The 1,134,229-nt window shown below is 54.7% G+C and overlaps 5 protein-coding genes, 3 long non-coding RNA genes and 2 pseudogenes across 14 annotated transcripts in view; 5 read left to right on the top strand and 5 right to left on the bottom strand.

Annotated features, from left to right (window-relative positions):
• The window catches only part of DYNC2I1 (dynein 2 intermediate chain 1), a 61,921-nt gene extending 3,816 nt beyond the window's left edge, over positions 1-58,105 (bottom strand). Inside the window, exons 1-23 of the mRNA XM_047694232.1 lie at positions 57,852-58,105; positions 48,490-48,543; positions 43,810-43,900; positions 41,309-41,617; positions 37,634-37,710; positions 36,184-36,238; positions 33,697-33,762; positions 28,947-29,024; positions 27,959-28,175; positions 26,785-26,887; positions 24,597-24,726; positions 22,780-22,891; positions 21,956-22,044; positions 20,481-20,724; positions 18,121-18,293; positions 17,074-17,236; positions 13,348-13,461; positions 13,192-13,253; positions 12,667-12,718; positions 9,700-9,760; positions 6,635-6,734; positions 6,327-6,458; positions 4,636-4,859 (exon numbers count right to left, since the gene is read on the bottom strand). Coding sequence (XP_047550188.1) covers positions 4,636-4,859; positions 6,327-6,458; positions 6,635-6,734; positions 9,700-9,760; positions 12,667-12,718; positions 13,192-13,253; positions 13,348-13,461; positions 17,074-17,236; positions 18,121-18,293; positions 20,481-20,724; positions 21,956-22,044; positions 22,780-22,891; positions 24,597-24,726; positions 26,785-26,887; positions 27,959-28,175; positions 28,947-29,024; positions 33,697-33,762; positions 36,184-36,238; positions 37,634-37,710; positions 41,309-41,617; positions 43,810-43,900; positions 48,490-48,543; positions 57,852-58,090 — 2,945 coding nt within the window. The 5' untranslated portion in view covers positions 58,091-58,105. The remainder of the gene's footprint in view (positions 1-4,635; positions 4,860-6,326; positions 6,459-6,634; positions 6,735-9,699; positions 9,761-12,666; positions 12,719-13,191; positions 13,254-13,347; positions 13,462-17,073; positions 17,237-18,120; positions 18,294-20,480; positions 20,725-21,955; positions 22,045-22,779; positions 22,892-24,596; positions 24,727-26,784; positions 26,888-27,958; positions 28,176-28,946; positions 29,025-33,696; positions 33,763-36,183; positions 36,239-37,633; positions 37,711-41,308; positions 41,618-43,809; positions 43,901-48,489; positions 48,544-57,851) is intronic.
• A 994-nt stretch (positions 58,106-59,099) lies between these two features.
• Positions 59,100-67,082, bottom strand: LOC125080440 (uncharacterized). The gene is made up of 2 exons (XR_007121392.1): positions 64,766-67,082; positions 59,100-60,333 (listed from the first exon to the last, which is right to left on the bottom strand). It is a non-coding gene; the product is annotated as an uncharacterized LOC125080440 (long non-coding RNA).
• Positions 67,083-67,336: 254 nt separating this feature from the next.
• On the top strand, positions 67,337-148,167 carry ESYT2 (extended synaptotagmin 2). Of its 5 annotated transcripts, XM_047695626.1 has the most exons (24): positions 67,338-67,746; positions 94,819-94,860; positions 95,710-95,844; positions 99,030-99,106; positions 102,984-103,056; positions 103,303-103,392; positions 111,161-111,216; positions 116,559-116,679; positions 119,636-119,812; positions 120,773-120,855; positions 122,528-122,576; positions 123,674-123,763; positions 124,223-124,318; positions 126,160-126,261; positions 129,965-130,027; positions 133,233-133,307; positions 134,115-134,201; positions 138,199-138,348; positions 139,774-140,159; positions 141,263-141,361; positions 142,631-142,762; positions 144,364-144,469; positions 145,370-145,419; positions 145,514-148,167. In XM_047695626.1, the coding sequence occupies exons 1-24, from the start codon at positions 67,435-67,437 to the stop codon at positions 145,557-145,559; spliced, it is 2,697 nt and encodes an 898-aa protein (XP_047551582.1). In that variant the 5' UTR covers positions 67,338-67,434; the 3' UTR covers positions 145,560-148,167. The 5 variants fall into 5 exon arrangements, 4 of the variants coding, with proteins under 4 accessions (XP_047551582.1, XP_047551584.1, XP_047551583.1 ...); XR_007121588.1 differs by lacking the exon at positions 145,514-148,167 and having other exon boundaries at positions 67,337-67,746; positions 142,693-142,762; positions 145,370-145,406; XM_047695628.1 differs by lacking the exon at positions 126,160-126,261 and having other exon boundaries at positions 67,339-67,746.
• LOC125081134 (40S ribosomal protein S24-like) lies at positions 75,811-76,168 on the bottom strand (annotated as a pseudogene).
• Positions 88,320-92,148, top strand: LOC125081135 (uncharacterized). Its single transcript, XR_007121589.1, has 2 exons — positions 88,320-91,359; positions 91,578-92,148. It is a non-coding gene; the product is annotated as an uncharacterized LOC125081135 (long non-coding RNA).
• Positions 148,168-162,647: 14,480 nt separating the features above from the next.
• Positions 162,648-227,085, top strand: NCAPG2 (non-SMC condensin II complex subunit G2). Of its 3 annotated transcripts, none has more exons than XM_047694544.1 (28): positions 162,648-163,780; positions 163,966-164,137; positions 169,636-169,824; positions 170,178-170,292; positions 171,797-171,951; positions 174,388-174,522; positions 177,301-177,395; positions 178,657-178,726; positions 181,542-181,628; positions 184,886-184,981; positions 186,004-186,129; positions 191,587-191,766; positions 192,992-193,144; positions 197,277-197,499; positions 197,726-197,823; positions 202,273-202,446; positions 204,826-204,896; positions 205,895-206,048; positions 206,366-206,539; positions 207,685-207,801; positions 207,889-208,029; positions 208,460-208,559; positions 213,889-214,076; positions 215,547-215,687; positions 218,894-218,997; positions 219,823-219,923; positions 221,029-221,128; positions 226,697-227,085. In XM_047694544.1, exons 2-28 carry the CDS (start codon positions 164,060-164,062, stop codon positions 226,746-226,748), a joined length of 3,417 nt encoding a protein of 1,138 aa, XP_047550500.1. In that variant the 5' UTR covers positions 162,648-163,780; positions 163,966-164,059; the 3' UTR covers positions 226,749-227,085. The 3 variants fall into 3 exon arrangements, with proteins under 3 accessions (XP_047550500.1, XP_047550502.1, XP_047550501.1); XM_047694546.1 differs by lacking the exon at positions 162,648-163,780 and adding an exon at positions 163,818-163,845 and having other exon boundaries at positions 164,015-164,137; positions 215,547-215,690; positions 218,897-218,997; XM_047694545.1 differs by lacking the exon at positions 162,648-163,780 and having other exon boundaries at positions 163,877-164,137; positions 215,547-215,690; positions 218,897-218,997.
• Positions 227,086-249,488: 22,403 nt separating this feature from the next.
• PTPRN2 (protein tyrosine phosphatase receptor type N2) lies at positions 249,489-980,153 on the top strand. Its single transcript, XM_047695171.1, is given in 26 exon segments — positions 249,489-249,546; positions 320,297-320,347; positions 439,326-439,439; positions 489,194-489,296; positions 504,042-504,204; positions 530,270-530,630; positions 549,063-549,275; positions 550,484-550,524; positions 553,332-553,711; positions 572,142-572,228; positions 590,578-590,657; positions 735,671-735,735; positions 876,317-876,529; positions 898,031-898,225; positions 920,094-920,241; positions 933,344-933,417; positions 939,195-939,272; positions 949,191-949,310; positions 950,182-950,229; positions 950,231-950,281; positions 950,283-950,312; positions 950,315-950,352; positions 955,597-955,650; positions 957,739-957,803; positions 972,053-972,126; positions 978,303-980,153. Coding segments are annotated over 26 exon segments (2,961 nt in total). The 5' UTR covers positions 249,489-249,503; the 3' UTR covers positions 978,375-980,153.
• Positions 869,235-870,518, top strand: LOC125080938 (uncharacterized; annotated as a pseudogene).
• Positions 980,154-1,028,016: 47,863 nt separating the features above from the next.
• DNAJB6 (DnaJ heat shock protein family (Hsp40) member B6) lies at positions 1,028,017-1,089,034 on the bottom strand. The gene is given in 11 exon segments (XM_047694165.1): positions 1,028,017-1,029,222; positions 1,035,128-1,035,343; positions 1,049,804-1,049,874; positions 1,050,482-1,050,567; positions 1,050,569-1,050,624; positions 1,052,260-1,052,391; positions 1,062,835-1,062,945; positions 1,063,496-1,063,552; positions 1,066,967-1,067,076; positions 1,068,688-1,068,778; positions 1,088,910-1,089,034. Coding segments are annotated over 10 exon segments (987 nt in total). The 5' UTR covers positions 1,068,753-1,068,778; positions 1,088,910-1,089,034; the 3' UTR covers positions 1,028,017-1,029,139.
• On the bottom strand, positions 1,053,632-1,055,517 carry LOC125080400 (uncharacterized). Its single transcript, XR_007121358.1, has 2 exons — positions 1,055,054-1,055,517; positions 1,053,632-1,054,226 (listed from the first exon to the last, which is right to left on the bottom strand). It is a non-coding gene; the product is annotated as an uncharacterized LOC125080400 (long non-coding RNA).
• Positions 1,089,035-1,134,229: the final 45,195 nt, after the last annotated feature.

Genomic DNA, 1,134,229 nt, shown 5'->3' with positions numbered 1-1,134,229 from the left:
CCCATCTCTGAAAAATAAAGCAAAACACACACACACACGAAACAGAAAAAAAAACAACTATTTTTTTCCAGGGGAAAGAATATGGGAGGTGGTTGGGAACAGTAGTGGTTATATTAGTAGTATTTTAAAATAAACTTTGTATTTAAACTTGGTAAAAGAGGGTTGCCTGGGTGGCTCAGCCATTAGGCATCTGCTGTCAGCTCAGGTCATGGTCCCAGCGTCCTGGGATCGAGCCCCACATCAGGCTCCCTGCTCAATGGGAAGCCTGCTTCTCCCTCTCCCACTCCCCACTGGAGTTCCCTCTCTCGCTGTCAAATAATTTTTTTTAATCTTAAAAAAATAATAAAATAAAATAAAAATAAACTTGGTAAAAGCCCATCAGCTGCCTAGAGGGAATAAGGAATAAATTTCCGGGATGCCAGTGGCCCCCGAGTACCCAGCAAGGAACCCAGAGCCAGCCCAACAGCCCCGACCTTGCCTCCCCCATCCCTTCACTGACCAGTTTCTCTGACCGGGTCCTGCCTCGCACCTCTCCCCTCATAGGCTGCTGACAGATGCTCAGCAACGTGCGGCCCACGGCTGCTCCGGGCCACGGCTGCTCCGGGGCACCCAGCTCCCAGCTCCCACAGGCACCTGCAGTGCCAGCCTCTTGGGACCCTCGTGCCTCCCGTCTTCCTCTGGTTCACTCCCACTTATCCTTCGAGACCTGCCTCAGTGGCATCGCCTCCAGAGATCTCCCCCAGCCCGACTAGATCCCCTGATGCCTGGTTTGGTCAGGGGTCCCCAGCACCCTCAAAGTGCCTCTGGCACCCACTCATCCCACCCTTACTCACCAAGAAGGCTGAGACCATGCCTGCCTCATACCGACCTCAATGCCCCTGCCCCTCCAGTCTCCTCCTAATGACCAGGGCCACCAGCACCAGCCCCCACAGGGGCCACGATTCAGTGGGGTCCACGACAGACACAGGACGGGAGCACTGAGCCCCTCCAGGGGACGCCAGTAGTCGCAGGTGGCAGAGAAACCCCACAGTGGCCCCAGAGGATCTGAGTGCCACCCTCCCATAAGCACACTCGTCCAGCTCCCAGGCCCCTGTGACGCAAGCACAGCCACCGTGACAGGGACTGGACTGAGCCCCTGCAGGCCGGTCAATCTACACCCACCCATGTCCCACACGCTGGAGTGCCACGGCACCGCTCTCGGCAGGCAAACCATGACAAATCACAGTCGTAGAGGAAGGCACACCCTGAGAGACTCCAGGGAGCAGAGGACTGCTGGAAGGGGGGGTAGGGGGAGCTGGGCTCACAGGGGATGGGTGCGGCGGAGGGCACGGGACGTGATGACCGCTGGCTGTTACGCGCCACTGAGAAGCACTAATACTACACTGTGTGCTGACCCAGTACTCAGTACTGCCCGGTGCTTCAACGCTGCCGTTCCGTGACTACTGTAAAACACAGGCCAAGCTGAGTCACCACAAGCTTGGAAGCATGAGTAGCAGGTGACAAACGCGGAGGCTACTGCGGCATAGCGACTGTGATTCCCACGGGCGCCACATGGCGTGCTCCACGGGCCACCGCCAAGCTGGGGCTCCGTGAAAAGCACAAGGACAGAGGTCAAAGCCCCAGTGCATGTGGGACGGTACAGGTACTATGTCTTGGGGATTGAGAGCCCGACAGAACCCAAGCTGAGGGCGGAGAAAAGGCCCCGTCCGGGCTCCGTGGGCAGCTGCCCCCGCCTCCACGCTGGCCCAGAGCCACACCTGCTCCCCGCACACTCGCCCCCCGCCTGCTTCTGCTCCCAGACCAGGAGCCTGCAGGTTCGAAGTGTGGTCAGTTCCTCCTTCTACCTCAACTCGTGCCTTTTAGACTCTGTTAGTTTCTTGCTCTGTTGTTCTCGGCAGCCAGAGAAACACTGGGCCCTTTCTAGGAATACGACTCCTTCACCTAACACTGCCACTACCCAGACGGGAGGCGTCGGGGAAGGAACGGTCCACGTCCTTCTCTGCTCTGCCTCGGCAGCTCCCCTGCCCCATGGGGCTTCAGCTCGCCACCCCCTCCCCCGAGATCCGGACACCGGCACCGACGGCATGCGGCGGGAGGACTGTCCTTGGTAAGACCTTCCTTCCCTGCCCACTGAAAATCCACACCCGATCCCGCCCTTCTTCTCCGGTCACAGGCTGTGGGATGGCTCATTTATTTCGCTTACGACCCACCGGGCCTCGAGCTGGCAGCCGGTTCCCCGCCGCCCCGCTGCACGCAGTGTGCCCGGCGCACGGCAGGTGCTCCCACACACCTGTTTTATTTAGTAGCGGACAAGCTCTGGAGAGTAAACTGTGTGCATTCTGTGTTTCTATGTGAGGCACAGTCTGGATTTTGATGATATATTTTTTAATGATTGGAATAATGTAAGTGGGTCCATTTCTGGAGACTACTCTTCCCCCGGTCTGCTGTGTGCGTGTGCCAGGACCAGCTGCCTGGTGATCGCAGCTTTGTAACAGGGCTTGAAATCAGGCAACGTGAAGCCCCCAGCTTTGGTTTTCTTGTTCCACCTTCCCCTGGTGATTCGGGGTCTTTTCTGGTTCCATACAAATTGTAGGATGGCTTGTTCCAGCTCTGTGAAAAATGCCGTTGCTATTTCGATTGGGATGGCGTTGAAAGTATAGATGGCTCTGGGCAGGGTGGACATTTTAACAACGTTTATTCTTCCAATTCATGAGCCAGGAGTGTTTTTCCATCTCTTTGTGTCTTCTTCGATTTCCTTCATGAGTGTTCTGTAGTTCCTCGAGTACAGATCCTTTACATCTCTGGTTAGGTTTATTCCCAGGTATCTTATGATTTTTGGTGCTACTGTGAATGGAATCAATTCCCTAATTTCTCTTTCTACAGTTACATGTTAGTGTATAAGAAAGCAACTGACTTCTGTGTATTGATTTTGTATCCTGCCACATCGCTGAATTGCTGTGTGATGTGGTCCCTATACACGACAGAGTAGCGCGCGGCCGTCAGAAAGTATGAACACCCGCTACGTGCACTGACACGGACGGGACTGGAGGGGATGATGCTGAGTGACGTAAGTCAGACAGAAAGACAACTTTCATGTGGTTTCACTCCTACGTGGAACATAAGGAATAGCACAGAGAACATCAGGAGAAGGAAGGGAAAACTGAAGGGAGGAAATTGGAGGAGGAGATGAACCATGAGAGACTGTGGACTCCGGAGAACAAACTGGGGGTTTCAGAGGGGAGGGGGTGGGGGGATGGGTCAGCCCGGTGGTGGGTATTCAGGAGGGCATGGATTGCATGGAGCTCTCGGTGTTATACACAAACAATGAATCTTGGAACACGACATCAAACAGTAATGACGGACTGTATGGTGACTAACATAACACAATAATAATTTTTTAAAAAAGAATAATGTAAGTGAACCTAGTACTTGCAGTAAATACATGCAGGTCCTAATTTTTTCAGGTACTTTTTTTCTTAGAAAGAGAGAGAGGTAGTGAGAGAGCACAAGTAGGGAGCAGAGGGAGAAGCAGACTCCACGTTGAGCAGGGAGCCCGACGTGGGGCTCGATCCCAGAACCCTGGGATCATGATCTGAGCTGAAAGCAGATGCTTAACCCACTGAGCCACCCAGGTGTCCCTTTCCAGGTCTTACTGCTGTGTCCTCATGGTCTGTCAAACCACACCCTGGTTTTGAGCACTGCTTGTCCTTCTCTCTCCTCTACAAAGGGGTGTGGGATACAGCTGAGTGGCCCCCGACCTCCCCAGGTCGCTGGGAGACTTCATTTCACAGCAGGAGAATGTACTGACAAGAAATAGAAAATCTCAAGAAAGAAAACAAGTATAGAGACAAAGCAGGGTCAAAAGAGAGCCCTTTGCAGTGAAAACTTGATACATATTTCAACTTTCAATTAAACAAAACAACAAAAACGGGATGATTGAAAGCACATCCACACGCGCATGAATGGGTTTCACATTGCTCAGTGCCGAGGCACATGGGGCTGGTTTGAAGGGAACATCAGTTTAGTGCAGAGGAATGACACTGATGTGAAATGATGTGAATTACTGACTCCCACATGGCATCCCCTTTTAGAAACTAAAAGGAAGACTCTGCACATCACTCAAATACTGAATTTAAAAGACTAACAAAGGAATGTGACTAAGGACCTCACAAAAACCTTCTTTCATTCATAGGAAGATAATCATGGGAGGAGGGGCGCCCGGGTGGCTCCATAATGAAGCCTCTGCCTTCAGCTCAGGTCATGATCTCAGAGTCCTGGGATCGAGCCCCACATCGGGCTCCCTGCTCAGCGGGGAGCCTGCTTCTCCCTCCGCCTGCTGCTCCCCTGCCGCATGTGCTCTCTTTCTCGTTCTCACTCTATCTCAAATAAGTGAAAAATAAGAACGATAATCACAGGGAAGAGCACAGTGTGAACTCTTTAATCCACAGAGTATTCTGGACTAAATATGAAATAACATATTCCAAAGTGGTTTTCAAAATATTACTTAAATATGTAAACAAAAATGTTTAAATTTAAACATAAAGAACCACAGTTTAAAGTGTAGCAACCTTACCCATAAGCCCCCAAGGACGCTTCTAAAAAGTAGTGCCCATGAGGAGGCGCCATCAGACTCACCTGTCTGGGGAGACGAGCTGTTTGGCTACAGGACCCAGATCGCTTTCCAGCAGATCCCAGACATAAATACAGGACGTGTCATCCTGGGCCAGAAACACGGCAGGTCTGGTCAAGGACCAGTGGAGGCCTATGACCGCGTGGCCGTCGGTGCTGCCATCCCACTGAAGGAGAGGGCGCTCGGAGGTCAGCTGGTGCAACCTGATGCTTCCGTCTGAGCAGCCGGCCTGGGGACAGGGGTGGACACTGCTGGTCTCCGTTCTGTCTTCTTTTCACTCAGTCTCACCAGAGAGGGACATCTTCAGAGCATTAGCTCTGTCCTCACAAATTACAGAGCTGAGCATTCACCCTGGAGATCCTGATACACTTTGAACCCCCTTCCCCCTCCCCAAACAGCCAATAATTCAACAAATATATAAATAGGGGTTTATCTTTAACCAAGTTGAATACTGATTGCTAAGTCAACCATAGGCCGTTAAGATCGGCTCCACAGAAATCAATAACCCACTTTCTTAAAAAGATTATATAAACCTGAACCAATAATACGGTTATATATCCCCCTTGAATTGAGATTTTTATAAAACAAAACTTGGCTGGCTATCTATCTATCTATCTATCTATCTATCTATTTATTTATTTATTTTATTTGACAGAGAGAAAGAGCACAGGCAGGCAGAGTGGCAGGCCCAGGCAGAGAGAGAAGCAGACTCCCCGTGGAGCAGGGAGCCCAGCGCAGGGCTCCATCCCAGGACCCTGGGATCATGACCCAAGCCGAAGGCAGTCACCCAACTGAGCCACCCAGGCACCCTTGCCTGCTTTAGTAAAAGCCCCAATTTTTAGCTTAGAGAAGCCTAACTCCTTTCTAACTCGATATATGGGATCCTTCACATGGTTCCTCTGAAAGAGCAGAGGCCTGAGTTAGCACCAAAACGCTCTGTGCACTCTGGGGTAGAGCACAGAAGTGAACCTCACGGGTAAGAGAAGCCAGGTCTCTTCCCACCAGCGGGTGCAGGGAAGCAGGGTCGCCCTGGCATTAAGGATGTGGGCCAGCACAGGGTTAAGATAAGCAGACAGAGCTCAAAGTGGGGATCGATACTGCCCAGCAAGCACTTCCCACTGCCCAGATCTTAGTTTCTCAGGACTCTTCTTCTGACTGCAGCCATGACTCCTTGGAGAAAAGGCTGATGCTGGAGTTTACTGTACTGGAAAACAAAGAAGGGCCCGTGGATTGAGGCCAGAAAACCCCAGAGACAGCCTGAAGGATGCCCCCAGGACAGGCTGAGCAGCAGAGGCAGTAAGGCAGCCCCACAGAGGGTGTGACCCAATGAGGACAGTCAATGGCTATGTGTCCACTTGATGTCCTAAATATACAGACACACGCCTGCCCAGAAGCACGGACATCCACACACAGACTGGGAGAGAGAGGATGGAGCCATGGAAGGAAGAGTGGGATAGGACAGGCAGGTTCCTGTAACTTTCCTATAAGCCCAAAGTATGTGAAGATAAAGACTTTCAGATCCATTCCACGGTGGCGTGGGATGCTCCGCACTGGCTGCACACGGGACCCTCCCTCCAGGCCGCCCGCTGGCACCGAAGTGGGCTGGTAAGTGCTCCACTTTAAAGAAATCCCCGAGAACACTGCTGGTGTTTTGCTGCCCAAACAGAAATGGTGCTTTAACAACCAACTTTCTTACCAAGAATACTGGTTCTCCAAATGGTGAAAGATCAATCACATTCACTTTGACTGGTCTCATACCGGGTTGCTGGGGTTTGTACAATTTGGGAGACACTTTCAAATCTTGTCTGGTGCCATGACTTATGAGACCCTGGTAACAAGAAGACCAATGGGGATAAAAAGGATCAGGCATCAGGTTGGGTGAAGCAGTTATTCTTGAGACAACTACACAGCATCATCAAAAATAAGTTAATCTTTAATGAAGACATTTGCCAAGGAACCAGGAAAGGAGAATGAATTAAGAATTAGATTTAAACTCCTACTTACCACGTCTGTGCCAACAATGAAGCGGCTAGGGTCTGAAGGCAGAAACTTCACATTCAGGGTCTGCATGGCCCCCCAGAATTCAAAGCACGTATGGGAAAGGCTGGAAAGAAACAGCCAAGATGAGTGGATGAGCTGTTTGATGCCATCGGGCTGACAGGACGTCACACACCCACCCCTTGCCGGAGTCCCTGGACAACAGAGCTCTTCGCTGCTCGTTGCCCATTTCTTCTCCTGTTCCCCAAGCTCTGAGCAGGCCTCCAGCTCTGGTCTCCCGTTCACTAACTCTTTCTTCGGCCACGTCTAATCTATCTAACCATCCACAGACTGTAAATCTGAAAGATTAGACTGCCCCATTATCCCAAGTCCTTGTTGTGCTGAACCCATTCATTGTGCCGTGGTAGATGCTGCTTCAGGCTTGGAGTTTTTATCATTTTTCTTTCTGAACTGCTTCCCCTAAGAGTGCTGGGAGCGCATCTCATGGGAGCATCCCCCCTGCCTCTGTTGGAGTGCTGGCAATACTGACTCCATCTGGTGTGTGTCCTCTCTTGGGGCGACGTGTTCTGGGCCCCTTAGGGAGTAATATACACACCTAAGAAAGGACCACTGGGGCCAGGATTGGGGAGACTAGCTCTGGCCGTCCACCAATTTGTTAAAGACAATGTAGGGGGGAGCCTGGGGGGCTCAGTGGGTTAAAGCCTCTGCCTTCGGCTCAGATCATGATCTCAGGGTCCTGGGATCAAGCCCTGCATCAGGCTCTCTGCTCATCGGGGAGCCTGCTTCCTTCTCTCTCTGCCTGACTCTCTGCCTGCTTGTGATCTCTGTCAAATAAATAAAATCTTTGGAGAAAAAAAAAAAAAGACAACGTAGGGTCTCCGCTTCCTGAGGCCCAGACGGCACCATGAGATCTACCTAGGGGTTAGCTTGCAGGGAGGGGCCCACAAACCCTCAGACCGCACCACGAGGCCTCTCTGCACACCCCTCACTCTATAAAATCTGTGCACTACGGTGTGAACCCTCAGGGACGAGCTGCACGACTCGTGATCGCCTGCTCAGCCCTCCCCGTCCGCAGGTTACCCTGAACGAAGCACAGGGCTGACTGGACGGAGTCGCCCACTTGGCTCCCCAGCCTCAAACGCCTTCACCGCGGAAGGACCGGCCTTCTCCAGCCTCGAGGGCCGCCTAGAGGGCAACTGTCCTGGGGCCCACTGGTGGGCCGCCTCCTCAGCTTGAGGGTCCCCTGGGATTCCAAGTCTCCTGCCCCCGTGTCTCTCCTGGGTCGGGGTGGGGCTTCCTGAGTCTCTTCCTCACTGAAGCGGCCGTGAACTCAGGAACCCCGCACGGCGCTCTCACTTTGAGCCCTCAGCGTCCCGCAAGCCTGATGCCGCGCCAGTTGCATGGCCTGAGCCCTGCACGGCCACACGGACAGCCGAGCCTCCACACGACGGAGGCCTGCGTGCTAACTGCAAGCTCCGCTCCCGGTGGGCGCTGTCCTCGTCTTTGCTGGGAAAACTGCTTAGTTTATGGTTAGTTTTTCTGTTATACAGTGTATGTCACAAGTACAGGAAAGGGCCCACGGCTGCTCCTTCTGCCAGAAGCTGGGAATCTGGCCTCTCTCCCTCATACCCACATTCGGGACCACAAATGTCCCCGGTTAGCTAAGGACTCCCCAGTCAGAGATCCCTGCCATGGAGCTGGCGGCCTCCCGGTCATGGCCACACGCAGCACGGCCCGGCCCCCTCCCACCGGGCTCCCGGTCCTCACCTTATGTGCGGGACAGCTGGCTGCAGAGCCGGACACCCGGGGCAGGGCAGCTCCCCGAGCTCCACCCCCTGAGGCCAACCCCTCCATAAGCAAGACGGCCACCGCGCTTCACACCCCAGCCCTCTGTCCACCCTGCAACAGCTCCTGTCTCCCTTCCTCTGTCCAGTCTCACAGTGTTGCCAAGTCGACCCTCCTAAACCACAAATGAGACTTGCCACCCCTGCCTTAAAATCCTGTCCCGGCTCCGTCCCTCCTGCAAGAGGGCCGTCTGCACCCTCCAGCACAACAAACACTTGCGCCTGGCCAGCGACTCGCGCCCACCTCTCTCAACAGCAAACCTGCGGGCAGTATCCTAGGTGGGTCGGGGGCTCGTGCCCCTCCCTCTGACTGAGCACAACCCTCGTCCACCTCCCATCTCAGCTGTCACCCCCAACCCACGGGAAATCCAGGGAGGGCCAGGGGTCACCTGCGGCTGGTGCTACCATGTAGCAGCTGACTTTCAAACAGAAGAGAGTCCCTATAGTAATTATATTTAAACCAACTAAAGCTGATTTACAATCTCAAAACAGGTACAAATTCATTACTATCACCCAGAGGCACTCTAAGAGAATCATGCTACTATAAGGAACTTTTCAAGGGCAAATCGCATGCTGATAGCCTCCACTACAATAAGACCCAGAAAAGATATTTCAGGAACAAGTTTACATGGCGTATATAAATCCCACAGACAATACTTGTGTATTTAATAAAGTCTTCATGTCACATTAAGTCATAGGAGTAAAAGCGGAAATTGAAGCTTCTAAGTAACACTTTCAAATCGAAGTTTCTGAACCTGAAACCCACTTAACTTCAGTTATATTAAAACTGGTGGAAGTACAGTCAAAAAATTTTTTTAAAGATTTTATTCACCCATTTAACAGAGATCACAAGTAGGTGGAGAGAGAGGAAGGGAAGCAGGCTCCCGCTGAGCAGAAAGCCTGACGCGGGGTTCGATCCCAGGACCCTGGGATCATGACCTGAACTGAAGGCAGAGGCTTTAACCCACTGAGCCACCCAGGCGCCCCAAAACAGTCAAGTTTTTGTAGTGCCGATGTATAAGATAGAAATTATCAAGAAAGAGATGTTCACTGTACACCTGGTAACTGCATTTATCACACTGACTCATTAATACTAAACTAACTCGGCAAAACGCAGCATGAGAAGTTGGATTTTCCCTGCACACCTGACCACGCACGTTCCGTATGCACGACTCCCTGACGCTGGGAAAGGAGGGAAGGTTCTGACTCAGAGGGGCACCGACTTACCCGTCGCTCAGCCGAACCACAGCACTGTGCACCAGCTTTACCCTCCCTCCAGGGATCAAACCTGAAAACAGGGCAATCGTAAATAAACGCACCTCTTAATACGAGTTAAACCAAAATCCAATTACAGTTGCCTGAAATCATTTTTCATTGCCCAAAGAACTGTGTTACGAAATGACACCAAAACGTGGGCCCATAGTGTTCCCTCCTCAATGCAGGCAAGGTTCCCGCAAACTGCCTTATGAGAAAAGGACTGTGGAACCAGTCAAGAAGCCTTTAGGGTTTTTTTTAGATTTGATAAAATAAAAAAATGGTGGTACACTAAGCAAAACAAAAACAAAAAAAAGAAACCTTAAGTTTCCAAGAGGAATACTTTGCCGTAAATGCCCACTGGTGGTCTCGCGCGCATCAGAAACCGCAGGACCTCCCTCCTCACAAACGCGGAGGCACGCCCGGCGGTCGCTCGCTCGCTGGCCGCAGAGCGCACAGGCGCCCCCACTCCTCAGCGCTCGTACCCCCTTCCCTGGACCGACAGCTGTTCCCTCCCTGGACTCCCAAAGCATTTATGGCCACAACCCTGACCCCTCAGCCATTCACTGGCTTTGCCTCCTGTCTGTCCCCAATATCCTCCCTCTTTTTTTGTAATTACTGCAAAGGAGGGAATTAAACATGTATCTATACTGAAACCCAAATTCTGGGCAAGGTACTGCCTTAGAGCCTTGGGAGTGTGTCAAGCGTAGCCACGTAGACAAAGTCGACTTGCCACAGGAAGGGTGACTGTAACTATGTGACGGGCTCTGTCACAGTTACTGACGGGACCATGTTCGCTGTTGCTGTCACACACGTGAAACTGCCCTCCATTCTCCCCAGGCACTGTCCTCCTGCCGGCGGTCTCGGCCTAACTGTTACGACCTCCCCTGGGAAGTCTTCCTGCCCCAGGTGCTCAGCCTTTAATAAGCGCTCCTGACACAGCGGTCACAGCCACGATGGCCACGGCTGGTGTGCCGGCCTCCCCCAAGACAACGCCCCGGGGAGCACAGCCAGCATGCCGTTACCGCGCTCCCCTGGCAGCGGAAAGAGGGACAGCTTGTTGAGAGAGTCCTTTGCCCACGGCGAGTGGCCCGCTGCAGCGGTGACCTGCGTGGGTGCTCGCTCAGACACACACGCCTCGGGCCCTCCCGGGGCACTTCGAGGCCAGAGCCCCTCCAGCACCGACTACCGGTAGGAACGTCATCCCGTCTTTCCCCAGAAGCAAAGTTGAAACAGCCAGAGCTTGGGTACGAGGTTCTATAGATCAAAGGAGTTTCTAGATAACGACCTCTAACGATGGGACACACCCTGCCCGGCCCTGACCCCGGGCGACAACCTGCAACGGGACTTCACCTCCACAGGCGGACTGTGAGCTGCTGTGCACGGAGACTGAGCCCTCGCCCCCATCCAAAATTCCTAAAATATGCCCTGGTCACGCTTCAGGTGAGCGACACAGGCAGCCTCACGGTGCGCTCGAAGGCTGCAACCCCCGTGGGTCCGGGGCCCCAGCCAGGGTGAGGGCAGGTCAGCCCTGGCACGACTCTGAGTCCGTCCCCACCATCAGCCACGCAAGGAGGAGGGGGTGAGCCCCTCGCAGACATCGTCCTGCTCCAACGTCCGGGAGTCTCCGAGCCCCCCAGAGGCTCAACACAGACTCAGCATGACGACTTGGCAGGAAGCAGAGAGGATGCTGCAGGAAAACAGTGAGAAAACGGCTATTCTGCCTCAAAAATGTCTCTGAGTGAAATCCCTGAATGATTCAGCCTCGTTTTCGTTGCAGTTCGAGTGCACGCCGCCTCGGACGTGGGGCACCGAGCACCCCAGCTCTCGCGCTCTCACTTCCACACGGCGGGCGCGCGCGCTCCTCGCTGGCAGGGGCAGGGCCGATCCCCAGAAGCTGAGCCACTGACCGAACGACGTTAGGACAGTCAGGGAGCGCCAGACCCGAGGGACAGATGCACGACCCTGTTCCCAAGCCTCGGGGGGCCAGAGCACTGGATGGCGCAGTGGCAGCGGCGGCGGCTGAGTGCCCGAACTGACTCACAGCTGACACAGAGCAGGGAGGGGACCCCGGTCCCTCATCCAGGAGCCCCTCAGCCGCCACGGTCACCCAGTTCTCTGGCCAAGCTGGCAGGTGCCACTTGCTGCCAGAAACCAGGCCGCACTCCGGAAGCCACAAGCTCTGAGCAAGCCCCCGGGACCCAGTTTCTGACCGTTCACCCCCACTCCGACAAGGGCTGACCCAGCAGCATGCGGCGGGGAGGCGGGGCCATGGGGACCAGGCCTGAGCCAGCCTGAGCCAGGACGGAGCTCAGCACCGACCCTTCCCAGCTTCCCCCTCGTTATCACACTAAACTCACACCCAGGCTGGGGACTTACCACGCAAACCGAACAAGCTGCCTAGGAAGGAGCACGAAGAACCAGGACCACCCAGTGTGTGCCCAGAACACCCCTGCCCCGCCGTCGAGGAGGCCCCTTCGCGCCCCCCCCACCCCCGTCTGCTTAACGTCTCGTCGACCCCTCCCGGGGAGCCAGCCGAGCCCCTTCGTGGCGCCTCCCCAGCGCCGGAGCTTGAGCCCCAGCGACCTCTCGCCGGTCGCTACTGCCTGGGGAGCCCTGGGCGGCTCGGCGACAGTGAGGGGGCCCCACCGGGGGAGACAAACTCCTGAGTGTGCGGGGGGAGCACAGAGAATGACGCACAGAAGCGGGACGGGCCACCCTTCCCGAGGTGGAGACACCACCCGCCAGAAGGTCATCAGCGACTCGCTGGCGGCGCCTGCTCCGTGGCTGGTTACGGCTCCGCACCGGTCGGACCGCGGCCTCCAGATCGCCGGTGTCGTCTGCCACAGCCACTTGCTTCAGAGTGGTTGTCGGTATCTTTAATCTCTATTCACTCCAGAAGGCACTGACCAAATTTAATCTTTTTTACTGAATAGTTACCTAAGTCACTTACTGAGCCTGCAATGTCTGCCTTCGGTAATTCAACCACCACCTAAAAACAGAATATTGAAATGAGCGTTAATGCGTGTCAGGGCCGTACCAGGACACGATCTACGCAAAGTGCCTTCTCATTAGGCCAGCACTGTACGCTCGGTACTAAACCCATAACCGCTACAGAAAAAAGACCGATCGCTAACTTCAAAGCCAGCATTTCAAGTGTTAGGAATCCCTCTCCTTGACCTCTTCTCAAACCCCTTCATTCCGACTGGCCAGTGGCCAGAGCCTCAGTGCGACCTTCAAGAGCACCCCCGACCGCACCCCCAGCCCCACCCCTCACTCCCCCAGCAAGGCCTGCAGCAGCCTCCGGGTCAGCCCAGTCTCGCCCTTGCCGCTCCCGTCTTACCCAAGCACGCCCTCGTCTGACCCTTAGCGGCGCCGGGACTACCGCGGACCCGGCACGTCAGAGGGCCCAAGCTCCGAGTCAGCGCTGCCCCGTGTGTGAGCGCCTGGGCGCGTCCTACTTACCCACACATTGAGAACCCCACTTTCATCCAGGGAAGCGACGTGGAATGACAAACCTGACATCTCTAGTGGCAACAGAAACAGGAAAAGGCTTGTGAACAAGGAAACCACGTTGGATAACTTGTTAGAAGGACCTGACTGAGGTAAAAAGCCACATACCTTCTTGAGTAGAAAAGGGGGAAAGCACAAAACTCTGTTTCCTGTAGACAGGTGTGGAGACAGGTTCCACCGCTTGAACAGGACTGCAGTGGTTTACGGAGGTCAGGATGCCGTCTGGGGTTTAAAGCACACAGGACCACATGTGAAGGAATCACAGAAGCGCAACCAATGTCATGTGGGTTCCAGCCTCCCCAAACACCAAAAACCAATATGGGCCTCCAATAAAATGAGGCGTGATCACAGCTTCCAGCATTACCATGACACAGAGACCATGGACCTCAAAACACCTGTAAGGAGAGAGACGAGTTCTCATTCCCCAAGTGTACAAGGCACCGCGGGCAGGGGTGAGAGAGGACTCTTCACGCACAAGGGAGTTGAAGGTGGCACAGAAACCAGGCAAAAGCGCCCTCAGAGAGCAAACCCAGCTTCCAGGGCAAGGCCCGGGGGGCCGCTCACAGGGACAGACAGGCCAGAAAGTGAGGCGCGACAGAAGGGCAGGGCCCCGCAGCGCACGGAGCAGACACCTGCCTGTAAAGAACGACATTTCACAAACTAATAGAATAAAGCTCCTTTGACCTACAACAGCCGTCTACAAAAGGTCCAAGAGCAGGAAAAAAGAAAAACAAACTCCATACAAAACTGCTGTAAGAAGAAAATACAAAATGCAAATCAAAGCATTTGAGAGGACAGTCCTCCTGCCCCAAACGAGCACTTAGCAGAAGCCCAGAACCGCCTCACATCATTCAAAAAGCACTTGGAAATGGACTTCAAGCAAGCAACCAAACAAGCCAACATCTGAAATCAGAAACCCAGGACAGACAGGGAGAGCAGGGGCCGAACCCTGGGAAAACCGGTGAAGAGCAGACACGACTCCAGTTCACGGGGCCCGAGGCGCGAGCACTCCGGGCAGCCCACATACTGGGGCAGGGGGAGGAGGGCATACTGGGAGGAGAGCTGAGCACCACAGGGGTGGGGGGAGGGCAAGGATGGGGGAGAGCGGGTGCGTGCATTGCAGGGGGGCTGCGAACGGCTGAGCCAACCTGGGGGGCACACAATGGGGGGCCACACCGGGGGTGGCCTGCAGGGGGACGGCACTGGGGATCCACTGGGGGGGCCTGTAGGGGGATGACACTGGTTGGGGGCTGTGCAAGGGGACTGGGTCGGAAGCTCCCCAGCTCTCTCACCACTGGGAGCTTAGTGACACCTGACTGGTCCCAGTGGCAACATTCATTTGGCAAAAGAAAATGAAGGAGATGTTAGAATGGAGTCACTTATCCGTATGTGTGGTTCAAAAACACTGTTCTAGTGCTTTGAACATGCTCATGAATTCGAATGTTAATTAGTACCTCTGGAGCAGTCAGAAAATGCACATATTTAAACGCTATCTTTTGGGAGGTGCCTGTGACTCAGGTGGTAAAGTGTCTGCCTTCCGCTCAGGTTCCGATCTCAGGGTCCTGGGATCCACGCCCACGCCAGGCTCCCTGCCCAGCGGGGAGCCTGCTTCTCCCTCTCCCTCTGTGATCTCTTTCTCTCTCAAATAAATAAATAAAATCACTTAAAAAAAAAAAAAAAAGCTATCTTCCGTAATAGCATTAAACCCATAAGTTACCTATAAACTCTTACATTCTCAACAGTAGCAACACTGCCTCCATGGAGGCAAAGGTCGTTTGCTAGGGGAGAAAAAACCTTGTTTATGCATTGTGAAAATTAATAAAGGGAAACCTCACTCCAGTGGAATTGGGAGGCTAGCTGGGAGGCCCAGCCCTCAGTGCCGGTCACAAGAAGAACCGTCAGTTAGAGACGCCAACATCAGAACCCTCCACAAGAACAAAATCACCCGGGAAAGATGTCCACTGCATCCCGTGCAGCTCAGCTGGTGAGAAACCCCATCACCCGGAACCCCTGCTTCCCACCAGGGGACCTTCCTTCCTAATAACCCTCCCGACCTCATCCTTCTCCAAGAAAGAACGCCCTTGTCCTGTGTGTCTCGCACTTGCCTGTAGATCTGCCACAGCGCGCTGGTCTGGTTTGCAACCCTCCTCCATGCCCAAATAAACCCACTTTTGCTGGTAAAGTAACCAGCAGCTTTAAGGCTCACGGTATAACACGGGTCGCACATACAGCACACAGACACGCAGCATACGTGAGGTATCAGACTCTCGTGGAGGGAAACTGGGGACAGAAAGCTCAAAGGGCCACCTGGTTAAGAAATTCTCGAGAAGATGAGCCACAGCCTGGGAGAAAATACTGGCAAAAAACAGATTTGATAAAGGACTGTTATCCAAAATAAAAAAAAAAAAACCTCTTATAACTCAACAAGAAGGCAATAAATCACTTGTAGAAATGAGCTGAAGACCTGAGCAGACACCTCTGGGAAGAAGACACACAGCAGCTAAAGCAAGCCCATGGGACGCGCGGGCGGAGCCGTCCACTGACCACGGACTCTTGGTTTCGGCTTGGGTCGTGATCCCAGCCGTGAGGTCGAGCCCAGCGTCAGGCTCTGCACTCACCACCGAGTCTACTTGACGTTCTCTCTCCCTCTCCTTGTGCCCCTCTCCCCACACCTCATGCACGCTCTCTCCCAAATAGATAAATAAATCTTTGTTAAAAAGCTTCTGAAAAGGTTCTGCACATCCTATGTGATCGGGAAATGCAGACTAAAACCACAGTGAGACACAAGTACACACCTATCGAAGTGGCTAAAAGGCCAGTGGCCCCAAGCACTGCCGAGGGGCAGAGCAGCAGGAGCTCATGTTTGCTGCGGCTGAGACAGGCCCTCCGAAGCAGGCTCTCGTCTCAGCCGCCCACAGCCGCGCTTAACCATATGCTCACCGCCTGGCGGGCAGGTAGTGACACGGGGACACGGGGCACACGGGGCAGGCATGAGCTGCTGGTGCACGCAGCAGCACAAAGACCCGGAAAGGCAAAATGCTCAGGGAAAGAAGCCGGGCTCCAGGGTCCACGCGCTGGAGGAGCCCATTCACTGGACACGAGGGGAAAAGCAAACCGTAGACAGAAAACGGATTAGTGGCTGGTGGCACTAATGAGACACAGGAAACCAGGAGATCCTGGGCAGGGACAGAAGACAGACAGAGTGAAGACGATGGGGTCTGAGCGCTGGCCCTGCCTCGACATCAGTGTGACCAGAGACAAGCTCCTCCTCTCCCCGAGCAGGAGGGAAGGAGCCCAAGACAGGCATCAGACAACCCGTGTCTACACAGCACTGAGGATGCCCCGGGACACGAGGGCCCACCAGCAAGGTGGGGGCTGTGGCTGCAGCTGTGGTTGTGTGGGTGTGGCTGCTGCGCTGTGTGCGTTGGTGCCGTGACTGTGGTTCCAGCGGCACAGCGGGAAGCTCCTGGCAGCCTCAGGTGTGCAGGGTCCTTTCAGCTCCGGGAGGGGAGGCATTTTCTGTCTATTTCAAGCATCAGTGGGGTTAACTAAGCCACGGAACACACACGTTCCAATATGCCTTGTGCTAGCTTAAAACTAGAAGTTATTTCACTGAGGATTTGGAATCCAGAAATTTAACAAAAAAGAGCATTCTCATCATTGTTGGTCGTGAGCTGAGCCCTGCGGGTAGATTTTTGTTTTTGCTGTTCATCAAATGCTTCTTTTGCTCATAGGTCAGACCCTGTCCTCTGTGGTAATCTGAAGGAAGGATGTTCCTCAACACTGTCCTGACTTTTCCAGAGGATACCAGATGGGCAGGTGGGGGTCACTGACCAGTAGAAAATGTTGCTGTCCTGAATGTCCAGAAGCAATCGCCCAGCTTCACATAACGATGTATTCCGGAGTCTTCTCGTAGGTCCCACACGACCACCGAGCCGTGCACGGTCCCAGCAAACAGTAAAAAGGCTTTAAAAGGGCTAAAGCAGCAACATGTGACCTGGAATGACACACAGGAAGCTGGAGACTAAAAACATGAAGCCATGGTCAGGGGAGCGCCAATCCTCCCCACGTCCCACACTGTCCCCGGGAACCGCGGACCCAGAACTAAGCAGGCACAAGTCCGCACTGGCCCCAGGCGAAAAGCAGGGAGGACAAGCTCCCCTCAAGGACTGGCGGTCACAGACATGGCGCCTCACACACACCTGGGCACGCAGAGTGTGCACCACGACCCCTCCGTTCAACCCAAGTCACCGGGCCAAGAACGGCAACGCCACGCTTTGTCATTGTATTGACATCCTGTATCGCGAAACCTGTAAAAGTTACTCAACAACTTCGGTGAACATTGATGACTTTGAGATCAAAGAGCACATGAACAGGAAAATACAAGTACGTATTTTCCCAACACAAACGGAAGCAGACCTGAAAGGACAGTTCTCCCACTGTATCTGTTAACGAGGGGCTGGGAGGCACGCGAGAGAGGGCTCTGCCACCCTTCAGCCCACAAAGAAACTCCTGAAATATCCATGACTCAAATCCTACGAGCCAGAAAGGACACTTCTGGGGTCCAGAGCCATGCTGAGGGTGACCAACATCTTCATGAAGTCCGTAGCTACGCTGGTACCTACTAATATGCTGGTCATCACAAGCTGTGATGACCCCACATTTCTTCAGTCTGAGATGACCTTTGAACTAAGAATTTCTAGCATCAAAGCAGACACGTACCTGTGTCCCCTCATACCTGCACACAGCTGAGGACTGCCAGGAAGAGAAAGAAATGACCCCTGAGTCCCCGTGGGCCCGTGCTGCCCTCCACCGGACACCATGCCCCTCCCATGGCCAGGCCTTCCTGTCCGTAAACCTACGACTCTCCCGGGGCCGTACCTTCGACTCGCATATCAGCACCTTCTGGGGCCCCGAAGGCTGCCAGATATCCCACACGCACAGTACGTATCTGCCGTCCAGAGCGGGGGCGAACGGGGCTCCAGGAAGCCCGTGCACAGACACCACCGTCTGTCTCTGCCCCTGACAGGCACATAAGCACAACACTGTCCGATCTGGGGGTAAAAATGAGAGAAGAGTGTCGGCATGTTGGTGTTTGCCAGAATCCACGTTAAATGAACACACAAGAACATCCAGATAAGGGCGCCTGCGTGGCTCAGGCAGTGGAGTGTCTGCCTTCAGTTCGAGACGTGATCCCAGAGTCCTGGGATCGAGTCCCACATCCGGCTCCCGGCCCAGTGGGGAGTTCTCTCTCGAAGAAGAAGAAATAGATTTTTTTAAAGGAATATTCAAATAAAGTTCCCCAGAATGAACAAAGTCCTTCCATAGCTGCCTGGGCCTGAGGTCTGGGTTTTGGCAAGTGGCCACTGCTCTCCCTGAGAAAGGCCCAGGTGGCCTCGTGGTTTCCTGATGCTTGGCGTAGGCCCCTCGTCCACCAGCTCTTCCAGGGAACCAAGTTGCCTGGACACGATCTGGAGTCAGGCTGTACAGAGGACCCGTTCGTGCCTGGCTGAGCCCCTCAAAGCCTGTGGTTTTCACTCAGTGAGGCCTTGTCCCTCAGGACCCTAGAGCGCCGGCCCTGTCACTTCCTGTCCTCGGAACTCACCCCTCTGGCATATGGCACATTCACCCCTCCAGTCACCTGGAGGCCAGGGTTCCGGCCCCCTGACCCGAAGAGACAGCAGCCAGCGTCGGCCGCATCATTTGGTGGGCCGTGGTCTCAACAGCGAGGACGGCGCCGCACAGATCCGTGAGAGGCACGGGCTGGGGTGTACTGAGACCAAGTCCAAGGCTCACAGGTGAGACCCACTTCTCTGTCAGATAACCTACCATCTAATCTTTTTCCTTCCGTTACCTCAAAATTCATGTCACTGAAGGGGCACCGGGGTGGCTCTCTCGGCTGAGCAGCCGACTTGGTTTTGGCTCAGGTGGTGATCTCGGGGCCTTGAGCTGGTGCCCCACGCTGGGCTCTGCACCAGGCGTGGAGCCTGCTTCAGGTTCTCTCTCTTCCTCTGCCCTCCCCAGCCACCCCGCACGTTCTTTCTCTCTCTCTCTTTCTCAAAAAATACGTTCATGTTACAAAACACAAAACTAACAAGAGAAACCTGCACACCGTTCACTGGGGGAAGCCGTGCCCACCACACCCAGGGCCCCGTCCTACGAGAACATACGTGCATCCCGTGTCCCTCACAAAGGATCCTAGATGCGTGTGTCTAGCCCAAGCTCCCTCGGCTTTCGTGAACCACTGTCACTCGTCCTGACCCGGACGAAAGCACATCTTCAACTCCCATGCCTTGGGGTGCGGTGGGTGTAGGAGTGTGACGTGTGTTCTGAGCACTACAGAGACAATGGTCAACTATTTTTCTGACAGGGTAACGCTTACCTTTTTAAAAATGAAAAATTCTCACAGAACGTGAGCTTTTTTAAACTAATAACGCCGTTTTTGTACCCGGTTAATGCACAGGAACACATGAAAGTCTAAGTCTCTAGACAGCAGGGACGCCAGAAGAAACGCCTCGAGCGAGTGGCACCAACACCTGCTCCCCATGGGCCTGGGACGCCGGGCGAGCAGGCCACTGGGCACCCGGTGGGTCGTGGTAGCGGCAGAAGCTGGTCTTGCCGGCATCGCACTGTGCCTTTCCCGGCACAACCCCAATACTGCCCGACCGCGCTCTCCCTGCCGGCTCTCGGCTCCAGGTAAAGCCCTGAAGACATCCGCTCTCTCCCGAGAGGCCATCTGTGCCTTCCGTGTGCAGCACGAGACACGAGTTACTAAAGAGACTCACACGCTCCCGTGCCCTCCTTCGAGCACGGACCAGGACCAGGCTGCGGCCACGACCTCGGAAGCCGGGACGAGGCGGAGGTGACCAGCTCCGGAAACGGCAGCTTGAGCACGTGAACGCACTGGGCTTCGGGCAGTCTCAACGGTCACACGCGCACACGGCCGCTGGGCCTGCGGCGCTCAGGGACCGCTCGGAGACCGCCGAGATCTGGGGACGGGGGCCCATGGGAAGCACAGAGCAGCCGCGTACACCACAGTCAGGGACACCCTGTCACGCGGCTCCCAGGGCTGCCCTGTAAGGGGCCCAGGGAAACCACATAAGGGACTGGAAGAAACGGGATCTAACCCAAACCCACAGACCCTCAGCTTCCACTCCCTGAGATCACAGCGTGCCCGTCTGTCGCGTTGGACACGTGTTCACTTGACTCTAACACGGCTTCCTTTTTACAAGGAAACCGACCTTGCCCTTCAGAGGGCCACGGAGGCCGGGTCGGGAAGCCCCGCGACAGGGACACGGGAGGCAACAGTAAAGAGTGCTCTGTCCGCACCAACACACCCGCAGAGCAGCCCTTACTCTGAAGGAACGGCAGGCTGGCGTTCAGCTGTGAGGACCTGTCACTGACGGGCAGGGTGCCGTCCTGCGTCCCAGGGCTCCAGCCGGGCTCGGGTCCCACACGGTCCTCTTCAAGCAGAACCGCAATCACCTTGCAAAGACAGTGAGCGGTCCTTCGTGAGCAAACATACGCACTTTTGTAAGAACAAAACAGAACGCACAAGTCATTACCTGTGCATCTATCGCATTTCCAAAAACAACTGCTTAAATTCCAGACATCATAGAAATGAACAGAACAAAATTACGTTGTTCTTTCTGCACAATAACAGAAACTAAAAGGTAAAGTGACATTAACATAAACTCCACAGGAGAGTCCTTATTTAAATGCTTTTGCTAAAAATAACAGGAGAAGGAAAACAGTGGACCACCCCGGTCTTCTCAACTAAAGAGGGGGCACAAACGTGGCATGGACACACTACCACGGTCTTTCTCATGGGGCCACGGCGAGGCGAGAATGAGCCGTACGTCACTGGCATGGTTCTAACGGGGTCATGTTTAGGGTCAGGGGTACACATGGCAGAACCAGGAGAAACGGGAGGCTGGGCTGCAGAAGATAAAGGAGAGCTGGCAGGTCAAGGTCAGCCCAGACCCAACCTGGCCCGCTCTGGCCTCGTTCACTCCTACTCCACCCCAACCTCCTCCTCCTCACCCTGTACCCAAGGGCTCTCTCTTCGTAGATCCCCATTAATGGACCCTAAAAGAGAGGCCGATTAAATTTAAAATTACGTGAAAGTGTCATCTATCTCAGGATGCACGACCCTCTCCCTAACTCAGCATGGGGAGGAAGGGACCACCCTGTGTCCAGAACACGACGGAGAAACAGACTGGCTCCAAGCCCCCCGTCAGGGTCCGTGCTCAACCCGCGTGCCACTCCCACAAAGACACAGGAGGCAACGGAGGGCATGTGAGCGACTTGGCTCTTGATCGATTTAAAGAGTATCGCTACCGTTGAGCCTTCAGAGAGACTCACGCGGAAACACAGAGGGGCTGAGTGTCTGTTCAGAAATAGCTGGGGGTGGGAGTGGGGGAACAAGGGGCATGGATGAGACCATCGGCCGAGAGCTGACAACCAGCAGTGTACATGGGGTTCAACAGGCCGTTCCCATCATCTTTGGAGGTATTTTGTAAATTTCACAATCAGTTAAAAGTCATGAATTTACTAATTTTGAATACCTAAGTGAACGGCTACTTTCACAACTTAGCAAGTCTGGCTTTCCGTCTCTATTTATGTTAAAGGTAAGCAATCGGTATGACAGTACGCAATCCCCATACACACCCGCCTTGTGGTGACACATGTCCCACGGGGCCGGACGAGCGCGTACCTGGCAGGCCGCCCGGAGGAAGCTGGACAGCCGGGGTGTGTCGACCTTCAGTGCGGTGGCCACGTCACAGAGCTCTCCGCTCCCACTCCCTAAGGAGAGCAGGCTGCACTGAACCAGTGAAGTTGACCCTAAACTTCACGTTTTACACACCTTAGGGTTCAAAGAGTTGTTACAAACTTTTCCCTGGAAGGAAAAGTCAGAGAATTTTACATTGTTCTCTAGATCCACCACGATTTTTTCAAAAACAGCTGCACCTTGTTTTACAGAAAGTCTGTACACAGAACCCTACTTACATGCTTTAGGGAAATAGTTAAAGGTATCAATTTATTCACTTTGTGTCAGGGTTGGGTATCTTCTTTTCCTAGTGGGGGCTTCCCTGAGGAAAGGGAGCAATAGGGCCCCCACCACCCAGGCTAAGTCTCGTGACTAACAATCCACTAGGAACTAGGCGACCGGCACCGAGCACGGCCCCAGGCACTCCCTGGGCCTTCCGTTCCCATCGACGCAGGGTGTCTGGAAACAACCGCCTCGAGGAAGTTCTCTGTTAGTGAGAACAGGCCCATCGGAAAGTACCTGTGTGAATGTGGACTCCCTCTGCTTAAGAACCAACCCTGGTCAAGGCCCACTGGGCCCCTAACTCAGTGCTCATGTCGCTGAGTCCCAAAAGCTAGTCTGCTCTTGGGAAGAACAGAGTGTCTCCCTAGTCACACACTAACAACCACACCTGGAAAACAGCACAAGAAAGGACAGGAAAGGTCACAAACCCCACACCGGAAACGACATCGCGACACCGTAGGCGGCACTCAAGAGCAAAGGCCTCTCACCGCCTGACACTGTGGCGCCCTCGGCAGGGTGCTGGGTCCACACCCCTCGGGTCTCTATCTCCTCAGTCTGGACGTCTCTGTCCACAGCATCCTCGTTGTACTGGACGTAGACCTTGAAAACAAGAGAGACGCTGGAACTAGCGCTCGGTGTCACCTTCAGAGCACCTTCCCACCCCCATAAAAGGAAAAAACAGAAGTTTTAAAGTTAATAATGACTCTTCCTGTTTTTATCAAAGGTGTTGGTGGAGATCACAATCCTGCAGAGGCCACTGGGTCTTCCATGTTGATACATACAGGCCTAATTTTTGAAGGTGTTTTCAAATAATCACATTCAACTGTTAAGTCAAAATTGGACAGAAGCGGAAGGAGCTCCCCGAGCCGGAGTCCCCAGTCCCAGAACGGGAACGACAGAGTCAGCAGCTCAGGGGAGGACAGGGATGGAAGCAGCTACACATCAAAAGCCTGAGGCTCAGCACGCCGACCTCGAGGCTTCCAAGACCTTGGGGCTGAGGACCCAGAGCGCCCGCCTCCACCTCTGCCGCAGGGCAAGCCCCGGGCTCCACAGGGCGCACCTGCATCAAGGGTACGACCCGACCCGACCTGAGGAGCAAGGCCCCCAGGAGGTTGCAGCACAACCTCGCGGGGGCAAAAACTCCCCACCCAACCTGCGGGAGGAGGTTCCCATAGGACGGAAGCACCTCCGTGAGACATAGCTCCTGCCAGCCCAGAGACCCAAGAGCATCCAACCCCAAAACCACCTGCCCCCCCACACTTTCAGAGAGCACGTCCGCTTTACACACAGCTCGCTGCTCTCCTTCTGGCCGTCTGTTCAAACACAGCCCCAAGGAAGCGTTCTCTGGGGAGCCCAAAACCTCCGTTCACACAACACAGACACTCCCTCATTCCTGACAAAACAATTTAGCTTTGGCTTGACAATACTGCTGCCCCGCTCACCAACTTCCTGTCTTCTCAGAACACTTTCTGGCTTTGCAAAACCAAACACAACTTGTTTTATTTTGCAAAGGCACATGCTTCAGTAAAGATAAATGTGTCACCAACAGCTTTGAGGTGAGCAGGTCATCTGCTCAAGGACAAAGGGAGTCACCCTCGAAGCCGAGACTAAGGTGGCAGCTCGCCGAGGATCGCCCTGTGACCTTCTCCCTGTGGAAAGAGCCGTACAGATGGAGCGAACCCAAGTGCTTGCCGACCGCTGACAGCATCAGGGACAGAAAAAGAATATAAGAGACGATGCCCGACTTTACACCCTTGCTGGGAAGCTGGACAGTCACAGAACTAACGCCCAGAGTACAGAGCGTGTGGTGCGGATATGGCAAGTCTGGAAGAAGAAAAATAATTCAGCGTAAGCCACAAGGGAGGGCTTCACCTGAAGAACGGACGTGCACACTGGGGACTCGACAGGTGGAGGAGAGAAGGAAAGCAAGGTAACAGAGAGAGGCAGGCAGGGATGGCAGGTGGGGCACTCTGAGACCTGGGGGAGAAGGCAGGGCACGGGCAAGGGATCCAAACACAACACTCTGCTTGACTTTTAACAAAACATCTGCAAGTCTGGGAGCGTACCCCATTCCACACGGGCCATCCGTCCCCGCCCGGGAGCCCATGGAGCCCGGGGGAGCGTTTGCCCAATCTCCCCAGGTTCATGAGCACCACACGATGGAGGCGCTCCCTCTCCTCAGGACTGTACCCTTCCCTCACCATTCCCAAGCCCTCATGTTCCGGAACGGGATTCGGCACAGTACAAGAGTCCTTTATGGTACTGCACTTGCATCCTGCCACTTAGTTAACACATCTTTGCTCACCTGCTTGGTATTTTTTTTCCCGAAGTTTCTGATATACATGTCATATTCATTCACTGGAGGCAGATCCAAGAGAGAGAAAGTGAACGAAAAATCCAAGTCAAGGAGCCGAAGCAACCTTGTACTGCGCATCCTTGAAAACAAATGGAAGCAAGAGAAAGTCAAATTAATGATACACAAAGGGAATTACGGGGGGAGTATAAGGAAGCTTATGATCAGATCAGGTAATTGCCAAGGACCGAATTTTCCTGTGTGTGTGAGTCTGAGGTACTCAACGGTTGTTAATAACAAGTCATGCACCAGCAATGCAAACAGAGAATGAACCAAATTTTTGGTTCTAATTCCGTGCGCCAGACGTGAACACAAAATAAAGCTGGAATATGTGCTTGCCTAGAACTTCCATGGAAAGCAACGACTTCACTTCATGAACTGATGCCCTGATCAGAAGGGTTACGTCCTGTGAGGTCACCCGGGCTGTGGTCAGGTACACGCCGTCCTTTAGGCCACCCTTCCGAGATGCCCAGATAGGAGGTGGCCAAGCAGCACGTGACACAGCCCATTGTCCCTCCTGCCCGATGAGGCCGCCAGGGTGCTTCTTGTTTGTGGTTTCCCCTGGCCTCACACACTGCCCTTCTCCACTCCCCTGAGCTGGTCTCTCTTTCCTTCCGGGCCCCCTCCTGTGGCCTGCCCAGGACCAAGCCCTGAATTCACAGTTCATCACCCGCACTGGATACAAGCTCTGCCTGGCCAGAGCGTTTGCTTTCTCCCATTTACTACAATTTCCACACGCTGGTGCTCAGACTGCGTGTGGGGAATGGTCTCCACCACCGGGCAGCTTGCAAATGAGATCTGCTCCCTCCCTCCTTACATGCCCATTCTCGGACTTCCCCACTAACGGCCACCTTTCCATAACCTTACGCTTTGGCCACTGTCACACCTTCCCGAATTAGTACCTCCATAGTCCTCCATATTCAACATCATTTCTGACCCGAAGTAATTCAAGTAATACACGTACACTTATGTACCATAATACGGTAACATCCCAGGACCTGAAACCGTGGAATGACCTGTGCCCACCAAGGGCCCCCCACTGCCTGTCACAACCAGTACACAGAACTTGCAACTATCATCTTCTTGCTTTGTAGAACATAATTCCAGCTTACATTTACCTATGCCCACACAGTACACTGCGTGGTTCTGATTATCTCCGAGTTTCTAAAAATTACACTAAACCACATGTAGTTTCCAAGACTTGAATGAGTTTAAAGCAAAAACAAAACCTAGCCATAGTGGCAAAAACTGATTTTACTATTTTGCAGGCCCAAAATATAAGGATAACAAAAATGATATGAAAACTTATTCTTATTAATCATGATTTATTAGTTTATTAAGCAGAGTTTCCTAAGCACCCACTAAAGTCACGTACCGAGCTAGATGGAATGATGGCTTTTAAACATGGTTTCCTAAAAAAACATTTAATTTTTATGTTTACTCCTAAATCATACTTGAGTTTAATATGATAAACCCTTTACTTGAGACTATACACCTTGACTTTCATAAATTTCTAATTTTATAAATTTTTAAATTGTAAGCTTGGACTGCGACATCTGGGAGCCCTGGGTTCAAAGCGCAGCTCCACCATTCAGACGTTGACCCTTAGCCTCACTCTCCTCATCTGTAAAATGGAGCTGCGGGGACCGAGTGACGTGGTTGGTACACAGGAGCACAGTGCTTGGGACAAAGAGGGGAGCTCGCGCCACGTGTTACCAAGCGTTAGTACTCCGGACCCTGACAAACTCCTCAGCCTCCCCGTCTGAGACGGGGACCCGGGAACACTGAGGCCGCTGGCGTGCGGGCACTGGGTGGTGCCAGCTGCACCCTGAGGGGAAGTCCGGCGCCCACACACAGGAGGGCCTGGCTCAGGCAGGTCAGGGAGCGCGTGGCTGTGATCCCCTCAGCCAAGACAGGCCCTAACTCCCAGGGTGACTCCAGGATCTAGACGCTGGACACTGAGCGGAGGGAGAGCAGGCCGCACACGGACACTATTAACACAACAGCAGAACACGGAGAAGCGCAGCACAAATTTAAAAATGTACCTAACATCCGCAGTGAAAATGAAAAGAAAAGCTCCATTTTTTTAAAGCACGTTGAAGTATATTAAAATCCCTTCACAAAGTCCCAACACACCTACTTTTGCTTAAGGGCCCGAGTCCGACTCTTCTCACGGTGTGAGGCTGAGGCAAAATCAACGAAAATTCCACAGACGGGGGTTCTGGCAGGGGAACTGTTCGCACCTGCACAAAGAACGAACGCCGTGCGTGAGACTGAAGCATCTCTCGTGCAGGACCGCTCCCTGGCTCCCGAGACGCTGGTTTCGCTAAAGCTCAGAGAACCTTCGACGTGTCAGCACTAGCCAGCTCGGCTCTGCCTCCTCTGCAGCCGGCACAGAACACGAGGGGACTAGGGGCGCTTGGCCGGCTTGCTCAGAACAGGAGACTCTGGAGCCCCCGCTCATGAGTTTGAGCCCACATGGACTGTAAAAATTACTTCAATACATAAAACTTTTAAAAAATGAGGATAATAATCATTCTGCCTATGTTCCTTTGGATTGTTGTATCGTATTAATTATTAATCATAATTAGTTTATTAATTGCTAATTGTTTTACTAGATAATTTAAAGTAGTATATCACCCAGCAATATTTTTAACATTGTCGTATTTGATCTTTGGTGCTATGTTCAATGCTAGTTTTTTATCAGAATGTCATAGCTTTCCCTTTAAGCAACTTGAAAATATTTACTTCTCCTCTTTATCGTAGCACAGTGCCATTTCTAACTTCGTGGAGGAAACCCCCTGGAAAGAAGGGCTCCCTCGGGGGTGCTCGTGAGACATGTCTGGTCACCCACGTTCCTGACCTTATCTCCTCAAACCGGGCCTCAGCCCTGCGGCCACCACCCACATAGGCTCTCATTGGCTCTGAGCCTCTCTCCGACCTGGTCACTTTCCTGTGTGAAACTCAAAGGAGGTGGCATCCGAAAACAGAGGACGTGCTACAGACGGGCCGACTAACACCACGGGAAAGGTGAACAGGGCCACACCCAGGACTGGTGGCTCCTGCGTGAGCGCCCGCAGAACAACCTGTGCTCACAGCCGCTCACAGGCTGCAGGCCACCCCAGGGAGGCCACGCGCAGCTCTCCCCCTCAGACAGTCCCTGACGCACAGGACCAGTATCTTCTGAGTGCCCCACATGGCACCCTTGCGGGAGCACAGGACACTCACACGTCTGCCACCTAATTAGAATGATTCTGCCCCCAAGGACCGTGCGCGCATGGGTACCCGCTGTCCTGAGAGACGGACGTGTGTACCTGTCTTCAAGTCCCTCTCACCCTCCAGCGGACCCTGCTTCTGAGCCAGTCTGCAGGACAATTCGCTGACCCTTTCATTTTCTGCATTAATGGCTTTCTGAACTTCTTGTATCTCCTTTTTTCTGGCCAGAGGAAGCTCTTCGATCTTCTCTCTTGCTCCCAGCTCGTCAGAGCTGTCATCATCTCCATCACAAACCTCAAAGTCATCTTCATAGTCCTACGAACAATAATCCCAGCTTTGGAACTTGGAAGACAACCTGACTTTAAAGAACACACATGGAAAAACGCACCATCTAGAATTAAAATAGACAAAATGCTCATTACAGCTAAGGAAAATTTTTACAGTTAACAGACGTCAGTGCCACTGAGTTATAAATCTGCATAAAGTGCTGCATTTTTCTCTGAAAATGAGCCACACTGTACAGATTCACACACACTGACACCTGTCAGTAACGCTGACGCGATAACGCTCCTGTGCTGAGAACGCGACTGTGTGTGTGTGTGTGTGTGTGTGTGGGTGTGTGTCCTCCACACACACAGATGTTTGTTCCAATACGCACACTCACGTCTGGGTGCAGTGCACTTGATATGTGCAATTGTAAAATCATTTAATTACATCGGATTGGTAAGCATTGATAGAAGTATGGCACTTTTATTGGTAACAAGCCTAAATCACACAGATATAGAGTATTAAGGGTAACGAAAAGAGAGAAATAAGGCTATTAAGTTAATAAAGCAGATTTTAGGGCACCTAGGCGGCTCAGTTGGTTAAGCTTTGGCTCAGGTCATGATCCCGGAGTACCGGGATCAAGTCCCTCATCGGGCTCCCAGCTCCACGGGGAGTCTGCTTCTCCCTCTGACCTTCTCCCCTCTCATGCTCTCCCCCACTGTCTCTCTCTCAAATAAATAAAAATCTTAAAAAAAAAAAGCAAGCAGATTTTAGAACACATTATTTTTAAGCTGCAAAAAATTTTAACTTTATACAAACTTCAAAATCATCCTCAAAACAAGCTGTATATTCATCTCCTCCAGCACTTTCTGAATCAAAGTCTTCCTTTTCCACTTCCTAGAGGTAAAAACAAACACACAAAAAATTCAATCACAAATTTGAATGTTGCAAATACATTGGGAAAATGTTTTCTAAGATATGATGTTGCTAATTTTAAAATGTATTTACAAAACTAACATCACCCAACAACAAATTCTCTAAGAAACCCCTTGCTAATAGTAAATGTGACCATAAAGAGAAAAACGTTAAAGAACTTATCCTTTATGAGAAACCGCTAAACTCTGATGAGACCAGTAGCACGAGGTACTTAGTGTGGCCCCCTCCTTGCGGAGCAGCAGACAAGCTGCCCAAATCCTCAACCCTCCGAATCAGAGCACACCTGGCCCGGGGCTCCCTCACTCCGGGCTCCGAATTGGAGAGCACCTTGCCGGTCGCTTCCTCACTCCAGGCCAGAGAATAAACAGGGGAATCACTAAGTCCCACAGTGGGAGGGGTACTCTGTCGGGCTCTGGATGTGTAGGGAGACTGCACACATCACCCTAAAGCCATCTTGGTCCAGGTACCCAGAAAACCAAGTAGAAACACATTCTAAGTTTCCAGGATAAGACGGCAGCAGAAATGAAACAGATGTTTGGAAAACTCGTATCTTCCCTCCCAAAGCTGTTTCTCTTCTTATCCACATCTGCTCTTCCACGTCACAGGAGTCCCTCAGGCCCCGACCCTCCCCCGCCATCATCCTCAGCCCAGCACCCCCATCCCTGCCAGGTCCCCCTCCTTCTCAGGAAAGACACGTGATGGCACCACACCCGCTTTCACACCGGGTACTCCTCAGCCCAGCTGGATGGGCCCACACGCCAGACGTTCACCAGAAGGGCTCTGGTTCCTGTCCTGGAGGAGGAAACAAGCACAGCAGTAAAGGGGCACTTCTGGACACGGGCAGCACGGGCTCGGGGTGCAAAGGGTGAGGGTGACAGAGCCTGGCTTCAGAGGTAAGAAAGAAATGACCCCCAATTTTCAGTGGTGAAAACTGGATGGATGTCAGCACCTCACCCAAAACAGACACAGAGGAGGGAGAGGGAGCCTACGGGGAGGATGGGAAGTGTAGCCAGACCGTGGTGAGTGTGGACAGAAGACAGGGACGTGCAGGGGCAGAGCTCGGGCAGCACCCAGGGACACGGTCTGCCAGCGGGGAGCGCATCCATCACCGCTAGAGCCCAGGCCAGTGCTGTGCGGTCAAGTAGGGCCCAAACCGACGCTCGATGCCACAGACATCCAGCTGCTCCGTGTCTGACTTCAAAGACACACATTCTCGTTGCCCACACGACTGAGAGGGTTATTAAGGGCACTTCATCGCCTGGGGTTGTGGAGAGTTATCTTATGCAGAGACTTCATAGGAAAAACTGTCCCCGAAAAGTGGTCCTTTTGGCACACCATCACACAGGGTCACTGGACATTAGCGTGAACGACGCACACCCCTGTATTGCAGCAGTGGACATGGCTCCTGCTAATCGATAATCGATGAGAGAAACACACACATGCTGTGCAGGAGCTTCAAGCAAAACTTGTAGCCTTGCACTGCTGAACGCTATTCCCAGGCACCGGAGCCCTGACACACACCCACAGGGACTCCGTGACACACACTCACAGGGACTCTGCACCACTTCCAAGGCAATCCCGCCACTCGGCAAACACAGCACCCCAGGGCGTGCCAGGTGCTCTGCCAGGGGACCGCAGGGCCAACACGCCACCTCTCTGCAGAGCTCGAACATAGCTGACAACCAGGTTCCACCAGCAGCTGCTCAAGCACCCTGCCCTGGGGGCACTGAGAAGAGCACCCTGGCGCCATACGGACCAGTCTTGGAAAGAACTACTCAGTTATCCCTGACCTCCCCTAACCTCCCCTTATAAAAAGATGGCGCCAGGACACCTGGGTGCTGTAGTCCGTTAACGGCTGCCTTCGGCTCAGGGCATGATCCCAGGCTTCTGGGATGGAGTCCCACACTGGCCTCCTTGCTCAGCGGGGAGCCTGCTTCTCCCTCTGCCTGCCATTCCCCCTGCTTGTCCTCTCTCTCTCTCCCTCCCTCTCTGATAAATAAATACATGAAATCTTTATAAAAAAATAAAAAAGGGGCGCCTGGGTGGCTCAGTGGGTTAAGCCGCTGCCTTCGGCTCAGGTCATGATCCCAGGTCCTGGGTTCGAGCCCCACATCGGGCTCTCTGCTCAGCAGGGAGCCTGCTTCCTCCTCTCTCTCTGCCTGCTTCTCTGCCTGCTTGTGATTTCTCTCTGTCAAATAAATAAATAAAATCTTTAAAAAAAAATAAAAATAAAAATAAAAAAATAAATAAATTAATTAATTAATTAAGAAGATAGTGCCATTTCCTTGATCTCCCTGGTTTGGCATTTATTTCTGAAAATTATTTGTTACCCTGACTCTGTCTCACTGATAATGAATCACATCTTCTGAGAGGTCTCTAGTTGGTTTCTCCAATTCTCCTCAACCCTCTTGCATTTAAATACAGAGCAATGATGACAAGGCTGGCTCTTTACTTAGCTAGAACCTCTGCCCGGCCTGCTCTTTTCAAAACCTCCCCCACCCCGCCGAGGAAGGCTGCGGCGTCCGCGCACATGCAGTAAGCCATACTTCTCCCAGCCCTGGCACCGGGGCGCCTTCGACACAACCCGGACTCTCCAACAAGAGCAACAGAAATGCCAGCAGAAGTCTGCTCCTCCAGCTATATGTAGAAGAATGAAACTCGACCATTCTCTTACACCGTACACAAAGATAAACTCGAAATGGATAAAAGACCTCAACGTGAGACAGGAATCCATCAGAATCCTAGAGGAGAACAGAGGCAGTAACCTCTTCAATATCAGCCACAGCAACTTCTTTCAAGATATGTCTCCAAAGGCAAAGGAAACAAAAGCGAAGATGAACTTTTGGGACTTCATCAAAATCAAAAGCTTCTGCTCAGCAAAGGAAACAGTCAACAAAACAAAGAGGCAACCCACGGAATGGGAGAAGATATTTGCAAATGACAGTACAGACAAAAGGCTGATATCCAGGATCTATAAAGAACTTCTCAAACTCAACACACACAAAACAGATAATCATGTCAAAAAATGGGCAGAAGACATGAACAGACACTTCTCCAATGAAGACATACAAATGGCTATCAGACACATGAAAAAATGTTCATCATCACTAGCCATCAGGGAGGTTCAAATTAAAACCACATTGAGATACCACCTTCCACCAGTTAGAATGGCCAAAATTAGCAAGACAGGAAACAACATGTGTTGGAGAGGATGTGGAGAAAGGGGAACCCTCTTACACTGTTGGTGGGAATGCGAGTTGGTGCAGCCACTTTGGAGAACAGTGTGGAGATTCCTCAAGAAATTAAAAATGGAGCTTCCCTATGACCCTGCCATTGCACTACCGGGTATTTACCCCAAAGATACAGATGGAGTGAAAAGAAGGGCCATCTCTACCGCAATGTTCATAGCAGCAATGGCCACGGTCGCCAAACTGTGGAAGGAATCAAGATGCCCTTCAACGGACGAATGGATAAGGAAGATGTGGTCCATATACACTATGGAGTATGATGCCTCCATCAGAAAGGATGAATACCCAACTTTTGCATCAACATGGATGGGACTAGAGGAGATGATGCTGAGTAAACTAAGTCAAGCAGAGAGAGTCAATTATCATATGGTTTCACTTATTTGTGGAGCATAACAAATAGCATGGAGGACAAGGGGAGTTAGAGAGGAGAAGGGAGTTGGGGGAAATTGGAAGGGGAGGTGAACCATGAGAGACCATGGACTCTGAAAAACAATCTGAGGGTTCTGAAGGGGCCGGGGGGTGGGAGGTTGGGGAACCAGATGGTGGGTGTTATGGAAGGCAGGTATGGCATGGAGCACTGGGTGTGGTGCATAAACAATGAATTCTGTTACGCAGAAAAGAAAAAAAAAAAAAAAAAAAAAACAGAAAAAAAAAAGAGAAATCTGTTCCTCCCCTTCACACCCACGTTCTGCTGTCTAAAAGGAGTAATAATTACCCTAATAAAAAGGGACTATGATGGGCGCCTGGGTGGCTCAGTGGGTTAAGCCGCTGCCTTCGGCTCAGGTCATGATCTCAGGGTCCTGGGATCGAGTCCCGCATCGGGCTCTCTGCTCAGCAGGGAGCCTGCTTCCCTCTCTCTCTCTGCCTGCCTCTCTTTCTACTTGTGATCTCTCTCTGTCAAATAAATAAATAAAATCTTTAAAAAAAAAAAAAGGGACTATGAAAGCAAAGACGCACCATTTGCAACGACATGAGTGGAACTAGAGGGTATTATGCTGAGTGAAATACGTCCATCAGAGAAAGACGGTTACATACGATCTGACGGATATGAGGAATTTGAAGACATGATCATAGAGGAAGGGAGGGAAAAATGAAACAAGAGGAAACCAGAGAGGGAGACAAACCATAAGAGACTCTTAATCTCAGGAAACAAACTGAGAGTTGCTGGAGGGGAGTGGGGTGGGAGGGATGGGGGTACTGGGTGATGGACACTGGGGAGGGTATATGCTATGGTGAGTGCTGTGAATTGTGTAAGACTGATGAACCACAGTACCCCTGAAACAAATAATACGTTACATGTTAATTTAAAAAAACAGCAAACAATCACGAGTAAAAGCACATCTTTGGATGGGAGGACCAAATACGGAAGGACGGGCTCTCCTTACCGCCGTTTCTTCTCTCCCACACTTCGGGGCCAGCTTCCACACCAAGGCACCCTCTTCGCGGCTGTGCTGGAAGACAGTGCCGAGGTCAGCCAGCACAGAGAGAGTCTCCAGGACAGCCCCAGAGCCCACCCGGGCCCCCATGGAGGCTGCCCTCAGTAGTTGAGGACTGGGGTTCTGGCCCCAAGGTAAAAATACAAGATCACCCAGGGCAAGTAAGCTCTGTGCCTCGGGTTTCTCCCCTGAGAAGTGGGGATAAGAACAGGACAGTGGCTCCCTGCTCACCCACAAGGATGCGTGCCAAGACCCCCAGCGATGCCTACAATGTGGACGGTACTGAATCCTATGCATACCGTGTTTTCTCCTGTACATACCTACGACAGAGTTTAGTTTAAGAGATGAACAGCGAAAACTAAGAATAAAGTAGAACAATTATAACAATACACCATGATAAAAGTTCTGTGACTCTGTCTCCCTCTCAGTATATCTTACTGTCCTGCACCTGCCCTTCTCGTGGGGACGTGAGATGACGAAATGCCCTGTGAAGAGATGAAGGGAGGGCAGTGGCGCGGATGGATGACGCAGCGCAGGGAGCCTGACACGTCAGGGGAGGGCCATCTGCCCCAGACCACTGTTGACCGCGCATATCTGAAACCACAGATAAAGGGGCAGCAGCAGACCTACCTCCTAGTGACCGGGACAGATAAAGTGACCCTGTGCCGGCAAGGGAAACACCAATTTCCACCCCTGTGGTGGTCACCAGCACGAGGAAGGCCCAAGTCCTAGACATCACTACCCACAACTATTCGGTGCATAAGACTGCGGACAGAATGATGTGTTACCATGAAGAGAGTGTGGAGCTTTCCATGTATCCAGAGAATTATTCTGGCACATTGTAGGCTTTTCATGAGGCTCAAGAATTAAACCAAGATAAACTCGGTGTTGATGCTGTGAAACATATGACCTAATCATGGGCCAAAATGAGCTGTCAAATCCCTTCAAGAATCCCTCAGGAGGAAAAGAGATCACAGATTTTGCTCTTCTAGAAAAAAAAAAAGACTGTAAAATGTCTTATTGATAATTTTCACATTGATTACATGTTGAATAATACTATTCCAGAAATAGTGGATTATATAGCATGTTCTTAAAATGAATTTTGTTTCTTTTTGTGTTTTAATGCAACTACTAGAGAATTTATTTTTATAAATGTGGCTCACATTATACTCCGGTGAATAGTGCTGATCTACAGCTCCTTAGAAGAATTGGAAGATATAAGGAAAACACTATAAAATCTGTAAATTTTCATCCAACAACTCCAGTTTCAGAATTTATCCACAAAAAGTGTGAGGCAGAGCTAGGTCACTAGAACAATGACTTGGGAAAAACAGGGCGCTGCGTGGGGGGTGGGCATGCGTGAGCAATACAGAAAAAGGCATCCCTAACTCCCAAATACACACGTTCATGCACGAGGGTCAAAGCCTATACAGCAAAAAGGTTACCTGGGAAGAAGTCGTTGAAAGGCTTTAGCTGGATGGTGAGGGATCCAACCACCCCCAAAACTGAATGAATAAAACACACCCGCATCAAAATTACAAAAATTCCATGTGTTTCTGTGAATGCATATGGGATAAAGAGATACATAAAAATACGGCACAAGACATTAGCGATGATTATCTCAGGGTCACTCAGGTTTCAGACAACTACCAAGGAAAGTGACAGGAAAAATTTTCTTCAGATACAATACCCCACATCTGCTCACCACATTACCTACAACATGGAACAACCAACTAGGAAAACAGCTGGATGATAATTAGAACCCCGGCGCCCACCACCTCACAGTCACTACAATTTCACCATGAAGATGATTCTGATGGTAATTACGATGATGGGAAGAAAGTAAAGACCGGGCATCGCCCTCCACGCGCAGGGGACAGTCACGGGAGGGCAGGACCACGATGGTGTGCCCGTCCGCCCTCTGTGGGGACAGCATGGGGATTCCTGTCTCCAAGAGCTTGTCCCTTCCCCTACGGGGCCTAACGTGTGGCCAGCCGGGAAATGCTGTTACTCTGTGCCCTAGTGAAAGGAGTCGCATGAGGCCCCACTATCCTGGGACCCTCCATTTCTCCCTCTAATTCTGTATTTTGGGGCTCTTTTATCAAGGATGTGTTCGTTTACAACGGGGACATCTTCCTGTGAGCTCGTGATTCTGTCACTACAGGGCACCAGGCTCGTCTCAGAGTCGGTCCCACTGCCATGAGTGCAGCCGCTCTAGCTGCGACACAGGGGCCACGTGGAGCTCCCTCTAGTCCGTTTTCCTACTTTCGAGCTATTCGCGTCTTTTCTTCTAAACATGTCCGCTATGTCCTCCTGGAATTACCACCTGAATCACCCATCTGCCGGCAAAGCCTGCCGCAGGCTCTGCTCTCGGAGCCAATCACAAAGACTCGGGGCTACTCTTGCTGCATAATAAAGTCAACATTAATGTCTTACCTTCCCTCTTGAGTCTTTATCTTTTTCATTATTTCTTACTAAATTCTCTGCATACCTAGGAAATAAGATCAAATTAAAATTAACTTTCAACAAAGACTTGAAACATAAAGCATTTTACATCTCAGTGAAGGCTCTCCTATCTGATCTAAGCTGCTAAGACGGGCAAACCTCCAGAGCCCGTCTCACTACAGCTGTGGGCACTAGGGTCTCCCTACATTGCTTGTACTTCAGCAGCAAACCAAGAAACAGCCTCAGCAGAGAGAAGAAACTACGTGTTTTAACAAAGCTGTGCATGTGTATGACTCTCTATCTCTATGAGAGTTCTAGAACTCTGTAATTTTATTAGTCACTCCCAGAAAAAGCATGAGATCCTCCACCTGTAAGAATACGGACGAGCAGGAGAATATTCTTCTAAGTGAAATAGTCAGAAAGACAAACACCACATGATCTCACTCATATGTGGAATTTAAGAATTGAGATAAATGAGCAAAGGGGGAAAAAGGAGAGGCAAACCACGAAACAGACTCTTCCCTCTGGAGAACACACGGCGGGTCCCCGGAGGGGAGGGCGGTGGGGCACGGGGGAAGGGGGAATGAGGCTAGCACCGGGCGGTGTGCAGATGGGCTGAATCACTACACTGTACACCTGACACTAACATTATACCGCACGTTAACTACACTGGAATTTAAATAAAAGCTTTTAGAAAATCTAGAGCTTACGTACAAAATGAGAATGCACACACCAACTCTAGCCTGTAACCTTCACCAAACCCACACAAAAAAAGGTGCTGTTGTTAGACTGACCCACGAACAAACAGCTCTGGAGGGTCACCCAACAGGCCCCACAGACGCAAACGTGCCATCCCCGCAGGCTGCTGCCTGAGCCCTAGCTGTGGCCAGTCTCTGCACTCCGACTAACGAGCACTGGTGGGGGGCCCTGGCGGCGCAGAGGGGGGCCAGGAGCCCGCCCGCAGACACTCCGCCCTCCCCGGGCTCCACGGGCTATAGGCCAGGAGCCTACCTGCACACCCTCACCCCCCAAAGTAAGTGCTCCTCTCCAAGTTCACGGGAGCAAATATGGAAAAGGACAGAATAAAGGGCGCCTGGGGGGCTCCGTCATTAAGCGTCTGCCTTCAGCTCAGGTCATGATCCCAGAATCCTGGGATCGAGCCCCGCACCAGGCACCCTGCGTGGCAAGGAGCCGCTTCCCCCTCTGCTCCTCCCCGGCTGATGCTCTTTATGACAAATAAATAAAATCTGGAAAAAAAAAAAAAAAAAGGCAAAATGGGACTAGTAATTTATAACAAGGTCTTCTAGTGCGCCCAGACTGTAGTCTGGAGAGGCTGCATCAGGGTAAGTGAAGTGTATCTATCGTTCACCCTCATCTACTGACTCTACTCCGGCCCCGTAAGAAACACGTTCTGCGGAAGCACAGCGCGCCCGACAGTCACCAGAGAGCGCACGGTCCTTCCCGGCTGCTGGTGGGGTCTCGTCGCGAACTTGCGCCCCGACGCCGGTGCTCACTGCTCTAGGAAACAAAAATCCCATGACACTCATTAGGGCAGCATAGTGAAGTCACCGTAACTGTAAATTCTGTACAACAAGCGTGAACTCCGGACACAGGTATCTCCTGGAAGAACCGGTTTTACCTGCTATCTTCAATCACATAATTAACGTAAGGAAGAGGAGTAAAGGTATACGAAAAGACGATCATACATTACCTCAGTAAGGAAAAGACATTTTTACTTATCAATTTCACATTACCTTCAGATAAATCTGACTAGTTCCTTACACCGCTAAAATTATAAACTTTCAAATATAATGTGCCTATTTCATGGATCCATCCACCTATAAAAAAGAAAATGCAAACAACTGATCTATAAATTCTACTTCTATAATTCTCTTGAATTAAGTGAATTTGTGAAAATAAAATTAAAACCATTAGATTGCAAGCCAACAAATCCGGATAGGTGCTTTAAAGAGAGAGACACACATTGAAATGGCCTGGAGGGAGGGGTATGAGGCCGGAATGGGACAGGTGAAGACCCAGGGGACCAGGGCCAGGGCGTCCCTGGGGCAGAGAAAGCTCACAGCCCTGGCGACTGACCCATGAAGAGTACAGAGCAGAAGGAGGCGGGAATGAATCACCCACCAAGAAAGGCCGTCTGGAGTGCCGTACACAATGTAATGTATACCAAAAGCCTTGAAAACAGTTAAAGATATTCAAACACTTTCTTGCATCTATAAATACTTCCAGGAAATTATTCCTAGAAAACAATTCCTAGAACACAAACGTGTATTAAGGTTTTCAATCGGGTTCATCACCGAATAATTTATGAAATAAAAAATAATTAGTAACCTGAAGGTCCAACATTAGGTTGCCTGTTAAATAGTAAGGTTATGGCCACATGAAACAGTACCAGATTCCACTAATACCCATCGTAAAAGAGTATTTCCCAGAATAAAGTGGAAAAATAGCATGATTCCAATTTTGCCTTCATTTACATATAGGAAAAAGAATTTTAAGTACATACTTATTACAAAATGGATCATCTCTTGAGTCTGGGATCCTAGATAAATTTTGGGTTTTTTTATTCTTCCTGTAAAATTTTTTCCAAAATTAACTAGAGAAAAGCATAATTACATGTTTAACAGGAAAAGCAGTCTGGCATCAGTCCATTAAATAGACTGGAATGGGGAAAAAAATGGAATCAGTCATGCCAGGTAGAAAAAAATATGACTTAATGGCTGTCTAGGTATAAAGAAGAAGAAAAAGTAGCTATGAGCAGCTCAGTGCCTTGTTCCCAAGCCGTGTGGGCTGGCCAGCGGGGTGCTGGGCTGGAAACAGACGCCCACAGGGGCCTGGGCAGTCACTGCCCCAGAAGCAGAAAGGAGCAGGGTCCATGTTCAGCGGCAGTAAGAGAGGCATAGTCACGCCGGGTTCTTCTAAAACAACTGCTCCATCACCTTCAGAAGACACCTCGTTATAGTTATGATGCTTAATCATGACCTCTCCATCCCTAACGGGAGACCGGAGGAGGGGACACCTGGCTGGCTCAGGCAGTAGAGCACTCGACTCTTAATCTCAGGGTAGTGAGCTTAAGCCCCGCGCTGGGTACGAAGCCAACTTTAAAAACAAACAAACAAACAAACAAAAAAACAGAAAAAAGGAAAGAAATGAAACGAAACGAAACTGGAGGAGGTACACAATTAAAATAACGGATCAAAAATCATACAGAGGGGCGCCTGGGTGGCTCAGTGGGTTAAAGCCTCTGCCTTCGGCTCAGGTCATGGTCCCAGGGTCCTGGGATCGAGTCCCGAATCCGGCTCCCTGCTCAGCGGGGAATCTGCTTCTCCCTCTGCCCTTCTCCCCTCTCACTCTCTCTCAAATACATAAATAAAATCTTTAAAAAAAAACAAAACACATGTCTCACTAATCACTGCGACACACTGTGTGTGCGTTTGTTTCTTTATCAAATGGCTTCTCCGATGACATCCGAGCACAACAATAAAAACCTTTGGTCACAGCTGGTCCTCAGCATATGCAACAAGGGCGAGCACAGAGTGGAACAAATTATCAAAGAAACGAAGTTGGTCATCCATCAGGAGAGTCTCTGGAGCGACTAATTACTATGGCAGTCTTTACGGAAGGAGCACTGTTGACGGCGACGGTTTTATCCACAGGGGCCGTCTCGTACCTCCAGCCTTAACAAAACCCAAATGTGAATGCTGTGACAAGTCTCAGAGAGGAGTTCTGTGGGAAACCAAACAGGCCGTTTCTAGTTACTAAATTTGATACAGGGATGTGAAATAGGAAAGTTTACTGAAATGTTAGTGGGAGGATCTAGAAGGTGGAAGCCTGTCACTTTGCTGTATGTTTAAAAATGTTCATAATGAAATATTGGGGAAAACTCCCTAAAACAATTTTGACCTAGAGACAGAGATTTAAAACACAAGAGGAATGAACACGTGTCTGTGAGGGCCCACTCTCAACTCCTGCCTCCCTCAGCTCGTTGACACGCCAGCAGGTAAACGCTCAGTGGGCCTGATCTCAGGGAGGCCCAGGGGCTTGAGATGCACGTCTGTCCGCAGTCAACAAAACTGCTCCGGTCAGATAACCATATGCTCTGATCACGGGCAGAGGCGGCCGGTGCCAGGGCGGGGTGCAGTCCCGCCGTCAGGGAAGGCACAGACGTAATTTATCACACTCAGCCAAGAGCCAGGCAGCAACTGCAAAGACTTTTCAGGACATTCTTAACAAACACTCCTCAAAAACACGCACGCATACTTTCTTGGACGGGCACCAGTCAACCAGGGGTCCCAGTCTCTGCCCCGAAGGCCTGACCCTCCTGAGCCTCCGCGCACCTGCCTCTCACTTTGCGTCCACCTGAAAGGGAGCACCACCAAGAAACAGGAGAATGAAATCGCTTTGCTTCGGAGTCTGGAAAAACAGCGCAGCAGAAAGTATATACATGAAAACAAAAGATACAATCAGGACAGGAAAATATTAAGCAATTGCAGTTACTATCAATATACATGGGAGGAAAATTAGACCCTTCGCAATCAACAGTTTTATTTTTGTGTTCTGTTTTGTAAACTTACACTGCTAATTCTGATTCAAACATTTTGCTGTATTATCCATTTACTTTGCACTTAATATCATCAAAATTTCAATTTCATGACAGATTTCTGAGTATACGTTAAAAGTACATTCACAATATAATCAGAAAATCTGATTTCCTATTTCCTAGTAGACCAGCAATTTCTCCAAATTGATCACATCACACACACTTGCATCACATTTTTACCAAGGTGACCAGTTTATCCTCTGGCTACAGGGAGATAAAACTCTTCTCTGTGAGTGCCCGTCTCAGGACGACCACAGAGGCTAGGAAGCATCAGAAATGGTACCTTGGGGGCGCCTGGGTGGCTCAGTGGGTTAAGCCTCTGCCTTCGGCTCAGGTCATGATCCCAGGGTCCTGGGATCAAGCTCCGCATCGGGCTCTCTGCTCAGCGGGGAGCCTGCCTCTCCCTCTCCCTCTGCCTGTCACTCCCCCGGCCTGTGATCTGTCAAATAAATAAAATCTTAAAAAAAAAAAAAAAAGAAGAAGAGAAAGAAATGGTACCTTGGACTCCCTTTTCTTAAGCTCTTCTCTCGACAACCTCTCTTTTTTATCCATGTCACCTTGGCGCCTCTCTTCATCAAAATGAAAGCCTTCCTTGTGTCGCTTTTCCTTGTGTCTTTCTTCCCCTTCCTTGCCAGAGAAGGAATCGCTCTTTTCTTTTGGGTACTTTTCTCTTCTTTCCCTTGTGCTGCTTTTTTCTCTGTGTTTCCTCTCTCGATCTGGCTCTTTCTGCTTCCTGTGTCTCTTTTCACCTTCTTCTTTATACAGCCAGTACTTCAGAGGATTGTCTTTGCTGTCGCCGTACTGCAGCTGTGAACGGGGCAGATGGAAAATGCGTGAGCACACGAAACATGGGCTGCCGTCCTTCACACACGGGAGGACGAAGGTGGCGAAGCCGCACTGCCCTCACTCTTCCTTCCCGACTCTAGCAAGGAGCTTCTGGAAAGAAAAACCCAGTGCTGGTCACACAGCCCATAGGATAGTAGCGACACCATACTCCAGCCTTCACCCTGATATGGAAAACCACGTCCAAACCCCTCAGCATGGCAAGTATGCCCCCTCCTCCTCAGCCCCGTCCTTGTCATCCTTGCCACCTGCTCTCCAACTGTGAATGCACCTGGCACTCCATCAACCCCAGTCCCTCCTGTGTAATGTGTCACTTCTGGGAGCAGAGCGCCACACGCCCTGCCGACCTCTGTCCTTGGCAGTTCACGTGTCTGCTCCCCAATGAGGGAGACTCTTAAAACTGGACACTACTGTTGAGTCATCACAGGTTCCCCAAGACCACCGTGGGTGCTCAGTGGTAACTGCTGACTTCCGTCACACGGCGACACAGCTCTGCGCAGAACACACTGCCCGACACGTCTCATTTCTGGCCCAGACTCCCAGTTTCGGAAGCATCATCAGTATGTCTCAGCTGAACCCCAAGTGGAACTGCCCTTTCCTCCCACCCAGGGCCTCCTCTCCTCACACCCAACAGTGGGTCACTGCTCACTCTCCAGCCACAGGGCCCTTACCTCCTTCTCAAGCTCAGTCCCTGTGGTCCCTGCTCCCGCCACCCCTTCTACGGCCACCCAGCAGCCTCCTGACTTCTCTGCTTCACCTGATTCCCACCAACTCCACCCGTCTCTGCCAGCACAACCTTCCTAAAGAAACACATGCTGGCAAGCTCCACGCGCAAACTCCTCGGTGGGAAGGTTAGATTCCGACCACACATTTGTCACCAAAATCAATCCTATGGGATTAAAAGATTTAAGTGCTAAAAAAAATTATAAGGATCCAGAACAAAATACAGGCAACTACTTACGTAATCCTGTGTGGGGAAAAGGCTCTGTGAGCATTACATCAACAACCAACAATGAAAGACCCGACTACTTCATAACTGTAAACTTACTCATAAAAACAAAGATCCCACAAACAAAATTCGAAACAGAAACGGAAACAGAAATAACTAGCAGGGAGTTCATCTTTAAAGTACTCTTAGAGGGGCGCTTGGGTGGCTCAGTGGGTTAAGCCTCTGCCTTCAGCTCAGGTCATGATCCCAGGGTCCTGGGATCAAGCTCCGCATCGGGCTCTCTGCGCAGCGGGGAGCCTGCTTCCCCTTCTCTCTCTCTCTCTGTCTGCCTCTCTGCCTGCTTGTGATCTCTGTCAAATAAATAAATAAAATCTTTAAAAAAAAAAAAAAAGTACTCGTAGAATAAAATGTCCCATTAGGAAATAAGTAAACAGACATAGGGAATGACTAGCAGCGGGGCGGTGAGCCCTCGCATAAAACGCTCAGAAGTGCTTCTCTGTTCTGAATCAAATTAGCAAAGATTAAAAATTACGATCATGCCCAGTTGCTGCTTTGGACACGGGGAATTATACACTGATGATATAAATAATTACAGCTTCTCTGTAGAGCAGTAAGTCTACATTTACTTTCATCTAGCAAGTTCATTTCCAGAAATTAATCAGAGGAAAATAATTATGAATAAATGCAAAAACTTTACCTCATGGATGTCTTCATAATTTAAAAAAATTCAGAAGCAACCTAAGTGTCCAAAAAAACCCAGATCTATCAATACAACGATGACATACCAATACTATACTGTGCAGCCATTAATATTCTAGAGAAATAGGACTCAGAAAAATGTTCCAAGTGTATCCAGTTTAAGGTTTATAAAAGAGTAAAAATCCAACTTAAGAAAACAAAGAGATATATATGTACATACACACAAATGCATATGCAAACCTACTCTGTAAGGGTATACACTTAAATATTATCAATGATTATCTTGGGGTATAACTTGTTTTTATTTTCTTCTTACGGTTTGTTTGAATTTTCTAAATTTTTCAAAAGCACCATGTATTTCTCCTGGAAAGAGAACAACACACATGTGCAAGGAAAGGTCAGACCTTCCTCAGACCTTGAATCCTGTGTGACAACACTTTCCAAAAATGCTTCTACTAACAATGTGTGAACAGACTTGAGGGAGCCCTTCCTGGGGGCGTCCACATACCTTTCTTTCTCTGTATCGTCTTTCTCTCTCTTCGTCCCCCCTCTCAGGGTCTTCATCTCTCCTCTCCTTCTCTTCCGTCCTCACTTGCTTACTACAAAAACAGAGCATATTTTTAAATCCCCAAACATCAGCACATAGGAATGACCTTCTAACATCTCGCTGCCCTCTCTACCATAGTAGTGCATTAGTGTGCAGTAGACGATAACACATATGAAAACATATTCACCAATTAAAACACATCCTTCAACATCAAGCATGAAAAGTTCTAGAATCTAAACTTAAAATGGGCGAAAGAGGGAGATCACAATGGCAGCCGCCACTGAAGCAACCCGGGAAAGATCAGACTGAGCCCTGGGAAACTCGAGAGGGGCACCAGCCCACACACACGTGCCAGCTGAGCACCTGTCACTGACAGAGGTGCTCAGGGAGACAGAGCCCCGTCCACGATGAAGAACTGGCCCAGTCACCAAGTGTTCGGAGGCCAAGAAAGAAATGCCTGCCTTGGGGGACAACGGGGGAACTGCACCAGCCCCACAGCCTCCAAATGCCCACGGCTGAGGGCACCATGCAGGGAGAAGGCCCTTGTGAGGAGGAGGCAGTCTGTAGCCCACCTGCCGGCAAGCACCCCTACCTACAATTTGAGATCTCTCCCTGATAGTGGAATTAGAGATTCACTTTTGAACATGCACAGACCAAAAAAAAAAAGTCATAAGGCTTAAAATTAAGAGAATCAATAAATTAAAAGATGAGGACAAAATTAAATAGAAATCACTGAAACAAAGTTCATTCATTCAAAAAGTGCTTGTGGAGCACTAGTCAGTGGGAGCCAGGGATATGAGAGACCAAACAGCGGGGAGCGAAGGGCCAGGTCCCGGGAGCCTGCAGGAGAAAGACGGCGTCCAAGGGACTCCCAGGTTCTCTGACCTAAGGAAGGGAAGGGTGCAGCCGCCATCAACTGAAGTGAGTAAGGCTTTGGGGAAGCAGGATTTGCAGGGATTTCAGAAGCCCAGTTCAAGACCCGCGAAGTTTCCAACATCTATCAGACATCAAAGGACGAGAGGATATGCAAGCCCAGAATTCAGAGATGAAACCCAGCTGGGAACCAAAACTTAGGAATCAAGAACAGACGACCAGTGTTTCTAATCACGAGAAAGGCGCAGTCACTGACAGAGACAGAACAGCTACAGAAGTCCAAAGATCACGGCCACACTTCACAGAAGGGGAGGCTCAGACAAGACCAGGGAAGAGCCACATAAATGGCCAAAGAAGGGGGAAGGAATGTCACAATTATTCATATCAATAAAGTATTGAAAAGACAAGATCAGGGAGCAACCAAAAAAGATCTGAGAACAAAAATGATGTTATCAGAAATGCATACCAAGAACATCAAAAAAATCACCCTAAAAAGAGGCAACGGGAGGAAGATAGTTGCTGTTAAACATGCTGAGTGGTGACCCCATTAACTCATAATCCCTCCACCAAGGACACCTCACCCAACACAAACGCACACCCATGCTCCGGAGCGCACGGCTGCTGGGCTCTGTGCAGACCTGCGCAGCAGCCCTGGGAGCAGAAAGAAACAGTACGTAACAGGGAACATGAACGAGGGGACTTGGTTTCTGTCCTGTTCATAACTAGGTTCTCAAGCCTTTCTGACGAGTCTAAGAATTACTGTGTAATCTCTAAACATATTCCTTTTTGGTTACGTTAGCCAGTTAGAAGTTTTTAGAAGCGCATACACTATTTGTATAGTACAAAACTGACAATACTTACGTGGGGAGGGCAGTATGCACATTTATCTTAGAATTCCTGGGAATCAGATAAAAGCATTTAAATCTTGTTTGGAATAAAACTGACACTTTTGAGGAATTCTTATTAAAGAGCACTATTTCTGTTTATTTACAATGTGGGCTGAACTTTAGTTAGGTCATCTAAAATGTGTTTCGATAGTAAACCTCTAGCAAGTAATGAGAAAACTGTTACTCTTTTCACTCACTGAAATGAGTTTTGAAAATGCCAAAAAGAAAGTTGAAAAGTACACACACACACACAGACACCCGGAGGCCTGTACCTTCAAGGTCAAGCTAAGCCACTTAGGCAAACCATGAAAGAAACACAACGACGAGCAGCACCGCGAAAGAGGGCAAGGCCCCGAGCACAAAGCTCTTTCAGCGAGACAGACAGACAGGCTGCAGCCGGCGGCTAAGCACTGCCGCAGGAGGGACTCCAGAGCCACACAGTGGCTGCGGCTGCGGCTCCGCACGGGACACGCACCTGCTCCCATCCTGCGCTCCACTCTGTCCAGGGGCTGCCGGCCCAGCAGGTTATGGTGGGCAGCCGTCTGCCTGGGCTCCTCCCTTCTGGCTCTGCGGTCTCTGTCCTTGTCCCCCCTGTCTTTTCCTTTACCGTGAGACTTCTCTGTGTCCTGTTCTCGGGATTTCTCTTTATGCCTTTCCTTGTCCCGGTCTCTGGAGTCCTTTTTCCTTTCCCTTTGCTTTTCTCTGTCTCTGTCCCCATGAGGGTTGTCCCTGGCGGGGTGGCCGTCTCTCTCGCCAGGCCTCTCTCTGTACTTGGTGTCTCGGTCTGGGTCCCTGGGCTTGGGCTCTTTGTTTTCAGGGAGGTCCATTTCTGATTCCTTATGCAGCTTCTTTTCTCTGTGTTTCTTATCTTCCTTGGGAACACCTGATCGTGCAGCCTAAACCAGGAGAAAAAAAGCAGAATTTGGAATCTGGGTCACACTCAGCGAGGGGTCTCAACACTGGCTTCCACTGCTCTGCAGCCCAGCAAGTGGGGCCTGGAAGACGTCTCCGAATCGGTCAGGGGATCAGACTGAGCTCGCCTATGACTGGCGACGGGCGCCCGTTCATTAGAGACATTCACGTTTGCTGGCAAGTCACAGTGCTGGCAAGTCACAGCTGAAATACTACAGGGAACAGGAAGAAAAAGAACAGGATGTTGAAGCTTTGTCTTAAAGTCTCTGAGACACCACAGCTTGGGTCCAACTCAAAGAACAAGGACTGACCGCCCCCCTCTTATAAAATTCTCAGGTCTTGATCTCAACCCGTTAACCTTAGAAATAAAACTGCCAGTTACGTCACCAGCAGAAATGGGTTTCTTCGGGAACGGAGAATTGCATTCTGGGACAGTTAAGCTGTGGCAGAACCGTAGGGGATTCTGCGGAGCAAAGGAGAGGAGGCCCCTCCACAGAGGAGGGGGCGCTGGGAGGAGGGGCTGCTGTGAGCTCAAAGTCTGCTGGTGTGAACTGGGAGCCGGGAAGTGGAGGGGCTTCTTGTTGGCTGAGCTGTTGCCAGGCCAGGAGGGAACCGTCCCTCCTCCCGCCCGGAGAGTCAAACAGCATCCGCCGGGAGATGCCGCTCTTCCTGCCGGGTCTGCAGGGGATGGTGGAGGGGCGGAGCCCGAGCGCGGCCCCTGCCGGCCTCCCCACTCCGTTCCAGAGGGGGCTGGCTTGTACTCGTTTTCACAACCCAAAGCTCCCTCTAATAAACCACACACAGACACATACACACATACATGAACACAGGCACAAACACACACATGCAAACACGTCACGCAGAGAAGCCACGAGTGCCCATACCACACACATACATGTGCACACACCACACGTGTGCACTCAATGCACACCAGATGCACACACAGAGACACATGCACACATACATGAACACAGGCACAAACACACACGTGCAAACACGTCACGCAGAGAAGCCACATGAGTGCCCATACCACACACATACATGTGCACACACCACACGTGTGCACTCAATGCACACCAGATGCACACACAGAGACACATGCACACATACATGAACACAGGCACAAACACACACGTGCAAACACGTCACGCAGAGAAGCCACATGAGTGCCCATACCACACATACATGTGCACACACCACACGCGTGCACTCAATGCACACCAGATGCACACACAGAGACACATGCACACATACATGAACACAGGCACAAACACACATGTGCAAACACGTCACGCAGAGAAGCCACATGAGTGCCCATACCACACACATACATGTGCACACACCACACGTGTGCACTCAATGCACACCAGATGCACACAGAGACACATGCACACATACATGAACACAGGCACAAACACACATGCAAATGTACCACACAGAGAAGCCACGTGTGTGCAATACCGCACACACCACACGTGCCCTCAATGCACACCACACACAGACACATACACACATACATGAACACAGGCACAAACACACACGTGCAAACATACCACATGAGAAGCCACATGTGTGCACACACCACACATACATGTTTACTCAGTGTGCACCACAGACACACACACACATGCACATGTATTGCACAGAGAAACCACAAACGTGTGCACATATCATAGACATACAGGTGTGCACACACCACATGTGTACTCAGTGCACACCAAACACACACACACACACAAACACACACGGCCCAAGCCCTGACCCATAACAGAAACCTGATGCAGCTGCTGGGAAGTGGGGTTGAAGGGGGCAACCCTGTCCCACCAGAGTTCCAGACCTATTAACCATACGGCTTTATCTCTCGGTCAAAAACACTTCTGAAATGAGCCACACAGAAGCCAAGTTGAGAAGCAGGTGAAACCATCCAAGCTCCAAAAGGACCCCAACTCAAGTCTTTCAGAGACAGTACCAAAAGATGCTTTCTGAGGTCATCTGCTTTCCAAGTATCATCTTTTGTTCTTCTCTAAAAAGAAAAGTATAAAGTTAGAATTTTTAACGTTTAAAAAACTAATTTTGTACATCTAGTGAGCTGCTTTTTCACTAGGCCATTTAAGTCAATGGCAATGAGTCCTTCACATGCAATAAATTACTACCTACTAGAAGAAGAGATAATAGTAATACACATTTTTAAAAATTATTCCCTAGTCTAAAATTACCTATAAATAATTACAGAATGTGTTCCTCTGGCTACTTCGTAAGTGCAGGTAAAACACACCCCCCCACCTTCCCCATGTCACCCAATGCCTGTCAATGCCCAGTCCCACTGCCCAGCAGTATTTCTGTCTGCCAACAGAGCAGATGCCCCTGGAGTGTCCCTGCCCAGCAGGCCGCACCCCCTCCCACCCCCCAGGTACTAAGCCTGCACAACAGGACCCCTCCATAAACACCCAGACACAGGTCACCTGCCACGTGGAAGACACACTTAGATAATGAAGGAATTCACTACAGAAATTAATCAAGGATGTTTCCTACAGACAAAAAGGCAGATTTACCCAGATTATTTCATTTTCCCTTTGAGAAAATTTATTTTTTTACAGATTGGTTGATTTAACAAAAGGCGTCCTTGGTAAGATACGGTGTAAGATGGTCAGCAACAATTAGCATAGCTGTGACTTGGAGTTTCTGAACCTTAAAACTCTGTCTCAAGTTCACTGCTCTGTGTAGAGGTTTAACATGGCCCTTCTCCAAACAAATGGTCCAAACTCAACAGAGAGCTTGTGTGCCCCTGGGAGAGGACAAGGGCTAGAGACCCCGAGAGTGGAAGGGCACCAGCCAGGGCCTGTGGACCGGACCCCCTCCTGGCAGTGATTACATGACTCACGCTGCTCGGCAAAACCCCGGAGGGGCAGCTCCCCAACAGACCACAGACCTTCCTTCTGCCTCTTTTACCAGCCCAAGCTCGGGCACTTGAAAATCAGGCAAATGGCCTTACTCACCCCTAAAGATTTTCCTTCCTTGTTTTCTCTTTTAAATGTCTTATGTTATGAAAAAAAAAAATTAAAGGTCTATTTTATAAAATAACACACGGCTCCCTCATGCCCTATCCCAACCCCACGTATCACACGTATTTTCAGGAACTCTGCAGAGATAGGTGAGGACAGAGTGCGTCAGACCAGGAGTCTTTTGTCTTTTTTACCCTCTACTCAGCCAAGGCCTCTTAAAGACCAAATCCACCAGCATTTCAGTCCCTGCCCTGTGGAACGGAGACATCAGTTAAACTCTGGTCTCTCCAAGTACAGAATAAAAAAGGCAGCGCTTGCCCCTACAAGGGGAATAAACTCCACCCTGAAAACAAAACGAAAAGAAGGGAGCTGCCTACAGAGCAAACTCTTCAAGCTCCAGGACTGCTCAGTCCACACACAGGCAAGCCTGAGAGTTCAACTCCATGACGTCAATGTCCATGCCGGGTGACCCTGGGCTGTGGGTCCGCTGCATGTAAAATGAGCAGTGCCTGCAGAAAGAGCCCCGTGTACTGACCAGCATCTCACCCAAACCCCCCGTGAACTGGCTGACTGATGCCCGATTACCACGAGGCTCTCCGGAGCACTGTGCAGGGAGTGCCTCGGACAGACCTCATGGTGCGGTCCATCTGCCCCTGGTGTACAGCAGGACTTCTGCGGACTTCTTGGCACTTCTCTTCCACCTCATGCTGACACCCCAGGAAACCCCGCAGGAGGGAGTGGGAGCATGGGCACCTCACCTGCCATCCTTTCGGGAGGCAGGGGTTGCAGAGTATCTCCTCCTGGGTCCCTTCCTTTTCCTGCAGCACACCATTTACTGTTTGCTCTCGAGCCAGACTCAGAGGCAGGAAAGCCAGAGTCTCCCTCTTGGGGTCGCGCCCCAGGCCCATTACCTCCAGTCATCCCTCTACCCCACTTCCCTATTCCCAAAAAGCAGTTTCCCCAAAGCATACAGATGCCAGGACACTGCCCCAACTAAAGAGCTCAGCCACCGGGACCTGCCTCCAAACCCCTCAGGGGATATAATTTCCACCAGTCACACCATCCAACCCAGGGGCTGCCGGGACATCCTGGACTGGCAACACTGCGCAGCCACCCGATGTCTTCACAGCCCAGCACCTTCTCAGCTGAGCAAACACTCGCTTGCTTGCCAAACGTTCAAGCTAAATGTCCGTTGAACTGGTTAGCTGCATGTTAATAAAGGCTTAAAAGTCTTAGGTTGTCTTGTTTTCCACAAATTGTTTGAAATAAGTTCCCACAGCTCCTGACACCTGGAGGCTAAGCACCCTTGCCCTCAGCATACTGGTTGTTGGTCGCCGTGGCTGGGCTGCATGCCAAGACTGGCCTCATGGACAGGGCACCGACATTCCGTTCTCAGATGAGATGCAACCCATCATCGAGTCCTACTACTTTTTCTTGTAACATGTTTCCCAAAGTGAAAGAAATCCACTCTTCCTACCCAGTTCAACTGCCCCAAACCCAGCCCAGCCTTTCATACTGTGGCAGTCACGTGGTCTGTATCTACAGCACCACTGGTCCAACCCAGGGGATCTAGTTCATAGCACCCAGGGACACCGGAAGCCACAGAAGGGTGGCCTACCAAGCCCACAGAGCAACAGACTAACTAGTGCATTTACCTAAAGACGCAAAGAGGGGAGGCTGGCTCATACACAGCTTTCAGACTCAGACATAATTTACCTTTAGCTCTCTTTTTAAAAATTACTCCTTAGGGGCACCTGAGTAGCTCAGTGGGTTAAGGCCTCTGCCTTCGGCTCAGGTCATGATCCCAGGGTCCTGGGATCGAGCCCCGCATCGGGCTCTCTACTCAGCGGGGAGCCTGCTTCCTCCTCTCTCTCTGTCTGCCTCTCTGCCTGCTTGTGATCTCTGTCTGTCAATAAATAAAATCTTTTTTTAAAAAAATTACCCCTTAATGCTAGAAAATGTTTTATATTATTGAATTCGATCACTTAGAAACAAATTACTGGTGCTCGAGTAATAAAGTGAACTGGATTACTGACGGCTCCTCTGCTCTGCCCTATAGTCCCTGCTTCGTAGCACACTGACAGGCACACCGGCTGCCTGAGCCTGTGCAGGTCATTTCCACCATTCCAGATGTCAAAGTCCAGGTGGTGCGCGTGTCTCTGCAAACCAGGGTCCTACTGCGCAGACACCGCACCAGGCACAGAACACCTCAGCTCCGACGGCACAGTCTGACTTGCAAGGGGGAGGCTGACAGTAGACCGAGTCCGTTCTGGAGCTGAATGCGATTAGCAGTGTGGGGAGTTTGTCAAAGAGAAACTGCCGACAGCAGGGGCAGCTGAGCTCCGTTCCCATCTGCACAAGGCTGGCTGGGTGCTTCACACAGAGCAGCCGGGGAAGAGAGACAACCACGCGGGGTGGTCGGCATCAGTGCAGCCAGGCCAGCTGTGGCTGTGGGCTGGCAGCTACAGAAGTCAGGAGCCCACCTTCCCATAGAGACCTAGAGGCAGAGGCCTCATCCTTCCTGAGGATTCCATTTCCAAGATGGCTTTCAGGTCCTAGAGAGAAACACTCCTGGGCTGTAGAGACACAGAGACATCTCAGAGGGACAGAGGAAGGACGCAAAACTGTAAATGCACTAGAAAGGGGGGACAGGCCTGTCCAGGTGCTGGCCAAACACACCGCTATTACGACAGCCCTGGGCTTTGCCAGACAGGAACTCCAAGGCGGCTGGGTAATCACAGGGACATAGCCTTAGGCTGCCAGAAGCCCCTAAATGTTAGTCAGGTCTCTTCATACGGGTCTCTTCAACATGAAAGTGGGTTAGTGAGGACCAACTCTCTGAGAGCCCAGGGTATTTGCCCTAGAACATGCATCCTTTGCAGAAACAGAAGAAGTAACACCACCCTGACCTAAACTGTTAAGAGCAGTTACAGTGATTGGCTGAACACAGCGATTCCAATTTCATATCAACATTGAAAAAGAAAAACAAGAAATTTATTTTCTTCTAAGGAAAATCTAAACATATATATATATATATATATATATATACACACACACACACATATATGTGTTTATACCTTTCAAGCTATGATTAATAAGTTTCATGATAATAAACTCACACATTACCAACTGTTTGGTATGTAACAGAAAAATTTAGAAGCTTCTAAAATTTTCATTGAGCATAAAAATTAATAAAAGTCAAACACTGGAAGCAACGTAAACTAAAGCAATTTTAAAGAACTAACACTGAGGGGTGCCTGGGTGGCTCAGTGGGTTAGGCCTCTGCCTTTGGCTCAGGTCATGATCTCAGGGTCCTGGGATCGGGCCCTGTGTCAGGCTCCTTGCTCAGTGGGGAGCCTGCCCCCACCCCCGTCTGCCTGCTTCTCTGCCTACTTGTGATCTCTGTCTGTCAAATAAATAAATAAAATCTTAAATGAAAAAAAAAGAACACACGGGGCGCCTGGGTGGCTCAGTGGGTTAAAGCCGCTGCCTTCAGCTCAGGTCATGATCTCAGGGTCCTGGGATCGAGGCCCCGCATCGGGCTCTCTGCTCAGCGGGGAGCCTGCTTCCTCCTCTCTCTCTGCCTGCCTCTCTGCCTACTTGTGATCTCTGTCTGTCAAATAAATAAATAAAATCTTTAAAAAAAAAAAAAAAAGAACACTGAAAACTGTCACTACCTTTATCCAGCAGGTGTAAAGCCAGCAAACACACCATTAAGTTTAAGTTTTCTAAAAATAGCTACAAAATACAGAGCCTTGTCATGATCTTAGTAGAAATAAAGGACCCAAAACTGGTTATGTTAGTGATAGAAGTGATGTCAGCAAATAAATATACTGACACAAACCTAACGAAAAGTTTGGTACATGATAAGGGGACAGTAAACACCACCAAGTCCAGGACAATTTCATTCCAGTCACTGCATAGAGGCTTTACCCTCCCCTTGACTTTATGGAACAAAATACACTAATCCTGTAGCACTATAATAATTGCATAATAAGGTTCTCATGACAAATAGATTAACTTCCTAAAAAGTTAATGACCAACTTACAAATGAGAAGCTAATATGGGGACTCATTAGCTTCCAGGAAATAGCTGCTTTTGCTACTTTGAAATGTTTATTTTATAAATAGGTATTAGAAAACAACCCCCCAAATAATTTAAAGTAATGCAAAATGTAATCAACTAGGTGAACTATGTCAGCCAGAATCACAAAAAGACATAGGAGAGAATGCAGCTGGGAGGGATCTAATAGAGAAATACATGTGTGATATTAAATGGTTTGGGGAGTGGAAAGCCTCAGTAATCCCTGTGTTCTGTGCCTCTCTGGAACCCTACCTCAGTGGTTCAAAAACAAGGGCTTTGCAAACAATTCAAGGAGAAGACTGAGAGCAAGCCCCTACTATTCAAATAACTTACTTTAATAAACCAGGTGTTTCATTCATAAATATGAAAAGTCATTCAGTTGAGAAAACACCAATATAAGAAAGAGAAGAATCAAGAAAAACAAATGGAGAAAATGACCCTAAAAAAATGACCCAAGGAAATAAGGAAAAATCTTTATTTAAAAAAAAAAGGATAGTAATTCAAAGGGACTCATGCATCCCAATGTTTGTAGCAGCATTATCTATTCTAGTCAAATTATGGAAACAGCCCGAGCGTCCACTGATTGATGAATGGATAAAAAACATGTATATAGGGACGCCTGGGTGGCTCAGTTGGTTAAGCCGCTGCCTTCGGCTCAGGTCATGATCCCAGAGTCCTGGGATCGAGTCCCACATCGGGCTCCTTGTTCTGTGGGGAGCCTGCTTCTCCCTCTGCCTCTGCCTGCCGCTCTGTCTGCCTGTGCTCGCTCTCTCTCTCTCTCTCTGACGAATAAATAAATAAAATCTTTAAAAAAAAAAAAAAAGTATATATACACAACGAGATATTACTCAGCCATAAAGAAGAATGAAATCTCGCCATATCCAAGGACATGTATGGAACTAGAAAGTACTATGCCAAGTGAAATAAGTCAGTAAGAGGAAAACAAATACCATACGATTTCACTGGCAGCTAAGTTAAGAAACAAAAGAAAAGAGCATAAGGGAAAAGAGAGAAAAGTCAAGAAACACTCTTAATTATGGAGAACAAACTGATGGTTACGGGGGGGGAGAGGAATGGGTTAAACTTGCAATGGGGATTAAGGAGTGCACGTGTCTGATGAGCTCTGCATGACGTGTGAAATTGTCAGATCGCCATACAACACACCTGAAATAGATATAACACCGTATGTTAACTACACTGGAACAAACTTTTTAAAGTTTAATTTAAAAAACAAAAAAGCTTCCTGCTCTAACCTCAAGGAGAGACAGTGCCTTGAGAACTATCTCCCTCTTTGGGGCGCCTGAGTGGTGTGGTAGGTTAAGCGTCTGACTCATGGTTTCAGCTCAGGTTTGTGCTCTCAGGGTCACAGGATCAAGCCCCGAGTGGGACTCCATGCTCAGCAAGGAGTCTGCTTGAGATTCTCTCTCCCTCTCCCACTACCCACCCCCCCATCTTTTTAAAAATGGGGCACCTGGGTGCCTCGTTCAGCCAAGCTTCTGCCTTCAGCTCAGGTCATGAGCCCAGGGTTCCAGGATGGAGTCCCTCATCAGGCTCCCTGCTCAGTGGGGAGCCTGCTTCTTCCTCTCCCTCTGCCTGCTGCTCCCCCTGGTTTTGCTCTAATGAATAAATAAAAACTTAAAAAAAAAAAAGAGCTACCTACCTCTTTATTTGCAACAAGTAATAAAAGTTCTCTGCTTTCAAAATTAATTAACTAAATTAGAATTAACAATGAAATAGATGAAGCTAACAAAGCTGGAGAAATCAGAATATAGAAAAAGGAAGTAAAAAAGATGGAAAATATGAGTCATGAATTCAACATCTAACAGGAGACTGAAACAGAGGTCCAAAAAGAATGGGGAAAACAGAAAGAAGGAAATATAGAAGAGGAAAAAAAAAAGTCCTAAAAGTAAAGGTAGACTTGAGTTTTCATTTTGAAACGGATAATCAAATGTCAAAAATAATGAATTTTTTAAAAGACCCACAATAAACTGCCATATATGTCCTGAACACCAGAGACAAGGTTGTTAAATCTTTTGGAAAGAAAGAAAATGTTATTTATAAAAATATCTCACCAACCAAACTGGCTGCTACAAGATGAAAGCAGAATACCTTCAAAGTCCTAGAGAAATTATGGGGCACCTGGGTGGCTCAGTCAGTTAAGTGTCTGATTTCATCTCAGGTCATGATCTCAGAATCCTAAGACCAAGCCCCACAACAGGCTCCACACTCAGTGGGGAGTCTGTTTCTTGCTCTCCCTCTCCTTCTGCCCCTACCTCACTCTGAGCTCATGCTCTCTCTCTCTCTCTCAGATAAATGAATAAATCTTCAAAGTCCTGGAGAAATTAATTCTGATCCTAGAATTCTGTGCTAAGCCAAAGTCTCAAACAAGTGTATCAATATAATAAAGACGTTCTTAGAGTATAGCTTCCTTCCTATATAACCTTATTTAAAAAGGTACTTGAGGATTTACTCCAGAGAAAAAAGGGGGGATTTCAAGAATGCTGATGAGACTGGGTCCAAAAAAAACAGTAGATCCAACCCAGAAGTAAAGAAAAGAAATTCTCAGATGATTGCTCTGAGGTCTGCGGGGGAGGGAGGGGACCTAGTCCTGATTAGAACAGAAGTCCAGGGCACCTGGGTGGTTCAGTGGGTTAAAGCCTCTGCCTTTGGCTCAGGTCATGATCCCAGGGTCCTGGGATGGAGCCCCGCATCGGGCTCTCTGCTTGGCCAGGAGCCTGCTTCCCTTCCTCTCTCTCTGCCTGCCTCTCTGCCTACTTGTGATCTCTGTCTATCAAATAAATAAATAAAATTAAAAAAAAAAAAAAAAAAAAACAGAAAGTCCGCAAACTTGAAAGAATTTTTTAAAGTACACTTATTAAACAGATATGACTGATTAATAGGTTAAAATATCTTAAGTGATAAGGTTAAGAAAAAAGGCATTTGTTTTGCCAAAGAGAAGGTAAACACAAACTACAGGAAAATCAAAGGACCATTTAAGAAGGGCATGGTCCAACTATGAAGTCAACTACACAATTAATTGAAGGGAAGAAAACTTATTCCAGAAATAGTTCTTGAGCAGTACAAGTTGAGGGACACAGGACTGCATTTTCTCTATCGGTGGTTTCGCACTACTTAGCTCTGCCGTGAACGCTGCTTGTATAGCATGCACTGGTTTTTGACTTCAAAAATCCACCTATTTTTTTAAAAATCACAGAAAACCCAAGTTAAAAATGACTTATGAAAACAGAAGGGGGGCGCCTGGGTGGCTCAGTGGGTTAAGCCGCTGCCTTCGGCTGGGGTCATGATCTCAGCAGGGAGCCTGCTTCCCTCTCTCGCTCTGCCTACTTGTGATCTCTGTCAAATAAACAAATAATAAAATCTGAAAGAAAGAAAGAGAGAGAGAGAGAGAGAAAGAAAGAAAGAAAAGAAAGAAAGAAAGAAAGAAAAAGAAAAAGAAAAAAAGAAAAAAGAAAACCTAAGGGAAGGGAATGGAAGCGGGCAGTGCCGGGAAGCTGGGAGACCCGGAGCGCCGTGGAGGAGACTCACTCCCTAACCAACCCGCGGGAAGGTGAAAGGTGCGTCCTAGAGCCCCCACCGCACGCCCCAGAAACGAAGGACATTCTCTGACACGTTACAAGTAAACGAGGGAAGAAAACACGAGAAAAAGGGAAGGAAAGTCCGAAGAGCACGCACACCGCGGCCCTCGCCCTTCCGCGCGCACGAGTCCCCTGGGAAGCTACGGGAACGTCCGACGGTCGGGGGCGCCGTTCTCACGCTCTTCGGCGCTCGCCCGCGTCCCGGCCCCGGCCCTCCGCGAGGCCCGAGCAGCGGCTCCTGCTACGGCCCGACCGCAGCAGCAAGGACAGCGCAGGCCCGTGTCCCGACGCCCCGCGGGCCACCGCAGAGGCCCGGAGTCCGGCGCCTGTAGCCGGACCGCGCTCCCGCCGCCGGGTCGGGGAGGGCAGGCGCGTCGGCCCGCCCGCCCCCACCGTGCTAACGCCGCCCAGACGGGGCGGAGGGGGCGGCCCCCGCCCGGCCACACCGCCCCTCGGCTGAGACCCGTCCCCGCCGCAGCCCGGCTGACGCGACGCGCGCATCCTGCCGCCCGCCTCCCGGGACCCACTCCGAGACCGCCCGGCGCGCGACCCGACCACGGCGGGAGGGAGGTCTGGACGCCGACAGCCGTGCGCTCCGGGCCCACGGACGACCCCCAGACCAGCCCCGCGCGCGCCCCGCTCGCACCCACCTTCCCGGGCTCCATCGCGGATCGAAGGCCCGGACCGCCGGCCGGCGTCCCCGGCTCCTAGCAACTGGCAGGCGTGAGCAGCGGAGGGCCGAACGACCGCCGTCCCGGCATGCCGCGCGGCTGCCCCGAGCGCGCTCCTGGCCCTCCCAGCTCCGAGCAATTGGCAGGCATAAGGAGAAGAGCGCCGAGCCACAGGTGTCCCAAAGTGCCCCGCGGCCGTCCCCGGCGCGCCTGCGCATCCGTGGCTCCGAGCAACCAACAGGCCGAAGCAACGGAGGGCCGAGCGATTGCTGGACCGGCTAACCAATACCCCAACACACCCAACACGCTACGGCCAAGCACATTTAGTGGAGTGGAAAGGGAGGGGGCGCGGTTCGGGTCTCCTGCCCGCTCAGCGCTCGGTTGAGTTGGGGGGCGCAGGTCTCGGTGCGGTAATTTAGCTGGCCTGATTGGGAGGACCAGAGCTGAGCAAGCGTCGCTGGACACCCGGAGCTACAAGGAGGAAACTGAGGCATGCTCCTGAGCCAACTTCTACTTAAGCAGCTAAAACTCCAGTTCCTGGTGCCCGTATCCTCAGAGCCCACCGACCAGGGACTTGGAGGGCGCTATACTTAGGTCCTGAAGCAGCATCAGGAAGCAATCTCATGTCCCACCTCTTAAAAGCAAGAAAACTAAGCACCCCAAAACTCGACCTAGCAAATATACAGTAGATTAGGAAAAGAGCTTTCCATCTGTGTATGGCTTTGCACCTTAGAAATTGTTTCACTATGTATGTACTGGATAATACACACCCTGTAAAAGACTGGGAATAGGGGCGCCTGGGTGGCTCAGTGGGTTAAGCCTCTGCCTTGGGCTTGGGTCATGATCCCAGAGTCCTGGAATCCAGCCCAGCGTCGGGCTCTCTGCTCCGTAGGGAGCCTGCTTCCCTTCCTCTCTAATAAATAAATAAAATCTTTAAAAAAGAGAGAGCGAGAGGGACTGGGAATAACAGGTTTGAAAACGTTAATTGTTGAGGGGCTCTTCGGTGGCTCAGTGGGTTAAAGCGTCTGCCTTCGGATCAGGTGATCCCCAGGTTCTGGGATCCAGCCCCGCATCCCTCTCTGCTTGGCGGGAAGCCTGCTTTTCTCTCTCTACCTACTTGTGATCTCTGTCAAATAAAGTCTCTTTTAAAAAACGTAATTGTTGGAAGAATGACTTTTTATATAAGACAAAAGACAAGAGAACTGAAACACTAAGATATTCTGCGTCTCAGATTTATCAGAATTATTTTATTTGAAGCTTAATATAGAAGTCCATCTTAAGCATGCCAGACTGAACAGGGCTGGTCCTAACCCAGTGATGCACGTTATAATCATAACTAAATGTTTAGCTGTTTCCACAGATTCTTCTGCATGTTTGGTATGCAAATATTACTAAGGAAAGATTCCCCTTAATATTTCACGCACACAAAAAAGAGTAGACTCTCAAATCATGTATTAGGGAGTACATCTGTGAGCATGTTATTAGTAGTCTGTGCTTCGGATAACGTTTTCCTGGAAATACAAAATTTATTTTGCAGATGTCGTGTTTTTGAATCATATACTATTATGAACCAGTTTACAGTTTTATGGGATCTACTTTGTTTCAAAGGCCATTTACCTAGCTTCTTGCCTTAGAGAAATTAATAGCAGATCTAAAATGCCTTTTATATTTCATTGTACTCTGGTCCTGGGCATATCACTACTTTCTTTTCTCACTCATTAACCCTTTAGGAAGAACTCATTAACCTCACTCATTTACCCTTTAGAAAGAACATAACAGAAAAGGAAGGTAGGAAAGGTAGTTTCAGTGAGAGCTGTGATATTTGAGGAATTGCTCCAAGTGAGGCACCAAACTCAAACTTTCCATTGGGCCATTTGCTTCATTCTCGTGGCATCCCTGTGAGGTAGACATGCTGTTTTCCAGATGAGGAGACTGAAGGCCAGAAAGGTTAATTCACTTGCCTAAACTCACAAAGTCAAGCTGGTGGATGGGTTGATGCCGGAGTCCAGGCTTTTAAGCACTCTTTGTCAACCGAGAAAACAGCGGATTCTAGAAAAGCTTCGGACTCTGTTGACTATGAGGAAAAAGTCATGCACACCATGTGACAGACATGGGTCTCAAGTGCAACCAGATGCCTTTCAAAATAATCATGTGTTGACTCTGCCCCTTATTTCCACTGCAGCCCACTCCCTGCTTCCATCCTTCATCAGCAAATGGCATGACTTCAAGCTCCTCAGATGCACCCTATTCACGGGCTTGGTGAAGGCAGTCTCCTCTTGCTCCCTATCCCCAGCACAGCTGCTGAATAAATGCCTATGGAGAGAGCATTTCTCTCCTCAGACTTTTTAAAACAACTATTTTCTAAATAACTCATTTGATCGGCAGTTCCATTTTATCTTGTACTATTTCTTTTGTTGTGTTCATTTACTCAGTAGATGCCTTCCGAAGTTCATCTGATGACCTGGGAAATGACAAAGGGCTAGAGATAGAAAGCTACATAAACACTCTCTGGACCTCTAGTAGCTCATGATTGCTGGGACAGAGAAATAGGCAAACGCTGCTAAATAATGTGAACATGTAAGAGCAGTGAGTGAGGAGGTGACAGACAGCTGTCCAGAAAAAATAACTGAGTTTGGAAAGGACACATAATTTCCCAGAGAGGCTGGGAAAGAACATCTTGAGGGGAAAACAAATACGGGCCCAAGCACAGAGAGAGGAAGGCTTTGGTGGGTTCCAGAAAATATGATTGTTCCTTTAAGTGTGCTGTAGAAGAAAGCATATAGATATATAATCCAAGCCACATAGACCATTATTAATTATCTAATAGCCACACCTTAAAAAGTAAAAAGAAACAGATGAAATCAAATTTAATAATGTAGCCACATATAAAATGTTATTTTATCATATTACATTTAATATGTTGTTATTTTACATTTTTCTTACACGATCTTCAAAATCCAGTGTGTATTTTATACTTAGAGCACACCTCAGTTCAGACCAGCCACATTTCACGTGCTCAAAGCCCCATATGGCAAGTGACCTCTGGAGCAGAGCAGGTGTCCAGCACAGAGTACGTGAGTGAAAGTGGTGGGGGCATGGAGTGGCATGAGATGGTCAGAGAGGTGGATGGAAAGAGGACACGGCCAGTTGGTGAAGGGCCTCAAAATGGCATGATGTGAAGCTTTAAAGCGTTGTTGGGCAATTGTAAGTCATTAAAACCAGAAAAGAATGCTGTGTTTGCAGGCTGAGGGACAGGGGTTGGAGACAAGAGGGAGCTAGCAGTGAGGGCTTCGGGGGCTTTGCAGCCATTGTGCAGCCTGCTTCTCGGCCCTTCCCCCCCCCCCCACCAGAGACTTAGCTGCAGCACCTCTGCACAGACCCTCCTCTGCTCACATCTGGTCCCACTGCTTTGTTAAAGTTCTCCTACATCCTCTTTTCTAGAATTTAAACACGTGTGTCCATCTCTGGACCCACTGGACTGTCCTCACTGGACTGTCAACCAGCTTATAATTCCAGGTTATGATAAAAACATAAACATTTTTTACAGTAACAAGCAAATTTGTCACGAAAATCAAGAACCTTCCTTTCCCAGCCTCTTTGGTTTTCAAGGTCAGGTAATTTTGGTGTCACTCTAATGTCTGTGTACATGGATATGATAGAAAACCTGCCTGTGGGTTATACTAATGAACTAACGTGCTAGTGAGACGTTTGATCAGCCTCTCACTGGCTGTGTGAACCTAGGCACTTGGTTTTACTACCTTGTGCCTCAGTTAGCTCTTCAGTAAAATGAAAATTACAAGGTACCTATTCTGTAGAGCAGCTGTGAGGATTAGATGAGTAATTACGTAAAGTCCCCAGAACAGTGCCTATCACAAACTAAGCACACAGTGAGTTAACAAGTTTATTATTGTTATTATAGATTAGCACCTAAGTTATAATCTAAGTTATAAACATCTACGGCAGATGAAGATAGGTGGAAAAACAAAATTAGAGCCTTCCTTTATCAGTTTATGAATTATCTGCTACTGTATGAAACCACAATTGGAACACTTCCATCAGTGAAGAGATTGTGGTTGGCAGAACTCTGGCCCAAAGAGTCCTGGCCCCTGGCATCCACTCTCGTTTCATACTCTCTCCTTGAGTGTGAGCAAAACCTGTAAATGTGATGGGATCTACTCCCGTGGTCAGGTTACTGAGCAGTGGACTAAATTGGTCAAAAAGGAGATAATCCTGAGTGGGCCTGACTTTCAAAGGTGATACATCTGAGAGGCACTCCTGTCCTGGAAGATGATGCAGCAAACTGCCATGCCAGGAAGGGCAAAAGGAGGGGGCGCATGGAAGGATCAGAGTGTGACCCCTGAATGTCATCCAGCAGAAATTAGGGACTTAAGCCCTACAGCTGCAGTGAACTGAATTCTGCCAACACCTTGACTGAACTTGGGAGGGGATCTCAGATGAAGGTCTCCAGAAGAGACCACAGCTCAGGCAACAAGGCAACGCTTGGTTTCACCTAATGAGACCTGAGCAGAGGACTTAATGAACCCATGCAAATATCATATCCAATAACGATAAAAACTGGAATGAGGCTTATAATTTGAAAGATGGCTTCAGTTGGGTGCTCTAACATGTACCATCTAATTCAGACTTCCCCCCAAGAATATTAGGGCTCCCCCTCACATGCACAGAGTTGCCTTGGGGCTCCTGACGGCTGAACTATGTTCAGCAGATAAAAGTAGTCATGGAGATACGCATGAAGTATAGACAACAATAAGTCAAGGAAGGAAATCTCACAAAAGGCTTCGCAGAAGCAGAGATATACAAGTTGTTTTGGAAAGAGGAATAGGAGTTTTGCATAAGGATCAGGGAGAAGGGTAGTCCAGCACAGAGAACAGCAGGTGCAAAGGCACAGACAGGTAGCAGCAGGGTTTGGGAGGGATGAGCAGCAGTGCAGACCCTAGGTTGGGAAGTGAGGTGAGAAGTAGGATCAAATGTGGACAAGCTGTGTGTGTCATGCAAAGGAGCTGGAACTTCACATTAGAAGCAAACGATATGTAAGCAGGGAAGAGATTCAATCAGATCTGCATTTTGAATTGGCCATTTGATAGAAATGTGGACTTTTAAAAATGACTTTTGGATTAACTTCAAACTTGGAAAGTATGCAAGTACAAAGCACTCCCTGCCTCCATTGCCGAGATTCCCACCATGAACCTCCCAGCACACTTGCTCCACTCGTCTGTCATCCAGCATTCATCTGTCTACACATATGCTTACCCATTATTATTAGACTTGTTCTGAGTCATTTGACAAAGAACTTCAGATAGGATTACTCATCATTCCAAAATACTCCAGTGTTTGTTTTCCCAAAACAAGGACAGCCTCTGCCCCACAGCCTGCCAGTCAGGAAGTCAACATGGTTACATTACAGGTCTGCTGTCCAAACCACAGACCCCCTTTTTCCACCAATTGTCCCCAAAATACTTCTTTTCCCTCACAGCCCAGATCCCACAGAGGAACACACATTGGGTATAGTTGTGTCTCTTCAGTCTTGTGACCTGGAATATTTAATTCCTCAGTGAGAACAGAGGGAGACCCTACATTGCATCGCCCCAAGGCCATACTTGAGTCAAGCTTTCTCAAGCTCTCTGGCAGAACGCCCAAGGAATGCTGCTGTGCTCCTCTTTCCCTTTGTAATTGGTAAGTGTCTTGTAGGAAATATTCCAGTGTTATTCCTCATCAAACTTCCACCTGCTGCCCTTAGCCTTCCTTGATAACTCACTCTTGCACTACAGGGACTGCTAAAAGGTGAATTTTCCATCTGTGTGACTCCAACAGTCTATTTTCTGTACACTCCTCACTCGCTCATTCAGCTACATCAGAATGGACTCATGGGTTCCTGTTTTACTCCCTGGCCTATAATCTGCCAATGTCATCCTTGATTTTGGGGCTCAGATTGTCCCAGATTTAATCAGCAAGAGCCCTTCAAGTCATGTCAAGGACATGCTCCCCATGTCCTTTGATAGCACATGATTCTCTAAGCATTTTCTTACCTCCTGGCACAACAAAATATTCCAGGCTCATATTGTACTTTCACTGCTCCTGAAGTCAACTGTTTCTTCAGAGATCTCTGGTTCCTTTTATTGGAAAATGGTATCTAGACACCAAAATCTGGGAGTTACTTGTGCTTATTGGAATGGGGGTACCATTGCTTCTGGAAACTCTCAGCAGACAGAAATACAAAATACATAAAATGACACATAGACACACTAATACAGACGTAACTATTTTGGGTCTCTGTACATGTATGTCAAAACACATGAGTTCATACCTCCTCCAAGTCCAGTCCAACACGAGGGTTCTTTCTGGATTCTCCCTTTCCATGCTTGTAATATATTCTCCAACAGCAAGAAACCTGGCTTTCATTATCCTCAGTGTGCGTTTATTTGCTAATAGAACCAGGCTGACAAGTCGGCCTTCCACCTCAGGTAGGCCTGCCACTGCCTCCTCTATGGTGGGGAGGGATGGTCTCTGTGCAACTTTGAAAGAGCAGGATTAAAGGGTTACCAGTCAAGTCAAAGATTTCTGTAATTATCTGAGCAAGCAAGAAAGGAACAAGCCTTTTCTGATTCTCTCGGTTGCATAGCACAGAAACCTACTCAGGTGGCTCAGGTAAAAACGTGGTTGGGTCACCAAAAGAGTATCTCAGAAAAGATAGGAGTCTTGGTGAGTTTGGGCAAAAAGAGTCCTGGTTAGTAGTATGAAAGGAAGAGAAGCAAATTGTGCTCCCATGGTAGAGGTGATAGGGAAGAAGCTAGAACAAGAGGTAGAAGACGTGGACAAGATAAAGGTCTAGACTTGGGTGAGACGGGATGTGAAACAAAGCAGAAAGGATTCACCTTAAACAGAAGGCAGCTCTTTTCTCTGAAACTTGAAATGTTAAGGGCACAATCTGAAACTTTAGAGCTTTTTATTAGATCACTCACAATGATGTTCTTCTTCCCTCTGAAAACAGTGACTTTCGTTAAGTGTCGGCACATGAGGAAGGAGGTAACATGAAGAGCTTCCAGGAGACTGAGGAGTTTAAAAATACCAGCAAAAACCTAACTGAGCTGGGCCTGTTACTAGACTGTTCAGAATGAGATGTGTTCTGCCTTGCTGGTATAATTAAGCACAGGGAAGTGGCCCGAACTTTGAGGGCAGCTGAGACCAGGAGGTTGACTGGTGTCCAACATGGACACTTCTCTTCAGTGTATTTTACATCGCTAGGCCACTCAGGCCAAAAACCATTGCAGATGTGCAAGACTTTTTATGTCGTTCGCATTCATTCATAAATCCTTAAAGGATTTTATTCTAGGGCTCATTAGAGGAAAGACCACAGGACCGAAAGGTTCATGCCCATTCCTGTGTTAACAAGGTAATTAATTGTCTTGCATTTGTACCTTAGTCTTGAGTATGACTTGGCATTAGCACATTTAGCTGTTGCTGAGGAAAAGGCTTGAGACTGGCCATTTTATATATTTACAAGTAAATGTAATACGGGAAAGAGCAAGAAAAGGAAAACCTCTTCCCTTGCTTGAGGTTGAGTGTCCTTGCCCAAAACTGAGTGTTCTGGATCCTAGAGCAATGTTTCTGATATACGTTTAGAAATCTCCATGGCCACACACACAAACATGCAAACATAATTATAACAGATCTGAAGAGGAGAAGGGAGGTCTCGGCTATTCATTCAGGCACTGTGCCAGCCTGGAGATATGATGATAAACACTGCCAGTACGGCCATGGCCCTCACGGGACTTAGAGCCCGGCTGAACTATTAATGAGATGTGGGCACTGCGATCAGCACATGCAAATGCTTCCCCCACCGGGAGAACTCCTGGAGCACTGAGTCTGTGACCTGTTCCGCTGACCATGCCGGGATTGCACTTCCGTCTCCAGCCGGCAGTCTTCCTCGACTTGCCGGGGTTTCACTCCACGTGGCAAAGCTGTCTGTGGAGTGTCATGGTTTTGTCCTGAAGATACCAGGCTTCGTCCCTGCAGCCATCCTAGTTATCAAGTCATCACTCCAGGATCCCCGCCATGGGGGAGAGGAGCTCGTGCAACAGGAGGTACACCATCAAGTCAGAACTCCAGGGCCCCACCACAAGGCGGGGGAAGCTCAGGGGACACGAGGTACACTGTGAGGTCTTCACTCGTTGGGGCGGGGGGGAGAGCTCTGGGGACATGAGGTACACTGTGAGGTCGGCACTCCAGGGGGTGGAGCTCGGGGGACACGAGATACACCATAAGGTATCACTCCAGGGGAGGGACTTGGGGGACACGAGATTCACCGTGAGGTCGTCACTCCGGGGAGGGAGCTTGGGGGACATGAGGTACACCATGAGGTCGTCACTCCGGGGGAGGAGCTCGGGGGACACGAGGTACACCATGAGGTGTCACTCTGGGGTGGGGGGAGCTTGGGGGACACGAGGTGACAGCGCCAGTCAAGGGCCGCAACCGCGCGTGTGCTCCCAGCCCCCGCCCTTCGGAAGGATGCTCAAGGTTGCGGGCAACGAAGACCGGAGGAGGAAGGAGAGAGACTCGCTCCGCTGCCGGCCCTCGGAACGCAGCCAGTGCTCCACAGCGCTTCCCTGGGGCCGACCCTGACTGAGCGTCCGGACCGTGAGGTAATCACCGGCGGGGACCCCCAGAAACCGCAGGTCCTCACGCTCCCCGCGCACTAGGCGGACCGACCTGTCTCCCCCGAGCAGCCGAGAGACCTCCAGACACGGAGCGTCCCCCCTCCGCGGTCCGCCGCAGCCGCCTCACGGCGCCGCACCATCACACCCACGCGGCAGTGCGCTCGGATCCAACCGGAACTTCCCAAAAGCCGGCAAGCGGACACCCGCGCTGGAACACGCACCGCTAGCTCCCCGCCAGCGGCAGCGACCGCGCGGGAACCCGCAGCCGGAGCCCGCCCCGCGCGCTGACGTCACACGCGGCAGGCTTCACGCGTCAGCCCCGCCCGCCCCCGCCTCAGACGGCAGCCCGTCCGCGCCTGCGGAAGCGTGAGGACGTCAGGTACGTGCTCCAGTCTCGCGGCCGCGTTGTGCCGCCGCAGAGGCGCGCCCCGCCCCGCCTGCCCCACGTGACCACGCGCCCGACCGCCGGAGCGGCCCCACCCACTCCCACTTCCGTGGGCGCCCGCCCGCCCCCGCGCTGAGATAGCAGTGCGGCCCCGCCTACCCATCGTGAATACGTGGCTCCGTTCCAGGGCCGCGCTGGGCCGCCTGAGTGGCGCCCCACCCCGCGCGCTGACGTTCACGTCGACCCCGCGCTTGCTCTCGCCTCAGGTGGCGTGCGCTCGGCGGCGTCCCCCAGCCGTCCCCGCCCACCCCTCCTGGGCACCGCGGCTCAGGCCCGCGCCCGGCCGCCGCCCGGCCGCCGCCCCGCCCACCCTGCGTGCTGACGTCGCACGCCGCCCGCGGGCGGAAGCGCGGGCGGGCGGTAGCGCCGGCGCGGTCCCCTCAGAGGGGCGCTGGTGCGCGGGCAGAGCCTCCGCGTCCGGGTGCGGACCGAACGCTGCGCCATGAGCGGCGCGGGGGACCGCGGTGCCGAGGCCGGCGCTGCCCAGGCCGAGTCCGCGGGCGCGGCGCTGAGCGTGGACGTGGCGGGGCTGCTGGCGCAGCTGGCGCGCAGCTTCGCGCTGCTGTTGCCGGTGTACGCGCTCGGCTACCTGGGCCTGAGCTTCAGCTGGGTGCTGCTGGCGCTCGGGCTGCTCGTGTGGTGCCGGCGCAGCCGCGGCCTCAAGGCCACCCGCCTGTGCCGCGCCCTGGCGCTGCTGGAGGACGAGGAGCGCGCCGTGCGCCTGGGGGTGCGCGCCTGCGACCTGCCGGCCTGGGTGAGTGCGGCTCCGCGCGGGCCGGGGATCCGCCCCGCCGCTCGCGGCCCCCGCGTCTCCTGGCCGGGGTCCCCGCGGCAGCGCCCCAGCCGCCCCGCCCCGGGCCCGCGCGGAGCCGCTCAGGTGAGGGCGCGGGGCGGCGGCGGCAGCGCTGCTGCTGACTCGCGCCTCTGGAACGCTGGGCGGCGGCGGCTGGGCTCGCGGCGCCCCGGCCCGCCCGGTGCCGCCGCGCTGGCTGCGGGTCGCGGGGACGGCGGGGGGCGGGGAGCGCTGTCCGGGCGGGTGTGGCGCCGCTCCGCGGGGTCGCGGCGCGGGTTGTCCTCGAGCAAGCCGGGGCTCGGGGGCAGGCCTGGGCTGCAGGGCGCGTTGGGGGGGCCCGGGCTGGGGGTGCGCTGACAGCGGGGTCCGCACCCCCGAGTCGTCTGCGGGGTCAGGGCCGCCTCCTCGCGCGCGTCTCAGCCTCCCGTGAGCTCCGACGCGGAGTCGCCGTCCCGCGTGCGGCAGGTGCTCTGCGACGACTGGGGTTCCCGCAGGGCTTGCTGCGAGCTCGGGGGGAGACGGCCGCAGGGAGGCTCCGGGGTCCCTCTCTCGGGAGCACAGGGCCCGGAGAGCGGTCGCGGCTTCCCGTGACAAGACGCGTGCGGGGGAGGGCGGAGGGCGGGACGCGGGGCCCGGGTGGGCAGGGGCCTCACGCTCCTGTGTGCCGGCGGGTTCGCGTGTCGCCGTCTGCAGGCCGCGCGACGGCGGGGACAGCGCGGTGCGGAGAGGGCCGTCATCCCCGCGGCCGCGGTGCGGAACTTTGGCGTACTCGGTGCTTCGGGGGTTGCGACCTCGGGGTGACCGTGCGGGAGCAGGAGGTGCGTGTGCGCCGTCGCGGGCGGCTTCTCCGTGAAGCCCCTGGTGAAGCCCCGGGCCCCGCTCGGGGCCGAGGGGCAGACGTGCGCGCTGGCTTCAACTCAGGCCGGCAAGTGGGGAAAGCGGCGCCCGGTGCGCTCTGCGGGGCTCGGCCCTGCGGCTTCTCCGTACCCCGCACTGCCGTCGTCGCTCGCTCTCCGTCCGCGTGCACCGGGAAGACACCGGCGGGTGGACGAGCCGCCTGTGTCGCGGCGGCCTGAATGGGGGCCGCGGGAGGAGGGACGTGCTTGACGAGGGTCACGGAGGTGAGTGGGGACGGCGGCCGTCGCCGTCGGTGCCGGCGGGAAGCACGGAACCGGGCCCGGCGAGGTCTGCGCCGGTCCTCCCGTGTGGCCGCCAGGGTACGTGGATTCCGCGCTGCGAGTCGGTGAGACCCCCGACTCGCGCTCTGGCCGCTGGTGTCGCGTCAGCCCCGCGCTCGCGTGGTCGGTGGCCGCGACGGGGGCCGCCGGCTTCCGCCAGGCTGTCCGCGCTCTGACCGGGGAGCGCTCTTCCCGCGCCGTCGCGGGAGGCAGGAACCGAAGGCGCGTGGGCAGGGAACCCGGAGCACGAGAGACAAGACTGCGCTGGGGTCTCGAGCGGAGGAAGGGCGAGTGTCTGGACTCCCAGGGTTCGTCCCCGGCTTGTGCTCCCGTGAGATGGGGTTCGCGTCGCTGATCCGGACCGCCGGGTCGTGGTGTCCGCCGCGCTAGCACGTGGGTCCTGGAGGGACGGTGGCCTGAGAAGGTGCGTAGGGACCCCTCGGGCCGCGAAGGGGCCGCGGGCGCTGCCTGTGCTTACACCGGCGCCGCGGCTGCTGCGGTCCGCAGAGCGTGGACGCTGCCGGGCCCAGACTTCCGCGGTCGGAACCGAGGGCAGCTTGCTAGACCCAGGGCCGTGATGGCTGCTTTTCTTAGCTTAAATGGGTTAGAGTTAGGATGCGCGCGTTCATCAGCTTTCTTACTCGGTGGGTTCTAGAAACGCTGCTGTTTTAGGTTAGTGTTAGTTTGACTTTGCATTTCAGACCAGAGCCTGTAGAGGACGGAGTGGGCTGTAACTGCCCGCAGTGTGTGAGTCACAGTTACGGTAAGTCAGGGTCACAGTAAATGTATAGTGGAGGGGCGCCTGGGGGCTCAGCGGTGAAGCCTCTGCCTTCGGCTCAGGTCATGGTCTCAGCGTCCTGGGATCGAGCCCCGCATCGGGCTCTCTGCTCAGCGGGAGCCTGCTTCCCCCCCCCCTCTGCCTGCCTCTGCCTGCTTGTGGTCTCTGTCAAATAAGTAAAATCTTTAAAAAATAATGTATAGTGTAGCTTTTGATCCTGCGAAGAACCGATTCTGAAAAACCGACGTAATGCTGTGTTTTTGTTGGACCTAATGAATCTTTTCTGTAGGTTTTCGTAATCTCTGCTGCTACCAGTTCACAATGTTTAACATAAAATAATATCACAGATATTGTGAATATGCTGAAAACCATTGAATTGTACATTTTAAATGAGCAAACTGGTATGTGCATTACATCTCAATGGTGCTATTTGAAAGTATATATACTGAATTTCTTTTAAAAAGAAATGAAAAGGTTAGTTACAATATGTAGAAAACCGTATGTCCTTGCTTACGGAATTCCAGCTAAAACTCTTACAATTCTGTTTTTTTAATTTTATTAAGCTTTTTATTTTAATTCCAGTATAGTTAATATATAGTGTTATATTAGTATCAAGTGTACAAGATAGTGTAAAACTTCTACAACTTTTAAAAATTGTTTCAACTTAAATTCTAAGGCATTTACGTTTCAGAGAATATTTAATGCAAAGTGTGGGCTTATGAATGAAAACTGGCAAGGTAAATATTTTTACCTTGATCTTAATGTTACTATAAACATTGACACTATCATGGCTAAATAAGTTCTAATAAATGAGATAGAAATTATGCCTCAAAGATACAAATAGCTTACATGTGTGTTTTTCTGTGAGTTATTAGAAACTCTTTTGATTCAAAGTATTAACACATGTATGTTAAGAAATTTAGGGTATAGATTGGTTTATATTAGACTCATTTATCGTAGCATGATTTTTGGATGTATTGTGGTTTTTATGGGTTTTTAATCTTATTTAAATTCAATTAACATATAGTATATCATTAGTTTCAGATTGTTAATGGTCTTTGCATTTTATTAGGTTTTGTTAAGTCGTCTGTTTTGGTTTCCATGACACAATTCTGTCTCAGATGAATTTTCTTTCTCCATTTAAAGATCTGAGGATCTACTATATGCAGAAGTAGAAGAGGTCATCATGCCTTCATGTGTGTGCGGTCTTTCAGGTAGCTACAAGGCAAGATGTGATGGCCCCAGTGCCATGGTGGTCAGAACAGAGGATGGGAGGTGGTTAGTGGCAAGGGGATGCATATAGACCATTTATAGACATTGAAGAATAGAAGGACATGGCATTATGCTCTATGGGGGCAGTACGATAAATATGTGGGAGCGGGAAATCAGGCAGAGTCCTTAGTGGGAACATCAGAGCCCACCTGGACTGTCCCCGCAGGAGGGAGCTGTGTGGAATGGGATGAACTGAGGCTCAGGAGTGAGTACATGTGCTCCATGCAGCTTGGGCCCAGGTTCTCGGGCAGCTCTCCCAGTTTACAGGAACCCTGTGCTGAGCAGACTACTCTTAAGACTTACAGTATTGGGGCACCTGGGTGACTCAGGGGTTAAGCCTCTGCCTTCGACTCAGGTCATGATCTCAAGGTTCTGGGATTGAGTCCAGCATGGGGCTCTCTGCTCATCCGGGAGCCTGCCTCCCGTTCTCTCTGCCTGCCTCTGCCTACTTGTGATCTCTATCAAATAAATAAATAAAATCTTTTTTAAAAAATGACTCAGTTTTGGCAAGGGAGGAAGGGGAGATAGTGATGTATTCAGAATTAAGCTTCTGAAATCAGAAAGTGGAAGCGCCTGTGCAAGGGAGTAGAGTTCTCTTCTTCCTTCAGCTGTCAGAAAACACGCCAAGATTCTTGCGGGATGGTTACTCTTTGTACTGTGGAGGGAGCTGAAGTACCCGCCCACCTTCCCTCAAATAGACCATTCTTCACTCTTAATAACCTTATTGTGGTGAAGTACTGAGTCACCTTGTGTTCTTTTGGAGTTGGGTGGGGCACGGTTCTTACATAAACAATATCAGTGTTTTCTTTTGTATCCAGTCATTTTCCCATTAGACATCTTTTATTTGAGTTTTCTTGTGATCTTTCTCTTTATCACTGGCTTTTCTTCATTTATTTTTTTACCTGTTATGAAAGTCCTATTTTTTTAAGGAAATCATTTATTTTTTTAATTTTTCCTAGAATAGATCACATTTTAAGGAAGTAGCTCAACTTACATGTAGGGATTAGAAATGAGCTTTTATGGATTTATCCATTTAATCCCACATTTATTATCATTGCTATGTCTCAGGTCTCCTGCTAGGTACTAGAGACGACTGTGGATAAGATAAGGCCTTAAAAACTCAAGAATTTACCAGCTGGTAAGAGCACAAGAGATCTATGTGTAAATCCTAGTTTAATCATAGTATGCATTTGCAGTCGTCTTTTTTTTTTTTTTTTTTTTTTTTTTTTTTAATAAGACTCACTTTTTTAATCCAGGAAAAAAATGCATTAAGAACATCATTCATAGAGGGCGCCTGGGTGGCTCAGTGGTTTAAGCCGCTGCCTTCAGCTCAGGTCGTGATCTCAGGGTCCTGGGATCGAGTCGCACATCGGGCTCTCTGCTCAGCAAGGAGCCTGCTTCCCTCCCTCTCTCTACCTGCCTCTCTGTCTACTTGTGATATCTCTCTGTCAAATAAATAAATAAAAATCTTAAAAAAAAAAAAAAAAGAACATCATTCATAGAGATGCCTGGGTGGCTCAGTCAGTTAAGCCTCTGCCTTCGGCTCAAGTCCTGATCCCAGGGTCCTGGGATTGAGTCCCATATCGGGGTCCTTGCTCAGAGGAAACCCTGCTTCTCTCTGCCTCTGCCTGCCGCTCTGCCTGCTTGTGTTTTCTCTCTCTCTCTCTTTCTGACAAATAGATAAATAAGATCGCGGGGCGGGGAGGGGGACATCATTCATCATTGCAAACCACCCATAATAGTAGTTGGTGGAAAATTACAACCTTGAATGGAATTGTTACTGTGAATTTTTCTATTTGTGATAAGCCATACTAAAAATCATTTGTTCAGGAAAATGTGATTTAAAATTTAGTTTTCTTGATGCTTAACTATGTATGGAGAAAGGAAAGGCAGATCTTTCTTAGGTCTTTCTGTTGGTGAAGTGGTATATGTTCATTTTCTTAAAAAATATGCCATTTAGGGGCGCCTGGGTGGCTCAGTGGGTTAAAGCCTCTGCCTTCAGCTCAGGTCATCATCTCAGGGTTCTGGGATCGAGCCCCGCATTGGGCTCCCTGCTTGGCGGGGAGCCTGCTTCCCCCCTCCTCTCTCTCTGCCTGCCTCTCTGCCTGCTTGTGATCTGTATCTGTCAAATAAATAAATAAAATCTTTAAAAAAATATATGCCATTTAGAACGTTTTGTACATTGTACCTTGTCAGTTCATCCAGATCCTCTCTTACATAAATAACCTTGAGAAGGAAAGCATTCCCTCCACGAGGAGTCACAACTTTTAAGTATTAAGGTAACATCTAGTCTTTAAATCGATCTATTTGAAAACAAATAGGATTTGTTTTGATGAGGATTAAAACTTTATTCCAGGGTTTGTTGATCTAGCTATGCGTAGAAGTCCAGTTTTACGCTCTTCTGTCCTTGCCTGCTTTGTGAAAGGCAGTTTCAGGGTTACTCACGGTGAACATCTCTGGGACGCCCAGTTCAGCACCTGTCAGATTACAGCAGGGTATGCAGATGAAAGTACCAGCACAGAAGAACAGCTCCCCCGTGTCAGGAGCAGGGCTCTCCTGATGAGTACGTACAGGAATTGGTGACAGCCACACCAGTACCCTGACAGTTCACACCATGCTTTCCTTCCTACTATTTACAAAATTGTCATTGAAGTTCAGTTTGAAGTTCTTTTGTTTACGCACTTAGTGAAGTTCCTCTTATCCTTTATTTCCCAAAAACAGATAATCATTCTAGTGTGAGAAGAATGCAGCCTCATTGTGAGTCATTTCAAGCTTTGGAGAAGAGTAATGAGGAAAAAGTCACCTGCATCCTACTAAGTAGTTATGACCATGATTTTTTGATGATTTTCTGAATCTTTAATGTATGTGTGTGTGTGTGTGTGTGTGTGTGTGTGTGTGTTGTATCCTCCTTCATTAAGCATTATATTGTGGACATACGTCATTATTCAGAAATATGACTTTGGTTATTGTAATATTACGTATTTTATGGGGCTGCTGTGTTTTATTTAAATGATGTTTGATAGATTTCAAAAATAAGATTGTTAGATATTATGTGGTGAGAAAGATAAAACTAGAGTTTGAGATTTATTTAATATTCTACTCTTTTCAAGTTACAAAGATGATTTGTTTGAGCTATATATCTGATATGTTCCAGGATACATGAACTATTTTTGAACTCACGAGAGTAGCATGATAATTTTATAGGCGAAAGTCTCACTTTGGAGGGCAGTGTTTCTTTTTGTGTGGTGTTAATGTTCAAATGCACCGTTCACCCAGATCCCCTCTTACTTAAATAACCTTGAGAAGGAAAGCATTCCCTCTACGTGGAGTCACAACTTTTAAGTAGCTTTCCTTCCTGTGCTGTGTTGGGATATTAAAGTTTGTTAACAGGAGGAATATTCCAGTCTGAAGTTGTGGCTTCATGTAGACAGTGTCATAATGGTTACTTAGAGATTGCTGAGAAGACTGGCTGGATCGTCACTGACTTTGTGTTCCTAGCCATGTGACCAGTTACTGTCATCTGGCAGCCCTCAATCACTGCATGGTGTGTGGCACGAGCAGATGAATCGCCTACCCTCCTGCTACCGGTCTCACACGTGATGGCATTGCTGCTTTGGTGCACACTCAAGAAGCAGGCTCTGGACCTGGTAGCTGTGAGTTCCTGTTCGACTCCAGTCCCTTCCTAACTCTGTGCACTTGGGCAGGTCAGTCATACCCTTTAGACCCTCAGTTTCCTCATCATTAGGTGAGCATTAAAATGAGCCATGAAATGAACATGGTGTGGTTATGAGGCTGGAATGAGGAAAGGCCAAGGACATGCTGGGCCTGGGAGGGTGCAGCCAGTGGTGCCCTTGAGTTAGTGATCAGGGTGACTCATGCTCCCTTTCAGTTTCCTTGGTGTTGCTGCCTGTTTCCTGTTGCCTGAGTCACTTCTGTTACCCCTTTACCTCTCCTCCTCCACTTCAACTAAAAGGGGGGAGATGAGACCTGGGGTTTCTCTCTGTTTCTGTTTCACTGTGGTTTATTTTGTTGCTAAGAGTTTATCTACCTTAATGCTTTGTTATTGTTCACACTCAAAAGTACTAATAATTTCTCTCTCTCTTTTCTCTGTATATCCCTAAACTGATAGCCAGGGAACCTACGTTATAAACCTTCATCCTTGCTGCTGCTGCTCCCTTAAATGCTACCCTGGGGACGGGGTTAATTTTCCCTGTCCTGCTTGAAGCAGCTGGCCCGATGCAGTAGACAACCATAGTTAGTTACATTCCAACAATATCCTGTTGTAAAATTTTTCCATTCATTTTCATTTGAAAATGCGCTCCTATTTCTGGGTCCGTTGTAATAGTTTAACTTAACCTGTATTATCTGTGGAGGCATTTCCTTCTGTTTGCATCAAGGGGTGATATGTTTTAGGTTCCCCCCAAATAAGGTAGAACTGTAGATGAATCCAGTGATGTGGGAAGAGAACGTTGTCCAACTTGCTACATGCGGCAAATACTGCACTGGAGTACACGTTACGTACCGGTTTCCAGTTATGGTGCTCGCACTTGGAGATACCAGCTTCAGATTGGTACAGTTATTGATCTGAGCAATACTTTTACTTTCTGTTTTCTTACTGAACTCTGCTTACATATTTGTTAAAGCATTCAGTCAAATCTGCTTTGTCCTGTACTTGTGTGTAGGACTAGGAGTTTGAAACAAGAACTTTTTTTTTTAACATTCTTAGTTTATTAATCCTCTCATGAAAAATCGCACAATCACCATAGATAGAGCCACTGCAGCATCTTTACTCCTTCTTGTCCAGTCTCCAGCTCAGTTCTTTTTGCCAGCACCAACGTTGGCTTCGCAGTCCCCCTGACTTTCTTCATTCTGTTCTTGCGTTCTTTTCGCTGTTTTCTTGAGGTCTTTTCTTCTCATACAGACCATGTCTTGGAAGTCTATGTTTGGGTTCATTTTTCTTTGCATAATCCAAGGAATCATAAATCATGCCAAAGCCAGTTGTCTTGCCACCACCGAAATGGGTTCTGAACCCAAATACAAATATGACATCTGGTGTGGTCTTGTACATTTTGGCTACTTTTTCCCAAATTTCTGTCTTAGGTACTGTTGCCTTTCTGGGATGAAGGACATCAGTAACCATTTGTTTGTGCTGAAATCGTCAGTTGGTCATGAACTTCCTGGTACTGAGAGTTACTGTGTTGTTCACAGTGGCGGCCGAGCTTCAAGCAGCCGGAGACGAAAAGAGACCCACTATCCGCCAGCCAATCATATCAATGAAATAAGGACTTTTAATATCCATTTTATCGGCTAGCAGAATGCATTTAAATAGTTTACTCGGTAGACCTAGTGTATTTTTGGAACAGTGAACTATGTACCAGTTGCTTGATGTATTAGGACTTCCTACACCCAGTTTATAGATTGTTATGTAATGCCCGTGTTGCCATTACTGTACATATTTGAGGTGAACTGTCTCTTGGGTTCACTAATTTATTTCATTCATGCTATAAATAGTTAAATGCCTAGCAAGTGAATACATAAGATCTGTTTAATACTTTCTAAGTTAATGTCTGAGTATTGGGTTACTGAAAGCAAAAGTCCAAATGTAATTCAAATATAATTTCTAGTTACTTTTTCACAGGCATAAAGATCTTGAAATCTACCCAGTACCTAATACAAAGTGTTGATTTTACGTACATTGGTGGAAATAAAGGCATGAATGTTGCTATGCTCATGAAGTAGTTTAAAAGGAATGAGCAGGAGGGGAAAGGTTTCAGTTGATCTTTGCTTGCTGCCGGCCTGGGATCACTGTATAACAAAATACTGCAGACTTGGTGGTTTAAAACAACACAGATTTACTTTTCATAAGTCTGGAGGCCAGAAGTCTAAAATCAGTTCCTATGGGCTGAAAGGGGGGTCATCAGGTCTGTGCTCCCTCCGGAGGCCTTTCCCAGCTTCTAGAGTTCCATTCTGGAGTTCCTGGTCCCCTCTCCGTCTTCAAAGCCAGTAGCTGTTTCCATCATCATGTTCCTTTCTCTTTTGTATTTCTCATCTCTGTAGCCCCCTCCCATAGAGATGCTGTGATTGCATTATGGCCCACCTGGTGTATCCAGGATCATCTCCCTAACTCAAGATTCCTAATTTGTCTTATCTGAAAGTCCTTTTTTTGCAATGTAAGGTAACATTCACCAGATCTAGGGATTAGGACATAAATATCTTTTGGGGAGTCATTACTGAGCTGCCGTGTGTCTTGGAATACTTGGGAGCCAGGATGGCTGAACAGTGGTAATTATGGTTCAGCCATATTTCATCAGTTCTGAAAGATACTCCCAGCCCCCACCCCGCCCCTTTGTATCTGTGGACTCAAGGTTCATCTCCCAACCATGTGTCATTGTCGAGTTAGCAGGCTCTTCTCAGTGGCATAGCAAGTAATGGGCTTTTTCAAAATTGGTCTCATCTTGTGGCTGTTGCCCTTTCCCTCTTTGACCCTAATGTGTGGTGTTGAAGAGATGAAACAGAAACAAATGGGAGAGAGAGGGGCTGAGCCTTTGGAAGATGGGCGGCTTACAGGTGCTAGCGTTTTTGCATTGTAGGTGAGGAGACAGGCACATGAAGCAGGGCCTTGCCCTGTGTAAGTGTAGGAGTTTGGGCTTGATCTGTTAGATCAAGCATTAAGGAAGCATCGAAACATTTAAAAGAGTGGTATGTCTCACGTTTAAAAAGGGCACATAGTGGGTGATGTAGGAAAGTGTTGAGTTACTGTATTGTACTCCTGAAATTATAACACTGCGTGTTAATTAATTAGAATTAAAACCTTTTAAAAATAGTAAAAAACAAATAAAAATTAAAAGGGTGTGTATAACAAGATAAATTTTGGAGTGATATCCAGACAGACCAAGGGGACAAAGACTGTGGCCAGTCTGAGCAGAAGGAAGGAAGGAGTGTCTCAGTCTCCTGGAATCACACTGGGAAGGAAGGAAGAAAAGAGAGGAGATGGAAAAGTAGAAGATAACTCCAGGTTACTGGCCTGGGCTCCTGGGTACAGAAATGATGATGCCATATACCAAGTAGGGTATACAGGAGCCGCAGTTTGGAGGCGTAGAGGTAAGGATGGGAGTTGAAGAAGCCTAGGGAAGTTCCGAGAAGTATTATCCAAATAGCAGCCAGTAACACACATCAGTATGTGTTCAGTTCACAGGCGATGGGTGGCTGAAATCACGCTTGAAATGGGAAACGGAGGAAGGGTATGTAGATAGCATAACAAGAGCTGGTGGCCTATGGCAGACCCTTTGTGTTTCTGGAGGAAATTGGGATGGGAAAATAAGGAAAATGGTTAATGCAATTAGTGCTTACTGTGTGCTTACTTACTCTCTACATAGAACTCATTTAAACCCCACAGACATGTGACCCTCTTTTTACAGATGAACCTGACACCATGCTAACTCTTGAAATGTTCTGCGATTTGCCTTTAGTCCCAGAATCGGAAGTGCCAGGCAGAATTTGAACTGGGAAGTTGTCTAGCTGTTGTGCCATTGTTTCTCTGCTCTCCACCTTCTCTTGACGGTCGTGAAGAAGGAACTGTGCATTAGACATTGTTTTATTTAGTCATTTTGATAATTTCCACTTTTCAGAGGAGGCAGGTAAGGCCCTAGGGCTTCAGCAGTTACCCACAGTCACACAAGTACCGGAGGCGATGCTGGGTTGAGGTCCCGTGTCCCTGCCTGCCATGTTCTTTCCACTGCTTCTCATTCCCAGAGATCTGGGTCAGCCACGGCACCTGCAGGCTTGGAGGGGGTACACACTGACACAAACTCGTGGCCCATCCCCTCAGCCAGATAGCTCTTCAATTCATAAAGCGCTAGGAGTCTTAGTATGTTAGGGATAACAACTGGACAGTGGCATAGATTTCAAATGTTTTTGATCTATGTGAGTATTTGCTACAAGTAATAGAAATGTTCTTTCTTGGGCGCCTGGGTGGCTCAGTGGGTTAAGCCGCTGCCTTCGGCTCAGGTCATGATCCCAAGGTCCTGGGATCGAGCCCCACATCGGGCTCTCTGCTCAGCAGGGAGCCTGCTTCCCTCCCTCTCTCTCTGCCTGCCTCTGCCTACTTGTGATCTCTCTGTCAAATAAATAAAATCTTTAAAAAAAAAAAAAAACTTTCTTGGTTGTTTACTACTTACATTTCCAAGGTTTTGTATGGGATCATTTGCTGCCCGAAGAACTCACTTTAATATTTCTTTCAGTGCAGGGCGCCTGGGTGGCTCAGTGGGTTAGGCCGCTGCCTTCGGCTCAGGTCATGATCTCAGGGTCCTGGGATCGAGTCCCGCATCGGGCTCTCTGCTCAGCAAGAAGCCTGCTTCCCTCTCTCTCTCTCTCTGCCTGCCTCTCCGTCTACTTGTGATCTCTCTCTGTCAAATAAATAAATAAAAAAAATCTTTAAAAAAAAAAAAAAAAAAATATTTCTTTCAGTGCAAGTCAGCCAGCAATGAATTTTCTGTTTGTGTTTGTTTACAGAAAAAATGAGCAAATAATACAGAATTCTTATATTCCAACCTACATGACTTCTTATATTAACATACTGGATGGGTGTGGCATATGTGTTACAATTATTGAAACAGTGTTGATTCATTTAGCTAAAGTCCCCAGTTTACATTAGGAGTCTCTCTTTTTTTTTAAGATTTGTTATTTATTTATTTAGTATTTTGAGAGAGAGTGTGTGTGTGAGTGGGAAGGAGGAGAGAGAGGGACAAGCAGACTCCTGCTGAGTGCAGAGCCAGATGCCAGGCTCCGTCCAGGACCCAGATCACAACCCCGGCCGAAACCAAGAGTCACTCACTCAACCTACTCAGGCGCCCCAAGAGTCTCTCCTTATTTTGTGGGGTCGTATCACTGCCCTAAAAATCCTCTTATTCTCTCCCTCTCCCAAACCCCTGGGTTGTTACTGAGCTTTTTGTTGTCCATACTTTTCCCTTCTTCAGAAGGTCAAGTACTGAGAATTATGTAGGTTGTGACCTTGTCACGTTGGCTTCTTTAACTGTAGCGGTGTGTATCTAAGGTTCCTCATTCTTCCTGGCTTGATAGTTCATATCTTTGATTTTCATCGCAGTAAAATTCAAGTAACAAAATTAACTTTTTATTTATTTATTTTTTTAAAGATTTTATTTATTTATTTGACAGACAGAGATCACAAGCAGGCAGAGAGGCAGGCAGAGAGAGAGGAGGAAGCAGGCTCCCCACTGAGCAGAGAGCCCGATGCGGGGCTCGATCCCAGGACCCTGAGATCATGTCCCGAGCCAAAGGCAGCGGCTTAACCCACTGAGCCAACCAGGCGCCCCAAAATTAACTTTTTAAAAGTCATTTAGTTCCGAAGGCAGCGGCTTAACCCACTGAGCCCCCCAGGCGCCCCTGTGTACAAATTTTTATTTGAATGCCCGTTTTCAATTTGGGGGTTTATATACCTAGAAGTGGAACTGCTGGGTTTAAGTTTTTGAGGAATTGCCATATTATTCTCCACAATAACGGGACTGTTTTACATCCTCACCAACAATGTGAAAAAGTTCCAAATCCTCTACATGCCTTCCAACACTTTTTAATCTTTATTCAACTTTTAACCATCACCAGTGGGCACTAGCAAAGCTTTTTTTTTTAAGTAATCTCTGTGACCAACATGGGGCTCAGTACCAAGATTCCAAGATCAAGAGTCGCTTGCTCTGTTGACTAAGCCAGCCAGACCCCCTGAACACTTGTTATTTGTTGTCTTCTTGATTATAGCCATCCTGGTGGATGTGCAGTGGCATCTCAATGTGGGTTTATTTGCATTTACATAGTAACTAATATCACCTTCATATGATGATGTGTATTTCTTCCCAACCCTGCTTTTAGTTGAGTTTTGGTAGCTTTAATTTGGCTGTGGTGGGAATATTTGTGTCTCAGAGTTGGCAGTCTCAAAACTGGTTGTAAATGTGTACCAGCATCTCACTGCTCTGAATGACGTTCCCCTCCTGCACAGCGGATTCACCCTGTCCTCTACGGCAGAATGACAACAGATCATCTTAATCTAGTGAGGTTCCGAGTTAGCACTAGCGCAAGTTGCAGGGAAAAGCTCTGTCTAGTCTGGTCTCACCCACTTTCAGGCACAGCCCTCCAAATGTAGCTGAAGACATGCGGTGATGACTGCATCCCCCTTCAGTCAACCTCAGGGTCTGGGTTATGCTTTCTAGGTACAAGGAGCCTGCCAGAAGCTCTTTTTCTTGTTAGAGGCTAGTTCCTTGTCCTGAGTAGCTTAAGAATTTGGCAGATACCTCAAGGGTAACACTGTAAGAGTAGGTTCACTTTTTTCCCCCAGGGATCTTGGACCCTGGGGTCCTGTTGCTCAGCTGACCCCAACTCCCAGTGCTTTTCTCCCTGGTCTTGTGAGATTCCCATTACTTCTGTGGCTTCTTTGCTTCCTAGCTACTCTCTCAACCTTTTTTACACAACCCCTGGGAAGACAGCCTCAGAATGTCACCTCACCATTGTAGTCCTCTCCCTGGTATTTTAGCCTCTCTGGCTTTCATTCCTTGGCAGATTTCCAGTGTCTTCAAGTGTGTATACGCACATGTGAGAGTGTGAGCACGTGTGAATGTGCATGTTTCATCTGGCTTCTCTTGCTCTCCAAAGAATCGGTCTCTTGCAAGGTTCTCCTGTGCTTATAGCTTGAAGCCAATGTTATTTTTAGGAAAAAAAATAGATTAGTGAACTCCTAGTATAGTGCCCTGTGAAAGTTAGAAGAAAAAGTTTTTTGTTGACTGTTCGATTTGGTAGGGGGATGGGAAGATAGATTGAGGAGAAAGGGATTAGGTGTCAAGTTTTATTTGTATAATTTTATTTGAAAATGTTTCCCTGAGTAAATATTTTACATTTAAACATTTACATTTACGTTATGTACTTCCTCCGTCCAAGGTTTTATTTATTTTTTTTTTTAAAGATTTTATTTATTATTTATTTGACAGAGAGAGATCACAAGTAGACAGAGAGACAGGCAGGCAGAGAGAGAGAGAGAGAGAGAGGGAAGCAGGCTCCCTGTCGAGCAGAGAGCCCGATGCGGGACTCGATCCCAGGACCCTGAGATCATGACCTGAGCCGAAGGCAGCGGCTTAACCCACTGAGCCACCCAGGCGCCCCCCAAGGTTTTATTTAAATTCCAGTTAGGTAACATACAATGTAATACTAGTATCAGGTGCTCATCACCATCAGTGCCCTCTTGAATCCCTGTCACCTGTTGTTCTTTTTTGTTTTGTTTTGTTTTGTTTTTATTTGACAGACAGAGATCACAGGCAGGCGGCGGGGGGGGGGGGGAAACAGGCTCCCCGCCGAGCAGAGAGCCCGATGCGGGGCTCGATCCCAGGACCCTGGGACCACGACCTGAGCCGAAGGCAGAGGCCTCAACCCACTGAGCCACCCAGGTGCCCCTCCCTGTCACCTGTTTAACCCATGCCCCCACCCCCTCCCCTCTGGTATCATCAGTTTGTTCTCTATAGTTAAGAGTCTAGGGGCGCCTGGGGGGCTCAGTGAGTTAAAGCCTCTGCTTTCGGCTCAGGTCATGATCTCAGGGTCCTGGGATCAAGCCCCGAATCAGGCTCTCTGCTCAGCAGGGAGCCTGCTTTCCTTCCTCTCTCTCTGCCTGACTCTCTGCCTACTTGTGATCTCTGTCAGATAAATTAAAAAAAAAAAAAAGTCTGTTTCTTGGTTTTCCTCTCTTCATCCCCGCCATGTTCATTTGTTTTGTTTCTTAAGTTCCACATGAGTGAGATCATACAGCATTTGTCTTTCGCTGATTTACTTCACTTAGCATAATACTCTCTAGCCCCACCCACATCATTGCAAATGGCAAGGTTTTGTCCTTTTTATGGCTGAGTAATATTCCATACTTTATGTACACCTTTCTCCATTCAGTCGATGGACACTTGGACTCTCCATAACTGGGCTGTTGTTGATAATGCCACTATAAACATCGGGGTGCATGTATCCCTTTGAATTACTATTTTTGTATACTTTGGGTAAATACCCAGTAGTGCAATTGCTGGGTAGTTCTATTTTTAACTTTGAGGGACCTCCATACTGTTCTCCAGAGTGTCTGCACCAGCTTGCATTCCCACCAACATTGTAGGAGGGTTCCCCTTTCTCCACATCCTCGCCAACATCTGTTTTCTCCTGTGTTGTTGATTTTAGTTATTCTGACAGGTGTGAGGTGATAGTTCGTTGTTTTGATTTGTGCTTCCCTGATGATGTGATGTTGAGCATCTTTTCATGTGTCTGTTGGCCATCTGAATGTCTTCTTTGGAAAAATATCTATTCCTGTCTTCTGCCCATGTTTTAATTAATTATATGGTTTTGGGGTGTTTTATCAGATTTTTTATTCTCTCCACATTTCTCACACTAGCCCTAGGCAACCACTGATCCTTTTCCTGTCTCTGTAGACTTACCTGTCCTGGACAGCCCATGTAAATAGAGCCAGACAGTGTGTGCTTTTTGTGACTTCGACTACCTGTGTGATATAGAGGTAGATAGATGATAGAAAATGAGAGAGGGGATTAAGTCCTTGATAACGGGTGGATACCATAGCCACCTCCTAGGTTTGAGGGTGCATTGTAGTTATAAGACCCATTGCCAAAACCAGGTAAAGTGCACATAGGGCCTTTCAGTGCTTTTTGCAATGCATGTAATTATTTCAAAAGAAAAGATTAGAAATTCTTGAAGATGATCTTGGGATCTAGTTATTATTTCTGTATTTAGTTACACATAGTGAATAAACTAGTGATCTAATTGTCATCTCTGTATGTAGTGATGCACTTAGAGTAGATAAGTGAGTGGGCTTTCTGGGAAGAATTGGGGAGGGTCGAGGATTTGATCAAGAGATGTACAAAAAACTTTATGATTTTATTTCTTTATTGGAGAGAGAGAGAAGGAGAGAGAGGGAGTGCAAACAGGAAGGAGAAGGAGAAGCAGGCTCCCTGCTGAGCAAAGAGCCCAATTCAGGGCTTGATTCCAGGACCCTGGGATCATGACCAGAGCCAAAGGTAGACACTTAATAACTGAGCCACCCAGACACCCCAGGAGATATATCAAAGTTTTTGTGACTTTTTTTTCCCTGAGATTTCCTGTCCTTAAGTCTCTTATGGAAAAGAAAGAATGATAGAAGGAGCCATATCACTGTAACACCAGAACTGAGGGTTTGGGTTTTTTGGTTTTTGATTTTAGGTATTTCTAGATTCCATGATCACAGTTGATGACAAACAGACAAAGTGGGGGATTTATCAGAATCTTGGTTTCAAACATCCAGTAAAAATATTATATTTAGGAAAAAGTCCTAATGTTTTCAAGTGCCTGATTATCTGTTGTTCTTCATTGCCTACCAGTAAAGGAATAAAAAGAATAAACAGGTAGAGTGAGTGTGGCTTTGTAAACGTCTTTGACTTCATTCTCGTAACGCTTCGAATATATACGGCCTGTGAAAGAGAATAAAATTAAGCTCCTAGAAATATGTAAACCTATTTCTTGAAAATGACAAACTCACAGTACAATTTGAAACATGAAGTGACTTCTGAGCCCGTGTAGATGTGTGCTGTTCCTGTCAGTTCTGTACCACGGGGGATTATGACCCGACTTCGTGGTCTCTGATGGCTGTTGCTGCTGCCACCTTCAACAGTAGAACAAAGCTGGACGGATTCCGCATGGTGTATAGAGCACGTGTGTATAATTTAGCGCTGCAATTACATATCTATCTTCTGGTCCATTTCAGTCAAAACATAAGCATATAAATTAGAATAGTAGCATTTGATTTGAATTTAAGACCAGAAACAACCAGAATGTCTTTAATGTTTTAGCGAAAGAGATGAGAAGACATGTTTGCTATTCTTGGACTCATTTTAATTTGCAAGATTGATGTAATTTAAGCCAGAACCTCAACTCTAAATCAAGATTTGTCACATAACATGTATGACTTCCCTTTAGCGGTTGCAGAAAGCATGTCTAAATGACTATAGAATTCTGTTAAAATATGCATTAAGTCTTTGAAAAATATCCATGGATTTGCTTTTATATGTAAGACGTTAAATGAATCTCTTGACATCAGGGTTTTGATGGAGGGCTGTCTAATTGTTCTCCTGCGTAGAAGTTAGGAAGTAACCCTGCCTGGACTCTGGCACTGAGATCAACCCCGGCCTAAATTCTCCCATCATTCCACGCAGGCGCTGGGACTTCAGCCTCCCTCCCCCTCCCAAATAACCAGATCAACAAATGGCAGGTCTAGCATGGCAGATACACTGTGGGACGTTACGGAAGCTCTCATGGTAAAATGATTCAGACAGCTTGGTTCGTCACAAAAGATGTGCTGGGATAATCCTAGCTTTTTAGTTTTTATTTACTGTTTCCTGATGTGCAGAAATAGGTAGTGGTCATTCATATAACAGGAGTAGTGAATTATTGAAGATGGACACGCTTTAAACATCTGGGAGCAGTGTCTGTAAATCCTCCCCCCGCTGCTGCTGCTTGAACCAGAAGAGTCTCAAGACCATGGAGCTGAGGTCTGCCATGCGTGTGGCTTTCCGCTGGGGTTCCAGCCAGCCTTCTTTGGTCAGCAGCCAGTTCTTATTTCAAACTGTTAGAGTCTGAGACCACAGAAGAAAGCAGCAAATTTACCCTGTTAGTCTGTGGTGAGCATATAAAGAAGTGATCGTGGTCTCTACCTTTGGTCTAAGGTAAACACTGGACGAATATTAGTGCTTCTCAAATTCCCAGGTGAAACTTCTTGTTAATGTAAAAAGCACGTAGGAGAGAATTTTGAAAATGTTTCCCAGTAGGAAAAGACCTTTAAACAGGTGGGTTCAGCATTGTCATTGTATTTTAATGTCTTTGTACTGTAGTGTTCTTTCTGGTCTGTCAAATCGCTTCACGCGGATGTAAGTAGTCAAAGCCCATGAACTCCTTAGAAGGGTACAGCTGTGTGGATTTTGAAGAAAGTTAATTGCTTTATTTACTGCATGAATTAGTTGATTGCCTACTTTTATGTAGCCTAAAAATAGGTAGACCTAGTTATTTTGTGCAATTTCTTTTTACCCTCCAAGTGACTAACTTCACCACACTGTTAACATGTTATTAGAGGATTGACGGGTTCTGAGAGAAACACCCTTCTCTGATGTTTTTGACGGGTTCTGAGAGAAACACCCTTCTCTGATGTTTTTAATCTTGAATACTTCCTTTGTAAAAGTAGCTTTTAGGAAAAAGCATTCCAGTATCTTAGAAGAAATTATTGTAAGGCGCCGAAATAGCTCAGTTGGGAGAGCGTTAGACTGAAGAAATTATTGTATTAAGATTTCTTGACTCCCATTTTTTCTAATTTGCATACGTACTGAGCCTCTGGGGAAGGTGCGAGTAGGACAGATTGAAATTGGGCATTGTGAAGAAAGACAGGTGGTTTACAGTAACCCTTCTGGGAAATAAATAAAAAAGTTTAAATATAAAAAGATTGGAGGGCAGAAATTTATGTTGGTACCAATTTTCATCTACATCATTTTCTCGCTGGTATGTTCAACAGCCAATCTGTCAGAATGCCCAGAGCTCCTCACTGATATGTTTACCAAGAGGTAACATATACACTCCAAGATACTGATGACTTACAGGTAAAGTTTTTTTAAATCCTTTCATTTGGAAGTTTGTCCAATGTCAGTATTTAATACTTCCCCTAATGCCTTTTTCCCATCATAATTATGTAATATGAGGAAATGTGATTTTTTTTTCCTCCAGGTCCCACGCAGAAGTCCCCAGGTCCCCTCCACATTATCTCAGCAGGCCGTACATATGTGGTTATCTTTGTCAGGATTGGAAAGCACGGGCATGGAGAATTTTAGGTGTCCGCTTGGTCCAAGGTCAGGAGAGAGAGAACAGTGTCCGACACCCATGCACTGGTGTCCCACACTTCCACCTCAGTAGCGGTTCCAAATCCTGGGTTCTCCACAGTCCTTCTGTACACCAGAACCTTGGACTCCCTTTGGTTGATTTGTGAGTAAACCAAAATTTTTCTGGGTAATTTTAACTTGCAAGTCTTTTTCCATTTGCATTGATTTTAAAATTAATCAGTATGCAGACAAGATAATATTAAACATTTGAAGTTTTTTTTTTTAAAGATTTTATTTATTTATTTGACAGAGATCACAAGCAGGCAGAGAGGCAGGCAGAGAGAGGAGGGAAGAAGGCTGCCCGCTGAGCAGAGAGCCCAATGTGGGGCTCAATCCCAGGACCCTAGGATTATGACCTGAGCTGAAGGCAGAGGCTTAACCCACTGAGCCCCCCAGGCGCCCCAAACATGTGAAGATTTTTAGTTAGTGTCTCCCCAGCTTGTGAACTGTTTGAATGCAGCTCAGGTCTGTTTACATAAACCTGCTGTGTACTTCAGGCAAAGGTATGTGTTGATTGTTTAAAGGGTTCCTGAAAACAGTTTCTTTTGTGACATAATGAATAAAGTGTAGGCATCTCATGTTTTCTTAGAACCTGTATCCTATTCTTGCTTGCTTTGTTCTTATTTTTGAGAGGTGTTAATTATAGATAAGGAAATACAACTGTTTAGGTCTTTTCTTGGTTGACTTTGGTAGAACTCATTGCGTGGTGTAGGACAGTTGATGTTTTGGGCTTGCCAGAGTGTGGGAGACTCCCTGGTGCCCGCTGGCTGCCGAGGTAGGACCTGCTTGGACTTGAGCTGGTTGGGACCTCTCCCACGTTCCAAAGGCACACTCAGAACAGCGGTACCAGAGGGATTGATTCCTTTTTCTTTCCCCCAAAGTAGTGAAAGAATTCTTTCACTGGAACCAGTCATTGCTCCAAGTAAAAATTTCGTGAGTTTTTTGGTGGTGGGTGTATTTTTGCTGTTGGTTCTTATTTGTTTGTGTTTGAGGTAGTGCCTAAAGGGTGATGCAGAGGTGAGCAAAGCTCAGAACTCCCTTGGGTTGAGAAAGAATGTGATTAGGTGAACCTGATGAACTTAATTGGCCAGTTTTCTGTTGGAAGTTCAGTGACATTTGGTTTCCAGAATGATCGTTTTATTCATTTATCTTTTAAATTTTACTTAAAAATATTACATCAGTCATGCTTCAGGTGCCATAGATAATGTTTCTTCATATTTTCCCAGGCAGTGATGACCATATTCTAGATTTTTTTTAAAAGATACTGTGTCGTCTTCCTTATTTATTTGACAGAGTGTGAGCGAGGAGGCACGTAGGGGGAGGGGCAGGCAGAGGGAAGAGGAGGAGCAGACTCCCCACTGAGCAGGTCCCTGGGATCATGACGACCTGAGCTGAATGAGCCACCCAGGCGCCCCTCGTTTTTAGTTATTTTTTGTTGGCTTGTTTGTTTTTAAATAAAGGAAGGACTGCCCAGCCCAGTGTTGCTGCTGCGGTGGACTGTAAACGGGCTCCCCACACTCGGTGCACTTCTGTGGTGGCGGGTGCTCTCTGGGGCCCACACAAGTGCTGAGTGTTCACGTTGCCTTCAAGGGGGTGCTACTGGAAGAAGAAACACAGCTCTTTTATTTAACTTCAGTTTTAAGCATTAGCCCACATTATTTTTAATGTTCAGAAATGGGGAAAATGATTAGAAAAGTTTGGCTGTGCTCCAGCTTGCAGAACCCCTTGTATTTCAGCAGGTGTAACAGGGAGGGCGTTGGAACCCTCAAGTCTGGGTCTCCTCCCTCCAGCTTGCTCCCTCGTGTCCTTGAACAAATTAGTCTTGCCCTGTGAGTCTGCTTCATGACCTGTTAGATGGGGCCACTCGTTGTTCAAAGTGTTGTGAGGATTAAACAAGAGACTGTGTGTTCCTGGCATACAATTAATGTTCTGTCTTCGTGTATTTAGTTTAATTTTTTTTTAAACAAAATAACTTTAATAATAATATCAACATCATATTAGAATCCAAAATATGCCTTTGTTCTTTTTTAAAGATAAGATTAAAAAGAGATTTCTTGTGTAGTGTCGACTTTTAAATATAATGAAAATGTAAGTAACCATACAATGGTTCTTTTTAGTTGGTAGAGAAAATATAAATAATAAGTATGAAAACCTGTTTTTTTAATTGGACTTATAAAGAAGATTTAAGAGGTTTTGTGCTCTTTTTTTTAAGTTCAAAGATAAGATTTGAAACCAAATGATATGTGTTCGTGGACTCTTCTGTGATTTAGGAATGTGTTTTCTATTTCCTCTGTATATCCCAGTTTTTATGTTCGATGTTTTTGCTACTTTAAATTCTGTTTGGTGGAACATAAGCAAATGTTTATGAATATGTATTAGTGAGAAGCAGATTTTTTGACTTAGTAAACAGAATTAAAATTTAGTAACAGATTTCCTTCTTTGATTTTGATATATTTTTCTTTGGCACCTTGAAATAACCCCTTACACATCAGAACCCTTGGAACTGCTGAGTGCCGTGGCGTTCTGCTATGAGGACAAGGCTTGACCTTCAGTGCCAGCCGGTTCGCTGGTGTTGCTGGTTTATGGTGCAGGTGGTTTTTCCGCCTTCCTCTTTCCGGTTGTTCAGAATAGGTCGGGGGTACTGTGGAAGGTTTTCCTGGAGTGCTGATCTTCCATCGTTTTTTTAACCGAACACCCCAGCATTGTGACCCGTTGCCTGTAGAATAAAGTCAGCACTCCTTTGCATGGCATAGAAGACATTTCAGGCTAGTCTTGACCTGATTTTTCCGTTTCAGCACTCACCCCCGCCCCCCGGCTCCAAATCCAGCCGGCATAAATTGCATGTGCCGTTAGTATTGCTTGGAATAGTCTCTTCCTTGCATAGCAAACCCCAACTAATTTTTCCAGACCCATCTCACGCACTGTGTTCTTCCCAAGTTTCTTACGGACTCTTCCAGGCAGCATCAGATCTTCCCCAGGGCCCCAGGTCTTCCTTCATAGACCCGTGGTCACACCTTTCGCACCAGTCCCCTCCACCAGCTCTGAGCTTCCCAAGGACAGGCGCGTGTCTGAGTCTGTGTCTGGGGACAGAGCAGAAGTGACCGCTCACAAAATGGCTGCTTCAGTCTGTTCTTCCACAAGAACAATTTCCACACGTGCGGTAGATTAAGGAGTAGCGCGGTGACAGAAATACATTCACAAAACCAGAACTCACACCAGTCAAACTGTTTCTGTTCTGCTGCGTGACGGTGAGTAGAGAAGCCTTAGTATTACATAAATGTAAATTCTGTAGGCGATTTGTGGGACTAGTATGTGTTTTGTAGGACAGAAACAGTAGCTTTATAGGGTTACTCTGTCTTTATGACAGGATGAGTAGGAGTTTGCTAGCATACTGGCAGACGTAATTTGGAAAATACCAGGGAACTTGGAGAAACCAGATAAAGTTAGAGAAGGCACATGTTTCCATTTTGGAACATTTTTTGCAGAATTCACTTTATTATATTTAATCAGTTAGTTAGAAATGGGATTGCTGGGTCACAGGGTGAATATATGTGGAATTTTATCATTACTACTTAAATATCATAGCCCTTTTCCTGCATAGGTTAAGTAAAACCAGTCTTCAAATTGTGTTCTTCTTAGTCTTGGGTGAAATGCTGGGTTTGGTAATGGTGCTTTTTTGTGAATTGCTATTGTGCTTGCCAAACTTTGCTGTGAGCTGTTTCAGGACTTGTACTTTATTTGACCTCTAGAATCTAGATAAATAGATCACTATTAAATGCAAAATTTTCCACTTCTGACTTAACGCTTCATATAATCGGAGGCGTATAACCTGAGTTCTAAGCTTTACTCTCTCATGGGAGTCTGTCCTCCTGAGAATTTGACGGGTTCTGTGGATTGACTGTCTCCACAGCACTTTCTTTGTCCCTCAGTAGCAGAGTGGCCAACAGCAGGAGCAGACAAACCTGATTTTCCCTCCACACTCTGTCACTTAGTAGCTATTCTGTAAATTCGGGACATTAATGGTTCCTGTTCGTAGATTTGTTGTTGAGAATTAGCTCAGATAGAGGTTTAAGAAGGAAGAGCTGACCAGGGTTGGGGAGTGAAGGAGAGGCAGTGATCCTGGTGACTCTGAGATTTCGGGTTTGCTCGACTGGGTGGATAGTTTGAAATAATTCAGGTGCGGTGGGGGAGAGAAAATGAACGCAGGGTCCATATTTGTGACTTGGGAGATGGAAAGTTTCATGGCCTCACAGATAATTCCTTTCTGCTTTGAAGGCGAAGATGAGGAGGAAGAAATATGATTTACAAAGCTGTGTTGACATACGTGCACCTCTGCACCAAACGCCTGGGTACAGAGGGCGTGGGTCGCTGTTCGGGGGTGTGCACACTGTTGTCTCCCTTATTAAAAGTCAAGGTCTTGGGACACCTGGGTGGCTCAGTGGGTTCAGCCGCTGCCTTCAGCTCAGGTCATGATCCCAGGGTCCTGGGATCAAGTCCCGCATCGGGCTCCTTGCTCAGTGGGGAGCCTGCTTCCCTCTCTGCCTCTGCCTGCTTGTGTTCTCCTGTGCGCGCACTCGCTCGCTCTCTCTCTCTCTCTCTCTGATAAATCTTTAAAAAAAAAAAAAAGTCAAGGTCTTTTATCCACACAAAGAAAAAAATGAGCTCAGATAATGTATGTTGATAGCTTACCACAGAACCTGCCACACAGAAAGCTTGCATAATCCCGCCTGGCAGTTACCAGTTACTTTTTTATGTCGACAGAGGTACACATGGGTTTGGAGACTCACTCATCTTTCAGGAACCCAGCTGCAGGGAGATTTTGTTACCTGTTCCTCAGCCATCCAAGGATGGGGTCTTCAGCATCTGCCTTCCCTCACCTTCTGCTCCTCTGAATCTTTGGTATGAAAGGCTTTGAAAGGAACTCAGCCTTATCAATCACCTCATTATGTGATCTTAACCTTCTTGGTTTTGTGGACTTTGTGAAAATCTGATGATTTGTCTCTGAATTTGTATACATACAACTTTGTGTGTTTGGACTCCCAGAGAGTAACCTAATCTTTGAGAAGGCCTTAAATTTGAAGTGGGTTGAAAATCTAGATTTGTCAAAGCTTTTTCTCTGTGAGGCATCATACTTAGGATGCCTGGTTATGGCTTTTAAAATTTAGCAAAAATTCAGTTCTTCAAAGGAAGTAAAGAATCTGGAGGGAAAAAAAAGTGAAAACTGCTCTCGACACATTTTACCCCTCAGTAGTAGAAGGAAAACCTTTTGCACCTAAACTACAGAGAAGCACTTTCTCTGAAGTATGTGTGGTTAATCGATGACTCTCTACCAGTTAGTGAAAGGGAACAGACCGCTTACCCCTGCTCCCTGGAGAAATATGCACCCCATCTGGCCCAGGTGTGTTTGGCAAACCTGTCTGTCCTGTCTTCTGTCGGTCCCTGGGGAACGTGAGATAGCCATCTGTAGAGGTGCTGGTGCCTGCCAGAACCCCCAGAGCCTACGTGTTCTCAGGAGGGCAGGCATTCTGATGCCCGTGTGCCTCGTGTGAGGATTTGTGGTATCACAGCCGGTAAAGTCCTTGTTTCCTCAGATGACACTGCAGTTGTTTACTGGGGGTAAGGTTTAAATGAACATACACTGTCACTTCATAATATTTAGGAGCAAAGAAAAGATCTGAAAACAGGTTAAACTCATCTTGCTGTAATTTTATTAAAGGACACTTGACATTGAGAATATTTCTTTTTGAAGCAGACCAGCGGTTTAAGATTGCTAGAACTGAAGCCATGGGCCACCGGTGGGGGCCGTCCCATTACGAGGCTGTGTGTTGAGCGTTCTGTCCACTCTGAGTCGCATGTCTTTAGAGCATGTCTCTAGGGACAGTTCATTCCGTCACACAAGTGTATAGTGCACTGGGCGAGAGGGAGCCGCTGGGGAGCCTCAGCAGAGTGGTGTGTGACAGATGCAGGTTTCTGGAGAGAACCTGAGTGTGAGAGCCGTGTGACTGAGGAGAGACTGTCATGGTGGGAGGTTTGGGTAGTGGTCTGTGGTGGAGGTGAGCTGACTGTAAGGGAGAACTGGCAGAGAGGGGAGGTTAAGAAAAAGGTAACCAGTAAATCAAGACTGCATTTCTGTGCAAAGAAACCATAATTGTTTGGTTGGATTCCACAGGACCGTGGTAAAGACAAGATTTGGGGGGAGGTGAGTCAGAGAAAATGTGATTTGAGGCAGGTCTTTGATCTCCCGTTTGAGACCCGCATAGGAGTTTATGGCCCTGAGTGAGGTAACGAAGTGTGGCTCCTGTGTCCTCGCGTTCTAGAGCTAGATGCCGTGTGGCTGGGAAGCCGAGCAAGGCCTCCCAGGTAAGGGAGTGTCCGCAGTCATGGCATCACCAGAAAAGGCAAGCCTGCGAGAGAGTCACCGACCGCGTTGTTGACTCTGAAGTGACAGCAGAAACACACCTACTGTGAAGTTCTGACTTGTCTCCGAATAGGTGCTCGGCTTGTGCTTTTGGTCCTTCCTTGGCCACTGGGGCTGGTCAGATTCAGAGGGCACCGGCGGGGGGGAGACGGCCTCACGATCAGTTGCTCCCGGGAGCACAGCCGAGCACCTGCTTTCGAAGACCTGGTACCCTGGGGCGGCCTCCGCCGCGTTCCCTACGGGACGTGGGGTACTGGCTGCTTCACTGCAGCGGGAAGGAACAGCAGGACCCACCCCGCAGGGCCACTGCGCGTGCTTCGTTCCGCGTCCCCGTCCGGCCAGTGTCACGGGCCCCCAGATGTCTCGAGTTCTTGGCTGGAAGTCCAGTTCCAGTCGGACCCAGCAGGCCTCTCCACAGCAACAAGCCCTCTGAACTTAAGCAGTGCCTGCTAGCTGTTCTCGTCCCCAGTCTTTGGCTTCTTGAGTATTATCCTTCCCAGCTCTTATGCCTTTTCCTTAATTCTGGAAGGTTGCCGTCCCTTTGCTTTTGTCCAAGAATGCATCTGAGCTGGCTGACTTAGAAAACATTCCGGTTCCCTCCAGCCCACGCTCAGGGTTCAGGCATACTGCACCTGTGATGTGAAGGAGTGGGCTGGCCAGGTCACAGAGCAGCAGGCGGGACCCGATGCAGCCCCTCTCCTGGAGCAGTGGGGCTGACACAGGGTGCCGGGACAGGGGCCTCCGGCCGGGAACCAGCTGCTGCTGCCCATGTGTTCCTCAGGGCCAAGCTTGAGAGGTGGACTTGGTACTTAGCGAACCGTCTTCTCGAGAAGACGCCACCATGATACACCCCGACCAGCTCCTCTCAGCCGGAACGTGGGGCCAGGGGCTTGTCTTTCACTGGCTGCCTGCCGTTCCTGTGTTACTGAGAAAGTGAGGGTGGCAGTTGCAGAAATCAGAACAGTTCCCAGACCACATCTCAGTCTCCCTTAGGAAACCGCCTGTGACCCGTTCGTTGTACATCTAAACAAAGAATGTGCTTTTCAGAACATTAGTGTGGCTGGCCATTGAGGGCGTACCTAGCATTCCTCAGAGAACTCCCCACCCGAAACAGCTTTAGCCTTCCTCTCTCAAAAAGGAAGAGCTCACAGTGGAGTACTCTTGCCCAAATCCCCGATGCCAGCGAGCTTCCCTCCGGTCCTGAGAGATACAGAGAAGGGACTGTCTTGTTGGTTGTCGCTAGGCTTTCCTGCCTCAAAGTGTTGTTGGGACCTACAGAGCCAGAGGGCACACATTTCAGTCTCCTCAGAAGCCCTGGTGCAGAGCTTCAGAGCCAGCGTTGTCGGAAGCGTTTAGGGAAACAGTATGCGTATGATACGCGTATTAAACAGCCTGTGTGACATTTTGTGTACAGTTGCTGGGGGTCCGTCAGTCATGTGTATGTTTTTCTCTTAGGTTCATTTTCCAGACACTGAAAGAGCAGAATGGCTAAATAAGGTAAGAGTAGAATATACTAAATACCACATTATCAGTGGGAGTGAGAGAATGAGATGCCATCTTTCCATTTTGGGGAATTTGCATGTTGACAGTATGTGAACTCATTTGGACTTAGTGGCCTGGCTCCTGCTATCAAAAAAAGAGAGTCATAACTGATACGTTACTTTTTAGAAGGTGAAAACTGTGTCTTTAACATGAAAAAATTGATATTTTCATAGTTGTGTATTTGGCCCTGTGTCTACTTCACTCATTGGCTAATGCTCAAGTCTATTTTATAATTATAAGCAGAATTTTTTAAAATATTACGAAAAGGGAGATAATTCCCAAGAAACCTAGTAATAGATAAATAATCCTTTTTAAAGTAATTTATTTTTTGAAGATCATATACTTTGAAGTAGATGTTTCCCCCCATATATTATATATCCTTACAGATTCATGATTGCCTTACAGCACCAGAAGTTAGTCCATCATTAAAGAAGGCTCATTAATGTTTATTAAGATCTAGACAGTTTTAGGTTTTTAGAAACAAGCTGAAACCACAGAGTTTTCTGATTTTTTTCCCTAAGCAACTTTAAATGTGCTGACAGGCTTAAATGGAATGCTTAACCAGAATAATTTCTGCAACATATTAGTTAACCTGTAGTTTATTGTTGTAGCACATTTTTGAAATTCAGATCGTGTTCATTTTGCATAACAAATGAGACACCCCCCTTTAATTTTCAAAAATTCTGGTAAACCATAGAGGTGTAATTTTTCATGGTGACGTAAGAACATTATTACATGTTGGTACATAGTACATTACTATGTATTAGAGCATTTTGTTTGACGTGAGTTCTTTCTTCTTTACAGACTGTGAAACATATGTGGCCTTTCATTTGCCAGTTTATAGAGAAGTTGTTTCGAGAAACTATAGAGCCAGCTGTGCGGGGAGCAAACACCCACCTTAGCACTTTCAGTTTCACTAAAGTTGACGTGGGTCAACAGGTCAGTTTCTTCTTACGTATCATTTGTGCACATGGTAAAATTGGTGTGAAAACTTTAAAAAATATATGAAACGACTTCAAGTTACTTTCTAGAGAAAAAATTGCTGCTGGGTGAGGTCTAGCAGGCTGTCTCTGCAGCTGGTCCCAGTTCTACCTCCTGGGGATCGCCCTCCCCTTGTCTGTCCCCTTGTGTGTTACACTCATTCTTCCCCTGTGGTCTTCGGCCCATTCGGTTTCCTTGGTTGGTTTCTTTCAGTTCCCAGCCTGTCTTTCTACCCCTGCATCCTTGTCGGAATTTTCCTTTGTACAGTTTTTCACAGTCTGTCTAGTTGGGGTTTGATATGTGAATTCATACTGAAAGTTTAATGACTGACAACAAACTTAAAGGCGTTTACCCCTCAAGATGTGTGAATACAATAATTCAGGACTCCAGTGCCAGGCTTACAGAATTATATTAATTATGTAAATGAAGGGAAAGATAGATTTTGTTATTAGAATCATACACAAATAAATACATCTAATTCCAAACATTCCTTCTAGTGAAAGCCTCAAGACGGCATGTAAATTAGTCGATCTTGGATTCTTTTTCTAAGTCCCTGTTTACAGTGATTAGCAACAGTTCGGGGTAACATTGTTTTTAATTGAGGTATAACTGGCATATAACACTGTGTTACTTTCCAGGGTAACACTGTTTTGTCTGCCTCATGAAAATCCAGAATTCAGTAGTAATTAAATACACCTACACAGTTGACACACATTTTGTGCGCACGCACAGTAGGACAACGCAACACACCTTCCCCAGCTGCTGCAGTTCACATGTCCTTGCTCCAGACCAGCAGGTTTCCATAATGTGGCCAAGGGGTGTCTGACTCGGTCGCTGTGGGGTCTGCACCCCCAGGCTCATTCCCATCCTGTACTCCCAGAATGCTCCATCTTATCTACAGTTACGCAAAACCCGGGGTCTCCACTGCGCGCACATGTGTTGTACTTAGTCATTTTTCCTCTTGGCTGTGAGGTTTCCAGATATGTTAGAAGCCTGGGGTCTGATCATCCTGTTGTTCAAGCACATAAGGGCCTGCACGGGACGCCTGTGTCCACTTTACTTTCAGGTGTACTTGACCTTCTCTGACCTAAAATGATAACAACAAATAGGAAAACACAATACAAGGTAGAACGCTGTGTGAGCATGAAGCAGAGGTCAGACACTTTTTCTGTAAAAAGTCAGTGCTACATATTTCAGTCCTTGACAGCCCATAAAGTCTTTGAGGCTTATTCTTCTCTGCCCCGCCCCCATTTCTTTTATAATCATTTAAAAATGTAAAAACCTTTCATAGCCAAAGGCCAAGTTGAACCTGCAGGCCATGGTTTGTGGTCCCTTAATGTAAGATGATATGCTTGTGTTTGTGGAGATTAGAATTCTAACCCCAGCTGGATTTGTTTTAGGGGGAATTATGTTCACTTGGTATTACACGCTCTTTAAGTTTGATACTAAGATTATCCTTGGAGAACAGGAAGAATATTAAGAGTAGTGCTGACTCGGTAAAAGTGGCTTGACATCATGAACTGCACCGCTGTCTTACAAGTACAGGTGATCTCAGGCTAGCTGAGGAAGGAACAGGCTAGAAGGACGTGCAGAGCCCCAAGCATAGTTCTTTGTACACACCCGATGTGCTGTTTGAGTCTCTCAGTCAGCTGAGTTCTCTTGCCTTTAAGTGTTTGTCCTGTGTTGGATAAGGCTCAGTCACCTGGAGTGGGCTTGGCCTTGCTGCTTCTCCTAACATCAGATGTCATGTTCAGTGGAGGAAGAGAATATTGTCTAATGCAAACATTTAAACTAAAGGCCCTAAGCTACCTATATCCCATTTTCACTCATCAACATAGTGATTTGAACTGTATTCTCTGTGATTCGTAGTCTGTGCATGTCTAAGCCAGTATCATCAGAGAAAACGCCAGGAAGCTAGGATAGTAGGTAGTAGATAGTAGAAGATCATAGATAGTAGAAGATGGAGATGCTCAAAGACTTAGAGTTTTGTTTTGTTTTTAAGATTTTATTTATTTGTAAGAGAGAGCACAAGCAGGGGGAGCAGTAGGCAGAGGAAGAAGCAGGCTCCCTGCTGAGCAAGGAGCCCGAGGTAGGGCTGGGTTCCAAGACCCCAAGATCACGACTTGACCTAAAGGCAGACACTTAACCAACTGATCCACCCAGGCACGCCCCCCGCCGCCACAAAGACTTAGAGTTTAATCCTACGGCCAGTTGAGGGGCAAGATGTTGGGGCACCTAAACTGTCACAGTGAGCTGTCGTTCTCCAAAGGTCAGGAGTCCCTTCCGCTGAGTGTTTGATGCTCAAAGGTGAGGTGGAGAACTTTCCTAGAAGCAGTCTCAAAGTGATAAAATGGGAGGTTTTGAAATGGTGTTACAGCTGGGTCCTTGAAACATGACAGTTACTATGATCTGCCTTTTCCTTTTACAGTATGTCTCTATCACATATCAGGTTAAGTTAAGATTAGATTAGAATTATACCTACAGCCGGTAATTTTCAGTCTGAAAAGCCCCATTTTTGTGAAAATTTTAAGAAATGAAAAATCAGGGGCGCCTGGGTGGCTCAGTGGGTTAAGCCGCTGCCTTCGGCTCAGGTCATGATCCCAGGTCCTGGGTTCGAGCCCCGCATCGGGCTTTCTGCTTAGCAGGGAGCCTGCTTCCTCCTCTCTCTCTGCCTGCCTCTCTGCCTACTTGTGATTTCTCTCTGTCAAATAAATAAATAAAATCTTTAAAAAAAAAAAAAAAAGAAATGAAAAATCACAAGTCATAAAGGAAAAAAAAGGAAGTTAGTTGTGTTTCACACCATGTAACAACAAGTCAGAGGGAAAGCATCGAAGTAAATTGGAAGAAACCGGGCCGCGGGGTTGGGCCTTTAAGCACTCACTGCGCATCAGACACGCTCCTCCTGTCCTTTGATTTCATAGTAACCTCTTTAGATGGATGCCACTTAGTATCCACACTTCCCAGATAGGACACTGGAGAGTGGAGGCCTACGGACTCGCCCAAGGCAAAACAGCGACTGCACTGAAGCAGAAGTTCAGCTCCTGTGGCCTGGTGCTAGGCCTGTTCTCGTCTCTGTGCTGCATTGGAAGGGTGGGTTTTCTTTTTTAAATAAGCGTTTTAAAATAAGCTGCCTCTCATTTCAGCCCCTCAGGATCAATGGTGTCAAGGTGTACACTGAAAATGTGGACAAAAGGCAAATAATTTTAGACCTTCAGATTAGGTAAGTTTGTGTGTGTGTGTTTTATTTATGTCATATTAATGGCCTATAATGTCATTCAGCTGTACCCATAAAGTGGAAGATATAAGGACGATGCTTCTTACCTGATGTGTGGTAGAATTTGACTACATTGTTGAAGACCCAAATTTATTGATTTTCTGTGTCTTAATTCCTGATAGCCTAGATAATTGCCAGTCATAAGCATGTTAAATTAAAAACATCGAAGACCCTGCAAGAAGACTGCAGACCCATACCCATTATGAACACTGATGCCAAAATCCTTATCAAAGTAGTAGCGTACTGAATTCAGCAACATATTTAAAGAACTATACACCATGACCAAGTGCGATTTACTCCTAGAATGCAAGGATCCTTCAACATATACAAATGAATCCTCACCACGTTAACAGAACAGAATGGGGAAAAAACACATGATCATTTCAGTTGATGTAGAAAATGCATTTGAAAGAATTAATTATTTTTCCATGATAAAAACCGTCAACAAACTGCGAACAGAAGAAAACTACTTCAACATAATAAAAGGCATATGTGAGGGCGCCTGGCGGGCTCAGCCAGAAGAGTGTATGACTCTTGATCTCCAGGTCATGAGTTGAAGCCCCACGTTGGGTGTAGTGATTACTTAAATAAATTAAAAAAATAAAAAGGTATATGTGAGAAGCCCCCAGTAGACCTCATACTCAGTGGTGCGAGACTAAGCTTCTCTTCCAAGATTAGGAGCAGGCATGTCCATGTTGACCACTTCCATTTAACATAGCATTAGAAGTTCTAGCCCAAGCCGCTCTGTAGGGATAAAAAGACAAGGCATCCAGGTTGCAAGGAGGAGGTAGAATTGTCTCTATTCACATGTGGTATGATCTTAAATGTACAAAACCTTAAGGATTCCACAGAAAAACCTTGTAGAATTAATAAGTTCGGCAAAGCAGCAGAATATAAAGTCAGCACGTACAAGATCAGTTATGTTCTGTGCGCTAACTGTGCACATTCCAAAAATGAAATCAAGAACATCTCATTTACAATAGAATCAGAAAGAATAAAACTCTTAGGAATTAGCCAAGAAGGTGAAAGACGTGTACAAAGAAACTATAAAACACTGCTGAGGGACGCCTGGGTGGCTCAGTTGGTTAAGCAGCTGCCTTCAGCTCAGGTTATGATCCCAGTGTCCTGGGATCGAGTCCACATCGGGCTCCTTGCTTGGCGGGGAGCCTGCTTCCCCCTCTGCCTCTGCTGCCTCTCTGTCTGCCTGTGCTCGCTCTAGCTCCTCTCTCTCTGACAAATAAATAAAATCTTTAAAAAAAAACAAAACTGCTGAGAGAAATACAGGAGATGGAAGGCATCCCGTGTTCTTCATTTGGAAGACTTAATATTATTGTATGTCAGCACTCAAAGCAATCCGTGGAAGCAACACGGTCCGTGTAATCACATGTCCAGCGAGCACTTAATATCTGAAAGTGTAAGAAACCCCTAAAACTCAGCAAGAACATACAGCCCGGCTCAGAAATCGACAAAAGGTCCTGAATAGACATTTTTCCAAAGAAGTTGTGCAAATGTACAGCAAACACATGAGAGGATGCTCCCTATTGATAATCAGGGAGACGCAGATCACAACAGTGAGCCACCACCTGGCCGCAGTAGGATGGCCGCTGGCAGACAGTAGAAGGCAGCAGGTGTTGGCATGGACATGGAGAAACTGGACCCCTCGTGCACTGTTGATGAGAGTGTACAACGGTGCGGTTGCTGTTGTTCCTCAAAAAGTTAAAGCACTTCCGCTTCTGGGTCCGTAAAGCAAAAGAACTGAAAATACGGTTTCCAAGAGTTACCGCACCTGCGTTCGCAGCGGCTCACAGTAGCTGAAATGTGGAAGCAGCCCAGGCGTTCGGCAGCAAAGAGCGGGTAAGGAAAATGTGGTCTGGACATGCAGGAATTCTAGTCACCTTTAAAAAAAACAAACAGGAAATTCTGACCCATGCCACAACGTGGATAAACCAAAAGGATGTTACGCTGAGGGAGCTGAGCCTGTCACAATGCGACAAACACCGTCTGACCCCACTTACGCAAGGTCCTTCGAGTGCTCAGGCGCCTGGAGAAAGAAACTGGAATGCTGGGCTCCAGGGCCTGGGGGAGGGAGATGGCAAGTGGTTCCCTGGGGACAGAGTTTCAGTTTTGTAAGATGGACGAGTCCTGAAGATGATGGTGGCGCTGGTCACACAAGGTGAATGTGCTTGATGCTACTGAACTATACACACTTAGAGATAAGCCAGATGGTCCACTTTACGTTCTTTATATTTTACCACAAGAAAAAATAATTTTGGGAAAAAGATGAACTGACAATCTGCCCGGTACCACACCTGGCAGATAAAGGTGGTTTCGTTTCATTCTTGTCCTCACTCTTTGTGAGCCTGCTCATAGCTTCCTACATCCCTGTGAGGCCTCGTAACACAGCTGTGGAAGGGCAGCCGCTAACGTGCGTCCACTGACAGACCCAGTCCATAGTTTTGTTTCTTACCTTGACGAAGGATCACTGTGTTTTATAGTGTTGTCTTTGAGTTTCTGAAGGGTATGAACGTAGTCCTTGTACAGGGTTGGCACTGACTACCTTTACTTTCAAGAGAAGCATTGACTGCCTCCGAGGATCCGATGGGAAAATCTGCATCTCTGAATACCAGGCACGACTGTGAGCACTGTTGTCATCAGTGGGATAAAAGGAAGCCCAGCCCGACTGTGTCTTCAGCTCAGCTGTACCCTGGGACTGTCCACTAGTCTGATAACGAGCTTCCTGAAGATAGAAACTGTATTCTTATTCTGGCACTGAGGGAGGATTTCATACACGTTTATTAAATAAACCTGTGAGTGAATCAGTTAATGGATGCCACGGTGAAGGCGCAGTCTGGCTTTCATGGTTTTAGCAGTCAGAACAACATGCAGATCCTGCTGCTCGGATATTTATGTCTCTAAAGAAAGTCTGCATTCTCCTTTCTGTGTGTCCTAGGCTGCGACTTTAGGTTATTGGTGGTAGAGATGGGGAAGGCAGATATTAGGAAATACAATGATCAGGTCTTAGGGTGAAGAAGAGGAAAGTTTTGAGGTGGTTTTTTAATAGGTGATTTTGCAGCTAGACCCAGCATTATGCACAGTGAGAAGAACCTACAGGTGCTGGCTCGAATGCCAGGACATAAATTTTGGAAGAATTCTTCCCAGATGCCTTTCATTAGTGTTGTACTTGTGTGCTTTCCAGCCTCCGTCACACCGGCCCCAGATGTGCTCAGGCTGGAGCATGACGTGCTGCTTCCGAGGGTGGGAGTCGGATCACAGAGATCCCGCGCAGAACATAGATGATGTTTCGAGAGAGTAGACACAAGCCTGACGTTCAGCGTCGTACTAATTCTTGTTTCGTTTGTTTGTTTCGTACTAATGATTGAAGTGACTTAATCACAGAGTAAAATTGGTGCCCCGAAGAGACGCATCACTTCTAACCTTTGATGTCACAGAGCCCTGGAGCACTGCTGTTAGTTGTCTCATGACCAGGGAACATGGGTGCGAAATTAACTTCTGGCGAGACATAATCTAAGCTTTTTTTTTTAATGTTTTAAACAAACACAGTTGTTTGAGAAACAGATGAAAACTGTACTCCAGCAGGAGACCGATCCAGAAGTTGCAGGTTGGGAAGTGACCTGCGTAATTGGTGTGGCCATGTCAACTCTGCCAGCAGGGACATCTGTGATCTGGGCAGTAAACCCTCAGACATGGGCCTCACGTTACAGTGCAGGCTGGTTTTGGTTGTTTTGCTGTCATTTTACTCAGATTATATGCCTTGCAGGTCTGTGGTGATTAAGAGACAGTAATACAGAACTTTCTCTGCTAGTTTTGTAGGAAACTGTGAGATTGACTTGGAGATCAAGCGGTATTTTTGTAGAGCTGGTGTGCAAAGTATACAGGTAAGGTTTTAAAAGTTTCATAGTCTTCTAAAATTCTCTATGCTCCATTCAAAAAAAAAAGTCAAGTTTTTATTAACTCAGAATTTCTTTGAAGTTAAGTTTTCTATTTGTAGGTTATACTTGAGAGAAACATGAAGTCAGATGCTGAGAAGTCACTAAGATGATCATGTATCCTCCTTCTTGCATCAGTAAATGGCCTGTGGAATTGTCTTCTGTGACATGTTTTGGTTTCCCATTTGAATTTAGATTCATGGTACAATGCGGGTGATCCTGGAACCGTTGATTGGAGACATGCCCCTAGTGGGAGCCTTGTCTGTCTTCTTCCTTAGGAAACCAGTAAGTCAACATTAATTTCATGTTCTCATTAACTGACAAAGATGTAGAGAAGCGTCCTCCTCTCACAGTTCCCTTTTCTGATACATGGATCCTTTGAGTGTTTTTATACTTCTTTATGCTCTCAACGGAGGGCTTCATCTCTGATTTGTTCAAGTCACAAAACCAGTCAGTCTGGGAGCCCAAGCTGACAAAGTTGCTGTCGCAAATCGTGCAACCCCGCCAACAAAGGTTGCCATCATTGACAAGCAGAGCCTTTCTGTTGTGGTATGTTTAATGAACTACACAGTAGATGATTTTTAAGGCATTAAGGTTTTTGGTTTGGTTTGTTTTGGATTGAACTATGGGTTTTTTCGGGGGTTTTTTGTTTGTTTGTTTTGTTTGTTTGTTTTTTTCTTCAAGTACACTACACCAAATGTGGAGCCCAGTGTGGGGCTTGAACTCATGACTGACTGCCCCACCCAGACACGCCTACTGACATTGGATAAACCGTAGTAATCATCACTTCACGTTGTTGGCGTGTATACCCCACCCGCACATATGTGGAAGAGATACATGTATATCCCATGTCTTATCACAAGTAGCCAGTACTTACTAGTCATTATGAGCTCAAAATAAGACAGCAAAAATGTCGTTCCTGCCTAAGTGACCCCTCCCCTCCCTTTGACTCTTCCTGAGGCTCCTCCTCATCACCTGGGTGGTTCCTTCCCCACAGGGATCCTCCTCATGTGGACTCCTGCAGCCTCTGACCGGCTTCCTGCCTTGGCTCTGTCCTCCGTGCACTTGACCACTAGGGTCCTCTTCCCAAGGTGCGAACTGACCCACTCGGGAGCATCTCTCCCTGGCAGACAGCCCTCATGGTCTAGGTGGGGTCTCTCTCCAGCCTCGCTTCCTGGCACTGCCCCTGGTGAGCGTCCCCATTTCCAGCCACAGGGAGGAAGCATAAGCCAAGGACGGTACCGGCCCCGTCGTCTCGCCTCTCCTCCCTTTGTCGTTCCCTACTCCCAGAACACTGTTTCTGTCCCTTTGTGGAATCCCTTCCAAAGACGCAGGCAGTCCGCTCTCGCCCTTGTTCCCCTGCTGCCCTCCTGTCCTGTGCGCTGTGGCGCACGGCTCATGAGCTCGTTGAAAGCCACAACCATGCCCGTCTCCATACAGTTCAGTGAGTGTCCGATGGAGGAATTGACCGGTTTCTCGGTTACCTTCCCGTGATTCACCATTTTTATAACTTCTGTGCGTCCTTTTTGGGGTTGTCATTAACAGTACGTATCGTTTAAACAGGAATATTAATTTTTATAGTTTTGTAAAGAACTTAATACAAACTATTATTGTTGGGTTTTTTAAAAATACGTGTTTATTTTAGACCAAAGTACAAATGGCATTTTTTCTGTGTAAAAACACAAGAATTTAAGTGTCTCCACTTCCTTACCACCAAAAGTACCACTCTGATTTGCTTCTTATTGCTTAAATAACAGGCTTATTTTGAATGTGTTTTGACTACATAAAACACTAAAATTAAAGGAATTAAGGAATCTCTGTGTTAAAATTTAATTTATTAAAATTTTGAGAAATGAAGAGTTCCATAAAAGATATAAAATTCATGTTTCTTTTTCCACATACCAGTTGTTTAAAAGCCATTATATGGTTAAGAAACCTCCTTCATTAATGAGTATAAAAAACTAATCTTTAGTAGATGGCTAAGTATTTTTGATTTACAGGAATTTTTAACTACTAAAGACCTTTTTTCAGTTCAGAAAATAATGAAATCCAAATCTTTAAATCTCCCTCAGTACTTAGTAGTGCTCTTCCTTAGGTTGGATCTTCCGTAGGTGTATTTACTTTAAAAATATTGGGCGCCTGGGTGACTCAGTCGTTAGGCATCTCCCTTCAGCTCAGGTCATGGTCCCAGGGTCCTGGGATCGAGCCCCCGCATCACGCTCCCTGCTCAGTGGAAAGCCTGCTTCTACCTCTTCCCTGCGCCCTCCCCCAACTTGCGTTCCCTCCCTCGTGTCTCTGTCAGATAAATAAAATCTTTTTTTAAAAATTGTAGTGTAACTTCCAAACAAAATCTTAGTGTCAGAAATGGATGAGGCTGTGAAAAGTTCAGGATCATTCATTTCCTTATATGGTGAGAAAAGTTGCCAGACATACACTTTGGAGAGAAGGGAATTTTTTTTCCCCAGTTATTTTTGACTGGAAAATATGAGAACAGAACTAGCTTCTGGTTGCCAAGTAATTCTTCCTCACCCTAAGGAAAAATACAGCCACAAAGATTTGGGGGTTTTGGCTATCCAGATGACTTAGGAGAATACTGCCAGAGACTCTTTTGAAACCTTTGCACATTTTTATAATTGTTCGTTTGTTTTAGTTATTTTTGATAATGTGCTACTTGTTTAAAAAAACAATAACAACTAAGAATTTCTAAAGTGACAAACTTTCAGAGTTTGTATAGTGAAAGTGGTATGTGTAATGGTTAAGTGACAGACTTGGGTTTTCCAGCCTGGTCTTCCACGCCTGGTTTTTCTCTTCTGACCGTATGCCTTGAACAGCTTGTTTAATCCTCCTAAGCCCAGGTCTCCCCATCTGTAACACAGGGACCGCATGTCAGTGGGCGTCTCCCCATCTGTGACACGGGGACTACTGCCTCACAGCACTAAATGTCAATAGGTATAAAACAGTAGATTCCTAGTTCATGGTAAGTCCTCAGATTTTAAAGAAATTAAGTATTTTCCTGTACATAGGTTTAGCATTCTGGTGGGTCTTAATACCAGAAGTCAAGTTTTGGTAAACGCAAAAACTTGGGTGAAGGTTCTGGTAGGAGCCAGAAAAGCCAGTGTCTCCCTTTGGCCATGTCACAGGGAACTGGCCGTTCACTTACGCTAACCTGACCGTTACTGAAACTGCCTCTGGCATGCACTCAGAGGTGTTTCAGAATCCCCAGTTCTTTGTTGGGTTATTCCAAGATTAGCACAGATTAGCCTCAAGTAAATCCATCTTCCAGAACTTACTCTGGAGATGATCTTGGGTGTGCCCACAGTCTGTTTGTCCTAAGAGGGTCCTCCCAGCTAGCAGAGTCTTTGAACCACAGATTGCATTTTTACAGATGGAGAAAGACAAGTATCTTCCTTTTACAGTGACTGTGAGAAGAGCTTGAGTCCTGTTAGCTACAAGTCCAGCAACTGAGACACCTTAATCAAAGGAAGGGAAAAGGAAAGGCTTCAGCTAAATGAAAATAGCATGTATTGTTCTCTCATAAAACCACTGGAATGCAGAACTTGAAGCCTTTGTGACTGTTTCTCACCCATGTCTGATTGCTCCATTCTCTTTTCCCTGTGAGACCAGCTCCCTCTGGTCTTCTAGTCCACATGCCAGAAACAGGGCTGCCAGTGCACTCAAGAGGCAGTGCGCCTTCCTGCTTTCCCTTCCTTGTTCCTGCGGTGTCGGATCCAGGCGCCTAGACTAGCAGGAAGGAGGAAGGTTGCAGTGTTTGGATCAGGCTCCTGGGAGCCAATTCCTACAACCCTGTGTAGATGGCAGGAGCGAGGTGGAGAGGCTGGGCTGGGCAGACAGGTCCACCAGGGTCTACCGGACTGGAGAGGATCCCAGACTTAAACTACACCTCAGGTCAACCTGGGAGCTTTGAGGGTATTTATCCTTCCGGGTGCTCTCAGAGTGTCCTGGATCTGTGGTTTGATATCTTTCATTATTCTGGATAGTCTTGCCCTTCCCCGAGTAGTTGAAACAGGGGAGCTCCCTACTGCTCTGGCCCGTACTGGGTTTCAGAGCTAGTGCCTTTTTTTTTTTTTTTTTTTTTTTAAGATCTTATTTAGTTATTTGACAGAGACAGCGAGAGAAGGGACACAAGCAGGGGGAGTGGGAGAAGCAGGCTTCCTGCTGAGCAGGAAGCCCGATTCGGGGCTCGATCCTAGGACCGTGGGATCATGACCTGAACCGAAGGCAGATGCTTAACATCGGAGCTACCCAGGGTCCCCATGGCTAGCACCCTTTCTAGTGACCTTGTCTTCTCCTTGTGCTTGTGTCTTTGGTAGGTCTTAATACAAGAGTTAGTCTGCACACCTCCCTCCTGTAATACAGGATGTCTAACAGTCAGGGCTGGGATGGTGTCCTACTCTCCCCAGACAGAGGCTATTTTCTTCTCCTCTCCCCATCCGCAATGAGCCTTAACTATATGTCCCTTTTCCTAGTGGCTTCTCTTCCTTACTATGGAAGGTGGAGTTTGGGTCTTTCTAGCCGCAGCTTCTCCATCCCTGACCTCACCCCTGCAGAAGGGTTTTCCCTCGTCTCTATAGCACACCCACACTCTTGAGCCCACCTAGTGGGTTGCAGATGGCCTGTGTCTGGATTTCAAAGGGCTTTCTCTGTGTCACTGGCACCTGGCCTTTAGCAGTTAGGATTTAGCTGGAACCTCTCAGTTGCCCTGAGAGCTGCTCTGAGTAAGGGTTTCAGGCCGGTGGCCCTGTCACCTCAGCTCTTCCTCTGCATTTGTGATGCTCTTTCCAGTTTTCTGCATCCCAGGTGGAAGTTGGAAATCCTAAGAGTATCTTGATGGCTACCACCAGGGAAAATTGACTAAATGAAAAACTCTGGAGAAGGGTGGGAGCCAAACTAACTTTAGGTTAGTTTGTTGTTCTTTTGTTTTGTTTTGTTTTAATTTTATTTATTTATCTGATAGAGAAAGAGCAGAAGCAGGCAGAGTAGCGAGCAGAGGGAGAAGGAGAAGCAGGTTCTCTGCTGAGCAAGGAGCCCAACATGGGGCTTGATCCCAGGCCCCTGGGATCATGATCTGAGCCAAAGGCAGTCACCTAAGCAACTGAGCCACCCAGGTGCCTCTCCACTGGTCTGTATTTTTAGCAGACTTCCCAGGTGACTCATGGTCTGTACCGTACAGTTCGGCGCACCTGGAACTCCTGGCACGGAGTGAACGCTGAAATAAACAGCTGAGCACACGTTTCTCAGCACCCATCAGGCCGTGTGTTCAGGGACAAGCAGAGAGGAGCAGGTGTGTCCGTGGCTTTCATGAAATACACGGATGCATGGTGTTCCAGTGGAAGTGGACCACTGCGGATTCCATCTCTCCCGGGAGAGCTGCAGCAGCTGGAGAGGAGGTTGGGAAATGTCTGTCTCTTGAGTTTTTCCCAGAGATCTCAGTGGTCCCAGTGCAGTAGTTGGGGTGGTGACAGGACACTAATCTTAGTTGCTTTTCTCAAGCACTGCCTTGCTCCCAGCCCTCTTGTGGCTTCCCCTCTGTGTGCTCACTTTCTAACCCTCGCACACGTGCTCATTCTCACGTGTGCTGTCACACTCACAGTTGTTCTCAGGCACACTCATTCTCACGTGTATTGACGCTCCACGCTCATTTTCCCGCGTTCATTCTCACACATCCTCCTCTTACACATCGTTCTCTGGTTCATTCTCACACGTGCTCACTTTCGTACACTTGCCCTCACACATACTCTCTCACACACTGGCTCACACATAGGTCTCTGTCCCTGTTCTCACCCCTCCATGGCTCTGGACTCTCTCTGTCCCCGCCTCCCCTTGCTCAGGGACAGGCCAGCTCCTTCAGGGCTTCCAACAAGTCCCTTCCCTGGGAGCTTCTTTTTTGCATTTGCATCTCTTCTCAAACCCAGCTGAACCCTGTTCCTGCCTCCCTGGTGTTTGGTTTCTCTGAACTTGGGTAGTCTTTAACTGTGTCTCCTCACTTTGACCAGGGTCGTGAGAATAAGCGGATCATCCCTAGTTCAAGTCCTTTCCAGGGGACCCACCTTGATAGGTCCTCTCATTCACTCTGAGTGTTTCCCGAGCTTTCTGATTCAGTAAGACCCCCCAGGCTATCTTAACAGTGTTTGCCCCAGTCCTGGACTATCTGTTTCTTCATAGTCCCTTGGAAGATGTGTTCAGAGATCATGGTCAGCGTGCTGGCCGGCCCTGGTTGCCCCAGATTGCCGTTGCTTCTACACCTGTTGGGTTGGCGGGGCGGGGGGGGCACCAATAGGAGTTTGCACTGATATTTGCAATAAATTTATACTTCCTTTCTCTTTTTCTGAAAAATCTTAATCTTTTAGGACTTCCTTAAAAAAAAATTTTTTTTAGTTTTGGCCTATCCAAAAGAATCTTAACTTTCCAGTTTGTGTTTATTCATAACTATACACTTCCCAGGGGATTTGAGCAGTTTCATTCCTGCGACTGTGTGGGTGATTGAGATCATGCAGTGTCACGCAGCATTTCTTCTACAAATATAAAGCACAGATAATTTTATTATGTATAATATGCACTTTGATAAGAAAGCAGTTTTTCCAATCAAGCTTTTTTTTTTTTTTAACCTGTCTGCATCCACTAAATGGAATCTTATATTAGCCAACTATGTAGGAATTATTCTAAGTAAATACCCAAATACCCACTAGAAAATTGAGCAAATAAAATGCAGATGTTGACTGAGTAGATAGAACATGTTCCACAGATGCCAGGAAAATGTAAATTGAGACAGGGATAAAGTCCCATTTTTAACCTACCAGACTGATTTTTACTCTGTGTTTTGGTGGGGGGAAGTATAAAGAAAGGACATTTAATATATTTAGGGTGGGAATATATATAAATCAGTGCAGGAGATTATTTTGGGGGGCAATTGGGTAGCATCTGTGAACATAAAAAATAAACATATAAGAGGTGCCTGGCTGGCTCATTCAGTGGGGCATGCGACTCTTGATCTCATAGCTGTGGGTTCGAGCCCCATGTCAAGTGTAGAGATTACTTTAAAAAATTAAAAATCTTTAGGGGCACCTGGGTGGCTCAGTCAGTTTAACATGTTACTCTTGATTTCGGCTCAGGTCATGATATCAGGGTCGTGGGATCGGATTGAGCCCCACATTGGGCTCTGGGCTCAGCCCAGAGTCTGCTTCAGATTCATTCTCTCCCTCTCCCCCCTCATACACAGAGGCATGCACTCTCTCAAATAGATAAACTCTTTAAAAAATATAATAAAAAACTTTTTTTACTTTTAAATATTTTTTTTATTTGAGAGAGAGAGGAGCACCTGGGTAGCTCAAATGGTTAGGTGTCTGCCTTTGGCTGGGGTCATGATCCCAGGGTCTTGGGATCAAGCCCCATGTCGGACTCCCAGCTCAGTGGGGAGTCTGCTTCTCCCTCTGCCTCTCCCCCTGCTCATGCTGTCTCTCTGTATCTCTCTGAATCAGATGAATAAATTTTAAAAAAATACACAAAACTTCAAAATAAAAAGCACAAGCAGGGGCGGGGCACCTGGGGCAGAGGGAGAGGGACAAGCAGACCACCCACTGAGCAGGGACACTCCCACCAACCAACACAGGGTTCGATCCCAGGACTCTGAGATCATGACCTGAGCCAAAGTAAGATACTCACCTGACTGAGCCACCCAGGCACCCCCAAAGTAAGAATCTGTGAGAAATTTAAAAAAATAAATAAATAAACATACATCTTTGACCAAAACTTTCACTTTTGAATGCTGGTTTGCATTCAGTTAATCTAAGTGTCCATCAATAGGAAAGGTATATAAATTATTTTATTTTACCAGAGGAAATGGATACTATCAAAAACACCACAGAAAAAGAGTTCTCCATTTATGAACAAAGGACAATGAATTTGATATTTTCCAGTGAAAAGCAAGACAATATTATGAACTAATGCATTTTGCTTATAAAGAAACCTGTATGATTTGATTTAATAATTGGAAATAATTTGGAAACTTAATATTTTTGCCCTTTTTTTAAAACAGCTTATAGAAATTAACTGGACAGGACTGACTAATCTTCTCGATATCCCTGGATTAAAGTAAGTATGTTGTCATGTCCTATGGTTAGCTTGTTGATGGTGTAATGTGCATTTGTAGTGTCATGAAAACGACTCAGAATGGGTAAGGCCGGTGTCTACCAGGTAGAATCCCTGCCTCAGCAGGCTCTCACGTGTGCCTCAGGTGGGGAGACTGGCTGGGCTCCATTTTCTTAACTGCATCTGAGATCCTGGGACCACGTGAGCAGAAGTAGAGTGGGTGAGGGTATTAGGCGGGTCACTTACCCTTCATTTTACCTTTCATTCATCATGAAGCATTTTTCCAGCTTTGGTGTTTTCTTTCTAACTTTGTAATTTTTTTTTTTTAATAGGCTTTTTTTTAAGTAGTCTCCATGCCCAGTGTGGTGCTTGAACTCATGACCCTGAAATCAAGAGTCACATGCTCTACCGACTGAGCCAGCCAGTTGCCTCAAGCTTTGGTGTTTTAGAAAAGTAGCAGCCTTTTAATATTCTGCAAGTTAATTTTTAAGTTTGGTTTTTCTTATTTTCTCAGAAAAATAAAACTTTAAAAATGAATATATATTTCAGAACTAGCCCTTTGGAGGCACCTGGGTGGCTCAGTGGGTTAAGCCTCTGCCTTTGGCTCAGGCCATGATCCCAGGGTTCTGGGATGGAGCCCCGCATAGGCTCTCTACTCAGCGGGGAGCCTGCTTCCCCCTCTCTCTCTGCCTGCCTCTCTCCCTACTTGTGATCTATCTATCTATCTCTCTCTCTCTCTCTCTCTCTCTCTCTGTCAAATAAATAAATAAATAAATCTTTAGAAAAAGAAAATAACAGTGTTTAAAAAATTAAAAAAAAAAAAAAAACTAGCCCTTTGGGTTCTTTTCAGGTTGTGCTACTGACTCCCATATCTCCCATGCTCCACAGAGGGGCTGATATAGGTATTGGACTTAGGAATGTATAGGGTCACCCCAGGGTCTGGGTGCGAGAGCTGAGAAACCTGGGGTTTCTGCCTCACGTCACTGGGAGTCACTTCGCACTCTCGCATCTAAATCCTGAAGAGACAGGCCTGTAGTAAGCCTTTGACACCGTGAGTGGCACATCCCTCCTATAAGGAAAAGCGGAGTCTTCCTCAGGTCACAGCCATCTGTCTCCACTGATGGGAGGTGACTGTTGGCGACGGACCTCTTAGCTGCTGTCCAGCAGGGTATTCTGGAACCTGCCTTTGCTACATACACTTGTAGTTGAAGGTTGAAATACAGTTACACATGTTCCTAGTAGATAACTTCCCTAATCTGGATTTTTTTTTTTTTTTTTCTAAAATAGCTCAGAAATTAAATTGGTCTGTTTTTTTCTATTCCTGTGTGTGTGTGTGTATACCCCTACACTGGCCATTAGAAAGAACTTTATGTTGTTTGATTATCAGGGAAAATTAAGGACTTTAATAAGGTGAGGCATAGTCCTAACCAAATCTTTTTTAGGTACTGTGGTTTAATGATACTGAAAGTTCTGTTATCTTTAAAAGAGCTTTACACGGAAAGGACAGCTTACAGAATTGTTAAGTGTTCATTAGGACACTTGGTGGCAAGCAGCAGCCCAGTGTGAGTGGCCTAAAGTAGAAAAGTGAATACACAAACGGGGGTGTGGCTGTCTCAGTGGGAGGAGTGTGCGACTCTTGGTCTTGGATTCAAGACCCGCAACGAGTGGGGAGATTGCTTAGATAAATAAACTTTAAAAAAGTAAATGAGGGGAGCCTGGGGGGCTCAGTGGGTTAAGCCTCTGCCTTCGGCTCAGGTCGTGGTCTCAGGGTCCTGGGATCGAGCCCCCCATCGGGTTCTCTGCTCAGCAGGGAGCCTGCTTCCCTCTCTCTCTCTCTCTCTCTGCCTACTTGTGATCTCTGTCAAATAAAATTTATTCATTTATCCAACAAATAGGTATTGTGCCTGCTATGAGCCAGCCCATCACTGTTCTTAGTGCCATGGCATGGATGTGAATGGAGCTCCCATTCCTGTGGCTCGTTCCCAGAGCCATCTGGAGCACTGTCGGGGTGCAGTCAGGCACAGGCAGGCGTTGGTGTTCAGTTGATGGCCTGAGGGCTCGCACTCTCACTCTTGACCCTGCTTTTCCCTGTGTGGGTTTGTTGTCAGGCCCGCCCTTGCCGTGACGTAGCAGCTTCCAGTCTTCGTGCGTAGCAACTTCAGTCTGAAAAGAACCTCCTCCTCCTCCTCCTCCTCCTCCTCCTCCTCCTCCTCCTCCTCCTCCTTCTTCTTCTTCTTCTTGTTTTTTGAAAGAACCTTCTTCTGCTAGTTCCAGCCAGAGTTGCAGGGCTGACTTCTGTTGGTCCACCCATCCTTGGACCAGGCCTGTGATCTCATGATCACGCTTGGGTCTCCTGCCCACCCCTAGAGGAGGAACCGGGGGGACGAGGGCAGGGATGTGAGAGAACCGAAGAAAAAACTTCCACCAGTACGTCGGTCTGTGGGAGCAGATGCTGGTTAGCCAGCAGAACAACAGATTCCTGTTGCCATGTGGGGTGGAGAATGTGTGTGGGACAGCTGGGCGGCTCAGTTGGTTAGGCGGCCGACTCTTGGCTTCAGCTTGGGGCATGATCTTAGGGTCCTGGGATTGAGCCCTGCGTCAGGCTTCGTGCTCAGTGGGGAGCCTGCTGGAGGACTCTCTCCCCCTCTCCCCACCACAATCTCTAAAATAAATGAATCTTTTTTTTTTAAATGTGTTCTACTTTCCTCCTTTTATATAACGGGAGGACTAAAATAAACACAGGCTTGTCAAGCAGCTACCCTGTAAATAGCATTGCACTAGTTCCTCACAGGGTGAGGGGCGTCTGCTGCCTTTGGCAAGCCTCCTGCTGGGGGAATTGGTTGCCGATCATTCATTCAAAAGAGACATAAGGGGGGCGCCTGGGTGGCTCAGCCAGTAGAGCATACAACTCTTGATCTAGGGTTTTTGGTTCAAGCCCCATGTTGGGCATAGAGCCTATTAAAAAATAAAAATACAAAAGAAAGTAAAAGGGGAATATATGTACTTACATACATATGTCTGTATATGTGGAGATACGTGAATACTAGATTTTATCTAATGTCTAATGATGATGACAGGTTCTTTTATATAGTAATAGCTTTAAGCATTTTATATATAGAGTTCTGTACATATAGTATATAAGATATATTTAGTAGAGAATTCTATGTATCATTAAAAATACATAGTCATGTATATTAGAAATACGCACCAGTCGCAAACAAAGCTGTGTGTAAAAGGCATCTATAAAAACATCCCTTTTAGGGGCGCCTGGGTGGCTCAGTGGGTTAAGCCGCTGCCTTCGGCTCAGGTCATGATCCCAGGTCCTGGGTTCGAGCCCCGCATCGGGCTTTCTGCTCAGCGGGGAGCCTGCTTCCTCCTCTCTCTCTGCCTGCCTCTCTGCTTACTTGTGATTTCTCTCTGTCAAATAAATAAATAAAATCTTTAAAAAAAAAAAAACATCCCTTTTAAATAAAATTATATATTTGTATAGGATATATATAATTTATACAGAATTATGTAGAACTTATGTAACACTTTATGTGAGTTTCATGTAATAAACTATATAACATAAAACTTGAGCTGTGCTTTCCCACTCAAAGACTTCCTGTCAGATCACAGCTACGGCAGGGCTTACGTCATAAAAGTATTCGGTAACTGTGAGCCTACCAAGTCTTGCCTCAGGCATTACAAAGTGAACATGTACGGGCTGTACTCACTGGTAATAAACGAATCGGAAAGTATTACAAAGTAACAGTAATACCCAGATTACTGCACTTGACCCTCCGTTTTGGCTGTCCCTGCGTGTTTCAGTGAAGAACCCTAAACTGAGTGGCGAAAGTACAAGAAGGGTTGGGAATTACGGTAGAAACACAAGTAAGGTGATAAGCAGGCAGTGCCGAAGGACAAAAAGGACTGGACCCAAGAGCCATTTAGACCATGACAGCAACCAGGGTTGCCCCAGGGAACGATTAGGGGCAGCACTGCAGCTCTGGTAACTCAGGGGGAGGCTGAGGGTGTACACAGTATGTTCGAAAGTTGAGCAGCGATGAGGCACCAAGGTGGGCCTTCTGCTGCTTTCTTGGGTGTCGGACCTCTCCGTCTGCTTGGCTGGGTGGGTGGTGAGGTGGTCGGCCTACACAGCAGGTAAGGACTTCCTAAAAGCATATCGTCACCAAAGTGCTTTCTGTTCCAGCAGATTTTTTAGTATAAACAAAACCAGTATTTGTGGGTGAAGGGGAGTGGCAGAGTGAGAATATGCTTGCTCTTAAAACCGAAGCACCAGCTCACGTCACTCCTCATGAACATTATCTTCAGTGTCTGGCAGCTGGAACTCTCTCTGTCTCTAGAGTGTTAGTGTCCAAGTCACTGACATACTCATAAATAGGGCTGTATTATCTGTGGGGTTGTGGGTTTTTGGGTCTTTTTTTCATCTTGGACTGGAAAGTCCTAAGGTAAGACCCCTTCCCTTGTCGTCGCATTTGGGTACCCAGCTTAGAGTGAATGTTCAGCTCTACTGAATGGTGGTGACTTTTCACTGTCCTGGTGGGTATTTTTATACATACAATTACTTTACATATATCTGTTAACAATTTTAACATCTGAGAAATAACTGGCAAGAAGTAAGATTCTCTTAAAACTTCCCAGTTCCAGTTAAAACTGTTCTTCCACAGCAGTGAATTTTCATTTATGCCTTCAAAAACGTTGTCCCATACATGTTACTTAGTTCTCACATTTACCTCACAGAACAGGAAAAAATGTATTAAAAGTACATTTGTGTCTTTATCCTCCACAATTTTATTCATATTACTGAGTTCTCTGTGAGTACTATATAGAATTTCAGAATTATTACAGTATCGAGTACATAAATACAATGTGAAGAGAGAATGAACTAAAGTCTTCTACTCGACTGGAAGCTGTGCAAAAATAATGAGAGAAATTTAATGTAAGAAACACGGAATGGGTGGTGGGTGTTTGTATAGTATTCTTTGCACTTTTGTGACTGAAATATGCTAAAAGACGAACAAGTAACGTGTCTGGGTTGATACTAAGTCCGTGATGAAGTCACACGGGAGCGTATGAAACGTTATTTAGGAGACGTAGCCGGAGTATTACCGGTGTCTGCAGCTGCCCGCCGCAGCGCTCTCCATGTATCCCGCATAATAGCGCGGCCGTGTTGCAGCGCAGGCATCGAACTGCGGTTCCAAATACTGTCTGCGAGAAGACAGACACTTCCGACCCTGTAAGTGGGGTGCTGTGTCGTGTTTGTGGTAAGTTTGCTGTTAAAGCGGTAACGAGCGTTGATAGGCCTGACCGTTGGTTTGTTCTTTTTCCTGCCCACCTGATAGTGGTCTGTCGGATACAATCATCCTGGACATAATATCAAACTACCTGGTGCTTCCCAATCGGATCACCGTTCCTCTCGTCAGTGAAGTCCAGATAGCTCAGTTGCGGTTTCCTATACCAAAGGTAAGTGTGCCTGAGCACGTCAGCACTCGGATGCGGAGACGCGTCTCACGTCCTTGGATGTTGTGACTTCTCATGGTTCTCTTACCGGTGACCTCGCCACGTGGATCTCGATGTGGTCGTTTGTCCTGTCACACTCCTTAGGACGTTGGCCAGTGTGCGTCACAGAGGCTTCAGGGCCGTTCTTAAAGCTCACCCGTGAACGTCCAAGGTGCTTAGAGCAGATCGGACTGCCAGTCCTAACGGACCGCTGTGGCGGCAGAGTTCTCAGGAGGCATGTGCTGCTTGCACACTCAGAATGTAACCGCTTAGTCTAAGTGGCGGGCACTTTGTGTCCTGACTAGCACAGGTTTCCTCTCAGCAGTGAGTGTGGTTACCTCTCGAGTCACGTTGTAAGCTCCATGGCAGAAGCAGTACTGGTGTTGAACCTGCCGCGGACAGGATGGAAAGGGTAGAGCCTGGACCTCCGTCACAGCCCTGGGGTCTAACAACAGCTTTGCTTTGGGGCTATTTCTTGGCATTAGTGGACCTCAGTTTCTTCATCTGTATATGGGGGGTGATGCCTAGCACACAGAGTTAGGTCACAGATACTGGAGTCCCCTTCACTTGAGTAAACCATATAGTGTCAACCAAAGACTGAGAATCTGCTGGTCAAGGATGTAGAACTGCCTCCACTGGTCAGAGAAGAGGTGCTTGGACTGGATGGGCCCTCACGGTTAGGGAGAGCTATTAACCTTAAAACCCCCAGGGGTCCCTGGGTAGCTCAGTACATGAAGCGTCCGACTCTGGATTTCACCTTAGGTCATGATCCTCCGGCTCATGGGGTTGAAGCCCACTTACAGGCTCCTTACTGGGTGAGCAGCCTGCTTAAGATTCTCCCCCTCTGCCCCACCTACCTCCCTCTCTCTGTCTCTCTTCCCCCCACTCCTTCACTCCCTCCCCAGTAAAATAAAAACATAAAACTGCCAGTTACGTCACCAGCAGAAATGGGTTTCTTCGGGAACGGAGAATTGCATTCTGGGACAGTTAAGCTGTGGCAGAACCGTAGGGGATTCTGCGGAGCGAAGGAGAGGAGGCCCCTCCACAGAGGAGGGGGCGCTGGGAGGAGGGGCTGCTGTGAGCTCAAAGTCTGCTGGTGTGAACTGGGAGCCGGGAAGTGGAGGGGCTTCTTGTTGGCTGAGCTGTTGCCAGGCCAGGAGGGAACCGTCCCTCCTCCCGCCCGGAGAGTCAAACAGCATCCGCCGGGAGATGCCGCTCTTCCTGCCGGGTCTGCAGGGGATGGTGGAGGGGCGGAGCCCGAGCGCGGCCCCTGCAAGGCCTCCCCACTCCGTTCCAGAGGGGGCTGGCTTGTACTCGTTTTCACAGCTTTCCCCACCGGGTCCTGCTTCCCACTGAACCTGTGCTCCCTGGAGGTGGAGCAGCCACCCCTGTGGTGTGGCATCTGCAGATGAGTGGGACGCTGACATGCACGGGACAGCTGCTTTCACCAAACAGATGTTGAGTTGGTCCCGGTTCACTGGCGTGCTGGCGGGCTTGGTGCAGCAGAGGTGGACCGCTTTCCCTGGTGCTTGTTACTGTCTGGCTGAGCTCCGTCTCGGTGCACAAATCCAAGATGCCAAACTTTCTTAAGTTAAGTTAAGACTTTCTTAAGTCTTTTTAGAAGTACCAACACCCCAGCTGATTGGTGCCTGAACTAGTTGTGTTGTCGGCTTTCAGATTTAGTGGGACAGTGCATCTGAGAAAGGCATGTCTTTGTTCCTGAACTTAACGATTTTCATCTCTGAGAACACAAGAATTCTCTTCCATGTGGAAAACCTCGTGCACCTTTGCCATGTACGCTTCCTACTCTCTGAGCGTGGGGAGCACCTGAGCCTGCCCAGATCCAACCTGCTTAACCTCGTGTGCTTTAAAAGCCAGCACTGCTTAGATGTTGCCAGATTATCTAAACTTCAGACACATTTCCTGTAAGCAGGAAATGCTCTCAGTTTTTAAAAGTGTTTTTATCTGTAAAAATGCATATCTTCCTAGCCAGTTGGGTCAAGACTATTGCCCAGTGATTTTTAAAGGATTTGTAGAGAATGCTGCCCAGTGCTAACTTGACCGCCGTTGTTCTCCTTGAAAGAGTGTGAGTGAACTTTTTTTATCAGTTAAACAACATTTTAGGAGAAGGAAACTGTTTAAAGTCTCTGAGTAGAATGTATTAACGAAGTTTCGGTTTCCTGTCCATAAAGAAAATTTAATGACACTGCAGTTGACCACATGTGTTGGGCCGCCGGCCCCTGTACAATAGAACATCTGCGTATTAACTTTCGATTCCCCCAGAATTCAGTACTGACAGCCTACTGTTGACCAGATGCCACACCAGTGACATAAACCAGTAACATATATTTTATATGTTATATACTATATTTTGTATTCTATAAGTTAGAAGGGAAAAAATGTTACTGAGAAAATTATAAGGAAGAGAAAATACATTTATAGTACTGTTCTGTATTGAAAAAAATCTGTATGTAAGTGGATCCATGCAGTTCAAACCCGTTTTGTTCCAAGGTCGCCTGTATTTCATAGGATTATTCTAGAAATTGGAGTAATGAGTGCCTGTCAAGGGCTTGTTAGTGACACGTCTGAACCATTCTGTAATGGTGGTCTCAGGTACTGTCATACAGAACTGGAGCACACTGTCACTCTGGGCCTCACCCCTCACTCTCCTCCCTGGTGTGGTCTCCTGAGGAAGAGTGTGGTGCTTGGACGCTGTCGTCCTGCCCTGCCTTGGTTTTCCCTCTGCACTGCTGCCCACAGTCCATGTTTACTTCCTTTCTCGCTGCACAAGAAGAGGGTCTCCCCTCCCTCTTGAGGTTGTTGCGTGTCTGCCCTGTTCTTAGGACAGTGAGCACACCGCTGTGGTTCCACGTGTGTCAGAGGAGCCAGGGAACAGTCTGCGTGTGCTCCTCCTTTCTAGGGTGTTCTAAGGATACATTTTATTGAAGCTCAGGATCTTCAGGGGAAAGATACTTACCTTAAGGGACTCGTCAAGGGAAAATCAGACCCCTATGGAGTTATTCGGGTCGGCAACCAGATCTTCCAAAGCAAGGTCATCAAAGAGAGCCTGAGTCCGAAGTGGAACGAGGTGTACGAGGTAAGCTGTGTCCAGTGGTGTCCGTTGGCTTCTCCCCAGATTCTGTTCCACTCCCGCTAAGCTGGTTGGCTTAGAGGGCCGTGTGAGTCATTTTTCTTTCATTTCCCATCTTTAAAAGTATTGTACCTTCTGTCCGTACCTCACAACTTCCTGTCATGCCAACACATAAAGAACACATAAATGTTAAACTTTAATTACATGAACTATCACAGTAAATAATTGACAGAGTGATTTCTGTGGTTAACATATGTGAGTACTTACAGACATGAGATTAATTATGTGCTGTTTTATAACTTCTCGTTTAATGCATCTAGACATCTCTATGTCCGTCCACATGGACCTGATTTGTACTTGCTGTTCACTGAAGAGATGCCGCCATTTCTTTACCCAGAGAGACACTGGCTGTTCGTTTCAGCGTTAGAACCGCTGCTGTTAACTGTGATGTGAATGTGTCTTTCTTCACTTGATCCAGGTTTTCTCCAGACGAGCTCCTCAGAGTGGAATTGCTGCATCATAAATTATGCTGGAAGGAATGATACGTTTTTGCAGAACTGTTCTTCAGAACAGTCGTGCAGTTAAGCTGCACTGGCATCCCACCCTCCCATTCCAGCCTGTTGCCCGCTGGCTTCTCTCTCGGTGCTGGCGAATGGGTCACTTGTCTGTATCCCACCAGTAGCACTTGGAGCCCCTTCAGGACTGGAAAGATGTCCCAAGCCTGTCCTAGTTTGTGGGTGCTGGAGCAGTGGGACTTGACCCAGCGAGTCTAATCTCAGATAACTGGAAACAGTAGACTGTTACCGTGTGGGCAGATGTTTCAGAATGGTCTGCCGTGGCGAAGCGAGTGTGGTTTGACAGTGACACGATGTACGTGCATTCCGGCTCCTTGCCACAGGAGAGCAGGGAGCTGTTCACTCCAGCCGCGTTTGGAGCCGCGTGAGATAACCACTCGTTGTTTTTCAGGCTCTAGTCTATGAACATCCTGGACAGGAACTAGAGATTGAGCTCTTCGATGAAGACCCAGACAAGGATGACTTCCTAGGAAGGTAAACCTCTGGGGAAGGACAGCACTGGGTGCTCTTTCTTTGGAGTAGTGACGCTTAGAACTAATGTAGCTTCAAGAAATGGGCTGTGTATGTGTTACGTGTATTTTTAAGTGGCTCTTAGATACAACGTTTATTTCACCTTAGACTTGTTTAAAGTATGTTTTATTCCTATAAAGTTTCACATTTAAGTACAAGAAGGAAAACTTCTAGATCTGTGTCTGTCCCAGCAGCCACTAGCCACATGTAGCTATTTAAATTAATTGATTAAAACTAAACAGTTTTAAATTCACTTTGATAGTTGTACTTGCCCCCATTTAAGTGCTTGTAAGCTCCATGTGGAGTGTGGCCCCAGATGCCGGCGCCGCTGGCTGCTTTCACACCAGGTAGGCTTTGCTCTAGATTGGAAAAAGGAGTTTTTAAGCTTTTTTTGTTTGTTGCGTTATTTAGGGAGCAGGGGAGGATAGTAATTTACAGTGTGCCTACACATTGGAAAAGCAAATATTGACTTGTTCACTTAAATTGAACAACCACTACAGCCGAAAAACATGAGCTTTTAAAAAATACATCTAACCCTAATCTTTATTATTTAACTGAATTTATTGTGGCAAAAAAGATACAGGGATAGATGATGTTGGACAGATTTGGCCTCATCAAGAATCACTTGTGTATTGGGGCGCCTGGGGGGCTCAGTGGGTTAAAGCCTCTGCCTTCGGCTCAGGTCAGGATCCCGGGGTCCTGGGATCGAGCCCCGCATCGGGCTGTCTGCTCGGCAGGGAGCCTGCTTCCTCCTCTCTCTCTGCCTGCCTCTCTGCCTACTTGTGATCTTTGTCTGTCAAATAAATAAATAAAAGTCTTTAAAAAAAAAAAAGATAAGTGGATTCCCAATCCTCTTCAAAAAAAAAAAAAAAACAACTTGTGTATTAATGCTGTGACTTCAGAATCCATCATGAGATGGTTTATTAACAAGGAGCGACCGAAGAATTGTAAGCAGGGCAGTGATGGATCCGATTTGCGTTCCAGTAAAACCACTGTGTGGCTCAGAGTGGCAGGGACTGAGACTGGGGACTGTGGTGATAGACCAGGAAAGAGCTGTGAGGGCCTCACCTGGTGCAGGGGCAGCGGCGAGAGAAAACGGGAGTGCGGCCATCCATTCTCGTCATCTCTGGCTTCTGCGGGAGGGAATTCCATGCTTTGCAGTAGGGCAGGATTTTTAGGGGTCAGATAGCCAAACCAGAAATGTCTGTGGGGATAGTCCAGAGCTGTGGAGTGAGGACGGGACGGGCACAGGAATGACTGAGCTGTGGTGACGGGACGGCAGCGCTGAGGGAGACCATGTCAGACAAGAGGGCTGAATATTTTCAGAAGTTCTCAGCGCGTTATAAATAGCTGCATTGTGGGAAAACCACATTTTTTACAACTTTGATCCTGGCTTTGCCAAACAGAGCTCCTGACCTCCCAGAGACTCACTCCTTACTTCCTCACTGTTTCCTTACTTCCTTTCATAGTTTCGGGATAAGCCTGAGGAACGTTCTGGAAGAAATCTGTTTCTTGATAAACTGTAGCATTTTGATACATTTCCGGAGTACTTTTTTGTAGACTAATGTTTAAGGTTATTTCAGTTGTAAGAAGTGTGTTTCTATGTTCTAAAGTGGTTGTGTTGTTATTTCTATAGTCTTATGATTGATCTCATTGAAGTTGAAAAGGAGCGCCTTTTAGATGAAGTAAGTTTTCTTTGAGTATTATTCGATTTCATGAGCACTGACATACCTACTGGTCCCCCCACATGATGTTCCGAAAACTTAGGCCTTTTAGTAATAGCAAAGAGAAAAGAAATAAGTTTAACAGCCCGATCAGATGGTATGTATTATGTGCCCACCGCATGGTAGAAATTCCTAAGAGTATGAGCACAAACCCACTATTTCAGGCAGGCATGTGCTCTCCTTCAGGAGTCCAGGCACAGGCCTGTGAGAAGCTCCCGAAAAGTGGACTTTTTAAAGATAGACAAAGTTAATACCAGAGCCGGCACAGTGCGGTCGTTGAGAAATTGTCACGTGAAAGCTGCCTATGTGTGCAGTGAGAATTGACAGCAAGCAGACACCACTTCGAGCAGGATATTGCTATCGGAATAGAAAGTATTAAGAAAAGATTTTGAGGTGGCTTCTAAAAGGTGGGTGTAATTGGGATAAGTAGGGCAGAAGTAACCAAGGAAGTGTTGAGATCCCCTGCCTTCAAAGTAACACATTTTCCTTCTCACACACTCCTCAGGGCAATCTCTTAACACTGTTTGGGGATTATCTTCGATGAATCGAAGCTGAATTTTCAAGCTGAAACACCTGTATGCTATTTTCCTTAGTAGTACGTAGTGGTGAATAAAGGCAAGCATGTTAACGTTTTTGATAAGGAAATCCAGTATTTAAGATCAATGTTAAATCATCTCCTGGCCCGTAAGTTCTGTTAAAGTCCACATATAGAACCCTGGCAGTACTGGACAGTTCTGGAAGACATTTGAATCCTTGTGTGTAAGGTAGGGGTGAGGATGGTATTGACTCCACCGTGGTGGGGTCCACATGAGGGAAGCACTCAGCCAGCCCCTGGACAGCAGTAGGTGCTGGGCAAGTTCCAGCCCCTGCTCCTGTCATCCTCTGGGGCTGTCGGCTCATTCGAAGGGCGAAGCAAAATATGGCAGGACTCAGTCCTTCAGCATTAACCAGGAACTATCGGTGCCTCACAGTGAGCAACTTGTGACATTTGGGGAAACTACTTGACTGGAAAGGTTGGCTCAGGAGAACTTTTGTGAACATTCACATTCTTTCTTCAGTGGTTCACCCTGGACGAGGTCCCCAGAGGAAAGCTGCACTTGAAACTGGAGTGGCTCACGTTAATGCCAAATGCTTCAAACCTCGACAAGGTGCCGTGAAGTGTTTCCCGGGACAACAGCCGCCCCTCGTAACTAACCAAGATTAGTGTCCTCAGGTTGCGTAGCTACTTAGCTTAGAAAAATGACAGCAGTAATTTTCATTCTTGTGCAGTAAGTCATTGCAGTCACATCAGGGGTAAATTAAAGATAATGGAATTTTTTTAAAAGAAAGATTTACAGGCCTGTTTTTATGAGCTCTTCATATTTTGTGTTCAATACAGTACAGGGCTTTGGGGAGCCACCGATCACCTATGCTTTATTTAATTGATTCGTACCGATTCTTGTCATTAAAATACACCTACGGTCTTCATTCTCTCTGTGTCGCGAGGGGTGGATGGACTATTTCCCCACCTTCCTTCCTTTCGTGAGCACCACAGACCTAATCAGGTAGAAATAGTCTGAACTCTTGTGGAAATACACCTGCTGAGGCATTTTGTCCTTTCCTCACAGGTGCTAACAGACATCAGGGCTGACAAAGACCAAGCCAATGATGGTCTTTCCTCCTCGTTGCTGATCTTGTATTTGGATTCAGCAAGGAACCTTCCGGTAAGTAATGCCACGGGTGCTCCCTTAGGTGCTCCTTTCCTGGTAACAGATCTTGCTGCATTCAGCCACACTGTCACCTGTTACCGTTCCTCTGTTTTCACTTCACTCGCACCGGGAGAGCAGCACAGGGGAGGGCGGGACTGGTGTGTATTTGCTTCATGACTACAGTTTGTGTTTATACATCTTACGGGTTTATCCAGGATGTTCAGAATGACTTTTACTCTGGCATGTTTTATGAAGTCTCCATTACATAAGAAAAGAATGTGCCTGGTAGTTAGGGAAGGAGATACTCGGTAGAAAATCACTAATTATTAAAATAGAGTTACCTAAGATGGAAATTATCTCTATTTGGCGTGGAATAAAACGAAGCAGCTCTCCCTACAAGCCCAGAGTCCTTCCTGGCTGTAGCACGGCAGGACAGAAGGGCAGCCTGGGAGAGCAGCGCCGCTGAGCGGAGCCTCTGGTGCCCCTGCGCGGGGTGATCAGTCACATCGGCTCCGACAGCCCAGAGCACGGGCTTCTCCACAGGCTTGCTCTTGGAAAAAAATGGCAGGACAGCTTTTATAGGTAACGACTCTAACTGTGGGGAGGAAAAATCGTGCTATTTCCATTCACATGAAGCCTGATGTGACCTTCCACACCATACTTTAAACCCACTGTAATGTGATCCTTATAGACACACAGATTGTTTTGATCTCTTTTTTCTTTTTTTTTTTTTTTTTTTTTTTTTTAGTGCCAGTTCACTTACCCAAGAGATGGCCATTCTTTATTTCATTTGGGGGAAGAAAGACCAGAGATAGAGGCTGTTTCCCCCTCAGAATTACAGTAAATGCTCACCCATCCGGTGCATTTGTGCGTAGACTCCCTGTGTCCTCCCCTTGTTGGCATCTGCCTGTTGGAGGCCCACAAGGAAGCCAAGTGTTCCCTGCCCTTCATAGTTTGCATCTGAGTGTCTCACGTTGGACTGTGCCTAGCCACACCTCACCACAGCGAGACCCTTTCCTTTATCCCATGAAATACACACCCTAGTTTGCCTAGTGCCTTTCAAGGTTTTATAATGCTGCTTTATTTGCACTTAGCGCAGAAGCAAATAAAGGTACTTTGTGCATCTCTATCTTTTATTTAAAGCCTTTAACAAAAGGGAATTGATCATTTTTTTAATGCTGGGTAGATAAAGTTGAACACTGTCTTTAATTACATATAATTGTACTCTTTCTTTCAGTGAAGGTTTCTTGACTGACTTTAACTTCGTAAATTCTTATTTTTTCTTAAAGTGTTACCTTAACCTTTTGGCCAGTCTTCCAGTAAGAACTCTGTTACTTTTTCTGATACAATTTCAACTTGGGGAAAGTTGTTCTGTTACCTTCCTACAGAATTTCTCATACAGTAGAACTTTTTGTTTTCAATCACAGTAATGTTTGTTATATAACAAGCCTTATATCATCCCTGATGGAAGTGAATTTGTTGTATATTTTAGGATCAAAGAATAGCATTAGTGAATTGGCAAGAAGGAACCGGGCCTCTTTCGCACTGTGTATTTTGTCGTGTTAAACTGAGATTTAGATGACACCACAGAACCAAACAGAAGCAGAAGTGAATTTCTCACTCTATTAAGACGGCACTTCGTGCATGAAGTGTGCTCTGGCTGTCGGGGGCAAAGGGTCTTTGCAGAACCACTGCTGGTTGGGGTTCATTGGAGATGGGAGCGTTTGCCCGCCGGCCCCCGCGGCTCTGAGGGGCGCTGTGACTGCCTCTGCGCCCTGTGTATTCGTGCTGCCTGTGCGCCCATTGACTGCAACCCACCCTTCTCTGCTTTCTCCTCCTGTTTCCACTTTCCCAAGAGTATCTACGAGGGAAACTTTGGGTGTGGATACTTAAAAGAGAGGCGAGCGTCGGGACTAGTGTTTTGTGAAAATACTACCTCAGTCTATAGAGCACTATTTGTGAGTTCTCCGGTGTTCTTTCTTCTTCTGTTTTAATGGAGACTGCTAGAATGTGGGCTGAACTTCTAATGCCATCGACTGGGTGGCATGGTGTGGCATGCGTTTTTCTCTTTCTTGCATGATTTCAGTTACCGTGTGTGTGTTTCTTTTGTGCTCGTTTTGTAAAAGTCGCACTGCTGTAACCAACTTTGGTGACTACATCTGACGATGAGATGAACAGACCTGGTGAGTCATGAAGAAGCCTTACGTTCCGAAGCTGCTACCAGCCCGTAAAAAATAAAGACAAAAATTCTTCTGAGGAAAAGATGAAACCATAATGATTAAAACAGATTTTCTTGCAGTTCATCTCAATGTGAGATGTAAATACTTACTTGCAAGCTTTCAAAAAACTTCCTTAAATCTACTTTTTCCCCCTGACAAAACACAAGTGTTAGAACATGGCTTTCCCGGCAGTGCCAGCTGTGCCCATAGGGACAGTCAGTGAAGACAGTCCACCTGTAACCCGGAATCTTAGTTCACCTCACATGTGCACCAGAGCTCCTAAGGGAGGAAAAAACAGATTGACTTTGTGATTCAGCTTCTATTAAGGAACTTAAAGAATTTCCAGGCATGGATAATTGAGCATTTCTAACCCTTATTTGGGAAGTTGATTCTGATCTCATTATGTCTGTTTCCCAGGGTCTTGCTCTGGGGCCTTGATTCCCGGTACTGTTCTTAATGCTTTTAACGGGTAGTGATTTTTACCTGCTTTGAGGTCAGAGAAGGTCACCAGTGGCTTAATCGTTAGTCTAGAAAGTTACTCTTTCTAGACTGATTTAATTCAATAACTAGTGAGATCCTTAAAGTTCTTTGGCCTTTGAATCAAATAGTAGTGCTTTGCATTTTTGAAGAGTTTCCATTTCTATTTCCACGTACATTTTCAGATTATTCTTATTTGAAAAAGAAGATTGGGGCAAAACTTGAAAAATAGGTATTTTGTCCCATTTTATAGCTGAGGGAAATCAAGACCCTGAAGGGTTTGGTGAGCTGTTGAGGGTCACATAGTTAGGAAAGGGTAACCGTGGTCTCTATGAGTAACCATGGTGTTCCTGTTAAAGGCATTTTAAAAGTCAAAATGAGATCAAAATGGTTGCCTATTAGCAACCATTCTCTGTCACTTTTTCATAAAATGATCTTCTGTTTGCAATATTTCGTCGTGGTAGGCTATACTGTAAGCTGCTGTCTGTAGACAGCAGTGTGCTTCTGCTGCTTAAACCCTGTTAGTGTACAGTAGCTTCCTGAATTACTTTTTCTCATTCTGTAACTGCTTTTTAAAGGAAATATTTCTGATCTCATGTCAGGATTTTTTAATTGCTTTATAATATTTAGCTAAGACATTGCTGGGTTTTCAAAACCAGCTTTCTTCCCACATTATCAAAATCACATACTAGTACTGCTTAATGATTCAAATACAGGCATCAACAAAATGTTTTATACAATAAATGTGAACAGATTTGATTGCCTGTTTTCTTTTTTAGACCCATTGGCTTTCAGTGTGAAGTTAAATGTGTTTTCAGTTTTCCTCAAAGTCTGAGACCACTGGTATTTCTAATAAATGCCAGTCACCATGGACTCTTAGCTTCTACCTACTCAGAACACTGAATTTCCAACCCTGTGCATGCATGACCACCAGTGAGGCCATCTGCAAACCTTAGCATTGCAGGACTTTCTCCCATACTGGAAACAGCCCCTTGACAGTACAGACTGTCAACACTTTACCTTCCTTCTCTTGATCATCAGATTTTGGGCTGAATTTGAAACTGGAACACTGAAGGTGTTCTCTGGCTCCCAGTGGCTATCTTTACAACCTGAGGCTTGCACAATAGCATCCATGTGCTGAGTACCTTCCAAGGACTCTACCTGGATGCCTCATTTCAGTCTCAGGCCATCAGGACCACTTTTCAGGTAAGGAGACTGAGACTGTGAGGGACGGAGGTTAGAGACCCAAGACCGCAGCTAGTCAGTAGCAGAGCTGGAATTTGAACTCAACTGTCTAGTCCATCTTAGTTTAAAGTGAACTCGTTATCACTTCAAGTTTATAAGTTATAAATCTCTCCATGGAGTTTATCTGAGATGAGTGTTCACACTGTCATCTACTTTATAGATAAAAATGCTAACTATAGAATGTGAAAACCATTGGGTTTGATGCTGCTGGTGCCATCTCACTTTTAAAAAGCACAGGTGGCATCGCTTAAAAATCTTTAAAAACAAAGCAGAGGCACCTGGCTGGCTTAGTTGGGAGCACATTTGACCGTTGGTCTCAGGGCTGTGAGTTAAAGTCCCACACTGGGTGTGGAGACTACTGAAAAATAAAAGTCTTAAAACAGTACAGGTAGCTGTCACTGCTTCGAATTACGGCGGACAGCCTGCGGGTAGAAGGTGCTATACACATCCAGGGCTCGCGGTGGCTCCTCCTGGTGCACCGTGTGACCTGGCCTGTGTCTCCTTCAAGCCGGTGCAGCTTCCCACATCCACAGTGCTTGTCTGGCACCCTGACCCTCACCACGGCCTCTCTCTTCATTTTGCTTTCACTGATGCATGTTAGAGTAATATGTGCACTTAGCCTACATCACATCTATCCAAAGTGAGCTTCAGGAAGCCTTCTTATGACACCTGAAGATTGTCAGGCCTCACACCTCAGGGCGGTGGTTCCCAGCCTCACCTGTCCAGGTTCCTACTAGAGGCTGATCTGGTGGGTCCCATGTTTGTAAAGCTCCATGGGCTGCCTCAATGATTTGGCCTTTAGGTAACATTAATTCCTTTTGGCCGAACGTTTTCATCTTCTCACGTGGCCCACCCTGCCATGGCCACAGGAGGCAGGGAAGCTAGTTGTCCATCTTTATTCATTATGAAATCTGCTGTTTAATGAAAACATAATAAAAAGCAGTTTGTCATATAAAGGTAATTACAACTAACATGATAAAATCTTTACTCTTAAATGTTAGTCCTTGAAGGAGCTTGTGAAACAACTCAGTCTTGCCCTCTTGAAGGCAAGAAAGTAATGATTTTTTTTTTTAATCAATAAAAGTAGGACATAAAACCCATAATAATAGAACTTTAAAGCCAGGACAGACTCTTGAAATGATGTGACCACTTCTGCATTTGGTGCCTGAGAGAGTGGGAGTAAAGTGGAAAAGGCCCACCCCGGCTGTGGTTTTGCACAGAGAAGGTAAATTCCTGAAGAAAGTAAAGTAGCATCTGCTAGGCTAGTATATGATCTGATTTGAGAGCGAGTTGGGCATGTGCAGCCTATTCCTTTATAGTTTAGGAAAAACCTGTAGTGTATTTATGGTTGATATTTGAGGGGTTTATTCAAGTAAAAGATAGCAAATACTTAAGGTGTCACTCCTGGGTTTTTCAAATCCTAAAGACAAGAGGGCTGGGAGTATAAAAAGAACAGTAATCCTAAAGGATCGTAGTAATCCTAGAAGAAATGTGTTTGGATATTTATAGAGGTTTATTCTAAGGTAGAATCTTGGACATAAAGAATTTTATGTGCTAAAAATGGGTTTTACTGGTTTTTTGTGTCATTCTTGTTGGTGGTTTTCATTTAAAGATTTTTTTGTTCTTGTTCTCATAAATTTTTGTGTCATTAACCTTACATAAACTCCTCATTGCATGTTTTATTAACCCTTGGTATATTCATTTTCTTCTGACTTGAAAGAGTAACCCATTAGAATTTAACCCTGATGTCTTGAAGAAGTCTGCAGTTCAGAAAGCTTTAAAGGTAAACTAATAGCTTCCCTTTGAAAAGTTAATTGAAACATATTGAAAGAGATGATGCTTTTTCACTCTCATGAGTCTGTTGATAAATTGCCACCCTACTAATGTCGTCATTAGTTGTCTAGTTAGAGCTTTTTTTGTTACCCAAGAATTAGTAGTTAGAAGAATTTGTTAACTTTGAAGGTGACATTTATGAAGTACCAACGTGATAACATTAAGCTGTCTGTCCTGTTGGCCTTGGGCAGCCGTGTCTAAGATGGTTTTAAGTCATCTGCATTTTAATTGGATTTGAATTTGTGAACATGGTGAAATAGAAGATCTGTTTAAAAACTTATCCAGTTTCGAGATTATGATTTCTAGATATTCTTCCCTTGTCACTGTGACTATCCGTTTGGAAATCACCTCTTCCAATATGCTGAGTTAGGGCCGTTTCTGAGTCGGTGACCTCATGGCTTCTGGTGCTGCTGGGTTTGGGTGACAGATCTTTCGAGAAGCTTTAAATTTCATCAAATGAGGTATATTGAAAACTAAGCTCCACTCCCTAAAACAACATGAATGTGTATTTTCTGGCTAAATTGTGAACTTTTCAATGAGTTACAGTGTTCTATTATTTTTCCTCTGATTTCTTTGAACATTTAGGCTTAAATATTTGGGGGAGGGGGTGGATTAAATGTAATTATTTTAAGAAAACTCTATCCAAAGGAATCAGAAATGGTTTTAATCTGCTTCATGTAGGAAAATAAGTTCAACTTTACAAGTGAGGAGGACAAACCGTGTCTGCTTTCTGACATAATATTTATTTAGCCCTTAACCTACCCTGAGATGAAGTGTGGCCTAGCAGGGAATTACTCCTTTGCAGTACTAGTTAGCACAGAAGTTGAAGTAACTACTCCCAGAACACTGGAAGGAACTAGATCAGCAGTCTCTCCTCACCGTTTCTGTGGTATCTAAGGGTCCCTGACCAGCAAGACATCATGGCTAGAGGGAAGGCTCTAAGCCAGACTGTCTGGGTTTGAACTGCAGCCTGGCCCGGCCTGGCCCACTCCCCAGTGTGACCTAGAATGAGATGTTCAGTCCTCTGTTACTTACAGACTGGACATGACAGGATCTTTTTTGGAGTATCGACTTAAGAAGATCATGTGTGTACAAGAGCTCAGTGTAGCGATTAATTATTATGACATTTAATTTAAACCTAACGACAAGGCCTTTTTGGTATCATGTCCATTTTTTAGACATGAAAACCAAGGTTCAAATAGATGAAATTTGTAGGTCTCAGTAATCAGTTGCAAACAGCTGAAATTTAATTCAAGATAGTCTAACTTAAAAACTCCTATTATGGGGGTGCCTGGCTGGCTCAGTCAGTAGAGCATGTGACTTAATCACAGGGTCATGAGTTCAAGCCCCACGTTGGGCATGGAGCCTATTTAAAATAAAAAAACTAAATGTTAAAAAAAAAATTTAAACTCATTATTTTCATTGTACCTGTATATCTGACTTGTGCTCATGCATTTTGAATATCGCATCATGGTAGAAGACTTAGTGATTTTATCTTATTTCATGAAATCTCAAACATCATTTATTTAAAAATAGACCATTATTTTATGTACTAAGAAAGAAAGAAAAAAAAGTTCCAGTTAGGGCTTGATAGTGTTTGTGTTTATTGGAAGGAATTTTAGGCTTAGGATAAATACAGATTTTTATTACATCACACACATATCAAAAGGAAAATGGAAGCAAATAAATCAGCTAAATAAAGAACAACTATCTTACAATTGGGACCTGCCTAAAAACAGGTACATAAAGTTACCAACTGTAAGTTTCCCATTCTGTTTCCAAGAGATGTTAGAACGTTAAAAAAAAAAAAAAATGTGTCTCAGAATTGATAAGCTATACAGTAACACTAGGAATGAAAGGCTACTTTTCCGAGATGCAGTAAACCCAGAAGCAGCTTTTGTATCAACGCAGCTGCTGTATCAGCAGCCGCTGTAGCTGAAGATGACTTTATTTCCCTGAAATGTAACGGAATCTTGGCCCGTGGCACTGCGTGGCACTGAGAAGGGAGGACGCCCTTCCCTGAAGGCCAGACTATTAACCCAGCCACACCCAACTGCATGGGAAGTTCAGAAATAGAATTTTCACGTACATACAGAGGACTTGCGCTCAGCTGGAACTCTGGGCTTCCAGAGTGAAAGGAAGGATTTCGGGGAAAAGTTAGTATTCTCTGCCACAGTAGTCTATAGCCTTGGATATTTTTTTTTAACAATATTTATTTCATTTTGCAGAATTTATTCTCATCAAAAAGATGAACCAGAAAATAAATTATCACAGTATGTTTGGGCTAGTAATATTTTATTCCAATAATCATAAATTTGATGCCTGTTTCTGTCATTGCTATGGTGTTAAGGATTGACTCTGAAATTGTTTAACTAAAAAACACTTTTGTGACCTTCTAATTAATTCCCACTAACAGATATTTAACTGCATCTTCTTGTGGGGCTAAGTTATAAATAAACCTCATGTCCCATATATGTTGTGTTTTACTATGTTCTATCACCTGTCTGCTAAAGTATGCTTACCATTTTTTTTTTTTACTCCTGAATTTTTCTCATATTTATATCTGCTTAATTTAATGCAATTCTAGATTGATGTTTGTTCTTCCAGTCAGAATTACTTAGGAGCTGGTAAGCAAGATTTGTTATCTGATAGCTACATGTTTGCCCAGAAGATACTAAGTTAAAAACGTGAAGACTCTGATACTTTGTAGTATTTTTATTATTTCAGCCAGGGGACTGTTTTTTGAATTGTACACTCCTACCTTTGCCCTTCTTTGTGTTTTTCTGTTTCCATTCGCTGCACTTACTCATCTTCTTATACCAGTAAGATAAGTTTTAAGAGCTGGAATTAGTGTTAAAGATTTTTGGAAGATTCCATTTTTCCAAAGTAACTTGCTTTAAAAATAAAAGACCTTAGCATTTAAAAATCATAAACAAACAGGAATTTTCTTAATTTATCTCATGGTAGATACAGTTTTGCTTTGGGATATGCTCAGCAGTTATTTTCCAATTAAATTTTCCCCAGATATTCCTTGTAACTGAAGTATCAGAAATAAGTAGAAATGACTATTAATATGAGCCAATAATCTCATTTTTAGTAAGCCCCATTTCAAGACGTATGCTTGCTTATTTTGTCTGTTTTTTGTTTTTGGATAGTCAGGGAAGAAAATAAACAGCAATCCAAACCCTCTTGTCCAGATGTCAGTTGGACACAAGGCCCAGGAGAGCAAGGTAAGATTCTGACTAGTTTCCTGGGATGTCACTGTTGCTGCTCTTAGATGAGAACTGTCAGCTGGCTAATGACGTAGGCATGAGATCATTGATTTCCATATCGTTCTCTTGTTTTCTCAAATCAGTCAACTCATAGATAACCATACTTCTTTATCGGGTAACAAATATATTGTTCGTTTTTTAAAAATGACATTAAAAAATTATAGTAGCCTTTGCTTGATTTCATGGATGAATGACATGGGCTAAAGTTCTAAGTTTTCTTCGAATGCTCTGTAAATATTTTGTTGGAAAGATAACCAACAGTCCTTAAAATTCACAAACACAATTCTATTCAAGAATCAAGGGCAATGCTGTTGCTGTAATGTCTTCCACTTTCTTAATGTAAGAAAAGCATTTCAGGAATTATTTAAACTATAGGCCATTGTTCACTTTTAAAATGTTCACAGCAAATAAAGTCTTAAATAATAAAATAAAATGTTCACAGTTTCGGAAGCCTCCTGAGTTACCAGCATTACATAGAAGAAGAGGTAGAACAGAGCAGACGAGGTCTTGTCTTTGGGGTGGGCACACAGTTGGGATTCCCCAACAGTTAACTTCCCTGACCCACTCTAAAAGCTTTGGACAATCTCTGTCTTTGAACACTTTTCACAATTAATACATAATAGCACATGCTCAGTGAATAAGTGCCTTGGAATTTAATTAAAGTCATCCTGAGCTTCCAAACACAGTAAATGAATGAGCCCACAGTCTCAGTAGCCCTTTTCCACAGAAAGTATCACAGAGCTGATATTTGGTGATTTCTTTCAGATTCGGTATAAAACCAATGAACCTGTGTGGGAGGAAAACTTTACCTTCTTCATTCACAATCCCAAGCGCCAGGACCTCGAAGTCGAGGTATTTTATTTACATTTTTTAGTAGAATTGTAGAAATAAAACCAACGTACGAATCGCTGCACGGATTTGAAGAGTACAATTTATGGACCCATCATCGTAATCGGTATATTTTTGTCAGACTTAATACGTCACACTTTTTGATACATAATTTTTTTTTCAATTTTCAACTTTGGATGTTTGTTTCTAGTATCTAGAAATGCGACTGACTTTTGTATATTGATATATTATTGTACTTGGTTACTCTCAGCCATTTATGGCTATTTTAGGATCACCTTCTATATGGCAGTCACATTTTCTGTTAATGATGTCACTTCTACTTCTGTGTTTACAGTGTGGGTGCCTTTTACTTCCTTTTCTTGCCTTGTTACTCTGCCATGGCCCTCCCACTTCTGGACTGAGTAGACATCTCTGTCTCCTTCCCGATCTTGAGGGGAGAGGGCCTCGGGGTTTCACTGTTAAGTCTGTTACTTTTTCAGAAGTTTCCTTCTACTCCAGCTGCTCACTAGTTTGCTCAGCGTTTTCTTCATGAGTGGATGTTGAATTTTCTCAGAGGCTTTTCTGCGGCTGTTGAGGTGGTTCTATGGTTCTTCCTTTTATGTTTGTAAATGTGGTAAAATACAGTGTTGATTTTCAGATGTTAAACTTTGCAAACCTTTATTTGGGGATAAACTCCACTTGATCATGATGCAGTATCCTTTTTATGTATTCAGTTTAACTTACTAAAATTTTGTGATGAATTTTTTTATCTTAGTCCTGAAGGATACTAATCTATAAGTTTGTGTTCTTATGATGCTAGTTTTTGTATCAGGATAATGCTGTCCTCATAGAAAGTGTTGGGGAGTGTTCTTTCCTGGCATTTTTCTAGAATAGTTTATGTAGAATTGGGTTTTTTCCTTACATGTTTGGAGAATTCCACCAGTGAATCCATCTTGACCTGTAGTTTTATAAGAAGGAGCTTGAGTACAAACTAATTTCCATTATAGATATAGATCTATCTAGGTTATCTATTTTTTCTTGATAATTTTTTATATTTCTGCCTTTCAAGGAATTCATCCATTTCATCTAAATTGTTGAATATCTTGGCACAACATTATTCAGAATATCCCTTTAATGTCCTTTTAGTATCCTAGAAAGATGTTCCTTTTCTTGCTCCTGATTCTGGTAATTTTCTTGTTCCCTCTCTTTTCCGGGATCAGTTTGGCAAGTGGTTTATCAGTTTATTTTCTTAAAGGACCATCTTGCACTGTTTCTAGGTGAAAAGTCTGCTGCTGTTAAAGTTTAGAAAATTTAGGACCCGGACTTCACATTTCCCTGGGTTCTCTTGTGTTGTTAGTCCCATTCTGTCTTTTTCATCTCAGACACATTTTCCATCTTAGATTTTCCATCTTACAAAACATTTGGATCTTTTTTCCTTCCATGTCTTTCTTGTACATTCTCATGTTTAGTGTGAGAGTTTTTGATGCCTTGTTACTCATTCTGTCATCTGGTAATTGCTGGGTCTGCTTCTGTGAGTTATTTTCCTTCATTATGGCTCGTATATTCCTGCTGCTTTGGTTGCCTGCTCATTTTTCGTTGTGAATTTTACATTCTTGAGTGCTGAGTTTCTGTATTCCTTTAAATATTTTGGAGCTTTGTTCTCATTTGCAAGTAAGTAACTTGGACACTAAGCCTTTCAAGGTTTGATTTAGTTTTGTTAGGCCCAACAGCCTTTTAATCTTGTGATCATGTGGCCTCGCTAATCGGATGCCCTGGTGTTGAGATTTCTCATCTCTGTTTGGAATGGATACTGTCTGCAGCCCTCTGTGCTCTGGGAATTGTCCCCTGCTCCTCCTGGGACATCTTTCCTGGCTTCGGGTAGTTTCCTCGCTGATGTGCTGATTGGCTGAAGATGAGGGACCTTCAGAGGCCTCTGGCTCTCTTGGAACCTCCTGCTCCCTGATTTCTTCACCCTTCCTCCTTCCCGGCAACGGCTCACATCTCTCTGGTGTCCTCGTGCCGTAATCAGGGCCTGGACACTGTTTCGGCAGGGTCTAGTTGTCAGGCTCACATCACTTGGTGTCCATGCTCTCAGGGCACTGCTGTGTCCAGTGTTCCATGTTGTGCATCCCAGAACCCATCATCCCGCACGTTTTATCTGGTTCTTAAGCTAACATGGGACGCTAAGTTTAGGTCTGGCTACTCCGTCGTGGCCAGAAGTACAAGTCCTCCACGTGTTTGAATATACGTAACGTATAAAAGTATATACTTCGGAAGGTCCGAGCTTCCCGAGCATACACCTGTTACTCTCGGTGGTCGTGTGTTCTGCCTTCACTCGTATTAGCTTAGCCGCCCGGAAAGTGCCGAGTGGATCGCACAGCTCGTGTCGCATACCCATTGCTGAAGTGCTAAACATGCCAGTCTAGAGAATCCTGGCTCCCTCTTTGTTTTTGGTTATGTCCTATTTCCCAACGTTCAGTCTTTGAGAAGTTTAAGGGCCTCCATTTTCTGTTTGGCTTGTAGAACTCTGACTTTGTTCCTCAGCCCCTTGAGGTCGTGAGGTCTGAGAGGGGATGTGTTGCAGTGGGTTATCATAGCTCCTGGACCGTCTGTCATGCCCAGCCTGGTCCATTTTTCTGTGTTTGTTCTTTTATATTTCTGCTTTCTGTTTTATACAGAATGTGTATGTTTAGCTAATTATTTATTTTGTATTTGTCTAGCTAATTTTTTCTTCATAAATTGTACTATTTTTCAAATAATCTATACTTAAAGGATCTTTAATTTTTTTTTTTTATTATTTTATTTATTTAAGGGACACCTGGGTGGCTCAGTTGGTTAAGTGTCTTGCCTTCAGCTCAGGTCATGATCTCAGGGTCCTAGGATGGAGCCCCATGGCAGGCTCCCTGCTCAGTGGGGAGTCTGCTTGTTCCTCTGTCCCTCCCCCTGCTTGTGCGTGTGCACACCCACTCTCTCTCAAACAAATAAAATCTTTTAAAAAATGCTTTTATGATTACAGTTTAAAAAGAAATGAGCAATCAGGCTTTTAAATGTTCACGTTTAGTTAGCATCTTTGACCACTTACTTTCATGTAGCCCATGAAATCTCCAGAGTTCTTACTCCGTTTGGTTAAACTGTTTTGTATTACTGGGACACCTGGATGGTCCAGTAGGTAGAGCATGGAGATCTTGATCTCAGGATCATGAGTTCAGGCCCCACTTTGGGCATGGGGCCTACTTAAAAAAGAATATATTTTAAAAAACAAAGCTATTTTGTATTACAACACTCTAACAGGAATAACACCGGTTGCAGAAGTAATGCTAAAGGCTCTTATTCAGGAGACAGAAATTGCCTTGCCCTTAAAGTGTATACTGCGAATTTTCAGAACAATCAGGTAGATTTTAAATAGGAAATGTTTAAAAGGCACTTAGAAGGGGCACCTGGGTGGCTCCATCGGTTACATGTTTGCCTTCGGCTCAGGTCATGATCCCAGGTTCCCAAGATCGACTCCCACATCGGGGTCCCTGCTCAGTGGGGAGCCTGCTTCTCCTTCTCCATCTGCTACTCCCCCTACTTGTGCTTTTTCTCAATCAAATAAAATCTTTTTAAAAAATAAAAGGCACTTAGAAATGTTTTTCTCTGTAAACAAGTATCACCAATAGAAACTGGATAGACGTATCACTGTGAATGTGTGTTGTCACCGTTTTCACAGAATTTAAGACATTTCTTCCTAATCTTCGGATTTGTGTAGACTGCTGCCTCTTAACTCACAGTTCTTATGGATTCTGGAAACACAGTGCTCCATCTGTGCTCGTTAGAACTGTGATGAGGAGGGGACCTGCCCGTGGGGCTTGGACACAATGTAACCTCACTCATCACGGCATTCTGAGAGCATCCGTTGTGTGAGTCATTTACGAGAACCTAGAGATGGCAGAAGTGTTTTTTAAAGACTGGATTTTGGACACTTATATGCTTTCTGGTCTTTACCTTCACAGCTGAGTGTGTTCTGTCATGTGTCCCTCAGGTCAAAGATGAACAGCATCAGTGTTCTCTGGGGCATCTGAAGATCCCTCTCAGTCAGCTGCTCACCAGTGACGACATGACCATGAACCAGCGATTCCAGCTCAGTAATTCGGGGCCCAACAGCACTCTGAAGATGAAGATCGCCCTCAGGGTACTGTAGGCTTCTGCAGCACGTGGGAGAGCGCACAGGGTGACGAGCAGCACTGCTGACACTCCTGGGCCCTGCTCCAGAGAAGGGCAGAGGGCCTGGGGCACTCGTGTGCGGAGCGGAGACTGATGCTGACAGTTTCCAGATGCTCAAGGGAGAGAGAGTTGAGGCTTGGACTCCGACATCTGCCCAAGTTGGTGTTTCTGATTGCTTGAAGCAGGCCAAGTTAAATTTTCAAAAGTCATTCAAGAGGGAAAAATTAATAAAATTCTACAAGGGTGGTAGACATTACAAACAAAAAAGTTTTTGTCTAAAATAGACAGTGACCCTTAGGAGTGCCTAAGGAAATGTTGAAAATTAATAAAGTTGACAAACAGATGAAAAATGCTAAAACTCACTAATTTTTAAAATGTAAATTAAAAAGAACCCACTTTTTTAAAAAATTAAAGCAAACTTAGTGGAGGACACAGCATACATGGTCTCTTTGCACTCGGTCCCAACTCTGGGGATAGTTTCTGCAGGAAGGCCTGCAGTGTCTCCCGGCCATGAATGATAGAGCCCCTTGAACCAGGAACCCTTTCTCTGCAAATCTGACTTTCAGTAAGACAGAATGCAGAGAGACCTCGAACAGAAAGATGTTTGCCGCAGCTTTGTATACAGAGGCAGGGAAAGGCGGCGCCATCCCAGTGACCCCAGGTGCAGGGTTGTGAGCACAGGCTCTGCTCAGCAGAGTGCTGCACACCTGGACACTACAGACGAACGCCAGCAAAGCACAGGGTCCACGCCCTCACACGAGCTGAGGAGCGTGAGGCCTGCCCGCATCGAGGCTGCTGTGTGTAGTGGCCACTGGGCAGGGTATCCTTGCCGCTCATCCCTTCTTGGGGGTACTCGGCCCGTGCTCACCCAGCAGTGACGTCACCCGCACCTGTGTGGGAATGCATGCGGATGGAAGAGGCTGGAGAGAAACACCCAGAAGTGACATTACGTCACAGAAGTGATACTCTGATTCGTCAGACTTCACTTTTTCTGAGCTGTCACGTGGCATTACTCTACTAGTAGAGTGAGTGAACATACAGACTAGACTGTTCAGAACGTTTTGTGCCAGCTTTTAAAGACACATTTGCAAATGACTATATCTGAAGTCATTCGGGTATCAGGCTGCACTACTGTCACTGACTTTTTTTTTTTTTAAGATTGTGTTTTTTTATTTATTTATTTGACAGAAAGAGAGACACAGCGAGAGAGGGAACACAAGCAGGGGGAGTGGGAGACAGAAGCAGGCTCCCCGCTGAGCAGGGAGCCTGATGCGGGGCTCTGTCTCAGGACCCTGAGATCCTGACCTGAGCTGAAGGCAGAGACTCAATGTCTGAGCCACCCAGGCGCCCCTAGTGTCACTGACTTTAATTTTATGTTTATTTTCACTTCTAGGTACTCCACCTTGAAAAGCAAGAAAGGTCTCCAGACCACCAACACTCAGCTCAAGTAAAGCGACCCTCTGTTTCTAAAGAAGGGAGGAAGATATCCGTGAGATCTCAGAAGTCTGCATCACCAGGCTCTGGTGACAGCAGCACAGCCCCGTGCACTCCAGTCATGGGGAGCAGCAGTAAGCCTGGCATAGAAGAGAGAGCCCAGCCTGGGGAGGCCAGCCCCCAGGGGCCGCGAGACCTGGGCAGGAGCTCCTCTAGCCTCCAGACCGGTGCCACCTGCTCCCCCAGCCATGTCTCCGTTAAGGAGCCCACCCCAAGCATAGCCTCAGACATATCACTGCCCATCGCCACCCAGGAGCTTCGGCAGAGACTACGGCAGCTGGAGAAGTAATTAGACACCTCCTTTGTTCTTTCCTGCTGCAGAGGGAACATCAAGTTAGTTAGAAGAACTTGAGGTGGCTTTGGCCTTTGGCTCACTGAGTCCTTGACTTTGAAAATAAACCTCCTGTTTTCTTGGACCTAATATTTGGCTCATTTAAGGATCAGGAAGCAGTGGGTTAACAGGTTCCATGAATAGAAAAGGGTCTGAAGCTGTGGTGTGCCTGTCCTCAGACCAGGAAGACAGGATCTAGGGCTGATGTGTGCTCTAAGCACAGCAACTCTGTCTGTGCTATAAGAACAGGTCCTGTGTGCTTAGCGTTCTGACCTCTGGCCGTTGTCTAGTTGTCTAGTCTAGAATCTGGATTCATAGATGTGCCCCTGCGTTCTTGAGAGGAGGCATACGGCTTACAGATATCACAAGCTTCAGACGTTAGCCTTTTCCTCTCAGTGGAAGGAATAAACTTGCCCTTTGAAGCCTTTCTTCCTGTCTGTCATTCTCAGGGGTGTGTTGAGGAATTGGAAGTGGAGGCAGAGCTGAAATGAGTGCTCCTGGGGGGAGAGGAAGGATGCAGGTCTGTGACCCCCACAGCACACTTCTCTCCTTCGTCCTTTCTCACTTCCGCTGTTTTGGAAAAAAGAAACCAGTCCCTTCCTCTCTTACTTTAAAAGCAACACTAGAATTTTAAATAAGAAAGCACCTTCTCTCGGGAACCAAGTCTGGGGAGTAGCCGGCACGGTCTTGGGTGCGTTGCACCGGAACAGCCATCAGCGGTCTTGGGAGTCTGTGCCTCGGCCCTGGAGAGAAAGCCAAGGGGTCCTGTTTTGTCAGAGAGCCTGCTGGACAGAGCATGCAACGTGCGTGGGGCTTTGAGCAAGCGTCTGTCGTTTGGGGAGTGACAGAACCTCAGAGTCCCATTTTTACCGTGCGTCCTAACTGAACAAGCTAAGTTACGTGGAACCCTCACTTGAATTGTGAGTTCAGCTGGTTGATTGAGAATCCAAAGTTCAGACTTTGTTCCGTCCACGGGCAGTGTGGTTCCTTCCCATGCCAGTGACACACGGCCTTTCAGTTCTGAGGAGAGCGGTAACCTTCTGCTTTGCTTCCCCAGTGGGACGACCCTGGGCCAGTCACCTCTGGGGCAGATCCAGCTGACCATCCGGCACAGCTCCCAGCGGAACAAACTCGTGGTGGTCGTGCACTCCTGCAGGTGAGCTGGGCCCCCGGGCAGTTGTTAAACGGGGAGCAGAGCACTGAGTTCTGGCCTCACCAGAGTCACGAGATTGTACCATAACCCTAGTATTCAGTGTTGTGTCCTTGCTTTGGTCTCGACGTTTCATAGGTGAGTATCTTCTATCCAAAGCCATTTTGGTTGCTTTGTAATAGACTCTTCAGTTGCCATCCTGGATATTTAGTATTACATGTAACGAGGTAACGAAAGTATCTTTCTTCAAGTGTCTCTTTGGGATTAAATTTCCAGGAGTAAGTTTATATCAATTCGAAAGATCCAGAAAATTTTATGGGATCATGATGGCATTTGCCAATAGTCTCTCAGGACTTTTTCTGTGGCATACGAGTTCACACTGGCACCTGAGGGTACAGGTGTGCCTCCCCCCCACCCCTAATCGGGGACAGGGTATTGTACAGTACACTAATGTAGTAAGTGTAACCTGAGATGCCAGTGTTGCTATAATTTGTATTTGATTAGTGATGACAGTGTGCAGCCAACTAATTATTTCCTTTTTAGGTAACTTGCCCATCTCAGTAGAAGTTACAATACAAATGTATGACATAAATATTTGGATCTTACAAAAGACTTTTAGAAACATAGGAAGTTGAAATTAGTGACATTTAGAAAAACTGTGTAAATGTAGGGTTCAGCTTCACACCTGTTTCTTGAGCACCTTATGTACTCTTGCTGTGAGAGAATTACTGTCTCACCAAATAATCCCCTAACTAGATTTTCAAGTTGATCAGTAAGCAGATAATTTGAAGTGGTTGCATGTAATTAAGTGCTAGACTGTGTCTGGCTCAGACCAGTTGTCCTAAGAGAAGAGCAGCATGGGCTGCACAGAGGAGGTGAAAACTTCAGGTGATCGAAGGAAGGGCAGAGAGGAGTGAGCCGCTGAGCTGGCCCCGAGGAGGGGGTGGCCTAGCTGGGGTCTGCCGAAGGCTGCTTCCCCCGGCCAGAAGAGAGGCTTCTCCTTCCCTGGGAGAAGACACACAGTGTAAGTACGTTAAAGTACTTTAAAGTAGAGCGGGGTACCAGAATGTCCCCCAAATACTGGGCTCAAGAAATGGAGGCAGAAGTTGCCTACGCCAGTGAGTGAGCACAGGGTGAAGACAGAAGCACACTTTGCTTCTTTGTGCTTCTCAGTGGTTTAAGTAAATGGGAAATCAGAACAGTGAACTTGAGCATGACGCATACTGTCATTTTCCTGGATTCTAATATCTAGTGTTCTCTGGTTTGTGTCATAAGAAATCTCATTGCCTTCTCTGAAGATGGCTCTGACCCCTATGTCCGCATGTATTTGTTACCAGACAAGAGGAGATCAGGAAGGAGAAAAACACACGTGTCAAAGAAAACACTGAACCCCGTGTTTGACCAGAGGTATGATGCTTACTGGGGTGGGGTGGGGGGCAGCCTCTTGAATCATCAGATACGGAAGGCTTGATCAATACCTTTGAATGACTAGTGCATTCAGACCAACACCGTGTTGCAAAGTGTCTGTGAAGAACTCCACATTAGCGCCCACAGACTTGCCAGACTTATTGCATAAATAAACATGTTGAACTTCATCTAGAAGCACCATACCCAGTAAGTCCAAGTTGTGGACACTGTGGAAGAGAGACTCATGATTGAGGAGCTTAACTGTATTTTGTGGGGTTGTATCTTTTGGTTTTTGAGTTATAAATAAAAACTGAGAAAAATTTTTTCCTTCACATTTTTATTTAAATTCTAGTTAGTGAACATACAGTGTAATTACGGTTTCAGGAGTAGAATTGAGTGGTTCATCACTTACCTACAAGACCCAATGCTTGATTTTAAATTTTATTTTAAAAAACAATAGTAAACCTATAACATCGTAAAATCGTTTTCTGAAAAACAACTAGTTTCCAAAGCAATAAAAAATATGTGTATAAATAAATGTCATTATTGTTTAACATTTTTGCAGATCTCTTTAAAGATTTGTCTTAATAAATGTCCTACTGCTTCTGCTCTCAGTCTGATGTGCGCATCTCCAGAGAGGGTCTGGGGAGGGGCCTCTAGGGTCCTCAGGCCACCTTTACGTAAACCTCAGTCTGTGCAGACTGGGTGTCGCACGTTACAGCTCTGTAGCTAAAAATCCACCAGCATTTGGTGAAATAAAGTCAGATGGTGTCAAAGTATCTGTCACTTCTGTTTACAGTTATCTTTAAAGGCACTGGTCGTAACTTCACGCCAACAACTCTGTTTAACCACGGTCGTAAACGGGCAGGTGCGCCAAATCCTGGTGCGGGCGTGTTTTGACAGTGCTCTCGCTTAGCTCGCAGCATGTAAGGATTCTCCACCTGCAAGCCTGGGTTTCTGGCTGCTCCTGCCCCATGGAAAGGCCAGCTGCTTTCCAGCCACGGCCCTGCAGGGCCTCAGGCTCCCTGTCCTCTGCTTTACCAGAGACCCTGCCTCTCAACAGCAGGCGCCGGCCAGCTTTGAAGACGTGGTGCCCTGGAGGCATTTTAGTTCGTGGCACCGGACTTCAGCCATTAAAAAGTGCACTGCAGATCTGTTCCCTTCCATGCGCAGGTCACTTAGTTCGCTCACCCAGGGGTGGTAGTTCGTGCTCTGTAGTCTTTAGGCCCGGATGATGAACTTGTCTGGACCCCCTGATGTGTCCTATAAATGTCCCCAGTGCACCCCGCCCCCCCACCACATTGCTGTAACTATTATAAACACAGCACCCTCCTCACATGAGGGAGCCACAGGCAGTAGGGCCTTTTCCATACTTACGGAGCAAGAGTCCCCACGTATGTTTGGAAAATAATGGGAAAAATTTGTTTTTGAGTCTTTAGGAAATGCCAGATCCAAACACTGAACAGAGCTCAATTGTGTAATAAAAAGTCAGCATAACATTTGGAACTGTCTCATCAGCAGAAATGTCATTTTTTAGTTATAATAAAATACAATAAAGTTATTGGGGAAATTTAAGGAAGGTCCTCTTTTTTCCATGTCAGCTTTGATTTCAGTGTTTCGTTACCAGAAGTGCAGAGGAGGACACTGGATGTAGCAGTGAAGAACAGCGGCGGCTTCCTGTCCAAAGACAAAGGGCTTCTTGGCAAAGTAAGCTTGAAAAATAGCCTTGGTCAGTTCCTATATTTTATGAACATTAAACTCTTACCCAAGGGCGCCTGGGTGGCTCAGTGGGTTAAGCCGCTACCTTCGGCTCAGGTCATGATCTCAGGGTCCTGGGTTCGAGTCCCACGTCGGGCTCTCTGCTCAGCAGGAAGCCTGCTTCCCTCTCTCTCTCTCTCTCTCTGCCTGCCTCTCCGTCTACTTGTGATCTCTCTCTGTCAAATAAATAAATAAAATCTTTAAAAAAAAAAAAAAACTCTTACCCAAAATGCATTTTTTAGACCATACTTAAATAAGTGGAAAAGGGTGAACTTCCTTTGTAATTATGCTTCTTTATAAAATAGTAGACTGTGAAAGACGTGCTGTTTAAAACCTGAGTACATTCTGAAGGTTATTTTTACATATTCATATAGTTAGCGTATTGTATTACTCATCTAACAGATTAGTGGCTTTATTTTTCTGAATTTATTCTAGTCTTTGTCTAAATTCACATGTAACTCCTGCATAAGATTATACGATCTTTAATATTAGATGTACACAGAGGTCGGGTTAGGGAAGAGGGAGTTTTCAGTTAGCGGTCCCGGTGACGGGGATCCGTACCGGCCGTACTGCCCTTAGTGGCACATGCGCCAGGATTTCTGTGAATCGTCGGCACTGCGTCTTCTTAACAGAACTTCGAGACTGCTGGGTACAGGGTGGGGCTCTTGGATTCGACCCGCCGTATCATTCACAGGGGTCCTAGCGCCCAGAACACCGACCGGGAAAGACTCAAGATAGCAGAGAGTGGGTTCCGTGCTGAGGCTGGGGAGGCTGGGGAGGCTGGGAGGATTTGGGGGCACGTGCACAGGAGCTGCTCCGCCCGCTGTGACCAGTTTGTTCCTCCCACAGGTGTTGGTCGGTCTGGCATCCGAAGAACTAGCCCGGGGTTGGACCCAGTGGTGAGTGTCCCACCACAGACGAGCCCTGTGTCTTTCCTTCAGCACTGTCCCCAGCTGACCTCAGGTCTGTCCTCCTCTCCCTGTGCACACCTAGGTACGACCTCACAGAAGACGGCACGAGACCACAGGTGGTGACGTAGTCCATCTGGCTGAGGAGCCCGCCCTGGTGTCCCCACCTACCCTGTGTGCTCAGGGCACACCCTCCCGCACATGTACCGATACTGGTTTTATAATTTCAGTGTATTTAGTTATATAAATCTTCATAATTTTATAAACCATGTTGACATTTTAGGCATATTTGGCCAATATTATCGTTAGATTTTATATGTTTAATTTTCTCTAGTGTTTCACTTGTTATAATAGTGTGTAATAGGGTGGCAGTTAGTTACTGTGTCATGTAAAGGGGTTTGTCCGTTTTCTCTGCCAGGAACCAGATGTACGTACATGCTTTACTGTTGCCTTGTTTTGTACACACTGAGGTACACTATGCCATGTAAATAGACTATTTTTTATAATCTCTACATGCTGGTTTGAATTCTGAAGAAAATGGATTAAGGAAATATATTTTTTTTCTTCTAAAATGTATTAAATTCTTATGACAGATAATCACTTTGTCTTCGCAGGGTAAAGTTCTCAGTGACCAGTTTTATGGTGTTTCTTATTAAAAAGGCTGAAAGTTTAAATATTAGTATACTTCTGCCCATCATGAATGATGAAAGTATTCAAAATACTACCAGTTCCATAAAGCTATATTGTTGAGAGTTAGTGGAAGTGCATATAAGGAGAAGTGCAGCTGAGTAATACAGAGTATGAAGAGCACTGCCGTGATCCATGAATCATGGGCACTAATTTGAAATTTCTTAACGTAAAATGAAATATCTTAAGTTTATTTTTAATTGCTTGATACAAGTTATTCATGAAGTAGTACACAGGTACACAGTTACACTTCCTAAAATAGAACACACATTTTCAGTGTTTTCCCAGCCTGTGAAGACAGGCTCACGTGGTCCCCATGAAGTGTGTGGGGTGGGTCCTAAGTAGGCGGGAAGTCGGTTTGAAAACCGACAGCTCATCCATTCGGCCATCAGTGCCACGTAGGCCATTGGATTCCCTGCGCGAGGCTGCTGGCTGCTGGGCCGAGGGCTCCGGCTCTGCGGCTGCTGACTGTAAATAACCATTTCCTGAGTCTCCTCACTTTCTGCCATGACTGACCTCAGTACTGGGTTATTGTTATACAGCTTTTGTTTTGGGATATTTGTTTTCTTTCTGGGTTAGTATTATCATGTTCATATGCCCGAGGCTCTGCAGCCGTGTCGTTGGCTGAGCGCGTCTCTGAGAAGCGTCTAATGCAAAGGACTTCCTTCGCCATGAGAACATTCTAGAGTCGTGTATTCGGAGACCGAGGGAGTGGAACTCGGTGACCGGACCTGGAGAGCTCGTGGACTCACGGACTGCTCGTGTGACCAAAATACCAAAGTGCCTGTGGTGGGCGCTGGTGTGACTTCTGCACACTCCTGCCTTCCGGCGATTTCACGTTGGTTTTAACGGACACGTGGAACCATGGGTTTGTTCATAATGGAGTCTGTAGTTCACGACACTTCACGTCATCGTAAAGACTGCATAACCCCTAGCCCGGGGTTAGACCAGTTTCCTAGTTAGTGAAACCTCACTGTCAGCCGTGTCCAACATTCATGTACAGGAGGGAGTTTATTAATGTTTCGATGCACACACAAACTGGGTGCACACAAATTAGCTGTGGTGTTTTAGTAGCATTGTGCAGGCAGGGAACTACTTACTAAATCTGGTTGCCTGCCCATGGTATTAGATTTGTTTTCTTAATTCAGTCTATTGAAGGGCTTCTGGCATAATCTATAAAAAGAGAACTGCTCACTGAAATGCTTCATACCAATAATTTTTACCAATTGGGATTTTGCGGTCATGTGCTCACCTGTTTGGTACATATTTACCTTATGGAATGCTTTATTTAACAAATGAGACAAAATAAATACAATGAAAGGTAGAAAGCCAGTTAGCAGCATGACATGGGCCTTGTGACCCAGGGACCGGGGAGCCTGGAGACAGACCCTTCTGCAGGTTCAGAGGCCTCTGGCAGCGGACTTTGGTCTGTTCTGCTTGAAAGGAAGAAAGGAAAGGGACGATTCTAAAGACGTAAAACGCTTCCCGATGTGATTCCGTCCTGTGGCAACGTGAGCATTTACTGAGAAGCTCTTCTGTCCTGTGGGGAGGGGTGAGAATGACTGTTGAGGCCAGACTCGGCACTCCAGGATCCTGGTGATGAAGAACACTTGAGTCCTCAAAATGTTCATCACTGGTTCTTAATAATCAATTTGTCCAGGAAAAGGGAACGTTATCTTTTCTATATTGAGCCAAACCAATGGGAAGAAAATTAAATGGCTTTGAATTCTGTTAGTTTGTACATGTGGGTTGCTTATCCTGTGCCTTAAAATATGGAAGTGTGGCAGTGGTGTTTTCAGGTTTCAGATCACAGCTGTACTCACCGCAAAATACATTCTGCCCTAGGAGAGTTCGTGTCGCTGGTACGCTTCAGCAGGAGGTCAGCCCTTCAGGAACCATGCAGACCAGCGTGTGTGTGTTCATACTCTGGTCACTGCCCGCTGCAAGTGGGGAACAGAGGGGGGTTTTTAATTATTATAGAATGTTCTTTTTGATCAACTAATTTTACATGACAATGCATGTATTTATTCAATAAATGTTTATGCTACCTAACTTGTGGTTTGTTTTCCTTTTGTCTTTTGAAGTGAAGTTTTCAGTGTGGGATCAAATATTTTGAAAAGTAGATACAGTACATTATTTATACGTTCTGTGTTTGAACTCTTTTATTTCCAAAAGAACGTGAGGTCACCGATACTAGGCCTCTTGTTCCATCTTCATGACCAAGGTGGGGCTCAAACCCACAACGCTGAGATCGAGAGTCAGATGCTGCACCAGCCACGCCGGCCAGGCGCCCCTCTCTTGTTCCCATCTTTTTTTTTTTTTTTTTTTTAAGATTTTATTCATTTATTTGACAGAGACAGAGGAATCACAAGTAGGCAGAGAGGCAGGCAGAGAGAGAGGAGGAAGCAGGCTCCCCGCTGAGCAGAGAGCCCGATGTGGGGCTCGATCCCAGGACCCTGAGATCATGACCCGAGCCGAAGGCAGAGGCTTTAACCCACTGAGTCCCCCAGGTGCCCCATAGACTTAGGGTTTTAAAAACCGCTCTTACGAAGGACAGTCACAAGTAGGAAAAATAGTCTTTGAGGGTCTTCTCGGAGCCCTTGAGAAGTGATGACGCAGAGGCTGGCTGGACCAGGTGGGGAAGCACTAGGCCAGGCCCTGCCAGTGCCCGTGGCGGCTCCGGACACCCGGCCCTAACGTGCTGCCGGCCACTCCTCAGGCACCTTTCCCACAGACTGAGAATGTGGACGGGCATGGGTTTTAGGGCCAGTGCCTGTTTTAATATTTACTCTGCCTTCTGCTCGATTGCGGTGACTCACCATAGTTTCCCAGTTTGTATCTGCGGTGCAGACTGCTGCTGGGCTGAAGGCCCGGTAACCCAGTGCCTCCTCGTTAGCCCTCCGCACTGGGTGGCCTCGCGGTGTTTCTGCCCGTCTGCCAAGGAACTCGAGATGGAGACCTAGGCGGTCCCTCTGCTTCCACCTGCCTCGCCCCCTTCCTGTGCAGTTACAGGTCCCTTAGTTCTACCCCGGAATACGTCTACTGGGCTGCTGTCTCAAGGCCAAGCCGCCCGTCTGTCAGCTCCCTGTCGGTGCCTTGGCGCCCTGCCCCGGCCTTCTCTGAAACAGCCAAAGGGGTCTTGGAAACCACCGGTAACTCTCCTGCTGTCCGTGCTCTTAGAAGAGAAACCGAGAGCACACTACGCTGGGAGACCCTTCAAGCGAATTTCCTTCCTTCCTTCTACGGTGCCGCTCATCTGTTCCGGAAACTTCCCCACCCCTCCTTCCCACCTCAGAGCCCCAACCTGCTCTTCTGTGGACACTGGGCTGGCTACCCCCACTGCCCTTCGCTTCTCCACCGAGTGCCCTTCCTCAGCCGCCCCGGACCAGCACTCCCCGTCGCCTCCCAGCTGCACTGGAAGCTCCCAAGGGTAGAGACCACGCAGCTGTTCAGGTCTCCTAACGGCGGCTCCGCACTGCTCTGGGCACCCGGCGAGTGGGTTGGTGCTGGCTGAGTTAGTCTCCAGCTGGGCAGACCCTAACGTTAACTTGTCTCAAGTTTCTATCGGAAGAAAGACACCTATCAACCGTTCTCCGTGAAGTCTAAGAGAGAAAGGTACTAATGAACATAACGAATGCCATTGCAACGAAAAGCCAACGCTGTAATTATCTGAGAAACATGGAGCACAAACGTGGGAAAGGAGCCAGGAAGTCTGCCTTTATTTGGTGTTATTCTGGAAACCCTGGGCAATACGATATGAAAAGAAAAACGGTAAGTTTTGTATGAGAGACGTCGGTTTCAAGATGTGAGATTGTCTACCTATAAAACCTAAGAAAGTGGGGCTCCTGGGGGGCTCCGTCGGTGAAACGTCTGCCTTCGGCTCGGGTCATGATCCTGGGCTCCTGGGATCGAGTCCCACATTGGGCTCTGCTCAGCGGAGGCCTGCTTCCCCCTCTCCCTCTGCCCCTCCCCCTGCTTGTGTGTGTGCTCACTCTCTCTCTCCTCAAATAAAATCTTAAAAAAAAAACAACTCACGGGCTCCTGGGTGGCTCAGTGGGTTGGGCCGCTGCCTTCGACTCGGGTCGTGGTCTCAGGGTTCTGGGATCGAGCCCCGCATCGGGCTCTCTGCTCGGCGGGGAGCCTGCTTCCTCCTCTCTCTCTGTCTCTCTGCCTGCTTGTGATCTCTGTCTGTCAAATAAATAAATAAAAATCTTAAAAAAAAACCTCAGAAAGTAATCTGAAAACTTACTAACAAGTGTTTAACAAAGGGCCAGTTATAAAAACATACAAATCTCTGTGTCTCATATACTGTTACTAGCTATTAGAAAATATAATGGGGGGGCACCTGCCTCGCTTAGTTGGTAGAGTGTGCGACTCTTGATCTGGGGGTTGTGAGTTCGAGCCCCACGTTGGGTATGGAGATTAGGAAAGAGAAAATATACCGGGGAAGTCACTCAGTAGCCTTGCGACTCTGACAGCAGTGACAGCAGCCGAGCAGGAGAGCGTGCAGAATGGTTGTAGAGCTCCCCCGGAGGCCACGTCATCAGGGAACCGTCACCGTGTGACCGACCCGTCCAGCTCCGGGGAGAACCCTGTGCAACATGGCGCTGCTTGGGCAGTGAGACCAGCCGGGGCCAACGTGGCTGACCAAAACGACTTGAAGGGAAGTCTGGGAAACCAGATGCCCGTTGAGGCTGGCGTTCCTGAGCTTTAGGACGGGGGTCGCAGGGCAGAGCAGGCCAGGTGCTGATGACTGGCCGTCCGCGTGCAAGGAAACCTGTCCGGCCCTTGGCTGACCGGAACAGCCGGCCGGTCAGAGGCTTCAGAGGGAGCACAGGACACTGCCCGCGCACCTCCCAGGGCCCCGCTGCCCCCCACCCCGCTCCACCCCGGCCTGATGCTTCCAGGGCGCGTCCCTCGTCCGTCCAAGAGCAGGAGCCCCACCTTCCCCACACGCCTCGGCCGTGGCCTCCGCAGTCCCGTGTCTGTCACGCCTTCCTGTGAGGGCGGCTTCCAGCGGGCTCCTCTTGGCCGTGCGGCCTCCTTTCTCCTCCACGGTGCGCTGGGTTTGCCGCCGCCTGTGTTCGCTGGGGTATAAAACACACAGAAACGTGTACGGACCCTAGCTGTTCCGCCCAGAATGTTCCCAAACGTCCCCAAGTGCCGCGTGTGACCAGCACTCGAGCAAAGAGTGTGCCCCTTGTGCTGGCCTCGCACGGGGCCGCTCCCAGCCCGAAGCCCAGTGCGCTGACCGGCCTCGGCGACCCCGAGCTGGGCCAAGCCAAGTCCTTGCGCGGGTGCGTGCGGTGTCTGGCTTCTTCCACTCCAGGTTCTGTTGGCAAGGGATGGTCCGGGGAAGCCTTGGAGACCCGAGAACCACGCACACACGGGGCGCTAAACCGTGGTCAGCAAGGAGCCAGGCCACAGCCCGACACAGAGGTGTCCTGAGGGTCCAGGCCCGTAGCACGGAGGGAGGCACTCCTAGGACCAAAGAGCCCCCCTTCCGAGAGCCGGCGCGCTGCTCCCCAGAGCCTGCCCGGCTGTGCGGGAAGGGACTGTGTGAAGACAGGCGGACCAGCCGGGGGACGCCGCGGCCTTTCCAGCCCACACTCTCCTCCAACACGATGACGGGGTCGGGGGCAGGGCCACGCCTTGCTGGGGGCAGACCGCAGGCTGGCCTCAGTTTCCAGTCTTGTGAGGTCACGACACACAGCACACACTTTCCTAGAAGCCACAGCCGACTGGATAAAACAGGGAAGGTCAAGCCTCTCGTGTTTTGGATCGCTTCACTGCCTCGACCTGCCGAAGTTGGATTCATCTCCATAATGAAAGGCGAGCTGTTTTCAGCCGTTTTCTCACTAAAACGGTTCTAAAGCTGCAGCTCCCTGTTCCTTGTGTAACCTCATCTCCATTTGCTAGAGACTCGGTTCGCTCGTTGAATTCCCGTTTCCCTTTCTTACTAATATTTAATATCAGATCAGCTCTCCGTCTTGCCAAGAGGCCCTGTTACTTGCCCATGGTTTTGCAAGCCGCCTCCTCTCGCCGCTGAGAGCCCAAGCTCCCGCATCCGCAAAACAGACACCAGAAGTTTCTCGGCTCTTTCTTCACTGCAACGGTTCTTCCAGCACCTTGCGCAGAGAGAGTGGCGAAGGCCTCCGTCACGCGTCTCCCGCGTGTGAATGCTGGTGTCAAAACCCAGCTCCGCGCACAGGAGGGGACAAGCAGGAGGAAGCATTCCTGCCAGGCTTTCGGGTGCGGGCCGGAGCCCCCGCGGCTGCAGGAGCGGCGGGTTCAGCCCTGCTCCGACTGTGGGGTTTTCACCAGGTGAACGCACCCAAGAGACGGGTTTTTCGGCATACCCGTAGCCTAGTGGTCTTCGTTCCTACCTGTGTCGGGGAAGCTGAGGCAGGGGCGAGGAAGCCCAGACGTGGTGAGAACCGGCTGGTGCCTTCTACCGATTTCTGAGAAGAGCTGCAAAGTCCTGTAAGGGGACGTTTCCTTTCTGTGGGTATGTTGACCATCTCCATTTCGTCCCGGGCGTGAGTGACCCCTGAGCATGAGGATCTGGGCCTGGCAAAGCAGCTTCCAGGGCAGAACAGCTAGGAAGTCTGTTCATTCTTTCTGGCCAAGTGTACGACGTGGCTTTGGGGGATGTTTGTTACACACTCACATATTCCTCTTCTTTGAAAATATAAACCTATGAAGCATCTCGTTGACTTTCTCAAAATACAAACGGAAAGCCAAAGCCTGGGAGTGCTGTCCGTTCAGTGATGTTCAAACCACACACGTGCTACGTACAAGGTAGTGTGCAGGGTGGGTGGGGGCAGCATCTGTCTCCAGGGACCAAGTGTGTATGCATGTATGTGCGTGTGTGCACTAGTGTGTGTGCATATGCAAAGTGTGTGACACAGCTGTGCGTTGTGAACGCATGGGCATGTGTGTTGTGTATGCAAGTGTGTATAGTACTTGTGCATGTGAGTGCATACATGTATGCCAACACGTGTGTGCATGTGAGTGCATCCACATGTGTGTGGATGCATGAGTGTATGTGTGTGTGTTGCGTACGCACTTATGCACACAAGTGGCTGTACCTGTATGTGTGTGATTGTGAGTATGTGTGTATGCACGCACGTGTGGTGCCGACATGGATGTTTGTATGTGCTTGCTGTGTGCCTGTGTGTACATGTGTTTGCACACGCGTGTGGGTATGCGTGTGTGCGTATGTTCAGCTCTTCCAGGATCATCTTCTCAAGGTGAGTCTGAGCTCAGGTTCCACTGAGAGCAGAGTCTGAGGCAAGGATTACGTGCATGTGGTTTATTTGGGAATATGGTCCTAGGGAGGGGAGTGTTTTTCCTCTTTCATTCTCTGAAACAATTTGTTTCAATTTGTGATTTCAATCTGTTTCTTGAAAATCTGGTGGAACTTGTCTATGAAGTTTTCTGAGCCATTATCTTTTGAATAGGGAGATCTCAATTACCCATTTGTTTTATTAAAATTTTGTATTAATTTATGTGTCTTCAATTTCTCATCAATTTTGAAGGTTATCCATTTTATGCTTTCAAATTTATTGGAAAAATATTTCTTTCTCTTTTTTTAAGATTTTGTTTATTTATTTGACAGGGAGAAATCACAAGTAGAGAGGCAGGAAGGGAGAGAGGGGGAAGCAGGCTCCCCACCGAGCAGAGAGCTCAATGCGGGGCTCGATCCCAGGACCCTGAGATCATGACCTGAGTCGAAGGCAGAGGCTTAACCCACTGAGACACCCAGGCACCCCTGGAAAAATATTTCTTATGAATTTAGTATTCCTATTACGTTTATAGTTGCATCTTTGTTTAATTTCCTAATATTATTCCTAATTATTCCTAATATTATTCCTAATTATTTCTAATATTATTTTTATCCTGTATTTTCTTCTTGATTATGGAATCCTCCTAGAAGTTTATTTCATTGATTTTGTAAAAACTTTGACTTTTTATTTTATTTCATTTTTTAGTATTTTTTAAAAGATTTTATTTATTTACCTGACAGAGAAAGACACAGCAAGAGAGGGAACACAAGCAGAGGGAGTGGGAGAGGGAGAAGCAGGCTTCCCACAGAGCGGGGTCCCTGATGTGGGGTTCAATCCCAGGACTCTGGGATCATGACCTGAACCAAAGGCAGACCCTTAACAACTGAGCCACGCAGAAACCTCTGTTTTTTTTTAAAGATTTTATTTATTTATTTGACAGAGATCACAAGTAGGCAGGGAGGCAGGCAGAGAGAGAGGAGGAAGCAGGCTCCCCGCTGAGCAGAGAGCCCGATGCGGGGCTTGATCCCAGGACCCTGAGATCATGACCCGAGCTGAAGGCAGAGGCCTAACCTGAGCCACCCGGGTGCCCCTGTACTTACACTTTCTTTACTAGAAATGTTAACCCCCCTTTCTACGTGGGCTGATTACTTTCTGGAGGATCACCATCTCCTTAGTGGTCCAGCACACAGCACTATCTTAACCACCTGCCCCAGACTGTCTTTTCCCACAGGCCCTGTTACTTTTTAGTCTCAGATTTTGCAGAATACATGGTCTTTTTTCAAAACATACATACGCCATTATAGCTGAAACACCTGCACTTGTGTGAGCTTAGATTTTTATATTCTCTATATATTATAGAGATCACAAGTAGGCAGAGAGGCAGACAGAGAGAGGGGGAAGCAGGCTCCCCGCTGAGCAGAGAGCCCAATGTGGGGCTCGATCCCAGGACCCTGAGATCATGACCTGAGCTGAAGGCAGAGGGTTTAACCCACTGAGCCACCCAGGCGCCCCAGGCACCTCTATTTTTTAAGATTTTATGTATTTGAGACAGAGCGAGAGAGAGAGTGAGTGGGGGAGGAGAAGAGGGAGAGGGACAGACAGACTCTGTGCAGCGCGGGGAGCCCAATGCAGGCCTCTCGACTCATGCCCCCAGGAGGACCTGAGCCAAAATCAAGGGTTGGACATTTGACCCTCTGAATCACCCAGGCGCCTTTTAATTTTTATTTTATTTTAATTTTATCAATTGTTTCTCATTTTGTATTAAAATCTGCTGGTTTCCTTTTACTCTGCTGCTCTTCTTCTAGCTTCTAGAGTGAGCATCAAACTTATTTTCAGTATTTCTTTTTTTTTGTTTAAAGATTTTATTTATTCATTTGACACACAGAGAGAGATCACAAGCAGGCAGAGAGAGAGGAGGAAGCAGGCTTCCTGCTGAGCAGAGAGCCTGCCGCCTCGGGGGGGCTTGATTCCAGGACCCTGGGATCATGACCTGAGCTGAAGGCAGAGGCTTAACCCACTGAGCCCCCCAGGCACCCCCAATATTTCTTTTAAAAAACTAAAATTATTGGGGCACCAGGGTGTCTCAGTTGGTTAAGGGTCTGCCTTTAGCTTAGTCATAACCCCACGTTCCTGGGATGGAGCCCCACATTGGGCTTCTTGCTTAGTGGAGAGCCTGCTTCTCCCTCTCCCTCTGCCTCTTCCCCTGGCTTGAGCTCTCTCTCCCACTCTCTCTCTCACTCTTGCTCTCTGTATCTTCTCTCTTGGTCTCTCTCTCTCAAATACGTAAATAAAATCTTTAGAACAAATTAAACTTATTCATGACTACACATTTTATGCTACACTCTGTGTTGGCTTTGCCTCGCAGGTTTGGGTAAGTACTTCCACTGCCGCTCAGATCTCAGTATGTCCAAATTCCCCCTGGGCCTTACTCTTTACTCCATGGGTTACTCAGAACATTTTTCGGTGTCAAAGAATGTTTTCCCCTACATTTTCTATGTTGGTCACTGATTTAAATGCCCTGAGGTCAGAGAAGGTGGTCTACAGAATAGTGTTTCTCGTGGGGGAAACTGAGTGCCTCCTACTTCCTCCCCAGTCTGTGTCCTCTGAGCACCTGCTTCTCCACCCTCCAGAGCAGGTCTTTCTTAAAGCAGGCTTCATGCCCAGCGTGAACTCGCGACCCTGAGATCAAGACCCGAGCTGAGATCAAGAGTTGGACGGTTAACCAACTGAGCCACCGAGGCGCCAAGAACAGGTCTTAAAGGACACCTGAGACCCCGCTCCTCGGTGACATTGGAGATTTTTGCGACAAGGCTCCTACATCCAGGTGAGAAAGGACTTCACGCACTTGCCGGTCCTAAGGTTATGTCTTGGCCTGTGGCTCCCTACGAACGGGGCCACGGGCACTGGGTTCACGAGTTTTCAGCTTCTTTTCCTGGGCACACAGTCCCTCTGACCCTTGGTGGCCAGCAGCAAGCACGGATCTGGTTTCTGTTCTGGATGGTGTCCGAGCAGCCCTTCTGCATTCAGGACTCACTCACCTGCCCGTCCGCTGCCAGCAAACCACTGACCTCAGGACCTGCCCTCTGTGTTCCTGTTCCATCAGGGCACAGCCCGCGTTTTTGGTTTTCTCTGTTCAGTCTCACCTTTTATAGCCTTCGGAGCAGAGGAAGTGAGTGGAACCATGCGCTCCCTACACACCCTAACGTAAAGTGGCCTTTCCGGGTGTGTCTGCAGGTGAGACAGCAGGTGGGCTGATGCCTTGTGCCCGCTCCGGGGCCTCGGCCCACCAGGCAGCACTGTGGTCACTGCCACACACTTCAAACAGGCTTTAAAGGTTTGATGTCACACCGTTTCATGCGTCTTACAAATTTGGGGGTCGGTGGGACCTGCTAGCCATCTTAGCTCTACTTCCCGTGCCCGTGAGAAGAGCTCCAGCCCTCGAATCAGGGATGTGCCCGAGGTCTCAGGGCTGGAAATGAGGCCAACATGGCGAGAGTACAGGCCAGTCCCCGCGTGCTCACAGATGCCGATGCAGGACCACAAAATCACGCAGGATGTTTCTACCCGCGTGGCTACGTCGAAGTTCAGCAGCATAATTGCATTTAAATCATTCTTCTGAAGGGGCACGTCTGAGGCTTGGCTTCAGCTCAGGTCATGACCTCAGGATCCTGGGATCAAGCCCTGGTCAGGCTCTGCATTTGGGTGGGGAAGGGGCAGGGTCTGCCCCTCCCCCCACGAGCACACTCTCTTTCTCTGAAATAATGGACAAATAAATCTTCCTTTTTTTTTTTTAAAGATTTTATTTATTTATTTGACAGACTGAGATCACAAGTAGGCAGAGAGAGAGGCGGGGGGGAGCAGGCTCCCTGCTGAGCAGAGAGCCCGATGCGGGGCTCGATCCCAGGACCCTGAGATCATGACCTGAGCCGAAGGCAGAGGCTTTAACCACTGAGCCACCCAGGCGCCCCTAAATCATTCTTATTAAGACGAAACGTGCTGACGGCCCTTTCCTTCCGTTACTATTTTACTAAACCGTCCTACGATCATGGGAATCTTCGGACCATCCTTTGAATTTAATTATTCAGGAACAGCCAGTAAGATTACAGTTTCTTTTCTAGCTCACAAACGGACTTACAGGAAATTTTCCAAAAGAATCTAGGACAGAATATATGACATCAAATGATTTAACAAGCTAGCATTTATTTGGATAAAACCAGTCTAATCTCTGAGCCTCATACAAGTGCTCTAAAAATTCGTGCTCCTGGAAAGGTGAGGAAAGGCGAGTCTCATTGCACGTCTGGAAAGGCATTGACTCCTGACTGAGGGGCCAGGGCACGCATGTTTAATAGACGTTGCTGGGAGATCAGACAAGTGTACATGGCAACCCGGGGTCGCTCAGAAGGGTGCTCACGGCAGCACATTTCCTCCTGCGAACCGCACACCCTGCCTGTCTGCTTCCTCCTTTAGCCCCACAGGGACACTCGCTAGGGTCATAGCCCAGCCCAGGGGACACTGAAATAATGTCCTTGATTCTTGATGCATTCAGTGAGTGCCTTCTGTGCGCTGCATGCTGTGGGGGACTCTTGTGTGGGCGCCAGCCTCGGGAGGAGATGCCCAACATCGAACAGGACCACAGGCTCATCAGTCATTAGGAATCTAATTAAAGTGCTTGACGGGATCCAGGGTACTCTTGGCGAGGGGTGGGGGTGGGCAGGAGCTCTGTGTCTGGGGATCCAGCACCTGGAATGGACTTATACTGGAGCTGAGCTCCGCAGGCTGGGGGAAGTGTATGTTCTGAGGCAGGAGGAGAGGGTTCAGGTAGGTGGAGTGAGGCACGGAGGGAGCTCGGGACAAGTCAGAAGGGGCACAGCGGAGCCTGCGGACTGGACAGGACTGGGCACCACCCTGAGGCAAGGAGAGCTCCAAAAGCTAAGCAAAGTTTGGTGACGGTCAGGTTCTCCAGAGGAGCAAACCCTTTCAGGGACATCATTGAAAAGGAGAAGGAAGAGAGAAGATATTTATAGACATTTTATGGTTTTAGATTTAATGATGGTCTCTGATCCACTTTGAGTTAATTTTTCTGAATGGTGTGAGGAAGGGGTTCCTACATTTTTCCGTATGTGTACCCAGGAGACTCCAGCAGGTACACACAGCAGCTGAGGTGTGGGCAGACAAAGCACAGTGCACCAGCTCCCCTCCCTCACCGCCACTTCCCCCTCCACACACCCCCCACCCCGTGCTTCCCAAGGCCTCACTCAGTCTGGGCGGCAGGTGTCCTGTGCGGCCTGCTGGCCCGGGTCCCAGAGGGTAGAGGGCAAGTGTGGGCCTTGAGCTTCCAATTACTTCTGCTTTTCCTTTAATTGTTCGGACACATCCACGTCCACATTTCCCAAGCTCCACTTTTACTTTTAGAGATGCTACAATAAAAACCACAAAAAGGAAGAAAGTTTCTGCAGCAGCCTCTTGATTAGTCATGACCCCTCCCTCTTTCTCGGAACTGGTGACTCGGGCGCTGGGTGGCGTCCTGGTCCCCTCTGATCCCCAGCCCTGCGCTCTGCCCCACCCTGTCCTGCAGAATGCTCCCGTCCTCAGCACCCTGTTCAAGTCCCCCAGCTGCTGAGCTCCTCTTCTTTAATTTTCCCAGTTATAAATATTATGATGAAAAGACAATTTTGTGTTTTCTTGTTAGAGAATCTTTCTGGAAGGATAGTCAGGAAACTGGGAACAGTGTTTTCCTTTGAATTTCAGCAATGTGATTTATGTTATTTGCCCAACACGAAATACATTTTTTAAAAAACGTGAGTCTTGCAGTTGGTGCTTTCTCAAAGACACTATTCTAGCGCCTCTTGTTTTAGCTGTCCCGAACCCCTCTGCCTTAGTTCATACTGCCTGCCACGGGGTCCACTTTTAATTCTATCAACCTTTTCTCATTACCCCATGGGAAGGTTCTAAGAAGAGAGATCAGCTCAAACCTCATTCATTTATTTCTTCAGAAAACATTTTCTTCAAGCATCTAACATGTTGGGAGGGGGTCTGGCTGGGTCAGCAGAGCGTGAGATGCCTAGTCTTGGGGTCGTGAGTTCAATCCCCACGTTGGGCATGAGCTTACTTTTTGGAAAAGGAAGGGAGGGAGGGAGGGAGGGAAGGAAACGTGCCAGACTTACAGGGAGGCTGTGGGGCTGGGTAGGGCACAGTGTTGACACGGAGGCACAGGTAGGGCTGAAGAGGGATGTGCTCAGAGGCTGTGTCACAGGGCAGGGTTGAAGACACACACTGCATTTATACAGGATTTCGAGGAGGCCTGGGGGTCATTCTTGAGGGAAGCCTTGTTTGCACCTGGAGGGGCTGGCTTCACTGGTTGGGAGAGTTCCTGCCCGCGGGGCCGGGTTGAGGACGCTGAGATGCAGTCACTGCCTGTCCTGTCCCATGTCAAACAGATGGCTGGCGAGTGGCAGAGCCCAATGCCCAAACGGTGTGGGTCCAGAACCCACCCTGTTTTGTCAGAAGGAACAGAATGGTAATGGGGACAGAGTCAGGACAGGATAAGCGTTTGGAGGACGGGAAGGGCAGCTGGGTTTCAGCTCTGGAAGTGTGGGCGGGTAGCCGCGTCATGTGCCCAGAGCTGGGGGAGGGCCCGGGATGAGAAGGAGTCAGAGCACTCAGGAAGGAGTCCAGAGCGACGGAGGCCAAGTGGGGTCGTGTCATGCAGCGGCAGCAGTGGGCAGAGGAGTTGGGGCCCCAGGGTGACATGGGGAGGTGGGTCCATGAACTTTCCCAAGCTGTCATGGAGCTCCCTCGGCCTGCCTCTTGTAGCCACTACTTCCTAACAGATCCGTACCCTGCCCCCCATAGGCTATAATTTTATATTGCTTGCTGCAATGATAATGTTTTTGATTTACTGGGTTTAAAAGAGCACATGATTAAAATTCGCTTCACTATGTTTATTCTTTCTAGCATGGAAACTAGAGTTCCGTGTGGCTCACGTGGGGTTTCCGCCAGACAGCACTGGATCAGGACGGCAGCGATGCTCTGCCTCCAAGCGACTTCCAGCTGGCTTGGGAGCTGTCAGGAGAACAGGAGAGCAGAGTCCACTCTGGACCATCACGCACGAAGGCCTGTGGCTGCAGGGGCCGTGTCCTCAAGCAGGGACTACCGTTGTGTGGACAGCAGGGGTGGCTGCCACAACCTGAGGTTTCCGGAGCACAGTGGGAGGGTTTCCAGAGAGCAGGGGCCCTGGGGAAAGGGAAGAATGAGGGATGTGGCAGAGCCTGGTGGGGTCTAGAGTACAGAGATGAGCGGCGTACGCTGCCCGCATGAACACGGCACAGGCGCGCTGCCTAGACAGGGATGCGGGTTTCTGGGGGCTCCCCATCCCCCCCAGGAAGAAAGCCAGCATGTGATGAAACGGGCCCACAGCCTGGTGCCCTGGTTCCTGTGGGACTCCGCGGCAACAGCCTTTCCAGAGCCTGACTCCCACAGCGGGGAGAGGAGCCTGGACAGGGCTTTTGTTCTGAGGGGCCCATGGGCCCAGATCTCAGGAGAGCTGTGCACTACACACTCCTCCAGACGCTCCGACCACTCATCCTGGTTTGTCCGACTGGTCTGGCAGCGAGGCCTGACTTACCGTTTGGATTGTCTGGAAGACGCTTGCCATGGATTCACGGAGTAGAACCTACAGCACCCCAAGGTGTGGGAAAAGCACATGTAAATCCAGAGATAAAAGCTTCTACTATTTTTTCATTTTTAAAAAAATATTTATTTGACAGAGAGAGAGAAAGAGCACAAGCAAAGGAGGAGGGAGAGCAGGGTCCTCGCTGAGCTGGGAGCCAGGCCGCACGGCTCCATCCCAGGACTGAGAGATGATGACCTGAGCCAGAGGCTAACGCTTCACTGACCAAGCCATCAAGCTCCCCCAAACTTTTATTTTTATTAAAAAATGGCATCGACAAAAGTGCCTTAAATGAAAGAGTAAACAATGTAATCCGGTGCCTCTGGACAAAGGGTTTCGGTAAACTTCCGAGGAGCTGAGACAGCGAATGATTCCAAGCGACGGGATGAAAAATCTTGTGAAACTCGGGGGTTTCCAACTCGTGCTTTCAGCAAAGACGGAAGGAAAGTCAGTGCGGTTGCTGGTGGACACAGACTACAGGAAAAGAACGGATGGCGGGCTCCGGGTCCGCGCACAGGGCAGATCGGAGCTGTAGGAGAGTGGACAGTGGGGGACGGGGGAGGGAAGGGTCTTGGGTCCGGCGGACGGCGGTGGACAGGAGGGCAGCGGCCGACTGCGCGGCGCGGACCCCCGGAGCGGCTGCGGGACGGTAGCGGACGCGGACCCGCGTCGGCTACAGGTCAAGGAAGGGCGTGGACCCCCGGGACCCCCGGCGCCTCCACGGCGACCTTCGTTCCGGAGGCGGCCGCTGCGTCCTTCCGTAGGGACCGGCCGTCAACGCCGCGGAGGCGCGAGCGACGGCACCGGCGGACCCGCGCGGGGAGGCCGCAGGGCGCGTGTCTTCATTCCGCTCCCGCGAGCGCCGACCCCGAGGACAGGCGCGACCGCAGCACCGCGCGCCGGTCCACCCCCGATGGACGGGCCCGCGCGTCCCACGCCCACGACGAGCCCCACGACGCCCCACGAGCCCGTCTCGCGCGACACGGCGTGCGGAACCGGCGCGGCGGGGGCCGTGTGCGGGCCGGATCGGGGGACGGGGGGGACCCGACCGCTCACCGGCCGCCCCCCAGCCGGGTCGCACCGAGGCCTGCAGCGGCCCGCGGCTTCCAAGTCCGTCTCCGCAGTCACGCCGGCGTCGCCCCCGCGCCGGCCGCCGAAACCCCCGCACGACCGCACGGCGTCTCTGCGGGGCGTGGGAGAGGCGTGGCCGGCGGGGTCGCGGGGCGGGGCCGGGGCTCAGAGCGGGGCGGGGTCGCGGGGCGGGGCCGGGGCTCAAAGCGGGGCGGAGGCGCGGGGCGGGGCGTGCAGCGGGTCCTCCGGCGGACCCCGCCCAGGCGCGCTCGGCTCTCGCGAGAGCGGCGCGTGATGACGCCCGGGCGGCGGAGCGCGGCGCGTCGCGCGCGCGGGCGGGTTTGAATCTGGTCCGAGCGCGGGAAGCGGCGGGCTTGCGGGACGAGGTGAGCGCCGCGGTGCGGGTCGGCGGGGGCGCTCCGGGCGGGGGCGACGGTCGGGACGCGGCGGGGGCCGGGCGGGTGGGGCCCGCAGTCCCGCAGCGACGCCGGTGGCTCGGAGGCGGCCCCGGGGCCTGAGCGCGCCGACGCCCGCGGCTGAGTCCGGGGGGACCGCGGCCCCGACCCCGAGGGGATACTCCCCCTCCGCAGCCCCAGCGCTGGGCCACCCCCGCCGCCCGGGTCCCCGCCCCTCGCGGCGGTCGTTGTCCCGAGAACGGCCGCCTCCGGGGGCGCGGCCGCCCCGTCCACAGGAGCTGCCCAGCGCCGGGCGTCCCCGGCCGGCGCTCACGTCCCCGCGGCGCGGGACCCCGTGTGCTCCGCGGACCGGTCACTGCGAGGTGACACGACGCCCCAGCCGGAGCCCCGCGTCGGGCGGGACGCCGAGGGCCGGGGCGCCCGTAGTCCGCAGACGGACCGCGGGGCCACGGCTAGGGCGCGAGGCCGAGAGGCGGTGGCCCGGGGCCGAGCGCGGGGAGGCCGTGCTCGGACGGAGCCTGAAGGAGGGGGCCGGGGCGCGGGCGGCCCCGGGGGAGAGTTCCCGGACGCGCGTCGGAGGCGCGGGGTGCCGAGGGCTCCGGGCGCGGACAGCGGCCAGAATTAGTCATCGCGCTTGCGGCTGGCCCCTCCCTGCCGCCCGGCCGGCCGCGGGTCGTGCGTCCGCAGCTCCGCAGACAACCTGGGGCTGTGTGTTCCCGCCGGGCCGGGGAGGTTCCGCTCTGCTCCCTCTGACGGGGACGGAGCGGGGCGTCTTCGCGGGTCTTCGCGGGAGCGGCCTCGCCGCGCGTCCGCTCCGCCCTCTGGCCGCGCCTCCGTCGGGGGCTGGACGGCTCAGCCCCGCCGGCCCCGGGTGCTGAGTGGGAGGCCCAGGCCGGGCTGGGGGTTGCGCGCGGTCCCCGAGCTCCGGCTCCCGCAGGACTGGGTAGGAGCCGTGGCGGCGCGCGCCTCCCGCACCTGCGCCCGCTAACGAGCTCCCGGGTGAACCGCAGGCGAGGCCCCCGGGACTGTGGTGAGAGCGGAGTGGCCGCGGAGAAGGGCGGCCTGCGGGAGTCGGCCGCTGCGGTCAGCCTCTCTCCCTCTGTTGGCTTTTTGCTTTCAGCGCTTTCAGCTTTCTCCGGGCGCCGCCGAGACTTCCTCGCCCGCGCTGTGCTGGACCCGGCTTCCGTGGACCGACTGCGCGGACCCAGACCTGCCTGGAGGTGACCTCCCAGCCGTCTGCGTTTCTCTCGCGCCCACGGTCGTAACGTCGTGCTCTGTTGGGACGGTAAAGACAGAATTATTTTTAGATATTCTAGCTTACTCTCAGAATAGTGTTAAAAAACGCCTGTGGTTTTTTGTTTGTTTGTTGTAATTCCGGATGTTAGTCCCAAATTATATCTTGTAGGAAAAGGTATATTTGCAAGTTCCAGTTTGAGGAAGATTGTGTTTTCTGGGAGGGTTACAGAGTAAATGCCGCATGAAAACCACTTTCATCTGTCATGGAGAAACGAGAGACATTCGTCCGAGCTGTGTCCAAGGAGCTGATTGGAGAATTTTTGCAGTTTGTTCAACTTGATGTAAGTTTTATATTCAGTGCTTTGTTATGGTCTGACTGTTAATTCCATCCACAGATGAAATGTACTTGTCTGAGTGAATCTTCAGAGACCAAGGTTTGTTTAAAAAAAAAAACACAACACTGTCCTCAAATACACCTGCTGATGGGCAACGATTCACAAATTGTATTTCCTGCTTCACTTTACGGGAGTGTAAGAGTGCTAAGTGATGTCACACCGTGTGCTGCTCGTTACTTCCATAGTTACCGACCCCTTGTTTGTGCGTGGCCTAGTGAGGAGGACTGCTCTCTTGGTCCTCGGGTCGTTCCCAGTGCTGTGGTACATGCAGGTGTGAAAATCCACCAGAGTAAAAAGGCTAAGCTAGGGCAAGGGTATGGGAGGGGCCCAAATCCAGCCATGGACTGTGTTCCGTCCCTGCGGGAAGGGTGTGGAAGCTATGATACAAAGAGGAGACCAGTCAGCCAGTCAAAGATGGGTGTAGGGAAGGACCTCTCCAAGTAGAGGGGATGGCTTTGAAGACCGGAGAAGGCAGCTGCTGTTTGAACCTGAGGACATTCGGTGGGGTTAGGGTGTAGAAATGCCAGGTCAGAAAGAGGCGGGGGCTGAGATTCAGATGACGTCAGTCCTTCCTGCCTCTTGAGTGAACTGAGACTTAATCCCGAGAGCCGTGGGGCTTGTACGTGCACACGTTGAAGAGGGCAGCACGAGAACCCGGAGAGGCATGAGCTGGCCGTGCCCTGCATGATGGTGGCCGCATTATCAGATGGGCCTGGGAGATGTGGGTGCCTTTGTGAGCTGGCCGGTGGTGAGGTGGTGGTGCTGTTGACTGGACGCAGGCCAGGGACAGGGCTGAGGCAGGTTCCAGGGTCTGACTTGTGGTGCCTTTCGGTGAGATCACGGACGTGGGGGCAAGGCAGGCTCAGTGTGGGGTGTTCTGGATGACTGCCAGGGGACATGCACAAGGTGATGTATCTGAGGTCCAGGAAAGAGGCCTGGGGAGAGACAGATTTGGGTGTCCTCAGGGGCGCTGGGGAGCTCCAGTCATGGGAACGCAGGGGATCAACTGTAGTGCAGTGAGAGAAGCGTAGCCTAGGGCAGAACTCTGAGGAGCCCTGACCCTAAGGAGCCAGCTCTAAAGCACTGCGACTTTGGGGAAGGAGACGCACACCTCGCTTGTTCCGCTCGTGCACTGGAAATTAAGTTAGTAGTAATTAAGAGGTAGAGGGTATCCTAATAGGAAATTTGTTTTTAGAAACATTTATGAAGTCATTTTTCTTTTTAAGAGGAAATGAGCTTCTAGTGCGATTTTGCATTGTAAAGTGGTTCTCTGTAAACTTGAAAATGACCGGCATGAACGCACATCAGCCCATCGCAGGAGTGTCTGTCGCAGCGGACGGTCTAGACGCTGCCTGACGCCTGTTGTAGGAGTGTTGCTGATGCGCATTGTATTAGGTGTGCAACGCACACGTGGTTTGGAGTCTGTAAGCTTTGCCGTTGCACACTGGTGTCGCAGCGTCAGTACCACAGGCTGAGCTGATGATGGTGAAGTGGAGGGGATATTAATTTAAATTCAGAAGGCCAAAGTAGCAGCGTTTGGTTAGCACAGTCCGTGCAAGATCACACTGCTGTTGTGGTGACAGCGCCCTGTGAGGTGCTTGCCGCCGACTTCCCGGGTCATGTGCTCCAGAGCCTCGGACGGTTGCTCGGCAACGGACGTCTGGGGAGGATGCTGAGCTCGTCCTCATATTCTTGGGCATTCGTTTTAGTTCACGAGTGCCAAGCGTTATTAACACTTAGTAATTTAGTATCTCAATCACCGTGTAGTTCTTAATTAACATGAAAACAAGAAGATGTAGAATTGTGCAGCACTTGTTTTCTTTGAGTTGAAAGATATGAAATGCCATTCTGTAGGTCAGGGTAGTTAATAATGGCAGTTTTACGTGGTCAGCCAGATAACGAAGTCAGTTTAAGGCCTACTAAGTGGACCTGCCTACATACAGTCAGTTCTGCTGTAATGCAACATACACAATGCCGGAAATTGCCAAAAATCACTATACTCTGCAGAACAACAGTGAAAACCAGGATTATGTGACAAGGGGTTAAGGGCATGACACTCAAACACCTCATCAGTGACACATTTAAAAAAGATGGTGACCTAATAAGTAGTTTTATACAAGTTAACTCGCTAAGAAGTACATAAATACCATAGCAAACATGACATTTTTTTTTAAAGATTTTATTTATTTATTTGACAGAGAGAGATCACAAGTAGGCAGAGAGGCAGGCAGAGAGAGAGGAGGAAGCAGGCTCCCTGCTGAGCAGAGAGCCCCACTTGGGACTCGATCTCAGGACCCTGAGATCATGACCTGAGCCGAAGGCAGAGGCTTAACCCACTGAGCCCCCCAGGTGCCCTGTAAACATGACATTTATCTTGAAAAAGATCCTAAGTTTGCAGTTGGAAGTGGGTGCCTGGGCTCCCATGGGCTAGCCTGCCAATGCTTTGTGTGACAGGAAGAGAAGAAAAAGACCAGGCTGGGAGGACAGGGAACACTGAAGAGATAGTACTTACTGGTCAGAGGGTTGCATCAAGGTGGGTCTTGAAGGTGGGATGGACCCAGGTGTGGATGGTGTGGCCTGCAGCACATGTGGGGTCCCAGGAGCTGGCAGGTGTCTGGGGTGTGTGTTTTCTGCGCCTCCGAGGCTCCGCTCAGTGCATGCAGTTTTCTGCATTCACGTTCTGGTGAAATCCCACCTAAGTAAACCAGAAATTGCCTTTTGCTGAAATTGTTCTCTTATGTGTTGTTCGCATTAAAACAAATTTGCATTTCAAATTTGCTGTTGTAGAGCAGCACTGACTCTGTCCTCAGTGGTTCTCCGAGAATCAAGGATTCGTGTTGAGAGTCGGAGAATCAGGGCCCAGGATAAGTGCCTTTTAACGAGCTTGTCCTGAGTGCTGTCTGGATGCCAGGCTCTGCTCTGGGGCTTGGGGTACAGCATATACCAAGTTTCTGCCCAAAGAGAGCTTAGGTTCTAGAGGGGAGGGGGAGGCACACGGTAAGAGGATGGGAGTGTGATTTTGTCAGAGGTGGGACCGGGCCCTCTGGAGACTGAGGGAGGAGAATTCTGGACAAGAGGGATGGGGAGGGGAAGACCCCAAGGCAAGTGCACACCTGGACAGCTCAGGTGGGGCTTCCTGGGAGAGGAGGGCGGATGGTAGGAGTGAGGGTGGGGAGGTAGCCTCAGAGGGCCCTGGAGACGCTACCTGACCCCCCCTTTGCTACTGGAAGAACGGCAGAGGTGAAGGAGAGTTGCAGAAGAATTCTGAATCCCTGCACTCAGTTTTGCCCGTTACCATCTGCCGTGTTTTCTTTTTCATTCCCGGCCTTTCCCTGTCCTTCCCGAGTCGTTTGGAAGTCTCTTGCAGGCATTTGTCTGATCCCCACAGGTTTCGGTGTGTAGTTGCCTAAACAGAGATTTTCTCTTATGTCATCACAGTAGAAATTCTAAAAGTCAGGGAAGTTGACATTGGCACAAGGGCTCTACCGTCTGCACACTTGGTCATGTTTTTCCCTGGTCCAGGGCCCCGCTCAGTCCCGCACGTCGCATGGTGTTGTCTGACTTGTTACCTCCTCTAGCCCAGAGCGCTCTTGGCGCTGCCTCATGTATCATCACACGGACACGTGTGAAGGGTGTAGCGGCGGCCTGTGGCGTGCCCTTCAGCTTGCGCTTACCTGATGATTTGGTTACATTTGTTTTATGCACTTTGGCAGGAGCTGCCTAAGTGGTGTTTTGTCTTCCTCAGCGGAGGCAATGATGTCCGTTTGTCCCGTTGCTGGTGAGGTTAGTTTTAATCCGACACCTGAGGTTGGCGGTCGTCCGGGGTTCTCCCCTGTGCAGCTACTCGCTTCACTTCCGCAAGCAGCCCGTGGTCCTCACTGGGGACGCCCGTGGAGATCAGGGAAGCACCCTGCTCCTCACCCAACTTCTACCCACGAGTCTGCATGTCGACTGATGATTGTTGCCCGAATCAGTTATTAGTATAACGGCTCTGAAATTGTGATTTCCCAGCCGCATGTTCCTTCCGTGTTTACTCGTCGGTGTTCTGCAGCGTGGCGATGCGGTCTGTTACTGGTCAGTTACTTACCGTCAGTAGTTTCGCTGGTTCTTACTTTACTCGTCGGGTCACGAGACTGTTTTGTGCTCACATGAGCTGCCGGTGTTCCCTTTGTAATGGACCCTCTACCCTTTCGATGACGGTTTCCATTTGCTGTGTCAGAATAAGTGAGCTCACCCGCTCAGAGAGGAAATGCTTGGGTCAGGGGTTGTAAGGACAGTTGAGAGGGTCTGATGTAGTGTCGTTGGCTAATGGGAGAGAATGATGTCTGGGGACGACGAGTGAGAGGCGGGTGTTGAGGGCCCACTTTGGGCAGGAGATCAGACACTGCAAATACTCAGTTGGCTTTGCTGTGTTGGGGGCTGGAGCTATACCACGCCAGTTGTGTAGCTCCAGCACACTTTCGTGCCCTTGTGACAGGCCTGGACATGGTAGACGTCTGGACGGACTGATTGTAGAGAGGGCCTTTTTTTTTTTTTTTTTTTTTTAAAGATTTTATTTATTTATTTGACAGGCAGAGATCACAAGTAGGCAGAGAGGCAGGCAGAGAGAGAGAGGAGGAGGCAGGTTCCCTGCTGAGCAGAGAGCCCGATGTGGGGCTCCATGTGGGGCTCAATGTGGGGCTCTATCCTAGGACACCGGGACCATGACCTGAGCCGAAGGCAGAGGCTTTAACCCACTGAGCCACCCAGGCGCCCCTAGAGAGGGTCTTTTTAAGCGGGTGAAATTTTAAACTCCAAAGACCAGGTTACTATTGCTGACTTGGTAGAGGAGGGAGCTGCTACTCTCTGTTTTATTATTTTATCTTAATCTTACTTTTAAAATTTATTTATTTGAGAGAGAGCACACAAGCTGGCAGAGGGGTCAGAGGGAGAGGGAGAAACAGACTCCCCGCTGAGTAGGGAGCCCAGTGTGGGTTGGATCTCAGGGCCCCGGGATCACGACCTGAGCCAAAGGCGGACATATAACCAACGTAGCCACGCAGGCATCCTGGAATCTGCTTTCTGTCTTGTAATTCCTGTACTTTTCCCTGTAGGAAAAGTATTTCAAAACTACAACTCAGGGGCGCCTGGGTGGCTCAGTGGGTTAAGCCGCTGCCTTCAGCTCAGGTCATGATCTCAGAGTCCTGGGATCGAGCCCCACATTGGGCTCTCTGCTCAGCAGGGAGCCTGCTTCCTCTTCTCTCTCTGCCTGCCTCTCTGCCTGCTTGTGCTCTCTCTGCCACATAAATAAATAAATTCTTTAAAAAACAAAACAAAACAAAACAAAACTACAACTCGGCTCTTGAGTTGATAATTAACTTAGCGCTTAGACTTTTGATGCCATTAAAAAAGGGATAGAACTAATTTTTTTATCTAAAATATAACAATTGCTATTTACTTTGCAGAAAGATGCTTCTGACCCTTTCAGCCTAAATGAATTACTAGATGAATTATCAAGGAAACAGAAGGAAGAGCTATGGCAGAGGCTCAAGAATTTGTTAACAGATGTGTTGTTAGAAAGCCCAGTGGCTGGGTGGCAGACGGTGGAAGTCCAGGGTGAAGACGAGATGGAAACAGAGCATGATTCAAAAATGGTAGGAGTCGTCCTTCAGATATAAAACTTGTTACCTTTTCTCTGTTAAAAATTAGTTAATGTGTAGAATTGAATTTTAAGTTAAGAAGAAACTTAAAGTTAGAAGTTAAGAATATTAGAAATCTGTTTATTATAGTTTTACTTTTCCCAATCCTGCCATTATTAGTCTTCTGTTCATTGTTGCTGTTCTTTGTGCACAAATGACCTGTATTCAAATTTTAATTCACTTTTTAGAATAAGCTACAAGTGTGGGTTGATTTTTATAAATTTAGTAACATTCACATTTCTTTTAAAAATTGTATTTTAAGTTGATCTTAAATCACTTGAACTTTGATTTTTTTTTTTCATTTGTAGAAAAAAAACATAGAAATAATTCATGCAGTTACATCTGTGGTTCTTGCTTCTGTACCCGTAATAAATGAGAGTGAGAACTATGAAGACTTACTGGAATGTGCGGTTATGCTGAATGGTGAGTTGAGTTTGTGATGACGTGACAAGTTCAGAAGTGGGCATCTAGCGATTCTCTGTCAAAGGAAACAGTCGTCACGTAGAAGTGGAGGTAGTAAGGCATGACTGTGCATATAAGCTCTTTTACTTCAACTAGGAAAGGAGCAAAGAAGTAGTCTTTTAAGAACAGTCCTGATGAACTCACTTAATTTAAGCCATGTAGAACTGTTTCAGGTGCTGAAAATTGTGCATTACTGAATAACGACTGCTCGTTGTTTTCAGATTTTCCAGAATGTCTTATTTGACCTGCAGGACCCTGTAGCTCTTAAGTGATAAGAGCTTATTAAGGGAAAATGGTCTGACTATGAACTCCTCAACTGGTGATTACTGCCAGAAAGTTTCAGCTCAACCAAGCATTTGTGACATTGCATTTTTTTTTCTTGAAATGTGTTATGAACATGACCTGAGGAATAATTATTGACTCTTAGGGGAGCTTTACTATTAAAATTTATCTCATGGTGCTTTTCAGGTTTTAACTAAACTGTGAAACTGTAGTTATTAATTGAGGAGGGACGCTATGAATTAGTGAGAATCTCTGATTATAAAATGTTTACATAAAACTATTTTATAGGTAAAAAAGATGCAAAACAAGTTTTAATGAGCTTTAAGAAAAATCATCTCAGTGTCCTCACCTTCACCCTATGAACTAATTAGCTCCATGTGACAAACTCTCCTGTCAGACTCTTCATTCTTGGTGCCACTTGGATTTATGTATCTGTTTTATTCAGAATTCTTGTATTGAAATACAATGTCTTATTAAGAAGTTATGTCTTATTAAGAAGTATATAAATAGTTCCCAGTGCTTTGCGAACGTCACCGCAGTTTGTTCTCACAGTCTCCAAACACTGTTTTGTAAAATGCTTAGTGCCAGCCTCGTAGTCGTTCCTTACTTCCCATCGACTCAGGAACTTCACGTGCATGTAATGGCAGACGGAAGTCTGTGGATTACAGTTATGAGCATATTATCAGTATTTTCATTTCATTTCTTGAGCTTTTCTGTTAATAAAAGCACTGTAGTTTTTGTATTCATTATAATTACTGCTTTCACTCTTTTTCCCCGGCGAGCCGGGATTTGAGGCCAGCCTGGGAAGGACAGGTGCAGGGGATTAGTGCTGGCCACACCTGGCCTGGGTGGGGTTCAGTGAGTGGTACCTGTGGGTGTACTTACGTCTGGGTAGTTTGAATCCCTGCCTCTCTTAAGTGAAGGGTTGGGGCAGTGTGACCCCTCTGAGTCTTCCAGTCCTAAAATTCTGTATTCTACTGGGTCTGCTTTTATAATAGTAGTTAACGGTTTTTTTAAAGGTACATCGTTTATATTCTATAACTAATGTATATAAATTTCTGGCAAGTTAAACAAACTGGTGTTTGCTTAGCAAACCTTTATGAGTCGCAGTACTTTACACCATTAAATCTCAACTAATAGCGGTTTACTCTACTAATGGGACAATTACTGTACTCTGTTTTAGGTATTTTATATGCATTACCTGAATCTGAAAGAAAGCTGCAGAGTTCCATTCAGGATTTATGTGTCATATGGTGGGAGAAAGGCCTGCCTGCCAAGGAAGATATGGGAAAGACTGCTTTTATCATGCTATTAAGGAAGAGTCTAGAGACTAAAACAGTATGTTTACTCTTTAAAAAACATACCTTCCTTTGATAGTGCACCTGTTCACACCAGTTAGGAATTATGTTCGCTCACTAGTAGCCTAACTGCAGCTGCTTCCCCAGTTAGGGTCTTTTTTTTTTTTTTTTTTAAGATTTTATTTATTTTATTTGACAGAGATCACAAGTAGGCAAAGAGGCAGGCAGAGAGAGAGAGAAGAGGAAGCAGGCTCCCTGCTGAGCAGAGAGCCCGACATGGGGCTCGATCCCAGGACCCTGGGATCATGACCTGAGCCGAAGGCAGAGGCTTTAACCCACTGAGCCACCCAGGTGCCCCAGTTAGGGTCTTTTTAACCCAAGATGTTGAGGGGTGGACAGCGGGTGCTGGCTCCACATTGCGGTCTTTGTAATTTTTTTTTTTTTAAGATTTTATTTATTTGTCAGAGAGGGGTACAGTAGAGCAGACAGAGAAACAGACTCCCTGCCGTGCAGGGAGCCTGATGCGGAACCAAATCCCAGGACCCTGGGATCATGACCTGAGCCAAAGGCAGACACTTAACCGACTGAGCCCCCTAGCATCCCATCCACATTGCAGTCTGATGCAGGTTTTCTCCTGTCTTCCGGGCTGTGTGGTCCTTGTCCTCCCTCTTGTCACTTCCTGGTACAAGGAGCTGCTCCATCTTCCCTTGTGCGGAGTTCCAGACAGGAAGAAGAGGCAGGGAGGCAGCAGGTGCCAGACCTTCTCAGACGTTCTCAACCGGGTTGCATGGCCACATCTTTTTGCTGCAAATGCGGTTTTTAAAGGGATACATTACCACTGTTAGCAAAAGTGGGTATTAGTGGCCAGGAAGGGATGGGTTCACTGAGGCAGGTGAGTGGGAGTCGCTGTCTGTGTTAGTGTGGTCCTCTGAGAGGCAGACCCACCTCGGGCTGCACGGGAGTGGACATGCGCGGTCAAGGGTGAAAGGGGGCGGGAGTGTAGGGAAGGCCTCGGGCCCGCGTTCAGGGGCTACACGTGTAGGAGGTGGGCTTGCGTCAGATGGCAGTCTAGGTCTGATGAAGTTTTGGAGAGCAGATTTGAGGATTGGATTTAACTTGGTCCGTTTCTCAGCCTTTCATCTTTGGTGTCTAGTTAAGAATTTCAGAAAAAGGGGGAGCCTGGGGGGCTCAGTCATTAAGTGTCTGCCTTCGGCTCAGGTCGTGATCCCAGGGTCCTGGGATCGAGCCCCGCATCAGGCTCCCTGCTCAGCAGGAAGCCTGCTTTCCCTCTCCCACTCTCCCTGCTTGTGTTCCTTCTCTCACTGTGTCTCTCTTTCTGTCAAATAAACAAATAAAATCTTTAAAAAGAAAAAAAGAATTCCAAAAAAAGAACAGTTTTATCCTCTGATCAAGAGAACAACAGATACTTAGGTTCATCTTAGAAAATTGGGCAAATGAAGAAAAGGGAAAATGGTAAGATGGAAACTCTCTGTAATTCCACTACCTAAGGTGATCATTCCTAATTTAGGGATGTTTAGGAATTTCTCTTTGTCTTCTCCCCTCATACCCTTACTTCCTTATGACCGGTTCCTAGCGGTGACCTTCTTAGGCCAGTGGGTTTGCGCTTGGTGCGCATTTGGAGCTTCTGATACACGTTGCCAGAGCTTTCTAGCAGGCTTGGCCTTCAGCACGCCCCCACCGTCTGGGTCTGCCTCACCGTGGCCTCCAAGGAACTGGCGGTTTGATGACAAAGACTGCTGCTTCCTCACTTGCCTTGGGCTTGTCAGGATTTATCCTGAAGCCGTTGTTCGTTTACCTTTTTAAACTCTGTTTAAAACAAATCCATTTTCTCTTTTTGTTTAGCTTTTATTTTATTTTATTTATTTATTTTTTAAAAGATTTTATTTATTTACTTGACAGAGAGAGATCACAAGCAGGCAGAGAGGCAGGCAGAGAGAGAGGAAGGGAAGCAGTCTCCCTGCTGAGCAGAGAGCCTGATACGGGACTCGATCCCAGGACCCCGAGATCATGACCTGAGCCGAAGGCAGCGGCTTAACCCGCTGAGCCACCCAGGCACCCTTTGTTTAGCTTTTAAATCCAGACTTTATTCAATGTCTCTAGTGTTTTACTCCTGTGCCGTCGGTGTATGGGCACCCCAAGAAGCATGGGGCTATTTAAGTTTCACTCCTAGTGAAGACTACTGAGTGCGGGGTTCCTCGTGCACAGGTCACGCTTCCGTGCCCTGTAGCCTGATGGGCTGGTGGCTGCCGCGCTGGGCAGTGCAGGCTCGGACTCCACATGCGGAAACCAGACCGTGGTGCCTGTGGGTGCTTCTGGGTGCCTTTGCCGTGGTTTCTTTTGATGAATGATCCAGAGTTTAATTATTTACTATAGAAAGCATTCTGATCGTAAATTTGAAATGTGACCTTAATTATTTTTTAAAAAACTAACCTCTTCCTTTTTGTGTCCTTCCCAGGGTGCAGACATATGTCGGCTCTGGCGTATTCACCAGGCGTTATATTGCTTTGATTATGACTTAGAGGAAAGTAAAGACATTAAAGATATGCTACTTGAGTGTTTCATGAGTGTGAAATACATCAGGAAAGAAGAGGTAACTAGGTGTTTCTGTTTTGGTACTTTTGTGCGCTGCTTTTTAATGGACGTTTTTCCCGAGTTACTGTAGTCGCTCTTGTACACACAGCGCTTTAGTGAGGCGGCCTCGCTGTCAAGAGTTGTTACATTTATTGCTCATTTTTCCCCGTAGCAGTACTCACACATTTTACAAATAGTGAATTTGCAAACGTATTTCATCATTAAAGCAGATGGTAGGAGGTGGCTGTAAATCTGGGGGACCTGTGATTGCACTTTGAGAATGATTGGGTGGGGGGTGGGCTACCTGGGGCTGGACGTTAAGGAGGGCACGTGATGTAATGAGCACGGGGTGTCACAGGTGAGTGACGGATCACTGAACTCTACTCCAGAAACCAACATTACACTGTATGTTCACTAACGAAATTTAAAAAAAAATTCATTTCTTCAATGAAAGAAAAAGAAAGAATAATTGAAAATAAGGTTGAATAAGCATTTCCCAGTAGATCAGACCTGACCCTCTGCCCTAATTTGAGGCTAAGTGGCATTGACTCAGAACCATCGTCTCACAGTATTCTTGACTTCTTTTCCTGCGATCTAGTCAATCCAGAGAAGCTTCTGGGTACTGCTGCACTGTCCATTTGGGTGGTCATTCCCACATGTAGCTACGGAGCACATGGACTACGGCCAGTCGAGTTGTGGCCTTCAGCTAAATACATGGATTCAAAATTCACTGTGAAAAGAGCATGTAAAATGTTCACTAACAATTTTTATATACTTAATACATACTTCAATGATAATATTTTAGATATGTTGTCTTACATAAATATATTTTTAAAGTTAATCTTTTTTACTTCTGTGAACGTGGTTTTTAGAAAACAAAATAGTAGCTTGCATAGTTCTCTTAGACACGTCTGAATTGTTCTCGTGGGATTCTTACGCAGTCCTTTACTGAACATGGACTGTATTCCCATGCTAGGGATGCAGAGACAGTCATTGTTTGTATTACAGAGAAGAGCCTTTCTTTCTGATTGCTCGTGGTGTCACAGATACATATGAGGCCAAAGGAGGAAGTCGTCTCTCCTCCCCAAAGTAGGTGGGGAAAGATTTCTCAGAGGAGGAGGAGGAGTACTGGTTTGGAGGCTCATAAATGAAGTTTGTTCAGGGTCCTGTGGCTGGTCAGGGGCGAAAACGTGGTCATGCTTTGCCCACTCCCGTGCACCGTCTCCAGCCAACTAGTGTAAAGGGCCACATATGGGTACTGACCATGGTGACCAAAGCCTTCAGCTCCCAGGCCAGAAAGGCTGTTTTTAGATCTCTGTTTGTTCACTTACTGGGTGGTAGCTTTGATCAGACTACTTTGAACCTCATGTTTCCTTCTGTAAGATAGGAACCATGGTGCGTCTTTCTTAGGAGTCCCGAGGAGCACACGAGGTGACGTGTGTAGAATGTTGAGCACAGTGCCTGGCAGGGACTGCGCATGTGGGAGGTGCTCTCACTGCATCATCGTTGTTGGAAAAGAGGCCGCACCTGAGGTCTGTGCCCTCGGCGTCTCCAGGACTGTGGTTGAGTCTAAGGAGAGCAAAGTAGCCAAGAGGGAGTTCAGACAAGTCAGCTGTCTTTATAGTGACTTGTCCATAGTGCACGGTGACCTGCATATCACCGTGTAAGTGCAAGTTGTTGTAAAGATACAAATGTTTGTCTGTGTTAACATCCCCCCCCGTTGTGTTCGGATTGATGTCTTTTGAATTTGTGGTATTTAAACTTAGTTCCCTAATGAGTCCTTACTTTCGTTAGTGCCGTTTCCTATTATTCTGGTAAAGGACAAACACCTTGTGCTGTAACAGCAAGTTACTTGCAATAAATACTTGTTTTGAACTTGCCTGTTGCCAGCCTGGGTGCCCTGCTGTCTGTACCAGAGTGTGTTGCATTTCTGTGGATCGAAGAGACAGTCGTGCTGGACGGGTGAGCAGTGAGGAGATGATGGTGGTGTTGGTGAGGGACTTCTTGGTGGACGTGTTTTATGGGCTGTTCCGAGTGTCGGCAGGTAGTCCTGCTTCTGAGGGTCATGTGTCATCTGCTGGCGCGCGTGGACTAAGATGGGGAGTTTGTTTATTTGAACGTTCTAGTTTGGCAGACGCGGAGCCTCTTCACAAATCCTGTTTTCTCGTTTATGAAAGATGAAATCAAGGGACGTTCGGTTCTGTTCCACCCCAAAATGCTAAGTTGTAAGCATTCTTTGATTTTAGGTCATGTAGATAGAGCTGGAATGAAATGTTTGTGGACTGTTTAATTGAGCTTCTGGGCAGCATGGTAGGTGTCTGTGTATCCCTGCGGTCGAGCATGGGAGGAGATCAGGGGTGTCTGCTGCTGGGCCTCCACAGGGAGGGTCTCCTGGCCATTGCCCTGCTGCCCCTCTCTGTCACTCCAAGGCCAGATGGCCGTCCCGAGTTACAATTATGTCTGCTTCCTTCACTGGGAATAACAGACTTTCGTGTTACTGAACATCCAAAGAATTGTTTGTTTTTTAGTTATCAGGAACTTTTTATTTGGTTGCAATTTCAACATTATATCTTTTTTTTTTTTAAGATTTTATTTATTTATTTGACAGACAGAGATCACAAGTAGGCAAAGAGGCAGGCAGAGAGAGTGGGGGACGCAGGCTCCCCGCTGAGCAGAGAGCCTGATGAGGGGCTCAGTCCCAGGACCCTGGGATCATGACCTGAGCCGAAGGCAGAGGCTTAACCCACTGAGCCACCCAGGCGCCCCTCAACATTATATCTTTTTTTTTAATTTATAGGGAAGAAGATTTCTTAGTTCTCTCTTCAGTTGGAATATAAATTTTATTAAAATGATCCATGAGACCATTAAAAACCAGTTACAGGGATTACAAAAGTAAGTATTAAAGGCAGTTAATATTTTGTGCTGTCTTAATCTGATTATGAAATATTCTATTTGACCTGACTTTTTAAAAAATTATATTAATGTGTTGGAAGCTTTAAAAATTATCTCTTAAGATTATATTATTTGTTATGTCCTGTTTACTGTGTGCTGTTGTTTTTACTGTGTATTTATCACGCACTGTTATGTCGCTGGAGAGCGCTTTTCCCTGCTTTCGGACGGACATCATTCTTTCTCAGTAATGAAACTGAAATTGAGATCGTTAATTTGTGATCATTCTTTAAATAGTCAAATTATTCACCAGTCAAACCTTAGCCTCGGTCGCTGTAAATTCCACGTCACCAGCACTTCCGATACCGTGTGACTGTAACGTACACTTCCAGTTCCCTGTGGACAGAGCGCTGTCCGGTGGTGGGAAGAGCCCCTCAGGGCAGGAGTCCAGGGGTGCGCTCGCCGGCCTGAGCTCCCGGCCTCGGGAAGCCCCCGCAGCCAGTGAGTGCTGCTCATCAGGTGTAGCGCTCAAGCGCGTTTGCCGGGGATCCCTCTGCTCCAGAGGTGCGCTTGGTTGCGGAGTTTCTCCATCTGGAGGCCGGCTCGGCTGGGCGTCTGTGCAGAGCCGTGCAGAGCCGAGCGTGGTTCCCAGTCCCTGCGGCACAGCCACCCTGTTCGCCGGAGCGCTTCCTCCCGTTTCCTCACGGGCAGAGTATTTGGGTTGAAACAGTTGATTTCTAAACTGGTTGAAAAATCAACTCTGGTATTTTAGGGAATCAGTCATCTGGGAAGTCAAAAATTGACTCCCGAGTCAAAATTGTATTTATAAGATTAAACATGTTTTTTTACTGAAGAATTTGGCTCTCATTATGTTCTCAGAATTTCACAGAAAAGAGTAAAGTTCTGGGGAAACCTTGACTGAGAAGGGAGAAGATTGTTTGATACTTCAATTTCCCTTCTTAGAATTTCTTCCCTTTTCTCCTTCCTGCTACAGGTAGATAACCTGTCTCTGTAGGTACTTGACGGGCAATGAGTCTGTAATGGCATTTCTCCTTCTTTGCGGAAGGAGGGAGCCTGGACTGACATACATTAAGAGTGTGATGGTTTGGGGTCCCTGGCTGGCTCATTTGGAAGAGTGTGCCCTCCTGATCTTGGGATCAGGAGTCTGAGTCCCATCTTGGGTGTAGAGATTACTAAAAATATATAAACTTGAAAAAAAAAGTCTAATGGTTTGAACTTACATTAACTTTTTCTCCCCCCATAGATCTTTGATGGTACACATCGCAGAAGTTTATTTCAGAGCTTGGAAAAAGGCCTCAGGGAAAGTATTGGAGGTATTTTCTTTTCATTTTATTAAATGTTAATATTTATTTTTGTTGTATTCTATTTACTAAATAAGTCATCGTGGATAGTCACTTAAAATCTGTGTTGAAGGGGCGCCTGGCTCGGTGGAAAGAGCGTGCGACTCTTGGTCTCAGGGTTGTGAGTTTGGGCCCCGCGGTGGGTACAGGGATTACTTAAAGGAAAAAAGAAAACCTTAAAAAAAATTTAAAAATCTGTGTTGATGCTTTTTCTGAAAATAAAGCCAGATAATGAGACTCCATGGGACTGAGATTTCACTGTCATTCCCATGTATTTTCATGCACAGTCACAGACCCAGGATTCCTGCCACTCCTTGAGATGTCCCTTGTCATTTTGGTAGCTTTATTATCCGGCCGTGCCCTGGGAATGTGTCCAGTGTGCGCTGAGATGTACTGTATGAGAAACACACCAGATTATGAAGATACAGTGGAGAGAGAAGAGTGTAAAATATCTATGAATGTGTTTTTAAAATATTGCTTGCATGTTGAAATGATAATGTTTTGGCTATATTGGGCTGAACACAATGTATTACGAAAATAATTTTACCTATTTCTTATTTTTTTTAATGTTGCTACTAGAAAATTTAAAAATTGCATTTGTGGTTAGGATTCTGTTTCCGTTGGGCCGCGCTGCTCTGGAACCTCCAACTACCCCTTATGTTTTAGTTACATTGTTTTTGAAACTATAAAGACATTCCTCTTGAATATGGCTAATGTTGAACAGCCTGTAATATCTGCGTTATGAAGATGTGGCTGTGTAATTCACGGTCACAGTAAGACTCAAAGGCCCTTTTGGAAAAATATCAGAAGAAAGTGTTTTTGTCTAATGTCCTTTATGTTCTTCTCATACTACATTCTCAAACATATTTTCTTTCCAAGAGTAAAATTTTTACTCTAAGTCAAAGAGGAGTCGTTGCTCTTCGGGGAGCAGGTGCTGACCTGGGAGGTAGGAGAGGGCTTGACTGCTGTCTGGAGCTGCCTCTGTCCACTCTGCTCCTGTGCGGCTCAAGCTTGGTTTATCACTGACTTCCACTTCTAGAGATAAAACTTGATCGCTCGTATTCCTACTGACAATATCTACGATCGTTTTGCAGTGTGAAATATTGTAGAGGAAAGGGCAAAACCAGGACATTGCTGTACGTTTCTTCATTGTTTTATTACTGCATGATACTTGTTTATGGGAAGAATATTTGTCCCCCTTTTCTCCAATAGTGGTTTTATTTATTTATTTAAAGATTTTATTTATTTGCTTGACAGACAGAGATCACAAGCAGGCAGAGAGGCAGGCAGAGAGAGAGGGGGGGAACCAGGCTCCCCGCTGAGCAGAGAGCCCGATGCGGGGCTCGATCCCAGGACCCTGGGATCATGACCTGAGCCGAAGGCAGCGGCTTAACCCACTGAGCCACCCAGGTGCCCTCCAATAGTGGTTTTAAAAATAGATATTTGTAGGGGTGCCTGGCTGGCTCTGTCGGTGGTGTGTGCAACTTTTGATGTCTGGGATTGAACCCTTCTTAGGATATAGAAGTCACTAAAAATGAATAAAGCTCAATTTTTAAAAATAATGGGTGTTAGTCGTTAAAAACAACCGTTGGATTCTGTACCAAATTAGTGCTCTTTGTACTTCTCAGGCTCTCCCTCTCTTCTTCCCTCCCTCCAGATTTTTAAAGGAAGTTCCAAATGTGAAATTGCATATCTGTGTACTTCAGTCTGCATCTCTAAGGAATATGGTTATACAATGCCATTGACATACTTAACAAAATTAACAATTTCTGGGTATTTTTGAAAATATTTAAATTTCTCTGCTTTGTTTCAAAGGTGTCTTTTGTTGGTTGGTTTTGGCATCCGGGTCCCATAAGTCTCCCACGGCCTTTGCTTGTTATATCATTTAACTCTCAGAGCATTCCTCCCCTCGTGTTCTGTCTTTCAAACTTGTACCATTCATGGGTATGTTGAAGTAACTGCGTCAGTTGTCATGTAGAACGTCCGTATTCTGGGAGGTAACTCTAAAGGCTCGACTTCTGTGGCACAAACAGTCAACAGGTCGTGCCGCACACCCCACTTCGTCACGAGTCCATGGGGTTCCCCGTGGTGGTGATGCTGAGGTTCGTTATTATCTTCGGGTGAAGGGAGTATTTCAGAGATCATGAAGGAGGCTGGTGGTAGTAGCAGGCTTTCCTTGTGTCCTTCCCTGAAGCCATGGGACCCCAGGAGTGGGGCAGAGTGTAGGGTAACAGACCAGAAGGTCCACTGGGCTGCTCCCAGCGGTTGGCTCTGCCTCCTTGCCTAGCTCTGGAGGTATGTAGGTGTTGTGATCTAACCGAAGAGCGACCCACACCCACCCCCAGCCCTCTCCCTCCCCAAGGTGGCCCTCAAGGAGCTCGTTTCAGTCACCCGGAGTCCTGGCCCCCACCTTAATGTAGTTCAGCATCACCCTGGGGAGGCTCTTGGACAGATCCAGCCTCTGAGGTCTTCTAGGTCAGCATGACTTCCAGGAGAGGCCCTCAGGCCACGCTGAGTCCCTGAGCCGTCTGGCTTGAACGAGCCTCAAGGGGTAGGGGGAAGCTTCCCTGCTCTCTAGCACAGACTTGATGTTTCATCAAAGATAGAGGAAGCTAAAGGAGTATCAAAGGTAAAGGGGTTCTAAGAGGGATAGATTTAAAGCAGGAGAGCTCTGAGCAGCGGATTCTGGTGCTTTCCTCCTGGAATAGAGGATGAGCAGAGCCGACTCCAGCGGCTGCGCCGCCCGTCCCCTCATCCTTCGGAGCTAACACTGTGCTTGCCGTTGCAGACCATCGAGAACGGCTGCATCCAGGACTTCATGCACCACGGTGTCCACCTTCCGCGCCGGTCTCCGGTGCACTCCCGGGTGCGCGAGGTGAGCAAAGCGCTTGCCCCACCAGTCTTTCGTTTTTTAGATAATGTCTTATCTTCTCCGTTTTTAGATTATTGTTTATATTAATTTTTAAAATTAATTTAACCCCTCACAGGCATCAGCTTAAAAGGGCTTTCTCAGAATCTTGATATTTGGTGGCTGGCAGTTTTAACAAGAAGAAAAGTGTGTTGTTAAGAGAGTCAGAACTTTATTCAAATAATCTTTAAATTCTTTGATATAAAAATGTCCAGAATCATTACTAAGTGCCACTACCAGTTTTTCAAAAAAGAATATTGAGATTATTTTTATTGCTTGCTTTCATAATCAATTTCCATTTTGATATTCTATAAACCAAATGGAATAAATGTTTGGGTAGTTTCTTTTAAGATTAAGAATTTTGTTTTTAAAAGCTAATCTCAGTGATACCGGTCAGTAGAGCGTGACTCCTGATGGCAGGGAACTGAGACAGAGCCGCACATGTGGCATCGAATTTACTTAAATTAAAAATGTTTAAAAAGTTGCTCTCAAAATTTAGATATGAATTTTATGCTTGTGTTGTAAATGATCTGACTAAATAAGGCTTTATTATCCGTGTCATGAAGACGCTGTTAGGTGTTGGATAATCATAATGGCTTTGGCAGTAGGAATTGGAAAATGTGGTCTGTTCAGGATACAAGATCAGTGCCCTGAACCAGGGGTGATGCCTTGTGTGTTTGCTGCTGATTTTGGCAACTGTGTTTTAAGAAGCTGAGTGCACAAAGACTGTCTCTTTACTTTCTTATGTAGTAAAATTATTATCTGTAGGATGTAAATATACTAATTATTTTAGGCTTGAACAGATAAGAAAAAATTTCTTTACATTATTGATACTTAAGTTTGAGTCATCCAGAGAGGAAACTCAGAGATTAACACATCCAGGTGCTGCCTGTCCCCACCCGCAGCGCCACAAATCCTAGTGTGGCTTCATTGAGTTGTAGGTCAGCTTGGGTCACTTACTTGTTGTTCCCGATTCTTTTTAGTGGTAAAGAACGGCAGCATGTTCAACTGGATGAATTTGTGACATAATTGCTTCCTTCTTGGTACCAAATAAGTGAAGACTTCTTTTTCCCCCAAAACTTTTTTTTTCACATTTGGTTTTCTGCTCTGGTAGTAATTAAAATATTATAAAATATTGTAAGTATAGATTATCTCTGTTTGGTAAAACTATGAGAAATACAAAGAATTAAAAGAAAGAATATTAAATTTCAGTTTCTTTGCATTATATTCCTGGACTCTAATTCTTTTTTTTTTTTTTTTTAAAGATTTTATTTATTTATTTGACAGAGATCACAAGTAGACAGAGAGGAAGGCAGAGAGAGAGAGAGAGAGGGAAGCAGGCTTCTTGCCGAGCAGAGAGCCCGATGTGGGACTCGATCCCAGGACCCTGAGATCATGACCTGAGCCGAAGGCAGCGGCTTAACCCACTGAGCCACCCAGGCGCCCCTGGACTCTAATTCTTATCATTGCTTATAACACACTATGACTTCTTCCTCAAATCCCTTTTTTTGGTAAACATCAAATTTGTATGATAAATTACTGATATGTTGAAGGAAGCTTTATGAAACACTTCACATGTTAATTTGAAAGTTAAAATCCCCATACTGTCGACGAAAATCTACTAATATCAGGTACTTGTAATGCTCGCCCAACCCTGTGAATATAGTGAAGCCCACTGAGTTGTATACTTCAGAAAGCCGGCTTTATGGCACGGGATTTATAACTCGATAAAGCAGTTTGACAGTCTTTCTGTGAGGAAGCACCTCGGTGGCTCAGTCAGTTGAGTGTCTGACTTGGTCTTAACTCTTGATCTCAGGGTTGTGGGTTCAAGCCCCATGTTGGGTGTGGAGCCTACTTATAAATAAATAAGTAAATAAAAATGAAATCGTCCTGGGGTACTTGGGAGGCTCAGTCAGTTAAGCGTCTGCCTTCGGCTCAGGTCATGATTCCAGGAATCTGGAATGAAGCCCGCACTGGGCTCCCTGCACAGCAGGGAGCCTGCTTCTCCACCGTCTGCTGCTCCCCCTGCTTGGGCCCTCTTGCTCTCACTCAAATAAATAAAATCTTAAAAAAAAAACTTTCTGTAAAGTGAGTATACCATTGATGCTGAAACTTGATAATGTTGTACACACACACAGAAGAACTAGTCTAATATCACTTACCACCATCAATAAAAATTCCCAAATAAAGAATTCTCAGTCAGAAGAAATAATCCCCAGACTGTAGTTCTTTTAGGGTAACATTGGTTCAGGTTCACTTAAAGCATAACCTATTGTTGGATAACCTGTTTAATTTTTATTTTCCCCTTTTCATTAATGAAGTTTTAGTTCCAGGAGTGGTGAATTAAGGAAGTGAGGCGAAACGGACTCGTGCCGACGGCGAGAGTCGGAAGAGTTGCAGGCAGATTCCGGCTAGGGAAGGGGGCGGCGGGAGAAGGACAAAGGGCTGGAGGCTGAGCGCCCACCCAGCCTGTTCTCCAGTTACTCACAAGCTTGGGGGTTAAGCTGGTACCGTGAAGGGCCACTGAGCAGTGACACCCCATTGGAGACATATGCCTGCCTCACGTGCTCGTCGTAGGTTCTTGGAACCAAAGAGACTTAGAACCGCTCATTTTGGAGCCAAAAGGGGCCATAGAGACCATTCAGGGTGGCTCCTTTACACACACTCCTTTTCTCCTTCACCCTGAGCGTTAGAAGTCTCAGTGAACTTGTTTTGAGGTTATTTGTTGGTAGAAGAGTAGAAACTACAACCCAAACCTTTTATAACCCAAGGTCATCGATCTTTTTTATTTCTGCCATCGGCTTCTTTCATGTGATTTCTCTCACGTGTCTAGTACAGTCAGTACATCCATCATGGTATCTTCTCTTAGAAAGGATAGTCAACACTTGTGAAGCACGAGGGTCTCTGGTAGAGGACAACCTGCCTCTCTTCAAAGTAGGATCTTAAATGCTCTCTTTAAAAACATTACCTTTTTTCCTGTTTTTCTTTCTTTAAGATTTTATTTATTTGACAGAGAGAGACACAGCGAGAGAAGGAACACAAGCAGGGGGAGCAGCAGGCAGAGCGAGAGAGGGAAGCAGGCTCCCCGCTGAGCGGAGAGCCCGATGTGGGGGTCGATCCAGGTCCCTGGGATCATGACTTGAGCCGAAGGCAGAGGCTAAATGACTGAGACCCCCAGATGCCCCAAAACAACATTACCTTTCTTTTCTTCTCTTTGATCTTAGGTGCTGAGTTATTTTCATCATCAAAAGAAAGTTCGTCAGGGAGTGGAAGAGATGCTTTACAGGTTATACAAACCCATCCTCTGGAGAGGACTAAAGGTACAGCTATTCGACATCCGTCTGTGTTGAGAGCATGCTAACTATGGTTTGGGATTTATTGTGCTCTAATTCAGAATTGTGATAAGGCAGTATAAATAAGACTGGAAGCTGGGGGCTTTGTGAAGTTTGGGGATAAGTGTCTTTTTCTATTACTAAAAACATTTTTAGGCCTTTTAGACTGGGACTCTGAATTGCTTTCGGCTGACTCCACAGCCTAAATAGTGGGAAGGGGGTCTGTCATGCCACGCAAACCAGTGGAAACGTTGTGGGTCCGCATAGTTGAGGTGGACCATCCTGGCCCTCAGGACCTTCTACAGACGACTGACACACAGGATGACAACCTTCCAGGTTCACTCCATGCCGGAGTGAACATGAGTAATTTTCACCATGGTAATCTAGTGTTGGGAGAGAGAGAGTCACCGTTTCTTAGTGACAGAAGGTGGACTTTGAGGCGAGGAATTGGGTCTTTATTTTTTTTTTAAAGATTTATGTGTTTTAGAGAGAGAATATGTGGGGGAAGAGTCTGGGGAGAGAATCTCAAGCAGACGCCCCACTGACTAGGGAGCCCAGTGTGGGCTCATTCTCTTGACCCATGAGATCATGACTTCAGCTGAAAGCAAGAGTTGGAAGCTTAACCCACTGTGCCCTGCAGGTGCCCCCAAAACACATGGTTTGTACTCTCTCTCTCTCTTTTTTTTAAGTAGGCTCCATGTATGGAGCCCAGTGTGGGGCTTGAACTAAAGACCCCGAGATCCAGGCCTGAGCTGAGATCAAGAGTCACATGCTAACCAGCTGAGCCACTTGGGTGCCCCTGGGTCTTTGAATATCTGTCATTATTGAGCCAAGAGTTTGGTTTAGTTCATGGAAGGCCTAAGTTCGGTCAGTTAAAAGTTAAAAGATTGTGGTTGTCTTTAATTTGTAAGTCCGTATTGAGATACTTCAGAAGCATTATTTAGAAAATCTGCCTGGAAGCCTCTGAATGTTTGCTCCTTCGACCCTGAAATACTCTTTCCTTATTCTAGGCCCGAAACTCTGAAGTCCGGGCGAATGCTGCCCTGTTGTTCATTGAAGCATTTCCTGTTAGAGATCCAAATTTCAGTGCTGTCGAAATGGACAGTGAAATTCAGAAGCAGTTTGAAGAGCTCTATGTACGTATTGCGTGTGGCTGGTCCCCTGTGATGTCCCCTCCCTCTGGGCCTGGTGTGGGTGCTGGCTTCCCCCGTAACTACCTGTGTGCTGCCGTCGGATGGCAGGCTTTCCAGATCGTGACATTCTTCACAGAAATCCATGTCCCCCCCCCCCCCCCGCCGGCACCTCCGGTGACAGCGCGGACCCAATAGTGTTTTATTCTTTTTTTCTTTGTCACCTTTGAAACATCTCATTATTTATTACTCTATATGGTTTTAAACGTTTACGCATATTCTTATCTCCCCAGCACAGGTCGGCAGTGTGACCTGTGGTTACAGTAGGTCCCACGCAGGTTTGATTCCACTTCTTGATAGTTGTGTAACTTTGGGCAAGTCGCTCACTTTTCTGGGTCTCTCTCTGCGCTTCGGTCATGCTGGTGTTGCCCGTGGAGCAGTGTGGAGCAGTGTGGATAAACACACTGTGGTGTCTTCAGGCAAGCCTGCGAGCGCCCGTCGCAGTAACTTATCAAATGAGACGTGAGAACGTTAGGGTGCTGTGGGGGTTTCCCCCCTGGCTGGAAAGTGCTAGCCTCTGCTTGTTTTTCTGTGTTCCGTTACATTTTCAGTGCTTCCTAACATAAGCTAAAATATACTATTTATTGTTGTAATTAGTAGAATAAAATTTTAGGAAGTGATAACAAAAATGCCATGATAAAGTTGGTTATCCATGACATTTCTATAGCACTTCCTTTTGTTTGTTTGTTTGAAGTTTCAGGATTTTTTTTTTTTTTTTTTTTTTTTTTTTGAGAGAGAGCGCAGAGAAGCAGACTCCCTGCTGAGTGCGGAGCCCAGTGCGGGGCTCAGCTCCAGGACCCCGAGATCACGACCCAAGCCAAAGTCAGACACTTTACGGACTGAGCCACCCCGGTGCCCCTGTTTGTTTGTTTGTTGAATGAAAAATCTCACACATGTAGCAAGTTGAAATAATAGCGTAACTAGTATGTGTAGACTGAGCCCTGCGCACGTACATACGTGTGTGCACGTACATACTCATGCCTGCCTGTAGATGCACATGCACCTAGATGACAGTCATTCGTGTTTTACTATAAGTGCCTTAGCTGCATGCATATTTACTTAGAATTCCCCTTGAGAATCATTAATTTTGTGGGGCTAATGTTGGTGGGCAAATCAAAACTAGATTTTGATAGCTTTTAGCCAAAAAACGATGAAAAATGTTTCCTCTTTTTTCTTTTTCTCTCTCTTTTTTTAAATAAAGATTTTATTTATTTATTTGAGAGAGAGAGAGTGAGCGAGCATGAGCTGGGGGAGGGGCAGAGGGAGAAGGAGAAGCAGACCCCCTGCTGAGCAGGGAGCCTGACTTGGGGTTTGATCCCAGGACCCTTAGATCGAGACCTGATCCAAAGTCAGACACTTCACCGACTGAGCCACCCAAGTGCCCCAGTGTTTGCTCTTTTTAACCCAGGTGTCCAAATCAGTGACACTGACGTTTTCAAAGGTCTGCCTGGGGTGCGGTGACGGAGCGTGTGCCGCCTGTCCAGCCGGCACGTGGGTCTTACATTGGACCTGCCGTTTCTCAGACTCACAGGATGTGTGCGGAGGCCCTCCTGCCCCTGAGTGGAGCACACGAGCAGTCCTCTGTGGGTGTCCGGCTGGGGCTCCTGAGCCCTGGGAGTGTGGGGTCGCACATCTTGTTTTGTAGGCCACTCCCCACAGTTTCTTCTTTATTTTTTTTAAAGATTTTATTTATTTTCTTGACAGAGATCACAAGTAGGCAGAGAGAGGGAGAGAGAGAGAGGAGGAAGCAGGCTTCCCGTTGAGCAGAGAGCCCAATGTGGGGCTCGATTCCAGGACCCTGAGATCATGACCTGAGCCGAAGGCAGTGGCTTCACCCACTGGGCCACCCAGGCGCCCCCACAGTTTCTTCTTTAAACCTGGAAATAATATTCTGTTGGATTGTGATAAGGTCTCAATGAAAAGTTACATATAAAACATTTTTAGCTCAGTCCCTAACATTAAGATGACAGTGGTTACAGGTGAAGGGGGTTATGAGTGCACTTGTCTTCGTAAGTACTGACTAATGGGGCACCTGGGTGGCTCAGTCGGTTGAGTGTCTACCTTTGGCTCAGGTCATGATCCCAGGACCCTGGGATCGAGCCCCACATCAGGCTCCCTGCTCCACGGGAGGCCTGCTTCTCCCTCTCCCACTCCCCCTGCTTGTGTTCCTTTCTCGCTGTGTCTCTCTCTGTCAAATACATAAAATCTTAAGAAAGAAATAAGTGCTGAGTAATACGTAGAATTGTCAAATCACTATATTGTACACCTGAAGTAAATGCAATGCTATGTTAACTACACTGGAATTAAAATAAAAATATTGTGTAGAAAAAGTGACAGTGGTTATTACTGTCCATAGGAACATTAAAAATATGTAAAATGATGCGATTATGTAGCAGCATATTGGGAACATATTGGTGAATCCTGTGTCTCTTGTACTAGAAACCAGAATGAAGTTATGAAGATGAGTCTGATACTGATGTGGCAGACGAAAGGTGTGGAGGGAGCTGGTGGTCGCTTCGAGATGTAGATACTGTCAAATGCTTGGCAGCTTGGATGTTAGGATATTGGCTAATGAATGGTGTGACTTTCTTTCTTTCTATTCCATTAAAAATCACTGGTTTTGTAAATTGTGGAAATCTTACTATCAGGACATCACGGTTGCTAAAAGTATTGTACGAGTAAAAATGTTTCCGTGCTACGAAGGCTGATGTAATTTTAGCAAGGGTGTAATAGGTACATGTTAATAAGTTTAAGAAGCAGGACCTATTAAATGTTTTACTGTGAAAAGTAAAACGTACGTAGGAGTGGAGAATTCTCCTTAGAGGAAAGACCTAAAAGAGATGCCGAGTCTTTGTTAGAGTCTAAGGAATAGACCATGTTAGGACTGGTAAGTGGGTTGTGGTTCTGCACAGGGGACAGGGCTTCTCAGCACATGGGGTTCCCCTCGAGTTCTGTGGCTGAGGGACAGGCAGGCCAGTGGCCCCCAAGGTGACCAGATAGGGAAGGGACTCCCCTCCTGGTGGCTTTCTCTCCTTTCTTCTTTCCTCTGTGGAGATATTTGAGTTATTGCTGGCTTTTCTAAGCTCCTCTGTTCCCCTAAGGCCTTTTTTGAGAGCTCTTCCCTGGAAGGTGGTTTACGGTGGGAGCAAATGCTGGGAGCTCTCAGGAGCCCTTGCACCGTCTGTGTTTATGACACCAGGTTTGGGCAAGTCTGAGCTCTGGAAGAGCGTAGGAATGTCTGGGTCACAACCGTTTCTGCTCTTCCTTCCATGAAGTCTGTTTTTACTTTCCTTCTTGTAGAAATGCCTCATTGTAGGGGCATCTGGGTGGCTCAGTGGGTTGAGTCTCTGTCTTCATCGCAGGTCATGATCTCGGTCCTGGGATCGAGCCCCGTGTCAGGCTCTCTGCTCAGCAGGGAGTCTGCTTTGCTCTCTCCCTCCCCCTCTTAAATAAATGAACAAAATATTAAAAAACAATCCCTCATTTTCAGTGTTGCTATTTTTATGACCTTGTCATTTTGGTCAGATTTTGGGGAGAGGAAGTAAGTGCTTATCTTAACTTGAAGACTTTATTTCCCCCTCATTACAGAGTAAGAATTATTTGTGCTTTTAAACTTTTGTAATAGAAAAGTCTGCACTTGATCATAGAGAGTCTGGTGTACTGAATCCCTGTGAAACTGCATGCACGTGTCCGTGTTTACTGACCCGAGCCTTACCTATTTCTTCTGATTTCGAAGCAGATTTGAGGTGTCATCATTTTAACTCTAAATGCTTCATAGGAGTCGCTAAAACATGGGGCTTTTTTAAAAAGCATAATCATACCATCATTACAACTAAAGAAAGATGAAAAAGAATTCCTTAATGCTGTTAAATATTGGGCGTTTTCTTTTTTAACCACACAAAAAATTTTAATTCTTATTTTAAGTAAATTCTACACCACATGGGGTTTGAACTTATGACCCTGAGATCAAGCGTCACATGGTCCCCTGACTGAGCCAGCCAGGCATCCCTGTGTCATTGCTTTTGAGTGATACTTCAATGACACTTTTCCCCGTTTTGTTTGAGTCTGTGTCTAAGTAAGAACCGTGCAGTGTTCAGCCAGTATATTGATAAGACCCAGTACTGATAAGTCCAGTAGCCTCAGTCTCTCTCTCTCTCTCTGGCTTACTATTTTTGTTGTTGAAGAAGCCAAATTATTATTTTGTTTCTTGCAATTTTAAAAAATATTTATTTACTTAAGAGAGAGCATGAATGTGAGTGAGAGAGCAGGGGGCAGGGAGGCAGAGGGAGAAGCAGCTCCTCGCTGACCAGGGAGCCCGATGTGGGACTCGATCCCAGGACTCCAGGATCATGACCCGAGCCGAAGGCAGAGGCTCACCTGACTGAGCCCCCCAGGTGCCCCGCATTCTGGAACATGTCCCTGTGGTGGTGTTGTGACGCTCTTCTGCCTTTTGTCTTTCCTGGATATCAGTAGCTTAGAGTTGATCAGTTATTTTTGTGGGGATTTTTTTTTTTTTAAAGATTTTATGTATTTATTGAGAGAGAGTGAGAGAGAGCGTGAGCGAGGAGAAGGTCAGAGAGAGAAGCAGACTCCCCGTGGAGCTGGGAGCCCGATGCGGGACTCGATCCCAGGACTCCAGGATCATGACCTGAGCCGAAGGCAGTCATCCAACCAACTGAGCCACCCAGGCGCCCCAATTTTTGTGGGGATTTTGTTTGTTGTGTCAGATTCTTCATGGAGCTGTTGTGTACTTCCATCCAGAGATATACACTGTCTTTCTTTTTTTAAAAAATATTTTATTTATTTGACAGACAGAGATCACAAGCAGGCAGAGAGGCAGGCAGAGAGCGGGGGAGGCAGGCTCCCGGCTGAGCAGAGAGCCCAATGTGGGCTTGATCCCAGGACCCTGAGATCACGACCCAAGCTGAAGGCAGAGGCTTAACCCATTGAGCCCCCGAGGCGTCCCATCTTTTTGTATTGTTAGCAACCACTGATCACCATTTCCTGGTTTAATCCGTTAAGTAGATTTACCTTATTCTGGGCTTAGTGCATTACAGCATTTTTAGAAATTCAAAAAAGTGGTTTACGTAGGCTGTGTCTGTAGGATCGTTGTCTGCGTACCTCACTGAATGTGGGGATGGTATTTGAGACTCTGCTGTTGGCAAAGTCCTGTAGATGGAATTGACAGATATGGTCCCACACAAGTCTGGATTCTCCTCTTTAAGTGCTCAGCTATAGAGATGGTAAATAATAAGAGGTATGTGAGTCTGACTAGGACCAGTGTTTCTGTGACTTGAAATGTCTGCTACATTGTAAATGCATAGAGTACTAATGTGTAGAGCAAATACTGGTATAAAGGAGCTGATTTAAGATTTTTAAGTCTTTTCCCCCTCCAACTTACAGAGCCTGTTAGAAGATCCTTATCCAATGGTCCGTTCTACGGGGATCCTTGGTGTTTGTAAAATAACTTCCAAATACTGGGAAATGATGCCTCCTACCATTCTTATTGATCTCCTCAAGAAAGTAACTGGGGAACTGGCCTTTGACACGAGCTCAGCTGACGTGCGCTGTTCTGTCTTTAAGGTAGTACTTAAAATGACATAAGCAGTATTTCTTTATCATAGAGTAATTAGAAAATACAGAGAAAGAACAATTTTTAAATTACCCATGATTCTACTGTATAGGTATGCTACTATGGACATTTTTGTTGTACATCCAAAGTGACAGTTTTAAAAACCAAACTGAAAGTGTGGGCTACAAAAAAGGCCTACTTGAATAATAGTTTCTGGTGTATAGCCTGGGTGGGTGGTGCACAGTGTTTTGTTGTGTGTAGTACTTAACATTTTTTAAGTTATACAGTAAAATTGACTGTTTTGGTATACCATATGTACTTTTAACAAGAACCTACGGAACTGTCCTTTGTCCCATCATCCGGTGTCAGCGGGATCAGGGACACATCTGGTCTGGCTTCATCTTTAGCCAGTCCATTGTCTCCCACTATTGATTACTTCGAAACTGTATCAGCTTGTCTATAAATAATTCAGTATGATGGTTGAAATATAAGGTCTTGTCCTATTTAATGATAATAATATCGTAGTGTGGTGGCAGGTGGTGACGACACTTACCATCATGAACACAGCATGACGTGCAGAATTGTCGAGCCGCCATGCAGTGCATCTGAAGTGAGTGTCACATTGTGTGTCCACTGTAATTCCTATAAAAAAGAGGTCTCTTTAAAAAATCCTTTTTCCTAATAAATGGAAAGCAAAGGTGGAGTGTATCAGATCTTCCAGCTGGTGACTGGTCTGGGCACGGGCCGGTCACGCGACCGCCCGTCTGAGGTGCGTGTGGCTGTGTTCCCACAATAGGGAGGCTCTGTGCCCTCTGACTTTCATGCAGGATGGAGTCAAGAGATAAGAGAACTCATGGGCTACAAAATAAATGTGAAAGGATTGTTGGATCCGACACAAATTGGCTTTGGAGCTCTCTCCACCAGTAGTAGTTCTGTGTCTTTCATCTCTAAAAAAATCCCTTAAAATTTGGCTAAGAGAAAGCATTGCAGGATTATTTTGTAACTGCTTTAATTTTGTTTGGACAGAACAACGGATGAACTGATTACCAGTGTTGAAACTTTACTAATTCATTAAAAGTATGCTTTTTATGTGAACCTTTTAGAAAAGTGTTACTTTCTGTAGGTATATTTATTTGTTTCACTAATAGTTCACTAATAAGGATGAAATGGAATTATTTTAACTTTTTATTGTTTATGTTCTAAATTTGAATTGTTTATATTTCTCCTTTTTGGTAGTGTCTGCCAATAATTTTGGATAACAAATTAAGCCACCCGTTACTAGAGCAGCTTCTGCCAGCGCTGAAATACAGTCTCCACGACAACTCGGAGAAAGTGAGAGTGGCTTTTGTTGACATGCTGCTGAAAGTCAAGGCCGTGCGGGCTGCTAAGGTAGGATAGGCAGGACTTTATCACTGAAGAAGACAAAGTAATTTTAATTCAGGAGTCTTAGTAATGACACTTAAACCAGTCATTGTCTGGTCTGTTCTGCCAATTTATTGTATCATAAAATTTTATTTTGTGATTTTCATTGAAGTTCCTAGAAATCTCATCAATGTGTGTTTTCTTTTTGAAAGACAATGTAAGCAGCCCCCACCTTAAATTATGTTTTTATCATGTCCGTGAAAGCTTTTATTCAAATATTGTAATACTTGGCACTCAGTAACTACTTAAATATTACTGGGAGAATCCCTTCACCTTTTACAGAAGAAAGCAAGGAGATAATTGTGTTATGATGGACATTTTAACATGGTGTAAACTTTTGAAGTGAGGGTCTACTCTTTTAGCTTGAGTCCTATCAGTTTTTGGCAAAAAACGTTAGTTAGAAGGTTTTTAACTTCACTTGATAGCACTCTATCTTTTCTTCTTCCGTGCGGTATTTTTCTGAAATTTACTTTAAAACGCTGGTTTGCCCCAGCATAGAATTTGGGAGCTACCTGTCCTATCCATTAGTGTACACCACAGCCCTGTGGTGTGTTCATGCAATGGAAGAATGCTGTGTGGCCGTGAAAAGGAATGAGCTCATGCGGAAATTCCACGGGGATAAGAGTGAAAGCAGGTGTAGATGTGTGTATAGTGGGCCACCACTACATATGTATGTATTTGCTCAGATGGTGTAAAACATTCCTAGAAGGAAATGAGAAATTAGTAACAGTTGCCTTAGGTGAGGGGGATTGGATGTCTAGGGATGGGGGACTGGGGAATCCAGAATACCTATTATTTGTTTTTTTATGGTTTTTATGAATTTTGAACTGTGAGTTTTTATTACAAACTAAAAACCAAAGACTATTTTACGTGACCTCCGCAGCACACATGCCCCAAGTCACACCCAAGTGCCCATCCAGGGTCACTTTGTTGGAAGTCGTTGGACCGCGTGCGGTCTGTCTCTGGGCTCCACTGTGGCCCTTCCACGTGTTTGTGGGTCCTCAGGCCCCGGGCTGCGTTGCTGCAGGCCCCCGTGAGGTCCCGGAGCGCGCGTGCCCCAGCTTCGTTATTCCTGCAGCGCTGTTGGGCTGCTCTAGGTCTTCTGCGTCTCCTCATGTATTTTAGAATCTGCGTGTCCATTTTAACAAAAAAGCCGGCTGCAGTTGTTTCCCCATTTGCTATTAACAGCTTATTAAAACAGAGTAGTTCTGAATCTGAGATGGAACTTTTGGCTTAGTGTGGTGTTTGCCGTGCAGAGGACTGTTGTGATGAGAGAGGAGCGTTTTCTCTTTACTTGTGGGTCTACTCAAGACAATTGGAGGAGACCAGATAAGATGAGGACAGAAGTTCTTTGACCGGGAAGTTTGGATTGTAGGAGAGTAGCAAGAAAGAAAGCATGATGTCGAACTGGGGTGCTGCTTTCATCTTCAGTCTTACCTGTTCAAAAGCCAGGCCGAGAGTGATTTAGCTGTGAGATCTCGGGAAGGGTCGGGAGGCAGCTAACTGGAAGTGGGAGTGGCTGATCGTCCACGGTGTTGGAACGACTGGGGTCCCCTGCTGTGCCGTCACACGCCGCTCATGTTTGTGTTAGTAACGCACACACAACATTGGAGCCAAAGACCAGTTACCGATTTGCTGTGGTCTTGTCTGTCGGAGAAACCAACCTGCTGGTGATATGTTTGGGTAAAGTAAAACCTTGGGTAATTGAAACAAATAACAGAATCCCGTGCCAATCAGAATTGTTCTGCATTATTTAAGAAAAGTGAATCAAAGAAAAACAAGCTAATATGGGGAGTTTCTGGAAAGGAAGATGTGCAGGAAATGTTAGTTGTAAGAATCATTTGGTAATAGTGCCAGTGGCTAGTTCGCATTCGAGATGGTGTAGTCTCCATGAAGGCTCAGGAGTCAGCCTTTTCGCTGCGACTGGGGACAGACCGTGGAGAACCTCTCAGGCTGGCTCTGTGGCTGGGGCTGTTGTGCTGGGACCTGGGATGTTTCTTGGTTCTCTCCTGCAGCCAGGTTGGAGCTCTGAGGCCTTGAGTCTTGAAGAGACTTGCTTCCCTGAGGCCTCAAGTGGAGGCTTTCCCTTTTCTCTGGGATGTTTCCTTCTTTTGCTGTGCATGTTCTGAAGTTGGCGTTTACTAACGGCAGAACTGACCCCTGAGTCCTCGCATGGAGACGGTGTGATGCTCCTCTCGAGGGCGCTGTCGGCCGAGGGGCTCAGCGCTCTGGAGCCGTCTGCCTCCGTTCTGCGTCAGCGCAGGGCTGCACACCGTCGTCACCCATCTTCTGTGATGTTGCCGGCAGCACAGCGCAGCAGGTGAATGGCGAGCCCATTCGTTGGCCGTTTTGGTCTTGGGTTGAATCTGCTTTTGCAGTGGTTGTGAAATCTCACTGCAAAGCTAGGTGTGCTTGAGTGTTTGGGCAAGTGTTTTTTGCTGGCTTTCTTGTTAGCCACAGGTGTGATGTTCAGGATTACACCTTAGAGCACTCACATCCACAGCCACACAACCAGTAGCCCATCAGAGCGGACACGCGGGCAGGAAGGGAGCAGGGGAGGTGAGGGAAGAGGGATGTCGTTAGAGCCGCCGGATGGATCACACTCAACACTGCCTTCTTCTCCTGAACCTTGCAAGTACCGCCTCTCACCCTTGGGTAGAAGTCTCCAGTTGCCTACCTGCCAGCTCACTTAGCTTTGTACTTAGCTGACAGTGGGGTCTCCGCTCTGAAGCCACGGCCTCTGGTGGGGCAGGAGCGGAGAGCTGGGCCACCGTACCGTCCTGTGTGCCTGACTCACGGCTGGCAGCACGAGGGTGCCTTTGCCTCCCCAGTACCACTGTGAGTAGAAGTGTTTGGTGTCTTTGCTCCAGTAACTTTTTCCGAAATACCAAGAGGTGTTGTAAGTGGAAGTGTCCCGGGAGGTTTCTGGGAAGTGACCCGTTGCGTCAGATGCTCAGGGATTTCCTGCAAGGGGAGGTGTGAACATGTTCTTTGGGATTTTCAATAGAGGGTCATTATGACCTTGGCGGAAGCAATTTCAATGGGAGTGGAAGCCGTGCCGCTGTGAGCGGGGCTGTGAGTGGCTGAGGAGGTGAAGGTGGGGGCAGAGACAGGGAAGGTGAGCTTCAAGGCGACGGAAAACTCGAGCAGAGTTTTGTGGGGGAGGCTTTTGTTTTACGAGTTGGAGAGACTTGAAAATACTTAAGTGCTGATGACGAACTTGCCGCTGAAAATACTGGAAAGGGGACAGATTGTTAGAGCCAGGTCCTTGAGGAGAATGCATGTCGGTGGTATTTCCCTCATTGTGCAGAGGAGGGGACTGCCGCGTGTTGGTGTTTGCACAGGATCGCCAGCAGAGAAGGGACTAGGACAGGATTGGGACACTTCACCGCTGGAGTTGGTTTTCTTTCTACTACCATGTTTCTCTTGTCTGGAACGTCTTGCTTGGAAGCCTGGGCCCCTTCTGCAGGCGGTAGACAACTTTGAGGCTCTTGAGCAGAGGGACTCTGGGACAGCTGTGGTCGCACAGCAGCCGTAAGGTGGGCAGGAGGAGGCCAGCGTGGTCATCCAGGCAGGCTGGCCCCGGGGAGGGGAGGCAGCGATGCGCCCGAGGGGGCTGCCTGTTATGGGCCGTGGGCCACGTCAGGTGCTCCCGGGGTTCAGGAGTGATGTCTCTGTGTCTCCGACTTAGGGAATGGCGTATCCACATTAGCTTTCTGTGTCAAAACTGTTGTAAGTTTTTCTCTTCACTTTTCACATTAATGCACCAAAAGTTACGGTGTTTTAGGAAGTTTTTAAATTATGAGACTGGTAATTATAGTTATCATTTGAGAGTTTACACCAAGCATGATACTAATTCGTTGTAATTAACCCTCCCAACAGTGTTCTACTTTGTTTCCTTATAAGTCCGTGCTTTTTAAAATATGGATTTATTCTAATTTCTCTATGGAAGAGTCACGGTTTCTGGTCCAGTCATTTAAAATGAGTTTTCTTGAATATAAAGATTAGTTCCTTTTTGATTTTTCTCAGGAAATTTTGCTTAAAGTATTTCAAGATTACAGAGGCAGTTGACTGTTTCCTGTGTGTGTGCTGTACGCAGTTTTGGAAAATCTGCCCCATGGAGCACATTTTGGTGCGTCTGGAGTCCGATTCCCGGCCCGTGTCCCAGCGCCTGGCGCGCCTCATCTTCAACTCCTTCCTGCCCGTGAACCAGCCCGAGGAGGTGTGGTGTGAGCGCTGCGTCGCGCTGCTGCAGATGAACCACGCGGCCGCCAGGAGGTTCTACCAGCACGCCCACGAGCACACCGCCTGCACGAACATAGGTGCGGGCGCCCGCGGCTCAGCGCCCCTCACGTCGCCTCCCCAGCGCGTCATCAATGTCGCATGGCCTCCGCGCGGCTCGTGCTAATCAGCTTCACGCTTTTAGTGCATTTCCTAATGATTTCCTTTAAAATAATTCTTTTAATTGTTTAGGATTCTGATTTTACTGTTAAATATTTCTGTTGAAGAAACATGTATGTTAATTACTGATTTGTTTTAACGTTTTAGCGAAACTGATTCACGTGATTCGCCATTGCTTAAACGCCTGCATCCGGAGGGCTGTGCGCGAGGGCCACGAGGGCCATGAGGAGAGGGAGAAGGAGAACGTGAGTGTGGTCAGGCTTGGCCTGGCTGAGCTGCGCCTGCGGCCATGTTACCTCAAGGAAGAAAGGCCCCCGTGCCCCGTGGCTAGGGAGGGGCAGAGCACTGGCATTTCCGTAGACTGTTACATCGGCAATATTTTGATTTCCCATTTATTTCTTCAGTATTGATAGATAATTCAGTGGATTATCGTAGGGATCATAAATAATGTTTTTGAAAGAGTTGCTCTGTATCCTTTGTAGTTCATTGTGGAGTTTGGGTAGGATTTAATACGGAGGAGAATTTATTACTGGTAACACCTTGTCCCAAATTTTCTCTGCCTTAGGCTTCTCTGTATACTTCAGTTCTGCCTGGGATTGGATTCTGGATGTTACCATATTTTGTAATTAATGGGTGTTAGTGTTGAGGATTTACTCATAGTCACTGCTATGAGATTCTACTAGAAACATCTGAGGGTTGAATTTCTAGGAATGAGGTTTACTTAGAATTGTCTTTTCTCTCTCCCTACCTCCGTCCTTCCCTCCTTCCTTCCTTTTCTTCCTCTTCTTTTAGAAAGAGAGAGAGCACAGGCAGGAGGAGGGGCAGGGGGAGTGGCAGGGAGAGGCAGAAGCAGGGAGAAGCAGACTCCCTAAAGAGCATGGAGCCCGATGTGGGGCTCTATCCCAGCACCCCAGGATCGTGACCTGAGCGAAAGGCACTTAACCAACTGAGCCACCCAAGTACCCCTAGAATTGTCTCTTAAAAGGTAATTAAATTGGGGCCCCTGGTGGCTCAGTGCGGTTGAGCCTCTGACTTCTGATTCCGGGTCAGGTGATGACCTTGGTCGTGGGACGGAATGTGAGTCCGCTCTGCTCTCAGCTGGGAGGTCTGTTTGAGATTCTCTCTCTCCCTCTCCCATTGCCCCTTCCCTTGCCTGTGTGTGTGCGTGCACACACACTCTCTCTCAAATAGATAAATCTTTTAAAAAGTAAATTGAAAAATTTTTAAAAAGGAATTAAAGGGACTGGTTAGCTATTATTTCTTCAGAATCCAGAGTGACCACTTACAAGAAATTGGAGACTCAGACACATTACTTATAAGCAGTATCTTAAGCTTTTAAACAAGCTCTCACGCTCATGTACATCTAAACTAAAACTGGGGGGTAGTTTTGTAGATTAGGTGCCCAGCCTTTCAAAGAAGTTGCACGAAACAGTCTGTCCCTTTGCTAAGACCTAGTCCTGCGTGTAGGCCCCAAGGGGAGGTCCTTTCATCAACCTGACGCTGCCTCAGTCCCAGCCTGCATCCCACTGCCTCTGACACAGGCTTTTTCTCGGAGAGAGATTGCCTGGTTGGCTCACAGGTCTCATGCTGGCCTCACAACTCCTGCACACATCCCAGGGACACTTGTGCCCGTGGGCTCACAGCTGGAAGGCTACCACTCCACCAGCCTAGACCCTGTTAAAACAGGTCCTCGTCTCTAGCCCAGTCAGAGACACAGGTGTGGAATCAAGGAGAAAAATGCACAGAAAGAGTGGAACTGGGTTTCATCCTGACCGTGGACCCCAGCTAGTAGTTACAACCACTCACAGACCTCAGCCTAGATTTGGAAAGCCTTCCACCCAGGGCATTTGGAGTTGGTTCTGCTTTTATTTTGGGTGGAATTTAAGTTCCTCTCTTCAGGGTTTTCCCCTCAGTATGCAGATTGTACAGGCAGAGCTTTTCAGGAAGGTGACCGCCTTGCCTTACATCGTCAGAAACCTCCGATGGAGAGGCCGGCCTGGCAGCCTCACTCCATGCTTCTGGAGTGTCCGGTCTTGGTGTGGGAGACGGCGGGAGTGAAACACAGGAGCGAGCACAGCTTCTCTCAGGGTCACTGCTGTGAGCTCAGAGCGACGGTGAGAACAGTTTTGCAGAAGAGCAGAGACATGGTTTGTGATGTACTCGTTGAGAGGCTGTTACATTTTACATTACAAAATTTGTAAATTTTGGTGGAACCCTCCACCCCATTATTAAAAACTTAGGTGTTATTGAGAACGCTTGCATCTTATAACACTTTGGGTCGGTTTCTGTACCATTTGAAAACACAAGAGTTTAGAAATATGTGGGTCCATTATAGTCTATGCTAGATAAGAAATACACTGTCATGTGGATGTTCTCGTCCCAGGAATGTTTACGTGGCTAAAAGCCAAATTTTTAAAGTTGTTCTTTCCCTTTTTCTAATTGCTAACCACTAAAAATCAAAGACGTTCTCTGCTAAAATAAAAAGCTGGCTTCCAGCTTAGAAACTTAGCACGTTTTTGTAAGGAAGTAGTGGTAGCTTTTTCATGAGACTTTCGTGATAAGGCTGTTGTGCTAAACATTGGAATGGAAAAAAGTAAAATTAATTGCAGAATGGGATTTCGTCAGTCTGTTACTTGTTCTTTCAGTAGTGCCTAAGCCTTTAGTAGTTTTATTTCTTTTTAAATTTGTCCTTAGCTCATTCAGAATATTAAGTGCATAAATGAAAAATCTAGCCTTGGGGCGCCTGGGTGGCTCAGTGGGGTAAGCCTCTGCCTTCGGCTCAGGTCATGATCTCAGGGTCCTGGGATCGAGTCCCGCATCGGGCTCTCTGCTCGGTGGGGGGAGCCTGCTTCCTCCTCTCTCTCTCTGTCTGCCTCTCTGTCAAATAAATAAATAAAATCTTTAAAAGAAAAGAAAAATCTAGCTTTATGTAGAAAGTACCTTTGCTTTTTCTGTGTATTCCTTAAATTTCTTTTTTTTTTTTTTTTTTAAGTTTATTTATTTAGGTAAACTCTGCAGCCAATGTGGGGCTTGGACTCACAACCCTGAGATCACTACTCACATGCTTTACTGACAGCCATCTGGGAGCCCCAAGTTTGTTTTCTTTTAAACTATCTTTTTCCATTGTGTTTGAGTAGATAGCATAACAGTACCGGTGCCCGAAATGAATCTTCTTTTGCATTTCAATGTAATCGCTTTTCAGGAAATGGTAGTGGCTCTTTGCAGGTTCAGACTGTCTTTGGTACAGTCCTGTCGTAGGGTTGGCTAGCACACTCCCATCAGTGTGTGTGTGAGCTGGTTGTGTTCTGTGCAGAAGACTTGCCAGAGTGCGCTTGTGGCTTCGGTGGAGCACTCAGAACACTCCAACGAATATTGTTCACGGCCAGAAGCTCAGAAGATGTGAACGATGTGTCATTTTAGAGCAAACTAAGGAAGCCAGAGATTGAGTGGGAGTCGGTCACCATCAGCCCTCACCAGGCCTGCAGGTGGAGAGGCTGGGAGACAGCCTGGGGTGGTCTGATGGGCCGAGTTTGTAGCTGAGTTTCAGTAGCAATCACATCTAGGTAAATCCCTCTCTCCTCACCCCCGGTCTGTTCACATCAAAGTTTATGGCAAGAAGTACATCTTGCTGGCGAGGACGCGGAGAAAGGGGAGCCTCCTGCACTCTTGGTGGGAATGCGAGCTGGTGCAGCCACTCTGGAAAACAGCATGGAGGTTCCCCAAAAAGTTGAAAGTAGAGCTGCCCTATGACCCAGCAGTTGCACTACTGGGTATTTAGCCTAAAGATACAAACGTAGTGATCCGAAGGGGCACGTGCACCCGAATGTTCATAGCAGCAACGTCCACAACAGCCAAACTATGGAAAGAACCGGGATGTCCATCAACAGACGAATGGATAAAGAAGATGTGGTATATGGAATACTACGCAGCCATCAAAAAGAACCCCCTAAAATCTTGCCATTTGCAACGATGTGGATGGAACTAGAGGGTATATTACACTAAGCAAAATAAGTCTATCAGTGAAAGACAATTATCATACGATCTCCCTGACATGAGGAATTTGAGAGGCAGAGTGTGGGGTTTTGGGGGTAGGGAAGGAAAAAATGAAACAAGATGGGATCGGCAGGGAGACGAACATAAAACTCTTAATCTCATAAAACAAAACTGAGGGTTGCTGGGAGGTGTGGGGGGAGGGACAGGGTGGCTGGATTATGGACATTGGGGAGGGTATGTGCTATGGTGAGTGCTGTGAAGTGTGTAAGCCTGACGATTCACAGACCTGTACCCCTTGGACTAATAATACATTATATGTTAATAAAAATAATTAATTTTAAAAAGTGACATCTTAAAACAATTCAGAAGATAGAGTAGAAATATGCTCTTTACTCGCATAGTGTTTCCCTAGACAATAGTTTACACATTTTGATTTTTAGATGGTTTTTAATTCATATAAAGTGTTGATTGAAAGGATATAGGGTTCATTTAGCATTTATTTCTGGAGTGGGCTTTTAAAGGCATTTACCTCTACTAGAGATTTTCAAATAGAAGATAAAATCATTTTCATGAAATGAAGATAGACTTGATATGCTTTACGTTTCTGCTGCAGGTTTGGAATTCTAAAATGCACTTTTAAAGTTAGAGTTGTTACAGTAGTTGCTATGACTTGATTCACAATCAGATTATTCGTATCTTAGGTTCTGGACAAAACACTGTCTGTGAGTGACGTCACATCTATGGCGGGTTTGTTAGAGATCGTCGTGATTCTCTGGAAGAGTATTCACAGAAGTATGGAGAATAATAAGGAGGCCAGAGTCTACACCATTAACAAGTTCGCTTCCGTGCTCCCTGAGTACCTGAAAGTCTTCACGGTGAGATGCTCACCATCGCACGCCGCGTAAGATTGCTTTTGTGCAGAATTGGCCGAGGTGCCCCATATCTCACCCGGCAGGACCTGGTTGGTCCTCCGTAAGTGGGGGAGGGGTGCTAAGCCAGTGCTCACCTGGCAGGCCAGTAGCCTCCAGCCTTTCCAGAGGGCGGAGATCACGTCTTCCCGCCGCATATCCCCAGCACTCAGGGAGATGTGCGGGGAAGTGCTCGGTTTCTCTGTCTTCGGTGGTCTGTGACACCATTTGAGAATTTACTTTGATCAGCTGGGAATTGAGAAGGAAGAGTGGGCGAACACGATACCACAGCGGCTGGGTTTTGTGGACGCTCTGAGGCATTTGATGGCGCATCGCACGCACGTGGGTTTCCGAAGGGTGTGTGGTGTGTCTGCGGGCAGAACCATGCATGGAACTTCTTTTTTCTTTTTTTTTTTTTTTTTTAAAGATTTATTTATTTATTTGACGGAGAGAGAGAGATCACAAGCAGGCAGAGAGGCAGGCAGAGAGAGGGGGGGAGAAGCAGGCTCCCCGCTGAGCAGAGAGCCCGATGCGGGGCTCGATCCCAGGACCCTGAGATCACGACCCGAGCCGAAGGCAGAGGCTTAACCCACTGAGCCACCCAGGCACCCCCCATGCATGGAACTTCTAACTGGGTGAAGTTTCTTGACTTCTTACTTCGGAGGGAAGTTCATTTTTCCAAAGCAAGTAGAAAAAAGACTGAGCTAGGGATGAAAATGTACTCCCAATTATAGAGAAAGCGTGGTTTGAGTACAGATTGGTCCTAGGTTTCGTGAACCGTCCTTCTCGATGAATTTTATTTTTGGGCTCTTCCAAAACTGCTTGCATGGCCTTGATCCCTTAGCTGTTTGAGCCACATTTCCATGACTGTCAAGTCTCTGAGCTTCACTGTGTTCCTCAAATGTAACTGTGACCTGTTCAGGAAGGTAAATAATGTAACTTGCCAAAGTCATTAGTACATTGCAAAGCTCAGATAGTTACACTGGACTGAGAAGCCAGCGTTATCTCGAAATTCTCAGACAACAACACAGAAGCCCATGGAATACTGGGTGAGAAGAGAGATGAGCAGCGTGGCCTGCAGGTGTCTGGGGACCCAAGGAAGGCAGTTAATTAATTCAGTTAATTTCAAACGGTTCTGGCAAGAGAGCCACTCTGTACTCAGCTGCTCCGAGAACTTTGTGGTCTCCTCTATAAATGAATGAACATCTGTAATCCAGATAGGGCGGAATTGGTGGTAATTATCAGTCTACTTTTGTAGTATTTTTGTGTTGGGAGTTGGGGAGGGGGTGGGCCCACGCCGACTGAATGCGGAGGAAGTACAGATCAGATTTCGATGTTGTCCCTGGTTCTGTCTCATGTATGTTTTGGGGAAAATTGTTAATTTTTTTCTGTTAGGGTCGACCATCTCTTATTCTCCCAGTCAACCAGGGATATTTTCTACTAAGTGTGTTTGGTTGAGCCGGGTCTACTGTCCGTGTTGTGGTGTGGCTCTGGCCGCTTCGCGCCACTGAGGACGGGTGCTGCCCTGTGCCTCACACAGTCCTTCCAGCGGGGCCCTCCCCTCCTGCAGAGGGGGAGACGGACCTCTGTCCCGCCTCCTCGCTCCCTGCCGACTGGGCTGGTGAAACTGGGGGGTCTGGTCGGACCGAGAGTCGGCTTGGTGGCTCCCGAGCCTGTGCACTGTCCATAAACTCTTTGTCTTCCCAAAGATTTTCTTCTTATTTTATGGAAAAAGTTTTCTCTATTTCGTTCTCTTGACATTTATTTAGGATACCAAGTGTACAGAGTTAACTTTTTTCTCCTTTCATCAGTATTTTTTTTAAATTTAAAAAAACATTTTATTTATGTATTTATTTGTCAGGGCGAGAGCGAGCGCACAAGCGGGGGATGGCAGCAGAGGGAGAGACACGCAGGTTCCCTGCTCAGTAAGGAGCCCGACGTGGGACTCGATGCCAGGACCCTGGGACCACTGAGTCCCCCAGGCGCCCCTCAGTATTGTTTGTAAAACAGAAGTCAGTGCCTTGAAATCCAAGAATTTATTGTCCACTCTGCGCACTGATGCACCCTCCAGGATTTGGCTTGGCAGTTCGTACACAGTAGGGGCTTAATAAATATTTGCACCAATGACTACATCGCACAAAGTGGTAAAATGTCATTAAAAACTTTGAAACTTCTTCTCAAACGTGAGGCTTACCAGTAGGTTGAGGGTTCCCATTGAACACTGAAAGGAGTGCTCTAGTTCCCACCCAGCAGCTCTGAACATGGGTTATTAGGAAGTTGTGTGGACAGCCTTTCAAAATGTCGTTGCGTTTAAGTACCCTTTTCCCCCTCTTTTTGTGCTTTCAGGATGACCGCTGCAAGGTCCCTTTGTTCATGCTCATGTCCTTTATGCCAGCCTCTGCTGTGCCCGCATTCAGGTATCCTCTCTCTCTCAGAGGGCTCGTGAGTGGGAACCCTGCTGTGGTTGTGCTCAGTTATTAACGTGACGTTCAGCAGACTGTCACGCTTCCGCTTTAAGGTCTCAGTGCGGCAGGGACGCAGCAGGATGCGGTTCCCCTGGGCGCCGGCGTTGCTAAGGAATAGAGGAAGAGCCTATGTGAGCTAAAATTTGTCCCTTTAAAATGTGGGGTGTTTGTCAAGGCCAGCGTGAAGGGACTTCGGAGGCGTGCTGCCTGCGTGTGCCTGGCACGGGGCCTCCTGGGCTGAGACGTGCTGAGGGTGCAGGGTGCCCTTGGAGGGTGCAGAGCCGGTGTGAGCCCGGCATGGAGGGAGGGGTGTGAGGAGCTGGTGGTTTTCTGTTGTTCTACCTGCAGACAACACTGTGGGGACAACGGGTTGGTTAAGACATAATATTGAAATTAATTGTACCTATTTTTCTTTCCTTTTTTAAAGGTAACTACTAGAAAATTTTAAATGACCTAAGTTGCTTGTTTTTGTGCTCATGTTGTATTTTTCACTGCATGGTGTTGTTCTAGAGTGTTGGTTATTATCTCAGTAAAAAAGACTCGTTTTTATTCACATTTATGAAAAAAAGTAATGTTTTGAGGTTAAGCAAAAATTATTTCCAAAAAGCTAGGCATCTTTGCTCTAGAGTCCGATGGAGATGACAGAGAACAGAAAAGCAGGGGGTTTACGGACCTGGCGTGTCCTTGGTAACTTAGAGCTCGCGTCAGGCTGCCGTGACTTCATGTTCTCAGGCCGCGGGCAGACTCAGTGTTTTGTGTTGGAACTTACCCTGTGTGGTAATTGCGGGAAACTGTGTGTTCCTGCGGTGGAGAGTGTCCAAGAGTTCCTGCGATAAGAGGGCCTTATGTACCCTCAGTGTTTAGCTTCCTTATTTTTTTTTCAACTTTTTGAGGAATGGGAAGCTGTTACTGAAATGATAGATCTCATTTTATGTATTTGACATTTTCAGTTGTGGTGTGATTTCCACATTAAGGAACCAAGAGGAAGGAGAAGCAGACAAGCGCTATAGTACTTTGCTGGACTGTCTCTGCTCCTGGGGACACGTGGGACACATTCTGGAACTCATCTGTGACTGGCTGCCAGAAGAACAGCCCCAGAGCAAGGTGTATTTCTGCCACGTTTCTTTAAAATTGCTGAATGATGGTGTGTGTGTGTTAGAGATCGTATGCTTTCCTGAGAACATGTTGATGTTGTTTTTTTTTTAAGATTTTATTTATTCATTTGCGAGACCGAGAGAGAGTAAGTGGGGTGAAGGGCAGAGGGAGAAGCAGGCTCCTCGCTGAGCAGAGAGCTCGATGCAGGGCTCGACCCTGGGACAACGGGATCACAACCTGAGCCGAAGGCAGACGCTCAACGACTGAGCCACCTGGGCGCCCAGAGCATGTGTTTTAATTGTCAGTTTATGTCTCTGTTCTTTCAGAGTAAGTCAGCATCTAAACGGAAAGTGCAAATCCATGACACACGCCCGGTAAAACCGGAGCTGGCCCTGGTTTACCTAGAGTATTTGCTGACGCACCCGAAGAATCGGCAGTGCCTGCTCTCTGCTCCCCAGAAGAAGCTCAGCCACCTTCTGAGAGCGCTCGAACTGTCCAAGGTAACTTTGTAGAGCAGCACGGGACACCCTGCAAGTGAGTCTGTGTGAGTCACTTGTGCGAGAGACAAAGTAAGATTTAAGTTTCTCATACTTGGAGTATAAAGTTTTTCCTGCTGGAAAGGAGTTGAGAGCAATCTAACGCCCTTCCTGTTTGCAGACCAGGACAGGAAACGCAGGTGACTCACTGGCAGGGCGAGAGGGGCACCCTTTGCGGCTTCTGGGCCCGTGGGCAGCCCTCCTCAGAGCACACCCGGCTGTAGGATGACTTCTCCCCACGCTTCTCTCGCCTGGAGACGGGAACACTAGCTTCCCCTCACAGTCCTTGGCAGGCGTTTCTAGGAAACTTTGGAGGGTGTTTCCTGTGAATTTGGTATTTCCTTTTTCCTTCCTGGCTCTCTGGCTATCTCCAGGGCCAGCCCTCAGAGACCGCCTCTGTGACCGTCACTGGGGTGGGTCACGCCAGGGCCAGAGCTGCTGGCACTTCGCAGCTGGGTCAGATCGGGAAGGGGAGGGGGAGGTCTGAAGGAGGAGAAGGAGGTGCCAGCTGTCCAGGGGAGGAAGTGGGGCAGGCCTGGCGGCCAGGCCTGGATAAGAGGTGCTGGGATTTTGCCCCTGGACTAACTAACGTGGGGCACTGGCTGTGCTGCTGTCCCAGGTAGGGCTACCTGTGGGCTCTGGGAAAGATGGGCGGGTGCATTCCCCTTCAGACTTTCCTAGTAGGAAAGTCCCAGCCGGAGCAGGTCAGTTTGCTCCAGGGGCAAATGCTTTGTGTTCTTAATCCTGATAGTTCCTTGAGCAGTAACTGTGGGAGTTTTTATCTTATCCTTTAGAAGGGAGGACTGCTCCTGAACAAATACTACGCTATATGTTAGCTAACTAGAATTTAAATTAAAAATAAAATAAAATAAAAATTAAAATTAAAAACTAAAAATAGTAAATTACATGAATAGCATAGAATGGAGCATCTGTGGGGAGAGCAGGGGAGAACTGCATTTCTCGGATGGTTTTGTGGTGTCACTAAAGCCCCTCCACCGTCCCAGTGTTCCCTTCCAGCGGTCGCTGCAGCTTGTGCTCACGGTGTGGCGGCCACACGTGGGTGGTGACTGAGAAGCTGGAACACGGCCAGAGACTTTCATACTTTGCAGGCGGATCTGGAATCCATTTTACAGTTGCCGGGCGGGAAGCCTCCCAACTTCAGCGAAGCGGTGGCCCTGCGGGCCTTCAGCCTGCACTGCCGGCTCAGCATTCACCTGCAGCACCAGGTGAGTCTGGCCCTGGCTGCGCGACGAGCACGGAGCCCGTTGGCAAAGCCGGTCCTGTTACTGATTTGTCTTTTTGTTGCCGGACAGTTCTGCTCGGAAGGGAAGGTTTACCTGTCCATTTTGGAAGACACTGGGTTTTGGTTAGAAAACAAAGTTCTGTCTTTTATCCAAGATCAAGAAGAAGAATATCTCAAGCTTCACAGGGTCGTTTATCAGCAGATCATCCAGGTCAGAAGTCCTACAACATGGAAACCTTCTCTTCCCCAAGCGTGTGCTTCCACATTCTCTGTTTCAAAGCTGTGACTTTGGACGTGGTGTCGCTCTTCTGCAGTGTGGTGTCCATTCAACGTCCAGAGTCTGTCCTTTCCCAGCATGTACACCACGTAATTCTCACGGAGTTCTACAGCTTGCATGTAATAGGTTTTCATTAATGTTTGTGGAATGACATAAAATGGGTTTCCAGATTTCTTATGGAAATAAAAATGAGAACCAATGTATCTTTATGAAAATTCCCTTGTAAAACACCTTTATAAATCCTTGCTGTAGGAGCTAGCTAGTAGTCCAGCCAGATGTTAGAAGCTTTACCAGGCTGGGTTTATTCCCCTTTTGTGGCTCTGTTTCTTGGTAAGTCACACCAGTGCGTCTGTGTCTCTTGCAGACCTACCTGACAGTCTGTAAGGACGTCGTGATGGTTGGCCTTGGCGATGATAAGTTTCAGATACAGCTTCTACAGTGGAGCCTCCGAGTCATGCAAACAGGTACCCTGCATCTATTAAAGGACTCGTTTAGAGCAACGCACGATCAAACCAGTCCCTTTCACCCTCCCTCACGTTGCCGGTTGGGACTCTTGCTTTCAGGTGACAGATACGTAACACGGACTGCCTGACGCAGCTGGGCGGTTCACAGGTGGTTCTGGTGTCTGACGCGCCTGAACCCACAGTTTCTTTCACGGATTCTCCCACTGGTTTGCCTGGTTGTCAGGTGACTTTGCCGTGTGGTGGGCTCGTGCTGTGGCAGCCCTGGGCCTGTCTGCTCACCACATGGGAAGTGTAAGGAGGGACGTTTAAACTTCCCTCAGGACCGCTGGGAAGTTGCTTTTACCCCGAGGACAGGGTGACAGTGGAACCTGCAGTAACTAAAACCGTGGGGTCTGTGCTTGCTGCGTACTGGGTACTGTGTTAAGTGTGTTTAGTGAGTGAGCGTGAGGTCGGCCTCCTTCCAGGTGGTCTGGGGAGAGCTGGGCTGCGCGATTACCTGGAGTGGCCTGACCAGGGACCCCAGGGCCAGATTCTCACAGCCGTGACAGCGTGAGGAGTGGGGAAGTGACCCAGTCTTTCTCTGCTGCCTCTCATGGCAGGTGCTGCTGGCCTGTGACCCCTCCCCCTGCCCACCACCCACTGGGTGCAGAACTGTTTCTGAACTGCTCCCGCTGTGTACCCTGACGCTACATCTGGTTGCTTCCCCGATCTATATTAGAAACTTGAAAATTCAATATTTAAATTTCTTTAAGCCTATATATCTGCCGGAAGACATTGAAAATGACTTTATCATTTGTAGATTCAATGTGAAGATTTGGACATAGAGTCAGGGAGTCCCTAGATCAGTTTGCCATCGGTCCCTGGTGGCACTGAATGTTGTCTCACAGGCCGACTGGGGTCTGCCCGCGGGGTCAGAGGTCAGGGCTCAGGCCAGCCACCCTGCTCTGCCTTTCCAGTGTGTGCTTCTTGAAAGTAACCTGTGCTATCTGTTAGGTTGTGTAGGAGTTGTTTTAAATACCCACAGTAACGACTGAACGTTGACTCGAACAAATACTCTTTATTTCAGAATCTGGTTTTTCTTTGTTAAATTTTACTTTCTGGTGTGAAAACATTTTTAACTTAAGTTTAATGATTGAAACAAGGAAAAATGACTTGTATTTTTTAAAACTTCATTTATCATTTAGGAATTTTTTCTCCTAAGGACCGACTCTACATTGAGTATTTATGAAATTTACGTTTCCAAGGAGTTAACTGGAATTTTAGATCTCTGATGTCCCTAGTTTCATGACACAGAGGTATCTGTTCTCCAAAAATAAGGCCTTAAGCTGCTGACTTTACCTGAACCAAACTGAAATGATCTTTGCATTTATATATTCCAACAATTAGAGGCTCACAGGGGAGAATCAACTGTGGCCATCCTTTATAATCCTGTCACAAATAGGATTGTACTTAGCAAGTTAGCAAGGTATACCCAGAGTCTTTTGTTCACAGGGCTTTTTGCTCTACTTGAAAGAGTTCTAATAAAACTTTCTAATTATAAACGCAGTCACATTTGTGTTACTAATGTTATAATATGGCTTTCTCCGTGCTGAGGTGCTCATGCTACAGGAGTTCTCCGTGAGTAGAGCCGAGTCCCCACATGTAACCCAAATATAGGGGCACCTGGGGGCCTCAGTGGGTTAAAGCCTCTGCCTTCGGCTCAGGTCATGATCCCAGGGTCCTGGGATCAAGCCCCGAATCGGGCTCTCTGCTCAGCCGGGAGCCTGCTTCCCCCTCTCTCTGCCTGCCTCTCTGCCTGCTTGTGATCTCTGTCAAATAAATAAATAAAATATTTTTTTTAAAAATTACTTAAAAAAAAACCACCCCAAATATAAAAATCTAAGCTCACACAAGTGCAGGTTTCAGCTATAATGCTGTATGTATGTTTTGAAAAAAGACCATGTATTCTGCAAAATCTGAGACTAAAAAGTAACAGGGCCTGTGGGAAAAGACAGTCTGGGGCAGGTGGTTAAGATAGTGCTGTGTGCTGGACCACTAAGGAGATGGTGATCCTCCAGAAAGTAATCAGCCCACGTAGAAAGGGGGGTTAACATTTCTAGTAAAGAAAGTGTAAGTACAGGGGCACCCGGGTGGCTCAGGTTAGGCCTCTGCCTTCAGCTCGGGTCATGATCTCAGGGTCCTGGGATCGAGCCCCGCATCGGGCTCTCTGTTCGGCGGGGAGTCTGCGTCCCCCCTCTCTCTGTCTGCCTCTCTGCCTACTTGTGATCTCTGTCAAATAAATAAATAAAATCTTTAAAAATAAATTAAAAAAAAATAAAGAATGTGTACTGTTAAGCCTAGGGGTTTGTCTTAGTTGGAAGGTGGATGGGCCACAGGCATAGAGCCTGGGGGAGCTGGGCCAGAGGGACTTCCAGGGAGGAACACATGCCAGGCTGAGCCAGAGCCAGAGGAGGACGAGGTCCTCGGACGCCCTGCTGTGTCTGCTGTCATGGGTCGCGTAGTGAGCATCTGCTCCTTCGACGACGCCTGCAGTGGCAGACGGACGTCACTCCCAGCAGTCGCTTTGGACAAGTTTCCTCTGGAGAAGCAAGAACGCCCAAGGTCAGGGTCATCTGTTCTGTGGAGCTGTGAATTCTGACTCATCTTTAGTGACGCGCTGTATTTTACTTAACCACTGTCTACGTATTTGCTTATAAGACACATACTGCTTGAATATAACGAAATAGCTTTGACTTGCTTTTTATAGCTTTTCTGGTTTTTGTCAGAATTAAAGATACCATTTATTTTTTTTTTTTTAAGATTATTTATTTATTTATTTGACAGAGAGAGATCACAAGCAGGCAGAGAGGCAGGCAGAGAGAGAGAGAGAGAGGGGGAAGCAGGCTTCCTGCTGAGCAGAGAGCCCGATGCGGGGCTCGATCCCAGGACCCTGAGATCATGACCTGAGCCGAAGGCAGCGGCTTAACCCACTGAGCCACCCAGGCGCCCCTAAAGATACCATTTAAACGTGTGATTCCCCCATGTGACCTTGAGGATGGGTGAAAAAGGGGAGCTCTCTCGTTTGCTGGGCCTTTGCTCTTCAGAACATCGGCCTCCCCTCAGCTGTCCGTACTTGCTCTCAGAGCCCAGCTTTCTTTACTGTCCGTTCCACGGAAGTGACTCGCATGTGTGGAGAGTGTGTGTCCCTGTGCCTTTTAAATAAAAGAGACTCATTTGTTCAAAGTTTCTATTATGTTTGCAGTGATTTTAGAAACTGCTGGTTCTGGTAGTGCCATAGGCCTTTCGAGGGGTAAACGCAGCTGGCACATGACCAGTGATTCTGCTTACACTAGCAGGTAAATTTGGGTTTGGGCTTAGTTTCTTATCTCTGTCTCAAGCTGAGCTTACTTTATCTTATTAATTTGTTTTCTTTTTTTTTTTTTTTTAAAAGATTTTATTTATTTATTTGACAGAGATCACAGGTAGGCAGAGAGGCAGGCAGAGAGAGAGGGGGAAGCAGGCCCCCCGCCGAGCAGAGAGCCCGATGCGGGGCTCAATCCCAGGACCATGGGATCATGACCTGAGCTGAAGGCAGAGGCTTTAACCCACTGAGCCACCCAGGCGCCCCTTAATTTGTTTTCTTTTTTTTTTTTTTTTTTAAGATTTTACTTATTTATTTGACAGAGAGAGATCACAAGTAGACGGAGAGGCAGGCAGAGAGAGAGAGAGAGGAGGAAGCAGACTCCCCGCTGAGCAGAGAGCCCGATGCGGGACTCGATCCCAGGACCCTGAGATCATGACCTGAGCCGAAGGCAGCGGCTTAACCCACTGAGCCACCCAGGCGCCCCCCCTTAATTTGTTTTCTAAACGGAGGTTCCTTGTAGGCTATGCCCAGGTCCATTTCCTGTGGGAAGTCATAATTCCTATGTAAAGTCAAATAGGTCATACCTCTTTGTCACCTGGATAATAGTCTGTTAATGAGAAACATTATTTCCGTGCTTTCCCACATGGCAAGTTTTAAAAGTACAGGTGCACAGTTTATGTAGTTTATATACATGTTTATGTATGTAGTATGTAGTTTGTATGTTTATGTAGCATATACTTGTTATGTAGACAAGAAAGAGTCGTGCAGCATGACTCCTGCCCCGGGAGAGCATGTGGTGTAAATGGGGAGGTGCTCACGCACACAGACCTCAGAAAGGCCAGGCAGTGAGTGTCCGGCGTCGTGAGGTCCAGAGAGAAGTGAGAAACAGGATGCTCGAGAAGCTTCCCAGGGGGTGAGACCCCTGGCTCTGGGGTTTTGGTTTGTTTTTGTTTTGTTTTAAGAGTTATGTATTTATTTGAGCGGGGGAGAGGGAGGGGGCACAGAGAGGGAATCCCAAGCAGGCTTCACACCCCCAGCATGGAGCCTGACGTGGGACTTGATCTCACGACACTGAGATCATGACCTGAGCCTAAATTAAAAGTTGGATGCTACCCGACTGAGCCACCCAGGTGCCCCGCACATACTCACCCTCCCCAGGCCTATCTTACAACTCAACTTAAAATCCAGATAGGGTAAAAACTGAAATGAAAATTCAAGATCTCTAGAATAAACTGTAGGATTAGTCTCACATGTAGAAAATGCTTTACCAAATTATTATTACTGTTTTTTAAAAGATTTTATTTATTCATTTGAGACAGAAAGATACATAGAGCATGAGCAGGGGGAGAGGCAGGCAGAGGGAGAAGCAGACTCCTTGCCGAGCCAGGAGCCCAACATGAGGCTGGGTCCCAGGACCTGGAAATCATGACCTGAGCTGAAGGCAGATGCTTAACCATCGGAGCCCCTCAGGCGCCCCAACACTTCACCAAATTGATGCAGCCCCATAAAGGGAGTGATTTGGAAGAGAAAGACAGTGGCAAACTATAAAATGTTGGAAATTTAGCAGAGTTGGCCTGTGACATTTGTAAATCACATTTTGAAAGCTTTGGGGCCATCCTTCTCAGACTTGTGACAGTAGAGCTGGTGCTAATGTTGCCATCACACGAGAAAATGATTCATGTTCTCTGATCAGCATATTCAAGGGGCCACCCTGTTGGCGTGTGTAGTGAGCCCAGTTCTCAGTGACCAAGTTAAATACACCGTTACTGTTAAAGCTCCTTGTGTTACATTGAAAAGGAGCAAGTTTTTAAATCTTATTTATTTTAAAACTTACATGTGTTAAAATTTAGATTAATCTCATCAACCTGGAATTGGCTTGCCCGTAACAATTTCTTTCCAGTTACCGTAATATACATGTGTTGTGTGAAAAATGTAATAATTTCAGCTAAATTTTGTGGTTGGATAACTTTTTTCTATCCTTTCTAGTGAAGGGCTTCTTTTACGTGTCATTACTTCTGGGCATTCTGAAAGAGGTAACCGGAAGTTCCTTGATGCAGAGACCAGACTCAGACGAAGAGGTTGCAACGCTGTTTGATATGGTCCAGAAAGTATTTCAGAAACTGCTGGAATGTATGGCCCGGAGCTTCAGGAAGCAGCCAGAAGAAGGCCTGCGGGTACTCACGCCTTCCCGGGACGGGCTGTGGGTGCCGCAGACAGGGGCGCTGGGGGCGGCATCACCTCACACACAGGCTCAACTCGTGCTGGCTTGTGCCCTTGGGTGAGGTGCACCTCCCTGTGGGAGACAATTACCAAGTGCTGACCGTCTTGCTTGCTGACCTTCAGAGCATGGGCGGGCGGAGAGGTGGCGCTGTCTGCACCTGGGGCGGGAGGGCCGAGAGCCCCCCCTTGACACTTAGCCTTGGAGCGGGTTCTAAGCAGCCCAGGTCAGCCGGCCGCAGCAGGAGCCTTCCGCCCGGCAGGACCGGGAGCTCGTAACCAACGCGGCCGGCTGCTGGTGCCCAGTTGTCGTGCCGCAGACCTTCCAACTGGAGCACACTTCTGAGAGTGTGGGTTCTGATTATTTCTAGATGATAAGGGGAAGTAATCATTTCCACCCGAGGCTACCCTCTTGGCACATGTCAGCGTCCCCCTCGCTGGGAGTGAGAGTCGCAGAGCTGGAGGGGCTGCGGTTCCCCCGTTGGCAAAAGCTCTTATGAAGCGGGACCCGGAGCAGCCAGTTCGTGTGCGAAGAACCCGTGGGCCGCACGGGCTTCGCTGCGAGAATCACACTGTCATCAGAGGGGGCTGCTCTTTTTTTTTCTAGGTAGTGGTTTAAAGGATGCAAATTAGCTATTTCTTTTTTAAATAAAGCTTTAAAAAATGCTTAAGTGGGAGATGCTTATGAAACACTGAAGACTCGTTTTTTTCCTGTTCTTAGTTGATAGAAGGTGATCGAGGGCTGTTGGCTGTGCTTTCCCTAGCTCACCGGTTCATCTCAGAGTTCATCTGAAATGTCTGTTTTTGATGAGTTGGTTCCAGTGTGTGTTCTGTTTATATAATTCAGTTTGTGCCAGAATCTTCTGTTTTCTCACCAAATCTTTTACCACTGGCTGTGTGGCTTCTTTCTTTCTCTCTTTCTTTCTTTCCTTCTTTCTTTCTTTTTAAAGATTTTATTTATTTGACAGACAGAGATCACAAGTAGGCAGAGAGGCAGGCAGAGAGAGAGGAGGAAGCAGGCTCCCTGCTGAGCAGAGAGCCAGACTCGGGGCTCGATCCCAGGACCCTGGGATCATGACCTGAGCCGAAGGCAGCGGCTTAACCCTCTGAGCCACCCAGGCGCCCCTGTGTGAATTCTTTGAAAACACATGGCCTCTCGGTCTTTGACTATCAGTGGTATTTCTTCGTCTTTTCTTTATTTATAGTATCGAGACTGTGTGAAAGTAATTCCAGTGGGCTTCGGTCCTGTCTGTCCTTTTGTAGCTGTGGTGCCTGAGAGATTGGAGTCAGCAGTGGGAAGGGAAGGATTGGGCATTGATAAAGGGCAGATAAGACTGGAATTCCTGAAACCCTGGGGAGGACAGTAAGAATACGTCTCCCGTAACGTGTCTTTTTATAACCACTAAAAAGTGACTGTTTTCTTGTAGCTTCTGTATTCCGTCCAGAGTTCTCTCCACGAACTGCTAATGACGGTTCAGTCTTGGCACCTAGACACGCCCGTGCACCGGGGCGTGCTCTCCACTGTCATCGCTGCGTCTGTGGTGGAGATCGGTCACCAGCTACGGAAGGTGAAGTGTGTCCCTCCTGAAACCACCGTGTCTGCTTTTGACTGTCCAACTCATTCTTCTCCACTAGTAGCTCGTTGTCATGTTTTCCGAAGTATACCTAAGTTTAGTAGGTATCTGCTTCTCTAGCCACTACCCCTCAGAGTTCGTAGGTGGCTGTGACTCGAGTCCTGACCGCTGGCCAATTTCGTTAAGGGTGTTGCCATTTTGATTAAGGCCCAGCAGGTCCTTCCATCGTGAACTTTTTTTTCCTTCTTGCGTCATAGATATCTGCACGAGTTGATATTTTTCCTCTTCTGACGAGGTGAAAGCAGCCGAGGTCACCGGGGAACAGGGTGCGGGTGGGGCAGGCTGTGCACCTGGGGCTATTGGCGTCTGATGGCCTTGCTGGAGCTGCAGGCCTCATGTTTCTCTTGTGGGTCTAAGCATAAGGAATTTGACCTTCTGATACAGTTTAAACAGCGTATTCACTCCTACTCTGTAAAGGACATGCATAGTTTTTTGTTTTTTTTTTTAAATAATTTATTTATTTGACAGAGATCACAAGTAGGCAGAGAGGCATCAGTGGGGAGCAGGCTCCCTGCTGAGCGGAGAGCCCGATTCGGGGCTCGATCCCAGGACCCTGGTATCATGACCTGAGCCGAAGGCAGAGGCTTTAACCCACTGAGCCACCCAGGCGCCCCAATGCACAGTTTTTACAGTTAGCCTACCTGGGTAAGGAAGGACATGACCAGGGCGGTGAGTCAGGTCTGAACAGAAAGCTGTTTGTTTTTGCAGTGAGGTCCTTGAGACATGGAGGGAGGATGCAGTCCGGAGCAGTGACTCAGAGGATAGAAAGGTGCTGATTGGTTCTCCTGGGACGAAAACATGGAGTCTGACAGTCAGTGACATTGTGTCATATAGATTCTGTACTGTAAGACCAGGAGTATAGACACAGCCAACTAAACCCTAAAACACTAACAGAATTTAGGGCCCTCCTTAAAGCTTAAGCTTGGGTTAGGAAACTAGCAACTAGATTGTACATAGAATAAGACCTAGAATTTACTCCAGTGAGCTTTGTAGCTAACAACTATAAATAGATGAGTTAGCGGCCTGCGGCAAACCGGACTCACGGTCTGTTTCTGTGAAGGACCTTCTGTCCGGCTCGGGCGCACTGACCGCTCACACGCCCTCTGAGGCTGCGGACGTGAGTCGACCTCACAGAGGCTGTTTTGCCCACAGAGCTGATCTATTTTACTACTTTATAGAACACGTTTGCTGACCTCTCTTCTGTCTCCTTACTGATTTGTCTGCTTGTTCCATTAATGAGTGCTGAGCACCGTGGTGGGCTGTGTCTCTCCGTTGGTTTGCGTGCGTGGGACTTCCGTTGTTAGGTCGTGCACTCAGGACTGCTGTGTCTTTCTGCGGCATTGGCTGTCCGACCCGTCCAAGAGATGGCTTTTCCGTTCAACATGTTTTCCTAGTGTTCAAAGTGGTTTTTTTTTTTTAAAGATTTTTATTTATTTATTTGACAGACAGAGATCACAAGTAGACAGAGAGGCAGGCAGAGAGAGAGAGGAGGAAGCAGGCTCCCTGCTGAGCAGAGAGCCCGATGCGGGACTCGATCCCAGGACCCTGAGATCATGACCTGAGCCGAAGGCAGCGGCTTAACCCACTGAGCCACCCAGGCGCCCCAAAGTGTTTTTTATAATCACCACGTGGGCAGGTCTTTTTTGGTGGGGGAGAGTCTAGTCTTAGAGTCTCTGCCTTTTACCCGGGGTGTTTAACCTATTGGATTTTAATGAAATCGTTGCTATGTTTGGGTTTAATTTGACCATTTTGATGTTTGTTTTCTATTAGACCCCCTATTTTTTCTTCTCCTGCCATTTCTTGATGAATCAGGTGTTTGTACTGTCGCATTTTATCTTCTCCATTGCCTTCATATTGTCCCTGCGCGATCACTTAGTGGTTTTTCTGCAGACTTGACTGTGTGTATTTAGCTCATTAGTCTCCCTGAGAAATCACCATGTGCCTGTGCATCCGAAGAGCCTTCAGACAACACTCGTCTGATCTGCGCTCCCTGCTCCGTGCTGCTCTGTATTTTCATTGCTGCATATGCTGAAAATCTCAAGATGCATTTTTTAAAAGATTTTTTATTCATTTGAGAGAGAATAAGCAGGAGGGAGAGAGAGAGAATCTGAAGCAGTGTCCTTCTGAGCTCAGAGCTAACGTGGGGCTGGATCGACGACCGTGAGATCAGCACCTGAGCCGAAGCCAACAGTCAGACACTTAACTGAGCCACCCAGGTGCCCCAAGATACATTTTTATTTTAACCAGTCAATAATCATTTGTCTACAGCAGAAATGCTCTCACAGCATTCAAGAGGTAAAGCACTTTAATGAGAAACAGAGCTATTTTAGACATAATGATGACTGGACTTTAATATCCACATTAGTATTATGAACCCTCCAGAGGCGTGTGGAAAGGCCGTCTGGAAGTGCTGTGCAGTTATACCTGAGTTGAGTCCCCTGATGGCCAAGAAGTTGGCGAGACAGTGTGGGTGCATGAAGGTGGGATGGGGTGGGATCAGGACAGAAAGGCATAACCTGCCCCACCCCCGGGCCCCGCCCCTTCCAGAGCAGGGTTCTGAATTTAGATTTTCCAAGGAGCCATTTGCCTGTGGAGTTACTTGCCTCGAATGGCTGACTGTAGCACTGTAAGGTCAGTGATGAGGGTGTAAATCCAGGCAGAGCCCCTTACGTGAGTGCAGACCAATGTTACTGCACTGTGGGTGGCTCTCCAGAGGACACTGGCCATGCTGGGGAGGGGGCACTCCTGGGATCTGCTGGGTGGAGGCCAGGGGTGCTGCTCGCCACCCCACAGTGCCGAGGATGGCCCACGGCAAGGAGTTACTCAGTCCGGGACGTTGGTCCTGCTGAGATTGAGAAAGCCCAGTCCTAGAGGACCAGGAGCAGCTGGTTGGACGGGCATAAAAACACGCCATTTTTGGAAAGTGCTACTGCGGTAAAGGCGATCTGACAAAGGTTTGTTGAGTGTGTGTATCTTTTCACTTCTGTCTTCAATAATAATCATAATCGTTGTAGACATTTCAGCAACTAATAGGAACTATTCTTTTGAGTTTGTGGTTGAAAACCCGCGCAGTATAAAACAAGTTATTAGCCCTTTCTCAGTCTCAATTTAGAAAATACTGATTTGGAACTTCTTTTTAGGGCTCTAATACAGAAGAGCTCCCTCCCCCTGAGGTTCTTACAGACCTCCCACCGTTTTCAAGGTGTTTAGTAGGAATAATAATGAAGTCTCCGGATGTGACCAGGTAACCATGTTCTCTTGACTGTCCTGACCTTCTCCTTGTGGCTGGAAGCTTACGGTAGATTTTGCTGTGTTCAGCTCTCAAAATTTCTCAAAAGTGCTTTTTTTTTCCATGAGAAAAATGTTTCACAGAATTTGCTTTCATTAGCAATTAAAAATAGTTGCATTATTTTAAAATTTTGCATTATACTTCTACAAAGAGAAATTCTGACTTTCTGTCAAATACATCCATCTGAAAAGTCCCTGGTTATGCTTCTCATAACTAAAATCGAGCTAGAGGGAAACACTTAAAATGTCACTGTGCAGTGGGACACTTTTCACGAAGTCTACTCCCAGCACCTGCCAGTGTGGTTTTTTGGGGCACGCTGCCGTGCCGTCCCTTGTCACTGGCCGAAGCCCAGGGTTTGTTGTGGCACACGAGGACTGGTAGAGTAGAGAGGGAGAGGTTTTGCAGTTGTCTGACAACCTGAGGAACCTCGGTAGCAGATACAGATGATGAAGGCGTTAAAACCATCATATTTGGCAACCACGAGTTACCTTTCAGTGATATGAAACCTATTTTGTGTGCATTGTGGGTATGCAGAGTAGTAGTTCTCAATTGCCAGAATGTCCCCGTCCTTGTAGCAGCGGCGTCTGGTGCTGATACCTCACTGACGTTAGTATGTGATTTGGCGTGCTTACAGTGAAAGTGGGAAGAGCTTAATCTGCTTCCCATTACCCGAAAGCTAGAATTCACGGCGGTGGGTGATCTTGGCTACTTAGTCTTTCTGTAAAGTCCCAGGATGTGCCCTGTAGAATAATGCCGGATGTCGGTTGCTGTTTCTTACAGGTCATTTTTAGATGAACTGAAGGCGTGTGTTACATCTGATGATATCGAAGGCATTGTATGTCTCACAGCTGTTACGCATATTATTTTGGTTATTAACAAAGGTTGGTTAAACTTTCTCTTCTACGGTCTGGGACATTGCTGGGTGCAATCTCATGCAGAACTGTTGCGGGATGTTTGGGAACCCAGTTCCACACTGTGGCTCCCCCAGCTCTCGCAGCCTCTGTCCCGTTCTCTGAGCGCACGCCGTCTGCTGGGCTTCCTCTGCCCCGTGGACCCTGCACTGGCCTGGAAACCAGTCCTGTCCACCTGTCACCTTCCCCTACTGGACCCATTACGTGTCCCTCTCTGGGCCTCAGAACTGAATTTCTATTGATTTGTCATGTGTTACTTGTGCTTAAAAATCTGAATGTATTTTTGCTAATGATGGTATGTTTTTGGTGTTAATGCTTAATGTATCTGCTTTTCTACTTAAGGCTTATACTTGCGTGTTTTGAATATCCCAGCCAGTTGAAATAGTACTGGAAAAATAGTTGGAGATATCTATAAACTGCTCACCTCAGTACAAAATGCAGTCATGTCCCTGCATATTACTGTCAAGTTTCTATGTTTTTAACTCAGTTTTACAAATGCTGAAATTGTTTTCTAAGACGTAACGTATTATAGACCAAGAGTGCGCCCAGTGAGACAAGCTTTCTCCGTACGCCCTGACGCGTGGCGTGTCTGCAGGTTTAGGGTAATACTTTGTGACCGGAGTTAGGTCGGACATCAGAAAAGACTTGTCTGAGGGATTGTCCCCTGAGCGGAGGTGTGGAGAACAAGGGGTGAGGGTGAGAGGTTGGGAGCTGATGAGCTCCTGGCACTTACCGGGGACCTCAGCTTGCGCCACGTGGCGATGATGCCGAGACGTGGCTGTTGTTATCTGTGACGGAGGGACAGCTGAGGGCCAGGTCTCTGACACAGACTCAGCTGGGACCGTGTCCAGAGCCGTCCCTTAGGGCTCACGAGGTGCTTCCAAAAACGTCTGCTTGATCTTGTCCCACGCGGTCAGGGCCCGGTTACGGCAGCACAGGTCAGTGGGGAGGTCGACTGGCAGGTGAGGAGGATCGGCCTTCCTGAACTTGAACCCGTGCTGAGAGCAGAGTATGCTTGCTTGAGTGCCGCTGTCGTGGTGAAATCTTTCCTCTTCTTCACTCTGACTCCCCGCAGGCAAACAGAGGAGCTCCAAAGTGAAGGAAGTCGCGGCCAGCGTTCACAGAAAACTGAAGACGTTCATGGAGATCACCCTGGACGAGGACAGCACAGAGAGGTAAGCGCTGGACGTGCTCTGCTTGGGCTTCCCTGCTCCAAAGGTGCCCGTTAGAGCCCGTTCCCACCGCCGCCGCGCGCAGCCAGGCTGTGAGCACAGAGCCGTCTCTGGTGGAAAACGCCTCGAGCATATGTTTAATTTACTCCCTAATTTGTCTTCAGAAACAAAAACAAGATTGTCATCTGGGAAATTCTACACCAGAAAAGTAAAGGCGTAAAAATTTATTTATATGGTTTTAAAACTAGGCAGGTTGTTTTGAGTGGTTTGCTGTTTTTGAAACCATAGGCTTCAAACTTCTAAGACATAATTGCCTAGTCCCCAGGCGTGCAAACAAGGATGGGAGAGGTTCCTCCAGACGTCGGAAGAAACGCCGGTCGTGTCTGGCTTCCTGGCGGCCGGTCGCCCCCACTGGGACTGCTCTGAGGAGGGCGTTTGCCGGGCTCCAACCGAGCGCCTTCATAGTTGGGTTTTGCGTGTCATGGGCTGTGCCGCTTCCTGCAGACTCTGCTGTCCGCTGTTTGATTCTCAGGTCAAGAGCAAAACCTGTTTCTCTTGCTGTTTTGTGAACTTCGTAAGGCCGAGCGTTGCAGAGCTCTGAACTAGTGACAGTTTCGCCTGGGGAAGTACCGCTTTCCTTAGCTACTTTCTCCTTTGCAAGAAGGCCTTGAAAACCCCACGTTGCTAATTTATGAACAAAGACGGTTCTCTTTTGTCCCTGTTTACCTTTTCTTTCTTTTTCTCACTGCTTTAGCTGGGACTTCCAGTGCTGTGCTCACATCCTTGCCTTGTTCCTGATCTTAGTGGGAAAACTCTAGTTTCTCACCATTAACTATGACATGAGCTGCCTTTATCTTGTGGAGGTTCTTGGTCAAGTTGGAGGGGTCCCCTTCTAGTCCTCGTTTGCCGGGACTTTTTTCATGAATGGATGTTGGATTCAGTCGAAGGCTTTTCCTGCATCGACTAATGTGATCATACGCTGTTTCTTGTCCAGTCTGCGGGTGTGATGGGTCACACTGGTTTTGAGTGTCGAACCATCACATACCTGGAAGAAACCCAGCCGCTCATGGTAGACATTTCGTGCACTGTTAGCAATTGCAGGCAGCCCGAGGATGGCGCTGTTGGGTCCAGCTGTGTTCTTAATGTTCCCTGCCTGCTGGGTGTGTGCATTTCTGATAAGAGGGTCTGGCTGCATCCTTTGTGGCCTTGGTATCAGGTGCGTCTGAATTTAGGGTTCCTGTGTCTTCTGGGTGAGTTAACCCTTTTCTTTTTACAAAGGGTCTCTCTCTATTTCTTGTAAGTCTTTGCATCGATATTAAGACAACTGTTCCGGCCTCCTTCAGCAGGTGTTTCCTGGGTGTGCGTGGCATTCCGCTTAGAAGGCAGAAACCACACAGTGACCAGGACAGGAAAATCACAGTGTCAGAAAGTTCTCATCTGGGCGCTGTGGTAACGAGTGTCGGCCTGTGAGGGTTACAGCGGACTCCAGGAGAGCCGCCAGGCAGATTCGAGGAACAGCCCTGCCCCTCGGGAGAACGCACGCCCCAGGGCTGAGGCTGTTCCTTGGACAGAGCAGTCCTGAGGCCTTCTGACGGGCATTGCTGACTATCCGGTGTCCAGGGGGCAAGGGAGGTGCGGGGGGAGCCGCTGGAGCGCCCCCGCCAATTCTGCGAGCTTCTGCGTGCTGTTCTGGTCAGGGAGCTGCTGGCTGGACAGCCGTGCCGGGGGGCTCGGTGGGGACTGTGGCCTGAGGTGCTGCTTTTACTATCAGCGGCTCCCGGAGAAGGTTGGGCCGGTGGGAGCCTGCCCCACCAAGCCTGCGTTCTCTGCAGCGGTCAGAACCGGGAGGGGAAAGCCCCCACGGACCAGGGCATCGACTCGGGCACTGGAGTAGGTAGGGGTTTGCGTGACCTTGGCTGTGAGCAAAGGGAGGGCGCTCGGTCACACCGCCCAGCCTAGGAACGGTGGAGCGTTTACCAGGCGGCCTTAATGAAGCTGGCTTTGCAGCTGTGCGTGTGACGGAGAAACCTGGCGGACTCTTGGGCTGTATGAGCCCGTTCATGTCTAGATGCTTGTGGGGAAGAGGGCGGTGATCCTCTGAGTTGGAGGAAATGAGTGTTGGCAGCTCAGAAGGCACATGGCAGTGTACGTATCTCCACCAGGCACACCAGAGTTACCACCTGTACAAGTAATAAGGCATTTCACAAGCTGTAACAATCTCGGAAAGTCCAGGCATTTTTTAAATATTTTATTTATTTATTTGTTTGTTTAGAGAGGGTGAGCTGGGGGAGGGGCAGAGGTAGACGGAGAATCCTGAGCAGACTCCATGCCCAGCCAGGAGCCCAAGGTGGGGCTTGATCCCGTGACCCTGAGACCATGACCTGAGCTGCCGTCCATCAGGAGTCGGACGGAGCCAGCCAGGTGCCCCAGAAGTCCAAGCATTTTAACGGGATTTCTTTGTTCTTAGAAAGAACATTTGCAAGGATAAGTTTTGGGGCTGGAGAATGGCATGCACTAATGTGAAGTTTTAAGGGAACAGGGACGTTTGCTCCTTAGAAATTTCTTTTATTCCCATTTGCACAGAGCTTTAAGGTGAGTACTTGAATCGCGTTAGTTATATTGAGAGGGAAAGAAAGGCCTTAGGAGTTCAAAACCAGGGGCCCCTGGTGGCAAGGTAGGTTAAATGTTCGACTCTTGATTTTGGCTCAGGTCACAGTATCAGGGTTGTGGGATCAAGCCCCGTCCGTGTCGGGCTCCGTGCGGTATTAATAGCTGATACACAGACGGCACAAAGAGTTCTTTCGTTTAAGGAGGAAACATCTTAAGAGCCTAGGACTGGATCATGAAACTCACGCTCCCTAAACGTGCAAGAAACACATTGTAGAAAACCAGCATCTAAAACAAAATCAGCCTAATGGAAAGTAGACGAGATTTAAGACTAAATTAGAAAATATTACCGATTTGACGTTGGGGTAGAGACGTTAAGGCAAGTTAATATCTTTAAGACTCTGGGAACCTTTTAATCCAGTTAACATTTAGGCAGTGGGGCATTAATTCAGAAGCGAACGTTTTTTTAGCGAATACACTACTTTTCTGTCGAGCAGTGTTAGTATTCTGTTGGCTGGTCTGTTGGGTGCGAGATAAGAATGCTTCTCACCACTCTGTTCCCCACCTCCCTGGTCCAGCGCACTGTAGATTGGAGCGGTTTTCCCAGGAGGAACGGCATACATTTGCCGGCACCCTGGTGCATTGAAATGCCAAGTATGTTATATTTGTTACTTTCATAAATAGTACGAAAACAGCAATAAATTCATAGTGAGAATTTTAGCAGTATAAATAATTCTTATGGTTCAGGTTATATCATGAATTTTTCCCACTGAGTAAATGGATTCTAATCCTAAGCAAGTTACTTGCTGGTACTAATTATGCCTACGTGTAGACACCTTCGATGGTGTCCTGTGCAGCCCCCAGCATTAACCTTGCTATTAGACCTTGAAGGAAAGGACTTCTCCCTGACGGGATCACCTCTTTTTGGTTATCAAGCATGGACGAATAATACCATTTTATTCTGCTGCATGAAATTTTGATCGTCTTTTTTAAATGATTTTGGGACCGGATGATTTTATAGCTCATTTGGAAGCTTGCTTCTGTCATCAATGCCAGTGGCCCTTGGTGTAGATAAATTAAAACTAGATGTAAATAAAAACAGGCATTGTTTATCTTATTAATGTTTTCCCCGGAAAATTGATTTTGTCTGCCTCCCGTGCTCTGGGCATGTCGCACGGTCTTCAGCATATGGACACAGCCTGCTGGAGGCAGTGGGATGAAGACTCAGCTTCTGACTGTGATTTAAAGGCTTGGAGAGCTCAGGTGGGTGAGCACCTCACTTGGCTCAAAGCAAGCCACACTCAAGAACCCTGGCCCGGGGAGGTAATCGGGCTGAGGCCTGCCACCGTCTCTTCCAGCTCGCTGCTGGGCCTCCCACCACTCACCGCCCCCCCTCTGTCTGAGGGGCCTGTCGGGCACAGACACAAGAGCCATACATGCTGGGAGTCCCAGTTAGAGCAGAACAGCCATTGCTCGAGTAACAGTGGTGGGCCAGTCAATCAGTAATAAGTGTCTTCAAAGAAAAATCAGTTATGCCCCAAAAAGGTGATGTAGAATGAGAAACTCTAAATTAAAATGTCCGTGATGCACCGGAGAGATGTCAGTCTTGAGAGTCAGGTTCCAAGTGGTCTGAGAGGTCACGTTGGGGGAGGACCTCAGAGCCTGTGTGACGAGGGCTCACCGGGTACAGACAGATGGGAAATGGGCCCAAGAGAAGCAGTCGCCTAACACAAGAGGAGAAAACTTCCAGAACTGAAGAAATGCGCAATTCTAAAGATTCTTTTGTTTCTTTCACTAAATTCTGGATGGAATTAATTGCAAAGAAATCACACCTAAGTAAGTTTGTGGATAAAATTATGGAATTCCAGGATTAAAGAGAAAAATCTCCAGATCTTTCTGGCTCTGTCCTGGCCCTGCAGTGGCCGCTTTGTCACATGTGGAATCTGAGCCCCCAAAACCTGGCGAGTCCGGCCGAGCTGCAGGTCAGTGTTAGGTGCGCGCCGGGTCCGGAAGACCGCGTGGAAGGGAAGTGTGGAAGAGAGCCTGCGGAGCGTGCCAGGGCTCCCTTGATGCCGGCCACGGGCGGACGTGGTTTGGGGATACTGAGTAGAATAGAATGTATTGGGAAGAACTTCCCCTTATTCTTGTCATCCTGTCATCTCTTTTAATGAGGCTGGTAGAGAGTTTACTTCCACTCCCGTTTGTCCTGATGCGAGACGGGGCTGTTAGAGACCGCGTGGCGTGAGTCTCCATGAAGAGTAGGGCGCGGCCTGACCCTCGCTGGCCGTCACTGGGATGGAGACTGGTGTTTGCGTCTGGGGCTCGCAGGCTGGGAAAGAGGAAGGGAGCGCGCGCTTGTAGATGCTCGTGTGAGGATGGCCCCGGGAGGACTCCTCGCAAGTTTTGGGGGTGCGTCTGGAGCGGCTCAGCCCGAACCTGGCTCCGTGGGGCAGGGAGGAGCAAGGCTGTCCCGGGACAGGTGCGTAGAGGAGGACTGAGGGAGGCGGGTGAGTCCGGAAGTGACTGAAGCAAGTGTCATTGTAACAGTGTGTCTTGGGGTAAATAGTTTTCATTTATCTTAGGTTTTTGTGGAGAGAAATGAAGCCCATGATTGTGAAATGTACTCATCATGTTTATGAGTCTGACCTGTGTCCGAGTCCCGGTTCAGATGCTCACAAATGAGAGTCCTTCTGAGTTAATACGAGCGCACCCGTAGGAAGCCTGGCTGGCAGTTCTGCTTGTGTGGGGAGCGCCCTGGGGACTCCGCGGACCGCTGCTGGCCGTGAGGGCGGGACGACTGGCCGGCGCAAGTGCGGTCGCCCAGCGGTGGGGGGGTTACTGATGACGTCAGCGTTCCGAGTGTGTGTTCAGCTGCACAACAGGCCTAGGGTTATTTTGTGAAAATGGGCATCTGGGTGTTTTGGTCGCTGATTTCTGTTTTAATCGTCTTTCTTTACATTTCAGGTTTCTCTATGAATCATGTTCGAGGACTCTGGGGGCACTTCTGAATTCATAACCAGGCCAGCATCTTCGGTCATGTGAAAACAGGAAAAGGACTCAGTGAAAGTGAAATGAATGTGTATTTTCCTAGTGTTTTTAATGTTAATAACCGGTGTCATAGGGGTGGGGTTTATTTGGGGAGTTACAAGTAGGAAACTCAAAGGTTCTTAACCTTTTGCCTGGTTCCTGCATAAATACTATATTTAATGTAAAAGACTCTGGGTATCAGTGGTGCAAAGGAAAAAAAGACACTTTTCTAGCAAACGTGGTTGTTTTAAAAATGACTTTATATATATGTATGTATTTGTATAAAAATGTTGCTTAAACTCTGAGTAATAAAAGTGATGACGACATGTTTGTGTGAGTCTAACCCTCGAGAGACAAGGGTTGAGTTCTGCCGAGTGGAAGGTGCTAACGCAGAAGGAGGGGCCGTGCCAGGCGCAGGGAGGGGAGCCGCGTGCGGGCTCCCGTAGTGGCCTCCTCTCCCGGTCTTGCTGCTGCTTGACTGGGTGTCAAGATGGGTCTGGTGGCCCTAAGTATGAGTGGCAGACTGAGTCCTTCAGCTGGAAGGTGAGTCTCTGCGATTTCATCTTTTCTTTCTGAGAGCTGACCTGGTGCCAGTGGAGGGCCAGCCCTGGGCTTCCTCGCTGCGTCGTCCAAGACCCCAGCCTGTCTGCTGTAGGTGACCAGGTCTGTGTGTCCCTGTCAGCTACAGGCCCTGCGTCGTGGCAGAGCGGCCGCCTGTGACCGATGGGACACGCTCATTCTGACCTCTGACCCAGCAAAGCGGTACAGAAACACCAATTTCACTGTTTCTCTAAGAAGGCACAGAAATGGACTGCTTACCACAGGAGCAGTTAGGGTAAAGTGTTTCTGAGCTCTCTCCGAAATGGGAGGTGGGGGTTGTTATTTTAGCTAATTTTGGACGGGACCTTTTAGACATCTTTGCTAACATGTATTCCGTGTTGGCAAATGTAATTTATCTTTCTTTTTTTGTCCTTGCTGGTGTTTGTTTTAGTATTAAACGCACTGAGGGGTGTCTGGCAGCAGAGGCCAGGCAGCAAGAGGGAGCGGAAGTGGCAGTGCCACGTGTCAGCCGCCAACCAGAAGCCCTGTACCGCCCGTTTGCACACAGCGGGAAGGCTACGCACCACAGCCCGGGAGCGAAGCAGCCTTCAGGAGTGAGGCAGCAAACAACGGACCTGACCAAACGGTCAATGTGCCCCCCTCACCCATCAGACACCCAGGACTAGCTTGGTGGCATGAAAACCAGCCGCGGGGCGGGGCAGGGGCTCGCTCCCACTCCGTGAGGCCTGGGCTGCACCGCCCAGGGGCCCTTGTTATGGTCCCTCGTCGTGGCAGACTAGTCAGGCCTTCGCTGACTGCAGATCCACGAGGAAAGGTGACTGTTCTCTAAAAACTGCCCTGACACGACGTTTCCACTGCCAGCCGTTCCTAAGGTGAGAACGGTTTCTCGAGGTGACCCTCAGAACGGGAGAGCGCGCAACTAGGAAGACGGAGCTGTAGCACCTCGCTGGTTTCGAAATTATTCTACGTCAAATATAGTGATGCCACTCTTAGGACCACCGATGTCTAACTCTCCAGTCTCTGTCCTTTGAAAAGGAGCTGGTGACTGTGCGCGTGGCCCAGACCTGGACAGTGGGTCGTGCTGGGTGTCAGCGGGTGAAGGCCGCATTCCCTGTGCTCCTGGAGCAGAGCGCTGGAAGGGCTGGGCTGAGCACGCCGGCACAGGTGTCCACGGCACGGCGCCCAGCGGCTCGGTCGGTCGAGCGTACGTATCTTGATCTCAGCTCAGATCTCGATCTCAGGGCTGCGAGTTCTAGCCTCATGCTGGACTCTACTGGACATGGAGGATGTGTTCAAGAAAGTGTCCAGGAGCACATGCTTGCTGACGGCTCCGTGGCCATCCCGCTCAGGCCCACATTCTCATGGATGTGCTGACATCTTTCGTAGCTAACTCGTGACTGAACCACACTTTTTCTAAAATAAAGGACGTTTCCGGAGGGTTAATTTCAGCAGAGGTGTCTTATATGGCAGCCATTTCTTGGTGTTTTTTTTTCCAGGAAGGGGAAATTTCCTGATCCACATTTCTCTAGATTCCTGGCACCAGCATCCAGCAGGGGGTCCCGTGCCCCTCGGGGACATCTGTTCAGCCTCTGTCACTCATGGCACAAGCGGCTCCTCCCGCTGGTGACAGTGAACAGAACAAAGTGAATCAGCAGCCTGAGTGTGTTCGAGATGCTCATGGCGACCAGTCTCACAAGGGCTCTGATCTCCTGCCTCGCACACAGACAGACGGGGAACGCGTGTACCAAGGGCAGACGTGAGTCAGGCTGATAAACCAGCTCACACAGTAGAATGGGCTCTCGCACCGTGACCTTTCCATCCTCAGCTAAGGCAGTCTGTACCCCAGCTCCACGGTCGCCCCTACCGAGTATCAGAGACCCCAGGGCGTGCTGACCCCATGTGTGACGGCCGCCAGAAAGAGCCTCCTTAACTCTCCCCTCAGCCTCAGCCAGCCCTCCCACTCCTCGGACTCCTCCCACAGCGTGAGGAGTTTCCTCTAGTTCCCAGTTTGGCCCCGTCCTGAATCTGGCAGACAGGGTCTGGTCTCGTCTGGCTGCAGGTTGGTGATCGTGCACCAAACCCATTCAGCCGCACAGCAGCCCACGCTGACCACCTCCATATGGGCTTACACTCAGTAAGTGGTAGGTCTGGCTTTCCTTGTCAAAAGAAGAGTTTTCAGAAGTAATAGCTCCCATTCAGGTACATCTCCTCTGTCTTGCTGAAAGACCATTGTTGGTAAGTTTCTAGGGTAGACCGTTTTACAAAATAAAAGTGCATTTCTGGGATAAACACAGCATGTGGATTCATGCTCACTGAACGGCCCTGTGGTGGGGTCTGGGTAATGGCTCCCCAAATTATTTGTTATAATCCCACAACCTGTCAGTGTTACCTTGTATGGCAAAGTAGATTTTGCAGATGTGATGAAGTTTAGGGTCTTGAGTTGGGGGAGGCTATCTTGGTTTACCCAGCGGGCCCTGACCTCCTGGAGGTCCTCGTTGGGGGAGCCTGGGCAGACTTGTCCCATGCACAGACGGCACAGTGACCACAGAGGTGGAGACTGGAGGGATGTGGCCACAAGCCAAGGGTGGCAGGCAGCCGCCAGAGCTGGCAAAGGCACATGGAGCCTCCCACCAGGGCTTCAGAGGCATCGCGGCCCCACAAGACCTCGATGTGGGCCAGTGAGACCGTGCGCTGCCAGCCTCCGGGACTGTGAGAGAAGGTATTTACGTTGTTGCAAGCCCAGAGTTTGTCGAAATTTGTCAAAGCAGCCACAGGAAACTCACACACGGGTAGGAAATTCAGATGTTGGGCAACTTATCCCCAAAGGATCCCATGTCCATCCTGGTGCTCCGTGTTCTTGCCTTTTCTGTTCGGTAGGAGGGTCTCCTGGCCAACACGGGGAGGCGGTCCTGCACCCGAGCTGCCGTTTCCAGTGGGCAGACCTCCTGGAGGGAGTTTCTGGTCCTCCGCTAGGCCTGCCTAGATGCCGTCAGTGATCCGCAGGCCCAGGGGCACTCATGTCATTAAATAGCATAACCTGTGTCCGGTAGCAGGTGACAGAATGAGGAAGGTAAAATGCACACGACAGACAGGAAAGGAACATGAGGGGAAGAGGCCTGGGACCGCCATTCTTTAGGGGCTGCGGCTCTATGACATCCCCGTCTTGCCACCCATTCCACATTCTCCTGAAAGTTTGGTGAGGGTCTCCCGCTGGGGCAACCCCCGTATTCATTTCTGAGGGCCCACAGCAAGCCAAGATCTTTTCCTGCAGAGGAAAATAGTGACTCAAGTCCCTGCTGGGGCTACAAAACGCAGGAGCTCGCGCTACCGTTCTCCGGGGCAGCACACGGGCCCGTCTGCACGGAAACCCGCTGCTTGGTTTAAGGCAAATGGCACAGCAGTTTGCCCGGCTGTTGGAAAACCTTTCGATTGGGGTTTCGCAAAATTGGCAGGTTTTAGGTGTATCCAGAAAATGGTAAGATCGTGCACCTATTGACCTGGAGAGTCCTCGAGGACGGTTCTTAGTGGTGGGGTTGTGCCAGCTCCCCTGTGCCCACAGAGCTTAGCGCGCACACACAGGACCCTCCCACGCTGGGGTCACGCTTGCCTGCTTCCTTGGCTGGCCACGTGCTGTGTGCTAGCTGTCGTGTGAGCGGGGGTTGCTGAGTTCAAACCCAGGCCTGGCGTCCTCTCGCGTGTTTGCTGTGGTCACGAGGACGTTCTCCGAGATTCCAAGATGCTTCTGCCTTCCCACGCAGGCCGTGCTGGGGCGAAAGTCGTGTGATGAGGGCCACCACCTGGCGTCATTCAAACCTTTGACCCGAGTACAGATCTCGGGCCTTCTGGAGAAATTGCCATTACTTTTTAAAAAACTGAAAACTTACCCGTAAACCTCACCTGTCGTAAATTTACGGTTTGATGAGTTGTAAAAAGTATATTCAAGCACATAACCCGTGCGCCAGTCGAGACGAGGACATTCCCATCACCCCAGAGCGCTCCCTCCTGCTCTCACCCCCGAGAAGCAGCCTCTGCTCCGATCGCCGTCGCCCTGGGGGTGTGGCCGGCTCTCCAGCTTCATGAAATGCTCGTCTGTCGGGCGCCTCCCATGTTCGCGCGTGTCCCTGTGGTTCATGCTTCGCGGGTGGTGGTGTCAGTCTTACCAGTGTGCCACGTGGCGCATCCGTGGCGCTGGTGTGAACACCCCGCAGGGGCGCTCAGACCCGCTCTGCGCTCCCTCACGTCGGCACCTCCTCATTCCACGGCCGGGGGTACCCCGTAGCTCCCGCCACTGAGGCTAACACCACGGGGCGACGCTCAGTCCCAGGGGAATGGCACGGGGTGTGTTGGGGGGCCCCACGGGGGCAGGCCAGAGCCACATCCTGGCTTGTCAAGGGTGTGCGTCAGCCCACCACCAATGCCCTGCGGTCCCCGGTCCAGGACCGGTGACAGCCACGGTTCTGGGAAGGAGGAGGAAAAGTTCGGAACGCGAGCTCAAAGCTCTAGGCTCGGAGAGTCTGGTGATGCCCTGGGCCTGGGGGAGAGGCTTTGACGCCATTGCAAAGTTCCAAGTCACCTTTTTTCGCTATACTTAGAGGTATTTTGCTTAAATAAACCAAGTCAGAATGTGGTAAGTTTGGTTTGTCTAGTTTGGTTCTAGCTTCCCCGGGATCAGCTGGGAACCCCAAGGCCTGCGAGGACGTCCGGCTTCCACAGACCATCTCTGTGCATGTGGCCGCCGTGCGGCTGCTCTCTGGAGAAGACACTAGAGCGCGGTGTGGCCGAGCGAGGCCAAGTGCCTTTTGCTTTCTCTGGGAGAGCGTGGAACCCTCCAGTGTGTGCAGTTCCTCCTGGTCCCACGGTCCCAGCGGCAGAAGCTCACTCCCTCCCGCGAGGCGTACCCAGGGAGCCGGTCACGGGGTTGGGGAGTGTGTGGGGGACACCTGGGGACACCTGCAGTGCCTGTGGGCCATGTGGGGGGTTCCCAGGCGCCGGCTGGCCTCCAGGTGCTCCTCACCTGCCCCAGGCCGTGCAGCTTTTTGTAGTCTTCTATGGCGGCGAGAGGGAAATGTGTTTCTTCCGTGGCATTCCGCACCCCTGTGGACGCTGGAGGCTCACGCTCTCTCTGCCCCGACCCTGTAGGAGAAATGAAGGACCCAGAAGGACTCTCTTGCCCTGAGAGGTGCTGCCGTGGGGGAGGCGGGACACAAAACCATCTTCTCTTCCCCGGGCATCTGACCGCGGGTGAGAACAATCCTTGGTATTGCTCTTACCTTGTGCTCCGACGACACGCTGACGTCCCCCGGAGACCCCAGACTTCCATAAAGGCAGTCTCTCCTGTGGCTGATGCTCAAAGCCGGTTCCTCCAGGGTTAGACCCTGGAAAACTCTTCTGCTGTGTGGATGATGTCCTGCCCCATGGTTTTGAAGTTTTTTACTTTAACTCCAGAGTAGTTGGCATACGGTCGGTACACTGGTTTCCGGTGTGACCCAGTGAGTGACTCCACAGTTGTGCACTTTACCTTGTGCTCATTCTCATGAGCGCGTTTTAGTCCCATGCCTGTGTCACCCATCCCCCGCCCCACTCCGGTCACCATCCGTGTGCTCTGTAGTTAAGGGTCCGTTTCTGGTTTGTCCCTCTCTTTTCCCTTTGTTCCTTTGTTTCGTTTCTTAAATGCCACATACGAGGGAGCTCACACGGCGCTTGTCTCTCTGTCTGGCCTCGCTCAGCGCAACACTCTCCAGCTCCGTCCATGTGGCTGCAAATGGCAAGATTTCATCCTTTTTATGGCCGAGTAACATCCCACAGTGCGTGCGACCCCGTCGTCTCTATCCATCCTCTCCCGACGGGCACTTGAGCTGCTGCCATCATCTGATCACCGCAAACCGCAGCAGAAAGCACTGGGGGGCGGGGGGGGGGGGGGCGCGTCCTTCGGATCCCGCTTCCGCCGCGTTCCGGGGGAACAGCCCGTGGCGCCGTCACTGGCTCTTAGAGCAGCTCGACATTTCCCTTTCCGAGACCCTCCACGCTGTTTTCCACGGTGTCCGCCAGCTCGTCCCGCCAACGGCGCGCGACAGAGCCTTTCTCCCTCGTCCTCCCAACACCTGCTGTTCTCGTGGTTTTGATTTTAGCCGTTCCCACGGGTGTGAGGTGGTGCCTCGTTGTGGTTTTGATCTGCATTTCGCTGATGATGTGATGCTGAAGGTCTTTTCATGTGTCTCTTGGCCATCTGGATGTCTCCCTTGGAGATATGTCTGTTCCTACCTTCTGCCCATTTTTTACAAAGACTTATTTATTAGAGAGAGAGCATGTGCACAAACGGGGGGAGGGGCAGAGGGAGAGTCTTCAAGCAGACGCCCACCGAGGGGGAGCCCGACGTGGGGCTCAGTCCCAGGACCCTGGGATCGTGACCTGAGCCGAAGGTGGACGTGTAGCCAACTGAGCCCTTGGGGGTCCCGGACATAGCCCTTTATCAGACGTGTCATTTACATATATCTCCGCTAATTCTGCGGGTTGCCTTTTAGTTCTGTGGCCTGCACTCTGAAGAAGCTTTTCATCTCGAAGAAGCCCCAGTAGTTCATTTTTCTTTTGTTTCTCTCGCCTCAGGAGATATTTCTAGAAATATGTTGCTAGGACCAATGTCAGAAATCAGGGCTGGTGCTCTCTTCTAGGATGTTCGTGGTTTCAGGCCTCACATTCAGGTCTGTAATCCATTTTGAGTTTATTCTCGTGCAGGGTGAGAGAAGGTGGGCCAGTTTCATTCTTCTGCACGTGGCTGTCCAGTTTTCCCAACACCATTTTTGAAGAGACGGTCTTTTTCCCATTTATTTCTTGCCTCCTTTGTCAAAGACTAATTGACTGTGTAATGGGGGTTTATTTCCGGCTTTTCAATTCTGTTCCTTTGATCTATGTATCTGTTTTTGTGCCAGTACCATATTGTTTTTATCACTACAGCTTTGTATTTTTTTTTTTAAGATTCTACTCATTTATTTGATAGACAGAAGATCACAAGCAGGCAGAGAGGCAGGCAGAGAGGGAGGGGGAAGCAGGCTCCCCACTGAGCAAAGAGCCCGATGCGGGGCTTCATGTGGGGCTCGATCCCAGGACCTGGGATCATGACCTGAGCCAAAGGCAGACGCTTAACCCACGGAGCCCCCCAGGCACCCCTCACTACACTTGGAAACGTAACTTGAAGTCAGAATTATGATCCTCCCTTCAGATTTTTCTTTTTCAAGATTGCTTCAGCTATGCACGGTCTCCTGTGGTCCCTACACATCTTAGGTTGTTCCAGGGCTGTGAGAATGATGTCGGGGTTTGATGGTGGTTGCATGACATCTGTAGACTGTGCTGGGTGGTTGAGACACATTAACATTTGCTCCTCCAACCCATGAGCGTGGGATGTCTTTCCATCCGTGTCATCTTCAGTTTCTCTCGTCCGTGGTCTCTGGTTTTCAGGGTACAGGTCGTTTGCCTCCTTGTTCCAGTGTTTTCCTGGATATTTTTATTATTTTTGATGCAATTGTAGATGGGATTGTTTTTACATTAATCTTTCTTCTGTTGTATTATTAGTGGTTGGAAACGCAACAGATTGCTGTGCGTTGATTTTGTATCTTATGACTTTCAGAATTCACTTATTAGTCCTAGTAGGTTTTCTTGGTAGAATCTTTAGGGTTTCCTTTTTTCTTTTCTTTTTTATTTATTTATTTAAAAGATTTTATTTATTTATTTGACAGAGAGAGATCACAAGTAGACGGAGAGGCAGGCAGAGAGAGAGAGAGGGAAGCAGGATCTCTGCCGAGCAGAGAACCCGATGCGGGACTCGATCCCAGGACCCTGAGATCATGACCTGAGCCGAAGGCAGCGGCTCAACCCACTGAGCCACCCAGGCGCCCCCCCCTTTTTTTTTTTTTTAAAGATTTTATTTATTTATTTGTCAGAGAGAGAGAGTGCGCCAGCAGGGAGAGTGGCAGGCAGGGGGAGAAGCAGGCTTCCTGCTCTGCGGGTGAGGGACTCGATCCCATGACCCCGGCATCGTGACCTGAGCTGGAGGCAGATGCTTAATGACTGAGCCCCCAGATGCCCCTCTTTATGATTTTCTAGTATAGTATCATGTCATCTGCAAATAGTGTAAGTTTTGCTTCTTCCTTACTCATTTGGATGCCTTTTAATTCTTTTTGTCGTGTGATGGCTGTGGCCAGGGGCTCCAGTCCTGTGTTGAATAAAAGTGGGGAGAGTGGACCGCCTCGTCTTGCTCCTGACCGTAGGGGGAAAGTTCTCCGTTTTCCCCACTGAGGCTGACGTTGGCTCTGGGTTTGTCGCGGATGGCCTGCGTATGCTGCGGTGTGTTCCCTCTGGACCTGCTTCATTAAGGGTTTTGTTTGTTTGTTTGTTTTTAATCATGAATAGATGTTGTACTTTGTCAAATGCTTGTTCTGCATCTATTTTAATGATCATATGGGGACACTTGGGGGGCTCAGTCGATTGAGTGTCTGCCTTTGGCTCAGGTCATGATCCCGGGGTCCAGGGGTCGAGTCCTGCGTCGGGCCCCCTGCTCAGCGGGAAGCCCGGGTCTCCCTCTGCCTGCCACCCCCCGCTCGTGTGCTTTCTCTTTCTCTCTCTGACAAATAAATACAATCTTTTTTAAAAAAATGATCACGTGACTTTTGTCCTTTCTCTTGTTGCTGTAGCGTTACCACACTGATTGATTAACGAGCATCGAATCTTCCTTGCATCCGGAGAATAAACTCCAGTTGATTTTGGTGAATGATTTTTTTTTTTTAACGTATTGCTGGATTTGGTTCACTAGTATTTTGTTGAAGATTTTTGCATCTATGTTCATCAGAGATACTGGCCTAGAATTCTCTCTTTCTGTGGTGTCTTTATCTAGTTTTGTTACCAGGATAATGCTCATCTCATAGAATGAATTTTTAAAGTTTTCATTCCTCTTATAATTTTTGGAATAGTCTGAGAAGAATAGATATTAATTCTTTAAATGTTGGGTAGAATTCTGGGGCACCTGGGTGGCTCAGTCAGTTGGGCGTCTGACTTCAGCTTGGGTCATGACCCTGGGGTCCTTGATTGACCCCCATGTTAGGATTCCACTAGGTGGCAAGTCTGCTTATCCCTCTCCCTCTACTCCTCCCCCTGCTTGTGCTCTGTCTCTCTCTCAGACAAGGAATAAATAAAAAATCTGAAAAAATAAAAACAAATGTCTGATAGAATTTGCCCGTGAAACCATCAGGTCTTGGACCTGTACTTGTTGGGGATTTGCTCATTGAATGTCATTGCTGGTAATCCTGTCTGTCCCAATTTTTATTTCTTCCTGCTTCAATTTTGGTAGGTTGTGTTTCTAGGGATTTATCCATTTCTCCTAGGTTGTTCAGTATGTTGGCGTGTAATTTTCACGATAATCTTACTGCGGTTTGTTTCTCTTTGGTGTTGGTTGTTATTTATTTCTCCTTTTCCATTTGTGATTTTGTTCACTTGAATTCTCTCTCTTTCTCTTTTGAGTCTGGCTAGGGGTTTATTAATTTTCTTGATCTTTTCAAAGGACCAGCTCTTGGTTTCATTGATGTGTTCTATTGTTTTGTAGTTTTGTATTTTGTTTATTTCTGCTGTCATCTTCATTATTTCTTTCCTTCTGCTAGTTTTGGTTTTCGTTTATTCATTCTGTAGCTCCTTCAGCTGTAAAGTTAGGTCGTTTACTTGAAATTTTTTTTGCTTCTTCAGGTGGGCCTGCGCTGCTCTACATGTTCCGCTTAGAAGGGCCTGTGCTGCATCGTCGAGATTTTGGACCGTTGTGTTTTCATTTGTCTCCATGTATATTTTCATTTTCTACTTGATTTCTTGGTTGGCCCGCTCACCGTTTAGTAGGTATTATTTAACCTCCACAGACTTGTGGTCTTTCCAGATTTTGTCTTGTGGTTGATCTCACTTTCAGGGTGGTCTGGTCAGAAAAGATGCGTGGTAGGACTTTGGTCTTTTTGGATTTGTTGACACTTGTTTTGTGGCCTAATACGTGGTCTGTTCTGGAGGGGGTCCACGTGCACTTGGAAAGAATGTGTCTTCTGTGTTTTAGGCTGGAATGCTGTGAACGTCTCTGTTAGACCCATCCTGTCCTGCCCCACTTTTAGTTACCAACGTTTGGTTATTATCTTCATCCATTATTTCACTAGGAGTTGCCAAATGGTGATTTTCTAAATATGTCATTCCTTTGTACTGGTCACCTTGTTTTTCTGAAAAGAAGAATTTTACTCCAAAAATCATTTAGCTACCGTGAAACATTATTCATGCAGAGAAATCAGGCCAAATGCTTTGGTTTCTTTATTTTCCAATTTTTAGAAGAATGAGTTGGTGCCCTGGCAGCTCCTGAAGGTTATTAGCACACTCTTGGTATCATTACCAAGAGTACACTCCTGTAGGTCTGCTGAATTTGGCCGGCGGCGGCCTTTTACTAGCTTGTTTTTGTGCCTTTTGACAAGGTTCGGTCTTCTTTACAAGTTTCCACGCGGTGGCATCTCAGTTCTGGATTTCCGTGAGACACCCTTTGGGCCATTATGATGTGGCTTTGAGATTAAGTCTGGCTTTCCATTTTGGGTTAGCCTCTTATTATTTGTGAGGTTTGGGCAAGTTATGAAACTCTCTGAGCCTCACTTTATCTCTACAATCTGGACGATAACGTTCATCTCACATCAGTGAGGTATCAGACATGAAATGCTTCAGAAATATGTCCCCTTTTCTTCTTTCCGAGTACGTTTCTTGACAGTCCTCCTGTGCGCTGCAGAGTCTGTAGCTGGTAATGAGGCTAACCCCCTGAGATTTACACAGGGTGAGGCCACTACGGCGGTGCCCGGGAGGGCATCGTTAACATCTTCAAGTGTTGCATGAGGGCATGGCATTCACTGGGATTTCCTGTCTACCTCATCCCCACAGCTACATGGTCTTCAGATGTTCCCTGTTGGGAACTAGAGTCCGAATCCGACGGAAGGCTGTGTCAGTTTGGCTCTGCCAGTGAACATCATTTGAATTCTGATTTGGGACTAACCCATCAGCCCATGTGGTCTTCCCTCGTCCCCATCAGAGACTGCAGATTCATTAGTTGGGGCGTGTAGGATCGTCTACCGTCTTCGGGCTGAAACACACAGTGTAAATGAGGAGGTTCTCTCGTTGCAAGTGAACCAATGGAATCTTGCTTTGTGGGAACCCGAGTTCTGAAATCCAAATGGCACCACTCAGTGTCATTCTACTTGAAAGTGGGCTGAGGACACAAGGGGGCACATTTAAGACGTATTGGGTTGCAGACGCTTGGCTTCCAACCCGGCCTGGAGCCAAGCTAGCCGGAGAACTGACGGGACGCCCAGGCTGTCTGTGGCCCTGGTCTGAAGGACCTGGTTCTGGGCAGGCTGGATCTTCTCTTTGGCACAGTGGTCCCTGTGGCTCCGGAGGCCTGAATGCTGGCTGGTAACCTGGGGAAAGCAGGTGGTGGGAGAAGGTCTCCCGGAGGTGAGGCGGTGCCCAAGGCTGGCTTCATCTTTCGCTGCTTTACTAGGAGAATTTCGGCAAGGTCTTCTGTCACTTGTCCGTCTAGAACACTCTGGGGAAGCGCCATAGGCTATGGGTGTCTTCCAGAAATGGACCGATGAGCCAGCCTGTGGGGGAGAATGTGACTTTCTACAAAGCTTAACTTTCAGTCAAGTTGGCTAAAGACATGTATTTCCTTCTGACTCGAAGTGGAAGAAACAACACTGACTTAAACATGGAGCCCCTCGTGATGCCAACTGTCTCCAGTGCCACCGCCCTCCGCAGTACCCAATCAGTGTTCTGTGGGGCAGGCTGAGCCCTGCTCTGGAGAGGCCCAGATGCTGTCACAAGGACTGGCTTCCAGAGCTTTCTCAGCAAACTGTCAGATGGTGAACCAGGAAGGGCTGAAGTGGGGTGTTGGACTACACGAGATGCCAGGGGTTTTAACTCTGATCGTGCTGCTTGAACTGGCTGTAGGATCTTGGGAAGATGGTTCGAATCACCTCAGCTTGGTCCTGTACAATGGGGGTGACCCCAGAGGCCCCCGTCCTTGCCGGAGCTTTATAAAGTTGGACGTTTCTCTCATTATTAACACTTGTGACTGCTTCTGAGTAATAAAGAACCTGAGGCCACAGTTGCAAGCCTGTGAGCAGAGCACTGGAGAGCTATGCAGCAAACCTGGCAAAGCCCAGGGCTGCACAGGAGGCCGGGAGCCTGCAGAACCAGGGAAGACAGATGCAGGCCAGGGGTGGCCCAGGGCTTCAGGAACCAACATGCAGTCCCCAGGGGCCAGCTCTGAACACATCCGGCCTGTGGCGCTCCGACGACCCACAGTCCAGGACAGAGCACCTGCCTGGGTTTGTTCAAGCCGAGGATACACTGGTGGCACATCTCGACGGACACGTTGTTTGCTGGGAGAAGGCCACGAAGATGGACAGGGGAGCTGCCGGCCACAGGGCAGCGGTGCCTATGGACACCACCAGCTCCCCCCATGCAGGGTCAGCTGACCCCTTGGTCTCTGCGGACTGGCAAAAGGCCAATAACACAGCATCCAACAGGCTCAGCCTAATTCTTCCAAGTTTGGGGGTCTAGGAGCAATATGGGGGCTGTAACCTCCCTCTTCCTGCTCTGGGGCTGTCCCTCTTTGGGGCCGGAGAGCTGTGCTGCGGACATGAGAGGACGCAGGTGTCCTCGGGACAAGACCTCAGCAGGGGCAGGTGGCTTCTCGGTGACTGAAGACTGCGGGCGCTTCATCGGCAGCAGTGGGGGTGGCCATGGCTCACTGCTGGCCCACAGAGCCTCCTCTCGTGGGCTGGGCAGCTGCTCTCCCCCTGGGGGCCACCTGGACCAGCGACGACTCACACCCGAGCAGACACCCGGGCAGCGAGTCATGTCTAAATGACCACAACAAGCCAGTTCAAAGTGGCGGATCTGGCAGTTTTGACGGTTGAGTCAATAATTCCAATCCCATCACAGCCTACCACACTAGGATGACACTCAGCGAGGGCCACGCTGTTTGTCTAGTAATTTGAGGACACTCATGACCACATATCCATGTGCCTCTGTTCACACAGAATGTGCAAAAGCTGTCTGTGCTCACCCTGAATCTCGCCGCAAATCTCTCCTCCCTGAGAAAGCGATCCCTCATCACGCGGGCACCGGCGGGCGTGCCCGGCCTGGCCCACTGAACACCTGGCTTCCCCTGAAGGACGGGGACAGGCTGGGCAAGGGAGCTGCGAGCCCTGGGGACTGGTGACCGAGCCACGTCCTCTGGCGCTCGCCATCCCCGACTCCCCACAGCAGGCCACCTCGCTGGGGTACTTCCCCGTCCTAAGCAGGTGTCACAGCTCTGCTGCCGTGTCAACTCTGACATTTCCCAGAGCACGGGCCAGTGCGTCGGAACTATCAGGTTGGTCGATAGTTTGATCTATCACTGCTCGGCGACATTCAAGGCCATGGAGCTGGCACGTGCTGCGTCGGAACTGAGCCCTGTGTCCTCCCTGGGACTTCTACCCCACTCACCTCCTCAGCCTCGTGGGAAGTTCTTGGAGAAAGACGAGGATGGAGGGCTGTGTCTGACCTTGAAAGTCTCCTTGGATGAGCTTGACCTATGAAGGCAAACATGTTCTTACGTGAACTGTAAGACTGCATCGTGTACAGAGCCCACCTTAGCACGTGAGGGACGCATGCCATCGAGAAGTGTGACGACAACAACTTAGGTGATTTCATAGCAAAGCTATGTCCCACCGTCCCACCGTCTAAAGGACTCAGGGAAAAAGCACACGTTGGAATGTTAGATGCTGTACCCGCAGCAGATGGGTGCATACAGGTGCCGTGTACAGCCTCCAGACATACCCTCGCCCCCACACACAGGCTCATGCACACACAGCATACACAAGTGCACGTGTCCACACACGTGCAGTCACACCCAGGCAAACACAAGGACACATACGTGCATGCCTCCTTGTGTGTCTGGGTCATGCCCTGGGGATTCCTGTCTGCCTGGCCCGAGCTCCAGAAAGAGCCACGCACAGCCTTCTTAGAGATCAGAAAGCTGGGTTACCTCACACTGAGCCCTGGAACCTGGCCCTGCTCTTCCTAAACCATACTTTGCTGCCTTTCTCCGTCCCTTCTGTGTGTCCTCTTCTCTGCCTCTAGCGGCTCCTGTCATTGCAGCAGAGCTGAGATCTCACGGCGCAACAGCAGAGTCCAGCATGGTGATGCCATCCGCATCTTTGTGGGTTTTGTACTTCTTCCCAGTATTTCTTCTTTTTAAAATTAAAAAATTAAGGCATTTTATAAAGAGAACTTGGGTGCGTGCCAGTGTGGGGGAGGGCTGGAGGGATGGGGAGAGAGAATCTGGAGGGTCTCTCCACTGAGCGTGGAGCCCACCTTGGGGCTGGATCTTGTGGCCCCGAGGTCATGAGCTGAGCCCAAATCAGAAGTCAGACACTAAACTAAGCCACCCAGGCACCCCTCAGTATTTCAGGCATGGGAATTTCCGTTTCCCTTTTCTCAGGGCAGTTTTCCACTTCCCCTTTCTTGGGGCATTTTACCTCCAGTTTCCCTGTGACTCTGCCAGAGCCCTGAGGCTAGAGCCCTTGGGGTGAAGCAGGCCCAGGGCTCAGGACCCTGCAGCCAGGAGCCACAGAACAAGAACAACCCATGCCCTTCCTGGGATCCCTGTCTCACAACCCAAAACGAAACAGTCCTCCGGGATGCCGGTCAGGAGGGGTTCAAAACTCCTGCAGGTCCTTCCTGAGGGACTTTGCCCACAGGGAGTGTCCCAGTGACCTCACATCCTGTCCTCAGGCAGCCGGCTCCCTCGGCGGCCAGAGTGCAGTGACCCTCATCTACAACACAGAAATGGAGTTAGATGTCTGGTGACAGGTCCTTGGGCATCCCACAGGGACGTCCCTGACCAATTACCTGTGATGCCCTCCCGCTTCTGGGCCACCTTGTGGGCCTGTCATGAACAAGCTTTACCTTCTAGCCCATCTAGATCCTATTTCCTTGTTTTATCTCCAGCCTTCTCTTCCTGGTGCAGGGGTTGCTCCCCTGGGAGCATATCCCCAGTGCCCTGGGAGCACACCCTGGAGCACTCTCCCTCTGGGAGTGTCGGGCCTGCACTTTCACTGAGGTAGACCGCTCACACCTGGGAGCCCTGCGTGCAACCTGGGCTTAGCAGGGTGCTGTGACAGAGCTGAGGGACGAGTGTCTTCTAGCCTTTCCCAGAGAGTCGGTGGATGAGTGAACTCACTGGTGAATTCTACTGGAGGAGGCTCGTTTGCTCTGAGGTGGGAGCACCGTGCTAGCCCAGAGACTTCAAGTCCTAAGTGCTCAGCATACACCAAGAGCAAAGCCACCCCAGTCCGCTGAAAAGCCTGCTCACCATCATTGTCCCCAACAGGTTGGCACTCCTGCTCTGTGGGATCCGCAGGTTACAAAACACAGACTTGTGGGCAAACATGGAGCAGGAGGACGATGGCTGCTGGACAGTTCCCTGGGCCTTTGAGAGACATCAGACAGAGACCAGGAAGGAGGAACTGCTTTCCTGGGCACAGGGACAGAGAACGTTGAGCAGGATGGCACGAGGGAGGGACCCGGAGGGGAGGACAGGCGTCAGCAAGGAGGTGGACGCTGAGGCCTCAGGGCCAATATTTAGTCCCAACTGTAGATGGCCTGGGTTGAGCTGTAACCCTCTCACCATCTACCCCACCCCAAAGTCTGCACAGGACAGCCTTATGGCGATGATAACGCGCAAGGAGGGAGAGGACATGGGAAGGCTGGCTGATGAGGGCAGCAGAGAGAAACCTCCAAGGCGCGCCGCAGGAAGGAGAGCTGACCTAGGCCAGTGGACCCATAGGGGCGGGGATGAGGGTCCAGGCCACCGCCCAGTGCTGAAGGAAGCAGGTGCGGACTGGGGCATCGGGGCAGGGGCACACGGGAGGACGGTGATGAGGGAGGCGATCCGCGCGCAAACCACGCGAGACAGTACAGCCACACTCACCCCCACACATCACTCACAACACACAGCTCACACCCCACCTCTCACACGCACTCAGCACCGAGCACTCACGTTCTCTCTTCGCGCACACACAGCCCCTCCCAGGACCCCTGAAGCCGTGCGGGGTCTCTGGGAAGCAGAGGTCTCCCCGGGAGGTCCGCAAGGTCCCCAGCGCCCCTCAAGGACCCCGGGACGTGCCAGGGAGGGACCCCATGCCGACCCCGGGGCCGCGGCCCTGCTGTGGACCCTGATCTCGCCGAGCGGAGCCCAGAGCTCGGGAGGGACGGATCCCCTGGCCCGAGCCCCACCGCCTCCTCCTGAGGTTGGGGACCCCACACCCCAGCGCTTTTCCGTGGGCCCGCGGCACGACCTGCAGCGCGCGACAGCCCCTCCGGTCGCCCGAGAAGCGGCGTCCCACCCCGCGGCGCAGCCCCACATCCAGGCCCCGCGTGCTTGGGACGCCGCGGGGGACCGCGCGGGCGCGCACCTGCCCACGGTCCGAGCCGAGAAGGGCTGGGCCTTCCCATCCCGCCACGCGAGCGGCTTAACTGCGCGTCCCGCCGACCCCTCTGCCTCGCGTCCCGCAGGGGTGGAGGTGGAGGGAGCAGGGTGCGCGGGGAGGGCAGCCTGCGCGGCCGCGGCGCCGTGGGCGGGGCCGGCGGGCGCTCGGCGGGGCGGGGCAGGGGCGGGGCCTGGCGGGGGCGGGGCCGGCGGCGCTGTCCGGTGCTGAAGCGGCGGCGGCGCGGGCTGCGCGGGGAGGAGCGGTGCTCGCGAGTCGGTCCCGCCGCCCCCGCCGCGCCGCCATGGACTGAGCGCCGCACGCCCGCCCGCCCGCCCGCCCGCACGCCCGCCCGCCGACATGGGGCCGCTGCCCGCGCTCCTGCTGCTGCTGCTGCTGCTGCCGCCGCGCGCCGCGCCCGCGCCCCGCGCCCGGCCGCTTCCGGGGCTTCTCGGTGAGTGGGGGTGGGGGTGGGGGAGGGGGCGCGGGCGTCGGGGGGTGAGCTGCGAAGGCGGGGGAAGGGGCGTCTCGGCGACGGAGGGGGTCTGGGAGTGGGGGAGGAGGCGCCTGAGGTGGGGGCGAGGGTGGGGGCCGCTCGGTGAGTCAGGGGGCGGGGGGAGGGGGCTTGTCGGCGAGGCGGGGCGGGGTAGGGGCTTCTCGCGGGGGGTTCCGGGGAAAGGGGCTTGTCGGCGAGTGGGGGTGTCTGGGGAGGGGGCCTGGCGGGTGAGGAGGCGGGGGAGGGGGCTGCTTGGCGAGCGAGGGGCGGGGGGAGGAGGCTTCTTGGCGAATGAAGGGGTGGGGGAGGAGGCTTTCTGGTGAGTGAGGGGGCGGGGTGGGGGCTTCTTAGTGGAGGAGGGAACGGGGGGGGTCCCTCGGCGGGGGGGAGGGGGCTTCTCATGGGGGGGGGAAGAGGAGGGGCGGGGGCGGGGAGGAGGTTCCTGGGCGCGCGAGGGGGGTGGGGCGCCCGGGTGCGTGAGGGGGCGGGGGTCGGGGCGCGGTGGGAGGCGCTTGCTGGGGCGGCGGGGCCTTCGCGGGGTCTCTGCCCTGCCCCGGGCGCCGCCGCGACCTGGCCGCGGCGCCCTGCCTCAGTTTCCTCCCCGGCGCCCCTCCCCGCGAGGACTTCCGCCCGGGTCGGCCCCGGCGGCCTGGGGAGGGCGCGCCCCGCGAGTGCGTGTGGCCCCGGGGCAGGGTCCCAGGGGCGCTGGACCTGGTCGGCGGCGACTGGGGGGAAGCGGCGGCCGTGGTTCCCCCCTCGCTCCCGCGCCGCGGACTCCTGCCTGCGTGGCCCGCCCGTGGCCTCCGCCACCCCCGGCCTCGCCCGCAGACGGACGTTTTCCTTCCGCGGCTGAGGTGGAGGGACGCGGGGCCGAGCCCAGAACCCGCCCCCGAGCAGGCCGGCCGTTTGCGCGGGGCCGCGGGCAGGGCCGGGCTTTCTGTGGCGCTTCGCTCGGTGGCCGGAATTGCGGAGCAGATGCCTGGTGACCCGGGGTGGAAAGTGAGGGCCGAGGGCTGCCCAGGTCGTGGAGAGGGGCGGCGCGTGGCCCCCGGCCTCCTCCCAGCCCGGGCTGCCCCCCTGGGCTCCGTGGTCCCAAACAAAGAGACCGCGAGGAGAGCTGCGTCCCCCCAGATTTCTGGCTCGTGCAGACCAGTGGCCCCGAATTTCTTCCTCGCATGTGCCTGCGGCCTGCTGGGCAGCGCAGCCGGGTTAGGGGGAGAGCTGGTGAGAGGCCCGCTGGGGTGGAAGGGTGCGTCCCACCCCCACATTCCGGGGGCTGAGGGCCACGCACAGATCATCTTGGTCAGGAGAGCCTTCTCAGCGAGGTCTGGGGCCTGGCTCCCTGTGGGGTCTCTAGGGCCTCACCCCAGACTGCTGCTGAGAGCCGACTGTGCATCTGTCCTCGACGCCTCAGTGAGAGCCGTTGGCTCCCTCGGCCCCAGGCAACCCCCCAGGTCAGGGAGCCCCGGCTCAGTGGCAGTGTTCTAGGGAAGGCAGTTTCTACCGATGAGGTGGGACACTGGTCCTTGGCTACTCTTTTTCCGTCAGAATTCCCCGTTCATAGCATCCTGCTTTAACCATAGAGAAGGGAAGAAGGGAGAGGTGGCTGAGGGAGGGAGCGAAGGAAAACCCGGAATTGGAAAGATATGAAGAGGAGAAAGTCAGTACACTATCGTGGACAATATTGCCTGACAAAGCAATGGTATTTTGGCTACAGGCAAAGTGGAATCGTATTTTAAAAGGTGCCTTATTTCTCCTCTGCTTCTTGTGTGCTTCCGTGGAGTCTCCTGGGTACCATCTTTATGTGGGACATTGGGGGTCCAGACATCATTCACACTGTTTCAAGGACTCCGGGTGGGAGGGTTAACCTGCGCCATTCCCCATGTGATTGGAAGTTGTGTGGCAGTGTATACAGATAACGAAATGCAAGTGTGGTCTTCTCATTTTGGAGTAGCATGTAGCTTTGTCTACCTGTGTGAGGTCCCTCCATCTTGTCCACTCAGCCTTCTGTCCCCAACGTCCTCACCGAGAATGCTGCTGCCAGGTTCTCAAAATTCATATCCCCGGTCTTCAGAAAGCTTGGGGAGAACCACAGTCACCTCTGAAAGGTATATGCTACCATGTTTCTCTTTCTCCGCTGTCCAGATCTTGTTTGGTCATGGTCGCACTAAGTACCTTGTTCCAAATAATGATGCGACACACAGCAAAGATCCCCTGGAGACCTTAGTTGTGGCCCAGCCTTGTCACTTGTTCTCTTTTTATTTGTTTAGCTCAGGTTGGCACCTAAAGGACACACACAGCTCAAGGAAATCTGAGGTTTTGCTCCTTGCTAGCATCATAAAATTGTCGGGTAGAATGAGGAGTCTCCTTTTTCCCAGTTAAGACCCAAGACCAGGTCTTTCTGTACAGGCTGCCTTGACTTGAGCCACAGTTCTCTTCAGATTGAGACAGTGAAGGAGTTCTTAATGAAAACCAGGGTCAACAAAGGTACTAAAATCTGCACTTATTCTCTTTGTTCCGAGCCACATTCCATGATGCTACCGTATTTCCACAACAGCTCTTGGCAGGATCCCAGTGGCAGTGGGTGTCTCACCTTTTCCCTTTCTTCACCCGCACCCCTTCCCACTTCATCACTTGAGCTTCATGCCCTCGCTCCACCTTTGTGTCCATGTCTTTTTGGTGCGAAAAGCTTTTTTATGGCACATAGTTTTTCATTATCTTTGACACTATTATCAGAGCTGAACAGGGTGGGAATAATGGCACCCCCATCCATGAGATGATTCAGCTTTGCTTCTAGTCAAAATACCGTTGGTGCATCAGGCAGCCTTGGCCCAGGTAGTTGAGCGATTTGGTTCTCTTCCATATGGTTCCATCTTTGGGTGTCCCTTTGCTCCCTCCCTCTGCCTTTCTCTGTGATTTCAGGACCTCCTTTTGTTCAGGTGGCGCCACCGAGGTCTGGTGTGAATGAAAGATGTTTGTCTTTAAGCCATTTTTTAGTTATAGGGAAGCCAGCTTGTGAACCTGCTCGAACAGCCCCCACATTTAAGAGCAATCCTATAAAAGGACCTTCTCTTGCTAAAGAAATAAAAATCTCATTTTCCAAAGCACAGTCAACCTCTCATGAAAATGTTCCTTGGAGAATCCAGAGTCAAAGCTAGCCTCTGCCTCTAGCTTTGAGACGGGTGAGTGTCTCTCCTTCTCCCTCGTTTTCGTGTTCTGTTTTGCCTACACGTACCCTTCATTCGCCAGGGAGCCTGCTCGGAGCTGAGGAGAGCGCAGCCAGGGGCAGGAGCCGGTCTGCTTTGTCACCTCAATAGCCTGATTGTTTATTTTTTAATCAAAGCATCCTTTCCACCACAAAAGCACACATCCTTCTTCGCTTCTTAGTGTCCATAGCTCTTGGTTTTGTGGGATGTACGGTGGTGAGCAGCCTGCCTCTCCCCTACAGCACAAAGCCTGCTCCCTCCTTTCTTTCAGCCTGAGTCTCTGCCAGTCTCCTCCCTCCGCTCCGGCTCTCCCAGCGTCGGGTGCCGATGGCCCCGTGCAGAAGGACGGGGTGCGTGGAAGACCGTGGGCTTCTGTGGAAGGGCGGTGACGGGCGGCAGGCTCACCCACGGAACCGGATGCGTTGGGTGGAACTGTGATGCTGCTGTCTCCTGTGTCCAGAGACGGCGGTTAAATGTGTCAGACTCGGAAGGAACGTGTGGGGAATAAAAGAGGTTTTGAGACGGCTTCCTCTCAGGGCTAAGCTTCGCGTGCATCTCTGCGTCTCGCAGCTCTTCTTTTAAAAGCCGATCTGTTTTTGTACCTGGTTACCAAGATCGTCCTTGGTAGCGCCCACCACGTCGGTGTGGGAGGCGTGCTCAGTTTTCCGGAGTCGGCTTTCTGCTTTGCTCCGTGGCGGTGCTGGGTCCCACCGTGGCCCGTGTGCAGGCATTTCTGTGGGCCACGAAGTGTGCAGACTTGCAGAGTCCCTGGCTTTCCACGCAGAAGGGCGAGAGCAGAGTGGGACATCCGCAGTTAGGTGGAGACGTGGGGCCAGGTGGTCACCCGGGGTGACGTTCTGGTGAGCCCTAGAGCAGTTATTTTCCCTTTTACGTGATAATAATGGCTGCACTCTGAGTTTGTCTTGTTCTTGGCCCCCCGCCCAGGCAGGCAATATTACCCAATTTGTGAATGCAGTTACTCACCCCTTTTTATTTTTAAAAGTTAGGAACATGGGCGAAGAGGAGAAGTTTGAAAGAGGCCTGGCATTAGCTGAGCCGTCCTCATACATGCTGTTAGCCAGAAAGGTTTCTGTCACCGTGATCTCTTGGAGACTTACCTTAGAGCTTAAAAATTCCCTGTGAAATGGTGTTTGTAACTAAACGTAACTCAGTGTGACTCACACTAAAAATAAGCCTTTGGCGGGGCGCCTGGGTGGCTCAGTGGGTTAAAGCCTCTGCCTTCAGCTCAGGTCATGGTCTCGGGGTCCTGGGATCGAGCCCCGCGTTGGGATCTCTGCTCTGCGGGGAGCCTGCTTCGCCCTCTCTCTCTGCCTGCCTCTCTGCCTGCTTGTGATCTGTCAAGTAAATAAATAAAATCTTTAAAAAAAAATAAGCCTTTGGCTTTGGGTGGCATATATTTGAGGTATGCCTGGGTATGTGTAACTACTGCTGTCCTAAGAGTCGCTACGTGTGGAGAGGCAGAAAACAAAACAAAACAGAAAACCTTAAGAAATGGGCAGAAAGAATTTGAATCCAGATGTATCCCTGTAGACGCAGGCCCAGGGAGGCTCAGTTAACCAAGAGCCTGTCTTATCTCTACTGACAAGATGTTCCATTTCCTGAGGAAGCAAACAGCTGAATTCGCGGCAGATAATTCTCGGCTCCGCAGAAAAGCACCAGGTAGCTGTTTCCACATTACTCTAAACTGACCTTCGTGAATATGGGCCCAGCTGGACTTCGTTTTTAATCTTGGTTGGTAGGAGGACAGAAAACCCAAGAAGCAGAAAATAATCAGTGCACTTTTCTGCTGGCTGGAAACAGTTTGTTGAAGGAAGAGGAAGTTTTTTCTTTTAATTCTCGTTATCTCCAACACGTCTATCACGAGCACTATTTAAATATTTAGGGCAGGAAGTGGAAAGGGGTGCGGTTCTCGGTTCTCTGGAAACACTCCTGTTCACATGTTAAATGACTTTTTTGTTTGTTCCTTGGCTTCTGCAGCTGGTAAGCGGGTGACTCCCCTGTAGGTGTGAGGCCCTGAACTGTGGACTAGAGGTGCGGGTGTGTGAAACGTCAGGGTCAGTCTGTCTCTCGAATGGTCTCTGTGTGTGTGGTGTGAAGAAATAAGGAAGCTGGTCAGGGTCTCGTGACGTTCACTTGGTGCTGGCTCTCCAGTGCGGGGGCGCATGTTGACTGGGCTTTTTATTTCTTTCATTTTTATCTGTTCCCTCGGTCCTATGATTATGGTTCAAAAAATGCAAGGATACTCCCTCTCTACATGGTACTAGTATTGGTTCCCACGCGGGTGGTTGAATGGGCAGGAGGGGAATGTTTATAAAACAGATCGGGGTACTTTCTCTTTTCTAATTTAATTAAAAACTATCATACAGTGAAATGGAGTTTTGTTTTGGTGTATCATTCTAGGTGTGGATTCTGATGACAGCTCATAGAACGTTTCCTTCCCCCCAACACTGCCCTGTGCTCCCCCTTTGTACCGACAGCCTACTTTGAGCCCCTGGCAACCTCTGGAACCCTCTACGTGCAGTTACGTGTACTCCCTGGAAACTCGCCTACTCCTTGGTAGGCGAGCCCGTGCAGCTCCCATCTCACAGATGGAAAGACTGAGGCTTAGGAAGAGTACAGTAAGATACTTGGTGCTGGGATTGGGTCCTAGTTCTCTGACCTTCAGTTTTCATTTTCTTTCCAGCGGGCGACCCCAGAATGAGGCCCTGGGGGTGGCTCCTTAGGACGTAGGTCCCCCAGAAGGGATCTGCACTCTTAGACCTTGTCTCTGGAATTCCCAAGAACAGGGGTGTCTGCCTCTTATTATGACAGGGACAGAAGGGATTTTCACTTGTCTGATTGCCTTTCCTAAGGAGCTTCCGAACCACTAGGCTTGAAGGGCCTGTTTGGGAGAGAAATGGAAAATGCCCTTTGGTCTGGGGGGGCGGGGAGTGTTGGTTTTCTGCCCTGGTTTTTGCACGTCTGAGTCAATCATCTGGTTAGCCTCGCTGAGTGAATCTTCATGTTTGGAAATGGATAACGTGTTTTTGGACACTTTGAGCCTTTCCTCATGGCAGGAATGCAAGTGACACTGTAGGGTTCACGGCTTACTGTGCCCCTAACCACGGTCCAGAATGCCCGGTGCTTCCCCCCAGCCTCTTCGAATGCGGTGCTGCAGACCTCGAGGACTAGCTCTCGTGGCAGCCGTGCCAGGAACACTGCTCCAGAGTAAGGGAGGACGAAGGAGGGTCATTCTCCTAAGAAGATTTTAAGAGGAGATCCCATCTAGAGTTGACGTTTAGAACCGCAATCGAGCAAAGGGACGGCTCGTTCACTCTCTCATTGTTTTCCGAGGCATCTGGTAGAGGAGAGAATGAAACGTTCCCTCCCATGACAGGGGCACTCTGTGTTGCTGTGTGTTCTGAAGGTCCATTTTGGGCTCTGATGCAATGTTCTACATACAGTACAAAAGATATTTGGGAATGGGTTGTTTGGTGGAAGGAATTTTCAGGAGAAAAGCTGACCTGGCTTCCAAACGGAAAAGGACTTTAATTAATGAATTAATTAATTTAAAGGTTTTATTTATTTATTTGAGAGAGAGACAAAGAGAGCATGAACAAGCAGAGGGACACAGGGAGAGGGAGAATCAGATGCCCTGCTGAGCGGAGAGCCTGACCTTGGGCTCCATCCTGGACCCTAAGATCATGACTTGACCCTAAGGCAGACCCTTAACCGACTGAGCCCCCAGGCATCCCAGGAAAAGGACTTTATATTAATGGTGCAAGTCAGTTCTGATTCCAGCAGTGAAATATGGTCAACTTGTAAATGGACAGAGCAGCCAATAACACGGGCCATGGGAGGCGGATGCTTTTTCCATTTGGGCCTGTGGCTTTCATCCAGTTTAAAGCAGTCATTAACCTGTGGTAGGGCTCGAAGCCAACCAGGTGATTTGCACATCGTCTGAAATCGCTGGTGTTTTAATGGCAGCAGGCGAGGCAAACCTGCGAGAGCTCATTTCTCAGTGGGGGGCTGGGAATGGGAAATGGGGTGAGGAAGCAGCTTGGGCCACCACCTATCTGCCCGCCTTCGCACCTCAAGGCATGTTCTGTCCTGCAAAGGCACATCTGCTTTTACCAAAATATCACTCAGGACTTCTTGAATCTCTTTCTCTGCCTTTGCCCGAAACGAGGTCTCGGTTCCAGTCACTCGTCTTCCATCCCATGTCAGTGTTCTGTGAGCAGCACACAGGCGTGATTGTAAGCCCACATGGGGAATGGTGGCATCTGTCCCAAGGGATGGGTGTTTGTCCTTGTGACCGTCTTCCCAGGTTCTCAGCCTGCTTCACCAGCGTGTTCTGGTCCTTGATTCCATGAAATAATAAACATGAAAAGAAACAAATACTCCAAGTGATTTCTGAAAACATGGTGGGGAATGGGTAGGTATGGGTCCAGAACACAAGTTAAATGACAAAATGCAGTGTTTGCGTGTCGCACGTCAACACACTGAGACATCGCCTATCTTCCCCATCTGGTAATCTTCACAGTTCGCACTTACGTTAGAAGTCAAGGGGGAAAAATCAAAGGAAGTGAAAGGACTTCACTTGTAATTTCTCTGAATTCATACCATGAGCAAAGTACCAAATTCTTCTTGTTTTTGAGAGGATTATATGAGGTGGTGGAGAGTCCTTGGTACCAGCCGTCCTAGATGTTACTGTTCCTGGAAACTCCATTTTATTCCGGTTAATGTTGGAGTTTGGTGGCCAGACAGGGTGGGACCTTGTTGTTGTCGAAAATACTAGTTCCTTGGTGAGTCCAGGTCTCAGCTGACTGACTACTGAGGTTTTTAAAGCATCACCAGTACGTTTCATCTTTTGAAAAAGATTTATTTATTTATTTTAGAGAGAGAGAGTGTGTGTGCATGTGCACATGGGGCGAGGGGCGGGGAGAGGCAGAGGGAGAAGGAGAAAATCTGGAGCAGCCCCCCTGCCCCGGCCTCGGGGCTCGATCTCACACCACCTGCGTAGAAGTCGAGAGTGGGACGCTTAACCGACTGAGCCCCCGGGTGTCCCACTGTTGCATTTTAAATAGTAAGGTCACTTACGTTTTTTGATAAACATATTTAAAAATATAGTTACAGGACGGAAACCGAATTACGCCGTAGCGAGAATGACCGAGGTGTTGAGCACCGTCTGGAGTTTATTTCACATCAGCCCTTCAAAGACTTTAAAGCCCTTGAATAAGAGAAATTGGGCTTAAGTAACAGTTATATACATTTCTTACATTTTTGAGTGGAAAGTTTAAGAAAAATACATACTCTTTGCAGGTACACTAAACATTTTCTATAAAATATTATATAATGTTTGATGAATGCAAAAATCAGAACCCTTTTTAGTACATTTGGCGAGTCTAGGTCGCATTGTTCTTAGGTGTCTGCCGTCCTCTCTTGTCACTGAGGCATGACAGCTGTCCGATGCTGGAGTCCAGAGGACGGACAGACTCTTGTAAGAGCAGCGAGGGTCCCACAGAATGAGGGCTGCACTGAGAGTCCCACAGAGCCCTGCCCGTCTGCCTTCCACAGCCTAATGCGGGGACCGTACACCACAGTGAGGGCATGACACAGGCAGCCTCCCTGCACCCTGAGGCCTCTATTCGAGCAGAGTGAGGGCTGAGCGAGTCTCCAACCCCTGAGTCCTCCACGTTGTGTGCCGCTGCCCCGAGGACTTGGGGTGTGAGGACACGCATGTGTGGTGCCACCATGCTCTTTCAGCAAAGACTGCAGTGGCCACGACGAGCGTCGGGGTGGGGGGTGGTGACTGCCTCCAGGAGACCTGGCTCTGTGAGCATCTCTCTCGGAGGACACTGGGCTCAGACTTTCTGATCTGGGGCTCAGGGTGTGTGGGCCTCACAGACCAAGTCCCCCTCTGGAGGGGGGGCCCTGAGCTCTAGACCCTGCCTTGTTGGTGTCCAGCAGTCACCACAGTTTGTCCCTTTCTGCTTGTCTGTGGGCCCCTCGTGCGCTCTGGTCATGCGCTCTGTGGCCTGGGTCTGAGCTGCAGCTGGCGGGGGCTTCTTGTGGGCCCGGCGTCCATCCGGCCTGTGGGCATGGCAGGGAGAGACGGGCAGCCTGGCGGTTCGGGTGCGTCAGGTCGTGTGCTAGGTTCCTTAGGGAGGGGCAGTGGCTCTGTGCCTGGGCCCCGTCGTGTTGTCTGCCTCGCGGTGTCCTCTCTCTCCCCAGCAGCTGTCCGTCAGAGAAGACGGGACAGGCTCTCTCTTTGCTCTTCCGGAGGCTGTGGGGCTCCCTGGGTTCTGCAGGTGCCCGGACTGTTCGTGGGGTGGTGGGAGGGGAGGTGGGAGGGCAAATTTAAAGTCAAGCACTAGGGAGCTGAGCCCCGTGCGCCTCCCACCTCGGCCCGACCCTGTGTCTGTCGTGATGGTCGGCTTCTACGCCCGTGTGTCAGGGACGGTGCCCTTGTGTCTGGTCCCTGGTGGTGAACTACCGTCGTGTGTGGCCGCGTCCACAGCACCCGACTCCCCTGAGAAAACCTCGCGGAGATGCCCGTGGGGCGAGGTGGGCAGAGGTGCTGGTGGGTGCCGTGTGGGGTGGTGGGCGGGGGCGGGGCGTCCCCACGTGAAGCCCTTGCGCCGTGGTGGGGGCGCGCGTGGGGCTTGCCCGGCAAGGAGCCCCCCCGTTCTGAGCCCCCGTGACTGTCAGTATCTCTTTCTGTTCCTGCGGCCTGGAATGCGCCTGCACAAAGGCCCCGTGGCCGCGCCCAGCTGGGACAGAGACTCCGACGTCAGAAGCAAGCCTGGGCCGACGTGGGTTCTTGCGGAGCCAGGGCTGGGCGAAGGGCCTCTTCCGGCCGGAGCCTGGCCGCGTGCTCGGGCACCGTGGCGCTGTGCCCAGGCGGTGCCCCGCCTGCCGGTCGCTCCACGCGGGCCCGGAGCCGGTTTCCTTGGGAGCGGCCGCACCAGGCCGTGGGGCTCCCGTTCGCTTTCGTTTCGTCTGCGGCGAGACGCGAGTGCTGCGAGAGGCCGCGTTAGGTGCGGGCGCTCCAGACCCAGAGAGAACGCACAGGAATTTTTAATTGCTGGGAGCCTAAGCATTTTGACGGTTGAATAAAGAAACCTTTTCATTTTTTTTTTAAGATTTATTTATTTATTTTAGAGAGAGACCGCGGGCGCATGAGCGGGAGGAGCAGTGGGAGAGGAAGAGCCTCAGCTGATTTGCCTGAGTGTGGGGCCCGCCTCGTTCTCATGAGCCCGAGATCACGACCTCAGCCCTGACCGAGTCAGGCCCTCCCCCGACTGTGCCGCCCAGGCACGCCAAGAAACCTTTTTATTCATTTACTTAAAAAAAATTTTTTTTTAAGATTTTGTTTATTTGATAGAGATCACAAGCAGGCAGAGAGGCAGGCAGATAGAGAGGGGGAAGCTGAGCAGAGAGCCCGATGCAGGACTCGATCCCAGGACCCTGAGACCATGACCAGAGCGAAAAGCAGAGGCTTAACCCTCGGAGCCACCCAGGTGCCCCCCCCATGACAATTTCTGATAATCGCTTCTTCCTCACATACAGTGAGCCTTGGTTTTAATTTACTGTTGTCCCAGAGGATGGGCGCGTCCGTGCGGGTCAGGTAGCCTGACATGGTGGAAACTGCGGTGCTGGTTGCTGAAACCATCTTGTGGGACTCACACAAGGAAAGCCAGTGTCCAGGAGGGCCAAGGCAACGTCAGAACAGTCTGGGGATGAGGAATGATTAGAGAAAAGCTTTGGGGCGCCTGGGTGGCTCAGTGGGTTACGCCTCTGACTTCGGCTCGGGTCATGGTCTCAGGGTCCTGGGATCAAGCCCTGCGTCGGCCTCCCTGCTCCGTGGGGAGCCTGCTTCCTCCTTTCTCCCTGCCTGCTTCTCTGCCTGCTTGTGATCTGTCAAATAAATAAATAAATAAATCTTAAAAAAAAAAAAAGAAAAAAAAGAAAAGCATGAGCAGTTCCTGAGGGACAGGAAGACCGAATGTTGGCGGCGAAACGAGATTTTGCTTGGTCTTGTGTATTTTGTCTCTTGGGGAGTAAGATGTAGTTCTGAGAGAGCATCTTGATTTGATGCTATTCTGAGAAGATAAAAATGTGCAATCAAGCTGAAAATTTGGATATTTATATAGATATGCCTGTTCTTATTTTTCAAAGGTTTCGAGGGATTGAAATATAGATGTTAAACCCACTTTAGGACCATATCAGTTCATTAATGAAGAAGCCTATTAGTGATGCTAAAGAGTTGATATTTTTGGTCTAAATGCTGTTGAGGAATATATAGCATTTGTTTAATGATTAAATGTTTTTCATAGGAATTCTGGAAAAAACCCGATATCCAGGGTAAATTTAAAGTCAAGCACTATGGAAAAAAGAATGTTCCAGACTGTTAGAGGTGGTCTTACATAAAATAACGCGTCTCACGAAGATTGTAATTAAATGGGTACTAACTCAAATCAAAACCTGGTTTTGAAAGGTTCTACCGGGTCTGGATTTATTGTTATTGTGTTCCGAATGTAGTATTTCCTCCAGAATATCGAAAGATGCCGCTTTGCTGTGTGGGATACACGAGCAGTGGAGGGAAGAACGCAGTCTCGCAGGAAAGACAGACGGTTGTTGGAACCTGCGGCCTGGAGAAGCAGGGGGTCGGGCCCTTCCTGGAACCCAGTGGCTCCCGCTGTGGTCTCCATGGTCTTCTGGTTCACCCAGAGGGGGTGGGAGGTATGCTCCTGGGCCCTCCAGCGCGGACCCAGGGAAGCTGCTGAGACGCCCACAGCCCACAGAGCTGATGGCAGCCACGCCATGCCCGAAGACCGGATGTGGACGCAGACGGGATGCGGCTTCTGGCCCCGCGCTCCTGTGTGGCCCAGCGAGAGCTTGGCTAAAATGTGGCAGGACGAACCGTAGAACACATCTTGCCTCCTCCAAGCCCTTCTCCAGCTCAGGCAGTGACCACCAAGAAGATCTGACCCCGTCGCTCTACTGTTGGAAACCTCCCCAGACGCCACGGAGGAGGCCCACGTCCTCCACTTCACACCTGTCCCCCAGGCACAAGCTCTCCTCGCCGCCTCTCCCCAGGGGGGCCGCAGGGATGCCCTCCAACCCGGTCTGTGTGTGTCCACCACACGCTTATTTACAAGTTATGCATGTGCTTTGTTGAACTTATGCTTGTTATAAGTCAAGTTAAAAAACAAATTTAAAAGAATGAGGGATTAATAATCATTGAAGTAATTATTGACTAGTCATTAAGATGTAGTTGCAGGTACGAAAACTCCTCCGTAGGGGTGTCTGGGCAGCTTAGTCCGTTAAGCATCTGACTCTGTTTCCTGCTCCACGTGGAGTCCACGTGAAGGTCCTTTCCCTCTGCCCCTCCCCCTGCTCGTGCACACCCTCTCTCTCTCTCTCAAATGAATACATTTGGGGGCCTGGGTAGCTCAGTGGGTTAAGCCTCTGCCTTCGGCTCAGGTCATGATCTCAGGGTCCTGGGATCGAGTCCCACATTGGGCGCTCTGCTCAGTGGGAAGCCTGCTTCCCCCTCTCCCTCTGCCTGTCTCTGCCTACTTGTGATCTTGCTGTCAAATAAATAAATATTTAAAAATATCTTAAAAAAGAGAGTATGGCAAAATTAAAAAACTTCCCCATACTCACCAAAATTACTATTAATAATGTTTCAGATGCTTAGTTTTTCTGTATCTTTGATTTTAATGTCTTTAAGCTGGTTGTCTACTATCTCAGGTCACAAGACGCAGTTAGAACAATGTCCACTTTTGATGATAATATATGTAAATCCATATTTGGATGAGTCTAAAGGATGACTTATGGTCTTTTTAGCTACTCTTGTTGGGTCCGGTTAAATTGCTGTGCCTTTGACCTCCGAATGTGTCCGAAGGACAGTTCCCACTAAGAGAAGTGTTAGTACTCACCCCCATTTTCTGTGTTTGTGTGGTTGTTAACAAAGCATGATTCCTTTGCAAGAGTCCCTTCATATCTCTGGCTCATGCTGTGTTGGTTAGAGCGGGTCCTCCGGTCCACAAGTCACATCACCAGGCGCAGTGCTTTCCCGGTGAGCTGCAGGGCATCATGCGATCCGTGGGAGGGTCATTCATGCTTCCTCCACCAGAACCCAGTGGGCGGTTGGCCAGGCCTCCCGAGGCTGCAGAATCGGCCCATGTATCAGACAGGCTTCGTGGTGAGTGGATGTGGGGGCGTATCCCAACATACACACTCAGTGAGTTTTGCTGAATAAATAAAACAGTTACAGATTACAGAGCTGGAAGAGTTTCCCTGGTCTGGTTGCAGCAATGTATAAATATCAGGTGAGGAGGTTCGGGTCTACGATGTCGAGGTTGCGCGGCCTCCCAGAAGGAGGTTCCCGACAGGGAACCTGAGGAGGGCTGTGGGGCGGGCAGTGTCTCGGTCCGAAAGTCTTCAAGGGAAGAGTGGACATGAGAGTGCGGCGAGCCCTTCTTAGAGTTGGGGGCGGCTGCGTATTCTTCTGGTCCCTTCTGTTTGCTTTAGGGCCAGACTGTTTTCAAAAGTGAATCTGAAAATTGACTGTAATCACAAGTAACAGAGTCTCATCCTGGAAATTTCTTAACTGGATCTGCCCTCATGAGAAGTAAAAGCTGATTTTTTTTCTTCCTTTTTTTTTTTTTTTTTTTAAGATTTTACTTATTTATTTGACAGAGAGAAATCACAAGTAGGCAGAGAGGCAGGCAGAGAGAGAGGAGGAAGCAGGCTCCCCTCAGAGCAGAGAGCCCGATGCGGGGCTCGAACCCAGGACCTGGGATCATGACCTGAGCCGAAGGCAGCGGCTTAACCCACTGAGCCACCCAGGCGCCCCTTTTCTTCCTTTTTAAAAAAAGATTTTATTTATTTATTTGAGAGTGAGTGCATGAGTGGGAGGGGAGAGAGAGAGGGACAGGCAGGCTCCTGCTGAGCATGGAGCCCTGACATGGGCTCGATCCCAGGACCCAGAGATCAGGACCTGAGCTGAAGTCAGGTGCTGAACCCACTGAGCCACTCGGGCTCCTGAAAGCTGATGTTTTCTGCATTTCTAGAGCACAGATTCCCTGTCTCATCCCCTAGCCCATTTCTCTGGTTGTCAGCATAAAACGTTAATAAAGTACAAAGGAATGTTGAGGAGCAGTGGAGGTATCTGTACCAGGGACAGTGTTCGTTCCTATCGTGTGGTTTTATGGAAGGTGACGGCAGCAAGTGCATTTCTGCGCCATAAACCTCAGATTTTCTTGCTGCTGTTCATCGAGCATCAGTCTGACCTCTAGAACAACCCTTTAAAGTTCAGATTCTCCATCTAAGAATATTTCCAAATGAGTTAATGACAGTTCTTCAGCCTAGACAGTGTCGGGTGAGATTTACTTACTCGGTTGGAATAAAATGTACATCGTTCAGAAAATACAAAAATTCATATTTGCGAGCTTCCTGTAGCAGCTGTGGCCAGGGAGCGGAAAAACACACCATGCTCTCACTTTCACTTAGAAACTGCCATTTCGGTATCAGCTCCAGCTTTGCTGAAGGACAAATTCAAAGGCCATATCAGTGCCAAAGATCCCGGATAAATGTTTGTGTCCAGGAGTGGGGGACCGAGTCGTTTGATTAACCCCCTGAGAACACAAGAGAGCCTGGACAAAAAGCAGAAGTACAAGAAGGACCAGAGTGAAGAGGTGGGGGTTTGAGACCCAAGAGTGTCCGCCAGTTCTGGGGAGGGGCTGCCGGGGACCCTGGTGTGCTTCCCAGGCGAGTTGGGACGCAGTGGGCTGCACGCTGGGAGAAGTGCTTCAGCAGAGACAGGACAGCTCTCCCGTGGGAATAGAGACCCGGCCATGAATCATCTTAGTTTCTGCTTGGACAAGCTGTCAGGGTCTTTGGATCTTAAACCACCAGACAGAAGCAGGAGCCGGTCTTCTCTGGAAGAAGGTGGCATCATTAGGGTTTTGAGGAAGCTCCACAGTTCCCCCGCATTGATGCCAGGACCAAAAATGACATTTGGAGGGAAATTCAGATACTTATCCTTTGTGCAGTTCCTCATTTTCACTGTGAATAATGAGTGCTGGTTTCCCCCTGACCTATAAAGTTAGGCAGGCAGGGAAACCTCTGGTTAGCAGCATGGATTGAGTCCCTACTATGTACCAGGCACTGTCCTGGACACTGGATATGCAAACATGAACAAGACACTGTTGCTGCCTTCCAGAACCTTCCCTGCCTCCAAAACCTTCCCTGTGTTTCCTCCCTCCAGCACCTTCTGTGCCTCCAGAAAAATTTCAGTCTTCTAGCATCTCTCTGCCCTCCAGAACATTTTTGTCTTCCAGAACATTCTCTGCCTTCCCAAACCTTCCCTGACTTCCAGAACCTTCCTTGCTCAGCATTTTCTCACAGGGCGGAGGCATGAAGCGGCAGGAGAGGGGTTGGAAGTTGGACTGACCAGGTGTCCTGCTGCTCGCGTCTCTAGATGCTCGGCAGAACGAGGGAGGAACGCAGGGTCGGCGGTGGCGGTTACGACAGCGGCATAGGGTAGCTCTGCTGTTGGTGAGCGAGGACAGCGGTGCCCTGAGAGGCTTTGGAAAAGGTGAGGAGCCCTGTCCGCTGACTGTCTGTGCTGAGCGTGCGGATCCCACAGGGAGGGTGACAGATGGGTTTGCACTGCATGAGCCTTCACTGCTCCTCCGTCTCTGGGACACGGTGACCGACCGCATTTCTCCTTTCTGCCGTGAGCAGCCAGGCGGCGTCTTTGTGGGGAGCGAGGTTAGGTGCACGCGCACCGTCCGAGCCCCCAGGCTGTGTCTGGCTCTGACCCAGCTCGCCGTGAGGAAGGTCGCATCAGGTCCCCGAGCAGCAGGGAGCGGAGCACAGTGTGTCCGCAGTCGCCCTGCGCGTCGTCAGCCTTGATTTCCTCGTGGGCCACTCAGCGGCGCTCTGGCTCTGGGCGTTCAAGGCGCACTCCCTTGGAAAGCCGGATTTGGGCCCCGGAGGTCAGTGTAGCCCCTTTGGCCTGTGCGGCCGTGTGGACTGTTGGCACTGAGCTGCCTAGAGGCCCAAACCTGGTCACCCAGGGAGGCTGCGGCAGGCGTGGCGGCCCTGATGCTGCGGGGCGGCCACCTTCCCGGAAGTTCCGATTTATCCACTTTTAGATACTTCCTAAAATTCTGAGATTTTACTTATTTATTAGTTCGTGATTGTTTTGTTTTTCTTTTTTAAAGACTTTAATTTTCAGTAATTTCTATACCCAGTGGGGGGCTCGAACACAGCCCCGAGGTCAGGAGTCCCACGCTCTAGCGACTGAGCTGGCCAGGAGCCCCCGTCAGGACTGCTGATAGCAGGTGGTAGGTGTGGGGTTTTTTTAAGTATTTTAAGTTGGAAACCTAAAGATTTGGCAACTTTTTGGAGGTTCCCCTGAGATTAAAAACAATCAAACAAACATGGTTACTTGTCTATGAAATTAAAAAAAAAAATAGAAACCAGTACTTTATGGAATATTTCTTTTTTTCTCTGTTTTATTGAGATGTAGTTAACATATAGTACTGGATAAGCAAAGCTATTGTAGAGCGTAACGACTTAGCAAACATTGTGAAATGATGTTAAGTTCAGTTAACATCGGTAATCTCATCAGATACAAAAAAAAGGAAAAAGAAAAATGAATGCTTTTTCCTCTTGTTGAGAACTTTTAGGATTTACTGTCTTAGCGACTTTTCAGTATATCATGCAGGGGAGGCTTGGGTAGCTCAGTCAGTTCAGCATCTGCGTTTGGCTCATGTCATAATCCCAGGGTTCCGAGATCAAGTCCTACGGTGGGCTCCCTGCAGTGGGGAGTCTGCTTCTCCCTCTGCCGCTCCCCTGGTTCATGCTCTCTCTCTCTCTCTTTCTTCTCATAAATAAGTAAAATCTTTAAAAAAAAAAAAAGTTGGGGGCGGTGCCTGGGTGGCTCAGTGGGTTAAGCCTCTGCCTTCGGCTCAGGTCATGATCTCAGGGTCCTGGGATCGAGCCCCACATCGGGTTCTCTGCTCAGCAAGGAGCCTGCTTCCTCCTCTCTCTGCCTGACTCTATGCCTACTTGTGATCTCTGTCAAATAAATAAATAAAATCTTTAAAAAAATCTTAAATAAAAGATCTTTTTCTCCCGCTCCCACCCCTTGTGCCTTGTGTGCATGCTGGCGTGTGCTCTCTCTCAAAAAAAACCACACGTGGGGCGCCTGGGTGGCTCAGTGGGTTAAGCCGCTGCCTTCGGCTCAGGTCATGATCCCAGGGTCCTGGGATCGAGTCCCGCATCGGGCTCGCTGCTCAGCAGGGAGCCTGCTTCCCTTCCTCTCTCTCTGCCTGCCTCTCTGCCTACTTGTGATCTCTCTCTGTCAAATAAATAAATAAAATCTTTAAAGAAAAAAAAAAACCACATGTTACACGTCAGTTTTAACTGTAGTCCTCATGTTTCTGTGACGTGTGATGGGTGCTGACACCTGTTCCAGGGACATGTCTAGAGTGTTTGAGGTAAATGCCACAATTTTGCGCAACATACACCAGGTGTGTGGCCGACACCAGTGTTTGAAGAACTTGTTTGCCTGCGCATTTCCTCGGTGTGTTGGAAGAAGAAAACGCAGTTGAAAGTTGTTGGGTTTTCTCCCAAATCAACACCCCCAGATGGAATCATTTAATGCTTCCACCTTCTCTGGGAGTAAACAAAAAAGGGGGGGTTCATTATATTGTGAATGAGCAAATCATCTATTTTCTCTGGACCTCATTTCCCCCATCTATAAAATAAGGAGGCTGAACTAGATATATTAGTAAGTGTATGGTTTATAAATACTAGTTGCTAATAAATGAGTGTCCCCCTTTTCTGTGCATGCCTTAGTAGCGGGAATGGACATTGCTAGCAGCGGGCTGGTCATTTCTTCCTCTAGGATGACCTGCCCCTCTGTCCTGCATCTCTGGGGTCGGCACGGTGCCTGTGTCCTGGGCCAGGACGCTGTCCAGAGTCTTTCTCTCCCCCGAGAGCACCTGACACTGCCTTGTTCCCCCCATTTCACTGCTTTCGGCATCATGTCCTGCCTCTTGCCCGTGTCCTGGTCACAGCACCCCACCTCGGCTATGTCCGTGTCCGAGGCCTCCTTCCTCCGGCATTTTCCATGGGTTGATTAACTTAGATGTGGGTTGCTCCTTCGGTGGGGGCAGCTCACTCGTCACGTGGCAGGAACATGTGCGTTTGTCAGATAATGAGGGAGCCTGTGGGTCTGGGGAGAGCCCGCTGAGTCTCAGCCTTGACATTTCACATCGCCATAATGAAAAGCCTTCTGAAAATAATGCTGCCTGCGTAACGTCTAATGTATTCTGTTTGGAGGGTGGAGACTGCGATCGCAGGCACAGCCTGGTCTCCGCCAGCCTGTTTGTCATGGTGACAGGACGGCCTGTCGTGAGCCTGGGAGTTTTCTGGCCTAGAAAAGACTGGAATAAACACCATAAATATCCAGGGACACTCTCTGCAAGATACATTTCCTTCGTTCAGTTGGATGAAAGCCATTTAGCTTCCTTTAATTTTTTATCATTTCCGTGGTTTTAGCGTTTGCCATTGGACCTGCCACGGTGACAGGACTGTCAGGTAACCTGTGAAATCCAGAGCGGCTAAATGGAGGAGGACAGGTGTGACACCTCCTGTGGGGCTGTTCCCACCCCCCTTCCACCAGATGAAATGATGAAGAAGATGAAAATCCTCTTTTTTGGAGATGCTTAAAGGAAGGAAACGAGGGAGCTCAGGCAGGAGCCTGCTTTCCGAAGTCCGGGCTGCCTCACCTGGGACGTGGGCCGTCAGGTCCCTTGGGGTCACTGTCCGTGCTCAATCGCGTGCAAGGACGGTAGGGCTGGGGGTCGTGCTGCTGGCCTGGAAAGGGGTCCCCAGTAGCCCTCTGGCGGCTGCTCTCCAGGTGCTCCGGAGCTGAAAGGACCTTCTGATGTTTGTGGACGGAGCAAGTTGCTGATCCCCAGTGTCATCCAAACCCGTCGGAATCCAGGGAGAGGTTTTCTAAGGGTGTGGGGGGGCAGTGGCTGAGACGAAGGGGCTGACTGGAGAGGACAGAGCTGTGGTCAGTGAGTGTGTCCAGAGTCTGGTGACGTGGGAAACCCCTCAGGAGCTTCCTGCCACAGCCTCCTCACGTGTGAGGCGGACCGCTATTGTGGGGCTGGAGTCCGAGTGTTTTGGTTCATTATGTGAGGAGTGACATGACGGGGGGTGTCTGGGTCCTCCAGTAACCGCGTGTCTGCTCCCAGTGGGCTCCGGTGTCACCGGAGGCTGCGTTTCCCGTAGGCAAGTTTGGTGTCCGCTTGGGCATCCTCACCACCCTGGGATTCCAAGGGAAGACGCACTTGCGTGATCGTGGCCGCCGAGTGTGGGAGCAGGTGGGGCCCGGTGGCCTGCGCCGTCAGGGCGGGGGCGGCCCCCTCGGGATGGGTCTCAGCCGGGGCGGGGGCAGCCCCTCGGGATGGGTCTCGGCCGTCTGCGACACTCCCATCGCGTGTGGCTTATTGAAGGCTGCTTGCCAAGCTCCGTCCTGACAGGGAGCCGCCGCGGTTGTCCTGCGTCCTGCGGCTCTGCCGCAAATGCAGCTGGATCTGGTGCTCAGACGCAGACGCACCGGGCTCTCTCCGGTCGTGGGGATCTCACGGTTTTTTAAAGGAGAAACCTTGCGCTCGTTTATCCTGTCCGAGCCCCTCTCCCCACAACTGGGTGCTCCAAGCCGCCTTGGCATTCTCGGAGCTGTGCGTGACTTGCAGGCGGGTGGCCGGTGGTCCCCGTGGCTGCTCACGGGCGCGGGCCCGCTCAGGGCAAGCCCGCCCGCGAAGGGTGGCCTGTGGTGTGCACGTGCGCCGCGGCCTCGTCCTTGGTGGGCCCACGCTTCTCTCCGCCCTAGCAAGGCCTTCCCTGCCTCCACGCTACTGACTGGCTCATGCCCGGAGCCTTTCCTGGGTCTGAAATTCCTTGTTGGTGGAGCCAGGCTCTCCTCTAGGCCTTGCCTGTCCGTCTCCCGCCTGCCCTGTGGACCGACGCGGGTGCCCGGTGAAGTTCCAGCAGGATGAGCCCAGACAGCTGGGGGCTCAGTGAGAGACAGAGTCGAGCAGGTGCTCCCAGGGGCACGTGGGCACCGCTGGGATCGGCGGGGATGGGAGACGGGCAGACATCCACCCCCTGGCTCCCTGGGAGTTCATGGGTGGTCTCCAGGCCTCACGGAGCACAGGGGTGGGGGGTGAGGGCGTGGGGTGGCCCCACTCGCGTGTCCTCCTGGTGGCCATGAAGTCACCTCAGCCTCCTAGGTAGGCGACTGATCGCTCTTGTCACAGCGCGCTCCGCTGTCCGACTGGCAGTTCCGCTTCCCGGAGTCTGTCCCGCGGCCTGCGTGCCGTGCCATGCTGTGCCTGGACGCCAGCGCTGCCGCTGTGGTCGTTAGCGAGAAGCCCTGTCGTTCTGTACCGAGACTGGTGACGCGGGTCGTGCTCCTCCTGCAGGATGTCATGGTTGTTACAAACCCGCAGAGATGTGCTCGGTCACACTCACGGCGACGGGGCTCCCGTCCAGAGCTTGCTCTGTGCCCTGCACTTCTGTGTGCCCTTTGCTCACTTTGTCTCCTTGAACCCTCACGGGGCCTGTGACGGAGGAACCCCTGTGGCATGCGTTTCAGACACGCTCAGGCGCTGGCCTCGCAGCCCGAGCTCTTCCTCATCGTAACAGTACGCAGGCGGAGACCCTTGGCAGGTTTTAGAGATTTCTACTGGACCTGTAAGCGGAAAGGGCATTTATTCGAAAGCAGGAATCTTGTATGAGAGCCCCCCATCTCTTCAGTTAGTGAGGGGGTCAGACGAAGGTGGGGGGGATTGGGCCGCTGGAGCCCTGTCATCTCCGGCACCACAGCGCTCACCTGTCCCAGACCTCGGGGCTCGCGGAGGTGTGGCCTGAGCCCACGGGGATGCCCAGATGTCGGGATCAGGAGCGTCCCCGGCCTTCTTCCTCGCGCTGCCGCGAGCTGCCGGATGCTGTGTCGTTAGCTCTGCCTGGGGAAGCGCTTGCTGGAGTCAGGCCGTGTTCCCGGGGCTTCGGGGCCCTGGTGTTCTCTCGGCTCACACCGGCCAGGGTCAGCACGGCCTCACCCGGACCTCAGGTCACGGAGCATCACGGTCAGTTGCAAACTGCCGTGCGGTCAGACGTCACGTTGTTTTCGGCTCTTCCCGATCCCACTCGTGTCCGTTACGTTTTGGTCTTTCTTCTGTCAGACGTCAGGAAAGGCCGTAGGTGGGTTAGTCCGTGCTCGATGCTCAGTCATGGAGATTTCTGCTTTGTCCGCAAAGCCTTTCCATGCAGGGTCCTCCCCTCCCCGCCCCAGGGCTTTCGCTGGGAGTTCGAAGTCCCGCTCCGGTGACAGGCCTTCCCCTGGAGGCTGGGTCCCTTCCAGCCGGTGGGCGCCTTCCTGTCCGTGCAGGGCTGCATGGACTCTCTGTGCTCGCGGGTCTGGCTGGGGTGGGCCGTTCCTCTACAGCCAGGAGGACTCCTCTTTTCCCTGCTCTTGATGTGGGCAAGACGGAGCTTCCAGCCTCTGCTGTTGGCTGGGAAGGATCAGGGAGCGTCTTCGTGGAGGACCCGTACTCAGCCAAGAAGGCTGTTGACGTCTTTCACTTGATAATGAGTTAATCCACTTCTGTCCACATATGGGGTTTTGAGCCCGGAGACATTCGGTCTTGGCTGGGGCTCTAGGCAGTGCTCATCCCGTCCCTGATCCCGAATGGCCTGCCGCAAGCCTTCCAGCTCCACGGGACCCATGGGGTCGGTGGTAATGCAGAAGACGCACGTCGTGAATTATCAAGGCCCGTGGCCATGGTCTCGTGGTCTATGACTCGGCACATCTTCCGCCTCCAGAGCAAGTGTGCCGGGCGTCTGCCTGAGGGTCCGCGGTGCTGCGTCTAAGGGCTGAATGGACTAATAATCAGGAGCTCTAACGCGTCACTGACTTTATTCGTGGGACACAGAAGGGTCGTAGTGCAGACAGGCCCTGGGTGTCGCTGCACCCACTTGGATCTCATGTGCTGCTGTGGTCACTGTTGGTTTCACGGTCGCTTCTCAAGCAAAGGGACGGTGGATGGAGGGCTCTGCGCCCATCTCCCCAGCTCGGAAGACGCATTCGTACTGGGTTACAGAGTCTCTGAGGACACATGTCCATCGACCTGTTTAGTTATCCACCTGGCACCAGGGAGAGGGAGAGCCAAGGTCCATGGTCTCGCCATGTATCTAAACGGTGTTTGGTGTGTGAGCTCCCTTCAGGCTCCTCTCATGTGGCCATGCTTCCCCGCGCCCTGGGGTTCAGCCAAGCTGCAGCAGGAGGGCACCCATGATTTCAGGAGTGTCTGTCCGCCCCTTGAGAGTGTTTTGTCTTACGCGGCGATTCTCAAGCGGAGATGGGATCGAGTTGGACGAGCAACATGTTAAAATGCAGTTTCTGATTCAGGTTTGGACCCTCAAGCCTGCGTCTCTGGGGACACACTTAGAAAGTGAGATCTGGGGACGCCTGGGTGGCTCAGTTGGTTAAGCAGCTGCCTTCAGCTCAGGTCATGATCCCGGTGTCCTGGGATCGAGTCCCACATCGGGCTCCTTGCTCTGCGGGGAGCCTGCTTCTCCCTCTGCCTGCTATTCTGTCTGCCTGTGCTCGCTCTCTCTCCCTCTCTCTCTCTCTGATAAATAAATGGAATCTTAAAAAAAAAAAAAATTAAAAAAAAAAAAAAAAAAAAGAAAGTGAGATCTGAGTCCGTGTCAGAACCGAGAAACGAAGCAATTAAACCCTTGCTATTTGGGAATCAGGAATAAGTTTTGGCTTGCTTTAAAAGGAAAAATGAAATAACACTAAAACCTGCTGGTGTATGTGTAAGACCTCTGGGGCTTTTCTTTTATTTATTATTTTTTTAAAGATTTTATTTATTTATTTGACAGACAGAGATCACAAGTAGGCAGAGAGGCAGGCAGAGAGAGGGGGAAGCAGCCTCCCCGCTGAGCAGAGAGCCTGATTCGGGGCTCAATCCCAGGACCTTGAGATCATGACCTGAGCCTAATGCAGAGGCTTAACCCAATGAGCCATCCGGGTGCCCCGGGACTTTTCTTTAAAAAGTTTATCATACGGATTTTGGAGGCTGTCCACAGTCCGCAGAAACATGTTTCCCGTGTTACAGAAGAAGGCTCCCCGGCTGCCAGGGACCAGATTCCCAGGCGGGTCTTTCCGTCTTAGACATGAGGCATTTGCTTTTCTATGGCAATAGGTGTTGTGGGTTTGTATTTGGAAGATACCCTGAAATTTTAATCAGAATGGCTGGGGTTGTCACTTCGAGAACCATTCAGATACTCCGACTTCAAGGAACTACAGGAATAATTACATGCCGGATCTCCCAATCTTTCTGGATTTTGAGATTTATTGGCTTACCAAGTTTGCAAGGGTGGGGGAATTTAAAATTAGAACCCAGGCCTCCAGACTTCCAGACCCAGCCGAAAACAGAGCTTCTCTTTCTGGAATGCCTACTGTGTGCCCCATCGGTGAGCCTTCTTGACGTGGAGGAACCAAACACGAGTTAATGAATCAAAGCCCGGTCACAGCTGAGAGAGCACCAGGCGGCAAGATTTCTCCTGTAATGCAAGCCGACTTACTGTGGTGGTGGTTTGCCCCTTGGAAGGCAAACATGAGGACAGCTGACTTCTCGTAGGGACGTTGGTGTGGCGTTCCGGTCATGCTTTGGCGAGCCGGATAGATTCGGCTCTGCCTTCAGGGTCGACGCGGTTCGTGCCCATCGATTTCGTTCTCACAGGGTGACTGGTGGCTTCCCAGGAAGAGCTCTGTTCTCTGTGCTGCACAGGGTCGGTGTCCTCGCGTGAAAGCCGGGCCGGTGCCCGGCGATGCCTGCATCAAAGGTCTCTTGGAGGCTCGGATGAAACGCCCCTTCCCTAGCAGGCTGCGAGCAGGGCCAGCCGCGCTTTCTTGTTGAGCTGAGCTCCACTCTCTGGTGGTTCAGTTCCGCTTTCATCTAACAATTAGGGAAAAAAACCCACCTTTATTGTGTCCCCGACTAGGTCACAACATTTACTTGTTACTCTGAGTGTCTCACACGTCATTAGATACCGCACCGTGGAAAGCTCAACGTGTGCCCACTCCTGGGTCTGTGCCCTGAAGAGCTGAAGGCAGGGTGTCCAGTGCCCGCACTCACGGCAGCCTCATTCACACAGCTGAGGTGTGGATGCAGCCGTGCATCTGCGGTGGAGGGACTGATAATTCCTGCACACCGCAGAGTATCGCCCGCCGTAGAAGGGAAGGGGATTCTCACGTCTGCTGTGACGTCGATGAACCTTGAGGACATTCTACTCAGTGAGGTAAACCAGCTCCAGAAGGATAAATATGATATGATTCTACTTATTATGAGGTCCTTGGAGTTGTCGGATTCATGGAGATATAGTAGAGGGTTTGCACCGGGAGGTAAGCAAGGGGGATGGGGCGTTGGTGTTTAATGGGGCCAAGTTTCCTGTCTGCAAAATGAAAACGTGCTGGAGGTGTGTCATACAGCAACGTGCATGTCGTTGTCACGGCCGAACTAGCTCTACACTTAAAAATGGTTAAGATGGAAAGTTTTACGTTTTTTGCTCTTTAACACAATAAAGAATTAAAACATGTAAGTGGAAAGAAAGCAGAAGGAGAATTTAGTTTTATAACGTATCCCCATCTTTACTTCCAGGCCTGTGGAGTTCTGGGGACCCAGCATCATAGCTGGGAGTTAGTCGGCCTGTCCGGATTCTCTGTTGACGTTCCCAAGTGGGAGGAGAGCATGGGGATGTGGGCTGACCGGAACCTGGTGTGGGTGCTGAGGGAAGACGTGGTGGCGCGGGTCTGATGGAGCGTGTCGTGGGGGGCCAGTGTTCCCCTGGTTCCGTGCTGGGCCACATTCCTAAAATGATTTCCAGTAGGCGCGAAGCCCACAAGACTTTTCTCCTTTCCGTGCTATGTGCTGTACAGTTGTTTGCTTTCCTTCATATGCTAGAACAGTCATTCTTTTCACTGGAAATGAATGTTCAGTAAGAGAGTCGGTACGTAAGTGGAAATACCTACATCGTGGGGTCCTCTGTGGCCGTGTCGTGGCCTGAGTGGTGGGATTATGTAATTCTGGAGAGGGAACACATCAGGCCTCAGAAAAATACTTCTGATCCAATTCTGGGCTAAAAAAGTTGTATACAGTCACGGTTACATGTATCTGTACAGAGCGGGACCTGGGGGTGTGTTTTGTTTTTTCTTTTTATTTCTTATTTTTGTTATTTATTCAAATTCTTTATTTATTTTAAGTAAACTCTACCCCCAGCATAGGGTTCGAACTCATGACCCTGAAATTAAGAGCTGCAGTGCTCTACCAACGGGGCCAGCCAGGGGCTCCCACTCTTCATTATTTTAAGAAAACACTGTGTAATAAGAACAATAAAAATTAGCTTTTTTAAAAGAGTTTATTATCTATTTATTAGAGAGAGAGAGAGAGCGCGCGTGCGTACAAGGCAGGGAGCGGCAGGCAGAGGGGGATGCAGGCTCCCCGCTGCACAGGAAGCCCGACGTGGGGCTCGATCCCAGGCCCCCGGGGTCATGACCTAAGCAGATGCTTAGCTGACTGTGCCACCCAGGCGCCTCTAAAAATTAGTTTTTAATGTAGAATGTATAACATTTCTTTGTAAATGGGTTAGCGAAGGACAAAGAAACCGTGAGAGAAAAATCTTCTCTCAGAACTAGAGCTGCTCTCGTGGATGGTTTTGGGGAAACCGGACCCTCAGCCCTCAGGGACCTCCACCCTGCTGGGCCCGGGGGTGGTGTTGGGGCCCGGGGGGAGCTACCCTGGGCTGCTCCCATCTGTTGGCTGATCTCAGCACGAGCTTCCCCAGTGAAAACAGGGTGACGACTGTCGGGAGACGCCGGCTTGTCAGAAGGTGGGCGAGCAGTGCGGGAGGGGGTGTCCTCGTCCTTCTCCTGGGCCTGGTGACCCCGTCGTAGGGTTCCAGAATTGCTTTTTTCTCGTCTGGTCCCGATGGGTCAGAGGGTGGAGAACCGCTCTGGACCTGCCCGAGGGAGGAGAAGGGCCTGCTCCTGTCTGTGGGACGTGGACAGGGGCTCCCCCTGCCTCCAGGGCTTTTTTGGGAGGCTCTGCTTGGTCAGACCCTTGGTCAGACCCACCGACTTATTTCCGGTGCCTGAAACATCGGGGGAGATGGCCCTCAGGGCGCCCATGCTGAGCCTGGTCTCTGGGACCCCCTGGTTTGCCGCTCAGATGCGCCCTAGGGCAGTCCCCAGAACAAAGGCTGCGGCTGGAAGGCTGTGCCCTCGGGCTTCAGCATCTGCAGGTGAGGCGCCAGGCTGGGTGGTGTGTCTCGTTCAGGGGATCACACATGCCAGCCCCGAGTCCAGAAATGCGGCGTCAGTGGCGGGCTGAGGGTGGCCGTCCCGTGGGAGTTATTTCAGAGGGGTTGGCCAGGTGGACGGTCGTGAGGCTGAGGTGGCGGTGGGGTGGGGGTGAGGTGGGTGATTAGTCCCTCAGCCAGAGAACACACTGATGAGGTTCTCATCCATGGAACATGTGGGAAAAGCTGTCCAGCCCTGTTGTCTTCTTTGAGGTGATTTGCCTGATGGGACAGCTTGCGGGGTCCCGGAACGCTCGCACCGGTCCAAGGGGTGGGGGTTCCCCGGTGCTCTCGGACCGAGTCGCTTCCCACAGAGCCAGAAGAGAACGCGCGGAGGGAGAAGCAGGGCCAAAGGGTTCTGCTTTCCAGGGAAGGACACGGTTTCGCCCCATCCTAAGTTCTTTGGGAGATAATAAAAACAAGGAAAGGAAAACTGGAATTATCTTTGAAAGACTCATGTCTGTGGACCCACTCCTGCGCTCCAGTCTTGGCTGGGCGTTTGGACACCGACAGCAGCAGAGGCAGCCCCTACCCTCAAGAAGCCTGGTTCCCCTGCCCCTGCTGGATTTTATTGTTCTGCGTCTCGTCTGTCCTAAAGTCACCCCTCCCAGATTCAGGGGGTAGGCCTCTGCTCACCAGGCTTTCCTGTTGTCTCTGGTTTCAGTTGCTCTGGAGTGAAGAGTTATTACATTGACTTCTATCAAGCCCCCCCGCCCAAAGTTCTCTTTTACTCTATTCAACTTTTGTTGAGGCAGATTCTGATTTCTGTGTCCTGAGGGCTCAGTGTGGGGGCGGGCATGGTTCTCTGGCTGAGTCTGACTTTTCTTACTCTGCAGCATGATCGTGGATTACCTGGGATTTTATTTCCCTGCTAGAGGGGCTGTTTGTTAAACTAAGGGGCGGGTTTCTCTTCAGGCTCAGAAAGAGCCCATGTTCAGAGATGCTGTGTCCAGTGTCCATCGGGAGCTCCCAGCAGGAGCAGTGCCCACTTGGAGTACTCGGCACACCGGGGTCTGGCTGGCTGCAGCGCCGAGGGCCTTGGGGACAAGGAGGGCTCCAGAGGAAGGCCTGTGAGTGGGAGGTGGTCCTAGAATCCGCTGGCTTTCAGCCTTCTCAGTGGAGCTGGCGTGTTGGAGCTCCCAGAGTGAGGGCAGGCAGTGGCGGGAAGTCCCAGCCTTCTCCGTTGGTCAGGGAGACCTTCCCTCTGGACCCGAGAGGGAAGGACCGCAGAGCGTTAGGCTCTCAGTTCTGGCTTGAATCAGCCCCCCGTGCTGTCAGGTTAGAATTAAGAGAAAGGATTAAATCTCTCTCTCTCTCAAAGATTTATTTATTTACTTGAGAGAGAGAGTGTGTGTGCACACGAGTAGGAGAGGGAGAGACTCTGAAATCTGTCCTGTGCCGACACAGGACTCGAGCTCATGACCCTGAGCTCGCCGGGACCTGAGTTGGACCAAGCGTCAGGTGCTTACCCGGTTGTGCCATCCTGGGCCCCCCAAAGGGTTAAATCTCTTAAAACAAGCACAGAGTCCAACCAACCGAGCTATTTAGTTAAGGGCAAGTTGTAGAAATACTTTAAAATCCACACAATAATGGTAACTAATTGCAATCTTAAAAACTCTATGGGCATTTTCTTTTTTATTTTCACAATAAATTCATTTGCACAGATGCGGAAACACACCAGCACAGCTGGGACTCAGTCCAGGTCTGCCCAGGGCCGACGTCTGTGCTGATACCGCTCTCCCACCTCCCGCCACCCGTGCAGCCTCAGCAGTGGGGCTGAGGGGCCGGGGGGCCTCTCGGGGTCTGTGGTGCGGAGTGGCAGGAGCAGGGAGTGTGATGAGTCGGCCTCCTGGAGCTGAGGGACACGAGCAGGTGCTTTATTTATGTATTTATGTATTTATTTTAAAAATTGATTAGAGAGAGCGTGGGCATGCACGCACAAACAGCAGGGAATCTCAAGCAGATTCCACTGAGCATGGGGCCCGACATGGAGCTCGATCTCACAACCCTGAGATCAGGGCCCTGAGATCACAGCCCGAGCCAAAACCAAGAGTGAGAAGCTCAACCGATTGTCCCCCTCAGCACCCCGTCTTGCTCATTTCTAATCACAGCCTATGCCCGTGGTCTCATCAGACCCTTTGACAGACGGTGAGCTCCGAGGCCGTTTGGAGGAGTAGTAGCCGAAATTCTGGCCTGCACAGCCGGTGTCCTTGGTCGGAGGCTTGACCGTGGGGACCAGAGCTGGAAGTGGCTGTCTAGGCCCCATTCCCAGGGGCCTGGCCCTTGCTGGTCTTAGATTTGGATCAGTGCTGTCGTTGTAGCTGAGACCAGGCCCATATCTTGTGCCTCTGACTTTCCTTCCCTCGGAGTCTCACAGATTTGGTGGCCTTTCATGAATCTACCGCCCTTGCATTATTTACAGAGGAACTGGATCCACAGAGAGAAATCTCCTGGAGGAGGAGGGGCAAGTGTTCCGTTTTGTGTTTCTGCCTTCCTAGTGCACACGTGACTTAAAAATAGATTTTTCTAAAGGTTTTCTGTGTTTGACAGAGAGGGGGAGAGAGTGTGCACGAGCTAGGGGAGTGGCAGGTGGAGGGAGAAGCCCCTCCCTGGGGGCTCCATCCCAGGACCCTGAGATCATGACCTGAGCCAAAGGCAGAGGCTTAACCCACTGAGCCACCCAGGCGCCCCAGAAATAGATTTTATGCAGGGATGAGAACATCCACTCCATAGGCTCTTCAGCAGGGGCGAGGCCTGGGCAGGGATGTCCAGGATTGGTGCTGGCTGCTGCTGCCTAGATGCTGAGGAGACAGAGGTCACACTGAGGCAGACACGGGTTGGCACAGCACCCTCCTTTGCTCCGTGCCAGCTGGGCACAGGATCGGGCTGCCCTCTCGGGCTGCATGGGACAGGTCTTCAGTTGACGTCAGGGAGTTCACTTGCTGCCAAACTGTGGTGGGAGAAATCTCGTCGCTGTGACTAGTGAGTGGGAGGTTCATGTCCGCTTCGGTTCCAGAAACAAGATTCTGTCTTTCATTAAAAAAAGCCTGAATCATTCATGCGAACAGTATTTACCCAGTGTTCCCTTCTCTCCTGTGGTATCCCAGGCCCTGTTCGTGCCTGCCTGTCCTTGTGCGGGACGAAGAGAACATACAGGTCAGCCTTAGGCTCCATCCCCAGGCCTCTGTCCTGGGCACCAGCTTCCTGGTGCACCCGCATCGAGGTGGCTCTGTGGCAGAGGGCTGGTCCTTCTCTGAGGGAAGGAGGCTTTGCTGCCTTGAGGAGGATCAGGACAGAGGGTCCTGCAAGGCTTTTCCTGGAAGATGCTCTTAGTATAGACCCCAGGTGCTGGTGTTTGCCGAGTTTCGTTCGTGCCATGTACAGTCTCTACGCTTCCCCTCCTGGTTCCACCCCTTCACTCCTGTTGCCTCCTAGGTGGTGGCCAGGGCAGCGAGCACCTCCTCTTGGTCTGGGAGTCAGAGAGGCCCTCTGCCTGGGGGCATCTGGGTTCATGCTACCTCCTTGCTGGGCTTCTCTCCCTCTCCTGGGTACCCGGTGCTGTCCGTGGGTGGGGGTATGTTCTGGGTGGGCAAGGTCACGTCTAGGAGTCTTGGCTTTTCCAGGGGATTTTGCCGAGTCTTGTATAGTCCTTACGAAATGTCTACAGAATGCAGCGGGTGAAGCCGGGTGAGGCATGGGAGGCGGCTTCAGAAGCCACACGGGAAGTGTTGGCGTACAGCCGTGAACTCAACTTTCCTGGGAGTACACTTCATTAAAGGGTCCTCATATCCCCAACATGAACCAGCTGTCTGCCTGGCCTACTAGAAGACTGCAGGAGTGATTCTAAGGCGTGCTGATCTCCGAGAAGAGTAAACAATAATTAATCAAGCAATAGAAAGGAGGTTGACTTCTCTGCACAGAACTAAATATCATGGGATTGACTCCCATGCTAGTGTGTGGTGTATAAAAGGAAGAAGCCTTTGGGGACAGGGACTATGGGTCTGCAGATGGGAAAAGCAAGCATGAGGGTAGCACCATGAATTTCTGGGATCGCTTAGGTATGTGCCCTCCCACACTTGCTCTGGATTCTGTCACCTGTGAGGTGAGGGTACTGGAGACACCTGGTCTACCTTCCTGCCCAGCCAGTCACCCACTGCAGACACCACCCTGGGTCTGGTTGTGTCATTGTGTCATGATGGTGACTCCAACCCTAGAAGACATGTGTGAGCCCTCCTGCCTGCTGGTGGCTGGCATAGAGGGCAGCTGGGCCTCCGGGTAGGGCCAATGGCTGGGGTTTCTATCCAGGGTCAGTATCTGGGCAGTTGCTTTCCTCTCTAGTTGGCCTTCTAAGTCCCTTGGAGATAATGCATTTATTATTACTCAGGGGGTGGAGACTGGGTCTGTCCTGTGATCGCTGCTTGCAGAGAGTGACACATGGGAGGCAGCTGGAGTCACCTGCCAGGCATTTCTGTGTTGCTGGTAATGATTTATTCCAGGGTCAGAGTCTGTGCTCAGAGTTCCTGCTACAGGGACCTCCCATCTCTGGGCCAGTGGAAATCTCAGAAAGCCAGAAGTCTCACTCTGCGCTGAACTGAAGCCAGTCCTCCATACCTTTCACCCAAGAGGGTGAATTAGATGACCGTGACCCCTTTTTTCTTTCTCCCAGAGGGACACAGCCAGTGTCCAGGTCCTTCCTTCCTTGTCCGCATGCTTCTTTGCCAGCTGAAAGCCGTAGAACACGAGGCAGGTTGGGTGTCAGTCTCCAGCCGCGTTGCTGTCCACGGTTAGAGGGACTCTCCTCAGCTGGCGGTGAGCGGCTCTGGGTGTCGCACCCTTGAGGTCTGTGGGGTGTTAGGGTAGGACCTGGAATGGCTCCTGGAGGCTGTGGTTCACATGCCCCCTTTTAAGCTAACTTTACGAGTCTCCGTTTCCTCAGAAAGAAAGGGACTGCGGGGCCTATAAGGCAGGGAAGAGTAAAGAAGCTAACGGAGAGCAGGTCGCAGGTGGGACCTAGCCCGTGATCCGAAGGACCGCGGTCAGCAGGCCGGTCGTCCAGAGCTCAGCTGCCGGCTGCTCACGGTTGCACATTCTGGCCAAGGCCTGGAATGCGGACGCTTCAGTGACAGCGGAAACGCTCTCCTGACGGTGGTGACACGGTGCATCTTGATGTCTGATCTTCCTGGCAGACAAAGCAAAAAATAAAACCCTCACGTCAGCAGATTGCGTGGTTTGTGCAGGCCGAACCGAGGAAGCGCTGTGAAGACACGGGACACGCACTGCTGTTTGGGCAAAGTCCCTGCCCCTGGACGCAGGAATAACCTTTGAGTTTGTGAGGAAGAATTCACTGACTTGGCCTCAGGTCAGAACTGAGCCCTACATGGGACAAGAGCGTCCAGCCGCACAAAGAAGGGCGAATGTTCCCCACAGTGAAGGTGTGGATGGCAAGGTCCAGCCTCAAAGTCCTGCTCCTTTGTCCGGCGGGTCCCAGCTCACCTGGCTTGGGCGTCTGTGGGCATCTCGCCAAGTCTGGTCTGGAGCCCCTGCAGGAAGTTCCTGCTCAGTCACATCCTGTGACATCTGACGGTCTGAAAGGAAAAAGGAGCGTAACGAGATGCCAGCATCCCCAATGGTTCTGGAGCATCGGAGGATTCGCTGGTCGCTCCTCCCTCATGGGCCTCTCCTCCCCCGCTCAGGGGCCTCCCGTAGCTGCAGCTCTGCGTTCCCTGGCACGGAGGGTCAGTCAGCAGGTCCACGGATGGTATTTTGGATGGCCCCACAGGTGCCGGTCTGGGATGGAAGAGTCACCCTGTCCGTCCTGGGAAGGGTGTAGAGAAGAGAAAGAAATGACACCGTGAAGTTTTACTTGAACGTACGGTTTTTGTAGGGGATGAGAAATCGTACTGGAGTTTACACGTATTCCGACAAATTACTGGGGAGTAGATGAAGTGTTTGGTCAAAAACGGACCTAGAATTAGCCAGTGGCTGTGCCCCCCTCTTTGGACCAGCACTGGCTCCAGCTGAGTGTTGACTCAGTGGTGGTGGCATGAGCTTGGATGGGCTGATGATGGAACCACACGTGTCACCTGCTTGTCATGCCCCTGGAAGGCTCCTCTCGGTGGTGTACGTGTGATGTGATAGAAACCAGACGGAAGCAAAACGGCAGTTCCCCAGAAAGCCAGCCGACTTCATGTTTTTTTTACATGTGTTTACTTGTCTCACTGTTCTGTGGTGTTACTCAGCTGGACAGGGAGTTAAGTACTGAGATTTGGGAGGTTAAACTAACCCTGTTTAATTCTTTATTTTTAAAAAATTTTATTTATTTATTTGACAGAGCTTGCACAAGTAGGGGGAGGGGCAGAGGGAGAGGGAGAAGCAGGCTCCCCGCTGAGCAGGGAGCTCGGTGTGGGGCTCCATCCCAGGACCCTGAGATCCTGACCTGAGCCGAAGACAGATGCTTAACCCACTGAGCCACCCTGTTGCTCCCTGTTTAATTCTTTAAAAGGATGGTGGTAAGACAAATTTAAAAAAAGATTAAGTAAAAGCTTGAAATGGGGACCCATCACTGCCCAACAGAGCTGACCAGAGAATGAGAGAGCTCCTGGCTCCAGTGGTGGTTGGCAACGGCCCAGCGTTTGTGGAGATGGGCTTTCTGACCAGAGGCAAACCAGGCTTCATGGGAGGCGTGGGGGGCTCTGCGCATCTGGATGGGCTGCTGCGGCGGCAGCAGGGCGTTCCTCGTCTGGGCTGCTTATTCTGGGCAGGTTCTGGGGGAGTGGGGAGCTCCACGGTGAGATCTGTCAGCTCGCTCTGTACACGCCGGTTCATAGCAGACCCTCTGGTCTACCCCGGCCTGCGTTCCCGCCTGAGGACGACCGTGCGCCTGAGCCCCAGACCCTTCTGCGGGGTCTGGGAACTCAGAGCACCTCTGGGAAAGGCAAGCACTGAGTTGGGTAATCATGGGTTCTGGTATGCAGCGATGAGCGCCATGTGTCCGTGGAGGGCTGCTCTCCTCTCTCAGGGACATTCGGAGGCTGTCGGGGAGAGGTCCACATAAGTCAGCCCCGCCTGGGACGGTCGCACACTTGATTGTGCTTTTGGCGAAGGTAAGTTATTGGGGAGGAAGTAAAGTTGGCACTTAAAGTTAAGGATTGGGTGAAGGACATCAAAGACCTCCTGTGGGGGTATCCCAGTGCTTTCCTCTGATGAACTCGCCAAGGTCACCTGCAGATCCAACACACGAAGGCTTTGTCCTTCCCTCTAACGAGCACTAGGCACCCTGAGTGGGGCTTCGTGCGGCCTGTGAGCAGGGCTCTGAGTATTTGTATTAAATACTTCCTGGCACTCCCAGCATCTGCTCTCGGGCCTCATGCACAGATAAGTGTGGTTTGGACAGCGTAGCCCTTGACGTAGGCTCATGTTTACATCCGCATGTCTCACACCCTTAATCCCGTTTTTTCATTACATCTCAGGGTGTTTCCAAAGACCATAACAGGGAAATAACAAACCAAAAAATTGTACCGTATGTCGCGGGCCGGACCTTCTCAAGGGTCTTTTGTTATCAAACTGGTGATGAGAGACGTGATTGGAGCGGTGGCGGCTGAGTGGGCGGACGCTGAGCTGAGGACAGCCTTCCCCTCGCTCTTGCCGTCCATTTCTTCACACGCTTTCCCCAGTGGCCCCATGGACGTGGGGTGGGCGGCTTGTGCCTGGTGAGCACGGCCAACGAGGAAGCATCTGTCGGGGGCCTCAGCTAGAAAAGTGAGACTCTGGGTGTCCCTTTTCCTTGTTTGAAAAGTGCATGGATTGAACAGACCACTTTCTTTTTAATTTAAATTCAATTAATTAACATATAGTGTGTTATTGCTTTCAGAGGTAGAGGTGACTCATCCGTTGTACACAACACCCAGTGCTCATCATGTCACGTGCCCTCCTTCATGCCCGTCCCCCAGTGACCCCAGCCCCCACCTCCCTCCCCCCAGGAACCCTCAGTTTGTTTCCTATGGTTAAGAGTCTCTCACGGGTTGTCTCCTTTTCTGGTTTCGTCTTGTTTTATTTTTTCCTTCTCTTCCCCTCTGACCCTTTGTTGTTCTTCAGTTCCACATAAAGCAGAAGAACATTTTCTTCCTCCAAAGGAGCAGTTTGAAAATGTGGTTTTATGGTGTTTCCTCACACCTTTCCTCCAGCGCACAGGGCTCATTGTCTGGGGCAGGGGCGTGGAGGGGAGGACACCCCTTACCCACTGTGGGTCTCCCCTGGGCAGTGCCCTCCAGGCCTCAGGGATCAATAAGCCTTGATTTCCTTTTTCTTTCTTCCTTTCCTCCTTCCTTTTCTTTCCTTCCCTTCTCTTCCCTCCCCATGTATCCCCTCCCTCCCTCCCTACATCTCCCCTCCCTCCCTCCCTCCCTCCCTTCCTTCCTTCCTGTTAATATTATTTTTTAAGATTTTATTTATCTACTTGACAGAGAGAGAAGGAACACAAGCAGGGGGAGCAGCGGCAGAGGGAGAAGCAGGCTCCCCGCTGAGCAGAGAGCCCGATGTGGGGCTCGATCCCAGGACCCTGGGATCATGACCTGAGCCGCAGGCAGTCACTTAACCCACTGAGCCACCCAGGCGTCCCTAAGTTTTAATTTTCAACAATGGTCTGGCTCTTCTTTCTGTAGAGACTTCTGGAATCGCACAACAAAACCTTGATAAAAGGAACAGGAGCCCTTCCTCATGAATAGAACCGAAAAGCACAGATTTGATATCAGCATGTATTAAATTATATAAAGCTCAATTTTGAGGTTTTCCATCATTAACATTTGACCATCCGAGAACAAAATTATTAGAAGAAGAGAAACAAGGTAGCAGGATTTCCCCTGGCCGGAGGTCGTCGGGCCGAGCACGGCACCGGGGCGTGGCGGGGTGAGCGCCGGCCTTCCTGGTCAGCCGGACGAGAGCAGCCGCTGGCATGTTCCTGCCTGGGCTTTGGTTCACCCTCAGCCTCGGTGACACACAGCAGAACCGTAAGACCATGTGCCCCGCTGGTGTGTGGGGAGCTCTGTGACGTCCTTGGGTAAGAGTGAGACATCGGTAAGAAATACAAAGGGCACTGCTTTGGGAAATGAGGAAAAATCTAGAAAATGTATTGTTTTATTTTCAAGAATGTAAGTAAAGCCAGATCGACATCTTTTTGTGTTTTGGTCTCCTTTCTCCGGGGCCTTATCTGCAGTATGTGTGGATGTCAGTCTTCAGCACGCAGGGCGGTGGCCTCCAGGTGGACTCTGGGACCAGAGCGTGTCCGTGAGCCGGGCTGGGCCGGACTGTTCGCTTCGTGGCCACCGGCGGCCCTGGGCGGTGTCGGGCCCTGTGCGTGGCGTCCTGCATACAGCGCGGCTTGGCGGTCGGGGAGTTTCCCTGAGCTGGAGGCCCGCCCGCACTGGAGCGCTCTCCTGTGACGAGCACTGCGGCCTTCTTGGCTTCTCTGCTGTGGCACGCTCTGGCGAGTGTTTTGATTCTCTTCAGCTCACTTAGCTAAGCCTTAAAAGAGTCGACTACTGCTCGCGACTTGGTAGAATTATAGCCAGAATTGTCGAGAGCTGATGGATGGCAGCCGGACGGCTCCGGAGTCGGAGAACTTACTCCTGGGAGCCGAAGCAGGTTTCCCGTCGCAACGAGTCCCACGCAAGGCTCAGCTCGCCTGGGGGGCCCAGCGCCCGTCCCTGGAAGCGCCCTTGCACCCCGGCCAGAGCGGTCCCGGAGTGAGGCCGCGCCAGCCCCAGGGCTGCTGTGCCGGCGCGGGACTGCCGGGGTCCGGCGGGGTGACTCCGTTCGCTGCCGTTTGGGCTTTGGTACTAGACGACGAGGCGTGTCTGCGGGGCTTCTGGGCAGGTTGGCCCCAGCGGGTCCCGCCACGCGCCACAGTTCTCGGAGTAGAAGAGGCCGCTCAGGCCCCGCGCCCGCCGGAGAGCGTGGGGCGAGAAGAAGCCAAAGAGTGTCCCTGGGACGTGCTTGACCCGAAAGTTACTCTTTGTCTTCGGAAGGAGAGGCCGGGAAGCTGATTTGTGAAGGACCCCTAGGGCCACGTGCTGTGACGTTTTCTTCCCTGAGGTGTTCTATGGCCGCAGGTCCGCTGTCAGACCTGTGCGGGGACCGCAGCCCGCTGCCGGCTGTGCAGCCGCACGCAGACCCTTCCCCGCTCACAGCCTTCGCGGCCTCACCGCACAGCGAGGTTTCTGTCTTGCAGGGGGTCGTGAGGGTTAAATAAGGTCATTCGTGGGAAGCACTTCGGGACTGGGACGATAAAACTGGGTCAGGGTGTGTATTGTCACCAGAACTGAGGCTGTGACCCTAGAGGGAGGCACAGAACACGTGTTCAGTTCTTCCCGACTGCAGGGAAAACTCCTGAGGTGTTGAGGGGGATGAGGGGTCACCGGTGGTGGGTGTGGGAGTGCTCCCTGTGTCCACTGGGAGGCAGGAATGGCCACGTCCCCGCCCTGAAGTCCCAGGGTTCGTGGGCTGCTTTGGTCCCAGGTGAGGGGTGGTGAAGGCCCCCAGCGCCCCCAGCGCCCGGCTTGTCAACCCCGCCCCCCCCCGAGGGTGTGCGTGGCGGGGCATGGGGCGGAGGGGCGCTCTTCTCAGAAGTCCTGCCTCACTGCTCCCCTGTGGATGACGGAGGGTGTGTGCGGGGGTGGGGCGGTCAGTGCTGCCCACGAGGCCCAGCTTGTAACCCAGCAGGTGGGGAGCCGAGGTTGCCTGGAAGCTGGCCGTCAGTCCAAGCCCCGCCCAGCCCGTCTTCTGTTGAAAGGGGAGGCCAGTGGTTGGGGGACAGGAGGCCCCCCGCAGGGGGACGGCAGAGACGCTGCATGGAGAGGCAGGGGGCGGCTCTGGGCAGGGGAGGTGGTGCCTGAGGAGGAGAGGCGGGGGCGGCGGGCACCGGACAGGGGCTGGGGGAGAAGGTGCAGCCCAGGCCCCTGAACGTCGTCAGGCTGTGAGGGAGGCCAGTGGCCTTGGAGCCACGGCTGTGCCTGGGCGTGGTTCCAGCCGCAGACTGAGGTCTGGATGCTCTCCAAGCTGGCGAGGGCTCAGCAGTGAGAGTTCCCAGGTATCTGGGGCCGAGGAGGCAGACAGAGGTGGGCTCTGCGCAAACAGGTGGGAATTCTCCTGTGCAGAGACGGCGCCGTTCTCCCCGCGAGCTGTCCGTCTGCTCACCCTCGCCCTTCGCGGGAGGGCACACCTGGAGATGCCTTCTTTCCTCTGCTTGGAGGTGGATCACGGTCGGGGCGCAGGCTGTAGGGCTCAAGATGGGGCAGAGGCCATGGGGAGACCGTGGGCAGACCTTGGGGGGACAGGATCGGGTGCCTGGCCGGGCTCCGTGTTCCAGCTGCTTCCAGTTCTTTATCTGTTGGAATGAAGTGCTTCCTTTTGAAGGATCAATGCCAGGGCTGTTTAAAATGCAAGCAGCACCAGCCCTGGCAATCTGCACGGTGAATCTGTGTTCATTAAATGCACGTAACCGATACTACTATTATTTGCAGTGAAAGGTACTTAAAATGTGCATAAGATAAATAGTAAATCCACACCTTAGTGCGTTTGAATGTAAATCTTAAAAGATTCTCTGGCTCATTTGAATCCATAGTCATATTTTTAGATGAAATTTGGAGAACTGGTTTGTGGGGAAATGTGCCAGTTGTTCATGACCACTGTGGTTCTTTGCAGTTTCTAACTGTGGAAAATTATAGCGAACGTGCAGAGCCTTGTTTTCCCTGAAACATTTTTGAATCTGTAATTTAGTTGCGTCAAGAACTTTGAGAGAGAAAGCGGTGATTATCCCCAAGCTGTGTCTGAGGACACTGACCTGCAGGCCTGAGGTTCCTTCCCCTCCAGTAGGTGACCAGACCCAGGCTTGGGAGTAAGACATCAGGGGTCGGGCGCCTGGCCGATCAGTGGTGTGAGTTGGGTGAGTTGCTTCAAATCTGTTTGCTCATCTGTAAAATGGGAGTAAGATGCCGAGTTCACGTGATTGTTGTCTCCTTTGTGAGCGAAGCTGTTGAGCGCCGAGCGCAGGGCTCAGCACAAGGTCGGTGTTCAGCAAACGTCAGCAGGCCCAGCTTGTGCCTTTTCTCTCCGCGTCCTCCTTTCTGGACCATGCAGTGGACACAGGCATGTCGAGAAGGGTGCAGGACAGCAGCCGGCTAGGCGCGGCCTGCTGCGGAGGTAGGACGCCGGCCTCTGTCCTCCCTGCTTGGGGAACGGTGAGGCTCGTCTGCACTGCGGAGCCCATGATGCCGCACGTGGGTCGATCCCGTCTGCTAACAAAGCAGATACGGTGGGTTATGCCGGACACCTGGAAGATATCGGAATCACGAAACACGGAGCACTGTTCTCCTCCGGAACCTCGCGGTTGCACCCTGGTTAGTGATGTCAGCGCAGGAGCAGTCAGGCACGGGTCTGAGCCGGGCCGTGACTGGGTTTCCGCAGAGCGGCTTGCGCACAGCAGCGGCTGCGAGGGAAGCTGCGGAAATAAATGTTTGTGACTGTGCTCATCACTCACTTGGTAAACAAAAGAAGAGTCTTGAAAAGTTTCAGAACGAGATGCGATTCCCAGCCCCAGGTGTGTGCTTTGTGAGGCGTGAAAGGAAGCAGCTTCCACGAGCTCCCTGGAAACCTGCTGGTGGCTCTGGCGCTGCCCCGGCTGTCGTGCGCAGCCTCCATCCAAGTCCGCTTCTTCCCCATGGCAGGAGCGCGTGGAGTCGCCAGGGGTTTCACTCCTTCAGCCCGGGAAGCCAGAGTTTTGCTTCCAAAGCTGGGAGAAATAAATCTGGAGCAAAGCCACTATTTTCTCTTGCTAGCTCTAAAATGACGACTCTTCAGCATTTTGAGAAAGCGATTCTGCTGCTAAAATTGAAGCCACAAAGTGTGCGAGGTCAAGGTGAGACTCACAGGTGCTACAAGGAAAGGAACATTTGTAAATCAGAATGAAGGGACAGTCACGTATCAGCTAAATTAGAAACCAGCTGACAGTTCCGGCAGGGAGGCCAGTGATACAGTCATACAGTCCAATAATTCAGATTTCTATGAGACAAACAGTCTGGCAGAAGAGCCCAGAGCCGCTGGTTGCTTCATTGGTAGGTGGGACGTGGCCTCATGTCCTCCATCTGCCCCCAGGGGCACCGTCCGTCCTTCCTTGCTCTGCTCATGCTTGCAGCACTTCTCTGTGTCCTGTGGCCGCTGGCTTGCGTCTGTGCCCAGGTCTGCTGGCCATGGGAGCCCAGCAGGCACCAGGAGGAGGAAGGACGTTGGAGGGTTCTTCCTCTGGCTCCCTCCCAGTGGCGACATCCCCGGCGGGCCCTGTCCTCCGGCTCCCGTTCAGTGCCCCCGTGGGGTCTCGTGGTGTGCTCATTCCTCCATCTTCGAGGGCCCCAGAAAAGCCCGTTTACCACCAGCCGGGAAGTCCCTGTGGTCTGTGTGGTCCCTAGCACCCTCCACATCGCCTTGTAAGTGGTCCCTCTGCTCAATGCCTTCCCAATGGTCTTAACTTCATGGAGCCTCCGTCTTAGTACGTTTGGTCTTTGTAGCAAAAATACTGCAGACTTGGAAGCTTAAACAGCAGACATCCATTTCTCACTGGTCTGGGCACTGTGAGGTCCAGGATCAAGATGGCCACAGACTGGGGGTCTGGTGAGTGTCTTCCCGACTTGTAGAAGCTGCCGTGGGGCCCGGTGTGCTCACTGGGCAGAGGGGAGGCTGGGCTCTGGTCTTGTGATCTTACAAGGGCACTGATTCCATCATGGGCTTCCACCCCTCTTGGTCCAGTCCCCTCTCAGAGGCCCCACCTTCTGGGACCGTGACCTGGAGCGTGGGTGCCGGTTCAGCAGAGGACTTTTGGGAGGACATGACATGCCGTCCTCAGCACCGTCTGTCCCTGCCTGCATTCCTGATGGCCGCAGTGCGTGCTCGTCTCTTTCTAGTTTCAGTGTCCGCTGACCGTGGACCTGGAAGTCCATCACAAGGCGACTGCCCGGTGGTCTCCCATGCCCCTGGGGCAGCATAGAGACACGGCCAAGTAGACTCACTCATTTACTTTTTCTTATTTGCTCGTTTTCTTGAAAATGACACTGACATTGTGAATCCAATCGAAGCCTCCTCCGAACTCCTGTACTTCCTTCAGACATTTGGGTTTACATTTTCATGTTGTCAAGGTGATGATGATGATGACGGCCGATTTTAAGATTATAGTTGTAATTGACGAGATCAATTTAATTTGGGACCTTACCTCAACCACCACCACCACAAAACTCGTCTGGGGGCTGGGTGTGTAGATGTTTCAGAACGTCCTCACCGGGGCGTCTGCCTTGGCTCGGGTCATGATCCTGCGTCTCAGGATCGAGTCCCCATCAGGCTCCCTGCTCAGTGGGGAGTTGCTTCTCCCTCTCGTGCCCTCTCTTTCACTCTCAAATAAGTAAATCTTCAAAAAGAGAATGTCCTGACCTTTTGGGTGTGAGCTAAATCTAATTTTACTTGTTCCTCTTACCTGGTGTGGAGCTGCCCTTTGACATTATTCATGCATGAAGTATTTTTCCTGATTTAAAAATAACAGAGGCTCATGGTAGAAAATGTAGACATTCTCCAAAGAATGAAGAAGAGAAAACCAGTGCCAGGTATAGCTGCTATATTAAGGTTGACTGTATTTGTTTCCTGTCCTTTTTTTTTAATGCGTGGTTAAAAAAATGACGCGGTTGAGGACACACTCTACGTACAATTTGTGTCCTGCTTTTCCCCCTTTGCATTATGGAAGCAGTTTATCAAGTGGTGGAAAACTTTATCATCTCCGCGTTGGTGGTTGCCTAACGACTGTCTTCATCCATCTTGAGTAACTAAGCCCTGTGCCACAGAAAGAGCCGTCCCTGCCGTGACCTGACCCCCCCAGACGTCCTCATCACTCCTCTGGCTCTCTCGCTCTTCACGGTGTTTGGTGAATGGTTCAGCCGCAGGAGGCTTCTGAGGCAGCGAGCGCTGGGAGAAGGTAACGAGCCTGTGGGAAGCCAGTGCTGGCTCCAGGCTCCCGCGTTACTCGGCGCCACAGGCCCTCCCGACAACCCACCCGATCTGTTTTGCAGAAAGTGAAACAGGCTCAAGACTGAGGGCGTCACTTGCCCAGGGTCGCACAGCTGGAAGGGGTGGCGCGGGGTCTCGGGCTGACTGGCTGCACAGCCATGGTTTCCCACCGCACCTTTGCCGAGAGGATCAGAGACCGGCGCTGCTATTTTCTCGGACGTGCCGTGGAAGGAGGGCGAGGAGCGTCTGCTGTGGGGTAACTTGGAGCTGAAATGCGTCCTTAGGTTCCGTGAGTAAGAGCCACGGGGAAGACACACGTGGGAACCTGACCCTGCCGTGTAGTCACTTCGTTTGGGTGATCCCACAGGGACATCGGGGCCTGGCCGGTCTCTCCGAGGGGCTGTGTTCCTGCTTGCTAACGATGCTCATGCCGCCAGCCCTCGCGCGTGAGACCTGCAGTGTGTCCCTCCCTCCCTGACCGTGGAGTCGGAGACGAGGTGGTGTTGCTCTTGGCCCCTTGTGCGTGAGACCTGCGGTGTGTCTCTCCCTTCCTGACTGTGGAGTTGGAGACGCGGTGGTGTTGCTCTCGGCCCCGCAGCGCATCTTTGTTGGTACGTGTCTGCACTTGTGTGGCACATGAAGAACGTCTTGTCTTCAGAGAGCTTGGGGCACGTTGGACAGCGACCGTGACGTTGGAAGGCCACTCGTGGTGTTAAGCAGTGACTCAGCTTTGGCCGGGGTGGGGAGGGCCGACATGGCAGAGAGGCATGTCCTGGGAAGGGCTTGTGGGGGCCCGAGTGGCCCCTCTCCTACAGGTCAGCTGGGGACAGCTCTCAGGAGCGTGAGGGAGGCAGGCTGGGCAAGGCTGGGCAAGGCCGCCGTTCAAAAGCCCAGTGGTGAGTTCCGGCGCCCAGATGGGGGGCGGTGTGACCCCATGCCAGGCACTGGACACCTGAAGGTTGGGCAGGACCTCTCAAGGCATCCCTAGGCGGCTCATTCGTCCGCCAGGCTGTCAGCTGGACTGGAGAGGCCACCCAGGTTCCACACAGCTGGGGCTCCACAGAGCTGGGATGTAGGCAGAGGGAGGGCTAGCGTTCCCCTGTTGCTTATGTTTCTGGCGGGGGTACTCAGTGTCCGTATCCTGGGAGGGGATTCCTGAGAATCTTTGTAGAGAGCCCATGAGGGTGCCTCATGGAGCCTGGAGCGTGTCTTGTGGGGGAGAAGTGGCCCTGGAGGGGGGGCTTCCGGGTCAGCTGGCTGCTGTGCTCCCCGTCACATGCGTCCCTGTGAGCCCCATGCTGTCCATGTGTCAGCTCAGGGGGCCGGGACAGGGGCACTTCAGGGGGCATCCCTCGGGCCCTGCATGTCTTCTAGGAGCTCTCCTCGACGTGGGGTTCTAGTTTGGGGAGGAATGACGTTGTAGCTTTTAATGCCGTGTAAATGGGTTCTAAGACTGGAGTGAGCATGTTTCTGGGATCTGTGGAGGCACCTGGGCTCTTTGGCTTGTCTTTCCTGCTCCCGTAAGAGAACAATGGCCTGGCACGTGGGCTTCTCAGGCCCGGGTTTGTGAGGGTGAGTTCGAGCTTCTAGATGATTCTGGAAGGGGAGGAGCGGATGGCGCCGTTTGCCTCCGGCATTAGTTGCCAACACATGTGTGAGTAGGTGCATGTTCGTATGGAAACGAGCTAAGACGTGCTCCTGCGTAATCATCACCTTTTCCGGTCTGAGGCCGGCGGGGCGGCTCTGTGGTGGGGAGGAGGCTGGTGTTGATGGTTGGTTTCATGTGATACAAATTTCTTTAGTTACTTTTCCTAAGACTATATGTTAATGGCTCATCGGCTTTGCATTTTCCTGAATTCTCCGAGGGCAGCGTGCCTCACACCAGGACCGGTTTTCCCCACTGCTCTCCAGGAGGGAGTTGGTGACACGTAGGTTTCCACTCACCCGCAGCAGCCCGCTGCCTCGGCAGGGTTTACCGACCTCGTGCTCCGTCCCTTTGTGAGTGTAAGGGCCGGGCCTGGCTCCCGGCTTTGAACGTGGCTCCCAGACTCGGGTCGGGGGTGTGAGGGCTCTCTCCTGTCCCCACTACTGCTCCAGGGGCAGCTGCTGCCAGCAGGCGAGGTGACACTGGTGAGAGTCGTGGGTGACTCGGTAGGACTGACGTCAGGAGGAGCACTCCCCAGGGTGTCCCGAGACGGCCGTGGGACAAAGCGGAAGTCATGGCACGTGGCCCCGTGGCTGTTCCCCCGAGCTCCTCATGTGAGCGCAGCATTTGATTCTCTGCCGCCCGCGAGCTTCTGGAGAGCCACCGGACCGGCTGTGGCTGGGGACGTTAAATTCCGTGCAGACCTGAGCTTCACTGGTCACAGAACTGCTCAGCGTTTCTCGTTTCAAACAGTCTTGTTTCTGGTGTTTGTTGGTTGGTTGGTGGCCTTTTGGCACGAGCTGAAATCAGTGTTTTGCCCGTTGATCCGCTCACACGCTTATCGGTATGAGAGCCACTGTGATCGGGAGGGCTGACTGTTCACTGCCATTCTTTGGGCAAAAAAGAGAGAAATGAGTTCCATTTGCAACTATAAAGTTTCTTATTGTTTTTTCCTTTAAAACTTTGGAGCATTGGAGCCGTCGAGCAGCTACAGCTTCTTTGACTTGCGGGTCCAGTTTCGTTGGTCGAGGAGGTCGCGCTGCTTGAACGACAAGGGCTTGATGTGAACAGCCGAGCGCACGCACAAGCTGGCTGTTCTCTGTGCTTTCCCTGCCCTCCAGCAAACACTGTCCCATGTGTGCTCAGACACATACGCTCTAAGGGGACTTGGCCGCTTGGTCACCGCACGGCTGCCCTCAGACCTGAGCGGTTAAGAATGAACGTTGCCATTCAAAGGAACCACAGGACTCTGGATCTTGCTCCTTTTTCCCTGAGGAGGGGAACGATGGGGATCTGGGTGGTCGAGTCTGTCTCAGGAACGTGTGTCCTCCTCTCCCTGTGCTACCAGCTCTGTGTGCTGATGCCAGCCATGGCGCTTTCCTTTTCAGTCCGGGCGGTCAGCACCTACCTTGTTCACAGGCTGATCTGCTTCCTCCTGGGGCCGGCCCAGGCGTGCCAGACAGCAGCCCCCTGCAGACTTCTGCTACGGAAGTCACGGTGTGTCTGTCTGTCAGGAACTCACACGTTCCGAGAAGCTGTGGTCTCCTCAGGAACTCAGGGACGGTTATTTCCACAAGGGGCCTTCGGGGAAGCCTGATGCGAGTGGGAGGCTTGAGCGGAGACTGGGGTCCACGGGCAGCCATGAAAGGAGGGGATGTTGTTGGCACGGGCCCTGAGGAGCCTCGGCTTTCAAGCCGCAGAGATGTGGGTCCTACAAGCTTCATACTCCGGGCACTGGGATGGTGGGTTTGGGTAATGTAGCCCACGCTGTCTCCAGGAGGCCTTCTGCGAGCCGGCCCTGGCTGTTGGACAGTGGGGTGGCTGGAGGCTGGAGCTCTGGGTTGGGAGGGAGTGACCAGCAGAGGTGTTTGTGTGGGACTAGGAAGGAGAGGAAGGCCAGTCTGCCTCCCAAGTGGGGTGCTCTGGGCTAATCAGTACTCATTGTGCGTAAGAGGATCTTTAATTCCCCAGAATACATTTAATTATACTAAACAGTAATTAAACATAGCATCTATTAATATTCACATCCCCAAGAACTTATAGCTAAGGCTCCTCTCGGGGGGGAAGGAGACTAGAAAGTGTTGCTTCCTGGCCGCAGACAGCCCTGTGAGGACACCGCGGAGGAGTGGGAGGAGGACACCATTCCCGTCTCCGCAGAGGCCTACAGACAGCGGTGGGGCAGGAGGAAGGTGAGCTTGGCCTGGAGGGAGTTTAGTCTCTGTGTCCGAGAGGGGCCAGCAGGGCCAGCAGGCTGGGAGTCGGCCCGGCGCTGGGCTCCTTGAATGCGTCCTGCAGGACTGAGTCTCTCATCCCTGGTGCTGCTTCCGCTGCTGCCACTGTGTCCCTGGGCTGCCCTCTTCCTTGGCGGGGACTCTTGGGTTTGCAATTTGGGGCTGTGCTGGACATTCTGACATTTTACTTTAAAGTCCTTGCTCGTCGTGAGCCACGGTCCAGTGAGGGCCAGTGAGGGCTGTCCTTCAGGAGACCCAGGTGACAGGCATCGGGCTCCCTTTGCAGGGCAGCTGGGTCCTTGCCTCAGTCCTGCAAATGTCTGTTTCCAGCTTGCTCAGCCTCTCACCTTCTCTGGTACCTCCCTCTTGGCTTGCACCCTGCCTTTCTCTTCCCAGCTGGGGGCCAGTCCTCAGTCCCCTGTGGCCGTTGTTCTCCTTCCTGGCGGTGGAACTTGCTGGAAAGCTCTCTCTCCCTGTGACCTTGTCTTCTACCACTGTGTCGGTTTCCAAGGCTGGAGCAACACAGCCCCTCAGACTGAGTGGCTTAAACTGTGTCGTCTCCTAGTCTGGAGGCTGGAGGTCCGGGGTCAAGGTGTCGGCCAGCTCGCTCCCTTGGAGGCTCTGGGGGGTCTCTCCAGGCTCTCATCTGCCTTCTGGTGCTCGCCTTGATCTCGCCGGTCCTTGGCTCGTAGATGTGTCACATCAAGTCTCTGCCTTCCTTTCCGCATGGCGTTCTCCGTGTGTGTGTCCAAATTTCCCTTGTGTAAGAACACAGTCTCACTGGGGTGGTGACCCCTAGTGACCCCATTCACCCTAACAGATTACCCCTGGAGTGACCCAGTTTCCAAATCAGGTCATGCTCTGAGCCATAGCGGGTGGGGACTTCAACCTGTGAATTTTAGGGAACACAGTTCAGCCTGTGACACCCCAACTTTCCTCTTACTCCTCAGGGATGTGGTTTAATTTCTCACCTCTTCATGGACATTCGCATTGAAAGGCTGTGGCTACGTCTCTGTGGCCAGCCTCTTCGTGTCCCTGCCGCTGTGTCCCTGGCCCTCTGCCGCCGCCGCCCGCTCCCGCCTCCTGCTTCTAACTCTGGACACCCTGCCTGGTGGCTCTTGGAGTTGCCTGGTCTTGTCTCGCTCGTTCTCGCCTGCGGTGCCGCCTCCTGGCTCCCTCGATGCACACGTTGACCCTTCATTCTTGTCTCGCTCTCCTGAGGCCTCGTCCTCCAGCTTCTCAGACGCTGGAAAGTCCCAAATCTGAGTGTCGTCTTGTCCTCTCATCAAAGTCCTGGGATACTGGTGGTTTTCACCATCATCTCAAACACGGCACATTCGAGGGGAGCCTGTCATTCACTCCCACTCAGCAGCATCTCCGCTCTCTTTCTCCCTACCCACTGCTGACTTTCCGAGGAAGGTCTTGAGTGACATGCATGTCACAGACAGGGAACGTGCACATGTGCGTGGTAAACCGGGAGGGACACTGGATTCTGCAGACAGAGCTGACCTGCTGGGGGCTCTGTTGGACCTGAGCCCCTGGCCAGTTTGCCAGGCCTGCTCCCTCCCAGACACCACTCAGTCTGTGCAGTTCACGTCCACGATTGCATTACCCCTGGCTCGGCCCAGCTCGTCAACGTGCCGTTGGTGATGGGGACCGGCAGGAGAAATCTCCATCCGGATGCAGTGGGGTGCGCATGCCTCCCAGACAGCACGGGACTCTGCTGCGGACCGTCTTTCCTAAGCCGTTACCCATCAAGGTCTTCTTGACAATTGTCTGAAGATTGATTTGGGGATGTTACTGCTTCGGTATTTTGCTGGGTACAAAGAGGTTTCCGTGTTAGATTCAGAAGTGAGAGGAAAACCGTTTAGTAGAAGTGAGTCACCTGGCTAGAAGCAGGAGACCGGTTCTATATCTGCCTCAGCCCCCAACTGTAGGGTCTTGAGCAAGTCACCCAACCACAGAACTGGTCCGGGTGTGTTCTCAGGACCCTTTGGGCAAGACAGTTGGACTTTATTTATCGTTAGTATAGTGGTCATGGCATCAGGCATGTGTTTTTTTTTTTTTTTAAAGATTTTATTTATTTGACAGAGAGAGATCACAAGTAGACGGAGAGGCAGGCAGAGAGAGAGAGAGAGGGAAGCAGGCTTCCTGCTGAGCAGAGAGCCCGATGTGGGACTCGATCCCAGGACCTGAGCCGAGAACATGACCTGAGCCGAAGGCAGCGGCTTAACCCACTGAGCCACCCAGGTGCCCGCGGCATGTTTTTGTTTTTGTTTGGTCACAACCACAGTGGATTTAATTAGTTCCCGAGAATCTGTGCTCTCCAGGGTGAGGGCTTTGCCTGCCTTCTTCCCCGGTACGCTAGTACAGTGCTTGGGTCAGAGCGGATGTGCAGCAGCAACCTGCTTTAGGAACAAACGAGGCAAATTTTTGTATTCCCTCTTCGAAGGAAATAGGGGCAAATGTTAATCCGTTTCTCCTGAGGGCTGCGTGGTGGAGTCCAACGGGACTAGCACCACTGAGAGAGAAGCCTGTGGCTGCCCGCGCAGAGGGGCGCCCGTGCCTGTGGCTGCCCGCGCGGAGGGGCGCCCGTGGCGCGTGCGGCAAGAACTCTATGTGCGCGGCTCGCGCGTCACTGAAGCCGGCACCCGGACTTGAAGCCCAGCTCCTGCTTGGCAGCCCCGGCCCCTCTGGCCGTCCGCAGGAGGACAGAACCTGCGGCCTCCAGTTGGAAGGGGTGGAGCTGGCGGGGGTTCGTGCTCTGGCCCCAGAGAATCTTCCCCTGATGCTGATACTTCGCTCACACGGAGACCCCACGTGCTGGGCTGTGGAAGGCACACGTCGGTTCAGGGCAGGTTTCGTCTGGGGTCAAGAGAGTCAGAAACCCGTGGAATTTATAGCTGGCTGTGAAGTCAGGAGTTCCGTACCGTTGACAGGTGGGGAGTGAGGAGTCCGGATGGTGACTGACTCATTCGGTTCATGTAGCTGTAAGGAACCGCCAGGGTCAGAGCCGAGAGTCCGGGGGGCTGGGCACCGGCCACCCCCCACGGCTGTGGCATCTGTGGCTCCGAGTGGTGCCCACAGAGCGAGACCGTGGGATCGGGTCCCGGCTGGGACACCGGACTTCCGTTCTGGGAGGGACGAGAGGAGTGTGGTCCGATGCTCCCTCTCTGTCAAGCTCGGTGAAGTCTTTGATGTCATCGTGGACCATGTGGCAGCTTCTGGCTCCACTTTTCCAGGGAGAGTCTTGTCCATTCCTCCACAGCCTTCTCACACCGCCTCACCCGGCGGGGAGACGGGAGAGCCCGGCGGGACCTGGCTGGTTGGTGGCTGAGGAAGGGAACGGGAGTTTCTGACGATGGGCCATGCTCTGCTTTTCTTTTTGTTTCTGTTGGTTACACATTTTAAATTTTTTTTAAATGATTTTATTTATTTATTAGAGAGAGAGAGCATGAGAGGAGAGAGGTCAGCAGGAGAAGCAGGCTCCCCGCCAAGCAGGGACCCTGATGCGGGGCTCAATCCCAGGACCCCAGGATCATGACCTGAGCCGAAGGCAGTCGCTTAACCCACTGAGGCACCCAGGCGCCCCGGGTTACACATTTTTTAAAATAAGGAGCTATAGCTTTTTGAAAAAAAAAATACAAACCATCAATGCCGCTCTCAGTGTTCCCCCATCACCTGGATCGACGAGGGGCTGTGCTCGGTATGGGGTGGTAGGAAGTCGGGGCCGGAACCGCTGCTCCGGGCAGGGCCCTGACCCTTCGGCCAGTGCCAGTGGCTTCTGCCTGTGGGAGCCTCTGGCTGAAAGTCAGGAGACCTTCAGGGAGAGATGGCTCTGCAGTCACCCACCGGGAGCACGAGCACCGACTATTTTAAATTGTACCAGTAACGCAGATGGAGAGAAAGTCCACCTGATCTGACATAAACAATACGTTTTGTGAAGGAGTCGATTGTTAGGTTCTTTAAAGGTATTTCATGATGATTTAACCCACGCTTCTCCCTGGCTGCCCTCTATCTCACCCCGTTCCATGAAGGGCTGGCTGGGTCTGTCTAATGCCCAGACTACACTTTCCTTAAGGGGCTGGAGCCCTTTGACCTCTGTACATTGTGTCCCCTTGGTGGGACAGGGGAAGGGTCAGCTACACAGCTGGAAATGTGTTCCCTTCTTGGCTGCATTGTTTTGTAAGAAGTGTCCGTGTGGGGCTAGGGGCAGCCCAGGTCTGTTCCATGCAGCCTCGGGGAGGTTCGTCCCATTCCAGTGCCTTCCAAAGCACACATCCTGCCTGGGGCTTGTGCGTCCGACGGAGGGGCCGGGAAGCCAGCGCGGAGCTGGATGCAGTCTAATGGGAAGCAGAGTTGGAAGACAGGGCAATGGCAGGTGGTTTAGTCTGAGGGTCACTACTGCACTGTCCTTGTATGGAACCGGCAAGAGGAGGCCTGTAGGTGTCTTCTCCTCAGGCAAGTAACTTTCACACATGGCAGCTGGGACCAGGAGGAGGTCCTCACGTTTATGGGGAAACACATCGGTAGCCTTGGGGAAGGAGCCCCCTCTTCTCCTTTGGTGACACTGTGTGGCCACTGGATTCTTGACTGCTTTTAGAACTAAGTTTCAGAATCATGCAGACCAGTTGAGGGACTGGTCCATCTAAGACCCTCAAAGACACCAGCATAACACAAAGACAGTGCATAGCACAGTGCAGTGGTGAGCAAAAGCCAAGCTGGGAGCCGGCCCCAGGCCTGTCCATCTCGGTCTGGAGTCACCGTCCATGAGGCCAGCTCCTGAATCTCTCCTTGGGGTGACCAGAATCCACTGACGGTAACCAGCTTGAGAAGATGCAATCCTGTTTACATTTTATTTATTTATTTGAGGATTATTTATTAGCGCATGAATGAGGGGAGGTGCAGAGAGAGAGGGAGAAGCAGGCTCCCTGCTGAGCAGAGAGCCTAATGTGGGATTGGATTCCAGGACCCTGAGATCAGGACCTGAGCTGAAGGCAGAGGCTTAATTAGCTGAGCCCCCAGGTGCCCCGACTTCTGCATTTTATAAAGATGATTCTGGCCGCTGAGTGGGCAGTGAGCGGAGTTGGGAGTCAGAGCAACGAGGAGATGGGAGACGGTGGTGGAGAGGCAGAGAGAAGGGAGCGTTGAAGAGATACCCAGAGAAAGGAGGGGCTGGGACTTGGTGATCAGAGGCAGTTAAGTGGAGGGTTGTCCTGGACTCTGCTGTGTGCGGCTGTGTTCTGCAAAGCAGGTGTTGCCGCCTGCTCTGTTTTCTCCACAACTGTGGAGACGGCACAGCACGAATCAAGGAGACAGGCAGGTAGAATTAATGGACGTTACCCGAAAAGCTGGGTGAGTGTATGTATCGGCCCAAATAGGAGGTGCCGGCTGGGTTAGTCGGGTCCTGTTGGGTGACGTCTATGGGCCGTTTTGTCTAGGGCATGCTGCTGGTGGCCTTGTCCTCGTTGGTGCTGTGCGGGCCACCTTCGGGGGAGATGGCCAGTTCAGGGACCTGCTTTAAAGGGCGTCACCAAGGACAGTGAGGTACTGGGAAGTACGGAAGCCGTGCCTCTGGGAGAACCTGGCAGGGAATAGAGGGGAGGGTCCTGGGAGGGGAGCCAGACGGTGGGGAGAGGCGCTTTCACAAGCTCAGAGACCATCACGACTCAGAGGGAAGAGCTGTTGTTTCTGACAATAGAATTGCAGGAGGCCCCAAGATCAAAGGGGCAAACGTCCCAGGAATCAGAGCCTTTAAACTTTGAACCAGCTACCATCAAGCGAAGGTGTCCCTTTGTCACTGGAAGTCTTAAATACAGGCTGGAGGGCTGCTGGCCAGGCCCTTCTGGAGGGCACGTGTGTGGTACCCACCCCTCACCCTCTCGTTCACACATCTGTTCCCACACCATGTACTTCCTCCTGGCCCTTGCTGTGTGCCGTGCCCCGTGCTGGGGGCCTCCCGGCCCTTGGGAGTCTTCTCAAGCGACGGAGGAGCCGCCTCACCCCATCTTCACGGTGCGGTGTGATGCCTGAGTGGGCAGGAGCAGGTGGGAGAGCCGGGTCGTATGGACACGGGGTGGCTGCGTTTGGAAGCTAGGAGAGGGCTGGGGACATCTTGCACCCAGGACTGGGGTCCAGCAGAGCGGAGAGTGCTGCAGAGCCTGGGAATTCTTTGAGCCCAAGCTGGGGGGAGGCAGCTGCGCCCGCTGGAGAGCAGGGCAGGCTAGGGAAGAAGGTGGGAGTGGGTGGTGGCATCGGTGTCAAATGGAAGGGCCCTGTCGCGTTTCCAGAAGGGCCTGGTAGGGCTCCCGAGGGCTCTCTGCATGGGAGGCCATTCATTTCGTGTTGGAGAATGTTTCTGTGGCCCCAGAGAGAACAGCTGGCAGGGAAGTGGACAGGTTAAAGCCCGGGACTGGTTAGGAGGCCGTGCAGGCAAGAGCCAGTGAGCGTAGGGATGGACTTGAGGCCGAAGACAGGCTTTCAGAGGAGCCACAGATACGGGCAGAGCTGTGGCCATGGGCGGGGTGGGCAGCGTGGACTGCTGGGAACGCACTCGCTCCGTCCGGCTGGACTCTTGAACGAGTTGGAAATGCGTTTAGGGGTCATCACAGATGAGGGCTGTACAGGGGAGAGAGATAACATATGAGCAGGAGAATCAGCAGGACAGGTCTGGTCCGTGCCCAGTGGCGTGTGCATGAACAGAGGCAGGAGAAAAGGGTTTGAGGAGTGAGTGGGGGAGAGGGGAGGCGTCAGATGTGGCGCCGACTAGTCTGGAAAGCTGAGGATGGAAGACAGCCCGGGGCGGGCCTGCGGGCGGTGGGGGGGCCCGACAGCAGCAGAGTCGAGTGCGAAGTGGTTCTTTCTGGTGTCAGGCCGTCCCCCCACAAGCCCTGATTCCCCACCAGGGAGAGTGCCCGCAGGGGCTAATGCTTCCCTGCGAAGTTGGAATCGCCCTTCTCCCCGCACCCACTCACCCCTCCGAGAGGCTCTGCGGTTTCCACTTTTCCTGGGCAGCTCTGCTGCTCCTGTACCTCTCGTGCTGGCGCAAAGCCGCTCCGACAGATGCTGGAGTCCGGTGCGATCCGGCGCGATCCGGCGCGATCCAGTGTGATCCGGCGCGATCCAGCGCGATCCAGTGTGATCCGGCGCGATCCAGCGCGATCCAGCGCGATCCAGCGTGATCCAGCGCGCTGGGTCCTCTGCCCCAACGGAGACTCGCGGCCAAAGCGAGCAGGTCCGGAGGGGTCCCCAGACCACGCGCGCAGGAGCAGCCCAGGCGGGGGGAGGGGTAGTTTCTTGGGAGAAGCCGACCATGAGCAGTATGTTCGTGGGGTATTTTTCTGCTCCTCCCTCCTTTTTCTTTATTCTTAAGAAAGTGTATGTTTTGAGGGCGCCTGGGTGGCTCAGTGGGTTAAAGCCGCTGCCTTCGGCTCAGGTCATGGTCTCAGGGTGCTGGGATCGAGCCCCGCATCGGGCGCTCTGCTCATCGGGGAGCCTGCTTCCCCCTCCCTCTCTGCCTGCTTCTCTGTGATCTGTCAAATAAATAATAAAAATAAAATCTTTTAAATAAAAGTGTATTTTGAAGGTAAATTTTTAGAATGGTGTATCTTTTACACATTGAAAAAAAATTTTTTTTAAAGATTTTATCTATTTATTCGACAGAGATCACAAGCAGGCAGAGAGGCAGAGAGAGAGGGAAGCAGGCTCCCCGCTGAGCAGAGAGCCCGACGCGGGGCTCGATCCCAGGACCCTGAGACCATGACCCGAGCTGAAGGCAGAGGCTCAACCCACTGAGCCACCCAGGCGCCCCCACACTTTGAAATTCTACAGAAACTTTTAATTTTCTTTTTAAGTAAACAGATGGGGCAGATTTGTTGTCTTATGTTCTCTTCTCCTAAATATTTTGAAATTATTTTCATGATTTTACGTGAGGGAGAAGCAAATGCAAGGAAACGGCAGCTGCGCGCGGGGAACCGGCGCGTCCTCCCTTCCCTCCCGCGCCAGGCTCCGCGGGCGCAGACGCGGCTCCGGCTCCCGACCGGGCTGGGGGCGGCGGAGCCGGTCTGGCCCGCGGTGGGAACGCGTCCTGACCCTCAGGGAGGCCCGGAGCCCGCGCCGCCGAGCCCGCTCTCCGCCGTGGGCCGCACCCGCGGGGCTTGGGGTGGCGCAGGTGGCCGCTCCCGGTGGGCTCCGGCTGCGGCCCGCGGCCCCGCGTCCTCGGAGCGCGTCCTCCTCCCGGCCGGGGCCGCCAGCCTGCGGTGAGGACAGCGGTGAGGACAGCGAGCTCGGGGGCCGCGAGGGCACAGGGCGTCCACATGCTTCTGGCTGGGATTCCCGCGTCTGCGCTGCGGGTCGAGCTGTGGCGGCGCCGGGTGCGGGGCGCGGGGCGAGCCGACCTCTGGCCTTCCTGGGCCCGCGGCAGCGCCGGTGGCCGCCACGAGCGCGCCCTCCAGCTCGGGAGGGGTCAGCGCTGGTTCCTGAAGCTCTTTTATTAGGACTTTCGTAAATCCAGGAACGACGTGTAGAATTTTTCATATTTCAAATCCGGTAAACTTCTTTGAGGAAAATTTAAAACACAGATAAGCAAAGAAAGAAAATAAAATGCTAATATATCCCCACTGCCCAACCTAGATGGCCACTGGCAAATTTTGCTTTTTACACCTTAAATATTTATGGATAGCTTCTATAACATGCAGCATTTTTGATAGTTTCATGAATTCTGTTGTGTGTCCACACTATATATGTAAATATATTTATTTTTTAAACAACTTTTTTTTTGGTTGCAAATTTATCTGAATTCTAGTTAGTTAAAATACAATGTGGTATTAGTTTCAGGAGTAGAATTTGTTGATTCAGCACTTTCATATAATACCAGTTTTCGTGGTAACAAGTGCCCTCCTGAACACCATCACCCGTTCGGCCCATCCCCCCACCTCCCTCCATCAGACCTTTCTTTCTTTCTTTTTCTTTTTTTTTTTTTTTAAAGATTTTATTTATTTATTTATTTGACAGAGATCAGAAGTAGGCAGAGAGGCAGGCAGAGAGGGAGGGAGGAAGCAGGCTCCCAGCTGAACAGGGAACCTGATGCAGGGCTTGACCCCAGGACTCTGGGATCATGACCTGAGCCGAAGGCAGAGGCTTTAACCCGCTGAGCCACCCAGGTGCCCCGCCATGAGACCTTTCTAAGAATAGTTCAAGATTTACAAAAAAGAATGGTGAATACTGTGTAAGGAATTTCTGAATACCCCACACCTCGTTTCCCTTCTCATTAAGATCTTACTTTGGCACCATTTATTTGTAATAATTAACAAGCCAATATTGATACATACCGTGAGTTAAATTCTGTATTTCATTCACATTTCCTTAGTTCTGACTTAGTGTCCTTTCCTGCCCTGAGAGCCCGAGTAGGACACCATGTTCCGTCATGTTCCTTAGGGTCGTCTTCATCCTGACGCTTCTCAGATTTTCCTTGTTTTTCGTAACCTTACAGTGTGAAGAGCGCTGGTCAGGGACTTTGCAGAACGTCCCACAGTGTGCATTTGTCCGATTCTTTTCTCATGACTAGGCCAGGGTTTTGGGCTTTGGCGGGGAAAGACCGCAGAAGTAACTACCCTTCTCATCACATCGCATCAAGGTGATGTACTGCTAACCTGACTCGTCAGTGGGCGCTGACCTTGACCTCCTGGCCGAGGGGTGGTGGCCACAGCTCCCCTTGTGACGTCTCCTTTTCCCTCCTCCCCACACTGTAGCCTTGGGAAGGAGCTTCCTGCGCATGGTCTGCAGGGAAGAAGGGGGATTACGCTGCCTCTCCTCAAGCGGGAGGTTCTACATAGTTTGGAATTCTTCTGCCCAGATTTATCTCTTTTCTTGATTTACTCGATCATTTCTTTTATGCTCTGGGTTATCATCTAATACTGCCTTGTTGTTTTGCTCACATGTCCCAGCTGGGGTTATTGGGCGCTGTTACAGCTGTTTTGTGTGTCTCTGCTCCCACCACTTTGGGGCTTTCTTTTCCACACTTCTTCCCTTTCTACACGTCCCATAGGCTCTCCCGGTGTCCCGTCCTGGAGTCTGTGGTTTCTTCCAAGAGCCTTATTCCTTTTCTTGGCCGTGGTGTTGGAAGCCGAGCGCTTGGTGCTCACTGCTCTCCAGCGTCACTGGTTCAGAGCATCTTAGCTGACTGAGCGCTGAGGTCCGAGCGCTGAGGTCCGTGGGAACACGCACACGCTTCCAGCATTTCCGTCTGGGACTGGCAGTGCCCCTGTCAGGCTGGGGGTGAGCTTTCCCTGCAGCCCGTCACCACGGGACCATCCCTGTCTCCTCCCCTTGATTCTTCTTCTGCTCCCACAGCGAGGACCTTGGTTCCCACGGAGCACCCGGTTTCCATAATGGTTGGGTTTCAGGACGCGGGAGAAGCCAGCAGTGGCGGGATTGTCGGTGTGCCGGCCCTTGGGAAGCAGCTTCGCCCCCTGGAGCACGGGCTTCTCTGGGTTCAGAGTCGCGGAGGCAGCAGCCTGGTCCGAGCGCTCCGCTGGTGGGGTTTCTCGCGTTCCCGGTGCAGCTGGGTGGTTTCGTCGTCCCCCTCGCGGTCGGCCTCCCTGTTGATCTTGTCGCTCAGTTCGCACTCACTAGGTTCGTCTTTGTGCCGTGAACCTCGCCGGGTTTTAGCCGACTCCAGCACCGACTCCCGCACCGCAGGCACTGAGAAGTCCGCTGCCTGGAAGGACTCGCACTTCCCCTCCCTCCCCTCTCCTGGGACCCTTAGCAACCAGTGACCTTTTTGTATGTTTTTGCCCTTTCCGGTTTTCTGACCGGTTTCTTTTACTTCGGTCTTCATTTAAGAACTACTCATGTCCAGTGCCGCGGTGACAGCCCTGCTCTGCCCGGGACTCAAGGAATGCGCCGCCTGCCGTGTCTGTGCGGGTCCTTGGGGCCTGCGGACACCCATGCTGACCCAGACGCCGCGAGTGTTATCTGCGGGCTTTGTGGGGACAGTGCTTGCGTCTGACTTGCCTGTGCAAGGTTCTCTTTTTCTTACTTGAGGCCAGTGTTGAGGTATGTCCGAGGGGCGCTGACCCCGGGCCTGCTCGGATGGCGTCCTGTTCTGTGGCGGCAAGGTGGGCCCGGTTTAGAGGAACCGGAGGGACAGAGCCCTTCTGGGACTGGTGTGCTCTCGCTCACCTCCCACTTCTGCATAAACTGATCTCTGTGTGCTCGTGTCCCAGTACATGACCGCTGTCTGTCACTTGGCTGGGACCGCCAGGCCATGCTGCTCACGTGGGGCCTGTGCCAGGCTGCAGGATGGGGGTGGCCCTTGTGGGAGGCCATTGCCTCTCAGTTTGGTGGGACGGAGGGGAAGGGTGCGAGGCTGCTGGGGAGGGGGTCCTGCCGGACGACTCCGGAGAGGAGAGGATACAGAGTCCTCTGTACCAGATGAAAAACTGACCTGGCGTGTCCGCCGGCCCCGAGGCCTGGCCGACTGCTCACCCTCTCTACTTGAGAAAAATAAACGGAAAACGGCCCGTTAGTTGCAGTCGTGCCACTCAGGGGAGAGTCTTCGCAGACCACGTGCGGCCTCACGCACGGGACGGGAAGGTTCGTGGTGGGGGGCGCCGTGAGGCTGCCGCCGTGTCTTGGTTCTTCTCAATGTCTCCACGGATCTGCTCACAGGCGCGTCCTGTGTCTCGTTTCTCACTGAGTAATGGTCTTTGGAAAGAATCCTGTCCCGTTCCATCAGCGTGTGCTCGTGTCCTGACTGTGCTTTATTCTCACATCTGATTTTCTCCTTCTGCCCCTTCTCCTTCAGTTTTTGAGACCGTGTTTCTTTCTCTTTCATTCCGGGGTTCTAGTATTTGTCATCAAGTGGTAGAATTTCTGGTGCCTGCGAGATGTTTGACCTTCTCAGAACAAAACAAGAAGAACCTGGGTGGGCCCGTGCGAGTTCTAATGGACGGCAAGGACGGGAAGAACCGTTTTTAATGGAATCTTGCAAAAGATAATACAGGCTTTTCCTGAATTTGTGAGAATCGGAGAGAGAGAGAGAAGGAAGGAGGGAGGGAGCTTCGGGTAAATAAGGCTTTTACGGGGTGAGAGTTTGAGAATTTATTAGCTTACACACGCACACACTCTGCTGAGCACCTGCCGTGGGCTGAGGAAGTGAAACAAAATCCCCTCAGAGCACCCCGGGCGCCGTTGTTTGTCATCGGGCTGCAGGAAACCCTCGAGGAAAAGCTAAAAGCGCCGAGTTAGAAAACTGAAAATACGTCACGTGTTCCCTCAGAGAAGCAGGCCCAGATGTGTCCCCCAGCATGCACAAAACAAAGCAAGCTCATCAGCAAGTTCTTAAAATCTGGGAAATCGAGATATTGCCAGTAGGTTGTTGCCAATCCAAGTATTCTTCTGTGGGGACTTCTGGGAAATGAAATACTGTATTTCATCATGTTTGTCTGTAAAGGACCGTGAGTAAATGCTTGCGAGTGGAAGTCCAATTTAAGGTGCACATAATTGCCCAGAGCGCCCCCAGGCATGGAGCCAAGAGCGTGGCATGTCACCTGGGTTTCTCCCGGGCAAGCCTGTGGACGCCCCAACTGGCGTGCCACCTTTGGGTCTCAGCGGGGTGGGGCCCCAGGGCCTCAGGCCAGCCTGCCACCCCCAGACCAAGGAAGGGGCTCATCACAGTGTCTTTGCTGCCTGCTGGGTACAGGCTGGAGTGTCACCTCTTCCCGGAGGGTGTTGCCCACACGAACCATGATACAGATGTGAATGGACCTGTGGAGGCTGGAAAGGGGGAGGTAAGTCTGGAGTGTGGACGTCCCCGCGGGCGTGCGGTCGTGTTCCTGCCCCCTGTGGCTGCACCGGACGCTGGCCCTGCCTCGCGGTTTTAACTCTGGTGGATAGAAAGGGGAAACGGTGTTGGATGTGATGCTCCACATGAGCCGGAAGTGAATCGCAGAACCAACTCCCGGCCTTGTGGTTGTGCCTACGGCGGGGGGGGGGGGGTGTGTGGAAGCTCCCATGGGAGAGTCGGGACGCACGTGTGGCTCAGTCCTGTTTCCATGCCTGGAGGAGGAGTCCGTGTGCCCGCACCGCAGGATCGAGCCCCTTGGACAGGAAAGTCATGATGGCGGCAGGCTTTCCCCGAAGATCCCGGTAACCAGCCCTGAGCGAGCTCCCGGGAGGAAAAGCCGTCTTGGCCGTTTGCTTGGGGCTTCTGCAGTGGGAGGTGCTTGGGACCGCCTGGCTCTGACAGTCACTCGCTGTCCCATCCCCTGGCTCCCTGCTACCCCTCACACTTAATCCACGCCCACCCCAGCCCCAGTTCTGGCCTTTACGGTTCCCACCCTCGTCCCATCTCTCCTGGGGCTCTCGCTTTCCCCGTGTCCTCGGCTTCGCCTCCTCAGTGACCTGGTCCTTCACCCCCCACTGAACGGAGCCAGGCCCTCACTGCCTCCTCCTCTGGGCTCTCCTTTCCCTCCACCTCATGTGTTGTCCTGTTGCCCAGTCAGAACCCCACCGTCACCTTGACCCTAGCGTCTTCCTCCTTCCTTGTGGCCCAGACCGTCGTCTTCTCTGCGCCTCCTTCTGACCGGCCCCATGTCCCCACCACGCACCAGCTGAGTCTTCTCAGACGGCGAGGGGGCTCTTTCCCTCACCCTCCTCCAGAGCTTGGGAAAGGTGCTGCGGCCTGGCTTCCTGCTTCTGCCCATTGTGGGTGTCGACAGGAGGGTCCGGAGCCCCCCACATGCCCAACCTTTTCCCCATAGAGGGCTGTCTGCCATGTGGGGTCTCCCTGGAGCGCCCGTCCCTCCCCAGGGCTAGTCCACCCTCTTCTCCCTGCCTTTCCATGCCTCCTCCTTCCAGGTTACTTGGTGGTGTCCCTCAGCTAGATACACTAGCGTTTTCTGCTCTGCCCGCCCGTGAGAGTGGGAGTCCCCGTGTCGGTCAGTGAGCTGTATGGAGCCCCCGAGACTTAACGCAGTAGCCCTTCATTATTTTTTTGGGGTCTCAGCTGTTTTGTGTCTGCCTTGGGGTGTCTGCCCACGTGTCTCCCCTCTTCCTCCCGGCACCCGCCGGTCGGAGCAGGCATGTCCTTCCCGTGGCGATGGCAGGAAGAGGGGTTTCTGAGAGTACGCAGGCCTTCTGCGGCCTGGGCCCAGACTTGACATTCCCCCAGTCCACCCCGTTGTGGTGCCAAAGCAGGTCACCTCGTGGGGCCTGCGGGCTGTGCAAGGGGTGTCAGGAGGCGTGCCTGGAAGCTGGTCAGGAAGCAGGCCCTTCTCAGCGCCTGCTGCGGCTGTTGTCCTCATTGCCATCTCGGGACGTCCTGTCCTGCTTGTCACGTACAGGGTGAGCTCTTGCAGGGTGTCTGGCTTCCACGGAGCTCCAGAGTAGGAGAGGGGGGCAGCACGCGGGACGGAGCGCTGCCATCGGACCCAGTAACTGCGGCGGAGGGTCACAGAGCTGGGTCAGGGACCCAACGGCTGTGACTTTCTTCTGGTCGGTGTTGACCTCATAGTTCCTTTATTTCTTTTTCTTTTTTTAAATTTAAATTCAATTCTCCAGCTTATAGTGCATCATTAGTTTTAGATGTAGTGTTCAGTCACGTATCAGCTCTGCATAACGCCCAGTGCCCATCACTTCAGGTGCCCTCCTTCATGCCTGTCCCCAGTGACCCCAGTCCCCCGCAACCCTCAGTTTGTTTCTTAGAGTCCAGAGTCTCTCGTGGTTCGAATCCCTCTCTGATTTCTTCCCCTTCAGTTTTCCCCCCATCCCCTGGGATCGTCTGCTCCGTTTCTGACGTTCCACACATGAGTGAAACCGTATAACTGTCTTGCTCTGCCCAACTTCTCTCACTTGGTGTAAACCCCTCCAGTCCCATCCCTGTTGGTGTAAACGGTGGGTGTTCACCCTTTCTGACGGCTGAGTGGCATCCTGTTGTATATATGAACCACACCTTCTCTATCCATGCGTCTGTTGAGGGACATCTCCTAACAGCCTGTCTCTAACCCTGCTGGCCGTCTGCAGGCCCGGCCGGGCCCCTCGTCCCCATGTGTGGGGATGCACCTGTCGCACCCGAGGCAGCTTAGGACACATGGGACAGTTGGAGCTGCTGCTTATCGGATGCCACCGTGGGCCAGTGTCATCCAACTCCACCGTTATGTCCCCAAGGACCCTGGACCCTGCTGTAGTTGGTCCACATTTACAGGTGAAATCACTGAGGCCCGGAGGCTGGGGAGGGTTTCGGGGTCCCCGGGGGCACCCCCTGCTGTCCCCGCTTCTCCCTCCCTTTCCAGTCTGTTCTCTGGCTCTTCCTTTCCTCATCTCACTGCCCACCTTGGCAGCAACATCATCCAAGCAGAGGCAGGTGCAGGAAGACGTGCTCTCGGGTGGAGGGCACGTCTGCTCTTCTGGGCTCCACCTCCTGATGGTCGTCGCAGCCTCATGAGACCAGCACAGCCTCTGTGGCAAGCAGGATGACTGGGACATCCCCACGGTGTCCCCTGCAGATCGACAGACGTCACGTTAGCCAGAGAACGTTAGGAACGGTCAGCAGAGAGAATTCTGCTCGGTGCACAGGGCGAAGCCTTCAACCTGTCTCGGCAGTTCAGGATGTGCGTTAAGTTGGGTTAAGACCCTAGAACGTGGCCTTCATTCTGCCAGGACTGCCTTTTGAGCTTATTTTTTATTATTTACATTTTTTTTTAAGATTTTATTTATTTATTTGTCAGAGAGAGAGAGAGAGAGAGAGAGCACAGGCAGACAGAGTGGCAGGCAGAGGCAGAGGGAGAAGCAGGCTCCCCATAGAACAAGGAGCCCGATGTGGGACTCGATCCCAGGACGCTGGGATCATGACCTGAGCCGAAGGCAGCGGCTTAACCAACTGAGCCACCCAGGTGTCCCTATTATTTACATTTTTTGACTGCTGACGTTTCAGAGTCATGCCCCCGTGATCTGGGAGGGACAGAAGAGGAGGGCAGTGTCCCAGAGGGACGTGGGACTGACGGTGCTCCTGCATGCCTCCTTTTGTCAGATGTTTCAACCCCTGCTATGTCTCTGAGTTCTCCCAGCGTCCCTATGACGTAAGGAGGGGCGACACTTAACCCTTTCACAGATCCAGAAGCTGAGGTTCCAAGGCACACGCGTGTTGGTGAGAGGCAATTTGTAAACAGCTTCCTAAAATCTTAACACAGAACACCTGAGAAAATCTGGAGTCTTTTTTTTTAGATTTTATTTTTAAGTGACCTCTACCCCCAGCGTGCGGCTCAAACCCACAACCCTGAGGTCAGGAGGCACGTGCTCTACCCACGGAGCCGGGCCGGTGCCCCTGGAGCTCTCTTTGTAAGGATTTATCCTGGGACGGAGTCGGATATCTCTCTGAGGCCCGACACCCAGGATCGCTGATTGCAGCATGATTTCTAAGGGGGAAAGATTGGAAACCATGTAAGGTTACTTCAAGAGGGAATCGGTTAAATATCGATGGATGTTTGTAAAATTATTTTGTAGTGATTGAAATTTACGACAGTGAGAAACGCCAAGTCTGGAATTGTTTACAATGCAGGGAAAGTGACTGAAAACCAAAATGACTGAAAATAGGGAAGTTAGCTTTGGTTGAGAAGGTAGCAAGTATTATTTTCTTCTTGTGATTTTCTGCATTTTCTTAATTTTCTAGGCTTTCATGATGTGAGAAATCCCCAACCATAGTTTCACTTCAAGTGAACAGGTGCAGAGAGAACACAACTGGCCTCGTGCACCTTCTGTTTCTGAGCGAGAGCTCTGCCAGCGCATCAGGGTGGGTTTTGGGGTTCGGTGCCGTCATGTCTGTTTTCTTATCACCCTGGTGCCCAGTTCGCTCCTCTTCAGAGGAATGCAGGGAAGGGATGCTTCCGTTTAGGAAAAGGCTGACGTGGTGGAGGCAGCGAGCTCTGTCCTGCGGCCTGCCCCTCCTCTCCGGACTTCCTTTTCTCCCTCTTTTCGCCCCGCTCTCAGCCAGCCTTGCTGCTCTCCAGCACCCTGCAGGGAGGTAGCCGTGACTCAGATGCAGACGGGAAGAGCTGGTTGTAAAATTTGCACGGGCGGCACAGCTGGGACTCCAGAAACATGTAGGCTAGAAGTGGGGTCAAGTAGGAATGTGCACCTACAAGAGAACGAGGGCAGAGTCCAGATTTGGGGTTGGGAGGTCGGTGATGGCAGTGGTCTAGGATGGTCCAGGCTGAGGGAGGAGGCTCCACTGTGATCTGAGGAGAAAACAGCTTGTGTTCTCCTGTGAAGTCAGAGCCTGCGGTGTGATGGGGCTCTGGAAAGGCTCAGCACTTTTCAGTGGTGAAGCGCAGGTTTGGGGTGCGTGGTTGCCCCTTGAGCCCCGTGCTGTGGGTGAGGCCAGTCTCACGCTCCACTGACACTCTGAGCCAGAGCAGCGAGGACGGACTCTAGAGCGTGCTGGACCTGGCAGCTGCAGAGCCACCAAAGGCTGCTGTGTCCTGGGGCTGTGATGGTGGTAGCCCTTTCCTGGTGGGATCTTATTTTAGATCCTACCCATTTCTCCAAGCCCAGTTTCTAACCCCCTCTTGGGCCTGTGAGCAACTGCACTCCTCCTATCAAGCCGGGCAGCTGCGTTTTTCTGTAAATAGACCACGTTCTTCAGGCTCCTCCTCTCTGTCCCAACTCCGGAGCTCTGCGGTGGCAGGACAGAAGCCGCCGTACACAAGATGTACGCAGGTGGGTGGGCTGTGTTCCGAACTCTTCATTTACAAGGACGTGAGGCCATGGTTTGCGCACCAGAATCAGCTGGACTTGAGTCCTCTCGCTGGCCTGAAGGCAGCCTGATGGACTCCGGCTCCTGTGGTAGGAGGGGAGAGTCTGGACAAGGGAGAAGAATGTCTGTCATGCAGGTGGCCGTGCCCCTCCTCACTGTTTAATTCTGCCATGTGCCTCCCATCTAAGCGCAGGTCCGCAAGAGCCTGGTGGTGTTGAGAGCAGGGAGGTTAGACGGGCAGAGTGGTCTGAAACCGTATCGTGGGAAAGAGCTGCGTGCATTTGAGGCAAAGAACAAGTCTGAACGTTCAAAAGTCTGTCCTGTGGGAGACGGGGGCAGCGCTGGAGCAGGCGTTCACCGAGTGATCGTGGGCTCATCATTTTGTGGGGAAGTTTGTTGCCTCATTTCAAGAGGGAGAAGCTTTGCTCTGCGAAATGCCAAGTTCTGTAAGGCTCTGTGATGGGAGCTTCTAGGAGGCAAACTTCTGCTCAGTGGACTAAAACCTCAAAATATTCAGAGCTGCCCCAACACGAGTTGCCTCCTTGGTCATGAGTGATGTTTCTGGCTGCGCCGGTGCGTCCGCTGGTAGGTGGCCACAGATGGGGTCCCTTTGGGGGACAGGTGTAGCTTCTTCAGCCATGGAACCTTCTCCCTGGGCATCCGTCCAGAGCTCACAGCTGTGCCGTGTCCACAAACCAAGAGGGGCTGGTGTGCTCCTGCTGGAGGTAGAGGGGGAACCCAACAGTTTGAAGCAAATCTGATCTCTTCCAAGACTCCTGCCTCCTAGACCTGGGATGTGGGAGGACTTGAAAGAACAAAACCTTGACCTTCGATTGTTTGGGGTTAGCAGCAGGGACACCGTTTTACTTCTGACTAGCAGTGCTGGGAATGGGGTCCAGCATTCCCAAGAACTTGTTAGAACTGAAGAGTCTCAGGCCCTACCCTGCGTCTACTAAGTCATAAACCAGGAGTGGGCCCAGCAGCCGTGTTTAACAAGTCCTCTGGTGCTCGAGTCCAAGAACCCCTGAGGCAGGATGACTTCTACATCTTTACTGTGATTCTGTGGTCTAGTTTGCTCTGTCCCACTGGGTACCGTGTGGTGAAGGGTTGCTTTTCAAGTAGTTTGGCAAACATCACCTGTAGGACCTTCTTTTATTTATTATTATTTTTAATTAACGCACAATGTATTATTTGTTTCAGGGGTATGGGTCTCTGATTCATCAGTCTTACACATTTCACAGCACTGACCACAGCATATACCCTCCCGAGTGTCCATCCCCAGCCACCCCATCCCTGACCCCCCACCCTGCCCCCCAGCAACCCTCAGTTTGTTTCCTGAGACTAAGAGTCTCCTGTGGTTTGTCTCCCTCTCTGGGTTCATCTTGTTTCATTTTACCTTCCTTTCTTCTATGATCCTGTCTTCTCAACTTCCTCATATCAGGGAGATCATATGATAATTGTCTTTCTCTGAGTGACTTATTTTGCTCAACATAATACCCTCTAGTTCCATCCACGTTGTTGCAAATGACAAGATTTCATTTCTTTTGATGGGCGCATAGTATTCCATTGTGTATATTTACCACAACATCTTTATCCATTCATTTGTTGATGGACATCTGGACTCTTTCCATAGTTTGGCTATTGTGGACATTGCTGCTATGAACATTCGGGTGCACGTGCCCCTTCGGATCACTACGTTTGTATCTTTAGGGTAAATACCCAGTAGTGCGATTGCTGGGTCGTAGGGTAGTTCTATTTTCAACTTTTTTTTTTTTAAAGATTTTGTTTATTTGTCAGAGAGAGAGAGGGAGAGAGAGCGAGCACAGGCAGACAGAATGGCAGGCAGAGGCAGAGGGAGAAGCAGGCTCCCTGCAGAGCAAGGAGCCCGATGTGGGACTCGATCCCAGGACTCTGGGATCATGACCTGAGCCGAAGGCAGCTGCTTAACCAACTGAGCCACCCAGGTGTCCCCATTTTCAACTTTTTGAGGAACCTCCATGCTGTTTTCCAGAGTGGCTGCACCAGCTTGCGTTCCCACCAACAGTGTGGGAGGGCTCCCCTTTCTTAGAAGAGAGAACGACCTTTTGTAGCATTGAAGGTTCTGAGAAGTCCTGCCGAGGAAAATCCTGTTAAATTTCAACTCACATTTTTTTGAAATGTGTCTGACCTCCCACCTTTTCTGAATCATACTTGTCAACACACTAGGGCGTGTGTCCTACAGGATATTATTGCCAGTTGGGTTGCTAATTGCTGAGGTGACTTTTACTATGACACAATTTTAAATCCCTTTCCTTGGTTCTGTCATTTAATCTTCATCTACAGTGTATAGGGAGATGCATGAGCACACGGCACTGAAATGTAACAAATTAAAGACTACAAAAAAGGTTATGTTTGAATCACTTCAGACTTTTCCTAACAGCAGTCCGTCTTATTCTCTGACAAAATTCTTACGTGGGACTTCCAGGGAAGATGATGGAGTTGGAGGGCCCTAGGCTTGCCTTGTCCCCGCATACGACTAAATAACACCCACGCAGTGTAACCAACCCAGAAAATGACTGGCAGAACAGACTTTCGCTTTCCACAGAGAAGAGGCCACACTGAAGAGGGTAGGAAGGACGGCGTTGAGGTTGGGAGCCAGATGGACCCATGAGACCGTGGTAGAAGGGAGAGACCCTGTGGGCACCGAGAGGGGAGAACAGGCGCTCGACACCAGGCCCTCCAGGCATGGACGCCCACACGAGAAGGACAAATCCCCATAAGATTTGGCTTTGAAAATCAGGCTGGACAGTCCACAACTGGAACTTTGAAAACGAGCAGGCTCCACGCTGGGGGAGCAGGGCTAGAGGAAGCGGAGTTCCCGTCCCGAAGACCCCCACAGACAGCCCTGCTGAGATGCGACACAGAAGTGACAGTTTGCGAGACCCCGGGGCCTGTGGGAGGGAGATTTACTCATCAGTCTCAGAGCATTTGTGGAGCTGTGGGGGTCTTTCCCAAGACCAAAGAACCAAAGAACTGGTTTCCCTTCCCCAGCCCCCAGCCTGGATGACACGGACACCAGCGGGAACCAGTACAGCACCGACACTCTCCACTCAGCTGGCTGCCGGTGGGCCCCACTCCCACACGCTCCTGTCAGAGTGCCCCCTCCATCCTGGCCGGGGCAGGAGTTTTCTCAGGTGGTGGCAGACTTCCTCCCCATGGCAGACAGGTGCAGACCTCGCTGTACCCCATGCCCTGCCCCTCCATTCTCCCATGGGCCTGCCCCTGCAGGGCACTCTAGTCCACAGTGATCGGAAGCCTGGTAGCATGTGGGCAGCCACACTGGGGGCCAGCACTGCTCCAGAGTGAGTCCTGCCCCCCTCCGACGACCACACACACGGGTCTGACTGCGGCCTCAAGGCTGGGCTGGGGGCAGGCAGCTGGTCTGACTCTTCTCTGGGACCACACAGGGGAAGTGCCACAGTTTGGTGCTACGGCATCTCTGGCAACTGCCGGGTCGGACGCAGCCCAGGCCCAAGGCCAGCAGGGGAGGGAAGAACGAAGAGCAGAGATAAACGGAGTAGAAACCAAAAACAATAGACCAGATCAATGAAACCAGGAGCTGGTTCTCTGAAAACTATAAACCTCTAGCCAGACTCAGGTAAGTAAATAAATGAGCGAGGACTCAGAATCAGAAATGAGAGAGGAGGAGTAGCGACGGACATCGCAGCGCACGACGGCTTGTAGGAGAATATTGGAAGAACGACATGCCAACAAACCGCACAACCTAGAAGAAACAGGTGGATCCCCAGAATCATGTAATCTACCAAAACTGAAGCAGGAGAATAAAAAATTTGGACAGACCAATTACAGCAATGAAATTGAATCAGTAATTAAAAACTCCCCAAAAATAAAAGCCCAAGACCAGATGGCCTCACAGGCGAATTTCGTTGAACAATTAAAGAAGTGGTAATACCTGTTCTTCTTAAAGGATTCCAAAACTACAAGAGGAAGGAAAACTTCCAGAATCATTTTATGAAGCCAGCATTACCCTCATACCAAAACCAGATAACGACACCACAAAAAAGAAAACTATAGGCCAGTATGTCTGATAAACATAAATGCAAAAATCCTCAACAAAATATGAGCAAACCCAATCTAGCAGTACAGTAATAGCATCATTCACCACGACCCAGTGGGGTCTGGTTCTGGGTTGCAGGGGCGGTTCTAATGCTTGCCAAACAGTCAACATGATGCTTCCCGTCAGTAAGAAAAAGGATCAAAATCATATGATCATTTAAAATGTAAATGTAAAATCAGTGTAAAAAACCACTGGACAAAGTACAACATCTATTCCTGGTAAAATCCCTTAATGAAGCAGGTCCAGAGGGAACACACCGCAGCATACGCAGGCCATCCACGACAAACCCAGAGCCAACATCAGCCTCAGTGGGGAAAACGGAGAATTTTCCCCTTACGGTCAGGAACAAGACGAGGAGGTCCACTCTCCCCACTTTTATTCAACACAGGACTGGAGCCCCTGGCCTCAGCCATCAGACATCAGGAAGACACAAAAGGCATCTGGATCGGTGAGGAAGGAGTAAAACTCCAGCATTTGCAGATGACGTGACACTACGTATATAAAACCAAAGATTCCTCTGAGAAACCACTAGAACTCATAAGTGAATTCAGTAAGTCTTCAGAAACGAAATTGGTTGGTAGCTTTTCTAGACGCTGATAATTGAACAGCAGAAGGAGAAATTAAGGAGACCCAGCCACGGTGGAGCCTGGAGCCAACAGACTGAGGAGCGTTTGCTGCACGCTCGGCTCTTGGTTGCTCCTGGGCGGCTGCCGCGTGGCCCTCGTGCCCTGAGTAGCGCACACCAGTCTTGACTGGGGTCTCAGACCCCCATGTGCTCCCAGGGCCGAGAGGCTGTCTTCTTCCTCTAGTGGATGACCGGGGTCCTGCGTTGCGGTTTCTGCCCTGGGAGAGCAGGGGTTAGGGTTAGCACTGCTGCAGGTGGGGTTTCTGTCCCGTTGGTTGAACATGATGGGTAGAAGCCCTCCTGCTGGGAAAGCGCAAACCTCCAGATGCTTTGGGAGGGCAGCCAGTGCTGCCTTCCCCATGCCCTTCTGGTTCCCTCTCTTCCTCCCTCCCTTCTTCTCTTTCTCCTCTCTTTTGCCCCTTTGTCTTTGAAATCAGGATCACAGCTTTAACCTGGGATCTTGGGGGAAGGAAGTAAGGTATCGTGCCCTGCGGCACCAGCTGCTGAGATGAGGGGTTGTCTGAGCACTGGTTTGGGGGCTTGTCTGGTGTCTGAGCTCTGGTTTGGGGGCTCGTCCCTGCTCCTGGAAGTGCAGCCTGGAGGCATCCCAGCCCCTGGACTGAGGCTTTTTAAACACTCGCCTGCCATTCAGGTCTTATTCCAAAAGAAGTTCTTGATGTGGAAACGGTTTTCTGTCCCTGCTTAGATACCCTGTGTGAAGAAGCGCATTTTTGCTTTTGATCTGATAGAAGTGTTGGGGAGCACTGCAGTGGGGGTCGGGAATTCATGGTTGTGTGGGTCTGTGCCCGTGGGACGGTGTTGCTGAGAGCTGCGATGGCAAGACGGCATGCCAGGCCCCGCCAGCAGTTCATCCCCACAACTGCTGAGTGCGGGGAGCTGATCCCACTTGCAGATGAGAGGACTGAGCCAGAGGGGGGCTTGGGCAAGGCTGTGCACCTGCCAGGAGGCAGAGCCAGGCTGCTGCGTCGGCACTCTGGATGGACGCTAAGACGCCTCACTGTTCCACCATTTTCACCTGAGAAGAACAAGGAAGCGGGAGGAGAATCCTCTTACAGAGAAGAGCAGGGCTTTCAGATTTGGCTTCAGTTTTGAGGGCCTTCTGTTTTGTCAGTGTGTCACTTTTCGGAGGTCTTTGATGCTGATGTTGTTTATTCGTTCTTTTCATTTCCGTACAGTTAACTAAAGAGACTTTTCAAGCACCCATGTCTGTAAAAAAATTTTTTTAAATAAAGTTCTTTTGTTGTAGCAAGAGAAAATGAAGATGACTTTTTAAAAAATATCTCTTCAAAGCTCACATCTTCTGTTTCTTTGCTAATGCAGTGCCTAGAAGGGTATAATTTAATGTAATTCCCAGAACCTCAGGTTTTTATAGCCCTTCGTGTATATGCTGGGGGAGCCTGGTCAGCGGCTTTGCTGGCCGTCACTTCGGTAAACTCTGGCACTGGAGCCACGTTGATAAAGACTCGCCACTGGCTGTCGGGATCTGTTGCGGGAGCCGGACCTGGGGCCTACGGGGCTAAGGCACAGCTGCTCTTTCTAAGGCACGGACAAGCCGGGACACAGCCAGTCAGTACCACGGACAGCAGAGCATGTGCAGTCAGCGGGGACGTGGGCAGGGGCCACGTGTCTAGGTTGTCCCGCGAGGGCTCCCGTGGAAGTTAGCGGGGCATGGCGGGGAAGAAAGGCTCCTATTATCTAACTTTGCTGTGTGTGTGCGTATTTTCTAAGTGAACCCCAAGCCTCATGCGGGGCCTGAGCGTGTGAGACCGAGTCACGTGCTCCGCTGCCCGAGCCAGTCAGCCGGCCGCCTTATGTCTTCTGAGTTACGCAGCCTGTGTAGGTCCCTCGCAGGAGGGTGGCATTGGGGTAGGAAGCGCCTCCCAGAGGCAGCTGTGAGGACTGGAGCATCCTTCCTGACACCTGCTTCACACTCACGTGACTCTGGTTGTGGCTCTGCCCGCTGGGGTGTGGGTGGGGAGTCTGAGGACGGATGTTACTCCTGGTGCCTCGCTTGCTGCTGGCCCCAGTGATTAGCTGGTCACCGCGAGTGCGGGCCGTCACTGGCCGCGGGCCTCAAGGTAGACGCGTGCTTGGTGGAGATGGCAGGAGACAACCTGGGTGCATGTGTCCAGGTGACAGCTCTCTTGGACTTTGCCCCACGCTGGCTGATAGTCTGGTTCCCACCGTCACATGCCAGCTCAGGTCACCTGGGGCCTACAGGCCTCTGTCCCATGGGTCTAGCGTCTCATTTAGAACTTCCTTCTGCTCCTGTAGCTGGCAGGGGCAGGGGCTAGGCGGCCATCAGCTCACAGGGCCATGTGCTCTCCCTGCCCCGGCGAAGACAAGCCCAGCAGCTGGTTCTCCAGCATTGGAGGAGCTGCCCTCCTGAGCCAGAGACCCCGGAGGTCGCGGTGGCAGGTCTGACCCGGAGACCCCGGAGGTCACATTGCAGGAGGAAGAACATGCACCCGGCGGCCGCCCCCGAGACCTCTGCCCACTCGAGGGAAGGCTTCTGCTGCTGCTTAGCATGTGGGTCAGGTCTGCCAGGTTCCGGTCCAGGTCAGGGCACGGGGCCTCCCTGCACACTTGCAGGGCGTTTTGCCCCACGGGAGGCAAGGCTTCACGGAATGAGAGTGAACATGTTGATGACCGGTATCTTGTAGCCGTTAGCTGTTTTGATGTCACTTTTCCAGTGAAAGGAGTAGTTGAACCGAGAGAATGTGATTGCTGCGGTGTGGACCCTCACATTTGGGAGCTGGGGCCTCAGAGAGTTCTTACTCAGCTTCTTATCCCGACAAGCAGAGAAGGGATTCCTCGCACAGTATGTACCTGGTGTACTGAGTGCCTCCTGTGCCGCGGGGACTCTTAGGGGAGCTGGGACGTCCTGGCAGAGGAAGGACAGGCACGTGAAGGTGCGCGGAAACTGCGAAGGTTCACCTGGGGGGAGTTACGTGGAGCTGACCGGAGTTTGTGTCCAGCTGCAGGCCTGAGCTCTTACCGGGGAGCCCTGCGAACCAGGAGCTGTCCTTGCCGGCTGGGCACCTGCCAGCTGTGCAGACCCGCCGCTGAGGGCCACCCAGGGCCTGCAGGTCTGCACCTGCGCAGGGGTCCTGCTACGCTGAGCGGTCTGGTCCGCTCACTGCTTGGTTCCCGATACTCACGAATGGGCTCCGGCACGGGCCTTCAGTGTAAAGCCCCGCACACGGGCGCCTCCCGAAGCTTCCAGGCTGGTGCTGTTCAGATGTCGGAGCCAAGAGTCAGGTCCCAGGAGAAGAGAAGTGGTCTGGGTTAGTGGAGAACAAAGATTTTAGCAAATCAAGACCCAAATAAAAAACCAAGAAAATGATGTCTGCCTGCCCTGGGCTCCCCCTCGGTGCCGCCAACGGGGGCTTTCTGCCCCTCCTAGGAGGGCCTGTTTGCCATGGTTGGTTTCATTTTCTCCACTGTCTGGTCTGAGATATGCCTCGGGTCGGCTGTACCCGGAGTCTGCTCCTGGTTGCTGTCGGCAGGATGGGCTTGGGGCAGAAATGCTCGGCCCATGCCTTTAGTTTGTGCTCATGGCTGAAGCCGCCAGAGTCCAGGCATCTCCAGCTGCTGGCCCCCGTCTCTTCCTGCTGGGGTGGGAGCTGCTGTGTGAGGCTCCTGGGAGCTGAGGAAGGGCGTGGAGGCCAGGAATAGAGCCACACGCAGGCCAGGGCCCAGTGGTACTGCCTTAGCGGGAGTTATGTGGTGAAAGGAGTAGCAGTGGGAGGGCACTTGGCTGGTGTGGTCAGTTAAGCATCTGCCTCTTGGTTTCAGCTCAGGTAGCAGTGTGCAGGAGTGGGGGGCTCTCCTTCCCTCCAGGCGTGTGTGCCTGTGCAGTCGCTGGGTCTGTTCCAGGCCCACAGAGGAGAGAGAGCTGCGGGCAGAGGTGGGTAGAAGGGACGAGAGCTGTGGGCTGAGCGTCTGGACATGGCGCTCCACCATGTAAAGTCCTTGTGCTTGCCCGGCCGTGCGGCCTTCGTCTGCCTGGGTGAACTCCTGTGTGGACACACAACGCCCTTCTTCCTACGGCAGCTTGCAGTGGTGCAGAAAGTGTGTGTCAGGGGAGAGACCAGGCTTTGAGTCAAGCTGTGGGCATGTCGTTAGCCTCCTTGAGTGCAGGTTTCCTCTTCTGCAACCTGGGGGCAGGCCGTGGGGGGTCCTTAGACTGTGTCGTCGTTTACTTTTGGGGGTGCCCAGTGAGAAGAGGGGACAATGGAGGACGGGAACCCGCGTGTGGGAGGACATTGTTACGTGTGCAGAATTGCCTTTGGGAAAAGATAACCCACTCGTGATTAACATGCGTTTGGGTAGAATCCAAGAGCCAGTCGGACCCCGCCATCGTGGTATCTGGCTGCAAACTAAACCGTTTTTGGGTTAGTAGCGTTATCGCTCTCAATTTTAAGAAAATTTCCGGAGAGTCCGTGGGTTCTGAGAATCTCCCACTGGCTTGACAGGAAGGACAGTCCCTGCTCCTGCTCCCGAGGTCGGCCTGGGTGGGAAACCGTTTGATTACGGGAGAGAATTCATCTTGCTTCCATCTTTCTCTTCCGTTATTCCGTCTCGGAACCTCTCTGCGGTGCCGCGGGCGTGGGGACCGTCTCGCTGCTTCTGCGGACACCTGCGGCCGGGAGCCGACCCCGGGGGGCGAGGAGTCCCCTGCGGTGGGGGGACAGCGGTGCCAGCGATTGCTGGGCTGGGGCCCCTGACGTTCAGGCCACTCCCCCTCTGCGCAGCGTCCCAGCCTGGGGGACACCCCGGGGATGGGGGACTGCGGTGGGGCCGTTTCCGGTCAGCCGGGGGGCAGGGGTCCCGCGCACGCGGCCCGTTTTCATGGCAGAACCCCGGCCCTCGCTGAGTGGCTCGGGAGCGGTGGCGGCCGGAGCTGGTCTGGCTCCTGCGGGACCGCGGCTCCTTGTTCCGTTCGGGTAGGAAGAGACGAGCGACGCGTCGGGACGGTGACGGCGACTCGGTCCGAATTCTGAGGAGACAGGGAGGGAGGGTACGTGTGTCCGTGACCGAGCGCGTCCGGCCGTCCGGGTGAGCGCGCGCTCTGAGGCCGGAGGGAAGCGTGTGGCCGTGAGGGGCCGGGGCGCCCCGCTCCACAGCCGTCCCCCGGGTGCCCAGCCAGGCTCAGGGTGAGCACGTGCCAGTGCGGCCCTGGTTCTCCTGGACTGGGTGGATCACGCCGTCGGAACGGAGGCTTCTCGGCCGCGAGCTCAGGCCCCCGATGGGCCGCCTCACGGGCTTGCTCCGTGGAGGTCACCGCGCGGCTGTGGGGCGGCTGGCCTCGAGGCCGTTCGTGAGCTGCCGCGTGAGACCGCGGGGGGAGGGGCCGACTCTGGCGCTGGCCCGGGCTGCCGGCGGGGGTGGGCCCCGGAGAAGCGCGTCGGGCGCGGAGCCCAGGGCGGAGCCGAGCGTCGCCCCCGCGTCCCGTGGTTTCTGTGACGTCCGGTCGTGACGGGTGTCGGCGGGCGGCACTTCCGCAGTTTCGGAGCGAACAGCACGAATTCGTCCGATTGGCCGAGCGCGGCGGGCGAGGCGGGCAGCGCACGTGCGGCTCCGCCGGAAGCGCCTGCAAATGGCGGCTTCCCGGCGCGGGCGGGGCGGGGCGGGGCGGGGCCGGGCCCTCGCGGCGGGGCGGTGGCTCGGGGTCGGGGCTCGGGCTCAGCCGCGACGCACGCGTCGCTCCGCGCGTCTCCCGTCCGCTGTGATCCGGGCGCCGGGGAGCCTGAGCAGAGGCCGCGGCCGCCTCTCCGCGCGCGGCCTGTGGTCTGCGGCTTCCGGGCGACGCGCAGGGCTGTGAGCGCGACCGAGTCTTGGGCTCCGCTGTGGGCTGCGCCGTCCCTGCGTCCAGTGCTCTGCGGTCTCCGCGCGCCCCGGACCCTCACGGGCGTAATCCGCGGAGCAGGGAGCCCGCGGCCCTCCGAGCGTCGGGCCGGGGAGGGGAGGCCGAGTGCTTGGGCTCCTCGAGCAGCCCCGGGCGGTCCGCGTCTGGTCTCCCAGCGGAGACGGCCTCCCGCGCGGCCGGAGCAGAGCCCCGAGGGGACCCCGGGCCGCACAGGCCCATGGCCTTTCTCGGGTCACTGCTTGTGGCGACCGGCCGCGTTCCGGTCCCGCTCACTGCGGCGGGGCGGCTCTCGGAGGGTGTTCGGCGGTTTTCGGCGGGCGTCGCTCCGTTTCCACCCCGCGGGCCTGCCTCGGGTCTGGGGGCGAAGGAGGCGTGAGCGCGCGGCTCTGGGCGCGGACTGGGGGCGCGGGTCGGGGCCCGCAGCAGCCGGGCGCGGCCGGGTTCGCGGCGGAGTCGCGCGGGCGTGTGCTGCGGCCGGACGTGCGTCGCCCGGGTCTGTCGCGAGGCGCTGCTCCGGGAAGGCAGAGCCTTTGAGGCCCAGGGCGGTCCGCGGGAGCAGCTCCCCGGTTCGTGCCCTGGGCCTGCCTGTAGGGCCTCTCCTGGGTGACGTGGGTCCGTCCGGCTTGTCCCGCACCTGTCGTAAGGCAAGCAGCGCCGGTGTGCCTCAGGGACTCACGGTGACGCCGGCCGGGCTCTGCTCCCCGGGGTGTGCGACGACATTCGCCAGACTCTGCTTTCGTAGCCTCTGCTCGTCCTTCCCGCTCCGTGTCTTCTCCGTCCACGTCCGCTTTGGGGAACGCTTCCCGCTCTGACGATTCGAGCGCCGTCCCTAGTGCGCTCGCTGGTCATCGGGGGCTTTACGTGGCCCTGGGGAGGATTCCTTCCCGACGAGCCCCTCCGAGCCCGCCACGCTCCCCCTGCCCCCTGCCGCTCCTGAGCCCCCGCTGGGGCCGGAGGGGATAGTGATAGGTGCGTGTGGTGCCCAATCCCCACAGTCCTGTTCAAGATACGCCCGAAAGGGACAAGCGAGGCACATGTGGCGAGTCCTGCCGTGGGCGCCTGGGCAGTACCAGTCTGCCGGTCTCGTCCGGGGGTTCCGTGGGCGACTTTTGAGTGGGGTCTTGGTGGACGAATAGGAGTTGGTCTGTTGGAAAACAGGAGTGTGGGTGTTAACGCTTGGTCAGGAACGTGCTCTCCGTGTTGCCGTGGCCTCCTGTGTTAGTACATCAGGCTTTGGTGGCCAGTGGCCTTCCTCTGGGCGGGGGGCCTGTAGCATCAGGGAGCCTGGCAGGCAGACGTCACCTGAGTCTCCATCTCCCCCTTCCTTGCAGTGTTCTCCGCTGACTGGCTCACCCTGTGGGAGGTGCAGGTCTCTCTCCGTGTCCTTTGTCCTTTGTCAGAGGGCAGAATGTCCGCCTTCTCTGACCTACTGCTACCCTTCTGTGGAGAGTACTGCGTCTGGGCTCACACCCACTTCACATCCTGTCTGTGTCTCTTACGGAGGACGAGATCTGCTTCCCCGCGCCTTCCTCCTGTGCTCCTGGCCGCACGTGCGGGCGGTCTGTCCGCTTTGGGGCTCGCGTCGTGGGTGTTAGGCACGATGTGTGACGGAAGGACCCAGAGGTCCTTGGGTTAGTGATGGTGCTGACAGAGCCCCATGGGGCTGGGGAGGTGTCCACGTGGATGGCTCATCCCCACGCTCCCTCCGCTGCTCCGGAGGGTGTCCTTGGGCAGGTAGCCCTGCCCTGCTGCCGGAAGGGACAGGGCGAACTCGAGGGTCCTCCCGATGGGGAGCCAGTCCACACACACGTCTGTCCTCTCACGGACTCGAGCCAGGCTCGCAGGTTCAGCTGCTCTCGAAGATGCTGGGGGGTGGGGGCTGCCTCGTTTCTGGGACACCCAGGAGTCCGCAGGTGCAGCGGCCGTGGAGAGCTGCCCGTCCTTCGTGGCACTGAGTCCTTTCTCTCTTGTCTTCCTCCGCAGGCTGTCTGTTCGAGGATGGCCTCTGCAGACCGTCTGAGACCTGTGTCAACGGTAAGTGTGCGGCGCGGCTGACCCCGCGGTGGGGCTGGGCTTGCCGGGGCCGACACCATGTGCTGGGTGCGCCTCCCTCTCTCCAGCGCCCTGCGGAGGGTCGAGGGAGGAAACCCCCCGGGGCGGGAGTGAGAACTCAGTGGACGCTGGGCACAGGCGGGACACGTCGTTCATATGCACGGCTTTGGTCCGTGTCTCTGTCTCGTGGTACCCCGGGACGGACAGCTGCTCACGGCAGCTCTCTGACCCCGGGGCTGGACGCGCGGCCCTGACCCTGGCGGGACCTGCCGCCCCCCTCCGTGGGCTCTTGCTCCTTTGGCGGGCGACCGTTTGTCCTTCAGCCTGCCCAGGTCTTCTCTCGTGGGGCCGAGGAGGAGGCGCGTGGTGTCCAGTGGCGGCCGGCAGTGCTGAGGGTGCAGGGAGCAGCCCCACCGGGCAGGGCAGGACGGGGCGGGCGCAGCTGCCCGGCTCCCGAGGGATGCATCTCGGCAGAGACCCGGCGTCCTGTTGAGGGCAGCTGGTCGGGGGCAGCTGTGGCCCCTGGTAGTGGCCCTCAGGTAAGGAGGGCGGAGGGAGGGCGCAGTGCCAGCGTGGGGGGCTCGCCCGGCGTGGCTTCTCCTGAAGGAAAGGCCCCACACGGGGCACTGGGTCTGCAGGGGGCGCGGGTCGCTCCGGAAGACCGGCCTGCGGGGCAGGGACCCCCCTGTTTCCCCAGGTCCGCGGGCAGAGTTAGGGGCGATGCTGACACGGGTGTGTTGCTCCCCCAGTGCCCGGCGCCAGCAGGGGTGTCTGTGGCGGGGCTCCTTCCGCAGAGGCCCTCGGGGACGGAGAAGCGCCTTCTGCCCAAGGGTGCCGCGGCTCTGCGGGCACCACGGGGCTCGGACAGTCAGAACTCAGGTGCTGCGCGCGACCTGCCGAGAGAGCGGCCCGGCGTCCCGGACCGGGGGCTTCGGGGCTGAGAACAGTTGTGCCTGTGTCCCCGGTGGCTCAGGTGCCCTGGGGACAAACTGCCACAGCTCTGGGTCGCTCTGTTTTGTGGGTGCTCGTCTGTCTTATTTTGGCCGTGGCAGGGGTTTGGGGGAAGCGTTGTGTGCAGCCTGAGGAAACGCTGACTGGGGCCGGAGGGACGGTCTGTTAGGACGCCCGAGCTGGCAGGATGTGGAGCTCAGGCCGCCCTCCCAGCCCGGGGTGTCTGCTGGCTCCTCCACACGCGCAGGCCTGACCCTCGGCCTCCCCTCCCAGGCCGCTTGTGACCGTACCTTGTGTAGCTTCTCTCGGGAGGCGGCTTCTAAAAATAACCCTGTTTTAGAAACATGCCCCCTGCCCGCAGTGAAGTTGGATTATAGAGGAAACGTGTGTGTTTAATCAGCACAGTAACACCAGGGTCCTTCCCGCTTCTTTGTCCTTGACAAAAACCAGGCCTGGGAGTCCCGGCCACTCTGGAGGCTTCCTTCCCCCACCTCGGCTCGGCTCCCTGGCACGCAATCGCATCAGCGTTCTGCGCGGCGTAATAGTTCTTTGGAACAAGAAAGTCATTTAAATGTGAATGTAAGTGTTAGGCTTTGAGTTCTGGAGACAGACAATATTTGGTATTTTTCTATACAGTTAAGGTCTAGGAAGCGGCAAAGCGGGTGCCATCCAGTCTCCCAAAATCCTGTGCTGTGAGTAGCAGAGAGTGACAAGGACAGTGTGCCTTGTGGGTCTGGCTCACCACGACGTCATTCAGCCTGACAGCTGGCCGGGCAGGGAGGTGTGGCCCAGCAGCTTCGCGGGGACGCACAGGGCGAACCGCCATGTGGAGTCCAGAACATTCCGTGGTCAAACACAGGTTCCTTCTCTTTCCCTCCCACTCCCCTTCCTTTGCTTGGGGTACAGATGGAAATGTGCAAGCCTCTTAACTTCTCCGTGTTCTCAAACTGCCCAACAGAACTTTTAAATCACAGTTAAAATTAAAATGTTTCCATGGAACAAGATACTTATATAAAGAAAATCAAAAGATAAACGTATTTGCCAGCTCACACCTGTCAGGACAGCTACTGTAAAAAACGAAAACCGAAAACAGGAAGTGTTGGCGAGGATGTGGCGGGATCTGACCCCTCGCCCCGAGTTGGCGGAAGCGGAAGGCCGCACAGGCACCTAGGAAAGGAGGAGGAGGGTCCGCAGAACACGGAATTAGCACGTCATCAGCAACCTCGAAACAGCGCCCCGAGGCCTAGGAAGCTGAGACCCAAGCGGCTCTCGGCACCCGTGTCCGCAGCAGCTCGTGCACAGCAGCCAGGAGGGAGACGCGACACGAACGTGCACTGACAGGTGAGTCGCAGGAAGGTGCACACGCGGACCGCGGGGTACCGCCAGCCTCTGTGGGGAGGGATTTCCAACACCCGCCACGCTGTGCATGAACCTGGAGGGCATCGTGCTCAGGGAGGTTAAACCGTCACGAAACGGCAGGTGCTCAGAGGTGCCGTTCAGCGTCCGACTCCTGGATTCGACGCGGGCTGTGATCTCCATCGTGAGATCGAGCCCGGTGTGGGGCTCTGTGCCCAGCAGGGAGCCTGCCGCGGTCTTCCTTCCTCTCATGCTTGCTCTCTCTGCCTCTCTCTCCAATAAAGAAAAAATCGTAAAGAAAAGGGGGCGGGGCATATGCTCTGGGATTTGACCTCTCTGAGGTCCCAGGAGCCATCCGATCTGTAGAGAACAGTGGGCACCGGGGCTGGGGTGGGGGATGGAGTTCATGTCTACTGGGGACAGAGTTTCAGCTTGGGAAGATGGAAACTTCTGGAGATGACGGTGCTGGTGTGCGTGTGCTCAGTGCCGACAAACGGTACACCTAGGGATGCCTCAGACGCCGCAGTCACATCATGAACGTTGTGTGATTTAATGTCACAGTTGAAAAGAGAGACACCCAGACTGGGAGGACCCTTAGCAACATGGTGGGCCAGAGCTGCTTCTGCAGTACGGAGAGCTGCTGCGCCGGGTCAGAAAACGGCCCTGAATAGGAAATGGGGCAAAGATGTAAATAAATGGTCCACATGTTATATGAAAACGTGTTTGTCCTTACTACGACCCAGGGAAATTTAAACATAAACCACGCTCAGAAGATTGCCAAAAATTGAAAAGAAGAGTAACAACACATCCGGTGCTGGCGGGAACTCAGGGAGGCGGGCACAGACCCGCTCTGCAGGCAAGCATGTGAGCTGGTCACAGTCTTTGGGAATTTAATCTGACATCGTCTATTAAAGGACAAGTACAGTGGTGATTTGATTTGTTTTGGGGACTCACATATATAAAAGCAAAGGTCTGCAGCAGTATTTTTAGTGGCAAAAACTGTAACACCTGTAAATCCACGGACAGGGGAATGGCTTCAGAAATTATGGCGTATCCGTCGTATGGAAATTACGCAGGGACTTACAAATGAGTTAAATGTCTGTTTCCTGACCAGGAAAAATGTCCCTTATATGATACGTAGAAAAAGTAAGTTGCAGAGCAGTGGTTCTAATATGATCCTAGTTTCTGGGAAAGCCTGTATATATGACCCCACTCCCACGCCCAGCGGGTGACCAGAAGGGAGAATGTGACAAGCACCACTTGTGTCTTTGGGGGGAACTGGGGCAATTTGGAGAGGGAATATATGGGGGGGTTAACTTGTGTTCAAAGATCTTTGTTTGTTAAATGAGTCTTTTGTTACTCTGGTAGTAAAACTTACCTAGTAAAGACATATCAGAGTCTGCTGAACTTGGAAAGGCAGACCAACCAGGGTTAGGCCTGCTGACCCAGGAGCTGATCCGTACCAGCCAGGACCCCAGCCATGCTCTCAGCAGCCCCAGGGGTGGCCCTGAGGAGCCAGGAGACCCCTGTTCTGGTTTCGGATGGAAGCTTTGTGGTGGAAATGTCTTCGGTGTCTCACGGGGGTGGTCAGGCAGATAGCTGGTACCTAGAAGGTAGTCTGTCGGGTGGGGTAGTGTTGAGTGGGGAGCTGGACAAGAACCTGTGCACAGCGTGGCCCCAGAAGTCCAGGGATGACACTTGAGGGGGCCATGAAGGCAGGGACTGGAAGCTGGGGCTGGGGGAGGGACAAAACCCTGTCTCTCCTAGACAGCCTTCCCTCCAGGAAACAGCATTGGTCCATGGTGGATGAGCCCCGTGGGCCCAGCTGTGTGTGTGGGGGGCTAGGGCTGCACCTGGAGGGAGGGCCAGCTGGGGTCAGGTCTGAGGCCACGTCCTGCTGCCTCTTTCTTGCGTTGGCCCTTTCCGGGGAGCTGCTGGCCCTCAGTGGGCACAGGTTCTGAGCCCCCCGACGTGAAGGGACCTCCCTCCCTCCCCTCTTCTCTCTCTTTCCCTCCCCTCTTCTCTCCCCCTTCTTCCTTCTTTTCCTTCCTTCTTGTCCTTCTTTTCCTTCCAAAAGCCTTTTGTTGGACGTGCTCTGAGCAGTTTTTTACTTTCATTTTCATGTTCAGTGATCACGGCAGGGCTTGTCAACGGCAGGTCGCGATCTGCTGAGGTACCCTGTGCGCTGCGGGAAATTTGATAGAGCTCTTCTGTTGGGTCGCTCTGAAAGAAATAGAATGACAAGCAGCTGTAATTTGACACCTGGGGGACAATGAAAAAGTAGAGTTGGTCTGAAAAGAGATGGAGGAGTAGCAGTAAAACCTCAGCCGTACGAGTTGTGGCCACCTGGAGAGCCTGAGGAAGCCTCTGCGGTCTGGACAGGCCGAGGCCCCTCTGGCCCCTGGGAGGTGGGCTCTGCTGCTCCAGGAAGCCAGGCTTGGTGTTTGGGACCAGCTAAGGCTCATTTCAGGGAGCTTAGCAGTGGGTTCCCACAGAATGGACTTTACAAATCAGCTTTATGGTGACCATTTTCACTTCTTGTTTGGAAGGTGCTGCTGTTTGGACTGTGCTGTTCAGGGAGTGAAGCGGCTGTGGGATCGGTGATGGTCTGGTTCTGTCCTGATTTCTGGACGCCAGGGACACAGAGTTCATAATAGTTTTGTCGGGATAAACCACAAGTTCATGGTGTCATAAATTCTGGATAAAGATGTTGAGGCAACACCTTCATTTTAATTTTTTTAAAAGATTTTATTTATTTATTTGACAGACACAGCGAGAGAGGGAACACAAGCAGAGGGAGTGGTAGAGGGAGAAGCAGGCTTCCCTCTGAGCAGGGAGCCCGATGTGGGAATCTGTCACAGGACCCTGGGACCATGACCTGAGCCAAAGGCAGACACTTAACGAGTCAGCCACCCAGGTGCCCTGAGGCAACATCATTTCATCAGCAAGATGTAGAGGCGGAATCTGTGGGTTTGATCTTCCACCAATGACGTCGTTCCCTTGGGCAGTTCCTGAAGCATGCTTTTGGGAGCTAGTGTGAAATTGCATGCCAGCCCTTCCGTTCAAAGCTACGGCGAGGTCTCCTGTGAAGACCTCTGGACGCTGTGGAAATGATGACGAGTGGCCATTCGTTTTTTCTTTTATCCGGTCACTCAGCCAGTACTTGTCCACGGAAGGCCCGCCCTGAGCATGCTCTGGTAGGGGAATGCAAATGAGACTAATCTTGAGACGTCAAGAAATTAGTAAGAAATTTAGGATTTGACTACTCTACAGTCCTTCACTTTGGGGGCAGCCCCCATGTTTTCAGTGATCAATGTTGCATTGGACCGCTGGGAAGTGGTTGTTTCCTTGACCAATTCCTGAGTCTTGGGGGGAAAGTTGTGTGGATTTAAGTGTGTGTCCAGATGGTGGGGCATTTGTAATCTGTGCTGGTTTTTTTTAAGTGTCCTGGGAGTCCATGTGTCTAGGGTCAGGGCAGTAATTTCTTTCAGGAATCAGGGTTCTCCTACTGGCCTCACTTCTGAATGATGACCTGCTCCTTCCATGGAGAAGAGACCGAGGGAGGATGGTGTGTCTGGGCCCCGGGGCGGGGGGAGCCTCGCTCCGTGGCTTTCTCTGGGGAGTGACCAGTAGTATGGTCCCTCCCCAACTAGCTATTGCTTTTGCCACGAGCTGTGCTGTCCCAAGCGCTTCCTCTCGCCAAGTCCCAGGGGAAGGTTCCGTTCCTTGCAGTGGACCTGCAGACCTGCAGAAAAGTCCTATGTCGGCCAGTCACTGTGCTTTCCTCATGGCGTGGCTTAGCCTTGAGCCAGCTGTCCGGAGAGCAGATGGGCAGAGCGGCTCTGCACCGTTTCACCGCCTCTTGGTGTCTGCGTCCCTTCTCCACGCAGAGGATGTGAACTTGCACTTCTCAGCACCCATGGGCTCACGCTGGCCGCTGGGCTCCGGTTCGGACAGGCACGGTCTCCAGTGGCTCTCCTGAGGCTCGCCCCACACTTTTGTGCTTCTCCTGGACTTGGGTCCTCCTCCTCCTCCTTTCTGGCTTCGTTACTCACCTCCTCCAACGTCTCATCTTTAATGGAGATGTGCTCACAGTAGAAGCTTGGAGACGTGGAAAATAGCAGCGAAATCGAAGGTGCTACCCCCAAGAGTCTCTGTTAACAGGTTAGCAGTGTGGCCTTTGTCATCCCTTCTTTTTGCCCCGTTTTCGTGTTACACCACAGCGCTGGCTCCCGAATTTTAGTTGGCTGTCTCCCACCGGCATCCCCAGTGCCGCCTCCCCCACCGGCATCCCCGATGCTGTTAACGACCATCTGCAAACTTCTCTTTGATTTCTGCCTCATACTTGAAGTGTGGGAGTAGAGCGTAACCTTAAAAAGCACTTCCAATATTTTAAATATTTAAGGTATGTTCACTCACATTTAAATTAATGTAAATATCATAGCAGAAAAGAGCTTTGTGCTTGAAGTTTTCTTTTGGTATTTTGGTCTTTTCTTATCAGGTATTCTTAGAAATCAGATTAGTGGATCGTGGGGGTTTTGAGGCACAGGACATGCTGGCAAACCGATTTCTACAATTTGGGCTTAATTTGTGTCCCACGGCTTACGTGAAAACGAACATCTCACTTCCCAGCCTAAGCATGACCTTTAAAAAAATCTTTGCCATTTTTCTTTCCTTTATTTCTGGACGCAGCAGGCGGGGACTATGCCTTCGGGATCTGATTTTAGGACATAGCATCTGTTTTTGGTCGTTTCCCATGTAGGGTTATGGGCCATGGGCTCAAATCCACTGAAAGGAATTTGGAATCCTGTTTTCCTAGTGGTTCGGTTACTTGTATGACGGCACGGAAGCTTCTCCGTGACCTGCTCTGGACGGTCATGATCATCTCTTTCTCCTAAGATGGCACTTCGGGAGCACGGAGAGTTTTTGTCTCTGACGGCCAGAATTACTTGAGTTTGCTTTTGTAAGTTGTCCTTCTTGTTTCTCTCCAGTCTTGGGGTCCCTCGTGCATAGTAACCCCAGTTCCTGCTGGCCCTTGTCTACAGGGTCTTCTGTTTCTCTGGCTTCCGTTTGTGTGTCGTGTTCCCCTCCAGCTGGACTGCTGCCTCACTGTCCTCTCTGCCCCTCTTGCCGTGCAGCTCTGCCTCTCCTGGTCTGAGACCTTCGGCTGTCCCTGTTCCCACGGGGTTAGACTCCCGAGGCCAGAGTGAGCATTTGAGGTCACTTACAGGTGGCTCCAACCTCAGGGGTACTTTAAGGTGACCTCCCTTTGGTCAATTTCTCTGTGGTCTCCACACTGTTCCATTGCCATCCCCCCCACTCCCCCAGTTCTGCCCACGTCCCGTTCACTCATGCCCCGGCCTTGCTTCCATCAAGAACACGCATGGGCTCTCAGTACTCTTCAGCGTTCGCGTTGTAACTTCCCTTCCGGATTGAAGATTTTCGAGAAATCGTGAAGTACTACCTTCCTTCTGCTCGTCGTAATGTGCACATGGGAAGCACTTACTGATTCCCCGACAGTCTGCGTCCTGACGTGGAGGTGACAACCGACTGTGCGTCGTGAGACGGAGGTGACAACTGACCGGGAGATCCTCCCTGCGGTTCCCTGGGCCTTTCCCTCTGTCAGGGCTGCACATTCTCTTCAGGAAAGTACCCTGAGCGTGTGAGAGCATTGCTGGTGGAAGTGGGACCGTTGGTGGAATCGGTGCGCACCCCACTCTGCCGATCCCCCCTCTGCCCATCCCCCCTCCTCCCTGCCTCCTACATTAGCTTCCTACCCTCGCATGTCTCCTGCCGGTCACCTGCCTCGTTCCCTGTCGGCCTGGCCTCTCTCACTCTCTGTCTTCTGCCAAGGATTGGCACACGGCTGCGTTGTGAACCCTCACTCGCACTCCCTGCCTGTGGGTTGGGGCTGGGGGTGACCTGGCAGGACTCGGAATTGACTGCTTTTCTCAGAAGAGCATTTCTGTAACCTACGGGGGGACCCTCCCGACATCTTGTGACCAGACTGCAAGACTGGCGAGAGCGTGGCTTCTGATGGTTGTAGTTTGGGGAATCAGGGAGGGGGATGCCCGAGAAGTGTCATGATGGGGGTGGCTCACGTGCCGGTTATGGGAGCAGCCTGTGAAGAGACAGAAATGACTTTTCTTAACCTTGCAGGGTCAGCCTGTGGCTCCTGGCAGCCTTCCCATGGCCTGCTCCTGAGCGGGAGTCTTTTCTGTGTGTCTGTTGAGCTGTAAGGAGTGGAGGCAGAAGGAGGGAGAGTGGGGCTGCCTGTGCAAGCTCATGTTTTTTTCCTGGAGGGTTTTTATTTGATGTGTGACCCAAAGGCCAGTCTTTGTGCAAAGCAGTTTCTGGGCAGCCACTGTGGTCACATCGAGCCCTGGTTTCTGGAGGTCAAGGTGCTGCAGGTCTGGGCTCTGTGAGGGGTCAGACAGGCAGTGACACTAACTCTGTCCTCTCTTCCTGATGTAGTTTCAGGGGGTGTTTGTGGGGACATTTTGGACCCTTCTCCGCAGCTCACAGAGCCAGAGCTGTTAAATCTGCCTAGATTTTGAGAAATGTATAGAAAGGACACATTACTGAGATTGCAAAGACTTTTGTTTTATTTTTGTTTTTGTTTTATTTGCTTTAATAGAGAATTTGGCACATTTTAAAAAACAGTCAACAACTCAGATACTTCTGTGTGTTGGTTTGACGCTGAAAGGCTGTTTGGAGAGTAGAAAATTAGGACCAAACGTTTTAGGAGCCACCACACACATATTGTCCGTAAAGTGTAGAGCAGAATTATCTCTCATAGTATGTGGTGATGGTTTCCAGAACTTTCTAGTGCCCCAGTTCTCCAGAGACATGCCTGCCAGGTTGAATAACGCACTCCTGGGGGCTTGAGAAGGATGTCATGTTGTGAAGTTCATTTAAGAATAAAACTTATTAGAAATAATGATGTGTCCTCTGTCATTTTATGGTGACACATACCATTCCATGAATGTTACACTGGTGACACCAAAGTCTCCTCCGTCAGGAAGTCCTCCTGGTTGGGTTAGAATCTCCTCCTCCTCCCTTCTCAGAAGGCAGCCTGTGCTCCCTGGTGCTTACCCACCCCTCACGAGCTCCTGAGTTTGGGGAATATCTTTGTATTCTGGGGGCCGGGATGTCACCTGATGTGCAGAAACCATCAACAGAGGCTGACAGAATGAAGGAAATTGTTAGAGATCAAGAAAGGAACAAGAAGGTGTAATTTTGCACTAAGTGATAGTGTATGAGTTCTCACTGCGTGTAGTCACATCTGTTAAATGGATTTTTAAAATAAAAAGTTTTATTTGCCTTCGTATGCGTATAAAATCTGGAAATAAAGAGTAAATGACACAAGACGTTGCCCTGCAGGTAACACGTAGCTCATGCTGATGCTTCCACTCGAGCACATCGTCTTTCTTCTCTCACATGTGTGCGCAGCGTTGGACCTGCTCGGATAGCGCGTGTGAGCGCAGACTGCGCGCCCCTGAGGGCAGCACCAGGTGTGGGAGACAGACCCTGTCCGTTCCTCGAGCCGCTTGGGAAGTCTTTGGATAATAGAAAATGGAAGACGGCGGCAACGTCTTAGTGTATAAAAAGACGTGTTGGTCCGGGGGGTTGTCCCTTGCTTTTCTCTTCTAGGTTTGCCACGTGTTGCTTCGAAAATAAATCGTACGTTAGTGGATGGGCCTCGTCTTGTGAAAACTGAACGCTGACGACGTGCAGTGGCGAAGGCAAAGAACTTCCTCCGTGTCCTTCCCCCTGCCACTCTCCCCACCCCCGGCAGTGGTGGCTGCCCGTGCGGCGCGGCTCCAGACCCGTGTCCATGCCCAGTGCCCTACACTGTGCCAGGCGATTCCTCCTGAAAAAGACCAGCAACCAGCACACTCACTGGTCTCGTCCCCTTTGTCTCGGCAGTGGGCATTGTCCGGGCTGCCCTGTGGGCAGGATCATGCCCCTCGTCCCCACAGAGGGGCGGCGGGCATCTCGCACACAAGACCCACAGCCCAGGGATGCGGGACTGTACCACCTGGCAGGGCCGGGAGGCTGGTTGCCCTCCCAAATTCCAATTAATCAAACTTAAAAGGAATGGAAGTTAATTACCGAGTGAAACAGCGTGAAGCAAAGTTTAATTTGGCTTATTAACAGGAAAGAGATGCTGTTTTGAGCCTTCGCATTCGTGACTTGAGTTAAAATCGATTGCACACTTGTGGGCCTGCACGAACACACCCACGCACACCCACTTACCACGCCCCCGATGCATCCTGACTTACGGGGGTCGCATGGGGGTGTAGCTCAGATAACCATCGATGGGGACGTAAAGGGAGTATATGTCATTCCTGATCTATAGAGTAAAACAGACCCTGGGGCACAGTGAGGTCCGGAGCCCAGGTACGCTGCCTGGAACTGGCCCTCAAGTTAAGGAGATGAGCACTGGGGGACTGCATTTCTGCACGTGACGGTTCCAAGGACTCTGATCCCCAGACCTCTTTCCCATCAGATGCCTCCCGACCCTCACCTAGACCGTATCATGGTTATTGCTGCTGGAGCCACTCAGCAGGCCCCGCAGGGCACACTTGGAATGTCACCTGACCCATGGACTGGCTCCTCGGCCCCGTTCCCCAGGGCGCAGAAGTGGCCTGCTGTGGTTCTGTGGGGCCCTTGTCACTGCTGGGCTGGGATCCCTGAGAACGCTGCCATCCACAGGGTGCAGTTAGAGCGTCCCCCCTGGGGGCCTTGGCCTCCCCTGGCCTCTCTCCAGGGCTGTTCTCGGACAGGACACTTCCTTCAGCCAAGTGGCTTGTTTTCCTGGAGCCCGGGCAGCCTGCTTTCCTGGCCGTCCTCAGGGGTCATGGCCGTCCTCAGGGGTCATCCTGCCTGGGGGGGTTGCCTTCCGCCCCTGCCTTGCAAAGGCCCAGCCCCCCTCCCCCCGACAGAGGAAGCGGAATCGCCCCATTTCCCAGCTGCGTGGCTGACTTGGAGGACGTGGACATGTGCATTTGTTAAGACGTCCTTGAAATACTGGTTTTTCTTTTTGTCCCCAGCTTCTCGAGTGATGTGCCCACTTGTCGAATTAACTCCCAGGTGTCCAGTTTTGAAGTTGGGATGGGACAGTCGTCCAGTAGAAGAGACTCATTTGTAAACAGGTTTGCTGCTGCATATCCCAACCCAGAGCCACTGGGAGCGCTTCTCAAGGGGACGCGAACCCAGCGCTGCGGTGACGGGGCCACGGGCTTCCCACCGCTGCTCTGACGGTTTGATCTGCTTTCTGATGAGTGAGCAGGTTCCATGCACGGGACCCTTCCAGCGGGCCGAGGGTTTGCCGTGTTGAGTGTTCCGCTGTCAGCGGGTGGCTCTGTCGGTTCTGTGTGGACGGTGACTGTGGAGTGGCGCCCACTGCCCGCACCCACACTTCCCACACCTCTGGCTGGCCCTTCTGGCCCGAGTCGTGGCTGATTAGTCTGTGCTGACGTCACTTTGGTTTCACGGTCTGATCTCAGTGTCTAAGAACGCCACCAGCCGGCAGGACGGAGCTGCGCCGTCGTACGGGACCGTCCAGTGTTCCGGTGAGACAACGGAGCGGACTTGAGCATATCAGAGATGAGAATCGTCGGTGGTTAGGGTTAGGGTGCAGTACTTTTTGCTTTGCAAAGTTTTCCTTTTTCTTCCAAATGCTCCAAACTGTTTTTACGATACTCAGGCCAACCTGATTTGTAAAATTGGCATTTGAAGCAACAGCCGATTGTGTCCCACACGGTGGCGTCAGCTGTTAGAGGGTCGCTCAAAGCCAAGATGGCAGTTTCATCAGCACCTTTAAGCTGCTGCAGGTTTTCGGGGTGGACGGCTGTGCTCCCCGTGGGAACCCGTGTCTGGGGAAGGCACGGTGCAGCTTGCGACGGCGTCCCTGCCCGGAGCTAGGAAGCATAGCTTCCCCCCCCCCCACCCCGAGTCCGGTTGCCATGGTGATGAGTGGGGGTGGGCCCCAGAGTCCCGCCTTTTCCCGGAGGGAGCAGAGGGGACAGGGCGCGTGCCTCCGTGTGGGCCTGCGGGCCCCGTGTGCTCTCCCGTGGACCAGCGCAGGTCCAGGCTGCCGTGCCAGCTGTGGGGACGCCCGCACATGAAGCCACTTGTTCCAGGGACAGTTTATTCGGAGGGTGGACGTGATTGGTAGCAGGAGTGGCTTGTTTTGGCAGATTTCCATCGCTGTTCTGTCTCCCTTCCTGGGACTGCGAGTCTAGAACCGCCGCTGCAGCAGCAGAATCTGTTAAATCCCGGTTAGGTCTTCCTGGCAGCGCTGGAGGAGACAGAAGCAGACACTGGGGGTCGGAAGCTGTCGGGGTGCCTGGGGCTCAGCCAGTGAGTGTCCGACTCTTGGTTTTGGCTCAGGTCAGGTCTCGGGGTTGTGGGGTCGAGCTCCGTGCTCAGGGGAGTCTGCTTGAGATTCTCTCTCTCTCCCCTCCCGCTCCTGCTTCTGTCTTTTTCTCTCTCTCGAATAAATATATCTTCAAAAGAAAGCGCAGCCGGGAGCCTGCTTCCCTTCCTCTCCGCCTGCTTGTGATCTCTCTCTCTGTCAAATAAATAGATAAAATAAAAAATTTAAAAAAAAATCGTAAACCTTATGTTTTGCCGAGAGGGAGACTGTGAGGCCTCATTGCAGCGGCCGAGCCCGTGGCGGGTGCCCCGAGGGCACTGGGAGGCTGCGCGCGGCCCTCGGGAGGCTCGGCTTTCCGGCAGGGGAGCTGTTGTACCGCGCCCACCCCACGGCCCCTCCTGCGCCTGCCTCCTCCGCGCACGTTCTAGGTTCGCCGTGAGGGTCTTGTGAAGTCTTCACCGCGTTCTAGACGCCTCTGCGGGACCGTGTCACCCCGTAGCCTCTGCAGGCTCGCTTGTCACGAGTGTGTTTGCCTGGAAATGAGTCAGGCGTCTCGGGCATCCCTACACCCGGGAGAAGTCCTGGGGCCAAGGTACCTGCCAATTTAGGGAGCTTCTCGGTTCCTTTTACATTAAGAAAGAAAGAAAGGAAAACACTTGAGGGTCCCCTCCCCGCTTCCTTCATTTGATCTGGAATCCCTGTTGTTAGTGGGGTTTTCAGCTTGTTCTCAGGACTGGAAGGAATCTCGGAGACTGGAAAGTGGGAGACCCTGTCGCGTTCGCTGGCTGGCAGAGCCGGGGGCTTTGTGGGGGGGGCTGGGGAGCGACAGGGGGCTTGGGGCTGCACAGGCCTCCTCCACCGGCGAGGAGAAGGCCCGCCCCAGCGTCAGGCCTTCAGCAGTGTCTGTCGACGTGGGGAAGAGCTGTTCTGGGCTCCTGTCTGATTAAATTGCCCTGTGAGATGTGACAGGGGACAGTTTGCTTTCCTGTTCTTGCCTTTGTTTGGGAAACAGACAAACTCTCAGATTTTTGCTTAAAATAAAGCTGATCTCCGGAAAGAAGAGGAGAGAGCGAGGAGGGAAGCGCCGTGGTCTGAGGGGCTTGCAGCATGAGCAGCTCTTCTGGACAGACCGCTGCGCTCCTGGCAGTGGGCGGTCTGGTCGTGCTGAGGTCGGGGCAGCTCAGGGCCACGCGTTCAGTGCTGGAGCAGTGGGACGTGGTGAGGAGATTAGAACTAGCACGAGACGAATGGAGGCATTCAGAGAGGGATCCCCAAAAGCCATGGTCCAGACGAACACTGGTCTTCTCAGAACTGAAGACAAGTGGGGGGTTTAAGTCCTTCGGGGTTCATTCCAGCAGAGACGAACAAGGATGGGAGATGGGGATGCTCCGGTGCCGGTCCTGTGGCCAGTGGTGTTCCACCCTGAAGACGTCTCCGGGGCTGGGGCGGTACTTACCTGGGGAAGGAGTGGACTGTTCCTCGCCTCCCGTGACTTACGCCTTCTCTGCTGCCCCACCGAGACGCATCTCATCTCCTTCCGTATATTCCCCAGGACGCACACTCACGGTCGTGTGTCTCCACACATGCGGTGGGGCCGGGGTGCGGCCAGGGCAGGGATGGAGTCGGCTCTGTCTCAGTGACTGGCGTCACCCTTTACCGCGGGCTTCTCTTGCCTTTGTCTCCTGCTGCTTGTGCTGCTTTGTTCGCTCCTGCGGACTCGGTGCAGGAACCGGCTGTGTTTAGGGTGCCCCCGGGGTGTGGCTGTTGTAAGGAAGGCTGCTAGGAGTGCTCCATGTGGGCGTTTGGGGGACCCCGCTGACTCCCTCGTGCAGTGGACGGTGGGGTTTGTCTCAGGTTTCCATCTGGAAAGTTTCCTTCAGTACCTGGGAGTCTGGAAAGATGCAGAAATGCAAGAAATAAAAATACATACATAAAAAGTAGATTATGCCATAAGCCACAGAGAAACACGTAGTTGTCCTTCTAAGTGGTCTGGCCCCCTTGGTCAGTCTTCGTATTCGGACCAAACAGAATGCATTAGCTTTGTTTTCCCAGCTGTTGAGATAAAATACTGTAACCATATTTGACTATAACCTGTGTCCAAATTAGAACTGTTCCAGTTCTGCTTTCTTATTTTCCAGTAAGTCAGATCCCATTATGCTGTTGGAAAAATCACCATTCCCTGTATTTTCCTTTGGCTAGGTTTCTCTCTCACTTGCTGTGTGGCACGAACAAATGTCTTTGGCTACTCTGATGACCCGGCTAGGATTTTGTTTTTCTTATTTGTTTCAGGGAAGAGAAATTCCCTCTGGCCTTACTAAGACCACTGGGACCACCGCGAGTGATGGGTGGGGGCGGGCCAGTTGCCTTCTCGCATGTGCAGGGCCTGAGTCATCGATGTCGTCTGTTAATCCGATGGGCTCAGGCCAGTCTTCGGACTCAACCCACTGAGTCGTGTGTCTCCTTCTGGCCTAGGCGAGTCCGCACTGTGGGCTCATGGGTTGCCCCCCCCCGCCCATGTCAGAGCACTGCTGGGCTCCTCCTTATCACAAACAAACATGTATTAGCAGTTTGTATTTTATCTCTTTATTCTCCGAAAAGAAACACAAAATATGAGAGCCAGACTTTATACAATTTTTTTAATTTTATTTTTTATAAACATATAATATATTTTTATCCCCAGGGGTACAGGTCTGTGAATCGCCAGGTTTACACACTTCACAGCACTCACCATAGCACATACCCTCCCCAATGTCCATAACCCCACCCCCCCTCCCCCTATCAACCCTCAGTTTGTTTTGTGAGGTTAAGAGTCACTTATGGTTTGTCTCCCTCCCAATCCCATCTTGTTTCATTTACTCTTCCCCTACCCCCTTAACCCCCTATGTTGCATCTCCTCTCCCTCATATCAGGGAGATCACATGATAGTTGTCTTTCTCCGATTGGCTTATTTTGCTAAGCATGATACCCTCTAGTTCCATCCACGTCGTCGCAAGTGGCAAGATTTCATTTCTTTTGATGGCTGCATAGTGTTCCATTGTGTATATATACCACATCTTCTTTATCCATTCGTCTGTAGATGGACATCTAGGTTCTTTCCATAGTTTGGCTATTGTAGACATTGCTGCTATAAACATTCGGGTGCGCGTGCCCCTTCGGATCACTATGTTTGTATCTTTAGGGTAAATACCCAGCAGTGCAATTGCTGGGTCATAGGGTAGTTCTATTTTCAACATTTTGAGGAACCTCCATGCTGTTTTCCAGAGTGGCTGCACCAGCTTGCATTCCCACCAACAGTGTAGGAGGCTCCCCTTTCTCTGCATCCTCGCCAGCATCTGTCAGTTCCTGACTTGTTAATTTTAGCCATTCTGACTGGTGTGAGGTGATATCTCATGGTGGTTTTGATTTGTATTTCCCTGATGCCGAGTGATGTGGAGCACTTTTTCATGTGTCTGTTGGCCATCTGGATGTCTTCTTTGCAGAAATGTCTGTTCATGTCCTCTGCCCATTTCTTGATTGGATTATTTGTTCTTTGGGTGTTGAGTTTGCTAAGTTCTTTATAGATTTTGGACACTAGCCCTTTGTCTGATATGTCGTTTGCAAATATCTTCTCCCATTCTGTCAGTTGTCTTTTGGTTTTGTTCACTGTTTCCTTTGCTGTGCAAAAGCTTTTGATCTTGATAAAATCCCAATAGTTCATTTTTGTCCTTGCTTCCCTTGCCTTTGGCGATGTTTTAGGAAGATGTTGCTGCAGCTGAGGTCGAAGAGGTTGCTGCCTGTGTTCTCAAGGATTTTGATGGATTCCTTTCTCACATTGAGGTCCTTCATCCATTTTGAGTCTATTTTCGTGTGTGGTGTAAGGAAATGATCCAATTTCATTTTTCTGCATGTGGCTGTCCAATGTTCCCAACACCATTTATTGAAGAGGCTGTCTTTTTTCCATTGGACATTCTTTCTTGCTTTGTCGAAGATGAGTTGACCATAGAGTTGAGGGTGTATTTCTGGGCTCTCTATTCTGTTCCATTGATCTATGTGTCTGTTTTTGTGCCAGTACCATGCTGTCTTGATGATGACAGCTTTGTAATAGAGCTTGAAGTCCGGAATTGTGATGCCACCAACTTTGGCTTTCTTTTTCAATATTCCTTTGGCTATTTGAGGTCTTTTCTGGTTCTATATAAATTTTAGGATTATTTTTTCCATTCTTTGAAAAAAATGGATGGTACTTTGATAGGAATTGCATTAAATGTGTAGATTGCTTTAGGTAGCATAGACATTTCACAATATTTATTCTTCCAATCCAGGAGCATGGAACATTTTTCCATTTCTTTGTGTCTTCCTCAATTTCTTTCATGAGTACTTTATAGTTTTCTGGGTATAGATTCTTAGCCTCTTTGGTTAGGTTTATTCCTAGGTATCTTATAGTTTTGGGTGCAATTGTAAATGGGATGGACTCCTTAATTTCTCTTTCTTCTGTCTTGTTGTTGGTGTAGAGAAATGCAACTGATTTCTGTGCATTGATTTTATATCCTGACACTTTACTGAATTCCTGTACAAGTTCTAGCGGTTTTGGAGTGGAGTCTTTTGGGTTTTCCACATATAGTATCATATCATCTGCGAAGAGTGATAGTTTGACTTCTTCTTTGCCGATTTGGATGCCTTTAATTTCCTTTTGTTGTCTGATTGCTGAGGCTAGGACTTCTAGTACTATGTTGAATAGCAGTGGTGATAGCGGACATCCCTGCCATGTTCCTGACCTTAGCGGAAAAGCTTTCAGTTTTTCTCCATTGAGAATGATATTTGCGGTGGGTTTTTCAAAGATGACTTTGATAATATTGAGGTATGTGCCGTCTATCCCTACACTTTGAAGAGTTTTGATCAGGAAGGGATGCTGTACTTTGTCAAATGCTTTTTCAGCATCTATGGAGAGTATCATATGGTTCTTGTTCTTTCTTTTATTAATGTGTTGTATCACGTTGATTGATTTTTGGATGTTGAACCAACCTTGCTGCCCTGGAATAAATCCCACTTGGTTGTGGTGAATAACCCTTTTAATGTTGAATCCTATTGGCTAGTATTTTGGTGAGAATTTTTGCATCTGTGTTCATCAAGGATATTGGTCTGTAGTTCTCTTTTTTGATGGGATCCTTGTCTGGTTTTGGGATCAAGGTGATGCTGGCCTCATAAAATGAGTTTGGAAGTCTTCCTTCCATTTCTATTTTTTGGAACAGTTTCAGGAGAATAGGAATTAGTTCTTCTTTAAATGTTTGGTAGAATTCCCCCGGGAAGCCATCTGGCCCTGGGCTTTTGTTTGTTTGGAGATTTTTGATGACTGTTTCAATCTCCTTACTGGTTCTGGGTCTGTTCAGGCCTTCTATTTCTTCCTGGTTCAGTTGTGGTAGTTTATATGTCTCTAGGAATGCATCTATTTCTTCCAGATTGTCAAATTTGTTGGCATAGAGTTGCTCATAGTATGTTCTTATAACTCTATATTTCTTTGGTGTTAGTTGTGATCTCTCCTCTTTCATTCATGATTTTATTTATTTGGGTCCTTTCTCTTTTCTTTTTGATAAGTCTGGCCAGAGGTTTATCAATCTTATTAATTCTTTCAAAGAACCATCTCCTAGTTTCGTTGATTTGTTCTATTGCTTTTTTGGTTTCTATTTCATTGATTTCTGCTCTGATCTTTATGATTTCTCTTCTCCTGCTGGGTTTAGGATTTCTTTCTTGTTCTTTCTCCAGCTCCTTTAGGTGTAAGGTTAGGTTGTGTACCTGAGACCTTTCTTGTTTCTTGAGAAAGGCTTGTACTGCTATATATTTTCCTTTCAGGACTGCCTTTGTTGTGTCCCACAGATTTTGAACCGTTGTGTTTTCATTATCATTTGTTTCCATGAATTTTTTCAATTCTTCTTTAATTTCCTGGTTGACCCATTCATTCTTTAGAAGGATGCTGTTTAGTCTCCATGTATTTGGGTTCTTTCCAAATTTCCTCTTGTGATTGAGTTCTAGCTTCAGAGCATTGTGGTCGGAAAATATGCAGGGAATGATCCCAATCTTTTGATACCGGTTGAGACCTGATTTAGGACGGAGGATGTGATCTATTCTGGAGAATGTTCCATGTGCACTAGAGAAGAATGTGTATTCTGTTGCTTTGGGATGAAATGTTCTGAATATATCTGTGATGTCCATCTGGTCCAGTGTGTCATTTAAGGCCTTGATTTCCTTGTTGATCTTTTGCTTGGATGATCTGTCCATTTCCGTGAGGAGAGTGTTAAAGTCCCCTACTATTATTGTATTATTGTTGATGTGTTTCTTTGATTTTGTTATTAATTGGTTTATATAGTTGGCTGCTCCCACATTAGGGGCATAGATATGTAAAATTGTTAGATCTTCTTGTTGGACAGATCCTTTGAGTATGATATAGTGTCCTTCCTCATCTCTTATTATAGTCTTTGGCTTAAAATCTAATTGATCTGATATAAGGATTGCCACTCCTGCTTTCTTCTGATGTCCATTAGCATGTTAAATTGTTTTCTACCCTCTCACTTTAAATCTGGAGGTGTGTTCGGGTTTTAGATGAGTTTCTGGTAGGCAACATATAGATGGGTTTTGTTTTTTTATCCATTCTGATACCCTGTGTCTTTTGATTGGGGCATTTAGCCCAATAACATTCAGGGTAACTATTGAGAGATGTGAATTTAGTGCTATTGTATTGCCTATAAGGTGACTGTTATTGTATATTGTCTCTGTTCCTTTCTGATCTACTACTTTTAGGGTCTCTCTTTGCTTAGAGGACCCCTTTCAATATTTCCTGTAGAGCTGGTATGGTGTTTGCAAATTCTTTCAGTTTTTGTTTGTCCTAGAAGCTTTTAATCTCTCCTATTTTCAGTGATAGCCTAGCTGTGTATAATATTCTTGGCTGCATGTTTTTCTCGTTTAGTGCTCTGAATATATCATGCCAGCTCTTTCTGGCCTGCCAGGGCTCTGTGGATAAGTCTGCTGCCAATCTCATATTTTTACCATTGTATGTTACAGACTTCTTTTCCCAGGCTGCTTTCAGGATTTTCTCTTTGTCACTAAGACTTGTAAATTTTACTATTAGGTGATGGGGTGTGGACCTATTCTTACCGATTTTGAGGGGGGTTCTCTGAACCTCCTGGATTTTGATGCTTGTTCCCTTTGCCATATTGGGGAAATTCTCTCCAATAATTCTCTCCAATATACCTTCTGCTCCCCTCTCTCTTTCTTCTTCTTCTGGAATCCCAATTATTCTAATGTTGTTTCGTCTTATGGTGTCACTTATCTCTCGAATTCTGCCCTCGTGGTCCAGTAGCTGTTTGTCCCTCTTTTGCTCAGCTTCTTTATTCTCTGTCATTTGGTCTTCTATATTGCTAATTCTTTCTTCTGCCTCATTTATCCTAGCAGTGAGAGCCTCCATTTTTGATTGCACCTCATTAATAACTTTTTTGATTTCAACTTGGTTAGATTTTAGTTCTTTTATTTCTCGAGAAAGGGCTTTTATCTCTCTGGAGAGGGTTTCTCTAATATCTTCCATGCCTTTTTCGAGCCCGGCTAGAACCTTGAGAATCGTCATTCTGAACTCTAGATCTGACATATTACCAATGTCTGTATTGATTAGGTCCCTAGCCTTTGGTACTGCCTCTTGTTCTTTTTTTTTTTTTTTGTGGTGAATTTTTCCGCCTTGTCATTTTGTCCAGATAAGAGTATATGAAGGAGTAAGTAAAATACTAAAAGGGTGGCAACAACCCCAGGAAAATATGCTTTAACCGAATCAGAAGAGATCCCAAATCGTGAGGGCGGAGAAAGGGGATGAAAAGAGGTTCAGAAAGGAAAAAAAAAAATGAATCAATTAAAAGAAGAAAACGAGCAAAGAAAAAATATAAAAAGGAAAAAATATATATATATTAGATAAACTAGTTTAAAAATGTTAAAGAAGAAAAGGGTAAAAGTTAAAAAAATTTGGCAGAAGAAGAGAAAAAGAAATTGAAAAAGAAAAAAAAATTAAATTAACTGCAAGGCTAAAGAATCATGGGGAGAAGGCCATGAGTTCCGTGCTTTGCTTTGTCCTCCTCTGGAATTCCGCCGCTCTCCTTGGTATTGAACCTGCACTCCTTGGTAGGTGAACTTGGTCCTGGCTGGGTTTCTTGTTGCTCTTCTGGGGGAGGGGCCTGTTGTAGTGATTCTCAAGCGTCTTTGCCCCAGGTGGACGGACTTGCACCGCCCTTACCCGGGGCCCAGCTGAGTAATCCGCTTGGGTTTGCTTTCAGGAGCTTTTGCTCCCTGAGCGCTTTCCATAGAGTCCAGAGGGCGGGAGTGAAGATGGAGGCCTCCCGGTCTCCGGCCCGGAGGAGCCGAGAGCCCGGGGCCCCACTCCTCAGTGCGCCCTCAGAGAACAGCGCCCAATTACTCCCATCACCCTGCCTCCAGCCGCGCTCCGAGCTGACCGAGCCTGTGACCGGTTCAAGGGAACCCCGAGCTGAGAGCTCACTCCTCGGCTCTGTCTCTGTAGCCGGCTTCCCTGTTCTAATACCGGTAAGCCTTGTGACACTCAGACACCCCCGATCCTTCTGTGACCCTGCGGGAACTGAGGCCGTGCTGACCCTGCGTGGGCTTCACCCCGGTTAAGCCTCTGGAGTGATGTCCCTCAGTGGAACAGACTTTTAAAAGTCCTGATTTTGTGCTCCGTTGCTCTGCCGCTTGCTGGGAGCCGGCCCCTCCCCCCGCGGTCTATCTTCCCGTCGCTTTGGATTCACTTCTCCGCCAGTCCTACCTTTCAGAAAGTGGTTGATTTTCTGTTTCTAGAGTTGCTGTTCTTCTTCTCTTCGATCTCCCGTTGGATTTGTAGGTGTTTGCAATCTTTAGGTAAGCTATCGAGCTGATCTCCCGCTACCTGAAGTAGTCTCAGCTGCTACTTCTCTGCCATCTTGACTCCTCCAGACTTTATACACTTTTGAGTCTGTATATTGTGGGTTAGTGTTTTCATTTTCTTAATCCGAAAACCTGATGCCAGCGATTCATTATGGTCGCGTGTGTGCCTGTGTGCGTGTGAACGCATGCGTGTGTGTACCTATGTGTGTGCACCGTGCTCATGATCTCTGGTACAGACGTATTGGACCGGAAGTCAGGAAGCTGGGGCCAGCCTGGGACGCCAGCCCTTTTTCTCAGCCTTCTCTGTTCAAGCTGCTTCTCCACTGGAGGTGCCGATCTCTCGCCTGCGAGGTGAGTGGTTTGGCTGTGTGGGTGGCTGTCGAGGTCGGTCGGCCGTTAGAAACACCTGGGAGCTTTCAGATGGTGCTGGTGCTCAGGCATGGCCTGGCAGACTTGACCTAGGCTCTCTGGGGAGGGGGACCCTGGCGTCATCTTTCTTTGTTTTCTTCCTTCCTTCTTTTTGTAAGCTCCCTGAAGTGACTCCGTTATGCAGTCAGACTTGAGAAGCACTGGGCCACGTGATCTTTAAGAACCCTTCTGGCCCTAAAATTTCTGTGATCTCTGCACTAAAATGCCAGCTGTGCTTTGTGCAATGAAGCCACAGGTATGGAGGGGGAGTTCAGTCTCTCATTATCATTTCTGTGGTTTGTTAGCAGGAACATCATTGGCGTAAACAGTAGTTCTCTGTGGACACGCAAATCAGTGCAGATGCTATCTCACCGTTTCGCAAGCTGCTGATTACGGTGCGGAGCTGTCTCAGGTAAACGAACAACCCTGGTCCATTTCAGTGACGCATTCTGATTTTAGTCATTAAGGATATTAGCCCGAGACACAGGAAGACTGAGAAAGCTCATGATTGCTGCTGATGCCGGCTTGGTGTTTGACGACTCACTGAGGATTCTTCTGCGCCATTTGCCGTAAAATTCCAGTTGCGTCTTCGACCGGCTGCTTGATGTCTGCTGCTTGGTCAGCTAGGAGGAGAGGAGGGTCGTGGGGAAAGCAGGGATGCGAACACTTGGTCACAACATGATCTCATACAATACAACCGGAAGGCCCGATCTGGGGCCAGCAGGGTTCTTGCCGGCAGAATTACCTAAGTTCTGGAGGCCGGTGACTTAAACATATGCCAGGTGATGTGAGGAGATAAGCTCTGGGCTTGCCGCATGGGCGTCCTTTCCATCACTGTCTGGATGCGCCATGCGACGGGAAGACCACTGGGCCGCAAGGGAGAGGGTCCGACTGTGCATTTCCAGGCTGAGCAGCTGAGCACACGTGACCCGGGGCTCGCTATGCTCTACACTCTGGTGTTGGAGATCGGCCCGAGTCTGGCACCTGCCTGCCATGTAGCCAGCTCCTGAGCATGTTCTGGAGGCGGTTGGACATATATGTTCAGGGCACTATCTGGGGCAGAGACGTGTCAGGGACATGGTGATGAGTGTGTGCCTTGGGAGTGAGTGAAACGACACTGAGAACCGAGTCTGCTGGGGCCCCCAAGCACTGAGTCTTTGTTTGATTGTCTGCAGAGCACAGTCATGTCTTCTTTGTGTAAAAGCAAAGTGGGGTACTGCGTACCATGTGCCGGGCCCTGGACGCTCAGTGGAGGGAAGGTCAGACTGTTGTGACAATAGGCCTACAGTGAGGGTCCCTCTGACAGAGGGAGAAGCAGCACACGAAGGACTCGTCCGTGAGCGGGAGTGAGGGAAGCTACACGAACGAAGGACAAGAAGCGATACAGAGAGTAAGGACGGGGCGGCCAGAAATGGCATCCGTGAGAATCAAGACAGGCTCAGGGAAGAGGAGGAAATTGTGAGGGCTGTAGAGAGGCCACCGTTTCTCCTCATAAAAGGTTTTTGAGGTGGGCTCTTAGTGTCACCCCACGACAGGGGAGGAGGCCTGTGTTGACACTACTGTTTGGTGCTGGAGTCAGGATCTGTACCTGTCTGTAATCCGGGCTGTTTTATAGCCTTTCTGAGGGGCTGTGTTGTCTTATGCAAGTTATTTGGCCTCTCGGAACTTCAGCTTCCTTAGATCGAAAATGGGGAATGATACTCTTTATCTGAAGGTTAAGTGATAATGAGTGTTAGTGGTCGAACGAAGAACCTAGCACGCAGGTGATATTTAATAAATGGCATAGTAACTCTGATGCTGCTGGTCACAATGATGACAATGGTGATGGCCACGACGGTGACAGTGATGGTGATGATGATGATAAGGTTGGTGTTGTTGATGGTGATGATGGTAGTGGATGATGGTGACAGTGGTGATGGTGGTGACAAGGATGACAGTGAAGATGATGATGGCCATGATGGTGACAGTAATGGTGATGACGGTGATGGCCATGATGATGGTGAAACTTGATGGCTATGATGACAGTGATGATGCTGATGATGGTGATGACGAAGACGGTGATGGCACGTGGCCTCTTGGACTTCTTCTAGCTGTCTACTTGTAGAGTGAGGGGCATGGTCTGGCAGTGCCTGTTGTGAGGTCTTGAGACAGGTTCTGGTCAAGAGCACTGGCTGCCCTGTGTGCCCGTCTGCATCACTTGTGAGAGGCAAAAAAGAAACTCCTCCAAGCACCTTCAGGAACAGCCTAACAGTTTGCTTTGGGTATGGAGGAATACGTGCAGAGGGTGTGTGTGTGATTTAGGCCTGGGGGAAGGTGGTCCTGGTCAGGGCCTGCTCTGTGGAAAGGGGAGGAGCAAGGGGTGTGAACGAGGCAAGCAGGGAAGCACAGATGAATTACGTCCCTGAGGAGAAACGCACCCTTGGAACGCTGGAGCTGTTCTACCAGGTTTGAAAGATTTTCACTCGGATGTGCAGTGTTGTAGTAAGCCAGACCGCTCATGCCACTGAGGAGAGAGTTGGTTGTTTTCTTGAAAGTCCTAGATATGCTACTACTTTTTAGACTCAGTGACTCAGATTGGAGTAATCCATCCTGAAGGAACGTTTTCAAATATGGAGATGGGTGCTAATGTGTGAAGACGTGTAACAGCTTTCCTCAGAATGTGGAAAACCTGAAACCACTTACGTGACCAGGAGGAAAAGAGATTGGTCACACCCGCGTGGTGCCAGCAGCCTCCAAGGATGGTCACGAGGAACTTTTAGCGGCTCAGGAGATGTTCCCAGTGCAATGCCAATGTCTGGTAGAAAAGGCCAGGGGTCTGGACCGGGGCTACAGCATGAACTCAACTATGTCTAGAATTAAGTAATTATGCAGAGAAAAACATTAAAAGAAAATGCCTCTATAATGATTTTTTGTTCGTGCTTCTCAGTGTATTCCAATTTTATGCCATAAGATTTTATCATTCAGATTATCAGAAAAAAAGTTACCAAAAACTGGGAATTTGGAAATTTGTGGTTTCCTCTTTGCGTTTTTACAAGGTGATCTTCTGACCACAAGTGACGCTGCACGACCTGGGGGTACACTTCTTGTGCGAAATACTACTGTTTCTCGGCAGTGTGTCTGGCTGCGAGGAAGTCCCTGTGTGGCCTCCGCAGGGAGTGTCCTCCTGACCGGCTCTGTGGGGGGCGGTGGGCTTGCTCTCCCCCTTCTCTGCTGGCCTCCCCGGGGAGCCTGCCCTCTCTCTGACGGGCTCTGAGGTCCTCTGCCCTCAGGAGTGCCGCAGGCGCTGCTGCACTCTGTATCCATGACCAGCCTTCGGGACCGGAGCGGGGGCTGGGGAGGGCACTGCTCGCAGCAGCACCACGTGGGGAGGGAGCTGGAGTGGTGCCTTGATGTCCCAGGGACCTTCCAGGATCAGCATCCTCAGACCGCACGGCTCCTGTCTGTCCTGACGAGCTTTCGTGTGTAGACGGGTGGGTGTGTGGACATCTTCTCATGCTCTTCTGCGAGGGGAAGGGCCTGGATTGGTGACCGGGGATGAGTCTGACCTGGTTTGTTAGGGGAGGCCCCAAGCCCCTGGAGTTCAGTTGCCTCTGGGTTTTCTATGAAGGAGAAGTGGTGGGAGACCAGGACCACAGCAGGGACAGCCGCTGGGCAGCTGGTCTCCATTTATCGCAGGGGTCGTGGGGACCCCAGCCATAGGGTTTCTGTGGGTCCCGTGTGTGTGGACAGTGGGAGCAAGAGAAGGAGCAGTCTGTGGTCTTCGTGGGATTGTGTGGACCAGACGGGTGGGGCCAGCTCAGAACCAGGCTCCCAGGGCTGCGGGGCTCCGGGTTCCCTCCTGTGTGCTGTGTACCCGCGGGCACCCTGGCAAGCTGTCTCCCCTTGTCCAGTGTTTGCCCTAGAAGTTGGAGACGTTGGAAAGTGTGGTCTCCAGGGTCCTCATCACCTCACATGTGCAGGGAGTCCTGCCCTGGGCAGCCAGGCTGAGGCCCTGGTGTCACCAGGTGATGGCCTGGCTCTGTGGCCCCAGGGCTGGGAGTGTGCAGATGGACAGGCCTCCGGAGGCTTTGCTGGAAGGTTGGCCACCAAGGTTTGCTTCCTTCCATGTTTAGAGCTGAACGCAAGTGCCTAGGAGAGGATCAACCTTTCCTCCGAGCCCGTTCACCCCTTCCCAGCCACTTCTTTGAACTCCCGATTTCTACAACTAAAGACAAGATGTAAAATCCGTCTACGCAGACCTGCAGGAGAATTGGAATATTTCCGAAGGGAAGAAATTTAGCCATAGATGGGCAGCTTTGACCTTGAGAAGTCGGGATGTGAATAATATACTCTCCAGGATTCAAACTGTGATTCTGTTTTTCTCATGCTTTCCAGGAGGCCCCGGAGTGTCTGTCCAGACACTCCAGCTGCCCTACTGCGTGTGGGCCCCCTCACCCTCCGCCACCCGTTTCAGCATCTTTGTTTTTAGGGCCAGTGACGTTTGTCTGGGCTGACGTGGGGGGCTCTCCTGGAGGGGGGGGGGTCCGGCAGGATCACGTGACCGTGCTACGGTGACAGGGGTTCCTCCTGCTGGTGACTGCAGAGCTGCTGTGCTAGATGGAAGTGGGAAGCAGAATTAGGAAGAAATGACAGAGCCTAGACTTTCTGTGGTCAGGTAAGGATGACTTGACGAAGTAAAGATTCTGAGGAAGGACTCAGAAAACTCCTCACCAACCGGCTACGCTTCCTCTGGCTCGCATGGATATGATGACTGTTACCGAGTCCTCCAGAATACAGAATGTACTGCCTGTGTTTGGTTCTTGAGTCGAATAGTTCAACCACAAGATGACCTTTTATTCTTTTAATCTTTCATAATTTTTTTTACTTTTAAAAAGATTTTATTTATTTATTAGAGAGAGAGAGAGAGTGCTCGTGCAGGTGATGGGGGGAGGGGCAGAGGGTGTGAGAACTCAAGTGAACTTGCTGCTGGGTGTAGAACCTGAGGCTGGGCTACCGTCGCACGACCTTGAGATCATGACCTGAGCCGAAATCAAGTCAGACCCTTCACTCGCTAAGTCAACCAGCTGCCCCAAGATGACATTTTAAAAAATCAGTTGGGGAAATTTTTTTAAAAAGATTTTATTTATTCATTTGAGAGAGAGAGAATAAGTGAGAGCACAAGCAGGGGGAGAGGCAGAGGGCGAAGGAGAAGCAGACTCCCAGCTGTGCAGGGAGCTGGACATGGGGCTCGATCGCAGGACCTGAGATCGTGATCCAAGCTGAAGGCAGATGCTTAACCATCTGAGCCACCCAGGTGCCCCAAGTTCGGGAAAATTTAACAGTCATTGGGTAATAGAAATTTATGTATAAGGAATTGTTGTTTATTTTGCTGGATGTGATAATAGGTTTGTGATTTTATCCTTTAAAAGTCCTCATCTGGAGTGCCTGGGTGGCTCAGTCAGTTAAGTGTCTGCGTTTGGCTCAGGTCATGATCCCAGCGTCCTGGATTTTGAGCTCAACATCAGGCCCCTGTTCTGCATGGAGTCTGCTTCTCCCTCTCCCTCCTCCTCTCCCCCTGCTTGTATTCTCTCTCTCGCTGTCTCTCTCTGTCAAATAAATAAAATCTTAAAAAGAGCCCTCATCTGTCAGGGTTACGTACAGTACGGTGTGTAAGCTTCTCTTTAATGTAGTCTGACTCCGCCTGGAAGCAGGGTAGGAGCAGGAGGAAGATTAGTGCACTTGGTCAGGGGATGCGGGAACAGTCCCCTCTACTTTGCGTGTGTAGGAGAATTTTCACAGTAAAAACTTAAAATTTGCTGTGCACGCCACGGTGCTGGTTGGCTTAGCCATAGTGGAGTGTGTTTTGTTTTTCCAGAATGTTGTGGGTCTTTCCAAGCAGCTGCTGGGGGTGGCAGGGAGGGGGACCTAGAAGGGAATGGAGGTTAACAAGGCGTCTTCTGTGTTTTCCCAAAGTGGGCTCTGCACACAGCAGCTACTAGAGGGAGCGGGACTCATCACCCTCTGCAAACAGGGCTAGGTTGGGGTAACACGACGAAATAGTGGAAGGGTGAGTCACCATGTGGGAAGGCCTCATGTAATCTATCCATGCACAGAGTAGCTATGCTTTTTGGTTTTTAATTCATTGACCGTAATGGGGTCTGTTCATGCATTTTGTTAGGATGATCTGACATAGCCATACTTCTCCTGTGGCTAAAGATAAAGAGAATTGTCATCTCTGATGTTCGATTCCTTCATTTCCCCTGTTCATTTGCTACTCACCGAGGACTTTCTGAGGAAACAATCGTCCAGGTGTAAATAAGAAATAAGAAATAAGTACCGTGCCTGCTGTGCGTTGCTGGGGTAAGTGAGGGTGGCAGGGTGCCGCAGGGTGGCCTCTGGAGTGGGCTGCCCCAGTCTGCAGGCCAGAGGATGGCCATATTTAACAGTATTTGGTGGGGTGACTGGTTACACATTTACTGTAGAGATGAAGAGCTTTTCTCTGTACCAACAACCACAGAAAATGCAATGGGGGATGCTTAAACCCTCCGGAAGTAATCTGAAGAAGGTGCAGGTCCTGTATGGGACCCTCTCAAACTCTGCTAAGGGCCTTCTGCTTCTGAGTGTGGTGACCAGCTTGCAACAGACCAGTTTTACCCCGAAGCTAACACAAAAACTGGGTAAACAGCAGAAAATTACCTGTGGGATATCCCAGAGGGACAGAGAGCCAAGGCTGCAGGAAGGGGAACCAGTTCAGGGGACCCAGCATCGTTGCACTTGCCAATCAATCATCACTGCCGGCAGGGGGAGGGGGAGAGAGAAAGTAGCTGCTGGGGTTTCAGAGTGGTCATTCGGGGCCTTTCAAGGAGTGAAAACTCTGGGGCATAGCCTAGGCTTTTAGTCAGGGCCTCTGGAAGGCTGGGACTACCTACAGCAGGAGAAAGGATGGGTAGGAATAACCCCATGTCCAGCCTGGCTACAGCAGGCTCAGGAAATCTGCCCTGCACTGCCGACTGCCAGAAGTTGAAGAAAAATTCTTTATGGGGTAAGGTCTCAGCTTGAGCCTCTTCCATTATTCACACGCAGTATCAGCATGTGGTCAAAATTGCCGTGTCTGTTAAGTGACAGGACCAAGAAGGGACGGGTGGATAGAGACAGACGTGTAGGTGATCCAGATGTTAAAGTCATCAGGCTTTGACTCTGAAATAATGGTGATTAATATGTTCAGAACAAGAGCTGGTAAGTGGGGAATTTTTGAAGGAGCATAATACATAGAAAAGAACCACATGAAAATTCTAGTCCTGAGAAAGGTACCACCTGGATCTAGGAGTGCAGCCCGTGGGTTTGGTAGCAGATCAGACAGAGGGGAGGAAACGTGAAGTAGGTCAGAAGACCACATCCCGTGAGAGGAAAGGATGGAAAAATATAGAGAGAGACATATGGACATTGTAAGGAGGAGGACAAATGGACGTACTGTGGATTGAAGTCCACAAGGGAGGAGACAGAGACTGGGGAGAAGCAAGTTTGAAGGGGTGAAGGCTAATTGATTTCTAAGATGTGTGAGAGACATCAAGCAAAACTTCAAGCATTATGGACCCTAAGAAGAACACACACACACACGGGAATGTTACAGAAGAATTGTTGAAAATGAAAATTTAAAAATAAGGCCTGAAATCAGAAGCAGCACATAACCACCTAGTTGAGAAGACTGCGTGGGAGATTGCATCACTTCCCACACCTTCCTCTTCACCTGTACGCACGCCCATTGTCGTGTAGCCTTGTGCGATGATGCCATTCCTTGCCCACTCTCTTGTTCTGGGCTCAGCAGCTGGCTCGCCTGTGCCCGTCTGTTGAGGGCCTGACAGCAGGGACCTCTTCGGCTCATGGCGTGCCGCTGGACGTCATGGGGTTTGGGGGTGATTCTTCCTGCAGTTGAGACCTGACTTCGACGGGTAGGGGCAGCCAGAAGATAACAGAATGATGTCTTTCAAGAACTGAAAGAAAATAACTGTCAACCTAAAATACTATACCCAGAGAAACTATCTTTAAAAAGAAGGTGAAGTAAGTGGTAGAAAGTCTGCGTCCCTGGAGAAGGGGTGAAGAGCCACGTGGAGGAGGTAGACTCACGGACAATTCCAGAATCTCCTTTGAGAAGCACGGGGACAGCTGGATAATTGGCAAGATGGTGTTTCTGGGTCGGAAGGGTTAATATTGTATCATGTCAGTTCTCTCTGAATTATCTTTATGTTTAAGCAATTACAATAAAACATTAAAAAATTCTGTTGGAATTAAGCAAACTAGTTTTAAAGTTCATGTTGAGAGGTACATATGAGGCTGAACGGGAAAGTGATGAAACAGCGAAGTTGTTTGTTGGGTGTGGACTGTCCATCCCACTGTGCTGGGCTTTATGATGCTGGGGTACTCAGACCTGAGTGGTTGTGGTTGCAAATAGGCAGACAGATTGAGGGAAGAGAATAGAAAGTCTAGAAATAGACCTGAATGCATATGGGTATTTAGTATATGATAATGATGACATTTTAAATCAGCGGGGGAAATGATGTATTATTCAGTAATGATTTGGGGACAACTGGCCAGACATTTGGAAAATACAGAGCTGAGTCCCTCCCAAACTTCTTACCCCGAAATAAAATCCAGATGGTTCAAAGATTTAAAGTATAATGGGATTTTATAAGTACTAGAAGAGAACCTGGGGGAATTTTTAATAATTTTGGGAAGAAATAAATCTTTTAAGCAAGACAGAAAACCCATTATCCATGAAAATTTAAAATACACATACTTTTAATTCGCCAGCCCACTCCTGTGAAATTAATGATGAATGTGCGTGTGTGTGTGTGAAGAATCCAAAGTAAAATGATTCTCTGGAACATTCTAATAGGAGAACCATGAGTATCTTAAATACCTTCAGATTATGGTTCATCCCAAAGGTGGAACTGTGTATGTGCTGATTTAGAAAGACCTCAAGATATTTTGAATGAAAAACGGAGATGCAGAACACCCGGGATTCATATCAGAAAAAAATGAAATTGGACCCGATTTCTTCTAGAAAAGTCAAGTCCTATACTCTTAAGTGCAAAAGGAAAAACAATATAGATTTTTGGATGCAAATGCAATGATTTTGTGACCTCAGCAGATGAAGATTTTGAAATAGGACATTGAAAAAACACTGACCACAAAGGAAAGGATGGATAATTTCAAGTATGTTAAAATCAAGAACATCTCTTAATTAAAGAGACACTAAAAAGAGAGTTCAACAACAAGTAACAGAATGGGAGAAGACATTTTTAAAATTAATCAATTAATTGTTTTTGAGAGAGAGAGAGAGAGCAGAGGGAGGGGCAGAGGGGGAGGGAGAGAGAGAATCTGAAGCAGGCGCCTCTCTCAGCATGGAGCCCTACTGGGGCTCGATCTCACGACCCTGAGATCATGACCTGAGCTGAAATCAAGAGTTGGACCTTAACCCGCTGAGCCACCCTGATGCCCCAGGAGAAGACATTTTTAACACTTATCACCAACAGAACTCTCATTCTCAAAATATATAAAGAATCTGAACAAACCAGTAGAAAAGACAGAGACAAATCAGAAAACTTGGCATAATGTTTTCACAGGACCATCTAAGGAGAAAATCCTGATGATTGAGAAACATAGAAGACTGAGTTCTCCCTAATTACTAAATCGGAGAAATGAAATTAAAGCCGCATGAAATATGGTAGATCAGCTAGCTACTCCACTGGCAAAAGCTCAAGAGTTTACAAAGTTTGGATGTTGCTGCGAATTGGGAGCACGAGAACTCTGGTCCGGTGGTGGAATGAACAAGGAGTATGAAGCAGCAAGATGAGGTCCCCTGTGTGTGACCAGCACTTGTGGTCTTGTTGATCTTCTGCAGGACGCCAAGCATCAGTGGGCCGTGGTCTGCAGATTGGGCGAGTGGAGTAGGAGAAAAATTTGTATTTCATCATAAATTCTTCTTCTTCTTCTTTTTCTTTTTTTTTTTCTGTTTTTTCAATGGGAAAAGGAGTCCCCTTAGATTTCTACAATCCATGTTAAGACCATGTAATTTTGAATGTTTAAATGACGTGCAGCCTTCCCAGCGCGTGTCTCATGGGTACGGTGTTGTGTTTTGCCTTCCTGTACGGGGGCGAGGGAGTGGAGGGGACGTTCCTCCACGGTGAGGCAGGGTCTGCTTGGCGGGACGGTTCCGGGGCACCCTTCAATGTGCTGCTGGGACTGAGCACGGACAGGAAGCGTTCTGGAACCCCAGCTGAGCTTGCTCATGGCGTTTCTCTTAGCAAGTGTCCTTTCACAGGCAGTGCTCCACGAGTGTGATAAGACAGACACAGACCGGAGTGCCTGCTTGGGGTGCCCGTACGTTCCTGCTCCAGACCGCAGCCCCCTGCGTCCTGGGAGGGAGGAAGCTCCCGTCAGGTGTCTGTTTTCCAGGTTCATCTCGGTGTTGGCGCTGCTGAGCGTCTCCGTCTGCTCCCGGAGCTCTGCAGTGACCTCGAGGGGTCGCTTCTCCTTACTTTAAGCAAATGAAATGATTCATTAAATGAGTGAATTATTTCTGCATGTTCAGCAGACCATAATGAATATTTTTACAACTAGGAAGTAGTTTATACTTAAGTTTCCCTTTTAAGGAGGAAAAAATAAAATTCAAAGATAAGCTTGTGATTTCGTCGTGAGTTCACATGGGAGCTGTATTTTCTTCTGCAGGGGTCGGACGCGGTACGACTGAGAACGTGGGTTCTCTGAAACCAGCCTCTTGCTTCCTCTCTGCCTCTGCGCAGCCTTCGGTGATGTGAGAGGAGGACCGCTGCCAGTTCGCTAACGTGGCACGTGTCTGCTGCGCACCTATGGTCCTGGCATTTTGTAGGCACTCAAATTTTAACGTAAGCTGTGGGCTGGACTCTCTCTGTCACCGCAGCCCAGAGAAAGGAGCAGAGAAGAAGCACGGCACCCATCTGTCTCCTCCCTCCTCTCCCCACCCTCTGCAGTGCTCGGGCCGTGGCCGGAGGTCACCTGCATGCTCTTGAGTCTGGGCAGTGACCCAGGCAAGGGCTGGCGACCAGGGAGGTCCTCACAGCCAGAGTGACTGCTGTGCACACCACTGAGAGAAGCTGTCCCCAGCTAACTTTTCAACGTGTTTCACTCCTGCTGTCGCCTCTATCACCTCCCAGCCGTCCTCTAAGTCACACACAACTGAGTTTTCATTGTACAGAATTTTAAAGCTGGAGACCAGGGAATGGAAAGACCCATCATTTGGTTACGACGTTTTGGCCCCATGTCAGTGCTGCAGTAAGGCCTGTGGGTCCCATGGGTGAATAGAGGGCTAAGCCGTGGCCGGGACATGACGCGGACCGGCCCGCGGGGCAAGCTCTTTCTCACGCAGAGCCGTCCTCCCTGCTGCGGGACCAGGGACTTTGCCAAGTCAGACTTGCAGCTTTTCAAAGCGAGCCAAGTGAGGTTGGTCGGTTGGTGTGGATGAGGGGAGAGGGTGGCAGCGCTGGAAGGCTGCTGGAAGCTGGGCCTTTCTGGTTGCATGTCTGGAGAGGGACGTGTGAGGGACGCGTCACAGTGAGTACTTTCCCTGCGCTGCCGTCACCTCCGTCTGTCTCCACTAACACAGGGTTTCAGGCTGGCCAAGCTCTGCCATCTTCACTTTAATACCAAGTATAATACAGCCTTGAAAACCTAGTAATTTGGGAACCAAAGGAGGTTTTAGTGTTTCTGTTTGCTGGGAAAATCATAGAGGGTTGGTTGCCGGGTTGTAAAAATGAGTTGTTTGTTTATTTACTGAGGCACGGAGCCTAATGCAGGGCTTGAACTCATGGCCCTAAGATCAAGACTGAGCTGAGATCAACAGATGCTTACTTGACGGAGCCACCCACCTGTCCCCTAGTCACAGACTCACAGGACCACCGGAGAAAGCAGGTCTCGCTAATAGTTCCGAATCGCTCAGCCTGCCAGCCTGCGCGGAGTCTCTGTCGTCACTAGTCCGCATCCCCGCAGCACGCACAGGGCTGACTTAGAGACGACCGAGCAAGCAGGAGCGTGAATGCCCTGATCCTGTAAGCGGAGAACCGGCCGGTTCAGGTTCCTCTCGTTGGCTGTGTGGACTCAGGCCGAGCCTGCGTGTGTCTCTCTGCTCGTGGGGACCAGCCCCGTGTGCTCGTGGCCCTTTGTTCCTGCAGGGATGTGTGTGAGCCCAGGGACGGGGCAGAGTATGAAGGCGGTTTGTTCCCTGTACCCTGGGTGCTGGACTGTGCCGTGTGCCGTTTTCTCCGGAGCTCTGGTCTTTCAGGAGCCTACCCAGGATGCGGGTGGTTCTGCAGCTGCCGTCAGAATGCTGGGAGAGCCACAGCTCCTCACGCCACTGTTCTGGGGCGGGCGACAGGGAGGGCGGGAGGTCTCCCCAAGGTGCTGGTCCCGGGGTGGGCGACGGGGAGGGCGGAGTCAGGTCGCGGTGCTGTTCCCTTCTGGCCGCTCCAGCAACTTCACATGTGCGCCTTTTTCACCCAACTCGATTTTGGCATAACACGTTCATTTTAAGCTAACTGAGTGTATCACGAGTCGGCACCTAGTCCTGTCGTACACACTGAGCCCAGCTGGCTGCTCGCCACTCATCTGGAAGATTCCTGGGAATCTCCTGGGAAGTGAGTGTGTGAGTTTAGCACATGCACTGTACAGCGGGGCTGGGGGTGTCTCTTACTGGAAACATGCCCCCACCCCAGTGACCTGGCGAAAACGAGTGCACGCCTTTGTTTCCCTGCGTTGGTTAGTCGGGGGAAGAAAAGGGACAGAAATTGGTTTTATTTTTCCTCTAGTTCATGGCACCTTGACATGCAGGCAGATGGTGGAACACTGGGGGAAACCAGCCCTGAGTGGAGGGTGTGGGCTTCTGTGAGGCTGGGATCTTCTGCCGGAGTGCGGAGGCCAGTGGTCACCTTCTCCCAGGGCGTCTCCCTCGATGCTCCCCAGCACCTGGGAAACCCGTGTTAGCATGAGCTCAGACCTGCTTCTGGGCACCAGACCAGGGAAGGGGACTGAAGGTGAGAAAGGGTCACGTGGTGGGGGATGGGTTACCTGGGGAGGAGGGTTACCCTCGTGGGGGGAATGATCACCTGGGGGAGGGGTGGGTCATGGGGGGTGCAGGGTCACCTGAGGGGGATGGGTCACCCGGGGTGGGGACGGGAGGGTCATGCAGGGGGGCCACTCCGAGGAGAGGGCTGTAGGTGAGGAACTGGGAGGCAGGTCAGAACATACCTTCGTCTCTTTGTTTGGTCCCGCAGAAAAGACCCAGAAGCAGGGACCTTCCGAGACGTTCCGTTGGCAGGCACCCTGATTGTTGTGTGCGGTTGTTTGTCTTTCCATTTCAGCTTCTGCCTGGATCCGGACAGACACTGGTATTCTACCTAAGTAGCTCTTACCAGGCAGGGTCTTGGCCTGGAAATCCCACCTGCCTCAGAGGCTTGTCCCCTCCCTGGGGTGGGAGGGCAGCCGTCAGCACTCAGAAGACGACCACGTTCAAGGGCTCCGGGCTTGCCAGTGGGTGTCGGGTCAGGTTTCAGAGGAAAGGCAGATGTAGGCATCGGGTGGGTGCCTGTCCCCTGCAGGAAGGGCCTGGTCTAGTCGTTGACACACCGTCTGGGCTGGGGACAGGGAGGGCAGTGACCCAGCGTCCACGTGCTTCAGGCCCCTGGCAGTTGGCTTGTCCTGCAAGGCCAGGGCAGAGTGGACAGTGGCTGCCGCTGGGCCCACCCCCGTCCCAGGGTCCGGAGCCCGTGGGAGAAGGGTGGTGGCACTGCCATTCCCAGCAGACCCCACTCTTGGCTGGCAGTGACCATGCCGGGTGGGAGCGGAGTCTGTGTGCAGAGTGGGGCACTTTGAGAGTGATACGGTGAGGTGCTCTGGGACGTCCCCCACCCAGGGGCGGTTGTACCCTCCACTTCCCCGTCGGCAGCCCAGGCTGCCCTCTGCCCTGTCACCCGGGCGGTCACCCATGGTGGGCGGTGACCCGTGGGGCCTCACACCCGCAGGATGTTGTGCTGCAGTCCCAGAGTGATTCGGGACGAGTGGCGTCCTTCCTGCTGAGTTTTACTGTTAGGAAGGCACCTGGCGGGTGGGCTGCGGGGAGAGCACGGCTCGCCCAGGTGGGGGCCAGTGGCTACTGCTGCTCAGGGACGGCCGATTTGCCCAAGCGTGGCCCTTCTACACTCGTCACCTGCTTTCCTCCAGGGGCCTCCTGGCAGCTCAGGTACATGATGAATTTTTACAGGCTCCCACAGGGGGTTGACTCGTGGGCAGGGAGCAAGCCCACAGTTCCTAAAGATTTGTGGGAAAAATCTCGTTAATTCTCCCTCAGTTCATTTGCTCCTTTCCCAAGAAATGCAGTTGGTCAGTTTGCTACAAACCCATCCCCGGATTTATGGGTAACGCAGGCAAGACAAGGTGACGGTGAAGCCGTGGGCGCCCCATGTGGCGATTTCACTTTGCTGCCATCGGTGCAGATGTGGTGCTGGAGACAGGGCACCCGTGCTGCACCCATACCTATGTGTCCGGGCTGGCAAGGACCCGCTCATCCAGTGATCTGCGTCGTGCAGTGGGAGACAGTGGTTTGTTAGACGCTTGTTGAGGAGGGTTGAACGGAATGACTCTCTCTCCATCCTCAAAGGGCTCTGTCCTGCTTTAGTACTTACGTTATAGATTTCTGGGCCAATCCCTTTGACACTTTGTGTTTTTTTTTCTTCTTTTTCTTTTTTCTTTCTTTTTTTTTAAAGCAGGCTCCATGCCCAGTGTGGAGCCCAGTGTGGGGCTTGAACTCATGACTCTGAGATCAAGACCAGAGCTGAGATCAAGAGTTAGATGATTGACTGACTGAGCCCCCCAGGTGCCTGGGGACACTTTGTATTTTTAGAAATTTCTTTTAACTGACCAATGTGGGAAGTCTGTCTTCAGACACAGTCCTCTTCTTGTCTCCCCTAAAGTGAGAATAATGGAAGTAGATGAAATCTGTCTTAATTTTTTCAACAATGGAAATGTATTATTTTACTTTCAGATAAAAAAGGAAACACAGATTCGTTTCCTTCCATGCCTTTTCCATGTGCAGTTCTCTTTTTTTTTTTTTAGATTTTTTTTTTTTTTTGACAGACAGAGATCACAAGTAGGCAGAGAGGCAGGCAGAGAGAGAGGAGGAAGCAGGCTCCCCGCCGAGCAGAGAGCCCGATGTGGGGCTGGATCCCAGGACCCTGAGCCGAAGGCAGAGGCTTTAACCCACTGAGCCACCCAGGCGCCCCCCATGTGCAGTTCTCTTACAAGTAAAGCATTATACCCAATAAAGAAAGGAACATGCTGAATGGTGACTATCTGGGCAGTACAGAAGCGTATAAAGAATAAGATCAAAATCACCCACTTTCTCCTAAAACCCCAAAATAATCATTGTGAAGGACATTTGAGTGAATATCCTTCCAGATGCTTTTCTGGGAACAAAAATGGAATCCTCTAATTCTCCAGATTCTTCTCATCACTTGTAAAAATGCCAACTCCTTTACCCTGGTTTGCTGAGTAGTGTTCCACGGCTTCGTAAGGAAATACAGTTCTGTACTGAGCCAGTCCCCTAATGATGAAAACCAAGGTTTCAGGGTTTTTCCATTATACAGATACTAGCCCTTAATGACAGTCTTTTCTAAGTCCTTGTGTATTTGTGTGTGGAAAGGAAGCGTGGAAAATGTTGTAGGTTTCAGTGTTCTGTTTCAGCCCCTTTAAGTGGCGTGTAACGATGGTCTTCACTTATGCTTGGGGAAACCATCACTCTCAGGTTTTTAACTATGTCAGATGGTCAGAGACTGGTCTTCTGCTGAGTACGTGGCTGGTGCTGGGCTCGACCCTCATATACTTGTGTCAAGTCTGTGACCCTTCACAGACACCAAGGTCTCCAATTTGGGGTCTTTGTGGAAAGCGTCTCGCTCTTGGTGCAGGACCTGGAGGTGCTCGGTGCCTGACTATCAAGCCCTTGGAACATGTGTTTGAGGTGGTGTCTTCGCCTACAAGAAGACAGCTTTCTGGTGCGGTTCTCCAACTTTGTGGGCTATGGCCACCCAAGCTGTCTTGGTGGGTTTAATACACATTCTTTGTTCTTACAACTGAGTCTGGGGAGAGGGTCAGCGCAGAAGTGGTGACGTGTTTGAGTGTGGGCAGGAAGCTGGCAGGACCCAGTAGGATCCATGGCGTTCATGGAAATAGAACTCTTTCCTAAGTGATTTAGTACATTATGTGTAGGAACCACAGAATCTGAACTGCCTTTCCCATGGTCAATCCTCGTCCCTCCCAAGACTCAGTATTTCCACTTTGCAAAATGGGCTCCAAAAGATCTAGCTTCCCTGGGAGTGTTGTAAGATATACCACTTCAGATAAGCCCAGAGGGCTTTGCATATTGAGTAGTTCTGTGGTTAGTCTTTCAAAACACATCTTGCAATTAATATAAAATTATTTCTATATTTTATACTCTCTATATCTAACAGATATTTAATATTTAATATCTATATTAATACACACCAAGAATTGATATTTAAAAGAATGAGAGATGGCCTAGAATGAGGGTTGGCGAATTTTCCCGTAAAGGGGCAGGTGGTAAATATTTTTTACTTTGAAGGTCACATAAGGTCATTGTCTCTTTTTCCTCCTCTTTCCCCCTTCTTCAACCCTTTGAAAAGGCCCTATAAGAAGAGACCAAGGGCAGGTGTGGGTCTGAGGGCTGTAGTTTGCCGACCTGTGGTCCGAGTTCCTCCTACAGAGTTGCTGGCAATGGAAATTCTGCTGAGCCCTGTGTGTTGCAGCTGAACATCCAGCCTAACCAGCTTTTAAAGGGTGTTTTCACACAGTGTGAGTCATATTTGGCAATTTCCAAGAACATTTATGGTCATAAGGATTGAACTACAGACTTCCTCTCTCTTGGCTGTGATGGCCTAGTTTGCAGCAGAGCAGATTTCCTGCAAAGAACAACTAGAAAACCTGGATAGAAGACATGAGACGTATATTTGAAGGCATTGGGCAGCTGCTAAAGCAACCGGGAGTGGCCCAGATCCAACAGAGATGGGGCAGTGGAGAGCTGGCATCCGCAAGAGGCTCTTTCCCTCTGGGCATTTGCAGTTCTTGGAATAAGAGGCTGAGAAACGGGGGAGGAGTTGCCGGAGAAAGGCATGGAAAAGAGAGAGAAAGCAGCAGAACTCTTTGTCATCCCACACAAATGCACAGTCCTCCAGATCTTGAAGAGAAGTAGGCACAGGAAGAGGGTCCCACGCCTGTGGCTCTCCCCTGAGGCATTTGCCCCATTCTTGAGTTGCACAGCTAAAGGCTTATCTGAAGGATACGGAAAGGAAAGCAGAATTTTTTGTTTCATGATGCTAAAGAGACAGAACTGGAATTCCAGACTTTCTAAGAAAAAAGGGTCAGAGCCCACATCCCAAGTGTTCGCTGAGAGCCCTGACGAGTTACACTCCAGGTGTGTGGATAAACCAGAGATAGAATTGTCCTTACAACAATGGTGAGGGTTAGGCCTTGATTGAATTAAGTGACCTGGCCCTACTTGCTGCCGCTGCCGAACTGTGAGGAAGGTAAGACGATCAGGCACCCAGGGCCTCTGTAGTTTCGTAGCTGATGTCTGGCATTCAGTTGTTGAGGCTGAGTGGCCAAGACCAAGACACAAAGGCAGATAATGAAAAATGCTTATAATTATTGTACTTATCATAATTAAATTTTAAAATAACTGTGATTGCTATGTCAAAGGAAATAGATGACAAAATAGATTATTTTATGAGGGAAATGTATTCTTTCTTTAAATTTTTTAGAGAGAGAGAGAGAGAGAGAGAGAGCGAGAGCACATGTTTGAGTCGGGGGGGTGTAGAGTGGAGGGGCAGTGGGAGAGGGTGAGAGGGAATCTTAAGCAGGTTCCATGCCCAGTGCAGAGCGCAAGGTGGGGCTTGATCTCACAACCCTGAGGTCATGACCTGAGCTGAAATCAACAGTCACTTAACCCACTGAGCCATCCAGGTGTGCCCCCAGGGAAATGGATTCTATGAATAAAATAATCAGATGAAAATACTAGAGCTGAATTTAAAGACTTAGTGACGGAAGAGTAGACACGGCAGAAGAGCAGATGAGTGAAGTGGAAGTAGGTCAATAGGAAATGAGCAGGCAGAACAGCAGAGCAGGAAGCCTGGCCGTCTCAGAGGAGCACGCGGCTCGTGATCTCAGGCTTGTGAGTCTGAGCCCCACATTGGTGGAGAGATTATTCAAATGAATAAATAAAAACTTAAAAAAAGAATAATAGCACAAAGCTGATTAAAAACTCTAGAAAAGAGTATATGAATGTGGGACATGCCGTCATGTCGGGGAGTCCTGGAACAGGAGAGCAGACAGTACAGAGGCAGTATTTGAGGAGATAACATCTGAGATTTCTTTTTAAAACTGAAAAAAGTTTACCAAACCTTGGATATTAAAAGATCTGCTAAGTAGCTATTTTATAGCTGCATATTGGCAGTTTCATATGGTTCAACATCATAGAATGAATTCAAATCAACCCACGCCTCTGGGTATCATAGTAAAATTAGTAAAAACCGAAGTTGAAGAGAAAACCAGGAAAGTAACCAGAGAAAATACCTGTCAACCCAGAAATATAAGGCTCACTGAATTACTTTTCAAACGTAAAGATGAAGTAAAGGCATACCGAGACAAAACTCGAGATAGTCCAGCAAGAGGAGATTGTCACTGAAATATCAAGGGGAGTTCTTCTGACAAAGGAAAGAGCTCCTACTAGAAGCGGGAGGTGCAGGAGGACATGGAGAGCAGTGAGAGCGGCAAGCAGGGTGAACTCATCTGAGTACTGTGTGCGTGGGGGGACTTGCGTCCTTCAGTTCCAGCACCATGCTGGGTGCAGTGACCAGGCTAATGCTGTGATGAGCCAGGGATCCTGTTAGGAGTTCTAGGACAGCCACAAAGAGAACAGCTAGCAAGGGAGGAGCAACAAGGAGGTAATAAAAATAGTAAGGAAGAAGGCCTAAGGGAGAGAAATGATAAGATGGTAGGTGCAAACCCCAGTACACCAGTGACAGTGTTGAAAAGAAGTTGGTGGGGGGCGCCTGCATGCCTGTGTAGGCCGAGCACCTTGATCTTGGCTCAGGTCCTGATCTCGGGGTTGTGAGATCGAGCCCTGTGTGGGGCTTGGTGCTGGGCATGGAGTCTGCTTGGGAATCTCGCTCTCCCTCTCTCCTTTCCCCTTTGCCCCCTGCCACTCTGGGCTAAATATTTCAACTGAAAATTAAAGATTGACATTGAAAAACCAAACTGTATTATGTGCTCTTACAAGAAGCCATCTTAAATGTGGGATATAAAAGACATGAAGGGGCGCCTGGGTGGCTCAGTGGGTTAAGCCGCTGCCTTCGGCTCAGGTCATGATCTCGGAGTCCTGGGATCGAGCCCCGCATCGGGCTCTCTGCTCTCTCGGGGAGCCTGCTTCCTCCTCTCTCTCTGCCTGCTTCTCTGCTTGCTTGTGATCTCTCTGTCAAAAAAAAAAAAAAAAAAATCTTTAAAAGACATGAAAATAAGAGAATGGAAGAGGACACCATGAAAACACCTACAGAGCTGGCGTAAGTGTACGAATGTGTGGAGTTGATTTTAAGGTGGAAGCATGTTTAGGGATAGAGGGATTTTTTCAAAATTTTATTTATTTATTTGACAGACAGAGATCATAAGTAGGCAGAGAGGCAGGCTGAGAGAGGGGGGGAAGCAGGCCCTCCGCTGAGCAGGGAGCCCAACCTGGGGCTCGATCCCAGGACCCTGAGATCATGACCTGAGCCGAAGGCAGAGGCTTAAAACACTGAGCCACCCAGGTGCCCCCCAACATCATACATTTAATGCCTCTGATGTAATGGCAAAATACATAAAGCAAAAATTGAGAGAATCAAAGGAAAGATAGAAAACATGTGCAATCCCAGTTAGGCTTCAGCATCTCTCTCTAAATAATTGACAGAACAGACAAGAAAACCTCCCCCCAAAACCAGCCCACTAAATGCACAGGAGATCTGGAGGATGAGACGAGCAGACTTAACCTAATGGACACAGACAGAACTCACACCATCCAAACAGAATATGTGCTCTTTGCAACTGTAGTATTTACTGAATTTACTAAAATTGATCATATGTTGGCAAAAAGTGTCCTAAAGACTGAAATCACTCAAAATGTTTCTATGACTCGAGGAATTAAGCTAGAAACCCATAAAGTTAACAGAAAGTTCTTAGCTATTTGGAAATTAGCTACTCTTCTAAATACCCTATATATCAAGGAGGAAATCTCAGTAGAAGTTAGAACATATTTTGAACTGAACGATAATGAAAATACAATACTATAAACTTTTTGAGATGCAGCTAAAGCTACAGTTAGAAGAAAAGAATGATCTTTAGTGCTTTGTCAGAGAAGAAGAGAAATTGGAAATAATCTGCATATCCACTGCAAGAATTTAGAAAAAGATAGGAAATGGAACTTGAAGAAAATAATGAAGAACAAAGAATAATGTAACAGAAAACAAATGTGCAACAGAGAATGAGCAAAGCCCATTACTAGCTCCTTAAAAAGATTTTAATATAAATTCATGACAAGATTGATTAATAAAAAAGAGAAGGACCCCTTACTAATACCAGGGATGAAGTGTGGACATCACTATAGACCCTGTAGATGTTAACAAGACAATAAAGGAATATCGTGAATGATTTTGCCGTAAACTCAGATGCGATGGCAAACTTAGGAATACATACGGTTCTTACTGTGCGATTCAGCAGTTTCGCTCCTAGGTGTGTGTTCCCAATAGAAAAGCATGCTGAGGTGTACAAAGGGTGTGTGCACGAATGCTCCCGGCAGCTTCACCTCTGACGGCCCCAGACTGGAGCACCGTCTACTGTGTCTGTCGCGCGTGTGCAGAGGAACGTGCACGTGAACATGTTCACACGACAGAGTCCTACGGAAAATTACAAAACACCAACAGTGTCACCAGACCAGTGCAGGTGAATTTCACAAACACGACACTGAGAAAGGAGGCAGGTGGGAAAGCGTACACAGAGTGCGACTGCATTTCTGTGAAGTTGCAGGAATCGGGGAGCAGCGCTGTTGCAGTCCTTAGGGGCGCGAGGGGGCCATGTGGGGCGGCCATGCTTCTGGGTTGGGGTCTGTGTTTTGGTGGGTGTGCGCACTCAGAATTCTTCAGTCTGGCTCCCTCTCACGTGTGCGGAAGACATGTCGTATTTTACTAAAATGTCCATGAAAATGTTTCTCTAGCCGTGGTAACTTTCGTAGCGCTTTAAGCAGATGGCAGGGGCCATAACAAGTATTTCCACCACCAATCTCCCAGAAAACCTTTGCAGAAGGAGACTGTGAGCATGAAGGGGCCGTCCCCCTCCGGTCAGGGACGGGGCCTGAGCCAGATCTGGCATCCAGTGCCAACTCAGTATGGGCCGCGCACCCCTGCTCCCATCCGCAGTGGTCTGCGTGGCTGGATCCGTGTAGATGCTCGTTGGCCAAACCCAACTACGCTTTCTGTGCCCTGTCCCGTGTCATGGGTTGCGCCCCGTGCAGGCACGTCTACACATCACGGCTTTTAGTCTGCAGGATGCACACTGACCATCTACCCAGAGCGGTCTCTTCTCCTTCTTGTCGCACGAATGCCACACACAGTCTGGGGGATCTGGAAAACGCATCTTGGTCAAGTCCGGGAGAACACTCGAAGGCCCTGACCTCAGCAGCTGGGTCAGGAGAGGTCATGTGACCCATGCCGATCCAATCAGAGTGATTCGTAGGACTTAGAGACTTCTGGGCAAAGACCCCTTTTCCTCCTCAGGTGGGCGGGAAGGCAGGTGGGAGAGTGGGCCTCCATAGCCACCCATGGGATGGGGCCAGCAGGTGACTTCCCAGACACAGCGGGTGCGGAGCCGTCCTGAGGCAGCTGAGCCCATGTGGAGCCCTGCAGGGACGGATATGTCACGAGTGTTCTTGTGAGGTTGTGCAACTCATTCTCACGTAAGTGCACGTAAAACAGACTCTCACCATCGCGGCCCCGGGTCGTACAGATCCCTCCGCTCGGTAGCAAGGGCCAGGGGTCAGCTTTTGCTGTGTTCCTTCTGTGGTTCCCACTCAGTGTGATTCTCTTGTCTGCCAGCCTCCTTACAAAGCATTTTAGTTTAAGCAGATCCCACGTTGTGCAAGAAAGCTTTGTCACCTCGTGTTGTCTTCAGGAGTTGTCTAGGTCTGGAGAGTGTCCTTACGCTTTTGGCCTCTGCGGATCCTTCATATTCTACCCCCTGGCTCGTTTCCCTCTAATGATTGCTTTTCTTCGGCGATTTGGGCTTGACATTTCAGACCCCATTCGTTCACAGTCCACGCCATATTACGGGAATCTGCTCCTGCATCAATTTGAATTCAAATTGCATCTAAGTGAAAAGCCTGTGCATTTAGTAAAAAATCAGAAAACCAGCCTACTTCCATCATTCTCTACATTTGCAGGCTTTCAGTTCTGACTGGAGTGTTTTCCTCTCAGACAGGACTCTGCTGTTTGGAACGGCAGCTTGAGCACAGCTGAGCCCTGGGCAGCCTGGGAAGAGGTAGCCAGGACAGGACTGCAGGCGGGAACGGGGTGAGACCAGCGGGAGCCGATGCGCCTCCGAAGTCTGTGGAAGTGGAGGGTCAGGACCGAGGGCCAGAGCTGTTGGACGGCGACAGGAGGCGAAGCTCATTGCAGAGCTTGGTGGCGAGGAGGAGCCTGAGGCGCGAAGCCAGGAGGGCAGGTGAGTGCTGGCTCGAGTCAGCACTGGACCCCTGAGCAGCACCCGGGCTGCGGCAGGAACAGCCCTAACGCAGGACTGCGCTCACTGGCCTCCCCTGAGGCTTCTGGTCCCGGCCATCTTCATGGATCTGCTAGAATGAGCCGCTGGGTCTCATATAAATATGTTCTTCCTGGAGACACTGAGCGGCCCGTCCTGTTGAGAGACAAAACCGTGTTCCAGGGGGTCTTGGCGTTGGAAAGCCTGTCCTCAGGGCAGTCACTGCCCAGGGCACAGGGATAGCCAGTCACTGACTTGTCCTTGGCATGACCCATGTTACCCCCTGAAAAGCATCAGAAAGCGGATTCTTCAGTGGCACCAAGTGTATGACAGGACAGTGCGTTAATGACAGAAGGAGCCAGAGCCTGGGGTTGGAGCCTTGGGGAAGTCCAGGCTTTTTGGCCAGACAGTCCTGTCACCCAGAATGGTTCCACTGGATTGGGCTGGGGTTCTCCGCCCCCTCGCCTCTTTCCTGCGGCACAGATGTGCTGGCACTAGGCGGCAGAGCAAGGGTTTGGGCTGCGAGCGCGAGACATTCCTGTTTCACTGTGGTTCCTTTCATGGCTGTAAACTCCCACTGCTACGGAAGATGGTTGTTTTTATCCGAAAAGACTCCGAGAGAAGTGAGTGAAATGCTGACACAGACCGACTGAATCCCTTCCCTGTGGGTTCGGGCTTCCTGGCTCTCCAGACCTGCCACGGTCCACCTGGGTTCCTGACCGGAGGTGCCTCACCCTGGCAAGCTGCGAACAGTGATGGATGCTGTGCGCCATTAAAAGGATTTGGGGGTCATTTTTAAAGTTCTGTTTAAGTTCCAGCTGGGTAACATCTGGTGCAGTGTTAGTTCCGGGGTTTATGAAGCGGTCGCTATAGTTTTCTAAGGACCGGAGGTGATGTTAAGCGAGAAAGGGAGCTAAGTTATATAAGTAACATGATCTCAAGCAGGAAAGCGTTCTCGAAAGGGAAAATAAAGAAGGAAATAAGCCTGAATGCCAGCGCAGTTCCTCCGGTTGGCGGTTGGGACCGTCGTTTCCTTCTCTGTTGGCCGCGTGCCCGGACGCCCTCGGGGAACAGCCTTCGTGGCTCTCGGGAAAGGCCTCTCCGAGGGTCTCCCCGTCGCGCTCTTTCTGCGTGAGGAGAGCAGACGCGCGCTCTTCCGGGCTCTGAATCACACCGTCCCGGGATATGTTCAGCGCCTCATGCTTCCCTACTTGAAAAAGTACTCTTTAATTTTTGCCTGAAGTAAAATGTTTGGTTTGCACGTCAGTCCTGTGGGAGCCGGGTTCGCACGGGGCTCCTGCTCACAGGACCCCGTGGGGTTTTGGGTCCTCAGCCCCCTGTTTATCCCTTGATTGGAGGAGCCCCTGAAACTTGGAAACCGAGCAGAATGTGTTCAAACTAGGCAGTTTAGATACTGAGCCGTCAGCTCAGCCGTCAGCTCAGGAGTCGGATTTTAGCCCCTTTTCTGCTGGCAAACCAGACAGGACTTTCTCAGTGTGTAATTCCGGTCTCAGCTGCACCCCACAGGCCCTCTCCGGTCTCTACCTTCTCCATAGTACGCGCTTCCCCAGCAGCTTGTGCAGGACGGGAAGCTCCTGTCTTGTCCAGCCCAGCCAGCTTCCTTCTTCCAGGGTCCGTCTCGGCCCCCGCTGCCCTCCGTGTGGGTCTGCACTGTCCCTTCTTTACCGACACATCTGCTTGGGTGCCTAGTTAGGCCAGCCGACGCTCCCGAGTGGGGCTCTCTGATCCGCCGCCCCAGATCCGTGCCGATGGAGCGCGGTGCCCCCCTCGGGGCCCCCCGGTGTGCTTGATGGCCCTCTAGGTCAGCGTGGGTCTCCTGAGGCACTCTGTCGTAACAGCGGATCTCCGCATCTGTCTCTCTACCACTGTGTCCGTCAGGGTTTCCAGAGAAACGGAGTCAATGTGTACACGCGCATCTGTGTGTCTGTGGAGAAGTTTATTTTAAGGAATTGGCTCACGTGACTGTAGGCGCATGAGTCCCAAGTCTGCAGAGCAGGTCCGCGTCTGCAAACTCAGGCAGGAGTCCGAGCTGCGGTCATGGGGCCGACTTCTTCCAGACACCCAGCCTCTGCTCTCCAGACCTTCCTCTCACGGGATGGCGTCCCGCATGATGGAGGTCACGCCCGTCAAGTCGGTGGAGGTGGCTGGCAGTCACACTTAAAAGACAGCGTCACAGCTACATGCCTATGTCAGTGTTCGTCTAAATAGGTGGGTGTGACCGCTTCGCCAAGCCCACTTATGTGACTGACCAAGCAGGACCAGCTGGGGACCCCTCCAGCTGTATGTGCCTCAGACTCACTGAGGAGGACCCGGGAGGGTCAGGTCTGTAGTTCCTGTCTTCGTCTCCAGCAGTAAGGGCCCATCTCTCTGCCATTGCACGGAGCAAGGTGCCCTTGGGCGGTCAGAGCCGGTGTGCTCTTTTACAGACTTTCGCAGTGGGAAACTGTTGCTGGGCAGGGTTTCTGAAAATCAGGTCCCTCTTTGCTCCTTGAGTGAATTCCATCATAGCTCAGCAGCAATCAGTATGGCTTCTTGTTTTATCTGTGTGTCGCTTCCGCTCGGGCGGCAGCTTAATGAGGTCAAGTGGAGAATGGACTGCCCAGTGACCAGCCCAGTGAGACCACTCGGGCTGCTGCCCGGGCCTCTTTCCACGTGGGGACACGCTGTGTGAGGTGCTCCTGGGCCCCGTGTCCTCCTGCATCTCCTCCTGTGAAAACCACTCGGCATCTTGGGGTGGGAGACCCTGGGCCGGCATGGTCAGCCCAGAGTGGGCCCAGCAGGTGCTTCCCAGGGCGGGCGTGCCGCGTCAAAGCTCCCAGACTTTTCGTGTGCTCTCTACGCCCTCCGGTTTCATTTTCTTCATCTATAAAGTGCAAATAATGAGTTACTGCTTCAGAGGGGAGTGTGAAGATTGAGTGAAATGAAACTATTGAGCACAGACACGCAGCGCGTCCTAGCTGGTGTGTGACGGAGTTCCGGTGCGGTCTTGGTTCTCTGGGCCTAGCAGGGCTGTCACGTCTCTGCTCCCGGATCCCCTCCTGGTGCAGGAGGGAGCCAGACTCACCGCCAGGATCCCCTCCCGGAGGAGAGTCCGGGCCGAGCTGCGCGCTCGGGAAGAGTCAGTCTGGGACTCGCTGTCGCACTGCGGAGGTTGCCTCGGGGAGGGTCCAGGGAGAGTCCAGGGACTTCACCGCCCGCCGCTTGCATTCCAGAAGACTCTCGGCTCACACACCCCTGCGGCCCCTCGGGCAGGGTGGCCCCCAGTGTCACCTGCTCCAGGGGCTGCCGAGGCCTGGCGGGCAGCTGGCACGGAGGAGATGTGGTTTCGCACTCCCCGTCCTCACCAGCGGGTCTCCTGCTGCTCCTCCCGGCTGACTCCCTGCCCAGGCCGCTCCTTTGTTATCTTAAAAACTGTTACCCTGTGACTTCCCTCACTTGTGGAAGTCCAGAAACAAGACAGAGGATCACAGAGGAATGGGGGGAATAAAATCAGAAAATTCGAGAGGAAGGGGCGCCTGGGGGGCTCAGTTAGTTGAGCCTCTGCCTTTAGCTCAGGTCATGATCTCAGGGTCCTGGGATCGAGCCTGCATCAGGCTGTCTGCTTAGGGGGGAGTCGCTTCTCCCTCTCCCTCTGCGCCTTCCCCCAACTTGTGCTCTGTCTCTCAAATAAATAAATAAAATCTTAAAAAAAAAAAAAAAAGAGAAGTGTTGGGGCCAATTCCACATTAAAACTGTTAACCCCCTAGGGCCTGCCTGGGCCTGCTTAGCCATAGTGACTCCATGTTGCCAAGGTAGACATTTTGTTGTTTAATAAATGCCTCAGCAGTTACTGATATGAGTTCCAGGTAACTGTTCCTAAAACGCACACCTAAAACAAGGCCATTTTGTTTAATAAACGCCTCAACAGTTATTAATATCGGTGCCAGGTAACTGTTCCTAGAACGCACACCTAAACCAAGGCCAGACAGGTGGAGACATCCAGTCAGCCAAAGCCACATACGTGGAGGTCTGCAGTGTTGCCCTATAAAACTAGCCTGTAAGACCAAGGGACGGTCGCTGTCTTCGGAGGCGGCCCTGGCCGGTCAGCCTGACTTCTAATGCTTGGCATAGAATAAAGCTTTGCATAACTTTCACTTTGTCTCAGTCTCGTGCCTTTGGTAACGGACCCGACAGAAGAAAATCAGAGAGGCAGACAACCCTTGAGACTCCTGACAGCAGGGCACAATCTGAGGGCTGGCGGAGGGGAGGTGGGTGGGGGGTAGGGTAACTGGGTGATGGGCATGAAGGGGGGCACGTGATGTGCTGAGCACCGGGTGGCTCTATTTTTTTAAGATTTTATTTACTTGACAGAAAGGTGAGAGAGGGAACACAAGGAGGAGAAACAGCAGAGGCAGAGGGAGGAGCGGGCTTCTTGGCTGAGCAGGGAGCCCCACAGGGGACTCGATCCCAGAACCCTGGGATCATGACCTGAGCTGAAGGCAGATGCCTGACCGACTGAGCCCCCCGGGCGCCCCTGCGAGCACTGGGTGTTGTACGCAGTCATTGAATGGAATCATTCAACTCTAATCCTGAGACAGAAAAAGAAAAAAAAAGTGATGGTGTTTGAGGTAAGTTTCCATGCAGACGCTCTCCTCAGGTTTTCTTGCTTTGGGCAACCTCGCAGAGAACGAGGCCCCGTTGTGTTGGACTGGAATTCCCGTCCAGGAAGCTGGCCTGTGCCCCACCGGTGCCATCCCCCCTTGTCACTTTGTCTTTGGAGAGCAGCCTGGAGCGCACAGGGCCTGTTGGTCTTGTCTTCTGGCCCCCTCCGGTGCCCGTGACCTCCAGATACACCACACCGAGCGTGTTCAGGCCGGCCGGGCTCGGCCGAATCACCGGGAGGGGGTGTGCCAGGCGGTCACCAGGAAACCTGTGCTTATCACCTCAGGCCACACTCGGTGCCGCAGGTCACAGGGTTTCAAGCAGCATTTGCTGCTTCAGGTGGAGAAGCGGGTCTCTTCCTCATCTTTTTTCTCATTTCCTCCTTTTATTTGACTCTCTGTGAGACATGCAGGAGTCTGGGTTTGCATCTGAAAGGAGGATCTGGCAGGTTTCAGAATCTTCCAGCTCCCGTCCACGCCCAGATTGGTAATTGGAGACGTCGGACGGTGTTCCGGAGCCGCCGTCGAGGGGCTTTGCTGATGCCCCTCCGTGTGTGTGTTCGGTTCTCCCAGTCCAGAGCAGCCCGTCTCTCCCTCCCCGCCGTGTGGCTGCCGGCTTTGCAGATGGGAAGCCCACCTCGAGTCTGCGGTGCTGGGGGTGGCTCTCGGGTGCAGCGGAATTTCCTTGCGGGCCGGTGATGACACAGCTGGCCATCTCTGAGGCGGGGTTCCGCAGGCTGGTAAAATTAATGAATTCCAGCAAAATGGCATGTTTAAATGGCACTTTTTTCATAGGTCCCCTTAGAATGGTGGATTTTGCTGGGGTGTTTCGGTGCTGAATCTTGGTTTCCAGTGGGCACCCCGGCTGGTCTCTCAGAGCTCACCGGTCTCTAGTCTCAGCACCGGTGCCGCAGGACCTTCTCGCCCTGGTGGTGGAGGAGGACCTGACTGCGATGGTTAAGGCGGCTTCACGGCTGTGCTCCAGACCTCGAGGAGGGTAGTGACGCTGTTTTCTGAGCTGCTGCTGACGAGCACGTGGTGGGGGATGTGTGACCCCTGCTTCTGCCGGAGCCTCTAGATTTCGGTGCCATCCCGCTTGCATCCAACAGGACGTACGGCTCTCAGGGCAGCACAGAACATACTGGAGAGAAAAACCCAGCAATTGGCTGCACTATTCAGCTTCATTTTTTTTTCCACTCTCATGGAAACCATAAGATTGTTTTTGTGTTTCAGATCAAACATGTTTCTGAGCAAAGAGTACATTACCCAGCTGTCTTCAAAGCCATTACTTATCACTGTTCAAATTTAATCCCAGCCATCTGTTCATTTCTTTCTTTCCATTTCTGTTTCGGGCACGTCACAGGAAGGCTGCTTCTTGACATATCTCACTTGGAGGATCTACAAAAAGGAAAATATGTCAGAAGCGTTCGATAACATTTTGTCGGTGCATTCTGCATAAATAATTAAAAGTTATATTCCACTTCGGATTCAGTAACTCTGCCCTTACCTCAACCTAAAACAGATTAGAAGACTCCAAGAAGCAAAATGAATCTTCTATTAATATTTCTTCATGGGGGGGTCTCAGTACTGGGCCACAGGTAAAATTCTTCCTTTTAATTGTGGTTTAGTCGGAGTTTTTATCTGAAGACCGAGACTAAATTACAGTACGTGGTGTTTACACTACTGTATTACTAATTGCAGTGCACCTGATAAATGTGTATAACGGGCTTATTTTTATTCCAAGCCTGGATCAGAATGTGATCCCCACAGGGTTGAGGCTGTAGGACAGTTGTCACTCCAGAAACAAACTGGAATTCGCTGAATTTTGTCAGAGAGGGACCTTGGCGGAATGAGGCATGTGGTTGCTCTTTGAAAGCCCCAAGCTTTGGAAAGGTCAAGAAGATAACGGGTGGCATTGCTCCACTGACTCTCTTGGAACCCCGGGTGCTTTATTCCTGAGGACTGTGGCCCCGTGGGACTCGACACATCTGTGACGTGGCCGTGCTGGGACCATGGACATGTCTCTCTACAAAGAGTTGGGCTGAGGCTGCTTCGCTCCGTCCACAGACACCCTGGGGGACATGTTTCAGGAACGGGACTGCAAGTGAAGGGAGACGGGAGTCGGCAGCCGGGTGATTCTTCTGGAAGCCCATGTGGCTGAGAATGAAGATACTGTTTTCATGATTCACGTTAGCCCCTGTCTCTGGGAAGGGAAAAGAACTCAGAAATCATGCCTACGTGTGTAAACTGATTAGCCGTAATATTCAAGAAGCCTTCCCTTCTCCGAAACGTCTCCTGAGTTGAAAGCACGAGACAGCTCTGCACACATGCTGATCTCGTTTGCGTTTGATGAAGAGGGAGGAGCACATGCCCGCCCTCTGCCTAAAGCAGCCCTGGACGCCCCCACCCTCGAAAGACAAACCGAGATTTGTTTCTGAAAAGAGCCCCCAGGAGACCAAGGTGTGCAGGTCAAAGGGCACGTGTGGCAGGTGGGACCCATGACAGGAGGGTGATCTCCCCGCCAGTGGTCTGTCCCAAGCTTCTCTTTACTGCGGCCACCCCCCCCCCCCACCTCCGCTGTGCCCTGGGTCATGGTAAGGCCCAGGAGCTCCTTTTTGGCCTGCTTTGGAAAGAAAAACAGTGGCTGTTTGGGGAGAGAGACTGTTTTCTCCATTCCTTGCTCACTTACTGAAGTGCTTGTACGCACATTGGACAGAAACCGATTATAATACGGCGTATCCCTACTTCCCTTTGGAGACTTTTTCCTAATAAGTTTTAAAATGTTGATTCCAGTACAGTTAACACAGTGTCGTCCGAGCTTCCGCTGTAGGATGTGGTGACTCAGCGACTCTGCATGACTCGGTGCTCTGCTCCTCGTAAGGGTCCGCGTTGATCCCCGTCACCCATCCCCCCCGCCCCACTCCGGTCACCATCCGTGTGCTCCGTAGTTAAGGGTCCGTTTCTGGTTTGTCCCTCTCTTTTCCCTTTGTTCCTTTGTTTCGTTTCTTAAATGCCACATACGAGGGAGCTCACACGGCGCTTGTCTCTCTGTCTGGCCTCGCTCAGCGCAACACTCTCCAGCTCCGTCCATGTGGCTGCAAACGGCAAGATTTCATCCTTTTTATGGCCGAGTAACATCCCACAGTGCGTGCGACCCCGTGGTCTCTATCCATCCTCTCCCGACGGGCACTTGAGCTGCTGCCATCATCTGATCACCGCAAACCGCAGCAGAAAGCACTGGGGGGCGGGGGGGGGGGGGGCGCATCCTTCGGATCCCGCTTCCGCCGCGTTCCGGGGGAACAGCCCGTGGCGCCGTCACTGGCTCTTAGAGCAGCTCGACATTTCCCTTTCCGAGACCCTCCACGCTGTTTTCCACGGTGTCCGCCAGCTCGTCCCGCCAACGGCGCGCGACGGAGCCTTTCTCCCTCGTCCTCCCAACACCTGCTGTTCTCGTGGTTTTGATTTTAGCCATTCCCACGGGTGTGAGGTGGTGCCTCGTTGTGGTTTTGATCTGCATTTCGCTGATGATGTGATGCTGAAGGTCTTTTCATGTGTCTCTTGGCCATCTGGATGTCTTATTCTTTAGAGAAATGTCTGTTCATGTCTTCTGCCCATTTTTATTTTTTTTTAAATTTTTAATTTCTTTTCAGCGTAACAGTATTCATTGTTTTTGCACCACACCCAGTGCTCCATGCAATCCGTGCCCTCCCCAATACCCACCACCTGGTTCCCCCAACCTCTCACCCCCGCCCCTTCAAAACCCTCAGATTGTTTTTCAGAGTCCATAGTCTCTCATGGTTCCCTCCCCTTCCAGTTTCCCTCAACTCCCTTCTGCCCATTTTTAAATTGGATTATTTGTTTTTTGGGTGTTGAGTTGTATCGGATTTTTAAAAAAAGATTTTATTTATCCATTTTGACAGAGAGAGCACAAACAGGGGGAGTGGCAGGAGGAGAGGGAGAAGCAGGCTCCCCGCTGAGCAGAGGGCCAAACGCAGGGCTTGATCCAGGACGCTCGGATCATGACCTAAGCCGAAGGCAGTGGCCTAACCCACTGAGCCACCTGGGTGCCCCAAGCTGATTTTATATATTTTGATCAGATTTTATATATTTTGGATATTAACTCTTAGTCAGATATGTCATTTACAAATATTTTCTCTAATTCTGTAGGTTGCCTTTTAGTTCTGTGGACTATTTTCTACACTGTGCAGAAGGTTTTTTTCTTGATGACGTCCCAGTAGTTTATTTTTGCTTTTGTTTCCCTCGCCGCAGGAGACCTATCTAGGAAAACGTTGCTCCAGCTGATGTCAGAAATCAGGGCTAGTGCTCTCTTCTAGGACGTTCATGGTTTCAGGCCTCACATTCAGGTCTGTAATCCATTTTGAGTTTATTCTCGTGCAGGGTGAGAGAAGGTGGGCCAGTTTCATTCTTCTGCACGTGGCTGTCCAGTTTTCCCAATACCATTTTTGAAGAGATGGTCTTTTTCCCATTTATTTTCTTGCCTCATTTGTCAAAGACTAATTGACCGTGTGATTGTGGGTTTGTCCCTGGGCTCTCTACTCTGTTCCATTGATCTGTGTGTGGTTTGTGCCAGAACCATGCTGTCCTGGTGACCATGGCTCTGCAGTGTCCGCACCTGTAATACCTCCGGGTTTGTTTTGTTTTATTTTTTCAAGATTGCTTCAGCTATGCACGGTCTCTTGTGGTCCCTACACATCTTAGGATTGTTCCAGGTCTGTGAGAATGATGTCAGGGTTTGATGGTGGTTGCATGACATCTGTAGACTGTGCTGGGTGGTTGAGACACATTAACATTTGTTCTTCCAACCCATGAGCGTGGGATGTCTTTCCATCCGTGTCATCTTCAGTTTCTCTCGTCCGTGTTCTCTGGTTTTCAGGGTACAGGTCGTTTGCCTCCTTGTTCAAGTTTATTTCTGGATATTTTTATTATTTTTGATGCAATTATAGATGGGATTGTTTTCTTAATTTCTCTTTCTGTTACATTATTAGTGTATAGAAATGTAACAGATTTCTGTACGTTGATTTTGTATTTTTCAACCTTACTGAATTCATTTATCAGTTGTAGTGGATTTTTGGTGGAATCTTTAGGGTTTTCTAGGTATAGTATCATGTCATCTGCAAATATGAGAGTTTTACTTCTTCATTACCAATCTGGGTGCCTCTTAATTCTTTCTGTTGTCTGATTGCTGTGGCCAGGACTTTCGGTACTGTGTTGAGTAAGAGTGAGGAGAGTGGACATCCTTGTCTTGTTCCTGACTTTAGGGGAAAAGCTCTGTTTTCCCTCACTAAGTATGAATATTCACTGTGGGTTTTTCATAGATGACCTTTATTATGTTGAGGTGTGTTCCCTCTAGACCTATTTTGTTGAAGCTTTTATCATGAATGGTTTTGGTGCTTTGTCAAATGTTTTTTCTGCATTTATTTAAACGATCATGTGGTTCTCCTCCTTTCTCTTATTTTGACGGGTCATGCTGACTGATTTGATCATACCACCTTGCATCCTGGAAACAAAGCCCACTGGATCATGGTGAAAGACTTTAAAGTTCATAGTTGGATTTGGTTCGCTTCTATTTTGTTGAATATTTCGCACCTATGTTCGTCAGAGATCCTCGCCTGGAGTTTTCATTTTTTTGGTGTCTTAATCTGGTTTGGTGTCAGGGTCATGCTGGTCTCATAGAATGAATTTGGAAGTTTTCCTTCCTCTTGTGATTTTGGACTAGTTTGAGAAGAATAGGTATTACCTCTTCTTTAAGTGTTTGGTAGAATGTGCTGGTGAGGCCGTCTGGTCTGGGACGTTTGTTCGTGGGGAGTGTTTCCATTACTGATTCGATTTCACTGTTGCTTATCAGTCTGTCAGATTTTTTGTTTCTTCCTGCTTCAGGGTTGGTAGGTTGTGTTTCTGGGAATTTATCTGTTTCTTCTAGGTTGTGCGATTTGTTGGCGTATAATTTTTCATACTTGTTAGTTATTTGCATTTCTGTGGTGCTGGTCATGTTTTCTCCTTTTCCATCTGTGAGTTTATCTGAGTCCTTCATCTCTCTCTCCTCACTGTTGCTTTTGTTTGGTTTGTTGTTGTTGTTTTGAGTCTGGCTGGAGCTTCATCGATTTCCTGATCTTTCAGAGAACCAGCTCCTGCATTCATCGATCTGTTCTACTGGTTTTCTGGTTTCCATCCCATTTATTCTGCTCTGCTCTTTATTATTTTCTTCCTTCTGTTGGGTTTTGTTTTTTGTTTTTGTTTTGGGCTTTATTTTTTTTTCTAGCTCCTTCAGCTGTAAAGTTAGGTTGTTTACTTGAAATTTTTCTTGCTTCTTCAGGTGGGCCTGCGCTGCTCTACACGTTCCGCTTAGAAGGGCCTGTGCTGCATCGTCGAGATTTTGGACCGTTGTGTTTTCATTTGTCTCCATGTATATTTTCATTTTCTACTTGATTTCTTGGTTGGCCCGCTCACCGTTTAGTAGGTATTATTTAACCTCCACGGACTTGTGGTCTTTCCAGATTTTGTCTTGTGGTTGATCTCACTTTCAGGGTGGTCTGGTCAGAAAAGATGCGTGGTAGGACTTTGGTCTTTTTGGATTTGTTGACACTTGTTTTGTGGCCTAATACGTGGTCTGTTCTGGAGGGGGTCCACGTGCACTTGGAAAGAATGTGTCTTCTGTGTTTTAGGCTGGAATGCTGTGAACGTCTCTGTTAAGTCCATCCGGTCCAGTGTGCCATTCAAAGGTACTGTCTCCTTGTCAATTCTGTTTGGATGATCGTTCCATTTATCTAAGTGAGGCATTAGACTTCTCTGCTCTCACTGTATTACTATGGATTACTTCCTTTGTGTCTGTTATTAACTGTTTATACATTGGAGGGCTCCCTGTTGGGTGCATAAATATTTATAATTGCTGTATCTTCTGGTTGGACTGTCCCCTTCGTTGTGTTCTAGTCCCTTCTTTGTGGAGAGCTTTTGGATAAAATCATGTGCTTGAGAGCATAACAATTAGCAACGTACCGGGCTTCCAGAGAACATCTGTGAGTAAATAATGGGTAGGAAAAGTCTGTACCTGAGGTCGATTTTCTGTCTGTCTACACTGGTTGTAAAGGTTTCCTCTTTTGGGAGTAGGCTTTGAAACAGAGACACCCCTTGCTTCTAGACTGTAGATGGTAAAATAACGAAATGCTAAGCTTCCAAAGACTTCAAAACATTATTTGCAATCTTAGAAATCTCTTGTTGGTGAATATTGGCAAAGTAAAGTGATAGTAGGCTTGGTAATTATGCTGTTTACTTGGAGCGCTCGAGGCACATACATCATTCTAATTCTGCTTGGCCGCGCTGCTGACTGTCCTCCTGGCTCGAAGCGGAAGACGAAGATCTGTGCGAATCAGTATCAATTCTTCAGGAGTAACGAGGGAAAGAAAGAGCTGACGCTCATTTGACTTTCCACTTTAACAATGTTTCTGTGAAGCTGTGCATTTTTTCTGAGCCCTCAGGGCTCCCCAGTGCCCTTGATACAGACTTCCTGCATCTATGATGCCTAATTAAGGCAGAGAAGGGATGTGGGCTTGTTACAGTGTGCGTAATGTTTGCAAAACAGCCATTTCCTGAAAGGGGCTTCACGTGGAGAAAGCTTACCAGGCTTCCGCTGTCCTCCCAGTAGTATCTCCGAACAGTGGAGGCACATATAGACACTGTCGGTCGGTCATAGGAACCACACTGCCCAAGACACATGCTTTTACTTTGGACAGTCTGTCCCTCAAAATGCAGCTGTGCTGTGGGTGTGCCTAGATGCATGTTCACACAGATGTTGCACGGGATGGCGAGAGGAGCAGAGGCACTCACAAGGCCAGTGCCGGCCCTCTCCACTCTGCACAGAGACGTGGGACCTTAACAAGGACCAGCACGCTGACACTGGGCACAGTGACCGCTGCTGGCCTGTGGGGGAAATTACAGTGACTCCGTGACATTTACATTTTTCTGTAAAAACATAGACTCTCTCATTGCTAGTTATCCACGTACAGGGCAGTGAAACACGCTAACATTGGGTTAGTACCGTGTAACTTGCAACATCAAAAACACAGAGTGCACGTGTCCCAAATCCGGTTTGAACTGCACTCGCTTTCTTGCATTCTAACTTAAAGATCTGAAGACCGCGTCCTTCCGGGGACGTGGTAAACCGTCACGCACCTTTCTAAGTTTGGATCAGCCTCCAGAGATTACCCCTGCATATTCAGGGCTCTGCGCTACGTCTGTGGGGCCCTCGAGTGTCTCCGGCTGGCACCGCCTCCGTCCCTGCCTCCTTTCGCCCACAACCACACCCCTCACCTGTGCCGACGAGCTGCTGTCCTTCGTTCCTGTGGCTGCACATCTGGAGGCTCCCAGACAAGGCTGTGTCCACATCCAGCAGGCCAGCTGCCTCCTCTGCAGTCCCATCGGCATCTGATTCAGATCCCACGTCCTGCACCGCCGGTTCTCACTCCTTTTCTTCACGTTCCCCTTCCTTGGTCGGTTTCCTCTTTCCGAGTGTCCATTCCTGTGGTGTATCCCCCGAAGATGAGGGGCCGGCCCCTGAGGTGCCTTGCTGTCTGTGTGTGAGCAGCAGGAAGCCTGCACTGTGGCCCATCCCTGACGACCTTTGGAAGACCTATAGTGGCAGTTCTGTCCCATGGCTGGTGCAGGCGCGGTGATGTATTCATGGAGGACCTGGCAGCGAACTCTGTCCTATAGGCGGTCGCCATGGCCGCTGTACTGTGAGGACTGAAGTGCGGACCCCACTGCTGGGTGCTAGGGCCCAGCACGACGAGTGGCCAAGCGAGGCCTCCTGCTGTCCCATCCTGGACGTGGTCCCAAATCTGGCTGAGTGCCGCCAAGCTGTGTACGTGTGTAGACTGTCTCTGAGGTCAGTGGTCAGGTTGGGGAGACGTTCACGTGTAGGACTTACTGTTCAAGAAACCCCTGGCAAAGTCAACATGGGAGAGAAGAACGCTGGGACTTGGTGGACGGCAGTCGCTACCAGGGATGTCGGAGATGGAAATGACAGGGACGTTTGCGCTGGGGGTGGGACCCAGAGGACAGCAGGTGCAGGGAGTTCCCGCACTTAAGGCTGCAGCATCTTTGAGGTGACCGCCTAGCCCCTGTGAGTGATGTTCTCTCATTGAAGGTCCTTGTAGATGCCATTTCATAAGCTGCTCTGAAGTCTCGGTGACTTGCTAAGTCTAGGCTGAATCACCCGAATTAGTTTAATTTCCCTTTAGACCTTTCTCATTGATCAGGGAAGGAGCCTGGTTGAGGGTCTCTGATGCCGGGTCTCCTCATGTGAGGGGCGCTGGTGAGTCACCGGAGGGCCAGGGAGGAGGTCAGTGGGAGCTGGTGTGCAGTTTGTGTTGGCAAAACAGCTGTGGTGTCCTCTGTCTTTACCACTTGTAGAGTCGCTCGGGGACATTCTTACAAAGCCGATGCTGAGGCGGCCCCAGAGCAGTCACTCGAGCAGCTGTGCAGAGCTGGGACCCGGACGTTGGACTCTTCAGGGTCTCTGGGACTTCCGTGTGCAGCCCGGCTTGAGGGGCCAGAGGGCGGAGCCAAGTGACCCCCAGACCCTGTGGCAAAGCCTCTGGCCTTAGCCCGGCCACAGCGGGCAGGTTTCTTGGGGTGATCTGCTGGAGGCCTCGTTCTTTGGGTTCCCAGCTACTTACCAAGCAGCTGTGAGTGGCGCGAGTGGTCATTAGAGAGAAAAGTGGGTTTGGGGAGACGCGCTGGGAGGCACAGTTTAGGCCACGTGGTCCATCCGGAAAGCGAACCGAACTGCTCGGCTCCATTAAACAGAATTGTGCCAGGAGCGGCTCCACTCGTTTCAGTGCCCGTCTCCAGGCTGGCTGAGACGGTCGCTTTCTTGTCGCTCAAACGCTGGGGGCTGCGAATGGGCTGCTCCGAGACTGGTGGTCACCCTGGCAGTGGGACGGCTGTGGAAGGCTGGAGAGCGCCCTGGAGAGCTGCTTAGGGGGACGCCCCTCCTCCTCCTCCCGTCCTGCTTTCCACGGCCCTCCGGGGGTTAGTGGGAGCCCTGAAGGCCGAGCGGCGCTGGTGTGGACGGCGTGGGAGAGCAGTGCGGTGTGGACGAGCGTGCCGGCGCTAGGGCCTCCGGGTGACGGCGTTGCGGGTCCGAGGGAGCAGGCGGCGTCCTGACGGGTTGCTTCCTGCTGAGCCCGAGGACGCCTCGGTCCTTTGCTGTTGCCTCGCTCACGGACGCAGTTACTATAGTGAAATTTGGTGCAGGAGGACGTGATGAGATTCTGTTTTAAGGCTCTTTCTTCTCTCTGTGGTGAAGGCCTGAGGAGCCAATGTTCACGCCCTGCTCTGTCCCGGAGCCGTCCTGGGCTCGGCGCGTCAGCCCGTTCACTCCCGGATCCCCCGTCCCCCAACCCCGAGCCCTCCGGGTCAGCTGCCTGGTCTCCCGCTCGGGGCTCCTGCCGCGTGGCGGATCTGCTCCCTGCCTGGGGGCTGGTGGTGAGTCGTTCCGTTCGGGCCTCGCTTGGGTCTGTCGAGGACGTGGCCCCAGTTCCCCCATTGCGTGAGAGCACTGCGGCACTCCGTGTCCTGTCAGGTGTGCGGGAACCACGGCTCGCACCCCTGCTCGCACCTGGGTGGTGGTGGTGTTCGGGGGACCCTGACTGCACTGCGGGGAGCAGCCCGGCCAGGAAGGGGAGGCTGTGTCAGGAGCAGCCGGGCCTCACGGGCCTAGTGCACGGGCCGCGCCACGCAGGTGAACTCCAGGTTCTCAGGCCACCCCGTCACTTAGGGCTCAGGGACCAAGTAGCTAGGAGCTCCTCTCTGACCCACGGAGGTCCCCCGGCAGTGCTTCTCCGGGAGAAAACCCAGCAGCTTGTCGCTGTGGTGAGCAGGGAGCCGTCCAGCCGTGGCTCTTGCCTTGGCTGGGCTCTAGGCAGGCAGGTTGGAAAACGACGCAGGGTGGGGTGTTACCCCTCTGTTAGCTTCCCGTCCGCATCGGGCCACGGGAAGAGGAGGCAGCGAACCGGGAGCACCTGCACCGTGTTTGCTGGAAGGTGTTTTGCTTCGTGTTGGTGTGGACTTTGTTCAGATGCTAAGTGAGCTGTGGAGAGACTTACAGGCTCGCTAGCCCTTGGCTTCTCTTCCTTCGTCTCACACCCCTACAGCTTATTACAAACAAGGTACCGATGACTGTTTCAATCCTGAGCTAAACCTGAGTCCAAACTTGGCCTCCTGCTGTAGCTTATCTACTAGGTCTTTAACCGGCTCTTGCTCTGTTAGGTTGGAATAAGGAAACAGGTGTGTGCTCTGTGGACCGTGGAGAAGGACTAGCCTTTGAGGGAAAGGCCTGGGGGGGTTGCTGAGTGGGGCTCCCCCAGGTGCAGACACGCGGGAGCCCATGTCATGTGCACAGCACCGTCAGGGCATGGGGGCCGCAGGCTGCCTTACCTGGGTTACACGGACTCTATACCCAGACAGACCACAGGGTGCTTACCTGGCTGGGTGCCCCCCAGGACCTCTGCGCTGACCTCCAGGGCAGCAGGGGAGTCTGTCCTCTGTGGGATGGGGGTTGGGTAGGCCCTGACCTGGGTGGGGGGCAGCTGGAACTCCAAGGGGGTCCTGACTTCTGTGCATGAGGCTGGAACTTTGGGGTGGCCCTGACCTCTAGAAGAGAGCCCAGCTTGCAAGGGAGCCCTGGCTCCAGAGCGCTCCTGACCTCTGGGGTAGCTTCTTGCCTTGGGCTCCTGAGGTGGGCAGCATAGGCCTGGGTGGTGGTTTTTCGGACCGCCTTGACGGTAGAGGATTGACGGTTGGCTGAGTTTCCCAATGTGAAGTACAGAGTGCTTTCAGCAGGGAGAGTACATCCGTGTTGATCTTCTCTGACAGCAGCCCTCGTTACCGCCATGCGGGGGTCTGTGGGCAGGTGATCACCTGTTGGGAATCAGAAGGGGCTTTCCTCAGGCACGGTTGGCCCTTCGCCTGGAGTAGAATTGAGGGTGGTGGTGGGTCTTCAGGCAGCCTTGCTGCCCCGGTGGGAACAGTGAGTGCATTGGGTTGAAGCTGGCACACCGCTGGGGACATCTGGGAGCTCTCCCTGGTCCCCGCGCGCTCGGCAGTCCGGAGATCTGCTTGCGGCAGGCAGAGCACGCAGACCCCGTCTCTAAGGTGTCGAGCGACCGCCACGTCTTCCGCCACGTCTTCTCTGTGATCTTCCGGTGCTGTGGTCCTCTGAGAACACCCAGCATCCGCCAGCCTTGAGCAGTAAGCAGACTCTGTGTTTTTAAAGATAACGAGCTTCCTGGTACTGGATAGGACATTTTATTAACAGACAATACACTAATGAGTGCTGGTCTCTTGGCCTGAAAATAGCTGTTTTCAGATGCTAATCAGAGTTGATTACAAATGTGAGGTTCCTGCAGCTGCTAAGGCAGGACATTGCGTAGGTCCCTGCGATGACAAGTGTGAGCCGTGGCATTTGTAGTTGCGTTTGCAGACCCAGCGGCTGCAGACCGTCGTGGCTGTTGGTTCTTCCTCACAGCTCAGGTGAGCTTCCGGGACATCTTGGGGCACAGATCCAGCAGGAAGCTGCCCTGCCACTGGCCTCGTGGTTCCAGGCCCTCAGCCTGGTCCCTCTCAGAGACACCCGGAGCTGAGCGTGGATGGTGAGGGGTCTGGGAGCACGTTCCTGAGCTGCTTCCACCCAACTCTGGATGAGACAGGAAGGGGGAACTTTAAACCCAGCCTGGTCGGAGCCTTTGAGGGATGACCCGGCCGGTTCGAAGCGGTTTCTTGCAGGAGCCGAGGACTGGTCCCTCACTGGTGAGGTCTGACCCCGGGCCTGGTAGGCTGCTCGAGGGTGGCCCTGACCCTCTGAGCTGATCCGGGCAGGTGTGCCTTCTTATTCCTTCAGTGCTGTTGGGGAGAGTGATGACAAGGGGGGCCTAGAAGGACATGGAAACCTCTCTGGAAAGAGCTCATGTGGAAGAAGGAGCCACGAGAGACCCGTAGCCAAGAGAAGCAGGGCTCTGATTTCAGGCTTACCCTGGAATTTCAGGGTAAAAACCTTGGGCCTTCATACATCCTCATGCAGGTCTAGAAAAAAACACCCCCCACCACCAGCAGAAAAAGCTCAAAGAAATGTGGGACACAAGAATAAAGTCGAGTTTTATCGTGGGTACATGCTGAGTTAGTTTGCTGGCTTACCCCCAGATCTGCAAATTACTGTTTGCTCTATAATAAGATCATGCTGGATGCTGGGGAGATAACGGAGAAAAATGGGGTCCAGGGAGAGCCTGCAGCAGCGGGGAGGAAATTGCCCAAAGAGAAGGGGGTCCTGTTTGTTTTAGGACAGCCCAGGCTGTCAAGTCGCTGAGGCAGAACGCCATGAAAGAGGCTTCTCACAGGGTGAGTTCCATGTCTTCATGGGACAGTTGTCCCATACATCACATGGGGACCTAATGACCTTGGGTGGTCACACGCCTTCTCTTCTGTGCTCTGTGTGTCTCTTCTTAGAAGGACACTAGTCCTTGCATTTTGGACCTGCCCTAAACCCAGGATGATTTTGTCTCAGGATGCTTGGCTAATAACCCCTGCAAACACCCTATTTCCATGTAAGGCCACATTCTGAGGTTCTGATTGGACATAAATCTTGTGGGGACACTGTTCAACCCATTGCAGAACCCTGTTCCCAAAGGACTACAGAGCCACTGGCATTGTTCTCACTTCAGGTTTGAGGAAATGATGCTTGGAGAGGTTGGTCTTGCTCAAAGCCTTTGGCCTGTTTGGGATGCTCTGGGAGGCTCTGCCATTTGTTGGCCACCGTGCTCCCCAGAGCCCTAGAGCCATAGCCGGAGGGATCTATAGCCAGAAGGATCCTAGAGCCATAGCTGGAGGGATCCTAGAGCTGTAGCCAGAGGGATCCGTAGCTGGAGGGATCCTAGAGCCATTGCCAGAGGGGTCTGTAGCCAGAGGGATCTGTAGCTGGAGGGATCTGTAGCCTGGGGGATCTGTAGCCAGTACTGGAGGTCCGCATCTACTCCGCCACTCTCACTCTGTGGCAGTAGAGAGACTTGTTTGTGTACAGTTCTCTGGCAGGATGCTGATGGCATCTGGTGTCCTGGCCTCCAGGTCTCCTCCTCCTGCCCCTCCCACCCCAGGGGACAGCATACACGTTCTCATTATCGTGGGAGGTTGATGCTCTGATGGTGGGGAGAGGACGATGGAAAGAGGATGGTGGTCTTGGGTGGGAGTGCCTGCCCAGGACATGCCTGAAGGTGAGCGGCCGTGGGAGGAGGTGACTCGGAAGTAACCGTGTTTTTCTTAAATGGTGCCAGAGAGGGAAGGTGTTCAAAGACCCTGGTGGTCATCAGCCAATGCACTCAGGTTAATGTTTTCCACCACTGGAGGAAGTCCTGGGCGAAATTCAGACCCTGGACCGAGTCAGAGGACTGCTCAGATGAGCGTCTGGAGTGGGTGATGCCATGTAGGCAGGCTCCCCATCTTCTGCGGTTTTCAGGAAACGTTGGAGAGCAAGTACATGGCATCCACTCAAAGAGGCAACAGCTTTCTTTCTTCTTAAAACTGGATTTTTTGACAGGCGATGTCAACACATTTTTCTCAGCTCCTCACTTCAGTTCTTAAAATATTTCTCAGATCCTGCGGGAAATGTTGGGAAGGTCTGCACATCTGCAAGGGCCCCTCTTGGTCCCGAGCTCTGGGTTTGCAGGAGCCCTGGGCCTGCCGCTGGCCACACCCCCGGCCACACCCCCGCCCTTGGGCAGGTGAGGGAAAAAGCCAGCCAGGTTCCCGCTCTCCAGACCTCCAGGGGCGTTCTTGACCTTCAGAGGGTTACTTTGTGATGCTTCCTAAATTCCCTTGCGCAGCCCGGTCTCAGCAGCTTGCCCCCGTTTTCTCTGGGCACTTCCGTCAGCGTGGAGGCGGCAGCGGCGGCTGCGGGAGAACCTGCCTGCCTCTGGCTGGCGGCGGCGGCGGCGGTTTTCGCGTGACGTACTTAGTAACAACCATCGTTTTGCAGAAACAAGTAACGAATACCTACTCTCTCCCGGTTTCACTCCGAAACAGTGTAAGAGCTGCCTGTGGGATTCGAGCGAACAGTTTTCCCAGGAGAGAGGCCCGTGGGCTTGTTCCCTCGGGGACAGATCTTCTTCCTAAAATTCCATTTGAAACATTCTTCTGTGAACGGACCTACTGCAACGTAAGCTGCTTTAACAAGCTCTGGCCTAGGAGGAAGAAAATCGTGCTTTATCCTTTTGGTTTATTAAAACTAAAAATATGCTTAAATGTATTCTTATTAATTTTTTCATTATTTTATTAATATTTTCTGCTGCCTCTGGTGGTGTTTGGTTTCAATCCCAAAGAAACTGTAAAGACATGTTCTGATTACAGAACCAAGAGGCATTTCCTCTCTGACACGGAGACCACCAGATGTCAGTGTGACTTAATGAATAAAATCGCACCATGTTGGTGCCTTTGTCATTCTGTCTGCGCATGTCCCTTTCCTGTTGGACTTCGGAAACAAGGAAGAGCCTTACGGAGCCTGCACACGTGCCCTTCCAGGCTGCTGGTGGTAACCCTTGTGGGAGGCAACTTGCTTTCACGCTCTTGAAGGTTTGTTTGCAAATAAATGCATTGTGAATTCATTCTCCATCCTACTTAGCAACATGACATTTCAGGATCAAGGTTTTTGGAACCGTGAGCACAGGCTTCCAGGTCAGGGTCATGGTGGCACTGTGCCGGGGCTCTTGGGGCTCTTTGGTCTTATTGTGGGCCCAGGACCCCAGGGCTGAGCTCGTCTAACGTCTGAGTTCCGGGGGGGCTGGCCAGGGGGGTTTCCTTCTACTCCTCCTTCCGGGACCCCTTACTCTGCGGCGGGAGGGTACCTGCTGGGGAACGAACACCCAGCCGGTAGCTGAGGACTGACTGCGGGCCAGGACCCGCGCTGTCCGTTCTCTGCCTGCGGCATTTTCTCCACTGGACAGCTGAGGAGGCCACATGGTTTGCATAAAGGCACTTGTCTGCGTGCTTCTGAAGCTTTGCTGTCCGGGACGTTCGGTACCAGGTGAAGGCCGCCGGCCGGAAAAGCAAACAGGGAGGGGAGGAACGAGGTTTGAGTGCAGGAGGCACGTGTGCGGGACGCTGAGCTTAGGAAGCAGACGCTGTCGGTGCAGCAGCGACCTTTTAAAGGTGTGTGGACAGCGCAGCCCTGGGAGAGGGAACCCGTGTCCACAAGGTCCCCTGAGCGGTCTCACAGCTGGGGTGTCACGGAGCCGCCGTTGGGATCGCCGCTGGAGGTAGTGGCTGCTCAGGGGTGCCCCAGCTGTGTGCAGGCCTTCCTTCACGTGAAAAACGGGCCTCTTGGGTCCCCTGTGACGGGGGGGGGGGGGTGTCCTGTCATTTCTGCCCCTTGTACAGCATTTCTGCCTCGCAATTGGGAAGGTTCCAGGTTTCCTGAGCAGAGCCTCTGCAGTCAGGTGGGTCTGACTTTTTTTTGAAGACCGGAAAGAACACAAATTTGGTTGAGGTCAGAAAAATACATTCTGAGTACTTTCAGAAGCTAGCGGAGACTGTAGGACCATATAAACCCTATTTTGCTGCAGGGAGGGTTGTGTCGATAAAACACTGTTCATTGGAAAAACTCTTGAAAACCCGTGGTTTCTCCTGCCGGTTAGGGTAGGCCCACAGCTCCATTTGAGCATCAGGGAGGCAGAATGTGGGAGAAGCTGTGTCCTCCGGAGGCCGGTTCTGGAGAGCTTTTCAGACGTCCTAAATAAGGACACCTCGTCCCTCCAGGCCAAGCCCAGCTCGCAGCCTAAGGGGAGGATTCGGAGCAGGCTCTGTGGCCACGTCTAGCCTGAGCTCCCACGTCTGCCTCGTGGGGAAGGGGATGTGGGATGCATGTGACCCCGGCTGAGAGGGTCCACCGTGCCCTCTTCTGGGCAGAGAAAGGCCCCAGCACAGCTTCCTGGGGGTGGGAGTGGGATGCCGACGGCCTGCTGGAGACCGGCCTCCGTGGATGTGTCCGCGCAGCAATGGGCTGTCGAAGGCCCACACGGAAACGCGACTTAGGGAACGCAGCCAAGCAAGTGCCGGCACTGGGGTCCCCTGTGAGGGCCTGTCCTTGCGTGGGCGTGGAGATGTCTGCGTCCACACCTCAGGCCCACGTCCCATTCCAGAAACAACTGGCCAAGGTGCGTCGCATCCCTGCAGAGGCAGGAGGGGGCCCTCTTCCTCGTGAAACAAGGTGATGGGTTGTGACCTGTCCTCAGGCCTGCTGTTGGGCGGTCATCACAGTAATGGGCTGAGTTGCCTCCTCGTGTCGACTTCTGCCGGTGCCTCTGGTCACCGCACTCCTCATCGTGAACCTGCTTCACTGATTTGTCTGGCACTGCCTCGTGCCATCTCCTGTTTTCTCTTTCGTTGTGTTGTCATATATCTGCTGCTCTTCCTGCCCTGGCATCGGGACATCACGCTGTAGCGAGAGAATCCACGTTCAAAATCTTTGGGGAAAGTACACTCTAATTAAGTGGTTTTCGTAAAACTAATTTTTCTTATCATCACGGTGGTGTCTGTTGTGGAGGATTTAGGGGACTCACAGCATCTGCAAGGGTTAGTCACGGTGGGCTCTTCACCCCAGTGTTGCGTTCCCGTGTTCACGTGTGTCTCATCAGTTTTTCTCTTTGTGGGTGGATGCACGAACATTCACACACGTGAAGTCCCAGAGAACTCGTGACTTTTCACCTGCCTTTCAAATTGTATTAGATTGATTTGTTGAATTTTTATTTAATCTAAGAAGTAAGGCGAATGTGCACTTGCTCCCTTTCAGTCATTGTTGATTTTTCCCGAAGTGCGTTGTCCAGGAGTCGGACCTGCGGAGCTCTGGGGAACGCGAAAGCCCTGTCAGTCCTGTGACTTCTCTGGGTGTGACTCCTGAGCCGCTCACATCGCCACTGCTCTCGCCCCAGTTCACCCTTCTAAGTGCATCTCTCCAGGGTGAAAAAATTCTCACTCTCAGGAGTCTGAGTTTAATAGGGGCGTCCTCTGGCCACAGGTTCTCAAAACTGCTGTCCGGGAGAATGGAATCACTCTGCACGTGGCTGTCCATTCTCTTGGACAGCCAGGAAGGAGAAGTACTGTTCTTGGTCATACCCTAGAATTACTGTTCTTAAAATGTGTACACAAAAGGAAATTCCCCCACAGGCGTTTTGTGAATTTGGGTCTGTAGCACAAAAGGCTGCATTTGCTTTGCTTGGGAGGCCCTGTCCAAGGTTCTGATGCGTGAAGCTTTGCTGGGGCAGGTCTGTCTGTGTTTCGTGCCTGGATGTGCATTTGGCCCTGCTTTGCCTCCCACGTGCACATCATGAAGGTGTCACAGTGCTTTAATGGGAAAGGTTCTGAGCAGGGAGAGGTTTCTGAACAGAAACGGGCAGAAGGCCCATGCTGGCTGCCTTGGGAAGGGCTCACGTAGAACATTCTGGGACATGGCAAACATGTGGGGGGACAGAGTAGCAGGAAATCTTGAGGGCCCCGCATATTTGATGGAGATGCGTGAAATTGGGAGTGGTGTGAGGGGAACAAATGTGTAATAAGCAACTTCGCTCTTCACCTTTTCTGGGTCATGCGCCATTATGGGCTAAGTTGTGTCTCCCCCCAAAGTTTACATATTAAAATCTTTACCCCCAGTACCTCAGAACATGACCTTATCTGGAAATAGGGTCGGTGCAAATGTAGTCGGTTGAGATGAGGTCAGTAGGTGGACCCTAACCCAAATATGACTGACAGCCTTCTGGAAAGGGGAAGTTTGGACACAGGCAGACACGGGGGGTAGTGATGCGAGGATACCGGTGGAGACAGCTGGCGGTACAAGGAGGGAGGCCTCACCAGAAAGCGGCCCTGCTGACCCCTTGTGAAGTGGATGTGTAGGGTCCTCAGCCCTCGCACCTGGCACTGGCTTCGGCACCTAGCAGACGAACCCAGGCCCCATCTCCTGAGCTAAGAGTCAGCTCCTGGTCTCTTCTGGGAGGTCAGTGTACCTTCTGGCTTCTCCCCCAGATGCCTTTGGATCTCTGACCTCTGACTCACACCTTTCCTCATGCGCTCACTCTTTGCCTTCCTGCCCTGCACCAGAAAAGCTCAGCTCTCCGTTTGAGTGGGGGCAAAGTGCATATTTAGTTTTGGCTCCAAAACATCTTTTATTTGTTGTGTTTTTGGAAGGCTCTGCTGTTACCCTTAAGTGACAGGAACAGGAAAAACCAGTGAAGTTCTCTGGGGAGCAGAACTACTGTCCTGACCAGGTTGCCGCAGCCGTCCTGTTGTAGTGGGAGCTGATCTCAGAGCATTTTAAAGTAGACACACACACAGTCCTGCACTCTGGAAGGAAAGAGAAGTTGCAGATGAGGCTGCTGGGCCAGGCCTGGAGTCTCCCTGGCACCCTTTGACACTGAATATGAGTCCATGCGGGCCTTGGAAAGGTAGGAAGGGGGAAGTCTGGCTTTTCTTCCAAGTCACAAGCTCTGTCCTGTTACCAGAAAGAGGCAGCAACCGCTTGACCTTAACACACCCTCACATCTGGCTGGTGACGAACTGAATTCCCCGTTCTGGGACCCAGAGGGGAGAACCATGGATAATCCACTCACATGCTGGGTCTTGAGAAAACTCTCAAGTTCGTTTTTTTATTTGGTATGGGACTCTCAGTTCTGTCTTCTCTTCAGTTACTGCAAACCCTGAAATTCCACTGGACTCTGCAGCCATCAAGAGAAGATACTAGTGACACACGGTGACTGGATGGAAAGCGATATTTCCCCTTGCACACACTTTTACAAATGGAATGTGGACATGTCCTGTGTTTCATCTCTCCAGCAGCCCATGCATGATGTGTGTAACCTCTGAGTAATGTCCACATGTGTGCACATCTGCTTGTTGGCAGAGATGTGGGGTAGAAGGGGTGAGTTCCCCCTTTCCCCCTGCAATTACCGTTCTGCTTCAGACGGCACCTCCGCACTCGTGCTGCACATGCCGAATGCACTTGGAGGGTTGAGGTGGATTGAAATGAAAAAGGCACCTGCTGTGGTAGCCTCCTGGGGAGCCCGATTGGACGGAGACCAGAGCAAGGTAACTGGGTTGCAAGAGGAGCGTCTGGTTTTCTGCCTGTGCACCCTGGCTGTAGAGGTGTCAGACGGGAAAGGAGTTTGGAGGTGCACCTGCACTCTGAATCACACTCTTGATCATAACCTGGAATGCACAGGAGGGAGAACGGAGACTCTGACATGTCTGCTCCGTGCACAGTCTGAGACACAAGCAGCCACACTGCGGGCTGACCGTCGGGCTGGAGCTGGGCCATCAATCCACTGTGCACGGAGCCTTAGAAAGGAATGGTATCTTTTGTTTTGCACAGTTTTCAGCCAACCTGAATTCGGCCATGAGGTAGGAAGATGTGTCCTACGAAATGGCAGTAATGACAGGCAGGCACCTGAGGACCCGATTTGAGTTCTGTTGTGAAGGATAATTACTTATTATCCCAGGGAAGACCCTGTACTGTAACTGTATCTGCAATTACAAGATGTGAAAATTCCAACGAATTTTCCAACAGTCCTACTTGCAAAGTGTCATTGCAGAGACAGCAGTACCTGGGAAGTTCAGGCCCGTTGTTATTCTCTGTTGGCCCCCAGAGCCCTGCAGAGGGACTTCAGGCCAAGTCAAGGGAGATTATAGTTATTTACAAGAGTGACTGGGGATCACTTATGTCTGTCCACAAAAGACTAAATCACATACTGTCTAATTACATGCAAAAATTGTCTAGTGCTATTCAGTAGTAACTCAAGTCTGAGAATCCTTGGAGGAGTCTAAGTTTCAGTTGAGGGGATAAGTTTTATTAAAAAACAAAACAAAACAAAACAAAACAAAACAACCAAACCAGGAGGATTCTAGGAAGATGACAGAGCAGGAAGCACAAGGAAACTATCTCCCATCTGGACAGTAGTTGCACTGGTCAGAGTCTGTCTGAGTGACTATTTCAGAGCTCTGGAATCTGTTGAAGGCTAAAACTTCCAGGGGAAGGCTTGGCAAGTAAATTAGGATTAATCTTGGTCAGTTTCATCTAAATTTCAATTTAGCCCTGGAGCAGCTACCTGTCTCCCGCCTTCAGTCCCTGGCAGGCAGGGACTTCCAGGGATTTTCCAGACTGCGTTCTGGAAATATTTGCATATGGCTTGTGCAGGCCAGCCTGGATAAAAAGGGCCTGTCTTTCAAATCCTGGGGCTATGAGTTCTAATGCCTGATTACTCCTCTGATCACAGTCATACAGACAAATAGGTGGGTGGTCATTGATGTTGCATCTCCCCTCTGGCTTAAGTGACTTACATGGGATTTAAAGGGTCAGTACCCTACCTTTACTCCCTTCAGTTGTCACCTTTCACCTTTTGGGAGACAGGTATTAAAGACTAGGAAATTAAAAAACAACTAGTTATATGGGGAAAATATATTATACCTCAGGGTGATCCTTGGTGCAGAGACAGCCTACCACAATAAAGAAACCAAAAACTATAACCAAAAAAATTTACAAGACCCAGGAAATTATGGGAAAGGAGAATATGATTTTCAGAATTACCACATTATTAGATTCATATGTCCAGTGTACAACAACAACAAAAATCACAAGACATACAAAAAAACAGGAGAGTATGGGCCATTCAAAGGAAAAAAAAAGATAAGTCAACAGAAAGCATCCTTGAAAAAGACCCAGTGATAGATCTATTAGCTAAAGAATTTAAAGCAACTGTCTTAATTAAAAATGCTTAAAGAATTAAAGGAAGATGAAAAAAGTCAGGAAAATGATGTGTGAACAAAGTGAAACTTTCAATAAAGAGAAAACATGAAAAGAAATTCTGGAGCTGAAAAGTACAATAACTGCAACAAAAACTTTTACTATAGGGATTCAAAGGCAGATCTGAGCAGTCAGAAGAACAAATCAGTGAGCCTGAAGACAGGACAATGAAAATTATTGAATCTGAGGAACAGAAGGGAAAGCACTTGAGAAAGAGTGAACAGAGCCCAAGGGATGTGTAGGATACCATTAAGCAGACCAAAATACCCATTGTGGGAATCTCAGTAGAAGACAGAAAGGGGCAAAGAAAATATCTGAGGAAATAAATAATGGCTTAAAACTCCCTAAATTTGATGAAAGATACAAAAATAAATATAAAAGAAGGCCAATAAACTCCTAAGTAAGACAAACCTAAAGAAATCCACACCAAGAAACACTATAATCTAACTTTCATAAGCCAAACCCAAAGAGTGAATCTTGTAAGCAGCAAGAAAGACGCAAATTGTTGCATGCAAGGGATCCCCAGTAAGAACATTAGCAGATTTCTCATCAGAAACTTGAGGGCCCAGAAGATCCTAGGTCCCTGTATTCAAAGTGCTGAATGAAAACAACTGTCAACCAAGAATTCCATCTCCTGCAAAACTGTCCTTCAAAAGTGAGGGAGAGATCAGGACATTCCCAGATAAACAAAGGCTGAGGGGTTTGTAACCTGTAGCTGTGCTAAAGGGAACCCTACAAGGTGAAATGAGAGTAGACAGTAGACACTAGACAGTAACCCGAAGCTGTATGGAGAAGTAAAGATCTCAGAAAAGGTAACACATGGGCAATGTAAAAGCTAGTATTCTTGTAACAATGGTTTATAACCATATTTTTTGTTTTCTACTTTATATAGGAGACTAATACCTTTAAAACAAAAACCCCAGTTACTAGTTTAAAAGCTAGTATTAATAAAAAGCAGTCGTTAGTATTACTGTAACTTTGTTTGTAACTCCAAATCTTCTTTTCTACTTAATTTAGGCAACTAATGCATTTAAAAATATTAATTTATTTTTGGGGGCATGTAATAATAAAGATTTAATTTTGTGACATCAGCAACTGAAAGGGGGTGGGGACAGAGCTATAAAGGAATGGAGTTTTTATATGCTGCTGATACTAAGCTACTATAAATTTAATTAGAATGCTGTAATTTTAGGATGTTAAAAGTAATCTCCATGGTACCACAAAAAAGATAGCTATAGAATATGCACAAAAGGAAATGAAGAAGAAATTAAAGTATTCCACTATAAAAAATCAACTAAATTGAAAAGAAGACAGGAATGTGAGAAATGAGGAACAAAAAAGCTATAGGTTATATAGGAGACAAATAGCATAATGACAGAAGGAAGTTCCTCCTTATCGGCAATTGCTTTAAATGTAAATGTATTAAACTCTCCAATCAAAAGGCAGAGAATGGCAGAATGGATTAAACACATGCTCCCACTATATTATGTCTACAAGAGACTCCCTTGAATCCAAAGACACAAACAGGTTGAAAGAGAAGGGTGCAAAGTGATATTCCATGCATGTAGTAAACAAAAGAGAGCAAAGGTGCCTATGTTAGTTTCAGAAAAGTAGCCTTAAATAAAAAATTTACAAGAGACAAGGAAGAACATTGTATATTCATAAAAGTTTCAATAAAACAAGAAGATAAACAATTATAAACATGCACCTCATGACAGATCATCAAAATACATGAAGCAAAGCCTGACAGAATTGAAGGGAGAAACGATTCAACAATAATTGTTGGAGAGTTGAATACTGCACTCAAAATAATGGATAGAACAACCACACAGAAGGTTAAGTAAGGAAACAGGGGACTTAAACACACTATAAACCAACTAGCTCTAACAGACATTCACTGAACACTTAACAGCAGCATACACATTCTTCTTAAGTCTACATGGGACGTTTTCCAGGATAGGCCATATGTTTGACCACAGGTTAAGTCTCAATAGATTTTAAAAGGCAGGGATTAGACAGAGTATCTTCCCCAAGGAAGCCAATCAATAGCAAAATCTGGAAAATTCACAATATTGTGGGAATTAAACAATACATTTTTTAAACAACCAATAGATCAAAGAACTAATCACAGGGGAAATCAGAAAATACTTAGAGATGAATGAAAACAATACCACAACTTACTAAAACTTATGGGACACAGTGAAAGTAGTGTTAAAGGGGATATTTGTAGCTATAAATTGTGACATTAAAAAAAGGGAAAAATCTCAAATCAATAAGCTAACTTTATAACTTAGGGAACTAGATAAAGGAGAGCAAACTAAACTTAAAACTAGCAGAAAAGAAGGAAATTGCAAAGATTAGAGCAGAGGTAAGTGAAACAGAATGAAAAACAATAGAGAAGATCAGTGAAATCAAAAGTTTGTTCTTTAAAGAGAACAAAATTGACAGACCTCTTGCCAGACAGACCAAGGAAAAAGAGAGAAGACTCAAATTACCAGAGTCAGAAATGAAGATGAGTTTCTGATTCTACAGAAATGAAAAAGATCAAGACAATACTATGAAGAACTACATGCCAAGATACTGGGTAACCTAGATGAAATGGACAAATTCCTATAAACACAAAACATACCACGGTTAAATTTCAAAGAAATAGAAAATCTGAATAGACTTTTAAGTAGTAAGGAGTTTGAATCAGTAGTTAAAAATCTCCCACTAAAGAAAAGCCCTCAACCTGACAACTTCAGTGGTAAGTCTACTGAGAATTTAAAAAAACACTAATGCTAGTCCTTCTCAAACTTTCCCCCAAAAAATTGAAGAGGAGGGAATACTTCCTAACTTATTCTGTGAGGCCATGATAATCCTAATACCAGAGCCAAACCTACTACAGGGAAAGAACGCTATAAACCAGTATCCCTTATGAACCTTGATGCAAAAATGCTCGACACAATGCTGGCAAACTGAATTCTACGGCATGTACTGGGATCTGCTCCTGGAAGGCAAAGATGGTTCAACATCGGAAACTTGAGCAGTGTATTGCAGCTCATCAACAGAATGATGGGGAAAATTACAAGGTCATCTCAGTTGATGCAGAAAAAGCATTTGACAAAATTCAACACCATTTTATGATAACACTCAACAGAATACAGCTGACTCTTGAACAACACAGGTTTGAGCTGCCTGGGTCCACATATATGCAGGTATTTTGGACAAATACAGTATAATACTGTAACTGTATTTTCTCTTCCTTGTGATTTTCTTAATAACACTTTCTTTTCTCTAGTTTACTTCATTGTAAGAATACAGGGTAAAATATACAAACTGTGTGTTGATTGACTGTTGATGTTATCAGTAAGGTTTTGGGTTAACAGTAGGCTATTAGTGAAGTTTTGGGGTGAGTCAGTAGTTCTTCTTGGATTTTCAGCTGGGGAGTTGGTGCCCCAGCCCCCATGTTTTTCAAGAGTCATCTGCCTCTACACAATAATGTAAGTGGAAAAGTCCATAGCAAACATGGTACTCAATGGTGAAAAGCTGAAAGCTTTTCCTTTAAGATCAGGAGCAAGGCAGGGATGCCCATTTCTATCACTTCTGTCTGGTATCGCACTAAAGCAGTTAAGCAAAAAGGGAAATAAAGGGCATCCAAATTGAAAAAGAAGTTAAATTATCTGGTTTGCAGATGATATGATCTTATATGTAGCAGATCCCTCTCACACACAAAAAAGGCTGTTAGATCTAATAAATGAATTCAGCAAAGTAGTGGGATACAAAAAACATACAAAATTTAGTTTCATTTCTATACATAAGCAATGAACAATCTGAAAGGGAAGTTTAAAAAGCAATTCCATTTACAGTAGCATCGGAAAGAATAAAATACTTAGGAATTAGCTTAATCAAGGAGGTGAAGACTTGTGCAATGAAAACTACAAAACATTGCTGAAAGAAATTAAAGGAGACATAAATAAATGAACATGTACCTCACGTTCATGAATTGGAGACAATATTGTTAAAATGTCAGTTACCCAAAGTGATCTAGAGATTCAGTCTAATTCCTATCAATCCCAATGATATTTTTTGCAGATATAGAAAAATTTAGCCTAAAATTCATATGAAATCTCAAGGTACTCTGAGTAACTAAACAGTCCTGAAGAAGAGGACTGAGACTTGAGGACCCCTGCTCGCTGATTTCAAATATTTGCATTAATCGAGACAGTTGTAATATTGGCATAAAGATAGACATATCACAGAGACCAATGGAACAGAGTAGGGAACCCCAAAGTACACCCTCATATGTATGGTGAAATAATTTTGGACAAGGGTGCCAAGAACATTCAATGGGGGAAAGGACAGACTTTTCAACAAATGAAATCTGAAAATCCCCACATGCAGAAGAATGGAGCTGGGACCATTGCTGAACCCCATGTACTAAAATTTATGCCCCATGGATCTAAGACCTAAATGTAAGCCTAAAACCATGAAATTCTCAGAAGAAGAGACAGGAAAAAGCTGCACGACATTGCGTCTGGCAGTGACTTCTTGGATATGACATTAAAGGCATAGGTAACAAAGGAAAAAATAGACAAGTGACTTCATGAAAATTTTCTAGAAGTACGCATTAAAAGACACTGTCCACAGAGTAAAAAGGCAACGTATGGAATGGGAGAAAATATTTGAAAACCCTAGATGATAAGGGGTTAATACCCAGAATATATAAAAAGCTCCTACAACTCAACAACAACAAAACAACCCAATACCCAGAAGTGGGTAAAGGACTTGAATACACATTTCTGTAGAGAAGGTAGATGAATGGCCCAAACATGCAAAGATAACACTACCACTTATTAGCAAAGCAAGTGAGAACTGCACTAGGATACCATGTCACACCCATTATGGTGGCCACTCTCAGAGGAACAGGAAGCAGCAACCGTTGGCGAGAATGTGAAGATGCTGGGCCCCTCGTGCACATTGGGGGGGTGTACAGTGGTGCAGCTGCTGGGGAAGACAGTGTGGACCTTCCCCAGAAAGTTAGACCTGGAGCTGCCATGTGACCCAGCAAGGTCACCTCCGGGTACGTACTCCAGGGGACGAAAGCAGAGCCTTGGAGAGGTTCTCTGCATCTGTGTTCACAGCAGCGTCGTCCTCAGTAGCTAAACTGTGGAAGCAACCCACGTGTCCGCTGACAGATCAGCCACATGTGGTGTCCACACGGTAGAAGTCGTCTAGTCTTAGGAAGGAGGGGAATGCCGACACCTGCTCCAGCATGGGTAAACTTGAAGCGATCCTCCGTGAACTGGGCCAGGCAGCAGAAGACAAGCACTGTTGGATCGCTCTTCTATGAGGCGGCTCGAGAAATCAGAATCGTAAGGACAGACAGGAGAATGGCATTGCTGGGCCTAGGTTGGGGAGGATGGGGACTTAGTATTTAGTAGGTGTGGTGTCTCGGTGTAAGGGGCCGAGAGGAGTTGTGGGGCTGGCGGGGTGGTGGCGGTTGCCCAGCAGCGTGAACATGGTTAGTACCAGTGGACTGTACCCTTGAGGGTGGCCGAGGTGGCGAGTTTTCGGTTCTGGGAGTTACACTACAACCAAAGAAAGGGGAACAGCAGAATCGATGATGCCGTTGGGAGGTCCTGAGATACTCAGGGTTCAAGAATGGGTTTTGAGGGGCGCCTGGGTGGCTCAGTGGGTTAAAGCCTCTGCCTTCGGCTCAGGTCATGATCCCAGGGTCCTGGGATCGAGCCCCGCATCGGGCTCTCTGTTCAGCGGGAAGCCTGCTTCTCCCTCTCTCTCTCTGCCTGCCTCTCTGCCTACTTGTGATTTCTGTCAAATAAATAAATAAAATCTTTAAAAAAAAAAAAAAAAAAAAGAATGGGTTTTGATGACTTGCCAAGGCAACAAAGCCATTAGGGAGGCGCTGGTTTATCTGCTGGATCTGATAGAAGAGCCGTGGGTGCGGTGGTCTGCAGTGGTCTGGGTGGCTCGTCATTCACCAGCACAACCGTGTGACGAGGGAGGGGGACGGAGGGCACGGATGAGACAGTCTGATGGTCCCGATGACTGCACTGATCCGACCGACGTGCCTGAGGACATGTGGGGGGCCCTATTGGTCATCACCCTGCACATGGTACCCGCTCTGGTGAGAGGGGAGAGCTGTGTGCTCAGAGTGGGGCACGGTTTATCGGAAGGTCACGAGGAGCCTTTAGGGGAAGAGGGTCGTGCTTCACCTGCTCACGGGTAAACGGAATTACTACGCTGCATCTTTAGGGATAACCTGAGGCCTGCCGGGGGCCCCGGTGCACTACTCCTGGGGCAGAGGGGATGAGTTTGCACATAGGCACGTGCTCTCCGCCAGCACACAGGTGCGACCGGCCTGTGCACCAGGAGCAGGCAGCAGGAGAGCGCGAGAGCCAGAGGTGGTTTGGGACGGCTGTGTGGCCCACGGAGCGCTTGGCCTCAGCTAACCAAGGTTTCTCGGGACACCAAAGCCTTGCAGCAGGCAGGTCATCTGTGCTTGAAAACCCAGATCAGAAAGCACATCTGGGAAAGCCGGCCTGGTCCCAGGTGTCCAGCCGGGCCCGGCAGGGTCTCAGGAGCCTGCGTGATTGGCCTGGGTCTCGTGGCCCTGCTGAGTGTGTCCCCTGCCAGGTCCTGGGACGCCAGTGCCATGTAGAATGTTCTGCGTTTCCTGCCCTCACCTCTGCTGCCCTCAGAAGTCTGCCCCAGTTGGCAGGTCACCTGTGCCTTGCCAACCGGCTGCTGCTGAGCCGGGCTTGTGGCCTTCCAAGCCCACATCAGGGCTAGACAGGTGCAGGGGTGATGGGAAGGCCGGGCTCTGTGTTAAGCTCAAGGTGGAGACGTGGGGCGAGCAGCTCAGGGTAGCGTGAGCTGCCTGGGTGCTGGTCAGGTCTCCAGCCACCGTCTGGGGTGCTGTCCGCATGAGTGGAGGTCGAGGGAGCTCTGTATGCCCGTTGCTATGAGGATGGAGGGCCCTGCAGTGGGGAGGGCCCTGAGGTCAAGACGGGTGCTTACCCCAAGCCCCAGGGGTAGAGACAACTTACAGACCCATAAACGCAGGAGGCAGGGGGCTGTGGGGGGCTGGCTGATCACTGGTTTCTGTGCGATGTGTCTGCAGCCTGAGGCTTCCCGGGCTTCTGTCTGTAGACTGCACCCCATCCTGTTGCGAGTCTGCTGGCTCTGGGAGCCCTGCCACGGCCACCGGCAGTTTAGGTTCTAGTGCCTGTGGCGGGGACCGCGATGCCGAACGGGGCCTCATCCCAGGGCGAGTGCCCGGAACCTCCGTCCTGCTCTGCTCTGCCTCGGGTCCACCAGCTCCAAGTCTGCTTCGTGGGGCCTCCGTCCCACACGTGTTATGGGGTGGCCACTGTTTGGGAACACTGCAGAGGCACCTGAAGGAGATGGGGGTAGGGGTCAGGGGGAGGGCGATGTGCTGCATGGCGGGTTGGGGGCAGGGCCGCGGATGTGCGGGCTGCCCTGCTGCCCCCTGCACTGCCGGTTCCCCAGCTCCCTCCCGTGTCTGGGTGTGTCAGAGGGAGGGAAGCTGGTGTGGCGGGAAATAAGGACATTTCCCATTTTCCTTCTCGTCCCTCTTCCTCTCTCTTTTTTTTTTTTTTAAAGATTTTATTTATTTATTTGACAGACAGAGATCACAAGTAGGCAGAGAGGCAGGCAGAGAGAGAGGAGGAAGCAGGCTCCCTGCTGAGCAGAGAGCCCGATGCGGGGCTCGATCCCAGGACCCTGAGATCATGACCTGAGCCGAAGGCAGTGGCTTAACCCACTGAGCCACCCAGGCGCCCCAGCCCTCTTCCTCTCTTGGTGCTAGAAGGAGCGGAAGGGGCACAGGCTTTACGCCCCCAGCTGTGAGTGGACACCTGAGTCACCGGCACCTGCTTTAGCAGGGAGTTTACTTGGTCTCGTTTTAACATGGGAGGAATTCGCTGCTTTTCCCTGAGGTCAAAGGTGTATTTGTTCCTCTGCACTGAGCCCTCCTAAGAGGAGGGTTGTCCCCTTGGGCCCTGTGGGCTCCGTGTGGGGCCAGGCTCCTAGGGAGCCCGTGTCTGCTGTGGGTCAGATCATGCCTCCCCGCCAGCCAGGGCATGGCGCTGGCTCTTGGGCGGTCACTCTTCTGGTTGCCCCTTCCCATTCACACCCCCGCTGTCACCTGCTGTGTTTTGGAGATGCGTGGAAGGAGCTGCTTCTGCGCCCCACGCTCTCCTTCAGCAAGCACTTGTTGGCTGTGGCCCGACGGTTCTGGACACCTTTAGTCCAGCTACGGGGATCGTAAATGGGATGTGGGAACTGTAGGGCAACAGCTGATCTCCAGCGAAGCCTTCCTTTCCTGGAAGGGAATTGCAGGGACGCACCTGAGGCCGTAAGCCACTTAACCTCAGGAGATTCGCGATGTGACCCTGTGGATTTGGGGAAGGATTTAACTCATTCCGGCAAATATTAATGAGCCTCTGTCGTGTCAGATACTGGGGTTGCGCACGCTGTCTCCGTGGTGGTCATACTTCAGACTGTCATTCAGATTCTCACTCATTTACCCTCACTGTGGACGCGAGCTGCCCGGGACGGAGGGCACAGGTGCATCAGCACAGACCCGACAGCACGGGCACCACCTCTTCCGGGTGTCAGCGCTCTGCGTCATCGTGTCTGGTCTGTGGGACGCACCTTCCCACCCGGACAAATGCGCGCAGGAGCTTTTATTCAGGTTGGTGCCAATGCGTACTCCTCCTGGGTGCAAACACCCAAGCCGCCCGCCGGTGCCTGGGTCCCACAGGACGTCAGTGCCGCGGTGAATGCTCTCGGGCTGGGACTTCAGACTCGTGCGAGGTCCCGGGATCACTGCTTCCAGGTGAGTGTGGACATGTGGGGCTCCCCACCCCTTCTCTATTGGTCTTGTGTGCTGTGCCCTTCCATGCCCCCCTGGACACCAAGCAGATCCTTCTTCCCCAGTTATCTCTGACTCTGTGGAGCCTGCGCACCCTACGAGACGTGTTCCATCCCCGAGTTCCTGAGTCCTGGGTCCATCCTGGTGTTGGGGTTCCTGCTGGCTCCTGGACCGTGCACAGCCCCTCCACCCACACGTACCCTTCCCCACACAGAGTCCTTTCCTTAAACACAAGCATGGTGGCTGGAGGGATTGCCGCCATGTCTTGTGGCTCCTGGGGTGTGTCTCAGCTGCTGGAGACATGCTGCCCATGGTGGGAGACCGGAGGCTTGCAAGGACATTGGCTTCCAATCATTCTTCAGTTTGGTCTTAATTGAAACCAGAGACCAGAGACCAGAGGTTAATGCAGTTTTGTTGTTTTTATTGTATCTGCATTGACTTGACCCATGGAGCGTTATGTCGCGATGGCTCTGAGTCTCAGGAGTCCACTTGGTGATCATAGATGGTCCCACTGATTTTTATGGTGGTCGTTTTGTTGTGACATTGAGAAGTTTTCCTGTGAGGTTTTGAGGTGTTGTATATTTGATAAACACAGAGCAATACACCAAAATAAAAAACTAAAATCTGCACAAACTCAAAGTGTGGAAACAGTAGGAAGAGGTAAATGCTGTTTACAAGCGCCGGTTCTGTCCATGTAAAGTACGTACGGGTTCACGCTCTTGTTAGACACGTGAGGAGTTGGCCCGAAGGTGATCAAGATGTTGGCTTCAGAAGAAATACTGATCACTTTTTTTTTTCCTTTGGGCAAAATTCACGACATCTGGGGGGACTGTTTGTTAAGTAGAGTGTCTGAAGGTTAAATTTCAGCTACTGAGCAATGGACACATTTTTAGAATATTTTCCTATCTGGCCCCTCGGAGTATTTACATGAAAACACCTCTCTCATGAAAAAGGTATATGAAAGGCAGTACGGGTGCAATGCAGATGTGTTTTTATTTTTAATCCGATGTGTTCCAATCCACGTGGATTTTTAATATTTCAGATCATTTGAGACCTGAGTCTGGCAGGTGCTGATGCTCTAGCCTCATCCCTTTGGGGAATGCCCCTCCCCCCACCGGACCTTCCCCTCATTGTGACCCTTTGATACTGCCCTCTGGTGGGACTGAAAGTTCTGGAAGACTGGCTGCCTCACTTCCCACCCCTCCTGCCACAGGAGCCCCAACTGGTGTCCAAGGAAGGATAATTGGGGTATAAAGGGATGCCCAGTTGCCCTCGGTGGGATGATTCCGATGCGTGTGGTCATTTCGGTGCCCACGGTTTCTCCATGGAGTAACTGTGCTCCAGGTGCCCACGGTGATAGCCGGCCTGATGGCACACTCATTAGAAGCCTGACCTTTCTTGTCTCCCTTCCCCAGTGTGGTAATTTCTTATTCTGCTTCCAGGGAAATGGAAACAAGGACGAAAGTTTGCCCAGTGAAGTAGCTGAGTGTGATCTGACACTGTCAACAATTCCCCAGGCACACAGAGCTCCCAACTAGCTTCGTTTTGCCTCCATATGAAGTATTAGTAGGCGGCCCAGGATCATCAGACACTTACAAAAAGCCTATGACAAAAGATGGGTACCCCCAAACCCCCAAAAACTAACCCAAAAAAACCACACACACAAAGGACAACGTGAAGTGACCAGACTGTGGAAACCAAGCAAACAAGGCATTTATAAGTCTGGAGAAAACAAAAAGAGTATGAGAAAGGAATACTCATCTCTTTGTTAACAGATTTCACGTTCCACCTGGGCCCACTCCACTCCAGACGCCATGCTTTCCCGCCAGCAAGGGGGAGGGGCTAGGCAGTACACATCGGGCCAGAGAAGACAGGGAATTTCCCCGAAACAAAGGGAGTTTTGGCAGCTGCTTGGGAATATTCCTTAAAGTCTCTGTCTTGATTAGACCAACCCCGTTGGCTCCAGTCATAGTCCTTAACACACGAAATGAGTGAGGGAGAAGCCCCACATCTATTATGAGGAACAGAGAGACCAAAGTCAGAGTCCCCTTACTCTCCGCTTGCCCCATTCCTTCAGTCACAGCAAACAACACAACAGACAACAAAAAGACAAGACAAAGACAACTGCAGGCCCAGCGGTCCTGCCACCAGTGGGGATTCTCTAGGGGGACTCGAACACCCTGGCTGCCTTGGGGGACCACAAACCCCCTGGTGACTGCCTAGGGGGATTCTAACCCCCTGAAATGGCAGGGGACTCAACCCCCCCGTCGATCTACCAGTGGTGGGATGGGGCATCCCCGCATCCATTCCAGCCCTGGGGAGCATGGCTGCATCCAGCCTCTCCCTGGTGGGCTATACCCTGGAGCTCCGCAACCAGACAGACAGGATCCCAAGATCTTACCTCCAGAGGCTTTCCCAGAAATTCTGATGCTGGCTCAGTTCTCGTCGTTTGATCGCGGACGAGTCCCCAATGTTAGGGTCTGTAATCAAAGGAGCGAGACTGATACAAAGCGAAGGTCAAGCAAAGCTTTATTTCGTGCCAAGCATTGAGAATCAAACTGACTGGTCAGGGCCATCTCTTGCAAAGAGGCGACCCCTCCTAGCCTCACAGACTAACTTTTATAGAGGTAGTTTAGCTGGACTATACACAGGTGGCCAATGAGATTGCAACACACAGAGATTAAAAGATTTTACTCATTTATTTGACAGAGAGATCACAAGCAGGCAGAGAGAGAGGTGGAAGCAGGCTCCCTGCTGAGCAGAGAGCCCGATGCGGGGCTCGATCCCAGGACCCTGAGACCATGACCTGAGACAAAGGCAGAGGCTTAACCCACTGAGCCCCCCAGGCGCCCCGACCATTTGCAGTTTTGAAAGAAAATATATGCTGTAACCTTTATCTTAACATACTTTTGTTCTTTGTTCAAACAGGTGCTTTTTTGAAAATGCTCAAAATGCCTTCACTACTGACGGTGGGAGAACTAGCGTGGTAGGGACCAGAGTCTCTCCTGCATGAGGGGCCCTCAGCCCTATGGGCCCTGGTGACTTGCCACAAGTCCTGAAGCAGGACAGGGCTGTCCCTGGAGTGGGGCTCCTGGGCTGTCCCCAGGCTGTCCCTGGAGTGGGGCTCCTGGGCTGTCCCCAGGCTGTCCCTGGAGTGGGGCTCCTGGGCTGTCCCCAGGCTGTCCCTGGAGTGGGGCTCCTGGGCTGTCCCCAGGCTGTCCCTGGAGTGGGGCTCCTGGGCTGTCCCCAGGCTGTTCATGGAGTGGGGCTCCTGGGCTGTCCCCAGGCTGTCCCTGGAGTGGGGCTCCTGGGCTGTCCCCAGGCTGTTCATGGAGTGGGGCTCCTGGGCTGTCCCCAGGCTGTCCCTGGAGTGGGGCTCCTGGGCTGTCCCCAGGCTGTTAATGGAGTGGGGCTCCTGGGGCTGTTCCCAGGCTGTCCCTGGAGTGGGGCTCCTGGGCTGTCCCCAGGCTGTCCCTGGAGTGGGGCTCCTGGGCTGTCCCCAGGCTGTCCCTGGTGTGGGGCTCCTGGACTTCCCCCAGGCTGTCCCTGGAGTGGGGCTCCTGGGCTGTCCCCAGGCTGTCCCTGGAGTGGGGCTCCTGGGCTGTCCCCAGGCTGTCCCTGGAGTGGGGCTCCTGGGCTGTCCCCAGGCTGTCCCTGGTGTGGGGCTCCTGGACTTTCCCCAGGCTGTCCCTGGAGTGGGGCTCCTGGGCTGTCCCCAGGCTGTCCCTGGAGTGGGGCTCCTGGACTTTCCCCAGGCTGTCCCTAAAGCAGGGTTTCCAGGCTGTCCCCAGGTTGTCCCCAGGCTGTCTAGGGTCATCACTCAGGCTCCTATTCTGACTGAGAACTTGGGCACTTTGGTCCTGTGTGTGGAGGTCACAGCCAGCCTGAGCGTGACAGGGGTCTGGGAGGGAGTTGCCTGTCATGAGGCTCACCTTGGACTTGCAGGAACCACCTGGGTAGCTTGAGACTGTCCCTCCCAGGGCCTTCAGAAGAGGGTCTGCGGGTCTGGGAGGGCCAGGGATGGACACCTTCCCTCACGCTCGTCACCCCCCCGCCCCCCCGTGGAGGGCAAGAGAGGAGCTGCATTCTTTTCGGCCTGTAGCCCTGTGGCTGGGCCCTGTGGTCCCACACCCTCTGTCCCTCCCCGCTCCCAGGGAGAGGGACCCGTGGGAGTGAGGCTGCAGCGGCTGTACCTGGGGTTTGGGGCAAAGGCCTCTCCGTGGTGCCATCTTGTGGCGACTCTCTGGTATTGCGACCTTCGCCAGCGCCGCCTCCCACAGTGCTGGGAGAACTAGTTCTACCTTAGCTGTGGGACCCCGGGGTAGAAATAAATGAGGACAGGAGCTCCTTTGTGCTGGCTGTAGCGGGTGGGGTCGGGGTGCTTCATGGCAGCAAAGGGGAGGCGCCCGTGGGCCTGATGGGGGTGGCTGGCAAACCCGGAGCAGCCGCCTGGGTGACAGGTTAGGGCAGCACCAGATCCTGCCTTGGAAGAAGGATGTGACTTAGGAAGCCTCCGTCCACGAGCAGGTCTGGCTGCTCGGGGCGGGCGGCCTGCTGCCGCTCAGCACGGTCGGTCAGCGGGCCTGCGCACGGGCTGCCGTCCAGGACTGTGCCGGATGCCGCGGCTTCAGGAGGTCTTGGCGAGAGCGGCCCACAGCCTGCCCACCGCAGTGCCTGTGCGTTCTCCGCAGGCTGCGCTGCCCTTTCTGGGGAGTTAGAAGCTTGGACGCTTACTCTGCGTTCCCCGTAGGAAAAGTTGCTCTGTTCTCTCTGCTCGGCCTGGGTTGTGCTCCTCCCCACGCCGTGGTTGGGGGAGCACGTGGGGGGCCTGGCACGGTGGCTGCCGTGGGGTGGAGAGCCCGGCACAGCCTCTCTCACCTGCCTCGGGGTGGGGGTGACCGTCACACCTGGTGCCTTTGCCCTCAGGGCCTTCCTGCCACCCTGCGCGCAGGGTTCGGTTCTGTCTGGAACACTGGGCCTTGTCTTCAGGTCCCTCTGAGATGCTTCCTCCCTCAGAAACCTTCTCCCTCTTCTCCGGACTTGGGGTCTTGTGTTCCCAGCCTGAACTTGAGCGGCTCCACTCGTGCCCGGTGGGCTGGGAACCTAGCAGGTGGCCAGTCCCGGGAGCCACTGGAGGGGCTGACGGTGGGGAAGGGCTTCGGAGGGAGACAGATGGGGCAGAGCGCTCCCAGAGCTGTCGGAACCCCCGGTTTGGACTGGAGTTCAGCGGGGAGGGGGTGGGGTGGACTGTGAGCTGAGCCCACCCTGCCTCACGTGGCTGGAGAGTGGCCACAGCGTCCCGTCTCCGCACTGCTGTCAGGCCATGATTCCAGCTTCACAGGCTCCGGTGACGGTATCGTGGACACCATTGTGGTGGTCACAGGGTTTGGAGGAGTCACCCAGCCAGCCATGAGACGTTGCTTTGAGACACAAGAAACTGTATCTGATGAAAATTACACTTGGATTTTAGTTCCAAGGTCCAGATCCACCAGAGTCAGAAAAGCACAGCCTGCGTCAAACTCCTTATGGGCACCCAGACCAGGAGCTGGGGTGTTGTGGCCTCAGGGACGTACCTCAGTGCCCCGGATTTTGTGACCCGTGTCCTCTGTCCCGCTGGGACCCACTTCTGCCTCACTGTAGAGGAGGGGGGCTCCCCTGGGCAGCCCTGGGCAGTTCTGCTGGAGATGCTGTGCCAAGCTTTCTGAGAGTGTACGGGGGAGAGGACACCGGGTGCCCTGGGCCTTCCTCAGCTGATGGCCGCAGCATCTGGGGCTCCGGGATGTCTGCGGGAGTTTCAGACTCAGGTTGGGGGCGGAAAGAGCCTCAGGGTGAGGGAGGAGGGTGAGGGAGGTGCTGAGAGCTGTGGGGGGTTTCTGAGCCCTCTCTGTTCCTCCACCCAAACCAGTGGGCATAACCAGGGCTCCCCTTAGGGACACCATTGCCCTTCCTTCCCGGGGGCCTGTTGGGGGTGGGGAGACAGAAGTAGCATGGTCCGGTGGCTCCTGGTGCCTGGCGGGGCAGGGTTTCTGTGCCATTACAGAGGGAGGACTGAAGGCAGAGACAGGTCGAGTGTTTAGCCCAAGGCCACACACCTGGGAAGTCACAGAAAGCACTCTGTGTCCAGATCCTGATCACTCTTTCTGCCTTAATGGAAGAAAGTCACTCTCTAAATTCCACGCAAAGGGCCGCACTGGCTGGTGGGGCAGGGTGGAGGGAGAGAGACGTGTCCTGGGGTGTCTGAGGAGGCTTGGGAGCGTGGAGAGGAGGAGGGGGCAGAGGTCCCTTTCGCAGGGTCCCTGGGCTGGAGGAGAGACTCGGGAAGCCCATGGGGATGGAGGTTGGTAAGGGAAGCACCGGCAGGTTCTCTGGCTCAGCTCCCATCATGGCAGTTTTCAAAGCGTATTAGTCTGTGTTTCTGTAGCATCTCATGTGATGGGGTCCTACCGAGTTGAGTCACATCGACCGCAGGACAGGTGTGCCTCGGCTGCTGGGTGGGTGCTGGGGCCGTTCTCGTCCCCACATGGGTGCTTCCTGGGGCTCTAATGGGTGTGTGTCCCTGACCTGGCAGCAGGAAGCCCTCGTTGCATCAGGAGTGGTGTGGGTGCAGCTGACCCTCCCCCAGCAGTGCCGGACACGTGGAGGCCCCGCGCTTCCCTCCCCTCCTGCGGGCTGATGTGCTGACAGGGGAGTCGGCTTTGCTGCTGTTTTATTTAGCTGCAAATTCCAGGATGAGGCTGGCCTTGTTTTATGGAGCGTAGGTCCTCCTTCAACTTCCCGGGTCCACAGCCCTCGGTGGTGCTGGGATGGGCCCTGATGAGCTTGTGGCCCCCAGATGGCCCCCCCGGTGACCCCTCCAGTGTCTGCCTCCCTCTTCCCTCCCCGTGGGGTACCCCAGCCGCTTAGTCAAAGGTCAGCCCGGTCTGCACAGCCTCCCCTTCTAGGGTGTGGTCCCTGGCTGCCTGCCAGCCCGGTGTGGCATTGCCCCTGTGAGGCCTCCCCAGACCTTCCCCGAGCCCTGGCGGCATCCCCCCCGTTAGCCCCCGTGATGCCCGAACGGAGGGGCATCCTTCCTCCCCTGCCCTGTCCCGCGGGGCTGTGAAGGGTGGGAACCCTGCCCTGGGCCTCGCTCCTGAGTCTGCACCTGCCCCCCAGCCCATTCGTGGGGCTGGGCTCGGAGCGTATCGGCCTCAGCAGTGTGTGTCCCAGTGGGGAAGTGTCAGAAGGTCCCTTGTCCTATGGCGCGGTCGGCTGAGTATCCCCATTACAGTGATTTTAAACTCGAGGAAGAGCTAGGGGGGTTCTCTGGGGCTCCCTTCCCAGAGCCAGACCACCTTCCCACGGGGCCCCAACAGTCAGGGGCCCAGGAGAGTGAGGCCGGCCCAGAGATCAGAGCCGGGAGGGCTTTCCAGACCCAGATTTCAGGACTGGCTGAAGCATGGGTTTGAGGATCCGTCAGGAGCGAGAGCGTTTCTCCAGAAACTGGAAGTGCGGCCGCAGGAGGGATGGAGATGGAGCCGCGGGAGGGACCGGGTGGAGAGGGTCCTGCCAGGAGCTGTTCTCAGCAGCCAGCGGTTAGGGATAGCAGCCCATGGATTGGGACATTTGGAGTAAGTGTTGTTTCTGCCTCTTTTGCCTTAGACCTGGCACTTTCCCGTCTGAGTTCGGGAGCGTGACAGCTGCGCCGAAACTCACGAGAGGAGGGAACAGCTCGTCCGTAGTTAGAAGAGGTTCGAACGCACCCGCCGGGGGTTCCTCGAGAGGAGGGGTGGGCTGATGGCACAGACAGGTGAGGGGGACTGTGCCTCGCGCCCGGCACAGACAGGCAAAGGGGACCGTGTCTCGTGCCCAGCAGTTTTCCAGCTGTCTTTCCTCCTCTCCTTTCTCCCCTTAATTCAGCTGCGATGTTACCACGAGCACCTCAGATGTGGTCCTGGTGTCACATCTGGGGAGAACGTCTGTAACAGGACAGGTGTCAGGGGCAGGGGCGGTGGTGAGGCGGGATAGGCGAGGCCAGGGGCCTGTCCGCTGTCGTGTGTGTGGGCTGTCCTTGGGGAGAAGGGCAGGGCACCCGGCCTGTGGAAGCAGTGGTGTGCAGAGACCTGGGGGTGTCCTCTGGGACCTACAGGGGCCACTCCTCTCGGACGAGGGCTGCCGTGGGGCCTGGAGTGCCATGGAGCCCCAGCTCCCAGTTTTGGGTGATTTAAGTCAAATCACACAGGCTGTGGTGCGGGGCTCCTCCCACCCCACCTGTCCCGCTCCATGTGGCTCCCTCCACCCCCCGAGAGCTCAGTTTCCTTCGTGTCGTCTTGGAAAGCTCGTCTGCGGGGACTGGCTCCTCCCCAGCTCACCACCTGGGAACACCTTCTTGGAGACGTTCCCCGCAGCTCAGGGCTGTGGACGCTTGGGGTCTGCAGCGCTGACCTGCAGGCTCTGCCCGAGTCGGGCCGCCGGGGTGGGGGGCAGAGCGTGCTCACAGGCCTTGGCCTCCGGCCGGGCGGTGGGAGGAAGGCCCGGCCGGGACCAGGAGCAGCAGGGCTGAAGGAAAGTGGCTGAAAGCCGAGTGGCCTTGCAGAGTCTCGGTCCCTCGGGCGTCAGGCCCCTCGCACAGGGGTCGGGCACGTGAAGAACGCCTTCCCCGGAGACCTCCCAGTGGGAGAGGCAGGAGGCCTGCCTCTGAGGGAGAAACACCGGGCCCTCAGGAGGGGCCCCCTTGCCGGGTGTCCCAAACGCACCCAGTCCCTCCTCCTGTTGAGGATGTAACTGTAGGAATTCCAGTTTGCCGAAGATCACTGGTTCCTAGATGCTTTCCCTCCAGTGGCCCCTTCTTGTGAGAACTAAGAAGAGGTGGCGGGAGGGCAAGTGGGAAGGCCTGGTTCTCCCCGAGCCCACCCTCTCTCCATCTGGGAACTCTGAGGCCTGGTGCATCCAGACCACGGGCTGCACGCAAGTCATCGACGTGTCCGCCGCCGTCGCGGAGACGCGAATGCCCGGCTCTGGGAGCCAGAGCTAGAGCGGACTTGTGACTGCCTTCTCCCTACTCGCGTGTGTTTATTTACCGATCTCTCCCAGAGACTGTTGTTGTTGTTGTTGTTGTTGTTTTTTTTTAAGATTTCATTTATTTATTAGACAGAGATCACAAGCAGGCAGAGAGGCAGGCAGAGAGAGAGGAGGAAGCAGGCTCTCCGCTAAGCAGAGAGCCCGATGCGGGGCTCGATCCCAGGACCCTGAGATCATGACCTGAGCCGAAGGCAGCGGCTTAACCCACTGAGCCACCCAGGCGCCCCGAGACTGTTGTTTTTAATGTGCTGTAGAAAAGGGCTGGGTGGGCTCACTTTTGGCTACTGTTACCTGGAAAAGGACACTTTCTGAAACTGGAAAATTAAAGAAGGAATGATTTGGCATTCTCATCACCGACAATCACTGTTACCTTGACAGGAGCGACTCCGATGTTTTGCTGGCAAGGGTGTTCTGTGCTTGGCCGGGCAGAGTAGGATTTTCCCTTGGATCACCTGCTGGCCGTGGTCTGTGGTTGCCGCACAAAGAGGTGTTGCCATGGAAATAAAAATAGAAGTTGACTCTGTTTTGATGGTTTTGTGTTTATTTTAGTGTTTTTTCAAATCTCTGGAAGCTGAAATTTCATCAGAGTAGATTTTCATGGGTGCAACTAAAACAACTTCTCTGCGATGCCTCGCTTTAGCCGATGGGGCAAGGCCTGGTCCCTGGAGCTGCCCCCAGGACTTTATATTAAAGCGACTTTTGTTATTGTGGGACTTGGACAGCGTTGGCCTACGTGCAGGAAGTTCAGGTTCCTCTCCGTGACGTCAGAAGAGAACATATGGTCTAATCATCACCATTCAGCATTTAGGAGGCATTACGGGAGCAGGAACAGAAAACTCCGAATTGAGAAATCCCCATTCAGGAGCGTGAATCCGGAGTGGGGCCGCTCCAGTGAACCCCACGATGGTAAAGACGTGGAGGTGATACTTTTGAGAAGCCAGACCCACCGGAGCTGAGGTTTCAACCATCTGCCGTGCTGGGCTGGGGTTGGACTCCTGAACATGCCTTCTGAGTATTCGTCCGCCAGTGTCCGCACTTCGGTTCCTTTTACAATGAAGGCAGATTCAAGACTTAAATAACAATCGTTGTTGGTAGGTTAAAGTTCTTCAAACACACAGATGGGCCTTCCTTGTGTGTATAGAGCTTGTGGTGATTTTTGCTAAAAGGAAGGTTCGTCGTGTCCCACAAACAGGCCTCCGGCTGGCTCTCTCCTCCGAAGTGGGCTTTGCTCCCTGTGCTCCGTGCCCACTCAAGCTGTGCTTTCCGTGCGGCTTTTGTTCTTTGCTTTGCTTTGTGTCTCAGACATCTTGGTCAGGAGACCCTCTCCCTTCACTGTAGGGGATGCGCCCAGCTTTGACTCATCTTGGTAGGAAAACCCCTTGGCCTGGGGATCATTGCCTCCGTGGTCCTGAATGAATGGAAGTTGCGGCCCGTGGTCCCAGCAACTTGGGTCTTTGCTCCCACTGCTGTTTGTCTCATGGCTCCGAGAGACACGTGAGGGCTGGTCTCTAGTCTACCGTGGACCCTCGCAGCTGCATCTTCCTCTGCTCCGAGCGTTTGGGACAGTGCAGACTCTCGGCCAGACCTTTGTCCTCCACGGTGACTTTCAAATGCGGCTCGTGGGTGACGTCCGCAGACACACACATCAAGCAGCGTCAGCTGCGTATGGCAGAAGGCATGGCGGCGGGTGCGCCTAACTTGGTGTAGGTGGTGCGGACTGTCGGCGATAGAGGAGGGAGTCCTTGGAGTGGTTCCAGCAGAATTTAGCGTTCGCTGTGGTCTCTTACCTGTAAAACCGCTTATGTTCTTAATTTAAAATGTTCCTTACTCAGAAAATGTTCAGGGCCAGGGTTCTCAACAGAAGTGATGATGCAAACTGGGGGCTTTTCAGACCAAGGGTTCTGGCAGAGAGGACCCCTCGGCGCACTCAGCCTTCCGGACGACAGGAAGTCCTGCAGAGGACTTAGAAACACTCCTGACCGCTGCGCGTTGGCGTGTGGGCGTCTCGTAGGGGCTCACGCGGGACAGGAAAGAAGGTTGTCTTCGAGGGAGTGCCGTGCTGCCGCTGCCCGCCCGGTCCACATTGGTGACTTTGTAAATTCTCGTGCTCCTGGCATGGACGACGATGCCGTTCTCCCTTCACCATCTGTGGTCCTTCCTGTCCCTTCTGTTGTGACGCCGCCGTACAGCGTTGCCTTGACTCTTGAACTTCGAGCTGAATTTTTGACACTGGCTGCTTCGCTTTCAAAAGCCATTTCCGGGATTCCCCGAGGCTGTTTAGCTTTCGACGCCGCGTAATTAATCAGGCTCGAGGGTGTGCTGCAAGAGCTCTGCCTCGAACGGGCCACCCCAGGGCCGTCTTCAGAATTTCAAGTGCGCGGTGCTTTCTGGGCCAACGGCAGCGATACTATTTACGTCATCGCCGTGTCCTGAAGCAAATTCTGGCTCTGCAGATCGAATCAAAAAGATCCACTAACAGAAAAGAAATACCTTAATCCGTCTGGCACTTGGCCTGTGATCACTTCTTTTGAATGAGTTTCCACAGTAGTTCTTCAGAGCTGTTTAGTAAGAATTTGACGTTAGGTCTGTCTTTCAGCTGGATGTTCGGTCAGTGCGTGTGTCCTCCAGAGTGCCCTGATCTGGTCACAGGCATGTCACCGCTCTCCACTTAGCGGGTCGCGGTGAACACCGGTACACATGAGGACATTCACCAGAGTGTGCACCATTGGTTACCGTACTGGAAGAGGACAGAACGAGAGAGAAAAAAGTCGTTCTCTAGGTAGAAAAGAAGGTGTAAGCATTTCTTCTCTTCCGTCGTGATCTCCTGGGGAGGCAGGAAGGGAGTGGACTGGGTGCAGAAGACCGGCATTTGCAGAGACTCTGTGGTTCGATGGGGTCCCACCGACTTGATATTAACATTGGGTCCAGTGAGGAGGCTTGCCCAGGGCTCTGACTCCTGGGAGCAGGGGAGCTGGTTTTCACCCAGGGGTGTCTGATCATAGCAGGGCATTATCAGCCCTGGGGGACGGTCCCGAGCCCTTGCCCTCCTCCGTGTCCCCCACACGCCTGCTCTTAGCGGGGATTCTGGAGTCGCGAGGCTGTGTCCTGCTGTTTAAAAACGTTCCCCTCAGAGGGGCCAGAGATTGGGCTCAGCCCACTGTTCCCCCTCTGGGGGCTCCGTAGGGCATCTTGTGAGGGTCAGAGTCGGTGTCCCTCAAAGTCAGCACCTGTCCCCACGCGATCCATGTCCCCTGGTGACCCTGCTATGAATATGTTAATTTTGTTACCGAAACCTGTGTTGGAAGCCATTTTTCTATCTGTGCCATTCCTCATGACTCTTCCCCACCGTCGCAGTGGATTTGAGTCTAGACCGGCTTTCCCTTTCGAAACATTCGCTTCTCTCAGAGGCCGTAGTACACAAAGCTGTCGTTTCTCCTGGGTAAACCGCTCAGAAGGCCGTTGCTGTCACGTGGAGAGAGAGGTGGCTGTGGCGTGTCCCAGTGCAGCTCTGCCGTTCAGTGTCCCCAGTAGCCCGGGGGAGAGCACCGGCCGTCGTACCCACACACGTCGTACTGAGCTTTCTGCGCCACGCTGGTGGTCCTAGCAGTGTCCCGTGGTGGTGCTGGCTTTCTTGCGAGTAATGGCACTGACCCTCCTTTCTGGGGCTTACCGGTCTTCCCTGTCCCTTCTTTGGTGAAGGCCAAGGCATTTTAAATGTCACTATTTCCCTGTGTTGGATTTGAGAGCGCGTGCCTGTTTTTAACATGGATGATCCCAATTGCTGTTGGATTCGTGATACTTTTCTGAGGGAAAACTGTACTTTTTAGTGGATTTGGTGTCTGTGGGATTTAGGAACACAAGAGATCGTGTCCGATCCCTGATACTGTTGGGTCTGACTTCCTGCTGGTTTGTGCCTGGTTGCTGCCCACCTTCTGCTAGAATGTCTGCTGTGGGCGTGGAGACAGGGCCCACACTCACCTGCCTGCCTCCCAGATGCTCCGTACGTGTTGAGTGAAGGGACAAACGAGCAGAGTCCGTCCCAGGAGCAAGCCCCCTGCTGGAATGCTGGCCCCCGAGGGCGCCTGCCGGGAGCGAGGGGGTCCTGAGTTGCCACCGCATGGGCGTCGTGGAAGCTGGTGTGGGTCTGGTGGGTCAGGAGGACGAGGGAGCCCCGTGTCGCAACCCCTGGTGCCTCCCTGGTATCTGCTGCTTTTCTGACCTGTGTGCCCTGAGTGTTCCATAGCCTCACTGCCGGAAGGATCTCACCGCACTCACCAGCTTCAGCCTGGAGAGCGAGTTCTTACGCAGCAGCGGGGCTCTGCTGAGAGCCTGTTCCCGCCACGCCACTGAGGTTTCCTGTCCCGCCATTCTTGTGTGCGTCTGGGTGCTGGCAGGCATTGGCTGTTTGCACCCTCGTTTTTCAGCTGGAAGGGACGGACTCTTCTCCCTACCCTGTAGTTTATTGTTCGTTGTTTACATTTTTCCAGTTAAATTTTCCACGTAGTAGAATCCTACCACCTTCAAGCGGATAGTCCTGTGAATTTTTGCAAATACACGCACCACATTGTCCCCTCTACTATGAAGCCATAGAACACTTACATCACCTGGAAGACTCTTTGTCCCTCTTTCCTGTCAGCACAACAACCAGGCAACGGCTCCTCTGATCTGTTATACTAAACACTTAGTTGTGCCACTGCTACCACTGCTACCACATTGTGCAAGTGGCTTCTTCTGTGTGCACATTTCCAGCCCAGGGAGCTGTCTGTGTGGCCATGTGCCGCCCTGGCCTGTTCATGGCTGAGTGGCACTGCATTGCGATTTAGAAACCCATTTTCCTGTTGGACGTTTTCTTTTTTTCCATTTGGCTCTTGTGGATAAAGTTCCTCTGAAGGTTCTCACACAGTTCTCTTTGTGAACACGTTTCATTTCTCCCAGGCAAATATCCAGGAGCGGAATTGCTGGGTCACTGGGCAGGTGTATGTGTCTGTGTTAGGAATGGCAGACCGTTCCCTGGGGCGGGAGCTCTCTGGTTTTGACTCAGCTGCTCCTCCTCACCGGAAAGCTCTTCTGTTTTCGTAGTTTTAGCCATTCTGGCTGGTAGCAGTGGGAGCATGTTGTGGTGTTAATTTCCATTCCCAATGGTCTGTTGCAGGTGTGGCCCCTTTTGTCAGCAAAGGAGCTTGGGAATCAGGTAGATCAGCCTTTGAAACCCAGACACCTGGGGCCTTGAGTGAATAGCTCAGGTTCAGCCTCCATTTTCCCTTCTGTGAGGCAGGGACAGGGATGGGGCCAGCTCCAAGATGGAAGATGAGCTGTGGGAATGGCTGTGTGCATGAATGTGGGTATTGTCGTCCCTCCTTTTTCCTGGGGTGTAGCCAGTTGTGTACTGCTGGTTTGCTCAGTGTCCAGCTCTGCACCACGTTCTTGTTCTTCCTCATTTGCTCCATAATGACTGGATGCCACCCGGGGCAAGACAGAAGTTCAGCTTGCTTGGGAGGTGAGCCCCAGAACGGTGGGTATGTTCCTCCCCATGCTCTGGATTCTGCCGGACCTGGCCTTCGCCTAGTAGGCAGGGCCAGCCGAGTCTCTGCTCCTCGGGTGTCTGGTCTGGGACGTGACTGTGTCCGAATCCTGTTTCTTCCACTGCTCTCCCTTGCTGGGAGTTGGCTACACGCAGTTTGCTTCTCTATTTCCAAGATGGATGAATCATGTTAATTCTGGAGGAAACAATATCCAAACCAAAAAACAACCAAGTATCTGGGCCAGAAGAGAGAGACTTTGTTCGATGAGGGGCAGCTGGTGTATTTTTTACTCTGAAGAGATTAAGGAACTCTTAGTGAAGATGTGGCTGTTGCGGAAACAGTCTTGAAGCCTTCGGGTCAACTAAATATATTTTTCTTTAAATCAATATAACTTTACTTGCTGAAGATAAATGTATTTAAGAACGTGGCTGGTAATGCTGTGAAATTAATGTTATTTGTACTCAGTTGGAATAGAAATGCCTTCAACCTTTTAGCAAAAGCAAGAGCAAATTATAGCAAAAATTTCATTTCAGAAGTCATCTTCATCTAGAATAGGCTGGGCCCCGAGGTCAAGTCATCCATTTTGGGATTCTGTTTCCATAATGCAGTTGTGCAGTGCACATGCCTCACCACGGAAGCCACATTGCTTCCACATGAGCTTTCTAAATGGCTGTGTTAATAGTCTCCTACAGACAAAGCCACCTTTGGTTCCTATCAGCAGAAGTTTCTCCTGCGTGAAAATACTTGCTTTAAGATGCCACTGGGTCTGACTCTTGGAGGCTCTGCTTTTGTTGAATGCTGGGCCCTGACTGCCCACCTGTCCGTGGTCTTGGTCCAGCTCTTGCTTAGATTTCAGCGGGGCTGCCTGTACTGGCCGTGGGTGTCAGAGCCAACAGAAAGGTACTCAGACGCCATCACACTCAGGGACTTGGGGCAGCTCCACCACCTGACCACTGAGCACTGAAGGGGTTATTTTTGGACACGTTGGGTCATAATTCAGCTGTTCCTGCATCTACGTAGCCGGCAAGTCTCCCAGATCGGTTCCTGTCTCTTCACCTTTGTACACAGAGTTCTTGTCCTGAAATTATAGTTTCTCCAGGAACAATGGAGAGGAGGACTGGGGAACTGAGCACCGGGAACAACCCAGCCACTCAGTTTGGGTCGTGCGGCCTGTTGGGGAGGCTGAACCCTGTCTTCCTCCTCCTGGGGAAGCTGTGCCTCGTTGCTTCTCTGGGCTTTGCTCACTGGACAGGCTTCCCGGCTCCCACTGTTGCCATCGGTCTTGGGTCCGGAGCGAGGAAGGGGGAGTCAGGAGCTTTTCCAGGTGGTGCCTACCGCCTGACCTCTGCCATGGACAGAATTTTGCCGACATGATAATAATTACATGATAATATATCAGCCCAAGGCATGATACTGGCAGGAATAAGACATTTTTTTCAAGAGGGTTTGAGACAAAACAAGAGCTGTGACGTTTCTAATAAAAATCAAGATCTGCTCATTTAAAGTCCGCTCGTCAGTGGATGCCACCTGAGGAAGCTGCCATGGCAGTTGAGGGCCCACGGTCTGTCTCCACCGGAGACTGTGACGGTCTCTGGATATCAGGGAGGTCAGTGACGACCCGGCCTCTTGAATCAACATCCCCACTGGAAGCGTGTCCCGTTACAATGATGGATACATTGTGTTCCCCAGGCAAGGAGCAATCCTGACCGCATAACCTCCCAGGAAGGGTTCTATTTTAGCATATCCACGACCGCCGACATCTGGCAATCCTTGTTTGCCCCTCAGCGCCGTCCTCATGTCAGTCCCCCGGGGCACCTGTAGGAGGGAAAGTCAGACTGAGGCCTTCAGCTTCGGATGATGAGAAGACGGTCCTGAGTCAAGGTTCAGCCAGATGGCCGTTTGGCTTGTGCTAATTGCCATGGTTGAAATTTTAATCATTCTGGAGAAGTTGTTCATGGAACTGAGCATTTCCCAGATGGATTCCAGCTGTGGAAAGCTGCATTTCCGGTGGGCACCCGAGTATGCAGAGGGCTCCTGCGTGGAAGGGAGCCCGTTCCGATCCCCGTGAAAGTGCCGATGAGGCTCTTTTCCGTTCTCTGGAAAAATCCTTCGGAGACTTACCTCCTACTTCGTGGTGCCGTGGCCACGCAGACTGCGTTCCCCCATCCTCACGCAGGGACAGCTGTGATGCTGCAGTGGGCGCTGGGGCTGCCTGCCGAGGGCTCCACAGGACGAGCAGGCAAGCGTGCAGACCACAAGTTTGTGGTCCTAACCCGTCGGCTTCTCCTTGTCGACAGTGCTGCTGCTGGCTGCCCCTGAAGGCCCCAGCGGTCCTGCTTCTGGCCTTCGAGCACCTGTCCAGTCCCAGCCCCGTGGACGCGCAGGGAGCGTCTTCCAGTTTTCCGTTTTCCGAGTGTCTGGGGCTCGCCGGTCGCCACCTGTGCAGCCACGCCCGGGCCTGGACCGGAGCCCTGGCCTGCTTCTCGCGTCCTCGCCGTTCAGCTGCCGGCGGGTGCGGGAGGGGGTTTGCCTGCGGTGTCAGCTCGGGAGCACCAGGGCCGCCTTCCTTGTGAGAAGTCGGATCTTCGGTTCCCTGCGGCCCCGGGCAGGAGCTTGTCTCCCTCACGCCCAGCGAGCTGGCCTCTCGTGGTGGCCCACCGGGACTGTCCCTTTTCCCCGGAGCTTTTGGAGCTGCCCTTTCGTGCCCTGAGTGGAAGAAGACAACGTCCCAGCAGCGCTGTGCTCCCGGCCGGAGAAACCCCCACCAGACATCACTCGGGGCTGCTTCCACTCTTTGCTCTCCTGTGACACTTTTGGTCACTGTGCAGGTTTACTCCCACTTCCAAAGCCCCTGGGGACGGGGTCTGCGAAAGGGCGACCAGTGGCTGAGAGACGCAGCTGCACCAGCATGGCTGCAAACGACGGTTGGAAAGGGACAGTGTCCTTGAGAGCGGTCCCCCCAAACGTGGCAGAGGAAACCCTCCGGGGCGGCACGGCCTCCGTCCGTGACACCGTGTGGGCGGGCAGTGGAGGGGCGGCACGGCCTCCATCCGTAACCCCGTGTGGCGGGCAGTGGAGGGGCGGCACGGCCTCCGTCCGTGACACCGTGTGGGCGGGCAGTGGAGGGGCGGCACGGCCTCCGTCCGTGACACCGTGTGGCGGGCAGTGGAGGGGCGGCACGGCCTCCGTCCGTGACACCGTGTGGGCGGGCAGTGGAGGGGCGGCACGGCCTCCGTCCGTGACACCGTGTGGGCGGGCAGTGGAGGGGCGGCACGGCCTCCGTCCGTGACACCGTGTGGCGGGCAGTGGAGGGGCGGCACGGCCTCCGTCCGTGACACCGTGTGCGGGCAGTGGAGGGGCGGCACAGTCTCTGTCCGTGACACCGTGTGGCGGGCAGTGGAGGGGCGGCACGGCCTCCGTCCGTGACACCGTGTGGCGGGCAGTGGAGGGGCGGCACGGCCTCCGTCCGTGACACTGTGTGGCGGGCAGTGGAGACGCTGCCCTGGCGCCATGTGCGGAGAGACGAGGAGCGGGAGCTGGCTGCAGGCTCACTGTGGGTCTTCTCGTTGCTGCCACGTGGCCGCGAGTCTCGCGTGAGTCCCGCCGCCTCCCCCGGCAGTGAGGGCGCGTGTGCTGTGCCCCGGGCAAGGCCATGTGAGCTCCCGTGTGCGCTTTGCTCGTCAAGGACGTGCTCTGCGCGTGCCACCTGTGACAGCTGCCGGCCGTGTGCGCTCCGCCGAGGCTGGCTGCGGCTGCTGGAGCAGGCGAGCTCCTGCCGTTGGGTGATTGGAACCCCGGATGCCAGGGAGTAGAGGAACCGCATGCCTGACGTCAGAGACAGGGAAGGAAGGGAGGAGAGAGACGGGAAGTCGGACTCTTTCGGTTAGAAGGAGCTTAAGACGTCTCACGTTTCAGGAGAGCTGCCTCCATGTGCTGGTAGCCTGGTTGGCCTTGTGGCCCCTGACACGTTCCCAGTGATGGTCCCGGCAGCTGGACACTTCTTCTGGCCGCGCATCTCACACGGTGCCACCGAGGGCTGTTCTGCACAGACATGCTCTCCAGTGCCTTCTCTCTGCTGCTAACGGACCTCAGACCTACAATGTGTAGTCGGCGTTGCAGGAGGGAGGAAGGCGGCTCGTGGGAGGAGATCCCCCTGGAGTCCTGTTACTGTAGGTCAATGGCGTGAGTGTGTCTGACTCGTGCAGAGAAACACGGACTCTGCGATTCCTGTCCCTGTGTCCCGAACCTCAGCTGTGACTCCTCTCCTCTCCTCCGTAGATGTCAGACCCGTGAATCTTCAGACAGGAGCTCGTGGCCGTGGTGTGTGCCACTACATCTACCCACGTCATGTGGCCTGTGTGTGTGGAGAACACAGGCAGCCGGTGTTGGAGGCGGCCCGTGCATGTGGAAGGCACAGATTCCAGCCATCACAGCAAAGCTTCTGTGACCGGATGCCGGAGCAGAGAATTCTGCACGGTGAGCCTTACACACTGGCTTTAGGTGTGAAGTTTGATGTTTAGTGGAACCTCCACCGGCTTTAATATGAGCTTCTTCATCAGAGTCACACGTGAGTCTCTGCTGCTTTGCTTCCGTTCTCAGATCTTGGGCAATATTTAAAAATTGATTTACCACAACCTGGAAGAATGGATAAATTTCTAGAAACATACAACCTTCTAAGAGTGAACTGTGAAGAAATAGAAAATCTGAATGGACTGATTGTAAGTAATGACATTGAAGCATTGATTTAAAAACTCCCCAAAATAAAAGTCCAGGACCAGAGTGCTTCACAGGTGAATTCTACCAAACATTTAAAGAAAGGTTAGTACCTCCTTGTCTCAAAATTTTCTGAAAAGTTGAAGGGGAAGGAAGACTTCCAAACTCATTTTTTGAGGCCAGCATTGCTCTAATTATGAAAGTAGACAAAAGTAACACGAAAAAAGAGAAGTACAGGCCAATATCTCTGATGAACATAGATGTAAAAATCTTGAGCAAAATATCACCAAACTGAGTTCAACAATAAAAGAAATCACTTACACCATCAGTGGGATTTATTGCAAGAATGCAGGGATGGCTCAACGTCCACACATTAATCAAGATGATGTGCCACGCTGGTAAAATGAAGGATCAAAATCCTATGATCATCTCAACAGACACAGAAAAAGCATGGACAAAATTCAACATCCATTAAAGATAAAAACTCTTAACCAAGAGGGTTTAAAGGAGCATATTTAAATATAACAGAGTCCACAGCTAACATCAAACTTGATGGAAAGCTAGTGGGTTTCCTGTAAGATTGGAGACAAGACAGGGATGCCCATTCTCGCCGCTGTTATTCGACGTGGCGTGGGAAGGCCCAGCCACGGCAATTAGGAAAGAGAAGAAATCCAAGGCTTCCACGTTGGAAAAGGAGAAGTAAAACCGTCAGTCTTTGCAGACTGTGCGATTCTGTATATGCCCCACCAGAAAAAGGAAAAACAACTATTAGAATGAGTATGTGAATTCAGTAAAGTTGCAGGATACAAAATTAAGGCAGAGAAATCGGTTGTGTTTCTACACATGATAGTGAGCTATCAGAAAGAGGAATTAAGAAAACAGTTGCATTTATGATTGCACCAAGCATCACAAAACACCCAGGAATGAGTGTCAGTAAGGAAGTGAAAGTCCTGCGCTCTGAGAACCACGGGACGCTGATGAAAGAAGACCGAAATAACGGGAAGATACTCTGCTCTCACGGGTTGGAATAATTAACCTTAAATCTCAATCTTAAATCATGACAGTACAACCGAAATGAGTAACCACTACATAAAGAAATGCTCACCTTCATTAGTAGCCATCGCAAATCCCTAGCCAGTGCAAATTAAAATGAATTATCACCTCACACACACCCGTTCGGAAGAAGGAGGACATCTGAACCCAGAACGGTGGCAGGGAGGTGGGAAGGGAAGTGTGTCCGGCTACTACCAGGGGAAGCAGGTGCTCCCTCTCAGGCAGCCTCCCAGCCGTGCTCGGGGGCTTTCCGAATGTGCTGGTGGTGCTGCAGCCGTCCTCCAGCAGGACACGCCCCTGAGAGCTTGTGCTGGACGGGTACCGGCTCTTGGGGCTCTCGTAAGCCCAGGCTGTGCGTAGGACGTGTTCTCACAGCACCGTGGTAGCGAGAGAGAAGGGACAGTCCACAGCTCTTCTAATGCAGCATCAAGCCATGCGGCCCCCGAGTGTGACGAGACCCGCCCCTCCTCTCCGTCAGCCTTCTGAACAGTGCGCTCCCCGTACCCTGTCCACACCGCAGCGTGCCTGCAAACCGGGAGCACAGAGCAAAAACATTGCCTCACGCTTGCTAGTGTGCGTGATTTTCCTGCAGATTTAAAAGCGATTTTTCTTAAACAACTGGATACTTTGTACAAATCCAGACACTAAATATCTGTCTTTATGTTATTATTCGACTGTGGTAGCCATGTGCTCTGAAACATTATTTAAGAAGTTTAGAATAATTTGTTCAAACCACGAACCTCAGCCTGTTATTGTAGCTCGATGTGATGACCGCAGAAGGACAGGGAGCTTTCCCCACGGCTGTACATGTCCTTTGGGGACGGTTAACCACTGAACCCTGCCGTTGCCGCCTCATGCTGCCCCGTTACGTGAGCCACTGGCTCCCCAGACTTTGAGCACGTAAATGCCCTAAGTTCAACCATGTAGGACGCTCTGCGAACTCGAAGCGCCTTCAAGGAAGGTTCCAGTGTTGTAGAACTTTCTGGCAATGATGTGGACGTGGCTTTCAGAAGGATGTGTCTCATCCGCATGCCTTCCCACAGTGACTGTTTGGTTTTAAAGTGGACGAGCCTGTCGTGCTCACTACACAGCAGCTGCCCAGATCGTCGTCTGATGCACAAAACGCCCCGTTGCTCTGGTTGGCATCTCTGTAACGAAAGACAAAGTAAGAGCGTCGCTCCCTGTGTGCGTGCAGACGCCGAGGGCTTTTTCTCCGTATGCGTATGGAGCAGCATCACACCAGGAGCGTCTGCAGCAGGGGGTCCTTCCCCCCCGTCTGTTTTCCGGTTCCATGGAACACACTGGCGTTTAGGAAGGGCTGGGTGGCTGTCAGCTGCCTGGGCATCTGGGTGTCGCTGGCAGGTCCCTAGAGCTCAAGGCCACAGTGGGGTCCAGGAGAGGCCGCACATGCTGGGCTGTGGCGTTCAGTCCTCTCCTGTCTGCAGCTGGAACATGCTTTGATCTGGAGGTTGGTGGTGGTACAGAGGAAGGGGGACCCCTACACAGAGAGGAGGGAGGGGAACCAAACCCTTGTGATAGGGGAGGAGGAGCCCGAGCGTCCAGCAGTGACATGAGGACAGAGCTGGGATCACTGGGAGGAGGTCAGGGGTGGGCTCGGCACAGGGATAGGGATGTGTTCTGTGTTGTTACTGAGACACGGTGAGCACTGAACAGTGCCGGCTAGAGATGCCCAGGAGGGCCTGAGCCATGTCCCATGGCTTGAGGATGACTGGCAGCAAACACAGGGCGACCTCCCCCATCTGAGGTAGCCACCTCCTGAAGGCCCTTGTGGGTCGTCTGTGGGGCTTGTGGGGACACCGGGTCCAGGTTCTTGGTGCCTTCCCCTCCACATCTGCTTCTGGACTGGCCCGGAGGGCCGCCTGCTCTGACCATCCCTGGGAGGGATCGAGGTGGGGGGGGCGCTGTGTCTGTGCGAACAAAAGGCGAGCTCCAGATTGGACATGTCTCGTGAGAAGCTGCTCCTCCGTGTGGCTGCTTTGGTCCCAGAGTCTGAAATTCGACCCCAGACCTTGGAGAATCCTACTGGAGGCCTCCCTGGCATCCCGGGGATGAGTGGACACTTGGCACCCACGTTGTCCAGCTATATAGTCCATGGCCCCCGGGAGAGGGACGCTCGGGGAGGGCTGTGTCAGCGAGCCTCCCCCGTGCACGGGGCTGCCCTCGGAGGCCCTGCTTCTGAGAGGACGTACCCATCCGTTAGCGAAGTTACTTTATATTAAAGACTGTCAGAGAAAGGAAAGCAATTTCTCCAGGCTCCGTGGTTAATGAGAGCTGGTGGCACATCAGGCACTTTCCTTAGGCATCTGGGCTCCTGCATGGGCCGTCATTCTTAATCATATTTTAATTTTCAAATAAATTGCTTTCATTATCCTTCCATTTACGATGCTGTGTGTGCGTCACTGCTCGTTAATGTTTGTCAGCACTTTGCCGTGACTGGTTTTCACACAGCCATGGCGGCGGAGTGGTAATTAAGGGCGATCCGTGTTGATTTACAGGAATTATTATTTTTCGTAGTCTTTGAGAAAACAACCTTAGAGGGTTGCTGAATTGGACGTTTCGATGGACACCCTTGAAGGCCGTGTGAGGACTGGGACTGTCCTTGACCGTGATCTGGAGAAGGTTTCCGTGGTCCAGCTGGCCCCTTTGTCAGAGTTCATCTGGCGCTTCTGACGGGGCCGGAAGGCATCCTCTGCGTCTGGTGTGTTAGGCCAAAGATCTCTTTGCCAACAGGAAACCAAATCGGGTTGTTCTTGTAGACCCATTATTCACTCATTTCCCCCCAAGAGCTGATCTATCCGGATTGGAAGCCAAGATACTTTCAAAGTTAAGTGAAGAGCTCTTCAAACAGATGATGCTTCCAACAGACATTTTTGGGAATCGATAACGTATTTCAACCTGTTCATGGGTCACTGTGGATTGCTGGGGTTCTGCAGTGCAGAGAGAACCTTTCTATCACACCCCCTGAAGTGGGGAACATGTCTCTTCCTTTCAGTTTCTCATTCATTCACTAATTTCTTTGTTATTCTAAAGAATTCTGATCAAGTGTACGTAGTGCAGTTTACCCCCGTAACCACTTCTGAGCACATGGTTCAGGGCACGACGCACATTCGCGTCCTCACGAGGCCGTCACCGCCTCCATCTCCAGAGCTCCCTCGTCTTTCCCAGCTGAGTCCCTCTCCCCGAATCCTGGGCACATCCTCTGCTCTCTGTCCCTGTGGATCTGACGGCTCCGGGGACCCCGATGCTGGACTCAAGCGGCATTTGTCCTTCCGTGACAGGCTGATTCCACGGAGCACGGTGTCCTCGGGGTTCAGCCAAGCTGTGGCGGAGCAGGACTGCCCTCCTTTTCGAGGCCAAAGGACACTGTTGTACGTCTTCGCTACACGTCGTTTCTGCATCCGGCCGCTGTGAACACCGCGGCTGTGAGCATGGGTTGTAAGCATTTCTTCCCACTCCTGCTTTTGATTTGATGAGCTCCTATTAAGTCATTTCCACTGGCCAGTCATTGTGGTGAGTGGGACCCACCCTTCCCTACGGGGAAGGACAGTTGGATGGTTCCAGGATGCAGGGCTCACCAGGCCCAGGGAGGGCAGGTGGTGCTGAGGTCCGAGTGACAGGAGAGTGAGTCTTGTGAGAGGGACATGCAGACCCCACAGCGTTCCTGGCCGGCACAGACTGAGAGGGACGGCTCGGGGCCCCGGGTGTAGGTGGTCATTCCAGGGGCAGCTGAAAACCATGTAGACGCCAGAGAACGGTATCTTTCCCTCGTAGTTAAAATTTATTTTAAATGCAGAAATGTACTTTGTACAGAATGGAGCTTCCTATTAAGTAAGTTACTGTTTTGAATACTAAAACTGCTAACTTCACATCTCTGGACGATCTCTCTGGAATTTCCATTTTCCCAGCAAATAACCTTGCGACAGGGGAAGGAGAGCAGGCCTGCCTAGACGGCATCTAGGGGAAGGACAGGCCCTCAGAAGTGTTGGCCATGGAGCTGGTGGGGACCTGGAGGAGGTTCAGGGGCGTAGTGGGGTCTTCCGCACACCCACTGCCTTCTCTGCCCGCGGTGGGTTCACGTGGCGCCGGGGAGATGGGGGGAGCTCCAGGACCCGCACGTTAGTGGTCGGGGAGTTCTCCCGTGGCTCCTGGACTCAGTGGGCTGTGTTTCCTCGGTGCTGGCAGGCGCACAGGGGTCTCTGGGTCGCAGCGGCCGTTCCAAGCATGTGTGGCGGCTGCTGACCCCTGAGAGCACATCGGCTCTCAGGCCACGCTGGGTTTGTGGGGATGGGGCTGGCCCGCACGTGCATCGCCCTCTGACCAGCCCTGGCGGAAGACCAGGCTCCCTGTGGGCCTGACAGCAGGTCTCTGATGCAGGGCTCAGGCCAGGGGCTGCTCCGGTGGGCAGGCTGGTGGCCGCCTCGGCCGTGTTGAGGGAAGAGGCACCTCTACCTTCCCCCAGGACCCGTGGCTGCTTCTGGCATTTCACCAGCCCTCTCGGGCCCTGGTGCTTCTCTTCCTGCCAGCTTGAGAACAGAGCTGGGCATGAGGGGGCGGGAGGGTCTTGGGTTCATTGATGAGGGGTTGGGGCATTCTTCAGAGGCTCAAGCTGGGAGCAGGCCCTGCAGGTCACCGAGCCTCACGGCTCTGGGTGTGCCCGGCCTGCTGGGGACTCAGCCGTGTCCGCCCTGGGCTGGAGGGCGCAGGTTTGGATAATTCAGAAGGTGGGGCCTTCATTCCTAGGAGCCTGTGGGAGTGGAGGGGCTGGGGCAGGGGCAGAGAAGAAGGGGGAGGACGGGGCCCCCACCGTAAGGCGGGCTGATGAGCAGGTGTCCCTCCGCACCCGGCTCTCCTCTCTCCCGCCCCGCCTCTCGTCTCCCCGCCTCCGCCCGCTCTCCCCCGCGGTGGGACGTGGGCAGGAGCTCTCCAGTTGCCGGAATAAGAATGGGTGCGGAGACGAGTGATGGATGGCTGTTTTTGAGTAACTGTCACCACCCAGATAAGATGAGGGCTAACAGATTCCCTTTTTCCTCATCCCACATAATGTGCCATTTTCGTTCCGAGCCGCTTACGGCTCTCAGTGCCAGGCCTTTCTGTTCTTGTCTGAATAGTCAGTGGAACGTTCCGGGCTGATAAGAGGAGCGGCCACGGTTACTCGGCAACGGGCTGGAGCAGAGGCTGCTGATGGGGAGATTAGCTGCCACAGAAAACCGCCTTTTCCCTTCCCTGCGGCTTATCTTTGGACCCACAGGAGGCCGCACGGAACACGACAGCCCGCGGAGATTTGGGTGGGATCTGAGCTCTCGACGGTGAGGGCTACTGAGCACCCTTGGGCCAGCCTCGGTGGGGTGGGGGTGGGGGGTCTCCCGCCCCAGCCAGGGCCCTGCCTGGGTGAGCCTGGACCTCCTGGGGACGCTCGAGCGTGGCTAGGACCTGGAGGTCAGGGCCGGCCATCCCTCCCCTGACTGGAGCAAGGAGCCCGCTCAGCTCATTCACGGTGGCCGGGTTCCCCCTGTCGCCTCCAGGAGAAGAACAGGGCTGACGTCGTGGGAGCTGTGCTACCGTGTCCATCCATCCAGGATCCTGGGCAGGAAACCAGAACGGGCTCTCGCCGTCGCGGCAGAGTCACCCAAGTGGGAACACTGCCCAGTGGCAGCACGGGCCTGCAAACGGGGTTCACCTTGGTGGTTTGGGGTTTGCTTTGTCTGTCTTTCCCCTGAGTCTGGCTCTCAGTAAACACCCATTCGTGTCGATGAAATCCCTCACGGCCCCGCAGCTTGGGGACTGCGTCTCCCTACCGGCTGGACAAGGTGTTCAGATCATTCCCGTCTGTTCTTTTCAAACATAAGCAAACAAAACAACGCCAACCCCCGAAGATCAGAGAGGCTCAGTCCGGGCTCCGGAAGGCGCTCTGGGGGCTGTGGGAGTGAGCTCTGGAGCGAAGGGTCCAGACGGTCTGCGCTGCGGCTGCAGCCTGGTGCTGACGGCCGGCCCCGGGGAGGACAGCAGCTGCCTCTGCTCAGCTGCACGTGGACACGAGGGGACGGACGGGCACCGTGCAGGCAGCAGGGAGGGCCTTGCCCGGCGTGAGGTGAACACGGGCCGTTGGTCCGGATCCGGCCAGTCCTGCTTGTGCCCGGCGTGTTTTCTACAGAGAGAGCGTTGGAGCTAGAAGAAGGGATCTTAGAAAAGACCTCATTCAACTGCTGCCTTGCAGGGACCTGGGGCCAGGGTGTGAAGCAGCTCCCTGGAGGTGGCCCAGCAGACAGGTGACAAGGCCGGCCCCGGAGCCCCGTGTCCTTGGGCCCCACTCAGTGTCTCTGCTGTCACTCACGGTGCTTGGAGGACCTCCGGGGACAGCGGGGCTAGTAGGTGCGGCAAGCATGTCCTCTAGGTAGAACCTGTGGTTCAGCTCGTACTTCGCATGGGCAGGACGTCACTAGTGTCTTCAAGACCGTTTGCACAACCCAGCCTATGTGTTACCTTCCGACTCTTACCTTACGTTTCCTTTACTTGATTTTTCCTGCCGAAGGAAGACTGTGGCTGCTCAAGTGTCTGAGCAGGGCCAGGGCGAGGATGGGGGCTGCTGGCGGAGTCTTGGGGGAGTGGGGGACCAGGGGCAACCCCTGGCAGCCCCCGTCCCTCAGGTCCTTGGTTTTCTTGTCCCTAAGGCACAAGGGCCTGAATAAAATACACACCTCCGTTCTCTTCAGCTCTCAGCAAACCCCCTGTTTTTTCTAAAGTTGCACAGCAGGATGTTGACTTGCTCTCGGGGGCCGTGGGATGAGTGCCGGGAGGGTCGGTCCGTTTCAGGAGTAGAGCAGGGGACGGCAGAGCCGCGCTGGTCAGATAGGTCGGTGTCTCATTCCAGGATGTGTTCCTGCGTTCTCCTCCCGGCCGATGATGTTAAGGGGTGAGTTTTCTTGGCAGGAAGGGCTGAGTGTTACAAGGCTCCGTGTGATTCCTTTTTGTGGATTGACATTGTGCTTGGCGTTACCAACCCCATCCCGCCCCCACCCCCTCCCTGGATAGTTCTGAGGCCCAGAACTTTCTATTCCAGACCTTCTGGCCCTGCAGGGCCAGGCCTTCTCTTCCAGGGTCATAGGTCAACGAGATGGGAACAGGCTGCTGTGCGGATGGCAGCGTTGCATAGACCTAATCCCGCCCCGGTTTTCCGTAATCACCTGTGGGGGCGGAAGGTTCTGGGGCTGCCCAGGCGGCTCCGGAAGTCAGCACCGCGTCGCCAGCCGTGGGGTCCGGGGGAGACACGTTCTGCGACGCGGGTGCAGGGGAGCGGCCCCGGCGGGAAGCAGCACGCCTGCCCTTCCCCGCGGGACGTTCCGCCACGGTTCTGCCGCGGGCCGTCCGCGGGCCTCCCCGGGCCTGACTGTAAAGCGCCGGAAACGAAGGTGGTCGGGTCGTGCACGTCCCTCCCCGAGATACGCGTCGCTCTGGAAGCTGGTCCCCCGGTGACCTGGTGGTTCTCCGAGCGGTTTGCCGGACCGCATCCCGCCGTTCGCGCTGGCGACAGGCGAGGGCGGCCTGGTGGCCCGAGGGACTGGGAAGAGGCCGCAGGCAGGCCGCCCCGTGTGGAGCTGAGAAAAGTCCGCGTCTGCCGTCGGCCTCTTTGCGTCCCGGGCTGTCCCGGGAGCCGCCGCGCTCAGGCACCGGCAGGGACCCAGGACACTGGCTCCTTCGTGGACAGGGTCCTGGGCTTTGTCCCATGACCTTCGGCAGTGGACGGGAGTGGGTGAGGCACAGCCCGCCTGAGTCCTGAGAGCTGAGCCCCCCGGCCTGGGAGACGGCGTCTCCCGTGGGCGCCTCACGGCCGGCTGCTGGCTGCCCGGAGACACGGGCGAATGGAGAGGGCGCGCGAGGGGGACGAGCCCGGTGAGACCCTTGCGCGGAGCAGGCCTGGGACGTCTCGTCCGAGGAGGCCGGATCGCTGGCGTTTCACTCTCTCTGGCCTTCCTGGTGCCGCCGGTGTCTGCTCCGAGCGCGTCAGCGGCCCCGAAGCTGCGGGAGGAGGGAAACGCCGCAGCCTCTGCCCCACTCTGGGACGGTCCACCCGGGGCCTCTCCGGTCCTTACCTCGGCTTGTCCTGGAGCCAGGCCGGTCCGGTTTCCCACGTGTGGACGCGCTTCCAGTCCCGGGTGACCTTGCGACCAGCTCTCTGAGGAGCTTCTCGCCTCGGGTTGCAGGTGTGTAATTCGCGCTCAAACCCCAGGTGCAAAGCGTCGGCTCTTTGACAAGGTGACGGGTGACCGTTTTGATGAGGGAGGGACTTGCCGTGGGGTCCACAGGAAGCGGCCCTCCCTCGCTGTGACTGGGGCCATGGCTCCCTGCCGAGTTCCGAGTCCCTGTAGCCAAGTGGCGCCCCCCCAGGCCCTTGGGGACTTGAGGCATTCGGACGGTCTTGGGGCTGCCAGATGCCAGCCCTGCCCCGGCGGGAGGCTTCTCCCACGTGGGTGCGGGGGACCAGTTGGGAGACCAGGGGCCTCTCCACCATCTCCGCTGGGCAGCAGTCATCCAGCCCTCTGTCCTCGTCTCCTCCAGAAAGCCCTCCCTGATCGGCCCTGACTTTCTCCAGCAAACCAGGCCCGTCATGGCTTCAAGGCATGCAGGTCCTGGTGGCATCTCGAGGCTCACGTGTGTCTCATCAGATATGAGGGGCTGGTGTTTCCCTGAACTCAAAAGGCTGGGCCCCGCTTCTGGACAAAGTAGGCGCCACATGTGTGCTCGCCGGTCTGAGCTGATCTAAGTGTGAGCTCATCCTGGCGACTGGAAGTGCACGTGTGTCCGTGAAAACCTGTTGGCCGGGCCCACTTGTGGCTGGGCCCACGGCCGCTGTGGCTGACCCTGGACCGCACACGTCTCCTCGCCCGCTCCCGGTGGGGGTGGCCCCGGCCGCGGACACAGTGACATCTATTAAGCACACGCTCCGTCCTCTCCGAGAGGGGTCTGCTTTGTTCTACTCTTTTATTTTGATTGGCTTTTTGTTAAATTTTTAAATTGTGGGGAAATACTTGTAATTTAAATTTACGACGTTACCCCTTTTTAAAGGTATGATTCCGCGTCGTTAAGGACATTCACACCGTCATGCAGCCGTCATCCCCCTTCCTCTGCAGAACCCCTTCCCCCCACAAACTGACACTCGGTCCTCATTGAACACGAACCCCCTCCCCCTCCCCAGGTCCCTCCACTCTCCGCGTCTGTGAGTCTCACTCCGGGCCCCTCGTGGCCGTGCACTCACACAGCACCCGTCCTCTTGGGCCAGCCTGTCTCACTCCGTGCGACGCTCTCCACGCTCACGGGGAGCAGGTGCCAGGATTTCCTTCTTTCACAGCCCGAGGAACACCCCCTTCTGTGGATAGACCACGTTTGGTTTTTCTTTGTCTGTTGGTGGGACACTTGGGTTGTCTCCAGCTCTTCGCGGCTCTGAATCGTGCTGTGGTGGGAGGATCTCTTTGAGTCCCTGCTCTTACTTCTGAGCGTGAACTCGGTGGCAGAGCTGCCGGTTCGTGCCGTCTTTCTGGGTTTCTTCTGTTAGGAGCTGCCGTCCTTTCCCACAACAGTGTGCAAGAGACGCGGGTTCGTTAACTTTGTTTTTATTTTTATTTTTTTAAGATTCATTCATTTTGGAGGGAAAACGCACACGTGTGCGAGTTGGGGGAGGGGCGGAGGGAGAGGGTCCCACTGACTCTCTGCTGAGCAGGAGCCCATGACCCACGAGAACATCACCCGAGCCGAAACCAGGAGTCAGATGGTCAGCCGATGGGGCCACCCAGGCGCCCCGTGTTTTCTTTTTAAAGGAAAATCACGTCTGTCTGGGTATTTGGCCGAGATGGTTCGTTTTTTAAACTCTGGGGTCCCTTACAGCTCTTGGTTCTCACTTAGGGGACACTTGTGACGCGTGGCCGCCGTCCGGAGTTGATTTCACTGGGAAAGGTGAGGGCAGCGGAGCATGAAGAGTGTCCTCCCCTCGTGTCTTCTCAGTCTGGAGCAGAGCTGGGCATGTCCAGGCCGTGCATGGGTTGGCCCGGCTGTCTGAGCAAGCAGGGCCGGCCCCCGTGTGGGCTGTGGGTCACTGTTTCATCAGGTGTGATGTTTCATCACAGCAGCTCGGGGTCTCCTGCTCACACCCAGCCCCGCTGTGCGTGTGGGCTCCTGGTGCCAGAAGGAGCTCTGGGAGGACCGTGGGCACCAACCTCGGGCCCAGTGCAGGGGTGGGATGATCTTGGGAAGGGCCCTGGGCCCCCTGGCCACGGGTGACTTGTCGCGGTGCAGAAGTCCACTCAAAACTATTGCTGGTATCAGTTGGCTCAAGACCTCCGCGTGCTGATCCTTCTCCCTCCTCACACCGTCCGTGGTTTATCTTTTCCCGATGTGGGCTTCGGTGATCAAGATAACAAAGGTATCTGGTCTTGTTTCCCACCCTGGCCAGGTGCCGGCTGTCCTAGCTGCACCAGAGAGATGTCATGTTAGCAGTAACGAGTGTTCCAGCCTCCTATGTGTGACCTTAGCCAGTCCCTCAGCCTCTCTGGGCCCTAGTGTTCCCAATGGGGAGAGGAGACCGTGACCGTCCGGACCCCCGAGAATTGTCCCAGGCTTGACTGAGCCGAGAGTGTCCAAATGGTGCGGGCACGGGGTAGCTGTATGTAAACACGTCGGCTCTTGTTCTGCAAGCTGACAGACCGGAGGCCAAGGGGATTGTGTTAACTGGTTTTGGAACAAGACATCCCATCGCTGTGGCTTGACGAGGATGGCCACGTTTTCTGTGTCAAACATGGGGACACATGTTCGGAAAGGAAGGCTGATGCTCAGGGTGGTCGTGGCCAGAGGGTGAAGTGGACGGTTCTGGAAGGTCCTGGGCGGGGGTCCTGGGCATCTCCCATGCACACTGGTGGGTTGGAGACCTTGGGCAAGCCCCTGAACCTCTCTGTGCCTTGGTTTCTGGGTGGTGTAAACAGGAAGGGGTTCTCTCTGCTAACAGCTTCGTGGGAGTGTGACGTGGCTTAGAGTCAGTGTGTGGAGGAGACTTAGAGAAGTGGCCGGAGTGTGAGCCCTCAGTGAGCAAGGACGGACTTACTGCCGTCTGCACCTTTGTCCTGCACAGCAGCACCTGACACCCACTCTCCAGCCTGATGCCTGGCCTGCGGCTTAGGAGCCACATTTACCTTCCCAGACCTCCTCGTGCCCCTTGGGGGATGGGAGACGTCGATCCCCAGTATCCTACAAGGGGAGGCAGGACATCATCGACTCCTGAGCCCGAGGACCGAAGCGAACTCGCCGCTTCCGGACAGCTTGCTCCTGTGCTGGCCCCTGGCCACACTCCGCACAGAGGTGCCCCGGGGTCTCCCGAAGCGGGTCCTTCCTAGGTGGCCATAGTGTGCGAGGCCTTGTGGCTGCCCTGGGCAGCACAGTGGGGAAGGCAGCTTCTACCCGGAGAGGGGAGAGGGACCGGGGGAACAACAGGACTCTGGTGACGGGTCTTTGAGCTGGCCTGCAGGTTGGGCTCGGGCATCTGCCTGCAGATGAGGGGTCCCTCGGCTTGGTGGCGAACCCTGCAAGATTGTATGCAGATGGGCGCATGAGTGTGTGTACCTTGTGAGTGTGCAAGCATGTGAGCCTGTGTGTGTACACATGTATGAGCTTGTGTGCACCCGTGCAAGTGTGCGTGTCCCTTTCTCCTCCTGCCTCGCAGGGAGAACCACCAGCATCTCTCAGCTAGGGTCCAGCCAGCGCATGGGGCCACCCGGCTGGTCAGTGCTGTGTCTGGCCCGCCTGGCTTCTCAGGAGCCCTGGCCATCTGTCCCCGAGGAGGAGCCAGTGATGCAGGGAGGCGGCCACGAGGGGTCGCTGTTGCCCTCCAGCCTCGCGGCCGCTGAGCTACCAGGCTGGATGTGGATGGGGTGGGGATGACCGTTCTGTAAACCGCGTGTGCTTCCTGGACGGTGGCTGGCGCGAGCTCAGACACAGCAGGTGCAGCCACAGGGTCAAGTGTGGGGCCTGGGCCCCCAGACTCCTGTCTCTCAGCCCGTGTGCTGTTTCTGAGCTCGGAGTTAGATCCTGGGATGTCCCCGGAGGCCCTGTGGCCAGACCCGTTCTGCGGCCAGACCCGTTCTTACTTCCCAGGGTGCCCCATGCGCTCCTGGGAGCTGTTTCCGACGGACGCTGTTCCTTTTGTCCCACGGGGTGGCTGGCCGCTTCCCCAGGGGAATGACTGCATCTGGTGTCTACGGGATGCAGTATTTTGAGAACCTTCATCACGACCCAGGCCTTTGTTTCTGGGAAGCAAGGCCGGTCCCTGCATTAGGCCTCTTGTCTTTACTTCTGCAAGGAATTCTGCAGACGGGAGAGGGAGATCCCGCTTCTCTCCTGCCCAGTAACAGTGCTTTCCGGCAGCCGCGCGCCCAGCATGGAGCCCAACAGGGGCTTGATCGCACGATCCTGAGATAAGACCTGAGCGGAGACCCGGGGTGGAAGCCACCCCGGCGCCCCTGCCCGTAATTACTTGAAAACCGTCTCCGGTTCACCCTCATTTGCAAAGACTTTATGATAGTGACACCTTTTCTGCCCGTCCCTTCTTATTCCAAAATCCAGTCATCCTTCTAAAGGTTTCCAGAGAGTGAGTTGATACGTTTACACGTGCTTGTTATTTACATGGATAAACTACTTTTACACATTATAGAACAGGCACCTACGCTGCAATCATTTCTAAATGTGCCCTAAACTAATTATCCCGCCCCGAACATCTAAATAGTGTGATTACATTGTGTTTGTGAATTACCTAGTCTCATTATTTCTTCCCGAAGAAACAATGAAGAAATGTATGAAAAATAGAAACCAACAGGCTCCATGGGTTAAGCGTCTGCCTTTGGCTCGGGTTGTGATCCCAGGGGCCCGGGGTCGAGCCCAGCTTTGGGCTCCCTGCTCCGTGGGAGCCTGCTTCTCCCTCTCCCTGCTGTGCCCCTGCTTGTGCTCTCTCGTTGTCTGTCAAATACATAAATGAATTCTTAAAAAAAAAAAAAAAAACAAAGACATTAGAAAAAGAAGAGAGAATTAAGTATCATGGGTGCAAAGAACATGGTCAGTTCCTTGAAAAAAATATCACCAGAGCTTCACAAGAAGATGCGTCATGTGATGAGGGCTGCCCCATGACCCGGCAGAGAGGGCTGCTGGAAGGTAGAAGGTGGTCTGTCCTGGCCCCGCGGTCTGGGGGTCCCTCCCCTGGGTGGTCTTTTTGGGAGAGATGCTGATGACACTGCGAGGGTGTTGCTCAGTAGGTGAACAATTTGGCTCCATAGGCTTTTCCTTCCTTTTTTTTTTTTTTTAAACAACTGGGCCACCCAGGCCCCCCCCCCCCGCCCAAAGGATGTCCTTTAATGCAAGTCTGAGGTGAGTTGCGTGAGGTAGACTGAACAGAAATGGTTTCTCCTGGAGAGACCTAAACCAACCTGCTGAGGCCCGTGGCTGCCTGGTGGTCCGACCTGCTGGTTCGGGCCGTCCTCCGGGAGGCCTGGCACTCAGCAGTCCCCAAAACAACAGCGTCCCGCGAGGGAAGGCTGGTGTCTCCGAGCACAGAGTCCCTTTCCCAGAGCAGGGGTCCACTCGGACCTCTTCCTGCATGTGTGAGGCCGAGAGCGGCTGTGCGGGGTCGGGCCAGCGCCCCGAGCCCTGAGGAAGGAAGAGGCGGCACGGTGTGTGCTCAGAGAGTGCAGGGGTGCGCGCCCCTCCTTCTCCGGCCCTGCCACGAGCTCCCTGGGTTTGGTCTCGGTGATCCCTGGGCCTTCAGCTAGGTCGTTTGCTGGGAGTCGTAGGCTTCCAAACCGTGTGAGATTCCAGCAAATTAGGATGCCAGCTAACAGTGTTAGACATTTCTGTGGGCATCACAGCTTTTCTTCAGGCAAGTGGAAAAACGCCGGTTAGTCAGTCACAAGTATTTACTGAGCCACGGTGGGTGCCGAGTGGGTGTTGATGTGGGGGTCTAAGAGGCGGAGCTGACACCTGCCGTCCAGGAGCCCGTGGGGCCCTGAGGTGAGAAGACGATGTCTGTGCCAGAGGGACATGGAGAGGTGTGTACGTGTGCGTGTGTGCTCACGTGTATACCGTGCAGCCTGGGGTCACGCATGGCCCTACAGAGCAAGGGAGAAGGGGTCCAGGAGGAAGGCATTGCCGCTGGCCTCCAGCAGTCATGAGGGGACAGTGACGTTTATGAGTCAAAATGACTTCTGCCGCGGGAGTAATGCTTCAGGGATCACTGGTTACAGCAAACACACAGACAATAAACAGGCTCTTTCTCACATTCTTCCAGAAGTCCAGCAAAAAAATTATCCAGGCTTCTCTTTCTAATGGAAGAAACCAGCTGCCGGCTGTCGGTGACTGCCCAGTGGGACTCAGGTGGAGATTGGCTTTCTCAGGACCACAAACATCCCTCCTTTTTCTGTGTTTAAAGCCGTGTGCTCTCTGGTTTCCAGGAGCCATGGGGGCCCGGTCTTCTGCTCTGCAAGATAAAGAGGGGGCATTACCGTTCCAGAATTCGGGACCTGGGGACAGCCTTAGAATTCCACTGAGGTCAGCACACTTGGGAACGTTCGGTCCGTGCCGTGATGCTGGGGTCGCTGCCTGCGGACGCCTGGGAGGTGACCTCCCAAGGAAGGGCACGGTCTCACTCCCCTGGGGCCCTTGGGTCGTCCTTTCCCCACCTCTTCCAGCCGGCGGCAAGGCAGCTACGTCACTGCTTTGGAAAGCCACACGTTCTCTGGGCCATCTCTCTGAATATGCCCTCGAACCCCAGAACCTCTGTGTGCCATGGGACTCTTGGAGGGGCTCTCCTGCCGCTGGGCAGCAGGGACGTCTCCTAGGGGTTCTCCTCTGGAAAGGCTGCAGATCCGTTCTGCTCTCACTTCCATGGTGGCCGTCCTCGCCCAACCATCCTCCCTGGACAGGGAGCGCCTTTCAGCCCATGGCTCCTGGCAGAACGCAAAACAGCTGGTAGGGTCTGGCGGCCCCTGGGAAGAAGGCTGACTGCCCCCATGCCCTCAGGCTTTGCCTGACTTGCTTCACATCCTGGCGCTCAGTCCCTAGGCCCCGAGCTCTGGGGATGGGGTGCTTCCTGCCCTCCGCAGAGCCCGCTCCCCTGCCTGGGTGTCCTTCCAGCCCCGTGTAGGCAGCCCCGTTCCGTTCGTGTCAGAGCCCAAGCAGATGCCACTTCCCTGATGCATTTGTGGGGCAACACTGGTGCTTCTCCTTCACGCCACCCTTGGGATGTCCCTCTGCGCCCCGCATTGCAGCGCTGCGTGGTCAGTGAGCGTGTCCACCTGTGGCCCAGATGTGTGTCCTGTGGCTCTAACATCTGTCCAGCCGGCGGCACCTAAGGGCAGGGCCAAGCCTTTCCTGAGGTTGGGGTGCAGGGCAGAGCCCTGGGGGCAGGGATGGAGTCAGACGCACAGCGGGTGTGGCACTGGAAGTACCAGGCAGTGTGCTGTGAGCGTGCACACCCCGTCCTCCAGAGACACGGAGAAAGCTTGTGCCGCTGCTGTGGAGCAGGGGTCCGGAAGTCGGGCTTCTGGGAGGTGCTGGTGCCGCCTGTTTCCTGGACGGACGCTCCACGTTGGAAGAGAGGTACCCTTGGGCTCTCACATGAGTTTGGCGGTTAAACAGTGGTCGAGGCCGTCTGTGCGTGTCCACACACATGCAGACACGCACGTCACCTGTGCAGAGCACAAACACACGGAAGCACTGCACAACCACGTGGCACTTATGGAGAGACACGTGTGCACACACCAGACTCGTGGACACAAACACGCATTCATGAAAACGGCGCACACATGTGCACGTGCACACAGACGCGTGTCTGCACAGTCCTGTCCTGTAAAGAATCTGTGTCAATGTGGACCCAGAGAGCTCCGGGACTTTCTGGAGAAGACACAGCTGCAGAGAGAGGAGAGGGGCCGGTGGTTGCCCGGTGGGGTACTGGGATGGACGGGGGAGCACAGAGGGTTTTCAGGGCAGGGAAGCCACTCTGCACGTCACCCTGCCGGCGGACACGGGCCGGACCCCAAGCGGCTGCGGACTTCGGGCGACACGATGTACTGGCGTGGGCTCGACACTTGTGCGAAGGTGCCCCCTGCGGGTCTGCGGGCCGTGGGGCGGGTCTGCATGTGGGAGGGTAAGCTCCGTACCCTCCCTTCAGTTTTGCTGTGAATCTAAAACTGCTTTAAAAAATAAAGTGGATTTGGGCACCGGGGGGCTCAGTCGGCAGAGCATCCGACTCCTGATACCAGCTCAGGTCGTGATCTTAGGGTCATGAGTTCGAGCTCCACGTCAGGCTCCCTGTCCCTCTGCCCCTCCCTGCGCTCACACACGCACTCACTCACTCTCCCAAATTAATAAATCAATTAATTAAAAAGTTTATTTAAAAATAAAGGTTAAAAGAGCTGGGGAAAGCATGTGGCACCTCATCGGCCAGGCTGTAGTGTGGGGGTGGAGAGAATCAGTGGGTCGTTTAGTCTTGACTTTCAAATCATTAAAACCAAGTTATCAGCTAAAACTAATTTTAAAAGCACAAGAAAATACCATGTATTATGTTGTATACATGTGTTTTAAGTACATGTTTAAGAGAAGGATTTCAAGGAAATGCCATAAATAGTTTTCCGAAAGTGTATTCACGACATTGTGCAGCATAAACCAAATTTGAAGACTGACGCCGCTACGTTTCAGAAGGGAATGAGCTCCCTCGGGATGTTCCAAACTACATCGGCTGTTCTTCTCTGGTGAGGGCTCCAGCGGGAGTCGGGAACCTGGCTTCTCCTCCTCCTGTGGCCTTGGTCTCGAAGCTCGTCCGTAAAATGTGGGGTCAGACCGACTTAATGCTCCTTCTAGTCCCTATGTGGTGAGATTTTGCTTTCTAGATACTCCATTTGTACGGAGAATGAAAGTTTTAGGAACACTCTAAAGAGTTCTCTGTTTTTCTCTTGGCCCCTTCCCCCGCGCCCCCGCCACAAACACCCCGTCCACGGGCACGGAGTTCTTTGCACAAAATAAAGTAAACAGGGCTGCTTACTGTCCGTGTTTCTGGAGCACAGTGCCTGTTTCCCTGGGTGGCGGCAGGGGGACGGGACCCTCCCTCCAGGAGCACTGCCACTGGGAATCCCTCTGGACCACTGTGGTGGAGATGGCCTGCAGAGGGCTTGACTTCTCCCCGTGGCCATTGTCTGCAGCACTGAGCAGCTGTGCAGGTCGCCTGCCCGGATTCTGGGAGCTTTGCAGAGGCCCATACAAATTCACGGTGTGCTTTCGACACTTAAGATGATTTTCTGCTAATCACACGGCACCGTCCGTCTTAGGCCCATATGTAGTATCAGACCAGTAATTACTGAGTTAGCCTGGCATCGGGCAAATGTGTTTCTGCTAATTAAACTTGTTGCATTTGAATGGCTTTCTTCAGCGACACTTTGTGCGGCGAGACTGTCGTGAACAATGAAGAAGCGTTTCCCCTCCATCCGGGCCTGAAACTGCAGATGGCCGCCCAGGGGACGACGCACTGGCCCTTGAATTAGTCTTTTGTGCGCACGAAAGGCAGTAATTTGGGTGTTTGAACCCCCTACAGGAAGCTTATTTCAAAGTGAACAGTTTGCCAAATAAAGACTAATTGGGGCCTAAATTAATTAGAAGGTGTGGTTGAAAAGATGAGCAGAGCCCGTCATTTTAGACGAATGGAACAGAGCCAGATGACAGGCGCCCGCCACTGTCCCCCGCTCCAGGAGCCCCTCTCCTTGGCCACACTGCAGAAAGCTCCCCTCCCAGAAAACTGGCCGTGTCACCGTCTCCGGGGCTTCCCCCCTCCATTTGCCGGTCCCCTCACACGGCACCCCTGTGGCAGACGCGGCCACGGTCCTCGTGGCTTCTGCAAATTAGTATTTATATTTCCTGGGTGTTCTGTTTCTCATCTGGAAAACTGGCCCTGAACGATATTGATTTTTTTGTCACGGGACTGTCAGAAGCAAAGCTTCGCGTCAGAAAGGTGAAAGCCAGGGGCAGGAATTATGAGAAGTGAGAGGCGGGGAGTGAGGGAGGAAGGGATGCGGAGTAGAGTAGAAAGCGCAAACGACTCTGCCTTCATGTCCTCTTCTCCATACCTTTGCAATTGTGTTTTCCGTGATGCTCTTTAGTTTGAATAAACCATTACTTTCCAACTTCTCTGAATTCTGGTAGCGTTTGGATGACGTTCTACAGCCGTGTTCCAAAGCCTCAGTGTGCGGCGTAGTTAGAATATATCGCAAGGGTGTGTTTAATACCTTCTCCCTGAAAATGAACGTCACGTTCTCTCTCTTTTCTGCTCCCCTCTTCCTGCAGACGGGGTGTTTGGAAGGTGCCAGAAGGTTCCAGCGATGGACACACACCGCTACGAGGTATCGCCGGGAGCTCTGCAGCACCTGACGGCCACCTTGCAGAAGCTGTCGCGGACAGGTAGGCGGGCGCGGGCCCCACCGTGTCCCGGGCCTGGGTGCACTTGTGGTGGCCGCGAGGCACGGAGAGCTCCGGGGATGTCCGGGGGCCTCGCAGGTAGGGAGGATATAGCATAGGACGGCGTTTGCCGGGGTTGCCAGGGAGAGGAGCAGGCTGGGCACAGGCGGGCTGGCTTCTGGAAGGTTCTGGCGGGAGTCTCCTTCGTGCATTGGACATGGCTGTGGATTGCTGCTGCATGTGCGGGAGCACAGCCACATCTGGGCTTCAGGGAGTCCGGCAGGGGTGCGGCGTGGCCGGCGGGCCCAGGCAGCTGTGGGCCTGAGCACATGCAGCCCAGTGGCCGGTCAGCCTCCAGGCCGTCAGCTGGCCTCCAGATACTGTCATTGTGCAAGTTCCTGTCCCATGGTTTGGCCGCAGGAGTCGGCTGTAACCTGTTTACCTCACACGGTCGCTGAGATGGTAACTCTAAAAATTACCATAATTTAAACATTATACATGTGATTCATGTGTGTGTGTACTTTTTAAATGGAGGGGAAGCTGCCTGCGTGTTCATCTCGTTCGTCCTGCTGGAGTGGGGGTTACTTCCTGTGCTCCGAGCCTGGACTGAGGCCAACCCGCACACACGGTGCCCTGGTGTCGGGGGAGGGTCAGGGTGATGTTCCCAGAGTGAACCTGCAGGTCTCGGGGTCAGCACCTGAGTGGCCCCACTGGGGGCCCAGCCCGGAGGGGAGGGACCAGGAGAGCCCCTACATTCTTTCTCCATCAGATCCTACAGGGCTTATCCGTGGCTTCGTAAGGAGGGTCTGTGGCCCCATCAGTTTGGGAAATCGTTCTTGCTCTGTTCCTCCTTCGAAACGTTCATAGTGTTCACTGCTGCGTAGGACACCGGGAAGTTGTGCAGGAAGGAGTTATGCTAATTCAGGGGCATCTGGGGGGCTCAGTTGGCGAAGCATCTGCCTTCAGCTCAGGTCGTGGTCCCGGGGTCCTGGGGTCAAACCCCACATCGGGCTCCCTGCTTGGCAGGAAGCCTGCTCCCCCTCTGCCCCTCCCCCTGCTTGTGTTCCCTCTCTCTCTTTCTTTTTCTCAAATAAAATCTTTTTTTTTTTTTTTAAAGATTTTATTTATTCATTCGACAGACAGAGACCACAAGCAGGCAGAGGCAGGCAGAGAGAGAGAGGAGGAGGCAGGCTCCCCACTGAACAGAGAGCCCAATGCAGGGCTCGATCCCAGGACCCTGGGATGACCTGAGCCGAAGGCAGACGCTTTAACCTGCTGAGCCACCCAGGCGCCCCTCAAATAAAATCTTTTTAAAGACAGAATTAAGTTTACTCATTCACTTGCAGTCACTTGTGGTGGCACCCTTTTTCCCTGGGACACCGTGCCAGGGTTCAGTCAGGGAAGCGGCGGGACCATGTACATGGTCCTTTGCAGGGACTCGGCTGCGCACAGCTGTGGGAGATGACAGAGCATCTTGGCCAGGCTGCTGCTCTCGGTCTGGGGCCTGGGTCTGACGGGGGCCGTGGGGAGGGACTGTGGCTGTGAGGTAAGAGGCCAAGGACAGGGATGGACAGGAGTCCATGACTGTTCTCGTGGTCTTGACCTTGGTGATGAGGTGTCCTGCAGAAGGTGGCCCCTCACCAGGGAGCCGAACGCACAGTCCCGAGAGGCTGGGGAGGCTGGGCAGGCTGGGCGGGGCCCCGGGGAGCAGGGCAGCTGCCTCGGAGGCAGTGAGTGGGCAGAGGGACAACGACGTGTGCTCTGCCGCATGCCCGTGGCCCTCCAGCATCAGGCTCACAGCAGCCACGCCACGTGTAGCTCGCAGGACCAGGGTCAGGGGTGCGTTTTTCACTAAGGAGAAAACGGCCCAGAGCAGTTTCTTGAAAGGAGAGTCGTTATCTGCAGAGGATGTCACGTGTTTGCTCCAAGATCCTGAGGGTCTGCTCGCCCATGGGGGCATTTGGGAGGCTGCAGCCGGCATCCGTGGTCGCCACCGACAGCCCTTGGTGTGCAGACGTCCTACCCATATACGTGGCTGGTCGTGACGTCCTGCTCTTTGGGTCCAACAGGGCGAGCACGGCGGGTCCCGCTCTGACGGGCGGGGCACAGTGAGGCTCCGGGTGCCCCGGTATTGGGGTCAGTCGTGGTCCGTGTTTGGTAAGCACTGGAGGAGTCCTCATTCCTTGTTCCCTGGCGCACAGTTGGCCTAGCAGAGGCCACAGGTCTGCGTGCGGACGGCCAGGAGAGAGAGTAACTGCGTAAATGGGCTTCTGTGGCCTGCAGGGGACCTGCCGCCACCCTCCGCCTTTGTTCCTGGGGCTCTGCTGCGTGAGACGGAAACGGCCAAGTCTGGGGATGGTTTGCCGAGCTATGACTCTGTTTTGGTGATTCAAGCCAGTCCTCAATTCGGTAGATCTCGAACTTTCCTGCTTATGTGGGTCCCTGAGACTCCAGGAGACTTTCTGTGCAGCCCTGTGGGAGGGGCGCTCTGGGCATCTAATCACTAACCAAGTTCTCCGTACCCAGAAGCTTCTGATTTCCGCTTCCTGGTAACCATACCCACCTTTTTTGGCTCTGAAGTGCCGCGTCTTGGCCACTGCCGCCCCAGATGCCAGCCTCCCCGCTGCACTGGGCGAGCCCAGGCTGGCGGCCGCGCTCCCTCTGTGGTTTCTGACCTGCCGGGGGCTTCCCCGCTGAGCTCCTTCGGGATCCTGGGGCACTCTGGTGAGCTCAGGTCTCACAGTCGTGGGGAAAGACGTGTCGTCTGGACCCTCCTGAGGTCATTAGCGGGTCTCACGTGATGACCCACTCCCATGTCCCCGTCCCCTAAACCTTCGGACACTTGCCTCTGTGACAGAGCGAGAAGTTCTGGCGTTTCCACCTCATTTCGTGGAGACACCCTCTTCGGGAACCGGGTTATGTCAACCGCTGGTGGCACCATTCATGCTCTTCCCAGCCCTTAGATGTAAAGTGTGGCTGGGAGCATCAGTGCTCAGTGGCTGCATCTGTGTCCAGCCTTGGTCATTTCCTTTCATTCCGGCCTGACCTCGTCTCCTTAGAAGGGTTCCTGTGCATGTTCCCCAAGTTTCTGTCGATGTAAACTGGCCGGGTCCTGCTATTCCTCGAGGGCGTTGCACTTTCTTTTTCTGTGTCTCCCACCCCGGGGCCTGCTGGGACTTGAGTCCAGAAGCAACTCGAGATGCAGTGAGAGGTGGCAAAGCGGGGGTCCTAGGGGGTCAGCGGGGCCACGGAGGGCAACCTCCTGCATGGCCGTACATGCTTTTCAGATGGGGTTAATCTCTTCAGCAAGGAAGGTTGTGAAATGTAGGGGTTCGGTGTCCCCTCCCTTCCAGGCAACGTGTGAAGGGCCCCACAGAGCTTGGGACCTGGTGGGCAGCGCAGCTCAGTCACACGCGGGCTAGATGGTGGCTCTGGTGTGCCCGCTGGGTGTGGGACACACAGATGGCACTTGGAGGGGGTCCTACGTAAGGCAAACAAGGTTTTTAATTAATAGGTTTTGTTTTTTAGAGCAGTTTCAGATTCACAGAAAGGCTGAGCAAGCTGTACCGAGTCAGAGTCTACTCCGTCACTCCCTGTCTCTGCAGAGATGTCCCCGTCGCTGACCCTCGCGCTGACACGGTTGTTCCGTCAGTGAGTTGGTGTTGCCGTGTTACCCTTGAGTGGGGTCTGTCCCTTACGTCAACGTCCGCTTTTGTTTCTAACCCCGTGTGTCTGCACAGACGCACATGGATACGGGTCCCTCATGACAGGGTCACACGGAGGAGCTCCACTGCCCTGACAGGCCCCGGTGCCCCCCCTCTTCACCCCTCCCACAGGCCTCCAGCCCGGTCTTCTCACCATCCGTGGTCCTGCTCTCCCCGGAATGTCGTAAAGGGGGTCAGACAGCGTACGGCGGCCACTCTCCCTGATGCAGTCAAGGCCCCTCCACGTACCTTTCCGTGGCTTCGTAGCTCATTGCTTTTTAGGACCGAACACTCTTCCATGTCTGGAGCGACCCTCCGTGTACGCATTCGCCTACTGGATGGCGTCTTGCTGGCTCCCAAGATCCGGCAGTTGTGAGCAAAGCTGCAGCAAACATCTCTGTGACTGTTTCTGGGCGGATGTGATTTTAGCTCCTGTGGGTGAACACAAAGGGTACATCTGTGGTTCAGATGATAAGAGCAGCTTTAATTTCATAAGAAACCTCCAAACTGTCTTCCAGAGATGGGTGTGGAGGGGGAAGGGGTCACTACCCTCTTTGAGACTCTATTTCTTTCTCTAGAAGATGTGGACAGTCTTGGTCACCCAGTCCTGCCCTAGGTCCCCTGGCCCCGCCCTGTGACATCTGACTTGCCCTAGAACTTCAGCCCACCCTTTCCCCAGTTCTAAGTTGACCCCCTCTCTCTGGTCCTCTTGGGAGGGGCTCTTGGGAGCCCCCAGCATGTCCCACAGAAGCCAGGAGATGTCTGGTGCGTGTGGGATTCTGTCTTGGAGATGGTGGGTCGCTTCTGCTGCTGTTGGCTGTTTGCTGCTCAGTCACTGAGGGCATGCCAAAGTGACGAGTTAGCTGGCACTTATGACGGCAAATTGCATTTCTTTCTTTCTGTTGGTGGCTCGGAAGTCACGCCCCAGGAAGGCTGGAGGTGGTAGGAAGTGGGTTTTATCGTCTAGTTTGACAAGAAACTTCCTGGGGGAGAATTGTGCTTTTCTGAACCACACTGTTCTGAAGGTTTCTGGAAATGATTTTTGGCCGTCCCCTCAGGCCCCCCAATGGCTCCTGCCGGCTAGTTCCCCACTACTCAGCCTCCAGGCAGCCGAGGCTGGAGCGTCTCCTCTGCTTCCCGCCTCCGCTGGTCAGCGCGCTGGGGATGCGTGGGCCACCGGGCTTAGGGGTGGACTTGCCTCCAGACTTCCCACAGTCCGTGCAAGGGTCCAGTTCTTGGGGCTGGGCCTGTGGTCCTTACACAGTCATGTGCTGGTTCTCTGGGAAGTGATCTTCTGGCCGCAGAACGTGAAGTGTGGGTGTCGGTCTGGCTCCTCGCAAGGAGCTGGGCCCTGCTCGGAGCGGGACGGGGCAGGGGCCGTGGCCGTGCTTGCTCTCAGCCCTGCAGACAGACTCCTGAAGGGGCCTGCCACCCCTGCCCCACCCCTCACGCCGAGTCCTGGTCTTTCTTTCAGGGGACCTGGGGGAGAGAGAAACAGAGGAAGAGTTTTCAGGTGGCAAAACAATGACTATTTTTGACTTTGATGTTGCCCCGTGCTGAGTCCCCTTCTGGGCCGTGTACCCGGGCGTTCCTGCCTTCGTCTGGGCCCCATCCTGGCTGTGGCCGGACTCTGGAAGGACAAGGGCAGTGGCCCTGAGAGGCAGAGGTGGCCTGTTCTCTGGACTGACGTGCACGTCGCAGACCATCAGCTCTTCGTGCTGGCATCTGAGCCTTGAGATTTGCTTTTGCCGCTCCTGCGTTTCTGGTGCGTGTGCTCTTGGAGCGGGGAAGTCCCTGCAGCCAAATGGTGTGCAGAGCTGCCCCTCGCTGAGTCCCCAGGCGCCTGCCGGCTTTGGCCGAAGGGCAGGTCTGTGCACCCCAGATGATGGGACATAGGTGCCGTGGCTGCACAGCTCAGCCTTCTAGCTGGGCTCTGCCCTGGGCCTGCATTCCCACCACCGTCTGCCTCCTGACCCATTACCTCTCCTTCCTGGGGCCACTGGTTTCCTCAGATTGGGAAAACTCAGCCTGCAGCTTGGAAAACGCACACCCATGGGCCCACTCCAGTGGCTCTGACAAGGGCCGTGGAGCAGGGCCTGGGCGTCTGTGTCTTCAGTAAACGTGGGAGACAACCCGGGCCTGGAGGGGCTGGTCCCCTTTGGCCCTCCGCGGTGTCCCTGCCCTCCTCCCGTAAGTGTGTCCGAGGGCTCCTGCGGCTGGCCCTTGCCCGTGTGTGGGGAGTCTGGGTAGGAATTTGAAGGTGGGTCATTTTGATTCTGGACGGCCTTGCCCAGTGTTTGTCCTACGGCAAGCCTTAGGGTGAATGCATATGACTGCCACTCACGTCCACTCCCATCAACACACGTACACACCCCCATGCACACATCCGTGTACACACACGTGAGCACAAACATGGGCACACACGTGCTAGTGCACACACATACCCACACATCTATGTGCACACACACCACACAGCACACCAGGACGTGCACACTTGGCCACATACGCGTGCGCACAGGTACACACACATGCACATCCGCGTGGGCCCGCATCACTTTGGAGTCCCTCATCTGACGCTTGTTTCCAACAGCAGCATGTAATCCGGAACTCCTTCTCTGATTTTTGTCCAATCGGTGCTGTCTATTCTATTTCTTGATTTTTGTTTGGGTGTTTCAGGTTTTTCCCTCTGGTCACGAAAGGCTCGGTACTGAAGAACACCCTGGAAGGTTGGGGAGTTTGTGTCTTACCCTAAGGAAGCAGCCCCTAACCCTGCTGGTTCCCTGGGCTTGGTTGTCCTGGTAGGAGATGGTTTTTGGGAAGGGAGCTTGTTCCAAATTCCTTAAAATCATCCCACCAGATAGGCGCACTGGGAGTGGAGTAGGTTGTGTGCGTATCTGTGAACACTGCTGTGGCAGTGCGGCTGCTGGTCTCACTGTCGGCTGCTTCACGGCCGTTGGGGAGCCTTCCCCATGAAGAAGGAAAGGAAAATGGGGTTTAATTGTGCAATTTTCTCTTTTGATGTAAATATATACATGAAGGAGAAAAAATATGTTCAGTTCTGTTTACCATTCTCGTGTCCTACAAGAAGTCTTCTCATTGTTCTCTCATGTATTAAATTTTTTAAAAATACATTTCACTTCTTCTGACAAGCCATTAAAATTCAGCATTTAAATGTCACTCGTTGGCACGTAATTTGCTGTCATGAAAACAACTAGATTTATTTCCTGGCCAGAATCTCCTGTTGTATTGAGCTATATGTCAAAACCAAAAGGGAAAAAGGAAAATTAAAGAAAAAAATCTAACACAGTTTTACAATTCCTTAAAAGAGAAGGAAAATAAATCATCTAATAGTCTGGAATACAGAGACCGCCGGGGTGGTCTCCAGACGCGATGGCCGGGTGAGGGGCCAGCTGCTGGCTCAGCGTTCTGGCACATTATGGCACGTTCCGGCACGTTCCACATGGAGTCGCTTGGTGGAGCAGGGCGGGCTGAGCTTCGGCCTTCTTCCTTTTCCTGCTGGGTCGGTGTCTCGGCTCGCAGCCAGCCTCCGCCCAGCAAGCTGCCTTCTCCTGTCCGCGATCCCGCGCTGCGCCCGCGCTGCGCCCGGAGGCTGGCGTCGTTCCCCCTTTCTGAGGTCCCGCGGAGGCCCAGCCCCGAGGTGCAGGCAGACGCACGCTGTGAGCTGGAGAGGGCGGCGTGGCGCGCGGCGCGTGACTGGGTTGACACTCGTCTTTGCAGGGATTTCATTCCGTTCGGTCGGACACTCCACGTGGTGGGAGCCCGTGGAGCGGCCTCTGGGAGTGGGCGATGTTGGGGGTGTGGAGAGGCCGCGAGGGGCCCGGGGGCCAGGGGCCGCTGCAGCACGAGCGCGGAAGCAGAGAGAACTCGCAGGTCAGCACAAGTCAGTCAGGAAAGCGGAAGTTAAAACCGGAAGTTTGCGTCGCTAACGGCGGCAGAACGCGGGGCTCCGACCATCGCGCGCACTGGCTGGGACCTAGGGCGAGCTGGACGTCCTCGCAGCGGATGCAGCCGTGTTTGAAGCTGTTCTGGCGACAAAAGTAATTGAGGGGACGTCGAAGGTCGCAGCTCTGACTTCCAGTCCGTCCTCCGGCTTCTCTGGGCTCCGGGCGCCCAAGCTCCGTCCGTAGCAGCTGTCGCCGCCTCTGCGGCCGCGGAAACCAGCGGGAACGACCTCCGCGTGCGGCGGGCAGGGCGCGGGCCGCGTGCGCGTCAGTCACCAGGGCCGGCGGCGGGAGGCGCGTGCCAGCGTGTCAGCCTCGCGCGCGTGTCCAGCAAACACGGCGAGGTCCCGGCGCGCGCTCTGAGGCCGGGCGGGGGCGACCGGAGAGCCGCGCCGGCGGCCGCGGGGGAAGCTGCACAGTCCGCGAGGCGGGCGCGGCGCGCGGCGGGAGGACACTGTGTGCTCGGGCCGAGGCGGGGAGAGATGCGGGCAGGAGCGTCCCCGATGCCGCCGTTTGCGTCTCCACGAAGCGCGGCCGAGCGCGGGTGGGGATGGGGCGGGCTCGTTCCCGTGCGCGGGTGTGAACGACGAGAGGGCTGGCGGCCCGGCGGGACTCACGGAGGAGCGAGCGGCCACGCGGGTGGAGCCGAGCGAAGACGGCGACCGAGCCGGGGGGGCCACTCCCGGGGGGACCCGTAGCGCAGGCCCGCGGCTGGCCAGGGCCGGAGGCGCGGCCGCGTGGCGGGGAAGGAGGCCGCGGCGGGAGGAGCGCGGAAGGGCGCGCACGGGGGACTCCGGGCGGTGCGGGCCCCGCGGACGAGCCTCCTCACGGAACGATCACGCACCTGCGTTCCGGAGGTCGGCTCTGTGCGTGCGGGGCCGGTGGACGTCCCAGCCGGGAGTCCCGCTGGCCCCACGCTGGCCCCGAGACGCCGCGCCGGCCGGGGAAGCAGCCCCGGGCGGGTGAGGCGCCGCCCTCCTCAGCCCTGCGAACGCACGGTCCGCGGCGCCGGTCGCCTCCCACGCCGGCGCGGCCGCTGCGCCCACAGGCCGCCCGACGCCGCAAGGCCCGCGTGGCTCCGCGTTGACCGTCGTCTCCTCTGGTCAGAACCTTCCGGAAACACACTTTCTTGCGACCTGTTTGCCTGCGGCGCCGCGTGGCGCTCGAGCCCCCGCCTCCCGGGACGGTTCTGGCGTGACGTGAAACGAGTCCCGGGTTCAGTGAAAGGCTCTCCCGCGACCAGAATTTCCTCCCACGGGGCAGGAAGAGCGTCCGCGGGGCTGCGGCTGCGGTGTCCAGCCGCCGGCCTGGCGCCGTCCTCAGCGGCGGAGGCCGCGCTGCCCCCTGAGGCGTCCTTCGGGCTCCTTTGACCACGCGGCTCCCGGCACGGTTCGGAGCTGGTTTCCAGACGGTCCGCAGCAGGACACCCGGGGGAAGGGGAAGCGCGAGCGGCTGCTGCGGACCGTTGGTCAGTCTGCGAGGAAGACACAACAGCCCTGCGCTTAGCGGAGAACATGTGATCGGTTCTTAAAGCTTAATTTTTCCTCAGCCCTTCAGGGCTGTGGTACCAGAAACCGCCGAGTTCCTGCTCGATTCTGAGAGAACCCGTCCGCCTGCGCGCCGGAGCTCCCGTGGCGTCTGAGGGGCGCAGTGGCTGGGAAACACGCCTCCGGGGTGAAGAGCTCCCAATCTCTGGGATTTCCCGGGGCTTCGGCACGCGGCTCCCGGCCACGCGCAAGGGCCCTCCTGCCGTCCCCTGCCCACGCCTCCCGCTCAGGGTGTGTCAGGAAGCTGCCGGTCCTCTGAGGTTCCTGAGCGGGCCACCTGTGTCGTCGCGACACCAGAATATCTTCCAAGTAAGCGAGATTATCTCAGCTCCACCCGCGTGGCCCTCGGGCGTGGGCCGTCATCCTGCCCTTCCCGAATTGTCTCTGTTCCCCGAAATCTCTTCTCTGCGCCACGTTCCGTAATAACTCTCGTGCTCGCTCGAAAGCCCCGTGTTGTACCTCAAAGATTCTGCTTCAGCCTGGATTTCACACACAAAAGGTGCCTTTTTCCTCTTACTTCAGGTGAACAAGACGCTTTTCCCAAGACACTAGAAAAAGGTTCCTCTGGTTTTAGGATTATGGGCTTAGGATGGTGGGTGCGGATTTGTTTAGAAATATCGGAAAATGCATCCTAAAGCTTTCTTGGGGGGATGTCTCATTTCTTCTGTTCCACGCTCTGAACAAAGACGGAGCCTCTTCTTAGGGCCGTTGGCTTGTTAATGGCGGGGACCCTAGTCACAGGCTCAACCAGACCTTACTCGCGGCTTCCCGGCGAAGAAGCCTGACGCCTCCCTAATCAAAGGCCAGAACTGCTTCTTAGAACACAGCCCCCCCTAGCCTTAGCCACAGACGAAACCGTCACCCTAGACAGGTTTCTTACAAGAGGGGAGTTTGCCCGAGGCCACACAATCTGGGTGATGGGGGCTGGGCTTTGACCTGGGAGCACCCGTGTCCTGTTCTCCTCCTAGCAGGGATCAGGGCCGCCTGAGACTTCAGAGTCCCAAGAGAACTAGGGCTTATCTGCTTTTATATGTTATTGATTCAAAGCCTTTATGGAGAACCACCGTTGTCGGGGCCTCATCTGGGGACACGGCCCTGACAGACACGCTGCCGGATGCAGGTCATTTTGGTGTCCGTGTTCTTCAGGGCCATGTGGTGGAATGAAGGGCCAGCCCTGCCGTGTCAGGGCTCCGTGGGGCCCCTCACTCCCCGGGCCCCCTCCCCAGTCTGGATCTGCTCCTTCCTCTGTCCGACCAGGAGAATTGAAAGTCAAGCTTTCATGGTTGCCGGGAGGACCGTGGGCGGTGGGGCGCAGCGCGGGGCTGTTCTCACTGTTCCTGGTGCACGGGGCTCTGCCCGACCGCCAGGTTCGCGGTGGCCCGGTTCTCGGAAGAGCCTCAGGCACGTTCTCCAGTCTCCCGCCCGGACGCCGGCGCTCAGGTGCGCGAACCACTAGCGGTCCGCGTGCTTCCGAAGCAGACGCGTGTCCGCGAAAGACGGAGGAGCACGTGTCCTTCCGCTCACGTGTGCCGGGCGCAGGGCAGCCCTCGGGGGTCGGGCAGGGGGTCCCCACGGGGCGGCCCGGGCGGCGGCTGATCCCGGCTTGCGGCCTGCCCGCTTCCCCTCTCGCCCCCAGGAGAATCCTAGTTCTCTGCTTTGAACTCGGAAGTTAAACCTTCTCTGCACAGAACACGTCTTCCGTTGTTCAGCGCCTGGGGACGTCTGAGGCTTGACCAGATGGTCCTCGGAAAGAAAGGTCTGTGATTCTTCTCTTGCACAGGTAACGAACCGGCTCGGGGAGTCGAGCGGCTGGAGAAAACCACGGCCCGTCTGGGGTGTCCTTCCGGCTCTCCCTCCGCTGCTGTCCGCGCTCCTTTCATCTCCTGCTTCTCTTTCCATCTGCTCTGTTCTCGCCGAAAACCCTGCTCTTTCTCCCTTTATCTCGATACCGTAATGAAAGGCCTTCAAAGACCGAGTTTCAAAAAACATCCCCCAGGGAGGGCCAATTACATACGTGGAGATGGTTTGTGTGCAAAGACTGGAGCGTTCCGGGCGACGAGATTATCTTGAATTTCCAGGTGGAGGGCAGAAGCTGGGAGGCACCTGCCGCTCCCTCTTGCCCTCTCCTTCCTGTCTCGTGCCCAACCGCTTGTCAGCACGGGGAGGGGCCGTGGGGTCCCTGCTCCACATGGGGCAGGGACAGCGGTGCTCTTCAGCTGTCACTCTGCAAACCGTGGGGTAGTGCGGCCTCCCTGAGCTTGGGCGTCTGCGTGCGGGGCACTCAGCCTCGGGCTGGGTCCCTGCACCGGAAACGAACCCGAGCGGTTAGGGTTAAGGGTCTGTGGTGTCCGGCTATGGAACGGCACGTGCACGTCCGTGCAGAGAAAGGACCGGACAGCAGAGCCTTACACACGTCTAGCTGTCAGGAGCCACTGGGGAGCAGCCAGGTCACGCCCAGGTTTGCATAGGCGGGTGTACTCGGCGAGGTCCCTTGGACCTGGCCGTGCGGCTCGGGATGTGGGTGGCAATGGTTATTGGTCACATTGGTTATTTTTCGGGGCTGTGATTTGACCTTCAGAGCCTCTCTTCAAGAGAGGTCACCCTGGAGGAGGCAAGTGGTTCCTGCATTCAGTTTCCAGGTTTATTTGTGAGAAATGGCGTTCTGGAAGGACACTCCCGTGTCCTGCTGGAATTGTCAGCTGGGGAGGTCGGAGGGCAGTTCCCTCCCAAGGGCAGCACCGTCGGGGCAAGGCCTCGGAGTCTGGCATGCGTCTCTCTCCCGGGAACACCCATGATGCTGACCTTTCACTGTGCTGAACCTTTAGGGAAAGCGTGAGAGTGAAACCTGTTCCCCTCACGCGGGTGATTCTCCCTCCATGGGAACCTGTCCTGGGGCCTGCTCTGTGCTGCAGGTCAGGACTGGGAGGGGACAGAAGGGGGAGGGGAGGGAGGTGACCACTTCTTTCCGGCTCGCTCCGCGGCGCACAGCCATGGTGCTCCGGGAACGTGCGTGCCCCTTGTTAGGGCCCGAACGGGATGGGTGGTAGCCGTGGACGGTCCTTTCCCCTTTTCCTCTCAGCGAGGAGAGGACGTATGGGTACCAGGAAGGTCATGACTTTGGGAAGAGGATGGAGGAGGGAACATTTTTTTGTTTTTTTCCAATTCGGCTTCAGAGACAGGACATTGGGACAGTTGGGGCTGTTGGCATACTGCACGGGGACAGGGCTGTTTGCCAAGGTGCCTCTGGCTTTGGTGCTGGCCGTCTCCATCACGACAGGTGACCTCAGGGCAGTGGTTTGACCCGTCCAGGGGCCTGCTCTGTTGAGGTGGGACTCGGGACAGCCCATATCACATCCCTGTCATGCCCTCCCCTGCACTCCCCTTGCTGGCGTCCTGGGCGATATTTACCAGAACAACCCCCTCAGATAGCGGGTGCATGGCCTGCAGATCCCGGGTGCTCTTGGAGGACAGAGTGCAAGTCCAGCCCAGCTGTGTCTCTCAACCCAGGACACGGTCACTGTGAGGTGGCCCTGTGTAGGGATCGAGAGCTCTGGCTTCTCAGTGCTCCGGGCTCTCCCTGCACAGCTGAGGTCCCAGGAGCCCAGTGGGGCCCCGAGGTGGGGAGCGGGGCACTTTCTCAAAACAGAGCCCCTCCTCCTTGACACTTTGTCTTTAAAGTGAACAGATCAGATCACCTCGTGCAGAGGTGCACCTTCCCCGTCCCCCAGGGTCTGCAGGGGGTTTCGGTTTGGGACCCGAGAGTGTCTTCCTGGGTGCATGTGTACATCCACGAGGAGGAGGGGGCCAGCAGACGGGTCCGCATGGAGCTGGGCTTTGATACTCACTTGTGGGGACTCTGAAGGGTTGAGCTGGGCAGCAGGCAGGGGGAGGCCCCCAGTGCCAGTGCTCCACGCGGTCTCTGGTCTCACGGAAAGACTCTGTGGCCAAGGGCATCTCAACTCCCAGACCAAAACATTCCATGCACCAAGTCCCCGCAGCTCTGGGCGTGGCCTTGTGGGGGACTCTGGAAGCTTCCCTGTGGCCGGAGGGGCCACGGCGATAAGGAGGACAGGTCCTGAGATGACTGTGCCCTTGCGGCCAGCATGGAAGGGAGCTGCGCCTCAGGGAGGGTCTCCTGGGGCCCGTCAGGGAGGCATTCGAGGGAGCTGTGCCTTCGAGGAACCCGAGGGAAGGCAGAAAGCCCCGGATGGAGAGGGACGAGGGGAGTTGCCTTGGGGACAGGCCATCGGCACCCATTGGACTTCGCCAAGGCGGCAGCAGGTACAGGTGGGAGGGAGACAAGACCAGAAGGCGGTTCTGGGGTTAAAGGGAGGGACGCTGACAGGCAGAGTGGTACCTTCTGGAGACGCTGGACTTCACTGAAAACCCAGATTTACTCCTCTCTAGCAGCAGATGGACCTGCGTCCTGTGCCCTCTTCTGCACGGAAGGTCCTGTCTCTCAGGGCAGCGTGAGGCTGTCCCCCACCTGCCGAGCCCAGGGCTGTCTTCTCTCCTGGGTGGTCTAGCCTGGAGGCTGTGCACACGGCATGGCTGAGGCCCGGGACCAGCCCTGGCAAAGCGGCACCTTGCCTCTCACCAACGAACAAAAATTACTCACAATTACGCGCAATTAGCAATTTTAAATTATTAACGGTGCTGAAAGAATGTGTCTATTCAACAAGTAATTTCTCGTAATTTTTAGTAATTGAAAGTAATTTCTCGCCATTAAACCCTAATTTAGTGCATTTTCTGGGTGACGCCCTTATTCATGGTGCCTCTGATCGACTCTCCCTGCTTTTCCTGGGCACTTTGTTCAGTAAAATTTGCGGGGTGGGGCATCGGGGGAGCAAAAGAGCCCATGTTGGAAACACAGGGAGAATAAGGAGCTGATCCAGGCTGACCCCGCAGAGCTGGGATTCAGCCGAGGGGCGTGCGGCGCAGGCCTTCCCCGCAGAGCCTCCTGGGCTTGCTCGGAGTCACACGCAGGAGCTGGTCTTGTGACAAGGCCGGCGTCCAGGGAGGGCGTCCGGCCGTGTCCCTGCACTGGGTCGCTGGGTCGCAGTAAGCTGGCCAAGGCGGCAGGTGGCCCCCACTGGCCCTCAGGCCTGGAGCGGCCGTGGGAGGGGGCGGACGGCGGTGCTGTGAGGAGATCTGATTCTCCTTGGTGACTTCCCCCCTGAGCAGTCCGAAGCCCCTCCCCTGGGTGCAGGTGTGTGGGGGTGGGAGGACGGCGGGGACTCTGGCTGCTCCAGGAGTTAACCTAATCACGGCGGATTTGCATGTGAAAAGCAGCCTGGAGTCGTCTTTGTCTACCCAGGAGGGATCTCACCCCTGATGAAATCTGTCATCTCTGTTGTCAAGTAGCAAATAGATATTCTGACTAAGTTCTTCAGAAATGAAATGACTTGGTATTTCTGGGAATGTGCTTTATTCCCCTTGCAAATTAGTCATTTTGACGATGCAGGACTTTCTCCGAGGGCCTGGGTAGTCACTGTGGTCCCTGCCTTTCTGTGTGTGTTTCTGTGGGAACCGCGGATCCCGGCAGAGACAGGTGTCTGTGACGCAGAGACGGAGGGCTGGCCGCGGTTACACACATTTCTGGCTTTCTCAGGGCCGATCCGGCAGCCCCATTGTCTTCGTGGACGTGGACGGGGTCTGGGCCCTGCCCTCCCAGTGGTGCAGGCCGGTGTGGGTGGAGTCTGGGCCCCTGGTGGTTGGTGTCCCAAGGGATCCCACCCGTGCTCAGGGCATCTTGCGCCATTGTCCTTCTGTTGCCTGATCCGAGGGTCCCGCCTTGCCCCTCTGCCTGGGCTCTCCAAGGCTCAGGCCCACAGCTGCTTCGGTGTCGCCGACCCTGCCACCTGGGTTCCTGCCGGGAGCCTCTACCTTCTCCGACCTCGGATCCTGTTCCAGGCAAACGTGGTCATGCTTCCTCCTACCACACTAAGAACGTGATCCCCAACACGTGAGAATTTTTAACAAATGAATGTAACGCTGTGATACAGAGACAGATGGAGGAAAACCGATACTCCAGCATTTGTGGCATGTCCGTGCCCTGCCCAGGCTCAGCTGAGGGCCAGAGGAGCTGCCTGGAGTCAGATCTCAGGGAACCGCGAAACCAAACTCGGGACGGTTCCTCCGCAAGCCGCGGGGCCGGCACCATTTCCGAGTGGCGATAGGTGCTCAGTAGATGATTGGAAGAAGGGGGGACTGCCTTCCGGAGGTTGCCCTTCTGCCCTGAGTCTCCAAAAGAGGCCTGGGGCTCTGGAGTGCATACTGCTTTGGGTCTGTTTGTGTCCTTCTGGGCCCCTGCGACGCCCAGAGACAGGACAGCGCGATGCTTCTTTGCTTCCTTCCGCTCACTAGTCTGACGCCAGGAGCCCTTGCTCGGTTGACTTCTCCGGCTCCGGGCAGTGCTGGAGAGGCCACAAGGGCACAGGGAAGCTGGGCCTGGGTTTACAGAGCAGCTCCGCGTGGGGAGTGACACCAGCAAGCAGGCGCTCCCCTCACGGAGAAGCCGAGGTGCCAGCTCCCTTTCCCGCGTCGTGTGTTAAGGGCAGTTCTGCATGGCAGCCTGGGGCTCTGGCGAGCTCTGACCTTTTCAGCGTATGTTGATCTGGTCTTTCTGAGCGGATACAGCAGTTGTACCTGCCAACAGCTCTTCAGGCAAAATAGGAGGATGGGAGGGAAGCAAAGGGCAGTAGGTTCCCTTCTACAAATTTAACCAGAGAACGCAGAGGTCTTAAAGCGTGAAGGTCGCGGACCCCTCTGTGCTCCAAACATGAAAAAGAAGAAAGAAGAGGTAAGTGATCCTCGGAAGAGCTCACGATTCCGTGACTGGCTCCACGAAGGCCACGCGGGCCGTCGGATCTCTCATTTTCCTAGGTCACGTTTACTCACTGCCGCGGTGTGCCTGACTCACGTCCCCAGCTTCTCGCAACGGGCCAGTGCTGACAGCGGGCTGAGGGAACGTGACCTCCTGATCACAGGGCATCTGTTGGTCGGAACTGTGGCCTGGGACGGAGCACGTGAAGCCCTCGCGTTGGCTGGCTGTGGCAGGTGCGCAGGAAGCCGGGCGAGCTGAGCCAGCACCGCTGGGACGGAGGCGTCCTGGGAGTCCCCTGGCGCAGACAGACGGGCATGGCCGAGCCGTAGAGCTCTGATGTGTTAGACGCGGAAGTGCTGGGGTGACTTGGTCGCTGTAGGGCCCCCACAGCCTGCTGTGGAGGAAGTCCACAGTCTTGGGGAGGCCGATGCTGAAACAGATGTGTGGCTGTTGCAGGGTGACCCGGACCGAAGCCTGGCATTCGTGAGGGAGGTACAACGTTTGTGAATGCCAAAATTTATGAATTAATTCTAAAACAGCATGTAATCTGTTCCTTAAAATGGTCAAAATGTGGGGCGCCTGGGTGGCTCAGTGGGTTAAGCCTCTGCCTTCGGCTCAGGTCATGATCCCAGGGTCCTGGGGTCGAGCCCCGCATCGGGCTCTCTGCTCAGCAGGGAGCCTGCTTCTCCCTCTCCCTCTGCCTGCCTCTCTGCCTGCTTGTGATCTGTCAAATAAATAAATACAATCTTTTAAAAAAAAAAAGGGTCAAAATATGACTTAAGGAGTTGGAGCGTTTGGGATGATTTGTCGATCCTGTACGGACAGGACTACGGAAGTTAATAAAGATCACCGCTAAGACAGACTACACAGCTCTGGCCACATCGTTAAGTGGAACGGAGGGAGTGGTCGGCTGCAGTGAGCCGGTGAACGGGCTGTCCGGCTCGCTCCGCGTGTGAGGGGCGGAGAAGGGGGCGGATGTGCGCTGTGCCTGGCTCCGCCCGCAGCCCGGGGACCCAGGGCAGAAGGCAGGGGGTGAGGAGCAGACAGCAGAGGCGGGTCAGGAAGAGGCGCCCTCTCCAGTTGCTTCCCCGTCTGAACCCGCGGGGCTTCTCCTGGGGGGGCTTCCCGACGGGGTGGGGCCAGGGGATCTGTAGGTGATGCTGGTGGGGCGTGGGCTGCAGGGTCCCTCACGGTTCCTGCCCCTGCCGTCCTCCCGGCCGGCCCTCCTGCTTCCCCTCTGGCTGGCCCCGTCCCTCCCGCTCCTCATCCATGTGTCCCTCTGCAGGCACCGTAGGCCGAAGAGCCATTCTCATTCCGTGAAGAAAACCCCACGAAAGTGGGGCTCCCTGTCAAGGGCTCTTGGACCCACAGACCCCTCGATCCTGCACTCGGAGATTTTTACACTCTGTCGTGTTGGCTCGAGTCTAGACTCGGGTTACGCTGGTGGTGTTACCGTGTCCGCTGTGCGAGGGCCTGTGGCGTCCCGGCGGTGGGACCACATGCTGGTGGAGAGTGAGAAGGAACCCAGTGGGAGTGGGGAACCACATCTGGACCTTAGAAGGCACAAATCACGGGTTTTCTGAGCAAATAAATTTGTTCAGTGTCTTTGGTAAGCAAAGCCGAGAATCCGTGATTCTGACTCGAGGCATTTCTCTACTTGTGACCAAAGTCACTTACAAAATCAGTCCGTGAAGAACTGCACAGTGATCCAGGCTACTGAGCAGGGACCGGCCGTTCTCCTTCCTGACCTTGATGCCACAGGGTTTGCAAAACGTGGAGTTTGCTCTTGTGTGAAGATGGCCGTGGCCAGAGAAGTGGCCCCAGAGACCTGGGCAGGCTCATTCCCGAGGCAGTGACATCCTCAGGGCTCTGGCTGTCCTGACGACGTGCCCGTCCGGCAGGAGTGGCACCTCAGCCCTGACGCCACCTCTCTCCAGGCTCCTCCAGGCCCCCCCACCCCACTTGCCTCGGGTTCCTTTTTGCTCAGCCAGGACCCAGCAAATGGTGGAGTCGGTCGGATAATCCGTTCATAGGGACCAGCTGTAGAAAACCATGTGGACCGTGCCGGGTGTCACTTGGGAACCGCAGCACAGCTGCTGGAGGTCGCAGTGTCACGCTTCAGGCACGTGAAAAGGCGGATGTGGAGAGACCCGTCCCCAGAGCTCGAGTCGGGGGTGAGGAGGGGTGAGGAGGGGTAGCCATGGCGGATGTCGGTATTGGGTCCGACCTTCCACTGCAGTCTGTCTGGGGGGACAGTGAGAAGGGGCTTCTGGGGGCCGAGGCTGCGTCGAAGGTTCTCGTTCCCCTCCTGGCCTGCGTCTGGAAGCCGCAGGTGGGGCTGAGCGGAGCCCGTCGGACGGGAACCCACGAGAGCGTTTGAAAAGAACATTCTGTGCTTGGGCCGTGATGGTCCATTCGGTGGACGTCTGTGTCGTGACCCGTGAAGAACTTCCCATGACTCATGGGGCGCGTCATCAGAACGGACTTGCTGGTCCGTCAGTGAGTTCCCGCTGCCTGGGGAAGCTCGTGTGTCTGCAGAGGGGGCCGGGCGCCCGGCTTGGCCGTGCCGCAGGGCCCCCGGCCACCCCCCACAGACCGCCCCCCGAGATGGCCGCCAAGAGACCTGGAGAACTGCAGCCGCTCAGGTGTGGGGCCACGTCGATCCAGGCTTTTCAGGCTGCGTCTCCTCGTCACCGCCCGGCTCTGTCTGTGCCGACTGCGGCTGTCAGGAGCTGGGGGCCAGCCGTGCTGGATGCAGAGGACCAGGCTGAGGGCAGAAGCGTGGTCTGCGGCTCACAGTGCTCGTTCCCAGGCCCGGGCGCCGGTGGCTCAGAGCAGACTCTGCTCCACTCACGGCACAGACAGGACCACCTGCCTGCCGTCGTCTGTGAAGCTGAACTTCTGTCCCTCCACGATGTCTGTCCCCCGGGAGCTCTCCAGGACGCTGGGTGGTCTGGACACGTTGGCCCTGCTTCAGCCAATTATGGCCCGAACTTCCGGCGTCATTGCCCTCACCTGACTCCGTTTCCTCCGGCGTTCAGCCCGCCGAGTGGGGGTGCGCCTCCCTCAGGAGCACCCATGTCCCCGCAGGGGTGCAGCTGTGACCGCCAGCTCCGGGGAGTCCGGGGGTGGGGCTCTCCTCTCCACCTCTCGCCCTGGGCCCTCTGCCTCCAGCCTGCGGGGTCTGCCCCAGCAGCACACAGGGCCGGCTGCCGGCGCTTCCCATCACAGAGCCTCGCAAGAGCCCCTCCCACGAGCTGGCCGGCGCCTTCTGCGTTGGCTCCGGCTCGCCCTCTCTGTGTCCTGGGAGTTCGGGGCCTCACCCTGCACTCGTTCTCCTGGAGTGGGCTGCCCTGAGACCACTGATCTCGGTCCGGGGCCGGACCGGCCGGGCTGACGGGCCCATCAGAGCACACGCAGGCCCACAGGCCTCGGCGCTGCAGCTTGGGGTTTCTGAGTCACGTTAGAGCAGAGGAAGGGCCACAGCCTCGTCTCAGGGAGGCCCAGGTTCGCTCTCCAAACCTCCTGTTCTCTGAGCTTTCCTGCTTGAGACCTGCGAGTTCACTGTGTGTCTCTCCAAACAGTGCTTCATCTCGTCCAAGCTGAGAACCTCGAACGCACCACCCAGGGCGCCGGTGTCCAGACTGACTTCCTTCTTCTCTGATGTCCCGAGAAAGCGGACGCGGGGTTTCTCGCCTGCACGGCTGCTCTGTCAAGCCGCCGCTTTGTGGCGTTCTCAGCGCAGAACGTTCTCTCCTTCCGGCATCCGCCGCTCCCCTGCTCTCCCCCCCCGCATTCCACAGTGTTCTCCTCACAGGGCACCGTCATGCTGGACGCAGTGCTGTCAGGGCCATCGTAGAGGAGTGAGTTGACACGTTGGTTATGTTAAAGCCACAGCTCGTTTTTATCCGAAGATGCCGCTGAGCGAGAGACAAGTCACAGGCTGGGGCACACGTGGCTACGCACACGTCCCATAAAGGACACAGGTGCTCCCAGCTCAGGAGGAAGAGGCGGACAGCCTAACAGGGACGGGCAGAGGACGGGCATTCGGAGAGGACGTGCATCTGGCTGATGGGTGCGAGGAAGCGTCCGGTTAGTTACAGAGAAGCACGAGTCAGGTCCGCACGTGATGCTGCCCGGCGCCCCGTGAGCGCCCAGAGGGGGGCTGTGTCTTTGCTCCTCACCAGCCCCCTCCTGCCACTCACACTGTCACCAGGAAGGGCTCACGGAAAACAGCGTGAGCAGGCGCCACCATTAAGGTCCACGTGTAGGACGGCGGCCTCCTGGTCTTTCCCGGCTGCAAGGAGGATCAGGGCGAAAATTCCCACGTCCAGCCTGCGGGGCCGTTCCTGCCCCCTGCCGGGTGTGGGGCCTGAGGACTGACCGGCCTGCCTGCTCCGTGAGGGCCAGCTGCTCTTGGCGGCTCCCCTCATTGCCTGTGTCTCTGGGAACAGGCCTTCAGGGCGTTGTACCCAGAGAAGCACGGGGCGTGGGTGTGGGGGTGCGGATGGTCAGGGACGGTGATGATGCCCCTGAGCACTCCCCGATTCCACGGCTGAACGCTGGGAGGCCGCCACCATGACCTTCCTTGAGGACATCCTGGAGAGGCACAGCATGCACTTGGGAAGAGCGGCGCGTTTCAGGCCTGGCAACGCCGTCTGAAGTGGGGTCGCTGGGACTCTGCTCAGCCCCGTGCATCTGCAGGGGCGGCCCCACGCGCTTGGGCCAGTTTGCATCGCTGACCCCCGCAAGCCTCCCTACGCAGCTGTCCCGCTGGGGCCGTGGCTGCTGACCCACGGCCTGCTCCCGGGGGAGTCGAGAGTGCGGCACGGTGAAGGTGACACGGACCGCGGCATGTGCATCCCCGGAGGCCGCCGGTGGGCGAGCGTAAGACCTGTGTCACAGAGCGCCCGGCAAATGTGCACAGGACTGGCCAGTGGGGGCCGCAGTGGGGGCCGCCGGCTGGCTTCCTCGAGGCTCCCGGGGCAGAGCTGGGGCGGGGGCTGGTGTGGAGGCAGGAGGCACCGTTTCTAGCATCATAGGCACAGCCCATCGTGTAAAGAAACGCTCCAGGTCCTTGCAGTGAGGTGGCCCAAGGAGGACCGCTGCAGAGGCTGGGTTTTGTCTGTGGCCCGTGGTCTGTCCCTGGACCTGAGCCCGGGGGGCGGGTGTGCCCGACGCTCTTTAGAAGAGGGTTCTAAGTTGGATCTTCTCCGGTTCCACCAGCAGGAGAGAGGTGGAGCCCAGGGCTCAGACCTTGTCCAGAGATGGTCGTCAGGGCCCTCCACTCGAGCCCCGAGGTGCAGTCCCATGGCCATGGCTCACGGCTCAGCGGCTCGGCCGCCCTCCGCAGGAGGGGCCCCAGGGGTGTGGCTCCCACGTGTGCTCCGCCCAGAAGCCCTGCAGCTCAGTGCTGCCCCCTTTGCCTCGGGCAGCAAAGAGAAGGGGGTTCAGCAGCGTGTCCGGGATGCAGGGGAGCTGGCGTCTGGGTAGAGGCCTCGGTGCTCAGCGGGGGTTCCGCGGCTGCCCTGCGTGTGCCTCGTCAGCTCCCGCGTTAACAGACACTGTGGTAGTGCCACCGCTCTTCCCGCCGGCTGGCCTGTCGGTGGTTTTTCCCATTGGCGTATTTGAGTTCTGTCTGGAAGCGGTCGGTTCTCAAACCGACTGAACTCAGTCCTTGAGTATCGGAGCCCCCCCGCCATCCGAGGAAAACTGACCTGTGGGGGCTGCCCCCGCACCGAGGCCCCGCTGGCTGGGGCCCCTCCGGCTGGGGCCCCTCCTTCCAAACCTCTCCTTCCCGGGGTCGGGTTAGGCATGGCCAGATGCCACCTTGTGAGGGCGACTGTCCGGAGTCCTCGGGATGGGCCAGCCCTGTGCCCTGCCTCCTCCAGGCTGACCGTTGATCCAACGGAATGTTCTGGCTCTTCCCCCAGCTCACCTCCTGCTCCTGCTTCGGGGTCTGGCTTGCGCCGCTCCCCTCAGAAGTGTGGGGGATACTGGAGCGGCAGTGGGCCTGCTGCACAGGCCTCTGGGTCTGTTGCCACGGTGTCCAGGTCCCGGGAGAGCTGACCGGCCCCGGTGACCCCGGGGAGCCGCCCAGGCCTCCTGGTCATGCCCCATGACTCCCACAGATGGAGCCATGGCTGCTCCATGGACAGGAGGTCAGAAGAGGGCCCAGGACCTCGATGTCCTCATGGCAACTCCTTGCCGCTTGGAAAGGGCTGCAGGGTGGGAAGCCCGTTTTGCCGTGTGGCCTCTGACTTCCAGAGCGTCCCGTAAAACCAAAGATGAATTCAGTGTGGGGTGTTCCTGGATCCCAAGAAAGGCCCCGTTTAAAGGAAGTGTTTCATCTAGCTGCTTATTTTCTTTCTCTATTTTTTAACTTATTTTGGCGTCTGAAGGGTTGGGTGAGGCTAAGTGCTGCTGGGGCTCCCCCAGAGGACCCGGCTCTCGGAGCCGATGTAGAGAAGAGTGGACGGTCTGTGTCCGCGGGGACGGGGCCTTCATCTGGGCTGTCGGCATTGGCACTGCCCATGTCGGGCAGAGCTAACAGGAAGGGGAGTGGACGGTTCAGCCCCCGAGGGCATCTCACACCCTTGTTCCGCTCAGGACCCTGGGTCTGTGTGGTAGGACATGCAGACGTGCTGTGCTGAGTGCGCTGTGCCGCCTGGCCCGGTGTCCGAACTGCACACTCCGCCTGGCCCTCTGACTCGGGCTCTCTGCAGGGATTGGGGGCCCCAGGGTGGCGAGCTGTCTGCCTGTACCCTGGAGGCCAGCACCGCCGTACGTCTCCTGTGGGAGCAGCGAGCTGCACGCTCTCCGGCTCGGTGACCCCCATCCCAAACCCTCTCTGCGCCCTCATCAGTCTCAGCTCAGCGCGCTAGAAGTCAGGCAGGCTTCCCGCCAGCGACCACACGGGGTGCTTCGGGGAAGGAGGAGCCCCCACAGGCTCACACGCTGGGATTCTCTTCCAGGCAATCTCGTCTCAATTTCACGATGTCCCTGTCCTCGGTGCCCTCCCGGGAAGCCTCCTCTGTCTGCCAGAGCAATCTACACCTTCAGTGTCGTCCCAATCAAAATACCACTGACATTTTTCACAGAATAAGAACAAAGAATCCTAAAATTTGTATGGAACCAGAAAAGACCGTGAATTGCCATGGGAAGGTTGAAAAGGAGAACCAGGGCTGAGGACATCACAATGCCTAATGTCAAGCTATATTATGAAGCCATAGCCATCAAGACAGCATGGTACTGGCACAAAAATGGACACATAGATCAGTGGAACAGAATAGAGAGTCCAGATATGGGCCCTTAACTCCATGGTCAACTCATCTTCGACAAAGCAGGAAAGAGTGTCCAATGGAACAAAGACAGCCTCTTCAATAAATGGTGTTGGGAACATTGGACAGCCACATGCAGAAAAATAAAATTGGATCATTTCCTTACACCACACACGAAAATAGACTCAAAATGGATGAAGGACCTCAGTGTGAGACAGGAATCCATCAAAATCCTTGAGGAGAACACAGGCAGCAACCTCTTCGACCTCAGCCGCAGCAACTTCTGACTAGGAACATTGCCAAAGGCAAGGGAAGCAAGGGCAAAAGTGAACTATTGGGATTTCATCAAGATCAAAAGCTTCTGCACAGCAAAGGAAACAGTTAACAAAATCAAAAGACAACTGACAGAATGGGAGAAGATATTTGCAAATGACATATCAGATGAAGGGCTAGTGTCCAAAATCTTTAAAGAACTTATCAAACTCAACACCTGAAAACCAAATAATCCAATCAAGAAATGGGCAGAAGTCATGAACAGACACTTCTCCAAAGAAGACATGCAAATGGTGAACTTTATGCTTTTACGTGGTTTCACAAGCTCCACAGCTGAAAGCCAGCATGAGGATGGACAGAACCACTCAGCTGCTGGCCCACCCAACAGTGACGAAGAGTGGACTGTGGTGTGTTAGCCCTCAAGGTGGAGGTCTGTCACCGGGCACAAGGTCCGCGAGGCATCGTTGGAAGCAGGGCCACGCCCTCTCTCTGGCAGACACGAGCTTCTCTCTGGTGTGGAATCCCAGGCCAGGTGGGCTCTTCCTAAGGCTGATGGTTTCTATAACGAAACCCAAGGCTTCTCCCTGAGAGAGAATCTGTGTTTTGGGGAACGTTTAAAGGGCCGGTGTTACGGGGTAGTTGGCATCACCTGGTGACCTTGGCGGAACCCTTCTTGGGGTGCTGGTCCCTACGTGGGGCCCCAGCAGTGCTCACTGTGAAAGAGCCTGTGCCCAGAAGCTGCTTCAAGCTGTTCTTTTGCATTTGGAAACTATATTCCAGGAAAATTGCTTCAGTTCCAGGTCCTGCATCGATCAGGAGCGTTCCTTCCTAGAAGCAGGGCTGGCATATGTGTCTGCTTCTCAGGACCTAGAGGTTTGGGTTGGTAAGACGGTGCCTCCCAGGCAGAGGGGCCACTGCCTGCCCTCATGCACTGAGGGAGGGCGGCACGTGTCTATCCAGCCTGTCGAAAGGAGGAGCAGGTGACTTACAGTCCTGTCCAGAAAGCAGATGCCTTCGGGACCCCCCGCCCCATTTTACCCTTGGGTAAAGCGGGCTTTCCACGAGGCCCACGGTGTCTGTGTGCACAGTCCCGGGGGGGGGGGGGAAACGGGCTTCAGACACACGTTGTGTCGGGGCCTCCGGGGACAGCAGCGTCTGTGGCTGTGGTCTCGGACAGGCTGTGGAGACTGTGGCCGTTCTCCGACGAGAAGTCAGAGGCAGCCGCCAGTGGAAGGGGCTTTCATCCGAGGTGACCTCAGGGAGGGCTGTGTCCCGGGTTACCAGCAGCCCAGGGACTGCCGTGACACTGCCGATGGTGATGAAGGTGCTAGCAAGCGGGGGAGGGCACTGACTGCTCTGAACACTAAGTCCCCGGCCTGCGGCAGGCTTCTCTGGTGAGTGGAGCGAGTCCGCACGAGTGGACTGAGGCTGATCTGTGGGGGTTGGTTAGCAGCCCAGCTCACCTGTGTGCCGGGAAGTGCCCTCCCAGGTAGGGTTTTGGCAGAATCTCCTGGGTTCTGCTGAGGCCTGACGCGTGTGGCCGCACCTGCACCACACAGGACGCATTCATCCCCTGGGTCCTGGCGACAGAGCTGAGCCACGTGGGGATGAGATGTCTGGGGCTGTTTCTCGTGGCTGGAGTCGGTAACGACCTAGAATCCCCGTGTGGTGGGCGTCGCCGTGGCCGGGGCGTGAGGGCGCCTGTCTCAGGGCCTGGCTGTGCCGGCTTCTGCTCGTGTCCCTCCGTCATGTCCCGGCTGAGCCGGCAGGTGGCCGTGGCATGACCCTCTGGTGTCAGTTCGGACTCGGGGTCGTGGGAGCAGAGTGAACCCCTGATTCTCGGGATAAAGGAGCCTGGTGCCCCCCAGGAAGTACAGCCTCCCGGGGCGGAGCCGCTGCCGCTGCCGCGGGTCTTCTTGGCGGTGGCTCCCGGCAGAAGAGCCGGCTTTGTGGGGCCACGGGTGCTGCGCCACGGAGTCAGGCGACCCTCTTTGGATCTGAAATGGCGCTTGCTGCTGGCTCACGGCACACACAGGGCTCCGCACCCCGGTCTTGCCGATGGGGCGTTGCCCACGGAGCCTCCGACAAGATGCCTTCATTTCCCGCCTCCTAGTGTCTCCCACTGGAAAGCGAAACTAGACCCTGGGGAGGGTTTTCAAGTTCCTGTTTTGTGAGCCCCTGAGCCACTGGACACACCGTGCTGCCCACGTGTGGCTCCCGTGAGCTCTCCTGCTGTGGTTTTCTGGATTGCTCTGTGACATCTAGCATGGACGGTGATCTGTGAGTGACCAGTGGCCTCACTCGGGGCACGTTAGGAGAGTGATGGGGAACGGGGTGCCGTCCCGTCCTGTCTGCTGGCAAAGCTACTGAGTGAAGGCTGCCAGTCCTTCCGTTGGTCAGTGTGTGTTAGACTCTGTCCCAAGAGGGCAGGTCGTTTGTCGAGGGGAGAGTTTGGTCGCCTGTGGGTGACTGTTGAGGACAGTGGAGGCATCAGCATGGACCTGCCCTCCCGTGTCGTCTTTCCGTGGAGATCCTGAGCGCTGGCTTCTGACCTAGAAACTCTTCAGTCTGAGAAGAAACACCACTGACCCACGTGGGATCACGACGGCAGCCCCCGATGAAGGCTGAGAAGGGAGTGGGCATGGGTCTGATGTGCTGGGTCTGGGTGGCATTTTAATCTGACGACTTAGTCGTGAGGCTGGTAGGTCTGAGAGTTGCCTGCTTGCCGGAGGCCTCCCTTGCCGGAGACGGTGACGAAGTCGGCAGGGAAGGTGGTTAAGAGACAGGAAGGAAAGGGCATCCTGACCGTAGGGTCTGCCCCAGGTCAGTGGAGCCCACAACACGAGGGCACAGACACGAGCTGGGCTTTCCAGACGGAGAACCCGACACCCGGCTCCGTGCACATTCCCTCTGCTGCCCCCAGCCCAGCTCTGGCTTGGACCCCCAAGGCTGCGGCGCAAAGACAAGTTTGCCTTTGTTTCCAACACGTCAGCTCTTCTGTGGCTTTTTGATGGGAAAGACTCATGGGAAGTGATCCATGTGTCCCTGTGAGGGAGAAGGTGTCCCTTCTCCGAGGTCCCAGTGGGGTCTGCTCTTGAGTCTGCCCGCCCAGCCCTGGGTGACCCCTTCTTCCTCACGAGCTGGGCCTCGAGCAAGGCTGGCCAGGGCTCGCACAGACAGGCGTGGGAAGTCAGACCTGCGCCCCCATCCCCCCGAATCCGCTCGAGTGAGACCCACCATTGCTGTCCTTCTGTCGGTGGAACCTCGCATTGAGCAGGGTCAGTGGACAGAGCTCCTGTCTGTCCGCGCGTGTCACGGCAGGCCCTGTCCCACCTCAGACGTCCCCCTGGAACTTGGTCATCTGCAACACCTGTCCTTAGGCCTCTCTGCTGTCTGGAGCCACATGTCCCGGAAGTGTGTCGCTGGGATGGAAAAGCTGGCTCTCCAGGAGCAGCCTGAGGAGGGCAGTCCCTCCCTGTCCTGGGGGCGGGGGTAAAGGTCACACCTCTCCTTCCCCATGTGGGGTCACTGGCAGGCGATGCTGTCGTGAGGTGTGGCTCCTCGTGGCCGCCGACGGATGTGTTGGGACTGCGCGGGTGTGGGTGAATGTGTGGGGCACGGTGTTGGTCTCTGGCCACTAGGTCAGCGGACTTCCGCAGCGTTACTTTCAAAGTTACTTCCACCTTCTTTGAACCCTTTTTCTCAATGTCTCCTCTTTTCTGGAGGGTTTTTTTTTCCTTTTTTTTCCTTTAATTTTAGAGTGAGAGAGGTGAGGGGCTGAGGGAGAGGGAGACAGAGCATCTCCTGCGGACTCTGCACTGGGCAGGGAGCCCGACTGGGGCTCAATCTCACGACCCTGAGATCATGACCTGCGCCGACACCCAGAGTCCATCGCTCACCTGACACACCCTGAGGAACTCTTTTTTCGGAATATTTTTAACACCAGATGCCTCATCGCCCAGTGCAGGCCCAGATCCTGGTTTCCCCTTTGGCTCGCACGGCAGGTTCCCTCCAACGCCAGTGTTGGGGGCAGGTTTGGCAGGCCGGCCGTCCTGTGCGAGCCGGGCTGGGGGTCCACCAGGCACCCCAGAAACCAAGGAGGGCGGTCTCAGGTGACATTAGGTCTTATGTGGGGTTCTTTGTAAAATCAGCAGGTGTGACCATCCCGGGACCTGCCAAGAAGAGGACGAGGACGGTGTTCTCTCCTTTCCGTGAAATCCAGCCTGAAGGCTGCTCTGTGGTTCGTTCCTGGGGTGGGTCACAGACTAGCTAACTAGCTACGTAACTCACCGTTCCTTAGTCGAGGCCCTGCTCTGGCCCCTGGCTCAGCCCGAGCAGCTTCGGTACGCGGGGCTGGCTGTGGCGATCTGGAAAGTGAGACTGGTCGGGACAGATCTGCAGATCTGCTCAGTGTATGGGAAGCACAACTCACAGATTCACTTCAAATTGTCCCAGGATTGGTGCTCACTGCCTCTTTGAAGCACTTGTGAAAAAAATAATTCTTGTTCGGGTTTTTTTGGCAGTTAAGTCCTCTTCAAGGAAACGCGGCCTTCCGTGCCCGTGTCCGGTTCTCAGGTTCGTGAGGGGTAGGGATTTGGGATCAAACTGACACTTGTGTAGCCTGCTCGGGTTCAGGGATGCGTGACCAGTTTCTTTAGACAGTGTCCACGTGAAAAGTGGTTTTGCTTTTCCGGCATCTTGGTCTTTACCGTCGTTAGGGCATTGAGGCTGTGCGGGGTGGTCTGGAGTGGAGAGAGGGGAGAGGTCCTGTCCCAGATTCACAGGATGCGTCCCTCTCATCAGGGAGCCTGCTGCACTGGATCCGTCCAGTGCCATGCGGTCATGGGCGCACGGGAGCTGGCCTGCCACTGGCCATCTGCGGGGGGCGGGGGGTCAGGCTCCCAGGGGACTTGCTGTCCTTCCGGGAGTCTTGGGGATGTGCATCTTGCTGGCCCGCCGCCATCAGGCAGGCAGAGATGAGGGTGGGAACAGCAGGGAGCTCGGGCCGGACTCTTGGGTGGCCGTCGGCCGTTCACCGATAATTTCGTAGCAATGTGCTCAGGGTTGCGGGCGCAGAAGGGTCTCCGCTGCTGTCCCCGAGCGTGGACGGGGTGTTCGGCTCAGTGCCCAGGGGCACGGGGAGGACTCTGTCTCTCCTGCGCGTAAGTGGTGCATGGAGCCTGGCCTGCATGGCTGGGCCTGGAGCCGCTGTGGTGGTCCTTCCTCCGCGGCAGAGGTGAGGGGAGCCCGCAGACTCCCTCCCACCCAGGCCACCGGCCACCAAGTCCAGGGATGCCAGGGTTGCCATGGCAACGGGAGAGGCAGCTCCTCAAGCAACAACAGAGGGAACTTCACTTTCCACGAGCCTTTCATTTCTGGTGAGGAGGAGGCTGAGGGCTCGGCTTCTGGAAAGCTCTTTGCAGCCCTAATGATGTTGCTGTCACTCGTCCCTGGGGCAGGTCTTCTCTCCTTGCTCCGGGGGGTTCATCCTGTGACCCCGGGGTCCCGCGCTCCTGTGCTTACAGAGCGAATTCAGAGTCCGTGAGAGAGAGAGATATCCGCAACAGTGTCTACACCAAGGGCAGAGCAGTTACTGCCCCGTTCCCGGCTGGTGACCGCTGGGTCCCAGTGGGACATTTAGATGACTCCTCTGTCCCCAAGGACGCTTGATCTCTGCTCTCACGTGGAGAGCACATTGTTCCTGCCGTTCCTCTGAGTCCCAGAGTGACACTGCGCTGCCCGGGCCTCGTGTCCTGTCCCACGTGTGTGGCTGAGGTTCTACCGTGGCCTACACGGGATTCTCCAGCCTCGATTTCTGTACCATTTGCACCAAGATTTCAGTGGCTTCGGTATCAGTCCTTGTTTCAATCAAGTCAGAACGTGGTCACAACACTGCCAACAAGGTCACCTTCTTATTAGAAAAATTTCCCACGAGCCCTTCAAGAACAAGGGAATTGTTAACTTTTTCCTTTCCAGGTAGCATGTAACTGAAATTGTCTTTCATAACAACAGAGCTCACCGGGCACATTTATAACTGGCTGAAAAATGGTATAAAATAGTGGTGTCTTTTAAGAAAATATCAGGAGTCTGGCTCAAAAATTAAATGTGTTTTGCATCATATCAAGAAACAGACGAGGGTTGGGCACCTGAGTGGCTCAGTGGGTTAAAGCCTCTGCCTTCGGCTTGGGTCATGATCCCAGGGTCCTGGGATCGAGCCCCACATCGGGCTCTCTGCTCAGCGGGGAGCCTGCTTCCTCCTCTCTCTGCCTGCTTGTGATCTCTGTCTGTAAAATAAATAAATAAAATCTTTAAAAAAAAAAACAAAAGAAAAGAAACAGACGAGGGTGAAAACTGTAAGAATTCAGTTTGGAGTCATAATAATAAATTTCTCTTATTATTTATTTATTTATTTAAAAAATTCTTTATTTATGGGAGAGAGAGAGAGAATGAGTGAGGGGGGGAGAGACAGAGGGAGAAGCAGGCTCCCCGCTGAGCAGAGAGCCCGATGCGGGGCTCGATCCCAGGACCCTGAGATCATGACCTGAGCCGAAGGCAGAGGCTTAACCCACTGAGCCACCCAGGCGCCCCTGAACTTCTCTTTTAAAGATTATTTTTTCCATAAGATTCTTTCTTTGGTTTTCTCATTCTGCGCAGATGCATGTGTGTCTGTGTGTGTGTGCGCATGTGGGAGCTGCATGTGTACAGGGAAAGTGGAACCTTGACTCTAGGCTGAGAGCACATTGCGAGGGGCCGGGGGGAAGGCTGGTCCCCTCTTTCTGCTCGATCAAAGTTCTACATTGGTTTGGTTTGGACACATGCATTATGATTTCAACTTAGGGAAATAAAGACAAATAATAAATGTTCATTAGAAAATACAGAGAGATGGAAATCGGAGCATGCCCACGCTCACCTCTCCCAGCGGTAGAGACTGGGGTACCTCGCCCTGCCTGTGCCTCGATGCAGGGGTGCGGCCACCTGTGTGGCCGGCTGTGGCTCTATGTCCCCTTGGACAGCGCGAGCATTTTCCTCGTGACTGCAATGTTTCATGACTCCCTTAATGACTGTGAGGCCGTTTGAATGGACATCTGGTAATTCTTGTAATGGTGCATTGTCAGAGAAAAAAGTTTACTTTTATAAATCATATTTAATGCACACGTCAGGAGTAAGTGTAAGGAATGTGTGTGTGCACGCATATGCGTGTGTCTCTCTCACACACACACACCCGGGTGGGCGGGTCTTGGCCTGTCTTATCAACTCAGAGTAAAACTGCTTACAGCTGGGTAACGAGTGCTGCTGACGATCGCACGTTGATTAGCCGCTGACCCGCTGCTCTGTCAGGGCGTCCCAGAGGGCCCGCGACTGGCTGTGCCGTGGCCCATTCCAGCCCCAAGGAGGGATGGCTCTGGTCCTAAACCACAGCCCAACTGGCCAAAGAAAGCCCTCTTCCCATTTTCGGGTGTGGAGAAGTCACAAACTGGAGGCCTGCCAGCCGCCCCAAGTCACAGGCAGTGGTGTGCACGCACGTGTGTGTGCATGTATATGTGCGTGCGTGCGTTGTTTTGTCTTATTTTGTTCATTTGATTTCACACAGTGTTGTAAGATTTTGGATGTCATTGCAAACACTTGAAAAGCAGCATTCTAGTGGAAAGCCGTTCTGGGAAAGCTTCCTGAGCCTGTGCTCCTCCACAAGCAGGTGGCGTCCCGGGTCCGGCCCGCCCTCACCGCCGCTCGGTGACTTCCGCCTCTGAGGCACGTGCGTGTCGGCTCCCAGCTGTCGGGGAGCCCGTGGCCCTGCTCTTTTCTCAAAAGAGAGCTAGGAAAGTGAACTGTGTCTTCAACCTTTGTTCTTACTTAGCAAGACGGCTCGAGTCCCGAGACCACAGAAGGTGGGTGCACGTGTTGGGGGACGTGTAGTCAAGCTCACTTTTACGTGCAAACCGAGTGCCTCTGTCCTGGTGGAAGTCCGCGTCCTGCCCCGCACTCCCCTGTGCCTGTTGGCTTCGCAGGCACTGGAGTTGAGCTCTTGGTTCAGGATTTTATCTTAAAAGCATGTTAAGGCATCGTCCCTTTTCTCCCCTTGCAATGGAATCTCTAATTCCTTACCCTTTGAGATAATGTATTGTCAGTTTATTAAGTAAAACGTTATTATTTCCCTGATACTAGTAATTGTGGCGATAGAACTCTTTTTCTCGCCTTTACCCTGACCTCTGGGTCTGGGTGGGGCGTCTCGAGCAAGTGTCATTAAGAACACAAACGTCAGAGCCGGCCCCTTGGGCGACACCAGAGTTCTGCTGGTCCTGGCTGTGCGCCTTTGAGCAAGGTGCTTAGTGGGTGTGCGCCTCAGTTTTCCCGTCTGTGCAGCCCGTGTCCACCCACGTGAACTGCTGAGAGTGATGCCCGGGGGGCGTGAGGTGCTCAGACGTGTGTGAGCTGTCGGTGCCGGGCATCGTGTGTGGTTGGGATGCGTGTGTCCTGGGCGGTGGGCCAGTCTTCCACCTTTCGCCTTTGGGCTTCCCTTGCATTTCCCTAGAGGGGCTTCCAGGGGTCAAGAGCGCCATTCTCTACCTTCTCCTCCTGCCGCGGAGCCCTCCCCAGACATGCGGGGGCATCTCCCTCCGGACCAGCCACCTTGTGCTTCCTCCCGTCTCAGCCACGAAGGCCAGCATTTGCCTCGGAGCCACCGGTGTGTTCCACTGTCGCACTGCTGGTGTTTCTCTCCGTCTGTCACGTGCTCCCTGCAGAGCGAGGCAGGAACGCAATGTGGTGTCCGCACTGGTGACCTGCAGGGAGATGCCCTCTCTGTCCTCACACACCAGGTGCCGTTGCCCGACCCCTCCTTAATCCGTGCCGCGGGCCTTCCTGGCTCGGGCATGGCCCTGACACTCAGTCCCCCTGTTCCTTCTTGGAAGTGACCCCCGCTGTCCCTGGAAGCATATGCCTTTTGGAACAGCCGTGTTAGATCTGGGGTTTCCTGGCATTTTATTAGGACCCACCAGCACACGGGGTTGCCATGCCTGTTAGCTCTGTGGGGCTGAATTACTTACAAAACATGTAATTTCGGTTGCCACTTTCCATGTAAGTCCTTCAAAAAGGTCAAAGGAAAAAAGCAAATGCTTTAGAATGTGGGTTGTCCTACTTTGAAAAGTCTGGTGAACAGGGTGACCCAAGGTGACCCAGGACATGGTCACACGTTCAAATTCAGCTTCTGAAATCCAGTAACCCCTACTGGTGGGTCACGGTGCAGCCCCTCCCAAAGGAGATGCCGTTTTCTTTGAGGGTCCGAGTTGGAAACAACCTTAGCTGTCTTCCACATTTGTAGGTGGAGACCTGGATCCTGAAGGGTAAAGGACTTGCCCAAGGTCACACCGCGTGGTAACGGTAGCATCGTGGCTCCAAATATTGAAGCCATCTATCTCAGTCCTCTTGGGGTCTGTGACAAAATACCACCGATTTACTTCTCACATGGGGGAGGCTGTGTGTGTGGGTAACGGTCCTGCAGCCATGATGTCTGGTCAGGGCCCCCCTGACACGGCTGTGTGCTCAGGAGAGAGAGAGGGCTCTGTCTCCACCTTTTCTTGTAAGGGCACCTCTGCCACCGCAGGGCTCCGTCCTCATGGCTTCAACTGTACGTCATCACTCTGCAAGGCCCCACTTCCCGACCCTCCCCCTAGCTGGCATTTAGCTTGTGGGTCTGGGGACTGCACAATGTCACCCTCCAGCATGCCGCCTGCCGTGTGTCTGGGGCACCAGGGGACCCCCCGCCAGCTTCACAGTGGCATTCTCATGACGACAGTGCCTCATCCCCTTCCTTTAAGGGCTGACTTTAACTTACGTGAAGTGTGTGTGTTTTGGTGCACATACCCAGGAGCTTAGAGAAATGTGTATTTTAAATAAGTCTAATAAATCTGTCAGTCAACCAGCAAAGGCAGGCTAGCCTGGAGTGTCCGTTTTTAATGAGTCTTGGTGCCGTCTTGTGTCTTTCCTGGAGGGTGACGTTGTGCAGTGGTCACTGCTGCAGGTGGACAGGGCCTGTCGGAGAATCTGACCGCTGCCAGCCGTGCCCTGAGTGGCTCCTGGCGAAACGGGGGATCCGTAACGCAGAGCCGAGGCTTCTCATGGTCTGAGATGGTGGGGATCCGGGCGGGTACCGCGCGGAGGGCTATCGTGCTGCCCAGTGGGGGATGAGAAGGACAGAGCGCCGGGGACCCCTGTGCGCGGCGGCATGCCCCTGGCCTCCTGTTCCATCTTGTCGGTCCTCAGCAGCCAGCACGTGGCAGAGCGTTGTGTGGGACAGCTCTCGTGGTCTGAGTCCAGGCGGGCAGAGTTCCATTCGTGTCCGCCCAGATCGGTCCGGTCAGGAGTCTGACTCAGCCCCGTTGGCTGAGCAGGTGGGTTAGGCCCCGTCTTTCTGAGGAGGTTATGTTCTAGTTCGGGAGACCCCGATGTCTCTGCTGTGACTCACGTGCCCTCGGACAGCGTGAGGAAGCGGCCTCTGTTGTCCAGTCGGGAAGACCCAGCAGGCCCCGGGTTCCTGGTCAGATGAGTGTGGTTCAGTCCCATTTAACCAAGCTTGGGAGTGAGTACTCAGTACTCAGTACTCTGTGCTAAGGCAGGACAGTGTCCGGGAAGGTACTTCTGGCTCAGTATTGCTTAGTACTAAGTGCAGACAGCTGCATGGAGGTGCTTAGTACTCAGAAGTGCTTCTCGTGGAGAACTAAGTGAAGCCCGCTCTCTGTGAAGGGACCGGCTTGCGGGGTGTTTGTATTCTCCACATGGGCCTCCTGGGGCTCCTCAGCGGAGACCCCGAGGCCTCCATGGCGGGGTATGGCCGGGGTGGTGTCCTGGGCCTGCAGAATGACCCTGAAACACGGGAAATGATCTCTCTACTGAGCTTTTCTTCTCATGAAGCCAGAGAAAGGCCTACAATTCTTTGTTCTCTCACTACAGTGGCTTTAAACCAGACTGTGCAGGGAGTTGGACCTGTAAGGGAACCCTTTCTACAGAGATGAGCCAGAAAGCACGTTGAGATGGGCTGAGGTGAGCAGTGAGACTGTTTGCCCTTCGTGCTGTAATTTCAAGAAGGAGAAGACGATTTTTGCTGCTTCGAATCGGATCTGAAAGCCCAGAGCGTGGCTGATGTGCTCAGTTCTAATTAGAGGCCGGGTCCGGTTACAGCTGTCTGTGGTTTGCAGTCAGAACGTCCAGAACGTCCATCACCGGCCCCCTGGGCCAGCGTGTTTCGTTTCCTAGAAGGAGTTGAACTCTGCATTTCTTCCTCGCTCCCCGCCGTTGAGCTGAGTGTGTTGATGAGACTGTCACCTGCCGAATCTCCCTTCCCGATGTCTGGGTCTGTGATCGAGCCAGAGGGACCCTGGGCTGAGTGGGGGGTCAGTCTGTACACCGGTGGACAGAGGCCGGGGCTCTGCGCAGCAGCTGGAAATCTGTGTGTGAAACAGATGCTGAGCGAGGCGGGGAGAGAGAGGCAGGGCATCTGGACAGAGGCTCTGTGGGCAGCCCTGCCCTTCACCGGCTGCATCGTCACGGGCTGGGGGATCCCCTAGGCTGGTCAGGAACCAGGAGGATGTGATCTTGGTCAAATCAGATTCAATTAAGATTTGAAAACAATCAGCAGCAAAAGCAGCCCTGTTCGCGAGAACGTGGATGCCGTGTGGAGGCCTCTCGTGCCAAACCTGGGATGAGACACGTGAGGATTCAGCATTGCTAGAGCTCCGCGGCCCCCCCTTTCTCAGCTCAATGTGCGTTTCTAGGAACCTTGAAGCCATATGCATCATTCCCTTGACTTTAAAAAAAATGACCCCGTTGTTTCCTGACTCAGTAAGCTTTAGGGGGAGGAGCTTGGTAGGGTGACATGTCATCAGGAGAGCCGCGGGCTGTGGGAGGTTAATTTAAAGTCAGTTGCAAGATTAGGGTAGGAGATGAGAGACGGAGGCAGACCAAAGCCAAAGGGAGTAAACATTTCAGGACGCAAGTTCGTTATGGCTGAGTGTAGGCGGGTTGGTTTGTACTTTGAAGTCTGTATCGGGAAGTGGAAGATTTTAATTTAAAGGTAAAGTTTGGGGCACCTGGGGGACTCAGTGGGTTAAGCCTCTGCCTTCGGCTCAGGTCATGATCTCAGGGTCTTGGGGTCGAGCCCCACATCGGGCTCTCTGCGCAGCGGGGAGCCTGCTTCCTCCTCTCTCTGTCTCTCTGCCTACTTGTGGTCTCTGTCTGTCAAATGAATGAAAAAAATCTTTAAAAAAAGTAAATAAAGTGTGTCAACAAATCCTTACAGAAGGAATTATGACTAAAGCTGGGGCTGGGAGGAGAATCAACCCGGCATTGGAAGGATTTAGACAAGGTCACAGTTGGGGAGGCTTTGAAGGCTGTCCTGGGGTGCTTGCCGGTGCTTGGCCTGGAGGCCCGGATCCCCTGGGGTCTCTGGGCACGAAGGGCGCCTGCTCTGAGGCTGTGCCCTGCCAGCAGCATGGTGTGCTTGGGTCCTGATGTGTTTCCTGGGGTCTGGCCAGGCCTCTGCCAGGACGCACGGCCTCAGCCTGCCCCCCGCTCTCCCGTACGAGCAGCAGAGAGTAAAGAGAGATGTCCAGAGTCATGGACTCTTTTTCCTTGGGCCGTCGGTCGGCTGTGCCCCCGGCTGGGTGGGCGCTGGCAGAGCAAGGACACGGGGTGAGGAGTCGGAGGAGACTGGTGCCCGCCCTCGGTCGCGGCTGCTGCTCCCACACGGTGGCCCTCTGCCTCCGCTTGGAGTCTGTTCAGTCACATTGAATCCCTTTCCTTTTCCGGCTTTCTCTCTCTCCTTATCCTTGTTAAAGGACCGATCCGCTGGTTTTGTGTACTTTCCCCCGTCTCTTATGTTTCGCACCGTCTGACCGTGGCCTGTGGCTAGGAGAGGCCGGCCTCCGCCAGAGACAGACACGGCCTTCTTACGACAGGACGACACTGTTCGGGCCTCCAGAGGCGTGTGGCACCTGTCGGGCCTTGTGTTTGCAGCGGGTGACTTCTCTCTCGCCTCGAACCAGTAGGGATCACCGCACTTCCTTTTTGGGGCACCAGGGACTGTGGACGGCGGCCTCAGCGGCCCCAGGGCCCCCAGCTCTGGCCGCACCGCTCAGGCCCTGTCCCCACCGCCTCCAGGCCTGCAGCCCCCGCGGCTGCAGCACGGGGTGGCTGGCGGAGAAGTAGGGCCCGTTTTCCTCGCTCTGGGGCCTGGCGGGCTCCTCCTCCCTAGCTGCGTGCAGAGGTGGGGGAGGCAGCAGCTAGATACGCGACCGACTGCACGGGACGGCCCAGGGGGGGCTGTGGCCGTCACTAGGAGAAGCGTGTGAAATGACGCGGACACCGTCGACGTGTCCTCGAGCTCTGGAGATGGCGCTGGGAGATGGAACGAGTGTGTGGCGGGCGACGGCAGCAGCCTCTGAAAGACAGTCACGTCCCCGTGTTGACCCGGGGCTGAGCTCGTGGCAGAAGGCCCATCGCACGCCCTCCGACCCGTCCTGATGGTGAAGGGAGGCGTCAGCGATGTGTGGTGCAGGTGTGAGGGGCCGGGGTGCTGCTCCATGAGGGGCTCTCGGCTTCTGGCCTGAAGTACAGCCCTGGGTACTGAGAGGAGAGAAGAGTCCCCCAGCTCCTGAGAGTCTGGGAGAACAGGGCGCCCTGTGACCTTCCAGGACAGCAGACTCGCCCACGCTTCTCTGGTCGGGCATCTGGCAAGTCCAGGGGGACTGGGCCATGCGTTTTTCCATCAGGCGGTGTCTGCACCGTCCTGCTATCAGGCCACAACGCAGGAGGACCCCCTGCTTTGTGACAGAGCCTGGAGAAGGTCGTGAGTCCTGCGACACTGTGTCAGCACGGACGGTGGCTCAGCACACGTGAGCGGAGCCCACCCAGGCCAACCGAGGCCTTGAGGGCCAGCCCAGCCTGGGACGTCAGCCTGGCATCCCGTCCCTGCTCCCTCGAAGCCCCTAAGGGTCTCTGAGCTCATGCGCACCTGCTGCCACCTGTCCTTCCGGAGAGACCCGTCAGCAGAAGGTGCTGCTTCTGGTGTCACATCCGGACCCCGTCTTCGTCCTGCAGCCCATGGCCCTGGCTCCCGGGTTCTATCGCTCTTCAGACGACCTTCCTAAGACCTGCACGGGGGTCCCTCTTTCTGGACACGCCAGGCCAGCTGAGCCCACGCCTGTCACTAGACCGTGGGCACAGCTCCCTCCTTGCTCCCACCTGGCAGCGTAGTCCTGGGCAGGTTCTCCCTGAGGAGCTAAAGAAAGAGGTCTCGGGGTGGTGACGAAGACCTGGGGTGTAAAATAAAACAGGTTCTGGCCAGCAGGCCTTCCTAGGGCGCAGAAGCTGAGTGGGTCAGGTCAAGAGGGACAGGGCCTGGGGCAGACAGAAAGCACGCCGGGTGGGTGGTCGGGATGTGTGGGCTCCAGGGGCCGCGACCTTCTTACTGTAGCTGCGTGCTGCCTCGCCTAGAAGATGCCTGAGCCCCCTGCCCGTCTCCACGCTCCTGGGCCTGGGGTCACCAGACTCTCTGCTGCTCAGCCCCAAACCTGGGATCTGTCTGGGCTCTGGCTGCCGCTGTGTCTCCCTCCTCACCTCACCACTGGTCTCCGGACTGCGGGCTCCAGCTTCTCACAGCCCACCCCTGGTAGCAGCCAGCCTCTCTCACTGTCCCCTCTCGCCACCCCTGCTGACCTCCCTCCACTCCATGGGTCCTGGGGTGTTGCCACGGGCCCCGTGTTTCCAGCCTGAAATGTCAGTCCCTTCCCATGCACTAAGCCTGCCCCCGGCCCCCCTCTGCTCGAGTGCTTGGCCCGGCTCCCTTCCGCCCCGAAGCCCTACCCTGGCTGCTCCCTCCCCTGCACACTTCCAGCCTTTCCTGCTCTTCTTAATGAGTCCTGTCCGCTGTGCTTCCTGTCCACTGCATTTACCTGACGACCACGTTTCACCTGCCCACCACGCTCCCCTGTCCGCCGCCCTCCCGTCTGCTGCTGCCCATCTCTCTTCACCCATCACAGGTTTGCTTTCCTCACAGCATTTTCTCATTTAATTGTGAATTTGTACTTACCGTGTCCCCGTCTGTGGGAACGTACGTCCCTTAGCGGGAGCAGGAACACATCTTCCCTCCGTCACGTCTTCACGGGTCGGGACACTGAACAGTGTGTTCCTGACTCCCGCTTTATCATTTTGTTCCCAAATATTCAGCAAATCCCGATCATACAAAGTTCTGTGTTTGTATGCCTCTGGGAGCAAGTGGGCGGCCGTGTCCCTCGCAGGAGAACGTGGCGCGTGGCAAGCGTAGAGTCTCCCTTGCACACGTGTGTGCAGGACACTCGCGCACAAGACGGAGATGGGGTCAGATGCTCTGTGCTCCGGCCCCGTTTTTCCTTGTTAGTGAAGCTTCTGCTCCAGCACCGGCTGGAAATGCGGTCGGCATCTGCTCCGCAGCCGAAAGGCCTCACCACGTTCTGGTTGTTGGTGTTCTCTCTGCATCTTAAGCGAAGCGGCGGCCGGTGGGAGTGTTCCACGGGCATCCCCTCTGCCGTGACGAACGGGCTCCGTTGTGCTCCGTTAACGGTCAGGCTGGCGCAGGGTGGAGCGTCCGTAAACGGTAAGTCCTGCACTGGGCGGGTCGGTGGCGCCCTCCTGTCCGCTGCGGAGTCCGGGGGTCCGGCTGTGGCCGCACCAGTTGCGGTCTTGCTTTCTGCAAAGGGCACCTCAGAGCAGTGTGGACGCACTGGACATGGAGTCCATCAATTAATTAATTTTTATTTTATTTATTCACGAGCGATCACGAGTGGGGGGAGGGCCGAGCGAGAGGGACACACAGACCCCTGCCGAGCAGGGGCCTGAGCCGAGGCTCGATCCCAGGACAGCGTGACCTGAGCTGAAGGCAGACGCCCGACTTGCTGAGCCCCCAGACGGCCCCTCCCCGGACACTTTAAACAAACACATCAGCATGTGCAATGTATCCACGTAAGATGCTTCACTTTTCAAAGAATTTGCCCTGGAAAGCGGCCTCTTCCTGCGGAGAACACTCACAGTCCTTCCTTGGGCTCTTCCCCCCACGCACGGGCGTCCGAGCACTGCCGGTGCCGGGGTCTTTGGCCAGCAGGTCTGTGGGGGAGTAAAGATACTCGGTGCCAAGTGGGACCAAAGTTGGTCACGACCAAGTCAGCAAATTAAGTTGACGGTCACACTGCTTTCAGTCGGAAAATCCCTGGGAAAACGTACAAACTAGACTGATTTCTTGCACGGTTTGTAAACCGTCTCTTGAGAAGGTCTTCCAGAGAGACAGAGAGAACCATCCTGCAGTGACACCGTCTTTGAAAGTCTTGGATGTAGAGGTTCCTGTGTGACTTTCAAACAGTCTTCCTCCCTCCTAGTGATGCTTCCAGCTGTTCCTCGGGCTGTGAACACCCGGGTAGACCCGCCTCTGACCCAGCCTGGCACTGGTGCTCCCTGGTCTCACTCCAGGCTCACGGGCTGGACAGCACGGCGGCCTTCCTGCTCGTGAGGGGCAGCCCTGCTGACCGCCCTGGTCCCCACCTCACACCGTCCTGTTGAGAAGACGTTCTCTTTCTACCTGGGGTCCTCCTTGGTGCTGTCACCGGATCCCTCCTTGCCGGAGGTGAGAGAAGGCACTAGCTTACCGGTGTCGCTCTGTGATTTTAAGTCGTGTCTTCCCTGGACCCTGCAAACAGGTTAGGCTCGCATCTGCCCCATCTTGTCCTTCAACCTGCCCGCTCACGCTCTGCTGACGGACCCCACGGCTGTGGCCCTCGTGAAATAAAATGCCAGCTGATTTCATTTCTGATTCCGGGCACTCTGATTTCTCTCTGGATGTTACCCAGTTTGAAACAACTCCTCTCCCTCACCCCTGGGGACAGTCTCCTCCTGGCTGTCTCCACCCTGCACGGCTCTCATCCCCTGGCAGAGCCCTCGGGATCCTTCTCCCAAAACTGACAGAGGAAAGTCCATGCCTCTTTCCTTGGACGGATTCTCCCCTCTCCATCCCATTCCCTGCTGGCTGGTCTCCCAGACTCCCGTTTCTCTACACGCCACACGCAGTGGGAGGGATACTTGGGACGGCTGCTGTTGGGGCTGGCTTTCCGGCACTTGCTCAGGACAGGGACGCCTCCTGGAAGTTCTCAGCAGAACGTAGCAGAGCTACAAAAACCCTTCCAGAGCTGTCGTTCGCCCCGCTCTGCTCCTCTGCTCCTCGGCCTGGCACGGTCCCTCCAAACAGGCCGGCCACTGGTGGGAGTATTTTTGGCCATGAGAGTCCGAGGGTGTCATGGGAAGTCATAAGAAGTGGAGTGGCACAGAGGGAAGAGGATAAGGTGGGACAGGCTGCGTGTGGAGTGTGAACATACGGTTGGGGTGAGGGGTATTTTGTGTCCCTGCCAGATGCGTGCCTTCTCTGGACACGACGGGGCCCAGGGACCGCAGGCTGCTGTCTTGCTTTCTCCTGGTATCTTGAACTTCCTTGTCTTGGATTTGGTTTGTCGTTGGCTGACTCGTTGCTTAGAAGCAGGGTCTACAGCCCCTTTTCTACCATCTCCTCCTCCACCTGCTGTGTTTTCCAGCTCTGCTCCCGGCCCCATCTACCCACCTGCCGCCTTCTCTGTGTCCGTTGCCTCCATCCCCAGATTCATCCTGTTGGAAAACAGACACGGGCCCTGCCCCCCAGCCTGGTGTGCTCCCTACGTCCCCTCCTTTGGGATCGCCTATTTGCAGCGGGCTGGCCAGTACACCTGGCTGCCAACCTTGACCGTGACCCCTGTGCTACTACCCCCCAGGTATAGCTGATAATCCTGCTTCCGGTCCCGCTTCTGAAAACTCGTGAGCCGTCCCATTACCAGTGACTGCGTTGTGGCCTCGTATCCCCCGGGTGGGCTATGTGTACACCTGTCGCCTTCTATCGGCTGCCTTCAGCTCGTGTTCACAGAGCAGGAGGATTAAAACAGGAAGCACTGAGAACAGGGCCTGGTCTGGCCCATGGTTAAGGCTCGGTAGGTAGATATTAATTTTATAATTTTTGTTACGTTCATTGTTATTTTTGTCATATTTGCAAGACACAGTTGGATGTTTATGTTGAAAGCTTTTATGGCTCCGCAGTGAATGCAAAATACCAGCCCTTCTGAGCTGGGATCCAAGGGGTCCTGGGACCACACGCTGTCCCCTGATCCCTCTCCTGCCCCTTCACAGACTCACAGCCTTCCCGGGCCGTGCACTGTTCTTGGGGCACAGCATGTGACTGCACCACCTTCATGTCTTTCTCACTCTCTCCTGCCCTCTGTTAGACTTCTAGCTGTCCTTCCTGCCCAGGTTCAGAGACCACTTTTCTCTTCGAAGCTTTTCCTAGTTCTCCACCCCAAATGAACCTCTTACCTTCTCTATTCCTGTAACCGTTTGCTTATAAGTTTGTAATGTACTCATCACACCCTGACTTGGATCTTAGCTGATTATGTGCCCATCCGGGTCAGCACTAGACTGTGACTGGTAAAGGCCACGGGTCATGTCCATTCTCAGGTATCCCGTACCTGATTGAGAACAGCGGAGTAGGTGATGTATGAGGGAAGTCACGCGGCATGTGACCTCCTTGGACTGGCTCTTCTCACTCAGCGCAGTGTTCTGGGGACCCGCCCGGGTTGTGGCGGCGTTGGTAGCTCAGCCCTCGGTCTTGCTGCTGAGGACCACTGCACAGGGGGCCGGGCCGTAGTCTGTTGGACAGGTGCCCCCGGAAGGACCTCTGGCCTTGCTTCTAACATTTGTGTGCAAGTGTTTATGTGAACATTTCTCTGGGATAAATGGCAAACAGTCAGTTGTTGGTCTGTATGAAGCGTGTTTGTTTAGTTTTTAGGAAACTGCCCACGGTCTTCCAGAACGGCTGCGTCGTTTCATGGTCGCCTGCAAATGCAGAACTGAGCCAGACGCTCACGCGCTTGCCAGAACTCGGGGTTGCAGCGTTTCTCGCTTAGCCCTCCCAGGGGTGGTACGGCCTCTCCCTGCGGGTTTCGACTTGCGTTTCCCTGACGGCTGACCACACTGGACAACCTTTCATGAGCTTGTTTGTCATCTGTACATCCTGTTTGAGGGAATGTCCTTCTGTGTCTTTGAGCCTCTCTCTAACTGGACGTTTTTAATCTTTAGGTTTGAGAGTTCCACGTTCCAGGCACTGGTCCCTTCTTGGCTGCGTGGCCTTTCCTTGTCTTCCCTGAGAGTGTCGGCGAGGTCCAGTCAGCCATCCCTCTGCGGGTGTTTGGTGCTGAGTCAAAGATGTTTTGCGTAGCCCTAGGTCCCATATATTGTCTTTTGTTTTTGTTCCCAAAATGTTTGTTGTTTTACATTTTACATTTAGATCCACGATCTACTTGGTTGTTTTCGTGTGTAAATCATGACTGATGGTGAAGGCTCTGGTTGTGCTTCTGGCTGTCCAATAGCTCCTGCATGTTTGGTGAAAGGCAGGTTTTCAGGCATTAAGTTGCTTCTGCACCTTTGTCAAAACCCACCGGGCACATTTGTATGGGTCTATTTCTGGGGTCTCTTCTGTTTTATTGACCTGTTTGCTCTGCTGATACTACGCGGTCTTGATTACGGTGCTTATGTCCTAAGACTCGGAATTCGGTAGCCTGGTTTCTCCTGCTTTTTCCTCTTTCCCCGGTCGTTCCAGCTCCTGCGACTCTACCGTGCAAACGGCTTGTCTGTATCTGCAAAGCCTCTTGCCGGGATTTTGACAGGAATTGTGTGGGACCCGTACACCAGTCTTCACTGTTGTGTTCAGACCTCTGACTCATGAATGTGGCATGACTGTCATTCTTTCGGTCTTTGATTTCTCTCATCTACACTGTGTGGTTTTCAGCACACAGGCCCGGCGCATGTCACATTTGCACCTAAGCATTTAATGTCTTGAGGGGCTGTAGATAGTATTTCATTTTAATTTCAGTGTCAATGTGTTCATAGCTGGTTTATAGAAAAACAACTTATTAATTCTAGAAGCATGTTGAAGATTCATCAGGATTTTCCACATAGAAATCACCTCACCTGGAAATAGATAATTTTGTTTCTTCCTCTCTGATCTGCTTGCCTTTGTTCCTTTATCTTGTCCTATTGCACTGGATAGAGCTTTGAGCTCTGTTGAACAAGAGTGGTGAAGGGGAAGCATCCTTGCCTTTTCCAGATCGTAAATGGAAAGCCAGTTTCTCGCCATTAGCTACGATGTCAAGTGTAGGCCTTCGTGGATGTTCATTATCAAGTTGATGAGTTTCCCCTCAATTCCCATTCTTCTCAGATGTTTTCATCATGAATGGGTGCTGAACGTTTTCAAATACTTTTTCTGCATTGATAAGATCATGTGATTTTTTTCTAGCTTATTACTGTGTTGGATTACTTTGATTTATTTTGGAATTTTGAACCAGCTTTGCTTATCTGGAATAAACCCATGATATAATTGTTTTTACATATCACTGGCTATTATGTACTGATATCTTTCTTAAGAATTTTTATGTCTATATTCATGAAGGATATTGTCCTATAGGTTTCTCTCTCTTTGGTCTTTGTTTTTGGTATTAGGTTAATCTTAGCTACATAAAATTAATTGGGAATTATTTCCTCTTCCATATTCTGGAAGGGATTGCCTACAATTCATGTTCATTCTTCCTTAAATATTTGGTAAAATTCTCCAGTGACATCATCTGGGTCTGTACATCTCTTTTTGGGGAGGTATTAAATTATGAATTCAATTTCCTTAATAGTGATAGGGCTGTGAAATGATCTATTTTATATTGGGTGAGATGTGGCAGTTTGTGTTTTGGGGGGACTTGGTCCAATTCATGGAAGTTGCCACATTTATGTGTGTAGACCTGTTTTTTCTCTTATGAGGTCTTGCAGGGTCTGTACTGATATCATCTGTTTTGTTGCTGATACTGGTAATTTGTGACTGCTTTCTTTTTTCCTTTGTCAGTCTTGCTAGAAGTTTGTCAATTTTGCTGATCTTTTTGGGGAACTGGCTTTTGTTTTCACTGACTTCTGTTTTTCTTTTTTCTGATTTCAATGAAACTGATTTCCAGTCTTTATTATTGCCTTCCTTTCACTTTCTTTGAGTTTATTTTGCTCTCCTTTTTCTAGCTTCTTGATATGTACATTTATATGATTGATTTGAGACTTAATAAAAAATGTGAGCATTTAGTGCAAAAAATTTCACTCTTAGCACAACTTTAACTGTGTCTCACAAAATTTTCTTGTTGCATTTTCCTTTTCATTCAGTATTTTTCCCTTGGATTTCCTTTGACCCATGGATTATTGAGAAGCTTGTTTAGTTTCTAAGTGTTTGGAGGTTTTCTTATTATAGATATGTTATTAGTTTTTAGTTTGACTCCATTGTGACTGAAGAATTTACTTCAGATGATTCTGATTCTTTTAATTTTGCCGTGATTTGTTTCTTTGTCCAGGCTGTCATCTCAGTACATGTTTGTGGGTGCTTGAGAAGAGTGTGTGCTCTGCTCTTCTTGGGAGGAGTGTTCTATAAATGCTGATTAGAACTGCTGATTGATGACCGTTTTCTTCCCCAGCTTTGCTGATTTTCTTTTTATTTGTTCAGTTGCTAAAAAAGTGATGTTGAAGTCTCCGACTATAATGGTGGGTTTGTCTGTTTCTCCTTTCAGTTCTTCCAGTTTCTGCTTCACGTATTTGCATCTCTGTTGTTTGGTGCGTATATATTTAGGATTTCTAGATCTTCTTGGGGATTTGCTCTTTTATCATTATATAGTATCTCTCTGTCCCTGGTAATTTTGTTTGTTTTAATGAGTAATTTATCTGTTATTACTGTAGCCACCGCTACTTCCTTTGATTGATGCTTGTGTGATAATGTCTTTCTGTAGCATTATATGTGAACTGAGTCTCATATAAGCAACGTATAGTTGGATCATGCTCTTTTAATCCACTTAGTCAATGTCTTGTCACTGAGATATTTGGCCCTTTTACATTTAATGTAATTATTGATATGTTAATTTTACCATTTAACTATTTATTTTCTGATCTTTTTTTCTCTCTTTTCTTTTTTTTTGCATTCCTTTAGGGTTATATAAACAATTATTTAGAAATCCCTATTGATTTGTCTTACAGGGTTTTGAGTGTATCTCTTGATAGTCTTTTTTAGTGGATGGTCAAGATATCACATTATATATACAGAACTAATCACAGTATATGGTCGTTATTTTACCAGTTAGAGTAGGGTGTAGACAACTTACCTCCCTTTATGGCTCTTCCCCTCTCTTTATTCTGATTATCTTGAATGTTTCCGCTACACACATTTAGAAGTACAACAGACAGTGTCGTCATGTCTGCCTCAGCAGTCAAACATAATTGACAAGACTCCAGAGAAGGAAAACTAGTCACCTTTACTTTCCACATTCTTTTCTCCTTCCTGATCTTTCAAAGTTCCTTCTTCCATCTTTGCCTTCTGTTTAAATAAATTTGTTTAGGGCACGTTTGCTGTAAGCAGTAGTCTCGTTTTTCTGCTTTTGAGAATGTCCTAATTTCCCTGTCATTCTCGAAGGATTTTTTTTTATTAAACATTTTTATTTCTGTATTTGTCAGGGGGAATGCACAAGCAGGGGGAGTCGCAGGCAGAGGGAGAAACAGGCTCCTCACTGAGTAAAGAACCCAGTGTGGGACTTGATCCCAGGACCCTGGGATCATGACCTGAGCCAAAGGCAGATGCTTAACTGACTGAGCCCCCAGGAGTCCCCTTGAAGGATATTTTTGATGGGTATCTGGATTGGTAGATGTTCAGGATTCAGGGCTGGTTCAGGATGGTTCCTTTCTTCCAGCACTTGAAAAATGTTGTGTGATTTCCTTGTGGCCTCTTTGGTTTCTGTTGGAAAATCCTTTGTCATTGGGTTGTGATTCCCTCATAGGTAAGGTGTCATTTTTCTCTGGCTGCTGTCAAGATTTTTTCTTTGCATTTAGTTTTCAGAAGTTTAAGTGTGTGTCTTGGAGGAGATTGGGTTTACCCTGTTCAGGTGCTCAACTTTGTGAATCTTCAGGTTTCTATCTCTTGCCAGAGTTGAGTTTTCAGCCATCATGTTTCCAAATGCCCTTTCAGCCCTGCCTTCCTCGTCTCCCCTTCTGATGATATGGATGTTAGATCTTTTATCATAGTCCCACACTCCCTGAGGCTCTGTCCATGCTTCCCCTCCCCCCAGACTATTTTCTCTCTGATGTTGGAATTGGGTGATTTCTGTTTTTTTCCTGGTTTATGAGTTTTTCCATCCCTCATCTTCCCATTTAGTGCAGCTACTTGAGCTGCTTATTTTGGTTACGGTCTTTTTCATTTGTAGTATTTCCATTTTGCTCTTTCTCTATTTATTTGCTGAGACTTCCTACTCCTTTGCTAAGCCTTCTAGTTTTTCGTTTCTTTCAAGTATGCTCATAGATGTTCACTGAAACATTTTTATTCAGGCTGCCGTACAACCCTTGGCAGGCAATGCTGGCATCTTCCAGCCTTGGTGCTCATGGCTGCAGACTGAGATCGTCCCAGTTCTGGTGTGACAACTGATTTTCTGTTGAAACCTGAACATTTTAGCCTTCTATCCTGTGACTCTGGATCTCATTTAAGCCTTGTGATTCCCAGCTTTTTCAGACCTGTAGCAGCCACTCCGGCAGACTGGAGTTAGAACAAATTCTCGAGATGTGGTGGTGAGCAGGCAGGCTGGCAGCCAAGCGGTGGGGAAATGTGTGTACAGGGGCGTCTCTCTTGCGAACATGGAGGTGGAAATCCAGGCTCCCCACTAGATTTCTGCTGACATCTGAAGGAAGGGGTCTTGGCCGAACGCTGGGCAGAGTGGATGGGGGAGTTTGAACTCCCCATGTGTTCTCCATGCAGGGTCTGACATGGGGGGTGGGTGTGCCACCCACTCCCTACTTGACTGTTCTGCTGACCCTGGCAGGGTCAGAGGAGGTCAGGGGCCTCATTCTGGTTTCATAAGAGAGGATGCAGGGTCCCCCTTGGTCTTTGTTAGCATGGGCATGGGTGGGCTCTGCTTTTTTTGGTGGCATTTGACAGGAGGAAAGCTGTTACCATCTGAATGTGCTGAGTCAGTCCTTTCCTGGCCCTCTGGCTGGGGACAGGTGACCTCAGGGTTTCACCTGCCCTTGGTACTCCCAGGTCGCTGCCTCAGTTCCAGTGTGAGGTGCACAGGCCAGAGGACAGCCCCGGGAACCCCGGATGTGTGACTCCTCTGATCCCTGGGAGCAAAGCAGCCTGTGTCCTGTCCTCCCTTGACAGCCTCCCGTGCACATCATCTCCAGGGTTTTCCTTGTGCCTGGTGGGAAGGGCAGGGGAAAGTACCTCTTCTCCATCTTCCTGGAAGCAGGTCTTCTCTTCCCAGATCTTAGCTTCTCCAAGAGGCCTTCGAGAGGCGTTCAGAGAGGACACCTGATCCCAAGTGTATGCGTTGCTTTGGTTTCTATATCCAAGAGCCCAGTTTCTTCCTGTTCCCAGGAAAGCTTCGAAGCCAGTCTAGGGGCTCAGGGCCCCTCCCAGATGGCCTGTATATGGCACCTTTGTCAGTTGGCGAACTGTTGTGACTGCGTCCTCATGGACCCCAGAATCGACATAGCTCAGACTTTTCTGCTCTTTAGGTAAAAAATACCATTGATGTTTTATTATTTTAAATTTTATAGATGAAAGTTTTTTTTTTTACTAGGAACTTCCTTTTGTGCTCTTGATTTTTCTGTTTCCTTATAGGTATTAAGACCCCCCCCCTTCTGGAATGGCGTGTTTAAACTGTGCTTATTTCCGAAATCCGCAGAGCTAGGTACTCTACACTAACACTGCGACTGAGCTTTTGGCTGAAAAGGCTCCTGGGTCTTCAACCAGGGGTTGACAGTCACATGAGCACACACTTCATATGGGTGGTTTTTTTAGTTGCTTTTGGCAAATGGAAGATTTGTGCTTATTACGAAGTACAGTTAATCCTAAGTGAGGGTAACAGTGACTGTGGGGCGCATCTCCCTGCTGTGACCCATTCTCTAAATGTTATATTCAAGCAGAGTAGCGTAGAACAAATTGCCACAGGAGGCCAGCCTGTTTGGTGAGTTTTCCTGTCAGCTTCCCTTTGGGGTATTGCCTTTGGAGTTTTAGAAATGTTCCAACTGTTTGAATTTTGCCATTTGTAAGTGTGAAAAAAAAATTAGATTTGCATTTGAAGAAAGAATTCAAATGTGTTCACGAAGGCAGCTTATATCAGCTGAGCTCTTCTTTAAATTCCCCAGAACATGTGGTTCTCGCAGCAAGGTCTGGACCCCCTCTCCCACACGCACACGCGCACACAAACAGGCACGGAGCTGTTCTGATTTGAAGATTTTGGTAATGTGTTTTTGAACAGGGCATAAAAATATATCACTGTAATTACATGATATTTAGTGATTAGATAATTATGGATAATTGCATGGGGTAGTTCTAAGTGCTAAAGTGTTACCATAAGATCTAAAATGTACAAATTGCATAATAATTATTCTTGGGAGTTATTTGGTAATTCTGAGCATAATTATCATGTGATCTGCAGTGCATGTAATTAATGCATAATCGCATGGATTTTGCCTTCGTAACTACTTCGCTCTTGTTATAAAGCTCTTTGTCATAACATTTGAGGATAAATATAATGTAATTGGCTCCCAGATACAGCACATTAAGCCCTGTGATAATTGCCTTCACAGTAACAATACCCTTATTTCATTACAACTGTGTGGCTCTCTGGCAGGCTAGGGGCCCAGTGGTGGGGGAATGAGCGCTCGTCTGGGTCAGGTGACCAGAGCCTTTCCGCGAGAACATCTGCATCCCTCACGGGGACACCTCCCTCTTCCAAGTGAAATGTGCCCCGGGCGACAGCTCCTAGCGTCCGGTCACGGCACCCCGTGCCTTGTGCTTCTCATCTGGCAAAACGCCCCTCCTAGTTCTGGTCTTGTTTTCTCGGCAGACGGCGACTTGTGTAAAGAGAAGACCTCAGTGACGGCGCAGTGAGGGAGACGCGGGTGGCTGACGGCGCTGAGGGCAGACTTTGAAATAGCAGCAGTTTATCCTGAGACGGAAATAAGGGCTTTAGTTCAGCTTCTGGGTTGATAATGCGACTCTCCACTTCCCCCAGGCTTCACGTGGCAGGACGACTACACCCAGCGTGTGATGGCCCAGGAGCTCTCGGACCTTCCCCACGCCTACGCACGACATCTGGAAGCCTCCGACACAGCCAGGTAAGCAGACGGCTCTCTGGCCGCAGCCCGGACCCTCCGAGCTGTGTCTGTCTGGACCTGTTGTCCTTGTGGCGTAGATGGTCCGGAGGGTGGGAAAGTGCAGGAGGAGCGGGTGGTGCTGCCCTCTCCCTCGGGTCCTGGCCCAGGTGCACAAGACGCATTGGCATGACCCTCGAGCCGGGTGCTGTCCTCGCGACGGACGTCCCCGCGGCCCTTCCCTCCCTTTCCCACGAACGTTGGAAAGCCCTGCCTCTTCAGAGCTTTGGCTGGAAGCAGAGAAGTCAAGATTTCTCATTTCCCAATAAGAATTTATGTTCACTTTAGTGCAAAAGTCAGAATTTAGTCATGACGGTTTTCCTATTGCCAAAACATAGCAAGCTATACTGAGCTGCAACGCCTCATTTCATCCCCGCTGCGCACTCTGAGGGGTCCCTAGTGCCTGTCCTGGCCTTGGAGGGAAGGGAGTGGAGATGCGAGGAAGGTAGGAAACCTAGTCCCGAAGACAGACCACAGGGAGCCCTGGGGTTGTGTCGCACCTCAGCCATGGTGCTGGATTCTTCAAGGTCGCAGACTGGGGAAAGGCAATTCCGCAAAGGCTTCGGGAAGTTTGGAAGGTCTGGTTTCCCCCCGAGAGAGACGATTCTGAAACTTGGGCTAGAAAAACCTCAGTAACACAGAAACATGAGTATCTGCCTGAAGCTGGTGTTCCTCCACCGAGGGAAGCAGCTAAGCCACCGAGAGGCTCATTGCCAAGTGCGAGTGACCACACCTGAGGGACATGGACACACTGAGAGCACGTTCGCCGCGTCAGCCTCCCCGGCAGCCGCACCGAGATTTCCGGGGGCCGGGGACGCGCTGCCGCTCCGCGCGCCCGGCCTGTCTCCGTCCGGGGCCTCCTGCAGCACGGGACGTCCGTGCTAGTCGCGAGCGAGTGCGAGACGCTCTGTGAGGAGGAACGACCCAGACCAGAGTCCGGCTGCCTCGCATTTCAGCCTTTGCTCGCGCGATTGCGCTCCTGGAACTGGTCTTCCCGCCCGGGCGTTTCCCGGCTGCCCGCGACTCCCTCCCACTGAGGAAGATTTACCGTCACTGCCCGTGAGGCGCAGCAGCCCAGGCGAGCCGGAACGCCGGCGTGAGCAGAGAATGGCTCCTCGCGCGGCCCGCAGGGACACCGGAGCACGGTGGCCCCCAGGACCAGCCTTTGCAGGCGAGGGCAGGCCGTTGAACAGACCCCCAGACCACTACCTTCTTACCAGCATCAATACTGTCATTTCTAAAGCTTGCCAGTTTTATTATGAAAAATGATACCTTATCCTTGCTGTTTTTTTAATAAGTGAGATTAAAAGTTTAAAAATATTTCTATTTTAGATAAGAATTTTTTAGGCATGATCTTTGTTCACATGAAAAGTTTTTTTGTATTTTTCTGTTTTAGTTTAGAGCCTTTATATTTAAGGCAAGTAAGTTTTCATTTATCCTATTTTGTAGAGAGATTTTCCGGGTCCGTAGCATGGAAGACAGTTGCTGACGGAGACAGTTCTCATAGCCGTCTCTAGGCGGGAGTTTTAATTTATGTCTTTGACAGGGTTGAGTCTAATTAAACCAGCCATCCCAGCTCTGAAAGCAGAGCCCGTTTGGGGAAGACTTGCTCGGGTGTCCCCAGATTCCTGTCCATCCTACTTCTGGCTCTGCCCCTGAGGGACGGGTGTTCCTCGGACACATGAGTAGGTCCCTACTCACGAGTAGGTCGTAGGGTAGCTCAACCTCAGGCTGAGGCTGGCATTGTCCAGTGGGATTCACCCCGGCTTAGAGGGCAGGGCGGAGGGGGTTAGGATGGCAGTGGGACTTGGGCAGAGGGTCTGATCCCACAACCCCCTCTCTGCTTTGTCTGTTGCTCTGGCGACTCTCCACGGTTACCCCTGTCGCTCCTCTCAGTCCTGTGCACCTCTGTAAGTAGTGTCCTGTCATACACTCAGACCTTCAGACTTCCGGTGTTTCCTGTTGGCACTGCCTGATGGACCGTCTCGGCAGCCAGGACAGGGGCACTTAGCCCTGCTGTCGTCCTGGCTTCGTCCCTCCCTGCAGCTGTAGTCACGGTTAGACTGTCATCATGGTACAGATGGTGGTTTTCCCTCTTTTCACAAAATTTCTGTAAAAACTTCTTTAGCACTGAAATTATCTGTTTCCTGGTGTACATATTTTTTATACTCCTCCTTTGATATATGTCTTCTAACACTCATTGTCTTCCAAGGCTGTTGGCAAAACGTTTTTACTGTGGGAAATTGAGGCATTTGTATTTTTGCGAGAACGATTATCCTTTTCATAGGGATCTCCAAATTTATTATCTTGGTATGACATTTAGAATTGCATTATAATTTAAAAAACCATTCAATGTACATATGTTTGTCACCTTTGTCTTTTTTTATTCTTTCTTATTAATTTATTTTGCTTTTTTAAAAAATTATTTTTATTAACATATAATGTATTATTAGCCCCACGGGTACAGGTCTGTGAATTGTCAGGCTTACACACTTCACAGCACTCACCATAGCACATAACTTCCCAAATGTCCATAACCCCACCACCCTCTCCCTCCCCGCCCCCAGCAACCCTCAGTTTGTTTTGTGAGATTAAGAGTCTCTTATGGTTTGTCTCCCTCCCGATCCCATCTTGTTTCATTTATTCCTTTCCTACCCCCCAGAACCCCTACTTTGCCTCTCAACTTCCTCGTATCAGAGAGATCATATGATAATTGTCTTTCTCTGATTGACTTATTTCGCTCAGCATGATACCCTCTAGTTCCATCTACATCTTGCAAATGGCAAGATTTCATTTTTTGATGGATGCATAGTATTCCATTGTATATATTTACCACATCTTCTTTATCCATTCATCTGTTGTTGGACATCTAGGTTCTTTCCATAGTTTGGCTATTGTGGACATTGCTGCTATAAACATTTGGGTGCACATGCCCCTTTGGATCACTACATTTGTATCTTTAGGGTAAATACCCAGTAGTGTGATTGCTGGGTCGTAGGGTAGCTCCATTTTCAACTTTTTGGGGAACCTCCATGCTGTTTTCCAGAGTGGTTGCACCAGCTTGCATTTCCACCAACAGTGTAGGAGGTTCCCCTTTCTCCACATCCTCGCCAGCATCTGTCATTTCCTGACTTGTTAACTTTAGCCATTCTGACTGGTGTGAGGTGGTATCTCATTGTGGTTTTGATTTGTATTTCCCTGATGCTGAGTGATGTTGAGGACTTATTCATGTGTCTGTTGGCCATCTGGATGTCTTCTTTGAGACACGTCTTCTGCCCATTTCTTGATTGGATTATTTGTTGTTTGGGTGTTGAGTTTGATAAGTTCTTTATAGATTTTGGATACTAGCCCTTCATCTTATATGTCATTTGCGAATATCTTCTCCCATTGTGTTGGTTGTCATTTGGTTTTGTTGACTATTTCCTTTGCTGTGTAAAAGCTTTTGATGTCAATGAAGTCCCAATAGTTCATTTTTGTCCTTGCTTCCCTTGCCTTTGGCAATGTTTCTAGGAAGAAGTTGCTGCGGCTGAGGTCAAAGAGGTCGCTGCCTGTGTTCTCAAGAATTCTGGTGGATTCCTGTCTCACACTGAGGTCTTTCATCCATTTTGAGTCTATTCTTGTGTGTGGTATAAGGAAACGTTCCAGTTTTGTTCTTCTGCATGTGGCTGTCCCATGTTCCCAACACCGTTTGTTGAAGAGACTGTCTTTTTTCCATGAACATTCTTTCCTGCTTTGTTGAAGATTAGTTGACCATGGAGTTGAGGGTCCATTTCTGGGCTCTCTATTCTGTTCTATTGATCTGTGTGTCTGTTTTTCTGCCAGTACCATACTGTCTTGATGATTACAGCTTTGTAGTAGAGGTTGAAGTCTGGAATTGTGATGCCACCAACTTTGGCTATCTTTTTCAACCTTCCCCTGGCAATTTGGGGTCTTTTCTGCTTCCATATAAATTTTAGGATTATTTGTTCCATTTCTTTGAAAAAAATTCATGGTATTTTGATAGGGATTGCATTAAATGTGTAGATTGCTTTAGGTAGCATAGACATTTTCACAATATTTGTTCTTCCGATCTGTGAGCGTGGAACATTTTTCTGTTTCTTTGTGTCTTCCTCAATTTCTTTCATGAGTACTTTTTAGTTTTCTGAGAACAGATCCTTTGCCTCTTTGGTTAGGTTTATTCCTAGGTATCTTATGGTTGTAGATGCAATTGTAAATGGGATTGACTCCTTAATTTCTCTTTCTTCTGTCTTGTTGTTGGTGTATAGAAATGTAACTGATTTCTGTGCATTGATTTTATATCCTGACACTTTACTGAATTCCTGTACAAGTTCTAGCAGATTTCGAGTGGAGTCTTCGGGTTTTCCACATAAAGTATCATATCATCTGCGAAGAGTGAGAGTTTGACTTCTTTGCCAATTTGGATGCCTTTAATTTCTTTTTGTTGTCTGATTGCTGAGGCCAGGACTTCTAGTACTATGTTGAATAGCAGTGCTGATGGTGGACAGCCCTGCTGTGTTCCTGATCTCAGCAGAAAAGCTCTAGTTTTTCTCCATTGAGAATGATATTTGCGGTGGGTTTTTCACAGATGGCTTTGATGATATTGAGGTGTGTACCCTCTATCCCTACACTTTGAAGAGTTTTGATCAAGAAAGGATGCTGTACTTTGTCAAATGCTTTTTCAGCATCTATTGAGAGTATCATATGGTTCTTATTCTTTTATTAATGTATCACATTGATTGATTTGCAGATGTTGAACCAACCTTGCAGCCCAGGTTTTGGGATCAAGGTAATGCTGGCTTCATAAAATGAGTTTGGAAGTTTTCTTTCCATTTCTATTTTTTGGAACAGTTTCAGGAGAATAGGTGTTAATTCTTTAAATGTTTAGTAGAATTCCCTTGGGAAGCCGTCTGGCCCTGGGCTCTTGTATTTTGGAAATTTTTGATGACTGCTTCAATCTCCATACTGGTTATGGGTCTGTTCAGGTTTTCTGTTTCTTCCTGGTTCAGTTTTGGTAGTTTATGTGTCTCTAGGAATGCATCCATTTCTTCCAGATTGTCAAATTGGCTGGTGTATAGTTGCTCATAATATGTTCTTATAATTATTTGTATTTCTTTGGTGTTGGTCGTGACCTTTCCTCTTTTGTTCATTATTTTATTTATTTGGATCCTTTCTCTTTTCTTTTTGATAAGTCTGGCCAGGGGTTTATCAGTCTTATTAATTCTTTCAAGGAACCTGCTCCTGGTTTTGTTGATTTGTTCTACTGTTCTTTTGGTTTCTCTGTCATTGATTTCTGCTCTGATCTTTATGATTTCTCTTCTCCTGCTGGGTTTAGGTTTTATTGCTGTTCTTTCTCCATCTCCTTTAGGTGTAGGGTTAGGTTGTGTACTTGAGACCTTTCTTGTTTCTTGAGAAAGGTTAATATGGCTATATACTTTCCTCCCAGGACCGCCTTTGCTGTGTCCCACAGATTTTGAACCGTTGTATTTTCATTTTCATTTGTTTCCATGAATTTTTTCAATTCTTCTTTAATTTCCTGGTTGACCCATTCATTCTTTAGTAGGATAGGATGCTCTTTAGCCTCCATGTATTTGAGTTCTTTCCAACTTTCCTCTTGTGATTGAGTTCTAGCTTCAGAGCATTGTGGTCTGAAGATATTCAGGGAATGATCCCAGTCTTTTGGTACTGGTTGAGATCTGCTTTGTGACCCAGGATGTAATCTATTCTGGAGAATGTTCCATGTGCACTAGAGGAGAATGTGTATTCTGTTGCTTTGGGATGGAATGTTCTGAATATATCTGTGATGTCCATCTGGTCCAGTGTGTCATTTACAGCCTTTATTTTCTTGTTGATTTTTGCTTGGATGATCTGTCCATTTCAGTGAGGGGAGTGTTGAAGTCCCCTACTATTATTATATTATTGTCGATTTGTTTCTTTGATTTTGTCATTAATTGGTTTATATAGTTGGCTGCTCGCATGTTAGGGGCATAGATTCTTAAAATTGTTAGATTTTGTTGGACAGACCCTTTGAGTCTTGACCCTTGAGTCCTTCCTCATCTCTTATTATAGTCTTTGGCTTAAAATCTAATTTGTCTGATATAAGGATTGCCACCCCAGCTTTCTTTTGATGTCCATTAGCGTGGTAAATTGTTTTCCACCCAGTCACTTTAAATCTGGAGGTGTCTTTGGGTCTAAAATGAGTTTCTTGTAGACAGCATATGGATAGGGTTTGTTTTTTTATCCGTTCTGATACCCTGTGTCTTTTGATTGGGGCATTTAGCCCATTTACATTCAGGGTAACTATTGAAAGATATGAATTTAGTGCCGTTGTATTGCCTGTAAGGTGACTATTACTGTATATTGTCTCTGTTCCTCTCTGGTCTAGTACTTTTAGACTCTCTCTTTGCTTAGAGGACCCCTTTCAATATTTCCTCTAGAGCTGGTTTGGTGTTTGCAAATTCTTTTACTTTTTGTTTGTCCTGGAAGCTGTTTATCTCTCCTTCTATTTTCAATGATAGCCTAGCTGGATATAGTATTCTTGGCTACATATTTTTTTCATTTAGTGCTCTGAATATATCATGCCAGCTCTTTCTGGCCTGCCAGGTCTCTGTGGATAGGTCTGCTGCCAGTCTAATATTTCTACCATTGTATGTTACAGACTAATTCCCGAGCTGCTTTCAGGATTTTGTCTGTCACTAAGACTAGTAAGTTTTACTATTAGATGATGGGGTGTGGACCTATTTTTATTGATTTTGAGGAAGGTTCTCTGTGCCTCCTGGATTTTGACGCTTGTTCCCTTTGCCATACTAGGGAAATTCTCTATTATAATTTGCTTCAATATACCTTCTGCCCCCTTCTCTCTTTCTTCTTCTTCTGGAATCTGAATTCTTTCAATATTGTTTTGTCTTATGGTATCACTTATCTCTCAAATTCTTCCCTCATGGTCCAGAAATTGTCTGTCTTTTGCTCAGCTTCTTTATTCTCCATCATTTGGTCTTCTATGTCACTGATTCTCTCTTCTGTCTCATTTATCCTCGCAGTAAGAGCCTCCATTCTTGATTGCACCTCATTAATGCCTTTTTTGATTTCAGCTTGGTTAGATTTTAGTTCTTTTATTTCTCCAGGAAGGAATTTTATTTCTCCAGACAATGTTTCTCCACTATGTTCCATGCCTTTTTCAAGCCCAGCTAGCACCTTGAGAATTGTCGTTCTGAACTCTAGATCTGACGTATTACCAATGTCTATATTGATTAGGTCCCTGGCCATTGGTACTGCCTCTTGTTCTTTTTGTGTGTGTGTGTGGTGAGTTTTTCCGCCTTGTCATCTTATCCAGATAAGAATATATGAACAATAATAAAATACTAAAATGGTGCAAAGACCCTTTGGGTGTATTTTGGTCTCTTAGAAGAAACTACCTCCCAAAATTTTAAAGAAAGAAAAACATATATATAGAAAAATAAGGGTAAACGCGATGAAGGGATGGAATATGACTGTAAAAATGAAAATTAAGAAAAAATTCTAAAAAAGAAATTGATAAGATAAGTTGGTTGGAAAAAGAAAGAATAAAAAAAAAGAGGAGAGAATATGCTCAGGCTGGAATCTAGATCAAAGCTCTGTGCTAGATTTAGGGTATATTTTGATCTATTAGAAGAAATTATATCCCAGAAACTTTTAGAAAAAAAACCCTATATGAATACCAAAAAAAAGGTTAAATACAATGAAGGATAAAATAGGACTATAATAATGATGGTTTAAAAAGATTTTTTTTTAAAGATTTTATTTATTTATTTGAGAGAGAGACAGTGAGAGAGAGCATGAGCGAGGAGAAAGTCAGAGGGAAAAGCAGACTCCCCATGGAGCTGGGAGCCCGATGTGGGACTCGATCCCGGGACCCCAGGATCATGACCTGAGCCAAAGGCAGTCGTCCAACCAACTGAGCCACCCAGGCGTCCCTAAAAAGATTTTTTTAAGAAAGGTATTGTTAAGATAAAATAGTTAAAAAAAGTTAAAAGAGGAAAGAGGAAAAGTTAAAAAAATTAGAATAAGAGAAAATAAAATTAAAAAATTTAATTTAACTTTGCAAGACTAAAGGATCATGGGAAGAAAGCCATGAATTCCATGCATTGTTTTCCCCTGGCTCTGGAGTTCTGCAGTTCTCTTTGATCGGTGACTTGGTCTTGGCTGAATGTTCTTGATGATCTTCTGGGGGAGGGGCCTCCTGTGGTGATTTTCAAATGTCTTTGCCCGAGGTGGAACTGCACCACCCTTGCCAGGGGTCGGGCTAAGCAATCTGCTCTGGTTCGCTCTGGGGAGTTTTTGTTCCCTGAACGCTCTCCGTAGAAAGTGTTTGATTTTCGGTTCCTAGAGTTGCTGCTCTTCTCCCCAATCTCCTCCTGACTTTGTAGGTGTTCAGAGTGGTTTGATAACTCGCTGACCTCCTACGACCTGATGTCATCTCAGTCCACTCCTCCTCCATCATCTTGCCTCTCTCCACCTTTGTCATTTTCAATGTCTGTATTTATTTTTAAGTGAGGCACTACTCACTTTTATTTTTAAGCTTTAAGTGGAATTTAGTGATTCGTCAGTTGCACACAACCCCCAGGGCTCATTCCTCGCTCATTCCTCACGTGCCCTCCCTCATACCCATCACCCAGTTTCCCCATCCCCTGCCCAGCTTCCCTCCAGCGACCCTCAGTTTGTGTGCCCTATTTTTACCATGATTTTTTTAATTAGTTATCTTTGGACTTCTTATTTCTACTATCCTTATACCTGTTGTTTTTTAGTTTTTTTGGACCTATTGTTTTTGTTTTTGTTTTTTTAAAGATTTCATTATTTATTTGAGAGAGAGACAGAGAGCATGCAGGAGGAGGGGGGAGGGGCAGAGGCAGATTCAGGCCCCCCGCTGAGCAGGGAGTCCGATGCGGGACTTGATCCTAGGACCCTGAGATCATGACCTGAGCTGAAGGCAGACACTTCACGGACTGAGCCACCCAGCACTTTGGACCTATTGTTTTTTAGGTAAACCTACTTGAACATTTTGTTCACCTTTTTATTTTTTCATTTTTTATATATATTACATTTTGACTTGTTGAAATTTCTCAGACAGAAACTGTTTCTGTAAATTTTCCTTTTGTTGTGAATATATTTTGCTTTAAACCCTTGAAGGCTTAGACATGGGGCATGTAAGGTTTGCTGGTGACGGCTCTATCCACGGTCACTTCCAGAGGGTGCCTTGGTTGCCTTAATGCTTTTTGTCTTGGATTCTATTTTTCTAAAATTAGTATTGTAATTCCCGTTTTCTCTCTTAATTTGTTGCCTAATGAATCTGGTCGTCCTTTAAAATTCACCCCTTGGACTCTCTATTTTCTGTGCCGCTTTCCTGAGCCATGTCTACACAGCTTTCCTGAGTCATGTCTACACAGCTTTCCTGAGCAGGCTCGGGCCACTCAGTGAGGGTGTCTCTTGCCCCTGGAATGTGACTGTCCGACGTTCTGACACTTCTGCCTTCCGTCCCCCGGCACTGGTCCAGGTGCTGCTTCTGGCCCGGAGAATGCCAGCACCTAGCACGTGCCTTTCACGATGTTGACATTGTGGAGTCAGTGAAGGAAGGACAGAATGAATGACCTGCTGTTGCTTTGAATTATTACGTGGGCAGCCATACCAGCCGAGAACCCTTTCTCGGCTCCGTCAGTCCACAGGGAATGCATTCCGCATACTGGTCTCTAGAGCATTCTGTTCTTGATGGACTCGTGCGGACCCACACCTGGCCGGAGATACACTTGGCGTGCTTCACACAGGACAGCTGACCTGTACAGAAATTAACTGGCCCGGATGAGGTTAGGATTGTGCGGGATGCCCGCCCCACTCTGCTCCTGACCAGAGTGAGCACCGTGTGTGAGAGCAGCAGGGTGGCCCCGCACTGATCACAGATCCCAAACGTGAGGAACAGAGGGAAGCGGGAGGGGTCCCTGAGAGCCGAAGTCTGCCGTTTGCCGATACTCTGAGAGCAGGAGGCCAGCAGTGCATCCGGGACTCCCGCCAGTTCTCGGGACCGTGCCTGGGAGCATCGCATCAGGTGTCTTTGAAGGGTGTATGTGGAGAGTCAACTGTTGTCCAGGGCGGTTCCCGTTCCTGGGAGAGGAGTGAGACCCGGTTCACTGTGTGCTCTCTAAAGCTGGTCTTCCTAGTCGGGGTTGTTTTCTTGAGCAAACTGGGGCCTCTCATGTTGTCTGGAGCCAGAAAATCAGTCACGCGACTGGAAAAGGGAGCAGTGAAGTCCGACGCGTAAAACAGTTTTAGTGTTTTTGAGGTGGAAAATACGTACTTACCAGGTTTTGACCTACTTCAAGCAGAACGACAGGTGAAAGCCCATTTGCAAGTTAACTGGTCCAGGACCGCCCAGTGAAGTGAGAGCCACACCAGTCCCTCCAACACCTTTATATATATTTACAGCGTCGCAAACAGACCCGTCATACACCCACCGGGAAAGGAACGATGGTTTAGAGGCACTTTTTTTTTTTTTTTTTAATATTTTATTTGTTTATTTGACAGAGAGCTAGAGAGAGAGCACAAGTAAGCAGAGTGACAGGGAGAGGGGGAGAGAGAGAAGCAGGCTCTCCGCCGAGCAGGGAGCCCGATGTGGGACTCGATCCCAGGACCCTGGAATCATGACCCGAGCTGAAGGCAGCCACTTAACCAACTGAGCCACCCGGGCGCCCCTAGAGGCACTTTTATGAGCTTTGCAATTAGTCCTGAGAAAAGACTACCAGAGTCGTAAACCAACCTCAGTTAAGATACACCCCGACCCCACACAGCACGGGATTTCATCCGTTCAGTGATGGTCCGGGAAACTCTAGCCATGGTTTGAGATCAAGGAACCGTGAAGCCCTCGTCATTGGCCCACGTGTGAGGTCCGATTCGGTATAGCCTGAAAAACCAGGCAGCTTTATCCATGAGATGAATAAACACAAGAAGAAGATTTTCTGTAAGTCCCAGCTTTTATGAAATATGTACAAACACCACACCTAACAGTAGCAATCCGTTCTTGAAAACCAGACTTCCAACGTGCGGAAGTTAGTCGGGATCCTGGTCCCATTACTGTAAGTGGGAAATCTGTGATGAGTTACAGACCCACCTAACCCTCAGGAATGTCCTGAAGGGGTCAGAACCACGCTAGAGACCCCTGTGTAAGTCACAAACTACCGTGCTTGTAGGAAGAACTGAACGTACTGTTTCCTGGTCCCTAAAAGTGGAAATGGTTATTAGCAAATCGGGCATTTTATTTGCAGTAACACAACCTAACTCAGAGGACAAGAACATGGACACAGACCAAACACAAATGCAGACACACACACAGACATACCCAGAAACACGCATACACGTATGGACACGCATACACACAGACAAGTAGACACTTATGTAGACACACACATGGGACTGTGAGTGGGGAAACCACGTCCCCACTTTTCCTGCATGTATGGTTTTTCTAAGGCCTCCCGCTGTGCTTGGGGAACTGAGGGCCCTCCTGTCAGCACATCAAAACACCTCACTCCTAGAATTCTCATGAGACTTTACCATAGTTGGTATACTTGTAAGTAAAAGTGAAAATCGAATGATTGCTTAAAAACAAAGTCCCTCCAAATGCAAAGGTCAGGTCAGAAACGATGGGAAGAGATGAAAACAGCAGATGCGTCCATGACCCCCGTGTGCGCCGCTTTTCTAGACCTCGTTCTGACATCGGGTGAGCCGTGTGTGTTTCTAACAGGCTGGGGCATTTTTGTTCAACGTCAAGGGCACTTCTGGCAGATAATTAAAAAAATACAAATTTTGAAACTGAGTATTTACTTACATGAAGGTCAAATGCATTTAGTATGCGAAAAACCCACTTACACATATTGCTATGTAAATGTCAGATCTATAATCGTTTACAATCATTTATTATTCAGAGATCAGCCGCCACAGTGATCAACGCCCACTACGGAGAGCACCGTCTGAGGTGAGACAGAGTTGCTGTAGGAAACATGTCCCGTTCTCTCTGCACAAACAGTATTTGTGGCCATCGAAGAGGCCAAACAGAGATGGGGAGAATCATGTTTTATGTAACTTAAAAACTCATTTCCCTTAAAAAAAAAATAAAGGGAAATAAGACATTTTTCTTTCAAATTAGGCCATAATTTGATCACCCCACCACACCACAATGATCAGTTTCGGACCCTGAACTCACTTTCACGGGTAACAGCCCCAAACGTTAGCGTTTCACATCATTAACCTGTGAAGTGACACTTAGGAACTGTATTAACTCGGGATGTCCTGGGTATGTGGGCGAGTTCACTCACTCAGCCCACACATCTGCCTTCAGCAGCGGCTGGGAGTCCTGGGGTTGGTGCAGGGAAGAGGACGGAGAGGAGCGTGAGCCCTTCCTTCGGGCGGCTTACGTGCCAGCAAGGGGAGAGCCAGCAACAGAAGCGCCTGGTCAAGAAGGCAGTTCCCGGTAGGAGCGAGCGCTGTAGGGCCTGCGTTCTGGGGCGCTCTGGTGAGCGGTGATGAGAGCCTACCTCCGGCCGGATGCTGGGGAAGCGTCCCTGAGCACGAGGTGACCGAACGATCAGGAAGTGGGACGTGACTGGAGCTGTTACCTGGGAGTGATGGGACCTGGGGTCCTTTCCCCAGAGGCCCCCATGGTTCCGACCAGCAGTGGCGAGAGCCAGAGGCTCGGGCTCTTGGCCACCCAGGCTGCTCAGGCCTGACTGCACGTACCCCAGACGAGCCCTGATGCTGGGGTAGACGTGGATGGATGGGGGCGTATTTCTGCGTCAGCCTGAGGGAATGCATGGACGTGTGGCTACGGAAGAGAGAAAAGATGGGACAGCGGCGAAGCCTGTGGTCTACGGCCAGAGCTGCGTTGTCACCTGCCGAGATGGCTGGTCATTGGGCACAGCAGGGCCAGCCGTGGGCAGCACAACGAAGGAGAGAAAGGAGACGGGGAGAAGAACTTGGGAGGAGACGGTCTGGGGAGCTGCCAGCCGCTGTGGATTGCATGGGTGTCAGGACCAGGTCAGACCTTGGGACCCAAGGTCAGAGTGTGTGACAGAGGCTCTCTGCACATAGCATCTAGCTGTGTGGTTTCTTGCTCCATTTAGGATGCATCTTGGCCTTTGGGGACAGGTGACATGCACACAGCAGAGGTGTCCGTGGATGGGGATTCTCTGGTCACTGCGTCTGGGCTGAGAGAGGGGTGGCCCCAGAGGTCAGCTCTTCACAGTCAGGGCAATGGGGGGAGGGGAGCCGATCCAGACAGGAGGCTGCTGAGGGACAGTGTGAGTTCCCACGTCCGTGTCCTGGCACCTGTTCGGACCATGGCCCTGCCCGTCTGCAGGTGGCAGGCCACCAGCTGCCCCATCTGTGCCCCTCGTTAGGGCCAAACGTGTGGCTTCAGAGCCACGTCCATCTGGCCACCATATGAAAAACAAACAGCAGGCATCCTGTGTGTCCTCCAGCCTCTGGCCCGTCTGCCCAGCACAGCCCGTGCGCACACATGGCTTTTTGGTGGCGACAGTCCCACAACCGGAAACATCTAGCCCCGCCTTCGTCTCCTGCTGTGACCCAGCACAGACTCCGCTGCGTCCACGGCCCTGTGGGTCAGACGCTCTGCCGGGGCCCCAGTGAGCTGAAGCCCGGGTGCGGCAGGGCCCTTCTCACGGGCCAGGCTGGGTGTGTGTCCCCCTAGTGCGTTCTCCAGCTGGTGGCCCGGCCTCCCTCGGGGCTGGAGTCTTCCTACGCGACGTCGCTCTGACACCAACTTCCACCTCCTTGTCCTCTTTTAAGGATCTGTGATCATGCTGGGTCCTGGGGGGACACGGGGTCATCTCCCTGCCTTCGGTTTGGCTGACTGTGGACCTCCTGCCCCGCCGCGGCCCCCGTGCCCGGGAACCCAGCACATTCACAAGCCTTGGGGGTCGGGAGTGGCGTCTCAGGGTCACTGTAAACCACACGGGGGAGTTTTCCTGCTTCCTTGCTGTGCCGCCTCTGGGCAGCTGTGCCTGTGCGGTGTCTGGAGGTTTTGGGAGGTGGCGGGACGCGGGAGGGCCCGGTTTTCTTCCACCTCCTGGGCACTGGGCCTCCATTACGAGGAGACGTGCCCCTGCCCGGCTCAGTTCTGCAGCCTCCATCTGCGCCCCAGCTCAGGCCGGGCCTGCCCTCGCTCAGACCTCACACCTGCTCTCAGCTCTTTGTTTCGCTTTTGTCTTCTCTGCTGTCCCCTGACCCCTGTCCCAGCCAGTCCGCTTCCCTAGACCTCAGACCCCCTTCTGTGTAGACCCCCCGGCCCCCGGGCCGCTGCATAGGTCGCTCTCTGCTTCTCAGATGCTGGCGGACTTGTAGGAAGTCCACCTGTAGCTGGTCTCCCATCCCCGGGGCTCAGAGCGGCCAGGCTGGGAGCACGCTCCAAGCCTGACCCTCTCCGGGGTCATTCGTCAAGTCCCCACCTCGGCTCCAGGGTGCGTCAGAGCACCAGGCTCCGGGGGTGCATGCGAGATTCAAGCCCGTGGCTGACATGTGCTGGGGGCAGGACCTCACCGTCTGGCCACGAGGCCCGTGTCCTCGCTTGGCACTGAGGCTGTCCCGTGTGCATTCGTCTCGCGTGAAGCAGATGCCTGGACGGCTAAGCCACGGGGACGAACGTGTGACTGGCTCACGGTTCTCTTGGCTTTTCAGGAGCTTGGAGCGGAGCGCAGAGAAGGAGCGAAGGCCCAGTCTGCGGGAGGCCGGTGCCCTGGCCAGGGCTGTCCAGCGTTACTTGCCGTACCTAGAGGCCCTGTCGCAGGCCGCGGCTCCGAATGCTCATCCCAAGACCAGGCCAGACAGACCAGCAGCTCAGGTGACCGCTATCACTCGCCCTGTGGCCGGGCATGTCTCCTACCTGCCAAGGGCTGTTTTCTCTGTGTGCACACCAGGCCCGACCTCAAGTCCTGGGCATTCACTGGTTTCTCTCCTGTGCCGTGTGGGTCGGGGCACACGCAGAGAATGACCCTGGACCCTTTTACAGTCGCACACGCGTGCTCACGAGTCCAGCAGTGGTGGCCCATCCACCATCCGCACTGAGTCACTCAGTGGTCTGGGTTGCTTAGGGGCGAGGGTCTTTGGGGCATCTTCCCTGGGGCGGGAGCCTTAGAAAGCCCACCATCAAACACAGACATGACACCTGGAGGCAGCAGAGAGGGTGTGGAAGGGCCCACCCTCACCCCCGGGACCCAGGACAGCAGTGGGCACACAGCTGGGAAGGAGCACGAGGGGACCCCAAATTTGGCTGGAATTCGGTGGACACGGTTGGCCGGCCGTCCCGGTGGGTTGGGACGTGCTGGGGTCCTGCTGCTAGTCTCGCCTCTCGGGAAGCCTGTCTGCCGGGTGCACCTGCCCACACAGGCTTCCCACACGCAGTGTCCGGGGAGGAGGTCATTTACACCAGCGCCGGCAGGGCCGTCCAGCCATCGCAGGTTGTTTAAAAGAACGTTGTAGAGCAACAACTGCAAATCTCCGTGAGCCTCTGAGACGGAAGAGAGCGGCTGCTTGTTAGACGGGAGTTGCCAGGTTTCGGCTGCCCTGGAAGGAGCAGGCCTAGAGACCATCAGAGCCGGGGCCCTCGGCATCCCAAGAACGGTGTTTGGACGCAGCGTTGAAGTCCAGGGTGACCGTGGGTGTGTCAGCTACTTGGCCGCAGGGGACACGCGTCTTTCTTGGTCGTGTCCCCTGCATTGGCCGTAGGTTCCTCTCCACAACGGACTCACGGCTGACGGAGCTCCTCTTCCCTGGAGCCCTGCTGGGGCTTCGTCGGAGGATGGCCGTGGCTCCGGGAGATGTGGGGGAAGCAACGTGGGTCCCTTTTATATTTTCCTGTCGAGGAGCCGCTGAGATCCTTGAAGCCCGCTCTGGGCTGGGGGTCTGGTTGCGCCCTGCACGCTCCTCCGGAGGGCTCGCCGCTGGGGGGTCTCAGAGTGGCCTTCGCCCGGGCCTGGCCTCTGAGGAGGTACAGAGCCAGGCGTGTTCCCGGGTGCCGTGACCCTGCGCGGGAGGGGTGGTGAGGTTAGCGGGGGCGGGGAGCTCCCCACAAACACGTGTCTGCCCTGGGTCATGGAATGTGTCTGCCTGGCTCGTGGCGTCCACCTGACGGCACAGCTCTTCCTTCCGGCCTCACAGGACAGCCTGGCGGGAGGGAGTCCCGGCGCGCCGGGAGGGCCCACACCACACGCTGTGCTTGGCCCAAACCTGCTCCGGCCTGCACCCTTGGCCGGCTTCTTAGTGCGGACCCTGCCGGGGTGGAGCTGGGTCCACTTCACACTAGTTTCTCAGTGTGAAGATGTTTTACTCATTCGCTGATTCTGACCGAGCCCTTCCTACGAGCCAGACGCTCGGCAGGCCCCGCGGGGCAGGAGATGGGGTTGGCACGGACTCTCCTGGGGGAGCTGGCAGTGGGGAGAAGCGGTGGGCGCGATGCCGGATGCTCTGGAGCGGGTTCAGAGCCCGTCCCCTCGGTGCTGTGTGGCCTTGGGGCAGATGCTCAGTCTCTCCGGCCCAGGGCACTGGCCAAAAGGTGCACGCACGGCCCAATGGCCACGGTGAGGCTGCAGGGAGACAGTGCACGTCCAGCTTTCGGGGAAGGCCTCACTTAATAGTCGACGTTACTTCTCGTCATGAACAGTCTTCAGAAACGCAGGGAAAGTATGTCGGGAATCTGGAATCCAGTTGCTGGTTCTTGCTGGTGTCCCCGTCTCCTGAGCAGGACCGAAGTCGCGGCTGTGCTTGACGACATGGGTTCTGTCCGCGCTCCGGCACCGCATGGCCCCATAGCCCCGGTCCCACGGCTGTGCCTACTGCCCAGCACACCAGAACGCCAGCACCTCCCGCAGTCCTGAAGACGGGTGACTGAAGCTCACGCAAGCCTAATAGCATCGTGTCATCTGCCTCCTTTGTCTGCTGTGTCCTTATCACACAAAGCTTCGTGCTCAGCCTTGGCTTTGGCTGTGGGTTTTTGGGCGTCTGTAAGGGAGACGTTGCCTCGTGACCCTGCGTGTTGGACCCAGCGTTGGTTGTGGAGGGGGGAAGGGCAAGAGAGTCGTTAAAAGTTCTGCAGACTCGGAAGACCCAGAAGATGCCTGAGTGAAGGAACCAGCTGAAGTTTCTCGGTGGAGTGGCTCACCACGTTCCCCTAGCCTAAGTCTGGGGTCTTCTCTGTGTGCTGCACAAACTGAAGGGAGGTGGCGGGCTCCAGGGCCGCAGCTCGTCTCCGTCCCACAGGGCGCTTGCGAAGCCTCCTCAGCTGTCCCCGCTGGTGTGGGGAGCCCCAGCCTTCATTCTGAAGCCAGCACGTTTCCCCTTCAGCGTGGTCATCATGCACTTAGCCTTGCACTAAAACGGGGGAGTCAAGTTTAGATAGAGTCTGCGCCCTGGACGCGGAGGGCGCAGGGAAGGCACCCAGGTTCTCCGCCATATCGCCGTGCTGTCCGTGCCCTACTCCGAGGAAGCCGACAGCACGGCGTCAGGGTCAGAAATCAGCGGCAGCCGATGGTGGGGCCTCGTGAAGGGGGACCCCGGGGACTCCAGGGCCGGGAGTGCTGGGAGGGACGGTGGCCACACCATGGGACAGCTCCTGGGGGCTCTTGGGTTGGTCCCAGGGCATGACCTCCCGAGTGGTGAATGACTCTGCCGGACCAGCCTCCATGGGTCCGGTGAGGCCTGTGGTGGTGCTGGGGTGCGTGACTGTGTAGCTTCCTCACGCCAGCCAGTAGGATTTGCTGCCGTGTCTTTGCAGCCCTGGCTCCTGTGCGCCACAGTTCTGCCACTGACCGTCTGGACATCCATCCTGGATTGCTCTAAAGGTGGCCTTTCCATTCCAGAAGAAAGTGGGACTGGTGTCTTTCATGGACCCCAATTCCTTCGAGAGCCTGTGTCTGAAAGGTGGGGCCGCTGCCTCTGACTCCACCCTGGGGCCACTGGAGGCACAGGGAGAAGGGGCGTCTGTCCCTGCCTGCACTCCGTGTCCGTAGAGAGAGACGGGAGCGGGGCTGGCGCTGGTCTCACCGCGCATGCCGTCCATCGACACGGCCAGGGTTGGCTTCTGTAGTCCTTAAACATCTGGCAGGAGTGCCATCTACCAGAGTTTGTCTGGGCACTTTCCCTCACAGATGTCCCCGTGTAGTCATGGACTCTGCGATCATCCTGCCACGTGGCCGTTTTAGCGCTACATCACAAGGGTTATTCAGAAGATGAGCACACGGAGAAGGAGAGCGAATGAGCACGTGGTGGCGCTTCTGGCTTAGGCTTTTTCTTCTGTGTTGAGACGGATGCTTCTCAGTGTTAAAAAATGCATGAAAACCTAGAACTTGTTATTTTCTCTGTCCAGTGTCATCTCTCTGATGAACAACGACTGGACAGAGCAGAAGTCCGTGACCGGACGTTACCAACGCTGCCCAGCGGACTTCTTTGCTATAGAAGTACAGCCAGGCAGGGCCGGGAGCAGGGTTTTCTCCTCTCCGGCCTCTCGAGTGTTGAAAGTCTATGTTGGAAATTTAAGCTTAATACACCCATGATCTTTCAAGGTGCAACCAATTTCCAGTGAATTATTTGATAAATAATCTTTTTCTATGTATCTTCAAAAATCTAGCTCTAGCATAGGGTCCGAGAAACATTGTGAGTTATTACCTTCGAGGCTTTAATACGAATTACATCCTAACCGAAGCCCGAGGGGGTCAGAGGGCACTGCTGTCCTCACGTGCCCTGTGTTGTCGGGGCTGGGGGCAGCTGCGGCTTGTACTAACCTCAGCAGCACTGGCTGCGCATCATCCTGGCCGTCCCTACGGAGAACACAGTCCTTCTCAATTTACAGTATGCTGTTGGGAAGTTTAAAACCCAAATTCATCACTCGGAAATGCTGTGAATTAACTGTTCTATTTTGGAGACATTGTCTCGGCACGAGCATTCTCATGTTCTACAGGCTGTGTGCTATGTGCCGGGTGAGACAGGGAAACCCTAAGCCTGCGCTGGGACCTCACAAGTACTCCCCAGGGGGAAGACGTGCGCACACAGTCAAGGATAGAGCGGCTCTGTGGGGAAGTCTCCAAATAAGGGAGGCCTGTGAACCAGATGGCGAGTGGGCCCGTGAGGGCTCCTCAGGGTGGGTACTGGGAGCAGCAGGAGGTCAGCAGGTGGACTCAAGTGCAGAATGTCGGGAGACCGCCCCAGTCCCACCCGAGCAGCATGGACAGGCCAGGTGAGCTACCAGTCCTAGCTTTTAGAAATCCCTTGGATTGCTGATGATACAAAGAAACTCAAATGGATAGATTTCCAAAAACTAATGAGGTCATTCTAGGGGAGAAGAGGCCCCACTCCTTTCATACAGGCTGCGGCAGCAGGAGAGAAGCCAGCTGTAGGAGGGATGGGAAGAGTGCGACCCCAACCTTAAGAAACCATGGACAGTGCATGGGGGCTAGTGTGGGGACAGGGGCCCCAGCTGCAGCTGCACAGAGCACTGAGTGTGTGAGAAGGCAGTATGCCATGGGGGGGCAGGACGGGGGCGCCAGACCCTCTGAGCACTCCTCAGCAGCCCTCCGGAGGCTTGGGACGAGGCAGAGCAGTGGGAGAAGATCTACCCTGTGGGGAGCAGAGAGGTGGGGCCCACACACTGGTCTTGGCTGTAAATCAGAGACAGCTCCCGAGCTCCGAGGAGTGGCAGCTGTCTGCAGAGCATGAATCCATCCTCAGAGTCATGCTAGGGCTTAGATCCCAGCACTGCTGAAGAAAAGACTTGATCCCACCCTCATCTTTGCATAGCCCATGCCTCATGGAGAGGTGACATCATACATTCACATGCTTCTCACCTAAGTCCCCAGGGTCCAAGGGAGAAGCCCAGACCCCCTTCTCTTGCAGTGTGGGGGTGGTGATGCTGCAGGGGCAGGGCTGGGTGGGGGTCACCAGACTTCTTCTGCCCTTAGGGCAGTACAGCTGGCATTTGTTTTATAGACTCTTGTCTTTGGAATCGGGGGGAGGGGGGAGTGTTTCAATCTGTTCTGTGTTCTGGGAAAAAAGCACACAGCATAACTGTAGCCGGGAGTTACTGAGTCTGATTCTGCAACAAAACCAAAGCCCAGTTCCAGTAGAGCTCACATGAATTCAGCCCTACAATAGCAGACTGGCAGAGAAGGACTTGCTGTCGCCCAGGCACAAATATTACTTCCATCTCTACTATTCTTCATACAAAACCTGGTTTACCTTCAAGAACTGGGAGACACGTGAAGGACAAGAAGAGGTGACTCATGGTCGAGAGGAAGGAGGCAATAGAAGAGTAAGGGTGCCCAGATGTGACTCAGGTGGTGTGACTCATGGTCGAGAGGAAGGAGGCAATAGAAGAGTAAGGGTGCCCAGATGTGACTCAGGTGGTGTGACTCATGGTCGAGAGGAAGGAGGCAATAGAAGAGTAAGGGTGCCCAGATGTGACTCAGGTGGCGTGACTCATGGTCGAGAGGAAGGAGGCAATAGAAGAGTAAGGGTGCCCAGATGTGACTCAGGTGGCGTGACTCATGGTCGAGAGGAAGGAGGCAATAGAAGAGTAAGGGTGCCCAGATGTGACTCAGGTGGCGTGGACTCATGGTCGAGAGGAAGGAGGCAATAGAAGAGTAAGGGTGCCAGATGTGACTCAGGTGGCGTGACTCATGGTCGAGAGGAAGGAGGCAATAGAAGAGTAAGGGTGCCCAGATGTGACTCAGGTGGTGTGACTCATGGTCGAGAGGAAGGAGGCAATAGAAGAGTAAGGGTGCCCAGATGTGACTCAGGTGGTGTGACTCATGGTCGAGAGGAAGGAGGCAATAGAAGAGTAAGGGTGCCCAGATGTGACTCAGGTGGCGTGACTCATGGTCGAGAGGAAGGAGGCAATAGAAGAGTAAGGGTGCCCAGATGTGACTCAGGTGGCGTGACTCATGGTCGAGAGGAAGGAGGCAATAGAAGAGTAAGGGTGCCCAGATGTGACTCAGGTGGCGTGACTCATGGTCGAGAGGAAGGAGGCAATAGAAGAGTAAGGGTGCCCAGATGTGACTCAGGTGGCGTGACTCATGGTCGAGAGGAAGGAGGCAATAGAAGAGTAAGGGTGCCCAGATGTGACTCAGGTGGCGTGACTCATGGTCGAGAGGAAGGAGGCAATAGAAGAGTAAGGGTGCCCAGATGTGACTCAGGTGGCGTGACTCATGGTCGAGAGGAAGGAGGCAATAGAAGAGTAAGGGTGCCCAGATGTGACTCAGGTGGCGTGGACTCATGGTCGAGAGGAAGGAGGCAATAGAAGAGTAAGGGTGCCCAGATGTGACTCAGGTGGTGTGACTCATGGTCGAGAGGAAGGAGGCAATAGAAGAGTAAGGGTGCCCAGATGTGACTCAGGTGGCGTGACTCATGGTCGAGAGGAAGGAGGCAATAGAAGAGTAAGGGTGCCCAGATGTGACTCAGGTGGCGTGACTCATGGTCGAGAGGAAGGAGGCAATAGAAGAGTAAGGGTGCCCAGATGTGACTCAGGTGGCGTGACTCATGGTCGAGAGGAAGGAGGCAATAGAAGAGTAAGGGTGCCCAGATGTGACTCAGGTGGCGTGACTCATGGTCGAGAGGAAGGAGGCAATAGAAGAGTAAGGGTGCCCAGATGTGACTCAGGTGGCGTGACTCATGGTCGAGAGGAAGGAGGCAATAGAAGAGTAAGGGTGCCCAGATGTGACTCAGGTGGCGTGACTCATGGTCGAGAGGAAGGAGGCAATAGAAGAGTAAGGGTGCCCAGATGTGACTCAGGTGGCGTGACTCATGGTCGAGAGGAAGGAGGCAATAGAAGAGTAAGGGTGCCCAGATGTGACTCAGGTGGCGTGACTCATGGTCGAGAGGAAGGAGGCAATAGAAGAGTAAGGGTGCCCAGATGTGACTCAGGTGGCGTGACTCATGGTCGAGAGGAAGGAGGCAATAGAAGAGTAAGGGTGCCCAGATGTGACTCAGGTGGCGTGACTCATGGTCGAGAGGAAGGAGGCAATAGAAGAGTAAGGGTGCCCAGATGTGACTCAGGTGGCGTGACTCATGGTCGAGAGGAAGGAGGCAATAGAAGAGTAAGGGTGCCCAGATGTGACTCAGGTGGCGTGACTCATGGTCGAGAGGAAGGAGGCAATAGAAGAGTAAGGGTGCCCAGATGTGACTCAGGTGGTGTGACTCATGGTCGAGAGGAAGGAGGCAATAGAAGAGTAAGGGTGCCCAGATGTGACTCAGGTGGCTGTGACTCATGGTCGAGAGGAAGGAGGCAATAGAAGAGTAAGGGTGCCCAGATGTGACTCAGGTGGTGTGACTCATGGTCGAGAGGAAGGAGGCAATAGAAGAGTAAGGGTGCCCAGATGTGACTCAGGTGGTGTGACTCATGGTCGAGAGGAAGGAGGCAATAGAAGAGTAAGGGTGCCCAGATGTGACTCAGGTGGTGTGACTCATGGTCGAGAGGAAGGAGGCAATAGAAGAGTAAGGGTGCCCAGATGTGACTCAGGTGGTGTGACTCATGGTCGAGAGGAAGGAGGCAATAGAAGAGTAAGGGTGCCCAGATGTGACTCAGGTGGCGTGACTCATGGTCGAGAGGAAGGAGGCAATAGAAGAGTAAGGGTGCCCAGATGTGACTCAGGTGGCGTGACTCATGGTCGAGAGGAAGGAGGCAATAGAAGAGTAAGGGTGCCCAGATGTGACTCAGGTGGCGTGACTCATGGTCGAGAGGAAGGAGGCAATAGAAGAGTAAGGGTGCCCAGATGTGACTCAGGTGGCGTGACTCATGGTCGAGAGGAAGGAGGCAATAGAAGAGTAAGGGTGCCCAGATGTGACTCAGGTGGTGTGACTCATGGTCGAGAGGAAGGAGGCAATAGAAGAGTAAGGGTGCCCAGATGTGACTCAGGTGGCGTGACTCATGGTCGAGAGGAAGGAGGCAATAGAAGAGTAAGGGTGCCCAGATGTGACTCAGGTGGCGTGACTCATGGTCGAGAGGAAGGAGGCAATAGAAGAGTAAGGGTGCCCAGATGTGACTCAGGTGGCGTGACTCATGGTCGAGAGGAAGGAGGCAATAGAAGAGTAAGGGTGCCCAGATGTGACTCAGGTGGCTGTGACTCATGGTCGAGAGGAAGGAGGCAATAGAAGAGTAAGGGTGCCCAGATGTGACTCAGGTGGCGTGACTCATGGTCGAGAGGAAGGAGGCAATAGAAGAGTAAGGGTGCCCAGATGTGACTCAGGTGGCGTGACTCATGGTCGAGAGGAAGGAGGCAATAGAAGAGTAAGGGTGCCCAGATGTGACTCAGGTGGCGTGACTCATGGTCGAGAGGAAGGAGGCAATAGAAGAGTAAGGGTGCCCAGATGTGACTCAGGTGGCGTGACTCATGGTCGAGAGGAAGGAGGCAATAGAAGAGTAAGGGTGCCCAGATGTGACTCAGGTGGCGTGACTCATGGTCGAGAGGAAGGAGGCAATAGAAGAGTAAGGGTGCCCAGATGTGACTCAGGTGGCGTGACTCATGGTCGAGAGGAAGGAGGCAATAGAAGAGTAAGGGTGCCCAGATGTGACTCAGGTGGCGTGACTCATGGTCGAGAGGAAGGAGGCAATAGAAGAGTAAGGGTGCCCAGATGTGACTCAGGTGGCGTGACTCATGGTCGAGAGGAAGGAGGCAATAGAAGAGTAAGGGTGCCCAGATGTGACTCAGGTGGCGTGACTCATGGTCGAGAGGAAGGAGGCAATAGAAGAGTAAGGGTGCCCAGATGTGACTCAGGTGGCGTGACTCATGGTCGAGAGGAAGGAGGCAATAGAAGAGTAAGGGTGCCCAGATGTGACTCAGGTGGCGTGACTCATGGTCGAGAGGAAGGAGGCAATAGAAGAGTAAGGGTGCCCAGATGTGACTCAGGTGGCGTGACTCATGGTCGAGAGGAAGGAGGCAATAGAAGAGTAAGGGTGCCCAGATGTGACTCAGGTGGCGTGACTCATGGTCGAGAGGAAGGAGGCAATAGAAGAGTAAGGGTGCCCAGATGTGACTCAGGTGGCGTGACTCATGGTCGAGAGGAAGGAGGCAATAGAAGAGTAAGGGTGCCCAGATGTGACTCAGGTGGCGTGACTCATGGTCGAGAGGAAGGAGGCAATAGAAGAGTAAGGGTGCCCAGATGTGACTCAGGTGGCGTGACTCATGGTCGAGAGGAAGGAGGCAATAGAAGAGTAAGGGTGCCCAGATGTGACTCAGGTGGCGTGACTCATGGTCGAGAGGAAGGAGGCAATAGAAGAGTAAGGGTGCCCAGATGTGACTCAGGTGGCGTGACTCATGGTCGAGAGGAAGGAGGCAATAGAAGAGTAAGGGTGCCCAGATGTGACTCAGGTGGCGTGACTCATGGTCGAGAGGAAGGAGGCAATAGAAGAGTAAGGGTGCCCAGATGTGACTCAGGTGGCGTGACTCATGGTCGAGAGGAAGGAGGCAATAGAAGAGTAAGGGTGCCCAGATGTGACTCAGGTGGCGTGACTCATGGTCGAGAGGAAGGAGGCAATAGAAGAGTAAGGGTGCCCAGATGTGACTCAGGTGGCGTGACTCATGGTCGAGAGGAAGGAGGCAATAGAAGAGTAAGGGTGCCCAGATGTGACTCAGGTGGCGTGACTCATGGTCGAGAGGAAGGAGGCAATAGAAGAGTAAGGGTGCCCAGATGTGACTCAGGTGGCGTGACTCATGGTCGAGAGGAAGGAGGCAATAGAAGAGTAAGGGTGCCCAGATGTGACTCAGGTGGCGTGACTCATGGTCGAGAGGAAGGAGGCAATAGAAGAGTAAGGGTGCCCAGATGTGACTCAGGTGGCGTGACTCATGGTCGAGAGGAAGGAGGCAATAGAAGAGTAAGGGTGCCCAGATGTGACTCAGGTGGCGTGACTCATGGTCGAGAGGAAGGAGGCAATAGAAGAGTAAGGGTGCCCAGATGTGACTCAGGTGGCGTGACTCATGGTCGAGAGGAAGGAGGCAATAGAAGAGTAAGGGTGCCCAGATGTGACTCAGGTGGCGTGACTCATGGTCGAGAGGAAGGAGGCAATAGAAGAGTAAGGGTGCCCAGATGTGACTCAGGTGGCGTGACTCATGGTCGAGAGGAAGGAGGCAATAGAAGAGTAAGGGTGCCCAGATGTGACTCAGGTGGCGTGACTCATGGTCGAGAGGAAGGAGGCAATAGAAGAGTAAGGGTGCCCAGATGTGACTCAGGTGGCGTGACTCATGGTCGAGAGGAAGGAGGCAATAGAAGAGTAAGGGTGCCCAGATGTGACTCAGGTGGCGTGACTCATGGTCGAGAGGAAGGAGGCAATAGAAGAGTAAGGGTGCCCAGATGTGACTCAGGTGGCGTGACTCATGGTCGAGAGGAAGGAGGCAATAGAAGAGTAAGGGTGCCCAGATGTGACTCAGGTGGCGTGACTCATGGTCGAGAGGAAGGAGGCAATAGAAGAGTAAGGGTGCCCAGATGTGACTCAGGTGGCGTGACTCATGGTCGAGAGGAAGGAGGCAATAGAAGAGTAAGGGTGCCCAGATGTGACTCAGGTGGCGTGACTCATGGTCGAGAGGAAGGAGGCAATAGAAGAGTAAGGGTGCCCAGATGTGACTCAGGTGGCGTGACTCATGGTCGAGAGGAAGGAGGCAATAGAAGAGTAAGGGTGCCCAGATGTGACTCAGGTGGCGTGACTCATGGTCGAGAGGAAGGAGGCAATAGAAGAGTAAGGGTGCCCAGATGTGACTCAGGTGGCGTGACTCATGGTCGAGAGGAAGGAGGCAATAGAAGAGTAAGGGTGCCCAGATGTGACTCAGGTGGCGTGACTCATGGTCGAGAGGAAGGAGGCAATAGAAGAGTAAGGGTGCCCAGATGTGACTCAGGTGGCGTGACTCATGGTCGAGAGGAAGGAGGCAATAGAAGAGTAAGGGTGCCCAGATGTGACTCAGGTGGCGTGACTCATGGTCGAGAGGAAGGAGGCAATAGAAGAGTAAGGGTGCCCAGATGTGACTCAGGTGGCGTGACTCATGGTCGAGAGGAAGGAGGCAATAGAAGAGTAAGGGTGCCCAGATGTGACTCAGGTGGTGTGACTCATGGTCGAGAGGAAGGAGGCAATAGAAGAGTAAGGGTGCCCAGATGTGACTCAGGTGGTGTGACTCATGGTCGAGAGGAAGGAGGCAATAGAAGAGTAAGGGTGCCCAGATGTGACTCAGGTGGCGTGACTCATGGTCGAGAGGAAGGAGGCAATAGAAGAGTAAGGGTGCCCAGATGTGACTCAGGTGGCGTGACTCATGGTCGAGAGGAAGGAGGCAATAGAAGAGTAAGGGTGCCCAGATGTGACTCAGGTGGCGTGACTCATGGTCGAGAGGAAGGAGGCAATAGAAGAGTAAGGGTGCCCAGATGTGACTCAGGTGGTGTGACTCATGGTCGAGAGGAAGGAGGCAATAGAAGAGTAAGGGTGCCCAGATGTGACTCAGGTGGCGTGACTCATGGTCGAGAGGAAGGAGGCAATAGAAGAGTAAGGGTGCCCAGATGTGACTCAGGTGGCGTGACTCATGGTCGAGAGGAAGGAGGCAATAGAAGAGTAAGGGTGCCCAGATGTGACTCAGGTGGCGTGACTCATGGTCGAGAGGAAGGAGGCAATAGAAGAGTAAGGGTGCCCAGATGTGACTCAGGTGGTGTGACTCATGGTCGAGAGGAAGGAGGCAATAGAAGAGTAAGGGTGCCCAGATGTGACTCAGGTGGCGTGACTCATGGTCGAGAGGAAGGAGGCAATAGAAGAGTAAGGGTGCCCAGATGTGACTCAGGTGGCGTGACTCATGGTCGAGAGGAAGGAGGCAATAGAAGAGTAAGGGTGCCCAGATGTGACTCAGGTGGCGTGACTCATGGTCGAGAGGAAGGAGGCAATAGAAGAGTAAGGGTGCCCAGATGTGACTCAGGTGGTGTGACTCATGGTCGAGAGGAAGGAGGCAATAGAAGAGTAAGGGTGCCCAGATGTGACTCAGGTGGCGTGACTCATGGTCGAGAGGAAGGAGGCAATAGAAGAGTAAGGGTGCCCAGATGTGACTCAGGTGGCGTGACTCATGGTCGAGAGGAAGGAGGCAATAGAAGAGTAAGGGTGCCCAGATGTGACTCAGGTGGCGTGACTCATGGTCGAGAGGAAGGAGGCAATAGAAGAGTAAGGGTGCCCAGATGTGACTCAGGTGGCGTGACTCATGGTCGAGAGGAAGGAGGCAATAGAAGAGTAAGGGTGCCCAGATGTGACTCAGGTGGCGTGACTCATGGTCGAGAGGAAGGAGGCAATAGAAGAGTAAGGGTGCCCAGATGTGACTCAGGTGGCGTGACTCATGGTCGAGAGGAAGGAGGCAATAGAAGAGTAAGGGTGCCCAGATGTGACTCAGGTGGTGTGACTCATGGTCGAGAGGAAGGAGGCAATAGAAGAGTAAGGGTGCCCAGATGTGACTCAGGTGGTGTGACTCATGGTCGAGAGGAAGGAGGCAATAGAAGAGTAAGGGTGCCCAGATGTGACTCAGGTGGCGTGACTCATGGTCGAGAGGAAGGAGGCAATAGAAGAGTAAGGGTGCCCAGATGTGACTCAGGTGGTGTGACTCATGGTCGAGAGGAAGGAGGCAATAGAAGAGTAAGGGTGCCCAGATGTGACTCAGGTGGTGTGACTCATGGTCGAGAGGAAGGAGGCAATAGAAGAGTAAGGGTGCCCAGATGTGACTCAGGTGGTGTGACTCATGGTCGAGAGGAAGGAGGCAATAGAAGAGTAAGGGTGCCCAGATGTGACTCAGGTGGTGTGACTCATGGTCGAGAGGAAGGAGGCAATAGAAGAGTAAGGGTGCCCAGATGTGACTCAGGTGGTGTGACTCATGGTCGAGAGGAAGGAGGCAATAGAAGAGTAAGGGTGCCCAGATGTGACTCAGGTGGTGTGACTCATGGTCGAGAGGAAGGAGGCAATAGAAGAGTAAGGGTGCCCAGATGTGACTCAGGTGGCGTGACTCATGGTCGAGAGGAAGGAGGCAATAGAAGAGTAAGGGTGCCCAGATGTGACTCAGGTGGCGTGACTCATGGTCGAGAGGAAGGAGGCAATAGAAGAGTAAGGGTGCCCAGATGTGACTCAGGTGGCGTGACTCATGGTCGAGAGGAAGGAGGAAATAGAAGAGTAAGGGTGCCCAGATGTGACTCAGGTGGTGTGACTCATGGTCGAGAGGAAGGAGGCAATAGAAGAGTAAGGGTGCCCAGATGTGACTCAGGTGGCGTGACTCATGGTCGAGAGGAAGGAGGCAATAGAAGAGTAAGGGTGCCCAGATGTGACTCAGGTGGCGTGACTCATGGTCGAGAGGAAGGAGGCAATAGAAGAGTAAGGGTGCCCAGATGTGACTCAGGTGGCGTGACTCATGGTCGAGAGGAAGGAGGCAATAGAAGATTAAGGGTGCCCAGATGTGACTCAGGTGGCGTGACTCATGGTCGAGAGGAAGGAGGCAATAGAAGAGTAAGGGTGCCCAGATGTGACTCAGGTGGCGTGACTCATGGTCGAGAGGAAGGAGGCAATAGAAGAGTAAGGGTGCCCAGATGTGACTCAGGTGGTGTGACTCATGGTCGAGAGGAAGGAGGCAATAGAAGAGTAAGGGTGCCCAGATGTGACTCAGGTGGCGTGACTCATGGTCGAGAGGAAGGAGGCAATAGAAGAGTAAGGGTGCCCAGATGTGACTCAGGTGGCGTGACTCATGGTCGAGAGGAAGGAGGCAATAGAAGAGTAAGGGTGCCCAGATGTGACTCAGGTGGTGTGACTCATGGTCGAGAGGAAGGAGGCAATAGAAGAGTAAGGGTGCCCAGATGTGACTCAGGTGGCGTGACTCATGGTCGAGAGGAAGGAGGCAATAGAAGAGTAAGGGTGCTCAGATGTGACTCAGGTGGCGTGACTCATGGTCGAGAGGAAGGAGGCAATAGAAGAGTAAGGGTGCCCAGATGTGACTCAGGTGGCGTGACTCATGGTCGAGAGGAAGGAGGCAATAGAAGAGTAAGGGTGCCCAGATGTGACTCAGGTGGTGTGACTCATGGTCGAGAGGAAGGAGGCAATAGAAGAGTAAGGGTGCCCAGATGTGACTCAGGTGGCGTGACTCATGGTCGAGAGGAAGGAGGCAATAGAAGAGTAAGGGTGCCCAGATGTGACTCAGGTGGCGTGACTCATGGTCGAGAGGAAGGAGGCAATAGAAGAGTAAGGGTGCCCAGATGTGACTCAGGTGGCGTGACTCATGGTCGAGAGGAAGGAGGCAATAGAAGAGTAAGGGTGCCCAGATGTGACTCAGGTGGCGTGACTCATGGTCGAGAGGAAGGAGGCAATAGAAGAGTAAGGGTGCCCAGATGTGACTCAGGTGGCGTGACTCATGGTCGAGAGGAAGGAGGCAATAGAAGAGTAAGGGTGCCCAGATGTGACTCAGGTGGCGTGACTCATGGTCGAGAGGAAGGAGGCAATAGAAGAGTAAGGGTGCCCAGATGTGACTCAGGTGGTGTGACTCATGGTCGAGAGGAAGGAGGCAATAGAAGAGTAAGGGTGCCCAGATGTGACTCAGGTGGCGTGACTCATGGTCGAGAGGAAGGAGGCAATAGAAGAGTAAGGGTGCCCAGATGTGACTCAGGTGGCGTGACTCATGGTCGAGAGGAAGGAGGCAATAGAAGAGTAAGGGTGCCCAGATGTGACTCAGGTGGTGTGACTCATGGTCGAGAGGAAGGAGGCAATAGAAGAGTAAGGGTGCCCAGATGTGACTCAGGTGGCGTGACTCATGGTCGAGAGGAAGGAGGCAATAGAAGAGTAAGGGTGCCCAGATGTGACTCAGGTGGCGTGACTCATGGTCGAGAGGAAGGAGGCAATAGAAGAGTAAGGGTGCCCAGATGTGACTCAGGTGGCGTGACTCATGGTCGAGAGGAAGGAGGCAATAGAAGAGTAAGGGTGCCCAGATGTGACTCAGGTGGTGTGACTCATGGTCGAGAGGAAGGAGGCAATAGAAGAGTAAGGGTGCCCAGATGTGACTCAGGTGGCGTGACTCATGGTCGAGAGGAAGGAGGCAATAGAAGAGTAAGGGTGCCCAGATGTGACTCAGGTGGCGTGACTCATGGTCGAGAGGAAGGAGGCAATAGAAGAGTAAGGGTGCCCAGATGTGACTCAGGTGGCGTGACTCATGGTCGAGAGGAAGGAGGCAATAGAAGAGTAAGGGTGCCCAGATGTGACTCAGGTGGCGTGACTCATGGTCGAGAGGAAGGAGGCAATAGAAGAGTAAGGGTGCCCAGATGTGACTCAGGTGGCGTGACTCATGGTCGAGAGGAAGGAGGCAATAGAAGAGTAAGGGTGCCCAGATGTGACTCAGGTGGTGTGACTCATGGTCGAGAGGAAGGAGGCAATAGAAGAGTAAGGGTGCCCAGATGTGACTCAGGTGGTGTGACTCATGGTCGAGAGGAAGGAGGCAATAGAAGAGTAAGGGTGCCCAGATGTGACTCAGGTGGCGTAGTGATGAGGAAGGGACACTTTGATAAGGAAATATATTGAAGGATTGGGTGGGAAAGGTGAGAAACACACATGAACAAATAGAAAACTGGAGCAGAGAGACGGAGACAATAAAGGAACACCAAATGGAAATACTAGAATTGAAAGCGATAGGATCAGAAATAAAGCATCATTTGATGAGTTTAGTAACAGACCAGACACAGCAGAGGAAAGAATCTGTGAATCTCAAGTCCGGTCAATAGGAAGATCAAAACGAAGCCTAAAGAACATAAAAGAAGTACAAAAAACGAACAAAACGTCCAAGATACATGAGGCACTATTAGATGCTCCAAATTTGTGTAAATGTCATCCCAGAAGGGAATGTAAGAAAGAGATGGGGTAGAAGACGTATTTTGAAGAAATAATGCCTGGGATTTGCCCAGAATTGGTAAAAGACATCAACACATGGATACAAGAAGCTTAATGAACCACAAGGAGGATAAATAGAAAACAAAATCTAGGCATATTGTAATCAAACCAAGGAAAACCCAAGACAGAGAAAATCTTAGAGGTGTACTGAGGAGAAGAAAGACATCGTATCTTGGGGAATAATTGTGAGAAGGAGTCTTACTTCTCATTAGGAGACTAGAAGACAGTAGAACATAGAGTACTGAAAGAAAAGGAAAAAAGTCCATCAATTTAGAATTCTGTGTTGTTCAAAACTGTAGAAGAAACAGGGAAAAATCCGTGTCTGGAAGACCCCCCGCTACAGAAATCATAAACAAAGTGCTTTGGCTTAAAGAAAAATGACGCCATAGAGAAACCCATATCTAAAAAACAGAATGAAAATGACTGGGAGTGGTAAATTTGCAAGTAAATATAAAAGATACATACACATAAGAGGTCTAAGATTTTGACGAAGACTATTGCATATTTAAAAGAAAATCATAGAAATGTATTTCGGGGTTTGGGGCGTGTGGGTGGCTCAGTCGTTTAAGCATCTGCCTTTGGCACACGCAGGTTGTGACCCTGGGCTCCTGGGCTGGAGTCCGACGTCGGGCTCCCTGCTGGACGGGGAGTGTGCTTGTCCCTCTCCCTCTGCTGCTCCCAGCTGCTCATGTGCTCTCGCGTGCACGCACTCTCTCAAATGTGTAAATAAAATATTTTTTTTAAAAAGTATTGGGGAGGTTATAGCTTATGTGGAAGAAAAGTAAATGGCAACAGGAGCACAAAAGTGATTTTGAAGTTTTGTAGTATTACATGAGAGTGCACTATAATAAATATAAACATTTTAACTTACACAGCATCCATCTTAATAAGTAAGCAAAAATAGGTATAACTAAAAGTCAATTCAGGGATAAAATGAAATGCTGAAAATGCTTTATTTATCCATGTGAAGGAAAGAAAGGAGGAGGTAAGGGAGGAATAAAGACCTCGTGGGCTGAATATAAAACAGATATCAAGAGAGCAGACTTAAGTCCTCCCGTGCTGGTGATGGTGTCATGCAAATGGGCTGAGCCCTCCACGTGAAAAGCAGGGATATTGAAGTTTAATAAAAGCAGAGAACAATTAACTATATTCTACTAAAGCCAAATCACATGAAATTAGAAAGACCTATGTCAGTTGGAAGTGAAAGTGTGGAAAATATACACAAAGGAAACTCTGGATAGAGCTGCTGCGGCTCTGTTGTTGCTGAAGGGCACGTCAGGACCCACGGCGCTGCGACACACTCGCGTGTAAGAATGACCCAGTGATCAGTTCGTTATAGGACGCGAATCTGTTTCATGAACCTAACGTCAACACTTCAAATACCTAAAGAAAAACTATGAGAATACTAAGAGAATTACACAAGTCCGCAGTCATTTTTAGATATTTTAACTCTCCTTTCTCAAGAACTTCTTACACAAATAGATAAAATATCATTAAGGATATAAAAGATTTGAATAATACCATCAGAATCTTAATCTAATGGATATTAATAGAATGATAATATCCATAAAAACTGCTGAATACAGGGGCACCTGGGTGGCTCAGTGGGTTAAGCCTCTGCCTTCAGCTCAGGTCATGATCTCAGGGTCCTGGGATCGAGCCCCGCATCGGGCTCTCTGCTCAGCGGGGAGCCTGCTTCCTCCTCTCTCTCTCTCTCTCTCTGCCTACTTGTGGTCTCTGTCTGTTAAATAAATAAATAAAATCTTTAAAAAAGAAAAACTGCTGAATACACATTATTTTTAAGTGTACACAGAGTATTTCCCAATATAGATCATGCCCTGGGCCATAAAATAAGCCAATAAATATCAGATGATTGAAATAATATAGGAAAAGAAAACTTCAGATCATTATCCCTCAGAAATATAGAAGCAAAAATTCTAAATAAATTTTAGCAGATCAAATCCAATTATATAAAAAGAGATAATATGTGATGATACAGAGAAATTGTCTATATTTTTGAAAATAATTGAGTATAATTCACCACATTAACAAGACAATGGAAAACTACACAATAGTTGTAAAAGATGCAGAAAAAGTATTTGACAAAAGTCATCATCAATTCAGGATAGAAATCCACAACGAGCATCGCACTGAATGAAGACTGAATGTTTTCTGCTTGAAATCTGGAATTAGAGTAGGAGGGCTGCTCGTACCTCTTCTGTGCTGGAGCGTTTAGTCAGTGCAGTAAAGCAAGAGGAGGAAATAAATGACATCCAGATTACATGACCAGCTTTGTGGAAAATTCGGAGGAATCTACAAAAAAACTACTAAAACTAGTAAGTGAGCACGGAACTGCCACAGAATGCCAAGTAAATGTGCAGAAATCAGTTATATTTCTATACACTAACTGCAAACGGAAGACGTCATTTGCAGCAGCATCAAGACTATGAACCAAGAGAAAGATAACAGAACGTGTAATGCTTTCTACACTGAGAATAAAAAAAATCATGAGAGTAACCAGAGAAAGTCCAAATTAGTGGAGATACGATCACGTGTCACACGTCTTGGGTGTTGAGGTTCCTCAGACTGACGTACAAATGTGACGGCCAGTGAAGTCCAGGAGAGAAGAACTCGTAAGTTGGACTTCATAAAAATCAGCAAGTCTTTTCTGTGAAAGGTCCTGGTGAGAGAACGAAAAGACAAGTCACAGGCTGGGAAACAAAATTTGCAAATAATACACCTGAAAAAGTACTTTTCTCTGCGTTGTATAAAGAGCTCTCAAATCTCATTAAAATGGAGAAAGATGAGGTGATAAAGGATCGAGCACAGGGTCTGAAGACACTTCACCGAAGGAAGTAAATGGTGGCAAGTAAAGTCAGGTGCGGTGATCCGTGGGGCTCGTCGGGGAAATAAAACGCACCGGCAGGGGCTGCCGTCTTGCGCCTACAAGCACGGCTGAAACTTCAGAGACCGCCCACGTGTTGGCACAGGGTGGGGACCTGTCACCCGCTGCTGGTGGGAACACGCCCACCCGTGATCCAGCCGCACACTCCTGTCCGGGATCCTGCAGACCTTAGTCCGCTCGAAGACTGTCCACGAATATTCGCAGCAGCTGTCGTCGTCATTCCCACCAACTGGAAAAACTCAAGGCCTGTCGACAATTGACGAGACAAGGGGATGCTCCTCGGCGACAAAGCAGTGCCTTATTGATGTGTGCCATATCTCGATGCCTTTCCAAGTCGTCATGCTGACGGACAGACGGACAGTGCGTGCCGATAGGGTTTTATTTACACGAAGTATGAGAAAATACAAAGCAGTGCATGGGTGACGGAGGGAAATGAGTGCTTGCCTGAGGCTGTGGGATGGGAGTGTTGAGGAGGAGGACAGACAAGCGCACTTTTGGGGTGAGAGTTTCGTTCGTTGCTTTAACTCCGGTGATGCTGCTCATAGGTGCGTGGTTGTGTCAGTAAAAGCGTGTGCTCTTTGTTATGTGTCAAGTACATCTTAACAAAGACGAACAGGAAAGACAGCTGAGCAAGCCGACACAAAACGTGTGAGCAGTTTGAACAGGCGCTTTATAAGAAAAAGACTTATAAACAGCCAATTAGGCCCTTAGGGTGCCAAACATCATTATTCACTGGGGAGATGCGGCGTAGCTCCGCAAAGGACCACTACTTCCTGTCCACCAGATTGGCCAGAACAGAAATGAAGTGGCTGTGGTGCTGACTGCCGGGGAGGGTGTAAGGGAGTTGGTGGGACCTAAACGTAGAGCCGTGGTGTTGGCGGTTCCTTGCAGTCGACCCTTTGTCTGTCTGGCGACACGCTCGAGATGGCACAGTGCGTCCACAAGAAGACCTTACTGGGTGTCCACGGTGGCTGTCTCCTCACAGCTGCGGGCTGGAAACCAGCGGGGCGTCCTCCGTTTTTGAAGAGGTGCTGCCTTAGGGAATCCAGTCTGGGGGCTCAGGGTTCCTTCTGGCCCCTACTTAGAGGCGCTGCTGGGAGGAGTGGGTGTCCAGATGCCGCTGCGAGACCAGGGCCACGGCGTGGTGTCTGAGCCACAGCCGTGACGGTCGTTTGATTTAGATCTGCTTTCTCAGGCTGTTACTTCTACTGACCTGTGGGGGAAGCTGGGATCTCGTGGTAGATCTGTTCTCAGGGTTGTGTCTAATATGTAGGAAGGGATTAATCGTAGTTACTCTCAGTACCGTCCCCCGTTCCCTGCTCAGTAAAGTCCTCCCTGCAGAGGCAGGCCACCCCCTTCCAGAAAGCCCGAGGTTCCAGTCGGCTCGGAACGGAGCTCTGTGGGCAAACATTTACGTGTTCATCTGCTTACCCCGCAGGTGGAGGGTCTGAGGTGCGACAGTCATGGGGGCTGGGGGCAGTGTGTGACCTCACGCGGTGGGGTCTCACATGCAGCATGTCTCCCAAGCCTTGCCCCCTTCTCCTCCTGGCTCATGTTTCCGCCTTCCTCCCGCTGGGCCCCAGGCCCGATCCTGCCCTCTGACAGCTCACTTGCTGGGAGGAGAGAGGGCTGAACACACGCACAGGAAGCCACAGAGAAGCTTTGTGAGAAGTCCTTATTTCTTTTTTTTTTTTTAATTTAAATTCAATTAGCCAAGGGATCACACATCATTGGTTTTTAATATAATGTTCAGTGTAACACCCAGAGCTCATCACATCACGTCTTGTGTTGGATCTGCGTGGGCAGACGACAGCCTCTGTTTTTGATCTAACTTCTCATGTGTGAGAAGCTACGTGGGGATTCTTCGACAGTTGTCCACTTCTCCCTTTTGGACTCTTCCGCTCCGATCGGATAGGGAGAAAGAAAGCCACAGCCTTGTCCTTTCTGTGGCCTCATGCTCTACAAGGACGAGAAGTTCCCCGAGACCTTCAGTGGTCTACAGAGACGAACAGAGGCTGAGAAGGTGGAGTGAGGTGTCTGCTTTCCAACCAGGGACTCCGCCATCAGCTGAGTCAGAACCCTGAGTTCTTGTCCAGTGTCTTCATGTTTATTTTTCAACCCAAAAACGAGGTCAGCAAGTTTCCGCCTCCAACTCTGCCACTCTCCTCCAGACAGACTGCAGGGCAAGCCTGCTTCCTTCTGCAACGCAGCCTAAGGCCAGACGTGCGGGGCTGTGTCCCAAGGGCTGATCCTCACTTGCCAGTGGACACCGCAGTTGTGTCTATACCGTGGGATTGTTGAAAGGGTCAGAAAGAATCAAACACAGAAACCCAAAGAGGAGCCTGTCACCAGCACTCAGAAAGCAGTTCCCACTCTGAGGTGGGGGTCATGGTTGTTGGCCTGCAACTCCGAGCTTCGTGCTGATCCCAGGTGGGCGGAGGACGGACTCTGCGGCAGTGGTTCCGTTGAACCAGTTCCCTGCTGAGTCTGAGGCTGTGGGTGCTGGGGCTGGGAAGGACGAGATGCGAAGCAGGACAGCCGACGAAGCAGAAGTGGCAGGAGGACAGGTCATGTGGGTGTGTAGAGAGCAGGAGCCGGGCTGTTGGCTTCGCACCACCAGCCCTCTCTAGAACCATTCCCAGCGGTCGTAAGGCAGCGTCGCCGTGGACATCCGTAATGTAAAGTCCACAGCATGCATTACGGTCAACTTTCTGAAAAATTCATTGATCCCGAGTTTCGAACTTAACATTTCTTCAACCACGTAGATTTTGTGAACTCTGTGAAAAGCGTTTGGAGACTCATTTTTCTAACCAAAAGCTGCCTGCGCCGCAGAGAAAGGCAGACCAGTGTGAGGCTCCCCTAAAGGTGGATGTGTCTTTTGTGCTGGCAGCAGTGCTGTCGTAGGAACGACCCTTCCGGTGTGTTCCCTGCGCACGGGCGGGCTGGCTGTGCCGGGCCCGGCCACCTTTGGCAGGGTGGCCTTCTCTCTGTATGGGAGGGAGCGAAGGAAGGGTAGGCGGAGGGAGAGAGGGAGAGGAAGAGAGTTCACAACGCACCAGAGTCCTCCTCTGTGTCCTGAGCACAGAAAGGCACGGCAGAGTCACCCCTGCTGCACATGAGTGAGTTGCAGGTGGAGGCTTCCCAAGACCCCATACGGGGAGCCCAGTCTTGCCACGTCCAGCGGCACCATGGGGACACCTTGTCAGGAGGCCCGTGGACTGTGCGGCTGCTGCGCAGCGTCTCCGACAGCACGCGTGTCTGGAGCGCTGTGCTTGTCAGGGTTGCCTTCGGGCTGCGAGGCGAACGGGAGAAGATGTTCTGTGTTCAAGAGACGGCCCGGTGTGAGTCTCCTAATTTGCTTTGGGTCCTCAGCATCACAGGACACCTGAAGAGCTTCGGTGGCCTGTGTGTAGACCTAGGTGTCCCCGCTCAGTGCTCACGGGACCCCGAGGCCTCCGGGCCTGCCCTAACCGCATCTGGGACTAGGGCGGGCGGATTCTTACGAGAGGAAGGAAACCTGACTTCAGCTCCGGGGCCCAGGTTGGGGTGAGGCTGTCGGGAAGGGGAGAGTCCATGCCAGACTCGTGGTTGGGCAGACAGGCTGCGGCTCTAGGACGGTGTCAGCCGGCTGCCGGCAACGAGCTGACGGTCCCCTTCCCTCCATATCAGGGTCACTGAACACCTGTCCGTGTAAGACACACTTTCACGAAGAGTCCCACGGGCCGTGAGCTAACTCCCGTTTTCACTGGCGCTGTGCCGTAGCCCCATGTCGGAGACCTTCTTCCCGCAGAACGTCGGCCAGAGCGCGGCACGCCCGCCTCTAGCTCGCGTGATGCTGCTGGTGTGCTGGTGGCGGCCTGGTGCTGCCCCTGGGGGGGCGGTCAGGGCAGGGTCATGGTCACAGAGGTGGTGATCGTGCCCCCGTTTATCCAGCACCTCCTCTGAGCTGTGTGCTGTGTCTCGGAACCAACTTTTTCATTCTCCCCCAGCCTTATGCTTGTTAAGGAAAAAGGAGGCATTTTCCTAATTTTGAAGGCAGTGAAGAGGGAAGCTTGACGTCCTCCAGGTGCCCCGAAGCTGCGCTGGCAGGATCAGGCCCGCCTCCCACAGAGCCGTCTTCCCTGCTTTGTTCAAGAGTGTGGACGGTGGGGGCCAGTGGGTCCACTCCTTCACATGTGGCCGCCTCGTGGGGAAGGACCTCAGGGTTCAGCAACCTTTGGGGGCTGTTCCCAGACGCGCTGTACAAACTGTACCGTGTCAAGGATGTGCCAGCCAGAGTCCTCTGACGAACGGTGTGAAGAATTAACGTGCCACATGCGGCCATGCCGTGTGCGGGGAATTGGCCGATTTGGGTACTCTCAGGTGCTAACCGTGGTTGCCAGGTCGGTCCCAACAGTCGTTCAGCATTATTTTGGGGAACCTGACATCATTGGTTTGTTGAATTCAGGCTTAAAACCTTCAGAGTGGGGAGCGGCTTCTGCGCAGTTCATCTGGGGACGTCCCACCGCGTCGAGGACAGGGAGTGTCCGAGAAGGCCGAGTGAGTGACCGCGGTGGGAACGCCCGTGCCAGCCTGATCGCCGTTCCCGATGGACGGCTTAGAGGCTACACACCTCATCAGAGCGACGCTCACGGGGATTGTGAGGTCGGAGTTGGGATTCAGACCCAGGCAGCCTTGCCCCAGAATCCAGCCTCGTCCTCCAGCCCTGTCCTGCAAGACGTGACGCCACCAACAGGAAGCCACTGCTAGATCCGCGTGTTGCTGGTCTCCCAGCGGCCTGGCTCCGAGTTGCTGGCTGGCCCCTTCCCTGGGCCCCAGCGAGCTCCCCGGAGGCCCCATTGTGCTGGCTGTCATTTACAGAGGACCTGGTGTGACTTGTCAAAAACGATGTTTTCTATTATTTCTGCAGTTTGCCTACTGAAATGCTATTTTTCCCTCTTCACCTTGATTTGGTTCACAGGAGAAACAGACCCCAAAGAGACCGTTGATCGCCGTCTTCAGCGCAGGTGACACTCAGCGGGGATGTCCTGCGTGCTGTGTTCAGCCGGGTTTGTCCCAGAGCTCTCCGGTTCAGCCGCAACTAAAGCCCTTTGAGTAGAAGGTCTGTGAGGCTCAATTCGTAGCCAAGAGAGGAGAGATGCTGCCAGGCACATGACTGAGGCGCGGGGACGCTCGCCGCCGCCGCCTCAGCGCTGTGACCTGACCGGGTGTTCGGGGACGGTCTTTCCGAGCCGGAGTTCAGGCTGAGCTTAACCTTGACCCTTCGGCCCAGTTTGTGGGAAACCGCTGGGGGCTCTTTGCCTGGTAGCACTGTATTGTTCTGCCCCTTTGTCTAATGAATCTTACTTTTTTCTAAAGGAGAAGCCGTTGGTTTCTGCTAGTGCTTGGAGAGCATGACACAACTGGGATGACAGCTAAGATGACGCCGTTTTAGAAATAAAGGCAATCTTAGAGACAATGTCCCGTGTCCTCTTTTGACAGAAAATTGAGTCTCAAAACGTCAACAGATTTGCCCAAGTTCATATGTGAGAAGAATAACTAGAACCCATACTAACCCCAGTTTTCTCACTTCTAACTCGCCACACCAAAGTCTATCCTGGAAGGCTGCACCCCGGTATTTTTGAAAATAGCCAAGCTTGGGAGTCTGAGCCAGTCGTCTTCACTTCAGGGACGCTCACATCTTACCTAGATCCCAAGGTCTACTCCCCACTAACTCAACACTGACCCTGTGCCCCAAGCGAGGTGCATTTAGAAAACATGATGGGCAAGATTTGAAGAATTTACAGTCCACGCACCTGTTCCATACCATGAAGGCAGCTCTGGACGAGCCTCCAGGACAGCTGAAGTTTTCTGGGAACCTCCATGTTGGAAATTTCCGTGAAAGTTTGATGGTCCCACAGTCAGAAGTAGAACATTGAACTTCTCAACCTTTTTGTAACTGTTCCGGGTGGAGGACGGCTGGGCCTTGACTTGTCCAGAGGCAGCACAGTCTGATGAGAGCACACGCTCCTGGGAAACTGGACCGAGAGAGTGCGGAGGACATGCGGGAGGGGGCTCAGGGAGCTGGTGTGACCTAGAAGGGTTAGAAGAGTGACCCCGGCAGCTCTACTGTTGCAGAATGTTGCTGTTAAAGGAGTAGGAGAGAAAGGGATTTCAGCGGTCGGTAGAGAGAGCTGCAGTGAACTGACTGTGAGACGGGGCAGGAGGAGCTTCTGCTGGCCAGAGCGTCGCAGCCACAGAGCGTCCTCGCGCACCGATAAGGTCCAGTGCGGGTGACAGAACTGGAGAGACGGTTCTTCGCGTCGTTGACCGGCGGGGAAGTGCACGTCGCGGCCTCAGCGGGCTGCCGCCGGCCCGGTGGCTGGAGGGAAACAGCTGGCGAAGAGGAGGAAGAGAAACGGGTCCTCTCCCGGCGGGGGGCGCGTGAGCCGTGCGGCCACGTCAGACAGCGTCCCTGCAAGTCGCGAGCGCGGGTCCCCACCCTCGGCGCTGTCCCGGACGGCGTCCGAGGGAACTGGAAACGCGGCCCCAAGAAACTTGCCCACGACTGTTCCTCGCGGCGTAATGGCCCCAGAGGTCCGCCAACCGACGAACCCAATGTGGGCGTTCGTCAGGGCGAGGTGTTCGGCGGCGGGAGGGAGGCAGCCCCGGATGCCGTGGCCCTGCTCCTCCAGCACAGGGCGCTCTGGGCAGGAGGCACGAGGCCATGTGCTCAACGAGTCCCCCGATGGGACTCGTCCCGGACAGGCGACTCCGCGGAGACGGGAGTGGACCGGCGGCGGCCAGGGCTGGGGGAGGGGCTGAGTGCGAGGTTTGTTCCGGGGGGAGCCGGGTGTGCTGGAAGGATGGACGGCGGGGATGTTCACGTGGCTCTGGACGTGCGGGAACCGCGGGCCGGGTGTTGGGGCTGTGCGACTCCCGTCTGGAAAGCGGTAGCTTGTGGGAACCCGTGGGCGAGTGTGGTCTGTCGGTGCCGGGAAATTCGGGCGCGCCCGTGGCAGATGGCCGGCGCTGCGGTCCTTGAGCACTGGGAGCCGGTGCCCTTCCGAGTGGCTGACGTGGACGCTCACCTGCTGTGTTTGCTCCCGGCCCCTGCAGGGTGAGGACCCCCGCGCCCATGGCGTGCTGACCTTCACCGCGCAGACGGCTGCTCTGACCTACGCTCCTGGGCCCTGGGCCGAGCACCCCGGGAGCCGCCCTTTGGGGACCCGCGGCCTGCTGCAGCCTGACGAGCTCAGCCCCAAGGTGGATGGCGGCGCTGAAAGGCAGAGCCCGGTTGCCGCGCTGGTCACCGCTGTGGCTCGGAAGCCCCCCGCGCCCCACAGGGAGGATGACCCCGGGCCTCAAAACCGCCTGCGTGGACCTTGGAAAACAGCGAGGGTCCTTTCGGCCCCAGCAGTCCTCCGGAAATGGTCTCTGCCTCCAGGAGACCCTGAGGACCCCCCAGCCGTGGGTGATGGTAAGTCAGCACCCCCGACAACCCCCCGTGGTCTTGTTGCTTCTGTCTTTCTGGCTCCTGCCCAGGGCCAACCCCTTGTACTCTGCCCGTCCTGAGTGGTTGGTGGCCGGTAGCGCTGCCCCGGGTCAAGGCTGCAGCGGTGCGGCGTGAGGAATGGCCTCCAGCACCCTCCTGGCCCCCTGCTGCTGTGGGAGAGAAGCAGGTCATCGTCAGGCCCCGCAGCAAAGGGCCCTTCTGGGGGTGGCGATAGCCGAGGGTGTGTGGGCCCCGCCCGCAGCATCTGTCACGTTACGTCACTGATGAAGGCGCTGAACCAGGCTGGGGACGTTGGCAGACCTGGCCCCCAAACCGTGCTGGCCACGGAACATTTGGAAAATGGAACATGAAGGCTTTTGCTTTTGGTGTATGTCACCCCTCAGCACTTCAAACCCGGGGCCACCTCACGGAGTTACGGTGGTTGGCCTCTCCCCAAAATCCCAGTGACACTAACGCCACACAGTGCCGTGAGGGTGCCTGTGTGCCTCGAAGTGACTGGCTCTCACGCTGCTCCTTTGGAGTCTCCCGCGGGTCGCGGCCCTGCTGTGGCCGCCCCAGGGAGACGGGGTATGGACAGCCCCTCCTCTGCTGGGTGCAGGGGGCTCTGGGGCGTCTGTCTTCTAAAACATCAAATATCAAGGGAGACTCTGATAAAATGTGACTTCTTCTTTGAAGATATACAAATAATCAAATTGAGCAGATAGCGGGTTTCTACAAAAACGGACCAAGAATCACATTAACATCACCGTCTTTCTGTGAGTGACGCCTTAATTGGATTTGCTCTGACAGTCTTCTTTTCTCCGTGCTGCTGCTTTTCAGCTAAGTAGGTCTCTGCTCTCTCTCTCTCTCTCGGCCCACAAAGCCATTACGGCACCTTCTAAATGGAAGGAAGAGAAGTTATAATTAGCGGGAGGCCCGGTGCTTTCTTCTCTGTCCTGGCGCGGAGGGAGAGCTGTGAGAGAGCAGACTGTGCACTTGCCTACGGATTGTTTGCCCGTAAATACACCATTGTGCGGCGGCCCTCCCCACGGGCGGCTACCACGGCAGGAGTGCTGCGCCCTCCGCTGGGGGCCGTCGCTCCCGCTTCAGACCGTGCTGCGCTCTCAGAAACCCCTCTTGCTGGCCCATAATTACAGACTCCATCAGAGGCCTTTGTCTGCTGATGGGGCTTTCACATCGTCCTTCCACTTCCCGTCTCCCGTGGCTCCGTGTCCCCCACACCTGGGCTGTAAACACACCGCGGACAGCCGCGCCCACCACCCAGCCCCAGAGCAGGGGCCTCTGCTCTCTCTGCTGGCCCCTCTCCGTGGCGCTGAGCACCCATGAGCTTGTGCTGCGATCACGCGATGGCAGGTGTCCCCTCTCTGTAACACGGCTTCCCTGCCGCTGTTCTCCTCTCCCACAACTTAAAAAATCCCTCCTGTCAACATCTGTCAACGGCCTCTGCCCTAGTCACTGGACATAGGAAGCCCATACCGGAGGGACTTTACAGCCATCAGAGAGCCAGGTGTGTTCGCAGAACCTGACGCACTCGGGGGTCCGCTCCCGCTCGGAAGGGCTTCCTCCCTCCCCCTCCCTGGGGACCAGCCCTTTGTCCCGACACCCCAAGGTGCAGATCCCTGGGAACATCCTCTTGGAAGAAGCTCTTCCGTCTGCAACGACCCTTATCAGCCGTGCACTCTGTCTGGCGTTTTCTCCTGTGCTAACTGCCATGTTGGTGTCTTCTCACACATGCCGTCTTCCCAGCTGCACGTAACGCTTAAAAAGAAGCACGTGAGACGTCAGCCACAGAATAGACCGAGTGCCATAGGGGCCTTTGTGCACTGCGTCTCAGGCTTCCGCGGAAGGCGGCTCCGCGTCTCCCGCTGCTTCCTGCACCTGCTCCTCCCGTCCTCGAGGACGCCGTCCATCTAGTCTCAGAGCCATATGGCTGCAGCACGGGGACACCCACCCTCAACGGGCTCACCCGTGTGGGAATTAATGTAATGTCTCTATACCGCTGTCTGATCAGCGTGCACCTCTCCTAGTGGTCGCAGACTTTCCTTAGGATTTCTTTTCTTTTAAGCAGGATCCGAAGAAGAGCCCTTGAAGGGGCGGCCCTGTCTGCGTAAACTCGCATAAGCGCTTTTCCCCTTCTTCTTCCTTTTCTCACAACATTTTAGAAAATGAATTCACTTGTAACGGTTTTTATATTCTGGATTTTGCTGATTATGTCCCTAAGATAACATGTAATTTGTTCCTTTGCTTTGTACTTTCTGTAAACCTGGAGCTATAGGACCTAGGCCAAGACTGGACTGTGCAGCTCATGCTCAGGAAGAAGGTTTCCGTCCCTGAGACAGTCTGGTCACTCCACACTCTGGTCAGTGAGACAGAGTCTGGTCACCCCACAGTCAGATCACCGAAGACATAGTCTGGTCACCCCACAGTCAGATCACCGAAGACAGAGTCTGGTCACCCCACAGTCAGATCACCGAAGACAGAGTCTGGTCACCCCACAGTCAGGTCAACAGAGACAGAGTCGGGTCAACCCGACAGTCAGGTCACCGAGACAGAGTCGGGTCACCCCCACAGTCAGGTCACCAGAGACAGAGTCGAGTCACCCCACAGTCAGGTCACCAGAGACAGAGTCGAGTCACCCTACAGTCAGGTCACTGAGACAGAGTCGGGTCACCCCACAGGTCACCGAAGACAGAGTCGGGTCACCCCCACAGTCAGGTCACCAGAGACAGAGTCGAGTCACCCCACAGTCAGGTCACCAAGACAGAGTCGGGTCACCCCACAGTCAGGTCACCAAGACAGAGTCGGGTCACCCCACAGTTAGGTCACCAAGACAGAGTCGGGTCACCCCCACAGTCAAGTCACTGAGACAGTTTTTGGGTCACCTTCAGGGCTGAAGACAGAGTGGGGGCTCCTGGAATGCAAATGTATGACGTGTAGATGGGAGGGAACTTACTTTGTTCCTCTGGTGGCTCCTGGACTCTGAAGACGTGACAGTCTTTCAGCTGCAAAGTGTCGCTTTCTCTCTTCATTGTGTGCAGAAGTGCGTGCCCAGTTTCAAGGGCGCAGAGCAGCCAAGGTCACGGGGGGCAGGGGTGTCAGGCAGGGCAGGAGGGGTAAAGATTTCTCTTCTTACATTTTAATGAAAAGGAATGAGAGAAGACCAACTTGCCTCTAAATTTGCAGGCCGGGGCTTCCTGAAAATAACTTTGCAACTCTGCACTACTGGGGTTCAATTAGAGTCCGATAACCACCGACACCAGGTGGGTCATTTCCAGCCCTGCCCGAGAGCTGCCCGTGGCGTTGGCCTCGCCCCCTGCGGCCCCTGAGGAGGTGCAGCGCACCGTGAGCACCGAGTCTCTGGGCCGTCGTCCACATAAACCAGGCTCATCGTGGAGGCCACAGGACGCAAGTCAAGGCCCGGAGGTCTCAGGGTGGTGCGTGCTGGACCGCGGGGATCTTGTGGGTCTGGCGCGCCGCTACTGGGAAGGGGGACCCTGGGGTCCTACAGAGCGCCCGGGCCTCCCATGTGACTCGCTGCGGGGGCCGCCCTAGTGCAGGGTGGGCAAGTGCACCATGCGACGCCACGTTCAGGTCTCACGCACAACCGCAGGAGACCCAGCCGCACACAGCCCCCGAGACTGGTGAGGAAGTCGACCTAACGGGTCCGGCAGGCATGCGTTTGGCAAAAACTGGCAAAGAGCCTCTCTTCTTCGTTTCTCACTGATCGACAGCGACTCCCTTCAGCGCGCTCTGAGGCCGCGTGTGAGGGCGGCTCGCAGGGAGGCCGGTGCCCAGCAGCCCGTTGGTGGGGAGTCCAAGCCTTGCCGCCTGGCTCTCCGGCTCAGGGACAGTGGCTGCTGGCTGCCCACCAGGACCTCCTCCGGCAACGGTCGCTCCGTACTTTCTGGCTTGGTCTGTGTGCTGTGGGAATCGGTCCGTGGACGATTGTTCGCTTTTTACCAGTTACGGGAAAAGCAATGGTCACTGTGCAAAGCTCGAACATTAGGTGTGGAGAAGACCTAAGTCAGGTCGGGCTTCCGTCCTGAGGCGACGCACGTGCGTGTCCTCTTGGCGCTCGAGGCCTCGTCCGACCAGGCCTCTCACACTGTAGGGCCGCTTGTCCTTCAGTGCACTCACCAGGCCTCGTGCTTCTCCTCGCCGGAGACCCGACTGCGGCCAAGTCCTGGGAGCGCTGGCGTTCTACATAATAGAGTTCCATGTCCGCTTATCACATTTAAATTTTTAGAAGTTGTGGTAAGATACTCATGACCCAAAACTGACCACCTTCACCACTTTAAGAGCACGGTTCAGCGGCATTAGTTGACATCGTTGTACAACTGTCACCGCCATCTGACCCCAGGATGTTTTCCTCACCCCAAACTGCGACTCTGTCCCCATGACACACTGAGTCCCGGTGTCCCTGCCCTGCCCCGGCCTGCAGCCTCTCTTTTCTGTTTCTGTGGGATGGATGGCTCCAGGGACCTCTCAGGAGTGGAACTGCACAGCATGTGTTCTTTGTGACCACCGTTTCTCGCTCAGCGTGATGTCACCAGGTTTCTCTGTGCTGTAGCGGGCGTGAGCCTTGCCTCCGTTTTCAGGGCTGAGTGAAATGCTTCCGTACAGGTAACACCACACTTTGTCTGGGGACAGACGTTTGGGTGCTTCTAGCTTTCAGCTAGTGGGGATGCTGCCGCTATGATATATTTAAATTTCTAAGTTAACTTTTGCATTATCCAACTATGAAATGCGTGTTTTAGAAAGATCTGGATAGTCCAGTGTGTGCCAAGGGAAAGGCCAGAGCTGGTCCTTCGGTGACGGCTGCACATGTGGACATGAGCGGCCTCGCCGCCCGTGTGTCCTTCAGATCTCTTGGCCACAACCAGTGATCCACGCACCCGGACGTCCTGTTCTCACAGATGGACCCGGGGTGCAAAGATGCTGGTGCTTTCCCGTTGAGCTTTGGGGAGTCTGGGGGTCCCTCTGTGTCAGTGCATCTGCACCTGCATCCTTGCTGGAAGACCCAGTGTCGTCCTTGTCGCTGCCCCGACGTCCGGTTAATGAGCCTGGAGCTCGTCTCGTTGCACATGCTGTTAGCACTGTGCTGTGTCATCAGTGCGTCTCCGTCACATTCTTGTAGGGTGTGACAGTCTGTATCTATGCGGACCGTTGCACACTCGAGTCCATTCTCTGCCTGTGCAGCAGATCAGTGTGGACACTCGGGTGCTGGCCCTCCGAGGGGATGAAGATCCTCACATAACTTTGGGCTCCCCAAACCTTCACTACTGCTAAGAGCTTCTGTCGCCCAGAAGCCTCGCTGCCAGCACAAACAGCCGGTCACATGCGCTTCTGTGCTGTGCGTCACACACTCATTTTTACAATAAAGTTTTTCCATTTTACAGCAGAAAAAAGGAAATGTGGTTTAAGAACACTGTGAGTGAGAGAAGACATATGCACAGCACCTGTGCTAGAAACAGCCTGCAGGCAGCCGTCTGCCCCGTCCTCAGCTGTGCGGGTCGCGGCCGTGGGTCGGCTGCGTGCCGGTTCAGTCTCCACTGCTCGCTCAGTGTTGCTCTTCCCAAATGACCGTGACTGACATCCTCATGCGTGAATCTTTCCGGACCGTAGAACCTTGACTGTAGTTTTCCCCAGGCTCAGTGGTCACTGAGTTTTAACCACACCTAAAGTCACTCTTTTTCCTTTTTTTTTTTTTTTTAAATAAACTGATTTTTAGAATGGTTTTAAATTCACAGCAAAATTAAGAGGAATGTGTAGAGATTTCCCAAATACTTTCTGTCCTCACACATGCAACTCCTCCCCCATAAACAGCATCCCCACTGGCGTGTTACACTCGTTCCAGCTGAAGAGCCGGCCTTGGCACATCATTAGTGCCACAATTCAGGGTTTAGTTAGGGTTCATTCTTGGTGTTTTACGTTCTGTGGGTTTGCACAAACATACACGGACATGTGTCTATCACGATAGGGTCGTATGAAGTAGCTTCACTGCTCTGAAAGTCCTTCATGCTCCCCCATTCATCCCTCCCCCCCCCCCGACCCTCCAACCACCGATCTCCATGGTTTTGCCTTTTCCAGAATGTCTTAGAGTTGGAATCGCACAGTGTGTATTTTCATACTGGTCTCTTTCACTTAGCAGTATGCATTTAAGGTGCTTCCATGTCTTTTCATGGCTTGACAGCTCATTTCTTTTTTGCACTGAATAATGTTCCACACCTGGATGTATAAGAGTTTAATTTATCCTTTCATCTGCTGAAGGACATCTTTGTTGCCTCTGAGTTTTGGCAGTTATGAATTAAGCTGCTAGAATATAAACATCCACATTCAGGGGTTTGTGTGGACATACGTTTTCAGCTCCTTTGGGTAAATGCCGAAGAGTGTGGTTGCTACAATTAGGAGTTTGATGTTTGTGTTATACAGTCAGGCTTGTGATACATTTTGAGTTAATTTTTGTGAAGCATGAGGGTCTGTGTCTAGATTTACTTTTTTGCATGTGGATGTCCTGTTGTTCCAGCAACATTTGCTGAAAAGACCATCTTTGCTCTGTTCTATTGCCTTTCCACCTTTGCAAAAGGTCAGTCGACTATTCTTATGGTGGGTCCAGATCTATATGTCTGTCCATTTACCGGTACCATACTGTCTTGATTTCTGTAGCTTTGCAATAACTCTTGAAATTGAGTAGTGTCTGTCCCCCAAACTTTCTCTTCTCCTTCAATATTGGGTTGGCTCTTCTGGGTCTTTTTCTTCTCCATATAAACTTTAGAATCAGCTTGTCAATATCCACAGAATAAGTTGGTGGGATTTTTGTTGGGATTGTGTTCAGTTTTCGATCTCAAGTTGGGAAGGACTGATGTCTTAACAATATTGAGTTTTCCTATCCATGAACATGGACTATCTCTCCATTTATTTAGTTCTTTGATTTCTATTGTTAGCATTTTATACTTTTCTTCATATAGATATTGTAAATATTTTGACTAAAGTTATTCTTTAAAATCAAGTCTCGGTGATGACAAGTAAATCATATGGAAGCCACCTGAGGGGATGGTCCCTCATGCACAGTTTTCTAAACCGTTACCCAGAACTAATGGCAAATAACATGCAGTGTGTCCACCGGTAGAAGCTCCCAGTCTAATTCTTGCTCACTGATAACACTCAAGACCAAACCAGACAGGAAACAAAACCTCTAACTAGTGTGTTGGAACTCCTTTTTTATCATCTTGATTTCACACCTTGTGGAGTCTGGACTAGGAAGTAGGAGAACTTAATTCACATTATTGCTCTGCTAACTTTTGGCCTAAGTATTCCATACGCCAGCTTCCCCAGCACACTTTGTTGTTTTTCCTATTCAGATACCTTGCTATTTTATAGGTTGAGTGGTCGAAGTAATGAGTGTTCTTCACATACCCCTCCCCCCACCCTGTACTAAAATGGATTCTGTTGTACTGATATGGAATGTTTCCTGGGGTGGGAGTCTGAAGCACTTTCTTTACTAGCTGTGCCGTTTTCTATGTGACTCTTAGCAAGTTTACTCATGAATTCACTCATTTATAGAACACCTGCTGAGCACCAGCTAGTCAAGAGCCTTTCTTACTCTCTTCCCTCAATCAAGATAAGAGTGTTGTGATAAGTGTATTTGGGGCCTCTTCCTGTTTGAACTTCCCATGATTATGAAGTCCTGCCTTTGCCAACTGTGTTGTTTACTTTCCTATTTATGTTGTGGTGGGAGTCCCAGCCTGGAGATTCATATGGAGCCAAGAGTATACCCTGCAACCCCAATCTCAGGAGGGCACCGAACCAGGACTTTTCATCATCACAATGATAGATGTTAATATTGAAAAACCAGATTCAGGTGCTTCTGTCATACTGGAGAATATATGCCCACATTTGGGGGTCATTTTCACTTGAAAGGAAGCACTTACTGCTTTTTTTGTTTTTGAAAAAAATCCATTCACATTTGAGTGAAGGCCAGTGTTGCTCCTTTGGTTAAACAAACAAATGAACAAATAGGACCAAATCGACCATGTAGTCACTGGAGTAAAGAGGCTCCCTCTTAGAGCCTGCCCCATGAGGAGCTGTCGATAAATTATTCATCCTGGCTTTATGCCCTTCCCTGGGTTTTATGAGCACCTTCTAGAACACAAGGAAGAAGGCAGCCATGTTATCAAAGTACCTCTTCTTTCAGTGAAATTTAGTCTCACATTTGGTGTAAAGTGCCTAAAGCCTTTTATTGTAGCTCATCACATGCTGTGGGGTCAGCAAGTAGTCTACTCTTTCCCAAGGTGGAGGAAAGGCAGGAGCAGGGCAGGGGAATCTCTGGGTATCAGTCTGTGACTTAACACAGCAGGAAAATGGCTCCTCTTGTCTTGCCTTCTGATCCCACCCCGCCTGTCCAGCATCCTTGAAGTGGACACACCTGAATGGGTTGCTCAACTGTGCAGGGAGAGCCTCTGTATGTGACCAGGATCCTGACTCTGCATTGCCCCAGTCCCATGCCTTCCTCCTTGCCTCAGAGATGGCTGTCCTTGACTTCTACACCAGCAAAGAGTCACTGTTCAGATTTCAAAGGAACCTGCGTAGTCATCCACTCTGCCCCCACGTGACAAGTATGTTTAACAGCATCTTGGGCAGATGAACTTTCAGCCTTCCCTTAAGTACCTGTGACCTCATTGCTTCCCTGGGAGGTCCATTCCACAAGAAGCTTCATGTGTTTTCTAGAAAGTTCTTTACATAGAGTAGTAATGAGTTGAAATCTGCCTCTTTTAGATGGAGGGTGGGTAGGGCACCTAAAGATAACTTACTGCAACCATCGTTCCTGTCACTTTCCACCAGGAAGACCTCCTGGAAGAACACAGAACAAGTGCACTCTCCTTGCTGCCTGCCACCCTCACATACAATGTAATCTTCCTGCCTGCCACATTTCCAACCCAAAAACTCTGGGTTAGTGGAGACCACTGAATCTGGTAATTTGTGTCTTCCAAAGGCATAGAGTGGGTCTTGGGAAAGAGCTGAAGGGTCAGAGGCCTCTTTCCCTGTGAGATGTGAGGATGTCAGTGGCCCCCACACTGTGGAGCTGGGATCTTGAGTCCCCAGGGCTCTGTGGGCAGTGATTGGTTTGCACATGAGCATAAGCTGAGTTCTTAGCTGCAGCTAAGTATTAACCATGCACACCTGGTCCTCCACCAGATAGAACTTGGCTACTAAGAGGGAGTTCAAAAGCTCTTGCCATTCAGAGAGTATTTCTATGACTGGGATCCAAATGCTCCACTGGTTTAGCCTATTTGGCTGATGTAGAAAAAAATTCAGTTAATACTCTTGGCCATCTCTGGAAAGTTTTATGTTCTAGGCTGGCATTTGCCCTCCAGCACATGTCCAGGCCACCTCCCCTTGTCACAAGTTGGTCAGTTAACATTATGAGTGTGAGGATTCATATTAATGTGAATTTCAATGAAACATCCTTTAGAAAGCAGTTTGTCAACCCTGCCACCAACTGAAGTGAAAGAATTAATGCCAAACCTAACTTGACTTTTTTTGTTGTTGTTCTTTGTCTTAGTGTTACATGTACTAGAGAGACTGGGTGATGGTGATGTGAAGACGATGATGGTGATTGTGATGATGGTGGTGGTGGTGATGGTGGTGATGGTGATGGTGTGATGGTTATGGTGGTGGTGATGATGGTGGTAGTGTGATGGTTGTGGTGATGGTGATGGTGATTGTGACTATGGTGATGGTGATTGTGATGGTGGTGGTGGTGTTGGTGGTGATGGTGTGATGGTTGTGGTGGTGATGGTGTGATGGTTGTGGTGATGATGGTGATGGTGATTGTGATGGTGGTGGTGGTGGTGATGGTGTGATGGTTATGGTGGTGGTGATGGTGTGATGGTTGTGATGATGGTGATGGTGATTGTGATGATGGTGATGTTGATGGTTGTGGTGATGGTGATGGTGGTGGTGATGGTGTGATGGTTGTGGTGATGATGCTGGTGATGGTGATGTTGGTGGTGATGGTGATGGTGATGTTGGTGATGGTGATGATGGTGATGGTGATTGTGGTGATGGTGATGTTGGTGATGATGGTGATGTTGGTGATGATGGTGATGACGGTGATGTTGATGGTGGTGATGGTGATGGTGACTGTGACGATGGTGATTGTGATGCTGGTGATGCTGGTTATTGTGATGATGGTGTTGAGGTGATGATGATAGTGATGACGGTGATGATGTGTGTTTTGACATGACTAAATTGTATACTTTCATACGCTCATCATGATAAAGACATTTAAGAGCGAGAGCTGTTACACATGAACCACATTTTCCTTGTTAAAGCAGTTTCGTAGTGAGGTTATCTGTACAACACTGCTTGTCCTCTAAAGCTTAGAATGTTTTGTCTGGGGGACCCTAGTAAGACATATAATTTTGGTTGGTCGTTTGCAGCAGTCGCGCTTATGAGTTGATCTCCTACTCCAGGCCTTACATATTTGACGTCCTGACATTTGTGTAATTGCTCTGCTAGAGTCCACTTAGAGCACTGAAAGCTGCTTAAAATGTCATTATAAGCTGCCCGGGTCTCAGAATTACATGGTGCTGTTGATGGAACAAAAGAATGTTCCACTTTGATGCACGTGGTATTTGATTGTGCTCTGAGCTCTGGTCCCTCTTCAACCCACCAGGGCTAGCTGGGCTTTTTAAAAAGGATCTCTTGATTCATGTTCATCTACATGATTGACAGTGGGTGCCTTTGAGATAACTCGGTGTGGTTGACGGTGGTGGCCTGGGAGATGATTTCTGACATGTGTTAATTGTTCTCATTGTCAGCGGGGCAGTCACTTTGAATCTGCCATTGCGTGTGAAGGTTTGCTGTGGTGGTGGTGAAAATAATAATTTTTTTTTTTTTTTAGTTTTTTTTTTTCAAATGAAACCTGGAAAGTTTCTTTTTTGGATGAAAGGAGATAATTCTAGGAATTATATTTTATTATTCTGTTTTGAAGGTAGGTATTTCTTATTAGAGGCATTTTAAGAGACCCAAGGAAAGTCTCTCCTGTGCTCTGATCCTTATCTTAAAGAACTTGAGTTTTATCATGCGATGATCTGTTCCTATTCTTCTCCAGATAATGAGAACAGACTGAAGGAAGCTGAAGAAAAAAGACGTAACAATAAGAATTTATCTGAGTTCTTAAATGTTGGAACAGATTATTGGAAGAGGGACACAATTTTGCATTCACTGTATTGATTATTAGAAATACGGTAGAACATCTACACACTATTTTGTTTTCATAGTAAACCCTTCAAGTGGGAATTATTGGGTTCCCGCCTCCCCCATCTTCCATACCCTGGATTATTTATCTGTAACCCCTATCAGCACCAGACATTCTATGTGTTTTCAGTTGCTTATTTTCTTTCTCTTCCGATACGGATGAATGCTTCATGAAAGACAGGTCTTTGTTAACGGCACTATTGCTGCACCTGGAAAGTAACTATGCATAGAAAATGTGCAGGGAAGGAAGGAAAGAATGGAGGGGAGGTGGGAGGGAGGAAAGAGGGTATCTCCTGAACACTTCTGTTTAAATTCAAGGGCCTCTGGGAGGCATAAATCACTCACTGATTATCAATCACCTTAATGAGACCTGGAATGAGTCTCCCATACTGTGAGCAGCACAGAGAGGCTGCCTGAAGAGCAACCTGGGGGGCAGGGGTAATGTGGGGGCCAAAGGGAGGGGGCATTTGGACATGTGGGGACAGGACTAAACCCTGGACTCCTACACAGAAGACCGTATAAGGGAGTGAGGGATACAAACGTTGCCATACACAGGCAGGGACATGAGAATCTAGCCTGCCCCATAGCTTCATCCATAGCCAATTTGCTGCGAACCAGGACCTGAATAACCACCGCAATGATTCTTGTGGCCCCTTTGCCTGGCTGTTCCAGCAAAATAATCCCATCGGGTTGCATTCCTACATCTGGAGACAGTGGGAGGCTGGAGCCTGGGGCTCCAAGAGGAAACTCTCTGGCGGAGTAGGCAGTATGCCTTGACTCAAGGGCTTAACTTAGGCTGAAATGTCACAGGGGAGGAGGTAAGTGACATCCTCTGCCCACTGAGTAGGGTGTGGCAGGGATTCCAGCTTGTGAAGCCCGTTAGGATGGATGCCTCAGCTCTGCAAGACGGGCCTGGGCACAAATCCTTGGTTAGCCCAGGTGCTTAGGAATGCAGCGTTTCTGTCCAGTGATTTTTCTGGTGAAGTTTGCGTTCACTGGAAATTCATTTTTGATTCAACACTTGTTAAACGTTTCTCATAAATGTCTCAATACACTCCCCGCCTTGGTGAATGTCTGGGGGCATTGTGGCCCCCCAAAAGGACCATGCATTTAGGGTGCAGCTCCATGCTGTGACAGGCCTTGGCCAGCTGTAGCATGACTTCTACTTTTAGGTGCCTTTTCTCACGTTCTATGCCATCGTTGCCACGATGCAGGACACTGAAGTGGATGTGTTTATACTGCTAGACAGGAAAGACACGAGATGTATTTTATTGATTTTCTGTTTGAAATATATTGTTGAAATTTTTAACGAAAAAACTTTGCTCAGGGTAGTTCAGAACCCGGAATTACATGGTAAGATTTTTTAAAAGACATAATTTGGGTTTATCTTTCTAAACAACCAGTAAGGCCGTAAATTACTTAGGTCGCCTTCATTAGGAATTATAAACAATGAGGATGTTTAAAACGTCTTTAGCAAAAGTTAAGCTTTATATTTTTATGTTTTAAAAGTTTTATAAGTGACATTTGTCAGATCTAAGTTTGTCAATGTAATTGTTAATTTCTGAGGGTAAAATGTAGGGAGTAATTTACAAGTAGATTTTTTTTTAATGGTATGAGTGCCATTTATTTACAAGTAGATTCAAAGTTTGGAGGTTGGTTGACTTTCAGAACAACGTTTGCCTAAGATAGGGCAATAAGTGGCGGTTGGAAAAGCATGTCCGCTCCAATACTTGCCCGCTTCTGGAAGAAAATGAAGTGGCTTCTTGAGTCGCGCTGTCGTTGATGTTCTTGCGGGTCTCTACGGTTGGTCTGTCCCACGCGTTGAGTTTGCTTAATACTATCCAGTAGTCAAGTCTCTCTGGCTTCTAAAACATGTTGATATGTTTGTGTCAATCCTCTTATAGCTCTGCAGCCACCATGCCTTTAATTCTGTATCCTTGTACCAGTCAGTAAAGCGAACAGATGGATGGATGGGCGAATGGAGAGTGGATGGGTGGGTGGATGTGTGGATGAAGGGTGGGCGGGTGGTTGCGAAGATGGGTGCATATGTGGATGGATGGGTGAGTGGATGGGTGGATGGATGTGTGGATGAGTTAGAGGATTGGTGGATGGGTACATGGGTAGATGGGTGGATGGATGGATGGATGCTTGGATGATTGATGGGTAGGTGGGTGGATATGTGGATGGATGGGTGAGTGGATGGGTGGATGGATGTGTGGATGAGTTAGAGGATTAGTGGATGGGTACATGGGTAGATGGGTGTATGGGTGTATGGATGAATGCATGCTTGGATGATTGATGGGTAGGTGGGTGGATGGGAGGATGGGTGAGTGGATGGGTGGATAGATGTGTGGATGGGTAAGAGGATTGGTGGATGGGTACATGGGTAGATGGGTAGATGGATGGATGGATGCTTGGATGATTGATGGGTAGGTGGGTGGATGGGTGGATAGATGGGTAGGTGGATGTGTAGATGGCTAGAAGGATGTGTGGATGGATGGATGGATGATGGATGGATCAGTGGATGCATGGGTAGATGGATTGGTGGATGGGTAGGTGGGTGGGTGGATGGATGGTTGGATGGATGCTTGGATGATTGATGGGTGGCTGGATGGATGGGTGGGTGGATGGATGGATGGATAGTGGATGGGTAGGTGGGTGGGTGGAGTCTGAGGTCAGCCTTTAGTGACTGAGGTTAACATTTTTTTAAATGAGGCTTAATACTTCGGCAAGGAACCATCTCAGAAAGCAAATGTTGAGCAAACTGGGAGGCAGTAGTCACCTGGAACCACCAAGCGTGCTGATGGGCAGGCGCCATGTTCTCTGCTGGTCACTTACAGATTATGAGGAACTGTAGCCAGAGCTCACCATGGAAATTTAAGCCTGTGTATTTACGGTGGACTGTAAGGGATAAAAAACAATGGAGGGTAAATGATTCCTGACCATCACCTCACCCTCGTGACAATAATTACAGTTGTTAAGCCCTGTTTGTGTGCCCGCCACTGGATAAGTGATGCACATGCCTGTCTCCCTTGTCCCCATAACACAGGAGGGATTGAGCACCAGGGAGATTAAGGGGCTTGCCCAAGGCCACATCCGGGGAGTACTAGCAGGGAGACGAGTCCGTAACCATGTGGCCCAGCTGTGTGCCTGCAGCCCCGTCGGCTCTCAGCTTCCTGAAGCAGCATCTGGGAGGCGCTGTAGCGCACTTTCTCCTTCGTGACAGCAGTGCACGCCCCACTGGGGAGAAGTCCACGTTTCTTCATGGGAATTTGGCCTCACAGCTCAACTGACATAGTGACTGATGAGAATTTTAAATGTGTCTTTGGAAACCAAAGTCTCAGCCACAGTTATAGCCACTAAAGGAGAAACCCTCTCTGGATTCTAGAATTATGTGGCTTGAGAAAGTGGACGAGAAGCCACTGCCCACAGCCGTGGGGTTCGTGGCTGACGCCAGGCAGCTCCTGGGCTAACGGGTCTGCACAGAGAGGAGACACGGCAGGGCCCCGTCATCCATCTCCCTCAGTGGGCGAAGTCTCTGCTCACTGTCTCCTCCCTTCTGGGCCAGCCGCTGTGCCCCTCGGTCCCACAGCACCGTGTTCCCTGTGTCCTTCTGTCCCTGTGTCCCACGGAGGGTCAGGTCTGTGTGTGGTGAGTGAGTGGGTGTGTGTGACACGATTTCTATTGGGATTGGTCCTCATCGTCACTGTGGTGAGAGGGAAGGTTGCTGGGGCGGATTTGGTGAGTGTAGGTCCCTGTGGACCTTCTTCTTTGAGAAAGTTGGGAGCACTCACTCCACGTGAGCCGCTGCGAGAGCAGGTCAGCCCAGTTTTGTCGCCAGGCGGGAGGCTTGGCCTCTGGACGTTTCCTGCGCATCTTCTGGGTGCAGCGGCCGCTCCGAACCGAACGCCCCCACACCCGTGCAGTCTGTTTCCGGCGTTGAGTGAGAGCTCTGTGGCCGGCGGGCGGGCCATGGGAAGGGGTGGTGGCGTGAGACTTGCTGAGTCACGGGCCGAAGAGCAGAGGTGCCTGGTGGGGAGGCACCGGCAGGAATCAAACCCGGAACGTCGTGCTCACCGCGCTGCCTGCTGACCAGTTGAGGCTGGGGAGAGCCCCTGCCCATTCTGAAAGCTGCGGCGACGGTGCGTTTGTTCAGGACAGCCGTGAGGGCCGGGCCATGCGTTTACCCTCCATCCCGGGCGCAGCTTGGTCTTCCCCGTGGAACAGCGCGCACCTTACGTCCGCTGGTGTCCGGTGCGGATTGTGTGGGATCGCGCCGATCTCCAGCCTCCTGTCCCTTCTGCATTAGGCGAGCCTGTTTGCATTCTTAAGTGTGTTTTGTTTATGCGGAAGTGAAATCAGTGCTGGAAGTTACTTCTGAAGTCAAGCATTCAGTTGCTGACCGTCTGGGACTGTGCGAGGCTCTGGGACGCAGGGGAGCAGGACGGCTTCTGTCTGCGTTCCCTTTGACCGCAAGCAGTTTCTGTTAGGTCAATGAGGCCACAGATGTCAGAGCGTGAGGAACCCGTGGCTGATGCCGGAGCTGAGGCCAGGGAGGTGCAGAGATGTCCTGGCCTGAGTTCATTCCGCCCCGCTTCTGTGTGGGCCTCACAGGGAGCAGTTACAGTCCGGTCCCCGACTGCCAGGGTCGACGGCGTGCACGACACGCTCGTGCCCTCCCAATTTCAGGCACCCCTTCTGACTGTGGTGCCGCCTGCGCCTGCAGCCCCGTCTCAGAAACAATGACCGTGGAGACCGCAGCCCGTCGCCCCAGAAGGGATCCCAGGCGCCCAGGGAAGTCTGGAGTGGACATGGACAGAAAATGTCTTCGATGGCGGTGACGCTTGCCTGGCAAGAAGGAGACTGTGGGGGAACGTGGGGTGCCACACGGGATGTTCGGAAACAATCGCTTCCTTAGGGCCATGGGGCAGGAGTCCCCTGGAAAAGCGAGGTTGGTTGGACGTGAGCACGACTGTACGTTTTCTCCCACAGTAGGCTCGACCTGCTCATCTGGAAAAGTTGGTGAGTCTGGGGCTCAAGACCCTCCTCTCATGCCTTTGTCATGGACAAGCTCGCTGTGACCGGGCAAGGCTGTCTCCTCCATCAATCAGCACGACTCCGAGGCAGAACCCCGGGGGCGGCGGGGGCTGGCACAGCTTTCTGGGAGCGTCTGCATGTAGCTCGGACTTCACAGCCGCGGCCAGGTGGCCTGGATGTCAGCGCCTCAGGTGAGCGGCGGGTTTGGTGGGGCTGCCGTGCAGCCTGGCTGGCGTGGTCTGCCTTCTCCTGCTGGCTCCTGGCTCATCGCACAGAGCAGCCGTGACCCGCTCTCTCTGGACGGGCGTCAGCGCAAAGCCTCTGCCGGCCAGGCCCGCTGAGCCATGGGTGCTGAGAACTTCTCGTGTCTGTTGGCGGGCAAGAGCTCCCAAAGGTGGACGCATTAAAAAACCTGAAAAGCCTCAATTTCTTAATTTACAGGAAGCAGAAAAGAGCCTGCAGCCCACTCAGTTCAGAGCACGGCCTCCGTGAGGCCATGGAGAGAGTGAACTCTCCCTGTGCCTGCGACCTCGGGGAGCAAAGCCTCGACAATGACCGTCCTGCCTAAACCTGCACTTGGGAACTGGACGCATCAGCATGGGATACTCAAGAAGCAGCAGTTGGGGCTCCCCGGGGTCAGAGGCGGGACTCCATCAGACGGTGCTGTTGCCGAGGGAGACCTCGCCATCAGGAGGCACTGGATGCCGAGCACCCAGACGAGCGAGAGCGGATGTGTGGTACCCGTGACGACCACGCCGGCAGCGCCCTTCAGCCCAGGCAGGAACGCGGCAGCAAGCCTGCTCACAGTGGTCAGCACGGCCCCAGGAAAATGCACATACACCGTAGCGGCAGCCCATTCCGGTGACCCAGTGGTGCCGCGCGGTTGACCCTGATGTCCGTTAACGCACTTACTTCTCCCTGTCAGCAGTCACGGCCCTGTAGTGGCATTAAGAGGAGGACAAGGACCTTCGTCCCGGGACACCCACAGAGTTGCTCCTCGGGAGCTTTTCGGCGCTCCCACAGGCTGCGTTTCCCGCCGCCGTCACTCGGGGGTATCCGTCTGCAGTCTGTTGGCGGCCGGCGGGCTTAGCTCCTCGGGTGACCCGACATGTCTCTCCCTCACCCTCCAGCCTGTAGGGTCTTTCCACCAGACATAGACTTCTGAATGAAAGGTTTTTTCTTTTAACTCTTCAGATATGTCATTCGATGTGTGTTATCAAATCTACAATTACCAGCTGAGTCAAAGACCTCATTGTCACAAGGCACGCAGTGTCACTCGGGCCCTCTTCTGCCTGAGGTCCGCCGCGGCTGCGTCCTGCCATGTCACGCCTCATGCGTGTCCTCGCCCGTGGTTGTGGCGAGTGGCCTCACCTTCTCCTCTTCTCAAGAGGTGCCACTGCGTGGCTCTGTGTCCGCTATCCTTGGGGTCTGTTTGGTGTCTTGGCTTTCAAAGTTAATGCAATTTGGGGGAATTGCTAGAGGTTTTTTCCCCATTAGTGTTTTGGTCCCTCTCAGTCCCTCTCCTTCTCGCTTCCACTTGGAGTCTCTTGTACCTGAGGTGGTGCTGCAGGTTGCCCCGTTTCCACTCGGTCTTTCTCAATTCTTTTTTTAATTTTAAAATAAAAATTTAATTTATTTATTTGAGAGATAGAGCAAGAAGGTACGAGCAGGGGAGCGGCAGAGGCAGAGGGAGCAGACCCCACCGAGCAGGGAGCCCGACGCGAGGCTCCATCCCAGGACCCTGAGATCATGACCTGAGCCAAAGGCAGACGCCTCACCGACTGGGACACCAGGAGCCCCCTTTTACCTGTCATTGAGATGATAATAGTTTCTGTTACGTATCTTGAAATTCACTAACCCGTTGCTCTCCGTTGCCCAATCTGCGGCCCGTCCCGTGAGTTTGTAAATCGTTGAGTGCTGTGCTCCCCGTGTACCGAGCTTCCGCTGCTCCTTGTTCAATCCCAGGTCTCTGCTGAGCTTGCCGGAGGCCCGCTCTGCCCCTGTTTGGGGTCATTGTTTACCTCCTTGCCACCTCGTTCTGGTGGTGACTGCCTCTCCTTGGTGTCATCTGTGCTTGCCTTTGTGTGTGTCCCCCAGAAACACTCATCCAGAGCCTCCTGAAGGACCTGGGAAGGCAGCCGGTGCCGGTGGAGGGCCTGAGCCCCCTGGAGCTCGGCGAGATGGCCCACATGGTTGCTGCCGCCGTACGGGGAGCGGGTGCAGACGGGGAGTGGCGAGGAGCTGAGAAAGGAGCCGCAGGAAAGCCGAGAGAGGCCGGCGTCGGCAAGCAGGCTGGGGACAGCGGGACAGGTGAGCCTCCCAGCCCCGGGGCCATGTACACCTGTGGGTTCGCGGCGCGAGGAGGCTGCAGAGGCCCGGCTTGCCAGGCTGGTCAGCCTTCCTTCTGCGGGGGAGACGCCAACTTGGAGGAACCGTTTTTATCTGTTCGAACTTTGCCTCTAAAAGCTTTCTTAGCAGGCTCAGCCTAGCCGAGCAATTATGTTGGAAGGCAAATTGCTCTCAGTGCTGAGGTTCAGAGTTAGATAAAAAAAGAGTGATAGAAAGTGTTTTTGTTTGGATTGTGCCCGTGAATAGAGTCAAATATTTGAATAAGCAGTGAAAAGGCTTCATTTTGCTTGAGGCTCACTTCTGCCCTCCCAGGCTGCTCCAGGGAGAGCCGAGAGCCCCCCCGACTCTCCAGTGTGTGCGTGTGTGCGCACACACACAGACACACACACACATACAGACACACATGGACACACACACAGACACACAGCAGCTCCCCTGGTTGACTGGGCGTACCCGCACCTGCTTCTCAAGGTCACTGGAACCACACGGAAGCGTCTGATTCCATGCCTTGCACACAGCAGACACACAAAACACATGTGCCAGAAACACGCGTGAGGAGATGGTGTCTCATCCTCTGTGGGCTGGGACCCAGGCTGGCTCGGAAGCTGGCAGCAGGGCGCCCAGAGCCGACGGAACTGGCGCTCCTCGGGACAGGGTTCTGTGTTAGGCGGTCCTGAATAAGCAGTGGGTGCCTCTCGGCGAGGGGGGGGGCGGTTAGGGTCTGGAAGGGGCCTAGGCACTGGGCTTCATGAATTCACGAGTTCAGGGCTGTCGGCATTGCTGGTAGGATATTTAGGAAAGTCATTAACTCTGGGGACAGCTTACCTTGAGGTGGTTGGTGTAGACGCCTTCCTTTGCTTTTCTGTCGCTGGTAACTGCCGCTGGCACTGTGGGATTTTCTTGCTGTGGGAGACTCTGAGGATGACACACAGATCCTTGGGGCTGGGGACGCAGTTCATGACCGAATTCACGCCCATCTCTTAGCTGCTGAGCCCTCCCTGTCCACATTCCACGGAGCTTATGGAACACTGATACCGTACTCCGAACAGAAAAGGGTTACCTTCTAGGCGAAACTAGGCTGATGTCATCTTGCCAGACCCCCTGTGAAGGACGCTCCATGTCTGACGGGGTCCGGACGAGGGTTCTGATGATGCTTGTGTCTTCCACAGATGACGGCGGGCCGGACGGCGGAGGCGGAGCTGACGAGGAGGTACGGTGAGGCGTCTCTGCCTGTTCGGGTCACCTTAGCTCTAGGGCTGTGCTGGCGTCTTTCTGGTCATGGTTTGAGAATGTAGATAAAACACAAAGGTTCGTTGTTCTGTTTGTTAAACCTCTGCTAATCCCCAAATTGGGAGAAAGTATAAAGAGGGCATAAAAAATTGTGTATATTTTGATACATACTAATGTCTACTTTCAGATCATACGGTAACATTTACCCATCGTAGAAATATGGAAAATACGGTTAATACAAACTAACGAATAAATATTCCTTAGAATTTTCCTACCTGGGGCTGTGGACTGGATCCTTGAGGTCATCCCATGTGTGATTCCTGGGCCTCATTCAGCTCGGACCTCCACAGGCCCTGGGCCGTTGGTCCTGCCCTGTCTGATACGGGAGCCACTGGCCCCGGGTGTCCCTTTACATTGAAGCTCGTTAAGACGAAGTAGATAAAAATTCCGTCCCTCAGTTGTGCTGGCCCCAACGCCTGTGTTCCATTGTGAACCTTGGGCCGGGTGGTTCGGAGAATGTGTGGGTCGTGGCTGGAGGGTCTCTCAACCACGCTGGTGGGAAAGGCCATCTGAGAAGGGCTCAGTCATGGGTGACGGCCCTCACGGTGGTTTGCCGGCCTTTCCGGCTGAAGAACCTTCGCTCATTAGTGCAAGTCTTACAGATGCAAAAAATCAGTGGCTTTACGTGGTTCTACGGAACCCTTTTCTGTAGAGTGGAAAAAATCATTTTGGTTAGTACTTCTGTTTCCATTTTATTTTTGTGGCTTTTGATTCAATGCCTGTTAGCAAGTAGCAAAAGAAAACATCTGCAATTCTCTTAAATGTCCATCAGAAATGCGGTTGGTGGCGGGGGAGTCGTGGCTCTAAGAATGCATCTTGGCAGAGGAGAGATGTGGACAGCGGGGCCGAGTGCAGCTAGAGCCGGGCCGCGGGGTCTGGGCCGCTCACACCTCAGCCCCCGTGGGTCCTCTCAAGACCCCAGTGTTTGCAGGCTCCCACCTTTCCTTCCTGAACAAGCCGAATTTTGATTCATTTCTCTGTTACTGGGGGTACATCTTCAAGCAATTTTTTATTTTTCTTTTTAAAGATTTATTAGAGAGAGAGCACAGACGGAGAGGGGGAAGCAGGCTCCCCGCTACCAGGGAGCCCGACGCAGGACTTGATCCTAGGACCACAGGATCGTGACCTGAGCGGAAGGCAGATGCCCAACGCCTGAGCCCCCGCTGGCGCCCCTCAAGCAGTTTTTTCCCAACGGGTGTCTGAGTGTTGTGTTCTCTGAGCTCTGACTCGGAACATCTTCTGTTTCCTCCTCTCATGGAGCATAATTCGGCTGAGAACACCATTCTCTTTCTTCCGAAAGCTGGGGGACAGGGCTCCAGCCCTCCGTGGTCACTGAAATGCTGTGTACTGTCACCATTCAGGATCCAAACTTGAGCAGATGTTTTTTAAAAAATACTATTTTCTGTAACTATTTCAAAACACAAAGGAAAACTTCTGTACAATTTCTAGTCAACAGTGGGATAAGTATTTTCCTTTATAGTCCTTCCTTAGTTTCCTAAAAAGCTTGAGTTTGATACGTGTGAAGGAAATCCACTTTTCATCCTTCCGTCTGGTACAACACTGGAGCTTTCACGGGAAGCAGGAAATCCCTTGCCCGCCAGGAGGTGCCCTGGGGTGTGCCCTCCCTTCTTGGGCACCAGCAGAAGCGCCAGGAGGGACCACTGGCTTCCCTGGAAAGCCAGACTGGGGTCCCAGAAGGCCGTGTGGCCCAGTGGCGGCATCTCCGATGTCAGCGGGAACGACACTCAAATTCTGGACCGGCCAATCCCTGCCTCGCGGGCATCAGACACGTGATTAGCCTCTGTAAGCCCCAGAGTCCACTGACCGGATATGAAACTAGGGCCGCGCTCCCGAGTTGAGGTGGCGATGAGGGACAGCGTCCACCGAGACTGAGCACAGCACCTGGCACATACTCAGGGCTGAGCGTGTCAGATGACGTCCGTCTGTCGGGACGTCACTTGAGTGGCTCTTGTCCAGGAAATGGGGTCAGGATGGGCACGTCTCGGCTCTGAGGACCCAGAGTCCCCCAGGAGATTTGAGGCTGCAGGACATGTCCCCATGATGCTCACGCCTGACGTCTCCTCTTCCCTGTGAAAGTGGGGGCAGGCGACGCCCCTGCACCGGCATCGCGAGGACCCGGGAGTCCGCGTGGGTCAGGGTCCGGGACAGATCAGTAAACGCAGCGGCACGGCCGTTACCAGGCACCAACTGCTCCAGAGCGGGGGGCTCAGAACCCCACACGCGGTTGGTTTGGGCTTTTTTTTGTTCGTTTTTAAAGATGTTACTTATCTGAGAGAGAGCGCGCACACGCGAGCCGCAGAGGGACAGAGAGAGCGTCTCCAGCTGACTCCCCTGAGCACAGAACCCGACACAGCCCTCGTCTCACCACCCTGAGACCATGACCTGAGCCGAAATCAAGAGCCGGGCTCTCAGTGGACGGAGCGCCCCCAGTGCCGGCTTTTTTTTTTTTTTAAAAGACAGACCCCAAACTCGCACACGGATGTAAAATCGGGCTCTTTAGCAAGGTGTCTGTATGTGAGAGAGAGACCGACGGGCAGGTGTGTGGCTGCATGAGGCTGGTGTGTGAGGCCCTCATTCTCCCCTGGTCTGAACATATCCCGTCTGGAAGGGATCCTGCACGTGGCCACGCGGGCGCCACTCCGTCCCCGCCTGGTGCTGCCTGCCAGCTCTCTTGAACGTCATCTCACTGAGCCTTCTCTCCGCCAGGTCAGTCGTCTGGGCCTCAGACGTGGGGACCACCTGCAGCACCCCGGGTCCCCACTCTTTCCTGCGGCCCCCCTTCTCACGGAGCCCTTCAAAATGGAGATGAAGAAATCGGAGACCCCCAGGATGCCCCCGACGTGGGAGGAGGAGAGCGCTGGGGTGGAGGACGTGAGGAGTCAGACCTACTCCAAGGACCGGCTGGACAGGCCGAGTCCCGCAGAGCCCCGGGGGGGCGGCTTTGGCGAGCTCCAGGCCTGGGTGCCAGGGCCCTCGCAGGAAGATGCTGGCCTTGAAGCCAGAGCCCAGGGACACCCCAGTGAGAGCCTGTGGCTGGCGGCCCGGCCTTCGCAGGAGGAAGGAGGCTACATTGTGACGGGGAATGAGTGAGTAGAGGCTCCGTTTTTTCTCCTGGCATCCAGCGGGTGGGTGGAGGGCATATCCATTCTTGCTCATCTTCACCCGGACACACAGGAGGAGGTGGGCTTCCTGGTGCCGCAGGGGCAGGAGGGCAGCTGGGAGCCTCCTCGTCCATCACACGGTGCTGTGACCTGTGACCAAGGAGCCTGAGCCTCAGGGGGATTCTCCACGGAACAGAGCCCCTCCCGGCTCTTGGTTCCAGTCTTGTACCTGCGGCGCAGCCCGTGGGGCCCATGGACGTAGCAGCCCCAGGGCATGGGGGGCTGGGGTCTGCCCGGGGTTGCCTCCCTGCTGGCTGAGACTCCAGCCGTTTTAAGGTATTGGGACCTGAGTCATCCTTCAGAGGGAGACATGTTCATGGTAACAGGACGCTCGTCTTGCTCTGATCTGCACGAATCACGGGGCCTCATTCCACAGTGTGTGCCCAGCTGGTGATGGGATCGGCCCCAAGCTCAGGTGCTCACCCTAATGACTCTGGCTTTGGACACGATGCTGTAGAATTGTGCTTTCCTCATGGTCTATAAGCAGGGTTTCAGGGGGGAGAGCACAGCCGGCCATCCACGTGTGTGTGTGCACGTGCACAGGTGTGCATGTATGTGCAAGTGCACACACGTGCGGATGTGCATGTGCACGCACAGGTGTGGATAAGTATGCGCACAGGCATGTGTGTACCCATAGGTGTGTGCAGATGTGCATGTGTAAGTGCGTGTGTGCAGATTGTGTGTGTGCCTGCACATGTACCGGTATGTGCAGGCGTGTGCGTGTGCAGAGGTGCGAGCGTATGTGCAAGTGTGCGCAGCTGTGCAGGTGTGTGTGGACAGGCACACACCAGGTTCCGCTGTTGCCGGCATGTTAGTGCTCCCCGTCCGGGTGGTCCCTCACTGGTAGCTCGGAAGCTGCCTGGTGTCGGTGACGACACGCCGTGTGGGAGGGGCTGCGCCGTTTCTCACACCGGGAGTGCTCGCCTTCTTTCTGCACAGCCCCCCGAGCTCATGCTCGGCCAGCGGGCCGTCGTCGCTGGTGCGTGGCAGATGGCACCACGGCGGGGCAGGCGGTGTCGCCTTCTGAGCCCACACGCTGACCACCATCGGAGCCAGCTTGAGCATAAGAGTCTCACGCTGTTGGTGGTGTTTTCACTCGTGTTTTTAGAGAAGTGTCAGCGCTGACGCTTCAAGCTCGCACAGAAACACTGACTCCGTTTGCTCAAGTGCTTTTTACTGAGCCGCATCCTCCCGTGTTGGACCTCTTTGCCCGGGTGCGGAGCTCCCCAGACCCACCTGTGCTGTCAGGCTCCGGTTCTCAGGTTGGGGACTCCCGGGGTGAGTGTCTTCAGAGTCGCGCCCTACAGAGCAGCACGAACGGGGATGTGAACAGCACAGGTGCCCAGGGCACAGCTCTGCTCCCTTGGGGCGAAGGCGGGACCGGCCTCCGCTCCTCCGGGACGCGACTCTTCCCACAGCGTTCCTCTTCCGAGTTGTTGAAAGCCTTTGTGTGGATTTTCACTCCCTTGGGAAATATTGCTGCGTCGTGTGTGCATGTATGTCTCTGTGCCCGTGTCTGTATGTGTTGTATGCACGTGTCTCTGTGTGGCACATGTGCATGTGTGTGCACATGTGTATACATGCATGTACATGTGTGTGCACTGTGTATCTTGTGTGTGCACGTTCACGTGTGTGTCTGTGTGCGCGTGTGTGTTCATGTGTATACCTGTGTGTGTGCACATGTGTATCTGTGTGCGCATACTGTTTGCATGCATCTGGTGCGTGTGTGCACATGTGTGTGCATGTGCACGTGTGTGTTCATGTGTCTCTCTGTGTGAATGTGTGTATCATGTATGTGTGCTCGCTGCATGCATCTCCGTGTGCATGTATTTGCACATGTCTGTGTGCTCATGTGTATGTGCGTGCGCGTGTGTATATGTGTGCACACGTGTGCTCACATGTATGCCCGTGTGTCCGTGTGCATACACATGTACACGCACGTTTGCACATGTGTGTGTGCTGCGCAGCTGCGCTGGGAGCCTTCTTTCTTGCCACCAGGACATCAACGGTGCACAGCCCCGACACGCAAGGGCTCGTCCCCAGAGTGTGGGGAGGGTCCACTGTCGCTCTTCCTTCTGGGGTCCGGGGTCTCTGCAGCAGCATGAGGCAGGGGTGGGTGCCCCACAACAGGGCTGGGAAAAGGGTTCCCATTGTTTGAAAGGCTCTTCCAAGTGGCAGCTTTGCATCACCATGAACAACAGGGCATGGTGCCTTTAGAGCAGGATAGTCCATGGGACGTCTTCCGCATTGGGGTGACTCTTGGAGGGAGATGACCAGGTTGTGTGAGAGGCCTGTCCCATCGGGCATTTCCGCTGACTTTCCGGGAGAAAATGAGGCTCCTGTTGGGATCGGACTTCTCATTGCCTTCAGAGTTTATTTTCCTGTAGTGTTCTCCTGGGCCAGAACTTTGGGACTTGAATATTTGCTACAAGCCTGGGTCGGAGGAAAGGAATCTTTCCTGTGGCTCATTCCCCTTTTCTTCTGCTGCCTGAACGGGACGAAATACACACGATACAGATGGTGGGGCTTCGTGTTGGTGATTCCTACCTTTGTCGCCGTGCGACGGGCCTCCTTCCTCTGAGAGAGCGGTCGAGGTTTCCACCTGCTGTCAGATTCAGTGGGAACTTGGGGTTCTGTAGGGCAAGTCTTCACCGGATCTCAGCTTCAGCCTTAGCAGATCAGCTGTTGGCAAGGATCTGGTGCCATTCTTTAAAAAACCATCTGTGTCCCTGCTTGTTCCCTAAGAAGGGGAAGCAGTGGGACCTGTGCCCCGTGTGGTCTCCTCGCTGACACACGTACTCCCCGTGGGGCTCAGCATTGCACGCGTCTGTCTCGCGCTGACGGACGGGGCACTGCCTCGGACGGGGCACTGCCTCGGGCTCTGTTTACGTTCTCCCCCTTTCCACCCTGGACAGACCCTCCGAGGCCGGCAGCAGGTCAGGACGGCCGTCCCTGTCCCCCAAGGGCGATTTTAGAAGTGTTTTGGGTTCAGGAGAGATAGCCCAGGAAGGGGAATTTGAATCCAAGGGAGCCGTTTGCATTTTGGCAAAGGAGAAACTGCGTCTTAGTCTGACGAAGAAATGCAGAAGAGCCGGGGCTCTCCAGGCGCCTCTGACGGATGCCCTTGCGTTTGGGGTGTCTTCCTGGGGAAGGACGTGTGCATGACGAGAAGGGGGAGAAGAGCGGCTACCGGGCTGATGTGAGAGACGGGGAGGCCACTGTCCCCATGGCCGCGAGCAGCCATGCATAGGCCATTGAGAGCCCCACCATCCCACACGGGGGCCCTGGAAGCCCAGCTTCTGTGCCAAAGCTTTGGTCCCCTGTGCTCTCGGCCCTGGAGGGGCGAAGGTGGCCACGGCCCGGGCTGTCGGGGGCTGCACACCAGCGGCACCTGGGCGGCTCACTCCCCTCTCGGGCGGCCCCCGAGGGCAGCAGAAGAGCGGCCCCACGACAGAGCAGGTGGGAGGTGACGTTGGCCCGGGGGCTGTGAACGGAGCCATGGAAACCGGGATGGGAGTCGCAGGAGAAGCTTGCAGGGCTGGGGCACCGAGCCCTCGCCGGGGTCGGGGGGATGTGCAGCAAGGAGAGTGGGCCTCCCATGGCCTCCATGTTCTGAGACGGACCGGTTGGCCCTGAGTTTTCTCCAGTGTTTTCTTCCCGTAAAGCTCTTGCCTGAGACACGCCCACCAGCGATGTCACCGATGGGTCTCTGCTGACCGATGTATCTGCTGTGTCACGGCCTGAGTCACGGGCAGCTCGGTGTGGCTGCCGCTCCCAGGTACGGCCCTCATGGGCACTCAGCCCGACAGCTGTCAAGGGGAAGGCACCCGCACGGCAGGCGTGGTCCTGCCGTCTCCTCACTGGCGAGCCGTTAGGCTTTGGGGAATCCAAGTCTGGAAGAAGGTTCGGCCGTCCATCTTCTGAAGGTGCTCTGGCTCCTGGGGGTCGTGCGTGAGCAAAGGGAGGCCTCACGCGTGGACAGATGACCGTCCCTTCTGTCACACTCGTCTCTCCCAGTCAGGTCTCCGGAGCGAGAACCAGGTGCTTTCAGAGCCGTCATGGCGGGGAGACTGCTTTTCCCATCACGAACTTGAAAACGTACAAACCCACACACTCAGGAGTGACATGCTGTTCCTTGGGGGTCAGCATGCTGGGAGGGAAGCGTCACCGCTGAGCCACAGGGACAGTCCCGTCGTCCTCCCCCACCTGCGTGCAGACCCCTGGCTGCCCGCGGAGCCCCTCAGTGCTGCGCTGGGGCCGCGGGGCCCATGCTGGTCGCCAGGAAGACCGACGGGGATGCGGGACCAGAGCTGGGCCCGAGTCATTGTGGGTTTTCCCTTCCTTGTGGGAGCAAAGGAATCACAGTGACTCGCGGATGGTCTCTGGTCGTGGCATCTGCAGGTTTACTCTGTCCGACTCTCAGACCATATCTCGGGTGATGTGGTCGAACTTTCTGTCAGAAAGCGCAGCTGCCGTCTTCTAGGGGGTCTTACTGAATGCGACCAGTCGCCGCAACGTCACCACTCATCTCCTCCATTTGTGTCAAGAGACACCGTGCGGTGTGCAGCTTCTCTGTCATCCGAGAGTCAGGTGTGGGGCCGCAGCCAGTGAGGAAGGAGTCGCAGCTGCTCGTGTGGCCCAGAAGACGAAGGAAAACCACGTATTTCCAAATCTGAGGTCCTGCCCGCAGAGCTGGGAGCTGGGGGTGTGTCCGTGGCAGGAATGGTGAACCGCGGCCCCAGGCACCACCAAGCTCCAGCTGGTCTGCGGGCGCCCCTGCCTGGGACCTCGGCTTTTACTCACTGGGCCCTGCCGTGTGGTCCCGGAAGAAGGAAGGAGAATCCAGAACCGCCCAGGGTGGTCCCCGACGGGAGTCATGTGCCGCCAGTTTCACGTGCGCATTGTTTGCAGACGAGGGATGCGCGGCTCGGCGCACGGCCAGACTCCTGGAGCCGCGAGGTCCTGCTCCGTCCGGAGGGAGCACAAACTGTTAACCGAGTGGGTCTCCGAGCCCGTGAGCTTAGGCTCTCAGAGCATCATGACCCGAACGACTCTTTTCCTATAAACTTCCGTCCTGACTCCCCGCTCACTGCCTCCTCCTGAGAGCCACAAAATTCCATCCCCCGAGACTGGGCAGCTCCTGGCCCCCCGCCCTCCCTCCCGGAACTCTGCCCGGTGCTGCTCGAAGCCAGCGACCTTCCCCATCCAGCAGCTGCCGCGGTGGCCTCAGGACGCTCCGTTCTCCCCGGGCACTCCCAGGTGTCTTGTCCTCCACGATGCTGCCCGGCCTGCTCTCCAGGGCCGCCTCCCCGCCGCCCATCACCTTGGGCATGGGAAGGAGGCCTGAAGCTCTGCCAGCAGCTTCGCCATCTCTGGGGGCCCCAGGACCACGCTTCCTCCTCCAGGGCTCGTGCCTGGGGGCATACCAGACCAGACCACTTCCCCGCCTCCTCCAGCTGGGAGCCCTCCCGACCTGGCCAGTCCTCACAGCTGCCCCCATCCTGCTCGTGGCAGTCAACCGTGCGGGTAGCTGCCGGAACCTCTCTCACTGGAGGCCCTGCACCCCTCCACTGTTCCCTGGTCTGTTACGCATGGGGAACCCCAGCAGACTTCTCCGTCACCTAATTCTTCTCCTCTGCAGATCTGGTGATTTCATTGCCCTTGGGGTGGAGGCCCCAGCTATGGGCTCTGCGCACTCGCCCTCTCCCTGCCTCCGCAGGCTGGTGCCCTGCCCCACCTGGCTCCTTCCCATTCCTGCCATACGTGGGCCTGTCACGGCCTTGGGGGTGTTCATCCCACTGGGGAGTGCTGCCCCGCACGCACTGGGAACTCCTCCTCCTCCCTGTCCACGGGGAGCCCCCGATGCCCCAGGCTGAGTGCAGCCCTGCCCCTCCTTCCTAAGCTTCTCTCTGGCCACCGGGAAACCACTGAGGTCGCAGGTTCACCCCCCTCCCGCACGCAGATGGACGCTCCTCGCAGGAGGCCTGCTCTGGTCCTTGCCCCCCGCTTCCAGGGCTGCCAGAGGACGTCCAGGACCTGAGAGCAAGGGAGTCGGGTTCCGGGACCGTCACGAAATCAGCGAGTTGAAGGAGCGCCACGAAGCGGCTTTTGGTAAATTTTAAGAAACTGGATATAATTGAAGTGAATGTTGTTCCCAGACAGTTTGAGGGTCCAATTGTCGCAGTTTTCAGAAGTTCTGACAACACAGCTCCTCCCACATCAGTGTCGGCACCGTCGCCCCCAGAAGGAAGCACCGGTACGAAGTCCTCCTGGCGCCCAGGCCCCTGTGCTGGGACCTGTCCCCCATGTCCCCGAGGCCTTGGGCTCACAGCTGGCTTGTCCCCTGGTTCCTGGTCCAACGGGCTTCCCTGGCTGTTCTGTCTCATCTTCTCCGTGAGGCAGTGGCTGGTTTGGAGCAGGTACAAGGCAGTGGCCAGGCCCAACCTTGCCCCATCCACCCCCCCCCCCCCAGCCCTTGTCTGCTCCCACCTGTCCTGCTGCTTTCGGAAGCTGCGCTGTCTCAGGACCGGGTTGTGAAATGCAAGGGTCCTCCTTTCTCACAGCGCCCGAGCGGCACCAGGAGTCAAGCCTGTGTCAGCTCTGCCATCGCACACCAGGGCTGCGTTCGCGGATATCGTCTCGGGACCCACACAAGGCGCACCTGGCGCTGGCTGCCGGCTTTGATGCCTGACTCCGCAGGCCCCCTTCCGCCTCATCGGTTGGGTTTAGAGTGAGGGGTTGGATTGTGATGTCTGTTACTGGCTGGGATTCTAGGAAATTTCGACCTTGTCTGACCTCTATCTCTGGTGGTGGACAACGTGGAAAACACCATGGTAGAGCGGATGTGGGGGCCTCAAAGACCCTTCTGGGGCCTCCTTGACCAGCGGGCTTGGCCATGTCCAGCCAGTCGGCAGATGCCGGGAGAGATGACGCTACCAGGGAGGGGCTCTTCTGTGGGCTCAGACGGTGGTGAGCCCCCTTGCCTGCATCTGATGCTCTCTGTTGTGATAAAGGGTGAAATTGGTGGGAGCTGGGCAGGGAGGAAAAGGGGATGTTGGAACAGCCCTGCACATCGGACCGAGGCTGGCGCCTGGGCTTCTAACACCGTCTGCCCCATGCGCGCTTGTTGTGCAGGTCGGTTCCACAGCTCAGCCTGGATGCCTGAGATGCACGAGGGTCCCAGAAGGTTCTGACCATGGTGGGACTCGGTGAGCCACAGCGACCTCTGAGGGCAGCCAGGGGTCACCATCAGTGCCCGTCTCTACGTCTGTGTCTACGCCTGCATCTCCCCATGCACGCGTGCCTCTCCATGTACACTGTCTACGTCTGTGCCGGCTCTGTCTCCATCGGCATCCGTGCGTCTACACCGGCCTCGACGTGTCTGCCTGTGCCTCTACGGTGCATTGCTCGTCTGCCGGGGTCTGTGTCCGCCCGCTTCCATCGTAGCAGTGTTCACGTGTCTGTGCCGTGTCACCGTCTGGGTCAGTACTGGTGCGCCCGCATCTGCACCTCACCCACATCCGAACATGCGCTCGTCTCACCACACGCGTCCGTCTGCACGACATGCACACGTGTGCCTCCACATCCACACCTGTATCTGCCCCGATCTGCGCTCAGCCTTCACACCTGTCTGTTGGTTTCTGCCACGCGCTCTCCGTCTCCGTCTGTGCCCACGTGTCTGCGTCCTAACCTTCTGTGTCCCTCACGTCCGTACATCTCTGTCGTTGTGGCTGCCAGCTCGGTTTGGTGTCGGACTTCTGTAGTTGTTGGGGAAGCTTTGCTTTTCCTCTTTAGGAAAAAAGTCCAGAGCAGAACTCTCCAGGGACCTCCAGAGCCTGCCCATGGCAATTGATTTTTGAAGAGTGTCATCTGCTTTGTGAGTCGATCTCCAATTAAATCTGTGTGAGTTAAGCCGTTTAAATACCACTGATACATGCTACAAGGGAGGGAGTAAGAACAAAGGAGAAACGTGTGAGAAGAAGAGACTTGCTAGACTGTCAAAACAGAAGTAAACTGCGGATGACGAGTGAAGGCAGAAGGAAAGGGAAGAATGGGGAAAAGTCGTGCCCTGACAGCGCAGCTGTGGAATACTGGCTACTTGGGACGGTGATATGGAAAAAAAGAAGGTTTTACTGGAAGAGCTGGCCGCAGGCTACTGAATTCCAGCACAGCCTCCTGGATTCTGGTGACGCAGATGTCCCTTGTAAACTTCAGATCAACTTTGCGGCCGTTACTTCGAGCTCTGTAGGGGGCTGGTGGGTGTGAAGGAAATCACATTCCAAAGAGAACCGTGTTTGTGCGGGACCTGCCTCAGGAGGAGCACGGACATTTGAGGAGCTGAAATAAGGCCAGGGGAGGCTGGGGGCAGTCAGCGTGGGAGAGGCTGGTGAGGCCTCAGGGCCCAGCAAGGATCGGGGTCCTTGCCCCTAGCAGACATGGGACACCATTAGGGGACAAGCAGGCACAAGTGGTGTGGCTGGGGTCCCACTCTCTGAGATCCCTCTGCTGCTGAGTGGAGAAGGGATGATGGAAGGTGTGTACAGTGACTGGAGGGACACCGGTGAGCAGGTGTGCCGGTCACTGAGCCATTTTCTCAGCTCTGTTAGCCCCCTTGCTGTCTCTGCCCTGTGAGGCTGACCTGCAGAATGTCATCTGGGCTATGAACTGGCCTGGACAGTCGCTACAGTTCTGGACCCCCATGGGGCTTCCGCCAAGTTCCAGTGGGCTGCCCTGCCATTCCCACTCTGCGCACTCTATGGACTTTTTATCATGAGTGGGTGTTGAACTTCGTCATGTGCTTTTCCTGCCTCTGCTGGGGGGATCACAGTGGTTATCCTGCGCCGTGTGAATGCGGCGTGGAGCACGGATCGATCCACGGATGAGGAACCGGCCTTGCAGCGTTGGGATAAATCCCACTTGATCGTGGTGTGTGATCCTCTTAATGTCGTGTTGAATTTGTTTGGCTCGTATTTTATTTATGGATTTTGTGTCTGCGTTTCATCAGGGAAATTGTCCTGTAGCTTTCTTGTCTTGTGGCATCCGCGTCTGACTGGTGTCAGGACGACGCTGGCCTTGTAAGAGGAGCTGGGAAGTGTTCCCTCCACTTCTATGTCTTGGAAGAGTTTGAGAAGGGTTGGTACTGAGTCTTCTTAGGGTGGTTGGTAGAACTCATCTGCGGAGCCTTCTGCTCCTGGACTTTCTTTCCTGGGAGGCGTCTGTTCACTGGTCCCGTCTCTGTGCTTGTCCGCATCTTCAGACTTTCCCGTTCTTCACGGTTCAAGCTCGGTGAGTTGGGTGTTTCCAGGAACTTACTCTTCCTTCTCGGTAGTCGGTTTGACAGCGTGTAATTGTTCGTAGCTGTTTTTTATGACCTGTTGTATTTCTGTGACATCAGAAATACTTAATTTCTGATTTTATTTATTTGAGTTCTTCTTTTCCTTGGTAAGCCTAGCCAAAGGTTTATCTATTTTATTCATGTTTTCAAAAAACCCAAAAACTAGTTCTTAGCTTCATTTATCTTTTCTATTGTCTTTTCAGTCTTTCATCTATTTCTGTTCTGATCTTTATTATTTCCTTCCTTCTGCTGACTTTGGCCTTCATTTATGCCTCTTTTTCTAGTTTCTTGAGTTGTAAAGTCAGACTGGTCATTCAAGGTCTTTCCTTTTCCTCGATGCGCGCAGTCATCACCGTGAGCCTTCCTCTTAGAGCTCTGCTCTGCATCCTACACACTTTGGTGTGTTACGTTGCCAGTTTCACTTGTCTCAGGTATTTTTTATTTCTTCTTTGGCCCACTGGTTGTTCAGTATTATATCATTTAATTTCCATATATCTGTGAATGTTCCAGTTTTCTTCTTATAATTGATTTCTGGTTTCATACCTTTGTGATCAGAAAAGATGCGTGATATGATCTCGTCTTCTTAAATTGGTTAAGACTTGCATGTGGCCTGTCATGTGATCCATCCTGGAGAATGTTCCATGTGCACTTGAGAAAAACTATGTCCTACTGCTGCTGGGTGGGAAATCCTTCACGTACCTGTTCGTCCTCTTCCCTGCTGTTACTGTACCACCTCTCACCCTCCCTTCAGACACTTGTTTATGTATTCAGGGCCTGGGACGTTGGATGCATAAATATCTACAAATGTATCTTCTTGATGAACTGACTTCTTCATTATTGTATAATCATTTTTTTTCTCTTGTTAACAATCTTTGGCTTAAAGTCTACTTTGTCTAACGTAAGGTTTCTACCCCTGCTTTTCTCTGGTTTCCCTTTTTTTTTTTTTTTTTTTAAAGATTTTATTTATTTATTTGACAGAGAGATCACAAGCAGGCAGAGAGGCAGGCAGAGAGAGGAGGAAGCAAGCTCCCTGCCGAGCAGAGAGCCCGATGCGGGGCTCGATCTCAGGACTCTGAGATCATGACCTGAGCCGAAGGCAGCGGCTTAACCCACTGAGCCACCCAGGTGCCCCTGGTTTCCCTTTTTATGGACTCTCTTTCTCCACCACTTCATTTTAAGTCTGTTGGTGTCATTGGTGCTGAAGTGAGTCTCTTGGAGGTTGCATGGAGCTGGGCTTTGTTGGGGTTTTTCCTATCCATTCAGCCACCTGTGCCTTGTGATTGGAGATTTTAGTCCATTTACATTTAAAGTAATTACTGATAAGTATGGGCTTCATTTTGCCATTTAGTAAGTCATTTTCTGGCCATTTGGCGATTCCTTTGTTCCTTTCCTTTTCTTTCCTCCTCTGTGATTTGATGATTTTCCGTGGTGGTGTGCCTACCTTTCTTTCTCTTTTACTTCTGTGTATGCATTATAGGTTTTTGCTTTGTGGTTACCGTTAGGCTTATGTGGGGTACCGTATGTTACCATATGTTTGGAACAGCCTGTTTCAAGCTGATAAGTTTGAATGTGTACAAATGTTCTATATTTTTGTATTGTCTTCCTTATTTTATCTTTTTGATGTCAATATACTTTCCGTAAAATTAACTCTAAGACATTGTGTACTTAGATTTGTACTAAGTTGTTGGCAAATATTTTTTCCAAAAATTTAGAGAAATAAATACACTTATAGTGCGAAGTATAGTCTCATCTTGAAGTTGTTGGCATACAGCAGTTTTTCACCCATTGATTTCTTACCTGTGAAAAGTTGGTGGCTGTCAACAGCTTTAGTAGCCAGCGTAATTCAGGGTTGCTGGGAACTCCAGATGAGTTTGCATGGACTCCAGAAGCCTGTGGCCTCAGCAGTCGGAAGAATCAGTTTGGTTGCACAAAGTACCATGAGCTCACTCTCTCATTCTGCAGAAAACTGGGTTGTATTTCCCTGCAGGAGAGAAAGGCGATTCTGAATCAAAGTTGGGATTTGAATCGTGGCAGCTCCTCTCTCCTTTCCCCTCATCAGAAATGTCTTTTCTCTGCATTGGGGAGAATTCCTGGGGGTTAACGAAAGTATAACTTGTTCATAAGATTATTTAAATAGAATAAATATCATTATTTGTTAAAAAACAATATATGGGGACAGCTAGGATGATTGAAGAATCCCCTGAGAACCTCATTTTATTCATTGGTTTGAAATATCTCATCAAAAAAGTATGTATTAGATTTGATTGATACCGTTTTGCAATCCATAAATCACTGAGTGCCCTACCTTTGGTGAATTTTCGAATGAATAACAAAATATCCAAAATCAGAAAGTGAAGCTGGAGAATCACAAATGGTCAGCTCTTGAACCTGGTGTCCTAGACGTGGGTGTCTCGTTGGCAGGACCACGTAGGCCCCTGAGGAAGAGACAGGAACCCTGTTGCCAAAACAGGGCCTGGAGGAGTGGTGGGTGCAGACACACCTCAGCTTAGTTAGGGTAAAACACAGGGCAAGACATAGCTGTTACCTGGGCCTGCCCCACAGTCTGGAAGCCCACATTGCACGCTCACTGACGAGCAACGTTTAGGTTTTGGGACTTACTGAAGGCTTGTCCTGGGGCTTGAATTATTTTCTCTGATCTCAGTTTCCAGTCCTTTAAAATGAGGTTCACGACAGTACCTTCCTCCCAGGTCCGATGTGAGCATTCCGTGAGGCCGTCGTGTGTGGGCTCAGCTCATGCCGAGCGCAAGGGGGATCTTCAAGGGCTTCCATGGCCCCCAGCATTTCTCACGCGTGGGTTATTGCCATTCCTCTCTGGTCGGGGTGGCTCTCCACAGCTCCGTCGCCAGCTAACATAACTGGTTTTCTACCTTTTCATCTCTCGTCATTCCCATGAGGACTTCAGGGCACCGTGAAAGTCCGCACGGTTGTGTGCAGCCTTGAGGCCATCGTAGAAAGCGGGTCCTGTCGCTTGTCCTGTGGGCTTCCCGCCGAGAGAGTGTGTGAGTGCTTCGGACTTTCTCCAGTGGGTCCTGAGGGGCCCCTGACTTCACAGGGGTTCCACAGATGGAGTCACATGTTGTCGAGCCTCAGCGTGAAAACGCGTGAGAGCAGATGGCCCGGGGCTTTGGCGAAGCCTCTCAGCCACTAGGTGTCAAGGCAAGGCGGTGGGACCAAGCCACAGGCATGCTTGTGTCCCTCCCGCCACGGTAGCGCCAGGCGTCCAGGCAATCAAGGGGACAGCTGTCACAGACCCACAGATGCAATTGTGTGTGCCATATCCGTCCATTGATTTTTTTTTTTTTTTAAGATTTTATTTCTTTGACAGAGAGAGATCACAAGTAGGCAGAGAGGCAGGCAGGGAGAGAGGAGGAAGCAGGCTCCCCACCGAGCAGAGAGCCCAATGCGGGGCTTGATCCCAGGACCCTGGGACCATGACCTGAGCCGAAGGCAGAGGCTTTAACCCACTGAGCCACCCAGGCGCCCCCGTCCATTGATTTTTGAGATTAACTCCAGCTGCTCTCTAAGGAAGTTCAGACCATGAAATGACAGATGATGGCCCTGCATTGTAGAAATAACATAGAAATAGCTCATTTTGAGTACGATCGGCACCATCTTCCTGGTCTGACTGCTGACTGGACCTGCCACTGTCAGGAGGCACCTCTGTCTCATGCTGCCACCTGGACAGCCAGCTGTGGTGGCCGCGGGACAGGCTGGGGTGCTCGCCAGGAGGCTGGTGTGGTCAGGCCTCTCCTTGCGGGGGCAAGCGGGGTCATACACATATTCTGGGGATTTCATCGTTATCTTAAGGCCGTTATAAATAATGTCATTATGGATACAAGTGTTCATGGTGTGCGTTATGGGCTGAACGAATGCAGGGTCAATAGACACTCGAGAGGCTCAGGTGGGGCTGGGATTAACGAGAAAGCCTCTGAGGTCACCCTTTGGTCTAAAACAGGCTCACGCACAGAATCTTGGAATCCGGTAGCAGACGTGGTTGGGAAGCTGGTTATGCTCAGCGCAGGATGGTGGACTCTGCAGATACAAAGGGAAGGACGCGTTTGTGCCGTCACCGAGTCTGCCGTGGAGCCTGGAATAGGGTTGAAACCGGTGAAGTAGTTAAGAGACCTTCTGTAACAGGGGGTGGCCCGAGTGCTTCTGCCTCAAAGCACAGGGAGTTTTAGGAAAAGGAGGGAGCCTTACGGCCAGCAGGTGAGAATGGGTGAGGCCCGGCCTGTGGTCCGCACGATGGGAGGAAGTGCTTCGTGGCATCATGGTTGTGGGGTGTAGAAGGGGGGTGGCTGGGCCGACTGGAGCCAAGGGTCCCTGGGAGGAGGGGGCGTCACGGCGCAGGCAGGCCCCCATAGTGTCGGTCCAAGAGCGCATGTCATCGCCACAACCGTCACGGGTTCTCGGGCCAGTGCTCCTCTCAGTGCGCTTATCTGCGTGGGAATGTGCACCTGCTCTCTTCTCTCAAGCACACGCGGATGTGTGTGCTCCCGGAAGCTCTTGCGTCCGCGTGTATGCGTTTGCACGCTGGAGTCGGTGGTGTGTGTGCAGACCCGGGGAGCCCTCAGTGTCCCCAGAGCCTCCTCTCCCAGGCCACGTGCAGGCACCTCCCAGGACTCCAGCTCCCGAGTCTGTCCCGGAGCACAGGCTTGGGAAGGAAGCCATCAGTGTCGTGGCCCCACGGTTGCGGGGAGGTCCCTACGCATCTCCCACTGGCAGCGTCCTCAGCAGGACACAGACATATTTGCAGGCCAAGCAGGTCCTGAGTGACGACAGGCTCCGACCATCCAGCCTGGCCCGCCAACCCGCACGTGGGCGGCATGTCATGAAGGAGCAGGACGGCGAGCCGGTGGGGCCGTGGAGGCCACCGTCATGGCAGGTAGCATCAGACTGAGCTTCCTGTCTCCTGCTCCTCTCCAAATAACTGTCACCTGGTGGCCCATTTTCCTGGATTCAACCATCACTGCACTCTGGGCTGCGGGGCTGCAGCTGCCCTCGAAATGAAGCCCCTCTCTGGCCACGTGCGTGTACCCCTATCACCCCATCTAATTTCGGAGGTAGCGGGGCACAGGGCTGAGGCCTGGTGGTCTGACCGTGCTCAGATGTGGAAAGGGATCTTGCTTCACTTCCATCCAGAGGACTTGCAGGGACTCTCTGGGGTCACACAGAGACATTCAAGGCTGGGGTGGGAAAGGGGTAAGTGGCATGCGGGCAGTCACCTGTTGCTGGGGTCAGGACCCAGGTGCATTTCCAGAGTGTCTGCCCAGTGCCCTGGGACCCCCATGCAAGGACTGGCTCCCTCCGGGCGCCTCGAACTGTTCCGTCAGGCGTGTTTGCTTGCTCAACCCCGGTGGGCGCTGCTGGCTCCTCTCCCTTGGGGAAAGCAGCCCAGCGGCTCCTGCTTCCTCTCCGGGGGGGCTACCATCTGGTGGGTTAGACGTGCACGCTCTGTCCTGCTTCCTGGGGTTCTGCTGTTCTGAGTCCGTGGCTCTGTGAGTGGGTCATATTTACCCCATGAGTCCTCCGACAGGGAGGAGGTGGCTCCCTTGGTCCCACCTTGGAGACACCAGGTGTACCCGCCCGTCGTCTGCGCGGGCCGAGCCACTCTGGCTCTGGGCTCCCGCTGTGGTGTCCCCCCGGCTCCTGCAAGTGACCTGAGCACGACCTCACGCATCTCTGTTGGTGATTGGGGGGCGGCACCCCAAATGCAGCCCCTCAGGCCCTATTTGCTCACCAGGGCAGCCCCTGTGGGCCTTCCCTCCATGCCACCTCTCGGGCCCCTGCCCTCCCCGGCACCCACGGCAGGCTGCAGCGTAGGTGCGAAATAGGCCCCTTCTTGGGGAATGGGCGGTGGGCATGGGCAGTGGACATGGGTGGGAAAGGAAGGCAGCAGGTCCTCCTGGTTCAAGGGCAAGTGATTATTTCTTGATTGTGAACTCACACGGAAGACAACCTTGAGAAGCCAGTGAAAGGTGCACAGCCGGCCCTTCCCTTGAGAGAGGGGTGAAGAGGGGCATGTTCTTAGGGGCTTGGGGAGGAGCCCAGAGCAGTTGCCCCCTGCAGCCCCGGGCAGGAGAGGGGCTGCCGGCGGCTGGGCTCAGGCTGGTGTCATGCAGAGTTAGGGTGAGGTTAGGTTTCGAGGGCTCTTGTACTGCCTCCCTTGATTCACACGGTGACTCCCGCCAGCCAGGTGGGGCCCCTTCCATAACGTACATTCCAGTGATTTCCAGCGTTCGACGTTTTGAAATTTTCCCGTGTCTTCACACATTTGTGCCTCCAACCCTGCATCACACCTGCGCGTGTCCGAGTGCAGGGAGGTGTCGTGCCAGGACCGCAGCCCAGACCCCGTGCGCTGGGAGCCTGCCGCTGGGGATGCTGTTGGCGCTGGCGGGGGTGGCCGGGCTCCCACGTCCGGGTCTCACTGGGCTGTACTCATTGGCCTGGCCTGGGAGGTCAGTAGGGAGGCACCGAGTGGGTGCCGTGGCAGTCGGTGGGCACAGGCGACGGACTCTGCTGGCCCGAGGAGGCTGGGGTCTGGCCCGGGGGATGTGGGCTCCGTATGTCAGAGTGGCCCTGGCGCGCTGTAGGCCTCATCACACCTCATCATTCGCTTCTGCAGATGCTGTGGTGCACCCGCCCCGCACTGGGTCTGGGGGACCCTGGTTCCTGGAATATTGGGGGAGTCACGGTGAGCCGGGGCACCAGAGCTGTGCCACGAGGGCCTCACCAGCAGGCCTCCAAGCACTGCTGTGAGGCTGGGCCCATGTCACAGACCAGGGCTTGGTGTGGCTCTTGTTCTCTCTCCAGATCTGACTTGTAAGGAACACACTTTTCTGGCATCTCTGCCCTCCTGTTCCTGAGTCTGCACACCCCACCGTGGACTTTCCCCAGTGTGGCTCAAGGTCCCCACAGACTTTGTTTAGACGCCGGCCTCCTTGGGGCTCTGGGCCAGCCGAGGAAGCACGGGCTGCAGCCTGCAGTTCCGAGTGGACAGGCAGGGAGAGATGATGAAGACACAAAGGTTCCAGGTGGACCCCTTCCCCTGTCGGTGTCTGACCTCCTGGAGGCCATGGATGTGGGCTCCGCACGATGGCTGGAGGGTTTCTAAGTCAGGTTGGGCGACACAGTCAAAGGGTACACTTCCACACCACGTGCCCACGCTCACCTGAAAATGTCTTCTAATTTTCCAGTGTGATGTGGAAAGCCCCTGTGTTAGGAGGCTTGGAGGACTTGTCTGTCCTTCTTGGAGGGTCCCCGGCCCTGGGCATCCTGCTCTTTCCTGGGAAGTGGATGGAGGAGCAGGGGCTCTGATCACAGACCCGCATTGGGTCTTTCCTTTCTCACTTGAGGGCAGAACAGCACCCCGCAGGTTGGCAGATCTAGAACAAGCCCATGGGGTGTGGGGAGCAGGTCGGGCTGTGGGTGAATAGTCTCCTGCAGAAACCGGCGTCCCCAGGCAGAAATCCGGTCCTGTCCCATTGAGAGAAGGCGGTAGGGGTGACTAGGGGCCTGGCTCATTACCAGCCTCTCCTTGGAGGGCGGAAGTGTCCGTCCCACTATGGCTACACTTGCGTGGGACTCCCCGGGAGGGTTGCAGGGCAGGCCAGCAGCTCCTGACCCCAGCCCGCGTCTCCGTCTCTTCCTGGGGCCTCCAAGGGCCCTCGGCTCCTCCTTGAGGGCTCTGTCCCCAGGACTCCTGCTGTGGCCATCCCCTGCAGGCTGCCCCCCAGCTGCTCCCGGCTCAGGTGCTCCGTGTGGGCTCCGTCCTTTAGGATGTGTCCACAGGAGAAGTCCCGACTTTTCCTTCCCGTGGCTTCTCTCTCGCAGGCTCCCGGGTCACCTCCTGGGGCCATCACACACCCGTCACTTCTCCCAAGCCACAGACCCCTCCTGTCCCTTTCTTCCCAGGGCCTGGGTTGCTGGGGCCTGGCTGGCTCCTCGCACCCTGTACCCCAGTGGTTCTTGGAGCCGCAGTGACCCTGGACCCTTCCCAATTCACCCTGTGCGTGTCCTCCTCTGAGGACTCCGGGGACACTGGATTAGGATCTCATCTCCCTCATGATCTCATCATAGTATGATGGCCCACAGTGACCTCTCTGCCCATGAACTCACATTCTGAGGTTCTGGATTTGGGACTTGAAAACGTGGCGCTTGGGTGACACAGTTAAATCCACAGCCACACATGGCTTTGCTGCCCGGGTGCGGCTGGCGTGCAGGCCCAGGGAGGCAGGCCCGGTCTGTTTGCAGCTGCACCGAGCTCGTCTCTCACACGCCGGCTGAGAGAGCAAGAGGCCAGCTGGGAGGACTGTGGCGGCTGCGCCCAGGTTCTATATGACGACAAACCGGAATGTTCCTCGAAAGGCTAGGCATGATGTACACAGCTGTGTGCTGGGACTCGGGACTTGTCCCTGGAACTCGGGTTTGCACAGAGACTGCAGGGCCGTTCCCCCCGCGGGCCTGGGGCTCATCGCTCCTGAGTACCCCGTCCTCCCAGGGGTTGCTGCAGATCTGGGCTCCACGCTGACCTTCTGACGTGTCCCGCTCACCTCTCTCTCACCTGCACGTCACTCATTTTAGAAACAAACCCATTTAAAAACCCTTTCCCTTTGTGCATTTGACGCCCATCCTGAAACTCGATTTTCAGCATCTGCTTCCCCTCCGTCTCCCATCTTTTCTCCCTTCTTCCCGGCGGCCCTCCCCGCCCACCTCTTTATTCTGTTTTTTATTGAAGGCTGAGCTGAGCCGTCGCTGCATCATGGGCCCATTACGCTTCTAACAATTCCATTTGCACCGTATTGTTTGTCTCATTGCTGGGAGATTCAGGTGATTCATCATGCCCGAAGAAGCACCTGATCCCCACTGCCCCGGGAGCCTGGTCACTATGTGACAGGAATGCCACAGGCGCCGCGGGGGGGCGCGGGGGGACGCGCAGCTTCTCAAGTGTTGATGAGTTCCATTTGGTAACGCTGCCCCCACCCCCACTCTCCTCAACAGCCCCCTGAGTCCAGAGAAGGGGAAGGAGCTGGTGGAGAGCGTCGCGCGTCTCCTGGAGGTGCCGATGAGTGTCTTCGCGGAGATCGCGTGAGTGCCAGTGCGGGGTCTCGGGTTGGCGTCTCTGCTCACATCAGGTTCCATGTCATAAATTGGTCTGCGAGGAAAAGAACTGTGTGCCTGGGGTTCTCGTTAATTATATCAGAGAAACAGTTCAGGAGGGAAAGGGAAGGAAAATCCCGGGTGGGCTTGGGCCATTGTTTAAGTGCAGATGAAACGGGAGTGTAATTGTAAGAATTCTGATCTCCTGGAAGGACGGGGCCCGCTGGGGCCGCGGTGCTCAGCCCTGCGCACTCCAGAACATTCTGGTGCCGGGGCCCCACCTGCTGCAGATGAGCGTAAGCCCGGGGACTGCGCGGGTCCGTGAGAAGTCAGCACTTCCTAAGCGGCTCTGGGGTGCGGAGCCTGCCATGTGCTCACTACCCCACGTCTCCCGAGAACCGCCAGCCCTCTTGTCGCCCTTGGACAGGCTGTGGGCAGACTCGGTGGCTGCGGAGACCGGGGCGCAGGCTCCGGTCAAGTCTGCGGTGAGGGCTGCCGCCTCCGCGTTTCTGGAGGCTGCCCAGAACGGGGCCACGCTCCTGAGCAGGAGCAGGTGGACAGAGTGTGACTCGTAAGCGAGGGCAGAAGCGCACAGACTGGCACGTCCCAGCTGGTGGGGGTCGGTCCGGACGTGGAGGACAGGCCAGAACCTGTGTCGGGACCGACTGGTGCGTGTGTTGTGAGCCGCTCGGGAAGTCAGAGGCTCGGGCGAGCTCTGTGGGTGCCAGCAGCCAGCCCGGGCCCTTCTGTCCTGCAAATACAGTTTGAGCGTCCGCGAGACTTGCCACTCCATGGGGCTGTCTGAGCTCTGTTCCTGCTGCTGTTAGCTCATTTGGAAGTTCATCGCCCTTTATTTTGGGTAGGAAGGAGCCAGAAGTTGGGAGAAAGAGGCCAAGGCCAAGTCCTCGTCTCAACAGGAAGCCCAGGTTCGCCTCCCTGGGCTCCGTGCGCCTGACGACTGCCCAGTCCGCCTCTCCGGCTTGTGAGGGCTCTTGTGTTGTTGCTGCCCCGGCAAGCGTGCTCGCCTACAAGATGCGGCTTTTCTCTGCTCCTCGTTTTTTGAAAGATTTTATTTGTTCATTTAACAGAGAGAGAGCCAGGAAGCATGCGCAGGGGAGCAGCAGGCAGAGGGAGAGGGAGAAGCAGGTTCACTGCTGAGCAGAGAGCCCGATGCGGGGGTCGATCCCAGGACCCCGGGATCATGACCTGAGCTGAAGGCAGACATTTAACGACTGAACCACCCAGACCCCCCAAAACGCAGCTTTTCATTCCACAAACATTACAAATCTCTGAGCCGGGTACCAGTGTGGAGCCGGGGCGTTTCGGCAGGCACAGGAGCAGAGCGGGAAAGGTCCGGCAGCTTCGTTCACGTGGAAACAAAGGGCCCGAGGCTATGAGGTCTGGAGGGCCGGTTCCCGGCTGCCACCAGGCGGGAGGGATGACGTGCTGCGTGGAGCGGGCAGCACAGTTCAGGTGGGCCCTGAGGTCCTCGTGAGGAGTGCGGGATTCCTGTGGGCTGCCGGCCGCCGGGGACTACGTCTGGAGAGCGTTTCCAGCTATGAAGAATGAATTACAAGGGACACCGGTGGAGGCCCGAGTGACCTGGGACCGCTGAGGCTTCTAGGTGAGTGTTGGTGGTCCTGACACCGCACTGGGTAGGGCTGGAGAGGAGATCACGAGTGTGGGCAGGAGGCGCGAGACTGGGAGACACCAGCTTGTGGCTACACCTTTCCCTGCTCAGCCGAGCCACACGCCAGCCCCAAGGGCTTTCAGTCCTGCGTGTCATCTCAGACACCCTTGAGAACCGTTCTTTGTCTGAGGCCTTCCCTCCAGTGCAGGCCTCCAGTGCCGGTCTACGCAGGCATCTCTGCCCGTCCCTCTGCAACCCTGCAGAAGGGGGCATGGCTGCTGGGCTCGGGAACGCAGTGTGCCCTCAGGAGACCCACGGGGCCCTCTGCCCAGGGCGTAGTCTCTATGGGTGCCGTTGAACAGATCACACAGGAGAGCATGGCTGACCTGGAGGTGCTGACTGTTCCCTTCAGAGAAGCGGAGGGAAGTTTCCTGAGCTCCCCACATGTGGCTCGTCTGTGGTCTTTACCAGTGACCCCAAGGCCAGGGGTGCCAGCGGTCCCTGACACGCTCACATCAGGTACCCAGCGCAGGGCCTGCACCAACATGACCCATCAGCCACAGCAGGGCAGTCCTCACCCCTCTGCCCATAAGCAGGAGACGCTGAATCTGGCCCCTGAGACTCAGCAGCTGGTGCCGCAGACACATGGCTGCGGGGACAGTAGCTGAACAAGTCCCTGTCTCCTTCGATAGAAGTGAGAGCTCCGGGAGTGACTGGAAGTAATAACAAGACTTTGCATTTCCTGGAGGAGCTCCAGGAGTGGCCGGGCTGGACTGAGCCTTTGGAGAATGTCACCACAGCTCAGGCCCCTTATCGAGAGCATCAGACAACAGAGAAACCCCACGGACAGGCTTCGGGGTGAAGCTGGGCCTGGCCCCACTGGGGCCTGCATTTATTGCATTTTCATGATTTCCCTTTGAGCTCTGGTGAGTGTGCACCAGGCAGAAGGCAGAGGTCCCCGCCCGCGTGCTAGCTGGTCGGGAGTGGAGGTGTGTGCCTCATGGGCTGGGCCCCGGCTGCGGAGAGAGCGCGGTCTGGGAGGAGGGCCATCCTCAGGAAGGTGGGAGCTCGGGGGCTGAGAGCCTCAGCAGCAGCCGTGGCGCCTTCTGGCCGGAGGCAGCTCAGGCGGCTGTGACCCGGAGCCCGCCACTGAGGAGGGGAGCTGTGCTTGGGCCAGGCCGGAAGCCCCCCGGGGCAGGCCCCGCAGACCAGCCTGCTGAACGCAGTGGGACTGAGCCGTCCACACGGCAGGCGACCGCCGAGCACCTGTCCACGGCTTTTCTAGCAGCGAGAGTGTGTCGTTTCCTGCCGAAGGAAGGTGACGCCCAGAGAGAGCGTGACCTGAGTGCCCGAGGTCAACGCGCACATCTGGCTGGTCTTCTGCCCTGCGCCGCGGTTCCTGTGCTGCCCTCCGGTCACCTCCCTTTCTCCACAGCCTCAGCCAGGCTCACAGGCCCCTAACAGAGTCTCAGGGCAGCGGCAGGAGGGCCAGAGGCCAGCGTGAGGTGTGGCAAGCTTTGGGACTGAGGGACTTCTGGTGCGGGCTGGGGGGTGGGGGTCTCAGGACTGTAGGGGCTTTTGGTCGGGGGAGGGTCATCTTCTGGGGAGGGGTGTCCAGTGGGGGGACATCTGGTGGGGGAAGGGGTGTCCAGTGTAGGGGGTGTCTGGTGGGGGGGTGTCCGGTGGGGGGAGGGGTGTCCAGTGGGCAGACTAGTATCCAGTGGGTGTCCAGTGGGGAGGCATCTGGTGGGAGGTGTCCAGTGGGAGAGGAGCCTGGGGCAGGGGTGTCCTGTGGGGACGTCCGGCAGGAGCTGGCTGCCCTTGCTCCGTCGCTGGCCTCCCCCTGGGATCTGTGCTCACACACTTCAGCCCTTCCCACCACACCCCTGTAGTATCTGAGGACAACCGGGGCACAGGGGGCTTCGGGGAGCACTTTCTGGCTGAGCTGTGGCCATACCAAAGCTTTTGTGAATGTCTTTTGCCACAGTTTCTTCCCTGGTCAGAAAACTGGGTGCTTCCGATGTCCCATGGAGCCAAACGTGACACCACCACCGTGTCTTGAAGCCGGCGAGAGGCTGGTCCTTCCGTAGCTCTCCTGGGGGCCCAGCACTCCAGAGGGTCCTACCAGCTGCCGTGCCCGGATGGAGGTGTCCCCAGTCTCCCCTGCTCTGAATGTGGCTCCTGCTTCCAGTCTAGGGCTGGTCCTCCCAGGGCCATGGTTAGTGTCGGCCCTGCATGTTGGGGTCCTTGGTGACTGCACGTGTGCCCGAGCGTGTGCTGCGTGTGCCGTGGTGTACACATGTGCACTCGCTGTCGCTCCCAGGGCCCAGCATGATGCTGAGCTCGGGCACCGGCCGGACAGACAGACGTGGGCAGTGGAGGCGCAGCAGGGGCGGCTGGGGGGCAGCTCTTGGCACCTAGGAGCACGTTCTCAGGGTTGCGCACTGTTCGAGGAGAGGGGGAGGCGGCCGCACAGGCCGGAGCTGCCAGAGATTTTGTATTTAATATGTTTTGTTAATGGTTATGTAGCTGTCAAGTAAATTCCATTATTTCTTATTACATCATTAGAGACCATTAAAACGGCATTAGCATGCTGATGGAATTACGGCACCAGACACACCGCAGCCTGGTGAGGGCTTTGTAATCTAATCACGGCTGTTCACAGCAGCACTGACGGATGTGCGGCCGCTCCCTCCGGGGCCATCCGGCGCGGTGCTGTGGGGACCCGTGGTCCGGTGGGGGCTGGTGTCCACGCTGCTCCCGAGGGCTGCGGCAGAGGCTTCTGCTCAGCCCCGAGAAGGCTGGGCTCAGCGGAGTGCGCCGCGGGAGGACGGCCTCGTTCTGTGATCAATCTCACCGCCTTCTCCTGATGCAAGAGGCAGTTTAGTTTCCCATCTGTGTGATTTACGGATTTGATGAAAACACAGCGTTCTTGATTTTCGAAACGGCTGCTGAAGGTGCGGTGGTGGGAACTCGCAGCCCGGATACTTCCCATTAGGGTCTTTGTGCCGGGGGCCGGGGCAGTCGTGCCCAGCCCAGTCGGCCCCGTGAGTCCCAGGGACGTGACGCCCATGTCATCCCCCCTTCCCACGCCTCACCCCCCTCCCACCCCCGACCCTCCTTCCACAGTGGAAGAATCCGTGGGAGTTTCTGTTTCCTAGGGTGGAACTGTGGTTATTTGGCTCCTGTCTTGTGTCTCTGATTCACAAGGACAGGAAAGAGAAGGTTGAAGAGGGACACAGGGTCGGAACCTGGTCACGACAAGCTGTGGATGATCTGGGGAACGTGCCAGGACGTCACAGATCAGCGGTGACAGAGACTGTGCTGGGGACGTACAAGCATGACTCGGCCAGGAGCCTCCACAGTGAGACCCAGAGCCTGTGGGGGCCCCGGGAGATGGTGACTGTACCCCAGCTTGGTATGTCCTCGGCCTACAAGCTCTGGGGTTCACAGGCGGATGCCGTCCCCTTCTGCACCTGGGCCCGGGATGCCTCCGTGAAAGGACGGAGAAGGAAGGGGCCCCCGTCATCCCAGAGCAGGAGCACTGGCCGTGGCCTGGGTACACACTGCCAGGTTGCCAGGATCCCCTGGGGTGGCTGGAGACAGCGACACGGTGCCTTCAAGGAGACGTCGCCATGTGATGACGGCCCCAGCCCTGTGTTCAGACGGACGAGGAGCCCGCGGGGGGCGCACTGGGAGTGTGCTGGCGAGTGGCAGTTCCGCGTGAGTGGCAGACGGCCCTTTCTCATTCGGGCAAGTCCCTGTGTGGTGGGTGAAGAGATTCATCCTTCAAGTACCGGTTGGGCCCCTCCCTACTGAGAAACGGCGTCGGAGCTTAGGGGCAGAGTGAAAACACAGCCTTTCTCGGCCTCCATCTCCCTGCCTGTAAAACGTGGGTGGTCGGGAGTGCTGTGGGCTGTGCCGCGGGATCCTGCTCTGGGGAGGCCCCCCACATTGCATAACTGGCTCCAAGGCTGAGGGGCTCTCCCTGAAGCTCCGTCGCCTGCACGCCGTGTCCACATCCAGCCCGGCCAGCCTGTACCGCGAGGCCGTTACTTCTGTTGTTACTAATCTGCTCTAACACTGAACCACGGGTCGGTTCACGGTCAAGAGTGATGCACTCGGCTCCTCTGCCCAGGCTTGCATGGACCCTGTGAGTGCCGGGCGTTGGGGAGACGGTGGGATTGTGTGTTGGACTGGACGTCTCTGTATTTAGGGCTTCGTTGGAGAGTCTGTGGTTTCTGTAATGATTCTTTGATAGGGAAGAGCGGCGCCTTCCTCTCTTCCAGGAGACGACGCCCTCCTTGGCTGCAGAGCTCGGGCTTCTTTCCCTGTGACGTGTCTTAGTGCCTAGGACGGCATCAGGCACGTGGTCGGAGCCCAGTGTTTGCTCAGTGGTGGAGTGGGTGAGGGAGTGAGTGAATCGATCCACGTGGCTTGGGTTTGTGGTGCCTTTTCGAGGCCCTCAACGTTGGGCAGACTGCTGAAGCTCGCCTCGCCTCACCTGTGCGCGCTCCGCTGGGCGTCCCGGTGCCAGTGCCAGAGACCTTGGGGGGCTCAGTGCTAAGTGTGCAACTACTCAGCCCTCCGTGGGGTCCCTACGTGATACGCTATGAAAATAAAAAATGCTATGTAAACTAAGAAATACCTAAAAACGTGAATAAAGTTACATTTACACTGAAATAAAACTGAACGGGTGGTGAAGTACACGTTGTATTTCTTGCCCGTGAAGACCGCTTGTCTGTGCTCGGCTCCATCCTCATCTTCCCGGGAGAACCGAGCAGGACTCATTTTCACTCTCCAGCCGCTCTCTGCGTCAAAGGCTGCGCGCTCACGTCCGCGGGACTGTGGTGTAGACAAGCCGGGACACCTCACCCAGGAGCTGTCCCTACGAGAAAGCTGGGAGCCCCGGAGGGAGGCCGTCCCTCCTCACATGTGGGCACTACAATCTGTAAGGAAGGGCAGGGGACGAATAACGTGGCCACAACAGAGGGTGCCGTGGAAACCAGCCCCCATGTGTCCTGGTGGCACGCTGTGGGCTGCGACGCGCGGTGCTGTGATGTCCAGAGAAACCAAACGGAGTGAGCCTCCGCGTCAGGAGACTAAGGGCCAGGCTGGAGCGCAGCCAGCGGGCAGCTCGGCCGGGAGGCTCCTGTCCGCACTCCCAGCACCAAAAAGCCGTTGCCTGGTTCTCTGGGGCTCCAGGATGGAGCCTGTGTCCAGAATTCCAGGGGCTGCTGTTTCTCTGTTTGTCACCAGCAGCTCAGCCATTCACTGTTTGTTGTGTCCCAGAGTCCTTCAGCCCCGTGGGGGGCCGACTGCGACGGCACCCGCACCTCCGGTGGTCCCTCTGGGCAGCTCTGGTCCCTACGGTGGTCCCCATGGCCCCTCTGCCCCCTGGGCACCCCTGCTGGTGGGGCACAGGACTCCTGTGACCAAACACATCATCTTTCCAAATGGAAAACAGTAAGTTGTCCCGGGAGCTCTTCCCTAAGCAGATGCTTTATTTATTTTTTTTTTTAAAGATTTTTATTTATTTATTTGACAGAGAGAAATCACCAGTAGGCAGAGAGGCAGGCAGAGAGAGAGGAGGAAGCAGGCTCCCTGCTGAGCAGAGAGCCCGATGCGGGACTCGATCCCAGGACCTGGGATCATGACCTGAGCCAAAGGCAGCGGCTTAACCCACTGAGCCACCCAGGCGCCCCAAGCAGATGCTTTAAATGTGCAAAGTCAAGACATAAATATGGAATCATCAGTTTTTTCCAAATATTCCATGGAAGAGAGAGGAGGAAGGTGTCCCCTAATGAGAGAGAGGAATTCCCGAACGGCACATGACCACACAGTAACTGCAAACAAGAGACGATCCGTACAGTAAAGCAGTTGCCCAACCCTTTACGAAGGGAGAGCATCGGGGCGCCTGGGGGGTCAGGGGGTTGAGCCTCTGCCTTCAGCTCAGGTCATGATCTCAGGGTCCTGGGATCGAGCCCCACATCGGGCTCTCTGCTCAGCAGGAAGCCTGCTTCCTCCTCTCTCTCTCTCTGCCTGCCTCTCTGCCTACTTGTGATCTCTGTCAAATAAATAAATAAAATCTTAAAAAAAAAATCTTTAAAAAAAGAAAAAGAGGCGCTTCGTCTATGTTGTGTCTCGGTGAAGGCTTATGCTAACTCAGCAACTTGGTCAGCCTCTGTTTCCTCCCCCAGATACGAAACGACTCTTCTCTCGGTCCTTCTCCTCTGTCTCCTCAAATCAGGTACTGTGGAAAGTTTCGGCCTGCTGTTGGGGAGGCAGGAATATATGTGCTGCTGGAAAGTATGCCGTAGGAAGGCATGTGTCCGTAACTTTGCCATTTCACGGAGTTCGAGGATTTGGGGATTTGACACAGATGGGATGGGCATGCAGAGGTGCTGCTGTAGCGCCCAGACTAGACTCGCTTCCCTGCAGTCCTCTCGTGGCGGCTCGAGTGAGTCCAGTACCGAGCTGCACGCGCCCCAGACGGAGGGGCAGCTTAGGAAGACGGCCAGCAGGGAGCTGGGAGTCCTCAGAAACGGGTGGCGGGGTCGCCATTCTCGGGAAAGACGGCGTGCACACTCGGTCCGGGCCCCGTGGCTGGGCGGGGACGCCGGTGGAAGCAGCCTGCGGGTGGCCTGCTTATCGGTGGCCCTCTGCAAGCTGTCCTGGATCACCCCGGGATTCCTTTTCCAGTCGCGGTCTCCTTATCAAAGCTGGACCTCTGGGGCTGGTCCATCTGTGGAAGGAGGGCACTGCCGGAGGGGCAGCTGTGGCGTTCGGCTCTGCGCCAGCTCGCCGTCTGCGTCTGCTCTCCCGGGGCCGGCCGGGCGCGTGGGCGTCTGTCCAGTGCCTCAGCTGGGGGCCAGCTGGGCGGCCGGCTTCAGAAGCGAAGAGAGAAGTCTTGCTCTCACCCGGCCTCAGCGTGTTCAGATACAGCAAGTCTCCAGAACAGCAGATTTTGTTGGGCAACTTTGGGCCCTTTATTAGCATTTTAGCTTTTTTTAAAAAATAATGAGTAAGGTACAGAACGAGCAGTTCACCAAATGCATAGCCCATAGGTGAGAAAAGTTAATGTAGAAAGATGCTTAAGCCGTAGTTAGGATTTTGAGAAAAAGTCTTAGTGCTTGCATCGACACAGGCTCTTTCTTTTTTTTTTTTTTTTTTTTTTAAAGATTTTATTGATTTATTTGACAGACAGAGATCACAAGTAGGCAGAGAGGCAGGCAGAGAGAGAGGGGGAAGCAGGCTCCCCGCCGAGCAGAGAGCCCGATGCGGGACTTGATCCCAGGACCCTGAGATCATGACCTGAGCCGAAGGCTGCGGCTTAACCCACTGAGCCACCCAGGTGTCCCGACACAGGCTCTTTCTGTACGACCCCTGTCACCTATATATGTCGTCCGTTGTCCATGACGCATCGTCTCTCCGTCCCCCCTTTCCTCCACCCTGTCCTTCCGTGGTGCGATCCGGGATCAAACAGACAAAGCGCAGGTCACCGCGTTAAGCCAAGACAAGCCTGTGCTAGTAGAAAACATTTGATTAAATATTCTATCAGAAGTATTTTATTTTAACTTTCTAAACAACTCCCAGGAGCGTGAGTCATTTGAAAGTGCAGCGTTCACGTCTGCGTTAGTTGTAAAAGCACCAACACTAACTTTACAACTGTCTGTTGCTGCCACATATGCTTGCAGTCTTCTTTTTTTAAAAAAGATTTTATTAGAGAGAGAGAGAGAGACAGCGACAGAGAGAGCAGGAGGGCACAAGCCGGGGTTGGGGAGGCAGAGGGCGAGGGGGGAGCAGGCTCCCCGCAGAGCAGGGAGCCTGACGCTGGACTCGATCCAGGACTCTGGGATCATGCCCTGAGCCGAAGGCAGATGCCCAACGACTGAGCCACCCAGGCTCCCACTTTGTGATCTTATTATCCCCCAGAGTCGAGAGATCTAGTTCCTGAGGCTTGTGTCTGTTTAAGGACAATGGGCTGCTTTGCCGGGGTTTATACAGAAAATCACAGCCGTGTCTGCTGTTTTCTCTGCGGGCTGTCCAGGCTGGCCTGATAGACACATTCCTGTGTCTTGCGTGATCTCTTGGGAAGCAGGAGAGATGCCACCCAGATCATGTCGGCCAAGTGGTGTGCTCCGTGGATGGGACTTTTCCTGTTCTGTGTTTTGGGCCCCGTGCTAGATAATAAGAGAGACAGGATCTAATCAGGGAACCTCTTCCTCATCCTCCACGAGGTGCCGGGCTGAGTGGGCGGAGTTCCGTGTCTTGTAACCGGTGGGATTAGAGAGCCATACGGTGGCAGTTAGCAAGCAGAAGGTCACCTTGAGTCACGTGACAGTGTTGCCGCCTTGTCTGTCACTCCCCGATGTTGCGGAGGCGGAACGACTTTCTCGAGGGACGTGGGCAGAGATCTCGTCCCCAGCAGGTTAGGGACCGTGGGGCTGTGTTCCACCAACTGCAGGTGATGGGTGGGAAATTCCAGAAAACCAGCAGTATGTCAACATGAAATGTGAGAAGCTGCCTTTGTTCTTTGTTAGCCTGTCCTGGGACTGAAAAGGAAAGAGTAGTCATCAGTACAGTGAGTGATTGTCACATACGTCGTAAGCACATAAGCGCATGTTACTTTATAAATACACAAACATCACCTAGAATCAGGTGGAATTAATAGTAATTGCCAAGTAGAAACGTTTTACGGGGCTCAGGACCGCTTGGACTTGTCTTTAAGACGGAGACGACGCCGACAGGAACGATGGTGCTGAGACGCCCCGTTTATCCGTGTGCACACCTACAGTTTGCTGAAAGTGGTTGAAGGAAACTTAAAATCCGTGAATGCTGCAAGATCTCAGGGAAGTCTCTTTTTGTATTATTTGTGTCCTAATAGGGAATCGACCCCCAATGATGGTGTGTGGTTTCATTCTCCTAAGACGGTGTCCAGGAGGGGCCCCTGGAGCATTTCTCGTGGGACGGGCGTGCCCACGGGCTTCCCCAGGCTGAGACCCTGGGGACAGTCTCTGCTGGAGTACGAAGGGTTTGCCTCTGGGCAGGTGGGTTCCACCGAGTGTCCTTTCTTCCACCGCAGGTGAACTGGGCTGCCAGGAGGTCCGTGGTCCTCCAGGAACATTGAGTCAAGCGACATCGGGGCTCTTGGAGCAGAGCATCTCGCAGCAGGCAGGCTGTGGGGCTCTGGCCCGGTCTTCCCGGGACGACCCCTGCGTAGGCGATCGTGAGTTCGCCATCCTAGAGCCATGTAGGCAGGACAGAAGCCACTGGTCTTGCCCCTTGTATCCACTGCGTTGTTGCAGACCGAGGACAGAGCCTCCGTGACGAGGCAGTGTGGCATGCAGAAGCCGTGGGTGCCCACGAAGGCCCGGGAGTGTGGACCTCACAGCAGAGACCAGAGCAGCATCAGACCGCTCTGGAAAGACGGGGCAGAAGCCGTGGGGTCAGTGTAGAGCACACCCACCCCCTTCCCCGATCGCCATCATCATCCCCACTTTGCCGGCGTAAGAGCGTTGTGCGCTGAAAGCACACAGCTGGGAAGGACGGGCACGCGCTGCACAAGCCCCTGCAGCTCTGGGCCAGGCTCTCTCGACAGTTTTAGGTTGTAGAACGTGACAAAAGCAGTAAGGTCATCGATGTGCACGAACATGCGTCACACGGACTCTAGGAAACACGGTAGACCCTCACTCGTTGTGATTCTGTATTGCAAGTTTATTTGCACGCCCGAAATCAGTACGGCACCGCTGGGGTCGCTAGAAGACCGGCGCAGAGGGAGAAGAAGGTGCGTCTCACTCTCGTGTTCCCAGCTGAGCCTGAGCAACGCTCCAGCTGCGTCCTTCTCTCGGCCCACGCGCCAGCACGTGCTTGTCACCGTTCCCGGCTACGTTCTCCACGTCTTTGGGCTTTCGCTGTAGGAAACGGCCCCCACGCACACGCAGAGCGTCTGGTGTTCCCACGCACAAGAAGGCTGGGCTGTGCCTTTGCGGAAAATGTCATTGTCGGGAAGCTGCCGCTCCAGAAGCGGTGAGTTCAGTGTTCACGAGGCAGTATGGTCTGTCCACACGGTGCACACGTCAGACAAGCTGTACACGGACCGGGTGGTGAAGACGTGAGCGGAGGCTGGCAGAGCCCAGCCCTGCGCTTCCCCGGGAGCCAGGGTCCAGTGTCCTCAAATCCACAGGTGCGTTGACCTTACAAGACGTCAGTCGGCAAATAGCAAAAATGTACCGTAGCGTGTTTCCAACGATTACTGGTGGAATCTGGATGAGAACCTGAAAGCCAAAGAACAGAATTTTTCTGTTTCGTGGTGAAACACGGGTGTTCCCTTGTAAGCGAGGCTCCTCTGTGTCTGTTCCAGTAATTTCTTCCTAATCTAAACACTCGTTTTTTTGTATCAATAAAGTTGGAATGTTGGGCTCTGCACCAGAAACTCTCATTATTTATTAATGAGTCACTTTCTCAGGACAGAGAAAGGCTTCTCCCGCTGACCCGGTTGGTAGATGTGTCTGCTTCTCAGACTTCGCAAGGCTGCAGGCATCTGTCCTCGTTTTTTAGTTTCTGATGAACACAGAAACCCCTTTTCTGTGCCAGCACCATGTCTATGGGACGGTTCTCCCCACACATTTGAAGATGCAGAGCGAACGGGACAGTAAGGACAGCCCAGGCCACGTGGTCCAGGAGGAAGACGGTAGCGGCTCCAGGCATCACCCCCCCCCCGCCCCCTGTCACCCATTTGCGTCCCACACGGCCTGAGCTGTTAAGGCGTGGGGAGTGCCGCTGGCTGGGGGTGGACAGCGGGCATCCCCCCGCCCATGGCCGAAGTCCCAGCTGGGCCCAGGGCCAGCCTTGCACGCAAGCTTTCTGCGATGGCTGTGGCGGGCCCACAGGGCTCCCCTATATGCCCAGGGCCTGGGGGGAAGACTTCGCCCCTGAGGTAAGACTGAGACGCTGGTAAGTGAGATGAGACGGTCTCAGGAGGGTCATCTGGCCCCCTCCCCGTCCAGCTCTCCACACTGAGCCCCGACAGACCCCAGGGAAGGGTCTAGAGTGCCCCTTCCCAATGGAGGACACAGGACAGCACGATGGTCCACAGCCCTGCAGGGAGCCCCAGCACAGAACAGGCACAAGCGTGTCTGTGGCACTGATGTGTCACGGACAGAAGCTAGCAGGGAGCGAATGTCTGGGGCATTCCCTTAGGGGACCCAAAAGGAAGGTCGGCTGAGCCAGGCCGGGAGCTCGGGAGCCACAGCAGCTCATCATGGTGTGGACCTGTGCGTCCTTCCGAGGCCACGTCTGTGAGCTGCGTATGCTTAGATGCTCACAGGTGGGGTGCAGGGGCCGCTGCTCCTGCTGCCTCCAGGCTCTCCGGAGGACACCGCACCCGTTGGGTCTGTCCCGCTGGGAGGGGCCCGGGGTCCGCACCGCGCCGAGTGGCTCCTGCTGCTGACGGCAAGGTCCTACGAGGTGGCCGTTTGCTTCGGAGTTCATCCTGTTTGTTTCTTTTTTAAGATTTTATTTATCAGAGAGAGAGAGAGACCGCTAGCAAGGAGGGGGCAGAGGGAGAAGCAGGCTCCCCGCAGAGCAGGGAGCCCGATGCGGGACCCGATTCCACGACCCTGGGGATCACCATCCAAGCTGGAAGCAGACGCCCAACTGACAGAGCCACCCAGGTGCCCCCAGAGTTCATCCTCCCCAACACGCTCTAGGAGCTTGTACTGAAAACGCCACAGAACACCTTCCCCAGCGAACTGGACTCAGTCCTTGAGGTGGCAGCGGCAACATTTGGTACCTGTTCCCCCGAAGCCAGTCCCCGACTCACTGCAAGGCCCACATCCGTTCTGGGCTCCGGCCACTCTCCTCCTTTCTCTCCTGTCGTGGATCTCAGTCTTTGACTTTTACTTGAGCGTCTGCTGTGTGCAGGCCTATGCCATGGGGTGGCCCAGGACCAGACACTGAGCCGGCTTCAGGAGGCCGCTGCTCCCGGAACCTCTCCACCGGCGTGTCAGGGAGGCGGCTGCCCGCCCGCGGGATACGGGAAGCCTGAAAGCCCGGAGAGGAGCGTGCCAAGGGGCTCCCAGCAGGAGATGTGGGTCCAGACGCCTCCATGCCCTCGTGCCTGCCCGCAGCCGTGAAGCGGGTACAGCCAGACCTATCGACCTCACCTTGTCACTCTGTACAAAACTTGTGTCTGGAAGGGAGAAGCCAATGTCTGTTGGTCTGTCTGCCCACCGCAGTGATGGGCGTTTGTCCGAAGGGCCGGGTGGCAAGGCGTTCCTTCAGCCACCAGCCAGCAAGTCATTCCTGCACAGATCTGGGAAGGACCTCATCCCTGTACACAGAGCCGGAGAGACGGGACAGTTTGCTCTGTGTTGCCGTGTGGGGCTGAGAGCAAAGTGATGCGGTAGCGGCAGTGCCCAGCAGGGAGCTTCGTCTGCAAACTCCTAGTGGTTCGCCGGCTATGGACCGAGAGGGCACATTCTGCCCGGACGGCCTCCCCCGTGCTGGAGGAGGCTCCGCAGAGTGAGGGGAGCAGCCTGGGCACGTCCCAGTGTGGCGCTAAATGTACCCTCGTATCTAACACTGCTAACACTTTCCGACGCAGCAGCCCGTCCGTCCCTCGTCAACCTCTGGCTCCCCTGGGCCGCCAGCCTGCGTGTCCCTAAAAGGGAGGAAGCCTCTGACGGCCGGAGCCCCCAGGGCCTGGATGAAGTCATTTGTGTCCACCCACGACTGGCAAACAGCCCTGGGCCGGAAGCACTGGTGTTAGTGCAAGTAACCGCGAGAGGCTGGCGTGAGTTCCGAGGGTGACCAGGCAGGAAGGGGAGACGGGTTCTCGGGCTGGCATCCCCGAGGAACTGGCATTTTGAGGGGTTCCTGCGGGTTCCTCTGGGTGGTAACTTCGGCTCCGGGCGACCTGGTGCCCGCACAAACGTTTGTCTGAGAAATCCTGGTGTGGTTGGGGGCCTGACGCATTCCGATTGGAGGCCCAGGGCACACCGCAGCCCCCGGGGCCCAGCTGTGCTCGGTGGAGGAGCTTCTGGTTTTGGACGCCCCTGGTGGGAGCTCAGGGAGCTTCTGTGTGGTCCCGGGTGTGTAGCCAGGCACCCAGGGCCAGCAGGACACCCTGCGCCCCTGCCCACCTGCCCGTCCTTCCCTTCTTCGTGTCCCAGGATGCTGCCCAGAGCCCCTGGGCATTGGCTTCACACAGCAGCCGCGATGGGAAAGGAAGTTAGAGCCTCGGCCAGAACAGGTCTCCCCACCGTCAGCCGTGAACGGAGGCCGGCGAGGCTGAGGGGTTAGCAGAGGGGACGACATGTAGGGTCGCTGCTGCAAGGCCTGTGTGCGGACGTCCGTGTTGCACGTCAGGACAGGCATCCGGGAAGAGTAGGTCCGAGTCCCTGTCGTGGCACTGGCTCGGGTGGCTGATCCTCTCTGACTCTGCTCTGTGGGTCAGTTTTCCTTCCTTCACGAGACTCTTGTGAGCCCGAGAGGTGATGGGCTGGGTCCCTGGGCCAGGGCAGGGCAGGCCTGCCCTCCCTGCCTTGTACAGTCTCTGTGATGGCGAAGCTGACGCTCAGGAGTGCTTCCCGTGTCCCAGGCGTAGTCCCAGGTCCAATGTGTCCCCTGCTGGCCCAGCCAGGTCACGGGCGCGTTCCCAGGTCAGACGTGTCCCCTGCTAGCCGGGCTGGGTCACGGGTGCGTTCCCAGGTCCGGCGTGTCCCTGCTGGCCGAGCCGGGTCACAGGCGCGTTCCTGGGTCCAGCGTGTGTCCCTGCTGGCCGGGCCGGGTCACGGGTGTGTTCCCGGGTCAGACGTGTCCCCTGCTGGCCGGGCCGGGTCACACAGCATCTCTTGCTGGCTCCACGGGGCAGGGTGGTAGGTGAGCCGTGTCTTCTCCATGACCCGGTGAGCAAAACCCAGGAAGGCCTGCAGTGTCTTTAGGGAAAACCCTGGGCACCTGAGGGAGGTGCCATCTGCCTATGAGTTCTTGGATGTTTAGATTCAGTGAGAAACGTTACAGAACCACACAGAGACCCGAAGTCCTGGTGCCCCTTCGACGGCAGGTGAAGCCTGTTGTGTTAACGAGGACCTCCTCTCGGCGTAGAGGACAGCGGCACGCTGTGTCACAACTCCGTCCCAGTGGTGACGCTGCCACCCACCTCGTGTGTGCGGCGCTGGCCAATAGCCTACACGCCCTCCCGAGCCAGCTGCCCTCGGGAAGCCGCGGACGTCCTGCGGGACCATCAGTGCGCTGAGTTCCGTGCGCTCCTGGTCCTGCCCACGGTCCGCTTGGGGGAGGGTCCACTGTGGTCAGAGCGCAAGTGGTGGGGACAGCCCAAGAGGGACCCTGAGAGGCGGTAGAGCCGGGGGGACGGGTGGCAGGAAAACCAACCTGTGTGAGGTGGGGACAGCCATCGCTCTGGGGACAGAGCCTCCAGCAGGAGCAGAAGGGGGGCCGTCTGGCCGGTGGCGTCTCACACAGGCCTGCAGAGCCACCTGGGGCCCTTAGCCTTGGTGGGCAGGAGGGAGTGGGCAGGCCTGGAGGGCACCCCTGGGGACATGTCAGGCCAGGACGTGGCTCCAGCCACAGGCAGCAGGAACCCAGATGGAGGATGAACGTGGTGGCATTTTCAGGGAGTTTCAGCCAAACTTCAGGACCATGTGGACATTTTTTGTACAAAGAGATGGAATAGGAAGCCCCTGGGCCATGTGTGGCTGCTGCACAGAGCTGTGGGTGCAGGGCCAGGGGCTGCCTGGAGGAGGTGTCCTCGGGCCTGAGGTGGTGCTGAGGCTTCCGCAGAAAACATCCGACAACGATGGTGGGGCCCCGCGGCGGCCAAGGATCGACCCTGGCGGGGCCTCGTGCAGCAGCCAGACCACAGGGAGGTGAGCCAGCGCTCCGGGAGCCACCAACAAGAGTGGGGACCCCGGCTCCTGTCTGAGCGCCCCAGAGGTCACGAGGCCCAGAGCAGGCCCTGCGGAGATCATAGGGAGCCTCAGCTTGGCTCTGCGTGGACAACTGGGGAAGGCGGGAGCACGAGCGGGGATGTGGGGAGAGGCAGGGCAGTTTGCCCCGGCTGGGTTCTCCCAGGTGTTGGGGGTCCCCTCTGTCTTCATGTGGCTCTTGCTGACCATGGCCTTGCCCTTTGCTCGTCCCCAGGCTTACGTACCGCTGCTGGCACCTTTCTCACTCCCAGTGCCTTCACAAGCCGACGGTGGTAGACCAGGCGGGAGGGCTGGAGCTTGGGTTGGGGCCGGGTTAGGACCGCGGGCAGCTGGCGTCCTGCGGGGCAGGTAGGCAGCTTGAGAGAGAGCGGGTGGGTGTCCGCCCCTGGGGGGACTGTGGACAGCCCTGCTGTCCCGAGTTTCCTTGGCGCTGGAATGTAGCAGGTGCACACGCTAGGTGGCATCCCCCCCACCTAGGAGGGGTCCAGCAGGTGACACATCGTGGTTTTGCTCCCGGTGTTGAATCCATGCATAGCGAAAAGGTCCTGGGCCGAGGGAGGACAATGGGACGCAGAGCCTGCTGCAGATAGTGGCGGGAGCCCCCAGTGACCGCTGGGAGGGCATCTGTCCGGCCAGCGGCAGCCAGTACCTCTGGGACCCGAGAGGCACAGCAGCGTCTTGGGGGGGGGGCGAGGACACAGCCCTCCCTACAAGCTGCATGTTCTGTGCCCTCTGTGGTGCCAGCTCCAGACTGTGCACCTTGTTCGCAAGACGGAGAGCGGAGAAGCAAATGGGGGGTCGCTCTTTCCACGGGAAGTCCCGGCACTGGAGCCGGCAGCCCAAGCAGCTAGGAGATAAGCCCTCCCCTCTCCTGCCCTCCTCTGCCTCCTGTCCCTCTTCCCTGTCCCCCTGCTCCCTCTCCCTCCCCACTCCCTCTTCTCCCCTCCCACTTTCCTGTCCCTGTTCCTTCTCCCTTCTCCCCTCTCCCTCCCTCTTCTTCTCCCCCTTCCCCATCCCTGTCCACATAGTCTCCCCTCCCCATCCTGTCCCCCTTCCCTATGGCCCCGTTTCCTCTGCTTCCTCCCCTCCCCCTTCCCTCTTCCCCTTCTTTCCCTCCCCCTTCCTATTCTCCTCCAACTTCTTTAGATGAGTAAAATTATTTATTTTAGATAAATAATTTAGATTTGCTTCCCTCTCCTCTTTAGATGAATAAAATTATTTAAGGAGTGATGTATTTTTTCAAACTTATACTTAACATAGTATTTAAAAAGCTTTGAAAATTTTAATCATTCCTGTCTGGCAATTCCCTGCTAGTTATTTTTATACTAAATAGTTCTTAGTGACTTTGGTAAGTTTTTTAAACGGTTCCTGTCAAGAGAGGTTTTGAACTACCGTCTCTTCTCTTTCTGCCTTTGATTCCTGGTGCTCCCGTAGGAGCCAAATGCTCAACTCCGTGTCCGTGAGTTTCCTTTGCAAGGACCTCTGCTCGTCCTTGTTGGTGGGTTGGGGTCGATTGGACTTGTCACACGCACTGCAGCTCGGCTCCTTGTCACAGGCACTGTGGCTCGGCTCCGAGAGCACAGCGCGTCGGTGGGATGACCGACTGAGGGGCAGAGTCCGCCGTGGGCCGGAGGTCACCCCCACCACGGCAGCGGCCTCACACGCGTTCTGAGCGTGTGGGTGTTTTCCGCGTGGCTGCAGAGAAGCCACTCGGGATGCTGGGGTGGTTCTGAGCTCTCTCTCTCATCTCTTCCAGTGTTCTGGGACCGGCCGTGACCTTCAGAGTGAGCGCCAGTGTCCGGAACCTGACGGCGGCGGATGTGGTGCAGGCTACAGGTAAGGCCGTGCCGACAGAGCCCCGCGTGGACATGCACACCCGGGTGGAGGAGAGGCACAGTCTCCCCAGCACCCCAACATCTAACGGGCAGATGGGGCGGCCGGGGCGGCAGGCATGGCTGGGGCCTCGTGGTCGTCATGAGGCCCGCCCGCTGCTGGCGGAGGACGGGGATCTCACATGGCTCCCTCGGAGATAGAGGCTCGTGCCCGGCAAGCAAGGGTCTCGGGTCTGCAGCAGCCCCCGGCCCCCGAGTGGACAGAATGACCACCTGTTGCTCCTGGTGTCCCCGGCGTCCTGGGCAGTGTGTGCTTCTGTCTGTCAGAGACCAAGACCATGCCGGAGGGAGCTTTTAACAGAAACAGGGACTTCGTCACAGCTCTGCTTTTAGAACCCCGGTTACTCCCGCTGACCTGGCTGGAGACCCGGGAGCCATCTTCCTCCAGCATTGTTTGCCCCGGGGTGGGGGGGTGGCTCCAGTGCTCAGCCCATGGGATGAGCCGCTGGTCTCCCATTTTCGTTGTTGCTCAGTGTTACCCGTAGGATATCTTGGTGCCAATAGTAACTCTTCCTGGGAAAGTGATGATTCCAGAGGCCAGTAATTTGGGTTATGGGTGAATTCCTTGCAACGTTGTACCTCCAGCAAGCTGACCGGTTTCCGCTCTGAGGAGAGCCCCAGGCTTCATGTCCGTGCCCCGCATCATGGTGAGGCCAGAGTGCCTGGTGTAACTGGGCAGAGCTGGGCAGTGTCATTCCCCCAGCTTGGAGGCCCCAGCAGGGCCTACAGACTTGGTCACAAGCACTCTGCCTCCGGAAACAGGACGGGATGGTGTCGGGGGCTCGGACCGCCCTCCTCCCCTCCCGCGTCCACTCTCCCGTCCGAGCTGCTCAGCACAAGGGGTAATCGGCCGTATTTAAGCCCCAGTCAGGTACGGGGTTTTTCAGGCGGGAACTGTCACGGCTGTTCTCCAAGTGGCCATTCATCCCAGGGCTGGGAAGGAACATTTTCCAGGTGGGATCTGCTGAGACGGAGGGCAGCCGTGTCTTGGGGATGTCTGCACCGCACACTCACCGATCATAGCCTTTGTATCTTTCATTGCTTCCTCGGGAAAACGAGGTCAATCACCCAAAATCCAGCTTCTTGGGCATTTTAAACGTGTCCGTGTTGTTACCAAAGTGCTGTATGCCAGGGGGGGGGCCACCGTCAGATGGACGTTTGGGTGTCCCGGCCCCCACCTTCTGAAGACCTGGCTTTGCATCACGACAGCCTTGTGAGCTCAGAGCGGTGCGAGCCAAGGGTGCCGATGGGCGACACACGGGCACAGTTCCAGAAAATTAGTTCTTTTATGTTGTGAGTCCTTTCAGGCTGTTCTGGATGCACTTGAGGCTGCATAGGAAAAAGAGGACGAAAAATGACTTTGTGACCATTAGGGTTCAGTGGTCGCAAGGCGGCCCTGCTCCGCATACGGGGCCGCCAGGGCACTAGTGCCAGGAGGAGACATGAGGTCACCGAGCGTGTTCAGGGAAAGGAACTCTTTGTGGTTTCCTGTTTGCCAGGTTTCCTGTTTCCTCCTTCCCATGGAAGCCTTGTTGCAAGCTACCGAGTGGCCCGGTCGGGGAGGCCCTGTTCAGGGGTGGGGGGGGGCCGTGGGTGCCGGGCACCTGCTGGGGTCGCTGCCTGCAGACCCTGTCGCTGTGGTGCGCTCCCTCGGGGCCTCCTGGCACCACGCTCGAGGCCCTCGTGGGTTCCCGACTAGTGAAGGGGACACAGCCCACTGATGGGGCTTCAAGGGGCTTTGCTCGGTGACCTCACGCACGTGGTACAAAACCTCATGACCAGGCTTGCCGTGAACACTGTGTTGGTTCTAACCAGACGTCTGTTGTGCCCGTCCTGATGGCTGCGTGCCGCCCCTTCTCCTCTTTTGGAGCCACTTCCTCGTGTCCCGTGATTCTTTCCTGGACGTCCTGCTGAGTGCACGACCTCGGTGTGAACACAAGGCACCGGTGAACGTGGGAAGTCAGCGGGCACTGCACAACCGGGAGCTTCTGTGTCCCCGGGTGCAGAGCAGCTGCTGGCGGGACGGGTTACTGGTGAGCGCTCCCTGCCCGGGTTCACAGTTCCACCTGCACGCGCTGCAGGGCGCCAGGGCCGGGAGTCTGGTTCCTGTGCGTCTCGCTGGCCGTGGCCTCTGGTGGAATGGGGCAGAACAGAGCAATCCTTCCGACTTTACTTCCTTGGTACGTTATTCTTGAGTAGCATGTTTCTAATCAATTTTTGCATTTCTCCTTTCGGAGAACATACAGTAGCGCCATCTTTTAGAAAGCACGCTTGCCGTCCCCTCTGCAGCTGTCCACGCCCCAAACCCCAAACCGCCGGCTCCCGCAACTCACTGCAGGGTGCGCCCTTGTATGCGGCCCTGCCCCGGAGATCACCTGTTCTGGCACGGACCGCCCTCTCCTGGTGCCGGGCACTGGGTTTTCGGGGCCGGGTTTCTGCCAGGTGGCAGCTCGACTCGCTCGCTGACCGTGTCGCTGCTGGTTGGCTGTATTGGTGGTGGTTTCCTTCTGGCCTTCGGGTCAGCCCTGCTCACTCTTGTCCAAACAGAGCCTCTATGACTTGCCCTTTGGGCACCGTTCTTCCTGTCATCTTGCTGGGGAGGCAGCTCATGCCATTCCAAACAACATCTCCTTATTCAAGGTCGTGCTGACTTTCCCCGAGTCCTTGTGGCTGCAGCCTGGCTCCGTCCTCCTTTACCCGTCCGGTGTCTGTAGGAGTTGGCGCGTCTCCTTTCTGCCGTGTTGCTTCCTGGTTGTGGTTTACGCAGGGTCTGCACACAGGAGAGCGAGGCCGTCCCTTCTGGACACCGTCGTGGACGCCCACGCGGGGCTCATCCCTGGACCCCGAGGCCTCAGGGGCGGGTTTTGGGGGATGGAATGCAGACTGCAGAGTGAAAGGTCGGCACAGCTGTGCTCTGTACACATGACGTTTGACCCCAGAGCCCCCACGACAGGGCGTGCTGCCCGGCCTCCTGGAGTCTGCGTCAAGTGGGCGGCCGTGTTCATTTCGGGAAGCATAACGGAGTCCAGCCGGGCTCCACGAAACGAGCCCATCAGGGACACACATGCGGTCCAGCCGTCCAAGCTGCCGCTCTCGTGCGAGTGTTGGTGCTTCCGGCTTCCTCAGGTTCTCTGCCGGGCACCACACCGCGAAGGCTGTGGGCTGACGTCAGCGCCCGGGGACAGCAGCCTGCCCGTGGAGCCCAGCCGGTCTTTCAGAGACATGACCCTGCGCCAAGTCCCTCTCCAGATAAGGCCGTACGGAGTGGCTGGCCTTGGGTGGGTCTTAGGTGGGCTGGAAGGGAGGGGAGGCTGGTCACAGGAGGGCCAGCAAGGAGAAAGGCTGAGGCACAGAGCTCCCGGGGACAGAGGGTGGGAACGGGCTGGGTGCTGGGATCCAAAATCAGTCCCAAATCAGGCTTTGCATGTGGGATTGTGTCTTCGGTGTCTGCACGGAGCTCTCAGGCTTGGCCTTCCTCTGGCCGAGGGAAGCAGCTTGCCTTCCTGGGGTCCCCACAGCCACGCCTACGACAGGGATCCAAAACCTCCTGGTCTCGGCAGGGGGAAGGGAGACCCTGTTGCGGCACGAGTAGCACACTCCCACCGTGTCCCGTCCACCCTGGGCCACCCGCTGGGGGACACACCCCTGGGGCCAGCAAGCGTCCAGGGCCACATGTGGCCCAGAACCTGCTTGTGGTCACTGCTTTCTTACTCAGGGTGAGACAGGCTGGTGGACCCCTTGTGGAAAGAAGTTGTACTTTTTCAGGGAAAAATAAGTGGGGTACCCTGGATATGTTAGAAAGGGCCCACTTGGTAGGAAGTTTGTGTTTGTGTGTGGGGGCATGAGGCACCTGTAAGAAATGAACAGAGTTGGAGAGTCACGAGGTCCCACGCGCTTCCCTGAAATGCAGAGTCAGAGCGTCAGACGCAGGCCGGTGTCGCTCTTGGAGCCCTCACCGCCCAGATGGGGAGGCTCCGGCCAGAGCAGCCTGTGGGCTGTGCGGTGAGGGGGCACAGCTGGGTGCTCCCGGCGGGGCGGGGGCTTGCTGACTCACCCACGGCAGGAGGGAGGGCATGGGCTGGTCGGTCATTTCCAGCCAAGCTGGCCGCCGCCCACACACCAGCCTTGCTGAGGGTCCGGTGCATGGCCTGGGTGCTGGTTATGCTGCTGGCCCAGTGGCTTCGGACAAGTGCCAGGTGGAGGGGTCACCAGGCGTGGCCGGCCTGTAGGGCCCCAGTGGATGGGCAAGGGCCTGCCTGTGAGGTCAGTAGGGAGCGTGCAGGCAGCGGACGGCACAGGAGGGCAAGGCGGCTGCCTCAGCATCCACCAGGCCTGTGGAACACCAGAACAAGGCCTGCGGGAGAAGCTGCCCCGGGCAGGGGACAAAGGCATGGAAGCAAGGACAGGGGATACGGGTGTCCCGCATGGGACAGGGTGGCCGGTCAGAGGTCGGAGGCCGGAGACAATGGGTTCAGTGTGAAGTGGAGCTCGGGACGGTCGCTGGGGAACGGAGAAGGTAGCTTGTCCTCCAGTCCCACTGTTCTGTGTCCCACGTCCGTGATGGCTTGCAACAGGAGAGCTGAGCTTGACTGACGGGACTGAGATGACACTTCAAAAGCAAAGAGTAGAAAGAGGCCTCGGACCCCTTTGAACATCCTGAGAAACCTTCTGTCCTGTGCAGCCCGGAGACCACGAGATCATCCCCCCTTTAAGGCATCAGCGTGGTTAGCAGTGGAAGGTTCTGTCTCTAGGGCAGACTCAGCTCTGACACGCTTGGCTGTAATGCGCGTTTCTCACTTTCGGGGACGAGGGGAGCTCTGTCCGGTCAGAGCCACAATTCTCGTTCCTTCTGGGTGGAAAGCCAGGGTGGGTCGGGAGGTCTCGTCCGGAGCTGACCCAGCATCCCAGCGGCGGGATGCACGGGGGGGGGTACAAAGATGTGGTTCCTGCAACTGAAGAAAATGAGTCTGCTGTCGGCTAGCACACACTGCCTTTTGGGGGATATTCTGCATTTTGGAGACGTCAGGAACTTCGTGCAGTGAGGTTTGGGCACACACTCCTCTCCGCACTGCGGCAATGGTGACCTTCGCTTCTGTCTGTCCTCCTGCCATCTGCGCTGAGTGGGGTGTCTGTGCTGCTCAGCCGCGGCGGGTGTGGGTGGGGGCTCGCTGCGGGGCCAGGGCTGGCTCCCCTCCTGACTCCCACCAGCCCATGTGGAGTTGGGATGAGCCCGGAGTCTGGAGTCCTGCATGAGCTGGCACGAGTGCATGCGGTCCTCTCCCACGTAGACGCACCAGCACGCGTCACCCATCAGGGCCAAGGAGGCAAGGGGTCAAACCGTAGGACAGGACTCAGAAACCATAGGACAAACCATAGGACAGGACTCAGAAACGAGGCTGCTGGGGTCGGAGTGCAGTGGACGCAGGCGTGGGGTTTGGAGCTCAGGGGCCCAGGGTGGGGGGTGGGCGCCCTGGGCGACCCGGCGTGGATGTGCTGGTGCTCCTGGCCTGAGCCGAGCTCCTGGACAAGTTCCAGGCCAGGCCTGCTTTCCCCCAGGCCGTGGGCTCACGCGGGACCTGGGGTAGGAGGGCACCGCGCTGTCGGTGAGGAAGCCACACCCAGCGTCACCGAGTCCTGCGGCTCCTGTTGATCAGCGGATTCTCCTCGCTGGCTCCATGGTTGAGCCTAGAATCACTCACCCGCGGCCTGCCGGTACCGCCTCGGGCCGGGCACTGCTCCGGAGCCAAGATGCTGTCCGAGTCAGTGAGACAGCAGCCCGCGGGGGACGTACCGTGGTGCCGCAGAGTGTCACCAGGCCGAGTGTCGCAGGCGGCACTGTGGCCAGCACAGCACCGTACCTGACCTGGCGTTGGGGTACGGTGCGGCTGCTGCGTGGTAACGTGCCGTGTGCGCGGACAGAAACCGCCCACTGTCCGTGACCTACACCACTGCCCTCAGTAGCCCATGTTCTGAAGAGATGGCGGCTGAGTGGACGAGGGCCTGGTGGCTGCTGCCTCCCAGAGCTGCGGAGGGTGACGGGAAAGAAGGGTGCTGGCCCCGTCTCTCCACGCTGGACAGCCAGGTGAGTGCCTCGGCGTGTGGTGCGTGTCTGCTGGGTGCAGGGCGGTGCAGGCAGCGTGCGGAGCCGTGCTCGTCGGCCCAGCCGGGGAAGACTCTGGAGCCGTGTTTCTGTAGTTAGAACCCGTGCAGGCAGGGCTCATCGTGGCCTCACCCGAGCGTAATGAGTCGGCGCCACAGGGGGATGTCGTGTGTGGTAACTGGCTGGGTTACTGGTGTGTGGGTGCATGCACGGCGCTCGGGGCGCGTTGACTGGACACCAGAACCTGTGTCGTCCCATCATCACCGCTCCCCGTGCTGCAAGACTGAGGGAGGCCGCGTGGGACGGACGCCTCCACGGAGGGGCAGGTCTCCCTGCTGGGGTGGGCATCTGCTCCGCAGGGCATCCAGCCTCCCTCCAGACTGACACCATCAGTCACTCTGTGCTCCCTGGGACCTCAGGCGTCATGGGGGCTCCTGGTCCACGTCCTGCCGTCGCTCAGGCTTCCATGGGCTCAGCAGCTTCTGTTCAGCGGCTGGACGGGAACCAGAGCCCCACACCTTCGGCACCCGCTGGAAGGACCTAGACCACCATGCCTGCCAGGTGGGCCTCCCGTCTGCTCCTGCTGTGTGCAAGATGTACCTGGTCTGGGCTTTCCGAGGCTGGAGGGTCGGCTGTGCCATGCAGGCCATGGGTCCTGAGCTGTCCGTCTCGCTCTGCTGCTGACCGTGCTGCTGACCATGTTGCCCAGCCCGTCCTTGGTCCTTACACGGCAGGGGGAGTCGTCCAGTTTTATCAGCAGGCAGGCTGTACGTGCGCACAGGCGTCTGGTGTGGAACGCTGTGGTGGAATTAGTGCTTTCTCCCATCTCTACAACGGGACACAGACCCCTCCAGGTGGGATGGACATGGGGCCAGAGAAGCTGCCTGTTGCCGGGAGTGGGGTCCTGAGGCAAGGTGCCCTGGCCCAGGTGCGCTCGGTCACCACCAGGCTGTGGGGACTTGGAAAGTCCTACCTTCCAGGTCCGTGTCAGTGAGACAGGAGCGGCACCGGCTTCATAGGCTCTGGAAGGTCAGACGGGGCGGCCTTACCCGCTGATGGCTCCCGGCACGGCCGTTTGCTGCTGATGCTGTTTTCCCACCGTGGGTGTTGGAACCCAGCAGCCGCTCCCGGGACGTGACGGAGCTGTGTCATCGCGGCTGGTCACAACTGCCCACACATGAGCACTTGGCTGCAAGTCTGCCTCATGTGAGCTGTGTGCGGCCAGTCAGCTCTCCGAGCACAGCCCTCTCTTGATGGCTGATGTCCCACGGTGTCCCCTCACTGCCCACAGCTCTCTGTGTTTCCCCGAAGAAAACCCTCACCCAGATCAGCATCTGGGGGCGCCTGCGTCGTGGCCTTGACTCCGAGCGAGTGCATTAGCCACGGGCATGGCGTGACCGGACACACTGCACCGTGTGTCGGCCACAGAGCCGGCCGGACCGGCTGGGGGAGGGAGGTCACCGCCGCAGAGATGGCTGCGCGGGTCTGAGCGGTGTTAGCTCTGACAGTGTGACGGGGCACAGATGCCCGGGTCTGTCCTCAGCCCACAGCTTTAACAGGCTCCACTGGCAGGAGATGGGGTGCAGGGTGAGGGAAACAGAGGAAAGGGGGCGGCCTGAGCACCTGGAAGCTGCTTCGGGGGATTGGGAAAGAGATTTGTGTGGGTCAAGGTGCCCCTGGAACGCGACGTGCAGATCGGGGCTGCTGGGGGCTGGTCGCTGTCTGTTCAGGTGTGCCCCAGCTGGAAGCTCAGGTTGCAGACTGGGCGGCGTGACCTTTCGGGTGGTGTCTCTCTTCCGGCCGCGTGGGTTTCTCATGTCTTCGCGTGAAACTGTTAGCTCATGCCTACACAGGAGGTGTCTTGTTTGGAAAATGTGGCCACGGGGCTACAGGAAGCTTGTGAGGACGTTGTTCAAGATGGGCTCCCGGGTGAGGAGACGGGGAGGGGTCTGGGGTGTTCCTCTGACTGCATGCAGGGAGCAGCCTGTGGAAGCTGTCCTCAGGGCACAAGCCTCCCAGCTCAGCTCCATCAGCCACTCCGCTGGCCTGGGCGTCCCGCAGGCGGTCTCCGCCGTCGGTGAGAAGCCCCCTTCCTGTGTGTTCTTCACAAACCGCAGTCCCCAGGGCAACAGGGGACAGCTGAGCAGAGGTGGCTCCAGTTCAGGGTGGGCTGCCTGTCCATGCCTGGCCCCAGCACGCCTGCGCCCGATTCCCCGCGAGTCCCCGACGTGCCCGCACCTGAGGCTTCGCAGCAGCTGGGTGCACAACCTCCTCCTGGCCCCTCCGGGTCCAGTCTCTCCCTGCGCAGCCCTCAGTGCCTGTCTCTCAGCGGCTCCCGGTGGGGCGGCAGGAGGGCCTCTTGGTGCAGGTAGCCGTCCCCACCAGAACACAGGTGCACTCAGCTCGTGGATTGCCCCCGTGTTTGCTTCAGGAGGCTCAGCGGTGGATGCGTTTCCTGCACGGCGGGCGTGCGGCACACGGGCCCCTCCAGCTGCAGTGCCATCAGCACGTGGCTGCCGTGCAGGGTGCTCGGGCTGGCAGACTGTCACTGGCCGGCCCCCGGGCAGGTCCTGCAGATGCCAGGACTCGGACTCGGGAGAGGACCTCTCGCTGGAAGGGCAGAGGGTCCAAAAGGTGTGAGAGCCCAGAACTGCCGGGGCGGGGGAGATGGGCCCTGGCATTTGGGACAGCCTGAGTCTATTTGGCACTTGGGCGAGAAGCCCCTCTGCCCGAGACGCGTCCCCGACCGATGGTGCGGCCAGCACCCCGCACAGGTCGGCTCCGTGCCCTTAGGGCGTGTTCCCATCCATCAGCCACCTCGTCTTCCTGCCTGGGATGCTCGCCTCTGAGGGCTCTTTCTTGAAAATGAACCTGGGAGTTGACCCAGCAAGGCTGGCACCCACATTGGCCCTGGGACACCTCCCCACAGGAAGACAGGTGATGTGCAGCGGGGCACCTTTCCCACCTGCTGTGATGGGCATGGAGGTCATGGTTCATCAGCAGGTCAGCCATGGCTCAGCTGGGGGACGTGGGACCCCTCCACGACGGAGGTATCCAGTGGAGCCGAGGGCGGTGTGGCTTCCTTACCTCAGCCCGTGCGTCCGCGTTGGGTGTTGGGCTGTAGGGGACTGTCAGGTGTGAGCGGGGGAGAGCCCGTTCCAGGGCCCTTGGCTCTGGCTGCTCTCCCATGACTGTGGCGGCTGGGCGGGAGGACCGTGAAGGACCTGGCTGTGGGTCCAGTGCCTGGGTCCCTGTCCCTATGCTGCTCTCCTGCTCCGAGACTTTGGACGGTCGTTGGGTCTTGGCAATCCCTGGGCTCCTTCTTCGTCAGATACTGGGCCGGCAGTTACACGGCGAGGTCGCGACAGCAGCAAACGAGGTAGGGTCTGGTGGGAGACGGGATTCAAGCTGAAAGGATTGTTAGTTGCTGTTGTCTTTGTGTGGCTGACTGCATGGAGGCAGAGACGTTGTGCCCATGGGTGGTGACACAGTGTCATCCAGGGGCATTTCCTTTGGCCAGGAGCTGACAGCAGCGTCTCGTGGCGTTGGATGGTCACGGCATACTGTGTAAAGAAGGTGGCAGCGTGTGATGACCGGCTCAGACGCCCTGGTGGTGCACCAGAACACGCAACCACAGCTCTTCCCGCCACGGGTGGGGGACGCGTGGGCCACCGTGGCTCCCTGGACATCTACGTGAGGGCGGGAAGAAGGAAGGAAGCCTGGGCAGCTGACGGTCAGCGGGGGCCAGCAGTGGCTCGCGGCGTTCACATCGCGGGGGGGGCAGTGTGGGAGGGAGGGCCCACCTCGGCGCCCACACCGCCCCCTGCATGGACGTGCCCGCTACGGTGATGCCTGCTGCATGTAAATGCAGTGTGTGCTGGGTCAGTGCAGTCCTCCGAAGCCCAGGAGAGCAAGCAGGAAAGCACAGAGGACAGTCTTCAGCGGGTGCGTTGCTATGACCCCTCCTGGGCCCGGGGCGGTGGGTCAGGAAGCCTCCCCGACTTCACAAACACGCCGACGTCGCCAGGGAACCCGCATGCTGGCTCAGCTGACACTTGCTGGAGGAGACCGTCTAGGATGAAGCTGGGTTTGAGCCGGTTGGGCGGTGGTGACCAGAGCTGAGCCTTCACGGCCGAGAGTCCCCCATGTCCTGAGTTTCTCAACTTTTGGACCCTTTCCTCCCGAGCCCAGCCGTCGCCGCCAACAGACGCTTTCCTGCAGGGTCGGGGTTTCCCTTCTCTGGGCCAGAGAGCTGGCAGCAGAGACGCCCTGGGCTTCTATGGCCGCAGGGACCTGGGCTGAGGGCCGGACCCGCATGGACAGCACCAGAGCAGCCCGTGTGCCCCTGCCCCACCAGGACCATCGCCTCCCTGCTCTCTTGGTCCCCAGCATTGCAGGGGAAGGCAGGGGAGCCAGAGCCCAGAGCCACTTGCTGCGCAGAGGCCTTCTGTCCAGCAGAGCCCTGCCGGCATCACCCCTGCCCACACCCCTGCACGCCGGCTGCCTACCCTGTCCTGCCCTCACACCTAAGCCCTGTCTCTCCTCCCACTTCTGGGGAGAGCTTACAGCGCCGATGCTGGTGGCTCTTCGGGGCTCCAGCCCTTGCCCAGCGCCAGCCTGTCCCTGCCCCATGAGCCACGCCCTGCTTCACCCCTTCCCGGGGTGGCCAGCTGCGGCCCTCGGCCCCCCAGCCTCCTGGCCCTCAGTCACGTCATCTGCTCTGTGGTTGCCTCAGCTCTCGGCTGTGGCTTTTCCCAGAGAACATTTGCAGACCCCAATTCCAGGACAGGGGTTCTCAGGGTCCCAGCCTGTTACCTACTAGTTCTGCATGCTCTGGAGTGGGGCCCAGCGGGGGTCAGGCCCTCCCACCGGGCGGGGTTAACGTCTGCCATCCCCACCGCCGTGCACAGACGCCCCGGAGACAGACCCAGGTCTCACATGTCATTAGACCTGCTGCCCAGCCTGGCTCTTGGCCGCGGCACGGAACACCATCCGTATTTGGGTTTGATGGAGCAGTGACGTGGAGAGAAGAGAAACGTGCATTTGCACTGTGTTTCCCCGGCTTCGTGAGACTCCCCGAATGGAGGTCTTAACTGAAAAGCAAGTTGATGGCATTTTCGTCTGTGGAGATGAAACCTCATCCTGACCCTACCTGCCCCTATAACACCGCCCAGACTTCTGACCCTGCCACTGGCACCGGCAGCCGCCCACTTCTCTGTGGGCTGCGGGGAGAGGAGCTGCAGGACAGAGGGAAGTGTGGCCTGACTCCCTCTAATTTGTGATTCTGGTCTGGCAGATGGCTGCTCACCCCATAACGCTCGAGTGCGTGGAGGCCGAGAACGGGCTGGAAGTCGGCTGGGTCTCTGCTGCTTGCCTGCCAGCTCGGGACCCGAAAGCTCTCTGTTTCAGGGCTGTGGGTCCGTGGTCGCCAGGCTGCCCCAGGGGTCTGCTGGGTCCTGGAGCGACGCCCAGATGGGGCAGGACCTCCAGGAGGGCCGGTCACGGGAGGCTGGGACAGCTCAAGGGAACTGTTTCCAGGAGTAATCCTAACTTTGACATCTCTGTGAGAGAAAGTCATTCTTGGTATCGTGACAGCGTTTTGTGGACGTCCCACGATGCCCATTCACAACTGGTCTGCCTGCTCACTGAAGGGTCGGGAGCCATTCAGAGGTGCCTCCGAAGGCAGAAGCACCGTGTGCGGGTGCTAGATGAGCCTCAGAGGGATGCTGGCCCTGCGTCGGGGACGTCTCTGCACCCTGGAGCCAGAGACTCAGCCGCGTTCGGAGGAGACCCACAGCCCGCGGTGCCGGAGCGCAGCCCTCTGCCACTGAGTCCCTCTGCAGCGGACCTTCCCGACCACCGCCTGCTTGTGGACAGACGGACAGCTCTGTCCGGCGGTCCTTGGAGAAGATAAATGGAAGCACGAGTTGATGTCGGAAGGGGCTTTGAACGCAGAATGTCCTGCAGCCCCGCGGGGGAAATCGGGGCCTGCCTGGGGTTAGAGAGTGAGCGGGCTCCGTCCCAGACGGGGTTACCCTACCAGCCCGGCTGTGCGTGCCCCCTCGTCTCCCTTTTAAGGAACCTGTTCAAGAACCAAAGGCCCGTGTGATTTTCTTATTCTGAAAGAGTGCAGAGAGGGACAGGAACATTCTCATGCTCCAGAGTGATTTCCGTTCTAAATATGCCATTTATCATCTTTTAGTAGAAGTCGCATTTTTTAATCTATAATTAAATCTAGAATGTGTAGTTTTTTTTGAAGGCCCTCATGGATTTTTGACTTTATTCTAAAAACTGAACGAGTGAAAGGATTTCCAGCTTCCGTTTGGTGAATTGTCCCACTTACAATCCCCGCCTTGACACCGTGAACTCCCAAGCACCCATGACCTGGCCGGCGGGCTGTGTGGCTGCCATCGCGCTCCCTCCAGCCTGGCATAGCCCTGGCTGTCTCTCTGTCCTCACTGGCCCCACGGCCCGCAGCCTCTAGGCCCCTGCTGTGCTGAGCTGACACGTACCTCGCACCCAAGAGCCTTGGGTGCTGGAGGCCTGCAAGCCCAGGGCTGGTTCGTGTTGTCCTTCCTGCAGGTGGGCCCTCTGTAGACCGTTCTGGGGCTCCGCCATGACCTTCTATCCTTGGTTCTGTGATGGAGAAATGCTTGTGGGAAAACACATCTGCGGCTGACTAGGGTGATTCTCCTGGTCTTCCATCCAGAAGACCCCATCCTGGCTCTTGGGGCTGGAAGCAGGATAGAGGCTGGTGCCCTGTGGAACCGTGGACTCGGCCACTAGAGGGTAGGAATGGCTTACCTGCCGTGCGCTCCTTTTCACCCAGGCTGCCAGGAGGCTTGTCTCTACACTGTGGGCCCCTCAGGAGCATCTCTCCCCCAGGACGATATGTCAGGTGGTACCGTGTCCTTTGTCACATCCTGTCCTGTGCCTGTCATGTGGACCCTGTCATCCGTCACACCGTGTTGTATCCTGTCCCTGCTCCCCTTGCCTTCCAGTGCTTTCTTCTCTAGCCCCTGCTCTTGGTGAAGCGAAGTCTCTGTGTCACCACATGTGAGTTCCTGGGTGAGCTGCTCTGTGCCCCCATCTCCACTCTGTGACCCCGTGTTCCCAGAGATACCAGATAACCGGATGGGTCTGTGATACATTTAACGTGAAGCGTACAGAGAGCGGATGGAAGTTCCTTTCCGGCACCAGCTGGGGACAGTGTGATTGAGCCGGTGGTCCGTCTGGTCATCAGGAGCGTGGGCTTTTCTCTTCCAACCCCTACCAGCAGCAAATGTCCCAATGTCCCTCACAGATGAACTTCCAGAAGTGGCTGAAATCAAGAATTCCAGGTCATGTAGAAGAAGACAGGACATGAAAAAGAACAAGGGTTGTTCCTAGAAAGGTGGGGCCATTGGCACCTTTCAAATACAGTGTCTTTCTCTGTGTAGACAGTTCTGTCTGTGTAGACAGCTCTCTCTCTGTGGATGGTGCTCTCTCTGTGTGGATGGCTCTCTCTGTGTAGACAGAGAGCTCTCTGTGTGGACGGCTCTCTCTCAGATGCTTTACAGACAGAAGCACAGTGGGCATTCATCCTGGGACAGTCCTGGCAGTGCCAGTCACCATGAGTTGGTGCCTTCCTGCCCCCTGGTCCTCCGGAAAGTGCCTTCTCCTCCCTCTCCTGGAGCACAGAGGTGTAGGGCCACTCGGCCCGGACAGGAGCACACAAGGCCACGTTAAGACAGAAGCCCCCACTCCTGTCCTTCCAGGTCTGCTGGGCCTCGTGCCCTGTGATGGGGAGGGAGCAGGGGAGGGCTGAGGCCCCGAACCCCTGGCAGGTGCTGGGCCTCACCGTCCTGTGGGGTACAGGTACGTGGGGGAGCTTGGTCGGGAGCACCCGCTGCTTGTCCCCAGGAGTCTGGGGCGGACAGAGGACGGAGCCCATTCCTGTGGTCCCACCGCTCCCCCCAGCCCATGGCCTCGGCTTCTCAGCTTTCTTTCGGGAGCCTTGTCTGGTCATGGGGATGGCCAGGGCTCAGGTGCCCTGGCTCCAAGCTCTCACGTGTCTTCAGATTGGGTGTGAGGTGAGCCAGGTTAAACCAAACTTTCCTCGTGCATCTGGCTGTTTTCCACTGGACTGTGCAGAACTGACCCCGTGTTCTGCCATCCTGCGCTGTGAGGGGGCTCACGCTCTGCTTGGAGGCAGGGGCCTGCCTGTGGCTGGCGTGCACACATGCTTGCAATGCCACCGTCCCCGGAGACACTGCCCATTGGTGGCCCTGGGAATGCAGAGCACAGGGGCTGAGACCCGGGAGCTGCTCCCGAGGGCCCGGCATGTGTGCCCAGAGCTGCAGGTGCGGCACGTCGGACTGCGGTGAACAGTGGCCCGCAGGGAACCCGCACACACGGGGCACTCGTTCGCGGAGGGCGGCAGGTGGAGTGTGTTTTAGGTTTGTACCTAACCTGCCCCAGAAGACCTGCTGGGTCTTAGCCTGAGCAGCGGAGCTGAGTGTGCATGTGTGCAGATGTGTGTGCACGTGTGTGTGGTACATGGACAGGTGTGCAGGCGAGCTTGATGTGAGCTTGTGCATGAATGTATGTCACGTGTGTGTACAGGTGTGTGGCATGTATGCGATGTGTTTAGTGTGTCTCGTGTGTACAGGTGAACGCACGTAGCGTGTGTGTGCGGGTGGTGTGTGCAGTCACGTGTGTGTGTGCGTGTGCTGGGTGTATGTGCGTGCAGGTGTGTGTGGTGCGTGTCCGAGGATGCAGATCGGCCGTTAGCTAACTAGGTGCTAAGTGACATTGTGCTGAGCCTGGGAGCAGCCCGGGTGCCCCCGTCCCTGACAGGTCCCGACGGTGCCGGAGGAGACAGCGGCCTCCGTCTGCGCGTCACGTTGTGTCCTGGCCCCAAGGAGCTGGTGGCTGCGGCCCAGGCTGAGTCAGGCGGCGACTCTGATCCCTATTCTGGTTCTCCTAGAGTGTCTTTCGGGGACCCCACTTTCCCCACGCACAAGGTCTGGTCCGCACCCCTCCCTGGAAGGGTGAGGTCGCCGTGCCATTGCTCCCGGGCTGCTCTGGTGCCGGAAGCTGGTTCAGGGCCTAAATTTCCGCAACTGGACCTGGCGCTCAGGCTCCGCGGGCTCTGGCCTTCTCGCTGAAGCAGGGACGGTGTTCTGGTGTTTCCGAGCTCACGGCTGCTGCACGAAGGGCCGCAGCCCTGGCTCTTTGGAACTTGCTGTGGTCCAGAAGTTGGACGCTTCCCAGGGAGCAGACAGGCCCGCGCCATTAGCCGCTTGCACTCAGAGCGGCTCGGGTGACAGTGACGTCAGTGTCTCAGTGGGAGGACAGCCTCTTTTGGACCCGGGGCCGGGTCCTTCCAGCGCTACACCAGGCGGCCCTGGGTGTTTGTGGCTGGAGGTCATGGTGCTGGTGAGGAAGGAGCCCTTTGCCACGGTGCTGTCCACCACTCTTCTAACCACATGCAGTGGCTCCAACCATGGAAACCTTCCCTCCATGGCCTCCTCTGGGTCCGCAGCCAAAATGTTCTCTGGAAACCCCGCAGATGGGGCCTCTGAGCTCCCACCGTGGCGTGGCAGCCACGGCATGATCTGCCCTCCCCTTGAAACGGCTTCGGCCTGGAGGAGATGACTCCGTGGGCCTCCTCTCTGCAGAGGCTCATGTGTGTCAGCCCACTCCCACAGGACACGCGGCGGCCACAGTGTGTGTGGAGAGCCGCCCTTGGCTTCGTCCCGTGGTGACCCAGATCCACCCTTGTTTCTCAGCGTCTCAGTCGCCTGTGCGTGAGCCGTGGCAGAGGCGGGTGCACGTCTCTAAGCGGAGCCGGGGGCTGGTTCTGTCCTTTCACTTTGCGATGCGGCTGTAGTCGGGCCTGGCTAAGCAGCGGGCGCAGCGGCCTGTCCCGGCCCAAAAGCGAGCCCGTGTCAGCTCACGCTGCACGGACGTGGGCTTTGTCCCCCAGTGACGTCAGGAGCATCGGGCCACAGAGGCCATGAGGCGGTTTGGAAGCAGGAGGCTGGAGCACAGGTCCAGGCATCCCTCCGCCGCGAGGCTGACGCGGCCTCTCCCCATGCCATTCACACGGATGTGATGAGGATGCTTAGGCCGTGTCCAGCAGCTGGGCTCGTGGGAGTGACGACTGGGGTTACCGCCCATAGTGGGTAGAATGCTGTCCCCAGAGCCACGTCCAGGTCCCAACCCCAGGACCAGAGACGCAGCCGTACTTGGAAAGGAGGACCCTGTAGATATCATCACATCGAGGTGGGTCGTACGGGGTTGAGGTGGGTCCTGGTCACAGAGAGGGAGCTGCCATGTGAGGACAGAGACGCACAGGCTAAGCCTGCGTCACAAGGGGGCAGCGAAGGGGGAAGGCTGGCCGGCAGACTCCAGGAGCTAGCCGCGGCAGGAAGATCCCCCCGAGCTCCCAAGGGAGCGTAGCCCGGCGCACGTGCGTGGTGGGAGTGTGTGTGTCCGGAGCCGGCGGGCCGTGTGCTTGCTGAGACCATCCGCGGCAGCACCGGCTCCGGGATGAGCCCGGTCAGCCTGAAGCGGGGATGCTGAGCTGCCCAGCGCAGTGGGTTGTGGTCTCATCCCTATAACCGGCTCCTGGTTGGTTATTGAGAAAACCCTGACGTGCCGCGCCGTAGGTCTGCGAGACTGAAGCTTTCTGCCCAAAAAGGCTCATTGCTTAGTCATGGACGAGGCCAGCAGGGCCCACGGCAGCCGTAGGAGACCTCGGGGCGTGTCCTGCCCACAAGGAGCGGAACCACAGCCCCTCTGCGGGCCGCCAGAGAGACGTCCGTCTGCCCTGCCCAGCGCTGCTTTCACGTCAGCCGAGCTCAGTGTCGGGGTTTCCTGCCGTGGGTCACAGGGAGCGTTCACACGTGTGCTCACTTGGCAGGGAGGCCGTGTGGACAGATGTCTTCCTGAGCTGCCTGGTCGGAGTACCGAGCAGGCCGGGCCAAGTGTCCGTTCACAGGCAGCATGGCAGGGACGAGCCCCGGGCCCCACCTCCGCCCCGGGTCCCCTCAGCTCCGCCCCGGGTCCCCTCAGCTCCGCCCCGGGTCCCCTCTGCTCCTCCACGGTCACTGCCCTTGGCACCTGCCTTTCTTCTCCGGCCTCTGTTTTCGCCACTGCCTTCCCAGAACTCGAAAGAGCGGGGAAGGGGAAATCCTCTGGCTCTGGCTACACCGCGTCAAGCCTGGAGCCTGGCCGCCGTCACCGTGCGGGGCCAGGCAGGGAAACCCTCCCGCTCACCTCTGTCTTCCTCGTGCCCCAGGCACATGCACGGGCAGCAGGACAGCCCGGGTGCAGGAACAGTGATGCCACCGCAGACCTGGCCTGGTCCGTGCTGCTGTGTGGTCTCGGGCAAGTGACAGCCACTCTGGGCCACAGGGTGAGTGAGAAGCCGGCCCCTGGGACATGGGAGAAGTGAGTGAATGAGGAGTCGGGGGCTCAGTGCCAGGCCCGACGGCTGTGAGATGCAGAACCCGGCTACAGCTGTCACCCCAGCCGGGGCCACCTTACCCCCCCGGGCCCTGTCCGTCCCCTCAGCAGATGTTTACTGAGCCCCCACTTAGGGACAGACTTCGTATGAGCTGCAGGGAACCTGCCACCTGCCGGGCCTGCCCTTCTGGGCTCGGGATCTCGGGGATGTCCATGCGCACACGTGTAATGAGCAGAGGGGGGCAGGGCAGGCCTGGGACCCAGCGAGGGATGTGGGAGCACACCCTTGACAGCACGAAGGCCGTGCCCAGTGGGAGGGGTGCAGGCACCGTGCAGCTGCACTGTAGCCTGGGGGACATGGCGGGTGGGTCCGTGACTGTTTCTTGTTCTTCACCTGAGTGAGGAGCTGGAGCGGCAAACGGGGGGGAGGCGGGGGTTCCTGTACCCACAGGCACCTGCGGGAGAGATGGGCCCCGGCTAGAGCCAGCCGAGAGGTGGTGGGCACAGAGGGGGTCCCCGGGGAGGCAGCCATCCCATCGTGGCCACTGTGTCCATCTGTGGCTCTTGCGAGGTTTACGAACTGTAAGGGCGCTCCGTGTCAGGTACGTGTGCCTCCGTTGGCTGTTGAGCTGGCACTTAGCAGAGGCCTGTGACCCCAGTTTCTTTCCCAGCGGACACTGCTGTCCCCGGTTCTGTGCAAGTCAGGCAAGTGTCCTCTTCACTTGAGAGAACACTGACCTGTGAACAATTAGAGGGGAAGCTCCATGATGATCCAGGCGTGTTAACGAAGTGACAGCCGTCTGCTGAATTCTCGGTTCGGTCACGATTGGGCACACTGGAAGCCCCTTCAGATTAAAAATACAGCGGGCAGAGTACAAGCGGGTTAGCAGGGTCACCGCAGAATCAGGCGCGCAGGAGGCCCATGAGGCAGAACCTTCCCCAGGAGGAGGTAGTTGTGTGAGAACTGACTTGAGATTCAGCCAGTAAAGGGTTAGTTGGAAATGTCCCCTAGCTGACCCCAGAGGCCCTTAGAAGGTTTTAAACGCTGACCCAGCCCTAGGCACATGGCAGAAACTTGGTTCTGTTGAAAATGAGTACAAGAGTGACTTACAAAGTGGTTCTTTGAGCCCGTCGTGTGGCTGGATGGTGGACGGGATGAGCACATGCTTCCCAGGACCCCAGGGCGCAGGCAAGGTCCTCTGTCTGGCAGTGGGACGGGCATCACGTGGTCACACACAGAAGTGGTGGTAGGTTGGGTGTGACGTGTCTTACAGAGCGTCTGTTAAGGAGACCTCCCGGGGTCTGGGGGGCGTGACTGCCTTCTGGGCGGTGATGAGCAGGTTGAGGGAGCCGGCAAAGCCGTGTGGGGTGGGAAGGCATTCCCGCTGAGGCAGGCACGGCCAGAGTGTGGTGCAAAGGGGGTGCTGGAAATCTGGGCTGGCGGTGGCCATCCTCCATGGGCAGCCAGAGAACGGACAGTGTGGAGAAACCAGGGAGAGTGAGTGCTGGGCTGTGGGGCTCGGAGCATGAACGCAGGCAGGAGGGGACAGTGATGGGGTTTGGAGATCGACGGGGCAGAGAGGAGGACGGTGAGGACAAAGTCAGGAGCGAGCGGCTGCCAGACCCGACTCTGTCCACATGGAGACAAGGAAGCAACGATGGACCCATCGGATGGGACAGGATGGGGCCGTGGTGTCTGCCACAGAGCCTGGTCTAGGGCAGAGGGTGTGGACCCCGGTGCCGCCTGTGGACACACCCGACGGTCCGGGAGGTGTGGGGCCCACCCCAAGGCCGGGCCTGCTCGGAGGCCACAGAAAGCATCTGAAGCATTCGCTGGACGAACTGCATCGTGGGAGAGAATGTGTGTTTGCCCCGGACCGCCCTCCCTTGCAGGTCCGGTGGTGGTTCCTCCTCCCTCCCTTCCGTCATCCCCATCCCAGCGGAGGTGACCCCAGTCCCTCTCGGGGTACGGGTCCATGCTGGCTTCCTTTGTAGGAGCAATGCCCGCCCTGTCACGTGCCCAGGAAAGGTCCAGGGGGATGCCTGAGAGCAGCACCACGTCGTCCCTTGTGGCCACCTCCACTTCACATGTCCCCAGCAGCCGGATTCCGAAGGGAGGCGTACCGGCTTCCACGCCGGCCCTGGGGTATCCCCAGATCTTCCTCAGCCAAACACTACTCACGCGACCGGAAGCTTACACTCAGCTTTCTGGAACACACTGTTACGTTTACACGCTTTTCTCTTACCACATAATCCGAGTGTCTTGAGCGACTTAGGACAAGACACACTAAGAGAGTTTGTTTCCTGCCACGTCTTCCTGCTCGGTCCCCGCAGAGCTCTTGTGTGTGGCAGCCCGAGCCCGCCCCGTCCCGCACTCTCCGCACACATCCCACAGCCGAGCTTCTGTACCGCTGCGGCACCGAGAGGAGAGGCAGGGCCTCCCCGTCTCCTGAACTCGTCCAGTGGAGCCCCAGATGGAGCCGCGGTGGCCGCTCTGAGCCCCGGGGCACCTTTCAGTCAGTTCCTCATGGGGCATCTGCCCCCACCACGAGCTTTCCCAGACCGTCACTGGTGTGAAGCCGGTCTCACACCCTCGTGCTCTCTGAGGTTCCCCCACAAGCCACCACACCTCTCCCAGCCGCAAACCCCTTTATGAAAATCACTTCCACTGGCCTCGTTCGTGGTTGAGAGAGTAACGCGCTCCCGAGTCAGTAACAGCAAGAAGACAGAGCTGTGTTTGTGACGGGTGACGCGCCCCGGGGGTGCTCAGAGGCAGGCATGGGTGGGGCCAGATGGCACAAGGAGGCAGGGGTGAGAGTCAGGCAGACACAGGTGCGTCTCAGGCCCTCTCAGCCCACACCCGGTGTCCTTGCTGGAGCAGCCTGGGGACGCGTGGCCCCACGGGGACATGGTGGCTCGAGAGGGCGGCGTGGCTGGCCAACTGTGCTGCTGTGACAGGTTCCCTCCAGAAGGCCCCCACGTGTGGCCAAGAACGGAAGACATCCACCCCCAGGATGACGACCCAAGGCTGCCCCCAGGAAGCATTTCTGGCCGTGAATTTCTGAACCAAATGTCACCGAATTCGTTATTTAGAAAACTGTCCCCGAAATCGACCACAAAACCCAGGGTCGTTGCTTTTAGAGGACTTCAGGGAAGGCTTTCCGTCAACGCTCACGATCTCGTTTTCACCGTCGGAGTTCTGCTCCATCCTGAAAAGAATGCCAGAAGCCAACGAACAAATGAACGGACATCAAAGGAGATCACTTACGATAAGAAAATGTTATGCATAATAAACATTAGCACGTGTTTAACAAAAAAATTTCCTCCAGTTGAAGTCATTCCCATGTTAACTCAGTCCTGCTGTCTAAGATAATACAATCTCTTTGAAACAGTCTCGGCTTTAGTGCCCAGGGACCTTTCCTGGATCAGAGGCCGAATTTCCATCACCTGATGAGCTCATCGGATGTGAGAGCCCCGGCGCGGACGGGGAGGGAGGACAGGAGTCTCTCCTGTCAGGGAGACAAAGAGGCAAACATCTATATCCTCCCCCCCACGCAGGAGTTATACCAGCTCCTTCCCGGCCTCCGCGTCTACATGGTAATCCTCGCAAATTCAGACGCGAGCGCTTCTGTTCCGAGCTGGCTTTGCCTGCAAAGCTGCGTGCGGACGCCTGGCAGCCTAGTCTGTCTGTTTAAGTTCGGCGTGTTTTGACATGTAAATTTACATGAGGCATATTTAATCAGTCACAATGATATGCTAATTGGATTCATCTGTGAACTGAATGAAAAGCACATTTGGAGAGAAATGAAGTGCACTTATTACCAGCTGAGGCACTTTGTGACCAGCATGGCGCACCATCGAAATGCCAGAGGATGAAGGGGCCAGGTACGCAGTGGGGACACACGACGGCCCTCGTGCCAGGAGCTCTTCTAGCTGCACGCTCCGCGAGTGCGTAGCTACTGCAACGGGCCTGTCCTCGTTCTCTTTGGGCCCGACCCTGGAGATCCCTCGGGACGCCACACACCAGAGAAAGCAGTAAATCCATGATGAGAGTGTGAGCGTGCACGCATGAACACACACGAGTGTGAGCACAGACGTGTGTGAGGGTGTGAATGCATGTGAGTGTGAGGCACGTGTGTGAGCACACCTGAGTGTACAAGCATGTGCGTCTGCATGTGAGCCTGGTGTGTGCACGAGTGTGTGGCTGTGCAGTGTGAGTGTGAGCACAGCGTGGACGTGTGAAGGTGAGTGGAGGCGTATGCGAGTGTGGAGGCATGTGTGAGTGTGCGAGCGTGTGTGAGCACTCGTGTGTGTGTGTGAGTGTGTATAAGCCTGCAGAGGGCAGGAGTGAGCCAGGAGTGACTTGTGCGAGCTGCTGTGTGAGCACTCGCAGGTGTGAGTGTGTGTGTGCAGCGCCGAGGACGGGCTTCCTTCCGGCCGGCCCCAAGTCAGTCGCAGCTTAGGGCGTCCGTGGGAGTGGAACTCAGACCAGGCCGGCTGGCACCCTCCTGCGTGCCTTCCCGCGGGCGCAGATGCCCGGGCTCCAGGATCCACCGGGCTAAGCCTTCGGGTCAGCAGGTGCAGGGCCAGAGTCTGCAGGCTCCCTGCCCCCGCACACCCTCCCTGCACATGGCGGCTGCCCCTGTTCTCTGGTTGGCACACCTCGCCTTCGTGGTCTGGGGTCAGAAACCAGCAAAGGGAGGCAAAACGCAAGCTCGTCTGGGTCAGGGGCCCCCATGGCCCTACCAGCGTCTCGCGGTCCTTCAGCCCTTCTCATCACACACTTGCTCACTTGTGCTCTGTGCGTGGCACGGGCAGTGTCTTCCTGTGCTCTTGTGGTTGGGGACGGACTTTGGAAGTCCAGCGGCCACTCCGCGTGAGGCCGTGGGCGTGAGTGGCCGGTCCAGTGCAGCTGCACGGGGACAGGGCTGGCGCAGCCTCCGTGTCTCTGGTGTCTTCCTGTGTGAACGTGACGGGGCAGGGATGGATAGATTTTCCTCTTCAGTACACAGGCCTGTGGGGAGGCAGGGGAAAGGATCTGCAAGGCAGGGGTCGGGGAGGGGGTGGATCCGCCCCAGCCCAGCCCTCGGGGGAGGGTCCGGTCATAGGACGCCCCCTGGCATGGCAGTGCCGCCTGTGCCTGCAGAAGGCTGGGGACCGCACAGAGAGCCTGTGGCACGTGGCTCTCCGAGCCCTCAGGAGAGGGGAGTCAGGATTGTTGCCGGCACCCTCTGAGTTCTCCGTGAATTATCGGAGGACTTCCTGGAGGCAGCCGGCTTGAGCCCTGAGGTCACAGTCGCCATCAACTTGCTGCTGCCGGTTAGGCTGGAAGATGCTGAGCTCAGGAGATGGTAACGAAAATGGCGTCCCCAGGTGCTCATGACCCCTGACTTAGTAAATGGTGGATTCTGTGAATTACGGGTGTTTTTGGTCCTAAGAGAATGGAGAAATCAAAGACTCGTTGCTTTTAAAACAGCCCATGAAAGTCTGCGTCTATCGAACGGTTGTACTCTTTTCACCGTGATTCTGTCAACAGCGTTTTACGTGGAACCTGTCTTAGGCCGCGTAAGGAGTGGTTTGGCTTGGGCACATCTTTCCGGAATTCGCTCATTTTAGGAGCCGGGTGCCTACTGCTCTGCTCTTTCTTTATTTTTGGGCTGACGAGAGGGGATGGTTAACAATGGGTGACGTGAGCCCGGGCACCCCCCTCTTTAAGCCGGCACAATGGTGGCCAAGCCGTGATGACTGAGCACCCGGCGTCTACCAGGCGGCGTTCTTTGAGATGAGCCAAGTGTCAGCCTCCAGCTTGCGGTGGGAACCACGAAGTTCACCGGGCTCCCTGAGAAGCTTCAGAGTCCTCCGAGGGTCCGAGGGAGCGAGTCCTGGCTTCGGGCCTGCGGAGTCTAGAGGAGGGAGTAGGAGACAGGGCAGGGGAAGGCAGGATGGGAGCAGGATCCATCGAGAGTGGGCAGCGAGGGCAGCACAGGGATCCCCCACCACAGTGCCCGGAGACGGCAGGGACAGGCGGCCAGCAGATGGAGGGGCTCAGGGGAGGCAGGGGGGAGGGCAGAGCAGCTCCGTTCTCTGGAGGAGCAGAGTGATGTCGACAGGAGGCAGTGGGAGAAAAGGCTGCTGGAGGGGATGGTGAGATGCGGCAGGTCTGGAAGGCTGGACGAAGAGGTCAATGGTGCTTTGCCTTCTGAGACTGGAGCCGGTGACCGTCTATCCCTCTCGGTGCACCCTTCCTGCCCCAAGAACGGTAGGAAGGTGGCCCCTAGGCACAGTGCCTGCCGTGCGACACCGGCTTGGACACGTCGGCTGCCTATATCTGCACAAGCAGACGAACACCTCACTCACACGGTTCCCCAGAAATGGAGGAGCGACCACCCAGCCCAGTACAGAGCGAAGCACAGAGGTTTCTGTCCAGGGACCCAGCCTCAGAGGGCAGAGGCGAGGGTGCTGTTCTCGTCACTCCCTTGTGACTCATGTGCCTATGAATGAACGTTCGAGGCTGCAGAGCCCTGGCACACTGCCCCGCCACTACGAGAATGTGGGTCTGAGGAAACGAGGACGGGCGGGAGAGACCTGGGGACGTGCAGAGGGAGAGGCGCCGTCCTCCTGCAGGTCTGTGTGGCCTCAAGAGAAGACGGGTCCACAGCTGCAGCGCTCCCACGTTACGGGGTCGGACAGGCATGGCTGTCCAAACAGAAAAGTCAAAGAACAGAGCCCAACCGTGTGCGTGTGTGTGCACGTGTGTGTGCGTGCGTGTGTGTGCGTGCGTGCAGGCATATGCGTGTGTGTGTACATGCCCTGTACACACAGGGACCTGCATGCATATAGGATCATTAGTCTTTACACGTGTGTTTTTAGGAGGAAAATGCCCTCGTGAGAGAGGTCTGTGTGCTACTCTGGCTGCCGTCCACGTCTGCCCGTCCTCTCTGTCCCTGTTACTGCCCTGTCCTGCCACCCCGCCTCATACTCGATGAGTGTCTGCCCCACATGTGTCCCAACGCCAGGTCTCTGTGCACAGCCCCAGCCTAACTTTCTGAAGTGCCACTTGGGTCAGGAAACTCCAGGTCACCCCACTGCTGAGCCTTGGCCGTCGGTCTGTCCGTCCAGTCCCAGGCACCAGCTACATGCTCCCCGGCCACAGCAATGTGCTGTTGGGTCTGTAGTTCTGTCACGGCACCCACGCCACTGTGCCCATAGACGGGGCCCTGCCAGCCCTTCCCCGAGCCTGTGATGTCACCTCAGCCCTCTCTTGGAGTTGCTGCCATCTGTTTTGGACGTTGTCATGTGTGTCCCTCCTTTTCTTCCTTGATCAAAGCCCACCTGTGGGAGGGAAAGGAAACTAACCACCTGCCTTGGCTCATTTTGTCAGTAAATACGGTGTGTGCTTGCCTGCTCAGGTCTGACTCCTGCGGCCGTGACTGTGCCACAGCTAAGCCGTGTCTCAGGGATGGCGTCCCTCTCTGTCCCCTGGAGAGGGCACCCACGTGTGTGAGGTACACTCTGTGTGGGGTAGGCACCCAGCTGACACAGGGGAACAGGTGCATTCTCATGGGACGGTAACGCACCCAGAGGCTCCAGGCAGCAGGGCGAGAGCTGGCCTCCCCTGCGTGTCAGCAGCTCCCTTCCTTGTCACTGGTCTGCCTCCTGCCCCTCTGCTTTGATCTGGAAGGATTAAGGTTAAATTAAAACGAAGCATGTGACGGATTTAGACGGACCTCTTGGCAAGCGTGTGGGGCTGGCACAGAGCTAGGGGCACAGCCCGGGAGGGAGGAGGAGGGCTTGGCTCTCCAGTGGAAGCTGAGGGATTCCGGCTAAGAAGGGCGTTCCCACCGCCCCGAGATGGGGATCCAGGAAACGTGCTGTAGGAGACCAGGCGCATCTCCACACATCTTCCCTCCGCGCCGACCGAGGTTGCTCTGCAGCTCCTGGATGCCCTCCACCCTGGGTGTCGGCTGCGACACTGCTGGGAGAATGTGCCGCAGGAGGAGGTCACGGACCGGCACGAGGTCCCCAAGGGCAGCGCGCTGCGACAGGCAGTGCCAGGGCTCCGGGACCCGGCACTTCCTCCGGGGGGGTCGCCGGCCAGCCAGCAGCTGCTCGCGAAGCCTTTGCTCTCCTGAGTGCTCGGGCTCCAAACGATGCGACGGAAGATTTCACTGCGTAATCTCCGAAGCGTCTTCCCCTCAGTGGAGCCTGGGGCGCACCGGCCGGGCCTGCAAGCTGCCTGCGCCTCCTCCTGCTTCCCCTCGGTCGTGTGCCCTGCTCTGTGCGTCTTCTCACCCATGCGAGTCCCAGAAACGCGGCGCCGGCCAGCTGCCCGCGGCCTTGCCCTGGGAGCCACGAGCTTTACACGGGAGAGTGGAGATCTGCAAACCTCACGAATGTAAACATCTTTCCAGTTCTCATTTTTATGATAAAAAGAACTTCATTCTCCGGCCTTTGGGAGCCTCCTGGCATAGGGACGAGCTAAGCTTTCCTTTCTCACAACTGTCTCTGCCAGAAACAAATGTAGCGACACTGCATGTGGTGGACGTTCCCCCGAAGCCGCAGCCTCTTCCGGCCGAAGCAGCCCCAGGTCTCCTCTGTGCGTGGCCTTTGGGGTTTGAGGCGTAAGCCCCCGGTCAGTGTGGGACACACACACGCATACGCACACGGGTGAGCTCAGTGCCAGTTTGATGGGTAGAACCTAGTTTTGTACTTAAAGTACGGGAAGTTACTTACAGACACGTAAGAGCGGCGAGCAGTCCGGATCCCAGCTCTGTCCAGGCAGTTGCCTGTGTCCCGCTCCATGCGCTCGTGGCCACGGTTTGCAGCTCACGGTCATTCCGGCTCCGAAGCGTCTCAGAGTGGCTTCCAGGCGCCCTTCTGGGGAGCTGTTATCCCTGAGGTACGCCCCTCGGTGCTGCCTCGTGGTTAGGCTGAGCATCTCGGGGCTTGTGTGCCTGAGAGCACGTCTCATCCAAGCTGCCCCGACGCCCCTGCTGGGGGACTCGTGTGGTTGTCTCGGCGGTGGCCGCCGTCCTGGCGTCCCACCTTCCCTGCTGCTGTCCCCACACACGGGCTCGTGGCTGGATTTGGTGTGCCGGCAGTGTCACCGGGACTCGGGGTCCGGAGCCCCGGCTCTCCCCATGGTTCTGAGCCGTGTCTTTGCTCCTCCCGCCGCAGCTGCCCTGATCCCCTCACAGGGGCTCTTTCTTTTGGGGTGCAAGTAATTTAGAACGGGCTCCAGAGTAGTCCCTGTTTAGTGGGCACACCAAGGACGCGCATCGGAATGCTGCTTTTTGTTCTTAATGTCTGCGGAGGCGAGCCTGAAGGGAGAGAGGGGGCAGGAGTCAGACGGGGACAGAGTAGCTGAGAAGAATGCCCCGCTCTGTCCAGGCCTCCTGCCCCTCTGTCCCTCCCGTCATCCCGTTCTCAGCCCCCGTCCCCCTGCGTCCCGCGTTCGCTGCCCGTCCATCCCCTTTCAGTCGGCTGCAGGCTGCTGTGCACAGGGCAGAGTCAGGAAACCGTGTGGTCTGGTCGGGTCGGCCTCAGCTTCCTCATGCTGGGGCCGACGGGGTCACTTGGGCGGCGAACTCCTTTTTGAGGATGGTGGTGCCATGATGAGCTATAAAACGTGAGCTCGGGCTTCTCTGGCTGGTGCGTCGTTGCCCATGGCACTGCGACCGCGTTCTTGCTTCTGCTGAGTCCGTCCTGGGGCCTTTCGGAATCGTCCGCAGCTGCAGGAGGGCGGGCTTGCTCTGGAGCCCTGGGATTCAGGACAGAGTTTCGTGAGCGGGTCTGTAAACGTCACGTTTCGTTTCCTGGCCACCTGTCCCTGCTCAGAAACGGGTCTCCTCGCAGCGGACCTTCGAGGAGGGGGGCAGACCCTCTCCCGCTGGGTGCCTTCTGCTGTCGATACCCGACGGCTCCCGTGGGGAGTCTGCGTGGGGACACGGTTTTGCCCATGAGTGTTTTTGTTGAAAAAACTCAGCATCCCTTTCATGTCAGGCAACAGGAGTGAAGTCCTGCTGCTCACCCGTCGCCAGCCTAGCAGGTCCGCAAGGCTGGACACGGAATCAGAGCGGAGGAGTAGAGACGACAGTCCCATCCGCACGGGGTGTGGAATCCTTGTGTTTCTTCCTGCAGCTCTGAGGCGCGCTTTCCCCTCGCGCCATGTGTGATCTCACCAGCCCTCCCCCCGCCCCCCCCCCCCCCCGCTGTCCTGCGCTTTCCTCGACGGCTGCAGAATGGCCAGATGATTCCCACACCTTCCAGAAACGTCATGAGTGTGTGTGTGTGTTTGGAGTTCACAAAAGAGGACGCCGCAAGCCTTCCCTCTGGCAGGGCCACGCAGCATAACATGGGTCTTCCCAGGCGCTTCCTTAGCACCTGTTTTCCAGCATGCGTGGGCCGCAGAGGCGCATGCCAGCACTTGCTTCCCGGCGCGCGGACCGCGCGCATCCCCTACCACAACCCGAGGCGTCAGCGAGACACTGACCAGGGTTCCCGACCAGCCATGTCTTGTCAGGTGTGGCTGTGTGCTCGGACCGGCAGCGTCCCTGTTCTCCGCAGTTTTCACCGAGGAGCGAGGAAAACCGACAAGGAACAAGTCAACAGCACATATTTGACCGTGAAGGAATGTGATGAAGATATTGAGAGCAACGGGTGCAAATGGAAATATTATATCCATTACGCTCAGTATTAGTTACAGTACGTGATCTTTCATTTCTTTCTGAATTTGTCATTCCTGCGGGTGGAGGGGCCTGACCTCCGAGGGCCCAGCAGCCGCACAGAGAGTGCGGGCAGAGTCACGCCTCTGCTTTCCCCACGCTCGCCCGGCTCTTGGGGCCTGCTGCTCTGCTCTGGCGGGACTTCTCGCCGACTGGAGTACTTAACTGGAACCGCCCTCCGTCGTCCATGTGCTGCGCCCCCGAGCTAACCACGAGCCATCTGATCTGTTCCCCAGCCCCGACGTTTCTGGCTCCTGGCTTCTCTGTGCTGTAAGTTTGGAAATTCACTCATTCATTCGTCTGGATGTGCGGTCTACACGTGATTTAGGTGCTTTGGGGCGTGTACTCCCTGGTGTGTCCTGCTACCAGATGGAGAAATGTCCCAGCACAGCTCACAGGTGAAAGCGCGTGTCCTCCAGAATCTCTTGGCGTCTTTAATTACAACCTCTCTTAATACAGGATGTCTCTCTGTTGACATTGAGCTCCTTGAAGGCCTAATACAGGGAACACCTGTACACGGAGAACTCAGAACCACGAGATTAGTACGTGCTCTGCAAGGTACAAGCATTAATAAAGGAACTAGACATGGTGTGAAGGGAGTCTGTCTTTTCAAACACAGACTTAATCATTCGCAAGAGGCGAAGAAGTACAGGAAAGAGTCGCGTGACAGGTAGCTGTTAGCAGAGACTGACACAGACCTTACAAGAACCAAACCCACATACACTTAGTTCCTTTTTTCTGGACCTAAGTAAGTGTTCATGTGTTTCTTTGGCTGTAGATTTCCCAAGAGGAAAAATATTGAGTATTTGTAGTTTTCAATTATTTCTTTATGTCAACAGTCTTAAGAACTACTTGGGGAAAATTAAATTTTTATACAATGTATTCTTATTCTTACTTTTAACTTCCTCTAATAATGAGTGGGTCTTTTTCAAGTGCCTCAGCTTTCCTCCTATTCCTGCAACAGTCCCAGCAAGCTTTCTCCCCTGCCCCAGGGCCTTTGCACTGCTCTTCCCAAAGCCTGGAATGTTTCCCCTTAGATATTTGCATAGCTCTGTACATACATCTGATTCTCACCTACATTATTTTCCTTCTCACTGAAGAGTTTCTTTTAACATTACTTTCAAGGCAGACCAACTGTTGATAGAATCCCTCGATTCTTGTTATCTGTAAAAGAATTTCTCCTTTACTTGCGAAGAATAATTTCACTGGATACAGGACTGCTGGGTCAGTGTGTTGTAACATCTTAGGTATTTAATTTCATTCTCTTCTTGCTTGCGTGGTTTCCGGAACAAAGCCAATGTAAGCTGCCCTTGCTTCTTGGCAGGTTAGGTGTTTTGTCTTTGGCTTATTCAAGATTTTCTCTTTGTCTTTGATTCTCTGCAGTTTGAATATAATATGCCAAAGCGTGGATGGGGTTGATTAATAATGATCGACGCTCTCTGAGCTTCGGATCTGTGGTTTACTGTCTGTCATTAGTTTTGAAATTTCTAAGCCATTATTATTTGGAATCTTTCTTCTGTTCCTTTCTTTCTTGTTCTTCTGGTCGTCCCGTTATGCATGCGGTGAACCTCTTGTAATGTGTCCCACAGTTCATGGATATTCTGTCCCATCTTGTCATTTTTCTTCTCTTTGCGAGGCCGTTTTAGGGGTTTCTGTTGACGTATCTTCAAGCTCGCTGGCTCTTCTGTTGGCCCCGCATAGGTTTACCCGTGAGCGCGTCAAAGGTATTCATTGTTTCTATTACATGTTTGATTTCTAGCATGTTCTCAGATTTTCCATTCCTCTGCTTGCATTATTCACTGTTACTACACGTTGCCCACTTTTTCTGATGAAGCTCTTAGCCTATTAATCATGGATATTTAAGTTTTTGGTCTGATGATTCCAAACTCTCTACCATGTCAGAGTCTGATTCTGATGCTTGCTTTGTCTCTTCACACTGTCTTTGTGGTTTTGCCTTTTATCTTGCCTTGTAGTTTTGTTTAAAGCCAGCCGTGACCTACCAGACAAAAGGAACAAGCAAATGGGCCTTTGGTGTGGGGTTTATGTTTATCTGGCCATGACTGGGCTCTGTTGACTGTGTGCCATGGCTGTAGGTGGCAGAGGCCAGAATTTCCTCTAGGGACCTTGTTTTGTTCCCTCCATTTTCTTTAGGTTTCCCTAGAGACTTTAAAGATAAGGTCTGAGCTGTGCAGTTCTTATAGCTCTAATTCCCCAGACGGACACTGTCGTGGTGAGGGGTGGAGGGACGGGAAATTATAGTCCTGTGATCACGTCTTATAGTCTTTGAGTGGCCAGTGCCTGAGGCTGTGACCTTCACATGCACCTCTCAGCCCTCTTTCTTTCTCCCTGAGAGATACGGGTGGGACGGAGGGGCTGGAATGGGCTCTGTGGAAACAGACTGTTGATGGATGAATGGATAAAGAAAATTTGGCACACACATACACACACACACACAATGGAATATTGCTCAGCCATAAAAAGGGAACTCTGCCATTGACAACAACATACGTGAAGTTTGAAGGCATTATGCTAAGATAAATAAACCAGCATTTATAAGGTTATAAATGATAAAACATTATATTTGTATCTTTGAGATGTTACAAATGTTATGTATTAATATACACTATACATTTATAGGTAAACACTTTGTATTACATGTGTTGTAAGATTTTATCACTTAATATGTAGTATTATATTTGAGTACTAATCCTTTGTCAGTAAATTCTATTATGCTACGAAAATAAAGATACTGCTTATCTTTTATCTTTCTATATGGTATCTTTTGCACAGAATTTTCTAGAAGTCAGGCTTATCAAATTGATCGATACTCGCTTTATAGTTTGGGCTTTTTGGGTCTCTGTTGTAGTGTCTTTCTTTATAGTGATGTCACAAAAATAATTGCTAGTATCCTCTTCCAGAATTTTAGGCTTTAATCTATCTGGAATTTTTTTGCTGTTGTTGAGAGATAGAATTTTTTTTAATTTTTAATTTTTTATTAACATATAAGGTATTCTTAGCCCCAGGGGTACAGGTCTGTGAATCACCAGGTTTACACACTTCACAGCACTCACCATAGCACATACCCTCCCCAATGTCCATAACCCCACCACCCTCTCCCGACCCCCCTCCCCCCAGCAACCCTCAGTTTGTTTTGTGAGATTAAGAGTCTCTTATGATTTGTCTCCCTCCAGACCCCATTTTGTTTCATTTATTCTTTTCCTACCCCCCAGAACCCCCCACGTTGCATCTCCACTTCCTCATATCAGGGAGATCATATGATAGTTGTCTTTCTCCGATTGACTTATTTCGCCAAGCATAATACCCTCTAGTTCCATCCACATCATCGCAAATGGCAAGATTTCATTTCTTTTGATGGCTGCATAGTATTCCATTGTGTATATATACCACATCTTCTTTATCCATTCGTCTGTTGATGGACATCTAGGTTATTTCCATAGTTTGGCTATTGTGGACGATGCTGCTATAAACATTTGGGTGCACGTGCCCCTTTGGATCACTACGTTTGTATCTTTAGGGTAAATACCCAGTAGTGCGAATGCTGGGTCATAGGGTAGCTCTATTTTCAACATTTTGAGGAGCCTCCCTGCTGTTTTCCAGAGTGGCTGCCGCAGCTTGCATTCCCACCAACAGTGTAGGAGGCTCCCCTTTCTCCTCATCCTGCAAGATAGAATTTTATCTCTGTCCCCGTAGTCAACTGTCCTAGTACCTTTTACTAGGTGGTTTAAATATTCTCTCTTCCTCTGACCGGTGATGTCACATTTGTTCTGTGACATCATATATGTTGTATACCCCAGTCCCACATGCAGATACTATCTTCCTAGCTTCTGAGTTTTGCTGTTGATTGTATTTGTCCATCTTGCCAAGATCGTGCTTGTCAAGTTCCCGAGAAAGACTGATGAGATTCTTCAATCAGGGTTCTGTTTATCACATAGCTTAGTTTGGACAGAATTAGCACATATCCAATCTTGGGTCTTCCCATCCATGTAACATGGTGAATTTAGGCTTTTATTATCATTTATTGGGTTATTCCTTTCTCGTATTAGTTTTCCTTTTAAGTTCTTAAAATATTTTGTAAAGTTTTTTGAAGTCCTGTAATGTGAGTGGATTATTTTTAAATTAATTTCTAGTCATTTAAAAATGTTTAAAATTATTATCATATAGCAATTATAGAAAACAATGCTTTTCAAGATTTTAAAAATAGCTACCTTGTGATCCAGCAATTTCACTTCTGGGTATTTATTTAAAAAAAAAAAACCCCAAAAGAAAAATAAAATCACTATGTTGAAGAGATAGGTCACCTGTGTTCAGTGAAGTGTTATTTAAAATAGCCAATATGTGGAAACAGACTGTTGATGGATGAATGGATAAAGAAAATTTGGCGTGCGCGCGCACACACACACACACACACACAATGGAATATTACTCAACCATAAAAAGGGAACTCTGCCATTGGCAACAACAAACATGGAGTTTGAAGGCATTATGCTAAGTTAAATAAACCAGGCAGAGAAAGACAAATGCTGTATGATCTCACTAATATGCGGAATCTAAAAAACCAACCTCATAAAATGGGAAAATTGTGGTTGCCCGGGGCGGGTAGGGGGAGGTTGGGAATGGAGAGATGTTGGTCAAAGGATACAAACTTACAATTACAAAATGAGTAAGTTCTGGGGATCTAATATCCAGTGTGGAGACTATGTTAATAGTTACTAATGCTGTGTTGTGTGCTTGGAAGTTGCAAAGGGAGTAGATCTTACATGTTCTTCCAGCACAGAACAGCGACCAGGAGATGGGTTGGATGTGTTCACCATCTTAGCGTGGCCGCATCTCAGGTGTACGTTGTATCCAGTCCTCACAATGTGTGTCTTAAGTTTACAAAGTGTTACATTCCAGTCATATCTCCATAAAGGTAGAAAGGTAACAAACAGTTTAACAGCTTAATATTTTAAAAAAGAAAAAGGTAAAATTATTAATTTATGATCGGTTGCTGATGTAGAGACACTTGGTTTTCTGCTCTGACCTTGTGTCTTGCATCTTTGAGGAAACTTCGTGTTAGTTTTACTTGCTTGATGGTAGATCCTATATGTAGGAAAACGTATCCCCACCTTCAAATTGTTTTCTTCCCTTCAAATCCTGTATATCATTTTTTTAAATTTATTTTCAGCATAACAGTATTCATTGTTTTTGTGCCACACCCAGTGCTCCATGCAGTCCGTGCCCTCTCTAATACCCACCACCTGGTTCCCCCAACCTCCCACCCCCTGCCCCTTCAAAACCCTCAGATTGTTTTTCAGAGTCCATCGTCTCTCATGGTTCACCTCCCCTTCCAATTTCCCCCAACTCCCTTCTCCTAACTCCCCATGTCCTCCATGCTATTTGTTATGCTCCACAAATAAGTGAAACCATATGATAATTGACTCTCTCTGCTTGACTTATTTCACTCAGCATAATCTCTTCCAGTCCTGTCCATGTTGCTACAAAAGTTGGGGATTCATCCTTTCTGATGGAGGCATCATACTCCATAGTGTATATGGACCACATCTTCCTTATCCATTCGTCCGCTGAAGGGCATCTTGGTTCTTTCCACAGTTTGGCGACCGTGGCCATTGCTGCTATGAACATTGGGGCACAGATGGCCCTTCTTTTCACTCCATCTGTATCTTGGGGGTAAATACCCAGTAGTGCAATATACAGTGGAAAAAAGACAATCTCTTCAATAAATGGTGCTGGGAGAACTGGATAGCTCTATGTAGAATGAAACTCGACCATTCTCTTACACCGTACATAAAGATAAACTCAAAATGGATAAAAGACCTCAACGTGAGACAGGAATCCATCAGAATCCTAGAGGAGAACATAGGCAGTAACCTCTTCGATATCAGCCACAGCAACTTCTTTCAAGATATGCCTCCAGAGGCAAAGAAAACAAAAGCGAAAATGAACTTTTGGGACTTCATCAAAATCAAAAGCTTCTGCACAGCAAAGGAAACAGTCAACAAAACAAAGAGGCAACCCACAGGATGGGAGAAGATATTTGCAAATAACAGTACAGACAAAGGGTTGATATCCAGGATCTATAAAGAACTCCTCAAACTCAACACACACAAAACAGACAATCATATTAAAAAATGGGCAGAAGACATGAACAGACACTTCTCCAATGAAGACATACAAATGGCTATCAGACACATGAAAAAATGTTCATCATCACTAGCCATCAGGGAGATTCAAATTAAAACCACATTGAGATACCACCTTCCACCAGTTAGAGTGGCCAAAATTAGCAAGACAGGAAACAACCCGTGTTGGAGGGGATGTGGAGAAAGGGGAGCCCTCGTACACTGTTGGTGGGAATGCGAGTTGGTGCAGCCTCTTTGGAGAACAGTGTATCATTTTTTTTAAAAGTTAGCTAGGATTCTCTATATCCTGTTAAGTAGAAGGAGTGATAGCAGGCGTCAGTGTTTCTGTCAGACTCGAAGAGAAGATTCTCCAGTAATCCATCCTGACAAAGGATGATCTTTGCTGAAAGACTTGGGTAGATAACCTTTACTGGATTAAGGAAATTGTATTCCCTGTTTCTTAAAATTAAAAAAAAAATTTTTTTTGAATGGATGAAATGCTTATTCTTGAATCTCTGAAATGTAATTTGGGTTTTCCTCTCTTTAATCTCTCTCTTTCTAAAAAAAGAAAAGATTTTATTTATTTGACAGAGAGAGGGAGCAGCACAAGCAGGGGGAAGGGCAGAGGGAGAGGGAGAAGCAGGCTCCCTGCTGAGCAAGGAGTCTGACGTGGGGCTAAATCCTAGGACCCTGGGACCCTGACCTGAGCTGAAGGCAGATGCGTAACCAACTGAGCCACCTGGGTGCCCCCCCCTTCCTTTAAGCTCTTAATAAAGTGAATAACATATAGACTTTCTGATGCAGATTTTGCCTTTTTGGGACAGACCCTTTTTGGTCATGAAGTTTTTTTCCCTTTGGGAGACACCTGCCTGAGGCAGGGAGGGGCCGTTGCTCTGAGGCTATCTGACACTGTGCCCACTGGCCCTGGGGTCCTCCTTGGCACCAGGCTGTGAATGCTGGCATCCTGTTTCATGGCTATGAGTATAGTCATTTTCTTCCTTTCAATGCAATTTTGACATTTTTGGTGTTTTCCTCCTAAAAATTATGCATTTCATTTCTGTTCCCAATTACCTTTGTGTTGTTCCTGGCATTCTCTCAGTCTATAGATCCTTAACCGTATTTGCTGTTATGTCCCTTCTTGGTTCCTGATGTTTCTTATTTCTACCTGTTTCCATTCATGAGAATCTCGGTAGCTGTTTCCCTGTTTTACTCGTCTTTCCAAATAACTAGCTTTTATGTGTGTGTTCATCAGCATTCTTTATCATTTCTGATTTCATTACTTTTTGGTGTTACAGTCTTTTTCAGGTTATTACATCATCTTGATTTCTTATGGTGTTAATTCTTATTTGCTTATTCTTTTGAATTTCGCTAAAACTTCATTTTGGGTTGTTTCTTATGTTTATAATTTTTAACTGTAAGTTTATCTTTTTCTTACGGGAATCAGGTAGAAGTCCCAAGAAACCTCCTTATTGGGAATGTTCTTTACTGTGGTTTTAGAGTGAGTCCAGCTGGAGTGTTAAGTATGTATTATCACGTTAGGGTGTGACACTCCTGGCGGATGCAGACTCTGGCTTTCTCTTTCTCACGGGAGACACTTTTGCTTCGACCCAGACCCAGAAGCAGAGATGGTAGGGAGGGACAGGTTCTTCTGACCTGGCCCGCTTTCCTCTTGAGGCCGTGGTTGGGAGTCTGCCTCTGAGCAGACGTCAGCTCTGGGCACAGAGGCGCTCGGCCTGGGGCAGACACCGCCTGCTCCCCAGCATGTCTCTGTGCACGCCCATCTCCCTGGCTTGCTTTCCTCTGCTTTGGGCATGGGGGGACTTCCCTCCCTTCCTTTCCAGTTTAGTTGTGTGTCGGCATCTCTGTGGCGTTATATTCAGTGTGTTTATGCATTTGACATCCGTGTTGTTTTCCATGTTTGCTCCAATCTGGAGTCCCTCCTGACTCTAGTTTTATAGTTCAGAGGCCTGTTCATTACAGCGCTAGAGTATTTCAGAGTATGTGCCTTTGCCACATGGACGCTTACAAAGACAACAACACGTGTCAGATTTTCCAGTCTGATCTCCAGCTTTTGGTTCTCCTGAGCTCAGACGTGTTAGGCAGACTGCGTGCTCTGAGTCAGTCCAAAAGAAACAGTGATTAGTTTTAAGAAGAGTCACCAAATTGACCCCAGCTTTCCATTATGGCATTTTATTTAACACAGACCACAGAGAAGAGTTTTTTTTTTTTTTTTTTTAAGATTTTATTTATTTATTTGTCATAGAGAGAGAAGCGAGAGCAAGCACAGGCAGACAGAGTGGCAGGTAGAGGCAGAGGGAGAAGCAGGCTCCCTGCCAAGCAAGGAGCCCGATGTGGGACTCGATCCCAGGACGCTGGGATCATGACCTGAGCCGAAGGCAGCTGCTTAACCAACTGAGCCACCCAGGCGTCCCAGAGAAGAGTTTCATGTAGGATTTGGACCACGCGTCACTATGTAAGCTGGTTCCCAGGGAGATGAGCATCCACACGGCTGAGTACTGACCAGTCTTGTGTGGCCAAGCCGGCCTCTAGTGCCCAGGCCTCTGCTCTGACCCCAGACTCTGTTCAGCTTGTCATCGTTTGGGAGGGGTGAAGGACTGGGGTGAGGAATTCAAGCAGCTACCCTGCCCCCTAGTCCCTGGGCCCTGCCTCTTGACCTGGGGGTCCTGTCAGTTACTCTGTGCCCCAGACACCACACATAGGCAGTGGGCAGTCTGGCCGTAGCTGCCTGGGATGAGGCACAGGTGAAGGCACCAGTCCCCCAAGACCATCCTCACCAGACATCAGCTGCAAGCATGGGGTTCCCTGGGCCACCCAAACTCCCTGACAGACTATAGAAATGGGTTGCCGTGCCCCCCTTCAGGTCTGATAATTTGATGGACTGACTCACAGAACTCAGGAAAGCTCCGTCTATGATCGCAGTTTTGTTACCACACAAAAGGGTACAAGCCAGGACCCGCTGAAAGAAGAGACACATAGGAGGGTCCCTGGGTGGGTCTTGGCCTGACACTGCTTTGTTCTCTCCCTGTGGAGCCCAGACGTACTGTTTTCCCAGCGCGTTGACCTGAGAGGGTCTGCGGGGTCCTGCCCACCAGGGAGGCTCCCCTGACCTGCCGTCCGGAGGCTTTACTGGGGTTTCAGTATGTCGGCGTGATTGAAGTACCCACGGCCAGGGGTGAAAGCGGCATCCAGCCCCCTCCCCAGGGGTCGGGCCGCCACCACATGGCCTCCATCCCATGGTTTGTCCCTCTGGTGTGGCAGCTCCCACCCTGAGCCACGTCGTGAGGACTGACCGTGAGGCTTGGGGCCTGGTGCCAGGGGCCCACCAGGAGCAGCACGGACTCTGCTCGCACACGGGCATATCTGGGGCTTGGAGGCTCCCTCCCAGCAGCTGGGACAGAGCAGGACAGCTCACAAACCGCACAAGAGAACTCGACTGCTCGTTGTTCCGACTGTCCCCCTGGCTGGCATTTTCCGGCCTCTCCTGTCTCTCTCCTTCCTCTGTTCCCAGAGCGGAACGCAGGTCTCCAGGCCCCTGTGTGGCCTGCCAGGGCTGTGGGCTGCCTGGTGGCAGTGCCCGAAGCCAGTGAGTCCTGTTTTCAGCTGAGGAACTGCTCACTGTAGACTCTGCGCCGTTCACCTGACACGGCTTCGCCTCCCCTGGACTCTGTTTTTGTGGGAGACGTGCACCAGCCCCGGACTCTGTTTCTGTGGAGACGCGCACCTGCACAGGCACGGACACACGGGGCGGCTGATGGCGTAGATGGACGGTGCGTGCACGCGCTGGTTTGCTGCCCAACTTGCTCGATGCCGTCGCGTCCCCCGATAATGGAACTGGCAACTTTGTCACTGCTTTTTTATGGAAATAGCTATGGCTCCTCAAGTTAAATTTGGGGTGACCCCCGGCCCTGGAGACCCAGGGCTGTTGAGGGAAATGCAAAGCCATGAGCTTACCCCTGCCTGAGGGATGCGGCCGGCCTTGCTGCTCCATGGTCCGGGAAGCTGGTCCAACGTCCACATGACAGTCTCAGAAGAAATGTTTTGGGGAAGACTTTTAGCCCTCAGCACGTACGGGGCCATGTTCAAAAGATACAGCGTCGTATACTTTTGGTCAGCTGAGTCATAGACCTACATTTGATTATGAATGTGAATGAGTAAGTGTGTGAATGAGTAAGTGTGTGAATGAGTAGATTACAGAAGTTTGTTCACTTGCCCGGTGTTTCCTCCTTGGGAGTACAGAAAAGTTGCCCATTACGTGGCCTCATCACTTCATGTGTACGCAACATGGGATTTCCTGCCCAAGCCTGGGCCGTGTCCAGTGAGAGCCACTTTCCCACGAACGGGGTATAGTTGTGTGCTGTGACCATGCACAGGGAGCGGCACCAGGAGCCGTGGGTGACGTCCACCATGCTGTGTCCTGGGGTCCCTCTGGGTCCCCTGAGCCAAAGGAGGCCATGCTTCCTGGGGGGTCACCCCCACACTGTTCTGCCCTGAGCTACAAGAGCACAGCTGAGAGCAGCACCTCCTCCAGGAAGGATAGGGGATGCTCCTCTGGGAAGGACGAGGAACACATCCTCCAGGAAGGATGGGGGACACCCCCCCCCGGGAAGGATGGGAGATGGGGCCATCACTGAAGTGGTCCTGGAGGGACACACGGCTTTCTTCAGAGCGAGCCCCTCCTCTTCTTCCGGACAGAGTCGTGCTCACGCTTCCTGGTGGAGACAGGAGACTGACGGGACACCAGTGCCCCTTGCTCAGCCGGAGCTGGGCTAGGGAGCTGTTCCAGAGCCTGGCAGGAGCAGATAGGCCCCTTCGCATGGGGTCTGGATCTGGGGGTGGGCGGGAAGGCTCCGCACGGCCTGTTTCTTCAGAAACAGGAGATCTTCCTGCGCGTCCTCCTGCTGAAACAGCCAAAGGTCCCTCGAGAGTGAAAGCCCAGACGCTCAGAGCGTCCTCCTGAATCAAGACTGAGAAACGAAGGACACGGACAGACTTCAAAGGTTTCTGGGCCTTCGGAGCTTCCAGCTTCAAAGCACGTTCTCTCTTGTGTAGTTTTACTGCGACGATAATTAATACATCTTAAATACCACAGCATGAGCAGCTCACCTTCTGATTTCTGTCCCCCTTCCCTCCTGCGTGACCCCCGACTTCCGTCCCTGTCCCTCCTGTGTGACCCCTGACTTCTGTCCCCATCCCTCCTGAGTGACTTCAGCCACTTCCAGCTTTGTCACTTTATTTAGTGGCGCCTGACCTTTTCCTTTCCTCTTTCTTTTTTTTTTTTTTTAAACAAATGAACAGTAACATAGTAACATGCACTGAAGATTAAAATTCCCTTTGGGAAGTTTACGTGAGAATGCGATTCGTAGAAAATACCCTTTGCTTGCCCTTCATTTATTTACTTTTTCTCAAATCAGAAAAAGCATGAATTTCCCAGTTCCTGAACGCGTCACGCTTCTATTTCTCCATTTCAAGGATAAGCAGCGGCCAAGGGGCTCCCCGGTGCCCTGACGGCGCTCCGTCCCCGGGCAGTGGCGGTGGCACAAAGCACCGTCTTATCAAGGCCGTCGCCGCAGCTTCCCTGCTGGGGCTCGGCCGCTTGGCAAGAGCCACCCTCGCTTGAGAACGAAGGAGACCCCGTGGGCCACATGTGGGGACGAGGAGGTACGGGATGCTGGGAGAATCCGTTTACTCCCCGCGCACCGATGTCTACAGGACCAAGGGGGTCTGTCACCAGGCAGAGTCTTCTAGAATAGACACTCGGTTCTGTGAGTCCATTTTGGGACCCCTGGAAGCTGTGGAAGGCAGCAGCGCCCCCGTGCCCGAGCGGCAGTGACTCCACGGCCCCCATGCGGCCCGTTGAATCAGCGTGGTCCTCAGCGCTCGGCTCAGGCGCGGGCCCCTGAACGTGAGAGTGAACGTGCCTCCTCCTCATCCACCTCCCGGCTCGTGAGCGCAGGGGGGAAGAAAGACTTCCAGCTGGAGAACGCGGGAGGTCGTGGGGATGCCCCGGGGGGGCTCGTGGGCCCCCAGCGCTGCGGCTCCTGATGGCTCCTATCTGGACTGGGCGGCTCAGGGGCCCGAGAGCACGGGGGCCTCGTGTCGAGCTTGCAGAGCCCACAGGTGCGGGGTGAGGGTGTCAGCGGGGCCCGGCTGAGGAGGCCTCCTGCGCCTCTCAGTGCTGCCACCACTTGGGTTCTCGGGAGCCGTGTCCCCTCAGCCATCTCCCCTGTGGGCCCCTGTCCTCCGCCTTTATGTGGACACCACTCACATCAGATTAGACCCACCCCGATGACCTCGTTTCTCCCGGATCCCCGCTGCAAGGATCCTGTTTCCAAACGCGGTTGCACCGGCAGGAGCGGCGTGCCTTCTTGGAGGGACGCCGTTCGGCCCCGAGCGGATGGCTTCAGCTGGGCGGTTACGGAAGGCTCAGGAGTGCTGGTCTGTCCCGTTCCTGTGACCTGCCTATCTGGGGGGATTCGTTTCCGTATTGCTCTGCCTTTAAAAAGTCGCTGGCTTCCATCAGAAGGTAAAATTTCCCCGTGAAAGTTCCGCCTCTGAGCTAACCGTCGTGGGCTTTTCATGGTCTTTCTTCCAACTGGAACCCCAGCTGGGCATTGCTTCTTTTTGGGAAAATGTTTCTTCCCTTCTGAGACACTGCTTTATCCTCGTTCGTAGCTCTATGTGTCTGATAATACTCAAAATCAGTATGTTAATGCGGGTTTACATACATACATTCCCCTGATTTTCCTCAGATACTTCCACCTTTGTGGGGAGTGGGAGGAGGACTGCCTGGCCCGGTGATTTCTAACGGCTGGACGGACGCGGGGCACCAGGGCTCCAGCCCCTGGGATCTCTGCTCGCTCTCCGGGCCTCATCTGCTCTAGAGGGCGGCTGCAGAGAAGGGCACCTGCTCCCAGGCCTTCCCAAACGGCAGGCCCACATGCAGCCTCCTCTTCAGACCGGACCGTCTGGTGGCATTTTGTCCACGTACAAGGGACCCCGGTTCACTTCTGACCCTCACTACCTGGGGTTCACGCAGACCCTGTGGGTGAGGGGCTCCATCCCACAAGACCATCCCCCACCTCAGATGCAGCCACAAGTCTGCGCTCCCCTCCTTCTGCCCAGCTGGCTGTGATTCGGCGTTCTCGGGACCCTCTTCTCAGGGCCAGCGATGTGCTGGAGCAGCTCCCAGGCTCTGGGACACGGTTTCCTTACGAGATGACCTGTTTACTACAGAGGCTGCACCTCAGGAACCCCAGATGGAGGAGATGCACAGAGCCAGGGATGGGGGTGCCCTCAGAGCTCCTGTGCTCTCTCCAGGTGCACCAGCCTCCCGGCACCCCCACACGCTCGCTGACCTGGAAGCTCTCTGAACTGCCATTCCGGGGTTAGAGAGAGAGAGCAAGCGTGAGAAGGAGGAGCAAAGAGTCTCCCCCAGACTCCACACTGAGCATGGGGCCGGAGACGGAGACTCCACTGACTAAGCCACCCAAAGTCCCCCCTCTGGGGTCTTTATGGAGGTTCTGTTCTGATGGCATGATCATTGAGTCATTGGCCATTGGTAATTAATTCAGTCTCTGTCTCCCTAATCCCATCCCCAACCTGGAGTGGTGGGGGTTGCAACTAGAAGTTCAAGGCTTCTGATCAAGGTTTGGTCTTCCTGGTGACCAGCTCTATCCTAAAGCCATGCAGGGGTCTCCAAGGTCACCTTATTAGAACTGAGATGCCCTTGTCACCCCTACACTCTGGGAATCTGAGGGTTTCGGGAGCTCCGTGTGGTAAGAGGCACAAAGATCCAGTATCTTCCCGTGATGCCAAGTGGCCTTCAGAGCTTGGAGTGCTGGTGTTGAGAACGTGCATGCTTGCTTCGGGTTCCCACGGGAACCATCTTCAGGAGGCAAACCCCATGACTGGCGCAGAGAAGGACAGTAGGCAGCTGTGGTTTCCCTCCTGAGAAGTGGTGTGGGGCCGCGGGGGTAAGGCCGAGCGCGTGCAGTCCGGCTTCTCCATCCCCTCGCCGGAGTGTTCCTGATGTTCTTTTAAGGGCTGAGACACGCCAACGACTAGACTTAATGGCCCAGTGTTCCAGCCTGGATGTCAAGGTAGCTGTATTCTCCTTGTGGACTGGTTTTCCACAGATGAGCTTTGCCATGTCGGCCGGCCTGGGGCCCTCATGCCTTTTGGAGCCCCCAATCACCAAACGGGAGGGCGTGGCTTTCTTCCTCTGCTCCGTGTTCACACCCTTCTTGGGTTTTGGATCCTCCCTTGAGGTGCTCACTCTAAGCTGGGGTCTGCGGCTGCCCACTGCCCCTCGCTCCGCGCAGAGCTGGCCCCCTGCCGCCACGGACGATGCCCTTGGGCAGGACACCCGGTTCTGGGAGAGGAACAGGCCATCAGTCAGTGTGTCACAGGTTTGGGGCCTTCCTCCTAAAGCAGCAAATGTTTGAAACTATTTTTTCCTTCCAAAAGGCCAGTCTTTTCTTCCCCTAATAAACATCGGTCATTCTAATTCACTCCTCTTTTTCTTATTTTTAACTCTCACCCTATTCCTCACGGTCTCTTTTTGCTGTTGGGCTGTGCAGTTTCCCCTGTTTCCCCCGTTTCCTCGCCTGTTTTCCTCTCTCTCGTCTGACCGGCTTTTCCCAGCATCCGGGACAGGAAGGGGCTCAGGGGGTCCTAGGGCTGCTTCACCTTGAAGCTCTCTCTCTACTTCACTTCTAAGTTTTAAACTTCTTAAGTCTTCTTCCTTTTTCCTCCTTCTTTCTTTCTCGAACAAGTTTTTTACCTGTTTCTTTTCACGTGGGTTTTTCAAGATTCTCTCCTTCAAAATAGTGTACAACATAACCTGATCCCACAAATTTCAGGAAAAATCAAGTAATGACATGTTTTCATGGGGTTTTTAGCTAGAGAAGCATTGAGAGAGTTTTAATCTGACCAGGAGAGAAGACAGCTGGGTGGGGAGACCAGCTGGTACCCTAGGGACTCTAACACAGGGAGGAGTGAGCACTTGGTCCAGCTGGCTAGTGGGATGGCTCTCTAACACGGGGAGGAAGGAAGGATCTCTCATTCACACGGACTCTTTCATTCAGCCGTGTTTTTGTGACACACTAGTTATTTCTGAAGGTGTCTCTGCTAGAAGCTCAAATTGGATATGTTCTTTGTTTACACTTTTCAAATAGAAGTGAAGCCTCGAATCTTATGACTATAGGACAGTTAGAGCTTTTTAATGCTGCTTTGAATATAACCACTCAGAAATGCTGCAGATCTCTTGTGTCTGAGTGAAAACACAACACCATGGGAGGTTTTCATCCTGATCACGGCCATACCAACCTCCTCCTGACTTCATGGGTGCTGTCATGTCTGACTCTCTTGACAAGTTACATATGTGCCAGACATCCCTAGTAGTTAGGACATCCCTAGGCTGTTAGGACAACCTTAGCGGTTAGTTTTTAGTGGTTAGGACATCCGTATATGGTTAAGTTATCCCTGGGTGATTCGGATGTCCTAGCTTTGAGATATCCCTGGTGGTTAGGACATTCTAGATGGTTAGGACATCCCTAGGTGGTTAGGACATCCCTAGGGAGTTAGGACATCCCTGATAGTTAGAACATCCCGGGTAGTGAGGACATCCCTGGTAGTTAAGACATCCCAGACGGGGGGCTGCCTGGGTGGCTCAGTGGGTTAAAGCCTCTGCCTTCAACTCAGGTCATGATCTTAGCGTCCTGGGATCGAGTCCCACGTCAGGCTCTCTGCTAGGCAGGGAGCCGGTTTCCTCCTCTCTCTCTCTCTCTCTACTTGTGATCTCTCTCTGTCAAATAAATAAAATCTTAAAAAAAAAAAAAAGACATCATAGGGAGTGAGGACGTCCCAGGTGGTGAGGACGTCCCTGGTGGTTAGGATATCCCAGGCAGTTAGGACTCAGGGTAATTAGGACACCCCAGGTGGTTACCTTGGTATTGGATTTATTTTCTTTGTGATAATGAAATTCTGGCTCTTGTACTGTGGGCTGTAATCACTTATGATGATGTTCCTGTTGTTCACAGGAACAACATTATTTGCTTTATTGAAGAAATGCACCCCACAGCCTTGGCTTCAAAATGGTATTTTTTTTTTATAAGAAGTGTGGTTGACTAACACATCTAAGACGTTTTAGGGAAGCACCAGAACCACTGTGAAAATGTGGGGTTAACCAACGCGGAGGCCACGTGCACGATCATAGGCCATGCCGGGGTTCAAGTGGTGGTGAGGGGTTCTGTGTGTTCGGATCACAACTTTCTCGCTCAAGTTTCTGACCCCATTTCCTCATCTCTGACACCCAAAGTCTGACCAGGAGCGGCAGCTCACATCGAGTCCTGGCAACCCCAGATGTCATTGACTTGGGGCCGAAGTGGGACAGAGCCAGGCAGCCACAGAAAGCCCCACAGACTTTCTGCATCTGCTCCTTCCTACTCCTCTCAAGGGGTAATGAACACCTGGCCTTTCGTGTTTGATTTGTTGAAATAGTGCCAGGTGAGGTCATTACCGAGCTCCTGCTCGTCGTTTTCAGTGGGTCCAGCGGATGAGCTGGCGCCTACGGGTCCTTCTACTTCTGCAGGCCTCCTCTCCTGCCCATGAGGGTGTGGGTCTCTGGACTGGACTGGGAGCAGATCTGGGAGCGTCTTGTGGTAGCAGGGGAGCTACCGGGCAGTGGCCGACCCCAGTAATTGGCTGCCCCGCCCACCAGCTCCGTGTTCACCTGTGGCCTGGCTCCTTCGCCTCGGTGGGGCTGTTCCAGGACCTTGGACCTGGGTGAGTCTGGCTGAGGGAGAGATGGGGGGAGAAATCCCCGAGCACCCATGCATGGTGGTCTGCTGTCACCCACGTCGCCCCTCCTGAAAGCATCAACACCCAGGTGTGGGCCCCACAAGCTCAGTGCTCAAGACACAGATGACTATGGCAGGTGTCACAGGGTGGGAACCAGACAGAGCCAGCCAGAGAAATGCGGTAAGTTGAGGAGAAAGAAGATGAGCGGACTCGTTAACACGGTGGCAGCAGGGGTCCTGGGGGGCAGGGGGACTGCCTTTCTGGAAGGAGATGCAGAGGGCACTCAGGAGGGGCTCACAGCTGAGAGGGTGCTGGACTGGCGGGGGCCCAGGCTTTTCAGGCACTGGGGGCTGGGATGGCCAGCATGGTGCCTCCGATGGGGAGCCCACATGTGCCAAGGAGTCCGGCCATGCCAGCATCCTGCCCCGGGTCCCGGAAGTTTGGGCCTGACCCTGTGAGCGACTGGAGTGACCACTGAGTTCTGTGCAGGGAATTCCATGAACGTTCCGTTTCCAAAACCCTGTCTTCGGGGTGAACGGGAAAGCATGGAGTTGGAGGAGGAGAGCTGAGGGAGGAGCCCTAGTGGGGCACCAGTGACCCCAGGGGCTGTAGCTGCGAGCCTGGGCCAGCCGTACTCCGGAGCTGTGGCCAGTCGGACAGGGGGAGCATTTGCGGGTGAAAGTGGCCGGCCTCCACGGCCCGTTGGGACTGGGTGAGGGTCGAGTTCAGGTGTGGGAGTTGGTCAGGCGGCATAACTTGACCCATGCTCTTGGATGCGGGGGCTGGGTGGGGACCCAGAACTGCCTACCACGGTCATGGTTTGTGGAGCACCTTGCCCCTCACACGGGCCCCACGGAAGCCCAGCCCGTCTGTGTGGGAATCACCCCTGCTGTCGGCCGTGCGTTCCAGGGCTGCGAGCGCCGGGGCAGAGCCCGAGGGAGGCAGGCTTATCAGCAGAGGCGGTGGCCCTCTGCGCGACTTCCCGCGGTCACTCCCCGGCCGTGCTCGCGTCCGTCGTCCGCACACCTGCTACCATGAAGGGCTTCTCGGTTGACTCTTTCCTGGTCGCTCTGCTCTCGCTCGCTCGTGTGTTAAGAACTGGGAGCGTCAGGTCGCCTGTGTTTGTGAGCTTGCTAGCAAGAGAGCGATGGAAGGGTTTAGGGTCAGTACTGAGATGCGGGCGAGGCTTCACCTTTAGTCGGGGGTCGTGCGTGACACTGTCCCACTGCACCCCATCCTGTAACCGCTCACCCTCCTCAAGGTGCTTCCTGTCTTCATGGGTTACAGACGCTCTCACCAGACCGGCCGCTTCCCCTTGAAGCTGTGGACATGGGAATTCCATGATCCCTGGCATCTTACTCACAAGTTAGTATTTTGGGATACATCAACAGCAAGGACATGGATTCTGTAGTTCTTCCTGAAAGGACACTAATGTGTCCCCATGTGGCACCGTTCTGCACCTTGACCCACCGGCTGTCATCTCTCAGGGTGTGCTGGCTGGGCAGCTCTGCCTCTCCGGGGTGATGCGTCCTCTTCTGGGCTGCGGAAGCACCGGGCCTGCGTGACGCTGGGCTGCGCCGGGCTGGACATGTCTTTCCTTCTGCCAGGACGGCAGACTCCCCACCTGCACCTGTGGGGACACAGTCACGGCAGACTCTGTTCCCCTAACTGTGGGAGGTGGACACATAGCTTCCAAGCCCCTCAGCCGGCACCAGCTATGCGAGCAGCAGCCTGTGGTGCCCAGACCCCACCCAAGCCTCGTGTTCTTGCTCTGTTCCTGCTCTGTCTTTTGGGAGACCCTGTTGGTTATTGAGAATCTACCATGTATAACATTTGTTGAAGGACATGGTGGAAAGCCACTCAGGTAGACACTCGGAGGACTGTCGAGGCACTGACCCTTCAGTCCCTCGGGGCCTTCTCAGCCCTGGCCACCAGCAAGGGGCCCCTCCCCAGCACGGCCTCCCATTATCCATCTGTCACATTTGCCTTAGCCTCTGTGGGGCTCCCTGAGGCCAGGAGCCATGTCCTGGTTCTCCCACCATTCCAGGGCCCAGGATGGCGCGTCTGTCCTAGCCGCATGGAGATGCCGGTGCATGGCGGAGAGACGAAGGCTGCCAGCCACATGGGCTGTCTGTGTGCCGCTCGAATGCTCAGTCCAGGTCACATCATATACCTTCTTCAAGTGCCACTGGCCATCTTTTGGCAGCTGAGAAGAATATGCACGTGTCTCACTAGAGACACCACGTCCTTAAACCACAGGGAGGTGAGCAGGTGCTTCCACTGGGAGGACTGTCGGAGCAGCGGGCTCTCCTTCCACTGATCTGCTTCTTGGATGAGCTGACTCGTGGTTTGCCCAGACTGACCGGTCGGTGACGTCAGAGCTCCCCATCTAGGCTCCGTGGGCAGGAGTGCGTGAACGCCGTACTGCAACAGGAAGTCTGGAGTCCATCACCGCTCCGTTTTGCTGGGGGTCACTTGGGCATTTGGCAGAGGATGAAAACAGCCCTTTGACTGCGAAGAGCAGGCGAACCCCGCTGGGGCTGAGCAATCAGCCGTTCTGCACCTGCCAGATACAAAACCCCAGGGCCTTGCTGTGCATGAGTGTGCATGTGTGTGCACATGAGTGCGGGAGATCGGGAAGCCAAGCCTTCTTACTAACTTCGAGACAGGCTCATGTTAAAAACGCGTGTACCCCCTGATCACAGTGAGAGAAACTCAGTGCTCACTCCTGTAGCCTCAGAAACGCTCCGACCCACTGGGGCAAACCCCAGGCCAGTGGGCTGGACCTTGGCGAAGAGTCACTCTGCTCTCCCCAGTGTGGGAGGTTGAGGGGTAGACAGAATCTGTGCGTTGGAAAGGTTTTACATGAGTTATGTCAAAGTATAGAAGTTTTTTAAAAATTGTAAAGAAATGTTAGTTACCACCAATTTTGTTTTTACAAAATTCAAAAAAACACACACGTCCCCAAGGAGAAGGGTGGGAGGTGTCCCCAGGAACTGCAGCGCGTGCTGGGCCAAGAGTATGGCCGCGGAAGGAACCAGGGCTCGGTTTTCCGCAGGGATGAGCATCCTGAAAATCTGTCCCATCAGTCATGAGTTGCAAGAAGACAGCTGTGGCTTCAACAGCTGGGCCTCCACTCGCCACAGCGGCTCTATGCTTTCCCATCCTTTATTAGGGACGAGCATAGTGGAGAACGGAGCCCTTTGCACTGACGCCTGGTGAAGAGAGTGGGTCCCGGTTAGCGGGGGGCGCTCAGGGTTCAACTGGAGTCGGGTGCTCGGGGCTCTGGCTGTGGCTCCCGTGATCAGCTCTCCCACTGCCTGGCACTGCCCAGGCCGGGCTGGGAACGCGGCTCTCCGGTGTAGAGGCTCTCTCTCCCGCTGCCTGGCCTCTGGGACTAGACCAGATGGCGGCTTGTGCACGGCGGGCCTTCGCTCTCACGTTATGGAGGCTGGCAGTGGAGATCGGGGTGCAGCAGGGTCCGGCGGGGGTCACAGAAACAGCTGTTTGGCAGCTGGGAGCGCCCCAGGTCTCTCATAAGGGCACTGGCCCCCTAATGACAGCTGCCTCGCACGATCAAGTCACCCCAAGGCCTTGCCTCCTATGACCTCAGCCTTGAGGGTTAGGACAGCAGCATGTTCTGGGGGCCAACCTTCAGACCACCCCTCAGGTCCAGGGCCATGGGTCATCTCTTTCTTCCTGTTTGGGAACGTATCCCGAGCAGTGCCCACCGCAGTGCTCAGTAAGTCTGAGTTGTGACAGTCTTCACTGTCCCCATGCCGCCAGAGCCAGGTGCCACCTGGGGCCAGACACGCGGGCGCTAATCCTTGGACATGCACGCCGATGGGCTTGACTGGTCTCCGCTCACCACAGCCCCTCAGGGACAACAGAGCTGAGGGCTGAGGCTGTCGGGTTCACACCAGGCCCGGCTGAGGCTGTCCTCAGCCTTCTGTGCAGGGGGCGTGCCGTGGGGCTTCACGGGTTCAGGGCCATGGGGAGCGTGTCGTCGCACCACAGGGTGAGCATGAGGTAAAGGAGGGCCCGCGCTGTCACACCGTGTTGGCTGGTGACGGGCTACACCGTCGTGCTGCGTGTCTGCAGCCCCCGGACCAGTGAAAACCAAGACTGGTCCCCTGGGAGTTCCTCAGTCTGCCCTGAGTGACTGGAGCCAAGCGGGTGTGCGTTCTAGGCCCACAGCCCAGGGCGGGGGCAGAGGCCGCTGGCCTCCTCCGTGCTTCAGTCTGCCTCCCCAAGGACCGCGCGAGTCCCCTCACTTGGGTCTCATGACTGTCTCCAAAACAGAGGTTGGCAGATTCTGTCCCACGAACTAGCCACCTGTTTCCGCAAATGAAGCTTTACTGGAAATAGGGTTACCAGACGGATTGGTTTCCAGCGTTGCCGTAACAGATGCCAGACCGGGGGCCTCCATGGGAGGAATCCGTTTTTCTCCAGTCCGGGGGCCGCAGGTCCAAAGTCAAGGTGTTGGCAGGCTGGGCCTCTCGTGAGGCTTCTTCCCCTGGTATGTGTGTTCCCTGTGCTCTTGCGGGATCTTCCCTCTGTGGGCAAAGACCTTGCGTCTTTGTGTGTGTCCACACCTCGTCTTCTGCTAAGGACGGCAGCTGGACTGGATGGGGGCCCACCCTCCCCTTCCTCGCCTCCCCGGAGACCCGTGTCCAAGTATAGTCAAGGTCTGATGTGCTGGGACTGAGGGCTTCAGCATAGGAATTTGTTGGGGACACAATTCAGCCCGTAACATCAGACTTAGCAAATAAAAACACAGGACACCAATTAAACTGAATTTCAGTTCAGATAAACAGCTAGTTATGAATAGAATTACTTACCTTTAAAAATTATTTGTTACTCATATGAAACTGTGACTTATCTGGAAATGTCGCTCTGTCTTACAGCCTCAATTGGAATGTAGTCCATCCCTCACGCATCTTTTGCCTCTGCCTGTTTTCATGCTGCAGTGGCCAAGCTGAGGAGCAGAGGCTAACCCCAGTTCCTCTGAAATCCACATGAAAAATTAGCCAGCGCCCTGGCAAGCACAAATATGGGACTTATGCTGACTTCCAGGGACCAGGCAGCCAGCTCAGGACAGAACCATTACACATCAGATGTTCAGAATCGAGTGTGCATTGACTTAAAGCATCCAGAGGCCCAGCTCTGTAGGCTTTGGCGTGGGGGTAGGGAATCTCACTCTCTCCGTTTGGAGTATATGTCCCCTGTCCTCGTGCGCACGTCCATCTTCTAATGTCTGTCCTTGGTGTTGAGCAACATCATTAGTTGAGCTTCTCACTGTCGGGTCCCGGTTAGAAAGCATTTTGTCCACTGGCAACGATGGCAGTTTCTCTCCCCATCACATGCTGTTTCCACCAAAGGTGTCTGTTCAGGCTTGTTTTCTGTGACGATGACGGTGGTGTGGACTCTGGCCAGATCCATCCAACACCTGCTGCGTCCTGACAAAGTAAATACAGGCATTTAAAACCTGAGAAGCCAAAGGGTGTCCAGAAATTGGAGGAAATTTAGAGAAGCCAAGGAATAGTGAGAAGCTGGAGGATGTATTTGCCAGAAAAGTGTAAATGAGCTGAGCGCGTTCGCCTTGCAAAGGGGTGACTCTGGTGGGGACAGCCACCACCAAGAATTCTAAGTGTGGCGATCCCAAGGACAGAGAATTACTTTAGGGTTGCAGAGTGAATTTAATTACCATGAGAGAGAGGAGCTAAGTCCCCAGATGTCAGTGGAGGAAGTCTTCTGAGGGAAGCTGGGTCCAGCGGAGGGGAAGAGGAAGGCGAGACCAGCTACTGCCTCCACCGCGAGGTGCAGCAGGAAACGGGGTCAGGAGGAAGAAGGAGGGCGAGTGCCCTGTTGAGAGTAAGTCTACCCTCCAGCAGTCCTCAGGGCCTGCGGTGACTGTCTGGAGCTCCTTGGAGGCCGCCCTAGACTTGGAGAGAGTATCGTCACCCCCACCTGTCTCCATCCCTAGTCCCCGTCCAGAATCTCTCTCTGCCATAATCCTAAGGACACTGGCCCGGCAGGGTTTGGGAACCTTGTCAGGAACCTGAGAAGTCATGATGCCATGAGAGGTCATGGGGTGCACTCCATCCCCCGATGACGGACTGTGTGCCCAGAGCAGACCCCAGCGGCAGGGACATCCCCCAACCAGACCCACTAATTCTAGAAGAAGAAGAAGGGGAGTGGGAATGGCTGGGGCAGGTGTGAGGGGCACACGTCCCCACCTGATGCCTCGGCTCAACTGTTGGGAGGGTCGGGCAGCACAGTGACCCTCCTGCACAGAAGCCACCGGAGAGCCACGCACACCAGGCTCTGCCCCACAGACGTGGCCCCAGTGGTCTCTCTTAACCAAACGACAGGTGTCTCAAGCAGCCGGCGATCCTAGTGTGCGAGGCAGGAGACAGACTTACTGAGACATGATGGACAGACACACGTGTGACGCTGTCGTGTGCGGTCCCGTGACGTGCGCACGCTGTGAGGAGACCCCCGGAACCTAGTCTACTGCACACCCGTCGCCTCAGAGAGAACCCCCAGTTAGGGGTCCCTTGAGGACACCTGCCTGGCCGAGGGACAGGCCACTGCCTGGGGCTAGCCCTTCATGCCCCTGCGGGCTGGTCTCGTGATTGGTGTTCATACGGTTTAACATGAGCTTACACAGAACTGGGGCAGCTAATACAGAAATGAGAAAAAAACGCAAACTGTTATGGGGCATTTTTAAAACCAGACCTAACCCCAGATGTGACCACACCCCTTCCAGAATTCCTTCTGCTGGCTCAGACCTGGACGCCTTCACGATGGCGTTCTCGGGCAGCCCCGGTCTTTCTCCCAGTGCAGTAATGAGACCTAGACCCTGGGTGCCCCCGAGCCAGTCCCTGCCCACTCCACAGAGCCCTTGCCCATCCCCAATGTAGTCACGGGGGCGCTAAGTCTACTGGACCCGGAGGACGTGTCTTGCCTCCCTTGACTAGAGAAGGGCCTCTTTGTTTGACGTTCCTCCTTGGGAAAATCAGCTGTCCGTAACCAGCACGACCCTTTTCTTCTCGAACGAGCTACGCTTGTCAGAACGTGCCTGTGTTCATTTGCGAATGCATTCCTCTATGATTTTAAAGCTACGAATGCATTTCAAGAAGCACTGTCCTGCCCTTTAACATAGTGTTTGTTAACATTACTAATCTGATTTAAGAGAAAATTATCCTTTATATTGCTTCCCATATAGACACACTTATTTCCCTTGAAAACGGAAGGTTTTGCCAAATGCTGTTTTCCTTTCCTGCAAAGACGCGTGGGGCTGTTGAATGTGGAGTCGTGGAAGTGCCTAGGCAGAGCGCCGTGGGTGGTGACACCCGGTTATCATCTGTATGATTAGTCTCACCTTGTAGCTGTGTCTCCCAAAATGCAATTAACAGTTTCATATTCAGCATAGCCAGCTTTTATCCCTGCTGCCTGCTGCGCAACATTTGCATCATAAAAAAACTAATTGGTAAACACAGTCTTGCCAGCTTCTCTGCAATCCACCCAATTCTCTCCCTGTTAATTGGCTCAGCGCCGACACACACACGGGGTAGAATTTCAAAGGACGCCGCTGCAATGGGGAAGCCTCGGAGCACTTGTGTTTCACAGGACCGACTCCAAGTAGGCTGAGGAAAATATCTTAAATTAATGCCAAATGCAGGCGACAGCTCTGTCCAGGCGTTGCCACGGAAACCGTTTTGTCTGCTAATCTGAAGAGGGTGTGTGTGTTCACTGGGATTTGTCCCTGGTGACCTTCAGAGAGGAAGTGGGCAGCAGGCACCCTTCTGCCCTGGGTGGAGGCCGAGTGACAGCCCCCGGAGCTCCCTTTGGGGTCCCCAGCCCCCGGTTTTGCTCCTCTGCCCCCTGCCGCCGCCGCACGCATGGACGCAGCCCCCACACAGGACCCCAGGGGAGCAGTGCTGTGAGGTCACACATCCCGCGCAAGAAATCTGTGCTGGGGACATGGTGGGGATCTGCCTGTTCTCCACCCCCCCCCCCCCCCCCCCCCCCCGCAATGCCTTCCGGCCCAGCCTCCTCCTCTCCACCTTCTCCTCCTGCAAACACTCAGAGCAGTTGCAGGGGGCCTTACAGAGAAGCATCTTTCCTCTCTTTGAGAAAAATCACTGATCTCGGACCTGCTGGTTGTTGGCTTGAATAAAAAAGTCTCGGAAGTGGTTGTTATTCCTAGAGTGAAGGGGACTGCCTGCACACTCCATGCACAGTTCCTGGGGAGGCTCAGCGTCCAGAAAGGCTGTGTCCACGCCGCTCCGTCCAGCAGCCGTCCGTGAACCCAGGAGCATGGAGATCGAGCTTGTCCCGTGAGGCGATGGAGGTTTTATTGGGCAAAGACTATTTTTTTCCTTTTTCTCTGCCCTAGCCTCTCTTCTCTCCCTCCACATCTTTTTCCTCCTCCTGGATCATAGGCTCAGTACATTTTTGTCTTAATTATCAGGTTCTACTGAACAGATATTTTTACCTTCATGTTTAACGTGACAGGGACTGTCAGACACAGGTAATAGACAGACATCTTTGTGATTTGTTCTGAACTCCTATAAATAGACGTGTGCTTAAGTGCCACACACACACACAAGACACCTCACAAGTTGTCTGCTACTGGCAAAAAACCAGATCTTTTTAGTTAAAAATTAACAGAATGAACCACTGGTAAGTCAAGAGAAGGCGGCAGTGCTTTCTCTGAAGTCAGATTCCAGATGTGTCCGAGGGGAGTGAGGGAGGAGGTTGGACCAGGAAGCAGGTGTGTGTCTGTGCCCGCCCTCAGCAGGTAAGAGCAAAACAGAGTGTGAGATGGAGCACGATGGTACTCGAGCTCAGTATGGAGCGGACAGACCTCGGACTCGAGAGTGAACAGGTGCTTCTGGGTCCAGCTGCTCAAGGGCGTGCCCTGCCCCTCCTCCAGCCCTCGTGCTCAGGACACGAGCCCCTGCTCCCGTCAGGAGCCCACCTTGTGCCACAAATCATCTGAAGGTACCTTGGGCTCATATTATCAACAGGCTGGAAACGTGTTCATTTCGGATTTTAGGTTACAAACAAAATGAACAAAGCAAGCGACAGGCACGTGGACGGTGAAGCAATTAGCCCCAGCCCAGGACAGGACTGTGGCACCCGGAGAAACCCTACTCCCTGCTCAGGCTCCTTGGGCCTGTGGGCAGAGGACCGGTTCCCCCTGCTCTGGGCAAACCTCCCTTTGTAAAAACCTGCTTTTCTCTGTGGGATTTGCAAGATAAGAGGGAAGGAAAAAAGGAAACAAATGACAGAGGAAGGAAGAGACTCCAGAGTTTGTGTCCTCCTGTAAACTAGGGAATGAAAGTCAGTTTTGAATTAAAGGAGACTTTGCAGGAAAGATGACAGCCTTAAATCCTGGTTTGGGCACCAAGGAGAAGGTAGAAGTAGAGGACATGGTAGTTGATGAGGGGGTGGCCCACAGCCCGCCTCGTGGAAGGGATGGCGGCAACTTGCCTCCTTTGCTGAAGGGGTGAGTGGCTGAGGAGGGAAGGTGTAGGGCTGGGACTCTGAAGGAGCAATCCAGGAACGAGGGTCTTCCTTCAAGGAGCTGTTCATCGGATGAGAGCCTCAATGAGAAAACGGGCCCTAGGTATGAGGGCTAGCACTCATTGTTCCGCTTTATGGCTAAGTTTTTGCCACAGGTTCGCTGCTGTCTGGTAGAGAGGCTCTCTGGGGGGCGCGGCAGACCCCGCTCTCCTTGCCGAGCATCGTGCCTTTGATCAGGGACTGAGCCGTGAGCACCCCGGAGGGGTCTTCCGATTCCTGCAGGCGTGTGTGCGAGGGCGGACGTCGGTACGCCCGGCCCGGTCTCTGGGAGGGAGGCTGGGCACACAGACTGTTCTAGATCTCTGGTTGCTCGGATTGAGCGCTTGCTGCCGGATCCCCAGTGTTGAAATCCTAACTGCTGATGTGATGATATTAGGAGATGGAGCCCTTAGGAGGTGATCAGTTCCCAAGGCTGGATTAGTGTCCCAACGAAAGAGGAGGAGACACAAGGCCCTTCACTGTCCCCCAAGTGAGGGGACAATGAGAAGATGGCCATCTGCCCACCAGGAAGGTGGCCTTTACAAAGACCCGGCTTCCCACGTTCGCAGGAGTGGGACGAATCTGCTATGCACACTGTCGAGACTTTGGCCTCTGCCGCAGCTGGCGGCCAGGGAGGGAGCTAGCTGGGCCCGCACCGCACATAGGGACGGGGGCCCACTGGCCCCACTCCAAGGTCACTACACTTGAGGCACTTGAGAAAACTTCCTCTACTTTTGTGAATCTTGGTAATTCATCCCCGAACAGTTGTTACCCCGCTTTAAAATCTTCTACTATGGACTGCGAAACACTGTAGCTTTTCAGAACTGGAAACAGTGTTGCCTCCATCCGGCAAGCTTGCTGGAGTCGGCCGCCTGTCGCATGGCTGCAACATCAGCGTCACGTGGTCTGCGTGTGGAGGGAAATCTCTTCCCGCCGCCTCGCCGCGTGTCCTGTGACCACGTTTCCTGACTCACGGGTCCTCTCAGTTGTTTGTCGCCCACTTAGCAGAATCCTTAAACGTCTGCTCTGCAGAAAGTGCGCGTGAAGCTCTGTGAACAGTACGTGAATAAGTGAGCCGTGGGTCCTGCCCCTGTGTACCTACCATCTACCGCGGAAGGTTCTACAACAGTTGTCCAGTAATTGTGCAATAGGGGACCTTATGTAAGACAGATATAGGAATGACTTTCATTATAATCTTGAATTCATCCACAAGCAATAAAAAGCTTTTATTCTTTGTCCCAGATTTAGTCTGAAGTCCTTGGTAAATCATTTCACTTAACATTATATTCTCTGAGTTAATGGCAGGATTTCCTTTTTTTAAAAAATTTAATATTTTATTTATTTATTTGACAGTCAGAGATCACAAGTAGGCAGAGAGGCAGGCAGAGAGAGGGGGAAGCAGGCTCCCCACTGAGCAGAAAGCCGGATTCGGGGCTCGATCCCAGGACCCTGAGATCATGACCTGAGCTGAAGGCAGAGGCTTAACCCACTGAGCCACCCAGGCGCCCCAGGATTTCCTTTTTTAAGGCTAAGTAATACTCTGTGTGTACAAAGGGCACGTTTTCTTTATCTGTCAGTTCACAGACAGGCACTTCGCTCGTTTCCCACGTCGCCTGCCATGACCAGTGTTGCAGGGAACACGGGGACCAGGCACCCCCTTGAGCTACCGATTTTGTTTCCTTCCGGTACATACCCAGAAGTGGGATCGCCTCCGTCCCATTTCCCATCATGGCTGTACCAATTTACATTTCCATCAACAACGTGCAAGGTTCCTTTTCCTCCGCATCCTCATCACGATAAACCTGGGGAAAATACAATGATCCCTGCACATCCCTTCATTTTCTCCCAAGGCTCCGTGGAACTTCTCTGTGAGAAGCTCCCTGGTAGATGGAGGACAGTGGTCCGTGCCCACTGCTGGCCCCAGACTGGCCGGCGGTACTGTCCTCTCTCTGCAAGGTGAGGCCCATGAGCGACAAAGCAGACAGACTGCGAAGGGTGGTTCCTGCCGCCATTTTGCTTCGGTGCCCTGTCCTTTCATTGCTGTCTTTGCTGTGTCTCCGCACGAACCCAAGCACCGTTCTGCTCTTACCGAATTTGTGCGCTTTTCTATTGCTGAGCACAGTTCCTCTGGCTTCGATAACAATAGGATCCTTCCGAGTTTCTTTTAAACACGTGCTCCCTCTTCTGGTTGGTTGGGTGCTCCAGACTGGAGTGGAGCTGAGCAGGGAACATCTTTGACTTAGGACACTGGTGTTTTAAGAACTATTTGCAATAAAGGGTTGCAGAGCAGAGATGATGGAGAAGAGACTTCTACTAGAGACTGTGGCCAGGTTCTTTGCCGAACCCGCCTTCCTGTGCATCATGGAGAAGCAGAGGCCCACGTGGAAAATTGTTTACGTCAGAGGCACATTGTTTCTGAGTGATGACACGCACTGGGATTTTGTTTGGGGAAGACACCACAGGGACACCACAGCGATCCCTGTTTGGTCATTTTCAAGAGTGCCGTGACCGTCACACGCCATGGTCTCATCGGTGTTCGTAAATTGGTGTACCTCTTCAATTTTCTGTGTCTAGAAGTGATTTTTACTCAAAGCAGCAAGGTGTTTTTAAATTGGGGATACCCTTTCCCTTCCACAGCCAGCTCGGGGCCATCGGGAACGGGGTGACAGCCCTTGTCTGAGCAGCATCTTAGGCCTTCAACATGGCACCAAAGAACACCTCGCCGATATCTGAAATGAGGAATACCCTCGCATTCTTTCTGCCACACTTAAGGCAGCAGAGAAATAAGTGATTAAGCAATACTTTTTGAAAACAGACTTCAGTTTAAAGTGTATAAACCTCCCAGATGGGCGCCTGCGTAGGTGTGTTACGATATCCTAGAAACACATGATTTGGAATGACTTTTACCTAACTGATGCTACATAGAAGAGGCTCAGTGTCCCTAAAGCTTGGATTTTCACTGTCTGTGGTGCTCACAGTTCAAGTGATGCATGACGGTCGCTGTGAGACGGGGTCAGCCCCTGCACCGGTGGGACGCAGCTTCCTGGACTCAAGGGCTCGTCAATGCAGGCTCGGCCCTGCGAGCTGCTGCCCTTGGGACTCCTACTTGTTCGAGGACAGAAAAGGTGTCGTGCGTGCCGCTGACGGGGAAACACGCGGTGCCGTTAATTAGGCTGCAGAGTGTTGTTGTGTCTGCGGACCCGCGCGGGGCTCCCCTGAACACAGGGTCGGGCCGAACGGCCAGGTGGGACCGTGACACCATCTCCTGGTCTCACGGGGGAGGCGGGCTTCCTTCTCACGCCCTGCAGAGTCTTCGCCGTGTGGCCTGCCGGTGATACCACGTGTGCGAGGCACAAGGCGTGAGGTACATGCTGGGACCTCCCAGCGGCCACTGGGCTCAGAGACGAAGGGGCAAACAGGAGGTGCCTCATAGAGGCATGGGGTATGGGAAGTGGAGGGGCAGGGGAGGGCCTGGAGCCCACGGGCATCGAGCCATCTTAAAGGACAGGCAGGAGTTTGTGGGGTGGCCCAGAAGGGAGAGGGGGTCCCCTCGGCAGGACCAGCTGGGGCAGAAGACAACCAGACCAGGGCCTGGCACATCCTGGAAGTGGAGCCCATAAGTAAAGGACGTGAGAGTCGAGGACGCGTCGGCTGTGTGAGGAGGGTGCTGAGCTTGTCCCTCCAACCCAGAAATTCAGAACCAACGCTGGGTGCCGCCCCCTGCGGTCTTCATGTGCGGTTCGATGGGAGCTCTCTGGGGCCTCTTGGTCAGCATAGTCAGGGCCGTCCCTGGGCGGACGCTGGATGGGGACGGATAGGACTCCTGGGGTGCATGGGGGCCGTGCCTCGGAGAGTGCTGCGGTCCTGAGCAAAAGGGCTTCCTGCCGGAAGTTAATAGTCTCCCGACTTCCAGTGTGATGTGGAAAGACGGCTCCTCTAAGGCCTGGGGCGGGGGAGTGCGCATTGCTGACCGTTCGTGATCATGGCCTCGCCTCACCATTGGACACTTTTTTATTTTCGATATTTTTAATGTGCCATGACTTCAAGTCCACGTGCCAGTATCGCACATCATGCTGAACTGACCGTGTCTGCATTTGAAATAAATCGTGGCCTTCCCGTGGGTAACAGCATGTCATTGTCCCGAAGGATGGGGCCTGACCGGGCCCTGACTCGAGTGTGTGGTGGCCGTTCAGACGGTGGACTGTGCCCTGTCTCCCTGAGATGTTCACCTCTAGGTTAGGTCAATGCAAAATCAGTGATTAATGAAGGTGTTTTACGGTCCAGCCTGGAGGGAATGGTTCTAGTGTCTCCAGGGCCACACGGTATGTGAGTCCCTCTGGTAGGTTCACTTCACACTGAGAGAGAACGCCGTGGGTCCCCTGCCTCCGCGGGGTGCCTGGGGTGGGCTGGTGGAAGAGCCCCGTGGACGGCATGGGCAGGTCTGCAGGCCCCAGGGAGGCAGTCCATATGCTCAGCTTTGGGAGAAGGTTGGAAATGTCAGCCTGTGTGATACTCCAGGAACATCACAAACATGTACTGCTCACATTTATTTACTAGCGTGTGCTAACCCGAAAAGTCAGTGTACAGGGAGGGCTGCACGTGCGGGGAAGAGAACACAGAGAATGTCCGCAGGAGCGTCGTCTGGATTCTAGACTTTGTGAGCTGCCTGCCACATGCCTGGCTGTGTGAGAAGACATTTGAGAGCGCGGCTCTGGCTCTGAAGCTCTCGCAGCCCAAGGGGACACAGATGGTGCTGTGTGGAGAGCGGCGGGTTGTTTTCCTTCTTTTAAAATGATTTCCTTTGTTGTTATGTGCATCTTGTAAAATACATAAAAATTCGTGGAAGACAAAAAGAATTCCACACACCCCGGTGACCTGGACACACGGAGCCCTGGGAGCCGGGGTGTGTCCTCGGAGGGGTGACGGCACATGTACTCAATGGGACGGGGCCTCCGAGGTCGGGCTTCCCGCGTTCCCTTCAGAGAGAAACCGGAGCCGTCCAGAGCGTCCCCAGAGTGCGGCCGGCAGAAGTCATGGTCGGTGTCACCTAGACTCACTGCTGTGTTCACTTCCTAGATGTACTCGAGCCTCATGCGTGTGTGAGGTTCTGCCCACTCGCCCACACGCGCATCACACACGGGAGCAGCTCTTATCCCCGGCGTCCCTCCCAGGCTTCGCTCTCTCTGTCTGACGCTGGGATCTATCCTTCACCAGATGTGGGAGGCCCTTCTTGATTGGGGATATCAGCAGATTACAATAATCGTTTGTGTTCACTGACTTTCAGAAGCACCACACAGGGTGTCCAAGCCACCTGTCATCCTGCTCATTCCCAGCTGTGAGGCCATCCTCCCCCGCTGTCCTCTAGCCTTGGTGTGGCCTCCGGGGGCAGGCATGGGCACAGGTGCAGCTGGAGAAGAGACCTCAGCATAGGACATCTCCTGCCCTCCTGTGCCCTTCGTCCTTCTCCGGCCCCATTCTCCATCCCCCCACCAGGACCTGCCCCACCCCAGCATCCAGGGTCAGCACAGGTCACTCGACTCCCAGCAGATTCATCCTGTGATGGGCTGAATTGTGTGTCCCCGAATTCCTGTGTCCCAAGTTCTAACTCCCGGTAGCTCAGGAGTGGATATATGCAGAGATGGAACCTTTGAAGGGGGGACCAGGTTAAAGTGAGGTCATGTGGGTGGCCCCAAACCAGGCTGACTTGTGTCCTCCTTCTAAGAAGAGGAAATTTGGTTACAGACACCAGGGACCAAGTGAAGATGCAGCGAGAGGTCCGCCATCTACATGCCCAGGAGAGAGGCCTCAGGAGAAACGGCCCAGAACGGAGAGGAGTGTGTCCTGTAAGCCCCCCAGTGCGCAGTCCTCTCCTGGGGCCCGAGCCGCTCATGTGCTTCCCAAATGACTGCGTGTGAGCGGCCCAGGCGGGGAGCCGTCTGCATGCCACAGGTTTTCCTTGGACGTTCACCTGAGTATAAAATATCAGAATCGCTTGATGGCTTGAGTGCTCCCAGGCATGTGTCTTTGGGACTTACGACTTCAGTGTTTCCTCTTGGGCGGGCAGTGACCCCAGGGCAAAACATAGTCAAGCGACGTTTCTGCCCCGGAGCCTCCCTGGGCCCGAGGAGACGCGTCCAGCCTTCCTCCTCTTGCCAAGGAGACCGGACGGGGGACCGGCTCCCTCCACCCTCAACTCCGCACCAGAGCCGTGACTTCCCGGAGAGAGAGTCCGCGGACACACGACCGGGAAGGAGCGTCTGGAGAGGGAACGGGGAGGGTACCAGCTGCGTCAGACGGCATGTGTCGGGGAGGCCGTGAGGCCATGACAGCCGGAGGAAGCTGTGTGTCTAGAGGTCAGGGCCGCGTTCTGGGTGCTGGAGGGAGCCGGCCAGTCTGACGGCCACGGGGTCGGTGCTCAGGCCACACCAAGCACGGGAGGACAGAGATTCGTGCTTTTCTTGGAGCAGTTTGTGAAAAGTGACACATTCCTTGTCATTTCCATTCATCCTGCCTAAGTGACCTGCAGGATGGGGTTGCTGGAAACGGTTGCCTCGTGTAAACCATAACGTTGGTTCGTTTTCCTCTGGGCGTCCCACGGACGGTGAGGCGAGCCCAGCTGGTGGCGGGGGGTCAGAGGTGCCGTCGGGAGATGGGCGCAGTGCCACAGGATGGCGTCTCAGCTGAGGCACAGAGAGGGCCCGTGGGAGCTCCAAGCGGCGAGCAGCTACCGTCAGACCTCGGAGAGGAGCCAGGAGCAGGATGCCCGAGAACGTCTGCCTGGGCTGCTGTCCCTGCGTCACCAGCACGACCGTGCCTTCCGTCGAGTGCTTCAAGGAAGTTCAGATTCGAGTCCCACAGGACTTAGTCCCGAAGGGGTTCAGTCATGTCCTTGTAGACGGAGACGAGGGCCTGACTGTAGGGCCAGCCTGCTGCTGGGGCGGGTTCTCACGACACACGCCTGTACCCACAGCGTGCTGGACCACACGCGCCAAACACTGACCTTGTGCGGCTCAGCACACGCATCCCGCACGTGAGGACAGCTCGGTCGCCACTGCCACCCCCAAGCGGCTCCTTCCCATCGGTCAGTGTTTCCGGGTTGGCCCAGTGGCCATGCTCCGGGAGCTTCCGTCCCTTCCTTGCTCCCCGCCCCCACATCTTTGAGCTCTCCAAAGGCAGCTTGAAAACCAGAACGCCACTTCTAATCTCATTTTCTGCGTCTGACGTGGGTTTTATGAGCCCCCGCTCTTTTTTATTTCAGTCAGTGTTGGATTAGGGAATTCCAAACTAGCTTAGGCACAGTGCTTAGTGACCTTTCTCTTCTCTGCATTTTTTAGAAGAAACCAACAAAAGACAACAACAGTAACCTTTCTATGTTCATTACCATAAGCTGCGCTGACCTTAAGAACCAGTCCGGCAGCCTCAGGTTCCCGCACCTCATGGCGGCCCGGATGCCAGACGGTTTCCTCCCGTCGGAAATTCGGTGGCTTGTGGGGAGGAAGGGAAATCGCACGTGCTCTTTGTGTAACTGCAGGCGGTGCGTGCGCCCAGGGCGCGTCCTCCACTCCCAGGCGCTCCGGCCCAGCCACCGCGTGCCTCACCTGTGCTGCAGGAAGAATGGGAGGAAGCGTTCAGGGAGAAATTTGGGGGAGTGGAGGCTAGCACTTCCCAAACCGTCTCTGGAGATGAACTCGGAGTCACAGAGGGGAAATTTACATTCACTGGCTTGAAGGACATGGTTTGTGAAGCCTCTGGGGATCAGACATCGTCATGAATTTTCTGACGATGAAAACAAATTTGGGGAGAGCAGAATGCAAGGGGATATGTTTCTCACCCACAAGCTTGTAGTATCGTGTGATTTTGGAAATTAAACTGTCAGCAAAGTGATAAGATTTGCCCCTTTCTGTTGTCTACGAGAAATGTAACGTAAAGGGGCAGCCAACTCGGCGAAAACTTGGTCGATGTTTTTAATTACCTTTCCCCTGTGTTAATGGGGTGCTGTTCCCAGCAAGGAAATGCATGCCAGCCTTTACAGACATACAGAAGTTGACTAACTTTACACCTGCTGTCAAGAAAAATAGTCACCAGCCGCGGAGGCGAGGGCAGCTCACGGAAGGACAGAAACCTGGGTTCCGTTATGTGCTGCCCTCCGTGTGGCCCTCATGACGTGAGGACTCTGTCCCACAGCCGGACGGGGTGAGTGGACCTTTCCACCCACCTCCCCCAGAGACACCCGGAGCAGGCCTGCAAGCCCACCCAACCCTGCAGACTTCTCTGGCAGAACCATTAGTAACAGTCTCCTTTTTCGGTGATAAAATCCATTCTTCACCCCCAAATTGGACACCGGAAGCATCAGCAGAACAATTTCTTCTTTCCCACGGATCCAAGTCACAAGGCACTTCCGGCGAGATGCTGAAGAGCCTTTCCATGGAGACCCAGTTTGCTCCACTGCATCTAGATCTCCCGGAGCTCAGGGAAACGAGACATCAGCCCGGTCCTACGAGGCACTGACGAGTCTCCGCGAGGACCTGACAGCGGCGAACGATTTTGCAGTTTATAGAATTGTAAATGGCGGTGGTTGATTGAGTCGGCAAGAGTGATGAAATTAGTAGATGCTCTCGAAGCAATCAGACAAGCAAGCTATTCTTCAAAAAAAGCGAGCGTGGAGAAGTTTTATTCCCTTTATCAATGACCTTAGAAGTCCTGCGGGGGGAGGGAGGCTGATGAGCACAGATGACACGCGGCTCCCCCACCTGCCCTCAAGTGCGGCACAGACTGAGTGGAGCCTCTTTCCTCCCTGACTTCGTCTCCCAGGGCTGCTGACTGGGTCCCACAGACGGGACTGCTTAACCACAGACATCTGCTCCTCACGTCCTGGAGGCCAGGAGGCCGGGATCCAGGCATGGGCAGGGCCAGATCCTCCCAGGGCGGCTCTCCCCATGTCCTCACACGGTCGTGCCTCTGTCTGTCCCTCCTCTTCTTCTCAGGACACCAGTCACCCTGGATCAGGGCCCACCCTCATGACCTCACTCCACCTTATGACCTCTCCCAAGACCCCATCTCCAAACACTGCCCCCTGGAAGTAAGGGCTTCAACCTAGACTTGAGAGAGGACACAGTCCAGCCCACAGCACAGCCTACACTTACCCCGGCTGCCCTTCCCTGTGTCTCTCCTCCTCACCTGGGTTCTTCCCCTCAAGAGGGCCTGCATGGGCTGGTAAAGCCCCCAGAAGGGAGTGCAGCCATGGGCCACCAGACACCCTAGCCACGGCGAGACCCGCGCCCTTCCCGGGGTGTGCCAGGACCGGGGGGACCAACAGCTCACCTCTGAGCACCTCCTCAGGGAGGGTTGCAAAGGCCTGGGTCCTCGGCTGGTTTGGGACTATCTGCAAGGACCCTTCCGACTTGGGCTCCGTGGCTGGCTGAGGCCTCTGAGGGGCCCTGTCCCTGTTGGACTTCTCCAGATGCCTGTCTGGCTTCCCAGTCTCCGTCGCCCTGTGCCCGGGCATCCTCTGCGCTGCCCCAGCCCCGCCCTTGTGTCCCAGAGACACCTCCCCGAGCAAGCACTGGGCTCTCCCCTGCCCCCGTGGTCTTGTCCTTTGTGACTTAGTCTTCACTCACTAGCTTGGCCCTAAGCTCCTAGAAAGTGGACGGGGCGAGGAGGTTCCGGGGCTGCTGCCTCCTCCGGATTTGGGTGACTCAAATGGTGATTCACCCGTTCACATGTTTGTCACCGGCTCCGGGTCACTAGGCTTCGTGGGCACCAGCCCCTGTGCTAGGAGCTCAGGACACAGGGTGACCAAGTGATTGCCCTGGGCGGGTTCGTGCCCACCGTGTCCCCTCGCCACCACCATGCGGCAAGCTCTTCAAGGTGAGGACCCAATCACGCGACTCCTAACACGCTTACCCCCAGGCACTGCCCGCGTCTCCCATCTTTTCCCAGTTCGCCGTTCGCGGTAGCCACTGCTCGAGTGAGTGACCCGGGGACAAGGTCAGTGCTGCCTCTGTGACGGGAGGTCAGTCCAGGGTGCTGGCCGAGCGGGCCTTGTCCCAGGACTCGCGCCCCGGGCCGATGGGAGCTGCCCGGCCTGTAGAGCAGGGTCCCCATGACAGGAAGTCAGCGAGGACACGCGGCCCGCCCTGGCGCTGGACGAGCCCGCTGAGCCAGCGCTGGCCATGGGCGCTGCCACCATCCCCACGGCTCACTGTCTTGACTCGGGGAATGGCAGTAATGTTGTGTCTTAGAATGACACTCAAAGCCTTCATCTTCTCTCTCAACACCCAAGTCCCCATGTTTGGATGGTTTCGCTCGAGGTGGAAGGAAGGTTCTCTGAGGTCCCAGTCGGAGTGTCCCGATGCGCCCGGGGTCCTGTTCACCCCATGGCTACTCACCACGGACACTGCAGCTCTGGAGGCAGCACCTGTGGGGGGACCCCGAGGCTGTTCCCATGGGGCATGGGGTCCGCGTGGCCTCAGGTGACGGTCTGGCTGTCGGTGGCCGTGTGATGAGTGGTCCTGTCAGGGGGCAGCAGCCCTCTGGCCAGTGCCTGTCCTCACCAGGAGGAGCCTGGAGGCCAGGGTGGACTGTGACCCTGAGAGCCCCTGACAGGACCTTCGCAGGAACACGAGTGGTTTAGTGGACACAGCCAGACGTCACGGGGCCGCCAGGATACTGAAGCTCTAATGGTTTCCCGATCGTCTTCAATCTTCTCTTTAAACACGTCATCACATCGAACTGAACCAGACAGACTGGACAGGGGCCACCTGAAGTAAACGTGTCGGCCTTCCACCAGACGGGCCACGTTCTCAGGGCTTCGTGGCCACATGTGGAGAGACAGCTACGTGGGCTGGGCCAGCGCTGATGGGGAGACGTCTTGTCGCCGCAAGAGGCCCCACGGACAGTTCTCAGCGACACAGCGGTCGGGTGTGTGGCCACGTCCCAGACACAAGGCCCTGCCGCGGAGGAAGTCGGGCAATGACACACGTACGGCTCAGCGTTGTCAGGGCCATGAAACAGGAAGCATGCGGAAAAGACGGGGTCTACAGTCAGCGCTGAAGGAATGCTCACCGCGAAGGCCAGAGATGCTTCGCTGGGCAGTGAAGTCCCAGCAGGCCTCATCTCGTCGGGTTCTTGTCAGAGGACCTCATGTCCTCCCCCTTTCCAGTCCCAGCCCGACCTGGAGCCCCCACAAGCCCTCATGACCCCCCACAAGGCAGCGGCTTGGATGCCTCCCGCTTCCCCTGACTGGGCCCCTCAGGTTGGCCGTCTGAGTAGGTGTTTCCTGTCTGCCCAGGTTCATTTCTTGGGGTTCACTGTCCGCTGGCATAGGATAGACAGCACAGGCTTTCAGAAGGAAGGATGGACGGACGGATGGGGGGCTCAGGAGCAGATGACCTCCAGGATCCCCCACTAATGCTCATAATGAAAACAAAACACATCACCCCTCGGGTTTGCACACAAAGACGCAGTGAGTGCGCGTGTCCCGCTGGGAGAGGTGACCTGTGTCTCTAGCCGGACGCTTCGCAGATGGCCTTTCCCACACGGTCTGAACTGACTTTGCATCATCTTCACGTGGCAGAGGCACGTGCGGGGACGAGGGGATGGGAAAGAGTGGGGGTCATGGTGCTCTGGGAGGAAAGAGCAGAGGCATGTCCAGACCTCGAGGGTCTCTTGTCACGGTTTTCCCAGGACCAGCACAAAGCAGCGAGTAGGGTCCTGTTCGCCCTTTCCAGAGGGAGGCTGAGGGCCCACAGGAGCCCAGATGGGATCCTGGACAAGCCTGGGCCGGAGCTGCCCGGCTCCCAGAGGCAGAGGAGCCAAGGAGCTGATCCTGGGCCAGGAACACAGGGCCAGGCCTGGAAAGGAGGTCTTCCCTGTGCTGCGCGAGCCAATCGGGTCATCCTGGCTGCCCCACAGGGCGCTTGGGAGCTTGGGCATGGGCCCGGCATGGGGCCCGGCTGGCGGGTGCTGCCAGCTGGCTGGGCTGTGTGGATTCTCGTAGTGTGGCCGTGGGAGGAGCACCGGCAGAATGAGAAAACCATGTCTCCGTGGACAGAGTCAGCGTCACCGTGAGTTGACCCGTACCACAGCACTCGGGTCCCACCGTACATTATCCTTGGCTGTGCAGGCAAAGGATCGTCTGTACTTTGTGGAGGTAGTTTTGCCTAGCGTGACTACACACCAGAAAAGTGGGGTTTTGTTGGGTGGATTTTCTGGGTGTATCAGATGTGAGCATGTCCAGTCTGTCCTTGGGTCAGACAGTGATACCGCATGCCCAGCAGTGAGCCCCGAGCCTGGAGCCCGCGGGCTGCTGCGGCCTTCATGGTGCTGAGAAGCCTCTGTGAGCCGTGGGCACAGGCTTTCTGGGGGTCGGGAAGCCTGTGGGAGCTCTCATCCGGAAACTCGAGATGCTGCCCTGTGGGATTTGGGACCAGGGCTCCAGCTGTCGGGGTGTGTTTGTTAAGTGCTGATGGCATCGAGATGGGCAAGTTTATCTCCCAGATGTGGCTGGACTGCTGAGACTGCTGCCTGGGTGACAGGCAGGCCTTGGGGGGGTCTGTCGGGCATCAGGCGGAGTGGAGCGTGGAGTCGGCACGCCGCGTTCTTCGGCTGGGAGCGCGACTGTTCCTTTTCAGAACGAGGGTCCCGGGGTGGGCAGGGGGCAAAGCCGTTGGTCCAGACGCGTCTCGGAGGCAGGGCAGGCCCATGTGCCCTCTCGGGATGTCCCCGAGGCTCTGACGGCTGACGGCTCCCTCCAGGGAAGCGATGCTGGCTCTCCATGAGTGTGTTTCTGTTTTGTCAGTTTTAAGGCTAGGAATATCAGGAAGCTTCACTGTGCTGCGTATTGGAATAAATCAGAAAGGAGACGACGGTTGGTTGTAATTGTACCAATGAGGGAGCTCAGCCAGCTCAGGGCGGCGTCTGCCCTTAAGCCGTGTAATTATTTTTCCCTCCAGAAGGAAAGATCACTGGTGGCCTGTAGCAGAGTGTTGCTGTGTTGGAAATATTTAAAGAGGCTGAAAACAACATTGATATATTAGGTCTGTTCTACTGGTTTCAAAGAAATACCCAGCACACTCTTCAGTAATACCGCGAGCCCAGCAATGACTTATTCAGGCCGTGTGTCCTGCGTACCTGGTAGCATGCCCATGACCTCAGGGCGGTGAGATCGCGTCTGTGCCTCTGGAGCCTGTGGCATGTGCTCCCCGTGAAGTCCTGGCAAGGTGGCCAGGATGGGGGCCTGTCCTGCTGGCCGTGGGCACTGGGGGAGCTCTCCTCGGCTGAAACCCTTCCTGTTCACGGCCGCGCCCTGCAGTCCTGCTGTCTCCCCTTGGCCGCGGGAGCCCCTGCAACCTTCCTCGCAGCTGGGGGACTTGGAGTTCCTGGGTCTGGCAGGTGGTTCAGTGGAGTCTTCCTGCACGCGTCCAGGGAGCCTCCCCAGGTTTCCTGCTGAGCTTATCTTCCAAAGCTCCCTCGTCCTGCCCCGGCACGTCATGGAAATTACTTCTCTGACAGGGACGGCAAGGGGACGCCCACCGTGGGCCTGTCGGCTCCGACCCACGCACGGCTGGGCTGGCCGGACTTCTCTCCGTGGACGCTGGTGGCTGCTGAGACACGACCTTTCTGATTTCATCAAGTCCTCCCCGCCGGTGGAAAGAACTATTTTCCTCTGCACCCTTGAGCTTCATCTGCACACGGACGGGTACACCGATGCGGAGACCCGCTCTTCAGAGGAAACTGGATCTGTTCTGTGTGATGGAAAGTCTTGCGAGCAGCCCGTCGCGCAGGCGGAAAGCGGTCTGAGCTCTTGGGAGACGGAAGTGGCGGTGCCTGTCCCAGCCGAAGCCGCCGCCCGTCATGAGCTTCCCGAGGGCCGAGCATGCAGGATGAGTGGGACGGTGGCCCGGGCCCCAGGCGCCTGGAGAGGGGAGGGGGTCGCAAGGGTGCACCTGCCTACCTCCCCGCAAGGAGCCCTCCTGTCCGGTCCCTCCCCTGGGAAGGGGACTGCGAGGCTGACACAGAGGATGCTTCCGAGACGAGGAAGGGGAAGGATCTTTTTATTTCATGTTCGTTCCTAAGGTGAGGTGTTCGTGGAAATGAACCCCAGACTCCTGAGCCACCTGAAGAGACCGGGAACCTCACAGAGGCGGATGCCCTTGACCCGGGGCCAGGCTCGGGGACTCGCTTGTTCTCCTTCCTCGTGCCTTGGCTTCAGGACAGTCTGGGTGGGACACTCCACTGGAGGGTGAAAATGCACTCTCGTGCTTTGCCCCGGTGAGACCTCGCGGCTGCCCCGTCCCAGGGGCAGTGCATTGGGGCTCAGAACACTGGGTCCTTAATCACGCGTTCAGACAGCACAGGAAAGCTGAAGGACAAGCTAGTCACAGCCTCCCTCCTTGGAAAACAGCAGTTTGGCGGGGAAGGTTCCCGAGGAAACATTCAGATGGGGCTGGGCTGTGTGTACGTGCCCTCCCTCCCTCCGTCCCTCCAGGGCGGGTGGCTCGGCAGAGTCCTGCTGCCCGAGTCCGCGGTGCCCTGCGGGCGGCACTGACCCTCTGGGGAGATACCAGAGAACAGACAAGGCTCCGTTCAGCAGCAGCTCCTTTTCCCCATGGCTGGGAGGAGGTGACCGTGATGCTGCCCCCGCTCTCGGCCCACCACACCCCGCTCCCCGTGTGCATGCACTGCCCCGCCTCCTCTCCATCTTCGTCCCCCATGCAGAAGGTGTGCGGGAGGAGGGCAGACGTGATGCTCTCTGATCACTGTCCTTGCACGAGTGTCTCTGCCATGAGGAGAAGGAGGGTCAGCCCAGCTCCCGAGGGCTGGAGGGCCGCAGGCCGCAGAGCTGCCGTGCGGCCCCAACGAGCACCTCCCGAGGCCCCGTGGGGCTGGTGTCTGTGTCCCAGTCAGTCAGCAGCTCCTTTTCTGCTGGAAACCGTGCCGCCCGTGGCCGTGGACCCGCATCACCGTGGCTTACAGGAGGGCTCCCTCCTCCTGCAGCAGGGGTGCGGTTATCTGTCTGTGCGTCGCCCGCTTTCTCTCTGGTGTCTGTTGATGCGACGGCTAACAGCTGCGTGTCACAGAGAACCTCTCTTCACCGAGGGCAGGAGGATGCGGTTCACTGAGAAATAGAGATTAGCTCTCATTTTCTCTAAGAAAGTGGTTTTCACTGTCAAGGGACCCAAAGTAGGTCTGCATTTGACAACGGGGAAAGTTGTCTTTCGGGGCTTAGGAGGAATGAGGCAGGAGGGGTGGGTGGGTGGGAGTCCGGACCAGCTCTGCCAGCAGGAGCTCGGGATGCCGCAGCGCTGCAGGGGTAAGCCGAGATCACCTCAGGCCCCTTCCCCACCCACTGCCCTCCCGGACTTACCAGCCTCGGCTTCCCCATGTCTAGGAAATGAGGAAGGGTGGGAATGGCTGGGTGACCTGCTCCCTGCCAGCCCCAGGGGGTGCCCCCCACCGACCCCTCTCCAGCTCCCTCTGCGATCTGCCCCCCAGACAGTGCACGCACACAGCACACTGGCCAAGCTGAGCCACTGATCACAGTGTCCCGCTCCCCTTGGGCCAGCAGGGTTTGCTGGGGGAGAGCGGCTGAAGACCCTTACGGGAACAGAGCCTGGGACCGGGCTCCTGCAGCGGATCATGGCCCCTCTGACCACCTGTGCCTCTGGCTCGCGGAGCCACCCTTATTAAAACCACTTCCGAAAAGTGAGCTAAATTTGTCCAGCTGACGGCCGAATCCAGCTTTTAGAGGGTTCAGTGCGTTAGCAGGAAGCAGCGCCGTCGGTCTAGCCAGAATCCCCGCTCGGGGTGTGTGTGTGTGTGTGTTGACGGTAATGAAGGAAGTATTTGTAGGATGGAAGGAGGGAGGCCCTGGCTTCCCTCCACGGCTTCAGACACAAATCCAGGAACCAGACGTGGCCTGAAGGACTGCTGCACGCGACATGGGCACGCAGGGGAGACGCGGGCAGGGTGCTGTCTTCCTGTGCCCATTTTGGGGCCCAGGAAGTCAAGCCACTTTTTGTAAATAACTTTTTTGGGGAAAACTTAGCATGTGTACAACTCAGGAGTTTTGGACGGTGACGGTCTCGGGCCCAAATCAAGTTGGTTTCTTACCTATCTTGTCCTCACGTTCCCCTCCTGATGCACACCGTCTGGTGTCCTGGGGGCTGCGGACTGTGTCCTCAGTACCTTTTGCTGCGGTCCAACACGCTGTTGTCACCGATAGTGGCAGCAAGAGGTGCCCTGAATTAGTGCTTTCCCCACGTCTGCCTCGGGGCATTTGTCTGGCGTTTGTCCAGGAGCAACACGCAGGCCGTCCCCGTCGTCCTGGGGGACTTGCTCACAGCCGCAGTTGGAGGTCTGCTGTCGTCTGCCGGAGGGGTCGCTTACCCGGGCCTGGGTGCCAGGTGGGGGGGGGCCTGTACCTTCCCGGGGGGACGTGCTCGGTCTTGCTGTGCTTTGCAGGGTCTCCGCGGCTGCGGACACGGTAGAGGGAGACGTCTCCAGACGTCCTCCGTGTTGTGGGGGTGAGAACTCCCGCGGTCAGGCCCTCCGCGGGATGTGCAGACCTGTCACACCCACCACCAGGCAGTGGGCAGGTGGGCACCAAGCACACGTGCATCTGAGTGAGACGTGGCGCCCCGGAGGCCACGGCCCCATGGGTCGCTGCGGTCTCCACGGACAGCTGGGGTGTCCGTGGTCTTTCACTGACTGCCTGACCGGAGTAAGAGGCTGTGTGTGCCCACGTGTATGGCCCAAACCACTGGCCACTGTGCAAGACAAACTTCGCTGGTGAGCAGGTAGGGCCGTCCTGCCCTCAGGAGCTGGTAGCCTCCCTGGAGAGAGACAGTAAACCCTCCAAGCATAGACGAATGCGCTTTGAGCTGGGATGGGGGGCGAGCTGGGGGCCGGCAGGAGCGCTCGGAGGAAGTGGGGGCAGGGAGGCCCAAGGCGGCCCCGAGGTCAGTATCCCGTCCCTGCGTGCCCAGCGCAGCCGGGGCTGTGACGGGCAAGAACAGGGTCTGGGTGGTGGCAGCTCCAGGGAAGCATGGCCCAGGGCAGAAGGAGCTGCGTGCTGGCCGGGAGGGAGCATGGAAGGACCCTCACCAGGGTTCCAGTCCCCTCTGTAGTTCCTGCTCTGTGAACGCCATGTGGGCCTCAGTCCCCACGTCCCCACAGTCTGGGCCTCGTGGCTCCCGGCCCCAGGACTCGCGAGTGGCCGCAGCTCACCAGCCTCGTCGTGACACTTCTGACAGACTGAACGGTAGAGCGTGCAGGCTGCCCCCGCGGCCCCCTTCCTGTCCCTCCCTGCGGAGTGGCTTGCGCACGGAACCCGAGCCCTGGGACTTGCCGCGCCTGCGCCCCCTCCGCGAGGGGGTTTGAATTCTCCCTGGCGCCAGGCCGTGTGCCCTGTACCGCGAGAAGGGGCCTGGCTCACGGAGCTTCCCGGCGCAGTCGGCGCGAGGCCGTGCTCACCGCGCGGGGGGCTGGCCGGGTTTCCTTGCGCTGGGGACTCCGCGGCCCACGCGCGCGTCTCGGGGGTTGGCGTGTGGGACACCCACTTGCTGCATCGCAAGCAGAAGGAGACATTACAGAGACGGGCAGGAAAGGGCCTCAGAGGCCACAGTGATGGGCCCGAGGGGACCGGATGTGTCTTCCTGTCCGACCCAGGGCTCCGCCAGCAGGACGGCGCTTCTCGTCTGGCCACGGCTGCTACATGTCAGGAGCTCTGATTTCCTGCCCATTCTGAGTGACACGGTGTGATACGTCTAATGACAACTAGAACAAATTCTGGTAATGAGGTCACCTTGGGCCTGGATTACTGTCTGACTGCTGTTTTCCATAGAAATTATCTGTGGAAGCATCCCACGTGCTCAGAATAACGTCCTCCCCGGGAGCGTGGGTGCCCGCGGGCGGCCTCGTTGGGACTTGCGAGACACCAGTGGCGTGCGCTGGCCTCTGGTTAGACCCTGACTGGCCTCTGCGGGGGCAGCTTCTGCTCCACCGCCCGGAAAGCGACTGGTTGTGATTAAGTTATGTTGTTTCCTTCAGGTGCTTTTTATGCAGAACGTGTGTGAGTGTGTGGTATGGAAGTCGGTGGGGCCCAGAACATACTCACCCTTTTGAAGGGCGCTTCTGGGCACGTGCTGAGCCTCACCGTCCTAGAGAGGGTTCTTGTAGGAGAGCGTTTTCGGTGAGGGCTCCTGGAGCAAAGGGCGTTGTGGGGGCCTGGGCGGGTGGGCAGGACTTGGCAAAGGGAAGAGGCCTGTGGACGTCCCAGCAAGGAGCCAGGGTCAGGAGGGGCTGCAGCCCAGAAGGGGATCGGGGATCCTGGGCACGAGGGGCGTGAGACTGTGTCTCAGCAGAGAGAGGTCCAGGCCACCAAGCAGGGGACTGGGTGGCCGGCTGAGGTGCCGTCCCCGAGCCCCACATGTGCGCCTGGCGCACCTCGCACCCGCCTCACGGCACTGTTAGGAGATCATAAGGAAGAACACGGGCCTGTGGCCGGAGATGCGCCCGCAGGAACGCTGAGCTGGTGGGGTGCTTCCAGGGGCCCCGGGACCCCTGCTGAGGCGGACATCAGATGCACAGGAGCCGGCTGGGGGGTCAGAACCCGCAACGATGTACTCCTGAAAAGCCCGTCATCACAGTGCCGGTCCCTTAGGGGTGACAAGGGGAGTCCAGGCCCCGGGCTGGGGTGGAGCCGGTGGGGTGGAGGGTGGCCTTGCGGAAGGAGGACTCCGGGGCTGGGCTGCTCTGCTAACGAGCTCATCGCCGGGTAGACACTGTCTTGTGAGTGGCGAGGAGGGAAGGTCTGAGGTAAAGACACGGTGCCCGTGGTCCTCTGCACAGATGACCTCACGGTGCCTTCCTTTCCTTGTACTTGGGCCCACACGTGCATAGACGCAGCTGATTTCTAACCTCCTGGGGCCTCGCGTGAGGCAGGAGCAAGAACTTGGCACCTCACTAGTGCCCCCACGTCAAGCTGTGAGGGGCACCTTGCGCTGTGAACAGAGACAACACCAGAAACCCGTCTGTGCGGCGCACATCTGCACAGTTTGCACATGAGGCCGAGCCTGCACGTGCTGGGCTCATGGACGTCGTCCTGGCCAGCTGCTGTCTGGACCATACAGATGGCCAGGCACCGGCTGGAAATCACGGGAACAGTAGTCGGTACAGTGACCCGCTCGAGGTCTGCCTCGAGGCACACACGTGCGTGGGTACATGCGTGAACTCACACACACACACATACACACACACACGTGAACACCTTCCCTACGTGTCCAGGCTGGCTGTCCCCAAGCCTGCAGTCCTGGGACAGAGGCTCACACCAGGGTCTGTACGGACAGGAGCGGCCAGAGGCCCGTTGCTGTTTGAAGGTAACGGAACGGGAGAGCGGGCACGTCCTTTAGCAGAGTGGTTCCGAGCTTGAGCTGCGTCAGAAACTTCTGGAGGGTTTGTTTAAAGTTGGGACTGTGCTCCCTTTCCGTTAGTGCTCCGTCGGTCCTGGGTGGGGGCCCCATAGTTTGTATTTCCGACGGCTCCCGGATGACACCTGGTCTAGGGGCACCCCATGGAGAACCACTGTTTTCCAAGACCCCAAACTGCTTCATTTGGTGAGGAGCTGCGGTTACGTGACCTCGAGGCCTTCAAACCGCAGCTCGAGCCATCCTGAGGGTGGGTGAGTTAACACGGAGGCGGATCCCTCGGAACCCCAAGGACGGCTGTAGAGCAAGGCTCACTCTGTGCCGGTGCAGGTCTGACAAGGGAGGCGCCGACAGGGTTTCGCTGTGGCGAATCGTGACGTCATCTCTTCACTGTTTCTAAGTTGAAAACTGCATTACTTAAAAAAAAACAAGGAAATGGAACAGCTCTTTGGTTAAGTAAAGTAAAAGGGGAAAACTACATTTAAAACAGGAAAGTAATCATTGTTTTTAAAAAATCTCTTATTTCATCTGTGGCTGGATCACATTTTTGGTATGTTTTTAAAATTTATGGTCTTAGGGTGTCTGGGCAGCCCAGTTGGTTCAACATCTGCCTCTTGATTTCGGCTCAGGTCAAGATCTCGGGGTTGTGAGTTCAAGCCTGGAGCCGGACTCTGCACTGGGCAGGGAGCCTGTTTAAAAATAAAGAAATATGAGAGACTCTGGACTCTGAAAAACAACCTGAGGGGTTTGAAGCGGCGGGCGTGGGAGGTTGGGGGAACCAGGTGGTGGGTCGTGGGGAGGGCACGGACTGCATGGGGCAGTGGATGTGGTACAAAAACAATGAATACTGTTACGCTGAAAATAAATTTTAAAAATTAAATTAAAAATAAATAAAGAAATAAAAATAAAGAAATAAATAGATAAATAAGTAGATGAATATTTTTGACAATTTTAAAAGGGCACCTGGGTCACTCAGTCTGTTGAGCGTCTGAGGTCTTGATCTCAAAGTCATGAGCTGGAGCCACGCCTTGGGCTCTGCACTTTGCATGGAGTTTACTTAAAAAATAAGTAAATAAAAAATAAGTTTTATTAGTTGGTTTTATTCACGTGAGCTACACTGCGCTGGAATGGAGCTCTTGGCACCATCAGGTTTCCCCACCCTCCAGACATTCCTCTCAGGGGTCTCCCTTGATGCCACCGTCCCGCCTTTTCCTCTTCTGTATGAAGATCAGAGACACACACGTTCTTTTAAGCTTTGAGGTCACTCTTGGAGGAAGACCCTGTTTATCCTCTAAGCTTTGGTGTAGGGAAAGCTTTGTGCGCAATGCCAATCCGAACTCTCAGTGTCCGAACACAACTCTACAGGAAGGCATGGTGGGGCCTCCGTGCCTCGCTGGGGTGTGGGTGCTTGGAGCCAGAGCTGCCCCAGCCTGACACTTTGACCCCAACACCTCCTTCTGCCTCCCAGATTAGTTGCATTGTGTGGGGGGGTGTTCCTGCATTATTTGTATAAACTTAGAACCGACACTTCATGCAATTCCAGTCCCCTTTTGGAAGAAAATGTCATCCCTCAAATTTCAACCAAAACAAGGGAGGGCCTGGTGCGGAGGATGCAGAAGGGCTCTGTGGGAGTGTGGACATTGGCTGACTGCACACTGGCATCCCCGCTGGCGCAGGCGACTGTCACCCGTCCCGGGTCACTGGAGACACGGTGCCAGTATCCTCCTGTGGTGTGACGGAGCTGCTCCATCCTACAGGTCTCTCTCCCCTCCACAAAGATCCAAGGTTATCTCGTTTGGACTTTAAGTAAGAAAACTTGACAGCATTTCTAACATATCTGAAGACTATTCCTCCCTAGAAGTTAGCATAAAGAGAATGAATTGTTTAAGAACTTTCCTACCTAGAGGCAGAGATATTGGATAACTGTCAATGTCCAGCCGAACCCATTGGTTTAAGAGTTACAACTGCATAAATGAATCCCACAGTGTTTCATCTTTGCAGAAAAATCTCAGTGATGTGAGGATGCTCTCACCATTTCCAACACTGCTGAAATTTTACCAGGTTATCAAAATGCGGGGGTCACTGAACTTAAATAAAAGTGAGATTATATCACACAGGCTAAGGAGTGCCCAGTGGTGATCTTCACAGAGCTCCCTGAAAGCTGTTTTCCTCCATTAAGGAAACATCCCACATGAGTTATCTAATGCTATACAAGTTACCCCATACTTGTCAGCTTGGAACAGGTGCATTTGCCATCCCGCAGCGTTTGTGTGGGTCAGAAATCCAGAAGCTGTTCAGCTGGATGCTCCTAGCTCAGAGCTGCTCATCAGCTTATAGTCAAGCTGCGAGCAGAGGCTGACATCCCATCTGAAGTCTGGGAAGAAGGAGCCACTTCCAAGGGGGTGCCTCACACATCTGCGGGCCGAAGGCTCAGTTCTTCACCATGGAAGCCTCTCCAAAGGGGGCTCCATGACAGGACAGCTGGCTGCTCCCCGAGCAAGTGATCTAAGAGAGAAGGAGGTTAGTAGGAAGCCATAAGACCTTTTATGACCTTGTCTTTTCCATTTTATTCTATTCATTGGACATGAGTCATTAAGTCCAGCCCATATTCCAGGAGGAGAATTTGACTTCACCTCTTGATGGGAGCAGTTGTAAGCACTTTGTGGACATCATGAAACCACCCCACACACCAACGAAAAGGGAACTGAAAAGATATTATTACTTTGCGGTCAGTGGTCTGGGTTAAGACGCCGGCTTTTTTACATAGTAACATAGTAACTCTGGACAAGTCACTTCAGATTCCTCAGCTGTGAAATGTGGGTTTGAGAGTTCCCCTTTCATAGGATTTTTGATGAGTTAAATATGATGTAAGAACTTGGAGTAATGACTAGTACATATTGAACATTCAGCAAAACAGTGTTGCTGCTAGTGTTGTCATCATTTTCACTGTCCTCAACAAAATCATCACCACCACCATCACCACCATCATCATCATCACCACCACCATCATCAGCATCACCATTATCACCATCATCACCACCATTATCACCACCATCACCTCCACCAACACCATTATCACCATAACCACCAACAAAATTATCACCATCACCATCATCACCACTATCGTCACCTCCACCAACACCACCATCGCCATCACCACCAACACCATCATCACCATCATCACCACCATCACCATCATCATCCTCATTACCATCATCACCATCATCCGCATCACCATTATCACCGTCATCACCACTATCAGTATCACTATCGTCATCAAAATCATCACCATCACTACCATTATCACCATCATCATCACCTCCACCATCACCACCATCACCATCATCATCACTTCCACCATCACCATCACCACCATCACCATCATCACCTCCACCATCACCACCATCACCATCATCACCATCACCATCATCACCTCCACCATCACCACCATCACCATCATCACCCCCACCATCACCACCATCATCCACATCACCATTATCACCATCATTACCACCATCATCATCATCACCACCATCATCACCTCCACCATCACCATCATCATCATCACCACCATCATCACCATCATCATCACATTGTTGCTAATCTGTTGTTCTTGCTGCTGCAACCACAGCTATACAGAGTGGTTTTTTTTCAGATGTTTAAAGTTCTCAGGAGTGGTAAATTTTCCAGAGAAAACCATGGAAGTGAGGAGAATATTTTCTAAACTGAACCTTATAGTTAACTTGTGTGTCTACTAGGAAATTCCCAGTAGAAATTCTCACTACTAGGAGAAACACGTACCTGACCCTGCAAGTGTCCTGTGGGACTCAGGAGGGAGTGACCTGAAGCGAGCTTGGTCCGTGTTCCGACTGTACAAGCAGCTGGGTGCGCAAACGTAGGCAAGCCGGAGTGCTGCTCTGACTGTCAGACCCCACTGTACATGATAGGGGCAAGGTGTCCGGCCTTACAGAGCGGTCGTGGAGACCAGGGTATGTCATCGTGCAGAGCGGGCACGCCTGGTGTTCTATATGACGGCTGTGCTACTGGAGGTGAGGCAGCCATTGGTCCTTCAGGGCAGTTCCTAAACTAGGCTTCAAGAAGTCAGGAGGGACGTGCCTCACGCCCTGAGGGAGAAATGGGAGGAAAGGACAGAAGGGCCTGTTGTGAAGAAAGAAACAAAAAGCCTGTCGTCCCTGAGGCTCCCTGGGGGAGGCTGAAGGACTCTCTCCTGTTCGATAAAGCATCAATCCCTGAAAATGTATGAGGTGTGATCACTTTCATCCTGCAGAAGCTTGGCTCTGGCTTCTCCAGTTCCCCGGTTTTGTGGCTCAGAGGGGCTTGTTAAAGATGCTAGATTTAAGACCTTTCTATTATTTTCACAAATATGGTATCTTTAGGCAGGAGTGAGTAGTCCATCTTGCCTGAAACAGCACAAGGTGGTGCTCAAAACTTCTCAAGACGAGGAGACTCAAGTTCCCGCGAGCAGTTTGCTTAGTGGTCCGTGGTGTTTCTTTGCTTGGGAAACAGGTGAAGTCAAAATATTTCTATATTTGTTGTCTGTGAAGAGAGATTTGGTTCTTGAAGAGGAAGGTCAAGAAAGAATGTGATAAATACAAGTTTCTGTATCGGTTTAATTCCTGATAACTCCAGGAGCACCCATTCCCCTTGAGCTGTAGGAGCTGTGGGGAGGGAAGTCATCAAGCCCCGGCTTGGTGCGAGGCTAGGACGGGCACCGGCAAGCCCAGCGCCACTGGCAACCCTCGCAGGAGCCGTCCGCTCCGCCCAAGCGCGTCCCGGTGGCCCTTCTCGGCCTGATCTATGGTAGTCGTGGATCCACTCGACCCACCACTGACCTCTACTTTTGTAAAACTTGTTTGGAATTTAATGTTGTAGGTTGTTCACATCAGGCCTTGCTGCCACAGGGAGCCCCAGATCATAATCAGGGCTTACGGACGTCCCTGCTAAATCTTTACCACTTCCCGCCCTGAGGTACAGCCCCGACCCTGCACCACGATGAGCTCTGCACTTCCCTTGACCTCACCCCTGCGTCTGCTCGGGGACCAGGCCCTCAGCTCATGCCCACCCTGGGCTCTGACCCTGCAGAGCCCCCCCCTCAGCAGGCCCTTCCTAGCTTCCAGACCCCACACAACCTCCGGCCCTACACCCCTAGCACGTACACGATTCAGAGCCCCATCACGATGTGAAATTATCCTGTTCAACTTACTGGTCTGCTCCGTGAGCACAGGCACTCATCCCTGGGGCCCCCCCTGGGTCCAGGGCCCGAAGACCATCAGCTCTCCCAGGGTCTGGGGACGGGCTTAAAAGCTGAGCAGTTCAGGTATCAGCCCGTGGATTCATGAGGGGCATGGGCTCTTCATGTGGGTCATGTCGCCGCATCTACTCTATCTTCCGTATCTCCCAATGGGTTTTGATTGACACTACTGTGTTGTTGCTCTGTGCAAAATGGCACATGCCTTTGAAATCTGGTGAAATCTGTAACAATTCACAATGTATGTTACCTTCGTTAAAGACCTCTGATTTGCTTCCACGAGCATTTCCTGAACCTGGCTTTGATAATTCTGGGGATTTTAACAAAGATCTTTCTATGCTCTAATGGCTGTAAGATGCACCCCCCTGTTCACAGTTTAATCTAACAAGATAAAATGGGCTTAGATATAATTAAAAGCAAAATAGTACTTAGTTTTAATATCAACTAGATCTTGAACATTTTATCCTCAACTGTCTACTCTAAGGAGACGCGGCTCAGCACAGACCTGCTAAGTGTGTGAGAGCCTCGGAGAAGCCCGGTGGCCGGGGGCCCCCACGGTCCGGGAGGGGCGAGGTCAGTGCACCCTGGATGACGCAGGAGGCAGGTGGCAGGAGGCAGAGTGCCGGGAGCAGACCTGGATGGACGGACAGAGACTGTGTGCTGGGCCCTGCAGGATAATGTGGCCACCGGGGAGGCCATGGGCTGCAGTCGGTCAGCTGATGCTGAGGACGGACGCTCCAGGCAGGAAGGACAGAATGACAGAGATAGCAGCGTGGCCTGTGTTGGGACAAGAAATGGCCCATGTGCAGGGAGGCAGGGCGCACAGGAGAGGCCTGGGGCAGGTCAGGCAGCTCGTGGATGGACAGCCGTGGTGGGCAGGCGCGGGGCCCCTCGGTCAGGGAGGCGTCGGGCACCGAGCTCAGTCCGTGCGCTGCTTAAGCAGCCGAAGCAGAGCTGGTCCCCAACGGAGGGTTGATGTGACTGCTGTCCCCTTGGCGCCCTGCTGGGGCTCTGCCTCAGACCAGCGAGGACACGGGTGAGGAACCTCCGATCTGTAAGGACCCCATGCCCGGGGGGGTCGTGAAGATCTGGACCATCACCCGGCTCGGCCAGGGTTCCCTCCTCCCTTCCCGCCCGTCAGGCCATCGTGCCTCATCTGAGCCTGGAAGGGAGTCGGTGGAGGGGCCGTGCTTGCAGATTGTGTGTGGACAGCGGCGTAGGCAGAAGGGGAGGCCGGGCAGACCTCGGGGACAGATGCCAAGGTCAGGAACCAAGGGCGGGGGTGAGTGCGGAGGACGTGAGGAGGGCCAGACCGAAGGGCACAGGCAGGTCGAGGGCTGGGGAAGGCTGGGGCCGGGCGACGCCCAAGTGCACTGGTTCTCAGTAGCAGCAGCTCTGCCCCCTGGCTCGTCACCTGCCCCGCCAGGAGGTGCAGCTTCAGGAAGCTTTCAGACCACGGTTCTGTGCACCTGGACTTTCTCCACGGGTCCATCTGTCCTGCCTCGTTCCTCCCCAGGGGCCTACCACTCCTCGGGGAGTGAATGCCTACCAGGGAACAAAGGGACAAATGACGTCTGCACTGCTGGGACGCCGGTCTGGGGCCAGTGCACCGGCCTTCTGGAAACTCCCAGTCTCTGCTCTTGCCATTGCTCACCTGTCCTCCAGCAGCCAGAGGCCCCGGACTGCCTGGACCTCCATCGTCCACCTGCCAGCACCGCTGCTCCTAGCCTGGCTCCCAGCAGCCCGATCTCACCCCCCACCCCGGGCCATGTCCCACCCAGGTCTGAGATTTCCCTCAAGTAAGCTGAGGCTCTGAGGGCCAAGTGCAGGGACATCCCTCTTGCAGGGCAGTGTAAAGCCGCTTGCTGACCGCGAGCCCCTGCCCTTATCTCTGCTCATTAAGGGCCTCACTGTCACCACTTCCCTCTGTCCTCTCGGAGCAGATGCTTCAGACCCACGGTCGGCTGGCTGGGCCCTCGGAGCGCTTACTTCTCCAAACTGTCTTAGGGAATTACAAGCAGATCCGAGACCTGCTGTCTGACATGTGGGGCTGTTCTCTGAGAGTCGAGGAGGCCTCATGGGACCGCCTTCTCCATCAGAACCCTGGTCTGGGCTCCATGTCAGCCCGCGGAGCTGCCTGCCAGGATGAAGCATGCTTGTCAGGGACGTCTCACTGCACGGTGTCCGCCAGCAGTCGTCCCACAGACGCCCAAGTGAACCCTCCAGAAGCTGCCCCTAGCAGGATCACAACAGCCCAACCCCACTGTCTTCCTAAAATAGATTACTTTATCTTTGGTTTTTTCCTTTGTTATTTTACATTGCCATCAAGAAAACAAGCTACATACAGATTCCTTAGATCTGGCAACAACACTATGTCCTCTTACAAATTTGCACCCTGCCCATAGCCCGAGAGCTGGGCATTTGGCATCCGAGGTGAGCACCCCAAGTCACGGCCCGCATCGTCGCTGCTGCTCACCGCCACTCCTCGTAGGACACACCACACCCCGTAGCCGCGGAGTCTCCAACGTGGACCAGCTTGCGTGGCCCCGTGCAAGTCTTCTCTGATTGTTTTGTGGAGTCATTCTAGAGGATTGTGTGCATAAATATTGAAAATCGATTTCCCTCTAATTAGGAAAATGACGTAAGGAGTCTGGAGACATGTCCAGGTTTCACATTGAGTGAGTGTGTCCTCATGACATGACACTGTAACTCTCCCCACTCTTTCTCCCTCAAATACTGTTATTTTACATGTGGAAGGTTTCGTGGTTCTCTACATTTATCCTTTAAAACAGGGCTGTCCTCTCCGGACCTGCTCCCCTGTCCATGCCCCAAAAGCCACGTGGGCATGGGCACCCTCCCCCAGCTCCCCCAGCACTGGGCCTGGAGGCCTGGGGTCTGCAGGTCTGGGAGTCTGAGAGCCTGGGGGTCTGGGGCTCTGGGGGCCCAGGGGTCTGAGGCTTTGGAGGCCGAGGGGTTTGAGGGTCTGGGGCTCTGGGGGCCTGGGGGCCCGGGGGCCCTGTGTACCGTGACATTCTGCCCCTGATGCAGCTGCTCTGCTCTCAGCTTTGAAATCCGGTGTTTCTCCCCAGAGGGACCACAACCATCTTCTGTTGTTGGGGCGGAGTGAGCGTCCTCTTGTCCGGGCACTTGTCAGTCAGCAACTGGACGCGTCGCCTGTGTGCACCGGCCTCAGCCTCTGAGATGGGAGGCGTGATTTGCTGCATTCCATGTGTCTCCGCACGTGTCTGTCATCCCTTGAAAGATGCGCATTTGAACCAGCAGAGGAAAAAATAGTGTGACTGACGTGACTTTTGACATGATTTTTGTCAGGACTCTGGCATGCCATTTGCTGGAGAACCGGTTCTAATGAACCCCTTTTGCACGGCGAGCGGAGCCGTCTCGCGTCTGCTCCCTTTTCTCCCACCTCGATACCCAAATGTCAATCATCGGGAGGGAAATTACGCCACTGAATGAGGCAGCAGGCAATTCACCCTCTAGAAATGGAACATTTACCTTAAGTGGTAAAAAGGTGTTTTCTATTCCTTGATAGAAGTTTGCATGAAAATCTCTGCCTTTGTGTTTCTAATTCGTGTAGACCGAGCAGTCTCTCTACGGATTAGTCCTTCATTCACGGCAGTGTTTAAAACACATTTTAAAATTGCTTTTGTACATACGCAGCTAATAAGTTAAAGTACAGAAGGAGGTATTTCAGATTACACCGTCCCTGGGGAGCGTCCTTCCTCTCCGGTTCAAGTGGCAGCTGGCAGAGCCCCCGGCGGTAGCCTCTTCCCCGAGGCTTTCATTACTGCATTCCAATAAAGTGTTGTTTTTCCCTTTCCCACCTTTTTTCTTTATTGGCTTGGGATTTGTGTCTTAATCACAGTGTGCAAGAAATGTACTTACTCGTCAGACACGGCGACACTCTGACGCGGCACTCCAGTTAATTAATGCGGAAAGTTGCAGAAGAACGTGTGATTTTCCATTTACATCAAATGAGTTTGCTGTGATTAATGTTATCATAGGAAATACCAAAGGAATTAATAATGATTAGGCCATTACTTCCCAGTGACGCTGAAGACTCAGAGATCTTCGCTCATTACAAGAGCTTGAAGACAACGCAGATGTTGGTGTCTGTGCTAGGATGGGTGTCGGTCGTGGTGGCCTGGAGGGCTGTGGCTCCCGAGACTCGCCGAGGGACGTTCGCTTTCCAACCCACTTTTTGTCCAGAGGTTTTCAAATAATTGGGTCCGTGATGGGTTAAAAATTTTTTTCAGTCTTTTTTTTCGAGGGATTAATGCTTCAAGACTTCACTTATTCCTTCCCAAAAATAATCCAAATACAAGTCTGTATCATGTGCGAAGCCTTGAATCACGTATTTGGGGTGAGATGCCCAGATGAACCAATGGTAGCCCCTTCTCTTGAAGAACCAGGCAAGGAAGCACCAGCCAGGAAGACGGATGACCGTCGGGTCTCCTTGATGCTGGACTGGATATGCCCAGGGGCTCCGGTGGGCCCAGAGCCGGAGTGGGACCATGTCACAGGGCTTCACGGGGCCATGAACTTCGGCTGCTACCGCGAGTGAGGAGCTGGCTGGGTGGACGAGAGCCGTGGGCCCTGTGCACATGGACGCACCGGGGCAGGGTGACTTGGCGTGTGTCTGCAGCACGGGGATGGGTGTGACCAGGAAGAGCCCACCAGGGAGCACTGGGGCGGTAGGCACTCAAGGGCTGTGGGGGCAGCTGGGTGCTGTGCCCCTCCTTTGCTTGTGGCCGAAGCGCCAGTGGGGGTGCAGGGGTGCCGAAGCCACACGTGGCCCCTTTACAGCCAGCCCCACCGATACCGCGCCTTTGCCACGGTCCCCGAGGAAGCAGCACCTCGTGCTGTCACACTGCTGGCCTCATGACACCTTCCTGAACAGACTCTGGAAACCCGTCAGTCGAGAGAAAGCTCGCCGCAGGCACGGTGGGCCTGCAGACGTTCCCTTCCGGTGGGTTTCTGGCCCTGCGGGCTGGCTGAGGGCCTGCGAACACGGCTGACACCGCGGGAGACCATCAGCCTCCGCGGCCGGCTCAGGGCTGCGCAGACGTCCGAACGGCGTCACTCCTTTCTTGGGTGGGAGTTGAGCCCTTCATGTTTCCTGCCCCAGCGTCCGTCCCCTCTGGGCCATCATGGTTTCCTCGTCCCCGTGAGCAGAGGGCCTGGAGCCCAGCGGGTCTGCCCGGTGAAAGGGCTCAAGCGAGCGCTTGCCCGGCCTGAGGCCGCAGCCCCCGTCTTCCCCAGTGTGTGCACTTTGCTCTGGGAGGGGGCCTGGTACCTTGAAACTGCCTCAAACTGATCCCCACAGCCTGGCCCCACGTTCTCTAAGGAGCTGAGCTGGGCAGGCCATCGTTGCGTGGAAAATCATTCCTGTGCCGTCCTGGGTCCGGCCTGCCCCACCCTGCGTTTCACCTCCTGGCGCCTGCACCTCCGGGATGGGGTGGGAGCTCCTGCCAGCCTTGGGGCCCTGCCGTGGGCTCCTCCTCGGGTCCGCTTCCTTCCAGCCCCAAGGGCATCCCCCAGAGTCTTCTCCTGTCTCCCCAGGGAGCTCAGGGCTCTCCTCGCATCCATGAAGACTCTCCAGGTCTGTCCCTCTGGACCGCCCCCCAGCCACGAGCTCCAGACCGGTACGGACATGTCTGTTAGGTTACCTCCCTGCCTGCACCCCATGTGCCCATTTCCATCGATGACCGGAGCCCCAGGTCAGCCCTCCCTTCCCTCCACACCCACGATTCAGACCATGCGCTCAACCTCTCTCCAATCTGGTCCTGCTTCCACGTTGCCATGGTTACCGCCTGGTCCCCGGGGGCCTCCTCCGAGGGCCTGGTGAGCGCAGAGAGCCACATGCTGGCCTGTCAGCTCTCCCGCCTGCCCGTCCAGACCTTTCCGAGTGCAGCTCATTGCAGTGGACGGACCCAGAGAGAAAGGTGGGGATTCTGACATGGTGACCGAGAGGGTGTTTTTACGGGGAGCTTCTCGGGCACTGTGGACTCGCAACGGGGCCTGGACCGGAAGCTTAGCACATACAGACTGAAAAGGCAATCTTCCGTGACTCGTGGGCAGAGAGCGCTCTTGCTTTTTCTCTGGCTGCTTCCGTGGGCCATGCGAAGAGCCCGTCTCCATAGGGTGACCGCGCAGGGTTCGGAGTGTGGAGACCCCCTTCCTGCTCATCCGAGCTCCTGGGTTAGGAAATCAGCTCCCACATGTCCACGTCATGAGGTTCCACTGAGGTTTTCCTCTCGCTCTGCTTTTCCTTCTCCACATTCTCTGCGTGTGGAAGTAAAGTGGCATCAGGAAGTCGCCTTCAAAACCTGAGAACACTTTCTCACCTATGGCGGGGGTCGGCGGGCGTGCGGCCGGCCCCTCGGCTTTGCTGACCCTCGGAGGTGCAGAGGCTGAGAGCAGGTGTTTGGGGGCCAGAAGGGACCGACCCAGACTCCACCTGCGGGGAGGGCGGTAGGCGGGGGCTGGGGCCACGGAGGGGAGCCGGGGCTGCGGACACTGGACCAGCAGGTCTGCGGTGATCTGTTACGGTGGCCATGGCAGGCCACTAGCCATTCGAACGCAGGACGTTTTAGAACTCCGTCCTTTTAAACAGTGATGTTGAGGAGGAAGGGGGGGAAGGGGACAGGGAGGAGCTTCTCCTCCCCGGGACGGCAGTGAGCCACTGATAAGGGCTGTGGCAGGAGGAGCTCTCTCCAGAGTAATTCCTGAGGGTGTCTCGGACTGTGAGGCGAGACTTCCCGGAGCACAGCAGGTCGACGATGTGGCTGGCGTGGGAATGGCCGCCTTCCTGCGACCCGTGTGTGAACGGAGCCCCGTCTCTGGTCCCCGCGTGTGCGAAGCCGCAGGGCTGGTGTCCTCCCTCGCGGTTCGGTGCAGCCTGGCTGCCAGGGTTCGCCAAAGCGCTGGGCATACGGGAGGTGTCCGTGGTTCTGGGATCATTCGCGATTAGCGGATGGTTTGGGAAACACACTTTTTAACGTTTTGGTGACTGTGGGCTCCTGTTGCTGTTGTGTGCTTTTGAGAGAGAAAGAGAGCGCGAACGGGGCGTGGAGACGCAGAGGGAGAACCATAAGCAGGCTCCACACCCGGTGGATCCCAACGTGGGGCTCGATCCCATGACCCTGAGATTGTGACCTGAGTGGAAACGAGAGTCCGATGCTTCTCCGATGGAGCCGCCAGGTGCTCTGGGAAGGGGCGGGGGGGGGGGTCTTTGGTTTTTAAGGCAACAGGATCTTCAGAAAGTCGTAAAAAAGGCAGCGTAGTCTTTGGGCACTGGGATGCTGCGTGGGTGTGAGCAGAGATTGGCAGGAATCTGGGAAGGAGGCGATGGAGAGGCCGGGACTTCTGACTGTGCCTGGCCTGCCGGGTAAACGGGGGTGGGGAGCTGAATGTGTGTGAAAGTCGCCAGGGCCTTCTGTCAGCGCTGGCACCAGTCCCAGTGCCGTCACTTTGGGCGCGTCAACGGTGTGAGCATGGGGAAGCCACAGACACTGTCCCGCGCTGAGTTCCTTCCGGCCGCCGCTGTGAAGTGCTTGTCAGGGGCCAGGCTGCCCGGTCCAAGCCACGATCAGCACCGAGACCGACCGCTACCCTGTTTACTCTCAAGAAAGACATTTTGCTGCAATCGCCTTACACAGCCTTGCGTTGTTGTTCCGGAGACGCTAAGACCTGAAAAGCTGTGTGCCGTGGAGTTGATGAAAGGTGGGGACCCCCGTCTCCCACGTGAGGAAAAGTGAGTGTTTAGCATGAAGCAGGGACTCGCAGAGGACCAGCACTTTCCCGTCTCCCCTGCACAAATCCACGGTCTCACCCTTGCTAAAATCCCGTCCGTGGTCGCTCCCTGCGGGTGACGTTTCCCAGTAAGTGCAGGCTCGTCCCCCGCGGACGGGTTGCCCGGGATGGCGCTGGCTGATCTCGCGTCCACTCTCAAAGCTCCCCTCTTTGGAAGCTGCGCTGCATGTGAGCTGCCAGCAGAGAGGAGACGACGAGCTGAGCAGCGCTCACAGCTCCAGTGCGGCTGGGCGTCCGGCCGAGGGGGCTGGGCACCTGTGCCAGCCACGACTGCTAGCGGGGACTTGCCCCAGGAGCTCCTCGAGGACGAGGCAGAGGCTGGAGACCTGTGTGGCTGCAGGTCTGCCTTGGGCTGGGGCTGACGGCCACCACGTGTGTGGGAGGCGGTCGGCCCTGGACGCTGGTGCTGTGGGACATCCTCCACGGCTGGCGGTGCCCACAGCCTGTGTGGGGCTCCAGAATGGACCCATCCACCCACTTAACTGGCCATTAGAGTGGAAAGCTTCAAGTTTAATCAGTTTAGATCCAAACTGAATAATTCCTCTCAAGCTCAAATTGTCCTCAATTTTACTGTCTTGACTAATTCAAGCGATCCTTGTGTTTACTCTGATGGCAGAGCCACCAAGTAAGTGTTGGGGCCAAAACCATCTTCGTGTCTTAATAACCCCCAACCCAGAAGTGCCGTCTCTCGCTGCACTTAGGGACTGTCTGGGAGGACTTCGTAAATGCTGAGGTCCAGGCCTCACCCCCCACTAATGAATCAGACTCCAGGCAGGAGGCCCGGCTCTGTGCACACACGGGAAGGCCCGTCAGGTCTATCCTTACCGCTAGGAGTGTGCGGAGGGCCTGGGAGGTGGAGCACGGGTACCGGGAGTCCCTGGAGCCCTCCACAGTGTGTGGGGTGGACACGGTTGAGTCCCACGGGAGACAGTGGGCCACAGATCATCCCTCAACAGCCTTTACAGGTTGGGAATAAGACCTACCGGGAATCCTCTTTATCTGAGAAAATACATTGTTTGAACTTAACCAGGGCACATGACATGCAGGTAGGACTTAATGTAGACGTTACGCCGCATCAGTGCAGCTGTCCCTGCTGTCACACTGGGAAGGTAACCGGAGCCTCTTAGTGACTAGAAGTAACACTGACCTGGCCTCGGAGATGGGGACCGTGTGCTGGTGCTATGTGAAGGTAGTTCTGAGTGGCCGTGAGCTGTCGGGGGTTCCTGGGAGTGAGGGCACGGTCACAGGACTTCTGCCCCACGCTGGCGCTGTTTTCAGCCAAGACTGCATGGGTGTCGGCGGTAGGGGGGTGTCCTTCCTTCCCGTGGGGCGCAGAGAACACAAGTAATTAAATCCAAGCTAATGGGCTATTCGCAGCTGGGCCGATGTGTGCAGCGCCGGTCCCGTGTAATCTTCTCCGAGAGCTGAGCCTTAACCACGGCACGTATTCTGCTTACGGAGAAATAACAAAGCTGAATCAGTTCGTGACTTCGTTCTCGGTGAGGAGATCCGCAGATCACTGGAATGCCTGTGTCTGTCGTCAGTTCCCACACTCTCCAGCTCACGTTCCCAGATGACATATCCGTCCGCGTCTGTCCTGGTGCGCGCCCCCCCAGACCCCACCGTGGGGACAGTGGCACTAGGCTGCAGAGGGCGAGGCGGGGAGTTCTTGGTGTGCCCTGAGCTCCGCACTGTGCCACACGGTTGGTCCTCACTTCCTTTATCCTGGGGCCGTCCTACGACGCCCGATGGCAGGAAACCGTAGAAGGGACAACGTGCACCGGGTCGGAGCCACAGAGCTAACAGGGTTGCTCCCCACCGTTCAGGGGCCCAACACCCATTTGCCCAAGATTGTTCCGATAGTGGGACACGGGGCTGAGAGTGGGACTCGGTCTGTGTGAGTCCACAGTCCACACAGCATGCTGGGCCCAGACTGGATCCAGGCGAATTCGCCTGAAGCGGGGCCTGCAGGGTTCACCCCGTCTGCGCCGCTGGGCTGTGGCGGCTGTCAGTCCTGCTGTTTCACTGCGAACTTTCCCCACGACGTGCATCTGAGAGCAGGTGTCAGGAGCCTTCACTGCCCCAGAGGTCGGCGCCGAGACCCTTCCCGGGGGACTCTGGCTTCACTCCGCTGACACATGCTTCCTGAGCCCCGCTGCGGGCCGGCAGCGCCGGACCCCAGACATGCGGACATCCGTCCAGGCAGCTTAGTCTGGACACCCACGGAATCACCCACATACCAGATGGGGCCCCCACCGGGCAGTCAACCCACCTGGGCCTCAGGATTTCGTCAGTCTGCCCTCTGACCTCAGAGAACAGAACTGGGCGTTGAAAATAAACCTGCTGGTGACAGAGCTTAGAAATTCGGCCGCGACTCTGCACCCGAGCTTTGCTGCATTGAGGTCAACACCTCAGAGCTGGAAACTGGAGGGAACAGCTTCCCTGCTTGTACATAATTAGAACAATTAATACTCAGTACCGCGTAGCGTTAGCGTCAGTGCACAGTGACGCAGCCCGTCCCCACACCGCCCGGTCTCCCCACCTCCGGCCCCTCCCCTCTGGGGACCTACAGTGCGTTCTCAGACAGAAGAGTCTGTTTTCTGGTCTGTGTCTCCTTTTTTCTTGGTTTGTTTGTTTTCCTTCTCACATTCCATGTCTGAGTGAGATCATAGGGTCCCACTGACGTTCTCTGACTGACTTACCAAATGTGTACATTTAAATTCAGATCTCGTCCACGCACACCACGATGCTCAGTCACAACCGGGAAACGCACCAGTAGTTTGGGTTGTTTATGCTAATCCACAAACAAATCTTAAAGCATGTTGTTTCTGCCTGAAGTACCAAGGAAAATAGAAGACGTCATGATTTTTTTTTAAAGCAAATGATCCGCTCCTTTCTCCTTCATTTATTTAAACATTTAACAAAACCCTGCTGCGTGTCGGGTGTCCCCTGGGGCAGGCTGAAGGGTCTGGGCCCCCAGCACACAGTGTCCATGCCCACAGGACACCGGGGGCCTGTTTGTCGGGAGTAAGGCAAAAGGGCGCGACCACAAGGGGCGCCTGTGGATTCGGTCATTCCTCGGGACCCGGATTCCCCGGGTCCGTTTGTGTGTGGGCTGACCGGGCCTCACTGTGGTCCGCCATCCATAAACCTGGCAGAGGAGAGTGTGTGGGGTGCAGGTTAGCAACTGCTCTGAGTGGAACCCTCCGCCCCCGAGATTTGACCAGCCAGCGGGCTTAGCCAGAACCCCCGGCCCCCGTGTCTCTTCTCCCCAGTTTGCTGCACATTTCCTCCTGCCTCCGCCGTCAGCTGTAAACCCCGCTGTCTTGGCTGCATCAGGGTTGGGCCGGGCCTTCCTCCCCAGAGGCAGGGTCTTGCCCACTGTTGCAGCTGACCCAGATGAAGACTTCCCTACCATTTTCACAGATGCCTCAATAAAATCTTTCCTTCTCGGCAACCATGACCTCGGCCATCCACAGGACTTTTTCAACGTGGAAAACTGTGACTCTGTCCCATTCAGCTCTAGCCCCCATTCCCCTTCGTCGGGCCCCGGTCCCCACCATTCCCTGTCTCACTCTGTGGGTCTGACGACTCTAGCTCCTTCCGTCAGGGTATGATCAGTGCAGTCGTCCTCTGGTGTCTGGTCTCCCTCACTCAGAGTAACGTCCTCAAGCTTCATCCATGTCAGGTGTCAGGACCTCCTTCCTCTTCCGGGCTGAAGAGCGTTTCGATGTGTATCGCATTGTGTGTCGTGTACCGCATCTTGTTTATCCGTTCGTCTATGATGAGCGTGTGCTCCCGCCCCGTGGCTGCCGTGAACGATGCTGTCGTCACGTGCGCGTACAGCATCATTTTGAGCCCACGCTTTCAGCCCTCTCGAGGAAACTCTCGCAAGCATGGTTGCTGGACTGCAGGGCAGTGAGTTCAGCTTCGGAGGAACTGCCATCCCGCTTTCCACGGTAGCTGCACCGTTTGGCATTCTCACCAGCAAAGCACAGGGGGTCCAGTTACTGCACATCTTTGCCAACACTTGTTTTTTTCTGGGTTCTGTAGACTTTTTTTTTTAAGTCTGTCTATCCTGGGGGTTGTCTCATTGTGGTTATGATTTGCATTTCCCTAAAGATTGATGATGTTCAGTGTCTGCATGTGCTCCTGACGTCCGTGTGTCCTTCCTATAAGAACGTCTGTGCAAATCCTTTGCCCATTTTTGAACGAGTTGTTTGGTTTCTCTGGTTGCTGTTGTCGCCTCTAAGGGTCTTTACACGTTCTGTACATTAATCCTTTAGAGGACACGTGATTTGAAATTTTTTTCCCCATTCTGTGTGTCGCCTTTCACCGTCCTAATCATATTCCTCTATACACAAAAGTTTTAACTCTGATGAAGTCTGATTTGCTTATTTATTCTTTTCTTTCCTGTGGTTTTGGTGTCCTGTGCAAGGAATCACTGCCAAATCCCGTGTCACTAAGCTTTCCTCCTAAGTTCTCTTTGAAGAGTTACACTGTTACTTCCTACATTTGGGTCCCTGAGCCATTTGGAGGGTTTTGTGTGTGTGTGTGTGTGTGTGTGTGTGTGTGTGTGTGTGTGTTTTTAAGATTATTTATTTATTTATTTGACAGAGAGATCACAAGTAGGCAGAGAGGCAGGCAGAGAGAGAGGAGGAAGCAGGCTCCCCGCCGAGCAGAGAGCCCGATGTGGGGCTCGATCCCAGGACCCTGAGACCATGACCTGAGCCAAAGGCAGGGGCTTTAACCCACTGAGCCCCCCAGGCGCCCCACGGAGGTTATTTTTCATATGGTGTAAGATACAAGCCCACATCTATTCTTCCATTTGTGGACGTCCAGTGGCCCCAGCACCAGTTGCTCAGAAGATGTCCTTTCCCTACTGAGTGGTCTTAGCAACCTCGTCAGAAGTCATTCAACAGATATGTGAGGGTTTATTTCCAAGCTCTGTTATAGTCACTGTTCTGTTTGTCTGTCTTTATGCCAAAACCTCTCTGCTTTGGTTGATGTTACTTTGTAGTACGTTTTGAAATCAGTAAGTATGATTTGATTTTGTTTTTTCCAAGATTGTTTTGGCTTTTCAGGATCCTTTGAGCTTTTATGTGAATTTTAGGGTGGATTTTCCCTAAGTGAGGCACTGTGAAAAGTGAGGGAACTACAGAGCGTCACTGGGGATTTGCTAGGGACTGCACCGAATCTGTGGCTGCTGTGGGTGGCGTTGACATCTTAACACTATTGAGTGTGCCAAGCCATGAACATGGGATGTCTTTCTGTTTATTCTGGACTTCTTTAATTCTTTCAGCAATGTTGTAGTTTTCAGTGTACGAGAATTTCACTTCTTTGTCTGTTTATTTGCTTAAATATTTTATTCTTTGGATGCTATTGTAAATGAAGTTCTCTTAATTTCCTTTTCAAGTTGATCGTTGTTAGTGTACAGAAACGATTCATTTTGTGTGTTAATTTTGTATCCTACAAACTTGCTGAATTCATTCATTGGTTTTAATAGTCTTTTGTGGAATTTATGGGGTTTTTAGATAGAAGATCATGTCATCCACAAACAGATAATTTTACTTCTTCCTTTCCAACTTAGATGACTTTTCTTTCTTTTCTTGCTTAATTGCTCTGGTAAGTACTTGTGATATAATGTTGATAGAAGTGGCACACACAGGCATTCTTATCTTTTTCCTGACCTCGGAGGAAAAGTTCTCAGTGTTCCCCCGTTAAGTATGATGTCTGCTGTGGGTTTTTCTATGTGACCTTTATCATATGTGACCTTTACTATGTGGCAGTCTCCTTCTCTTCCTAGCTTGTTGAGTTTTTTAGATCATAAAAGGTGTTGAATTTGTTGAATGCATTTTCTGCATTAATTGAAACGATTATGTTGAGTTTTTTCACTCTTTTCATTTTGTCAAAGTGATGTAGTACATTGGTCAACTTTAATATGTTGGCCATCCTTGACTGCCAAGAAGAAATAGCTCTTGGTCATAGTGTATTGTTCTTTTAATAAACTGCTGAATTCTGTTTGCTGGCATTTTGTTGAGGGATTTCACATCAGTATTCATAAAGATTACAGACATATAGCTTTCCTTTCTTGTAGTATCTTTATCTGGCTTTGGCATCAAGACAGTGTTGGCCTCATGGAATGAGTTAGAAAGTGTTCCCTCCTCTTCAATTTTTTGGAAGAGTTTGGGAAGGATTGATATTCATTCTGCTTTAAATACTTGAAGAATTCACCTATGCAGCCATCTGATTCGGGGCTTTTGTTTGTTTGTTTATAAGTTTTTGATGACTGATTCTGTCTCCTTGCCAGTTCTAAGTCTGTTCAGATTTTCTGTCTCTTCGTGATTTGACCTGGGTAGGCTTTGTGTTTCCAGGAGTTTGTGCGTTTCATCTAGGCTCTCCAGTTTGTCGGCATGCGCTGGTTCATAGTGTTCTCCCATAACACAGAGTACTTCTCTCCATACTTCTGAAGGCATCAAATATAACTATTTTAAAGTATTACCTCATCAATCTGATTATTTTTCTTGTTTATCTGTGTGCATTATAAATATTTTCGTCTAGAGATTGTTTCACCGTAGTCTGATTCCTTTTACATCCCATAACTCTACTTCCCTAAACCTTTTATCTACTCACTGTCAGTCTTTAGCTTATGGGATTCATCCATGTGGATTAATGTTCAAGTCCCAGAGGCCAAATGTAAGCATTTCGTGAGCACGTGGTTAAGATGCACGGTTACGCCGTGGAGGGTGTGTGGGAATTGGTTTGGGGACACAGCAGATGCTGGGCAGTGCACATCAAAGGAGTTGGTGAGATCTAAATTTCCCTTGCATCATTCTGGTCTCCTGCACGAGTGTTCAATGGGCTCAAAAGTGCGAGCCCCCCTCGCGGCTTAGTAACTGCCCAGCTTCTCGCTCTCTGCAATGACAGTTCCAAACACACTTGTGTTCTCTGAGGGGCTGTTTGCTTCTCTCACGCTTGCATCAGGCAGGACATTCTCTGCTGCTCTTCATCCCGTCTCCCTCGGGAGACCACTGTGCGGAAACGGAACAAGCTCGAATGCAGGTCTTCACAGTGGGGTCAATCAGGTGTTCCAGCCACGTGCATTTTATTATTTTTTTTATTTTTTTATTTTTTTAAAGATTTTATTTATTTATTTGACAGACAGAGATCACAAGTAGACGGAGAGGCAGGCAGAGAGAGAGAGAGGGAAGCAGGCTTCTTGCTGAGCAGAGAGCCCGATGTGGGACTCGATCCCAGGACCCTGAGATCAGGACCTGAGCCGAAGGCAGCGGCTTAACCCACTGAGCCACCCAGGCGCCCCAAGCCACGTGCATTTTAAATTATCCCTTTGCTTTGTGACAATTGAAACATTCTTTGTGTGAATTCCTGACATGAATTAGTCACACAAATTAATTCCAACTCACAGGCTCAGGAGCCAAAATAAATCAGGCTCTGTATGTAAAAATGTATCTTCTGGGAAAGTAAGATTTTTCTTAAACACTGCAACAATGACCCCTGACCCTGGGCAGTCACCCTTTAATCCTCGTGGCTGCCAACCGGACGGGCACCGGGGGAGGAGGGGCGCCGCATCTGCACCAGCTGCCTTCCCAGCACTCGACTCAGAGCTTGGCCCCTCTCACTGCTTGGGTGTGTTACACACACGTGGGGGTGAGTGACCAGAAGCAGGTGCACAGCACACGGCTGGGCTCCCGAGGAGCTGCTGGAAAACCCTCTTACACTCTTGTTCCTTGAGCTTCGGCGCCTTGGTTCTGCTGGTGTCCGAGGAGAGCCCGCGTTTCTCTGGCCGGAACCAGCCCCTCACGGCCCCGGAGCCCGATGACACCAACTCAAGTAGAAGCCTCTTGGTGGACTCCGTACTGACTTGCCCCGTGAACCCAGGTGTGGACAGGAGCCCCCTGCTCCGTGCTGGTCCAGCCCATCTGTGGACATGTCGTCCGTCTCCTACTAGTCACCGTGTCGGTCAACATGGGTCTGCACCTTCTGATCCGACTCCTCCTGACGCCATGCCCCGGGCCCAGAACCTCCAGAATGCTCTGAGCTCCACACCCCGCCGTCCCTCCATTTTCCCATAGCACAGCGGTCTGTAGTGCGTCCTGTCAGCACATAGGTAGGAAAACAGGTTGTACGAACCCAGAAGGCATGAATTGGTGTCAGAGGCTCACAAGTGGCCCAGGATGACCAAGCGGCCAATGTCACGATCAGAGAACACATTTGTCAAAATTTGCATGTTTCTTTTATGGTCTCCTGGGTTTTTCTTGACCCTGAGGCTAAAACTCGTGCTGGTGTTTACCCTCGTGCAGAGGTGCTGTTTGGGATTCCGAGTGTGCGAGCCCCCGGCCAGCCCCCCACCTGGAGCTGCGGCACTGATCTTCCCCTCCCTTGACTTTCTTTCCACGTCACACAGAAGTGACTGGGTTCTCGGAAGCAGCGCTGGGATCCCGAGGCTGAGTCTTCGGAGGCAAGCACGGCCCTGCTGTGTGCGGCGCAGAAGCAGAGGTGGGCACAGGACTGAGCGTTGCTTTTCTCCAGGGACCCGAGATGGGCCCGTGGAGCTTTCCCGAGCTTTGTCTTTAGAGGCTGAATTGGCGTAAACATGCTGGCAGGGCCTCGGCGTCCGCTGGCTAGAGGTGGACGAGCTCCCGCCGGAAAGACGCAGCCTGCCTCACGCCTCGTGACGGGTGCCCGGCCGCAGGAACGCTCCGGAAAAGCAAACCACTCTGCCTCCGGCTCTTGTCCTTACAGCTGCTTTCTCGTACCAACCGTGTGTGATCTGGCATGGATTTAGGACATTTTTGACAAAAAGAGGTTGTTCTGTCAGCAGTGAAGCGATGTTCCTGGAGAGAAAGTTCTGGAGTTTACCAAGTCAACCTGCTTCTTCCGAGCCGCACAGAGAGAGGCGTTCACGTGTCTGCGGCTCTTGAGCACGAGGGGGCCGCGGTGAGTCAGTGTTTCTGGAAGAGACCACGGCGGGGCGGGGTCTTTTCACTGAGAAAAAAGACGTATTTACGTGACCCTGCCGCGTGCCATCTCTTCCCGCGGCGGAGCATGAAGGCGAACAGAGAAGCAGGGCTTGGTAAGGCCAAGGAGAAGGCCCGAAATTCCCCAACTTTTGTATTTCATTTTATTGTATTATATTATTTTTTAATTTAAATTCAATTAGCCAACGTGTAGTATATCATTAGTTCCAGATGTAGCGTTCCAAGATTTCATCAGCTCTGTATAACGCCCAGCGCCCATCACATCACGGGCCCTCCTTCGTGCCCACCCCCAAGCGACCCCTGCCCCCACCCGCCTCCCCTCCAGCAGCCCTCGGTTTGTTTCCTGGAGTCAAGAGTCTCTCACGGATTGTCTCCGTCAGTGATTTCTTCCCATTCGGTTTCCCCCCTTCCCCTATCGTCCTCTGCACTATTCCTTACGTCCCCCATGTGCGCGAGGCCGGATGATAATTCTCTTCCTCTCTTATTCCTCTCAGCATACCCCCTCCGGCTCCATCCGTGTCGAAGTAAATGGTGGGTACCTGTCCCCGGTGGGTATTCCAATTTTTATATTTTAAATCTGATACTGTGATGTATTATCCTTTTACTTTATTTTAAACGGTAGTTTTGCAGAAATAAATCAAGATAATGACTGAAAAACAGACGGGATCTTTAAACATATCATCCGACTTGGTTCCAAAGATGCCAGCAAGGACTTCAGTATTTCCCTGACCCCCCCCCCACACACACACACTCCCCATGGCCTTTGCTCCACCGTGTCCCCCCGGACGGTCACACACCTGCAGGGATGGGGTCCTGGGCAGGACTGAGGGCCACTCCCCGTCCTCAGGGCTCTTCGTTGCTTCCTGTTGACATCACTCCCCACCCCCATCTAAAGGTCCTTTAGGCAATTAAGAATAAAGGAACAATTTAGGATCTCTCAACCTGTTCACCATTGCTGGAACTTCCACTAATACGGCACTGAAAAAATAATAACTCTTTGAACTGTCTTTTAAGAGCGTTTTCTAGATGAAACAGTCACACACGCTGCGTCTTCAAAGGGTGCGTGCGTCCGGGGGTCGGAAGCAGAAGGACACTTACACTGTGATTTCTGCTCCAGACGTCTCCCGCGTTGCTTTCCTCTGCTGCTCTCGGTGATGTCACGGCCCCTTCCCTGCCTCTCTCCCACCTTTTCCCCTCACAGTACCTCTGTGGGGCTGACCCCACTTCTGAACACAGCTGCCCCCAGCTACCCCGGGTCCCCGGCTGAGTCGTGCGTTCCTGACGGGACACCCATGCTGGTGGGCCCTGGAGGCTGGGGGCTCCCTTCTGAAGCCTGCATGTGGCCCAGAAAACAGAACTGAGCGGACAGGCAGAGCAGTCCCAGAGGTAGAGAGACCCATGAGGACTGTCTCAGGCGGTGGGGGACAGTCCTGGCCGGAGCTGTGCAAACAGAAAGGTCCGTTGCCCCCAAAAGACCAGGGGCCCCCAGGGGCCTTCAAACAGAGCCGTGTTGCAGGAGAAAGGCAAGGTCAGGTGGGTAGGACGTGATTCTTTGTTCTGCTTCCACCTTGGGTCTGTGCCTGTGGAGACAAGGGGCGTCCTAAAGAGTTTACAGGGCAGAGGTGACCGCCAGTGTCAGATGGGGACCCCGGGTCATAAACCTGGCAGGTAGAAAGACCCAGAGCGGAGCCCAGACGCACAGAGCCGGGCAGGCCATCCGGGGCAGCCAAGCCATCAGCGAGGCTCTCGCGTGGGGTTGTCTGGATGTGCACAGCCCGCGCTCCTGCCAGCACACTCCCTCTCAGATTCCCTGTGGTCAGAACAGCGAGGGGATCCCGTCCCACTGCCCCATCCTCCCTCACCATCACGTGTGGGACGGGAAGCCAGCAGGGGCAGGTCACCCCCGCCACCACGCAGACTGCAGAGCCCGCTCACATGCCTCACATCAGGTCTGACTGCACCGCTGGCCCAGAAGACACAGCGACTCAGCCCAGAAAGAAAATGAGTGTTTGCAAAGCAGGCAGGACCGGGCTTTGGGATCCTCGTTCGCGAACGGGAAATCGTAGCTTCCTGCCCGCGGTTTGTTTCAGAGCTGGTCTCAGCACCTCTCCTTCCCTCCCTCAGTCTCTCCATCTCCGTTCGTCTCTCCCACACACACTCCAGGTCCCTCCTGCACCCGGTGCGTGGTCAGTCTCTCCATGTCTGTGTGCCGGCCGTCAGCCCCCAAGGGCCTGCGCTGGGGTCTGCTGTGGGTGCGGAGTAGGGACTGGGTGGCAGACTTCCCGGAGGAGGCTTCGTGGACGGGCTCTTGTGGGCGCCATGTGCAGCCGGCCCTGACACCCTGCCCAGGCTTCGGGTTTTGCATCACGGCGTGCCCCAGCCTCAGTGCCAGGCGAGCCGAGGCTGTCGGAGAAGGAGGCTCGCAGGCATGTGCCCGCCGGCTCTCGAGCTTTGAAGAAATGTGGCAGCAAATCACACGGCGACACCCACTCTGGAGAATGTCACATGGAGCATCCGGAGAAACGTCATGAGCCCCGCAGATCCTTGGGGTGAAAGCAGCGCTGGGAACGTGAGCCAGCCGGGACTCATCAGCGAGCTGGTTGTGAGGATGTGGCCAGGCTCTGTTTGGCACCTCGCGAAGAACTGTGGGTCCACCTGGGACGGGAGGACGAGCCTGTGAAGCAGAGAGAATCGGACGGGAATGATGGCAGGACAGGAGAGCTTGCAGCCGGTGAACCTGGAGTCTGGCCCCCTCAGGCGGGACGGACCGAGCTCAGCTGCGGGTCACGGATGGTGCCTCAAGCGTCCCATGTGCAGACTCGGGCCCCTGGGAGTTCGCTCTTCGACTGAACGAGAGTCATCGGACGATAGGGGGTTTCTGTCTTAATCCCGGGAGAGATGGTGTTGAAGTGTGTCCTTGTTGTCCGTCAAGAGAAGTAGGTCACGGGACCTTCGTCAATCCAGACCGGAGTCCGCATTCCGGGGGCGCCGCGCGGGGCCTCGCCGGGACAGTTGGCCCCACGGTGAGGGCTCCCCAGCTTGGCGCGGGGATAAGGTGTGCTGACCCCGGGATGGAGCCGGGGCTTCTGGGCGTTGATTTTGTAGAACCTCAGTCGCACTTAATGGTGCCGTTTCCTCTCTTTTTTTTTTTTTTAAAGATTTTATTTTTTTATTTGACAGAGAGAGATCACAAGTAGGCAGAGAGGCAGGCAGAGAGAGAGAGAGAGGAGGAAGCAGGCTCCCTGCGGAGCAGAGAGCCCGATGTGGGGCTTGATCCCAGGACCCTGGGATCACGACCCGAGCTGAAGGCAGAGGCTTTAACCCACTGAGCCACCCAGGCACCCCCCCGTTTCCTCTTTGTACCAGAGTGATTCTTTGCAAGGAGTGAAGTTCCTGTTTCCTGAATGTTTTCGTAAAATGGGTTTGCGGGAGTGGTTTCAGGCAAGAGGCTACCCTCCCCGAACTTCGAGTTTCGTCCCTGGGTTAGGGTTTAGAACACGGGGCTGGCCGGCCTGGGGAACGGGACCCCAGGAAGGTCCTCTGTTGTATGGCCCTTCTGGGACCCACACGCACTCTCGCAGCAGGCTCAGATGGTGGCCCCGGCACGAGGCACAGCTGTGCCGGGTGAGGGGGTCAGTGCATATCGGGCCTCCGGGTAACCTCCTCATGGAGAATGGGCAGAGAAGTGCAGAAACAGGGAACAGGTGCTTTTCTTTTTATATTTTATTTTACTGGTAATAAATGGGGAGGCCCCCCCATCGGCAGGAAATTGTAACGGGAACACAGAGGGGCCGCATCGGAGACGTTGGTGAACAGTTGCTGCCCCTGGACACGTTGCGGGTGCTCTCAGGTGTCTCCCTCCAGATTCTAGGCTGCACTGTCATCACAACATCGTCTCCGTCCTTTCTGGAGCCCAGTCTGGAAAACAGAGAGTTCTGAGTGGAAGCAGGCCCGGTTTGCCTTCTGTAAAGCGGTTTTAGGGGAACGGCAGCTCCACCAACGGGAAGGGTGCGCGCTAGCAGCGGTCGTCGTTATCAGAAATAAAATCACCAATAACAGGAACATGAGGCATCTGGGGGGCTCAGTTGTTAAGCATCTGCCTTTAGCTCAGGTCATGACCCCCGGGTCCTGGGATCGAGCCCCGCATCGGGCTCCCTGCTCCACGGGGAGCCTGCTTCTCCCTCTCCCTCTGCCCACCCTCCTGCTCTCTCACTCATACTCTCTGTCCCCGTCAAAATAATAAAACCTTAAAAAATTATTTTAAGTGAATAACCCAAGCAGACAGGAATCTTAGAGAAGTGGGAGGTCACAGACGCAGGCTCAATCCTGCCTCCGTGACCGACGTGAACGTGAGCGCATGGCAGAGAGACAGCCCACCGTGGAGCCCGGACCGGGCCGGCATGCAGGCGCGCTCCCGCAGGAATGTGCGGGGCCGGCGACCCTGGATCTGGAGGTCGCGGGCGGGGACGGTGGGACCCCTTCCCCACTGGACCTCACCTTGCTGGGGAAGGCCACAAGCTAATGCCGGCGACGCAGCGGGACGTACACATGGCGTAGCACTAAATACTTACTCTTTTCACTAAAATCTAAAAGCTTTGTAATCCAGACACTAGAGAACGAGGACTGGTTCTAGCTTGATTGTTTAAAACTTTCTTTCCAATTTAAATTCGGTGAGGAAGCTGAAGGCAGGTGGGGTCTTGCAGGGGTCTGACTCCCCAGGCCGTCTTGGTAACCCCAGGCTCCTGGAGCCCGGGAGGCCAGCCGTGGTGGGGAGGCATCTGGGAGCATCCCTGGTTCCAGGGTAACGGAATTCAGGGGGCTGAGGGCTGGGAGCGTCCGGGCCAGCGGACGGCAGACGTGAACAACACTACTTTGTGTTGAAGGGCTCTGAGGGACCATGGGCTCCGAGGAGGGTGGTCCACATTGCCCCTGAAGGTCTGTGGAGGGCCCGGAGAGGTGACCCTGGCCCTGGCCGGTCAGATGTGTGTGTCCCAGCCCGGTGTCTCACAGCCAGGCCACCGCAGCCCCTGGGGTTGCCCGGGACTGACTGCTGGGGAACAGTCTGGCGAGCTGTGTTTCCCCGATGCCGCCACGCACACAGCCGGGGCTGTGTTTTATTTTTTTTGTGGGCACAGCCAGGTGCTGGGTTCTATACCAGAAAGACGAGGTCGGCATCTCAGTGGAAGGGGTGGACAGCAGAGACTTCAAACAAAACAGTAAACAAGGGTAGGAGGTCTCGCTGATGGGCAGAGGCGGGGACGGTTACCGGACAGGGGCCAGGGGTCACGAAGGCTCGGGGATGTGGGGGGTGGGCACGGGGACTGCGGGAGCCTCTCAGAGGCACACTCCAGCCCAGCGCTGGAAGGAGACCCCCGTCCACGCTCCACGTGCGGAGGACCCTGACCTCCTCCTGTCCTAGTGCAGGACCCACAGGACTTGATGACTCGAAGAAAGACCGGAAGGTCTCCCAAACCATGAACCAAAATGTCTTCTTGTTTTCTTGGAACTCCCAGAAACGCTTTGAGCAGAGAACAAAACCTTGTGCTCCTAGCAGCAGATGAAAGGCTTGGGATACCAATGCCTCCTTGAAGCCTTGCCGCGACTGACAGCCGTAGTCCCCAGAGTGCCGTCCCTGGATGGGAGGGGCCGGGAGGCCGCCGGCGGAGAGCACGGGAGGGTGGGGACACGTGGGTTTGGGGGTGGCCCCCGCATGAGCCCCCACTCTGCTACTCCGGGGGGGTCCACCCGGGCCTGACGCCCTTCCTGACACCCTTCCTGACACACAGCTTAGGGCCTCCAGCAGGTGGCACAGCTCAGGAGCGCATCTGGGGAGGCCGACAGAGAGTGGGGCGGCCTTCCCGGCTGGCTTGCCTGCTCGGGCACCCCCGGCAAGCGCAGGTGGGCCTGAGCCCACCTTGTTATAGGACGTTGTCCCCCACCCTGTGGGAGGCTGACCCGGCCCTGGATCAGGCAGCTGAGTTTCGGGACGTGTGGGTTCATTTGTGTGGTTGGCCGGTCACTGCTCACCGTGACCGTGACCGTGTGTGTTGGTGACCTCAGGGAGGGATCCTGTTCAGGCGGCCAGTGACCAGGATTTCTTTGGCTGGGGTCACGCTGCTTCCAGTTCGCAGCATGGGCTGCGGCGTGGTCGTCTGTGTTCCCTTCCTGCCGCCTTCTGTCCCTGGTGCGTGGAGGTCATCCCTTCGTTGATGGTGTTTTAAGAAAATTCTGATTTCCCAGCAGCCCTGGAAATTCACTTCAGTGCAGTGTGTCCTCGGGCCCCCTTCTGCCTCTCTCCTGCCCCCTCCCAGGACACGGGGCCCCCCAGTGCCCTCAGAACGCCCACTGAAGGACCACCCCAGGCCTGTGCTGCTCAGACGGGGAGCCGTCTGTCCAGGCCCTTCCTCCCTCCCCACCCGTCCCTCCCACCTGTGTGTGCCGTGGACACACGTGGCACGCTGCAGCTACACCAAAAACCTTGAGCCTCTCCAGCCCCCGGTCTTCCTCTCTAAAACGGGGTGAGGCCACGGAGGAGAAGGGTTACCAGCTTCCTTTCCTCACCCGGGCAGTTTCCACACTGAAGGCGTTTCTCTGCCCTGTATGCCGGTGTGTAGATATGCGCGTGTTTCATATCAAACCTACACAGCCCCTCCATGTGGTCCTCGGCAGGACCCCGATGCTCCCATCTCCGGGGAAGAGGGACTGAGAGACATGGGAGGAGGCGTGTCTGTCCCCATGCCCCAGGAGTCCAGACGGTGGACACAGACACACCGACGTGGTGTCAGACGGACCCCAGCCCCCTGGCCCCAAAGGCTAGCTCTCCCTCCTGTTTTTGTACCTGAAGTGAGGATGCCTCGGACCAGTGCTCCTCATGTAGGCTCTAGTGGTCCTGTAATCACGCCACGATCTTGAGTTTTGAGACCGAGATCCTCTGAAAAGCATACACAGCACATCCGATGTGATGTGCACTTTTTCCTTGAGCTCTTGGTGTCACGTCCTCCCAGAAATGGGGGCTCCCCCGGCGGTCGCAGGGCCTCTCAGCCCGGCCGGGGTGCAACCCCACTAATGCCAGGGAGTCCGGGGCTTGAGGTGTTTCGTACACGGCTTTCTTCACGCGGCTGTGCTTGATGCCGGGCTGGCAGGCAGGGCCGCTCTCCCAGGCCGTGGCAGCTGACAGATGAGGAGCGTCAGGTCCCCAGCCACGCACGGCCCGGGGGCCTCCCTCTGACTTGTGAGGTAACATGGCTCGGCCCTCTGCTCAGGACAAGACTATGTCTGTGCCTCAGCCTCCCTTCCCTGACTCAGTCTGTCTCTCCCCACCTGTGTCTTTGCTCCCTGGGTCAGTGTCCCTCTCTCCTTCTGTCTCTCCATCCCGTGTGCCCTGGAGCTCAACCAGCTGCTGACACTTGAGTGGCGGAGCTGGGGCGGGTCCCTCTGGCCCCATGACCGAGCGTCCCGTGTCTGCTCTCAGACACAACAGAGCACCGATGGGAATGCAGGCCCGCTCCAGGAGACCCTGCAAAACCATGTCCTCAACCAGAGCTGGATTAGACACCATCCAGGACGGACCTGCCCATGTCCTCATCTGTGGCGTGGAGAAGTCCAGAATGATTTGTCGGTCACTACAACACACATAGACCCACACAGTGGCCATCACAGCTGATGGGCAGCCTGGGGATGTGGCCTCACCATCAGCCAAAGTTTCCCAGGACAGAGTCCAAGCCACATTCCTTACCATCATCAAAGCCCAGTGATGTGGCCACACTTCTCAGATCCCCCACAGCCTGTCCGGCCACACAGGCCCCCTCGATCTGGAAACATAGAAAGCCCAGATGTCGTCCTTATATGCACCTGGTAGATTCCTCCCCTGATGTCCAGGTGGCTCATGCCTCATCGTCTAAGCAAGGGCTCCCCTGGCCACCCTACCCAGGAGGGCAGCAGCTCTCCCCTACTCCATTTCCCACTCTGATAGTCTCCTTTATGTTCATCACCAATTTTTATTTTACTGTCTTCCTTCTTTGCTAAATGTCATCTCCGTGAGAAAATATTTTGTCTATTTCGTTCACTGCTGAAACCCCAGAGCCTCGAACCGTCCCCGGTACATGGTAGTGGTCAGTAAATCCGGAAAATAAAATGGCCAACAAATCTTGTTCAGAAAACCTATCAAATATGTCAAATATTCTACTTTCTTTGGGTGCTTTGTTTTTACAGTGATCAGGCCAATCATTTTCTTATATTTTATTATAATATTAAGACTTAAAAGTCTGTGAATGAATCTTAGATATTTGTAAGGCAATATTTTTTGGAAGAAAACCTGAGTGTTCTGAATATCCTCTTCTTTCCAACCTCTCTGTGGCTTCTAATAAAGCTGGTGTACTGACTCTGAGTGAAGACAGGCTTATTGAATGAACATAATTTGTAGGAAAAGTGCACGATTTTTCCAGTTTCCAGATAAGCACAATAGCCCTCCCCCCCCCATGTGCCTCCTTGTGTCAACGTGCATGGGAGTGTTTATGAGAAGGAAGGCCTGCCTGCCTTCCGGGTGCTTTCCAAATACTTGATCTTTTACAGTCCTGTTTACAACCAAAGATTGGTCAGTACAGCAGGAGAAATTCAGAATCTCCCACATCACAGAGAGAATGGAGAGAGGGTAGGCTGCCCAGCTCCATCTGTTCCTTCACTCACTGCTGAGGGTTTGAGAGGCTTAGCCTTGTGCTTGGCGCTCTGAGCATGGCACAGTCAACAGAAGCCAGCAGGGCTCATAAACTCATTAGACGTAGCATGAAAATGGGCATTCAGAAGTTCTCATGATTGTGGCTCTCTCTCCATGCCATGAGTGGCAGAACCACACATCGTGGGTGAGCTGGTACAGGGAAACAGGCAGAGAGGGGATGGGAGGTATGTTGCAATACAGCCCTACCTCAAGAAGCAAGAAAAGTCTCAAACACACAACCTGACCTCACACCTGAAGGAGCTAGAAAAGGAACAGCAAATAAAGCCTAAAGTCAGTAGAAGAAGGGAAATGATAAAGATTGGAGCAGAAATAAACACTCTAGAAACAGAGTAGAGTGGATTATTAAAACTAAGAGCTGGTCTTCAACAGAATTAATAAAATTGATAAAAACCCTAGGCAGACATATCAAAAGGTAAAGAGAAAGGACCCAAATAAATTAAATCATTAAAGAGAGAGGAGAGATCACAACCAACAGCCCAGAAACATAAACAATTATAATCCTCATACTATGAAAAATATATGCCAGCAAACTGGGAAACCTGGAGAAATGGACAAATTCCTAGAAACATACAAACTACCAAAACTGAAACAGGAAGAAATAGAAAATTTGAAGAGACCCATAATCAGCAATGAGATTGAATCAGTCATCAAAAATCTCCCAACAGACTAAAGTCCAGAGCCAGATGACTTCCCAGGGGAATTCTACCAGACATTGAAAGAAAAATTAATACCTATTCTTCTCAAACTGTTCCAAAAAATAGAAATGGAAGGAAAACTTCCAAACTCCTCTGCAAATCTAGCATGACCTTGACTCTAAAACCAAAGACCCCACTAAAAAGAATTATAGGCCAATATCCCTGATGAACATGGATGCAAAAATTCTCAATAAAATACTCACGAATCAAATTCAACAGTACGTGAAAAGAATAACTCACCACAATCAAGTGGGTTTTATCCCTCGGCTGCAGGGGTGGTTCAACATCTACAAGTCATTCAATGTGACCCACCACATTAGTAAAGGAAAGCATAAGAACCATATGATCCTGTCAGTAGATGCAGAAAAAGCATTTGGTAAGATACAGCATCCTTTCCTGATGAAAATCCTTCACAAAGTAGATAGAGGGAACATATCTCAACATCCTAAAGGCCATATGCAAAAGACCCACAGCTAATATCATCCTCAATTGGAAAAAGCTGAGAGCCTTTCCCCTCGGATCAGGAACAAGACAGGGACGTCCACTCTCATCCTTACTATTGAACATGATACTGGAAGTCCTCACCTCAGCAATCAGAACACAAAAACAAGAAATAAAAGGCATCCATATTGGCAAGGAATAAGTTGAACTTCCACTGTTTGCAGACAAGATGATGTACTATGTATCTATGTAGGAAACCTGATCCATGAGCATGGGATGCTTTTCTATCTTTTTGTGTCTTCTTCAGTTTCTTTCATGAGTGTTTGGTAGTTCCTCGAGTACAGATCCTTTACCTCTTCGGTTAGGGTTATTCCCAGGTGTATTGTGGTTCTTGGTGCTACAGTAAATGGAATTGATTCTCTAGTTTCCCTTTCTGTGTTTTCATTGTTAGTGTGTAAGAAAGCCACTGGTTTCTGTACATCAATTTTGTATCCTGCCACCTTACTGAATTGCTGTGTGAGTCCTAGTAGTTTGGGGTGGAATCTCTTGGGTTTTCCATATAAAGTATCATGTCATCTGCAAAGAGAGAGAGTTTGACCTCTTCTTTGCCAGTTTGATACCTTTTGTTTCCTTTATTGTCTGATTGCTGTTGCAATTGCACTACCGAATTTTTACCCCAGAGATACAGATGCAGTGAGCAGAACGGCCGTCTGTACCCCAATGTTCACAGCAGCTATGGCCACAGTCACCAAACTGTGGAAGGAGCTGAGATGTCTTTCAACAGATGAATGGGTAAAGAAGATGTGATCTGTATACACTATGGAGTACGATGCCTCCATCAGAAAGGGTGAATACCCAACTTTTGTATCAACATGGACGGGACTGGAGGAGATGATGCTGAGTGAAATAAGTCAAGCAGAGAGAGTCAGCTATCATAATGGTTTCACTTACTTGTGGAGCTTAAGGAATAACACGGAGGACATTAGGAGAAGAAAAGGAAAAGTGAAGGGAAATCAGAGGGGGAGACAACCATGAGAGACTGTGGACTCTGAGAAACAAACTGAGGGTTTTGGTGGGGGGATGGGTGAGCCCGGTGGTGGGTATTAAGGAGGGTATGTATTGCATGGAGCACTGGGTGTGGTACATAATCAATGAATCTTGGGACACTGGAAAAATAAAATTAAATTTTAAAGAAAGAAAAGAAAATCTGAAAGTCTCCACCAAAAAATTGCTGGAACTGACACATGAATTCAACAAATTCACAGGATATAAAATCAGTATACAGAAATCTATTGCAGTCTTATACACTGACAACAAAGCTGCAGAAAAAGAAATCTAAGAATTGAGCCCCTTTGCAATTCCACCAAAAATGATAAGATACCTGAGAATAAACCTAACCTCTTTGGTAAAAGATCTGTACTCTGAAAACTATAGAATGCTTATGAAAGAAATTGAAGAGGACACAAAGAAAAGCATTACATGCTCATGGTTTGGAAGAACAAATATTGTTAAAATGTCTATATGATCCAAAGTGACCTATACATTTAAAGCAACCCCTATCAAAATACCACCAGCATTTTTCACAGAGCAGGAATAAACAATCCTAAAATTTGTGTGGAACCACAAAAGACCCCAAATAGCCAAAGCAATTCTGAAAAATAAAAAACTGGAGGCATCATCATTCTGGATTTCAAGCTATATTACAAAGCTTTAGTTATCAAAAAGTATGGTACTGGCATAAAAGCAGACACATAGATCAGTGGAACAGAATAGAGGACCCAGAAATGGACCTTCAATTCTATGGCCAACTAATCTTCAACAAAGAAAGAAAGAATATCCAATACAAAAAAGATAGTCTCTTCAACAAATGGTGTTGGGAAAATTGGATAGCCACTGGCAGAAGGAGATCAGACCACTTTCTTATACCATACACAGAAATAAACTCAAAATAGATGAAAGACCTAAATGAGAGACAAGAATCCATCAAAATCCTAGAGGAAAACACAGGCAGCCACCTCTTTGACTTCGGTCATAGCTGCTTCTTCCTAGATATGTTGCCAGAGGCAATGGAAACAAAGCAAAAATGAACTACTGGGACTTCAACAAGGTAAAAAGCTGCACAGTCAAGGAAACAGTCAACAAAACTAAAGGCAACCTATGGAATGGGAGAAGATATTTTCAAATGACATCTGATAAAGGGCTAATATCCAAAATATGTAAAGAATTTATCAAACTCAACACCCCAAAACCAAATAATACAGTTAAGGAATGACAGAATACATGAATAGACTTTTCCAAAGACACACCCAGATGGCCAACAGACATGAGAAAGTACCCCACATCACTCGGCATCAGGGAAATACAACTCGAAACCACAGTGAGATACCACCTCACACCAGTTGGAATGGCTAAAATTAACAAGTCAGGAAATGACAGGCGTTGGCGAGGATGCAGAGAAAGGGGAACCCTCCTACACTGTTGGTGGGAATGCAAGCTGGTGCAGCCGCTCTGGAAAACAGCATGGCGGTTCCTCAAAAAGTTGAAGATAGAGCTGCCCTATGACCCAGCAATCGCACTACTGGGTATTTATCCAAAGGATATAAAAATATAGATTCAAAGGGATACATGCTTCCTGTTGGTTATAGCAGCATTGTCAACAATAGCCAAATTATGGAGCGGGCCCAAATGTCCATCGACTGATGAACAGAGAAAGAAGATGTGGTGTATACATACAGTGGAATATTACTTAGTCGTCAAAAATGAAATCTTGCCATTTGCAACAACATGGTTGGAGCGAGAGGTGCTAAATTAAGTGAAAGAAGTCAGTCAGAGAAAGACAAATACCATATGATCTCACTCATGTGTGGACTTTAAGAAAGGAAACAGATGAACATAGAGGAAGCGGGAAAGGGAAAAACAGAGAGGGAAACACACCATAAGAGACTCTTAACAACAAAGAACACACTGAGGGTTGCTGGGGGGAGGGGTGGGGATGGGCTACATGGGGGATGGGGGTCAAGGAGGGCACCTGTTAGGACGAGCACTGGGTGTCGTATGTAAGTGATGAATCACTGATTTCTACTCCTGACACCAATATTGCACTGTATGTTCACTAAAAATTAAGTTAAAAATTTAAAAAGTGGGTCCTAGCAGCAACGTGCAGTTAGATTGTACTTAAAACATCTTCTGCCAATTGGTGAGCTGAATCTCTTTCCAAATTTCAGGCAAGGAAGGCCACTTCCTCCATGCCACTGGAGTCTGTCTGTGTCACACCTGTCCTCTGTCCACTCATCATTCCCCTCTCTGTACTTGCTAAAGTTATCTTCGTAGTGGATACCACAGGACTTCGAATTAGCAACCCATGATTATAATGACATAGTTGGAATTAATACCAGTGTAGCTTCAGAGCCTGTAGAACTTGTGATCCTACACAGCTCTGTCCCCAACTTACGTTGTTACTGTCATGCATCACCTCTTTCTAAGCTCTGTGCCCTTTAAAAAAAAAAAAAACTTATTTATTTATTTGAGAGAGAGTGTGCAAGAGTGCAGGGTGAGGGGGAGGGAGAGGAAGAATCTCCAGCACGCTCTGCACTGAGCAGGGAGCCCAATGTGGGCCTTGATCCCGTGAACCTGAGATCACAGCTTGAGCCCACACCGAGAGTCAGATATCTGACCCAGCCACCCAGACCCCCCAGTTGCCCACCCTAACTTCGGTTCATAGTTGTTGTGCCCTGCATTTGTCTTTCATACCATGGCGCCCGAACCAAACACATGTTCCACCACTCTCCCTTCCCCTTGGCCACCATGCTCCTTGGAGCTCTGTGCTTCTGTCCTCGGCCGAGCTATAGACTACATGATTTTGCTTCAGTCGCCGTGACTCCCTGGAGTTTGTCCTGTAGAGCAAGTCTGCTAGCGACCAGCCCTTTCCATTTTTGTTTATCCTGGATGTCTTAACTTTACCCTCATTTTTGGAGGCTGGTTTTGCCAAACAGAATTCTTGGGTGAGGTTCTTTGTTCCAGCTCATGAGGTATGCCCTCCCACCACTTCTGGCCACGTGGCTTCTGGTGAGGAAGTGGCCATTGATCTGATTGGGCCCCTGTATGTGACAAGCCACTTGTCTCCTGCTGCCTCCAGGAGTCTTTAGTCTTTGGCTTCTGACAGTTTGGTTATAATGATTCAGCGTGGATCTCTTTGAATTTATCCTGTGTGACGTAGTTGAGCTCTTTGGATATGCACGTGTATGTCTGTCATCAAATCTGAGGCATTATTGGCCATCCTCTCTGTGGTCAGCCGGTAACCCGAAAGAGGTTTCCCCAAGTGCTTGGAGCCAGGAGGGGGCAAGAACTCTCCCAGCCTCTGCTGACTGGCTCTGGGCTCCTCACTCCTTTAGCACCAGCCCTCACCCTCACTTCCTATTGTTCAGAGCCCAAAGGTTGGCCTGAGGTGCAAGCCTAGGGTCCTCCCAGGTCTTTACTGAGGGCATATGGGACCTGGCTGTGTGTGTCACACTTCAAATTCCCTGGGGTGTGAAGCAGCCCTTCAGAACCGTTATCTTCCCCAACTCCTCCTCTCAGCCTCCTCCTTCCCCAGCTTCTGGGCCTCTCTGATGCTGGGTCTTCCACCGTCTCTGGCTCCAGGTAGAGCAGTGCTTTCAATAGACACCTCCCGGAAAGCCAGTCCCACCCAAAGGATGCAAAACAAAGCTCACTGTCTGCACTGGCCCCTCAGGAAAGCAGCTGACATGGCAAACACACAACCACTTTCCTTGAGAACCTGTGAGTGTCACCCCCAGCACCAGCGAGTGCACACAACTGTCCTCAGGGCCACTGCTGAGCTGTGGAGGGGGAGGGGGATGATGGGTGGGAAGCAAAACGCGGCAACACTTTCTACTGAAATGTGACGCTCGCTTCCTTCTTGGACCATTCCCTTGGTCGCTGTATGCTTTTTCCACGAGACCCCAGTATTCTGAAGAGTTGATTCTGTCCATTGTTGTCACCTAAATTGTGACTTCACTGGGGGAACAGGTCCTTGGAGCCACCCGTTCCACCATGTCCAAGGTGCTGTTGAGTTGATGGAGCCTTTCAGCCTACCTGGGAAGAGCTCCCTAACAGACCCCTCAGCCCTACCCACACCCCCAGCCCGCCTGGCCCACCTGCAGCTCTCCTGGGCAGGTCCTGGCTTCTCTCTGGCCCAGTGAGGACATCTGGCCTGTGTGCAAGGGTGGCCAGGGCTACTCAGGCGTTAGCTTCCTCACAGCGGCCCTCGAGAATGCAGGACGGTCTGAGGCAGGTTCTGCAGCCCCATGGGTGTGCATCAGGATGGCCTCATTGCCTGCCAGGTGCTCACTCAAGTACCCTCATCAGCATCGCTTCCTGGCCTCATGGCCCCCAGCCCCAGCCAGGGTGTTTCCGGGAACAAACCCTTGTGGCCATATCCTCATTTCGTGTGGGACTCCAACTAAAGCAGCGTCTGTCTCCGTTCCTCTGTGTTGAATCCTCTATTGGTGACATCCCCATGCACGTGGCTTACGAGGTCATCTTTCCCCAGCAGCCCTCAGGCCAGGAGGCCCCCATGCAAATGGCCTGGGGCAGCTGCATCAGGGGGCCTGTGCCTGATTCTCAAGGTTGCAAACCCTTGGTTGCTGTCTGTGGGCTTTGGCATCTGGCTTATGTGTTAATGATTAGAAGTGTCTCATTTGTATACAGATATGTCAGAATCCTTGCCTTGGGACAAAAATAGGCATGTGTGAAATGGTGTGGAAACGTAACTTGAAGTGTTCTTAGTCTTTGTAGCTTCACACACATAAGCAGTGTTTTCCCTGCTGATAGAAGAACTTTTTCCCTAAGGACTCGCTGGATCTTACTTGTTTTTTTCCCTGAGTGTCTTCCTGGGAGAACAAGCTGTAAAATGTCCCATGAGGCCCAAGCCAGCTGGAGAGACTTCAGCCGAGCGCTTGGTTACTTTACGAGAGCAGAAAAGTTTATTTTTCCACATCCCCCAAGTGAGTTTCGGAGGTTGGGCGTAGCTGCCCCTTCACCGTGTGACTCTGAGAAGTGGCTGACTTCCCTGCCTTTCCTGCTATCTTCTGTCCTCTCACTGGGAAGGAAGGTTTTCCCTCCGCCCTGGGGGCTCCATGGCCTGCCCTGTGTCCCAGGCCCAGCGACCGGGAGTGGGGAGCAGGGAGCAGAGCATAGAGTGGGTGCGGTGGGTGGGAAGGGGCACGGCAGCCACCTGCAAGCAGACCGCGTGCTTCACCCTGGTCACCGGTGCCCATGGACAGCGTGGCTCAGGACCTGGGCGCGGGGCTGCGCAGAGCAGGATGCTCCGCAGGGGGAGTCTGCGGCCCCCTCTCCCCGCCTGCTTCCCGCTCCTGCGGACGGACACTGCTCTTCACCAGCCCCCACCCTGGCCCCCGAGGTGGGAGCTGCTGGTGGAGGCTCCCGGAAGCCAGTTCCGGCTGGTTGCTCTCCTGGTGGCCGCGGCTCCGCTGATTTGACAGGAGTCGGCGTCTCAGTGATTCTTCTTCTTGACAGGAGCCTCTGAGAGCAGAAGGATGGTTGTGGAGCCAGAGAGCTCCAGCTGAGCCCAGATGTTGGGGCAGCGAGGATCCTAGAACATGAGTGACGGGGGAAGCCAGGGCACCTGCAGTTGTTTCTGTCCCCACGGAGACCAGCACCCAAGCTCTCGGCCAGCCCAAGGCCAGAGGCCAGGGTGGGGTGTGGGGAGCTCCCAGGTCTGTGGCAGCCGGAGGAAGCCGACTGGGAATCTCACTCCCGGCACATCTGCCGTCCCGGCCCCGGGCTGGCAGTCAGGCTGGGATGCACACCTGAAAGGGGGACGCAGAACCTTCTGGAATGCAGCGAGGCTCTACCTGTGTCCTGTGCTGCTCCGTGGGTGCTGCTGGCCTCTGAGGCTGCCTCCCACCGTCACACCCACCACCCATCTAGGGTCCTGAGGGTGGGCCTGGCGCTGCTGCGGCTCACAAAGGCTCTGGGGCCCAGAGATGCAGCAGGGAGAGCTCACTGGGCCTCGGTGCTCACTGGACACGCGGGCAGAACCGGCTGGACCCTCGGGGAGCAAAAGAGGCTTTTTGTCCTTTCTCATCACTGTTCCCTGTGACGCGCCCTGCTGGTTTGAGCTTAGCATGAAATCCCGGCAGAGCTTCCCCCTTCCCTGCTGGGCCTGCCCGATGGCGCCGCCTCCTCCAGAGCCCCTGCACAGCCCCTCCAGCCGCGGCCCATGGTTCTCACCTGAGTGTGAGTGTGCAAAGTGGGTGTGACAGCCAGGAAGCTGTGCTGCCAGCGGGGCCATCCGCACAGCCCCCCAGACCCCGGGTCCACTAATGGGGACCCCTCCACGCCAGTGGACAGCCTCCCGATGCTGACGGACAGCGAGACACCACCACCCGCTGCCAGTCATGAGCTTGGTCCCTCAGCCGACGGTGCCTGGGGGCTCAGGGCCCCAGTATCCAGGTGCTGCTGCTGGTCTCAGGGACAACGGGGTCCAGGGGGACGTCTGTGAGACAGCCGTACTGTCACCACCCCTGAATCATGGGTGGGAGAGCAGACGAGGCTGCGTCGAGGGGCCTCTCGGGGGGTGGCGTGCTGGGGAAGGAAGCCTGGAGTGTCTAGTTCTCCGATGACCGATGAGGAGACATGACACCAGCCGCCTTAGGAGACTCAGATGTTTTCTGTTTCTCTTCAACTTGTGACACAAATGTTTTCTAGAAACAAAAGTTCTTTGGCTCCGTAACTCTTTCAAGAGTGTTGGGGGGGGGTTGTGAGGCCACAGAGCGCGAGCATGCCCCCTCGGGGGTCCCACTGCCCATCGCTGGCCTGGCGCATGGCAAACCTTGTGGGCCACATGCGCAGGGGACAGAGACGCTGGTGGCCCCCGCAGGCGGCTCTGACTTTGGGGGTGCAGGGTGGACACTGAGGGCCACGTTAGGGTTGCAGTGACCCCGTGACTCCAGTGCAAAGAGAAAGGGAGTGCAGGGTCCTGGGTGTCCGAGAGGAAGCCCAGGGGACACCCGGCCAGTGGAGATGGGGGACAGAGGCTCATTCTCTCCCGCTTCTTTCTGAGGCTGGGGTGACGGGTCCCCTGTCAGAACAGGCAGCACAGCTTGGGGAGGAGCAGTGAGTTTGGGGTTGAGATGCTGAGCTGAGCTGCTTGGGGGGGACACTCTGGTGACCTTGTAGCTGCTGGGGTCAGGGGCTGGGAAACCGCAGCGGCCTCTCGTGGGCATGCAGGGTCCTCGTGGACATGGTGCCGTGTTGCTCAGTGTCTCCATTCGTGGGTGCTGCTGGATTTGCAGTCCCCAGTCCCCTGTCCCAATCCAGCCCAGACGGGCAGTTTCCTGGAGATACTGCCCTGAGGGGCCGCGTCTCAGGACACACGCCGCCCGGCTGACCAGCCAGCCTGTGGCCAGCCGTGGGCGAAGCCGGGGCTCATAGCCGGGTGGTGCAGCGGCCGCTGAGGCCCCACATGGCCTTGGTCTTGCCTTCCAGAGCCCCCCAGACAGCAGAGCTGGGGGCCCTGGGAGTGACGGTTGGCTGGCCGACAGGGAGAGCGCTGTGTCTGGAAGAGGCCACTGCATGTCATTGTGTGGCCCTATAGGATCTCTGTCACAACTGCCTTCTCTCTCGGTGGTTCTGTGTCCACTGGGCCTGCAAGGACCCCTGAGAGAGTGGGGTCCCCTCGTCGGTGTCCTAACTGCTGCACGCTTCCTAGCGATCGCACAGTCCACAGCAGGGGCATTCCTGAGTTACCTCATGATGGGGGGACAGCGGAGCCTTACTCTGTCGGAGCACATGCCGCGGGGTTCTGAGTCCCCGAGCCCTGGAGCCGGCGCTCCGGCCAAAGCTGTGGGCTTGCCTATAGTTCCACACCGTTTCTTAGGACGCTATTTTCCTCAGCCACTGGCGGGTGACCCAGAAGCCAGCATGCACTTGGATCTAACCCAAATGTGGTGAAGACCATCGGACCCTGTGTCTGAACGGCTGTTTGAAATGGTCTCGTGTGGCCCTTAACCCTACACCGAGGGAGCTCCCATCCCATCCGTGAGAACAGGGCAGGGTTCCTCCGAAGCCGTGGTGAAGCTATAGCATCCGGACTCCTGGAACCTGGACGCTGGCCTGACGCCCAGGGGCACACGGTACAAGCCCAGCATCCTGCTAGCGCTGGCTCCCAACAGCTGGGTCAGAACCAGGGTTAGACTGGAGGAAGCGGGCGGTGGCCCTCGCTGGGCAGCTAGGCCTTCCGCTCCTGTCTGCAGGGAGATGGCAGCAACTGTCACAGACTGTGTCCGTCTGAGAGCTGGGGACGCCACCTTGGGTGAGATCTAGGCGTACCTGTGCCCTCAAGGCCTGGACATGGCGCCAGGACCGAAAGACCCACGGATGACCAGGGTGGGTGCCAAGAGGGAACGGCCCACGGTGGCTGGTGGCTGGCCCGACTTCGGGGAGCCCACCACCCTCGAACCCAGCGGTGTCTGCAGTCCCTTCACAGCTCTCATCTGTCTTTGGGGCTCCCCAGTCAAGATGCAGCCGTGATGAGTGTCCTCAGGTGTGGCTTTGGGTTTGGACGGTGGGAGCAGCAGGCCGAGCCCTCCTGCCGCGGCCTCAGTATGGCGACTAGAAATGTTCCGGGCCCTCGCCAGTTCTGGTGGGGAATGGGGACAGGCCGGGACTGGTAAGCCTGGCCACTGTCCTTGGAAAGGAGACAACAGCTCACAGTGGGGTTTGCTGTAAGAGGGGAGGTTTTAAGGATTTTAAGCCATTTTGGATTTCAAAAATTCAGTTCCCACCTGGTCCGTTTTTTTAAGCCAACTCCTGCCAACGTTGCCCTCCCAGAGGCCTCCACCAGGCTCAGGAAAATGACCTTGTTTGCAGCAGATTCAAGGAAGGTCGTCAGGAAGGCAGAGAACTCACCAACCCCCAGCCAGGGGCTACCAGCCACCTCCCGGAAGACAGACCGGTTTGGGTGGTTCGTCTCCAGTGGGTTAGCCAAGACAGGGCTGGCCCTGACCCTGATGCCGAAAGCTGTGCACACACACACACACACGTACGCGTGCATGCAAACTTGTGTGCACACATACACACATGCATACACGTGTGCCTACACAGCTATATGTGTACACACACGCGTGCACGCCCACGTGCCTGTATAGATACACATGTATGGACGTACGTGCAGAAACATGGACACACATGTGTTTATATGCACGCACAATGCATACATCTGTGTACACACATTTCTACATGCACATGTACGCACATACATGCACACACATCTGCACACGCACCCGATGTGCACTCACACCTCACGTCAGAAGCCCACCACGGAGATTCCTTCTAGCAGAATTCCTTCTAGCACCCTCTGGGTGCCTTGGGAGCAGCGGTCATGGCTGGCCTGCTCTCTGGAGGCCCGCAGGCACTCCAGCAGCCCCACTGCAGACGGAGTCCAGTGACCGATGCTCTCAGTGTCACAGTAACACTGAGAGTCTCTGGCCTTCCTTAGTTGTTAAAACCAGGTATTTTAATGTTTGATAATCTGCTGAACATGACCCGGCTTCTCAACAGCACGAGGGTTTTCTCTGAAAGTAACAGACACAGACCTTCTAAATTTAATGTAAAACAAAGAAGGGAAAGAAAAAAAATCTGCCGCTGGGCTTTGAAGAGGAGGCTGTGGTGGAGTCCTCAAGCTCTGGGCGTCACTACGGGGAACGAGCAAGCCGGACAGAAGGTCCGCGAGCAGTGCCCACAGAAAATACATGAGGGATGCGGCCCTGGGGGTCGGCGCCTGGAACCTACAGGGTTCGTGACTCTGTTGTCCGTGCAGTGAGACCTCCTGTGCCTGGTTCGTGCGTTCATGCAGCAAATACTTACTCAGCGTCCGTGTGTCACTGGCCCACTGGATCAAAGCCACATGTCACCAATAGATGGCACGTGGCCACCTGCCCCGCCCGGGCGAGGCGCACCTGCCCAGACACCCCCCGTCGAAGGCAGGGTCGGCTGGTTACGGTCTACTTCATTGTGGCAAGAACACAACCCTCTTAACAGGCATGTGAGTGACAGGACGGCGCTGAGCACAGCAGCCCCCGGGGCGCTCAGCAGTGTCTGCGACTTCCCACCTTGCGTGACTGAGAATTTGTGTCTGCTGGTTGGTGGCTCACTACCCCACTGCCTGCTTCTAGGAGTCTGACGACTGTGCTGACTCACTCCCGTAGCAGTTGTCATTCTGGGCCTGACTGGCTTCCCTTCCGCAGTGTCCTCCGGCTTGATCAGTGTCATGCCTTGGGCCGCATTTCCTTCCTGTCCCGCTGCATGTAGGACATGGGCATAGGTGTGAGTACAGGACATATGTAGGACATGTGTGGGGGACATGCATGTGGGACATGGGTGTAGGCCACATGTAGGACATATGTGTAGGCCATGCATGTAAACCTGTGGGTAGGCACATGTGTAGGACATGCGTATAGGTACATGTAGGACATGTGTATGGGCACACGTATAGGACATGCATGTAGGCACACATTTAGGATACACATGTAGAACACACAGCACATGCGTATAAGCATGTCTGTAGGACATGCATGTAGGACATGTGTAGGACATGCATGTTGGCACACATTTAGGACGTGTGTAGGCACACATGTAGGACATGTGTTGGCGCAAATGTAGGACATGTGTAGGTGCACGTGTTTATGTGCATGTGTAGGACATGGATGTAGGACGTGTGTATAGGCGCATGTGTAGGACACACATGTAGGACACACATGTAGGACATGTGTGTAGGTGCATGTGTAGGACATGGATGTAGAGCGCGTGTGTGGGCATGTGTGTAGGTGCGTGTGTAGGACGTGTATGTGCGTGTGTAGGACATAAATGTAGGGCATGCGTGTGTAGGACATGCATGTAGGCATGTGTGTAGGTGCATGTGTAGGACGTTGTATGTGCATGTGTAGGACATGTGTGTTGGCACACGTAGTGTTTTCCCTGTGTGTTCATTGACAGGCACACTGGCAGACACACTGTTCGTCTCCACCTCTTGGCTCTGCAATGAACATGGGAGTGGACATTCCTCCCAGACCCTGATTTCAGTTCTTCTGGATAAATACCCAGAAGTGGAATGCCGTCCTAGGATAATTCTATTTTTAATTTGTTAAGGAGCTTCGACTGTTTTTCTCAGTGGCCACATCGTTTACGTCCCGACCAGCGGTGCACAAGGGTTTCAGTGTTTCCACATCTTTGCCCACACTTATCTTTCTTTTTGGGTAATTGCCATAATTAGAGGTTGAGGTGTACAGACTTTTTTTTTGTACAAAAATATAGAAATAAATTGCAGGTTATCCCTGGAAGAATGCGAGACTAAGGATGCAAGAGGTCGAATTCTGTGTCCCTTCCTACCGGTGAGCTATAGTGGACACCGGACGTTCCATGCAGGGTCTCTGGGCCTTGCTTCCGCCATTCTGTGATTATGGGTTTCGGTACGCTGGGTTCATGACCCTCCTTTCCCTGTAGATGCGGCTCTGCCCACAGAGATTCTAACCCTTGGTGAGCTCCACCCAACAGATGCACAACACTTAGACCAGTGCCAAGTGCCTGAGGCAGCTCTGGCCTAGAACTTTCTGTGATAACGGGAATGTTATAGATGTTTGCTGTCGAATATGACAACTACTGGCCATTTGTGATGTTGGTGATGTGACTGAAGAGCTACATTTTTTACGTTATTTGACTGTAGTTTGCTTAACATGAGTTCGTGAGGCTGCGGTAGTGAGCATTGTAGCTCTGGAAGGCTCCTGCTGGGCTCAGGCTGCCCTGGTGCCCGCGACCACCCTGACAGGGCAGTTCCTCACTGTGGGCCACAGCCACAGAGGTAAAAACTCTCTGTTTCATGACTGGAAATGAAATCATTCTGTTTAAGTGCTGAGCCCCCAAAAGGTTGTTCTTTTAATGGAAAAATTATCACGTTTGGCATGTCAGAGAGATATGTTTCTTTGATAGTAAACAGAACTTCTGGAAAGAGAGTTACCCGTATTTCCATCAATTTGACACAATTTGCACATTTCATCTTTAATGTATTGATAGGCTAGGTCTAACATGGAAAATGGTGGTATTCGGTGCGAGACAGGCCTGGGTTCAGATCCTGCCTTTGCGTGTGGTCGTGTGGCGCTGAGAAGACAGAAGTACTCCCCAGGGTTCCATGCGCCATCTGAAAGGGAGGGAGTAACATGGGAGCTCCGTGCCCAGCACGTGGTAGGGCGCGGGAGGTGGTCTGCACTGAGGATGGTCTGCCTGATGGTCCACTCCTATGACGGTTTGTGTCTACCTCCACCCCACCCCCCTCCTGTGTTGACGTGGCTGAGCAGTCATGTCAAGACTTGGGGCCACCATCCCCAGGCAGGACTGAGTATCCCTGGGAATGGCCTGGCTGACGCCGTCTGCTCAGCAATGCACACATGTCCTTCTCCTCAACCTGGCTCCCAGTTCAGCCCCGGCGTTTCCCTGCGTGTTCACTCTAGTTAACGTGGGGACCTCAGTCCGGGGGGTGCTCCAGCTTTCCCGAGACCGCCAGCTCTTCAAAGCAAAGGAGACTTTCACAAGGCGCAGTCAGCCACGCGCTCAGCATCCTCCCGTGATGGGCCCGCCCCATGCCCCACGGCCACCGCCTCCGTCCACGGCACTCTTCCTCACAGGCTGTGGCTCTTGTCTTTGAGCGGCTGGGGTCGCTTTATGAATGAAAACACATCAGAACATCCCCACCGTGCATTTTGCTTCATATCTGGAAGATTCCATATGTCACACTGTCTCCAAATTCTAGCTCGACGGTGCCAGAAGAAAGTAAAGCGCACCAGTCCGAGAGTGCACGTCAGAGAGGTGGGAAGCCCCGAGTCCCAGAGGCTGTAAATGGTGCCGCTGGGCTCCCATCGTCAGGTTGTAGAACAGGGCAAAGTAGAGTGGCCGACGCATGAGACTTGTCCCCTGAGACCTCAGCCCCTCATCTCCGGCCCCGAGAGCTAATGGGTGGCCGGTCTTTTTCAAGCCGGGACCTACCCCGAAACCCCAAAGGCCGTGTCTCATTGTCTTCCAGGAACGAACCCTTTGGACTGACGAGTCCAGCTCCTCTCTGGCTTTTTAAGCATTTTCTGCCAAGGGTGACAGATGGAGGCCTTGGTTACTGGAGTCGTCCTAGAGCATCGCACTCGGAGGCTGTAGCCCCCAGGGGCCGGTGGCCTTATTGTCTCATCAAATGCTGTTCGTCAGGCTCTGGACTAGGCAATGCAGACAGAGGGAGAGCACAGGCGATCCGCTCCAGAAATCAAAGACCAGTGTCTTCTCTCACCTTTTCCTTTCTTCATCGACACCCTCGGGTTCCCCAGTGCCCAGGAGACAGGAGACCCTGTGTCACCCTCCACAGTCTTCTTGGGCTCCACTCACTGGCTCGTGACTGGCCCAAGTTCACAATGTCACTTCTGTTAAGGGGCCTGCACAATGGCCTTCCCAGAACCAGGCTCTGCCCTGAGGTCACAAAAGTCCCAGGATGTCCTCCTGCAAGGTGCCTGGGTGAGTTCTGAAGAGTGACACTGAAGAATGACAACCCAGCAAGCGAGGTTGGCGCGGGTGAGGGAGGTGGGAGGACCACACAAGAGGCAGAGGTGGGTGGAGAGACCCCAGAGGGAACAGGAGCATGGGGCATGTGAGGAAAGCCACGAGGCAGGGCAGGGCGGCGCCCCTACAGGGTGAGGCGGGGTGTGTCGGGGGGGTATGTGCAGGGTCTCTGGGGACTTGTACACAGGGCTTCATGTGACCGGCTTTGCGTTGTAGACACTGCCTCCCCCTCCCCGGCCTCCGGCGTCCACGTGGGAGGAGAGGCAGATGGGTGACCAGGGAGCTGCTGGAGGGGCCCTCAGGAGTCTCTGCCGATGACTGGGTGTGCTGAGCTGGGGCAGCATGTGGCCAACAGGTTCCAGTTCGGGAAGTCGCGTGGACGGCGGTGATACCCACAGAGTGCACAGTCTCGCGTGCTGGGTCCTCAACAAGAGGAGCTAAGCCCAGGGACTCTCAGCATGTTTTTAAGTGACCTGAGGCAGAAGAGCTTTCCTCTGCCCATGGACTTGCACACAGGAGGGTAGTCGGGGCTGTGGTAAAGCCCCGCCTTGACGAGAAGCTTCTCTGTGGGAGAAGATGTGGGGGCTTTGGCGCTGGGGATTACGTCCGCATTCACTTTGTCTTGTTGCTCGTTGGCACTTACTTTAGGAACAGGCTCGCTTGTGGGTTACAAACCCCACGTCTCGGCCGTGTCGGCTCACATTGTAAGGGTAACTGAGCAGCTCTAATGGAAGAAAAATAGGTACTAATGGATATAGACCCTAGTAACTCCCAGTTGATCCTGATTTAGAAAGTAATTAGTAAGACGTAACTACGTTCCTATGATGTTCCAATCAAAGTGTCCACCCTGCAAAAAACAAATGAACAGAAAAACCCAAAATGTGTGAAGAAGCAGGAAAATGTGATCCAGATTGGAAAAAAGAGAAAGAAAAGGGAGTGGTCGTTAGACACAGACCCTGGACTTTAACACAGCTACTGTGAGTACGCCTGAGAACGTCGGAGGAAAATGCAATCACGTGATTGGGCACACAGCGACCTGAGCAGAAAACCAGACACACAGAAGACCACAGCAAGGGCTCAGGAAAGAAACGCACGTGTCAGGTGGAAAGTTCATGGCTTGGACTTGACGGCCAAGGAAAGGATTGGCAAACTGGGCATCAGACTGACACCGCCAGCCTGAGGATCCAAGGAAAATATCGGGAAATAAAGAGAGCCTAAGTGAGCTGAGGAGAGTCGAGCAGACTCACGTGCATGTCACGGGATCTCAGGGACCAGACAGAGAAGAACCAATAGGCAGCCTGCCCCCGGTGGGGAAGAGGAAGCCCAGCGAACCCCGAGCCAGATGACCACCGAGAGAGCAGTCTGAGACCATCCAAGTCAGGCTGCCACTTCCCTCCCAGCATGCGCGCCCAGGCCACGCAGCCAGGCCTCTGCTCTCGGACGGTTGGTGCCACTTGTCTTCTGCCTCTGGGGCTCCACGTCAGAAGCACTGTGGTGCTGGGACTCCCGGAACCAGAGTTCCAGACACCAGTGCAGACAGCTGTCACCCACCCACCGGCAGACAGGGCGCACGAGCTCCAGGGGCGCCGGCAGAGAACATCCTTTCCAGGGGTGAGAAGCGGGAGAAGAGCCCTTGAAATCTGGTGCGGGTGTTCATTGGTGTTGAGGGCACATGACCCCAGCACACCTGCCCTAAGGCGGCTACTCAGAGACCCCGTGACTGGGGCCAGGCCCGTAATGGGGGAAGGGGGATCAAATCGGGTGATTTCTCAAGCCCCTTCCTGCTCTCAGTGTTTATATTGAGGCGTCACTGTCTCCCGTGGTTCCGTGTGAGGCCATGGATCTAAAGCTCTTCTGTGGTCGCTGGCGCATGTGATCAAGGTGGGTTTCTCCTCCTCGGCTGGCTGGGGCTGCGGTAGCAGAGGGACCGTAAGTACACAGACGCACAGATGATGTAAATCAGACCCATTCGTTGGTGCCGGCACATCCTCGCGAGCTGGAAGGCATCCGTACCAGTGCACCCAGGGACAGTGCGCATCCCGGAGATCAGGACAAAACCCCAAAACAGTTTGCAGGGCAGTGGGGCTCTCGCTCTGGGAGAAGAGGCTGTAGAACCATGCCGAGCAAGAGCTCTGTGGACATCCCTGGTCAGAACGCTGCCAGTGCCTGCCTGCTCCTCCCCCTTTCCCTTTCCTCAGTATCATCCTGTGTTTTCCCAGCTGTTCCAGGCCGTGCCAGCAGCTGCCGGCTCCTCTCCGACAGCTCTCTGGTGCTGACCAGAAGCTCTGGCTTCGCCCAGGGAAGGTGCCAGAAAAGCAGGACCTCAGTGCCCCGCCCCAGGGGTCAGAATCTGCATTTTCACAAGGTCCCAGGCAGTTCCTGTACGCTTGACAGTTGGAGAAGCACCCCTCCCGGACCACAAGGCACCTCCTGGTTTCTGCCTCCCCCAGCCAGGCAGGGCTTGCCTCCAGCGGCAGGGACCTGAGGCAGATCGGCCGCGGGAGAGCGTGGAGCCCGGCTGGCTGGGACCCGTGGTGGGCTGCTCCGACAGTGTGGGCACAGCGCATGTGGGCACGCGGGCTCTGAAGGATTCTGGGCTCTGGAGGAGATTTAAGCTACTGCGGCGAGGGGCTCACCACAACTGCCTTCGCTCTATATTAACTCTCGCATCTGCCTTTTGGGACTCTGGCTGCAAGGCTTTGCCGCCTAAAAATGGAATGATATATGTTAATCACGCAGAGTGGGCGAGCTGGACAGTGAGCCGTGGAGTGGCGAGTTCCCGCTCGGCAGGACAGGCCTCGAGCCCACTGGGGCAGACGGCCTCCTGCCTAGCATCCCTGGAATAGGCCCGGGCGTCATCTTCTCTGTGAGCTCCTGGTTGGAAGCCTCCACTCAGGTAAGCAGGCAGCTGCCTGGGGTCCAGCTCTGCTCCGAGCCCAAGCCTGGGGCCTCTGCGGGGACGTGCGGGTTCCAGGAGTCGGGTCATGTCCAGGAGGAGGAGCTGCCCCTGCCAGAGCCAGGATTACTCCTGATGATGCTTCAGCCCAGAACTGCTCCTTCTAACTACCAAGGAAATGCAGGGTCAGGACTGTAGTCCACCCTCCAGGGAGAGCCCCCAAAGGAAGCCCCCGGGATCCTCCCAAACACCCCTGTTCTCTCCTTGTCCTGCAGTGGGGGGGTCCTGTGTGAGGCCCTGTAACCCCCACCCCCAGAGGCGGGAAACGCTCAAGACCGTGGTCACCGTTGGACCCTCCCGAGGTCCCTCCCCTTCCAGTGCAACCTTTGTGATGGGGTCCCCAGACTCGCCGGCCACCCGCCATAGCAGGTCGGGGGAGGGGCTGCTCAGGAGCTCCCGGAGCTGAAAGCCGTGTTCGGACGGTGTTCCGAAAAGGGGAGGGTTCACGGTAGCCCTTGGAATCCCCTCTCGCTGGTGTGTTTGGGTCAGCAGATCTGTCTCTCGGGCCCGTTGGCTGGAGTCGCCGCTCCGTGTTCCTGCTGCTCATCTGCTGGGTGAAGGATGGGCTGTGAGACCTCGGAAGTTTGATGCTCATTGACTTTGCCTCCAAAATGGGCAGGACCTTCAGAGGGCACTTTCTGGCCCGTTTTGGACCAGCTGGCACAGGTGGAAGGATGTGGATAATGTTCTCTGCCTTTTTTCCCACCAAGTGTGCTCAAGTCTCCCACACTCCACCTGTTGTAAAGGATCTTGGCTCTGCGTGGATGTCCTGTGGCCCGGGGAGGTCCAGCCCCAGGTTCGGAGGGTCCCTGAAATGCAACCTTGTCCCTGAAATGCAACCTTGTCCTGCCCAGATACACCCGGTCTGGGCAGCAGCGGGCCTAGTGGCCGGCGCCTCCCGCCACCACCTGGGCCGGCTTGCAAGTGGATTCCCAGGACTCACCTGGTGGGGCTCCTCTGCGTGAGACGCCGTCCCCGGGGGAGCTGCTCTACTGCTGGGCCCCTGACAGCGTTAGGGTCACACGAAAAGCCCAGAATGGTGTATTTATAGACCTGCATGGAAACACACACACACAGTTTAGGCTAAATTTCACGTTAGACCCTGGTCACTAATAAATGCGTTCGCCTAAGTAAACGGTCTCTGGAGTCTTTATTGGAAGGGAGGGGCTCGTTAGCTGCGGGGGGAGGCACCCACGGGGACGGCTGCTCCCAGAGCAGGCTTGGGATGCTGACTTCGTTCGGAAGCACACGTGCCTTTTGCTCTGGATTGGTGAATAGGTTTGTAAGCGGACGACCGCGGGGCTTAGCCGTGTTGTCTGTGACTCCGTGAAGCAGTCCTGACGCCCTGAAGACGTTTTCCCAACTCGTGTGACTTCAGCGCACTGCCAAGGACGTGACGCGGCCCCTCCTGAGGAGCTGCGGAGACCCTTGCCTCCTGTGGAAGGGGAAGAACGTAACCTCGGCACAAACGCGGCTCCCGCTCCCCCCGCAGAGAAAGCGTGCGCTGGACAGTGGTCAGAGCAAACGCGCTTGCGGCTTTGTCCTCAGCAATCTTGCCTAGACCGCTGCTTGGCGGGGACCCAGGCCTCTGTGCGGGGGTCCCGTCTCTACTTCCCGGGTAGCCCCGTGCCGCGGGGTCAGGGCCCGACCCCCCGCTGGGCTCTCGGAGCACGCGCCTGCGGGCAGACCTCCGCTTTCCTCCTTGCTGGGCCTCAGGGTCGAGGTGTGGGCCCCGTGAGGCAGCAGAGAGAGCAGCCTGAGCCGTGCCCTTCCGCGGCTCACTCCTCCTCTGCCTTGTCTCCTGGTTTTTAAAAACCAAAACCCAGAACACCAGTCGGCCGTGTGGGGAACAGTCATCGCTCTTCTAACTCCCACTGACCGTTCCTCCGTAGTAGTAATCTTTGTGCCGGAGGGTCCCCTTCCCTGAAGCTCGCCGGGCCTCCGAGCATCTACCCAGAGGCTTCTGAACCTCAGACAGGAACAACTGAATCGTAACCTTCGATTTTTGCTTTTTAAATAGGAACAAGTTTTCCTACTTTTTAAATAGGTTTTATTTTTAGAGTAGCTTTGGGTTTGCAGAAACATCAAGTAGAAAGTAGGGAGTCCTCGCGCCGGCCCACAGTCCCCCAGGGGTCGTGTGTTTCGTGGCTGTGGGACATTTGTTACCCTTGTGAGCCGATGGTGACACGTGATCACTGACAAACGTCCGTGGCCAACGTGAGGGTCGGTCTCGGTGTTGTTCTGTGGGTTTTAATAGCTGCTTCGGGACCTGCGTCCACCATTACAGTGATGCTGCCCTGCGGGTCCTCAAAGCTCTCCTGTCCTCCCCGCCCTCCCCCGACCTTGGGGGACCCTGAATGTTTCGGACTCCGTGGTCCAGCCCTTTCCGGGGTATGAGCTGGACTCCCACAGCATGACGTCTTTCACTTGGGAATGTGCATGGAAGGTTCCTCCACGTCTCTTCACGGCTCTTGACTCGCCCTCTTTTCACCCCGGATAATGTCCGATCGTCTGGATGGAGCACGGTTTGTTCATCCGCCTCCTGAAGGAGTCTCGTTGCTTACAAGTTTTGACAATTACGAATAAACCATATGTACAACGGAGTAGCGCGCGGCCATCAGAAAGGACGGACACCCAGCGTTAGCACTGACACAGACGGGACTGGAGGGGACGATGCTGAGTGACGTAAGTCAAGCAGAGAAAGTCAGTTATCACATGGTTTCACCTACTTTGGATCGTAAGGAATAGCACGGACGACATTAGATGGAGCAGAAACGTGAATCGGAGGAAATTTGAAGTGGGGGAGATGAACCATGAGAGACTGTGGACTCCGGGGAAAAAACTGGGGGTTTCAGAGGGGAGGGGGTGGGGGGATGGGTCGGCCCAGTGGTGGGTATTCAGGAGGACACGGACTGCATGGAGCTCTGGGTGTTATCCGCAAACAGAGAATCTCAGAACGCGCCGTCACACAGTAATGACGGACGGTGACTAACGTAACGCAGTAGTAATGCAGCTGCTCTAGGCACCCACGTGCAGGCGCTTGTGAGCGTGTCTGTTTGCAGCTCCTGTGAGTAAACACCAAGGAGGCTGCTGCTGGGACAGCCACGCAAGCGTGTCTGGGTTTGTCAGGAGCTCCGGTCTGGGCTCCATCCCCAGCAGCGACGTGTGACCATCCCTGCTTCTCCGTGTCCTCAGCAGCACTTGCGCTGGGTTTGGGCCATTCGGACCCGTGTGCGCTTGTGCTGGGGGCCGCATTCGGCATACTGACCCGAGAGTGTGCAGGTCTTGAGCTGCTGTGGGAGGGCACCGGCCGCCAGCATGGGGGAGGCAGCTGCTTCCTTTGGCATCTGAGCCTCAACTTTGGGACATGAACCCACGGGGTCATTTTGATTGAAGATGCCATGTCAGTACCCCCACCCCGAGGGAGCTCAGTCACCAGAGCTCTTACTACGCACAGATCCAGGACAGGGGTGCGGTGTGGGAAGGAGGGCGGTCGACCGCCCCAGCTCACCAGTGGCAGGAGACGGAGCGCAGGCTGGCGAGCACCTCCCATCTGCAAGGTAGCTGCGGGGAGATCACTCATCTTTGGGGCTCAGCTCCGAGTGATTACTTGGAAAAGGTCCAGGCAAAGCAGAGCAGGAACTAGGTTTTCCCGAAGCACCGTGACCCTGGCTGCGGGCAGGTTGTCACAGTAAGAGGCACGGATGCAGCTCAAAGAAACCGCTGCTTTTCTCATCCCGGTAGCGCTGTCTCCTTACATTTGCGCTTTGCTGATGACGCGCTGGGAGCGGGCCCGCTGTGCGCCTTTGTTGGTGACACGTCTGTTCAGATCAGGAGCCCATTTTTACTTGTACGTTTTGCATGATTTGTGTTTTGTGTACGTGCAGGTTCTCTGTCAGCTGTGTCCTCTGCAAACCCCTCCCCACTGCTAGTTTGCTTGTCCGTGTCTTCTGCACAGCACTTTTTAACTGCAGCAAAGTCCCACTTGTCAAGATTTTCTTTTACGGATCCCACTTTCAAACATTCCCCCCTCAAGTCTCAGAGCATCGCATTCCACTTGTGGGTTCACCCGTGGATGCGCTCTTGTGGAAACTGTGTGGTCCGCGTCCCGCTTTGTTGTCTGCATGGGGACGTCTAGTCGCTGCAGGACCATCCGCCGGAAGACCATCCTCCCCCCAGAACTCGTCTCGGCCCCTCTGTCCGAGCTATTCATGTGACTGACTCAACTTCTGACTCAGCAAGACGACGCGATGAAATGGGTATTTTGCTCGAGAGGTTTTGGAAGTTCCAAACCTTTCAGCTCCTGAATATTCAAAGGACAGAGGAAACGGGCAGGACCCCGAACCGCCCTCAGTCCACCATGGTCACAAACGCCCCTGGCATGGACCTTTCACACCCTGTAGCTCGCTCCCTTGTCCAGGGGCCTGCATGTGCCCACGGGGTCACAGACCCCTCCGAGCTCCGGATGAACTCGGCACCGTCATGGTCAGACTCCTGCTTTTCCTGAAGAAGACTGACTGTTTGTCCTTTTTCTTCATAGTTACCTACTCAGACTCTTTCTTCAGTCTTCGCTGGTTTGTGATTTGTGTTTTCTTTACTTATAGTCAAATTCCTCAAGAGTTCTGGACATTTATACATAAGTAATATTATTAGCTTGTAACTCTGAAATTTTCACCATCCTTTGGTTGTGTTTTCTTTTTCATTATTAATTTTTGGTAACTTTAGGGTTGGAGGTGTCATATTTTTCTCTGTATTTGACTTCTACTAAGAGTTCATGAGTTTTTTGTCTAAAATATTGTTCTTGGATTTATTCACCAATCCTAGTCTTTTATAGTTTATTAATGATATTTTTTCTTCTTATTTCTGTTCCTTCCCTTGAGTTCTGACACCTTAATTTGAACTCCGAGTTTTGTCCACTCGTTTCTTAAGTAACAGTGAACACTGCTACCCACACCTATCATGCTGCGAGCTTTGGTTACCTCCCACAGTTCAGATTAAAGCTTTCATACATTGTCTGCCGAGTACTTTGAAATCATAGTTTTGATTTTTTTCTTTAACCTAAGAGTCATTGAAAAATGTATTTTTCAGTACCCAACTGATTGGATGTTTATCTTCTGCAGTTACTAATTTTTAATTTTATTAGATCACTTACGTAAGTTTGACCACTTGGACCTCGCGAAGGTCTCCTCTGAGGCCCGACACCTGATCGATGTATTCTTGTTTCTTCACCGTGGAGTCTGAACAGTTGGACTGAGCTGTGTTCCTGTGTCTCCCACATGGGCTGGGAAGACCAGGGTCCAGTCCATCTGCCACTTGTTAGTTGTGTGACTTCAGGGAAGGTACGTCTGCCCTGAAGTAAGCTCAGTCTTCCTCACTTGTGCGCGTGTCTCCTGGGGCACTTCGTGTAAGGCAGTGAACGTGCTGGTCACCGTCCTCAGAATGAGAGCAGCCTTGCACACTGACTGCCATGGGGTTTTCCGTCTCTCAGACCATGGGAGGCACGTTGGTTCTTCTTTACTAATTTCAGCATTTTGTTTTATTTCTTGGCACACACACTGTACCTTCCTTCTGGATTATTTTAAACATTAATTATCCAATTACCTTACTTATTTCACTTAAAAATAACTTCATAATTCTATATTGTCTTGATGTTAACATCATGGCACTTCTTTTATTTCTGTTTATGTTTATCATATTTTCCCTACTTCTTAAATTTGTAGTATCTCTGACCTGATTTGTTTTAGATGTGTTTCTTGTAGATAATACTTTTGACTTAAGTGAGAGAGTTTGTCCTGGGAGTAAAATTTAACCTGTTTACATTTATTGTCATAACTACACATGTTTTTAATTCATCATCTTGTTTCCTGCTCTGCACGTTCTCTGTGTCCTTTCTGTTTCTTGTAGTGTCTGTCTTTAGCCGTGTAGATCATGGAACATGTACTCACTTTTGTAAGCCCTTCAGACGTTGCAAGTGTAGTTTGGATCCGTGTGTTCTAACTGCGAACTTCAAGAGGAAAGGAATTCTGTCATCCTAGACGGCACCTGAGGATATCTGCCTCCTCCACACTTTGTAATGTGGAGGTCGAGGTCAGCCTTGTGTTTGCCATGATCGAAGGGTGTCTTTACCAGAGTCTGTGCTAACAGGTTTGGGGAGAGGTCTAATGAAACTCAGAACCTAACACTACCACAGGGCATTTGCAAACAAGACTCTTTGGGGGCAGGTCCCAGACCTTGTGCCTGAAGAGTGTCAGAAAACATGTTGATGAGGGGATGTGGCTATTTATCCCAGTACCTTTTAATAATAATAATAATAAAACCTTCATCAGATCTCACTGAGATTTGCATTGGGAAAACCAATTACACAGTGAAATTGGTGGAAAATCTTATTATGATGAGCACCTAGCCTCAGCTCTACCTGCTTACTTTAACGTCTAGAGATAAATGAGAAGGAGATAAATTTCCATTTTTGCAAAGCACCATGGTCCCTCTCAACCCCGTCATTTTTATTGAACATAGAAGTTTGCCAGGACCCACGCACTGAAAATTGCTGAAGATAAACATTGTATTTTAAATTACTGAAGGCAACAGGCAGACTGGAAAAAATCATTTGAACAAATTGAAAACTGAAATGTTGATATCAGATATTAAATTAATGTAAGTGAGATTGAAACAATATCTAATTAAAATAATTTGAAAAATGACTTGGAAATTGAAGCTGACATTAGCTTTTACCAGCCTGTCATTATTATTACCGTGTGGCTAAGCTGTATTTTCACAGAAGCCCTGCCTGCTCCCGGGAGACTTTGCAAGAGACCGACAGAGGAAAGTCATTTATTTATTCTGTTATGGCTGGAACACAAGGGCTAAGGGAGCTTTCTTGGGGACCCAAGGCATGGTGTTGGACAAATCGACCTTCCAGTTTCTAGGGAGAAAATGTATTCCAGACCCTCTGCTCCAGTGGGGACATTTGGGGCTGGGAAGTGTTCGGTGCCTTTAGTCAATATGGAGCATTAAAAGGAAAAGAAAACCCCAACTCTGGAATGGCAAAGAGAAAGATACAGAAACGTCCTTGCTGTGGTGGCCCCCAGCAGGTGGACAGATAGGTGGTCACGGCTCCTGGGCCAGGTCAGCTCGGGGACGTGGGACGTGCGGGCAGGTGGACAGACGTGTGGTCGTGGCTACTCAGCCGGGCCCCTCGGGGACGTGGGACGTGCAGGCAGGTGGACAGATGTGTGGTTGTGGCTCCTCAGCTGGGCCCCTCAGGGATGTGGGACATGTGGGCAGGTGGACAGCTGTGGTCGTGGTTCCTGGGCTGGGTCAGCTCAGGAATGTGGGATGAGCGTGCCCAGGAGCAATGCGGCCAGCCGGCCGAACGTCTGTCCCACCGTGCCGTCGCACCTCCTGAACGCAGGTGTGACAGCACTGGTGACTTCCTTTCCTGCTGCTCCAATGTCTGCTTCCAGAACTGTCCTCATATCTCTGTTTCATGAATTAAAGATCATTATGGGAGAGGCGTGTCACATGGAACTGCGTGCTCGTTCATGACCCACGGTAGAGTGAGGCAGGAAGGGGCCTCGAGCTCAAGTCCGGGCTTGGCTTCCTACAGCCAGGTTGAGAACGTGACAGCCCCGGGCAGAGCCCACCCCTTGGAGGAGATGAGCCTGCTCGTGTGAGATGTGCACACTCCAGGGTGTGGGCTCCAGACCCAGCAACGTGCCTGGGAGCGTCGGAGACAAACGGGGTGCAAGGGAAGTGCAGACGGTGGGCGGGGACAGACCCACGTCCCCCTTCACGGCCCTCAGCAGACAGGGTGTTGTTATTCCCTTTTCCTGTTCACGGTCCGAGCAAGAGCTCCTACACAAATCACAAAGAACTTTGGTCTGACAGTTTCATACACATGTATTCACAGTTATGTTGAGTGTAATTTAAAATTGCCAGATTATCTAATGTTTTACACACTTCCGAGTTAGTTTCCCACAAGGTTTTGCTCAAACCTGCATTAAAGTAGTTATTGTTCCCTAAGCGGATGGTTGAGGATGGGGGGCCGTCAGGCAGTTGCTGGGGTGTCCCTGTTTCCATCCATGCACTGGAAGAACAGATACGGGACTGACTCCGGATCAGAAAACACCCCAGAATGCTGACCGTGAAGACATAGGTGCCATTTTAATCATGTCAGGTGCCCGGCAACACTCAGATTCTTGGAGATCCTAAACCAAGGGAACGATACCACCTTCTGCCGGGACCAGCTCAGAATGGTTAGGAAGCCACAGCAACCCCGCCTGCCCTCTGTCTGACCTGGAGGGCGTGAGGTTGCAGTGCTGCCACCAGGTCCGACCCCCGGCGTAGTCTGGGGGAAGCTCAAGCTTTTGTTCCAAGTGGCCTGGAGTCGGCTCCCAGGTTCCCAGGAGAAGGACATGCAAGGACTCCCACAGTTAAAATACCAAGAAGCAGGAGTCCAGGATCAGAGGTTTTGGAACATGCCAGGGAACAAGATGCTGTCAGCAAAGTAAACTGAAAGAAGGAACAAAATTGAATGTCAGAGGGTGTGACTAGTAGACACAGAACATAAACTGAATGTGTTTTCGTCATTGAAAGAAATACAAGAGGGAGATACAACGAGTCCTAAAAATAACCAAAAAATGTTTTATGGTTTTTGTTTTTTAAGGTTTTATTCATTGGCAGAGAGAGGCACAGTGAGAGAGGGCACACAGCAGGGAGAGCGGGAGAGGGAGAAGCAGGCTTCCTGCTGAGCAGGGAGCCCGATGCGGGGCTCGATCCCAGGACCCCAGGACCATGACCTGAGCCAAAGGTAGAGGCCTAACGACTGAGCCACCCAGGCACCTCCACAAAAAACGTTTTTAAAACAATAGATTTTTTAAAAAATGAAAGACATAATAGAAATTCTAAACTCTGGAGGTGAGTTTAGTGACAAGTAATGTTGAAGAGGGAACCAGAACCAATAAATGGAACCGAGAAATTATCGAAATGCAGTTGAGAGAGAAAGAAAAGGAAAATTCAGAAAGGTAAGTGCACATTTAATGTGAATTCCAGACGGGGAGGGGAGTCGGCGGAGGCCGTATTTGAGGCGCGTCGGTGCTGATGGAAGACACCCATCCCCAGATTCGAGAACTGTGTGGGAGTGAAAAGCCTTCGGCCTCTAGAGCCGTAGCAGTGAAACCACGGGAAAGCGAAGAGGACCCTCCCAGCTGCCGAGCAGTGGAGACGGCGTCCGGACAGAGGGGCTGCTTCTGAGAGCACATCCTCGCGCTGCTGAGGCAGAAAACGCTGTCGGCCAGAGCTGTGCCAGGAGAGGCTGTCTTCCAGCAATGACGGCTAAAAAGAAAGAAAAGAGGAAAGGGAAGAATCACTGAATGAAGAAGCTTCCAAAATAGTGAGAACTTGTCCCCGGCAGATCCTCATTTGATTTTAAAAGATTTTCCACAGACAAAAGGAAGTGATCCCATAAGGAAGACCTGAGATGCGGAAGGAATGAGGTGCGGAGAAGACAGGAAATGAGAGCCTCCAACTAAATGCAGTAAGTGGAGGAGAATAACAGTGTCCCGCCAGGCCGGAGACCGGACGGACTCAAACAGCCAGTCAAAACCAGTATTTTCACAGAGGTGACCACGACTGGGTGACTGTGTTCTGAGGTGAGAGTTCCTGTAATTTTGGGAAGAAAGCACAGAGCTTTATTAATTAATGGGACTTTGTGGGCGTGAATAGTAAAGTCTCTGGGAGCCACTAAGAATGAGAAATCCAGGATATAACTTCCAGGCATGAAGACATCATAGGATGCTAGAAATAAATTCATATTGGTCAGAAATCACACGAACTATCAGTGAATTAAAGTTCCAATTAAAACTGGAGATGTGTAGACAGGCAAACAGACAAGTAAGTTTACAAAAGATGTAGATAAAAGGACTAGATGCATTTGTAAGGTACATTTGTATATATTGCTAAGAAAAAGCAAATATTAACCAAAAACTATTGCTCTACTCTACTGAATGCAGATAAAACAGACTTCAAGAAGAAAGGAGGGTCGCTATGTTATGACAGGATTTTTGAAAATCACAAACCCATGCCCTGAGAAAATAGCCTAAATGTATCTGAACGAAACTGGATAGAACTACAAGGAGAAATAGTCAAACTCACACAGTAACTGAGAAATCAAGCCAAAAAGCCAGAAGGGCCCTGAAGATCTCAGCTACATGGCAGGGAGTGCGGAGCCGGGAGCAGGTGGAGAGCGGTGTTCCCGGCGAGTGGGGCTCCGGTGCCCCTTCACGCACCCAGAACATCTGTGAGAATCAGCATTCCACAAACCACACTCTCGGCAACACCATCACTGACAGAAATGACTAAAAGAAGAACCTCACTCATGAGTCTGGGAAATTCTTAATGTTTTCTAAAAAGCAGTCAGTGGGTCCAATAAATTCAGAATGGAACTGCACAGTCATGGGATATCGGACGGTAAGTCTGTACCTGCGATTTGCCCTGAGACAGGATAGTTAGGAGACATTTATTGCCTTGACTGTTCGTATTAGAAAAGAAACAAGACGTGAAGATAATTAAGTAAGTGTTAAATTCAAGAATTCAGAAGAAGAACAAACCCAAACACAGTAGAAGGCAGGACAAACCCACACATACATGCAGACGCAAACGGCAAACCCAACAGACCAAGGGGGAAGCAAAGCAAAAGTTTTCCTCTTGGAAAAAACAGAGTTGGAAACTGTGTGTCACCAACGATCGGGATAAAAGTGAGAAGAGACAGAAATAATGCTGGGAATGAGGGAGGCGTGTCCTCGGAACAGTAACGAGGGTGTCGCAAGCAGTGTTGGGAGGTACGTTTAGGAAGTTAGAGCACAGGGCCGGTGTGGAGCCTGGAAAACCACAGCGGTCCGAGGACGGAGGAAGAAATGGAACTAGCAGTTGAACGTCTTCCTGCAAAGAGCGTGCCGGCCCACACACCGTGCAGAAGCCGCTGTCCACACCCAAGCTAACCCAGCGCCGTGCGGTCGCCCCACGCGCTCCACGCCCCAGACGGCAGCCCAGGACCCGAGCCCCAGGAAGACACTGCCGGGAAGAGAAGTTAGAGACCGACTTCCCACGGGAGCCCAGACGCACAAACTGAGCCAAATGCAAGGGACGAAATCTAGCACTTTGTTTTTAAAATACATCCTGAACAATTCTAGTTCTGTCCTTATAGAGTTAATGTAACTGAGCACATTAGTAATTCAAGAAGAACAATCAGTTTTCTTGATAGATTTTGAATTAAAAAATGTAACATTTGTTCATAATAAAATTGCTTAAAAGTAGGACAGGGTCCTTAACTTGATTAAAAAAAACAACCACCACCATCTACAGAAATGTCTTCCTTCACAGTGAAACACTGAAAATACTCCTTTTCGTGGCAGACATACACCGAGGAGGCCGTGGGAGGGCCCGGCCGCCGTGTGGGAGAGAAAAAGGAAGAGGTTTCATCGGAAAGGGAGAAAAGCTCGTAACCATTTACAGGCAGCTCCATTATTTATTCGACACACAACGGAAAATCCAGATAAATTGCTAGTATTCGACGAGAGGCTGCTACGTATGAAATCATGGAAAAGTTAATTGCATTTCTATACTTTTAAAAAAAGCTTAGAAAATGCAGTTTTTAAAAAATGGTCATCATTTACCATTTTAAATAATAAGGTGCCAGGAATCAATATTTATTTAAATGTATGAGACTTTTGTGAAGAAAATTATAAAACGGTCAGAAGATGTGAAGGAAGATGGAAGTCTGTGGTGAGGTTCACAACGTCAGGGGGTGAGAAGGATGATGACTCTCCCAAACCCGCAGATTCAACAAAATTTTCACAAAAATCCCAGCAGATTTGTTTTTTTTTTTTTTAATTTCTATATTGATTTGGCAACTTGATGAGCTGATTCTAGTGTCCTTGCTAGGAGGTGTGGAGAGCGAGAGCGGCCAGGCGCCCGCGGAAGGAGCGAGGATCTGCCTCCGTCTGAGGTTGCAGAGGCCCCGGGGACAGCGGGCGGTGGGTGCCTGGGGACGAGGACGCAGGACCTGAGGGGGGACCCACCTTCCTGAGGATCTGATGGGGTTGGCCTTGCAAATCAGAGGGAAGGGTGGCCTTTTCAGCAAATTATCCTGGGAAGACTGGGTGTTCAGTCAGGGAAAAACTTTCCTCACGCACAAAATCCGTTCCTGGGCTGACGTGGGAAAGCAAAACGTAAATCTCTTAGAAGAACGTAGAGAATGACAACTTTACGATCTCAGAATAGAGGAGAGTTTTTGAATAAGGTACCCAAAGTGCACACCCTAAAGAAAATGATAAATTAGAGTGTATCAGAACTAGGATATTTATGGGGGCGCCTGGGTGGCTCTGTCAGGTGGGCGTCTGCCCTCGGCTCAGGTCGTGATCCCAGGGTCCCAGGGTTGAGCCCCACATGGGGCTCCCTGCTCAGCGGGGAGCCTGCTTCTCCCTCTGCCTCTGTCCCTCCCCCAGCTCATGCTCCCTCTCTCTCTCAAATAAATAAATAAAACCTTCAAAGAAACTACTGGGAAATTTATAAAGCCAAACCCCAAGCCGAGATAAACTAGCGAGAACCTATGCAACGGACAAAGTGTTAGCGTGCGGGGCATTTAGAGAAATCCCGCAAAGCGATAAGGAAAAGTCAAATAATCCAACAGAAAAATGGGCAGAAAGCACAAACACGAATTTTGTGTGGGAGGACGCATGAATGGTGCGTGACACCCAGGAAGACACTGACCAGAGGTCAAAGGAAAGCACCGTGAGGCAGGCACTGACCCCCAGGCTGCTGCATAAGTCTGGCACACGGAGGGTGTCTGGAGCCACGCAGACCTTTACAGCCTGAGCAAAGGAGTGGGAATGGGTGCCGTCACCGTGGGACGTGTGTGTTCCAGCGACTCCACCAAGAAAAGTCTGTCGTGTGCTGGAGACGTGGGCGAGAATGCTCCCGGTGGCCCCAGGTGGGAGCTGGTGTGAAAAGAGGAAGGAACCACGGGGTTGTCCATTGGATCGGGTGCTTCAGGGGTCATAGATGATGGTGTTCCGGACGCCCGCAGTGCAGCCCCGGAGCAGGGAGAACACACAGACCACATTGCGAAACCTCCCGGGACCCGGGACCGACAGCGACCAAAGCTGGTGGGAGGGAACCGATGTGTTGTCACCCACCCTTGTGGCATTCAAACCAGCAAAAGTGGGCAACAGACATGTGCGGAAAAGTCTCTAGAAAAGGAAGCTCTGAACCCAGAATTCCAGGGAGGGAGGTCTGATGGGCAAGATGGTCAGGGAGCACGAAGGCTGCGCTGGACTCTCAGGCTCTGGTTCTTCCCCAGGACGTTGCTGTCATGGGCCTCAGAACCAACGTGTGTTTTATAAGTATTCATTGGTCTCTAATATTTAATTAAACATAAATAGAAAACATTGATATTTTTGAATTACAGATCAACAAGTAACATTTCCAACTATCAAGAGAAGGTCATCAAGGGGCGACTGCGAGATCCGCAGCAGGGTCCGGGGGCCTGTTCAGCAAAACGATGTCTGCTGCTCATGCACAAGCGAATGTGCACCTCCTTTCTCTGCGGAAACACGTCTGAGCAAGGCTTGGGCTGTTTGTGCGGAAACGAGCATCGCTGCGTTGCTCCCGCTGTCTGTGGCGGCCTGTGTTCACGCGGGAGGGGCATAGTGGAAGAGTTGGCTCTGGTACAGGGCTGTCTGGGGCCGGGCATCAGCCTCGGGCTGTCTGGGGGTCAGGCATCGGCCTCGGGCACAGTGACACAGACCCTGGCTGTCCCTTTCCTCCTCCTGAAACAGGTGACTCCCAGCTCCCTTTGCCCAGCGCCTCTGGACACCGGGGAGGCCGAGAGAGGGCCCGTTTCCAGCCAAGGACAGGACAGGCAGTGCGCACTCCCCTTCTGTTTTTCCCCTTAGAATTAAGCCTCAAGTGGTTTCTCTGTCGTAGGTAATTGCCAGGACATCAGTTCTGTTCCACGGTCATTTTGGCTCTGCCTGACAGTTAGCAAAAATAAATATCCAAATATTGTGGCAACAAATTATGTTCAGATGACTTGACTCGAAACAGTTACAATCCAAGCATCTTCCCGTGTTTCACGTTATGGCTTCCAGACTCGTGCGTTACCTGCCGGGCCATCGCGAGGGTCAAAGCGAGTGTCCATGCCCACCGTCATCCAGGAGCGCTGGACGGTTAACGTGCTCGTTCGCTCTGACACCAACAGCCCAGTTCTGTGTGGCCGCAAGGAAGACGGGAGGGTGGTGGTCTAGGGGCGCACAAGGACGCATCCGCCTCTGGACTCGGGCTTGAGCCAGCACTCATGGGATGGCAGGCCTCACCCATCAGAGATCTCCAGGAGGGCATCTCGGGGCCCTTCTTAGATTGACGCTTTGGTTACAAAACTAGCACGGGCCAGTGCCAGCGATACAGCGGTGACGTTCGGTCACAGTCACGGGGCACCACCACCACCAGGGACGGCCCTGATTCAGGTCAGCAGTCACGTGAGCGTTGGCAGGTCATCCCTGGTGTCCTCCTATGTGCCCGGTGCTGTCCTGGGCACCGGAGCTATCCTGCCATGGCTCACATCCCAGTGGGCGAGGCAGGAAGAAGGGCTAAGTGGGCAGTCCAGGCGAGGCCGCTGCTCACACTGGACAGACCAAAACCCACCCAGGAGAATGGTGAGTCCTGTGGGGCCTGGGCCCCCGGAGCAAGCAGCTCTTCAAAGACCTAAAGCAGGCTCGTACCCCAGGGGTGTTCAAGGACAGAAGGAGCCACAGTTGCCTGGAGTCAGATTGGGAAAGCTTTGCACCTGCCACATGGACCCTGTGTTGTTGGGACCCCGAGGTAGGGCTTTGCAGAGAGGAGAGACAGAATGACCTGCCTCCCCCTCCAGGCACCACGAGTCTTCTGTGCTGGCTGTCGAGGGATGGATGCTGGAGGGCCCCAAGGCACCGCCACACGGAGGCCCTACGCCAGGGTTTAGTATTTAAATGTCTGCCTCAAGTTAACGAGCCGTTAAAAAATCTGATCTTCGTACTCTGAATACATATATTCATAATGAAAAAAGTTTGTTTAAATATGCATAGAGCTATACTTTTACTTCTGAAAGTCAGCCAAGTAATACAGGACGGCTGCACGGAATTCTCATCATGCGTGTTTGGGGTTTCTTGTGGCACTGGCAGAGTTTGGTGAGTGATAACGACATGTGATTCTTGATTATCGCACATTTATTTACAAATGTCTTTGCTCCCCTTTTTTAGAAAATCGCTAATTATATTGTTTAATAAGATTTCATAAAATCTGTGTGTTTAGACGGAAATGATCCAAGTGTAAGCACACAGAGTATAAAATGAGAGGGTGTTTTTATGAAAAATACAAAGCACATAGGAAACCAAACATTAAAATTACGAATGTATTTTAAAAAAGGACATTTTTCTTTAGCAACACCCAAAATGGATGATTAAAGGTATACGACAAATGTAGTAATAGATAACGAAGCTTCAAATCAGAAATATTCGGAAGGAGGAGTTTGTAACTCTGTGTTTTGAAAATGTAATCCAGTCGTTGTCGTCGTGGTGAAGATAAACTCCTTCTGGCTTCAGGGGAGACGCCGTGCTGCGCGACTCGTGAGGTTCCATGAAGACGGCAGTGAGCCTAGTGCCCCCCGACCCAGGGCGTCTTGTTTGTGAAGGAGAAGGACCCTCTTCTCGAGGATGGGGCTTGCTGTGGAGCGGATCCGAGAGCGCGAGGGCATTCTCTCGGGGGGGCGAGGCCCAGCCTCCCGCCTGCTGCTCAGGTCGGAGTGACGCGGGACGCCCAATGAGCCATGGACACATGATTAGCCCAAAGAATCCTTTCAAGGCCCCGTGTCAGGACACGGCCTGTTTGCAGAGCCTGGTGAGCAGGAAGGGCTCTCGAGAAAGGGTCCCTTCACGCCCACGAGAAGGTTTGCAGCTCCACCCACGGAGCCCTGCAGGGCCTGTGCCTGCTCCTCCCTCCATGGCCCGTCGTGACATCTGCCCTCCCCCAGCCCCATGGCCCCCTGGCCGTACGCTCAGACCCCTTCCCCCACCACGGTGACCGTGACCGGTTTGCATATGGCTACCTGTGGGGGCCATGGCCCACCTCCCCATATTGACGGGGTTTCTCGGACCACCTGTCAGCCTCCGGCCGGGGCTCCCGACCTGTCACAGAAAGCCGCAGCTCCGTCGCTGTGAGAGTCTTACGCTCCTAGGGGTAAGGGGGGCACCGTGAGTGCCCCCCACAGGGACGTCCTCACCAGCTGGCCCTTCCCCATGGTCTGCGCTGTCCCCAGCCTGTCGGCGACACCCCCAGTGCCAGACGCCACCAGGCACACAGCACGTTGAAGGCTCTGAGAAGGCCAGCAGGTGTGTGTACGTGTGTTTGGCTGTGTCCAGCTCGGTCTCCTACTTTCTCCCCAAATACCTGTTACCGCGTGGAGAGTGGCTTATAGAAGCGGGCGCTCAGTGGCACCCTGCGGCAGGAGAGGGGTCAGGCCCACAGCTGCTGCCCCAGCCTCTGGCTGCTTCTTAGAAAAGGCCTGCGTGAGGAAAGAAGGAATGAGCAGGGACGGTTCCCATTTCCTTCGAATTCCTGCCTAAGAACAGGCTCTGCCCCAGCAGTCCGGGCGCGGTGTTATTTCTAGGGCGGGACTGGGTGGCTCAGGGGCCCCTGTCCCCGTAACACTTCTCTGCCCCCACCAAGGAAAGGAGGGTATGGACAAGGCAGCAGGGCCAGGGGCCGTGGCACCTGCTGCACGGGACAGACCCACTCCCCTCCCTCCCTGGCATGGGCTCCCACCGGGCGGGTTCCAAGCAGGGAGTCACCCCAAAGGAAAGTGCACAGCGACTGCCCAGCTGTGCTGCTTTTGGGGGCTGACCCAGGTGAAGGGGCCCAGCAGGCCCACTCTGAGGTCCCCGAATGACCTGGAGGGTTCTCTCCCTCTCACGGACGCCCCCCTGGGTATAACTGTGCAGCAGAGTGTGGGTGAGGTGCAGATCTGAGTCCCAGGAATAGTGGTTCCAGCTCTGCCAGCAGCCGGGCTCCTCCCACAGGACGGTGGGGCTCCCCAAACCGGGGGGCCGCGTCCCCACCTGCCTCGCCTGCCCCTGCTCCCCGTTCCCTCCCCGTGTTCCTGCTAATGGAGCTCGGCCACTCGCTGTCGGGGCCCCATTTAGATCACCGAAGGGACTGTGCACAGCCTTCCAGTTAAAGTGACAGGGCCAGAGAGAGAGGCAAATTCACCCCCACAGAAGCCTTGTGCTTAATTACAGGGAATCCTGCATAAATTGTCCAGTGCCAGGAATGATTCTGATAAATGAAAACACTAATTAAATAGGCTATTGTAGAATTTTGGGAACATTGTAGGGTTCTGCTTCTCCAGGTCATTTGCATATCCTCATCTAGTGAATTTAATTTTAAAGGACTTCTTTTTTGTGATTGGAAACCCTTTTTGTCTCCAGTGAAGATAAAAATGGGCTTTATACACCGTTCTCAGTGTTATTAAAGCCGCTTCTCCCAGGGTCTCTGCCTCCTGGCCCCACCAGCTCCACATCCGCACTGGTCCGTCGAAATGTCCCGCAGCAGACGTTCGACAGAGCACCTGGTAGGAGCAAAGCTTTTCTTCTCTTTAAAATGCCTTTTAGCCCAAGCCTGGAAATCATGGCAGCGTCAGCGCAGCATTCCCAGGAGGTGGCCTCCACGCAGACAGTGGTGTGGTGTGAACGGTGTGGCAGCCAGACAGACGGCCCGCGGGCCTGGGGGAGCCGTACGGGGGCCGGGCGAGGCCGGGGATCTTCCTGGTGCCGTCTGCCCTGTGGAGGGGATTCGGAAAGGAAGTGTACGTGGCCGGGGCCCCCTGGAGCGAATCTGGGAGAACGTGTGCGCCCCAGGATGGCGTGGAGGAGGGCCCAGGGGCCCAAAGACTGGCTCTGCCCTCACGCTGGGCCCCCGTGAGCAAACAAAGCAAGGAAGGGCCGTCCCCATGCGGACTCACATGGGGCTGCGCAGGGCTCGGTTTCTCCATCGTTTCCACCAGTAACGACAACAAAACAGAGAGGACGTGACCCCAAGCCTGAGAAGGGACAGAAGAGCAGAGGCCACAGGCACCATGGCCTCAGCTGCCACAGGGGCTGCGGACGGGGCAGGAAACCCCCCACGAGGCTCCTCGAAGAGCTGCAGGTAGGGCTTCTGGGACGCGGCGCTGCCGTAGGTCTCCGGCGAGTTCTCACGGGCAGGACACACGGCTCCGGGCTCTCTCCCAAGCACCATGGCCCACGGTAGCATTGAGGGGGACCCTGGAGCTGGGGCGGCGTCAGCAAGACCCCGGCGGCTCACATGGAAAACGAGGAAATGTGGACAGAGGAGCATCTGGGGGCGGAGTCCCGTCTTCTTGAACGAGGGCAGCGGGTACAGGTCGCAAGTGTTGATACCGCTCTGAAGCATGGTCCAACCACGGACGGTGCCTCGGTCTGTCCTCGTTGTGTGTGCACAGCCATGCGTGTGGAAGACGGTTGGAGGCCTGCGTATGGGGGGTGGCCGGCAGCCTGCCTCTGGCTGAAGGAGCTGGAGAGCGGAGGGACGGGCCGGATGTCGCGAGTGAATTCACACAGGACAGACATGACATCCTGAGGTGACAGCGGCGGGCCGCCTGCCTCTCTGGTCCATCACGAGTACACGGCTGGTGAGGCACGCTCAGAGACCTCCCAGACTTTCCCAAGGTCCCCCTGTCACCGTGATCCCACTGGGCCACACCAGGAGCAGTGTGGGCACGTCCAGAGCCCCTCTCGGTGGACCTGGGACATGTGGGGCCGCATCCTGCCTCGTGGGAGGTCCCCAACAGTGTGTCCGCTCACCAGGGCTGCCCCGCTTGCCGGCCGCCACACTGCTGGCACGCCGCCCAGTCGCACGCAGAGAGCACGGGGAGGACAGACAGACAATTTGGAGGACAGATGCTAATCCTCTCTTCGACGACTCTTCAATCTGGCTAATCCTGAGAATGAGCTGGGGATGGGGGACGGAAGCAGGTTTTTAGGAAATGCAGACTTCTGGGTCCACCTGTGCGTTTTCTGATTTGAAGCTCCAGAGAGACCAGGAAACAGCGGTTTTCCCTCCGCTAAGGGACGTCAAGTCGCACTGGGAGGCACTGTGGATAGAGCAGAGGACCCCAGGGAAGCAGCAGAGGGCGGACGTCATGCAGAGAGGACGGGGCATCCGCGTGGCTCGCAGAGCAAACGAGGCTCAGGCTGGGGGTTCGCGGACATGGTGGCACCGATGCAGAAGCCAGACCCTGACCCGGTCACTAGCACCTCGCTCGTGTTCGCCCCGAAGCCAGCGGAAGCCGTGTCAGTCCACACAGTGTGACGGTTTCTGGGCAGGTGGTGAGCCCACACAGCGCGGCCGGAAGACGAGTATGATGCCGGTGGGCAGCCCCGGGAGGGGCTCTGTGCCTCTTCCGCCAGCTGGGTCAGCAGTGTGTTTCCGGCGCAGGGAAAGGGCCTGCCCAAGGGCCTGGGGCTCTGAGGCGCCTGGGCCTGTAGGATGGGTCAGCTTGGCTGCGCGTGTCCGCCAGAGACACAAGGGAGGGCTTCTGCTCTGTGGGAGGGTCCGGCCTTCCCCTGCAGACCGGGGAGTGAGCAGGCGTTTGGGCAGAAAACACCAGCTTTCGGCCTCTGGCTCGTGGGGGGGACACGGGCCTGCGGGTCCATCCCTGGCCATCTGCCTTGTGCAGGACGCTCCGGTGGCACAAGCCGGGATGGTTTCCTTAAGGAGGGTCTTGGCAACATCCTCACTGCAGGGCGGCTGGAGAGCCCTGGGCTCCCGCCCCCACAGGAGGTTTGCAGACTCTGGGACTCCGCTGTCTGCGCCGCCGTGGCCAGGCTGTCTGGAGTGTTTGTCCCTGCTCAGGGGCAGTAAACGGAGAACTTTCTAAACTCCACCTCCATGTGCTTCCTGTCCCTCAACCTATCCGAGAGTTCGCTATAATCCCCCCAAAAGTAGCTCGCCATGCGGCAAGACGTTTCCTCTGTTCGCAGAAGGACATTGGAATCGATCACGTGGTACTCTGTCCCTTGAAGACTGTCCTCCTCCAGTCAGTGTTTCTGTTTGGGCCGCCGCCTCGCCCTGCCCTCCCCCTGCTCCTGCACGGCCCCATGAGGCTCAGAACCAGATGGGGCTGTGCGGGCCTCTGCCTCCCAGTGTGGGGATAACCACCTGCCTGTAAAAGGAACATGCGTTTGTCCAAGGGGAAACTTCCTACAGGACAACGGAAGGCCCCCAGGAGGGGCAGGTGGGTGTAACAGCATCTCACCCCACCCCTGCACCAGAGAGAGCCCCACCACCAGGTTAACGGGGCGGACGCGACAAGGGGAAGTGATCGATCTCTTGTTGGCGTCGGCATTAGCCACGGTGGCCGGGCGCTCCTCACACTCACGCTCTGCAGTCAAGTCTGTTTCTCCTGGTTTTTCATTTCCAAAGTGACATGGGCTCTGTCCAAAAGACCATTTCTACAGATTCGTGAGCCCAGACCAATTGCTTTGTGACGCAAGGTCTTCCCGACAAGGTCGGGGCCGGGGGCTTGCGGTGCTGGCGTCGGGATCCTGAGTGTTCACTTCCACCCGCTGATTATTTCTAGAGCTCGTGCCTCCTTGTCTGGCAGGGCGGCTCGTCCTCTGCCCGTCTGCGTCATGGTAGGTCAGGAACAGGGAGGACAGGACGAGGACAGCCCCCAGCCAGGCGCGCCCTCCAGGGTCCCCTCGTGAGCTCGGGACGCCAGTTAGTGGAACGTGTTTCCCAGCGAGGACGCACCGGGTGACCAGCAGAGCACTCGAAAATGACCCTACGTCTGCAGAGACGTCTGTGTGCGATGTCTCGTGTGGTTTTCGCGACGGTTGTGTTGGGCTCCCGGGGTGACGGTTGTAGAAGCCGAAGGCCGCGGGAAGGCCGGGCCCGTGCATCGCCCCTGGTGGGCAGCGTGGGCTGGCACTCAGGGCCCAGCTGCAGGCTGCTCACGGCCCAGCGCTGAACCAGGCCGGCCACACGCTGACTCGACGGGGCGTCTCTCGGTGGAGGAGGCCGAGGGAGTCCGGAGAAGGGCCCCCTGACCCTGTGCTTCTCTTCCCCACAGTTGACGGCAAGGACGAGCTGGAACAGGCGTCTGGACTGAAGATCGTGCGGGCCGGGAGCGGGTCGGTGAGTACCGGGGCGGCTGCCTCCGAGGCATGTGCGGCTGGCAGGGGCGGGGCAGGCCCAAGGACGGGCCACGGGACGCGACGCTGGTGTGCGCTGCCTCTGCAGTCGGAGTCCCGCATGTCGCTGAGAACGGCTGTCCTGGTTCGGGAAACATTGCCGTGCAGGGGACACAAGCTTCCCTCCTCAGAGGTCACATAACTGCTGAGCGTGTGGCACGAGCCCCCCCGGGGCGCCCTGTCCTTGGGGCCTCACAGGACGCCGTTTGGGTTGGCGTGCCGGGCACGCGGGGACACTCTGTGACGCGACCTCGTGAGGTGGCGGCTGTGCCCACCCGCGGCTGTGTCGGTGTCGAGAGAGGCACGTGACCAGGCCCTCCATGCGCCACTAAAGCTGGTGGTCACCCCTGGTGCCTGCGTGGCCCATCTTGGGGCAGTTTCGCGAACCGCAGGCAGAATAGCGCACGTGACTGCACGGCGGGGGTACGTGGCCACGTGAGGCCATGTAGACCCCGACGCCCCGCGCTGTGGTGGAGTTTCAGCGTCCCGGCCCTCACCGTTCCAGATGATTAGCTGGTGCGGGACAGCTTTCTCGTGAGTCCTCCTCGCTCCCAGAGGGGCGCCCTCCGCAGAGCCCCTCAGGGCCGAGCCACTCTCTTGGGGACCCCCTGGCAGCTGGGAGGTCTGGGTCTTGAAGGAAGAGCGTGTCTAACTGCCTGTTCCCGCAGACGGGCTCCTGAGCTGCTCGAGCGGCCGGCAGGCAGGAACAGCCTCAAGGGGAAAGCGGCCCAAGTCGCACGCTCGTGTTCCGGGGACCGGCGGGCGGAGGGCAGGGGGCACTGGACGAAACCTGTCAGCAAAGGCTCGCCAGGACCGAGACCCTCTCCCTGCCTGCAGGCCATGGCCGGGAGCACAGAGCGCGCATCCAGTGAGGCCATCCCGCTCTCAGCCCCGCCGCAGCCGGCAGTGGTCTCAGCAGGGAGTGAGCGGGGGCGGCCGGAGACACGCCGAAGCCTGGGGAAGGAGCAGTGGCCGGTGGCAGGAAGGGCCCTGAAGGGATAGAGAGTTGGAATCGTAATGGAAGTTTCTGGATGTGCTGCCCGTCTCGGGGCAGTGAAGGCGTGAAACCTCTCGTTCCTTTCCCACCATATCCTTGTCGGGTGGGAACCCCTTTCGGTGCCCGTTGTTTCCCCAGGAGGTGACCAGGGAGAGCGTCTGCACTGTGGCCAGCCAAGAAAGCTCCGGGGCCATGAGTCCTCTCTCCATGAGGGCCCATGGGCTTCATGGGGGCCGGCTGTGCTGCCCCGGGGGGAGGGGGGATGGCCATGTGGGCCAGGCAGGCTCTGCTGTGGGGTCGGCCCACGGAGATCCCAGAGCTCCTCTTCCTGAGGGAAGCACAGCCTCGGGCAGTTTCAGGAAAGCGGGGACAGGCATGGACTGAGCCTACAGGCTGGCTGCTAGACAGCGTGAGAGCAAACACGGTCGTCAGTGAAGCCAGTGCTGTAGCCCGTGGAGGAGGGGCTTCTCCGGCTCCGAGGGTCCTCGCCCCCCTCCCCCTCCCCCCAGGCTCTTGGCCAAACTCCACTCCGTCGGTCGTCGGTCCCCACCTCCCCTGGGCGGCTCGCCTGTTTGATGGCTCCGCCTCCGTGACTTGCCCGTCTGTGAGGGAACCGAGGGCCTGGTCTTCCTGTCTGTCCTCCTGTCCGTCCTCATGGTGCTGCTTCAGCCCGGGAAGAGATGTCCTCCCCTCCCTGTATGTCACCTTCTGCGATCTCCCCTCTGTTGCCAGACCAGGTGCCCGTAGTCTCCACCTCGCTGGGTCGCCTGGAAGGCGGAGGGGCCTGGGCCTCTGTGGTGGTCCTCACAGCCATCTGGGGCACCGTCCGGATGTCTGCTCCCCGACGAGCCGCTCTCCCAGGTTCTGCGCCCCCCACCAGCGGTGCGCGTGGTCCTCGTGCGGACACACGAGCCCACGCTGCACCCGCCCCACACCTGGGTTGTGTGAGGACTCAGACTCTGAGAGCAGCCGTAATAGCCCCCTCATGTCACGTCTTCATGTCTCTGTTGGTTTTGGAATCTGGAGATGACCCATCCTTCCCTTTGGTCTTGGTGTTGTGTGGTGTTGTGTGGTGCTGTGTGGTGCTGTGTGGTGCTGTGGGGCTGTGCTGTGTCCAGGGTCCATGTGCTACAGCGAGTGGCTCCTGCCCCGCTCCGTTCACCGCACCACACGTCATCCTACAGATCTGCGCTGGGCCCTCCTGTGCCTCAGGCACTGTGTAAGGACCTGTCACAGCCGGGCCCGGCTAGGCAAACCTGCCTCGTGGAGCTCCCCTTTCCTTGGAAGCCAGGGTCCCCTGAGAGGTGAGGCTCACCATCCCCTCTGAAGACAAAGGCTGCCGTCACCTCCACTGGGCTTTGTCTGAGGGGAGCAAACCAGCTCCGTCCCACATGATGACTTCTCTCCTAGGTCTGGAGCGCCTCACACCACCGTCCCCTCGTCCTCCTCTCTGTCCCAGCCCCCTGCCCTCCCTGATTTGAGGCTTTTGAGCTCATCCACCTTGAAGTCCGCTTCTCTCTTGAGCGACCATGTGCTCACCCCCACCTCTGTGGGCCTCCAGCAGAATCACCGCCTCTTCCATTCATTCCGCCGTCCCATCGGTCTACACACAGGGGAACGCGCGTGTTGTCAGGAACCTCATGCTTTAGTGCAAATGTCTGTCTGCTTCTGCGTGCTCCCCCTCCCCCGTTTCTGGGTCGCAGGCGTGTCTCCCTGGCTTCCCTGCCCCTGCTTGCTGACGGACCGCAAACTCACCACCGCAGACCACAGACGAGCACTCAGCACCTCCAGACGGTCATGTCCAAAGATGCTCACTTGCCTGGACCTGCCCAGGACACGTCCTTTAAAATTCTCCTCCTTCCTCCTTCCACACCCGCCACCCTTGGTCTGTGGTCCTGATACTCACGGCCCAGGGCAGAGCCCTGCGCCCTCCTGCGCCTCAGCCACAGCCGGAGTGAACGTGTGGGACTTCCCGGCGTGGAGGGCACCCATCCAGCCCTTGCTGCTTCCTGGTCCTTGTCCTCTGGCTCGTTACTGTCAGCAAACACACTGGGTGTTTTCCGTATTGCTGACACCAGATAGGACCTCTGACCCAGAGCCCTTCGCCGCCAAACCCACCAACCTCCATGCGCTTTTCCCGGCCCGGCACCTCACCCCGCTCCCATCAGCCCCGTCAGGACGTGGAGGTTCTGTGCCGGTGCCGTCTGACCCGTGGCTGCCACAGCCAGAGCCCCTTTCTGCACTGAGGCTCCTTGTCCTCTGGCCGGCCCAGCCTGGTTTGTGGAATCCTGGTGGTGTGGAGGGCCCTGCTGTGACCCTGGGTCTCCAGCTGCCCCCCACTGGGCACAATCTTCTCATTCACCCTGTACCACCTCGTGAGGGATCATCCAGACCCTGGCTTTGTCCTTCTTCATAGGATGGTGACCCCGAATTTAGATCTCCAGACCGATGTGTTCACTGTGCCCCGCTCGCCCCACATTTCTGCACTTGGAGGTCTGCACAAAGTGGGCAGGACACCTGACTTCCCTGCCAGCCTGTCACTGTCCCCAAGCTCCCCGTTTTACTGACAGAAACCGTGTCCTTGTCGGCGTCACGCCATCTATGTGCTGGATTGGGCCAACACACGGGAATTTGACTCGCACTTGGGCGGTTTGTGAAGGTGACCACTCAGACGTGAAGGGATTGCCCTCTGCTCGTTCTGGATGTCCGTCCTTCTCATTCATGGGTGGGGGTCTGCCCCAGCGGGGGAGCTCTGGCGACCCAGGGGGTGGGGAGGGTATCATAGATTCAGGGGGGTGGGCCTGCGAGCCCACCGCCGCAGCACTGGCTCTTTTTTTCTGCCCACCTGAGGTGTTGCTCTCAGGTCCCCAATGGGAACCTGGCCATGGGGGCCCACGCACTGCACCCCGGGCACTTCTCTGTCTTGTCAGCAGCCCTGGGGTTTCCTTGGTGCTCCAGGGGCCTAGAGACCCACACGGTGGTGCTCCCTCACCTTGAAGTTGGCTGAGGTCCATCCAGTGGGTTCTCTAGCCCAGGACCCCCACGTCCTCCCAGACTTCTCCCAAACCCATCTGCGTCCAGAAGCTGCCCCTGATGGAGGTGCGGCGCTAGTCGATCGGGGGCTGGTCTCGGGAAGTGAAAATGGGAACAAAGGGGCAAGTGCAGGTACTTTCTAAAAGCCGACGGTGTCTGTTTCTCCGATGTTAACCCCTAGTGCGGGGTTCGGCCTGATCTGATGGTTCCCGTCTTCCGAGCTGCGTCCGCTGTGAGCCCCATCGCGGCTTCCCGACTCTGGTGCACGGCGGAGGCTGATTGCTAGAAGCTCGGCCGTCTCTCTCCCAGGCGCTGGGGACGCGTGCATGGGCAACAGACAGTAGAGCTAAAGCCCTTTAAGCCACATGGAAACATCTCAAAACAAGACGTAAAGGAAATGAACAGCTTAAAGTAGGCGCACACGTTCCTAAGAGACTGGGGGCGTTTTGACGTATTTCAGGATCTGATTTGTGACATCTTGAAATTGTTCGCATTTTCTTCGAATTAATAAAGTCATATTTCTTCCAAAAAATTATAACATCACAAGACAAACTCAGATATTTAGAAGGAAGATGATGCAGGTGATTGTCACCAGGAGGGCAGACTCGTGAGTCTGGCTCCCAGAAGTGCGTCTGCGACAAGGACTGTGTGGTCTCTAGATGTGCGATGGACGTGCAGCTGCGGGGTTAACCCGCCCAACATCTCAGGGGGAGCAGAGGTGGCCCGCGAGGCTCAGCCTCATTCCCGAGGCTCAGGAACCCAGCGAGGGCACGTGGGAGGCCCACGCTCCACCGCACGGCGGTCTTGCTTTGGACTGAGTGCCAAGGGTTGGCCACAGAGAGGCTCTCCTGGGGGGTCATGAGCCCCTGTCACCTAGAGAAGAGGGATGGCTGTTTGTCCAGATTCCAAAAAAGGAAATCTTTCCATGTAGTGCAGGGAGGGGACGTTTTCCTCACCCCCCTGAGGGTCCGGGGCTGTGTCTGACAGTTACTCTGACAAAGACAGACGAGCAGGAGAAAAGCATAGAGAGGTACAAGTTGCACCTGACATGGGAGCGTAAGGAAATGAAGACCCAAAGAAACTGTTAGGCCGCAGTATTTTATGCTGGATTCGACGCGGGCTGCACCGTCACGGGGAGCACGGGTGCTTCAGGAGCGTGCGGTAAGGGCAGCACGTGGGGAGACTGAGGGTCTCTGCTCCGCTTTACTCCATCTAGGAGCTACAGGCTCTCCCTTCCCTGGGTCCGGGGGTGGGGGAGGCCCTGTCTCATGAGGGTCTTGTGACCTGCCTCAGGGAGGATGGGGTCGTCAGAGAAACCTTGCTGTGCTGTCTCTGCCTCCTTCAGCTGGAAACACTTATGTCCCGGCACCATATTGGGGGGGGGTGTGCCCTGAGCCCCATCCTCAGTGCGGTGTGATGTTAGGCATGCTTTTCCTCTTTTAAATTATTTTATTTTATTTTATTTTATTTTGAGAGAGAGAAAGAGAAGGAGCAGGGTGGGGTGGGGAGGAACAGAGGGAGAGAGCTCTCGAGCAGACTCCGGTCGGAGCGCCGAGCCTGACGTGGGGCTCCATCTCAGGACCCTGAGGGCATAGCCTGAGCTGAAATCAAGAGTCAGATACTGAACCAGCTCAGCCCCCCAGGCGCCCCTCGCGGTTTTCATGTGTGTCTTCCGAGGGACCTGGGCTGTAAGCATCTTGCTTGAGTGAGGGTGGTGAGGTGACCCCACTCTCTGTGCCTCCCGTGTTTAGGTCGCTTCTCAGGCTCCTGGGCACAATTTTGTTCAAAGAAAGGGTTCTGTGGCCAAGACTGGGTTGGTCCCAAAAGTTCTAAAATGTCTGTGAATGGGCAGTCGGACTCCTACTCTAGATTTCGTGGGCATTCTCCGTGTGGCAGTCGGTACCATATGGCAGGACAGATGCTTGAGGTCTCACTGTGCCATTGCCTGTCTGTGGACAGAGACCACGTCCAGTCATTCCGGGGACCTCCGGGAGGCACGTGCTCAGAGGCCCTGTTCAGGGGTCTGGCTGGTCCCAGGAGATCACTTGACAGGGAGGGACCTTCACCCACAGAGTGGAGAGACCACGTGGCTGAACATCCCCACGTCAGAGGTGGGGGAGGAGCTCCATGGGGTCAGGGTGAGGGGAAGCTGTCACGTCCTCGGTGGCGCAGGGACCTGCCTTCGTCATGCCTGCTAAAGACTCACGGGATGGTAGACGGGACTCTTGGCTTGTGGGAGTGTGGCTGTGCCTCGGCCAGCGGGTGGCTGGGAACACCATGAACTCAGGCTCCACAGAGCGCCCCTCAGCCACTGTCAGCCCTGTGCAGCGTGGGGAGGGGCGGGTCACAGGCGGCGCTCTGACTGGTCTGGGGGCACCATCAGTTGTGGTGACAGAGGGCAAACGTGCTAAGACTCACACTCACCCTATAGAAGGCACATGATGTCTACACAGCAGGCACCTGTGGCTTGAAGGGCAGACTCTCTGCTGGGCAGTCACAGACCCGGGGCTTTCTCTCCGAGGACCTCTGCAAAAAATCAAAACCGAATGAAATATGAAACCATAGGAAGGAAACTAACTACATTGGAATAATCAGATGGAATTTGATGATTTCCTTAAATTCTCCTTACGTGGGGAGACCCTGTGCACGTGTACGTGGGTCCGTTGTTGGGCGGGGCTGGCAGGATTCCAAGCGAGTTCTCTCCTTTTCCAGAAGTTTCCTCAGTAGATGTTTGTTTACTTTGAAATCGTTGTGGATCCGCAGGGGCTCAGAAGGACAGCACAGGGAGGCCGTGTTCACACTTACAAACCTGTGAGGACACACTTACAAACAGCCATGTGTGGACACCCCAGGGCCCCAGCCGTCAGCTATGGAGAATGCCGAGAACTGCTCAAGTCGCCACGTGTCTGTGGACATTTTCCGTGGCACCCACAGGAAGGGCGTCGGGAGTCATTTAAAGTATGTCTGGTGTTGGGACCAAGGCACGTACTTGGAAACCCAGGGGCAGAGCAGGGGTGTGGGTGCGGTGGGGGTCGCTGGGGGCAGGTGCCGTCGGAGCAGGAGCTGTGCAGGGAAGTGGGCCAGGTGGCAGGGGACGGGCTGTCAGGGCAGATGGGGTCTCTCAGGTGGTGATTGAGATGCCGGTCTTGTGTTTTCAAGGGTCCACGACATTCCTCAGCTGGCGTGGCCTCCCATGGCTCCCCCAGGCTCCTCTCTGCCCACCCTTGGGTTGCCATAGGGACACCAACTGTCACGGGCCTCCTGGGAGCCCAGGGCCAACCTTGCAGCCTCTCTCAGAAGCACACGCAGGCCCCAATAGGCGCCAGCGTGGTCCCAGGGGATGCGAGGCATCCCTGTCCAGTGCCCATCCGCTGACCAGAGCCATGGCTGAGCGTCCGCTGGGGCTTGGGGGGGACGCTGGACAGACCTGGGCCCCCCACAGCTGTCCTTGGGTGCACAGGCCACCAGGGTCATTCCAGTCTGCGGTTCTGCACGGAGGAAATGGAACTTTTTCCTCCTAGAGGCAAAAAGTGCATTGGTCCTAGGAAAGCCTGTTTCCTTGTGAACGTTCCGAGTTTGTGTTTGAGATGGAAGCTCTGCATGAGGTCGCGTGAGGACACGGGCAGGACCTGCCCAAATCCGCTCTGTCCTCGGCTAAGGGGCCCTGTGACCAGCGGGTCCGAGTCTCAGCAGATGGGCCCTGCAGCTTCCGTGGCTCCCCCACGCGGGGCCCTCGCGGCCACTGCTCACGCGGTGCTCGTCTTCCGCGAAAGAGAAGAAAATCACACAGAAGTGCGTTCGATATAACTCATGGCACTTGACATATCGACAAATATGAGTTTATTATGGAACAACATCCTTTCCTTCTGGAATGCTATATGAGGTACCACGTCGTGTGGGCCACGAATGTCTCTTCAATACTTTCTGTGATTTAGAGACAAGAGCAGCGCGGAGCGAAGTGGCAGTTGCTATAGTGACAGATTCAATTTTTATTCAATATCAGAGTAAATAGTCACGTAAAATGAAATAAGTACCGTCTGCCTGTGGCTGCAGCCCGCACCTCTGCCAGGCCCTCCCCTCCCTTCCCTCACCCTCCCCTCCGCTCTCCTCCGTCCCCCTCCCTCCCACCCCTCCCCTTCCACATCCCCCCCAAAGCCCCTCCCCCACCGGCCCTTCCCCTCCCTCACCTTCTCGACTACCTTCAGCTGCGTCTCTGTGGAAGCCGGCTTGGCCTGGGTCTCCTTGCGGGCTGCTATCTGGGCTGGGACTGGACAGCATCCCTGTAAGACATGGGAGGTCCGTCTCAATAAAGCGTAAGATTGTCCCTGTACTGTCCTCCAAGGAACCCATTATTGTAGCCTCAGAAGTTAATTTTCATTTAAAAATGAAACTCTAGGCATAATCCTGAGAGCTCTCAGAAGGTCCTAGTTCAAACCCTTTTTAGGCTCAACGGGTAAGAGTTGGAACTGCTGAGCGTGAGGAAGCCCAGAGGGAGCCTCCACCAATGCAGACCCTGACCGGCTCCTCACAGCACAGCCGCCCTGGTTGCCAGCCCCGTGGCTCACAGACGACCAAACGGAGAGAGGTCACAGGCCAGGGCGGTGGTCAGGTCCCGGCCCAGGCAGTCCCTCTCCCAAGCCCATGTCTGAGTCTGTACGTGGCACCACACCAGCCTGAAACCAGAGGTGCTGGGTTCTGCCTTCTGGTGAAAGGGACCTCATGGTTCCTGCAGCATGTCCCCATATCCCTGCGTCCCCGTGTCCCCGCATGCCCCCGCAGGAGGGTTTCACGGCTTCTGGTCCCCACAGACAGACCAGACCGAGGCCTCACGGTGGCTGGGCGCCAGTCCCCTGCTTCTGCCGGGTCTCAGTTGGACATGGAAGGAGAGCCATGCGTTCGGGGGCTGGGGAGGCCGCGCCGCAAATGGGGGGCCTGGACACGGGAAGCGAGGCTCGCGGCTCAGGGGCCTGAAGTGCTGCTGCGGCTCTGGCTGCTCCCCTGCGGGGGCGAGAGTGGGTCCTTTCCAGGCTCCGTCCGCAGCCCGTGGACCAGCGGCGCCACCTGCACCTGCTGCTCTCCCTGCATGTCCACGTTCACATCCAACGTCCCCTTCACAGGGACACCCCTCGTACTGGATGAGGACCTCTGTAACTACCCCGTGTCCCCATAAGGTCCCACCCTCACATACTGTGGGGTTGGGACTCCAGTGTGCCATTTGGGGGGAGACAACTGGTCACCTCCCCTCTCCACTGCGTTCGAGAGCTTGGGTTTTAGCAAGCTGCTTCCCGGTCCAGGGTCCTGAGGCCAGGTGGGTGGAGAAGCCGCGCGGGCGGCGGCAGACTTCCCGTCCCCGAGGCAGCCTGGGAGAGAGGCACACTGCCCCCTTCTGCCTGTCTCTCCACGTGGCATCCGTCAGAGCGGACTGGAGCGATGTGACTTCGTGTCTGTACCCCATAACCGTGCACTCAGCAGGAACTCCACGTGTGTCTCAGTTGTCCCGGCGTCTCTGGAACCCTGCACGAGGCCTGGACTACGGCAGAAACTTAACACGCGTTGAAACAAATTGAATCCTGAAGCCTGGCTGCAGGGTAGACGCCCCAGCCGCTCCCTTCTCCACGGCATCAGACGGCCTCTCCCGCGGCGCTGAAACCTCTGTGGGAAGGACGGAGTCCGTAATTGTGTTGCGTGCACGGTGTCCGATGTCCCTGAGATCACAGAGGACTGTCTACACGGCAGCTTCTGTCCCGTTCGGCCTGGCTTCATCTCCATGACAACTAACTTGAACACCTCCTCTGGGCTTCATCCAGGCCTTGCTGTTTTTTTTAAAGGCTCTTTTCATCCGCGTGAAATAATTAGTAGTCAATAGAACACAAAATAGAGTCCAATGCTAAATTCAGATCACTTCTGTGAAAATAGGCGGTCGACACAGCGGTTGTCAAGTCCGGCAGAGGTAGACGTGACCTGAAGTTTTCTGTGTATCAACACGTGTGCCTGTCTGTCCTGCAGTGAGGAGGCGTCCGTCCCGCTGCCCTTTCCCTGGAAACAGGGCCTGTGTCTGCGATAAGAGCAGGAACCCGCGTCCAAGGACGGTGACTGCCGGTGGGCCACGTGGCTGGGGCTGGCTGGGGAGCTGACAGGTCCCTTTCCCTGGGCTGCTGGGCCTAGCATGGCGGCCATCCATACCTGCCTCCGTTCCAGGCCCCAGGATCCGTCACAAGGCCACACGGTCCTACGACGTCTTGCATCCTCACTATAAACCTCATAGATGAGCCCTGGCATCCCGTGAGCCCCAGATGGGGCTCTTCTGCAGCCAGTCGGCAGGCCTAGCCAACATGCCCTTGACCAGCGTGGGTCCCACAGCGGGCAGACAGGTCCTGCTACCCACCCATCTCTTGCCTGGACTGTGGCTGCCATTGACCTGGATGTTAGGGTTTGGAAGCCGCTGTCACAGAGTGCCGACACGGGGGGCTAAAGACCGAGGAACTGATCTTTCCCTGTTCCGGAGGCCAGAGCCCACAGTCCCAGTGCGGGCGGGGCTGTACTCCCTCGGCAGTCTCCAGGGGAAGGGTCCTTCCTGGCTCGACCAGCTCCCGCTTTGCCGGCCGTCCTTGGAGTCCCGTGGCTCAGGGACCCACCTTACCAGCCTTGCCTCTGAGCTCCCTTCTCCCCTGTGTGTCTGTTCTTACGAGGATGCCTATCATGCTGGACCAAGGCCCACCCCAGCCACCAGGCCCTCATCTTAACTTGATCACATCTCCGAAGACCCGATTTCCAAATAAAGCCTCACTCACAGGTAGTGAGGGTTGGAAATTTCACATATCTTTTTAGGGGACACAGATTTGATCCATAGTACCCTAAAATCACAGGTATCCTCTATCCTCTGGACTTGAGGTCCCAATATTATTAACTGACTTAAAACTAAATTTTTCTCCTTTTGGGGAGGAGAGTAGTTTGCTCATCTGATTGTATGAACAGAGTTAGCCTCTCTGGCCAGATCTGTTTCTCTGTTCATCATCTGGTTTGACCCCCCAGACCTCACAGACACATGCATGTACACACACACACGCACACACACACACACCCAGACCCACCCCGTCTGCTGGTGCTGAGAACCAAGGAGAGCCAGTGTCCGGACCTGGAGGCAGGTCCTTGTGGCTCATGCCTGTCCTGAGGGCCCCGGAGGGAAAAACACACAGACGTGTCTCCCTTATAGACCCTGCCGAGAATTTCGTATGTTCAGGTCAATATAAACAGAAAATCTAATGTTGTTATTTTTATTAAATTACCTAATTCTTGTTATATTGTCATATGAAGTTATTTTTTCTCATCCAAGATTCTTAAAAGTTAAAATTGCCTTCATTTCACCCCAAGGCACATGAACGCTCGCCGTACTTTATGCCATGAAACAGTTTTTGCCTGGAAGGTAGGTTGAGTGCACCTGCAAAGTCCATGAGCTACAAGTGCAAGCCCCCAATTTTCCAATTCTGAGCACGCTGCCCCTCCTAGGGACTGGGGCAAGCCACTGGGTAGACCCCGGAAGTGCGGACGAGGGTTGACAGGTAGAACCGGGCTTCGGTTTCCTCTGGGTCTGTCTGTGTTGCCAGCCGGACCTTCTTCCCCACCAGCCCGGAACCCCTCTGTGGGGGCACCGTGCAGGGCCTGCCGTGCATGAACCGTGGGCAAGTAACTGGGGCTGGAGGAGGGAGGGGGCATCCCGCTGCTCCCATAGGACCCCTCAGCACCCTGGATGCTGGACATGTGGACACCGGCCCTGGCCCGAGGGATGATGACACGCGTTCTCATCACGTACTAGGGAGCCCTCAGGAGACCCGGTGCACATGCGGCCCTCCCCGCCTGGAGCACCGAGCCGCTCAGGAGGAGGGGGACATAGAGGGCCCTGGGCGGCGGGACCCCGGCTGGCCTTCATCCGTTCGCACGCCAAGATTTCACCTCTCATTTCTCTGCAACGAGAGACCTGGCTCCCAGGCTGATTAGGCTTCTGCGCGCACAAACCCTTATATGGAATTACAGCTCTGTTTCTCTTAACGAGAGCGTGAAGCAGAAAGATGTTTCTTAGGAAGTAACTTTCCTCCTTTGACAAGCACTTGGACCTAAGGCTGCCCTAAATATATAAGTGTCTCCATCTGCCCCTAACACGAACCCGCGGTCTAACATGTCTGTCGGTGTCTGCTTCAACCATGTTGGCCCCAAAAGACCATGTTTAGATAAGCTAATGTCTAAGAAACAAAAGTGCTCTGAGAGGAGACCACTGAGCACTTAAAAGTGAAACATTGTACCAAGCCAAGGCGGGAGTCGCAGTAAATTAGGGCGAGCATCTTTAGGAACCTGAGGAGAGAGTTCGCGGTTTGGTCTGCCATCCCGGCCACAGCAACTAGAAGATGACCGCATGTTCCAAGCACATTAAGTCTGCACAGTGGCAGTGGGAAGACCCCGCTGTCCCAGTCAGTGGGGGAGGCTTGGCCGCGTGTGACTGACCAGCCAGGACGCCTTGCGGCAGTGCCCTCCGCCCCTGTGAGGGGTAGACACTCTCTCCTAGTGTGGGGGGTCCCTTGACATCGAAACAATGTAAACCGTGTTATAATTTTATTTCTTTGGCAAAAGGCCGTCTGTTTCTTTGTGGCTTATTTACCCTCGGAAGCCTTGTCCTTTCGGTGTGCAGCAGGTAGAGTAATGAATTTATTCTAGAAATGTCAGTGATGTTTTATGATGCTCCCTTCGGCGGCAACATAAAAGGGACTGATTGTGAAACCGCTAATTTACAGATCTTCTCTAAGTGAATGCAAACAAATTCTGGTCCTCAAAGCCCTGCTAATATACAATGTTCAATTTTTAATTTCCAGTCCATCTTAGATTATGGGGATGAAAAACAATATTTAATCCCTCGTTAACACATGAATAAGCGGAAGCTGTCGTTTTCAACCAGACAATAACGGGATTATCTCAAGAACTGTCAGTTTACGTGAAAACATTATGTTGCCCAAATTTTCATAAAAATTAGCAGTGGATAATATTCAAGATCAGAGCCATGGAAAGAGGAAAGTCTGCATTCATGGTAATAAATATTCATATTTGTCTGCTCAGGAGATGAAAATCTAATCAAGGGGCTATTGATGCGCTGGCTTTTTTTTTTTTTTAACCAAGACGTTTCATCTAAATTGGGTTTGATATGGAAATGAGTCTCACTGGAGTTGTCCAGGCCGTGAGCACACAGGATCACGGGGTGGGGTGCCCACAGAGTGGGGTGCCCACGGGGTCAGGTGCTGCTCTGATTGGCCTGTGCAGGCCACCACCACCACTGGCGCTGGATGTCAGCACCTCACTTAACTCAGGGTCCTGGGTGTTTAACGAGATGGAGTGTTTTGGACCCTCCCTCTCTTTTTTAAGAAAAACGTAACATAATTTCATGCCAGTTAACTCCTAGCTACTGCAGGGTTAAAATCATCTGTGTTTTTGCTTTTGTTGACAATTACCATAAATCAGAAGACACTCTGCGTGAAGCTTAATGAAAAATGTATGATTTTAAAAAGAAAAGATAGTAGCTGCGGGATGTTGGTGTGTGTGCATGCGTGTGCGTGTTCCTGATATTTTCCTGGAGGCTCCACTTTCCCCTACCCATCAACAAGCATTTGAAAACATTGAATTAAACAGGCATTCATTAGGAAACACGGTGTGCGTGGATCCCATCAAGAGATGCCGTTTCTAGCCCCATCATGGTGCCCTGTCTTTACCACGTCTGTGTTCCGGGCCACTAGGAAAGCCCCAGCACTCAGGGGGCTCCCTTAGGCCCCAGGCACTGCACCCATGTGGAGCAGAACCTTTTTTAGCCCCCACGGAAATTCCTAGAGAGCAAGAACAAGATGTGCTGTTTCCTCCCTAGCAAAGGGCCGAATCTAGCCGTCCAGCATGCCCGAGCGGATCATCACGTGTCTTTGCCGTGTATCACAATGTGTCCTACTTCCACAGACAGGATCTTCTTAGATCGCTGTAGTTATGCTAGAGAGCAGAATGCTTGTATCAATGTATATTTTACAACGATGAGCCTGGCATGTCTTTCCCATTCACTTTTACCCTCTCGCTCAAGTGGACCTGATTGGGATGGTCTGATGATCTTGGAGAGCACATAGGAAATGTGGCTTCTCAGGATAGCGCTTTCTGGGTAGAGATCTACACGGCTCCTTCCGTGCTGGGGCAGGAAGGCCAGAAAGGACTCAGAAGACCTTTCCTTCCACGCATGTTGCTCAATGTTTGTGTGTGCCCCTCCCATCGAGGTCTAGCCGTCCCAAGAGCTGTGTCTCATTTCCCTCCTGCCCTAACTTCTCCTGCCCTGCCAAGATCTCAGATTTGCTGTGGGGTCTGGAGACCTTTCATTCCTCTGTGAGTGTTGGGGTGGGAAGAGAGCGCACACTAAGGTCTCCTGGACTCGCCTGGGGTTTGTCCGTATCGCTTCCTGCGTGGATAGGGAATTCATGAGGCTTTTTCAGGAACAATCATTCCTCCTAGGAGTCTGGTTCGGTGTGTTCTCTGCTGGCTGCTGTCATCCTCCAGGGTCCTAGAGTAGGCTCCACACTTACCTGTATAGATGCTGCCCCTTGCGTACTGGGCCAGACTCTCCTCCCATGACGCTCCTGCACCCTAGGACCCAGAATGTGGGCAGCAGGAGAACCTGCTCCTTAGGGACCCCCCGTGCGCTCACCCACAGCCTCTCCTCGCGCTGATCCGCCCAGTGCCAGCCGCGCCCTCACCGCGCGTGAGCTGCACCCCTTGTCTCCTGCTGCCGGATCCTGTGCTGGTATGTGCTGTCCCGTGTCAGTCGCAGAAGGATTCGTTCATCCTCAGAGAAGCAGGACGGGCATATGTGCATGGGCAGAGACCGAGCGGATGGGGAGGCGCGTGACAAGCCGGCCCGCCGGTTCCAGATGCCAGCAAGTCCCTCTATCTGTCGTCTGCACACTGCCCGCCCGGGGCCCGAAGCCCCCCAGGAGCAGGTGACCGGCCGGGAGAAGATGCACATCCCGGGGCCGGCAGAGAGCAAATTCCGCCTCCTCCGCCTCTGCTCTGCTCAGACTCCTGGTTCGTTCAGCCGCTCCTGTAGGGACAGTCTAGCCCCGGAAGGGACATCTCACCAGCGACCCACACCCTCGGCCCCGTGGCTTTGACTGTCACCACCTCCTGAAAGCTGCTCTTCCCACAGCCGCTGTCGCTGGAGAGGCTCTGCGTCTGCACCGACGGAGAGCAGCGGTTTTCAGTGTCGGGCTTGGACAGGAATTCCTGTCGTGAGTCACGCCGTCCTTGTCGGTTAGGGTTCCAGCACTGTATGAGTGTGAGGGAACGTCCCTGTGAGGTCAGGGGTGAGGTGCTGGTCACCCGCAGATCCCTGTGACGTCCTTGTCCACCTCCTCCCAGCAGCAAACACCTGCTCACAAGGGCCACAAACGCCCTGGTGTCCGTGTCCCCGCGGCCCTGCTCCCGGCCACACAGGGCTGAGGGCACAGCTTGTCCTGAGCAGGAGGCTGAGGACCAGGCATGGGAAGCAGCAGGAGGATGAGGGATGGGAGGACTGGGGCCTCGTAGCCGTGAGTGGAGTGGACTCTCCAGAGGCCGTGGTCCAGTGAAGGGGATTTAAATAAATAAATAGTTACGTTAAAGAACGGGGACTTTCTGCCGTGTACTAATACCAAGTCTGCTTTTTCAAGGAAAGGGGTGATCAGCCACAGCAAAAAGCTGTTAGGTTTTAGATACACTCACGATGCTGCTTGTGGTGACGGCCTGTCCTGGGCCCACGACTTGTGAATTCCGTGTCCTCGGTGCTGAGAGCTGGTTTCCAGTGCCGGTGCTGCCCTCACCGTGGGCCCCACACAGCATGCTCAGAAGCCGCAGCGGACAGGGCTCACATGAGCGATTTCCCACGGGACTGTCTCTGGAGCTCACGTGGGCACTGGTCCACGCAGCCCGGCTCGTCCGTGTGAGGCTATGGAAGCAGCAGGACCCGGAGGCAGGGCGAGCGGGGGTGGGCGTGGACGTTAGTGATTCTCTCCAAAGGAAGGAGAAGGCACAGTGTGCCCATAGCGCTGCTGCACGGAGTTGAGTCTGGGGGCACTCCTTATGCCTTTGCCCCTCTAAGGAACATGGAGCACAGGTGGGCGTGAAGGACGGTTCCTCCGCTGTGTTGTGGATGTTAGTGGTCAGGACTCAGGGTCTGTTAGGTGGAACGTCGTCGGTGCTTCCCCAGAGAGAGAGCCAGAAGAACTCGCTTCCGTTTGCCATGGTTTAGACCCGGCCACACAGCCACCAGACCCTTCCAGAAAACCCTGGGAGTGGCGCCATCCCTTCTTGGTGGGTCCAGACAATACGGGCCTCCCTTGACCACCCTGGGATGGCTGAGATGACTGGGGCATCGTAACCACAAGGGGCCACACATATATCCTCCTGCCCCACATTGGGGGTCCCGCGTTAGCTGGCTGGACGTCCGCACGTTGGCAGGACTAACAGAGGGCACCATGGGAAGGACGTGCAGAGACAGAAGGAGCAGGCGAACCATCTCTGGGAAAGCCTGTAGGGGACGACCCATGTTCCAAAACTCCTGGCCGCCGCTCTCGACTTCAGGTTCCCATCACCCCCACCAGAAGGATGGTGTCCAGCCTCGAACAAGGTTATCCAAAACTGCCGACACAGATCTTCCCATGTTCTGCTCCAAATGCTCGAAACTGAAGGGAAGGAGCAGCAGCTCTCTCTGGCCCATGGAAGCCTACAAACTCTCTGGTTTTCTCTCATTTGAGGAACTAGAGATTCCCCAGGGGCTCCTGGGACAGCCCATCACCGGCCCCCCAAGGAACAAGCAATCAGCAAGCTCCCTCTCTCCCAGACCCTCACTTTGCAGGGACCCCGCTCTTGGCAGGAGGGTTTCCTGCAGGTTTCTTCTACTCATCTGTGTGTGTGTGTATGTGTGCATGTGAGCCAGCGTGCATGTGTGCACAAGCCTGTGTGCATGTGTGTGTAAGCATGTGGGCACGTGTGCCTGAGTATGAGTGTGTGAGCATGTGTGCACAAGTCTGTGAGCATGTGTGTGCAAGTGTGGGTGTGTGTAGGCACATGAGCATAAGCCTGTGAGCACGTGTACCTGAGTGTGTATGTGAGCCTTGAGTCCATGTGCATGAGTGTGTACATGATGTGAGTATATGTGTGCATTAGCCTGTGAGCACGTATGTGTGAATGAGTGTGCACGAGCGTGAGTATATGAGCATGTGCACGTGTGCCTGTGAGCCCGTGTGTGAGTGTGTATGCAAGTGAGTGTGCAAGCATGTGTGCACGAGCCTTGAGCACGTGTGTGTGTGTATGTGTGTGCATTCCATGAGAGTGTGTTACTTCTGCAAGTGTACCTGCGAGTGTACCCTGCTGGCCGGCTCAGACACCTCCACCTGCTACACCTTCTCACTGCCTCCCAGACCTCAGACACGTCTGTGGGTGAGTCAGGAAGCTTCCAGGCGAAAACGGGGTCTCCTGGAAGAAGAGAACTGTGACTGTGTCCGCGGCAAGAAGGACGCTGGGTGGAGGGCCAGGCGAGCAGAAGCGGAGAAAGGAGTGGGTGCTGGGAGTGCGCGTGGCAGGAGTAGAGAACACGGCGGCCCAGAAAGCAGAAGGTGGTGGTCAGTCTGAGGAGAAAGTCAAGTGCAGGACGTTGTCCACTGACCTAAAGCCCACATGTGGTGGAAAGGTACTTGGGGCTTTGGATTCGGGGTGAAGGCAGGTAACGTGTTCGTGGCAGTGGGAGTCATGAGTCTTGCTGGGGGCGAAGGTCAGCGACCTGTTGGCTGTGCTAAAGACCAGGGAGGAGCGAGGTAGCCAGAGACCGCTGGGGGCTGCTCGGGTACCTTCCAAGGGGCCAGTGCGGCCTGAACCTGCAGGCGCGGCCCTCACCCACCTGCCAGCTGTCAGATGGGGACGTGGTCTGAAGGCGAGGAATGGTTTCGAGGAGCGAATGCCTTAGTCCCCCATCGCCTCTCCTCTGGTGCCTCTAGAAAGGGACTCAGGCTGCTGAGGATCCTGGCATTTTATGAGGGGGGGGGGGGTGCCCGGAGTAGCCAAGACCGAGAGGAGCAAGAAACCTTTGATGGACTTGCTACCGTACCAGCCGCCCCCAGCTCAGCACTTCTGACAGCCCCATCTCCTGTCCGCTCGGTGCTCCTCTCCCACAGGCACCTGATGGATTTCTCCATCGATGTCATGCAGAGAGCTGAGCTCTCCCCTGATGTCCTGAACCAGGGTCTTCGTACGTCCAGAAGATGCCACACCCGAGGGAGCTCTGCAAAGGAGCCTGTTTTCTCCAGGTCCCCTTACTGGAGACAGAGCCTGCGAAAGCCCCGGGTGGTGCTCCCTTGTCTCCACTGGATCAAGCCTTGGGATTTTAAGGTGAAATGAGCAAAATAGGAGGGTATTTCCCTGTGCAGAGTAAGCCCCTAATGGATCAGGGTTGGTTGGTCTGTGTTTCCTTCTTGGTACATATGAGTCCATTCAACAAACACTTGTTCAACACTTGCCGTTAGGTAGAAATACAAGGAACTTACATTTTTAGGTCAGAAGTGGCCAAGCCTTGGCACTGCCATGTGGTTCAGCCTCCAGAACCATCCCTGGAATTGGGCCCCAGGGACATGACAGGCAGGCAGCTACCCTGAAGCAGCGCCAGCCCCGTCAGGGGAGGCAGACGGGGGACTCTGCGCTGGAGGTGAGTCGTCAGATGGGAGGACGGTGACTCTTCCCCCAGGGAGCCGAGGGCCTGGACGCACATAGAGGAGAGGCTGGGCCAGGAGGCTGGGCACGGGCACATGGACCCTCCTGACCCTGCAAGTGGATCAGGCAGGATCCTGGATCCTGATGGACATTTGGTGAGTGTGGCTGCCCTGTCCCCTACTGGGTGATCCGTCTACCGGAGGAAGACCTCTTACCCTTTGTTCCATGGGGTCTCTGATTTGGGAGGGCTGAGGAAAAGGCTAAGCATGTGTTCTTCCAGAAGTTCCCCATGGCTGTGCCCTGGGGCCCCACTTGAGAACCCCTGCTTGAAACATCTGGGTCTTGACTGGTGAGGCAGGGGGAACGGGTGCCTAATTCAGAGGTGACTTTGGGGCTGGGAAGCTGGGCTTCCTCCGAAGAGGACTTGTGGCCAGGGACATCTGTGTGGAGGCAGGGGTACCATGTGGCATGTGAGAGATCAGAGCCCACGATGACCCGTCCCCAGTGGGCAGCCTCAGCTGAGCACAATGGCCCACCCACCTGCAGGGCCTCCCAGAGAAGCAAAGCATTCCAAGAGGAGGCGGATGGCTCTGGGGCTGCCGTCCCCCACCAGGGCTCTCCCGAGGGCACAGAGCACCACTCAGGGGAGGTGGGAGGGTGTGCGGGTGAGTGCAGGTGGTCTGCACAGCCTCCCGGCAGGTTCTCAGCCTGGGGCCTTGGCCGACTCACCCCATTTTCTCCGCCGGCATTCTTCTGAGTTTATCCAACACTTAAAGCTGTTGTCTAGGTTTAGAATGTGTGTGTCTCCTGAGGGAAAATGTAAACTTTGTATTTACTTTGTTACGTATGTATGTTACATAAGTATGGCCCCGGAATTCTACCAGATGAACTAGTTCACAAGATTCTATATGTAAAAGAGACAAAGGAAGAGACGGGGGACCTGCTCCAGCAGAGCTCCGGGGCCCTTCTCAGATCTCCTGTGCGTCAAGGAGGAACAGCAGGAAGTAGGCACACACTTGGGGCCCCAGCAAAGTGAAACTGTGGGGAACACGCGTAGAAACAACGGACTATTTCAATACAAAACCATCTTGGCATCAAGAGGAAAACCAGACATTTGACTTTTTCACACTATTTTTTTTTAATTTTTTAAAAGATTTTATTTATTTATCTGACAGACAGAGATCACAAGTAGGCAGAGAGGCAGGCAGAGAGAGAGAGGGAAGCAGGCTCCCTGCTGAGCAGAGAGCCCGATGTGGGGCTCGATCCCAGGACCCTGGGATCATGAGCTGAGCTGAAGGCAGAGGCTTAGCCCACCGAGCCACCCAGGTGCCCCTTTACACTAATTTTAAAACTAAATACTTACATTTTGAATTGTGTATGATAGGGTGCTTAGGGGACGTGGGAAAGCCTGTAAGCTCTATTTTGGAGGCTTCTATGAATCCTATTTTGACCCTACATGGAGTCTGGTCTAAAAATGGCTGCTGCGGTGGCAACAATGGTGGACAAGTTTTGGAAGACCTGGCTTCACCATTAACTCCCTAGTCACTTTGAACTGGTTGTTGACTCCTACTAGTCTGCTTCATGTTTGAGGTGTAAAAATTGGGCAGATGATCCTGAACACCTCTGGGTAGAATATTCACCAGAATTTATGCTCAGTGAATAAGAAACTCTATTTGTCTCATATGTCTTTGCATGTCCACCAACCCACAATGTGTGCTCCACAACAATCTCCACCAATTTTTGTTGGATGAATGGATGGGTGATGTCTGATAGATGATGGATGGATGGATGGATGGATGGATGGATGGATGGATGGATAAGGGGATGGGTGGATGAAGGGATGGATGGATGGATGGATGGATGAAGGGATGGATGGATGGGTAGATAACGGATGGATGGATAATAGATGGGTGAGTAGATTGGTGGATGGATTGATGGATGGGTTGGTGGGTGATGGGTGGATGGATGATGGGTGGGTAGATACACGGAAGGATGGATAGATGGTGGAAGGACGGATGATGATAGATGATGGATGGGTGGGTGATGCATAATGGATGGGCTGTTGGATGGAAAGATGATGGGTGGGTGGACGGTGAGTGGATGGCTGGAAGGATGGATGACGCATGGTTGGGTGGACGAGGTGAATGAGGAAGCTGTTCATCTGGATGACTCAGAGTTCTTTATCTGGAGCTGACCTTGGTCTTGAAATGAAATCTTTTTCTATGTACCATATTTTTCTTCTTCTTAAAAGAATATTATAGCAGAGAGAATATAGATACTAGACGAGTGCAGCTCTGAAATTCATGGTACTGATTCCTTTCAGTGTGGCTCTACTCTGAGGGAAGGGGCTTCCCTAGAGCCGAGGACCCCATGGAGTGTGGAGCCTGGGTGCTTTGTCCTGCAAAGATGGGGTTCTGTCAGGGAAACATCACATCATGGAAACAAACAGGTGGGTTGTAACCCTGAAAAGGAACTTCTCTCTCAGCACACCCATCACCCACGATGTCCTGGAAAAGTCACAGGTCAGAGGAACTGACTTGTCCCACATTCCCCCATAACTTAGCCGTGAACGGGTCAGAGATCCAGTCCTAGAGCCCTCATCTGGTGGCATCTGGAGAGGAGCTCTTTCTGCTTGGATGCACTCAGATCACTGGAGTCTGGATCACTAAGTACCTCAGTAAGCAAACCTTGCCTGGTTTGGCCATTTTGGACGGTGGTTGGCAAGGCGCAGAGCATCTGTTGCCTTCTGAGGCTCAGGGTACTGGGTATGCACCCCACCTTTCCTGAACATCTGATGGTCACCCCAGAGACCCCAGTTAACTCAGAAAGGGCTCCTGGCTGTTATTCCCGTTAGTGACCCCTGCGTCCCTCGGCCTGCTTCTGCAGACTTTGTAGTGTATGCCCATAGGGCCTGGCCCCCAGCCATGCATCTGCTGCCCCCTCGGGGCCTCCAGCGCACCAGCCCCTGAGCGTAAAGAGAGAGGCTGCTGGGATGAGACTGGGAGAGCCAGCCTGCCGGGGAGCTAGTGCACAGGCTCTGCCAGCCTTTCCGTCTGCTTCCTGCTCTTGAGATCCTTCATGTTGACTTACGTGAGTCAGGTGCTTTCTTCTTACCCCAGGATCACGTCTCAATGTGAATATAAGTCACGGCTTTTCTGTATTTTTGCCCACGAGGACCCTCCGGTTGTGCCCACGTGTTCTGAGCAGGCCTGGAGGAGTGTCTCTGGGCACGGGGATGTGAGGAGCTGATCCCGACTCGGTGGGGATCCTGACTCGCTCACCTCGTGGTGCGGCCGCAGAGTGAGAGGAGCCTTTATGAACGTGCGGCTGCTCGAGACGGGGGAAGGACTCGAGGAGAGCAGGTCGCGTGTGTATGTCTGTGTGTCTGTGCAAGCGTGCTCTGTGTGTTAGTATGTTTGTGTTTACGCACAGGTGTGTTGTGTGCATGTGTGTGACTATGTGGGGGTGTGGTGTGTGCTTGTATATGTGTGTGTGTGGTGTGTGTGCTTATCAGCTGTGCACCTGGGTCTGCACATGTGTCCTCTGTACATGGCGTGACAGTTGGGGAGTGCGTGTGTGTGCACAGTGTAACGGCTGTTCTCTGACCTGTGGTCTGCGGGCACAGAGTGGCAGCAGGCGCGGGGAGGGATGGGAGTCTTGGCTCAGAAGCACACCTACAACTGGCGAGTGCCCTCTGGTTGTGACTCTGCCGTCCCTGAAGCTGTGCTTAGACAAGAGGAAGAGAAACAGCGCAGCAGGCAGTTAGCACCTGCTCTAGGGTGTCGATGCAGGGAACGGGGAAGGTGGAGGCACGAGGTCTGCGGTCCTGTTGTCCAGCTGGCACATGGCCCAGCAGGAGGCAGCCCAGAGGCACACAGCCCGCGGGGCAGGGGAGGACACCCTGCGCTCTGAGGTCCTGTCCTGTCCCGTCTCCCACGTCACTGCCGGATCCAGCAGGCCAGGCTGGTGATCCTGGGCTCGGGGGCAGGGTGCAGCTCCGTGGGGCGGTCCAGCAGGCTCTGAGCCCATGTGGGAGCCGGCGTGGCTGACGTCCGTCTTACCTGCCAGTAGAGCAGGGACGCTGGAAGGAGCGACAGGTCCCCTCCAGGGTTTACTGGGCCGTTCTGACGCACCTGCGCGTTACAGTCAAACCTCACTCAGTCTTCACTTTCAAGCCTCTGTGCGGTGGGGCCGGTTCCCCCAGACTGTGCTGGACCCAAAATACGTTTCTTCGTAGAAGCCGAAGCGTGCCTCAGTGCCGAGGGCCTCGAGAGCCCTGACTTGCCAGCCGCGGAGGAAGGAGGCCTCGGAGGGGAGGGGAGGCCACAGGTCGGCAAGAACCATGTTTAAACTATCAGAGTTTTAAACCATTTGTTTTCCTTTTGAAGAACTACTTCTTACTATAAAGTTCTGTGGGGCTCAAACCGGGTCCAGCTGAGCTCGGCCTCACCTGTCAGCTGGGACGTCAGACACGGGTAGGACCGGCCGGAATCATATCCTGCCTGGACGACACGGGATAAGACTGTCCGGAGGTGTGCTGGCCGCGCCCACATGTGTTCTCCAGAGCCCCCATTCCACAAAGCTCTTCTAGGGCCCAAGGGTTCTGTGCTGTTACCAGACTCACTTGTTAGGAAGGCATGAGGACTCGGCAGGACGCCTTGGGGCCCCGCCATGCGGGCGTCAGCCTCTCCTCGGCGTGGGGAGACCGGCCCTGAGGTCCCTGAGCTCCGAGCTCCTCCAGCGTCAGAACCTGCTGGTACCCGCTTCGGGAGGAAGCCCTGGCTCCCACGTTCTCCCTCCCACGGCTCCCTCGAATGAGCCGCGGTCGTGGATCCGTCTCCAACTTCTCGTTAACTTCTTTTTCGACAACTGTGGATGTACTAGCTGGTCAGTTCCCTGAAAAAGTAAAAATGAAAATGAGCCCAACCCGCCCATTGCTGATGGAGTGGATCAGGGGCGCGGGCAGATGACTTCTGCAGCCGCCCGGTGTAGACGGGCATGGGTACAGCCGGCTTGCGTCTTGTTTACGATGTGTGTGTTTATATAAATGCTCAACCCACAGAGTAATTGTCTCCTTCCACCACCTAATTATCTCAATGCGATTAGTGAGCGACATATTAAAGCAGAAGATTAGATATTAAAAAGCATCATTACAGCATAGAAATGAGATTTGCATAGAGCGATATCTAATTCCAAGCCAGAAAGGCACTCACATAGCACACAATTAGATATCGAGGACCCAGCCTTGAAACGTCTCTATAGGAAAACAAAGATAAAAATTCATTACTATGTCCAAAAGATATGAACTCTTCCATTTTTTAAAAAAAATGCAGTGTTGTGGCTCTCCAAGACTTGAGAGTTAGATGGTAACTGACGTGGGGTCCTTTTACAAAATAGCCCTGACCTCTGACAGAGAAGGAAGGCTGAGGGCTGGGACTTCTGCTCTGGGGCAGCATCGGTGTCATCTCTAGAGGCAGCCGTGGTCCATGGCCCTGGGCCCCTCGAGCCCAGCGATACAACCCAACTCTGTGCGACCCGCCTGGGTGTAGCCCAGCCGTGTACGGCCCGACTACGTACAGCCTCCTGCCGCTTCCCACTCTCACCCCACCAGGGACGGACGGGCACGCCGGGCCTTCTCCAAAGGCGGGCTGCTCGGCGAGTTGTTCAGACCTCCTTCCTCGCTGGCCTAGATATGTTCAATGTGATTAGTACAAATTATAGTGAGAATGTCAGAAGTTCTAGTCCTTTCGAGAAACACTCACCGGGCACGGGGCGGGGGGAGACCCTCTCGCTCGGCCGGCCGAGAGGGGACAGACAGACACCACAGTTCAGGACGCACAGGTGAGCCTCACGAGCTTCCGAGGCCCCCACGGCCACCGCAGCTGGCTTCTGGGGACGCAGACTGCCACGCGCCTCGGGGACAAACTGGCAGACCGGTCCCAGCCAGAAACACGAAGCCGGCAACCGTACGACCCTCGTGAGCTTGGCGGCTGTTAACGTGCTCGCGGAGCGGACGTCTTCCGCGCCATCACGTATTACGTGTTGAAACGCTGCTCGTTCCGTCTTGTTCTCCCCCTGGAAGGTTATTTCCGGGATGTTCTGCGACCCGTACGATGTGTGCAGTGGCGGACAGATGCAGTATCAATAAATCAGTGAATATTGGCACGTGCTCAAAAGGGACAGGCAGAAAGTGTTTCAGAACAGACTAGGGAGATGATTTCTCTTGATGAGGGCTGGGATTTTCTCCTTGTTCATCTTTAGATCACTGCTGCTTCTCAAAAACTACAGTCCTTTTTTGTCTCAAATGTCCCACTAGACAGCCGGAGGAGGCAGCGACAGACCTCCACTTTCCGTCCCTTCCGGCCCCTCCCTCGGGCACGCCCGTGGTCCCAGCGCCATGGGGTCCCCTCAGTTCAGCATTTGCAGGCGACAGCACAGTGACACCTCTTTGCACCCTGAGGGAGTGGGTGGCATTGCCACGGCCATCCCTGAGACGCATAGCTCTGGCACAGCTGCCTCTGAGGCGTGCAGCCCGTGGTGCCCACTGCAAGCCGGCCAACACCCCTAGCAGCTTTGCCAGGAGCCCATGGGCACGCCTGCACTGTGCGGCTCTGGGGCCCCCTTCCCACCAAGTCTAGCCCTGATGCCCACGTCGGCCACCCGGCTTCTTCCTCCAGAAGCCCACACGCTGCACCCTGTGCGTCCAGTCTCTGCGGTGGCAGCTGGTCTTAAAGACCCTGACTTTCCTGCTTGTACTAAAGTCTGGGGGCGGGGCGTTCCAGAGCGAGGTGTCACAGGGTTAGTTCCTCCCAAGGCCTCGCTCCCTGGGCTGTGGACGGCGTCTTCTCCCCGTATCCCTGTGTGGTCGTCCCCCTGTGCGTGTCGGTGTCCTGGCCTCCTCTTCTTATAAGGACACGAGACTCATGACATTAGGGTCACCTTGGTGAACTCACTGTTGCCTGCTTACCCCTCGACACAAGGTCACTGCTTGTCCTCAGGGTTGGGAGACATGGCTCAGCCCCTAACAAGCAAGGCAGGCGTGTCTGTGGCTGAGGACCCCGGCTGGGACGGCAGGAGCTCCCGTGCAGAGCCCAGTCCGGTGCTCTTCCTTCCGTCTGACCGTCCAGGTCCAGGCCCATTATTGTAGAGACTCGCCCCAGGGCCGACTCGACTGTGACAGACGACCACCTGGTCAGGAAGGGACTGGGGTGTGGCCTCAGAGGATCCCCCACCCGAGCCTTTAAACAAAGGTCACACACACAGACGACTGTGCCCTGAGGTGTTTGGGGATAGAGAGGAGGCCAAACAGCAAATTCCCCTTTCCGGGGTCCCAGCCCAGCCCCCTCCCCGCGTAGTGACCAGCTTCTGTCCGGAGAGGGCTCCTTGTCCGCAGGCGGCCTCCACGGGGCGCTGGCAGTCGGGGTGGGGGCTCCGAGGCCACCCGTTCCCCTCTGGGGCGGGAGCGTCCTGAAGAAGAAAGCCGCCTTCCTCTGGTACTGCCCTCAGCACTGGGTGGCTGGGTGGGCGGGAGCTGAGTCTCGTCTCCCTTGTCGTCTGCAAACGCACCCGCCCTCAGACTGGCCGGGAGCTGCTGACGGGTTCCGATGTCCGTGCTCACAGGTCAGTAGGGACAGCCTTCTGGGGTGGCGGGGGCCCATGCCCCATTCTCTGCCTCGTATCTGCTGTGGGCTCTGAGCCCAGCCTTCCCCTTGCAGTGATGAGAAACAGCTTCAGTCCAAGTAACGCTTTTCACAGTGAAAGGAAAAGAGGCCAGGGGAGCGTTCCCCCTTGCAAACCGGGCGATTAGCATCCACTACCCTGAGCCTCATGTGATCAATGGTGGATCTTCAGACATCAAATGTCACCTGTGTCACTAGTGGTTTTCAAGGAAATAGGAGAAGAAATTGGAACCATCCTTTTTGAACCCCTGAACCCCACCTGGGTAGAAATGTTTTTTTAAGATAAAGTTATTTAAACATTTAATTTAAGAGTAATTGTTTGGTGGGAAAGGAGGCTGAGTTCAGAAATTTAAGATTTTATTTATTTATTTGACAGATCACAAGTAGGCAGAGAGGCAGGCAGAGAGAGGAGGGGAGGAAGCAGGCTCCCCGCCGAGCAGAGAGCCCGATGCGGGGCTCGATCCTAGGACCCCGAGACCACAACCTGAGCTGAAGGCAGAGGTTCAACCCACTGAGCCCCCCAGGCGCCCCAGAAATTAAAGATTAAAATTTCCAGACCTTCCTCTGGGGCCCTGTCATCCGAGACTCGTGCCTGGAGCCCCTCAACGCAGTGGGCGTCGTCTTGCTCTGAAGTGAGGGCCCTGTCGCCCTGCTGCCACACCGTTTTCCACAGAGACTTACGGAGTCGCTTTCTGAAAGTTGGTGCTTTGGGCTGAAAGCGTAAGTAATCGGATAAAGAACTTGTTAACGCTTGAGGATTGTCTTAAAATAACTTCTATGTAAGTAATTAGCTCTGTTTGCTGTGACCCTGAGATATTTTTAGCATATTTCAAAAATTTAGACAAAACGATAGGCAGCACTCTAAGCAAAGGTGTGTCTAAAATCTGGAAACGTTAAGGTACGGTTTTCAGACGGAAAATCCAACACAGACGGCTCTGTCTGTTTACCAGCCGTCATGCGTCACATTCGACGTGTCGTTCTGATGACAAGCTCCTGCGGGTCTTTCGGGGGGTCCAGAGGGAGGCGGGTGTGTGCACCAGCTGCACAAGGAGGAAGCATTTGGCTCCGTTCCGAGCGCGGGGCGCCGGGGCTCTGTGCCGAAGGCGAGAAGCTCTGAGCAACGGGTGTCCTGCTGCTCGTGCCCATGGGAGCCGGGCGCCACCAGGGCTTCGGGAGAGAACGCGGTCCCTCCGGGGATGGTCTCTGCCCCACACGGCCTGGCCGCTTGCCGGGTGTGTCTGGTTGCAGCCACGGGGAGGAAAGCCGATGTGAAGGCACCTGCCGGAGGCGCCCCACGAACCGACCGGCCGCCTGCACCCACAGCACCAGACGGCGCCGCGCCACAGCCGGCCGCCCTGCCAGCAGGACCGGGTCGTGGCTTGTGGCCCAGCCGGGGGTTCGCCTTCCCCTACGGACAGTAAGGGCCACCGTCTCTAGCAAATCCGCGGCTGGGACAGGAGGACTGCCCTCCGTCGCTGAATCCGGGGGTTGGGGTTTCCGGGGCTTTCTCTCCGAGCAGGTTTTATTCATGAGCGGCGCTGGTGTGAGTTTTTGGATACGTGCTATGATGATTTTGAGAAGTTAGGGATAATTTAGACTCTCAGCTGATGTTCTTTGTATTATTTAAATAATGCATGTGCTTCTGAAGATTAGCTATCACCCCGTGGAGGGGCCCCAAAATGGCCTCATTAAGAGAATGATGAAAAGACTCCCTTTGGAGCCCTTTTCAGGGGCTGGTAATTACCAGCGACGTTCATTAGGCGAAAGGGAAGGGAGAGGCCTGCTGCTGTGTGGGGCCTGCAGGAGGCTGGGCCGGGCGAGGGGAGGAGCCTGCTGGGGAACGGCGTGGGCGTCGGCGTCCCCCGCTTTGCCTCCCCCCGGCCCGCCGCAGCCCTGCAGGAACCCCCTTGCTGGGGCAAGCCAAGGAACGCGAAGAAAACCCTGACCCAGAAGACACACTTCAGAGGGGCTGCTTTGTCCATGGGGCTCCCGTACGCCAGGTGGGCAGGCTTGGATCCCCGTCAGCCCTCGGTGGCGGCCACCTGCTGCGGGGGGAAGGCCCCCTGAGCCCTGGGCTTGACCTGCCCCACCGGATCCCCACGCCCCTGGCATCCCATGGCATCCAGACTGTGTTGTCCCTCCAGAAACTGGGGGCCAGGGTCTCCTCACGGCCCCTGCCGTGAAGTCCTGTGGAAGGAACGGAAGGAAGTCCATCCAGTGGCTTGGGCAGGGCACGTTCCAGATGCGGCACAATGACCGCATCCCTGCAGAGCACAGGTGAGGACACCCTCATGCTTCTCGCCCGTCACGCTCCCGTGCAGGACAAGACCCTTTGCTGGACGAGGCCCATGTGGAACGTGGCCCAGGGTGGCCACAGCCACTCTCCCCTCCGCGTCTTTCCGAACTCCCAGAGATACAGTTTGCAGAGAGAACACACCGTCTTTAGGAATATTCCCTCCCCCTTTCCACACTTGAAAGCACATTTGATCCAGCAACTTATTTAAGCCACGAGCATCTGAACAGAAGGTCCTGTGAGCTGAAGCAGGAAGTTCAATCTTGATCTGCAGGACAGTGCGGGGAAGCCTGGCCAGCCCAGGGGCCTCACCGGGAAGCCCCACAGCCCCCACGCTGTCCCGTCTCTGCCATGCCCTTGCTCCCTGCTGACAGAATCCTGATCTTCCTCCCGGTCCAGGGCGCACACCGAGAGGAAAGGAGGGCAGCTGTGCCGGCAGGGGCAGTGAGGGTGCGCCCGTCTGAGCGGCACCTGCGCCTGGTGTCTGGAAGGTGGGCCGGTGGGTACGACTTTGTAGGCCATTGGAGACGTCCGTGGCCGAAGGCTGGAAAATAGGAGTGAGGCGGGGTGGGAGGAAGAAAAATGAGGCGCCCCTCCAGGTCTGTTTTCAGTGAGAGAAGCCGGAAGCCGGCGTTCTCAGAGCTGCGGAAGCCACGTGGAGTGTGCTTCCTGCCGGCGCCAGACCCCGGGCTCACCCAGGCTGGCCATCCTCAGACTCGAGACGGACTCCAACAGCCGTGGAGCCATTCAGCAGCCTCTGGGCTTGGGGTGCAGGTCTGGCCTTCTGGACTACTTAGCTCTGTGACCTTGAGCAGGAGCTCCGAGTGGCTCTAGGTCTAGCGTGAGGGGGACGGCCTTCTGTGCTCTCCCAACCTCACCCACGCCCTGCTTCAGTCAGCCTGCTGGGAACGAGGTTTTGCCTCCGTTGACTCTGGAGAGTCACCCATCACCCCAAGACCACTGTCTATCCAAGGACGTGAAGTTGGGCTTTGCCACGCAGATTTCTGTAAACCAGCCACGCTGGCAACCAGCCCATCCGCTGACATCTCCTCAAGGAACCGCAGCTGGCTTAGGGTCTACCCTGGGGCACTGAGCCCCAGTGGCATCATGCCTGGCCTCTGGCTTCTGGCCTCTGTGCTGTGGACACAGGTAGGGGCAGGGTGCAGGGGGTGCCCCCAGGGCCGTGCAGGTCTGGGCGCGGCAGGGTGACACTCCGGAGAGAAAGTTCATTGCTGTCTGCACGGGGTGCCTGAGGGCTGTGACCAGCTTTGGGGCTCTCCTGGCTCTCAGGCCCGACTTTCTCCCTGTGACGGGCGGCCGCGGGTCCCATGCACAAGGGCCTGACATGCGTCCAGTGCCATGAAGGAAGCACCCTGTGAGCACATGCATGACACGGTGTGAAATCACGATGGCGGGGGACCGAGGCTGCTGTCTGCGCGGCTCACTGACCGGCCGGCTGGGATGCCTTCCCTGTTCTTGCCGTCACACGGGAGGAGCCCACCTCGCTCTGGTGTCCCTGCAAGGGGCGTCTCCCGCTTGCCAATGGGACAGTCGGCCTCCTCAGAGCACGTGTCAGCGGAGGCTGTCCGCATTGAGCCCCGTCCCCAGCCAGTAGCTCGGTGCCCCTCCGAGGCAGAGCCGGGCTGTTCTGGGGCAGGCGAGTGAAGACGACCTCACTCCACTCCTTTCCTTTCCCAGGACGCAAACTGAAGGTGCAGCCCTCCCACAGCCCCTGCCTCCTCTCTGTCTTCCGCACACACGGCAGCTCCCCTCTGAGTGTCCTCCTGTCGTCACCCAAGGACCAGGGGACAGCGGACTCAGTCTCACAGAGGTGGCCAGAACGTCCCTGGTCTGTGACACCCCCCACCGCCGATTTCGAAGAGTGTTTCTGAGACACCGAAGAGGCGCCTTTTAACCCGGATACGCTGTACCCGCCTTGCACCCTGGTTTCTGTGCCTCAGTTCTGAGGGGCACTTGACCAAGTCCCTCTGTTTCCTCTGACACATTCGCGACTGTTCTCACATCTAGGCTTTACTCTGTAAATTTTCAAGTATTAATTTTCAAGTATTTTGAGAATCCACAATCTAATCTGATTTTCTTCGGTTGCCTGTGGACCCCAAGTTGCGTGGTCCTTCCCTCTCCCACTGGCCCCAAACTCCCACCCCACCCGCAAGTTTCCATGGACATGGGGGCTCTGTCTGGCGTTCTGTCCATTTCCTGGGGCTCCTCGCCTCTCCTCACAAGGCCCTGCAGGGTCAGGACAGCCCTTGCGTCCCTTGTCCCTACTTCTTGTCTGTCTGGGGCAGGGCGCGGACCGTTGGGTGGATCAGAAGTTCAAGCGTCCAGGCTGCCCCTGGACCGCACATCAGATCACAGCGAGAACCCACAGGGTAAGAACAAACTGCAGGAACAGAGTGGCTAAAGGCTCGTGGAAACATGCGCCATCTTCACTGCCAGGATCCTGGGGGTAATCAGAACTCCCCGAGGACGCATGGGCCCAGCCAGCACCACCGCTCACCCCTGCACAACGGTGGGCACGGGGCTGGGAAGAGGAGCAGGACCGACCTCCAGGGTGCGGAGCCTCCTGCCACCAGGCCTGCCTCCCTCGCCCGCCCGTGCTCGCGCTCGGGAAGGATTTCCCTCTAGTAAGAGCTGCTCCGGGACCCCCAGGCCCCTGGTGGCTGGGCTCACACCGGCCCGTCCCTGCCCCCCAGCACCCGGGCCTCCGGGCCTCAGCCTCAAACCCACGGTCCACTCTGGGGTCTCTGCTGCACCTCCTGCTGGGGTGCCGAGCCCCGCGAGGGACCCCCCCAACCCCCGCGTGGTCACAGGCTGCCCTCTGTCGCCCCAGGCTCCTGTGGAGCGTCCCTCTGCGTGCCCTCCGCTCCCTGGCCAGCAGACCTTACTCCAGCCTCTCCTGCACACGGAGGCCCAGAGTCTCCTCCCCACGACCCTCTCCGTGGACCGCTCACCACATGGCCAGCTGGGAAGCCATGGGGATGGCGTCAGATCAGAAGAACCTCTGACACGGGGACCTGTTACAGCAGCTCTCTGGAAAGAAGGCGGCGACCGTCGCATCCCCCTCTTCATCAACAAATGAACCCCCCATCAGACCCCCGCCCACGGTCGGTCACGTCCAAGCGCAGGCTCCATTTCTCAGACTATGCCCACAAAACAAAGCGCTTGTTTATTGGCTTGTTGTGCTGCATTTGGGGGAAAAACCCCAAAGGCGTTAGGTCTGTGGCACTCACTGCTTCTCCCCAACACCTGCGCCTGACAGCCACTCCTGGCCTCACCCTCCCCCGAGGCCGGGAGGGAGGATGGCAGGCAAGGGGGAGCCCTCCATGTTCCGGGGGCAGCCCCAGACCGTCAGACTTCCAGGGGGAGGAAGTTGGGGACGCAAAGCAAGGAAGCGGGTGCGGGAGTTGGAGACCAGCCTGCAGACCCGCACCAGCCCCGCGGGACGAAGAATTCATTAATGCCCCGTCACCACCGCACTGTTTTCTTGTAATTATACACACCTCAGACGCTTGCTTTTGAAGACATTAATTGCATGATTAGTTTTATGATTTCTTCTGATTACCAATTAAGTTACCTTCTTTTTGTATTTCATACATACCATTAGGGTTTATAGTGCAGCTTTTTAATTTCTCACCTAGCAGGGGTCCTCACACATCGGAAGGCTACATTATCCACTCAATAAACAGAGAGTTTAATTTTCTGTATAAAGGGTTGGTGTAGACTCGGGGAGGTGATGTTTCAGATATTACGCTATCAAGAGTGACATTTAATTTTACAGGGAAAAATCTTGTTTTTCACTGTCGTGACGACGTTCTCAGAGCGTGAGTTTAGGGAAGGGCGCTGACCAGGCGCAGTGACCCCACATCTGCGGGCTTGGGTGCAGATGTCACGTCGCCTTCCCTGAAGAAGATGTTGGCACCCACTCTGCCATCATCTCCTCACGCCTGGCCTCTTCCCTGGCAGGAGTGGGAGCCCGCAGGTGTCCCTCTCCCCACGCCATTGGTGCCCGCTGCACCTGTCCGTGAGGCTCTGCCCCCAGGGACAGGGGGGCCGAGATCCTGTGGGGCCCTGTCCCTGCGTCCCCGCGGGCCGGGGCAGGAAGTAAAATGGCCAGCCTCCCGCCACGGCTCACGGAATGACGTCTGCCCCCGGCTGTACCTTCACACTCCAAACTCCCTTCTCTTCCCCCAGGAAAAATAAGAGCAAATGGGTCTGTAACCAGCAGATGGCCAGGTGGACGAGACGAATGCTTGTCGCACTGAAATGAGTCCGTCAACAGGAAATGACTCTGGGCGGGAGAAGGTGCGGCGTCGTCGCAGCATCGAGCCCGGGCTCTGTGCACAAAGGGGCCGGTGAATAATGCCGTTTATAACATCGGGTGTGGGCTGGAGACCTTCACGTTGATTTAAAATGTACGTGTGTTCCCAGCTCTCTGACAGCCGGGCCACCCCGAAGGGCTAAGCGCTGGGAGGTCTGAGACACTTCATTGGATGTGGCTGGAGAGAGACAAAGTTCCAGTTCTGAGGTTGACCCTTAAAGGACTGGCCGCACAAAGCACTGCCTTGTGGGGAAGGAGGGGGTGGGGGCGGGAAGTGTCTACCCGGCGCCCAGCGCGTCCCAGGGCACCGCTGAAGGTGTGCCCATGACAGGCAGGGAGAACAGCCCGGCACCCTCACAGCTGCCAATTTTTTCATAAACTGTAGGGAAAACGTTTCTTGAGCTTCCTTCATTTGCTCCCGCTTCCGTGTCAAACCCCACTTCCTTTCTCCTGTGAAAACCCGCTTCGTTTCTTGTCCACAGGCTGCTGAATAATGGACGAGCAGGGGTGCTCTCGGCCCCGGGGACACAAAGGTCCCCAAGCTAGGGGCCCAGTCCAGGGCCTCCCAGGAGCCCCCACACCCGCGGCCCCCGCGGTCATTACCATTCCTAGTGCAGCTCCCGGGCCACAGATACGTGTGTACTGGTAAAGGCTACAAATTGAGGATAAGTTTAGGAGAGCTTTGTCATTGCGGGGTGGAGCCCTTCCCCTGAGTTTCGGCTGAAGCCCAAGTACAAAATTGTAAGTTTAGAGAAAAAACAACCAACAAAAAACCAGCAACCACTGTCGCGCGGCCGTGGGGTCCATCGGTGTGGGGCGTCGGCCTGCACACGGCAGTTTCCGCTGCTCATGTCCCAGCCGGTTGCCGAGAGAGAAAGAAGAACACATACGGGACCTTGACTCCTGCTCCAGACCCTCCTCCTGTCTCATCTCGGGGATGTCAAAGTCCCGACCTGCTTGTCCCAGCCTTTCTGGGCGCTGGCGATGCACAGAGCCGTTCCTGCGGTGCCAGACCGGAAGGAGCCTGCGGCTAGCCGGCTCCCCTGCACTGCTCGGAGCGCACAGGGGCGCTGGCGGCCTGCTCACTCCGCTGGGCAATGAGATGGAGCAAAGGGGCCCTGGGGGTCGGCAGTGGCACCCGTTGCGGATATGGGCTCAGCAACAGCTCCCCGGGGGGAACCAGGCTGGGTCTGGCCGCCCACTGCTCTGCCAACATACGGCCCTGCTGTCACCTTCCCCGAGGGACAGAGGAGGCCGACCTGGAGCCCTCACCCATCAGGAAAGGGACCAATTGTAATTGTGAGGAGTGGTCTGAGCCCACAACCCCGCCTCACGGACTTGCCAGGGGCCACTGCTCTTTTGCTGGCCCAGGGCTGCTGGTGCACCTCGTGTCTGCCTGGAACAGTGTTGCTGCTTTGGGTGGAACAGCCCTCACGCTCAGACCTGCCCTCTGACGACCTGAGGACTGTCCCTCCCTGCTACCAGGCCAGACAGACACACGCCCACTATTGTCTGGACTGAAGTGAGTTCATGGCAAAGACACTGCACCATCTGTGCCCAGAGTCGGCCCAGCACTGACAAACATGCAGACGCTTATCCACGCACTCCCACGCACGCTCGAATTACATAATTAGAGAACAATTAGGTGCTGATCCGCCCATCATTGGCTTCTCGAGAGGCTGTAGTCAGCAGAGGCAACTTCACGAGGACGTTATAGTTTCAGCGACTGCGGCACGGAGGAGGGCGTGAGCAGACGTCGTGGCGGAGGAGGCATGTTTCAGGGAAGAGACGTGGCAAACACGCACGTGTTCTGTGTTAGGCAGGGGAGGGAGTATACAGCGTGCAGGACCAGCCCCCACATCAGAGCCTGGGGCAGCCAGGGACACAGACACGTCCCTGTGCTGCCGCGGAAGGTTGCTCACGAAGGGGAGCGTGCAGCCCGCTCCCCGGCTGTCTGTGCTGGTGGTGGCACGAGCTCTCGGGCCAGCTCAGGTGCAGGGACAGAGACAAGGATGCAGCCTCATCCGGGGGCCCTGGGGGTGACCGAGGCACCTGACGTGGGCTTTGTGCGGAGGAGAAGCTGACGGACCTCGTCCAACTGGCTCCCTGGCCCTGGGCTCCTGAGGCCCCCAGTGCATCACTCAGCCCCAGCTCTCCCGAGGGGCTCGGAGCCCAGAGGAAAGTGCAGGTGAGGAGGAGACCTTCCTCCGCACTGGGAACAGGCCGCCCTCCCCCAGGTCGTGTGGCCCCAGGCTCTGCAGCAGGCTGTCTGTGCACCAGATGACGGGCAGCCACGAGAGATGCATGGACCCGGCAGGCACACACCTGTGTGCACCTGGTGCTCCTTCAGCAGCACTGGGGGACATGGGGGCACCTTATCTACAGAACGCTTGGGTCAGGGACAAGCCCGGCTTGTGTTCTGCGTGGCTCCTTCCTCCTGAGGTGGTCTTCGAGGTTGGTGCGGGTCCTGCCAGCCTATGAGCCCCGTTCCAGTCTTGTCTGCGGCCAACCCCAGTCCCATCCCCTCCCCTCTGCTGAGACAGGTCACTCGCGTGCCTTTCCCTCTGCTGCTACACAGACTTCTGGTGGGAGGCGGCTGCGCGGCGCTCCCTTGTCTCTGCCAGGGGATGGGCGGATGGACGGGGGGAATAGGGGTCACAGAAAGGTTCGAAGGACCTCGGAGGGACCGGCCGAGGAGCAGGTGCAGGCGCGGTGTCAACTGTGTCCCACAGACGCCTTGCAGACGGTTCGGAAGTACAAGGCGCTCCACAGACACAATCAGCACAGGGCTGTGCTGCTGGTCTGCCCCTCTCTGCGCTGGTCAGAGGCTCACACAGTTTCCGGGAGGCTACTGACTTGTTGGTCCTAAAATTTCCACGTAAGAAGAAAACCAAAATATCAACTTATATCTGGAGGAAATCCCAAGAGTATTCGTTTAACATTCGCTAAATATTTGTTAAATATTCGTTAAATATTGTCAAAGACCGGCGACGCAAGAACACTTACGGCTTTGACACTGGACCCAAAATACAGGAGGCCACAGCGCTGTTCCCGGGCTCGTGGTCCGTTAACGCCTGCAACCCATGGATGGCATCCCTGCCCTCCTTGGGTACGTGTCTTTTCTCGTCCCTTAGAAGAACTTGGGCGCAAAGAAGGCTTTTCTGACTAGTTGTCCGTGATTCCCGCTGGGGCAGGGCTGGTAACTTCTCTCCCTGCCGCCATCGGCCTGGGCCCCCGACCCAGCTGGGCCCTCTTACTGCCTTTGCTGCTGGAGGGAAGGGAGTTGCAGAACTGTTCCCTGCTCAGTCTCTCAGGCCAGTGTTGGCACGAGACACAGGCTTCTGAAAACTGGGGCAGATCACATTTCCCTCTCCTCCCCCCATTATTCCTTTTTTAACGGCGATTTTTATGGGATCTCAGGACATCTGGGTTTAGGGAAGCTTGGATGCGTTCATCAGTCAGGATAAGACCGCCGTGTGGGTGTATCTGTCCGCTCAGCTGAACCAGTGAACTTTCTTGCCGTCCGCCTGCTCCTCAAATTTGTATTTAAAATAAAAACAAAGTATTCCGTCTCCCATTTACAAAAAGGCAGCCGTCCTGAACAGACCCACATGGATTAGCGTTCCTGCATCGGCAGAGCCCACTCGGCAAAGTGCGAAACATTCGCAGCCCGAGGTAATTTGCAAAATGCAGTCGCCTCTGATCGGTCTGAAGTAATCCTCCTGCTCATGAGACAGAACAGGCGTCACGGCGCCAGGCCTGACACCAATTACACCGCTAACGCGGGTGCACAGTGGTGCGGCTGCCAAGCCCGGGGCCAACCGGGCTCCGTGGCGGGCTCACTGTTCCCTTCCCGCCCCTTGGTGCTATCTGCGGGCAACCGGAGAAGAACGAACCCCGCGGTCGTGGGAGCAGTACCCATCCGTGGGGGTTAGAGGCCGCAGACACCGTGGGCGCACACAGCCCCACCGGCAGTCCTGCCGGGCCCTGGGCCACAGCCATCCCCGACTCATGCCCTTGCAGACAGGATCCGTCCTGTCGATAAGCCCAGCCCCATGGGGTCTGGACACCCCCCAGCCCCTCCGAGGTCAGAGGACTCCGCCGGGTCCAACCTTCCCATCCTACTGTACTTCCCACTCAATTTTAGCTCCGCAGACACTTCCCTGCGAACGTGTGGTGGGACGGGCTGCGGTTCCATTGCGGCGGGGTCCGTCACAGGCCTGGGGTTACATGGACGTCTGCTGTCTCCCAGGGGCTGCCGGGTGCTTTCCCTGGTCACTGCTCTCCGCAGGGCGGGAGGACCTGGTGGGGAACCCAGTGCCGGCGGCTTGAGGACAGCGTTGATGGCTTCCGGTCTGACTGGGTGCAGGCTGTCAGAAACAGCCGTGGGCCCTCCCCAGCCCCTTGGTCATGACTGCCGTTCCTTCTCCGCCCCACCCAGTGCCACTGGGGGAGGACTGAGGAGGGCACCCGAGCTGCCAACCCCTCCCAAGCTGTCTGGCTCTTCCCTGGACACGTCAGCCCCCACCAGCTAGATGCAGGGAAGAAATCCCAGCCAAGCCCAGAGAGAAAAGGCTTCAAACCTCATAGAAAGCCCAGACGCAGAGCGGTCACAGAGGGGGTGTGCAAATTCCACACTTTGGAACCAGGTGAAAGTCAGTAGAATAAACATCCATGTTTTTCATCTGGATTCACCAAATGTGCGCTTTCTACTCCACGTCCTCAGGCCCATCACCGTCTGTCTGTCTGGATGGAATGTTTGCAAGTCTGTTCCCGACCTTCTAAAACCCTGCCATGGGCTTACTCACAAGTGTGTCTTCTAGGAGCCAAGACTGTCCACGTCACCAGTCCAAGTACAGCACTTGTGCAGTGTGCCGTGTGACCCACGGTTCGGGCCGGGCCCCCACATTCTCATAATGCTGCTCGTGGCTGGCTTTTCACTTCTGTCCAGGTTCCAGTCAAGCAGCAAAGCATTTGGTGTCCCGTCTCCTGCTTCTCTTTGTCCTCAAGTGCTCATCCTCTCTTTTCGTTTGGCTTTAGTTTTGGCCCCCTCGTTCCACAGAGTGCGGCGACACAGGGCCAGCTGTCCTGCAGTGCTGGCGCTTCATCCGGGTTTGTCTGTTCCCCCGGTGATTACTTTCAGAGGAAAGATTTTGGCTGACAGGTGGGGTCTGTCATAGGCTTCCCACTGTGTCATGTCAGGAGGAGGGCAATGTCGTTCTTCCCAGTTTGGACGAGGCTAAGTGTCCGTTAGGGAAGGTCGTGGGCACCGCCTTACTCCTCTACAAAGACAGCTTCTTTCCTTGGTCGTTAACGAATGGTCTGTGGGGCTTTGAGACCGTGAGACTATCCTGTGAGCCCGTTCCCGTTCCCCATGCACCTGCTCCAGCAGCTGGGGAGGGGAGGGTGGGAGGGCTGCCTAGGAGGGAAGTCGGGTGGGGAGCCCCTGGCTCCCACCTGCACAGGCCCCTGAGGTGCGGGTACCAAGAAGCCAGCTTCCGTGGCATCCAGGGCACTGAAAACCAGGAGGGCATCACTGCCGGGGAGGGTGCCTGCTGGAGGCGTCGGGACACCGTGTCTCTGGAGAAGCTGGGGGATCGGGGTGCCCAGGAGAGCGGCAGGGAGAGGTGGTGGCTCCGTGGACTGGGGGCCCCGTCTGGCCCATCTCTCTAACCCCCAGATGGGCTCTGAGCCGGCACAAGGCTGGGGTCCGCGCAGAGCCTGTGCCTGGCACATGGAGCTGCAGGGCAGTGTGGGGACAGCCTTCTTCGTTGTGTCATAGGACACTGTCACGGACCGACTCAGGCAACTTCCTGCGTTGAGTTTCAGCGGGTCCTCCGTACGGTAGCTTCCCACCTTCCGCGTTCCTCTTGCTGGAACCTCTGGAATCAGAGCTCCCCTGGCGCGTCTCTTTAACCTGCCCCAGTGACAACACTGAGCCCAGATCTGCGAGCTCATCTGGTCACGTGTGTGGCCTTTTCCCCAGATCATGACCTGTTTAATGGGGGAAGCCTATGCATGTCATTTCCAAAGACATCCGCTCCCCAGGCAGCTTGGTGAACCTGCAGTCTGGTGGCCGGGAGCCGCGGCCCGGACCGGTGCTGGGGGCAGGGACCGTGAGGCTTGCGTTTGGCTCTAAGTGGCTCCTTGGAGAACACACTTCATTATAGACTCTTTAATACATTTCTAGGGAAACAAATTTAGTCGTCCTCGTTAAAAATGTATTACATATTTTAAATTAAACTTGGGCTCACGAGCGTGCCGTGCCTGGTCGCATCTAATGCCGGCATCGGCACACGCAGCATGACAGGAAGCACTCGGAACACACTTGAAATTAAAATCATGTTTAGTTTCAAGACGAGGATGTAATCAGTTTCCCTTAGAAAGTAATAAAAACTGGAACGGATCAAGAGACGTCGCTTGAAGACATAGTGACATCATCTTTTTACTGAATTCGTGACTTCAAGCAACATACTCCAGTGATCATTTCTCGTAATGGGCCCCACCGATGAGACCGGGACCTGTCAGTCCACGTCCCTTCCTTCCGAGGCTGCCTTCCAGCCCAAGCGGGGAGGTCGCGGCTGTGACCTGGACAGGCCCCTGTAACTTGACACCTGTTTGCGGGAAGTCGGTAGCTGGCCTTTGGTTTACGTCTGCCTGGCTTTACCTTCTCGTAAGCGGATCTTCGATTGAGCTCCTCGTGTTGGCAGAAGTGGGACCTCCGTCAAGGTCTCCGGGAGCTCCTCCCACACGCCGGCTCTGTGCCACCACGGTGCTAACCACACGGACGCCCGCAGTGGCGGGTGGGCCGGGAGCTCGTGGGCCGGCAGGAAGTGCCCACCCGCGCCCCCATCGGCACCCCGTCTGAGCAGAGACACCGTCTGAGCAGAGACACCGTCTGAGCAGAGACCCCGTCTGAGCAGAGACACCGTCTGAGCAGAGACACCATCTGAGCAGAGACCCCGTCTGAGCAGAGACACCGTCTGAGCAGAGACACCGTCTGAGCAGAGACCCCGTCTGAGCAGAGACACCGTCTGAGCAGAGACACCATCTGAGCAGAGACCCCGTCTGAGCAGAGACACCGTCGGAGCAGAGACACCGTCTGAGCAGAGACACCGTCAGAGCAGAGACACCGTCTGAGCAGAGACACCATCTGAGCAGAGACCCCGTCTGAGCAGAGACACCGTCTGAGCAGAGACCCCGTCTGAGCAGAGACCCCGTCTGAGCAGAGACACCGTCTGAGCAGAGACCCCGTCTGAGCAGAGACCCCATCTGAGCAGAGACCCCGTCTGAGCAGAGACACCATCTGAGCAGAGACCCCATCTGAGCAGAGACCCCGTCTGAGCAGAGACACCGTCTGAGCAGAGACACCGTCTGAGCAGAGACACCGTCTGAGCAGAGACCCCGTCTGAGCAGAGACCCCGTCTGAGCAGAGACCCCGTCTGAGCAGAGACACCGTCTGAGCAGAGACCCCGTCTGAGCAGAGACACCGTCTGAGCAGAGACACCGTCTGAGCAGAGACCCCGTCTGAGCAGAGACACCGTCTGAGCAGAGACCCCATCTGAGCAGAGACCCCATCTGAGCAGAGACCCCATCTGAGCAGAGACACCATCTGAGCAGAGACACCATCTGGGGCAAGGACGCGCTGGAAGCGGAACGCTATCCGGGAACGGTTCTAGGAAGCCTCAGTCCACCCGAGGTGACTGTGGGTCAGGAAACTCGCGCAGAGCGTATGCCCATGCTCACCAGGCACCCGGCCGTGGGGTACTGCCCTCACCACGGCTGGCCTGAGCCCCCACGAGCCTGAGCTCCTCCGGCCTGGACTCCACTCCGTCCCCACGTGGCCTGCATGAGGTGACCCACCTGGCGTGAGGGGTTCCTGTGAGAAGGGCGGGAGTGCCAGCTGGAGGGAGGCAGGTACAGATGGGCTGTGGGGTACGTGCTGTGCAGCCCGGTTGCCAGGAGAGACCGGCAGGCCCCCTGTGTCCGTGGAGCTCTCTCCGCCTGACTGCCGACCGCTTCCCCCCAGCCCCGGCCACGGGTCCGCTTTGTGGCTCCAGAAACCCGCTGAGACCCTGTGGGGGAGGCAGCTGGCCCCAACCTTGGCCTCTGCGTCTCTGCAATGAAGACTCTGCGGGGGACGCTCGTGGGGGTCCTGGTTTCAAGCTGTGCTGCACCGGCCTCAGTGGCACCCCATGCGCCTGCGGCAGTGCCCCCCTCACCCTCTGGGGGCTCTCACCCCAGGACTCCATGCTCACTGCCCCACCGGAGGCCTCCCAACGAGGCTGTGACGTCATGCCCCCTTCTTGGAGGCTGTGCATGTGCCCCAGGGCACCCAGGGGAGGGGTGCGTCCGCGGCCATCACGGGTTCACCCTGGCAGTTCTCGTCCCACAGAAGCAGAGGAGACTCGCGTTCCTTTGGCGAAAACCTCACTGGAGCTGGCATCCTCCTGGCCTGTCTGCCCCGAGTCCACGCGCACGCCGCGTCTCAGGGCCCGTGTGGGTGCCCACCGCACACACAGGAGCACCCAGAGCCCTGCTCCTTGTGCAAGATGCTGGGAGAGCAGGTGCCAAGTCTTCTTTCAATGCAGAATTTCAGGTCCTACCCCGTATCTGAACGAGGGAAAGATGATCCAAGGACGCGGGGCTTGTGTAATATGCGGAGGGTGAGCAGCGTGCTATGTTTACGCGAGCTTTCATTTCCCGGTGGGTCTTCACCTGCTGCTGTGGGAATGACGTGTGCACCGGCCTGCAGGGCCCTGGGGCTCCCACAGACTCGGGAGCAGTGACGAGACGGTGAGGCAGTGGAAGGCACAGGGCTGACAGGCACAGAGCCAGCGTGCTGGGCCCTCCTTGCCTGCTGGAGGGACTACCAGCCCGAGGGCCTCCTCTGGGCACCTCCTGGAGCCTGTCATCCGTGCTCCTGTCCCCTCGGTCCCTCCCACGCCTTCACCGTCCTTCTCTTGGGCCTTCTTTGCCTTTCCAGAAAAGTCCATGTGCAATGATCAGGCTTGACTGTGTTTTCGGGTTTGGTTTAAGGAAAATAAAGGACTTGCGCCTAGTAAGACCCTGTATAAAGTCCTTGATTTTGAGTTTCAAAGAGCTTTTTGTATGTAAAGCCCAGTGAAAACACACTTGGATTTCTGGTAGGCCAGGTGCTCTCACTGGAGGAGACACTGCGGCCGGGGCGGTGACTCTCCCAGCGAGGCACCATGACGACCCTTTGCCCCACAAGGTCGTGAGACCCGCACTGCAGGCAGGAGGGGGGAAGACAGGTCCCTTCGTGGTCATGAACGGGGTTAGGACGTCCAGAGGGCAGGTGGGCAGCTCGGGTAGATTCCAGAACACTCGGCTCTACACACCTGTGGCTGAGGCCCTGCAGCTCCAGACAAAGTCCCAGAACAGAACTTCTCAGCTCAGACCAGGAGAGACCCAGTGAGACCCCGGTTCTCAGAGCCCCGACAGTGTGGCCTGGCCAGCCCTGCCCAGGACGGGGGCCTCCCAAGGGAGACCGAGGGGACCAGACCTGCTGTGCAACTGGCCACACCTCTCCAGCAAGGGCGGGTGTGCGCAGGGCCAGTGGGCCACTCTGTTGTGAGCCACTTTCCGCGGCGTAGACCCTGCCCCCACACTCCGGCTCAGGCCATTGGCTCCAGCAGCCGGGCCACAGAGTGCGTATTTCAGTGCGGGGCCCGTGGGGTGCAGCAGGCCCTGGCACCGGGATGGCAAGCAACGGTGTCAGTCCCGTGGCGCTCCGAGCTGTGTGTGCACTGCTGCGTGTCCTGTGGCCGTCTCACTGCACACTCGCCGCCCACCCCCAGGCCACTCCTGCTCCGCCTTTCAGAGACAGCAGAGCTGCGTGCAGGGAGGGATGGTGAACACCCGGGGCGGGCACGGCGGGTGCACGGCGGCAGCGGGATTTCAGCGCCGGGAGCTCTGAGCCCCGCCCGCAGGAGCTTGGTCCCTCCGCCTGTGCGGAGCTGCTGGGAGCCGTGAACGCGCTCCCCGGTCTGCGGGTCTTCCCTGGCATCTTCCGGCCCCTGTAGGGTGTTCTGGAAAAGCTCCCTCCTCGTTCCTCTGCCCCTCTCGCTGCATGAGGGCGAGGTTCCCCGTGGCGCCTAGGGTCCGGGACGCAGCGTTCCCGGCCCTGGAGCTGCGCTCGTCTACACGGCAGGACGTGTCCAGGCCACGTGCGGGAAGGAGCTTGCAGGCCAACACCCCAGGTGTCCAGTCTCAGCCTCTCCAGGGATCTCTGTGCGTTCGGTGGAGCCGCGTTCCACAGCGGTGTAAACTGAGGCATGGGGACACCTCACCCCCCGCCCAAAGCAGCTCCCTCTGGGCACTGGCTTCACTGTGAGTGTGATCGGCTGCTCTGGGGCTGTCCGGCCTCGCCTGTGAGTCCTGCATGAGGCTCTTCCCATCACATGTACACACGGGTCTCAAGCCAGCAGTGGACCCCTGGAGGAACCTCGCTGGCAGCCGGGGTTGGGGTCTGTCTGCCCACCCATGAGGCATTTCTTTAAGCTTTTTCAGAAAAGAGAACAAAAACGGCTATTTAAAGAAGCTGCCCGCCCTGAGAAACCAGTGAGAAATCTGCAATCCCAACCAAGAGTGCTGTGGGAGGGCGGTTGGCTGGAAGGGCAGGGCCTGCAGGCCCCCAGGTCGCAGTTTCCGGAACGCCAGAGGTGGGCCCCTGGGAAAGGAGCCCCGGCCGTCCTCCTCTGGTGACGCCCCCGTTGCCCGGCCACCTGTGATCCAGGAGCATCGGCAGGACAGGCTGAGTTCCCAGGGCTGTGGCTTCCCGCACAGAGGGGACGCAAACCCCCACCGCTGCCCAGATCTGGGCCCGTTCTTGGCGCCGTGGGGGACTGGCCCGTCTTTGCCACCGGGCAGCCCTGAGTCCCGGCGTGTGTGGGTCCGTGTCCATCCCACGCATCCGTGGCGTCCCCCTGGGAGTCCGCCGGAAGAGCGCGTGAGGGGCTGTGGGAGGACCGTGAGGAGAGGGCGAGCCAGACAACCGCAGGACCCTCGAGCTCTACCGACGGGAGTGATCCTGTCAGTTCTGGAAGGATTTTACGGGTTTACTTGAGAGAGCGAAGGAGCATAGGCAGGGTGGAGGCGCGGAGGTCGGGGGACGCTGACTCCCCAAGACAGTGCCTGGAGAGAGACAGGGCCACGGAGAGGGGAAGCGGGAAGGGGCGGCCAGCCCGGCTCCTCACCCACGAAGCCCCCTACGAAGCCCAGAGGGGCCGCGACTTGGCCCCCGTCGCAGAGAGCCCCAAGCTGCCCGCCGGCGTCTGCCCCCGCGGCAAACTGAGCCCCGGGCGGCGAGGGGCCGGGCTGTCGCCTCGCACTCTGGACAGGGCAGCCCTCCGTTCGCAGGGGCGGTTTGGAAGCAGACTTGGCATTTTGACATGTTCGAGAGGATGATCCGTTTCCTGGCAGACAGATGTGATTCAGTCAGGATTAGTGTGACTGAGTATGACAGGAAATCCAAAGTAACAGTGGCTTCAACAACTGGAGATTTGTTTTCCTTTCTTGGGGGGAAGGAAGGCGGGAGCCTCGCCCGTGGCTGAGACTCAGGGACAGGCGGGAGCCGGGCGAGATGGGCCGGACTCACTGGCGCCACCCACAGGCCCAAGTCCGCGGCACGTCCGTCGAGACCATGGCGGGGACATGCGTGTTCGGGGCTCGTGGACCCGCTGAAGACAAGGGCGAGGCAGGAGGGTCTGCTGCTCCCTAACCCTGGTCCCTGGGGTGCGGCACTTCACGGCCTGGGTCTGCCCTGTGTCTGCGGCAGGGGTGCGGCCCGCGGTAGAGGCGCGTCTCTGGAGCAGCTACGCTGTGCAGGTCTCCGTGTCTGGACCAGCCGTGGAGGCGCCCTCAAGGGTCCGGGTTCCGGCAGGTCTGGTGAGCCGTCGTCGCTTCCCAGCCGGGTCAGCCCATGATTGACAGCACTTGCCTGGGTATCCCTTCCCCCACAAAGAGGGAATTGGGGGTTTTGCCTAAATAAAGCATCCAGACACACAGACATGAAATCAGAGAGGCAGAAACACCTCTGCGGGGCGAGGGGCAGGTGGACAGCTGGGAGATCGACATCCTGAACCCACACGTGGCACCTCTCTGCACGTGGGACCCCAGTGGCCCCCTCCCCTGCCGGCCACGTCTCGGCCTCTCTCACAAGTACGTGCTCAGCACAGGCCTCCCGCCCGCCCCAGCTTCCTGCACGCGGCCAGCTCCAGGCGGTCTGTCCTGGGGGCGTCTGAGCGTGGCGGGAACAGCGGGTGGGGGCAGAGCACACACAGGTACACGTGGGGGACTTAGAGCAGCACACCTAGTGCCTGTGGACTGGTCACAGGAACTCCAACCCAGCATCTCTGGACCCAGTGGCATTTCCTGTCACAGACGGACAGACAGAGCCCTGAGGTCACAGCTTCAGAGCTTTTACAGCAAAAATGTGCAAATTTGCTTACGATTTAGACGTTCTAGAAGGAGCTGATCCTGCTCTGGGACAGTGTAAGCCCGTTATATTTGTCAAGCAAACTTTCATTTCAGGGGCTGTACCCCTCAGAGCAGAAAGCGTTCTGACGGACAGCCGTCGCGGTGGCGGTCAGCCCGGGGCCCGCGGGACGCACTCCCGCTCTCTGGCCTCCCGCCCTGGCTCTGAGGGTCTCCGACTCCCACCTGCTGGCATTTGCAGGCGGGCGGGGATCGGACATCTGTGTAAACGCGGGCGCTGGTCACTTTCTCCAAGTCTCAGCGGCAAGACGACCTTCACCCGACAGGCGAGCGGCGGTGGGAAATCCTGTATGCAGACCTCTCCGTGGCCTCGGGGACGGTGGAGAACGACGCCTTCCGAGCCGGGAGCTGAGTGGCCTGAGCTGTGCAACGCGAAGATGTTTGCTTTGCTTGAAGAGCCTCGAGTTCTGTGCGCCGTGGGCATGAGGCTCGCTTACGTTTCCGCCTCAGGGGCTCGAGGAAGGCGGACGGACGGTCGCTGGGAGTCGCCCCGTTGTGGGGTCTCAGCGGCTCCGCTCAGGGTGCAGGAGGTGGGGAGGGGCTCTCCCTGCTGTGTTCCCCAGCGTCCGGGGCGCTCAGAGGAGAGAGAAGCCACACGCTCAGTGGTTCCTCCAGAGTGGGGCCGGCCGGGTCCCGAGCGTTAGCCGCACATCCCTACCTTTCTTCATCAGTGTCCTAGCCCTCCCCACCACCTGTTCCCTAGCCCCTCTCCCCTGCGTGCCCTGCCCGCACAGGCTTCCCTGCACCGGCCTCCCTGTGGAGCGGCTCCGGCCGCCCGTCCACAGAAAGCGCCCCTGGACGTCAGATCGCCCCCACACGGGCAGGGGCTTTCACGGAAGGCCGGGCCCTGGCACGCGTGGCACCCGCACGACCTCCACGTGCCCCCACCGGCTCAGAGAAGGTGGGGCACGCGGTGCCCCAGACAAGGCCATGAGGTGTGTGCTGGGTTTCGACCCCGTCTTCTGACTTCCCAGCCCAGTTTCAGCACCTCTGGCTCAGCCTCCGGCCTCCTGTGGAAGATTGTCCTGTGGAACGTTGCTTTGATGCTGGCTGAGATTTTCCTTTAAGGAATGAAGGGGTCTGTGCCCGACGTCCTCGACTGTCCCCTCCCAAGAGGCCCAGCCACCAGGGCCCCGGTGGAGAAGCCCACAGCCAGCCAAGAAGGCGCCGGCCTGCGCCCGGGAGAGGTCTGCTCCGCTCTTGCTGTGGCCACTGGCGTCACTGCCGTCTGAAGAGAAAGGAGCGTGAGCCTCTCCTAGGACTTCTGGAACCCCGCAGAGCCCTGGGAAGGTCATTTAGGCCGCCCAGGACCCTGTCCCTGAGTGGCACGGGGGTGGCCTTGTGTCCTGGGGCATTTTCCCTTCACCGTTTTTCTACGCAATTGAACTTTCTCATCTATAAAAGTGGGATCACCAGATTTTGTACACTGAGTGTTAAGGTCTGATACATTGTTCAGATTTCCCCGGCTGCCGAAGGGCTTTCTGTTCGCGACTGCCCAGCACGCTGTTACGTGGGCCTGAGCACAGCCTGCGTCCATCCCTCAGAGGGACCGTGCTGTCTCCCCTCCTCGGTCTCATGCCCTGCCCCCTCCCGGCGCTGAGGCCAGTGTGGCAGACAGGCCCCGAGGTCCCCTTCTCAGCAGCCCGCACGGTCACCACCTGCTCCGAGATGACTCAAGCTACAGCGGTGCCCGAGGGGCTCGTGCGTCCTGGCTTCAGACGACACATAACCACAGGCACGTGGCCGTGCCCCGTGGACACTGCTGCCCCTTCCCGTCAGGGCCCCTCAGCCACCCACCTGGCCCCTTTTAGGGTTACAGTCCGTTCAGAGGCAGGGGTCCCCCTGGCACCGCCCACGGGAGGGGCAGAGGGGGCAGGAACGTGTTACTTCCGAGCACGATGAGGGGCGGCTAGATTCTGGGGAGGACCGGGTCTCCACAGCGTTGGTTCCACACAGAAACTTCAACCACAGACGGCGTGAAAGTGAAAACCTTGCTTCCTTTTCCACGATCTCCGTCTGTTTCCACAGACCCCTGCTTCCTTCCCGGCGGAGGGCAGACGATTAAATTAAAGGCCTCCTTGCCATGAACTACCTGGGACCGGGTCTCCCCACTGGTCCCCGTTTGGAGACGCTCAAGCAAAGAGTGAAGCGGAGCGGCTCACAGGCCTTCCCCCACCCTCCTGCACCAAGTCTCCCAGCCAACGCGTCGTCCCCCGTTTGCTTGGGCAAGTTCTCTCTCCTCACAATTAAGGAAAACTCCAAAGAGCGTCATTCCGCCTCGCATGACCGCCGTGCGCGGGGTGCGTGGAGGGCGTCCTTCTTCCTCACCGAGGCTCGCGGAGTCTCTGGAACTCAGACTCTGGTCTCGCTGGCCATCCCGCCCTTGGCGGGGCTGTCCTCATCGGGTGACATGACCCAGTGGGGAGCGCAGTTCTCCCCTCTCCCAGGAGCCGAGGGGAGGGTCCCATGGGCCTTTCTCCACTCTGTGAGATGCATGGCTTGGGGGCTGAGGCTCAAGCTAACGGAGGCCCCGTCTGTCTGTAGTGGAAATAGCGGGAAGGCTCGGCGAGGAGGCTGAGAAGTGAGGGAAGGTAATTCACACCGTTGGCCCTAAAACCACGGCATGAGTCTGCGTCCCGTGGGCCTGGGCACCCAGGGTGGGCTGGATGGATGGAGGCATCTGCCCCCGACTCGGGACACCCCCAGAGTCCTTTCTGGAGCACCTGAGTTCTGTGTGGGTCCGGCCTGACCGGGGTGCTGCCCGCCCAAGGGCTCCCTTGGCCCCTGTGGGTTCTGAGGGACACTGTAGCCCTCAGGCCAGTGTTGAAAATACCCCCACGCTTGGGGAGGTAGAAAAGCAGACCCTGGGGACACGGCCTCTGCCGCGCGGGAAGAGTGGCCAGCTATGTGTTCCTGCTGGGTCACCAGGAGCCCTGTTTTCTGCTTGATCTGGTAACGTCCAGCAAAAGCTGAGCAGAGGCTCACGGCAGGCCACTGTTAGAGGTGTGGAGACGGGGACCTTCCAAGAAAGTTAAAAGAGATGGGGGACCGTTGGCAGGAGCTAAGGCTTGGACGCATTAGCTCGGGGTGTGGGTCAACACCTGAGGGGGACGTGGGTCGAGGGACGATCCCGCTGGTGCGCTGGGAGCAGCTCACTAGGGGGCCAGGGTAGCAGACCAAGGGGAGGAGGCCCATTGTCCAGGGGGGCACCAGAGGGGGTCTGAGACCTGGAGTCCTGGGATTTGCTGCTGGACTGTGATGCCAGGCAGGGAGGGCAGGAGAACAGCTTTGCTGATGACTCACCACCTTGGGTCAGGGGTGATTTTCTGGGCTCCTGATGGGCCAGGAACGTGGTCTGTGGTTTGCTGGTGAGCAGAGAACCTGCGAGCGCCAGTCTGTGCTCACAGGGTCCTGAATGCTGGGTAGCGGGTCTGACCTTCCTGCTACCGCGGTAGGCCCAGAGCCCTGCCCAGCTCCCTGGAGCTGGCACAGTGCTTTCTGGGCTCCCTGCCTTTACCAGCCTCCTCCAAACCCTGATGGCTGGACGCCCTCTGTGGAGGGAGAGCACTGAGGCGTTTGTCCTCCTGGGTGGGGCGTGCCAGCCCCCAGACGGCACAAGCCAGTTAGCCCAACAGCGGAAACCAGGATGTTTGGTGCGTTTCTGAACCGCCGAGAATGCTGGGTGGGGTAGGGACCGAGACTGTCCCCAGGTGGTGTCTGGAACACAGGGTCATAAGGAGGCCTCTGTCCCTGGCGTGTGAACCACCCTCTTCTCTCGCGTCCTCACATGGTCGTCCAGCCACGCCCGTGTGTGCTCTGACCTGTTCTCTGTGTGAGATCACAGCGACCTGCTGACCTCACTTTACCCTAATCAGCTCTGTCAAGGCCCTGTCTCCAAACAAGGTCACACCCTGAGGTGCCGGGACTCAGGGCTTTGACAGAGGAATTTGGGGGACAGAGTTCAGCCCGTAGCTCTCCCAGAAACCTGACTCGCTCCCTGGGGTGGGTGTTTCAGCGTGTGTTCACACTGTCCCCTCGGCCAGCAGCCCCTGATGCCACGCGGGGTTCTCTCCGCTGCAGCAGCTGGGGCTGCGAGGGCAAGGACCACGCGTTTGAAGCCTGCAGTGAGCCCGGGCTCGCGAGCCCCGTTTAAGTCGGTGCACGTGTAAGTCTCTGCTTCGAAGCCACGTGACTCGGGACACATCTATTAACCTTCCCTAACAGAGGGGCTGTATTTTATCCGTGTTTCAGAAAATGAGACTCATGGTCGTGATTTAGCAGGACTGACTGCAGTGACCAGTTAGGGACGAGCATGGCGCCTGAGAGACGTCACTGTCCCCTCAGCTTCCGCCGTCCTCAGTGCTCCCCAAGCCCATCCCCCCAAGCCTGCCGTTGCACACTTGAGCTTGTCTGGGAAAGGAGGAGAATGGGGGAGGCTGGCTTCCCTGGTGCAGGCCCCTGACACGGACGGGCCTCAGTGCCTCCCACCCACCGACAGGGCCCACCGGCCCCAGGCACCTCGGGCGGCGGTCAGCGCACCGGTGGCCAGAGAAGCTGGCGACTGTGCATCCAGCAGCCTCAGGCCCACAGGGGCGGTCGGTGCCTTAAATGGGGACTGAATCTGGACTTGACCTCCCACAAGTGGAGAAATGGGTATCGGAAGGGGCACCCAGGCCCCGTGATGGGGTTCTGTGCCACGACCTGCCCTCAGACACTGTCCTGACAGGCTGATGGCCAGAAGCCAGGATCACCCATCGTTTTCCTCTGTGGTCGAGGCCGTTTCTGAGCCCGTGAAGTGCTGGTTTGCAGTGGTGCTCCGTGAAGTCGGCAGGAATGAGCATTTCTCACTGAACACGTCCCCACACGATGCCTGGGCGGCCACTGTGCAGCCCTGGGGACTCGGGGCCCAGCCCCGGGCTGACCTGCCAAAGAACCACAGAGGATGGAAACCTCAATTTGACATGGAAACTTGGGGCAAATTATTTCAACAGTAAAGCACCTTGAGATGTATGAAAACAGTCCGAGAGCAGGTCACAGCCATCCACACCAATCCTAAAGAAAGAGATAAGGCTTCAGAGACACAGCTACCTGCCAGCAGGCCCCCGGGGCGGCCGCCGGGGCAGGGAGGCCGCAGGAGGGACGGGGCTGGGCAGTCTCCGCGGGAAGAGCCCCGTCAGCCAGGGCCCCGCGTCCGTCAGAGGCAGGCGTCCGGCTGCTGGCGCGTCTGCTGGGGCGACTTGAGGTCCTCCCGTGGGGGCTCGCGGGCACCGCGCACCACGGCCGGACTGGGGCTGAGCAAGGTCCCCAGGCAGGAGACTTTCAGTGTCAACAGTGGGTATTTACATGCGCGCACATGTGTGTACACTTATACACACATGCACACATCTGTACGCATGCACACACACACGTGCGTGTGCATGGACACACGCCGACAACTTTCCTTGCACGTGTGCACAAGTGTGGTTACACACGTCCGTGCACACACGGAGGCACAGCCAGCGTGAACGCACACGTGCACAGACGATAGCATCCCATGTTCTGCTTCCCGGCGTGCGTACGGTTTTCTGCTCCTCCTCAGGTGGGGACGTGAGCAGGTCTCTCCTGGGCCCTGGGATGGCATCAGGAATGGACGCAAGGCACATGGGCCTCACTGTCTGCCTGGGCCGGGCCCCAGAGCCTGTCTGTGTGGGGACGCGCTCCGTTACAGCTGAGCCCTCAAAACCCCGGGGAGCCCCCATGTCCTCACAGAAGGGCTGATCTGGGCAGAGCACACCAGGTGCACCGGGCCCTCCCACCCTCTTGAACAAAGCCAGGCCCCCCAGATCCTCTGTGTGCCGTCGCCCGGAGTGGGACAGCCCTGGGTGTCTCACTTGGCTCGTCTTTCCCTGTTGAGTTCTTCTGCCCTACTCTGCAAAATGCGGCCCTTTCCCTGCAGTCACACTGTGGAGCTGATCCAGGGCTGTGTCTTGCTGGCGTGCTCACCAAGTCCTGCTCCCGTGCACCAGGAGACTGTCCACTGGCACCGGGTGACTTGTAGTGCACCGACACGCCAAGGATCACGTGCCTGCTACGTGTCCCGTGCGTCTGATTCCTCCTCGTTGTCCATTTAAATTCTTCGTGTGTTTTAAAACCTTATTTCTACCTTTCCCATTTTCCTGAATTTTACTCTGGCCTAATTTGTAAGAAAAATGTGCTTTGAACTAAGCTTTTGCAGGGTAAGCTACCTTTCATTCCTGATGAGCCCACATCCGTTTCCTTTTCTTCCAACCTTGAGTTCCTGTTATTTTTTTTCCTTTTCTTCTTAAAGAAACAACAAGGTCTACAAAAGACCTTCCAGAGGCATATTATGGAAATCACTGTAGGGGAGGGGATTCATCATTTTATCACTAGAGAAAGAAAGATATTTTTTTCTTATTGGAATTTGTAATTTTCTGGTTTTAGTGGAAACCGTATCTGAGAGCATTGGTTTGGCTGTGGGCTGTTCCCTGTGGCTTTTGTGGCTGTTTCCAAGAGCTAGAGCAAGGGGTCTAGGTGGCTGGCACTTCAAACCCACTCCTCGCTGGGACACTTTGGCCTAAAGGAGCCTCTGGTCTCTGTGAGAGTCCAGGACGGTGGAAGCCAACGTGACCTCAGGGAGCGTGACTCACAGTAACATCTCTTGGTGGGATCGGCCAGGCCTCACCTTTGGGAAGAATAATGAGTCCTCACCTCTGGGCAGGTGCAGAGCTGGGTGTTGGGGGTGAGACTGTGGGCAGGGGTAAGAGAAATGTGACATCAGACCTGTCTGCCAAGCACACCACTGTAAGGAGTCAGAAAGTCTTCACGTTCTGACCGACTGGTGGGCTGTTGGTCTCTACCGTTGCCCTCGGGCCCCTGATGGGGTAAGAGGAGCATGAGGGCAGGTGTGTGTTTGTGTGTATGCGCGCGCGCACATGCGTGTGTGTCTGCGTGTGCGTGTGTGCACGCATGTGTACGTGTGTGTGCACACACACAGGCACGTGGGCCCCTGAGCACTCACCCACTGCAGCATGGCCACATCGAGGGCTCCTTAGCTAGGAACTCGGGATTCTCTCCAGGAGCCATGTTCAGCTTTGTGAAATTGTTTTGTGAATTGGGATGTTCAGTGTTCTTGGGCACACTGCCAAGCTGTAAGGTGGAAGCACCATCCATCTGGGCCAGTAGCCGCACGGAGAAGGCTCATGCCTGTGTCCCAGTAGATCCCAGTCTGAGCCGTCCCCCCGTCTCCGTCAATGCGATCTTACATCAGGATGCCCTCGCTTCTCACTCGTGCCCGCGCTTATACCAACGATTTCAGCAGTTTCTCTCAAGGGGCTTTAGGAAATGTTATTTTACTGTCTAAGGAAAATGTGAGTTGGCAAGAAAGAAATTACACCAAAAGGAAAAGTTGACATGTTTTTCTGTCCCGAGAAACCTGGCCAGAATCCCAGTTCTTCACACAACACCTCCTGGTTTCGGAACAGAGAGCAAGGCTATGGCAAGTGAAACAGCACGGCGCTCGGGGAACCGCAGACGCCCGGACCGATGGGACCCAGCAGGGAGCCGGGAAAAAATGCACGCGGGGATGGTCAGCTCCTCTTCTCTAAGGGAGCTGGGAAGGTTCGGTGGGGAAGGGTGGTGTCCTCAGTTAACGGTGGGAAACTGGACAGCCCCGTGCAGAGGAACGAAACTGGACCTTGTCTTACACCCTGCATGAAAACCAACCCGAAGTTGGTCAGAATCTAGAAATAAGACCTGAAACTAAAACTCCTAGAAGCAAACATGGGAAGAGCTTCGCAACACCTGTCTGGTGAGGGTTGCTGGGATGTGACACCCGACAGCCCGAGCCAGACGACACAGGGGGCGAGCAGTGACCTGCAGCCAGCAGAGACACTTCTGCACAGCCACGCAGGCGCTCTGCGGAGTGAAGGACGGCCTGCGGGGCAGGAGAAGGTTCTGGCAAACCACGCATCTGGTAAGGGATTAATGTCCAAAATACATATTGTCCAAAATACAACTCGGAAGAAAAAAGAAAAGGGAGAGAGGAACCTGATTGAAAATTGTCCGAGGACTTGGATGGATGCCGTCTTCAGAGACATACCCCAGTGGCCAGCGGGTAGCTGGCAAGATGCTCATCATCGCTGATCATCTTGAAACGCAAATCAAACCTTGCGTCTGTCCGGGCAGCTAGTCCCGAACAGACAAGAGAAGACAGGGGCAGGCGAGGACAGGGAGAAAGGGAATCCTGGGGGCTGTTGGTGGGGGTGCACACCGGCACGAAACCTGGCCATTTCTCAGAAAAGAGATAGAACCCCTGGGATGGAATCCCAGCCTTGGGTGTGTACCCGGAGAACTGAAGTCGGCATCTTGAAGAGCCGTCTGCTGTCCACGTGCACTGCGGCACGGCTCATGGAGCCCGCTGGAGACGACCTCGTTGTCCAGCTGCGGACGAATGGAGAACGAGGATGTGGTCTGTACACATGGTGGAACACCGTTCGGCCCCGAGGAGGGATGACATCCCACCACGTGGACAGCAAGGGCGAAGCTCGGGGACCCGGATGCCGCGTGCTACCTCTCACGTGAGAGGGATCCGGAGTCGTCGGGCTCACAAAAGCAGAGGGGATGGGGGTGGTCAGGGCCCACGGGGGATGGCTGGGGAGTCCTGATCCGTGGGCCCAAGACGAGTGAGCTCTAGACACCTGCCATACCACACTGAGCTAGAGGAACCGGCACGTACACGCACTGCTAGAGGCTAGGGCTCCTGGGTCGCACCTTTTCCCGCACGGAAAAACCCGGGGCACAGAAGTGGTCAGAGGAGACCACGCCGCAGCTCTGTGATGGGGGCCAAGCCCTGGGGGCCGCAAGGGGGTGTGCCCCTGCCGGCACTGGGCGCGGCCCAGCAAAGCCGCTGTGCTTCTTGCTGCCAAAGTCAGAAGAGAGTAAACCTGCATCATTTTTAGCTACAAGAAGATCACGCAAGCTCTGATAAGGCCACACTGTTCTGGAGGGACGGTCTGAAGCCTGAGGACCGAGTGCTCCCCTGTGTTTTCTCCCCCGCTGGGCCAGGGGTCTCCTTTCCACTCCAGATGACGCTGGACCGGCTCATCCTCAAGCCGGCTCCTAGGGATTGCCTCCAACATCGTTTGTATCCGCCCACCGAACGCTCCCGAGACTAAATCCTGGTTGGCATACCTTGAAGACGGCCCAAGATAATGTTTGTTTTCAAGTAGCCTAAAAAACATTTGTTTTTTCCTCCACCCTGTCACCCAGAGCTCCCAGCTCACTGGGGCACTGGGGTCAGCTACAGAAGGGCCACGGACTGGCGTTCAGGGAACTCCCGCAGACTCTGGGCTCGGGGGAGGGACTCGAGGCCGGAGATGAGTGTCCAGGTGGTCTCAAGAGCCTGAGGGACAGACCGGACCCCAGGCCAGCAGGGGGCCCGTGCGTATCGGCCGTCACAGGCTGTCTTCTGCAGGGGCGAGGAGTCGGAGCCGAGGGCCGGTCACATGGTGCAGGGTGAGAGGGCGACGGAGGTTTGGGGATCTCTGGGCGGGACTTCCGGGGCCAGGGCACGGTCCCTGGCACGTGGCGGTGGGCCTGGAGGGAGGTTGTACGCAGAGACAGGAGCGGGACCTGCGGGGACTCCCCTAGCTGGACGTGTGGGGCGGGAGCCCCAGTCAGAGTCAGAGGAGCCCGCGGCACTGTCTGCCTTGGAGGCCCGGGTCGGCAGACCCAGCCCGGTTCCCCCCATGTGGCGTTCCAGAGGGAAGAGCCTGCGTGTTTGCCACCGGAAACCACCCTCTGAGATGTGGGACAGGGCACATGGCGGGGCCTGAACCTGCAGGACTGGAAGTCACAGGCTCCCTGGACCCCGGCAACTGGGAGGAGAAGGTCGTGGGCGGCGCCCCCAGCCACGTGCACAGCGTGGCCGGCCATCTGCTCTGTGGTCGCACGCTCAGGAGAAGACCTGAGACCAGGATGGCGAGGAGGGGAGACGCGTCCCCGTGGACGAGCCGATGCAGCCGATGCAGCCGGAGCAGAGGTGATGGCGGGAGCGCTGGGGGCAGGTGACGTCCCAGCGCTTGGCCCCCCGAAGGCCTGCCGCTCACCGTGTCATCTGCAGGGACGTCAAGTCGAGAAGAGCCTGTCATAGTTTACCTCCCGACCCTTTCGTATCAGTGAGGAAGACGGAGGTGATTAATAAAGTGAACGTGACGTTCTGATGATAGGGTGTGCGCGCCCGTCCGCCCGTCTGCCCATCCGCCCGTCCGCCCGTCCGCCCGTCTGCCCGGCGTCAGCAAGAGAGGAGCGGGTTTCACGAGGGGCAGGGAGAGGCCGGTGTTTTCCAGCTGAAGTGACGCGCTCGGGTGCAGACACCGCAGAACGTGGCATGGGACGGGGGACAAGCAAGCTGGCTTGGTGGCCAGTCGTTCAGTCCTGGGGGCAAGGGTCGGGAAGGGCAGTGCTGGCAGCTCCCGGGAGTGACAGGCCGTGGGTTTGTCCCCGAGGTGGTTTGCGTTCTGAAGACGGGGAGATCGTTCTTAAAAACAATCTGAAGGGTTTGAAGAGGTGGGGGTGGGAGGTTGGGGGAACCAGGTGGTGGGTATTGGGGAGGGCACGGACTGCATGGAGCACTGGGTGTGGTACCAAAACAATGAATACCGTTACGCTGAAAATAAATTTTAAAAAAATGAAAAAAAAAAAAAAAAACAAGGCGGGAGGACAGCGCTGGGGTCACGGGACAGGTGAGCACACGGCTTCCCGGGCGTGGGCAGAGAGGCGGCCCTGAAGGCTGGGGGTCCCTGGAACGGTAGTCTCAGAACGAGACCGGCCGGATGCCAGTGACGGTGGAGATGAAGAAGAAGCAAAGAGAAGTGGAGACACGCGGTGCAGCCTGCAACGTGGAGGCCGGCCTGTGCGCCGGGGGCAGCCCTGGGTGTGCTCCTGGAGCTGGAGGGTTGGCGGGGAGTAGGGGGCGGTTGCTGGATGGAAACTGCCCACCGCCCACGCCCCCAGCCGAGGGTCCAGGCGTGGCTACGGGCAGCTCGCCTGTTCCTGGTAGGGCAACCGAGAGCCCATCATGGGGCACCCCCTTCCCACGCACAGATGGGCCCCTCTGGCAGGCCCTCGGTGGGGACGGGCCGGGAGGCAGACGGGCGTTGGAGGAGGTGAGGAAGGGAACCAGCCCCTCGATGCCCCTTGTGAACCAGCTCCGTGCACCGCTCTCCTGACAAGTCTCTGCTCCGTCTTCCAAGGACCCTCCCCTGTGACGCTAACCAGGGCCGGGGCTGCATCCCCGGAGGGCACGGCTCTGTGTCCCACTCCTCCAGTGAGTCAGGAAGTCAGAAGCCCATCCTGCTGCACCTGACCTCGGGCTGAAGGCCAAATTAGAACGGAAAGCAGGAAGAGTCTGCGGTCAGAGGGAGAAGAGGAGCAGAGACACCTGCTGTCACAGGCGTGGACGTGACCCTCGCCCAGGGGAATGGCACGACTCAGCTCCAGTCCTCGCCCCAGGAACACGGGTCCCAGAGGCCAGAGCGCGGCGAGCGGCACGGAGCCTGCGGCAGGCAGGGGGGACGCCGCACCTGCGGACAAGCCCGGGGCTCCTGTCTGGCAGGCGCGGGGTTCTCGGGACTGAGATGAACCACTGATGACATACCGGAACTGTTATCCCAGCCACACCCCATCATCTGAAGGCCCTGCATGGGGGTGAGGCCCACACTGGTCCCACTCGACTACCATGCCGGCCCCGAGACCGAGGTGCTTCTGCTTCATGACTGCGTCTGCAGGGAGATGTGCTCTGGGGCTGATTTTAGGTTCTGTGTATTTGCAACTCGGTGTCACGCGTCTAATTTCATACCAAAGATTTCCCTGATCCTGCATATCACACAGAAACTGGAGGATGGGACATGCTTTGTGGGCTTTTTCTTGTTTTGTTGTTATGAATCCGCAGTGGTCCAGCCACAGGCAGGGCTGAAGGTAGGATGTGGTGCTGCTTACAGCCCGAGCCCGCCGGCCAGGCAGCAGCCCCGTACGGGCCCCTCGCAGGTTGCGTCCTGTCGCTGACCTATGTTATTTATCGGGACTGTGGTCAGAACGTACCCCGATCACTTCCTGCTCTGCGGGATCGCTTCAGTCTCGTTGCTTCCCTGCTGCACCCGGGGTTCGCTGGTTTTGGGGTGTGACCTGTGATCAGCCCTTCTGCAGGCTGCTCGTGCCGTCACAGCAGGGGCCCTTCATCCCCATCCCGTGTCCCCTCCTCTCACCCCCACCCCTTGGGCGACCACCTGCGTATCTTCTAGAGTTCAGAGTCTGGTTTTGCCTCTTTTGTTTCCCCCTTTTTTATTCATTTGTTTTGTCTTAAAGTCCACATATGAGGGAGAGCACGTGGCGTCTGTTTTTCTCTGGCTTATGTCGTTTAGCACATTACTCTCTAGATCCGTCCAGGCTGCCAATGGCAAGATTTCGCTCTTGATGGCTGCGTAGTATTCCATTATATGCGCGCGCGTGTGTGTCCCACATCTTCTTTTTCCACTCATCTGTTGATGACGCTGGAGCTGCTTCCAGGCCGTGGCTACTGTTGATAACGCTGCTTTAGACATAGGAGAGCATGTATTTTTTTTGAATTAGTATCTTCATTTTCTTTGGGTAAATACCCAGTAGTGCGAATGCTGGGTCATAGGGTAGTTCTATTTTCAACTTTTTGAGGAACGTCCATGCTGTTCTCCAGAGTGTCTGCACCAGCTTGCATTCCCACCAACAGTGTAGGAGGTTCCCCTTTCTCCGCATCCTCGCCAACATCTGTCATTTCCTGTGTTGATTTTAGACATTCTGACCAGTGTGAGGTGGGATCTCGTTGAGGTTTTGATTTGTATTTCCCTGATGCCGAGTATGTCGAGCTCCTTTCCACGTGTCGTTTACCCTCTGGGCGTCTTCTCTGGAGAAATGTGTGTTCACATGTATAGCTTTTGAGAGCAAGAGTATCTCTGACTCTTCTGTGCCTTCCCAGGGCCAAGGGCGGTGACTTCCCCTCTGGGTGTGTGATGAACCACACAGCTGACTCCCCATGGGACCCCGTGCTCCCTGGTGGGGAAGCAGCGCCCTGTGTCACGGGCGTACGTGCGTCCCGGCTGTCGTTCTACGAGTGATGTTTCCGTGGGTGCAGTGTGCGAACCATCAGCGAAGACGGGAGCAGCATGCTCAGAGAGCACGTTGATAGCAAAGTCCGTGGGGAAGAGGAGAGCCATCGCACTTGCATACAGAAGATAGCCTAGTGACCCGGGCTTCGTCCTGAATCTGACAGGGATGTTGATGTCATTTAGATAGAAAATTGATGGTATTTGCCAGTCCCCTTGGGTTTTGCCGAAAGCTTTATTCCCAGGCCTGGAATGTCTGCATTTATCTGCTTTTTCACTGGGTCGTGCACTTTTCTGCCACTGGGCCAGGTAGGGGCACATGGTGGTGTGGCTCCTCCTGGGTCTGTCCCCCCCCACCGGCAGTCTGCCCTCGGCCCTGTCCTCAGGTTGACTACCCGTGGCAGCCCCTCCAGGGTGCAGCTGCTCTGCTCCCTTCAAAGCCATCATGCTTCCGGGGACTCCTCTACGCAACGCCGGAGGTTTCCAGAAGGCAAAGAGGCAAGAGACCTTCACCAAGAGGCTGGCCTCCACTCACAGCCCTGCCTCTTGGCATTATAAAATCATCAGGGACCCCACTGAGAGCCACAGGCCCTTTGCCCTTTGCCCTGGGCAGGTGAGTCACCCAGAGCCTCACCGGAGTCAGGTCTCGCTGAGATCACAGCAACAACTCCAGGGGCCTCTTATCTGTGACTGGGAGACGGTGATAGCTCTAGCTTCTCAACCTGGTCACCACCCGAGGCAGGACAGGCCTATCTGAGCCTTTCTCCCCAGCAGATCACCAGATCCCCCCATCTGGAAGCCTCACTGATTCCCAAGGGATCGGGGAGCCTGACACTGGCTGTCTGCCCATGTGCATACTGGTCAGAAGGAGGGGGCAAGTCAAGACTGGGGACTAGCTCCTGGCCATGGCAGGAGGCCCTGGAGGAGATCTGGGACCAGGAGGACAGGGATGGCTGCTTCCACCTAAGGAAAAACTCTGATCGGTCTCCAGCAACTTGTGCCTCCTGAAGCAGAGCCCTGGGCTTTGGGCAGCAGACACTGAGTTCAGAATCGAATGGTTCTGAGCCTTAATTTGGGAGAAGAGAGGCCATAGAGCCCTAGCATAGACGAAGGCTATAGTCTCTTATAGGAAAATGCACGAGCAGGATTCGGTATGCAGTATCAGACGTTGCAGAAACCTCCTCCCTACATCGTTTGGGTGTCTGTGACAGCCTTCCACACCCTGGATGGGGTCCGTCTGTCCCAGAGTGTGACGTGGATTCAGTTTTGTCCCTGATGCCTACTCACCACACAGTGAGACGGCCACTCCGGTTTACCCGCTGGCTTCCAGATGGTGGAGACACAGAGGCAGGCTCGGGGGCCCTGAGCAGAGCCCTGCACCATGTGGCACAGGCAGCCAGCCTCCGGGCAGCAGCTGGGGTGGATGTGAGCAGAGGCAGACTGGCCAGGCGTCCTGGTGTAGAGCCTGCGGGGAAGGAAACACCACAGGGCAGCCGAGCTGACACCTCTTCCAACCACACGGGAGGCCAACAGTGAGAAGGGAGGATCACCGGGCAGTCCTGTGGGGCCTCGGGCGCTCCATCGACAGCACTGGTCCTGGGATCCAGATGGGAGCCCTTTCCCTTTTCCTCTTTCTCTGCAGCCTGGAGTACCCTCATGTGCCCCTCTCACCTAGCAGACAGCCCTTGAAATCTCTGTGTCGGGCATTGTAGGGGAGGGGCACATGTAAGTCCCACTCTGGCTCATCAGTCTTGGGAGAATGGGAAGGTGGCAGGACAGGAAGGTCGGCCTCCCTGCCCCGGGCACCAGCCTGGATGAGGCTTGTGTGTGCATTGGCTCCTCCCTAAAAGGTGTGAGGGACACAGGTTCCCATGGATGGGCGAGCTAGGTGCTGCGTCCATGGGCCAGGGCTGGAGAGGCCACAGCCTCCTTCCCATCTCACTTCCTTGCCCAGCCTAGGAGCTCCTGTGGAAGGACTCCAGTGGCATTTCCCTTGAAAGACCCGCAGTGGAAATCCAGATCCTATAAGGGAGGTGTTGCTTTGTCGTTCCTAGTATCTTAAAAATCACGTGGAACCAGGTTCCCTGAATAAATGTGAGTCACCTTCCATGGCTGGCCAGAGGAACTCGTTCACGGGAGCCTGGATCAGGGCCAAGGGCAGCGACAGGAGCACCAAGAGAGGTGAAGAGTTCAGAGCAGCAGCTATCCCTGGGCTGTGGTGAGACCCACCTGGAGAGGGTAGGGACGGGCCAGCCTGGCCCCGGAGGTGGCAGCCTCACTGCTCTGGCCCAGGTGCTAGGCTGCCTGTGTGAGCCCAGACGCAGGTCTCGGGCCCCACAGCTCGTTCCGGACAGACATGCCGGCGTGGACAGACACACTGGTGTGGACAGACATGCCAGCGTGGACAGACACGTTAGCCGGGACCTCTTCTGCAGGAAGATGCAGTGGTGGAGGAGGGGAGAGTGTTTGTGACAGTATTTCAGGGAGGTTTCCCTCAGAAAAGGTCAAAGAGAAAGAAAGGTGACGTGACCCTTGCTGGGGAGGCAGACGCAGGTGCCACAACTGAGCCCCTGCATTTCCAGGTGGAGTGTCTGCAGGCTTCTCGGGCTGCTTTAGAGTAGATGACACGGTAAAGAACAGAAAACACATCGAGCATCGGTTTTTCCCTTTTATGCTTTTACTGTGTGTTCCTATAAGTCACAAAGACATGAGGCCCGACCTGCACAGAGCAGAGAGACAGCTGGGGCCCTGGCCCTGGCCCGCGGTGGCCGCCTTTTGTGCAGAGAGGGAGAGCCCGGTTTCACACATCGCTGAAGAAGTGATGCCTCAGAGAACGGGACAGGGCCCAGCGGGCTTCTCGGGTGGAGAGACCCCACAGCCACATGGCTGTACTTTGTCCGCAGAGCTACCCAGGAGGCTGGTGCTGGGCAGGGTGGCCTGGACCCCATGTAGGAGCAGTTGGGGTGGGAGTGGGTAGAGGAGGAGGGGACTCACGGTCAGGGAGGGCTGAGCTCCTGTGATTAGGAACGTTCTAGACCCCACCAGACTCTCCCCTGTCCCCCAACAGTGCCACAGGCTTGTGGCCCCATGGCCCCGCCTGCATCCTATGTGTCGGGAGGGCCCTGAGGCTCCAATGCGGGTGCTCTGCTCCTGAACCCCCAAAGGGAAGAGGATCGGAGCCTTCACCAGTGTTGCGATTGTCCTCCAGTGGGTGTTGCCAACCCCACTTTCAGAGGGAAACTGAGGCCCAGAGAGATTGGGGGAGTTGCTGCAGCTGGAGCAGCCCAGAGTGATGCTACCTGGGCTCGAGCCAACATGGTCCACCTCCCGCATCTGCCCCCCACCTGGCCTGTGGTCCTCAGGGGGCCTGGGGGACTGAGTTGTCCGCAGAACACTGGCCTCCAGAGCTCAGTGCAGGGCACAAATGAGAAGTTACCATGCCTCATTTGTACGTCTGGCCCAAGCACATGGCTCTGGAACAAATGACAGGTCGTTCCCCAATATGGGGAGGCCACTACCCACAGGGCTGGTGCTTTCTCAGAAGCTGCGCCATTGGCAGGTTCAGGTTCCGTGTGCACACACGTGTCACCAAAGGGGAGCAGGTGCCATTGCCTTGGTGTGGGAAGAAGAGCGCTGTCCCACATGGGCCAGCACCAGGACACAGACCCACAGTGGTGGTGTCTCTATGGGGCTCAGGGCTGCACTGAGGATCCTAAAGAGCCCACAGAAGCCATCCTTCCGCCTCCAAAAGAGACTGGGGTCTGTTGCCCGATCTGCTGGGAGGGGTGCTCCCAAGAGAGTGTAGCTGGGCTGACTTTCAGACCCTATCCGGCCCCAAATGTCTGTGACTCTGTGATTCCCACACATTTGAACGATCTCAAGAGTGAATCCCACCTCCAGAAACACAGGTGTTTGCTATTTTGCCCACTGAGCCCCCCCAAAATAACGGCACCACCATCATCCTTGACATGAAGTCAGTGTCCACAATCTCACCTAAAGTACCGACTGAACTTTCTAGAAACCCTGGAAGTTGTTATTCACTGGCGACATTCACTTCCAGTGAAAACAGTGTGTTTGCTGTTTCCAAATCCCAAAGACTCGCGGCTAGTTGCTGACCCAGCGCCCCGCCCTGCAGAGAGCCGGCCACACACAGCACTGCACCAGCCAGCTCACCACAGAAAGGGTCCACTGACTTGGGGGGAAACCCTACAAGATATGTAGAATATTTATGTCCTCACTGTTGATTAATCCTAAACTGAGGTTCCTAGCCTCAGTTTTGGGAAAGAGATGGGTTTTGAAAGTGCATCCATGGCTGTGTGAGTGCAGCCGAGAAACTGACCTGCCCCGTGGGAGCTTGGGGTTAGAACTGAGCATTCATTGATTTCTTGTGCAAATCACCAGCCCTGCTTGAAAATGGAAAGTCCATGCATAAGAAGTGCCAAGCATGTGCTGTCTCTGCAAAGCACTAGTTCCTCCATCCCCAGGACCCTGTGGCTCTCCTTGGTGGGAAGTCCCCTCTGTACTGGTGGAGAGCACCCTGCCATGGGGGCCATGGGGCCACGGGGGACACTGCACCCCCATACTGTGGGACAGAGAGGTCTCACTGCAGCGTGGCTGCCAGGACAGCATGCTTATCCACCCATTGAAACACCACTTGGCAGGAACTTAGGGTCCCCAAGGTCCTGCCCGAGCTAGCAGTGAGGGTGGGGCTGGACCCCCAGAGAGGGTGGTCTGCTCCTGGTCCAGAGGCAGCAGCATCCTCGCGCCTCACCCCTGTGCATCTCCACCTACATACAGTCCAGAGGAAGGGGGACAGCACTGATCCCTGGGTAGGTAAAGGTCACGAGGGGCCACACCCTAGATCTGGTCCCATGCAGGGTACCTCTGAGTCCCTTCCTCAGCTGGTGGCCCTGGGAGGTCTCAGTGCCATGCTCCAGGCCCTCCAATAAACAGGTGAGGAGCCTTCTCCAAGAGCCACTCCATCGCAGGGTGGGGGGGGAGGGAGGAAGAGGCCTCAAGGCCAGAGGGAGGGACCTCTGGTGGAGGGACCCTTGGATGCCAGGCCTCCTTTAAAAAGGCAGATCCCAGAGAAGGATGCCCAGCCGTAGAAAATGCCTGGAATAGTCATTGTGTCTTCTGCATGACAAAAGCAAGAATTGTTCAAGTTCTGAGCAAGGTTATACCTAAAACTTCTTCTGTTACCAAATTAATATAAAGGCCAAGAGGAAGCTCTTGGTTAAAAGGACAATTCTAGCAAAATAAATAAAGCCTGAGTGGCTGACTTTGTTTTGCCCATGTGAGCTGGGGGTAGGTGTTCGGAGAGTAGTCCTGAGCTGTGGGAACCCTGGGTCCCCACGGAGACCGGTTTCAGTGGGCAAAGCCAAGCGTGCCTCATAGAGCAGCACGAGGCAAGCTCACGCACTTGGTGCCACGCCCAGGCACTGTCCCCCAATAGATGTCCTCCCCGTCCCTCAGGACCCACATCCACACCACTCCTTGGGGGTCAGTATCTCCCTTCCCCAGACTAGGCAAGCAAGTGTGCTTTTTGCTCAAAAACTCTAGAAAAGCACAGACAGCAAGAGAAGACAGCATAGCACTCAGCACGGCCACACTCAGACAAGTCTCAGTGCTGAGGGTCCCCCCTACTGACGCCGCCCCAGCCCCACACCCGCCCTGGGAGTCTGGGCTCCCCACACCAATTCCAAGCGTAAAAGGCTCACACATGCGTGGTATTGGAATGTTATTTCTTGTTGGATGTTGTTTTGGTTTCAAACGGAAATTGGCAGTGGGCTGTTCCATGATTGGCTTCGGACAGTTCATAAGAAGCAATAGAATAGGGGCGTCTCCTCCGATCAGAACCTTGGACAGCTCTCCCTGAATAGGCGCAGGTCTCTGATCAGAACCTTGGACAGCTCTCCCTGCTGTCGCCACCAGACCTTTGCGTGTTCTCACGGGGTGGGGGGGGCTCGCTGGCTGGTCTGTCTGCGGTTGCAGGCTGGAGGCTGCTGTCCCTGTGCAGGCGTGTGCGCTTCTACCGTAATCTTCGTGAATTAGATGAAAAGGAGTGGAGCTTTTGCTCAGACTGTGCATTCTTATTGCCAGATCACCCTCCAACAGTACTGATTTATACACGTGATAGTGGTATGTGAAAAAAAGAGGTCACTGGGCTTCTTTACTTTGCCAAGGTGACAGGCAAAATATTGCTTCATTTTATTTTTTAATTATTTCAAAGTTACACATCTCTTTATATACTCACTTCTGTCCTCCTGTCTTCTCCTCTGACCTACCTAATCATAGTCTGTGCTCATTTTTCTTTTATTTTCTCCCCACTGATGTGTAGGAGTCATTCATACATCAGATATATTAATGTTTCAAGACTCCCAGATTTTTAAAAAACGGCTCAGGTGTTGTGATAATCTAGTCCCAAGATAAGCAAGTGTTTTGCATTTTCTTCTAATCATTTCATAGCTCACTATTTTTTGCGTTTAGATTTTGATATGCTTGTCTTATGTGATCTGTGCTAGGGTTCACATTATTTTCACTTTCCCAGCTTTATTTATCAGGTAGTTCACTCTTTACTCATCGGTGCAAAATGCCACCTTTGTCACTAAAGCCCTTTGTATGCTCAGGCCTGTTCCTGGACCGTCTGTTCTACTCCACGGATCCGTGTGTGTATTCTCACGTCCCGATGATGCCAGTTTCATACCTCACCATATATTTTAGTATCTGCAGCGGATTCCTCCTTCTGTTTTCCTCCAATTTCTTGGCCAATCCTAAATGCTCATTCTTCCAGGACCTGGACCCAAATAATCTTCAGAAATAAATTATCAGGTCACACATTCACTCTCTAGGATTCTTGCTAGAAATGTATTTTAGGGGCGCCTGAGAGGGCTCACTTGTCAAGCATTTGCCTTCAGCTCAGGTCATGATCCTGGGGTCCTGGGATGGAGTCCTGCATTGGGCTCTCTGCCCAGTGGGGAGTCTGCTTCTCCCTCTGCCTGCTGCTCTCCCTGCTGTATTTGCGCTCTCTCGCTCTCTCTCTCTGTCGAATGAATCAATAAAATACATTTTTTAAAAGTTCCTGTATAATGGGCTGGCTTTTCACAACTGGAAGTCTTTTGACCCAAAAGTGTGATTAATTTTCCCATCTACAAATGACTTGTTCTGTGTTTCGGCAAAGCCTGATGCCACTTTCTGTGGACACAATCACCTATCCTGGAAAGGGGATTCACTGTAAAGCACTGGCTCCTGTAGCTGTGGGAGCGGCAAGTCTGAAGTCTGTGGAGCGGGCCAGCAGACTAGACAGCCCCCGAGAGAGCGGACACTGCAGCTTGTGTCCAAAGGCTGCCTAGAGACAGAACCGCCTCTTCTTTGGGCCAGTCTGTTCTCCCTTCGGGCCTTCACTCGGTCCTATGAGGCTAACCCACAGTGTGGAGGGCAGCCTGCTCTACCCTAGGTTCACCTGATCTCAGGGTTAATCTCATCTCAAAAATACATTCGTGGCAACATCTCAGCTGGGGCTTACCATATGTCTGGGTATTAGTCATGTCTGCACATAAAATGCGCAGCCTTTCAGCCTCAGTCACCTTCCTTGCTGGGGACACAGCGCTGCTGCCCAGGAATGATGCTGCGGCATCAGCGAGCTCTTGAGCAGAAGGGTGTCAGTCCCGGTGGCCTTACCACCAGGGGTGTCTGGCTCCCAGCCGCAGCGAGATGGGCCCCGGGAGCCTGCCTGCTCAACAGACACCATCCTGCCCCCAGGCTCTCGGGCCCCTCCTGGGGAAAGGCTGCCACACCTGTCCCGTCTCTAACAATCTGGATGGAAGAACAGGCCACGGGGAACAGATGGATGGAACTCCTGGCCTTGCACCGACCTAGCACCAGGGGTTAGACAGCACGTACCCCTGGGGTTCGTGCAGCACCAGAGCGTGGGGCTACAGTGTTCCCTGAAGAAAGCCGTTTGCAAGATCCAGGCCCACCGTAGTTTCTCTCCAGGACATGGTGGAGAAGCTGGTTTGGCCTTCCTTACTCCCTGCAGTTTCCAGCTGCACAGTGGGAGGATAGCCCCGGGGTGGGCAGCAGCGCACACTTACACACAGTGCGGACCTCTGTCACCTGCACCCAGGGCTCCGAATGGCACAGGCTCTGACTGCTACACGCCTCCCTCCGGAGCTCACGGCTTGCTGTAGAGACAGGATCTGGTGTAGCATGGTCTAAACAGGGGGTCTGGAGGAGGGGTGGTCAGGGCAGGTCTTTGAGGGAGCTGTGCCTGAGCTGGCAGGTGAACACAGGACGGCAGAGGCAGGGGGCCGGGAGCCTCCTTGGGCTGGAGGTGGAGCAGGGGCCGTCCAAGTCCACTCAGGAATTTGGACCTTTTGCTTAAGCTCCTAAAAATGTCAGAAGGTGGAAGGTAGACATGGTATGGTCATACGTGTGCTCTGGAAATCTCCTCCCAGTGGCTGTGGGAAGATGGGAGGTGGCAGTTAGGTCATTGTGACTGGTGTGCAACATCGAGCAAGGGTGCGGCGGACTGAGAAGGGCCCGCTGCACTTGTGCCCCATGTGGGGCTTGATGGTGGAGGGTGTGCACGGTCCTTGCCGTCCAGCGTGAGGTGGGATGGTGCATCTCGTGGCTGTCCACTGGGACAGCCAGGATCACTGAGCCTCGGTCCATGAAGCCAGACTATACCCACCGTCAGTACGGGCAGCAAACCTCCTCGAACCTTGGTTCCTGACTTATCTTATTGGCTTCCGTGTTTTGAGTTCAGTATTTCGTTACAAACTGCGTCCTGCCATCCATGCCCTCGCGGTCTGGAGGACAGGAAGGGCCTGAAAAACAGAAAGGCCCTGGTCCAGCCTCCTTGGGCCAAGGTCAGCATCCCAGGCTCAGGGACATATAAGTTGTGTCTCCTTATCCTCTCAGCTCTTTCCGGTGACCCCTCTACCCCCACCAGCAGAGCCGAGGGTCCTGGCGGCCACGGGCCTGCTCCTGGGAAGCCCGTCCTCCACAGCTCAGCTCCCAGAGATGTCTGGAGGACCTGGCCAGGCCAGTTCCGTTCCAATATTTTTAAATAACTGACAGGAGGTCAGTCCTGGGACCTCCTGGCTTCATGGTGTCACTGAGGAGGATGACGGAGGATGGTGAACTTGCTCCCCGTCCGATGCAGGCATTACCTAGAAGTCGCCGATCTCCTAGTTCCTGCTAAGCTGCCAGGTTCCCCCCAGTACCCGGATCCAGTTTTCACAAGCCACGCATAGAAGGGCCTCACCGTGTGTGTGTGTGTGTGCGCGCGCGCACGTACATGTGGGGATGTGGGGGGGAGTGTGTTCATGAGTGTGTGTGCATGTGCACTGGTGTACCTGTGTGTGTGCAGGTACAGCATGTATACCTCTGTGTGTGCACGGGCGTGTGTACCTGTGTGTGCATGTACGCCAGCGTGTATCCAAGTGTGCATCTGCATGGGAGTGTGTATCCACTGAGCAGCCCTCTGAGGGGGAGACTCTGCAGTGGGCACCCTCTCCATGAGCAGTTACTTGGGGACCCGCGGCAAGCACCCCCAAGCCGTTTGGATGCTGGTTAGTGAGTGTCACTGCACGGTGCCCCCAGAGCTGGAGGCATGGGTCCAGGCCAGGTGCTGAAAGGGTTACCGTAGCTTTCTTCCTGAGAGAGGCTTGGATTTGAGACCGAGACAGAGAAGAGGGGGTCCGGGTGCCGTCCTCCAGGTCGAGCCTGCTGGGAGCCCAGGGAACTCCACAACTGTGTCCCCAGCCTCCCCTGAGTCAGGGACCCTCCAGTGAACAGGGAGCTGCCACCTGCACTCACTGAGCCCTGGAGGAGTGGCGGGGGGGGGTACCCCCGGGGCTGGGAGAGACAGAGCTCCTACCCCAGGCCTGAGCATGAATCCCGACCCTCCTCTCCCCTCCCCTGTGACAACTGCAGCCACAGGAGTGTGAGTAAATTGTTTCCCCGAGAGGAGGCTAGTGTGGGGCCCTGGACCCAGGAGCTGGCGGGGCAGGGGTTCCTCGTGTGGGGAAGACGGCAAGGAGAGGAGCCTTATTTCCAACTGTCTCCTCCTCCAGATCCTGGCTGCCATCTGCTGGCTTCCTCTGTGGGGTGCCCCCTGCAGCTGCCCACTCTGAGTGCATGCCCGGGGGTCCCTCTCAGCCGCGATGCTGAGGAATAGCCTGCTGCTGGCCAGGAGGCTAGACGAACCAGGATATCAGTGCGGAGAAGGGCACGTTGGATGTGCCCCTGACTCCATCCCCTTCTGCACCAGATCGCCCAGCGCCCACCCTGACGCCCTCTGTGACTCCTCTCAAGACAGGATGTGCCGACTTCCCTCCCTGTGCGTGCCCTATCATTCCTGAGCGAGACCCAGCCCTGGGGTGCCGCCGGCACAGGGGGGTTGTAAATAGTGCCAAGGTGGGTTCCCACACCTGCCGTCCACAGAGGAGGCCGATTCCGAGCAGTGGCTCCAGCTCCATGCTGTTTCAGGTTCGCCGCTGCGCGTAACCCAGCAAGAAACCCCGTGGTGGGCTGTCCCCGTGGCGGGCTGTCCCCGTGGCGGGATGTCCCCATGGCGGGATGTCCCCGTGTGTCCCCATGGCAGGATGTCCCCGTGGCAGGATGTCCCCGTGTGTCCCCATGGTAGGATGTCTCCATGGCAGGATGTCCCCGTGGCGGGCTGTCCCCATGGTGGGCTGTCCCCGTGTGTCCCCATGGCAGGATGTCCCCATGGCAGGCTTCGCGTGCATGGTCAGTAGAGACGCTCATGGGCCGCCTGGGCCGGCCCCGGTTGAGTGGATCCCGGTGAACAGAGACGGTGTGGGACTCGCATTTGGTGCTGCTCAGCAGCTCCTGTGTGTGCAGCGTGAGGACAGCGGTTGGGCTTAGGTCCCAGGACCTTGGGGATTTTTGACACAATCATTTCTCTTCTAAATGTGCTTCTGCTGCCTGAGTGCGTATTTCCAAATATCTTGAAGTGTGGGGGCTGATTTTGTGATGGAAACAGCGGGCTGTGGCCCTCACACACGGCCTCTGTCATGGCTCCCAGGAGTCAGGACGCCCCTGTTCCCAGGGGACTGGGACAGTCCCCAGCTCTGCTCGTGACATGACAAACCGCCCTGTGCCTCAACGGTGCGTCCCTGACCAGGGACACACGGCCCGCATCGGCCCTGGGACTGACCCCAGAGGCACCGTAAGTAATTCTCACTGTTAAACTTCGCCGTCCTCAAACTTTATGCCAAGTTAGACATTTGGCAGCTTTTCAAACGCATGTTAATTTCAGTAAGACCGACCTGGGCTGACCCGGGGGAGGAGTCGGCGAACAGGAGCCAGGAAGTGCGGCAGCTGGGACTGGAGTGTCGGAGGCGGAAGGCGTTCGCCCCGCGGATGATAACGCGCTCCCCCCGGCCTGCTGTGCCCGCGAGCGGGGAACGAGGTGTCCGCCGGATGCATCCCGAGCCCTCCGCAGGCCGACGGGAGACAGAAGAGGTGGAGGCGGAGAGTGCAGAGCCGCTGGGGCTCACAGAACCCCTCCCGCTCCCTGCCCCAAGGGGCCCCTGGACAGAGCCAGCAGAATCCAAATCAAATCACAAGGTCGAGGTCATGATCACGGACTCTGTGAAAACCGGAAGGCGGGGGAGGAAGGAGCAGCCCGTGTCCACACAGGCTGGGACACAGCAGACGTCCAGCAACACCACTACCACAACAGCAGCAGGACAGACTACGCCGTGGATGGACATGGGACCTCTGGAAGCGGAGGCCATGCCGCTACAGGAACTCAGTAGATAACGTTTGGAATCTGACGTGCTCGGAAAGTCTGCTTGACAAGCGTGTTGTTTGGAAACCCATGTCCAGGGGGAGCAGAGTGGGGCTGCAGGGTGAAGGCCCGAGGCCGTGTGAGACAGGCAGCGCCCCCTGCATGGTGCCCACTCCCACATGCCAGGCGGGGGTGTCTGCCAGGCCTGGAGGCTGTGTCTTGTCACCTTACCAGCCCCGGGTCCTGGACTCACAGCCAAGGGACAGGAGCCAGGCCTGACGAGTGGGTGGCACTAGATGGCTGTCCCCACTCCCCACCCTGGGACAGACCCAGTGGCCTCCCCGTGGCCAGCATCTCCGGGACTGGGGTCTCTGAACCTTCCCCCTGCCAGGCTGGCCCTTGCCCGTGCGCCCCCGTGTTCCAGAGGGGCTCCTCGGTCGGCTGGGTTCAGACCGTCCCTCAGTAGCTGTCGCCCAGCTTATAGGTGTGCGAGGGCTGCTCTGGTCCTGGGGAAGCTTCTGCGCCACCTTCTGCCAGCCGCCAGCTATGTGCAAGGGGCTGGGATGCGCTGGGGAGCCCAGGGACGGTGAATGAGGCGCGGGGGACTGCGGGGGGGCAGCTCGCAGGTGTGAATGGGCAGCCAGCAGGTTGGGGGTTCAGGGGCGCTTTTGTGGACAGAGAACTCTAAACGAGGCGGCACGCAGAGCAGCTGTTAACTTCTCACAGCAGACCTCTCGTCCCTGCCACTGTTCCACCACTTTTCTGATGTTTGTGCAACACTTGCTGGTGCCGTGTCAAGCTTCTACACACATACGGGCTTATTCCATGCCACGAGAACGTTCGAGAAGAGCTATGACGGCGGCTCGGTTGTAACAGGGAGGCGGAAACGTGAAGAGATCGTGTGGCTGGCCAAGATCGTGCCGTCTGTTCCGGCAGATGCGGGCTCGTCTGTCCATGCCAAGCCCTGGTGCTTCTAAGGACAGGCTTGCAGGTGCGCTTGCAGCTGGGGGCACGGGGTGCGGTCAGGGACACAAGCAGGTGCCACAGCACGGGCTCAGCTGTCAACCCCACAGTGTGTCCCCTCGGCTGCCCCACGACCCCCCCCACCCCAGCAAGCCTGTCTGTGGGGACAGAGCTCTCCAAGCCCCCCACCACCGACATGTGTGCACACCCGACTAGGACCACCTGCCCTGGAGAGTGCGCTGGACGCTGGAGGGGCCAGCAGGCTCTGGAGCCACACACGAAGGTCGTGCTTGCTGGGCACCGTGGGCGCATACACATGTGTGGTGACCCTACCCTCTGCCTATGAACACACACGCACACTCACACACACACAGGAGGGCCCTTCAGTGCGATCCTCCTCCCGATCAGCCAAGGTCAAGGCCGTCTCCCATCCCCCAGCCCGCCCCCCAGGTCAGATGGCATTTACTCGGTCTGCCCCTTCCAGGCACCCCTCCCCGAGCCCCGCCACCCGCCGACGTCTCTGCACAAGCCTGGCCGGCTGGTTCGGTGTCAGGAGATGAGCGTGTTCTCTGACAAAACGGTTGCCTCTCAATTTGACAGACTCTCAAAACTGTCCCGACCCTGTTACTGGTCGGGCCACTTTGCAACCCGAGCCCACAGCCGGGAGGTTTGTCGATGTCCGTCGGCCGCATTCTCTGTGCGCAGCCGAGACAGGCCTGGCAGGCTTGCTCTGACACCCCGAACCGTCCTCTGCACGGGGCCTGCCCAGCCCACGCACTTCGTCCCTGCGCTGGGACCCGGCGTGTGGCCCCAGACACTGGGGGCTCTGTGGGTCTGCGTCCGCACACGGAGGCCACTCCCGCGTGGTCAGGGGCCTCCGTTAGGTAAGCGCACCGCACCGTCCATGGGGTGAGGCAGGGCTTCTCCTGCTGTTCCGAGAGGCCAGAGGCGGACAGTACAATAATCAGAGCCCTTCTGAGGCCCGACTGTCCTCTCCCGGGCAGGACACGGAGACGCCCTGGAGGCGGGGTCGGCGCCTGGTCCCGTAGCTTTTCCGCTATCGGCCGCCTTTCCCACATCTGTTGAGAGAGCGTGTGAGACCGAGAGCCACTGCGGCGTGAAGCCGCGCGATGCGTGTGGTGCCTTCCGAAACTAGCAGCCCTGTGTCCTGCCCAGGAAGCAGAATTTAGGAACATTCCTTGCGAGAGAGACCACACACCCTCTCCAGCTTCTCTACACTCACGTGTCTCCCACTTCAGAGGCTTGGACCGCCCTGTGGGAAACACACCGTGTCGGCAGCACGCTCGCTCCGTGAGGGAGGAGAGAGCAGACACGCCGCAGCCCGGCCCCCGGCTCCTCTAGGACACGCGTCCTCTTGGCCTACCTGTTCACCCATGGATGAAAACGGGCGGTGCCCAGGCCGGGGGCCGCAGACGGGAGCAGGCCCCATCCAAAAGCAGCACCGACAGCACCACGAGGGGCGCACCTAGGAGCGCTTCCCCAATCCGGACGTGGGAAGAGAGGCAGAGGTACGGGCCGTGGGCACGCGTGGACAGGGGTGCGCTGTGGTCCCTCCCGGCATGTTGTCCGCAGCGTAGTGCGTGCTGGGATCTTACATGTGAACGTGGTTTTCCTCGCGGAACTCGTCACGGGTCGGAGCAGTTAGCTTCGGATCTGCTGGATACAGGACCTTCTGGGGTAGCGGCGCTCCCATCTAGGCCAGGCCAGCTCTGAGGAGCAGCCAGCTCTGGCCTGCGGGGGCTGCTTCCTCCGGGCCGTGCGTCAGGAGCCCACAGTCAGTGGGTCTGATGGGAATTTCCCGCCATAACACTCCACAGTGACACAACCACACTGATATGCCAACCCCACCGGGTGGGCGTCGCCTTCTGTCCTCGAAGAACCAGCGTCTTCCCCGCCTCGCCAGCCCCTCTGCTCCTGAAGGAAGGGAAACAAAGCCCTGTCTGCATCCCGTGTTTTCCTCTGATTCCTCTGTCTCACCTGGACGATCGTGTGCTAGGAAGAAGGCCCAAGGGTTAACAGGTGCCGTGAGGTCACTTCCAGGGTGGTCGTCCTCCCAGTTATTTCTCTGGGTACAGAAACCAGTGTTTCTTTCTCGGAGGGACATGACACGCAGACAGTCCCTCCTGTGCGTGCCTCTCTCTCTCCTGGATTGCTTCTGCTGTGTCTGTGACGATCACACAGGACACAGCCTGGGAGTCCGACCCTGAGCCGCTATGCGTGCCAGAGGGGCCTGCGCGCGGTCCCGGAGCCAAGTCACGTGATTGCGGTCTCTCCTCCGAGCGCCGGTCCCCTCCCTCTCCGGCTCCTGGTGCCGAGCTCACCCCTCAGCTCAGCTAGCTGGTACTCCTAGTCGTGAGTTTAATTCTCAAGGGAACCAACGAGTTCCATTCCGGTCCCGAGTTCAGAGCACCAGCCTCCCTCTGTAGCCGCTCACCAGCTGGTGCCTTCTGCCCCACTCAGGGCGGGAAAGGCGAGCAGACGGGGTGTCAGGACGGACCCACCCGCACAGCGGAGCTCCCCACGAAGGCTGGGACGGGTGCGCACGAGGTGCTCAGGGTGGCGTCAGTGGTCCCTACCCAGAACTCCAGGCCTGTCTGTGCCAAGCCGGGAGGAAACCAGACGCAGTTACTGGCATCTTCTCAGAGGCTGGTGTGTGGGTCCTTCACAGCCGTTTCCTGCAGCTGGAGAGGGTAGCGCCTAGGGACAGGAGGGCGACCGGAGCTGGCCAGGCGGCTGGCCGTCGGGGCGGAAAGACTATGGACTATTCTGAATGCCGGGGAGTTGGACGACTGACTTCATGAACATGGAGTGGGTGATGATTGAACTGCAGGGAGGAAAGCGGCCTGGGGGCGGGCGACGCCGTAGCCCCCTCCCCTGCCCCCACCACACGCACAACCTGGCCACTCCTCCCGGCACGCGGGCGCCGAGCTCTGGGACGGGAAACCAGGGCAGCCGGCACTTATCGGAGACGTGGGGTCACTGCTCAGGTCCGTGCAGGTCCATCTCACCGCCGAGCCTCAGACCACACCAGGCCTGACGGGACCATGTCTGCTGTGCCAAGGGGACGAGCCGGGCAGACTTCACGCTGATCAGCCCCTCGGGAGCAGATGCAGAGAGGGCTGCGCACCGGGTCAAGACACGTGGGCTGTTGTTCTGCTTTGATGACGTGACAGTAAGACCAACGCTTCCCGGTGTGCCACGGAAACCACGACGTGGACTTGGGGAGGAGGGACTTAATTTGGGGGGAAGCTGGGCTTGTGGGGTTGGGCCCAATGGGCAGGGTGGTGCCGTCGGGCGCCACTGGGTCCACTGGCCTCTGGCAGGGAGCGGAGGCAGCGCCGGCGAGTGTGGAATGAAGGCAGCCGGAGGAGCCCGGGGACACAGGTGGCGAGCTGGTGTGACGCGCAGGCCTGGCAGTTTCACCCCGAGGTGGCTGCACCCCGCTCAGGGCCTGGAAGAAGGGGGAGTCTTAGCAGGTTAGGTGAACATTTTGTTCCGCCTGGTGGGTGGGACACGCACTCCTCAGTCGTGATGGCGGGTGGGGCCAGGGTGGGGGTTTGGAGGCCGCAGGCCGGCCGTGTCTTTGACGTCCCAGGGCCCCCACGTCACCAGGGGCGGCTTCTCAGAGCACAGGGTGGGCTTTCCGGGGCTTCAGGCTCCGGTGAGACTCAGCACGGTCACAGCTTATTCTGTGCTCGGCTGCATCCCTGTGGGTTTCTGTGGAGCATCCTGACCCGAGACACTATCACTGTGACCTGTCACGGCCTGCAGGAGTCCACGGCACTATGAGGAGAAGGGCACGGGGGGCTCAGCACACCCAGCAGCCTCGGGCCTTGGGGTACGGGCATGGTGTCTGCGCTCTTGGCTGCCGCACCCTGGGGCCCCCGCTGGGACAGCCCACCCCCGGTTGTCCCTCTGACTGGACCCCTTGGGGGTCCGTCTGGAGCCATATCTGTCCACGGGCTGCCTCAGCGCCTCGCTGGTGGGGCCTGGGGACGACGGCCCTTCCCGAGAAGTTCATCTTGGGGGTGGACTCGTGCTCCTCGTGCTGCTTTAAGTGCTGGCCCTGGGGAATGTCCCCGGGGGACCAGGGGCCCCACGCACGAGAAGTAAGGTAGCTGGACAGAAAATGAAGGCTCTCCCACGCCTCTCCATGTGCCCTGTCGAGCGGTCAGAAGTCAGCGGCCGTGGGCACCAGGAGAGGCTCGTGGCCGTCCGTCAGGAATCCCGCTCTGCATGGGACAGTGACCCCCTCCACCGAGCACGGACCGGAAAGCTACTTTTAGACACACAGCGATCATTTTAACTAATATGAATTTCAACAGACCTGCCCCTCACTTAAAACCCAGCATCACTGCTGTTCTCCTGGGGCTTCTGTCTGAGGAAGGTTTCCGGAAACGGCATCTGATTCCGTCCCTCACCCCCGCCCCACCGTGCCCCGGCCCCACGTCCTCCTGGCTGAGTCTGCGGTTTGTCTCTCAGCTTCTGGGACTCCTGGAGTAGAGCTAAGAAGCAAAGCGTGGGTTGTGGGAGAAAGCAAGCTCACGCGACAGTCTGCTGCCGCCTCCTCACAGGCCTGGTGGGAACAAAGGAGACCCGGCTCAGAGGGGCGGCTTTGTGTGGGTCCCTCTGCCCCAGCGGGATGCGCACGTGGGCCAGTGAGTGGGCAAGGAGCAGGCCCCCCGCAAAACCGGTCCTTCTCCATCTGGGCCAACGAGAAACACGCCTTTGTGAGCACGCGTGACGGGCACGTGTGCTTTGTGTCCCACCGCCCCCGACGGAAGCCAGGCTCGAAGGCTCACCTGTCCCTTACGAATGTCAGCAGCTCTACTCTCCGTGCGGCGCTGGCACTCACACTCGACACATGTCCTGGCCGGGCTGGGTCCACGGTTTCACATTTGAGGCCTGCATCCCGGTCACCAAGAAAAGAAAGGTTTGCTTCTAAGTGGTATCTGCTGGACGGCCCAAGACCGCAGGGAGGCGTGGCCTGGGGACGGCTGACGGGCAGACGGTGCGCTGTCCAAGTCCATTCCCGGCAGGAAGCAGGAGTTGGGGTACCTGCGGGGAGACTGGGTCGCGGCCCTCGTGTTGTGTTTGTAGATGTCGGTCCGCAGACGAGCCGCGCTGGCGGCGTGGGCAGAAACATGGAGTCGCTCCTTTCAGCAGGACCTCGACGCCCGCGTGCGAGCGGGAGTGTTAGCTCGCCATCCGCACCAGGCAGACGGGCGGAGGCCCGGGGCTACCCGGGTCCTCCCGTCCCCGTCACCGGGACTCGCTGCTCCGCTGCCCTGGAGCTTCTGTTCTGTGGCTTTTCCTTCCTGCGGTGGCTCTTGTCTGAGCTTATTTTATTCTAGTTTGATCTGAATTGAGGCATTTTGTCCTGCGCCGTAAAGATTCGTCTAAAGGTAATTTAATGCTGTAAAAGCCAACTGTATCAATATTATCGAGTAGAACATTTTCCTTGGCCTCGTCGGATGAGCTGACTTCCCGGGGGACGGTTGATTCCGCACGTCTGCTGTGTCTCTACGACGCACCGTGGAATTAACGAGGTCGAGGGAACAGTGGCCAACGAGCATTCGTTTGTGTTTCGAGATATGGTGGTCGGCATCGCATCTGCGTCAGTTATCAAAGACCGTGGCCCATTGGTGAGCGGAGCTGTGTCCACACGGACGACGGGGGAACCCTGGGAGAGAGCCAGCGGGGGGTGGGGACGCCACCTGCAACTCTGACGCGGGCTCATGGAACGGGCCTGGTGGGGTCTGCCGACCTCCCGCCGCGTCGCTGGACTGGCCAGTTTGGGGGCGTGACTCCCGCGTCCAGGGGCACCCGCCCCACCTGTGGCTTGGACCGCATCTGGCAAGAGAGAAAAACATTGAGGAGAAAATGCTAGAAGACAGAGGAGGGAAGGGGGAAGCAGCGGGAGCGGCCGCAGGGGGCCGGCACGGGGGCGTCCCGCCTCCACGGTCAGTGTCGGGAAGGCCCGCGCTGCTCGCTGCCCGTGGCTGGCCTGTCGGGCCCTGGATTCCTTCCCTGAGACGCGGCGGGATTGCAAGGCCTCCCTGCTTCATCCCAGACGTGCTTGCGTCTTTGGGCTCTTCCCTGCGTCGTTACAGGGCCTGCCTTGAAACGGGGGATGAGCCTTCCAGCAGAACCCCAACCGCATCAGGGGTCCGGGGTCGGGGTGCCCCCTGCGAACGCGGGGAGGAGCCGTGGAGCAGGAGCTCCGCACAGGTGATGCTGTGTGGCGTTCTCGCTGGAACAGCTCCCCAGAACCCCAGAAGGAGATGCGCAGGTGGCCCCACACCGCTGTCCTCGCCCCTCTGAGGCGCTCCCTGAGCGTGTCGGGGGCCGTGGTCCACACTCTGCCTCCTCCCCCCTGCAGGGGGCTGCCCGGCCCGAGCGGGACACACACGCTGACGAGCCCTCACACCGAGGTCACGCGGCAGCGGCACCTTCCTTGTGCTCGCTTGTGCTCCCGGAAGCGCTCGGAGCCGGTGCAGGCGCGGGTGTCGTGTGCGCGGAGGGGTCTAGGAGGGAGCCGCCCACGCCGCTTACAAGTCACTCGTGTCTGTCGCGCCTGCTGGTGCTGGGGGTTCTTCGCCGAGCGGATCTAAGTTTCTGAAGGAGAAGCAGTCACTTGCGCTAAAGGCATCTTTGCTCAGCACGTCTGATGGGTGCAGGTGCCAAGAGCCTGGGGCCAGACGAGAGCCCTCCCGGGGGCAGGGGCGGCTGGACTGTGGCCTCTGCAACCTGGGGTCTCGGGTAAGTTCCTCCGTGGTTCCCCCTGGGGAGGGGCGGGGGCAGCTCCTTCCTCACTGTTCCCCAGACCCAGACCCAAGTCCTCTCCGAGTCAGTACGCTTTCTCGAGTCTCCCCAGAGGGACTTGTGTTCTCATTGTCTCTCTCTGTCTCTGTTTCTCTATCTCTGTCTCTGTCTCTCTCCTTTGGTCTCTGTCTCTCTCTCTGTCTCTCTATCTCTGTCTCCCTCTGTCTCTCTGTCTCTGTCTCCTTTCTGTCTCTGTCTCTCTCTCTCTCTGTCTCCTTCTGTCTCTATTTCTCTATCTTTCTCTCTCTGCCTCTGTTTATCTACTTTTTCTCTGTCTCTCTGTCTCTGTCCATCTCTTTGTTTCTCTGTCTCTGTCTCTCTGTCTCTATCTCTCTGTCTCTCTCTCTCTTTCTGTCTCTCTACTTCTAAGTGTCTGTGTCTCTCTGTCTCTATCTCTCTCTGTCTTTTTCTCTGTCTCTGTCTCTATGTCTGTCTCTCTCTGTCTCTGTCTCTATATCTCTTTCTCACTCTCTGTCTCTCTGTCTCTGTCTCTCTCTCTCTTTCTCTCTCTGTCTCTCTACCTCTTTCTCTTTCTTTTTTTTTTTCTTAAAGATTTATTTATTTATTTGACAGACAGAGATCACAAGTAGGCAGAGAGGCAGGCAGAGAGAGAGGAGGAAGCAGGCTCCCTGCTGAGCAGAGAGCCCGATGCGGGGCTCGATCTCAGGACTCTGGATCATGACCCGAGCCAAAGGCAGAGGCTTAACCCACTGAGCCCCCCAGGCGCCCCTCTTTCTCTATCTGTCTCTGTCTCTCTCTCTCTGTCTCTCTCTCTGTATCTCTGTCTCTGTCCCTCTATCTCTCTCTATATATGTCTCTGTCTCTATCTCTTTTTCTCTGTCTCTGTCTGTCTCTGTCTTTCTCTTTGTCTCTCTTTCTGTCTCCCTGTCTCTGTCTCTCTCTGTATCTCTGTCTCTATCTCTTTTTCTCTCTCTGTCTTTCTCTCTTTCTCTCTGTCTCTCTGTCTCTGCCCTGTCTAATATTAGCACTATAGGGCCTTATGCTATGTCTTCCCCGCTCGGCTGTGAGCTCTTCAAGGTCCTCATCTTGCTCGTCTGCAAGGCCCCCATCCCGCACATGGACATGGGACTCATAGGTGCTGCCATGCGGAGCTGGGATGCCCCGGGAGGGCTGGTCCTGCCGTGGGACTGTGTGTGGTGTTAGTGTGGAGGAGCGAGCAGGGGGAGCTAGAGGCCAGCCTCCCATAAGAAGTGTCACAGGTTGTCCCGGAGCTCGGAGCTGATGTCATCACTGTGTTGCTCACGGATGGGACATTTGCGCAGGGACCGTGGGGCTGGGGACTCACCGGCAGGATGGCCCGTCTACATGGCTGGCCAGCGGGGCCACCTCTGGGCTGGGCTTTCTGCTGGGGCAGTGGGAGTGTCCAGGAGCAGGTGTCCAAGGTCCACCCCAGGGCCTCTCGAGGCCCAGAACTTGCTGGCACAGTGCCGGGGTGACCCGGAGGCCACTCAGGGAGGACAGAGGTTCAGCTCAAGCAGGAACATCGGGATGAGACGCCTCTGCCTTCCCCCAGCGACGCGTCGCAGCTGGGCCAGGGGGTTCTCCCCATGCCCGTCCGCTCGGCAGGATGGCTCTGGGCCGACGTGCTGGAGGCCGGAGGACGGGTTCCAGAGAGCCCTCTCTCCCTCTGCCCCGCTACCCGAAGCACCCCTGACCCGGGGCTTTGCAACTTTGTAACAAAAGCGTCTCCCAGAGCAGAGTCCCACCTTCGGGTTCACAGTACCAGAAAGAAAATGAGAAGAAATTAGCTTCACGCATCGGCGGCTCCCCCGTTCCTCGGAAGCAGAGCCCGACCACGGCGGAGCAGCTCGGCGCCCGCAGGAGAGCGAGAGGAAAGCCGCTAAGACTTCAGCTCGGAACACGCTTAATTGAAAATCTGGTTTCTGTCCGTGTTGCTGTGAAGAATACTTAATTAGCATTATCAGAAGCCGTAATGGTTCGTTGTGATGACATTACGCATCTTGGGACGGATACGTGGAAGCCCCGGAAGCCTCCTGCTCTCTCTCCTGCCCGGAAGCCAAGCACGGCTCCGGCGCGTTTCTGGAATTATACTCGCCGGATCGGACGGAGAATCGAGGTGCCGGGGTTCCGCAGGCAAACCCCATATTGTGTAGGGCTGAAAGACCCTTTCCCCGAAATAACCACGCGCTCCGCCACGGTTCGCCGCGTGCCCCTCGCGGGTCCCCCGGTGCGGGGAGTGTCCGCGTGGGTCAGGCCGCCGCACCACGCCCCCGCCCCCGTCAGACCTGCTCCCCCCACCACCGCAGGTTCCCTGGCTCCAGCCCCACGGAGCCCGCCGGGCTCGCTGGGGACACGCACGGTCAGATCGCAGCTGCCTGACACCGTCGGTCTCACAGAGCCTGTGACTCGCACGGGACGGCTTCTCGCTTTCTCTGGGAGCTCAGACGACGCTTTCCGCTCAGTTTCTGCAGCTCCGTGGGACGGGCTTGACGCCCACGTGGCCCCCTGGACTTTTTCTTTCATATTTTTATCAATCTTTCCCCCAGACCTGATTTTTTATTTATCCGCTTTTCCCTTTTATTGTTTGTATTCTTGAAAGTGGTGTTTTAGAATGAGGAGAGATATAAAGAAATCTCAGTTCACAGATAAATGGACACGTAGGTCAGCATCCCGACTGCTGGCGTCTGTTGTAGGAGGAGTTGGGGACATCAGTGTTTTCTGACAAGGACATTTCATGAAGGCCGTGAGAAGAGCCTACCTGGTGTTTGTTCACTCCAGAAACAACTACGGTCCCCTCCACACCAGGCCCTAGGGATGACCCGCCTGGTCCGGGTGCAACCGTCTGCCGGGAAGGACGGTCTTCGGTATGGGACTGAGGCTGGACGAGAGGACGCTGAGACCCCATGACAGGGAGCTTGGTGTGAGGGTGTGGGGCTGCGTTCCAGAAGAGAAGACAGAGGCGATGGTGGAGGGACTCGAAGCTCTGCCCGGGAATCATGGAACATGCTGAGTGCTGGGCCCCGTGTGTCTTTGTAGGTCCAAGGGTGGTCTTTCTGGGCCGTGTTGGGAGTTGGGGGTCTTCATCCTACAAACAGCAGTGGGACCAGCACAACCCGGAATGTGCCGACAAGCCCCCTCGTTGGTCTCAGGAAGAACAAATCGTCCTGGGCGAGAAGGGTGGACGGAGGGAGGCCCGCTGCGGGTGTCTGTGCAGCCAGAGAGAGCAGCGGCTGGGGGTGAGGCAGGGGAGCCAGGGTGGCCTTGGCGCCCGGGACACAGACCGCCGGACCAGGTCCCCAGCCGGGCAGAGGCTGGCTGTGGGTGTGTCTACGCAGACCCCGGGGGGCTGAGTGCATGTCTTAGCCGTGCTTCTGTCCCATATCTGCTGGCGGTGTCCTGTGTGTCCTTCGTGGCCCCTCGTGGGGTCACGGGAGCCTGAACTTCTGCGTTCACTCCTGACATCGTGACTCTCCAACCTTCCCGTCTCCGCTGCTGCTTCATCATCCGTCACCCCAGGGGTCAACACGAAGCACTTCCTGGAGCCAGGACGGAGCTGGGTGGGGGTGGGGCCGTGCGAGCTTCAGGCCTCTGGGGACCCGGCGGGCGAGCGGCGCGGCTGGTTCTCCTATTGCTGACGGCTCATTAGCACGGCCCCCCCTCCAGATTAGCAGTAATTAAACTGTGAAATCAGACCAGTGCCTTCGCCCAGACGCCATAGCGGCTGTCAAGGGGAATCGCGGGGGATAGATCACTGGCCCGTGCACAGCATCTCCCTCTTGGCACAGGCAGGGCAGGCGGGAGACAGAATAATGAGGACATTCAGCCTCTCCTTTCGGTGGACACTGGGCAGGCGAGCTTGCGAGGCGTTGTCATGACGATGACGGGGCACAGGCAAACCCTCCCGCGAGCTGTGGTTAATGAAGACGGTCGTGAAAAATTATGCCAACATTACGGCCATTTCTGGTGTGCTGCCTGGCACACGTGACCTCACGCCCAGCGGCCCCACGCGGTGCTGACAGTCATTGTTCGTTGACGGATGGGGCAGAGATGCCAGGAGACGCCTGACTCGGGGTCGTGCACGTCCGGCAGCTGAGTGATCCCCTCCCGGGAGCCCTGGCGTGTTCCATGAACCCTCGGTAGGTGGCATCAGACTGTGGGTGCCAGGAAGCGTCTGCAGCCACGTTCCTCATTTCCCAGAGAAGAGACCGCGATGGAGGCAGACGGACCCTGCAGCAGGATGAGCACAAAGAGATGAATTTAACTATTTTTAAACGGTTAAGGAAACCAGTACTTAATGTTCCCAGATGACTCTTCTTGGGCGGTTTCAGGCTTTTAGTGGCTTTTCTCTTGAGAGGAGCAGAGAGGCAGCTGGGGCCGGGATGGGGGGCTGTCCTCCATGACACATTGGCCACCTTGGGGCCCCTGAGCCCGAGGGAGCACTGTTTGTGTGCATCGCCACACCCGGGAAGACAAGCACGGCGACACTGCCAGGCGCTCGCGCCACGGGGCCGGGAACAGCGGGTGTCCAGGCCAGAACGGCACTGTTGCTGTGCTGGGGTCGCTCGGGGGCGGTCTGCCCATGGGGCCGGGCTCGAGTGGATGCACCGAGAGACACAAGTCGACACAAACCAGCTGCTCGGAGGAGCAGATGACGATTTATTTACTGCGGGATGAGCACGCCGGGCTGTCCTCTTCACGTCCCCCAGGGGCTGGCAGGAAGTTCCAACGACTCAGAGAGGTCGTGCAGAGTCACAGATGCGGGCAGTAGCTGCGGACACGTAGGCACTCCCCCATTTACCTCGGCGCCGTCGCGGCAGCCGAGACACAGACGCAGCCCAGGTGTGTGAGAGAGGAGAGCGGTGTGGACGCACGGAGGAAGAGTACTCTGCCTCGCAAAGATGAGGCCTCGCCGTTCGCAACAACGCGGTTGGAGGGGAGGGGACTACGCTCAGCAGAGTGCATCAGAGAAAGACACCATGTGAGCTCCTCACGTGGAATTTAAGGAACAAAACAACGGGCAAAGGGGGAACGAGAGAGAGGGGCAGGGGGGGAACCAAGAAAGAGTCCTCAGCTACCGAGAGCTCTGCTGGGGACCAGACGGGACGAAGCAGGGGACTGGGCGTGTCGAGCACCGAGCGGAGCACGGACGGGCTGAGTCACGATGGTCCACACCTGATACTAACATACCGTGTGTGAACGAAGGGAATTTAAGTAAAATTTGTTTTAAGTGTAGGCGGTAGCCAAAAGCGTGACGTCTTCGGTCACTGGTCGCGTTAAATGAAGGCACGTGCATCGCCGCACTTTGAGGCCCTGTCTGCTTTTCCCATTGTGTTCCTGTTTTGCGAGGGCAGGACGGCCGCCACGGTGACGTGCTTTGGCTCCCAGCAGGGATGGCGGGCACGTCACACCCCCGTCTTTGAGTCCTGAACGCCGAGCTCCCTCGGGAAGTCCTCCCTCCTTTCCCAGTTACAGAACATCCAACAGCAACGGACACCTGGCTGGAAGCTGCTGCTGGGGCGTGGGGGTCACCCCCGCTCCTGGCAGGGCCGTGTCACCACCCCGCCCCTGCCCCGCCATCCTCCTGAATGGAAAGGGAGCGTGCCAGGATGATGAGCTGCTCAGCCCGCCTCGCCGGCCCAGACCTGGTTTGCACAATGCAGAACCAAGCGGAGCGCTGACATGTGATTGTGGAAGGGATGCTTGTCCTGACTTTGAGGAGCTGGCGGAGCCCGGCTCAGTCACTGGTGTGGGGGCCTCGGTCTTCCTTGGCAGCTAAACGGTACCGACCACGATTTGTCGCGCCCCTCCCGTGAGCTGCTGCTGTCTACGTCTCCGTCGTGACGGGCAGAAGTGCTCGAGCAGCGGCGTAAAGCGTGGGCACCGCGGCAAGGAAGCAGTGTGGACGGCCAGCCTCGGGCTCACAAAGAAGACAGTGGAGACAACGGGAGCCCTTCCTGCTCAGGCGTCGGTGCTCCCGTCCCGTGTGACTGTGACACTGTCCCCGGCTCACGGAGTTACCGTGGTGTTGCCGGAGCCGCATGGGGCAGAGCCGTGCTCCCGTCACCCTGCTCCACACATGAGGGAGGCCCTGTTGCTGAGTGGGGCCCCTCTTCTACTGGGGTGGGGGCAAGGATTCAAGTACCCTGCGCCAAGCCCTGGCCACTTACCAAGGGGAAAGCCGGAGAGCCAGCGCCCAGTGTCGCCTTCCAGTATTGCTGGGTTTCGGAAGACAGGGCCCCGCCGCGCATGGGGCTCCTTCCAGCGTGGGTAAATGCAGAAACGGCTCCTGGTACAGGGCCCCCGCGAGCCCATGAGCAAGGGCCTGCTTCGTGTGTCCCGTCGGCCGCAAGGGCTCCCCAGTGGCACGCCTGCGAAAGCTGGAAGGGAGGCTGGGGGCAGGGAGGGTCAGAGGCAGAATGTCATGAGTCACGGAGCTTCTGTGGGCTCAGCTTCCTGACCTCCCAGAACCGTGTCTCAGCCGAATCCGAGGGATCTCGTGGCGGGGGTTGGGGGGGCGCTGTGCCTGTGCTCCCTCCCACTGCGCAACAGGCATGTGGGGAACAGACAGACGTTTTGTAGGTGACGGCATGTCTCCCTGCAGTGGAAGCTCCCAGAAGAGCTGGGGTTTTGTCCCCCTGCCGTGTGTGCCGTGCGTGTGCCAGCAAGACCGGTGGTGGCTAATGTATGGGTTACAAGTGGCCACCACCTGTCTGGAGCCCATGACCTGTGATGAGTGGCCTCTCTCCTTCTTGGCCCCAGTGGGTGCTCTTTGAGGGTGCTGGGAATACTCGGATGTCCTCCGTTCCCCCACTGCCCATCCCGGGTCCAGAACAACTCGCCCTCACCCAGCGGCTCACCAGCAGCCCGGGAGCCTCCCAGGACCTGCGCACACCCTTCCGTGAGATCGGGCCACCTGAGCCCTTCCTGAGAGAAGCTCCAGCCCCGTGGCCCCTTGGGGAGCAGAGGACAGACGCTCCTGGGTGCCCACGTTCCTGCGGTGCCGAGGCCAGACCCCCTGCTGGCGACCTCACGGGATGCCTGAGCGGGGGATGCGGAGCCAGGTACCTTCCCCTCCACACTCTTGAGGCCCCGAGATGTGGGGACGTGAGAGCCGTATTTCCCCGAGGGGCCGTGGCTGCCCATTCCCGTGGCTGGGGTGCGGGCGAGGGGTCAGGTCAGGGAAGACGCGAAGCTCACACAGCTGGGTTCCGCAAACCCCTCGAAGGGAGGGGTCAACACAACCCCGTTTGTGGACCACAGTGAGGAAAAGCTTGCTGAGGGCCGGCCGCCTCGCTTTGTATGAAAGCTTCTGCACACGGGCTCTGTGGCGAGCGTGTGGACTGCTGATGTCAGCCCCCTCCCAGCGGGTCTGACCCGAAGCCCTGGGGCAGCCTCCGGGGGCCTGGGGCTCTAAACTTGGGGAAAGCCGTAACCTGGGGCACCAAAACCCGAGCTCCCAGCCCCGTCTGCCTCGTTGGCCAAAGGCGTCTCCCGTTCCTTCTTTCTTTATCGTGGTAAATTCTACCCATCGTGCTGGGTAAACCACAGTGATTTTAACCGTTTCTGAGTCCACAGCTCAGCCGCATCGGGTGTGTCCACATAGTTGTGCTGTCACTACTGTTGTCTCCAGAACTTTCCATCGTTCCCAGCTGAAGACGCTGACTCCCCGTCCCCCAGCTCAGGCTCCCCACTCTCCGCTCTGCCGGCCGCAGGGCCCTCGTCGATGTGGACACACAGCACCTGCCCCTCTGTTGCTGGCTCCTCTCACTCCCATAACATCTTCGAGGTTCACCCACCTGTAGCAGGCATCGGGGCTCCGTGCTCGTGGGACTCCGTGATACTCGCTGTGCCCCGGACCGTATTCTGTGTATCCACGCGCCGGTACGCGGGCATTTGCCTTGTTTCTCCCCCCGGCTGTCGTGCGCGAGGCTGCTGTGGGCACGGGCGCGCACACACCTGCCTGAGTCCCTGCCGTCCGCTCCTTGGGGTCGATCCCCCGAAGCGGAACTCCTGGGTCGCAGAGTGACTCTCGGCCGCGTCCGAGGCTCCTGCAGGCTGTTGCGCCGACCGGCCGCACCGGCTCGCTCTGCCGCGTGCTCAGGGGTCTGGTTTCCCCACGTCCTCTCCAACAGCTGTTTCCCGTTTCCGTTTCTCAGCTATAGTCTTCCTGGCGGGTGTCTGCTGCTTCGTGTCTCATGGCTACAGCTAAAGTCACACTGTGTCTGGGGACACGAAGGTCAGCAGAGCGTCCGGGAGCGTGTGGCAAGGTCATGGGTTAGGTTAAGCGGGTGTCGTGGTTTCTCTGAGGTTTGAGCCACAGGACTGTGCCACGTGTAGCCCGCCCTCCGTCAGCACGGCCGGGGGCTGAGAATGTCAGGGCCACGCCCACCGTGGGCCTTCGAGGTCCCGCAGCAGGTGCCCCCACGCCCGCAGCCTCGCGGGCGGCCTCCTTCCTCCCCCGGGAGGCCGGCAGGGTCGGGGCTGCTTGGCTCCATGGCAGTGCCCTCAGGAAAGGCCACTCCTGCCCTCGGCCCACCCTTGTGTCTGACTCCGGGTGGGAGGAAAGAGAACGTGCCCCAGCCCCTCCACCCTAGTGCAGCGTTAGTCCCCAGTGAGGGAGAAGCCAGCCAAGGAAGCCCGCGAGGACTTTAAGCCCATTTTAATCTGCGGGCAGAGAGCCGTCTTGGGCGGTCGCCGCGCCGACCTCCTGGGTGGGTGATGGGGGCCACTGTCCCAGCCCCAGCGCGGAGCTGAAATTTCAGGAGGAGCCTCGGCACCTGAGGGCATGAGCCCCCTCCCACCCAGCCTACTGAGGACCTGTGCTCTGGGGCGGTCCCGTGGCGGGCACTAGGACCTGACCACGGCCACCATCGCAGGGCCCAGCAGCCGCTGTCTCCCCTCCGGTGCCGGGAGCGTTCAGCTGCCACCCGTCTAGCTCAGCACACAGCAGGTGCTCTCTTTCGGAAAACAGGAGGGCAGCGGGAAAGGCAAAGGTTCGCCCCCTCAGGCCACAGAGTGCCACACAGAACAGAGTGAGGCCATGGGCTCCACAGTGTCACACCCCGTCCGCTCTGTGGTGTGAGAAGCGGCCATGGGATGGGGGGAGAGGCAGGCTCTGATGTCACAGGACACAGGCCTCCCAGGACTCTGTCCCTGCCGGGCGGGCGAGGGGCCCACTTCGACACGATGCTTGCCACATGCCTGCTCCAGGGCGGACCCTCCTTTGCAGGCCACCTTGTTGGCTCTGAACAGTTTCCCCAAGTTCCAGATGCCTTCTTAAACGGCACGTTGCCCAGGCAGCCGAGTGGGGACTGACCACTGACTGAAAGGGCAGCAGGGTGAGGCCAGCAGAGGGCTGAGGGGCCAGGAGAGCACAGGGCGGGAGGAGCCATAGTTGTTTTTCTCCTTCACAGCTTCATCCGAGTCCACCCCTGGCCAGACGCTGGTCAGCTAGAGAGCAGACTCGTGGTGTCCTTCATGCTGTGAGCACTCGGGAAGTTCAGGGTCACGTGTGTTGAGTGGAACGTATGGCCCCTGGGGACGCAGAAGGCACGCCAGTGTTGTCTCTCTCTAAAAGCATGAGTAATGTCCTTCCTCGTGGCCATGCTCCACATGGGGGACAAGCCCAGAAAGACCCCCTCTGCCCCGCGTCAGGAGAAGATGCCGGGCAAGTGGGGCTGACCGCTGTCTGCAGGGCGGTCATGGGAGTCGGGTGGACAGTATAGGGGCTCCTAGAACAGAAGGTGGCAGGCATCCCCATGGCCGCCGTGGTTTCTGGAGGCTAGACTCGTGCTTCCCCAGTCCACCAGTGCACAGACCCTAATGCCTGCCCAATGAGGCCGGTGGAGACTGTCCAGGCAGGGACTGCCCTCTGGTCTCCTAGAGAGTGAAGCTTCCTGCTGGGACCTCGACACACGTCACTCACACGGGGCTGACAGCTGCCTGACCGCGGTGCACAGGCCCTGAGGGGTGTGGGGGCCGGATCAGGACGGATGCTCCTTGGGCTCAAAGGACATTCTAAAGGACACCATGACCATGACCTTTGGCTGCCCAAAGTGGCTTGCCCGGGTGCCCATCTCGACACACACGTTAGACGGTTTTTTTAAGCCTCTGAGTCTCGTGCTGGGCATGTGCAGATCTGAGCGCGAACATCATGGGCTGATGAAACATGGCGTTGAGATCGAAGAGCCGGCCCGGCCTCACCCCCACGGGGAGCCTCACCGTCCCCACCTCCGGCCCCACCACCACCGGGAGCTGCATCGTCGCATCTTCTTTCTGAAGGAGGCGACTGGGAGCCGCTCACCGGTTGGAAGTCTGGCTTTCGGGACAGCAGTAGGAAGTGAGCTTTCCTCTTCCTGCGGGAGCTGCAGACACGGCAGGAGACCAGGAGACCATCTGCGACCAGGCCCCCCAGGGATGGTCGGTCCCATCTGGGGCAGGAGCCGGCACCTCCCTCACGTCCTCCAGGGGCCCCAGGGTGGGAGCCAGGCCCCCAGCATGTGGGACTCGACCAAGAACTAAGAGAGAAGTCAAAATGCAAGATGAGAACGAGTCAGTTGAAACCTCCTCAGGCCCCTCAGAGTGAAACCCTCAGCCTCCCTGGTTAGGGCACTGGCTCTCGAGGGGCTAGGGTCCCAGGACCTTGGGACGGGAGCCCCTCTGCACCAGGGCGATCAGTGTGGTGTGGGGATGCCATGTGGCCGCTCTTAGAGGCTTTGGGCTTTGCTGAAACAGCTTTTAACTTAAAAATAGTTATAAATAACCCGGCCAAATCACATATGCAGTCGTGCACGTTTCCGCGCAGGAGTGAAACTGGCGGACCTTCCTCTTGGCCGTTCGGCATCAAATACGCACGTGAAAACCAGCCGTCGGAAGATCCAGACTTGGGCTTCCCGAGAGCAAGTTCAGGTTTTGTCCAGACTTCCGAGTTTCCATTCAGATGGCAGACACTCGCCACGCGTGGTTCAGCCATTGCTGTGAGTCAGGGCAAAGGAACCGGCGTCCGGGTGACTTGAGACCCCGAGGACGTTAGCTCCTCCACGGGCCCATCTGCACACGGCCAGGCAGGGGGTCTGGCGCTGGACGGTGTGCTCAAAGGCAGGTCCAGGTTGAGGACTGACTCGCTCCCTTTCATCAAAGAAACATGTGTCCCCGTACTCGTGCTAAATTCAGTCTTTTGACAGTTTTCTCTAGGAAATCAATGCAGAACAATGTACCGACATGGACACAGGGACCCGCAAGGCCACAGGGGACAGTGAGGCTACGGGGCAGTGAGGCCGCGGCTCCTCCCTCGGGGGCCGTCAGGACCTGAGCAGAGAGCACCCGGTTTAGGTCAAACCTCACCTGCAAGGCTGCACCCCGGCCGTAGGAAGGGGCATGAGGGAGCCCCAAGTTGGTCTGGGGGCTTCGTGCCACCTGGTCTTTCAGACCGAAGGAGAAAGAGGAATACAGATGCTTGCCTTTTCCCCGAGGTGTCAAATGAGCCGATGTGACTCATGTAAAGAAAGTTCCAAGTATGAAGACAGAAAAAGGACGTCATTCCCTGAACCCTGCAGTGACCTGATGTCCGAGTGACGTGCTGCTGGCAGGGGCCCAGGGCCACGTTCGGGGCTGAGCCCTGGTAGCAGTGGGGGTCCCCTTGGGCAGCCAGACTTCTGGGCGCGAGAGGACACCGCGGTTTCCATGGGGATTCGCGGTCCCGGGACTTGAAAGCTCCTCTGGGCTGCGGGGAGCCGAGAAGCTGTTGTCTGTGCGTCCGATGGTGGGTCCCACATCCCTGCGGGTCAGCAGGGCGGGCGGCCAGAAGACAGAAGACAGAACACTGGACGCAAAGCTGGAGTGGGCCTGGCCCGTGTCTTCCTTTGCTGGACCCGATGATGTGGGGTGCACAGAGGCAGAGCCCCACACATCTGCCCATGACTTGGGGGTAGGGGCAGTGCTGAACAGGGGCATCCTGGGGGACCCAGAGAGCTGGGCCCACCGGCGGGAACACCTGGGCACTCTGGCCCTCCCAGATGAGGGCTGCCGGCCACGCTGCCTCCGCTGCCCCCTTCAGATGTGTACACTGTCCCAGGTGGCCCACCAGACCCAGGAGCACAAAGGGAGAGTGGTTCTGGGCCCTGTGGGCCATGCTCAGCTTGGCGGACCCGTGTGTGGCCCGGGGAAGACCCACTCGCCCTCCCTGCGCCTGACCTGTGGGGTGGGGGCGGTCTGGGGGACTCTTCTCAGGCTGCGTGAACGCAGAGCCAGTGTAGACAAAGGCTCTCAGACAGACAGAAAGCAGCAGACAGACGCAAACCGCTGGCTATGTTCCTCTCCGCGTTCCTACTCCGCTCCGTTAACGCATGTTCAACAGGGTCTTGGCCTGGAGCTTTTCGTCCGGCCGGCGGACCCGCTAAGGGACTGTGTTGCAGTCCCGTCTCAGAGCAGTCGCCCTCCTCCCTCGAGGGCATCCTGTCCCCCCAGGGCCTCTGCTGAGTTCCAGGGCCCGAGGGGAGGCCATGCCTCAGCCCTACCAGGTGCTCCCCGGACAGGAGCCCACTGGGCTCGCACCTCCCGGGGCATGGGCATCAGGCAGTGCCCAGCTCGCTTGGGGAACCCTGTTTTGTAGGCCGAGATGTTTTTATATCATGATATAGTAGTGGTGGGCGGGGTTCTTAGAAAAGCCTTTATTTAGAAAACAGCCTGACGCATGGGAGTGAGACCATCCACGTCCGTAGCTTCATCCTGGCTCAATGACACGGAAGACGCACGCCCCGAGGCCACCATGTCTCCTAACCCGTCAGCTGCCTTCCGTGCTGTGCGCCTGACACCTGCCCATCCTCCCCCGTTTCCAGGGTAACCCGGGACTGGTCCAGAGCTCAGCCCCACCCGCACTGGCCTGGCCCTTCCTGGGGCCATCGGTCACCTGGGGACACCGAGTACCTTTGCATCGGCTGCGGGGATTGTGTCCCCCTGAGCATCCTCCCTCCCGCACCCAGCCCTGCTGTGCCACAGGCCCCCCCGGGGGGGAGGCGCTGTCCCATTGGAAGGCTGCCTTAGCTGTGGGTGCATGAGGGTCCCCCCTGGAGGCCTTGGTGTCAGTCTTGCTCACACCCGCGTTGCCCTCTGGGTCTCCGTCTCCTCTGCTGGGTGTCCCCCATTTCCTGCCAGGAGTCTTGACCCTCCTGTCTGCTGGGCCCTTGCCCCACGTCCCTGACCTCTGAACCACAATGGATTTCTTCCTTTGACCCATCCACAAAGCCCAACTGTGTCCATGGGGAGACCCCCTCTTCCCGCTGGGTAGTTGACCTGCCCCTCAGTCCCCTGGCGTCGGCTCTAGAACAACGGGGGGGAAGCGAGTCTCACTCACGGCATCTCGTCCATCAGCAAGAGGGTGATCTTCTCGCGTGGTTGCTTCCCTGAGCCCGGCCAAGACTTGCTGTGCCTCCTGCAAAGGTAAGGCCTGTGGGTCGGTGTGCGGATGCCACCCTGACATCTGTCCCTCTGCCCACTGACCCCTTGCGGTGGCCATAGTAGGAGATCATGGTGACCGCTTCCCGCTCAGAACAGGACAGCGTGGGGACCCCTGCCAGAGCCCGATTTACCGACCACTTCCAGAGTCTTACTGTGGAAGCGCCTTGTGGCAATACCACTGTTCTGGAGAATTCCGCTCTAGAAGCACACACAGAACTGTTCCGTCCACAGACGCGTCTTCCTTCCCACTCTGTCGTGGCCCATTTTGTACGTGTGGGGTTTTGCTTCGCACTCTAGTGTGGTCGCACAAGTCCTGCCCACACCTGTCAGACCCGTGCGCTCCACCGCAGGCCTGGGGAGGGCTGCCCATGCGTCGAGAACGCTCTCGCTCTCCTGCCGGTCGGGCGGGCAGGCTTCGGCGTTTTCACGGCCCACCTGGGAAGCGGCCGCGGGGCGTGTGCCCCGAGGTTCAACAGGCCTCCCAGAGGGTCTCTAGGACGCACTCCGCGGTCCCAGCACCCAGCAGTCTGAGAATAACAGAACCGCCCGAGGTCAGCGCTTCCTGTTCCGACTTCTCTAGTTTCCTCCTCAGCTGGGACGTCCCCGGCTCCCAGGTCACTGTCTTGCCAACGCGTGTCACGTTTCAGTGTTTGTGTTTTCTGGGAAGAATCACTTCACAGTGAGACTCGGTTTTAGGCTGGGGGTCCATGCAGGGTCCTTCACAGACCCTGACTGTCCCGCGACTCACGTGGCTCACCCTGGTTTTCATCTTTGCTCAGTGTCACACCATGTGCGCCTCATGAGGCAGTTTTGGGTCCCGGAGGAGGCCGGGAAGCCTCGTGTCGGGGACCGGCCGACCTCCTGTGACCGGTGTTCCTTGAACTCCATCTGGGAAGCAGGACTGTCGCCGTCCTCACGCACTCGGAGGGGTCCTTGCTGCGTGGCCCAATTCTCCTGACCCCTCCCGTCACTCTGCCACTGGGGGGCGCGCGGATGTGGGGCTGGAGCGGCCAGGCTTTCCGAGGACGCAGTTAAGGCGTTGGCTGGAGGGCAGGTGGACAGCGGGGCCGCGGGCTTGGCCAGAGCGGACGCAAGGCACAGTGTTCTCAACGGAGATGTGCTGGCTTCCTGACGGGAGTGGTGACCGGTGACAGTGAGTCACAGATGTCAACAGTTACTGAGCAGAGAGCCGGGGGACACACGAGGCCGGAGATGCCCTGGGTGGACAGGGAATGTGGGGGTACAGGAGCAGCGAGCCAGAAGGCCGAGGAGGCCTGCGTGCTGGGCTGTCGGCCGAGGGTGGAGACGAGGCTTCCCGGGGGAGCAGGCTCGGGGCAGTGAGGCCTGGAACGAGGGTCCCCACCGATCTTGCCAGAGAAGGAGCAGTTGCTCGGTCCTGTCTGTACCGGGCTTTTGTCTAGAGCCATATACCGCCGGCATCAGGGGAACCTCCTGCCAGAAAAATAAACTGCTCCGTGATTAGTGGCTTGTATTTGTGCGTCCCTGTCCCTGGCCCACTCGAGGCATTTTCTGTCTGTGCGGGGCCACTTAGCGCCCACTCCCTCCTTTCTGGAGGGTCAGCCATGCCCTCCACGTGACAGGCTCGAGCTCTGAGGGCAACGCGTGTCTGTGCTGGCCTGGAAGGGGCGTCCCTGAGGTGGTGGCTGGCCCTGCCCCAGAGGGCCGCAGAGCCCACCCCTGCTATCTGTCCCCACTGTGGCCGGCCAGGGAAGCCGCCGGGGGACTGAGTGCGTTGTCACCCCTCTGCTGTGAGCCTGTGCCAGGAGCTGAGGACGCGGGAGTCCAGTCGAGCTCCTGGGGCGTCTGGGTGATGACCCAGCCCCGTCTGGCTGCCCTCAGTCCTGCAGACAGAATGCCTCTGGTGACCACGGTTCCTGGGCCAGTGGCTCTCGGCCTTCATGAACCTTCATCCTAAAGCATTGAAGAACCGGAGCCAGAAGTCGGGTGGGACGGAGGGCAGATTGGAGCAGACGGCGGGAGCACAGCTGAGGGGGCTGCCCTGCGGGGGGAAGGTCGGTCTGAACAGCTGGGAACTGAACGTGGGAGGTGGACGGGAAAGCAGACAGGGAAGCCCGGGGGTCCCCAGGGGACCTCTGGGCCTCAAAGGACCACACTAGTAGGCCACGGAGCTGGGTTCAGGGGAGCCTTCACCGTGCCCCGGCACCATGACACCAGCCCCGTGCTTGGGTGTGTCTGCCCTGGAAGCAGACCGTGGCTATGGAAAGTCCCTGGTCGAGGGCTGGGCAGGGGTGGGGGCGCGGACTGAGGGTGCGAGTCTGTGGACAAGCCTCCCAGAGCCTGGGAGCTGGAGTTGTCGGAAGGCATCTCAACAGGAAGGGAAACCCGCGAGACCAGGTGTCCCAGCAGGACTCTGAGCCGTACGCATCCCTGCACCGGCCTCCGCGGACCCGTGCGCGTGCGCCCGCATCCCCTCTCCTCCCAGAAGGACACAGGAAGAGTGTCCCATAGGAGCCCTCCTCTCCGTTCGGGGATGTTGGAGACAAAGGGCCAGAGGCTGCTATGCTGCACCCGCTCCGAGCGAGGGCGGGCTTCCCGGCCGGCCGCTGCTATGGGGCTCGGGGGAGCGAGGAGGGGTGAGCCTCCACACAGCACCGGGTTCTCACCTCTGCAGACGCCCTTCTGGGTGGTGGATGCAGCGCTCTCCTGCCGAGCCGGGCCGGGTGGCGGGCGTGCAGGGGTGCAGCAGGGAGCCACTGCGGAGGGCGGCCCCGTGAGGCCTCTGTGCTAAATTGTATCTGACGTTTAATTTAAATGCACGGCGCCTTCCTTCAGAGCCTCCGCTGCGGTGAGCTCGGGGGCCTCCCTGTATGGATTTTCCCCTCCGCCCGCTCTCCCGGGGGCAGCCCACCCTCTCCTTGACCCGCACACGCAGACGGGGACTTAGCAGTCTCTTCACGCTGGATGTCGCCCCTGCGCCCCCGTCCCCGGGCTTCCCTCTGCATGTCACGATGTCTCCGTCTGCAGTTTGTAGCCAAGAGAGAAATCAATTCCCCAGGACCGCGGCTGCACGGAAGCCCCAAGCCCATTAACGGGTGTTTGGAATGCCCGCTCCTCTCCACACCGCGTGACCAGTGAAGCCGGTGGCCCAGACACAGGTGGGGGCCCGCTGCCGGGGGTGGGGGCTTGCCGGGGAGCGATAGCTTCAGGGAGCCTCTGGTCAAGTAACCCTCTCCATCCAGATGTAAGACGTGGCCCCGAACATTCCACGGCCGACGGTGGGCCCCGTCCTGTCCAGCAGGACGAGAGGTGGCCTTGTGCCCGAGCCCCCAGGCTCCGCAGGCCCGGGTAGCAGCCACTTTCTGTGTCACAAGCGCATGGTGTCCCTGCGAGTCAGATCCTGTCTGGTCCCGTCGTCTCAGAGACACTCCAGAACTCAGGGTCTGGCTGATTCTAAACTGGGGACAGCCCCACCCTGTGCGCATCAGGGGGCCTCCAGGCAGCCCGCTGGACACCCGGCCTCAGAGCTGAGGGGAGGGGACAGACCAGAAGGAGCTGGACACTTGGAACAATTTTTGCTGCCAAAATCTGTTTTCAAAAGAAATGAAAACAGGGGCGCCTGGGTGGCTCAGTGGGTTAAGTGTCTGCCTCCAGCTCAGGTGATGATCCCAGAGACCTGGGATGGAGCCCCGCATCGGGCTCTCAGCTCAGCCAGGAGCCTGCTTCTCCCCCTGCTCCTCCCCTCTGCTTGTGTGCTCTGTCTCTCTGACAAATAAAATCATTACGTCAGATTAAATGGAGTGTTCTCCAGTGGACAGGGGAGGTAAAGGTCCATTGCCCCCAGCAGCCTCCCCTCTGCCCTGCCCCCTTGCTATGCCTGGTGGGGACTAGCCGTGAGGGAGCCAAGGGACCTCCTTCATGTGCAGGGGTCATTCGTTCAGACTTGGGAGCTGGCCTCCCAAAGCAGAGTCACCCACTTCCCTCCTCGTGACCCTAGAGGCCCCGTCTACAAGTAGGGAGGAGCCTGTGACTTTGGAGGCAGGAGCCCTTCTCCTTGTCCTGGAGCTCCATGCTTGGCAGGACCCGGGCCCACTTGGCGTCTGACTGAAAACACTGGGGCCACCCACCATGGGACGCCAGGGTCCCAGGCACCTCAGAGACGCCCCGAGTGGCTGCTTGGGCCGAGACGACGCAAGCAGCTGCAACAGAGGAACCCGGGGGGGCAGGGGGGCCGTGTCTCCCACGCCGTCCGGGAAGGCCGCATGCAGGGCAGGAGGAAGGAGGGTCCCCGCAGGCTGCTAGCCCGGTGCTGAGGAGGTCGGGGGCCCAGCCGGTTCTGCGTGGGGTCCAGTGGCTGCCAGCTCCCTGTGCGGTCCTGCGGCTTCTCCTGGCCGAGGCCCGCCACGCGGCTGGGAAGGCGGACGCATATAGCCGTGCGCAGAGCAGGGGTGACTGCAGAAAGGAGCGGAGGGTGCGTGTCCCTCCCTCAAGGGCCTCCCCCGAGCGCGACACTGACCCTTGGAACTCAGGACGAAGGGCGCCCCATGAAGCCTCTGGGTGCTCTCGGAGCCCGCCGGGACTACCGCACACATCCTCCCTCTCCCGGGGCCACGGTTCTGGGCGAGATCAGGTCAGATGAGAAGGCGTGCAGTAGGTACGGCAGATCTGAGGGCCTCTGCCTGGCTGCCAGCCCCCCTTCCTGCTGACCATCGCTCCACGAGGGCTGTCCACCCCCACACACATGTGCAGAGCCGGCGTCCAGGGCCCAGGGCTGCTGGGGTCACTGCGGGGATGCCCCACGAAGCAGGCGCGTGGACTGAGACAACCTGTAGTGTGAAGGGGCATAAGCAGAAGGGTCGGGGGCTGGAAGCCACGCATTCTGGCTCTGCATGGGGGCTGCCCCATCCCTGGGAGCCTGCACAGCCCCATGCCCCCATGTCTTCCCCTGCAAGGTGCTGGGGCTATGTCCCTAGGGTGCTGTCCTGTCTGGCTCTCGGAGCCCCCCAGGATGGGGGGGTCATGCTCTGGGATGAACCCGGAGGCCCCATGTGGAGGCGTGACCCCAATGGGGCTCACACCACACTCACACCAAAATGATGTCTCTGAAAGCTCGGGGGGCCGGAGGGGGGTGGGCAACACACTCGGGCCCCAGGCAGAGTCCCCAGCCGTCTGTCAGCCTGTAACCTGTTCATTTCTCTGTTCCGTTTGTCTTGCCTGCACTTAGCTGAGTGATGAGGACACAGGAAGAGCTCGTCCTGCCCGGGGCCTGACGCGGCATGAACCCGGCAGACGTGCTTCCTGCCGCGGGTCTGTGCCCCCGTCCTCCGACAGGTGCGCGTGTAAATGCGGAAGAGGCAGACTTGTGTTACTTCTCAGAACTGAGAAACAGACCCAATCTCGTGTCTTAAATGGAGACTATGGACGGCTACAATATTAAAAATCTACTTATGTCTTAAATAAGGAATTAACTTCCATTTTTTTTAATATTAAAATGGGATTCTGGGCATGTTTACAGAAGAGCCATTCATTACTTCTAGAATGGAGTCTCTGGCTCCCCCAGAATGGAGTACATGGTAGGCAGGTAGGGCTGGGGGTCTGTGGCTCAGATCTCAAGCCCCCTACGTTTAGTGGGAGTTCCAGTATCTTCCATTACTGGAGTGTCAAACCCTTTGACTTAGCTCAGTGTCTCGGGATGCTTCTGTGCCCTCCCTCCGTCAGCCAGGTGCTGCCCCATCCTCTGCCTCGGCACCTTCCGTATATTCCCCCTGGTGGGCTGCCTTGGGCTCAGTGGCCTGGGCTCCGTCTCCCCCATCAGACTTGCTGGTACAGGCCCGCCCAACACATAGTAGCTACTCAGTGAAGATGTGCTAAATTCAGAACTTTGCACAAAAACAGAAAACATAAAAATTACCAGACAGTATCAAATATTGGCTCTCCCAAGGGCCGTCAGGGTCTTTCCATGGGACAGTCATGTGGGACAGGTGCCTCGCTTGTCACTGAGCTGCCTCAGTGTCTCTGGAGAGACACACAGCATGGCCAGGCCACATCATTTCCGCTTTGGTAGGTGCAGGGGGACCAACTCGGCGCCTCTCCAGCGTCCTTGCTAGATCTTTGCCAAGAACCTAATTCATCAACCGGGAAGTATGTACTTCCTTTAAGCAGAAGAAAGGCAGATCCCGAAAATAGAATAGAGACCCCCTGCCGATGCCCTGGGATGGTGGGAGGTCCGGTTCCCCAGAGACAGCCCCTTGCCCAGCACATAGCACCCCAGGCCATCCCCATTTGCCCTGGGTCCTCCGGGCCCCCTGCGCTGGCTCTGTGGGGCCATGGAGCTCCCAGGCAGTGGACAAGGAGTGAACTTTCCAGAGCCCCAGAGGAAGGATGGTCTAGCGGCCAGTCTGTCGCTACATCATGAATGGCGACCGGCAGGTTTGTGTCTCGCTCACCGTAAGAACCTCTTGTCTCAGAAAACGTTAAATGGAATATGTGTAAATCATGTCTGTCTACTTGCAAGGAAAGGAGTTAAACTTGGTCACAATTTTTTAAAAGCGCGTGTGTGTGCAGTGTGGCTCTGCTGAAGTGATCGGAGTCCGTGGGGTAAGGGAGGCCGGTCGGCCTAATCAGCAAAAAAGGCAGACAGAAAATATGTATTTAAGCAAGTGTAAATATAAAAAAATCAGTTACAAAACTTCCAGATGTGCGAAGTGTGGCAGCCGGCGTATCCACTGACACAGAAGCCCAGAGTTCTGACCTTTCCTGCACGACTCATGACGGCGATGCTGGGGCTTCGGACACCAAATACCAGATGATCTCATTTGAAAGAACAAAGCGTGGGGGTCCGAGCATGAGCCGGCCCCCAGGGGTGCAGCATCGGAAGCTCCAGGGCAGACCCGGGAGCCGCCGCCGCTCAGCCCGGAAGCCTGCTGGCTCCCCCTTCCTGAACGAGGCCGCCGTCCGTGGAGAAGGTTTTCTGTGGTGGGGGCCCACTGGTGGGTACCCACCTCGCTGCTGGGGGCTGCATCGGACGGGTAGGTAGGGACTGGGTGTGCACGTGCGTGAGGGCTCGGACCTTGGGATCGCCACTCTGTGAGGCATCCTGCAGTTCTCTGCTCTCGACGCCCAAAGTGCAACCATTTTTGGTTTTCCCACAAAAACCAATATGGCGGCACTGGGGTGTGTTTGCACAGAGACTGAAACGAGCGTCTTCAGTCCTCAGTGTTTGATCCAGTAACCTTGTGGGGTCAGCACTTGGGAAGAAAGAGACCAGCGCCCCAGGGCTCAGGGCGTCGAGTCAGCCCCTGGGCTCATCTGGGCTGAGGTGTTCCTGTGTCCACCGCATTTCCAGAACTCGGGAAGGGTTACTATCCCCACACCCACAAAGGCCACCCTCGGTTTCCTGCTGGTGCTCCAGCTCTGTCACCAGAGACCCTGTCTCCACCCATCAGGAGGAGAACGGGATGGAACGCAGGAGGTAGCAGGGCAGCTGCCGTCTAGGAACACAGGGCTCACAGCCCAGCCCTCTCCAGGGGCGTGCGAGGCTCTGGAAGCCAGTGTCAGAAGGTGGGGGCCCCGGCACAGGCTGTGCCACTGGCGCAAACAGTGCACATTCTGTAACGTCCCTGGGCCGCCCGGGCCAGGCCCCCAGCTGCTGAGTCAGGTGTCTGCCTCGAGCTGCTATTATCTAGGCAAAGTGGAGACGTGGGACCCGAGACTGCTGCGTGCCCCGAGAGCTCGCGGTCATCGTCGGCCATGGGTGCGCTGTGTGGCCTGGGCAAGGCTCTTGTCCCTGGAACATGTCCCAGGTCACAGAGACGTGGTGGGATGCACGGACTATCTAATTAGGACAGACCTATGAAGAATGACCCAGTACGATGTTGAACTGTGCGTTCCAGCTGGGGCGGAGCGTTCCCTTCCCTCGGCTCCCCTTCCTGCTCCTGACGCCTCCCGTCACCTCCACGCTGCGGTCTTCCAGCGGGGCTGGGAGGCGGGCCGAACCGTCGCATTTTGACTTGTGAATCTCTTGAGGATCTGGTCCCCCACCCCTTCCTGGAACTAACAACGACATACACAAAACCACAGAACACAAGTCTAGACGATGACCCCCAGGGCTGACGTTGATGCCTAAAACACCGAATGCCACGTTATTTCATTTAAAACAGCAAAGCATGGGTCCCTGAGCATGAGCTGGGCTCCTGTGGGGTGCGGCGTCGGTTGCCCCAGAGGCCACATGCCCGTGACATCCACAAAATCCCACAGTGCTCCGCAGTCCCCGCAGGCATGCGGCCCTTCGTGGCTCTGCCGGCCGGCTTCCTGCCACACCTGCCCTGCCCCGCTCACCGGTGCCGTGTCTCATTTCTGACGCTAGAAACTCTAGAAGCCTGACGCGATGAGGATGAAGCCGCGGCTTTCCCGCGCCGGGTCGTGAGCGGTCCATGCAGACTGTGTGCTGTTCCCGCGGGCTCCTGGTTTGCTGGCCGTGACAGCCGTGCTAATTGATGCATAAACAATCAATAAATAGATTTTTTTAATGTGATGCAGTACTAGGAGGGCTTAGTATTGTTGGAAAGTGAAAGCTTTTATGGTGCAACCCAGAAGAACAGTGAGGCTCTTAGGGGCGTCAGAGACGCACGAGGCCGGGCCCAGGCCTCCAGCAGCCGGCTCCCCCAGACAGCACATGTGGGCAGGGTCCCAACGGAGGCCTGAGCCCCGGGGTGAGAAGCCTCCTCCGTCATCACCTGTGTGTCCACGTGAGCCACGTCCCCTGAGGCGGCTGGCCTCGCTGGGCCCTGAGCCGCAGGTGTCCCATGCCCCTCCCAGCCTCTCAGAGCCCCTGTCACCAGCCTCAGATGGCTCTGCCCGGAGCCAGGGTGTTTTTGTCCATCAGTACATGGTGTCCTTGGTGCCCAGGAGGTGCTGCCCCAGGCACCCCGAGGAGCCCGAGTGGGACTCGGAATGCATCTCTGCCCTGGACGTCGCGGCCGGTCCTCCAGCCAGGACACGGGAAACTCGAAATGCACCAAGAGACGAATGTGAATGCCCTGTTTCTGCCCTGCCCAAGCCTGCTACGGGACGAAACTCCTCTCTGGCCTGCTTTCAGTGGGGGCCGCGGAATCAGCACGGACGTGCTTGCCCGTGCTATCTTTGCTTCCGAGGAGCTAAGTGCTCCTTCCGAGGAGCTAAGTGGCCCCCCGGCCCCGGAGCCCCGCCAGGCCCGACGTTAGGCACAGCCCTGAGATGCAGCTGAGGCCCACAGTGCCCTCTCGTGCAGGCCCAGCCCCCCACGCCTGGCGAGGACGGGGGGACTCGCCTTGCTCGCACTTCCACAGGGCAGGATCTCGAGTTTCGTCGGGCCAGCTAGCGAAGGGGAAAGTGCACAAAGATAGCGTCGGGCCAGACTCGACGTGGGTCCTGAGGCTGCATGAAAGATGGTCAGTTAATGTCTACAGCGGTTCTGTGGGATCCCTGCTGCGGGAAGCAGGAGGTTGCCTGTGTCTGTCGTGGATGCCTGGTGTGGCAGCTCGCCAAGGGGCCCGCTGCCCCGGGAGCATGTCTGTGCCTCCACAAGGCCAGCCGCCATGGCCGCCAGCACACTACCCCCCTTCACAAATGCAGCCCTGCCTCCCCGGCGCAGAGAGGAGCTTTCGTTCGTGGAGGGAAGCCGCTACCCCTCGGCTCCAGAGCCCGCGTGTGTCCAGTATGCCACTGGCGAAATCGTACCCTCTCATGCTCTTGTCTCCGGAAGCGCAGAGACCTTCGCGAGCACAGACGACTGGCACAGCTGCACGAGGAACGGGGGCGGGTGGCTTCCGGAACCGAGCCTCTGACAGCCCCGAGGACGACTCGCTGTGCTCCCCCCGATGCTGCACACGGGTCCCCCAAATGCACAAGACCCGACACTCGCTCGCAATCCCCTGGGGCAGCCACAGATCAAAGCCACAGACCCCGATTTCCTCAGAATCCAGACAAGGGTGCAGCTGGGGTGGTCCTTCCTGCGGATGGCCACCCTCTCCCCGTGTCCTCCTGTGGTCGTTCCCCTGTGCCAGCGTCCCCGGCAGCCCCTCCTCTTCTTACAAGCACGCGGCCCCTGTCACACTGAGGGCCTGCCCGGTGACCTCACTGACCCTTAATTCTCTCCTTAAAGGCTCATTTTCAAATACTGTCACCTTAAGGCTTAGAGCTTCCACAAAAGGATTTGGGGGACACAGGTCAGTCCGCATCACCTCTTCTAAAACCGCAAGGCCGGGCGAGCACGGGAGGAAGCCTTCCCCTGGTGAGCGGCAGCCGCGGGGGGCCGGGGCTGGGACAGGGAAGGGCGGCGCCTGCCTGGCAGGGTCGTGGGACTCACCCTCCAACCAGAGATCCCAGTGACAGGGCAGCGAGGCTCTCAACAGTCGTGCTGAGACCACGGGACGTATCGTGGCCTCCTGGACGTGCCGCACCGGCTGCAGAATTCCAGACAGGGACTGTGGGGACCAGCATCTCTCGCCGTCCTTGGGGCCATCGCCCCACATCCTGCTCTGAAGCCTGGATGAGCTCAAAACCGTCTTGTCACGAGACTTGCTGAGACTTATTGGGTCATTATCAACACGGTCCCGGGTGCAGACGTCTCTCCAGAGTCCGTGTGGCCCCGCGTCTGTTGGGGGCTCAGCGGCAGAGGCTTCCAGTCCACACGTGAGCAGAGGATTCCTTCAACCGTGGGGAAGACGTCCAGAGCCACGCACGCAGCCCACGCCACTCGCCCGGAGCCGTGAGAACCGGCCCAGGAGCTGAATCATGTTCTGTCATCTCAAGCGTTTCGATGCCATTTGATCTCATCATGCTTTTCAAAAATATTTTTTAAAATAGGCTCTTCTTTATTTCCATGCCGTCTGCTCCTGTTAAAGAGCTCACTTTGTCTTGAACCCTGATCGTTCTGAGGGCAGATGCAAAACCTTTGCAAACCCAGCTGGTTTGCACTGCGCTTGCCTTGGGCTGCTGCTGTGACCCAGAGCACCCAGACGGCACGCAGACGGCCAGGACGGCATCTTCACGCTGGTCCAGTGACTCTGTGCTAGTCAAGGGGCAGCCCGCGCAGGTGGCCACGGCCAGGAACTGTGTTGACCCAGTTGACTTTCCAGGCCAATGGCAAGTTTGATGCATTTCTAGCCAAATTTAGCCAAGGTGGCTCGACTTGTCCTTCTGGCCCCCACAGCCGACTTGGCTGTGAGTGTTCACTGACTGGCAGTGCTGGGCCACGGGGAGTAGTGGCAGGCCACGGGGAGTAGTGGCCAGCAGGAGGCTTGATGTGGGTAAGAGGCAGGCCTGTGTCCACCAAAGCTGTCTTAAAGCAACACATACATGTGGTGTTGGCGGTGGGGTCAGCATCAGTGGGGGTTGAGGCGTCAGGCATGGCCCAGTCCCCATAGTGTGCCAAGGTGGACACCCCAAGGCACTAAGTCAGCACATCCGTCCAGGGCACTGTCAGTACCAGGACGGAAGCTTCCTTGGAGAGATGACTCTTTCGTGGGCCCATGCACGGCTTGTTTGGTGGCCCCAAATGTGCGTGTCTCCTAGATAGCCACATGGCTGGTTCCCATGCCAACATCGGTGTGGGAACCGTTGGTGCAGGGAGGGACACAGCTACGGGTCAAACCGCGTCCTCCCTGGGGTTTGCCTGTGGCCAGCTGACCTCCTGGCCCTGTGCTCTGCCTTCCCACGTGGTCGCCGGCAGCCCACACAGTTCTAGGTCACAACAGCGTCATGGTCTGTTTTCAACGCCAAGCGAAAATGGCTGTTCCCGGTGTAAGTACAGCCTTGCGACATTTTAGTAAGACGGGAGCAGAGTTAAGAATAGAAAAGTATGTGTTCGGGCGTCTTGGCTGAATCACTGTTTAGTCACTGGGATGTTGTTAAAATATTTGTACATCTCTGGGACTGGAAGATGTTGAAATGGTGCCTTTGTCTCCCTCCCTCTCTCCGCCGCAGACCCAACAGCTACCGTCTACTCTAAAGCGACACCAGTCTTCGTAAAGTAGGCAAGTTGCTGAAGCAGGTTAGAAATCGTTTTTAAAGATTAAGTTGTCTCTTCCTGGAAAAAAAAAAAAAAAGCAAACATTTATGGAGCATTCTCTGTCCACGACTGTGCTAAATGCCAGAGATACAGAGAAGAGTGACCTAGAGTCTCTGTCCCTGAGGAGACCCCGTTAATTAACGTACTCGTTCCTTCAGCCGAGTCTCACTGAGCACGTGTCGTGTGCGGACCCCGCGCTGGCGGCCGCGGAGCTCACGCTGCAGACAAGCCGCCGCCCGTCGGGGCGGTGCTGCGGGACGAGCGCTCTCCCGGGGTCCAGAAACGGCAGGGAGCGGCTGTGGGTGACCGACCCAGGCAGACTTCGAGGAGGAGCCGCCCTGTGGGCGGGGATCCAGGGCTCAGGGCGACGGACGAGTGCATGTTGCTGGCCGGAGCTCTGTAGGTATGAGCTGCCCCAGGGGCGACCCCAGCACAGAGTCGTCAACCATCCGCACACTCGGGGGACTGTGCCGCGCCGGAGCCCGCTTTGAGGGGAGCGTGAGTTTGGAGGCGTGCCCGACTGAGACAAGCTGGCCAGGGGCCGGGCCAGACGACACTCAGGTGGGCTCGAGGACGTCGAGCCATATCGGGGAGTTCAGACGTGTCCACCAGGGGGGTTTTGCTCAAAAAGTAACACGAACAGACTCGCATCTTGGGGAAAAACTTGGAAACGAGCTCAAGACGAGGGAGGCTGACTCAGGGAGGCCAGTGAGGCTGCGGTACTAACCGGCCTGGAGCACCGAAGCTGCCGGAGAGAGGACGCAGCAGGTGGAGCGCAACGGCGAGCCCGTCTTACCCCCGACAGCGAGCTTCGGCCCCTCGGGGGAGAGCTTGGCGCAGCGGGAAGGGGAGGCGTGGGTGCGGGAGAGGCACGTCGTGCCCGCTGACAGCCCGGGCTCCGCATCCAACGTGAGGAGACCAAACAGGAGGACAGCGCGGCCCGAACAACGCGGCTGACCAGCCGGGCCTCCTGGTCGTCTCGTGCAGCCAGGAGCCCCATGAACAGAAGACCCAGATCCTTCCCAAGGGAGCTAGTCTCGGGAATGATTCCCGGCGCGCAGGCACCCCACGCGGTGCTCCCAGAAGGACGGCTGGGCTTCCGAGCTCGGGTCCTTTGCGGTTGGATGGCTTCTGGGGGCGTGCCGGGGCGAGACCGATGGGTCGCAGGGCTTGGACGTGCTCACTTCATTTTGTGTTAAGCCAATGCCTTTGTATGTGGTGCGTCGAGAGCCGGGGCAGAGAGGGGGCTGGAAATCCAGACGTGTGGGGAGGGGGCTGCCCACGGGAGTGCAGAGCTCAGAGGAAGCCATGGGGGGTGCAGGGTGGGGGGGGGGCAGGATGGAGCCCACTGTCTTGGCAGGAAGCGGAGTGGGGATGGGGAACCAGGATGAGGTCGCTGTGAGGAAGGAGGGGCTCCAGGCAGGTGGGGGGTCTGGGGAAGCCCTGGGGGAGACAGGCTCCAGGAGGAGTACCAGCTGGCAGACAGCAAGTGGGGACCTGCAGAGATCAGCCCTCCCAGCGGTGCAGCCATGCCCAGGGCTCGGCCTCAGAGCAGGACTCAGACGGCCAACCCCGGCCCCCAGGCAGGCGAGCGCACTGTCTCCAAGCACCCCGTGGGTCCTCCCAGACCTCATTCCGCTTTGGGCAACCCCACGGCCCACTAAGAGAGGCGGCACGTCTAAGAGGCTGAGGGATTTCCTAGTCCTCGGGAAGAGCATCGCTGCAGAAGGCAGGAGAGCAGCCTGACGTGGTTCTAGGGGTGCTCTGGGTCCTCAGACCCCAGGAAGGGGCTCGGGGCATGCTGTGCCCCGGACCCACGCTCACGAGCTTGACCACTTCTGGCTCCCCATTCCCATTCTCCCAAACGGGGGGAATTCCCAGGCGCTTGTCATAGATCACAGGGACTCCCCTGCAGAGCATGGAGCCCCACGGGCTCTGCACACCCCACGCCATGGGGTCTGCACACTCTGGGGTGGGTACACAGGTCACCACGGGGTCCGCACAGACATTGTAGACCTAGAACCCACAGCAGCCAGACTCTGCCCTGCCGGGTGACGACGTGTGTGCCTGGGACGAAAAAGTAATTTCCTCAAATCTTGACCCTTGAGAAGGTGGACACGTCCCCTGGTGGCCTCCCATGCCTTTGCAAAACAGAAGTACACCCCACATTTAACACATGTGTTTGTTTTCTCCCAAAACAGACAGAGAGGGAGGGAGGGAGAGATGAGGTCTCCCTGGCCCGCCCCTCTGGGGACCAACAGAGGTCACTGAGGGTCGACTCTCTTCCACACTCGGATTTTCCGAATCAACCCTTCCAGCTCGGGCAGGAGTCGCCACAGTTTTAGTGGCAGAAACCTTTCCTCAAAACGAAGCTTTCCAGGACTTCAGGACAGAGTTAAAGGTGGGGGCCGGTCCCCCCCACCTTGGGCTCCTGCCCTCCCTCCAGCCGCCGCTCCAGAAATCAGTGTGTGGGGTTCCTGTCTCCCTCCTGAACACACTCGACCTAGATCAGTGCCTGAAATTTCTTCCTCCCAAACACGAGAAAACTCACAGGTGTGTTGTATTTAGTGACGTTTCTGACCCAAGAAGATGCGTGTGTCAAGGTGGCGGCCGGCCTTCCCACCGCTCCCGTGCTGCTCCGTCGTTTTCTGTGTGGTCGGTTACTACCTGGGTTCAAAGGGCCGCGCAGACACCTGGAACCCGTGCCTGCGTCTGGGGCCGCCTCTCTGGGGACTGACGGGGTCGCAGCTGTGCGTGGCGTCCCAGCCAGGCCGAGCCTGGGGGAAGAGTCGTGTAGGAGAGCCGGCCGGCTCCCTGGACCGTGTCTGAAGGCCCTCTCCGAGCAGGGCTGGGGACTCCCGAAAGTTTGTTCTGGGGCCTCGAGGTCTGCACGGGCTGGGGATTCGTTCCTGTTTGTCCTGATTTCATTAACCTCCTGTGAGAAGCAGGTGAAGGCAATTTATGCAAATCCTTTTCTCAATAGTCTAAGACTTTTACCTTTGGACAATAGGCGGCCAGCCCGAGGGAGAGCTGCAGACGGCAAGTTTTGAGGGCCCAATGTAAAACGTGAGCTCCCTTTTTTTCCCGACATCTTCAAAAGCTTTTCTGAGGATAAGATAAGAGTGTAATCCCTAGTTTGGGTACAAATGTTTTAAGACTTTGTGTTTCTAAAATCCAATTTGAATTAGCCTTGAACTTTAAAGCTGTTTTGTCTCCTGAACCAAAGATACCATGTGACGCCATAATAGAGAGCATTGTCCTTCCTCCCCCCAGCCCCTGACCCGACCCGCATAGGCCAGCAAAAGCGTCCTGAGGCCAATGTCACAGCGGCAGAAAGCGGCAACGCTTGTCTCTTTTCCACAAGGTTCTCTGAGCTTCTCTCCCCACGGACGTGAGGGTCTACAGCTTAACAGCTGGCCGCTTGGTCAGGCACCTCTGGACGACCTTGGCCTTGTCAGGGAGACTCTTGGGGGACACGTGGGCTGATCCCACCCGGGCCTCGGTGCAGGGGTGTGGGGCAGAGGGCCCATTCACCGGACACAGCCTCCTCCCCTGTCTGAGGCTCCGTCCCATCCATGGGGCCAGCTGGGTGGGGTGAGGGCCCCCCGATCCCCAGGGCAATGCCGGCCGCGGGAGGAGGAGGGATGGCGTGCTGGGAGCCGGCCACAGCCAGACACACGGTTGCTGTCCCACGGCCTGCGGATCTGACCCGGGTGCGGCTGAAGGGTGAGCGTGGGCTGGGTCAGCGGCGCCTCCCTGAGCCCTGCCGGCGCCCGTCGGCCCTTCACTGTCTGCTTTCCCACCTCAAACCCCCTCTCGGAGATGCGCTACCCAGGGAAGCCCCGCCTGGGTGTGTTCCCACTATTCGATCTTTTCTTTCTTTTTACCTTTATTGTGGTAAAGTTGTGCACGACCACTGCGGCCATTTCTCCTGTCAGGTTCAGGGCACGACGCACATTCGCGTCCTCACGAGGCCGTCACCCGCCTCCAGCTCCAGAGCTCCCTCGTCTTCCCAGCTGAGTCCCTCTCCCCGAATCCCGGGCACACCCTCTGCTCTCTGTCCCTGTGGATCTGACGGCTCCGGGACCCCGATGCTGGACTCACGCGGCACTTGTTCCTTCCGTGACGGGCTGATTCCACGGAGCACGGTGTCCTCGGGGGTTCAGCCAGCCGGTGGTGGGGCAGGACTGCCCTCCTTTTCGAGGCCAAAGGACACTGTTGTTACGTCTTCGCCACATGTCGTTTCTGCATCCGGCCGCTGTGAGCGCCGCGGCTGTGAGCCTGGGCGTCTGAGTACCCGTCCACGTAACCTGTTCTCAGACATTTTAAGTGTGCACTGGAGGTGGAGATGCTGGACACGTCATTCCCTGTTTAATTTTCGGGAGGATCCCCACGGTGGCTGCTCCTGCTTGCGTCTGGCCCCGGAGATGCGGTGAGGAGCCCAGTCCCTCCGCCCACTGCCCCAACGCGTGTTATTTCTGTTCTCATTCAGAGACTCCGGCCCTCGGGTGAGTGGTGTCTCTTGTGATCTGCACTCCCGCACGACCGTCCCCGCTGGGGGCGTCTTCTCCCCTGCCTCCTGCCGTCTTCCTTGAGAAACGTCTGTTTCATCCTCTGCCTGTTCCCGAGCTGGGCTGTCTGTGCTGGGAGTTCCTCACGTATTCCGGATGCGAATCCCATCGCAGGGCGTGACATAACCACGGTCACCGGCTCTGCGGCGCACGGTGGCGTCCTTCGATGCAGAGAAGCTTCTACGTTCGGCGGCATCCGATCTATTTTTTTCCTTTCACTTCTTGTACTTTTGGTGCCGTATTCAAGAAATCACGACCAGATCCAATGTTATAAAGATTTTCCCTGCTTGTGTTTTCGTCTGAGATTTCTATAGGTTTTCCTCCACCTTTAGGTATTTGATTTTTTTTTGAGTTGAGTTTTGTCTCTGGTGTGAGGTAGGGTCCAGCTTCGCTCTGTTTCATGCGGACATCGGCTTTCCCAGCACCGTCTGTAGAGAAGACCGTTCTCCCCCCTCAAAGGGTGTTTCAGAGTCCGTTTATTTTTTGTGTAGATAGGGAAAAAACAAGTAATTTTTAAGTAAAAAGAGTTTTACTTCAGACTGTGTATTTTTTAAAGCTATAAATTCATTTTATAAGAGCTGTAAAATATTGATAATCCTGTAAAGCCACGTATTGACTTCGCCCCATTGAACACTTGATGGTCCTTTCTATTTGTTTCAAATGAGGAATGGGGGAAAGCATAATTCGTGAGGCAGGAAACTCAATAATGTGTCTGTTTGGGAGCTGCAATGCGTACTACAATGGAAACTGAAACTCAGGCGTTACGGCTCCAGTAATAGACAAAAGATACTTTGGTGACCTGAGGCCTGAAATACTTACTTTTTCAAATAGGAAATTGTTTATTTTTTGTAATTGTGTTTTAAGTATGAATTATAAGATAAAATGAGAAGTTTTAGCTGCTACTTCAAGCAAACCTCTGCAAACACACACATTTCGGTCACAGGAAATCTGAGTCCTCCGTGGGATATCCTCGCGCCTGACTCCTCAGTTGTGAGCGCTGGTTTTGAAGCAGGAGAGTCCTCTGGACTCGCTGTGTGAAACCGGGGTGGGACGGAGGCGTGACTGCCGGCTGCTAGCGGTCGCCCAGCTCTCCGGCTGCTGCCGTTTTCGCGTGCCCTGCATGGGGTCAGTGCTGCTTAGGAGAGCGGATGTCGCCCCGTAACCCTGAGCGTAGGAACTGGAAGTCGAGAGCCTGTCGTGCATGACCTTAGCTCCGACACAAACCATCCAGGCCTGGGGGACCGGGGAGCAGGCAGCCCGGCACTCAAGGCAGGAGACACGGAGGCCCGAGCTTGTGGCAGCAGGAATGGAGGCCGGAAAAGCTGTCTGGGGACGAAAAGCTTCCGGATGTGGTGACCGCTGGACGTGGGAAGGAGGGCAAAGGTCAGGGACCTCTGAGGGCTGGTTGAGGAGTGGTGCCACCCCTGTGAGTGGCTGGGCCAGGGCGACCAGCGGCCGTGAGCTCTGTGGGGACACTGGGGGAGGCGTGTGGCCCGCGCGGCATGGGGAGCCTGAGGACCGGGACAGAGCGGGGAGCCGCTGTCTGCGTGCTGGGACCCCGGCGTCCTGGCGCAGCCCCGCGTCCCCAAAGCTTTCCCGCTTGACCGAGGGAGCCCTTCTCTACAGAGCGTTTCCGAACGTCCCTCGGTTCAACTTTGAACTTCCAGCAAATCTCCCCTCGTTAACCGGAGCTGGGTGGCCGTCTGAATTAGAGAAAGTCTGGTTTCCAGAGACCCTTGAGGCGCACTGTGTGTGCAGCCCGTGGGAAGCGTGTCTGGGAAGCGTGTCGTAGGCGCAGGAAAGGTTCGCGTGTGGAGCAGAGCCGTGACTCGGGGCTGTTTACCCAGCAGCCGGCCAGGGCCTGTCAAGCCCGAAAAGTCTGTCTGCCCCCGCCGGGCGGGTCACAGAGGGGTGCTCCCTCCCCCTGCCCTCCGCGGCTCCAGTCCCACCCCTGCCCCGTGAGCACAGGCCCTGGGGCGGAGCAGCCAGACTCCCGCTGCCCTGTCCGTGTGTCTCAGACTCCAGCTCCTCCACGTCTTCCCTGGCGCCGTCCGCCTTGCGCAGCCTGTCCCTGCCGGGCACAGGCGACCCCACACTCCCCTCCCTTGGGCACGTAGGCGCATGCGGCTGAAGCTAACACACACGTTTCCCGACCTGCCGTCCCTGCCTCGTGGCTTAGCGCCTGCACCCACCCACCCCACAGACCCCTGTCTTGTCCCGTGTGGACTGGCCTGTCCTCTTCCTGCTCACACTCACTCTCTACGCTCAGAGACCTGCACCGCAGCAGTGTCCCTTACCCCCCACTGACTTGTCCCCTTCCCCTTCTTGGTGCCACAGAGTCCCTACCATTCTCCAAGCCCCAGCGGGCCCCAGGCGGGCCCTCCTCGTGGGTGCCCTCCCCTGCCCCTCAGAGGGCTGCGTTCCTGGCCCACGGCTGGGACAGGACCCTGCCTGGGAAGGAAGGTGTCCAGAGGGAAGCCACAAAGTTCAGGTGATGAAGGGCAGGGTGGATCCTTGCTTCCCCGAGCCCCCGGCCTCCGCGGATGGCTGTGCTCTGTCCCTCTGCCCCTCAGCCCCGTCTGTGCTTCCAGAAGCAGGTGGGCGTGTGTGCTGCGGGAACAGGAGGGGGCGGCGTGGGGTGAGGGGACTGTGGTGGCAGAGGTTTCCTGGCTACTCCCTGGCCAGCCCCTGAGCATGAGCCCAGGGAGAGCAGCAGCCTCATGGTCACAGTCTTGGTCACGCGTGCACCCTGCTCCCCACACCCCCCGCCGGGGCTCCTTCCTGGAGCAGACAGGTCTCTCCTCACTCGGGGCCTCTACCTGAGACGCTTAAGAAATGCCTCCCAGCCACGGGCCGCACGCCAGCCTGCCCACGGTTCCAGGCCCAGGCGTGTCCCCAGCAAGACCCGAAGTCCGTGTCTCAGCTCTGCAGTGACGGTGGGTGACAAGGTTGGATTTCCTGCTTCTCCATCATCTGTAATTTCTACTACAAAAGGACAGAATACCCACCATTTTCTGATATCCTTAGTTTTGTCCCCACAAAAGGGACCTGAAGGGCATGGGACCCACTCCAGGAGCAGGTGGCCCATCTCGTGGGCCCTCAGTGCGTGCCCATGGGCATGTGGGGTTCCGGGCGGCGAGGACTTGGGCACGTGGTACCATAGGCAGGGTGGTGGGCGGGCGGCAAGGCCACGCAGCAGGGGCCATGCATGACTGTGTCCGGACAGGCTGCTGGTGGGAGAGGGCCACGCGGCTTCGGAATCCAGAGCACAGTCCTGGCCACGGCTCTCCCATGCCCCGGAATCCACGTTTCCGTCCAGGGCTGGGACAGCCGCTGCCCACCGGGATGTAGTAGGATGGCTCCGTCCCCACATGACAGCATCAGGCCGCGAGGCTTCAGGGAAGGGTCCCTGGTGCAGGGAAACACAGAGGCTACCTTGCCGAACGGGGCCCTCGGGAAGCAGCTGCCACGCGTGTAGCCCCACGTGAGCCTGGGACGTGGGTAGCATGTGGTCAAGACTGCGGGCAGCTTCTCTGGGGGCAACAGAGCTCACGCCGGCGTCCCGCGGTAGCTCCTCGCTCCAGGTGCAGAGAGTGCGGGGCCGGCCTGCAGTGCCAGCCGCGGGGTTCTCTGAAGACCACCCTGTCCCCTCACGGCCACTCTCAGAGATGCGCCAGGTCCCCGTCCCGCAGCCTTCGACCTCTGTGATCTGAGCAGCCAGAATACTCATAAGTCATTTGGGGCAGGCAGACAGTTCGGGACCCGTTTACCTGGAGGAGAGCAACAGCTGCAGTGGGGAGAACCCCAGGGTGGGCAGCAGGGGTGAGGCCGGGGCACTTGGCAAAGGGGCGGTGGGGGTGGGGTTCACATCCTGCCTCCAAAGCTGCTGTTTCAGGCCTGGAGCCTGTCAGGGTGGCGGCCCAGGGGTGGGGAGCCCTGAGCGGAACCCCCGCGTCTGCGGGCCCAGCTATGGGATGAGAAGCTGACGCGGCGCAGCGCAGGGGCGTGCCCAGCCCTGGTGGAGAGCGGTCACGCCGGAGCCCCCTGCTTCCTTGCAGACGTGCACCTCCGGCCGGGAGCGGGAGGGCCGGGAGGGGCCGGCCCGCGCAGGGTGGAGCCACAGGCAGCCCGGGGTGCAGGCGTCCCCCGGCCCAGCGTGCTCACCATTTTCCAAGCCCGCTGCCACCCACACGGGGCTCTGCCAGCAGAGTCGCTGCTCAAATTCACTTTCCTTGGCCAAAACTGAGTCAGTGTTCTAAAAAACATGTCCAGCAGAATATTTCCTGCTTTTTTTTGATGAGTCTTTCTTCACTTTTCTCCCGTGAGCTTTTCAAACCAGAGAAATCTCTTGGCAGGGGGCACGCTTCCCTCAGTATCTCATTCTCAGTTAGGAATTCCAGCACCATCCCGTGCGTGAATTCCCGCTGACTCTTCCTTCGGTTTTCAGCGACTGTGAGTGCACGGGCACGTCGCGAAATCACTTCGCAAGTAGGCGTGTCCTAGAGAGCTGTCCTGTGCCTGCACCAGGCTCCCGGGGCTGCCGCAGCCCGCCACCGCCGACCCGGCGGGTGAAGACACACACGCTCACATACACACACAAACATGCATGCACACGTGCGCACACACATGCACACGTACACACAAACACGCATGCACGCACAGAGACGTGTGCACACACATGCATTCACAAACATGCATGTGTGTGCACAAATGCACGTGTGCAAACATACGTTCACACATGCAAACACACAAACGTGTCCATAAACACACACGTGCACACACAGTTTCTCACGATCCGCTCGCTGGAAGTCTGAAATCAGGGTGTCCGCAAGGCCGTGTCTCCTTCAAGTTCTAGATGGTCCTTTGTGGTTTTTTGCTTTTGCGTCAAGACCATCTAAGATTTGCCCCCTTGGCGACTTCGGAGTCTCTAATAGCGTATTGCTAACGGCAGTCACCGGCTGTATGTGACTCCCCAGGACTTGCTCAACTTATAAGTGAGATTTTATACGCTCTGACCGACATCTCCCCATTCCCACCCTCTCCCGCCAGCCCCTGGCAACCGCCATTCTACTGCTTCTGTGACTATGACTTCTTTTTTTAGATTCCACATACAAGAGAGATCCCATAGTATTTGTCCTCCTCTCCGACTTACTTCAGGAGCGTAATGCTCTCAAGGTCGGTCCATGTCACTGCAAATGGCAAGGTTTCCTCCCTTTTGATGGCTAAGTGATAATCCACTGTACTGATACACATCCCGTCCTCCTGTCCACTCACCGTCGGAGGACACTGGTTGCTTCCACGTCTTTGCTTTGAGAATAAGGCAGCAATGGACGGGGGTGCAGGCCTGTCTTCCTGATTCCCGTTTCCGTCCCTATGGGTAACCGCCCAGGGGTGGGATTGCCTGGTAGCACGGGAGCTCTATCTTTGACATTCTGAGGGCTCTCCACACTGCTCTCCAGAGTGGCGGCACCAGGTCGCCTTCCCACCGGCAGTGCCCGAGGGGTCCCCTTTCGGCACATCCTTGCCAACGCCTGCTGTCTTCTGTCTTTTTGAGGACAACCATTCTGACGGGAGTGAGGCAGCATCTCTGTGTGGTTCCAATTGGCGTTTCCCTGAGACAATGGGTGACGTCAAGCCCCTTTTCATGTGTCTCCTTTGGGAAGACAGACACACTCCTTTCTTGTGTCTGTTGGGAAGGACCCTCCCTGTGTGTCCCGGCTGTGGGTGGGTGGCCGTCCCTGGCGCTCCTTGCCTCATAGCTGCAGCCCTGCGCTCCCTGCCTGGTCCTCACGCGGGGCTCCCCCGGCCCCCTCCGTCTTCACAGGGCTGTGTTCTTATGAGGACATGAGTCACGTCCTCGTGGATAGGGAGCCTATCCTGTGACCCGATCTTCACTGGTTACGTCGGCAACAAGCTTACTCCAGATGAGGTCACATCGTAAGGGGCTGGGGAGTCTCAGTCTGTTTGGGCACAGACTTGGGGCTTCAACAACAAATATTTACTTCTCACAATTCCAGAGGCTGGAAGTCCAAGACCAAGGCACCAAGAGATGTGGTGTCTGGTGAGAGCCCACTTTCTGGTTCCGAGGGGGTGTCTTCTGGCTGTGTCCCCAGCCGGTGGCAGGCGTCTCTCTTAGAAGGACACTGATTCCCTACATGAGCTCCTCCTCCTGACCCCATCGGCCTCCAAAGGACCCACCTCCCCGCGCCACCACCCGAGGGGTGAGGGTGTCCATCCATGAACCTTGGGGGGACACAAACTCAGAGCATCATACAGGACTTGGGCCTTCAACCTGCATCTTCGCTTGGAGGAGATACACCTCGACCCGTAACAACGACTCAGGGTGTGTCTGCTTTTGTCGGCGGAGAGAAATTCACGAGTGTATTCCGACAATTTAGCTCGATTTCCTAACGGACGAGGAGGGAGCTTCCAGCACTGGACCGAAGACGGTGCAAGGACGCACACGGGTGCCTCGCCTGCTTGACCCCGGAACTGTCTAGGAGTGGTCCCAGCAGCACCACGAGGCTGGAAAGAGATTGTTATATGAAGGACTATCTGTCCCCCCAGACGAGGGGGTATCTTTGCTCAAAGTTCCTAAGGAATGTGGTTGCTCATAGCATCTCCTACAACTTCCTGTCCGTCGGGGTCGCTGACAATGACAGCCCCACGCCCGCCTCCCTGGGTGGATGCCCGTGTCTCGTCTTTCCAGGCCCCACAGGGCTGGCACAGCGCCTCACGCTTCATCAATAAGGAATCGGTAAGATGCATCAGTTGATGGGCTCCCTTCTGGGGGACACCGGTGATGTGCCACTCCATCCAGTCAGACTGAGGAATGAGGGAAATAGGTGGAGGATTCCAGAAGGCAAGACACTGAAGAAGGTTTCCTGGGGAAACATGTACCTGACGGGCCTCCAGGGGGACGTGAGCCATCAGGCAGGAGTGAGGCACACAGATGGGCGTGACTGGGGGGGTCCCCTCTGTGGAGCTGGGGGGAGGAGCTACAGGGCCACGAGGCCCAGAGCCGTACCCCACGGGGCGGACGCCGGGACAAGAAGGTGGACAACTGGACACAGGCCTTCCCACTGGAGGACGCAGGAGCCACGCGTCGGACGGGCCCATCAGCGACCGCCAGCCAGACTCAAAGTGGCCAGAAAGCTTTGCTGCTGTTACCAGACAGTAGTCGAGAAGGATCCGGGGGTGGTTGAGGCCGACTCCGGGAGCTGTGGGAGAAATGGTTCCGTGCGTTCCGCATGCACCTGTGGGGCCACCTTGAAGAACCTTTTAGCTTCTCGGCCGGTCCGTGCATTCTGAGAAAGTGAGCGTGCAAAGAGTGCTTTCGCTAACCTCTTGTTTTATGGAGCGTACGTGAAAGCAGAGAAAATGAGTTGTTTCTACAATAGTCTCTATAAGTGATTATCAGTAGAATTAGCTGATCGTCCAAAAACTCTAAATTTATTTGCCAAGTTCATTCAGATTAGTCTGATTTTATTGCTCTCCCCAAATCCCACATCCACGGCAGATTTGTTCTTTGCTGCTCTCTCCGTCGCTCTGCATAAGGGGCTGGGAGAGGCTACAAAGGGACTTGATAAGCAGGGATGAAGGCGAAGTCGCCCACAGAGAAGTCAGGGCAGCGCGGCCCTGTGGGGCGGTGGGAGCGGCCTGTGGCCGCCGGCGTGGACAGAAATGAAGTGGCCGCGTGCGCCCCACAGTCACTTGGAGGAACAGTGACAAACGGCTTCATATTAACACCCTTAAGTCATGCAGTGGCAGCGAGCGATTAATTGTCTTCCCTAGTGAAAAGTCTGGCCGCCACGGTGGTGATGGATACTGGCCCTGCGCTCCGGAAGGGTCCGCGGCAGGGGTGAGGGGGTGCGGGGTGCGGTGGGAAGCACGTGGACACGTCCAAGCTCAGTGATGCTCGCCCGGCCCTTCTAAGGAAAGAGACCCCAGGCCTCGAGCAGCCGTGGCCAAGGGCTTTCCCACCGTCCAGGGAAGGCGCTGGCCCCACACGTGGGTCTGAGCTTGACCCCACGGTCCCGTGTCACCTGGGCCTAGAGCCAGTCAGTGGGTCCTCTGAGCCCAAGCGCCCCTGGGAGCCTGTGGCAGTCGACTGTGGCCCAGGCTGCTGGTGGTCTCCATGCCCACATTCAGGCCAAGCCCCGGACAGCCAACCCCCACGGCCACGGAGGCTGCCTGCACACTGGCTCAGAGCCAGGAGCAGGCCGTCTTCCTGCCCCGAGCCGTCTGGTGGTGCCAACGTGTGGCAGGCGTCAAACAGCCCGAGTGTTCTACGGACGCAGACGCAGGTGCGCGCATCTGTCTACATGTGTCCGTGCTGACGGCACTCTGGACCACAGCTCTGATTTCCGAGTGTTTCTCTGCAGGGGTCGTGCGTCCATGTGTCCCCAGCAGGAGACCTGGGGTGCCTCTCTGCCCCCAGCCCCTCCCAGGGTCACAGCTGCCACACGCTCACACCCCGCCCCCCGGCCGGAGTAGCCTTTGCCACAGCCGGAGGCCACAGGCCTGTTTACTCCGCACAGGCTCCTGGGGTTTTGATTTTCATCCCCAGTTTTGGGGGAAGTTTGTATCTCAGATTCGTTTAGGTTGGGGAGAAAGAAGAAGAAGAAGAAAAGAAAAGAAAAGAAAAGAAAATCTGAGCGTTTAACCCCCGAGTGCATAAAGACCGCTCTCCGGGCGCCGCTGAGCTTCCACTCCTGACTTCGGCACCCCGGGGTCCTTGGCCCTCCTGGAAGGCCCCACTCGTTTCCCGCCAGGACATGATCACGCCGCAGCTGGGACGGGAGGCCTGTGTCCAGCCCCCTTGGCACGAGTCAAGGAGAAAAGTTCTCCCAAGCGCTTGGGCCCCCGGTCCATAGAGGCCGCCTTCTCCCCAGCAGCCCAGGCTCTGGTGCTTCTGCGGGGAGTCTCCCATCAGCCTCTGCTGAGCGCAGGCGGCCTGGTCCCAGAGCGGCCGAGGTTCAGGGTGGTCAGGCCAGCAGATCCTTTCCAGACTCGTGCCCTGGGATGTCAGCAGAAAGGTCACGGGTTACAGTCAAACCCATGGCCCGCAGAGCTGAGAGTGCACAGGGCCCTGTGGGGGGGTGGGGAGGGGACCTGCAGCAGCCTTACCCCGGCTCCCCACCCAGCCCCCCACCCGCCCCACCTCCCTCCCCTCCCCAGGGCCTCATGCCTCCCTTGTCCGGGCTACCTGGGGTTTCCAAGGGACACCCCCCCCCCGCCACCAGGACCATTCTGTGTGACCCTGCACTGCTCACATGTCCCCGCGTAGCCCATGTCACCGGCCGTCACCCTGGCTTCTCCCACCTGTCAGGTTTCTCCCCCCGCTTCCCTGCATGTGAGGCTTGTCTTGAGAAAGATCATCTCAAGCAAAGTGAAACTTCATTCATTCGGGACGAAGGTGATACAAAAGACACCAGATAGTACTATTGGAGAGCTGGGCAGAGTATTTTGAGGAGAAATGCGCCGGGCTTGGTGATGTGTTTCCATGGGAAACTGGCTCCCAGGGCGCTCTCGCCGTTTCTGTCCGTGGGCGCTCCTCTCAGGGCTGACGCTGTTTTCTCGAGGTTGTAGGATATTGATTTTCCGAGGAAGAAAATAGCTTGAAGTTGTACTCAATAGCAATTATGGACCACAATTTCTAAATTCATGAGTCTTTCTATTTCCAAGCCTCACCGGCCGTCCTTCTCCTAGTCCCCAGGCAAGGGGACACGTGTCTCTCAGGACTGCCGGCTCAGTTCCCGGAGCCGCCTGTGGTCACAGCCCAGCCCCGTGGGACGGGGGGGCCACATGGCTGGCGTGGCCTATCCCCGGGCCAGCCTGGGGCTGGGAGGGAGTGCGATTCGAGTGTGCGTGACAGACAGCACTGTCCTGCTCGTGAAGATGGCCACCCCGAGTCCTGAGCATCTCAGTCAAAATCCATTGCGAACACAGGTTTTAAACATATCACTCTCCACGTTTATGTTTCATAGCCTTGTAATATCCTTTATGAAATGACTCAGAAATAAAGACAGGAGGTTGCTGGCTCCCCTGGGGACGGCCACCGTCCAGGCATCAGGCGCAAGGTCAGAGAAATGCTTTGATGCCTTCTTGTACTTACACACCCCAAAATGTGGAGTTTGATCTTCTTCTTTTCTCTAAGATGTAGGAGGCCACGACTGCCTCCTTCGTGAAGGGCAGTCACCCCCGGACGGGCAGGAGGGGCCCGTGGTGCCTGCAGGCCGGTGAGACCATGTCTGAGTCTGGCCGGGGCCTGCACCTCGGGGTCACCAGGAGAGCAGGGCCAGGCATGTGGTCGCAAAGGATCAGGGTGGTTCTGGGAACCCGCCCCGGCATGCGTGCTCCAATCCCTGCTCAAAGCAGCTCAGTGTTTCCGAAGTTGAGAAATTTTACATAAATAACCCAGAGGCCCGACTTTTACTTGAAACAAAATAGGAAGTTCTGAGCACCCACAGGCCACCTCCCCTCCTGGCGTATGTGGGGAGCGGGGGGGGGGGGCACCCAGCGGGCAGGCACCCAGCTTGCCCTGCCTCCTTCTGGGGCCACACCTCTGGGGCCAGCTGGGCCTCGGGAGCTGGGCGTTCACAGACCTGATCTCCACCCTGCTCTGCCCAGGAAGGATTTAAGGCCTCTCTTAAAAGAGTTAGGTGAGCCAAAGTAAGGATAAAATGGTAAAAGTAGAAGAAAACTGTGCCCTGGGGAGTCCTGAGCGTGCCGTCTGCCAGACCTGTGGCATCCTGCTGACGGAGATCGAGGCCGGGGGACTTGGGCGACCTGGCCCCTGTGGGATTGCCCGCAGCTCTAGGCTTTGCCGTCAAACAGCAGCCCAAAGCCAGAGGAACACCCGAACCGAGGAGGACAGACCGAGAGGGCCTGCCCAGGGCAATGTGGGCCCCAGGAAAGATAAGAGGAGGTAGAGGGATGGGATTAGTGGTCTCATGTCATCAAGTGGCCATCCTGGCAAAGGGAACGGCCTCCTGCTGGCTCCAGCGGGCAGAAGAAAATAAAAAAGCTTTATTTCAGGGCCATAAATACCTGCTCTCTAGTGTTTGGGGCTTTCCAGGAATAACCCAACTGCCTCGCTGGATGGGGTCTGCCAAGGGGCTGGGGTGCCATGGAGAGTGCAGAGACGGGCGCGTGGACAGATGATGATGTGCTTCAGAAAAGGCAAGATCCAGCAGCCCATGAGGCCGTGGGAGGGAACAGAGGCCTGGAGACCTGAAGCTCTGTGGGCAAGACAGCCCTGCAGCCCTGGCCGCACACGGTCTCCAGGTCCCAGTTTCCTGACCCCCCGCACTCAGCCTTGACGGCAGTGCTCCGGAGGCTGAGCGAGTGTCTGTGGGGACACCCTGGGCCCTGTGGGGTGTAAGCAGCACCCTCCCCTGCTGGACACCAGCAGCACCTCCCCTCCAGCTGCAAATGCCCCAGGGAGGGGGCACAGGCTGACTGCCACACACGCCCACACGTGCCCACGTGCACAGGAAACCTGCGTTGCCCCCACATAGCGGAGGGAGGACCCGACACTCCCACCTGCATTGAGCCCCAGCTTTGGATAGGTGGCCTAGGAAATGTGGCGTCAGATGGCCCGGGTTTGGGTCCCAACCCCTCTAAGTCTCTGTACCGCACACCTAGGCCCCCCCGCCCCCACACACCTGTAATTCACGTGCAAAGTGGAAGCAGGACGAGAGGTGGGAAGTGTGAACTCTGTTGCTGAAAACAGCGTTACCTTGTTCCAGACGACTGGACATTTCTCGTACCCACGAGAAATGATGGACAAACGGCTGACGATCGAGTCAAGTGGAATAAACGTACTCTTGGCTTCCTGCTTCAGGGGATGTGGGTTACCAGCGCTGACGAGTCCCAGAGAAGTGCTGGTCAGAGGGAGTTTAATCCAGTCAACCCGGGAGTGAGGCTGGAAGTGTGAGTCTTGTTTCTCGCCCCTGTTTGGCCGTTCGCCAACAGAACACTGGCCTCGTCCGCAGGAGACAGGTCGAAGGGCATCTCCTTTCCTCCGGGATCTTGGCTTCCCAGGGGGCTTGGGCGTGGGCTCACGGGTTCCTCCTGCAGCCTGACTGGGACTCCTCCCCGAGGTCTCCGCCAGGACACAGGCCCCCACCCGTGGCCTCAGGAGAGCGCTGTAAGTCTGTGCCGAGGTCTGGGACCCGGTGGTGGTGCGGGCCACCCCTGGCCGCCAGCAGAGCCTTCGGGGAGGCAGAGATCTTCGGCAGGCCATGGCCTCCTCGCCCCGGGCCCCAGAGCCGGCTCCCAGTAGAGGGCGAGTAAGGGACAGCTCGGACACAGGCTCACGGCCTGGGAACGCCGCTCCCTTCCCACACGCGGGTGTCGGTGCTGAAGCTGGGGCACCCGGTGGGATGTCGGGGGGCCTGTTTGCGGTGACCTGCCGCACTGGGCTTCCAGGTCCGTCCCTGAATTCTAGCTTTTGAGAACATCCCAGGCCAGTGACTGGCGGCAGCGTCCTGCCCTGGGGGGTGCCCGACGTCCCCGCACATCAGGGTGAACCCGAGCAGCAGGGGGCCTGGGCTCTCGGAGCAGGTGTGTCAGCCCTCGGCTCCCGGCGCACGTGGCTGCCGCACGGAGGAACCCACGTGAAGCTCTGTGTCCCTGCAGCTCCAGGCGGCTGACGAATTCAGCCACAGCACCCACTGCGGCCCCTTCCCAGTCTGCAGCTTCCTCGCGGGGCCCAGGCTTTCCTTACTTTGGGCGGGGGGGGGTGGGGGGTGCTGAAATGACGGTCAGAGGCCAAAGTCTTATTTGCGGTTTTCTTGGAAACAGAAGTAAGCCGCTCCTTGTGGACAGCGCGCCCGTATTCTGAACAGAAGATGGACGTAGCGGTGTCCTCTTACCGTAAGGCCCGAGCTCGCCACCTCCCTCAAGCCCAGACCGCGGGAGGGTCACATGTGGCCGGCAAGCCAGCCTGAGCAGCGCCAGATTGCGTGTCCCCGGGGCACGTGGCGCCCACCCACCAGGGGAGTGGGGGCCACAGTTGCTCTGACAGGCTCACATCTGCTGGGGAGGGACGGGATCGCAGCGTCCGGCCCCAGGTGGACTCTCACTGCCCTGGAAGGGTGTCGCTGGCAGGTGACAGTCTCCGCTCAGACAAGGTGGGATAGCCAGACTCCGGCAGAGCAAACTAAATGCAAGAAGGTTTCGAGCTCCTGAGATACTTTCATCGAGCCCTACCCGGTTTGTTCTTAAGTGTCGACTGTGGCCCGTCTTATGCCTGATAGGAAGGATAAAGAAATCGTGTCTGTGGGTGATTATATTGCATTCTTTGGTTTATGCGCTTGGAAGTCCCATGGAGAGAGTTGGCGGTCACTAGCCACCTTCCTGGTTCAGTTAAACGCAGAAGACTGAATTGCTGTAAGACATGTAAAGGCAGAGAGCTCCCTTGGGGTGCTTGTGCGGTTTCACACCACCCCGAGCGCACGTGGGGCCCGCCCCGGCTATGGCCACTTCAGGGGGGACTGAAGGTGATGAGCCTCCCCATCTCGGGGACTCCCCAGCTCCCCAGCTTGGCGGAGAGCCAGCCCGGACAGACTGTCATCTACCCGCCATCTGCCAGGGTCGTGGCCCAGTCCTTGTGGTTTGTGACCGCTGCCTGCACAACGGGAGCCCTGGGCTGGTCTCCGTGGTGTGTGGAGGAGGGCCGGGCCCCTCCCTAGCCCGCTCTGAAGGGCAAGGAAGAGGAGCGTCAGGTGACAGGGAGACACGCCTTTCCCCACAAGGAACCACGCCTGAGCGTGCGGGAAGGACCCGTTCTCAGGGGGAGCCCGTCCTCCCGTGATCTTCTCCCCAGGAGCCCGGCCGTAGGTGACCCGCCACTTCCCTTGTGGTTTCTTAGGGAGTGTATGTGGTCCCACCTTTTGGGTGACATTTGCTGAAACTGGGTAACCACAGGGTTTTCTTTCACGGATAAAAATCAAAGGTGTCAGATCTCTCGACACTCATTTGGAGAGGCAGAAGGTCTCCCTCTGATGCTGTTCGAGGAGGCGTCGTGCGTGGCTGTGGGTGCTGCACGCGAGACTGAGCACGGTTGCCGTCGCGCCCGGTGGGCACAGCTGTTTCTAATCGCCGCGGCCGTCGGCGTGGGGTGCGCACGGCACCCCGGTGAGTCCATAACGCCGATCCGCCCTGTGTCAGCGGAGGCGAGGCCGGTCCCTGGGAACGCCGGGCAGCTCAGGGCGCCAGGCTGAAGACGGGGAGGCCCCACGTCTGGACGTGAGGAGGCAGGAGAGCAGTCGGGTTTCTCCGCACCTGGTGGGACACATGCCCGACGGGGAGGCCGGCGGTGTGAGGGCCCTCACCACGGACTGGCGCTGCGTCCCTGCTGCACACCTGGGGGGAGATGCTCTACTCGCCCCGCGGTCGCTGCAGGGGCTTCCCAGGCGCGAGTGCTGTTCCTCCACCACAGGCGTGGGGGTGGGGGGTGGGGGGTGTACTCCAGGAGTCCCGTGTCTCAATTCCAAACCAACACGACTCTGCCCTGGGAAGCGCAAGAGGGACAGAGTGGGCCCCGTAGCCAGCAGAAATCTCCAAGTGTCCCCACCGCACCAGACGCCGGGTCCCGCCGGTCCTGCGCTCTCCTGGGAGGTCTGAGTGTGGCTTCTCCTTCTCCCTGGGCAGGTGCCCCGCCCCTGGAGGAGGTGCTGGACCTGCAGGTGAAGGGAGCAGGAGAGCCCCCCGCAGGCCCCCCCAGCCCCCGCCGAGCAGGGGTCGGACAGTCCACGCGCGGCCTGCGGACTCGGATGTGTGCATGCGTGCTCCCTGTATCGGGGAAAACTTTTTCCCTCGTATTTTTATTACTGAACTGAATGTGCTAAAGGACAGCCTCGCGTTTGTGTGGAAACAGAATTTCCATGCGCTTCCGTGGAAAGAACGCTGGAGCACACAAGGCAAGGATAGTAACAGACAGCACGAGGCCGGCTTCCCGCAGAGGAAAGCTCTGGGACCGAATCCTGGGAGGGACCTCTGTCACCTGGCCGTCTTCTGTCCACGGGATCCATCGCCCGGTCCAGCCCACCTCAGGCTGACCTACCACCCCATCCACTGCAACCCTGCACCCCCAGATTAGCCCAGTCGCTTTGCCACAGGCCGAACTTAGGACTATTTTAGGTTCTCCCATTTTCCAGACTTTCTGTGATAGATTCAGAATGTAAAAGCTGTTATATTCTTTTCCTTAATTTTAGTTTAAGGCTTTGCACAAAGAGTTCCATCACCAGCCGTCCCTCAGGACCAGTCTTATTACAAAATAACAGCCCGAGAGGTGCCTGGGGGGCTCGGTCGGAGAAGCGTCTGCCTCCAGCTCAGGTCATGATCTTGGGTCCTGGGAGCGAGTCCGCGTCGGGCTCCGTGCTCAGTGGGGAGCCTGCGTCTCCCTCTGCCTGATGCTCCCCCTGCTTGTGCTCTCTCTCTCTCTCTGACAAGTAATAAAATCTTTAAAAAAATAAAAATAAAAACAGAATAGCAGCTCGAGGTGTAAGGGCCCCTCGGATTTCCTCTGGACACGCCATCCTCATCTCGTGGATGAGCACCCCCTCCCAGAGATGGGGCTCCAGCAGTGGCCACTCCGCAGGCTGGCTCGGCAGGGCAGGGGCACGAGGCGTGGGTGATGTGGAGTGGACGGCACAAGTGTGTTTCCTGGGTGGTACCTAGTTGCATTCATTCCACAGAGATCGGTTCTTGAAACCACGTATGTGTAGAACCGATACAGAGAATAAAAGCCAGGTGTCTTTTGCAAACACAATTATTATTACTAAGTTGTTACCCGAGTACGAGGAACTGCTGCTATTTTGGGGGGACACTTGGAGGGTCTCAGCGGGACTCAGGAGCGCAGCCTGTCCCGGAGCTGCTCACGGCTTCCCTGGTGCTCCCGCAAGGCTGAGGCAGACACCGATTCTCCCCCAGACTGTGTGTGTGTGACTGTCAAGGTCCCGGCACCGACTGGCCTGGGGGCTCAGCTTGGTTCTGTCGTCTGCAAAGCTGGGAATGAGCGCGCGAGGCGTGGGGTGTCCGCGCGCGTTTCACTGGACGTGCACAGAAACGTGGCAGATGGGGTCCACGGCACAGCAGCCACATTCAGGAAGCTCGTTCTCTTCTCCACACGTGCAAAAGTTGGCACATGTGTGTTCAATGTGCGTGAGAGGTGTGTGTGAGATGATGGGCACAAAGGTGTGTGCTGTGTGTGGACATTCTGTGTTCACAACGTGTGTATGTGTGTGATGGTGTGTGCTCATGTGTGAGACGGTGTGTGTGTGTGTGTGTCACGTGGTTCGTGTGCGAGGTCGTGTTCACGTGCAGGTAGATGGCAGGTGCCATGTGATGACATGTGGGCCGTATGAGATGGTACACGTGCGTGTGTGTCACATGGTCCATGTGCGAGGTCGTGTTCACATGCAGGTAGATGACATGTGCCATGTGATGACGTGTGGGCTGTACAAGATGGTACATGTGTGTTGGGGGAGAATGACACGATGGGGTCTGTGCATTTAGTGGTAGGGTGTGTTTATGAGAGAGTGAACGGTTCACTTGTGTGTAGGTGGTGTGTGCGCCAGTGTGAAAGTGCGTGTGCATATGCGTGAGAGGAGGACGAGTCTGGAACATTCAAATACTCTGAAGGCAAGGGACGAGGTGTTGGGTTTCAGGTGAGGGAAAGACTCTGAGCCAAGAAGCCCAAGGGTTCAGCTTCCCCCGGATAAGAGCCGAGGGCAGCCCGGGCGCCAAGGAGCACGGGTGCTCTAGAAGTGGGCTCGTGTGTGGCGCTGGCGGGAGAAAGGGGAGCCAGCCTTCGGGTGACCTGAGGAAGGCTTCGTGGGGTTGGTAGTGAGAGCAAGGCAGTTGGTCCAGTGGATCGGGATGGGGACTCTGAGAAGACCAGGATGGCCCCCAGGTAAGCCGGCACGGGCAGGGGGGACCACGAGTAGGGGCAGACCAGTCATGGCCCCAGAGCAACAGGAACTGACCAGTGGAGGGCAAAGGGCAGGGAAGGTTCCAGCACTGCCACAAAGAAGGTGGACATTCAGGTCTGAGAAGGCCAAGACGAAGGGTAATGGGTATCGTCTGATCACGCTGAGACCACAGAAGTGTCGCCCCCTGCCTGCCTCCTGGAGAAGCTGCCCCCTTCTTCCCGCCAGGCCGTCATGGCTTGCCGCATGTTGGCCATCACTCATGTGAAATGGCCTCTCAGGAAATATTCTTAGTGGTAGGAAGTGATCTTTCTTTAAAGGCTTATTTTATTTTATTTTTTTAATTCTCAAGAGGGGCGCCTGGGTGTCTCAGGCTGTTGAGTGGCCGACTCAATTTCTGCTCAGATCATGATCTCAGTGTCGGGCGATCGAGCCCAGTGTCGGGCTCTGTGTCAGCGGGGGGTCTGCTGGAGATTCCCCCTCGCTCGCTCTTCCTCTTCCCATCCCCCGCTAGCACGTGTGCCGCTCGCTCACTCTCTGAGAAGAAATAAAAATAAAATACTCAAGAGCCATCAGAGATAAGGATGAGGAAATGGGGTGATCAGGTTAAGTCATAGAGTTTGGAGGGGCGAGAAGTAAAACATCATTAGAAAATGTAAGACTAGATTTCTAGTTTCGTTTGGGCGTATTCCAGATAAGTCTAAATGGGAATTTTAGACACGATGGAAGAAGGCTGGAGTGAACATATAGTAAGCTTCTAAAGTGTTTGAATTGAAAGATAGCAGGATACATGTATCAGGTAGGTTTATAAGAAATTTAAAGTCAGATTGAAGATTATCTGCCAATTTCGGACCATACTAGCTACAGTGCCATGCGTCTATAGAGAGGATAGGACTAGTTTTCATTCAGTTGGCTATTTTGTAGCCAGGGCTGAATTCATATGGAATTCCGGAGTGCCCTTACCGAGTTTTTTGGAGCGTGATGGGCCAACCTTGAACCTTCTGGGACTGGCCCATGTTACGTCAAGAAGGAAAAGCAACCAGCTGCTTCTAGCGCTCGTGTCCCCGTTAGAGCTAAGCACATGCACACATAGTTGTAATACGATATCAGGAAACACCCGACCCTCTACAGTGACCCTCTTCTAGAGACTCCAGACACCAATGCAAGTGCTGTCAGGCTGGGCTGCTCCGTCATTTAACCCGAACCCGTCTCCACACAGAAAAGCAGACCTCAGAGTTTTTCTTCAAAGTATATGCAAACGGCGCAAAGCTGAATGATACAATTGTGCAGTAAACATTGCTTGAACTGTTGTTCTACTTTTAACTCCAAACGAATTCAAGGAAAACGGTTTCCAATTATATGGACCAGTAGCATGCAACTGACAGAATTTATGGAACAGTTTTTGGCTGAAAAACAGAGCAAAGCTGGGTATTCTCCACAACAGCATTTTGTTTCCTGTCATCTGAGATGATGGCAAAAAGGTTAGGTTCTTGTTCACAAAATGAGTCTTTCCTACAAACATGCACTCTAAGGAATTTTAGCTGAATTTTGTGAAGAATAAACTCTCATCATGAACATCCTGTGCATAGACCAAGTCCGCGAGCGCCGACCAGTAAACCTGTGTTTTATGGCGTTATTGTCCAAATCACCGAGGTTCAATCTTTCCAACGAGGTAGACTGAAAGTGATACACTCTCTAGATTCTAGAACCTGGAGGATAAACACCAGATTAACCTGCAGGGAGGCTGTCTGCAAATATCTGTCCCTGGGAGCAGCCGGGCTGCCGGATCCCTCGAGGAGAACCTCCTTAAGTCTCGGGGGGTTTTCTTCTTATGGGGCTGTCATTTCAAAGTTGGGAAGAGGAAGTCTGAGACTCCCTACATATTTGTTAACCAGTCCTTCAGGAATAAATTTCTTTGACTAAAGTACATTTTTTGGTTCTTCGTAAAATAGTTTCCTATCAGGCCACTGGAGAGGTACCGACTCTGTTTCTTAAAAGTGTTCCTATTTTGGGATTTTGAAACTTCTAAGTCAATGTGAGCCAGCATGAGAACTGATAACAAAAGCTGAGTAATTTGGTAATTATTTTTCACCCCCCCAAAAAAGACTGTATTTTTCTGTTTAGAGTACAGAATTCACATTTTTTTCTTGAAAGAAGGTAAAATATTTGAACCAATAATTTTACTGTTTCTCAGTGCCTCTCAATTTTAAAGTGAGGGCAACAACTTTATAGGAATTTCTTCAAGCCGGAAACATAAGGAATGCAACAAAGCCTTCTCTGAAAGACTCTCCCAGTGGCCGAATTTGCTTGTCCTGGCCTCTAGCATGGGGGGGGGGGGTGGTCACACGGTCCCGGCACCCAGGGCTTCTCCCCACAGAGCATGTGTCTTCTTTCATGACAAATAAGGACTTGTCAGTAGTGTCTAAAGCCTTACAGATATGGTCCTTGAAAACAGCTCTTTATTGACAATTTCAATCTGGAATCTTACCTATGCAAGTATCTTCCTTTTTAAATTATCGCAAGGCCAATCACTATGTTTCACAAGGCAGTTGACCAATCAAAACATCTTGCTTTTCAAAATTCACTCATTGATATTTTTGAAATTTATGTTAACATTCTACTATGTATGAAAATACCATATGCACATAATGATAATATTCAAAGGGACCTAATACCATTTTTATAATTTAAAGTCACTTTTATAAATAGATTTACAAATCAGAAGTATTTTAAATATAGTTTGCATACCATTATTACAAATACCATTATTACAAATTATTGTTTTATTTTCAAAACAAAATTAGTTTAGATTTTCTGAAATCAAGCAGGTATCCCAGAAGGTGTATTTTTTTTTTATCATTTTCTATCTAACCATATTTTTTAAAATTCCTGAACTATGTGTTGTTTTACTTTATAATAATCCTGTTTCCTATGACAGTCTTTCTCTATTTTGTTTAAAAATACATTTTCTTTGGTAATTTAGTACATTGGAAATTTATCCTAATCACTTCAATATGTGATATACAATAGTTCAATAGCTTGGTGTTTCCTAAATTGAAAATGAGTTGTTTTTTTTTTTTTTTATCACAGAACATTAGGTTTTACACATAACAAATGTGAACTGATCTTTTAAAGAAGTCTTTGCAGAATCACAAATCATTTCAAACTATTTATATTGTGTAGGTATTTGGTAGATCTTGGGGAATTTTACATAGCCTATATTTTTTATTCATCAGCCAAACAGTCCTAACTTCTGTCTGAATAAGGTGCTCATTTTTCACGTATGTAAATGACTGCCATGAACGTGACTCTCAAAGCCATTCCTCATCACGTTTAAAAGTTTTCTCTGTAAATGTCACTAAAACCGAAAATTGAAATTTATTATTAAATGAGATCTAAGCTCTCACGATAAAAGAAAAAAAGCAAAAAAAAAAAAACAAAACAAACAAAAAACCCACCTAACATCACTCATTCTTCGAGATACCGACTCTAGTCTCACTTTACTGAAAGACACTTTCCTAAGGCATTTTCAGGAATTAAAAGATACATTTTTCCTGCCTGCCCTGGAAATAAGAAAGGATTTTAAAATAACGGAAAAGAGAATGAGAATCTGGCGGGTTCATTTATCAGTTTCTGAAACACTAGCCTGAAAGGATCAGCACCAAACGCACAAACACCGTCCTGTCGCGAGTTCCCGGGGTCCAGCTCCGCCGGCGGGGAGCAGCGCGGCTGGAAGTCGGCCGCGCCCTGGGGCAGGCGGCGGGGCGGGCGGCGGGGGCGGGCGGCGGGGGCGGCCCGAAAAGAGCGCGCTGTGGGCGCGGCGCGGCGAGGCGGAGGAAACCCGCGGGCGTCCGGGGCTGAAGGCCCGAGGAACCGTCCTGGAGCGGCCGGAAGGGGCTGGAGTCCCCGCGGCCCCTCGTGCTTCCGAAAGCTCGGAGACACAGGCGGGTCACTCAGTTCAGATTAAATCGGGAATGTGGTGCTTCCATGTTGGAAGTGAAGCCTCTGGGACAAGGGAGAAAGCAGCCACGTAGAGTAAATGCACCTGCACTTACTGACCAGGCCTTGTCATGTTTGTGAGCGACAGTCCGCCTGGCTTGGAGCGGCGCCCCTGCCCGGCTCCAGCTTTCCCTGGGGTCGCCCACTCTCCGGCCCCCTAGGGCCCCTGCGGGACGCAGCCGGGCACCTGCCCTCGCCGCGGTAGAGCCGGGGTGGCCGCCTGGGGCTCCGGCCACCTCGGCGACTGAGGGGCTGGACGCCCCAGGACCCCCACTCGGGCTCGTGGCTCCCGGCGCCGGCGGGGAGGAAGGCGAGGGGGCGTGCCCGCCCCGGGGCGGCCGGCGTGGGGGGTGGCGGCGGCCGCGTCTTCGGGGCCCGCCCGGCCTGCGGCGCGCTTGGCCGGGCCAGCGGCGGGTTCCCGGAGCCTCCGTGCGCCTGGCGGCGGACTGGGAGCCGGCGCGGGTTCCCCTCCCGCCCCAGCGAGCCCGGCCGGGCGCTCCCCGAGCCTGCGCGCGGGTCCCGGCGGCTGCCTGGGCTCCAGCGGGCCTAGGATGCGGGCGCAGCCGCCACGGCCTCCCGGCCCGAGTCCTCCCCGCCGCGCTCTGAGTCTCCGGTGGACGCGTCGTCAGCGTCACTCTGCCGAGGTCCCAGGGCCCGGAGACCGCCTCGGGCCCGCCCCGGCGACGAAGCCGAGCGCCCCGGTGCCCCTCCGCCAAGCGCGAGGCCTGAGAGCTTCCCCTCCAGCCCGCGCCCCGCCCGGTGCCCCGCGCGGCGACCCCGGCACCTTGGAGGCCGGCGTCTGGTCCTGGAGGGGCCTTCCCTGCCATCCGCCCCCCGTTCTGAGACCCCCACCCAGGACTGGGGAGGCGCAGGAACTCTGCACACGCGCGCGTACACACACACATACACACACAGGCGTGCGCGCGCAAGCCGTTGCTATGGAGAGGCCGGTTACCAGAGAGGCTGAGGGCGACAGGTCCCCTCCTCCAGGCCTCCCTTCCCTGCCTGCGCTCCCTCTCCGCCGACCTCCCCTCTCGCCCCGCCGGAGCTTCCGGGGCCCCTCCCGCCTCCTCCCCCGCCCCTGCCTGCAACCCCTCCTCTCCTCTTCCCCTCCCCGCCCTGGGCCGGGGGTCGCCCCAGAGGCTGGAGCAGTAGGCCGAGGCCAGGCTCCCGGGTGGCCCCACGCCCCGAGGAGGACAGCGAGGAGGGACAGGACCACCACCAATCAGGTCTTTGCCCGAGGAGGACCCGCAGAGAGTGACCCAAGGCGCAGCGCGGGGCTCAGGTCTCTGGGCCTGGACTACCCGGAGGCCCAGCGGGGCGGGCGGAGGGAAGGGCCCACCGCCGAGCCCCCTCCCGTTTGCTGGGAGGGGGCGGTTTGCAGGCCCTGCCCGGGTGATTTACCGCCTCCCGACCTATTGGGTGTATGAGGGCTTGGGGTACACGGCGGGGTGGGTAACTGGAGAGAAGCCCAAGTCTCCCCCTTCGGCCTCCGCCGGACCTCGTTGTCCCCTTGCGCTTCTTGAAGCTCGGACGCCGTGGCCCGCGCGGAGCTCCGCCACCTGGGCCTGCGGGAGCGGTTGATGGAGGCGTCACCTCTTTGCCCTGGGGCTCGGTGAAACGCCGGGCTCCCGGCCACTGCAAATACCAAATCAAAGCAGAATTCGGGGTAGGCCTTGGTCATTGGAAGCGAGTCCTTAGAACACTTTTAGAGGCAAGCAGGCGCTCGACTCACGTCTATTGACGACCCCTTCCCCAGAGCCCCGGCCCCAGGCGTTTCCCGAGAGAAGAGTGAGGGCGGGGCAGGTCTTGGGGGCAGCGCCTGAGGGGAGGCGTGGAGAAGGGCCGCGGTGCAAGCTCCGCCCGGGCAGGCCGGCGGAGACTGGGGGTGGGGGGTGCAGTTTGCCCTGGAGGGGCTGGAGTGGGGGCGCCGGCTGTGGGGCGGGAGGGGCGTCGGGTTAGGAGGGGCCGCCCTGCTCCGCGCGGGCCGCCGCCTCCAGCTGTCCCGAGCGCAGGAACAATGGTGAGGCAGTGGGAGAGGGGGACTGGGAGGAGGGCGCCAGGGTTTCCAGAAAAGGAGGAACTAAAGAGCCCCGCGCAGACTGTCATCTGCATGTGACAAGGTCTCTCCCCGCTCCTTTCTTTCTTCCTCTTGTTCCTGCAGCTGTGGGCCTCGGAGAACGCATTGTACACACAGATGTTGGGTTTCAGCTCTCCGTTCTCTGCTGCTCGCCTGGGGCGGAGCACACCGGGGTGCCCCAACCTGTAGCTGAGACTGGGGGCCAGGGCTCGGAGAGAAAGAATGTGGGGGGTGGGGAGAAGGGCCAGGGGAGCGCGATGGGTTGGCCTATCGGCTGCGGGAGGCCAATCACAGGGCCCAGCAGGCCTGGTCGCCCCCCAGACTCCAGCAGGGTCAGGGAGCTTGGGGAGAGCCAGCGACTGGAGTACAGCCCTGCGACACCCCTATGCTCCATTTGCTTCCGAGGCAGTGGTCCAGGCCGTGCCTTTGACCCGGGGAGGCAAGAAGGCAGATAGATTCCGCGGTTTCACTGCCGCCTCAGGCCAGCTTCGGGTCTGGAGACCTGCAGCGCGCCTGGGTGAAGAGGTGGCTGGGTTCTCAGTCCTTCCCGCAACCGGCAATGCGCTTTGTACCCGAACTGGAGACCAAAGCGCTGGAGAATAAAAGGGGGAGGGTCAGCGAGGGCATTTACTCGCTGGTTTTACCAGCGTAATTGGCCTGCTCTGATTGGGAAAAAAAGCAAAAGCCCCCCACCCCAAGCCAAAAGTGGGAAAACTAACTCAAAAGAACAATTTGCCATAAATTTTCCTCTTGCAGAGTTTTGACACCCCCACCCTTCCCATAGCAGAGGTCGCAGCAAGGCCATGCGGGTTGGCCGTCCCTGCCGCGTCCCCCTCTCCCCTGAGCGCTACCCTGAACTTGCCGGGTTTGAAGTGCACTCGAGCGCTGGAAGGGAGGACGGCTGAAAAGAAAGAGCCGGCGCAGGCCCGGGCGCCGTACGAATGACTGACAAAGCCGATGTCCATTCATAGTCTCGGGCGGGAGAGGGTGTTCGGAGAGCCGCGGCCCCTTAGCCAATTGCTGTCAGCAACATGTGGGGGGGGGGGGACATCGCTATAGCAACCGGTGGCTGGGCCGCGAGCCGCGCCGCCGCCGGCCGGGTGCGCGCCCGGCCGGATATAAGGCGGGGCGCGGCGGCCGCGCTGGATGGAGCTGTGCGCGCGGCCGGTGGCCCTGCGGGGACTGTCCCGCGTCGGCCCCGCGCCCGTCCTCGCCGCCCCCCGGCTCCGAGCGCCTCGCCCCGGGGGCCGAGCCAGAGCGGCGCGCTCAGAGCCCGGCGGAGCGACCGCGCAGAGCGGCCGGCGCCCGCGGGCTCCGAGCCGGTGCCGCAGCCGCCGCTAGAGCCACAGCGCACGGCACCTTTGTCTACGCCGGCCTCCCGAGAAGTTTGTGGTCAGAAGCGGGATGGACCCACTCGTCTGTGGCTCAGGCGCAGGGAAACGACTAGCGGTGGTGATGGCGCCGCAGCTGCCCGAGGCCGCCGCGCCCCGAGGCTGTTCGGCCCGGCGCACGCCGCCCCCCTCTCCGGCTTGGGCGCTGGGCGCCGGCCCCTCCGCAGGTAACCGGGAGCTCGGGGCCGGGGCGCGGGCACCCGTACGGTTGCAGGAGAAAGGAGAGGGGTTGGGGTGGGGGAGGGAGGAAGCAGGAGGGATCCACCACCGCCAGGCGGGTAGGTGGCAGGGTGCGGAACCAGACCTTGGGGAGGGTGGAGGGTGCGCATGGGGGCTTGGATGGGCAACCCGGACGTCGGAAAGCCCAATGCAGGGGCCGACTCAGACTCGAAGCAGGACACCTGTCAAAGCCTCTGGCTGGCGGGAGAGGTCTGAGATCATCCCCCAGTGGGTTTGGGTTGGACATCCCAGGGTGACCCGGCTGGTGGTGATTGAGAGGGGTGGCAGATGTCCCACCCCCCGGGGCCCCTTGGACACCAGCTGGGCTGGGCTGGGGCCCTCACTCTTGGACTTTCCGCAGGCACCCGGGCAGTTCAGACCGTGGAGAGAGAGGGGCGTGGGGAGTGGGGGGGGGGGGTGGAGCGCACGCTGATGGGCAGGGGTGTGGGAAAAGGAGCGGAAGCTGAGAGATGAGCAGCCAGGATGGAGGGGAGCCAGCGCGGGGATGTTTTCCTCCAGCCCATTTTGGGGCGCTCTTCACCGCCTTCTCTCGGTCCGGGAGCGCGCCTTCGTCTTCGGAGTGCTTTGGAAAAGGGGCTCGGGATGGGTACGCAGGGAGGAGCCAGCGAGGGGCAGGTGAGGCCGTGGGTGAGATCGCAGGATCTTTTGAGCACCCCCCACCCCGGCCCGTTGGAGAAGCGCCTCGGACTCGCCGTCTCCCCTCCCCCAAACGGAACCTGCGCTTTCTCGGCCCCCCGAGGTGAGGCGGCCGCGTGCTCTCGGAGAGAAACTTCTGAAGGAGGGACTTCATTTCCTGCCTGCCTTCACTACCTGTGTGGTTCCGAACTGTAGCCTCCTTCCAGGTTCTAGAGAAGTCCCACTCGAGGCAGTCAGGCGGACCCCAAAATTAGGGGTTGAGACCACAGCAGAATTGGCTTTTGGGGCCGGAAAGAGTCTCCTGCCCTTTTGTGTCACCAGTGCGCTGGACTGGCCGCGCTGCACGCTGGACGGTTGGGGGCTTCTCTGTCCCAGTCGCCAAGGCCCCAAACGCACACCCCGAGGGCAGGAGGACCCTCCCCGCGCAAGTCCCCGCGGTCTGGCCCTGCTGTTCCGGCCTTGCCACCAGCCTCCTGCCCCTGCGCGTGCTCCCGCTCTGGGTTCCAGTTCCCCAGCCGAATCCGCAGACCGCGGTCCTTGTTCGGCCGCTGGAGCCTCTCTGCCTGGGGTCCCGGGCGCAGCGTGTCCTCGTGGTCTCTGCCCAGTCAGCGCTCCCCGAATTTAGAGGCGAGGGAAAGTGCCAGGAGGTTAGGGTTTGTGTGCGGGAGGGGGAGGGAAGCTCGCTCCGTTTTATCAACCCGAGAGGAAACGCCCCCACCCAACCAAGCACACCCTTTTGGCTCCGGAGAAGGGGGTGGCCGTGGCGGGGGGAGCGCCGCAGAGACGTGCGCGGGGAACCTGTGCGGTCCCGGGTGGATGGATGCGGGCGTCGTTGGGGACCTCAACCGGTGCCCCGCGGCCCGCGCGCTTTGCTGCGGGGAGGCTGGGCCGCGGCATTGCCCCCTCGGACACTCGCGCGCCTTCCCCCTCGGGGAAGGGGGCCGGGACCTCTTGGAAACCTCTCAGTGCTGTGAGTACTCGCGGCCCCCAGGAGCCCTCGCCCCCGGCGCCGCGGCCTGTCCCGCCCTTCAGCCTGACCTTTCGGACACCCGCGGGCTCCTGTAAATGAGGGAGCGGGGACCCGGCCGGGGAGGTGAGAAAGCCCGCGGCCGGTCCAGCCCCGCGCGGGCTCCGAAACAGACCTGCGCTCCGAGGGGCAAGCGCCGCGGCGGGGTCCTGACCGCGGCGCCGGTCGAGCTCAGGATGGAGCCTCTCAGCTCGGAGGACGAGGAGGGCGGGGAAAGCTCCAGTCCCGGAGACGGTTTGGTTCTGGCGGGGAGAGCCCCTTCTTCGAGCCCGCGGCGTCTGGGAAACACCTGACCGAGGAGGCGCGCGAGTGTCCGAGCAGGCCTCGGGGACCGATCTGCACGCAGAAACCGGGTCGGGAGCGGGCGCATCAAGTGTGCTGGCCGAGTGAGAGTCCGTCTGTAGTGAGAACGCAGGTGGAGAATATGGAAGGGGGCTGGGGCAGGGGCAGGACCTCTCTTGGGGGGCCGGTCCTTCCCGGCCTGCTCTCAGCTGGCCGGCCTCTGGTCTCCCCGAGACAGTTTGCTACGGATCCAGCTCTACCAGAGATCAGTTCACACAACCGTAGCCTTCCCCCTTGAAACATAAATATCGTAAATCTTCCGCGACATCTTAAAACAGAGGAGTTCCCCAAAACTGATGTTCTAGGAGCGCTTAAAGCTGGTAAATAGATAATTTATTATCTTTTGCATATTTATTTTTGTGTCTTTGCCAGAAAAAAATAAACAAGTGGCTTATTTTCAAACAGGGTATCCCCACTTATTTTCATTTAAGAATAATTATTTCTTGGACATTCTTTTCTCTAGTCTATATAGGCTTTTTTTTTTTTTTTTTTTTTTTTGGGCTACTTGAATGGCAGATTTGCAAGTACAATTTCATCTGTGCTACGAACAATGGCTTTCACTTGCACAAAGGATTTCTCCCACCCTGGATTCAGACCGAAATGCCTCTTGCTCTGATAATAGCTTCTGAAAAGATTTTGTAATGCAGAGAATTAATACATGATTATTTCCGCCTGACTTCTCTCATTTATGAGAATTCTGTGGCAAATTCCAAATTAAAAATAGTTCAGTTAACAGCTTTAAAAAAATACTTTTAAAATATTTTAAGACACTACCCTCCCCCATATTTTTAAGTTTGGTCATTCCCATAGCCTGAAAACTATGAACATTTTTGAGCGGCTCTACATAGTTACCACATTTTAGTAAGTCCATTTTAGTAAATCGAGCACAAAATTTCCAAATAATTCTAAAATTTTTCATATGGGAAAGCAAAGACAGATTCATTAAAGCAACTCATTAATAGTCTCTAAAATCGAATTCTAAATTTTACAGGCAAGGGGATTGGGGCAGTCACAGGTCAAGGGGCACAGGGTGAAGCTGGGTTTGCAAAACCAAGTCCTTGGAAGGAAACAAATGAAACATGCACAGATTAGAAGTTTCACAGTAATGAAATTAAATGCCTGTGACCATAAGTTTTGGGTGCAAGTGTGTTTTAAAATTGAAGTCAGTGGCTTGGGCATGGGGTGCTGTTGTTCACGGTTCACAGGCTTGGAAATTGCTCACTGTTGCTACTGGTCCCCAAATATTTGTTACCGTGAAGTTTTGTGTTTGTGTGGCTGCCTTAGTTCTCCAAACCAAGTCAGGGCATAAAATGTTCTCTCTTTTCTCTCTCTCTCTTTTCTTTTAAGCTTACCACATGGACAGCTAAAGAAAAAAAGTTTTGAAGATATTTTGCCATAAATGGCTCAGAAGATAATGTAAAGAAAGCCCCATGCACCTTCACTTACGAGCACAGATCAAAATAGTTTAAATAGGTCAGGACAACGTCTGTAGTTTCTAATTCCTAAGAGCAATTCCGCAAATTGTCTCTGTGGTCACATTTATCTTAAGTCACAGCTTCGGCAGTATTTTACATTCTAAATTCAAGGAGTTGCAGGTGGCAGAGTTTGAGTGGGAGAAGTACGCAATGTTATACCGCAGTGTACTGTCAGGATACATCTAACCTGATATAAAGTTGACTTAACTATTCCTGATTATTTTTGAAAACCATACTTTTCCTGCGTCTGGAACTTGGCATTAAGTGCTTGTGTGTGTATGTGTCTCCTACCTCCTGGGGTGCACAGCTACCAGCGTGCCTGGGTGACCTCTCTGCCACTGTACAGTTCCGCTTTTAAAAGACGCCCGACGGTAAATGTCAAAGTCATAAATATTTCAGCATTATTTTCTTTCAATTCCAAGTCAAGACTGACAGGACGCCTCTAATTAGTCGAGGGCTCTCTGCAGGGCCCAGCCCCAGGACGAAATTTGGGGAAAGCACATGTAGTTCAAGTTGCTCAGCCTTGGGGTGCAGGGACCCAGAAGTGGAGGGGTTGAGGCCCCCCATCCAGGTCTGGAGCAGGGCAGCGGCTCAGACTCCCTCTCCAGCGGATGTCAATCGGGGCTCATTCTTTTCTCTTAAAGCTGGTGGTTAACAGGGCTTAGAAGTTTTGTTTGTTTTCTTCATTCCACAAAAAGAAAGGAAAGAATCATGTTATTTTAAATCGATCACCAAGCCAACGAGGGGAGTTCACATTCTTTACTTCTTTTTGAGTATTTTGTATGAATTTTCGTTTCTTCCGGGATTCTTAACACCTGACTAGCAACCCCAACAGTTTTTCCTCCCGCTGGACCCCTCCTTTCAGCGCAGGGTCGGCCGGAACACGGGGGGAGCAGCGGGAGTGGGCCAGGAAGAGTAACCTTTCCGGTTTCAGCTGAGCAGCCCTGGGGCCGGCCCAGGATCCTGGGGGGCTAACGTCACAAGCCAGGCGGGTCTGTCTGCCCCACAAACGCCTTTCTGGCTCAGACCCCCTGATTCCCCGCTGGGTGCGGCGCCCTCCCCCCTACAAACCCCCGCGCCCACGTTCCCGCCTGCGACCTGCGACGCCCCTGCTGTCCCGCCTCTCCCACCCGCTATCCACAGCCACGGACCCTTCCCCTGGCTGCAGGAAGGGCCTCCTTGCGGACACGCTGCGGGAGGTCAGCCTGGGGGCCTTCTTCCTGGCCTGGGACCTGAGCCTGGAACTAGAGGAGATCGTAGAAGATGGGACTCAGCGGGCATGGGGTCCCTCCTTTCTCCTCACCTCCTTCCCTTCTCCAGCGGCACGGTGGGGATGGGGGAGGGGAAGGGGGCGCTGGGCAGCTGGGAGGTGGGAGAGCGGAATCTCGAGAGGAGGGACCCAAGGTCTGGGGGCAGTCACTCTCCTCGACATTTTTCTTTGACCTTTGAGTTAGCTCCCTGCGCGCCGCGAAAGGGGCAACGGTTAGCCCTGTTTCTCCAGCCGCGCTTGCCCACCGCATCGTGGGGCCCGGTGACCGTCGGTGTCCCAGCTGGCCCTGACACGGCCTAGGAAGAGCTTCGGTACGGCCTCCCACCTGAGTGTCCAGCCTGGGGTCTGTCCTTTGCCCCAGACCCGGGCCAGGTTGACGTGTGGTCATTGCCACCTGTCTCCTGGCCTCCGGCCTGGAATCGGGTGACAACCGGGCCGCCTCTGTGTCCCTTACACGGTGAGCCGGCGGCCACCCTGCTCAGCGGGACCCCTTGCGCCCGACTGGCCGGCACCCTCAGCCCCGCCTCGGTCCCTGGCGCGCGTGCGGCCGTCTGTCGGGTGCGCGCTGTGTGTCCTCGGAGTCTCCGAGCCAGGCTGGCCACCGCACGCGTGTGCGCTCACGTCGCCGGGCAGGAAGGTTCAGCAAGTCCCTGTTCCCGGGCGCCGTCAACCACGTGGGCGCGAGGGGTCCTCCCGGCGCCTGGGCGGGATCCCCGGCCCTGGCGCTTGGCCTAAGTGGGGACGCGGGCACCTCCCGCGGCCTGCCCCGGGGCGGAGTGGGGGGACGCGTAGTGACGGCCAGGAGGACCCGGCCCGGGCGGGGGGACAGCAGACGCCCCTCCCTCGGCCGCGCCGCCTCCTTTGTCGTCCCCGCTCGGTTTGCCGAGGCGAGGCTGTCCCGCGGGGGGCGCGCCGAGCGAACCGTCCTCCTGGAAACGCCCCCCACGGACGTGTGGATTCGGCCGCGGGACGCAGACCCCTGGGGGCGGCGGAGACCCCGGGCCCGGAGCCTCGCGGGCGCGCTGGGGCGCTCGCCGCGGCCAGAGGGCGAGAAGCCTCGCGGCGCGCGGGGCCGGGGAGCCGGGCCGAGGCGGACGCGCTCCCTCCCGCCCTGCCGGGCCTCGCAGCGCCGGGTGGGGTCCCGGCGGTTTATTCACCCCGCTGGGGCAGGGGTGCGGAGGGAACGGGGGCGGCGCGGAGGGGTGGTCCGTGGCTCCGCGAGCTTTAACCTTCCGGCGTGCGGGCGCGGAGGGGGACGAGCCGGACGGGGCAGGGGAGGGGTCCACGCCGGGGGCGGCCGCGGGACCGGCCACACAGGCCTTGGGCAGCCTTGCGCGCCCCTCCCGCGCCCCCGCCCCCGCCCCCGCCCCCGCCCCCGCCCGGGGGCCCTCCCTTTCTGGCCCTCCGCCCTCCCCTCTCCGGCCCTCCGCCCTCCCCGTCCCACCCGCCGCGACCCTCCCCTCGCCCGGGCCCCCCCACCCTCCCGCCCTCCGCGAGCCTCCCGCCGTTTGCCTGCCTCGTCCTCCTCCTCCGAGCCGCGCATCCGGCAGGAAAATCCAGCGTCTTTTCTCATTTAACCCGCGTTTCCATTAACTCAGTCCCGGCACCAGCTAATCCGCGGCCCCGAAGGCAAAAGGAGGCTAATTAATGACCAGCTTTTCCAGTCAAGACCGGCGATAATTGCTTTGGTGGCCTTTATGATTACAAGATAAAAACGGCCGGGCCTGACGTGAGGCCCTGTGTACACTCGGAGACAGGAGGGAATGAGGAGGTGGGAGGCTGGATACGGAGCAGAAAATTACTAATAGAAGAGACATAATGAATAGGCCGGCCAGGCACTCATGGGGAAAAATCCATTTTGTTGCCACGCGAAATTAGGTGGTGGAAAGGAGTTTGCTAATTGTTCTCCTCTTGTAGCAACCAGGGCCGAGGCGGGGGCGTGCGTCTCCGTTCCTTCACGCAGCAGCGGTGCGGGGCGTTGCGGCCGCAGCCGCGCCCCCGCCTGTCCTCCGGGGCGTTGGGAACTGCCGCTAACGCACCTGCTGCCGAAGCTAAGGGCGAGCCCCGCGCACCTTCTGCCCGCGGAGACTAGCAAAGTGCACCCAAAGGATCCCCCCACCCGCCCCCAGAACAGTGAGAATCTGACGGTTTGTCTCCCGGACTCTCCGCACGGCGGAGGGGTGCCCTCGTGGACCTGCAGATCCTTTCAGGGAAAAGCGCGGAGGTGCGCGGGCGCTGGGCTGTGTGCCCCGCGGTCGCGCAGGCGGAGGGGCTCTGGTGGGTGGGGGCATGGGGAAAGGTTTCTGTGCAGGCCGCCCTCCTGCAGTGTCTCCCAGGCTGCGGACCTGCCCCGGCTCCGGCTCCGGCTGTGTGCTGTAGAGCTCTTTGACCTCCCTGTGCCCCAAAACATCTGTGGGGCAAGCTCGGAATACACTGGGGTATTTTTCTCACACCTGTTCAGAAGAAGGGACGTGCGCTTTTACTTAAAGCTGCAAATCAACTGCCAAGACTATGTCGTTGTGGTTGGAAAGATTGTGGCCTTCAGGAAACCAAGTGAGGCCTCTAAGTTTCCTTTTGAAAATGTTGCAGTCTGTGGCTCGCCAGTTAGAGATGCCTTCCCCCTTGTTTGAGGGCCGCTGTTTGGATGGCCCTCCTGTGGTTGCGTTAATGCCAGCACAGCTCTGGGCTGAGCCTGAGTTTGCCTTGCTCGGCAGAAGGGTAGTTTCTAGGAGGTCATAGTCTGTTCAGCTTTCACGGGGCTCCTTCTCTCCTGTTCTGCAGAAAAGCAAACTCAGGCTTCTGCCGCACGGAGCGGAGCAAGAGGACTCGACCCCGTTCATCGTGCTGACCCTGGTCTCTGTCGTCGCCATGGTTGGGGTCCTCCTGGCCTCGGCGGTCATCTACTGCCTGCGCCACACCTCCCACTCCCGGCTGCAGGAGAAGCTCTCGGGGCTCGGGGAGCACCCTGGCCCAGATGCCACCGCTGCCTACCAGGTAGGGGTTCAGATGGCTTCCGTTCATCAGTGCACGGCCTAAGGCCCCTCTCCGGCCCCAGCGCTCTGTGTAGTCATGGTTCGGGTTCTTTCGGGAAAACGGTTTGAAACTGTCCATCAGAATTCACAGAAATGCCTCGGAACCACAGTTTTGTTGCTGTGTATTAATCTTACCCTGTTCTCAGCTAGTCTGTTAGATGTGATAGCAGGTTGCTCATTAGAAATGTGGAAAAAGTACGAAACATGAATTATGTATTATCTGTTATCTTTCTTAGTTTGGCCACTGTTCATGAAAAATGCCAAAGTTGCAAGATAAATGGGTTGTGTAAACGTTTGAAGATGTCTCTTAAATCATCGACTTCCTCCGGGTCTCCTATGAAAAGATCCTTTGCCCTGATCCATTGCTACCCCCTGCCAGTCTCTGGATAAAGTGTAACCTAACGATGATAAGTGGGAAGTGAGCCCAGGGCATCTCGTTGAGAGCGGCGGTGGCTGCCGGGTGTGGGAGCACACCTGGACGCAGTCCGCAGCCACTGAGAGTGGGAGGAAGGCAGGACAGGAAGAGTTTCTGGACTCTCTATAGCACCTGCTTCTGACTTAGTGACATCCTGTGGTGACACTGAGCTCCGGTTCTGACAGCAACGCTAGCCCACCGCAGAGGCAGGTCAGGGCACAACTCTCAGTGTCCTCCCCTTTGGGAAGGTAGAATACTTCATCATCGTTTTAGAAATCCAATCAATATGTATTTTCTCCCCTTGGACGAGATTCCTTGTTTCCTCTACTCACATGATTCTGATGGTAATAGGCCTGTCTTGTAAACAATACATCGTATTTTACAATAATATGTAAGTTGAAGAGTCCGCCATCACAGTTACATAGGGAGGAGGTCTCAAGCTTTTTCTAGAACTGCTCCTCCCTCCACACCGTCCTGCAAGGTGCCCCCAGGAGCTCATAGGAGCGAGCTGCGTTTGCTCTGTGGGCCACCCTGACACTGGCCCAAAGGAGGAGCTGGGATGAATTTATAAAATCACCGTGTTTAAAAGAGACCAAGAGATAGCTTTCTCCCGCAATTAGAAAATTCTTGGTATTGTCGCCCAAGAGAGAAAAGCACTGGTTTTCTGGAGAAGGTCACAGGGCTGGTCAGTGTGATCTTCTCTTATAAAGAAATGGCACCTTCAAACGTGTGGGAGGTGGCGCTTCAGCCCCAGCGCACGGCTGTGCTTCAAAGCAAGAGAAAAATCACGTTTGAAGAAGAAGCCCTGAAAAAAAAATGTCACATAAACTAGTAAGAATTTATCCAGAAATTCTATTGAGCAAGACCATTGGTGTGGGCTGCTGGAGCTTCTGGGCCACATCTGTGCCAGGACATAAATAAATTATCACACCAGTTCTGTTCTGTGTGCCGGAGACGGGAGATCACACAGGGGTGGGTTTTTAGAAAGCATGGCATCCTTTGATACACTTTGAAATTCAAATATAAAATATTGATAGAATGGAAAGGTTGGACTTGCATGCAGAAATGACTCAGTTTAGCAAAAATGCAGGTTGAAATTGCACACTTAGAACTGAGTTTGTGATAATTAACAGAAAAAAATCTTCCCAGTGACAGCTCTAATTAATAGTATCTGTAATTAAAATCATGCCCTTCCAGCAGGAAAATTGTTTGAATTTCTTAGAGTGACCTTTTTGCTGTTCCTCCTGGGGGCATGGTGGTTAAGTTGATATTGATTTTATAATGAGCTCTGGTTTGTTTAATAAGAATCTGTAATCCAGACAATAAATGAAATGTGTGCTTTTCTTCAATCCAGATTAATAAAAAGGGGAGGAAAAGCATAGGAAAAAACTTTTCTTTAGAAAATATGATCTAGGAAAATTTGGAAATGAAATGAAATTATTATTTCTGATGGGCTTAGTTTTGAAATCACCATGAAATACCTTTCAGGGAACTGCTCTGATTAAATGCAGACATTTGACCCAAAGCAGGCGGTCTCCTGGCCGGGAAGATGCCAGCCAGTGGGGATGGGATTTTGGCACTGTTACCTCTGGGTTCCGCTGAGTCATGCATGAAGGGCTCTCCTCCCCGTGGCTACAAAGAGCGGATGTTTTCGTTTGTAAACGAAGCAGGTGTTAATTTCCAGCGCCACCGCACTGAACTTGGCTTTTCCGGAGCGACACCTGAGACCCCCCTCCCAGCTTCAAGTCTGTCTGAGAAGTTGTTCCAAGTTTTGCAAACATAAAAACCATTTCAGGAGAAGTTGCCTGGATGCTGTACTTTTTTTAAACCGTTGACTTCTGCAATCCGCTCACCCTCTGATGGCGTGCTGTCGGCTGGACCTGCTCCTACTTCCCAGCACCGGGCGGTGAGGAAAACAGCGATTTTACATCGTCCCTCAGTTCATACGCCATCATTTTTATAAACTCTCCGAAAGAGACGAAGGTTATTGTGCGCGGAGGTTAGAAGTAGCTGCCTGGGAATGAGGAGTGGTGGACAGCAAGGTAATAAGTTTTACTGACGTCAGAATGTGAGCTTGCCCTTAATGGGGGAACTAACTGTTCTCAGAACGGAGGCTTTGGGTCCGCAGGGAGGACAGGGAGCTCCGGGCTGGTGCTGCAGAGGAGGCACGGGAGGCCTCTGAAGTGGGTGTTCTTCTTCCCAGAGAGCCAAAAAGGACGGTCTGTCTGTGTGCAGGTGAACTGCAGGGTGGTGGCCTCATTGCGCAGGGCGGACCCCGCAGCAGCCCGCCCTGTGTAAGCCCTGGCCCACGTCAGCCCCGACAACACACCCCTTCTGATATCTGTCCTCCCAGGCTCCTGGCGGCCAGTGCGGAGCCCCTGTGTGCTCATAATTCATGGTCTGCAGCTTTGGGGAAGCTACAGTGCATTTGTGGAGTGTTCTAGAATAATCTGTGGGCTTGTCTTACAATTGTTTCAAGACAGTGAGTAGTTTGCAGTATTAGGTCCCAACACAAACACGTTGAAACCTTTTCTCTTCTTCCTCAGAATAGAACTATTTCGTAGACAGAGTCGGCGTCTTAAAGCTTAGTTTGTGTGTGTGTGCGTGTGTGTGCGTGTGCGTGTGATATTTTGGTTTGCTTTACCTATTGGAAAATCAAATGTTTCCCGATAGACTCTTAAACGTTAGCACTTACCAAGAGATCAGTCCTACCAGATAATCTATCAAGGTTAACTTCTTCAAACTTGGAAGAACACGGTATGTTAACTATGACAATAACTGAAATCCATCTGGAAAGGCCATCTTTTTTAATGGCCTCCAAACTCGTCCCCGGTGTTTTACTGAATGTCATTTTTTTTCTTCTAAATATATAAAACATAACGTATTTGGGTTAAATTGGTACTTCGTCACCTAAAAAGATAGTTTCTTTACTTTTTCTCTCTTCTCTCCCCCGAAATGGGCATGTCGGTGCACAGCATCTATGTCACGTGAGCGCGTGTGCCCACGTCGGTCTGCTTGCCGCTGGCGCGTGTGGTTGGTGTGTACGCACCAAGCTGCCAGGCCCAGCGCAGGACAGGCGTCTCCTGGCTCGGGAGCCCTGCCTCTGCGGAGGGCCGTGATTAGGCGATTAGAACACATCCCGTCCTCTCTCTCCGAGTCTCTGCGTGCGTCGCCTCCTTTCCCTGCGGCATTGATCACTGTGGAGCAAGAGTCCCGTGCTCGCTGTCCCACTCCCCCGTCCCTACACGAGGGCACAGACTCCGCAAAGTTTCCAGAAAGCCTCTTGTGATGGGTTATTTCCTCACGCCCAGCACACTCCCTGATCCCTTGGAGGGAACCAGACCCCGAGGGGAGCACGCCCCTGGGCGCGGTGTGCACCCCACACACAGCGATGATCGGCGAGGGACCCCGCGTTAGATGCCAGGTGGCTGCTCTCCGTGGGGCTCCCTCCACTCCAGCTGGCAGCTGCGGCCCAGCTTCTCCCCACGGCCCAGCTTCTCCCCACCGTCCACGGGGGACCCAGCCGCTCGCAGAGGAGGGCGCCTGTCACGAGCTTGTTCTCCGGGGCCTCAAATTCAGGGACCCTTCTTTCTCGAAGACAGTTTGATCTTTTGTAACTGGTACAATCACTCGTTAGAGAAGCATTTTCCGTTCTAGGTGGAAAACAGGGGGTCTCCTGAGGTTTCCCTGACCCCACCTCGAGCTCCTAGAACAGCCTGTTTCCGACAGCTAGGTATCAGTCAGCGAGAACCGTCTTTCTTTGCTTTACACCTAAGTTTTCAGGTCAAAGTAACTTTTGTGCGACGTCCCAGCAAGTGAAATCTACCCTGCTTCATAGGAGGAAAACTGCCCTCAAGCACTCCTGAAGATCTTGGGTTTTTCTCCCAACCCAGTCAAGCCTGAGAATGGGGATTTTGCTAATTTTGCCTTTCAGGGAGTCGCAGCTAGCACCTGAAGCCTTCCGGACACTGAGCTGACGTCTCATCCAGTCAAGGGGAGGCCTTGTCCTGGGGTCCTGAGCTCCACGACCCCAGAAGGAGGCCCTGGCCTCACTGTGAATTAAGTAAATGCTTCTCCGCGCAGCTGCGTGAGACCCAAAGGCGAGCTTGCAGACTTTGTCCTGCCTCGAGGAACACGTCCGCCCTGAGCAGTTCGAGAACCTGTGTGTGTGGGCACGTGCCTGCAGGTTCAAGGGATCGACAGTCGGGCCACGAGCTCCGCTGAGTCTTCCAGATTCCTTCCACCCTGGGTCTGAGTGCTGTCCTGTGAGGTGTGAATCTGTAGTGCATTTTTATCATAAATCTTACATCTTCCAGCCCGCAGGTTCCCGATGCCGTGGCTGTGTGCCCACTCTCCAGCGTCTGTGCAACACAGCTCCTCCAAAATAGCTCCTGAGATTTGGAAATAAATGTAGAGGAGGCGGAAGGCTGGAAAGATTGCCAAAAACATATCTAAACACAAAACTGAGACATGTCGTTGTCCCAATATAGCAAGCCGTCTCCCCTGATCAAACGATAATAATCAGATCAGGCTTAATCGGAAATAACCGAACGCGCACTGAGCTACGGGGAAGACAAATGCTTGGAGGGGCCGGTGCGAGGGATCCCAGCGCCTGGAGGCTGGGTCCTGTCTGCGTGTCTGTGTGGTTGGGTTTCTGTCGGACATTCAGTGAGTCTGGAGTTTACTGGAATAAGTGTTTGTTAAGGAAAGACGGGAGGGGAGAGGGTGCCAGCTTCCCCTCTCCTGTGTCAGGCCACTTGCCGCCGTGGGGGTCACGTCGTCCGTGAGGGCCAACAGGAGAGGAGGCACCTCGGAGGGGACAGCGTGTGTCCTGGCGGGGCTGCCGCGGAAGGGCCCGCCTCGGGGGTGGTTCACGAAAGTGGGAGATTCTGTTTAAGTCCAGGTGTGCTTTCAGGTGGCAGAGGCCAAGGGAGGGCCCTGCGCATGGAGGAGGTTCTCTGAGTCCTGTCTTTGACTCCCAGGCCGTCCCCCTCCGGTCCCCGCCAGGGCCCCGGAGGCACTCTTTGAACCACACTGGACCCCAGCTCACCCCATGCGGCCACGTGGGGAAAGTGAGCATCAGGTCAGCCTGACTTGTCCCAGTCCCAGGGCGGGCGCAGAGCTGAGTTAGGGCGACTTACGGCGTTTAGGCCCCTCCAGTGCGCTCTTCCCGACGCACGGAGGAAGCCAGAGGGCCCAGGAGCACCCACACACGGGACAGGCGGGACCTCCTTGGAGCCCCAGACCTGATGGTGCCCCTCTGCCTTTCTCTTCGCGGTGCAAGGTGCTGTGGTGGTGTCAGGGTTGGTCAAAATCACTTCTCGGCTCCATTTCTGACTTCTTGAACACAAGGAGTTTGCATGAAACCACAGGAAGCATCAATAAGCAACACAGGACCACATGCGATGCCACTGAGGGAGGACGCCATGACGGGCTCATGACGGACAGGCCCAGGGGGTCCTCTCACGGGGGTGAGAGACCCCACGAGGACAGGCCCGCAGAGCAGGAGAGGACAGGTGGGGACATCCTTCGTGTGCACACTGGAGGCCCGGGCCGACTCCCGGGCACAGACAGGGCCCCCGAGCCAAGAGCTCCTGCTGGGGGCTAGGTCTGTCCTCCCCGGGGCAGCTCCCCTGTGCTGAGGGCAGCCGTGGGGGAGCCACGGACGGGCACGCCTGCCCTCCGGCTCTTCTCACTCGTGGTGCGCTTCTCGGTTTAAACTTTTCTTTCCCAATATTTACACTCGGGGAAAAAGGAGACTGATCCCTCCCTTCCATCTGGGCCTCGTGCTTCTCTGTGCTCAGCCACAAAACGGGATGGAAGGAACTGTGTGCCTTTAAGGGGCTGCTGAAGATCAGAAAAGGTCACGGACGTGTAACTGCATCTCCGTCCTAAATTCCGTGTGTGACCGTCGTCTGTGGCGACCGTGGGGCTGGCGGGCCTCGAGTCGTCAGAATCGCTTGGTTCTTGATGGCCCCTCCCCCCCGCCCCGCAGTCAGGTGTGTCGCTGGTACGGCTGCTCTCCCCCCAGGCCCCGATTCAGAGACGGGGCATGTCTTCTAAACCAAAACTCGAGACGGACCATCTGTAAAGGAAGCACGTACGTCCAGGGACATCCAGACTTCTGGAAAGTTCAGCACCTTCTGGGGAGGACGGCTAGGGTGGGCGCAGGTGTGCAGGGAGTGCTGGGCTTCTGTGGGTGCTGCTGGAGAGCAACAAAGCCGTCCCTCACATCGTCCCCGGGGTGAGGGGGATGCGGGTGCAAACCGGGGCCCACCTTGCGCCCCACACACCGGCCTTGGGGACTTAGTGGAGGGGAGTCATCCCCCAGCTGCGTGCCCGGAGACAGGCTGCCCCGAGTCTCAGAGGGGCTGTCGAGCTACTCGGAATGAGGGTGCTGGCCAGAGAGGCTTACGGCGTGAAGGGAAACCTGCAGAATGGACTTGGCAGGCGTTAGACCATAATGGCGGGAGGAGGGAAGGCCCTCAGGGGGCCCCCCTCAGGCGCGGGGGCTGGGACCAGGTGTAGGGTCGTCGCACCACGACGTACCGACGTACCTCAGGCCCAGAGCTCAGGCTTCCGGCTCGGACAGGCTTCCGCACCGGCTTCCCCCACCCCCCGTCAGGGAAGGCAGCCTGCACATGCCGGGGGAGAGGCCGGGGGTGGCCCTGCGAGGTCAGGCTCTCCGCTGTGGGAATGACACACTCAGCGAGGCCTGGGGTCTGCCTCGGGGTTGGCCTCGTGCACGTCCACACTGAGCAGGGCCCGACAGGTGCACCCGGGGTGCCTGAGCCCGGGAGGACCCTCCAGTACGACTCGAGCTCTCGGGAGGCCTTAGGGAGCACGGCCCAAGCTGAATGGCACAGAGGAAGATAGGCAGGACCCAAGGGGTCGGGGCGGGGAGCGGTAGCCTGAACCTCAGAGCCACAGAGGACGTGTGTTTGCGAGCCAGGAGGGCTTCGCGAAGAGCACATGCACCCTCGGGCCCCGGGGACTCGGGGGATGACAGTCGCCTCCAAATGTCGAAGGAGGAGCATTCAAGGTCATGAGAGGAAGAGCCACTTGGCCAGGAGGCCCCCTGCCCCGGAGGCGCGAGTCCCACTGGCTCGGCCGTCTGTCCTGTGCGGGGACAGACTGCATGTCAGCATCACTCCCATCCACTCCCTCCTCCCACCCTGGTAGGCATGTGCCCGCATGCAGATTCCGTGTCGGTGGAGAGTCACCCTGGAGGACTGGAGCGGCTCAGGGCCTGGGGCAGGCTGGATGGCCCAGCTCAGAAGTGGCCAGTGGGCAGCTTTCCAGAAAGCTAATTTCTTCCAGTGAAAGAATCACGTTTTCTGTAACAATAAGGATGGCAAAGACCGTTAGTTCTCTCGCAGCTTCCCCGTAAGACCAGTGTACACCAGTGTGGAGACTGTGCTTGAGACAAACAGGGCCGTGATGGTCCACAGGGAGCTTAGGGTGACCCAGGAGGGCTTCCTGGAGTAGGTGAGCAAGAGACGCACTCGGGACATGATGTGGTCTGTTCAGTGTGTCGCAGTAGCGTCTCTGGCAGGGAACAGAAAGGACTTTTCCTCTTATGTTAGAGAAGCGACCTGATTGGGTTTCTCTTCTCCATTTAATTAGTCATCCCTAAACCTTGTTCCTCAAAATATTTCCGTCTCCACTGGGGTTCTCTGCTTTGGGAGGATTGCTGATAATTAAGGATGGAAACTTGGTAGGTCATTTCTCTATTAGCAAGTACCAGACGTTCACAGTCTCCGGTTAGGAAGGTGACTTGTGAAAAAGATTCACTCCGGATGTTCAAATAAATAGCCAGGATGTGAGGGCGCTCGGGCCGCGACACCGGCCACCCTGGTGACCGCCAGGGTCGACCCAGCACATGGGGCTGCCGCGGGAGGCGCCTGCTTCCTCCCTTTCCGCGCCACATGTGTCCCCCGCCAAAGCTGCGCTGGTCGAACAGGACCCCCATTCCCGTAGAAGAGGGCCCGGGCCCCAGACATGCGCGTGGCCGTGCTTGGGGGCCGCCAGACCAGCTCCACACGTCACGTGCGCGAGGACGCCGGGCAGTCAGGCCCAGGACTCCAGACAAGCCCAGATGAGGCGCTGCTGGGCGGTCTGTCCTTCTTAACGAAAGTTTAACGATTCTTAAATTCAAAGTTTAAAAATAAAGTAAGCATCAGAATTACGTGTGTGGGTCTACGTTTGTGTGTGTCTCTGTGTGTGGTTATTTGGAAAACGGGAAAAGGAAGATTGAGAGATGCTTCCATTAGCGAGTAAGGCCAAATGCTTTAAAATGCTAATTCCGTACGGTGTTTGGAGAACATGATCGCGACGTACAGCTCTAAGCTCGGGCTGACTCTGGCGTTCGTCGGAAATCAGCTGAGGAGTTTGGGTGGTAAGTGCTGGGATTGCTAATGGTAAGGAAATCAGCAGCCATGCGCTAGGCTTAAATTCTCTAATTAAACTTAAAAGTCTGGATTTGTTCTATGAAGAAGTGTTTTATCACTTTCGTTTCTTGTGAAGACAACAAAGCAGAAGAGAACCAGGGAGGCGTGTTCCTGGAAGCGCACCCCTCATAACCCCGTGCGGAGACCAGGAGTGGGGGACGCACAGTACGGGCTTGTTCGTAAAACCCAGTGCTTGGTCAGAAGGGACGTTCCGTGCAGTTCCGTCTTTGGGGACTGTGTCCTCCGCCCTGGCGTGCCCATCTCCTGCCACATTCAAGGAGAATGAAAATCCTGAGTCTGGTGGCCCCACACTCTGGAACTGGAACACGAGGGGAGACCAGGACCAAACCTCCGACTGTCCTTGGCTGCACTGAGCTGTCGGTCTCCTGACCCCGCACGGCGGCCTCCCTGCCCCTGCGTGCATGGGGCTTCCTGGGCGTGCCGTGAGTCTGCAGGTCTCTGATCGACTCCAGGCCGGGAAGCCCAGCCGAGCCTGGCAGCTCTCCAAGCCCCTGCGCCCTGGACCCTCCCAATGTCTCTCCTCCTGCCACACCCACGGCTCACTTCCCCCGGTGCTGGCCCGAGTCACAGGACGGCACCCGAGCTGGACTGAGGCCATTGGAAGCGTGGACTTTCTCCGAAGGTCAACACCGTGCCCTTCCTGGACACGACAGACTCTCAGATACTCTGACGGGGCCTCGAGGCCAGAGCCCTTCACCCGTTTCCCGGCAGAGGAAAGCCACTGCGCCGGGGCTCCTCGGAGCACTCTTGTGGCCTCGGGCCGCTGGGTTGCCGTGAGGGGCAGCTTCAGAGGGAATAATCGGGTGGACCATGTGCAGCCCCCGCGCAGAGAGGCAGCTGCAAGGGGGCCTGGCCTGTCCCCACCCCCAGGCCCTGCCCTCTGGCTTAATTAGGTGCCGCCACAGAGTGGAAGGACCTGAATGCATCTGTGCCCCGGCTGGCCCCTCGCAGCGCCGGGGATGTCCCCTGTGCTAGTCTGCCGCTAAACCTTTGTGCGGACCGCTCCCCTCACACCGAAGGCCCCCCCACGCGGCTTTATCCTTCCAGATCATTCCCATCTGTCAGCCTGTGCAGACCCCACAGCCTCGCCGAGCCTTCCCGCCCTGCCCAGGGTGGCCTCAGCTGCCGTCCACACCAGCACCCTTTCATCTGGACCCTCTGTTTGCCCCTGACGCTGCCCTTCGCATCCGTGGTCTCCGTCACTCGCCATCTCACTGGGCTTCCTTCCCCGCCGTGGCGCACGGAGACAGGCCTGGTTCCTTCCCTGCCGTGTCCTTCCGTGAACGTGAGGCCCACCCTGGGTCCCCGAAACGCCCGATCTGCTTGGTAAATGCGCAGCCCCGGGCAGGGGACCTTCTGGTGCTCTGTAAAAGCTGGTGGGTGCATGGCACTAAGACACGGGCGTGAGCGGCGCTGGTGAGGGGAGGGTGTAGACCGCTCCCCAGACTGTCCCCGCTGCCGGCCGGCTCGCGTGCTGCCCCGACGTGATGGCGTCATGATGACAGACGAGCAGAATTCATTACCTTTTGAGCAAGAGGGAAGTTAGGAACAGGACCGAAGTTTCTCACAGAAAACCGCCCTCCCGCCCAGCCCATGTCAGGCCAGGTTGCTCTGAAGTTTATTTTCGACGGACTCGGTGACTTTGATTCATCTGAGTTTGAGCCGTGCGTGTGGGGCCGCCCGAGACCGGCTGCGCTCACAGAGGCCGAGTCCACGGAGCCGGAGCCGCGAACTCAGAAGGCATCAAGGGCTTCTCAGGAACGCTTGCGACTTCATGGCGAGAAGGTCACGGCCGCAGGACCCCACACGCCTGGGGTTGGTGTCTGTCGTCGGACCTGCCGCGCAGATGCGGCCCGGCTGGGCTGTTTGGGGCCCCAACAGCTGCGTGTCCATCCGAGGGGCTTCGTCCACAGCGCAGCCCTCTCCGGGTTCCTGCGTGGGCCGTGGTTTCGGAAGCCCACGCCGAGTGCGGGCTGTCGGAGAAGGACGCTTACTGACGCGATGTGCTTTCCCTCCTCTGACTTGAGGTAGATGTGTGTCGGGAGCGGAGCAGAAGATGAGGGCACCTTTGGTCTTAAAGGAGAGGAAGCCTCGAAGAAGAGTGGGTTTCAGGCACATCACACGCGTGTGGACAGAGTCGCGCGTACTCACTCATGGCCTTCAGAGCCGCCCCTGGGGGGAGTGTGCCACCTGCGGGGGTCCCGAGACTGTAGGAAGCCTCCGGACTCGACAACGCTCTCGAGCTGTCTCCTGGGGCTAGACAGTCCCCAGGTGGAAGGATGACAGATGGAAATGACCTCTGTCCTCAAGTTCGGGGGCGAGACGTAGTTCTTGTCCTGATAACTCGAGGACAACACAGGATGACCGTCCCTTTGCGCCTGCCGTGGGGTCGCGCCAGCGTGTGGGGCAGGGACGGGGGAGAGTAGTTCTTTTCCTTCTGACCTGGGACTACTCGAAGACCCTTCTAGATTCAAAAGACTCTGGAAAAATATTTTCACTTCCATAAGTTAAAATGTGTTTTTGAATTTTATTTTGAGAAAACATCTTACAAAATGGGGTAAAAATACTCAATATTTCTTGGCAAACGGTGTTCATCGTGGAGCTGTTTAGGCCAGTTGGCGAGTGTTGTGGAGCCCAGCACTTACGTAACACAGCTGCACGCTGGACCACAGGACACGGTGTGGCGCCCCAGCGGTTATGACGGTGGCGATGGTGGGGGACACCACCAGCGCCCCAGGGAATGGGCCCACCAAGCAGCCGTCCTGCCCAGGTTCTGGAGCCCGGGTTGGGATTCGCCCTGGAGAAACGTCCCTTCCGTGTGGCATGGTGTGCTGTGTTGTCCCACGGTCCAAGTCACCGAGAAGTCCGGTGGAGGTGGGGAGGAGGTGTCCCGAGACGGGCAGCAGTGGCCACGTGTCAGAAGGCTGGTCACGTAGCATAGCTGTGAACTGGGCCCTCCATCCAGGGAGCAGGTGTGGCTCTGACCCAGATGAGGGATGAGCTGCCCAGGGTGCCTGCTATGGCTCTGACCCCCGTGGGAGGAGAAGGGAGGATCCTCTTTGTCTCCCAGAACTGGCCATGGCCCTGTATCCCCACAGTGTCTCCCACATGTCCCCAGTGTCCCCCAGTGTCCCTAGTGGTCCCTAATGCCCCCATATCCCCCTGTGTCCCCCTGGTGTCCCCCATGCCCTGCAGTGTCACCCCAGTGCCCCCTGGTGTCCCCCTATTATCCCCCAAGTGTCCCTTGGTGTCCCCATGTGTCCTCCAGTGCCCCCCAGTGTCCCCCTCTGCCTGTGTCTTCCCTGGTATTCTCTGGTGCCTCCCAGCAGATCCTCTGGTGTCTTGCTCATGTCCCCCTGGTGTCCCCCCCAGTGTCCCCCTCAGCCCCCCACTGTCACCCCAGTACTCCCCAGGGTCCCTCTTATGCCTGCCAGTGCCCCATGTCCCCCAGTGTCTCCCAGTGCTCCCTGGTGTCCCCATATCCCCCGTGTCCCCCCATGTCCCCCAATGTCACGCCACTGCCCCCCAGTGTCCCCCCCTAGGCTCCCCCAGTGGTGCCTCAGTGGCTCCCCCGTGTCCCCTTTGTGTCCACTTGGTGCCCCTGAGCATATCCCTCAGTGTCCCCCTTGTGCCCTCAGTGTCCCCCGTGCCTCCCAGTGTTACCCCAGTGCCCCCCAGGGTCCCCCCTGCCTCCCAGTGTCCCCCCCATGTCCCCCTGGGGTCCTCTAGTGCTCCCTGGCATCCCTTGTGTCCTGTGATGTTGGGGAGAGCCCTTCTAGCGCTCACCGAGCTCAGAGCTCGTTTTCTTCCCACAGCGGTCGTCCTCAGATGGGCTATTTACGGTGAGAGAATTTATGTAAGCTGCGTCCCCGTCAACCTGTCTTCGCGCCCCAGCCTCGCCGGCCCGCCACGTGCAGCAGCCCCTCGCAGGCCCGCTCAGGTCCGCGGGGAGCCTGCCTAGGAACCCCACTGTGGACGGGAGAGGGGAGCAGACACACCATCCTTTCTTGATGCGTCTTTTTTTTAATGTGATGGTGGAGCCAGTCTGACAGTCTGGGATGTGTTCCCCGTCCTTGTCCCCACACGTTTTCTAAACACTTCACTTAGTCTTAATCCTACTGAATGAAAGATTTCATACATCCTGAACACCCCTCGTTTTGGTGTTCCTTATCACAAAAGTCACACAAGGCTTGATTTAGAAAAAAAAAAAAATGAGCAAAATGAAAAAGGAAATAAACCGCCCGTCTTCCCAGCCGTGGGCAGAGGGTCTCCATTAGGATCTCCGGGTGCCCTTCCGGGTCCCCCTGTGTTTGCTTCTGCGTCGGGGGGCCCTGCGAGAAGGACCTCCCTGCACCGGGAGCTCTGGGCGGCCCGAGCGCCAGGCGCGCCATCCGCCAGCCGTCCTGGGGGCCGCCCTCCGGGGACTTTGTGCTCCATTGTTCGCTCTATCTGTGGGATCGCGCGGTGCCCCGTGAGCAGAGTGGGGTCCCTCCCCGGAGAGGGCCGGCTCCTTTTCAGCTCGCTCAGTGCTTTATGCAGCCTGGAAAGTAATTGGCCTTCCTCCCTCCCAGCCCACCCTAACGAGCCGCCCCTCCCGCCCTCCCACCCCCGCGGCTTTGTGCCCTCCTCTTCAGTTCTGCCCTGTTACCGCAAATTACGCTCCCCAAACAACCCTAAAACTCCAGCCGCCCTTTGTGGACACACTTGGGCAGTGAGCTGCTTTGTTCCGATTGTTCCTTGAAAGGTACAAAGCGGTTTTTCTTAAGCCTTTGTCGTCTTGGTCTTTCTTTTGGCAGAATTTGGGAATGACAGGTCTTTTCTCTCAGAGCGATTCCCACTCTCTGCAATTTTCCCCCCATCAGATAAAGATTTGAGAAGTGAGACATTTGCATTATTATGTGTGTGGATGGATTTCTGCCCCCAGAATCCTATTCAGCTTATTTTCTGCAAATTGTGTTACAAAGAAGTATGGGACCCTCCGGGGCTCTGCGGAGACACCCCAGGGCCTTGGCTTCCAGTAGCAGAGAGCCGGCGGCCTCTCGGGCGGTGGGGGCTGTGGGGTCAGGAGGCGGCAAGCGGGCCTGCATCCTGAGAACGTGGGGCTCTCTGGGCTGACCCTGCTCAGAAGGGTCCCACCCGGGGGCTGGGGGAGGGGCGGGGGAGCCCGCGTACGGGGGGGCTCTGGACACACTGGAGACGGCCCCGCGCCAGCAGGGGCTGAGGCTTTGAGTTTCCTTGGAGAGCTGTGGACACCTGGGTGCAGGCACTCACGTGTCCGCCTTTCCTGACAAATGAAGGACCTCTTGGGTATTTCGAATAGGGTGACCCGAGCTTCACGGGTCTACTTTGTGATCAAACCCTTAAATCTCAGGGCCTGAAAACACTGTTGTTTTCTTTTTTAGAAATGCCGTTCTCTGGTTGCTACGGGAAGGGTGGGGAGAGTCCCCTTCTGAAGACAGCAGTCCAGCGCCACACTGGCTTCCATGTGGCCTGTGCTGCTGTGGTCTGGCAGGGCCGGCATCCCGGTGGTGGGGCCTGGTCTGGTGTCCTCACTTCATCTGCCGGCCGTGGAACCACCCCCACGGCCCCGTGCCCGGGCATGAGGGAGCCCGGACAGGCCAGTATGGCGCTGGGGGCCTCAGCAGCAGCCGCTTCTAGAACCTGCCCCGCCAGCTCTGCGCAGTCAGAAAACGGAGATACGGGGTGGGTCAAGCCCCTCATCCCACATCCCACAGCTGGCAAGGAGCTGAGCGGGATTCCGACTCCCCAGTCTGGGCCCGAAGTCCTTGCTGTCGCCTGCCCCCCTCCCGGTCACGTCTGCACATGGGTCTTTACATAGACTGGGGTCTGTCTCCTGCCTGTGTTCTCCATCTCGGATGGATTTCTCTTTCCGCTGCAGGATTTTCCCTAAAACACTAGTGATCTAGGACGCGTGCTTACTGACCGTGGATGGCTGCCGTGGGAAGGTCTCCCCTGAAACTGTGTCACCGTCTCATTGTGCACACACTCTCTCCTTGGGAACGTGAAATGGCCTGCATCTGTTTTCTTCTTCTTTTTAAATATCAGTGACTTACCACTTATTACATGGCAGGCGCAATACTTTTCTTTTTTTTAAGATTTTATTTATTTATTTGACAGACAGAGATCACAAACAGGCAGAGAGGCAGGCAGAGAGAGAGGGGGAAGCAGGCTCCCCACTGAGCAGAGAGCCCGATGCGGGGCTCGATCCCAGGACCGTGAGACCATGACCTGAGCCGAAGGCAGAGGCTTTAACCACTGAGCCACCCGGGCGCCCCTGCATCTGTTTTCTCAAGAACTTTTTTTGCACCGTGGCGGGTGGGGGGCACAGCAAGAGGGGACAGAGCAGAGACGCGCAGATGGGTGGACCCCCCAGAAAGACCTGGAACACATCTCCAGAGCTGGATAGCCTGGAACTATCAAACAGCACATTCCCAAAATAAGTGACTGACCCTTTTGCTCTCTAGAAAACAATTCTCTCATTCACGCCCACATTGGCGTTTTCTTCCGCATTCGATGAGCAAAGAAAAGCGATTTGGTGAAGCTCCCAGGGGGAGTGAGTCGTAAGCCCGTAGTGAGCTCTTTGTCCCGCAGCAGGTGCGCGTGGGACACAGTCCCAAGTAGGTGTGGATCTCGGGTGCTCGGCACATTCTGGCGGCATGACTGGGCCCAGGACAGCCGACTGGGAGCTGTCTGGGAGCCGTCTGAAGGGGGTCGCATGACTTGCTGGTTGGCCCCACGTGTGGGTCTGTGACTCAGAGCCATTTGACGAGACCTGCCTTTCTCCTCCTTCATAATTAACTACCTCTCGGTGGTTGAATCCCATGAGTCACGACACGAAGATGGTAATTGTCTTATAAACTCGAGGCGGTCAAGCCGAATGCCATTTTCATTAACGTGGTGCTATCCTGACCATGATTTAAAAACTGAAGTGGATTTAGTCTGGGTCTTAAACACGGGAAGATTGTTGGTGTTTCACGAGGGGCTGGGAGGATCGGCACATCCTTTTCCAGCCAAGGGAAGATACATTTGGGAAAAGTCTGCGGTGCTCAGCACACAGTGTGCCCCGTGCAGGCTGTGCCAGGGTCCCTGCGGAGCGCTGGCCTGGAGGGCGAGGGGTGTCGTGATCTTCCCGGCTCCTGCCCTGGGGGCGAACACCCACGATGGGCCTGCCTCTCCTTTCACGGCATCCGTAACCCAACCGCAGGGACCTGCCTCACGGGTGTTAGGGATCCACGTTGTGCTGCCAGGATTACAAATCAGAGACACTCAGGCGGCCCTGGGCCAGCCTCCAGGTTTTTTCCGGAGCTTGTCTGCGTTCTCTGTTGAGCGGTGCCTGTCCTCTCTAGCACCCTGTGGATGGCCATGGCCCTGTATGTCAGACTGTCACTTGTTGACGCGGTGCTTTTCACGGCCGACCGAGTCTCTGCTCTGTCCTACGCGGGCCCCCCGCAAGCCTGACGGTAAATGTGGGGCAGGGAGTGCTGGGGCCCGATAGCATTTCTGGGTAACGGAAACTAATGCTGCAAACTTCAAATTACATTTTAAATAATGTTTATGCCCAACCCATCGCTGCCACGTCACAGCCTGAGGGTCCAAGAGGTCACCCCTCCACGTGTCTCTGTGTGAACTGCAGCTGCCTCTCTACGTGCCGAAGAGACTTTGACATGAAGAGTGTGGCGTTGCCTACAGGCCAGTGGAACTTTCTGGTCTGAAGGGAGGGCAGAACCTCTCCCTCTCCCCAGGCAGCTTTTCTTAGAGAATCACATTTGCACAGTGCAGGACCCTGTGCCTGACCCCGACATGACCCCAACCTGACCCTGACCCTGCACCAGACCCAACCCTGCACCTGAGCCTGTGCCTGACCCTGGCCTGACCCTGACCCTGCACCAGACCCTGACTTACACCTGACCCAGCACCTGATCCTGAGCCTGACCCAGACCCTGTGCCTGAGCCTGACCAAGAGCCTGGCCCTGCCCTTGACCCTGCGCCTGTGCCTGGCTCTGACCCTGACCTTGACCTTGACCCTGAGTCTGCACCTGAGCCTGACCCTGACCTGAGCCTGACCCTGCACCAGACACAACCCTACACCTGATCCTAAGCCTGACCCTGACCCTGACCTTGACCCTGCTCCTGAGTCTGCACCTGACCCTGCTCTTGACCCTGAGCCTATGCCTGACTCTGACCCTGACCTTGACCCTGACCTGACTCAACTGAGTCAGGCTGCAGTCTGCATTTTGTCTTTTAAAAAGAAATTCGAGCTTTGCGCAGTGGCAGTATCGTAGCCAATGAGGTTTAAAAAGAAATTCGATTGTCTTCAGGAAACTTTAATTTTTTAATGTAATAGTACAGAGACTGGTCAGAATACAGAATTTCTATTGTTCCTTTACAAACTGTAATCAAACAAAAGCAGTAACTAAGGGGCCTCTGGTGGTTCCCTCAGAGAGGGCAGCGGGGCAGAGAGGCGGGTGCAGTTTCCACTGCCAGGGTCCCCCAGAGGCAGCGGGCCTGGCATGTGTCCCTCCTGGCGGATGTTTCCACGAGGAGCCTCTGGTTTTGTCCCAGATGGATGGGCATGGCCTTGTTCTGTCAGCCTAGAGGGACACCCCGGCGGCCGGGGCTTGCCCCCAACATTCCGTGGAGCGGGACAGCGCACTCGAAGCCCCTCTCTCACCGTGCGCACACGGGCAGTGGTGATGAGGCATCCTGCAGCAGCCCTAGAACTCGGGGACGGCCCGCCGTTCCTCCCCGTATCTCGGATTCGGAGGACAAGGTGGCAGAAGGCACACGGTGTGGCCACGGTCATAGGAGGGCTGCTCCTCCTTCACCAGGGCAGAGCTCAGACCTCACAGGAGCTGAGATGGCGGCTGGTCCTGTAGGAACCTCTGTCACCAGAGATCACGCCTCGGCAAGGGCCGGGCTGCCAGGAGACCCAAACGGCGGGTGGAATTCTCTTCAGACGCGTGGGAAGCCTGTGGGCACAGGCGGGCTGTGCACGTCAGCTTCCCTTGGGGCCTCGGCTGCGCAGAAAGCCACACCACTGACCGCACGGCCGAACAGACAGACAGACCCGCTCGCTCTTCTCCGTGTGCTCCCTGGAGAGCCGACAGCAGCCGGAGCAGTGATGGTACCAGGCACCGCACAAGTTTGGAAATGCGCACCGACAAGGGCCGTTCTTCTCCATCGTTCCTGCCGCTAACGCCGTCCACCTGCAAGCTTTAGCCTCTCCAGACGACCCTGGCGGACCTGTAGGGCCTCATCCCGGAGGCCCCCGCCCACCAGCCCCATCCCCTAAAACACCCGACAGACCTCATGGGCGCTCTGGGCTGGGCCACAATGCGGGGAGCTCAGGGCCCTGCTGGTCCTACTCCGCAGACCTGGCTGTCACCTGGGAATGGTGCGTGCGCAGCGAGAGCTGAGTAAATTAATAGTCGCTACTCACAGGCCAGGCCGTGCTGAAGGCGAGCACATGATCGTACTTAGTCCTCCAGAACCACGGGCTTGCTTCCATGGAGGAGGAACCCGGGGCTCAGAGAGGCTGGGGGTTTGCCCGAGGTCACACAGCCAGTAGGTGCTGAAGCCAGCACCGGAATTAGGCATTGTCGCTCAGGTGCCCCGAACAGGCGAGTGACTACCCGGAAGCCAGGGAGAAGGGTCAAAGGCAAAGCTGTTGGCACAGGTCTCCTGAGCCCTGGGTTCTAGGTGGAGTCTCTGCTGGGACAGCAGAGCTGTGCATGTCTCCCTGGCGTCCCGGCCCTCCCGGCCCTTGGAAAGCCCGGCACAGCACGCTGGCTGGGAAGGCCAGGGAGCACAGCTGCAGGCGGCCACCCACCGTGGGGTGGGGGGGCTCACAGGCCTCCAGTGCACAGCGACCTCAAACCCAAGAACCCACTTCCAGCCCAGCCCTCTGGTCAGGAGCCTGTCATTACCTCCAGACACTCCCTGTCTCAACGGCTCCTGTGTTCATTATGCAGAAACAAGACAGCAGTCCGTCCGGCATCAAGACGGCCCAAGCAGGTGATTCCTGCTTTACCTGTACGTAAGGACATGATGGAAGAGGCCACGGGCCTCCTCGGTGCGGGAATGCTCCAGCTCTCCCCTCTGGGCCACACCAGGGCAACTGCCACACTTTAGGGGGCCGCTCTTCAACCAGGGTGTCCGGTGTGGGAGGGAGGGGTGCACTGCCATTGGAAGCAGGCTGCAGACCGTTTCTGCTCGGAAGCTTCCTTCTGCTTTTAGAATTTTGTTCTTTAAAGACCTACAAAGAGCGCCAGCCCTGAGTAACACTGTGGAGTGCTCGGCCTGCAGTAGCAGCCCCATGGGGCCCTGCGGGACGCCCAGTGGCCCCAAGTCACCTGTCAGACCAGCAGGCCTGCAGAGATGACCTGCTGCCTCTTGAGATCCAAAATTCTGCACTTTCTTCAGAAATACCGTGGAACTTGCCGAACCCCTGAGCGTTTGTTTTAGCTTAGAGGACTGTTTTGATTTTTTGTGCTGAATCTGCTGATGAATGACCAAAGACCTTCTCTGCAGCGGGCACCACATGGGCGTCCTCTGGTAACGAGACCAGCACCTCCATTTTTCAAGTGGAAACGCTTGGGCTCCGAGACCTGGCGTGAGGGAGGAACAGGAATCGGGGGCTGGGCTGTCCTCCCGTCTCCCCGCATGGCTGTGGGGCGGTCACCTTGCTGGTGTGACCCCACCTGGTGTGATATTGGCTTCTCAGTGACCAAATCTCAGCCCTCCCGAACCTTCCTCGCCAAGGGCACTCCTTCCGGAAGGGCGCATCTGAGCCCCTGGGCCGACCCTGGGTCGTGTTTGTGCTTCGGGTAGAGCTGGTGAATCTTGCAGCTGGACAGGTGAAACCATAGCATTTATCGAAGAAACGCCATTGGTATGATTTCTCCAAAATCAAGTAACATCCCATGAGCGTCCAGGGTGGAGATGTGGTCCTGGTACCACCTTCCTGTTGGAGTGGCCCACTATGTCTGGGTTGGTTGGTTTGTGTGTGTGTGTTTGTTTTTAAGATTCTGAGGAATCCTGGCTTGGTTTTTTAAACGAACTCATTGTGTGAACACCAGGCATGAGCTGGCAAACCCTGAAGGCGGTGGGGGGCCCAGGGGAAGTGCAGCTTACCTTCCTCCCTCTTCCGTTCCGGGGCCAGCACAGCGGCCCTTGGTGTGAAGGTCACCCGTCTCTTTGGGGTGCCCACAGCCCTCTCCGTAAGACCCACTGTTCTGGCGGGCGGAGGGGTCCCTCCACGTACCTGTGCTGGGTGGCACGCACCACGTGGCTCCGGGCGCCCAAGTCGTGCGTCTCAGGGGAGCTGCGCTGGGTGGGCGGGGGGCTGTCTTCACTGTGGTGGCCATCTTCGCTGTGGTGGCCATGGCCACAGGAAGGTCTTGAATGGCATGAAGCCCACGTGAGGGATAAGGAACAAGTGTAGGGGTTCTGGGGGCTTGAGCCAGGCCCTGGGGCACATTGAGCTCACGGGGGCAGCAGGGTGCGACCCCCCCACCGGGTGCCACTACGGGGAAGGGAGGAGCACCCCAGAGCCGGGCAGCTGTCCAGCACCGTGCCCCGTGAGTGCCTTTTTAATTCCTCTCTCAGCTCAGATTCTCTTACAGAGTTTTTCTTGATATCATTTTAGTTTGGTGGCTCAGGTTACCGTGGTCGTTTCGGGGGCAAAAGGCTGGGATTCATCCGACAAGATGCAGGTATTTTGCTAGTGAGAAGTTGGGGGTCCCAGCCGGCTCCCCGGTGACAGCCAGGAGCTAGTGTGCGGCCCCCCCAGGGTCCCCTGCTTCTGAGAGCCGTCCCCAGCCGCGTGTTCAGACCCCGCCCTACCTGGGGTCCCCTGGGACCCCGTGGGGACCTGACAGCAGCTCCGTTCAGCCGTCATACTGAGGTTTTCCTTTTAATTTGGAGACGGTCTTTTCAAGTCTGAGCAGAGAAGCAAACCTCTTCCATTAAACCACAAACTTTCCTTTTTACGTGTGATTTTTTAAAAATAATTTTTATTAACATATAATGTATTATTAGCCCCAGGGGCACAGGTCTGTGAATCATCAGGTTTACACACTTCACAGCACACACCCTCCCCAGTGTCCATCCCCCAGCCGTCCTCGGTCCCCTCTCGTGTGTGCTCTCATCGGTTTGGGTGCTGTTTGGTAGAACAAGGGAAGAACCAAAAAAGGTGTTTGTTTTTTCCTGAAGACCAGAGCATAGTACCAAGTTCAGAGCCTGGTGTAAAACCCTGTCTTTCCCACTGTGACCGAAATTCTAAAAGGAAGGAAAGACGGGCTAGCTCAGCCCACATGTCACGTCATTCCCAGATAACTCATTACCACAGCGGGCCCAGTGTCCTCTTGTCTGTGGGTATGTGTGTGTGTCTGCACTCTGTGTCTGTGTACATGTGTGTCTGCGTGTATCTGTGTGTGGTAGAGATCCGTGTAGGTGTGGGAGACCCCCGTCTGCCCATGGGCTCTCGGGTCGGCAGGGCTGGGGGGGAGACCGCGGGCCATGAGGGCACCCCTAACCCAGCGTCGCTGTCTCCTAGGAGCTGTGTCGGCAGCGTATGGCCGTGCGCTCGTCCGAGCGCCCAGAGGCCCCGCATGCGTCCCGTGTCAACAGCGTCTCCTCGCAGTTCAGCGACGGGCCAGTGCCCAGCCCGTCCGCACGGAGCAGCACGTCGTCCTGGTCTGAGGAGCCCGTGCAGTCCAACATGGACATCTCCACCGGCCACATGGTCCTGGTAAGGCTCGCGGTCCTCGCCGTCTAGAATCGCCGTTCAGACCATGTGGTCTGGGACAGGGGGAGAAGGTGCGGGGCGGGGATGGGGAGCTCACGGCGCCCCTCCTGCCACATACCCGTCCCCTGGTTCCTGCCACACACCTAGCCTGCATCAGAAGTGTCAGCAGCAGTGTGCTGGCCACCACGGCTGAGCCGGTCAGGCAGCCGGCAGGCCGGTTGAAAGCCCAGGTGTCAGGGCACCCCCCGACTCCATCCCCTGCTTTAAGTGCAGTGAGTGTGGACACACGGACACAGGCCAGATCACGCGTGGGATTTGGCCCTGGGCGCTGTTCTCAGTGGAGGAATGCGCATCCGTGAGTGCCTACTGTATGCACTGCTGTCACTGAGCCTCCGACCAAGAGACGATCGTGGAGTCCTCCCCTCCTTGCAGCTCGCCAGGCGGGGTTTGGGGAGACAACTGTCCCTCACTTGCCGCTGCTACTTAACAGTGGCCGGGCACAGTGGGGGGCATAGAGCCCTTGTGTGGGGGCCTTGCTGTCCATATTCCTCCTGCCCGTCTGGCTCCCTGTCCTGTCCCTCCCCAAACCCTCAGAGGGCCACGCATGGAGAGGCAGGCGCTGCCCCGCGAAGGGGTTTGATGTCTGACCATCACCTAGAGAGACGTTCACAATTCTGCCGGCTTTACCGACTGTCTCCTGAAGGCAGAGCACCGCGCTCCCAGGCCCTCAGGCCACTCGCGCCTGCTGTCTCGCACCTGCAGAGCTGCCGCAGCAGGCCATTGGCCATGACACTCCTCCCAGAGACCCCGAGCATTCAGGGACAGCTGGCACAGCCGTCTCACGGCCCGTGATGTGGTGGCAACACTCCCGGACCAGGCAGACCGTCTTCACGGTGCAGTCTGCGTCCCAAGCATCCGGACGGGCCCCGAACATCATGTTTGTGGTCTTTAAACATGTATTTTTTGTGGCAAGTTTCCTTATATGTCTCTGTACCAACAACATACACTGGCGCCATTGGACCACAGCCGGCCGGCGGCCCAGTCCAGTTAGAACGCAGCCACCACAAACTGGGGGCTTCACAGCAGACTCGGGCTTCCCCTGGCCCTGGAAGTCGAGGAGCCGCAGCGTGTCTGTCTGCTGAGGCCCCTTCCCTGTTCCGAGCTCTCACCGTCTCGCCACGTCCGCCGGCCCGTCCCACGTTCCCACACCACCCCACACCACCGCCGCCAGTGGCCTCCTTCTCGCCCTGCCCCCGCCTCTGCTCTCGCAGCCTGAGCCTGCGGGGGGCCACGGTCTGCGCACGGTCGGCCTGCGTGGCAGGGGCAGGGCGGCTCCAAGCATGTCCTGACTCTGTCCTCGACCCCACGTGACAAGCGGGCTCGGGAGCTCTGTCTACCTGGTGCTCACCTGTGTCCCAGCCACTTTGCCGATGCAGAGCCCTGAGGCCCGGAGCCACGCAGCATAACCAACCCGTCAGCGTTTTTACAAAGGTTCTCGCCCGCTAAGTGGCTCCTCTCTTGGGCCCTGACACGAGTCCATTCTCCTGGGGCAGGCCACGGAGCCCACTGTGGTTCCAGCGGAGTCACGATCAGCAGGAAGCGGCCCCACATTACCAGCCCACGAGGGGCCGCTCCCTCCCTGTGGAAACCCACGTGTGTCACCACCTCAGAACGTGCCGGAATGCCTGACCCTCGAACTCATTGAGGCGACAGGGAAGATGACTGCCGGGTGATCAGTCGGCCCGACCCTCCACGAGGAAACGTTCGTGTTTGTCCGACAGCTACATTGCATCTCCCGGAGCTACACTCCACAGACTCGGAGACCATCAGGTGAATTCCGCCGGGGCCGGCCGATCCCCGGAACCAGCTGCTCCACGGGTGTCGCGCACATGTGACCTTTTAACTCACAGCGTGATGGAATCCATGGCAAGGCCGTTCACATCTGGACGACAGGGTGGGAGCAGGCAGCACCCCACGGAGTCGGAAGGGAGTTGGCCGAGTTTCCTGGGAAACATACTCGTCGCTAAACCCCGGGGCCGGTGTGCAAGACGGGAACGCTGTCTCTGGCAGAGGATGAGAGCGTGTTTGAAGCAAACAGTGGCCTGGGAAGTTAAAGGGCCAGACGGGGACCTCTCAGGCCAGAGCCCTGTCAGGAGCCGCCGACCCAGGGGTGAGGCTGACACTGAGAGGAGCGGACCTGGGGACGGTGCTCACGGGGAAGCGGGTTGACCTAGGGCCAGGCTCCCTTGGGGAAGGGGCCCTCACACCCCAGCCTCCCGGGTCTGGTCACTTTCTGCTGTAGAATCCTGGCTGCCTGGGCAAGGTGCAGTGATCTCCTGCCTGGAAGCCGCAGGAATAGAATTCTAGGGTTTAACACTCCATCCAGCGAGCGAAAGGACCCTCAGAGAGGAGACTGCTGGCCGGGGGCTCTGCATGGAAGGAGGGAGGTCAAGGGCTGACGGGTCGGGAGAGGGGTCACAGCCACTAGTCCGTGATGACAGCACTGAGGGCACTACCTGCTCATCCCTGGGCAGCTGTCATGGGGTAGAAGCTGAGCCCCATGTGCCCGAGGGGAGGGACTAACACCCCTCGTCAAGGGGTCCGGGGTGGGTGGGTGACCCGCTGAGAAGTGAGTCAGGGGAGCATGTGTTGACCGAGGCCTGGAGACACCACGGGGTCGAGATGGGAGAGGAGGGTCTGGGGCAGGGAATGGCGAAGGAATTCTCTGGCCCCTCTCGGGAGCTGGTTTTCCTGTGCAGGCCCCAGGCCTTGGAGCCGCCCTGCTGGGGCACCAGAGGTCGCTCAAGAATGGGGTCGGGAGGCCAGGTTCATGGACCCTACCCTTCAGCGAGTGGAATAGGGGGCAGTGGATCTGGGTTGGACGTGGTCCTGGGGCCATGGGGAGCGCAGGGCCCAGTGGAGGGGGACGCCGTGCGTTTGCAGGAGGCAGGGACAGCTGGGAACGGGGCCGTGAGGCAGGGAGGCCCCTGGCAGGTTTCTGAAGAGCGTCCACAAGGGACATTGGCAGCACAGAGTCGGGCTGAGAGCTCCGGAAAACATGGCCCGTGAAGCCGACCTTACGAAGCCTTTACAAACGTCCCATCTTGAGTACGTGAGGGGGAATGCTGTGGGAAAGGTCAAAATCCCCTTTGAATGTCCTTTTTAAAGAGGTCTGTCCCATCGCACGTCTGTCCTCAGAAGTGGAGCCCGGCTGTTTTGTAGATGCAGAGAGCCGGTCACCGCCCTGAGAGTCATCAAGGGCCAGGAGCCTGCCTCGGGGCCGGCGCGCCAGCGCGGCACACGGAGGAGCCGTGAGCAGCCACGAGGGTGCGTCCACCGTGTCCGCCCCGTCTGCAGTACTGTCCCTCGCTTCTCCCCTAACGAGAAGCGCGGGTGCTGGGGGACGGCTGGCTTCGTGCTGTCTGTGTTGTGGAGTAAGGAAGAGAGAAGCTGGTTGAGGAAACCGCGCTGACGCCCGTCAAAGGCAAGGACTGTGAGGCTTGCACCCCCTTTACTCTCGGAGACGACGAGGCCGCTTGCGTAACGGCCGCTGCCGGAAGCCATGCGGGCAGGTGATGCGAGCCCGTGTCACAGATGAAGAACACAGGACCGAGTTCTGCGACGTGAAAGTGAATCACCCAACACCGGGAAGGACGAAAGGCCTCTCGTCATCGAGAACGGAGGGAACGAGCTGCAGCAGGAGGTTTGGCGACCGAGGACTGCAGAAGGCCTATGCGGGGCGCAGAACGTCGTGTCCACCGTGGGGTGGCCCAGGGGCTGGCAGAGCTCCTCCACACCCACCTTGCCACCAGCAACCCCGTCCTGCGTGCCCCACATTTGTCCCGGAGCCTTAATGGCCAACGTTTGCACCTTGAGTGGTAGCTCCTCTGGCCATTCCTGTCTGACGGGCCTCCGCGGCTTAACGCTGTTTCATGTTGTGGATGGCGCAAGTCACTGCTCGCCTAGGAAGGCCGGCTGGAGATGCTCGGGCGCTGGACTGGGTGGTGGAGTGGGGCCCATGAGGAGGCTGGCCTGGCCTTGCGCACCTTCATCCTTAAAACCAGAACGTTACAGTCTTTCTAAAAGGACGTGGTTCTGGGCTGCCCATTCCCTGGCCCTGCTCTCTGAGGCCAGAGCGAGTGCCCACGGCACCCTGGCAGCCGTCCTCATGGTGAGGGACAGCCCCTTCCCCAAAGCCAGCTGTAGACCTTTTGTGACAAATAAGTAACAGCCACTCAGCACCGAACACCGTTCTGCACATGTCACGGCGTCTGAGAGACGGCTCCACGGGGCACTCAGGGCCCGACTCTTCTCGTCTTTGCGGACCCATGATCTCCTGTTATCCCACGTACAATAACTTATTTATTTTGTACTGCTAAGGTGATTTAGGCAGTTTTCAAATTTTGCACTTCAAACAAACAGCACGGTGAGAAGCACTGTGGGCTACGTTTCTAGAAGACCGGAGGTCATGGAAGAGACCTCTCGTTTATCCTGAGACGCATCAGCCAACTTCCTGCCAAAACGCGTGACTCACGGACACTCCCCCCAGCTATGTAGAAAAGGGTGCCTGTGTCCCCAGATCCTGCCGCCCTGGGTGCTGGCCACCCTCCGTTTTTGCTGCTGGGATGTGGAAAATGCCGTTATTATAAGGCAGTTTTAATTTGCATTTCTCTCATCGTGCATGAGATTGAGGAACGTTTCCTGCATTTGGGGAACTACTTATTGTTCCTTGCAAGAATGACCTCAGAGGTGTCCCTCAAGGCCTGTGGGCTGCCGGCTTCCGAAGCCCACTGAGGACGAGGTCTGCACATTTACATAGCGTGAGCCGTGGCCGCCCACGGGAGTGTACCACCCTCGACACTATAGGGAAACCAAGTTACTCTTGTCTCTTCTCTGTGTGGCCGATGTGACCCCCCGTGAGAGAGACTCTGCTGGCAACTGACCTGGACGGAGTTTCAGTAAGAGCAACAACGAAGAACCCTCTGCAAGGCCACCCTGGGACCGAGGTTGGCACCAGCAAGTCAGAAGGCAGGCAAGCTCCGCGCCTTAGGACGCGTCTCCTGTGTGCGGGAACGGGCCCCAGTGTTGTGAGCCAGGCAAGGTGCACTGCTTCAGTTTCCAAATATAACTTGTCCGGTGACATCAGTGAGAAGAGTGGCTGGCTGCTGAGTGGCTGGCTGCTGTGGGGTCTTTGGGCCTCGGAGGACCCGTTCTAGGGGCTGAAAGGGCAGAGATGTACTTCCTCACTTCCTGGAGGCTGGAGATCTAGGATCCAGGTGTGGGCAGGGCCGGTTCTGCCGAGAGCCGCTGTCCCGGTGTGTGGACGGCCGTCTTCTCCCCGTGTCCACCCACGCTCGTCCCTCTCTGTGTGTCCGTGTCCTGATCTCCCCCTCTTACCAGGACACCCGTCATATCAGGCCTGGGCCCATCCTAGTGACCTCACTTTACCTTCACTACTGCCTTGAGGCACCTTCTGCAAATACAGTTGCGCCCTAAGGCCTGGGGGACAGGGCCTCTATGCTAGAAGTCAGGTGACAGAACGAGCCCATGACAAGTGCTGGTGCTTGAACTACCCCATGTCTTCTGCAGCTTGAAGTAGGTGACAGGCCCCAGTCTTTCCTGTCACTGTCGTGTCCCCCATGCTCTGCAGGGGCTCAGCCATCAAGAACGCGCTCGTGCCAGGCTCTGCCTCCCGAGAGCTATGCCAGGACCCGAAGGAGAGGCCTCCAGACCACTCACGGCTCCTCCTCCTTCTAGGCACGGCTCCGGTTTCCCTTTCCGAGCCGAGCTCCGGCCCGCCGCTGCCCCTCCGGGAGAGGCCAGCTCTGCCGGCCGCCCGAGGCTCCTTATGCAGCTGGGAAGTTGGCGACTCTCGTTAGCTTGGTTTTAACACAAGGCAAAGAGCGTCGTTGCTGTTGTTCAGTCTTTATGGGGGGGGCACGGGTTTACTGTGTTTTTGATGGGGAGGTGTGATTTGCTGTGCTATTTTTAAAAATCTGCTTTACTGTTCAGAATGCTAGGATGATACTAGAACGTGTCCCCTGCCTGTTAGACCTTCTCGTAGTGAGTAAACTGGGGAAAGCAGATTGAGTCAAGTCGGGTGCCCAGTTATATTTGTCGAACTAAATTAAATATCAAACACTAAGCTTGGCAGTTAGTAGGTCTACAAGTTAACATTTATGAGGGGAAGAAATCGAAACCGATGCCCCAAACCGGGCCTCGAGCGCGTTCCTTCACGTCCACGTGAACGGGAAGCACTTCCTGTGGGCCCAGTGGCCTCAAACCCACCTGACAGGATGAGCCAAGAAGGCTGCACGTCCCTCTGGCCTATTCAGTGCCCCCAGACCTCCGAGGTCTGCAGGCAGTGCAAGGAGGAGGGGACGGCAGAGCATCAGTCCACGCCCGGGGGAGCGACGGGACTGTGCATGTCCAAGTTACTGTGGAAAATTAATGCTCTCTAAAAAGGAGTTTGGGGCACGGCACCAAGCCTGCGTTTCCACAAATAACCCGCGCGCAGACAAGCATTTGTTGAGTTCGCTCATCTCGTGTCCTTAGCGTTAGTGCGGCCCGTGGACATCACAGGGGTCGGACGGAGATTGTCTGAGCCCGCGTGAAGCAGATGCTCGGTGTTTACAGTCTCTCTGCAGTGAAGAGCGGCAAACGTCTAGGAAGCACTGAATACGGCCAGATCGTGCTCTGTTGCTGGAAGACGTCCGTGGTGGAAGTGTGGGGTGGCGGGAGACTGAGGAGGGGAGTCGGCCCTGAGGGGTACAGTGTTAGCCAGGGAGGAGCAGCTGTTTGGGGTAGGCGGCGGACAGAGCGGGCAGCGGCACAGCTCCTCGGAGCCCCGAGTCCGGCCCCAGGGCTGGAGTCTGTGGCCGACGAAACAGGGAGTCCGTGCGTAAACCTGGACCGCATCCCAGCCGGACGGAGCCCCCGCATGCGGGCCTGGCCTTGGTCCTGACATGACTGCTGTGGTTTCCTGAAAACAGGAGAAGTGACATTCACTGGTTCACTCAGCTTGTGTTCATTGGCTAGGAGGTGAGAGCGTCCGTGATAAACGGGCCCGGAATGTTCTTTATCAGTCCTCACGCTTGCCTCACAGATCGGCCAACGGGCAAAGTCTCGTTGATGTTCCTTTGTTCCTTCAAAAGTCCTGCTGTCTTTGATACCGTAGCTGTTGAGAAGATTGTTTGTGACCGGCCCCGTGGCTGCCTTTATGGGTCTCCCCACGTTCTTCCTGAACCCTATACCTGTGTCGTCCCAGATTCTTCCTGCGCCCGGTCTAGGTGCAGACCTACTTTCTTTTTCCTTTGGCCCCAGCTTTACTGTACTCCTCCCTCGGAGAATCCCTGTTGTGCGTGGGTCCCCAGGGATGACAGTCATTCACAACTGACGTGTGACGGTCTGTGCTCTCTGCTCTTGGGGAAGCATCCATCGTGGTGCCCCCGTGGCCCTCACGTCTCTTCCACATGTCTTCACCGGTCTCTTGTCGTCCTCCACCCACGTTCCAGGGCACTCCCTCAGGTCTGCTGTCTAGTTTGCCTTGTTCCTCTTCCGCAGTGTCTAATCGATGTGTGACCACCGTCACACGGATAACTTCTTCATTTGTGGCTGATGTCTTTATTCATTCTTGAATCTGCCTGCCATACTGTTCTCCCGCCTTCAGTCCCCACTGCAGTATCTTCAGTCATTGTAAATCCAGGATTGATTGTTTCTGTCTAATGCTTCTGTCATCCAGGTTCTTCTGAAGCTGATCCTGCTCTTGATGTGTTTGCTGAGTTGTTTAGGGGGTGAGTTTGCTGTCTGCTGCATTCCGTCACGTCCGTCTTTCAGAACTTTGTGGGGCCACGTGGAGGGTGTTTAACTTGAGAGAGGTCCCGGGTCACTTTGCCACCCAGTCTAGGCTCCCATTAAACCAGGACCATCTTAGGGCACCTGGGTGGCTCATTGGGTTAAAGCCTCTGCCTTCGGCTCAGGTCATGATCTCAGAGTCCTGGGATCGAGCCCCGCATCGGGCTCTCTGCTCAGCAGGGAGCCTGCTTCCTCCTCTCTCTCTGCCTGCCTCTCTGCTTACCTGTGATCTCTGTCTGTCAGATAAGTAAATAAAATCTTAAAAAAAAAAAAAAAATCAGGACCACCTTTGTATCAGTTCCTCCCCTGGAGATTTTGTCAATGTGAGCCTCCGTCTCGTTGAGGCCTGTGGTCCAAAGCCTTCCCATTCTGGATCCATGTGGAAAGAGACATGCTTTCTTGTGGCGTGAGCAAGCCCTTTCCCTGGGAATGAGTTCCTCCCAGGGTCCTGGGGCAGGGGGGCTCCCACATCCACCTCCTCACCTTCCATCTGGCAGGGTTTCCCCAAGACCCCTCGTGGACAGCAAGAGCAAGACACCCTGGGTCTGAGGGGCTGGGAACTACACGCCCCGCCCTCTCGCAAGGGCTTGAGTGCCTTTGGGTCACAAGCTAACCAGTCCATTCTCCATCTCATTCTGGATCTCCGAGGACTTCCCTTCATCTTATGGGGAGCTGACTGTGCCATTTATGCAGCACTTCTGTGTGCTCACAGGGAAGGCTCCTCAGGACACCTCCTTCCTCATGCCTCTGGGAACACGAGGCTTAAAGCAAGCTAAACGCGTAGGGACTCAGGGAAAGGGTGCAGCCCGTTTGATTTCACACCGCCTTGACAGTCGCGTCTGAGAGCCAACTTCATGTTCTGCATTATGAGGAAGACATGATGGCGGCAAGCTCTTGTCAAAGAAAGCCTGGCAGTGGCCTCATTCGGACTGGTCCCCACGCTTCCCCCACCGTCTGCAGGCAAAGGGGTTGCGTGCTTCAGGAAGTGTTCCCACACCCATGCGTCCAAACTAAGCTGTCCGCGGGCGTGCACTGCCCAGAGCCTTGAACCCTTGGTGCTGATGGCTGGCGGCCCTGGAGGTGTTCCAGATGGTACCTTGTTGCGGTGACGATAAAGACAGCTGTGGGCAGGGGTGGCTCCGGGCTCCATGGCTGCACTTGAGGAGCCAGGAGAGCGGGTGGTGTGAGGTCTGACAGCGCACTCTCACTTCACCCATCAAACCCAAGAACTCGTGGGCGTGGGATGCGGGCCGTCCACTGTCGGACTGGCAGCTGAGCTGGAAAAAGATTAAAAATATATTTGATAGTCTTGTCTCTAACTTCTCACCCTAGAAGTGAAGATAATTTCTGATAGATCAACTCACTTCCCTTTTCTACTTTGAGCTCCTTGTTTCAAAGGCATCGATGGAAGACTGAAGCCCGTCGGCTCCCAGCTGTGGCGGCCGACTGATGGCTGCTGTTCCGCGGTCCACACTGCGTGTCAGCTGTCCCGCTGCTGCCAGGACGCTGTGGGAAAGTCAGGGACACTCGGGCCTCTTCCAGGGGAAAACAAACGCGGGGTCTTCTGTGAGCTGCTGGCATCTGTGCCGTGGGCTGGTCCCCCTTCCCTTTATTGCCCGCAGCACGTAGCTTGTTGGTTCTAGGACAGCAAAGCTCCAAAAAACGCTTTGGACCCAAGGAGCGCTCTCAGAATTCTTGCACGCGTGTCTCGACAGTGCGCTGCAGCAGGAGCCAGCAGTGCGCATCCACGCCTGGAAGGGAATTTCCGTGTCTGTGTGGCGGGCTGACGTCACCTCACTGCCTCACTGCGACTTTCTGTTCTCCCTGAGCGCTCCCTCACGAGGTCACAGCGAGGACGTCGTCATCAGTGTGGGGTGCCCAGTGCTGCCCAGGGAGGACCTGCCACCTGGTCCTCCCCCTCGCTCCAGGGCTCTGTCCTCAGACTGCTGTTGCTGTGCTCGTGTCACACCACTGAGGCCGTGTGAATTTTGTAGCTGACCCTCCACTTGGGGACAGTAGGTGGACAGCCATTCAATGTGTGAATCTGCTGGTCCACCGCATGGAGACACAAAACCTGCTTCTGAAGAGCTCTAGGAACCAGTGCCGCCTGAGTCACGGACGCCAGTGTAGACAGAGTGGATGGGTGATCCGATTCCTCCATCTCACCTCCTCTCGCTGAGAGGCAGCCATCGGGTAGGTGTAGCAGTGGCCACCAGGTGCCCGCACTGCCATGTAGATGTAGCAGTGGCCATCAGGTACCCCCAGGTCCAGAGGTGGCAGTGGGTGCTCCTGGTTTTGGAGACCCTATTTTTCTACGAGAATTTGTTAACGGAAGGACTTTTCAGGGTTTGGTTGTCCTAGGACTGCGTTTTCATGACATGTTTCCTCTTGTGTCCCCGTCTTGTGTTTCCTGTCAACTCTTTGGAACCCAGCGTTGGTTTCCTGCTGGATTTTGTACACGAATGGAGTCTCTAAATAACTTGCGTCTTTAGGTATTTTTTGTATGTGGAAGGGACATGGTTATAGCTGAAATCAAATTCTCATGTTCTCATTTAATAAAGAGCATATTAATTTATATCAACAGGGACTTGTGAAACTCTTTGCAAACACATTCCTTCACATTGCTGAAGTAATCTTAGAAATAAGTAGAAATGTGGCGTTGTCAGGCGGCTTTCTTCTCCAGTTAAAGTGTTCTGATTTTCTGTTCTACATCAGAGTCCTGGAAACGTGAACCTCGTTTGTAAAAGTTAACATCAGTGTCTGCGCAAAACCGTAGTCAAACTTGGATCTTACAGATGGAATGATTTACTTAGTGCGAAACACAGAGACTTGGCATGGGGGAGGAGAGAACGGGGGACCGTCGGGTCCCGTCGTCTCTGCGAAGTCCCTTCTGACTCCCAGCCGGTTGTCGGTAGAAGCCGGACGCCGTCGCAGGAGCGCTCTTGCTTAGGAAGGAGTTGTCTCAAGAGTTCGACATGCCGTGGGCAGACGTTTTAAACTCTTAAACAGCAGAAATCAGCAGAAATATCATAAAGCCGAACTAGTTTTTCTTTAGACTTGTGAGGACTGAGGGAGCTGCCAACGGCAGATGGGTGTTTAAAACCACAACGTCATCCGTGGAGGGGCTGCGGGGATGGGTGCTGGTTGTCGTTATTGTCTGCACACCAACATCACAAAAAGAGGAGAAGCACACAAAAGATATTTGGTAAAGGCAGGTGGTCTGGATGAATAATGTTCCTTTCATTAACATAGTTCCCTTATTAACTGTATAATTAATTGTGCATAGCCCAGGGAGGCTGTGGAAATTGCATTTTGAGATGTATCAAAGCGGACTTACGCTTCAAACTTGCGTGCAATGTACCGTTAATGCAGCCCGAGATGGAAGCCTCAAATCTATAATTATTACTTACTATTTGAATGACAAGCAAAGAATTTTATCAGCAGAGTTTTAAATGAAAGGGGATTAGCTGCTAATGTTGAAATTGTTAATCTTTCTTATGAAAATAACGTCGAAGAAAATGTTTTAGTGCAAAGAGAGGTTTGGCGAAAGCGTGTGCCGTTAAAACAGCCACTTTCTGCAACTCTGTGCGCATTTGTCCCCGTTGACGGCGGGGTGCAAATATTTTAAAAAGTGAATGAATATTCTGTAGGGCCCAGAGCGGCTCATGCATTCCAGGAACGGATCATGCAATATTCCCAAATATCCCAGCGAAGGTGGGAGGGTCCGTCAGCCAGCCAGGGGAAGGAGCCAGAGCTGAAAAACTGAAGACGAATGAGAATATGTTAAAAGCGATGGAAATCTGCCTTTCCCCACTTCTGAATGCTCCTGTGAGTTGAGACCATAAATGGTAAATATTGTTCAAAGAAAACCGTTAAACGGAGCACTGGGATCCATCTGTCCAGGAAGATTCATCGGTGGCACTGCCGAGGCTCCTGCCGTGGATGCAGGTGTCCCCCACGCGGGCCCTGCTTCCGACCACCGGGGCTCCGGGTTGGCGACACGGAGCCCTCCCGTGGTCTCGGGAGGGGAGTCCTACAGCAAATATTTGCTGACGGCCGAGGCTGTGCCAGCCTCCCTGCTGGCAGTGGAGAGACTGAAAGGGGTAAAATAATTGGCCTGTTGGGAGCACCTAAAATGTAGCTCACATTTATTTTTTTGTCCTGCTTTTCCCCACTGAGTTGAGGACGTGGACTAAAATACTAAATTTATAGCACCATCGGGTGAGTGCCCGGTGTTGCCACCAACAGGGGGAAGGCCGTGTTTGGGTTTCTAGAAGCCCATGAAGCTTGGCGTGGGAGGGCAGGTTCCCTTTTAGGGCCCTTGGCAAACCCCACATGTGTTCTGGGCTTCAGGCCACGCTAGAGCCACACACGGGCGGCAGACTCATGGGACATGGGGCTCTGTGGGGGTTCCTCGGAAACTCTGGGCTGCCCCCCACGTGGCACCCAAAGAGCACGGGCAGGGGTGTTCCGGGGTGCAGAGGGGTTCTCTTTCCATTCCCTCAGAAGTCTCATTTTCTCCCTAAACCTGATGTCTTCTTGGTTTCAGTCTTTAAAAGATTAAAAAAAAAAACACTTTAATGCACAGATCCATCATTCTGCTCCAATCCACGGACCTCTCGTGGAATTGTTTTGTGTCACGTGGAAGCAGCCCTGGGGACGGCGGCGGGGGGCGTCCCGGCGGGGGCCGCAGGTCGGCAGGAGCCAGCACCGCCTCTCCCCTGCCCAGCGCGCAGCCCCAGCCCTCCCTGGCCCCTAGCCCAGCCGTGCTCGCACACCTGTGTCCGCCTGGGGAACCGCCATACGCACGCCCGTGTGCATCAGGCTGCTCGGGGCCGTGTGGCTGTGGGACTGTGTGTTTGAACCGGGAGCCGAGCGGTCCGCTGTTGATTCTCTGTAGCTCTTCTGACACGCGTGGCGACGTTGACAACCGTGTGGGGCAACGGCCATCCGCGCATTTCGTCCACGCTGCGAAAGTGTGAAGGGGCTGGAAATGCCAGGAATGTGGATGGAATGTGTCAGATTTTACCCCGACATTTGACTTGGAGTAGATGAAGGCTGTGACCCTATTTCTCCGACCAGCTCAGGGGGACCTTGCCCTGCCGCAGCTGGGCGACCGGCGAAGGCATGGCCCGGCTGCAGGACGTCGTACGAGGTGCAGGTCCCCGAAGCCGAGGAGTGGCAGACGGAGCAGCCGGGGAAGCAGACACGCGGTCTCTGTCGGACTCAGGTCCCCTGTTTGCCCGTGAGTGAGTCCCGGCAGCTCGGCTCCCGGAATATAGGACGCCTCCATCCCTTCCTCCGTGCCCTCCGCCACCGCTGTTGTCCCCAAATGTCAGCCCCCGCGCCTCGTGTGCGGACGGCCCCTCTTGTGCGCTTGGTCTCCGCCTGGGGTGAGAGTGACCTTTTAAAAGCATCTTTCCCATTATGTGCCTTCTTTGCTTAAAACACCCCAGCGGGTTCCCGCCGCTCTCACTGCAGACGTCAGGCTCCCCCACCCCCCGCGGCCGGCGGGCTCCCCCAGGGTCGGGGCACAGGGCACACCGCCCTGCCTAGCTCCCTTCCCTCCTGCTGCGCTGGCCTTCTCTCTGTGGCTGGACTACGCCAGGCCCGTCCCCACCCCGGGCTCTCTCTCTGGCTCTATCTCCCTGTGATACCCCTCATTTCGGAGAGGATGAGCCCTTCCCACCCGGCAGGAGACCCTCGGAGATCTGCTCATCAGAGGGGCCTCCCCTCCTGGGTCCGAGCCCCTGCCTCCCGCACCCACCCCTCGCCTAATCTCCGTCGCACGTTCTTACGGCTCTATGAAGTCACCGTTGTAACCGTGTCCGTTTATCCGTCTGCGGCCTGTCCCCCGTCTGGAGAAACCAGCCGCACACGGACTGAGTCTCTGCTGGGTCCCGGAACACACACGCGCGCCCGTCTCATCCGACGTGCTCACAACAACGTGAATAATGAATAAATAAGTCACTGAGCCCCCAGCCGCGGGCAGGAGTCTGCACCAGGAATGCCGCTCGGGGCTCGCTCCCCCAATTACAGGAGAAGTTCCTCTTTCACTCGTACCGTGAAGGAAGCTCTTTGCCTGAAATTTAAACATTAACACCTGTACGAGGATGGAAAGTACGGTATAATTCTCTTAATTATTTTCCATCACTCCTGACTTTCATCTTTGTATTTTAACCTCTGTTCGTAGAACCTTAATTTCTGAAATGCTGTATAAGATAATAAGACTCATAAAATTGTTTATTTAAGCTCATCCAGCTCCTCGAGGAGTGACGGCTTGAAACACGGGGCAGCGTGACTGCCACCAGCACGCGGGCGCCCCGCCCTGTCTCCCTGCAGAGCCCGAGTCGCTCCCGCTGCCCCCACGTGCACACGGAGCCCCCGTCATGTTGGAGGACAGACCTTCCCCCTTCCTCCTGTTTAGTAAGAGTAGGCGGTAAGGACAGATCTACCGCTTTCTTGAACTTTATTAAGTAGAACCTTTTTTGGGACAGAAAGCGTTCGTTATTACCCATTCCCATCGAGGTTTTAATTGTGAGTTTTCATCCAGCTGTGGTTTTCTTCCTCTGCAAGTCTGTGGGGTAAAGGTTAATGGAAGTCGCGCACGCACTCGATGAGCGTGTGTGTTCAGTCCGGCACGGTGGCCTGCTGCGCGTCGCCCATCTGCATGCGGCACCCCTGAAGATCACCCCGCGGCCGGGGTAATTATTGACGGATTCCAGGAAATGCCCCACAGGCTCGTCCGCCGCTGTTCAGGGCCTCTCTTGTCAATATGATCTCTAGCCATTCTGGACCTGGTTCTAGACACAGGATACCAAGACCCAAAATTATAATAACGCTCCCAATTAGTTCAGTTCCTCAAAATCAAGATGTAATGACTTTCCAAGTCCCCCTCTGTGGTCGCTTTGCCGAGAGGCCCCTGCATTCTCCCCGAGCCTCGGGAAGCGCGGGGGACGCGGACGCTGTCTCCACGCCTGCCTTGGAGACTCCTGCCCAGGGGGCTTCCCAGACGTTCTTTGGGAAACATGATGTTTTCTTTAGAGGTTTTGTTTATTTTCCTAGTTCTTGCATGTGTTTTATTTTTCAGTTACAAAAGGGATTTTAAATAAAGCAGAGAACTCGGTGTTCACAGGCTCAAACCCAGCCTGTTCCTCTGTACTTGGTCGTGCCGCCGTGTTCAGCCACTCGTGCCTCGCCTGCCTGCGAGCCGCGGCCTCTCTTAAAGGCTCTCCGCTTGGTAGCCTTCAGACTCTTCTCCCCCGTTTTAACCCTTTCACACTTGGGTCACTGCCGTCGGCTTGGCGACGACCTAACGCGTGAGCCTGCGTTTCTAAGTCACGCGGACACAGCCCTGACACCCCCGCAGGGATTCCGCTGGGCCTCCAGAGCTCCCGGAGGGAGGGTTTGGGGGAAATGACGAGGGGTCACACTTGCCGGTGAGGTCATTTCTGCCGCTCACATGAGTTCCTGCCGGTCGACCTCACCAGGATGAACCAGGCTCACTGCAAAGACATGTGGAAACGTTCCCTTCCCAGAACGAATCTCCACGGCGGTGGTTTTTAAAATGTAATCAAAAGGGTTAGATCCCCAAGTCTCTCTGTTCCTCACACATACCTCTTTGGGCTTTTTGTACACACGACCCAGAGGCTGAAGGCCAGACTGTGTTTGCTTTTCCCAGGTAAAGTCCGTTTTGACAACACAGGAACATGGTTTGAGTTGACTTTCCTGGGTCTGTGGCTTTTTTGCTATTCTTAAGGGTAACGTGTGTCTGTCCGCCAGAGGAACGCGTGTTTGAGCCACCAGGGAGACCAGCAGTCCCGCGGCAAGCAGGAGGAGGGGCGGGGCTTGGGTGCGAGGCAGGGCCCCGCTGGGCCGGCAGGCGACGGCCTCGGAGCAGGGCCCCGTGCGCGGCTTCGTTGTGGTAGAGTCGGGCAGCGATCTGAACACGATCTGGGTGCACGTTTCCTGTTTCCAGCGAGTCTTTCCTAAGCTGAGAAGTAACAAGGCTACGCTCTGATCGTTTTACCAGATCTGTACTTCCGGGGACTTGAATGTACTGCGTCCGATTTCATTTGTATCTCAAGGATCTTCACGTGCCCGCTTAGGGTGTTACAGAGCAACGCGGCCGTGGGTCTGGAGTGGTTCCGTGCGGGTGGCGGAGCCTCTCCCCTCGCCGCCGAAGTCAGGACGACGACCCCCGTGAACTTCTCCGTTCATCTTTTCGTCCTTTTTGCTTGGAATCCAAACCTCTCACTGCGGGAAATCAAGCATTTAACATCAACATGTGCCTTTCGTGTATTAACGAAGATAGGTGGCAATGTTAATTTTAAAGAGGAAAAGGGTCCTCCCTTTGCCCAAACGGCAGCAGAAGCAGCTTACTCCTGCCTTTACAGACGTCCATCTACTGCTCGCCGGCTTCACAGCAAAGACGAGGTCTTCTCACCAGGAAGGGAGTGTAAATGGGCTGCATTCTGTGTTCAGGCTGCACCAGTGCCTGTTGTTCCTGGAGACTCGTGTGTCGTATGTCATTAGCTCAGGGACAGTGTCCCCAGGACGTGCCGTAAAGTCACAGAATGCAGATGACAACTCAAGAGAGTCCCTCTGTTTCCAAAGAAAAGTGGAGACCTGCCGCGATCACCGTCATCTCCGCGGGGCACACTTCATATTCCCGAAGCGACTTCACAGAGTGACCGGTCAGCCCTCAGAACCGCCTTGAGAAATCCGTGTTCTGATCCCCATTTACGTAGCGGTGAATTAAGGGCCAGTGAGAGGAGAGGATAACCAGAAAGTCTATGTGGGGACCAGCCCTTGCGTGTCCTACACTGTTAAGAAGCCTTCCAAAGCCCCGGCCGGTGCCTACTCTGCTCCACTGTGTCCCAGCTGAGCGGGAGCTCCCGGGGCTTTCCCGAAGGCCTTGTGGACGGAAGCTATGATCAGCTCCCAAAGACACACAGTGCTCTGGCGATTATTAGTAAAACCACATCATGTGCCAGAGCACCCCAAATGCTCCATGTTTCTAGAAATCACTCTTAAGGTCTCGGTGTTGACAATTCCATCAGAAAGCTCATTGCAGAAAACGTTTGAGCTGTCTTGACAAATGGTGGACATGTCTCTAAGCAATAACATTTTCATCCCAAAGGTTTGGGATTCTGTGTAAAATGATCCCATTCAACGTGGAGGTCTGTCAGTTTGTTTGACACACGGACACTGTGTCATCTGGTGGCCCATAGTCCCTGTGACCCAGAAAGGGTCTTTAGTCTTCCTACCAGTGTTCTAATAGTCTGAGCCAGAAAAGGAGACACAAGATGGGGATCTGGACTCGTATGAGGAAAATTAAATGGGAGAACCTCTGGTTGGGTTAATATTTCATAAAGTGTGGCTCACAAAAGCTGGTGTCATTCTCGCTGGGCAGAGGACTCAGAAGTGCTGGCTCATCTTCCACCTGCCCTAATTACGGATGCCACAGAGCCCGAGACCAGCGTTAGCCGGTGTGTCCCGGTTACTGACTCAGAAAACCCACGATCTGGAACCCGCAGGCCTTTCCCCACAAACACTTTATCTGGGGATTATCTTTTCTGCAAACCCATTAAGTCTAGTCCCAGGAAACCTATCAGAATTCAAGAAGATTTAGACAGCTCCCCGCTCAGCACTTATCCAAAACCTCTGTCACCCCCAAGTATTAAGGGCACAGTGAGCCCCTCTCAAAGCTTGGGGTCCTGCTTCCCAACACTCTTTAAGGACCAGCAGTAGCTTTCAAGATTGACTTGCCTACGCCCTTCAGATGGAACCAACTACTGCTAAGCCCGACTCCTCACTTCTTCTACATTTCCAGAGTGCACGTCATAGTGGGGTCCCACCAGCTCAGGCTGCTTTCCTTCTGGTACTATTAACTAGTACTTCGTGTACCCCAGGGCCTGTCTCTTGAAGTTTCAATTCAGAGGTACTCAAGAGCCCGTAACAGGGACTGTGTAAAGTGATATGGCTGAGGCGGGTACCTAACCAGCAGATGCTCACAGCTCTGGGGACGACAGGTTCTAGAAACATCCCTCATGGCATCCATGGCAGCACATATCACGTCCTGAATGGGAGGCACTGGCCAAGGGCATGGATTCACACAATGACAGAGAACTGGGGGAGACAACAGCTGGACTCAGAGGGCCAAGGAGGAGGGTTGGGGAAAGAGCTCTCTGAACTGCTGTGGTGCCTCCAAGTTCCTAGGGCTGCCATTACATCCGGGTGGCCGTGGGACCATTAGGAGGTGGCAGCACCCGTCGGCATGGATGTTGGAGGGGCTGCATAACCCGCAAAGGAGGAAGGAGGTGAGGAAATAGATAATGGAACATTCCAAAGTCCGTGCGTTACTTGTCAGGGCATTTCTTCCAACTTCAGAAGATCCTAAGGCAGTTTGTTTGGATGCCGTCGTTGACATAAACGTTTATCTATAGTACGAATTACTTCTAGAAACTTCCAGGTTGTGAGCAGTCATCTAACAAATATTGACCGTGTGCCCAAAGCATGTGCCAAGTGAATGAGACATTGGCCCCATTCTCAGCAATCTTGATCTCATGAGGGCCAGAGTGTCCTGACGCCCCCAAGCCAGAGCACAACACAGAGTGTGGTGATTGTCACAAAGACGTAGCTTTTAAAATAGTAAGTGTCCGACAAAGAGTGTGGGTTTGTCGGAAATGAGAACCAGACAGGCTAGCTGGAGCGCACCCCAGACTCACAAAGGACATGATAGTGTTTGCACCAACCTCAAAGTCGGGATAGATCCGTTACAGAAGAGTCGCACGAACAAAGTGTAAAGAATGATGGTGCTGTGGGGTGGGGCGGTCAAAACACGGGGAAGTCGTCTTGGTGAGACAGAAGGGAGCAGACTGGTCAAACGAAGTTTGCACAAAGGCTAGTGCTGGCCTAGGCTACATTGGTGGTTTTTGAAACGGGTGGATCTGGGACCAGGAGTGGCGGCCTGTCGCTCTGTGAGTGGACTAGGAAGTGGGTGTGAAGGGAGGGGTGTGGGGAGGAGGTTGCAGGAGGGAGCCAAGACAGAACAGCCGTGTCCCAGGTGGCAGCTGGTGGCTGCCAGGGGCTTTGGGTAAGGGTTTAAGGAGTCTAGGCCTTGGCTTCTCCGAAAATAAGATGAACGTTTCATCTCAGCTTCTTTCCATCTTGGACAAGAAAGTCCTGCAACGTGGATGTTGTCCAAAGCGGAAGCAGTGAGCGGCACTGAAGAAGGGAGAGAAAGGCAGCCGTGCGCGTGCTAGGGAGAGCTTGCGGTCAGCTCCGCGTGGCGGAGTCATGAGTGGCTTTTGTTTTCGTTCCACTTGCCTTCATTGTTTGTTCTTTTCTATGCACGCTACTGTGTCATACGTGTGCGGTTTAAAACCTGCACCTCCCGCCATTGCCCCCACAGCCGCTGTCACGCTCACTGCCGCACGCACGCACGCGCGCACGCACAACAGAAGTATCGGGAAGTCAGTTTCGGGCCCGCAGCTCTGTGCTCTCTCTGGGGGAAGAGCCCGAGCGGAGCTTCTCCACGTGCTGACCTGCCCCGTTGTTCCGGAGGACACTGCGTCTCAGGAGGGGACTGTACCTGTTCTGATCCGCACATCCCACACCCTTGAGAGACAGGACCTCCCAGAATTAAGTTATTCGGCCAGTTTGGTTTCGGTTTTGTTTAAAACACGTTGTCTTATGACAAAGGCCTCGCCTCCCCACAAACAACATGAAAATATACTTTCGTGTCACAGATGAAAAGCAAGAATCTTGGGACACCTGGCTTGGTCGGTTCAGCCGCCGCCTTCGGCTCGGGTCATGGTCTCAGGGTCCTGGGATCGAGCCCCGCATGAGGCTCTCTGCTCGGCGGGGGCCTGCTTCCCCCTCTCTGCCTGCCCCTCCCCTGCTTACGTTCTCTCTGTCTTCCCTCTCTCTGACAAATAAATAAAATCTTCAAAAAAGAAAGAAAAGCAAAGCAAGAATCTTATCTACAAACATGAAGGAGGAAATTCTCCAAAACCATGAATGGGGAAATTACATCAGTTTTGTATCATAAATGATGTCTCATGAAAACGTTAACACAACAGATCAAATGGAGACCAGAGCATGACAGACACCGGCCACCGGAGCTGCACGCGCCAGGAGAATGAAAAAGTTCCGTCAGTTTGATCTAATCAGGTGTATCTTCGCGCGACTTGTTCTCAGTGAGGAAAACAGCCACATCTGCTCTTTCCTGCCCCTCCCTCCTCCCTCCAGTCCCGGCTGCTGTTTCTTGCTGTAAATTGAGAAATCCCAGCGAGCTCATGGCATGGTTTCGCTTCGTCGAGGTGAACCTGTGCACACCCGTGTTTGCAGGAATCCCGGGGGCGTCCAACGCCCCTTTCGCAGACGGCGTCTTGAGGGCAGTGACCCCAGTCCCACTTCAGCCGGAACTGTCCCTCCCCCAGCTCCCGCACACCATATTGTAGCTGGTAAACGTTTCACAGAATTTAAATGGCATCTCATGCAAAACTGTCCTTATCAGGGTCACTCCGTCTTCAGTATTCCAGGAGGATGTCTCAAAAGGAAAACCGGGCAGTTTGCAGTTGATGTCTTCCGGACTGGGCCACTCGACTGCATTTAAATCCACCGCCTGCCCTTGCCAAGAACCCGGATAGGCTGTCTGGGCGGAGGTCACGGTGCAGGGCCCTGGCGGGGAGGGGTGGGCAGGTGCGGCACCCTAGGCTCCGGTCCTGGGGAGGCCGTGCCTCGGAGGGTCGTGGGGATGTCACCGCGTGGCTCATGTGGTTCGGTGTCATCTGCACAAAACGCCGTCTGTCCGTTCCCCGAGTGACAGTAACAACCCAGATGCTGGTCACAGCCATCGCTGGCCCCCCCGCTGGGCCAGGCAGCCCTGAGGGCAGTGCCTTCTCTCCTAAGGCGCTTTCCGTGGTTTGTGGACCGACGTGGATAAGCTGTTGTTTGTTGAATGAATAACACAAACCAATCTGAGTCAGCTCTAGTCCAACAGGTAGTGCCCCTGAGCCCAGTCAGCCAGGGGGGAGGCACGGGCAGTCCTGTCCTGCCCTGCATGGGGGCCGGACACACGTGCTTCCCCACAGTGAGAGGACGCAGGGGCTGGCAGGGGTTCGGGGCCAACCCTCACGGGCGTGGGGGTGCCTAACCACCAGGGACCCGGACTCATGTGCGTGTGTCTCATTTTGTGTGTGGACATAGCTGAACACCTGTGTCCACACGTGACACCAAAGACCCACAAACACGGCGTCCCAGAGTGGGACCAGTATTTCTGTTGGGCACAATAAAGCCGCTGGGGTTTGGTCCTTTGCAATGCTTTTCCTTAAAGCCACGGTGGTTTCTCAGCTACACAAATTGGTGAGAATGCACGGACAGGACTGTCTTTGTGGGAGGGAATGTTCTGGAAGCATTTCCTCATCCACTTCCGGCCATCGCCGCTGACAGACAAGTGCCCGGAAAGATTAAGATCTGAGCAGCCGAGGGTCAGGACGTCCGTTCCGTTGTTCTGGGTTTCGGTTTCGTTCTGTCTTCTGTGGCCACCCCACGCTGGTTAACGCCGGCACACGTCAGAGCAGCCCGTATCTTCAGTGCCTCACACCCACTTGATTCAGAAAAGTAGGTCAGTTACAAGGAAAACGGCGTCTGTGTGGACACGTTGTCCACACCGGCTTCGGGTCGGCTGATCAGATCTGGTCTGTGGCGCGTCCTTCTCTTTGCCCGTCGGTTGGTAATAGCCAACAGGGCCACGCCATGCCCGGGTGTTCCTGACTCCGGGCTCTGCCCCTGGAACACACACGCCACGAACACCCGGGAACCAACCAGCGAAACACGTAAAGAGCCCGCCCTGCCCTGTGCGTCCCGCGGGCGTGTGCGTTTCCCGGGCCCGTGGGGAACCGCTTCCTCACACGTGCGCGCAGGGAGGCGTGGGCTGCGCCCTGTGGCCTGCGTCACGCCAAGGACCCACCGTCCGCGGCTGTTGCTGAGTCTCTGTTTTCCGTTCCAGGCCTACATGGAGGACCACCTGAAGAACAAGAACCGGCTGGAGAAGGAGTGGGAGGCGCTCTGTGTCTACCAGGCTGAGCCCAACAGCTCGCTCGTGGCCCAGAGGGAGGAGAACGTGCCCAAGAACCGCTCTCCGGCGGTGCTGACCTGTACGTACCGGGCCCTGCTCCGGGCCGGGGGAGGGGAACTCGGGCCGGGCGGGCCCGCTGCGCCGTCCCCTGCTTGCTTGGGTTTCTGGGGGCTCTCGTGGCTGGGGAGCCATCCCCAGCCGGGAGACGGAGTCGGTGGATTCTGTTGTGGTCCAAGGGCACAGCCCTGGTTTGAGGGCGTGTGGGCCCCAGTGAACACTTGCCGTCTGCGCTGCTGCTGTGCGGTTTGAGACTCGTTTCTTACCCTCGTGGAGCCTCCCCTTCGTCTGACTGCGATCCTCCCGTCGTCCTGGGAAGCTCTGAGCCCTGAGGACAGTCAGTGCTGTGGGCCCGGGGTGGGGGAGGGTCCGCAGATGCCCGCCAGCCTCCCGCGAGCCGAGACCACGTCACGGAGAGCCCGCTCTCTGCGCAGACCAGCACCAGGAAGCAGACACAGAGAGACCAGCGCTTTAATCAACTCGCATCCAGTAGGAGACGGTCTTAGATTACGTGTTGTATGTGGTGTGACTCGGACAGACAGGCCCACGCAGAGGCCAGAAACAGACCGGCCTGGTCTGCCCCTGCCTGGCCGCCAGGACCCTTTCTCAGCCACGCGGCTAAGAAACACAGCAAGCTCCCGTGTTCCAGCAGGTCTCAGGCCAGGCTCGAGCCTGACGAAGGTAGGACCCCTTCGGAGAGGACAGGCGTGCGAGGCGCGCTTGGGACCCAAGTGGCTGCCAGAAACAGACGCTCTCAGAAGGCCGCCCACGTGCACGGCCGACGTGTGCGCGAGTGACCCGGTCCCCGTCCCAGGAACTGCAGGCGGAACCGGCGGGCACACTTCAAACATAGGAAAATGTTCTTGGTCAGCTGACGTTTTGGAGGACACAGCGAAGCCACACTCTGCGTCCCACACGCTGTGTCCCAGCGCCCCGGAAGCCAGCACTGCCGCCTGCACGGTGCCCCCCGACATGCTCCCGATGGTCCCCCCTCACCTGGCCTGGCACCGGCCGAGGGACGTGTGCTGATGGTAAACGGCAGCAGCCCCACCGGGCTCACAGGTCAGGGTGTTAAAAGCTGACCCCTTGCACTGCCTTCGATACTGACCCGGGCACCACAGACCCTTGACATCTGAAGGCCCTTCTGGGGGTGATTTTTTTCTAACCGTTCCCTGGAGGCTCAGACCAGGCCCTCCGTTTCCAGGTCTGAGGGGTTTTCCGTGATGGGCTTTAAAAAGAGGAGGTTTTACAGACACCTGGGAGGCTCGGCCAAGGAAGCATCTGCCTTCGGCTCAGGTCAAGATCTCAGGGTCCTGGGATCGAGCCCCACATCGGGCTCCCTGCTCAGCGGGAGCCTGCTTCCTCCTCTCTCTGCCTCTGCCCCTCCTCACCTCTTGCTCTCTCTCTCAAATAAATAAAATCTTTTTAAAACATTTTTAAAAGCAACATAAAAATAGGAGCTTCTATATTTAGAAGGTAAGTAACAAAGAACCCACAACCGACTAACGTATTTATTAGGCGCCTACTGTGTGCAGGGGCCACTGACAGGCTGGGAGGTGTGAGGCTCTAGCTAGGCTGCTGGGCTCAAAAAGGGCCTGGCCAGGGATGGGGGGAGGCTGCCACCTGAGCCTCGGGCGCACAGCGGTTGGGGCACAGGGACGCCCAGCAGGCTTACCCAGAACATCCCCCAGGTCTGCTCGCTTACTTGGACTACTGGGTCCCGAACAGTAAATACTGAAACTCAAAGCCTCTTCTTCCTCCAGCACCCCTCCCACAGTGGGAACCCAGACCACGGCAGCAGCCCATGGGGCCCCTGTGCCCACAGGACCTTAGTGATGGTGGAGTGTCCTGTCCCAAGGCCGTGGGAGCCCTGACACCTGGCCTTTGACAGGAGCCTCTTGCTTCTTCCCGTGGCGCTGGGGAGACGGGGCCGGTGCGGTGCAGCCCGGCCGGGCTCCTCGCTGTCCCGGGTCCTGAAGGCGCAGCTGTGCTGGTCTGGGAAGTCCGGGCAGGGACCGCCCGCTGTTAGCACAGACGTGTTTGCAGTGACCACCCTGTCCGCATGCCTCTGACCGTCTCCGCTCATCGGGGAGTCCTCCTGTCGGGTCTCAGCCTGCACCCCTTCCTGAGCAGGGCAGGGGTGGGGACGTGGACCGTCTTGGTCTTGTCAGACTGTACCAGAGATAATTGCCTTCTCTTTCGTAACCCTGTTTCCTGTGGCCGGACGCGCACACTCCCCATGGCATAGAATCGGCTCCCCACGCCTCCGGCCTCTGCCGGCCAGTGCAGGGCCCATGGGCAGGGACTGGGGCCGTGAGCGCAGAACCCACCCCTCCCGGCACCCACACGGGCGGGAGGGAGCCGGAGCCGGCTTTCCCAGCACCCACTTGTTGTGCCGTGACCCGCCCTGTCCCTTCCCCCGAGCTCCCTGGTTGCTGGGTCTGACGGATTCTTGGATACCCCAGGCAGGACCCCCGCAGTCGGAGCCTCCTGTCCTCCTGCCTCCGCACCTGTCCACGCAAGGAAGCCCTTCAGCGGTTCCTCCACGTAGGCGGCCGGAGCGACGGCCTGACTTCCACAGCACGGGCCGGCCGGCGTCTGCGGACTCCAACAGCTGGACCCCGTGGCTCCCCGGAGCCCGGACACAGCCCACACGGCCCCCGAGCCTTCCACCTGCCTTCGCGTCCTTCTGCGTCCGGGCCCATCTGAGGCCTGTGCCTCTCGGAGCTGAGGAAAACACCCCGGCGGACATTCCCAGCCGCGCCAGGCAGACGTCGTCCTGGGCAGCCGTACAGTGTGGGGCAGAGGCCCGTTTCGGGGTTCTGGATTTTGTTTTGAAGGGAAGCCCGGTAGAGGCAAACACAGTGTTTCAGGAAACAAGGCCGTGTCCTGAGGGGACCGAGGAGTACTGTCCTTGACCCCCCGTGCCTCCAGGACCTGGGCGGTCAGGTCAGGAGCTGCAGTGACCGTCGGCTCAACTTAACCACTCGCAGCTCGGATTTCATATTCCCTTTCCTCCTTTGCTCCGAGCCAGGCCGCAGGCTCGTGGGGCTGCGTGGGGTCCAGCTGCCTCTGCTCCCTGCGCTCCCCGCCGCTGCTGTGAACAGACTGACCTCGGGGGTGTGAGGTCTGGGGCCTCGACGCTGCCTGCCAGCAGCCCAGGCCGCCCTCTCCGGATAGGCCCCGGCTCCCTCACCCAGACTGGGGCTGTGCCTCCTGCCCAACCCGTCCACAGTCACCTTGCCATACGCACTCCACGAGCCGTGAGGCCGGCTCATCTCCTCTGTCGCCCGATGTCCCTGCCCATCCCCGCCCCGTCCCCCCGCCCTGTCCCTGCCCGTCCACACCTGTCCTCACTGAGGTGCCACTTAGACACTTTGCTCTCAGCTCAGTCTGCGGGTCCTTGCTCACCGCCAACAAGAGCTCAATTTCTGGTTCCACATGCTCCCTCCCCTGTCAGCTTTCTGCCGTTTGCATGTTGGACAGATGTGATTTACGTGTCTCCATCTATAACAACACATCCGACGAGGTCCATACGGGCTCTGCCTTACCCAGGCCCCCCACGCGGACACAGGTCTGGGCCGGGACATTCGGTGGCCCGCGGAGAGCAAGGGCTTCACATCCAGCCTTGCTCGGCCATCCCGGGGACAAGATGCTCACCCAGTACTTGCGTGTAGACACGGGGTAGAAGCCGCAGACGTGAGCCCCGGGAGGCTCCGGTCCTCTGTCCCCCATTGTCTGTAGAAGAGCCAGAGGTTAAGAAGGGGAAGCAAGTGGCCCGAGGCTGCCAGCAGCGAGACCCGACCTGGAGGGATTCCCATGCAGGCCAGCCCAGGAGCCCTGGCAAAGAAACATCACCAGCCATACGTCTTTCCTCCACGTGTTTTATTGTGGAAGCTTTAAAACCGTCAAGGAGAAGTGACCTCGGGCGGCGGTCTGCACACCCACCGCCCGGCTGCTGGCCAGTCTTGTGCTGATTTTCCTCGGCGTGTTCGTGCTTTACCCATTTTTTGGCTGAACTCTTTCAAAGTGAGCTTTCGGCATCGTGACATCCACGTAAATACTTCAGCCTGTGCCTCCTAAAAATAAGGATGTTCCGTTCTCCTACGTTCCTACAACCCTGTTGCTACAGCTAGAAGCTGAGCCTCTCGTTCTGGCCCATCGCCAGCACCTCGGGCACCTGCGGACGGCAGTGCGTGACCACGATGTAGGCAGGTGGAGCTTCCCTCCTGTGGGTCTTGTGAAAACAGCCCCTTTTGTTTTCTGACGTGACTCGTCCCTAATGAAGCCGCTCTCCCACCAACCACATTCCCATTCCAGCGTCGTGAACGGCCCGGCTGGGAGTCTGACCGTCCCGACAGGTCCACCAGGAGCTCACCTGCTGCCCACCCCCCCCCGCCCAATGCCAGCCCCATCCCGTTCTGGTCTCAAAACCGAGGCCCGGGGCCCAGGGGCACCGTGGGCCTGAGAGCGGCCGTGCCAGTCTCCACATCTCCAGTGGCCGCCGTGAACATGAGCTGCGAGCGTGCTTCTGTGGCCTCCCCGGAAGACTCGTGAACGCCTGAGCTCGATCACCGGACTGGCAGTGAGCAGCATCCGCCGACCGTCCCTCAACCCCCTGTCTCTGCCCTTCCGGGTTTGGAAAGAGATGGTCCAGGCAGAGCCGTAATCGAATACATTTTCTCCAAATCGCCTGTTAACATGGCTTCCTCTGCACCAGACAGAGGCTTCGTACCTGGTGAGATCTTTAGGTTTAAATGAGCGCAGCCAAAAAGGTGGTCAGTCATCATCCTCTGTGTTTTCCACCATCAACCCACGGAGGGCGTCAGCCTTCCTGGCACTTCTCCTATGAGGTCTACACCCTTGCTTGACCCCTTCCTTGGATGGACGACCACACGTGGCCTTCGAAATCCCACACGTCCTGCTGCTCTGGGCATCTGTCCCTTTGTTACCCCGATATTTGCAGCCGTGCCCTCGGGACCCTGACGCCGAGTGATCCCGTCTCTGGAGCTGGGCTCCCTTCTAGGATCTCTGGAACAAAGTTCTCTCCTCCAGCCAGGGTTCTCTTTCTGGCAACCTGACACTTCAGGATGAGCTGGCCACGTTCCTCTCAAGGTTGCCATGAGTTCAGCGATGTTTTCCTCATTAGAAGTCAGTGCGGGTGAGTAGCAACGCTCCACCGTGGGCTCCCAGGACCTCGGGAAATCAGGATTCGAAGCTGCACTTCCCATCCCCAGCCCCACGCTTCCCTCCCTCCACCACCTTCCCCTCTGCTGCCTCTCACCCCGTCTCCTCGTCCACTTCAGTCCCGTTTCTGTGGAGAGCGCTCGCATCATCGCACAGGGAAAGGTCCAGAAGACACCGTTGGACGCCGGCCTTCCCTCAGCAGGAACGCTGACCTCGCCCGCGTGGCGCCCTCTGACCCTGGGGGAGGTGCTGGCCGCTCGGGCCAAGTCGCAGGGACAGAGGAAGCCAGAAGCTGCTCCCACGTCTGTTCGTGGTCCACTGTCCCCAGGGCCACACCCCTTCCCCTGTGGAAAGGGTTAGTTCTGTGGGGTGTCTGGGAGTTGCTCCCCAGTTCTGTTACGTTAATCAGCAAGTTTCCTGCCATGCTCTCTCTCTTACTTTTCCAGAAGCATCCGAAGTGTGCAAGGCGTGGGGGTAATAATATTGTCTCAGCATCGCCAACGGTCAGGGGACACTCCGTCCACCTGGGTCCCCTTCAGATGTCAGGACTGTCCTCGAAGACGATGGCTTAGGCCCACCACCCACCCCCAAGGGGCTCCAGTCCCCCGTCAGCACGGGTGCAGGTGGGATTGTGCTCTGGGGGCAGCTGTGCTCCCCACAAACCCAGCTCTGTTGTTCGAATGTGTGTGACTGCCCAACGTGGGGCTGCGGGAGCCGCACCCTCCACCACCTGCGCACCGTGCATTCCCTTGTCCCGGCCACGTGTGTGCCGTGGTTCCTCGCACGATCAGAGGTGAAATCCGTGGGTGCTGGCTGCAAGGCTCAGCGGAATCGTGCGGATGGCGTGGCTGTGCTCGCGTGGCGTCCGCTCTCGTCACGGGTGTGCGTGCAGCCCCGTTCCGCGAGATGCCAGCCGCACGGCCTCCCTCGGCTCTGCCCTCCGCATCGGACGTGGCTCCCTGCGAGTGCGCTCCGCAGCCATGACCCTGACACCAGTGTGAGAAGAGCGCTCCTTCCACCTGCCGCGGCGTCCGGGCAGGGCCAGCGCCCACTCCCCCACTCAGGCCGGGCTCCAGGTGCGACCCCACGTCCTTCTGCCGAGCACTCTCGGAGAATCCGGATCCTCTCCCGCCGCCGGCACCCCTTCCTGATGGTCTCGCTGCGAGAGACGGGGAAACTGCGTCAGAGAACAGGCAACAAGCCTGGCAAGGGGAAGGCCAGCCAGTTGTGCAGAAACTGGAGCGGGACGGAGACCCGACTCCAGGTGTGTGGCCCGGGGCGCCCCAGACCACAGGCCACAGCAGCGACAGCAGCTCTCGGCTCCGGGACCGACGTCGGAGGCTCTCAGGGAGCACCTGTTCCAGGCTTGGCTCCACATCTCCCACGTTGTCTTCATTCCGTGACCGCCTCTCCATGTAAGGACACCAGACACTCCACGTGGGGCCCGAGGGCCCTGGGGTGGGGACGCCAGCAGACAAGGGTCACACGGGTCAACACTTGGCCCCACAGGGCTGGGTGGTCAGTGCAAGGCCCCAGACACCGGGAACCCCTGGGTCGGTTCCTGCTTCTGCCGTGCTCTGCACACACGCTGTGCACACAGGTGCCTTGTCCCCAGGGCTGTGCCGTGGCGGGTGAGGCCCGTGCACAGCTGTCCTGCCATGGACCGGCCCTCGTCCTCCTCTGCACTGTCATTCCCCTGGAGAGCAAGCTGCCCGTCCAATATGGGGATTTCTTTCTGAGAGACCAGTGGCAATGTGGCCACCACGAGGCAGACCAGGCCATCATGGGGCTCCGAGGCCTCTCCTAGCTGCATCCGGAGCTGGAGGCCGACATGAGGCTCTGTGCTGGGTGACGGGCAGGGTGGCAGGATGGGCCGAATTCCCTCACCAGCTCCGGATGCGGGAGGGCGCCGTGACTGGGACCTCACCACGGAGACCACCCAAACGCAGCATCGTGTGCTGATCCGAGGGCGCTGAGCGGAACCCCATTGCTTTCTCTTCTGGGAGGTTTGGAGATCTTTAGAGTTTGAGCTAAGGGTTTCCAGCACACTTACCTGAGAGCAGAGCACCCACTTACTTACTGAGGAAGGGAAGGCCACGGGAAGAAGCTTGAGCCAGCCTTTCTGGAAGACTTACGCTTGAGAGCAGGCCTGTTTCCTGACCTCACTGTGGTCTTCCGCTTCCCGGGTCTGCAAAGAGGCATGCTGTCCTTGTGGCTACTCAGTCTTGAAACCAATCTGCAGACGTTTATAGCTTTGCTCAACAATGCCAAGTCCAAATCAACAAGGACGTTACCATGCGGAACTGGCCAGGATCGCTAGACCAGCTTTAGCGGCTGGGAGCCGGTGGCAGCAGAGAGCCGTAGGCTGTGTTCACAGTGTGCCAGACCGTCCACGGACCCGCGAAACCCAGGGAGAAACGGGGTTGCAGACACCGCTGAGCTTCCCTGGGTAGCAGGTCTCCGTAAAGACCAGAGCCCCGACTCCACAGCACATGGCGCTGGGGGTCACCGGACACAGTCCGCATTTCTGCCAGCCGCACCGCCGAAGTTAAGGGAACAGCAGCCAGCAGGAGAGAAAGTCATGAAGCAGTGGGAGGCCCCCACAGGGACGTGGCAGAGCGCTCGGCGAAGACTTCCCTCACGCGGTGCCAGTGTCCACCAGGACCCCACACATGCCTCATCTGAAGGCAGCCAGTGTCCAGGAACACGTTTGCTCGTGCTGTGAAGGTCATCGACCACGTGGATCGGCTCACTTGGCACGAATGACATAAGCAGAAGCCTAAAGAAACAGGACCCTAGTGCCACAGGACAGGTTATAAGGAAGCCTCACACACCGTCCTGAGCAGCTCATGTGGACATGTTGTAGACGACAGCGAGAGCGGACGTGCCCCACTTGCGGTTCGGCCATAGCCCTACAGATGTACCCTGGGCTGTCTTCACGTGCTCTTTGTCCCACTCATATCAAGAAGAACTTCTAGAACTTTTTCTTCTGTTGGCAATTATGAAAATCAGTTCAACCTAAAATGGGGACACAGACCCCCTTCTATCTGTGGCACCGCATTCCCAGAAGAAGAAAGGTTCTGTGTGTGTGGGTGTGTGGGTGTGTGTGTGTGAACTACTCTTGAGCGGGAGAGCACTGAAGACGCTTGAGCAAGGAATTGAGAAAAGGAACGTACCGTAGGTAACAAGTTTCCTCATTGCGTAGTGGTCTTTCTCCTCCCGCTCCCTGACAAAGCTCACTGTTGTGGACCTCATGAAAGGAAACAGCTCCATCTCGGGCCTAATACAGACAGGAGGACGCTGAGTTCCCATTTCCTGGCTCCTGAGCAAGGTCTGCAAGCCACGGGGAGAACACACGGCCTTCTCAGTCGAAGCGCAGACCCCAGGGGGCTATGTGTCTCGCTCCGCGGTTGGGGCCCCCATGTCTACTTCCAGGGCAGGGCTGCGTGTTCACGCGGGCCGTGCTCGGTCAGGGGAGTACAGGCGAGGGCAAGGACCATTTGCTCACGAGCCCTGCCCCCGCGCCTCCAGTGTGCTCAAGTGACCTTGAGGACCCTGCGATCCCGTCGGGCCACATAAAGACTACAGGCAGCCCGACTCCGCTTGATGGCAGCTTGACGTCCTAACACATCACTGGCCCCCACGTCAGCCGTTTTAAAAAGATGAACAGTTGCCCAACCCATCAAAGTCCCCCGGGCTGTCCCGGCAACGGCAGTGCCCCTCTGCTGGGTTTCGACCCTTCTGGGGCAGCTCCGGCTGCTCCAGAGGGAGGTTTCAGATGGCCCGGATCTTATTTTTAAAGATGTTATTATTAACTATTTGAGAGAGAGTCGTGGAGGAAGAGTATGAGGGGAGGGAGGAGCAGAGAGCCCGACGTGGGACTCGAATCGAGGGACCCCAGGATCATAACCTGGGCCGAAGGCAGACGCTGACCTATGAGCACCCCGGCACCCCACGTTAAAAACAAAACCCGATCACCGTTAACCTGAAATGAGCGTGTTGCTGCCAAAGTCAGGTGTGTGATGGGCGGCAACGGAACTCTGAGGCCTTCCAGGTCCTCATCCCAGACTCAACGGGGGCTTGGAAAGCGCGGCCCGGAGGAAGTGAGCATGGCTGAAACAGTGCTTCCCGGGGCTGCACGAAACACAGCCCGTGCTCCCTGCCAGGCTCGGGCGCGCCAAACGGCCTGTCTCCTCAGCCGTCCACGTGAAGAGCTCTGAGCGCCGAGTGCAATGCCGGACAGCGTGTTCATGCCACCGAGACTCCCACTTTGTGCGGCGCTAACGTGCTAACCGGAAACCCCAGCTGGGCTGGGATTCCCTGGGCCGGTGCACCCAACGTGAAGGGCGCCCAGCAGCCCCCAGGCCTGCACCTGTCCAGCTGGGCGATGCTTGGGGTCTTCGCAGCGTGCCCCCTGAGGCCAGAAATCGGGGGCTGTGGTTCTTCCTCCCTAGACCCCTCCCGTCCCTTCGCCCGTGACCCTGCTCTTTGTAAAAGGTTCTCGGACAGTCGGGAGGGATCCCCACTGCTGCGATCAACAGCGCCGGAGGTTGCTGTGGCGAACGTGTTTCCAATGCGGCAGGGCCCCCGGGAAGCTCTCTGGAACCCTTTAGAAGCAGCCAAAAGTGCCACTTTTTTTTATTTCAGAATCCTGTGTGGGCTGCAGCGGGAGACCGAGTGTCCTGCGGAAACTGTGCCCGTGTCTGAGCAGCACAGCACGGTCTCTAGCCTGACGTGTGCGTGAGGCACCGCCCTGCGGACCGGGGCCAGGCTCCATCTGCTCTCCGTGCAACAGGCCAGTAAGCCGAGAGGCAGGGTGGTGAGGGAAGGAAAGCGACTTCATCCAGAAACCCAACAGACCAAGATGGCAGCCTGTCATCCTAAAGAGCCAAATGGCCTTGCACAAACGCAGCTTCTTTTATGCTGGGACAAGGGGATGCCAACCAGTGCAGCCACTCAGGAAAACCATGTGGAGGTTCCTCAGAAAGTTAAAAATAGAGCTTCCCTATGACCCAGCAGGTGCACTACTGGGTAGTTACCCCAAAGATACAGACGTAGTGAAAAGAAGGGGCACCTGCACCCCAGTGTTCATCGCAGCAATGGCCACAATAGTCAAACTGTGGAAAGAGCAGAGATGCCCCTCAGCAGACGAATGGATCAAGATGTGGTCCAGGGACGCCCGGGTGGCTCAGTTGATTGGGCGCCTGCCTTTGGCTCAGGTCATGATCCCGGAATCCCAGCATTGAGTCCCGCATCGGGCTCCCAGCTCTGCGGGGAGTCTGCTTCTCCCTCTGACCTTCTCCCTGCTCATGCTCTCACTGTCTCTCTCTCAAATAAATAAATAAAATCTTTAAAAAAAAGAAGAAGAAGAAGACATGGTCCATATATACAATGGAGTATACTCAGCCGTCAGAAAGGATGAACACCCAACTTTTGCACCGACATGGACGGGACCCGAGGAGATGATGCTGAGTGAAATTAGTCAAGCAGAGAGAGTCAATTATCATATGGTTTTGCTCTTACGTGGAACGTAAAGAATAGCGCGGAAGACCATAGGGGGACGGAGAGAAAACAGATGGGAAGAAGTCAGAGAGGGAGACAAACCATGAGAGACTCTTGACTCTGGGAAACAAACTGAGGGTTTCAGAGGGGAGGACGGGGGGGAGGGGGCCAGCGGGGGATGGGCACGAAGGACGGCACGTGTTGTGATGAGCACTGGGTGTTACACGTAACTAATGAATCACTGAACGCTACGTCTGAAATAATGATGTTCTACATGTTGGCTAATTGAGTTGACATAAAATAAGGAGACAGACGAGGAAGGGGAGGGGGCTGGAGTTCAAAGGTGACTGACGGCTGCCAGCATCCCAGAGCCAGGAAGGTAGGGAGGACGGTGAAGCTTCTCTGTCCTGGTCGCTGCATCTGCGCGGCGAGGCGCCAGCCGTGAGTGTCCTGTGACCCTTGGACACAGCAACCTCCGCACATGCTTCCGTATGTCCTTGGGGGAGTGTGGGTTTCGGGGCGGTTTGCCTGAGTCTCAGCCGTCAGCCAGGTTCCTTCAGTGACAGTGTGCGAACGTGCAGGGCTGAGCGGAAGTTTCCAAGCTGCGGGTCACAGCTGCGAGAGAGGTGGGAGCAACACGGGGAACAGCGTCCTGCGTGTATCCTGCGCAGTAGGGTTTGCGGCGTATTAAGGTGTCAGAGTTGACCGATTTTTCTGGTAAATTTTATTTCAATTTCCTGCCACTGCCAATTTTCACTGTCTCAAGAGTGTGTGCAGGAACCCAAGACGTTGAGCACCTGGGATTTTTGTATCATTATTCACGCCATAGGGGACGCCCCCGCAGCTGCCATCATAAATCCTTCCGAGCACCCCTGGGTAGAGACCTTACACGTACATAAAGGTGTCACGCAATGCGTGCGCCCTTCCTCATCTCTCAACATTCCTCATCTATCTCATCTTTACTGGAAAAAACTAAAGTCAGGATCTCAGTAGAACCGATGGGATGACGTCCAGTCCAGCAGACTCGCCAAGTTTCCAAGCCCCAGAGTTGTTGACAAAAAAAATTTTTTTAAGTAAAACCTTCTAGAGAAATGAAAGTCTAAACCGCAGCACGGTCTGCAGACTTCCCTGCCCCACCGCCCGAGCGGCTCTCCGGGTTGGGAGCCTGGAACGGACGCTCTGCCGGGATGCGGGACTGAGGTCAGATACTCACAGGCCCCCATGACCCTGGCTTCCAAGGCACCAGCCAGCTTGTCTTTGGTTTCTCAGAAGAAAAAGGTGGTGCTGTGTGTGGCGCCCGGAGGCACTGACTGGAGCCAAGAGAACAGGCTTGAGCGTGCTGCCAGGCTTGGTGGCCTTCAGTTCTCAGCTGCGCCTCGAAGAGGACAGAGAAGGAGGCTGCACATCCAGGGGAGGCGGGAGGAAGGAGGGACTGTCGTGGGTGTCACCCCCCCCCCCCGAGCCTGTAACCAGTCGGAACGGGCACCACCCTGCTTCCCGCCATCCCTCCTCTGCGTCCCTCTGACGGTGCAGCTTGGGAAGTTTCCGAAAATAGGCAAAGAGGGGTGTCACTGTGTGCAGGAGGGAGGTTATTCCAGAAACAGAATGAAAAATAATTCATGGACCAAACGCACTAAGCGGTGGCGATGCCGTGGAGCTGATCCCCGGAGGCGTCTGGCTACTGCGTCCGTCAAGTGCTGGGGCGCGCTTCAGGCCCCCCCTGTGCAACCCCCTTCCTTCTTCAGCCACAGTTTCTATTCCTTCTGTTCTTTCTTTAAAAGGAAACTGTTGGGGCGCCTGGTGGCTCAGTGGGTCAAGCCTCTGCCTTCAGCTCAGGTCATGGTCTCAGGGTCCTGGGATCGAGCCCCACATAGGGCTCTCTGCTCGGCAGGGAGCCTGCCTCCCCCTCTCCCTGCCTGCCTCTCTGCCTACTTGTGATCTCTCTCTCTGTCAAATAAATAAAATCTTAAAAAAAAAAAATAAAAGAAAACTGTCATCTCCAGAACAGAACTGTTTCCAGACCACAAAATTGTGTACAGAGAACAGTTGGCTGATACCTGGGTATTCACGTAGAAACGTGTCTGCTGTGTGTGGCCACATGTGTCCGCTGGCTGAAGGAAGACCCCAGAGAAACTCCTGCAGTGGAACCCCTGACCCTGGTGCCCGATTCTAAGAAAAACCCGAGGATACCTCGGTTCTGCCTGATGAAATGCAGTGTCCCTTGCCACACTCCCCACTTCTCCACCCTGAGGCTGAAGGAGCGTGAATGGAGGACGGGGGGGATGTGACCTGTAGTGGCCTCCGCAGAGCCCAAGGAGGGACACCAGCATGGCAGTTGGCAGCCCTTGAAGGGCATTCGGTGCCTGCTGTCCCCTTGTGTGGCCCCTGGGGACACCGGCCTGTGCACTCATCTAACTTCCTGCCTCTGCTTGCAGACGATCACTCCAGGATCCTGCTGAAATCCGAGAACAGCCACAGCAACTCGGACTACATCAACGCCAGCCCCATCGTGAGTACCTGCCTGGGGGCCCCACCTGTCCTCAGTCATGAGCCCCCGTCGTGTCCACCGGGTGACTAGTCAACTAGGTGGTTTGTCTTGAGCGGGTGGCCTGCCTCAACTCGTGACTAGGGAGCTAGGTGGTCTCAGCCAGGCACTGGGCTCAACCACGTGACTCGTGAACCCCGTAATTAGTATTTGCCAGGCAACTCGGCTCCGACTGGCCGTTAATCCTAACCAGGTGAGTCCTCTCAACCAGCCGACCTGGGCCGGGTCCTCCCCAGGCGAGAGCAGTCCTGAGGCCCTGGCTTGGGGGCCCAGGAAGAGCGGCCGCTGGTTTTCTGAGGGAACCCACGGCTTTCAGGAAACTCTGGGGCGTTTCTCCTTTCCAGACCCACTTGTTCCCTGTGTGTTCAGGTCAGCAGAAACAATCAGCCCCCAGCCCTGCCCTCGTGGAAAAGCTGGCGGCACCGAGGCAGACGCGCGGGCTGGTCCCTGCGGCTGTTTCCAGGTGCACCCCCCTAAGACAAGCAGCGAGCCGTGCGCGGGGTGGTGCCTCCCGGGGCCAGGCGTCCTGCGAGCAGAACCCCTGGGGAACCCCGTGACCCACGGCACCCAGCTCCCCGAGGAGCCCCCGCAGCCCATGCCTGTGTGAGCCCCGAGGGAGAGCGGCGGGAGGGGAGGTCGGAGCAGCCGGAGAGTGACGGGTCAGAGGCCAGCCTGCACGGTGCTCAGCCTGGCTTCCCAGGGTGAATTTCGAGTGAGCTAAGTGGGAGGCCGGTGAACCGCGCCTCCGCGGCGGGAGTGTTGGGCAGCGTGGCTGATGGCAGGGATTGGGAGTGAGCGGGGATTTCGGGGGACATTGGGTTGGTCACCAGGGAGGCGTCAGGACGTCTCAGTAAAGCCTCAGATTGCGTTCCCGGGAGCAGTGCGCATAGCGTCCCAGCTCGGGGGTCTTGCCGGTGACCTGTGGGTGGCCGAGGGAGGCGGTGACTCGTCGGTGTTCAGGACACACCCCGAGGCGTCCTGACAAAACCTTGCGTTCGGGCAGTAGCTTTCCCTGAGGACGTTCGCCCTCTGATTTCAGAACCTTCTAGTAGCTGCTGGTTCAATGTATCTCCAGGGCGCCCAGCGTACAAGTGTACTCCTAGGAGCCCAGGGTGCCGTGGGTCAGAGCCCGCCCCCTGGCCCTCACGGTGCACAGCGGGAGCACAGGGTAGCGTCCTCACCGCGAGAAAGCGGGTTAAGGGCTGGTCCGCTGCTCCGTCTCCTCCCTCTGAGCCCAGACCTCGGCTCCCGCGGTTGCTGGTAAGGAGTGGCTGTTTCCACCAGTGCAGGGAGGCCGCAAGGACTGGCCCCACCCGTGTCTTCAAGGTTCCCATCCTGAGCCAGTCTCTCTCAAAAAATGCCCCACTGGGCTCAGTAGTTTCTGTCGATGCTGATTCAGAGCCAAGCCAAAGCCTCACGGGTGTGCAGCCTCTCCTGCGGGTAGAGCAGGGTTTCTGGGAGGGAGGCCGTGGTGAGGGCCTGGACGTGGTCCCCCGCGGTGGGCCACGGGGCTGGCAGTGCAGATCTGCCTGGAGCACCATGTCCTCCTGCTGGGCTCCTCGTCCCGAGCGTGAACCATGTGACTGGGCCGGGAAGAGAGCTGAGCTGTTATTTTCAAGCTAAAAGGTGAGCGTTCAGAGTTGGGGGCGCGTCCAGCCTCCCCCCACTGCCGCATCTATTTGACGGGTTCCAACGTCCCACCGTCCGGCTGAAGAGACGTGTCTGTGCGGAAGCCGTGTCCTCCTTGGACACGGCTGGCGCTCCCATGGGGCCCGAGCTGCTCCCACACCCCGCACCTCCGTTGTGGGAAACACGGGACAACACCCCCCAACCCTGACCCCACGGGGCCGGGGCTTGGGTCGGGAGGCGAGGCCAGGAGAGAGCGGGGATTTAGGCCATCGTTTATGGTTCCTGTTCATTTCACGCCACAATTCTCTTTTTCCTCATTTGGGTCGTAAGAATGAACCGCGGTACCTTTCTGAAATGACTGGGGGACGGTGATAACGAGCTTCCCAGCTGCGCTTGAACGGAGAGCTCAGTTGCAGCCCAAGAAGACCCTGGCTGTGCGGGATGAAACTATGACGGTTACACCCGTCGTGTCGTCCTTAGTCCCACTGAACTCCAGGGAAGTCATCCACGTGCCAGCCACGTGTGGTCTTGGCTTTGAGAGCAGGGGTCCTGGAAGTGAATGGGGAATTCCATGCTCCCACCCAGCACGTGGGGGGACGTGGGGGGTGCCCGGCTCTTCCCGAGGATGTGGACTGAGGCAGGTCGTTAACATGCCTGCCACACCATGTGCTTGAAAAACCACACGTCGTGACCAGGGATGGGTCTGAAATTGCCCCCACTCGAAAATAAACTTACTCTTCCTTCCGCTGTGTATGGAGGGAGAAAGTTGTTGAATGTTTTAATTCAGAACACATTTAACTAATGTGAGGGGCGCATCTGGACCCCTCAGGGAAGGGTGACCGGTGTGGTGTCGTGAATATCATAGAAACAGGCCAAATACAGGAGCCGACTCTCTGGTTCTCGGAAAACACTTACACGCAAGCAGCTCTGTGTGTATGTTTTACTTTATAATTTACTTGAATCCCAACTCAGAAGAAAAAAATATGAAAACAGCTTCAGCGCCTAAATAGCCTCTCTCACATCAACTACGGAAGTGACCGTTTCTCAATGAATTCCCCTACAAAGACTGGGTGTCTAGAAAATGGACTTGGAAACTCTGGCTTCATACTCGTTTTGAAGAAAATGGTCTGTGAAGTTTGCTCTAAAGTTTAGAAAAAACAGATGTGGGGCAGCCAGATAGGAATAGAGAAGGAAGACGTGCGTGTTTACGCTCTGAAAGCTTGGGGTGAGAGGCCTGGCCCCACACTGCTCCCCGGGTTGTGGTCAAGACGAGGGTTGTGCCGGACGGAGCTGGCTGTCCCCGCAGGACGCAGCGGCGGGCAGCCCGCCAGCTTCTCCCCCGAGCTCTCCATGGCTTCAGGACGTGGGTCCCTGGTCTTGGCACGCTCAATGCCTGAGGTTAAAAGTCTGTTTTGTTCGTACTACTGGGGACATTGTTGCCGAGTTTGTAACGCAGGTTAGAGTTTCTGAAAGCCGCTCGCACCCCTTTCTAACTGGCATTGCACAGCCTTGAGCAGTTGGCTAGGACTGCTTTGCGGGGCCTGTGCATTTAGAAATTCATGGGAACACACGTCTCCGTACCCTGCCGGCCATATGGACAGTGGATTCAACACAGTCTGTGAGAGCAAAATGGTGGTGTGAGTCGTACTTGGGACCTGCACCCCATGGCCCTCGCCTGCTATGCAGTCACTGGGCGTAAGTCCTGTCTGATTTCGGGGGCCGTTCTGTCTCCCGCAGTCCACGGGGGAGAAGGCCACCTGAGGGCGTGGCACGAACCGCACGGGCTTTGACCAATAGCCTCAAGGTTACTGGCAACACACGCCCACGGCGCCGCACAGGGGAGTCCGCACTGGATGCACGTGGCTTCCCAGAGCCGCCGGGCCACGGGGTCATGTGTGCAGCCTCCCCTCCACCCCACCCCGCCTTGCGGCCCTGACCGCAGGGCCAGACAGAGCCGCTGACTTCCTCCCCTGTCCCAGAGCGGACATGTGTGAGCATACGTGCGCACGAGTGGAGTGCTCTCTGCCAAGAACAGGGGAGCTCCTCCTGCCTTGGAGGTCTTAAATATAAGCTCCTGTTCACTTAGTCAAGTATTTGCTTTACTCTTTTTGGGTTAAAGATTGCCCAAAACTGTGAGAAAGCCTCCTGCTGCCTGATACTTGCTGCACATACAAAGCATTTCTGCCCAGAACTATTTTCTCTTCAACAGAATGTGCGCAGAATGAAGTAATCCTAATCGTCTGTGAATTCTTGTTAAACGGTTGGATGACACGTTCCGCCACTCTGTGATCGTTACGCTGCCTACTGTCTGCCAAGTGGCAGCCGCGTGGCCGTGGCCGAGGGGACTGGGAGACTGTGGGCCTTGTCCACGCCCTCCCCTGCCACGGCGGACCACGGACACCAACCGCCGTGGGTCGCCTTGTTTACCCTCCTGAAGCCCTGCTCGGGTTTTCACTTTTAATCACAGATTTCTCAGTCTGAAAGCAACTAAGGGTGCTAGTTTGAACACACTGACGATTTTTGAATCTGGTCTCTCTAAATTGCTTTGGGCAAAAACCCACATTTGAAAAGGAGGTGGGGTTTACTTCTCACGCAAAATTGCTGGAAAGAGACGGGGTTTTTGTACATAGCTGTGGCCCCCAACAAACGCACGTTCTGAAAACGAGGTCCGGTCTTAATCGGGACTCACAGACCAGAGGCAGAAAAGGCAGTTTCCCGCCCCACCCCCGCCGGCGTCCCACGGCTGTTCTGTGGGACTGACCTGCATCCGCTCTTCCAGGGGCCGCGTAATTCCAAGGTGGGCCCCGTGCCCGCTCGTGCTGACGGCCGTCGTCTCTGCCAGGATGCCCGGATGCAGAGCTGGCGGCCCCCGCAGCAGCGTCAACCCCAGCGCGGGGCCGGGTCTTACCGTGGCTGTGGGGTGGACAGCCAACACCTCCGTGGGCTGCCACACAACCACGTGAGGTTGAAAATGCCTCCTTTTTTCATTGTATTGGGAAATGTCTTCTTACTGTCTTTAAACACAGAGGATTTTAAATCTCTCCTTAAACCCTGGCATCAGGAGAGTAAATTTTAGCTCCAGGTGGGAAAGAATCAGGGATGGACGGGGGAGCAGACGCCTGGCGCCGAGGTGAGGCTCCAGCGTGAGGCCCAGTCCGTCCCCCCATGGTGCCATCCATCCAGGGTGCACAGCGGGCCGGGAAGTCCCGGGAGGGAAGGGGCTGTCCATTCGATGACCCTCAGACTGCATTTCCCCCCAGTTTTCTTCTCCAGGCTTTGTTCCTTGGGTCCCTTTCTCCCTGCGCTCTCCTGCTTAGACATCTTTGAATTAAATGTCATAATGAAGGTATTTTAAGCCAGACGCCCTCTGTCGCGACCAGCAGGCTGCGCTTGGACAGACCACCCAGCCAGAACGCCCCCCACGGCGTATTCTGCCCAGCCCTGTGCCTGGCTCTGTAGGACTGGAATGGGAAACTAGCAGCCGGAAGGCTGGGCTCATCTGTGGCGGAAGGCTCGCACCCCACTCTCGCAGGCCCCCAGTCTGACCCAGGGTGCCGGCACCCCTTTCCGGGTAATGGGAACCTGCGTCCATGTGAGAGGAGCTAACTTTTCGTGGGAGGCAGGGTGCACTCCTCCATTCATTCTTCTGGGACCCCGAAGGGGGTCTCATGGGTCTGGCCCCGGCTTCACCTCTCACAGCCCCACACCTGCAGTTCCCACAGGGGCTTTTTGGCCACACCCCTGCACGTGGCCTGGAGTACGCGTGTGGGCAGCTCACATGGCAGCTGGCCGGGGCCGAGGCTCCTGGCTGGGGTGGAGGCCACACATGCTGGCCCATGGCTGGGCGGGTCTAGAACCCTGGCATCCCTGCACACACCACCACATGAGCGCCCCGCCTGTCTTCGCCCAGGGCCACGGGGCTCTGCTGAGGTCTAAGCACTGTCGCAATCAGGAGGGACAGCAAGGAAGCCCGGCCTGCTCTTCTCACTCTGCGACCCCAGGGCCGGCGTCCGGCCGGGACATGCTGCCTTCACCTCCTTAGCCGTGTTCTCTTTCCTGGTTGTATCCTAGGTTTTTGGCTCATCCTTGTTCCTCTAATCTTGTCTCTGCAGATGGATCACGACCCTAGGAATCCCGCCTACATCGCCACCCAGGGACCGCTGCCTGCCACCGTGGCCGACTTCTGGCAGGTGAGTCTGTGGGAGTCAGAACTCTTCTGACGACGAGACCTTGACAGACGGGCCGTGAGTAATGGCTTGGACCCGATTCAGTAAATGTAAACTCGTTTCTGGGTGGCACTCATCCAGTGTTACTTGATGGTTTCTATTTCTATTCTATTTCTATTTTCAATCTTCTGTTTTTCAAAACTCGAGAGATTGAATGCTTTAAAGATCCTAAGTTTTCTAAGCACTTTAAAATTTTATTTCATGAAATAGAAGGAAATGGAATTAATAAGTGTTTATATTACTGCATTCTGTCCAAATGTGTCCTTGTCCATGGTTCTCTCCCTCTGGAGGTAAATAACAGCTCCTCTTCCTTGGAGACCCTCTGTCCTGCATTTTAAGGGCCAGGCTAGTCTGTTCCATCCAGCAGAGTCCTGGACGCCCAGACGGAGGCTCAGCCCCTGAGAGCCAGCATGAGCACGAGCCCCAGAGGGCAGAGAGGAGAGTGAGGGGCCTCCCGTCCTTCCCCCCACGTCCTGTTCCGGCCTCTGCTGTGCCACAGAGCTAAGGGGGAAGGGGCTTTGCAAGGTGGCACGGTCACGCCAACTCCCCTGTGCGTCAGGCACGCCGCTGTCCCCAGCCCTGGCGGGGACATCCAACCGCCCGGCCGAGCCCATGGAGGACAGAGGTGAGAGGGCGAGCAGACGGAGCACCTGGGAGGGCGGCAAGCCCCCATCCCCGGCAGTATGGCCGTGCGCTCAGACAGGGTTACCTTAGACCCCTGCTGGTGACGCCAGCGTCCACCGTCACAGTTCTAAGAGCAAAGGCCTCCCCGGCTGACGGGCTCCATGCTTCTGTTCCCCAGAGTCTCTCGTTCTGCTCCCCAATGTGCCGTCGGCCCCCTGCGGCCTCCCCACCTGCAACAGGGTGCATACCCGGGGCAGGGGGCTCTGGAGAACTTGGGGGAGGGTCTGGACCGCGCCCCCTGCCTTCTCAGCGTGTCGATCCCGGGTACCCTAGCTTACCGCAGCCACCACGTGGAAACAAGATCAGAGCGTGTCTATGCAGCCCGGGCTGTGCCTCGCAGCCGTCACGCTGCTGAAGAAAATAAACCAACGGAGCCTCAGGGTTCTGTTGTCCAAACCTGTAACCGTGGCGCAGAGCCGCTAAACTCACGTTAGGATGGTGGGAGGACCAGCGGGTCCCGAGCCACGAGACGCCGACGTTCCCCCACGTCACACCCAGAGAGTCCATGCGGCCTGCGTGGTGTGCCTCCCTGCTCGGAGAGCTCAGCACCCATGGGCCACCTGGTCCTGGGACACCTGCTCTGGGGGACCTTCGTGCAGAGGCTCAGCTGAGGCTCACGGGAGCCCACGATCATCGCTCTGCTCATAGAACATCACCGACGTGCCGCTGCCTTCCCGTTCCAGCCACCTCCCTGGCTTCCAATGCTCAGGAGGAGGGACAGAGAACATTCCAAGTTGTGCGCCGGGAGGACAGAGTCCTCAGTCTTCACCCGCCATCCGCTTCTAACAACCGTGAGGTGCCGGCCATTTCTTCCCACGTGCGAGGCTTCTGGAAGGCACAAGGACACCCCAGCAGTAAGAGCCGGCACGTCCACAGCCACTTATCGTGGACCGGGTCCCATCCAGAAGGTTGTGTGTGCATTGAAACAATCTTCGCCGTCATAAAACGACGAGGCCTCCACTTTGCCCAGGTCACGTGGCTTGTGGACTCGAGCACTGTGGTGTTTCTCTTGCCCCGTGTTCCAGACAGACGTAGTTGTCAGGGTGGCCCACATCATGTCACCAGGGTCTGCAGGGCGTGGGTCACTCTCCAGAGTGTCTGTAGGTCTGACATTCAGGAACGGAAGAAGCCGTCTTAAAATTCCGAGGCTTTCTCAGAAATTTTTTTTTTTAAAGATTTTATTTGTCAGAGAGAGAGAGGGAGAGAGAGCGAGCACAGGCAGACAGAATGGCAGGCAGAGGCAGAGGGAGAAGCAGGCTCCCTGACGAGCAAGGAGCCCGATGTGGGACTCGATCCCAGGACACTGGGATCATGACCTGAGCTGAAGGCAGCTGCTTAACCCACTGAGCCACCCAGGCGGAAGAAGCCATCTTAAATGCAGCAACAGGAGAAACAGGACCACGGGTGGGATCGCAGCCTTAGTCACGCTGCTCAGAACACGCCAGTGTCCCTCCAAACGGTAGTAGGTATCCCGGGACAAGAAGGCTCTGCAGGTGACCGGCTCACGCTCTGGGATTATTGTACACGACAGCACGCCGAAGCCACTGAGAAGTCTGTCGTAAAGAAACTGGTTCGACTCCAGATGCCCTGGGGCCAGACACCATGGTCACGGGGAAGGCGGGGGCACAGCTTCTCCGAGGCTGCCGTGACTTAACAAAGTAGCACAGAGAAGCCCTGACACCAGGTGTGGGCAGGACCGGTTCCACCCAGGGCTTCTGCGGGGGACTTGCTCTTGTCTCTGTCTCCAGCTTCTGGTCGTGGCCAGCACGGCGGGGTGTCCCCTAGCCCATGGACGCATTGCTCCCCCGGCCTCCATCCCCGGAGTGAGCCCCCACAGGATATCTGTGTTTCTGGCTCAAATTCTGCTCCTCTTCCAAGGTCGCTGGTCATTAGACTAAGGGTCTGTTCTGGCCAGTGTGCCTCGTCTTAAACGTACCTGCAGAGGCCTTATTTCCAAAGAAGGTCACGTCCGCAGGTTCCAGGTGTGCGTGACCTTTGGGGGACACTATTCCGCGCATTACTGGGAGGAGAGCACTGAATGAGACAGAACACTTTGCTGCTGAGACAGATGCGTGGCCACCGCAGGAATCCAGAGAGAGGCTGCCGGGCAGCAGGGGTGGGGGAGGTCGTCAGCGAGGGGGCCCAAGCCAGGCCCAGCATGTCCAGAACGCGCAAGTCCCCAGGACTGCTCAGTTAACTTGCAGCGGGGAGCGGACAGTCCCGCAGCCTGTGACAGCCCACAGGCCCTGGGAAGCTTGGGCGTCGACGAGCCGTGTTGGGAGGGGAACGTCGGGACAGGAGGGCAGAGGAGGAGGAGGAGGCGGGAGAGGCCAGCCGTCCGTTGGTTCAAGCACTGAGGCGGGAACACACGTTCTGAGCTGGGAGGGTGTCTGCCGCTGTGCGGTGTGGCCCGCGTGGCTCCTTCGAGAGAAAGACGTATGCACAGGGGCCTCTGGAGTCCAAGGGAATGGAAGGAAAGGAGCAGGAAGAGAGGGAAATCCCACTGCAAACTCACTATGTGCCTGACCCTGGGCGGGGGCTGCGGCCAGCCACCTTCACCAACGCCCCGACGACCGAGGGTGAACCTGAGACCCTGGGGGCCCCCGTACGAGGGCTGCGGAGAGTCCGATCGGGAGACAGGAAGCGGAGGGTGGGCGCCAGGGGAGCGGGGCCGAGCTGGTGTTTAATGGGGACAGTTTGGGTTCGGGAAGACGGAACGTTCTGGGATGGATGGTGGCAATGAGAGTTCTTAAGGCTGCTTAAGTCTGCTTGTAAAAACGGCAGAGAAGGTACATCCTAGGTTTATTTGACTGCAGTGGGAGAAGATTGTGGTCCCCGTTCTACCAGAAGGCTGGCGCCCGGGGGCCCTAACGACTTCCCCGAGTCCACACAGCCAGCTGGAGGCAGGGCACGATTCAGACCCGGATCTCCAGATCTCAGGATTTTGCTGCCCACACTCCGCAGGGAAGACGGCGCCGTGCTGGGGGAGGCGCTGCTCCTGGGCCCGTCCCCTTGCAGAAACGCAAGGCAGGCAGCCTCCCGGCGGAGACGGTGGACGTTCGCACAGCTAACATGTTGCTGCCGACGAAGGTGCCGTGTCGCTGTCTCTCGAGGCCCAGAGCATGTCAGAGCTGCGGGCAGTGAGCTCCGTGCCCCCGAGGCGTCCTGGGGCCCGCGGGCTGAGCTCCACGGCAGCCGTCTCCAGAGGACGTGAGGACAGCTTTCACCTGAGGGAAGCCTGATCTGAGGAGGCAGGCGACTGTCCTCCCTCCTCTCGTATTACCGGGGAAGCGGCCCGAACCGGGTGCTTTCCACGGTGGCCGCGCCGATGCGTCGCCACCAGAAAGTCAAGCCACCCCGTTCACCGAGCTCGGATACGAGAGCACGACTTGCAGATGGGAGCGGTCGAGTGGGGCACCGGCAGCCCCCCGGCCCCAGGACCTGCGACATCCTCCACAGGATGCGGACTGGTTGTCACCCGCATTCACCACGGGGCGGCTCAGCCAAGAGGCCAGCGGCCCGTCCCGGCGGACAGATGAGCTCTTTCAGGTGGAACCAGCAGCCAACAAGCAGGGTCGGGCGCAGGGACGGGCGCAGGGACGGGCGCAGAGTCCGCAGCCCAGGGCAGAGGGCCCGCCCCGTCGGCGGGGGTCCCGCTGGTGCGCAGCGGGCGCGAACAGGACGCTGTTAGCAGCGTGTCAGCGAGAAGAAAGCCCTCCCGTCGCGTCCTGTCCCCACTTTCCGAAGGCGCTGTTACGAAGCCTTCACTGGGGCTCGCTCTCCCAAGAGGCATGGGCTGCGTTTGAACGGAGGGTTTCATGATCGTGGTTCTTGCCGTGGTCCCGTGGGAGAGCCCAAGAAGGCAAACGCTCCCTCTCCCGAGCACTCTCCGCTGGGGGTCGGGCGGGGGAGGTGAGAAGGGGACCCGGGGGGAAGAGTTGGACAAAGCCCGAGCGAGCACATGGCAGGTCCCCAGAGCCCGGACATGGCCTGGGACCGAGTCCGTGCGTCTGCCCTGCCCTTGGGGCCCTGAGCCCCTGCCTGGTGGAGAGCAGAGGGAGGGAGGTGGCTGGCGCCTGGGCAGTCCACTCCGGCCACACATGGCCCTGTCAGAGGCATCACCGTCCAAGCCCACAGGAGCCAAGCCAGTGTCCAGAGAAGCCCCAGCCTGGTCCCCAGGGCCAGCCCCAGCCTCCCCCAGCTCCAGGGCCGCCTCGGCCTCCTCGTCCCTCTCCCTCAGGGGACCACATCACACCAGGGCTCAGGTCAGACGTTGGGCTCCTGGCTGTCCTGAGAGGCCCCACACGAGAGCCTGAGCTTGTCCCCAAAGCCCCGTTGCCTTGTGATGCTCGTGATGCGTTGTCTTTGGTCTCCCCCTGGACGCCCTCTGGGTCATGCATGAAGGGATCTCCTGCTTCTGGGGCAGCGAGGAGTTGTGGAAGTGGACATTGGCTCCGGGGCCCCGTTAGCTTAGGGACTGGCTGGTTTTCAAGCACATTGTTGGGTTAAATTAAAGGAAATACAGGAACTGAGTAGAGTTAATTTCTTGGGAAAACCCAGTCCCACGCCCGGGACGTGCCAGGATGTTTTATCGCAGATAGATCGTCTCACCGGACTCCCTACACACAAGCTCACCACCGCCCCTCAACATGGGGCTTGAAACCCCTGATCTGCTGAGCACTTGTGACTGCGTAGGGAACACACAGCGGAGAGCCCTGCATCCTCTCAGCAGCCTTTGCACTCGGGCAGGCCTCGGTGAGAGACAGATATCCTGAGTGTCTTCTCTCCTTTTTTAAAAAAGATTTATTTATTTGAGAGAGAACAAGATAGCCTGAGCAGGGGAAGACGCAGAGGGAGAGCGAGAAGCAGGCTCCCTGCGGAGCAGAGAGCCCTATGGACACGGGGCTCGATCCCAGGACCCTGAGATCACGACCTGAGCCGAAGGCAGACGCTTCACCAATGGAGCCCCCCAGGCGCCCCCAGGGCCACCTGAGTTCCTTTTTCGGCTGGTATTCCAGACCACAGCTGCAAACATCCTGGTTGTTCGTTTTTAAGTGCGTTCCTGGTTCCCTGTCCCCTCCCTCCGTCCCCCTCCTCACCCACCTCCACCCCGCTTCTCTCCCTCCTTCTCCGGGAGGAAGAGAGCAGCAGCCTGAGCCGGCACGTGCATCTAAGCAGACGACAGACGTCGCTCACGGAAAGTGAGCAAGGCTGAAGGACAGCAGATGATTCCAAGTGGCGACACTCCCTCGGGTCCAGGGAGCATCCTAGATGTCCAAACACTGTGACGAGGGCCCATAGGGACTGCACAGGACTGGATGAAGCAGGCGTGCCAGGAAGCATGTGCCCTGGCTCTGGGAACCCCTGCGTGACCAGGGTTCGCACCCAGCAGCCTCCAGCTAAGTGAGCCGCGCCGTCTTCCTTAGAGAATGTGTACCCCGTTCCAGGGACACGGCAAGGATTTCTCACTGAGATGCCTTCTTCACGCCTGGTGGGAGGGGATTTCAGAGGTCGAGACTGCCGTGTACGGCCTGTGGGATGGCGGCCATGTGACCAGCTTGGGCGCAGGGTGTTGGCACCCAACATCATACCGCCAGCGTGGACGACGTCTTCATCGCCAAGGGAGGCTCGCGCGGACGTGCTTGTGTATCAAGCAGCAGGTTGGGTGGGCGCGTTCTGAGCTGTGCGCCTGTCCCCAGGGTGGTTGATGCAGAGCCTGTGACCGCAGGAAGCCTGCCGCAGCATTCGGAGAGGCCGAGGGCGGGTTGGGGGTCGCGACTGCAGAAAGTGTCCCAGACACTTGTTTTCCCCTCGTGGACGTGTTTCAGACCATGGTAGAGCCAACGGACGCCAGTGAGCCCGTAAGGAGGAAAACGTAAGCGGTACTAAACCTTGTTAACTGACTCCTAAAATGTGAGTCAACTTCCTCTTGGCCAGACTTCAGATATCTCTGCTCAACCTGTAAAAGTAAGTCCAGCACAGAAATGAGCTGCACGGTCAGGCCTGTGGGGGCTACAGCGCCCACGAGAAGAGCCGTCCACCTCACGTGCCCACGGCTCCAACACCCGTGCACATGGTTTCCGTGCTAAGGAAATGAAAAACCAAAAAGCCTTTCCGGCGTTGAGCAGGTCCCGGGAGAACTCCTTCCAGGCCTGCCTTTGACAGGATTTTCTTTATCTCCTTTTACAGAAATATTCAAGGGGTCTCTTCTAAACACATATGTTCTTTTCAGCCGAGCATCCACTAGAAACAGGCACGGTCCTGGCTGCTGGGGAGAGTGGAGATGGCGTCCAGACCAGCCTCTGGTCTTCTCAGAGATGCTGGGCCGGTGGGAGAAAAACGTGAGCACAGAACAAGGATGACAAAGGTAGAAAGGGACACATCACAAGAGATCTAAGTACAGAGAGCAGTTTTATGCCTGGTGGAGAACGTGACCTGGGTGTCCTGCGATTTTGGATGGGTCAGCTTTCCTTTAATCAGGTCTCTGTGGGGCTTTCAAAGAGTTTGGTTTGCTGAATAGTTAGTTTTCAAGACAGACTTTGGATGAAGAGACACTGCGGTTTCTTTCCATCTGCTTTAATTAGGCTTGTCTGTGGCCCTGGAGCTGCGGGCATGCTCATCTGCCGCGTCATCCTGGAGACACAGCCCGGGGCGGGCTCCTAGGGACTGGTGGCCAGTGGTGGCACAGGACATTGGGACCGCTCCCAACCCTGCAGCACACCATTGCCGAAGAAGAGGCCAGCAGGGACCAGATACACCAGAGGCCGCCATTGCCACCGCCTCGGTGCGTGAAGCCATGCCATGGAGGCGTTCCGGGTCTGAGCGGCCCCGGAGCATCCGAGCAGAGGCTCTCCAGCAAGTGGGACCCGGTTCCTCTGAGCACAGCCCCGTTTATACTCAGGACTCAGCCCCGAAGGCTCATGTTCCACCCACGTTGGTGGCCTCATCCGGGGTTGGAAGCAGCTGCTTCCCATTTGGGAAAAGTCACCAGACGGAGGGAGCTGCGGGCAGGACAGCAGACCCCTGGGGCGCACCACAGGGCGCTGTGCCGACCCAGCTCTCAGTGGGGACTTCAGTTACGTCGCAGCCTCCTGACGTGCTGGGTGTCTCGTGAAGGTGCCCGGTAGACCAGGCAGTGACTGGGCGTGTTGCGCTGATACTGGACAGGAAAGTGCTAGAAATCACCATTTCTGGCATCTGCACATCTAGCTCACTCACTCGGCACATGGAGATCCTCGGGGTGGACCGCTGCTTCCCGGAAGAGAGAGATGAGGATGCCCCAGAGAGCGGCCCCGAGGCCCGGGGAAGCCGCAGAAGCGGAAGCAGAGAAACCGGTCCCTGTTTCTGGTCCCTCCGGCGTCCTGGATCCCGCCGGAGCCCACAGTAACCGTGCAGGTCAGCGGCTGGTGCGAGGCGAGAACAGGGCCGGCGGCCCGCACACATGACGCCTCCCGCCTGCACAGCCTAGTGGGAACACAGACGAGAAGCCCGGGCCGGTCTGTTGGCATGATTTACTCAGTCCCCCTTTCCTGCCCACAGGCCATCAGGTGACCTAAAAGCAATATGATCCCGAGAGTGGCCTCTAGGATGTTTGTTCAAAGTGTTTCATTTGGATTTCATCCCAGCCAGGTCTTGGAGAGCTGATGGGCATCTGAACAAGAGTTGCCCGGCGCGCCGGGCCAGGTGAGCAGGCGGCCCGGCCGGTAGGACCCCGTCCTCAAACGAGGGGCTTCCCTAATGTCACCCTTGGGGCGGCAGAAGCCGAGTGTTCAATGATTGGTTTACGGTCTAGGTCTTGTATCTTTAGTACCTCATAAAAATCTGTGTTTCTCCTCATTTTCATAATGGCTTCAGTGAGCTTCTCCGCCTTCTAAAGACACATTAAACGGTCTGTGCGGGAAGGACCAATTTAGTGGGGGCAGGCTGCGACGCCTGCGAGCCGCGAGAGAGACGCACGCCCGGAATTCTCCCCCGTGGCGGGCCATGCGCTGAGGAAAAAGAAGGCATGAAGGTCTGGGTGAAATTCATATTTATTTGTGGGCTTTTTCATAAACACCAGTAGCTTCCATGAAATTCCAGGATTATGAGACACTGGGCCGTGCGGGAAAGGCATCGACCGTATCCCATCACGCGGAAATATAAATCAGTATTCAAAAAGGGGAACCCCGTGGACTTGTCCCTTCGTAAAATATAACTTAAAGGGGGTTAGTGACGTGAACTAGGGAGGAAACGTGTTTTATAACTGAGCTATGTGGACTTTTTTTAAATGACGAGATTCTAATTGGATCGTTCTATCTGTATTTAAAAGAAATAGAAGCTCCCTTAGATACTAAATTTACGTCTGAATGCAGTTGCTTGTAAATATTTCTGTGAAGTCCCCGTAACCCACCACAGGCAAAGCAGACTTGTCTGTGCTCTGTAATTCACCAGGCTGACACGCTCTGCAGCGCTGCCTCCCCGTGGCCCACGGAACCAGCAGTCTGGGTGATGACACTGCAGGGTTAACACACAAGTCCACGGCCACTGGGCTGGGAGCTGGAGAGGAAGCCCCGCAGAGGACCAGGGTCTGCCCTCCTCCCACGTTTGGGTGTGTGTCCATCCGTTCGCTGTGGCTTGTAACGTGGCTACTGTGAATTGTGTTCGTGGCCCAGCGTGGGCCATATTCCGTGGAGGTAAATGAAACCCCAGCCACGGCTCTCTGTAAGCAGAATCTGCCTTCCCATAGGACGGCAGCTTCACAAAGCAAAACGGTTTTCTAGTCATGCAGAATAACGACAATGACCGAAAAACAGTCGTGCCGACCAGTTTCTGTCTGCACCGTATGCAGGAGCGGACATGCCCCCAGCGGCGCTGCTGGGGACAGCGTCAGAGGCCACGCTGCCTGATGGTACCGTGTGGTAGAAGGTTCGCTCCATAGATCCAAAGCTGGGAGGCCAGACGGCTGAACGTGGGTCTCAAGAGGTTCTAAACGGTGTGGAATGAGCCACTGGTGGTGTGTTTTTCAAATTTTGTGGAGCGTGGAAGCTACAGGGCATATTCAGCCCTGTGACAGGAAGCCAACCACGGAGGAGGCGTGGCCAAGGAAAGGGCAGTGCTCGTGCGCAAGCCCCCGTGGCCCATGTCATGGAGCGCAGGGATTGCACACGTCACGCGGGACCCGGCAGTCATGCGGTGGCCGTGGCCTGTCTCTGTCTGCAGATGGTGTGGGAGAGCGGCTGCGTGGTCATCGTCATGCTGACGCCCCTCTCGGAGAACGGCGTCCGGCAGTGCTACCACTACTGGCCCGACGAAGGCTCCAACCTCTACCACGTCTACGAGGTACTCCCGCAGAGGACACGAGTGGCCCCGCTGGAGCAGGGCCCCTCCTCGGAAGGCAGGCAGGCAGGCATCCCCAGGGCCCCACAGTCCATGGACCCCCGGACCCTCCAAACAGCTGTGCTATGGCGCCCTGGGCTCTGGCATAAATTCTAAAGCTTTAGGGGTTCCAAATTCAGACGAAGGAACCAAAGACATTTATGTCCCAAGGAGGCCTATGGAGCCAGGCCCCGAGCACAGACCCTCCTGGGCCTTTTGTAGGAAGAGCTGCCAGCACAGTTCGAGCCTCCCTTCCCTTGCTGGACCCTCTGCCACATCGACGATGATGGTGCCAACTTGGCAGCTCAGCACGAACCCGCATGAGCCTGTTGTTCAGCATTACATCAGTCAAAATCAGAGTCCCGTGGGGGGTGGGGCGTGAGGACCAGCCCTAGCTCAGAGTCCTGGCTTTAGGCCACTGAGCATGGCCTTGACCCCGAGAGGCTCCCAGTCCCGCTGTCTGCATGGACCCCAGTCTCCTCTCCACCTCGGGGAGTACCACCTTCCGCGAGATTCAGGGTGCAGTGGAACCCCTGTTGTTTCTGTTCCAAAGCAGTAGATTTTTTGCAGGTTTGGATGGCTTAGAAATACAGAGGATGTATTTGGATTGTAACATAATTTTCTAACCATTTGGCTAATGCACCTGGGCGATATTAAAAACCCACAGTTAGCGTTTGCATAAACCCAGTTAAACAGAGAAGGTAGGAGGGCTGGTCCAGCCTCTGCCGACCCATGTGCCGTCCCCGCAGCGCTCAGCCCTTCGCTGCTCGAGTGCACGTGCTCAGACAATGCTTAACCCTCCCGATTCCCCCCCAACCCCCATCCTCCCGTCCAGGTGAACCTTGTCTCCGAGCACATCTGGTGCGAGGATTTCCTCGTCAGGAGGCTTCTACCTGAAGAACCTGCAAACCAACGAGACGCGCACCGTGACCCAGTTTCCACTTCCTAAGCTGGTATGACCAGGGGAGTTGCCTTCCTCCGCGAGGTCCCTCCTGGATTTCCGCAGGTATGACAAACAGCCCTGCAAGCAGGGTAGCGCGATTGGAGTGCGGGCGTGAGGGGAGGGAGCGCGGTCCAACACCAGGTTTCCTGCGTCTAAGGGGTCATTGGCTGTACGACGCACCATCTGTCTGTACTTACAGATCATAAACGTACAGTCGACCCTTGAACAGCACGGCTTGGGGCACCAGCCCCCGACACAGTGGAAAATACATGTTTAACTTTTGGCTCCCCCGAAACTTAACTATCATAAGCCTCTGTCGCCTGGAAGCCTTACCAGTGACAGAAGTCAATCAGCACATCCTGCTGTGCTAGGTGCGCCGGGCCCTGAGGTCCTACAGTACAGTACGCCGGAGAAAAGAAAACATTATGAAGAAAGTCACAAGGAAGAGAAAATACATTTTCAGTGCCGTCCTGTATTTATTGAAAAAAAAAATTCGGTGTGAGCGGACCAGCACAGCTCAGAGCCGCGCTGTTCCAGGGTCAGCGGTATCTTCTGTATGACACAAGGGAGAGGGGAGGGGAAGGGGGTTCGATGACGGTACATTGTACCTGCAAGGTGTTTTCTGGGTTTACAGGAGTTAAAACGGGGGGACGTAGCCACGTTAGAATTGTGGAAATGTGGTCATTGTTTCTGATAAGACTCTCCACGTGGTGGAGTCCTGAAGTTCCTGCTTCACAGGATATTGATGAGGAAAACGCAGGTTTGTGGTTTGGATACTCTCTGGTCGGACAGGATAATGAGATGTAACAGACGTGGGCCCGGATCCGGCCTGGGGGACCTTAGACCTTGGGGAGAGCGTGGATGGAATTATCGCACGACTGTGTGTTCTAGTGCAGTTTGGAAGCCGACAGTCTGGAAACATCCAGTCTTTGCTCAAGCCCCACCAGCGGCTGCCCAGGGGGCTGTCTGGCACTAGAGGGTGTTTACTGAGCTGTTGAGATCAATGCCGGACTCCATCTTTCAGGAAGCTATTGACAAGGCAAAAAAGGAGGGAATTCGAGATGGAAACTTGGCTTGTCCATTGGACTCGGTGGTGACAGGGGCCAGCACTAGCTGTTCCCTGTGGCGGTCAAGAATGAGCAGCCACCCAGCGAGGCAGGTGCTGAGCGGCGCGGTGCCCGAGCTCTCGGCTCAGTGGAGCCCTCTCATGCTTAACCAGTTGGAACCCGCCTCACCACAAAAGCAGGCGGACATCCAGAACAACGAACTAGGAAATAAAGTGCACCTTAGCCCAGGGTGGTTCCCCACCCTGGAGGGATTCGTATCCGAGCAGTTACTGTCCTTGAGTCAGTGGCCATGTCATGTGAGACAGTGGGGTTTCAGGCTGATCGCTGTGTTTCTTGAATTTGTGTGTTAGACATTCTTAAGTTTTTTGTGATACTCTTTCTTTTGCCTTTTAGTCTACTTTGAAAAGCAAAACAAAATCTTTATTTGAATAGTTCTTTGGATCAAATAGCGCGGGAAAGAGCTCCCGGAGAGATGGGCACGTGGTGTCCCAGTCGTGGCACACGTTTGGTGACCCCGGCCAGAGATACTGAGCGAGCACAGTACAGAGAGTCCTGAACACACCCCAAAGCACAGACTGCACAGTTCCCTCTCAGGCCATCCCTGTGTCCTGGCTAGCAGATAACTTTCCTTAAAGCATGTTTCTTTCTAAAGGCGGGCTACCTAAGAATCTGACCTAGACGCATTTCCTGAGATAGCATCTTGGGAAGCAGTCATTACTGGGCAAAGGACGTGGCTATAATGAGAGACCAGCTTCGTCTTTATGCTCACCCAGTGTGTTTGCACATACGTGCTATGGGCGGATGTGGAAATCCGTATCCCTATATGGAACGGAACATACCCGACCAGCCCTCGGTGCGTACATCCTGCCCCGAGAAACACGGATGCCCCAAGTTCCCTCTCCCCGGAGGCTTGGGAGATAAGGCTCCGGGAGGTTTTTGTTCAGGTGACATGTGCCAGTCTATTAGAATCAAAAGCCTTGGGGTTTTCTGGGCAGAAGAGCCTCCCGAAAGTCAGCAATCGGAAAGGGGCACCGGCTTCCAGAGACACTGGTCACCTTATGCACAGGTCCCCCTCCAACCCCTGTCCCCGACCACGCGCCCCGCCTTCCCCCGCTCTGGCCAGGGTGCGTCAGGCACTGAGACGTGTGACTCCACACTTCGGGGTCCAGAGGGAGCACATTCCCACTTTAGAGAGGAGCGGCTAAAGCCCGGAGATAATCCGCATCACCTGGGAGGGCTTTGCTTTTAAAAGTTCTCTCTCCGTCCGTGTCTCTGAGCCTCCCCCTTGCTGTGCGCAGCGGCGCGCAACGCTGACCCTGTAGAGACGGACAGTCCTTCCTTTGCCGGCTCGTGAGCGGCGGCCAGTGTCATTTTTGTGATGCTGCAGCTAGTAATATGAGCCCAGTTGCATAGTCACAAAAGTGATCATTGGAGGCTGTGACTCTGCTGCAAGGCAGTGTGGGGAGCCCCTTTTCTGAGCCTCTAACGACCTCTGACCTGGGCTTGCTGTTGGTGGCATGGCGGCTCCTCCTCACTCAGGGACCCACGGGTTGGTTTGTATCACTAATCGTTCTTTCTCAGGGATTCCTCCTGCTGAAATATATACAATATCCATTTTTCTGAACGTTTGCAACCTTTCGCCGACTGCTGATTTGTTCTAATCGAGTCAAACACGACAGCTGTGTATCGCTTATCTGCACGAACACCCTGCGCCTCTGTCTGGGGTGGACCAGGTGAACGCTTCTGTTGACTGTGTGATGCTGTTACTTTTCTATTTGTGATGTTTTATGTTGTAACAATACAAGCTTCTGATCCCTTGTAAACAGAACTCTCCACCGGGCAGCACGCCGTAGGCACGCTGGGCTTCTGGCTGTTCGTAAATAGGTTCGGCCGGGGCAGGGCCAGCGTGGAGGGTTAAAGCGCAGCGAGCCCTCCCTGGGTCCAGCCGAGGCGGCCGGTCACCGCCGCCAGAGAAAGCTGCTCTGTTCTGTCACGGAAGAACAGGGACCGCAGGGCACTTACCGGAGACTCCGTCTAAGAGCAGTTATCCTCGGTGCACTCTACCAGAAATGGGGCTGACCAGCTATAAACAGGACGCTGCCGCGCTCCTGGCCCCTCACAGTGACGGTTTTCTGAAACCGGTACAGTCTAAACAAGGGAGTCTGGGGGTTCTTTTCTTTTTCTTTTTTTAATGTACTACTTCCGTGCTCAGCCCCATCAGAAAAAATGCCCCAGACCTGGAGACTGAGCCGTGTGCGAGCGGGGCAAACGTCGGAGAGAGGCATTGCAAACCCAGCCTGGACCACCAAGTAGGAACGGCCAGACTGTTCACATCGAAAAGATCCAGCGACCAAGAGATTTCTAGTAAACCTTGTGATTGAAACTAAAAGGCCTGTAGGAACGAACCTTCCCCAAATCGAGTCTGAGCCTGGGCTTGCTTGATTGGCATGCACACGCACCATGCACACACACACAGGCACGCCGGGCCCGCGGATATGTGCACAGCCTGGGTGGGGCCGGCGGGCCTCTTGTTGCTCACGTCTGAGGTTCGTCCTGAGGGTCTGGCGTCCATTCTGTCAGACCTAAAGCTCATGTTGCCTTTACAACCTGAGTTAAGGATGGGAGTTTAAAGATTTTCTTCCTTAATTTTTAAGTAATCTGTACACGCCACCTGGGACTTGAACTCCTGACCCCAAGAGTCGCACGCTCCACCAACTGAGCTGGCCAGGGGACCCAAAGAGTGGGAGGCTTTAGAAGGAGAAATTAAGAGATTTATTTTCCAATCCATTTGATTCTCAAAGGTCCAAGAACCTTCTGGGCATCCTGGCCCGCCGCTGATTTTAATGAGCACACTCGTGCCTTCTTCACCTTCCCACTAAACCCTCACACTGCAACGACCTCAAAGTGAGAAAAAGCTCCAGCAGAAATAGCGACGTGGCCACAGGGACCCTGAGCACTTGTTCCTCCACGTTTCTGGGTCTTCTCATTTTTACGATGGTTTTGTGTGGTCTGCACGTTCGACACGGTGCAGGAGGCAGCTGGTGATCAAGGGCTACCCCAGTGGCCTTGGGCGTGGCCCGTCTTCGGGGTGCATTGTACCCAGGCTCCCCCTTTGTTGTTTGGGGGGCCGTGTGGACCTCACTCTGTTCAGCCCGTACAGGAACCAGGAGCAGCCAGCTCTGCTCTGGGCGCGGACTGGAAACACCTGCTGGGTGCCTGGGCGGGCTGCCAGCTCCCTTCTGCACACACCCCCCACCTCCCAACCCCTCAGCTCTGGGGTTTCGGGACAAGGCCACCGACTGAATATGAGAATATGAGCTTCCAGCTGACCCTGTGCTGGGCAGGCAAGACTTTGCAAAGAACAGTGACGTTTTCCCACGTCTGGTGCAAGGAAAAAGATTTTTGTTTTCTGCACTGTCATTCGTTTCAGTTTTGCTTCATGTCATACACTGTAGAAACTCATAGGGAGCATTTGAGAACACAGCCCCGCACACGTTGTTCCACTGACTTTTCTCTGTGCAGAAATACTTTATTGAGAATTCCGATGCACTTTGTAACACGCTTAGTTGTTCCATGTTTCACTGACTTCCGACAACCTTGGAGCGCGTTCAGTGCATTTGAAATCGGTGCTTTGTTTTGATTCAGGGCTGGGTGACAAAATAATGCATGCTTGTTGTTAATCCTCCTAAACTGTGGTCTAAATTCTGCACAACAGAGTTGCTTGTAAGCACACACCTAGTCATACAAAGGAAGGACTTGTCTCCACCGCGGTTTCTCGGCGATGGACAGAGCCACAAGGCCCTGTGAACGCTGGAGACGGTAGTTGTGTCACGTTCCAGTATGATATCTGGGGTGTAAGAAGCTTGGGGCATAAATGGCAGAACTCAAACATTTTAGCAAGGAATCTAGGTCCTCCCGTCGCCACCAAGCAGCCCAGGTGCCTGGAGCCTTAGACGGGGCGGTGGGACAGGCTGGTGACAGAGGCTGTGGGCTCCTGCTGGGAGGGGAGAGCGGAAACGTAAGAAATGCTTTTAAAGCTCCGTTTGATCCCTTGGTATTGAGCAGGAAAATAAATCTTTGAAAATATGTGTGTAGTTTTGATTCTCTTTGTCCAAAGAGGCTACAGTCGCAAAGCGATGTCACAGACGCGGTCTGTTGGTTGGGGCTTAGGACTTCGTCTGCAAAACCGGAGACAGGAGTGGTAGTGCGTAACCATGATTTCCGTCTCTTTCTGTTTCAGAAAAGTAAACAAGAGCTACAGGGGCCGTTCTTGTCCAATAATTGTCCACTGCAGGCAAGTACCACTCCTCACGCGATCACCCCGTGCTCGCTACCTGAGAAGGAGCCACAGTTACATTCCCACGCCGAGCGTTCTCGCTGCCTCACGCGCAGCTAATGGCCCTGCTGAAGGAGACCCAGGCTGTGGATGGAAGGTCCAGGCTGCGCGGCTGCGTGTGCCCCGCTGGGCTGGTCCACCCGCCTGGGCCGCCGCACACACGTGTCCTCACACCTGTTTGTTCTCAGGCCCGCACGCTGCCCGCACACAAACACCGTGGGGTGGTGTTTTTTCATCCGTGGCCTTGTCTCAGCCACCAGCTCACTTAGCTGAGGTTTGGAACCGAGAGGCTGGGACATGCTCGGGCCCGTCAGGAGCCGGGGCAGAGTTTGGGAATTAGCACAGGGTCGCCTCGGCTTAGGATGCGAGTCTGGCCATGGGGTAAAATCCAGCCCCTCGACCCCGTTGCGCCCACACAGAGAAGCAGAGGTCCCACCAGAAGCTCCGTGTCACGGTGCCCTCTCATCCGGGCTTCACAGCCACCCCCTGGGGCAGAAAACCGTGCTCCAATTTGTGGAAGTGTCTTACAGCACGTTCCCTTCTGCTGGGATAGAAAGCATCTCTCCAAGGATCAGACACCCAGTCTGTCCGTGCGGTTAAGTGTATGTGTGTGTGCGTGTGTAAGTGTGCCTGTCGGGTGTGTGTGTCTGTGTGTGTGCCTGTGAGTGTGTTTGTCAAGTGTGTGCATGTCCCTGTGAGACGTGTGTCTGTGTAGGAGTGTGCCTGTTGTGTGCATCTGTGTGTGTCTGTCAGGTGCCTTCCTCTGTGTGTGTGTGTGTGTGTGTGTGTGTGTGTGTGTGTGTGTTGGGTGTGTGCCTGAGTGTGTCTGTGCCAGCGCATATGGCATTTCCCTGCGTGTGTCCATGTGCATCCCTGGGGTCTGTGACGAGGACCCGAGCTGGCCGTGGCCTGGGGCCCTCAGAGAGCAGAGGGAAGAGGCTGGAGGCACAGGTGCCCCGCAGCGGCAGCAGTGGCCAGTGTGTGCGGGTGGGTGTCTGAGCAGCCATGGGAGGGAGGGAGGCCCGTCCAAACCACCTGGGGAGTGGTGTCTCATGGGGAGCAGCGGGGACGGGGTGGTGAGCGAGCTCCCCACACACACACAGACCCTGCGGGTCCCTGCGGCTTTTCCAGCCACGGGTCTGAGTGTCTGGTAAAGCCAGAGCCCGTGAGCCTTTCCCACAAAGGCCACCCGAGGCCCCACCAGCTCTCCGGGAGTGTGGTCACGTAATTCCTGATCCTGAAGTGGGCACGACCGCCTCTGCCAGAAGTACGCATGTGACAGTCCCCATCTAGCAGCTGCTTCACGGGTGGGGACTCATGGCCTCTTGGGCGAGGGGAGACATGCTCTCGTGCCTCACAAAGCAGCCGCCTTCCCCAGAAAGGGCCTCCCTGCCCTCCGAGGGCTGCTGCCCTCTCCCAGGGACGCTGCAGTCACGGCTGGGGTGACCTTGCTCACCGCCAGTGCAGACGCCCTCGGCACGGACACGGCCAGTTGTTTATTCTGACGAAACCCACCACGACTTTGGCCAGAGAGGGAGAAGGGGAGACAGGAGCAGATCTGTGTGGACACGAGCTCATCCCTCTGCCGCTGACGCTAAGCTCCCACCGGCCTTCCTCCCCTTCCTCCTCCTCTACCCCCTCTCCCCAGCTTCCCTCTTCCCCTTCCCCCTCCTTCTCCCCTTCCTCCACCCCCGCATTCCCTTCCTCCTCCCTCTCCCTCCTCTTTCTCTTCCCCCCTTTCCCTTTCCTCCTCCACCCCCACCCCTCCTCTTCCTCTTTCCTCTCCTCCCCCTCCTCTCTCCTTTCTCCTCCCCTTCTCTGCCCTCTCTTCCTCCTCCCCTTCCTCTCTATCCTCCCCCTTCTCCCTCTCCCCCCCTCTTCCTCACCCGACTTTCTTCGACTTTCTTCGTCTTTCTCTCCAAGTCAAGCCTCCCTCTCCCCTTGTGAGCCTCACCCAGACGCGGAGGGAAACACGCTGTCCCTGGCTTCGGTGGGCGTGGGGTCCCGTGGCCGGCGCTGTTCTCACGTCTCCCCTTCCGTTGGCAGCGACGGCGCGGGCCGGAGCGGCACCTACGTCCTGATCGACATGGTTCTCAACAAGATGGCCAAAGGTGAGGCGGGCGGCGCGGCTGCTTTGTGGCGGCTGAGCCGGGACCGCGTTGCCATGGCAACCTGGGGGACCCCTCTCCCCGGCCTGGCTCCCTTCCCTGAGTCACGTGAAAGCCGTCCGCGCGAGCAGGGTGTTTCTCGGGCTGGTGCCTGTGGCCAGGGCGGCGCTCGGCCCGGCGCGGGGTGCGGGTAAGCAGCAGCCGCGGCCTGGGGCCCGGGGAGCCTCCCTGCGGAGGCCAAGCCAGCCGCGGGCTCAGCCGCCCAAGCGGCCCCAGTGTCGTCCACATCCTTTGTGCAAGCCTCCCTGTTGTCACAGCTGGGTGAGCGGGGAGCCGTGGCCTTCCCGCCTCGGCCCCTCGCACTCTGGTCCGCACACTTTACCGCTGCAGCACCCGACCCCGGGAGGAGGAGGCTCGGGTCCGGCACGGGCGGCCCACCTGGCCGCGAGCGGCTTGGCAAGGGCAGAACTTAGCCCCCTGCCCCCTGGGCCCCCCAGATGTGTGGACGCTGAGCTGCTCTGGTCGCTGGGACGTGCTCTCCAGACCGAAGCCAGGGGGCGTCTCTTCAGAGACCAGGGAGCACACCCCACAGCCACTGTTGGGGAAGGACACACATGGGACCCAGCTCTTGGAGAGTCCTGGCGAGTTCCCTCAGCGACTCAGGAAACACTGCTCTTCCCATCATGCCCGTCCGCGTCCCACGGGACCTGGAAGGAGGGCCCGCCGAGGTGGGGACCCCGCCATCCCTCTCACCCTAGAACAGAACATTCCCTTGGTCTGTACACACACGTGCACACACCTGCGTGTTCTCAGCGACAGGCCCCAGCCTTCCAAGACACCGTCCTTCATCGTTTGTCCAGAAGCAGGAGCAGGTCCTGATTACAGAGATGATTTTCAGCGCGTGCTCCCGCAGATGCCAGCGAGCCCAAACTAAGATTTCCTTACCCCACTTTCTTCTGGTGAAAAGGGAGGAGAAAAGCGGACTGCACCACCAGACCAAGGATGTGGTTGTGAGCCCTGTTCTACACGTAAGGACCAGCACACCTGAGTGACGGACGCACATAACTGGTGACCGGAGGGTCAGCAGCAGATCCGGGCTGGGCACCCCAGCCCTCCGTGTCGGCAGCCCCCGGGCCAGCCACCACGGAGAGCAGGAAATGGGCTTTGCACCATCAAATCTTATTTTAAGCACCCAAATGAGGGAAGTGTCGACGACATGCAAACACAGGAGCCAAAGCAGACAGACAGACAGTCTGGTGCCGGTTTTAATGATGTATTTTGGGTTTCTGTCCTAACACAGCCCTAACTTCTTTAGTTAAAAGTTTCCTGACCCTCGATGGCACTCTGGCTTCCGAGGACATCTTTTCATTTGCAAATCTGCAAGTCCTGGGAGCTCAGAGCTCTCAAGAGAATTGATCTTTCTCCCCTCACTCCCGCCCTCCTTCTCTGCCTGTCGCACATGTGCTGTTTCCCTGCGGATGAACCAGGTTCCCTCCGAAGGCTGCACACGGTTGTTGCCTTTTGACGTGACTCTGTGTGGGTGAGTCAAGGCGACAGGGGAAACACGGGGCCCGTTTGCGTCTGACAGGAGCCCGGCTCACCCACAGAGAGTGGACGGACATCCCCGCTCTCAGCCGTGGGTCACGGGGGTGTCCTAGATTTTCAGAGGCGCAGGCCGGCTTCACCGGAGCAGTGGCTGAAGAATGTCGCAGTCCCGGGAGCCGGCCAGGGCGGGGCGGACTTCATTGTCCGAGCTCCACCGGTCCGAGGGCCTCCGCAGGGCATGGACCCGCCCCCGAGGGCCTCCGCCGCTGCACGGCCCGCAGCTCCCCCTGCGGCGCTCGAGCCGTCAACAATGCAGCCCAGCGGTGCAGAACGGGCCAGCCGAGGAGGGCTGCCTTCGGGCCGTTCTGTTCTTCACCTGCTCCTTCTGCTGGGGTGCGGGGTGCGTGGGGAGTGAAATCCTCTGACCTGGGGCCCAGGCCTGGGTCTCAGGAGAGATCAAAGGGCAGGCGGCCCCTCGAGGCAGAGGTAGGTCTTTCCCAGGCCGCCACACTCTGCGGCCGCCTGGGGTTTTGTTCTGGGCTCAAGGCTCGCGGGGCGGTGCGGCCCGGGCTGCCTTTGTCTGGCCTGGGAAGCTGCAGGCCGAGCCCAGACCCCGCGGTCTTTGGACGATCAAAGGCCCCGAGGCTGGACACGAAACCTTTCTTCCCGTTTCCTTTTCTTAGAAGGAATGAATCGCATGAGGACCAAAGAAAGCCCTTGCGACACGCCCCCCGCCGCCTCCGGCGCCCCAGGCCCACATGCAGCACCCACACCCGCGCCCACAGACTCGGGCTCCCGCGGATTAGGGCCGCGTCCTATTGGGGCCTCGGAGAACGCGCGAGGCATCCTTCCGGCCCCTTCTCCCCCGCCGGCTCAGTGGCAGGCAGACGACCGGGCAGCCGGAAAGCAAAGCTCTCTGCGCCACGGTCGAAGCCTCCGCATGTTCCTCCGCACGTTCCTCCGTGGCCCTGACCACGCTTGTCACTCGTCGTTGTCGTCACTAGCCTGGTCAGGGCGCGTTTCCGGAGCGCGGGGCTCCTTGGGGAGCGGGGCTCAGGGGGCCGGGACGTGCTTGCCGCCAACGTGTTTGCGCCTTGTGCGTGTGTGTCCGTGCCGTCTCTTCGGCCAGGCGGAGGGGCGGAGGGTCACCCCGAGGCGGCGGCTGCTGGCCGGCCACGTCACTCGCCAGGGGGCCACCGCAGACACCCGCCCGCCGCACCCCACTGGGCTGCCCCAGGGACCGCACCGCACGTGCACATCACGTGCCCCGCAGGCCTACAGGGGCGCAGACGGGCTGCGAAAGTGACCACGCCGCGGGGACGTGCGTGGGTCTCTGTGCCCACGGGGTCCGGCCCCTCCTTCTGTGTCGGCGGCCTGGCCTGCTTCCTGTTTTCTGTCACACGGTGCCCCTCAGGCGACGGCCGCCTGTAGGAAGGAATGTGTCCTCTCCATCCCATTTGCTGTCCCTAAATTTCACGGAGCCGCAGGCCTCTTGCCTGGGACCACGCGGCATGTGTCCTCCTGTGACAGGATCGCTCAATTGGTGTCCCCTGGCTCACCTGTGGCGCAGGCGGTGGGATCGCACTCGGTCGTGGGCACAGACCACCCTCCATTGACTGTCACTCCCGATGGACGGACACTCAGGGTGCATCCAGCCTGCGCGTCATGCGGCCACGAACGTGGGCCTACAAACTTGGCTCTGAGCTCTGGCTCCCCCTCTTCTGGGTGCCAACCCCGGGGGCAGCGGCCAGACCACATGCCCATGCCAGGGCTGATGTCCGAGAACGTGCCAGCTCACCCTCCCGCCGAGAGCACGTGAGGGCTCTCGTCACGCCACGTCTTCTCCCACATTTGCTATTGTCTGTGGTTTGGGGAGTCGCCGTCCTAAGTGTGCAAAGTGGTCTTGTGGTTTTGATTTGCATTTTCCTAAGGAGTGTGACATCTTTGCATGTTTGCTTGCTCTTTGGGTATTTTCTTCGGAGAAATGTCTTGTCAACCCCTTTGCCCAGTTTTTAACTGGGGGGTTCGATTTTGTCGTTATTGAGTTAGGAGATTCTTTATATATTGTGAGATCAATCCCTTCTCAGATACGTGATTTGCGAATATTTTGCCTCACAGAAGGAGGAAATTCTGTGGGAGAAAATATTTTCCTTCTCTCAGTGGTGTCCTTGGTGCACAAAAGCATTTTGGTTTTGTTTTTTATTTTTATGATGCCCCATTTGTCTGTTCTTCCTAGTGTTGCCTTTAGTGTCCTACCCGGACGATCTTTTGCCAAAGCTAAGGTCATGAAGATTTTGCCCACATGAATCACTCTATTGTACTTTTGAAACTAGTGTAACACTACATGTTTACTACACTAGAAGTAAAATCTAAAACTCAATGAAACCAAAAAACAAGAATTAATAAAAGCAGCAACATACACATGACTGTCAAAATGTTAGAAAACATGCAAAGCGAAAAGGGCAAGTTTTCCCACCTCTTTGCCTTTATGTGCAGATGTGATGACTTAACTCTTCAGTGGGCATCATTTTAAGACTTTGTGTATGGCCACACGCAATTTTTATTTCTTTAGCTGATTGCAGCTATGTTTTCCCTAGAGTAATACATAATCAATGTGGAAAATACAGAGAAGGTTTTATAAACCTCTCCCCAACCTTGTCTCTTATGTACTTACATTTCAAGTGATGTCCTATGAGGGCTCAGCAGACGATAACGTGTTTACTACCATTTCTCAGGTAAAGACATTCAGGCCTGACTCACCCAGGGTCACACAGCCGTCAGCGACCTTGCTGGGATGTGACCTCACAGCCCATGTCCTTGATAACGATGCCATACCATTGCCTCTTCCAAGCCAACAAACAGACCACCCCGTTTTTAAAGTCTGCAGTGAATTGTCCGGTATATAAGAAATGGACATCAAACCCACCGTGTTCTCACCTTACACCTGTTAGGATGCCTATTATCTAAAAAAATAAAAAGGAAAAAAAGAAAATACAAGACCCCCCCCCAGTGTATTCCTGTAAGAGATGTTAACTTTTAACAGCAGGTCAAATTCAGGGCTGCTGGGGGCTCAGTTGGTAAAGAGTCCGAATCTTGATGTCAGCTCAGGTCGTGATCTCTGGGTTACAAGATCGAGCTCTACCCTCAGTGGGGAATCTGCTTCAGATTCTTTCTCTCCCTAGAATCCTCCCCCGGTCCCTCTAAATTGCTAAAATAAATTTTAAAATCTTCTTTAAAAAAGCAGCACGTTGGGGCCCCTGGGTGGCTCAGTTGGTGAAGCCTCTGCCTTCGACTCAGGTCATGATCCCAGAGTCCCAGGATCGAGTCCCACATTGGGCTCCCTGCTCAGTGGGGAACCTGCTTCTCCCTCTGACCTTCTCCCCTCCCATGCTCTCTCTCTCTCTCCCTCTCAAATAAATAAATATATTAATCTTTAAAACAAACAAACAAACCAGCAGGTCTTAGCAGAAGATGGGATACGAGCTTCGGGAACCAAGAGAGGCAGCCGAGCGGGAAGAGCAACGCCGCCCGCTGGGAGCCTTCACGCCAGGACCTTGATCTGTTCTGAGTCCCGGTCTCAAACTATCTTTTAGAAACGTTCCCCAGCTTCACTGAGACGTCATTGCGATAAACCCTGTGTAGTTTAAGGTTTACAGCGCGCCAAGCTGGGAACAGGGGTGACTGACAAGACGGTCGCCGCAGCAGGGTCGGTCAGCACCGATGTCCCCTCGCGCGGTCAGTGATTCTTTTCTGTGGTGAGAACATTTAAGATCTGCTCTTTCGGCAACTTTCCAATATATCAGTGTTGTTCGCTATCAAAATCTCTCTCAAACGACGTTTCTCAGCTGCTTGAACACTTTGAACCTGCTGCCCCTCCCGAGACGCGCCGTTCCCCACGCGGCCATCAGCCACACGTGCCGGCGCAGGTGGGTTAGAATGTGAAGACCTGTGCCTCCGTCACGCCGGCCACACTTCACGGCCCGGGCCACCTGTGACTCCTGACCTCCATCGTGGGGACACGGAGCACCTCTGTTGTCGCGGGGAGTCCCACAGGGCCATGCGGCTCTAGGGAACAGCACTGAGGCTGGGCACCCGTTCCTTCTGGCCCCGCCGCGGTGGCCTCTGGACAGATGTCCCTGCTCGGTCCTGACCCCGTCTGTTCTCCACACGGCATTCGATGACATCTGAAAGAGCGAGCTTCGGGGGCCCTGCCGAGCCCTCCCGTCCCCCCACCACGGCCCTCGGGCCCGCGGCCTCTCTGACCTCGGGGCTCAGGGCCTCCCGCGTACTGCCCCCACAGCTCCCCAGCTCCTCTCCTCTCTCATGGGTCCTGCTGGGCCTCATGGCCACTGTCACCATACCACAATGTCCTTCTTGTGGCGAAGCCGTAGGAGTGTCGTTTCAACCTGGTGTTTACAGAACACCTTGCCAGACGCGGTGTCGGGGGAGGCACAGTGAACAGGGCCAGACAACAAGGTCACCTACCGAGTTTATCCTCCATGGAGAACAGACACAGTCGCGGCTTACAGGGGTGGAGTGTGCTGTGAGTCCCCTCGCTTGGGACACGGGGCCCTGGGGTGCCTCATTCCCTGCCTGGGGCAGAGCTCTGGACCGTCGCCCTCGGACAGAAGGGGGCCTGAAGCTCATTCACTCGGACACTCCTTTGTAGACGGAGGCAGCAGATCTGAGGTTTGGCGACCTACCAGGAGGCCTCCCGCTGGCCGGGTGGACGCAGAGCCCAAGTCTTTCTGCAAGTGACAGAGCCCAGAAGGAAAAGAGAGAAAAAAGAACAGAAAGTGGCAGGACACCCGCACAGGCACCACAGAGACAGGGCGAGCAGGGGAGCTGAGAGGAGGTGTTTCGAGGCTGGAGTGGCAGCCCCCCTGACCTGGGTCAGCCTGGACCCACTGCAGAAACGACAGGGCAGGCGGAGGCTGGCGGGACTGGTGGGTGGAGGGGAGCCGTGTGCGGGAGGCCCGAGCCCGTCCTCGCCGTGGGGACGCCCTGGCTGGGCACGCAGCCGGCTCTGCCGCAGACGAGACGGGCTGGGAGGACGGTGCATGTGGAGGTACAGCATCACCTTGTGTGTGTGGCGGAAGCGTAAACCCTGAAGAACCAGCAGAAAGTGGATTGCGCAGGGAGTCTGGCTTCAGCACGGTCTCCAAGCCGGACGCCTCCTCCCCAGCTCCGTGCAGTCGCAGGTGACAACGTGTCAGGACGCTGGGGGCCTCTTGGCACAGCAGGCAGGGTGTGCGGACGCCTGCCCCTGCGCCCGACTGGATCCACATTCCCACGACGAGCTGCCCGGTGGCTCGCGGCGGGGTCGGGCGCACGGGGTCTGACGGGGCAGCCGTGCTGGGAGCGCTGGGAGCCATGTGCACCCGCAGCCGGCTGTGGCATGGACTCGGGAGGGTCCCGGAGCCGTATCCGTGGGCCGGGACCCCGGCCGGGCCACACCGCAGGCGCAGCTTACCTGAGAGAAGGACACAACAGGCATATACCCCACAGACGCAGCACGAGCACCACGTACTTGGGTCATTTTGTGAACCTCGATCCCAGGTTCACCTCCTAAATGGTCCCTGCCCTGTGGAGCGGGCCACCGTGATGAGCAGCGCGGGCGGGGCAACGGCTCTGGGTGCTCAGACCAGCCACTGGGGGACGCGGGTCCCCGTGAGGCCGCCGCAGAGCAACAGCCCTCCCTCCCCACCTCCCGGGTCGGATCTGCTCACATGGCCTCCTGGAGTCGCCCATGGCGCTCCTCCCCATCGGTCGAGTCCCTGGGCGACCCACGGACACACAGCCCACCTGAGACCGAAAAACCTGGGTCACCCCGCCTGACTTGGCCGGTGTTCGGGCCGTCCCTCCTGTGAGTTTGCTTCCTTCTGCTGGACCCTGGGCCACCAGCCTGTCCATCCACTGGTCCCCTTCCCCGTGAGCAGCGTCACCATCTGTCCTGCCATCCCCAGGCAGCCCCATCGCTGGGCTCTGCCACATGCCCAGTGGCTTTGCTGCCAGCAGAGTCTGCCTGCTGCTGGGCCGCTGAGGCCACTCCATCTGCCACCACGACCCTCTCCCTGGAGACCCCAGAGGCCTGCCCAGGCCCTTCTCTGCCGCAGTTCCCACCTCGTGCTCATTTCCTCCCCGCACAGTGAGGGCACGTCCCTGCTCCTGCTGAGACCACTCCCCCAGGTCCATTGCTGGTGGCAGGAAGTCCCCACGCACAGCCATCCTGGTCACTTGGCAGTGACAGTGCACAGGCGGTGTCAAGTACGGTTCTGAGGCTTTAGTGAGAAAGGTGCTGTCTGGCCGGGGCAGTGGTATAGGGGATGTGTCTCTGCCCCTGAATTTGTGACTCGTTCATGAGGGCCCCTGTTGTCACCTGGGCTTCCGCAGGACAGAACACGCGGAGCTATGTGTTAATGGTCCTGTGCTGTTCCCCCAACCTCTGGGCTCCCTCCCGATGCCTCCCCGGGCATCTGCTCCTCCTTTCCACGAGGCCAGGAGGCGTCCACAGAGGAGGGCCCAGTGCTTCACAGGCAGCACCGGCAGAGCCTGGAGTCACAGCGGCGCTCCGCACCGTGCCCAGCCAGGCCTCAACTCCGACTTCCGCGTCAGAAGCAGAGCGGAGGACTGAGGGAGGAAGGACTAGCGGAGCCCGCGGTGCCACTTTGGTGACCGGAGGATGGAGGGCCAGTCGCGCCGAAGGACTTGTTTCTCTGACCAAGAGTGGCCCGCGTGGCCCGGCTGGCTGCTGCTGTGTCCTTACCGCCCGGGCCTTCCGGCAAAGCTGCTTCGAGCCACAGACTCCCCTACTGGGAGCCCCCGGCATTCCCCGGTGCTTGGCAGCCGTCCTGTAGGCCCCTTTCCTGCAGCTGGGATGTGCTCCGGGACAACCTGAGCGCGTTCATGATTCGGGCCCTTCTCTGGGCTGCGTGGACCCTCGTGGACAGGAGGCTTGACCACACCTGTGGGCTTCCACAACCCCCACAGCCTCTGCGTCTCCTTCACGCCCTGAGCGCACTGCACCTGCTACTCAGGTGGTGGGAGAGGCAGCCGCACCCGTGCATGGCGGCGTGCTCCCCAAGTGCTGGGTGTCTCCCCTCATCCGTCCCTTTACACACCCAATGGCCAGCGAGCTCACTTACACCTGGGCACCGGGCCCATATGCCCAGGACCGTGGGTGCCCCGTGGTGTGCAGACGCCCCGGCTGGAGGACTGGCGGCCGGCACCCCAAGCAGCCCTGCACCCTGCGGTTCGCCGTGAGCATGCCCACCGGCACAGCCTGCTTCTGACTTCACGGCTTACATACAAACTTGGAAGCATTGTAGTTTCTCCTGAAAAATTATTCAGAACTTGTTTTTTATAAAAAGAAAAAATGGAAAGTATTTTGGGTTTAGGTCCTGGTATACTTGATTTTCAAGGGAAGAGGATGCAAATTTGTCCCCTTTGATCCAGAGACTAGAGATTACAGCTCATCTCCGAGGCCGGCAGGAACCCTCCAGCTGCTGCAGGTGCGGCCCGGAAGGCTCTGGACAGCGGAGCGCGCGCGCGAGCCTGCACCAGGCGTGTGCGTGTGCAGTGCACACACCTGCGGGACAGCGCCCAAGCCCACCGGGTCTTGTCTGAGGCGGAGCTGGGGCCGTGCGCGGTGGGCGTGGCTCTCCTTGGCCGGAGCACAGCCCCCACTCGGTGCCTCCTGACGGCAGAAGCCAGACCACCGGCTCGTGCAAACCGGAGGCTTTCCCTCTTGCACACTTGACACACCTTGTCTTTCTGCCTTGAAGAGAAGAGTGCACGGGAGCCCTGCTGTTTGCACACCCTGTGGGTAGAAACCGACGAAACGGGTTTGTGTGTTGGGCATCGCCATGGAGGCCGTGCGAGGGTGCGCACCCGCCGGGAGACCTGCTGGCCAAGGTGGACGGACTGTCCACACGGGCCGGCGGCCGGAACAGACCCAGGAGAGCTCGAAGCCAACCCCGTCAAGACCCTGGTTTTCTTAAATTTCAAGAACATCCTTTCAATGTAAAAGAAACTTTTTTTTTTTTTTAGATTTTATTTATGTGACAGAGACAGGGAGAGAGGGGACACAAGGAGGGGGAGCGGGAGCAGGGACGCAGACTCCCCGCTGAGCAAGAAGCCCGACGCGGGGCTCGGTCCCAGGACCCTGGGGTCATGGCCTGAGCCGAAAGCTGACGCTTGACGGACTGAACCAACCAGACACCCCGGCTCCAACAAAAGCTTTAATACTTTAATCATAGTAGTGTTCTCGAGGTGTTCATTGTTTCATGATTAATACTTTTTATCTAGGGGTTAAAAACCTCTCCAGGCTTAAAAATGTATTTAGCAGGTACGTAAACTTGGAAACCGATGTTCTTGAAATTTAAGGAGAGACTGAGAGCGATGGGAGTGCTGCCCTGGGTGGGCCCCCCGTGTGCGCTAGCCGACCCCCGGGGGCTGCGGGGAAGACCTCGGGGTGGGTGGGGGCAGCCGAGCCCGGGGGGCACCCCTTGCGCTGGGCCCCAGAGCACAGTCCCCTGAGCGCTCTGCTGTTGGAATAGCGACATTCTCAGGCGGGGACGCTGGGTAGCTCCCCCATATCTCACGCCCGTCAGGTCTTCCCACGGGCATCTTTCCGCACGTTCTGCTTCTTTGACGACTTACAGGCTCTCCCACTTGAGCACCGCACCGGGTCCGTCCACCTCCAGTTTCACACGTCACAAGACAGGATTTTTAAAGAGGGGATTCCACTTTAAACCCACGGAGGGAGCTTCCTGGAATCGGGGAGATTTAAATAAATCCCTTTATAGAGCAAGGAGGGACACACAAACCCACCCCACCCTCCCGGCCCACATGGGTCTGCTTTACAAATGCAGGTTCTGTGTCCTTCTCCACAAGGCCCCCTGCACTCCGGGGTGCTGAGCGCAGGGCAGTACCTTCTCCCACCGCCCTTCCCATGTGACCCCAGCGCACACGACAGACCACGGACTGAGTTCCGTGAACTTCTCTCTCTGCACTCACTGCAAGTAACTTCTCTTTTCTAAGACTTTTATTTGAGAGAGAGAGTGAGAGAGCGAGCATGGGCAGGGTGAGGTGCAGAGACAGAGGCAGGCTCCCCACGGAACAAGGAGGCCCACGTGGGACTCCATCCCAAAACCCCAGGATCGCTCCCCGAGCCAAAGACAATTAACTGACTGAGCCACCCGGGTGTCCCCGCAAAGAACTTACTGTCACAGTCCTGACAGGCAAGGGGACATTAGCCACCCGCATCCCACAACGGGCTTGACTCCGTACCCATCAGTTCCCCGAATTTTGTTCTGGATGTTTTTCAGTGTCGGTTTGACCTCCTCAAGTGTCCGACTGGCTCCAGGCGAAGTGGGGTTCTCGCTGGCTCTGCTGGTGGCTTAAACGCCTTGTCTAGGGACCACCTGATCGGCCTTCCTTCCTGCCCCTCCGTCTCCCCAGACAGTGGTCCAGAGGGGCATCAGCAAGTGATAAAACAAGAGGTTCCTTGCAGGGTTTTATCCAAGGATCCTGCCGGCTTGGGACAGCAGCCATCGTCCCTCGACCCGCAGACAGCCGCCCAGGAGGGAGGGCTGCATGTGTCCCCAGCCCGGGCCGTGGCCTCCAGCGGGGACGGCTTCCGTACGGTCCCAGCATACAGAGCAGCCCCTCGGAATAAAGAGCTGCTGGAAGAAGCAGCTTCAAGGACTCCGAGTGTGTGCCCCTAACGGCCTTAGAAAGAGAGGGTTGTCCTAAGTCCGGATCCCACGTGAAGCAGTGGCTTTCATTCCAGAAGGACTGGGGCTCCTCTCCGTGGCACCAGGCTCTGCCCCACGCCTGATGCTCCCGAATCTGGGCCTCGCGGTCATGGGAGGAAGTCGCCGTGGGCCCGGCTGGCCGCCAGCGTGGCCGGAACCGAGCAGGTTAATTCTCCGGAAGCTGCGAGCGCCTAGCGCGCTGTCAGGGCTGTGAGTCGTGGCCGCATCGTGTCGCTCGTGTCGGACTCTTGGCGCTCCGTGCCCGCTGAGACCTCACCCCAGCGCGGAGCCTCAGACTGGGGCAGGGCGGCGCCACGAGCTCCTGGCACCGGGCAGCAGGCGCGGGGAGCAGTCCCGCAGGCCCCTTCGCGGCCGCCCCGCCCACTGGAGAGCAGTGCCGCGCACGTGTGGAACGAATCCCTCTGCCCCTCGCTCCCTGTGCGCGGAGCCTTTGATCCCCTAAGGCTGGTGTCTTAAAGAAGCCCGTTTCTGTGCGCTTATCCCCCCAACTCGCACGGGGGCCCGGAGGGCCCGGCCTACCCTGCGAAGACGAGGCAGTGGATCCTCAGGCCGTGGCCACCGTAGGGTCACCACAGGCCGTGGCGTCCCTCCCCAACCGCTGGGCTCCTCTCTTCTCCATCTCCTCGTTTGGTGGCGGGCAAACTCCTCTTTGTTTCAGATGCTCAGACTCGGCTGTTCCCTTTATTTCTACTCACCGTTTCTGGTCCATTGAGCTTTATTTTTCTTACTTACAGATTCGTGAACACACAGTGTTGGTTTCTGGAGTAGGATTCAGAGGTTCGTCACTTACACGCCCAGTGCTCCCCGCCGCAAGGGCCTCCTTACTGCCCGCACCCGTGCCGCCCATCCCCAGCCCCCGGTGTGATCTCTGTCTTCAGGAGTCTCTTACGGTCCTGTTCCCGCTCTTCCTATCTTCCCCCCTGCCCCTACGTTCATCTGTTTTTGACAAACATTGTTAAAATGTCTACACTACCCAAACCATCTACACGTTTCATGTAATCCCTATCAAAACACCACCAGCATCGTTCACAGAACTAGACAAATCCTTAAATGTGTACAGAACCACAACAGACTCCAAACACCCAAAGCAACCTTGAAAAAGAAAACCAGGGGCGCCTGGGGGCTCAGTCAGTTAAGCATCTGCCTTGGGCTCAGGTCCTGGGATCAAGCCCGGCATTGAGCTCCCTTCTCAGCGGGAAGCCTGCGTCTCCCTCTGCCCCTCCCCCTGCTTGTGCTCTCTCTCTGTCCAATAAATGAAATATTTTCCAAAAACGAAGAAAAGAAAGACCAAAGCCGGCGGCATCACAATCCCGGACTTTGAGCTCTTGTTACAAAGCTGGGATCGTCGATCCAGTCTGGTACCAGCACAAAAACAGACACACAGATCCACAGGACAGAACAGAGGATCATGGGTTTCCTTAAAACAAATCGCATTTATTGTGGCCTCGTCACACCCAGGGGGACGCACGTCCAGAACTCGACCCCTGTCTTTTCCTTGGATGAGTTTTCTCCGAGGACCCCAGCTGCCGAGCTCCCCAGGGGACCGTCTGGCTATGCCAATAGGGGGATTTCTTCTTGCTGTGAAGGCCCCGGTGTAACGCTTGGAGAAACTCGGGGTGTCCCCGTTCCTGCTAGGACAGTGCCCCGTGTCTGGAAGGACTGCTAGCCTAGTTCCCAGAAGGCCAGCACTTTCGCTGCAGGCCTCAGCGTGCTGAGTGCCGTCCCCCATCGTGTCTGCTCAAGGACCGGCTGGGAGAGGGAGGGCGCGGGGGCGGCGGCCACAGTGCCCCCCTCACCCCCTCTCTGCCCGGCTCAACCCACTGTGCTTGGGAAACATCACGGGCCGCTCAGGTTCCAGCCAAATAAGCCCCAGAACTTGAAAAATTCCTTTGAAACGTCCAAGTTCGTGGTCCTGGTTCTGTGCCCAAGAGGAGCAACAGGCTCACGTAGGTTGTGCAGACAGAGACGGCCCGTTGGGGCCTCTCGCCCCTCTGCCTGGTGCAGGCTGACAACGACCGCGGCCACGGGCTGTGTGACTGGGGACAGGCTGTTTCACTGGGACGAGCCTCGGTCTCCCCCGCGGGGTGGGGTGGCAGCTCCACTCCCCTGTGCTCTGGTGACGAGCCGAGGTGACGCTTGGAACACGGCACCCGTGTGGCACGTGGGTCCTTCCACATTGGAGGCGACCACGCCCTCCCAGTTCCCACATTTTGCATCTGCGTGTTGGCGGACGTGTCGTGGCGCCTTAAACTGTGAGAAGCTTGTGGGCTTGGACCCTGCGCCGTTCCTTGTCTACTAAGACACAGAAACAAGAACTCACGTGGAATTAATGACAAGGTCAAAGTTTCAAACCCAAATGGTATTTCTGTGAAGCCGGGGTCACCTGCCGTGAGCCCGACGCTGCCTGTGGGGAGGGTCTCTCAGTAAAACTGCCGTGGACACACACAAGGGCATCTCCGCCTTATCTTACTGTCTGAGACCCTCACCAGGAGCTCTACCTTTCGATATAAGACGGAAAGGATTTATTAGTCTAATTTCTCATTACGTGGAATTTTTTAAAAACCTACACAATTGAAATTAAAGCGTATATGCTTCTATTTCTGAAACGTTCTGTTAATGCCATACACACACACACACACACACACACACACACATACACACACGAGGCATCAGGTTGTCGTCTCTGACCGCGATGACTGTGGGAAGGACCTAGCAGGCGTTTGACAGCTGAGTCCCAGCCCGCGGTCCCACGTGAACCCGCAGAAACCAGCGCGCCGCGTCTTTCCGGATGAACGCGGCCGTGGCAGCTGCCCGCCTGGCCCGTGCGCGGCGAGTGTAACGGGGCCCGAGCCGGAAGGGAGCCTGGTGCGGGTGAGGGACGGCGGGCGCGGGCGCCAAGTCTGAGCCGACCTGTGTGTGTCGTTGCAGGCGCCAAGGAGATCGACATCGCCGCGACCCTAGAGCACCTGAGGGACCAGAGACCAGGCATGGTCCAGACGAAGGTACTGTCGGCCAGTCCTCGGGGACGGGGGAGGGGGGAGGGGGGTGTCTTTCTGCAGGTGTTTCCAAGCAAGGAGAGAGGAGAAGGGGACCGAGCGTTGCCCACACAGTTCCCAGGCGGGACTCAGAGGCCCCTCCCCGGAGGCTGGCCTGCGGTTCCAGCGGCCACCCCGCATTTCAACGTAAAGACACGGTGGGATCTCCAGGCTTTGGAGCCCTCCCCCACCAGATTCGGGGACGGGGGAGAGCATCACATTTTTATAACAAGAACTGTGTGACGGGGACGCCTGGGGGGCCCAGGCAGTTGAGCATCTGACCCCCAGTTTCCACTCAGGTCATGACCTCAGGGTCCTGGGATCGCGCCCTGTTGGGCTCCACGCTCAGTGGGGGTCTTCTTGGGATTCTCCCTCTCCCTCTGCCCGTCCCTGCTGTCTGCTCTCTCTCATTCTCTAAAATAAATCTTAAGAAAGAGGTCGGTGATAACCCCAGCACCCTTGCAGGGGAATGTTCTAGATTCACCAAACATCCTCCCAGACTCTCCTGTTTCCGGCCTTCAGAACCACAGCTCTGCTGCGTGGCCATCGAGCGGCCCCAGGCTGGACGCAGGCCCCCGGCCACCTCACAATACCGGATTTGCCTACTGAAACGGCCACACTCGCAACGAGAGTGAGCGTAAGCTGCCTGGCTAGCGTTGGGTTAAGCAGAGCTAGAAATGGGATGATTGAGCGTTCGGAGTTATCTGGGTCCGAGGGGCACGGACACTCCCGCGTGTCAGCTCCGTAACGGTCCCGAGGTCATGAAAAACAGAATGTTGCCCTTCTCGGGGTGGTCCCGACCCCGATGCCGCCAGCACCTGCACGGAGGCCACGGGCACCGAAGGACGCCCTCTCGGAAGGACTTCCTGACGCCCACGAGGACCGCAGTCGTAAAAAGCACTCGTGTGAAGTGGGTCTGCCCTGAGCACCCTGCTCTTCGCCCTATCCCACTAGGGGCCACGCACGGGCTGTCCTGACCATCACAGTTGATTCGAGTGAAAGGATTTCATCCGTCATGACACACTTTGTTTTCATGGGGCTTTTCTTTAATTTGAAATTTTGAAGTTATTCTAGACCTGCAAAACACTTCCAGAAACGATCCGGATCCTTCTCCTGTGCCCTCACTAGGGTCCCGCTACTAGCGACTTAGGCAACCCGAGGTGACCGTGGCCAGGAACCAGCGCCAGTCTGAGCCCTTTACTCAGGTGCAGACCTTGTCCCAGCTCCTCCGTGTCCCCGGTGACCTTTCCCTGGAGCAGGACCCCCCATTGCACTCCGTCATCCCACCTCCCACATCTCCTCTAGTGGGACAGCTCAGTGGCCAGAGAGGTCCTCCAAAGGGAACTGGCAGGTGTGACTCGGTCTGTCTGCCCTCCCTGTGACAGGTTCCGCTGTGCCCCTCAGGCAGGACCATCTCAGAAGGAGGTGAGCTTCGGCCACTCGACTCGGGGTGTCCAGCAGGCTACTCTCCTTGTTAATGAGCAGTGTCCTCGGGGAGAGCCTTGGCATGGTTCATGTGTCTCTGTTGCCGTGCTCTATCACACTGTCAGCAGTGACAAGTACCTGCAAGTTTGTGCCTGGGGAAGGTCCGTCCCACGAGCCTACCCTTGCCACTTGGCAGTGGCCTCGTAAGGGCCAGCTCGGCAGGGTCAGTGCACTGTCCCTGGACGGTCTGGCCCCACCAGGCCACCAGCATCCACGGAGGAGGCTGGGTGGGGTGGCGGGGGTGCTGAGAACCGGGGCCTGGTGAGCAAGGACACTTCATAACCGGGAACAAGAAATGAATTCCCTCTCGCCTGAATCTCGTGCCGCATGGATAACCTGCAGGAAATCATCAGTTCGAGGCCCCCCTTGCTCTCTGCACCTGGGTACCCCCCAGGCAGGCTTCCTCCACCCCAGACGGCTCAAGGACGCCCAAAACGCAGACTCCAGAGTGGATCTGGGCGAAACCGTGGGGACGGTGCCCAACACACCCCAAAACCCATCGGCCCTCTTGTCTGCGTCCTGTTTGCCAGAATGGACCTCGTGGCACGAGGTCCTGAGGCCCAGGGGGTGGCCCCAGGCCTTGTGGGAAAGGGAGATGAAGCAGGCAGCAGAGAATCGGCCTCACGTAGCTTCCCCGCAGGACCCGACCCTCTTCCTTCGGGTCAGCGTTCAGGAGTTGTCTCGAAGTGTGTCCATGAGTGCAGTTCCCGGAATCTCAAGGCATAAAGCAATAGGCACACCCAGACCCCCGTCCGCCTTAACTCACGACGGCTTCGCCCAGCCCTACTCCACGAGACGGGCGTCCCCCAAGTTCAATTTAACAAAAGGGAAATTTCTGTGGGAAAAAATAGTGTCATGTAATGTGAATACACTTCTGTCGAAGCCAAGAGAAGGTCGCCTGTGGGCGGTTCACGCAAACACATGTGGTCGGACTGTGCCACGGGAGCCGAAGACACGAACAGGGGCTGGCGGGCACCTCGCCACCAGGAGTGGACACCCGGTGTCACCCAGCGGTGACGGTGACCGGACACCCAGCCCCAGCGCACAGCCTGACCACACAACTCTATCTTCACGTTCAAAAAACCCGAAAGCCGCTTCTCTACCAGGAAGCAAAGCCTCTGTCCAGCAAGGCCCAGACGCAGGCCGCGTGTCTCCCCGGGGCGGGAACTGGCCATGGAGCTGGCGTCGGCCGCGGGCACGTCCTGTGCAGCGGGGTCACAGCCCGTGAGACCCGAGCCGAAGGAGAGGCCACCCGAGCCCCTCACTGCACATTTGTCAGGAGTGTGCTAGGACGCGCATTCCTAGGAATGGAGATGCAATCGCGGACACAGTGAAAACAGCACAGTCACGGGGTGAGCAATGTCTCGTCTTCTACGCCTGCTGTGGGACAGACCCTCTCCTCTGTGCCCTCATCTCATGAAGGTGCCTCCTTAACTGAAGGCCTGAATGCTCTCTAACGATACTTTCTCTTCGACATTCACTTTCAAAAAGAAAAGCCGACTGACCCGGTGTCCCCAGGACGGACTGATGTCGCTTGGCCCCAGGTGGGTGTGCACGGGGTACACATGGGCTGCCCACACCTCCTGTCTGCCCCTCTCTGGCCCATCTCTGCATTCGGGTTTCACCCAGTCTGTGATCTGCTCCACAAGCCTGTCCCCTACCTTGCTCAGGGCCGGGAGCAACAAGGACTAATTGAATTAAGTGTAATCCAGCTCACAGCCCCAGGCCTCCCGACCCACGTCCTGCTCTGTGAGAACCTGGAGATGGTTCCCCTAAGGTGCTGTGTCTCTATCCCCCCCACACACATGCATGTGTGCATACCTGTGTGTGTACATGTGACCATGTACATGCACGCGTGTGCACACCTATGAACACGCATGTGTGCACTTGTGCATGTGTACATGCCTTGCTGTACGTGTATAACCATGCACAGATGTCCATGTGTGAGTGCCTGTGAACACACACGTGTACATGTATGTGCACACTATCTGTGTGCACACATGTGGCCGTGCACGTGCACATGCATGCACATGTGCATACCTATGTATGCACCGTGTGAATGTGCATGTGTACACCCGTGAATGTGTGCACACCTACATGTGTGCATGCATATAAACACACGTGTGTGCACAGTTAGCACACCTGTGTGCACTCATGTATACAGGTAGCACACATTCGTACCAGTGTGTACACATGCACACACGCACCCTCATGCACACACAGGAACACATACACTCTCGTGTGTGTACACTCACACATGCACGTGTGCACACGGACGTGCGCGTGCACACACGTGCATGCACCCGGTCCCTTGTCTGCTCTGACATCAGACGGCAAGGTTGCAGCCAGGGCTGGGCTGTGAGGAACAGCTGAGCTGAGGGCCAGAGCGCGTTCCGTCCCGCCCCCACCTGAGGGAGACGCGGGAAAGCACTGCCCAGGAGGGGAGGGGCCGTCGGCGCTGCATGCCAGTGGCAGCCCCGGGACAGGCGTTCGCTGTGACCCCCTTCAAAATCAGTAATGAGGACAGTACTATGGCAATGTTGTGGGTCCCCCGAGCCCTTTGTGTGAGCCACAGGGATCGCAAACACGCATCTGAGTGTGACTATAAATGCCCACACGCACACGCAGCCGCCCTGAACGCCTCCGCCGACCCTTGCAGTCACCACAGCACAAGTGCGTCACAGGCTGGGTCTGCCCAGCTTGTCGGCTCCCGGGCTTCGGAGAGGCTGACGCAGGCCTCTCAGCAGAGGTGACGCCGTTGAGATGCGGGTGTGCACTCCGTGTGCACCGGTGGACGGAGACCAGAGCACGCGGCGGCAGGGCCACTCGCGGCTGCTTCTCCAGGAAGGTGCAGGCTGGACACGGGGCTTGTCCTCGCTGACTGGCCCCGAGGTGCAGCGCACAGCACGCCTCTGCCAAGGGCCCCTCGTCCCAGGAAGCCCCCCTCTCCTGCTACCGGTGTGCCCAGAGCTACTCCCGTGGTGGGACCCAGGGCCGTGCCACCCCCCACCGTGTCCCATAGGCCCTCCCGCTCCCGGGGCCACCCGAACCACCCAGTAAGGATCTAAGCCTGTAGACGCATCACACGTGCTACAAACATGGACTGTCTGATGAGGGCAATCGAGGCACAGGGTCACATATGCCGTCTGCTTTTGTCACGGACCCTGTAGCACATGTTACCCCGACCGGGTCCTCCTGACGGCCACGGAGGCTTCCCAGTGTGTGAACTTGCCGCCTTCCCCGACAACGCTATGTCCCGGGATGGGTTTTCAGGGTGTCAGAAGCCGTTGCAGGCACGAGATCCCGGACGTGAGTGTTCCAGAGTCTCCGTTCGTCTTTGCACATTTCCAGTCATCACGAAACCCTGCTCTCCCCTTCGTCAAGCCGGCGACTAGGGAAGAAATGGTCTGGTGTGACTGTTCGTGCGTCCTAAACTGGGTCCTCCCGAAGACGTGTCCCCCTGAACAGGCTGTTACCCGGAGAGACAGTGACAGCAGACAGCTTCCTGTCCCCAGTGACGGCCAGAGGCCACTCCCCTGGGATCTTCGAGCGTGAGGAGGGACGCCGGGAGCATGGGGCCTCCTGACGCCACTGCTGCACCGCGGCAAACTCGACGGGGCACCCCTGTGACGGCAGCGTCCAGAATGTGCGTCAGGAGGCTGCGTGCCCACTAGCAAGGTCGCCGTGCGGGTCCACGCGGGTCAGTCCTTCAGCGCCAGCGCAAAGAGAACACCTGGCGACAGTCTTTGGTCCCACAGTGAGCGCTGAAGTATCCCACCGTTCTGTCGTTCCTGCCGCTTACCCGGCACTCAGAGTCAGTATTAACCATGATTTCCGGATCTGCGGCTGCCTCCCCCTCGAGTTCTCACGCACTGAAACCATCCATAGGGCTTTCCTTCACCAGAAGCTCTCCGGAGGCAATCGTGTGTGCCACTTATTTTCCCTGTGACCTCCGGGATGACTGCGAGTTTCCCGTGCAGCGGCGGGCGCGTCGTGTGACACGTGCAGGGGGGTGGCCTGTGAGCCACGTGGAAGGGTGGGCTTTGCTTCTGACTGCCGAGAACACTTCCAGAGAACAGCCCTGACACCGCCCTCGCTTCCACCTCCTGGTCTTGGCAGGTTTGCGTTGAGACGGCGTGCCCCCTCCAGCGTGTGCCTGTGACCGGGAGCACACGTGTGCACACACACATCTACAACTGGACATGCTGTGGTGAGGTGGGGCTTCCCGGCAGGTGCAGAGGGTGGGGCCCGGCTGGACGCTAGGTCAATGGCCATGACAGCGATGACACTACCCTCTGCCTTTCCGAGGGGAGGCCGTTTGGCTGGCCCCGCGGCAGCTGGCATGGGGTCTGGAGCTCGGAGCGGCCAGGGTCTGCGTCTGCCCTGGGCCTCAAGGGCTGGGCACTCTGCCGTCCCTGTGCAATCAGAAGGGACCAGGCGGGGGCCCCTCCGTGACAGAAGATGAGCAAGAAACCCTAGTCACCATGAACACGGGATCTCGTTGTACAAACCGTCCGTCCTCTCCTTTCTAGGGACATAGGGGGCCTTTCTTTCCTTTCGTGAACCGTTTCTTCTGCAGAACACCACAGCCGAGCTGGAGGCTGGAGTCGAGAGGAACACGGTCCCACTCACTCTCCCTCCCTTTCTCGTCCCTCCAGGAGCAGTTTGAGTTTGCGCTGACGGCCGTGGCGGAGGAGGTGAACGCCATCCTCAGGGCCCTCCCACAGTGACCACCGAGGCTGGGAGCGGCCCGCACCCGTGACCGTCGCTGCGAATCGCGATGCAACTTAGCTGTGCGCCTCCAGTGTCCCTGCCTCGTCAGCACGGCCCCCGGTTACAATGTGCATTCGTGTTCACCCAGATCATGCTAAGGGGAGATTTGTGGGATCATCCAATCACAGGGACAGTCACCGTATCTGTTTTCACTTCCGTAAAGCACACCTTCACGTTCTTATCCGCAAACAGTGTCGCAGCAGTGACGCAGGTCTCCCCGGAGAGAGCTGGATCCTGGGCTGTAGCTTGGGGGCATGGGCCAGCTGGGCGGGGAGAGGACGCAGGGAAAGCCAGCGGCATGGGAAGTCCGTGAAGACCGCCGAGCGCGGGAAAGACACTTGGCGTTTGTCTGGGAGGGGCGGATCGGCGGGAGGGGCCCGGCTCCTGTTACCCTCACCGTCTGTAGCTTCGGGGAAACAAGAGGAACACGGTCCCTGCCTCTCTCCTCTGCTCCCATGCGGGCGACACCACCCCCACGCTGTTGACAGCCCAACTCTGCCCTCCGCCCCCCAAAGAAGGGCTGGGTCTCTGGGCACACAAGCCCAGGCCAGCCGCCCCGGGGAGGCCTCCCATCGCCCACCAGTCTCGAGCCGCATTTTTAACTTTAAAGTCCAGACTGCACGTTGCCAAAGCCGCTCCCGCTAATCCACTCTCCTTGGGGACGACCGGGACTGGGGGACCGGCCTGGCAGGTAAGGAGCTCCGGGGTCCCTGGGTAGCCCACTGGCCCCCGCAGGCACCTGTGCTCCCCTCTCGGGGGATGTCCTGGCCCTGCCGGCGTCGAGAGCAGCCCCTGGGCTCCCCGTTTGCAGAAGGAGATGCAGGGTGACGGGCGTTGCTGGCTTTACTGGGTGTGAGATCCCCGCAGCAGGAGAAGAGTGGAAACGGCAGCATTTTCTGGGCCTCCCCCAGGTCACCTGGGTCAAACACGGGTGTGACTTGAGTGTCTCGAGGGGATTTGAATTTGCTACCGCCCCCCCACCCCGAGAGAGAGGAACTCGTGTCGCTGGAACCACAGCTTCTAAGAAGACAGACAGGCTGCAGCTTTCGTGATAGGACTCGGTGTGGGGAGACCCGCGGTAGCCTTCCTTGCCTGCTGACCCCACACATTCTTCCCGCCCTGAACAGAGTCTGCCTCCCAGGACCCAGCAGCGTCCGCGGCCTGTGCTGGGGAGGAAGAGGCCAGAACACTGTCTGCGTCTTTAAGCGACACTCTCATGCCATCTGCTCTCATAGATCCATGATTTTTTGCGAGTTGTTTCTCCCTATCTGGAATCAAAATAATGAATAGAAACAAATTTATCTGAATATAGGAAGCATATACCTACTTGTAATTTCTAACTTCTGATGTTTCGAAAAATCCTCCAGTGTGAGATATATGACTATATTTAGTTGTGTCAGATTAAACTTTTGATTTCACATTCAAATGGTCTTTATTTGGGGAGGACAGAACAACTTTCCCTGCCTGTCCTTTGCTCCTAGAGGTCGGGGAGCAGGTGGGAGCCTTTCCGAGAGGTCTGCCTTAGCAGGGTCAGCCGTGTGCCAAGGCTAGAGCATCCCAGAGACAGGACCAGGATCTCCGTGACCAGCCGGGGCCGTGCTCCGTGCAGTGTCCCCACACTCCCTTCCCGTGCCCATCTGCACGCTGTGAGCTCAGGGGCAGTGGCCGGTGACCCTTCCTTCCTGGGCCTCAGGGTCCCACCCCTCCTGGCAAACAGCCCATCCACGCACATCCAAGTGGCCACCCCGAAAAGACACACGCTCACTCGGGAGTCTCACCTGACAAGGGACGGGCGGCACGGGGTAGGGCGCTGTGGCTGGTCCTGTACCGCCTCAGGGACCACAGCGGCACGGGTGGCGTGTGGAGTCAGCTGTCATGGAATCAGGTCTCATCGGCTTGAGGGCCTGAGTGTCCCCCCATGCACCGGTATGCACTTCTCGGGAGATCAGCCCGCCCGGTCTCGCTGGGCGGACACCAGTCACATCTGTCTCTCAGAGCCCCCATCCAGAGTTGGCCTCATGGTCAAACCCTGCCCGGGCTTCGGTGGACTGTGCCGCCACTGCCGTGAGTCACTGACACTGCGGTCACTGGTCCCGCACACGCTGTGCTCATCACACAAGGGAGGCCTCTCATGATGAGCCCACGTCCGAATGCACCCCTGGCCGGCCCCGGGGCCTTGGTTATCCCCAAGGAAAGGTCCCCTCCCGCCGTGAATACAGGAACGCGGGACAAGATGTGCTGGAAACACGTGGTGCATGCCGGCTCTGAGGAAAGGACAAGAAGGAACCCACCATCCGCGTGGGCGAGTGTGGACGCCAAGCCGCAGGAGGGCTGGGGCCAGCTCTGAGCCCCGGCTCTGACCCCACTCAGGTGGCCCCAGGAGGCGCTGTGCTGGAGGGTGGCCAGAGCCGGCTCTCCGCAACCGTGCACACGCAGAGACGTGCTGAGCCTATCCTAGGATGCACACTCGGCCAGTCCACGGTCGTGACACAGCCAGTCCTCCTAGTCATCCAGGCCACGGAGCCGAGGGCTCCCCACGCCTGCCTTCCGCGTTCACCAGCATCAGTAATCTCCTCCACGCCCCTGCTGACTCCCCAGATGCAACACCCCCACGAGGAGTGACTTTGACGAGGGGCGGGCGGTGAGTGACCAGGACGGGACCGGGAAGAACGCAACTGCTGGGTGGGAACAGGGACTCAAAGGAACTAGCAAGTGCCGCCTTTGTGTTGACAGAAAGTTTCTGTTCGTACAGGGCACTTTCTATTAGCGACTGTATCTGACAACCAGCTCACAAAATCCACGCCGTCCCACACTGTCCGCGACACATCTCCGCCCGGAACGGGGCCACCACGGCCGGAGTCCGGAGACCGGCCAGCCGGCCCCGCGGTCCTGCTGGAGAAGAACGGCGTCAGGAGGGGGGGGGGGGCCCAGCCCACCCTCCCACGTGGCACAGGAAACACGAACCAAACGAGCAGGTTCAAAGGTGACGTGAGCCCGGTGGACCCTCGGCCGCTGAGCCTCAGTGAAGGCAAAACCACACGGGCAGGCCAGCAGCGTCCACAGAGGAACGCGCCCCAAAGGACTGGACTAGCTCCCCATAAACCACCCCAAAGCTGGGGGGAGAGGACCGCGGCAGGGCAGGGACCTCCGAGTCGCACACGACACAATGCAAACGGCAAGGAGTTCGAGCTCACCGAACCGCCCGTCGGAACGGGGAGGGGGGAGGAAGCCGATTCGAAAAAGAACCCAATGCAACGTCTTTTCTTTTTTTTAACTATTTATTTATTTATTTATTGGGGTGGGGGAGGGGCAGAGGGAGAGAAAGAGAAGCCTCGCGCAGACTCTCCCGACACCGCGCTGACGTCAGGACCCGAGCAGAAACCAAGAGTGGAACACGGAACCGACTGAGCCCCCCAGGCCCCCGACACAGCTTCAGGGAGTGAAATCCAAAGGGAACGGTTACCTTGACGCCGGGACGAATGTGCTCGCGGGACAAGCTGTGCTTAAGGTCTCGGGTCCAGCCGCAGGCTGGGAGCCTCTGAGGTACCAGCCGCGACCAGTCCGCAGGGCTGAGGACCCCGTGAAAGAAAGCGAGCGCCAGGCGTTCTGAGCCGGCGCGGAGCCAGCGTTCTGGGAGGAGGCAGAACCGGGGCCAGGCCCCCTGCAGAGCCTTCGCCCCACAGCTCAGGGCACTCCCCACCCCGGGGCCCTGCAGACCCACTCCAACCCCAGGTGCCCCCACTCCAGCAGCCGCAGACACCTGCTGGAGGTCCTTGGTACCATGGTGGCACGTCCTTCTGGACTGACCTGGGATGCGCGTCTCCCAGCTACAGGAGGGCTTTCTTTCCCGACAATACCCAGCATGCAGTGTGCACCAAGTGTTTACTCCGACAGAGAGGCTGCAGCCGCCAGTTCTGAGGGGCCTCAAGATCGCATGGAACACGGGGACAGTTGGGGGGCTAAGGGGGACAATACGTGCACTCCTCTAGACCCTCACCAGGGGGCAGCGAGCCCGGCACGGTGAGGGGTCGGTCACCCACCTTACAGGAGACTCTGAATTCATCCGGACACACGCAGCGGCGCCGAATGCCCACCCCTCCCCGTCACCCCCAGAGACCGAGTCTGCCGTGGTTCTAACTGTCCCCCTTTCAACACCTCGGGCTTCAGCAGGAAGCGATTCCGGGATGCGTGAAATTGTTGCTTGAGACTGTTTCTTTTTTTTAACAAAAGCTGTTAGATGTACTCTTACAGGAAGAAAACGGAAGAGCTATGCACTGCACTTCTGTAACCCGAGTTACACTGAGAATCACACAACGCCTCTCTTCACAGTGAGCCCCTAAATCCGTGTTCAGGGCTTTGCGACTGGGGTCACCACAGATCCTTGGAAAAACGCCCGCGTGTGCTCATACGCGCACCTGCTGGTCGCTCAAGTCCTGGGAGCATGAGGGCTCTGGGGTCACTGCCTGGCCCACTTGTGCCACAGTCAGCTCCGCTCCACCACGGCCCTCACCCCTGCCTCCCACAGGCAGCTGCAGCCCATACTTCCCTGCCAGACCCACTCAGCACCTTCTCACCAGCGGCCCGGGCTGGTCAGGACCGCGCAGTTTTCCAATCTCTGCTGAAGGCCCGCGGTCATGGGGGCTGGCACAGCCCTGTCCACTGACACGGAGTCCACTTGTCACCCTGCTGGCCCTGCCGCCAGGGGTGAGGCATCCTCGCGCACAGTGTCCGCACCGCGTCCTCACCGCTGTCTCCGTTGCGACAGGAGCATCTACTTCTCTAGTGTGTCCGATGAGGGCGGCAGGTCACAGTGCCCCTCCCCGCGCCAGGCCCACCTTGCACCAGGGGCGGGCCCAGGGTCTCCCCCAGCTGGGGCCCCTTGGGTGTAGGAGGCTGCGCGATTCTTGGAAAATCACCTTCAGACTTGTGAAGAGCTATCCGCGAACTGTCAGCTGTCTCTGTCGCCGTTGCTCTCCGTTCCCTCCGGGGGAAGGACAGTAACATTTCATGAGATGTGTTGTGTGCTTTAGTAATCAAGGAGAACACTAATGAAACCTTCATAATTAGTGGAATAGGCATTCATTCTAAGATGTTTGTTGGGATAGAAAACTAGAATTTGATTACACCTTTGTCCCTACACAGCGGCCGGTTTCCTTTTGTTCAGGCCTTGGGGAACAGGCCGTAGCAGTTCGTTAGGACGTGGCCCGGGAGGGTCGCGTGCGCCGGCGGGTGTAGCTGTCCTCCTGGACCCAGGCAGCGCCCCTGCTCCCAGCCCTCCTCCCGGGACCTGGGGTGACCGAGGGGCGTGGGCCCCGCTGCCCCAGGCCGGACACGCTGGAAAGTGCAGCCACACTCAGGCCCGGTCCCTCCAGGGGACCCTGCCCGGCGGGCAGCTGCGGGTTTGGAGAACAGCAGCCCAGCTGGCTGGACACGCCCGCAGCCGCTCCCGGGACCTGTGGACACCCCGGCCCGGTGGAAGCTCCCGGAGTCCACCCCGCACAAGCGGGAGGGCGGGATCTGGGGGCGAAGGAAACGGCGGGAAGGAGCCCGCGCTCCTCGGCAACCGCGTGGGAACGGGACTTCCGGAGCCCTGCGGGGCTGCCCTCCCTCCCTCGAGCTCCCGCACCAGCCCGCCCCTGCCCCGCCCACCGCGCACATGCCCCGCCCACCGCGCCTCAGGCCCCGCCCATGCCAGCCCAGCCCGCCGACCCTTCGGCTTAGTCCTGGGCGCCGGGTCTCTCCCACTCGAGAACGCGTGTGCTCGTGGGCTGCGCGGAGCGTGCGCGCTTCCTGCCTCTGCTGCGCCTCACGCGCCCTCAGCTGCTGTCCCTTGTCCCCCTTGAACCGGCGGAGTCAGTCCCTGAGCAACCGGCCCACCAGGCGCCGCGCCCTCCAGGCTGGTGGGGGCGTGGAGGGCGGTGGGGTCAGGGCTGGGGGAGGGGCCTGCTGGGGCACCCGCCGTGACCGCCCAAAGGACGCGCTGAGGCTGGGGCCTGTGCGGGGAGAGGCCGCGGGGGCTGCCTCCTCTCCGGGGCCGGACAGTCTCCCCAGACCCGGGGGTCCTGTTAAGGAGGCACCTAAGAAAATGGCTCTTTCTCCCAGCGGAGGAGTCTGTGCCGCAGGCAGCAGGGGAGAACCTCCCCGTCCGGTTGCTCAAAGCTGCAGGACACAGGGAAAGGCCTCGGGTGGGACGTACTGGCTGCCAGCCTCCCGCCAGCCGTTGGGGCTGGGAACGGCTCTGGCTGGGGGACAGGGGCTCCCCTGCACGCGGTGCCCGCACCCTTATCACCCCCAGGCTGGTCACCACAGGGGGCCCGTGCCGAGCAGCTCCCGGGCAGCTCCGGGGCTGCCCCACTCTGGTCTCCCACCGCCTGGACATCTGGGGCCGGGGTGTCCCACTCACCCTAACATGCCATCAGCACCACAGCAGACACCTTGCTTGACAGTGTGTCTCCAGGGTTCAAATGTGGGTTGTTATCAGAAAACAGTATCGCTGGGGCACCTGGGGGGCTCAGGAGGTTAAAGCCTCTGCCGTAGGCTCAAGTCATGATCTCAGGGTCCTGGGATCCAGCCCTGCATCGGGCTCTCTGCTCAGCAGGGAGCCTGCTTCCTCCTCTCTGCCTGTCTCTCTGCCTACTTGTGATCTCTGTCTGTCCAATAAGTTAAAAAAAAAAAAAAATTTAAAAAAAAAAAACCAACCAGTATCACTGAGAAAATTTCAGGATTACTGAGTGAGAAACAAGGCTGTTTTGATAAACTCCCAGATTCCAAGATCAAGATTTATGATGATTCCCAGATTCTCATATGGAATACCACACAGTCGAAGGCAAGGGGACCCTAGCCCTCTGTGGCTCCTGGGGTTCAGCAACCTGGCCTGGGATGCCCCGGGCTGAGGGCTATATGGTGCCTGCAATGCTGCGTGCCTGTCCCGCAGGTCCGCCGGAAGAGTGGAGAGACACCAGGGCAGAGGCTGAGGTCACGGGACACCTCCCTGCCCAGGGTGGGGGAGCTTGGAGAGGACAGTGCAGGAAGCGGGAGGGAGGTGGGCACCGCAGGGCAGCAGGAGAACAACGGCAGAAACGTCCCAGAACAAGGCCCTGGGGCCAGCAGGCAGGGAGGGTGGAGGGGGAGGACCCCTCCCTCTGACTGGCCTGGGAAAATCAGAACATCGCAGCTAACTGTGCTTGGGGCCGATCGCCCAAACTCCTCAGCCGCTCCAGGAGGGTCCTCTGAGGTCTGCAGCTAAGAACACCAGGTCTGGGGCGCCTGGGTGGCTCAGTGGGTCAAGGCTCTGCCTTCAGCTCAGGTCATGATCCCAGGGTCCTGGGATCGAGCCCTGCATCAGGCTCTCTGCTTAGCAAGGTGCCTGCTTCTCCCTCTCTGTCTGCCTTCCTCTGCCTACTTGTGATCTCTGTCAAATAAATAAAATCTTAAAAAAAAAAAAAAAAAAAAAAAGAACACCAGGATCTCTCTGCTACCAGCAGCTGAGAACCCGGCAGCCTCCTGCGTGTGGCCCACAAGGCCAGAGCTGCATTTCAGTCCCAATTCATCCCCTCAGCAAGGGGTCCTTGTGCAGTGCACAACATGTACAACTGGACTCAGGTGGGAGGAACTGAGGGTCTTTGGCCTGAAGATGAGGTCAAGCAGCTCTGGATGGGCACAAGAATGTGCCTGGGAGATGCTGGCACCACACTAAGCACCTGCCCAGGCCTGGAACCACTAGGGCCCTGTCCAGCTGTAAGGTCACAGCGGAGTTTGGGTTCAAGGCCTACTGAGTCAGGGTTTCCATGCGGGAGTGGGGAATCTGGGCTTTTAACAAGGGTCAGCAGTTCGGGGCAAACACGCAACAGGTTCTGAGAGCACAAGCAGGAGGGGCCGATCCCAGCACGCCTCCTTCACTCTGTCCTTTTATTCTTCTTCCCCGATTCCCTGCATTTTGTTCATTTTTGTCAAGTGTTTAAAAGCGCTTGTCTTGCAACAAGATTAAAGACAGAAATAACGCTTTGAAGCACCAGCCGGGGCCAGGAAGAATGTGGGCTCAGAGACCATCTGACCCCCCAGGGGCCTCTTGATTGTGCAAATGTGACGTCCTGGCCAGGGCTCCGCCTCTCAGTCTCCAAACCAGAGGGACGGATGGGAGGACAGGTGTGGCCTGGAGCCACCACAGCCCGTGCCAGCCGGCCCCTTCCCCGGCCCCGCCCCCGGCTCCACAAGGTCTCCGGGCAGCAAACTGCCCCCAGAAGCCAGCTGCCTCCCCAGGGCCTCGAACTTCCCGAGGCCACCACCAGCCTCCAGGGGGCCTCCCTCCACCCTTCTGCAGATGCCACCACAGTTTCATGGGGTCTTCCTCTCTGTCCCAAACTAAAATGCTGCTGGCTCTAGTGTGGCCACCCACCCGAAGCCCAGGCCCCCAGCCCCCCACAGCTCCTGCGCAAATTCAAGCCACCACATCCCTGGGCGACTGTGAGGACTTCTCTCTCTGCTCCTGCCTTGGCCCTCAAGGGTCTGCGCCCCACGCGGCAGCCAGGGTAGTACTATAAAACTCTGTCACCTCTTCCCTGCCCTTTCCTTCCAGAGGGGGAAGGTGGGGTGGGGAGCCCAGGGAGGTGGGGATGGAGACTGCAGGGGAGGGGAAGCCCAACAAAGGGTATCAGGGTCTGAGTGAACCTGTGAGTCCCACGATTCCCCAAGGGCCGGAAGTACTAAGGAGCAAGGTCTCAGGCCTGACTGGGGCCCGGCCACCCCCATCCCCGCAGCCCCCGGGCTCTGATGTGGGGCAGCAAGGTGACTGAGACGCAAGGATGGTCTGTCTCCCTCTGAGCAAACGGACTTCTGTCACTTAGGATTTCACACAGCTTTTTTTTTTTTCTTTAAGATTTTGTTTGTAAGTCATCTCCACACCCACCGTGGGGCTTGAACTCACGAGCCCAGATCCAAAGCCTCCCGCTCCACCAGCTGAGCCAGCCGGGCGTCCCTTGTGCACTTCTCTTAAACTGGTACTAGACCCCATTCCAGACAGAAAAAGAAAAACTCTGCTCGTAAATAAAACTAATAAGATGATATAAATTTTTACAAGTTTGTTCATAATAAATTGCACTAAAATGGGATTTTCGTTTCCTCGTATGCACACGCAAGTTCCTGGGACATGCGGAAGGCTTGCGCACCTCGGCGGCTGCCCCAGAGAAGCTCAGAAGCTCGTCCACTAGCCCAAGGTAGCCCGTCCGCCCAAGGGGAAGAGCGGGAGGACCGAGATGGAGCCTCCCCTCCCCGCCCCCGCCCCCAGCCAGTGCCCACCGCTGTCCATGCCCCCCATGGGTGGTTCTCCTGACACCAGGCTGACTAGACCCAACACTGGAGATCCTTGGGGTCCCACCGGGCAGTGCAGGAGCCAGCCCGTCCAGGGCTGGTCAGGGGCGGCTGGCCCGCCCTGCTGTGTCTCTGACTGTCCCCTGCCCACTAGCTCGAGGGTCTGTGCCCACACATCTGGCCCCAACAGAGGGAATTCATGAAGGAAAGAAGAAAAGCCACGGGCTCAGAGACCTGAGTGTCCCTCCCGCCAAGGCCTACTGGCCAGAGCAGAGGACACTTCCCAGTTCCGGGGCCGGGACATAAGCCCCGTGTCCCCAGGCCTGTGCCTCCTGGACGAGGGATGACAGGCTCCTCCCCACTGCCCAGCCAACCCCAGCTTCGCCAGGAAGGCTCGTGGGCATGGCCAGGCCCACAGGGGCCTGTCGGCGTAAACAGACGTGCCTGTCTCGGCAAGGAAGGTCAGTTCACAGGAGCCCTGTTCCTTCGGGTGCCCTGCCCCCGCGCGCAGAAGAGTTCGGAGGGAAGCAGACAAGCGGCAGGGGGTGTCACACGGAGACCCCCGGAGCCTGGCACGTGAGTGCCAACCGGAGCCAGGTCCTACTGGAACTCCCCCCAGGGCTCCCTGGGCTGGTTGGACCCACGGCCGACTCCAATCCCACCACTAGAGACCAGGCTCACCCCGTGGCTCCTTGGGGTGGGAGGGGACGGAACGTGTGCTTCCCCCAGACTGGCCCCAACCCCAACCACGGCAGATCGTCCGCGCGGGAACGGGCCAGGGTACTGTCTCCCACCTGCCCAGGCCAGGCGGCTCTGCCTTCCCAGGCTGCCCTCCGGGGCCTTCCTCTCCTCCCCGATGTCCCCACTTGGCCCCAACCCCAAGTCCTCCCGGGAGGCCTCTTCTCACGAGGCAGGGCAGTGACGACCCCACTCAACCCGCACCTGAATGGAGTTTTGCCCACCCCTGCCTCTCCACAGCCCTCTGAGCCCACGGCGCGCGGCCTCTGTCCCTTGCCCCTGCCGTGGGGGCTGCTGGGATGCGAGGCACGGCCGCCCCTGCCCATTGGGTCCTGTGGGGAGTCCCAGGCCTGGGCCTTCAAGCACGGTGATCTCCGCAGAACTGGTGCTGGAGGCCCAACTCAGGAGCACCTCTGACACCTGGAGGCTCCCGGACCCAGCACAGGCCTCCGGGGGCAGCGGCAACGCTCACGTGCCCATCCAGGCAGCCGTATCCTGGCCCCTCTGGCAACAGCATTTGATGCTTCCCTCTCTGTCTCGGTCTCTGTCTCTCTGCCTGTCTCTCTGTCTTTGTCTGTCTCCGTCTCACACACATCCCTAGTTTTGTCCTTACAGCCCAGCAGGTGCGGGATGCCCGGGCCTCTGCTGAGGGGCTGTCTGGCGGGGACAAGGGGAGGCCCGGAGGAGCGGTGACTTTCCAGTGAGGAGGTGGTCCGTGCCGACATCATCACTCCGGGAGCAAGTTCTCTTTTTATCCAAAAGAGGGAGGGTGTCCTTTTGGTTTGGGAACAAAAGTTGCCTTTCATAAGTGCTTGATTTAGAATTGTTTGCTAAAATTAAGCCTTTGTTCATCAGACATTTTTAGACTGAGTAATTTTCAACCCATGCCATATGATAAGTAATCTGTTTTATTAGCAAAAAAATAAAATTCTTGTCATATTTGCGCATGGATTAAATTAGACTTCCCGCGGTGTGTCGCTGGCTCTCCTGCTCGTGGGGACCAGCAGAGCCTGAGTGTGGACACGGCCCCAAAGCCCAGGGGCCGGGGGCCAGCTGCACGGACAGGAGGACCCGCCTCTGCCCTCCGAGCCCAGCAGGGAGGCACCTGCAGGGAGCGGACAGCGAGGGGTCCGGGGTCTACTTCAACATGCCCCTCCCCGGGCCCTGTGCAAACGCCCCCGACAGACCCCTGCAGAGACGGGGTTTGGGCTCCTAGTGTTCTAGTCTGGTCCATCTGGGGTGACTCCTTCTGAGGCAACAGGAAACCAACAGAGAACCTCGGGACCCCGCGGGACCGGAGCACGCGGTCGAAGCTTCATGGGCCTGGAGTCCCAAAAAAAAGAGGAGCAAGAGGACAAGGCAAAAATAATTGAAAATATAATAATCACCCAAGTCCCGCATTTAGTGAAAGACAGAATTTTAGTCTGAGGAAGCTCAGCACAGCCCGAGCAGGAAACACACGACGGAAACCACGCTTCAGCACAGTCCAGCCAAACTGCCAGAAAGTCCTGACCAGCATCTAGAGAAAGTGGCCCATTTTCCAGAGGAAGGCAAGCATGCCGGCACGGCCACCACCGGGGCCACAGGGCAGGGAGAGCTGGGGAGCTGGGACGCTCGCTCGGAGGGCCAGGCCAGGAGCAGCCGACAGAGCTCTGTCACTCTCTAGAAGCCAGAGGCCATTCTGCGTCCCGCCAACCCCCAGGCGAGGCAGGGGCCCTGGTGGTGAGGCTGGGCATCGCTGTCTCGGCCCCTGTCCTCCTGAAGGTGGCGCTGGCTGTGGGGGTGTCGTACGCGGCCTGTGCTAGTTGCCACGTGTTCGTCTGTGCCTGCTTCGTTGAGATTTTCTTCACAAAGGGACGTCGCGTGTTACCAGATTTTCTTCCGCATCGGCGGAGATGGCGGCAAGACTCACCCTTCACCTGGTTACGGCGGCGCCGCCCCGGATGGCGTGTGGGTGTCGAGCCGTCCTTGCATCCCTGGAGTGAAGCCCGCTTGATGGCAGTGAACGACCACGTTGCTGTGTTGCTGGGCTTGGTCTGCGAACATTTTGTCGAAGATTTTTGCTCCATATTCATGAGGATATTGGCCTGTAAGCACCATCTGCATTTTAATTCTTTGGAAACTTGTACTCCACGAAGCATAAATGCAAGAAGTTGCATTGACCCAAAATGTACATTTAACTAAAGCAACAAGTTTCCTGACCACGTCACTCAGTGGAAGTGACTGTTGCAAAAGGCTCCATCCCTTCAAGGCTCCGGAGAAATGTGCGTCCGGGGACTGGGGCCGGGCGGTGGTTTGGAGCACACCGGCAATCCCCCAGCTCACCTGCAGACGGCCAGCACCCTCTCGAGTCCCGGCCAGGGCCCGAAGCACACCGGCTAACCAGGGACTGGCGCCCACGGAGCTGTGAGGGGCTGCAGGGCACTGTCGCAACAGAAGGGCGCTCGTAACAAGGACAAGTGTGCGTTATTATCATAGGTTGGCCTGGACGGGCACAATCTGTACGGTCATCCTCCGGAGCGGGGCAAAGGCTGTGGCAGCATCCTGACAAAAAGCACGAGGTGTAGGCTTGCCCCGGGTCCTCCCATCCCCTCAGCCACTGTGGCTGCCTTTACCGAACGGTTTCCACCAGCTTCCCCAGAGACAAATCTCTGAACACCACAGCGTGGAAGAAAGGATCCAAGAGAGGGTAGAAGCAGCTCACGGCACTCCTTCCCATTGCGGAACTCCAGCGTCCCCGAGTGGGAACGTTTGTCCATCCCTCCCTACACCTGTTTCCTGGACCCAGAGCAAATGCACTGGGGCTGGGCGTGGGTTCTGCCGCGGCTGGCTTCTCCTCCCCATCCCGTGACAGTCTGCTGGGGGACACACCTGGGGCAGCCGTGGCAGAGCTCTGGATGGAGGCACGAGGGGCAGGGCACCTGTGCAGACGTGAGTCCGGGGGGTAGGAAACGGGGATGAGCCAGCAGTGGGGGTGAGATGAGGTGGAAGCCTGGGGTGGGCCGAGCAGGGCGCAGAGGGCGGAGACCCTCCTAGAACAGTGCTGGGAACAGAAGGGGCAGGCACTGTTTGTTCATTGAAAAAGACTGATGAAATCAGAGAATTGTAGGTCTGGGAGATCTTTCCGAGGCCATCTATGCCCAGCCCTCCCTCGCACCATGTGCGCATATACACAGATATACATAATACGCGCGTGCATGTGCACACGTGTGTGTGCATGTGTACACGACTGTCCACCTGTGTACACGTGGTGCACACACACGTATATGCACAGATGGACACATCAGGGCCCAGAGGGGCTATACGACTTCCCTGGTGAGATCCGGGAAGGGGAACAAAGTCTCACCTAGAAATCACGGGACGCCCGAGTACCAGACTATGCACACACGGTACGGATCGTGCAATGGCTTGTCACTGGGCCCAGGACCCGGTTCCCGAAACAGCAGCTTGTGGGGTAGACCACTGCTCAGCCTAGGACTTGCTCCTACAGAAGGGAGCTCTGCCCCACGGCTCAGGGGGAAACTGCCCGCATCAGCCAGCCAGTGCAAACGGCCCTTCGGAGCTGTCCCTGCCTCCCCATGCCAGTCTGCCTGGCTCGCAGCCCAGAAACAGCCCCTGGGCTTAGCAGGCCCAGTGCCATCCACCAAACACATGAGGAGGTCCATCCGGGACGGCGTGGTCAGCATCTGGTGGCATTTCCAGTCCACTCCCACTACAGAACAGATCAGGTAGGTTTGGCCCCTGGGGCCACGTAGGTGAAAAGGCAGGTGCCACCACGGACTCAGCTGTGTCCCTGAGAAGCCTGGCCCCCACGGCCAGTGCCCCCACGGCCAGTCACCGGTGGCTGCTGAGCGGCTCCCCCAGCGCGTCTGTCACACCTGACAAGCCCAGATGGGGTGGCTCACTGCTCCTTCCTGCCCCGCAGTCCGGGCGACCCGCCCTTCAGAACCGGTCCCCACCGTGCGCTCTGCCAGGCCGGTGCGTTTTGATCCAGGCCCGCGGTATTTCGCTCCGGAGGGAAGCACGTCCTCGTCCTCACGTCCGCATCTTTTGTGCGGGATCGAAACTCCAGCACTTCGGGGGGCCTGACGTTTCTGCTGCCCCAGGAAATGGAGCCCAGGCCCGCTGAACCTTCCTCTTCCGTGAAAAGCCCGGAGGACCACGGACCACGGACACCTGCGCGCCGCGTGGCCGGCCCCGCCCCGTCCTCCCGCCTCAGGGCCGGGCGGACACTGCGACTCTGCTCCGCGCGCGGGTCAGACGCCCGCACAGGGCCGCCTCCCGCCTCCCGGCGCGGCCCTGGGCTCTGCGGGTCACCTGCGGCCGAGGCCATCTCGCTCACCGTCTGTCCTGCGGCTGCGGAGGGCCGGGCGGGGCGCGCGGGCGGCATCAGGGCCGGGGTCCCCGTGGCCGCCCACCCAGTTCCGTCCCACGCGGGCGGGCAGGGAAGTGAACCCGCCCCTCGGGCTCCTGCGGCGGGACAGCGGGGCGGGCGCACGGGGCCCCGCGGGCGGGGTTGGGGGCGCAGGTGCCGCGGGTCCAGCCCGCGCCCCCTTCACCGAGCCGGCTGGGCCTTGCGCCTGCGCGCTGGGGCCCCAGGGTGCCCGCGGGGTCGCGCGCGCGGCCGGGGGCGGGTCTTCCCCTCCGCGCCCACCCCGCGCCCCCGAGTCTCACGCACGCGCCTTCGAAGAAGAGGGTGGACGGCGCCGGGCCCCTAAGCAAGGCCGGAATGCCTGCGTCTGTCCGGCTCTCCTGCCGTTTCTCCCGGCGACCCCGAGCTGCGGACAGTTTGCGCCCCTGAGGCCCGGCTCCCCCGGTGCTGCGTCCCCGGGAAATCCAACCGTGGGTGGCCCCGCGGGCTCCAGCAGCGCAGGCGGCGGAAGGGCAGCCTGGACCTTGCACTAGGGAAGGAGGCTCCGGAGTCAGGCCAGAGCCTTGGGGAGTTTTCCTGGGGGCCGCGGGGAGGGGGGGCTCCGTGAAAGGGTCACCGCTGCCACAATAAAGCGGCCTTGACTGGGGAGGGGGTGTCCTGGCCAAGGAGAGGCCAAGGGGTGCTGGTGTGTTCGTCCTGGGAGCCCTTGTTGAAGCCGCTGGCCCAGGCCACCCGGGCTCTCCCTGCCTGGGGCCCTGCTAGGGGACTCTGTGACCCCAAAGCCCTACACGTGCCCTGCACGCCCTGCCCCCCCCAGCCACGTGACTGCACAGATTCTCTCTTCCTCTGCTTTAAGGTGGTTAGAGACGGGGCCTGAGTTATTTCATTTCCCTGACAAGCGCGGCCTCCCAGTGGTGGCGTGGAGTGGACCGGTAAGCTGGGGTGCAGGGAAGGTGAGCCCTCAATTTCCCCAGAAGTTAAAATGCCCGGGAATTACAGACCCTTGGTTTGTGAAGGGGGGACGGAAAGTCTGTGACAGTGGAGGCCTCCGGGAAGACGGCAGGCCCCGGGTGGGACTTGCAGAAGCCCACGGAGCTCGGCTGTGGCTCGGAAGAGCAGAGGGGCCGGCAGGCGAGCCACCAGCGCGGGGCGCGGGGGTGACCGGTGTGCGGTACCTCAACCACAGGTGTAACAGCCAGGAGGGAACAACGGGAAGCCCAGTGCAAACGGAGAGTGTCACCCAAACGTACCCATCGTTCCGACGGCCAGCACTGCCCAGGGCACCGTCTCCCCAAACCCCCGCTGCACTGTGACCGTCTGTGGGGGGTGCCCGTCCTGGTGGTGGTACCCCAGCCTTGCCCGTAGCAGGCGGCCAGCCAGGGTCCAAGCGTGGGAAGCCACGTCCCCCTGCCCTTCCCCTGGCACTGGCATCCACCGTCTTGAAAACTGTTGTTCCTGTCCTGCCTGTTCCAGAAGGATCTGAGGCAACTTTGATCGCAACTTCACAAAGACTGATTTCCCAGGAGTCCTGGATTAGCGGAGAGCCAGAGGCTTAAAATTATACATTCACTCATTCAATCAATCAGCAAATATTTATTCAGCTCTGACTGCTGGGACCAGGTTCAGTCCACATAGGCCACGAGTTTCCACGTCCCGCTTCACCCAAGACTCCTTGGGCCCCGGCTCTGCCCGCCGACCTCGGGGCTGGGGTGTGAGCAAAGGCACTTGCCCGTGGTCCCAGGAGGAAGGCAGGGATGGCCACTATCTTCCTCTGAGAATGCATGTCCCCCCTGCCCCACCCCTAACCCTAACCCCGAGGACTCTCTTCAAAGGAGCCATTCCGGGGGTGGTCGCAAACTGTACCTTGGCCCGCCAGGAGCTCGGGTCCACAGGAGCCACTCAGAGGCCCTGGCCGCCACCCTGCCCTGGGACCCCGGGAGAGGCTGTCAGCTTCTCCAAGAGCCACACCTGTCACATAAAGAGAAGGTTGAACTGGACGCCCCTGAGGAGCGTCCCAGCGCTGGAATGCTGGGGTCCTGGCACTCTGATGCGCACAAGAGGACAGAGGAAAACCACTCGTGGAAGGCAAGGACATTTCCAAGCTTCTCATCTTAAAGAAAACTGCCCAAAGTGATGGGCTTAGGACCCAGCCCAGTGAGCCCCCCGCCAGGGTGCACAGGACCCCCGCAGGAGGCCGTGCGCAGAAAGGTCAGGACGGAGGGGCGGCGCCACGAACGGGGAGCAGACGCCTGCCGTAGCACATCCGAGCACCAGGAGACCACAGTCCTTCACGAGGCCAGGCCGTGGCGGGGCTGTGTGGAACGAAGCAGGGGGGGGAGGGCGGGGGCTGAAGGCTGCAGGGTTCGGGTTTCTCGGCCGGGAGACAAGGACGCACTGGGCTCTCGCAGCCACCACCGAGCCGTGCACGTGACATGCGGGAACCGTGTGTCTGTGTTAGAGACCAGCAGAGCTATTTCTTAACGTTAGAGGCAAACTTCTCACTGGTTGGAAGGCACCCAAACCGGCCCCTGGGCCGACGCACCCGTTCCCCAGGGCTGCCGTGACAGGTGCCACGGCCAGGTGCCGGACACGCCTCCACTGTCTGGAGCCCCAAGTCCGAGATCGGGCGTCAGCAGGGCTGAGCCCCCTGAGGCTTTAGTGCAGGGTCGCACCTTGCCCCCCAGCCTCTGGTGTCCCTCGGCTCGTAAGCACGTCATCCCAGCCTATGCCTCCATCATGACCTAATGTCCCTGTGGGTCTACATCCTTCCTCTTCCAAGGACCGAGGTAGGACCTCATCTAGCAGGACCGAGGACACCTGCAAAGGTCCTCTTCCCAAATAAGTTCAGTCCACAAGCTCGGAGGTCAGGTTCAACCCCACACGCTGCAAGAATTCGCCTTAGGACGCATTTCGTGGAATCCACCTGGCTGGGGAAACGGGTGGGAATTGGTGGCTTGTGTCTCCTCACAGGGTCCTGCTGACCTGCTGGCTTAAGTTCCTGAGTGTTTCCGGTATGCCTGGCTTTGTTCTCATTGATTTACTTTGTGTTTAGTTTTTTAGGGTTGGGGTTTTTTGCATTAGATTTTCATTCTATAAACACAGAGCATTAGAACTACTAAAAGGGACATTTCCTTTCTTTGTCATCACGGCTTCCACCGGGAACGGTTGAAATGGTAAGTCCCACCCCAACATGGAGGGAAGAATGGGTTCCCCACGTCCAGGGCTGGGCCGTGGACATCACTTTCCAGGCCCACCTGCACCGGCACAGTCAGAATGAGCGGGGGACCCCCAGGCCGGCCTGCCCCAAACGCTGCATAGCCTCGGAGCTCCTCTACCCCAGGGTGTCTTTGCGCAGAGCAGCCCCCCCACCCCGGGCCCCCGTCTCATCGCCTTTATTTGCTTGCCCATCTGTTCCCCTTGAGGAAGGGACGCTGCCCGATTCGTTCTCACATTTACTGCTGGGAGTAACCGCCTAGATGCCCCAACAAATGGTTCACAGGGGGCTCTCCTCTAACCACAGATGTGCGGACCCCCACTCCGCGCTCATCCAGAACCCAGCCTCAGGCCCCATCCCTCCCTGTGTCCGAGTGGCCTGTGCCGGGCCTTGGACTGCCCTTAGATTCAAAAAGGATCCATGCTGGCCCCATGCGCCCCACACCTGCTCTTGGGCCCAAGGGCTCCCTGAGCGGACCCAGAATGCACCCCCCACCAACCGTGTTACGGGGCACAGTGACCAGGCCATGGGGTCCGGCCCTGCAAGCTGCTGGGAACCATGAGCTCCCAGAAGGCCAAACTCAAAACTCGTCCCTCAGCCTGGGCCTCTGCCTCCCACCCAGGGACACGGTGGGCAGGAGGGAAAGGGACCTACGGGTTCCAACGTCCGCCCCCCTCAGCGCGGTGAAGGACTATGGGGCCCACACCACTTAGAAGGTGGAGAGGTCATTAGCATCTGTCGGCACAAAGCACTGGGAACCTCTAAGTCCCGGCATCTGTGAGAGCGGAAAGCGATCACACTTCAATCACCAGGAAAACCTCTGCTCATTACGCACAATCATTTTTAGTTATTAACAGACACCCGCTAGACACTGACATTTTGCACGTTTCCTCCACGACGCGCCAGGGACACTTCTGGCGTTCAGTTTATCATTTTCATCAGTGTCTTCCACGGACTGACCGCCCGACCCCAACATCTCACACTGTCACTCATCATAAGTGAATTTATCAACATGTACGTAATCAGAATACACATGAGGGTTTTAACTGTTTGCATACGAAATTACTTCATTCTTCACGCTTCAAAAAAATTCAATTTTGCATAATAAATGATGATAAGGTCCAGTTGACAATGACATAGGTGGGAATTGTATGAGGAGATGCCTGGAATTTCAATGGGCTGGGAGTGTGTCTGGAGGTTCCTGAAGCAATCAGCCGCGAGCCCGCTCCCCCGGGGCTGGGGGTCAGCGCGCAGCTCCCAGCCCCCCCAGAGGCTGCCTCCCGCTCCTGTCTGCGCCCCCTCCTGAGAGACAGCCTCCAACTGCCTTAGACGCACAGTCAGGCGGGTATGAAAACTAATTAGGCCATTATTGCAAATACAGACAAACAGCGGCTCGTCTCAAAAAATCGCACAGGGACATGCCCCCCATAAACAAATGTCAGGACCAGCCTTGCCCTGCAAGGAAGACCGCCCTGGGATGCTCGGGGTGACTTGGGGCGCAGACGCATCACACCAAAGAAGAAATGAGAGCAGAGTGTGTGCAGGCTCGGCCAAGGACAGCCGGTCTCCAGGACACACGACAAGACTCTGCTCCAGGCAGAAACGTGATGTTCTGTCTGGTTACGATGCTTTAGGGACAGCACTGCAATTTGGTTCATTACTGAGATGCGCCCCTCCTGTTCTATCCCAGATAGTGCATCCGTGGGAGGGGCCACAAAAATCACACCGTCCCTGTGCCACTGGGTACCCCTCCCCAACATGGCGGCCATGCTCATGCACACACACGCACACACACGCACACACACAGAGGGTCTGGGGCTGCCACCAGAGGTTCTGAGGGTGACCACAGCCCCGCAGCCCTGCAGCCCCCCAGCTCCCAGCCCCCAGCCCCGCAGTCCCGCAGCCCCACAGCCCCCAGCCCCTGCACCACAGCTGCTTCCACCGCTGGGGCTGCTATGGCTCCTGCTGCTGCTACTGCACAGCACAGTGATCCTAGGGCTTTAGGAAAACTGTCTCCACTCACGGTTCAAACACGAATCCGGGGACACCTGGGGGGCTCAGCCGGTTGGGCAGCTGCCTTCAGCTCAGGTCATGATCCCAGGGTCCCGGGATCAAGCCCCACTTTGGACTCCCTGCTCAGCGGGGAGCCTGCTTCCCCCTCTTTCCCTTCCCTGCTTGTGCGCTTTCTCTCTTTAAAGAAAAACCCACGAACCTATATACATCTATGTAATCCCAAACACCCTTTCCCCGTGACTGTCTGCAAAAGGGACGGGTACATTGTCACTTTAAAAGGTTCCTGTGGTTTTGCACAGCTGTGTCCACATGTCACCGCCGCTGGAGCCATGCAGCCCTCCCCGACCCCCGGTCGCGGTCGGAGGCTCCTCTGTGCCACCTCGGGGACCACAGGCTGGGCGTCCATGCTGGAGGCCCCAACTCACTGAGTCCACTGCAAGCCGGTGTGGAGCGCTGGCCACTGTCACTGCCTGTGGATGGAGGTGAGGGGACGAGGGTCCTCGGAGAGGAGCCCCCAGCGAGTGGTCCCTGACGGTGGCGATGCAGGATTCTGCCCAGGACCACCTGCTCCCACCTGTGCTGGAGACGGTCCGGCCAAGGGCCTGCCCGCAAAGGCTTCAAGCACCCCTGGGTTAAATGGGGCAAATCCGGCTCGTCCCCTGCATTTCCACAGCGTGTGCAGGAATCAAGGTCAGCAGAGTCGCTGGAGCCGGAGCTCTGCGGGGGGAAGGGGAGGGGCACCTGCCTTCAGAATCTGGCCTCCTACAAGGAACAGAAGATGTTGCATTTAACCTTACGGAACCAGATGAAATTCGGGGGAACTGGATTGCTGGTGCCGGGAAAACGTGTGACCGAAAGAGGGGGTCCCCCGACACACACCCAGCGTCTCAAGCACTGGGTCTGATCAGTGCACGAGGGCACGTCTGCAGGGTGGGTCACCACAGGGCTCACCTGTGGCCGCTCTCCGGCTCCAGCCTGCTCACTGGAGCCTGGACCTGGTGCCAAGTCCCGGGAATCTTGCTTATGGAGACATGCCACATGCAGAAATGCCAGCCTGCACGGTGACGCCTTCCCAGTGACGTCCTCCCTGTGACGCTCTCCCCGTGATGCCCTCCCCATGACTCCCTCTTTGTGATGCCCCCACCAAGACACTCCCTGTGAAATGCTCACTGTGACACCCTCCCCATGACACCTTCCCCATGACGCCCCCACTGTGACGCCCCTCGTGTGACAACTGCACCCCAATTGTGACATTCCTACTGTGCCACCCTCACCGTGATGCCCCCCGTGTTGCCCTCACACACAAGTCTGGTCTAGTGCAGTGTTTCCAAGATGAAGCCGCCGTCCAGCTCCCCTGAGCATTGGTCTGCAAGCCACTGAGATCCCCTTTACCTCAGCGCCTGGACCGACAGCCTCCAAACCCATGGCACTCAAAACCCCTGGGGTGAATCCTGGGGAAACGGGGTGCATCGGGCACAGGTGTTCAGTTCCACCCCAAACACTGCTGAGCTCCACGAGGGCCCTCGTACGGGTTCAAGCATGAGGAGAGGAGAGCAGTGCAGACACAGAAGGTGGTTACAGTGGCGCTTGCAGGATGCTGCTTGGTGCAGTGGGGGGTGATGGGCGTGCTGGTGTGTGGTGGGGTGTAATGGGGTGCAGGGGGTACAAGAGGGTGCATGGACGTGTAACGGGGTGCCGTGGGGTGTAGTGGGTTGTGCTGGGGTATAGTGGGTGTAATGGAGTATAATGGTGTAATGGGGTGCCGCAAGTACAGTGTGGGATGATCAGGCAGAGACCAGCCGGTCCCATGCAGGCCGATATGACCGTGACTGCCTGGGGCTGGCGTGTGAGTCAAGGCAGCTCTCCACGCCGTGAGCTGCAGGACTGGGGACGCGGTGCTAGGGTGGCCGGCTGCCACTGAAAGCCGGGCTCTGCCCCTGTGCCCAGCTCTGACTAATGTCGTCCTCTGCCATCCCGGTGGCCAGTCAGGGGCGTCCCTAGAAGGAATGTACTAACTGGGCCGTGGACACGTGGCCTCATCCAGACCGTGGCACCTCTGCGACCCAGCGGAGCCACACTGTGTGGTCACAGCCCGACAGCCCATGTCTGTCTTTCTAAGGCTCCGTGTCTATGTGTCTCTCCCTACCTGGACACACAGTGTGTGATTTACCTGGACACGTGGTGTGTGATTTTAATAAAGCTCATTCAGCTCGTGGGTGTCAACGTATACTTGCAAAGTGCCCTGACGACCTTGGCTCCAAGCGCTTGTGGTTCTTGGGAGAAGCCGGAAGATTCCATCTGCTTCTCTCTTGCTCTTGGGGGGGGCACTGCCACTCGGGGGATCGGGGACAGTGGGGGGCTGCGGGGGAGGAGAGCCGGGGCCCCCCACATCCTCCAGCACATTTAGGGCTGCCGGCTGCCCCATGGCTCCCGCTGGGCCACGCTGGCCGGTGTCCACGGGCCCCGGCATGCTCAAGGGCAGCTGGGACGTGGGCCGGCGCTGGGCCCGGGTTGAACGTCAAAGCGTCCACTGAAGACTCGGTCTCTTGGCATTTACCCGCGCATGTCTGTCCCCTCCTTGCTCACAGCCGTTGTGAACGCTGCGTTGTGTCTCGTGGGCAGGGGACTGAGGCCGGTCCCCCGGGGGCTGGGCGCAGGGGGAGGCGTGTGTTCTCTCGGACTCCCGGGACAGCCCTGGCGGCTGGCTCCCTTGGCTCCGGCGGGCGCGGGCTCTGGGAGGCGCGGCTGGGAAGCGGGCAGCACGCTGCGGCCATAGCTAGAGACGGCGCCGCGGTGGGCACAGGCTGGGCACGGCCTGGGTCCTTCCAGCTGGTCCCGGGAGCAGGCCAGGCCGGGCCGCGGTGGGGGGAGCGCCCGGTGTGGCCATGGGAAACGCGGGGCCCGGCTGTGAGGCCAAACCCCTACCTGGATGCCCCAAAACGTCCCCACCCCACAGGAAGGAAAACAGTCTGGGGGCTGTTCGGAAGGAAGGAACTGGAGGAGACGTGGGCAGTACGGCCGTTCAGTGGACCTTTCGTTTTAAACATTTCAACAGTTTAGGATATTTAAAATATCTTTAAAGAATAAAACATAAAATATGTTAAATTATTCAAAATAATTCCTACAAAGATTGTTGAGATAATGACCAAACTTTGAAAATCGTGTAGAGTCTAGGAAGGTGCAATCATCCATTCCCTGTACGTGGTATTTCTGTCGTAGTTGTGTGGACGCTCGCGTCGCGCTCAGGATTGTCGGGACGATCCCTTCAAACGGCTTCGCCAGGAAGAAACACACGCCTGCGAGCACGTGTGCACACACGCTGGAAACCTCACACGTGTCCAACCCGCACCAGCCCTTCCCTTTCATCGATAGGTGTCGGGACGGCCCTTCCGGAGCAGGGTCTGTGCTCTGCGGGGCCAGGAGCAGCAAGGGGACAGACTGACTCCCCGGGGAGCAGAAGCATCACTACTGGTGTGAACCCCACCCTGTCACACGGGCTCTGTGTACCACAGCCCCGACCCCGGGCCCCACACAGGCCAGCCCCATGCCTGAGGACGAGCCACAGACCAGAACAGTCTGGGCAGCTGGCCAGAGCCGGGGGTTTTCACGGAATGAGCGGTTTCTGGGACATGCAGCAGAGGTTCTGAAAGCGAAGACCACGTCGCATCCCCAGCGGGACCGCATGCCGCCCAGAGAGCCTGCGCGCACAGGAGGGCCAGAGCCTGTCGGCCCCTGGACGGAATCCCAGCCGCGCCCAGGGAGCAGGCCACCAAAGCTGCCGTGTCCACACCTTCAGTCACACACGCAGACGGAAACGACCCGGGAAGGACAGGCCACACGCAGCCCAGGCAGAGGACGGAAATGCCAGGAGGAAACCACGGGGCCCAGCAGCAGGAAGGATGGGCGCTCAGAGCTGGCGGTGAGGACAGTGGGCGCGGCGTGCTTGCTGCCTCTCGCTGTCCCACCCCGGTGGCATGTTGCTCAGGGTCCCCGCTCCCGCTGACAACACCGCCACCTGCACTGTCTCACCTCCCAGCCCGTCTCCCCGCGGAGAAGCTTCTCCAGACACTCCTCCGCTGCACCTAGCTGCCCGCCACTGACTGCTACCCCGAGGGAGGCCCGCTGACCAGCACCACAGACACTGGCCAGTCCAGACGGCTCCTTTCTGAGAAGTTCAAAAAGCCCCCTTTTCTCCTGGCCCCTGAGCCCCGTAGGCTCCCTGGAGCTTGGCCAGGGGGGCAGAGGGCCGGTGTGCAGGGGCGTCGGGTCCTGACTCCCACCCTGGCAGGAGCTCCCGCGGGAGGTCCGTGAACACGTGAATACCTTCTTCTCTTTCAGTGTCGCTTTGGTTCCAGTCCGGTTAAAGACAGCGTCCTGTTAGTGGCAGGTGGGAACTGCCTCCTCACTTAGGAGAGGCCGACGGGACCACTGGGGTGGGTTGGCCCTGGACAACGACTGAGGAGAAAGCTGTCCAGCGCACACACCCCCTCCGGACAACGCACACCTCACATCCCTGGTCCTAATCCCAAATGGAATTCTGCTCCCACACGGAACACAACCAGGGGAGCAAGGGTGCTGACTCCCGCTGCAGGAAGCTGCCCAGCAGGAGAGAGGTACGAGGGGTCTGCAGACAGGGTTCAGGTGGCCTGGACATCCTTCAAGCCCACACAGAAACCACCGGGATTGCGATGCGAACTGACCCCAGGGGCTAATGCCGCGTGGTTCTCCTCTGCCTGCCACAGTCCCTCGGAGACAAAAGGGCAGATCAGACCCGAGCATCTCTAACTCCTCATTATTGTGTTTCCAATACTTCTGCAAAATACAATAAAAGGAATTATTTTTAAATGATGGTGCCCTTGAAGGTCACAGCCATGCCGGACTGCACAGTGGTTTCCAAGCCCCCGCACAGTCTCGGTCCTGTCCTGGCTGCCGACGGTCAGGGACACACGGGGCACACAGATCTCTGGGTGGCCCATCTGGGGACCTTCAGCCCCTGGCCTGTTAATACAGTCGGTGGACACCAGGTTTCCACAGCTGACAGGGTTCTGATTGAGACTTTGATCTGAGTCTTGTGAATTTTTGCAAATCTAGTGATTGTTTCCATGGGCAAGAGTATGTTAATCTGATTTCAATTAACATTCGATTTCAGGGCGCCTGGGTGGCTCAGTGGGTTAAAGCCTCTGCCTTCGGCTCAGGTCATGATCCCGGGGTCCTGGGATCGAGCCCCACATCGGGCTCTCTGCTCAGCAGGGAGCCTGCTTCCTCCTCTCTCTCTGCCTGCCTCTCTGCCTGCTTGTGATCTCTGTCTGTCAAATAAATAAAATCTTAAAAAAAAAAAAAAACAATAGACCTATATACTTAAAAAAAAAAGAATTCGATTTGACTCACGGAGAGAAGTCAAAGTGCCAAGGGTGTGGGTGTGGGTCCCCCAGACCCCCAGCTGCGGACGGCCTCTCTGGGGCGTGGGGCGCCCTCTTCAGTGCCGGCGGGTCCCCAAGGCTCGGCTCAACTCCGGAGACCCCGAGCTCGTCCGCACCTGAGCGAGTGAGCAAGGAGAAGACAGGGACTGTGCAGGCAGGTGCTGGGACATCGCAGATCCCGAGCTTTCCTGGCCACAGTTCTCTACTGCTGACCGCCAGGCCATGTCCCCCGGGACAGCCCGTCCTTGGCTTTCCCCGGTTGTGCACGCTGGAAAGTGGGGTCCCATTATGGAAAACCCAAAGCCGCTCTAAGCCCTGGGCCCCCACCAAACGCCCCCCTCTCGGCAGAAGGCCAGACACCGCGCATGCCGGCCCTCCGCTGGCCGCTGGGCGGAGGCAGGAGGCGCACCCTCACGGCGGTGGACATGCGGGTCCCCTCAGTGCCGCCTGTGCAGACAGCCTGTGCGGGCCGAGCCAGTGGTGTCTGCAAGCGCAGGGCTGGGTCTCCCCGGTCAGCCGGGTTCCCTTGTCCAGTTACAGCAAGTGGGGTCTACCCAGGACGGTGAAAAAGCCCGGCTGCAAACCCAACCCCGTGAACCTCCTGTCCCTCCGGAGAGCACGTGGGCACCCTTGTGACGGGACCGCCAGGTAGAGCATCCCGGGCATGACCAGGCCTCTGGCTCCCTCCCCGCCCCCGCAGTGCTGCTGCCCCCATGCCTCCCTCCAGACACCTCAGTCTCCAGGTGCTCAAAGCACCCCTGGAACAGCGTCTGGATGGTTGGAAAAACATCTGTCTTTGTTCGGAGGTTCAGTTTCATAAATTCAACCAAACCGGCTCCCGGGGCGGCCGCCCTCCAGCCCGCGCAGCAGTCTCCCCGGAACCTCCGGGTGCGACCTTGGTCCGCTGAGCTCCACTTTGGCCGGAGCCGCCTGTCCCCGCGTCCCGCGTGGCTCCCTCCGCTTCTCTCCACGCGGATGGCCCTGTGCTGCCTGGCGCGCTTGCCAGCCCTCCTCCTCCCAGCCACCTCCATGGCTTCACGGGTCCAACAAACCAGAAGCTCAGGCGGGGTCAGTGGTGCACGGAAAACCGCGAGGACCTGGTCGACGGACAGGCCGTTGGGTAACAGAATCAGCCTCCTCGAGGGGCCGCCTGCCCGTTTCAGCAAGAAGAGGGGCGCGGGCCCGCGTCCGGGGTTCTCAGCTGAGCCGGAGGGTTACCCCTCCAGGTGCACAAGAGTCGTACTCAGAGGCCGGGTGAATTGTCCTTGACCTTCGTTTGTGTCCTTGTTTTCACGAAAAGAAACTATAGGCACAAAGCTGATTTCTTCCAACATCATTTTCCCACGGGCCGTGTCTGTGTTAGATGCTCCGAACCCACATGACACCACACATCCAACACGTGAGCCCATGAGCCCAGAGCAGTCGCCTGGGAACCCCAAGGCTGCCCCCATATCCCCGTGCAGCCCTGCACCGCCCCCGCAGCCCAGCACTGTCCCCACTCCCAGGTCTGCCCCTGCCCCAGAGTGGTGGCCTGCTGGGAGCCTGGTCTGCAGGGCAGGGGAGGCAGACGGGTGCGGGTAGGAAACAGAGTCGCCCCACACCATCCCCCCCCGGGGTTCGCCCGCTTTCCCCAGCTAACTCCTGTCTCACACCACCCACAAGGGACAGACACAGGGAAGCCCAGTCCTCTGGGCTTTTCTCCTCGGCTGCCCTTAAATTCTAAGACAGTTGCTCTTACCAATTACCGCCTCTGGGCAGGCCCTGAGCAGAACAGGGGCACCTTCATTCTCACTAAAACAAGTGTCCGAATGGAGCCCCATCGGGCTCCCTGAGCAGTGGGGAGCCTGCTGCTCCCTCTGTCCCTCCCCCTGCTTGTGTGCAAGTTCTCTCTCTCAAATGAGTGAATGAAATCTTTAAAATAAATAAATACACAAATTAGTACCCAAGAGTCCGGAAACACCACACCCATGCGTGCCTGCAAGGGGAAGAAAGGACGGACGGGGCGCCGCACCCACGCGCGGCCTGGAAGGACTCTGGGTGATTCTCCCATTAACCGATCCTCTGAGTCTTCGAGATTCCTGGGTCCGACCAGCCACGGCTCAATAAACATTAATATTGGGGCGACAAATGTAATTTTCACCTAAACTGCATTTTCATCATTCTGGAAGAAACACGTTGCCTCTCTGAAGGACAGTTCTCCCTCGCCGCCCTCTCCGCGGCCGCGGGCCTCTGGTGGGAAGCAACGGGAAGCCGGGCTCGGGCTTCTCCACAACACAGGCTTGGTGCTCAGCTCAGTGGCCTTCAGGATCCCGAACTGCCCCATTCTGCCTCGTTCCTCCGGGAAGGCAGAGTCGCCGTGCTTCTCTGGGCTTTGAGGAAGATGGGGGTGGGGGATGGCGTCCTCCTGCTTCCCAGGCCCGGTTCCTCTGCTGAGGCTGTGGGACGGCCCCTTGGACCTGCCCACACCCTCCTGCATGGGAGAGGGCCAGAGAGGGAGAGCTCTGGCTGCCTCCGTGCCAAGGGGGAGGCAGCACAGACCCCGTCCTGGCCGCCACCTGTGGGTCAGGCTGGCAGGGGACTCAGCCCCCGAGGGCCCGGTGACAGGGTTACCCCAAGACAGGGAGCATGAAGTCCCCTCCGGCTGCAGGGCACCGGCAGGGAGGACTGTGCAGACCAGAGGCCCAGGTGTTCTCAGGCAGGCCAGGGTTAGGGTTAGAGGGCACAGGTGGGGTGGGGAGGGGCCAGGGAGGCAGAGAGAGGGTCCTACGGAGCCCCCCAAGCCTGGCACCACAAACCCGGAGGAAATGTGCCCGGTATTCAGAAAGTGCCTTCTCAGTGTTCCTATCCCGGTTTGTCTCTGATCCCACACAGACAAGGGTGCCCCCAAAGGGTCACCGAGTTCAGTGAAAATCCTACAAGCTTTTCCAGAACAAATAACAGACACTGACCTCTGGCCCCTCTTTGCATGAGAATTAACATCAGCGGGCCCAGCCGGTAGCGGCAACCGGGCTCCGTAAATGCGGCTTCTGATTTAAAACTCTGATTTTTTTTTTTTCTTAAGAAGCCAGAAGAAAAGGGGGAACTTGGAGCTCATCTGCATTACAGATCAGGCCCCTTGGAGAAAATCAGCCATCCATAATTCATGACGTGTTCCCGCAGGGGCTGCAGAGAGCCCAGATCCTAGCAACAGAGTCCTGGCAACGCGGTGCAGCCAATCCGGGCCGGCCCCCTCCTGCTCCGCCGGCGGTGGGGGGGGCGCACCCACACATCTGCCTCCCGCTCCACCGGCTGGGGGGGCTCCCACACATCTGCACGGGGGCTCGTTATGAACGGTTCCCTGGCTGGGCACCGGGACGCGCAGCAGGAGCCACAGGCTCGGGCCGAGGGGGTTGTCCATGTCTGTGGGACAGGAGCCGCAGTCCGGGGTGGGTCCCCAGGTCGGGTGGCGGAAGCATGTCGGTTTTCACAGCCGGGAGGTCCCCGCAGCCAAGCTCCTGGCCTCCAGGGGCTACCGGTGAAGCCAGCGCCTCGCTCTATGCGCTGCGGGTCGCTTGTAGGGCTCTGCCCAGAGCCTCCCAGATGCGCCCCATCCCCGTGCCCGCCCCCCACACCCCGGGAACCGTCCCTTGGGACGCTCTATCGAGGGGACGCGAAGCAACACAAGGGAAGCGTGCCCTCCTTCCCCCCGCTCTGCCACCGCAGAGGACAAGCAGGCAGGAGCCCCGGGAGCCCCCAGGAACCACGGGCGGCCCACGGACGGAGAGGGTGGGAGTCGTGCTCTCCATATCCGGGTTCGTGGTCTTGTAGACAGACGCCTTCCCGGCAAGCGTCCGATCTCCAGTGTCCTCTTGTCGCCACAGCAGCTCAACTTGCACCCGCAAGCCACACGGCCTGTAGGAAGCCGGAGGACTTCCAGCCACTGCACAGCCACGGACAGAGCCCGCGTCCGCCGACAGGCCCAGCCGCCGGGTGCCGCAGCCCTGCCCATGGCCACGTCTGGCTGTCCAGCCCCGCACCTCACAGCATCACACTCGGGGAACACCCCTTCCTGCGTTCCCTCCAAAGCACTGGATGACCCCCCGTCTGCTGTGGCCGGGGCACTTCACGTGGCCGTCGGCTGAAGATTTCCTCGCCACACGCGGGGCAGCTCACACTCGCGCTTCCCCGACGTGCACTGGGGGTGACGGGATGGGCTCGCCGACGGCCACCTCGGTCTCCTGGAGGCGTGAGCAGCTCCTAGGCTGTCCATGAGCGGCAGGCGGCGGCCTCCACCTGAAGCCCTCCGTGTCCCGTTCACTCACGGGCAGTGAGAGCCAAGATAACCACATGCCTTATGGACCCTTCAAGCTCTATTTTGGGACCCATTGCCCTATTTTGAACTGAACTGAATTTGAATTAGCAAGAGCCTGGGCAAGCCGCCAAGAGTGAGAAGGAAAATGCAGTATCCTACAGCTCCGCCTCCCGCCCCAACACCCTCCCGGAGGTGGGGGCTCCGCTTCGGAACCTCCCAAAAGCAGATTTCGTGAGAGGTGACTCCCTCACGCAGACTCAGACCGCTGGGTCTTCTACTCCTACTGGAAAAATCATCTCATCTCTGGAAAAGCGGTGCTTTTTTCCTCATTTGAAATGAGTGCCTTCCCCTCGAGTCACATGAAAATGTCACCTGCTTGATGATTTAGATCTAAAACCACGCTCGGATTTCCGCGGAGTCCAAACGGACCCCACAAAGCTCACCACGCCTTGGAGAAGATACACACAGACACCAGCACAGCCCGCGGGCCAGCCGGCGACAGGCTTGGGACGAGCTCCAGGGTGTCCGTCGGGCAAGGATGGGACCCTTGGGCCCCACCGTGCACCATAAGGGAAGGATTTCGCAAAGCAGATCTGACTTTGTAGTAAAATAACCCCTCTGCGGGGCCAGAGCAGCACATGGCCTTGGGGGGTAGGGGTTGTGGTCAGGCCCACGCCGGCTTCCGTCACAGCCACAAACGCACCCTGGTCTCCAGGGTCACAACAGTTCACGCGTTTCTTTTCCACTCATGTTGATAAAAAGTTATAGCGGGAACCCAAAGATACCCGACTTTTAAAAAATATTTTATTTATTTATTTGAGAGAGCGAGTGAGTGAGAGAGAGAGAGCACAGGCAGGGGAACAGCAGGCAGAGACAGAGGGAGAAGCAGGCTCCCGCTGAGCAGGGAGCCTGACGCAGGGCTTGAGCCTAGGACCCTGGGATCCTGACCTGAGTCAAAGGCAGAGGCTTTAACCCACTAAGCCCCCCACGCACCCCCCCCAAGATATCTGCTTCTTAAGTAACTGTACATTTCTTGTTATCACGATGTGTGTTCCCTTAAAAGAAGACCAAAACCCCCGAAACACAGGCAGGAACACAATTCCTACACAGCGACTGTGTCCATCACCCCGGTGAAGAGAGTTTAGACACACTTAGTCCACGATCAAGTGTGTGGACGGGCACGCTGACAGGGGGAGGCTGTGGCCCTTCGGGAAAGGTGAACCATGGGCCCAGGAACATTCTCTGCCGAAGCACCCCTGGCCCCTTTCCACTCGGGAGAGAAAGCAGCCAGAACCCGCTGGAGGTGTGGTGTAGACACACCTGCTGCCCGGCCCACATGGGACCTCAATCCCGAACGGAGCCCGGTCCCCACTGGGCCACTTCCATGGGCTTCCTGTGACTGTGACTCCACGCGGGTCAGCAGTTTCTGGGACCCCCACCAAGCACGGAATCCTCCCAGCCAGGGCAGCTGAGCCAGAGAAGCCCGTCAAGGTCTTCTGTGTCTCCACCGCACGCCTGTGTGCGATCTCCTGCACACACGCGCACACGCACACATGAGGGTCCATCCTCTGTTGTCTGGCTTTGCCGTGCACGGAGAGTGTCCTTCCTTCGGGCTTGTGGAGGGACACGCAGACCACGTATCCCGCAGCTCACAGCCCACGGGGAGACCTCCAGGGAGCAGGATCTCCACGGAGACTAAGGACAGAAGATGTCTGCTGTGTGCACTTCCAAGTGGGAGGCCGGCCTCCAGTCCGTGCGGGGCTCCACGTTTGTGTGTCCTGAGCTTGTACACACACAATATGCCAGCTGGTCGGAGGGCGGGAAGGGAACGTTCTGGTGCGTTCACCACGATGCTCTCTGGCTGGTGGGGTTACCGGCGGTGCTCACGGCTTCTTCCGACTTCCCTGTGTTTCCCAGTTTTTCTTAAACGAGCATCTGCATTATCAAGGAAAGTGCCATTAACAAGTGTAAGACGCTCGCTTTCCTTCAGAAAGTTCTAGAATGAGCACCTAAGGCAGAGGCTGACAGAAGTTTCCAGAGGAACTGGGAACCTCGCACACGGTGCACAAGGCGTGCGGCCAGAGTGCCTGGTCCCGGGGGCAGCTGGCTGGCAGGTCTGCAAACCCACAGGCCTTGCTCGGCCGTCTCGGGTGTGCGTTCCACAGAGAAGCCCGGTGGAGAACGGCTGGGCACAGGGCGCCGGTCGGACGTCCTCCCAGAGCTGGAGGGAGGAGGGGGTCTGACCACAGCGTCCTCCCCCTCGAGGGAGGGCCGCCTGCCATGGGCCCCCCACACACCGTCTACACTAACTGGCTCCCTTCCTCCCACTCTCACTCTTCCCTGCGCCCTCCCTCCTCCTCGCTCCCCGCAGAGCTGACTCGGGAGCCTGGCTGCCATGAGGCCGGCAGGAGCCCCGGGAAGCCCTTCCCCGAAAGACAGACCTGAGGACTCCGGAAATGGCCTCGGACAGCGGGGCCCACCGCCCACATGCTGCTCTCTGTCTGTCGAAGGGGGAGGGCAGAGCTATAGGAGGGACAGCTGAGAAAATGACCCTTAACCCCGGCTCGGCAGGGGGCCGAGGGTCAGGAGAGGTCAAGAAGAATGGCCTCGGGAGCCCCATCGGAGCCCCATCGAGAGGGATTTCGGTCCCGGCCCCCAGGAAAGCTGCAGCAGACAACAGGGCCCAGCCCCCGTGTAGCAACACGAGACCCAGAAATCAGAAAGGGAAGTGGAGAAATTAAGTCAAACAAATCAGGATGAGGCACGGAATCAGGGGCGCCCGCCGGAGGGATGTAATCAAGACTCTGAGCCAGAGATGGGGAGGGTTTTGATTAAAGAACAAATTGCCGAAGTTAAGTTTGAGTAGCTTTCGCCCGAGCAAACAAGGGTGATGGGTAACAAGCAAAGCCAGGGGCAGCGGCCGCCGTCCCCTCCCTGGAAGCAAACACAGAGCTGCCTGGACCCCCACAGCTCTGGTGGCTCGGGCTGCAGGAGGGACAGCTGCCCGCGGGGCAGGTCAGAGCCTCGTGAGCCGCTCTGGCAGGTTGTGCCGTGAGCGTAACCACGGACAGGGGCGAGCTACCGTGTAGTCAACGTCCTGGGCATCAGTCAGGGACACACAGGACATCGCCCGCACAGACTCAGACAAACAGGGCCGGCAGCTTCAGGAGAGCGGTGGGCCGGGGGCAGGCTGAGGCCCACGGTGGGGAGGCCACAGGGTGACACACAAGAGCCGGACCGGGCCACCTCCATGACTGCTTCCGCGTTTAGCAACAGCACAAAACCCAGCACAGGCCTGTGCACCCGCAGGCCGTGGGGACTCGCCCTGTCCTGACACCGAAACACGCACTGCAGAGAGGCCGCAAGGGGCAGAATCCACCCACAGCGGCACATCCGCAGCAAGGGCAGCACCCGCGGCCGGACGGAGGGAACAGGCCGTCCACGCACACCAGGTGGGACAACACTCGCAGCACAAGGACCACAGCTCACTGCCGCGAGGGCAGGCGGCGTGGGGGCCACGTCTGTGGTGGACGGGGGAGCGGATCCACAGGGGACCATGACCACCGGGGGAGCAGCTCCATACAAGGCCACCTCCTCTGGGAGCCGTGGGTTTCAGTGTTACCCCGTGGCCAATGAGAGCCACTGAAGAAGTCCCAGCTGGGGGCTGAGGGGCACCTCTGACCCCACAGACCACCATCAGGAGGCCGGGCAATGGAGAAGACTGGTGCCCCGGGTGGGCGTGCCGGGAGCAGGGTCCGCCCCTGCCATCCCTGTCCACAGGTGAGAAGAGTCACCCGCCTCGCCTGGACACACAGCACGGGGGAAGACTCACAAGGTCCCGTGGGAGCCCCACTCCCTCCCCAGCCAGCCCCGACTTCACTGGGTCCTCCGTGGGTTGGTGCTTACCCGAACCACGTCCCTCCCAACCCTGCACTGGGCTGAGACACAGCAGGTCACGTGGCAGAGTTCCGGCCGCATCCCCCGGCCTCAGTGAATTCGGTGGGACTTAAGGACCGGACTCACCCCACAGCAAGAGGTCAGATTAGACTGGAAGGTTCAGACCTTTCCAGAAAAAAACAAAATATATATATTCATTACACCAAATGCCTTGATACTGTAGGGCGAGGGAGGGAGAGTTCAACTTCCAGGGAGAGGCCCTCTTAGAGGAAGGATCTGGGCTTCGTAATCTGTTGGACGGGACACCAGCCAAGCCCCTGGGCATGTGACGGAGCTTAGACACCACCCAGATGCATCCCAAAGCCAACTCTGATGGTCCGGGCCTCCAGCAGGGAGGGTAAACACCGCCTCCTGCTCGCTGCCACTGTGCTCCCTTCACCAGACGGGGGACAGGGCAGGCTGGGCCCATGCGCGCCCCCAGTCAGCCCCTGCCACATGGGGCAGCAGCTGGGCCCATGGGGCCACCAAAGACTCAGTGGGGTCACTGCTCTGCAGTCCCCGGGGCCTCAGGGGCCGTGAACGCCTGCTGGAATTCTCCGGAGGAACCGGCAGCTGGAGACCCAGCCAGGTGTCCCCAGGAGGCACAGCCTCTCCCCAGAGGGTCGTGCCCTGCTTCTCCTTGAGGGCAGCCCCCCTCCAAGAGCCAGGATCTTCGTGTGAAGGCAGAAGCCCTAACCTGCGCGCGGGGTGCCCCGAGGGCCGGCCTGGGGAGCGAGCCACGCAGTGACGGGCCCCCAGGCTCCTGGCGGGGTCTGCGCAGGGCTGCGGTGGGAGGGGTTGTGCCTCCATTTCCACCCTTGCATTCCCTCCCACGTCCCACTGGAAAAACACCCGGAGAAAGTTAATTACTGACCAGCGTCAGCTCTTGAGGAGAAAATTTTAAATGACTGAAAATGCTCGGGTCTCTCCCTCCCTCCCCAGGGTCGGCGCTTACACAGCAGGGGGCTCGGGTGGAGCCAAGGCCGGAAGGAGCCCCTCCTGTCAGCACCCGCCCGGCGCCTGGGCCCGGCCCCACCGGCTCAGACACGGCTCTCAGGCCTCAGGCCGCACACTGGGGCTCACGTGACCCACTGCCCCACGGAGGCCCCTCACCTGGGTCTGGGGGCTGGAAGCTGGTACCAGTAGGGCGGGGGTCCCCCAGGCCACGGCCCTGCCTCCAAGACGGCGGCCCTGTCCTCGGTGCACTGTCGGGAGGAGGCTGACCCCAGGCTGCAAGGGGGCCCACGCTGCGACCCCAGTTACCTCAGTGACCTCCCAGAGGCCCACCTCCCGCACCGTCGGCACAGGAGTGGGGGCACAGCTCAGTCCGGCCTCTCCGGGGCACGAGGTCGGCTTTGCCTGCGCTTTCCCAAGCGGCTCTCCAGGGCCCCAGCTCTCCCCACAGACCCCCCTGCGGCTCTGACGGCCTCACTAAGCCCCCACTCACCTTCCCCTGAGATTCTGAATGGCCCCGGGGTGCCCCTAGAAGGGGGAATGCGGGCTAACTCCCTGCTGTTCACGCTCGTCCCCACAAGGAACACGACACCCCGGATTTCTCTGTGTAGGACGAGCTACGTGCACACAGCCCGCTGCAGCCGGACGCGGACGCCAGCTGCCTGTGGAGCGCGGTGACGTCCCTCCTGCCTGCGGCCTCCTTGGAGCAGCGACACGCAGGGGCGAGGAAAGATGTGAAGCTTCCAGGGCGTTCTAAGGGGTGGCACTGAGCTGCGCCCGGCCCTAGAACCATCCACAACCTCCCGTCATCTGCACAACGAAGCTCCAACTTCTCAGCTCCCGTCCCTCTACACCCGACCCCCCATGCTGTCAGCTCCCATCCCCTCGGGCACCTCTCCCCCCAAAGGCTCTCCCCATGGGAATCGAACCCTCACGCCAGCTCTCTGAACCCCAAGCCCCCCAGCCCTCACCTCCAGCACCTCCAACAGCTTCTGACTGCCACCCGCCCGCTTTGCCCAGCGGGGCTGGGACCGGTGGGGCTCACTTAGAGACCCCAGCTCCTGGGGGTGCGGGGACAGGGACGGACATGCTCTACGTGCCCATGGGACCTCACCCGTTTACTGAGGGATCAAAGCCACGTCCTTCTGGGCCCGAGCCAGGCTCGCCCACACTGCGAGGGAGGCCACAGACGGCAGGACCGAGGCTCTCGCCACACACACACACACACACACACAGCACACACCTACTTATCCTCCCAGACCGATTGACCTCTGGGTCTGAGGCTGTGACCCCAAGTCACCCCAATCACCCCAGGAAGAGAAGGTGCCCACCAAAGTCCCGAGCATGAACTTGTCCCCATCCAGGTGAGGGGTGCGGCCGGCTTGAGTCCACACTTGGCCCGTAGAGGGGTCTGGCCGCATTCACACGTCTGGGGCGTCCATCACCCTCCCATCTCCTCTCGCAGCCCCAGCACGGGGGGGTGGCTCCAGCGGGGCTGTGTTACCACGAGCGAGGCCATTGGGGCTGGGAGGGAGGGTGTGTGGGGCAGCCAGACCCCGGGTAGACAAGCCTTCGCGCCCTGAGCCGCCAGATGGACCAGTGCCAGGAACCATGGAGGGAAACCGAAGTAGAGATTCGCGCCAGGAAGGACGCCCATGGAAGGGCCACAGGCACTCGCTGCCCCCATTCGTGTACTCCCCTCCCAGTGCCCCAGGACCGGTTGGCACGGATCCCACCCCAAACCTTGCTGGGGGCAGGGCGGCTCCACACGTCCCGGGGAACCAGGGCTGGAGGACGGGCGGCTGCAGTCGCTGTGAGGGACGTTGGGCACCGTCCACAAGCAGCAGCACCCACGTCCCACTGGCTCAGCTGCCCCCAGACAGACGTCTGGCTTCGGGGAGGGGTTCGAGGCTGCACTGAGCACCGCCTCCTGGAACCTCGGGGCTGGGGGTGTGGGGGGACATGTCTGCCGCAGCCCGGCCCCGGGAAAGCGCTGTGGAGATGGGACAGCAACCTGGAGATGCCCGTGCCCTGCCTGGGACCTGGGTAGACTCCGGGCAAAGGTGGCATCACCACTGGGAGCAGGGGCCAGACCACAAGATGGGGAGGTTCTCCCGGACTGTCTGGGAGGACCTGATCCCATCGGGTAACATCCCAGAGTCCTTGAAAGCCTGGACAGGAGGTCCCTGGCTATGGGGGGCAGAGATGAGGCTGAAGGAGAAGTAGGGGTGTCCAAGCCACCGCTGCTGGAGAAGCCACTGAGAAAGCAGAGAACCAGAACCAGGCCCTCACCCCTACCCCCGGCCCGGCCAGTCAGGCCCGAGAGGACCAGAACTCTGCCCACGGCCCTGGGACCTGCAGAACCCGTGAGGCGGGCACCCCCGAGGCAGGAAGCCAGAGAAAGCTTAGCGCCCGGAGATGGTCGGCAGGCCCAGCAGCAGGGGCAGATCTCACAGCCGGTGAACCGCGGACATCACACGGGCATGCCCCATGGAGACGGTGAAGAGACGCGGACACACCCGTGGTCGGAGTGGTGCACGCGCCGGGCTGCACGTCTGCGCGGGGCCTGGGTGCTGGCTGCGCGCTTCCCTGTGGGGACTTTCTGGGCTGGGTTTTATACTTCCATAGGTGGTTTTTAGAAGGCTCTAGCCAGGGCCCTCTCTGAGGCCCGCTGCCTCGGGTCCTGGCGCGCACAGCCACCTGCCGATCGCTGCCACCCAGGGCCCGTGGACCCCTCGCATGGTTCTCCCGACATGATGGCCCCTAGAGGCCACAGCCACTGGAGTGGCCACTCCCGGGGACTCAGCCCAGTGTTGCCCCCTTTGCCAAGACTACAGTAGCAGACACCAGGGACGTGCAGAGTCCCCACTGTCCCCATGAGACAGAGAGAGAGCCTAAGAAAAGGGGAGGAATGAGCGAACCGTTCGACGGGCGAATTTCCCTACTGAACGCAACCTCTGAAGGTCGTTATTCCCAAATGGGAAAATGGTGCCCTTACGATAGGCCGGCCCCAGCCACGGAGCCAACCAGCGGTGGCCCCCGGCCCGAGCCCTCCCCAGGGGCGCCGGCATTGAGGTCTTGCTGAGTCTCAGCAGGAAGAAAGGACCCCCAGGTGCTGGGGGGAGGGGGCGCCCCTGACCTGCCCCAGCTCCTCTAATGTTTACCTGGTTCCTGCCGCCTCCTCTCTGGGACCAAGGGCTCCATCCCATGAAGGCCCCCCCAAACCTCCCCACCTTGCTTCCACTGTGTAGCTGCCTACTGACCTAAGGTCCACTGTTCCCTGACTTTTCCTATAAGAACATGTTAAGGGACTCCTCAGTCGGTTGGCGGCCAGCTTCAAGGTCATGATCTCAAGGGCGTGGGGTTGAGCCCCGGGTTAGGCTCTGTGCTCAGGGGGGCATCTGCTTCTCTTTTTCCCTCCCCATCTGGCCCTTACCCCAGGTGTACACTCTCTCTATAAATAAATAGATAAATAATAAATAAGTAGATAATCTTTTTTAAAAAATAAATTAAAACCAAAGAAAAAATCATCCAGTTTGTGAACTTTTCAACTCGACTCAAACGCTGTGACAGTCTGTTTCAACGACCTACGAAAAGCGCGTGTTCTCGTATTTCTTGACAACTTGTACCTGGTCGTTCTGACAATCAATCTGAGGCCAAAATTAAGTCTGAGTAGTCCGAGTAGCTCTGAAGGCCGGTGTTCCATCCCACACCCACCCACGGACCCCCGAGAGGACACCGGGGCCCCCGGAGACAGTGAGGACTGCGCAGGCCCCGTGGGCAGCCCGTCACCTGCCTGGCCAGGCCCCAGATCAGCCCTGGTCCTGCTGGCTGTGGCCTCCAATGTGAATTGTGAATGCACAATCCCACTCCCGTCTGCCTCTGCCCTCCATCTAGCACGTTCTCCAGGGTGTGGGCTGAGCAGGAGAGAAAACGTTCACGAGAGTGTGAGCAACGCAGGAAAAGCTCTGACAAAACTGCCCATGCCGCTAAGTGAGCAGAGCCAAGAAAGGGAGGGACACCGCTGCCCACGGACGCACCAGCTGAGACAGCGCCTCTGGAGCCCACCCTGCGCCCTGAGCCCTGTGCCCTGAGCCCTTCATTCCGAGTCTTGAACCTTCAGTCCTGAGCCCAGGCCCCATACCTGTCACGGGCTCACCCCACCTGACGCGTCGTGTCAGGACACCAGGGAGAGCAGCCATGAGTCCGTGATGCAGCCCCACGCCGGTCTCACGTGGGCCACCGCAGCCCAGCACCACAGACTGGGCCATGGAAACAGCGGCAGGAGTGTCCCCCTCAGCCCGGAGGCCAGCAGTCTACGACGCTCAGAGGCTGCAGTGGAGGCCCTTCCTGCCTCCTGGTTCCCGGCGAAGCCGCCGATCCCCACCTTGAGGCCATGTCATTCCGGCCTCTACCTCCATAGTCACGCGGCCTTTTTATAAGCGCACCAGCCGCGGGATTTGGGGCTGCCCGGCTCCAGTGAGACCCCCCCCGGCTTCCTCACCCCTGCTTTGTCACAGCTCGTGTTCACAGACTCTGGGGTTTAGGACTTCACCCGATCTTTCTGGAGGACATGACACAGCCCCCAACCATCCCACTCAGGAACGACGGCAGAGGCCCCAGAGGGTCAACGGCCCCCCCCTGACCTGGGCCCAGGAGAGGGTCTGGAAGACCCTCGCCACTGCCAGCTGGGCAGACGCTGACTCTTCCATCCTCACGCTCCCCGGAGGCCGGCCACGGCCACCGTCGCTCTGCTCACCAGACGGGTCCCCAAGCAGCCTCTGGCAGCCGCGACACTGCGGGCCTCTCGCAAGGGACATGGAGCGGTCCCTCCCAACACCCGCGCTCGGCTCATCCCCGGGTAAGCACGTGCCCTCCGCCTCGAGGCGTGTGTGTGTGTGTGTGTGTGTGTGTGTGTGTAACACTCGGAGCGCAGCGTGGACAAGCGTGCCGGGACTCGCATCGTTCCCCCATGATGCCCCCTTTGCTTGCCCCTGCGGGGACAGGAGGCCCGGGGAGGACATGACGTCACCCTCCGCAAGAGGGAGCAATGCCCCGCGGCCGTGGGCTGTGGGGGTCCCGTGCCACGACAGCCGGGTCCGCCCTGCGTGTCCTAACAGCCCACCTTGTGCCGACGGCCTGCCGGGCTCCGGGCCGACACCCGAGCGCGAGAAGACGCTGCGCGGCCCGTGTGCGTCCACGACACGGAGTCCACGGGACCAAAACACGGTGGATGGGCGCGGACACCGCTGGTGGCAGACATGCTCCTCTCCCATCAGGACGGAGGTTTCTGGATGTCAGTGTCGTCTGCGCACCCGGAACGAGGCCCCGGTCATCCACAGACGACACACGTGACCGCGTCTGACCGACAGCCGGCCCGGTGGCGCCCTGCGCAGACCTGCTCGCACTGGCAGCCCGAGGTGTCCCAACTAGCAGGTCACCTTCGAGACGCGGGCTGCCCGCACCGCCTTCCCCACTGAAAAGAAAGGGTTGTCCACAAAAACAAGAGATAACGGGGGCGGCCGCACGTGCTCCCTGCTCCGCCGTCGCAGCCATCGCTGCACACACCAGCGCGTCGAGACGACACCAGTTCTGCGCCGCCGCCTCTGAGGCAGAGCAGGAGGTGAGAGTCCCAGTTTGGGGCAGTTTCTGGAACATGCGGAGCCGTCCTCCCCCGAGTGTCCACAGACAGCCGCCTCGGGGGCTGCGTCGCCGCGCCAGCGGCCCAGACCAGGCCACACCACACGGCCCCTCACTCCACACGGGATTCCTGCCGCTTCAGACCCGGCTTCCGTCCCTTCCGCGCGATCGCGCTGAGCTCGCAGTGAACCGCTTCGAAACCTCAAAGCGCAGGCGACAGGCGCTGACCCGGCGCTCACCGTCCCCGGGGCCTGGGCTTCAGAGGGCGGCTCCGCCGGTCCATGGTCCTGCCCCAGGCCTCCACCGCGGGTCCTTGCCGCAGCTGGAAGAGTCCACCACTGTTCACGCCGAATGTCAAACTTGCAGTTCATCTCGTCCCCAGACGTGGCAACAAACGTATGTATTTCAGAACTGCCACCTCGGTGGTAATGACCAAGGATCTTCTCCCAGGAAACGCTGGCCTGCGAAGGCCCACGTCCACCTTCCGTGGCATCCTCTAGGGGCGGACTGTGAGGCGCTCCCCAGCTAGTCCGACTCTCTCTGCCCCGGCCGGGACCACCGCCAGCCGCCCGCAGGCCGCGGTCGCGCTGACCAGACTGGATTCCAGAAGGAGATTCCCGTCAGCCTGCTGATGCGCACGGGGCCTCCTGCTCCCCTCCTGACTCGAGACGGCCCCCCAGCTGGCCCTTGGGCTCGCACCGGGTGCGTTTAGCCGGCAGATGGCACTGGCGCGGACACCCCCCCGGGACACCCGGTCCCCACAGCTCTCGTCAACGCGGCTAACCGGGAAAGGAAAGCAGACGCAAGAGCCCATAGACGGGGTGGCAAGTGGATTTCTTCCTAGCCCGTGCTCTGATTTTCCGGTGCCCAGTTCTGGACAACCCGGTGCTCAGCGACCACTGCGGCCTCTGCGTCCGGAGTGTCGGGCCGGGCGGGGCACGTGCACACCGGCCGCTCCGCCCGCGCCCAGCTCGCCGCCCACCACATCGGCGCCCCGCCAGGCCTCACGCTGCTCTTCCAACAGTTTTTAGGTCAAACACTTTAGTTAACGAAGCTGAAACCAGTCCTAGCGGGAAGAATGTGCTCCTCTGGACGGCTCGGTGACAACGGGGGGTTTCCTCGGGTGTCAGTCACCGTCGTAGCTAAGGCGGGAGGTTTTGTTCGAGTGAAAGAGGCGGCAGCAGCCCTGAAGCGCGCGATCACCACGTCCTCCACGAGTGTTTCACGCAGGAAATGGGGGCGGGGGAGGCTTTCCCTTGACTGGGGCGACTTGGCTCTTGACCTATGTCTTTCCCTCTTTCTTTCCTCCATCAGCTGCGGTTTTGGCTTTGGTTGCAGTAACGGCCTGGCAGGAAATGAAGGACGGGGGGACGCGAGAAGTCACCTGTCCGATGCTACAAAGCTCAGGACAGGAACACACTGCATGCCCAGTGAGGGGACACCAACACAGACCCGTGCTCCTACCCGGGTACCACTGATGGTGGACGTCTGGGCTAACAGACCAGCTACACTTAACACCAAGGGCCACCAACAATTCCAGGACGGGTCTCGTCAAGCACAAAGATAAGAGGACTCGTCTGTCTGCTCCCGGCAAGTGCGGGCCCCAGGTCACACCCGCTAGATTCGACATTTCCTCCTACCGCCACTTAGTGGGGGCGGGGGCGGAGTTCCGTGGGCGCCAGAAACATTGACGATAGATTTTATTTTCTCTATTAGCCCAGGAAACCACGAATTACCACTTGTCAGATGTCACTGGAGTGAAAAATGTGGAAATATTCTTGGCATGTGGGTGTAGAACAAAAAAATCCCAAACTTTTGTACAACCCAATTTCATCTCCTCAGATCGTGTTCCTGTGAGTCCTTTGACACATTATTGAGAAGGTTATGAGACTAGAAGGTGAATGTGTGCCGAGAAAAACTCCCCACTCTCCACAGGAATTACTTTACCAAGGCGTCCCCTCCCCTCCAACCCATTTTAGTCTTGATTAATTTGACCATTAAAGTCCAAGAATAATGTACTCTGCTGCGTGTTCACCTGTATGTGCGTGCGTGAGCATGCCTGTGCATGTATGAGTGTATATGCGTGCACTTGTGTGCACGTGTCTGTGTGTGCATGTGCGTGGGCGTGTGTGCATGTGGGCCCGTGTGGGCATGCACGCGTGAGTGTGTGCGTGTGCGCGAGCGTGTGCGCATTTGGGCCGGTGTGGGCGTGTACACGTGAGCATGTGCGTGTGTGCGTGAGCGTGTGCATGTGGGCCGGTGTGGGCGTGTACGCGTGAGCGTGTGCGTGTGTGCGTGAGCGTGTGCATGTGGGCCGGTGTGGGCGTGTACACGTGAGCATGTGAGTGTGTGCGTGCATGTGGGCTGGTGTGGGCGTGTACGTGTGAGCGTGTGCATGTGCGTGAGCGTGTGCATGTGGGCCGGTGTGGGCGTGTACGCGTGAGCGTGTGCGCGAGCGTGTGTGCATGTGGGCCGGTGTGGGCGTGTACGCGTGAGCGTGTGCATGTGGGCCGGTGTGGGCGTGTACGCGTGAGCGTGTGCATGTGCGTGAGCGTGTGCATGTGGGCCGGTGTGGGCGTGTACGCGTGAGCGTGTGCATGTGCGTGAGCGTGTGCATGTGGGCCGGTGTGGGCGTGTACGCGTGAGCGTGTGTGTGTGTGCGTGAGCGTGTGCATGTGGGCTGGTGTGGGCGTGTACACGTGAGCGTGTGCGCGAGCGTGTGTGCATGTGGGCCGGTGTGGGCGTGTACGCGTGAGCGTGTGCGTGTGCGCGAGCGTGTGCATGTGGGCCGGTGTGGGCGTGTACGCGTGAGCGTGTGCGTGTGCGCGAGCATGTGTGCATGTGGGCCGGTGTGGGCGTGTACGCGTGAGCGTGAGCGTGTGTGCGTGCACGTGCACGCGTGCGGCTGGGGTGGAGGCTCTGCTGCCCAGTCCTGGTTTCCGTTGTGGAGGCGCCCTCGTGTGGCCACGGGAGATATTGCACCTTATAAACACTGTCTTACAGACACACGGACAGGCCGTCCACACCACCGTTTCTCTACGGGAGGACGTTCGGTAAAGAAAAATTCCCACTAAACTACGTCAAAATATGGAAATGTCTCAGAAAATATCCGATTTGGGGTCTGAAAGTCGGGATGCTCAAGTATGAAGCCAAGGAATCCACATTCCAAGGCGAATTTCTTCTTTTTTTTTTTAAGATTTTATTTATTTATTTGACAGAGAGAGATCACAAGTAGACGGAGAGGCAGGCAGAGAGAGAGAGGAGGAAGCAGGCTCCCAGCTGAGCAGAGAGCCCGATGTGGGACTCGATCCCAGGACCCTGAGATCATGACCTGAGCCGAAGGCAGCGGCTTAACCCACTGAGCCACCCAGGCGCCCCTCAAGGCGAATTTCTGAGAGCAGCTTCCGCAGGCCAGCGGGGTCGACGGGTCAACGTCAGGGGTGGCCCGCCCAGATCGCCACGCACAGGGCACTCCCAGCGCTGAAGCTCGCCCTGCCATCCCCGAAGCAGGTCCGGAGCCCAGAGGACTGAGATCCACGCTCCCCGCAGAGACCCCCTTTCCGGACGCTTCTGGACCCTCAAGCCCTGGGCATCTGGTCACCCACTCTCAGCCTCAGCCTCCGCGTGGCCTCCTCCTACCCATGTCTGTGTCTCAAGTTTCCCTCTCCTTCCTCTTGGGACGCCCGTCCATGGCTTCGGGACCACCTTAATCCGGAGGCTCTCGAGATCCTTGGCTGGATCCTGCCTGTGAAGTCCCAGTCTCCGCACCAGGTGACAGTCACAGGTCCTGGGTTAGGATGCTGATGTACGTTTCTGAGGCCCCCATCAACTCCTGCAGATGACACGGGGGCCTCAGGGAGGGGCCAGGCGAGAAGTCAGCTGCGTCAGATGGTGGGGGGGGGGGGCGTGGAGGAGACAGTACTGGGCTCCCCAAGGTCCTCTGCCCAGGGAGCTATCAACTCGTCCCTCAGACCACTCTGCCCTCAGGGCCCTCCTCTGCAGAGCAGACCCTCCTTTCGGCTGCCTCCGTCAGGATTCCAGGCCCTGCTCAGGGGGGACCCCAGGTGGACAGTACGGGGCTTGCCTAGAGCAGCGAGAGCGGACTGCCTTCCGTAGATCAACGGGGCTGTCCCTGCCAGGTGATCACCAACGGGCTGTCCCCACTCCACAGGCTGATGGCTCCAGGCTGGCTCCTCATTGGCTGTCTCCTAAGGCACGGTCTAGGGGGATGAGGGACAGGAAGAAAGGACTCCGGACTCCCAGAGCCAAGGGTGACAGGAGATAGCCAGCCATCAGGTAAGAGAACATGTGCTGAGTGACCACTGCTCAGCATGGACGCAGTCGTCAGGCCAGGCCCATCACTGGCCCAGTCCCCCACTGCTCATTCAGCGGGCCCCATGGGCCTGGCAGGGGAGTCGCAGCCCCTGTACTCTCCTTGGAACCATCTGTTTCCAGGCCAGGCTGGCGACGCTGCTGTGTGCTCTGCATTCAGCACCAAGTCCAAGGTCTAGCTGTTGCTGCAGGCTGCGTCCATCTGGCCCATCCCCCTGCCAGCCTCACCTCCTCCTGCTCCACCCAAAATCCTCCCCTTCTCTGTGCTCACCTCCCTCCCTCCGGCCTGCATCCCATGCCTTGGCTTAGCCCATTCTCCTTGCCTGGACACCTGCCTGGCTGCCCTATTGCCCTCCAAGGCCCAACACTTAAGCTCCCACCCACCAGCATGTGCCCCTCTGAATTCCTCCTGTACTGTCTGAGCCTATGGCAGGGGGTAGGGCTGGGGGTAGGGCTGGGGGTGATTTATCCTGCCTGTGGACCTCACCTCTTGTCCCCTCTGCAGGGTGGGGTAGCAACTCACATAGCTATGTCTCCGGTGTGCTGGACACACATTGGACATAGTGTGCATTAGATGGATGGACAATGGGTGGGTGTACAGATGGGCAGTTGGATTGGTGGATGGATGACAAACGAGTGCATGGATGGATGGATGGGCAGGCGAACTGAGAAATGGGTGGGTGGATAAATGGATGGGTGGATAGGTGGATGGATGGATGGATGGATAGGTGGATGGATGGATGATGGATGGATGGATGGATAGGTGGACGGACGGATGGATGGACAGACAGGTGAACGGATAGGTGGATGGATGGATGGATGGTGGATGAATAGATGGATGGATGAACGGACAGATAGGTGGATGGATGGATGGATGGATGCGTGGGTGGCTGGGTGGATGGATGGATGGATGGAAGGACAAGTGGATAGATGGATAGGTTGATGGATGGATGTATAGGTGGATGGATGGACGGTTGGATGGATGGATGGACAAGTGGATGGGTGGAAGGATGGGTGGATAAAAGGATGGATGGATGGACGGACGGACAGGTGGACGGATGGACGGATAGGTGGATGGATGGATGGACAGATGGGTAGATGGATGGGTGGATGGATGGACGGAATAGTGGATGGATGGATAGGTGGATGGATGGATGGATGGATGGATGGATGGATGGAGAAGTGGATGGGTGGATGCGTGGGTGGATAAACGGATGGATGGATGGATGCGTGGGTGGATGGATGATGCATAGATGGATGGATGGATGGATGGATAGGTGGATGGATGGATGGGTGGATGGATGGATGGATGGATGCGTGGGTGGCTGGGTGGATGCATAAATGGATGGACAGATGGATGAATGGACAATTGGATGGCTGGATGGGTGGGTGGGTGGGTGGATGGATGCATAGGTGGACAGACGGGTGGACTGATGTACTGTTGGTGGCCCCCCCCTCCATGAGATCATTGGCAGTGGGGGAAAGAGCTGGTGGCAGCCGGTGGCCCAGGAAGAGAGAAGGGCGTCCCGGTTTTCCAGCCTTTGTTGGTCATCCAGAAATTAGGCCTGCAATTCTTTGGGCCTGTAGTTACCCTGGGAAACGAGAATGTGGGAATTGTGCTGCCTTGTGACTACCTCTGTATAGCTCCTGAGTTTTTCCCAAAGGATTTTAATGTATCTGGTCCCTGAAACCAAACTGACCTCCCTCTCCTGGCACAAGGCCTACTGTGCCCTCCTGTGCAGTGGGGCAGGCCCAGACCAGAGCTTTCTGCTGAGCCTCTGTCATACAGGAACACCAGGCCCAGACCAGCACCCGGAATTACTGAGTCCTGGAATAGCCCATTAAATACACACATTTCTCACAATCGCCAGCACTGACATCCCTCCGGACAGATACGGCGTGAGATTCAGGGGCGCCTGGAGGGCTCAGACTGTTAAGCGTCTGCCTTTGGCTCAGGTCATGATTGTAGTAGGATCCTGGGATGGAGCCCCGCATCATGCACGCTGCTCCGCGGGGAGCCTGCTTCTCCTCCCACTCTCCCTTCTTGTGTTCCTCTCTCACTGTGTCTGTCAAATAAATAAATAAAATCTTTAAAAAAAAAAAAAGTTATGAGTTTCAGTGTCCTGGGATGGGGCTCCAATGGGTGGAACACGAGACAGATTTTAGAATCTGTAAGTTCCTTAGGGGACTGGAAAGAGAAAGCATGTGACCACCATGCTGTCCTCGGAGGGAGCGAGAGCGCGAAGTGGGTATTAGGAGGAGCCCTGGGGGGCGCCTGGGTGGCTCAGTGGGTTGAGCCGCTGCCTTCGGCTCAGGTCATGATCCCAGGTCCTGGGTTCGACCCCCGCATCGGGCTTTCTGCTCAGCAGGAAGCCTGCTTCCTCCTCTCTCTGCCTGCCTCTCTGCCTACTTGTGATTTCTCTCTGTCAAATAAATAAATAAAAATCTTAAAAAAAAAAAAAATAGTCTTTAAAAAAAAAAAAAAAAAAAAAAAAAAGGAGGAGCCCTGGGAAGGAAAGACGCATTCCTCAGGCTTTTGTGTTCAAAGTTCACTTCGCAAACACAGAGCGGCCCCGGGAAAATTGTCTTTCCAGCATCCCACCCCAGAAAACAGACTGAGAGCACGCCGGAGATGTAGCGTAGTGTCTGGGGTCTACTGGGTAAGAGCAGGACAGCCAGATCCCACTTGGCCCAGCTCTGTGGACGCTGAGAAACGCACATGACCTCCTGGAGTCTGGGCTCTCCTTTGTGAAGGGACAGATAAAGCCGGGCAGCCTCGGGGCTCCCTAACCATAAGCCTCCCTAAGAAACCTGGTGTCACAGCCCACACAGCTTCCCAGGAGGAGAAGCTCCACTCTCTCCAGGCAGCCCAGGCCTGCTGCTCTGGGATCAGGGGCAGGGACGGGGACACGGGGAGGTGGCACCCCCAGGAGCAGGCAGGGGCTGGAGGGACACCCCCCCCAACCTGGGCTCCATCAGGCTGAGGAGAAAGGTCCCCAAGCCCGGCCGTGGACAGGAAAAAGCCCAGGTTCTCTGTAAGCCCAGCCCCATCCTTCCAGACCCAGATAGCTGACTGCTACCCCATCCGTCAAACTCACTCTCAGCAACGGGGAAGATTCATTGTCCCGTGTCATCCGGGGCCACCCCGTGTCACCATGTAATGGCTAGTCGGTCAAAGAAACAATAGTTTTCATGCCATAAAAACTGAATTCCATTTGTTCACTAAGAGCGAATGCTGTTGATCAAGCGAAACCTATAAAAACCCCAGAGACAAAAGCAAAGAATTAAGGCTGATGGGCTAGTGGCTGACAGGCCGCGATTAGCCTGTCCATGGCAGGGTGAGGGCGCAGCAGGGTGATGCGAGGGCCAGGCGGCGGGGCCAGGGCCGGAAAAACAGCCTGTCCCTCCTGACACAGCCACTGTCCAGGAGGCGTCTGGGAGGGGACCCGCTGCTGCCTCAGGGCCCCCGGAAGAACGGTCCCCGGTGGGTCTGGGACAGAACGCGGCTGGGACAGGACGCCCTGACTTGTGACACGAGACTGGAGCCGACTGTGGATGGACAGCGACGGTGCGAGGCTCTCTCGGAGAATCCATGGTCAGGGGCACGGTCAAGCAGATGGCCCTCGGCGAAGGGTGCCAAGTTGGGCTGCGGTGAAACCCAGACCCGTGACAAGGAGAGCAGGGCAGCTGCCTTAGCGTCCAGCCACGCCGAGGTCAGTCCACACGCCATCCCCCCAGGGCGTCTTCGGCAGGCACAGCGCTGGGAGGCTCCAGGCTGCCACCCCCTAACGTTCAGCTGAGAATTGCGTGGAGCACACACGTGGAAGGACGAGCAGGGAAGGTGGGGCCCAGCTGGTGCCCCAGGTATAGGCAGGAGTGAAGAGGGCTCTTGGGGGGACCCCGGGGGCAGTGTCTGTAGGAGCCGGAGGGACACACAGGAAACAGATCCAAACCACGGAGGCCTGGGAAGGGGCCGCGAGCCTGGCGTTGCCGCAGGGCCCAGACGGCCCGTCGTGGCGCCTTCCGGGGGTGCCCAGCATCGGCGGCTCCTTGTGGGACTGTCTGAGCCCAGCCTCACTCTCACCTGGCAAGACGGGAACCGGGCACAGGCAGCAGGTGCCCAGTGGGTGCAGGGGCCAGGGGGCCTCGGAGCAGCGAGCAGACAGGTTCTGCACCTGAGCCTCCGTCGTGCTCGGCGGGAAGAGGCCACGTCAGGAGCCCTGGGCGTGTGATTATTAACATCATGCCCCCCTCCCCTGATGGCACCGTGTCACGCTCCTGGTTCCACCACTGCCCTGCTGCTCCGGGGACCCGGTGCCACCATGCAGGACCCCTGGGCGCCGTCTGTAAAATTTCCTGCAAACGTGCAAGGTTCTCAGAACCATGTGTGGAAGCATCTGTTCAGAGCGAGCTCTGCAGCCTTCTCCTCCTAACGCCGGGGGAAGCAGGTGTGGCACTTGGCCCTGTGTGTGTAAGGGGCAGTTCCTCATGGCACCACCACCCCCCAAACCAGTCCCACAAGCTCTGTCCCCAAATGGGCCCCTCAGCGTGAGGACACTGCGGGTGGAGGCCGGGGGTGTCCTGCCCTCCACCACCCTTGATGTCTGCTGAGCGCCCGGGAAGCCCCTCCAAGAGGCCACCAGGCATCAGAGCCCTACAAGAGCCGCCTGATGACAACTGGCCCCAGGACCCCAGGCCTCTGCACAGTAGCCCACCTGGAGCAGGGGTGTGAGCTCACGCGCTCTTCCACACAAGCCACGGGACCTCGGTGAGCCATCTGTACCCAGCACCAGGCCTGAGGGCTGCGCGCCTGCAGGGCCGTGTGAGGCCTGGGGGCCCCCGAGCTGGACGGAAGTCAGCTCCAGGTGTGGCTGGAAGACACCGTCCCACAGATGTCATGTCCCAACATGACTGGCCTCAGAGCACGCGACGGGCCAAGGCTATGAACCTTGCCTCACACCCTCCCCGGGTGCCAATAGCAGATCCCCACGTGCGAGCATCATACAAACACCCACAGGCCACACGTCCCCTTGCAAGAGGCTCTAGGTCCTTTGTGGGCCTGTTTATCCCAGAATCGTGTGGTTCACAGCGTAGCCCTCGTCACGCTGTGCCTGTGGCCCGGACGGGCGGAACAGCACATGTCCCCCAAGTCCTCTGCTGACCCCTCCCTGCCAGCCAGCCTCAGTCTCACCCGAGGTCAGCTCAGCGGGAGTGCAGTCCTCAAACAAGCCCTCACCTTACAGTCGTCCCGGATCCGGCCACCCACCCCAGCCCGCACTGGATCGCTCCAGACTGCAGGCTCGAGAGACCAGAACGGTCGTCACTGTTAACGGCTGGTAAGGGGGCGACGTGCAGGCCTCAGGAAGGACGTCACGGAGCAGCATCGCGGTGCGTTTACGTTTTATTTCTGTAGGCAGCACTGAAAACACAGGACACCTCCACGGGCACGTTTCCCCCAGAAGCAGTGAACACCAGTCCACACCACCCCCACCAAAGCCAAACCAAGCCAACCTGCCTGTAACAGTCGTCTTAAATTCAAAGGCTGCACCCACTGGTGGCCCTCGCACCCATGACGCGGCCACAGACGCGAGTCCCCAGCTCCCCTCGCTCCCACGCAAGCACGACGTGAGCTCGCCCTCGTGCTGAGGAGGGGCGGCCCGGGCAGCGCGCTTGCAGGGAAGGTGAGGGCTGCGCAGGTCTGGTCGGGAGCAGAGGGCTAAGCAGCAGCTGTTCATGCAAAGACAGAAGCTCAGGAAACCGCACAGAATCTTGCCAGGAAAAATGTTTGCAAAGGAATCAATGTTTACAGGCGGACACACTCCGTTCAGCCTCCCTGTTCGTACCTGCACGTGAGTGTGTGTGTGTGAGTGTGTGTGTGTGTCAACACCTCGTCCGTCCTTCCCCAGCATCACCTAAACTAAGAGCCAGAGATGACATTTACCCAACAAAATTCTGTAGGATCCTGTGCATATGCTAAGAATTCAGGGTCCAAGAAAAAAAAAGAAGAGCTTTAGCAAAAATTAAACCGTTTCCGAAGTTCAGGCTAGAGACTAAAACTATGGTAAACGTAAGGAATGACTTTGTATCTAAAGTGAGTCACCCCAGGGCCCCCACGGGCCAGGCCAGGCCAGCTGCTGAGCTGCTGGAAGGTCTAGCACCCCACCACCACCCCCGTCTGAAGGACAAGCACCGTGGTGGCGGTCACCCGATGCACCAGGCCGCTCGGCCACCCTGCCCTTCCCTCGCGCTAGCTCCCAGAAATCTGCGGCCAGGAAGGAAGGAAGTCATTCCATGGACACACACTCCGGTCTCTGCCTGCACCTGTCACACCTCGAGAGCTCTAAGTAGCCCGGCAGCTGGCGGCTGAAAGGCTGAAAAGAAGGAGCGGGGTCCCGAGCCACTCCGGGGAGACGCGATCGGATTTAGTGCTGGGAGAAGCGAGGGCCGCGACCACACAGAGCCGGCTGGGCCGCCAGCTCGGGCAGCGAGCGTGGCCGCGAGTCCGTCTAGTGGTGGCCTTTGGTCGACTTCTTCTTCTTGGACTCCTCTCTCTGCTTCTGCTTCTTCCTCTTGCCACCTTCTTTGGACCCTAAGGAAACACGGCTCGTGAAACACTGTGCAGAACAACGGCTGCCTCCCCACTAAGAGGCCGACATGTTTCCAAATACTCCCCCGCGTTTAGGGGAAAAAACCCACAGTAAAGACCTCCTCTTGCTTCTGTCCACGCCACACCTGGACCTCAGCAGAAGCCCCGGCTGCCTTGTTCCACCCCACAGCGAGGCCTATGACACGGTTCCAAGAGCGTCCCAGCCACGCAGGGGGCGGGCGTGCAGCCCACGCTCCCCTCTGCTTCCCTCCGACAACCCCATCCCGCACCCACGCAAGACCCTGTGCCCCAACCAAGAAGGGTGGACACCGCCCCGGGGGACAGGCTCCCTGTAGCCCCGGCCAGGCCAGAGTCCCATCCACAGGGGCAGCCCGGCTGTGGGCTGGGCTCCTTTCCCCGGCTCTGGGCCATCCATTCCCTCGCTTCCAGGGAAGGACGAGAACCTTCCGTCTCCCTCGGGCCGTGGGCTCCACGTGCGCAGAGGCGGAGGAGCGACAGGGAGCGCTCACCTCCTCAGCCCCCTGGAGAGCCCCGGCTCCAGTTCTGCAGAAGTGACTCAAGACCTCGAGCGATGGGTCCGAACGACGCGGTGGAGGAACGGCACAGACGAGCCAGCCCACAGGCTGATGCTGGTTTCGGGAACGACGCTGGATTTCAACGGGCCGGCACCGTGGGCCTGCGCCTCAACGCCCTCGGGCCCCTGAACCTGCCAGAAGACCCCCTGAAGGCACTCTCGGGATGTTCAAGGACACGGCCACATTGTGAGGCCCCTCTCCCCTCTGGGACTCAGATGTGGCCTGTCAGCAGACACCACGGGGCCACAACACTCGTCCTTCTGCAGAACCGCAACCCTGGCATGCGGGCCAATGCACAAAGAGCCCCCCACCCCCCGACACCTGCCTCATGAGGCCAGGGGGATGCCCGTGAGGGCGGTCTGCTCGCCCCGTGACAGCATGGGGGGAGCTCACACGTGCCTCAGAGCCACACAGCCCTCATGCGAGTGACGCCGGATCCTGCGTCCCCCGGCCCTTCACCACCTCCCCCCGCAGCCCGGGCACCTGCACACCGCACCTGGGGCTCTAACACCCGCAGGTCGCTACGTCACCTGGGGCCGAGCGTGTAGGAAAGCTGCCTCGGGGTTTTCAACAGGAGGGAAAAGACAAAGGGCAAAGCCACGCGGCAGGGCACGGGAGAGGTGAGGCCGGGGAGCGGACTGATCAGCCACGATCGGGGCGAGGGGAGGGAGAGCCACTGTGAGGCGTCACACAGGGAAGCAGAGCCAGTCCGGGGACAGGTATGTGGGTCTGTTCGCGGACGTGATTACACGAAGGAGGTACAACAGGGTGACACCAGGGTGGCCCGTCCAGTCCCAGGTGGGTCTCCTGTGGAGAAACCTCCGAACGGAATCGTTCCCCTGGGGGGCTCGCAGGCCGGCCGTGAGTGGTGCAGGCAATGGCCAGTGGCCCTGAAGGAACACACAGGGAGTGGGGTTCGGAGGCCTCACGAGTGACTGGAGGCTCGACCAACCAGGGGACGGAGACCCTAGCTTCGGACTCACTGTGGGCATCACTTCGCAGAGGGGAGGACGGGCTCTTCTCCCCCAGCAGACTCGACCACATGTACAATAACCCAAGAAGAAAAAGAAACGTCCTCTGTGCTGTCCCCGCAGGCCGGAAGCTCGGGACGCCCATCAGAGGGAGGTGAGGGAGTCCATCCCCATCCACGCGCTCCGTGCCGCCTGGGCGTGCCCTACTGAGCTGTCGCTTCCACAACCCAGGCTGAGGGAGGAGGCCCCGGAGGAACATGGTGTGGCCGTGGAGCCGGCAGCTGGGGCCCCCGACCCCCACGCCAGTCATGAAGTCCTAACACCTGACCCAGAAGGGACCCTGAAGCCCCGGGGCACACGCCGGGCAGGGCTGGGCTTGGTGCTGCCATGCTCCAGCCCCAGCCCCCAGAGAGCACCGGCTATCACTGCACAGGCCCGTGTGGAACAGCGACACCTCGCTCCAAGTCCCTCTATTAACCACTCACAAGGCATTTTTAATTTTAGGACGATATCAGAAGAATAACATGGAACCAACTAAAGGAATTTCAGCACAGATGACAAAATTCTGGGCCTGTGACCCCACGGACCTGTCCCACCCGGGAGGTGCCCGTCCCATGCGTCTGGGACCCACGAGGGACACTGGCCAGCCTGAGGCTACAGATGGGCCCAAGGCCTCATGGGTACAAGACCCTGCTCAGGCACCGGCCGCACCACCCCCCGCCCAGGTCGTTCCTTCAAAGACGGTGGTCAGCAGAGCCTCAAGGGGCCCGGGGCTCCCCAGTCACTAGACGCAAGTGCGCAGAGCTGACTGAGAACAAGCAGTCCAGTGCACCCAGAGCCGCTTCTGTCTGCAGCAGGTGCAAGGGTGCTGGGAGCCAAGGGCCTGGGGCTCGGAGAGGGCCCGAGGCAGAGGCTCCACAGGGACTGGCTACGGTCCCACTCCCCAGTCCCCCCGCCCCCGACCCCACTCCAAGCCACACGTGTGGCACAACCTCAAGCGGCGTCCGAGCCAACCCCAAGAAGTCTGCTCTGGACCCTGCAGGGCGGCCACAACACAGCCTTCACCAGCCTCGTCCCCAGGATGAAGCGGCAGTGTGATCACGGGGACAGACACACCCTTCGGATGTTAAGGATCTGAAACCGCAGGACAATGGGACCGCAGTGCGGAGCCTGGACTCCAGGGCCCTGGGACTTAGAGGTTGACGCCAAGGTCGGACAGGTGAGGCAGGCACCGCTGAGCTCCGCCGTAAAGCAGAGTCACTGGGATAGTTCCTTCGAGCATCTGTGTTTGGGGACAAGGCGTACAAGAGAAGGGGGCCCTCCCGCCACCCGGAGCAGCTGGTCCGTCCACAAAATGGCCACTCAGATGCCCCGCACGGGTGCCACCCGGCACCCAGGGTCCCACACGGGGAACCATGTCGGAGACCACCGCGTGTCTGATGCACCAGTGTCACCGCAGATGCCGACCTCAGACCTCAAAACCCAGCCGCCACAGCGTCCGGGAAGGGAGGCCGGGCAGCCGAGCCCCAGGCATGAGCTCTGCAAAGCCCAGGCCCCCAGCGGCCCGGCTCCTGCGCTTCCTTCGAACCCCCATGTAGGAAAACAAAACAAAGTTCACGAGTCAGTTCTAGACTTTTGTTTGTGAATTTTCTTCATGTTGAGTGACTTGAATTTTCCTTCTGAACGATTCCGTGTCCCTGGCGCACGCAGTCCGAGCAGGGTCCACACATGAAAAGCACAAATCCTTCCTCATCACGGGACTCGGACCGTGTCCAGGGGACACGCAGCATGCAACGCTGACAAGCCTCTGTCCCCGGAGGGAAGCTGGCGGGCTGGACGGGAGGCTAGGGGTGCAGAGCAATGGCACAGGGATGGCCACGACTGCCGGGCGAGACCACGCCACCAGCCACCACCCCAGAGCTGCCAGGCCCCCCACGCTGCACGGCCACCGGCAGGCTCCCAAGGCCCCTCTCCAGGAGCCGTTCCTGCACTGAGGCGCCCCGGGGACATGTTCCTGACTGTGCGCTCACTCTGAAGAAGAAATCACCCAAGGCTTGGGAACGTGGCACAAAGCCGCCCCGGGACGCGCTAGGCCACGCCAGAGCACACAGGCTGTACCGCCTGGGGCTGGCGTCCAGGTGTCCTGAGCCCAGGGCTCATGTGGAGCTCCGGGGCATCTGCCCCCAGGAGGGGCCCCAGCGCCCCTTCACTGCTGGCCGACCCCCGCATCTGCAACGCCAGACCCGGGCTGCAGGTCTGCGCAGGAAAGCAAAGCCTTCTGCCAGCAGTGAGGAGCCCCACGGAGGGGACGGTCGGACTACTCTGCACGGCCTTCGCCGGCTCTGCGCCCAACTGCAATTGGTGCCACATCCTCTTCTCGCTTAGTGTGTGGACCCTTCTTTTGGGACAGCTTAGAAGACAAAACTAAGCGTCTGGCATGAGCTCACCGTACAATGCGTATGGGGCTCGAGCTGTAATTTCTTGTGACTTAACCCGACAGTCTTTTCAAGACCCCATTACTCATGGTGATTCAACAGCATCAGAAGCCACCCCGCCCCCGGAAGGTGCTCTGGCTGCCGCCACCCCACCAGGGAGGGGTTGCAGTCTGGGAATACAAGGCAAGCCCCAGGTCTCTCCACAGCCGAGGAGAAGGGACTGGACACGATGGGAGTCCGTCCCTGGCCTCTCGGGTCTGAGACCTGTGCCAGGGCCAAATCGGTGCCTAGAGGGGCTGATGGCGCAGACTGACAAGACCGTGAGGTTTCAGGGAGAAGAATCAAAGACCCGTGAGCCCAGGACTCTCCAGGAGGCTCGTTCCTTGCACTCGTGCTAGAGCGAACAAGCCGCCTCGCCGGGCAGCACGGGCCTCGCTCTGAACTCAGGGGCGCCGCTTGGGCCGGCTCTGCCGGCGGCAGCACAGCCCCCGTCCTGCCGTGGGAGCCTGGCTGGGCGGCGAGTCAGACCGCCAGGGGGCCCATCTCTGCACACCTTATTCTTGGGGACGGGGCCAGGCTTATGGCGTGCTTCCAACCAGACAGACAGGACTCCCTAAATCCCCGTCCTAACAGCGACTCGTTCAGGCAGAATCGGCAAGCCTGCCCCGGCCAAAGACCGCGCGGCACCAGGAGCTGACAATCGATCCAGGAAAATGTCCACACGCCCACTCGCGGCAGAATGAGCTCTTTCTGAATTCACGCAGCCCTTCCGACTCCCTCCATCTGTCACTCAATGACGCAGGAAAAGGCTAACGTCTCCCGAGGGACGCCGGCTTGTGCTAGCGCCGCCCCGGGCGGACTGGGAGCCACAATGGGCCCAGCCCCGTGTACACGCCGCTGCGGTCCGAAGCCCCAGGACACCCATGGTCAGGCAGGGGCGCCTTCCTTCCGTCCTCCACAAAACCCTGAGGAAGACCAGGAGGGGCTGCGAGGGGCCACCTGTCCGACAGAAAGTTCTGGGGCAGGAGGGGGACAGCTGCGACGGTGTGTTCTGCGGAGGCCCACACTGAGCCTCGCACGTACCGTCACGTCACCCTAACACAGGGGACCGAGGACGCATGTCTTCCCCTACCACACAGCACATGACAGTCACCGTGCTGCTCCCCGTGGTGACAACTAAGATGGGCACAAATGCGTCACACTGACGAAGAACTCAAACCCCCTGACCCGGGACTTCAGAACACAGGTCAAAGCCACCCAACAGCTGTCTTCTCGGAAATAGCCCGGGACCTTCTACGGGAGCTCGCTTCAAAGCCTCACTGGGGCTCTGCGAGAGATTACAAGCCGAGAAGCTGGAGGAAGGCAGAGCCGGGCTCTGGGGACACAGGTCGTGAACGCCCAGTGCGTCCAGGGCAGGACCGAGATGCTCCCCCGGGGAGGCAGGGGTGACAGGAGGGCCAGCCGGGTACTCTGCTGTCTCTGTAACCAAGCGCAGGGGGAGGAACAGGGTGAGGAAGCAAATGCAAGACATCCCAGCACCAAGGCCGCAGGGTGCCCGCAGGGTGCGTGAGCGGCTCGAGCTCAAGCACTAAGTGCAAAGTGACAAAAAGGGACATTTAAGGTAAAAGCAGCACCTGTCATCCTCTGCCCAAGACAACACACTCCATAGCATTGTGGAAGACGGGCACCCCGTTTTAATTGGGGGAATCTCACAGGAGGGGAGCTGAGAGCAAGAGGCCCCCTCCCACCGCCATGCTCTGAGCAGCCGCTGGCGCACCCCCCGCCCAGCCCCACCACGCTCAGCTCAGGACACAACAGCACAGGAGCGATTTCGGTCCTCTCTGGTCTCGGGAGGGAGGGGCAGCGTCCCCGCGGGGAAGCTCCGCTTTGGTTTCCCTTTGCACACCTGCAGAGAGCACGGAGGGGTCCCAGGGGCTGCTGGTGGCCTGCTGTCTGCTTGGCTCGTCCTCCTCTTCACGCATGTGCTGAGACTCGGGTTTGGGCAGGGAGGCCGGCCTGTGAGACCTCAGCGACGGGCCGCTGGTGCTGGCGGGCTGGGAGGGCAGCGCGCTCTGGCCTCTGCGTCGGCACTCCTCCAGGAGCGCGTTCTCATCGGCCACACCTGCAAGCACAGGACGGGGCGGGCATCAGCTCACGGCTCCTCTCTGCACCTATCCTGGGGCCCCCACGCTTCTGCAGAAGGAAGACGCTGAGTCCACCACCTGTGCTATCCAGGCCTGACCTTAACCTCTGAGGAGGGGTGGGGAATGGACAGGCCCAGGGCACACCAGCAACTTCACACGTCAGGAGAGCGCACGGCCTACTGAAAGCCATCGGGGGCCAGACTTTCCACGACAAATTCACCAAAATCAACCCAGTGGTTAGCACCCTGCCAGGAAAAGGCTCCAGATGCAGCCTCCCATCCCGTTGCCAGGCAGCCTGGATTCTAGAACCTTCCCTCTAAGGCAAGGAGAGGTCCGCTGGCCGGGAGGTGGGACCTCACGGCCTGTATCCCTGCCCGCACAGAGCCGAGGCCTCGACCGCACAGATCATGTCACCCCAGAGACACACCCGAGGTGGGACCGTCCTCACTGCTTGGAAAGATGTGTCTACTTGTTGTAGAAACAGAAAGTGGTTTCGCACGTTAGACACAAGAAGTAAAATCAGAAAACAAGCTCTAATGACCACTGAAAGGTCTTGGATTTCATTCTCTGAAGGCTCTTGACGGCCAGGGGCACAGCTTAGAGGAAGCTGCCCTTTGAGTCTGCAGATGACGCCGTCACTCGCCCCCATCCCCGGGAACAAGCTGGGGGAGGCCGCTCCCTGAGCCTTGCAGTTGCTCTGCCCCGTACAGGGAGGTGGGGGCATCTACCATCCGGGGAGCAAGCATCACTGGATGGCCAGACAGCCCACGCGTAGAACCAGAACCCCACGGAAAGGCCACCGTCTTCCTGGCGTGACCTCCAGGCGCACAGGTCTCTGCACGCACGGCCCGTCCGAGCAGCACTGGCTCCACTTCCCAAGACGTAGTGGGTCGGGCCATCTGCACGCTTCCCGTGACAGATGCGGGCACACCGCTCATTCACAGCAGAGCCCGGCTCGGCGCTGGGCAGAGAGCGCGCCCGCCTCCGTTCCTCCGGGGCCCGCGGAAGCCCTTCTCCCGGATCAGCTTCGGAGCCTCCAGCTCCGGCCCCGAGCCCTGGTGTGACCTTTGTCCTCACACGGGAGCACTGGCCACTACAGTCATGGCCACGCTGGAGGCGGCGAACGCACACCAGGAAAAGAAAGTACTAGAAAAACAGGAAGTCGTGCGGCAGCCCACAAGGCGCAGCTGGCATGACGAGCTGTCCAGAGTCTGAAACCCCAGCTCTGGACGCAACACGGGCGCTCCACGTGTTCTGGCCTTCGGACCCCCGGCCCCGCAGCGAGGCCTGGCTACGAGCCCCCACCCACTTCTCCCCCGCATCCGCCCACACGCCCCACCTGCCGGCCTTGACGATGCGTCAGCTCTGGGGTCGCTGACGCAGGCGGACCCTCACGGAGGGAGGGAATGCTCGGCGGCCCGCGCAGGGCCCGGGCAGGCGTCTCCAGGGTCTCTGACCCACTGCAGGCTTCTCAGACTCAAACCTGAGCTGGTGACTGAGTCAGAGGACTAAGAGGACAGGGACGTCCGGACCTGGCAGTCACGTCACTCTGGCGTGGGCACCTCAGCCAAAGACCACCCTGGGTCTGCAGCAGGAAGGCAATCAGTGGGGACCCTAGAACAGAGCCAAGATCGAGGCTGGGGGAGCACTCGGGGAGCCGACCGCTTCAGGGGTCTGTGGTCTGCTACGAAGCATCGTGTTGCTTGGGGCAAGTACAACTGAAGTATGGCTCCCAGATACACGGCAAAGGCCCTAGGGAGTGGGCGACAGGAGTCTCTGCTGGACGGGGACGTGACTTCAAAGCCTGCATTTGCAGTAGGGGTGGAAGAGGGCGGGGAGCCAGGACCTCAGTGGCTGCGGACACCCCACTGCCAGCCACACACAGGGAGTGGCCTGTGGCCGGGGCACCAGAGCACTGGCCGATGCGGTGGCCCAGACACCATGACCAGCTCTGCGCCCTGATGTTACAAGGCCCCTGCTCAGCCTGCTCTCCACCTGGGAGGGAGGCTGGGACCTCAGAAGGACAACGGGCCGCCCTCCCAGCCCCACAGTGTCACACCTTGTGATCAACCGTGGGACCCTGAAGAATACGTCAGCACGAGTTCAGAGCATGGTCCGGACCCCCCATATGTGCCTGGCTTCGTGGGCAGCCGGCCCGAACGTTGGCAGGGGCACCGGGACCGGGGTACATGGGGGGAGCCGCGCCCATCCCCGCTTACTTACCACACCTAGGGGCACTCAGATCCGAGGCTCTCCCTGCCAGCCACTCTAGTGCCCGTCAGAGAAGAGGTGACCTTCTCCCTGTCGCCTCCACAAGCACCTGCAGCCACAGCTACCCAGGACCAACCCCACGGAGCAGGAGGAGGCTGATCAGGGCGCAGACCTCCGGCCTTGCTTCTGTCATACGAGGTGGAAGGCCACCACAGGGCCGCACAAGCCACCGTCCGGGGAAGAAGCGCCAGGCCTGGGCAGTCCTGCCCGCGCCCAGGCCTCTCTGCGCTAAACCCACGGCGCTCCCCAGGCCCAGACAGGCACGTGCACCGGCTTCCAGGGCCGCGTCACATTCTGGGTTTGCTCTGTGGTTAGAATCCCAAAGTCTCTAAGATGTTAAGCTCGACGACAGTCTGAGAACGCTCTGAATATGGAGAGGCAGAAAACACGTGCACGCCAAAGGCTTCCATGCCCTCCACAAACTCAGGGGAGGGAGCCGCGTCTCCCATGTCTCTTGGATCCGGACACACTCAGAGCCCAGGAGGTAAGCATGTCACTGACTGCAGGAGGGCACGGGAAGCTGGGGTCCCGTGGGGCGACCCAGGCATGAGGCTCCTGTCCCAAGTGCCCAAGCCCACCCACCGGCTCCGGACAGAGGTCGGTGTCTGTCTCCCGTGCTGCCCAGCAAATCCTAGTGCCACTGCGCTCAGGCCTCGCGCCCACAAGGCTCCTTCCCTCGAGCCCCACTGCACGGGCCCTGCAGTGGCCATCAGTGCGTGATCAGGGATGGGCGGCCAGGGCTGAGAGCTAGGCTGTCGGGTCCAAAGCGACCCTGTCAAACAGTGCTCAGACATGCAGCTTAGCACTTACTGTCCCGCATGTCACTGTCTTCCTGACCCCACAGTCGACCCTTAAGGGGGACACAGTGACCTTTATGCTCCCCCAGGCCCATCACTCCACCAAGAGCTCCTGAGGTCTTTGGGTCTGGAGCAAGGACCATCATGTCACTGACCCCACAAAATTCCCACAAAACTGCACAGTGTCTCAAATACCAGAAAAAATGATTTAGAGAAAAGAGATAAAGGAAGGAAATGAGAAGCAAAGATTAAATCATGGTCTTACCCCAAAATCCTCGCTGGAAACGTTCTGCAAGGGCTCAGTCCCCACGGACCCAACCAAGCACTCACTGGGCCCACTAGGAGCGCACTAAGCTCACAGGCCTGACAGGTCTGTGAAACCAGGAGGCCACCATCCTCTCCCTGTCGGGGGCATGTACGCCTTGAGACTGAGGAAGGGGATACAAGTGCTGGTTTGAAGAACGACGGCGTTACACCAGACCGGACCGTTCAGAGCCCCCGCGCAGTGCCCTCCCTCCCACCACAGAGCCCGCAGCACGGGCAGGGGCTCTGGTCCTTGCAGAGGGGCGGGAAGCCCCCCAGGCTGAGTGCCCCTCACCGCGGCAGACCCACAGGCATGGGGATGGGGGAAGGAGAGGGAGGAGCGTCTGGAAGGAGGACACCCCGTGCCCCATATCAGAATGGACTGGGTTACGAAGGGGTAGGTCGAGCCCCCACTGCTCCCACCTCGTAGCAACGAAATAGGGAGCTTCTGAGGGTCTGTGCCACGGCGACAGACCCGGCTTCCCCTCAGCTCAGCTTCAAAGCAGTCCCGTTCACTGTCCCAAGCACCGACGGCAGCACCGGATACCGCGCCTGGGCCAGAGTACCGCCCCCCGCCCTCCCTTCAGAGCGTCTGTTCCGGCTTCGGTTCTGACGGAGCCCAGGGACACAGGAGAGCAGGGTCGGGAGTGCTCCTCCTGCCAGCCCAGGGCCTCGGGCCACACGCCTGATTCCCTGCTGGGCGCTCGGGGACGGCGCTCGGGGACGGCGGCGGGCAGCGGACGCCTGGGCAAGCCGGCCCAAGGGCAACTCGAGAATGCACGGGGGCCCCGGTGGCACCGACGACTTTCTGAACTAAAAGCAGCCCGACGACATCCTCCCTACGTCACCCCCCAGACCCAACGCCACGCGGAAAGCCACGTTTTGTTTCTTTGCTTCCACGGGTTTCTCCAGACGTTCTCTCCTTCGTGAAGTACCAGGCCCTCCCCTCCCGTGGCGCGCAGCAGGTGGCAGCAAGTTCAGTGGGCTGGTTTGTGCCGGACGACGCAGACACCAAGTACCTGGAAAACAGCCGCATGGAGCTCCGCGACCCACACGCAACTTACTATCTCGCTGTGATTTCCGCCGCCTCTTCTCCCGCGCACCAACTACGCTTCCTGCGGCGGACGAGCGTCCGAGCACCGTTTTCATTTGGAAAACTAAAGACGCCGGAACCGGTCCTGACCCCTGGCACCAAATTACAAGATTTAAAAACAGACGCGGCCTACCCGGCTCCCGAGCCAAAGCACACTGAAGTCACCGGGAAGCTATGAAAGGAATGCGCCGCGGCTGGCCCGGCACCGGCCACCCATCTCGTGCCTCGCCTTTCTCCCCAAATGGAGCCCAGACACAGCGCCTGCACTCTGGCTTGATGATATGCAAATGAAAACAATCTTCCAGAAATAACAGAATCACTTTTCCCCAAATAAGTACAATCCAAGAGGCCTCGCTCGTGACTGCTTTTCCGCGGCAGGGGCACGGGCAAGGCAGGGGCCACACTCACTGAAACCGTGAGCGTTCCCACCCTCAGAGGAGCGGACACAAACACCCAAAACGCACCCCCAGCCCATCGGAAGATTCAGTCAAACCTCAGGGCCTGGCCTGTGCCGGTGCAGGAGACCAGCGTGGGACACACGCTAACAGGACATGGCACGACCATGAGGTCAGTGCCACCCACCTCAGGCTCTGCCAGCGCACAGCACCGAGGACCAACGGCAAGTGGGGGCCAAAAGGGACGGGAGAACAGCACAGGGAGCAGCAAAGACTGGGACAGGCCTGGGACGGAGGACAGACTGGCCACGGGGAGGCCTAGGACAGGAATAGGGAAAGACGCATCACAGAGCCTCGGATGTCTCCTGAACTGAGGGGGTCCGAGTGCGGGTCTCAACAAGGACTCAATCCCAGCCAGCAAATGGTGGACACGGGACACTGGGACACACAAGCGGGACCGGGCAGGCAGACCAGCGCGCCTGCTCGCTAAGGGGGGCAAGGACTAGTTCTCCGAGTATCAGACATCATGAAAGCACACCATGGCCAATTACCTGAAGGGAAAACAAGTCACAGGAGGGCCCAGGCCCTGGCAGGGAGGGGCTGTAGTGCTGGGAGCAGAACATGGAACCCAGATCTGGAGTGAAGGCCAGGGAGAGCACGGAGTTTGCCGCCTGGGCCGCAGGGCACGTGAACCACATGAGGGGCCACGACGGAGCAGTCTGCAAGGAAGCTGCACCCCGAAGCCCGGCAAGGCCGGCTCCCCCCAGTACTTCGGCTGAAGCCAAGGCCAGGAGGCACCGCACCGCACCTCCTCCGTGTGGCCGCCCCACACGACCACCTCCCCCTCAGCCGGGGCTGGCCCACAGCGCCTCTCCCGTGGCGAGCGGGCAGGCGTGGGTCCTCGACAGGCCTGTTAAGACCTCAAAGCTCGTGCGTGGCATCGGCCGTGTGGCGTTCGAGGCAGCACAGCGGGCAGCCGCCCGAAACACGCAGGGGCGGCCACGGATGCTTCTGGAAAGCACAAGGGCCTCCCAGGGAAACCCCACACGCACAGCTTCTGGGACGAACCGTGCGGAGCGGCTGGGGGCTGGGGTGGGGGGCGGGACGGGGCTGGATCCCACTTACCCCACAGCCCCGGCAGAATGTGTCACAGCAGCAGTGAAGCCAGCAGGGCCGGGAACACCGAGTCCTCCGCTGGGATTATCCTGTCACCGTACCCTGTGGCAGCCGGCTGGCTGGAGGACGATCCTGAGGCGGAAACGGAAGACGACAGAGGATCGCGAGCTAGGGCTTCACACGCTCGTCTGCGGCTTGTCTACCTGGATCCATCCAGAATCACTGGGCCTCCCTCCCCAGAGCTGGGCCCATCCTGGGACGAGGGGTCACATTTGAAGCCCTGACCGCAGGACGCTGCCGACCCCCGTGTCCAACCCAATGGTAGCAGAAGTCGGAGGACCGTGTCAGGAAGAAAACGGGGCAGAAAGGAGGAGGCCACCTGCGCGCCGCCCCCCCCAACCCCCAAGGCCCCTGCAGCGACCCTGGCGGAGGTCTCAGGGCCATACAGCCCTATTCCTGCTGCAGCAGAGCCACGGGAGGACAGGACCAGTGTGGGCATGGGGGGGGGTGTCCCCTGAACTGTGAAGGGAGCCCTTGGGCCCCGAGCGTGCTGCTGGGCCTGCTTGCTGGCCCCACAGTCCTCGGTAAGCACCGCTCTGAAGCAGGACCTCACGGAGACGGGACAGATGATGTCATCAGCAGTGACTGAAGCAAACCTTGAAAGTTCATCATGAAGCAGAATAAACATTCTATTTCCGCAGGTTCACATACTCGTAAAACGGATTGTTCCGGTCTCTTCTCAGTTACTCTACCCTCTCTGAAATCCTGACGTCTGTTAAATCTTTCAAAAACCTATTTTAGATGAAGATATGTGCCCAGGAACTGCTACAGCTGTTTTACTCAGCACACCACACCAGGGGTGACCCGGGGACTGTACCCCCGCCCGAGGAAAGGGCACACAGCGCCAGGAGGTGCCTCCCGTGCGCCGTGGCTGCACTGGGGAGCCCGATGAGGCCCAGCCCCGCGTCCGCTCAACGCCAGCGGTGAACACGACCCGTCAGCAACACCGCCCTGACCCTCTCTTCAAAAGGAAATTTAGAACAAAACCAGGGGACATCTTCATGTTAAAACGTGGGGACACAGAGAACCACAATGGACATCAGAGCCTTTGTCAGAGCGCACAGCATGTGAAGGTGCTTCTGCCCTGCCCGTGTTGGCCCCAGACCAGCTGCTCAGGAAGCTAAGCGCTTCAACCCCACGTCCAACCCCGGTGTGGCCAGTGGGAAGGCACCAGCTGGTCGACGGAGTGCTCTAGCGAGTTAAGGGTCAAGGAAGTCTTTAACAATCTGTCCTTGGGGGGCGCCTGGGTGGCTCAGTCCGTTAAGCATCAGCCTTCGGCTCAGGTCATGATCCTGGGGTCCTAGGATCGAGCCCCGCATTGGGCTCCCTGCTCAGGAGGGACTGAGTCTGCGTCTCCCTCTCCGTTTGCCCCAGCTTGAGCGTGCGTTCTCTCACTCTCTGACAAATGTAACAGAATCTTTGAAAAAAACAAAAGATTGATACTATTAAAAAAAGGAGTAAGCCAAGGGGCGCCTAGGTAGCTCAGGCAAGGTTAAGTGTCTGCCTTCGGCTCTGGTCGTGATCTCACGGTCCTGGGATCGAGCCCCGCACTGGGCTCCCTGCTCAGTGGGGAGTCTGGTCTCCCCCTGCCCCCCCTCCATGCTCCTGCTCTCTCTCGCTCTGTAAGAATAATCTTAAAAAAAAAAAAAAATTCTCTCCCTCCTCTTCTGTCCTCCCCACGGCAGCTAAAGAAAAAAAAACAGAAACAGAGTGAACCAAGAATACAGTGAAGCCACTGGATAAGAAGGCAATATAAAAACTTACTTTCTCACTCGGGTGAGTAATAAAGGAAAATTAATAAAGGAAATCAGACAGGGGTGGGTACCTGAGCTGACTGTGCCTTTCATTTCCAAGCCCTTAGGAGCACCCAAGATAGGTTTGGGAACAAGGTGCCCTTTCCAGCAACCACTACAACCCACACAAGGTGATCCGGGCATCAAGTAAGGCCAAAAGAACAGGCGTCCCAGAACAGCTATATGTCTACCGGGAATGCACAAGAGGAAACGGAAAGACCTCTGGGAGAACGATGTTGTCAGCAGAAACACTCCACGTAAGTTAAAGAGACAAAAAGACCTAAACAGAGGTGTGAAGTGTAAGAAAATGAGAGAAAACTCGTCTGTGGAAGATATAAGCTATTGAACTGAAGGTCAAACCTGAGCTGCCTTTCTGGACAAGATACGAAGACGCCTACACAGGAGGCCTGGTGTGGACCCTCCAACGGTCTGCAGGCCATGGCTCAGGGAAAGACGAGGGGAGACGGTGGGTGGGACACATGGAGCCCAGCGTTCATTCTCTTCCAGCTCCAGACTGCATGTCCGCGTCCTGGCATCCTACAGGCAACCCCGCAGGCTCAGACAGGAGGTCATCTGCTCAGGCTACGGGCTGATCAGCAGCAACATTCCTAACATCGGGGACGGGCAGAGCAGCCAGCAGCCTGGCTTCATGAGGCCCTCGGCACAGCCCCCACGCCAGCTCGGTGCCAGAGGGGGCGAGCTCGCCGAGGCGGCAGCCGGAGGAGAAGGCAATGGAACACCCCTGTTATGCCGGCCCGACTTCGCGAGGACCTCTGCTCACGTGTGTGAGTGTGTCGTGCACAGCATATCAGGTGTTCACAACACGACGGAACACACCGGTCCTTAACGTCCTCTTAGGGGAAACGCACCTCCAAGCGACAGGCTGGGAAGTGGCGGATTGAAGCGTTCAGGGAGCCGGCGCCAACAGTGCACAGACAGAGCTCGGCACGGCCCCCGCCGGGGACAACGTGAAAATTCCTGAACTGTTCCATAGTTTGATGAACAGGTTAAGGGAAGGCAAAATAAAACAAAACCAGAGGAGACAAACAGTAAGAGAATCTTAAGTCTTGGGAACACACTGAGGGTTGCGGGCGGAGAGGGGGTGGCGGGACGGGGTAACTGGGTGGTGAAGGAGGGCCCAGGAGGTGATGAGAATTGGGTATTAAATAAGACTGATGAGTCATTAAACTCTACCCCTGAAACCAGTAATATACAGGTTAACTAATGGAATTTAAATACAGAATTTAAAAGTGAAAAAGAACCATTCAGGAAGGAACACAACCACATGACTTGGTCCGGACGTTAAGAATTCTCTACAACCAGGGACACCTGGGTGGCTCAGTTGGTTAAGCAGCTGCCTTCGGCTCAGGTCATGATTCCAGCGTCCTGGGATCGAGTCCCGCATCGGGCTCCTTGCTCAGCAGGAGCCTGCTTCTCCCTCTGCCTCTGCCTGCCATTCTGTCTGCCTGTGCTTGCTCTCTCTCCCTCTCTCTCTGACAAATAAATAAAATCTTTAAAAAAAAAAAAAAAAAAAAAAAAAAGAATTCTCTACAACCAGGAAGGCTGCCGCAGTATACTCAGGCACAATCGTTAACTCTATTACGTAAGAAACAAAACGGGGCAATGCCTGAGCAGCGAGCCTCCCACAGGCATCAGCCTACACACAACCGCAGTGTCACCGCGTGCCTGGGTGAGGACAGAGCGACGGCGCCGGGAGCCATGCTCCTGTGCGGGCCACCCTTCCCACCAGCACGTCAGGCTGCCTCTGGGAAGAATGCGTCCACCCAACGCACTACGATCCACCGCCCGCGCCGCACCAGTTCTGGGGCGGGGCCCGCGCGGGGCACAGGGGCACATAACGTGGTCTTCCCCAAGCAGCAGAACAAAGGAGCCATCCCAACCAAGGCGGCATCTTAGCTCCGAGTCCTTCGGCGTGGCTCCCTACCACTCGCACACAAAGGCCTGTGTCCGGTGTCTCCTACCCACATGTGGAACGCTTTCAGCATCAGGATGTTGTCCCCAGCGGTCAGCAAGAGAGGGGAGTGGGGTACGATGGCAAGACACCCCTCCCTCACACGCCTCAATCCCGTACGGAATACACTGCCGTTTCCTAGACTCTGAAACTGACCCTTTACTACGCAGGGGTCCACGCAGCAGAGAAATGTTGTCAACCAAGATGTAGCTCAAGCCCTGCCACACCACACCTCGTGATTACTTGGCATAAAGGAGCACTTGCTGTCCCAGACGAACAAGGACGGCCAGAGAGGGACAGCCCTCGCCTCGCCGGGCTTCCTCCGCAAGCACCAGCGCCCACAGCGGTGCCACCCAAAGGGCCTCTAGTCCTGGACACTTGCCCTCGGGAGAGTCCTCCATTTTCTAAATGCTCAGACACGAGGGCAAAGACCAATCGTCCCCTGGGGGCTCCCCCGTTAATGATTCATCCACCCAGGGAATCTGAGATTGCCTGACCACAAAGACAAGAAAAAAGTATGTGCCACCCAAAGGCAAACAGCGAGCTCATGGGCCTCTTGGTGCCCACGTCCACCTCTCCCCCAGCGAGTGAGACTCTGAAGTCCCAGCTAGTCCTGGTCTCCACACATCAGGGATCACTGTGACCAACGTTTCTGATACGATTAAGATCTGTTCTAACTTTCCCTCCCTTGACCCTCTCGAGGTCAAGCTGTAGGAACTCATTTCGCCAAAAGGAAAAGCATCTGGCCTATCACCATCCCAACCGTTAATCAGACTTACAACCAAGGTCTACATCTAGTTAACGCGACCCGCTACAGCTCAAGGAACCGCGGCTTCCTCGCAGCTGACCAAGCAACAGCAGAAAGGTCCCCATGTGACCAGACTGGGAAATGTATCTAAAATCAAAGCGGAGGGCGCCTGGGGGGCTCAGTGGGTTAAGCCTCTGCCTTCGGCTCAGGTCATGATCCCAGGGTCCTGGGTCGGCCTGGCGCTGGGCGCTCTGCTAGGCAGGGAGCCTGCTTCCTCCCCTCTCTGCCTACTTGGGATCTCTGTCAAATAAATAAAATCTTTAAATAAAAAAAATCAAATCAAAGCAAAGCAGAAGCACTGCACGGCCCATACAGACACAGGAGATGGGGGTGAAGAAAAATGAAGGTCTGTGTTTCCTGAAGGCCTTGCATCATTTACCCGCCCGACACGCAAGTTACTGACCAGAGACACACACGAGCTGGTTATCAGAACCTCTTTTTTTTTTAATGTAAGCCACTGGGTCGTATGGGTCAACCCCTCCTGGCCACACAGCATCAAGTGTTCAATTTACTAAGCAAATTCATGCCTGAAAACCACCAGAGAGGGTAGCCGGTACCTCCAGGCCGTACCGAACATGCTGAAGGCTGCTTTTCGCCTCCACCGAGCAGCAGCGCAGCACGGCCGGTTCCAAACGGCTGCTGGGTTCTCGGAAAGTACAAATACTTTCAGTAATTATGTATCGCTTCAAAGAAAAAGGAGACCAGCAGTCCCTGAAGGGGGTATGATAGCTAGGAGCCAAGTAATCACGGAGAAATGTTAAACCTTTAGGAGACGCTTAACAGAAATGACAATGACGGGAAAGATGCTGTCTTACCTCCCCTGGAGCTTCGCCGTTCTGTAAGGAACAGACTTCCGGGGCGCCCGGGGGGCTCGGTCCAGCATCTGTCTGGGACCGAGCCCTGTGCTGGGCTCCCTGCTCCGTGGAGAGCCTACTTCTCCCTGTCCCTCACCCTGCCTGTGTGCTCTCTTTCAAATACATGGACAGAACTTTTTTTAAGGGGGGGTGGAGAGACGTCAGCAAACTAGTCACACAGATTCTTAGAGTAACTTCAATAAACCTAAAGCTAACTGCACAGACTTCTACAATTTGCCCTTCAAAGAATGTCAAAAAGGGGAAAAAAGACAAATGCCCATTCACGCGGCCACTAACACCGTCATCGTCCTCATCGTAGTTACCGAGTTTCCAAACTCGCCTCTGGATCCTCTGAGCGGCGAAGGACAGCGAGAGGAAGCAAAATCCATCGGAGCTCGACCAGACCGACCGAGGGACGGCCACAGGGGCCCCGGGGAAAGAGCAGCCCAACGCCCATCAAGACTGCGCCGTCCCATCTTCAGTGACTGTAAGGACCTCCGCCCCCAGACAGCTACGCAGCACAAAGCAGACAGGACACAGCGTGTGACACACGATGCACTCAGGGCACAGGCACGTCAGGGCAGGCGCCCCCCAGCCTCTTCCCCAAGGCCCCCGCGGCTACAGAAACACGGAAGAGCGTGGGCACTGACCAGCGGACGGAGCCCGCACCACAAGCTTGGCGGGCACGTCTTCTGGCACGTCCTCGCGTGAGCACCGCTGCGGCGTGCGCAGGGCCGCGAGGCGTCTTCCCGGGCTCGAAGAGACGACTTCCCGTCCTCTGCGACACGGAAGTTCCCCACCCCGCTCCCAGACTCCTAAAAGGAACACTGCTCTCCGCGTCCCCAGTGCAGAACAAAGGCCGCGCTCTCCACTGCCGCTTTAGGACACTCGACGGGGATGTGCCCAGCTCGGCGGGAAGGCCCTGGAGTCTGAGACCACCGGCCTGTGCCACGCATCGTGGGGAAGAGCTGACCGCGGGAGACGCACCCAACAGTCTCGGCCACCCCCGAAGGTCTGCAGACAAGAAGCCACAGCTCTAGCGCGACGCCCCCCGGGAAGCTCTAACAGATTAGCCAGGACGCCTCGTCAGGAGCCCGATGTCCCTACAAGACCATCACCCCACCCACCTCTAACGACAATGGTCAATGCCACGTCTGTTTGGTTCCAGGTACCAACTGCAGTTTCTCGTACCAGAGAAACCATCTACCCTAACAGCCTAAACCGAAATGGGCTTTCTGGTGTCACAATTCCGGTCTGTGAACTTACAAGCGTTCTCTCGGTGTGACACATCTCCGTGCCTCTCTTCTCGAGACGTTCCAGCACCTTCCATGGCTTCCCTCAGTTCAGCTGTCTTGAAGAACTGACACTAAGGGGCGCCCGGGTGCCTCAGTCAATTAAGCAGCTGCCGTCAGCTCAGGTCATGGTCCCAGGGTCCTGGGATCGAGTCCGGCGCCGGGCTTCCTGTTTAGTGGGGACCCTGCTTCCCTCTCCCTCTGCCTGCTGCTCCCCCTCTGCTGGTACTCCTCTCTCTCAAAAATTTAAAAAAAAAAAATAATTTACTCTACATTTTGCACTGATCTTTATATTTTCTGTGGGATTTTCTACAATACTGTTTTCAACAAAAGCAGGTTTGATTCTGTGAAGACTCTAGGGTCCGTGGGCAATTTCCACATGCCTTCCAATCGGGCCTGCACAGACAGAAGCTTGTGTGTCACGAAGGAACTGCCCCGTGGCGGTCCTGTCTTTCCGGCACCCTAGGCTTACCTAAGCCCCTAGGGCTTACCCAAAACGAAGCTGAGTGGGGGCCGTTCAGTGTACACCCCTGTGGCTGGGTTCCAGTTGTCGGTGCTGACTGGGGCGGATGTGGACGTCCGAACAAGACCTTTAGTTTTGTTCCCATTCACATCTCTGTCAACCCATGGCGTCCCGTCTTTACGTGGGTCGGCACGAAACGTACGCTAGAAACCTAAAACCCACTTGGAAAGAATGAAAGAGCCACACAGCCGTGTCCTCCTTCCCCATAAAACGGTTACCACAGGAGGAGCTTCAACGAACTGCTCGTCCTTAAAGGAGACACAGAGGAAAGCCTCCACCCCCCCGAAAGCGCGGAGAAGCCGAGCGCAGGTCACTCGCATCCGTGGGCGCCGCGAGGAGCAGAGCCGCGCAGGGTGAGGAGACGCCAGAGGCCCAGGCACAAAAATCATACACGGACACAGCCCCTCTCAGGAAAGAACGCACCAAACACATTTGCATTTATTTTTCTTTTTTAAAGCAAATGACAAAGACCCAGTTTACCAGCTTTACTTTAAACCTAAGCTTAACATTACATATTTAAACAATTGTCAAATCTTACTAAGCTGCCAGCATTCATGCACAACTAGAAAAACATCCTCAATTTATTATTAAACGAGAAATGTATCACCATTAATGTATTAATATCTCTCACTACTAAATACTGAGAAGAACTGAAATTATTTTTGTGGAAGATTCATCCTGGCAATGTTAACTTCACAGCAGGCTGACTCTAGCGGCTCACGTTTCAAACACAATGGGAAGCAGGTCCGTGCTGGTGTTAGTGTACGGAAGAGTCACGGCCGCCTTGGATTACGTTTAATAAAAAAGCAAAGTGCATACAGAGATTTACAACAATTTTAAAGACAAGAAAACAAAACAAAAACAAAACGAAACAGAACCAAAAACAAAAAACAAACAAAAAAAAACACCAAAAACAGAAACCCCCAAACAATGGTCCTATTATGTGGTCCCAACAAGAAACTCAAAGGTCTAGGACAAACAGGGCTCCGGCGAGCTGTGTATAAATACTTCAGACTAGGTACATTATACTGAAAGTGGAGTTCGTTTGAAATCTTCCCAAAAAAGCGCTCGTGCCGGTCCTCGGCGCGCCCGTTACCGCTCACGCTCCGGCCGCGCGCGAGCCTGGTTACTTGTTATCCAAGCGCAGCAGCTGCTCCTTACCATTTATCGTTAAGGACTTTAACTGGCCGTTCTCTTCAACTTCTACTCTCTCTTCACCGTTCTCCACAATTCTGAAAGAGAAAATGCACCGCAGACCTTTTTTAGAGTCCACACACTGAGCATTACCTGCCTATTTTAAAACGGCGGCACTGCCACCAGCACACAGGAAACCACTCCTGCTGAAGGCTAAGAACCCAGGGCAGAGCAACCTAATGACGACGGCTCTTCCCTAAAGTGCATTCCTCCCGACAGACCGAGCTGCGTCCCCAGCGCAGCCCTGCTGCCCACGGCCTGGCTGCCCACGGCCTGGCTGCCCACGGCCTGGCTGCCCACGGCCTGGCTGCCCACGGCCCGGCTGCCCACGGCCCGGCTGCCCACGGCCCGGGTGCCCACGCGCTCTGCAAGTGCGGACAGCCCGCGGCTTTCGCCCGCAGGCCGTGCTCTCCACCTCCACGGTCACTACGCTGTCACACGCTCTGAACGTGGCTCCACGCAAAGACCACCTCCACTGGAGAAACACTGAGCAGCATTTCAGGGGGAAAGCTCTGACTCAGACACTGGAGGACCCCCCCGGTGTCAGATTCAACCCGCACTGCACACACCGAGCACCCGCAGAAGACACGTGGCGCCCCTGGAGAGCACGTCTACTCACTTTAGAAGCACATGTAAGCTCCGTACCTCTTTGTAGTGATTTTTCTGCCGTTGACCATTTTAGTAGAAGTCGATATAGACTTGAAGTTGCCCATCCCACTACCACCGAATGCCAGCAGAGGAGAATGAAGTGAGGCCCCCGTGACCTGGTGATGCGAAGGAAGTAAATCCTGCAGGAAAACGGGAAGATTAGGGACCAGTCAGGAAAACCAGGGAAGAACGCATCAAACCAAGGAGAGCGGTGCCTGCACAGAGTGGCCCTAGAACCATGAGGACGAGGGGGCGGCACGTGCTCCTCTGGAGGCCAGGGAGCCCGAGAGGCGCCCCCCCCTTCTCCCATGCAGTCTCCTCTCCCCTCTCCCCGCCAGCACTCTGCTGCACGCTCTGGTGGCTCACCCTGGCGACAGCTGGCCGGCCACCACCACGTACCACGCTGGGGCAGGAGGCCAGGGGCCCGGGGAGTCCGCAGGAGCAGGGCGGCGCAGGACGCCACAAGCCAACCTGCTTACCTTCTCCTCGCAGTGTGACCGCGAAGGGGTGAACCTCTGAGTTATTAAAGAGCGCAAACAATTTTAGCTGCGAACACTTACTGAAAACGTACGGACCTACATAATTCACTCGTGCACAGCGTTCTCAATCACAGCGATCACACCAGAGGCCAGAAACCCCCGACCTCCTCAAGTCACACCAGAGCAAACCGATCTCTGAAACGGACCGGCGTGTTTCCAGAGCTCATTACTGCTTGTCCGTCTTGAAGACATTCACGCCAGGGCAAATCCCCAGCCGCCTGTACAGGAGACTCTGCAGGGCTGCCAGAAGGTCTGCATCCACACGTGGCAGAAACACACATTTCTTCAGTGAAGCACCGTTCGGTTGATGTATTCAACTGGTTTTCTCTGACTCTCCCTTGAGTCTCAGCAAGTTCACCCGCAGCGCACTGCGTGGTCCCCCAGGCAAGGGTGTGCGGCAGCCCGTGCGTCCATGTGCCATCAAACCCGCGTTCACCTGCGCGGTGCCGGCAGCGTGCGGGACGGGAAGGCGGCCGAGCGGCAGGCCGTAGGGCGGCGCTCTGCACAAGCACGGCCAACGCCTACCACGCAGCAACTCAAGCAGGAGTCCCAGCATCCAGAGGTGCAAGCGCTCCTCTGTGAAGGGGCTATACGAACGTCCAAGAAAAGATCCTAATTTCTCAGGGAAAATACGTAACTGCATCAGGCCCCACGCACAGTACTCTGGTTGATGAGCTGCCCTTTTTTAATAAAAGATTTTATTATTTTAGAGGATCTCTACATGCAGCATGGGCCTCAAACTCAAGAGTCACAGGCGTGCCACCAAGCTGCCGGCCGCTGTAGGGCAAGGCCACAATCAACCCCTCGGGCCGCGCTCTGCATGGCCAAGGACGCTTGCACACAGGGTCAGAGCCCCCTTCTCGTCTCCTCAGCCTGGACCCTCCCAGAAGACTCTTGTTCTTACAGCGACCGAGGAGGTCAGACAAAAAAGGTTTCAGGGAGATTGTCTATACGTAGGATTTTTCACAATTATTTACCCCAAATCAAGTGACTTCTTTTAACCAGGAATTTCATGAAATGTTGACCTTTGGTAGTAAGATGAGAAGTGGATTTTCAAGTCAAACACTCTCGGGAAGCTGAGAGAGGAAAACGCAGGTTACTAAGTACAGGCTTGGCACACAGGAAACAACCACCAACGCACACGGCGACGCGGACCAGAAGGACAGACGCTCCTTCCGAAACTGAACGGCACGCACATCGGCCACAGACCGGACGTCAGATTGAAGGGTTTCATACCTGAATCAAAAGCCGGAAACCCTCCTCCGAAAGACGGAAATCCACTGAAGGCGGAGAAAAACGACCCTGTGCTCCGGTTCCTGCTTCCACGGGGGCCTCTTCGACTGCCAAAAAATTCCTCGAATGGGTCTTCTAGAAACAAACAGAGGTAGTTGCAGTTCAGCTCATTTTTGCACGGCAGAGCTGCAGCAGAGGGACACGGGTCACCGCCTCGTAGCACGTTCCTCCATCGGAAGAGACTCGTCAGGACGCTGGACCGACGCTGGTCCAGAGAACAACCAAGTTCACCGATAACCAGCAGCTTTACTTGCTCGTTTAATTCAACCACAGCTGGAGCGTACTAAGGAAAAACTAACCAGACTGCTGGTATAATCACTGTGTGACCAACATGAAAACCGGGATCACTCGTGCACTCCAAACTCACACAAGGAGCTGGGTTTTTCTTCTTTTTCTCGCATCAAGATTTTACTTAAATGCAAGTGAGCACATACCCATGTGTACTGTTAAGTTTCAGAGAGAGAATCCATCACCCGCACACGACACCCAGCACTCAATCCACCACTGCCCTCCTTAACGCCCATCTCCCAGTCAGCACATCCCCCACCCCACCCCAGCCCCCCAGAACTTGTTTGTGACCCAGAGTTAAGCGTTTCTTAGGGGATTTTTTTTTTTTTCCTTTTAAGATTTTACTTATTTGAGAGAGAGTGTGCCTGCGTGCATTTGTGGTGCAAGGGGCAGAGGGAGGGGCAGCAGCACACTCGCTGCTGAGCAAGGAGCCCAGCATCACGACGTAAGCCCATGGCCGTCACTTAACTGACCCAGCTGCCCAGGGGCTCTCAGGAGCTGTTTCAGTGTGGCCTGGGAGTCCGACTCGGCACTGTCCCTGCTGCCACCACTGCAAAGACTAAGGGGCTTCGCACTCGGGTAACTGTTTTCCGTGGGACCTGGGTTACCTTCCCCAACGTAATTAACAAAAATGGATTATTTTAATATTAATTTACATGACAGAACACAGCAAGTGAGGCAAATTTAGTAGCTGCTGATTCTGGGCCATGGGGTTTAAGAATTCCATCTACTTTTCTGTAAACTTGACATCTCAAAAAAAATTTTATAAAGGATTAGTCAAAGTCAAGTCTGAATAAATGTTAATTGGCAGACATGAACGATGTGCTCTGCTTTAACAGAAAGTTACTAATACAGACAGACACAGTATTCCTATTAGACACACCGAATGCTCCTGAAAATAAAAATAAGATTAGCCCTGATATTTTGTTGGTTATCCATCAATGGGCACCTACTAAAAACCTAAGAATTATACAGACTTTTTAAAAGTGCACTGTGGTTCTGTGAATTAATCAGTGTTCTATTTTTCTCAGGGAAATTGAGGGGCTCTGCATGAAATCAAACAAGGAATCCTGAAGAACACTAAGAAAAAAATGCATGCCAGAGAACCAGAAACACGCTCCACGCCCGCATAGAAATTACAGGACCAGCATCTGTTCTCTGGACGACCCTCTGGACAAGCAGGCCAGAGTGACCACGCAGGGAGCACCAGCCCCACGCAGAAATGGAGTTCACCATGCAACTCAAGTGCACGGACATACGTGACCTTCACGGTGAACTCGGCCCTGACTCGCAGACACGCACGGAGCGCCGCAGCGAGAAGAGTCGGCTAGGCAAGGCTGAGGTGCGGCTTCAAGAAGCTCAAAACAGGGCCAAGGAAAGAGCACGGGCAGTCTTGGCCTCTCAGAGCGGTTCTCAGCAAAAATCGGCTGGTCTGCTTTATCTAATGCCACGAGCAGGAAGGTGGCCCTGAAGGACACGCTCAGAGGGGCTGGTTACTGGGGCCCTCCTCAAAGATCAGAAGGGGAAGGTGCCGGAGGAGGAAGGCCTCTGTGCAATCCCAGGGTGGAGGCGTGGCTCATCGGTCCCCGAGGAACCCATGTGAGAGTCACAGTGGGCACCGGCTGAGAACCACTAACCAACTGCCGGTGCTGCGGCTCTACCCCCGCACTGCACAGCAAATGCTGTCCTCCGCAAAATCGTTTTCCGGAAGATCGCTGGTAACGTACTCTTCATAACGGGGCTGGGCTTACAGCCCACTGTAACAGAAGTATGGACAAAGTCCATCACGAACGTGACAAAAACCTAGTTAACACTTTGTGAATTCCCCAGAGACTCACCCCGCTCAATTAAAACCACAGCCAAATGCAGTTCCCAATTCTGCCAGAGCCACCCTGACCTCCACCCCCACGTGAAGCAACAAACATCATGAATGCAATTTAAACACACTGTGCAATTTCTGACTCTCCTCTAAGAAACAGACATCAGGAAGAACTTACGCAGCTTTAGACTTTCACGACCCACGCGAGTCCCTAACCCCCGCTGCTCTGCACCTGAGACTGCATTTCCACGGAATCCTGCTGGGTTTGTTCTTTTAGTGTATTCAGTCCTAACTTCTTGAGGTTCACACAGCAATCAAATCCTTCGTGCTGGGGGCACCTGGGTGGCTCAGTGGGTTAAGCCGCTGCCTTCGGCTCAGGTCATGATCTCAGGGTCCTGGGATCGAGTCCCACATCGGGCTCTCTGCTCAGCAAGAAGCCTGCTTCCCTCTCTCTCTCTCTGCCTGCCTCTCTGCCTCCTTGTGATCTCTCTCTCTCTGTCAAATGAATAAATAAAATCTTTTAAAAAAAGAAGAAAAAAAAGTAGGAGTAGGAGTAAGGCCAGTGGATTTTCAGTTTATTTTCTGGTATTTTTCTAAAAAAATCTTTTATCTTTTTTTTTTTTAAACCACACAGCCTAAATGTTTTGCGACAATTCAGGTAGTTGTTTTACTCATCTAACTTTACATAATTTCAAATATTAAAATTATAAAACTTTAAGCCTGAAAATGAAAAATCTTTGTTACAACAGTCACGGTGATATGAAGAAACACGTTCTTTTTTAATTTCATGCTTATGCTGTTAAAAGCCGCCACAGTGAGACTAGACGAGCCTTTACGAGGAGCTCATCACTGGCTGTTACTAGTCTGTGCTCTTTCAAAAAGCAGTACAGGAGTATGTCCCGTGACCTTGCAAAATCTTCAGCCCCAAACTACATACAATCCATTTTTAAAAACTCTTCAACCCAGCAGTTCTATTTCAGGGAAATCACTCATCTCAAAGATGAACATATTTCAGTGCACTAAGAATTCAAACCATTAATTATATACTGAAAACTGAAAATAACCAGACTTTCCAAAAGTGGAAGTGGTAAACAGCTTTTATTTTTTTATTTTTTAAAGATTTTATTTATTTATTTGACAGAGATCACAAGCAGGCAGAGAGGCAGGCAGAGCGAGAGAGGGAAGCAGGCTCCCTGCTGAGCAGAGAGCCTGATGCGGGGCTCGATCCCAGGACCCCGGGATCATGACCTGAGCCGAAGGCAGAGGCTTTAACCCACTGAACCACCCAGGCGCCCGTTAACAGCTTTGAAACGTGCATATTTAAATGGCCGTTAGGTTCAGGTTTTAGAAAAAGGCAGAAGAGAACACTCAGGTAACACATTACAACCACAGCATGTGAAAAATGTGAACAGTGGATTTTTCTTTGGTAGCAAGACAAATGCTGGTTATCTCCCCCTTTACCCCGTTTGTACTTCCCAAGTCTTGAGCATGCATCATCTTTAAGGAGGATAAATATTGTTTTAGAGATACAGCTGTAACAAGACAACGCCACGTGACCCACCACGCTACCACACACGGTGCTCCTCCCAGCCCAGCGGACACACTAACCGCAGCCACCGGAGACGTCTCTCGGGGCTAAGGAAAGGGGGAGCGGGCGCAGGAGGAACGGACCCTGAGCGACACGGGGCGAGGGGCCCACCCCTCCCACAGCAGAGCCCGAGTTCATCGGAAGCTGAACTGCGCGCAGCGGCCGCGGACAAGCCTCCCCACGGGCCCGGGGAGTCGCGTGTCCTGTGCGCTGCGGGTGCTGTACCGCACAACCGAACATCCGGAACGTGCTAAGATACATTCACGATGCTACCGTCAGAGAGAACCTACAGAAGCGGAGCCCGCGCGCCAAACCTGTGTCAGTGACGCCCCCGAACTCACAATCATCGGCCGCGACCACAAGTGACTGCACGAGGCCCGCGGCGAGGGCCCTTCCCGCTCGGTCAGGGAGCCCCGAGGCACACTGGGCCGCACCGGCAAGCGGCCGCCCCCCCCACCCCGCACCGCGGCACCGCAGACACACGCTGCTTCCACGGTGCTTCAGGACCTCACGAGGGAGGAAGGTGAGCGAGTTTCCGGGCACCGCAGGACAGCCATCGTCCCGTTAGGGAAACGGTGAGATGAAGTCGCCACTGGAGGACAGCAGTGCGGGTCCGGAGAGGACGGGGGCGGCCTATGGAGCGAGTTTCACGGGGAAACTCCAAGGGGCGCCGACACTTGGCCAGCTGGGCTCCTGGGTGCGCCTCTGCGTGGGACTAACGCAGCCGTCAGCAGACGGAACGGCACGTGTTGGGCTCCCGGGACAGGGGGGCCTCCTCCGATCCACTGAAGGGCTGAAGAGAACAAAAGGCCGCCCTCCCCCCAGTAAAGGAATTCTCCAGCCTGCTGGGTTCTCGGCGGGACACTGGCTCTTCCAGCCTGACGGGCTCTGGGATCCCCCCCAGGGCGCAGCTCTCCCATTCGGAACCTGTTCGACTCCTTACAGCGAGACTTCCTCAGAGAGGGACATGCGGTGGGAAACAGAAACATAAATACAGACCCTGCTGCTTCTCTCCGGAGAAACGTACCACAGATTCCAGAAAATGAGACCCGTATTCTCCATCACTGATTTTACAAGGACCTTTAAGTGGGGAGATACCAAGGCGACCCGAAACAGGCCCAGGTCTGGACCGTGAGCCAACACGGTCGCATGAGCCCCGGCTGTGAACCAAGCACACCTTCTCTACCTCAGAGATCCTGCTAGTCCCCCCGAAATAGGAAACCAAATCCCTGAAGGGGGTCAGTCGCATCAGCAAGATCCTCACAGCAGCCGCCTCACAAGGTGACACTTAGGACAAAAAGGACATCTGAGCGCTGTGGAGTAATTCAGCACAAAGCGCACATTACAAATGCACACGTGCCAACAGCCTTATGGGGAAAAGTTTCGTGAAGGTGTTTAAAGCCATACACGTTCTTAAGGTTTACCAAGACTCCGTATCTGACAGACAAACACAGAACAAGTTCGGAGACACAGATCGATTACCCGCTTAGCGCACACCAAACTCAAGCACAGGAACCAAACTCAGTCCCCCACGACGGACACGGCTCCTAGCCCCCCACCCCGAAGCCCTCGCGTGCGTCAGGAGCCACAAACCCCAGGCGCGGGGCAGGAGACTCTGACAACGTGTGGTGCCAGCAGCTCCCCCCCACAGGCCTCACAGTATCAACTCCCTCCCGGGCCATAAGAAAAACGGGGGGTCGGGGGTGGGGGGGGGGACAGAACAGAACCTCAAATGCAGCACAACATTTCAAAGAAAGAGGGTCGGCGGCCCCCGTTCGACTTCCCTACACTCTCCCACAGCTGCGGCCACAGAACCTCTCCGCCAAGTTCCCAGGAAGTGTTTCCCTCAACTACACAGACCAAAACTCCACGTGGAAGACACAGGGAGCCAGACCCACAAGAGACTCCGGAAACTGACCCAAGCGAGGCCACAAACTACACGAACACCGCAGAACCGACAGCGGTCCGGGCGCTGCCACCCTGGAAAGTGAGACCGCACGGAGAGCCTGGCAGCCAGACCCTGCCCACGGGGTTGCACATCCGCCCTGGGTCGGCTCCGCTGTTCTCCCGGCCGGGAAGGGTTCTCAGAACCACCCTGTCGGGCAGCCGGCCTCTCCTCTCCCGGCGGGCGGGCGTGCGGCAGGGACCGGAGGGCGCCACAGGCACGTCTCGGAATCGCTGCCAAGCACGGGCTCGAGGACGAAGAGCCAAGGCGCCCGCACTCGCCAGCATTAACTTCAAATGAAAATGCGCTGCTTCCGACGGCCAGCTCTACATCCAGGGCAAGCGCTCCCAAGGAAGCACAGTGACGTGCGGCCACGTTCTTCAGGAAAATGGGACCCAAACAGCCAGTCCCTCCCAAGAGGCGCAGCAACAGAGGCAGCGGCCACCACTCACTCGGGACCACGGGCTCTGCGGCCGCTCCAAGAGCTGCACGACGCTGGGGACCAGCCGGACACGTCACGTGTCCATGTGGATTGTCAAGTCTTACTCCTTGCCTTCTTTCCCAGGACATTTGCGGGGACACGCGAGTGTGACATTTCATCCCTGAGGAGTGGGGAGGCACCCGCGCCTCTCACCTCTGCCTCCTTCTAGCACATCTCGCTTCAAAGGCCTCCCCGTCTCTCCCCTTCCAAAAGGGGCTGCTTTTGGAGTATACAGACAACTCTGGGGAAAGCTACTTTACAGGAGACTGTGGCCCTCCAAAATGCTGTGGAACCCAAAGCCCCAAGCCCTTGAGTGTGACCTTTTCCGGAAGGAAACAGGGTCTTTGCTGATGAGGAGGTTAAGACGAGCTCAGTAGGGTGGGTCTGAATCCAGGAGTGCTGTGTCCCGAGGAGGGGGATATCTGGACAGGGACACACTCGCAGAGGGGGCCGGGTGTGCAGACACGCACGGACCATCTGAGGGGGCTGGAAGAGCTGTTCCCTCCCAGGACCTGGTTCTACACTCCTGGCCTCCAAAGACCAAGAGGCACCATTTCCTCTTGTCAGCCCCCAAGCCAGTGGGACTGAGGCTGCCCTAGGCCACCCCGCGGGCCTGGAAGCGCAGGCCTCTCACTCAAGGTGCGCGCGGGCCTGCGGGAGGAGCCCCCCGCCTCTCCTCCCGGGGCCCCACCCCTTCTCCACTCGTCCACTCCCTCCAGGACCGCTCCACTGTCTGAGCAAGGACGGTCTCAGGCACTGGTTCGTAACGCACAAACGTTTTATTCCACACGCACAGCCCACGGGCCAGCCCCCCGGCTCACGGGCCCGCGGGCAGCCCCTCCGGCTCCGGCCCGCTGTCCTCGCTCAGCAGCTCCACGCACTCCTCGCTGAGCTCCTCCACATCCCCAACGCTCGCCTCCTCCTCGCTGGACACAAACTCCAGCTCCTCACTGAGCAGCTCACCCCGGCCCCGGCTACAGCCTTCGCTGGGCTCATCTTCGCTACAGACATCCAGCTCCTCGCTAGAGATCACATCCAAAACCTCGCTGTCCTCCTCGCTCGCGGCATCTTCGGCCGAGTCCTCCAACCCGGGCTCCAAGTCCTCACTCTCCACCTCCTCGAAGCCTGGGAGAGCAAAATGATGGGCTCACTACGTCAAACTGACGTCTGGGTCACAACAGTCTGCTACGACCCTCTTTGCGGGAACGCCACTTCCCTCCAAAAGCCCGCTGGCCCCGTGCGACAGGCCGTGTCCCTTCTCCGTGGCTACGGCGGGTGCGCAGACACGGCTTCCAGGACTGAGACCGTGTATGAAGGGAAAACGGTCTGAACCGAATGGACCCTCAGGAAACAGCTTTAGGTGCTGAAGTTTGGCTCTTACTAATGTGAGAACAGAAGTAAATAAAAATACTCAGCGTACCGAGACATTCTTAAAAACGACAGTCTTGCTGGGGCTCTAATGACTGTAAGACATTAGTGTTCTAGGGGCGCCTGGGTGGCTCAGTGGGTTAAAGCCTCTGCCTTTGGCTCAGGTCATGATCCCAGTGTCCTGGGATCGAGCCCTGCATCAGGCTCTCTGCTCGGCGGGGAGCCTGCTTCCCCCTCTCTCTCTACCCGCCTCTCTGCCTACTCGTGTCTGTCAAATAAATAAATAAAATCTTAAAAAAAAAAAAGGAAAAAAAAGACATTAGTGTTCTCTGACCATGTCCGAACTCGGAGTCACTGGGTCCGGTAAAAGCTCAGGTGACCTGACTCAAATGAACGCAATCCCTTCCAACACACGCTTGGACAAGAGCTCACTCTGGTGTGCCTGGCATCTGGGAAAGGATTCCAACAAGATCAGCCGCCCACAAAGGTAGGACCCGCACCCTCAATCTCCAGGCTGGGGCTCTGTGCGGGTTTGGGAATCCAGGCTAAATGCCTTTCAGGGATGGCTGTGGTCATCGGGGTATCGGCATCAGCCAGGCCCCGGGCCCAAGAGCTCCACCACCACCTAACAGTTCTCACTGGTGCGTTCTGGGGCATGGAACTGTGTACAGTCTGCCCAGTGCCCCTCACATCTCAGTCCTTCCCACCGGCTCGCTCATTAGCTCTTCGGAGTTTTGTCCATTTTCATTTGGAGTCAGACATGGAATTTTATATTCTGATACTCACAAAGTACAGTTCAGAACGTCTCACGTTTTGACCTACTTTTCTCAGAAAGCAGAACAGTAGAGGGAGAAAAAAAAGGGTGAAAAATGAGGACTAAAGTTATGTACCACTACAAATGGACATCACAGCAGGGCTGAGTAAAAACCGCTGCCGCGGCGGCCAGCCCCAGCCCTGCATGAAGACCCGACTGCACGTACCCCCAGCAGGCTGAACCGTTACTTCGTACACGTAGTAGCCGTGCAGCAGCAGCTTTTCCTGTGTGTAAATCCTTAGAGCCTGAAAATGGAAGTCACCTAGAACACCTACAAGAATGGATTGAAGAAGTGTCACTGTCACACTTGTCATGGGGAACATAGAGGAAATGCCCAGTCTTAAAATCTGAGCAGCTCAGTCTCTAAAACCAAGGGCCCGGAGTCTACAATGACAGCAAGACTAGTTATCGACTGAACAGGACTCCGAGTCCAAAAGAAGAAATTTCCGCCCAAGCGTGCCCATGTCCACGTGTCCACCATGTCTGTGAGCTACACGTGTACATCAAGATTTCTGTCCACACACACCCCTCACAACTTAGAACATGTCAAGTCCAGAGATTCGAGCAGCTTGTAGTGGGTAAAACACTGTTCACGTCCTCATTTACACCCAATTACAATCTCCACACCTTCTTCTCCCTAGAGTAAGTGCTCAATGAAACTGTTCCCACCGACTAGTTTCCCAAGGAAAACAAAATCTGGCTACAATTCACCACTAAGGACTCTTTCCCAAAACCAACCACGAAGTGATACAGTCAGCCCGGCCTCGGGCTCGGGGATGAGCCTGCTCGCTGCTCCCTCACCCCACGTGCGCTAGGAACGCAAACCCTTGGGGGCAGAGGACCCTCGCCTGGCCACCAGGAGGTCCCCAACACTGCGCTGCTCCCCCAAAACAACACATGTGCAGTTCTCAAAAGGCTGTGATGAGACACAGAAGTAATTTTAACACAGGAAAAGACCACGAATTCTTTGTTTTGTTAAGATCTGTTAGGTACATGAAAGCCAATTAACGAAGAACAAACAGATGCATCGCCCACGTTAGCGGGGCCTTCCCAGTCCATGCTCTGCAGCAGCAGGATAAAGCTTCGGCAGACCAGGCTCCTCTTCACCCTATCTGAGCCTCACCGTGACGCCTGCGGGTGGGAAAGCTAATCTACGCTTGTCCACTACACGGCTATTCCACAAGTACCCCCCTCCCTCCGTCAGCAACTCTCCCCAAGTCAGGCCACACCACAGTGAACAGAAAAATCTCTCTGAACCCCCATCTGAAGTAAACTCCAGGGCCACAGCATCTCACAGGCCCCAAAACCTACCGGACATGGCGGCCAATTACTCTTCTTCATGCCCAGCACGGGCAAGGGTCCACTGGTTTCTCCCCCGTTATGTGTAGCAGAACCTCTCTTCTGGCTTCCCTCGTGAGGGGCGCAGGTGGTGCTCGGGCTCTCCAGCCAGGCTCCAGACCACAAAGGACGGAAGCACAGGCTGGGGGCCCCCCAGTGAGCCAACACAGAAATGGCTGCGGCTGGACCTGGTGAGCTCCGGCCTCTGAGCTTCCCGGCACCCCAGGGCCGCTCTGGCAGCGGCGGACAGGGAGCTCTCAACGGGCGGCGCACACCTGTGGCCCCCCCAAACCCGCGTCAGAGACACACACGAAAACCTGGCATCAGGCATCAGTGCTAAGAGGTGAGGTTGGCGGGAAAATCCGTTCTGGAAGACACGGCAGCTGGACGCCACGGTCTCCTTTAGCAGAGACTACTCTCAGCCACGAGACCGGCGCGGCCTTGCTCCAGAAACGTCCCTTCTTTGCACCGACTGTGACCTCAACAGTCACAGTGCGCCACAGTTAGAGCAACAGACCAGGTTTACAGAGCCAATATCCTCTGAGCAAGTCTGCTTACGAGGCCCAGTGTCTACCCAGAACAACTCGGGGCAAATGCACGTAGAACTCCATGCTCAACAGCCAGCAGCACCTCCAAGCCCCCAGCACCTGCATCCTTGCCACTGTCTAATTGAGAGAAAAAAGGGAGGTTAATTAGAGGCAGACACGTAAGAAAACGAATACTATTTTCACATACGAGGCATTCATTCGGAAACCTCTGCGAGAGGAAGACAAACGGGTTTTAGAACCCCTACGCTGCGTAAACAAAGCTGAGCCACAGGCCACCACGGTGGTGAACAGAAAAGGACACGGACATGCCCACAGAACAATGAACTTACCAAAGAAGTCAAATGAAAACGGGTCCCTTCCTCCAAAAAATTCCCTGAAGACGTCATCTGGGTTACGGAATGTGAAGCCGAACTCAAACTGATTGTCGAAATGAATCCCTCCTGCAAGATGCAACAGAGCCTTCAGTCTGTGAGTTTTGGTTTTGCGGCTACTTCCTTATCCACAGAACATCCTGTAAATCGGGCTCATACACCGTGGGTGCCTTGTGGCCTGTGGCTGGTGGGGACACGCGAGCGTGGGCTTCGTGCTCTGGAAGGGCACAGCGTGGCCACCAGCCTCTCTCACCGTCTCTGTAACTGCCATCCACACCCAGGAGGCAGTTTCTCTTCTGTCGTGAAGCATCATGTCCAAGCGCGGAAACATTCACTCGTGCTCGTCACCCCGGTCTGTGCTCAGGCTGTGGCATTCAGTCAACGCCCACCGTCACAGGGACGTCTCATCCAACACACGCACCCGTGTGAGGCCACCGCCACAGGCCGTCAGGGGTGTGCGTACCATCTGTTCTCTAAGCCCTGTGGGTATCCTGACCCAGGATCACGTACTGATCCAGGAGCACAAACTCAGTGGGACGGAGCAGGGCCCTAACAGACTCCGCATCTACAAAGTGCTTTGCTCACTACAAAACCAAGAGAAAAATCAACATTTACGTACCTCCACCTCCATTTAACCCTTCTTTGCCGTATCTGTCGTAGATGTCCCGTTTTTTGGCTATAATTAAAAAAGAGAGTCAGTAAAGACCAAGTTCTCTCCCCCTGAATTCACCAAAGTATTTCCAGATTGTAAACCAAAGAACCAATGCAGCTTTCAAGGTTTCAGTTATAGAGTCAGGCCTCTCTTACTTCAAAAAGGGGAAGAGGGAAAATCCAAGTACATCTCCTTAAAAACAGAAAAATTTTTTTAGTAGTAGAGAGTTTAAAATGTGATTATAGGGACGCCTGGGGGGGCTCAGTCATTAAGCCGCTGCCTTCGGCTCAGGTCATGATCCTGGGGTCCTGCGATGGGGCCCCACATCAGGCTCCTTGCTCAGCGGGAAGTCTGCTTCTCTCTCTCTTGCTCTGCCTGCCACTCCGCCTGCTTGTACGCGTGAGCGCGCTCGCTCTCTCACTCTCTCTGACAGATAAATAAAATCTAAAAAAAGGTATAAAAGAAATTTAAAATGTGATTATACATACTAAAGTATTTCTTTCGGCGTGGGAGGCCACAATAAGGCTCGAGACGAGGACCAAACCAGGCCCTGACTTGTGCCTCTTTAAAGTCCGAATAACCTAACAAAAGGTTTAGGACGGGAAAGTTGAGTAGCACTGAGAAAGGGTCGGTGCTATGTGCTGTGCGCTCGCCTACGGGACTTCCCACACGCTTGCTAAACAAATGAGAACCATTCGGTTGGCGTCAAAAGTTCATTGCTGGTCCTTGCTGCCCCAGTACTGCTCATAAATTACTTTCAGGTTTGCTGTATCAATACAGAACAGTCGTATTGGCATCAGCCGTCTGGCGTCACGAGGTCTGCTTGTAGTTAAATGTGAAACTTCTTATGGGAACTCGTGGTTGTGTAACCGGGCACAGGTGTATTGCTTCTCCTATCACTATATATATGGCCTTAGTGCTTTGAATAAACTTAGTACTGCTGGACACCATCCTCCGTGCTCCTCCTGTCCCCATCTCTTTGTCTCTTAATTTCTTCTCACCATCCTCTTACCCTCACGTTTCCTGGTCGATCTGTCGCGCTAGTCGCGACATTTCAGCCTCCTGTGCACAGAGCATGCAGCTCACACATACATTAAAATCACACTCCACGGTATAAAACTACTCCAATTCTAGACGTGTGCCTTCTTACTACCAGGTCCAATTGCAGGGATAAGATCTGGAAACATGATGGGGCCTCAATGGGGCAAGAAATCAATGTACTTTTTAAAAGCCAGACAAGGAGCCAACTCTAACCCCGCAGGCTTAATCCCCATGGAAGAGCAACAGCCCAAGCAAGCCTTGGTGAGGGTCTGCTGTCCTATTTACCTTCTAGAACAAACAGCGGCACTGCAGCCCTGGACGGACAGGCGCCTTCTTTTAATGCCATGTGTTTACCCCAAACATCAGGTTCTACCAAATTGCGAGGTAAAGTAACAGGGGTTACGGGGAAAACGTGTGCACAAGCAAACCACCGAAAGCCAGCTTCCGGCAGCCAGAGCTCCAGTAAGAACGGGAACCGCCCCCGGGAAGGTAACTTCCGGCCGCAGGCTACAGAAGAACGTGAGAAACGCTCCCCTCAGAGAAGGGGACAGAAGAGCAACGGTGTAATCTTTATGAGAATGTAAAGGTTCTCTTCCTGACAAATATCAAGTTTGAATTCAATTTTTTGTTTTTTTTAAAACCACTTGACTAAAATTAAAAATAGTTTGGGGTCAGTCCTCGATTTCTCTAAAGTTCCGCAAGTGCTGGTTCTGCGCAAACGAGGACAGAACAGCAAGATGACGACACTGAGGTCCGTGGTGCCGCCTGTCGGTCCAGTCAGAAAACCGCTAGCAAGGGCGCGCGGGGGGTCAGCGGTTAGAAGCATCTGCCTGCAGCTCAGGCTGTCGTCTTGGGGTCCAGGGCTCGAGTCCTACCTCGGGAGCCCTGCTCGGTGGGGAACCTGCTTCTCCCTCACCACACCCCTGCTCTTGAGCTTTCTCTCAAGTAAAATTTAGGGAAAAAAAAACAAAACCTAAAATTTCTCGGTTTAACACCTTAAAGCTACATTTTTAAAAGATTGCAATTACCAATGTTTATGTGTTTTCTACTAAGTTACTACCGAAACAAAACATCTGGGATTTCCTTTAAAGTAAAAGACCTGTATTAACACACAAAACAGGGATGCTCACGTCTTGTTAGCAGTAAGGAGGAGCGTGGGTACATGGAGTTCTCTCCAAAATCAAAAACGCCTTTCACGGGACGCCTGGGTGGCTCAGTCACTTAAGCGTCTGCCGTCGGCTCAATCTCGATCCCGAGGTTCTGGGATCAAGCTCCACGTCCGGTTCCCTGCTCAGCAGGACGGCTGATTCTCCCTCTCCTCCCCATGTGTATTCTCTATTTTTGTCACTATCTTTCTCTCAAGCACATTAAAAAACAACAAAAAAAAATTCCTTTCTCCAGTAACCCTGAGCGCACGAGGACACACTTGAGGCGGAGACCCAGGCCCTGCAGCCAGTGAGCAAGCACTCCTCCATCCCGGGTACCTGGGAGCGGACTCACACCAGGTCATTCCGCGATGCTTCCTGGCGAGGCGGTGTCAGCAGATTTCCAGTCTTTTTTTTTTTTTTTTAAATACAAAAAGTTGTTTTTGTTTTTGTTTTTGTTTTAAGATTTATTTATTTGACAGACAGACATCACAAGTAGTCAGAGAGGCAGGCAGAGAGAGGGGGGGAAGCAGGCTGCCTGCTGAGCAGAGAGCCCGATGTGGGGCTCGACCCCAGGACCCTGAGACCACGACCTGAGCCGAAGGCAGAGGCTTTAACCCACTGAGCCACCCAGGCGCCCCTTCCAGTCTTCTAACAAAGCTCTACGCTGCTCTCCCAAGCCCAGGACCCTCCCACACTCTCCTCCACGGCGAACCTGTGGACTGCATCAAGCTCACCTTCCGCCCGACTCAGGAGCCCAGGCTAACAGACAGGACTCTCAAAAGCCTGTGCTGTCCGACACCTACGCTCCGGAGCTGGGGCAGGGAACAGACACCTCAAAATTTGGAAGTCTAAAGCTCAGACATTCCCAGAAACAAAGGAAGTCCTTCCGCACAGTGAAAACCATCCACACGCTGGGTGAGTGAGCTCAGTGGGGAAGAGAGCACTGCACCACCGTCAGATCGTGGCTGCTGCCACCACATGGTGACCCAGATGGATTCCTATGCCCTGATCTGTCCCGTCAGTCCTCAGACCAGGCTGCCAGTCCTATTTAAAATAGCCATCACGAAAGAAACTGCGAGAAGCCAGGGTGCTCACAGCACTCACGGGTAACGGTATCAAGTATCTCCCAGGAACAGGACTCAAAGCTTCACAAGGAAAGGAAGGAATGTCTTTTCTCAGGGCCTGAAACCTCAGCCAGCCACATCCACCGGCCCTGGGGAGAGTCCGAGCTCTGGGCAGGTTAACTCACCATCTGATAACACCTCATACGCCTCAGCTACTTGTTTGAATTTTCTCTCTGCCTCTTCTTTATTCTCCGGGTTTTTATCTGGATGCCACTTCAGTGCCAGTTTCCGGTACCTTCAAGAGAGTCAAAGGACAGTGGTCACATCCACGTGCAGAAACCTCACGGCCATGGAACTTCACGGGGCTGGGAAATGGATGCGGAGCTCAAACTCGTGAGACGCGTACCAATTTCCACAGCACAACCTCCCTCGCCCACCGCAAAAGAAACCGGCTCTCCCATCCACCTCGCAGGCATGAAGCAATTGCTCGAGACACAGGCCCGTGGACACACACGAGGGCCAATGCGTGCGGGGTGCGCAGACCACGCAGCTGCGGGAGCACAGCAGAGAGAGGTCAGGGGGCACGGAGCCGGCCCGCCTGCCACCCCGCTCATCAGTGCACGGCACCACGCAGAGAGAGCCCCGCTCCACATCCAGGCCTCCCTGGAGACTCCAGAACAGTCCCGCTGACAGGCTTTTTAGAGACACACACACACACACACACACAGCTCTCTTCTACTAAGCTCAACATCAACACCACCTCTGGGGTGGGGACTGGACGAACAGGGAAGGGACGCGCCCCTCGGGATCAAGATTAGACCGTGGAACAAGGCAGTCCTCCTAACGTCTGACAAGCAGACAGAAAGCTGCTGTGGCTCCATTTAACCACAGCATTTTCCTCAAAAACCTCTGGCCGGCCTTCTTAAAATGTGGTTAACGCTGGACTCTCTACAACACCAAGAGACTTTATTTTTCTACCACTATGGACCTCCAGAAGCAGTGAGCAGACCACAAGCCCTGAAGCATCACAAATCTTCGCAGTAAGAACGGAGAGCGCATGGACGAGACCGAGGAGAGAGAGTGTCCGTTCGCACTAGCCGCTGCTGTGAAAACAAGGTACCGCAGAGAACGCAGGCGCGTGCTGCCTGTCCAGGTTTTGGGAAAGACCGCTCAGTTCTTCCAGGCTCAAGGCACGCTACACGGATCGTAAAGCACCCCTCCCTGTGGGCCTGGAGACCGCAGCCGGACCCACACCAGGGCTGAGCACCATGCCAGGCAGGCCACATCGCTCGGAGCGGGGGAAGCACACGGCCGTGACTCAGACACAGACCAGACTGTAGGTTTCTCAGAAGAAATGGGGAGGGTGGGCACCACACACAGTTACTCCTCCAACTCAGGTTTTCCTGATGGCTGCGCACGCACAAAGCCTGGAGGCCCCAAAACGGACCGAGAACATGCACCACCACAGTTTTGCTCATTAAAAAAACAAAAACCCAGGACGCCTGGGTGGCTCATTCTGTTAAGCGTCTGCCCTCGGCCGGGATGGTCCTGGAATCGAGTCCCGCGTCAGGCTCCCTGCTCAGCAGGGAGTCTGCTTCTCCCTCTCCCGGGACTCACGCTCGTTGTCGAATAAACAAAATCTTAAAAAATAAAATGAAATAGGGCACCTGAGTGGCTCAGTCGCTAAGCGTCTGCCTTTGGCTCAGGTCATGATCCCAGGGTCCTGGGATCAAGTCCCAAGTCAGACTCCCTGCCCCACCCCCAACCGTCCCTCATGAATAAATAAGATCTTAAAAAAAGAAAAAGGTGTTCTGTTACATGGCCCGTTTCAATAGATAAAAAGTGACAATATCCAAGGACCAGCACTACAGCAAAGATTTATTATGAAACAAATACAGTTACTTACGCCTTTTTAATATCCTCGGCTGAGGCATGTCTCTGCACGCCTAGAACCTCATAGTAATCCACCATGTTTTAACAGGCTGCTGGAGTGAGTCCTGCAATGAGAAACCCATGGTCAGTGACAGGACGGCCAAGGTCTGGTTCTCTGTGGGAAAGGAATACAGCGGGGGGTGGTGGGGGTCACCTCTCCAGAGCACTAATCCCCAGCCGGTCAGGCTGCGCCCTTGTCTGGGAACAGATTCCAAGACTTGTGCCCTAAGACTCCGCTCTGTGCAGGAGGACGAGCTCTGAAAAGCAACCTGAGCTAAGTAAGGCCAGCGGGAGGCTGGGGGACCGGGGCGGACACCCAACCACCAGCTGCCGGGCCGGCGCGCCAATCTGGTTTTCCGACACGGGCAGTGCTCAGGAGCTCTGGTCACCTCCTCCTCGCAGTGCGTTCCTGGGCCAGGCACTGGGCAAGACCGCACGGCCGCCAGGATGAACACGCTGTCCCTGCGACGTGGGAACCACCAAAGAGCGGCGAGGAGGTGACGCCCCCACTAAGTCCCTGGGGAAGCAGCAGGAAAGGTCTGACTACGCAGCTATGAGAGCACCTTCACCCTCTGGCTTGAACTCCCGTCCAGCCACGAAACAATCACGGCCCTGCTGTCGACACTAACTGCAGAGCGCCCCGAGAGCCCATGCCTTCCGCAGGAAACTCGTGCCAGGGACCTGCCTCACCCGTGTCCATGTCACTTCACGGGCAGGACGGTGAGACTCCGTTCGCTTCAGCCGCCTCTAACAGGAGGGCCTTGGGTCCCACACACCAGGGATAGTTTCCCTCTGTGAGGGAAATCTTTAACACATTCCCCTCATCCAACCACTGACCGAGACTCCCCAAGAGCAGGCCTAGCCTGCAACGGTGCGCGCGGACGGCAGCAGGAGAGCAGGGCCCGCGGCAGCCTGATCTGCCCACACCTGAAGCTGGGCTTACGGCCGAGTCCCCAGAAACTCAACTATCAGACCCAAGAGACAGTCTTCCTGAGGCCACTGTGCCAAGGCTGAGTGAGGTCTAAGGTTAATAATGCCACGATTAGCAATTTCCCACTGCCCCAAACAAGACGCTCACACAGCTGTTAAAAAGTTTGGGGACCAACCCACAGAGAACAAAATCCAGTATGACATCATGACTCAGCATCTACACATCCCAGCCGAGCATGTATACAGAAACCCCATATTTAAAAGGTTCGGAGGGGGCGCCTCAACGGCTCTGTCTGACGGGCAGCAGGCTTCGGTCTCGGCTCAGGTCAGGATCTCAGGGTCATAGGACTGAGCCCCACACCGACTTCCTGCTCAGCCAGGAATGCGCTTGGCCCTCCTCCCTCTGCCCCTCTCCCCTCATCCACGCTCTCCCATAAAATCTAAAAAGTAGTAATAAAGGGTCAGAAGCAGCACATGCAATCTACTTGTGGGGCACCTGGGGGGGCGCAGTCAGGGAGCAGCCTTCTGCTCAGGTCATGGTCCTAGAGTCCCAGGACCGAGTCCTGGGACTGAGTCCCGCATTGGGCTCCCTGCTCCTCCTTCTGACCCTCCCCTCTCATGCGCTCTCTCATTCTCTCACTAAGTAAAATCTTTAAAAAAAAAAAAAAAAAAAAAAAAAAAAAAGAAAGAAATCCACGAGCTCAACAGAAGAAATAATCCAAAACCACCAGGGGATGATCTAGGACAGACCCCCACCACCCTGAGATACCTAGAAACATGGAGTGCAACCACGCGTCTGAAGGGGCTGAGCTGTCAGAGAGAGGCTCCGGTGCCAGGAGCCAGCAGGGAGGGGACCCACAGGTGGCCCTGCTGTGCCGTGCGAGGGGTCCTGTGTCCTCAGGACTGGAGTTGCTTTTGGCTGCACTGAAGACCCACACGCCGCCCCCCACCGTGGCTCCCAAAGGGCTGTAATTACAGGAAGGGGAGGAGAGAGACCCTCCCCAGCCCGCTGGGAGGAGAAGGAAGAGGCCCCCCCACTGCACCTGGAGTCTCCTTTCCTTCATCGTCCTGCAGTGCTCCCCACTCCACAGCGACCAAAGCCAGCCAGCCAGGGCCAGGAGGCAAATGCAGGAGCCCCTGAGCCCCGAGTGGCCCTCCAAGCCAGGTCACAGGGTTCCTGCAGGGAACACGGCCCCCGCTCTAGAGGAGCTGACAAGCTCCACGAAGGAGAGCCTCAGGAGTGAGACCACCACCAAGAATGGGAAACAAAACCCTTGAAAGGGAACGTACTTTACATTTTAAAAAGGCGTCTAGGGGCATCTGGGTGGCTCAGTCCGTGAAGGGCCTGCCTCCTGCTCAGGTCATGATCCAGAGGCTGGCATCGGGTCCCCTGGGGCTCCCCACTCAGTGGGGGGGGGGGTCTGCTTCTCCCTCGGACCCTCTCCCCTCTCATGCTCTCTCTCAACTCTCTCTCCCTTTCAAATAAATGTGTTGGAATACCTTGTCCAATCATCCTCGTAGAGAATCAGCTAACCGAGTCAGCATTCGTAAAATAATCACAACAGCCAACAGAAAGCACAGTGGCGGTGGGAACCACCCGTTCCGGACATGGTTCAGTCATCAGCCTGGCCATTTAAGACAGGTGAAACGGAGCTGGAGGGAGTTGTGCTGCGCAAGTGAGACCCAGGAAGCGGTCCAGGAGCGTGCAGGCGCCGCAGGGGGTCGGGAGGCCCAACACCAATCCGAGGAGAGGTCGGGACCAGCGAGGAGATGGGGGCCCAGAGCCAGGCGGCTCAGCTCCAGAATGGAGAGAACCACGGCCCGGTCAGCTCCTCCTGTCCCCAGCTGGACAGCAGCACGACAAAGCCGCTGAGGGTGTACAACAGGAGGCTGTGATCACGTCCACACTGCAAACCAACCACCGTGAAGGGGAAGCTCCATCACCAGAGACACGTCCGTTTCTTCCCTTTTCTTTCGAAGGCGAGAACATGCTCTCTCTCAGCAAATTCCACGTATCGGGCACATGCGTAACTGGCGGTCAGCGTGCTGGACCACTGGTCCCCAGACCTCACTCGGAGCTGCACCGTCTGCACCTCCAACAGACGCCGCTCCCACTTCCCTCCCCCAGCCCTGCAACCAGCCTTCCATGCGCCATGTCTATGGAGTTCAACTCCCTTGGATCCCACACACAAGGTCACGCAGGATTTGTGTCTGGCTTATTTCCTGGTGTCACTCCTCCAGGTTCATCCACGCTGTCACCGACACCACGGTTTCCTTCCTTCTAAAGGCCAACTAGTATTTGGTTCCCCAGGGTCCTGTGGTTATGTATGGGGCGCGCCGAGTCGTGAGCTGTCCTGCCGGCACAGAGGGGACGCCGACAGGCCACCCGTGGGGGTATGGAAGGCACACAGAGAGGGACACACACCAGAGAAGGTGGGTCATACGTGCAACATGTAAGACCCGAGCTCACAGCAACGGGATCGGGTGCTGGGAGAACTGGGGATGCGCTGTCCCAGAGGCACAGCCGTGCTGTGACGCTTCTGTTCGGGCGCGTCGTGCAGTCAGCGCGGCGGTTAGGGCTTCAGAGCCGCTGGAAAACCCAACCTACAGTACGTTCTCAGCACAGGAACGACGACGTGGCAAAGGGAAGGCCGAGGCAGCCGGTGAGGAAGGACAGTGCAATACAGAAACGTCTCTAGTCAATCCCGTCTCAACACAAATGAAGACACGACAGGCGCAATCCTCAGTGTTCCACGGACAAGAGCACATTTAATTCAAACACCGCAGTAAACACAAGAACGGTAACTAAATGAAGACTAAAGGCATCCTAAAAGTCAATTTTGTTTTTCCAGTTGGACACACAACCAAACCTAACACTGTACGAGTTTAAGGAACACACTGTGCGTCGTAATTCCACTCAGTTCTTTTAAAAGCGCCACTGTCTCCAAGCGATAGAAAAACTCAAACTCCAAGGACATGAAAGAGGCTCAAGGCAAACACCAGGAAGTTTCCACAGCAACGTGACTCTCGAGCAAGGGCAGAATCTCCATCAGGAACCAGGCCTTCCTACAGAGAAGAAAAGGGCAACAACATGGCCTCAAAACCTCCCACTGAGAACAGCGTCACGAGCCAACCACCACCTTCAGGATGGCAGAAGCTGCGGGGCAGGAACCAGTGGGAACCGGGTACCGAGTTCCGGTGCGGGAGGGGAGCCGGCCGTAGCCGTGGATGCTGCAGAACTGCGCACAGAAAAATGCTTCTCAAGACGCACTTCAGGTCACACAAAACATAATTACTAAGATTTACAAACAGGGACGCCTGGGTGGCTCAGTGCGTTAAGCAGCTGCCTTCGGCTCAGGTCACGATCTCAGGGTCTTGGGATCGAGTCCCGCAGTGGGCTCCTTGCTCAGCGGGGACCCTGCTTCTCCGTCTCTGCCTGCCTCTCTGTCTGCCTGTGCTCACCTCTCCCTCCCTCTGACAAATAAATAAAATCTTAAAAAAAAAGATATGAAAACTTTAAAAAAAGAAAAGAAAACACTTACAAATAAAGAGGCACCTGGGGGGCTCAGTCAGTGAAAGCATCTGCCTTTGGTTCAGGTCATGATCCCAGGGTTCTGGGATCGAGCCCCGCGTCGGGCTCTCTGCTCAGCGGGGAGCCCGCTTCCTCCTCTCTCTCTGCCTGCCTCTCTGCCTACTTGTGATCTCTGTCTGTCAAATAAATAAATAAATCTTTAAAAAAAAATTTTTTTTTTTACATTAAAAAAATAAAAGATACATCCACAGTCACATCATTTAAATGAACCTCTTCTCACGGACATAAAATAGGGCCCTGCAGCTAACAATCAGAAAATCCAAGTTCCTGGGGCACCTGGCTAGCTCAGTCAGCAGAGCATGTGACTCTTGTTGTCAGTCCCACACCGGGACTTCAAAATAAAATCCTTAAAAAGGAGAAGGGGGAGGAAAGGAAAGGGAAAAGGGAGAGAAAACTCATGTTCTTACCAAACATGCCAATTTGGCCAAGCAAAACTTACAAACGTCTAAGCTCTGGAACGCTTACAAAAACAACGGAATAAAAACAGAAAACAGTATCACAAAACCAGAACCGAATGACTGGAAACAAACCTCGTTTTCAGAAAGCCCCTGGATTGAAGATCTCCTGAAGGAAATCAGGTTATATTTAAGTGAAATGCATCCATTTGATCACCTCACGGAGAAATTTAGAAAGGAAAGTATAACCTCAAATACAGCAGTATAAGTTCTAGATGCTGAAAAGTTAAGAACTCGGAACAGACCTGAGTAAGACTTGCCATTTAAGGGGCGCCTGGTGGCCCAATCACCAAGCATCTGCCTTGGCTCAGGTCATGATCCCAGAATCCTGGGATCGAGTCCTGCATCAGGCTCCCTGCTCAGCAGAGAGCCTGCTTCTCCCTCTCCCTGATGCTCTGCCTACTTGTGCTCTCTATTTCTGTTGAATAAATAAATAAATAAAATCTTTAAAAAAAAAACCACATCAAAATATGTACTCTTCTTAAAGAGATTCCCAGAATTTTTTATATTTATTTGAGAGAGAGTGCACGAGAGGGAAAGCAGACTCCCCGCGGAGCAGAGAGCCTGATGCAGAACTCAATCCCGGGACTCCAGGATCACGACCTGAGCCAAAGGCAGTCGTTTAACCAATTGGGCCCCCCAGGCGCCCCCCAGAATTTTTTTAAATTACAAATTAGAAAGAGAAAACTATATGGTGACTATCTTCTTGGAATTCCTGCGACTTAACACCAAAATCCAATTAGCTGTGACAGACAGGTAAGAAAGGGAGGAAGACATCCCCCTGCCCCGTCCCGGTCCTTCCAGCAGGACTCAGAGCCGCGCCCACATCAACAGGGGAAAACACACTGTAACAGGCATGAACAGAAATCCTGATGACAGAAAGGCAGCCGGAAGCTTCAAGGAGCTCAGGAGAGGGGAGGGTCTGAGGACAAGAAGTGGAGGAAGATCATCAGCAAGGAGGACAGAGGAGAGGTGTGGAAACACGGGGCTGCGTGCCGACAGCGCTCTTCCTGGAGCAGGCTCTCCTTCCCAGCGTCACCGGAGGCAGCTGAGGGGGACACAGAGGGCCCTTCCCCCCATGCGCTGGGTTTTGGTTGTTTCTAATCTGACATAATCTTTATGCAAAAGTGGCCCACCCTGGGGCAGCCTGCCATGAGCTCCCACAGTATGGAAAGGATGACGTGCCCACGAGAAAATGGTTGTCCACGAAACAGTCTGGCGAGTCTGTTTGAGTACATCCAACGTAAAATACTGAAGTATTTACCTGAAATGCAATCAGTTAACAACACAGAAGTGAGCACCCAATCTTAAAAGGCTTCCTCGCTGGTCAGCCACTGACAGCAGCCAAGTTCAGTCTCAAAATTACTAGGCACAGAAGTGGTCACCAATTCTCATGACAAAGAAGCCTACCTCTATCGACAGGAAAACAAAAACCTACCACTACCCACAGCACAGCAAGGGCAGCCAGGAACAGAGAAGTCGGCGTCCTGGTGCGCTACTTCAAAGGGCTGATAATTAACTACGCCAGATAATGGCCCCTCGTGAGCGCTAGCCGTGAGTGCTAGCCGCTGCTGCACGCATCTGTGGGGCGTCTCGGGGGCGGCCAGCGGTGACTGGACACATCGGTCCATGATCACCAGCGCAGAACAAAGGGGAACTCTCAGGACTAGGCTCTCACTTTGAAGCAGCTGAACCATCCCCTGAGCAATGTGCGTCACAGGCCGCTAAGACGTCCTTGGTACCACTTCCCAAGCTGGCATTCCAGTCCAAGGCTTTCTCTTTATTTGCAAGGCTGTGCCTATCTTTGTGCAAACGAGGACGGTAGCATGGCAAGACCCTCAAGGCAGTCGTGCAGAAGTGGGTGGAAACGTGGCTTTGACGCGCCAGGTGGTAAATGTCTAGTTACCGGACCATCTACAACAGCCCCGAGGGCGTGGGGTGAGGACAAGCCCCATCAATTAACAGAGCCCGGGGAGCAAACAATACTTGAATGATGGCTACCGGTCAGTCTTTCTAGAAGGCTGCCACTTGAAGAAAATGCAAATGAACTGAAAGCCCAGTCATCTGCAGCTCACCTCCCACCCCGTCAGCACAAGCCAAAAAAGGCCGAGGCTTTCCTTTCCCGGCTCCTGCACCCAGCCCTGTCCAGCTCCCCCCAGCACCAGTACCACCACCTGAAGCTCACAAAGGTCACGAGGAAAACCCTTCGCAGTTTGACTCCCCACAGGCCTCAGCAAACGGGGCCTTTCCCATCCCGTCCCTGTCCCCGGGTCTGCTCTCCCAACGAGACCTGTGAACACAGGGTCGGGAAGCCAGGGTTCAGAACCCCCTTCACATGCCACACTCGTGTGTGCTCACCCACTCCCATTATGCAAACTGTACCACCTGTTCCTCAGTGACTCCCTAATTTAAGCTCCAGTCCTAGGTCTCTCTTGCGCACTTCAGACGTGACCAGACAGATGACCACTTGCCACAGCTGGCTGGCCGCGGGACAGCCCTCCCAGAGAGAGCAGGACCAACTTTCACCGGCCGCTCCCTACTGCACTCATCCTGCTTCTCCAGCAAATTCTGCTTCTGCTTCCAGGCTTCTCGCTGGAGACTTCCGCCCTCACCGACACTGCTACCACCCCCAACACACACGGGAACCCACAGTTCCGCTGGCTGTGTCTGCAGGAGATCTCAAACCCCCCGCCGCCCTCACCCCTCCCACCGCATCACACTCTCCTCCCTCACAGCCAAGGGCAACTACAAGTGTGCAGGGCTGTCCCAGCAGACAGGACCCCGAGCGCACAACAGACCCAGGGGCAACAAAGGACACGGTCAGCTCTGCTGGGGATCCCATGGCGTGAAACAAGGGCCAGCGCTGGGCAGGGAACGTAGGAGAGGGGCCCAGGACATGTCCCCGAGCGCCAGCGAAAATTACAAGCCTGGCCCACAAACCACCAGAGCAGAACCGGAACGACTCGGGGTGACCCAGAGCAAACAGCAACTGAGCGACACCCGGGCTCCGGACGCACGCCTGGGGCCGGACACGGGGCCGTTCGTGTTCCGCAGCGCGGCTCACCCCTGGTCTGTGGGACCCGCGGTGGCCACACGGACGACTGCGGGAAGCGCAGCGAGGCGGGCCGCAGAGGCCCGCACTGTGCTGGGGACGGAAATCCATCAGTCCGAAGTTCAAAAAAAAAAAAAAGCCCAGAAAGGAAAGTGCGGTGGGGCAGGAGCCAGCCGCAGCAGCCGAAGGGCCGCCGCCACCCGGGTGGCCGCGAGCGCCCGACACGCAGCGCCACACCGGCCGACGACACCGGCCCCGACGACACCGGCCCCGACGACCCCCGCAGAGCCGCAGCGGACGCGCGGAAACCAGGCCGGAAGCTAACGGTCGCTCGGAGAAGAACCTGGCGCGGCTCGGCGCACGGAGCGGGCCGCGGCGGCAGCAGGTGCCCGCGGAGTAAAAGGGCCTTCCCGGTAACCCCGTCCCGGCTCCGCCTCGCTGCAGTGACCACGGCTCCGCCCGCCCTTCCTCCTTGCGACCCGGCTCCAGGGGGCGGCCGTGGCGGGCGGGGCGGCCACTGACTGGTCCTCACTCGGCCCCGGGGTCAGCCGCGCGGCCCCGCCGGTGTCTCCCGCGCACGGGCGTCCTCCGGCATCCCGGGGCTTCATCCCCACCAACTCTTCACGCGGCCGCCGCGGCGTCCGTTTCCAAGCGGCGCGTCCCAAGAGCACTGCGGGGTCCCAGCCTGGAACAGCCCCGCGGCCGCGCCTCCGCAGGACCCGGGACACAGCCCGGACGATCGCTCTCGGGACCGCCTCTGGGACACGCTCCCGCCTTCACTCATCGACGGACGCCGAGCTCCGCGCCGCCCCGCTCCCGCGGCGCTGCCCGCCTCCCTCGCCGCCCCCGACGCACGCGCCCCGCAGCCCGGCCGCTCCAGCCAGACCTCCGTGACCCCCACTGACCCGTCAGCGGCAGCAGCAGCCGCCGCGACGCGACCCCGAGCGAATTCGCGCGCAGACGCGCCTCCATGCCCGCCCGCCGCACGCCGGCCTCGGGAACGGGCTCCGGGCCTAGCAGACGGTCACGGGCCGCGAACGAGTTCCCTAAGAGCGCGCGGGGGCGGGGGTGGGGGCACGGCCGAGGCAGGCGCGGAAGCACCGCCACTTGCTGCAGGACGGAAGCACCCAGCCCCGTGCGCACGCGCACCCGCAGGTCACCCGCAGGTCAGCGCACGCGGCAGGAGGCGCGCACCCGCAGGTCACCCGCAGGTCAGCGCACGCGGCAGGAGGCGCGCACCCGCAGGTCAGCGCGCACACACCGCACCGCCAGCGCACGCGGGCCGCGAGAAGCAGCGGGCGGGGCGCCTGGGGGCTCTGTCGGCCACGCGTCCGCGTCCGCTTCGGCTGGGCTCAAGGTCCCAGCGTCCCGGGGTCCAGCCCGCGTAGAGCGCCCTGCTCAGCGGGGAGCCTGCTTCTCCCTCCGCGGCTCCCCCTGCTTGTGCCGCCCGCTGCCAAATAGATAAAATCTTCAACGAAAAGAGAGGGAGAGAAAGAACCAGCTCGTAAGGCAAGACTTTGGTACAGAACCTGCCCGGGAGGCTCCAGAACACACAGTCCAAGGGTAATCCTACAACTTTTCCACCACAAGCAAAGGGGTTTTAAGCAATGATCTACCAGGGCTGTACTGGAGAAAACCACTTGTGAGGGACACACAGAGCAGGGGCAGAGGGAGAGGGAGAAGCAGGCCTCCCGGCGAGCAGGGAGCCCGATGCGGGGCTCCACCGCAGGACTCTGGGACCGCGACCTCGGCTGAAGGCAGACGCTTCCCCCACTGCGCCCCCCAGACGCCCGCTTTCGGCATTTGTCAGAAACGAGAAAGGCGGCGTTGGAGCCGCGGTAAGGTCCCTCTGCAGCGCTGCTTGGCGGCGCCCCCGCGGGACGGCTCCCAGGGACAGCTCCGCGCTCGGCCCGGGATGCGAATCCACGGCGCCCCTCGGAGCCCTCCCAGCTGTGGCTGTGACTTGATCTGAACCCGAAAGGCCTGTACGAGACAGGGACACACCTTCCCTTGAATAGGCTAATAACAAAGCCTGAATCGTGACTAAACTGAACGTTCCGTCACTAGTACAAACATGGCATCATACGGATGAAAAAGTTTATTTTAGTCCTGTTTTCAGTAGAAACTGGGGCGCCTCGGGGGCTCAGTCATTCAGCATCTGCCCTCGGCTCAGGTCGTGGCCTCGGGGTCCTGGGATCGAGCCCCGCATCAGGCTCCCTGCGCAGCAGAAAGCCTGTTTCTCCCTCACCCTCTCCCTGCCTCTCTGCCTACTTGTGTTCTATTAGTCTGTCAAATAAAAAAAAATCTAAAAAAAAAAAAAAAGAAAAGAAATACTACCCAATTCCAGAACAACTTTAACTGCTGCTCAACCAGATGTGCAGATAAAATGCCCATTTTATATGGACTCTTTCCTTAGCCACAGATAAACTAATTAGACTCTTTAATCCAATTTTCCTAAAGCATCAAATACATCCATTTATTCTCAAGAAAAACACACCATGTGTGGGGACAAAACATTTAAACTGGACTTTACTTACCTCCCAGGATCAGCCACCCATCCTCACTCCTCAGCAACACCTGCGAGGGAATCTGAGAGGGGCTGTGATCACCTCAGACTTCCCGGGAGCAACACACAAGCCAGAGTCCTACATTCCCCCTCCGGTCTCCCAGGGCCAACTGCCGTTACAGGGGGCAGCCAACACCAGAAAAATCGGAGCACTCAGGGGAGCTGAGACATCCCCCGACGTGCCTTCTCTTCTCAGGTGTCCCCAGGGCACCTCCCACTCTGCGCAGACACTGCCAGGCGACCAGGGCTTCTCTCCCTGCATCCAAGTGCCAAAAAGGAAGCAGGCGTTATGTCAGAGAGCCGACCACGTAAACTAAAAGCACAGGTGCCCACAGGCCTCGGGCGGGCGGGAAACCGCGCCTGGCACACGCGTGAACCCACACCGCCTCACTGCGTGAACGGGTCCCAGCAGGCGGCCATTAACCCTGAAGTCATTACAGTGAGGGAGAATGGAAAAGCTCAGTCCCCTGGCCCCACAGTCACAAAGGGATACTGACCTCCACTCTGGAAAGCACAGAGAACAGAGCTTGCGAGGCATGGGGCGAGTCTAGAACACCCCAAGAGCCATCAGTTCAAGGTAAAAGGAAATTCTGGTGAGGAGTGGGAAGAGAGCTCTCTCACTACATAATCTTTTCTAGTGGATATTCTACAACTTCCCTCACTTCCCACTAACAGGGCCTACAACTGTAATTTTAAGGAAGCAACAGAAAACCAACACTTTCTCTTCTTTCAGTTAAGAACAAATGCTGCTGGGGCATCTGCCTGGCTCAGTTCAAAGGGCGTGTGACACTTGACCTCAGGGTTCTGAGTTCGAGCCCCTTGTTGGGCAGAGAGACTTAAATGAATAAACACTTAAAAAAAAAAAAAAAAAAAGACAGGGCGCCTGGGTGGCTCAGTGGGTTAAAGCCTCTGCCTTCAGCTCAGGTCACGATCCCAGGGTCCTGGGATAGAGCCCCACATTGGGCTCTCTGCTCAGCGGGGAGCCTGCTTCCTCCTCTCTGCCTGCTTGTGATCTCTGTCAAATAAATAAATAAAATCTTTAAAAATCTTTAAAAAAAAAGACACAAACAAATGCTTCTTAGGCAACCAGTTTATTAATCCATGAAATTTCTAACAAAATATGCTTGACCAAGGGAAAATAATTAACTCCGTCTCCCTGATAAACCCACTAACCGAATCCCCATTAACCCAAAGAACTACACCTCCTCCCATAAACTCAGTAACCCACAGCGGCAGGACTTTCAGAAAGCATGTCACGTAAGTCATCGTCCCTAAACACAAGTGAGACCATCTCTCGCCCTCTGGGCTCTCTTTTAAGCTTTTACTTACCTGACAGTACGTGCAGCAGGGGAGCAGCAGGCAGAGGGAGAAGCAGACCCCCTGCAGAGCGTGAACCCCCCTAACAGGGGACTTGATTCCAGGACCCTGGGATCACGATCTGAGCTGGAGGCTGGCACTTAAGCCACTGAGCCACCCCGGCGCCCCATGTGTGCCGCGCAGGCACTCTCACTCTCTCAAATCAACCTTTAAATAAATAAGAAAATACCAAAGCACTCGGTTCTTCTCAAGGTCTGCCGTCAGGGGAAACGGTTTTACCAGAGCCCAATCTTTCCGGGGGCAGGGAAAAGCCGACCCCAGTCCCCTCCCGCCCCCACCATCCCACCTGAGGGAGGAGAACTGGACCACAGGGTGGAAACCTCCCCTCCCCCAACCTGGCCTCCACATCACCGAGGGCCTGTGGGCAGCGGCTGCTTCTGGTGGGTCCGTCACGTCCACCTTGGGAAAGCCATGACAAGGCACACCGGAAGGCAAGACAGAGTCTGACGAAAGCAGACCGCGGACGGCACGCCAACAAGCCGCCGGACAAGACGCAGGGGCAGGAGGAAGCAGTGGAAAGAGCACTCAGAAGCACTAAATGACTGAGAATCTCCCCAAATTCGTGTCAGGCACGAAACCACACATCAAGAGGATCAGGGAACACCCTGTGGGATAAACACCAAAAAACCTACACCTCAGCATTATCAAGCTCCAACTTCAGAAAATCAAAGACAAAAAATTCTTCGGGGCGCCTGGGCGGCTCGGTGGGTTAAGCCTTTGCCTTCGACTCGGGTCATGGTCTCAGGGTCCTGGGATTGAGCCCTGCATCAGGCTCTCTGCTCAGCGGGAAGCCTGCCCCCCCCCCCGGCCCCACTTCTCTGCCTGCCTGTGATCTCTGTCAAATAAATAGATAAAATCTTAAAAAAAAAAAAAAAAAATCTTCAAAGAAGCCAGGAGGAAAACAACACCTTCCCTTAAGGGAACAGTAAGAATTGCAACCATGCGAGAAAGGAAGGAATGAAATATTTTTACAGGTAAGGGGACGGTACCCACCAACTTTCAAACCTGCAGCCTTCAAAATTATCCTTCAAAAGTGAATTAAAGACTTTCTCTGGCCAATAAAAATTGAGGGAATTTGTTGCCAGTAGATCTGCCTTGCAAGAAATACTAAAAGTCCTTCAAAGACAAGAAGAAGGGTAGGACAAAAACTAGATCAACGTAAGGAGCATCAGAGAAAGGTTAAGTGGATAGAAAATAAACTCTCCCTTATTCCTAATTCATCCAAGAGAACGGCTCAAACTACCAGCAACAATGTACTTCTGTGCAGACCTGAGTTCAGGCGTAGGGACATGAGCAGGACTCCACTGGGCGGGAGGAAGAATGAGGGGCTGTCCTCAGGCACCTGCACTCCCATGCAGCATGTGTCACCTGACTGCTCACTTGGGTTGTAAGCGCACACTGTGGACTGGAGGGCAACCAGTAAAAAAGGTAAAAAGGAAAGAAAATGGAATCACATAAAAAGTTCAATTAAAACTACAAAAAGCAGGGACCCCTGTGTGGCTCAGTCAGTTAAGCGGCTGCCTTCAGCTCGGGTCGTGGTCCCGGTGTCCTGGGATCGAATCCCACATCGAGCTCCTCCTCGGTGGGGAGCCTGCTTCTCCCTCTGCCTCTGCCTGCCACTCTGCCTGCTCTCGAGCGCGCGCTCTCTCTCTCCGACAAATAAATAAAAATAAAATCCTTCAAAAAAAAAGAAAACACACTACAAAAAGCAGAAAACATGTGGAAGACAAAAGCAGCAAAAAATCACTAAGAAAGGCAGGGAAAAAAATCACGAACAGTAACAATCTGTTAGATGTTAATGCAACTGACAAGGACCTTCCTCAGACTCTCCGGAGGCCTCACTACCTACTTGCCCGAAGGTCAATTCTCGCGCCGCCGTCAGAAACACACCAGAACTGGTTTTCCCCAATCAACCACACAATAGTGCAGGTGACCTGAGTGCACCTGCGGCCTACAAGGCTAAACCCAGGCAGTGCAAGTCATTTAGATTAGCATCTAATTAGACTCTTCATACTAGCAGCCGGAGTTTAATTTGTCAAGTAAAAAATACATGGGAATGGGGCGCCTGGGCGGCTCAGTGGGTTAAAGCCTCTGCCTTCGGCTCAGGTCATGATCCCAGGGTCCCGGGATGGAGCCCCGCATCGGGCTCTCTGCTCGGCAGGGAGCCTGCTTCCCCCTCTCTCTGCCTGCCTCTCTGCCTACTTGTGATCTGTCAAATAAATATATAAAATCTTTAAAAATAAAAAATTTAAAAAGGTTCTCGATTTCTCCAAGTAGATGTTACAATTATGAAAAATAAGCTGGGGTATAAACACAATACCAAAGATACTCCCTCAGGGTGAAGGCTGGTCATTCAAGCATCATTTCCCTACCGCTGCTTGCTACTGTAACCCATGTACCATGACCTGGATACCAAAACACCAAGCTCGGATTCCCAAAGCAAAGTCAGCTACCATCTCCTATCATTACTCTACAGGCGAATTAAGCCATTAGGATTTACATTTATAAATGTTATTAATAGAGAATTTTTGTTGGTAGAATTCTGGGTAAAGTAACTCTGGTCCTTTTTTCTAAGTATCTGAGACTTCCCCTTTGCAATCAAGAGAAGTGCATAGACTTACCACCCAAACTACCTTTACTGATTTCTATTCCTGTGTAACACTGAAAAAGTACCAGAAAGGCACTCCAGGGGCTCCCAAACCTCTTGGTTACCTTCAAAAACTCACCTTATTCGCTTTAAAACTTCCTCTGACCAACCTAACCACCTCATGTATTTCTCTAAATACATGGATAATCTCGAATACAGACCCTTGAATCAAACACTCCTCACCAACTGCCAGCAGCAGTCTGCAGAAAAAGAAAAGCCCCAGCCACAAAGAGAACAAATGCTCCTGCCCCAAAATAAAGATGTAAGTTAAATGAAACAAAATATCCACACCACTGAACTAGCACAAATTTACTACCCCGCCACCAAATACCACCTCCCCCCAACCGTGCCCCAGAAACAGGCTGTTGACAGAAATGATCTCTACCAGGTAAGGCGAAGATGAGGAGACAGTGAGAAGGCTGGTCTCAGAAAACACATGGGACCAGACCCTCTCCTAACAGTCCCTTCCCCTAGAGGACCTTATGGGATTCAGGAGGCACAGCTTGGCTTCTGTGTGCTCTCACCCTTGGAACTTCTCAATCAGCTTTGACTATAAATACATCAGTGTTACTTGATGAGCTACGTGAGGTGCTGCAGGACAAGTTAGCTCTATAAAGCCAAGTTCTCTCTGAGTTGGCCCCCTTCAGCTACGCAGCCTTGCTTTTTCGGTTTCTGAAGGCGAGGGAAGCCCAAGAATAAACACGGGCCCAGCGGGACGGCCATAAGCACATCATCCTTAGACGTCTACAGACCATCCCAGAGTCAAGGTGCTCAAGTGCGGTATAGGACTTAGACACCTCCACGCTCTGAGGTCTTACTCTACAGCCCAAAGGCTGGCCACCCACCCAGTAAGACGTTACTAGACAGAAGTGACCCTCTTTCCACAAGACCTTTCTCAAATACCTCTCTACCTAACATCTAACAAACCTCCCTCTGCTCGCAAAAGAAAAAAAACACAAAAACCTCCTTTGTTCTTTCCAATCTGTGAAGACTGAATGTCGGGAATGGGAGGAGAAACCCTCCTCCTTGCACAACGCCTCTTCTTCTCCTCCCAGACTGCCACTCATTACACATTACCTTAACAGAATTCCAGCGAAAGGTCATATATCCACAGAACACATTCCCAATCTTTAGCTTAAAAACCCAGCAAATCAATATACTCTTTACTTCTATTAATTCAGAAAAGAGATAACTGTAAAGAAAACTTTATTTTTAAGATTTTATTTTTAACTAATCTCTACACCCAACATGGAGTTTGAACTTAAACCAACCCAAGATCAAGAGTCACACAGTCCAAAAAAATAATAATAATTCACATGCTCTACCAAGAGCCACCCAGGCACCCCAAGAAACCATTTTTTTAAACGTTTAATTCTTCTGTGGCATCAAGCTAATTTAGTGGAATGCCGTTTGGTTAATGGAAATGAAAGCACCCAGTACATTTAACAAGAAATCAGTACATCTGGGGGCATCTGGGTGGCTCAGTCAGTTAAGCATCTGCCTTCAGGGTCCTGGGATCGAGCCCTACACTGGGCTCCCTGCTCAGCCAGGAGTCTGCCTCTCCCTCGCCCTCTGCTGCTTCCCCTGCTTGTGTTTTCTTTAAGTCTTTAAAAAGGGAGGGACAAAGGAAAAGAGAGAGAGAAAGAAGAAACTAAATCTGGAGAAGTTACCTATGTATCATTCCATTACCTGAGAATTCTCATAATGGGGGGGCTGGGGACAGACACACAGAAGGGAACCGTCGTCACTCCTTCCCACAAACCATCTACTTACATATTTGTTACCTAATACGCCTCAAGGATTCCTGAGACAAACAAGGAAGCTACTTCCACTGAACTCAAGATCTGAGACCAATGATTGCCAAAACTGGTAATTATCGACTATTAGACACTTACAGGCACGACTAATTTCCTTTCACTAAAATAAAATAGAAAATGTGTCAAGTATCCAGTCCCGGTTTGTGAATTCAAAGTGGGTATTTCTGCCCCCAACTTTCGGAAAGTCTGGATTCCATTATTAATCACAGAAGGGTCATCAGGACAAAGACAAACCAGGAAGGATCCAATCCAAACAAGGTTTTCTCAGCACTGTCGGTCTGGGGCGACGCCTTAGGCACACAGGGAGCACAGAAGTGGCGATTCCAAGCCTACCCCAGAGGAACACACAGGAAGGTCCTGGAATCCTGTGTTGGTGAAAAGGAGAACAAGAATTTTAAAGGGTACAAATCACATACCACCGAAGAAATCACCCTTCCAAATACAACTGATCCTTGCAACTCACCTTAAGAATCCTAAAACAACTGGAGTATTTTTATAAACAAATACACACAAAAAAAGAAACCCCACCAACTCACAACGCACTGCCTCAGAGCCACTCGTGGTAGCTACTGTTTCTTACTTAGGATGGTCGAAACTCCCCACAAATGTTAAGAAAGGACCAAAGTTTTCAGAGAAAACCCAGCTATGCCCAAATAACGAAGAGCTTTCGAAGTAAGGTATTAGAGGTATAAATAAAAATACACTCCTCCCCACTTTGACATATAATGCAACCCTGAGGAACTTAACTGCCTTTATAATTTTTTCAAGATTTTCAGTTCTCTCTACATCCACCACAGAGCTTCAACTTACACCCGGAAACCAAGAGTCACGTGCCGCAAACAGAGCCAGCCAGGAGCCCCTACCTCTGGTTTTTTTGTTTTTTTTTGTTTTTCAGAAATTAATTTTCCCCACCTTAAAAATGAAGTACTTAAATAAACAGTACAAAGAACAACAGGTATTTTCTAAACTTACGTCTTTCTTAGTTAGTACATTAAAACAAAAAGGGTGAACAGTGATCCTGCATGCTACCATTAAAGGACAAAATTTGGAAAAAAACCTATAATTGATATATAATAAAAGCATCAAAGTTCTCCAAGCTGAGTTACCCATTAACTCATTTCCTTTAATTAGGTTTTAAAGAGTCTTTCCGGGGCGCCTGGCTGACTCAGGTGGTACGATAAGTGACGCATTACCTTGGCGCTAGGAGTTCCAGCCCCAGGTGGGGGCAGGGACTAGTCGCTCGTCCTCGCGCTCCTGCCCCACCCCCGCCCGTCACTCTGCGCATCTTCAACCTTGCCGTTCTTCTGCCTCCTGGATTTACTTTTTTAAGATTTTATGTATTTATGTGACCGACAGAGATCACAAGTAGGCAGAGAGGCAGGCAGAGAGAGGGGGACGCAGGCTCGCTGCCTCCCGAATTTCAAGTTCTCACAAATCCTATGTATCAAAGAGAAAGGACAGCATTTGTTCATTCTTGCCACATCCTAATTCCCCAACAAACCTGCAATTACGCCCATTTCACCACTAGGTGGTGTCCTGGGCAAAAAAAAAAAAAAGTAACCCAGATTTCTAACACAGACCACCCCCTACCCTAAATCAGATTCGTTTCCAAGATTTCAACAAAAAAAGTTTTTATATATTCTGTTAAAATATCCCCTTACAAATAGAGGCCGATTCCATTCACTTGATCCTTACTAAGAGACCTCAGAAAAGGCATGTCATCAGCCTTACCCATTAACACAGCAGCTGACCTTCAGTGGGCGGACCCACCAGCAGAGGGTAACAAGGAACATCACCAAGGCGACGCAGTCAGCATTACACAGCAACCGTGAAAAGCTGAACTTACAATATCTCGGTGAGGGTGAGGGCACCGGGGGGCTCCGTCGGTTAAGCATCTGCCTTGTGCTCAGGTCATGAACCCGGGGTCCTGGGATGGAGTTCCAGGTCCGAGCAGGGAGTCCGCTTCTGCTTCTCCCTCCACCTGTGTGTTCTTCCTCTCTGGCGCGCACGCTTGCGCTCTCAAATAAGTCAGTAAGATCTTTAACAAAGGAACTCACTGAGTTTTAAAGTGCCCTCTTTAAAACTAAAAGTATGCAGACACCACCCCACCGCAAAGCTGGGTTTTTGAGTTTCCTGGTCAAAAACTACTGACGGTGCGAGCTGTACTGGATCTGTAACAACTGTGTGTTTACAACTGTCCAAAACAGCGTTAACACAAGGGAAACTGGTTCCACTCTTAATTCTCACACCTATGAAAGCAGTGGGTTCGCTAAAACAGAAAAGCTGTCGCCCGCCACGGAGCCGCGAGCAGCGTCCCTCCCTGCCCGTGACCGGTCTGCAGCACGGTACTCAGCAGAACTCCCCACCCGGCCCTCCAGAGACGTCTGTCCTGCAGCCAAGAACACCCCTCAAACCGCCAATGTCAAACCAAGAAAACAAAATTTAAAACACTGACGATTTTTCCTAGAGGACGCTGAAACTCCCAATCTGACCATCTCCTACAGCAACAGGTCGAGTCCGTTCAGGGCGATCTCAAAACTCAACTTCGCAACCCGCCCCCAAGCCAATTCGCCCCCGAATTCGACGCGCAGGATCTAGAACGTTCCGCGGCTCACTGGAGAATGCGCCGAAAAAGCCCTCCCGTTGTGTTACCCACCGCGCCTGTACCCGGAGCGGCGGGAGTCCCGACTGCGTTTCCCGGAGAGAGACCGTAAGTAAAGCCGAGGCGGAGCCGGGAAGGAACCGCACAGCCACCGAACACTTCGGAGCCGCCTTTCCTCGAAACGACAGTGAGCCCGAAAACCGACCGGCGAGAAGCTAGGTGCCACGGTTTCTCCCGCCTCTCGTCGGTCCCTGCTCGTCGTCAGACCCGAGTCCTCCCCAACTCGAGCCCCGACTTCCAGGGCGCCGGCTGGGGCAGGGCGCGGAGGAGCGCAGCGCCGGCCCCTCACGGGGTGACCTTGCTGCGCGGCCATGCCCCCGGGCTCGCGCGAGCAGGCGACAGCCACGACGCGCTCGGAGACCTTCGGAGACCTTCGGGGACCACACGCGGCCTGCGGCGGACTCGGCCCGCGCCGACCCTTCCCTTACTTGGGCAGCAGCTGATGCGAACCCAGGGCACAGCGGCGCGCTCCGCCCCACAGCGAACTTCCAAGAAGCCCCGAAGTTCTGGGCACGCGGCTTCGCGTCTCCGCGGCCGCTTCCCTGCCGCCGCCTCCCGCGCGGCCGCTCCTCTCGCCGCGAACCCACCGGCTCCGGGCTCCGGGCCCGTCCACCCGGGACTCGAGGGCAAAGAGCCCCTCGTGCCGCACGGCCCCCGCCGCCGCCGAGCCCCGGCCCGCGCCGCTCGCCCGCCCGCCCGCCCAGGCCCGGCACTGGCCCGGCCCAACCGCCGGCGCGGGGCCGGCCAAGGGCGAAGGCCGCCCCCGACTCCCGGGACCCGGGACCCCGGCCCGCCCCCGGCCTCCATGCGCCCGGCCCGACGGCCGCCCCCGACCCGCCAACCCCCGGACCCGCCGTCCACCCCCGACCCCCGACGTCCGCCCGCGACCGCAACGCCAGCGCCCCTCGCCCGACGCCCACCCCGGGACCCCGGCCTCACCCCGCGGTCCCGGCCCCCGACAGACACCCCAGCCAGACGCCCAACCCCGAAACCCCGACCCCACACAGCAGGCCGCAGGTCCCGACCCCCGACCCAACCCCCCTCCCCGGTCCCCCACACCGGCCCGACGCCCGACCCCCGCCCGCGGGCGACCCTCACCGAGGACAAGGAGCCGGCGGCGAGCAGGAGGCGCGGCGGGGCGGCGGCCCGGGTCCCCTCGGCTCCGGCACGGCGGCGCTGGCGGCGGTGGCGGCGGCGGCTCCTCGCGCTTTCCTTTCTCTCCTTTCTCCGACAACAAACAGGAAGTGCGTCACGCGGCGGCGGCGCGGCGACGAGCACTTCCGCCCGGCTCTGACGCCGCGCATGCGCCCCGCCCCGCCCGCCTTCCCGAAGGTTCGCGGAGGCTGGACTGGGGGGTGGGGGTGGAGGGGAGGAGCTCCCGCGAGTGTTGCTCGGCGTCCACGGATCGGCGGGGTGGCGGCGGGTGGAGGAGGCCGCGCCTGCGGCCGTCGGCCTCCCCTGGTGTCCGGCCCGCCGCGGCCGCCCGGGATAGGCCTCTCTGACGTGGACTAGCGTGGGCGGTCACGTTTAAGGACCTACAGGCCCAGTGTCGGCCTGAGCCGAAGCGGCCCCTTTGTACAAGGGCGCGTCGGTGCAGAGGGGTCGTCGGGTGCGAGCGTGTCCCCCCCAGGGGCAGGGAGAGAGGCTGACCGCGTCTCCGGGGAGCGCAGACCCCCTGCCAGCTGTGCCTCTCCCGCACCCGTCTCGGAACTCACCCCCCACCCCCCGCTCCCACCCCACCCCCAACCCTGCCTGCTGTGCCTCTCCCGCACCCCTCCCGTAACTGACTCCCCACCCCAGCCTTGCTACCCCCACCGCCATTCCCACCCCACCCCCAGCTCTGCCAGTTGTGCCTCTCCCGCATCTGTCCCAGAACTGACCCCCCACCCCGGCCCTGCACTCCCCACCCCACCCCCAGCCCTGCCTGCTGTGCCTCTCCCGCACCCCTCCCGGAACTGAACTCCCACCCCACCCCCATCCCTGCCTGCTGTCCTCTTCTCCTCCCCTCCTGGAACCGACCCCCCACCACCACCCCTGCTGCCCTCCTGGAGCTGACTCCCCACCCCAGCATCCTCTGGCTTCCGCTCCAGGACGGTGTTGAAGGCGGGGTTTTAGACCATTTCAGGGGGCTCCTTGGTTTTCCGGGATGTCCCCTAGGTATGCACGAGGTGCATACATTGTTAGGCTTCTGTTTGCTCTCCTCCTCTTACTTGGTCTTAGGTCAGTTTAATTAGTAGAGGGGCAACTTCCCCCCACCCTCCTAACTGATCTAAGCCCTTGAGAGCCTTGAGTAGAAGATACTTTCAACGCTTTTTATTTATAACATCTGATTAATAAGCTTCACTCTAGGCCCTGGGAAGGCTTAAGTAGCCCTGCCTCTAGTTTGTCCTACTCTGGGGGACAGACTGCCCCAAGGTGGGCCACTCTGGCATGAAGATTATTTTGAGCTGATGGCAAAGGAGACCCTGTGGGCTCAACAGAACTTTTTGCCCCTCCTTTAATTACATGAAAGAATGTAAATTGGGAGTCTTCCCAAGAACACTGGTTACTACCAGAGATAAATTTTATGTGAGTGACCCATCCTATGGCAGGACAAACATCTAATTAGCGAACATTTGCTCTTTTTCTTACTGCCCTGTGAATTACATTCCTTCCCTTCAAAGCCCCAGGCCCTTACCTTTTTCTTAATTCAGGGTAACATATATATATCTCATTTTGTCTGACTGTCTCTGGAATTTCCTGCCTCTGTGGATGCCCTATGTGTAAGCTATTAAATTTGATTTTTTTCCTGCTGATCTACCTCATGTTAATTTGAACCTTAATCCAGGTAGAAGGAACTGGAAGAGGAATTCATGCTCCCTGGCACTACTTAAAAACAAAAGATAGTTTTATATTGTGCATATTCTTGTGTTTCTTAAATGTTCATTGTATCACTTACACCATCGTTTTTAGTAAGTGACCTGTTAGCAAAAGAAAACAAAAAACATGTCTTTTTCTGGGTCAGTTCCTTATTCTTTCTTTTAGTAGATCATATAAATGGTCAAAAAGAAGGAATAAGACAGTATTTGCTTTTGGTATGGATACTTCATGATAAAACCCAAGATAATCTCAACAGAGACTAAAATTTCATTCAGGTACATCCACAGTTTGCCGCTGTCATTTGTAATGGTATATACCAGCCGGCTGATGGAATTTCAGGTCCCTTCCAGTGTTGACAGTCCTATCATGTGACATTTCACATTGAAATAAGTCCCTACAGCAAGTGTGAGCTAATCTTGAAATGCAGACAGGACAGAAACATGAATTTTAAATAGTAAGTGGCAGGCTATCCACAAATAACTTGTTCAACCTCCCTCCAAAAAAAAAAAAAAAAAAAAAAAACTAAAACACCTGTCAGTGCAGCGGACTATATTATCAGAAAACCAAGTAGAAAAAAAAAGAAAAGAAAAACCAAGTAGGACAAAACAAGGGTCTCCCCATCCCCCACACCCCCACCCTCACCCACTGGGATTCACATGGTATGCTGGGTGGACTGGGATAAACATTAAGTGACATTAAATGACATGGCAATATTTAAGTGACTCTTTAAAAAAAAAAAAGAAACTCTTTTAAGTAAACAACAGGAAGGATCTTTCAAAATAAGGTTGAGGGGTGCCTGGGTGGCTCAGTGGGTTAAAGCCTCTGCCTTTGGCTCAGGCCATGATTCCAGGGTCCTGGGATAGAGCCCCACATCAGGCTCTCTGCTCCGTGGGGAGCCTGCTTTCTCCTCTCTCTCTCTGCCTACTTGTGATCTCTGTCAAATATTTTTTAAAAAATAAGATTGAGGATTTATCCCAAAATTAATTTTAGCCCAGATGGTGATGCTCCTGGAAACTCCAGCGTACAATCAACTCAAAACGGAACAGCAAGGATTTAAACTGGGGTGAGTGAAGCCCATTTCGGGCGGAATGAGGAGACAGCCAGCCGAGAAGGAAGGCTGCCTCCGGGGACTGTGTGCCTGTTAGCTTGCCGGGTACAGAGACTTCCAGCCCTGAGGACGGGAAATAATTACTTGTGTGGACAGCAAGGACTTCACTCCTTATCTGGTGGGAAAGGGAGGCCAGGCATAGACACACCTGGGGTTTCCAGGATGGGTAGGAAATTGGGAGCTTCTATGACTTGGTTGCCGCATCTGTAAAATGGAGATAATAGGCTTATGGGAAGGGTTGGTCCCAATGCACTCATCTCAGCCTGGCAGAGAGTAAATGATGGCTCCTCTGTGTCATGGCCTCTTTGAGAAACTGAGGAAAGGTACAAACTTCCCAGAATCATTTGCACATGACAGGAAGGAGTGGGCAGACATCAGCACGCCCTGCACACGCACCCTGCCGAGCGCATCCTAGAGTCCAGGAGCACCTGCTGAAGGTCCAGAATGACAGTGTGGCAATTTTTATCACACTGTGAAATTTATGTTTGATTCAAGAACATTTGTAGAAATTTCCCAAAGGCAATAAACACAGGAAACAAGGAGAAAAAAAGTACATACAAGATTTGCAGACCACCAGCTCCTCCTTACCAGGAAATACCAGGCCAACTATAAAGATAATGACATTCTTTTTTCTTTTCTTTTTTTTTAAAGATTTTATTTATTTATTTGAGAGAGAGACAGTGAGAGAGAGCATGAGCAAGGAGAAGGTCAGAGAGATAAGCAGACTCCCCACGAAGCCAGGCGCCCAATGCGGGACTTGATCCTGGGACTCCAGGATCATGACCTGAGCCGAAGGCAGTCGTCCAACCAACTGAGCAACCCAGGCATCCCTCTTTTTTCTTTTTTAAGATTATTTATTTGTTTGAAAGAAAGAGTGATCTAGAGAGTACAGAAACAGAGGCAGAGGGAGAGTGAGAAGCAGGCTCCCGGCTGAGCAGGGAGCCTGATGTGGGGCTCAATCCCAGGACCCTGGGATCATGATCTGAGCCGAAGACAGATGCTTGACCGACTCAGCCCCCCAGGCGCCCCAGGGCTGCTCTATTTCTCGGCAGCAAACACATCCAAGATACATTAAGAAAGTGCACATAACGTGAAACCATCTTTATAAAATTATATTCGTGTGTGTGTGTGTGTATGTGTGTGTGTGTGTGTAGGTCAAAGTGGACTCAGCTGCCTCCATTTTGACCTCCAACTTTACAGTGGGTTCTTCTTTTCAGTTGGTCCCTTGGCGCAGGCAGAAGACCCCAAGACAAAGCATCCCGTGGTGGGAGAGGAAACTCTGCCCTGGAGGGTAAGGACCACCCTCCCCTGCGCAACTGACTCCAAGACGGTGACCCATTTGACCTTCAGTGCTGGCCTTCACGGACCCACCCTCCATCACCCCACGTTTTCCTTATATAAACCCAGAAGTCAGGGGCATCTGGGTGGCTCAGTGGGTTAAAGGCTCTGCCTTCAGCTCAGGTCATGATCTCAGGGTCCTGGGATCAAGCCCCGCATCGTACTCTCTGCTCAGCGGGGAGCCTGCTTCCTTCTCTCTCTCTCTGCCTGCCTCTTTGCCTACTTGTGTTCTCTGTCTGTCAAATAAATAAATAAAATCTTTAAAAAAAAATAAAATAAGGGACGCCTGGGTGGCTCAGTTGGTTAAGCAGCTGCCTTGGGCTCAGGTCATGATCCCAGCGTCCTGGGATCGAGTCCCACATCGGGCTCCTTGCTTGGCAGGGAGCCTGCTTCTCCCTCTGCCTCTGCCTGCCACTCTGTCTGCCTGTGCTCACTCTCACTCCTCTCTCTATGACAAATAAATAAATAAAATCTTTAAAAAATAAAAATAAAAAATAAACCCAGAAGTTGGTCTGGCATTTCACGGCGTCCTTGAGATCCGAGCCCGCTGTCTTCCAGTGTGGGCCTCACTGAAGTAACTTCCTTTCTTCTTCCTCGGCCACGCGTCTCTGTACCTTTGGACTTTGTCACCGGCGTGTGGCTAACCCGGTGTGTTTGGGATCCCCGGAACCAGGTGCTCACGCACCCCTGTGACCCGGCTCCGGGCGAGAGGCTTCTCTGAGAAGGGTCTCGGTGCAGAAGCTCACGAGCTTCCCCGATGACAGCGGGCAGCCAAGGACCGGGGTACCTGCAGAATCTGGTCCTCGCCCAGGTTGGCAGAGGGCTGCTTTGCCGGGACCTAGGCGGGGGCGGCAACACTGGTCCTGGAATGGACTAAGGAAGAAAGCCAGTGGCTGGAGAATGAAGGTCAAGGGACACCTTGGGGTTTCTCGGTTGTGTTTTGTTGCCTATGTCTGGCCATTGCCCCAAAGGCCCTCTAGCACCTTTCCAATCAAAGCCGCTGGGACAAGAGAACAGGAGAGAAAAGCAATCGGAAAAGGAGTTTCTTCTCGGAGGAGGTCAGGAGGTTGGGGACAAAGCGTAAAGGAAGGGATCTCACCTTGAGAAGGAAGGATTTACATCTGTTCCTTCAAAACACAGGAAGAAGAAAAGGCAGAGACGGGTGGGACTCAGTGAAGGAGGTGGCGTGGCAATGGAAGGCAGACCCGGGTGATCGGAGGGAAGGCGAGGTTGGGGGGGTTTGGGGGGGTCGCAAGACAGGGTGCAAGGGTGTGAGAGTTCCCCCATCTTCTGAAAGGAAACACAAATAGCTTGTGAGCAACTCATTCAATCTTGAAGCTCCCGTGCTGCCGTCTCTGGCACAGCTGGGTTTTTTAGGGGAACAGGGAAAGAGCAGAGGACTAACCCAGAGGCCAGAAACCAGCTGCTTTTAAGTACTGGACACACTGGTGTGACACCCGAATTCAATCTTGTGCCCAGCATCCCCTGAATGCCCAGTGAAACGTCAGCGTCGGTGATGCTGTGACTTTAACCATGCCACGAGCCTGGTGTCCCTGTCTGTACGGCACACCTAGGGACCGCTACCATACCTTTCCGGGGATGTTGGGATAGTTCTTGGAGATCCCCAGATAAAAGGAATTATGAAAACATGAGGTATTCTAAGAGAACGGGCTATTTCACATACATATTTAACAAAAACACCCCCTTGGAAGCCTCAAGGAGACACATGTCAGTCAAAAATCTCAGAGGCCGGGCCCCGGCGAGGCTCGGTGGTGAAGTGTCTGCCTTCGACCCGGGGTCCTGGGATCGAGCCCTGCATGGGTCTCTGTGCTCTGCGGGAAGCCTGCTTCTCCCTCTCTCAGTCCCCCTGCTTGTGCTCTCTCTCTCGCTGTCTCTCTCTCTCCGTCAAATAAATACAATCTTTAAAAAAAAGAAAACTCAAAGGCCACCCAAGACTTCATCACCCACAAAGAAGCCGACATGTACAAGTGGTTAACGTTTTAGATTTCCTGCCTTCAAAACACGTTGTCCACAGTTTGTGTCAGAAACAGCTGCTTGGGGGCATCTGCGTGGCTCAGTGGGTTAAAGCCTCTGCCTTCAGCTCAGGTGGGGCGCCTGGGTGGCTCAGTGGGTTAAGCCGCTGCCTTCGGCTCAGGTCATGATCTCGGAGTCCTGGGATCGAGCCCCACATCGGGCTCTCTGCTCAGCGGGGAGCCTGCTTCCTCTTCTCTCTGCCTGCCTCTCTGCCTGCTTGTGATCTCTCTGTCAAATAAATAAATAAATAAAATCTTTAAAAAAAAAGAAAAGAAAAGAAACAGCTGCTTGAAGGCACCTGGGGGACTCAGGTAGTGAAGCGTCTGCCTTTGGCTCGGATGTGATCTCAGGGTCCTGGGATCGAGACCCTCTTCAGGGTCCCCACTCAGCGGGGAGTCTGCTTCTCTCTGCCTGCTGTTCCCCCTGCTTGTCCTCTCTCTCTTCCTCCCTCTGTCTCTCTCTCAAATAAAATAAAATCTTAAAAAAACAAAAACAAAAACAAAGAAGGGGCTCCTGGGTGGCTCAGTGGGTTAAGCCTCTGCCTTCTCTTCTGGTCATAATCCCAGGGTCCTGGGATCGAGCCCCGCATCGGGCTCTCTGCTCAGCGGGGAGTCTGCTTCCTCCTCTCTCTCTGCCTGCCTCTCTGCCTACTTATGATTTCTCTCTCTCTCTGCGTCAAATGAATAAATAAAATCTTAAAAAAAAAAAACAAAACCAAAACAAAACAGAAAGAAATAGCAGCTTAATCCTCGCTCAGACACTTGAAACAGAGTCGACCGCACACTCCGGGGTCCCTGAGACCCTCCCACACATACGTGATTTCCTAGAAATCACGTTATTGTAACACCAAGACCTATTGCCAACTGCCGAACGCCCAAGTGTGGCCGCGCGCGCGGTGCGTGTGCCCTGCTGCCTTCTGTGCGAAAAGAAACACAACTGCAGTGCCTTAGGGGGCTCTGAGGTCAAACCCCAAATGCTGGGGGTGGGGGAGGGCACTGGGAGGACAGAGCCCAGGATGAAAATGAGACTTGTTCCTGAGTGGTGTTCTAGATGGTTAAACTAGTGAATATATCAGCTACTGAAACTTTTCCAAAACCATTTTAAAAATAAAACATTAACGCGACAGATCTGTATGTGACCACAAGAGCTCCAGCACATAGTGCCGAGCTCAGAACAGAATGTGCAGTGTGACCCCAGCGAGCTCAGAAAGTCTGTGGGGCGGCTGGGGCGGGGCCCACAGGGGGTTCATATTTAGGCCCTGTTGCAGTTCTCCATGTGTCTTTTTGCTGAAAGGATTAAAAAGGAGAACACAGTACCTTTACTGTGCATTTCTTCGCCATTCCTTAGACATTACTGGTGATGTGCCGGTTACAGCGCTGGAGAAATGAAGAGTAGCATCCTTGACTTTGGGTACCACGTGTTGGAGGGGAAGTGCTGGGACTTTTGTAAAGTGTCTGCTTTAAAGGGCACAGACCATGCACGTCCTACAAAAACACACGTGTGCCCACTCACTGAAAGCCTCGGACGGGAGGCACATGTACGAATACGTAAAGAGAGAAAATGGGGCAAAGTGTTAATAATCGATGCACCCAAGTGAAAAATATGAAATGTTCACTATTCCATAGCTTTAGTATTTTTCAGAAGAGTCACAGGGCGTGGGAGGGTACACAGGAGCAGAAAATGGTGGGAGCCTCGAGCCTGGGAGGCAGAGTATGTGTGGGGGAAGCTGGGAACGGGCCCGGATGCTTACTGTTTGAACCCCATGCCCTGAGGACGTATCCACATGTAGAATCAACAGGCCCAGGGAAAGGGGTGCTGTCTAAACCCCTGTGACCCCCCCCCACAACGCTCGTGGGCATTTCCTGATTCAGGTAAGAAAGTGAGCCGCATCTGGCTGACCTTGGAAAGGGGTCAGTCAGGCTTCGGCTGATGGGCGCTGTGAAGCTTCTGACTTGCTCATGACAGGTCACTGAAGCTGTCACACTCTTCCCATCAAATGAACAGAAAAGCTGTAGGTGACACGCGCAGAGGACGAGCTCCGGCAAACCCAGAGAGCTGCTCCGCGGTCAGACTTGGTGGCCAACCACGGCACCCCTGCGCCTGGGACTGTCGGAGCTCCGAACTGCACGGGGCCCCCCTGGGCGTTCTGCTCCACTCAGACACCTGCTCGTCATGAGACACAGAGTAATACGAAATATGGGTCATAGCGATGGCGTCACAAACCAGTCCCATATATTCGGCATTTCCATAAAACGGATAGAGAAAGAAAGGAGGCACCGACCCCAGAGAAACAAAGGAAGAGCACAGGGCTGACCTTCCCTGCAGGTTCTTGTGAATTCCGACTGCTTTTCTCTGATCTTTGTGTGGCTGACGAGTGCCATGGCAGTCACATCCTCAAACTGTGCGTTTGAGGAATTGAAGTGGTGGAAATATCCATAAAATGACTTTTTGGCTCATCTTGCCAAGCGGCTGACCTGCGCGTGGTGTGTGACCACAGGGACACGCTCAGCAGGTAGCCTCGAATACGGCCACGGACTCATCCTGGGGCTCCTGAGCCCCGAGTACCTCGGAGACCCAAATGAGAATTTAAAACCATAAACTTCTAGAAGAAGATACAAGTGAAAATCTGTGAGACTTCCATCAGCTGGGATTGTGCAGGACACTAAAAGCATTTGTCATAAAAGATAAAACCGGTATTTTGGACTTCATTAAAATTAAAAAATTTTGTTCAAAAAACTGTTATAGGAGCACCTGGGTGGCTCAGTTGTTAGGCATCTGCCTTCGGCTCAGGTCATGGTCTCAGGGTCCTGGGATCCGGCCCTGCATTGGGCTCTCTGCTCAGCGGGGAGCCTGCTCATGATCTCTCTCTCTCTCTCTGTCAAATAAATAAAATCTTAAAAACAAAACAAAAACAAAAAAGCAAAAACAAAGCCAGAAAGGGGAGTGTTGGCAAAACTGGGGTAATTGGACCCCAGTGCCCTGTGGGTGGGAAGGGGAATGAGAGTAGCCTCTGTGGAAAAGTGTTCTCACTCCTCAAAAAATTAAAAATAGAATTACCAGATGACCCAGCAATTCCACTTGTGGGTGTAGACCCAGAGAAGGGAAAGCAGGCGCCCGAGGAGCTATGGGCACGCCCGTGTTCACACAGCAGTATTCACAGGAGCCAAGGCTGGAGGCAACCCAAGCGTCCACGGGCGGACGAGCAGACAAGCGAATGCGGTCCCCCTGTGCGACAGACTAGAACTCAGCCTCAAAAATGAAGAGAATCAGGGCGCCTGGGTGGCTCAGTTGGTTAAGCGGCTGCCTTGGGCTCGGGTCATGATCCCGGTGTCCTGGGATAGAGTCTCATGTCGGGCTTCTTGCTCGGCGGGGGGCCTGCTTCTCCCTCTGCCACTGCTGCCATTCTGCCTGTGCTCGCTCTCTCTCCCTCTCTCTCTGACAAATAAATAAACAAAATCTTAAAAAAAAAAAATGAAGAGAATCCCACAGCAGGCTACAGCACGGAGGGGCCTTGCCGACCTCCTGCTCCCAGAACCGGCGGCTCACAGAAGGGCAAGCGCTCTGGTTTCCCGTCTGTGAGGTCCCTGGAGCCGTCAGATCCAGAGGGAGAGAAAGAGGAGAAGGTGGGTGCTCAGGGACCGGGGGTGGGGAGCGAGTCAGTGCTTCGTGGGGACGGAGTTTGCGTTTCACCAGATGGAGAGAGTCCTAGACATGGGGATGGGATGGTCGCACACGAGTGAATGACTTGAATGCTGCTGAGCTGTGGACCTAGAAATGGTTAAAAATGGTAAATTTTATATTATGTGTATTTTACCACAAAAAAAAAAATTGGAGAGGGGCGCCTGGGGAACTCTGTCGTTAAGCATCTGCCTTAGGCTCAGGTCATGATCCCAGGGTCCTGGGACCGAGCCCTACATCGGGCTCCTGCTCAGTAGAAAGCCTGCTTCTCCCTCTCCCACTCCCCCTGCTCCTGTTCCCTCTCTCTCTGTGTCTCTCTCTGTCAAATAAATAAATAAAATCTTGAAAAAAAAATTTGAGAAAAAAAATCTGATGTGTGATCTTTCAGGCTTGCCCATGGCCAGTCCCAAGCCTTTGTCCCTCCATAGATTTCAGTGTCCAGTCTGCAGCGGGCACCGTGAACAGCCAGCCAGACCCACCTGGCCCCAGCAGGTCAGCAGAGGTGCTGAGGCAGGCAGGACTTGGAGAGGAGGCAAGCCAATCCCAAGCCTATGGAGTAATGAGACCCCCATCGATGGAAGCATTCAAGGACTGAACCGACATTTGTCAGGATCCTTGAGAGCCGATTCAAGCGCTGAGGACTGCACTGGAGGAGAAGCCACACTGTGGCCACGTAGGGGGTCCCACGGCCCAGGTGCTGCCGGCAGACTCCTGCTCCTCCTGCATTTCCTTCTGTAACCCACATTTCCTCTTTCCCGCACAGGCCGCGCCGGGCGGGACCCATGAGCCCCGGAACCAGGCAGGACAGGGGTGGGCGGAGCGGGCGTCTTCTCCGGCAGGGGACGTGTGCTCGGCTCTGCGAACGTGAGAGGAGGCTGCTCAGGTCTGCGCTTTCAGAAAGCCGTCTCTGGGGTTGGTGGGAAAAGTCATTCTGGGGGTTAGTGGCACGGAGCACCCCGCTCAGCACCCACTACCAAGTAGGACGCAGTCCTGGTCGTGCTCCGTGCCCTGGTCTCTGTTGTCGTCCTGCTTTGGAGACACCTCCTGAAGGAAACCGTAACCAACTAACACACGCTCCTTCGGATTCTGGTACAGGAGCTGACCACCCGCAAAGGCCCTGGTCAGCTCCTTCCTCTGGTCAGCCGACACCGAAGAGCCAGCTCTGCGCTCAGGCTGCCCCGGCCCGGGGAAGAGTCCATGGATTGCAAGCGCGATGGGGCCATCGACCGGGCAGATCCAGATCCAAGCAAGGACGCTCGGCTTGGGGGACACTGCGGATCCGGAGGCAGTTCCGGGATTCTCAGCATCAGGAACCCGAGGAGTCATCCCTGGAGGGGAGCACTCCGCCGTCAGATCACTCTCCGCCCGCGGGAGGGCCACTTTGCGCCCTGCTTCTGCTCCCCAAGGGCTGCGGCGGCCCCTACAAGAAACACTGGCGGGGGGGGGGGGCAGTGGTCTCCGTGGCCTCTGACCCTGAGGAGGACAGCGGGGTAACAGAGCATCTGATTCTGGAACGAATGTAACCCGGAGCCTTTGTTCCTCTCAGAAGCCTCAACGCTTGACCTCCCCTGCGAGCCCCGCTCCAGAGCGACCACCCTCCACTTTTCAGTGAACCGTTAGAGTTCCCTTCCTTCCCTGACTGTTCCGAAGTCCACAGAAGCTGCTAAATGGCTCTCCAGGGTTGGCAGGAAGCCTGGAGCCCTGGGACGGGTTTCCTGCACGCATGGCCCTGGGCGGGCACTGACCCGGTGGACAGAGCCTGAGACCAGGCGTCCGGGGCTCCCGGTTCAGCCCAGGTTCGAACAACCAAACCGAGGCAGCGGCCCCACCCTCGCAGACCGAACCTTCAACACGGAAGCTCCCGACCACCCTGACTCCTTGCTTCACTGTTCAAACTTGCAGGAAAATTGAAAAATGAGTCAAATGAACCCACAGAAGTCCTTCCCGTCCCCCCGTTTTCCCATTGCTCCCCCTCGTTTCCCGTTTATTGTTGGTGGGACCGTCTGATAGTAGGTTGTTGCTACTGTGACGCTCGACCCTGAATTCTTCAGCACGTGGCCCCTAAGAGGAAGGGAAGTCCCCCTCGCCACCATCACCGTGAGAAAACAGACACCTGTTCCCTATGAGCAGCTGACACGTAGACGAGGGGAGCAGCCTGGGCCATCCGCAAATGTGCCATCTTGGCGTGTGGATTGTTTTGAGCTTGTAGGATGTCCCGCACTCAGGGATCCGACTGAGTACTTCCTCGCGGTGAGATTTAGGTGATACTGTTTAGCAAGAACAGCTTGTAGACGTGCGGTGGGCATACTGGGCGCCATCAGGTACTTCCACTGCCGAGGGCCCAATCTGACCCCTTGGCGGGAAGGCGGTGACCAGCAGACACTCCAGACTGCAAAGGTACAAGTGTGTCCTTGCACGTGACCCATCATCTGTGAGGGGGCCTGTTGAAATGACAGCACAGCACTTGGGGCGCCTGGCGGCCTCCGTCCTCAGAGCCCGCAACTCTCCATCTCAGGGTCATGGGTTCAAGCCCCGCACTGGGCGTGGAGATGACCTTCAGAGAAAAGGAAAGAGAAGGAAAGGAACGGAAAGGTGACTGCACGGCATTTTAAGTCCACATTAGCAGGACTGTGGATGAAAAAAGGCAGCCCACTGAATTTTGCATCTACAATCCGCATATTCCAACAGAGGGGCTTAGGGAGGGGTAAGGATTCGCAACACGTATTAACCACCCCTGCTTTTGTGGGCAGGGCGCCCCTGACTTTTACCTTCTTGGTCTGCCGTGTTTGGCGTTTCCTAGATCTACTGCAATCCACACGTATTGCTTTCATAATTCTGAGGGAGACGTTTCTAAAGTTTCAAGGAGAGAAGAAAGGAGGAGAACGAGGAACCCCTGGGTCCTGCAGCGGAGTGTGGGGGGCATGGTGGAGGGTGCTCACTCCGGGCCATCCCTTCAGGCCAGAGCTATGACGGTGGGTGCTGTGCTCCCAGAGCTGCCTTGCCCCTCCTTTCCCTTGTAGATAAACCCTCCTGGGCTTCTCCTCATGGGACAGAGCCTTTCCTCATGGGACAGTGACGGAATTTTACCGTCCTTCCGTGTCGCCCGCCCAAACCTTGCTCAGGGCTTGCTTCTCCTCTGGCTGGAGACACCCCACGTCCACTCAGGCCCCTGGGAGCCCCAGGGCCGCCACAGCCTGACACATGGTGCGTGCACATCTGTAGACTCAGCAGGTAGAGACGTGGATGAACACCGTCCTGGACAGCCTGGAGAGCGCGCGTTTGGTACGAGAGTACCAGAGGGGCGGGGAGCTCCTTACAGTCTGAGAGACACTGACAGCCAGCATGGGGCCAAGAGGGCCCCCAAGGGGATGATGGGCTTGTGCAACACGGTGATGGGCAGGGCCAGGCCCGGGCCGGCAGGGTCCCCATCCACACTGACCCTCAGCGGAGCCCCAGGGGGGCGTGCAGGACCCAGCAGCGTCCTCCAAGGCCAGACGGCGTCTCCGTTCTCTGATGTCCTGCTCTTGGATGCAGGGAAGTGTGTCCCAGCAAGTGGCCCTGCCACCCCCTCTGCAGGGCTCCTCTCCATCTTGGACGGGTTGTTTCAGATTCGCAGACCCGGTGGGGCCAGGGAAGGAGCAGGTAGACCAGTCACTCTCTATTGTTCAAAGATGTGTAGAGATGGGCCTCCTCGGGCTGGGCGTTGACAACTGGGCCCCGAGAGCCTGCCGGAGAGACCTCCAACGTGGCGCGCGCCGCGGATGTTGGTTTCCCGGCCTGCAGGCTTCGAACATTCCACGGTCACCCGCCGAAGGTCACCAGCGTGAGCCACCGGCATGGGCCCTGTTGTTTCTGGAAAAGGCAAGGAGCTAGGGAAGGCCCGTGTCCGTCTGCCCCGTCACCTACAACGTCATCGGACTCCCGGGGCTGTTGCAAACAGGCTTTGTCTGTGAAGGTCACGGATGGTTCACCAGGAGTGGCGACGTCGGGAAAGCCGACAGTGTCCAATAATCAGGAGCTGCGATTCAGGACAGCTGCACGCACAGGGAAAACTCTCGTTTTTCTTCATCTGGTATTTTCCTTCTAAGTAAAGATGGTTTCAAAGCCAGGAAGTCATGGCAATGGAGCTACTCCCTCGTGAGACGTGAAATCGTAATATTCTCATTGTTGCTTTGCCGTGGGGCTGAGCAGTGGCCGCTCCGCCCGGGTCAGGGGCGACCGCACGAAGTAGCCCAACCAGGCAGGGGACAGACGCGGTGCCACGTGGGGGCGCTCACTGGGTCCAGCCACCCACGGCGACCGCCGGACACACCCCATGTCCCTTGCCTTGCTTCTCCTCCGCCGCTCTGGCCGCCTCCGCCGACATCTGCCCTGTCCTCGTCTCCCCGCAGCGCTCCTGGCCCACTAGGCAGACATCCGTGGTGTGAGCAGGGCTCTAGGGTGAGGACAGCAAAGTTAGAGGAGAAAAGGCAGTTGGATGACATGTAAATAATTCAGCGGGAGGGCTGCTGTTGAGGCCATGAAGGCCGTCGGCCGCGGCCTTTGTGGGAAGCTGGGGCTGGCCTCTCCAGACAGCGACAGCGGGCAGAACCCCGACCACCTCCCCCCGTGCACCCCACCCGCAGGTGGGCCGCTCCTGCGTCCTGACCAGGGGTCTCTCGGGCCACTAGGAAGCCCAGGGCACTGCGATGGAGACCTCAGCCCCCGGGGATGGGGACAAAATTGTTTCCAGACTGGATCGGTTTGGGACTGCCCATGTCCCCCAGCAACCACTGTCCCTTTGGGTCATAGAATGAAACCCTCCAGTTCTAGGTAACAGGGATAATGAAGCCTGCAGCCCAGCGGCCACGACACCACGCTCAGGCCAAGAGGACGAGGGTCAGGACTGTCTTTAAAAGGCAGCACCAAGGCAGACAAGGGCAGGAACACAGAGAGGCCCTGGGGCGGCAGCAGCTCCCAGGCTGGAGGGAGCCCAGAGTGGGGAGGGGTGCCAAGATGACCACAAAGGACCCCTCGCCGGGTGCCCAGGACAGGCACGTGGCCCAGAGAGGGCAGGACCACGGCACCACAGTCTGTCCTCACCCCCAACTCCACAAGGGCCCCAAGGTCACAAACCCGCCTTCCATCAGGCTCTTCGCATGTGGCCTAGTGAGTGCAGACCCTGCAGGTCTTGCTGTGGAAGCCCAACTGTCTCTGACGGCGCGTCGCCCTCCACACCAGCTCTCTTCAGCGACCGCGACTGGGCTCTGGAGCGCCGCAGCTTAGTCCTTCACTGTCTGCGGAGCTGAACCCCGTGGAAGTGGACGGTTGAAAGGAGAGGGAGCCTGGCCGCTCAGTCCGTGGAGCGTGCAACTTGCGGCTGTGAGTTTGAGCTCCCTGATGGGCCTAGAGATCACTTAGAAATAGACAAATAAAACGTCTTTGGTTTTTTTTTGTCGTTGTTTTTTGGAGTCCCAGGATCGAGTCCCGCATCAGGGTTCCTGCTTGGCAGGGAGTCTGCTTCTCCCTCTGACCCTCCCCCTTCTCATGCTCTCTTTCTCTCTCTCTCAAATAAATAAATAAATAAAATCTTTAAGGGTGCCTGGGTGGCTCAGTGGGTTAAGCCTCTGCCTTCGGCTCAAGTCATGGTCTCAGGGTCCTGGAATCAAGCCCCGCATCGGGCTCTCTGCTCAGCAGGGAGCCTGCTTCCGCCTCTCCCTCTGCCTGCCTCTCTGCCTACTTGTGATCTCTGTCTGTCAATAAATAAGTAAATTTAAAAAAAAAAATCTTTAAAATATGGGGACACTTTATGGAAGGTCAGGTCCAAAGGGCCATGTATGCATCAGCAGATGCTCCCGGAGACGCACTATGTCCGACTTGGAATTGTTCAGTCCGATTCAGCTCAGCAAGTCTGTGCATGGTAAGGAGACTGTCTTGGGATTAGGTGGCATGGAGGTGCCCTGGGCCAGGGGGCAGCAGTGGATGGGGGCATGGGGGACGCAGTGGGGCAGGGGAGACGGGGGACAGGAAGTGGGCAGTTGGAGAAAGGGAGCACAAGGCTGTCTATGGTTCCCAGGACCATCAGTGACGTTCGTGGTCACAGGGAGAGTCAGCCGCGCTGTCCGAGGTTGCCCGTGTGGCCTGGTGACCCGGGAAAGCAGCTTCTTGGTACAGATACGGGGAAGCCGAGGGCGGCAGGGACACAGCGGCTGAGAGCTCCTGCACGGTATCCGGGGCCGCCGAAACCTCAGCGGCCCAGCACCTCGAGAACAAGCTCCCTGCAGACGCAGCGGGTTATGATGACGTCAGGCCGGAGTCAGTGAGCTCAGGCCCATGGCAGGGGGCCTTGGAAGAGAGAGACTTAGGAAGATGGCCCGGTGACAGCCGGGTGACGGTTGGCAGAGGCAGGAGGACGCAGCCCCCAGTCCTGGAAGGCCCGGGATTGCCGGCTGACACCTGAGTCAGGAGAGGGCAGGGAGGATTCTGCTCGGAGGCTCCGAGGGAGGACAGTCCTGCCGTCGCGTGGACCCGCACTCCCAGCCCCAGTGTTCCTGATGCTCCAGCCGCCCGAGGGGTGGGTTCTGCTGCGGCAGCCCTGGGAACTTGTCCGGACGCTTGCAGAGTCTTTTCAGGGGGGACTGGATCTACCGTGTGTCTGAAGCCTCACACGCAGTCCCCACAGGCCATGTGCTGGCCCTCGCAGGCTCTGAGAGTTTCCTGTGGGTATCAACGGCAGAGGGAGAATCAACTCATCCAAAAACTTGGTTTTTGGGGCGCCTGGGGGGCTCAGTCGTTAAGCCTCTGCCCTCAGCTCAGGTCATGATCCCAGAGTCCTGCGATCAAGTCCCGCATCGGGATCCCTGCTCAGCAGAAGCCTGCTTCCCCCTCTCTCACTCCCCCTGCTGTGTTCCCTCTCTCGCCGTGTCTTTCTCTGTCAAATAATAAATAAAATCTTAAAAAGAAAAAACCCAAAAAACAAAACTTGGTTTTTGCTCTGAAATCTGTTTGTTGTTCGTCCAGGGGGACTTCCGGCCCTGACGGCCTGCAGAGGCTCGGACCCTGGTCTGACCTCCAGGACGTGAACAGCCACAGAGCACAGCCCCACTGTCTGATACAGAGAGAAAGGTTCACGCAGGAGGGACGTTTAAACTGAACAAAATTGGGACGACTGGGGGCTCAGTCATTAAGCATCTGCCTTCTGCACAGGTCATGATCCCAGGGTCCTAGGATCCATCCCCACATCCGGATCCCTGCTCAGTGGGAAGCCTGCTTCCCCTCTACCACACGCCCTCGCTTGTGTTCCCTCTCTCCACAGTGTCTCTCTCTAACAAATAAATAAAATCTTTAAAAAAAAATAAAATAAACTGGACGAAATTGTGATTTTATTACGTGAAAACTGTCAAACGGTAAGAATTGGTCAAATATATTTGCCATTTTACACATCAAAACCCATCAAATATTGGTAATTTCATTGGATTCAACCTCATATACTGACTAATATTTAAGTATTTTTTAAAAGATTTTATTTATTTACCTGACAGAGAGATAGAGAGCACAAGTGAGCAGAGCGGCAGGCAGACGGAGAGGGAGAAGCCGGCTCCCCGCTGCGCAGAGAGCCCGATGCGGGGCTCGATCCCAGGACCCTGAGATCATGGCCTGAGCCGAAGGCAGAGACTTCACCCATGAGGCACCCGGGCACCCCTCTTTTTTTCTTTTTTTAAAAGATTTTATGTATTCATTTGACAGAGAGAGAGAGAGAGACAGCGACAGAGGGGACACAAGCTGGGGGAGTGGGAGAGGGAGAAGCAGGCTCCCCGCCAAGCAGGGAGCCCGATGGCGGGCTGGATCCCAGGACCCCACGACCACGACCCGAGCTCGCAAGGATGCTGAGGGCCGGAGGAGATGGCCAAGGAGCTGGCCAAGGTGGCCGTTGCGGGGAAGCCCCGCATGGGGGCTTTGCTTTTCTTCCTTTCTTTTTAAGTCGGCCCCTTGCCCAAGGGGACCTCACCAGCCTGGATCCCAGCGTCGCGCGCTCCACCGCCAGAGCCCGCCCGCCCGGCTCTTCTTTTTGCGCGGCGCGTGCCCGAGTCAAGCTCTGGCTCCTGAGGCGTCTGGATTCTTTCTGGCCCCACAACTAGAGAAAGAGCCAGGTTGCCCCCCGCCCCCCACCGCGGCTCCGTGGTTCTGGAGATCCGGGACGGTTTAGGGAACTAACTCTTTGGGCCACTGGGGTCTTTTTCTCTCCCCCCGCTTTAAATTCCCAGGGTTTTGTTTTAACCTCACCCACAAGGTGGGGACGAAGGGGAGGGGGGAGCCGAAGGCCCGTGGCACAAAGCACGGCCGACACCCCCCACCCCGCCCCACCCCTCCCCCCACCCCCGGCAGGTGGGATCTGTGCAACATTCCTCACGCCCTCCCGGCTGCCCCGGGACAAAGGCAGAAGGAAATGCAGATCGAATCAAACGTGCATTTGACCTGCAGCCCATTGACGAGCACTTGGGGCATAAGGATCCCCCGGGGAGCGCCCCGTCTGTCGGACCCAGAGCGCTGGGGCGGGGGGGTTGTGGCTGGGAGGGAGCACCCCAGCTGGACAATGGCCGCCCCTGCAGCACCCTGAGGGTCTTCTTTAGCAGATGAAAGTCCTTTCGGGACACCTCCCTGTGTCCTCACTGCCCTCAAACCCTGAGTATATAACCGGCCCCTCCTCACATCCCCAGCACAGCTCTTTCTGCCCCTCGGGTCCCTCCCCAGACTTTCACAAAACGACCTTTTTGCACCTAAGACATCTTGGCCTCCCATTCCGGACCTCACCAACATTCCAAAAGTACGTGAAAAGCAAAAGGGAAAACTTGGATTTCCTTCCTGCAGGCGGCCCATGGCCAAGTCCGCAGGACCGGTGGAGTGACCCACAGAGAAACCCAGGGGCCTGAACTTCGACACTTTACCAAGGGCAGGAGACGATCTCAGCCCAAGCCCTAGGACCCTGTAAATCTACTTTAAAGATTTTATTTTTTATTTATTTATTTGACAGAGAGAGACAGAGATCACAAGTAGGCAGAGAGGCAGGCAGAGAGAGGAAGGGAAGCAGGCTCCCCACCGAGCAGAGAGCCCGACTCAGAGCTCGATCCCAAGACCCTGAGATCATGACCTGAGTGGAAGGCAGAGGCTTAACCCACTGAGCCACCCAGGCGCCCCTACTTTAACATGTAAAATCTCTTTGGAAACTTTCTCTCTAGCCCCCAAGATACACATCAGCAACCATCCTCAAGCACGGGGCCGCGGGCACAAATCTGAAGGGCTCCCGACTATGGTTTTACTGGACAGTAAGTGACCCTTTCCTAAGGTCCTCGAAACCTTGCTTCCACAGCACCTGGGAGGCTCCCTCTCCTACCCTTCACACCACCCTGTTTGCACAGAAGACAGTTCACGAATTCTTTCTTGATCATTCACTCCTGAACCCAATATTCTCACCAACCAGTCCGAGTGAGAACCCCAAGCCCGCGCTGTCTCCCCCTCTACCCGCGAGACGGCTGCGTGGGCCGGGGTGGGCTGTGTCCTTTGCAGGCCGTGTAAGTAAAAATCCGTGATTTTCTCCGGTTCCTGATAGTTCCCGCGGAAGGGGGTCTCACAGTCAGAAGTAGCAACGACGGCTGTAGCCAGCCGCGGCTGCCTTGGCCCGGAGGCCGACCTGAGCCCCGGACACGGTCCTGTCGTGACATTGATGATGGGGCAGAAGGCAGGCTGAGGACAAAGCAGGAGCAGACACCCCGCAACCCCTCCCGCCCCAGGTGGGATCCGTGTTTCATTCCTCAGAGCCCCCTGGCTGCCCAAAACCTAAGGGAGGGACGAGCAAAGGGTAAACTCACAGAGATCACGACAGGAGTCGTCTTCCGTTCATAAACGTCTAAGTGACTTACAAGAACAGCATTCTTTTTTTTTTTAAGATCTTATATATTTAATTACAGAGTGACAGAGGGAGCACAAGCAGGGGAGTGGGAGAGGGAGAACAGGCTCCCCGATGAGCAGGGAGCCCGATGTGGGGCTCAATCCCAGGACTCGGGATCGTGACCTGACCAAAGGCAGAGGCTTAACCCACGGAGCCACCCAGGTGCCTGAAAAACCGCGTTCTTACCAATAACCTGACTTCCCGAAGGAAACTCCCAACTCTCTTAAGGCTGAGGCGGTGCTAGAGGCAGAAACCACCTCAGCATGACAAGAGCCAGGCCTCCAGCATCTTGGAGGTCGTCTCCAGCAGAGGAAAGATCTTGAAAACCAATCCATGTCCTTACCTCACCAACTCCCCAGCGTGTAATCGGTCACCCTCAGAGCCCCCGGGCCCGTCCCCGCTGTCTGCTGTCTGACTGCTCCCGCTCGCTCGCGGTCAGGTAAATACATAAATAAAATCTTTTTTTAAAAAGATTTTATTTATTTATTTGACACAGAGAGGGAGATCACAAGCAGGCAGAGAGGCAGGCAGAGAGAGAGGAAGGGAAGCAGGCTCCCCGCCGAGCAGAGAGCCCGACTCGGGGCTCGATCCCAAGACCCTGAGATCATGACCTCAGTGGAAGGAAGAGGCTTAACCCACTGAGCCACCCAGGCGCCCCTACACAAATAAAATCTTAAGAAAAAAAAAAGATTTATATATTTATTCGACGGGAGAGAGAGCAGGAGCAGAGGGAGCGGCAGAGAGAGAGGGAAGCAGGCGCCCCACTGAGCAGAGAGCCCGATGCAGGGCTCGATCCCAGGACCCTGGGCTCCTGACCTGTGCTGAAGGCACATGCTTGATGACAGAGCCCCGCACCCGTCTTTCGAGGTCAGTGACGTCACAGCTCCTAGCTGGAACCGCGGAAGGTCCTGAGCCGAGCACAAAGCAGCCGCAGCAGCCGTCAGGCCTCCTGCTGTCTTGGAGGCCCTCGGGGACTCTGGAGTTGTGGAAAGTGGATGAGGCAGTGGACGGTCCACAGAAATGCAGATTAGTTGTGCCCAGTGGGACTCTGCTGCCTGTCGTCCTGCGGCTAAACCTTCACCAGCAAAGTCATTCCAGAATTCCTTCTTCCCGTGTGCGCCGCGCCAGACGCTTCTGAACCAGCTGTAGCAGCTTAATTAGCGAGTGAAGGAAAATCTTGACACATATTCATGTTGTATCTATTTATGATTATATCCTCTTAAAAATTTTGTTTTACTGTCTCCTAAGGGCGCACTTCTATAGAATTGTTGGGACGCCTGGGTGGCTCAGGGGGTTAAGCCTCTGCCTTCGGCTCAGGTCATGATCTCAGGGTCCTGGGATCGAGCCCCAAGTCGGGCTCTCTGCTCAGCGGGGAGCCTGCTCCCCCCTCTCTCTCTCTGCCTGCTTGTGATCTTTGTCAAATAAATAAACAAAATCTTTTAAAAAAATAGAATAGAATTGTTGGAGGAAAAACACACATTTTGCCTCTCAACACACGTTGTCGCATCGTGGTCGCACGCGCACCGCACTTTGCACTCCTGCCAGACAGTGCTCGGCCAGCCTGCTCCCTCCCAAGCCCTCCCTGCAGTCTGGCAGATGAAACGTTTGTCTCCTTGGGTTTATGGGACTTTCTGAAAATGGAGAGTATTTTCTTCGCTGCCAAGTGCCAGACACTCGTCCCACTTTGTCGGTGGTTCCCAAACTGCAGTGGGGATTAGAATCACTTGGAGAGTCCTAAAAACAGGACTTTCCAGCTCCCCAACCCCCAGCGTTTCCGAGAGAGTGGGTCTGGGTGGAGCCTGAGGCTTCTGGCAAGTTTCCCAAAGGAGGCTGGTCCAGGGAACCTCACTTTGAGAACCAGAGCTCTCAGAGTTCTGGAGGGGGACAGTGGGTGACTGGGGTCCAAACAGCCTCTCAGGAAGTGAGGCAGGAGGCAGGGCAGGCCCAGAGTTTGTTACCGAGATGGAGGTTGAAGGGATCAGATCTGCCACCCTGAAATAAGACGCTTTAGTAGAAACGTAGATGAAGCTGAAGACATTTGAGATTCAGCAGACGTAGAGAAAAGGGCCTTCTGGAGCTTTCCTTATCTGACTCCAAGCAGTGACCTCTCAGAAATAAGGTCACAAGAAGTCCCTCGTCCAGGCAGATCTTCTCCCTGAGTAGAGAATGAAACCTATCCCAAATCCTTTTCCAGCAGAGCTTTTTGGCCCTGAAGGGAGATGGAAAAGTTGACTCGTACCCACCAGACAAACCTCTGTCTCGTGTTGATCCTCCTGAAAACCATTTCTCTCTCTGAAGAGGCAGCTATCCTCCCTGAGTGCCCTTGTCCCTTCTGCTTCACCTAGTGATGTGGTATACAAGCCTCATGTTCTCACCATCACGCCGTTACTCCCCACTCTCCCCTGGGCCTGTGTGTTTTTTGCACACGGAAATAAAATAGTTTTCTTCCTACCTGTGAATCTCTTTTGTCAGTTTAATTTGCAGCCCCCACCCCCCAGACTGAACCTAAGAGGGTAGAGGGAAAAGTTTTCTTCCTCCCCTGCAAGATCAACTTGAACTCATGGGCCAGGGTCAGATTTTGAGAGTCATGAATACCAGTTTGAAACCATATCCCAAAAGGACGGAGGAGGGTGCTAGCCTCTAAAATCACGATCCCTTCCCTAATGGAACTGACATCCAGCAACTTAGTCAAGGAACCACGCGGTTCCTGACAGAGAGTGGCTCAGGGCAGTGATTGGCGACATCTTCAGAGAGAGCAGGTAATGAGACCCAGACCAGCCACGGCTGTAAGGGGGTTCCCTCCCAGTGTCCATATTCTCAGCCTCTTTAGAACCTTGAACTGATGGTCATACTGGGAGGTCCAGGCGCTTCTGGATTCTGCAGAACCCTGGAGACACATGCGCGGATCTCTCTGAAGTGGCATTTGTCTTGCTGCAGTTTGCACGCCCTGTCAGTCCGGGCCCAGAGGCATGGGATCCTGGGGGTTGAGTTCTTGCCCTGGTCTTCTGAAGGCTCCACCTCGCCACCCTCTAACGTCAGGGCCACTAAGGGGCCACCAGCCCGCCAGGCAGCAGCCCCCAGTCTTCAGTCCCCTCCCCAGTGGATTTGGAAGAAGGCAGGCAGAAGCCTCAAGGGCAGAGCCAGGGCACTGAGGGCTCTTGCTTCCCTGCAGGGCCTGGGTGCAGGGAGGTGGGGCCCCGGGGCGGCTGAATTCCTTTTCCTTCTGTCTGGCGACCGGAACTCACGACCAAATAAAAGAAGAGCTGTGCTCAGCCGGCCGTTCCCACTACTGTGGGCGTGAAGGCGGCCTTGCCTCTCGCCCCCCGCCAGGCCCTCACCCACCCCACCCGGGTAGTTACCAGGGACTCTTCCAGCAAATTCTCAGGGACCAAGAGGAGAACGGAGACACCACTCCTTACCGGCATCATTTTCCCACTGACTAAACCCTCTTCCTCCCAAATTCTTTGCTTGCCATTCCAAATTCCATATGACCAACAAATATTTTCTAGAAGCTTCATACTCGAAGGGGTTGCATTTTTATAAAACATTACCAAGAAAATGTCAGAATTCTGTGCACTTCTTTTTCTTTAAGATTTTATTTATTCATTTGACAGACAGAGATCACAAGCAGGCAGAGAGGCAGGCGGATCGGGAGGGGGAAGCAGGCTCCTGCTGAGCAGAGCGCCCGATGTGGGGCTCGATCCCAGGACCCTGAGATCATGACCTGAGCTGAAGGCAGAGGCTTAACCCACTGAGCCACCCAGGCGCCCAGAATTCTGTGCATTTCTGAGGCTCTTTTTAAAAAGTGTATCATTGGGGCCCCTGGTGTCTCAGCCGGTTGGGTGTTTAGCTCTTGGTTTTGGATCAGGTCATGATCTCAGGGTCGTTGGATCAAGCCCCACGTCAGGCTCAGAGCTCAGAGGGGAGTTGGCTTAAGATTCTATCTCCCAAGGGGAGCCTGGGTGGCTCGGTGGGTTAAGCCTCTGCCTTCGGCTCAGGTCAGGATCCCAGGATCCTGGGATCAAGTCCGTGTCTGGTCATCGAAGAGCCTGCTTCTCCCTCTCCCTGCCCCCTGCCTTGTGCTCTATTTTGCGATCTCTTTCTCTCTCTCAGATAAATAAAATCTTTAAAAAAAAAAAAAAGATTCTCTTTTTCTCTCCCTCTCCCCTCCCCAACTCCCTCTTTAAAATAAAGGAAAAACCAAACCAAGACAGAAAAACTTTCATCCTTGTACAGAATGGCTCAAGGACCATGAATCCGTTCTAGAACGCACTAGGACAAGTTGCGTAAGGCCTCAAGGAAATCCTGAGCCCAACAAGGTGTCAGACTCCAGCAGTCGCAGGGCCGCTGTCTGGTCCGGGCGCCATCCTGCAGTCAGAGAAGCCCCGCGTGCGTCTGGCGACCGCCGTTGCCCAGTGAGCCCAGCCCCGCCAAACACGAGTGTGAGGGTTTGTGGACGGTTGCCTCGGAGTCTGTTTGGTTTCCAGAGTCAAGCGGCTCTCTTCTGTGGGCGTGGAGGGACCACTGAGGGAGTCCCGCCCCAGACAGACCCCACCCCTTCCCCAGAGGAGGCCAGGTCGGGGCTGGGAAGCTCACTTTCTTCCACTTCCCCTTTCCGGGACTTGAAGGTCACCCCACTTTTCTTCTAGGACAAAAGCTCCAGCTTTTCCACTGAGACTCTGTGGTAGGGACTGAACTATGTCCCCTGTTGTGGTCTTGGCCTTGGGGGTCTGGGCAGGGACCACAGAGGGGGTCAGGTGATGGGGAGTCACCAGGGTCATCTGGTCAGGCTGGGTCTAATCCCACACGCCGGGCTTCCTTGTAAATGGGGGCATCTGGACGGGGAGACACGGGCTGAGGGAGGCACTGGGAGGCCCCAGTCTGGAGACGGCATCCACAGGCCAGTGACAGGCTTGGACCGGGACTCCCCACCAGCCTCCGGAGGGACACCTTGAGTGGGAGCCCTGGGGCTCCAGACCGTGAGGACATCCGTCCCCTGTCAGTGCCCGCAGGGGGCTTTGTCTGGGTGGCCCCGGCGAGCTGAGACGCGTCCTATCCGCAAACACAGGTAACAGCCTCTCACATTCCCCGCGGAACCTACTCAACTCACACGACCCCCGGGCTCTATCCGTCATTATCACCGCTCGGTGGTTGTGAAAGGAACTGGGGTCTGAACTCCTTCCTGGTCAGAGTTCCTCATGGTCACCCTTCGGCCTCCTTAGCTCCCCATGGGCCACCAGGCCCCCAGCCAGTTCCCCAGCCGCTCGCGACCGTCCCCCACTGCTGTCTTCATCGGCTGTTGCTCTCGAACATTCCGCAGAACCTAAGGAACAGTCACGTCGCTGTTACTGCCTGCGCCACCTGCCCGCGGGCTAACTCGGTCCCTCAGGCTGGGGCCGGACAGGACCCGAGGCCTCCGGGCTCCCGTGCGGTCTCCACGCACGTGTCAGCCCTGGTTCACTGCCACCCCTCGTGGTCAGAGCATGGGTGGCCTGCTCGCCGCACCCCAACTCGCAGGTAATTACGTCCTGGCCCGGCTGCCTGAGATGGGCGTTCGGAGACAGGGCCAGGGAGCACGACTGCGACCAACGACCCACGCCACTCGCAACGGGGGACTCCTGACCAGTAGCCCCCCTTCACCCACTGAGGGTCACAGGAAGAAATCAGGGAGACCCACAGATGACGCCATTGGTGAGCCTCTTACCTAATGGGACGCCCCGGCAGGGAGAGGCGCCCTTTCCCCGGGCGGGGACTCGCCAGTCGCAGCCCGTGGGGACTCAGGCTAGCATAGGGTGTCACGTCCCGGCTTCCACAGCGCCTGGTATCCCTGCGGAGCTCCGAGCTGGCCAACGGAAGACGGGGACACCCTGCCCTCAGCCAGGTTAGCCGTGGCTCCCTGGGAGTCAGCCACGACCTCGGTGGGTGACACGAGCGAACCACAGACGCTCTGGGCCAGGAAGGAGGCACCAGGCGAGGGCCCGAGGGACAGCATGGGGCGGTGCAGAGCAGGTCATGACCCGGGGTCCAGCCGTCCCCGGCCGCTTCACCGGGGCCCCCTCTTCAGGGAGAGGACAACTCCTGTCCGGCTCAGCTGTTGGGCAGCTGCTGCCGTTGGGGGCCCCGTGCAGGTCTGGCCGTGTGGGGTGCGGGAGACACCACGGGGAGCAGAGGGAGCCTTCAAGGATCAGGAGAGTGAGGGTGTGCCAGCGTCCTTCCCGCGGCCTCAGGCTATGAGCCGCTCGCAGCTCGGGCTTCTGCCGCCTCTTCCAGGGCGTGAGCGGGCTCAGCTGTCATCCGAAGGCTCTGTGGGGCTGACATAGGGTGCCCACTCCCAGGTGTCACCCCGATGGTGCCGAGGCGGCTGGCTTGGAGAGGCGGGGCTCCCCCAGCTCAGGATCTGCTCCTCAGCTCCAGATGCCCCGGCTGCCTGTTGGCAGGGGGGTTCCCAAGGACAGCAGGTGTCCCTGCTCGCCCACCAGGGCGTCCCCCCACCCCCAGGCCCCGGGGACACACGTGCTGTCCACAGGTCCATCTTCCAGCACTGCACACACTTGGCCCTCCCCATGTCCCGCCTCACCAACCCTCCACTCCTTTCCCCTCTTCCCACCGCCCAGAGTTCAGTCCAAATTCCCATCAGCTCCGTGGCTGGGCCCACACCCGGCACACACCACCCCCCGTGTGCTGGGCACCTTCCACACCGCCAGTAAGCATTGCCTGTGGACCGGTGCTTGGCGTCTGTCTGTCCTGGCGTGCTGTCTGCGGGGGCTTGGCACAGCGGCACCCCAGACACCCCGCCAACTGCAGCCGAAGGGGCACGTGGTGAGCAGAGGATGCGGGAGAGCAGGAGGTCCGGCTACAATCAGGATAAGTCCGGCCCAGGCTGCCGGCTGGAAGGACCCTCCCGCGGCCGTCTGAGACTCATCTCCGCGCCTCTCCGTGTCTGCACCTGGAGATCTGCAGACGTGAGCCCTAACAGAAGGCCCCCCAGATATTTCCTGGAGCGGGACTCACACCCTCAGGACCACCACTGCCGGGGCAGGCACCCCTCCAGCGCCCGTCCCGCTGCAGAGGCGCACCCTCCCTCGCAGCCCCGGTGAGAGCGCGCCCACCAAGGCTCAACCCAGTGCTGACTCAGAACTACAGACTCCAGCTGCGGGGGGCGGGCACCCACAGTGGCCTGGGCGGCCCTGAGGACGGCACAGTGGCAGGCGGGCTGCAGGCAGTCCCCGGGCCAGGTCTCCTTCCATCCCACCCCGCTGCTGGAAAGCACGGGGCTCCCCGGAGGACGGACTCACCTTCCTGGCACCAGCACCCTGGGACCGGAGTCCCATACAAGCCCAGGAGTTTCTGGGACTTGGTCTGGAACCGCCCATGGACGGCCACAGCTGTCTCCCCGCCCCGGGGGCTGAGCAGGCAGGCCCGCTGCCAGCTTCTGAGGTCAGGGCTCCGTCTCCTTGACCTGGGCAGCCCGCCCAGCCCTGCTGCGGGCTCAGCGCCTGGGGGCTGTGGTCCGTCCCCTCTGCAGGGATAGCGGGAAGTCAGGGCACTGGGCCCCAAGGCTTAGGGGGACGGCTTCCAGGTCCCCGAGCCTCTGTCCCACCCCCAGTGTGACTCCCGTGGGCTGCTGTCCTCCAGGCCAGGGGGTCTGGGGGACTGTTACATGCACACGTGCACACACAGGCACACACCGGCACCCATGACACCCACGCATGTACCAACAGCGACATGCTTCCATGCACATACAAGCACACACACTCACACGCAAGCACACACACACTTGCTCACACTCTCACACACACTGGCGCACACGTGCACACACACGCACACACACGTGCACACACTCTCACACACACACTGGCGCACACATAAATACACATTTGCACATAGTGAACACGAGCAGTGCCCGTGCATCACACATGCACACGGTGGCCCACACCCACACTCACGCACGCACACATGTGGCACACTTACACACATATGCACACACGTATGCTCACACACAAGCACACAGACACATACGTAACACCATGCACACACTGGCAGCACCCACACGTGTGCATACACCTTGTTTACACACATAATCATGACATTCAACCACAGGTGCGCACGTACCTACACGCGCACACATGACGCTCCAGTCGCACTCAGCTCGCAGAGTGGACGCTGGTGCAGCTCGTCCCAGCGGGGTCCGCAGTGACAGCACAGACACGTTAACTTTAACCTGAGCTACGACTCCCTTTCACACCCTTGTACGAACAACGCTGCGAGTCCTCACAGTCACAGCAGCCCCACGTCAACACCCAAACGTGATGAGGGTCCTGCACCACAGGCGGCCGCTGTCTGTTCGGAAACGTCTCCCCATGACAGAAGAGGGGAAACAGCCGCGATTTCCCGCCACGCGGGGGCGCCACGTGTGTAGTCATTACTGCCGCCTCCTGGAAGTCCTCCGGGCAGGGGTGGCCAGCTCTCCTGCCCCGTGGGAGGGCTTCCTGCTGCACGGCGAGGCCCGCCCGTCCTCCGGGAGCAGACGCCCGGGCACGCATGCGGGACAAGAGGCCAGGAGCGGTGGCACGCGGACGGAGGAGCCGGGTGCCAGCTTCCAGGGAGCTCTCCGAATACCCTGATCTGCACACCAGCCTTCCTCCCACTGACACTTGTAGCTTTACTCTGGAATATTTTTCTTTTTCTGTTCGTTTTGATTGTAGTAAAACATGTGAAATTTAGGGGCACCTGGGTGGCTCAGTGGGTTAAAGCCTCTGCCTTCGGCTCAGGTCATGATACCAGGGTCCTGGGATGGAGCCCCGCATCGGGCTCTCTGCTTGGCAGGGAGCCTGCTTCCTCCTCTCTCTGCCTGCCTCTCTGCCTACTTGTGATCTGTCTGTCAAGTAAATAAATAAAATCTTAAAAAAAAAAAAAACAACATGTGAAATTTACCTCTGTGACATTTTTAAGTGCACACTCGGGGGTGACGAGGACACTCACACTATCATGCCACTGTCCACAGAACATTTCCCTTTTCCAAACGGAAACTCTGTCCCCATAAACACTAGTCCTGTCCCCTCTACTCTCTGTGAGTCTGACCACTCCAGGGACCTCGTGGGAGGAGATCACACAACATTTGTCTCCTTGGGACTGGCTGATGTCCCTCAGCGACGAGTCCTCCAGGTTCACACATCCGTCCTGGAGTGAGTGTCAGAGTTGCGTCCTTGTCCTGTGCACCTGCTCTCACTCCTCCTTGTTCTTCTCTCTGCTCGGCCTGGAGGACAGCTCCGCTCCCTCAGCCCCCTCCCACCCCCGCCCTCGGCACGGGGTCAGAGCCCTTCCTCCCAGATGCCCCATCTTGGGCTCCTAGGCACACGGCTCAGAGTAATCATAGGACAACCAGTGACTTTGCCCATTGCTCTGCTGCTGGCGGTGGGGGAGACTCGCAGGCAGAGACACGGTTCCCCCTGCACCCTTGTCCCCCTGAAACCGCAGGCTCCTCGAGGTCAGAGCACGGCCCCTCCCCCAGGTGATCCAAGGGAGAGGCTCTAACCTGCCACCTGCACCTTTGCCTGAGCCCCACCCAGGCAGACGGTCACCCCCCAACCGCCACGCCGGACCCGCCCCCCCATGCCTAACCCCTCCCCCATACCCAGCGTCCAGGCTGCCAGCTTTCCAGGGGAGCCAGCTGAGCCCAGCCCAGCAGGGCCCTTCCCAGAGCACACGTGCCTGTCCACTCGGGACCTCCGGAGCCTTGGCGAGCATGGCAGATGGCAGATGGCGCCGGGTCAGGCACGGAGCCCGCAGCGGGGCAGTAGCCGGGGACAGAAGCCCTTCTGGGAGGCCCTGGGCTTCAAAGGGCGGTGCGGCACGCGGGTCACCGCCCGTGCCTACCTGCAGCCTGGCCAGGCAAACCTGTTTGCCCTCCTGCCCTGACTCACTCACTCCAGTCTCCGGCCTCCCCACCCCCATACAGGAAGCGCTCCCAGCCCCTCCTCGCAGCACCTCTGCTACTCCACTCCTCCGGGCCAGGACAGAGGGGAAGCCGTCCCCACCCAGTACCATCTCCTGAGAAGTCTCAGCCCAGTGCCCCTGAAGAAAACCCTCATCCCAGGAGGGCCTCCCGCTGCCCCGCCAGGCTGTTAGTCATTCACAGGTTAGCATGAATAAGCAGCTTTGCTCTCTGGCTGGGACAGAGTGACCCATTCAGGGAGGAGGCTTGCCCGGGAGCAGGGAGGAGCCCGGTACTTCCCAGGGAGCCGGTCTGGGTGGGGCCTGGCACGTAGGTCCCAGATTTCCCCGAGAAACACCTGGAGGTGATGAGGCCTTGGGTGGGGTGGGGAGGAGGGGGATGGGGGACAGGCCTCTGCTTTGTCCCATGAGTCTCCTGCCTGGGGACTGCTCTTCCCAGGGGCCTGTCCACCACGAGCCTCGTGACCTACATCCATCCCTTTCTGTCCCGTGACCGGGGACAGCATCCTCTGCTTCTCTTTGGGGCCGTGCCAGCCAGGGGAGGGGTCTGTCCTGACTCAGACCAGCACCAACGACCCCCCCCGGGCCTTGCTCCGGAATGTCCCCTTCAGCCGTTTGCCCAACAGGTCCCCCGGGGCCTCCTGTCAGCAGCGATCCCGCCCGGCTCCGGGAGCCACTGCAGGTCCCGAGAGCAGAGACGCTGCCTTTGTTCCCGACGGTCTCTTCTCGGGGACCGAGGCTCACTCACTGCAGCGATGGCAGCCGTGATAGCTCTGGGCCCTCAGCCTCGGAGTCCTCCTGCAGGGCTGTGGCCGGCCGAGCAGGTGCTGTCCTTGGGGGAGGCGGGGCTGAGGCTGCACACCCCTCTGGGCGCCGTGCCCCCGCCGCTGCTGGGAGGGAGGGGGGTCCCGTCTCTGAGCCCGTCTTCTGCTGGCGTCAGGAACCCAGGCCACTACCTGGTGAGCCCAACCCGGGCTTGTCACTGCAGGTGAAGCCTTGTCCCTCTGCGTTCCCGGGGTGCAGATATGTGCAGGGAGGGATGACAGCATTCTTCTCCTGAGACGGCTGTGCGAGCAGGAGCATGGGCATGGGGGTTGGCCTGCAGAAAGTTCTAGAACAAGATATAGACTCCAGGGCATAGAGCAGGCAAATCTGTGCTTCACACTTTGCCATGGCTGGTGGACCCACACCACTGGCCCTCAACAGAACCCAGAAAGACCATGTGGGCCCTGAGGGCTCCAGAGGGACAAGCCTCGGGCCCCATGGGAGGAGAACAGAGGACAGGCTGCCTCCGGTGGGCCTGGCCTGTGCAGAGGCCGGCGGTTCCTAAAGCAGTTCACGGAGCGAGCGTCTGAGCGCATCTCGGTGAGAGCAACACCCACTGTCTGTGGGAAGCCGGGTCTCCGGAGAACAGCTTTCCTGTCTCCGCCAGCCCTGCCCACGCCTACTGCCTTGGCCAGACCCAGCGTGGCCCCCAGCCAGGGACACCCTACCTGTCCTGACCAGAACCAGCCTCCAGACGGCTGAGGCCCTAGGGCGGGCGGGGGCGTCCTCTGGTGAACTGGCAGCTTCTTCAGACCTGAGTCCCCTCCGAATGGCACTTTCATTGCTGGCTGCTTGTGCTGGGGACGGCCCGTACCTCCTGGACCCCAGGTGCACCGCTGCCACTCCTGGCGTGGCCAGCAGCCCAGCCGCCTGGACCGGATGCCCCAGTGGATTAAAGTGCTTGCAGACACCCCATGTTGTGTGAGTGACGTCTACACCACCGCGAGGCTCTCAGAGCTCGGGGACGGAGCAGCGTTCCCTGCTAGCGATTCAAAACCGAAGCCAAAGCCCTGTCCCCAAACTAAGAGCTAAGGTGGCAACAAGAAGCCCAGAAAGGTCATCCCATCAGTCCCAAGGACAGGACATTTAAGGTCCTGGGAAGGAGAGACCCGGGCGACTGCTCGTCTGGTGTCCGTCTGGGCGGCACCTTACACAGACGTGGCCATTGTCGAGGCCTGCAGTGCCGAGCGTCTGGGCCTGGCCAGCCAGGGTGAAGCCTGCAGGTCCCTCCCAGCGGTTTTCAGGAAATACAGATGTTTCTCTGAATCCCAAGAAAAATCGCAGGAAAAACTGGTGGAACCGGAAAAAGGACGGCAATTCTCTGCGAGAGTTAGAACTTAGCCACACAAGGTCACGGCTGGCTGGAAAGTCCCTGTTGTCAAGGGGAAAGGGGGAGCAGGACTGTACAGGGTGGTGTGGACGTTTTTGGGAACTGGGGCAGGTGGCCTGGGACAGACAGCGACATGGGGCAGCTGCCCTGGAAGCCGTTGTCATGATGGAAATGTGTGATGGGGCTGTCGGCTGCCCCTGTGAGTGATGCCTGCGCGGGACGCCAGCGCCGGCCACCCCCCCCCCGCCCACCCCAGGGGCACCGCTCAGACCCTGGAGGCCCCCTCCCGCCCCCCGCGGACAACGCGCTCCCGGGCCCCGTCGGGGGGTTCTGTGCGGGGCGTGGACGGAGCAGCCCGTGGTCTGAAAGCTGCCAGCCGGGCTGGAGCGCCTGCCCCGGGGTGCAGCCCCCGGACGTCCTGCCAAACACAGGAAACGGAATGAAACGGAACTTTATGGATTTCCAAGATCATGAATCACGAGTCTGAGACACGGCGGCGGGATCTTAAGAAAGATAAAGGAACCCCACCGCGGGCAGCCCGAGCCGACCGAAACCACACGAACCTTGCATTTAGTGTGATGTCTTTTCAATACAGAACAGCCTCAGATGTTTCCGTGTGACCGAGTCACAGAAAAACGATTCGCTCTCATCATCACGGGCCATCAGTGTTAGTTAAAGACGTGAAGTACAGGGGCACCTGGGTGGCTCAGTGGGTTAAAGCCTCTGCCTTCAGCTCAGGTCATGATCCCAGGGTCCCGGGATGGAGCCCCACTTCGGGCTCTCTGCTCGGCGGGGAGTCTGCTTCCTCCTCTCTCCCTGCCTGCCTCTCTGCCTACTTGTGATCTCTGTCTGTCGAATAAATAAATAAAATCTTTAAAAAAAAAAAAAAAGACGTGAAATACAGTGGGATGGAAAAGGTTAGACTCCTGTGATTTCAGGAACCTGAGCAGCGGCTGGAACTCTGGCTTCTCCTTCCCGGATCCTGAAGACAGGCCTTGTCGGGGACTCGCGGGCCCACCGGTGTCCTCCCAGCCTGGTGCTCCTGCCCCCTCCGCCGGCTTCGCTGCTCTGGACCCCAGTTGTGCCTGGTGTGGGTGAGGCGCTGGCACGCGGCGTGGGTGAATGTGGCCTGCCCTGCGGGAGGACACGTGGGGGGGACACGTGGGGGACAGTGGTGGCAGCAGGTACAATGGGTGGGCAAGTGGCCCACCGAGGAGGCGGCAGTCTACCAGGGCCCAGGGGGGACATGGCTTCAGGACTACCGTGCCAGCTACCTAGCACCAGCCCCGCAGAGTCGGGGAACCAGGGGACCTCAGGTCCGTCCCTGTAATGGGGCCACGGCTTGGGAGCCGAAGCTGTGCGCCAGTGGGTCCCCTCAGTGAGTTCTCACACAGGTCTGCCGCCGGATCCTCTCGCTGCCCTTTTACAGATTTACAGACGGGAAACTGAGGCACAGGGGACCTGTGTGACCTGCCTGGGATCAGAGCTGATGAGCTTGAGTCTCCTGGCCCCAAGCTGCCTCTCTCACCGCCCCTCCTTAAACCCCCATCCCTCAGGCTGCAGCCCAGCTCCGGAGGGCCAGTCCCCTCCCACTAGTGTAGCCCCCCCAGAATGAGGGCTGCACCCTGGACAGGGGCCTCGGACGGCAGCCCAGGCACAGATGTTCTAGAAGGTAACCCTCAGGGGGGCTTTTCCGTCCCGGCCTCTGTGGTCTTGGCAGTCAAGCCCACCCTCCCGCAGAGCACGGGCTCCTTCACACCGTGTTGGGCCGCTCGGGGGATCTGAGCGGGAACCACAGTAAACGGGTGTGGGCCTTCTCTTGCCGGACTTCCCCGGGGCTCCCCCGCTGTCCCCCTCGGACGGCCCCCACCCCCCGGTGTTGCGTGCCGGCAAGGCCAGCTCCCCAGAGGCTCAGCAGAGGGGCTGGGAGCACCGGCAGGCGGCCGCACGCTCGGGGTCAGCTCTGCGGCCTGCGCCCGGCCTATCTGTGAAGGCCCTGACTTCATCTCCGCGCGGTCCCTCGGAGGTGGCCGGCCAAGGGGGACTCTCACCCAGCTGCCTGAGGTCCTCGTGGACACGCGGTGTTTGTGGCCACCGCGCCTGCCCAGCTCCCAGTCAGTGACTGTGCGACACACACAGGGGGCTGGCGTCCAGCCCCTTCCACGCGTCAGGGGGTTGGTTCGGCAGCCCCAGGAGAGCCGGCCTCACGGAGTTGAGCCCAGGGAACCCCCCGCTCCACTCGCCTCCCTGCCTTCCTGCAGCTGGGGGCCCAGGCCTGCAGGGAAGCGTGGGCGCCCCGAGCCCCGGGGTGGGTGCAGAGCGGATGGGGGGTACTGGGCAGGGCTCTCAGTTGGGCCGGTTCCAGGCCTGGCGGGCTCTCCCTGACACGCGGCAACAGCGAGACCCCCTTGCAGCCACTGGGGTCCCCTCTGTGCCCCCCGATGAAAGGCCCGCCCTGGGAGACCCCTGTCTGCTGCCTTCAGCAGCCTCTGCCCAATCGCCCGGGGGTCTGCGGGTCCCAGGAGCCCATTCCTCCACTAAGGAGGTGTCTGGGAAGATGGGCCACCGAAGAAAGGCAGCTGGAGGGGCCCCGTTAGTACGGCGCGTGGCTCTCGGTCTCCGAGCCCCATGTTGGACTAGAGATGACTTAGAAATGAGATCTTAGGGCGCCTGGTGGCTCAGTGGGTTAAAGCCTCTGCCTTTGGCTCAGGTCATGATCTCAGGGTCCTGGGATCGAGCCCCACATCAGGCTCTCTGCTCTGCCGGAAGCCTGCTTCTCCCTCTGCCTCTCTCTCTCTCTCTCTCTCTCTCTCTCTCCCCTCGTCTCTGTCTCTGATGAATAAATAAAATCTTAAAAAAAAAAAAAAATCTTAAAAGAAAAAAAAAGTGGCTCGAAAGACATCAAACACCGCGTGGTGAGCTGAAAGACCTCCAGGGGAGGAGAGGTCTCGTTTCTGTCCTTTTTTTGAGATTTTATTTATTTATTTGACAGAGAGAGACACAGGGACAGAGGGAGCACCCGCAGGGGGAGTGAGAGGGGGAGAAGCAGGCTCCCGCTGAGCAGGGAGCCCGATGCGGGGCTCCATCCCAGGACCCTGGGATCGAGACCCGAGCCGAAGGCAGAGGCTCAACGCTGAGCCCCCCAGGCGCCCCAGAGGAGAAGTTTCACTGGCGGCCTCGGAGCTGGAGCCGGGATTCCAGGAGCAGCTCAGGGCAGGCCGGGCCTCGAGGGGCTTCCCGGAACCGCCTTTGCTTTGGGGCAGGTCGTCCAGCACCCCACCCCCACCCCCACCTGTGCTCCGTCTTGTAATAAAAAGATTATTATTTCCAAGTAACTCTCTTCCTGGGATTTCGGGGTGATAGCAGCCACGAGGCGAGGGCTAGAGGAGGCCGGCCAGGTGTCCACGGCTCCCAGCACCCTGGCAGCACCCCAGGGCCCCAAGAGAGAACCAGGGTGCCCTCAGCCGAGGCCCACTCCGGGCTTCCTGAGACAAGAACCTCCCTGCACCTGCCTCCCTCTGCCCTCCGCTGGGCTTCTGCTCTGTCCCGCTCCGCCCCCGTCTCCAGGAGCCCCGTGGCTTCACGGGTCGGACGCCATGCACATGTTGGGCTCTTCGTTGTGTCCTGGCTGGGAGGACGCAGGTGCATTCGTGAGGCACAGACCCGAGGACGGTGAAGGTCAGAGCGAGCGCCAGTCTCACCAGGGACACAGGGTGGACGGCACTGACCGGCCCTAAAACCAGAGGGAGGAGGGATGGGTAGCCACAGGCCCAAGAGACGTCAACGAGACAATGAACTGCCTCCCCGAACCCCAGGCCGCCCGCACGGTCTGAAGTCCCAGAAGCACCCTAAGCCTAACAAGTTCAAATGTCCACTTGGGGTCCCCGCACTTGTGCCCGTCTCCACAATGTCATGGGCCTTCCTCATGGAGCCCTGGACCCTTCCCACTGCCTCCGCCGCCCCCAGGGGCAGCCCTGGCACTGGTCAGGAGAAAACACGACATCTATGGGGCTGCAGAGCTGAGTCTGGGCTCCCCTGCCCCTCACACCTCGTCCTTAGCCACCACCCCCCACCTCGGGGCCAGCTCTGTGCCCCGGGGCACTGTGGCAGGAACAGCCAGCGGTGGTGTCCCTTCTCCTGTGCACACTGGTCCTGCAGAGCTGTCTGCGTGGCCGAAGCCCCGGCAAGGTCACCCAGGGGGACACAGATCGGTGGGAGTACCGGCACATCCCTCAGAAGGGACAGGAAGGACAGAGCACAGGTGCACGTGTGGACGGCTCCGCCGCACGCGGTCTGCTGTCCACACGGCGGTGGGGGGGGGGGTGCCTCCGCCTTCGCCTGGGCAGGGGGCGGCCAGGGGAGGCTGGAAGGGCCTACGGACGGTGTGCTCCTGACCACTGGGCCGTACTAGGTGCACAGAGGGGGCAGGAGGGTACGCACACTAACCTGGCTCTGGGGGCATGAGCCCCCCACCCCCCGCTTAAACCTGTTGAAGGGTGACCCTGCCCAGGTGGGGAGGCACTGGGGGCTTGAGAGGACTCCACGGACAGTGTAGTTTGTGCTGGGGCCTGGTCTCACAATGACTCCTCCCTCCTCAGGGGCTGTGGACACAGCGGAAGAGACACCACCCTGCCCAGCGGGCACCCCCCAGTATTGTTTGCGGGTGACTCGGGGCCTGACCTCCCTCCAAGCGCCCCAGTCCTTCCATGGCTCTGCTCACCTTCTTCCTTCTTATCTCGAGCCTGCGAAGGCTCCAGGCTTACCCCCTGGGGCCCCGCCAGACGAGAGGCCCCGGGCCACCTGGGGCAGACAGAGCTGACCCTGTGCCAGCCTTCCACCTCTGACCCCCAGGCTCGGGCTGTCTTCGCAAGACCCACATGACATCTGCCACCTGCTGCCTGGCCGGGCCAGGCCGGACGGGACTGGGTGCTGCTCATGGGGCCCGTCTCCCGGCCTCCCTCGCGACCCCGGGACGAGCTGGAGGCCACCACGTGATCCTGCGGGGCCAGGAAGGGTCAGCTGTCCTGCCTGCTGGCCCTGACCACCCTGTTTATCTGCTATGGACAGAGACCCACTGCGTCCCCCTGCTTCAGCTCCTGTGCATGGACACTCGGGTGGACAGCCTGGGCATGCCTGGGGTAATGGCCATAGTTTACCGTCGGCCTGAAGGTCCCACCTAACTGGACGTCCCGCTCCTCAGGGTGGGGGGGAGACGCGAGCTCCCGCTGGGGCTGGTCCCCAGGCCCTGACTCCCCAACAGAGACTTCCGGAAAGTGGGGCTGCGCTTCCCCACTCGACCTGCACCGTGAGGGGGCCCTCCCTGCCGCCAGCCCCCCTCTCCGTGACCCACAACAGTCGGCACAGAGAGCAGATGGCTTACTGTGCCCCACGGTTAATCTTCCGTTCCCCAGAGGGTGCACCGCATGTCACAACCCCACGGTCCCCGAGCTGCCGGGTGCCGACACCTGAAGCCTGCGGGCTGGCGGGCTGACAAGCTCTGGCAGGGCCGGGGTCCGGCAGGGAGGCGGAGAGCTGGGCTGCTGTGAGACCCCCTCCGTCCATTCATGTGGCCTCCTGCCCAGGGCACTGGGGGCTGGCTCTTCTGTGGTGGGGGTCCCGGCCTCATGGCCAGCCCGCAGCACCTCTGGTTTTCATCCCTCGGACTCCAGGAGCACTTGCCTTCCCCGGCTGTGGCACCCAGAAGGGCCCCTGGCAGTGCCCAGGGACATGGTCGGACCCCATGTGACCCTCCGGGCAGTGGGAGAGGCGGCCGCGTGCAGCAGGTCACGGCACCGTGGGCCCAGCGCCTGGTGCAGGGGAGGCTCTGTGGGACCTGTGGGTTCTGGAAGGCCTGTTGGGACTGCGCCTGAAGGAGAGCGGCGAAGACCCCCCCAGAACAAGCTGGGCCACACTGTCCTTGGCCAGGGGTGAGCCTGGGATGCCTGCCTCCAGCCCCCAGCCCAGGCACAGCAAGCCGCAATGGCTGTTTTGGTTCCCAGTGTCCTGACCCGCGCGGGGAGGCACCACCTGGTGGCCGTCCTGGCCGGCGTCATGGGGGCGACTAGGCCTCCCGCCCGCGGGCTGGAGCGGATCCATCCCCTGTGCTGACCTTGGTGGCTCTGCCGAGTGTGGTCACTACCCAGTTCCAGGGTGACCTGGGCCTTGCTCCTCTGTCAGCTGGCGCGTGCCGCCCGTTTCCCAGTGTGGCCAAGAGCCGCGGACCCGCCACCCCCCACGGGGCCCAGAGCCATGCCCCCACGGGTCCTACACCTGGCCCAGTGCCCCGCATCCACACGGCCCGCACGGGGCTGATCCGCGCCCCCGGGCCATGCCCGTTGCTGTCCATGGGTCTCCTGGCTCCCCCCACCCGACCGCGCGGCGGCTGAGCAGACCCAGGGCTGGCAGTGCACACCCGGTCCCCACCCCCGCCCGCCCTCGGAATCCTCTGGAGGCTCCCCAGTTCTCTCAGGGCCAAGTCCCGGGCCCCGTGTTGGGGCAGCCCCTTCCTTGCCCTTCCGGCTCTCTGGCACGCCGGCCCCTGGGCACAGCGGGCGCCCTCAGGTTTCAGATGTCAGCTCGCCCTCCGCTCGGGAAAGCTCCCTGACCCTGGACGGGGACCAGCCCGCCCTTTCTCTGCTCGCCGCCCACATCCACAGGCACCGCGTCTGGCGGCTCCTGGAGGAAGCTCAGGGCCGGGCCGGGGTGGAAGGCGCGGTGGAGCACCGGAAGCCGCCCTCCGGGGCGCACGCGCGGGTCACAGGGGACACCTAGGGCACGCGGCTCTGCGTCCTCGCAGCCACGGTCTTTGGCCCTGAAAGATCTTAGAGCCGAGGGTCCCACCCCGGGGGGACACAGCGCTCGGGGATTCCCGCGGCCACCCCGCCCTCCTGGACACGGGACCCAGCTTCAGCTGCGTCCCTGACAGTCCGAGTGGACATCACGAGCTGAGGTGTTCACTGTCCCCGGGGCCAGACGCCTCACCTGGAGAACAGATGGCTTGAAGCAAGGCTTCCAAGTCGCACCAGGACACCGGTCGGGCAGGAGCCCAGAGAAGCGACCACCGCGTTTCAGCGGAAGAGCCTGGCACACGCGGCCCCCAGCGCGCCAGCCCCAAAGACCTTCTAACTGGGGGTCTGCACGGCCTCGGGCGCTCGCGACGGCCGCACTCAGACGGCGCTGGGATTGGGGCGCGTGCGGCCTTTGTCCCTTTATACCATACGCAGCACAGCTCTGACTTCACAAAACAGCAGCTGAACCAAACGGCGAGGGGGCTCGGGGGGCTTGGGGGTGGGGGGCCCTGCCGGGGTGGCACCCGAGCCTAGACCGCCAGCCCCTCACCCTGTTGCCTCGGGAGGGGCCCTGGCCCCACGAGTTGGTGCACGTGGTCGTTTTATAATCAGGGAAACTGAGGCCCAGCGCATGGGAGAGCCTGAAAAAATAGTGAAAGATCAAAACCACCATCGAGACGCTGTAGGGATTGCTCTGGGGTGTGGTGAGCCGAACAGCAGCCCCCACGGCATCAGAGCCGGGTCACTTCCTACGGCGACCGTCTGCAGAGGCGTGGGGTTAGGGGGTCGGGACGGGGATGTCATCCTGGACCATCCGGCAGGCCCGATGCTGTCACAGTGCCCTTCCCAGAGAAGGCAGGTGTGGGGGCCCCGTGGAGATGGAGGCAGCGGCTCTGACCACCGTGACGACAGTCACCATGAATGACCACGAAAAGGAGAGAAAACCGGAGACATGAGAGGTTCCACTGAGACCCTGCACGTGACAGCTTCTCACTTTCTGTCTCCTGCAGAGCCGGGCGCAGATGGCCCTCCTCGGGGCTGACAGAGGGGGACGGTCTGTGACCCCTCCTGGCACTGGGGGTCCCCAGCGGGAGGGGCCCCTGTCACGTGAGGCTGGGTCGGCCGCCACTCTCCCAACCCGTGGTGTCCCCCGCTCTGGTGGGGAAGGGCTGGGGGTCCTTGTGGGGACTGATCTCCTCCTGAGCCCACCAGGGAAACAGCCTTCCTTCTACAGGGTCTGTTTCACGGGGCCATGTCACCAAAGCCTGACGATGAACTGGGGTATTTCTCTTCTGAATGCGGGGCCCTGTTCATGAGGCCTGTCCCCCTTCTCTGAGAGGGCAGGGCTGCCTCCAGGTGGGGCCAAAGGTGTGGTTGATGGAGGGCCTCACCTTGGCTGACGCCACCCCCCCCCCAAGCCCAGGACCCCAGGGAGGCCTGGGAAGGAGCATAGGGGACAAGGGCGAGGGGATGGGACAGGGGGGGTACCTGGGCCCGTTGCCGCGTCACTTGCTTGGCACCCCCACTGGAGTGGGGTCCTGCCGTGAGCTTGTCGCCCAGCCCCAACCCTGTCACGAAGGCTGCACTCAGCGGGGGGTCACAAGTCTGAGTTTCTGGCTGGACCAGAAGAGGAATCGTCCAGCCCAGGGGCCCGGGGCAGGAGGGAGGGCCAAAGACCTCCTCTCCCATGTGTCCTGCGTTCACACATGGACTGTGCCGGACACACCAGGACGGGCAACGGCCCCCCAGCCTCTGCAGGGCCCCCTGGGACACCTGGGCCCAAGGGTAGGAGGGGGGTGGAGGGCAGTGAGGCCACATTCAGGATGCAGGGGACAAGGGAGGACACCCAGCCCCATCTCTCTGAAGACTGATTTCAAAGGAAGCAAAATCTGTCTGCTCCACAGGGGGTCGGCACTGCTGGGTCCAGGGTGTCGCTGTCCCCGGGAAAGCCTGGCCCCGGAAGTTCTGACCGGACGTCCTGTGCTACCTCCTGGGGGAGGGTCCTCCCCTCCCTTTGAGTCCGTGCTGGTTCTGGCCAGGACCAGGTGGAGTTCTGGGGGCACATGTGTGCGCCGTGTGCATGCGCACACGTGTATGTGAATGCGTGTGTCCGTGGCCCGCAGTGTGCGTGTTTGCGTGTGGCCCCAGCGCCCCCTGCTGGCCACATCTGGAACAACGCACAACCGCCCAGGCCGGGGTCTCTGGCAGGGAGGGTCGCGAGGCCCCGTATAGGACGGCGGCCTGAGGCCCCTTCCCCACCAGCTCCCGCGTGAACAACGCTGCTGCGTGTCTGGGGCTGGCTAGACCCGCTTTCAGGACCACGGACGCACCTTCGCGGTCTCCTTCCCCCCACGCCCCGCGTCCCTCTGGACCTGAGCCCCAGGCGTGGGGCCCTCCCAGCCCCACTCTGGCGCAGAACCGCCACCCTCCGGGAACGGCTGGACGTCCCTGCAGGGCTGAGAACCGAGTCCCCTTGTGGGGCCCCAGGAGCACAGGCTTCACACAGATGCCTCCTTGGGCTCAGGGATGGCTTCTGCCCCTTCTGAGCGTGAAGTCACCTGGCGTCTGCCCTCTGGTCCTCAGGGTGCTGGCAGGCCGGGTCCCAGCACCTGGGGTGCGCCCTTCACCCGGCCTCGCTCTACCAGGCCCCTGTGTGCCTCCGTCCCTGGCAGGGCCTGGCCCCCTTCCCTCTTGCAGGTGGCTGTGGGTGTCGGCCTTGTTGGCCACGGGCATGACCCTGTGCTGTGGGCTCATGGACGTGACCTGACTCTGCGGCCACAATGCCGCCTGACCCTGGCCCAGGTCCTCCCTGAGCAGCACCAGACCAAGGACATTGAGCGTGTCATTCTCTCCTGGCTCCTGACACAGGTCTTCGGACATGCCCCTGTCCCCACAGGGACATCCCCCACATGTACCCCAACGGTTGGATCAGGGTGAGCCTTAGTCCCTGCTCTGCTGCAGAGAGTTAACAAACGGCAGGTCCCTCGTAGATGGGGACGAGCTCACGTCTGGGGGGCAGCTTGCAGTCCGGCCTCCCACGCCTGCATGGCTCACGACTGCCTCCCGCGTCTCGAGCAAGCTCCTGCCCCGATGTTCAGGATCGGCTCCAAAGGACACAGAAGCCATCTCGCCGACTTCCTGTGGAGTCACTGTTCCTGCCCAGCTGACCCCCCGTCCTTCCCCGGGGGGCCTGGTCCCCTGGACCTCCGCGCCACCTGCCAGTGGCTCCCGCCCCCCTGGAGTGCGTGCCTCCCACCCCCAGTCGTTGAAACTCAGGTGCCCTCTGGCCGGCACAGCCCCTGCCCTTGCACACCCCCAGCGCACACAGAGCCCCACTGAGCCGCCATCACTGTGCATGCAGCCGGTGGCAAATAGTTGCTGCGGCCCTGCTGGTTCTGGCTGTGGGAAGGGCCCTCCCGGATGGCGGGGAGCACAGTGGCCACAGGCCCAGGCTGCGGAGCGTCTCCTTCACGGACGTCAGGTGCTGCAGGAGGTCACAGGGGCCTCCTGGATGTGATCAGGGCGGTAGTGCCCACGCCAGCACGGACACGGGCAGACGCTATAGGGACCACGGCCCAGGCCCAAACTGCCCTGGCTGAGGCTCTGGGTCCCGCCCACGCAGCTAAAGGGCTTGTGCTCCACATGGATGGTACAGGTGCCCACGGGCGCCCGTGAGGCCAGTCTGGTCCCAGCCCACGTGTTCCAAAGGTCTTAGGGACTGGAGGAATCTGGCAGCCGCCGGAATGCCCTGTGCCTGGAGCTTGGGTCGGGCCGGATGACGTGTGCTAACACGGTTGGGCACAGCGGTGCTCGTCTCTTGTGCCTGGGGCTCGGGGCTGCGCTGGGCCAGTCCCCAGGGAGTTGTGAAATGAGCACGTGAGCTCAGTGAGGGGGATGCCATGTGCCTTCGAGACCGAGCCTATATAAACCCTGGACACCCGGGCTCCGGTGAGCGTCCCCGCCACGGGGTCCAGCCCAGGGGCACCCGGAGGCTGGTGCTTCTCTGCCCAGGTCCAACCCATGTGCCTTCCCTCCGCTGGTCTAACCTGTGCCCTCCCGGTGTAGTGAGCCTGGCTCCGGGAGCTGTGAGTCCATCCTGTGACTCCCGGAGCCTGGGGACAGTCTCGGGGACCCTGGCCAGGTGGGAGAGGTTGTGGCCATGACTTCAAGGGGAGGGAGGAGCCCAGGAGGGCCCAGCTTGAACGTGGAATCCTGGAATCCGAGATGCTCACACGTTAGGAGACAGTCAGTGTGTTCCAGGACCGCCCAGGCCTCATGTCCGGGGTGACCTCTTGTTATGAAACAGGATGCTTAGGTCGTTGATCCATAAAAATGTAAAAGATGAATTTCTCATCCTGTTTATTCCAGTTTTTTTTTCTTGTTCCCATCCTACCCCATCTGCTTTCCTTCCTTCTTAGACATGCACATGGGGTTCCAGCTGTGCTCACTGTGGGGCAGGGGCCCAGCGGCGTGGTCTGGGCATGGGGGGGTGCCCGGGAGGGCATGGAGAGTGTGGTGGGGTGTGTGCATTTGGGCTGGGGAAGACGGACTTTGAAGAGCCCTGAAATAGCCAAGTGGGGCGCCAAGTATGCACGAGGGAAGGTAGGGTGCAAAGGGAGGTCCGAACCGAAGACCCACGTGTGAGACACCGGGGCGTGGACAGGACATGGTGGCCGCCAGCACAGAGCAGAGGCAGTCTAGGGCCGGCCCTCCAGGGGAGCCCAGCCACATGGCCAGGGGACATAGCTGGAGGACAGAGGGCCCCGTGACCTGCCCGAGCCAGGGTGCCCCAGGCATCAGAGTATGGGCGGGGGCAGTCTGGTTGGTGGCCAGAGGTCAGAGGTCAGGGTGCCAGCGAGAGGCTTCCTGCAGGCAGGGAAGGTGGCGGAGACTGGATGAGCCCGCGGGTGCCAGTGCGCTGCGTGCTCCGGCAGACGCCGAGGGCTCACCGGGACATGGCGCATGTTAACTTCTCACGGCTCTGGTCCCGGAAGCCCAGGACTGAGAGCACGGTGGACTGGGTGTCGGGTGAGCCTCTAACTGCTGGCGTCCGTCGCGGGGTGCTCACCAGGCGGGGGCGGGGCGGCTCTGGCGTCCTCCTCTGACGTGGTTCAGCCTGTCGTGGGGCCTGCTGCAAGCACATAGGGAGCCGTGTCTCCACAACCAGCTTTATTCAGCAGAACAGCAACATCACAGCAGGTTCACGACTCTAAGCTCAACGACAGGGCGCCTGGGGGGCTCAGTGGGTCAAGCCTCTGCCTTCGGCTCAGGTCATGGTCTCAGGGTCCTGGGATCGAGCCCCACATCGGGCTCTCTGCTCAGCAAGGAGTCGGCTTCCCTTCCTCTCTCTGCCTGCTTCTCTGCCTGCTTGTGATCTCTGTCAAATAAATAAATAAAATCTTAAAAAAAAAAAAAAAAAGCAAAACTCAATGACATTTCCTGAGAGTTCACTCGGCTTCTCAGCTGTCACACACAGCGGAGCCCAAGACAGAGCCACAGGACAGACACGGGACGAGGATAAGAAGTTAACAAGCCATGCAAGAAGGCCGTGCACGGGCGCGCAGGTGAGGGGCAGACCCGGCCGGGGAGGATCTCGGCTCCGTGAGAGACCCAGCGGGCACGGCCTGCGGGGCAGTGGCTCTTCCTGTGCGGGGACAGGGAGGGTCAGCATGGCGAGAGTGTGGCCCTGGTGGCGGTCAGTTCAGTGTGCCTGAGTGGAGCGGGTTCTCCAGCCCCGGCGCTGGCTGTGGGCCCCTCTGCCTGCTGGGATGACTCTGTCCTCGCTGCGCAGTTGCCTCCCCCGGGCCCTGCCACACGTGCGGGTCCTGAGCGTGGTGGGACGTGGCAGTACGCGGGAGCCGCTCAGTCTCCTGCAGGCCCGGCGGAGGCGAGGCGGACGGGCAGCTTGGCGGGAGGAGGGCCTCCACGGACCCACGGCCGCCCAGGCGAGGGCAGAGACACGGAGGCTGGGGAGTCGGGGCGAGAGCCCACGTGGAGTCAGTCCCGGCCGGACCGGCTTCCGTTAACACCGTTCCAGACGCTACTGTGCGCCGGGCACAATTTGGCTGAGAACCTAAAACTGCCCTAAAAGTCTACTCGGAAGGAAACAAAGATGCACCAATGAGCTCCTGGCGCCTGTGCTTCTGGGGCCGTGTCAAAAACAGCTGATTTCTCACCCACCCGTGGGTGGACATTTAGGTTTTCTCCATCTTTCAACACCCACACACCAGGCTCCTGAACTGTGCCCCGGTCTTGGCGTAAACCCGGGCCCGGGACTGCGGCTCATCTGCTAACTGGTGACACTCTGAGCCGCGGAGGTGAAGGGACTTTAAACCTGATCTAAGATGTTCCGTAAAAGCCTTGCTTTCTGTCCTGTCGTTCTAGGGCCGGCGCGTGAAGACGACACGGCAGCACAGCCCCACGGGTTCTGCGACGGGGTTCAAGCTTCTCGACAGGTCACTAGCTCCTGACGGGTGCTGTCACGGAGAGAAACCGGGACAGACTCCGAGGGGTCCAGGGACGCACAGCATTAACCCCACTGCCGCACCTGCCTCCATCAGAGGGCGCGCGTGCGGCCTG

Source organism: Lutra lutra, chromosome 11 (assembly GCF_902655055.1).
Source record: "Lutra lutra chromosome 11, mLutLut1.2, whole genome shotgun sequence".
Taxonomy (NCBI): Eukaryota; Metazoa; Chordata; class Mammalia; order Carnivora; family Mustelidae; genus Lutra; species Lutra lutra.
This window is presented reverse-complemented; position numbering and strand designations above follow the sequence as displayed.

What these genes read in the sequence shown, in the direction of transcription:
- NCAPG2 (XM_047694544.1), top strand. Translation starts at nt 164,060, where the DNA reads ATGGAGAAACGAGAGACATTCGTCCGAGCTGTGTCCAAGGAGCTGATT. An exon ending in CCTCAGGGAAAGTATTGGAG is followed by an intron (nt 178,727 to 181,541) that starts GTATTTTCTTTT and finishes TTGCCGTTGCAG; the next exon opens with ACCATCGAGAACGGCTGCAT. An exon ending in GAGCGCTCGAACTGTCCAAG is followed by an intron (nt 206,540 to 207,684) that starts GTAACTTTGTAG and finishes CATACTTTGCAG; the next exon opens with GCGGATCTGGAATCCATTTT.
- ESYT2 (XM_047695626.1), top strand. Translation starts at nt 67,435, where the DNA reads ATGAGCGGCGCGGGGGACCGCGGTGCCGAGGCCGGCGCTGCCCAGGCC. An exon ending in AAGTTGACGTGGGTCAACAG is followed by an intron (nt 95,845 to 99,029) that starts GTCAGTTTCTTC and finishes CTCTCATTTCAG; the next exon opens with CCCCTCAGGATCAATGGTGT. An exon ending in GCCAGGACCTCGAAGTCGAG is followed by an intron (nt 134,202 to 138,198) that starts GTATTTTATTTA and finishes TGTGTCCCTCAG; the next exon opens with GTCAAAGATGAACAGCATCA.